Consider the following 997782-nt stretch of genomic DNA (forward strand, 5'->3'; position numbering starts at 1 on the left):
AGCACAATGGATTTCAACTGAGTAAACCAGAATATAATTGTGGGATATCCTGGCTATGGGTGTTTTTGGAAGAAAGAGACTTTTAGATGCTGATCAACTTGCCACTTTACGAGGGTCATGTTTTTCTGAGTGGATTTTCCACTCTCTCTTCAGTCTTAGCTAATGGTAAATAGCTTTTGGTCACACAGAACAACAAGCGAGCTGAGCTGTCAAGCCTCGTTTATGTGTATGCTACAGAAGTCTCCCCTTGAAACAAGCCATTACAACTCAGCCATTTGGTGGAAGGTCTGACCAGGTTGGAAGTTGTGCTACCAAGGGAAGAAGAAACCTGCCAATTTAAGCTTCTCACTTTTCCAGTCTTCAGTTCTCCACATTTCCACATCACTTTGCCTTAAAAAATAAATTTAAAAAGACCTAATGAAAATTAACCAACGTTTTAGCACAAATTGCAACTGGTATACACAGGTTTGATTGCAGATTTGTCTTAGATCCACATGTTTGCAACATATGTAATATAACAAGTGTTCAAATGTAATTTCTCTGAATACACACATTTTTATATACATGTTACAAAAATATGCATGACTTGGCCGGGGAACTGCATTGCAAAATTCAGAGAAGTATGAATTTTGAAGAATGGCTATGTTTTAGTTTGCACATTTTTTTCAGAATGGGCAGATCAGCTAGGCTCACTTTTAAATGTGAATTGAATCAAATTTGTCCCCCATCCCTCATACTACCTACTTCTTCCACTTCTTACTTGTTTGGCGCCATACCGAATGAATACCAAGATGCCTGGTGGCTGGACCTGGTTGTACTGAGATAATGCCTCTTGCTTGCCTGGGTAGACGATTGCTATGTTTGTGTGTTGTGTAGAAATCTCTGACTTTTGCATGGGTGGAACACTGCCTATTATACACAGGTAAAAGAAACATTTATTGAGCATAAATTTAATAAATAAACACTCTTTTAGAGTTAGGGATTTTCAAGTTTGCTGTAAATTGCATTCTGTTTACCTACCTTAAATTGTAAGTCTCCTAGAGGCTTTTTGCAAATAACAATAGCAACAGCAACAACAAAAGTAAGAGCTGTCCGACAGTGGAATAGATTCTCTCTGGAGGTTGTCGACTTTCCTTCATTGGAGGTTTTCAAGCAGAGCTTGGATGGCCACCTGTCATGGATGCTTTAGAAGAGAAGAATAAAAATTTGGATTTGATATCCCGCTTTATCACTACCCTAAGGAGTCTCAAAGCGGCTAACATTCTCCTTTCCCTTCCTCCCCCATAACAAACACTCTGTGAGGTGAGTGAGGCTGAGAGACTTCAAAGTGTGACTAGCCCAAGGTCACCCAGCAGCTGCATGTGGAGGAGCAGGGAATCGAACCCAGTTCCCCAGATTATGAGTCCATTGCTCTTAACCATTACACCATACTGCCTCTTTAGTTGAGATTCCTGCATTGCAGGCAGTTGGATGAGATGACCCTCTGGGTCTCTTCTAACTCTGCAATTCTATGATTCTATGACTCTGTTTCCCTGCCCACTTTTGGTTGTGGCCCAATGCACCACTGGCATGCGCCCTATGGAAGATGGCTTATGAAGGAATGCAGCCCAAGAGCTGAAAAACGTTCCCTGCCCCTGAGCTGGGGATCAACAAACCTTTGCGTGGCAAAGGAGCAGACTAGAGTGGACTGAGATCCAGTGGGCTGTTTTGCACTGAGCAAACCTGAGATGCAGATTGAGGCAGACAAGAGGAAAGCAAAGTGGGTGAAGGCTGGTGTGGCTTGCTTAGTTTCAGCTTCTTTGTCCATTTCCAACATTAGAGAGCCAGAGCAGTGACAATACTTTGGCCTGGCTTTCTAGCAGTCCCATTAACCTTATATTATTTTACATGTCTCTCTCTCTCTCCCCCCCCCATATGTATAGAGTCACCTCCAGCGCTTGGCTTGCATTTCAGTTGCTAGCAGCAAGCCAGGATTTCTCTTTAAAATAATAATAATTGCTTCAGTCTTTCTGGTAGGCCTATATCTACCAGGACATTTGGCTAACAAGCAAAGAGTATGTCTCCAATTAAATGAAGCTACTTTTCTCCACTGTGGTTGGTAGGGATGAGAAAGTAAGTTGATACAAAATACGGTATGTAAGACCCGAGAGAGAACATGGACTTATCCTTCTCTTTTTAAAAACTAGTGAGTGATTCAGAGCCAAAGAAAAAACAACAACCCAAGGAGCCAAAAACATTTGAGGAGGTTTCTTCAAATTTGGGCTGCCTGATCCCATCAACTAATTGGGTTGTCAGGAGGACCTCTTGTCTTGCTGCACAGATGAGCATTTCTGCCTATAGCAGCGAGATCAAATTTCTGCTGTCGCAGGGGGACAGGCTGTGATCCAGCGAAGGTGGCTTGCTTGCCGGCTGTGCAAAGGCAATGGAGGGAGCAAGCAGGGAGTCTCACTTGCAGGCACTTGGGAAAGCTCTCTTCCTAATTCTTAATTAAAGCTGATTTCTGTAGTCCCATACCAGCCGATATAGTTGTGAAAGTTATCAGATGGAACAAGTAAATACAGTGGTACCTTGGGTTACAGACGCTTCAGGTTACACACGCTTCGGGTTACAGACGCCACTAACCCAGAAATAGTACCTCGGGTTAAGAATTTTGCTTTAGGATGAGAACAGAAATTGTGCGGCGGCAGCATGGCGGCAGCAGGAGGCCCCATTAGCTAAAGTGGTCTTCAGGTTAAGAACAGTTTCAGGTTAAGAACGGACCTCCAGAACGAATTAAGTTCTTAACCCGAGGTACCACTGTAGATGACGGTCAATTTCATGGTTTTAGGAAATTAGGACAAGAGCTATCACAGGGGAATCGGCATGCTGTTGAGCTACTATTCCACTCATTGCTGACCATCGGCCATGTTGGCTGGGGCTGATGCTGTCACTGCATCTGGAAAACCACAGGTTCCCCACCTCCAGATTAAGGGAAAGCAATGCCACTGCAGTCCTATATGGTTCCAGTCTGGAAGCAGCTGAGAACAGGTAGCTCAGAGAATGGTACAATCCAAGGAGGAATTTGGAAAAGGAGAGCATTAGGAGCACCTTGAACATTATAGAGGGTCAGTAACATAGGTTGTGGTATGTGTCTGGTGGCCACAACAGTTTCTCTGATTTGCAAATATGCTAGTGGAGCCAAAAAGGTTGGGATTTTTGCTCAGCATTCAAAATTCGCCAGGCGCATTTTGCACCTGGCTACTGGCCACTTGCAACCAAGTGAAGATGCCTGGGAGCCAGGATGATGCCTGACCTCTCCACCGTCTGGAGGAACCTTGCCTGGGGAACCTTGGATCTTGACTGTTTTCACACACTAGCAACACATCCTGTATAATCCCATCAATTATATTTTATCTGCACTGTCAGAATGAATTTCAGGAACCAAAAAGTTCTATCGAAAAGTACTACTTCCGAGCTGTCTGGCCTAAAAATGGCAACTAGGCATTCTGTTTTTGTGACTGTAACCCTGGTTTGAGGAACCGCTTGGCGCCTAGCATATATATCTGAGTTTCTAACAGTGCCACTACTCAAGTTCCCTGATTCTCCGCCCCCCCCTTTTAAATCAATCTGCTACAAGCTTTCTTCTAGAACTGGTAGACAAATCTGGCAGCAGAAATGGCGGTGCCTGGATACATGCTTTCAAAGGGTCTAGTTGCTATCAGCTCTCTCCTTCCAGCAAAAGCAAAGGGGGAATTCCTGGCAGTATGCCCTCACCCAAGCCAATGACTCTAGGACCCCATAGAGAGATGGCAAACAATGTGGGGAAGAGGTAATTCTGAGCCGGGGGCTAAAGGGTTGTGGGGGATGGATTAAGCTCCTCATGCTCCCCACTGCATTCAAACTTGCGGCCTTCCAAGGTTGCTTTTCATTTTAAAAAAACTGTCAGGATTTTATTACATATGTCTACCATCTAAGCGTCCCTAAAAATTAAGATGGTTTCAGTGACAAGCAAAAGAAAAAGGAGTATTGGGCACTCAAAGGCAAGAGCTTGGACAAATGTATTACGGCCGTAGCCACAGAATCCTTTGACTGCCCATTTGGCGTCATTTGTTGTGGAAGTTCATTTGAGTTCAAGGGGGGATGTGGTAATGGACAAAAGAGCAAGGTTGGAACCAGAAAGTGAGAGAGAATTTGCAGCTCACCCTGCTTTGTTTTGTCAGCAAGCACATGCCATGTGTGTGTTTGTGTGTTTGTGTGTGTGTGTGTGTGTGTGTTGTTCATTCAAAGGCCACCCTTTTCCATTCTGTTTTATGCTGTGGTAGCTTGTGCACAACAAAATACGGTAATCACTTTCAAGTGTATACAGTGGTACCTCGGGTTACAGACGCTTCAGGTTACATACGCTTCAGGTTACGGACTCCGCTAACCCAGAAATAGTGCTTCAGGTTAAGAACTTTGCTTCAGGAGGAGGACAGAAATCGTGCTCCGGCGGCAGCAGGAGGCCCCATTAGCTAAACTGGTGCTTAAGGTTAAAAACAGTTTCAGGTTAAGTACAGACCTCCGGAACGAATTAAGTACTTAAGCTAAGGTACCACTGTACAGGTGAACTTTTTTTTTTGGGGGGGGATACTTTTAACAGGAAGAATTTGTTCTAGATCAGGGGTCTGCAACCCGCGGCTCTGGAGCCGCATGTGGCTCTTTTACATCTTTGCTGCGGCTCCGGGGCGGATACTAGCGAGGGGAGGAGGCGCATTGTGCGTCCCGACACTCCTCACTGTGGCGGGCGCTGTACTGGCTGTGACATCGCATGGGGGCGGTGCATGCGTTAGTCACACACCGTCCCGACATCACCTTCCCGCCCGCTGTTTGATTGTGGCTCCGGAGATATATTTGTTTTAAATGTCGCAATGGTTTTACGGCTCCCAGTTGTGGTTTTTTCTTCGGAAATGGGTCCAAGTGGCTCTTTTTGTCTTAAAGGTTGCAGACCCCTGTTCTAGATCATGTTTTAATTCCCCCTGTCCAGATTTAACAACAGGTGATGCAGGAAGATGCAATTTTAAAAAGGCATCAACAAAGTTTGGCATAAGCGCACAAGAATTTCCACCTCTCTCTTATTATAGGTGCATGGGTGTTCATGGAAACAGTGCAGCAGAACCAGCCCTCTTCTCATGCCCCCACCCAACCATCTTTCTCTGGGCACAATATATAGCATTGCAAATTGGGGAGGGCAGTACAGTGCTAGGTGAGTAGCAGCAAAGAGCTGTAGTTTGGTGATTTGTGCATCTGCTACTCATGCAGAAAACCCCAGATCCAGTCCCTGGCATCTCCAGGCAGGGCTGAGAGAAACCTCAGTCTGAAATCTTGGAGAGCTGCTGCCAGTCAGTGTAGACATTACTGAGATAGCTGGATCAATGGTCTGACTTGGTATAAGCCAGCTTCCTATGTTCCTGGGGGTCAGCCCTGGACACTTCTGTGGGAAGTGGGAATATATTCACCAATTGAAGGCTGCAGCCCTAAGCTCATTTTCTAGGGGGGAAATCTAATGGGACTTCTGAGTAAAAACACAATCTTGCCCATGTGAATGGGAATTGCTAGATTTTTTAAAAAATAAGGGCTATATCATTATATTAAGCACTATGTGGAACCACCAGTTTTCACTGAGGACCACTTATGTAGTTTGCAACTGATTAAAGCAGACGTGAGGAACCTTGGGCCCTCCAAATGTTACTAGATTACAGCTCTCTTCCTCCCTGATTGTCAACCTTACTGGTTTCGGCTGATGGGAGTTGGAGTCCAACAGTACCTGGAAGTCCACAGGTTCCTCACCTTTGGATGAGGAAAGCAGTGCCTCTGGCACACTAAATCTAACACGGAAGCAACCAAAACCAGGTAGCTCAGAACTCCAAGATCTCCCCCCCCCGATATTGTTAGACTACAACTCCCATCATCCAAGCCCATTGTCTATGCTGGTTGGGAAGGGCACTTCACTGAATAATGGATATGAGAGAACAGCTCCCTGGCGGCCTCAAAAACTATGAGACTTCCACAAACATTCCTGGTAGAATACTCAAAGAACCTTGAGGTGATTTGCGAATATTCGCCAGGGATATTGTCCAAGCCTCAGGTGGTTTTTGTAGGCTCTCTTGTCCTCCGCTAGTAGTACCCCTTTCACAAAGGTAAGGAGGTTTTCTTTCCTTTTTTTGTTGTTATGACAGGGAGAGCCTGGGTCAGCTGAGTTGGGTCCCACAAATGACTAAAAATGGGTTGCCACTTTGGGGCATGGGCATGGTTTATTTATTTATATGTCCGAACCTCCCTTTTTTAATACTTGTCCTATCCTTAGTAAATGATGAAAATGATGATGATGAAGATGATAATAATACATGTGTAAAGAAAGGACAATTTGAAATGGATATTTATTTGCGCTACTTTTTTTTTTAAGGCAGGAAAAGAAGATAGGCAAAATGTGGAGAACTATTTCTATTTAAATCCAAAACACGCATAATTTCTTTTCTTTTCTTTTTTGCCTCCCCCATTTTTGACAGCAGAAAAATGAACCCCATGAAAAATCTCCCATGAGGGGGAAAACGTTTTTACGATCCCAATGATTTCTTCATTATGCTGCATTCCTAGTCATCTTAAACCTAAAAATTAATAAAAACAACCTTTTCAGAAGAACTTTTCACCCCTATAATTGACCTTTCATTTTCTCTTCTAAACCTTCCCTATTCGTTTTGTTGGCTTCTAAGTATTGTTTGGGGATTAAAAGCAGTAAATTCTCAAAATAATTGCTCCCAGTTTGTTGTGTTGTATTTTATTTATACCCCCTCATTGTAAGTTTATGTTAAATATGTACTCTGTTAGATTTTAGCTGCAGCCTGGAATCTCTGGGTGCAATCCATCAGGAATGTCTCCAGTACAATGCTCACTGAAATGTGTGGGACTTGCACAAGGGCACAGCAAAGGTACTGTGTTACTCCCATTCACTGAAGTATGCACAGAAGGACATTATGTCAGGGGTGGGGAACCTCTGTGGCCATCTGTATGCTGTTGGACTCCAACTCCCATAAGTCCCAGCCAGCATGGTCAGTGATCAGGGATGATGGGAGCTGTAGTTCAGCATCATTTGGAGGGTCAAAGATTATTCATGTCTGCTGAACTATAGAATCTTATACAGTGGTACCTCGGGTTAAGTACTTAATTCATTCCAGAGGTTTGTACTGAAACTGAAGCACCACTTTAGCTAATGGGGCCTCCTGCTGCTGCCACACTGCTAGACCACAATTTCTGTTCTCATCCTGAAGCAAAGTTCTTAACCTGAAGCACTATTTCTGGGTTAGCGGAGTCTGTAACCTGAAGCGTATGTAACCTGAAGCGTATGTAACCTGAGGTACCACTGTACTGACTTACCTGGAAGTGAATTCCATGGAACTCAGGCTGCAATCCTAACTGCAATCCTAACTGACTGAATTCAGTCAGACTTACCTCTGGATAGACAGGGTTTGTATTGCGCTGTTAATTGGTAAACATCTGGGTAGACATGTGTAGGATTGCAGTTTGAATAGTTAATGGTTACATTCTTTGAGAAAAGAGTCATTGTGTGTGTGTGTGTGTCTGTCTGTCTGTGTGTGTCTTCACCATCGACTCAGATTGGACTGGATGCAGAACAAAAATTTTGTGGAGCCCCCCAAACTTGCGTTGTTCCAAAATTTAGTTTCCATTAGTGTACGCAACTTCTTTTTTTGTTCCCTCCAGGTTCGGAATTTGCAAACACCACAAGAAATATTGTTCTTGTGGCACTTCCAGGCCAAACAGAAGCAGGAAGTATTAGAAATCTTCCAATAAATCGTTTTTTTACATAAGATTTCCATCTCCCATTTTGTAAGTCCAAGTTGTTTGCATAAGCATCCCAGTTTTTGTGTGCAGATCTGAACCAAACTTCTCAACTTGTAAAAGAGCAGCCAGAGGAGGAGAAAGGGTAGTCAGGCCGCCGCAAAGCCATGGAGACTGTGCGTTCCACACGGCTGTGGCGCCTTCGGGATACCATAGCCCCTCCTCAGTAAGTTTATGGGCAGCCCTTAATCAGTACGAAAGGTCACATGGATATAGCTAATGAAAACCAGGGCTCAAAACAGCATTTTTAATTGCTCACCATGGTCCATTTTCAACATTCCTTTTAACTACTAAAATGATCCTGCTTTTAGCTTAAAGGACATTTCAAAAGAAAAAGCAGAGAACTGTTAGAACACAGTTCATGTCTATTTTAATCCATGGTGAAGTTTATAGAAATGAGCCAACATTATGTATCCCGAGAAGCAGTAACGCAATAGTAGGTGCTAAATAAACAGCTTTTGCTTATGTGGAGGTCTCTTGCCATAGTAGCCTCAAAACCAGTTCTCTTGGTCGGTCCAAGCCCATAAGATAGCAGGAGCTATTTTAACTTCAGCTGCCACCACCCAGTGTTTAGCTACATGGTGCACATAAGCAAACCTGGAGCCTGTGTCTCTAAAAGCTTGAAACAAACAAGAGGTATCAAAAAGGACTTTGTTAGGGCTTGAGCCACACATGTCTGGCCCTGTCTGCATTCTAAGTTCTCCTACGTTAGGGAACATCTGGCCTGGGTGCCAAATGTGGCCTTGCAACTCTCTGTGGGCCACCCTGCCATCTCCCCAGGCCAGGCACCCCACTGATCTTGCTATGTATCCTGAGTGTTTTCACCCAGCTGGAATGTGTCATTGAATTCCTATACCTCTGTGGAAGATAGTGACGGGGGTGAGAATCTGTGTAGAAACTAGCCTACAAAGGTAAAATTTACATTTGTTGTGACTCGCACTTTTGCTTCGTCATTGGTGTGCGGCCACAGGAAAATTCTCGTTCCCTTTCAGTGTTGTCCCAGGGCTGAAAAGGATTCCTTTCCCCTGTCCTAGGTTGATTTGGGCATGAAGATCCATCCAAGGGAGCATGAAGCTAAGCAATCTAGGTGCTCCCTTTCATACGGTATGGCGACAAATCTTAATTCCCATGGATAAACGCCATAAATAAAGGAGTTTGGAAATAAACAGAAAGCATCATGGTCTGGACATCAACTAGGAAAACAAAGAACCTGACTCTTCATAAAAGGGGCTGCCAAACAGAGTTAGAAAATGTGCAAGCAGCATACATAATGTCCTGTTTCCGATATGGACAGAACAGAAATTGAGCATGACTGGTGTATCAACTTGATTCAGATGCTCAAAGTCTGAGAATGGCTGGGGAAGGAAGCAGATTGGTTAGGCCAATATTTTTTTCTGTCCACCTAAACTAGCCCTAGCTGGGCTTGTGTTCAGGGTGTTCACCTCTCTTTGGGAGCTAGAAGTGGAGTGGGGAGAGAATGAGAGGAAAGAAGGGTGTGGATTACTTTACAGTGGTGCCCCGCAAGATGAATGCCTCGCAAGACGGAAAACTCGCTAGACGAAAGAGTTTTCGTTTTGGAGGTGCTTCGCAAAACGAATCTCCTATGGGCTTGCTTCGCAAGACGACAATGTATTGCGAGTTCCTGCTGGTTTCCCCCCCTTTCCCCCCTTTTTCTAAGCCGCTAAGCCGCTTATCAGCTGATCCGATCAGCAGATAAGCCGCTAAAAGCCTCTAAAAGCCGCTAATAGTGCCAAGTCGCTTATCAGCTGATCTGATCAGCAGATAAGCTGCTAAAAGCCTCTAAAAGCTGCTAATCCGCTAATCCTTCAATGGGCTTGCTTCGCAAGATGAAAAAAACCGCTAGACAAAGAGAATCACAGAACGGATTCTTTTCGTCTTGCGAGGCACCACTGTATTTACTTACTTATTGTTTTATTGCCAAGGCATCCAAAGTGAATTACAATTTAAAAATACAGTCGTACCTTGGAAGTCGAACGTAATCTGTTGCAGAAGTCTGTTCGACTTCCAAAATGTTTGGGAACCAAAGCGCAGCTTCTGATTGGTTGCAGGACACTCCTGCAGCCAATCAGAAGCCATGGAAGCCCTGTTGAACATTCGGGTTCCAAAGAAATTTTGCAAACCGGAACACTCACATCCAGGTTTGCGGCGTTTGGGAGCCAAAATGTCCGAGTACCAAGGCGTTCGGGATCCAAGGTACAACTATACTGAAACAGACAAAAAGGTTATAAAATGTAGAGTGACAGAGTCCTCTCAGATTGACTGGAGCTAAGAATCACATGCTCCATGGTCTGGCCTCCCTTGCTTCTGCCTTCCCTCAGGTCACAGTGGTATTTCTTAAGCAGATGGGGAAGCAGCTGCCCCTACAGTTCTCTCTCAAGCCATTGGTTGCTCTCATTGAGAATTGATGGCCTCAGCTTCCTGGCTTCTGCCCTCCCTCCCGCAGACAGGTGCTAAATAGGCCCATGGATGGGAGGGGCCTACCCCAACAGTTCTCTCAGACCTTTGATGGTTCAGTCAGGATGTGGTGGTTGGTGCTCCCTGGCAGTGATTAGACTTTGGTCTTCCTCAGTTACGGTAGTTAGGGTCAGTATTTGCTCCAGATTTTGGGCAGCCCTTGGGCAAGACACCCTCTCCAGGCTCCCATACATTCTAAGGAAAATTAAAAGACTCCTGCTTCTTGGGAGAAAAGAAATGACAAACCTAGGCAGCATCTTAAAAAGCAGAGACATCACCTTGCCAAAAGCAGAGACATCACCTTGCCGACAAAGGTCCATATAATTAAAGCTAGGGTTTTCCCAGTAGTGATGTATGGGAGTGAGAGCTGGACCATAAAGAAGGCTGATCACCGAAGAATTGATGCTTTTGAATTATGGTGCTGGAGGAGACTCTTGAGAGTCCCACAGACTGCAAGAAGACCAAACCTATCCATTCTGAAGGAAATCAGCCCTGAGTGCTCACTGGAAGGACAGATCCTGAAGCTGTGGCTCCAATACTTTGGCCACCTCATGAGAAGAGAAGACTCCCTGGAAAAGACCCTGATGTTTGGAAAGATGGAGGGCACAAGGAGAAGGGGACAACAGAGGACGAGATGGTTGGACAGTGTTCTCGAAGCTACAAACATGAGTCTGACCAAACTGCGGGAGGCAGTGGAAGACAGAAGTGCCTGGTGTGCTCTGGTCCATGGGGTCACGAAGATTTGGTCACGACTAAACGACTAAACAACAACAACAAGGAAAAGTGGGACATTCCAGGATCAAATCAGAAACTGGGACGACCTCTATATCAGGAATTTCCCTGGAAAATAGGGACACTTGGAGGGTCTGGGCTCCTTCCTGCAATGAATTGGCTGAAGGGAGTCCAAAACCTCTGGAGGGCACTAAGTTGGGGAAGGATGATTTCTGAATATTGCATGAAAAACCCTCCACTCCCTTATTGTGAAACGAACGTGCTCTTAATGTCTCAGGCTTGAGAAGCACTTTCTTTATTGAAAGAAAGGGAAAACAATCAGTTTAACGTTTCAGCATTGGCGAGTGATGATGTCTCTGGAAATGATGGTTTATGGCTCAGCCTCATATTACTGTGGTGAAACCTCTTGATGGGAATGAAATAAGCCAGAGTTACCACTATGTGTTTTGCAAATATCATCAAAGCGCATTTACGTGATAGAACAGAGTGACTTGAAATGCAAAAGACGGTACGTTCATAGGTCCGAACGCTAGGCTGGAATTTCTTGCTTAATTTTAAAATCTCCTGCTTTTGAGGGTTTAAAATTACACCCCTTGCAATATTTTCATATTGTTTTTGTGTGGGTCTGAGGCATTAAAGCTCGTTTCGTTTTTAGGTAATTTATAGGCTGATAACATTTTTATCCTGTGTCATAAAGGGAAAATGCTGGGTTCAGAATCAGAGCAGCAAATTATGGAATAATGAAAACTTCCATCACATCAGCACCTTGACCCAGAGGCAAAAGGCCCCTTCACACCCAGTGATATGGGAAACACTTCTTGATGCTGGTGTGTGTGTGTGTGTGTGTGTGTGTGTGTGTGTACGAAGCAGCTATACGAGTCAGGCAATCTGCATGGATCTCCCTCATCTAATTGCTGTCCAGTTTAGAGGGAAGATAGTGATTGGGTGGAAAAGATCTATGTGACTGGGGCCACATTGCCCATTGGATGGGTAGATCCATGTGATGATCCCAACACTGATCTGTTATCCACTCTCATACCACAACCACATGGAATTGCGCTCTTAGTATGTGTCCGCATCCAACGCTACAGCAGCAGACATGTACGAACAAGGCCTGTTCTCTTTATAAACTGGACAGCTCTTTTCAGGAGGTGTGTCTACAACAGTAAATAGGCCACTTTCGAAAACCTGCCCATAGTAGCAAATGACTAGTTGGACAATCCCCTCTACTTTTATTGGCAGAAGGGAACTCAAGCTGACAGTGCTAACATCATTCAACTAGGGGCCAATATTAATTCTACATTTTTTCATCACTGTATGATGACATGACTGCACCGTGTCATGTGATCAATTATACAGGGTGGGGCTTACCTGCACCCCACCCCCAATATTTTATTCAGGTTGGCACCCTTGATCCCAGCTTTATTGGGAAAGCTGGGGATGGAAACTGGGATGCTCCATGTTAAGGATGATTAAGGAAAGGAAGAGAAAATAAAACTGCCATTAGCGCAATGCCATTATTATACACGGCTGTGGTTTCACCACACTTGGAATGCTGTGAACAATTCTGGTTGCATCACTTGAAAGGGGATGTTGTAGAGCTGAAAAAGATCCAGAACAGGGCAACCAAAATGATCAAGGGGATAGAGAAACTCCCCTATGAGGAACGATGACAAGGGACTCAGCTACATTAGTAAAGAAAAAGTGCTTTATATGCATTTAAACAGTGTGACACCAGATGGCGCTGTGGAGTCCCATCTTTTGCCAACGTGATTTCCCTTTATGAAGTTTACAACACGTTTTCCTGAAACGTTTTTCTCATGTCTATAGCCAAGGTTCAGAGAAAAGGCAAGTACAGTATTGGCCTGAATATAAGCCTCACTTTTTTCTTCTTCCAAATTCCGACCATGAAAAGTTAAAGTGCGGCTTAAATTTGTGACCTTACGAAAATTGGCTTATATGATATCGCTGCTGAAACAGCCATACGGTAAAACGGGGTGGGTGTGAGTGCCTGTGGAATTTTAAGGGAGCAGCTTATATTGGGGTATTGCCTTTTCCCCCTCCCCATCCCCCATGAATTTTAAAGGTGTGGCTTATATTCGGGCCAATACGGTAAGAGGAGATATGGTAGAGATGCATAGAGTTCTGCATAGCTTGGGGAAAGTGGACAGAGAAAATTTTTCTTTCTGCCTCAGAAAGAAAAGATGGTGGAGAATTTCTCAGTAATCAAGCTTGGTACCAAGCTCAGCAACATCTTGCTCATTTGCTTACTAAGTGAACCAGTCAATTTTCATACAGTCTTGATTAATAATTCCCCCCTCAAACAACAACAACAACATTAATGACAGTATTTTGAGCCCTGGAGAAATGAGGATTTGTTTTTGTTATGCTAACTACTCTGTTTGCTGTCATTTGTTTTAGAATTACCATCAGATCAGATTTGCTGAAATGTATCTTCCATTGAACTCTGTTTTATTGAGGTGATGATGGTAGCTATTAACAGCCATTGTTATGTTTCTTATCCTGTCTCTTTAATCTATATAGCTCTCCATTACATTATATTTTTTGTTTGTGTGTGTGGTTAAGGCAGCAATACTTAATAGTAGTAGCTTTATAAATACAAAAGCAAAGGCATTCTGAATGTAACATACTTTTTAAATAAAAAATGCTTACTTTAAATGAGTGATTTATTGATTTTATTTCCCTCTTTTGTTTTTTCAATCAACTTTCTTAAGTTTTAGGCTACACTATGGTGTTAATCCATGCAGTAATGGATCCACCCCCCCCGAAAAGCAAATAAAACAAGCTTTACCACCCCTTTTAGCAATTTTGTTGCGCTCTCTCTCTCTCTCTCTCTCTCTCTCTCTCTCTCTCTCTTGTCTCCTTCAGTCTCTCCAGGTGTTTTTGAATTCCCATCAGCCCCCACCAGCATGGTCAGTGGTCAGAGATTCTGGGTGCTGTAGACAAACAACATCTGGAGAGCAACAGGTTCCACATTCCTGATTCAGCTGGTCCTTTATTGCAGTAAAAGCAACTTCTTCGAGACATGCCAGTCTTTTATGTCACGTCCAAAGGGAGGATTTGGTGCTGCTGCGTACCATTTGATTAAAAAAAAGTTGTTGCTTTTAAAGGCAGCATTTGGCAAGCGGTCTTGATGATCTGAATGCAAATACTCTTATTGGGTGCATGTGCGTATGCTTGCAGCTTCTAAGTAAATAACATATGTAAGTGGATAGATGATAGATAGATAGATGATAAATAATGCATCTTTCACATGTCTCTTCTGAAAACAAAATTCAGACAATATACTGTAGCTAGGAATCTGGAAAGCCAAACGCCACCCTTTAAAAGTTGATACTAAAGTGATTGTCATCTGCATCACATGTTCGAAAAAGGTTAGGCTGATCTCCAGCCATGTGGTTGCCGTTTATCACCCTGAGGACAAAGGTTAAGCCCTTTCTTTCTTTCTTTTTCATATGTGTGAGCTTCGTTCCCTGGTCCCCATACTTTTCCTGAAAAATTCCTGAAGATTGTACTGTGAATAGTTTTGATAATCCATTGTGGGCTTCTGTGATGAAAGATTCTGATAGCTGTGCTACATGAGAAAGCAACAAACCACAGCTCCCCTTCTCTGGCAGGCCGTCAGCATATTGATTCTCATCCCACAGCAGGCTTGGCGAGGTACAAATTCTTTCACTCACATCGGGCTGTGGTTAGCATAACATTTCTCCATTTGAAAGCGTCCTTTAAAGTCCTCATCCAAACAGCAATTTCAGCTGGCAAGTGATTTTATGTAATAGCTGAACTGTTGCAGCTCTCTCAGATATTTTATTGAGTACAGGGCAAACAAATTGTCCCTGAAGCTTATCTGTTCCAAATGAGAACTTCACATGGAACTTTATTTAAAGTATCGGATTATGTTTTGAAATGTCATTTCTCAGCAAACATTGATTTATGTACAGAACCTTGTTCCCCCCCCATCATTAAGGAAATATGCATTTTTGGAATGTTAAAAGCATTTTTGTCAAGTAGAGATCACCAGTAATGATCATTGTTATTAGCTTAGTTTTAAAAAGGCACGCTCCCCAGAACATGAATGAATGCAGTTTTGCGTGCTGAGGTCCCCCAAAACCCCTACCCCAATAACTCACACATCACACATAATTTTTGTTTAAGGTTTTTGGCATACTTTTGGCCACAACTTTATTTTCATACAAATTGAGAGTGGTTGCTTAGGCATTGGTTATGACTATCTGTCCCCCCCGCCTTGGGGACAGCGCTGACTCCCGTGAGTCAGCGTGTGGAGGAACAAGACCAGGGACAGCTGGGACTGCGACACAGACCCTCAGCTATTCCCTGCTTGTTCCTTGGGAACTTACACGGCCCGCACCCTGCTCCAAGGGTTTGGACGAAGGGATGGTAAGCCCCAGAATTCCTTTAACGGAATTCCCAGCAGCAGCAGCATTGGAGGGGCAGGCACAGCCAATCCATACCCCTCCACCAACCAATTTAACCAATGCCTAACCGCCAACCTTACAAGTTGTGACGATTTGCTAAGCAGTAGGCAAAACCCAAAAGGCACACACTAATCAGCCAATTGGAAAAATTCCTACTGGGCCCCCGCACCAAGGCGAACGACCCCATGACAGGCAGAGCAAGGTCAAGGCGCAAGCCCAAGCAAGGGAGGGCGGGCGGGAGATCCGATGTCCACAGCGAAAGAGAAAGAGAAAGCTGTGGACCTTGCTTAAATAACCACTGATCCCACCCCTAAATTGGCAACATCAAATTTACCCCAGTAACACCATCCTCCAATCTGCTCCAGGCCCCTTGAATCTAATACTGCCTGGCAACCAAGTGGAGTTTTGTTCGGCCCCATCCGCAACACGTGCTCTCTTTTAGTGAGAACACGCTTTGTAGGAGTAATTGAGCTGGAGGGATCCAGAGATGTCCTAGTAGAAGAAATTCTGGCAGTGGTCCTGTTCCATGAACTGCCATGCAAGAGCAAGTGGAAGGATGTTCTGGAAGGGGTTTTAGTAGTGCATTGTGGCTAGCACACATGTTGGGCAAGCAACGGTACAATGCCTTGCAGATATGGAAGAACATACCTCTGTGTTTTAGTTTTTTCTTATGCAAGGATCTTGGGCCAAGACAGAAGAAAGCTCTTCTACATGCAAAAGAGGCAAGGGTGCTCATGGAAAAGTGACTTTGCATCCAATTCAATATTTATGGGTGCTCAGAAGCCTATAAAGATGAGACAGGCTTTATATTTATTTCCTTTGTTTAATAACAGTGGGTTTTGGACTCAATAGGAGTTTGTACCCCAAATTTGCCCTTGTATCTCTACCTTCCCATTTCTAAAATGCTGATTGGTTTCTAAGCTGCTCCATGCTCTCTGTGGATCCACAAGTCATTTTTTGTGCTACTCTATAAAATAAAGCACAGTGCTTCCTATTCTCTATAACAGGGAAATTAAAAACAGCTAGAACTTCCCCCATTTGGCCAAAGTGGATCAAATTTACAGGCACAAAAGCCCCTTCAGAGTAGATTAAGTCTACCAAACTGCAGACAAATTGGTGCAGTAGCTTTCTGTGGGAAAAGTAAAAGCTATTCACTTTTCTGCATAATCCCTATTAGGGCAGTGCCTTTATTAGGCCAACTAAAACTCCAAAATGCATTAGTGTTGTAATTTCAAAGAGCAGAGTTTGCTTCTTGATGTTTCTTACCCTAAAATAGTTAAAAGGTGGCTAAGCAGTGTACTGCCTGCTCCAGCTTTGTTCTGAGGAAGGGGGTTCTTCCTCAACTTGAGGCATTCTTGGTGAGCTGGTCCAGAGCGAGGCAGAGAGGAGGGGGAGATGGAGAGACAACTCATGCTGCCATTGCATTAGTGGTAGAAAAACAATTAAAAAGTGAGTGTGGGTGGTAGTGTGGTGAGAGGTGTGTGTGATGGCTGTTGCCGCTGCCTCAAAATATACAATCTTTTGCGCTTGCCCCTGAATGTGACTTAACTAGATAATCATAGGGTTCAGTCTTGTTGGCTTTTTACAGAATATTTTAGAGGAGCACGCACATTTTAAGAATGGTAACCATTTCACAATAAATATGTATTTATGGTGCAAATTAGCCATGCTTTTTAGCTGAAAAGATATTCTATGCATAAAAAACACATCCCACAACTGTTCATTTCTGTTCACTGGAAATTTCTGTTCCAAGTTAGTGGTTGTGTCTGACCTATGGTTTGTGTCATGCTAAGGTATAAATAGCTTAAGCAGTTCATTGACTTAGTCCATCGACTCTGAAGGTGACATCTATGATTTATACCAGGTTTGAATAATTCCTGTAACATCACTTCTAGTACAGGTAAAAGTGTAAAAGCCTATATACCCACAGAGCCACAAATGCAGAAATGTACTTCAAATAATTTGCCAGCATTTCTCATGTACTGTATTTCATTGATAATTGTTAGATTTCCCCCCCAATTAGATAATTCTCCTGGGTATTCCCGCCCCCACTTGATTTACAGAGCATTGTATAGCCTTTTCCCTGACAATTTATATTTTAGAAACACAAGACAGAGACGAGACTTAATGTTATGTGAAAGGATTTTCCTAGAGTAACTGTTTCAGCCCCTTTCTCCAACTGAATGAATAACTTTGATCTTTCAACTGTGAGAAGTAAACTGGGTGTGACCTTCCGTCATCAGCTAATCATCTCCCTTAATGACATCTGTTAACTTTGTTCTGATATTAGATCATGCTCTTTCTTTGTACTGTCAACATTTTTCATCCAAGGTCTAATTATTTCACTTTACGTGTATAGGGATATCATGGGAGTCACTTGTGCCCAGTATGAAGTTCATCTTTTTTGCATATCAAATTTCTAAAACTGATTGCAGCATTTTCAATGTTTTCTCACAGCATTACCGCACTGATCTTTATTTTATTTTTTTAAAAAACCAACAACTTTAAAGTTAAATATTATATGTTGCTTAGTACAGGTCACAGCCATCTCTTTTTCATTCCCACTTTTTCTGCTTAAACTATTCCATTTCCCAGGTAATTGTGTTTTATCAAAGGATAATTTTTACACTCAAGATGATAAATAAGCCAGGCAGTATTTTAGGAGACTGATTTTCACATGATGTCATTTCGAAGGGAGAGACCATGCCTTTATTGTGAGGGTTGGCTCTGTACTGCAGACACTGTTTCAGGGCCCCAGAGCTACCAAGACTGCTCAAGGATGTTCTAACTCTCTCACAGCCTTCCCTGTCCTCCTGATGTTTTGGTCCACTTGTCATGCTGGCTGAAGTTGATGGGAGTTTGCAATCCAAAACATCTGGAAGGCACTAGCTTGGAGAAGGCTGTTCTGTAATAATGTGGGCATCGCCTATCAGTAAGAACTTCTCAGATGCTATGGATCTCATATGGCATGAGGCCATCAAGTTGAGAAGGAGGCTGCGGAATGAATTGGTTTCCTGAAAGGTCCCCCTGAGTGGCAAAGTGGTGGTGGGCCTTTGCTTTTTTAGAATCATATATATCAGGAACGGGGAGGGGGAAAAAACAGTTCCCATCATCTCTGTCACAGCTACACGTTCACATAGGAGTCTCTGTGGTGTAGTGGTTAGAATCTCAGACGAGGACTGGAAAGACACCTGTTCAAATTCCTACTCAGCTGTGAAGATCATTGGGTAAGCTTGGGCCACCTGCTATTTCTCAGTCTAACCGACCTCACAAGGTGGATATATGGTGACCAAGTGCCTTCTTTTCCCAATTTAAAGGGATTCCTAGGAAGATGTCCATTTTCTCTATGTCCAGTATCCAACATCCTAATTGAGAAATGCTTGATAAATCTTAAATTCTCTCTTCTTTACTGAATGCAAGGTGGCAGCTGAGCTCTTGCTGCTGCCTTAATGCTGCATGAATTGAAACCTCAATGCCTGACCCCTGGAAAAGGCAGTGATGCTGTTGGACATTGTGTGGGAAAAGAAATGGCTGCCTCTGCATAATTGAATAGAGGTAGTTGGTTGAAGGGAAATGGATTTTGGAGCAGGATCTGGATCATTTGTGAGGTAAATTAACTTTGTAAATTAATTGAACAAGAAGTGGTTTGAGCCATCTGGTGTGGGGTGCAAAATAATTTAAGTGTTAATTAAATTATAGGAATTATTTTTAAACTTCAAAGGAAATTTTATGAAATTGCTGACCTCTTTCATTCTCTCTTTTGGTGGTGTGTGCCCCCTTTTCTGGCAGTGCATCACTGGCCAACCTAAGTTGTGAGGCTAAAATTGGTAGGGAACAGGGAGGAGATGGCCACCTACAGATACCATCTTATCATGAAGTAAACTGCCCTGTGATCCTCATATGAAGAATGGCATAGAAATTAAATAAATAAATATGAAGTGTGTTTTGTATGGTGTTGGAACTGGGCCTTTAGTGTGGTGGTGCCTCTTCTTGGAAGTTTCCTCATATATATATATATATATATATATATTCTCAGACGTCTTGTCTGTAATACAGTCATATGTTGGAAGTCGAACGAAATCTGTTCTGGAAGTCCGTTCAACTTCCAAAACATTCGGAAACCAAAGCGTGGCTTCTGATTGGCTGCAGGAAACTCCAGTTCGCAAACTGGAACAGTCACTTCCAGGTTTGCAGTATTTGGGAGCCAAAATGTTCGAGAACTAGGCTGTTCAAAAACCAAGGTACGGCTGTAACTCCCCTTTAACTGGAGGTTTTTATCCCAGCCCATATTTGGATTGGATTGGATTTTTAAAAAATACTGTTAAAAAAATGTAAATTTGCTTTAATTTTTTTAATATATGAAATTGTCTTATATATGCTTCTGTTGATTTTTAAATGGTTGAATTGCTTTGAAATATTTCGTAGAAAGCAATTCGTAAGTGAAAGGAAGTAAATGAATTCTCCATCCCTCTCTATGTCATTTGGCCATAAGCAGCTGATATTTTTAAAAACAATATCCTGTATAGATCCTGATAAATACAATAAATGTAGGTTGAGCACCTTGTAGGAACAGGTGGGCTATAAATGTAATAAATATGTAACAAATATATAACTCCCTGGATCAGGGCAACAGACCACAGCCCTGCATAAAGTAACACATGTCTAAACAGCTTACATCAACTGGGTTGTTTTTTGTTCTGCGCAGCTCTGTGGTGAATTGATGCTCTGGTTTCTCCTCTCTTTTCGGCCTTTTAATGAATTCCAGCAGCCCTCCCAAGCAATTTAAGGGAAATGCAAGGATCTTAGTGGTGTGCTAGCACAGTAGAGTAATGGCTGTTAAAGATACAAGCTGAGGGAGTACTTGGAAAACAAACGACCATTTCGCCAGTGAAGCAAAGCAAACAATCCAGATCTCCTCGGTTTTCATTTTTGGGCTCCGCGCCATATGTGTAGGGTTGCTCCACATGTGTTTTTTTTTAATGTCCACGGGATGGCTTTTCATCACCGCAAGGTTGTTCTGGCTTGGAATCAGCTGTCGGGGACATATGCACTTGCTCTGTGTTAACTGCTGCTCTCTCCTCACACTTTCACTGAAATAAGAAAGAACATAACGTAAATATCAGTACATTTAAGTTGGCACCAGCTTTCTGTAGGCGGAAAAAATTAACCCAAGAAGTAATTATTTGGGATTTCATTTAGCCTCCAAACAGGCGCTCTGCTTAACTTCCATGTCTTTTTATGAACAGCTTAAAAACAACAGTAAACATGTTGAAATCTCCATTGTAAGAATGCTTGCCTTGAGGAATTGAATCGGGGCCTAGTAAGGGTCAGACCAGATGCAAATTAGATGTTTTGACATCTAATATGCAGGTGTTTAATAGCTACTCAGCTATTAAATTCCCCTACCCAGGGGAATTGCCAAGAGGATGCCCTCTGCTGATCTCAACATCCGAGATGGTCTGCAGGTAGTGACTGGAGACTGTTTTCCAAATATTTTCACCCACATTGTAATACAGATGGAAGGGCACTGTTTTGAGTTGCATTGACATTCTGTCCTAAGAGTTTATCCAGATTGGGCCAATGGTGTGAAATACTCTCAGGATTGCTGGTGGTTAAATACGCTACTAATTTCAGGATTGGAATGGCTCTCATAATTGACGCACGAGAAAAAGGTGTAAGCATTCCTGACCAGACTTTTTTTTGCTCTTACATCTAATGTTACTCCTGATACCAATCTCCATACATCTTTTGTAACTCAGTGGAATGACTGAGTTGCAGAATATTTTAATCTTGGAGCTGCCAGACAATTCTAGACCAATTAATCTACAAGTATGTGCATTTTGGGGAAGATATTCTCCAGTGACTCAGCGATGTAACAGATGGCAAAATGCTTAATATTTATTTCCATTTCACATCTCTATTGGAGCTAAACCCAGATATCTTATTTTATTATTCTGACAGTCAGGCAACATCTGTTGAGAACACTGTCAGCTGAATTACAGCCTCCCTGGCAGGTCTTGGGACGGACAGCATGAATTAATTTCGGCAATCCCGAATATGGCTCCATGTCATTTTCTACTACAACACATTGCTTTTATTGTAGAGGCTTAATTTATGGATACTGAACAGCTTTATATCTATACCCCAAAGAGTCTAAATTTATTCATATTGACACAGCCCCTTAAAGAAGGCTTTGTGCATTAAGTTGCAATAACACTGGATTTATTTCGACTCATTCCTCAGCTCTGGCCAAGTTATTATAAAAGGAATGATACACTCAAGGGCCATTCTCAGTTGCTGGGATATAAGGTTCTGTGCTGTCACGTGGGAGACTCCAAACTAGGGGTGATTTTCAGGATTCCAGTGACAGCAATTGGTATAAACCAGATTATTTCAGAAGTATGGCATTATTTTGTGTGATATTTGGGCAAAGAAGAAACTGTAAGATGCCCTTCTATGCCTTCAGCTTATAGGTCTCTCATTCTGCCAAGTAGCACAAATTCCCTCCCTCCAACTTTCCCAGCTGCTTGTAGATGACCTGTTTACTGAACATTCATCCTGATTTGTTTGCACAAAAGTTTAGGGGAGGTTACATAATGTTGAATGTTTATTGATCATTCATTCTGATTTGTTTGTGGGGAGATTGTATGATGTTGTCATACTATACTTTTCACAGAATTTCTCTATCGCTTTCCTTACCTCAAAAAGTTTTTTGTTTTGATTTGAAGAAGATTTGTTGAACATTAGCACCAAATCCACTTTAATTTTGCAACCTGAATTTACCACTGTGCAACTGAATCTCTTTGCAAAATAGCAACACTCTGCAAGCAGCAATATGGGCTAGCAAGGACCGGGTAGACGTAGTGTCACTGAAAGCTCACGAAAAGTAGGCCTAGACAACAGACCTTGTGGCTCCTAATTTAAGCCCTGGAGTTCCTGGCAATGTAACCCCACAATCTGAACTCAAAATGGTCACATTTCTTCAAATTCCCATGCTTGAAGCAGAATAGCTAATGCTCCATCTCCCATCATGGCACATAGGACCCAATATTAGTTCGTTATTTTGGCACCTGAGGTCTCTCCCTGTTCTTCTCAGTAAAAAACAGAATGTGGAACTGTCAGGGGTTCAGAAGCAGAGACGCAGAGAAGGGTGGAAACAGAGAGCGAGGGGGAGGAAGCCGAAGGGAGAATGAGTGATGATGACGACCCGAGATCTCCAAGCCTAAGCAGTGAGTCAGAGGACTCCCAAAAGGGAGCCCCAGTGAGCAGAGCAAGGGGGGGATCCGGGGGGACACCCCAGGAGGAAGGGAACAGAGGAGATTCAGAGAGCAGCAGCTGGAAGTCGGGACCCACGCTCATAACTGAGGGCGGCAGCAGCTGGAAGTCGGGACCCACGCTCAAGACTGAGAGCAGCAGGGAGGAAGGTAGCCAGGCATCGGGTTCCGGAGGCTGTCAGCAGGAGGGAGGGCACGAGTCAGGGGTGGTCACGCCCTCCTCAGAGAGCGAGGCAACGGTTAAGAGGAAAGTAGAGAGTTGGGCGCGCGCGCCAAGTTCAAATGCAGCGGAAGCTGGAGCAGTAAGCAGCCCGGAGAGTGAGCCAGGTCCTAAAGCCCGCCGCAAGGAGGCAGAAGGATCAGGGGGGTCAGCGTCAGAGGAGAGTAGAAGGGAGGAGGCCCAGGGGGGCAGAAGGACCCAGAGACGTAGGGAGAGGCGAAGGAGGTGGAGCAAGGCTAGGGTATTAAGCTGGTGTGCAAGAGGCGGGGACTCAGACGGGTCTTCGCCGACCTAGAGCAGAAGGTGTAGAGCTGCACGCTGCAGTTCGGAAATGAAACCTGTAACTCAATAAAGACTCTTTTAAAGTGGACGCTGTGTGGCGTGGTCCTATGTGAGCTGGGACCTGGTAGCAGCTCTGACAGTAAGACCCGTCCCTTCAAAGCTTCAGAAACCTGAAACCTCGCAGCGGGAGCAGAAGCCGCTAGGGGAGGAAGAGGGGTGTCTGTAAGCGAGCTCACAAAGGTTAGCAAGATGACGGAAGAACAGAGGATCTCCGCGCTGCAAGAGGCAGTGACCCAGTTGTCCTCAGAGGTATTGGCTTCCAAGAAACGGGAGGAGGAGACTACAGCCGCCTACAGAGACCTACACGCCAGGTTTGAAATGCTTGTTAAGCAAGGGCAACCGGGACCCAGACCGGAGGGCGTGGGATTGGCACGGAGAGCAGGAGGGCTTGTGGCTCACTTCGATGGGACTTTGCAACAGTACCCTAATTTTAGAGCAGACGTAATGTGCGCACTGCAACTGCTGGCAAAAGACTTTAGAGATGAGGAAGAGAAGGTGGGGTTCATATTGTCCCATTTGCATGGGGATGCCAAAGCCTGGCTGCGCAATTTGTGGAGGGATAAAGATCCGGCGCTTCAGAATGCAGATGCCTTTATCAAAGCGATGGATGCGTGTTTTTTGTCTACTATTGATGTGGATCTTGCCAGACGGGAGATTCATGGACTAAAACAAGGGAGGGCGAGCGTCCGGCAGTATCACGCCCGATTTTTTGCGCTGGTCAGTGCTTTAGAATGGGATCGGGATTCGCCCCCTGTCAGAGACCTCTTCTGGGAGGGTCTAAGTTCAGCGGTTAAGGATGAAATTGCAAGGGGGGAGAGGCCCCGAAGCACGCAGGAGGTGGTCCAAAGGGCGCTGACTGTGGGGGTGAGGCTGGAAGAACGTCCATGGTGCAGAGATGAAGGACGTGGAGGGCGCGAAGCAGCGAGAAGTTTCTCTTTCGTTCCGAGGGAAGCAGCGCGTGCGCAATCCACACCTCCGCCAGGAGGGGGAGGGGAACCGATGGAGGTTGGAGGTGCAAGGGCTCAGTCAGCAGCCAGAGCCCTAGCACCGGCAGCAGTGAAAGCGAAGCCTCCTAGAGGGAACAGGAAGTGTTACATCTGCGAGGATCCAGGCCATTTGGCGAAGGAGTGTCCCCGGAGGCTCCACAAGCACACTGCAGCCTCAGCAATGGTGACTGCAGCAACGCAGCAAGGAGAACCACAGCAGGGAAACGACGATGTCTGGCTGGAGACGGAGGCACTGGGGCCCAGCCAGACGCATCTGTGAAGCAGTCCCCAGCAATCTTGCAACCCACGGATCCCCTCCCACCCAAACCAGTAGTGCAGCTCACAGCATCTCTCCAGCTACCCGACGGCGTCACTATCGAAGTGCCGCTTTCTGTGGATTCTGGAAGCAACGCAGACTTTATAGCGCAGAGCTTTGTGGAGCAGCACGCTATACAGCTATTGCCTGCCACTCTGCCCCTGCAAGTCGTCACAGTGGATGGCAGAGAGTTGCTAGGGGGGCAGGTGGTGAAGCAGACGCCACCGATGGTGATGCGCCTTGGCAACCACAGGGAAGTCATCAGTTTTAATGTCACCCAACTGTCGGACACGCCCATTGTGTTGGGCATGAGTTGGCTGGACAGGCACAGTCCGACACTGGCTTGGTACCAGAGACAACTGATCTTCGGCTCCTCTTATTGCGCAGAACACTGCATCCTGCCCCGACGGGAGGGAGAGGAGGAGGAATCACAACTGCAGTTGGGAACGTTGCAAGCGGTCCCCCACAAATACGCGAGCTTTTTGGAGGTCTTCTGCGAGAAGGAGGCGGACAAGCTACCCCCTCACCGGCCATATGACTGCAAGATTGACCTCCTACCGGGGGCGACGCTGCCGAAGGGGCGGCTATACTCCATGTCTGAAGATGAAATGCAGGAACTCAAACAGTTCATCGAGCATAATCTGGAGCGTGGCTTCATCAGAGAGTCCAAGGCAGTGGGGGGCAGTCCCGTTTTCTTCGTGAAAAAGAAAGACACGCCCCAAAAAAGACTAGTTGTGGACTACCGCCTTTTGAACCAGATGACCAAACCGTCTGATTACCCCATGCCCAGGATTGACGACCTCCTCGCGACGGTGCGCAAGGGACGCGTGTTCACCAAGTTGGACCTGCGAGGGGCGTACAATCTCATCCGCATGCGGGAGGGCGATGAGTGGAAGACGGCCATGTTCACACCGCTGGGCACCTACGAATACAGAGTTATGCCCTTTGGATTACAAAATGGCTCTCACTGTTTTCAAGCTTTTATGCATCACGTGTTGGAGGGACTCCTCTACAAGACATGCGTCTGCTTCCTGGATGACATCCTGATTTTCTCTGACTCGCAGCAAGCTCACGACCGAGACGTGAGGGAGGTGCTCAGCAGGTTGCAACAACATAGACTGTACGCCAAGCTGGAGAAGTGCCAGTTCGACACGACGGAGGTGGATTTCCTGGGATACAAGTTGTCGGACAAGGGGATAGCCATGGACAGCACCAAGGTTCGTGCGGTATTGGATTGGAAAAGCCCGCGCAACCGGAAGGAGGTCCAGCGGTTTGTCGGCTTCGCCAACTTCTATCGCAAGTTTATCAAGGGGTTCGCGATGCAGACGGCAGCAATTACGGACACGCTCAGCTCCAAAAAAAAGAAATTCATCTGGACGGAGCAGGCGGAACAGTCCTTTCAAGCGCTCAAGCATCTCTTCGCATCGGAGAAGCAACTGCTGCATATCGACCCCAGTAAACCGTTGAGGGTAGAGACAGACGCGTCAGACAGAGCCGTGGGAGCTGTCCTGCTGCAGCGAGACCCGCAGGGGGTGTGGCGGCCGGGAGCGTTCTACTCCAGAAAGCTCAGCAAGTCGGAGCAGAACTACACCATCTGGGACAGGGAGTTGCTGGCCATTCATGCAGCTTTCAAGGCGTGGAGGCACTTCCTAATCGGCGCCAAGCACACGGTGCAGGTCTGCACGGACCACAAGAATCTGGAGCACTGGCGCACGGCTCAGTTCCTGAACCAGAGGCAGATACGTTGGGCGGAGTTCTTTGCTGACTTCAATTTCCGAATAGAGTACGTCCCAGGCGACACCAACATCATGGCGGATGCACTGTCCCGAAAACCGCAATACCTAGAAGAGGTGACGCCAGCGGCGGCCATGCACATCTTCGCACCGACGGCGTGGGCGTGTGCCTCAGCTACAGTAGACCTGGATGCGGTGCGACGTGCATTGCGGGACGACTCATTCGCGCAAGACAAGATGGCGGAACTGCTCAGAGGCACGGCTACCACGGACGAGTTCCAGGTGCGGGACGGCTTGCTCCTACGCAAAGGGGCTGTCTATGTACCAGGAGACGACCTTCGCGCCAAGGTACTGCAACAGTTGCACGACGCACCCACGGCCGGTCACTTTGGCACAGAGAAAACGATGGAATTAGTCGCGAGAGACTTCTGGTGGCCCAGGCTGAGAGGAGAGGTCGCGGACTACGTCGCGAGGTGCGACACCTGCCAGAGGGCCAAGCCGGTACACAGACCACCGGCGGGACTGTTAGAACCGCTGCAAACACCGTTTGAACCGTGGGAGAGGGTGGCCCTGGACTTTGTGACGGATTTACCCAACTCGAGAGGCAAGACAGCTGTGCTAGTGGTGGTGGACTTGTTCACCAAGATGGCACATTTCATTCCGTGTGCGAAGGTGGCCACGGCGGAACAAACCGCCAAACTGTTCATAGATCACGTGTTCAAAGTGCATGGCCTGCCACGGTCTATCCTGTCCGACCGCGGACGCCAGTTCATCTCGTCTTTCTGGCAGAAGCTGATGGGTTTTCTAAATGTCAAGGTCAATCTGGCATCAGCAAGACACCCGCAGACCAACGGGCAAGCAGAGAGGGTCAATGCCATCATGCAGCAGTACCTGAGATGCTATGCCAATCAACAGCCTGCGACGTGGGTGGATTACCTGCCGCTAGCCGAGTTCGCTTACAACAACACGAAGCACGTGTCCACAGGAGTGACGCCGTTCTTTGCCAACAATGGGAGGAATCCCAGAACCTTCCCGGGACTGGAGAGAGTGGGGGAAGGAGAACCACAGACGGCGGACGCGTTCGCGTCAGAGCTGCAGGCGGTCCACGATCAACTCAGACGGCAGCTGGAGCTAGCTAAGCACGCCTACAAGGTGCAAGCTGACAAGCACAGGCGGGTTGGCGAAGTGATCCAAGTGGGAGACTGGGTCTGGTTGGCAGCCCACGCAGTGCCGACCAGGTCGCTTGCCAAGAAGAAGTTGGGGCACAAGCAGATCGGTCCGTACCAAGTCGAAGCGCAGATCAACCCGGTAGCCTTCCGACTGGCGCTGCCGGAGGGTTCCAGAATGCATCCGGTGTTCCACAGGTCGGTGCTCACTCCCTACAAGGCACCTCACAGGTTCCAGGAGCCAGGGACGGCGCCAAGTCCGCTCCGGGAACGGACGGAGACGCGGGAGCTGAAGCACCAGGACCACATCAACGAGGTCACGGAGATTTTGGACTCCAGATGGGGGGAAGAGGGAGTCGAATACCTCTTAGCCAGAGAGGGCACCCGGGCCAGCGCCAATAGCTGGGTACCAGACTACGCTTTGGAGGAACCCCTGCTCAAGGACGAGTTTCATGCCCTCTTCCCACACAAACCCATGCCAGCGAGCTTCTTCGACGACTGGTTGTTCACACCCACACTTTCTTCCAGCACGTTCCATGGATTCGACTCAGAAGGGGAACCCGCACGGAGCACCCGTTCCCCAGAAGGTTCACCGGCAGGTTCGGCATCAGGCAACTCGTATTGGTGGGACGATCGACCAGAGGAGCGATGGCGCAGGAAGTGGCTGGAGATGCCAGGTCGAGCGACCGACGCAGAGACTGACATGGACGTGTTCGGGGAGGACCTCGGGTTCGAGCACGGCGGTACAGAGATGGAAGAGCAACAAGTCAACGTCGACGACCGCGAGGGGGAAGACTCGGAGGTCTTCAGTTGGCGGCCACCCACGGGGAGCGACCTGTATCCAGCATTCCCTCCCATGATGATGGAGCGCCCAGCACCCACACCTGACAGCGGGGAGGGGGGAAGGGGGGGCTTCGAGGGGGGGATGGATGTCAGGGGTTCAGAAGCAGAGACGCAGAGAAGGGTGGAAACAGAGAGCGAGGGGGAGGAAGCCGAAGGGAGAATGAGTGATGATGACGACCCGAGATCTCCAAGCCTAAGCAGTGAGTCAGAGGACTCCCAAAAGGGAGCCCCAGTGAGCAGAGCAAGGGGGGGATCCGGGGGGACACCCCAGGAGGAAGGGAACAGAGGAGATTCAGAGAGCAGCAGCTGGAAGTCGGGACCCACGCTCATAACTGAGGGCGGCAGCAGCTGGAAGTCGGGACCCACGCTCAAGACTGAGAGCAGCAGGGAGGAAGGTAGCCAGGCATCGGGTTCCGGAGGCTGTCAGCAGGAGGGAGGGCACGAGTCAGGGGTGGTCACGCCCTCCTCAGAGAGCGAGGCAACGGTTAAGAGGAAAGTAGAGAGTTGGGCGCGCGCGCCAAGTTCAAATGCAGCGGAAGCTGGAGCAGTAAGCAGCCCGGAGAGTGAGCCAGGTCCTAAAGCCCGCCGCAAGGAGGCAGAAGGATCAGGGGGGTCAGCGTCAGAGGAGAGTAGAAGGGAGGAGGCCCAGGGGGGCAGAAGGACCCAGAGACGTAGGGAGAGGCGAAGGAGGTGGAGCAAGGCTAGGGTATTAAGCTGGTGTGCAAGAGGCGGGGACTCAGACGGGTCTTCGCCGACCTAGAGCAGAAGGTGTAGAGCTGCACGCTGCAGTTCGGAAATGAAACCTGTAACTCAATAAAGACTCTTTTAAAGTGGACGCTGTGTGGCGTGGTCCTATGTGAGCTGGGACCTGGTAGCAGCTCTGACAGGAACATACTTCATTAAATAATTTCAGGCAGGCAGGTGCTGGGGAAGGCATATATTCTTCCGCATTCCTTCCTATTTCTGAGACTTCCTTCTTTGAGTGGATTGGGTCAGAAGATTGCAAGTCTCAGAGCTTGTGTGTGCATATTCCTTTAGAGGCCAATGGGACAATCTCCATGTTTCAAGGAATTATTAGTTTTAGGTGTGTGTGTTTGCTTCCCTAGCTCCCTCTAACAATGGTTCATAAAGCACCCAGTACATCTCCGAGGACCTCCTCCCCGATTTCTTCCCTGGTCTGCTTAAAATTAGTAAAATCAGCATTGCTGAATTGCCCTACTCTTCAACTCTAACAGTTTTTCCCATTGACTTCGGGAGGTTTCTGAGACGAAGTCTGAACACCTGGTTTAGATAAAGAAAAACAATTGAAAAGAGGATTAAGAAGCTAAGTCCACCTGGATAAGATTGCATGAGAACTTCAACTTGAAGGTAATGATGTCATATCTTCTCATGGTGAATGGCCCTCTGATGTAAACTGAATTACTCTTTGGATCAAACAGTTACAACTTGAAAGTGCCTTACTTACAGTGCCATCCCATACATGTCTACTCAGATGTAAGCCCCACTGAGAGTAATGAGATTTACTTACTGGTAAATGTTTCTAGGATTGCAGTCTTGATATAGCCTTAATCTATAACACAGTGGGATGCAGCTACTTCAACTCAGTCTTCATGCTTGCCCAACTCTGCTGCTAAAAGTCTTACCGTTGTTGTGACTTGAGCCGTGGAGCCTATTTTTGGCAAGTCTTCTGACTGAGACCCCAAACAAGGATTGTGTGGTCAGGAGAACCGACAAAGCTTGGTTGAACTTTGATCAACATCGATCTTCCCTGGGAGCTCTCCTTGGTGCTTGACTGTCGAGTGCCAGCTCGACATCTGAAGAAATCAGTCTCACACCAAGATAGGTTGAAGAAATATGGCTGCTCTGGCTCCCTTAGAGCTACTGCAGCACAGCCTTTATTGTGTGAAGTCAGAAAGATACAAAATACAAGCCAAGCAATTTGTTCTCAGCCAGCAGATAAGGACCATTGCACTAGACCACGCGAGCATCAGGCCATGCTAGTTGACCAATCATTTGGGACAGCACGAGCTATTCATGCGCTGTTCATGCTCCAAGGATGCTTTTAGCTATGAAATCACCCTGCAACAATAAGAACTTTGCTCATGCTCTTATGTACAAGCAATCATTTTCCCACATGCCCTCTTTTCTTGTTTATATTATAAGAGGAAAAGAGGGACCATTAATCAGAATCGCATTCCCATTACCTAAGCGTTTATATTTTGCAACACTTGACATTGCTTCTAGTACTCCAGACTTGTTTCTTAGAACGTGCTACTGAGTGAAACATATGAACATGAAAAGCTGCCATATACTGAGTCAGACTATTGGTCCATCTATCTCAGTATTAGCTGTAGGGTTTCAGACAAGGAGTTTTCCTCAGCCCTACCTGGAGATGTGGTTACTGAACCCTGCATCTTCTGCATGCGAAGCAGATACTCTACCACTGAGCTATGGGCCTCCTGAAAGGCTCAGTTTGACAGTGTCTACATTCTAGGTCAGGGTCTGGCTTAGTGCTACATGTTTTCCATGAATGTCAGGCCATCACATGGGTTGATATTGTCACCTAGCATCCAAGGCAGGAAATGTTCAGAGTCGAGGAGTATGCTACTATTTCCTGTCCCCACTCAGTCTATTTTCTGAGCAAACCAACACAGGACCAGAGCAGCTGGCAAAAATGACCCAGAAAACACATTGATTCACACAGAAACACATACAGCAGAAATCAGAGAAGAGGGCTTTGGCAGTCTCCACAAACACAAAAAGCTGAAGACAAACAAAAAATAAAACAACTTACAGAGTCCAGCATAAAAACAAACACAGAGATCCATGATGTGTTGCCCAGAGTGCCCCTCCCCCCTCTAGTTTGTTTTCTATTTGTCAGATCCCTCCCTTTGCCTATGGTGACCGCCAAGGGATTGGTGCATCTGCTTGCTTGCCCCTGTTCCCCATCCTTCAATATTTCCCAGTTCTTCTCTTTTCCTGGGGTGTGTCTTGTCTCCCACCATCACAAACCTGGGTCCAAACTTTCCTCTATTGCACTTTCCCTGGAGGATTCCTGGGCAGGTGGTCTCCACCACTCTTCCACATCTGACCTGTCCCTGTCAGGAGATTGGAAGAAAGAATTGCCCTCAAGCTATTGCACAATAGGAGCCCAATGTGCCCGTGTCTCTCCATCCTGAGGGTGTTGTGTTGCCTTCCTCTGACTCTGAGAACTCTAGTTGAGAAGCCTTAGTGAGTCCACAGTCCACAGTCTCTCCTACTCTGGAAAAGCCAACAATTGCTAAAGCATTTTGGAACCTGTTAACGTGAAGAGGCTTATCTTACCAAAGGTGCAACTAGTAGCTGAGATAGAGTTGAACTTCCTATTTAAGGCTTAGACTGTTGCTGAAGCAACATTTGCACCCTGCACTTACGGAGTCTCCAGCCTGAACTCTGCATGGTGCAGTCCAAGCTGCTATAGATGCCTTGCCCCATCCTTGCTGAGCTTGTTCTTTGAAACAAGAAGACAACTGCTATGGGTCTTATCTGATGGTTCATTCCATCTCCATATGTGATTCATGTATCAGTTGCCCCAGATCTAGGTCCTTCAGTAGTAGCATGATTATTGATCTTGGACTCTTGTTCTTGCAAAACACTGAAGTTGCAGGAATGGGCTTGCCAAATGTGATTTATTTAAAAGGATATCCAGTATTCCAAAATTACATGGTTCACTGACTGTACTGCTCCCATCTTGAAATTTGATTCTGATAGAACTAAAGTACCCTCTGCCTTGTTATCTGGAGCTTTTAATCACTGGTAGCTGGGGAAGTTTTAACTGGTGAATTTCATGATCATCCTATGCCTAGAAATAGGCAGAAATGAGGAATGTACAAAACTATATATAAGGGACCCTGGATTTGTGTAGGGCAGGCATCCCCAAACTTGGCCCTCCAGATGTTTTGGGACTACAATTTCCATCATCCCTGACCACTGGTCCTGTTAGCTAGGGATGATGGGATTTATTGTCCCAAAACAATAACAATTTAGTTCAATGGGACTTACCGTATTTTTCGCTCTATAAGACGCACCAGACCACAAGACGCACCTAGTTTTTGGAGGAGGAAAACAAGAAAAAAATATATTCTGAATCTCAGAAGCCAGAACAGCAAGAGGGATAGCTGCGCAGTGAAAGCAGCAATCCCTCTTGCTGTTCTGGCTTCTGGGATAGCTGTGCGGCCTGCATTCGCTCCATAAGACGCACACACATTTCCCCTTACTTTTTAGGAGGGAAAAAGTGAGTCTTATAGAGCAAAAAATACGGTACTTTCAGGTAAGCGGGTATAGGATTTCAGACTTAGGCTACACTTACAAGAGAGTAAGTCACAGTGGGGCTTGTTTCCAAGTGTAGGATTCTCTTGTCAGTGTAATGTGTATGTTAATTGCATCCACACAATTAATGGCATGTTTAGTTTGTCTCTGTGGTTATGAGAATCCCAAACACAGGAGACAGTGACTGTCTCACATGAGGCTGTGCATGCGGCTGAAGTCTGAAAAGCCATCCTAGGGGTTGGCTCTCTGCTACTGACCTCAATGTAATCAAAACCTCACTCCTCATCCATTGCTATATAAATAATTTTTGTCATCAGTTCAATGCTATCATTGTTTTGCAAGGTCAACTAGCAGGGACATACATACTGCACAGAAGCAACGTTCTCAATAGTGGGCAGGAATATTGTGTGTGGTAGGGGAGGGAATTCTCAAGTTTATTCACATATGAAATGTTTTAATCTGGAAGATTGGACAATTTCACTTTTCCACAAAATTTAATTGTGAACATTATTTTTATTGAAATAAAAAAATTGTCCAGTAGCACCTTAGAGACCAACTAGGTTTGTTCTGGGTATAAGCTTTCATGTGCACGCACACTTCTTCAGATTATTTTTGTTGTAATTTTTGTGATTGCAAAGAGCTAGGTAATACACCAGTATTCACAAGATGGCAAGATCATGTAGGATCAGATATTTTTTACAGTCTAATTTTAAGCTTTCAGAATAAGTTATTGTAATGGACATGTTGACTGACGCTTCATTCCAGGGAGGCTGGTGTATACTGCCATAATAGATGGCATGGTGTATAGACATTACCTGTTAAACTAATTGCGCTTGCAAATGTCCCACTAATATATGCATTTATAAACACACTTTACCCAAGTATATGTGTTTTAATACATGTTAGTTAGTTAGCTAGCTAGCTAGCTAGCTACCGTACTTTTCTCTCTATAACACGCAGATTTTTTCTCCTAAAAAGCAAGGGGAAATGTCTGTGCATGTTATTGAGCGAATGTGTGGTCCCTGGAACCGACCCTCCCGAGTGCAGGGGCAAAAAGCAGGCAAAAATCCAATCGCGCGCGTCAGGGAGAAGGGAGCTCCGTGAGAGAGGAAGCTGTTGCTTTCCTGCATTCTGCCTCAGGGTCTTACTGCCCACCCTCTTCTGTTTCTGTTTCTGTTGCTATTTGCTCAAACGGAACAAAGAGCAGGCAAATCCCCTCCCCACCAAGCAACCCCTCCAGGCAAGGAGAGGGGAAAGGAAAGGATCGCGCCTCTGGTGCTGCTGCGTTTTAGGGACTCGCAGGCAGCCAGAAAACATGCAGGTGGGAGAGAGAGAGAGAGAGAGAGAGAGACAGAGAGAGAGAGAGAGAGAGAGAGAGAGAGAGAGAGAGAGGGAGGGCTGGCTTAGGTGTGTTTGTGTGGGAAAACGTTTGCCTTCCTTTCCTCCCTCCCGTTAAACCCCTCTCCTGCATTCTTAGCCAGCTGCTTCTCTGCACACCCCTCTCGTGCCCCTTGTCCCTTCTGTGTTTTTCCTCCCCTCCCCACTTAAAACGTGGTTACAAAGCACGGATCCACATGGATCCTCAGGATCTTTGCATTGGGTCACCCCAAATTCACCATCAGATCACATTACATGTCCATGGCTACAGCCTGCACCAAAAAAATCATGCACCCACTGTTGCCTGGGGCCACAATGGTGCAAAAACGTGGTTGCAAAGCACAGATCCACATGGATTCTCAGGATTTTTGCATTGGCCTACCCCAAACTCACCATCAAATCACATGTCTGTGGCCACAGCATGAGGCACAAAAATGATACATCCACTGTTTCACTCAGAATCCCCCCCTCCTGTTTTCTTCCTCTAAAACCGATGTGCGTGTTATGGTCAGGTGCGTGTTATAGAGCGAAAAATACGGTATTTTTCCTCCCCCCTTTAGTTTTATTAAACATTTTCAACATATAATACACTAAAAAACCAAACCAAACAGATCTAATATGAAAAGACAATCCAAAGAGTAAAGAGGAAAAATAAAATAAAAAAGGAGAGAGAAAGAGAAAGAGGAGAGATTATACATAGCTAGTCCCCTATCACCCTTTTATCTTAATCCTCAATTCACATACTGAGATATGAGTTTCCCCAGCTCTCACCTGGGACAGCTTCCACCTTTCTCAGCCTCTCATCCTGAGGAAAACCACTCTAACCTGTCTCCGACACAAATCCCTTCTTCATCTGTCCATCTTCTCCCTGTATGTATCTTCTTTTATTCCAAATATAAATCTCCAGAGTTTGACACATACATAAAAGTAATATTAATAGAAAACTATCAAAAGTTAAAGATAACAAATTGGTACACGTTAGGTTGCCGGAGAACCGCATTACAAAACTCAGAGAAATGTGAATTCCGAAGGATGGCTGTGCTTTGGTTCACATTACTGCTTCGGAAACTGCTTAGGAAGGCTTGCCTTTAAATGCAAACTAAACTGAACCCCCCTTGCCTTCCCTAATCACATAAACTGTTGCAGTAGCAGGAGAAGAGATCACTCTGGGCTTCTTTGCTGTGCTATCCTGGAGCTGGTGCAGCAAAAACGAAGGGTCAGAAAACCCCTGTCTCCCACATTCTGCCGTGGCCTTGCTGAGCTTTGAATGAAGCAGTGGCTCCATCCTCACTTCAGCTCCACTGCTCTCTGGCCAGGCATTAGGGCTGGTCCCTAATCCTTTTGGGATAAGCATCGGGAGAGAGTCTCTGAGGAACGAGGGGCTACTTGACTCACCTCCGTTTGATCTTTGGGTTAATGACCGTTTAGTGTTAATAGGAAAACAACCGTCACTTTGCTTTTAAGCTGTTTGGTACACTAAGCAGAAGGCAATGACTTTATCCATTTTTAAGAAGGAACAAATGAAATCATTCATTCAGATACATTCCTCGGGTAAAGTCTGTGTGCATGATGCCTTCAGATCCCATGGAAAAACAAACAAAACCTCACCGAAACTGCCATACATGGGTAATTTCATTACAACAGTGCAACAGTCAGTCACCTCTTGTTTTCTTAAACTGATATTATTGAAAGATTGGCTCTTCTATTTATGGTTACATTTTTAACCCGTCTCCATAGCAAACTCTCCTATTCACTCAGTGTTAATAGGACCAAAACTGAGATGGCATCGCCAGGGTTGGCTTAATATCAGAAGCAATGAAGGATTAGACCTGTGCTGTTATTGTTTGGCTGTTTTTGAAAAGTGTTCAGAATGAACTGTCAGCAGCAGCTCTTTGGATATGAATAACAGGACACGATACTGAATTAGAGGATGCAAAGGGATTGCATTAGGCTGCACTCCTAAATGCACTTACTGGAGAGTAAAGGGCATTGAACGTGATAGCGTGTAATTCTACATGGCCAGGTATAGACTTCACTGGAAGAAAACAAAAAAGTTGTAACAAATACAGATTTATTATTATTATTATTATTATTATTATTATTATTATTATGAATTGGTTGCAATTCAATGCACAAATGCATAGGAATAAGCCCAAATGAATTTAGTGGATTAAAAATTTTTTTAGTTAAAGGTAAGTAGACATGATGAGCCCTTGAGAAAAACAAAAGTAACAGCAATACCTTTATTGGGACTAAATAAAATGTCACATGGGCTTAATAAAATCAGTTCTTTTTTCTAAAAAAAATGTTTAGGGGTATGCGTAGCCCTGCATCCCCCCCCCAGAAAAAACAACACTGAATAAAAGCATTAACCAATTGTTACTTTTGGACAGTTTCTGAGGAAATATGCAGAGGACTCTGCTGCATGTTTATTTATTTGCAATAATTCACAACGTCACCAAGGCCTAATTCAAATAAAACCACACCATGTTTATGAATGAAGCTCAAGCATAGGCGTTTCACAAATCTCTATAGAAAAGGTGCCCTTGACTTGTGGGTTGGCTGTAGACAAGGCCCATCTATGTGCATTTGTATTGTTCATATAACTGTAAGATGATAATTTTGTTATAAATGTAGGTGGCCATAATTGGAAAGGGGCGTTCTCGGATAGGAAACTGCCTTACACAGAGTTAGACCATTGGTTCATCCAGCTCAGGACTACCAATGTCAACTGGCAGTGGTTCGCCAGGGTTTCGGATGGCATGAGTGTCTCTCTATCCCAACCCTACCTGGGGATTGAACCTGACATCTTCTAAATCAGTGAGCCCCAAGAGTACTTCAACATGGAGCCTTCACACTGCCTTCCCAAAGCTGGCTAAGTGAGGTGCAGCGCTTTGGGAAGGAGGCACACGGGTTCTAGAAACCTCCCACCTTCTCCCCAAAGCTGGAAAAGTGCTAACTAGGCTTTGATAGAGAGTCAGGAATAGTCTAGGACCCTGTCAGAGCAGAGTCCTCATGTCTCCTTCCCAAAGCCCAGTGCCTTTCTTACCCAGTTTTGGGAAGGCTGTGTAAGGGCTGGAGTGGTGGGTGTCAAATATTTCTCCAGGGTGCCAAAAAAAAAAAAGGCTAGAAAGCCACAAGTGGCCCTTGGGCCAAACGTTGGACCACACTGTTCTAAATGCAAACAAGATGCTGTATCATTGAACTATATAGTACAAGAATACTTGGCTAGTTTAGATGTATTCAAGTCTCCAGGGTCAGATGAACTGCATCCAAGAGTATTAAAAGAACTGGCAGATGTGATCTCAGAACCACTGGCAGTCATCTTTGAGAATTCCTGGAGAAGAGGCGAAGTCCCGGCAGACTGGAGGAGGGCAAATGTTGTCCCTATTTTCAAAAAGGGGGAAAGAGAGGACCCAAATAATTATCGTCCAGTCAGTCTGACATCAATACCAGGGAAGATTCTGGAGCAGATCATTAAGCAAACAGTCTGTGAGCACCTAGGAAGGAATGCTGTGATCACCAATAGTCAGCATGGATTTCTGAAAAATAAGTCATGTCAGACTAACCTGATCTCATTTTTTGACAGAATTACAAGCCTGGTAGATGAAGGGAATGCAGTGGATGTAGCCTACCTTGATTTCAGCAAGGCATTTGACAAGGTGCCCCATGATATTCTTGTAAAGAAGCTGGTAAAATGCGGTCTTGACTATGCTACCACTCAGTGGATTTGTAACTAGCTGACTGACCGAACCCAAAGGGTGCTCATCAATGGTTCCTCTTCATCCTGGAGAAGAGTGACTAGTGGGGTGCCACAGGGTTCTGTCTTGGGCCCGGTCTTATTCAACATCTTTATCAACGACTTGGATGATGGACTCAAGGGCATCGTGATCAAATTTGCAGATGACACCAAACTGGGAGGGGTGGCTAACACCCCAGAGGACAGGATCACACTTCAATACGACCTTGACAGATTAGAGAACTGGGCCAAAACAAACAAGATGAACTTTAACAGGGAGAAATGTAAAGTATTGCACTTGGGCAAAAAAAATGAGAGGCACAAATACAAGATGGGTGACACCTGGCTTGAGAGCAGTACATGTGAAAAGGATCTAGGAGTCTTGGTTGACCACAAACTTGACATGAGCCAACAGTGTGACGCGGCAGCTAAAAAAGCCAATGCAATTCTGGGCTGCATCAATAGGAGTATAGCATCTAGATCAAGGGAAGTAATAGTGCCACTGTATTCTGCTCTGGTCAGACCTCACCTGGAGTACTGTGTCCAGTTCTGGGCACCACAGTTCAAGAAGGACACTGACAAACTGGAGTCATAGAGTCATAGAGTCATAGAGTTGGAAGAGACCACAAGGGCCATCGAGTCCAACCCCCTGCCAAGCAGGAAACACCATCAGAGCACTCCTGACATATGGTTGTCAAGCCTCTGCTTAAAGACCTCCAAAGAAGGAGACTCCACCACACTCCTTGGCAGCAAATTCCACTGTCGAACAGCTCTTACTGTCAGGAAGTTCTTCCGAATGTTTAGGTGGAATCTTCTTTGTAGTTTGGATCCATTGCTCCGTGTCCGCTTCTCTGGAGCAGCAGAAAACAACCTTTCTCTCTCCTCTATGTGACATCCTTTTATATATTTGAACATGGCTATCATATCACCCCTTAACCTCCTCTTCTCCAGGCTAAACATGCCCAGCTCCCTTAGCCGTTCCTCATAAGGCATCGTTTCCAGGCCTTTGACCATTTTGGTTGCCCTCCTCTGGACACGTTCCAGTTTGTCAGTGTCCTTCTTGAATTGTGGTGCCCAGAACTGGAACATTAGGAAGAACTTCCTGACAGTAAGAGCTGTTCGACAGTGGAATTTGCTGCCAAGGAGTGTGGTGGAGTCTCCTACTTTGGAGGTCTTTAAGCAGAGGCTTGACAACCATATGTCAGGAGTGGTCTGATGGTGTTTCCTGCTTGGCAGGGGGTTGGACTCGATGGCCCTTGTGGTCTATTCCTACTTTGGAGGTCTTTAAGCAGAGGCTTGACAACCATATGTCAGGAGTGCTCTGATGGTGTTTCCTGCTTGGCAGGGGGTTGGACTCGATGGCCCTTGTGGTCTGTTCCAACTCTATGATTCTATTCTATTCTAAACATTAGCCCTTCTGGATAGCTGTAAAATTATGATGATTATGAAGATTATATTGGAGTAGACTGACCCTTTGACATTGGATTTAAAAGTCAACATAAACACACTGAATTGTCCCTGTAAAGCTTTGTGAAGCCAGCATGGATGCACAAATACTGGTAATAAAATATGCCCTCAGCAACTCACTCCCATGATTGAATTCATAACCAAAGGCAGCATTTATGTTGAAGGGCACCAGCCTTTTTTTGAAGTCAGTACAAATAATAATTGAATGTGGCCCATAATCAGAGAAACAAAAAGCCCAAGAGTAGACCAGTTCAGCTAACAACTTCTTATGTAAGCTTTAGTCATCATAAAACATCTCATTTATATTCATGGGGGCTTGATTGCTAGCTACTCTTGTTCGGAGTTCTCAGGACTTGGTGGATTGGTTTCTCATTTTAATGTTGATCTTCTACAGATGTAAAATGAATAACTGGCATTTATGTAACCTCTGTCATTTCAACCTCCAAAAAGAGCAGGCTCCCTCATGCCAAAAACGTCAGACATTTATGTGATGAACTATTACCTCACCATTAATGTTGTATATAATAGAGGAAATTTTAATTAGCTTGTTGAGTAGAAACATTACGGTCGGGTACAGTGAATGGTTCTGTGGTGGATGAACTGTACACACAGCAGAATCCATCAAATTCTGAATGTTACCTCAGGGTCATTTTGTGGTTGAGGACCCGTGGAGTTTCATGGATGTATCCTTTGACCTGACAGAAACCTTACTAAGCTTTAATACAAGATATTAGATCAATGAAGATCAACTTGTTTCCATGTTTGTGGTAGAATGGCCCCATTAACCAGTTTATGTCAGCGTGCATAAATCGTCTTGAAAGGGGATAGTTCTAGATGGAAGTGGGAGTTAAGAGCTTTCAAGGGTCAATGGGAGATGATATGAAAGTTTTGGGGAGTTGAAAGGTACTGCGCTTTTGATTCAGCTCCTTTCTGTAACCTTCCACACCACTTTTTATCTACAGACCCAAGAGCCTATTAGCCAAGGCAGAGCTCATGCCCCTTTGGCTACAGAAACCTGTTAGCAGACTTTGCTAAAAGGTTCTTGAGTCTCTGAATTAAAAAACCTCTCTGATTTCTGCCTTTATGGGGACCAGAGTACTTAATCACGGAAAAAAGCACCCCTAACAGGTTGTTAAAGGGTGGTGCTGTGGTCTAAACCACAGAGCCTAGGGCTTGCCGATGGGGCGAGCTCCCATTGCTCGGTCCCAGCTCCTGCCCACCTAGCAGTTCGAAAGCACGTCAAAGTACAAGTAGATAAATAGCTACCGCTCTGGCGGGAAGGTAAATGGCATTTCTGTGTGCTGCTCTGGTTTCGCCAGAAGCGGCTTAGTCATGCTGGCCACATGACTCGGAAGTTGTACGCCGGCTCCCTTGGCCAGTAAAGTGAGATGAGCGCCGCAACCCCAGAGTCGTTCGCGACTGGACCTAATGGTCAGGGGTCCCTTTACCTTTAACAGGTTGTTGTTGAAATAAATAACTTACAAGGCAGACCATTATTATTGTCACTCCTTCTCCCCCCTCCCACCACTTGTGGAAGGTTATCCACAAGTACTGTGATGGAAATCACACATGGGTGTGATTCTCAAGTCAAACACGGTCCTGCTTCTGTGCTTCCAGGTCTCTTACCCATGTCTGAGTCATAAGTAAGTAAATATGGACATAAGTCTTTCCAGTGCTTTAATTCTTGACATGGAAATTGCTTGTGTGCATATTCCTAAAAAACTGTGTTGATGGAAGTATTGCTAAGTGAGCATGTGTGTTGGGAGGATTGCATGAACTCCACTGAAGCTCAACTGAAATGAATGGGAGCTTTTGCAGGAGGAATTGCTTTGTTGATTGGGCCCCTGACTGTGAAGTAAAGAAACAGGAGGACCAGGCTAAGGAGAAACAAGATTTTATATCTGAGGCAGGTGGTTTTGTTTCAGAGAAGGATGACAGAGAGTTTGGGTGATTTCAGGAAGAGCCAGTGGCAGGGTTAGGCAATGCTTGGCACCTGCCAAAGCTTTTCATTGTGCCTGCATGTGCACACATGAATGATTGCGGGGCATGCGATATTATGGCACATGTGTGATGCTCATGGTGCTCTACTTTGCAAATACGCCCACAGGCCCAAGGAAGTTGGTGATCCTTGCCTCAAATCATTGGCTCAAGAATAGTCTCACCAACTTCTGTGAACCTGCTCCAAATGATGCAAAGCATGGATATTGCTAACCCAGCCCTTCTTGTTTGGTAGAAAGAAAGCCAGTTGTCTTGACTCTAAAACAGGTCTGCATTCACTTCACTGAGTGAGACACATCATGTTGAAACACTGCTGAATCAGATCAGCTTGTTGGGTGAGTGCTTTACTCCAATCAGGCTTTAATGAAGAACTCAAATGATGCAGGAATGAGTATTTGGAACCTTCACAAATCCATGGTGCTGCCAATATGAACAACTTTAGATGAAAAGGTTTTCCCAACCACCACCCTTATTTTCCTCCGAAGGAGAACATTTGTCATTCCACTTATTCAGTGCTTCTCCATGTAGGAAACAGTTTTCTGGAAACGTGTTTCCTACAGAAAACGGCGTTTTCTGAATTCATTCCATAAATATTGCCAACGATTCTTTTTAAAAAGTGAGGTCATAATTCTGCATATGAAATCTCAGGTATATAACTATTCTCAAAGTTTGGGTGCCATCGAAATGCCAAGTGAAGGCTTGTGCTTGGCCTTGTTTAAGTAAAGTCTGATGATGGATTGAAAGGTGTTTCTCTCTCTGGTTGCTTTTAGGCTCCGCGTTTGAGCGGGGAAATGAATGGCATGGAATGTATTACCTGATGATGTATATGCTTCTTTGAAAAACATAAAACATAACCCAGTCGCAGACTAAGAACAACAATATAGCACACTGAACTAGTATAGGGTTAGAGTCCATCCTTCATTGCACTGATTTCCTTGGAAGGGGTTGCAGAGTCCACATAAATCCTGAAAATCATAGGTGAAATCCCTCATCCCTGTAGACAAGAGGGACTATCCAATGTTTAGGGTAACACTGAAGGCTTTGGTGCTAAATAAGCCTCCCAACTCACACCAGGAGTCACCCAAGAAGGAGAGGGCTCAGATCCACTCTTGGAGGGGGGCACAGTTGACACAAAGCACTGTTGTATGGCCACTGATGTCACCAGGCATAGAAAGGGATGAAGAAGCCTCAGAGAAGGCCCGGGCTGTTCTTACATCTTACCCATCTCAGAGCCAGGGCATTCTAAAATGGGTCTCTAGACAAGTTTTTGGAGTTCAGTACCAACGCTACTAGAAGTGGGGGAGAAATTCCATTCAATTTGCAGTTAAAGGTGAAGCTACACTTTCCAACACAATACGAGAAGCAAAACTCAGCCATCCTATGCAATCTGCACTTCTCCGAATTTTGCAGTGCACTCTTCCAGGCAAATATTGTGTGCAAGGATGTGCATACCAGAGTAATGTGCACATAAGAATCCACGCATTTGCAAAAATAGCAAACAAAATTGTGTTTTGCGGAAATGTGCCCATTAGGCAAAATTGCACACAAATGTGTATATTAGAAGTTTGCACTAAAATGCTGGTGAATTTTCATGTGGACTTGCAGACCGAAGTGTAAATGTGGAGATCTGAACTTTAGATTGGAAAAATGAGAAACTAAGAGTGACAGAGTTGCCTATCGCTATACTACCTGTCTGAAACTCTGGGTAGTTGCTGTCTGTTGATAATCCCCTTGGTCCATCTAGCTCCATATGATCAACCCACTGGGGACTTCTGGACAAGCTGTTTATTAATCATTTATCCTGTTTTGTTTGCATGCCCCCTGCCCATCAAAAGGTAAACTCAGAGCAGCTTACGAAAACTAACATTAAGAACAAATATAAAAGCAAGAGTAAAAACAACCTAAAATGCTCACCATAATACGCATAAAATAAAATAAATCAATAAGCTACAATAATGAAAGATTAGACAACATTGACCATTTAATGAGCATCCATTCCGGTTTGTTTGTAGGGTGGTTTGATGCTGTGTATCCAAGTGGGTTTTATCCTTCCCTATCCAGTGCGTTTCCCTATCACCTTTCTTATCACAGATAATAATAATAATAATAATAATAATAATAATAATAATAATAATGTTTGTTTATACCCCACCCGTCTGACTGGGTTGCCCCAGCCACTCTGAGCGGCTTCCAACATAATATAAAACACAACTAAACACCAAGCAGGTAGCCAGTCAGGAAGGGTGGAACCAGGTGAAGGGTGGAACCAGGTGAGCTCTAGGACACCAATCCGCTATCCCTCTGAAATCTACCACTGAAGCGATTCACCTCAGTTGGGCTCATGGCAGCCATTGCATACAGAAGGTCTCAGAGTCAATGCCTGGTGTATTCCCTTAGGAAGGGGTTAGATAGTGCACTAGGCAATGCAAAAGGCCACTGCCAGAGATCCTCAAAGGCCACTGCCATAAGAAAATACTTGACTAGATAGGTGAAACAGTCTGACCGAGTATATGGCAGCTTCTTATTTTCCTGTGGCTGTATTGAGACATACACACCATCTTTGCCTACAGAGACACGGTGTTTCCTCTGCCAAGGAGAAGGAGTTGGGGAGAAAATATTATGTGTCCTGCCATTGCCTTCTATGTGGCTGGTGCAGCTTCCATGTCATTTGGCTTATACCTACATCCTAACATAGCCTTTAGAAGTGGTGCTTTCCAGATGGGGATGGACTCCAGCTACAGCCAGCATGGCCAGTCTTCAGAAATGATGTGAGTTGCATCGCATTCAGTGAACCTGCCCTAACACAGATAGTTTGTGATTTGACTGTAGGAAACTTATAATGGTTGCATCAGAAATGGCTCCTGCTGCTCATGGAGGCCACAAATGACATTGTTTTTGTGTCCGTATCTGGTTTTAAGAAACATTTTTGAAGACAAGAAGATTGTTGGAGCTTTTCTACACTAGAGCTGCTTAAGAGACAGAGAGAGCGAAGGAACACGTTTCACTTAATTAGTGGAAAACTGCAGGTTCAGTCAAGACTCTAATGAACACCACATTTTTACTGTGGGTTTCAATTACTGTAAAAGTGGATTGGATAAAAATCAGGGATGTGGTTTAGTACTTCCCAGATACAAATACAGAATGATCCAGCTGCTTGCGGTTCTTAAGTTTTCAGGAAAAGCAACAAATGACTGCAACCTCTTTGGAGCCACATCAACGAGACCACAAGCCATCCATCTTCTGAAATATCAAGGCTTCTAGAACCCCTTCAGAAGCCTATGTGGAAGAACCATGGTGTGAAAAACAAGTAAATATGCAGTGGAAACCATAGTGGATCATGGCATTGGAACTACAGCCTTAATTTTCCTAGCATATATTTTCCATTGTGTGGTGAACTAGAACACTGGGTTTATGTTGCTCTTCCCAAGTCCTAAATACCCTTAAGTAGAAAAATCTCACACTGGCCAAAAAGGAAACCTTCCTATTGTATCATTGCATTACTTTATCCTTTAAAAGGAGGAGTGGAGTAGAAAAAGGTATAAAATCAAATTTTAAATGTTTACTTGTATGCCTATAAAAACAGATATCTTAAACTGAATCCATATTCAGATACACCTTGCTAATTTTGATTCTGTTATTCAAAAAGTCAGTAGCATCAGCAGCTGTATTTTCTCCTCTGCTCCTTAAAGCATGTAATTTTAGAATTATCCTGCAAATTCTATGGAAGAAGAGAAAAGTAATAAAGGATTTAGGTGTTTGTGGTATCAAAGCGATTGCTATCTATAGGAGTAGCATCTATAGTGAAGGTCACTGGTTACTTAGGAGTGCCCTAGGTTGGAATTTTAGTTCTCCTGTATCTGGGAAAAGTATTTTACTAATCAGGCATTAAGGTCAGATAAACCCCTGTGCTTGGAACAAGGACTTTACTGAGCCAGGGATACAGTCAGATAGGAACCAGTTAAGTAACAGGAAATGTGCACTGGGAGAAGATACCCTTTTCCCTCTCTGGTGCAAATGCAACTTCAAATATTTCATACTTGTTTTCTATCATGATTTTGTTCTACTAAAACAAAACAACAACACAATACTATTAAAAACATCTTAAAAACCATTAAACACATGTAAAATACCTGTTTGCCAAGGGGCAAATGTTCTTTTTGGATTTGGAACACAGTGAACACAAAATGGAGTGAATGCTAAATATTTCATTAAATAGCTCAAAGAAAGCTACAAAGCATTGCAATTCTCTTACGTCTTTTCTGGTTGCTGGAGAACCTCTTAATTGACAATGAATGGACCCCTGTTCTTGGGACTTACATAGTTTTGGGGCTACATAAGCCACACCTAGTATTTAAGTCACATCTGGTGTTTGGGTTATTTATGCATTCCCACCAAAATGAAGTTCAATTTAATGTGTGATAAGCAGTCTAAGACTAGTGGAAACTCCCAGCAATGCGAGTCACCACAGAACTCCTCACAGAACTTTATCTAGAAGGTTACCATCCCCACCTAGTGCTGTCTCAGCATAGCTGGACATACGAAACTACTATGGAATAAATACATAGGAAACAGACATAACTACTTAAAGGCCTCAGGCCTCACAGGATCTCTAGGCATGCAAGGAGCATTGTTGCACATGACCTAAATCTCCTCCAGAGAACAACTGTCTTCCACAAGATGCCAATACACATCCCTTTGCTAATGAACCAAGCGATGGCCACATAAATATTATTAAGTTTCCTCAGCAGATCAAAGCTTAGCTCCATCCTTCTAGCTTTCCACCAAGTGACTCCCATCTACTGGGCCAAGCCAACACATGAATGGGAATTCTACACATAGCAGAAAACTATGGTTTGCGTGGCGAGTTCCTGCCTCCCCCCCATGGAAATAAAGGCACATGACACAAATATTTAGGTTAATGGGCAAAAAATGGACACAACTTTATTGTTACAGGAATGAGCGGTATTGGCTTAGGCATTGGTCCTAACCGACTATCCGGCTTCAGCCCAATTGCTTGAAGACCGGGAAACCACCAGTAGGGGGAGTCTTGCTGATGCACATGAACTAGGAACTCCCCCGGAGTCACCGCTTGGGGGCGTGCCTTAGGCCCTCACCTCCATAGGCTTCGGACAGGGCCACACCCCCTGGAATCCTTTAGTGGACTACCCTTTGATATTCGGGGGAGGTGATGACGCTTCCTCCCCCCTCATCTACATGACAATACCCCTACCAATGCCTAACCGCCAATGCCGAGGAAGTTGTGACGATTTGCTACGAGGTAGGCGAAAAACCAAGTGGCTGGTGCCAATTTGCCAAGTGGAAAAAAATCCTACCAGATCCCTTAATGACGACCAACCGAGGTCCATAGCAAGGTCAAAAGGAAAACCTAAAGGGTGGGTGGGGTGGGAAACCCGATGAGCTGAGGCGGCGAAAGAGAGAGATCTCTGGCCACGCCAGTGTGATATCGTGCAAGCCAATCGGCGGCCAGGGGATGACGCAGCCAGGGATCCCCTCAATCACGCGGAGGCTGAGAGCCAGCCCCCGCGCACGTGGAGAGGGCGTGAAGCCCGCAACTCCACCTCCTCTTGTGTTCGGAAGTTGCATCTGAATCAGTCAGTAGTGGTTGGTGGAGCTCTGTTGCAGCAGCATGTGGGGGGGGGGATTGGCTGGATAGCCATGCACTGCCACATGCCAAGTTCCCTACTGCTCTCAGTAATTGGCAGTGGCAGTGCAGTGTTAGGAACACAGGGACCGATGGAGACCCACCTGCACTGACCCGTCCACTGCTATAGGAATTAGGCCATCCTTTTCTTTTAATCTTAGGTGGCCAGACCTGTCGGAGAGAACTCCGTTTTTGTGACCAGCTTTCATTCTAGAAGAAGCTGATGGATGGTTGTAACATTAGTGGGTGCAGCCTCCCCCCTTTCATACTGTTTAGTTCCAATTGCAAAGTGTTTCTTAAGCCATTTTGTATCCGAACGCACACTCTCCCGACTCTGAGACTTAAAACACAAACAAAACTCCGAAAACTTGAAAGGACAATTTTTTGAACATAATTCCAAAGCTATTTGTGGATTACTTTCCGTTTGCTGCTTGTAATCTGCATTCCTGAGGTAAGAGTGCTAAAAGGGCTGAGGATTTTCAATGAGCTAAGGGATTCTTCTAAAAAGGGCGATTTTGCTTGCTCTTAGCTTCTGTGTTTAGGCATGCTATGCAACAGAAACCACTTCTGTTCAACCACAAAATACACTTTATTTTCTTTGCGAAATGATCTTGTAACACCAAGTTATTGCCACTGCCAATAAATATATTGGTATATTATATTAATTTTATTTTTGTGCTTCTTCCTCTTCCTGTTACTTCAGTATTAAAATGGAATGTACTCCTTCCTTTTAAAACCATTAAAATGTATTTTCCTTCCCCTATTCGGCAGGTGCTCTGTGTGGCACAGTCAGAACCCGCATCTGTTAAAATTAAATTTTAGAGCTTTGTTTTCTATAAATTATGACAAGTTTGTGGTCACAAGAAAGCTTTGTGGGTCTCTCTCTTTCTTTTACAAAAAATATTTCTAAAATAGACATTTTACCATTAGGCTTAAAAAAATGCAAACTATCTATTTCCTTCCCTACATTGCTTATTCTTGGGCATCCCATTAATTCATAACTTGATTTGAAAATACATTTTAATTTTAGTGGGCAGCTTACAACAACAATAAAGCATTAAAGTTTATTGTTGTTTTATAAAAATATTCTACACATAAATTCCAGAAACTCACTATATCTATCCTGTCACATCCAAACCATACACTTAAAGCACACTCATAGCAAGTTAACAAGCATTGCTTCCCAAAAGAATATTGGAAACCGTAGTTTACCCCCTAGAGCTGCAATTCCCAGCACCCTTAACAAACTAGTCTTGGTTATTCCTGTTTGTCTTAACAACATATATGGAAAGTTCGAAACTTTGTGTATCAGAACCTACTGGCCTGTGCAGAGAAAATCTGCAGGTCATAGAGAACTTCATTTAATGTACTAACAAGCATCAAATCGTCTCCTTCAACAAATGGTCCACCTTAGATTCCAGAGGTGCCATACAGGTAAGAGGCAATCCCTACTCAAAGGCTGTTTGTGCATTACTGGCTTAAAATGCAGCTGGGTTCTTCTTTTTCTCAGCTCAGCTCAGAGCTGATTTGGGGCAGGGGGATGCAGATAACTCAATATTTCTTAAGAAATGGCAGGATTGATACAGGATGGATATGGATTGTGGTTAATGTCATGTGCTTCTCAAACCAATGTTGGGAGTTTGCACTGGGTGCAGAGTAAATGGGACTGTGTACAGAGCCCAAAAGTGCACTGCCCTTTCAGTGTTCCCTACTGCTGCTATCGCATCACATCACATATATAAGCAGCCAAGTCAGTTCTTCAAGTGTGGATTCTCAGTTGGTTGGTTGGTTGGTTGGTTGGTTGGTTGATTGACTGGCATCTGTCAGGAGACAATGGAAGAGTGCGCCTTTGGGGATGAAGTCAAACCATAGCAGAGTTACAACTCCTGTTGCGGCTGTAGAGACGGATACAGGAGAGGCGTGTTCTGTTGCAGCTAGGGGCAGATGAAGGTGTTAAGTTGTGTTGATGCACGTGCACCATGGCGTTCCTTCTTTCTGCACTCCTCCAAGTGGTCGTTCCTGTGTGGAATCATGTGTGGATTCACATGCAGCCAAAACAGCGTCATCTGTGCCCAAGAAGGAGGTCCCAGCAGGCTGCAGGAGTGCTGGCTATAATGGAAAGGATCATCCTGTAAGTGGAAGCCTGAACAGGAGCAGTCCACATTGCCACATTTTGTTGCAGACCACATGTGTTTTTATAGTCCTATTTTGTTTAGCAGATCAGAGCTGTGTTCTGCATCCGCTGAAGCATCTTAACAGCACTGCACTTGATGTGAGCATTCCAGTGTTAGGTACCTGAAAGAAACCAGTTATTCAAGTTGCAAAGGGATGGAGATCAATGTATCAGGAATGCGTCATCTCTTTACAAGGTGCCATGAATGTAGTTTTTTTTAAAAAAAGATGCAGAAATAGTTCCATCTTTCAAAATGGGAAATATTTGCTGAAATGCAGAAGCTTAATTACTGTATTGCATTTTTAAAACTATTGATTCTTTTTTGGCCTTTCTGTTCCTGAAGGATGCCAAATTACGCTACTAAACAATTAATACCGAGGGATCATACTTAACATTATTTCATTCAGTACTAATCTTAAAAACACAGTAATTACTAGACTCTGAAATTGGCTAATGCTAGGTTTGTGCTGGAGACCATCATCTCAGAAAATATGCAAAGGCACTGGCTTTCTTTTTTTGGCATGGAATTCAATTTGTGGGAGCAAAGGCATAATTAGAGTTGTCCACAATGCCATCCCCTTAATGCTTCCAATTGCTTTGCTTCCTCACAAATTCGCCAGTTTACATCCCAAAAAAGAATGGTGGAATAATCAAGAGTTAGCAAAAGCCACAGACACTTCTTCGGAATAGCTTGTTGCAATGTGGTCTTTGAGGCTTCCTGGAAATAAATGCATGGAGGTGACTACAATTTCCATTCTCTCTGGAGAAGAATGAAAACCAGTGAATTTCTAGAGGACAAGTAATTAGACTAATCTTCTGGGCAATAACTGTCAAGTCCAGCAGTTGGCATCCTTGGGAAGCTTCCAAGGTCCCAGTGCCCAAGGCAGACTCAGCATGGGCCCCTGACCTACTGCCTTTAAGGAGAAGGAGCAGTCAATGCACCTGCCCCCTCTTCCTGGGTGGCAGCGGGACTTGGGGTTTCCCTGTAAGAGTTGCGTCTTCTTTTGGGCTGCACTCCTCATCAGTTGCAATAACAGTCCCCTTGCCTCCATTTTTTTTGGCCACTTGGTAGATGAAAGCAATCAATAGGACGGCCACTTCTGCATCACCAAACACAGAACACAAATTAGGACGCATAAGGAGATTGCCATGTCTGACTTCACAGTACGAGGATCTCAAAAAGAACAAGGAATAAACTGGCAAAAGCTGGGGTGGTGGTGGTGCAGAGGACATGTCTTTGGCTGGTTCATTGCTGCTTTCATGCAGCACTGGTAATTGCTTTGCTGTGATGGAAGCAGAGATAGCAAAGCACATGAAGTGTATTTAAGCAAAATGTTCAAACAGCAGAGGATGCAGATGTCTTTGGACACGAAGACATGCTAAGCTGCTCCACTGGGTTTTAATCAATGGAACTTACACACATCAATTTAGAAGTAAGTTCCATTGAGGTCAATGGAGTCCACTCCTACATAAATGGGTGTAGGATGGCAGCCTATAAACTCAGGGAAAGAGTTTATCATGTGCTCAGGATGTAAGAAGGCATTAATTTCCATTCCAACCCATATTTGTCACCTGCAGCCCTGTTTCCGTTCCACAGCAGTCTGGCTTCTGGCAAAAATGGCATCATTCATGGTGATGGAATTTTACATAATTAATTATGTAATTACAGCTGTTATTCCACACCATTCATTTCAATGCCAAGGAAACATAATTCACATGTGGGGGTGGGGACTCATTAATTGTACTGTTTACCATCTGAAAACAATAACAAATACCAATTGTATTTTTTGGATTGATTTCTGGTCCAGACATGGAACAGATAAGTGAGCACCAGGAATTCCTGCTCCCATTCCCATCAGAATTCTCTGACATCCCTCGCTTGTGCTGAACTCATCCATGGAAATAAGTAGAGCTTAGGATTTTACCGTGCTTACACAGTGGAGATACATAGGGTCTGTACGGCCCAGCCAAAGTTAACCGCTTTCACATTTCGCCAAGTTAAAAGAGCACAACTTTGCATTATGTCTTCTATTAAAAAATAAATAAATCAAATAATCAGTGCAGCATTACACCAACAAGACTCTTCAAGCCATAACAGAAAGCTCAGGGCAGGGACTCATGAAGAGTTGCAGCAGGCTGCTTCGTCTGAGGGCAGATTATTTGGCTTCATCTCTTCAGCTGTTCAAAGTGCAGAAGAAGACATTGTGCAGAGATAATAATGCCTTCATCCTGTTTCCTACAGGGTTCTTTTCCTTCCTCTCCCCTGTTTCCTTAGAACACAGTTGTGTCCTGCAGTGTAACGCATGGAGGGTTGTTCATAATTTATTCTTTTACCGTCACTGTCAGTTACAGATGACCTGGCAAGGGGACCAGAAAAACCTCCAGGAAGATTAACGGTTGCCAGTTCTTAATGTCATTGCCTCTTCTTTAAACCAGTGCTGATGTTGGGAGCAGCCAGCTAGATGTCACCAGGCTTGAGCGACTCTTTTCGAGCAATAACAGGAAGAAAATCCCTCCAGAATGTGATTTAACTTCAATAGCAAGACCCTCTTGTTATCCGAGTGACCTAATTTCACTTTTGTCCCTCATTTCCCTGGTTGAAAGGGATCATGGATGATTGTTAGTAAACACTAATGAACTGCCTTTCCCAGCAAATGGCTTTGTGCGCTAATCCTGGCTACTGGCAGAGCCTTGCCTTGCAAAGGTGGACATTCTCCCTCCTAAGCTGGAGCAGATCTGATTGTGATAAGCCCTGCTGGAATTCCTGTCTGGGTGTTCTGTTTGACCTGGGTGGCAGGAAGAAGTCAGCGGACATCATTCAACACCCTGGAGTGTCAATTTCTTTTCAGCTGTGTGTGCTACATTGGAGACATGCCCAGTTCTGAACTTTTTACCTTCTCTTCTAAGGATTTTTAATGGCAAAAACCATGACCATCTCTACCACTCTGGGAAATAAAGCCTGGGGTGTTTATTCATTTCATCTCATAAAATGTATATTCTATGCACGATTCTAAAAAGAAACCCCAAAGTGGTTTACAAAAACAGCAGGTATTATATTTGCAAGAAGTTACCGACTAATCCAAACATGGTTCTGTAAGTCGCACAACCGTTTAGCATTCATTTCTGATTCCTTTTTTAAATTTGATTTTTATCATGTCTTTGTTAGTGCTGGCAGCAAACATGGCTTTACTTTACAATTTATTTCCAGGCCGCCATAGCATTGGAACATCCACTTTAAATAAACATCTGTCACCACCACTGTCATCTGTTTGTACATCGCCTTCCCAAAGTAAACCATGCTCAAGGCGGTTCACAGCATCAAAATATTTTACACCATTCATTTAACAGTCACCAAACAACAAAATGTAAATAGCCATATATACCAGTGGTCGTGAAGCTATGGCACGTGTGCCAAAGGGGGCACTCAGAGTCCTCTCTGTGGGCATGTGTGCCATCACCCCAGCATGGAGCTGGCAGAAGGCAAGGGTGGCGCGTCAAATCCTCAGCTCAACTTGGGCAGCTGGAGCGCTATGTGCGCGGCGGATCAGTGCAGGAAACTGCGCGGCAGGAGCGGGATGTGATGCCCGTCAGGGCGCCAACTCTCTCCTAAACGGGGGTTGAAGCTATTCTTTGGCCTGAGTTCTTTAGCTGCACGAGCAGGACAGTAAAGAGCCGAAATCTCCAAATTGGCCTGTCTGCTGCAGCACCTTTAGGGCTCCTTTTGTTCAGCTGCTCCGCGCAGTATGCCCAGACTGAGAAGGTGCCCTTGTGGCCAGGGAGGTGCAAAGGGAAGGGCTGGGTGGCGCATTGGTCCCATTTGGATACATGATGCTATCCCCAAGTAGGCGCTCACGTTGTTTTCAGAGGCTAGGCATGGATCCTGGGACTTGTGTCCGAGTAGAAGTGCCTCGGATGAGGCATTGGGGGGTGCAAAATGGAGCCACAACCCCCAGGGTGCACGTTTTCCCTGCAGGAGCCTCTGCTGTGGGTGGGGAGGGCACAGTGCTCTGCACATGCTCAGAGGTGCACTGCCGCCTTGGTGGGCCACCAAGAGTTCCAAGCAGCTGCCTTCCTTCTCCTGCTGCTACAAGGTTGAGGCTTCACATTAATGGTTCAAAAGCATGCCAAATGCAAACTTTTGCCATTCAGTAAAAAGATGATTGTATCAATGAAAGCTCTGTTATTGTGTTTTTCTTTTAAGACAAAATATGTTAATGTATGAGTTGTTTTATCTAAACTAAAACCTCAGGATTCAGATTAAATTGCCGTGTTGGCACTTTGCAATAAATAACTTGGTTTTGGGTTGCAGTTTCGGCACTTGGTCTCTAAAAGGTTAATCACCACTGATATATACAATGAACTGATGTAAACTTCTCATATTGGCAAATATGCAATAAAATGAAACAACCCAGTGGTAATTTGTAACAATAAAAATAACAACAAAAATACAAGAACTTAACTCAGATAAACAGAGAAAAAAACAATTCTCCAAAATGAAATATTGCCCCAGCAACCATATTGCACCATGATGATCTCTAGACACCCTGAACAGTGTTTTTAGTTGGAGTCATAGGAACACAGAGAGTAGCCTTATACATCGGTTCACCTAGCTCAATATTGTCTACACTGACTAGCAGTGAATTTTCAGGTTTTCAGATAGAGGGTTTCTCTTTGCCTTTTCTGGAGATACCAGGGTTTGAACCTGGAACCTTCTGCATGCAAGACACTCTATTTCTGAGTCAGTCAAGGCCCTGCCTTCCCAGGCCAGGAAAGAGGAGACTGAGAGGAGATATGATAGCCATCTTCAAACATCACATGGAAGATGGAGGAAACAGAAATAACTACTTAAAGGCTTCAGGCTCCATGGGATCTCATGGCATGCAACTCCCATGATTTGGGCAGAAAATGACAGTCTGAGCATGGTCAGAAACATCATTTCCTGCCATGATCACGGGGGCTGTCATTCAAATTGTGGAAGTCTCTGATAGCAAGTTTGGGTTCTTTCTGTAGCACTGCTATTGCCCCACCAGTCAACTCCATTTGCGGCCATGATCCATGGTCCACCCAGGCGAGGGCCGTGGATTGCCTCAAAAATTATTTATTTTTCAAGTGGGAGTGATCTCAAATCTTCAAGGCACGCTTAAAAATACCTGTAGACACCCCCTCAAGCTTTTATACAGCTCCAAGAAAGACACAAAGGTGATCAAGCTTTTGTAGGTGAATTTTAAACCTAGCTGAATGAGGAGATACACATATAAATGGTGTGTGGTGCCTTTTCTGACTGACCCTTCCATTTGCAACATGAGAATATTAATACTGGCCTACCTTACATGCCTGTAAGGATAGTGACTCAACAATGTATATGAAGAGAGGGAGTCAGAGAGATCATTTCATAACTTGCTGTATCTTTTAAGGAGTTAATAATCTAGCAAAAAAAAAAGTTTCTTTTTCAGCATAATTTCAGCATCCATATATATTTCTGTTTCTTTGGGGTGGATTTTTTGTTAGCACAGTTACCGCAAAGAGGGCATCCTTTTAAAAGCCCTTTAAATGAAGGAGATGACCAATTTGTCATATAGTAAGCCTTCTCAGATTACACCTTTTATTCTTTGGATTGCAGAGACCCTAGTCCAGGGCTTTGGTATTTCCCCCCCAGTCCCTGCTCACTGTCATGTGACTGCGGATGAATAGAACGGAATGGCAGGAGGTTAAATGTGAGAACGTTGTGTTTTTAGACAGCTCTTATGCTCCCTGGAAAAGTTAATTAGGAAGTGAAACCTTAAGCAGTTGACAGTGAGCATTGTTGGCTGCTAGTGCTGTGTGACAAAGACCACGGGGAGGTACTTCACTTTCTTTTGTAAACAGAAAGGTAAAGAATTTGCCCAAAAATGTATTGGTGAAGCTCTGCTTTTCATCATGGCCCAACCACACAGTAAACAACCGAAATAACTTGTTTTAATAAAGGATGGTGTTGAAACATTTATCAGCAAGCTCTTTCGCTTTCCATTCCAAAACCATGTTTGGGTTACAGAAACCCTCGCCTCGAAGAAACACAAACTGAAAACTTCGCCGTAACTTTTCCCTTCGGTTCAAGGTCAAGAAACGTTAAGGAAGCATTTGGGGGTTGAGGCAATCATACAATTCTCTCCCGGTCAATTAATTCAGTTTGCCCAAGAATGCATTGATTGCAATTGGACCGTTATGTTGGATTTCATCAGATGTTGCCATATTTCGTACTGCTGCTGACACATCAACAAGAAATTTCTCAGCAGACCAATTATTAAAAAAAGAAGTCATTTTCTCATATATTCTCCAGGTGTAATTCCTGCCTCTACACATGTGTTGTGTAGTGTAAATTGCTGGAAAAGGAATTAACTAAACAGACTTTGGGGGGAGTTTATGTAATCTGACAGTTAAATCTGACAGGAAGCTAAATGAGTGTAACCATGGGGAGAATGAATTTGCTCTCTGCCTCAAATTCTTCCCAGTGCAGTCTGTGTACCACAGTCTTCAAGTGAAAAAAACAACGCCTTTCAAATATTTCAGAGGCCACAATAGAGGAATAGATTACCTCAGGCAAGCTGCTCTCCTTCAGCCTTTTGTAAAATGGAAATATTAACAACAACCCACCTCATAACAATATTAACAATAACCCACCTCAAGACAAGCGCTGGCTTATCCTGCTCCCTAAACTTGGCAGAGACAGCACTGGCGGGGAAAATAGGGACATTCCAGGATCAAATCAGAAGATGGGATGGCTTTCCCCTCTCCTGCTGGTGCCAATACTTCTGTCATGGCTGTTACTGGACACACTGGTAGTCTCAGGGCCTGGGGCACCACATGGTTTGCCAGCCCACCATGGGCACACATATGTCTTTCATAACATGGAGCTCTGTGTGAGACCAAAATTTAGTGCCTCCAAATGGATCTTCTCAATTATGGATCTTCCCAATTTTGCACCCCCTTGGCTTGGCACCCTCTGCAGGGGAACAGCCCTTACCGCCTTTAATCTGATACTGAGCTTGAGTGAGTGAAACAGGCTGAGAGAAAAATGAACAAATTCACACCTGAGTTTAAAAAGACACACAAAACCAGCAGACTCCCCCTTATTCTTTCCACAGAGTTGTAGTTCCCAGAGTGGTTTCAATCCCTCTTCCCAGGGAATTCTGGGAAATGTAGCCCTCTGAGGGCTCGGCACCCTCATCTAACTACAGTCCCTAGTATTTGTTGAGGTAAAGCCATGACTCTATGTGGTCTGATCCTGTTTTAAATGTGTAGTGCAGATGAGGACATAGAGATCACACGCACACCTTGAGCAAGCTGAAAAACACTCTCAGTCATGCTGATTTGACTCAGTGGTTGGATTAAATCACTCCAGAATCAGAGGCGTCATGCATCTAAATACCAGTTTCTGAGGAGCACAAGAGAAGAAAACACTGTGGCTCTCATGTCCTGCTTGTGGGATTTCCATAGGCATCTGGTTGGCCACTGTAAGTACAGGATCCTGGAACAAAAGGGCCTTTGGCCTGATCCAACAGAGCTCTCCTTATGTTCTTATGAGCTAGGTTTATAGTAATCAAAAACCACAGGGCTTCTTTGCATTTATTTGAATTGGAGATGCAAGGAGGTGGAGGAAATGTTCTTTCATATGCGGTAGACTTGTAAAAGGGTAAAATAGTATTGGGCAATGATCCATAATGAATAATTAAAAAAAAATGATTAAAAGTACTTTCCAAAAAAACCCCAGAGTCCTTTCTGTTGGGGATAATTCAGACTGAAATTCCCAGGTGTCAAAAAAGGTTCTTTATGTATGCTACTACTGTGGCCTGTGTTTTGCTAGCCCCAAAATGGAAAACAAGCGAGGTCCCAACCAAAGAAGAATGGCAAGTCAAGTTGCCAGAATATGCGCAGCTTGCAGACTTAACATATAGAATAAAAAAACAAGAAGAGCAAACATTTGAAGAAGATTGGAAAACGTTTATTGAATATATGGGAAATAATTGTATACAGCTGAAAATGCTGGCAGCATTAAGATAAATTCAACAGTCTAAACAAGTTTTGATGAATGCAATCATGGAATACTGAATGATATAGTTTTTGTAAAATGTGCAGGGATTTATGATATGTAAAATGAACCATGGAAAGAGAAGGGGAGTCACTGATAGCTCAAGGATGTAAAATGAGTATTTTAAGTTGTAAAACAGAAAATTTAATAAAAATTATATATATATGAATTTCAAAATACTTTCTGATGAATGCAATGTGGTTTCAACCACCAAAAAAAGGATTTGAACATAGTCCCCTAAGGGCATAGGCACAACTGTTGCTTAAAATGGTACTGGAGGTTCTTGCATTTATAATCCCAACTGCCGGCGGGGGGGGGGGGGAGACTTTGAAGAGCAGTCATTTATTCCAGGGGAGGGGGGAAATGACTCTTAAATGTCCATGGCAAAAATTGCCCCGAATCTCATACACACTCTATTGGCTGGACCACCCCAGCTCTTATTAGCTTCTTGACATCCTTCAGCATTAAATGTTTATGTTTCAGGAGAAATGGACCCCCTTTTCTGGAAACGGCTTTGACCTCTGTTTTCATTCCCTTGCTCATGTTGATATCCTGTTGAAGAAGCAGAGAGTGGCTGCCTCTTTCTTCAAAAGCGGACATGTTTGGTTTAAAAATAAAGAATTTCATCGGCACTACAGGTAGGAAATAACTTCTCTCAATATTTATATTGCTCACAGAACACCTGGAGAATTTCAATTCATAGCAAATTTGGAGAAGAGAGTGGGAGAAAACCATTTTTAAAAGATAAAATTGCTTCAGGGAAGAAGAAGACCAAGAAGAAGACCAAGAAGAAGAAGAAGAAGAAGAAGAAGAAGAAGAGCCCGTTGTTTCTATTCTTTGTAGTAGCGACTCAGCTCTTAACATGCTTTGGCACAGGGAAACTTGTGGGTTGGTTTTTGTTTTTTTTAAGAATTGCTTTTGTAAACAGCAGTAGTCTGCCTTTATAAGCTTAGCTCTAACGGAATGTAGGCAACGTTAAAATGTTGCAAAGAAAGCATTTAAATCTTAAATAATCAACTTGATTCAGCCTACGGCATTTCTGCTGGCTGTCAGGAGGAATTCAGTTTACTGTTGCCGGAAAGCAAAAGCAGTTAATTGTTTTCTATATTAACCACCCCAAAGTGAAATCACAGCTCTCCCAATCTGCCACGTGCTGGAGTATTAATTCCCTAAGAGCGTGCTGAGTCACATCAGTATATTGAGAGAGAACTGCCAGTGGGGCCACGAGAAGATAATTACTTATGTAATTAAAAGATCCTGCGTTGGCCCAACATACCTGCTACGCAGGGCAGAGAGGCTGCCTGCTGGATCTCTGTAAGATTCAGTGCTCTGGCTGTGACTCCTTTGAATCTTCTCTTCAGGAGAGCTGTGAGCTCTGGTGTCTGCAGATGATGTCACACATGGGCATCATGATCTTGCTGACATGCCCACCACCCAGCTAAACATGCAAGAGGGGCAGGTGTTGCCATTCCTCAGCAGCTGCTGGACGTATGAATGGCCCAAGAGATGATGCCTGTCCTGCTGCCCCTTCAATTCCCTCCCTCACCCATCATATTGCGGAAAATCAAATCACTACTACTACTACTGGAAGGGACGCGGGTGGCGCTGTGGGTTAAACCACAGAGCCTAGGACTTGCCGATCAGAAGGTCGGCGGTTCGAATCACCACAACGGGGTGAGCTCCCGTTGCTTGGTCCCTGCTCCTGCCAACCTAGCAGTTCGAAAGCACATCAAAGTGCAAGTAGATAAATAGATACTGCTCCAGGGGGAAGGTAAACGGCATTTCCGTGCGCTGCTTTGGTTCACCAGAAGCGGCTTAGTCATGCTGGCCACATGACCCAGAAGCTGTACGCCAGCTCCCTCGGCCAATAAAGCGAGATGAGCACCGCAACCCCAGAGTTGGCCACGACTGGACCTAATGGTCAGGGGTCCCTTTACCTTTACCTTTACCTTTACTACTACTACTATGCCATAAGACCCACTGTCCTGTAATATCACATATGGTATGCACAGTTATTTATGGTTTTATATTATTTTTGCTGTAAAATATTGTATTTATTTAAATTACTTAGAGCTTTGAAGCCCAGGAGGGCGAAACAAGGCCAATATTCCGGAAATCCTTGTCTTAGACTCTGTGAAAGGATTCTGTGGAACTGCTACAACCTTTCATGTGGATTGTTTGGACCTTATGAACAGACAGGGGGAATAGACACTATTACACGGATGGACCTTATGCATGAACTGACTAGAGAATGATTTGCTCCACTGGGTCTTCTGCTTTGTTCGTTTGTTGAACTTTATGAGTTACTTCCGTTGAAATTTATGATTTGATACATGAATAGTATACCTTATTTCTCTAAGAACACAGCCGGTTATGTCTCGTGTGTTTATTGAGTATGCCTTACGTGACCATAGGTTTGTTTGTTGTTGTTTTGAAAATCAAATGGTGGCAAGACCCAACTGACTGACTCAGTTCAGAATATTATTATTTATTAAACATGTATACTGCTCTTCATCTGTAGATCTCAGGGCAGTTCACAATAATTGCTGCTTCCCATTGTTGCTCACACTGCAATGTAAGCCCTCTAGGCACACTGGTGAAAGGCATATCTCCAGAGTTACAGATGGAGAAGAAATTCATTAGTTAGCATTTTGTCATGAGCTTCCCTAAATTAGCACTTCCTGAACCAATATGCAGATTGAAATACGATTCTCCTTTGAAATTCGCTCTTCTCTGAATTTTGTGATGCAGTTCTCCAACCAAAGAATGCATACAAAAATGAGTATATTAGGGGAAATTACATACAACAATGCATTCTGTTAAGCTGAAATTGTTTGCAGTAATGTTTATAGTAGGCAAAATTGTGTGTGTTTGTGTGTGCTTATAATTTAAAAATCTATGCTATGTATTTTTTGTGTTTCTATATTATAAACTCCCCATGATCCTTGGATGAGGGACGGTATAGAAATTTAATAACCAATAATAATAATAATAATAATAATAATAATAATAATAATATATGAAAATGTGTATATGAATTTTCATGCCAACTTTTCCTGGTGCAAAACGTTTTATAATGACATGGACTGAATTTAAGATCGGGAAAATGAGAAACTGAAATGGCTGGATTTGTCCACCCTTAGCCAGAGTTCACTTTGTCCAAGATGCCCTAAAGCTCTGCTGGAATTGCTGCTCTAGTCCAGTGGCTCCAAACAGCGATATTAGCTAGGAGTTCCTGCAACCTGTTGGGATATGAACATAGCATGATTTCACTGTGTGAGGTCAATGTCAGAGAGAATAGCAGGTTTATTGCGTGTTGAGTCCCACAGTGCCACCCCCCCCCCCAAATTCACACTTCACACTTCAATTTTTGTTTAAGGTTTTTGGCATAATTTTGGCCACAACTTTATTCAATACAAAAATGTGAGTGGTTGCTTAGGCATTGGTTTGACTATCTGTCCTTGCCCCCCAAGGACAGAGCTGGTCCCTTCCGGACACCACCGGAAGCCAGCGTGGGAAACAAGTATTGGGGAGAAGTGAGGATGGGAATCAGTCCAACACTTCTCACCCTCATGTTCCGGTGGGGCTTGCACGGCCCAAGTCCGGCTCCATGGACAAGGACGAAAGAATGGCAAGCCCCTGGATTCCTTTAACGGAATTCCCTTTCCGCATCATTTGGAGGGATAGGCACCTTACCCCTCCAAGAACCAATTTAACCAATGCCTAACCGCCAACCTTACAAGTTGTGACGATTTGCTACGCAGTAGGCAAAAACCAAATGGCACCAGCCAATCAGCCAAATGGCAAAATTCCTACCAGGCCCCTGCTCCAAGGCGAACGACCCCATGACAGGCATAGCAAGGTCAAGTAAACCACAGAACCACCCTATAACAGGGAGGGGGGGCGGGTGATCCGATGCAAAACGGCCAAGAGATCGTCCCATCGTCTGGCTCCTAATATTTATAGACTCTGGCCCCTCCTTCGAATTGGCAACACACAAAATTCCCCGGCAACCCAATTAACCCTTTACCGGTTTGGGTTCCAAATTTGCCTAGTCATGACACAGTGGCCTGTTCCCCCAACCACAACATGTGCTCTCTGTTAAGGAGAACACGCTTTGTGCCATGCAATAATGTCTAAGTGACTGGTGTGTGTGTATAAATCACAAAGTAAGAGGAGTGCAAGAATTCTCACTCTGGTTTGATTCCTGCGAATGACAAATCGCAAGAACAAGCCCCTTTCTAACACTGCCATTGGGTGCCCCTGCCAACAGAATCAAAGCTCACAAAATGGAAATAAATCATCATTTTCTTGCATATAATTCCAGGCACAGATGGTTTAAAATATATATATCTGCCCTGTGCTCTGTAACATGCCCTACTTGGTGATTTCCAGACACTTCAGCTGTTGCAGGACATGGAACCCCTCTTTTCATTCGGTTAGGGTTGCAGAGAGGGCATTATGCTGGTGCTCTGGCAACTGGAAACGGCAACCTGTTATATGCTGGGGGAAATGGAAGGTGCTGGCCCTCTTCACCCATCTCTTGCCATTGCTGGGCCACAGGCAGCCATAAAACGAGGGACAGAAATCATGTGTGAGAGCTAAGACTCATGAGTCAGCAGAGACTTCTTGTCACCCTGCAATATTCCAGCCTGACGTAGAAACCTTTGTCCAGTAGTACCTTAGAGACCAACTAAGTATGTTCTGGGTATAAACCTTTGTGTGCATGCACACTTCTTCAGATACAGTGGTACCTCGGGTTAAGAACTTAATTTGTTCTGGAGGTCCGTTCTTAACCTGAAACTGTTCTTAACCTGAGGCACCACTTTAGCTAATGGGGCCTCCTGCTGCCGCAGCGCGATTTCTGTTCTCATCCTGAAGCAAAGTTCTTAACCTGAGGTACTATTTCTGGGTTAGTCTGTAACCTGAAGCGTCTGTAACCAGAGGTACCACTGTACACTGAAGCAGAAGTCACCAGACCCTTATATATAGTGGGGTGGGGTGGGGTGGGGTTTCCCCCCAGAAGGGTAGTAGGTGATGGGTGACCGACTCAATGGGTATGGTAAACCTGTTGATGACTCTTAACAACTGCAATTAGTCCTACAAGGAAAAAGCAAGGGCTAAGGGATAATATGCAGATGACCGAAAATAGCTTTGGCATATGTAATGAGACAAGAATCCAATATCTCTATTCAAACCAGGTCTCTCCATAGTTTTCCTACCACCCTTCTGAAAAAAACCCCACCCCACCCTCCCACTATATATAAGGGTCTGGTGACTTCTGTTTCAGTATATCTGAAGAAGTGTGCATGCACACGAAAGCTTATACCCAGAACAAACTTTGTTGGTCTCTAAGGTGCTACTGGCGTTCCATGTGCTGCGCTGGCTCGCCAGATGCAGCTTTGTCACGCTGGCCACGTGACCCGGAAGTGTCTCCGGACAGCGCTGGCCCCCGGCCTCTTGAGTGAGATGGGCGCACAAACCCCAGAGTCTGTCAAGACTGGCCCGTTCGGGCAGGGGTACCTTTACCTTTACCTTTAAGGTGCTACTGGACAATTTTTTAATTTAAAAAAAATTATTTCGACCATGTCAGACCAACACGGCTACCTGCCTGAATCTAGAAACCTTTGTTGCTCTTTGAGGCCAGTCAGTTGCTGACCTAATTTAAGGACTCATTTCAGAACCCAGAAGCACTATGTCATCCAGTGAATGCTGTAGCCATCTTCTGTTAAATGAGCCCTTTAAATCTGTGTGGATTTTGCTCTGAACTGTGTGATGCACTGCGCACCCCATGTTCCCATGCTTGTCGAATGCAGGTCCTTGAATGGCAGATAATCTAATAGCCCTTTGGAAATAAAGGCAGCTACTGTTGGCTACTGTTTACAATGTCCGCTTTTGGGGCAAAATGAACACATATATGAGAGGTCCAGTAATTTCTGATGAGGTCTATGATTTCTGCACAGTTTTTATAATGATCTTCTCTCTTTCATCTCTCTTCCATATCTTTCCCATCATCATTCCATCATCAAGGAGGGAGAGAAATGAGCCTCGGTTCTTCTATTTATTTACATAAATTCCACTGCAGTTTATTGTTTTGGTGTGATAGGAAGGAGCAAGCCAATCTGATTGAAACAAAATGATTACAAGCTCCAGCAGGACTCTTTTGGGTGGAGGCGGAGGTGGAGAAGGGAGATTGGCTGTTACATCAATCTAAAGACAAGCTATAAAGCTAAATTGTTCTTAAAATGTTGCACTGAGTTCAAAACACTTGAGTTCTGGGTGAGGAGAAAATGACCTTTAAAGGAATATTCCTGTGAACCTTGCTTAGATTGGCAGCGACAAATAAATGAACTGTTTTGTGAAGAAATAAGACACTAAAGATCATGTTTATCCTGTTGTTTCCATGACAACAGCTGTGTTTGATGGAATATATCCATCATGCAAGATCCATACACATCTGGCTCCTCAGTTCTCATTCCAAACACTCTAGGAATTAAATGTAGGTAAACTTTAATCAGTTTTATAATGACTGTAGTAGTTATAGAAATTACTTAACGTGATTTTTGCAGCTGCCTCAGCAAAAGGCCCAAAGGTCTTATTAGTGTTTTATTGCCACTTTCAAGGAGCCATTTTAAGAATTGTTTTGTACTCTGCGCACAGATGCTACCGTTGTGTCTTTTTTTAGAAAAACACTCCCTTGCAATGACATCACATTCAGATATTTCTCTCTCCTTCGCCCCAAACCCCCGTTCCAGGTTCCAAAAAGGTCAACGTTCTCTCTCTTTTTTCTAAATGACTCTGTCAAACATAAAAATGAACCAGCGTTTGAGAGGGACTTGTATTTGTAATATATGGTTATGCTAGACTTTCTGTCAAAACAGGGATTAAAGATAAATGTAGCCAATTAAAAGAACATTTTCTTCCAGCTCCTGGTAATAGATACCTCATTGTGGGGTCCTGAAGTATGGCTTTCTTTACCAAGCGATATGGTTTATGGTATTCAAGCTGAACAGTAGAGAAGACTGTTTGAATTTCCCGAATTCCATTTAATAGCTTGAGAACAATCAAACGAAAGCTATGAAGAAGGTGAGGAAGAGAAGTGGGGAGGGGGGTGGGACATGCAGTGTTTTCTTTGCAAAATGTTCTTGTCTGCCTCACTTCCTTCACTTCATCATTTTAGATAATGCTTCCCAGCAGTTCATGTGTATAAGCAAAACCTGGCTTTACACATAAGGAGGGGGAGAGGAAAAAATCCCGTTGGCACTGGATGAGTCAACATGCTGTAAGTTGTCCAACAAGGTAAATAAAATATTCTCTTCAATTAGGTAATTGTTTCCTTTTATCTTACTTTATTTGACAAAGCAGCTGTGCCCACAACATTAATTTAATTGCATATGACATCTGTGTTATCCCGGGAACTCCTGTGCTGGAGGAAAAACAACATCGCAATTGCACATGCACTGACTTTCCATAAACCTTCAAAGGGCAATATGGATTTGGTGCTGTCTTTAACACAGGGCTCAAACGTACTTGCAATTTCATACACACATACACACCGCTCATGACCTATTTCAGGATTGCAAGCATTTTTGACAATTGCAGGAGAAATCCGTGACTTCCAGGGATTCACAATTTGCCTCTTGCAACCACTAAGGATGGGGAGGAATTAAATCCGGTACACAATTAAAGATGCCCCTACTCAGTTTTTGCTTTCTGAAGCGATGCACCAACAGAAACACAGCCACCCTTCAAAATTAGTGCTTTTCCAAATTTTGCAATGCAGTTTCCCAGGCAAGCAATATATACATACAAATATGCCCATGGTAGCATACAGTGAGCATAAAAATACATAATGTGTGAAAGTAACATGCAACAATGCATTCTGTTAGGGAAAACTGCTTTGCAAAAGTGTGCATACTGGGGAAATTTCAAACAAAAATGTGCGTGCTAGGAGAAACTAAGGTGAATTTTGATGAGGACTTTTAAAAAAAGCAAACTGATGTTGAAATGTGGAGAAATGAATGTAAAACTGGAAGAATTAGAAACCGAGAGAAACTAAAATCGACAGAATCACCCATTGCTAGCAACCAACTGGGAAAGGGGCATTTTTCACCAAGCAGATGTTCACTTCCTATGCAAAATGCTGATGTTTACACCTCAACTCATAATCCTCTTGCCTGCCTGGCTAGCCATCTCTCCCTTATTTTGGAATACTTACAGCAGAATCCTGCAACAGTAAGATCCACACTGTTCAATGGGGCTTACACCCAAATAAGTCTCCACAGCTGCCAGCCCAGCTTGGCTTTTGCCTGAGATGACTCAACCTGACATGGCCATCAGCCAACCCATCTGGCGTGGCACCAGCCTGGCATCAAGGATGAGCCTGAGAGTAATGAGTGGTGGAGAGTAATATGGTAGCCATTGCTAACCCAGTGGCAGGAAGAAATAGCCAGGTCATGTATATACATGTTTCTGGGGGGACAGTTGGGAGAGTGTTAGAAAGATAGCAAGAGTTATGGATCCCCTGTTGTCTACGTTCTTAATTTCTTCGCAATATGATGCATGCATGTGCTTGGTCTGAAGTCCTTGTGTGATCTTATTCATTGTTCTTGGGACTAGTCTCAGTGTTTCCCATCTGTAAAATGGGGAAATGGTTTCCAGACGCTTAAGTCTTTCACCATGTAATGAGTATAATGGCTGTATGGGACATCATTATTATTATTCTTTATTGAATTTATATTCCGCCCTATACCTGGGGGTCTCCGGGCGGTTCACAGAATATCAGGGTGGTTCACAGCTATTCTCTGTGATCTGATCAGCACGTGGGTTTTCCCCAATGCTTTCTGATTGTAGCTTGGATTATGTTGCAGGATATTAAGTTTTTTTAAAAAAATAATATTTATTAAGTTTCCAACAAATTAAGCACAACACTACAAAAAAGCCAAAAAAAGAAAAAAAACATACAATACAATATAATACATAATTAAAAGAAAAAAAGAAAAAAAAACATAATAAAAGAAACAAACAAGACAAAATAGAACAAAACAAAAACCATTTAAAATTTCAATTTCAACATTTTATCTTTCTTTCCCTTATTTCCTCGACCTCCTCACACCTCCCTTTTTGTATTCCACTTCTGTTAATTGTTTCAGCAATTCCTTTCCATCTTCCTCTGTTTTCTATCCTATAATTGTCTTAACACATTCTAGCCATATTTTTCCCTTTAAAACTCAATTAATCTATTTATACTTAATTCCAATTCCTATCCATCTTCCCCTGTTTTCTATCCTATAATTATCTTAACACATTTTGACCTTATTTTCCTTTAATACTCTATTAATCTATTTATACTTAATTCCTTATAACATTTCTACTGAAGCCATATAACTTCATTCCAACGTTCTTCTAACATTCATTAATTTTACAATATTTCTATAAATAATCTTTAAACTTTTCCCAGTCTTCTTCCACCGACTCTTCTCCCTGGTCTCGGATCTTGCCAGTCTTTCCTGCCAATTCTATCTAGTCCATCAACTTCATCTGCCATTATCCAACACTTCTGTACTTCCAGGAGACAACCATTCTCTCAGCCAGCAAAGAGCAGATGATTCACAACAAAGTTTAGGGGTCTGGCAGGGCAGATCCACCTCCTTCTTTAGCATCCGTCAATATCTTAAGTTTTACTCGAGGCTTCCTGCCCTGCCAAACAACTCCAAAAACATCCCTCTGCCACCTCCTGATACAATCCATCCCATCCAAAACTTGCACTGTTTGAAACGAAAGCAACATCCCCGGCATCACAGCAACCCTCATCCCCACCACAACAACTCGGCCCAACAATAGCAACTTCAGATTTGTCCATATTTCCCAATCCCCCTTCTCTTCAATCCAATGTCCTTCACAGTTACCCTTAAATAAATTCACATTTTTGGCGGTCATACTGGCCCCCAAAAGCCTCTCTTTCTCAACCGATGTTAGTCCAGTCTCCTCCTGAAGCTCTGTCAGGCTTTCCTTTCCCAATTCAGGTAGGGCTCTGGTCCTCAAATTCTTATGTTTTCCTTTAAGTTCCATCATAACAGATGTCACATTGAATTGCCTTTGAATGGATGGGGCTCTTTCACACTCCAGTTGTATTGTTTTACATTCAGCAGCAAGGGTTTTCTCCCTGACTTCATCCGCAGTTTGCCGTGACGACGTAAATTCCTGTATCGATCTCTGAATGGTTTCTGTGTTGGTGTTCACCTTTTGTCCCAGATTGTCTATTTTCCTGTGAAGCTGTTCCAACGAATCATTTATTTTCACTAAAGCGACCTCTAAGGCCTCTTCTGTCGACATTTCACCTGTTTTTTTTCCTTTCCATTTACCATAACACTTGAAATAAAAAAATTCCTTCCAGTAGCACCTTAAAGACCAACTAAGTTAGTTCTTGGCATGAGCTTTCGTGTGCATGCACACTTCTTCAGATACGCTGAAACAGAAGTTGCCAGATCCTTCTATATAGTGTGAAGGTGGGGAGGGGTATTACTCAGAGGGGTGGTGGGAATGGGAGATGGGCAGATAGCTGAGATGAGCCTGTTGACGACTCTTAACGACTGCAATAGGTCTTACAGGAAAATGCAATGGGTGAGAAGGTGAAAAATGGCTTAGTCATGTATAATGAGATAAGAATCCAATGTCTTTGTTCAGACCAGGTCTCTCCATGGTTTTAAGTTTGGTAAGGTAAAGGTAAAGGTACCCCTGCCCGAACGGGCCAGTCTTGACAGACTCTGGGGTTTGCGCGCCCATCTCACATCTATAGGCCGGGGGCCAGCGCTGTCCGGAGACACTTCCGGGTCACGTGGCCAGCGTGACAAAGCTGCATCTGGCGAGCCAGCGCAGCACACGGAACGCCGTTTACCTTCCCGCTGGTAAGCGGTACCTATTTATCTACTTTCCCCCGGGGGTGCTTTCGAACTGCTAGGTTGGCAGGCGCTGGGACCGAGCAGTGGGAGCGCACCCCGCCGCGGGGATTCGAACTGCCGACCTTTCGATCGGCAAGCCCTAGGCGCTGAGGCTTTAACCCACAGCGCCACCCGCGTCCCTTAAGTTTGGTAATGAGTTGCAATTCAGCAGCTTCTCTTTCCAGTCTATTTCTGAAATTTCTTTGTAGTAAAACAGCTACTTTGAGATCTTGTATAGAATGTCGTGGGAGATTGAAGTGTTCTCCTACTGGTTTCTCTGTTTTGTGATTCTTGATGTCAGATTTATGTCCGTTTATTCTTTGGCGTAAGGTTTGGCCTGTTTGTCCAATATAGAGAGCTGAAGGACATTGTTGGCATTTGATGGCATACACCATCTCCCATTCCCACCACCCCTCTGAGTAATACCCCTCCCCACCTTCACACTATATAGAAGGATCTGGCAACTTCTGTTTCAGTGTATCTGAAGAAGTGTGCATGCACACAAAAGCTCATACCAAGAACTAACTTAGTTGGTCTTTAAGGTGCTACTGGAAGGATTTTTTTTATTTTGACTATGGCAGACCAACACGGCTACCTATCTGTAACCATAACACTTGAGAAATTCAAGGTCAATCGCAGAGTCTCACAGTTCTTATCTTGCAGCTGGAAGTCCCCCTAGCCCAGCTCTTATAAAGTAACCAATTTCAGAGATTTCCACTAGAGGGAAACAATGTCCCCTTTAAACACAACTCATACAATCCAAAGTTAATTTCAGATTTCAGATACTTTTTACTCCTTTTTAGAAGCGGCCGGAGACAATAGAAACAATGTATTTCTCTTCCTTTGCTAGCTGTCAAGGAACGTTCTAAGTGCTGTCAATGAACATTCCAAAACGTCAGTCCTACTGGCAGCCTGTTTCCAGGGTCAGATCGGCTTTATTTCAACTCCCTTCACTCTCTCCTGCAGGCATACTCAGTCCACAACTCCCCCCCTCTTCTCCTGCCTCCAAGAGGGGTTTTGTGCTCTTTAATGGAAATTTAGGCTTTTACAAAAGGCTTTCCAGGACTTCAGCCTACAGCCTCCTTGCCTCAGTCTGTTTACAAGTAGGGAAGGCGGACTTCCTGTTTTGAACCGCCCTATTTCGATGCCAAATTAAACTTTTAAAATCTGATTCTCCCGTCTCAGCTCTACTCACGGGTAATTACTTTGGAGTCAAATTGTCCCCAGGAAGAAGTCAATGCTCTCCGGCAACAGCTATGCGGCTTCGCTCCATGGAAGAAGCAGACGATTCGAAGCACCGCGCCACTCACCCCACGTCGCTCCGGATCCCCGAAAATGGGTTTCCCCGCAAGTAGGGGAGGCGCAAAAGGTGCCCGCCGAATCCCACATTCACAGGCTTCTCCCGCCTGTGATTTTTACAGGTCTCCGCCTTCGCCGCGGCGGTACAGACCCAAATTCCCACGGGGCAAGTTCCTCCCGATCAGAGGAACTCCGCCATTGCCGGAGGCACCAACCCGGAAGCCTATGTTGCAGGATATTAAGTGTGGATGGTCTAGCTTATGGTTACCAGATTTTTTTCAATGAATCTGCCCCCCCCTTTTTTTTGAAGCTGAGTAACAGCAGGGAATCAGTAGTGGGGATGGTGAGGCAAAAGATCATCATATGGGGACTTCCGGAGATGTGTTGTGCTACCAGGTTGGCTCTGGGCTACTGAGGCTGCCGCTGCCATGTTTCCCGGGGACAGATTTGCAAATCTGGGGACATTCCAGGGAAGGAATTTGTCTGGGGACAGACTTCCAAATCCGGGGACTGTCCCCGGGAACCGGGGATGTCTGGTAACCCTAGTCTAGCTTGGTGGCAGGAAATGTGCAAGCACATGCTGTAGCTGGTTGCATTGGCTTAGTGCATGCAGGTCTGCCTCACCCCCAAAAGTTAGACGCTCTACATGTGGCAAGCCATCTGTTGCAATATACCACATGAAGAAGTGTAACGTTACCACTAAGCCAGTGTTGCTTAGATGTGGGTATTCAGAAGTGTGGTGAATGCAAACTTTTCCATATGGCAATCACAACAGACAAGCATTTCCCCCCCATCTGGTGCAATTTATACGGGCCACCACATGGATGTTGCTTATGCTTTATGTCCCAATATCACAGCTGTCAGAGAAGGATATGCAATGTTCTTTTAATCATGTTTTCATTGTGTATGTGTAGGAAACCATAGTGGCGGAAGAACAGTGAGTCAGCACTTGATGCTCAGAGTATAAATTCCTGCCTTGCCCTTAAATCTGCCTGGAATTTCCAGAGAATAATATTTGCATTGGCTATTAACCTCCCCACACAAAGACTTAAATATAACTTGCTTTTGTATATTTCATCCAGTTGTATAATTGCAGAGTAAAATATGGACATATGCACTTGCTTCTGCTATCTAGGACTCTGCCAAGTAAAAAATTAGCTAGCATATACACACACAACCATTGCTGTGGTAATCACGATGCTGGGCTGTGTAGCATACACTTTGGGATGGATGGCTAGCTATGGCAGATGGACAGAAATAGACTTATAGGCCGTGATCCAAAAGGACAGTTTTCCTTGAAACACCCACCTCCCTAAAATCCAAATGCATTTTTTAAATTGAAGAGGAATGTAAGACATTAGGGGATTTCTTGAGGAAATCTGATGAGATGTATGCTCTTTAAGACGGCTTGGGAAAGCTGCAACCTTCCAGATGTTGCTAGACTACAAACTCCATCATCCCTGACCATTGACCATGCTGGCTGGGGCTGATGAGAATTGAAGTCTGAAGGGCCATAGCTCCCCCACACCAGGAATGCAGACGTGCACACAATAATTTACAGGTGCCACTCTTGATCACAGACATAGCACTCTGTTTCTGTTCTCATTCTCAACTGTATAACACAAGAGAACCACCATTAAGGTCAAGGCTGACCAGATGCAATAGAAGACAAGAACATTTAAAGGATTACTGTTTGTCTCCATAAAGGAGAATTTTGGGTTTTTTGTCTTAAATTATTCATTTCCCCCCTTCACATTTTGCACAATTTATTCTGCTTCTGATAGTCATGGTTAAAACCAAGAAACAGTGTGGCACATTGAAGACTTAGGCTAGTACCCAATATAGCACAAAGTACCGTATTTTTCCGTGTATAAGACTAGGTTTCCCCCCTAAAAAATAATGTCAAATATTAAGCGCATCTTATACACAGATACATCTCCCCTCATTTTCTTAAATCTGAGTCCCCCAAAATAGGGAGCGTCTTATACATGGGGGCATCTCATAGATGGAAAAATACGGTTACTCTCTCATCAGTGCAATAATTTATGCTTTCACATCAGGACTTTCCCTACAGGCATGTTCTCCAGAGAAGATTTGGGGAGGTTGTGGGGTGCACACAAGTGGAGAAGAGGGGTGGGGTAGTTCTTTTGGGCAAGTGTAAATCCTTGTGTTGATGGGATGTTTACATAGGGCTACAATGGATACATATTGTGCTGGAGGAGACTCTTGAGAGTCCCATGGACTGCCAAAAGATCAAACTTATCCATTCTTAAGGAAATCAGCCCTGAGTGCTCACTGGAAGGACAGACCCTGAAGCTGAGGCTCCAATACTTTGGCCACCTCATGAGAAGAGAAGACTCCCTGGAAAAGACCCTGATGTTGGGAAAGATGGAGGGCACAAGGAGAAGGGGACGACAGAGGACGAGATGGTTGGACAGTGTTCTCGAGGCTACTAACATGAGTTTGACCAAACTGTGGGAGGCAGTGGAAGACAGGAGTGCCTGGCGTGCTCTGGTCCATGGGGTCATGAAGAGTTGGACATGACAAAATGACTAAACAACAACAACATTGGATGCAAGCCTAACTCCTGCCATTGGAAACCTCTGGCACCTGAGATGTCACCAGACATTCCTCAATCAGTTTCAAACCAATATTCACAATTGTGCAGTCGGCTTAAAGAGAGAGAGAGAGAGAGAGAGAGGAAGAACCTGAGGTTTTCAGGAGTCTGAATCCTCTGGCCAATACCATATACTGTATTTGTTTGTGCTCCTGCTATAGATTTGCAGCATCCTCATAGCCTTGGGGATTTCACCTTTAATTGTTGTAAAGGGAATTTCAGCAGATGCTTCTTGAAACAATGTAACAAATCACCTGCAAATTCATTCTCTGTTGTTCCAGAGGGCAATGCTCAGGAACGATAACAAGTTTATTAATAGTTTATTAAAATTATACAACATTCCTATCTTTATAACCACACCTTCATTATACACACCTGTTCAATTTAACCTAGTGATAAGAGATTTGGGAATCTGGGATGGAAAGAGGTAGAGGGAAATACATAGTGGATGAAATTATTTTGCCCTGCTGATGTGCATTAAAAAATGTAATCTCGACTTGCTAACTTTGTTCCAGGAGGGTGTTTCCATTGCCTGCTATGTGAAATGAAAATTCAGCTGTGTGGGAGTGGAGTTTTTGTTGTTCCATAGACTCCAGATGGAGTCTGTGTGTATACAGAGTCTTCTGTATTGTAGTCACAATGTGCAAGGTTGGGTTTTTAATCAACTCTGCATGCAGCCAGCAAGGTTCCAATCTAAATCAGCCTTCATTATTGCTTGGGAGGCATAATTAACTCTTACATAGGCAGAACAATCCCATACCTGCAGTGCACTTGAGACCAAAGATATGCCACCTGCTATGTCAGTGGAATAGTCACCATATCCAGTGCATGGCTGCAACCAGAAAACATATAAATGATGTAGAAGTGACAGACACATTCACAGCACCCCTGGAAGCTGCTTCTTTCTTTGGCGATCACTCGTAGCTGAGTAAGATTGTCTTCCATAAACACTGTTTTCAAAGTGAGTCCCTAAGTGACTGTGGAGGCCAATTCTGGACCCACACATTCTTTCACAGTGGGGACATAGGTTTCCAGGCGGGAGTTGATTACAGTGAGGGTTTGCCAAGCATGCCTTCTTCTTAGTTAGTTTCTCCCTTTTGTCCTGAGTTCAAGTGTCTTCAAAACCCATGACACCTTTGGTAAAGGCTGTTCTCCAATTAGAGCTCTCGCAGGCCAGTGTTTCCCAGTTGTCAGTGCTTATACTACATTTTTAAAGATTTGCCTTGAGAGTCTTTGAATCTCTTTTGTTGACCACCAGCATTACGCTTACCATTTTAAAGTTTGGAATAGAGTACAGTGGTACCTCGGGTTACAGACGCTTTAGGTTACAGACTCCGCTAACCCAGAAATAGTACCTCAGGTTTAGAACTTTGCTTCAGGATGAGAACAGAAATCGCACAGCGGCAGCAGGAGGCCCCATTAGCTAAAGTGGTACCTCAGGTTAAGAACAGTTTCAGGTTAAGAATGAACCTCCAGAATGAATTAAGTTCTTAATCCGAGGTACCACTGTAGTTGCTTTGGAAGACAATAACCAGGCATCTGCACAACATGACCAGTCCAACGAAGTTGATGTTGAAGAATCATTGCTTCAACACTGGTGATCTTTGCTTCTTCCAGTATGCTGGCATTAGTTTGCCTGCCTTCCCAAGTGATGTGTAAAAATTTTTGGAGACACAGTTGACAGAATCTTTCGCGGAGTTGGAAATCACGTTTGTAAGTGGTCCACATATCACAAGCATACAGTAAGGTTGGTAGTACAATAGCTTTGTAAAGTAGCATTTGGTTTCCCTGCGAATGTCCCGTTCCTCAAACACTCTGCACTTCAATCAGGAGAAAGCTGCGCTTGCAGAGCTCAGGCAATGCTGGATTTTGGCATCAATGTCTGCCCTTGAGGAAAGATAACTGCCCATGTAGGAGAAGTGACCGACATTTTCCAATCTCACACCATTGAGTTGGATATGTGGCGCTACAGAGGGGTTGTTTTGTGCTTGTTGGTGCAGCACTTTGATTGCCAGCATCAACCATAATGCTGTAAAGGCATTCAGCCAGGCAGCAGCAACCAACAGGGATGGATGAATTGGTCTATGTTGTTTTCTCTCAATTTCTCATTTTTCCATAAATTCAGTTCTCCACACTTTCACACCAGATTTTAAAAAAAAATCCATATGAAACCTCATCAGCATCTCCCCGCTTATATATGCAAGTTTGTCTGTGATTTCCTTTAATAAACATGTTTTTGCAAAGCTATTTGCCTTAATATAATGCATTTCAAATGTTATTTTCACTAATACATGCATTTCAGTGCACACCCTCCTTTAGTATATGCATTTTGTTATACATTCCTTGGCTGGAGAACTGCATTCCTTTGCTTTGCAAAATTCAGAAAAGTGTGAATTTTGAAGGGTATGGCTGTATTGTTTTGGAAAATACCTTTAAATGCAAACTGAATTAGATTTCAGCTCCATCCCAAGCGATGAGCAAGGATCCCCTGAGATGCATTTTGCAAAGCAGGCATGGACATGCCCTGGCAGTATGGTAAGCAGCCTCTTCATCTTCCCACACTTACATGAAAGCCCAGCCAAGGATGTCATGGGGTCTTCAGGAAGCATGAACACCCAGGAAGGCTGCAGACCACGAGGGAAATGACTTTAGAATGGAAAAAAAGGACATTCACAAAATCTCTCTTCCATCTTGAATGTAAGATGCAACAGAAACCTCACACTCCACCCAGGAGGATTTCATCGAAATGTTCTCTCCCTGTGAATCATTTTTGAATGCAATGTCTTTTCTCATTAATTGATGGAGAAAGGTAAAAAGAAAATGTAGAAGAATTTTTCAGCACAGCGGTAGAAGATAAATACCGAACACCAGAAAGTATGGTGAATGCTGAGATTGTTACAGTTTTGGAGTAATTTCCCAGGGAAGAAAATGAATTGTCCCATTGCTCCAGATAGATTTGACAAGACATGAGGAAGGGCAGGAAACAATCTTTCTGTTGGCAAGGAAATAGGCAAACAGGCTTCCTTTCATAATTACTCATCCTATTATTGCAAGTGATTTTGTCACCCAAAGGACACAAAAGGCAACTGTCATGGTTAGCCATGAGACAATGATGCAGGCCTAGTTATATTAATTTTTGAAAAATTAACAATCTGAAAACCCTCTCAGGGTTTTCTCAGGGCTCTCACATGAAAAGCAGTTATCGTTTGAGATAGTCCTTTCTTGAAACACCTGTGGCTCCCACGCTATTTAAATGAATCCTCGAGGATCTAACACGGGCATTTAGGAGAGACTCTGGCTACGGAGAAGGTGAGACTCGGAAACATGTAAGAAATGTTATCTGTAGTTGGTGGTGCTTGACTGAAAGTCCAGAATTGCAAAGATAATGAGCCCATCGCAATCCTACATGAATTCATGAGGTTATAGAATGGCCAGTTGTCCAAGAGTTTCTTCTGACTTTTGCTAGAGTAAAAATACTTGGAACATAGGAAGCTCCCTTATACCATGTATTGGTCCATTGAGCCCAATATTCTCTGAGAGGCTGTGGCTCTCCGGTGAGTCAAACAGAGGCTCTCTGGGGCGTCACAGAACCAACGTCCTGATTGTTTCAACTATAGAAGTCAGAGAATGAACCTGGGACCATTTGTATGCAGTGTATACTTGGCCCAGGGGGAGGGCAATCAGAGAACTTTGTCCCAGGCCCCCTACAAAGCAAGGGACCCTTCTGCATAATTATGGTAGTGGCAGCTTCTTAATTTGATGTTTTCTGGGGTTTTTAAAATGTAAATGAAAATGTATTGCTGCTGATTTTAACCCAAAAAGGCAACATTCCAAAGCAGTGTCTTTAAAAGTGCATAAGTGTGTGCTCTCTTCACCTAGCAGAATTTGCCCAAAACCAGTTATATATCCAGTGCAGAAAAATATTTAGCATTAGCCAATGGAAAGTGTTCTTTGTCAATATATTGGTTCACTTTCTGAACAAGATATGGATGCACAATCCCTTTACAAGCAAGAAATACCCTCCTACTTTCTTCTTCAATAGACATTGTGATGTCATACATACACAACACACCCATCAAAGCAGGCTGTTGGGCATGTCTTCGTTTCATAGGGTGTGCTTATTCAAGATCACCACCAATCAATTGGGGGGCAGGGCAGGACTCCATTCTACAATAATCTTGAGCATTGCATCTTCAGAACTAAAATCCTGGAATGTTTTCACCAGAGGAGGATTTTCAGCATGTAGCTCTTTGGTCATCATAACAAGTACGGGGTTGCTGCACATCTGCACAAAATCTGTTCCCCATTATCTTATATAAATGGCTGGCTGTTCATTGCTCATTTTAAGGACAAGCTGCAGGAGTCATTATACTCCTTCATCATGTGTGGGAGGGGATATCAAGACTGCAACTTCGTTAACCAAGGAGTAGCAGTGATTGGAGAAGTCTTGGAAGCATGGCGAAGCCTTCTTATCCTAGTAGATACATAAGACTGATACAAGGAAAAAACCCAACAATTTTGGGATTCTACTCATTTTGTTACTCATATGTTAATTACTTTTGTTTCCTTACTGATTTGGTCCTAGTTCAATCATTTCCATAACTCCTGTTCATTGGCAATCCAGCTTTTGAATCTGTCAGTTTCACTGCTCTCTCTCTCTCTCTCTCTCTCTCTCTCTCTCTCTCTCTCTCCCTCCCCCTCACTCCCTATATAACCTTTCTATGACCCATACATGCTGTTCTGGAGCTCCAGTTAAGCCCAATGAGTTCTGATCTAAATGACTGAATTATGAATGGAAAAGTCATTCAGAGCTTGTTGGGTTGAGTTCCCATTCACTTTCATAAATAAGTGAAAATAACAGCACTCATTCACTACCCCACCATGCACACCCTTGGTTCCCGGACTTGCCCATTCAATGAGCCAAGTTTGTTCAAAGGCTCTGAGGTCTGATGTCATAAAATATGTTCATGGTCAATTGATCTGCTGTGATGAGCAGATGCACAGCATTACTGTTTCATTCCTACAATTGTATGCTCCCTGAAATACTGTAAGTCTTTCACATCCTTGTAATAAACAAATTCCTCTACAATTGACATTGATGAAAGAAGGTCTTCTGTTTCATTTAAATCAGTGTCTCAAAGGTGGAAGAGCTGGCACTGGTCAGTCTAACTCATGCCTGGCCCAAATTCTGTTTAAAGGAATAATCACCACCATAATAAAGCCCCCCCGAACGCAGATGGGATCCATATGGAGGAGTCCTGCTTCTTCTGATTCTCTTAAGGTCTCGTTTTTGTATGTTTTTCGCTAGATCTCCCCAAGAGCATTTCAGTTCTGTTGGCACTTTATATAGCAGAATTAATAATGACATTCTCCTGGCACGCATCCAGTTGCGTAAGTTTATGGAGTAATTTTGTAATAGAGCTGTGAGAGTTTAGGAGGAAAAAAATTACCAGCAGGTGAACAAGCTGTCCACCTCACTCTTCTAAAAATTAAAAAAAGCACACACACACATCTCCAGCTTAGCAAGCCTGGAAAGACTCTTGCCCCCAAGGTTTCTTTTGAGAATGAGACTATTTGAAAGAGGCAGGTCAACAAACCTGCTCTTTCCCACTTCCAGCTGCAAAAATCTTACAGTGTTTCCCATTTTATATTCCTATTTATTTATCAAATGGCTGAGCTGCACTTTTCCACTATACAGTGCCTATCCCAGTTCCCTGCCATGTGAATAAAGGATTGAATAGATTTATCCCAAGGATCGATTATCTCCTCCAAATGTTCTCCTGCATCCAGCTGCAGTTTCCCCTTCCAGTCTCGTCTGTAAACTAAAGGATGAAATTAAACTCATTGTACCCCTCTCTATTCTTCTAACCGGCTGCAAAGCCATGCCTCTCTTTGCCAATCTGCCCCCCACATTTTTAAGTTCCAGTTAATAGGAGTGTTCCAAAGGAAACGTGGACTTCAGAATGTGCTTTCCCTTCAGGCTAGATGGTGCTTCTCTCCTGCTGCTACCCTGAATGTTTTGATATGACATCAGCCCATGGTTGTCCACAGCAGACATCCAGGAACAATCATGTCAACCAAAGAAACTGCTGAAATTTCCATTAACCCAAGCTTGGATGCCTGAATCTCTTTGGTGTAAGGGTCTTAGCCCTGGCTCACAGATGTACATCACTCGATTACTCAGTGTTTCCAGCCTGGCACCTGCGTGTATGAACTGTATCCCTTGAAAAGTGTTGCATTTGAGGTGACATTGACTGATGGGAAGGCTATGTGTGAGTTGGTCCATTTACACATGGCACTCATCAGCTTGATTCTGCAGCTATCAACAAATGAATATGCATGTAGAAGTCTACTTTCATTAGCAGGGGGAGGCAAAAACTTCTTGTGGTCCTTCAGGGACCAATCCCAGAGCAGGGGCTAGTAAAACATTGACAGGTGGAAGTACTAGATCCGTTGCCCTTCTTACCATGTGCTTCGTTACAAAGGACTTTTATAGGACAAGACTGGGTGGGATGAGAGATTGCAATGGCTTGCTAAACAGCAGTTTGGAATGCTTCTGCTTCAAAGATGGGCAGCCTGTGGCTCTTCAGATGTTGTTGCTCAGCCTGTCCATTGGCCATGTAGGCTGAAGCTGATGGGAGATGCTCCAACAACCTCTGGAGGGCCACAGGTTCACCACCCCTGCTCTACCTCATTGGTCAGTGTCATCACGTAATACAGTCATACCTCAGGCTACAGATGCTTCAGGTTGTGTGTTTTCGGGTTGTGCACCACGCCGAACCCGGAAGTACTGGAATGGGTTACTTCCGGGTTTTGGTGCTTTGCGCATGCGCAGAAGTGTTGAATTGCAACCCGCCCGTGCGCAGATGCATACTGAATACTGCGGGTTGCGAACATGTCTCCCGCACGGATCACGTTCGCAACCCGAGTGTCCACTGTCCTAAAGCTCATGATACAAACTATTATTTGGAGTGGCAAAACTCAAGTCAGCTTTTACAATCAGGTTCCCTGCATTTTTATGAAGCTATGCCATGGATGTTTGTAAGTGCACCCTCTTCAAAGGAGATAAATAACTATACAACTTTTAAAAGACATCTGAAGGCAGACCTGTACAGTGAAGTTTTTAAAGTTTAACGTTTCATTATGTTTTTATATTTGTTGAAAGCTGCCCAGAGTGGCTGGGGCAACCCAGTCAGATGGGCGGGGTACAAGTACAGTGGTACCTCGGGTTAAGTACATAATTCGTTCCGGAGGTCCGTTCTTAACCTGAAACTGTTCTTAACCTGAAGCACCACTTTAGCTAATGGGGCCTCCCGCTGCTGCCACACCGCCGGAGTACGATTTCTGTTCTCATCCTGAAGCAAAGTTCTTAACCTGAGGTACTGTTTCTGGGTTAGCGGAAGTGTATGTAACCTGAAGCGTATGTAACCACTTACAGGTTCCACTGTATTATTATTATTTTTAAAATATTACCTTTTGTTGATTGCAATTGTTTCTGCTGAGATCTTTTTGAAAAATGAAAACTCCTTAAAAGGGAGAGGGATGGGGAGAGACATCATGCACCCCCCTGCCATGGGGTTGCTGCCACACACCCCAAAATAAAAACAAAATAAAACCCTCCTTAGTGAGTTCCTTGCATGCGGACTGCAACAGTCACACGACAAAAGCATTCAGCAGCAGATTCCAGAGATGTGGAGCGGGGACTGGCTTATTCATCACATAATGCCATTCCTTTCCTTAGCAAGAGTTTGTAAATGCTAAGACCCAAAGATGGAGCATTGCATTGGCAATGATACAGTGCTCCATTCCCTGGGTCACACATGCGATTCAGCTGGGCCTGATGAAATAAAAGCAAAGCACAAATCAAAAAGACACAGGAGGACAAAAGTGAAAACTGGATTGCTAAAGCACACTATAGGGAGCTAAAAGCAAAGGGAGACTAAAGCTAATGGAAAATAATTCTTACTTGCCTTTAGGGTTATGACGGTGCTCACAGGTGGGAAGAAGCTGATCAATCACTATATTTGAAAGACCAGCAGGAGAATATCTGATATTCTGATTTATTTATTTTCTGTGTTTCTGAGAGAACTCATAAAACAATTTTTCAAGGCACTGTACCAGAGAAGAATAAAGCCATAACAATGAGACCCTGCTACCATTAAAAATCACAATAGGCTGAAGATGAACCAACAAAGAAAACCAATACAACAGCAGCACACAAAAATAGCGCGCAGAACGCAGAACTAAAACAGCCGCAATGATATTAAACTGCTAGGACTGTTGGTAGTAATAGTTTCAGAGAGTAGCAAATTATTCTACCTGGTTCAGCCAATCCCCTCAGCGCAAGGATGGCTAACTTTATTTGATTCCTAGTGATCCAGTCAACGTTTAGACAAGATACGGCAAACACTTGCTCACAGTTCCTCTTGCAAGGTCAAGGCGCAATTAATCATTTAAAATTTATTGTATTGCTGAATGAAAAGGGGAAGAACCACAGCCAGTCTTCCCCCTGACAGATCTCTTAGGAAAGTCAGTTTTGTCTCAGGTCCGAAACACCCTGCTTCCTTCAGAGAACTTCATATTCAAGGCCGATCCTACCATTAGGGAGAATGAAGTAGCCAACTTAAGTGGCAGGTGCTAGAGACAGGAAACAGCAGTGGAGTTCAGAGCCCCACATGCCATGGAACCTACCCCTAAGCTAAGGAAGAGATGCTATCCAGTTAGCAGTATTGAATTGAGATTCAGCTCCCAGTCCAGTCAATTTCTCTACTTGAAAAGATACGGAGTGCTATTTTGCCCTTCACCACAGGCACCAAATTGTCTTGGGCTGGGCCTGTTTATCTCATTGAATGATCCACATTCTTTGCTCTTGATACTAGATCTGTGAGAGGGTTTAAGATTCACCTGATATTCCGACAAAGCGTGAGTGAAATGCAATGAAACGTTGTGGGGAAATGGACAAACAGCCGCTCAACAATGCTGCTCATGCGTGAAACAGATCAGAATTATCAGAGGCATTGAAATATACCTGGTAACCACTGACAGTGCATTATGAATTATTATTATTTCAAATACATAAATATTCAATAATCGATTTATTAGATGGAATTCAACTACCAACCTGAGTTAGAGATTGACATTATGTATAGTAAATAGGGAGTATAGTAAATAAAACTTGGTAATTCAACGGGGACATTTACATCATATACAGTTCCTCTAAATAATTGACATCAACTACCCCCACACAGACTATTTCTCAGGATTCCCCAGGATTTCACAAAGCAAATTTTTGATTTGAGCAATTAAAACTTACATTTCCAAAGGTTAAGGACAGTTTGAATGATGGGAATGCAGTTCCCTTACTTCCCATCTGGTGGCAGCAAAGCCTGCAAATATAGGGCGGGAGGCCGGATGGCACCTTCCCACTCTCCATTGTTTGATGCCAGAAGACTGTGCTGACACTGGACTGGAGGAATTAGGAGTGAGAAAGCACTGAGTGCCAGAAAGCAGACAGAGATGGGGTGGGAAATAATTAAAAAGTGGGATAGTTTCATTATCTCCCTAGGAAGAAAGAAAAAAGTCGAAAGTTCCTCAGTTGCAACCAGCTTGGTTGACGCATAAGTGATTGGATTAGGCTGAGATCGTAAGCATGTCTGGTTGACAACAAACTCCCCTAAAAACCAACTGAATGCATGCCTAAAAGAATGGATTTACAAAGGAGATCCATTGATTAAATATGGGAACCCCCCCCCCAACAGTTGAAGCTTTTTAAAGATTCACATCCCCTGCTAAATTTTGCTCCTCAAAATAATCCCATGGACTGCAAGAAGATCAAACCTATCCATTCTGAAGGAAATCAGCCCTGAGTGCTCACTGGAAGGACAGATCCTGAAGCTGTGGCTCCAATACTTTGGCCATCTCTTGAGAAGAGAAGACTCCCTGGAAAAGACCCTGAAGTTGGGAAAGATGGAGGGCACAAGGAGAAGGGGACAACAGAGGGCGAGATGGTTGGACAGTGTTCTCGAAACTACCAACATGAGTTTGACCAAACTGTGGGAGGCAGTGGAAGACAGGAGTGCCTGGCGAGCTCTGGTCCATGGGGTCACGGAGATTTGGACACGACTAAACGACTAAACAACAACAACAACAATATACTCTGGCAGTAAGTCCCCATTGAACTTAATGGTACTTCTGAGCAGATATGTTTCACGCAGAGTAGACTCATTCAAATTATGCTAGGTCCATTAATTTCAATAGGTCTGCAATGCTGGGCCAGATTCATCTAACTTGGTGCACTAGCAGGTAGCCAGCACAAGGACTCCTGCCGTGCAGTGGGGCTTCCCCGCCTTTCCTCCTCCTGCAGCTCCGCCCAATGTGCTCTGGAGGGTCAGGAGAACCCCCCAAATGGTGGGTGGGTGGAGGAGAGGTGAGATCATTCTGTCTGGCAAGCAGAAATGCTTCCATTGATGGAATGATAGTCTTGGCATGATGTTGAATTCCACCCAACATCAGCAAACTTGAGCTGGCCTCCTGGTTATAGCCCTTTAGTGGGGTGGAATCTTTATCCCCTTTCTGTTATTGAATGGAAGCCTAACTGCACAAACACATACATATTTAGCATGGGACATGACAGCTGCATCAGGGCAATCTCATGAGCCAGAAACCCATGCTGGGGCAAGAGTCAGGAACACATCCGTTCCCATTATAGCTGGTCTAACTTATAATTCCAAGTCGCAAGGGGTTGTGGAATTGATACGAACATGTGTGATTGAGTTGGGCCACCACTACCATGCATTCATAGTAAACTGCAAGGACAGAATCATGGCAGAGAAAGAAGTGTCTTTGCAAGCCATCTAAAAGTCAACACTGATGGCACCTCATGGACCTCTCTGGGGAGGAAGTTCCGTGATCACAGAAATAGGGCCCTTTTTTGTGACCCGGTGCTATATTTTCACAGGGATGTGGAACCCTCACCAACTCATCTTAGAAAGCAGGGAGGAGGCTGTTACATATAGAGTTGCCAGGTCTCAGGCTTCAGAGTCTATTTTCAAGGTGAGAAGTTCAAGTCTCGGGGCCATCAGATTCCCTCAGGTTACTGCTTTTGATCCCTTGCTGCTGATCATGCAGGGTTATAGATCTTGTGGGGAGTCTACATGGGTACTGCAGGCCCCGCTGCAGAGGTTTGCTCTGAACCTCTGGGAAGCCAGAAGTTGTAGCATGATCCTGTCACCTGGTTCTTCATGGGTTAAAGGGTTAACTTATCCCTCTCCATTTACAATGGATATGTTTGGGATATTTTTGCTTGCCAAGAAAAAAGAGTAATATAGTTTTTAAAATGCTGAGTTGTATTCTGCTTGGTGCTAAGCAGAACATCCCATCAGTGCAAGGAATTCTCCTTGTGCAATGCAACATTCTCCCCCTCTCCTCTGCCATGCACCCCCTGAATCTGTTCTGGGGTTTCCCCCCAAGCCCTCCAGAGCAGATTTGTGAATGACATGGGGCACACACGGCAGGGAGAAGAAGGAAAACCCTGTTGCTCTAGTACCAATTTTAATTGTGAACAAGGGCAGAACTACCAAAGCAATTTCGTTTTTTTAAAAATAAGATTCTCAAGTGCTTTATGTGTGTCCTTGGTGGAAAGGCAATTCATAATCTTTCTAAATAAATACAATATATACAAATAACAGTGTTTCTCCTTGCCCCCTTTAAGATTATATTGAACTGGCTGCTGGTATTTTTATCCACTGCATTCTTAGTTTGGGGCTTCAGCGTGCAGGGAGAGGATTTGAGGCATTGGTGAAGATTTAGTTCTTAAAACAAGCCCATTGCTTGTTAAATCAGCCTGTTTCCTAAGGGACACAGCTACTAGTCTGTCTTCTAAAAGAATGTATTAGCAACAGATGTTTTCTCAGTAGTATTATGGAAAATATTTTTGCTCTGCAAACAGACACGATTCTCTGGATTTGGTACAGTTTGCTTTGCTCTGTTTATGGGTATGGTCTCTGGCCACAGAAGGTTTGATAACAGCACATAGAAGAAATAGCTGTTGCTATTGGTTGTATAAGGGAAACCTGACTCCTGTCTTGCGGCCACATTACTGTCTTGAATGCACAGCTGATGTCTCCATCTTCTAATATGCAGTCTATACAACTGGGCTACGAAGCTGGGTGGCGAAGGCAGAGACCGTGCAGATTCCTCCTGCAAATTCTTCTTTCCCAAAGCGCAGTTTTTGCTTTCTGTTTCACATGAAGCTGCCTTATCTGGGTTAGATTATTTGTTCATGCAGTCTGATATTGTCTACTCCGACTGGTAATGGCTCTCCAGGGTCTCAGCAGAGGAGAGTCTTTCCCATCACGTGTCACCTGAGCCTTTTAACGGTAGATGCCAATTGGCTGGTTGACACAGACAGCTGAATGGTAACATGCACACTGTGACCTGCTCCTAATACTTTGCAGCAATTGTCGATATACCCTATGTTTTGTACCAATAAGTGTAAATACAGACTTTCTGCTTTCATCTAATATAAAGCTGCCTTATCTAACGCCGACCTGTTGTGCAATCTAGGACTGCCAGCATCCCTCCCAGGCCTCTGGTAGAGGTCTTTCTCTATCAGATCATTTAAATGGAGGTGCCAGGAAAATACTACAGCTCAGTGGTGGGGCATCTGCTTTACACAGCTGGGAGAGTACCCCCTCAGAACCCCCAAATTGCTGCTTCCTGTCGGTGTAGACAATCTTGTGCAAAATGGACCAATGGTCTGATTCACTACAGGACAGATTTCTTTGTTCCTAAGCTGTGACTTCTCAGGCAACAGACTTTGTGGCTGCAAAATACCCAAAACAGGGAACTGTGCATCTCCTCGTATTCAGATGCCTCATATAACAAATGAAACCGCTTTTAGTCATACCCCAAACCTTCCAACATTTCTCTGATGAAAATAGGCACAACCTATTCAACAACAACAACAACAACAACAACAACAACAATAATACCCCACCCATCTGACTAGGTTGCACCAGCCATTCTGGGCAGCTTCCAACATATATAAAAACATAATGAAACATTAAACATTTAAAAAACCCCTTCCCTATACAGGTCTGCCTTCAGATGTCTTCTAAAGTTGTAAAGTTACTTATCTCCTTGGATCCAGGATGTATAATTCCATACCCACCAACATTTTCCAAATGAAAATAGGGAAGTCCTAAGGGAAAGCTGGACATTCCGGGATCAAATCAGAAAGCGGGATGGTTTCTGTAAATCCAGGACCATCCCGGTAACAGGGGCACTTGGAGGGTCTGCGTACCCATATCTGGGAAAAGTGTGTTTTCAGTGTCAAACAGAGCTATAAGCAGACACTTGGGCACCTGCTATAGAGTTTTAAATCTGCATTCCTTCTTCAGTATACCTGAAGGAGCGTCTCTACCCCCATCATTCTGCCCGGACTCTGAGGTCCAGTGCTGAGGGCCTTCTGGCGGTTCCCTCACTGCCAGAAGCAAAGTTACAAGGAACCAGACAGAGGGCCTTCTCGGTCATGGCACCTGCCCTGTGGAACTTCCTCCCATCAGATGTCAAAGAGATAAACAACTATCTGACATTTAGAAGAGATCTGAAGGGAAGTTTTTAATGTGTGACATTTTGATGTATTTTTAATCTTTGTTGGAAACCCAGTCAGATGGGCAGGGTACGCCTCCTCCTCCTACTACTACTAATTACTATCTCCTTTAGAAGGTCGCATGGACATGAGAGCATAGGAAGGACCCTGCCAGATCAGACTATCCAGTCCACTGCCCTGTTTCTGATTGTGGCCAACCAGATGTTTCTGCAAAGCCCCCAAGCAGGCCTTGAAAGCAATAGCCTCCCTCTTTTTCTTGTCCAGCACCCCCCCCCCGCAGAACTGATATTCAGTGGCATACTGCCTCTGGCCAAGAATATAGCCATCATCCTTAAAGTCCCACGGTTATTACCACCCAGGTTTTAGATTGCTTCCGTGCTATTCCCCCACCAACCCCCGATGCTGTTTTATCGGATCACTTTATTGTGAAACCAATTTAAAGCTGGAAACCCAATCATGTGGTTTATTGGGGAGGGGGTAGTTGGTTTTGTTTTAATCTGTGAACTTGGTTTCTTTCAGTAACTTCATAGCTGATCAGCTTCGTTGACCTGCATACCTGGTTTCTGTTAAACAATCAACTGGATTGTAAAAGGCATATTTGGGTATTATGTTAGGCTTGAAATGCCACCAAGTATATTCTGTTTCTCAAACTCCCAGCTACATGGGATCTTTCAGTGATTTGAATGTCTTTGGAATGGAGAATGGAGAAGACATAAAAAGAGCTAGATTTACTGATAATTTGATATTTGGAAACATCCTTTCAGGCTATCAAGGGAAGAAGGTATAGCTGCCAAAATAAAAATTTAAGACATCAGAAGTGCTAGCTTTCCTATTCTCCATGAGGATCAACTGTTTAAAGCAGAAAAGAGTTTTATATCCATTTGTCACCAACTATAGATTTTAAAAACAGTTATTTTTAAAGGAAATTCTTGTCTTTCTAAACTCGTCTGAAAACACATCTGACTATGACTTCAGGAATTTTATCTCCCTTGCTATCAGTCTAGTCTTGAACAGTGAAAAACTATGCTCACACATCTCTAACCAGGCAATTCTGATTTGCTTACACTTTCGCCAGGCAATCTTCCCTCTCCCCCTTTTTTATACAGAATTTTTTTATCACTGACTCCATTGGTTGTCAGGAAACTCCATGCTGCAGCCTTCACCCTGCGAACGATCTACATTCCAAACCTCAATCCAAGCAGAGGAAAAATGATCAGATAAATAATGCCCCAGAGTACCTACAGACAGCAGCTTTTATGTTGGTATGGGTATATGAAGTAGGGACATTAGCAGCCATAGTTCCAGGCAGAACAAAACATGCTACATGCATCATTGTTATCCAAGACTCTCTAGTAACTGTAAATCTTGCCAACAAAGGTCCGTATAGTTAAAACTATGGTTTTCCCAGCAGTGATGTATGGAAGTTAGAGCTGGACCATAAAAAAGAGAAGACTCCCTGGAAAAGACCCTGATGTTGGGAAAGATGGAGGGCACAAGGAGAAGGGAACACAGAGGACGAGATGGTTGGGCAGTGTTCTTGAAGAGGCCAACATGAGTCTGACCAAGCTGCGGGAGGCAGTGGAAGACAGGAGTGCCTGGTGTGTCCATGGGGTCATGAAGAGTCGGACACGACTAAATGACTAAACAACAACAACAAACCTCCTACACCACAGCAAATCTTCCTTTTGGGTATTGGCTCCACCTCAACATTCCATTGATGGCCACTTTATCTTTTCCCTGGCACCATTTTTGGATCACCTTGGACATTTCAACCTGTGTGTTCCTGCTCTATTCCATGCAGTTTAATTGCTTCCAGACATATGTATTTACTTGGGCTGTTTAAGTGCCCATTTTGGCATGCCCTTTCATTTTACTGTGGCTCAATACCTGAAAGCTCCATCTTAGAATCACAGAAAGTATAGTGTTGGAAGGGACCCATAGAGTCATCTAGTCCAGCCCCCTGCAATACAACCTACTGATGTTCCTTTCCCATGCCACTGCCGACCACCAGCTTTCTTCCAGACAAAGAGCCAACCAGCCAGCAGGAGGTTGCAACACCTTCTCCTTATTCTTGTCAGCGTTCTCTTGCTCACTGTGTCTAGGCCAAAGGGAGACATAAGACAAGGGAGGAAGGTGTTGATGGTGAGAAGGGAAAATGGCATGCTCCCGAGGGCTTGCGATAGTTGTGCCCCTGCAGTGGTGCAAGCCTTGGCAAGTGACTAATCCTGCCACCCCCTGCCATGGCCTTGCCTCCTAGCAATAAAGGTGGTGGTGGGGAAGTAATAGAATGAAATAACGTAACACCAAAACAATGTGAAAGAGATAAAGAAATAAAAACAACCAATCTCAAAAGATCTCGACTAAAAATAAAAATAAAGTTCACCTTTTTGGGGAGGTCATTCCAGATTCTGGGTGCTGCAAGAGAAGAACCCCTCTTGTTTTGACAGTAAATATCCCCTGACACACAATGCTTTTCATGTTCCGTTTCTGATCACCCTGGCTCAGCCTCTGCTTGAGAGCCAGTGTGGTGTAGTGGTTAAGAGCGGTAGACTTGTAATCTGGGGATCCGGGTTCGCTTCCCCGCTCCTCCACATGCAGCTGCTGGGTGACCTTGGGCTAGTCACACTTCTCTGAAGTCTCTCAGCCCCACTCACCTCACAGAGTGTTTGTTGTGGGGGAGGAAGGGAAAGGAGAATGTTAGCCGCTTTGAGACTCCTTCGGGTAGTGATAAAGCGGGATATCAAATCCAAACTCCTCCTCCTCCTCCTCCTCCTCCTCCTCCTCCTCCTCCTCCTCTGCATTGTATACATCTCCTTAAACATGTCCACATTTAACTGGATGCCAAGTCTGGAACCCACCTTTCTTACCATTCTGAGTGGCTCTTTTCCCCACATTGATGGGAGGGAATTGTGTTCCTAGCTTTTTTCTCTCTGTGGCAGGCATTTCTGTTCTGCTATGCCCATCCCATGGAAGCAAATTGTGGAGGCAATACAGCTATCTTTCCACCTACCAACCTACTGGCTTATTGAACAAAATATCTGGTGCCAAATCTGTGGTAAAACTGTGAGATGGGCAGGTGAAGTTTCTGGCATTAGGCAACCCTAATGATAATATGTTACTAATGGAGACAAAAACAATAATCTCATCACATTTCCTAATCTTTTCAAAGCACACACCAAGATTCCCAGTGGCAATCCTATACTTCAACATCAAAATACAGGTGCAGTAGTGCAATTTTCCATATACACAATAACATGCCTTATCTTTGAATCATCATCCTATTTCAGAGAACCGCCATGATTTTCTGGTTTCATTAAAAAAATAATTATGTCAGATTACCAGATTTATAAGATACTCTTATATTATCCAAGCCTCAAACTTTGAAAACATATATTCCCTGTGTGATTTAATAATTCTCAAATGTAAATTAATCTTTAAACGACTCTCAAGAAAGTCACCTTTGGAAAGCAAAGAAGCATGAGAAAATCTCAGCCCGAAAGTAATTTGGCATAATAATATGCATTCCTGAAAGCTGGAGCTATAGTATAACTTAGAAATGTATGGCTCTTTCCAGTAAAGGAACTGCTACTCCCTCGTGCAGAATTGGATAGTAAATGTGAATATTTTGCCTTCAGATGTTAATGTCACAAATTAAGATAGAAAGGAAAATATCTCAAAGGTAAAAGAAAATGGCTACTTGGTACAATTTTCTGTCAGAAGAGACCCACAGAAGGGGTCTGGCAATCATCTTGTTTCTTGAGAAGATTTGCTGTTGTCAAGAGCTGTTAACCTAGATGGGCAGAGGACCAACAACTACCACAGGTGTATGGGTTCAAGTGTTTCATGAGCAAAGTATCATAGGGCATGTGGCGAGGTCCTAAGGTGGTCATGCTCAGAGTTGTGATGGGGTTGTGTTGAAACTCAAGTTGCCATCTCTTAGCCTGGACAATGAACACACAATTATTATTCAGATCCATCTCACAGCAATGTACAAAATAAAATAAAAAACACAGAAGGTAACAGCAGATAAATTTTAGAACAATACAAAACAGACACCCATGGCAGAGACTTACTAAACCATCTGGGAAAACTTGTCAGAACAAAAATGTCTTCATTTTTTCCCCTGGAAAGTGCCAATAGGTCTGACTCCATATAAGGCAGTTTGCTATGTTCTTAGATGACTATGTGAGCAGGATTTCACTGCAACAAATCTGAGATGATCTACTTGCCTTTGGACCCTACCCTTGATCTTAACTTCTCTGTGTGTTCTGCTTCTCTTTATGGCATTGGTTTAGGGGTTCTTTTAGATCAATAGCTGATGGGGCAAATCTTAAAATACAAATGCCAAGGTCCATGAGCATTTTGTTGTTTGGATACTGGGCCTTTCATATGTCTATCTATCTATCTAATCTATCATCTATCTATCATCTATCTATCTTATTTTCTCTGATATATGAATTTTTGAATGCATTTTCCACTAATATACACATGTGCACATTCTTTTGGTTGGAATTTTGGTTGGAATTTTGTGAACTGTGTCACAAAATTCAGAGAAGTGCAAATTTCAAAGGAGAGCTGTGTTTTGCTTTGTGTCATTGCCTGGAACATGCAAATTTAGCAGGTTCGCATTAACATGCAAACTGAACAAATCCCTAAGAATTCCACATTTGTTTTAAAAATAGGAAAGTTCTAGCCCACATAATTTAAAGGCTGTATATTGGGGGTGGGCAGAAATAGGCATTAATACTCATCCGTGGAGTTTCTGTGTTGAACAGCCATGTTCTCTTCCCATTTATATTAATAACATCTATGAATTATTCGTTCACACATTTCCACCATCTCATTTCTTAAAAAAATAAAATCTAACAAGCAAACAACTCCTTCCCCAAATTTACCATGATGTCTACAGAAAATATTGTTCCAAAATAAAGCATGCATATCTGCAGAATCTGAGCTTTATTAGCTCAAAACTGACTGTTACCTTTGATCACAATGCCTAGTGATAATTCCTTATCCCGGTTTCCATTGGACTGATCAGATCTTGGAATCATCCTTGAGAGAGATGTGTCCATTGTGCCTCTTCAGTTAAGGATAATTAATAGTCCTTGGCTTCTCACCAAACATTTGGACGAACAAAACGCACAGCTGGAACTCCAGAGATGAGTAATACTAGACTCAAAAGTTCTTCCGAGAGGCAAGACCTCCTTTGCTTTAACACTCTTTCAGCTCTTTATCACTTCTTGATGAACAACTGGCTTTCCAAGACAAGGATACTGACAGGAGGTGCCAAATTCATCACTGGCTTGGTCCCAACAGCTTTCATAGGCTTAGCTCACTAGCTCTTAACCCTCCAAGGTTCTGGGAGTGGGCAAACACCTTGGCATGGTCTCCACCGAGTCATTACAGAGTATATCTGGGGTGGATGCAGCTGTGCTTGGGCCTGCTGCACTGTCTCAACAGACACATCTCACTGCCTCAGACTGCCACCTCCTTTGCTCGCCTGCTCACTCCTCGTTTATGTCTCATATTCCCTTTTGGATCCAGAGACTGTTATTCCGTCTTTGTTTCCTGGCTCCCGCCCCTATTAACTCATGTCAGCAACGGCAAGGAGATGGTGACTGCACACTCAGCCGGTGAGCTTCTAAAACAAAAACAAAAAACCCCCCACAAATCATTGTGCAGCTGGTCATTCTTGAATTGGTGCACCAAGCAGCATTAGGGCTTCAGGACATGTGGGGAAATCCACATGGTCCCCCAAACACCAACCATTGTAGGATGGTGTCCCATCCATCAGGGTGATCTTTGCTGACTCTTGTTTTCATGAATACTTTACTTTTTACCTCACAAAGTTATTTCAGCGTGGCTTCCGTATTTGAACATCTGTTATCTAAGATTCATTGCCATTGCCTGGACCTTGTTGGAAATGCCATCACCAGCCATTGGCCTCCAAAGGTGCTGTTTTCTGTACATGGTAAAAGGGATAGTAAACAGAATGCTATAAAGCACACCATTTGCTATAAAGCACGGAATGCTATAAAGCACACACGTGCATTTAAAGCACACCACAACAGTTATGGCTTCCCCCAAAGGATTCTGGGAACTGCAGACCCCTCACAGAGCTACGTTTCCCAGCACCATTAACAACCTACAGGAACCCAGAGTGGAACTCCCTGTGGTGTTGTCTCCCCCTAAACTCTACAGCAGGGGTAGGTAACCTAAGACCCGGGGGCCGGATGTGGCCCAATCACCTTCTCAATCTGGCCCACGAACAATCCGGGAATCAGCATGTTTTTACATGAGTAGAATGTGTGCTTTTATTTAAAATGCGTCTCTGGGTTATTTGTGGGGCATAGGAATTCGTTCATTTCCACACACACACCCCCCAATAAAAATATAGTCCGGCCCACCACATGGTCTGAGGGACGGTGGACTAGCCCACAGCTGGAAAAGGTTGCTGACCCCTGTTCTACAGTGTTACACACGGCCTGACTCACTATGAGGCAGTTCCCTATGTTGGGGACAGCAGTCGTCCCCCCATTAACTAGTTCAGTTCTATGTCTGGTACCTTTCCTAAGTGTTCACTTCACATTAAAGTACCACTATTGATTTGCTTGAAGGAAATATGTCAAGAGTTGAAGAACACGAACTACTAATATTTATACCGGGCAATTTTAGTAGGCTGGACAAGCAAAAAAAGAAAAGAAAGAGTGGCTCTCATAAAGTGTCACTGTCCAAGAACCGTGGACATTTTTCCTTCTTGAAAAGGGTTTGTTTCAACTCCTCCCCCCAACAGAATAGTTTGTCATTGGTTGAAATGCATATGGAGAGGTTGGCTTTTGTAATTTCATGCTATTCTTTCTCCTGTTGTTAGCCGAGGAGGAAGGTGCATATAACTACATAACGAGCCATATCTCTCAGCATCAGGAAAATTAGAGAAACCAGGCTTTGAAATAAGGGAAAGGTGATCTCTCTGGGAGGTGCCCTCCATCAACAGTTTTCAGAGTTCCCAAGATATCTGTATATGGCGGAATCTCAGTTCTCACTTTCCAAAGGTATTGTAAATAGCCAAGTTCGGGGTGGGGGTGGGGAGATAGTTATTAGTCTTCCCACCCACTCTAATCCACACAGATTACACTGATGTCTGTAGGAAGCTAAATTGCGCCAGCTTTTAAAAACAGCAAGACTCCAATCTGAATTTTAATGATGGATGGCACAAACTCCTAAGTTGCAGGTTCATGGATGTTGGATTTGGGTAGCTACTCACCCACAGACCTGAATTGAGCCACTTAAACATAGGGATGGGTGAATATGTCAATTTTGGTTTCTCATTTTTTCAGCCCTCATTTGGTTACACATCAGTTTGCAAATTTATTTTTTAAAAGGGGGGAAAGTCCTCATGAGAAATTATCACAATTTAAGTGTGACCATCAAGACCTGGGCAGAGGACCAGGATTAGATGAAATATATACAGAATACAAAATATTGTCTTGCTGTGGAAAAAAAAAGGGGGGGGGGAAACGGTTTTGTGAATCCACCGTAATAATTTTCTCATGGCTTGTGTTGCTAGAAAAACTGCTTCCTGGTCAACCATGTTTTGAGAATTGGGATATTTATGCCACTAGATTTCTGGTTCTCTCAGGCAAAGCCTTTTGAATCATATTAATAGCATTTTTTAGAAAATCACAACAGAAACACTATAATATAAACAAAACTGATTCCCAATTTGCTTATTTTGAAATAAGGGCACACAGCTTAGCCTTGGCTGAATTTCCGTGTGGGCTGATCAACCAACATAGAAATAACAATGAAAGCAATGTTGGCTCTAGATTTGCAATGGGGTGGGAACAACAGCCCAGTATAGGCTGTACTATATTAGGCTACCATTGGTTTACCTGTTCTGATGTCATAGAAGGCATTCTAATCTTTCAGCTGTATATGTGACCATTTGTAGTCAATGGAGAACACTTTCTAAAGCCCATGAAAACCTGTGAAAAATTATACTACAACAGTGTCAAACAAAAATTTGAACAATATATACAAGTACAAATTTGTTAAGAGCTTTTGAAGCTCAGCCTATTGTAGGATGCACAATATTTGTGCTTATAAGCGAGGGTGATTGAACCTACCTACTTGCCAGGGCAGGATCTCATGTGTGTATTAGGTGGAGAGCAGCTACATCCTGTATCAGAATAAACTTCTGTACAACAATAAAGGGCAGGCTAATGTTGACTGTGTTGCAGTTGTCTAGCCTTGTGTCTCCACTTGTTGCTAATTCTGGAATCGGTTAATCACAACTCTCAACAGCAGTTCCATCTACCAGCAATTCAGGATCACTTTCGGAAAGACATTCTAGGTCAAACAGTTATGATGGAAGTGTGATGAGATTGAGTTGAGTTTTCATAATGTTCTGTGTGGTTTTTTTACTGAGTTGATTTTTTTGATTTCTAGTCTAATTCTAAACTACTTCTTTTTCTAAACTACTTCAGTATTGTTTAGACTCAATTGACTTGCCTCCACTGAAGATTTAACCCAGCTCTGCTTTAATCATTGCAGGGCTCTTCATTGATTTCATTTATCTATTTAAATATAGACTACACTTTTCATTAAAAGTACAACATGGCAATTACAATAAGGCCAATAAAAACTGGCTGGAGGAAAGAAGTTCATGTGTCAAAGACCCATCTGAATTAACACAGTTTCCAGGAGACTTTACAAGTGAGTAGGGATGACTCCTGCCAAGCCTCTATATTTTAAGGAGACCAACATATCTGATGAAGGTGTCTTTTTACTGCTGTAATTCTCACAGAAAACATAGTTCTCTAATGAAGTAGTCCTGTGAGCACTCCAAGAAGTTATCAAATGATAATAGCTAAAGCGAAATGGAATGACAGCTAATGGAGCCTTGGCAGGCACACTAGCCAGTAGTTATGGGTCATGGCACAAATATTTATAAAGGAAGCAAAGGCTTCATTTTGTCTTCACAATTAGGCATCTTACATAAATAATGAAGGACTGAATACTGGGTAAATTTTAGATTTGCGTGCGGTGGAGAGCAAAAGAGAGGAATGGAAATACAAATAGTCCTGGGTATACAGAAAGTGTAAAATGATATACTAATGCAAATATTTTCAGTCACCAGATAAATATTCAGACTACAGCTTTTTATCATTATAGCATAACGACCAGTAGGGTTATAGGTGGTTGTAGTGATCCTCATTCAGGAGTGTTAACTATGTGATGATCCCCAGAGTTTTGTGTTCTTTTTGTGTTGGTGTTTTGCCAAAATCCCACATTTTGTGCACTGCAAGGTAGATAACACTTCTTGCCTCTTCTGCCCTAGTCAATCTCCTTCCCATCCAAAGTTCTACGCTTTGTCATCTGCCCACATCCTGAAAATATGCTATGAATAGTGGACTTCATCAACATGTCTACCTTCCTTTCTCTTTTTATAAGATGCTCCCTTCCAATGGCAACACCCTCTCAGATTTTAGTTTAAGTGGGAGATAAAGAAAAACAGAAACAGGGTGTACAAGCTCAAGGAAAAACATTTTGTTGAGGTTCGGTCTCTGCCAAACACCTGGCAAAGCCCATCCCACTCTTTCTATGGGTATCTATATTTCTATTGCACCCTGTGTTCTAGTTAAAAGAAAATCTAGCTGATTCTTTCACGTTTATCCTTTCTCTCCCCCCTTCCTACCCCAAGCCACATGCTCACAAATACAATGGTAAAGTTAAGCTACAATAAAAAGGTCATTTTCTCCTTTCAGCAACAGTAATACAAGTGGCCGCATTTCCTGATTCTGGATTAAGTTCAAGATTTCAAATAAGGCTGGCCTCGCTCCTGATTAGCAAGTTTGATATTTATCATTGACTTCCCAGTCTTCCATATCCAGCGCGAGAGAGATTGTACAAAGGTAAACTGAAAGGAGCCTTTCTTTTATTCCACAATTAACCCCATCTGAGTAAATAATATGGTGTTGTGAACTTAAGCCTTTGCTGTTATTCACTGACTTTAGAATCCAAAACGGCTTCAAAGCCACGTTCATGAAATGATGACAAGATGCTGCAGAAACTGCTATTCGTGTGGAATATAATGCAAGGATTGTGTTTCACTGTACAGTAACAAATAGAGTATAGTTGTAATGATATAGCTGATAAAGTGTCTGGAAATGCTTACCTGAAGGAAACCCAATCCTATTTTAGTTCAGAGCCTGAGGCCTATAAACACACTGTATGGCTAGAAACCAAAATATTAAGGGCTTTAAAAAAAGTAATAAAGTTTCCCACACCAAGGGAACAGAATCTCAGTGTGCACTTTTGTAATTATTTTATATTAAATATAGGTATAATTAAGGATGCTTGGGCCTTATTCAGTCACGCATGAGTAATGTGGATTGCCACTTAAACATAGTCCAGAAAAAGAGGACAAAATAGAGATTTACATAAAATTTGCATATACTGGTTTATATTTATAAATGTAATTTAGTAATTTAGAAATAATTACTATAATTTAAATAGAATTGTTGTATATCTCACCTTATTGGGAGAAGACTATGACTAGGTCACCAGTGTGCCTGCTCAAGTCCACCGCCTAGATGTTAATTGCTGACGGGTTCCATCTCTCCTTATGGTTCTTATCTGTAAACTGGACTTGGACTGGGCAGTCCATCAAACAGATGCCTTCAAATAGAGGATCCATGACCCAATAGTAAGAGCTGCGGCCACTCTACTTATGGGGGTATCAAAGTGATGAGGACTTTTACCGTTGATGACTTAGAAAACTGGTATTTGGTGCATGCATAGGCCACCACAGCTTGAGACAGCTTATGCCGACTGGAAAAATATGAAAACTGGATATTTGTAAAGCTTTCCCTGAAAGAAAGGAGACTACAGTGGTACCTCTGGTTGTGAACGGGATCCCTTCCGGAGGCCCGTTCGCAACATGAAAAGAATGCAACCCGCAGTGGCGCGTCTGCGCATGCACGGGTTGCGATTTGCTGCTTCTGCACATTATGTCATTTTGTGCTTCTGCGCATGCATGAGCAGCGAAACCCGAAAGTAACCCTTTCCGGTACTTCCGGGTCGCCGTGGGACATAACCTGAAAGAACGTAACATGAAGCAGACATAACATGAGGTATGACAGTAATGAAATACATTTGGGAACTTTCTGCCACCTTTGTTTTATTTATAAGATGACAATGGGCCTGATCCATTTATATTTCAGTGAGATGAACTAAGCATGTGCTTAACTTTCCCATTTAAATCAGTGGAATTTCACAGCCTTTTGACTTTTGATGATGCCCCAAGGAATTACACCTTTTCCTTTCTCTTCATCAAACATCCCGGCAGTTTGTGGAAATGTGAACAGTTATGTGCCAGGCTTGTTGTGTGACATTGAATTATTTGCAACCGTAACCTTATTCTACTATAGGATTCTGCCTCCCACTTCACCTATTACTCATTTTCTTAGCCACCAACAGCTTCCTGAATTGTGCAAGGCTCGCACACATACATCATAAGAACATAATAACAGAAGAAGAGACTGCTAGATGAGGCCAATGGATGAGGCCATCCTCTTCTCACAGTGACCAAACAGAATACTCTAAGTAACCTGCAAGCAGTGATGTTTTTGAATACCATTTTCTGGAAACTGCGCGAAGGGACAGTACTCTGGGGCATTTGTCCTGCTTGCAGAGGACAGCCATAATGGTTAGTAGCCACTGGTAGTCCATGAGATAAAACATGCATACTATCTATTTGCAATCGGTTGCACTAAGCAATCATAGGCTATCCATTAGTTCAGCAGTGAGGAACCTGTGGAATTTTAAATGCAGCTCTCATTATAATCCACTGGGGAGTATTCCAGACATCCATTTTTATCTTACTTCTTCCTTGCCTAAAAGCTTAGATGTGGTGTCATTGGGGGACTTCCAGTGCAAATAGCAGCTTCAGAACAGGGCTTTCCCTCTGGACAGCATCAGGGGAGAGGAGAGTGAAATTCTCCTTCCCTGCTTGCTACAATAACGATTATTATCAGCCATGCCAGCCAATGTTTTCTGCATTTTTAAAAACTGCATGTTAAATGCAATGACACATTTAAATACATTTAAACGTGTAGTACAGCCCTTAATTTTGGCACCGGGCATAGGAAAAGATTGCCGAGGGCTGTAATATCTTTCTTTGACCTTCTAGCAATAATGATAATTATGATAAATAATTAGGGCACCTAAAAGCATCTTCAACTTGAGATCTTTTAGCAGGTGTGCATCTTGGCACAGAGAGTTATGATTGGTACTGTTACTTCTTGTCAAATGCCTGTTTCCCCTCAAACATTTAATATTTAAAGTTAGTATTTTGCTAATATTCAACTACCAAAAAACAGAGAAAAAATGTTGAAAGCTCTGGAGTCTGAACTGATACCTTCTTAATTTTCCCTGTCCCACTTATAAGTGGCCTGGAAGGTCATATTGGCATTCTGATTTTTCCACTATAGCTCTTTTTAACATATGGAAACGTAGGTAAACCACTCAAATATCTCCAGAAATTCAAGTAAAATGGTTTTTAAAATGCATAACAGATGTAATAGTACTCTTCAGGATGAATACAACTGCAGACTCAAGACTGTCAGCATATCATTCACAGTCACATTTTTTCACCTGTGCATGTGGTTTAAACCTGTATAATCCAGAAAACCTATTTGCCTTGTGCTTAGAATCAAAGTTTACACAAAGGAAGAGGTTCAGAAACCTAATGATTTGGGAAGGGGGTAACATTGGGCCTGGTTTAATGTCTGCTTAACCTATTCCTGTGGTAGTGGGAGCTAGTTGGTCAACAGGCTTTGCAACAGGAGGAGAAACTGGGAACTGGCCAATACAAGGGTGCAGCAGCTTCACTCTGTTGCACCAGAGAAGGGCAATAGTTCCTTCATGATACAGGAGAATGAACCAAGAAGCATTTTTCTAAGTGGGAAGGGATTGCCAGGCTGTGTGTCTTGGTAGTGGCTCCAAGTATCTAGTCCCAATATCCTGGTGTGCCATCAAAGATGTGGACCATGGGAAGGAGTTCTGAGAGGCAAGTGAGACAGAATAAACAGAGCGGTTTTAATTGGCTATACACAAAAGGGAATGTGGTTAGGGGCAGGGTAATAGCAGGTCCCATAAAATTTAAAATTATTGTGGTGGGTTTTTTTTAATGCTCATTTATATTAGACCCATTACTACCTCAAACACAAATCCATAAATTTCACTTCACTTTCTAATTCTGGGTTCAAAAGTACCTGAGTCTGAATGGCAAAACACATCTGCAGTCTCAGTTGTGAATGGCAAAGGGACTTTTTTCTTTTCTTTGATGAACAGGTTTCACCCCAATTAACACAGAAGCTGAGGTGGAAAATTGGGATTGAGGGTCCCTCACTTGTATGTTTATTGCAAGGCGTTGCATAATGAAAGAGAACGGAGAATTGTTTTTGGCATCATTTTCCGTCCTAAAGCACCTTCCATTCATAGAATTCATAGAGGCACATTCTTCAGTTCATAGAACTGGAAGTGACCACAAGGGTCATCTAGTCCAACTCCCTGCAATGCAGGAATCTTTTGGCCAATGTGGGGCTTGAATCCACAACCCTGAGATTAAGAGCATCATACTCTGCTGACTGAGCTACTGGACTAACGGTCCTGCTTCACTTAGAATCATAGAATCATAGAGTTGGAAGAGACCACAAAGGCCATCGAGTCCAACCCCCTGCCAAGCAGGAAACTTGAAGGACATAAGACAAGTTCTGCTGGATCAGTGCAAGACTCCTTAATCCAACATCCTGGTTCCATTGGTCTCCTTGAAGATGCTTCAGGGAAGTTTATAAGCAGGTTGTGGGGTCAATAGCTCTCTTGCCTTGAAAGTCAGCAACATCTGGTATGGCGTTCTTGCTTCATGGTAAAGTCAGCTGTGCCGGTTAATGAAAACAACTGCAGCATACGTGAACATATAACATTAAAACATAATTTGCTTATGCATGCACTTCCGGTTTCTTTTGAAATATCTGTGGTCCAAATGCATCTCCCCCTGGCAAGAGCGTTTATTTTAGTATTGCTCAGTTGAAGCTGACGGTAAGCTATGGAATGCATTCCTCAGGAACACAAGCCATGGCGTAGGTTCTATTTAGATGCCAAAACGAATTATGATATTAATTAAAGATTTATTATCTGTGGCAAATTGGTAGAAAAGGAGAAGTCTTACACAGCTTTCATAAATGGCCAGGAAATTCATAGCCACTGAAAGAGAACCTAGCTTATGCTTGTGTATGATGAACGATGTCTTCCAACTGATAGGGAGAATGAATCACAGGTTTGGCAGGGAGCAGTAGGAAGATAACAACACTGTGAGATAATCAAGCAGCAGAACTTCAAAGGGATATTTTGAGAAAATATATTGTTTCCTTTTTATTAATATGATTAAAGTAAGAACAAGACAGTTTTAACCTTGTGCTGTCAGTGTCAATTTGGTTTTAAAGTGGGGCATAAAAGAAAGGCTATTCCAAGGAATACCTGCTTAAATACAGAAACCAAATGCTCATACAATAATTCTTTATTGTAAAGGTCATACATTATTTTATTTTATTATTACTTATCTTGGGTCCTGCTTGCAGGTTTTCCACAGGCATCTGACTGGCCACAGTGAGAACAGGATGTTGGAATAGATGGGCTCTGGCCTGAACTAGCAGATTCTTCTTATTTTCTTACGTTCTTATTCAAGACATTTATCCATATACTGCTTAATCATTACCATTGGCGAAACCCTAGTCCATATTAGGAGAGCCTTCAGCAAAGGTTGTGTTCCGATTCTCCAATCTGGTAGAATGGGAGAAATTGCACAACCCTAAAATTTGACACAATATATTAACCAAAAATGGGAGTGGGGGGGGAATGCGGGAAAGATGGACATGATGGTAGTTAGGGGGAGAATACACATGTGGTGAAATTGTATAAGCTTGGTTTAGCCAAGACTTCATGGAAAGGGGTTGTACGTGGAGATTTGAAGAGGGAGGCAGCATAAAGAATGTGGTCAGTCTGAATGTTATACAAAAGAGAACTGTAGAGGCAAACATTTCAAGCAAACTCCTTTCATGCCAGTGTGGCAAAGTGGTTGAAGTATTCAACTAGGACCAGGGAGATCGGAGTTCAAATCCCCACTCAGCCATAAAGCTCGCTGATAGCAGGCAGCAGCAAGAAGAACAAGAAGATATGAATACATGAGAAAACTGTAGTTACACAAATCAAGCTTTGTTTATTAGGGAAGAGGAGAAATTCATTTCGGCTGTGAACCTATCTAATTCACATTTCCTGAAACAGTATGCAGTAATCCTTCAAATAGAGCAAACCAAAATACAGCGATTGTTCAAAATTCTTATTTTCCAGATTTTGCAACACTATTATCTAAGCAAATAAATGTGCACAGAATGCAAATGTGTGGACAAAGTCTAGATAAAACGCATACATTAATGAAAACAACATATCAAATGAATGTTCCACTGCATCTTAGCCTTTTCTGGGGCAGCTTGGTAAGTCCAGTTTTTGGACTGTTCATTCGTGGAAGTCCACATGTTTGCATGCATTTATAATTAAACATATATTCTCCCTACATGCACATGTGAGCCTGGTGATGGGGCGGGGAGGAAAAGAGTCTACACTCTTTTTCCCCACAACTATCATAGACTAGAGTGCGTAATATTGTAAACCTATCCCAGGAGCTGTTTACCAAAAACTCTAGACTGTCTTTCTATGGCAAGAGATGGTCTCTTATGAGTCTGACTTGTTTTTTCCCTATGACTGTTATTATGTAAGAGTGCTCGGGTTTGCGTTCTAGGTTAGGAATTTTCCACTGGTAAAATGCTCTGAAACTTTCATCCATTCACTAACATATTCATTAGTACACCCCGAAGAATTTCCCTAATCTTTTGCTTCTCTTTGATTACAATATGGAAACTTGTGCTTGATTAATAATATCTCTATAAGGTTAGTTTGGGGCATCACCATAACTCTGTCAGAGATGTGCCTCTGGGGTATTTGCAAGTTAGAAGCATTTGGCTTAGTTTCTTGTTTCTGATGTCCAGACACTCACAAAGTCACCCTTGGGTGAGAGTTATGAGACCCATCTGTACATTTGTCTTACTTCAGAGAGGTGGAAAGAAAAGAGCAGGAAAGAAAGGAGGAGTTAGCGAAAGGAACTTGAGGGTCACTGAGAGGCAGAATGAAGATATTAGATAAAATAAAACATTTAAGTGAGTTAGATTCCACCCCTGTAAATGCAAAACTCCTGTTTTTTATGGTAATGTTTGCAGCATGTTTAGACATCTATGGGCTGCTGGATGAAGGAGCTACAATTCCCAGCACCTTAACAAACTACAGCTTTCAGGATTCTTTGGGGGAATCCATATGGTTCAAATGTATGGTTAGGATGTGTTTTAGTTATGAGGGAGAAGGCTTCTTAGAATCATAGAATCATAGAATCATAGAGTTGGAAGAGACCACAAGGGCCATCGAGTCCAACCCCCTGCCAAGCAGGAAACACCATCAGAGCACTCCTGACATATGGTTGTCAAGCCTCTGCTTAAAGACCTCCAAAGTAGGAGACTCCACCACACTCCTTGGCAGCAAATTCCACTGTCGAACAGCTTTTACTGTCAGGAAGTTCTTCCTAATGTTTAGGTGGAATCTTCTTTCTTGTAGTTTGGATCCATTGCTCCGTGTCCGCTTCTCTGGAGCAGCAGAAAACAACCTTTCTCCCTCCTCTATGTGACATTTGAACATGGCTATCATATCACCCCTTAACCTCCTCTTCTCCAGGCTAAACATGCCCAGCTCCCTTAGCCGTTCCTCATAAGGCATCGTTTCCAGGCCTTTGACCATTTTGGTTGCCCTCCTCTGGACACGTTCTAGTTTGTCAGTGTCCTTCTTGAATTGTGGTGCCCAGAACTGGACACTGTACTCCAGGTGTGGTCTGACCAGAGCAGAATACAGTGGCACTATTACTTCCCTTGATCTAGATGCTATACTCCTATTGATGCAGCCCAGAATTGCATTGGCTTTTTTAGCTGCCACGTCACACTGTTGGCTCATGTCAAGTTTGTGGTCAACCAAGACTCCTAGATCCTTTTCACATGTACTGCTCTCAAGCCAGGTGTCACCCATCTTGTATTTGTGCCTCTCATTTTTTTTGCCCAAGTGCAATACTTTACATTTCTCCCTGTTAAAATTCATCTTGTTTGTTTTGGCCCAGTTCTCTAATCTGTCAAGGTCGTTTTGAAGTGTGATCCTGTCCTCTGGGGTGTTAGCCACCCCTCCCAGTTTGGTGTTATGATGGGATGATTAGCTGCTTGTGCGTAAAATCGTGCTCCCTCAGAGTTTGTGCGGCTCCACAAACCTCTGTGTGTGACAGAACTCCTCAAACATGTCTGCTCTAGTCACTCGTAGAGTCTGACAGTGGCTGTCTGCGGAAGCGCTTCCAGCAAAGAAGCTCCTTAACGGAAACGCGTCTCCTGGACTCACGACGTGGCAGCTTCCGACGAAGCATGGGTCTCCCTATGGTAGCTTCTGACACCTCCCCGCTGTTCTCGCTGGACGTGTCTCTCACCCCTCCCTTTTCCCTGCTAGTTCCTGCCTTGGCTGCTGCGTCTCTCTCAGCATTCCTGAGATCCTCCTCCCGAGTACACTCTCTCCCCCTGCTGGTCCCAGCTTTAGCTGCTGACTCCCTCCCAGCCTCTGGGAGCCCTTCCACCTCCCTTTCCTCTGATGTCAGTTCCCTGACATCCACCTCCCCTCCAGGGCCCCCTTCCCCCCCGCCCATACTCTCTCCTCTGGGCGGTGAGGAGATAAAACCCCGAAAGGAATCCTCTTCATCTTCAGACGTCTCGAACATTTCCCTCCATCGGTCTTCGTTCCGGCTCGCTGAATCCTCCTCCTCCTCGGAATCAGAGAACCCCTCCCACTCTTCTTCTTCGTCGGTGGTGGCTAAGTATTCCCTCCGGAACCTCGCCACTGGCTGAGGTTTACGAGGGAATCTCTGATGAAAAGTTTCTATTAAAACCTCGCCATCTACATCCTCTGCCATGACCCAGGTGTTTTCCGACTCCGGCTCCCCTTCCCACATTACCAAATACTCTACTTGATCTCCCTTCCACCTGGAATCGAGAATCTCCGCTACATGGTAGCTGTGTTCCTTTTCCTCCATTGCTGGTCCCCTATTGACCCTCCCTTCTCTGTCCCCTTTATACGGTGACAGCAACGACCTGTGGAAAACCGGGTGCAGCTTCATGTGGTTCGGTAACCGGAGTCTGAAAGCCACTGGGTTGACCTGCTGCGTGACTTCAAATGGGCCCAGCCTTTTGGGTCTTAACTTCTTACAACCCCCTTTGAATGGTAACCCTTGGGTAGACAGCCACACCTGGTCCCCCACCCTAATGCTTTCACCTTCCCTTCTGTTTTTGTCTGCCTGCCTCTTATATTCCTCCTTCGCCCTGTTTAAGTTAAGTTGGAGCTGGCGATGGATCGCTTCCATTTCTTCAACGAACTGTTCTGCAGCTGGAACGCTCCAGTTCTGCCCTCCCCCCCCCCGGGAAGGCTCGGGGATGGCACCCGTGATTAGCCAAAAAGGGGCTCATCCCCGTGGACACGTTCTCTGCATTGTTGTAGGCAAATTCTGCCAACGCCAGCTTCTCCACCCAATCATTCTCTTTGTCATTCACATAACACCTCAAATATTGCTGGAGGACACCATTAGCTCTTTCCGCCTGCCCGTTGGTTTCTGGATGACGGGCAGTTGAGAAATTAACCTCTACATGCAGTAAGCTCATGAGCTTCCTCCAGAACCTGGAAGTAAATTGTTTCCCTCGGTCTGAAACCACCCTCAAGGGGGCGCCATGCAACCTAAACACATTTTCTACAAACAATTTAGCGGTTTCTTCTGCTGTGACCGCATGTGAGCAGGCTATAAAGTGGGCCATCTTGGTTAACAGGTCTACCACAACCATGATGGCTGTTTTCCCTCTAGACCTTGGCAGATCAGTCATGAAATCTATTGCCACTGTTTCCCATGGTCTTTCAGGTGTGGGTAGTGGTTCTAATAAACCTGCCGGTGCCCGCCTCTCCCCCTTGGCTCGTTGGCATTGGTCACACCCTCTCACATACTCCCGCACATCTTCCCTGACCTTGGGCCACCAGAATTCCCTGGTAACCAGCCACATGGTTTTGTGTTGCCCAAAATGCCCTGCTGTGGGGCTATCGTGCAGTTGCTTGAGTACCTTTTCCCTCAACTCCCCTTCAGGTATATATAACGCTCCCTTGTAGTACAACGCCCCGTTTCTCTCCTCAAAACCCCCGGGTTTGTCTCCCTCCCTCCTGAGACCCCTGAGTTTGTCCTGGGCGTATTCATCATGCACCGTTCCCTCTACCAGTTCCCTTTGCCCCACCAATGCCGCCCCACACACCCAGCGGTCCTCTGGAATGACATGGGTCTCTTCGGGTGCTCCCTCCCCCTCCAAATATTCAGGTTTGCGTGAGAGAGCGTCCGCCCTAACGTTCTCTGGGCCTGGCATGTAACAGATCTCAAAGTTAAATTTGGAGAACTCCTGGGCCCATCTCAACTGCCGTTGGTTGAGCACTCGCGCAGTTCTCCAATACTCTAGATTCTTATGGTCCGTGCACACTTGCACCTTATGTTGTGCACCAATTAGCAGGTGCCTCCATCTCCGGAAAGCCTCATGAATAGCAAGAAGTCCCCGGTCGTACACCGTGTAGTTCCTCTCGGATTTGTTCAGCTTTCGCGAAAAGAAGGCACACGGTCGCCACTCTCACTCCTCCTTCCCCGGCTGCAGAAGAAGAAGTACCGCCCCTATGGCTCTGTCAGATGCGTCTGTTTCGACCCTCAGCTTTTTTTGTAAATCCACATGCAGAAGTTGTCCTTCAGAGGCGAAGGCCCTTTTCAGTTCCTCAAACGCTCGCTCCGCCTCCGCCGTCCAAACAAACTTCTTTTTACTGCTGAGACAGTCCGTAATGGGCGCCGTCAGGTGGGCGAAGTTTCGGATGAACTTACGATAAAAGTTTCCAAACCCTAGGAACCTCTGCACATCCTTCTTGGTTTTGGGTGTTTTCCATTCCAGCACTGCTTGAACCTTGCCGGGATCCATGGCCAATCCCTTGTCTGACAGGCGGTACCCCAGGAATTCCACCTCCTTGGTATGAAACTGACACTTCTCCAGTTTCACCCACAGCCTGTTGGCTTGCAGCCTGCTCAACACTTCTCTGACGTCTCTCACATGTTGCTCCTCATTCTCCGAATACACCAGCACATCATCTAGGAAGGCCACGCAATTCTTGTAGAGCAAAGGCCCCAGTACGTGGTTCATAAAAGATTGAAAGCACGCGGAGCCCGCTTGTAATCCAAAAGGCATCACGAGATATTCAAATGCCCCCAAAGGGGTGAACATGGTGGTTTTCCATTCATCCCCTTTCCTTATACGTATCAGGTTGTACGCCCCCCTTAGGTCCAGCTTTGTAAAAATCTTTCCCTTCCGCACCCTGGTCAAAATATCATCAATCCTGGGCATAGGGAAAGCCACTGGTTCTGTCACTGCATTTAACCGCCTGAAATCACATACAAGTCTCGGCTTGTCCGTGTGCTTTTTATCCACAAAAAACACTGGGCTACCCCCCGCTGCTTTGGACTCTCTGATGAAGCCTCTCTTCAGGTTCTTGTCAATGAACTCTCGCAACTCCTGCATTTCTCTGTCTGACATGGCATACAACTTGCCTACAGGAAGCTGTGCTCCAGGGAGTAAATTGATCTGGCAATCAAAGGGCCTATGCGGGGGTAGTTGGTCAGCTTCCTTCTCGCTGAACACGTCGCTGAGATCTGCATACTGTGGTGGTACCTTCACCTTCTCCATTACTTCAGTCCCTGCTAGGGTGGCTTGGGCCCCTGCTGAACCCTTTTCCCCCTTGCAGTGTTCTAAGCAATGTGCTGAACCAAAGGAAACCACTCTTTGATGCCAGCCCACCAGCGGATCATGTAGCGCTAGCCAGCTCATTCCCAAAATAATGGGAGCGCCTCCCAAGGTGGCCACATTAAACGCTATCAGTTCTGTGTGCCTTGCCACCCTCATTATCATTGGGACGGTCTGCAAGCTGACTCCTCCTCCCAACAGCTCCCTGCCATCGATCGTGGTCACCTGCAGGGGGTTGCTTAAAGGGATCGTCTGTATCTGGTGTTCAGCAGCAAACTCCTTGCTCATAAAATTGCAGGAGCTGCCTGAGTCCAACAGCGCCTTTATTTTTAGGGGGTGTCCATTTTGCAGCTCTAGCGACACTTCAATCACTAGGGCAGGTTGAGGAGCTTCTGGCACGGGCACTTTCACTGCTCTTTGGCCTGGCTGCAGTGCCCCGACTGTGGCAACCAGGCGTTGGCTTTTACCTGCTCCGTTTCTCCCTGCTCTCCTCCCTCAACAGCTCCCACCATCCCTTGCCATTCCTTCCTCTGGGGGCAGACTCTGGCAAAGTGGCCTGGCTGTTGGCAGAGATAGCATTTCCGGGCGCCCTTTCCCTCCTTCTTAGCCCCCTCACTGGGCTTTGAAACTGCGCGCGCGCGCGCTGTTCCGATTTCCATCGGCTCTGCCGGCGGGAAAGCTGGCTCAGGAATGTCTGGAATGCGGAACTCCTTCCAACGTTCCCCTCTCCCTTCCCGCCTCTCCAAGGCTCTTGCCTCCTGGCGCGCTCCTATGGTCAGCGCAGATTTGGTCAGCTGATCCATAGACACCGCCCTGGGGCTCCGGGACAGTTCGTCTTTCACAGCCGAAGAAAGACCTTCTTCAAATAGCATCTGAATGGGTGCCGCCGATAAATCCCACCCCAATCGGTGAACCAGCATGGTAAATTCAGTCCAGTACTCACGGACAGATCGGCTTCCCTGCTTGCAAGCCATTAGCTGTCTGCGCACCACCCCTTCCTCAATATCGCTGGAAAACATGATATCCATTGCACGAAAGAACTTCATAGTGTCCTTTAGGATGTCATTGTGCGTTGCCATCAGGGGTCGAACCCAGTCCCGCGCCCCCTTCTCAAGATGCCCAATTACGAAAGCAACTCGCGATTCCTCATCAGGGAACTCATCAAACTGCACATTAAGGGCATATTGCATCTCTGTCCTAAAGGCATGGTAATCCTTGGGGTCCCCCCCAAACTTCTGCACCAATCCTGGTACCTTTCTGGTGAACTGGGTGCCTCTCCCCTTCTTGTCTGCATCCTGAGCCCTTCTCTCCTCAAGCCTCGCCGTCTGCAGCGCAAGTTGGACTTCCAACGCTCGGTACCTTTCTTCCAAGCTTGGACCAGCTCCAACCCCTGCTCCTCCGGTTCCGGCTGGGTCGCTCATGATGCTTTCTCCTGCACAGGCAGCGTACAGAGACTGTCAGACCGCTATGATGGGATGATTAGCTGCTTGTGCGTAAAATCGTGCTCCCTCAGAGTTTGTGCGGCTCCACAAACCTCTGTGTGTGACAGAACTCCTCAAACATGTCTGCTCTAGTCACTCGTAGAGTCTGACAGTGGCTGTCTGCGGAAGCGCTTCCAGCAAAGAAGCTCCTTAACGGAAACGCGTCTCCTGGACTCACGACGTGGCAGCTTCCGACGAAGCATGGGTCTCCCTATGGTAGCTTCTGACACCTCCCCGCTGTTCTCGCTGGACGTGTCTCTCACCCCTCCCTTTTCCCTGCTAGTTCCTGCCTTGGCTGCTGCGTCTCTCTCAGCATTCCTGAGATCCTCCTCCCGAGTACACTCTCTCCCCCTGCTGGTCCCAGCTTTAGCTGCTGACTCCCTCCCAGCCTCTGGGAGCCCTTCCACCTCCCTTTCCTCTGATGTCAGTTCCCTGACAGGTGTCATCTGCAAATTTGATCAGGATGCCCTTGAGTCCATCATCCAAGTCGTTGATAAAGATGTTGAATAAGACCGGGCCCAAGACAGAACCCTGTGGCACCCCACTAGTCACTCTTCTCCAGGATGAAGAGGAACCATTGATGAGCACCCTTTGGGTTCGGTCAGTCAGCCAGTTACAAATCCACTGAGTGGTAGCATAGTCAAGACCGCATTTTACCAGCTTCTTTACAAGAATATCATGGGGCACCTTGTCAAATGCCTTGCTGAAATCAAGGTAGGCTACATCCACTGCGTTCCCTTCATCTACCAGGCTTGTAATTCTGTCAAAAAACGAGATCAGGTTAGTCTGACATGACTTATTTTTCAGAAATCCATGCTGACTATTGGTGATCACAGCATTCCTTTCTAGGTGCTCACAGACTGTTTGCTTAATGATCTGCTCCAGAATCTTCCCTGCTATTGATGTCAGACTGACTGGGCGGTAATTATTTGGGTCCTCTCTTTTCCCCTTTTTGAAAATAGGGACAACATTTGCCCTCCTCCAGTCTGCCGGGACTTCGCCTGTTCTCCAGGAATTCTCAAAAATGACTGCCAGTGGTTCTGAGATCACATCTGCCAGTTCTTTTAATACTCTTGGATGCAGTTCATCTGGCCCTGGAGACTTGAATACATCTAAACTAGCCAAATATTCTTGTACTGTCTCCTTAGTTATTCTGGGCTGTGTTTCCTTTGCTGAATCATTTGCTCCAAATTCTTTAGGTCGGGCATTGTTTTCTTTATCGGAGAAGACTGAGGCAAAGAAGGAATTGAGGAGTTCAGCCCTTTCTGTGTCCCCTGTTTGCATTTCACCATCTTCTCCTCTGAGTGACCCAACTGTTTCTTTGTTCTTCCTTTTGCTACGAACATACCCATAAAAGCCTTTTTTGTTGCTTTTAACCTCTCTAGCAAGCCTGAGTTCATTCTGTGCTTTAGCTTTTCTGACTTTGTGTCTACACGTGCTGGCTATTTGTTTGAATTCCTCTTTGGTGGTTTCCCCCCTTTTCCATTTTTTGTACACATCCTTTTTAAATCTTAATTCAGTTAAAAGTTCTTTAGATAGCCACCCTGGCTTCTTTAGGCACCTTCCATGTTTCCGTCTCATTGGTATTGCCTGACGTTGTGCTTTTACTATCTCCCTCTTAACAAACTCAGAGCCATCATGAACTCCCTTTCCTTTTAGTATTGCTGTCCATGGGATCTCACCCAGCACTTCCCTAAGTTTTATGAAGTCGGCTTTCTTAAAGTCAAGAAATTGAGTCCTAGTATGCTTGGCTGCTCCTTTCCGCTGTATAGTAAACTTCAGAAGAGCATGATCACTCGCACCTAATGATCCTTCCACATCTACCCCACTAACCAGGTCATCAACATTGGTTAGGACCAGATCTAAAATGGCTGTTCCTCTTGTTGCTTCTCCCACTTTTTGGACAATAAAGTTGTCTGCAAGGCCAGTGAGGAATCTGTTTGACCTTATGCTCTTGGCTGAGTTTGACGTCCAACAAATATCCGGGTAATTGAAGTCCCCCATTACTACTATCTCCCTTCCTTTTGCATGCTTGGCCATCTGTTCCAGGAAGGCATCATCTATGTCCTCCGTTTGGCTTGGGGATCTATAGTAAACTCCCACAATGAGGTCTCTGTTATTCTTCTCTCCCTTAATTTTGACCCAAATGCTCTCACTTTGGCTTTGAGGTTCTAAATCTTGGATCTTTTCACAGGTATACACATCCCTGACATATAACGCCACTCCTCCTCCTTTCTTGTCTGGTCTGTTTCTCTGAAATAGATTGTATCCCCCCATTATTACATTCCAATCGTGGGACTTATCCCACCAGGTTTCAGTGATGCCTATTATGTCATATTTAGTTTGCTGTACCAAGAGCTCAAGCTCATCTTGTTTATTTCCCATGCTTTGCGCATTAGTGTGCAGACATTGAAGTCCATTAATCATTCCCCCATTAATCATTCTTATCTAGTCTCTCCCTGACATCTGTTTTTTTTTATGTGTAGGGATTTTCTTGTTATGGAGGTACATTCAATCATGTTAGCCTACACTCGAGAAACAAATTTACCCTTGATTTGCTCTTTATAAGAACTAGGCCTCAAAGGAATAAAGAAATAACAACTCAATAGCTGCCTCTTGAAACATATTCCCATTAAAGATAAGTGGCCCAATATATTAGCCTGCGTTTCTCTGAAGTGCTGCTATTTCATGCTCTGAATCTCTGCATCACAAAGTCCTTTAAGCACCCAGAGAACTATTACTAGAACTCGGTTTACAGAGTGGGGCTTTCCTGGCTTCTCCAACCCACTGCATCCCTCATCCCTCAAGAATGGTGGGATCCCATCTGGAATGGGATGGGATGGGAGCTCAGGTGGCTGAATGAGTTAGAGAAACTGAAATAATTAAGGGGGGTGCCTTTGCACAAATGGAAGGAACCTTCCACTAGCAGAAAACACTCTTGGACCTAAGTAGAAAGTGACAGCACCAGAGGAAGTTTGGATGAGCCCTGAGATTCTCAGTATGTGCAATTCAGTACCAGGCATCAGATTCCCCCTCTTTGGGAACATTGTGTGTTTGCAGATTATACAAATGAATACAGATGGCTGAAGGCTACATTTTGTTTTGTTGGGAACACAGACCCTCCAAGTGTCCCTAGTTTCCAGGGGCATCCCTGATTTAGAGAAGCCATCCTGGTTTCTGATTTGATCCTGGAATGTCCTGCTTTTCCTTAGGATGCCCCTGTTTTCATTGGAGAAATGTTGGAGGATATGGAGTTATCCTACCCCCAAGTCATCTGAAGGCAATCCTGTATAGGGAATGAGGTTTTTTTTTAATGTTTAATGATGTTTTTATATATGTTGGAAGCTGCCCAGAGTAGCTGGGGCAACCCAGTCAGATGTGTGGGGTATAAATAGTAAAATTATCATTATGGAATGGGGTGTCTCTATTTTCATCAGAGAAATGTTGGAGGGTAGGTGAACACACATTGCTTCTGCTGTGGAAGCATGCCTGGCACATGAAAGCACATAAACGAGTACAGGGTTTAGCTCGAAAACGGCTTGCGATAACTCAAAATCCCTATTTTTATTAACTAATTGTAGGCATCTATGTTAAGCCTTGAAACACATTTCTGGTCCCCTTGTGCCTTGTTTCCCAGATAGTAGCACCTGGAAAAACATACAGCAAGATTTTTGTAACAGATATGAGTTCAGACAGTAAGGAAAGGACTGTATTATATTACCTCCTTTTAAACTTCTGGCAATGGAAATGGAATCCAGTGGTTGGTTCTCAGGCAAAGGAATAAAAATGCCACAGTCTTAATTCAGAAGAATAAACTTCACGATAGGTACCTGTTTCCCATGATAACAAACTGGTAACCATCTGCTGAGAAACTGTAGACCATGACTATTCTCTGACCTTAAGTCTCACATTCTTCAATTTGGTTTTTCAAATCACACACACAACCACCAGTCAGCATTCTGTGGCCAATGGGCATTCTAAGGCTCATCAGGCTTAGTTTTTTTCCAGGGCTGGGCAGGAATAATGGTGGTGTCCCTCTCCTTTTTGTTGTCTAAAGGTTTTTAGTACTTCTGCAAACCTTGGGGTTCCTTCCCCAAACCTGCTGATATCTTCCTCTTGCATGTGTTGTCATTCAGCTGGACCTCAGAAAGAGAGGGGAGAAATGTTAAGGCCACATCCACACACCATCCATTTAAAGCACTTTAATGGTAATCACTTCCACCAAAGCATTATGGGAAATGTAGTTAAGAGTGCTGGCCTTGCAGAGCTACAGTTCTCAGGATGCTTTGGGGGAAGCCATGACTGTAAAAGCACTATAATAGTAGCAGTAAATCTTATCCCCCCCCATGGGTTTTGCTTTCATCTGTAGTTTATTAAATGGTGTATATTCTTATTGATACACTTTCAGGATTGTGAGGATGGGGGGAACAATTTTTGGTTAAACAATAAAATGTTGATTTGATTCATTTTGGACTGATTGCTATAGTACTGTATGAATGATAGCCACCACCCATGAACCTGTTGAAGATTCATTCCCCGCGATTGCAGTCATGGAATTGTTGTCTATCACATGACGATGTATGTTTTGACTCCACGGAGTGGGAAGTGACGGAGATAGGATGTTTGTGTTATTGTGTTCCATGAAGTGGGACTATTGTTGTTTGTTCTCTCTCTTTGCTGTCTGATGCTAGAGAGAGAGAGAGGGAGCCATGTTGCAGTGCTCCATGTGTGTAAATAAAATAGATTAACCAAAATGCTGACTTGCTGAGTTCTGTCACATGAACTGCGAAGACTCTGCGGATCTCTGAGTGTGCCGATGTCTGTTGGCATCAGTCGCTGTGATGTTCAGGCTGAAGAAAGCTTTTGAAGCTCCCAAACGAATGACCAGCAGGCAAAGAACATGCCAGTCAGGCATGTGTCTCTACCAGGGTCCTAGTCGAGTGAAGGAGGCGCTCCTGACAGAACCTGGTCTTTCGCCTTGTTCTAGGTTTACAACAAAACACTGAAAATGTGAAACACAAGAAGTTAATTCTTAAATCGTTTAATGCTGGAAAAGTTTTCTCAGATTTGACTTCCCCACAGGAACCTGGATATGTTTATTTAAGAAAGAAATGCTCAGCCAAGGTAGTTTGAAATTTTCAGGGAAATATTCTCCATATGCTCTATAATTAGCTGTTTTATGAAACTGCTCCATGTCTGCATATTGGCATAAATAGCTAAAGTGGGGAAGAGACCCCCCCCCCGATTCATTTATTCTTAAAGCTGTGCAACATTATTTTATTTTTTTAATGTGTAAAAACCTCAGAATGACATACAGAAAAACCACAAATAAATATGATACCAAATATAACACCGAAAATGATACAGTTGAAACAACAGAATGAGGGCAACAGATGATCAGGGGACAATACAAATTTCATTCAGAAAAGGCTTGGGTAACTAAACATGTCTGAAGCATGCACCTGAGAGAATAGATGTATGGAGCATGCTGTATCTAAGTGTTATGAACGGGCCATAGCACTGAAAGTCCTGTGACTGGTGGGCACAATGTGAATATTAGGAGTTCTTGTTTTTATATGTGCTGAAATCCAGCCAGATGGGCAGGGTATAAATAATAAAATTATTATTATTAGTAGTAGTAGCAGTAGTGGTGGTGGTGGTGGTGGTTTGTTCCACTACTATGGAACAAAATGGCAGGACTGTAAGGAGAGAGGCAGTCTCTCATGGGTCCCGAGTTGTTTAAGGCAGGCTTCCTCAACCTCGGCCCTCCAGATGATTTGAGACTACAATTCCCATCCTCCCTGACCACTGGTCTTGCTAGCTAGGGATCATGGGAGTTGTAGGCCAAAAAACATCTGGAGGGCTGAGGTTGAGGAAGCCTGGTTTAAGGCTTTGTAAACAGGTAACAATAACTTGAACCTGGCCCAGTAGCATAGAAGCAGTCAGTGCAGCTGCAAAACTGTGACATGTTGATGGTGGTTAGCTCCAAACAGCAACCTCGCAGCAGCCTTTTTGCCCTAACGGCAGCTTCTCGACCAGCCTCAAGGGCAGCCCCACAGGAAATGCATTGGCATAATCAACTTGCCAAGTTACAAACTGGAGGGAATGAGTGCCAATTCTCAATGGAACACTGTGGATGTGCCTTCTTATCACAAAAGATGTGCAGTGGGCTGCATGCCCCTGATTTCCCAAAGGACCACAAGGAGACCACCATTTAGATAACCACTTTCTAGTGCAGAACCACCTGGAACAATGCTACGGAAATGAATTTGCCAACGCCACTCTGCCACCTTACAGAATGCAAAGAAACAACAGAGGTTTCGCCGCCCTGAACAAATGTCTGCTAGGATTGGAGTAGACTCTGCCCCAGCCAGAATTTTTATTATTATTGTAAACCACTATGAGGTAAATGTGGTCATGGGGTGTGTGTGTTGAAAGACTATAAGAAAACAGATGATATTCCTGGGATAATTAGCCACTTGATGGACAACTTTTAACAATAAACATGGGGTTGCCATCAGAAACAGCAGCCCTGTGTAAATGTCTTCCCTGCCTACTTTATAACGTGCAGAAAAGGTTACCCATGTCCTAATTTTACAACACTGCATTATTTATCCTGACCCTACTAGCTAGTATCCAAGTTGTGGAGCAGGGCTAGAAAAAGACATATACTGGACCAGGTTATAAGTTTTATAGCATGCTGGAAAGCAGGAAAGGGAGAACTAGGCTGACATGTTTATGTGATGTGTTTATCACAGCATGTAGTTCTGCCCTCAATTAACTATTGCCTATAGTGATAAAGCTGTATCAGCCATCTCTCGGTTCCGTGTCCTCCCTGCCCGTTAATGTTTTTTCATTTATTCAGGTCCTTAATCCTTTGGAATCATTTGACATAACACCCATACCGTTAAAAATATGTGGCTGCATTTCAGCTTATTTAAAATTACAGTGGTACCTCGGGCTACAGACGCTTCAGGTTACAGACTCCGCTAACCCAGAAATAGTACCTCAGGTTAAGAACTTTACTTCAGGATGAGAACAGAAATCATGTGGCGGTGGTGGGAGGCCCCATTAGCTAAAGTGGTACCTCAGGTTAAGAACAGTTTCAGGTTAAGAACGGACCTCCAGAATGAATTAAGTTCTTAACCAGAGATACCACTGTATATCACTTCGTTATCAGCTGACTGAAGCCGAGTACTTCTGTCAGCTTTGTCTATTAATTGTCCCCCCGCCCCCAATACTCCAACTTTAATATTAGAGGTATTTAAGACCTCATTCTTCTCAAGATATGTGTGCTGGGGCCTTCTAATCTCCCTCCTTTTATTGATATATATGAACTTTGGAGGAATTTCTCTCCTAGAGAATTTGTGTTTTTTCCCCTGCAGCTCTCCATACAGCTGAGTTTTGGTGTTGACTAGCCATCCCTAAGCCTGATGCCTTCCAGATGCAGTCCAGATGGGAACTACAACTCCCATCAGACCCAGTATGACCAATGGCCAGGGATGAAGGAAGTCATAGTCCAGCAACATCTCAGGGGCACCTGGTTGGGGAAGGCTGGTCTAGATTAACATGTTAGAGTAAATCACGTGCTGGTTTACTGGGTTTGGGGTGTGTGTGTGTTTTGGTTTTTTTGCTGCCTTTCAGAAATATTTATTTATTTATCAATTTTATTTATTAGTTGCTCACCTCAAAACAGCCTCTAGACGACTTACAAAAAATTAAGGCGCAACACAAAAACGAAAGGAATGCATTGCAGAAAACTGCTTCAAAAGTAGACCCAGCAAAACTCCAGCAGCTGAAAACAGTACTAGGATATTTGGTAAGATAAATAACCTGCCGTGCGACTACCTGGTGAAGTGTGGGGTGTAAATGCCTATAAATGAATACACAACTCTTTTATTTATGATGGATTTCTACTTTTTCATCCAGAGTTGCTTGCCAGCTAGTTTAGTTGACAGGATCTCCTTGTTTGGACTGTGTGGAAACATTTGCAGCCCATTTCTTGCTATCAGTGCTATAATTTCATCTCTCCTTTCTACATATACGTAAGCTTCCTCACCCATTATTATTATTATTATTATTATTATTATTATTATTATTATTATTATTATTATTAATGCATATATTCAGCTTTGTTGAAAATAACATCCAGCACCTTGTTGCTTTTAAACACACATTGACACTTGCTGAGGAGAACTGGTGATTAACCCCTCCTGTCTGTCCACCGATTTTCCGTGGCAAATTCTCACATCACCAAAATATTCTCTGGGTTGCAATGGAGATTTGGCAAGTGGGAAAATGTTCGCATACCCCTTTCTACCCAACAATCTCCCCACCAAATGCACTCAGCGTGCAATTCTATTACAAGAGAAATATCCTCACCCGTTAATACATAGTTCCAATCTTTACTGCCTGGGGTTAACAAAAATCCGATGCTGGAGAATGAGTGCAGGATGTTGGGAAGGAGAGGAAGATATATGAATGATTAAAATATCAAAAATGAAAATCAGTGTTTTCGAAACCTCCAGAGCTGGAAATAATTAGAAACTGGCTGGTAACTGTCAAATATCAATAAATGAAGGATGCAATTTCTAATAACTCAAACATAAAATATGCTGATAAGTTAAGAAGGAGCCATAAGGGGAAAGAAAGAAGAGAACAGGGAACTGAAATCTGTTAGCAATTATTACTAGTGCCAGTGCAGTTCTGAAGGAGTCACGTTTAGTTTCCTCCATCGCTCCACCCATTCTAAGGACTTTGCATCCAGCTAGCTCAAAAGAAGTGGTACCCACCAGTCCTACGGGCAATCAGAGATCCTGGAACATTTTTGAAATATGTATTTATGTTGGACAGGTTGCACAAGCCCAGGTATCACATGAAAAGCCCTTTGCAGCAGCAACTGATCACCCTAGAGACTGTGGGGCAACAGTCAACTTTTCCCCCAAGTAGTGACATTGCATACTACCCTGCAATCATCAGGCGAAGGGCAGTCTAGGAATACAATTAGTAAATAAACCATAGCAGCAACATACCACAACATGCATGGAGATAAAACAGCTGTCTAAACATATGCATAGGATTAAACTACTCTGGGGTGAACTCGCACCAGGATCAATCATTTTATTGCACAGTCTCTGTCACACACCTGCATTTGATGATTGTTGCTGCTGCTGTTGTTGTTGTTTAGTCCTTTAGTTGTGTCCGACTCTTCATGACCCCATGGACCAGAGCATGCCAGGCACTTCTGTCTTCCGCTGCCTCCCACAGTTTAGTCAAACTCATGCTGGTAGCTTCGAGAACACTATCCAACCATCTCGTCGTCCTACTTTAGCATTCCAATCCCCTATTAATAAGATTTAACTTGGCAGGATGGTACAGATGGCCAAGTTACCCTAGAACAGACTTCCTTCAAATGTTGTTTGACTCCCATCAGCTCCAGTCAGCATCACCCACAGCCATGGATGATGGATTGATGTCCTAAACATCTGGAGGGCACCATGTTGGGGAATGCTACTGTAGAGGGAAGGACTGCATGAATACTGTGCATGAACTCTGACTATTTTTTTCTTGGGTGGTTGGATACGCACAAAGGTAACCGACAACTTGGTAAACTGTTGTATATCAATTTCTCTTTTTCTCACTTCCTCTTTTTTTAAGTCTTCAGTCCAGTTCTCCAAATTTCAATATCAGTTTGCAATTTGTTAGAAAAAAAGAAGTCCCTGTGAAAATGCACTGGCATTTTACTCCGAATTTCTCTTGATACCCTGCAATTTTGCCTAATGTGCACGTTTTTGCAAATGTAGTTTCCCTAGTATAATGCATTTTGTATGTAAACTTCATGAATACATGCATCAATAAGCTGTTAGTACACACACACAAAAACTGGAGAACTGCATTGCAAAATTCAGAGAAGTGTGAATTTCAAAGGCTGGCTGTGTTTCGGTTCGTGAATTCACTTGGAAAGTGCAAATTAATCGCCTTGAAATGCACATTGAACCGAAGCTCTCCCCCAACCCTATCTGTAATCACTATAATGAAAAGCAGTTTCAGCCAGCAGAGGCTGGTCCATTAGGGCAAACAGGGCAGCTTCAGTTTACCCTCAGCCAGACCCCATCTGCCTACCTTCTTACTTACACAACCAATCCACTGTCAGCTTCCTCCTCCCTAGTCTCAGTGTTGCCCTTGTGGAGCTCGGTAGGGAGGAGGATGGGCGCAAAACTAGAATTGGTTGGCTCTTCCTCATTGGCTATTGGTCTCCCTGCCTTCTGCCCAATGGGCACCAGCACCACTGCAGCTTGGCTGTGAAGCACATCTCTTTCATGGCAAAAGTCCCAAGTTCAGCCCCCGATATCTTCCACTGAAGAGCTCTCAGGTTGCAGTGCTGAATCCCACCCAAAATCTTGGAGAGCCCCTATTGGCCAGGTTAGACAGCACTGGACTGAATGGACCAGACTGATGGTGTAAAGTGGCTTTGCATTTTTACACACTGGTCACATTCACACCATCCATTTAAATCACTTTGATGCCACTTTGACCGTCACAGTTCCCCCCCCAAAGAATCCTGGGAACTGTAGTTTGTTAAGGGTGCTTAGAGCTGTTAGGAAGCCCCTCACAGAGCTGCAATTCCCAGCACCCAAAACAAAGTACAGTTCCCAGGATTCTTTGGGGAAAGCCATGACTGTTAGAGTGGCATAAGAGTTTTTGATTTTTTTTAAAAAAAATGGATGGTGTGATTGTGATCACCATCATTTCCCTTTTTTATCCATCCCAAACTGGTGGATTTTATAAGTGTGAGGATTTTACTGCATGGAGGCTGCTTCATAATTCTCCATCTTGCCATTTTTACACATGATAAATTCCTTGATATCTGTGACTAGGCGATAATCTACCAGATCATATGATCAATTACATTTATTTTTTTGCCTCCTGACCTCCACTCTCCTACTCTGCCCCAATTCCGTTGGGACCACTTCTAACATTCCAAACTGCTGAGCAGCCTTCAAGCAGCCATCATTTAAAAACAACCGGCCACAAATTGTTTCCTCATTTCCCTGGATGTGTTGAATTTTTTACTTCCATCCTCTTTCCCCCCACCCCCACATAAACTTGCACACTTACACCCACACACAAATCCCTCTCCCCAAATTACACAAACCTGTGATCCAAGAGAAAAATTCTCAGCAGCGACCAAGTGTATACAATTTAGAATTTGGAGGTTTTCACTAAGGTGGCAAGAACCTCCAAGTGCCCAAGGAAGCAAAAGGGCATGCAGTAATCTGCACTAGTCCTGACATGCTGTCATAATGACTCCACAACACCACCACCGTCATGTTACAATCCACACAATAATACCAGAAGACTGCAAATCTTGTAAATCAAAAGGACAGAGCAATCACTGGGGTTATGCTAGACACACAGTTGCTATTAGCAGAGAGTCTGCAGCTCAGCAGTTGAGCACATGATCAACGCGAAATAGTCCCAGGTTTGATCATCTCCTGGGAGGGCTGGAACCTTTGTTGTTGTTGTTGTTGTCTAGTCGTTTAGTCGTGTCTGACTCTTCGTGACCCCATGGACCAGAGCATGCCAGGCACTCCTGTCTTCCACTGCCTCCCGCAGTTTGGTCAAACTCATGCTGGTAGCTTCGAGAACACTGTCCAACCATGTCATCCTCTGTCATCCCCTTCTCTTGTGCCCTCAATCTTTCCCAGCATCAGGGTCTTTCCCAGGGAGTCTTCTCTTCTCATGAGGTGGTCAAAGTATTGGAGCCTCAGCTTCAGGATCTGTCCTTCCAGTGAGCCCTCAGGGCTGATTTCCTTAAGAATAGATAGGTTTGATCTTCTTGCAGTCCATGGGGCTCTCAAGGGTCTCCTCCAGCACCATAATTCAAAAGCATCAATTCTTCGGCGACCAGCCTTCTTTATGGTCCAACTCTCACTTCCATACATCACTACTGGGAAAACCATAGCTTTAACTATACGGACCTTTGTCAGCAAGGTGATGTCTTTGCTTTTTAAGATGCTATCTAGGTTTGTCATTGCTTTTCTCCCAAGAAACAGGCGTCTTTTAATTTCGTGACTGCTGTCACCATCTGCAGTGATCAAAAAACCTCTGGAGAACCTTTGGCCCTCCAGATTCTGAAGAATTAGAACTCCCATCATCCCTGACCATTGGCCATACTGCTTGAGGCTGATGGAAGTTGCAGTTCAACAACACTTAGAGGTTTACAGGTTCCTTGATCCTGGTGTACGAGGGACAAATGGTGTCACTCAGTACAAAGTGTTGGGAAGCCGGTAGCTGTGGTGGGAGGGGTGGCTGCTGTGGCTGTGGCAGCTGAGGTGGAAGGAGGGCTGTGGTGGAAGGGGGAAAGGTGGCAGCATGCTGAACAGAGGGGTGCCCCAGATTTGGGTGAGAAGCTGTTGGGAAGATATGTGCTCCTACATTGGTGAGTTCCCACTTCCATACTTGATGGTGAGTGGTGGCATGCAGGCAGGTATGGGAGTGGCCATTTTAACTTCCCACAATGCCCTGGAGCAAGGGTCACCAACCTTTTTAGGCCAATGGTAAGTTTTGGAGTTTTGAAAAGCTGCCAATGGCACTAGTTGCAAAATGGTTGCGTTATGAAGGACAGCAAATGGATGCTGGGGGGGGCATAACACAAAATGGATGTCACAATGAAAAGAGTAAAAAAGAAAAGAAAAAGACAGGACCACAAAATGATGTGGGCATGTCCCCCACCAGCCACCTCATAGGGTATTTCATTTTAGGGATGAAAAATGCTAATTTCTTCAGTGAGGGGTCTTAAAAATATGCTTTTGGGTGTGAGGAATTCAAATCTGCTATTATTTTGGTAATTGCACAACATTTAGCTTGGTAAGTCTATATTTGATGAAGAAGCACATAAACTGCTTTTGGAAAACCAAATAATTTTAAATTGACCTTAAAATGTCAGATAATGTTAAATAATAAAAAAATAATAACAATAAATACTAATATATAATATTAGTATATAATATAACTGGAAGTACTTGGCGATTATTTTTAGTGCTTTCTATGTAATTTTACAAACATTTTACTTACGAAGCAAAACTAAATTTTATTAACTTAACCAAAATATATTTTGAATTCCCAAGTAATAGTACAACTTTTTCGCATCTCTGATTGAAAAATTCAAACACACCATAACATATCAGCCACCATCAACCTCGCTCACAGAGAGAAGCTCTTTGTTCCACTCTCCTTTTCAGATTAGAAGGGAAGGTAGATGTCCAGTTATGGGGTCAAACGAAATGTGGGTGTGTTTAAGGGTGTGTGTTAAATGTAGGAGACTGAACCAGTGCAAATAGGAACTGAGCTGGGAGAACAAAATTTCTTTCATATGTTATGAACCTTTGAGAGGATATTTGCAGAGCCATTTTGTGGGTGCCATGGGACGTACTAGTGGACACCCTGGCTCTCATGGGAGCCATGCTGACAACCCCAGCCTTGGAGATACTCCAAGTTGCCTCACACAGGGAACTCAGCAGGTAGGCACCAGCAGAGAAGTGGGCCCTGCTAGTGTGTTGAGGCCCCATAAGTTGTCCCGAGAAGCCACATGCTGGAGCCCAAGTGCTGAGGTACCCATTGCACGAGTACAGGGTCCCTAGCAGAGATTCCCTTCCTGTTCGACATCAGGGTGTAGCATGAGGCTGTGGCGCATAGGAGCAATAACAAAATAACTCCATCCCTTGCAGTCTTTAAAATTGACTTTGGGAGTTTTTCGTAAACGTGTAGGAGAATTTATATTTTGTTTGCTTTTCACTGAGCATACACAAATCTTTAGTTGGGTACACAGTGGTCTGCACACACACAAACACACACAAAGCGGAGGCGGGAGGGGGGAACCACAGTCTCCGAATGAATCTGCTATATGTCAAAGTATGATCAGCCACATTTGTTGGCTCTATGTATAACAGGAGCTGGATCATCAGCTAGATTGGCTCTGCGCCCAGGGTAGCCGAGCAAGGCTCACATATACACAGCCTTTCTCGTTAATGCTTCCCGCTCGGCTCCTTGTCCCCGAGCGCGGGGCCTCCAGAATAATTTAAATCAATCTTGTTTGGGATGCTAAGCTTTAAGGTGTGTGTGCTTATAAATAAGAACATATATTATGGTCATTATAAAACCTTGTGTCTGTTCTAAGTTGAGCCCAGTCTGAAAAGCATTAGGTAGTAATACAATACAGTCTTAGCTTTCCTGGGCTCCATCACTTACTATCTTGCTGAGATGATCCCACCAAGCTGATTAAAAGGGTCTGTGGTTGATGCTGCTGATTCTTTCCCACCTGAGCATATCCCTTGCACATACACACAAAAATCTGGCACGGAAAAACAGGGCTCGTCTCGAACTTTGATGAAGTGACTTGATGTTCCCAGTCGAGGAGTTCCCGTCTCAGGTTTCTTGCAAATAAACAAAGCACTCCTCCGAGCTTACAGACCATAATGTATCGCTATCACTGCACCATTATGAGGAGAGTGTTTTGCCCCTTTCCTACAATCATATATCCCAGACTGCAAAGCAAAATGTACACTCGTGCCGTTGCCAACAGATTAACGCATTTTGCAGCAAATATATGATTCTCTGCCAAAATATTTCCAAGAGTTCAGCACAAATACAAAACTATCATCGAAGTCTTCAGAGTCACATTCATTTACCTTCTCATGTGGTGAGCATCTGCGGCCGGCTGGCTGGCTGGCAGTACAATGCCTTTGCGATGTGGCAGGTTGCCAGCCCAGCAATACACTTGTAATTGTGTTTCCTCCTATAAGTTAGGGTTTCTCCCCCGCCTCCACTTTTCAATGTTCATCTTAAATCTTGCTCAAGACTCCTACATTTCCTTGTTCACTCTCAATTAACTCTTAAGACCAAGGAGCAAATTCTGCCCTGGAGAGTTCTATGGCAGTGCCTTAAGTTCTTTTGCATATTTATCTTGTTCCTTGTGGCCCAACCAGGACCATCAAGGGCTTGGCTTAGATTTAAAAAATAAAATAAAATCAGGAGACTCTGAGTTTTATCTGACCCCAACTTGGTAGCCCACAGTTAATCATAATTAGATCCAGTTACAGATGGGTAGCCGTGTTGGTCTGCCATAGTCAAAATAAAAAAATTCCTTCCTGTAGCACCTTAAAGACCAACTAAGTTAGTTCTTGGTATAAGCTTTCGTGTGCATGCACACTTCTTCAGATACACAGATCCAGTTAGATCCAGTTATGGTTTGTGGACTATTACAGCAAAAACAAAATCTAAAACAAAATACAGAATTTGAAACATGTATTAGAACAACTCTAATATCGGGTTAAAAACAGAAACTTGCAGGCTGGATCCAGATGAAGTTATTTCCATTTCATTCTCACTGATGTCACATTAATTGCAATGGGAGCTAAGTGCAAATGAAGTCTGAATACAGGCCTCTTTAACAGCTGCAAGGTGTTAATATTTCCATTAATATTATGTCAGCAGTTTAACAGGAGAGGTTAATGAAGACATATGGCTATTTCTGCCTCAAAACACAGATTCAAAGCAGAATTTTCATAGGGTTTGAGGAGGGGGAAAGAATCCCACAGTATTTTTGTTTTTGTGTGGCATAGCTTAAAAACATATTTAATTGTACACAAAAGTGTACATCGAGGAGATAAAACACAAGTCCATGCCCAACACCAGCTTAACCGCATGGAAACGTATTGCCATGTTTCTTTAGTAAGTGTCAAAAGAAATGTGTTTCACCAGGGCTCTATACAAATTTAATCAATAAATAATAATAACAACAAATGTTTGTAAAACAGCAATGGTTAAGTGGACACAGTACCTTTGCAAGGAAGGAGGGTAGGGAGAAAACTAGAAAAGCTTGGATATGCTTTCATTACCTCATTGGCCACACTTCTACAACCTTTTTGGTTGTCAGACAGCCAGACCAGGTGTGGGGTCCACCAGTCACCACTGTATAGTATTGCAGCAGGAACGTTAAAGTCACAGGTCCAAACCTAAGTTCCTGTTCTTGTGTTGTCCAATCTATTGAATGACATGAAAGTTCAGTACCACAAGGTTTGCTATATAGCAGTCTCAGTGAACTGTGATGTCTAATACAGCAATTCTCAGAACATTTAACTCGAAAAGGACTTGGGTATGTTGCCAAATTAACAGATATACCTATAAAGTCTTCCGTATCTGCAGTCCACTTCAACCTCCCATCTATTCTGAATAAATCTTCCACGATGTAAGATTATTAAAAACACATAAAGAATCTGTTTAATGCAGGATCCAGAGCTGTATGTCTGGATTGTTTCCAAACGACATGTATGTGCTCTTGAAATACACCCACGGAGGATTAAGTACTTCAAAGTTCTATTGCTTGCATACTCCCTGACCAACGCAAATTGGCCCGTTGTGAATCATCTTCTATATTTCATAGTCCATAAAATTCTTTTGTAATGTACTTTCCTTCTGTGAAACATGGAAGCTACAGAAGTTCACTAAGCAGCGTAAAGAGTGAGTTCTTTAAAATGAATTTCAGGTTAGAAAGAAACAGGTTTTGCATGCGCTTCTAGATCCAATCTGCTTGTGTGTACAGGTTTTCCCTCCGAAAATGATTCCAAGACCTTGAAGTACAAGCATGACCATCTTCTACTACCAAAACCACTCAACAAGTGGTTGAATGTATCTTAGAGTTTGGAAGAAGAGGAATTTGGATTTGGCATCCTGCTTTATCACTACCCTAAGGAGTCCCAAAGTGGCTAACATTCTCCTTTCCCTTCCTCCCCCACAACAAACACTCTGTGAGGTGAGTGGGGCTGAGAGACCTCAAAGAAGTGTGACTAGCCCAAGGTCACCCAGCAGCTGCATGTGGAGGAGCGGGGAATCGAACCCGGTTCACCAGATTACGGGTCCACCGCTCTTAACCACTACACCACACTGGCTCTTAAAGCTGCTCATTTGCTTTTGGGGGTGAGGGTGTAGCGGGAGACAGACTGATTTGAAGCATCTCCTTCTGTGACCTTCTCAACAGGTGATCAGCACCGACAGTCAAAGCACATTGCCAAACATTTCTCTGGTAGGAGAGACTAGCTCTGTGAAGGATGGAGGACAGTAATCAGGGCCAAAGGTCTTCCTTGCATGACGCCCACCCTATGGAAAGTGAGGGGTATCAGGCCCTTTCACTGTGGCATAGAGCAAAATGGAGTTGGCAACCCCTGATATAGACCATGCAGTCCTTAGTTGTTGTTTTTAAAAAGAAATACATTCAACATTTAATAACTAGCATGCAAAACACTCAAGTGCCACATACATTTGGAGCACAAATAACAATATACTATACATGTGTGTTACATCTTTAGACTGGCACAGAGCCAAGGTTGTTTGTTGATAGCTCTCTGTAATAAAAGAGTAAGGTAAAGGGACCCCTGACCATTAAGTCCAGTCGCAGACGCTTCTGGGGTTGCACGCTCATCTTGCTTTACTGACCGAGGGAGCTGACATTTGTCCTCAGACAGCTTCCGGGTCATGTGGCCAGCATGACTAAGCTGCTTCTGGCAAACCAGAGCAGCGCACGGAAACACAGTTTTTTACCTTCCCGCCGGAGCGGTACCTATTTATCTACTTGCACTTCGTGCTTTCGAACTGCTAGGTTGGCAAGAGCTGGGACTGAGCAATGGGACCTCACCCCATCGCGGGGATTCGAACCACCGGCCTTCTGATCAGCAAGCCCTAGGCTCTGTGGTTTAGACCACAGCGCCACCAATAAAAGAGTAGATTGGCTTAAACATTCCCATCAGTCCATCATCATTTTCTTCCTTCTTTCCCATAATATTATGTAAGATATGCATGCATGTATAATGCCCATCCTCTAGTGTCCTTTATTTCCTTAGAGACCCTAAGAGAAACTCAAAACACCCAACTGAGCCTGTGCTCTTTAAAGAGGGTGAATTCACTTTTTGCTTAATTTTGGAAAGGTCTTCATAAATATTTTGTGTAAGTAAAACTGCTGACTTTTTACAGAAAAGCATTATATGCACTTGAGTTCATGCACTCTAAGAAAGCATTTCAGAATCATAAACAACTATGGTGAGGTCACTACATGGTAAAATATATACTTTTTAAGTCCACAAATCCACAGAAACAGCATAACGTCGCTATTGCTTAAAGCTGGTGCTTTAAAGTTCGCTGCATATATGGAACGGCATACAAATCTTTGACAGTAAACAGATGGAAGTGTCGAAGTGCATACACAAAAGAGCTGAACTTTCAGCTCAGACACACAGTTAATTTGAATTGTCCTCAATGGTAGCAACAATTTGTTTTGGCCTGAAAAACAATCCAATATGACTTGGAACTAGCCAAAGCTAAACGTTTTAAAATCCCAATGATTTTAATGGAAGAGTATTAAGATGTAGAAGTATTAAGACCTTAACCAATGACATCATTTATAGACTTAATTTTTGCAGGATTTTGTACCTTATCTTCGTTGGCTTCTTCTTTAGTCTTCTCTATGGTTGTATTCACATAGTAGTTTGTTTCATTTCCCCAATGTTTCCCTAAATGTAAGGTTAAAGGCACTTCCGGGAAACTAATGGGGTACAGAACATGTTTAGTCCTCATTTCTGGGTTATTTGATTCCAGAAAAAATACCCTTAAACTGAAAAATGTTGGGAGTAAAGTGGTGAAATTTTGGAGGTGGTGTGGTGCATGGTGTTCTGTCCTCCTGTTTCCCTGGGGGAACAAAAACACGCATGCATAGAAAAGTTGCTGGAGTAGCAATGTTGTCCAACGGCGTTCATTGTTGTGTTACACCACACCCACTGGTGTGGATGAAATTTAGAATGATGTGCTGGTATATTGGTCGATATGCCACTACAGGTCCTATATTATGACAGGAACTCCAGAAAACAAGAAAGAAGCAGTAGCATTATAATTAGGAAAACTAACGCAAAATTTGGCCCATCCGTATGCACTCTAAAGCCCCATAAGATACTGTCTTATACTGAGTCAAACTACCAGACCATTTAGCTCAGTGTTGTTTATACGAGCCTTATTAGCTTGGTCCCCTCAAGATGTTTTGTACTATGACTTCCATCACACCCAACTAGCATGGCCAATGGTCAGGGGTGATGGGAGTTGTAGTCCAAAGCATCTGGAAGGCTCCTGGCAGGGGAAGGCTGATCTACACCAATGGGTGTAGATTCACACCACAGATTCAAACAGGTCCCTCAAACCTCAGTCCTACCTGGAGAAGCCAGAGATTAAATTGGGAACCTTCTAAATGAAAAGGATGTGCTCTACCATTGGGCTGTGTCCCTTCCCCTAATGGCTTCTTTGCAATGATCATTTTCAGGATGGGCTCCAATAACGGGAAGTGAATACTAGGCAAAGTGGGATCCATTGCTACAAAAAGATCATACGGCCCTTGTTAATATTAAAAATGAATTATTACATTTATCTTATTTAGTCTCAAGACATTCTAATTCATTGTGTTACTATCCTTAGATAGGACAGTTTGGCATTTTCAATTTGTAAAAACAAGCAAGCAAGCAAGCAAACCAACCAACCAAAAGGGGAATTCCCAGATGGTAGTAGCAAGGGAGAAAGAGGCCTTTTACAGAAATCTATGATCTGCTCTCTCTTCTAGGCAGGCATGCAGTAAAAAAGAAGAGAACTTCCTCAAGGAAATGGGATCATAAACATGGTTAAGGGTAGCTTTGAATTCACACACCTCTAGCAAATATATTCTTGATTTATAAAATTCATAGGGGTTATTTTAACAAAGATTGCCAGATGGAATGCATCACTGAAGATTTAATACAGATTTGTTAAACATAATAGAATTTAAATACACTACTTAATGATATTTTTATTTAAGGAAGGCTGAGGGAAAAGCAGCCCTGGTTTTCCTTTTCGCAGAAGCAGCTGCTAAAGCAGAAGGTAAGAGTATTCCTACAATGTCAAGAGTGGGGGAACTTCTCTGATGGGAAAGCAACCAGCATAGAAATCAGTCCTTTGTAGGGATGGGAAGAAATTCAGCTTGGTTAACACTGAAAGGAAAATTTACCTTATAAGCTCTTTCCAAAACAATATATGAGCCGGAACACAGACGTCCTTTGAAATTCACACTTCTCTGAATTTTGTGTTGTTAGTTTCCAGCCAAGTAATGTGTACAAACACGCTTTTCCAACAACACAAGAGACGACTCTACACATGGACATCCCCAGATGGGCAACATCGAAATCAGATTGATTATATTCTCTGCAGCCAAAGATGGAGAAGCTCTATACAGTCTGCAAAAACAAGACCTGGAGCTGACTGTGGCTCAGATCATCAGCTTCTTATAGCAAAATTCAAGCTTAAACTGAAGAAAGTAGGAAAAACCACTGGACAGGTAAGATACAATCTAAACCAAATCCCTTATGAATACACAGTGGAAGTGAGGAACAGGTTTAAGGATTTAGATTTGCTGGACAGAGTGCCTGAAGAACTATGGGTGGAGGCTCGCAACATTATACAGGAGGCAGCAACTAAAACCATCCTGTCAGGGGATGATTAGCTGCTTGTGCTTAAAATAGTGCCCCTTCAGAGTTTGTGCGACCCCACAAACCTCTGTGTGTGACAGAGCTCCTCAGACATGTCTGCTCTAGTCACTTGTAGAGTCCGACAGTGGCTGTCTGCGGAAGCGCTTCCAGCAAAGAAGTTCCTTAACGGAAACGCGTCTCCTGGACTCACGACGTGACAGCTTCCGGCGAAGCATAGGTCTCCCTGCAGTTGCTTCTGACACCTCCCCGCTATTTTCGCTCGAAGTGTCTCTCACCCCTTTCTCTCCCCTTCTGCTTCCTGCCTGGGCTGCTGCGTCTCTCTCAGCATTACTGAGATCCTCCTCCAGAGACCCCGCGCTCCCCCTACTGGTCCCTGCTTTAGCTGTTGACTCTCTCCCAGTCTCTGGGAGCCCTACCACTTCCCTTTCCTCCGATGTCAGTTCCCTGACATCCACCTCCCCTCCAGGGCCCCCCTCTCCCCCGCCCCTACTCTCTCCTCTGGGCGGTGAGGAGCTGAAACCCCTAAAAGAATCCTCCTCATCTTCCGACGTCTCGAACATTTCCCTCCATCGGTCTTCGTTCCGACTCGCTGAATCCTCCTCCACCTCGGAATCAGCGAACCCCTCCAACTCTTCTTCTTCGTCGGTGGTGGCGAAGTATTCCCTCCGGAACCTCGCCACTGGCTGGGGTTTCCGAGGGAATCTCTGATGAAAAGTTTCAATCAAAACCTCGTCATCTACATCCTCTGCCCTGTTTAAATTAAGTTGGAGCTGGCGATGGATCGCTTCCATTTCTTCAACGAACTGTTCTGCGGCTGGAACGCTCCAGTTCTCCCCCTCCCCCCCTGGGAAGGCTCGGGGATGACACCCGTGATTGGCCAAAAAAGGGCTCATTCCCGTGGACACGTTCTCCGCATTGTTATAGGCAAATTCTGCCAACGCCAGCTTCTCCACCCAATCATTCTCTCTGTCATTCACATAACACCTCAAATATTGCTGGAGGACACCATTAGCTCTTTCCGCCTGCCCGTTGGTTTCTGGATGACGGGCAGTTGAGAAATTCACCTCTACATGCAATAAGCTCATGAGCTTCCTCCAGAACCTGGAAGTAAATTGTTTCCCTCGGTCCGAAACCACCCTCAAGGGGGCACCATGCAATCTAAACACATTTTCCACAAACAATTTAGCGGTTTCTTCTGCTGTGACCGCATGTGAGCAGGCTATAAAGTGGGCCATCTTGGTTAACAGGTCTGCCACAACCATAATGGCTGTCTTCCCTTTGGACCTGGGCAGATCAGTCATAAAATCTATTGCCACTGCCTCCCATGGTCTTTCCGGCGTGGGTAGTGGTTCTAATAAACCTGCCGGTGCCCGCCTCTCCCCCTTGGCTCGTTGACATCGGTCACACCCTCTCACATACTCCCGCACATCTTCCCTGACCTTGGGCCACCAGAATTCCCTGGTAACCAGCCACATGGTTTTGTGTTGCCCAAAATGCCCTGCTGTGGGGCTATCGTGCAGTTGCTTGAGTACCTTTTCCCTCAATTCTCCTTCAGGTACGTATAACGCTCCCTTGTAGTACAACGCCCCGTTTCTCTCCTCAAAACCCCCGGGTTTGTCTCCCTCCCTCCTGAGACCCCTGAGTTTGTCCTGGGCATATTCATCCTGCACCGTTCCCTCTATCAGTTCCCTTAGCCCCACCAGTGCCGCCCCACACACCCAGCGATCCTCGGGAATGACATGGGTCTCTTCGGGTGCACCCTCTCCCTCCAAATATTCAGGTTTGCGTGATAGAGCGTCCGCCCTAACGTTCTCCTGGCCTGGTACGTAACAAATCTCAAAGTTAAATTTGGAGAACTCCTGGGCCCATCTCAACTGCCGTTGGTTGAGCACTCGCGCAGTTCTCCAATACTCTAGATTCTTATGGTCCGTGCGTACTTGCACCTTCTGTTGTGCACCAATTAGTAGGTGCCTCCATCTCCGGAAGGCCTCATAAATCGCAAGAAGTTCCCGGTCATACACCGTGTAGTTTCTCTCCGATTTGTTCAGCTTTCGCGAAAAGAAGGCACACGGTCGCCACTCGGACCCCTCCTTCCCTGGCTGCAGAAGAAGCACCGCCCCTATGGCTCTGTCAGAAGCGTCTGTTTCGACCCTCAGCTTTTTTTGTAAATCCACATGTAGAAGTTGTTCGTCAGAGGCGAAGGCCTTTTTCAGTTCCTCAAACGCTCGCTCCGCCTCCCCCGTCCAAACAAACTTCTTTTTGCTGCTGAGACAGTCCGTGATGGGCGCCGTCAGGTGAGCGAAGTTTCGGATGAACTTACGATAAAAGTTTCCAAACCCTAGGAACCTCTGCACATCCTTCTTAGTCTTGGGGGTTTTCCATTCCAGCACCGCTTGAACCTTGCCGGGGTCCATGGCCAACCCCTTGTCTGACAAGCGGTACCCCAGGAATTCCACCTCCTTGGTATGAAACTGACACTTCTCCAGTTTCACCCACAGTCTGTTGGCATGCAGCCTGCTCAACACTTCTCTGACGTCTCTCACATGTTGCTCCTCATTCTCCGAATACACCAACACGTCATCTAAGAAGGCCACGCAATTCTTGTAGAGCAAGGGCCCCAGTACATGGTTCATAAAGGCTTGAAAACACGCGGAGCCTGCTTGTAATCCAAAAGGCATAACGAGATATTCAAATGCCCCCAAAGGGGTGAACATGGTGGTCTTCCATTCATCCCCTTTCCTTATACGTATCAGGTTGTACGCCCCCCTTAGGTCCAGCTTTGTAAAAATCTTTCCTTTTCGCACCCTGGTCAAAATATCATCAATCCTGGGCATAGGAAAAGCCACCGGCTCTGTCACTGCATTTAGGGCCCGAAAGTCACATACCAGTCTCGGCTTGTCCGTGTTCTTTTTATCCACAAAAAACACTGGGCTACCCCCCGCTGCCTTGGACTCTCTGATGAAGCCTCTCTTCAGGTTCTTGTCAATGAACGCTCGCAACTCCTGCATCTCCCTGTCTGACATGGCATACAACCTGCCTACAGGAAGCTGTGCTCCAGGGAGTAAATTGATCTGGCAATCAAAGGGCCTATGCGGGGGTAGTTGGTCAGCTTCCTTCTCGCTGAACACGTCGCTGAGATCAGCATACTGTGATGGCACCTTCCCCTTCTCCATCACTTCCGTCCCTGCTAGGGTGGCTTGGGCCCCTGCTGACCCCTTTTCCCCCCTGCAGTGTTCTAAGCAATGTGCGGAACCGAAGGAAACCACTCTTTGATGCCAGCCCACCAGCGGATCATGTAGGGCTAGCCAGCTCATTCCCAAAATAATGGGAGCGCCTCCCAAGGTGGCCACATTAAACGCTATCAGTTCTGTGTGCCTTGCCACCCTCATTATCATTGGGATGGTCTGCAAGCTGACGCCTCCTCCCAACAGTTCTCTGCCATCGATCGTGGTCACCTGCAGGGGGTTGCTTAAGGGGATAGTCTGTATCTGGTGTTCAGCCGCAAACTCCTTGCTCATGAAATTGCAGGAGCTGCCTGAGTCCAACAGCGCCTTTATTTTTAGGGGGTGTCCATTTTGCAACTCTAGCGACACTTCAATCACTAGAGCAGGTCGAGGAGCTTCTGGCACTGGCACTTGGGAAAGGGGCACTTTCACTGCTCTTTGGCCTGGCTGCAGTGCCCTGCTGGCAACCAGGCGTTGGCTTTTACCTGCTCCGTTTCTCCCTGCTCTTCCCCCTCAACAGTTCCCACCATCCCTTGCCATTCCTTCCTCTGGGGGCAGACTCTGGCAAAGTGGCCTGGCTGTTGGCAGAGATAGCATTTCCGGGGTCCCTTTCCCTCCTTCTTCGCCCCCTCACTGGGCTTTGAAACTGCGCGCGCGCGGGCTGTTCCGATTTCCATCGGCTCTGCCGGCGGGAAAGCTGGCTCAGGAATGTCTGGAATGCGTAACTCCTTCCAACGTTCCCCTCTCCCTTCCCGCCTCTCCAAGGCTCTTGCCTCCTGGCGCGCTCCAATGGTCAGCGCAGATTTGGTCAGCTGATCCATAGACACCGCCCTGGGGCTCCTGGCCAGCTCGTCTTTCACAGCTGAAGAAAGACCTTCTTCAAATAGCATCTGAATGGGTGCTGCCGATAAATCCCACCCCAATCTGTGAATCAGCATGGTAAATTCAGTCCAGTACTCACGGACAGATCTGCTTCCCTGCTTGCAAGCCATTAGCTGTCTGCGCACTCCCCCCTCCTCAATATCGCTGGAGAACATGATATCCATTGCACGAAAGAATTTCATAGCGTCCTTCAGGATATCGTTGTGCGTTGCCATCAGGGGTCGAACCCAATCTCGCGCCCCCTTCTCAAGATGCCCAATTACGAAAGCAACTCGGGATTCCTCATCAGGGAACTCATCAAACTGCACATTCAGGGCATATTGCATTTCAGTCCTAAAGGCATGGTAATCCTTGGGGTCCCCCCCAAACTTCTGCACTAATCCTGGTACCTTTCTGGGGAACTGAGTGGTTCTCCCCTTCTTGTCTGCATCTTGAGCCCTCCTCTCCTCGAGCCTCGCCGTCTGCAGCGCAAGTTGGACCTCCAATGCTCGGTATCTGTCTTCCAAGCTTGGACCAGCTCCACCCCCTGCGGCTCCGGCTCCTGCTGGGTCGCTCATGATGCCTTCTCCTGCACAGGCAGCGTACAGAGACTGTCGGACTGCTGTCAGGGGATGATTAGCTGCTTGTGCTTAAAATAGTGCCCCTTCAGAGTTTGTGCGACCCCACAAACCTCTGTGTGTGACAGAGCTCCTCAGACATGTCTGCTCTAGTCACTTGTAGAGTCCGACAGTGGCTGTCTGCGGAAGCGCTTCCAGCAAAGAAGTTCCTTAACGGAAACGCGTCTCCTGGACTCACGACGTGACAGCTTCCGGCGAAGCATAGGTCTCCCTGCAGTTGCTTCTGACACCTCCCCGCTATTTTCGCTCGAAGTGTCTCTCACCCCTTTCTCTCCCCTTCTGCTTCCTGCCTGGGCTGCTGCGTCTCTCTCAGCATTACTGAGATCCTCCTCCAGAGACCCCGCGCTCCCCCTACTGGTCCCTGCTTTAGCTGTTGACTCTCTCCCAGTCTCTGGGAGCCCTACCACTTCCCTTTCCTCCGATGTCAGTTCCCTGACACATCCCAATGAAAAAGAAATGCAAGAAAGCAAAGTGGCTGTCCAACGAGGCCTTACAAATAGCGGGGGAGAGAAGGCAAGCAAAATGCGAGGGAGATAATGAAAGATACAAGAAATTGAATGCAGATTTCCAAAGAATAGCAAGGAGAGACAAGAAGGCTTTCTTAAACGAGCAATGCAAAGAAATAGAGGAAAGCAACAGAATGGGAAGAACCAGAGATCTGTTCAAGAAAATCGGAAATATGAAAGGAACATTTCGTACAAAGATTACCATAATAAAGGACAAAAGTGGTAAAGACCTAACTGAAGCAGAAGACATCAAGAAGAGGTGGCAAGAATACACAGAGGAATTATACCAGAAAGATATGGATGTCTCGTACACCCCAGGTAGTGTGGTTGCTGACCTTGAGCCAGACATCCTGGAGAGTGAAGTCAAATGGGCCTTAGAAAGCACTGCAAATAACAAGGCCAGTGGAAGTGATGGTATTCCAGCTGAACTGTTTAAAATTTTAAAAGATGATGCTGTTAAGGTGCTACACTCAATATGCTAGCAAGTTTGGAAAACTCAGCAGTGGCCAGAGGATTGGAGAAGATCAGTCTACATCCCAATCCCAAAGAAAGGCAGTGCCAAAGAATGCTCCAACTACCGCACAATTGCACTCATTTCACACGCTAGCAAGGTTATGCTTAAAATTCTACAAGGAAGGCTCAAGCAGTATGTGGACCGAGAACTCCCAGAAGTGCAAGCTGGATTTAGAAGAGGCAGAGTAACCAGAGACCAAATTGCAAACATGCGCTGGATTATGGAGAAAGCTAGAGAGTTCCAGAAAGACATCTACTTCTGCTTCATTGACTATGCAAAAGCCTTTGACTGTGTTGACCACAGCAAACTATGGCAAGTTCTTAAAGAAATGGGAGTGCCTGATCACCTCATCTGTCTCCTGCAAAATCTCTATGTGGGACAAGAAGCTACAGTTAGAACTGGATATGGAACAACTGACTGGTTCCAAATTGGGAAAGAAGTACGGCAAGGCTGTATATTGTCTCCCTGCTTATTTAACTTATATGCAGAATTCATCATGCGAAAGGCTGGGCTGGATGAATCCCAAGCCGGAATTAAGATTGCCGGAAGAAATATCAACAACCTCAGATATGCAGATGACACAACCTTGATGGCAGAAAGTGAAGAGGAATTAAAGAACCTTTTAATGAGGGTGAAAGAGGAGAGCGCAAAATATGGTCTGAAGCTCAACATCAAAAAAACGAAGATCATGGCCACTGGGCCCATCACCTCCTGGCAAATAGATGGGGAAGAAATGGAGGCAGTGAGAGATTTTACTTTCTTGGGCTCCATGATCAGTGCAGATGGTGACAGCAGTCACGAAATTAAAAGACGCCTGCTCCTTGGGAGAAAGGCGATGGCAAACCTAGACAACATCTTAAAAAGCAGAGACATCACCTTGCCAACAAAGGTCCGTATAGTAAAAGCCATAGTTTTCCCAGTAGTGATGTATGGAAGTGAGAGCTGGACCATAAAGAAGGCTGATCGCCGAAGAATTGATGCTTTTGAATTATGGTGCTGGAGGAGACTCTTGAGAGTCCCATGGACTGCAAGAAGATCAAACCTCTCCATTCTGAAGGAAATCAGCCCTGAGCGCTCACTGGAAGGACAGATCGTGAAGCTGAGGCTCCAATACTTTGGCCACCTCATGAGAAGAAAAGACTCCCTGGAAAAGACCCTGATGTTGGGAAAGATGGAGGGCACAAGGAGAAGGGGACGACAGAGAATGAGATGGTTGGATGGTGTTCTTGAAGCTACCAGCATGAGTTTGATCAAACTGCGGGAGGCAGTGGAGGACAGAAGTGCCTGGCGTGCTCTGGTCCATGGGGTCACGAAGAGTCGGACACGACTAAACGACTAAACAACAACAATGTGTACAAAAAAGCATATACCGAAATCAAGTGTGTCTAAAAATGCATATATTTGTGAAAATAACATAACAAACCACAGTTGCCAGGAATCTTTGGGGGGGGGGGGAGGCATATGTTTTACATATATGGTGCAAATGTCGCCCTGGAGGAAAATGGGAGCTGCCACAAAAATGCCAATTCCCCAAAGGGCAACCAATTTTGTTGACTGCCATTTTCCCCACAGAATGTGTGGAAGCATCACTGTGTCCATGACATTCTGAGAAAATAAAGTAGAAGACGCCTGGAGCTCATTGCTGAAGCGTTTTCTGTTCCACCAGAAGAGAAAATAGCTTCCGCCCTGCAAATGATTGATGAATGGATATGAATGGAAGGAATTAAAATGACTGTCATCACTGTTGACAGTCATTTTGCAATAAATGGAAATTGAACTGAATGGGCCACATTTGGTTCAATTTCTCATTTTCTTACACAACGAATGCACAAAAAGGTAAGAAGAAAACCTGATATCTGCACCAGAGACTGACCAGACTCTGTAGCATTGGGGAGCTACTCTACAGCATTCTCCTGTTCCCTTTTCTGCCCCAGGGCTGTTGTATGTCACTGTCTATTGTATGATGAACTGTAATCCAAAAGCAGCAGGACTGCCTGCCTGCTTCTACCCAGATCTCAAAGAGGACAGCATAGAAAGCAGGACAAAATCACACAGTAAAATTGTGCTCTAGGATATATATATTTTTAAAAAATAAATAAAATTTAATTCAATTTTACAGTATACATTTGAATTCAAACATTAATGATAGTCATCAGTGTTTAGGATTCCCTGAATCCCTCCACCCCTCCATGATTTCCATTATCAAACTTTTTCTACTGCATCATATAATTTCTCCATTTGTCTTAAAAGAATCCCTTTTTACTTTAGCTTTTAATACATTACCAGTGTTACTCAAATCCTGCCAAAGTTTTTAGTTGCTTACAGTGTTCTCTTAAGTAACATATATATTTTTCCCATTCCTTATGAAAGTTTCTATCTTCCTGGTTTCTGATTTTCCTGGTCATTTTCGCTATTTCAGCATAGTCCATCATCTTCATCAGCCATTTGCCTCTGGTTGGGACTTTATCTTCTTTCCATGTCTGGGCCAAGAGTATCCGCACTGCTGTCGTCGCATACATAAATAATCGTTTCTGCTGCTTTGATATCTCTGCATCTAAAATTCCTAGTAAAAAGCTTCTAGTTTTTTCACGAAGGTTATTTTAAACATTTTTTTTCAGCTCATTATATATCATTTTGGAGGGACATGGGTGGCGCTGTGGTCTAAACCACAGAGCCTAGGGCTTGCCGATCAGAAGGTCGGCAGTTCGAATCCCCGCAGCTCCTGCCCACCTAGCAGTTCGAAAGCACGTCAGAGTGCAAGTAGATAAATAGGTACCACTCTGGCGGGAAGGTAAACAGCGTTTCCGTGCACTGCTCTGGTTCGCCAGGCTTAGTCATGCTGGCCACATGACCCGGAAGCTGTACGCCTGCTCCCTCAGCCAATAAAGTGAGATAAGCGCCGCAACCCCAGTGTCTGCCACGACTGGACCTAATGGTCAGGGGTCCCTTTACCTTTACTATATATCATTTCACAGAATGCTTTCATTATTTTGCATGTCCACCACATATGGTAGAACGTGCCTTCCTTCTCCTTACACTTCCAACATACATTTGAAGCAGCTCTATACATTTTTGCTAATTTTGTAAGTGTTAAATACCAACGATACATCATTTTCACATAGTCCTCTCAAATATTGTGAGCTTACGATTCATTGTGTGTCAAGGCCCCTAACCCTCCCCCATTTGTGGGAATAAAACACGATGACACCAGTATTTTAGGTGAATGGGCTAAAAAAGACCACAACTTTATTGGTTACAGAATGTGAGTGGTATTGGCTTTAGACTTTGGACCTGAACCGACTATATCTGACGCCTGCCAGCTATGCAGGAAGTCTCACAAGGGTTAACCACCTGTAGGGGGAGCCCTGCTGATCCACATCAACTAGGAGCTCCCCCAGGGTCACCGCAAAGGTTGTGCCATGGCAAGCCACGCCCCCAGCCAACCGGATTGGTCGGCTGTGGCTATGACGCGACCGGGATTCCCCCTATGGCACGGGGAACTAGCCACGCCCCCCACTGGATGCAGGAAGAATCTGAGACCTGACCGCAACCCTGCCCACCTCAGAAGGTGACTGGCTTTCTGGCAGGGGACCAGACCATATTATTTGCAGCCAAACCCTGTTTTGAAGTAGGAACCTTCTTTGGCTGGAGTCTTCTGGTGGGGTTCTATTGTTCATGTTTAACAGAAAGCTCTTGTAAAGGTTCAGCCCAGAGAACTTAGTAAGAGAACTGCATATTTCATCCAATTTTTGCATGGTGTTGTGTCTGTGCACTGAATGACAAGATTTTTTTAACCAGTCAGGGACTCCTTGTTCATTATGTGGGTTTTCTGGCCATTTCAGACAGATAAATGTTCGGAGTAAAACTGCAACAAAGGTGTGTGAGAAACTGTTGTTGTTGTTGTGGCTGAAAAATCTTTCACTGATTCCATCAGCAAGACTAGTCCATATGACCTGCCCAAACATATTTCTGTTACTTAGATCAGAGACAAAAAGAAACCCAAAACACATTGGAATTGAGAAAGATACCTAAGTTTTCCATTGCTTAATGAGAAACTTTTGGATTTTAAAAAAGAAAAATTTCTCTTTATGTTATTCATTAAACATATCGCCATTAACTGCAACATAATGGCACCAGAAATGAAATTTAATCTGCTACTCTTTTTTTTAATCATTCAGTAAATAAAACTGACCTTTCATTGTTGCTTCAGGCTTCCAACAAAGTCATCTTAGCTTCAGGCTTCCAATGAGAAGAAGGGAAATCTATCTAACTGGGCAGCTGTTTGGGATCCTACATGAGTACAGCATGGTGTTATCATCACCATCGCATTCGGTGATAAATACTTCAATTCCACAAAGCCACAAAACTGTCCGAGAGGAAGAGATTGCCCAAAGCTTAAGGAAAGAGACATACTGTACTTGTTTTGCCTTTTGATCCTGAAACCATTTAGCAACCTGTTTGTTGAACATTTTTCATGATTTGCTGGCTCAAATCTTCTGCAGAGGTTAGATAACCAATCTTTATTGAGAATTCATTCTGATTTTTTTGTTAGGAAGGTTATACAACAGTGAGCACCCATCCTGATTTGTTTGTGACTTGCTCAACTGCTAGTTAATCAGTACTTTACTATACACTTTTTAGTACATGCCCTTTCCTCACCGGAAAAGTTAGTTTCGTACATGTCCTTTCCTAACCCATTGTGTTTCTGAAAGTGGATATGTTTATTTATTTAAAAATTTATATCCCGCTTTTCCCCATCTAGGTTTCAAAGCAGCTTACAACAATAAAATATGCCATATACACAATTTAAAACATAAGTTAAACCTCCAAAATTTGAAGCTTCAAGAATATAAATCTGAAAAAAATTAAACATCTGAGAAGCATTCAGAGTGCAAAGGTGTCCCATGATAAAACAGGCATTTGAAACTGAAATGATAATCTGGGGATATTAAGTTTTGCCTTATAGTCACATTTCTTTCTTATAGCTTATAATTTAACACACATAGACACACATTGGAACGGTCCGATATCATATGGCAAAACATTTGAATAAGCTCCCACAATGCTGAGTACATTAAATTTGTTGTTATTTAGAGCTTAGTCATTGCAGATTTTTTTTATCATCCTTCACTTTTTTCAAATCTAGTGCCCATGTTCAAAAAGCTGCATTTTGTTGTTTGTTTGTATTTATTTACATTAAATCTATATATCATTCTGAAGATCACAGGGCGGCTCACAACATAATAATACATCCTGGGATCAATATGATGAAGGGCAGATATGTATGAATACAACAAAATAAATACATGTGAAACTGGGGTCATTTTCTTTTAAAATTGAAGTGTATATATTTAGTTGAGCCTAGCATCGAAACATTAGGTAAAGGTAAAGGTACCCCTGCCCGTACAGGCCAGTCGTGTCCAACTCTAGGGTTGTGCGTCCATCTCACTTAAGAGGCCGGGGGCCAGCGCTGTCCGGAGACACTTCCGGGTCACGTGGCCAGCGTGATGAAGCTGCTCTGGCGAGCCAGCACCAGAGCAGCACACGGAAATGCTGTTTACCTTCCCGCTATAAAGCGGTACCTATTTATCTACTTGCACTTAGGGGTGCTTTCGAACTGCTAGGTTGGCAGGAGCTGGGACCGAAAGACGGGAGCTCACCCCGCTGCGGGGATTCGAACCGCCGACCATGCGATCGGCAAGCCCTAGGCGCTGAGGTTTTACCCACACCGCCACCCGCGTCCCTTAGCATCGAAACATTAGCTAAGTACAAAAGCCAATGGCTAAGTTCTGATTTGCCCTCTTGCCTAGAAGGTGTAGATCAGGTTGGTTGGTATAGGAATTGACCCAGAATGAGAAGGTTTAAACTCAAGTATTTATTTACTTCTTTAGTTAATTGTACCTTTCCAACATATGGTGCCCAACACTTATATATTAAAGTAGCCCAAAAAAATTTCCCAATGGAAAAACAGAGCCTGTTTCTTTCCCTGTTTTGGATGCAATAGTTTGCTCAGTGCAATCCAACCAGCATTCACTGTAAGGTTGTATAGTTCATAGTCTTGTGCGTTTCAATTTTGTGTTTTAGTGTCTCTTTTAAGCAAAGTGTTCCACTAACAGGACCTGTATTTATAAGCTTAAGCTTATATGCTTGCATGTCGAGAAGAGATACTAAGGTCAAGAGAAAAGGTGCAGATGACAGTTTGGATCTGAATGAATGCAAGTATGTTTTCTATCAGATTTCGTAGAAACCTTGTATTAATTTATCAGGCTCTTTTCTGTTATCTCCCCCCATCCCTTCCAAGCCAACCCAAAGCATTTGTTACTTTTAGCTATTTACAGGCGATATTTCAAATTACAAACAAAGGCTATTTCTTGCTCCAGCTCTTTGGGCAAAGATGCTTACAATTTGCTTCTGCAAAGGAAAACTTAAGGAGATATATTGTTTTTTCCATCGGCAAGAGGGATTTTCCTGAAAGGTTAAGGGAAAAAAAACTTTCAGTAGAGATAAGCATAGGAAAAAAACTCAGTTTGGAAGATAAACAGCTGAACAAGTATGAGTGTTTACATATGGATGTTAGAGTATATATTTGCACGACCAAAGGCTGGAGTAAACAAATGAAATTTATTAGCCTTGCAACTTTGCAACAGAGATTTTAAAGTAAAATTGCTAAGTGGAAATGCTGATACAGAGGGTCTCGAATCTGACTAAAATAATTGGAGAAGCATTAAAGGTAAAGGTACCCCTGACTGTTAGGTCCAGTTGCAAATGACTCTGGGGTTGCGCACTATAGGCTGAGGGAGCCAGCGTTTGTCCGCAGACCTCTTCCGGGTCATGTGGCCAGCATGACTAAGCCTCTTGTGGAGAGCCAGAGCAGCGCATGGAAACGCAGTTTACCTTCCCGCTGGAGCGGTACCTATTTATCTACTTGCACTTTTGATGTGATTTTGAACTGCTAGGTTGGCAGGAGCTGGGACCGAACAACGGGAGCTCACCCCATTGCGGGGATTCGAACTGCTGACCTTCTGATCGGCAAGTCCTAGGCTCAGTGGTTTAGACCACAGCGGCACCTATTTCCTCCACAGAGTTCCTGGGAAGAAGCATTGGTTGTTACAAACCACTTGGAGAATTTCAGGTGTCTGAAGGGAGTAGGGGTCTCCTAACATCTCACAGCACCCTTAACAAACTACATTTCCCAGGATTCATTGGGGAACATCATGGCTGTTAAAGTGGTATAATAGCACTTTAAATGTATGGTGATATGGCCCTTAGACTGGAGATGTGGGTTTCAATTCCTGTTCAGCTACAAAGCTCACTGCTGTGATGAACTTTGGGCTTTCAAATTTCAGCAACGCCCTGTGTGATTCCAAAATTCAGTGCCCCCGCCACTCGCCCTCTGTTCTAAATCACTGTTGTGGTCTCCCAGCAGCATCCTTTTGGCTCAGTACCCAGTACAGCCGAACTGGTTGTGCTCCACTAAATCTGCCTCTGCTCACTGGGTTAGGTAAAGGCAAAGGGACCCCTGACCATTAGGTCCAGTCATGGCCGACTCTGGGTTGTGGCGCTCATCTTGCTTTATTGGCCAAGGGAGCCAGCGGTCATGTGGCCAGCATATCTAAGCCACTTCTGGCGAACCAGAGCTGCGCACGGAAACGCTGTATACCTTCCCGACGGAGAGGTACCTATTGATCTACTTGCACTTTGACGTGCTTTCGAACTGCTAGGTTGGCAGGAGCAGGGACCGAGCAACGGGAGCTCACTCCGTCGTGGGGATTCGAACCGCCAACCTTCTGATCAGCAAGTCCTAGGCTCTGTGGTTTAACCCACAGTGCCACCCGCATCCCAATTCACTGGGTTACCTGGGTCTAAAATCTGTTTCTGTCTTTCTCTCCCTCTTAACCTCATCCAGGCTCAAGGGTTAAAAAGGACAGACCATACGTGCTGTCTTCAGCTCCTTGGAAAAGGAAGAAGATAATAATAATATTTAATACAAGAATTAAAACAAAAGATAGCTGCAGAGAGAAGCAGCCAGGGATCGGAAAACATCCTAAGGAAGGGTTGTGTCTGTATGGAAGGTTTCTTCATTTTAACCAATGTGCAGCTTTCCTCGAACGATTGCAAAGATCAGCGCTGTGAACTTTTCAAAGGTCATTTAGAGATTTTGTGGAGCTTATCTGTCAAAGGGCCCTTGGTTTTCAGCCCCAGCTTGTGTTTTTCATTTATTTCCACTTTTTGTTAGCATCCAAAGTGAAGATTTTATTAGACGCAAATGTAGTGAAGCGAGGATTAGCTATTTTTAATTTGCAACAGGAAATGCATAAAGTACAATTTTTACAACAAGCCAGAGGTGCATTCTGCAGGTATTAGTATCCAGGGAGAATCTTGCATACTCGTTTCTTTGTTAATACTTTTTATTGGAGGACATTTTCATAACTTCTAATTGAAGTGGAGACAGCAGGCTGTAGATGCTCTGCATCTGTAACTTGGGAAAATTTGCCACTTAGCACACTACAGCATATATGTGAATATTTAATAGCTTGTCCTAAATTAGTTGGCGCATGCAAACTTTTGTGTACAATTACTAGGATGAAGGAGACTCCATCTTGTACTCAATATACTTTTAAATCTGGTTCCTATTACAATTGCTACTCCATTTATTAAAGTTTACATGTCCAAACTGAGGCTGCGGAGTAAAAACAGAACAGGTCCCCCTATAAAATAGTAAGTGAGGCATTAGAGCACACGCCGCAGGAGTATTTAGATAATAAAATCATTTTAAAGAGTGTTGCATCCAGAGTAAGTAATCCGTCCTGCATTTGAACAGTCTCAATTGAATTGCTATTGCTTGAGCACCTATCTGTTAGTAGAAATAACTTGGAACTCTTAGATCACCAGGAAAGGTTCGTTTTTTTAAAAAAACTAACATTATATATATTAAAAGAGCATTATAAAACAAAACATCCAATATACATGGTACCAACAATATAATTTCAAACAGAAATGTTCAAACAGAAATTCAACTTCTACAAGAGCTAAATTCTTGTTGTCTAAATTTTACTGCATGAGTTTACAAAAACGCTGCTAAAAGATCCAGGACAAAATGCCACATTTCAGAAATTCTCCCCGGACATCCATTCTGCCTTTGAAATCCTGGTAATGTCTAGGAAAATCTGGACATATAGCAGCCCTATTTTATCATGAACAATCCTATAATAATACAGAAAATTTTGTGTGGACGCATAATTGCACCTAATGGTGTATACATGGGAAGAGACTCCCCCCTCCCGTACAATTACCCCTGGGACAGATGGTACATCATCAGACTCTGTCACTCCTAGGAGAATTAGCTCTGTGAACATTCAGGGCATGTGGCAGCAAGTAGCCCCTCTGTAACCTGAAGTGTCTGTAACCTGAGGTACAACTGTATTCTATGTTTCTTCTTAAGTGCATTATACCACTCTAAATATTGATTGTTTCTATCATCAGCAAAACTGGATTGCATTAACTTAAACATTTTTAAAATGCAATATTGGTTCCATATGATGTTCATAAAATACAGCTCTAGTGCCAATGGGATTAGGGGAGGAAGCTGTTTTTCACTTATACAAACGGTGAATGGAATACACAAGTAAAGAAATAAAATTATTCAGCATTAGCAAGTCTGGAAAAATTGAAAAGTCCACTGCATTGATACTAGATCTTAGCCCAAAGGCTGAGAAGTAACATGCAACAGTCCCCTCAATGTTGGCGCAACTCAGCTCCTCTGTTTCACAGCCAGAGTACCAAGGCTGAAAGACAGTGGCTTCTGGGAGGTGGTTAAAAGCTAATTCCTGTCCATCAAGCTGCTGTTAAAGGCACAAGAGCAGATTGGGAGTTTTTTCCTCGTAAGATGGCAACGTTATCTACAAGTGAAGTGGTATTCCAAACCTGACATTTAAAGGAGACTGCTATTCATTCCAGCTTGTCTTCTGATTTTGTAGGTTCTTCTAATAGTATCTCTTGTCCCAATTATCTGGATTATTTTCAGAAGGATATGACCTGGTAGAGACTGAGATGTTTTCTTTCCTATGTCCCACGACCACCGTACGTCACAGTTGTGCCCTTAAACATGAATCAGGACATGTAGGGTTAAATTCAGCCTCTTGGATGCTTTCACCAAAGAAAAAGTGTTGTCTTTTCAGGTTCAGAAATTGATGGTGAAAAGGAAACCTACCACATGCAGCAATCTAGGATATGATATGTTTCCCTTGAAAGATACTCCAAAACAGACATAAACCAGAGACAGACACTGAGCTATGTTCTGGAATGATTCCATTAAAGTCAATGCACCTTACTCTCCAACGTGTCCCAATAAAGATTTATCAGTGAAGTAATGAGAAAAGTATCCAGATTTGGGTCACAGTAAGTACGCAGCCCTTCTAAAGCAAACTTTATTACCCAAGTCATTTTGAAGCTAAGGTAACAATGCTTGATAACCTGAGATTTGCTGCAACACTTCATAATGGATTTATTTATTGCACATTTATGTTTTAGCCTCAGATTAGCACTTTATAGCCAAGTGGGGATTTCAAAGTGGAGTTCCCACAACCAAGCTCAGCACTCAGGCTGCTACACTACACTGTTTACGGGCCAGGAAGTTGGGTACGCTTCTTTAGGGATCTCAAAAATGGCATCTGTTTGGTGGGTTTGATCATTTGGAAATGGGTTTAATCTTTATAACCAACGAAACGATTAAAAGCAGTTTCCCCAAAATATAATTCCATTTGATTGGCACCGAAACCTGCTTGTAAGTTAAATACGCTTTAGGGAAAAGATGTGGAGCCTCACAATTTATTTACAAGAACATTGTAAGCAGGTTAAAACATTAGCAGGATTTTAACCACACCTGTAAACTAACAGAAAGTATGGATAATTTTGGAAGGAAAGTCAGAGAGTCAGAGTAATCTCTATATTTGGATTTTGAATTTTTTGTTGTTGTATGTTTACTTAAAATTTTTTTTTTAAAAATAAATAAATATAAAATATAAGCTAAAGTTCCAAAGTTGACTTATTCTATTCAGTTCCATGAAACCACAGAGGGATACACGCAATATTCAACTTACGCAGGGGTTACATTCCGGGGATGGCACATAAAGCGAACATTGTGTATAGTCAAAACACATTGAGTGCAATGGCAGGTGGGATTGCCAAAGCTCCCCCCACCCCCAAAGCCCACCCCTTCTTTGCCCCCTTTTTATTTTTTGTTTTTGTTGAGTGTGAAAAGCTGAATGTGCACAAGTTAAATTGGCATAAGTTGTGAGTTGCCTGTATAACAAAAGAGAGCCTTAGATCAGAAAAAGGAAACATATGGTCTTCCAGCTATTCTTGGTCTTCAACTCCAAACCCAGCATGGCCGATGGTCAGAGATGGACTGGGTTATAGGGCAACAACATCTGGAGGATCACGGGTTCCCCACCCTTGCCTTAGATATGATCCTAGGGCTTGCCGATCAGAAGGTCGGCAGTTCGAATCCCCGCGACGGGGTGAGCTCCCTTTGCTCAGCCCCAGCTCCTGCCAACCTAGCAGTTCGAAAGTACATCATAGTGCAAGTAGATAAATAGGTACCGCTTCAGCGGGAAGGTAAACGGTGTTTCCGTGCGCTGCTCTGGTTTCGCCAGAAGCGGCTTAGTCATGCTGGCCACAACTGTCTGCGGACAAATGTCAGCTCCCTCGGCCAGTAAAGCGAGATGAGCGCCACAACCCCAGAGTCATTCGCGACTGGACTCAACTGTCAGGTGTCCTTTACCTTTTCTTTTCTTTTTTTACATTTCAAATACATCTGCCTTGAGAGAAGCATAACATAACACAAAAGCCTGAAGTCCAAATTTAAGGAAGAAAAGAACTTTGAAGCAGTCAGAATTCTGATGAAGAAGAATCAGTAAACATTTTGCCTCTCCCTGCGCCCCGCTTTGACCTGGTATTTTAATATCCAATTGCTGTCTCTCCCCCTCAATGGGATCTTCAAAATTTATTTAATTTCATCTTCTGGGGTGGAGGCATCTATTAGATTGTGAGCCCTTGGGTGGGGACTGCCTCAGCATCACTCAAGCAAACTCACCCCTTCCAGTATCTGAAATGATTCCCTTGCTCCACAAATTATCTATAGGCAATTCTTTCAAGTGCCAAGTGGAGGGATGTGGTTCCAAATATGCTGCTTTCATCTTCTGGCAAAATTTCCACTTGTGTTCAGTCTTGATCTGAGGATTGCCTAAATCTTGCCAGGAACACATAGATTGTTAATGAACTAAGCTCTTCAACAGCTGCTCTAGGAATCGGCACATTTTCACAGAGGCCGGGGGGTGGATTCTGTATTTTCTTTCTGTTTAATGGCAGTATCAAATGAAACCAAGGGAATTTGGTCCAAAATAACTGAAATGTCCAATTCATCATTAAAGGCTTGCTCCGTGAAGATGTAGCTACTTCAGATCCTGTACATATTTACTCGGAAGTCCGACTTGCTTAGCTAAATGGGACTTACTCCGAGTATAGCACTGCAAGACAATCTATGCATGCTAAATCCAATCCAGGTGAGAATGGTCAGGATTACAGCCATGCATGTTTACTCAGAAGTCCAGAAGACCAAGGGTAGGGATGGGGGCGGAGTTCACCAAAGCTGGGCATCAAAGCACACTCCTCTAATTTAATCTGCGTGAATCTTGACTTGATCATAGGTCCACTTCAGAATCTGCAGTGCTAGTAATTTTTTTACCAGGCAATTCCAAGGCTTGCAACTCTGCCTCCATTCCCCTAAAAATAATTGTTTTGAACTTGTAACTTAGGCCATGCAGCCACCCACAGTCTGGAGCCTATGGGGGCAGCCCTGTTTTATTTCCCTCAGAGAGCAACATTATCCAATCCCAACAGAACATTATCAAATCCCTACACTTCTAGGGAGGCTTGCTATGTGGTGACAAAGAGGCGCTCCAATGCTAACTACTCCAGGCTATGGCTTGCTGCAGGGGTTTTCAACCCGTGCGCCGTGGCATCCTGGGATGCCTTGAACGATAGTCAGGGGTGCTGTGGGCAACACTGGCCTCTGTCCCTCTTTCCCTCCCTCCCTCCTGATGCCCTCTTGCATCTCCCAAAGGCTTGCATAGCTGTTTGTTGCAGTCTCCCTGGCTACAAGCTCCCCAGGTGAATGGTGCCTCTGGGGCTGACCAGGGGGTGCTTCTCAGACCCCTGTGGGGCAGGGTGGGGAGGCACCTCTCTTTGGCACAGGGGGGCAGCTCAGAGGCCAGGGGAGCCGCCTGGAGGACTCCCAAGGAGAGGGGAGGAGAGGGAGGCTGAGGGAACACCCCACAAGGGAAGGGGTTCAAAAAAGGGTGAGGCTGCCAGCTCTGCAGGCAAGGAGTGACATAACTGGGTTCCTGAGCCCCACAGGGGTGTCACAGAAAGAATGTAGCTGGTCAAGGGAGCTGTGGACTCAAAAAGGTTGAAAACCTTTGGCTTGCTGCCTGACCTATTTTTAAATGTTTGAAAGAAATCTATATTTTATAGAGGTATGGAGGCAGCTCTGCAGGCCTTGGACCACCTCATAAATACTTTATCTTTTTTTTAAAAAAATAGTTTGTTTCTGTGCAGATCTTTTAAGGAATTTTGGTTATATGTGCATATGATGTTTATTCAAAAATCATTCCACACGCTTGAATGCTTCCCAGTTTTGCTTAAATCCAAGCCCAGTGGCAGCACATGGCATCCTCTGGCAACTGCTAGGGTGTCAGCTTTTTAAAATGCAGCTAGGTTTGGGAGCACCATTTTAATTTCCCATAGAATATTCCTGGGGTATCTTGGGAAAATAAAAATGGCAGCTCCCAGAGTGGCTGGGACAACCCACCCAGTTGGGTGGGCTATAAATAATAAAATTCTTATTACTCAGCACCGGTTCAGGGCACTGCCAGCAGATCTTCAGAGGGGGGACATAAGAATGATGAAACGAAAACCAAAATAAAAGCAACAGTAGCAAAAACAAAACCATCAGAGAAAACTATTTAACCATGCATTGAATACACCAGAAAACTCTTTCTGCCTCATGTGTTGCAATCAGGTAAAAGGGGAAAAGGTAAAGGACCCCTGGACAGTTAAGTCCAGTCAAAGGTGACTATGGGGTTGCAATGCTCATCTCGCTTTCAGGCTGAGGAAGCCGGCGCTTGTCCACAGACAGCTTTCCGGTTCATGTGGCCAGCATGACTAAACCGCTTCGGGCACAACAGAATACCGTGACATAAGCCAGAGTGCATGGAAATGCCATTTACTTTCCTGCCACAGCGGTACCTATTTATCTACTTGCACTTACATGCTTTTGAACTGCTAGCTTAGCAGGAGCTGAGATAGAGCAACAGGAATTCACTCCATCGTGGGGATTCGAACCGCCAACCTTCTGATCGGCAAGCCTAAGAGGCTCAGTGGTTTAGACCACAGTGCCACAAACATCCCTGGTGCAATCAAATGTATGTTAGTGGGTGCAAAATAACTGACCTGCATGTACAAGGCCCCTACACCTTATCACACGAGTGAGGAACCTCTGGCCCGCCAGATGTTCCTGGTCTCCAGCTCTCATCAGCCCCGGCCAGCATGGCCGATGGTCAGGGTTGACGGGAGTTGTAGCTCAGCAACATCTGGAGGGCCACAGGTTCCCTGCTCCTACACCCAGCAAAAAGAAAGGGAACCTCTGGTAATGGCTATCAGTATATTCAGATGCTAGCTAATTGAGTAGCATCAAAGTCCTGGTCTTATTCCCAAGTTCAGAACCTCAAACAGGGACATGTGCCAGTAGTACTCCAGAGACGTCCATTTAATTCTTGGCTGTTTACCTTGGAAATGAAAACAGAACTTTCTGAGCTGCAATGTGCTAAAATGAGGGCATTGCTCTTTAAAACAGCTGAACCCTGCAAAAGAATGAAAACCCAGCAAGATCTGCAGGTGACTACATAGTGCTGAGCCAGCTAATAGCAACATTGGAGAGCTGCCAAGCCTTGCTGGGCTCCACTCTATTAAAAATCCATGTCACTACTCCACATATTGAGGTGTTTCTTTAACACCAGGGGCTGGAGACTTCAACCTCTTTCTCTGGAGTTGCCTCACCGAAGTCAATGAAAATATCCCACCAGAGCCTTGTACAAGTGATGTACAAAGTGCATTGCTGGACTCTGAAAGATAAGGAGAAAATCAGGATATTCTTCTGACGGGGAATTAATGAAATTAAACCAGTCTGGTTTTCCTTCTAACCTAGGAGTGCTCATTTTCTCTATTATTATTTTTTTGTATAACTTTTGCGTACCTTGTAAGATTATATAACAAAAGAGTATAGGAGAAAAGTCTAATTGGATTCAATGAGGTTTAGTTATATGAGAATGGAGGATTTCCCCCCATGCAAATCTGTTTCCAGGAAACTTAAAAACATACACAACCCGTGCTGTTTTTCTAGAAAAAGAGGTGTTGGAGCTCACCTTGTTCTCTTGGAACGTCAATGGTGCCCACCTGAAAGGTGCCAGAGGTGCCACAGAATACTACGATGGGTGTGTCGTTGGTGTTAGAAATTATTTCAAAAAGGAAATAAATGCATTTTAAAATTAAGAAGAGCTTGGTGGCGCTTCTTGCCCATCATCCTATTCCCGCAATGGCCAACCAGATGCCTGGGGGAAACCTGTAGGCAGGACATTTGCAGCATTAAAATCTGCTCCTAGGACATGTTTACCTGGAAAAATACCCACTAAGCTGAATTGGATGTGCAGTCAAAAAAAAAAAAATCCCTTAGAAGTTCCAATGTGTTCAATGAAATCTATCTGTTTCTTTGTTCCATGCATTTGTACTATTCCTTGCCCCACTGGGACCAGTGTGGTGCAGTAGTTTGAGTGACAGGTTCAAATTCCCACTTCATGATGATGCTCACTGGGTCACCTTGGGCCAGTCGCCAACTCTTCACCTGCCCCACCTTACAAGGTTCTTGTGAGAAGAAAATGGAGGAGGAGGAGGAGGACTATGTACACTGTCTTGACTTCCAAGTCCGCTATTTCCTCATGAGTGAATTTATTGCAGCTTTATTTCCTAGAGCTTAGGATGGTCTGCTCTGGATTTCTCTGGGTGTGTGTCATACAAGGAGGGTAAACAGATTGCTCTTTTAGTTAGTTGGCTGGGGGTGTTCTTCTGCCTGTCCTCTCTCTTTGTTTCCCCCTGATTTTCTGATAAAGAACAAAATGTGAACAGCATGACACATTGAAGCAATTTTGCTTTTTTTATAATAAAAGGCCTGTGCAAAAGGAGAGTAACTCTTTCAACTCTCTCTAAAGGACAGCTGGTTGTGGATTGCATTTGTGAGCATGCATGTACGTGAATTTTCTGCGAGTATTGTAAATTGCCATAATCACCAGCCACAGAGACCATGACTAAAATTGCAATGCAAATGAGGACCAGCAGAGTGCATCTTGCCTTTCAGCAGCTGCTGAAAAACAGCTAAAGCTGTCTAAAATCACCTCTTCCAAGTTGCACAGAGATTTCTGAACCCCCTCCCCAAAGTGTGCTAAAGTAGGTCACAAAGAGGGAAAGGAGACTGGATGGATGTGTGTGGATGGATGGGAAACAGGAATCGGAGAGGAATTCTATTCAATCTGCATTTCAAGATGAACTTAAAGATGAAACCACAGATTCGTGGTTTTTGAAACAATACACAAACATTTCAAACATCCTTTGAAATTCACACTTCTCTGAAATTTGCAATACACTTCTTCAGCTAAGTGATGTGTACAAAAACATATATACTAGCATATAGTGTGTGTGTGTGTGTGTGTGTGTAAACAATGCATTGTATTAAGGAAAATTGCTTTGCAAAAATGTGTACATTAGGAAAAATTGCATGCAAAAATGGGTGTACTATGAGAAATTCACACTAAAGCACTGGTGAATTTTCATGAGGGGTTTTTCCAAAAGAATTCACAAACCGAAATGTGCAGAACTGAACTTAACAATGGGAAAATGAGAAACTGGGTAAAACCTAAATATTTGCTCATCAGTAATGGGAAATGTTTAAGGAAAGCAAATATGGCAGCGATCTCTACCCCTTCTATTTCAAATCACATGGAGAATGTTTATCTTTGGTTATTATGAAAAAGCAACCACAGCAAAGGGTCTTAAAAAAGGCTCATTTTTCATTGCTCATATATATCTAAGAGCAGGAAAAGGAATCTTGCTGTTCTTTCAATCCCTGCAATTTCTTTGCCTTCCCCATATAGAAATTTGAAATAGCACCTGTGGAGAGACTCTTTTTAAGATGTCTTTTAAGACATCTTAGTGGTGGGGATATGAGAGAAATATGGTTCCTTTGGGGGGGTTTTAAGCAAAACTACCTAATCCACACTTTCCGAGACAATATGCAAAGTGGAACACAGCTTTTCTGAATTTTGTGGCACAGTTCTCCAAGAAAACAGTATGTGTTTTAAAGAAAAGTGTCCATAAAAGGCATAATATTAGCGAAAACAACATAGAATGCATTCTATCAAGGATAAATTTCTTGTGAAAATGTGCATATCAGGCAAAGTTGCAGACAAAAAGTGTAATATTATGAGAAGTTTACACAGAAATGCACATTTTCACGAGGACTTTTCTTTTAAACTTGCAAACTGATGCAGAATTGGGGCAAATGGAGCTTGAGACTGGAGAAAATGAGAAACAGAGAGAAACAGAGCTCCAATGATGTACCTACCCCTACCGGGAGGGGGGTTGCTTTCTGAGACATGGGGGCAGCCTCATCCCATACAAGCCCAGTGTGAGCACCCAGCACACTCATGAAGACCCAATCAGCATTTGGAGTGGAGTTTTGAATTGGTAAATATTTTATTGGAAGACAGGCACAACCAAATCCCACTGGAGATGACAGAACGTAAGCCTTTAACTGTGCCATTTAGCTGTATTTATTTAGATGAAACCTAATTTCTGCTGGTCTCTGTAAGGGTGAACTGTGTAATTAACGTCACGGTGGAAGGGATGTGTTTCATTTTCGAGATGCTTGGTGGTTTGTAGTGACAGCAGCTCAAATCTATTTATGCTGTCCAGTCAAAAACATGGTCGTTTCAACTTTTTAAGAGCATGCTTTTTAAAAAAAACATCATTGGTAAATGGAAATTTTGACTTTCTGCCCAGGACACCATGACAGCTTCTCCTTTACAAAAGAAACATCAAATAATAGGATAATAAATCCCTACTTTTCCTCTCTAAACAAGTGTTGCTTCAAGTTATGCTTGCAGTTGCTTTCCTCTCACCGTCTAGCCAAGTTCCTTGAGATGATTGTATCTATTTAATGAAAGACTTTCAGCTCATCTATCTCTAGCCACACTTTACTGATTTCCATTTAAACATCATCGGCTAGCACTCTAATGGATCATGACTGTTTTGCCTAGCAATTGAACGGTTTTATTTTATTTTTTCATTTTGAAAGCTCGGGTGTTTATTTGAACAGCAACGAGCTATTAGCCAGGGAACAAGGTGTTCCAAAACTACCTCCCAGACATTTTGCATATATGCTAGCCTTACAGAATCACATGCTTGTGTAAAGGACCTGAGCAGAAACTAAATTTTGCTCACATTCCAAACTGGGCAAAATTTCAGAGTTTGAGAATCTGCTAGCCAGAATATTAGAAAGTATAGCGGTACCTCGGTTGCCGAACGCTTCGGAAGCTGAACGTTTCTGTTTTCGAAAGCCGAAAACCCGGAATTAAATGCTTCCGTTTCTGAACGTGCCTCGGAAGTCAAACAGCTTCTGAGGCGCGTTTCTCAATTTTAAGAGAAGGCCATTGTATCCTGTCAGGCTTTGGGGGCTTAACCCATACTTACTGTTATTTTGCTACTTCTGCTTTTTTGTACAGTTAATATTTTTGTTGGTTGTTTTGGGGAGCCAGCAAGCATGTTGAGCATGATGGATGCAGAAGCAAGTTAAGCGTATCTTAGAAAATAAACATTTGACTGGATTTTCAACATTTTCAGATTAATAGTAACAAAGACGTCTAGCATTTACGTAGCATTTTGAGGTGCTCAAAGCACTTCATATAAACCATCTCAGCAAACTTTGCATCTCTCATTTGCAGCCTCATTTAAACTTATTTTACCATCTCTTTGCCAGATTCTTCTTGATCTACTCAGCTGGGTCAATTTTATCATGCAAAAAAGTTTTTTTAAAAATCCCTTTTAGCTTTGATACGTGCTGTAAGATTTCTTTATGCAGACCCAGTGCCATCACTGCCAGGAACCAAGGGCCCCAAGAAGACCTATATTTTATGTCTCCCTTGGGCCCCATTTTTTAAATTAAATTGCCTTTGTCTATTTTGGTGCTCTGGTGCTGAGCAGCTTCTGGCTGCCATCTTGGATTTACCTCATAGTGATCCAGAAGTTAAATGATTCCGGAAGCCTGTGAGGAGTGGGTGGGAAAGATATCGTCTGCCACACAAAAATGGCACACACCATGAACTGGCCACCCCTACCCCTAAAGGGTAGGTTTGAATTTTGATTTCATTTGTTTTATTAGTGGCATTGGGCTTGTTTTTGTGGTAGTGGTTTGTTTTTGTGGTAGTGGCTATCTTACACACACACACACACACACACACACACACACACACACACACACCTACCTTGAGTGACATCAATCTCTGGAGCTTTGGGGTACAAACATACCCACCAACATGCCCCAGAGTAAAACTGGGATGCGCATTTTTCAAGGCCGCCCTGCCACACAAGACACATCTTTCAGGGCCGCAATCTTGCAGGAACCAGGTGACTTGTGTGAGAGCACAGTACCCCAAAATGGGATGTCCCACTTAAATTGGGACAGTTGATGAGTATGGCTGCAAATCTTAGATGGAGTAGTTCTGGGGCGGGGGGGGGGCTAAAACATGGTTATTTTTAAAGCACTGGACCAGGCCAGTGAGAGGGGTGGATGTGTTTCACAAATGAAAGGAGGACCCAAAGATGGCATTTAGCCACTGTGCCCTCAATTCTGGCCCCCTTGATCTCTGCAATATCAGCATTAACATCTTGTATTGTAATCCAGCACCATAGTAGCAGCGGGATATCCTGTCTTAAGGGCTTATTTGCTGGGCCAGCCGAAGCCTCAGACAAAAAAAAAATCCCATTCTAGTATTAGCTGGTAAATTATCTCAGAAAGTTTTTGTGAACCTGGATCCTGACAAGTAGGCTCAGCTTTTCCTTTCTTGCCTCAAGTCCAAACCACCTTTCTTGAGCCAGTGTGGTGTAGTGGTTAAGAGCAGTAGACTGGTAATCTGGGGAACGGGGTTCGCGTCTCCGCTCCTCCACATGCAGCTGCTGGGTGACCTTGGGCCAGTCACACTTCTCTGAAGTCTCTCAACCTCACTCACCTCACAGAGTGTTTGTTGTGGGGGAGGAAGTGAAAAGGAGAATGTTAGCCTCTTTCAGACTCCTTTAGGTATTGATAAAGCGGGATATCAAATCCAAACTCTTCTCTTCCTCCTCCTCTGTCAGGGAACTGACATCAGAGGGAAAGGAGGTGGTAGGGCTCCCAGAGACTGGGAGAGACTCAACAGCCAAAGCAGGGACCAGCAGGGGGAGCACGGGGTCTCTGGAGGGGAATCTCAGTAATACTGAGAGAGACGCAGCAACGCAGGCAGGAAGCAGGGGAGAGAAAGGGGTGAGAGACACTTCTAGCGAAAATAGTGGGGAGGTGTCAGAAGCAACTGCAGGGAGACCCATGCTTCGTCGGAAGCTGTCACGTCGTGAGTCCAGGAGACGTGTTTCCGTTAAGGAACTTCTTTGTTGGAGGCGTTTCCGCAAACAGCCACTGTCGGACTCCACCAGTGACTAGAGCAGACATGTCTGATGAGCTCTGTCACACACAGAGGCTTGTGGAGCCGCACAAACTCTGAAGGGGCACACTTTTAAGCACAAGCAGCTAATCAACCCCCTGATAGCAGTCCGACAGTCTTTGTACGCTGCCTGTGCAAGAGAAAGCATCATGAGCGACCCAGCAGGAGCCGGAGCCGGAGGAGAGGATCCAAGCTTGGAGGAAAGATACCGAGCATTGGAAGTCCAACTTGCGCTGCAGACGGCGAGGCTGGAGGAGAGGAGGGCGCAGGATGCTGACAAGAAGGGGAGAACCACTCAGTTCCCCAGAAAGGTACCAGGATTGGTGCAGAAGTTTGGGGGGGACCCCAAGGACTATCATGCCTTTAGGACAGAGATGCAATATGCCCTGAATGTGCAGTTTGATGAGTTCCTTGATGAGGAATCGCGAGTTGCTTTCGTAATTGGGCATCTTGAGAAGGGCGCGCGTGATTGGGTTCGGCCCCTGATGGCAACGCACAACGATATCCTAAAGGACACTATGAAATTCTTTCGTGCAATGGATATCATGTTTTCCAGCGATATTGAGGAAGGGTTGGTGCGCAGACAGCTGATGGCTTGCAAGCAGGGAAGCAGATCTGTCCGTGAGTACTGGACTGAATTTACCATGCTGATTCACAGATTGGGGTGGGATTTATCGGCAGCACCCATTCAGATGCTGTTTGAAGAAGGTCTTTCTTCGGCTGTGAAAGACGAGCTGTCCAGGAGCCCCAGGGCTGTGTCGATGGATCAGCTGACCAAGTCTGCGCTGACCATTGGAGCGCGCCAGGAGGCAAGAGCCTTGGAGAGGCGGGAAGGGAGAGGGGAACGTTGGAAGGAGTTACGCATTCCAGACATTCCTGAGCCAGCTTTCCCGCCGGCAGAGCCGATGGAAATCGGAACAGCCCGTGCGCGCGCAGTTTCAAAGCCCAGTGAGGGGGCGAAGAAGGAGGGAAAGGGAGCCCGGAAATGCTATCTCTGCCAACAGCCAGGCCATTTTGCCAGAGTCTGCCCCCAGAGGAAGGAATGGCAAGGGATGGTGGGCGCAGTGGAGGGAGGAGAGCAGGGAGAAACGGAGCAAGTAAAAGCCAACGCCTGGTTGCCGTCAGGGCACTGCAACCAGGCTCAAGAGCAGTGAAAGTGCCCGTACCAGAAGCTCCTCGACCTGCCCTAGTGATTGAAGTGTCGCTAGAGCTGCAAAATGGACACCCCCTACAAATAAAGGCGCTGTTGGATTCCGGCAGCTCTTGCAATTTTATGAGCAAGGAGTTTGCTGCTGAACATCAGATACAGACTATCCCTTTAAGCAACCCCCTGCAGGTGACCACAATCGATGGCAGGGAGCTGTTGGGAGGAGGAGTCAGCTTGCAGACCGTCCCAATGATAATGAGGGTGGCAAGGCACACAGAACTGATAGCGTTTAATGTGGCCACCTTGGGAGGCGCTCCCATTATTTTGGGAATGAGCTGGCTAGCCCTACATGATCCGCTGGTGGGCTGGCATCAAAGAGTGGTTTCCTTCGGTTCAGCACATTGCTTAGAACACTGCAGGGGGGAAAGGGGTTCAGCAGGGGCCCAAGCCACCCTGGCAGGGACTGAAGTAATGGAGAAAGGGAAGGTGCCACCACAGTATGCTGATTTCAACGATGTGTTCAGCGAGAAGGAAGCTGATCAACTACCCCCGCATAGGCCCTTTGATTGCCAGATTAATCTACTCCCTGGAGCCCAGCTTCCTGTAGGCAAGCTGTATGCCATGTCAGACAGGGAGATGCAGGAGTTGAGAGCGTTCATTGACAAGAACCTGAAGAGAGGCTTCATCAGGGAGTCTAAGGCAGCGGGGGGTAGCCCAGTGTTTTTTGTGGATAAAAAAAACACGGACAAGCCGAGGCTGGTATGTGACTTTCGACAGTTAAATGCAGTGACTGAGCCTGCGGCTTTTCCCATGCCCAGGATTGATGATATTTTGACCAGGGTGCGAAAAGGAAAGATTTTTACAAAGCTGGACCTGAGGGGGGCGTACAACCTGATACGTATAAGGAAAGGGGATGAATGGAAGACCACCATGTTCACCCCTTTGGGGGCATTTGAATATCTCGTGATGCCTTTTGGATTACAAACAGGCTCCGCGTGTTTTCAAAGTTTTATGAACCACGTGCTGGGGCCTTTGCTCTACAAGAATTGCGTGGCCTTCCTAGATGACGTGTTGGTGTATTCGGAGAACGAGGAGCAACATGTGAGAGACGTCAGGGAAGTGTTGAGCAGGCTGCAAGCCAACCGACTGTGGGTGAAACTGGAGAAGTGTCAGTTTCATACCAAGGAGGTGGAATTCCTGGGGTACCGCTTGTCCGATAAGGGGTTGGCTATGGACCCCAGCAAGGTTCAAGCGGTGCTGGAATGGAAAACACCCAAGACCAAGAAGGATGTGCAGAGGTTCCTAGGGTTTGGAAACTTTTATCGTAAGTTCATCCGGAACTTCGCCCACCTGACGGCGCCCATCACGGACTGTCTCAGCGGCAAAAAGAAGTTTGTTTGGACGGGGGAGGCGGAGAGAGCGTTTGATGAACTGAAAAAGGCCTTCGCCTCTGACGAACAACTTCTACATGTGGATTTACAAAAAAAGCTGAGGGTCGAAACAGACGCGTCGGACAGAGCCATAGGGGCGGTGCTTCTTCTGCAGCCGGGGAAGGAGGGGTCAGAGTGGCGACCGTGTGCCTTCTTTTCGCGAAAGCTGAACAAATCTGAGAGGAACTACACGGTGTACGACCGGGAACTTCTTGCCATTTATGAGGCCTTCCGGAGATGGAGGCATCTACTAATTGGTGCACAACAGAAGGTGCAAGTGTGCACGGACCATAAGAATCTAGAGTATTGGAGAACTGCGCGAGTGCTCAACCAACGGCAGTTGAGATGGGCCCAGGAGTTCTCCAAATTTAACTTTGAGATTTGTTACGTACCAGGCCCGGAGAACGTTAGGGCTGACGCTCTCTCACGCAAACCTGAATATTTGGAGGGAGAGGGTGCACCCGAGGAGACCCATGTCATTCCCGAGGACCGCTGGGTGTGTGGGGCGGCATTGGTGGGGCAAAGGGAGCTGGTAGAGGGAACGGTGCAGGATGAATACGCCCAGGACAAACTCAGGAGTCTCAGGAGGGAGGGAGACAAACCCGGGGGTTTTGAGGAGAGAAATGGGGCATTGTACTACAAGGGAGCGTTATACCTACCTGAAGGGGAATTGAGGGAAAAGGTACTCAAGCAACTGCACGATAACCCCACAGCCGGGCATTTTGGGCAACACAAAACCATGTGGCTGGTCACCAGGGAATTCTGGTGGCCCAAGGTCAGGGAAGATGTGCGGGAATATGTGAGAGGGTGTGACAGATGCCAACGAGCCAAAGGGGAGAGGCGGGCACCGGCAGGTTTATTAGAACCACTACCCACGCCGGAGAGGCCATGGGAGGCAGTGGCAATAGATTTCATGACTGATCTGCCCAGGTCCAAAGGGAAAACAGCCATCATGGTGGTGGTAGACCTGTTAACCAAGATGGCCCACTTTATAGCCTGCTCACATGCGGTCACAGCAGAAGAAACCGCCAAATTGTTTGTGGAAAATGTGTTTAGGTTGCATGGCGCCCCCTTGAGGGTGGTTTCGGACCGAGGGAAACAATTTACTTCCAGGTTCTGGAGGAGACTCATGAGCTTATTGCATGTAGAGGTCAATTTCTCTACTGCCCGTCATCCCGAAACCAATGGGCAGGCGGAAAGAGCCAATGGTGTCCTCCAGCAATATTTGAGGTGTTATGTTAATGACAGAGAGAATGATTGGGTGGAGAAGCTGGCGTTGGCAGAATTTGCCTACAACAATGCAGAGAACGTGTCCACGGGGATGAGCCCCTTTTTGGCCAATCACGGGTGTCATCCCCGAGCCTTCCCAGGGGGGGAGGGGGAGAACTGGAGCGTTCCAGCCGCAGAACAGTTCGTTGAAGAAATGGAAGCTATCCACCGCCAACTTCAACTTAATTTAAACCGGGCGAAGGAGGAATATAAGAGGCAGGCAGACAAAACCAGAAGGGAAGGGGAAAGCATTAGGGTGGGGGACCAGGTGTGGCTGTCCACCCAAGGGTTACCGTTTAAAGGAGGTTGTAAGAAGTTAAGACCCAGAAGACTGGGTCCATTTGAAGTCACGCAACAGGTCAACCCAGTGGCTTTCAGACTCCGGTTACCGAACCACATGAAGTTGCACCCAGTGTTCCACAGATCGTTGCTGTCACCGTATATAGGGGACAGAGAGGGGAGGGTCAATAGGGGACCAGCGATGGAGGAAAAAGAACAAAGCTACCATGTAGCGGAGATTCTCGATTCCAGGTGGAAGGGAGAGCAAGTAGAGTACTTGGTAAGGTGGGAAGGGGAACCGGAGTCGGAAAACACCTGGGTCAGGGCAGAGGATGTAGATGACGAGGTTCTGATTGAAGCCTTTCATCAGAGATTCCCTCGTAAACCCCAGCCAGTGGCGAGGTTCCGGAGGGAATACTTCGCCACCACCGACGAAGAAGAAGAGTTGGAGGGGTTCGCTGATTCCGAGGTGGAGGAGGATTCAGCGAGTCGGAACGAAGACCGATGGAGGGAAATGTTCGAGACGTCTGAAGATGAAGAGGATTCGTTTCGGGGTTTCAGCTCCTCACCGCCCAGAGGAGAGGGAGGGGGCGGGGGGGAAGGGGGCCCTGGAGGGGAGGTGGATGTCAGGGAACTGACATCAGAGGGAAAGGAGGTGGTAGGGCTCCCAGAGACTGGGAGAGACTCAACAGCCAAAGCAGGGACCAGCAGGGGGAGCACGGGGTCTCTGGAGGGGAATCTCAGTAATACTGAGAGAGACGCAGCAACGCAGGCAGGAAGCAGGGAAGAGAAAGGGGTGAGAGACACTTCTAGCGAAAATAGTGGGGAGGTGTCAGAAGCAACTGCAGGGAGACCCATGCTTCGTCGGAAGCTGTCACGTCGTGAGTCCAGGAGACGTGTTTCCGTTAAGGAACTTCTTTGTTGGAGGCGTTTCCGCAAACAGCCACTGTCGGACTCCACCAGTGACTAGAGCAGACATGTCTGATGAGCTCTGTCACACACAGAGGCTTGTGGAGCCGCACAAACTCTGAAGGGGCACACTTTTAAGCACAAGCAGCTAATCAACCCCCTGATATCCTCCTCCTCCTCCTCCTCCTCCTCCTCCTCCTCTTCTTCTTCTTCTTCTGTTTTCATCATGTAATCTACTAGACAGTCACCTAAATCTGCACTGTCAAATTTCCTTTTCCTTTCTCTCGGTTTTAAACAGGCCATTAACTAGCCTCATAGATCTATGAAATTTGCAGGATTAAATCATTCCTTTCTCATTCCTCAAGTACTTTGCTCTGCAAGCTGGGATTGGGAAGGGGTATGGGGAAACATACCATAATGAATGTTTAAAAACTATGATTCCACTGAATGCCAAAAGCTACATAATCCATTTTAATGTGCATTATAAACGCTTCCTTTTCTTTCCCCCCTTTCCTTCTTGAGTTGTATCAGTGCATGATATAACCTTACGTTTACACTGTAATACCTAATATTTGTTCTTAACAGCAAAGGAGCCAAAGGAGCATGTTGTTATAGTTGCACATTTCTTCTGGATTTTGGTGCCAAGAACCTTTTAATCCCAGCTCCGACAACGACTCCCCCTGTGGCCATGGATTTAGCACTTAACCTCCTGCTTGCTCATCCATCTGTAAAATGGGGATAATAGCACTTGTGTCTTTCATTTGAAAAAGAAGAAAAGTTGTGCAGATTAATTAGCCAAAACTGTGGAGATTTTTAAGCACCTTGATTTTTCAACATTACAGTGGTACCTTGGGTTAAGAACTTAGTTCATTCTGGAGGTCTGTTCTTAACCTGAAACTGTTCTTAACCTGAAGCACTACTTTAGCTAATTGGGCCTCCCGCTGCTGCCGCGCCGCCACCATGCGATTTCTGTTCTCATCCTGAAGCAAAATTATTAACCCAAGGTACTATTTCTGGGTTAGCGGAGTCCGTAACCTGAAGCGTCTGTAACCTGAAGCGTCTGTAACCTGAGGTACCACTGTACTAAATTACTACTACTACTACTACTATCATCATCATCATCCTGCCTTTTCCCCAGACTGAGATTCAAGGCATCTTACACAAATTAAAATAACACAGATAAAATGCAAGAAAGCTAAAAATGTATAAAATATCATCATTAAAAAGTAATTAAACTGGCTGTTTAAAGAACATCAGAAGATTCCCACTGGATTAGGCCAGACCAAAGGCCCATCTAGTCCACATTGATAGGCTTACCAGATGCCTACAAGAAACCTCCAAGCAGAATAATGAGCCCCCAAGCCCTCTTCTTCTGTTGTTTCCCAGCGACTGGTATTCAGAGACATTCTTCCTCTGTTGCTGGAGGTAGTATACACCCATCCTAACCAGTAGCCATTTTGATAACCTCATCCCCCACAAATAAATCTAATAATTTTTAAAAACCATATCTAAGTTGGTGGCTAATCGCTACATCTTGTAGCAGTGAATTCCATGTTTTCGTCCATCCTGAATGATCTCTCACTATTCAGCTTCATTGGATCGCTCTAGATTCTTTGTCATTTATCGTTGCTAGAATTATAACCCAGGAGATCGCAGTCCCAGGGATAAGAAAAGAAGAGTTGTTCTATTGCCTGGAGATCACACAGAGAAGCCATTTTCAGTGGAGCCCAACAATGGAGGCACACAGCTGTACTGAGGCAGCACCAGGTGTTGAAATTTTGCACCCCTAACAATTTTGCTCATGGGGCAACTGCCCCTGTGGCCCCTTCACACTACGCCACTGGAGCCATCCCCTGACTGGTTGTAAGTCAGAATGCAGGCTAGTGAGGGCAGGATAAGGGCAAACAGAGGTTGATGGAGCAGGGCCCCATGTGCCTTAAAGGGTCATCTTCCACGCGATATGGTTTGGTACCCAATGAAGAGCGCAAAGCTGCCATCTGGACAATCTCTTAGTATAAGAGAATATACTTTCTTCTAGGATAACATTTCTCAAGTCTTGCCACCTAAACTTAGTAATATGGATCCTGGCCAAGCCTGCTGGTATTAAGTCTTTGTTTAATCTCCATTACAACCGAGACCTAGTGAGGATGCTTTAACTCTCAATTCTGCAGAGCAACAGAAATTTGTTTTGGAAGGAGCAGCAGTTCAGAGAGAAAAGCACTGTCCACAGCTGGCAATGGAGGTTTTTCTCCGCTGTCTGAAGTAAAAAAAAATGATATTATACACATACCAAAACATAAACACATTGTAAAGTGCACTTTCAGTCCAGATTCCAAACACACTGAGCACAGCATGATTTAATGGTGGATAAACTCAGAATAATGTCCCAAGGGAAGGAATTGCAAGATCCAGAATGACAGCTGCTATCATTCCAGAACAAGTAATTGTTTATAGATGAATTATTTGTCATGATTAATTATGGAGTGACATGGAAATCAAATGGCTTCCCACTGCCAAATTTGTTTTCAGTTTCATGAGGCACAGAATGGGATGTGGCACAGACAGGGACAATAATGAGAAGCTGCTGAATTGAAAGGCTCTCCCGATGCTTCTCATATATCCTAAAATTTGTCACAGCCAATGAGGTCTTGTTTGGTCCAGTGACTTGTGAACTGAACATGCAGTTCAGGTTCTACGTCTACCATGAGTTTACGTTTTAACTCCAGTTCTGCATTTGTAAGAGAAGGAAAGATATGCTGACCCTAAGATGTTCAAGTGAGATGGAGAAATGCAGTAAAAGGTAATAAAGGCTTTTGTTTTCAACTCCCTAGACAAAAGGCAGAACTGCAAACATTATGAGTGTGAAAAAGCAGAAATGAGCAATGAATGGGGTGGATGCAGAAAAGAGGCAATGGGTTGAGCTGGCCTAGCCTATTTCCTGGCCCCACCCTTCAGATGTCACTCAGACTGAGTGTAGAGATGGATGGTTCTGTCAATGTCAGTTTTCTCTTAGTTTCTCATTTTTCCAATCTCAGGTTCAGTTCACCCCATTTCTGATACATATGCAGAGTTATTATTTTTCTAAAGTCCACACGGAGATTCACATGCATTTCCTATTGCATTCCCTCCCCCCATAATCCTTATTTTTGTATACGATTTTGCCTAGTATATGCATTTTTACAAGTAGCTTTGCCGTAATAGAACACATTTTGGGGTATATTCTTTGCACAGATAAACATATCACTTTTCACTAGCATATGTATTTGGGTATGCATTCTTTGGTTGGGGAACTACATTGCCAAATTCAGAGAAGTGTGAATTTCAAAGGAGAGCTGTGCTTCAATTCACATATTCAGTTTGCGAAGTGTGAATTTTTTAGCTACAGCAAGGGGGGCAGCAGTAGGGGGAGGAAATATACATATGTCTTTTAATGTATAATTTTGCATATAATTAGCTGGGCTATTAAAAATAATATGCATGAGCAACTCAAACAAATGTGGATACTTGATGGAAGGGGCAGCCCAATGCAGGCAAGCTTAAGTGGCTTGAAACCACTAAATTCTGTGACTAAATCCATTTTAAATGTGCTTTTGTGTGTATGCATCATTTACACAGCATGCTGCCCAGCATGATAGCAATATTACTGGGGGTTGTGTTTTCTCCGGGAAGGTGAAAAAATGCTTTTAGTTTCCTTTAATTATCAGGAACTTGGAGAGTAACAGTATCTAAAGAGTACAATATACACAGCTTTCCATTTCTCCCTGCTGGTCACACTGTCAGATGACCGAAACATTTCATTTGGCCCTTCCAGGCTTCCATATAGCTTTTCATGAGAGCGCATGGTCTTTTGTCCAGGCAGGTGAATTAATATTGAAAGTGGTTCTCAATGCATCAGTTCAGTTCTGCAGATATGGCTACAAGAACCAACTGTCTCACACAGGGGCGGAGGAAGGGGGTGCGGTGGGGGCGGGCTGCCCCAGGTGTCACCACTAAGGGGGGTGACAAAATACTGGGTGGTACTCACCGCAGGGCCTGCAACACGTCCAAGCCATTCGTCTTTCCTGGGAGTGACGTGGTGGCTTGGGCTCACTCAGGTTCTGTGCTGCCCAAAACAGTCTGCCCACTGCCTCCCCCCCCCAGCTGTAGAGCTGCTGAGTGGGAGGAGGTGGGCAGTCCTTGGAGGCCCCATGGAGTGTCCTGCCCTGACCCGACCCGACCCATAGGCTGCTGGCTCTGCCCCTGGGCGCAGGGCATGCACCCCGTCCCAGGTGCCCAATTGGCTTGCTCCGCCACTGGTCCCACATCCTATAATTAGGGCAGGATCCAGAGAACCAGAAGAATGGCTGTCAGCCAAGCCAAGTCCCCTCAAGCTGCAGCCATAAAAATAGGGGGGGAAGTGTCAGTATCTTCCCAATGAACTTTTCAAGTAGAGGTCTAAAATCCAACTCTGAAGAGGTTACACTTTTGACTAGCTGTCACAAGTACAGAACCAAAATGCATTTAATGTCTTCAGTGTGGATGTTTGACTAATGAAGACCAGAAACTGTAGGCAGGCCTCTTGTATCACTCTCTCCTTGGGGGGTGGGGTGGATTGAAGATTACTTTTTGGAGGCTGGTAGTGCAGTAAGTGTATTCTGATGCTCTTGTGTCACAGCTTGGTGATACATATCTCTTCACAATTCAAGCATTCACCACTTTACTAGCTCTCTCTCTCTCTCTCTCTCTCTCTCTCTCTCTCTCTCTCTCTCTCTCTCTCTCCCCGCAGTGAAAGTTGTACGTGATGACCCTGCCTGTCAACTTCTTCTGGATATGGTATTTGCCTCCTTTTGATGTTTCTTTCGCAGAGCCCATTTGGACGTATCATCTTGTGACGAGCGTCAGATTTAGGGAAACCTCCTGGCTTTTGCTGATAAAGGCAGTGAACCCCAAACAAACAAGCTCTCCGCCAGACTGGACTGCATATAATATTGGGTAGGATAAAGAGAGCTTAGTTTCCTAGCATAAGTGGAAGTGAAGCGTAAAAATTGAGCGGGGCTTTTAGTCTTTTGCTGATCGATTAGATAAAGGCCTCACAAATCCCATTCGGGAGGTTTCCACCTTACAGTCTAAGAAAATGAGAAAGCGTCTTCAGATCTAGAGATAATCAGTAAGGGCTAACTTTCAAGCAAGAAGGGACTGTACGAGAAGTAAAATGCCAACAAGTGAACTGTAATATGACAAGGGTAGATGGAATGACCACCCCACTCTAGATGTGTTCTTTATGTTTCCTTTGCTATCAAAGTTTCCGTATACTAGACATGGACCTTCATGGCCTGGTTGGCCCACACTCTTCAGAGACTCTAGCCCTAGTCAGGTGTTTGCTCAAACTCATGTGGTCTTAAGACCCCAACATTCACAGATGTACAGACTCCTCTGCAGAGTTTTGCATATTTAACACAAGGGTCTGAAGAGAGTTTCTAAGTTTGCTTGGTTGAGCGTGCTTAGAATTGTTTGTTTGTTTGTTTGTTTGTTATTTGTTTATCAATTGAAATCAGTGCTATCCTGAATTGCCAGTTTTACACATCATAAAGCAGAGGCAGACATTAGACTAATAAATGTAAATAATACATTTATTAGAAGAATCTGCGACCAGAAAGGAGTTCAAGGGGACTGGAGGAAATTCAAGGACTAGTTGCATAAATATTGTAATATAAAAAATTAGAAATTACTTGAAAGAAACAAATAGGCCTAGGATTAAATTAAGTTATAATTAAATAAATGGGATTTAGAATGTTAAGAAAAGTGAATAAGATGAACTATAATTGGAAATGGTTTTAGTTTAATAATGATATTGGAAAGCTGTTACTTTTAATTACAAGGAAACTCAGAAGGGAGGGATTTGAGGAAGTCAACCAAGATGTTTAAAAGGTTGGATTTGTGAAGAATTAAGTTTGTTGTTATTGTTTATCTGTTTATTGTCCCCCCCTTTTCTCTCTCTTCTCTTTCTTTTTTCTTTCTTTTTCTGTTTTTGTGTATCATCTTGCTTTGTGGTTTGTGTTATCATGGCGGAAAATCTAATAAAAAAGTTATTTTTAAAAAATGTAAATAAGAAATATAATAATAAATGGTGTGGTCTCCTCTCTACCCCATAGCACCAGTGCAGGGAGACAATTCCTCTAAGCTTCAGACAATCCATTCTTCTTTCTTTGGCAATCACTCATAGCCGAGTAAGATTATCTTCCATAAACATGGTTTTAAAAATGAGTCCGTAAGTGACTGTGGAGGCCAATTCTGGATCCACATATCCTTTCACAGTGGGGGCATTGGTTTCCGGGCGGGAGTTGATCACGGTGTGGATTTGCCAAGCGTGCCTTCCTCTTACCATGTTTCTCCCTTGCATGCTGAGTTTGAGTGTCTTCAAAGCCCATGACACCTTTGGTAAAGGCTGTTCTCCAACTGGAGCGCTCACAGGCCAGTGTTTCCCAGTTGTCAGTGTTTATACTACATTTTTAAAGATTTGCCTTGAGACAGTCTTTAAACCTCTTTTGTTGACCACCAGCATTACGCTTTCCATTTTTTTAAGTGGAATAGAGTAGTTGCTTTGGAAGACGATAATCAGGCATCTTCACAACATGACCAGTCCAACAAAGTTGATGTTGAAGAATCATTGCTTTGACACTGGTGATCTTTGCTTCTTCCAGTACACTAATATTAGTTCGCCTGTCTTCCCAAGTGACATGTAAAAATTTTTGGAGACACCGTTGATGGAATCTTTCGAGGAGCTGGAGATGGCATTTATCATGTGGTCTTCTCCATACCTCGGATAGAAAGCATGAAAAAGAGCCTCCTAGGAAGATCTGGGATCTTGCATTAGATGCTCTTTTCTGCCCTCCACACGGATCCCAGAGTGTTAATTCACAACTCTTGGTTCCAGATAGGGTAGGAATTATGGCACGTTTCACATTATCAGTCATTTAAAACAGGCAAGTCCAGTCTCTAGCTGCGGTTTAAAAATATTTATTGCAAACAACGGGGAACACTTAAGAACCATTATTTTCAATCTAGATGACATTATGTTTAGCATCCATTTCCTCCAACTATGAAAACACGCAGCTTGTGGAATCTGTCAGCTCTCCCGGCAACCCACATGGATTTGAAACGACACCTCCCAGTAAGTAACTCAAAACGTGGAGGGGGTGGTGGTAACACAGCGCAGTATCCCAACGACCTGTTTTACATTACCAGGATTTGCTGCAGAAATCTGACATAAGAATGACAATGTAGCTGTGGGGAGGATATTAAGTTACACAGCACTGACTACAGGTCTTGTTTATAGCCACTGTCAAGACCGCACATTGTTTTGTTCCAAAGGAAAAACACCTTGAAGAAGCCAGATAGCTACCACTAAGTTATAGGCATAGGATTATCCTTTCAAATACCATTTTAAACTTCCATAACATGAATTGGCTGTGTGTGTTTTAATGGCAACAAAATGTGTTTTAGGCAGTGCTTGTGAATGCATGGTGTCCTATGATTAGGAACATTCTGTCAGATAAAACAATCAGCAAAGGCTTTCATTTCCATCAAACATCCTCTCTTGCACGATTAACCTCAGAATGAGAAGCCTGGGCAAAGGGGGAGTTGCCTGCACATACATTTCTGCTTCCGTGTATGTATCAGAAATGTCCTTTTCTGACGGTTAGCACGTATGTAATTGTAGCGGTAGATCAGGATTGTATTTGTTGCAGTCCATGCTTGGCAGGGGGTTGGACTCAATGGCCCTTGTGGTCTCTTCCAACTCTATGATTCTATGATTCTATGATCCAAAGGTCCGAACAGAGTCTAGTTTCCATATAGCATGAATGTTCTCCAGGCAGGTGAGCTTTTGTGCATTCCCCCCCCCCGCCCACTGAAAGGAAATGCACCACCAAAAAAGAAAGCAAAATAGTCCCCAATTTCTTTTGGGAATTATAGGGACGAAACTACCTAAATTGTACAGAAATTTATTTATGTGTGCTACTACAGCAAAGGTGGAAAGAGGCAGAAGTCCCGGCAAAGGAAGAATGGATACAAAAACGTATGGAATATGCAGAAATGGTGAGACTTACTGGAAGAATAAGAAATCAAGATAACAAACTTTTTATAAAAGAATGGAAATGGTTTATTGAATGTTTACAGATAAACTGCAAACAGATAAAAACATTAGCAGGATTATTGTAATAACCTGAAGTTTCATTAGAGTATATATTTAAAGTAGATAATTAAACGAGCAAATTAAATGAATGTGGATATGCAGAAGATATTAAAAAATAAATTTAAGGAACCACAGAAAGAGGGGGAAGGAAGTCAAACTTTGAAATGTTAAATTGATTGTAAAACTAATGAAATGTATAAACTTGAAAAGTAAAAATAAAAACTTAAAATAATAAAGAGAGCAAAATAAAACTGAGATTTGAATAGCCTTTGCTATTGCATATATGTTGTTGTTGTTTTGTTGTTTAGTCAGGTCTGACTGATCGTGACCCCATGGACCAGAGCACGCCAGGCACTCCTGTCTTCCACTGCCTCCTGCAGTTTGGTCAAATTCATGCTGGTAGCTTCGAGAACACTGTCCAACCATCTCGTCCCATCCCCTTCTCCTTGTGCCCTCAATCTTTCTCAGGGAGTCTTCTCTTCTCATGAAAAGAGATATAGATAGTGCCCTCAATCTTTCTCAGGGAGTCTTCTCTTCTCATGAAAAGAGATATAGATAGATGATAGATAGATAGATAGATGATAGATAGATAGATGATAGATAGATAGATAGATAGATAGATAGATAGATAGATAGATAGATAATAGATAGATAGATTGATAGATGATAGATGATAGATGATAGATAGATGCAAATTCAGAAGAATGGCTGCCATGGAACTAGAAACTCAACACATCTTACCATAGTGGAGAAGAATGCAATGTTTCCTGCATGTCTGCTCGGTTTTCTGTCCAAGGACAAACTGTTGATGGGAAGATTCCTGTTCTCCCTTCTTAGAGTTCTTGATCGTTAAAACAGGCTTTGACCAGACAGTCCTTCAGAGAGAGAACAAAACACTACTAAGTAGGACAGATGACCAGCCTATCTGCATGCACGATGAGAGACCCTGTCTTCTGCAGGGTTCCCAGCTAGGAACAGAGAAAGGAACACAGGAAGCTGCCATATACTGAATCTGAGCTAATTGATTCATCCAGCTCAGTACTGTCAACAGTAACAAGCAGTGACTCTACAGGGGTTCAGGGATGAGCTCTCTCCCAATCCTACCTAGAGATGCTGCGGATTGAACCTTGGATCTTCAGTGTGCAATGCAGATCTTCTACAATCAAGCTACTATCCTTCCCCATGACAGTTGTGTTGGCAGAGCCTATGTGCAAAGTGTCCATTCAGACATGCTGGTTATATGACAATCTACAAGTAGAATGCTTGAAAATCCCGCGTCATTTGAATGAACAACACCAAAGTTACAGGCAGCAGAAGACTTGCTTCATCTCCCACTGAAATGAATGGGGAAATAAAATGAATGGGAATGGTGTGAATGAATCAAGGAGTTCTGAATCAGTTGTGACTGCCTATTCCTGTGTGAACCTGTTTATAGACTGTGAATTCATCTGAGGTCCTTCTCTGGGTCCTGACTCCTGAAGAAGCATGGAAGGTGGTAGAGAAAAGGCCTTCTTTGTAAAAGCCCACCATCTTTGAAGCACTCCTTTTAGAAAACACACTTGGCACCAAATTTGCTATTAATTCAGCACCGGATAAAAATGCCCCCCTTTCCTGAGCATATGGCAAGATTTAATTATATTGTTGTGGTTACTCAATCCAGGTTTTAGTGTGTGCTTTTATAATTGTTACTGTACTGATATTGTGCATTACTTTATTGGTTTTTATTATATTTTATTGTATTACATATTATCTTGTAAATCACTCCCAGGCTTTTTTGCTTTTTAGTATAAATCAATACACTAAATCAAGCAAATGAAAATGAATGAAAGATGAATGAATGAATAATGAAATACATGAATCTTTTAATAAGTCACACGTTAACAACTAAATAAGAAATAAAATTCTGGCATACTCCTGTGTGTTCCCGCTTTTGGGATGGATTGTGTTACAGGCAGCATGGCAGCTTGCTGGGGAGCTGACATGTAGGTTAGATACTTTCTGAGCATGGATTGTTTACCATGCATTTAAGGACATCCTATGCTATTTTCCCCCAATGGAGTATTAGATTCCACTGCTAGCAAAGGATGTAGCCTCTTTTGACTTAGTTCACCAGCCAAGATGGACACTGCTACTCCTCATATAGGTGGTCCCCACTCTTCTGCCAAACTTCAGCAGGCAAGAAACCAACTCAATAAAGAAGAGGGAGCCAAGCAAACAAAACCTTGGGCTCCAGTTTTGAGCTTTAACTTGCAGCCTACAAATCAGACCAAAATCCAAGCCATTGTGATTGCAGTGTGGGTGGCATAGCCACCAGAGGGGGCATAAGTTATCTTGGTCCCTAACCCATCCCTATTATTTCTCATGTAAGCCACAAACAAATCCATAACTTTCTTTCTCATAGAGATGTGGCTTTGCTTTAACCCACCCCACCCTCATTTTTTGAAAAATTACCCATTAAACACACACACACACACACACACCTTAAAACCCAGCCGTTGGGAACATGTGATTCCCTCCCCCCACCGGCAGATGATGCTGTACTCTAGCTCCCATCATCCACAGCCAGCATATCCAATAGCTAGAGGTGATGAGAGTTCCAACAACATCTGAAAAGCCAGTGCAATAACAAGAAAGCCAGTGTGGCGTAGTGGTTAAGAGTGGTAGACTTGTAATCTGGGGAACCGGGTTCGTGTCTCCACTCCTCCACATGCAGCTGCTGGGTGACCTTGGGCTAGTCACACTTCTCTGAAGTCTCTCAGCCCCACTCACCTCACAGAGTGTTTGTTGTGGGGGAGGAAGGGAAAGGAGAATGTTAGCCGCTTTGAGACTCCTTCGGGTAGTGATAAAGCGGGATATCAAATCCAAATCCAAACAACTTGGCATGTCCTCAACAATCCCCAAATGGTCAGCACCCATAGAACATACGTACCCTAATAACTTCTGCTGGCAGGGTAGAGATATCTCTGGCTCAGTCCCAAAGTTACCTGGTTGCATTACTCTATCCTCTTTTCAGCAAAGGATGCCATAAAAATTTTCTTTTAAAAAATGCCTAGAAGGGCTTTCAGTCTTCAAAATAAAGCCATTTTAAAATATATTTAAATATTTGGCTCTAAGATTAGGACATTTAGATTTCAGTCCTCATTCCCTTATTCTAGAAAAAGTCTTCCTGACAGTGGGACTTGTGGGGGTTTTTTTGGGGGGGTACAGATGGAAGGTTGCTAGTTTATTGAGTGTTCAGGTGTTCTGTCTCTTTTTATTTCTTTTCTCTTTTTTAATTCTGAGATTTATATATAAATTTTTAAGAAGCTTTAAACTATTATTGAGGCTCCACTTAGAGCATTATTTTGACCATAAAAATTTCACTGTGTGATCAGAAACACATGTAGGGGGGTATTTAGAAGTCAGCACACACCCTAGCATGATTTTATTGGAAACATAGGAATGCCCCTCAGAGTAATTGGAAGGCGGAATGTGGAAGTCATTTTTACAGGAGAGCAGGGGCAATGCCTCCTGTGGGCATGTCTCGGGCAGTCAAGTGAGCATAATATCAGGAAGCACTTGTGCTAATTGAAGGCATTCTCATGTCCGAAGCCTGTTCTGTTGTTTCCTCACCCTCTCCCCCTTTCTAAGCTTCAGCTCAAACTATCCATATTTCCTCAGAAAGAAGCCCCATTTCATTCCATGGGATTTACTCCCAAGTTAGCGGCAGTAAATATGTGCAGAGGCTGTAAATGGCTTTGGGGCATTTGCAGGTTGATCATCATAGCTTATAGAAAGCAAAGATGATTTAGATACAAATAGCCATGCACTTTGTACCTTGAATTTGCTCTCATCTTCCCTTTGAAGATGGGACGCGGATGGCGCTGTGGGTTAAACCCAGAACCTAGGACTTGCCGATCAGAAGGTCGGTGGTTCGAATCCCCGTGATGGGGTGAGCTCCCGTTGCTCGGTCCCTGCTCCTGCCAACCTAGCAGTTCGAAAGCACGTCAAAGTGCAAGTAGATCAATAGGTACTGCTCCAGCGGGAAGGTAAACAGCGTTTCCGTGAGCTGCTCTGGTTCGCCAGAAGTGGCTTAGTCATGCTGGCCACATGACCCGGAAGCTGTACATCGGCTCCCTCAGCCAATAAAGTGAGATGAGCGCCACAACCCCTGAGTCGGTCAGGGGTCCCTTTTCCCTTTGAAGATAGCATCATTTTCACCATATATGTCAGTAGCAGATGGCACAGTGGGGTTGCACTGCTCCTCTGACTTCCCTCTGGCAGAGGGCAAGGTGGAGGTGAGGTTGGTGCAGTGCAGATGCATCAGCAGAGGCAATCTGCTGCTCGTATTGGTGCATTTTCACTGTGCTGACTTTGCCATTGCCTTTCCCTCCTCCTCTTGATCCTGGTATGCTGTAGCAACCCAGCCCAGTCAAGTGAGTAGCATTGCCCTATCACACCACCCACTATCAGAACTCCTTGCTATGCCACCCTGAGTTCTTTGGAGGAAGAGTGAAAACAAGAGCAATAACAACTTGCAACAAGCAACCAGAATTTTCTAGGATTTCATCATGCAAGTAGATAAATAGGTACAGCTGCAATGGGAAAGTAAACAGCGTTTACGTGCGCTCTGGTTTCTGACACGGTGTTCCGTTGCACCAGAAGCAGTTTGGTCATGCTGGCCACATGACCCGGAAAGCTGTCTGTGGACAAATGCCGGCTCCCTCAGCCTGAAAGCAAGATGAGCAGCGCAACCCCATAGTCGCCTTTGACTGGACTTAACCATCCAGGGGTCCTTTACCTTTACCTAATACACTATTTTTGCCACTGACTTTTCTCTGTAGCGACTCATTTCCTTGTAGAGATACTTTGGTGCTGTGTAAAAAGATGAGCCAGCCCCAGCTTTTTGACTCCATTATTTCTAATATGAATGCATTAAACCTCCCTGCCAAAATGTTCAAGCAGCAATTACACTTCCCTGCCTGTTCTGCCCTGAGGAGGTTTTCCCATCTAAATGGGACACTTTGACTGACTTGCCTGTGCTTGCTTAGGGGAATTCTGTAAACCCACTAGAAGCAATTAGGCCTCCTCTTGAGACTGGGGGGTGGGGGGGTTGGTCAGAGGCATGGTGGGCCTATTGTATTGGTTAAAATGCTGCTCTGTTTTCATAGTGTATCCCAGAAAGCAAAATCTTCAGCTTTCCAGGTCATCAGTGCATGACTGCAGAAGAGCTGGACTGGCTCTTTACCCACCACCCCTTTTTGAAGCATTTCTTCTTACATACATATTGGAGATGGGGAGGGGGGAGATAATTTGTTTCAATGCACATTTAAAGGCAAACTTACCCAATTCACACTTTCTGAAACGATATTGCACACAGTAGGGTGAAGTATGCATAAAATGCAACATTAGTGCTAGTAACATAAAAATGAATTATATTAGGAGAAATTGCTTTGCAAAAATTATGTCCATTGGGAAAATTGCATTAAAATGTTAACATTAGGAGAAAGTCACACCTAAGAATGAATTTTCATGAGGACCTTGTTTTCAGAGGCTGCTCTGGGCTCTCTAGAATTTTTGGACTATCTTGTTAGGCTGTCTGAGTGAGGGACGGAGGAATTGGACAATTACAATTTCTCTTGGTTTTTCATTTGTTCCACTGTTAAGTTCGGTTCACCATATTTTAGTATCAGTTTGCATTTTAAAAAAAAGTCCCCCCCCTTTAAATGATATTTATTAAGGTTTCAAAGAAAAAAAATTAAATAGATTAAAAAAAAACAGAAATAAGAATAAAAGAAAAATACAAAATACAAAAAAGATAAAAAACACTTTAAAAAAATACATCAATCTTTCCACCTTACATTCATTTGCTTGCTTCCCTGACCTCCTCACACCTCCCTTTTTTGTATTCCAATTCAGTTAGTTAATTCAGCAATTTCTTTCCCTCTTTGTTTTTATCTTAATCCTTTAACTTAATATATTGTAACTTTGGATTCTCACCTGTTAATAATCCATTTTTACATACGCCTTTATAACATTGCTGCTTAAACCACTTAACTTCATTCTGACATCATTCTAACATTCATTAATTTTGCAATATTTCTGTAAATAATCTTTAAATTTCTTCCAATCTTCTTCCACCGACTCTTCTCCCTGGTCTCGGATTCTGCCAGTCATTTCCGCCAATTCCATGTAGTCCATCACCTTCATCTGCCATTCTTCCAAGGTGGGTAGATCTTGTGTCTTCCAATACTTTGCAATAAGTATTCTTGCTGCTGTTGTGGCATACATAAAGAAAGTTCTGTCCTTCTTTCGCACCATTTGGCTGACCATGCCCAGGAGAAAGGCCTCTGGTTTCTTCGGAAAGGTATATTTAAATACCCTTTTCATTTCATTATAAATCATCTCCCAGAAAGCCTTAATCCTTGGGCACGTCCACCAAAGGTGAAAGAATGTACCTTCAGTCTCTTTACATTTCCAACATTTATTATCGGGCAAATGATAAATTTTTGCAAGCTTGACTGGTTTCATGTACCACCTGTATATCATTTTCATAATATTCTCTCTTAAGGCATTACATGCCGTAAACTTCATACCTGTGGTCCATAACTGTTCCCAGTCAGCCATCATTATGTTATGTCCAACATCTTGTGCCCATTTAATCATAGCAAATTTCACCGTTTCATCCTGTGTATTCCATTTCAACAGCAAGTTATACATCTTTGACAAAATCTTAGTTTTGGGTTCTAGCAGTTCTGTTTCTAATTTTGATTTTTCCACCTGGAAGCCAATTTTCTTGTCCAAATTGTATGCCTCCATTATCTGATAATAATGAAGCCAGTCTCACACTTTGTTTTTTAATTTCTCAAAACTCTGCAATTTCAGTCTATCTCCCTCTTGTTCCAAAATTTCCCAATATTTCAGCCATTTGACCTCCATATTGAGCTTTTTCTGAGCTTTCGCTTCCATCGGTGACAGCCACCTTGGGGTTTTGTTTTCCAGTAGATCCTTATATGTTATCCAGACATTAAACAATGCTTTCCTGACAATATGGTTTTAAAATGCTTTATGTGCTTTGACCTTATCATACCACAAATATGCGTGCCATCCAAATACATTATTAGAACCTTCTAAATCCAAAATGTCTGTGTTTCCAAGAAGCAGCCATTTTTTCAACCAGCAAAAAGCTGCTGATTCATAATAAAGTTTAAGGTCTGGCAGGGCAAATCCACCTCTTTCCTTTGCACCCGTTAGTATTTTAAATTTTATTCTAGGCTTCTTGCCCTGCCAGACAAATCTAGAGATATCTCTCTGCCACTTCTTGAAACAGTCCATTTTGTCCAAAATTTGCAATGTTTGAAACAGAAACAACAATCTAGGCAATACATTCATTTTTATCGCAGCAATACGGCCTAGCAGTGAAAGCTTCAAATTTGACCAAATCTCTAAGTCTTTTTTCACTTCAGCCCAGCATTTTTTATAATTGTCTTTGAATAGATTCCCATTTTTTGCTGTCATGTTAATCCCCAGGTATTTCACTTTCTTAACCACTGTTAAACCTGTCTCATTCTGAAACCTCTCTCTCTCAATCGATGTTAAATTTTTCTTAAGACCTTAGTTTTTAACTTATTCAGTTTGAATACTTACCTGGCAGGGGAGACACCTTGATCATAAAAAAAAGTTTTCGTGCAAATCCATCAGCATTTTATTAAACATTTATCCTAATATACACATTTTTGTATGCAATTTTCCCTACTTTACACATTTTTCCTAAAGCAATTTTCCTGAATGTAATACTCCTTTGCATGTTATTTTCATGCAAGTATACATTTTTATGCACCTTTCTCTCTGACATGTGCATTTTTGCACATATTCTTTGCTGCACAAAATTCAGAGAAGTGTGGTTTTTCTGGGGATAGCTGCATTTCGGTACATGCATGGTTTGGGGAAGTGCAAATCAAGTAGGTTCGCGTTAAAATGTGAATGAAATGAGAATCCTCCCCCATCCCCTGTGTGTGTGTGTGTGTGTGTGTGTGTGTGTGTGTGTGTAAAGGGAGCGTTCTCAGCTCTTTGATCCGAGCCACAGAGCTGTCTTTTGATCTTGCCCAGCGCTGCAATATTTCACAGCTATATCATCCAGCACAAATGCTTTGGACCGGATGTGTGGAAATGACACCATGAAAATCTATGGCTCCAAAACCATAGAGAGTGCAAAGATCCAGCAGCATTTGGCCTGCTGACCAAGCATAACATCCAAGATTGCATCCCCTGGCATAGAGATTGAGGATGGGGAGGGGAGTTTGACACCATGAAAATCCCCAGAGAAGAAACCTTTGGCAGGGTTTAGATCCAGCAACATCTGGTCACCCCCAATGTTCACACCCAATTTTTTTGTGTGTAAGAAAGAAAGAAAGAAAGAAAGAAAGAAAGAAAGATTAATTTCATCATGTCGATGTGTGTAATCAGATCTTTTTAAAATGGCTTCAGATCCCGGACAAAATGTTCTGTGCTAATAACTGGTCTTGCACTGCCGAGGTTCCCTTTGAAGTACCAAATACAGATACATGATCCCATTTAGTGACAGCCCTTTAAATTACAGGCTGCTTAAATCCACGAGAATGCCTCTCATCTGTTCCATATTTCTGCCCCGCTCCACTGTAAAACAAAGCCGCACCCAGCGCTGTCAGCAAAACACTGTCCCAGCCCAGCCGCTCCTCTCGGAATCTGATAATAATGGCTAACGTTACCTCGAGAGAGAGAGAACCTACAGGCAAACATGTCACGCAGAGCACAGCTTGACTAAGACCAGATACATGCCACTGGTCATAAAGGGTAAACACTTAAGACATTTAACCCAGCTGAGAGGTACTAAATGGAAGGCAGTGGTCATCTGGCTTTTGAATCACCTAATTGACATGTCAGAAAATAAGCACTTTATTGACAGGATGTGATTGCAAAGAAAAGTCATTTTTCATTTAAAGAGCCAGATACTTCCCCCTCCTCTTTCTTGCTGAGCCCACAGCGATTAGCGGACACTTTGTTGTGGAACTAAAATGGACCAGGCTATATATACACATTATTTGCTGAGTTGCTTCTTCTTGCTACCATTACAAAGCGTTCTAACTTGCCTGCAATGAATCAAAAGACCCATCCAGGCTTCTCCTGGCTTTCTTCTGATGTTACGTGAAGAATTGTGGCTCTTTTCTGCTCGCCATGGGTACCACATTTAAGTCATGCGTGCAGGCCTGTTCCAGGCCACTACCTTCACCACAGTGAAACTGATAAGTGTTTACTCCAAATTGGAACTATTGAAACAAATGCTTGCCTTTTTAGGTGGACGGACACCTCACAGGTCTGGTATGAGAGGCAGGAACTTGTGTAACAGTCATCTGAAAAAAGGTTGCAATGCTCAAAACAAAAGCTTTCCACCGAACCAGTGGTGACATTCCAAAGAGGTGTTCTCCTTGGAACACTGAACTCAGGAGCCCTGCCCAGAATTGCAAAGAACTGTGCTAAGGTTACTCAGTGCAGAAGGGCACACATTTTGCACCTTCCATTTCATTTCACTTTTAATTTGTAGACCACCTTTCTAAATACAAGGCGGTTTTACAGCAACAAGATATACAACAAAGAACAAACACCTTATTATAATCTGAGCCAATACAGAAAGCCATAATAAAAGATAACTTTTAAATGGAGTAATAGTCAATAATCTAGTAGAATATAATAGAAAAAAATAAAATAAAATCTCAAAACATCAGCAAATAATAATTAAGCAGAAATTAATTGCTAAACTATGAGCAATTAAAATTATAGTAGCTGTAAGTCACAAAGCACAAAATGCCACAACGCATACAAAACCATGCTCAGAGGCACACTCTTAGGTGTGTGTTTCTTTAAATATTTTCTTATCAGACCAGTTCTCATTTATACATCTCTGCCTCAGTGGTTTCCCATGTTGTAGGGGTGCCATATTTCAAAAAGTAAAAACCAGAGCACTAGGAAAGGTGAGCTTTTTAATAGACAAACCCCAAAGTTGTTGAGGCATTTTTTGTTTTTCACAAAAAAACTACATATTGTACATTTAAAGCACCCTTATACCGCTTCGGCAGGTATAGAGAAACCTGGGAACTGTTGTTTGTTTCCAGGAGTCTTTGGGGAAAGTCATGATTGGGGGAAGTAGAGTAATTGTGCTTTAAGTATAAGGTGCAGATGTGATGTGATCTTCATGCAAAGATCTCAACAAAGCTGGATCTTTCACGTACTCTCAGAGAGGGCGAGCAATCTCCTTTGTTGCTTGCTGTTACTTCCTATGATCTAAAGTGAGCCTTGGCATTGGAGTCAATAACCAGAAACATCACTCCTCAGACTAAATTAGTTTATAGCTACAGTACGTTCTCTTGGTTGTGTTAAAAGGGCCGAGGGAAGAGGTCATCAAGGAAACCTCTGTCAGGGAATCCCATCCGTTTGGAACAAATAGAAGCAAGGGCTTTGCAGAAATCATGCTACAAACTATTAGTATATTTCAACAAGCTACAACTGCAGCATGCTGAAAAGCCCAAGGTTCGGTATGTTGTGTTCATTATGGACTACCTCTCATGAAAGGGCTGTCCATATTCCTCCCCCTCCCCCCCTTGTGTTGAATGAATGCATGGAAGTTGTGTTGAATGAATGAATGAATGAATGAATGAATGAATGAATGAATGAATGGAAACTGGATCACACCCGTTCCCAACACGCTCACTGGACATACCCCTCAGCCACCACATGCCTGGCATTAGTGTGGAAGACAGCCTTCGTGTGCACACATGTATATGCATGGGGTTACTCCACACAAGTGTTCCAGTCCCTTTCACACTAACTCTCAGTGGGCCAGACATTGGTCCAGTCCAGTGGGAGGCTCTGCCAAGAGAGATTCAGCAGGCAGCTTCTGCTGTGACCTCTGCATACCTGTTGAAAACCTTCCTGTGCTGCCAATGAAGGCAATAGCCTTCCGCAATAGTTAGCTGAGCTCTGGTTTCAAAATGTTGATATGGTGCTTATCGTTTTATGCACTGCTGTTGTAAACTGTTCTGATATTTTTAATGCAGGTTAGCATAGCCAGGCCCACTGGCAGGAGACCTCTGGAACCTGCTTCTCCTCCTCATCTGCCTCTCTCTCTCTCTCTCTCTGTCAAACAAACCACGGTGGTGGTGGTGAGAAGGAGGCGGAGCTGCTTGCTGATTGGCTCTCCTTGAAGAGAACAAACAGATGAAGCAGAGAAGCAGCCAGGAAAAATACAGAAGAAATAAACAGAAAGGAAGGAAGGCTACAGAACATAAAACGAGGCTGGAGGCAGTGTGTCAGGGGCAGCTCATCCTGTTTCGCCGCCTGAGGCAAAATGGGAAGTGCAACCCTGCACACTCACCCCCCCCAATCAAACCCTTGTTTACCAGGGTCATGTGGCTGTGAGATCTCATGAGAGCCCCAGGAGAGGTGTCATACAACCTTCCCATGACCCCAGTTAGTGACACACTCTGGAGGCCTTGGCACGATTTTGCAGGGCTCTCACAAGATCTCACTGGAACCCAGAGATTGCCGCCACTTGGGGGGGCACGCCTGTGGAGGCGCCCTTGGATTCTGTTGCCACCTGAGGTGGTTGCCTCAGTTTGCCTCATGGAAGGGCCAGCCCTGCTGTATGTAGTTGCCGAAATGTGATCTAAACAGATATTGACATTGTTTCTAAGTTTTGTCAGGAGAAGCTCATGCTTTTGCAAGACCAAGACTCAAATTCGGCTGGATTTCATGGGAGGCAATGTCGTGCATTTATCACCTAACTGAATTGGGCAGTTTTTCACGTGTGAGATTTGTTACATTTGTGCATTTTTTCGTATCACCATTAAATATATTTGTAGTGCCAGGGCACAAAAGGAATATTTGGGACCATGAATGAAATATATAAGGAACACCAGCCCTCCAGAGCCTCCATTTACAGTAATTGAAAAGTTGGGTGCTCCACTTACAGCATAATTATTATACAAAAGAAACCACAAAGAGAGCTGGCCTTCCAGTGACGTGCCTGGGGGAGTCCTCCCTCTCTCGGCAAATCCAGGTGATAGAGTTTACATGGCAGCGCCTAATGCTTAGTAAAAACCATGTATGGAATGCTGATAAGAAATGAGGCTGTGAAGTCTGAACATAATTCATTGCCGACCAGTCTGTTGCCTGCAGTAAAACATGCAGCAAGTTGACCGCACTGATGTGCAGTTGTGGACACTTTATATATAGTGAAATTAGTGATATTGAGCAGTTTGTTTGTTTTCCACCAGAACAACACTCACACTCGGACAATTTCCTAAATTTTTGTCCAAAGGGAATTTTAAAGAATATTCTCAGCTCTGATCGTGCTTACAGCTATTTAGCTACATCAGGTTTGATTCTGGTTTGGGGCTGTAATCAATCAATATGGAAAACAGTAGGTGGGAGATGAAATATGTATGAAGCCAAGCAAACAAATGTTCTGATTTCTGGAGGAAAACCCCTTAGGACACTTCCCCCTCTGCAGGGTTTATGGCTTTAGTGAAGCATTCTCACGCCATTTAATCTGTTTTCTGAAGCAGGTTGGCAGAGATGTGAAGAGCATCAGCAGACCCCACCATGCCATTGCAGACCTAGGTGTAGAAGAGACAGAAGCAAGTGAGGCGCACATACAACTATGCAACATAAGACACAGGACAGCAATACAGTGGTACCTCGGGTTAAGAACTTAATTTGTTCCGGAGGTCTGTTCTTAACCTGAAACTGTTCTTAAGCTGAGGTACCACTTTAGCTAATGGGGCCTCCTGCTGCCACTGTGCAATTTCTGTTCTCATCCTGAAGCAAAGTTCTTAGCCTGAGATACTATTTCTGGGTTAGCAGAGTCTGTAACCTGAAGCATCTGTAACCTGAAGCGTCTGTAATCCGAAGTACCACTGTATTGGGATTGAATGAGACAACTTTATTGATACACATGCCAGATGGTTTTGGCATAGGCATTGGGCGTGTATCCTGACAGCTGGTTGATGGTTGAACGGGAACAGTAAGGGTGCTGAGAGTTGTTTGGAGACTCCTATTCTTCTCACGCAGCTACAATTCCCAGGGTGCTTAACAATCAAATCCTGTTCCCGGGAACTCTGAGAATTGTAGCACCATAAGGTGAATGGAAGATCTCCTGACTCTCAGCACATTTAGTAAACTCAAACAGTCCATTCCCAGGACTGTCTGAGGGAAACCTTGATTGTTTAACATGGCATGATGCTGCTTTAAATGTATCGTGTCAATGGAGCCAGTGTTTCAAGTGATAACACCCCCCCCCCCCAAAGCAACCTATAAGGTTAAACTCTCTTATTTCTAAAAAGGCATTACTATATGAAAAACTGAAGCTACCATGATGTGCTTCTCACTAGTCAACCTCTATAAATGAGAGGCTTTGGTTGAGTATAGACAGTGTACAAGCACATGGCTTGACACGAAGGAATGTACTCTCTCTGCTTCCATTCCACAAGTCAGTGTACAATGATCTGCCTGCCATAATTGGAGAGGAAGGGTCACCCCAGAGGTCATAGGTTTAGAAGGGTGCTACTTCAAAGACATTTATCTCCTTTACAAGACCATTAAGCCTCTGGTAATGGTCTATTGTCTTTCATCATCTCAACCTCTTCACCTGCTTGTTTACTTTTACCCTAAGTTCAAAATACAAGGGAGGGTGGAAGCAGGTGCTTGCCAGCGCATGTCTTGAGAGGCCGGCCCTCTGTGTCATTTCCAAGGAAATTGTTCGGGATTCTCGATTGGGAGGTCTGATTTAGCGTTTGATCCCTCGGGCGACAGAAGCACCCTCGCAACTTGATTGGTGGCAAAGAGGGTTGATTTGATAATCGACATCCATGGAGTCTGGGCAGTATCAGAGCTTTCACCTGCTGCATAAGATCAGGCTGAATGAGTTTGGACTCAAAGCACAGGAGAGCAGTGGCTGAATGTCTGACCTGTGTGACTTGGGCTTGACTCTTACCTGCGTCATGAACTCACGCAATGGCGTTGGGCAACTGCTTGTGTCCCAGCCTCCATCAGCCGCATGGGGATAATAGCACTGACCTGTCTTCCACACTGATCTCACAGGCTGATTGGAAGGATTGCAAAGGTCAAAGGCAGACATGATGCTGGACATCTAGAAATCAGATCTCTTGCTTTCGTATATACCGTTTGCCTATGGGAAGCCCACAAGCCAGGCAGGAGCATAATAACACTGAGGGGTGTTTGTGTGGGTGTGCCAGACTACCGTCAATAAGCACGTCAAGATGAACTCATTGCAAAAGGTAGGTTAGACTGAGAGACCATGACTAGGCAAGGTCATCCAGTGAGTTGTGAGACTGAGCAGGGATTTGAACCCAGATCTCTCATGGCCAGAGTGCTAACCTCGACATCAGATTGACTTGAACTTTCCATTACAGGCTCCTTTTCAATCAATCAATCAATCAATCAATCAATCAATCAATCAATGTATTTTTTATTAAAGATTTCTTGGTTTACAAAAGTATGTGCAATGTCTCTTTTTTCAAGTTATATTTTCTACAGGTCAATTTCATTTGCTGAGACGTTAGTGTTACATTAGGAAGAAAAAGCGGGGAAGAGGTGGAGAAGACCACAGTGGGTGAGTCCATTGCAGGCTTTTGAGTTGGAAAGCTTGGACACAGAATGAGGAAAAATATATATTGAAGAATGGAAATATTTTGCAAAAATAAATAAATCATGGTTGTGTTAAAATGTATGCAGGATTTGAAGTATAGCAACAGATGAGAATTGTAGCTTAGTAATTTATAATTAACTTATATAACGGGTAAAATAAAAGTAATGTAGCAGCTTTAAAAGGTAAGAAAAGAACACCATGGAAGGATGGATGGGAAGTCAATGGAGATGAGAGGTGTGTTCTGATGGTTGTTTATAATAATTTGTAAAATTTGGAAATTGAATTTTAAAAAATGTTTTTAAAAGGGGAAGCTTGGACATTGCACTTTTTGCTTTCATCGAGATAAGATATCTATCTTTGAACATTAAGCCGTGTGGCCAAATGCTTTTGCTGTTTGTTCCTAGGGTTGGGTTTTGAAGGGAGGTGGTTGGGTTGAAGAGGGGCTGTTTAGCTCTGGAATCCAGTCCCTCCCCAACCTCAGTCCTGGCATCTCTTTTTTCTGACTCACTGCAGGAGGCATTTATTCCGTGGTATTTTATTTTTAATTGGGACTTGCAAAACATGCCTTTTGTCCCACTGGTAGGCAAAGGAGATCAGTCTAGTCTGTGTCAGTTGCTTGGCTTTTGACAACTGCTGCTAGCAACAGTTGTTCTTTTAATTTCGATTAGCACGTCCCTAGTATCGCAGGGAGCCAAATATAAACGTAGCAAAAGACGCAAGATTATCTGGGTGGTGCTAGAGGGAGGGCAGCTTCTGGGGCCCACAGCTCCCCCTTCTGTAAGAGCAACCAGCTGTCGTGGGTATCGCCCCAATCACATTGGAACATTTGGGCAGCACATCTGGGGACTCTGCATTCAGCTGAAGAGTATGGAGAACAACATCTCCTTAACAGGTCAGGCTGAAATGTTAGGGACACTTTTCCTGTTGCATTCCACCAGTGCAGGGATCAGAAGAAAGGGAGCTGCCTTCTTCTGAGTCAGGCCCCTGATCTATCTAGCTCATACAGTGGTACCTCGGGTCACAGACGCTTCAGGTTACAGACGCTTCAGTTTACAGACTCTGCTAACCCAGAAATAGTGCTTCAGGTTAAGAACTTTGCTTCAGGATGAAAACAGAAATCGTGCGGCGGCAACGGGAGGCCCCATTAGCTAAAGTGGTACCTCAGGTTAAGAACAAATTATGTTCTTAACCCAAGGTACCAGTGTATTGCCTAACCCAGCTGACATTAGCTCTTCAGGGTTTCAGAGAGAAAATGTTCACATGGCTGCTGAGGTTTGAACCCGGGACTTTCTGCGTACAAGCAATTCCTCTACAACGGAGCTATGATCCTTGCCTAGGTGAGGAACCTTTCTCAGTCTGAGCGAAGCATTTCTTTCTGGGACCAAGTACCAGCGGTCAGTAGGGTGCAAGGCAAAAGTAGCCAGAGCCACAGATGCAGCTGGGATAGCTCAGTTTGGAAGAGCATGGCACTCTTAATCTCAGAGACATGAGTTGGATTCCCACGTTGGGCAAAAGATTCCTGCACTGCAGGGACTTGGGCTAGATGACCCTTATAGTCCCTTCCAACTCTACAATTCTGTGGTTCAAAGTGCACACCAGTCCATCCTGCATCAGCGTAAGCAAGAGGCCTTATCACAGTGCAAGGGCCCATTCCAGGGAAAGCACCTGGGGGCAGTGTTGAGCAAGGCTGGTGAGAGGTGTGGCCTGAAAAGTGGGTATGGTCACAAGGGCCAGATAAAAAGCTCTGGAGGGCCACATTTCAGCCAAAAGCCCCTCAACCCTGCACCAGATGGGGTGGGCACATAGAAAAGGAACCAGCCAATGGCTAAAGACACACAGCTTTGTAATGTTAGAATAGTTGAGTAAGGGAAGCAGGACCTTTTCTGGAATTCAGGTTGTATATGCTAGAGGAGGACAGCAGGTTGACATGTTCCTTATGCTCTGAAGTCCTTCAGGCTGTTTAACCCAGACACAGGATTCCAGCTCACTGAAAGACTTCAGATGGGGCAGATAAAACTTAGCAAGCTATACTCAGAGAAAGACAATGCACACTTTCCCACATTTTTGGCACTAGCTTATATCCCCATTTGGAAGACACAAGCAAGCTTTTACACATTAAAATTGCTTGTGTTGCAGCACACCAGTTACTAATTAATATGTAGTGCATGCTTGGTCAGTGTTTAGGTAGCCAAAGGTAAGGTTGCCTTTATCTTTCGACAAATATCTTTATATATGTATGGTGTGTGTATATACTGTGTATGTAAACAGTTCAATTGAATCACAAGCTTTTTAAGCGACCAACCAAGTCATTCTCGCTGGCTCCACGGTTGAAGGAACTCTACTACAAACAAGCTCTGGCTGACAAATCACTGTTGTGTTTACTTTGAATAAGGCCCAGCTACATCTAGTTCCTTACTAGCAAGCTGTTTCTGCAGCTCTGAGTCAAAGACTGACATCAGGCTTGTATTCAAAGCGATAATAAATATAACATGGCAAAATGATATTAATCCATAGCTGCACACTTCTGAATATTTGTTCAGTAACTTAGTCCTTCCAAAAAGATCTGTGTTGACTTAAGAAAAGTTGCACTGAAGAATTATTGTTGATATATGCAAGAAACATAAGCCATCTATCAATAAATGAGTCCAGTTGTATTTGTTCACCAAATACCCAAACTTGTTCATGTAATTTGTCCATCAAGGATACCTCTCATACCCCTTGGTTATTCCTTGGGTATCACTGAGTGCAAATGGGTATCATTATTCCATTTGTGTATACTTTATGAACAGCTAGTTGATTTGGTGCCCATCAGACATTTGGGGTTGGATCAAAAGAACCCTTCGACTGGCACTGGACATCCAAGGATGTTTTGGGTTTGTCTTGCTCAGAAATACTCCACCTTATCAACTCGTTTGGACATTCAGAAGGAGACTGTGGTTCAAAGGTAGAAAAGAAAAGACTGCATAGGGCACAGCCAACCTTTCGGTACACTTATAATATGTTTCTGGAGGATTTTTGGTCCAAATGCCAAGTGGTTTCTTTGAGAAAGAAGACATTGTGACCAACATGCATTACCTGCCAAGCCAAAGGAACATCTCCTTCCATTTATTTCCTCCCATCCATGTGCATTAAGAGCATCAGAGCAAACTTGCCTGCAAGTTCCTCTGCCATCTAAAGTGTGGTGGGTGATCACTCCAGTTTTAGAACCAGTGGGGTTGACAGAGCGCTTTCCAGATTAGCCTTCTGGCAGCAGATGAAACCCCTTTTATTAAAAGCTTTAAATTAAATTACATTTTTAGCTGGAGTCCTTGTCCTCATTATTTATTTTTATTTTGCAGATGGCATTTTATTGCATTTTGCTCAGGCTGAGGAGCAGGACATAAATTTGATAAATATAAATACCCACTAGAGGGAATTGTTGGCACGAGTCACCTACAGTTCGGAGAAAACAGATTCTGTTCTGCTCATGTCCTGGTATTTCCCAGTGGGAAATAATGTCCTTCCTCACATTTTGCACACCCATCCACTCACTCTGCCTATTTGGCAACAAGAGCAGTACAGTGTAAAGTAGAAACCAGAAGAGCACAGCACTGGCCATAAGGTATGGCTCCTGATTTGGTAATTGTAGAAAACAGACTGCCTTAGTCCAATCTTTTCAGAGGCTGTCTGATTTTGCTCAGGGTCCAAGTCTGCTTGGGGGTAAAACAGGGCTTCATTTCCTCCTCCTCCACCCCATCACTATTGGAAAATCACAAAACCAATAAAACTCCTCCGCTTTGGGCAAAATTGGATGAAATTTGCAACCATAGTAGCCCCCTGGAATCTTCCAAATGACATGCAAATAGTGACTGTGTGTTGGAAAATTTTACATTTTGATTATTACTTTTTTTTAAAAAAAAGTGAAACATCTATAACTTTTTGATTTTTTTGTCAGCACATATGGTAGACACTCCTGAAGGCACGTGTCCTGCCAAATTTCAGAAGGAAAGATATGGCAGTGTTCTTACAAGGACAGATTTTACTGATTGAAGATATATAATAAAGGAATCGCATAATTTAATTTTGTATTTTGTGGACAATTGGTCTGAAAATAGCATAAATGAGAGAGGTAAGAAGCCTGAAAGATTTCAGGCAAATGGGTCTTGTGATTATTGTGCTAGGGACCTGTTAAAGTTGTTGGGGAGGTAGAAGTGAAAGGGAGTTGTTTTTCTCCCTTGGTTTTTGTTTGAGGGCCCTGATCCAATGGCATTAGGTTGGTGCCCCAGATAGTCCTGCATGCCGGACAGCAGGGAAGTGTTTTGATTTGAGGAGCAGGTTGGTGTGGGTCTGGAAAATTTATGGGTAATAATAATAATAATAATAATAATAATAATAATAATAATAATTTATTTATACCCTGCCCATCTGGCTGGGTTTCCCCAGCCACTCTGGGAGGCTTCCAACAGAATATTAACATACAATAGTCTGTTAAACATTGAAAGCTTCCCTAAACAGGGCTGCCTTCAGATGTCTTCTAAAAGTCTGGTAGTTGTTTTTCTCTTTGACATCTGGTGGGAGGGCGTTCCACAGGGCGGGTGCCACTACCGAGAAGGCCCTCTGCCTGGTTCCCTGTAGCTTTGCTTCTCGCAATGAGGGAACCGCCAGAAGGCCCTCGGCGCTGGACCTCAGTGTCTGGGCAGAACGATGGGGGTGGAGACGCTCCTTCAGGTATACCGGACCAAGACCGTTTATTGAACGCACATAATGCAGAGGGTTGCCTGTGCCTAAAAATCACTTGCTGGGACACACTAAGGTGTGTGTGAAAAAGATACACAAGAGAAAGAGAGAGAGAGAGAGAGAGGGCGCTGAATAATATAAGACAGACCGTGGCTGAATGAAATCACGTTAGACAGACTAAATAAAGACTACACTGAACTTAAAGCAAACTCTTCAGACCAGAACTATTCTAAGGGGAAAGGGGCACATGACTCAAAAACAACAGCAAGATTAAATCAAAGGAATAAATTTAAAAGGACTGAAGGTTTTGAAAGGAAAGAGTGGGTGGGGTGGGGGAGGGGAGGGAGTGGGGGGTGGTTTGGACTTAAGAAAGAAGCCTTGCTCCAAATGCTTCATCAAAATAACTTTTTTAACCATGTTCCTGCTCACTAAGAAGAGAACTTGCAAAAGAGCAAAGGAAGCCCAGAAAGTGTTTTATTTGGGAGGGGAGCAGTATCCCTGTCACATAGCTTAGTCTGAATACTAAGAGGAAAGGCTGCCTCATGGCTTTGGTGTATGCGCAAAATGGAATGTGACCCACGCACAGGAAGGGCCACTTTGAGCCACAACAATTGCACCAAAAATGCACCATGTGACTCTGTCCCCCCCCCCCCAAATCCCACTGCAGACATACAGATATATTTAAGGCTGGGCACTTGCTAACAAAGGGACCCAAGACAAGACTCAACTTGTTTAGAAATCTAATGACGAACACAGAACAGGCATCTCTTGGTCAGCTTCATTGACAGCTATCCTGCCAGTCTGGCTTACAGCGTTTCTGAAAAGGGGGCGGGGGGACCAACCTTGTCTGTGGCATAAACCTGAATCAGACGTTGTTTACTAGCAGCTTATGGAACAGATGAGTTTATGGATCCAAAAATGCAGGACAATTTGCCTTTACTCACCTGGTGAGCAGATCTCTCTGTGTGCGCGCCCTCGTGCATTTTCCTGCATTAAAATCAGTGGAGATTTCAACAACAATTTTGAAAAAGGAGCACCTAGGAAAATAAGCAGAGTCCTTTGGCATCAGCCAAAGGCCCAGGTATTCCAGCATACTGCTTCCCAGGGATGCCCATGGGAACCCCACAAACAGGACATGTGGGAAATTGCCCTCTCCTGCTGCTTTTCTGCAGTGACTGGCATTCCGAATCATTGGTACCCTTATTCCTTGTGAATTTTATTATTATTTTAGATGCTTTATATACTGCCTTTTGCAAAACTCTCTATGCGTGCGCGTGCATGCGCGCATACACACACACTTTAAAATAAGCACAATCCTGTCAAAACACATGGCAACAGATACTGAAAAACAATTACTAATATCAGCAGCAATGAGCTCTCCCCTCCAAACACCCACCCCTAAAGATATATTCTAAATAGTCAGCTAAAATATATAGGGAGATGGGGCCAGATGTCCCTCAGATGTTTCACATATGAGGAGCCACCACTGAAAATACTTTGTCTAATCCCATGCTTAAACTAAATTGGTGGCCATCGCTGTAGGACCTGAGTCAATGAAGTTACAAATCACAGCAGGTTCTTTTTGCATTCTTATGGCACCCTTGACAAGATCTACCACAAAACAACTCTGCAAAATGAAAGTATTGCAACCAAAAAAACCCTCTACACTGTGCCCACTAAGAGCTCATCTGATAGTACGCAGAAAATTAATCTTCTACAGCAAGGAAAACCAATATGGTGCTTTCCAGATGTTTTGGGCTCCAACTCCCAGAGCCCCTGACCATTGATGCTGGCTGAGGCTGATGGGATTCACAGTTCACAACATCTGGAGGTCCTCATTCTGTGCTGCCTTTAATATATAGTACCCATATAGTACACATGTTGGGAAAGATTGAGGGCACAAGGAGAAGGGGATGACAGAGGACAAGATGGTTGGACAGTGTTCTTGAAGCTACTAACATGAGTTTGACCAAACTGTGGGAGGCAGTGGAAGACAGGAGTGCCTGGCGTGCTCTGGTCCAGGGGGTCACAAAGAGTCGGACACGACTGAACGACTAAACAACAACAACAACCCACATAGAAGCATATGACTGTGGTTGAACAATGGACCAATTGAAGCAACCTTTAAAGAAAAAAAAATTGCAAGTAAAACAACTCCAAATTTAGTTGTAGAATTACATTTTGATCCGTCAGGAATAGCTAAAGCACAAGTTTTGCAAATCAAGCCCTTTCCAGTTTGTTGTTGTAAAATAACCTCTGGCGAAGACAAAACCCAAAATGTGTTTGGCTGTGCTCATTGAATCAAGTGGCCATCTAAAATTAAAACCGGGGACAGTCTGATCTGCACAACTTTTGCTTCAGCACTTAGCAGTCCTAATATAATCAAGTTTACTCCTGCAGACAAATCTGGGACTTTTTGATTTGCAAATTATTAGTTACAGCTTGCATATATCTAAAGACTAAAACTGAAATGTGTTTGGCAGTTCTCATTGGATAAAGTGGCCAACTAAGATTAAAAACGAGGACTGTTTGATCTCCCTGACTTGCTTTCGTGGTTAAGCAATCCTTATACAACCACATTTCCTTCTACAGACAAATATGGGACTGTTTTATTGCAAATTATGGCATTACAGCTCATTTATATCTGAAGAAATGTCTTTCATTAACATTATAGGTTTTATTCCATAATTTCTACTGTATGTTTTATAATTTATATGGATACTGTATTAAAGAGAGTGGTTTAGATTAATGTTGTGTGTACTCCCAGATCAACCCATATTGATGGCAGCCTTTATGAAATCACTTTCATATCAATGGAACAGGATACATTTTTGTGCTTGTCTGCAAAGCTGGGATGTGTTGATAATGTAATATTATTAAATAATTTCTGAGTAGACATGTGTAGGATTGTGCCAGCTATTAATGGCTGCTTACACACCTACATTTAAAGCACATGACCTCCCCTAAAGGATCCTGGTAACTGTAGTTTACACCCACAGGACTACAGTTCCCAGCTTCCTTAGACTACAGTGCCACAGCACTGAAGCACTGGAAAGAGGAAGCACATAGCCTAGAATTAAATAAATATGTGGGAAGGGATAAAAAGATGTGTGGAAGACAGGTGCTTCCTGGGATTATTTTTTCTCTCTTGAACAAGTTCGTGGGAATTACGGGGTTGGACTAAATGACCCTTCCAACTCTACAATTCTATGATTCTATGAATTTACTTATTCGAAACTTTCTGAACTCACACTTCTCCGACTTTTGCAATGCAGACCTCTAACCATAGTGTGATGAGGTGTTCATATAATTGCACATATTCATGGAAGTACCATGAAATGTGCATTATATTAGTGAAGATTATTTTTGCAAAAAAATGTGTATGTTAGGAAAAATTGCACTAAAATGCTAAAGGACTAAAACAAAACAAAACAAAACCCTGATATGGTAATGTGGAGAACTGAACCTTTAAGATCGGGGGGTGGGGAAATGAGAAACTGAAATTGAAATATTAGCCCATTCCTAGACTCAACAGGTTTAAATAGAAGAGTTTTCAGCTCCATGCTAAGTTGTGTGGGTTTGGCAGCTGGTGGCGTTCTGCTTGGCCATTAGATAAGACAGCTATTTTGTGCTCTTTTGTAGACTAGTATTTGCCCAGGGCTGACCTGCATTTGACCTGCTGAGCGAACAGTGCTTTTTGCCAACCATCAGAACGTTCTCCAAATACCTGCCGGCTGCCTTGAGACAAAAGCCAAGCCGCGTTTTTGCATGGTGGGATGAAAAAGAGAATGCAGCTCATCTTTGTTAAAAGGCTCTCCTCACAGGCCGGTGCATTTCATGAGAGGAGGAGGCGGGTAAGGTAAGAAGACTGCACCTGTCATGGAAGAGTGCGGTAAGCAAACAACATTCTCCTGCGGTGTTCAATAGAATTACTCAGGTTCCTGGCATGACCCTCTTACTCAGCTCCCCAACCCTAGCTGCCTGACAGATCTTGCGAGGCTAAAAGATCAAGCTGGAAAACTGCCCTCTTAATATACCGTGCAGATGAGGTACGTGACCCTTGACTCCCGCCCATTAAGTTAGCAGTTTGAGCTTTCGCTTTTTAATCTGGAGACTTCCTCAATAGCATTACGTGGTTTGTACATTCATTGCATGTGCAGAAAATTCACTTGAAACACTTCCTTGCTCCACACGTTCCAAAAAATGCTCAACATTCATAATAATAATAATAATAATAAATTTTTATTTATTTATACCCTGCCCTTCCCGGTTCAAAAAAACCGGGCTCAGGACGGCTAACAACAAATTTAAAACACTTAATTATAAAAGCAGCATAAAATACAGTATAAAAACATGGATAACAATAAAATTCAAAAATCAATTTAGGGGAAATAAGCATTAGATAATCCCCAGGGCTAGCTGGCTGAATTGAGGAGGCCAGGGGAGAATAAGCTGTGGGGTCTCAGAGTGGATGATCTTCATAAAAGGGGAGGAGGAGGGAAGGGAAGAGAAATAAAAGATCAGGCTGAATTCAAATTAAAGGCCAGGTGGAATAGCGCTGTCTTACAGGCCCGACGGAAGGAGGTTCTTCTGCGATCTGCCCAAGGACACCACACATGGTTTTCCCCTAGTCTCCGAAGACCATGAGAATACCAGTTGAGATACTCTTTTTAATTAATACTATTTTCTTGGAATTGTTAAATTGGCTGAAGGAAAGAAAGCTGCTATCAGGTCATGGACTCAGCTTGACAACAGTCTGAAGCAAGATCTGATTCTGCCATCGGTCAAATGAGCCAGAAGCAAGTGACATGGTCATGAAGGGGCTGGAGGCACCTGATACCAGATCAGGCATGCAGGAACCAGGCGTCAGAGGCAGGAGACATGGCTGTGGGCAGACTGAAGGTCAGGTGCTGGATCGAGAAGATGGACAAGGGAAGCATCTGCTTTGCTAGCTCACTTGTAGGGAAAGGTTTGATAGCAGGAGTGGAGAACTGGATCCAGCTGGAGTGTCAGATCTTGAACTAGCTTGGTGTCCAAGGACCATTCTGACATTTTAGTCAGGCACAGGTGGCGCTGTGGTCTAAACCACTGAGCCTCTTGGGCTTGCCGATCAGAAGATCGGCAGTTTGAATCCCCGCAATGGAGTGAGCTCCCATTGCTCTGTCCCAGCTCCTGCCAACCTAGCAGTTCGAAAGCACACCAGTGTGAGTAGATAAATAGGTACCTCTGTGGCAGGAAGGTAAACAGTGTTTCCGTGCACTCTTGTTTCTGTCAAGGTGTTCCGTTGTGCCAGAGGTGGTTTAGTCATGCTGGCCACATGACCAGAAAGCTGTCTGTGGACAAACACTGGATCCCTCAGCCTGAAAGCGAGATGAGCGCCACAACCCCATGGTCACCTTTGACTAGATTTAACCATCAATTCTGGCACACAGGGAGCCACCTAAATTATATAATTCGATGTTTGAATGATTGGTATAAGTAACTGTATTATAATTTGATATTGTTACAATGAGGCTATTATTGGATTGTAATTGTAAATTAATAAAAAAAATCAAACATAAAGCTGCTGCAGCAGGAGTGTACACGGACTAAGATTGCTTGCTCTCTGGTGGTAAAAGGCAGCAGCAGCAGCAGATGAACATCTACCTGCTGCTTTTTAAAGGCTTTTATCTCAGATCCTAGCACTGTGGAGATAAGAGAGGTACTGCCTGTTGTTTGAGAGCAGGCAGAGGCTTAGCTCCAATATCAGCAGTGTGCTGCTCAGTGCTAAAATCAGAGATAAGACATCGCTTATCATTGATCTTAATGCTTAGACTGGAGAGAACAGCTCTCTACACGTGATGTCATATGACATACTATGACTGTCAAGAGGGCATGGTTGGCCCAAAATGGCCTGGTGGGCCTAAGTAAGCCTATGATCCAAAGGGTCCCTGCCAGTATTGGGTCTAGTGCTATGTCTCCTAACTTGGTGTCCTCCATATGTTGTTGAAATACAACTGCCATTGGTCCCAGTCAACAAGGCCAGTGGCCAGAAATGACAGAATTTGCAGCCAAACAACTTCTGGAAGGCACCGGGTTGGGAAAGACTGGGTCTAGGCAATGTAATTTCATTCATTATGATGATGTTATTTACTTATTAAATTTGAATAGTGCCTTTTATCTGAAGAGTTCAGGGTGGTTCACAGCATAAAAATACAAAATACAGATACACCCCCCCCCAAAAAAAACATAAAACCCCCACCACAAAATACAACATAAAAGCAAGAGTCAAAACAAACCAATAGCACCCACACAGAAGCACAGGCTGTATAATATTAATCACCCTGTTTGAAGAGGAGTGTTTTTGCCTGGCTCCTAAGATGTATAATGAAGGTGCCAAGTGAGCCTCTCTGGGAAGAGTATTTCACAAATGGGAAGCTACTGTAAAAAAGGCCTGTTCTCTTTTTTCCACCCCCTGGACCTCTAGTGGGGGAGCACACGAAGGGCCTCAGAAGATGATCACAGGATCCAGCTCATTTCGTATGGTAAGTCAAGTTAGTTAGATGAACCAATGGTCTGATTTAGTATAAAGCAGCTCCCAACGTCCCTGTTTGATGGCCCACAAGCCCTCCTCTACAATGTCCAAACAAGCAACCAAAATAAAGCCCCCTGCAAAGATAAGGGACTTTCAATGTTTTGTCTAATAGTGTCCCTCTGAAGAGAAACTTTAGACCTCTTTGTGGAATTGATGACAGCAGCCACGAAATTAAAAGACACCTGCTTCTTGGGAGAAAAGCAATGACAAACCTAGCCAGCATCTTAAAAAGCAGAGACATCACCTTGCCAACAAAGGTCTGTATAGTTAAAGCCATGGTTTTCCCAGCAGTGATATATGGAAGTGAGAGCTGGACCATAAAGAAGGCTGATCGCCGAAGAATTGACGCTTTTGAATTATGGTGCTGGAGGAGACTCTTGAGAGTCCCATGGACTGCAAGAAGATCAAACCTCTCCATTCTGAAGGAAATCAGCCCTGAGTGCTCACTGGAAGGACAGATCCTGAAGCTGAGGCTCCAATACTTTGGCCACCTCATGAGAAGAGAAGACTCCCTGGAAAAGACCCTGATGTTGGGAAAGATGGAGGGCACAAGGAGAAGGTGACGACAGAGGACGAGATGGTTGGACAGTGTTCTCGAAGCTACCAGCATGAGTTTGACTAAACTGCGGGAGGCGGTGGAAGACAGGAGTGCCTGGCGTGCTCTGGTCCATGGGGTCACGAAGAGTCGGACATGACTAAAAAACAACAATGGAATTGAAGGTGTGAGCCAGGAAGGTAAAATGCTTATAAAATGCAATGTCGAGGCAGGGAAAAGTGTGTTAACATGAGCTGAAGATACATGTCTGCATAATCAAGTTTGTGTTTTTTGTTTTTGAAAAAAGAGAGATTGAAAGTCCTGACAAAGGTCAATGCAAAGCCTAGGATGGAAGGAACTGCATAATATTTGCCCAGACTGTTTTGACTGGTAGTCAGATAATATGGGAAAGGACCTGTGCTCACTTGTTCTGCAGACTCTGGAGCAAGAGTTGTCTATTTAGGTTTTCAGCACGCCACTCTGACGCTAAGCAATAAACACTACGCCAGGAGTGAGGAGCCTGTAGCCGTCCAGATGTTGTTGGCCTATTTCTACCTCTTAGCCCTGCCATTAGCCCTGGCCAGCATGGATGAAGGCCTGGGATGAAGGGCACTGTAGTCCAGCAACATCTGGATGGCCACAAGTTCCTTCACTATATTGATGTGAAGATTGGGACTTATATGTATTCTGTCCCTGTTGCATGCTAATATTTATTTGGGCTCTCTGAACATTGTATGAATCTCTTTGCAAGGCTTTTTGCTCATGACATTTCCCAAACATCGTCAGTTTTGTTATGAAAGGATGTGGCGCAATAAGACCACTGGCTTCTAAATGGTTTTCACAGCAGAATAAGGCCTGACCCCTGAATTCCAAGTGACAAGTGAAATGTACTAATGACACATTTTAAGAGTTCTACTGCAACAGATCTATCTTTCCACACATTTTAGGTCATAAGTACACACATGTAATCTTTCAAAAACTGCAATCTCTAAACAAGGTCATAAATTGAGCACGTCAATGCATACAGTGCAAAGGTGATATTGTATCTTCTGTACTGGAGGTGTGGAATAATATTATTTTACAGACATTGTTTATATTTTAAAAAATAGTGTACAGTAATTTATGCAAGAGAATCCTTTGGCGTCAAGTATTTCCTAATTGGAAACATTCAGTTTTATACATTGTTAGCCTTACTCAGGACAGACCCATTAAAAATCAGGGATACTCTGATGGGTCTACTCTGAGTATAGAACAATTAGATACAACTCATGGGAAATCAGAAAACTCTGGGAGCAACTCTATGCACAAGAAGCTGGTGTAAAAGAAGCCAGTGTAAATTAAGGCATCAGAAAGTTACACCCTGTTCAGCTATTCTGTCCAAGCCTGGCAGAGGGGAAACATGTCTTTAAAATAGTGTTCTATGCCAGGTTGCCAGGTCATGTGACTTAGCTGAACAGGCTTAGGATCCAGCCTAAGTTCTCTCTCTCTGGTCCCACGCCTGTGGACTGCTCCCTTTTGGGGGCTCACACTGGCTTTGGCTCAGCCAGCTTTGACTGAGCCCCAGCTAAGCTAGGATGAACTTGCCCCAGCTTATCTTCAGCTGAGCCAGAGAGCCGCTGAATCCTAAGCTGCTTGTCCCCTTGGATCTTGCCATAGGTTTCCTCCTCAGTGTTTTCAGCTACAGTTGTATGCATGCTTACTTGGGGGACACATTAAACTCAGGACTTCTCCAGACTATCTTTCTTGCCACATTTCTAGGGACAGGGCTGAGCTTTAAAGTGCTTTCCTTTCCTTCCTTCCTTCCTTCCTTCCTTCCTTCCTTCCTTCCTTCCTTCCTTCCTTCCTTCCCCTGCTGCTTTCCCTGTGAAAACCCGCTCTTTACTGCTGAATTGGAATGAATGGCAATCTGCAGAAAACACGGATTGCTGTTTGTTCTGATTCTTCATTAAAGAGCGGGTTTTCCTAGGGAAAGTGACACGCAAAAATTTTAAAAAGCGCTTTGACACAGAGCTGTAAAGCATGGACATATACCTAGGAAGCATAAAGACAAAGGTAAATGTGGATAAGCCCTCAGTGGGGATTTCTTCTGAGTAAACATGGACAGGATTGTACTGCGGTTTTCTTCCATACACCAGATCCACTTACAACACAACAAATGGTAAGGTTTTTAAACACTACCTAGGTAGTTGCAGCCTTCATAAGCCACTAATAGCCCATAGGTTGGAAGAATCTTGTTTTCCAGTTGTCTTCCTTCTAATAGATTGAATTAATCTCTTATAATCGACTCACATTTTAATTACTCATATTTTCAATATCTCATACTCTTTAATGCCCGCCTCCCAAAGAGGGAAGATAATCTTCAATTAACATTTTTGCTAATGAATTCACAATAATTTCTAAATCATGCACTAACTGATACCACTAACATGGTTAAATGAATCTGTTTTCTTTTTCTTTTGGTGATTACACGGGTGGCACTGTGGGTTAAACCACAGAGCCTAGGACTTGCCGATCAGAAGGTCGGCGGTTCGAATCCCCACAACGGGATGAGCTCCCGTGGCTCGGCCCCAGCTCCTGCCAATCTAGCAGTTCGAAAGCACATCAAAGTGCAAGTAGATAAATAGGTACCGCTCCGGCGGGAAGGTAAACGACATTTCCGTGTGCTCTTCTGTTTCGCCAGAAGCAGCTTAGTCATGCTGGTCACATGGCCTGGAAGCTGTACGCCGGGTCCCTCGGCCAATAAAGCGAGATGAGCACCGCAACCCCAGAGTCGTTCATGACTGGACCTAATGGTCAGAGGTCCCTTTACCTTTACTGTAATGTCACTGGCGAAGGTCTTGATAAATGGTGCTGGATTGTAAACGTGTTTATGTGTGTGTGCCTCTCCTCCCTTTCCTTGAAGAATTAGAGGTGCTTTTGCTATAGAACTATTAACCAGCTTTAGTACAGAAACTTTGTGGTACTATACTTCTTTAAAATAAATAAATATATGACGGTCTTTCTGGCCCCACAGCCCAACTCCCAGCAGCTGCGAAAGAGGCTCTGCTTAACTCTCCTTGGCACAGAGGACCTGCAAGTCTAGCTAGGGTGCTATAATAATCAAAATCCTTTTGGGGGCATGGGTGAAATGAAATGCGATGTATGTGGGTGTGCCATCTTCATGGGATTTGGGTGTGAACTTTGCATACTGTTCCTGAAAAGAAAACTCCAGGGGAACAGCTGCAGATTGGCAACCGGGGGTGTGGTTCCCTTAACTTTGGTTGTACAAATCATACCGTGTAAAGTGCCCACATTTCACAAAGGGACAGGGACTCTTATTTGGAAGCAGATCTGGATGTTCTTGCGGGGGGGGGGCATTTAGATTCATAAATATTAATAGTCCAGCCATTCCTCGTGTTTAGGATGGCCAGGTGGGGTCAGGGAATGGTGACTTTGGTGCTATTTGGGGGCACGAATGCTCAGGGAACAAACAGAGAGGGGCAGAGACTGGGTAAGTATCTGCATCTGGGGAACGGATCCAGGATTAGTGCCACGCATATGCTCAGATAGAAATGGCCCGCAGACGTCTGCATCCTCCTTCCCATTAGCTACACTATTAAAATGAGACTTTTGCTGAGGGCGATCCAGCTATGTTAAAATATTGAGCCAATCTACTGATTTGTATTTTTCCACTTGTTTCATGAACACCATTTTATGATTGGTTTGATTCCCACAAGAGGCCGTGATGGACACCATCTTGGACGGCTTTAAAAGAAATTTGACAAACTCACAATAGAGAGGGCTATCGATGGTTACAAGCTGCGATGGCAGCGATGCTTTTGAATGCCAGTTGCTGGAAGCCACAGGAGAGAAGAGTGCGCTTGTTCTCAAATCCTGCTTTTGGGTTTGGCTTTTTCGTTCGGAACAGAAAAGGGCAGCCAAAACGATCAAGGGGCTGGAGCAAGTTCTCTTATAATGGAAGATTCCAGTGTTTTGGGGCCAGATCATATCTACACCACACATTTAAAGCATATGGCTTTCCTCAGAGAATCTTAGGAAGTGTGGCTTACACCTTACAGAGCTATAATTCCCAGGACCTTTAACAAACTACAGTTCCCAGGATTCTATGGGGGGTAGGCCTGTGCTTTCAATGTACTTTGTGGGTGTGACCAGAGATCTCCCAAAATTATTCATGGTGTGCAGACACTTTCCCCTAATATATACACTTTTGCAAACAATGGCTGGAGCATTGCAAAATTTGGATAAATGCAAATTTCAAAAGCAAGGTGAGTTTTGGTTTGCATATTGTTTTGGAAAGTGCAAAATCGATAGATTATGGCATTAAATGTGTACTGGATCGATGTTTTCTTCCATCCCTCATGGAGACCTTTCCCTGGTAGGAATGTTGGTAGGAGCTGAATTTTGTTCATTGAATTTTCATCTTGAAGTCTGGTTTTTAACTGATTTTTGCTGATTTGCATTTTATGCTGTTGGAAGCAGCTTTAAGACTTTTACACTAATAGGGACAAATAAATGCAATAACTCATAATTTCAAGTCAACATCCTTCTGCCCACTAAACTTCACAGACTGATTCTATCTTTGCTTCCCTTTTCCCTCAACTCCTGCACCTTGCCAGACTTCCAACAGGCTTAATCTGAACATCTTCCATTAGATGTAAACTGTTAATGGACACCAGCATGTCAAGATAAATATTTGGCTCTCAAAATATTACTGAAGTACACCTGATCTAAGTGGGTTTTGCATTGATTCAGCCTGCAAGAGACATCACACAGGAAGCGTTTGACTCTCCTGCTTGTCCTCTTACAGGGCTTCCAGCGATTTTATGCAACAAAATGTGCCCATTTCCAAAAAGAGAGAGGGAAAGAGACAATAGAGTACTGTAGAGTGTAATAGAAAACAACAGCTAACATTTCATGGAATCAAGTTATTTTGGGATCTGATGCTGATAATCAATTTGGGGTGCAGTCTGGCGAGTATCCGATGCAAATGTATCCTGCATTTTTTCGCCAACTGGGAGCAGTCAAGAAATGCAGATAAGTTAAAGTGCACTATCAATGAACCATTCATGAACTCAGATAGTGCCCTGCTTGTGTACAAAGTAGACACAGGCAAACCTTTCTGCCTGTCATTCTGGATTCTTTTTTTAATTAGCAGTTGTGAATCACGCTTATACGGTGTGTCAGGTACTAGGGAGGGAGCTCTGTGCCTTTTGCAAATCAACTTCAAGTCTACTTAAGAGGGGGGAAATCCCCTGAAATACAGGAAGGACTCTGGATATCATTCCATCTGCAAATAACTGAATTCCATCCAAATGATAATGTGAACCCTTCTCATAATTCAATCCATTAAAAATGGAGACATTGAAAGTCAAGCCGCTTTTGGGCTGCTATTTGAAACAGCTGCTAGAGCAATATCTCCCCTCCATGCTTTTAAAATTAATCTAAGCTTTGTGACTTGCTGGATGATGAAGGACTGGATCGCATCCAGGGTTATGCCATGACTGAAAAAGGGCCCCTTTAGAGGCAAACAGAGCAGTCCTTTGCATGACTACTCAGCTGTAAGCACCACTGAGTTCAATGGGACTTACTCCCTGGTAAGTCACTCAAGGATTTCAGCCTAAATTGCCTGGAGATTTGGCCCTGTGCTTCTAAGCTGCAAAGAAAACCTGTTAGCAGATCAGCAGCTGGGTTCATCTTAACTTACTTCTCTCTCTTTTTGTATTGTGCATGCTTGTTGGGTAAATACAATATTCAGAGGCACATGAGACAAAGGTAGCTAGATTTCTAGACCTCTTTAACTGCCATAACTGGGTTAGAGAAGTCGAGCATCTAGGCATTAATCTTATTTCAAACAGTAGGCAATACCAAATGTTCCAAGGTGAAACCTGGAAAGCACCTATATTAATGGAAGGAGCTACACTCTGTCAGTTTTTAACAATTATAGACTTGGGGGGGGGGGGCTTGTACTGGAAAACCTCAAAAAGCAATGCATGAGAAAAGAAGCGCAAGAAAACAAGGGCCCCTCCAGACTGATATTATAATGTGCATGCATTTTGTAACATGTTATTGACACAATACTAGTGTATTAGTGCCGGATTTATTCTACTTCAGTTTGTTCTGCGGTGTTCACCCAATCCCACCCCCTCCCCCATTATTGCTGTCTGGAGGGGCCTAATGTGGGACAAAAGCAGGGCAAAAATAATCCAAACCATTTGCAGAATAAAAAGTTAAGGGATTACAGCAGGAAGTGACGAGATTTGAACTGAAGGCGTAGCGAGCATTGAAAGCAGGATGAGTGTGACCACCCCAGTAGCATCGTAAACACAAATAATCATTAATGCACAACAAAAAGCATGTCCGGGGGGGGGACGGGACAAAAATAAATAAATAAATAAATTAAAGTTGCTATGTACTACCCAGGCAGGGTTTGTTAAGAGTGGAAGCCCCAGTGATTTGTTCCCTAACTTTCACAGCAAGTTGTGTGGATATTGTCCTGCAATTCATTGGGATGTTGGGAAGCACAACTGAAGAAGAAGAAGAAGAAGAAGAAGAAGAAGAAGAAGAAGAAGAAGAAGAAGTTGTTGAAGTTTTATTATTTATACCCTGCCCATCTGGCTGGGTTTCCCCAGCCACTCTGGGCGGCTTACAGCATAAATCCATGTTCAACTGTAGTAAAACCAACAAATGCAAGGTTCTAGTCGTTATGATTGCGCAGATAGGTTTGAAAGTGTTGGAGATGCTCCCAGTCTACACACATCACAGCAGGTTGTTGTGCACATATGGCTCCACACAGATCGTGGACTAGTTTTAAAAAGAGTAATTGTTATTAAAGATTTTCGTGGGTTACAAAAGTACGTGCATTGTCTCTGTTTTCATTGACTATTTGAGGAGTAGAAAAAGAGGCTGAGTCTGGGTCCCTGCTCCCTCCACACCACACCCAAAAGGAGGGCCGGAGTTATCACCTTTGACTGACGCTGCATATGAAGGATGGAATCAGGAACTATGCAGGTCCTGCCCTATTTTTGCATGCAGTCTCTGATCCACTCAGGGAATTCATAGAAAATGCATTGCCTATAAGAAATTACATTGCCGCATTCATGAAGCACAGCTATTTAATTATAAGAAGAGGAGGGTCTCAGCTGAACCACAAGACCCCGCACAACAATGGAGTCCTTACTCCTCAGTCCAGAGAACATACACACCTTTGTGCAACTGCAGAACTATTAATTTTCCATGTAATACCACTTTGGCGAGCACGAACCCAGCTGCTGAAATATGTCTATAATTATTGACACATTAGCACCTTGCGAATTAACACCATTAACACCTACCAAATCTTCTTTTTACACCCACTCGGGCAGGAAAATGTGGTCACGTTTATGTCCATTGTGTCGTGAAGCCAGCACAGTTGGGGGAAATGGTAATACTGAGGAATGTGGCAGTGGCTGCAAAGGCAGGAGTTTCTTGGCCCAGAGAAGAGAACCTAAACTTACGCAATGAATGGGAAATTGATATGAATGAGGCCCATTCAACTTAGCTTTCATTTGCTGCCATGCCATGAATAGGTGGTGCTGTGGGTTAAACCACAGAGCCTAGGACTTGCCGATCAGAAGGTCAGCAGTTTGAATCCCCATGACGGGGTGAGCTCCCGTTGCTCGGTCCCTGCTCCTGCCAACTTAGCAGTTCGAAAGCACGTCAAAGTGCAAGTAGATAAATAGGTACTACTCCAGCGGGAAGGTAAATGGCGTTTCCATGCGCTGCTCTGGTTCGCCAGAAGCAGCTTAGTCATGCTGGCCACATGACCCAGAAGCTGTACGCTGGCTCCCTTGGCCAATAAAGCAAGATGAGTGCCGCAACCCCAGTTGGCCACAACTGGACCTAATGGTCAGGGGTCACTTTACCTTTAAGAATGGGTAAGAATGGACCTGTTTTCATTGTCCCATTCATATCCATTTGTCATTCATTATTTTTTTGTGGGGGTGGTGTCTTTCTTACTTTTTCTAGTGACAACAGCTGGTTTTGGTGCCCCCCTCCTTGTAGCAACTATTTTCTCAGAATACCCCAGATTTTGCATCATTCTGGTACATTCGCGGGGGCAGAAAAGCAGCTACCGTTGGGAGGCATCTTTTTTGTGTGTAGCAAGAGGCACCCACCCACCTGAATGCCCTGGAATGATGTGGTGCAAGGCATTCTGGGAAATTAACTCACCCTGAGGCCACCATTATCAGCAATGGTGAAAAAAGAGTAAAATCCATTAAAATTTGCTACATCCTTTATTGTGGTCAGTGTATCCTGTGATTGATCCAGCAAAATGAACCTGCCTGACTTCTTGTACTTTTGCAGGATATTCCAAATCATAATATCAGCATGTAAGAGCATCAACAAGATGAGTTCTCAGAAATCCCTCGAAAGTTCAGCTTGCAACAACATCACTGAAAAATGGCACTGTGGACCAGGCTATGCCATGGCTCAATGCTGGAAGATTCAAACTTCATCTCCAGAGTTTCCTGCCTTTCTATGGATTGGGTCAACACCAGGACCGATAAGGAGGTTTCAAGAAGGTTTGAGTACCGTTCACCACTCTTCCACGACTTTCCTTGCAGGAGGAGCACTGCAACTTGACAGGCTATGCCGATCGTATAGACAGGCTCAGCAGCCACATGGGGCAGCAATCCTCTATCCTATACCATTGCAAAGAGATGGTGGGGACACCTCCCTCAATGCAGCTGCTTGACGAGGCGCCATATTCTGGGCTGGCCCCGATGGGGCAAGAGTTCCAGTAGACTGGATCATTTCATAACCAACCATTGTCCAGTGACACTGAAGTCTGCAGAGTAAAAATCACACGAACCATGATTGAATATGGCAGCACCCTGGGGGAATGCGTCGGCCAAGGCATTTTGGAGATCCCAGTGGAAGCACAAAGGAATTTGATATCAGGAAATGGGAGCGAACTGTGTCGAGACCTACGGGGGGAGGGAATTATCAACTGATCTTAGACTGTCACTCTAGAAATGGGAAAAGGGGGAAGAACTACAAGCTCTGAGTTGTTCGCTGGAACCCTAAGAGGAAAGCCATGCCAGGAGTTATTAACACATATTATTGATAACGACTACTTAAGCATTTGTACAGAGTGGGCTCTTTATCATTCAAAGGGATTCACACCATCCTTACAAACAGGGCTGTCTTAAGTATATGCGGCACCGGGGTGCAAAGATCCGCCTGGCACACCCCCCCCCCGGTTGCCCAGTCCCAGGCGTGCAGGAGGGCAGAGCCAGCCAGCCGGCTGGCTCAGCATCTCGCTGGCTCGGTCGCCCCCAAACACACAGCGCAGAGCTACCCGCAGCAGAAGAGCCCGTCGCGGCGCTCCGACCAACAGGTGGGCTCTTCCCCAGACTCAATTCTCGGGCCCCGGACTCTCGGCCTGGCACCCCTGAGAGCCTGGCACCCGGGTGCCCCGCACCCCTAGCATCTATGGGTAAGACGGCCCTGCTTACAACCAACTTGCAAAGCTGACCACCATTATTATTCCCATGTTGCAAACAGGATCTGAAACTTGCCTACGGCCACTCAGTGAATTTATTTCTCATTTGATCCAGGCATTTCCCCAGCTGACACATTTATTTAGTTATTTAAAAGACTGTTGTTTTCTTTCTCTTACTCTTTGGCCAACAAAAGGCTCCAGGGCAGCCTACAAACCACTTTAGAAAAAAGACCCTGCTCTCGGGCATACAATCTAAAAAGACACAGCACAAGAGGAAAATGGATTGGGGAGGAGGAGGATATAAACAAGCTTGGTTACAAGTTGTTCTAATGGAACCTATAAGAAGAGGCGACACCCAAGATTGCGGGTGATTCAGCCATTGCCAATGGAGTGGTTGTGTTCTCCCCTCCCTGGCCACAGCCTGATGTGATAATACTATACTTTATTTCACATGTACAGTCAAGTGCCAGGAAGCCTAAAAAACCCCAATACCATCTATATTCACTGCCTCTGTTCTTCCCCCATATAAAAAGTAAAAATAATCTAAAATAGCTTGGATTCAGAGTTCCCATGATAAGCTGTGGGTGCAGCTGGATGTCACATGCCTATAATTTTAAGCAGGTTTCCCACTCATTATGGTGATTTGGACCCTAAGTTCTCAAGAGCAGAACTTTACTGGTGGAATACTCCCACTGGTGGGAGACAGAGAGGGAGACAAGATTTGCCATCTTCTTCTTCTTCCTGCAGCCCCATTCACCTCCTGGAAATTGAATTGGAGGGCTGCGAGATCTGCCAAAACAGGTGGTGCAGGAGGTGGTGCAGAAGTTTGGGTGTGGGGGGCTTGCCATGCCCCCTCCTTCCTACAGCAGGTGCCTCCCCTGAGTCCTAGTTCCTTCCGTGAACATTGCATTAGTCCTGATGTTCATGCAAGGGATGCCCTGGACCCAATCCAATATGCTTGCAAGTCAACAGAAAAGCATCTCAATCAGCCTTTTTCATCCTGGCACCCTCCACATGGGAGTTATAGTCCAAGACATCTGGAACGCACCAGGTTGACAAAGGCTGGCCTCTGTTTAGCTGTCTAAAGCTGAAGACCACAGAAAGTTCCTTCTTTGCGATAACATATTACATAGCTCCTCTTTAGTGCCTACCTAATGACCAAATTGGCACCTCGGCCTAAGCGTTTAGCACTTCACGATCCCAGTTGTTCCAGCAAAGTTAAAGCGAAGCAACACACCAACCCCAAACACAGCACACATCACAGTTTTGTGTTGACATTGGCAGAGCTGAACTAGTCCATCAGAGGAGAGCGGAGGGGAAACTGATGACATCACTTAGCCCTCACCCTTACACAGTGACCCACATCAAAGGCATTTTAATCACTGCCCAGAGGAATGGACATTCTAGAAGGCAAAATGAATCACATTTCAAAGTCCTCTGAGGTCAGACGCAGCTTCTGGCAAATCCAGGGGAGAGACACGATGTGGACAACCTCTCTTTACAAGCAAACCCAGAGAGACTGTAATACTGACAATTCATGTGAAGGACTGCCCCAAAGGGGTTAGCCAGAGTCCTTCATGATGACTGATTAATGAGATGTGATCAATGGCTCCCCGGAGACCCCAATACATAGATTATCTTACTGTTAACATGTCTGGCCAAGGAAAAAAAATTGTTTTAAAAAATTCTTAGTTTAAAAATGGCAAGGGCTGAGTTGGGAGATCAACTTGGTTGCTTGGCCAAAGAACCCATTGTGTAAGCAGACGACACTTCCATTCATACTGGGAAGGAGGGCCCCACCATCATTTTTTCCATGCTCCAACTGAAGCCTTCCACACTTCTCCCCACAAACCACTCTAGGGGATCCTGTGATCCTCTAAATCTAGTTCGTAGGACTGCATAAGGGATGACCCTACCTCTGCAGAGGAGCAACTGAATTGCTGGATCCAAGTCATTGCCTTTGAAAGCTATGATATCAAAAATAGTTCCCCCTCACTATATGTCACTATATGTTCACGAGCAATCGAAGTCCTGGCAGGGGACGTCAGGACCGGGGGCAAGATGGCGGGGTGGGAGCAGGAACGCGGGTCCAGAGGCCAGGAGTCAAGAAGCCAAGGGTCCAAGGGTCAGGAAGCAAGGAGGCACAAAGTTAGGGGTCCGAGGATCAAGAAGCAAGGAGTCAAGTCGTCAAGGGTCCGAGGACCAAGAAGCAGGGAGTCAAGAAGCTGAGGTTCAAGGATCAGGAAGCAGGAAGCAGAAGGTAGGGAGTATGTTGCTGTGGCAAAGAGCTGAACAGAAATGTTGACCTTATATCCCTTCCCAGCTCTTGCCACCAGGTGCTGTGAGTTACCAATCAGCCTCACCTGTGAGTTACCAATTGGTCTCACCTTGCCTCTTCAGAACAAACTTAGGAAGGCCCCAGTCCTGCAAAGTCCTGTTGGTCACAGGGCCTGGCTGCTGCACGTACACCTGACACTATATGTATTTGCAAAGATTATTTTATAGGGATGGTGTGTAAAGCTGCAAACTATTGGATGATGGAACAAATTAAAGGGCAGAATGTGCAGCTTCGTAGGGAAATCGTAGCTTCCCTTGTCCTCCCCCTTAAAAACAAACCAACCTTAAACTTAACAGATAAAAGAAACTGTTCATAAAATAGATGTTGTTTCTGAAACTTTGGCTGACTTCGCTTGACTGAAAGGCCACCTGAGATGGTAAGGAATCTTCACAAACATTCCAGTCGCTCAGACTTCCTCTGAAGGATGTTGCGTGAATGAGACTGGCATATGAGTAGGATATGTAAGTAGTGTGAATGGGGATGTACATATAGGGAAATGGGGGTGGAAGTGATGTCAAGCTTCAGCTAGGTAGTTTGGTGTTTAAAAATAAATAGATAGAAAAAGCAGAAGATTTGAGAGTCTCCACCTCAGTTGCACAACTGCAAAGGTGATTAATTGTCATAAAATTGCCCAGTAATTTTTCAAACCCAGTCATGGTGTTTGACACACCAGCCTCTTCTGGTAGCAAATTCCATGAACTGACAACACGCTGTGCAGAAGAAATTGTTCCCTCCATTTCTTTTCTCTTCATTTACTGGTCATTAATTTACAGCCTTTGGGAAATTAGAAATATGCACCATCATGTGCAAAATTCCCGTTTTATTTGTACCTTTGCCATAATATGGAACACATTTTGCTCATTTAATGAAGTCCCAGATTGGCTTGTCTTTGACAGGAGCAGCAGGAGTGACAGAGTAGTTCGGAAATCATTTGGAAGAGGAGAACAAAACGCCAGGTGTTAAATGAGCAGGCGGGGATCAGAGGGGCACAGTGCGGAGTCTACCTGCCCCAGCACAAACCTAAAGGTGAATTACCCTAGATGAGGCCTCCGCAACTAGTTTGGGTTTCTAAAATATTTTTAATTAGCTCTGTCTATTAAATGGTCAGATGTCATAAATATGTCAGAAAACCAACCAGTGCATTTGAAATACTTCCTAACATCGTAAGGATTTTCGTTGTTAAAATACAATAAAGAGAATGCAGCATTCCTTAAATACATTTGTTCTTGGTCTTTTGTCTCTGCAAAAGTTTAAATAGTTTTTTAAGGCAGTTTTTCATTTAAAAAAGCACATTGGTGCAGACAAGTGAAACATTAAGCAAAACGTTGCAGTTTATCCTACCCTTCCTGCTCAGGATACTTATAATATACCGTATTTTTCGCCCTATAGGACACACTTTTTCCCCTCCAAAAATGAAGGGGAAATGTGTGTGCGTCCTATGGGGCGAATGCAGGCTTTCGCTGAAGCCTGGAGAGTGAGAGGGGTCGGTGCACACCGACCCCTCTTGCTCTCCAGGCTTCAGGAAGCTGTCCGCAAGCCGTGGGAGAGTTGCGCGACTTCGCGCAGCTCTCCCACGGTTGCGGAGAGCTGCCTACACCCCGAAGCCTGGGGCGCGCTGAGCTCAGCACGCCCCAGGCTTTGCGCAACTCTCTGCTAGCTGTGGGAGAGCTGCGCGAAGTCACGCAGCTCTCCCACGGCTTGCGGATAGCAGCCTGTTCTGGGGGCTGGGGTCGCCCCAACCACTCTGGGCAGCTTTCAACAGAATATAAAACCGCAGTGAGATATCAAACATTAAAAACTTCCTAATACAGGGCTGCCTTCTGATGTCTTTGGAAAGTAATGTACAGTGGTACCTCTGGTTACGTACTTAATTCATTCCAGAGGTCCGTTCTTAACCTGAAACTGTTCTTAACCTGAAGCACCACTTTAGCTAATGGGGCCTCCTGCTGCCGCCGCGTGATTTCTGTTCTCATCCTGAAGCAAAGTTCTTAACCCGAGGTACTATTTCTGGATTAGCAGAGTCTGTAACCTGAAGCGTATGTAACCTGAAGCGTATGTAACCCGAGGTACCAGTGTAATTGTTTCTTTCTTTGGCATATGATTGGGAGGGCGTTCTACAGGGCAGGCGCCACTACTGAGAAGGCCCTCTGCCTGGTTCCCTGTAACTTCTCACTGTGAGGGAACCGCAAGGAGGCCCTCAGAGCTGGACTTCAGTGTCCAGGCTGAGTAATGGGAGTGGAGATGTTCCTTCAGGTATACAGGGCCAAGGCCATTTAGAGCTTTAAAAGTCAGCACCAACACTTTGAGTTGTGCTTGGAAACATATTGGGAACCAATGTAGATCTTTTAGGATGTAACACATAACATCCCCCAAGACATTCTGGGAGCTATAGTTTCCCCCTCACAGCTATGATTCCCAGCACCCTTAGCAAACCCCATGATTCAGGGGGGGGGGAAATATTGTGCTTTAAATGTGTGCTGGGTGTGCTTCCATCGTACGATGTGGATGTGCCTAAGGTTGTGTTTTCATGCTACTCCTAATGATTTCAGAGGGCCTTGGGCAGGAGCAATCCCTGCCTTAAAATTCTAACCTTCTTTTTGAAGGGCAATCCATTCAAAGGCGCTGTCTAATTTCTTAGGGAGGGCCAGGCATTTGATGGGTAACAAATGGGAAAAGTCAACAAGGGGAGAGTGGCCGGAACTGAAAGGAGGGAATCTCAAGTGCTCTCACTGGCAATGCAAACACTTGAGAGCTCTTGCTCTTTCCATTGTGCCAATTATTAGAGTAGGGTATGCCAAGACATGCGTGAGTGGCTGATATTTCAAAAGCAGAATCGGGCTCTTACTGCAGGTTTCTGTAAGAATCTGCCACTACGCAACAGATAAAAGGATATTACAGTTTCCCTTATTTCTAACCGAGTCCCACTGCTTTGCTTTTCTAGCACATACTATTTTATCGCTGGCATATTTTATAGAAGACTTGGTTTGGGAGGGTTGCTCGGAATGCTTTTGCAAACAATTCTCCCTCCAAAGCATTCTGTTATTCTGGGAAATCTAACTGAGATGGCATCATCCTGTTTTAGAAACATGGCTGTGTTAAGTAAACTTGACCTGTAGCACCAAAGCATGAGTTTTTCTTTTGTGACATCAGACCATTGAAATGCATAGGGGAAGATAAATATATATATATGCCTTCCATGGCTGAAAGGAGGGGAATTAACCATTTTAGAAATAATTAGGCCATTAACTTTGCTTCCTGTCTAACAGAGCAAAACTGGGACTGAAATGTAGAATCGAACAGCTTTAATGGCCTTATAAAAATGAGATTAAACTCAGAAACTGTATGAGTTGTAAAGACTATCATGAATTACTTGTGGAGAGGGGATACCAAGTCCCACATCCCATTTAATAGGATGGTTCTTATTTTTGCAGCCCTTCCTAAATATAATCTTGGGTACTTTGTTAAAATTATGCTAAAGTTGCCACCTTTTAGGTTTTAGCAACCCACAATAGGTATGTCTGATCCAATGGTTTTTGCACATGGTGTGGAGCGGAGTGAGGGGCAGGTGAGGCTTGTCAACCTGGGAAGGTAGCCCATCTAAGAGAAGGAAAATTCTGATCCTAAACCTCTGCTGCTTTGGGGGATATCTTCAGGAGAAGAAAAGGCTAAGGAGTAAAGCCTACACAAATCTGGAGTGGAGTCCCTAAGACGGTTCTTTTATCTTGGCAATGCCGCTCACCTGAGAGATGCCGGAACTGAGTTCTGGCTGGGAAAAAAGCTGTGAAAAAACTTATTGCTTTTATTATAGAGCAAAACCAGGCAGTTTTCTTTTTGCAGAAAACCACACCTTTAGGAGAAAGTAGCATCCAGAAGAAGAAGAAGAAGAAGAAGAAGAAGAAGAAGAAGAAGAAGAAGAAGAAGAAGATAGTAGTAGTAGTAGTAGTAGTAAAACTCAGATTAAACTCAGAAACTGTATGAGTTGTAAAGACTATCATGAATTACTTGTGGAGAGGGGATACCAAGTCCCACATCCCATTTAATAGGATGGTTCTTATTTTTGCAGCCCTTCCTAAATATAATCTTGGGTACTTTGTTAAAATTATGCTAAAGTTGCCACCTTTTAGGTTTTAGCAACCCACAATAGGTATGTCTGATCCAATGGTTTTTGCACATGGTGTGGAGCGGAGTGAGGGGCAGGTGAGGCTTGTCAACCTGGGAAGGTAGCCCATCTAAGAGAAGGAAAATTCTGATCCTAAACCTCTGCTGCTTTTGGGGATATCTTCAGGAGAAGAAAAGGCTAAAGGAGTAAACCCTACACAAATCTGGAGTGGAGTCCCTAAGACGGTTCTTTTATCTTGGCAGTGCCGCCCACCTGAGAGATGCCGGAACTGAGTTCCGGCTGGGGGAAAAGCTGGGGAAAAACTTATTGCTTTTATTGTAGAGCAAAAACAGGCAGTTTTCTTTTTGCAGAAAACCACACCTTTAGGAGAAAGTAGCATCCAGAAGAAGAAGAAGAAGAAGAAGAAGAAGAAGAAGAAGAAGATAGTAGTAGTAGTAGTAGTAGTAGTAGTAGTAGTAGTAGTAGTTTATTCTTTATACCCTGCCCATCTGGCTGGGTTGCCCCAGCCACTCTGGGTGGCCTTCAGCATATATAAAACACAGTAAAACATCAAACATTAAAAACTTTCCAATACAGAGCTGCCTTCAGATGCATTCTAAAAGTTATGTACAGTGGTACCTCGGGTTAAGTACTTAATTCATTCCGGAGGTCTGTTCTTAACCTGAAACTGTTCTTAACCTGAGGTACCACTTTAGCTAATGGGGCCTCCTGCTGCTGCCACGCCGCCAGAGCACGATTTCTGTTCTCATCCTGAAGCAAAGTTCTTAACCCTAGGTACTATTTCTGGGTTAGCAGAGTCTGCAACCTGAAGCATCTGTAACCTGAAGTGTCTGTAACCCGAGGTACCACTGTAGTTCTATATCTCCTTGACATCTGAAGGAGACAGTCTCTCTCCCCTACTGCAAATAGGCTCAATGTGTATTTAGAGCTTCATCTGAATTGGCCTTCTGGATAATTTTGGCTCTTGCCTGTTCTTGTTTCCATTAAAAGACAGAGAAGTCAGTGAAGATGACCCATTAGTGTCAGGACAAAAAGATGCTTACTCACCCCACCCCCACCCTATAGGGAACATATTTTAAAGTCCTTTTAGGTGCTACTTTAATGATCTGCTGTCTATATTTAAACACTGGGCCACGGCACTGGTACATCTCAGCAATTCTGAAGAGGAAGAAGAAAAAGTTCAACTCCTTATGCAAATCCAGCAGCTGCGCTGCAAAGTAAAGAGGGAAAAAACACAAAGAACCCAACCCACCAACCACCACCTTAAACCCCCAAAACTATTAGCTACTGGCAGAAAGCCAACAATCCATTAATGACAGCCTGGTATCTCTCCAGGAATGTAAAATGTTTAACTGAATAAACATTAAAGCAGGAAGCATTCGGTTTCTGTCACTAAGCGAAAACTTCAGCGTGATCCTGCCCCAGAAGAGTTCAGAAGTGGGCAAGAAAACTTTGTGGAGCTGATAAAAGAGCTATTTGGTACCAGGAGAAGCCAGCGAGGGGTATTCTTACTCTGTCTTCAGAGGCATGATGTATGAGGTATGATACTTTTATTGGATCAAACCCCTGGTGATACATAAAGGAGAGAAGAAAGAAGAACATCAGCTGAGAACGTCGGCTGAGAACTCGCAACAACAGATAATGCTTTGCAGCACAGATAATGCACTGCAGCACAGAATTTCTGGGTACTTTTCATTACGAGAAAAGAGAAAAGGCAGTGAGCTAAAAGACAGTAAAAAAATAATAATGCAGAGCATGCAGAGTATTTCTTCCACATGAGAACTTGTACTAAAACAAACTCAGATGAAATGTAAGGCTGTCAACCAATTAACAAAACTCTGAGGTGTGTTTAAATGGCCTGGATTTGATTTACATTGAAATAAATATCCATGTTGCAAAAATCTCAATAGGTGCCTTTTTGAAAGAGTGAGATAATCCACAACTCGATGTACAAAAGTAGAAGAAGTGATGCAGCAACAACAACAAACAGACTATTTTGGCTAGCTCACCCAAATGCTGGTTTCTATAGGAATCCACTAAGCTTTAGCTGAGATTCCTTCATTGCACGGGGTTTGACTAGATGACCCTTGTTGTCCCTTTCAACTAGACAGTTCTATGATTCTATGATTATTCTTCAAAACTTCCGTTCATTTCATTGTTTTCACTTTATTTCCTAAGCTATGGTTGTTGTTGTTGTTTTAAGATTCAGTACATTCTTAAGTAATAACTCAATCCTAAACTTTCCTATCCAGAAGTAAGTCCTGTTGAATTCAATGGTGCTTACTTAGAGACTTTGGTCTTTCAAATTTCAGCGGCGCCCTGTGCAACGCCAAAATTCACACACACAGTCGCTTCTTGCCTTCCGTTCTTTGTGTGCACTGTATCATAGTTGTGATGCCCTACGGTGCACCCCTCTGCTTGGCACCTAATGCGGGGGAAATGGTCACGCTGCCCTAGATCCATGTCTGGCTAACTCCCAGGTCAGTGGGGTTAGGATTGCAGCTTTACTCCTTAGCTGTCATTCCATTACATTTCTTTCAGTTTTGAGCAACTAGAAAGTACATTCTGAAAGTACCTTGAACTACCAGGGCCCATCCCAAGTGGTGTTTTATGTTTCTTTGTTTTGCAGGTATATTCTGCCACATGTCGTTGATGCAATAATAATAATAATAATAATAATAATAATAATAATAATAATAATAATAATTTATTTATACCCTGCCCATCTGGCTGGGTTTCCCCAGCCACTCTGGGTGGCTTCCAGCAAAACATTAAAATGCAATAATTCATCAAATCTGAAAAGCTTCCCTAAACAGGGCTGTCTTCAGATGTCTTCTAAAAGTCAGATAGTTGTTTATTTCCTTGACATCTGATGGAAGGATGTTCCACAGGGCGGGCACTACTAACAAGAAGGCCCTCTGCCTGGTTCCCTGTAATTTCACTTCTTGCAGTGAGGGAACCGCCAGAAGGCCCTCAGCGCTGGACCTCAGTGCTGGATGCCAGTACATCAGTGGTAGATTTATACCAGACTGTCCACACATCATTCAGCTTTATTAAACATTCTGCAGTGCTTTCCCAATGTTTCCTCATTACTGTGTAGGTAGGTAGGTTCCCATGAGGCAAGACACAGTGATAACAGAAAGAACATTTATTGAACTAACAAAACTGGACAACAGGGGCAAAGCAACTGCCTATATCCATTTCTGAAGGCCTGGGCCACTCCCAACGTGATTGGCTGTCTAAACTCACAAGCTGCGAGTCATGACTCAGAGTTTAAGGGCCAATGGCAGAGGCCCAAATCCTGAAAGGTTCTGTGATTGGATATCATGCATCAAATCGGAACACAGGGGTTCAGAATCCTTAGTCCAGACTCAAGCTCAGGCAAACACAGACCACTGAAGACATAACAAGTGCCATCCAGAGAAGCACTCTTGCACTGTAAGTCGGGCAGGGGGAAGCCCACAAGATTTTAAAACCTCCACAACATTTGTGGTGTGAAAAGTTATAGGATTTCAGCAGAAAGCTACAGGACGTACTGATTGGAAAGGAAGCAGAATGTCTACCTTGAAATTTTTACAGGCACAAGCAGTGTTGAAAGCAGAATCAGAGGTGGATTTAGGGGAGCAGGACTGGTTTGCCCAAACTGGGCACTGAGCCGAGAGGGCGCTGCACCACAACAATGACTTAGAACAGAAGATGAGAAGCAGGGAAGGGACAAATTTTGGCAACACACAGAGCACCGCTGAAATTTGAAATCCACCACTGGCAGGATCACATATAACCAACCTGATACTATCATGAGCAAAAATCAACATGTATCCATAATAAGTAGGGCATCTGGAGGAGCCAAGGCTAAATTAACTGCCTCCTCCTCTGAGAGCCTTCAAAATTCCTCACAGTGGCTTTTTCTTCATTGCTCTTCATGGGATCTATGGCTGTGTTCCCATCGGCAAGGAGCTACCAGTATAAGCAGGTGCGAAATGTCTGTGTCAACAACCTCCATGCGAGTACTCAGGAAAAAGAAGCACCACATAGACTTAAGTGGGGTTGCCTGTACTCTGTGCTGAAGTCTTTCTAGCTTTTGAGATTTCACCAGCTATCGCTCTCTCACTTTCAAGCCACCCAAATAACTACAAAACTTACTTTAAAATATTCATGTGGTCCGGGATTTGTTTTTATGTGGACAAATGCTCAGTTCTCAGTTAGGGGGGAGAACAGGCAGCAGTGGTTTGGGCTACAATAATCACGCGGGTGGCTCTGTGGGTTAAACCACAGAGCCTAGGACTTGCCAATCAGAAGGTCGGCGGTTCAAATCCCTGTGACAGGGTGAGCTCCCATTGCTTGCCCCCTGCTCCTGCCAACCTAGCAGTTCAAAAGCATGTCAAAGTGCAAGTAGATAAATAGGTACCGCTCCGGCGGGAAGGTAAACGGCGTTTCTGTGCGCTGCTCTGGTTTGCCAGAAGCGGCTTAGTCATGCTGGCCACATGACCCGAAAGCTGTACACCGGCTCCCTCGGCCAGTAAAGCGAGATGAGCGCCGCAACCACAGAGAGGCCACGACTGGACCTAATAGTCAGGGGTCGCTTTACCTTAATCAAGGACCAAAAAGCAAGGGAAGAGAGGACTATAGGAACAAAGCTCTGAAAGAGCCAATCATCCAGACTTTGGAGGTTGAGAGAGGAAGGAAATCTTTGCCATTCTAATGTACAATTGTCCATGGAATTATTGACCCAGCTGACACAAGGCTGCTTTGGGGTCTCAGCAGAGCTTGGAGTATTATTCTGTTTTTAAGGCTTTTTTTAAGGCTTGGCACTGGTGGACAGTTAATAGGCTTTTACTTAACCAATAAAAAACCCCAAAAGAGCTAAAAGTATAAAGAAAGAAAATAAATATTTTCTCAATACTGTGAAAACAATTTTCTTTAAAGAAAGAGAAAGAATAAGCAGCCAGTGGCCTATCTAAAATGAACAGTCGTGGAACAAATGCAGCATTATTCGCCAAGAACTGCATCAAGCAATCTTTCCCTCTGTGTAAATAATATCCACACTGTTTATGCCAGTGTAAAAGCTCCTTTAAAAATATTCATTATTGGTTGCAATATTGCTTACACACTGGAATGCAACACATGCTATCGGTGACAGAGACATGCCAATGTTCATTTCAGAGATCATGCAATATGGAGCCACCTGTCTCTTCCCTCGGGTCACACACATATTTCTGAAACCACTGCTTTCCACTGCCTTAAAAGGGAAAATCTCTCTTTGATTTTGAGGAAAGAGAGTGGAGCAATTACGCTGTGCGTGTTGTGTCAGGCTAGGTCAGATAATGGCCCCCGTGGTATGCACGAAAGTCTCCAATGCTCAATGCACTGTTACAGTGTCTATAAATCGCTGTCCACCAACAGCATCTGCTTGAGGAGCTGATACAATACAACACAATGCAGTCAAGATGCTCCTTCCTCAGAAGGAAACCCCAGGTACCGCCATTCCCACCTCAGAGAAGCAAATGAGAGTCAAGAACACCCAAGGGGGGGGTTAATGCTGAAGTGCAGGCATTCATAATGACAGCCCCATAGCTACATCCCTTCTAAAAAGGAATGAAAAGGAATGAAAAATATTTCTTTTTACCAATGCAGACATTTACCTCATTAATACCAAGCCAACTGCGCTCTCTCTCACGCACACACAACTGTTCTGCTTAATAGCTAGCCTGATACACAAATGCATAAATGAGGGCAAAGTGTGCATTAAAAATTGCTTACTTCTTTCATTTATTTCATAAAATTATTATTATTATTATTTCATAAAATTATTTTATTTATAATTACTTATTATTTATTACTTTATTGTTTTACATTTGTAATTTTAAAACAATAGAATTATTGGCAAAAACAGCAAAAAGCAACTGCTTTTCTTTTAAAAAATTAAAAACAGTGATAAACTGAAAAGAGAATACAAATTAACATTCCACATATCTAAGTAGGCTTGTCTAAACAAAATGTTTTTAGCAGGTGCTGAAAAGAGTACAGTGAAGGCACCTGCCTGATGTCAACACCCCTGCACATTTTCAGCTTTCACTTCTTTAAAAACTAAGTCAAAGTGCTGGTTATGACCTATAAAGCCATATATGGCTTAGGCCCAGGATATCTGAAGGACTGTATTCTCCCGTACAAACTTGCACAGGGTCTGAGATCTTCAGGCCTGCCCACCATCACAGGTTTGCTTGGTGAGGACAAAGTAGAGGGCCTTCTTGGTGGCTGCCCTCATACGTTGGCACTCTCTTCCTAGAGAGGCTAAACTGGCTCCTTCCTTGTTGACCTTCCTCCAGCAGGTGAAGACAGTTTTATTCTGGCAGACTTTGGGGAACTGGCTAGGATTCTTTTTTAAAAGGAAGAGCTTTTAATTGTGCTGTGCTGCCTTTACTATTTGTATTTTCATAGATTTGTTTTTCTATTGATCTTCAGATGAAGGATGGTATACAAATAAATAACAAACCCTATTTTAGAGTTTAATTGCTTCTAAAACTTTTATCTTTTCTATATCTTTTATATGTCTTTTATCTGTGTTGTTCAATTTGTGTAAGCTGCCTTCAATCTCAGTTTGGGGAAAAGGCAGGATAAGAAGGAAGAGGAAAGGAGCGGGGAGAGTTTTAGTTATAAAGCATAGTTTTTAAACTACATACAGGTATAGTTTATTAGAATGGGTAGGAATAAGTCTCTAGGCATTCTATTTATGGAGAGACTTTTTTCTTTTTATCTCCTTGTTTCTGAAAACGCAAAGCCATTCAATGCATATTCATATATCTCAATGCATAATAATTGCTCAGTAAATTAAAACTTATCTTGCCTTCCAGCATTATGGCCATTCAGTGCAATGGTTTCCTCCCTTTACCTAATGGGAGGGCTGGCTCTGGAACATATTTATATCCCTAAACCAATTTATACCACTGGCAATGGGGGAAAAGTTTCCCAAGTTATCACCCAGTGGTTAGGTAACAAGCCTTTCATTTCAGCACCTGGGGTACACAAAGTAACAAATTGTGAATGCCAAACCACAACGTCTCGTATCTTCTGTGTGCCGTATACAGTGCCTCATGAACACATATTTTTGTGCCCGGAGTCAACAGCTAAATCTTTTCTAGGTGTGCCTCAATATTACACTTGGTTTCAAGAGGGATTTGAGTGACAAACGATCCTCAAATATCAGAAATGATCCTGCCCTCACACCGTCATATTACTTTAGCAGACAGAGAAGCCTCTCCCTTCCAAATTGAGAGCAGGCCTTCAGTTTGGTGAGGTGGGGGCACGGGGAGGGAAAATGTTATTTCCTTCTAAATCATTCTATAAGCCTGTTCCATTGCATCCTATCGCAGCCCAGCTGCAGGGAACGTAACACTGCATAAAACAAAAAGTGATCTTCTGCACTTGGGGCACCTTGGGTGACACATTTAAATGATTCTGTCTCTCTACTGACTGGCCTCCCAAGTATTTCAGAGTGCCAGAGCTTGGCAACTCCTTTCTAGCCAATTTTGTCTAGCCCAGTGACATATCATCAGAGTTTTGTGTCTATGTTATTTTGCACGGGCACAGACAATTTACAGGATGTGTACAGGGTGCAGAATCCAGCTTCCTAATAATCTCTGTTCTTGGTTTATAATCTGTATGAGAGAGACAGCATGGGGTTTTTTATGGATAAACAGATGTGCTTGAAAGTGGGTAGGCTATTTCTGCTAAAATCTCAAAACCACTAAACACCCACTGGTTGGGGATGGAGTTTCAGGGTTCTCCAGAGCTCTCCACTACCAGCAAAACTGGAATAAAGTATGCAAATGGGTAACATGAAATAAGGGGAATGGGGGGAATCACTTTAAAATATACAGATCTGCTTAATTTGCCTAACAAATATGGGTAACATCCAGCTTCTCTTGGCACTGAATATGAATTTCCTTGGCACAGAATTTTATTGTGCAGATTGCGTGCATACCTTGCTTATCGTGCCTTTTAAGGGTCTTCCTGCAAACCCCAGAATTGCTAGCAGCCCCTGCTGAATTCCTAACTTGCAGCACTTTGCTTACCCTGACCTCTGCCAGAAGCTAACTCCTGGTTCACGGAGAAGCATGGGTGCAGATCCTTCCGACGTTACACTTTTGTGTACCCGAACAAAATCAGAAAACAGCCCTGAATGCCAGGCACGTGGGGCAAGGCAGACAGAGGAGAGGAGACGTGGAGAGTATGAGCAACAGCTAAATGCTAGGTAAATGTTCAGAGCCACAGAGGTATTCAAAGCTTGGTTAGCAAGGGGCAGATCACAAAAGCTAACCAAAGCATTGCAGGGATCAGCAAGCAGAAAGGACGGCAGAGGGGAACTAAGTTGGAAACTCAGCAAGCAGGCAGCATCCAAAAAGCAAACTCAACAGGATGGTAAAGACCAGCCAGAAGGTGTAGGATGAAAGGTGGACCCGAAGCAAAGGGAGGGGGAGAATTTACATACATCTCTTTGGATATTTGGGGCTAACAACAGAGGCTGTGCCAGTTTTCTCCTTTATGCCTTTCAAATACCTACCCCCCCCCTTTTTTTGTCTCTCCTCCTGTGGCATCTATGAGATGGACTCTGGCAAAGCCTCTCCTGTTGTTGACATTGCGGAGCCCGTATCTCACCTTGAGGTGGGAGGATGGAATAGCCAAACTGCAAAATAGTGTCTGAAAGGTAAATGTTAGAGGCTGGATGGGAAACCTTCAGGGACAATATTTAGCCACCTCCCTCTCTCCCTCCATCCATCACCTATAGTCCTACAGGTGCCTCCTTTAACCTGTTGGGTACCAAAGAATGAAAGGACAGCCATATTTTTTTTCTTCATGCGCCACAATGCAATTAGGCAAGTGGCAAGATCCGATTTCAAGCTCAGCAGGTCTTTCGCCCTCTTCTGGCCAGCAAATGCACTGCATACATGTTATTTTGGCATGCTCAAAAATGTTGAACTGAATGGTGAACCTGAAAGAGAAGGCATATTGCTTTGCATCCCAGACAAAGAGAGAGATCCTGTTTGGGAGTTCCTCCATTAAATAAATCTATTTTAATTTATCCTGTAACATAGAATGGGTTTATGTAACATAGAATGTACAGTGGTACCTCGGGTTAAGTACTTAATTCGTTCTGGAGGTCCGTTCTTAACCTGAAACTGTTCTTAACCTGAAGCACCACTTTAGCTAATGGGGCCTCCTGCTGCCACCGCGCCACCAGAGCACGATTTCTGTTCTCAGCCTGAAGCAAAGTTCTTAACCCGAGGTACTATTTCTGGGTTAGCAGAGTCTGCAACCTGAAGCATATGTAACCTGAGGTACCACTGTATACTAATAGGCTTGGAAGCTATGTTAGTACTTAGGCTTGAAATTACATGGCAGAAGGAAGTCTAGAGAAGAATTTGTTTTATTTTTCCATTGCCATCTGCTTTCCCATCAGATATGTCAACTTATGCAATTTATTTCCTTAAAAGAATAGATACATTGCATTTTTCAAATAAGAAATCAAGGTCACAATCCGGCAAATTTGAAGCATGTTTCCATTTCCCACCAAGAATGTTTCCATTTAATTCACCAGGGCTTCGAAGTGCTCAGTTTGGATGTGTGGTGACAATCTTTGCTGATTTCAGACATTAGGAACAACTTGTGCCTCCTCCCATCCACCCAGTCTAATCAGCCTTCCATCCCTGCTTATGGAATCAGGTGATTTAATGCATGAGTTGTTCTAAACTTCCACTAAATTTTGGCTCAGGCGAGTTTACACTGTACTGCAGTGTGCAGGTTCTACACAAGGTGGAACATGAAAAGCGCCCCTTGCACCTTGTACTGTGTCAGATGATTGTCCCATCTAGCCTAGAACTATTTTTATTTTTACTCCAATTGGTGGAAATTATCCCAGCTCCTTTTCCCAGGCGCTGTTGCCAGGCATTGTGGCAGATGTCCTAGATTTTGCCATGCCTCTGAGTTAAGGCCCCTCCCCACAGGCACAAACTGCCCATCAGGGATGAGGAACCTATGGTACCCCAGCCCATTGGCCAACCATCTGGAGGGCCACAGGTTCCCCATCCCATAGGTTTGACATGAAACCAAAAGGTAGGTAGATCCCATGGACCAAGACTGCTCACATAAATGCTTGTTCATCAGCTTCCGCTCGTACTAAAGGTTAACTTATCAGGGCATGAACTCTAGGCTTGCATTGCATAGAGAATCCAGACCACTGGGCATGAGTCAGCCCCTAGTGGTTTTATTGGTGCTCTTCTTCTTGGAAAAGGTAAAGTACCCCTGACAGTTGAGTCCAGTCATGAACGACTCTGGGGTTGTGGCACTCATCTTGCTTTACTGGCCAAGGCAGCCGTTTGTCTGTAGTTTTTCTGGGTCATGTGGCCAGCATGACGAAGCTGCTTCTGGTGAACCAGAGCAGCACATGGAAACGCCGTTTACCTTCCAGCAGGAGCGGTACCTATTTAGCTACTTGCACTTTGACATGCTTTCGAACTGCTAGGTTGGCAGGAGCAGGGATCGAGCAATGGGAGCTCACCCCATTGCGGGGATTTGAACTGCCGACCTTCCGATCGGCAAGCCCTAGGCTCAGTAGTTTAGACCACAGTGCCACCCACGTCCTTCTTTTGCATACCACCAAAGCACACCTGGTATTTGCACAATAGGTCCAACACTACCGTCAGAAACAGAAGAAAATTACCTAAGTAAATTTAGTGAGAAAAGACCTTGAAGACAAAAAATTGCATTAAAGGGAGTGCTCATTTTTAAATTCACTTGTCTGCTCCATGTAATGAAGGCATGAACATTTAACTTCTAGTCAGATGGAGCTGTGAAGAATGCATTGCTGAAGGGATGGAGATAAGGCTGTCACGCCTTGGTACAATTCAAAAGCAGCTTTTCCTGCCCACAGACCTGAATCCAACATCTGTGCCAAAAGGAGGAACGGTCCATAATGAATTGTCTTTCTTTGTGAGAGAAGACAAACACGTCTGCTCTCATTACATTTATAATCTAAAAGGCCTTACTTCTACATAGCAGGTTTAACACAGAGAGCATTAGGAATGCTTAAACTCCATTGAAATTAGTAAGATTTAAATAATATTCACTTACATCTACTGCCTTCAAGTAGGATAAAGAATGGCCTACCTTCTCCATACAGAACGGCATCACAGCTACAGAAGCCCTGGTGTAGACACAACACTAAGCCACCTCCAGCCACAGCTGTACCACTGCCTGGAGCTGTATATGAATTGTACTCCAAAGTATCTAGAGGGTTGGGGGAGAGGGCTCCATCCATTTCAAGCAAGCAAGCAGGTGCATACTGTTCTTCCTACCTGTGCAAAGATGTGCTCCCTCCATTTAAAGCACTGTGGCACAAACCGTATGTAGAAGAGCACTGCAACTTTCCACCGCAAACTCAACAGTGTCTGAGTTATGGACAGTTGTGCTGCTGTTATTAATATGATCACTGTGAGGCAATATTTCATGATTCCGTTCTATTGCATGCAGACATGTTCCTCTCCCCCCTCCCCCTTTGCACTGCATAGAATATAATGTATTTTAAAAGTATCACACACAGCTGCCATTTATATGCTGCTTCTCCTCCTTTTCACTGGGATTACCCAACAGATGTAGCTTCCACTCTTCATGAAATCCTTCCATATTTTCAGAAGTTACGCTTAAGAAGTTCTTGAGAATATACATTAAAAGGGGGGTTTAAATCGCAAAGGTCTGTGAATTTTGTTTTTTAATTGGTGCTTCTTTCAGATCGACTAATAGATTTTAAGAATTGTAGCCAACATCCAGACATGATTTGGGGTTTTTTGGTTTTTAATGCACGGGTATTTAATCAAAATAGAACAGAAAAAGCAACTGGCTTCCAGGGAGGAAAGAGTTTAATAATACAGTTGTGGTTTAAGTACCATCCAATAAAAATGTTCTGAATATTAATATACCTTAAAGAGTGTTAGGCTCCGTACACACTTCGTAGCACAAAAGTGATATTTTTTTCTCAATCAGGAACTGTTCATTCTTGTCCACAACATGTCACTTTCAAACTACTGTAGATTCTAGATCCTGCTATCCGCAAGGGTGGGTGTGGTTACCTGATAAGACATTTGAAACCCCTCCCCTTGTTTAGGCTAACCCCTCCTTTTCTTCCCTGCACATGCCCTGGGTGAACAAAGCAGGAAGTGGTGACTGGGAACTTGATATATATGCCCACCCATAGCATCACCAAACAGGTGTAGGGATACACATCCACACCACTGCTGGCACTGCCTACACCTGCTTTCATCCATTTGCAAATGAGCACATTGCACGGCAATGCAGAATCCATCCGCAATGAGCTTTTATTTCCAGAACAGAGCCAGTTTCTCAAGAAGAGCTTTTCAGGGGCAAAAAGATATGCAACAGATCTAAATTGTGTGCAGACTACATGGGAGGGGGAAGCACTGTCTCCATTGGTTCTTGAATAAAATGCCACGGGTACACAGCCTTAAGAGTTGCATATTATTTGGCGCACAACCCAGCAGGAAGTTCTCCTCCTTCAGCCTCACTGAAATAGGAACTGCGTAGCATCATGAGAACAAAGGAAGTTGCTTAATACCAATGGCCCATTTTGTTCAGTATTGTTCGAGCTGACTGGCTGCAACTTTCCAGAGTTTCGGACAGGAAGTCTCTCCCAGCTCCACCCAGGAATCGAACCTGGAAACTTCTGCAGGCAAAGCTGATGCTCTACCACTAAGCTACAGGCCTTTCGCAGCAAAGCATGCAGACCTTCCCGGTTGGATTGTGCTCTTGCAATGTAGTGAGGTAGACAACAGAAAAAAAGAACTCTCCATTATTAACACGGAATTTTAACTCTTGCAATAACATTTCAAGAAGGGGGGGGGAACGATAATGTTACAGACATACAGCTGAAATATTGGATTAATGCTCAACTCTGTACAGCTCAAATATAAACTTTTTAAACCAAAAAAAAATAGACATTTGAGTGCATATCATGTTTTGGACATTTAGGGGGAGGGGGAGAAATGAATGTTGTTTGCCACCATTTCTGCACTTTGCAGTCTGTTTAAATAAACAAGTATTTACAGCTTCAATACGAACAACAGTGCATCCAAACCAAAGTGTGCATTAAAGAACAATTATTGCTCCTGGCCGAGACTTTCCTTTATTAGCATCATTATATTATTTATTTACTTATTTACTTTTTTTACATTTGTACTTCTCTCCCCTTCCCCATCCCATCCCACCCCCGGCCATTTTTGCAGCTCTATGAAGTCAAGATATAGTCTAACCGCTCTAGAATTCACTGGAGGAAGGAATCTCCCCATGGACTTCAGGAATGCTCAGAAGTGCACTATCTTGTACGTCAAGCCATTCTTTGCGGAAGGCTGGGAAAGAAGGCAAATGTTCATAGCGACGCGCTTGCTCTCGGCATCACTTTGCGCAGCTGTGTAATACTGCTGTAGCTTCCTGTAAGGCACTTGCCTTCTCCTGGAACCTAATTCAGCTACCTGGCGAAACTTACCTTGAAACTAAAAGGTGTTTCCAAACCCATCTTTTAAAAAAAGGGGGGGGGACCCATCTTGTGTGTGCTTTCTTTAAACTCCTTTCACAGCTTTTCATTACTAGGATCTAAAGCCCAACCTCACTGGTAATTACAGTTTGGCATTGCACTTGGGGGGGGGGAGGGGTGTCGAAGGCTGTTTCAGCCGGCTAATCTTGCAAAGCAATAGAAAGGAGAATACTTCCGGATGTTCCTGGAGGAATATCAAGCCAGCTCTGTTCTGCACTTGCTCTTTCCCATTTCTCCTCTTAAAAGAAAGCCTGTATCTTCAGACAACACTAAGAATACAATCTGACACTTAACAGGAAGTATTTGGCATTTTCTGTTCCCACGGCCCCTTTCCCCACGGCGACCCCCTAGGCCTCAGCCTCCTGCCTTCATAGAATTGCAGAGCTGGAAGGGACCCAGTGGATCATCTAGTCCAACCCCCTGCAATGATTTATTGCCTGCTGATCTCTCAACAGGAAGCGTCTCTGAGACAGGCGCTTTCCTACCTGCCCTCCTGGGTAAAACTACTATCTGGAAAACAAAACCATCCAGGCAATTTGTAAGCATGTGCTAAGTTACTTGTGGAGGATGGAAAGTGGAAGGGGACATGGGTACCCTGGGATTGGGGGGGGGGGATATCAGCCACCATCACTCATGAAAGCGGCTATCACCATTTCTCACAATACTGATCTCCAAGGCACTGCTGATCTGGATTTCCTTTCCTGTCCCCTCTGCTTCCCTGCACCCCCTTCTCTGAGCATCTCTGATTTGTACGTAAGAGGAGATCAAACTAAAGTGACCCCCATCTCTGGAAAAACTCTGCCTGACCAATACCCCTCCCTAATATCAAATAGGGGGGGGCAGACTGGGGCCAGCTACTCCTAGCCACAGAGCATCAGGAAGACGCCTACTCTCCTCCTAGCCTCTGCCCCCTGTTTTCCGAACCAGAGGAGAGCTGTTCTTGCGCCTGGCTTTCCTTGCTCCTTAAACGGCCGTCTGCTCCGTCCACCAAAAGGGAATCCTGAACTTGGAAAGCTGATGGGCAGCAGGGAGGGGTGGGCGCGGGCACAATTTCTAGCAGGCCTCTTCGCCTCTCCACCCCGACGTGGCTACCCCTTGACAAGTGCACGGAGCGCTTGGGGGGGAACGGGCTTAGCAGGGCGCAGGCGCGCTCCTCAATCCCACTCCAGAGGGCTTCCCAGGCCCGCGCGGCGGCGGCAACTGCAGCAGCGGCCGCCCCGTCGAGCGCCTCTTTTGCTTTCTCCTCCCTGCGCAGGGCTACCCCTAGCGAGTCCCTCGTGGGCGCGCTCGCGCTCTCTCTCCTTCTCTCTCCCCAAGTTCCCTGGTGCTTCTTTTTCTTCCCTCCAGGGGGAGACAGAGAGGCGCGGCGCTACCTGCACCCGCAGGACTCGACGACCATATCCTCGTACTGCTTGTAGACGACGTTGTTGCCCGCGTCCGTGTACAGGATGCTGATGGGCGTCAGTTTGGTGGGCACGCAGCAACTGGGCGGCGTCGAGCCCGGGTCCATGGAGTTCATGAGGGTCTGGATGATGGCGTGGTTCGTGGGCTCCAGGTGCGAGCGCAGCGGGAAGTCGCACACGCCCTCGCAGTGGTACGCCTCGTACTCCAGAGGGGCGATAATCCAGTCGTCCCAGCCCAGCTCCTTGAAGTTCACGTGCAGGGCCTTCTTGCTGCACCGCAGCCGCGCTTTCTTGCCGTGCCGCTTGCCGTGGCGGCTGTGGAAAGCCGTGCGCCTCATCCGACGGCTCTGCAAGCGCAACTGCGCGGCGGCCGTCGATTCCTGGGGAGGGGCGCGCGCGCTCTGCTGCTGGGCTCCCCTTTCGTGGCGCAGCTCCGAGAAGAGGTTCTTCCGACGGGACTTGGTGAAAACCACCAGCAGTGCCTTCTCCTGCTGCGCCCGAGCGCCTCGCCCCAGACCCAGATCGCGCAGGTCCAACAGGGGCTGCTGGGCGTGAGTTCGAGTCCCCGCGACGGCGCGCACCTCAAGGCACAGTTGCTGCTGCTGCTGCTTTTTCCAGGGCTGGTGAGGCTGCAGCGCCTGCCACACATCAAACACCACCCAGCCGCCCCCGGCCTGGGCCGACGCCGCCTCGTGCAGGCCCCAAGTCCTGGAGTCCAGGAGGCGGCCCGACAGGCAGGGCGAGACCTGCACATGGGCCAGGCCTGTCTGCGCCTTGGAGGAATGATCGCCAGGGGCTTTGCGAAAGAGCCGCAGCTCCGCTCCCACCAGCTCCTCTTTGTCGGAGAGAGTCGATACATCAAACAAATACTTCTGTCTCCTTAAAGCGCTGGGCGAGAGATCGTCTGCAAGATAAAACGCATAATTGCAGTCAGTTTCACCTCTGAAGCGGGAACGGGCGCGGGGTGGGGAGGAGGCGGCCCTTGCCCAGGTAGAATTGACCTCTTCCAGCAGCCTGGCTCGGCGCGAGAGGGAAAGGGGAGCGCGGACTTGCTCCTCTGCCCGCTGCTAAAAGACACCGGGGCCTACAGGTCCCTAATGGAATCCAGGGGACTTCTTTCCTAAGGGGGGTGGGAGGGTGACGAAATGGACTGCCACTGAAATCATGGAATTGTAGAATTGGAAGGGACCAAGAGGGTCATTGAGTGCGATCCCCTGCAATGCATGACTCTTTTGCCCAACCTGGGACTTGAACCCACAACCCAGAGCTTAAAGAGCCTCACACTCTACCAACTGAGCTAGGCTGAGCATCAGTTAACGTACGGCATTTATCTGTATATGGCATTTATCTGTATAGGGGTATCTCCATTTTTTTGGAAGACAATTTCTGTTGTCTCTTGACATTCCAAGGTGGTAAAGGTAAAGGGACCCCTGACCATTAGGTCCAGTCGTGGCTGACTCTGGGGTTGCGGCGCTCATCTCGCTTTATTGGCCGAGGGAGCCAGCGTACAGCTTCCGGGTCATCTGGCCAGCATGACTAAGCCGCTTCTGGCGAACCAGAGCAGCGCACGGAAACGCCGTTTACCTTCCCACCAGAGCGGTACCTATTTATCTACTTGCACTTTGACGTGCTTTTGAACTGCTAGGTTGGCAGGAGCAGGGACCGAGCAACGGGAGCTCACCCCATCACGGGATTCGAACCGCCAACCTTCTGATCAGCAAGTCCTAGGCTCTGTGGTTTAACCCACAGTGCCACCTGCATCCCACTTCAAGGTGTTAGGGAAGCTCTTAAGTGGCCTTCCATGCAATTCGAATCACAGCGCTTTGGTGTGTCCTCACAACCAGTTATTGTGTTTGCTGCTTGTGGGTACAAGCTTTCTGCGGCATCCACATATTGCCATCCTTGTCAAAATGCTGCCCTGTATTATTTTCCCACTTCATCCTGATTTACCATTTCCATGGAAATATCTGTCTATTCCGGATTAGGGTGGGAATGCAGGAGGCATTTGATGACGACAGTGCCCTGTGGGTGCTGCAGAAAAACTTGACCTGAGCATTTATTGCAATTGCTGTGTAGAAGGACCCCTTATCTTTCTCTCAAAAGTCCAGGCTAGCAGGCTCCCCCAGGGCAGAGAGACTGGGATGGACTGGGTGGGCAGCAGTAGTTGCTAGTGGAACTCCTGCTGTCCCCCTAAAACAAAACCAGGAGTACTGAGAGTAGATCTATATTGCTGGGGATCTGCTCTCTGTTGTTGCCTTGCTCTCTTAAGAACCTGGGATCTTCTGCATGCAAAATAGATGCCCTCTTCCATTGTTTTATACTGTATATATTTTAAAAACGCATTTCTTTTGTTTTTCCCAAACCTGCTTATATGTGTGATCACGTGGATTACATTCACCCTGAGACAAACCTGAATTTCTGTTTTTGACACATTTTGTGTACAAAGTGTAGGCTGTGAAAAGCAAACCAGATTCAAAACTCCCCGCCCCCGCCCCCGCCCCCGTGCGCCTTAGCTGCTTTCCAATAAAAAAGGTTTACAGGCCAGCAAATACAAAAAAATTCCCCCAGCCTCTGGGTTTCCCCCAAGAGCTAATAAAAATCAGTATATATTTCAACAGTAAAAGTGTCACCACACAGAGCCTGCTCTCGTGAGCTCTGCGCTGCAGCTCAAGCTGGGAAAGGGTGGCTGAAACGGCTTGCAAGAGACCCGGTTATTTATTGATCGCGAAGGTCACTACTAGTATTCCTAATCAGTGTGTTTTTACAAGCTAAAGGACCTGGTTAAAAGGTCTTGGGAAGACGGGTGGGGTGGAGGGGAGGCGCAGGAGGGTGATGGATGGGAATCAAGACCTTCCAACTTGCCAGTGACAGGAAGAATCAATTTCACATTGGCACCCCCACCCCAAAAGAGAGTGCCGTAACCCTTCCAGCTAAAATTGGCTCAGGGTTCCTGCGCTCTTTTGAGCTATGCATTTCACCCATAGACACGAGCTGGCACGTTGTTTGGGATTGTATAGCAGAGGAATAGGGGAACCTTTTCCAGACCAAGGGCCACATTTCCTCATAGGCAGCCTTCGGGGGACACATCCCAGGGGTGGGCAGGGCTAGAGGCAAAAAGTGGGAGGAGCTACAGAGGTGACTCTTTCCCATGGGTAGGCAAACTAAGGCCCGTGGGCCGGATGCGGCCCAATTGCCTTCTCAATCTGGCCCACGGATGGTCCGGGAATCAGCATGTTTTTACATGAGTAGAAGGTGTCCTTTTATTTAAAATCCATCTCTGGGTTATTTGTGGGGCATAGGAATTCGTTCGTTCCCCCCCAAAAAAAATATATAGTCCAGCCCCCCACAAGGTCTGAGGGACAGTGAACCGGCCCCCTGCTGAAAAAGTTTGCTCTTTCCTTTGCGAGGGCTACATTCCACCCACCCACAGGTCAGAGGTTTCTGCACCCTCTCTGTGTCTCTGTTCCACAACCAGGAAAGCAAAAGGCATGATCCATAGTTCAAGGACGCACTCCCATCAGGCAAAACGCACCCAAGGAGGGATCACCATACAACTAGTTAGGGACGTGACCTGGGAAAAGGAGGGTGTCCCAGCGATGGGCATAGCTTGGAGAGTATCCTAGCTCCTGAGGTCTGGGAGGCCCTAGACCTGAGGTTCCTCACCCTTGACGTAGGATAACAAAAAGATTTGCAGACATGTAGATTCAAAGCATATTCGCCTATTCTAGCTTTACATGCCTGGCCTGGTGCATATTTACTCAGCAGTGTGTCCAACCAAGTTCAGTGCCCTTACTACTGAGTAACTTGGACATGGTTTCAGGCCAGTGGTGTTCAGTTGTATTATTCTAAGGGAGAGGATCGTAGCAGCGTTCTGGATGGAAGTCGTCATCCATATCACCTTAGTCCTGAGAAATCCATAAAATTATTGGATGCTCACACTAAGTCATATTCCATTACCACAAGCCTTGACCAGAGGGGCAAAGGTACTTGGGCCAGGTGTGCCCTGTTGGTGGCCAAAAAGTCTGGTGTTGCAACACTGGAAGGAAAGTATATCTCACTGCATTGCTCAGTGGTCAGAAGACTGAGCATAAGAAAAAGATACTTTTAGAAAAGAGAACAAACACTTGAACATTTTGGGTCCATACTTAGAATTGTTTGCATGAAGCACATGCCCAGGAGAGTAGCCTCTGCTGGAGTCTATTCATCCAAAACCTTATGGCCCACCACAAAATTCTGAGAGGAGTACTACTTGGCACAACACCCACATGACCCACCCTTGGGCTGGCCAAGCTGGGAGGCGGAGCTGTCAAGCTGAGAAGGTGCGCGGCCACCGGCAGCCATGTGCCTCATAGGCTCCATGCCCAGTTGACCAATCCACCAGGGGGTGCAACACTTGCCCTGTTCTGGCCACTGGCAACCCACACTACACCACTGTGGCAGGGTGGCAGGGAGACAGTGGGGTTTGGACAGAGATAGATATAAATATCTTGCAAATACCTTGACTCTCTTCTATTCCTCAGCTGCGTAGTATGTGAGAAACAGAGGGTGCTGAGCCCTCAAATATTCCATAGCAGCACTGCCCCACAAGGTATTTCACTCCTGATACCATGAAGTGAGAGCTGGACCATAAAGAAGGCTGATCGCCGAAGAATTGACGCTTTTGAATTATGGTGCTGGAGGAGACTCTTGAGAGTCCCATGGACTGCAAGAAGATCAAACCTATCCATTCTGAAGGAAATCAGCCCTGAGTGCTCACTGGAAGGCCAGATTGTGAAGCTGAGGCTCCAATACTTTGGCCACCTCATGAGAAGAGAAGACTCCCTGGAAAAGACCCTGATGCTGGGAAAGATTGAGGGCACAAAGAGGAGACAACAGAGGACAAGATGGTTGGATAGTGTTCTGGAAGCTACGAACATGAGTTTGACCAAACTGTGGGAGGCAGTGGAAGACAGGAGCGTCTGGCGTGCTCTGATCCATGGGGTCACAAAGAGTCGGACATGACTAAACGACTAAACGCCAACAATGAAGTTCAATATGTCACAAATTTAGAAGAGATATTTTGCAAACACCCATATATCATCCACTGAACTTAACCTTCTGTAACTGAAAAAAGGTTGCTGATACAATTCTATTCATCTTAAAGCTACATTAACATGTATCACCATGGTTGTGGGTGTGCATGCTGGAAAGAGCAGGAGGCATGAAAAAGGAGGGGTCTGTCTGTTAGGGAGAGTTGAGAAATGGAGGAATGAGGAGGTAAGGAAAAGGGGGTGAAGGTGATAATGTGGTATGTATTTTTATTGGGGTTTTTTTAAGATACAGTAATATGGTATATATGTGCAAAGGCTGGCTATGCAATAGGATAGAGAATAAGACATGGAAAATGGGGGTGATCTGTGTGCAAGGGGGTGCTGAGAAAAGAAGGAGGGTGAGAAAAGTTTGTGAAGGCGGAAATGGGAGTGCAAAAAAGGAGGGAGTAGCAGGAATGGGAATAGGGTTGAAGATGCCAGCAGGGGCATGAAGGAATATGCAGAATAGGTGGGGATGAATGTTTAGAAAGTCCCCTTGGCTTGGGGAAATGTTCAATGGGGAACTACTTTCGAATAAACACAGTTCCAAGTTTGACTCTTAGTCCAGAGTGGATTTGATGGTCAGGCAAAGTGCTCATGACGGGGATGGTGGGGAACTTGTGGTCCTCCAGCATCATCTGCGACCAGTGGCCATCCTGGGCTGGGGCAGATGAGAGTCCCAAAAAACAACCATTTGGAGCACTACTGGTTCTCCATCCCCATCTTTGAGCCCGTTTGCTCTTGTTCGATACTGGGGTGTGTGTGTGTTGCTGCATCCATCCAAACCCAAAGTGAGCACTTAGGCAACACGCATGTTGCACTCACACAGGTAGGCATACCATTGCACATACTTAACACAGCACTCTACCTCTCTCCCCTTCTGCTTTCCCCTCAGCTCACACACCAACTTCAAGGGACTTGTGTGTGACAGTGGTAGCAATACTGGTGCCAGGCTATTTTGAGCCCCAGGCAAAGTAACTACTTGCACCCCATTGCCCTTCCCCCCAAATAGTTAACTTCAATGTTCAAAAACAGATGTGATGTAGAAATGGTAACATTCTTCAAAATATGAAAGTAAAATGTCAGATATAACATAAACTGACCTGTATAAAGCTGTGTTCCTTAAATGTCTCGAGATCTGCACTCTAGGCAGCTGCAGACCTGGGTGGTAGCTAACTATTGTTCTAGTCTTCGTTAGCCCCACCCATTCATCATTGCCACGCCCCTTTTGGCCACGCCCCTTCTTTAAAGAGACATGGGGTGAAATTTAGTTGATAAAGGGAAACGCATACTGAGTGGCCCCATTATTTGCTCTTCTTTCTGAAAGGAAATCACTTGCCATCTCTCTCTTGCTCGCTCTCATTATAAGAAATCATATCAAGTTAAAAGCAAAGCAAACGGTCTTAATCCCTTACCACTTCTAAATCTTCTTTCACCGGTAGACATCTGACTTTCTCCTCCTTGGCTTGAATAAGAAAAACTGGATCAATTCATGCAGGGTAGGGCTATCGACGGTCGCTAGCCGGGACAACTAAATAAAACTTCCATGTTCAGAAGCAGTCTACCTTGGGATACTAGACGCGTGGGGATCGCCACCTACACGCCCGGCTTTTGGGCTTCCCAGAGGCATCTAGTACGAACAAGATAAATCTGAGTCCGATCCAGCAGAGCGATTACTGCATTATCGCGGTATCCAGCAAGGCGATTATTACGTCATCGCCTTGATTCGACCGGCGGATTGCGTTTGTTATTAGCAACGATAAACCTCCCCTCACGCCCCCGCAAAGGCATCTGAGCTTCCCTACCTCGTTTTGAAGTGAAGCTATGCTCATTAAGATCAAATGGCAGCGGGTGGAGGAGCGTGGCTATGATAACTGAGATTAGAGTCTAAAATGACCTACCTAACCAGCCCCATTGCCCGGGAGGCAACACCACGCCTCCTCCTCCTGTCCCACGACTGCACCGACAACCATGTCCCTCCGCATCTACCACGCATCTGTCCCCAGACAGGGACATGGGTCCCCAGATAAGGGTGGGAATATCTCCTGTTTTAAAAGCCTGGAGGGCAGCTGGCAGTCAGCCGGGTCCCCAGCAGTGGTTGTTGGACTACAACTCCCATCATCCCTGACCACTGGTCCTGCTAGCTAGGCATGATGGGAGTTGTAGTCCAACAGCAGCTGGGGACCCAAGACTGAAAAGCACTTGTGTAAACAACACTGAGCCCAATGGGCCGATGATCTGGCTCAGAGTCAAGCACCTTACTATGTCCCTGTATATACAAACAGGATGGAGAAATCCTTCCTTCCTTCCTGGCAGCATGCGAGGGGCCAGCAAGCTGCAGGGCGCTCTGAGGTCCCAGGTTCAATCATTCCAGGTAGCGCTGGGAGAGACTTCTTGTCTGAAACCCTGGAGAGCAGCTGCCAGTCAGTGTAGACAGTATTGAGCTGCCTCGACCAGTGGTCTGACTGCATAAAGCATCTGCCTTTTCCTTCACCTACCTCACAGGGTTGTTGTGGGGTTTAAATACGAGGAGAGAGAGAGAGAACACCATGTAAGGTGCCTCAAGCTCCTTGGAGAAAAATGGTGGGGTAGAAATACTACACACAGAGCACACACATACATATATGCTAGCAGAGATTATGGCTGTAATCCGAGATTTACTTGGGTTATCCCTCTCCGTAGCAAAGCCGCTCAGACGAGGATTGGGAAGAGCCCCGGGGCCACTGACTGAGTTCAGCAAACGTTCCCTAAACCCCATCAATGAAAGTGGGAGTAATCCAGGGCCCAGGAGCAAGGGAGAAGAATTCGGATTTCCAGTCTCCGGACGGTGGGCACAATCGTACACACGCTCCCTCCGAGTCAAGCGTCCTCCGGATGCGCTTTGGCGCCTCCGTTGAATTGCCACTAACCGGAGGAATTGGGCTGCAGGCGCACCATTTTCTAATGGTTTATCGAGTGGTCGGTCAAATTAGTCGATAATCCGTAAACCCCTAGAATAAAAATGGGGTCGCTTTCTTGGGGATAAATGCCATCAAAGTCCAAGGGAATTTGCACAGAATTAGCACCCAGACGGCAAGGCGCGTTTCAATTCATTCAGATGTGAAGGTCTTTGTTTTCTGCTGTTGTTTGTTCCCATTACAACAAGGCGACAGAATGTATCTATCATTTCAAGCCTAGTCAAAGAAAATCCCAACACATCAAATCTGCAAAAGGAAGGTCCAAAATTAATATATATTCACATACACACGATGAGATGCAAATGATGGTGGGGTCTGTCCTCCCACATCCTCCAGTTTAGTTAGAAGTCTCGTTTCACCCTCTCTGGAAACTAGCCGTTTTGACTTCTGGCTGGCTCGGTTTGGTAATCCCTCAATCCGAATTAATCCCTTCCTCAGTGGTCAAGAAAGTGCTTCATTAAAGTGAGGGAAGATTTCAAAGGCCACACCTCATCTCAGGCACATCAAGGGCAATTAAAGCAATTAAAAAGATAAATAAATATTTTTTTAGAAAAAATAAATAGAACACGGCGGTAGCGAATGCCAGAACCGGCTTAACCATTTCAAAGCGCATAGCGGTGGAGTTGCTTCAGAGACCCACAAGCCAGCACGGTTCCGTTCCCTTTTCATAGAATCAGAGTTGGGTCACGTCGTAGTCCAATATTTCACCCAATGTGGTGCTTGAACCCGCAGCCCTGAGTTTAAGAGTCCCATGTTCTACCAGCTGAGCTATCCCAGGGCGGATCCATAACTGAGCCAAGGCTTATGTAAGATGCGCTGCAAAGCGCCATAAGAACGATTTTTTAAAAAATAAGAAGAATGAGCAAAATCTTCTCTGCCTGTTGGTTTATTGACAATAGGATACGGGGAAGGGGAAAGAGGAAGAGGTGTTCGAAACTTCAGGAGGAAATGGGGGTCCACACACTCCAACCTTCAACCGAGGGAATCTCTGCTTTGAAGTGAAAACCGTGCGATCCTTACCCAGCAATTTCCAAGCCAGCTCATCTGAGGTTGCAGCCGCAAACCAACTCACTCACCTGGGCGGAAAGCCCTACCGAAGGGAACGGGTCTCTCTTCCCCGCTTAGGATCGGCGCTGCAGCAAACGCCGGAGTCGCGCCCCTTCAGCTCCCCGAGATTCCAGCGCCTTAAATTAAACTGGAAACGGGGGCGTTTCTAGAAAGGAAAAGTTGCTTCTTTCAGGAAAGGGTGGGGTAACCCTCCGCCCTCTCACCGGCTCGCTGCGGTTATTCCTAAACGGAACTAGAGCTCCGTCCTGACCTGAAATACGATCCCCGTCCGCCCTAATAAAAGAGGTGGGCGGGATCCAGACTTATTGATTCATTGGGGGGTTTTCAGGCTGAATTACGTCCCACTGAGTTCAGTCGGCTTGATTTACGCAAGGAAGTAACTCAAGGGCGGCGGCCCGAAACATAGGAGATTTCTTGGGTGGATTCCTATTTAGCCTGTTTCATTATTCCCTCTCTTTCCCACATGTTCAGGCTTTGAGTGCCGCTGATTTATGGAGCCCAAACGGCACCGTCTCCGCACACAGGAGCTTTCAGCAGGGTCGACGAGGGCCAACGCTTTGCAGAAATATATATATATATTGGAGAGCCCAGGAGGGGACCCCAAAACAACCGAGTGAGGACTGGTCAAGGAATGCAACAGTCGGAGAGAAGGGCGGAACACGGGCTTGCAATGGATTCTCGGCGCAACGTTATTTTTCCCTAAAGTCTCGCTTGCATTGGGCAACGATGTCCGAGTTACATTCTCTCTCTGCATCCCTTCCCCCTCTGGGTTCAACTATTTTGGACGCTCCAGACCTCTTCGAATTTGTTGAGCAGTTCCTTCTGTTGGGTTCATAAAGGCGTGTCGTCTGAAGGAAGGAGGATTTGCAGCAGATCTACTTGGAAGCAATTCCAGAAAAAGTTTCTTCTCCATCCCTATCCAGGCTTCTCAGAGACTCCGCAGCGCTTTTTACATCTGCCTAAGGTTTCTTCCTAAGCGTGCGTAGGATCGCGGCCACCATTTCTGCGCTCAGATAGCTTGGCGGCTGCAAGAGAACTTGCTTCCCAAGTAAGCGTGTTTCAAAGAAATGAAGTTAAAGCTGCGAGCCATCCTTTGGGAATTAAGTGGGAAGGGATCGGAATTCTAAGCGACCGTCAGCTCGCTTGCTGCGTTTCAACCAAGTACTCTTTCAAATACGATTTAAAACAAAAAAAAAACACACACGCGATGCTGCGACTTCAAAGCACTTGCGCTCTGAACCAATTCCCTTCGCGTTTGTTTGTAGGTTTCTACACCGTGTGAGCCTAACCTCTTCTGATCATAGGAAATTCCCACTGTAGCCAGTAGATTTCAGGATCGTAGGAACGCAGTTTTACGAGAGAGTAAGTCGTATAGTCTTTGGCTGGGCTTACTTCTGGGTGAACGTGCTTAGGATAGGGTTGCCTGGCTTATAATTGAGTGGACTCTTTCTATGCATCATTCATTTCAATCAAAGTTCCCGGGATCTACCACTATGAGGTGAGCAGTCTGGGGCAAATTTCTAGCTCCCGCAGGATCTTGACCCTTCCTAGGAAAAAGTCCCTCGGGGTAATTCTAGACAGCTCCCTGGATTCTCAGTCTAACAAAAACGGCGCCTCCTTTTACTAGTGGAGATATGGGCGAGCAGCATTGGCCCGCCCAGCTGCTGTCTTTGAGCTGCCGTCGAGGAAGCCTCGTGGGACTTCTTTGTGAGTAAGCAGACCTCTGGCTGCATGGTTAGAAGCCCTACAATTAAATCAGGTTAAACATTTTAAGCTTGCTACCTCTTTCCGTTCCGGTTCCCCCTCCCCGATTTCCTTCTGCCTCACCGCCTCCTCCTTGGCGTGTCAGGTGATTTCTCGCCCTCGAAAGGAGGTTTTTCTTTAAAAAGAAAATAAAACAAAATCGAAAGGCGTGCACTGAGATGCATCTGGTATGAAGCGGCTCCCCGCCCAGCCCCTCACGTCCTTCTCTGCACTGCCGTCGTAGTCTCTTTTCGCCAAGATTCGTGCACGCCACCAGTACTCCCTGGCGATGGCACGCCAAGGCGCTAGTCCTCAAGATTTTATCTTTTTCTCTTTACCAGAAGATTCGAACGACTGCCCCGTTCCTCCCGTCTGTCCCCAAGCTAGGCTGAAGCTCAAGGAGCGAAGAGAGCAACCTAGCTGTTTGGGAGGCCCTTGGAAGCCCCGCTCTTCATTGGCGGCTGAAAGCCCCCTTCGAGGACCATCCTGGTGGCTGGTCAAGAAACACCCGCAGCCTGCACAGTAACAGCCGTGACAGCCTCGTCTTGCGCCTCGGGCCGTCTGAGGCAGAGCGAGACGGGCCTTTTCGCGTTGGGTGGCATTGTCTTCCACCCCAGGGAGAGTTGTTATATAATATATATTACTCCAGGACGGGTTTTCATTAACGGTGCGTTCCGGTCATTTAACCGTCTTGGAAAGCGCACATCGAAAAGGGAGGGCGCCTCGCCTCCTAACCGAAGTCTCCACCTTCTCCAACTTGGTGGCCCCTCCGGATGTTTCAAGTGGTTGCCCAAACTAGGTTGAAGGCTGCTGTGAAGCCTTGACACCCGCAGTGGGAACTCTCCAGTAGTTGTTGGACTCCAATTCCCATCAGCCTCAGCTGAAAGGAACACCAACAGACAAGGATGATGGGATATGTAGTCCAGCCAAGGCCATGTCAGACGACAGGACCCCCCCTTAATTGCATCAGCCTTCGCCAATTCTGCGGGAAGCGCTTAGACTACAACTCCCATCATTCCTGACCATCTGCTGTACTGGCCGGGGCTGATGGGAACTGGAGTGCAATGCAACAGGTTGGGGAGGCTGGCATAGACTGCTGTTAGGGAACATCAATCCAAGTAATCCTTGAAGCCTTGATAGATTTAGCCCGGACAGCCTAATCAACAAGCCAGCGTCTTCGTGGAAAACTAGAATTTAAACTCAGTTAACCAGACAGGTGTAATCGAAGGGGTGTGTGTATAATTCCCGTTTCGGACCGTTTCAACACCTGAATCTTCCACGACCGAAAATATATATGCCACAAAACGAAAATAAGGAAGAAATGCAGAATTGTGATTTTTCAAACCACAACCCACAACAGGATTGCATTCAGTCTTAGAGTAAACAAATCGAAGTTAATGGACGTGACTAACTTGGGCTCATTAATATCAGTGGGTCTACTCTGAGTAGGATGTATACAACCCGTATAGTGTTTTGCTAAATACCAATGCGCGGTTGAGAAAGATGGAGAGGCTGGGAGTTTAAACCGCTTTACAAAATCAGATTAAAACGATCGAGGTGGCAGTCAAGGCTGCTGCGATCAAACGGTGCTACGGAATTCCCTGGGCTTCTGGGTTGAGACGGCGCTGCACTGCACACGAGTGAAGGACAGCAGGCCATTACCTGGCGAAGCGAGACACCTGGCCTTCCAGATGTTGAAGGATGGTGACTCCCATCATCTCTGACCACTAGACATGCAGGCTGCCGGAAGCGGAAGCTGGAGTCCAACCATTTATGGTGGTGCATGGCTCACCCAGCGCTAGATAGGTCCAACTGGCACTGTTTTCCCATTGTATTAAATGGGGACGATCATACGAGAAACTGGCCACTGCCAGTTCGAAACTGTATTTGTTTACTCCCTGGACTATAATGGGACTGGCTCACTAGTAAGTATGCATAACACTGCGTTTAAAGATAAGCAGTCTCCTTTCCAGCCATTTAGCAGGGCTTCATTTTTTTAATTATCATTTTAATAAAATGTATACAGAGCTTGATTTTAGTAAAACCTTTAAGGGGTTTACGTTAAAATAATCAATAAAAGTAATTTTAACGTAATTAAAAGCATTAATGACAATTCAAATTAACAAGGGGGGGGGGGAGATTAAAGCACGTCTACGTGTTGCGCCCTGGTAAAAAGGTAAAGGGACCCCTGACCATTAGGTCCAGTCGTGGCCTACTCTGGGGTTGCGGCGCTCATCTCGCTTTATTGCGCCCTGGTAGGCTTGCCTAAATGAAAATGTTTTAAGCAGGTACCCGGAAGTGCCGAGGGAAGGCGCCTGCCTGGTGTCCACAGGTAGGGAGTTCCAATGTTTGGGTGCTCCCACACTAAAAGCACGCTTTCTTCCAAGTGTGGTTTGAGTAGCGCTTATGTGGCGCCTCTAATAGTGCCCCTTCTGCAGATCCAGGTGGTCGAGTGGGGAGAGGCGATCCCTCCGGGAAATCCAGCGGCTTCCTCCCGCTTCTCCCTCTCCACTGCTTCACTTCAATTGCGCGAGGAAATCCCTACAATTGCTGAGCCTAGGGAACGCCTTTAAAAAGTCTCCGCAACTTTCTGGCGGGTAAAGTTGCACTTTGTCGAACTGAAAGGTTCTCAAGATAAAACGGGTCAACTTGCGTGTCACTAAAATAAAACTTCTCAAGTGACTAAAATAAATAATATGTTTTCTGGCGAGAGCATCCGCCACTCCTTTAGCTCCCAAATGCAACAGAACATGAGACTGCAAGCTTCCGTTGGATGTGCACGCTCTTTACTCAGAAGTAAATCCCATTATTTTCAATGGGGCTTTCTCCCAGGCAAGAGTGGAAAGAACTGCAACCCTGAAAAAGCTGTTGAGAGTAAAAATAAGAGAGAGATGGCCCACAAACTGCTGTTTTATTGTCTGCAACGTGTTCTTGGCTCAATAATCCTCCTTTAATGGTGGGTTTATTCTGCTTGATTAGACAGAATCATAGAGTTGGAAGGGACCCAACAGTTCATCTAGCCCAAATACTTGCAATGCAGCTAAAGAAGTTTTTTCTGCCATGCTTCCGCAATGCTACCACCTTATTGCTGTCCGGGGGCGGGGCAGAGGGGCTGCGGCGCATCAACAGCAGGACAAAAGCGGATTTCTGGTGTGAAATGTTACAGGATTCCAGCAGGAAGTGTTGCGGGATATGCACTGGTGGGAAATGAAGCAGTATGGACCCCCCCCTGATTTTTGCAGGGGCAAATAGCATTGAGAGGGGAATCCTGTGCAGCCGCCCCATAGAATCAGGAGCAGAGCGTCATTAATGCGCAACAAAAGACGGCTGGTAACATGGGCGTAGCTAAGGGGGGGTCAAGGTCAATACAAATCTGAGGTTCTGAGTCCGCCCCCCCCTCCAACTAAAATCCTGGCTTCGCCCATGGCTGGGAAGGCCGAGAGGGAGAATAGCTGCGTCTATTCAGCTTCCACATCTGATCACTGGAGCAGCTTTGGTTTCCCCAAGATGGTGAGAGAGCTCAGAGTCAGGCCCATTGAACGCAGCACACAGACCAAGGAGATTCAGCAGCGCGTTAAATAATTCCCCTCTCCATTTTGTTACCTCTCTCCCTCTCCACATCCTTCCCAACGCACACAAACATACTGTCGTGGCGGTGACCGGTAGGAAGAGGTGCCTGGGTTCGCCCTGGAGATGGAAGGAGAGACGGGCCTCCCTGCTCTCCTGCATGGAGCCACCTAAGCTAGAGTTCTAACTCAGGATCACGAGCAACCCGGAGAGGTAGGCAGCGCGGTGAAGTCTGCCTCGAAGCCCCTCGCCGTCCTAAGGAAATCCCCAGTGGGATGAGGAAGGTCGAAGTCTGACGCACACAGGAACAAGGGCATCATTCCTGGAGCCAGGAGGGTCCAGAGAGGAAGCCACTGCAGTGCCTTCCGGATGTTGTTTAACTCCTATCATCCGTCCTCCTTGGTGCTGATGGGACTTGGAGTCCAAGGACATCTGCATCGCACCAACTTCGGATGCAGCGCTGGGCTTCGAGCGAAAAGAACCGGGTTCAAATCCCGTGCTTGGACCCAAAACGTGGACTAGTTAATAATTTCTTCTTCCTCTCTCTGGGTTGTTGTAAGGCTTAAAGGGGAGGAGGGAGGAGCCTAGTATAGGCACCACAGGTGCAAAATGAAGGTGTGAGTGTTGGACCACCACCACCCCGACTACTGGCTATCCTTGGGCTGATGTGAGTTGCCCAGCAAAATTTGGAGGGGTATAACTGTCTGGCACAAAATAATGTACACGGCCTTTCCACAGCTAGGGAAGTGGCTAAAGCTTTGGACCAGGAATTCTCAAACAAGAATTTCTCGTCCTGACCTCCTTCAGGAGGGATATACACCTATCGCCGGCACGCGTAAAATGTGGGTCTTCAAGGGCCGCTAAGGGAGGAAGGGAGAGATAGGATAAATTCCGCTTATTCCAGCCAGTCTGAGCAGCCACTTCCCCTTGGCTGAGCCCAGGAAGCTCATCTGAGGGTGAATGGGGATATATGACACTGCAGTCCCGCATACGTGCTTATGCTTGTTTGGTTTTCTTCCTATTGTGAACCGCCGGGGGATCTTCGGATGAAAGGCGGTGTACAAATTTAAAATAAAAATTATACTCAGAAGTTCTATTAATGGCAGTGGGGCTTATTCCCAGGTAAGTCAGCACAGGTCTGAGGCTGAGGCAAGAAACCGCATTGTTGTTATTACATTTATTTCATTATCACAGAGTTGGAAGGGATCCCGAGGATCATCTAGTCAAACCCCTGCAATGCAGAAATCTTTTTGTCCAATGTGGGTCTTCAACCCACGATCGCGAAATTAGGAGTCTCATGCCCTACCGTACCGCTTCATGCCAAAAAATAGGCTTCTGGGCGGTTTACAGAATATAGAAAGGCACTTCAACGTCGATGCAGGTGACCATATTATAATTATTATTAATTTATATTGCGCATTATAAAAAACACTGAAACATTAAGCCGTGTGATCATAATACTGTATATATTTGCTTGTTGGCTTGCTGCTTCCTTCCACAACAAACTTCTTCCGTGGTTTCTGATGTATAAAAACCGGTTCCATAAACAGCAGCAGGCTACGACAGTCCAAAGAACTCTGCAATATCAAACCACCACTCGAAAGGCGATGGACGCTCCTTCGTGGGAAGTTTTTAAACAGAGGTTGGATGGCCCTCTGTCAGGGATTCCTGCATTGCAAGGGATTGGACTAGATGACCCCTGGGGGTACTTTTCAACCCTGCGATTCTATGAAATTCCTACCTCGATCAGCATTCTGTTCCCAAGCCTATGTGCCAGCGAAACCCCCAAGTGAGACGCAGGAGATATAGCGCCCTCCCGCCAGCAAGCTCTGCGCGCAGCGGGCTCATAGGACGGGGCTGTTTTCCTTGGGGCACCTGCGCTTCCTTTGTGGAAAGACATTTCCACGAACATACCCAGTTTACATCATAATGAGAACTCGGGAGCGAGAAATCTTCCAAACAGAGGTCCTAGGCCAATCCGAATCAAGGCCAGCTATTGCGATGCTACTGGACAGACGGATGTTACAATGAAGAAACGAACCTCTTCCCTGCGTAAAGTGCTGCGTTTTCGCCTCTCTTATCCTCTACGTCTCCCCGCTTCCCAGTACTGTGGTGGATTCAATCCCCAGAGCAGAATCCGAAAGGCAGGCAAAGTTTTGGATACATAAATAAGTACCACGAGCTACGTGGCTGTACGATCCCGTTCTGCCGGGTCTACCGCGCTTCCCCCTTAAAATAAAAAAATACAAAATCAGGTTGCCTCGGGCTCAGACTTACAAACCTCCTGCCCCGGAACAACAGGCCTGGAGTGATCCCAGACCAAGACCGTCAAAGAGTAACACAGAGCAATTTGGACCCAAGCCCTCCCGATCTCACCAGAGGTGCCTGCCAAACGCCTCTAAACCCTGCAGACATTCGTTGCAAACAAGTTATTTAATTCCCCGCCCGTACACCTAACCAGATGTGTCCGCTCGCTTGCGCTTCCTTCCCAAAGAAAAGGGGGAAAGCGTCCTACCGAGTTCAGCGAGGCTTCTTCCGAAAAAAGTATGTCTAGGGCGGCAGCTTAAAGTTAGGCGCTTTCTTGGGAGTACCGCTGAACTCAGTAGGGATTACTCCGGAGTAAACATGCCTAGGAGGGGGACACAACAGTACTGTCCTCATCCCAGGCGTTTCCTTCGTCCAGACAATATGCCTCCAACTCAGTTTAGTGCTGGCTTGCTGGGGGCGGGGGGGGGGAGAAGGACCCCCAGGCTGGTCCCCCTCCCTTCATCTCGTGTCTTCTACCTCTTTGCTGGGCCAGGAAGCGCAGATTGGAACCGTCTGCGGGGCTCCGTCGCTCCGACCGTCTGGTCTGCATTAGCGGTTTGTTGTTTTTGTTTTGTTTTTTTATAAGGGGCTCAAACAAATCGAATACAAGGTCGCCCCATCATTAAAAGCGGTGAATTCCCTAATTCCCCATTAAAATACTTCCCTGCTTGTATTTCATTCGCCTTACGCCAACCACAACACAGCCCCGAAGGCGCGGCCCGGATTGTGCTTCCCTCGCCCCGGCCGGCCGGCGGATGGACCCACCTAGAAACCCGCAGCTTTCCGTCAACACGCAGGCCGAGAGGAGCTGCCAGAGGGACCCGCATTCCTCAACCGTCGCAGCCCAGCCCTGCTTCCCACCCCGCAGGGGTTGTTTTCGAACTGCGGGCGCTCCCCGCCCCTCGAAAAACTTCCCTTCCCTCTCGCCTACCCGCAAATCCCCACGAGGGAGACGCGTCTACGAAGAACGGAGGGAGATGCCCAGCTCGAGCGCAGCCGCGCTTTGCGGCCTGCTTGCCTGGCTTCTCCTTCTTTTTGCAGGAAATATCGCCACTAATTTGGCGATCTTATGCTTAACACCAAAAAAACCAAAGAACTCATAATTGACTTTAGGAGAAAGAAAAGTGTATTGTTACCATTGCACATAAATGGCGAGGAAGTGGAGAGGGTTGGTAGTTTTAAATACCTGGGCATTTATATCTCGGAGGACCTCTCATGGACTGCAAATATTAATATGGTTGTGAGGAAGGTGCAGGGGAGGTTGTATTTCCTGAGAATGCTCAGGGGACTGAATCTATCCCAGCACCTACTCCTGTCCTATTATCATAGTACCGTTGAGAGTGTCTTAACCTATAGTATATTATCGCGGTATGGGAGCAGCTCTGAAACGGATAAAAAGGCTTTACAGCGAACAATTAAAATTGCCCAGAACGTTATTGGGCTCCGACTACCAACCCTGGATGAGATCTTCACGTCTCGCATCTTGAAGAAGTCACATAATATTCTGAGAGATCCCACCCACCCTGCTCACAACTTTGAACTATTGCCTTCGGGCAGAAGATATAGGATAATGAAAACACGAACCACACGCCTTCTGAATAGTTTCTATCCAAGAGCTCTGATTGCACTAAACAATGATATCAGGGCCAGTTGCAAGGTTTAGTAAGTAGGGAGTGGAAGGAATGAGATAGGTTTTAGGTTATGTTATGCCTTTAATAGGTCATGCTATATTCTGGATATGTATGTTTTATAGATTAAGTCCAAATAGGATGAGAGCTCGGAGATACGTGCAAATGTATATGTGTACCCGGTATTTGGGTGGGTGTTTTGATTTTCGTTGCTGTGCATACTGTGTATATACGGACAATGACAATAAATTATCTATATCTACAGAAACACACACGTGCGCGAGAGAGAGATACACCCACCCACCCACTTCAAGGCTTTAAAACCAGCGTCTTCCTCAAGTTCCACACCAGCAGCAATGCAAAGCCAGCAGGTGGGCAGTGTTCACACGTGACGCTTGATGCCCCAGTCCACCTACTGAGGGGCAAGTGGGACTTACTTCCGGGTAAAGGGGCAGGGGCAGCGAGTCCCCCTCCGTTGCTGTTTCCTAAAACCTTAAAAAACAAACTCCATTTCCCTTCCCAGTTCTCAAACTTTCACACACGTGTCCTCCGATTCAGAGGGAGAGGCTACAAGAGGCGTCACAGCAGGGTTACCACGGTGGTGACCTTCAGATGCTGTTGGACTGCGACTCTCACCATTGGGCCATGAGAGTTGGAGTCTAACAGCACATGGTGACCCCGAGGATAAAATACTCAGGTGTAAAAGATGGTCAAACACGCGGTCCATTTCTCTTCTGCTTTGTACAGGGACACGGTCTGCATGTGGTACAGAAGGGATTGTATCCAAATCCAACCCAGAGAAGACCTGGAATTAAGGAACCTACCAGTAAATTGGTCAGGTCTATTCACTTCAATGGGTCTACTCTGAGTAGGGCGAATATTGGACACAGTCCATGGAACGGAAGGGGAGCCTCAAAGAAGCTGGGGTGTTGTTGTTTTTAGTGTCCTGTTTATGAAAAGGGTCGTGCCACGCTCAGCCCTCGCTAGCTCCTCTCGATCCCTTTGCTGAAACCTGCGGATCTTCCTGACCCCGGCCTGGCATCCCGATCCCAGACTCGCGGAGGTGCCCGCGGCAGATGGACCTGCCCTGCAGCCCGTGTGAATCCTGAAGACTCTCATCCAAGGCAAACTCAGCGAGGCAGAGAGAACCGTGCTCCAAAACGGAGATCCACGATTGTAACCAAGACAGCGCCTTGAAGACAAATACAAAGATGTATTGAAGTGGCAAACGCTTCCTCGAGCTAGGATGCACTCGGCCAGGTGCACGGAGTGTAGCGTGCTATCGTGAGTTACAGGAATAAATACACGTGGAAGGAGTGCGTTAGAAAGAGGCAACAGCGAAGTCAGAATGAAACGAAGCGCAGAAAGCAGAGACGCAGGGAGCGTAGCCACTCACAAAACTGTTGCTGCTAATCCACACGCATTCGCCAATTCACACGTGAGCAGGTTTACTTGTTTTTGAAACCACGCAGCGTGCTTTCCAGCCTTATATTCACCTGCGAGGAAATCAGTTCGACTGAACTCACGGACTTCGGCTGCGCTGTGAGAAACTGAAGTCACAGTCGCGGTTGCTTTCTTCCAAGCAAGCCTTATTTCTGATGCGCCAGGCACGTGTGAACTCCGTGGAAAGAAATGCCTTATGGACGTCGTGTCAGTGGGCATTCCCAGCACCTACGAGCTTCCACTTTTTCCAACCTGCCGCTCGTTTTTAGCATATCCCTGGTCAATAATATACAGTACCAAGCGTTTAAGAGCCGGCCTGCCTGCACTTCCCTCGCCTTCCACAAATTCTGGGATTCCCAAGCCCTTCTTCAAACCCCTGAGCCTCACCTGCCTTTCATGTTCCTCGGGTAGTAAATCACAGCAATCACTCGCTCTCAGGCAGGCCTGCCGATTTCTCACCCCAGAGCCTGAGCTCTGAGCCCCCATAGAACTAAATGGGATTTCTTTCCACCCAAGAATGTCTAAAGAGTTGTCAAGGAAAATATTATTATTATTATTATGAATTAATAATAATAATAGGTGCCTTTGCGGTTCACCCCTCAATCCGGCGGCAGTTCCTAATTGTTCTGCTTTATTGTGGGGTTTCTAAACGTGGGGAGAGGGAGCGCGGCGGCGGAGGAGCGAGCCGAGCACCATCTGCGTTTTAATGAGTTTACTTCATGCGCCAACAGTAATTTTCCTACATCCAGAGAGGTCCTGTCTGATCTTGCGACCATAACTGGGAGGAGTGGTGAAAGGGGAGGGGGGTAACCGGGCTTTATGGTAAGTGGGGAGGAGTTAATGCTAAGTATCCCCCACTTCTTCCCCCCTAAACACGTAACAACAAAAATAATAAAGCAAGTGAGCCAGCGGAGCCCTCTCCGCTTAGTAAACTATTCTGAAAGTTCTGCACCGAAGGGGGAGGGTTTCTTTTTTTAGGGGGTGTTATTTTTTTAAGTGACGCCCTTCTAAAAACCACCAGCGAAGTCCTAACCGTGCCATCCTAGATCTAAGCGGGTCCCATCGATTTGCAGCCGAAATCACTCTGGATTTATCCCCGTGGAAAGGATGGCTCGGGCGCGCTCCTGCGGGTGTGCACTACGACTCTCTCTGGCCCTGATGGCTGCGCTGGGAGGAGAGACAGAAGCGAGACTTAGGATCACTTCTCTTTGCTCCAAGCTCAGCTGAAACCAGAGAGGAACCCCATCACTCTGCGTTACTTATAATGTTTTGGGAGAAAGAGAACAGTTTCTTTAGCCAGATCCACAAAAAATCACCCTAGACTCCAGCAGAGTGAAAGAAAAATGGTGGGTGAGATTCGTGGGAGCGTCGGTTTCTATAAAAACAAAAAATAAAAAAGGAAGCCATTCCAGCCACTCTATTGCCTTTTTGTTTAAAGCGACATTGACCAGGCGAGCAAATTCCGCGGCGATCCTTAAGGGAGGGCTTGGAGAATTATTCCGCGTTAGGGAAATGGAAAGTCTGTAGCTGCGCGTCGGGCAAATCATTGGAGAGGAGTGCTCCGCTCCTGCTCCTGCTGCTGCTGCTGCATAAATCCATCTCAGCAATTAACTGGAGGACGGGGGAGCGGGGAGCCCACAGGGAGGTGGGCTTTGAAAAGGAAAAAGGGGGGAGACCAAGCGGGGGTCGCCTGCCACTTCAGAGGAACGGAAGTTCTCTTGAAGTCCTCCCCGTCGAGGGTGCGCCATTGGCTGGCCCGCCTTCATTATGGGAGACTAGACAATCTTTGATATGTTATGACATGAACACTCAATTAGATCACTGAGTTGAACTACTCCAATCAGGGGCTTGATGCTAAGCAACCCTCAGAAGGTCCAGCACGAGGTCACAGCCTGTGACACATCAAATCAAAATCAATGGGGACGGCGGGGGGGGGGGGAGGAACGAAGGCTTTCCTCCTCCTCCTCCTCCTCACCCCCGCCCCTTCACCAAACCAGGGCTCCTCCTGGGGGAATTGCTCTCCGGATTGCTCTGCCACCATCGCCCGCCTTCCCTCGGAGAAAATTCTCCCAGGAGGGCAAAGTGAGATCCATCTTTGGAGTCACGTTTTCAGGGTCCTCTGTAGCCTGCAAACTGTCCCCCTTCCTATCCCTTTTGTTTAGAAGGCAGCGATTTAAACTGGAGAGGTGTGTCCCAAGTTGGTTGTGGTTTTTGAAACAAACCACATTTAAAACACCAAGGAAGGGTGGGGGCCCGTTTCCTAGCTGAGAAGCGAGATAATCTCCTTTAAAATCAGATAGCACGCTATTCTCCCCTCCTCTCCTTAGAAACCCATTCTTGGTGGGGGTGGCGAGCGAGAATGGAGAATTAAGAAGCCGTTCAGGTGCCACCGGCCAGCTATTTTTAACCGAGGCTGCCAGCTAAGGCCTCCTTTGGAAGCATTGCTCTCAACGAACGAGCAAACAGAAAACCCATCCGAGAACAGTATTTCGAATATGCCTAGCATCCATCAATCTCTCGTTATGGTGGTGGGGGGCCGGCGGAGGAAGAGGCGCAAGGAGAATCGCGGTTAACTCTTCCCATGAACCGCAGATAAGAGTAATTTCCTGGGCTCCCCTTCTCCAGTGAAAGCTAGCTTACGAATCTCTGACTCCTGTTAAGCTTGCGGTCTAGCCGTGAGAATGGAAGGGAATCGCCTGGGGTCCCCCCCCTTCCTATTCACTTTCCGATTGCCCTTCGAAGCAATAAGGGGCAATAGATTTAAACCTGAAGACAGGCTGCGAGATACCTGTAAGGTAGGGAGCAACGGATGGTAAGGAGCCGGGATTGGGGGGGGGGAAGAGAGAAAGGAAAAAAGGGGGTGTAAACAGTTTAAACCCCGGGGAGGGGGGAAAGTACTGTAAGTTAAAATCCCCCAGTAGGAAAATAAACAACGTTTTAAAAAACAAAAACAGAAGAAACAATTTACTCCAGGAGTGTAAAGATGGCCATGGAGCATATAGGAAAACGCTTAACAATGCCTGGAAAGTGTCCATGCCTCATTAGCCGGTCTCAGGGCTGGTATGTGGGTTGAGGGGGTGTTTCAAGCCCCCCCCCCATTAATTGCTGGCGTCCCCATCTCCTTGGGGCAGAGACCTTTAAAGGACAGGGGAGCTACCCGGATCTTTTGAAACGAAGAGCAAACTTTTAGTTCATTCCTTTTATTTTGCTCTTTTTTCAGTGGGAGGGAATCAACTACCATTTGCAGCCGGCGGTTTTGATGTTTGCTCCCTCCAAGGCTCAAGAACCAGCCCCCTGGCTCGGTTAGGAGGGCAGCCCCTGCGCGCAAAGGGCCCGGACGAGGCAGACAGGGAGACCTGAACAGGGATGTGGGTCGAGACCTGACTTTGGGGAAAGAGCGTGCTAAATGGGAAGGGGGGGTGAGAGAAGGAGGGAGAAGAGTGTGGGAATGACCGAATTTACAGTTGTATTTATGATCCCCCGAAGGATCCTCAGAGATTTCGGAAAGTGGGACGCGGACCGTCCATTAAAGGCTTAGAGAAGCGCATCACCTACAAGGGAGTGAGGCGGGTGGGTGGTGAAGCGATCTTTAGGGGATCCTGAGAGCTAGCTCGACCTGAAGATGCTGCGATTGTACCCGGATTTGTTTTCTTGGGTTTTTTAAAAGAGGAGATGGCGGATTTATGTGGAAAAGATACGAAGTATGTGTATGGGGCGGCGGATTCCCACGGAGGCTGCCACGCATTAGGGAGGGAGCCCCGTTCAACCCGGTGGGATTTGCTCAGCAGTAACCGCGTGCCGGATGGGGTCGAAGGTCCTTTTTATTTTGCACCGGTTTTAATATTCATTGTGGCTAAATGATTCTGATTCTGTGGGAGCTGGCAGAAGCAGAGGCGCGCCTTCCTGGCGGTTAGAACCCAGCAAGCGCTGACCCTCGCAAAGTTTTATTGGAAACTGACCGAAAAAGAACAATCCCCCGGCTCCTTAATTTGTGTCATACAAAATCGGGCCGGGTGGGAGGATACCCCCCCCCCGTCGCGATTAACCTGGATCTGGATTCCCACAAGGAAACCGGTGGCCGCGAACACACCGACACATCCCCACCCGCCTTCGGATTACTCCGAATTCCGCTGCGCTTTTAATCCGCCGAACAGAATAATTCCCGTAGAAACGGCTTCCTAACAGAGCACCGAAAAGAAAACGCGACCCAGAACTGCAGCTCATTCTGATGGGGAAAAAAGCCTGCGAAACATTTCTGGCAGAGAGAGGCGCTTCCGTCGAAGTCCGGGCGCTTTAAGGTTGGATCAAGTTTGGCAGAGGCAAGACAGCAGAGAGACGGGAGAAAACTTGCCCCAGAAACCGAGCTCTCCTTTCCCCGTTTATTTCTGAGACGCCGGCGCAACGGAGAAACCAAACTCGAGCATTTGTCCCCAAGCCAACGGCGATTCCCCCGGTGGAGACCACCAGACACTGCTTTCTCAAAGGGGCGCCCCGGCCTCTTGCGCGCCTTGGACTCTTCGGAGAGACCCACCAGAGTCGACGGGGCAGACGCCCCAGGAAGGGCGCAGAAAGGTGGAGGGATCCCCCATCCAAGCAAGGCACGTGCTACTCCAGTGCAAGTATTCCGGAGTGTGTGTGTTCACATCGAGACGCGTGTGGGACCCCCTATTCAGACTGAACTCCAGAAGGATGCTGGTGGCAGAGCGCGCAGGAGCATAGCTGTCAACTTTTCCCTTTTCTTGCGAGGAATCCTATTCGGAATAAGGGAATTTCCCTTGGGAAAAGTTGACAGCTATGCACAGGAGCTGAGAGAGATTCGGGAGCCTGCAGGAATGACGGGGAAGCCAGGGGAGCGCGGTCGGATCGGTGCCCGTTTTTGGAGGAGGGAACGGAGGGGCTTCAGGCTGGAAGGAGAGAGGATGGGTCGGGGAAAGAGATATTTCGGGGGGGGGAGGGAGGAGGAGACGGTGGATCGGGCCCGGGGAAGTGTCGGAAGGTGGATAGGGCCCGGGGAAGTGTCAGAAGGTGGATCGGGCCCGGAGAACCCGCCCGAAGAAGGTGCCCGTCGGCTGCGCCCCGTCGGCTTACCTCGCCCCCTGTCCACGAAGCTGGTGATGGTGTTGGCGGCTTTGGAGGACTGGAAGAAGGTGGCGTTGATGCCCAGCTTCTCGGCGATGGAGTAGGTCCGGTAGAGGGAGAGCATGTACTCGTGGGGCTCCACTCGCGGCGGCGGCGGGGCCCAGGCGGAGGGTCCCTTCCGGGCGGCGGCGGCGGCGTCTCGGGGCGCTTGGCCGTCCTGTGGGCTCCGCATGCCCTGCTCGGACTCCCGGAGAGGCTCGCTGGGCGCGTCGTCGGCGGGGATGGTGGCCTGCTGGCAACAGGGCAGATCCCCCCAGAAGAAGCAGGCGAGGAACACGGCGGAGAGCAGAGCCCGGGCCGCATTCATAGCGAGCGAGCGGCTGCCCCGGAGCCAAGCGCGCGCCCGCTCCGCCCAGGCGAGTCCCTCGCGCAGCGCGCACAGCCCAGCCCGGCGCAGCTCCCTCTGGCCGTCTGCGGCGCGGCGCTGGCTGCGAGAGAGGCCACAGCCCGGCCCGAACACGCCCCGCGACACGACACGCCCCTCCCCACGACACGACACGCCTCCTCCTCCCCCGCCCGGGAAGGTTTTTTTTGGGGGGGTGACTGTGGGGGGAGCGGGACGCTGCCAGAGCCGGAATCTCCTTTGCGCCACCAGCCAGGGCTCAGCCCGGGGGCGAGGTGTGCCTTCCGAGCATGTGCAGAGTGCAATGGGCGTAGCCAGGATTTATGTTGCGCGGGGCGGGGGAGAACCTCAATTACCGTAGTTAACTATTTTTATTGAGTTACTTGACTGAAGGAGGGGAGCTGGCCTCCTACCTCTCCTGAGCCCCTCGCACTGTGTGATCTTCCCAAGGGGTGGCTGCTAGGCGGGGCTGAATTCGGATCTTAGGAGCCAGAGTAGGCCGGAAAAGAGAGTGACTGGCCACTTCACCGTCTCGATTAGGCGCGTTTGCTAAGCCATAAAAAGGTTAGGCTGGGAGATTTGTTGTAGTGAAATAAGGAGCTGGCACTCTGCACATGCTCCAAGACATTTTTTTGCCAGCTTTTGCTTTGTGTGTTTTCCTTTGTGAGTTTTGGCTGAAACGAATTCCTGGAAAGGAGGGGGGGGGGGTTAGAAGTAGCAAACTTCTGATTGGTTTTTCGACCAGCTACACAGCTGAGACAATAGCTTGAGTGGAAATTCGGACTGAAAGAATGGTATTTCGCTGTCCATTTAAAAAAGAAGTTTTTTTTTTTTTTACAATTGACAGGCTCACCTATGAAGTATACCCCCAAACCCTCCTTCCACACTGGAACCAATGGAAGGAGAGCTGTTCTTAGAGGTTTCCAAAGTTACAGAATACATTTCTGCCCCTTCTGGACATTGGGCAAAGTCTGAGCTTGAGCACGTTTTGAATATGCTCTTTTCCACTGGTTCCCCCCTCCCCCAACAGACTATTCTAAAATTGCCTAGGGCCTTGGCAGATCACTTAATGATTTTTCTGCCTGCTGGAACAATTGGAATGTGCAATGCCAGATGCTCTGTTATTTTATTTTATTTTTAATTTATGATTTATTTATTTATGTAACAAAGTTATACACCACTGTTCATAAAAAAAAATTAGAGCAGTTTCTGGTATGTAAAACCATAAAATTAAAATCATTTAACAAAGTTGAAATCAAAAATCGTGTAACTATTTTGGAAATATGTGTTCTTAATTCTTGTATAGATAGGCCTGATGGAATAGAAAAGTTTTCGGCAGGTGTTTAAAAGTTGGCACAGAAGGCATCTGCTGAATCTCTGTTGGCACAGTATCCTACACTTTGGCTAATGACTCTGAAGCCTTGACTTCTTGTTATTGTAAAATGAGTGTCACCGATTCAGGGAACAACCCAGGTTGCTCCTTGTAAGATATAATAAAATAATTGTATTTTATTGCTTTTGTTTCTTTCGCTTGCATGTTTTTGTATTGCGGTTTTAATCCCATGGACTTCAGTTTGCATGTGTGCTCCAAGGAAACACCAGAGACCATAGTTTGGGAAACCCGCCTCTAATCACCACCTGCTTGCCGGCTAGGCATTAATGTTTTCCTGCCTGCAAAACATTTGTTGTGTGTACAGATATAGCTGCACACTTCAAGCAAATCATCACATGCAATGCTCCATATATGTTTGCTTTTCAACACATATCCTGGAATTCCATAACTTCACATCTCAAGCACATGGGACAAGTGCTCAGGTCTGCCCTCATCACTGCAAAATCAGTATTTGATGTGGCTGTAATTTAGCTTATGTTAGTAAATTGTTGTTTTTCGTAAAAGTTCAAAAAGGATTTTCAGTGCAACCTGCTCTGAAATTGCTCTGTGATGAAGACTGAGCTAAAAATGTTTTCAGCAAATAAAATATATAGGTTGCATGCAAAAGATGTGCTTTCTGTGTATTTATTTATTTTTAAAAAACCTATGGCACTTTTAAAGGTGCCCTAGGTGGACTTTGGGTGGCCAGGATTGGCTTGTATCAGGGATCAACCATTCCTCCTATTTCTAGGAACTGGGTTCTAAATACCGTACGTTTAGCCCTCAATTCTCTTGGAAGCTTTGAGGAAAATCATATTTGGAGGAGAAAGAAAATATAGTACTTCTTCATACTGCACAAAGTTATATGGGACTTTCTACCACAAGAAGCTAGGGACGCGGGTGGTGCTGTGGGTTAAATCAGAAGGTCGGTGGTTTGAATCCCCACAACGGGGTGAGCTCCCGTTGCTCGGTCCCTGCTCCTGCCAACCTAGCAGTTCGAAAGCACGTCAAAGTGCAAGTAGATAAATAGGTACCGCTCTGGCAGGAAGGTAAACAGTGTTTCTGTGCACTGCTCTGGTTTGCCAGAAGCAGCTTAGTCATGCTGGCCACATGACCCTCGGCCAGTAAAACAAGATGAGCGTCGCAACCCCAGAGTCGGCCAGGACTGGATCTGATGGTCAGGGGTCCCTTTACCTTTACCACAAGAAGCTATACTTCCTCTAGGATAAACGGCAGCTTTCTAGTCACTGGGGAACAATGTTGGAATTGGGCTGTTGTTCAGAAGTAATGCCATTCCTCTGCTATGAGCAGGGAGATAGTTCTTATCTATTTTCATTGCTCCCTATTCCCTACCAGTGCAGTCGGCCAACCTTTGACCACTTGTCAGTGCCTAGTTTGGTGGGGCCTGCTTGCCTAACCTGCCCTCAGTGTTGGGTTTATAGATTTTTAGAAGAACAAATAATGAGTTTGGTAAGAGCATCCGTGTGTGTGTTTCTCTCTCTCTCTGTGTGTGTGCATTAACCACAACCTTGACCAACTGTCCTTTCACTAGGCAGAGAGAAACCATCTCCCCTGAAGAAGACAGGGCTTCATGTTGTTTTTTTTAAAAGTTTGTTTACATTTTTATCCACACTCATCCCTGAAGGCTTTGGTGTAGACCAACAAAAGTTTAAAAAGCAAAGTCAGCTCTAAACGATGCTTTCTAGAAACAGCCCGCCTGTAATTTCAGTAAAATCACTTTTATCATGTCCCAGGCTGTTTCTGCATAGTGAACTTCTGCAATGACACCTTGAAAGCTTGAGATTTGGTAGGGGATACTGAACTAAGCATTTGGAGAAAATCCAATTTATTTTCTTTCCGAAAAAAGGAGAAGGTTTCTAGTTCTCAAGGCTGAGAAAGTACAGACAATGGTTCAAATGGGACTGAGCGGATGACTCCTCAGTTGCCATGCATAGATTCTTAACTCTATATAGAATGCTTATGCAACAGCATCATCATCATAAATTTATATACCACATATCTGGTCCATTATCATTCATTGTAGAGCACCCCACAGTGTTATAAAGTAATGATCTCATTATTTTTTTGTTGGGTTGAAACTCCCCTTGCACTGGAGGCTGATGTAGACAGAGAGAGAAACTGCTGTTTCCTAGACTGTCCTTTCTGACCTAACCTGTGCTGACCTTCCTTCATTTCCTACTTACTTCCTTTTTATTCTCACCTTGGGAGAAGAGACATCCTTTTGTGTGTCTCCTGCTGAAATGCAAGAGCAAGCATAGCTCAGGGCATCACCACCTGAGGTAGAGAGAACTGAGATCTTTCCTGTCAATCAAGCATGTATTTCATGCAGCAAACATAGCTTTCTTATTTTCCGAAAGTCAAGAGTTTCAGTGTGATTATACCCAGGATAAAGTGTGCTCCTCCAACAGGAATCCAGCATTTAAGCTCAATGTTTGCAGAGTGTTTTAACTCCAAATACCAACGTTTTCAACAAGTACTGGTTAGAGTGTTGGACTGGGACCTAGGAGACCAGCGTTCAAATTCCCACTGAGCCATGAAGGTCACTGAGTGACCTTGGGGCCAGTCACTGATTCTCAAGGATCATCCACACTTTTCTTTTGTCCTGGGTTTTCTAAACATGGGTCTGTGTCCCAAGTGCTTTTTATTTCTTTGACCAACCGTGCTCCCCAGGGAAATCTGCCTGGCATCTAACCTACCTCACAGATCTACCAGTGATCGCAAGCGAAAAAGTCACTTAGAACAAAAGAACAGAGCTTCTCTGAATTTGGGGCTGTGACACCCTCCCATTTACTCGACATCAAGTGCACTCCCAAAACTGGTTTGGGAAGCGATGTTCCTATAAGGTTAGCCACAATCCACATCTATCCTGTTTTTTCTTATGAAATACTGCATTTTTTTTAAAAAAAAATTGTTATCAAAGATTTCTTAGTTTACAAAAATATGTGCATTGTCTCTTTTCCCAAGTTGTGTTTTCTACAGATCCGTTACAGTGGTACCTCGGGTTACAAACACCTCAGGTTACAGACTCCGCTAACCCGGAAGTAGTACCTCGGGTTAAGAACTTTACCATAGGATGAGAACAGAAATTGTGCGGTGGTGGCATGGTGGCAGCGGGAGGCCCCATTAGCTAAAGTGGTACCTCAGCTTAAGAGCGGTTTCAGGTTAAGAACGGACCTCCAGAATGAATTAAGTTTGTAACCAGAGGTACCACTGTACATTTGTTGCAAGATATTAGTATTGCTTGCAGGATTCGGTTGGGAAGAAAAGAGGGGGAAAGAGGGGTGGAGTGGCAATGCTTCTATTTTTCTCCTTGTGGGGTTTTGTGTCAGTGTCACTTGTGTGGGTTCTCTTTCTATTTGCTTCTTATATTTCCTTGGTGGTGAGTAGTGGCGTAGGAAGGGGGTGTGCGGTGGGTGCAGGCCGCCCCGGGTGTCATCACTGAGGGTGTGTGTGTGTGTGACAAAATGGCAAAAATATGTGTTTTTGAAAAAATAACTCCCGCGCCCACTACAGATGCACTCTCCTCTCGAGTGATTTCTGTGGGGATGTTCTTGGGTGCAGGAGAGGATATATTGTGGGATTATATCCTTATCCAACTCGTGCTAACAAGTTCCCAAAATATCAGCAGAGTTTATAGACATTCCCCTTTAAGTTCGCAACGGTAACGCGTGCACAGGTTCGCTAGAACCTCTATAATAATTACTCTGGTAATTTCCCCTTTTGTTCCCTCTTAAAATACAAGACACAACACAGTCTTTATAAAAGTATAAAAGAGTTTACTCACGTTCTGTTCACAATATGATCCCAGAAGGCAGACAGGCTTAAAAAGGTTACATACATTCAGAATCTATCTTGTAGCAAGATAGTCCTTATCTCCTCTCTTGGCTGGGAGCCAAGAGGGCATCCTTAGATGTTTCCTCATCGAAGGAAAATGGCAGAGAGAGAGAGATGGCTGTCTGCCCTGTGCTTTTATCATTTACCTGCACAGGTGAGGCCACACCCACCTCTGGTCACATGCGGAGGAAGTCCGTCCCCAGGAAGTTTACCTGCTTGCTGGACAGACATCCCTCCCCATGTTCTAACATGTACACTCTAGGAATGTTGTCATTGACTGTTCCTGTGTTTACATCCCACAATTTCCAGAAACCAGAAACATTGCTGTCTCCAACTTTGCAGGCAGAGCGCAGCCTTTATGGCTAGTAGACTTTGCCATCCCTCTCCTCCATGCATCTGCCTAATCCAGAGGCATAGCTAGGTGAGGCAGGGGGCACTGGGTGCCTGCAGTGTGCCTGAGCCACATGTCTCTCATGAGGGGGAGGCAGTGGGCAAACTGCCTGCAAGCTCCACACTGCTTTTCCGAGCAGCGCAGGGCTTGTGTCTGCCCACCGCCTCAGCTGCCTTGGCTCGCCCTGCCCCCATGGGCGGCTTGCCCCGCCACCATGGGCAGCTCGCTCCGCCCCCCAGCTGCAGGGCATGCGCGCTGCTCCAGGCACCTGTTAGAAAATTAGTAAATTTACTTGTTAGTAAATTAGTCTGGGAATTTAATTGATGTTTCCATGAGCATAGACCGGGGGGGGGGCAGTAAATAAATAAAAATAATTAACTAAAAGTAGGAATTGTAGAAAGATTTTGACAGATTTTTCAGAGCACTTAGGGGGTCAAAAGAAAGTAATTTAAAACAACTGTTGTTGAGACATTTCATTTTGAATCTGCTAGAGAGAATCAGAGAGAGGATGGTGACAGATGGGTGGCCTGCCTGCCCACCCCACAACACAAATCCTGGCTATGCCCACGGATATTTCATTTGTTACATTTCACTGGACGTTGTATTGTACTGCTAGATCTTACATTGATTGTAACCCACCCTGGGACCCTGAAGAAAATGAGAAAATGTTGCCGTGCGCTATTTGCACAATTTTGTCACATGTATTTATTTACAGAGTTTAAACTACGGTCCTGTAAAGTATTGACAGTTTATCCCTGAAAAACCTGAAACTGGGGGGAAATGGTGCATTCTTTCAAATCCAGTTCTCCAAAAACCACTCACCTACCCCCACCCTTCCCTTGAACACGTTTCAATGCAGAAAATCTCGAATATTTGTCCTTCACATATTTATTTCATTCAGTTAACTCAGTGGATTATGTAAAGCTCAAGGGACAGCGAAACGGTGACAAGAATTTCAGCTGGCAGAGTTATTCACCATGTGAACTAACAATGTTATTGAACTCCACCCAGCGAGTCAGGATCACTTCTGAACTGGATCTCAAGACTACATTGTTTCGGTTCCTACTTCCCAGAGGGGAGGGAAAGAAAACTTTCTTATTTGACCGTACAGTAACTGATTTTGTTCTTGTCCTGCCGCAGGTGTTTTTAAATAGTAGGAAGAACTCTTAAAAAGGCCATTTTTAAAAAGGATGGTTAGATCAGCCCACAAATCAGTTAAGCCGAAGTCAAATATACACCCTTTAGCGGCCATTTGGGGGCCTACAAGAACTTGAACTTGGAGCTAGCCGTTCTTCTGCACCTGCATTGCCCATCGAGTTCAGTGAAATGTAATCGGCACAGAGCAGGGATGTTGAACTGTGGCTCTCCAGAGGTGGTTGGACTACAACTCCCATGATCCCTGACCATTGGCCATGGTGGCTGGGGCTCATGGGAGCTGGAGTCCAGCAGAGTGTACATGGAAACAAAGTTTTGGGATAGTAGGTTGTATCCTGTGCTGGATTACCAAATAGGCAGAGTAGGCACCGGCCTTTGGGCCCCACGCCTCTTGGGGCCCCGCGACAATGGATCAAAATTGGTTTATTAAAACTGTTGGCTGGTAAAATGAAAAACTTATTAGGAGATAATTTGCAAGCCCCCCACCCTGAGATTTTGCCTGCCTCTACAGGGTTAATCCGGCACTGCTGTTCCACTCGCATAGGAGACTTCTGTTTTTGCAATGACACATCCCCCTTCTCTCCTTCCCCTAAAGCCCCTGCTTCAGAGGGTTCGGGGTCCCTCCAGAGAATATTTGGGGGGCTTTGCAGAGTGAGGAGAGGAAAGGGGGTTCCTGTTGCATCAGTGGAACACAGCATTGCATGTAACCCAGTGTCTTCTCCCTGTATCTGCCATAGAAATGTCATTTTATACAAGGAATAGCCCTATTGATTGGTTTCAGGGTGAGAGATGGCTATCCGCTTTGTCGAAAACCTTAACACCGAAGCAATAAAAACAGGAAATTTCACACAGGGGATCAACAATGCTGGAAAATTATAAGCATGTGCTTACTTTGCATGGGATCTCATTTATACTTTTATTTACTAGCACTTGGGGAACAAGAGAGGTTCGCCGCTGCAGTGTTTATTTACATGTACAGAGAATGTCACACTTCCCATTAATTTGTCATAATTTGTATTTCTGCTCGGAGACTCCAGCTATGTAAACTCAACCCCTGGTTTTACTATCATTTGTAATTTACCCAGCTGTTCAGCTAACTCCAGAGGCCGCCCACTCCTGCAGCCGATTCCCAAAATGAGGCATTATCTCTAAAATTATGGTGTAATCACTTCTCCTGAATTCGTTGCTGAGCCTGTGCTTCTCGATTCCTTGGGGGCTTTAAGTCTTTTAGAGCTTAACTTCGGAGCCTGTTCTCACAATCACCCCAATGTCTGGGCCCAGAGGAAGAAAGTCAAGCCGTTCTGGAGGCTTCAGTCGGTGGCAAGGCTGTTGTGTACATCTGCGGCAAAAGGGGCGAAAATATACAGTCAGTCCTTCGTTTGTTTTTGGCATGCTGCTGAAGTAGATGACTCATCTACGTATGTGTCTTTGATTCTTTATTTATTTTAGTTGTTAGTCATTATCAACATGACAAAAGGGTCTGTTAAAATGGATAAAATCCATGCTTTTAACCAGTGCTATTTTATCTAGAAAAAGAGGCGCTGGAACTCACCACGAACACCTCCCTCCCTCCCTTAGAATGGGAATGACGCCTACTTGAGAGGTGTGCCAGAATGGAGTTCCAGCTGAAAAAAGCCCTGCTTTTAACAATATGAAGACATAATTAGACTCCGAGGGGCCAATTCTGGAGCAAGAGTCGCTGGGGTGAGCAGTTTCGGATGCAGCAGAGCTTCAGGTTAGCTGGGCTCTGCTGGTGGCAAATCTTGGCTCAGCTGAAGATAATGGCAGTATAACTTGGGTGACACTGTGGGTTAAACCACTGAGCCTAGGGCTTGCTGATCAGAAGGTTGGTGGTTCAAATCCCTGCAACTGGGTGAGCTCCCATTGCTCGGTCCCTGCTCTTGCCAACCTAGCAGTTCGAAAGCACGTCAGAGTGCAAGTAGATAAATAGGTACCGCTCTGGCAGGAAGGTAAACGGCGTTTCCGTGCACTGCTCTTGTTTGCCAGAAGGGGCTTAGTCATGCTGGCTACATGACCCGAAAGCTGTACGCCGGCTCCATCGGTCAATAAAGCGAGATGAGCTCCACAACCCCAGAGTTGTCTGCAACTGGACCTAATGGTCAGGTGGTACCTTTACCTTTAACTTGTTCATCCCATCTCAGCTGAGGCCAGCGTTAGTTCCAGAAAAGGGGCGGGGTGTAGATGTTGTGGGGGCGGGATTAAGCCCATTCAGATCAGTCATGTGATCTGGCAACCCTGCACAGAACATTACTGTATTTCGCTTTCCCTCTGCTACGCTTAGGCAGAGCAGCAGCAGCCCAACTGCTGAATGGGATTTGGATCTGGTGTGACTTTATGCCAGCTTAATGTACACCAACTCGCTTTATGCCAGTGCTCTAAGAGGAGCTGGCTTCAGACACCAGGCCTGATGGCAGACCAACTAAACGCTACAAAGGTGTCTGCAAATGTCCGGCAACATCAACCCCGCTGGCAGTGTTCGAAACTCCCATTGTTCTAGGTGCATTTTGCGACAGGGAATTTCATTAGCGCAAGCGCAGTACTGCACCTAAATTTTCAAATTAAAACTGGGGAGTGGAAGGAAAGGAGAACCTTTTTCTGCCTCTACACTTCCAGCTACTCTCTGAAGGCTGGAGAAGAGATGCTATTAAGAATATTAGGGGGTGGGCAGGGGAAGGACTAGACCATGTGAAAAATGAACATACTGTAATATTTTAGCTGCAGTTCATTCATTTTCAGCTTTGTATTCTTGTTATAAATAAACATTCCATAACTTAGGTTTAAGGTGTCATTTAGCTTCTAGCTTTCATATCTTGGTTTGTAATACTGCCCACCAGGCGCGAACCCCTTGCAGATGACTGTAGCACAGTCAGGTCATGCTTCCATAGCAATGACCAGAGGAGGAATGACTGCTGGGAGGAGCGCAGAGAGAAGAAACACCATGGTGCATCTGCAGCAGCGGAACCGGACACCTTCATCTGCCCCAGCTGCAACAAAACATGCCTCTCCTGTATCAGTTTCTGCAGCCACAGCAGGTACTGTGACCTTCCAAAAGTTTGCCTTCACTCCCAAAGGCATACTCCTCCATTCTCTCCCGAAACAGACAGATGCCAACCATGTTTTATGCCAGCTTCGTGTGTGTCGGCTTGCTCTTTTACTTTAACATCATCACAGGCTACAATCCTATTTATGAGGGTTGGGGATTGTTGGACTGCCACGACCATCAGCATGCATGGCCAATGGTCACGGATGATGGGATTTGGAGTGCACTTATGTGATATTAAGCCCCTTTGAACTCAACTGGACTTAATTTTGAGTAGACAGTATATAGCAATACTGGCGAACCTCTGGTCCTCCAGGTGTTGCTGGACTACAACTCCCATCATCCTGGGCCATTGGCCATGCTGGCTGGTGGAGGGCTGTAGGCTTCCCAACCCTGATATAACAAATTGGTTTGTATATGTCAGTGTTTCAGCCTGGTTGTTTATCTTCAGTGAATCATGTCCATTCCAGTAGTGGAATAACTTATCAACTATATTCATATTACATTGACATTTTCTTTTGTCCTCTCTAACATGCATAAGATGATTAAGTTTCAAACTCTTCTACAGCCACCAATTTAATTTCCCATTATATTATTGTTGGGATTTCCATTCCCCCACCCTTTTAAAAAAACAGCTGAGTTATAAGGATTCAATCCAGTGCCGTAATAAAATGATCTGCAGTATTGTCTCATTAGTACATGCTTCTTTCATGACCATAGGGTAGGGCTCTTCTCCAAGCAAACACTGTGACAATGGCAGGCTCCAGATCAAGCTATCAACATTATAGAAAACAGATCTGCAATGTACAGATTTACCTTATTTTTATTTGCTAAAAAAATTCTGCACTATATTGCCAACATTAAGGGAAAAAATGTCGTATGGCAGTGTACAGCATAAAATCAACAGTAAAATTGCATTCATTAAACAAGTAGAAAATGTGTCACCAGTAGGAGATCAGTTTAATGCATCAATGCACGACTGTACATGTCTGTTTTATGTTCACCAGGAGCACAGTCCAAAGGGCAGGTGCCACCACACTAAAGGCCATGTGTGGTGGCAGGGCTTCAGGAAGAAGCAGCGTTATGGGTTACATGCAGAGAACACACCACATGGACACATAGGACAAATATTCATTTTTTAAAATGTATGTGGATTGCATCCCATAGACAGTGGGAGACAAAGTATACACTGGCCGATGGAACTATAGACTAACTTGTGGCTCCAGTAGAACAAGTGCATTATAGTTGTTCATGAGTCTTCATATTAGTCATTTTCAAACAGGTGGAGTGCATGACAAAATTATGTCACTTAGGTCTCTAGACCTCATGATTCTTGTAAAGGCATCTAAAGGCACAGTCCTAGCCCTACATCCATCTGGATGAGTTAGGATCTATTGGAGCTTTGGCTCAGCCATCTGGTTGCCAGCTATGCCAGCATAGGCCCCCAAGCCTGCCTCAGCCAGTGATATGCTGGCTTAACTCCCCCATTGCAACTGGGCTGAGCCCAATAAATTTGATGCTGAATAAGGAGCATTCCAGGGGAGTGGTGCAGGCTGGAGCAGGCAGTGAAGACTTATGGTGAATCTTAACTCTGTTCAGATGTCAGGGACCATGCTGAGGAGGACTGCACTGAGGAAGAATAGTGGGAGCCACCCCTCCCCCTCCCCCTGATCCTGATCCTGAATCTTCCCAGGAGCAGGAGGACAGCATAGATTTGGAACAGTGGTTTGCAGAGGGGCATGGTTCCGAAGGCAGAAGCTGGGAAATACTGGATGGAGAACAGCCAGCAGAAGAAACACTAGAAGAGAGAGTTAACAGATTCACAGTCTCTGGATAGCATTCACCCCCCTTCTCCAAAGTCATGGAGTGCTCAGAAAGTGTCAGAGCAGAAAGCACAGCAGGTACAAGCTCAGATTACTAGACGTAGGAGTGGCGTAGACTAATAGGGACGGAGAGGGGAGTGTCCTTTAATTGGGAGCACCACCATTTCTAGGAGATGTGTTCTTTGTTCTCTTGCTGTGATTATTAAAGATTCTAACTGGCAAGGCGTTCCTTTCGTTTGATCTCTTATCTACTACCATGGGGGGAGGAAGCCCATTCCCCGAAGCCTGACATCAGCTCAGGCTCATGGTCTGGCAACATGGTGGAACTTAACGCTGGCAAAAAGGATGGTGAAAGTCCAACCACAGAATGGAAGTCAATGGGGAGGGGAGGGGAAGGTTCCTAATCCTCAGAAAGGCTCGCCTTCTTGTGCCGCCACCCCCCCCTGCTCGCTTGAGATCTGGCTTGAACCCTGGCCAATCACACGGCAGCTCACCTCACATCTTGCACAAATGAGACCTTTGTGATGAGACATCTCTCTGAAGTTTCTTTCCACAACATGAAAGCAGCAGCAGGTGCATGTTGGAGATCCAGAAACCGCTTGCACACAGCAGCTGCCACAGAGCCTAGCAGTAAGGTTGTTATGTACTAAGCGCGGATCCTAGAACAATAGGCAAGTAGGATCTTAGAATGCAACAACTGATGGGCTTACAGGAAAAGACCAATCAGGCTCCAGGAAGAAGTTAATCAGCCTATTAAGCTGGTAGGATTGTAGAATGCACCCACTGATTGGCCTGCAAGAAAAGACCAATCAGGCTCCAGGAGGGAAGCAGAATCAGCCAATCAGACGGGACTCATTGTATAAATAATGTATATAAAAACCTGAGGTTTGGGGGGCAATTCAATCACTGTTTTACAAGCTGCAATAAAGAGCATGAAATCACTACAGGACTCCGAGTATATTTCAAAGGTCATGCCAGGAATCCCCAAAGAAAGGCCAATTAACATTTCCATTCACATGTTGAAGGCTGGCAGCACTCACAAGCACCCCCTAAATTTGCCCCAGAGCACTATCAGGTCCTGGCATGCAGGTCCCTGTGGAGGAACACCAAGGCTACTGCCATTGCCTTCCTGGACACAGAGCAGTGGTGGGAGGCTGAACCTCCAAGGGAAGAAGGCTCAGAATGCAGGGTGGGCTGACGATGAGCGGTCAGAGGGAGAAGATTGGGAGGAGGAGGAGGTGTCAGAAGCTGAAGAGGTGCCAGGGTTTAGTGAGCAGGGAGAGTCTGTGGCAGAGAGAAGTCTAGAATCAGGAGAGAAGGGAGGCAAGAGTCAGGTTGATGCCTGGTCTTCCAAGTTGAGTAGAGGTATGAAGCAGGTGCACCAGCGAAGTCTCAGCTTGCTTGGGAAGGACCTGGGAGAGAAGGAGACTTAGGCTGCTGTGGGAAGGCAGGATCCTTCAGTCTCCATGACTGCCTCATAGGGGCAAGACCTACCAAGGAGAGTTGCTGTGCTCATTAGGCCTAGCTCTCCTGAGCAGACCTGGTTTATCCTAATAAAGAGTTCACTTAACTCCCTGTGATTTATTGCTGGCTCGCTCCTGACAGCTGCCACCACCAGCTGCCAGCCTTGAGCACTACACAATATGGAAGTGCTTAGCAGGGGACCTGCACCGTGGACACTGAGGACACACAAGGAAAGGTAAGAGGTTGCCAGTTGCGGAGGAGGCTGCTGCAACCACTAACCCTCATTGCCATCCCCATGTCTGATTGCCTAGCAGACACATAGCTTGGAGAAGGCAGCAGCAGCACTTGCAATACTGGTGGTTATGGTCCAATACGGAGAGCCACAGTCGCAGAGTTGCATTGAGCAGAAACTCAACAATCAAGCTAAAGCTAAGAGCAGCATTTTGCCTTTCCCACCTCAGTGCTCGTTTTGCGTTACAAGGCCCTTGAAGTTGTGTCCCATGTTAACACAAACATAGCGATTCACTTTCACTTTACAGGTCTTTTTTTAGTATTTATTTGACGGGGAGCCCTGTTGCACAGGTCTGTTCGACTGCTGGTTCCCAACGCTGATCCACAGTGTGCAAAGTGTGTCACATCTGGATGTACTATTTTCTCCCTTTTTATTATGCAGTACGCAGTAGGTCTCTGTACAGAGGAAGGATATGATTTGAGACTGGTGGGTTCACAGCACCACCCTGTGGACAGCAGGGGCAAAAAAACCTCTACGGGTGCAACGGCTACAAGATTCGCCTTGCATTTGTGTCTATTGTGTTTGGAAGCAGTCCAATCTGTTTCAGATCTGCTTGTTGTCATTTCGGTTCAATTCATTATTTGGGTCCAAGTGTGATGTGCTAAACCCAAAGCTCTTGTTTCATGCCTGTTGACTACAATAGCAAATCTCCATGCACCTTTTATATTTCGCCCCCTTTCACCTAAGAGGATGAAAGCTGCAAGCAAAGGTGCTTCTCCAGAGTGGATTAAGCCCACCAAATTTCAGGCAAATCCACCCAGGAGTTTCTGTGCAGGAAATATTTAAAGCCATTATTATTATTATTATTGATGAAAAGTTTCTTAAGTTTCTAAATATTCCTCCAGAATCAGATGGAAACTGCAGGTGTGGCTGCCTCTTCCAAAGTGATTAGGCCTGTCATGTTTCCCATTTCTTGCCATCCCTGACCACTGGCCACCTTGGCTGGGATTCATGGGTGCGAGTGTCCAGAGACCCCACCCCATAGATGAATAAACCATCTTTGGATCTCAAGCTTTGAGTGCAGTTAAAGGGGAAGGGGCTCCCTTGCAGAAGGGAAATACTTGGCACCATAAACTGGATTTTAATACTTGTCCCACAGTTTGTTTTGTAGGTACAGAGCTGTATGCTGGTAAAAATGTTATCACCACACAGTGAAAAGGAAGCAGTAAAGAGAGACCCTGATTTGTTTCCCAAATATTTAAAGAGCTACAGATTATTATTAGATTTTTTTTTGAGGGGGAAGGAGGGGAGCCACTCTTCTTCAGCCAAAGGATTTGGCAAGTGTAACACACATAAAAAATGTAGGGAAGTGGCCAAAATAAGTTAGAGGGGTCATTTCCTCAACTGATAGGAAAAGGCCAAGCAATTAGCTAACCCCCTGTCCGGAAAATTTAATTCAAGAGTATTTGGTGTAGTGGTGAAGGGATCCAGTGCAAGGATTTTGCTTTTAAAAAGCATGTAGCATTCTCCACATCTAAAACAAATCCTGAAATGGATTTGAATTAAAGATTCAAAAAGAAAATCTTTGCCACAAGCACATTATTGCAAAGCAATTTTCCCTGATAGACACATTTTTGCAAAGTGATTTTCCCTTATATAAGGCATTTTAAAGTGTTATTTTCACTAATATATGCATTTGAAATACAAACTTAGGCTAGTATATGCATTCTCTACATATTACTACTTGTTTGGAGAACAGTGTTGCAAAAATCAGGAGTGCTAATGTCAAAGGGTGGTTGTTTTTCAGTTCACATATTGTTTCAAAAGGTGTGGATTAGGTCAGGTGCCTTTAAATGCAAATATAATCAAATTTCTCCCCGCATCCCTATCGCCACCATAGAGGCCTGAATAGATCTATGACCTTTCCTTTTCCAGAAGCAAAGACCACTTTAAAAGCAAAAATAGGTATTTGGCAGTTGGGGTTATACACATGCTGGTATTGTTCAACATTGTGCTTGTCTGCAGCATACTCTGGCAGATTACAAAGTCATTATTGATAGAATTTCACTCATATAGTGCTAGATCATCATCTCAAGACTTCAGGATGGAGCAAGATGAAATCAAAATTAGAATTACCATTCATTTAAGAGCCATAAATCACTATGAATAAAGAGGAGCACAACAAGTAATGAGAAATGCCATTAAACCATAACAGAGATGCTAATGTGATATCCCAAAGTTTCCCTTCCCTGTAAGTATGAGAAATTAACTCTAGCCAACAATGACTAGAACAAGCGCCAAGCAACAATACTTGCATTTGCGGCATTGCCCTGATCTCTGCAAGCTCTGTTTGTTTTCAGGGTGGGCAAACCATTTCCATTGTAATGATAATCGAGAGGGCCAAATTCTGTTCTGAGAGAGGAACCTAATCCAGTATCTATAAAACAACATGAGCAAAGAATTCGTTCCAAGAAAGCGAATATCAGATTAAATTCCACTTTACCTCTGTAGGTCTTGGCTCTAGAAAAAGTGTTTCAAGTTACTGCTTCCTTTAGGCAGGTCCATTGGCAAAATTCAGTGATAAAAATACACCCTGCAGTCATTATTCTGTGTTGGATTCTAACTGACGAGAAAGCTCAGTAGTGTTTGGCTGGGACACTGTCCAAAACCCAATCACCTACTCTACTGCAGCAAAAGTTTGGAAAGGGCCAGCCTTTGAAACACAAAACCATCATTTTGCTTGTATTGATGTTAAACAGATAAAATTGACTGAGAAATAACACACAAGGAAATACAGCTACAAGTGAGCAAAGTAATAAAACCCAGGTCTGTGCAAGGATAAAGCTGGTCAATAGTTAATTTATTTATTTTTTACCCTCACTGTTTTTCAGAAAAACAGAAAAAGGCTTCCAGAGCAGCTCAAAAATACCAGTTCCTAGTAGCTCCAGCTACCATGGGCCAATGGTTTGGGATGGAGTTATAATTCCACTCCTGGAAGACCACAGGTTCCCCAATTTATGACACTGGTTCTCCACCATCTCAGGAAAGAGTTATCCCCAGCCCCAGTACCTGATATCTAGTTTGGCTGGCCATTCCAGGTCCTCTAAATCTGTCTGCAGAGCATATAGAGTAACATGGAGCTGTTGGTCCTTCCCCTAAAAATTCTGTATCTGTTATTGCTAGTACCATCAGGCACAGTGCAAACCAATTCTCACAATCCCAAACCACCTCTTGTCAGCCCGACAGCAAAGGAGCACTTCAGGAACATAGAAAGCTGCCTTATTATACTGAGTTATATCACTAGTCCATCTAGTCCAATATTGTCTACACTGACTGGCAGCAGCCCATGATTTCTATCTACATAGAGCTTTTTTTCTTATATTTCCCAAATATCCAACACTGTGATTGGAAAGCTAGCATTTTTTAAAAATAATAATACAGCAAGCATGTTAGAACATTTAACATTTGTGTTTTAACATCTCCAGATTTTATTAGGTGTTCTTTATACAGTCATCTGGTCTGTTTAAAGATTGAGCAATAATATAAAAGGAAATACAGCTACAAATGATTGAAGTAATAAAATCCTGAAACTAAATAGTATCTCATAATTCATTTTACACAGCATATATTAGGTTTCATTACATCAGTACATGACTTAGTAGTAAATTCTCCTGGGGGCTATAAACCTTTAAGAAGCTGTCATCTTGAAATTATATATATTTAAAAAAGAATAATTGAAGAAGTGCTTTATTGATCTATGGCACAACTCCATCTAGTGCCAGGGTGAAGAATTCTTCTAAGCTATTTTATTGTTTCCATTCCAAAACATGGCATTTCTTATTCTTACTAAACCTTAGAATGGTGGATTAGTCACAAGGCTAGTAAGCCAACACATTCAGTATTTCGTCTTTCTGCTTATTTGAACTGATGCACATTTTGGTGCCTGATCAAAACAACAACAACAGCAAAATTCTCACACTTAGTTTCCTGACATGGGAATCTAACTGAACATACAGATCTGTGACTGCATACTGAGTATTCAGCTAAACAGCTTCGATGCAGTTTCAGATGTGTTTTAGTTAACAGTATTTCTGGAAACATGGGAAGCTGCTTTACTGTGTCAATTATTTGCATTGACAGGCAGAGGCTGTCCAGGGTTTCAGCAGAGAATTCCCCACCCCTATCTCGAAATGCCAGGGATTGAGCCTGGACCTTTCTATATTCAAAGAACTGGCTCTACTGTTGATCTACAGCCCCTTCCCTATTATTAATTGTTGCTAGGACACTTTTGTTATTATTCATTTCTGTACTGCACACTCATGAAATCTATCTCAAAAAGACACAATGCTTGAGCTCTGCACAGATTTAGGTGCTTGAATTCAGATCTACTCTCACTAGTCAGTTTTAGGGAAAGAGGGGCCAACTCAAGTCTTCTTTCTCCCACAACTTACTTCCTAGCAATTTGTCAAAAAGGAGTTTGGGTGGGAGGGCAAGGGAGAGAACATTCCTTACCTTTACAGACCCTGTTTTTATGCAGTTGGCACTGAAATGGGTTCAAGCACACAGATGTACTGACGTCAAATCTACTTTACCATCAAAGATCAATCACCACCAGTCAAGAGTTCAATATTTCAATTAGACAAGGGATGCAGGTGGCTCTGTGGTCTAAACCACTGAGCCTCTTGGGCTTGCCGATCAGGTTGGCAGTTCAAATCTGCACAATGGAGTGAGCTCCTGTTGCTCTGTCCCAGGTCCTGCCTACCTAGCAGTGCGAAAGCGTGCCTGTTCAAGTAGATAAATAGGTACCGCTATGGCGGGAAGGTAAACACCATTTCCGCTCGCTCTGGCACACGTCACGGTCCTCCCTGTGCCAGTAGCGGTTTATTCATGCTGGCCACATGACCTGGAAAGCTGTCTGTGCACAAACGCCAGCTCCCTCAGCCTGAAAGTGAGACGAGCACCGCAACTCCATAGTTGCCTTTGACTGGACTTAACTGTCCAGGGGTCCTTTACCTTTACCATTTCAATTAGGTATGTATTTATGTATGTATGTATGTATGAGCAGTGGTTCTGGGGAACACTTAAAAAGGAGAGGCAAATTACAGACAACCAAGGCAAACTCTTTCCATTTAAATTTTTTTTCTTCCAGTAGCACCTTAAAGACCAACTAAGTTAGTTCTTGGTATGAGCTTTCGTGTGCATGCACACTTCTTCAGATACCTTCTTCAGTGTGCATGCACATGAAAGCTCATACCAAGAACTAACTTAGTTGGTCTTTAAGGTGCTACTGGAAGAATTTTTTTTTTAATTTTGACTATGGCAGACCATAGGGACGCGGGTGGCGCTGTGGGCTAAAGCCTCAACGCCTAGGGCTTGCCGATCGAAAGGTCGGCGGTTCGAATCCCCGCGGCGGGGTGCGCTCCCGCTGTTCGGTCCCAGCGCCTGCCCACCTAGCAATTCGAAAGCACCTCCGGGTGCAAGTAGATAAATAGGTACCGCTTACCAGCGGGAAGGTAAACGGCGTTCCGTGTGTGGCTCTGGCTCGCCAGAGCAGCGATGTCACGCTGGCCACGTGACCCGGAAGTGTCCCCGGACAGCGCTGGCCCCCGGCCAATAAATGTGAGATGGGCGCACAAACCCCACAGTCTGTCAAGACTGGCCCGTTCGGGCAGGGGTACCTTTACCTTTACCTTTATGGCAGACCAACACGGCTACCTATCTGTAACTCTTTCCATTTAGTCTGTCGAAAGAGTTTCTCAGTTTTATTAGGGTAGAAAGGACCAGCATTTGGTAGGACTAAAACTGCAAATGATAATGGCATATCAGGGTGTAAAAACTATGCCATCAATGAGTTTTAGAGAACACTACATGTGCACACGTGCATGCAGGATTACAAAACATTTATTTATTCTTCCCAACCATTCTTTGCTCTAGATCTCTTTATACACTTTGTCTGAATCTGCCTCACCCAAAGTAAAGTGCTGCTACCTTTGAATTCAGTTTCGGCCACAGTCTTTCAAGGAAGAATTAAATAAACCCACAAATTATCTTCTGCAAGTTTTATTCAATTGCTCCCATTATGCCTCACCAGATTAAGACAATGGGGTATATGGTGCTGCACTTAGTAAGATTTCCCTTAAGGGGCATTTCTGGTGGGGAAATCTTCCATTTTACAGCAGTTTTGTAATTCAACAGAATTCTGTCCTCTTCATTTAGAAGTTTTCTCTTTGTATGCTGAGGACAGAAAAATAGTTCACTACAGAAAGGAACTGGAATTGGGGAAGCCCTTGAACTGCCTGCTGCTGATAGGGGACAAACTTTACCTTGGAATTGCAAGTTCAGATGCTCCTGTTTCTAAGGCATAAAATTGGAGCATTCGGTGAATCAGAATTAGTTTCTTCTAACTCTTGAAACATTTTGCTACAGTTACTCTGTAACTGCTATGTTGATGAGTTACTCTGTATTCTTAAGTATGTTTCAAAACATAGCCAGATTATGTGTACTTCTAGTCTTGGAAAATGGTATGCCTTTTAAAAGAGAATCTGGGTAGATTAATTTTGTATTTAGCACACGGAGGCATATAGAGCTTATGAAAGTAATCAACAGATGGGGAACTGGAGATGTCGACAACAGCCAGATTGCACCACAGAGCACATTTGTGCATAATCAAGAAGCAAGGAGGAGAGCCTCATTAGTCGCTTGTACCTCTGCTTTGCCAGCTTTTGCTGTAGAATCTGAAGGGAGGACTCAGTTCACTTGCTCTTTGACAGATCTATGAGCCCCAGGGGCCACCTGCAGCTCAGCGATCACAAACCTCATACTTCTTTATTTCACACTAGCAATCTGATTCTCCAAAGGATAAAAGTGCTTTCCTGTAGTTTATAGAAAAAGGAGTTATATTATACAACATGGTTTATGAACTATTGCACGTGGACGTGTGTGTGTACAGTGCTTTTTTTCTAAAAAAATGTTTAGGGGTACTCTCATTTTCCTTCTCATATTGAAATACTGTTCCTCAATGAGGCCAAACTTAAATTCACAAAATGTTTAGGGGTATACATACCCCTGCGTCCCCCCAGAAAAAAAGCACTGTGTGTGTATATATATAATATGAATGAGAGAACAAATCAGTATTATTTATTTTCTGCCCATCACCAGAAGGTCCTAGGGCAGGTTACAGCAATATAAAACACAGCATTAAAACACATTACAATCACATATCAAGTATCAAAGGCCGGGGTAAAGAAGCCACAACACAAGGGCTACATCCAGTGCCAGATTTACATATAAGCTAAACAAGCTATAGCTTAGGGCCCCACTCTCTTGGACCCCCCCAAAAAAAAATTAAAGGAAAAAACACTGGATGTACATTTCCAAAATATAAGTTAAAAAAATAAAATAAAATAAAACCTACATACTGCAACAGTGTTTTGTGTTGGCTCTTATGATGTAAGTAATGGGCCCCACCTGCTAGTCTGCTCCCTAAAATATCACTGTTTTGTTCATATAAATTAGGTAAAGGTACCCCCGACCACTAGGTCCAGTTGCGGACGACTCTGGGGTTGTGGCACTCATCTCACTCTATAGGCCGAGGGAGCCGGTGTTTGTCTGCAGACAGCTTCTGCGTCATGTGGCCAGCATGACTAAGCCGCTTCTGGCGAACCAGAGCAGCGCACGGAAACAGCGTTTACCTTCCCGCCGGAGTGGTACCTATTTATCTACTTGCAATTACCATATAACGTATATTCAACACAAAAAACAATGGCAATTTGTTGTTGACAAAAAACAGCTGGACATATAAAGGGCCCCATTACCTTCAGTAGCCTAGGGCCTCATCAAACCTAAATCCGGACCTGGCTACATCTGTAGCAGGTGGTATATGTGCCTCCATATGTAGAGTACAAAAGGAACTTTTACTCCAGAAGTGTGCTCAGGACTGTATACTTTAGTAATTCAGCATGGCTAAAGTATACTAGGTATGCCTTAGTAATTCAGCAAATAAATCCAAGTGACTAATTCAGGTTAAATGAGGCAATTGCTTTTATTTAAAGATTGGCAAGAAACACAAATTCCAAAAGCATCTATTAATGCAGCGTTTCATTTGTTTGGGTAGACACGATAGGGATTACGTAATCCCTATCTAGTGTTGCTGCTGCTGAATACTTAAGTGTGTCTACATTCCCACCTCTAGAGACAAGAGGCGATGATGGCTATATAGTCATTCTGCAGATGGGCATCCCTTTTAAGAAATGAATCAGAAGAACAGAAACAAACAGCAAAGGTTGTTGCTTATCTACCCATCCAGCTGCAGGAAACATCTGTATTATGACAAAAAGAATTACTCAAACAGCTGGAATGAAGATCACAGATCACCATGTTAGTATGCAATGAAGCTGAAAAGACTTGAACCAATTCCTTGCAATTTAGGAGAAAGGATTCCAAGTAGATTTGGTAATGTTTATTTTAGGTGGATGAATATTAAGTGAGGAAAGATTTACATGAGATTTCTCCCCACCCAGATTTTCTCAGCAGACCCCTACCTGAACAAAATAATTTAAAACTTAAAAGAAAACATTTTTCTGAAGTGCATTGCAGCAGCAGCTATTTCTTTTCCCACTCTTCTCTTTCAAGTCTTTCACGGATGACTTCTTTCAGATATGGCTCAAGATAATGTTTGTCCTAAAAAGAAAAGAAAAGAAAGCAAGTTAAGGATATTGGACATTTCATACCGGCATCTTTTTGTAAGAGCAGTAACATGGATTATCTGATACTTCACCACCATTTTAGGAACAGAGCAGGCAGACCTAAATTTAAAATGCTTAATCCATAATTCACCAACTGGTCTTTCCTGCTACATTATTACTTGTAGAGTCATTTCCCTAAATTTGTGTGATTAGTACATGCATCTGCCCTACGAAACATCTTATCAGTTACCAAAACTGTCATACAGAATCAGCCTAACTTTTGAGTCTTGCGTTTAAACATGTTTACAATTAAGCCCTGAAATAAGTCAAGTGCCTGTTATGAAATTTTTCACCACCAAAAATCAAGAGCTTTGAGGGTGCTACTGACTCTAACAAATTTATCATAGCACAAATTTCCATTGACTAGAAGACTAGTTCATGAAGGCTTATGCCATAATACTTGTTAGTCTTTAACTTGCTACTGGATTTGTGTTTGCTGCAGCTAGATTTGCAAATAACACTGATACACCTCTAGACATCTTTCACTCAGGACAGTGGTACCTCTGGTTACGTACTTAATTTGTTCCGGAGGTCCGTTCTTAACCTGAAACTGTTCTTAACCTGAAGCACCACTTTAGCTAATGGGGCCTCCCGCTGCTGTGCAATTTCTGTTCTCATCCTGAAGCAAAGTTCTTAACCCGAGGTATTATTTCTGGGTTAGCATAGTCTGTAACCTGAAGCGTATGTAACCTGAGGTACCACTGTATTGTACAGTGGTACCTCGGGTTACAGACGCTTCAGGTTACAGACTCCGCTAACCCAGAAATAGTACCTCGGGTTAAGAACTTTGCTTCAGGATGAGAACAGAAAACGGCAGTGGCGCTCAGGCAGTGGGAGGCCCCATTAGCTAAAGTGGTACCTCAGGTTAAGAACAGTTTCAGGTTAAGAACGGACCTCCAGAACGAATTAAGTTATTAACCCGAGGTACCACTGTACTAGTTGTTAGCCAGCAATTATCTCAATTTCACTGTCTTCTCCTCTGTAAAAGCATGCCCAAGCTGCAGGTCAAGTTGTTGGTGGCTAGGCTATGTGACGTTAAAGGTTTTGGTTACCCTGCAACTTTGCCCCATATGCCTTTTTTTTTTTTTTTTTTTTACTTTTTCTTATATAAGTAATGGGTGGCATCACTGGTATGGGATGAAAAACTGTCTGAGGCAAGCACGCCCTTTACCCCTGGTGATCCCAGTGCTTGGTGTGAAAAGATTTTGTCTCTTAACAACTGTGATCTATATTACAACTATCTTACTTTGTTTTACAGATTCTTATGGGGCAGATTGTGACAAAGCTTGACTTTCTCTACACAACACTGCCCTTGGATTCTATATTTTGATCATGCTCAACTATGACAGAACAGAGAACCATTTAAATATATATATATGGAGATAGAATTATAACCCCTCCTGCAAGACTCAAGGTAGATAATACTACAAGTCATGTATAAAGTACCTGAAGGTTTATGCACTATTATGTTTCATAAAATTAGGTTTTACTGCGCCAAACCTGACAAACAGCAGATTAATAATGAGAGAAATATATCCTCCCAAAGCAAGACGTGATCAGCAGGGAAGACTTGATTTCTATAGATAATTTGTCCCAACCACATTATGTTCGAAGATGAATTCGGTTATCACAATCACATGCAAGTTTCTGGCTGTGATCTAGATCTGTTGGTTCTTTTGGCAAACTGCTCACAGAGCCCATTTCCACTCATGTGCTGTGAGTGAAAGGTGTGAGTGTTCCCTTATCTCCTCCTCCCAGCCATGTTTTTGCTGAAGGTTAACAGAGTAGGTTTTCTGCAAGTTGTATTCCCCTCAAAGTTCTGAATTGAGCCATGAACATTCCATCCACCCAGAATCTAATCTACAGCCTTAGATTAGCATCACAAGAGTTAACCAATACTCAACTCAATTCATCAAAGTAATAAACAATATTATGAACAGACACCATTCAGTGGTTTAAAGTCATACTTAAGTCAGTCATGCTTTAATACAATGGAAATCAATGGGACTTAAGTCATGATAAATAACTTATTTGATTTCAATGGGACTAAATCATGACTTAGTTTGGATAAATCCAGTATCTTATGTTGTCTGACAAGGAAACAATGATGTGGGATGGAAAATTTCCCACTACTACACTTTTTCTGTGGAAAGTTTTCCATTTCTAAAAAATGCATCATTTCATAGTTGGTTACAATGAATGGCTATACCAGCAAAATTTGGCAGTTTCAAATTATAATTAACCCTTTTTATGCATTTATTCTCAGGAAGTGTGCATGTATAATTCTCTCTCTCACACACATCTACTTATAAACCGAAGTGTTAATTAAAATCCAACTATACTTATTGAATATGCTAAGATACATCCTAATTGAGTCTTTAGGGCACTGGAAGATTTGATACAAAGATTTCCAGAAAACTCCTATTAATGGGAGAACATAATATTTATGCTGAACATAATATTTATGCTAGCTTACAACCAGCCTTCCCTAGAAAACTGGGTTGACTCTTATTATATGGGTATGCAACCATACCTCTTCATATTTTATCCACTGTTCTTTCGGAAGTATTTGTTGCCTCATCGACAAGTCCAACGCTCTCTTGATACGAAATAATCTGTCATTACGTACATCTTCAGGAAGTCTCCTTATCGCTTCTTTCACATCTTCGTTTTCATACACTGTATCATCTCGCATAAGTCCTGTAGCAGAAAGATGTTTCTCATGTTAACACAAATGACAGCTGAACATCAGTAGTTGTTTTTTTTTAAAAAAACAAAACTTTTTTTGGGGTAGGAGTACCAAGACCAATGGCATTTCTCTTCACTAGCTCTAGAAATTAATTTTAACAGCTTATTAGCTCCAAGTGCCTGGAAACATGTATTTTAGATGAATGTCCATAACTCACAGAACATCCCACTGATAAAGCTGCAGACTCCAAAGCAGTAAATATACACCCAAGTCAGGCCACTAACCAAGAAATGATAGCTCGACCTGCTCCAGACCATTGTGAAGCCATACATAGGCTATTGCAGGCAAGAATATTGCTGGCAGTAGCATGTGCCCTTGCTGCACTTTCAGCGGCACCCCACCCCCTGCCAGAAGTGCTTTGCCAGTCATCAATAGTTTTATTACTCATGCTAGTTACAAATTAGGTAGCTGATACTTGAAACCCAAAGAAATTAACTTTCATAGATTTTAGGCAACCCTGTATCAGGTATAAATAATATTTTTTTATCATCATCATCATGTGTTATAAGTTGCAAAGAGTAGCTGAGGAAACCCAGCCAGATGGGCGGGGTATAAATATTATTATTATTATTAATTATTATTATATCAAAATCCAGTTTACAGAGAAGGCAATCAGTTCACAGGGAGGGGATAACCAAAGATGTTAAGGTCTTGGGTAGTACTAAGCAATGACTTTTGCTACTGTTTACTTGTGTTCCTCTTCTTCTTTGGGGATACTGACAATTATAGTAGGTAGCAAGCAGGACAAACTTTGCTACCAAGTTAGGTTTAGGCCAGGCTATTGTAGGGCTTGGAAGCAAGCAGCCTTGTTCCTGTAACAGCTAACAAATTTTACCATAAGGAAATAAGAAGCTAAAGTTCCACCCACATAAACTGGAATATTTGGCACTTTTTATCATAGTCATATGACAACATCTGGTTGGTCAACTGACAAACCTAAACCACCCACACCTGTATTAGATTTTGATATATATTTTACTATTGTCCGTGATCAAAAACAGGGACAGCCAACTTCTGTATTCTCAAAGGCCCCTGGTTTACCCAGATTTATTTAAAACTGTCCCATTTCTTTTCTGCAAAAAACCCCATGTGGATAATAAAAATTAACACACTCAGTCACAACACCGAGAAGAAGAATCCAATGAAAGATACTAGCAGAAAGTGGACAAAATGCAATATAATTCTCCCCCCACAAGAAACAGACTCTTCTTAGTCAGGTTCCAAACCAAACAACTTCAACAGTAAAGGGCTTCACAGTTACAGAGTACATGCACTTCCAACACCTACCAATTTTGTTGAATCCAGCTGCATTGTAATACCATTTGCGAATACTATCAAGGAGACGACCACTGGCTGCAGCTGGAAGTATTAATGACCACCGTTAGTTCAAGAGTATAACTGGTAGAGGCATTTATTCAGACACAAAGAATCTACAGTATTTTAGTTTGCTTTTATAAACATGCAACATTTGTAATAAACAGAAAGTAGGAACAGTTTGGATGCTGTGCACTTGTCAATGGGATGCAAAAACACAATGCTACTCAAAATATCCATAAAACAGCTATGCAACAGCAGATGAGATGAACGTTTGCTCAGTTATCAGCCCCACCACCTGCACCCACCATCTACTGTGCATTAGCATCTATGCAACAATAAACAAATCAGCCTCAATTGCAAGCAGTGTCACTTCATAGCTTTTCTCAAAACAATAAGCATTTTAACATGTTTAGTGCCTTCAAGAATTACTACCCCTTTGATCAGGGGTCAGCAACCTTTTTCAGCCGTGGGCCGATCTACCGTCCCTCAGACCATGTGGTGGGCCGGACTATATTTTTTAAAAAATATATGAACGAATTCCTATGCCCCACAAATAACCCAGAGATGCATTTTAAATAAAAGCACACATTCTACTCATGTAAAAACACCAGACAGGCCCCACAAATAACCCAGAGATGCATTTTAAAGAAAAGGACACATTCTACTCATGTAAAAACACGCTGATTCCCAGACCGTCCGTGGGCCGGATTGAGAAGGCGATTGGGCCGCATCTGGCCCACGGGCCTTAGGTTGCCTTTGATAGTTGACAGTATATGGCTAGATTCATAATTAATATTGTAGTACGTGCACTGCAAGCAGTGTTCGAAACTCCCATTGTTCTAGGTGCATTTTGCGACAGGAAATTTCATTAGTGTGAGCAGTTTCTGAGCTCTGAGTGCAGTACTGCACCTAAGATTTCAGATTAAAACTGCAGAGTGGAAGGAAAGGAGAACCTTTTTCTGCCTCCCCACTTCCATCTACTCTCTGAAGACTGGAGAAGAGATGCTCTTAAGAATATTAGGGGGGTGGGCAGGGGAAGGACTAGACTATGTGAAAAATGAACATAATATTTTAGCTGCAGTTCATTCATTTTCAGTTTTGTATTATTGTTATTTTAAAAAGTGTGCCTAGACAATTCATTGCGGCGCCCATAACCTAGGTTTATGGTGCTATTTAGCTCCTAGCTTTCTAACACTGACTGCAAGCTGGGGAAGAGACACATTCAGAAGGATGCACTGTGTTGCAATTCACAAGCTAAAGGAGACTGACAGGTGTGCTACTTGCTGCTGTCCTAGAGGGCCATTTGCCACCTGTTTGTTTCAAGAGACAAGGGTGGCCAAAATGGAACTCCCAAATGAGCTTTTCATTCATCTACTCTTCCCGCATACCCTTTGATTACTTAGAATGAGGGTCCTCGTGGGATAGTTACAAATTGCTACTGGTGCACAGAATGAAGCCTGACTATAAACAACTAAATCAGCAAGAAGATTCGCCTACTAACCTTTTGCTGGTTATGTGGATAGCAAGAAGGGGGGAAGGCGATGAGGCGGACCTCAAAGCAGCACGTGAATAAGGGTCCCACAAGAGTAACACCCTTCGCTACGGAAACTCTTAATATTGCCTGCGTTGAACGCGATGTGGCTTACTTCTGAGTATGCCCTTAAAGGATTACACTATGGGTAGGCAAACTAAGGCCCAGGGGCTGGATCCAGCCCAATCACCTTCTAAATCCGGCCCATGGACGGTCTGGGAATCAGCATGTTTTTACATGAGTAGAATGTGTCCTTTTATTTAAAATGCATTTCTGGGTTATCTGTGGGACCTGCCTGGTGTTTTTACACGAGTAGAATGTGTGATTTTATTTAAAATGTATCTCTGGGTTATTTGTGGGGCATAGGAATTCGTTCATATATTTTTTAAAAAATATAGTCCGGCCCACCACATGGTCTGAGGGACGGTAGATCGGCCCACGGCTGAAAAAGGTTGCTGACCCCTGATCAAAGGGGTAGTAATTCTTGAAGGCACTAAACATGTTAAAATGCTTATTGTTTTGAGAAAAGCTATGAAGTGACACTGGGTTATTTGTGGGGCATTGGAATTCATTCATTGGAATTCATTCATTTTTTTCTTCTTCAAAATATAGTCCGGCCCCCCACAAGGTCTGAGGGACAGTGGACCGGCCCCCTGCTGAAAAGGTTTGCTGACCCCTGATTACACTATGGAAAAACCCACAACCGCTTGGCACGCCAAGAGTTAACAGAAGGCGCCCCGTGTCCTCTCCGTCCCCACCAGGCAATCATAACCTCTCGCACACGCCCCGTGCATTGCCACACAAGCGCTGGCGGCCCCCCTCGACCATTTTCTTTCCCCGGGAAGCTTCCCGCCCGTCTCCCTCCCCGCTGCAGCCCCTTCGCCACCGACTCTTCCCCTCTCCTCACTCACCCGGTGCCCTCGCCGCCATCTTGACGACCTCTGAGGAAACGCGCACGCGCGCCGGCGTTCGGGAAAAGCCCACATTCCCCCTTTCAGATCACGTGCTCGCAACCCGCCTACCAACCCACCGCGCTCCCTGTTCTGTCACGTGGGTTGCGCGCGCCTGTGCGTCCCTACTCGGCGGCTGGAGCATAGACTCTTTAAAAAAAGAAGCGTGGGATGTGATTTTCTGTTGCGTGGAGCGTGCGCTTCCTGGTTCGTTCTGACGTTCAGAAAACGTGAGAGGCTCCGTGGACCCCATGGAAACAAGCGTCGCAACTGGAGAGTATCAGCCGTGGGGGAGCTTCTCAGGGCGGCAGGCTTTATTTGGCCCCAGTCCACGCCCCATAAATTGTGGCCACTTGCCTCACACCTGGCAAGGGCAGGTGCAGATGTAGGTGGAAAGGAGCAATGGGAGTTTGAAGGTGATGGCGGAGGAAGGAAGGAAACTTAGGTGTCGATTTGATTCTGGCTATAGTTCGACCGCATGCACAGCTTCTTTGGAAACAGCGTATTTGGCCAACTCTGCATTTCACCTTCCATATACTGCGCCGCAAACGACTGGTTGGAGCCCTGCCTACAAAGAGAACCACCGAATTCCCCATAAACAGTTTCCGATAGGGCTTTGTTTTCTTAGCTGTAGTTACTATGCAGCTATGTTTTTACCAAACAAAAAAACCCAAATAAGAATCAAGCTACACTGAGAAAAATGATAATAAAGTGTAGCATTTTAAAAATCAAGAAATCCAATAGCTTACTATTTCCCTGTGCTGTTAAATAAAATTGGAGGAACTCCAGTAAATGATGAGGGTGGGGTGAGATTGCAGTGCCATTAATGCACTCCTAACACCAGGGGTTGAATGCTTGAAATAAGGGGTGGTGTGCTACATACCCAAAAATGTTCCTAGAATAAGCACCCAGTAAGAAGACCCATAACAAAAGCTGATGCTGGTAAAAAATTAATGAAGGAAATGAGCACACTGAAAAAGCCATTCATCTGTGGGTCTTATCCATTGCCTTTCTTCATCGCTAATATAAAAGTAAGGCCTTTGATTGGTAAATTCTCCTGTTGCATTCCAGAATTCCAGAAGACTATTAATTCCATACCTGAATATTAACTCCCTTCCTTTTTTGGAGCTAACTTTCACAACCATATTAATAGTTATTAACTGGAACTGCTGAACCTTGTTAGGTTCAACTTACATTTCCCAACCCACTTGTAAAATGCAATGTCTCTCACCACCTTACAGTTCTCAAAAAATATAAACATAAGAAATAGCTCAATGTGTTTCATGTGTACCCTTGGCATCATCGAGAAAAGTGTGGAAACAAGACTTATTTTCTGAGTTGGACCGCCACTCCTTTAAATGAATATTGCCAAGTACAGAACTGACTAGCATGGCAAGGAACAGAAATTATGTACTGGTCCTTAGAATGTGCTATGCAACCAGTTTTGTGGTTATACAGCAGTACTACTGGCACACAAAAGACACAAAGCCCTGAAATAAGATTTGTAAAATAGCTGATAAATAGAAAGCCTGGCCAATTGCCATGGCATGACCTATAATTAAGATGGCCATAGTTACTGATATTAACTACAGATTTGGGGCCATAGTAATACTAATACTGACCCATTAGCACTAGTCTGCCAAAAATCAAAAAGCCTCTTAACAAAATGTAGTGAGGGTTCCAGTTACTCCTTTTTATCCCCCTTGATTTCTATGGGCAGCTCTCACTTCTATTACTGGGAACATTTAAAAATATATTCTGAGTGTGAACTGGGACATGGCCTATCCAGACAATGAGGTGGCTCTTTCTACTTTTTAAATTAAGTTTTTATTTCTCTGGCCCCCTTTTGCAGCCACTCCTTTCCATTCCCCACTGATCTGGTTTTCATGTGGTGGTGTTTTTTTTTTGGCTGTCAACATTTTGTGAGCAGCTCATATTGGACTGGATAGCTCAGTTGCGTTAGTGTGACGCTGACACTGCCAAGGTTGCAGTATGGGACAGCTGCATATCCCTGCATCACAGGGGGCTGGACTAGATGACCCTCAGGTCCCTTACAACTCTACGATTCTAAGACTAAGCAGCACTATTACTATGGCCAAGTAGAATGAACATTGGCCTTCAAGTCAAAATTATATATGTATTTTTAAATTAGCCAGTCAATGGTTTTTTTAAAAAAATTGATGTGTTGTGTTTTTAACACTGCACACTGCCATGACATTTCATGATATGGCAGAATAGAAATACTTTTATAATTATCCTTCTGATTGGTTTGTGGCAATATCTACCTTTTACAAATAGTCATACCTCGGGTTACAGACGCTTCAGGTTGTGCGTTTTCAGATTGCGCACCACGCCAAACCCGGAAGTACTGGAATGGGTTACTTCCGGGTTTCGGCGCTCATGCATGTGCAGAGGCACGAAATTGTGCTTTGCGCATGCGCAGAAGTGCCGAATCGTGACCCACGCGTGCGCAGACGCGGCACATTGCGAATGTGCCTCCCGCACAGATCACGTTCGCAACCTGAGTGTCCACTGTACTATATCTGTGCTGGGCTGAACTCTGTGCACCTATATATTAGTTTTGACCTCTTCTAAATAAGTTTGTATTTTTTAAAGGATTTTTTATTGTTTTTCATAACCATATACCAAAACTTAACAGAAAAAACCTCCAACAAATTCCCCCCCTCTCTCACCAGCAAGTCGGTAAGTATTATTGTCTTTATTCTGGGTCTTCTTTTGGTATTTTGTCAGCAGTACAAAATATGCCTGTTTGTATATTTTTAAGATGTAGAATTAGATGTAGGTTTTCTCAATGAAGTTGTCATTTTTGCCACAAAATATGCAATTAAGAAAAACATCTTCAGATTTATTTTATTAACAAAGTTTTTTTCTTTTCTTTTACAGTGTTTTCAAGAAAATGCAGAAATCTTCTTTTTCTGCTTTAGCAACTTCTGTGCAGAACACATCATCTGGCAGGGATACCAGTTTTTCTAAGGAGATATAATTGGGCTGTTTTGGATCATATTGTGCTCTTCCAATGAATTTAAGAAACATGTGTCTTTCTTTGATTCGCAGCAGCTTTGAATTAAAAACCTGAAATGAAAACAAGATCAATGCTAATCACGGAAATTGCCAAGACTGCCCTCCTATGTACACTTACTTGCTAGTAAGACATACTGAGAACAGTAGGAGTAACCTGTTAGCTCAAACCTGCCCACATTTACTATGTGGCATTTAAGGCTAACAATCATATCTGCAAATTGATGCCATTCTACAATATATTAACCTAGGCCTTTCCATCACAGTTTGTAGACTACAGAACGTTCCCTTCAATACAGTTCCCAGTTTTCAAACTTCTTCCTATGACTGCAGTTAACTAGGTAGCATCTAAGAGTCTCACCTGAGGAAAATGAACCATCACGCTGTGGGGAATGCCCATGACGTTGTGCACGTAGTCAAAGATCTCCGTTAGCTTCCTTTTGCTTATACCTAAATTCTTGGGGATTGTGTGTGCAATATGCCGAATTTCATTCTTACTAAAACCAAGTTCCAGCTCATACACCTGAAAAAGAGTGATTGTGATGAAGTCGACTAATGTAGCTTAAAACACACCGGGAAAGAGGGAAATATGTTGATAAGTGATGAGACACAGGAGAGAGACTTCTTTTTATTATATTGTAGGTTGAAAACTTGCAATAAAATTTCAGGTAAAAAAAAGGAGAGGCACTTCTGTAGCAACCTGGAAGCTGCCCAGGCAGCTTATAAAAAAAGAAGCAGCACAAGCACGAAGCCCCCATCACATTTGTGCAAACTGCCAGGCATGAAGTATTGTTCATAGTCTTATACTTACGAGGCCACCACAATTCTTTTCCATAAAGCCTGAAGTCCTCTCTTGTACTAGAGGAACACGCATAACTACTAAATTATATTGGAAGTCTAAAATTGCCATTTTTACTCACGAAAAAGTTCTAATGATCCCTGCTTGTGCCTAAGTCTTTAAAATGCCATTTTGTCATTTGTCCCTTCAAAAACCCGAATAAAATGGCACAAGGAGTTTTGGGGGATACTTTGATGACCCTTAGGATCTCATGTCACATACGGTGAAGGAGTATTGCTGAGCTGACTCATGCCTCCTCATTCCACTGATTGATGCTTTCCGTCATCAAGAGACACCCTAACTGAATCACAGTTCCAGTGTTGAGCAAAGGAACCAGCGGCAACCCTTCTCTCGGATTCCAGCATCCACTTTGATAACGTTTTTAAGTAGCAGATTAGAAGACCAAGTTATTATTCACGCTACATTTTGCTACCTGACAAGTGTTAAGTAGTCCTGCCGCCTGCGCAACCCTATTTAGGCTGCTGTACTTCTTATATTTCCTGTTACATCTCTTAAAGCTTTTCTAAGAGCTTAAATGGCTAACTACTCTTAAGATACTATCCTAACTTACCGTCAGATTTTCTTTAATAGGCTCAAGACTGCCAGTCAGTAACCTTGGAAGACGAGTTACTACATCTCTGGTCTGTATTTTAAATACAAGGAAGGAAAAAATAATAGTAAGTAAAGTAATGTGTATTAGATAGTATCTGCTTAAGATAAAATCAATCTGTATTTGCATTTCTTTACCAGACATTTTTTAAACAGCACTGTATTATTCTATTTGAAAAGGTGTACATTTTCCACTGGGTGAGCAAAAGGCCCTCAATATGTGGCATTTTTCCTGCACAGGGGCATTTTTCCTGCACATGTGGCATTTTCCCTGCACAATAATGTGTGAAGAGACTTATTTATTCTAACATGATTACAGTCAAAGTTCTACTTACGTCCACGTCCGCTTGCGTTCATTTTGCCCAACGTCCGTGGCAAACCCGGAAGTATCCGGTGGGGTTGCTGCCATTCACACATGTGCATGAGCGGCGATCGCCGTTCACACATGTGCAGAAGTGGGCAATCGCCACCCGCACTTGTACACCACAGCGCCTCTCCCAGCGACCCGTTTCGACCTCTGGACGGACCTCCGGAATGGATTATGGTCGCAGGTAGAGGTTCCACTGTACATGCAATCTTGGGCAGGTCACTATTGGAGCAATGCTATGCACCTCTCCGCTGAAGTAAGCCCCACTCTTCAATAGGACATACTCTTGGGTGTGTACAGTATTTCAGCCTGTGTCTCAGGATCAATGAATATATGAATATCTTTCCTTCATGTATATACTGTAGGGTACTGCATGTGTCAGGGGTCACAAAGTGCCCACTTCACAGCCAGAGGGAGCAGAAGATAAGCCCTGCAGTGCTGGTAGAAGTCTTTCTTTTTTTTGCTTTGTTTCATGGTCTCTGACCAAGGATAAACTGAAAGATCACCCAAGCCAGTGATGCCACTAATTAATGGAAGCCCAAATTAAGGAACAGATCCAGCCTGGGTGACTCTACACAGAGTTTCACCCTTCATGCTGCCTGGAAAAATGTATCCTGAGGATCCAGCCACCACAGGGAAAGGCTTGAGTGGGGTGGAAGGAGTGCTGGTGTGTTCAGACAGCTTCCCTAAGGCTGGCTCCACTCGCCTAAAAGCCTCAGCTCTGTAAGCAGAAACTCCAAAGCTACTTTCTGGAGTTCTGTTTGGGATTGTATGGTTTTTGGCTCTGCCCAGTCTTGGGTTGCTGTTGACCGCCTTCCACTGTTTGCGTTGTGGGTGGGGTATGGCAGCTTTAGGGAACATCAGGTTTAACTCCTCTTTAACTAGCCACAGAAGATCCCAGCACCCTCTCAACATTCTGGGGTCCTGGGGCTACTTTTAAGATACGTTCTACCACAGGCCAGCCACATACGCTGCACCCATGATAAGCGTGTGTATTTGATAAAACAATTTCAAAAAGGCTTTCGTAGGACAAGTTCTCAACATATTGTGTAGCTCAGGCATGGCCAAACTTGGCCCTCCAGTTTTTTTGGGACTACAACTCCCATCATCCCTCGCTAACAGGACCAGTGGTCAGGGATGATGGGAATTGTAGTCCCAAAACATCTGGAGGGCCAAGTTTGGCCATGCCTGGTGTAGCTGAACCTCCATTCTGTGATCATGTTGACTGAAATTCCAAGTCAATTATTTATCTGTTAGCATAGGCATTATTCCATGTAAAATTAGTATTTCAGGATAACTAGCAATGAAATTGTAATGGGTGTTCCTCAAACATCTGGATGAACTAGTTTGAACTGTCCACACAAGGTTGTATACTTTATATATAGTTCTAAGAAAATAATAGTATTTTAGAAGCAGTATTTTAGGTCCCTGTAATGCGAGAGATATTAGCTACCTGCTTGTGGAGTTTGTTTAGTTATTTTAACAATAGGCCCTCTCCCCCCAATCACCACGACCCAAGTGAAAACAGAAGGCACCTTTTGTGAATTGAGTCCAAGTTCTTTTTGGAAGAAACCCAGCCTATTATCCAGTCTTTCCACAGAAAAAAGGAGTAAATATGGAGCCCCTGAGACCATCTGTGCAATTGCTTCCTTGCTGAATTTTTTTGATGTTAGATAAGCTACCCTGGAAGACAGAAAGATCCAAATTAAAATGAGGGAAATAAGAAAGGCCATCATTTATCCAGCTCTGCCAGTTCCTCAGCAGTATGTTTCAAAATGACGGATGTTTTAATAATATTAACAAGCAAAGCTGCCAAGAAGAAGGGTGGAAAAGTCTGCAGGTATGACAAAAGCAAAATACCATGATTTCCAATTAACGTCAAAGAAAATAAACACTCTTGGTGCAAAATATTTTACGCCTGGATTAATTTAATGATTTCCAGCTGTATTTAAACAAAAATTATGTCAATACCAGCCCATGATCTTATTATCCAAAATGGCTTGCACTGAAAGAAATGTCCACTTTCACAATCAAAACTGGCAATTTAATGAAGGTGATCTGATGAACTAAAGGGCATCTTTAGAAGAAGAAAAAAGTAACCACAGGAACAATCCTAAACATCTACATCCTACACTGACATACAGGTGAAGGAGGGAAGCAAATCAGGTTAAATGCCACTACTGTCAATGCCGCCTGCTAAAGACTAGGCCCTTAAAGGCTATGATATGCCTATTTAATCGGAGGGATATAATCCTAGGTTCCCTACCACAGTATACTCCTCTTAGCCGTGTCTTTTTGTTTCCACTGAGAAGGTGAAGGGAGCTGAATGGAACTAGTTGTACGTTGTGAAATTCTCCCTGTAACCAGGGAAAAGGGGAGCCACAGAGGCAAGATAATGTGAGCTCAGTGGCAGAACATCTGCCTTGAACACAGAAGGTCCCAATTTCAACCCCTAGTACATCCAGGTCAAGCTGGGAGAGACTGCCTATCTGAAACCCTGGAGAGCTGCTGCCATTCAGTACTGATAATACTGAGAGCAAGATGGATAAATGGTCTGGCTCAGTTATAAGGCAGCTTCCTATGACTTGTTCCCTCCAACCAGCAGGGGGTAACCTTTTGCAGCTCAAGGGCCACATTGCCTTATGGGAAACCTTCTGTAGGCTGTGTATCAGTGGTGAGCAAGGCCAGAGGCAAAAAGTGGATGCAGCAATCCATGCAACTCTTACTTGTGTATAGTAGGGTACACGATAGCTCAGTTGGTAGAGCATAAAACTCTTAATCTCAGGGCTGTGGGTTCAAGCCCCATGTTGGGCAAATGATTCCTGCATTGCAGGGGGGTTGGAATAGACGACCCTTGTGGTCTTTACAATTCTAGCATTCTATGGTTATATAGTAGGCTACTTTCCAGCGATCTAAAAATCAGTGGTTTGCATTTACAACTGATGCCTCTTCATTCAGGCAAGCAGTTCAAAGACACATTCCAAGCAGGGCAAAATCACTCCACGAAGAGCAGAAACAGTGAGGAATGTGTCCTATGGAGAGTCCTGAGGGCCAGATATAGAGAACTCTGGAGGGCACAACCAGCCCCTAGGCCTGAGGCACGCCCCACCCCCCGCCTCAGACCATCTTAACGTTATGCTCAGATTGTGAGCCCCTTTATGGACAGAGACAGAAATATTGGCAAAATGTATATTAGGTACCCTTACCCCATGGAATAGCGGGATACAAACCAAATCAAATATAGTAACACCTATTAATTTAAGGAGGGACACGGGTGGCGCTGTGGGTAAAACCTCAGCGCCTAGGACTTGCCGATCGTATGGTCGGCGGTTCGAATCCCCGTGACGGGGTGAGCTCCCGTCGTCCAGTCCCAGCTCCTGCCCACCTAGCAGTTCAAAAGCACTCTTAAGTGCAAGTAGATAAATAGGTACCGCTTTATAGCGGGAAGGTAAACGGCGTTTCCGTGTGCTGCGCTGGTGCTGGCTCGCCAGAGCAGCTTCGTCACGCTGACCACGTGACCCGGAAGTGTCTCTGGACAGCGCTGGCCCCCGGCCTCTTAAGCGAGATGGGCGCACAACCCCAGAGTTGGACACGACTGGCCCGTACGGGCAGGGGTACCTTTACCTATTAATTTAAGGGGTTTATTTCAGATAGGACAGAGCTGCATATTTAAGAAATTTATACCCTGCTTTTCTCCGTATGTCTCAAAGCAGCTTACAAAAGACGCAGTACAGAATAAAGCATACGTCATTGGTGGCTCAGTCACAAGACTAGGAAGCCTGTGCACATCTAACTAGGAGCATAGTGTCTAGAGACATACATTGAGTTAGGCAATGCTAAACAAATTATTTTCAGTGTAGTCTACCAGCTGTTGCTTCAGCCCAGGTTTACAAAATACCACATCCTGCTTCTATTGCATCAGCTTATGCTGCCGCTACAGGAAGATACAAAACATTTGCTACTACTGCATCTACTTATTTAAAAGCTATCTGAGTTTAGGCAAACATCATTTAGGATCTGTTATCACAGGAGGGACGCGGGTGGCGCTGTGGGCTAAAGCCTCAGCGCCTAGGGCTTGCCGATCGAAAGGTCGGCGGTTCGAATCCCCGCGGCGGGGTGCGCTCCCGCTGCTCGGTCCCAGCGCCTGCCCACCTAGCAGTTCGAAAGCACCCCTGGGGGCAAGTAGATAAATAGGTACCGCTTACCAGCGGGAAGGTAAACGGCGTTTCCGTGTGCGGCTCTGGCTCGCCAGAGCAGCGTTGTCACGCTGGCCACGTGACCCGGAAGTGTCTTCGGACAGCGCTGGCCCCCGGCCAATAGATGTGAGATGGGCGCACAAACCCCAGAGTCTGTCAAGACTGGCCCGTTCGGGCAGGGGTACCTTTACCTTTACCTTTATCACAGGAGCAAGAAAGGCCCCTTTTGAAACCCTGGCAGGATGGCTGTTGCCAGTCCATGAAGACAATACTGAGGTAGATGGACCAATGGTATGAGCTGGTATAAGGCAGATTCCACTGATCCTAACTTTAACTATTAATTTGGTAGGTAACAGACGTGAACACATTTTGCAGCAACATCAGTACAACTGCACACTAGATTTTAAACATGCTCAGATGCCCCAAATGTCTAAGCCCAGCCAATTTTGAATCCTTTTTTCCTGTTAATTGCATTCTATGTTCTGGAGAGGCATGCAGGAACTACAACAAAACAGAGCATTGTGGAGTGCTCCTCTTCAGGTTTCCACCCACCATTGTCTTCTTTTGAGATATTCCATTATATTCCCCTGACTCCTCTCCCTTCAACAGTCACCTAACATTTCATGGCCACTAAGTAGAGCAGATTCATTCCTTAGTAAGGCCTTTTCAGGGTTTCCCACCCCAGTTTTTCCCCACCCTTGAATAATTTTTGTTCTTCTGCAGATCTTGGGGTTCACCCAAGCCTGTAAACACTTCTGTCATACACAGGTATGGTACCCTTTAGGCTACATAAAGATGCACACTTGAAAAATGTTTCATGATTAGTGTACATATTTATGAAGAGATCGTATTGATGCCTCATTCTTAAGAGCCATCATTTCACTGCCCCAGACTGTCTGAGCAAGTTATTGTGTGAGGCCTATGCTGGGTCAATACAATTACTCAACCTGTCTGGTACATAAAGCTTTTTATTGCTCAGCTTTGCATTCTCTCTCTGAAGCAGATAGTGGCAATTGCAAAAACAACACTTTCACTTTAGACAAATAGATCTATGCTCCTGTTCATTCTGTTTTAACTGCATTATGTTTAGGATGAAGGTTCTGTGGTCTAAATCACAGAGCCTAGGGCTTCCTGATCAGAAGGTTGGCAGTTTGAATCCCTGCGATGGGATGAGCTCCCGTTGCTTGGTCCCAGCTCCTGCCAACCTAGCAATTCAAAAGCACGTCAAAGTGCAAGTAGATAAATAGGTACTACTCCAGCGGGAAGCTAAATGGCGTTTCCGTGCACTGCTCTAGTTTGCCAGAAGCGGCTTAGTGATGCTGGCCACATGACCCGGAAGCTGTCTGCGGATAAACGCCAGCTCCCTCGGCATGTAAAGCGAGATGAGCGCCGCAACCCCAGAGTTGTCTGCGACTGGACTTAACGGTCAGGGGTCTCTTTACCTTTACCTATGTTTAGGATGTACTGCCTTAATAGGCTGAAATCTTCTGTTCATCAGACTGAAAAGTGTGAGTGTCTTTCAGCCAGAACAGTCAATTAATAACAAGCCTTCAAGAGGAAGGGTGAAACAGGAGAAATGCATTTCTAACCAACTTCCTACTTTCCCCATTTATTTTCTACCACTCCACCCTGCCCAACAGCCTCTGGGAATAATTCCAATGACAAAGAATGTTTGAATTTTAATTCCACTCCCACAACACTATTTTTTGTGTAGTTGCCCCTACACCTAGGTTCATGTTTACAACACAAGATTAATTCTAATCCTCCTTACTTGAGAAAGCTGTCCTTTAGCTTAGCTGGTGTCTACATAAAGCTAAACTGTTCTGACAACTGCCATGTTCAGAAGAATGTCTGGAACAAAATTCTGCAGTTATGATTCTAAATACTTTGCTATTTCTGTTGAAAACAGACCAAGTATCTCCCACGCCCAGCTTCAGAAAATGTCCCAATGAAAGCAAAACCTATGTATGAAAAAGGTTTGCTCATTTTGGGACTCCATTTGGAAATATTCATTTTCAATAATGGAGTCTGACCACCTTCTGGATAGCATAATCAGCATCTGCTGATGCTGAACACTTGAAATTGTGGAATAGGATCACCAGCAATCCTTCCCCTACTACAACATTTGAGTGAGAAGGACAGCTTAAGCAGACTGTACAAAATCCCTAAAGCAAAGTAACATATTTCAGGCATACACACACATGAAATATATGAGTATTTCAGGCATGTGGATAGATGAGAGATGATAGATAGATGAGAGAGAACAAGATAACAGATTGATGAATACAGAAGTCATTTTACCTTGTCTTTAGATCTTCCACTTCTTCTCTGAAAATATAGGGATTTCTTGTGATAAATGGCCCAAGCTGCTTATCTTCCAAGCCAACATCCTTGAGAAACAGGATGATGTTTTTTATATCTTTTTCAAAGTCCAACTTGAGAAGTAGCTGGCCTGCAGCTGAACGTTTTTCCACTTTGGACAAATCAACTCCTGTAGCACATTCAAACATAAATTTAGTGGGATGCTTAATGAAAAATTCTGGATTTCTAATAGTGTAAGAATGTACAAGTTCACGCAAAGCGTCTTTAATGCTTTTTTATGGTATGTAGCAATGTTATCTAGTGCTGCCAAAAGGAGCTATGATACAGCAGCTACGTACTACTGAGGATAATGGCAGAATGGACTCAAAGGCTGCCCTCAAGTTTTTACTTACTGGGGTTTTAAAATCTGCAACAAGCAATCATATAATTGTGGACTGATTGAATGGGTTGGTTTCACTCTCTAGAACAATTCTCTGTGGCTCTCCATATGTTGTTGGACTATAATCTCCATCATTCTCGACTACTGGCCATGCTGGCTGGAGCTGATGGGATTTGGAGTCCCTGCCTGGAGAGCCATGCATTTCTCGTCCCTGCTCCAGATGAAGCCATTCAGAAAAATGCTGTCATAGGCATCTTGCAATTCAACATAGTACTTTTGCAAACCTGAAGCTGCAAATCTTAAGGTCCACGTAGCTAAAATGAAGCCGTTCTAAGCAAGTTCTCATTTTTCACCGATTCCTCACAGTTCACACCGACTTGCTTCCTGCCCTTGAAAAACGTGAAAGATGCTTTTGAAGTGCTTTGCATTTTCCTATCCGCACTATACCCTTCTTGCTTTGCGGTCTATATTTTTGAATACAGGGATAGCCAACATGGTGCTTGGACCGCAACTGCCCAAGCACTATGGTCAGTGATGATGGGAGCTGCAGGTTCAACATCTGAAGGGCACGGCTACCTCTGCTCTATACATTCTGCTGCTATCATGCTGTGCAAGCAAAACCATTTTTTGCCCTTTTACTGTATCAAAAGCAAATAATGACTTTGTATGCACAACACCAGGAAGAGAAAGCTGAAGAGTCTTTAGCATATCTTGAAGAACCTGCCTGGTACAACTATGCTTACCTAAAAGCACCAGCTTCTGCAGTGTTTCTGAATGATCAACATAATCTTGAAGCGTGAACGATTCAAAAGGAAGTGGTGGCTCAGCCCTGATCTGAAGAGCCTCATCTTCCGAAACTTCCTCAAAAGGGGATGAAGGCAAAGTGTCTTCTAATCCTGAAGGTCATTAAGGAAAAAGAACCATTGAGAAAACAACAGATGTAACATTTTCTCTCTCCCTCTGTGTGCGGCGTTTACCTTCACAGAGGCCAGGGGGAATACAATTCCACTAATTCAGGGAAGGGAAATTTCACAATTTAAATTTAGAGCCAGAGTGATTATCAGCTTTCTGACAGTGAGATCTTCTGCTATGCAACAGTTACCGAGAAAAAATGAGCATAAGGACAGAAAATAGACACTGAACTGGGAATGGGTTAAGTTACTGTCACATTATTTCATTATTGTGGACAATTCACAAGTGTTCACTGATCCTATTGTTCCTGTTTGTCTCACTTTCAATAGCAACTGCGATATTACTGTTCAAAGCAACAGAATAACAACAGCAGGTGGAGCCCTGAGGCAGACAATGCATAGTTATTGAGGAGTCCTATCCTATGTATTCCAAACAGGGATGGGTATATCTGCCATTTTCAATTTCTCTCAGTTTCTCATTTTCCAATCTTAATTAAGTCCCCTGTATTTCTGTATCAGTTTGCTTTTTTTAAAAAAAGTCTTCATGATAATACACATTGTTATATACAATTATGCCTAACTATACACGTTTCCGCAAAGGAATGCTGCCTAATATATCATTATTTTCCCCTATATAAGCATTTATACACCCTTTGCGATACGATACGATATATTTATTGTCATTGTCCCTTGCGGAACAATGAAATTGAATGTGCACTTCTGTATACATTATTTGACAGGAGAACTGCATTTCAAAATTTAGAGAAGGACGGTGTGAGGAAGGACTGTGTTTCGGTTCATGTATTGTTTCAGGAAGTACAAATTAATTATGTTCACCTAAAGGCGAATTGAATCAAATCCCGCCCCCTCCCATCCCTGATTCTAGAAGGGTAGCAGACTATAATATAAAGGTGAACATTTTGAATGCTGGTGGGCAAGGGACAAAAATCACAAGGGACTGTTGTGCTGCTGTGACCTAAGCCATGGTTGGCTTAGCATTACATTTCAAACCTGGGCCCATGGTTTGTCTCTCTCCAAACAGGCCATAAGCCATAAACCAGGATTTGGATGCAAAGCTAAGCCAAACTAAACCATGGCTTAACTCCCAGCAGTGCAGGAAGAACTGAGCCCTTAAAGAGTTCACTTACAAACAATAATTTGGAAACGCAATCCAATAATTCCAAGCCTCTTTACAAGCAAGCAAGCAATGCACAAGAAATGAGGTTAAAAATCTAAATTTTAGATATGGTGTTAGGAGGGTCACAACTTTCATCCTTATTTTATTTGTTACATACCTTCTTCAAGCAATGCTTCGGTATATGAACTGGATATTATTTCAGTTTCTGGTCTGTTAACTAAGGATGAATTATTATCTGGACTCTGATTCAGTTTAGTGCTTGAACTACAGAATCGTACATGGTTATCAAAAAGCACAGTCTTAGAGTTCTTTAACGCTACTTGACATGAGTATCTGGAAGGACAAAACAATGGCAATCCGGATTGTTGAAGAGGAAGTGTCCATGTTTTGACAGTTTGTTTTCTTAGCTGTTTTGCACTATTCACAACACTGTTTTTCTTTAGCAAGGGGCAACATCTGGATATCTGTCGAGTCAATGAAGCCATCTTAGTCAATATTCTGTCAAAATTGAGAAAGAAAATGGTCAAGGGAACATTCAAACCAATTTTGTATGCACAAAAATTTACACAGGAACAATTAATGAATTCAATTAATATTTAAGCAGAACTGAAGTGCATTCAGTACCATTTTGCAAAAGTATTATTTCACTATGTTTACCATATAGCAAAGGTCTAAAGCATCCATCCCCAAACTGCTGCCCTCCAGATGTTGGACTACGAGTTCCATCATCCCTAAGCATTAGTCATACTGCCTGCGACTGATGGGAGATGTAGTCTAAAACATCTGGAGCATATAAAGCTGGAGAAAGCTGATATAAAACAATATAATATTACCGTCATGCTGCATAAGTGTAGAGTAACAATACTTTCTTGAAGATGTTTTTGGAATACTCCAACAATCTACACAGCAGCAGGGGTCCCACTGCCAATTCTAGAGCTTCCTGGCTGCGCGACTCCCATCTTCTTGCTGTCACTACCCATTTCCCTGTCCTTTCTCAGCAACAATAGGAAGGAAAAGGAATAGCAACAGCAGCCTCCACTCACTTGCCCTCCATTCCTCTGGGTGGTGATGCAGATAAGCTCCACAGTGGGTAGGAGGCAGCGGCAAGCAAATGGATACTGGCAGGAGGACATGGATCCATTCAAGAAAAAGTGCCCACTGAGGACATGAGTACCTTTAGAATTTGCCCAAACCTCCCCGCACAGAACCCCTGGAACACTGCTATACCACAGAACATAAAAGAGAAGAAAATGTTAGCTTAAAATACCACAATTTTACATTATTTCAGGTTTGTATATCTCCCCGTGGGGATTAAGAATTGACTTCAGTAGCCAAGCAAGGACACAGACACACTCTCTCTCTGGCTTGTTTATGTGCCACAAATAAATTATGAACTCTGGTACATTTAAGGCTGGCTAAGATGACTTTCTGCCAGGGGACTGCCAAAAAGAGATGACTGCTTCCATCATAAGTCCCATCTCTGCACAGCCCCACTCCACAATCTCGGATTCACAAGTATTGTGAGGGTGGTTAAACTGGCTGGAGAGGACTGGAAAAGTTGCACCAGGATTGTGCTAAGAGCTGCTCCCTGGTATGTTATCAGGGAAGAACATGGAAAATGCTGTCTCCAAAAATCCCTAGATTTGGTTGTGATATTAATTTGAGTGTCTTTTTGTAAACTGCTGTAAGTGACTCTTGGGGTTCCAAAGAGGGCCACAACTAATCTACGTAGATAACTGCTTGCGTCAGAATTGCAGCTTTAACTTCTATGTAAATATGGACAGAATTGAGCTATACATATCCTGTTGTGCTCAATGGCCCTTGCTCTCAAGGCAGTGTGCACAGGATCCCCACCTTCATTCTCCCAGCACACTGCTACATAGCCTCAAGCAGTTTATCAGGAGAAGGGCCTTAGCTCAATGGTAGAACCTTGCATGCAAAAGGCCCTAATTTCAATCCCTTGCATTCTTCAGGTGGAGCTGGGAGAGTATAGACCAGCTGCTCTCAACCTTGAGTCCCCAGATATTGTTGGGGCTATTATCTCATGCAGATGCCTAGAGACAGATAGGTGGACTGCATGTCCACAGCAGTGACCAAAGGAGAAATGACTGCTGGGAGGAGTGCAGAGAGAAGAAACTCCATGGTGTATTTGAAACCGGATGCCTTCTTCTGCCCAAGCTGCAATAAAATATGTCTCTCCCATATTGGTCTGGCGCTGTACCTCTGGAACTGTTTGACTTTACCCTGATGGCGCACTCTTCCATTAACTCTCAAGACAGCTGGATGCCAACTAAATTTCAACAACAACAATTTTATTATTTATACCCCGTCCATCTGGCTGGGTTTCCCCAGCCATTCTGGGCGGCTTACAGAATATATAAACCATAATAAAGCATCAAACTTTAAAAAAAAACTTCCCAATACAGGGCTGCCTTCAGATGTCTTCTAAAAGCTGTATGATATGATAGCTCAGTTGACAGATCATGAGACTCAGTCTCAGGGTCGTGGGTTCGACTCTCAGGCTAGGACAGGGGTCTGCAACCCGCGGCTCTGGAGCCGCATGTGGCTCTTTTACACCTTTGCCGCGGCTCCGGGGCGGATACTAGCAAGGGGAGGAGGTGCATTGTGCGCCCCGACACTCCCCACTGTGGCGGGCGCTGTACTGGCTACTTACCCACCCGCTGTCAGATCGCGGCTCTGGATATATATTTGTTTAAATGTTGCAATGGTTTTGTGGCTCCCAGTTTTTTTTCCCTTCGGAAATGGGTCCAAGTGGCTCTTTTTGTCTTAAAGGTTGCAGACCCCTGGACTAGGAGAAACATTCCTGCATGGGGGGGGGGGGGTTTGGATATGTGTGTGGACAAGATGACCCTCAAGGTCCCTTGAAGCTCTGCAATTCCTTGATACCATTCCCATCATCCCTGACCCCTGGGTCCTGCTTGCTAGGGGATTATAGGAGTTGTAGTCCAACCACCTCTGGGAACCCAAAGTTGAGAAAGGCTGGTGCAGACAATACTGACCTAAATGGACCCAGCAGCCTGACTCTATATAGGGCAGGTTCCCACGTTTCTAGTTGCAAACCCCACTGAACCCAGAGACCGGGCTTTACTTCCGAGCGAAGCATGCAAACTGATTGGGGCTGAGAACCGAATCGAGATGAACCGAATCAAGAGGCCCTTCGGGGACGCAACAATAGAAGCCGCCGTTCCAAAGGGGATTCCTGGAGGGGAAGATGAACTCGGACCGGCGCTGAGTCCGCAGGGTCCAGCCCCTCGCCCTCCCCGAGGCCCGGCTCTGACAAAGCCTTATCCGTATCGACACCTAAGCGAGGCGTTTACCTGGCGTCCCGCCGGCGCCGGGTTGTCCCTGTCAGGAAAGTCCCCGGCTCGCCTCAGCCATGCAGGCCCTCGCCTGCCCCGGACTCGCTGCGGCGGTCGCGCTTCCCGCTCGGGCGAAGGCCTCTGACGCGCGGGAAGGAGGCGAGGCTCCCCAGCCGGCTCCTCCCCGCGGCCTGCGGCGGCCCAGCAAGGCCCGTCCCTCCGTCGCGCCTCCTCTCCCCCCGCGTCCCCTCCTGGGGCCGCCGCCGCGGCGCCGCTGCAGCAGCCTGGCCTGCCGCCCAGCGCGCTCCCTGCCGTCTTTCCACCCCGCGCCGGCTCCTTCGGCCGCGGTCGGGCTGAGGCGGCGGGAGCGGGGCGCCCCCGCGGTGGCCGCCGGCGAGGCGAGGAGGAGGCGGAGGAGGAGGCGGAGGCGGCCGCCGGGCGGCGAGGCGATGGCGTCGTACATGGGCAGCCGGACCCTCAGCAAGGACGACGTGAACTACCGGCTTCACTTCCGCATGATCAACGAGCAGCAAGTGGAGGACATCACGCTGGAGTTCTTCTACCGGCCGCACACCATCACCCTGCTCAGCTTCACCATCCTCAGCCTCATGGCCTTCGCCTTCACCAGGTGGGAGAAAAGGGTTGGCGGGCGGGCAGCGCTGTGGGGAGCCGTGTTGCCCCGAGAGGAGAAGCTCGCTTGGGGGAGAAGAAGAAGTAGGGGCTGCGGTGGGTGGGGATGGCGACGGTCAGCCCTGCTGAGGCGGAGAAGGGCTTGGTCCGGTTCACCACCCGAATGAGGAAATCTCTCACGAATCCTTATGTTCCTCCAGGAAGATGGGCTGCGGGTGCCATCGGTTCTTTCTATGCACGTTTATCGAGGTGTAAGTTCCACTAAGGTTTTTTTTAAAAAACCCCTCAAAAAATTAGGCAAGTCCCCCCCCACCCCTCCGTTATCTGAGAAAACACAGAAACGCAAAAAAGTACCCTTTTCCGGATGAATTTGCAAACGTGTCAAAATCAATGGCAGCAGCAGAAATTCGTTTTCCTTATTCCCTTGGTGTTTATTTGATTACGTACTTATTCCCCCCATCGATCAACAGTAATGGATTCTGAAAGGTATTTAAATAGGTAGCATATTCATTCATAAATGTAAATTCGTTCATTTCCCCAGATGCATCAACCCAATTGATGGATTCAAAAAGGTATGGAAGATGAATTTTTTTATAATAAAGAATTCATTCATTGGTTTCCCCAGTATACCCAATGATCAACAACCAGCCAATCAAATTGAACAAAATACAAATTGACCCCCCCCAGTAAACTCAGTTGATGTAATCCTTAACAGAATAAAAATGAAAACTTTAATTCCTGCTAGCGTAATATATTCCTATGTATAGAATCAGTGTTACCAGTTGCAGACTTCAATGAAATCCCTAATCCCTAAAAGTAAAGCTTTTTATGTATACAGTTAACTTGTTTGCAGTTTTTATTTATATTTATTTGTATTTATTTATCTTTATAAGCCAGCGAGCGTGAGCAACAAATGCTATTCAGAACAACAGCCAGCTCCAAAAGATCTGCACACCAAATGACCAGAACACACACACCATAATTGGGCAACCCCGGTCCACAAAATTTATCCCAACAAAGCACTATAAACCACCTCCAATAATGCTAAAACTAAGGCATCTGAATGCAATTATGAATTAGGATGCAGAAATCCTACTAATGGTCCACTGCATGAAGCATGTTAAAATCAAATTAAGGGCCCATCAATAAGTCCTATGTATAGAAGACCAAGAAACCCCGGCACAATGAGTCTCTGCAGACAAAGCTGGGAAGGCAAACATAGAAAACTAATGTCTTCCTATGCCTTGCTGTTGGGCTCTTCTACGCACTAAGGAAGGAAAGCAAGGAAGCTTACAGGCCAAAGCAGCTGATTCACGTTCCTACACTTTCCATGGGGTGCCAGCTCTTCAGCGACAATGTAGCACATGTGGAGATGCCACTGCAAAGAGGAGGGAGGCTGAGGAAATCAATGCTGGTTAGAGGGGCATTACTTGTGGACCCATTGGGGTAACTGTGGTCCCTGGGGGTCTGCAGCCCACAGGTTGGGAACCATGGCTCTAGTAGACTAGGCAAGAAAGGCCTGAAAGTGAAATATGTGGAGCAGAATCAGAATGCCAAGCTAGGCATAAGAAAAATCCTTCTAACTGGCCAGCTATCTAGAAGTTCATTTAGATTCATACGTTGTTGGACGTGGTAATTTAATGTATGCTCCCTTTATGTAACTTTGCAAATATGCTGGGATAGGTTTAGTAAACAGAGAACCTTCTGAAGTTTTCATTCCCCACCCTGTTCTTGTCAAAGCATGCTTCTAGCAATTACTTCCCTCTCAAATTCATAAAGCTACTCATGGGAAAGAGGTTTGTTTTTTAAGTATCTTACAGCACTAGCTGGCAGGTGTTTTGAATTGTTTCCCTAGGGCAAAGTACATCTGATACACTTCTTACAAAAGTATTGGTCACTTACTGAGCTGTCGGGCTTTCTGGATAATTTATAACTCTTCATTTATTAAATTTGAGGTGGTTTTAGGGCCCTTTCAATTTCACAAAGTTCCTACATGGAGTTGCCTTTCATATTAGAATTAGTGTCAAACTGCAGCATGTAGACCTTAGCACATAAGAGTTTTCCATCTCTTTATGTAGCTTTGTGTGCCAGTGGATCGCTGTCATCAATCAACAGTTTCATACTATACATAATGCAGTGAAAAAGCCATGAATGCATGTGATCTGTGCGCACACCTTTTGTACTAGTTTCAAGGCTGCTATACTATGCTAAAATGTGATGAAGTGACTATAAATAGTAGGCATCAGTTTGCAGGAGAGATGGGAGATGCTGATTAAGAATGCTAATCAATGTGCATTGCCCATATAGCACTTTTCTGAAAATAGTTGAGCTGAACTGCTTCAAAAAACAACAACACAGGAGGATGTATAGACACAACTTTCAGTGCATGGTTGCGTTATGTTGGTGTAGTTCGTTTCAATGAAACATAAGTTTAAGAAGATGAGTACCTCATCAGGGTACATTATAAGTACCGGTGATATACAGAGACTCTTTCCATGAGTCTGGCTAAGACCAGCAGCTAATTGGCTCCTCTAGTCCCGGGCTGTGAACCCACATTTAAAGCACATTATCCACGCCCCCCCCCAAATCCTGGGGACTGTAGGGTCATGGGAATTTGAGGAATGAACTAGAGTTCCCAGGATTCTTTGGAAGAAACAATGTGTTTTAAATGTATGGTGTATATACAACTCTAGAGCGTCTCAGTCAACTCCACAACTATTTTATGTGGCTTTTATAAAGAGATGATACTGTGAGCCCCTCTTCCCTGGCCCGGCTGGGACCAGCTGCATTTATTTAATTATAAAAACTATTTATATAATGCTATATCATAAAAAATAGCAAAGTGTTTACAACAGTATCTTTACGCAATAAAACCACGCAAAAATTTGAATTTGGAGACCGTCTATTTACTATTACAGGAATATATATTTTCTTAATTGCCTGCATAAGCTTGCTGACATAGAAAACTTCTCAGCAGGCATTTAAAGGTTAAAACAGAAGGCACCTGCTGAAGCTCTATTGGCAGAGGATTCCACAGGAATTAGCTGGCTTGGTTATTGTTGCTGTCAGATGAATCTTGCCAACTTGGGGGACCAGTGATGCTCCTGCAGATGATCTCAGTGATCAAGCTGGAGATGTAAGGGTTCAGGTTTCTTCCCTCACACAACTACCTCATTTATTTGCTTATTCCTTCCTCTCCCTTGCTGCCCTTTCCCTTTTGAAATTTCTTTAAATGCCTGTTGCTTTTCTCTGGGGGGGGGGGGATTCAAACCTCCTTCAGAATGTTGTTGAAGGCAATTCTAGTGATATCCTTTTATGCAAATGAACTTTCCAGACCATCCTCTCTTAGTGGATTTTCACCTTTCTGGTGATAATGTGTGTTTTGATTTCTTGGATTTTACTTTATTGCTGATGTTTGGATATACGGTTCCTATGTCCTTCAGAGAGACTGTCACGGCTTCATTGTCACTACTTGTTAGTGTTAATAATAGGGGTGGCCAATTTTGGTATGAATTTTCTGTATGAATGAAACTGGGAGAATATTTTGCTATACCTTGATTAAGTTGGGCAGGGATCTGGTGGCACAAGAAGTCTGAGTTTCCTACCTATGCCTAGAAGCAACTGGCTAAAGTCCTGGACTGGGTGGACCAATCGTAATACCCTGTAGGACACTTCTTAAAAATTGTGCCCAGATCTGCCAGTCGGCCATCCCTAGAAGCTTAGATTTAGATTTGCAAAGGACCATGGATGCCATGTAGTCCAGCCCTCTGCTTAATGCTGGATTCATCTTGCCTTCCCAGATGGGCAGCTGTCCAGCATCTGTTTAAACACCTTCTGTGAAGCAGGGCTCATTACCTCTTGAGCAAGTCTGTTCTGCTGTTGAACTGCTTGTACTTTGAGGGTGTTTTTTGACGTTTTGTCGAAATCTTGTTTCTCTCCAATTTCCACCCACTAGTTCTGGTCATGTGCTTTGGTGCTACAGAGGCCAATTCTGCTCCATTGCAACAAGTTTGCCTGATGTTTATTGTTCCAACCATTTCCCTGCCCTGATGTTTATTGTTCCAAGCCTGTGCCATGCACCACGGAATCGCTGGCAGAGAGGTTGCACGTTTAAGGAACAACCAGAAGCACAAGGGTATTAGCCAAAGGCAGAGCTAGGAAGCAAAGATGTTTCCCCTCCTGTGTTTGCCTCATAAAGCAAATATGCAGCAGAGACGATGACAACAAATTGCTAACTTAACAGATGCATGGTCATTTTGACATCTAATTTGTCTCTTATTTTGGAGGCTGAGAGTGCCTAGGCTGATATTTTAAGCTAATTTACATTATGCATTGTAATAGCACAAGACTACCCTTCCAGCCACACCTGTCTTGATGTGATGCCATGACCACATATCAAGATTATCCTCTGTTTTGATTCATCATCAGTTATGGAAGTGGAGCAGGGGAGAGTTGTTTTTCTGTAGATCAAGATGATAATCTAAGCTGATGATTTGGCATTGAAACAGTTTGAACTGGGTTCCTCCATGCATTTCCCCATCTTCCTAAATTGCCTCATGTCCAGGTTTTTTGGTAAGCCTGAAGTTCCTGTTTCACCGTCTCCTCTGCTTCTGTGGCCCTAGAGCATATGTTGCTGAACTGCTACACCCATTATCTCTAACTGTTGGCTTTCTTGCTTCCCAGTTGGAGTGTCCTGAGGCTGCCTTCTTTTAAAACAAAGCATTAGGGAAATGTTAACCAACACCTGCGTGCAACGCTAGTTTGGCCCTGTATCACCTTTTCCGCCTCAGATTACTTACATTGGGTGCTAAACAAGGACGTGACAGAGTGAGTGTGTTAGCAGAAATTCAGAGAGGTGTTCTTAAGATGAATGCAGCCGTAGTCATGACCTCTTTTAAAAAAATATTTTAAAATCTTGCCTATGTCTTATGCACGTTGCTTCAAAGAGCTTAAATATGTGTCATTGTTCTATCTCTTAATGTAGCTGAGATGCCTGAACCTGTATCCCTTGGTTACTATTATAAGCATTTGGTGGCCTTCATTTCTGTGAGAATTTTCAAGGCGAAACTAAGTGCTAATGTTAATAACCGTAATAGTTTTGCTTTCTTTGAAACCCTCTATATTCTTCCTTTATCACAGCTTGAGGTGGTTTGCAAATTCATAGAACAACTATAAAGCAAAGCCAAACCTAGTGGGGAAAATATAACAACAGAAGGGGGAAAAAAAGAAATAGAATAAATCTACAGGTTGAAAGCAGTCGTCTTCTATTTTTCCTTCTTTCAAGATGTGAAACACAGATGAGAAAAGTTTTTTATTTTTATTTAAATAGAAAGCACTGGAATTCACTGCCATAGAAGATGGCATTTGGAGTGCAGTTCTTTCTGAATAAGTGTGTGAGAGCTCATAAAGATAGTCCCCATTTTTGTTATTTATAAAAAGAAATTTTATATCTTGTATACTGATTTAATGCAAAGCTGGGGTTGCTTGGAGCCACAATAATTTTCTATAGAGAAGAGCTAGGGAAGAATGTAAATTCAAGTGCTGGATTGCCCTTGCCTAACTCAATGGTAGACAGTCTTTTTGGCACATATGATGCAAATCGTCCAAAACATTATGGGGGTGGTTTATTTTACAAATTTATGAACTGCCCCATAGCCTACAAACATTGAAGCGGAGTGCAACAAGATGAAAATGAAAACCAATAAAGCTATTTCTACAGATGTACTATTAATATTTCACAAATGACTGGGTCATACCCCAGGGAAAGCCTTCTTATCTGAAATAACTTTTGGTAAGCACCTGAACATTATGACACTTGGGTCTAATTTCAGCTGGTAATTGACTCCCAAGGGCTGGAGCTGTGATACTAAGAGCCCAGTTTCTAGTACAAACTGAGTGCCCCTCTGTGGCATGTCTTCAGTCTCAGAAGTGCCCTGTATGAGGAACGCAGTAGGTAACCTGGTCCCAAGCTGTTTAGGACTTTAAATGCTAAAAGCAAAGCCTTGAATTGAACCTAGTAGCATATTAGCAGCTAGCGCAGCTCCCTCAGCAGAGGTTTTACACAATGTCAGTGTGGGTTCAGCCCAAGGCAGGCGCCACATAGAGTGCACTGCAGTCCCATAATCCAGTCTTGAGGTTACCAGTGCCAAGACCACAGTGTCCAAACTGTTTTAGTCCAGGAATAGCCATAGCTGTCTAATCAAGCAAAGCTGGTGAAAAGCAGGCTTAGCCTAGACAAAGACGTATCTGGGAGCACCCCCAGGCTGTGTATCTGTTCTTTCAAAGGAAGTGAAACCCTGTCCAGAACAGGTAACTAACCTTTCTGCCAGACATGGGAACCTCTTTCCAACAGGGCCTCTGTCTCGTCAGGGTTTAAATTCAGTTTACTGGTCCTCATCCAGCCCTCCTGTGTACCCAGACACTGATCCAGAGGCTTCCTAGCCAGTCCTGATTCAGATGTTACAGAGAAATGGAGAAACATGTTATTGGTTTACTGGTGACACTTTGATCTAAATCTCCCAATGCTCCCAGTAGCTTCATATAGCTGTTAAATAGCATTGGGGACAGAATAGGCCCCAAAGGAACACCAATAATACAAATGCAAGGGTGCTAAAGGGCATTTCTCCAATGCTACTCTTGGGAACTGATCCTTCAGGTAGGAAAGGAATAGCTGTGAAACAGTGCCCCCACAACTTAAGCCTGCAACATATGTGGGGTGGGGGTGAGGAACTGCACCTAGAGCCAAAATGGTATATGGTCAAAATGCATTGTGTACAATGGCGGGTGGGATTGCCAAAGTCTTTTCCCTAGACGCCCACCCACTTTAATTTTGTAAGATTCCCCCCCCCCCACAAGCTCATAAAGCTGAATGAGCACAAGTCAAATGTGCAGAAGTTGCGGGCTTGACTCTGTTAGAAAGTGTTTTATTTTATGCTTTATTGCTGTGAACTACTTTGAGCTCAGTTTAGTTGTTGGGAAAAGATTAAATCAAGCCTGCTATGTTCAGTGGAATTTACTCGCAGATAAATGTGCATAAAATTGCAGCCTGAATCTCCTATGTTGTTGTTTTAATTACCAACTTTTTCTTTTTAGGGATGATTCAACCCCAGAAGACAATATTTGGAAAGGCATCCTTTGTGTGATCTTCTTCTTTCTAATCATCAGTGTTTTAGCCTTTCCGAATGGTAAGTAACTCCACAAGTATTTCTGTGCCGCTTTCCCCCCTACAACTCCTTTTGCAGATAGGAGAGCAAGGTAAACATTAAGGTGCTTGGGGACTTTGGGAGCAAACTGTTTTATGAGTACTCTGGTTTAATAGTCTATTGTTTGCTCTGAGAATGGTCCGAGTCTTTCTTAGACTTTCACCTCGATAAGGGATGGTCCCTGGAAGAGCATCTTGTGCAGTGCCAAGCCGCAAAACAAGGCAGTAACATATACTCCAGAGTATACTCTTAAAAAGGAATGAAAGATGAGTCTAAATTCCGTGAGATACTAGTAGAACATATGTTCTTGGGCAACCATGCAATTGCAGTTAGTAAATAAATAAAGTCTTGCGTGCTAGAGTTTTCTTGATGGACACAGCATATGCAGTTTCAGGGTAAAAAGGCAGCTCCCATAGAAGAGCCTTTCCCAACCTGGTGCCTGCTATATAGCATGAGCCTCATAATTTCAGGGTTGTGGGTTTGAACCCCACGTTGGGCAAAAGATTCCTGCAGTGCAGGAGGGGTTGGACTAGGTGACCCTTGTGGTCTCTTACAATTCTACAATATGGTTTGGACAGTAACTGCCCTAATTTATTTACTGGCTGTGGCTGATGGAGTCCCATTTGGATGACCCCAGTTTAGGGAAAGCTGAGATAGAGCCTTTTTTGTTGTCTTCTGTTGATGTGTTTTAGTTGTGTTTATATGCTTTAATTTATAAATATGCAAGTGCCTCTTGATACCCTTCCCAAAAAGGGATGTTCTTGCTTTCTCCCTTCCTGTGCTGTGGGTACTGCTTTCCTGAAGGAGAGGTGGTAGGAAACAGCTTTCTGGGTGGGGAAGATGTTTAACAACTTTTCCCCTACTTCCCTACTACAGCAAAAGCCAGTTTGAAACAATATGTAACAGAAATAACATGCATTTTTATTGCTATCTTAAAAAGATTTCCAATTAGGGCATTTTAAAACTGAAGCAGCTTTTTTCCATCTAAAGAAAATGAGTTTAAAATTTCTAAATCTTTTGTTCTTATGATTAGTCGTGTGAAACAATGTGAGCCCTTTCTTTGACCTCTTCAGCAAAGAAAATGAATTTTAAAAAGAAAGAGGGGGAAAAGCTACACATAATTGCATGGTAATCGAGGAGGTGCTCTGATATGGGGTGGTTAAATGCAAATAAAAGGTGTGATCACAAACATGCCTACCTGGATGTAAGCCTCCTTGCAAATCCATATGCCCTGCTCAAAATAAATACCATATTTTTCGCCCTATAGGACGCACTTTTCCCCCTCCAAAAATGAAGGGGAAATCTGTGTGCGTCCTATGGGGCGAATGCAGGCTTCCACTAAAGCCTGGAGAGCGAAAGGGGTCGGTGCGCACCGACCCCTCTTGCTCTCCAGGCTTCAGGAAGCTATCCGCAAGCCTTGGGAGCTCTGCGGGAGTTCCCGTTGGGCTCCCAAGGCTTGTGAATAGCAGCCTGCATCCCGAAGCCTGGGGCGTGCTGCACAGCGCACCCCGGGCTTCGTGCAGATATCAGGCAGCCCCACAAGCTCGGGGGACAGAGGGGAGGCGGAGCGCTGCCATCCTGCTGCTCCCCGACCTGGTTTGGAGGCTGACGCTGGGGAGAAGCATGCTTCTCCCCACCGCCAGCCCCACAAGCTCGGGGGACAGATATCCGCAAGCCTGGGGAGACCGGCGCAACTTCCTGCAGGCTCCCTAGGCTTGCGGATAGCAGCCTGTGCTGGGGTCGGGGGAAGCTTGGGCATCCCCCGCCCCAGTCCCGCGCCTGGGGGAAAAATAATTTCCCCCCCTTTATTTCCCCCCCAAAAAACTAGGTGCGTCCTATGGGCCGGTGCGCCCTATGGGGCGAAAAATACGGTATGTTTAGAATCAGAGCAAAACAATTGTGTTGTTTCATTTTCTTGTATAATGTGGGGGTAACTCCTTATGTTGAATCAGGTCAATGGTCCATCTAAATTAATAGCAGCATTTCTCCCAAGATTTCCAACAGAAATCTGCACCCATTGGCACTTTAGCTGGAAATGCCAGGAATTAAAACTGGGACCATTTTATATGCAAAGCATGTACACTACTGTTGAGCTGTGGCAACTTCTGAGTTGAAACTGAAGAGGCTCAAGGCAGCTTCCTATTAGCCTTGAGACACTAACAGCTTTATTTTTCAATGCTTGCTTACTAAGAAGTGAATTTCACTATATTCCGTGAGGACTGCAGCCTGAGATATTCTCATCAGTTTCCCTTTTCTACTGGACAGTGATTGATCAGCCCTTGCCCCCATGCAAATGTATCCCTCAAGATGCCACTTATTTTAGTGGCAGAAACAAAAAGGGGAGGGGAATAATAAAGTAGACACAGCACTGGGGTGGGCAGAGAGATTTACACCTCTCTTCCCAACAAAGGACCCTAATGGGGAATGGGGTTGTAAAACACCCCTCCCTGGTTGTTGGATCAATCGTTTGGAGAGCAGGGAGGGAAGGATTGCCTGGATTAGCTGAGCTGGGGCAGAGAACACCTGTGCAAAAGTGTGGGATTGGGCGCACCCCCTTTTGGCCTCCTCTGTGTCTGGTATGCAGCCCCAGAAGGTTCTTCAAGTGTAAATGTGACCTTTGGGCCAAATAGAGGTTAGCCACCTCTGGACTAGACAAATAAAGGTTAGCCCCCTCTGGACTAGGCTAACTTGCTATGCAGTTCATCCCACAAGCATGGTATTTTTAAATTTGAGACCTGTGTACACATCAGAAGGTCCATACTGCAACTGTTATCCCTGTTTATCAACACTTGATTAAAAGAGGGTGGTTTGTACCTAGGTAAACTGCTGAGAGAGGAAAGGGAAGTGGCATCCCATAAATCTTGCTTAACTGAAGCCCAGTGCTCATTTTTTCAATACCTTGCGCCTGCCCCTCTTACTGGAAACATTAGAGTGATCTCATTGTGTCTGGTATGGTCATTATCTGCAGCAGATGGTGACTGGCTTTCTTCCAGTAAAAGCAACTGTGTATAGTAACTGTTTGGTGTGAGTAAAGTTGATTGCGCTCTCTGACCGAAGCTATAGCTGAATTCACTCCTGGGCATTTTTGGCAAGAGGCAGAATGCCAGGGAACGCTTGCACAGGGAGGTGGAGCTGCTGCTAAGAGGACTTGTTCCCGCTCCTCTGAGACTGGCCCTGATTGTCAGTACTGCCTTGGTAACCAGGTTACAAGAGAAGCATTTAGCAGCAGCCAGAATACCTTCCCAGTGTGGCGCTGTTGCTGGGGGGTTTCAGAGAAGCATCCACTCCATCATCTGAACTGCTGATTTATCAAACGATGTCTGATACCCTCTAGGAATAATTGGGATTGCACTGGGCTACATTTTTACACAGAGGGCACTGAGCTATAAGTTACAAAGCCAGGCACCTGATAAATGCAGACATAAATAACTCTAATGCAAAGACTGCAAAGTTGAGCAGATGTGTGCCTTCGGACACCTCACGTTAAGCTGCTTTGAGCCATATAATCTGGATTTGTATTTGATCTCAGTAGTGTCTCTAAAAGGTATTGATTTCAGTGGTGTAGCCGAGAGGAACGATTTTCCACCCGAATTCAACCTGTGTGCATGGCACTTGATATCCTTTGTGGTATCTAATGACTGACTTGCTGGAAGTTTTAAGTGGCCTGCCTGGCATGCCCTTCCTCCAGTTTTGCCAGTCACCTAGTTCCTTTTCTACATGAATTCACACTATTTTCATTCAAGCTCCTATGTACTCTATTTGGAACAAACCGCAGAATAGTAAAACTAGCTTTTTACAAAGTGACTTGAAAGTAAACCTCAGAAACGGAGGAGATAAAATTTGAGGGATCAGGACAAAAGTACTGTCAGTCTTACAGCACAATCTCAAGTACTTACTCATAAGTAAGTCTCATTGTGTTGACAGGGACTTAACTCCTAAGTAATTGTGTTTAGGTTTGCAGCTTTAAAATAGTACATATATTCTGTGATTGGGCCTCCAGGCTTTCATGGGGATCCTAGATTAGTAACCTGCTTTGAACTGTCTTTATCACAATCTTGTGCTACACACATGCTTGTTCCTGCTCTCCATTTCTTAGCAGATTCCAGTAATCTTAGGTGGTTGGCTGATTTTCATAATTCCCTAAAATTTGATAGGTTGATTAAAGTTGTTGCGCTTAGATTTGTTCCAAGCAGTGGGGTTTTCTGGTAAAAAAGGAGACACAGGTACTCCAGTCTTGTTACAAGTGTAATGGGTGCCAGCACAAAATGGCTGCCATGGGCCGCAAAACAAAAAAAGGTGGCAGTACTCCATACTGATGAATATGGTTGCAAAAGGAGAACTAGTTCCAAGGCTTGTTAAACATCTGGAGATACAAAAAGGGGTTCTCCTTGGACAAGCTTTGAGCAAGCAGTTGTAGATGGGGGACTCCTTATTGAGTGACCCATGGCTTTTAGTTGCTTTCCCTATGGGATGAATTCCTGGTTAGATTCCAGTAAGTCCTTCACCACAAGTTTCAAGATGTTGGAAATAATTGCTTTGGATCCCAAGATGAGTTAACTCAAGGAAGTTCACAGAAGGAAAGTTTCCTGTCTCCTTTTCTCCCCTGCAATCAGCTGCAATCAAGGGAAGCCTCCTTGAACAATGAGGGATGAGGGACAGGGTCTGCTGAGAGAGGTCCGAATTATCCAGACTATGCACAGGTCTGCCCAGTTTGGGGCAATTCTTCCCTCCCCCAAGCAGCTCCCTGCACCGGGAAGACCGGAAGCTTTCGTTCCGCTCTGCGAACTTCATTGAGTTATTGGCTTGGATCCTAAAATAACGGCGCTAAATGCCCCAGTGTTCCTAAAGCAGCCTCCATAGTATATGTAAAAACAGTTTCCTAGATGCACTCACATCGGACAAAGAAATGAATCTCCCACTGAAAATGCAGGCAGGCAAGCAGGGGCTAGCTCAGTACTTCATTCCATGGGTCAAAGTAAAGGTGGGCCACAGCTGGGGGTGCGACTTGAATGGGAAGGACGCAAAATCTGAACATGGAAAGTACGGTAAATGAAAGGATGGCAACCCCTGGCCACATTCCCAACTCTGGAAATCCTGGCTTTCTTGACAAGGGCCTCTGTAGTGGTGTATATAACGCATCTCTGCGCATAGAGTACACAAAGACATGCAGTGTGTGTATTTGTGTGTGCTTGTACGCACACAGTCCTCACAATATCTCCCTTCCTCCTCGACAGAACCATCACACTCACAAACATTTCACTTGTAAATTCATAATTTTCAGGCCCGCACATTCACTTCTGCCTTTCGCTGTTGGCTAATTAGCCATGTATCCCAATTCCCTGATGTGCCAGCAGTAATGTTCCCACTACCTGGGAATTCCCGGTGGCAAGCATTGATCTTCCTGCACATCCTCATCTGCTTTTGGGTATGAAGTTGGGCACTTACTTTTCTATTACTGTTTTCACAACATAGAGAGCCTTGTTTTTTTGGATACCATGGTAATTTCTACAGTGTCGCCAACAACAAGTTCTTGAAGATCTGTGGCTTTATCCAGATATTAGTCTCAGTAGTTCCTTTAATGGCTTTAAATAGAAAACTTGATTTGTTATAAAGCTTGCTCAGGATTGATTCTTGGTTGGCATGGTTGCATTTCCTTCAGATTATGTTTAGATGGCCTGTTGCAATTCTTTCTGATCCATCAGTTTGCTGTTATTGAAAAACTTTTTTCTCTACAGGGCCTTTCACTCGCCCACACCCTGCAATATGGCGTATGGTTTTTGGTAAGTTGTTTTTAAAGATGTGCTTTCACGCTATTCCAGAGCATCAAAAAATAGTAATTTATTACCTGAAAATAATACTGTATTTTTCCTGCCATTCTGCTAAAAGTACCCAGGGTGACATACAGCATAATCACAGAACCATATAACTTAATCAGTGAAAAAGGAAGGAAAAGAACTTGCAATGTTAACCAGTTCTTAACACTGAAGAAAAAGCCTAAGAGCAGCAAAAACAAATCATGTTACAGATTAAAACCAGCAGCAGTAGAACTAAGTGGTATGCATTAAATGCCTGTTGCAACAGAAGTGATTTCAGTTTCTGGTGAAAGAGTGAGCGCAACAAATAAATAATTAGGAAAACATTCCCGAGTCAGAGAATCACTACAGAAGAAGGCTCCCATCTCTAGTGCTTACTCACCAAATCCTAGATGGCACTAAGATCAAGCCCTCTGATGTTGATCAGAATTCCTGTGACTGCAAATTTAATTGGTATTACAAAGGACACTTGGTCATGTAAACTCAGTTTCGACTTAATTGTATCTGCATGCAAATACACTGGAGTTTTGAAAAGGGAAATTGAGAATGGAACAACGGCAGGAGAGCAAGATGCAAATATTCATTGATACCCAATAACTTCTCCGCTTATGGGCGGGGTATAAATGGTAATAAATCATCATCATCCTCATCATCATGGCAGTTTCTAGTGCTCTCAAGAATAGGGTGGTTGGAAGGTACAGCAAGCCTCCCTTCTTGCACCAGCTTAATGAACATTTCACAACCATGTTAATATTTAATGTATGGAAAGATTTGGAGACAGTTCTCAAGTGTTCCAGAATTGCTTTGGAAAATGGGACTCAGCCTCCTAAGGCACTGAGCAGTATTCTCAAAAATGTCACCCTGTACAACTATAATCTGTTGGCATGTGGAGCAGCTGTAGCTATTATGATTACAGCTGAATTTCCAACATGAATAGTTTGGATGCCCTTCAAAAACCTACCCAAGGTTGCATCTGCTTTATGACTGATGGATTAATAAACCTCTTGGCTGCCACGGGATGCTTAAATTCCTCTTTGAGTGTGACCTGTTTAACCATTATGGTGGGGTTAGAATGAAGTAACAACTTATCAAGAACTACCACATTCTGGAGGGTTGTGAATAAACTATGGTGGATAAGTTCTATGAAGAATCTGGGTTGTACCTCATGGTCCAATACTCATTTGTTTTGCTCCTTTTTCTGTTACATGTGAATGCAACATTTCACATTTTCACACATGTACCTCATGGGGGTGGGGGAGATTTCTAGCCATGTGGAATTGTATGAGAAGAATCTTCCGGAAACTGCTTAATTATGAGTACTTCATTATTATTCTTTTGTTTTGATTTTATTGCTCTAAATTGTTCCATTGGCATTGATATAACATGGTTTGTTTGTGTGATTTTAGCTATTGCTCTTCAAACAAACATTTGGACCTCTGACTTTGGTTTTCCTACAGGTTTGAGTGTTCTCTATTTTCTGTTTCTGGCATTCCTGCTCTTCCTTAACTTTGAGCAGGTGAAATCCGTGATGTACTGGCTCGATCCTAATCTCCGATATGCGACAAGGGAAGCAGACATCATGGTGTGTATTGAGGGTGTTGCAAGAAAATATATTTCTTTCAGAGTGGATCTAGTGCTACCATATTGCTGTGTTAGAATAGCATGCACTATCCCTTTGAGAAGGGATAGGAATTCTCCAATCCTCACTGTAAGAAAGTTCAAATATCATGCAATAATATACTAGTATCATAGAGTTGGAAGGGACCCGAATGTCATCTAGTCCAATCCCCTGCAATGCAAGAATTTCAACACGTCCCCCATCCAGTTTGAAACCATACTGGACTCTGCTTAGCTTTGCAAATGGGCTAGCAGTTTTATTGCTGCACCACTAAAACATACTGGATATGGTTGGGAGGTTGAAGCATCTTCTCTAACAGGAAGTTTAAAGTTTTGTGGCCTTTTTAGCAGGGATGAGGCATATGAGAGGGTGCATCTTACAGACATTTCTTTCTCCTTGCAAAATGCATCTCTCTTGGGGAGGAGGATTTCTCCCCGCTTTCCAAATTGTGAGAGAGTCGCAAAGAAATGGCATAACCTGCCTGCCACGTTTTTGCGCAGTGGTGTGAATATTCATTTATGAGTCTCTTCACGGCCTTCTTGGCTGCAGCTTGAGTGCAGTTTTTTGTTTGAAAAACAGCCCTTCCTCCTGAGAACAGTGACATCAATGTGCAGTCCGTTCAATTTGGCTGTGTGACTATGGGTGGTATTGAGCGAAGTCCTACTCTGACCCAATTTAGTCATGTTCATTATTTTCAGAGGGTTTACTTTGAATAAAATTTAGTTGACTATCACTCCATGTCACCGAGGGCAAACAAAACTTGTTCAGACCAAAGGCAGTGTTTCAGGAGTGGGGTATTTATAGGTGTTCTGTATTGCTCCTTGAGTAAATAAAGCAGAGCAGGTAAATGCATGCTTATTTGTGTAATTTACTTAGGTTGCAGAATTTGCCCCCTTTTTTGGTTAAAACATAGAATATTCCATATCTGGCAGTAATTATCCCTAATGATGTAGAAAACAGAATTTTTATTGTGTTTCATTCAGTCATGTACTGTGATGAGGACCAGTAGAATAATAAAAAGAATTAGGCTGCAATACTATTTAGACTTATCTGGGAGTAAGTCCAGTTGAACTCAGTGGGGATTAATTCTGAGTAAACATGTGCAGAGTTACATTGTTAGCCATTCTCGAAGGATCATCATGTTCATTATTACAATCCAGCTATATAAAAGCATGCATTTACCTTTTGTTCAGTTGTGTATTTTAATTAACGGATATTTATGTTTTAATGCTTGTGCAATTTGTTTTTATACTGCAGCCTGCATAGAAACCTACTTTGTCATTAAATGGTATATAAACTAATGATAATACAAGGCTAAGCTATAGCGGACCAGTAAATAACATTCTCTGATAGTCTCTGATATTGTAGTCTGCAGTTTTATTTCTTCCGAAAATGTTTCCAGAATAGACTTGTAACGTCTGCTTCTCTCTCACACACACACCCCTACCTTCCCCTTTCTCCAAATCAACAACAGGAATATGCTGTGAACTGCCATGTTATTACTTGGGAGCGAATCCTCAGCCATTTTGACATATTTGCTTTTGGACATTTCTGGGGCTGGGCAATGAAGGCTTTGTTAATCCGTAGCTATGGGCTGTGCTGGACTATTAGCATCACCTGGGAGCTAACCGAGGTAGGTTTCGTTTTCTCAGTGAGGAGTTTTTTATATCCTTGGGGTGGGGAATGACTGATGTGGCTCTCCTAGCAGTTTGTCCACATTGCAAACATAACACAAGTTTATTGTCTGCTCCTTAAATTTGGCACATGCTAGATGTGAAGTTTTCCTCTTGCACACAAGTGTCTGGAATGGCCAAATCAAATTTATTTCATGTTTAAGTCAGCCTATCTAAGTAAATTATTTACTTACTGAATTACTTGGAAATATACTGGGTGAATATAGACTTCTGTATTAGTATATAGCATGTGCAGCTTGTCTCTGTTATGTTCCCTAAATTCAAACCAGTAGTGTAGTACTTCCTCCTATAATTTGTGTCTCCTGTAATATTAAATCTTCTAGTGAAAAGGCAATATTTGCAGCACTGATTTTACAGTGCAACCCTATGCATGTCTCCTTAGTAAGCTTTTGGAAACACGCAGAGGGAAAATGTAATAATGCTTTCTCACCAAGAAGTGCAAACTGATCCAGAGCCCTCTGAAGCTGTAGGTTGATAGACTTTGGCCAAGTTCACCTGTCGTATGAAAAATATTTCCTGTATTTTCAGCACCTGTAACTTCTGTAAAAGTCACATTCTTATGTTAATGCGATACCTTTGTCTGAATGAATTTCTTACCCAGAATCTTTTTGCTGTATTCTGTAGCTGTTCTTCATGCACCTGCTGCCTAATTTTGCTGAATGCTGGTGGGATCAAGTCATTTTGGACATCCTGCTATGTAACGGGGGTGGCATCTGGTTGGGCATGGTAGTTTGTCGTTGGTTGGAGATGAGGACCTATCACTGGGCAAGCTTCAAGTAGGTCTCAAGTACAAGCAAGTAACCATTATATTAACGATACTGCAGTATGAAAACTCTGAAATAAAATGTAATGTTTGGTAGATTGTGAATTGTGGAGGTTTCCCCATTGCAGGCTGCTAAAATATATTCATGCCGATAATTCTGAATCCCTAAATTGGAAATGCTAAATATTTACTGGATTGCGACAATTTGTAATACAGGGCTAGCCCAAATCTAAAACCTCATGTTAGATTAAATTTTGTACCCGGGAAATCACAAGGCATGTGGTGCTACAGACCCAGGACTCAGCTACATTGGCATATGCGCTGTACATGCATTCTAACACTGTGACACCAGGTGGCGCTGTGGAGTTCCGTTTTTGCCAACCCGATTCCTCATACAAAGTTTACAATGCGTTTAACTGGAACGCTTCTTTGATGTGTCTGGATCCAGCCCCAGTGTATTAGAGGCAGCATGCGTCTGCATAGCACTTGCTGGGGAAGATGAGTGTGGAGAGTGCTGTTGCATCGCATAGGCCTCTGGTTAGCCACTGTGAGAACAGGAAGCTGGAGTAGATGGGCCTTTGGTCTCATCCGGCAAGGCTGCTTTCATGTTCTATGTTCACTGTCTTGGGTGATTCCTAAATTGGTATCGGTGCTGCGATTTATTTTTAAATCCATTTCCTTGGCAACATTGGCGGATCATGACATTATGAATGTGTTACAATGTTATTTCCATTAATAAGCAAGGGGAGAGTCTGTAATTGTTCATGGTCCCTTGCGCTCACATTTGATTTCCATCAGCCTCTGATTTTACCTCTAATGGTGCGATCCTGTGTACATTTACCTGGAAATAAGCCTTACTGAACACAGTGGGCGTTACTTCTGAGTAAGCATTTTTACGATTGCATTGTTACTCGTGTAACCAAAATAACTCTCCAAAGCGACACCCATATAAGCATGGAACATACACCTTAATAGGTCTTACTATATTGATAAAATCCAAGGAAACCTCACCCATGGTTTTTAATAATATATAGTTAATATTTCAGAATTGGAGTGTGAGGGCCAAACTTCTGAACGGTACACCATTTCCTGATAATCCCTTTTATAATGCAGTAGATGAAAACTGTATTTAAAGGCCTATTTCACCTGCTTGTTTTCCTCATGAAACTTTTGCCAAGAGCATATTCCTAAAACGATTTTCTTTCTGTAGACCTCTGAGAAAAGAGCCTCCATTCTAAACTTTGATCCTGTACTCCTAGTGGGGATTAGGAATGTTGTAGCTTTGCACTTAGCCATGTGATTCGGACCTTTAATCTAAGCTGACCTTTCTGCATGCCTTACATACTTAGCGCTGCTGTTTTTGCTGAAGATAAAGGAAATAAAACCCACTATCATTGCTGACAGTACCGTATTGGCCTGACTATAAGCCGCACCTTTGAAATTCAAGGCTTATTTGCGGGCGCGGCCTGTCTCCTGGCACTACCGGTGCTGGCGCTCAGCTCTGAATATAAGCCACACTTTAACTTTTCAGAGTTGGAATTTGGAAAAAAAGGTGTGGCTTATATTCGGGCCAATACGGTAATTAAATCCACTGGGTTTGTTGCTAGAAGCCAGCATTCAAAGAACCCTATGAATGAAAGGAAAGTACCTCTATTCATGCACAGTTAAGTTTCCTGTTCCCCATCCTCTTACTGTTTGCCCCACACCATGGCCAATAATGTCCAAAATGTTAAATAAAAGCATAAAGTGAAAGAAAAGTAGGGCTGTTTTTTCAGATGCACCTCACTACCTGTGACCCAGATATTGTTGGACTTTGCTGACTGAGTCTGATGGAAGCTGGAGTCCTACAATAGACAGAGGGCCACAGGTTCCTCATCCCTAATACAGTGGATGCTTGGGTTGCGAACATGATCTGTGCACATTCGCAACCTGCAGCGTTCGCAACCCGCATCTGCGCATGCGCGGGTTGCGATTTGGTGCTTCTGCACATGCGCGACTGCCAAAACCTGGAAGTAACCGGTTCCAGTACTTCTGGATTTCGGTGGTCCGTAACCTAAAAAAACGCAACCTGAAGTGGCTGTAACCCAAGGTATGGCTGTACACACTCATGGATTTATTTATCCAGCTAACAGTTGATTACACAAGAATCTAAATTAATTTGAGGTTTTGATTTTACCAGAACATTGGAAGTCACTTTCTGTGTTACTTCCTGGTTATTATTTTGAAATGAGTACAACATTCTGATTCTTTTTGTTGTTAATTTGATTTGTGTTCAGCGCTAGCTGTGAGGGAGAGATTTACTCTGAACATCATGGGGCAACTCAGGAAGCTGTGAGGGGTGTTTCTAAGCTTCTTAATCTGGTGCTTACCCCTTCTTTCACCTCATGGGCTGCTGCCCCAGATGGTCTCCCAACCTTCAGGAGCACTGTAAATACCAAAATAAAATAAAATTGTTTGGCTGGTTCTGGTTAGTAAAATTTGTGGTTTTATGCTTATTTGCCCTTAATTAGAAGCATGATAATTAAATTATTAACATTAAATAGGGAGGTCTTGACTCTCAGATCTTTCAGACACTTTTCCTCAGAGAAGTGTTGGGTTTTTTTTTGCTTTTTTGAAAGCTTGGTGTTTTGATAGCATTGGAAATTAAGGGATGTTTCCAACTAAGTTATTCTCCAAGCAGACTCTTAAGTTATCCATGTCCATTAATTTAAATGGGTCTACTCTATGACTAACCCCCAAATTTCAGCTTTGTTGCATTTAAGGAGCAAATCACGCATGTGGAAAAGTTTGCTTTGGGGCAGGTTTCTTCTGTTTGCTTAATTACAATAGGTCTGCTTCTTAAATGCACCTTTCTTGTTACAAACCCCAGTATAATAGAGCTGTGTTATTTTACATCATTTGTTACATAGCAATGCAATGTTGATTTCCTTCTCTTTTTTTTTACTGTTGTCCTTCTCTGCTTTCAGGGACATTCACACCACCACAGGTAAAATCAAGAGAGCTGTGTTACAGTTCACTCCAGCAAGCTGGACCTATGTTCGCTGGTTTGATCCCAAGTCTTCATTTCAAAGAGTGGCTGGAGTATACCTTTTCATGATTATCTGGCAGGTAAAAACAACAACAGCAAACTATTGAAAACAAAGCCCAGGGATTCTCAGCTTGGGTTGACTGGATCAGGCTGTTTCCTTTTTGCATTAGTTTCACCTGTGTTCATTCACAAATCCATCCCTTCTCCTTTCTGCAGCAATGCGTTGTTGTTTTTTTAAAAAAGAAATCCATATGAAAATAGGTATTTGAATTTTTATTTCACCACAATTCGTTTTTATCATTAATTGCACTTATTAATTGCTTACTTATGAAAAATAACTCAAAACGGCTTACAAAAAAAGTAGCACATAAAGTAAAAGCAGCATGAAACCTAAGCAGTAAAAGCTAAAAAAAAAACCCTCATGTTTATAAAACGGCACTGAACGAAGCCAGAAATATTTTTTAAAACTTTCCAAATTTTAGCTGTTGACATGCTGGCTTAAGCTTATAGAACTTGGAATCTAACAATATTTGGAGGGTCACAAGTTCCCCATACCTGTGTTAAGAGTGTAAGACCAAGACTGGAGAGAACGAAGTAACAAACCTCCACTCAGCTGTAACGCTCACTGGGGTGACTCTGGATCAGTCACTGTCTCCCAGCCCAATCCATTCCACAGAACTGTTATGGAGATAACATGGGTGGAAAGAACTGTTTGTGCTGCCCTTAGCTTCCTTGAGGGAGTGTAGCATAAAAAATGTTGTAATAAAACTATATGATATGACAAAACTGCCTGGTGCCTGACACAGAAAATCCAGAAGTCCTCATGGTGGTAAAAGTAAGACAAATCAATTTAATCATTTGCAAGTGTGATACTTTTTATTGGTACTACAAAATCTGCTTCTCGTGCTATATAAAGGTAGGGCCGGATGCAATAAAATGTTGCTTGAGCAAAGAAAAGTAAATTGACTCCATAGTTGTACACACAGAGAGAAAAATGAAGCAGTATGTTTATCTAGCTCCCAAACACAGGCATTTAAATGTATTGATTACCTTCCCAAAGAATTTAATTATTTTTGTGGAGTTTATAATTTACTGTTCCTAATGGGGACAACAATTCTCCACAGTCCACCAGGAGTGCCATATGTTTATTGTCCTGGAGCAGACCGTAAGCAGTTGCTAAGGAGTTGCATCTGTCTTATTTGTCTAGGATATCAAACGTTCCCAGCTTATTTTCTTCTTTCTAATTCTTCTTCTTTTAGTTGACTGAGCTGAACACATTTTTCTTGAAACATATCTTTGTTTTCCATGCAAGTCACCCCTTAAGCTGGGGTAGGATCCTCTTCATTGGAATTATCACAGCGCCCACTGTGAGGTACCTTTTGTTCGTTTAATCTTCCTCACTGTAATATTGCTGGGCAGCAGCTGGGGACCTCGAAAAGCCTAGCTCAGAGATGGGGAGCCAGTGAGGCCCTACAGATGTTGCTCACCAAGCCAGCTGTGGTTGATCGGAGTTGGAATCCAACCACATCTGGGTGGTCACAGGTTCCTTGCCTTTGCTCCAGCCCATTTACTTTTGGAGATTAAAAAAACCTGGTTTGGACGTAAAGCTAAACCACAATTTAATGTTACACACATGAGCAGCAACAAGCCTCGTGTTCATGTCTTCCCTCCCGAATGAGAGAGAGATTGGAAACATCTGCCTCTGCTTTTAAACTAACCAGGGTGTGCCATTATGTCTAAACCAGGGAACTCTGCTTAGCTTAAAACAAGCCCCTGTTTGATCTTGACATGTTTGAAAAAGCCTCTCCTCCTTACAGAGGGGAGGAGTTGTGAGCAGGAGCCATTTCCCGCATTGGCAGGGGCCATTGCAGCCCCCTGCCCAGCTGGCCTGGCTGCCGCGCCACGCCCCCAGATAGCCAACCAACCAGGTGGAGGCTTGGGGGCGGGGTTTTGCCCCTCAAACGTGGCTGCGGCAGCACCCCTTTAGTTCACTGCTTGGTTCTTGACCTTGCTATGGACCTGTGGTTGGTCGCCTTGGTTGTCCAAGGGGCCTGGTAGGAATTTTTATCCAACTGGCAACTTGGTCTTTCGCCTACCTCATAGCAAATCGTCACAACTTTTAGGTATTGGCGGTTCGGCACTGGAATATGTTTGTGTATTGGAGGGCAGGGTGTGGCCATCGCCTACCCCTCCACTGTATGAGTATTCCGGTAAAGGAATCCGGCAGTCGTGGATCCTGTCTGACGCCCTTGCTGGTGGCTAGGGGCATGGCATGACCCCCGGTGACATCAGGGGGAGCTTTCAGTTGTATTTGCATCAAGAGGCTCCTCCCATTGGTGGTTAACCCTTGTTAGACTCACCCCTCCCTGAGGGGGTGGAGTCACGCTCTGTTGTTTTATCCAATGCCTAAGCCAATACCTCTCACATGCTGTAATCAATAAAGTTGTGGCCTTTTTTAGCCCATTAACCTAATATACTGTGTCCATGTGTCTTTCTTATCCCCAAGCGGGTGGCGGGTCCTAGAATCACAAACTTGATCTTGACTTGTTTGAAAAAAGCCATAGCTCAAACTAACCAGAGTCTGGAAACAGGAAGCAGCGCTTTTGATCTCCTTCTCACAGCTTTGCCAAAGGAGAAGCGGAGAGCACACAAGCCCCAGGCTCACTGCTGCTAAGGTTTAGGGCAACCTTTCTCAACCTGGTGCTCTCTCGGGGATTGGACTCTGAGTTCCATCAGTCTGTCAGAATGGGCAGTGGTCAGAAGTGGTGGCACTTGTAGTCCAAAATCCCTAGAGAGCATCTGGTTAGGGAAACCTGGCTTGCTATGTCCAAAAAGGACCATAGGGCATTCCACCCAATTGCTCACTTAGACACTAATACAATTAAATAACAACAAGCATGTCAGGGAATGTAAAATCACCTGTAAAACAGCAGGTGAAATGACAGCAAGTGTGTTAGGCAAATGTATATTCCAGATGTTCAATAATTCCTCGCCCCCCTGGCTACAAGCTTGAAAAGCTTTTAACACAATTCTGTTTCCCATTCAACAGATTTCCATGCAGTGCAGTTTTTTGTTGGAAGTAAAACCATTTTTATTCAGTGGAGCTTACTCTGGGTAAAGGTGCAAAGGATTACAAGTCTTAGTTCCCATTGTTCAAAAGATCTCTGTCCTGAATCGCTTCTTAATTTCTAAACTCTGATTCCTTCTATCCTCAGTCAAATCTCACAGGAGCTCAATTTCAAAAGGAAAAAAGTAGGAGAAACAACTTACAATATTAAAATAGAGACAGTTGGCAGAAAATGCAGACATGTCAATCTAAGCTTAGGGCTGTGGCTGCTTTGTGCTCCTTTGTGTGGCTGCATTCAGGCAAACAGACATTCCACTGACATGCTAGCTGACTTTTCTGCTCAGTTTCTCATCCTCAATTGTACATCCCTCTTTATCTTTGTTTCCTGCTTGGCAGGGGGTTGGACTCGATGGCCCTTGTGGTCTCTTCCAACTCTATGATTCTATGATTCTATCGCTGACCCAAGTTTCATTCATTGGTTTACAATTGTCACATTCATTTGATCTCCAAGATAGTAGTAGAGAAGTTTGAGGTAGTTCTCAAATACGACTGAGCCTTTACCATGTTCCAAGTAATTGAGCTGCTTTCTCCAAAAATGGAATACCAGCCCCCTCCCCAGTTGTTTTTGCTAACTATAACCTACATGTGCAACTATCTGTTTCATTGAAATTTTCTCCTCTGTTTTTACTTCCAGGCAATACTATGCTTATCTCACAGACACACAGTGCAAAAGGGTAGGAACTCAGTGCTGGGTGTTTGGGTAAGTTTTTGTTGCTGTTGAAAACATTGAGACTATTGTAGTGTTGACTCAGTGACAAGAACAACTTTGCATCCCGAAAGCTTTTAATTACATGCTCCGTGGGGGTTCAATTTCTATTTATTTATTGTTCCTATTTGCTCTCTGTGTAACTCAAGGTGGCAGATATAGGGATGCAAGGCAGATTCCTCTCCTGGCACCAACCAGGCCAGTTTGACTTCATCCAAGTTGCTGCCCCACAGCTGCATCCCTTGGCAGCTCTGCCAGCACATCATCCACATGTTGGGGGACACGAATGCAGAGAGGAAGGCTGCTAAACATGTAGAGGCTGTCCCAGGGAACAGGAACCCTGGCCATTCATGCTAGCATTTTAGTAATATTTCAATAAGTATTTAATAGAAAAACATAACGTGACACTGGTGGGGAGGCAGTCTCTCTCAAAGCTCTATAGATATTAAAATTCCCAAAGCCCTAACAGAGCTGGCCATTCCCAGCACCCTTAAGAAACTACAGTTCCCAGAATTCTATGGGGGAAGTCCTGTGCTTTAAATGTGCCTTAAATGGACAGTGTGTGCACAAACTTGGTTGGTTCTGTTTGTGGCACTCTGTAACATGAATTCTTGGGGGGGGGAATGGGGCAGAGCATATTGGCGTGTGAAGAAATCTGGTTTGGTATGAACTAGATGACCCCCAGGCTATTTCCAGCTTTCTGTGATCCTCTGGAACCGATTGTTTTCTCTCCTGCACACAACATAAGAGAAAAGGAAACAAATTGGTGTAGAACATCCAAGCCTTTCAAAAGAAGGCTTTCAGCTCATGAGGTTACAAAAATAGCAGCGTTCAGATCAGCATAGTCTGCCCTTGTTAAGAAGGTCACGCTGAGCTAATAGGCCCTGAGGGACTTCTAAACTGCTGCTTTGTGCCCCTGGCAAATTTAAACGGGCTAATTTAATCAGTTGACTTGGCCATGCCTAGGAACATTCCCATGTCATCACTTACTTCATGCCAGATCCCTCCTCCAAGTCTCATTCGTAATTTTGCTCCACTTTTGGCAAAGAAGACGATGAAGCCTGCTTTCCCAAGTACTATTTGTTGAACAACACCACTGGCATTAAAATTAAACAGAAAAGGGGAGGCAGGGGTTGCCTTCTACAAAGTTTAGTGGGCTCTCAGAGTGGAGACATCAAATTCTCTTCTGTTTATTTATTTTACTATTTAAACCACCTTTTTAGGGTCATTACCTTTCCAACGCAGTCCAACATAATAACGAAAACCATATTACTAAAATCACATGAAAGAAACAAAGCCAAAATCAGAGCAGCACATAAAACAGTTATTAAAACACAGCACCAAAATAAAAAATCATCCAAACGCTGACCGGAACAGAAAAGTCTTTATTGGCCCCAGACTCTAGGGTATTAAGAGCTATTACCAGCCCCTTACATTGGACCTGGAAATACATAGGGAGCCAAAGTTACTAGTGCAACATAGGTGCAATTGAAGCGTCCAGCCCCTCGAATTGTTTTTGCTGCTGCATGTTGCACCACTTGAAACTTCCAGACCGGGTAAAGCAGAAACCCCACATACAGTTGACGCTCGGGTCGCGGACGTGATCTGTGTGGGATGCACGTTTGCAACCGCAGCGTTCGCAACCCACAGCGGCGCATCTGCGCACCCGCGGGTTGCGATTCAGTGTTTATGCGCATGTGCAAAGCGTGCTTTAGCGCTTCTGCGCATGCGCGACCCCCAAAACCTGGAAGTAACCCATTCCTGTACTTCCAGGTTTCGGTGGGTCCATAACCTGAAAAAACGCAACCTGAAGCATCTTTAACCCGAGGTATGACTGTAGAGTGTGTTACAGTAATCCAGACTGCATACAGCTAACACGCGGGGGACTGAAGCAAGGTGCGACTAAGTCAAATGCAGGAAACATCCATTCTGCTGCAAGTGCCTTAGACAAATTCAGAGCTAAGGGCTGAGAACCACCTGTGCTACATAACTTGCTTTTACTTGGCAGTATTCCGTGCTTATTTTGGGCCAGCTTACTCATTTCTAAGTTGAAAGATAGACTGTAGTATATCTAGACTAAGGTTTGCTTTGTTGTCATTTTAGAATGCTTTGAATGGAGCCTTATAGTATATTGTTGTAGTTGTACTCTCAGAGTTCTGTTGAATTCAGTGGGACCTTCAGGTAGTATATAAGGATTACAGCCATAACTTTTAGAGAAGAAGTGGAAGAAATAACTTGGCACCTGGATTTGGGGGCAAGTCTTCCACCCGTTTGTTTTTTACTTTTAACACCTTCACTGTATGTGCCCCTTGATATGTTAACAGAAGGTTGGTGGGAATGGGACAGAGCCCTACCCCAAAGGTCTAAATTTTGGCATTGGTGTGAGGAAGACAACAAAGGGAGGGGAGGGAATGAAAGCAATTGGCAAAAGTTTTTTTTAAAAAAAACCAGACAAGAGGAAAGAGAATGTAAGAAAGGTCTGAATTAAGAGGTCTGTCTTATTTCTAAATAATGGCTGTTGAATTTCCGAAAACATAAAGATGCACAAGTAAGATGCACCCATAAATACTTGCGCAATGCTTAGTAGAAGTAAATGGGACTAGAGTTCCCATTTTTACTCTTGGCCATAGCTCTTTGATTGCCTGATGCTCTCTGTTACGAAGCAGGGGCAGGGAGTTGGATTTTAATTCTGCATCAGTTCAGATCGTCTCTTGGTTCAAGGAGCTCAAGACACAAATAAATATAATCAGAGACAGTTAATGTAACAGACAACTTACTGGTATCTCACTGGGGTTTTGTTTTTTTAATGTGGTAAACTGAATTTTCATCTATCTGGCGAAAGCTGCTTAGCGTCTTGCCAGAAGGATTAGGCTCCCTTCCTTAAGTGTAATCTTAAACCGTAAGTTAAATGAACTTGCTCATCCAGTGAAATCCTTGTAAAATACAGTTAAGGAAGAAAAAGAAAGCTTTTAAGAGAAATAACGGCCAGTATGCATGTATGCACACAGTATGCTTAAAAAGGAAAAAGAGAGAGAAAGAAAGAAATGAAATTCCATAATTTAAATTCTTCATTAAGAAAACCTGGATTTTGAAAACCATATAATCATGCAAATTTCTCCTGTTTTGCATAATTTTATTCTGTCACTTGTACTAGATCATCACAGAGAGAAGCAAGGATCTGTACAAGACCTCCATCACTAGAAACTTTATTCAGATACCCCTCTGGCTTCTGAAATCATCATAAACATGAGAATTAGAAACTTGTTCATTCTTTAAAAAAATTAAAACAAAGTTGGGGAATCTGTGGTCCTCCCGAAGTTGTTGAAGTGTTTATTTGTTTATTTATTGAATTTATATACTGCCCTGTACCCGGAGTTCTCCCATCAACCCTGCCATTGGCCGTGCTAACTGGAGCCACAGGTTCTCCATCCCTATTATAATGGGGGATAAAAGGGAAAGGGACCCCTGACCGTTAGGTCCAGTCGCGGACGACTCTGGTGTTGCGCGCTCATCTTGCTCTATAGGCCGAGGGAGCCGGCGTTTGTCTGCAGACAGCTTCCAGGTCATGTGGCCAGCATGACTAAGCCGCTTCTGGCCAACCAGAGCAGCGCACGGAAACACCATTTACCTTCCTGCCGGAGCGGTACCTATTTATCTACTTGCACTTTGACGTGCTTTTGAACTGCTAGGTTGGCAGGAGCAGGGACCGAGCAACGGGAGCTCACCCCGTTGCGGGGATTCGAACCTCCGACCTTCTGATCAGCAAGGCCTACGCTCTGTGGTTTAGACCACAGCGCCACCTGCATATAATGGGATAGTGCTCTACCACTGAACTGTGATGCCACCAGATACCACTTTTATTGACTGACAGAAGCTAGTCTCTTCCTTTCATGGCATGTTCACACATTCACAACATACTATTTATGTTACCACCCGCCTGCTGGTAATACAGAAATGGAGGCATATATAATGCAAATTATCATTCTAGCCCATGTACATTATTTTACATTTGCATTACAAAGCAGCTCTGACTAAGATATAAAAATGCTCTAAGGGGTTGTTTATTAAGGGGATCAAAATTGTAACAAAAAAATGATAGGGGTTTTTGTTAAAGGGGACGGAGCCTAACCCAAGGTAGAGGATTTATTTTAAAGGCTTTCAAAAGTGAGCTGTTTTATGGATGGCCCTCAAAGCTTATTTAGCCCTCCATAACAAGAGACCGGTTTATAAACCATCTCACAAAATCATGCAAACACCCACACTCCCCAGTGAAGATATTAAAGCATGCTCTTAAATTAAAAACAGCCTGTACATCTTTTATCATTCCCTCAGAGTTATTGGTTTCCTGGAAGCTATTGTGTGCATCAAATTTGGTCAAGACCTCTTCTCCAAAACACAGATATTATATGTTGTGTTTTGGCTCCTTTGTGTGGTAAGTGGCTCTTTATTTTGCTCCTTAGGTCTTCCTCTTTGGTACAGCAACCATGTTAGTTGCCATGTCTCTTTGGTCATTGGCTAAATGTAAGCCGGAATCTACCCATTAACACAACTTTGTGACCAGGCTGCAATGTTTAACCTAGATGAATTGCTTAAAAATAATAATTGAAGTGGCGGATTCTTCCACCAAGAAATCTATCCCCAGCTGGTGCTCTGCTGGCGTAGTGAAGCTTCTGCCAAATTCTATAGCCAGGGATGGAATTTCCCCCCCCAACGCCAATGGTGTGTGGGGCCAGAGGAAAAATGGACAGATCACTCAATGTGAATTTTACCATTACCCAGTAAGCTCTATCCTCTCTATCCTCCATCCAGACAAGAAAAAAAGCATTCACAGATTAGAGTACATATCCCAGCCAGGCCAAAACACTGAAGGGTGGTGTACAAAGCAGGACTGGGAAGGGGGGTGTCGCTTGAGGAGAGTCCCAAAGGCCAGCCAGGGAGGCCTGGAGTTCCTCCTTTACCTCACAGGCCAGAGATTCCTAATATTTGCTATAGCCTCTGAAGCAGCAGGCCTCCGGTGTAGAATTCAACCCTAAAATTCATATACATAGTTGTGTTTTGGTTTGTTTTTTTTAATTGGCCCTCCCTGTTCATAGTGGTAGTGTAAAATAAAAACATTTGTAGTATAAATAGGTACTTATGTATACACTAGGAAGAGAGGCTCAGTGTTCATCAACATTGTTCACCTCCAACGATGCATTGTAAGTCATCCTGAGGCAACTTGTTGAAAGATGGGGTGCGATGCCCTGAAATAATAAAGGAATGAATGTAGAAGCTGGTAGATTTTGACTCTTCTCCCTCCTTTTCATTCCTTTTCCCAATGTTGTAGGCCGTTACTACTTTCCTTTGTTTATATGGAATGGTTTGGTATGCGGACCACTACGGACAGCGAGAAAAGGTAATGCTTAACTGGGCACAAGGCACATTTTGAAAGACGCTTGTGTGGAAGCCATGTTAAAAGTCTATTTTGCCGAAGCTTGGGGAGGGTAAGGTGTCAAGATTCTAAAATCTGTTCTTGGACATAGAGAAGAAATTACCCCCCCAAAAGCATTTTATTATAAGAGCATTGATTTTGGTTATTTCTAACGGGTTGGGTCCGGATTTTGCCTTCTGCAGACTGAAAGAGTCCTTCAGTCTTTAGAAGGCTTTTGGTCCAGTCGACTCAGGATGCTGAACTCAGTGGTCCTTTTGGCGTGATGCAGCGGAGTTCTTGAGCTCTGAATTGTAGACCTAGCCAGTCTTATTACTCTCCCAAAGAATAGTAACTTGATCTTGCAACACCTTCCCTCCTCACTAAACGGGTGCTCTTGCCTCATGATTTCGTGCACCTCAATAAATCCTACGCCACATAGATGCGGGTGCTCTGTTACCAGAAAGGAAGGAAATGATCCCTTCTATCATATGCCTGCTGACATGGTATTGAGCACCATGTAAAGGGGGGAAAACATAGCGTTTGTTCATGCATAAATTTAAGAAGCCCACTCTTTGCAGGAAGACTTGCATTGCTTAAGCAGAAGTCAAACCCAATGAACTCCCTACTGTGTAGTCATCCCTATCATTCCAGTCTTACAGCTGGAAAAGCAATTTTTAAAATTGTCATTGCACCTGGGCGGAAGGGCAGATGGGAATGCCAAGCACAAGGAGGAGGTTTGGGTTACATAACAAAGCGCAGGGGACATGATTAAGCCTTTTACTCTCCCCTCCTAACTGTTAGACCTGTATAGCCCGGTGTACGTTAGGAAGAAGGCGCGAGAAAAATGCACTGTGTATAGTGTTTGACCAGTCATCTCTGCAGTTTTCAGAAAGCACGTTCAATAGAGTTTGGAGGCAATAAGCGTAGTTGATTGCAAAGGTGGAAACCCCACGATGATCCTCTTTGTCTCCACAGACGCTGTCAGAAAGTGAAGACAGCTCATACATCCCAGATGCTTCCTGGCTTAACTCTAAGTTTACTAGAGGTACTGGTGGTTTGTATGGTACATTCTGTCCCAGCCAAATAGTCCTTGGAGATATATGGGTGTGGGTGTCCACTCTCTCTCACACATACAGACATACAAACATCTCCCTCCCCACCCACCCTAATCGTTTCCTTTTCAGCAGCTTTCTTGGCTGAATTCCCAAGTTGGTTTTTTAATGGCCCTCAGATAGATAGATAGATAGATAGATAGATAGATAGATAGATAGATAGATTAGATTTAGTTTAATAGACCACCTTTCAGCAGCATGCCAGACAATAAACACAATAAAGACAATGCCTAGAAAAATGGGCGTGAAGCAGCAACTGGGCTTTGCAGGTCTATCATTAGCCTTAAGATTCCAGGGCACAGTTCTAGGGCACTGAAGATTCTGGGGCACTCAGTGCTTTTTGTAGCTTTCTCCCTGGTTCTAGGGTAAGTAGGTGGCCTTTCCAGCCTACAAGGGCCAAGGAGCTGTGATGAGAGGCTTCACCGCAGCAAGGACAGGCCTCGTCACCATGGCGCCACTGATGACTGTGGCAGCGAGGGAGGGGTCATGCGCCAGAGATGCTCTGAGGGCGTCCGCCCTTATACTAACGCCGGCACTTAAAAGCCACCTCAAAGACACGCAGGCAAAGGATCGTGAACGATGGCCTTGTGTTTAACATTAGAAATAATTCACGCTGGAAACGGTGGCTTAAAAGAGAATAGATGAACAAAGGGAACCTCACCCTTGCCTTGAGTCTTGCCTTAATGCCTGCTTATGCATTGAGGCTTGCTCTCTCTTCTGAATCAGAGGGTGGAGTACCTGTGGCGCTCCACTTGTTGTTGGACGGCTCCAGCCATTGTGGTCCACAGTGTGGGACAATGAAAGTAGTAGGCCTCTGAGGGCTCACACGACCCCCATCCCAGCTGTATTGTTAAATTGGCTGGGATCGAAGGAGCTACTTCAGATGCTCTACAACGTTCATGCCCAATGGAAGTTTGTCTTCCTTCTTTGAAGAAATGCGCCCTCATCCCATTTTGTGAGTTGGGATGCTACAGGGTAGGGCTGCCATTTGAGAAACCCAAGTTCAAGCCCTCTTTGGCGTGCAGATCCATTTGTCTGGTTCCTTGGATCTAGGCCCCTCCGTCCTCATGTCAATATGGAGTGGGGGATGAAACAAAATTACTGTTAAGCATTTTAATAGCCCAGACTTTATATAGCAGTTGTTCTTTGTCATGAATTGAAATGTTATTGTAAACGAAACACTTGTTTCTAAATACATACAAAGAGAGAACATTTATTAACACAGATTTTTCCTTCTGATTTTCAACAAACTTTTTAAAGCTCTTTGTAATCTTTTTTTATATACACGTGTTTCTTCTACGTTATATGAAAACACATTTTTCTGTAATATGATCTCTTAATACAATTTCCTAGCAATTCCTTTCCCCCATCTTTTAAAAACTTTCTTGAAATCTATAAAATTCTAAACAAAATAAACTTTTCTTACAGAATATGACAGTGCTGAAAACATTTTTTTTCTTTATATTTTTCAGCTTTAGTGGCATATTCCATTTTGGCAAGTGGTTATATAAATTAATAAATGATGATAATTTGTATATTTTATTTAGGTTTTTGAAACATACCAGCATGTTTCTTTCTTGTGTTTAGTTGTTAAGGGGATCAAATTAAAATGGTCTAAAACTGAATCGTATAAGCTAACAGACATCTCAGTTCTCTGACTCGCAGCTGAAGTAGCACCACCCACACAAAAGGGGCAGATTTGGGGGAATCACAAAGTTTGCAAAAGTTCAAGAAATATTTTTGAGGTGTGAGGGAACTCTAAAGAGGAGAAGCTTTCCAAAAAGCAGCCCAATGAGGGTTGAACATGCTTAGTGGCCACAGAATCCTTTTCCTTTTCCTTTTCCTTTTCCTTTTCCTTTTCCTTTTCCTTTTCCTTTTCCTTTTCCTTCTCTCTCTCTCTCTCTTTCTCTCTCTCCCCCCCCATTAAAAAAAATGTATTCGTGCCCCAAATACTGTTCTGACACCCCATCCAAGGTATATTAAACATGTTGCCTGGATGTTGGGGATAAGTTTTTTTGTTGGGGAATTTATTTCCTTTTCCACTTTTGGTTCTTTTACACTTTTCTGTCTGATAATGCCACCATCTACTTCTTCCTTGTTTTCCTTTGCCATTCTTTGTGGTTTACTTAATCTTAATAAAGGGTTGGATTAAACTAACAGACCCCCACTTGCAGAAGCGTGCTCAAGGAATTCTGCTGGTGCAGCGGGGCTCCCCTTCCTCTTCTTCACCCCCCCCCAAAAAAAAATTGGCTTTGGGGTTGTCAAAAATTCTCCAGAACAGTGTGCAGGGGGGAGGGGGGAAATTACACTTACCGCTGGAGCAATTTTAGCTCTGCGTTGAATTCCTCCCAAAGCTTCTAAATGTTAAAGCTTCTAAATTTGGAACCTGGGGTTTGATCGGCTGCTTTGGCAGCCCAAGGCGAAAGTCTCGCCTTCAAAACTGGCCGCCTATGCTATGCAAAATGTCTGGGTGACAAAAAAAAGCACACGGGTTGAACGCTGTCATGTGTTGAGAAAGAGGTCCCAGCTGAGGATCCTCAAAGTTCACATGCATACCCACTAGATTTTCATAGGGTTTGGGAAGCAGAGTATGGAGACCAGGATCTCACCCACAGCTTCTGCCTTGCAAACCTATAGATCGTTGCTTCCCAAACTTGGGTCTCCACCTGTTTTTGGACAACAACTCCCATCATCCCTAGCTAGCAAGACCAGTGGGCAGGGGAAATGGGAATTGAAGTCCAAAAAAAGCGGGATACCCAAGTTTGGGAAACACTGGTCTATAGAGTTACTCTGCCCCTGAGTCCTGCTCCAGCACCTAGTGTTTCCACGTGCTAGCTAGCTTAATATCAAGACTGAAGAAAGAGTTGAGACAATTATGCTACATTGTAGGTAAACAGTTTTCTTAACAGGTGATATAATTTGGGGAATATAATTTGGGAGTTAAGCCACTAGATGGCATAACGGTTTCAACTAAAATGTCTCAGTATGCGTTAATAAATCCAGAGATTTACATTTGCCAGTAAGAAAAGATGCTCTTTAAAATAAACACATCTCACTTGTATAAATGTGTGTGTGTATGTGACTTGCTTGTTAGGAACGGAAGACAGTCCGCCCAAACACTCCAGCAACAACGAGAGCCATTCATCTAGGAGGAGGAACCGCCATTCGAAAACAAAAGTAACCAATGGAATTGGCAAGAGATAGAGAGACAGACAAGAGAGGAGGAGAAAGAGAGAGAATCAGTTTCTAGATTTGTTCCAGAAGTGTGCCTCTGAGAGCAAAGAAGCAAAACTGGGCCTGGTTCTGAACTCCCTGCTTGAAGGTCGACAAGAGAATAGGTGGAGGAGACAGGGGGACAACATCTTCAGCAACCAGAGTCCTTGGACCTTGTTAACATGGAGCTCATCCGTGTATCGCAAATCATTCGCTGCCGTCACTTGCCATCCATTGGCTCAGATCTTCTGCACTTGACACTCAAAACCGTAGTAATATGTTTAAAGGCAAAATAGTTGCTTGTTCCTGAAGGGTTCCTGTGATAGTCTTTGTTCAAGTAGTGTGTGGATGCCTTCTGAAGGCCTTTCTTTAATTGAGGACGATAACTCCAAGTTAACTGGCAACCAGTTGTTGTTTTTTGTTCGTTTTTCAGTTGTGGGCTTTTTACATTCTTGTTTGTTTTCAAGAGAACCTTTTTGACTGAAAGATGCTCTGCCATTGTTCTCAATCTGACACCTAAGCTTTTCTGTGCTGTTAGATTTTTTTTCAGGAAATCAACAGTTCCATATTTCAGTCAGCAGGGTGCTAAGTATTAGAAAGTAGGTTCATGATTTTGTTCAGGTCATTTTTATAATTTTGTGACCCTGCTAAATGTTCATTGTGTTCATGACATTCTGTTACACAATCAGGGCTGTGTCGGCCCTTGGCAAGAAGACAGGCCCAGCGCCATTGGCACATACACACACATATATATTTATATATTGTTTATTTTCTAACATCTCCGCTGTTTCCTGTATGTTTATCATCACTTCAGCTACACCGTTCTTTTCTCTTTAAAGACCTAAGCTCCCAACAGCAGCAAAATGATCCAAATGATAAACCAAAATTCATGATTAAAGCTTTGCAAATCTCTGCCTGGCCTAACGCAGCAGCTTACCCATGGTTGATACAATGTTCTTTGTATTATTGTGGTGTAACATTAAAAAAAACAACCCACATTTATACAAACTAACTCCACTTCTTCCAGGGGTCAGTTTTACAGAATGCTTCAGCAGTTTTTGTTCCCTGGTGTGTTTTTTTAATCCCCCCACCCACTGGAAAATTGGTCTCACGGCATCATTCCCAAGAAATGAAATAATCATAATAATGAAGTATTGAACCCCAAAATCTTAAGCTGTTGGGATTGGGCCAGTTTTGCATAGATTCTGCTTTCTGTGTTTAGTTGGTCTTTATTTGTGTGTGCCAATCACGTTGTGGGGCTACTTCAAAAGACATGGCTAAGGTGACCGGTTAAGTGAGAACCCACATCCTTTCCATCACCCTTCAGCTGGGAAGGGCTGCTTGCTGTGATAATGTCATGGGATATGCACTGCAAGATATGAAGCATTGTCAAGAACTTCAGCGTACAAGCAAAGTGACTGTAAATAGAAAAAAGACCACCATAATCCATGACTTCTTATGTGCCACAAAGGATCAGCTTTTTGAATGCGCTCACTATGCAGCTGCTAATCCATGGAAAGCTCTGTTTTTCTTTTCAATCATGAATGTGCAAACTCTTGCATCAAAAGCTGCTATATCCTATTTGCTGCAACTGTGCTAAATGTTACCGGCCTGGGGAAAATGTACATGTCTGGAACTTTCCCCGTCGACAAATGTTGGGTTTCTTGATCATATTTTGAAATATGTGTACTTTTACACCTGTGTATTCTTAGCATGCTGCATAATTTCCAAATGGGTTGGTTTTTTGGTTTGGTTTTGGTTGATGCTCAAGGTCACTTAGTTTTCTGTCTTAATCCCTTTAGAGTCAGTTACTCAAGAGAGACCAATGTGTATGTGTGTGTTTTTCTATTTATTCAAGACCAAAGTCAGAAAATGTTAGGGCTCTTCCAAATGAACATTTCACACTGTCCAGTTTAGTCTTAATAACGCCCATTCTCCCGAAGATCCTGTCCTGTTTTGCAGAGCCTGCAACACGTAGAAATATGACTGCTGGAGTCAGTAATAAAATTCCCACTCACACTGGTAGAGATGCGGCCCTAGTTATAATACAGTGCTGCCAAATGCCATGTTTGTCAGCTGGAACTAGTGCTCACATGCACAGTTAATTATATCCATAGATAGAGTGCACATGCAGATCTTTGGCAAAAATCAGTGTTAATATTTTACTGTGGCTGGAAAACAATGCACCTTGTGTTCACTGGGGCTTTTCAGCCTCTCTCTTCCAGCGGTAACTCCCTGACACACGCTTAGCACCCCCCCTTTCCCCAAATGCTGCTCCGAAAAGTCCAGGGACCCTGTGAAGTAGCATCCCGTGGAGGCTGGACTGCTGTTGGAAGGGGAAGCCAACATCATAAACATAATCTGTGTGCACACAGATGTACTTTAGACACACACTTTGAATCCTGGGCTGTGTACTTTTTTCCATTGAGGAATTTAAAAATACTTTGCATGAGTGAACTCGGAAGGTGGACAGTCTTTAATCCCCATAGAAAGGAAAGCATCCTATACGAATGTTGTTTCCATATTGATAAATATCAGTAATGTAAAAGTCTTCGTGAAATGCGGCATTTTCTGTAGAGGCACCGCTTATCCTATCTCAAAGTGGCACGTGCACACTCGGTTCAGAGTGACGTGTGTGCTCCATGCTTTCTATGGAAATGGAACCTGGACCACTAGAAGAACGCGGGTTTTGATCAGGTCCCAATATGCGATGTGGTCAGACTCGAATGTTTTCTCCCATAACCACTGAACTCCACACTGGGGCTGTAGCACTCTCACCCTTGAGTTGGGAATTCTGGAAGGAATGTATTTGCTCCCATTTTATATGCTTTTAAACTTGCTTTCTGCCTTCTTCATGTCCCCCTCATTCCACTGTTCTCACTCCCCCAGTTGTGTACACTCCAGTTTGTGGTGGCTGTTTTTAAATTAATCATTTACTGTGTGCTTATTGGGGAAAAAGGTTGACCTGGTTCTGCTGGAGACTGTGCTGTATTATCAGTCAGTGATGGGGGAGCCCTAACCTTCTGTGGCACAGCCCAAACAGTGGCAACCGGTTTATAGCATTTGCAAAAAAAGCTCTGATGCGAAGAAGCTTATACATACACACACACACACTCGAGGCCAAGAGTACAGAAAAGTTACCCACCCAAAGTAAATCTATTGCTAGCTGCCAGTATTAAACCTGGGTGGAGCACTGTTATGTATAAAAAGACAGTATCTAATGAACACATGGAATCTGGTTTCAACTCTGCTTTTGGTTACTCGCCTGTGAAAAATAAAGCCCTGAATACCTGGGATTAATTTGGCGGCGGTGTTGTTTTTTTAAAAATTAAAGCTGTGAATGTGTTTTTTTTCTTCTGACTACAATCTTCAAGCAGATAATAAGGCTATGTTGTGTGAATTATCATTGTCCCTACCAGACATAGACATGGATAGACATGGTTCACCCCTTTGTGCCCCTCGCAGTAAAAAGAAAATCTGAATCTCTAGTACTGCAGGCTTGATAATGATGAAAATGAAAATTTGACCCAAAAAAGACTTCTTGCTTCTAATGTACTCCCACGGTTGGCTAGTTCAAATTTCTTCTTGAAGTTTGGGGTGCCGCTGGCTGTTTTGCTCACACAAGGGGGAGCTCTTTAGCTCATTCTGTATCCAAGAACCAGATTGATGTTCTGGTATACGGCTGTAATCCTTAGCTTTTCACTTTGGGAAAACAAATGCATGGGAAGGAATGAAAATTATAAACACTGGATTCCTTTTATCAACCAGTATCGAAGTGCCAAGTACTGCAATGTTCATATGGAATTAATGCATTATGAAAAGTAATTTTTTTTGCATAAGATTGCAGATGAAAGCAGGGTACTCTGTAGCTTCAAGTGTGTGTTTATGGGACATAGAAAACCCTTAATGTGGTGTTATTTGGAAAATGATGTTAAGTGAGATGACAGAAATTTTAAGAAAATAAGAATTGTAGCTGAGGAGTAGAACAGCTGAAAAGACTAAATTTTCACCAAAACAGGTTTATTCAGAACAAAATAGTTGAACAGAAAAAATAAAAGTAGACCTATAATTGTTTCAGAGGTCTCCCTGAAATCTGGATATGGGAAGGAAACTTGAGGAACAAACTCCCGAGTTCCCATCAGTCCCAGCATGCATTGCCATTGATCAAGGATGATGGGAGTTGTAGTTCACCAAGATCTGGAGGGCCACAGGCTCCCTATCCTTGTGTGACAGACTGCTTGCTATCTGTAATTGGTTGTTTTTTAGTATAAAATCCATGTGTTCTAATCCAAGCAATTCTGTGAAAATAGATTCTGCTTGTCAGCAGAATTCTGCCACTTCCTGTTTTGTCTCTTGATAGAAGGTCTGGTCCGTTTGACCGAACAGGATCTGTTCTAATCCTTTGCCTGCAGACCGGACAATACAATTCAGAAAAATACTCCTGGATGTAGTGTTTTAAAACTGATATTGTTTCTCCTTGTTTTAAATACAAAATCAATATTGGAGCAATAATGGGTTCCTACCATAAAACATAAGGAGTGCAGTTTTCTGCACATTTTCTGTGTTGCACTGTCTTTGTGAGTTTGTATTTAATACCTGCCCTTAATGGGCATTTGATTTCTATTCGCAGTTAATGGAGGCAAATTACCTGAAGCATCTGATTTGGAATAGGAAGGGCTTTGGACTGCGCCAAGTGTCTGACAAGCTGCACTAAACAGTTCTTGAGTTGCTTGGACAAGAAACCTTTGGCTTGACGTAGCCACAGCAGCATTAAGTACATACAGAGAGCAGATTGGATTATTGTTTTGGGAGGGAGGGATTAATAAGAGGAAAAACAAGAAACTAAAAGCAGGAAGAGTCCTGCTGGATCATTTAGCCCAGCAGTTTCTTTCAATTGACAATATTAAATTGCATTTGGGGTCGGGAGTGGACTTAAAACGATGTTGAAACTGAAATCAATACAGGCATGAGAGTTAGTTTCAGCTTTAACGCAGTGATTCATTAGTGGCTGCTTTGAGATGCAGAAAGCCCACCTCTCTTCCCTGTTAAAGAGGAAATGGTTTGGGACGGAGTCCCATGTTAAAAGTTTAATAGAGTGTGCAGAATCAGACCCATCATTATGGCTACTTCAAATTTCCATGCACACAAAAGGTCTCTGTCCAAGATGTTCCAAGGCATTTTGTATGGAAGTTTGCAATGTACAGCCCACATTACAGTACAGCCCATTATTGCTGCTCATAATTGCTGCCATTAGGCTGTGAGTTACTGTATTTTTCTCTCTATAACACTCACATTTTTTCTCCTAAAAAGTAAGGGGAAATGTCTGTGCGTGTTATTGAGTGAATGTGTGGTCCCTGGAGCCGACTGGCCCAAGTAAAGGGCAAAAATCAGGCAAAAATCAGATCGCGGAGGAGGGAAGGCTAAAGAGAGGAGGTTGCTGCTTTCCTGCATTCTGCCTCAGGTCTTGCTGCCCACTGTTTTCAGTTGCTGTGTTTGCTCAAATGCAACAGCAGGCTCCAGCCCACCCGGCTTAGGTTCCGTAGACTAGGAGCGCAGCCGACAGCCACCACCTCCTCTCCGTGCTCCGCTGCTGCTGCTGCTGCGTCCAGCATCGCAGGCAGCCGGAAAATGCAGGTGGGAGAAAGAGAGAGGGGGGGGCTGGCTTGGGTGGGTGGGGGAAAACTTTTGCCTTCCTTTCCTCCCTCCCGTTAAATCCCTCTCCTGCATTCTTAGCCAGCTGCTTCTCTGCACACCCCTCTCGTGCTCCTTGTCCCTTCTGTGTTTTTCCTTCCCTCCCCACTTAAAGCACGGATCCACATGGATCCTCAGGATCTTTGCATTGGGTCACCCCAAATTCACCACCAGATCACATTACATGTCCATGGCTACAGCCTGCACCAAAAAAATCATGCACCCACTGTTGCCTGGGGCTGCAATGGTGCAAAAACGTGGTTACAAAGCACAGATCCACATGGATCCTCAGGATTTTTGCATTGGGTCACCCCAATTTCACCATCAGATCACATAGCATGCCCATGGCTACAGCCTGCACCAAAAAAATCACGCACCCACTGTTGCCTGGGGCCACAAAGGTGCAAAAATGTGGTTACAAAGCACAGATCCACATGGATTCTCAGGATTTTTGCTTTGGGCTACCCCAAACTCACTGTCAGATCACATGTCTGTGGCCACAGCATGAAGCACAAAAATGATACATCCACTGTTTCATTTAGAATTTTTTTCTTGTTTTCCTCCTCTAAAAACTATGTGCGTGTTATGGTCAGGTGCGTGTTATTAAGCGAAAAATACGGTAATTCCTGCTACTGCAGCGTGCTCCTTTCTTATTCTGTTATCACCCTTCCCCAATCCAGTGCCCTCCGGATATTTTGAACTATGACCCCTGTGAATGCAAACACTTGCAATGAAGGGGAAGCAAGCTGGATACTGCAATTTTCTGAAGTAACATCAAACACTGGCAGAAATGTTTATTGTACCTTTTCCTGCACTCGGTGTCCTACTGCAGCGCTGACAGTCTCACTTGGGATTGTCTGTCCCAGTGACAGCTGACTCATAAGGGTAAGTGTGGCATCGTGCCCATTTTTCAAAATGTCTTGGTGACCTTGCTTGACAAGAAAAGACATTACACACTGTTGGCAGCTCCCCCTGACTTAAAAACAAAAACAAAAAACAACGCAGGAAAATGAAGAGAAGGGAAGGTACCACTGCAGTCAGAAATAAAAGTTAAAGAAACCCCTGGGGAAAGTTGTCAGTGAAGGCGTTTCCTCCATTGCTGGGCTAGAGATCAGAGTCACACAAGCTTTTTTTTTAGAAACTGGAGGGGACATTCAACAGAATACTGCAGTGGGGAGTGCTGCTGTTCTGGATACGAACCAGTCAGCTTCCTCCCCTTTTCAGGATACTCCATTTCATTCCTGCTCACCCTCCAACAGTCAAGCAAGCATTCTTTGGCAACCGGAAAAAGAAAATGAAAAACTCAAGTGAAATGTATGTGGTTGCTCCCACCTGTTTTGCCTTCACAGCCCTGTTAGGTAGGTTAGGCCGAGAGATAATGATATCTAACTAGTCCAAGGCCACCTAGTGAGGGGTTGAGCCTGTCCAATCTTGGGCTTAGTCCATCGCTCTCTTGTTACAACTACGTCTACAGTGCACTGAGTGGCCCTTAGGCTATGAGTTTACAGTGGTACCTCGGGTTAAGTACTTAATTCGTTCCAGAGGTCCGTTCTTAACCTGAAACTGTTCTTAACCTGAAGCACCACTTTAGCCTATGGGGCCTCCTGCTGCTGCTTTGCCGCCGGAGCACAATTTCTGTTCTCATCCTGAAGCAAAGTTCTTAACCCAAGGTACTATTTCTGGGTTAGCTGAGTCTGTAACCTGAAGTGTATGTAACCCGAGGTACCACTGTATTTATATGCTGCTTTTCCACAGTGGACTGCCCAAAGCACCTTATGACATCCCCTTATCATCCAATGCAAAACACTGTTCCCTGCGAAGAGGGATTGCTTGTTAAACCCCTCTGTGAATTGCAGCTCCGGGAGGGGAATAAAGGTATCCTAGCAACTCTTGGCATCCCTGAACAAACTACAGCTCCCAGAATTCTTGGGGATGGGAGGAGAGCCACAGCTCTTTAAAGTGGCATCATAGTGCTTTAAATTTATGGTATAAAGGTAAAGGGACCCCTGACCATTAGGTCCAGTCATGACCGACTCTGGGGTTGTGGCGCTCATCTCGCTTTACTGGCCAAGGGAGCTGGCGTACGGCTTCCAGGTCATGTGGACAGCATGACTAAGCCGCTTCTGGCGAACCAGAGCAGCGCACGGAAACGCCGTTTACCTTCCCGCTGGAGCGGTACCTATTTATCTACTTGCACTTTGACGTGCTTTTGAACTGCTAGGTTGGCAGGAGCAGGGACTGAGCAACGGGAGCTCACCCCATCGCGGGGATTCGAACCACCGACCGTCTGATTGGCAAGTCCTAGGCTCTGTGGTTTAACCCACAGCGCCACCCGCATCCCATAAATTTATGGTATGGATGCGGCCTAATAGCAGCTGTAGGGCAATGCTGAGGAGGGCAATGCAGATGAGCCCTCTTCTGCAGCCAGAAGCTTCCAGAATTCCCATCTGCTTGTTCACAGGTCTTCTGAGCTCCATGCTTGCCTGTGCCTGGACAGCAGGAGGGGTGTACTGTGTGAATTACAGATGCACCTGTGAGCATATTCCTGCAGTAGCAAAACTGTTCAGTGGGACTAGTTGGTGTTAGGGCTGCAGGCCACACAATAACTTCCCCATCTGGCACGAACACTGTGGCCTGTGCTTGAACTGTCCTTAAGTTCTTCAATGCTTCCTTTGTACTATCTATGTTATGATTTGGGTGTTTTCTTTCTGCTGCATGTGCTGTAAAAGCAGGCGTCGTCAGAAGGTGCGAAACTGTGCCAGGGAAGGAAACATTGTAGGTTCATAATTCATACTTGCACATCGGAGCTTGTTTTGCCACATCTGGAATGTGCTGGGACCAGCGCATTCCCTTAGACCGCATGTGCAATAATCCCCACTCCCACCCCTCTCTAAAGTATCGGGAAAAGGAAGGGAACGACGGGAAAAGGGATGGAAATATTGTGAAAGTGTCCAAAGTGTCCAGGTAACTTTCTGGTTTAGAGCAGACACTGCTGCAGTCTATGGCTGCATACATACCAAGAATCCTGGAAGCTGTAGTTTTAAGGGCACTGGGAACTAGCTTTGTAAAATGTAAATATCTTTGCAGGTGCAACAACAAAACCTTACTGTCTCCTGTGTCTTTGAAATAAGGTCCTTTTTGCATCTCCAGCAAATTTTAGCCACCCTGAAATGTCCTGCATTTCATCAGCACACCAGACACTGGAATGAAGGGAAAAGGAACCTTGCTTTCCAGTTACACTCTCATGGGTTTTCTGGGCAGTCCCATTGTGCTATAATGAAATAACATTTTAAAGCACACTTCACTGGGCACTGGGCACTTTCACTGAAGGACCTTAAAGCACTTCTGCAAACGATGAATTACGTTGCGTAGGCTGGCACCATTTGGCAAGCTGGCTTTGGAGATCTGGCTTGAAAACGAACATGCATTAAGTTTGGGATGAGCGCAAAGCCATGCAGAGCATAGAAACAGAATCCAAAGGTAAACGCTAATGTGATTTGTTTTCCCTGCTGCAGCTGCACCAGTCTCCTCCGTCTTGCCCTGCCGACATGAAAGAAGACTCAGCTAGTACTAATAGACCTGCCTTGCCCCCCCCGAGCTAAAATTCCCAGCACTCTTCACAAACTACAGCCCCCAGGATTCTTTGTGTGCGGAGGGGGTGCTTTTAAATGCAGGGTTTGCACACAGTCCCTGTCTCCACTTCCCAACAGAGAAACCATAGCCTAAATCCTGAAGAACTGCTGTTGGTTAGTGTTAGCAGTGGCGTAGCGTGGGGGGTGCAGGGGGGCCTGCCGCACCTGGCGCAACATCGGGGGGGGGCGCGGAAGAGACTCGAGTGCTAAAATCCACGGGTTAGGGGGCGCAAATTACTTGCCCCGGGTGCTGAGAACCCACGCTACGCCACTGAGTGTTAGACCAACCTTCCGCAACCTGACCCCCTCCAGACGTTTTGAACTACAGTTCCCATTAGCCCCAGCCAACACAGGAACAGGAGCTAATACTAAGGCGAACCGGCAGGGCCTAAGCCTGACAGCAAACAGGCTGTGTAGGTTCTGAGAGCTGCCATTTGTCCGTGGCCAATTGGAAGTGGCCATTTACAATACTGGGGCGGTTTAAGGGTGGCACGACCCTTGCGGTTGCACTGGGTGCCACACGGCAGGGGGTGCCAAAGCAATGCTTTAGAACGGAGTGTGAGAGACAGGAGGGCGCAGAATATCAGCGTCACACAAGGCACAGCTGATATTTGAGAAGCCAAAGTCTGCCACTGGGTTGCATGCTTATCATGGTGGTGGTAGCTGATTTGTTTTCCTGAGGTCCCCACTTCTCTTTCCCTTCCTTTTCTTTTTTCTTTTAATATATTTTTATTAAAGATTTCTTGGTTTACAAAAGTATGTGCGATGTCCCTTTCTTCAAGTTACATTTTCTCGGTGCTTTTTTTTCCTTAAAAAAAAATAGTTTAGGGGTACAGTAGTACCTTCTTTTGCAGCGAGCCCTGGCCACTAGCTGAAAAGGATGCAGGGCAAAGCACCACGTCTGTGCACGCGCACAGAGCGGTTTGCGCTTCTGTGCTTGCGCGAGTGGAAGACCCAGAAGTAACCTGTTCTGGTACTTCCGGCTTTGCCATGGATGTTCACCAGAATGGATGCTAGACAAGGCGGACATTCGTGGAGGTATTACCGTACTCTCATTTTCCTACTCCTGTTGAAATACTTCCCCTCAATGAGGCCAAACTTAGATTCACAAAATGTTTAGGGGTATGCGTACCCCTGCATCCCCCCAGAAAAAAACACTGCATTTTCTACAGATCAGTTTCATTTGTTGTGAGACATTAGGAAGAAAAGGGGGAAAGAGATGGAGGGGGGAATGGTGAGTGGGGTGGGGTCGGGTGGCAATGCTTCTATTCTACTTAGTGTGGGGTTTTGTGTCAGCGTCACTTGTGTGGGTTCTCTTTGCAATTCGCTTGTATTCCTTTGGTGGTGAGAGAGGTGGGGAGTCTAGGGTGTGGTTGATTGTCTTTGATTGGCTGTAGTGAACTTTCCTTTTCTTTTTGAGCAACAAGACTGTGGCTACCTGTTGTGAAGTGTTTCCTGTCATACACACAAAATTTGCGTACATACATTTAAAGCACAATTACCTCTGCCCCACCAAGAAATCCTAGGAACTTCAGTTTGTTAAGAGTCCTGGGAACTAGAGTTCTGCAATGGGTCAAGTACAGTTTCTAGGATTCTCTGTGTGTGCACTTTAAATGTACGGTACATGTGCTGCCTGGCTCTTTGAAATGACTTTAGCATTGGGAGGTAAGGCTAAAAGGGAACAGCGCCCATCTTGGCAGAGGGCAACCCAGTACTCCCTGCCTTTAGGCTGGAAAAGTTTCCTTAGCCTGATGTAGAGTAGAAGAATGCCACTTTTGGATTATAACAGAGCTCCTGGGTATTCTTTCTCAGCTCCGTAGCTTCCAAGCTGAGCTGATTCCCATTCTTGCAAAGAATGCAAGATCTCAGATTATTTTTACCCTCTCAATGAAAAGAAAATGAGCACAGGAGGAGAGAAGGAAGAAGGAGAAGCCCATCCGATTGAGTACCAGAATCAATCAGCTGTATTGTCAAGTTGCATCAGCTTTCTTTCCCTCACTAGCTACAGCATATGGAGGATGAGCTGCTGGTTAGAATTAATAAATATTTTTCTTGAAGTTCATTGCCAGCTTGGATCCTGAAGCAGGGAGCGAGGTATTGGGCTCTGTAGGAAAAAGGTGGGGAACATCCGGCCAGGGCCTGAATGTGGCCCTCAAGGCCTCTTTACTTGGCCCTTAGGACTCTGCACAGGTCAGACACCCTCACTGGCTCCTCTGTATGTCCTCTTCAAGTGCATTTCCTGGACTGGAATGTGCTACTGAACTTGATGGTGCTTCTTGCTTGGCTGAATGGCTTGTGTGCAGTTGGACTTTAGCGTACTGTACAAATGCAGGAGTCACACCAGTTGCCCCGCCCTCTTTTTCCTCTGTCCCCGCCCCTTTTGCTTCTGGTCCCACCCAGCACTCCCATGCAGCCCCTTGAATTTGCCCACAAGGGTGCAGCCCTTGCCTTGCCCTAGGAGAGCAGGGGGCAGGGAACTGTTGCATCTTTAGTCTAGCTGTCTAGCTGTTGCATCTTTAGTCAGCAGTGCCAGATTTAGGGCACTCACAGGACGCCGAGCCAAGGGGGCACCAACTGAGAAGATCCATAATTGAGAAGATAGCCTATGTGAGCATCGCACCTCCTTCCCTAAGCCAGGCAGCAGTTTCCCGGGCTTTAGGGAGCCAGGCCTCTGACAAGATACTGGAGCCCTGCTGCCTTCTTCCTAAAGACAGGGGAGGGGGAGGCTGTAGGAAGGTGGCAGGAGGGCTCTTGGACCTCAACAGAGCATTGCGCCTCCCTCCCTAAGCTGGGCAGAAGCTTCCCGGGCTTTGTGAAGCAGGCGCCAGGCTTTAATGCTCTAATTTACCAGGAACACTTTATAGTTAAAGCTATGGTTTTCCCAGTAGTGATGTATGGAAGTGAGAGCTGGACCATAAAGAAGGCTGATCGCCGAAGAATTGATGCGTTTGAATTATGGTGCTGGAGGAGACTCTTGAGAGTCCCACGGACTGCAAGAAGACCAAACCGATCCATTCTGAAGGAAATCAGCCCTGAATGTTCCCTGGAAGGACAGATCCTGAAGCTGAGGCTCCAATATTTGGCCACCTCATGAGAAGAGAAGACTCCCTGGAAAAGACCCTGATGCTGGGAAAGATTGTGGGCACAGGGAGAAGGGGACAACAGAGGACGAGATGGTTGGACAGTGTTCTCAAAGCTATGAACATGAGTTTGACCAAACTGAGGGAGGCAGTGGAAGACAGGAGTGCCTGGCGTGCTCTGGTCCAGGGGGTCATGAAGAGTCGGACACAACTAAACAACTAAACAACAAAACCAGGAACACTTAGGGGACTAGCCTAGCCCGCTAGTCCACAGACCCCAAAGCACTGTCCTGTCTGCTCAATCTGCTGGAGCCTTTTTTTGCATCCAGGGGAAGTCCTTAACCCATCGGCTACCCTCCTCTAGTTTAGCTGGTCAGTCAAAGCTGTTCCCGGGATGTGGCCACTGTCGCATGCTGACAGCTTCTAAGAGCCACAGGTAAGAGCTGAGTGCAGGATGGGGTCCAAAGGTGGACAAATGACCCCAGAAGAAGTACAATGTGCCCCGCCACCAGAGGTACTGCCTCTTCCCTAACACCCCATACACCCCCCCATATACCACACAGGTACAAGCTCTAGAAAGTTCAGGGTCCAATTAGAAATTTATCAGCAGAAACTGGACCCTCAGATTTCTGCCCCCCAAAATCTGGTTCTCTATACATTTTACCAGCTTCTAACCTCCTTAATTGGTTTATTGTGTAGCAGGCAGACGTATGCAACACTCTGTTGGAGTAAGTGTTGCCCATGGGACTTTATGCAAAATTCAGCCCATGTCCCACACCAGCACGGACCTTCCATGTGCTGCATTTCTGCAAATGCATCTCTCACCTGGATGTGTACCTGCACGAGCCAATCATTGTTGCAGAAGCAGAGAAACCCGCATTCAGCCCATGCATGAGAACACACACAATGCTTCTGCAGCCACCAAACGGATGATTGGCAGCGTGTATTCTTCTAATAATGTTCTTTTGTGTGATTACATTATTTAGAACATGAAGCATGAAAGAATTTTAGAGATTTCTGACTTTGTGATTAGAAACCTTTGTGATGCAAATCGTCCTTTGCACAGCTTCTCATTTGGAATGTGATAAGAGTCTCTTTGCTGCTCTGAGCGCCAGTATTTCAGCTGACAGTTCTGGTAGGTCACAGTCATGTGGAGACCACAATTCAAGAATGCGCTGGCCTGTGGCCACTGTACTTTAGCAGCAGCATGAATTATTCCCTTTCTGCAACTAACTTAATACTGTTGCACATAAGTGGCTCTCTCGCAAACTGAATTATCGCTGCTCCTTACAAGCACAGGGCACATTTCCTCTTGGCATCTGCTTATGGTAAACCTTTGCATCTGTCTGCAATTTGCCTGTTGTCCTGCCTTGCCATAGATACAAATAATTCAAGCTCCTCTTGTTCCTGTGTTTTTTTTAATGTTGGCCAAGCGCTCCTTATGCACACCAGATGATTTCCTCCGGTGTCCTTCTGTTTGAACTGAATCTGCAAGTAAACAAGAACCAAGTGACTTTTCTCCAAGGTCAAAATGTTTACTGGAATGCAGAACAAGAAATTACTTTTTCTCGCAGTGAGGGAACCGCCAGAAGGCCCTCGAAGCTGGACCTCAGTGTCTGGGCTGAACGATGGGGGTGGAGATGCTCCTTCAGGTATACTGGGCCGAGGCCGTTCTATGCATGTCTACTCAACAGCAAGCACCACTAAGTTCCTGAGGCTTACTCCCAGGTAATGTGTATAGAATTGTAGTCTGACAGGACAATTCTATACATGTCTGCTCACAAGTACAGTGGTACCTCAGGTTACATACGCTTCAGGTTACATATGCTTCAGGTTACAGATGCCGCAAACCCAGAAATAATGCTTCAGGTTAAGAACTTTGCTTCAGGATGAGAACATAAATCATGCTCCGGCGGCGCGGCAGCAGCGGGAGGCTCTATTAGCTAAAGTGGTGCTTCAGGTTAAGAACAGTTTCAGGTTAAGAACAGACCTCTGGAACGAATTAAGTACTTAACCTGAGGTACCACTGTAAGCCACATTGAGTTTAGCAAATTTGTTGCCAGTAGTTTTTAGGATAGCAGCTTAAGTCTAGACCCTCCAAGGGCCCTGTTTTACAGGAGCCATTCCTGTTTCTGATATTATACCGTAATGTCTTGCTTTTCCTCAGGACATTCCTATTTTCATCGGAGAAATGTTGGAGGGTATGACCAAGTCTGTCAAAAGTTTGAGGTTTGTGCACAGAATGTTATTGGTTTATTGAACCCATGACATCAGCTTTCTGGTTGTAAATGCCACAAGCTGAGTTTCTGCCTAGGACAGTTTAGTAGTGCTGTGTATTTCACCTGTGTCTGTTTTGAGAGTTAATTTCCAGCAAAACCAGCAAATAAATGCATATGCTCATTTATTTTCTGAAACCGAAAAGGGGGAAATAATTTGTCTTCATTGGGCTCTTGACAATTTCAGACGAAGAAAAGTGTTAAACCTTCTTGCTCGAAAGCAAAGAACTTTATCACTGCCGAACAGGATTAACGGTTGTATAATCCCTTTACAACAGCTACTAATCTTCTAACTTCAGTGCACATAAATTTTAAAAAAAGAAACAGAGGAAGGGATCAATGTTTTTCTTCTAATTCTAGAGCAGCCACATTAACTCATTAAAACACTCATCTTAAAAGATGCATAGAACAAAGACAAGCGGAAGATGTATAATTAACCAATGTTAACTACATCACCATGCTTATATTTGTTAGTTTCCCCAGAGTGGCTTTCCTAATGCCCTTTGTTTGTTTTTTAAATGTTGTTACTGCATAGATAAACCTATGAAAGGAAGCTAAAAGAGAATATTTTGTATATTTATTCCCAGTTATGAATCACTTCCCATGAAGCATCTCAGAGGAACCAAACAATAAAAACATAAAAAATCATGAATTAAAATAATTTAATTTTCAAGACAGCTACAGACTGGGATAAAAATTTCCACATAAGATGCTTGTTGGACAAAGAAGGTCTTCAATGAGCACTGAAAATAGACCTATGGTAGCATGAGCCATCGCCATCTTGAAAATGGCAGAGGGAGAAGACCAAAGAATGTGTCTCTCTGTAAAACAGACAACTACAGGATCATAAATATGACCAACAAATAGGAAAGGATCTCATCCAATCTGAAAGGAGAACAAAGGTACCGGGAACCAGGAAACCCCGTTTCAAATCTTGCTGAAGCAATGAACTTGCTAGGCTGTCTTTGAGAAGCCATTCATCTGGGGTTTGGGGATAATAATACTGGTCTGCCTTACAGGGTTATTTTAAAGACTATAGAGAAAATCTTATGGAAAGCAGTCCTCTCATAGTCTAGATAAACTATGAGATTATGGTAGTGATTTTGTTGTGTTTGTTTATTTAAAATATTTATATCCCACCTTTCTGCTTCCAAGATGGCTGACAACACATGACAATTAATACACTATAGGCAGTTGTGGGTTGTGATGTCTCTGAGGGGAAACAATGATGGGAAAGGCTTCAGATAGATATGGGGAATCTGTGACCTTCCACTGGCCACAGCCTGCAGGCCCACTGGTCCAGGATGATGGGAGTTATATTCCACTAACAACTGGAGGGGCATGAGTCCCTGGTCCCTCAGGGACAACAAGTTCCATTATCCTTGGCTATTGGCCATGCTGGCTGAGACTGGTGGGAGTTGTAGTTCAGCAACAACTACAGGGTCACAGGTGGCCCATCCCTGGTTTATTCTGGCAGGTAGTAACTCTGCAAAGTCTCAGGCAGAGACCTGGCTAAGCTATAACATCTCCTTCCGATGTTGTATCCACTGAAATCAGGACGGGTGGGTGGAGATTATTAATAATAGACATGGTCAGCTGTCTGTCTGTCTTGATCATACAGAACTGTATGTTGTTTCCCATCACAACATCACAACGCCCCCCCTTTGAAGGAGTTCTTGAAGGCTGCTGTTAACAAGCTGTTTTGCTGTGTATTTGCTTCTCTCACAGCGCATAGCTCTGGAAAACCTTTCTTGAGCCTCCTGATCAAACACTACAGCAGAACAAAACAGGCAGGAGTCACGGGGCTGGGTGGGCTCTTTGATTTGTGCCATTTAATAAATAAAATAGTTCCTTATCCGAGAAGGAGCTAACCCAATTGCAGTAGTATAAATAATGATCTGCATTTCTGGGGAGACCACAACATCCTCAATCAAGTTGTAGTTGTGTGTACAAGCAGGCTCATGTAGCAGGTAGTCTCTCAAGATGAAGATTGTAAATGATAAACCATAAAATAAATAAATGTTACCAGTGGTCAGTGTTTTTGCTCTCCTCTCTGAACCCCTTAAACTAGCCTGATGTTCTCCAATTTAGTTCCCACAAGAACCGTGTGAGGTAGGTTAGCCTGAAAGATACTTAATGGTCCCAAACCACCCAGCGAGTTTCATGAGCAAGTGATGATCCGAGTCTTCTTCTGACACTAACCACTACATCCCCTCTTTCGTTTCCTCAGAAGGGTGGCTATTTTTTTCAGAGTGTGCTTTTTTCAGTGTGTGTTTTTTCAGAGTGGTGGTCTTACTACAGCTTCATTTTTCCCTCCAAAACTAAATGCCTGGCCCATCATAAAGGCAGTGAATGCTCCATTGCCTCTATCATAGATTTAGCTCAATCTGATCCAGATGCTTATTTCAGCTCGCTTCTTACATACCTTTGAGGTCTTTCTATTTAACTTTCCAAAAACAAATGAATTTGCTTATTGGCTGATATTCCTTCAAGGGGAAGAAATTGCCTCTCTGATCGATAGGGTTTCCTTGCCACAACAAGTTCTACGACCATATTGCCATTCTTTTAAAACTATATTGCTGGACTTCGAAGCTGAGCCAGTTGTTCAAAGAGTTTACCTTGGCTCTTGGCTTAGCACATACATATTAAATTTATCGTGATTATTGGATTTGCAATATGCATGGTTTCTCTCATGACCTTTTGCTTAAACTACAGCTGAATGTTAGTATTATTGAAATGTCAGTATTATTTCCAGTTTTCATCCGCTCATGGGTGATGCATTGAAGGTGGGATAGATGCATTCGTGGGGAACTGTGTAGTCTAGAGGTGACAAATTGCTGGCCTGAAGGCCTGATCCAGACCTCAAAGCCCTTTTTGTTTTGCCAGTGGCACTGGCAGCAGCAGAAAAAGAATGAATGGCTATAACGGCTTGCTAGTATCACTGGCAGAGCCAATCCAATGCAGTGGGATCTGGTGGGGATCGTGTAGGTGGCAAAGGATTAAAACCCACTTTCCCCAATATCACAATTTTGACCCAGCTTGCTCCTTAAATATCTCGCACACCAGGGCTAAAGAGGTCAAGAACAATAACATGTTTAGTTTGGCCTAAAGTTGATGCAACTTGGGTTTAATTGCTCGCCATATGACCCAAACTTATCATATTCCCTCAGCCACCCTACCTGATACTGTTCTGAGGTTAAAACAAGGGGTACCTACGCAGCGTCTTGAATAAAAGATGGGATAAAAATAAAGATGAATTACGGATGTAGCCTGATGGAAGCAATTTTAATCAACAAGTTGTATGAGCCTTAATGGACTAACTAATCGATTGATTAAATCTGCATATAGTTAAGGGAAACACAATAGTTTGGAAGCAAAAAAACAACATATACATTTTTGTGTTTAGGCGATCCGCATGTGTATTCTGGAGGAAACATTTCTTTGTGTCAGGGATTAGGGATTATGCCTCTTGCAAGAAGCTACTTTCATCTGTAGATTTTAGACTTGTTTGCATTAAAACAATTCATTTTTCTTTTTCTAAAAAAATACTTCTGCCCAGTTAACTGGGGACACCTTCTTAGGCAATGGGCAAATCAATCTAAGGAGAGGGTGGGAGAGGAAGAATTAAAAGCAGACAACCTGCATAAATTTATTCTGTGGACCACCCTGAGATTTTATGATGAAGGGTTGTATATTAATCTAATTAATCATCATCATCATCTAAAGTCCTGGTGAGCTTGTGCTAGCAGGATGGACATTTGGGAAGGCACATTATTCCCCTTTTAACCATCAGTTCTATGTTGCACTTTCCCCTCCCATTGATCCCACGGGTTATCCAGCAAATCAAAAGTCTTCCCCAGTCTTTCTCCAACCCACACCAAAATGCCCGCCTCTGCCCTTTCCAACGGAGCACTGGCTGTGGAGGATCAGTGGCCACAGACATGCAGCTGGCAAGAGGATGCCTCCATGGGTAGATTTCCTGCTTTCCCATGGATCTCTTTCTCCACCCACAGGAGGGAGAGCCATCATATCCTCTTGCCCCTGGGATGCCCTCTCGGGAACCACTTGGCAATGAAGCTCTGCAAGTAACCTTGGGGCCATTTACTGCCTCTCTGCCTAACCTATCTCACGGGGTTGTTGTGAGGATTAAATGTGGAGGGGGAGAATCATCTACACCGCCTTGCACTCCTTGGAGAAAAGTGCGGATATGAATGAAATAAATAAATAAAATAATTAAAAACTGATGCTGAAATGTGGAGAATTGAACTTCAGTCTGGAAAGTAAGAAATTAACAGATCCGTCTGTTTCTACTCCACTCAGTGAGTAAAATTGGGATTGTGACTTGGCTGGGCTGTCTTCATTCAGTATTTCTTTCGCTGGACTGCATTGTTTCCCAATTGTGTAATCAAATTTTCAGAACCTAAGAACTAAGAAAGAGCCTATTAATGTCCTATTAATCCCTTGCCGTCTACCCACACACATCCGTTTCTCAAGACCCGTTTTGTAAGTTTCATTTGGTCTTGTTTTCTGAATGGTTCAGAGTGTGGCTTGACTTTTATTTCACTGGGAAGCAGGACAAACGAATGGAGTGACCAAAGCCACTTTAATCACAAAATGACCTCACCATACTAGGAAATGTGAGAACAGTACATGACCAAGCAGACCCAAACAGTTTGCCTTTGTAAGATAGCATGCTTGCCAATGTGGCAAAGGTAATGTTGTCCTTAGGAACTTTCAGGGCTCGAGTACTTAATGTACTTAATGCAACCGCAGCCCCAGATCATTGGACTAAGCAGAATGCAGCAAACACCTCTAGCAGCAAAGTGATTTTGTTTGTGACTCCAGCAGCGCATGCATAATGTGTGAGCGTTTCAGAAAAGAACAGCAATTTTTCTCAGCCAGCCTGGGCTCTTTCCAACATCTTGGTCAGTGGGGCAGACCAGCAAAAATCACAAGCCAGCAGTGCCATTGCTGCTGCATACAGGGAAGTGGAAGATTTAGGCGGCACCACTTCTTGTGCCTGACAGAGATGCTGCTTGTGCCCAGCAGAGATCTTGCTGGGAGGTCCTTGTTCTGTCTCTGCCCCACCAGGTGAGCCACTCCTGGTTTTACCATATTTTTCACTCCATAAGACGCACTCCATAAGACCTGACCATAAGACGCACCTAGTTTTTAGAGGGGGAATGCAAGGGGAAAAAATTCTTTAAAGGGAGCGCTGAGCAGAGCCTCTATGCATCCCAGGCTCTGCTCAGAGCTCCCTTTCACAAGCTGTGTGGAGTGTGTGTGAGGCGCTTGCAGGCTTTTCCCCGAGGAGGGAGAAGGGCAGCCCGTCACACATGCTCCGCGCGGCTCTTGGGGGCTTTTCAGGGAGGTGAGGGAAGGGACAGAGTGCAACTAAGCCAGAAGCTAGAACAGTGAGAGGGAGCGCTTCTGGCTTCTGGGATAGCTGCACAGCCTCTTCAGGGCAGCAGGATAAAGGCTCCCCACTGGCCTGAAGAGGCTGCACCCGGCTAAGCCAGAAGCTAGAACAGCGAGAGGGAGCGCTGCACAGCAATACCTTTTGCTGTTCTGGCTTCTGGGATAGCTGCGCAGCCTGCATTCACTCCATAAGACACACACACATTTCCCCTTACTTTTTAGGAGGGAAACGTGTGTCCTATACAGCGAGAAATACGGTACCTCTTGCATACGCATGTTCCACCGAGAATCTGCTTCTCCCAGTCCAAGAACTCTGCAGATGTATGAGGTGGAATGCCTCCACTACTGTGGTAGAGCAGGGCCCCACTTGTTCATTTCTTGCAATTTTTGGCCACTCAACCCCGCAAGCGCAATTCAAAAGCAAAGGGAGCTTGTCTGAGGCACGATTCAACTCAGGAATATGAGGAAACTATCCAGAGCACTGTTTGCCTTGTAGTTTGAGGTAAGCACAGATCCAATGCACACTCCTAATATCTACTCAGGAGTGAGGCCCGTTGTGTATGTGCCGACACCTGAGGGGGACACAACAGAGACTTTGCTAGCCTTTCACTCCTTATCAGAATGACTTAAGAAGCTGCAGGAGCTGCAAGGTAAATTTCAGTCTCAGGATGTTTCTGTCCCCTCTACCGCAAGGCAACGTGAACATATGGAGCTGCCTAATATTGAGCCAGTCCATCTCTCACTCACTATTATCTATTCTGACCGGCAGCAAATCTCCAGGGTGTTGGCCAGAGGTCTCCCCACAACATCTGCTACCTGAACCATTTAACTGGAGATGCTCTGCATGCAAAGTATATATTCTATATCATTGCACTGTGATCCCTCCCCCTGTGTGTACACTGCCTGCATTGTTTGGCTTGGACATGGAAAAAGCCAGGTTCAAGGCCCTGCTAAAATCTGAAGCGAAAGGGAGCCTTGAGTAACTCCTGCCACTTGGATTAGAAGTGCTATCCTTTATCCGCATGACTTTAGAAGACCATTAGACAAATTCATGGTGTAGTAGCCACGATGGCCATTGTCAGGGTCTGCCACAAGGAGCCTGTCATTGCGGTATCTGGTTGTGGCCTTTCAGATTTCTGTGCCCGGGGCAGCTGCCCCGGAGGGCCCCTCCCACGCTACACCACTGCATTGTGCTCAAGTCTAGCTTGCAAGCTTCCTAAAGGCATCTTGTTGGCCAAGTAAAGACCAGGATATGGCCTGGGTGGGACAGTCTGATCCAGCAGGCTTGTCTAATGTTCCTAGTTCTGCTTCTGGTGTAACACAGCCTTTGTGACAAATTGTCCCCCCCTAATTCTCCTTTATGAGTCAATTCCTGTCCCTCTGGTGGTGGGCTTTAATTATTCGCTTCCTCTTCTTCTTTTTCATGTCTTGTAATAGGGTGCTATAAAAATGGGAGGAAACAAGCAATTCAACCCACCCAGAGGGGAACAGAAACTGACTAATTCATTACTAGTGCCACATCACACTGAACGGGAAGCAATTAGAGGCAGAAGACGCAATGATGATGCTGTTAATTAAATGTGATAGCAACCTATCCGGAACCAGACCTGCTTCTGAGTAAACATTATAAAACCATCTAGGTCCTAGGAGCAGGCATGCCTACATTAAGTGCAACGTGAAACCAGGATTTTAATTCTATTTAAGCTGATTCTGTTAAAGAAAAGTCTCAGTGACACAACAGAGCCATCATGTGAAGAAAGCAACTTCACAAGGTGTTGAGTCTAAAGTGTGACTCTAAAGTCCCCAAAGAATCCTAGGAGATATAGGAGAGTTGTTAGAAGGCCACTTAACAATCTATCTATCTATCTATCTATCTATCTATCTATCTATCTATCATCTATCTATCTATCATCTATCTATCTATCTATCTATCTATCTATCTATCTATCTATCTATCTATCTATCTATCATCTATCATCTATCTATCTATCTATAGATATAGATGATATAGATGTATATTTGGGGGGAGAGCCATGACCGTTAAAGTGGCATGAGTACTTCAAATGTATGGTGTGGGTACAAATTAAGTTAGTACAATGTTGAAATTGCAACCTCCAGCAAAATGTTCCCTGTTCTAGATACCTGTCACTGGATTTAATAATAATAATAATAATAATAATAATAATAATAATAATAATAATAATAATAATAATAATTTATTGTTTGAACAATAATTTATTGTTTGTTTCTCCAGCCACTCTGGGTGGCTTCCAACAAAGATTAAAAATACATTAAAATGTCACACATTAAAAACTTCCCTGAACAGGGCTGCCTTAAGATGTCTTCTGAATGTCAGGAAGTTGACATCTGATGGGAGGGCGTTCCACAGGGCAGGCGCCACTACCGAGAAGGCCCTCTGCCTGGTTCTCTGTAGCTTTGCTTCTTGCAATGAGGGAACCGCCAGAAGGCCCTCGGGGCTGGACCTCAGCATCCGGGCACAACGATGGGGGTGGAGACGCTCCTACAGGTATATGGGCCGAGGCCGTTTAGGGCTTTAAAGGTCAACGTTTAAAGTAACGTTTAAAGTAGGTTTAAAGGTTTAAGTAGCATTTTGCGGCTACTGAGTGCACACTTAAGTCTTCCTTGGGCTGTTTTTAAGAGTGTTCCCCCCACTGGGTTAGGTTTTCTGATTAAAAAATTGGGGGGGGGGTATTTCTGCAAACCTTGCGGTTCCCTTACGCCTCTTAAAACCTCTCCATTGTGTATGTGTGCTGCCATTTTGGATGCAAAAGGACTGGCACACACAGCTTGAACATTGGAAATAGAAGGAATGACCACTAGCTGTGATATTCTGCCCCCCACCCAAACCCTTTATGCACAAGCAGCTAAGTCTTTAGTCCCAACTGATTTAAACTGAAAATTAGCTCAAACTTTCTCCTATTAATATATATACCGTATCTTTTGAATGTAGTCTAGGGAGAGAATTGTGCCCCCCCCTCCCGAATGGTGACAGTTTTGCAGTAGGAATGATTTATGCTAACCACTGAATGCTCTCATCTGTGTCATGCGGAGCACTTGGAATAATAAGTGGCAGACATTAGTATGAAGCTTGATTGCTTCGGAATCTTCAAGTGATTGAAAAGTTGTTTTTGTTGTCTCTGTATGTGTGCTTTTATTCCTGTTACTGATGGCAATGAATTAGAGGTACATTACAAGCCCAGAGTGCAGGTATCTTGTTTGGGGGGGGGGAAAGAAAACGTCTGGGAGACCACAGGAGATTGCTTGGTCTGAAATAAATGGAGCTATTATCAAAATCTAAAATCTTCTAAGATGAATTACCTGCTTTCAGAGTGTTTTTCCCTTCCTCCTTCTTAAAACCCACTGCCCTTTTCAAAGAGGGGCTGACGTTCTTTGCCAAGCCTCTAATAACCAAGCCCAGAGGGCTTTGATGGAGCCTATGGACTTTGATAAAAGTTGTGTTGACTTTCTGGAGATCTGCTGCCAAACTGAAGTGGCTGTCCCACACAGCCACCCCCCACCTCCCTAATGCAAAAATGATGGATGTTTTCATGAGTGATGCTTTAATAGCTTCTCTTCGTTTAGTTTCTTTCTTTGTCTTTTCTGCTTCTGTAACAGACATCTTCTAGACTGTGTACAGTCAGCCTGAAAAGGAATTTTCCCCACCTTAATTACACAACACAAGTCATGCAATAGAAGCTCAGTACTGTATTGCATTCTATGGTGTGGATGAAGCTACCCTTTGACATGGGTTGCAGCTACTGATTGGATAGTCTTGGGTGCATTTGCTTTATATTGAGCCAGGCCATTGGTCCATCTAACTCATTACAGTGGAACCTCGGCTTTCGAACGCTGAAAACCCAGAAGTAACTGCTTTGATTTTCAAATGATTTTCGGAAGCCAGACATGCTACGTGGCTTCTGTTTTGAGTTTCCCTATTGTATTGAGGCTTCCATATTGAGTTTTCAGTTTTCAAACATTTCGGAAGTCTAATGGTCTTCTGGAATGGATTATATTCAAAAACCAAGGTTCCACTGTATTTGAAAGCAGTGAATTGACCTAAAACTATCACTTTACTCCTATAGCACCATCAGGGCTCCCCCCCCCCAAGCCGGAACTCAGTTCTGACACCTCTCAGGTGGGCACCATTGCCAAGCGAAGCGTTTGTGGTGAGTTCCGGCACTTCTTTTTCTAGAAAAATAACATTGAGCACCGTAAACACTAGCAAATATATTATGGCATAAACATTTGTGCCAGTGTGTTTTCTTGCATCGCTTGCAACTGATGAAGCTTTGCCAAAATAAATTTGTTTCTGTTTCAGAAACTAGATAGATTCTTTGTTGTTTTTGCTCTGGAAGTTGTTAATTGACCTAATAAACGAAAGCATCAAGGGACTAATTGTCTGGCATTCGTTATTAACAGGTTTCCTACTTTTGAGATCCAGGCACCAGAAAAAATAATGCAACAAAGGGAGACAGTTAATTGCATGATCATTGGAGGTTGGGGGGAGAACAACCACTAAAGACAACACTGGAGAACAAATTCCTTGGAGACAAAGATAAGAACCTTCTAAGCCTCTCAATTGCCATTTTAAAACCTCTTTTAAAGGAAAAGATTATGCTGCTTTGGCAACAGTACGCTCCTTTAAAATGTAAAACGGCTGGGAAGATATGCCACAATATGTTGATTTTTTTTGTTTTAAAGCTAGAGAGCACCTGCTTTTTCAAAACGAGTGTCAGTTTTTGCTTTCAAAGTGTGAGTTATTCAAATCAGCTAAACAAAAAGGAATCAAAGGCTAATGTGTGATAATTACATTTAATGCTTTCCCACTCTGGTACCTAACAAACATTTACAGCTCTTGGATAGTGTGTGTTTATGTGTGTTGGGAGATTAGGCATTTAAATTGGCAGATCTCCTTTGCCCATGCCCACAGGAAATCAGATTTCATTCCCAAGTGCCTGGGTTTATCATGCTATGTCTCACGTGCAATATTGAGCTAGTAGTGAGCAGGCTTGTTTGAAACTTCCTGCACTCTTAACGCTAGCCTTGATGCACTCTTGATGTTAGGACGTGGGTGACATTGTGGTCTAAACCACTGAGCCTCTTGGGCTTGCCGATCAGAAGGGCAGCTGTTCAAATCCCCATGACGGGGTGAGCTCCCATTGCTCTGTCCCAGCTCCTGCCAACCTAGCTGTTCGAAAGCACGCCTGGGCAAGTAGATAAATAGGTACCACTCTGGCGGGAAGGTAAACGGCATTTCCATAATGGTTTCTGTAATGGTGTCTCGTTGTGCCAGAAGCGGTTTAGTCATGCTGGCCACATGACCCAGAAAGCTGTCTGTGGGCAAACTCCAGCTCCCTTGGCCTGAAAGCGAGATGAACGCCGCAACCCCATAGTCACCTTTGACTGGACTTTACCTTTTATTCAGATGTTCAGGAGGGAGTGTGCTGAAGTTCTCCACTCAGCTAGATTGAGTTTACACACGTATTGGGGAGGGTGCCACACTTTTTTGCATGTGTATTCGATTCCCTGAAAATAGGGACGGAGAACCTCATGTCTTGGGGACTAAATACAGCCCTCCAGACCTACATACCTGGCCCTTTGAACCCTACATAGGCCACCTCTCACACTGGCCCAACTTTGCATCCCAAATATTTTTTCCTGGCTGCAGTGTGTCCTTGAACTCTGATCATGCTTCTTGCTCATCAGAATGGAAGGGGGGGAGAGTCTGTGCAGAAACCAGCCTACCGTATTTTCCTGGGGTTGCCAGTGTTCAGGAGGAATTTTAAAACATTCCAGTTTAGCCAGGCATTTGATGGCTGAAAGATGGCTGGCAACCCTGAAATCAGTGGCTGAGAGGATGTTTTTAACTGTTTCTTGAATACTTTTAAGATCACACACACACACAACTTGATGTGTTTGCTCCTTTGGGAGGAAGAGCAGGATATAAATTGAATGCATGCATGACTAGAACCTGGTACCCTCCAGACGTTTGGGAAAAGCCTGGCCATGCCGTCCGGGGCTGCTGGGAGTTGTAGTTTGCTGTTCCAAAAGGAGCTATTTAATAACAGGGACAAAAAATTCTATGCGCTGTATCAGAAGACAGTTTTAAAAGACCACATCGCTTCGTCTACATGTGCAACAATAATCTGATGTGGTGGAAGAAAGTGCTCTTCAGGCGGTTGTTTTTATTTTTGAAAACAAAGGAGAGGGGAGTTGCCAAATGTATGACTCTCCCAAGCCAGAGAAGTTATTGCTCTGTTTCAATATGGATATATTTTGGGCATCTTATTCTCGTTGTCTCAAAAGGGAAAGACTGTCAGTTTTTGCTCCTTGCACATACAGAGGTTGTGTCAGGAGGAAGTTTGGTAAACAAGTGGGTGGACTTTTTTTTTTAATTCTTTGTCACATGAAAGATCGGTTTCTCTCTGGGATTCAATAATACTGTCTCAAGTTCTGGAAAAATATATTCTTCCTGGATATCTTGATTAAGTCCCCTGAGTCGGCATCAGCTGTTGTCCAGATGTTGCAACCCTTCCTAAACTGCCCTCTCTCGCTGCAGATGAGATGAGATCGGATTGGGAATAAGGAATGTTACCCTGCCAGCCAGAGAGCTCTGAGTTCCCGGGAACTGTTTGTTTTTGTAGCTTAAATGCATGAATTTCATTAAAAGTAAAACTGGGACAGATGCATTGAAAACCTCTTTTGTGCACAGGGCTGCTTTCATTAGCTCTCCTGACGCTTGAGAGCTGCCAGCACACCCATTATGCAGCTACATGTTTTCAGAGTTTTGCATTTTGGGTATGAAACAACATATTGGGCCCAAACTTCAGCCTGCACCAAGCAAGGTCTGCAGTGCCCTCAAATAACCTCTCTTGAATACGGCAGGACTGAGCAAAAGCTCTCCAAACCAGTCCTTTATATTACTTAACATTTGCACTGTGTGTTCAAACTGCTTCAGACGCATTATCTGCAATAACCCTATAAGGTAGGACAGTGTTATTTTTGTCCTTATTCCCACCCATATTGTTGTGTTCCCCTCCATTTTACTGATAGGTGAATTGATGCTGAGAGATGCTGGAGATCATTTCATCTGAGTTCTTGGGAGAGATGACATTCTGAGCAGAGGCTTCCTGGTTCATATCTCTCTTAGTCATCACACTGCACCAACTCCCTGTCAGTCGATGAGAGAAGCCTTTGATCTGGTCTGGAATGTGGGCAGATTCACAAAAGCTCATACCACCTTCTGGTTCAAGGTGGGATGATTCATCTTTCTTGGAACGAACTGCAGTTTTGATATTGCCAGCACTGATGATGTGCCACGGTGGTTAGCAATAGGCATAGATAGGGACGGGCGAATTTTTATTTCTCCCAGTTTCTCATGTTTTAGTTCCGGCACCACTCAGGTAAACACCATTGCCATTCTAAGAGAACAAGGAAGGTGTTCATGTTGAGTTCCAGCACCTCTTTTTCTAGAAAAATAGCACTGATCGCACCAGTTCCTGTTACTGGGTTGTATCCGAAGCTGTGCCAGCAGACTTCTGCTGACACAACAGGACTCCCTCTGTGTACTTCCAAAATCTGCTCCACAGCGTTCCCCAACCCTGAGGAACAGATTTTGAGGCTGGAGGGGTCAGGAGAGGAAGTCTGGGACACCAGTGGAGCTTCAGTGTTCAATACATCTGTATATATGTATGTATGTATTATATTCTACTAATGAAGCAAGAATGAATTGTTGCCTGAAGGAGAATTAATGTTCAGTAGAATATGCCGAACCAGGAGAGACACTTATTTAATAATATATTTAGATCCAGCCTTTCTCTCAAATTCTACTACATGACAGATATTTGAAGACTACTAGCATGTCCTGTCCCCCCCCCATCTTCTCTTCTCTAGGTTAAATATATCCACCTCCTTCCTCACAAGACTTGCACTGCATCTGCACCATACATTTAAAGCACTCTTATACAACTATAGACAGCCATGGCTTCCCCTCAAAGAATCCCGGGAGCTGTAGTTTGTGAAGGGTGCTGAGAGTTGTTAGGAGGCCCCCAATCCCCTCACACAGCTACAACTCCCAGAGTTCCCTGGGAAGAGGCGTTGACTGTTAAACCATTCTGTGAGGGAAATCAAGGGCTTTTAACAACTCTCAGCGCCCTTATCAATCTTCAGTTCATAGGATGGAAGCCATGACGGTTAAAAGGGGGCATAATAACACTTTCAGTGCCTGGTGCAAATGTGGCCTTGGTTTCTGTCTTCACCATCTTTGTTGTCCCCCGTTGAATATCCTCCAATTTGTCGGTGGTGCCCTGAAGTGGGCACCTGATGTGTATCCTTATCTGGTGCCCTTTTGAGCTTTATTTGTAGTGTCAAAACCAAGTGAGGGTCCTTTTCCCACCACCCACTTTTAAGCTGTGTCTAGCTAGGGCAAGACCCAGCTCTACTGTGGCAGCAGCTCTCTGTGTCTGCTTGTTACCCTGAGGAATGACCTCTGAGGAGAAATTTTTGCCTTGGAATCCACAGCTATTAGGCCTGCAACTTGTACAAAGGGTTGCATGTGTGCTATATTATGGCATCTGCGTTCTATTATAGCTGGAGGGGAACTCCCTTGTGCTTTTTGGCTGGCTTATTAAAGCCTCCTCAGTGTAATGAATTACACTGGTTGGGCATTCCTCCCTTTAGCTGTAAAATTGTTTTTCAAATCAGCATGACGGTTTTATGAAGCGTTTGGTTTTCATACAGAGATGGATTATTTTTATGAGCCAGAGGCCAACTTGGTTAGGTGGCTTGTTTTTATTTTATTTTTTGCTTCATGCCAGGCTGAGAGGGTTTCGTTCAATGCTTGCTTTGATTTGGGGGAGAACCGTCGCCTCCGCACCAAGGCCAGGTGGTATGATAAATCTGTGCTAAGATGGTTTGGGGGCCTCAGGGGGTGTGCTCAGAGAAAAGGATGCGCACCAGATGAAAACAGGCAAGGCTGGATTTAGGGGCAGGTTGCAGGATGCCCAGCTCAGAATCTGTCTCGGACTCATGATGCCACTATCCCCTGAAACAAAAAGCACAAATAGTTCAAATGGCAGAAAGAAGGAAAACATATTTTCAGATCCAAGCTTGGGAAATGTTTCCCTGGCTTACAGGGTAGAAATCCAGAATACATGCAAATTGTGGGTGGAAATCATGAAATGGGCTATGAAAGCAATTTTCAAAAGGTGTTTGTTCATCTGGGATATGGAATTCCTGCTGCCTATAAAGGAGGTGTATATGGGTGGCAGGCTCGATTAACAGTTTCAGGGCATATATCTCAGAAGACGTCTAAAGAGACACCACTATATCTGAGCTCACAAAAGTTACCTAGTGCTTTGAAGATGGAGTCCTTGAGTCAATAGTGCTCAAAGCTACCCACGATATCTGCTTGTACCGTTTGTTTGGGCTCTTGGACCAGGGATCTGAAGAATACGTTCAATATCTGAAATTTAGAGGAAGAAGCCCAGGCCATTCAACAACATATTTCACATCTCTATCTCTTCCTCTTTCACGGGGGACCACCCCCCCCCAGAATCAAACAAACAAACAAACAAACAAACAAACAAACAATCTGCAGCCCTGTTTCTCCATACAAGATTGTCAGTCAGCATTTGTAAAAATTGGATCCCTAACTGATTTGTTCGTCGCCTCGTTCACCATATTGGACACAACAGAGATCTGGCTTGATAAAGGACTGGTCCACACTTCTGCTCATCCTGTGCTCAGAAAGCACGGGTCCTGGGGGTTTCCCCACTTGTCCCATGCTTTCTAGGCATGGGCCCCACCACTTTCCCCAGGGAAACTTGCTCTTTAGCGCTGAATCAGAACAAACATCAATCTGTGGGAAGCCCAGTTAACATTAGCTCCCATTTAGCAGTAAACATTGGGTTTTCCTGGGGGAAAGTGGCAGAACAAACAGAAGTCTGGAGGAGCCCTTAGTCTCTAAAGGCTGTAAAGCCACTGCCCAGTCAGTGGGAAGAGCTCTCCATATATTCTCTATATAGTCGTCTGATCTCTAGCCACAAAAAATTCAGACATTTGTTTCACACCTTTTTCAGGGCGATGGCTGCCCTTCACCATGTCAGTGTCAGAGGCCTTGTCTGAAAGCAGTGGCAGACCTGGGAAGCTCAAAGTTCTACGGCAACCTGTGCAACACCCAAATTCGGTGCCCTCTCACCTCCCATTCTACTTCATAGTTACTGCACCCCCAAGGCTCCAGGCCCACTGAGACCAAACTGGTCAAGCTCCCCTAAACCTGCCTCTGCTGTCAGCTCAAGTTTAACCCATAAATTGTGTTTGTCAAGCTAGCGTTTTAGGTCACATGATCTCCACAGCATGACCTTTCAGGAGCCAGAATTTTAACATTCAGTGGGTTTCATTCAGTGTTTGTCAGACTCAGAGCAGACCCACTGAAATTAATGGGCATAACTAACTTAGGTCTGTGAATTTCAACCAGTCCACTCTAGGAGAACATAGTTGGATACATTAGGGTTGCCATTTTTCAAAAAGTGAACAAACAAACAAACACAAAAGTTGTTGAGATCTTTTTTTTTGGGGGGGGGGAACCAAGTTGTTGAGATCTTTTTAGACTTCTGACATGGGTTGTGCTATACGTCCAGATTTTCCTGGACAGTTCAGCGATTTCCCACCAGAACCCTGTTTGTGACTGCAACCCAATAGGTGCATTCAGTAAATGTTGGCAACATTTCTGAGATCCAATTGCCATTTTCAAATAAATACTACAAATACAGATAGCCAAATACAAGCGAGCACTTCCCATGCGCAAACCACACTAACAGCAGTGACAATCATTGCTTATGTTTTAACTGCTTACTGGTAGCAAATCCTAGATAGTACCTTGATACATTTTGGCGCCAGAAAATCCAAATGGCACCCTTTCAATGCACCAAACAAGGGCATCAACAACCACAAAGTTCCTGTTCATTTCAGTGGAGATCACTCAGGAGAACCTCTCAGTCTTTTTTGCCCCAAGAGTTAGCTTGGTCTATCTCTAACCTTATAATCCACGCAGCGCCCTAAATCGGTTGCCCAACAAGGCAGCCATCTCATCTTGGTTCACAGTAAGGCTGTTTCTGGGGGGTGTCGTCAGTGACACTACCGTGTAATTAATCCAGTTATTGGGAAATGTTGGCAAAATACTCACAGCCCCTACCAGATCTTTAATTTTTGGAACAGGATTTCGTAATTCCCTTTCTCAATTTGCAGCCCAGTTTAGGCTCTCCTTTCAATCAACAGCTGAAATGCACCAAATCAAATAACAACAATGGATATCCAGGGCTTTCTATCATAAAATTGCTGCTGTGATGCAGATTAGAGGCATCTACGCCACTAAGAGCTCTCCAGCTGTACTATAACTTCTCATCACTTACACTGGATCCCTCGGGTAGCGTCACACACAAACCATGATAGTAGTTGTTGACATTAATGCTTAACACAGGTCAAAACAATCTAACCCAACCTTTTTTTGGGGGGGCCAAAACAGGCTTAATAATTATTAACTGCACTCTGAGTTATGAAGGAACGAACATTAACTAATAACCTTGAGCTACTTTAGCAAACATTTATTTAATATCTCTTTTGTAAATGTCTGTTATGAGTGCTGTTTTATTTGCTTAGGAATCCATCACGGATTCCCAGTGGAGTTGTGCCTACAAAGGATAGCAGAAGGGCACAATGATAAGCTGTATCTAGAGTCTTTCTCCATAACCCCATGGCTTTTGGCTATTTTTGTGCTATATATAGAAATGGACATGCTCTGAGTCATAGAGCATAGGCTCTGTATCATGGAGGTCATTCTGCTCCCTATATGGAGGGGGAGGTATGTCTGTGTGGCTCTCTAGGTATTGTTGGACTCCAAATCCCATCACCTCCAGCTAACATGGCCAATGGTCAGGTATGATGGGAGTTGTAGGCCACATTCACACCATGTGTCACCACTCTGAGCAGTCATAGCTTCTCCCGAATAATTCTGGGAGCTGTAGTTTGTTAAGGGTGCTGAGACTTGTTAGGAAACCCCCATTCCCCTCACAGAACTACAATTCCCAGAGTTCCCTGGGAAGAGGGATTGACTGTTGAACCACTTTTGAAAATAGTTTGACACAATGCCCTCCAGAAGTTGTGGCCTGCAGCTCCCATTATCCCTGACCATTGGCCATGCCAGCTGGAGTCCACAGCAGTTGTAGTCCACAACTTTTCAAAGGCACCATGTTGACTATCCCTGAATTAAAAAATGCCTGCCCAAGGAAAGACATCTCAAGAACTCATTTAAATGTGAGCAAAGAAGGGGCCAAATGGACTTCCCTTGGAGGTTCTGCTACTCATGTCCTCATCAACAGCACCTGGCTGGAAAACCACAAGAAGGACCTCAAGAACAGAGTGAAGATCTCATATAGGTTCATATGGGAGGAGGTGATAGGCTGGCCATGTGTCCAACCTGGCAGAGGACCATCCTCTATTGTAAGGGCTGTCCAGTCCAAGCCCTATTTATAGATACAGAATCATAAGATGGGAAGGTAGGAGGAGCCTTGAAGTTGCACCTGTGCCTGCAGGACAGCAGGCTGGGGAAACACCTGGCCACAGTCTTCCCTGCTATGGAATTGCATTTCTCTTCAAATTGTACTTATGATTGCTAAAGTTTCATCAATTATATTTGCATATGCAACTTTTATGCAAACCTGCCTCCTCTTTCTTCATCTTCTTGGGGGGTTGGGGAGGTTAATGCATTTGTTACCCTTTTTTGGAGCCATTTGTAAGTGGCCACCCTAGGATGGGGGTGATTTTTCTCAGATGCCCTCAGGAATTTGTTTGCATGCTTTTGCTCTGTTTGATTTGGTGTTTCCGTTTGGAATCCACGTCAGGGGCTACGCCAAGAAGCGAGACAATACAATAAAATCTGCTGCTCTGAGCTCCTTGGAAGAATGGTGGGCGATACAAATGTGATAGACAGATTACCAAAAGCATGGGCAGTGGCCATCTGGCTGCATCCTTCGCCTTCAAATCTGAAGCATAATGTAAATTACAGCCGTTTCTTCTTGGCACAGAAGATGCGGTTTACAGTTCTAAGTTATGTTTTGTCTGTCTCTAACCAAAGCCAGGCCGTGGAGTGTTCAAAATAAGCAGCAATTACATCAGTGTTCAGGAACAACATGACTTTTGAACAAAGCAAGCATTTGAAATAATATCTTTTAGCCCTTGTAGTTTGTTCTTTATTTGCGTTTGATCCATCTGTTGCTTAAAATAGGTCTGCTGTGAGATGTAAGGAGTTATGAATAGCAAAAATTAAAGAGAGAGCAAGAAGACCCTTTGCTTCTGAGTGCCAGAGTCAACCAAGAACACGAACTATTCTCCTTTCAAAGGAGAATTCATTTTGCTGTTTTCCTGATAGTTACTTGTGCAGCCTGGGAAATTCAGGAGTCTTGAGTGAGATGGCTGCCTCACAGGGCAGATGCTAGAGGGTATTTGGCTCTCTGATGAACATCTATCATACTGCAAAGGAACAATCAATTTGCAGGGGAGAAGCAGCAATGCAGGAACTGCTTAACCATTGCCTCTGCACTGCCATTTTCCCAGGAGCTTTGCTTCCAGCTGTCTTCTTCTTCTTTGGTGATCCCGCGTAGCCGAATAAGATTGTCTTCCATAAACACAGTTTTAACAGTGGGTCCATAAGTGACTGTGGAGGCCAGTTCTGGATACACACATCCTTCCACAGTGGGGACATAGATTTCTAGGAGGGAGTTGATCATGGTGAGGGTTTGCCAAGCCACGTTCCTCTTAGCACGTTTCTCCCTTTTGTCCTTCGAGCATCTTCAAAGCCCATGACACCTTTGGTAGAGGCTGTTCTCCAACTGGAGCACTCACAGGCCAGTGTTTCCTGGTTGTCAGTGTTTATACTCCATTTTAAAGATTTGCCTTGAGAGAGTCTTTGAACCTCTTTTGTTGACCACCAGCATTACACGTACCATTTTTAAGTTTAGAATAGAGTAGTTGCTTTGGAAGATGATAATCAGGCATCCACACAACATGACCAGTCCAACAAAGTTGATGTTGAAGAATCATTGCTTCGACACTGGTGATCTTTACTTCTTCCAGTACACTGGCATTAGTTCACCTGTCTTCCCAGGTGATGTGTAAAATTTTTCAGAGACACCATTGATGGGATCTTTCGAGGAGTTGGAGATGGCGTTTATAAGTGGTCCACGTTTCACAAGCATACAGTAAGGTTGGTAGTACAATAGCTTTGTAAACAAGCATTTTGGTTTCCCTGCGAATGTCCCAGTCCTCAAACACTCTGCACTTCAATCAAACAGCTAGGTGCCCTAGCTAGGGAAACAGGGGTGCAGGGAAGAAATGATGGAGATGTAAGGTTGAGGAACTCCATCTACTTCAGCCATCATTTCTCCACTAATTTGATGTTTGAGGAAACAATTTTGACTGTACCCAGCAAAGGAAAAATAAGTCTTGAGTTTTTGGAACTGTCTGGCAAAAGCAAGCTGTTGTTGCATTGAGGGAACAGACAAGTTATGGAAGAAGGAGGAGGAGGAGGAGGAGGAGGAGGAGGAGGAGGAGGAGGAGGAGGAGGAGGAGGGCAGGCTGGATGTTTCTTTAGGCTGAGGCTCAACTTGTGTAATAAAAATGTATGACATAAACACCACAAGCTTCCAGTACTTTTCTCCTCACAGGGAAATGGATTATGTAACAGGCTACCTTGGACCTTTTACCACTTAAGAAATCCGGGAACATCAACTGGTAGTTGCCTCATTCTGCTCAAATAGGGCTGTCTAATATTGACCAAGTTCTGGCTATTTAAACAGTGGTGAAGCTGTGAGCCAAAACAGCCATCGCTGGAAATGAAAGTATTACATGTTGTTCCCAGTCTCAAGCCAAATGACCACAACTACTGTTCCTTCATCACTGAACTCATGGGCATTGTAGCGCCAAGTGTGTTGTAATTTCTAGCTCCAATGTGAGAGGCAATTGGCCCATGAGTTTGTGGAAAGGGAACTTGAAATAAGAGGACATGATGCTTTCTTCAATTCATCTGTGTGTCACTGTTCAACAGGTGAATCAACTCCATTGAAAAGCATTGCATTGGAGGTGACTTTGGATGATACAAAATCTCTGTTTCTCGTTAAATTTGTGACAGCTCATTCACACATTCAAGTTAATGCTTGATGTTGCTGTCATCAAGTGATGAATGTGCTTAGCTGAGTCAGCCTCTGTTAAAAACTGTGCTGCATTTAAACAAAGCCAACTTCTCCACCAACAACTATAGCTCCGATCAGTTGCACAAAATTCGTTGCTCAAATCGAATTGAAATCAGTGAGGTTTAAGTTAGTCATAATCACCTTGCCCCTTGATTTCTGAATGGGACTCAAACATAACAAACATACCCAAATCAGGGCCATTTTTGTCTTATATTCATAAGAGAATTTTCACAAGCAGTGCTAAGAGCGTCTTTCGAGTTTGGTTTGGGACTCTTGGCAATAATGCCGAAGAATTGATGCTTTTGAATTATGGTGCTGGAGGAGACTCTTGAGAGTCCCATGGACTGCAAGAAGATCAAACCTCTCCATTCTGAAGGAAATCAGCCCTGAGTGCTTACTGGAAGGACAGATCGTGAAGCTGAGGCTCCAATACTTTGGCCACCTCATGAGAAGAGAAGACTCCCTGGAAAAGACCCTGATGTTGGGAACGATGGAGGGCACAAGGAGAAGGGGACGACAGAGGACAAGATGGCTGGACAGTGTTCTCGAAGCTACCAGCATGAGTTTGACCAAACTGCGGGAGGCAGTGGAAGACAGGTGTGCCTGGTGTGCTCTGGTTCATGGGGTCACGAACAGTCGGACATGATTAAACGACTAAACAACAACAAGAAAGAGGAAAGGAGCCATTTTAAAACCAAATATGCGTTCCAGTGGATCTTCATGTTAATGGTGTTTTCATTGTTACAGACTTGTAATAATTTCTATCAAAATTCTGGAATGTGTTATTGATGCCTCTGGCCCCCTTTCCGTCTCAATATTTCTAACCTGCTTTCTGTGGTGATTTTGTTTATGCTCGATTTCACATTTAATAGCAAAAGAAATGTATTCTAGACAAGGCAGGTTTCCCCACTTTGCAGCTCTGTTAATACTGCAAACATGGTTTAGCAGTCACATGTGAAAATGGAGCTAACCAGATTTCCACTTGCCTTTCCGCATCACCCTCCCACTCTCCAAATGCTCTTTTTCTTTTCTTAAGTTTTGCTTTCACAAGAGTTCAGTTAAGAGCAGTTAGCAGCTTATTATTCTATTTATTTCCTTGTGCCATTTAGTAGCTGCTTCAAAATTGGTCCTACCCCAACAGAGCTATTTGCAGAAAAGAGCAACATGGCTTCTCGCCTTGACACACTTCAAGTGTTGACCTCGCGAGGTCAAGTCGTCCTGGACAAGCTCCCGTTGGGCAGCAATACCTTTTTCTAGAGCTGGACACTTGCTGAGGAAAGGATACACAGTTCAGAAATTTCCATGAGGTCTGGCAAAAAAGAGAGAAGTTTGCACTGTAATCTTAGATCGAATCCCTTAAAACAGGACTCAAGAATCTATTGACCTCCAGATATTGTTGGACTACAGATCCCATCATCCCTGACCATTAGCTATCCTGCTTGGGGCTGATGGGAGTTGGAGTTCAGCAAGACCGGGAGGGCCACCTGCTTTCTAACCCTGTGCCCAGTTACATGTGCCCAGTTAGGTGCATGTTAGGTGCACCTGATGAGACAATCAAGGCCTCACTTAGAACTAAACAGGAGTCGAACGTCCAACTCCTTTATTGAGTCGCTTCATTTCTGAAGCCACAGTTCTCTTAAAGTTACAAATTCCAGCACAGAGCCATTCCTGATTTGGGAAGGCTGACCCCTAGTTGGCAAAGACCATATGCTCTTGAAATTACAGACATGCAAACAGAGAACCTTTCCAAGCAAACAATTCATCCGGCAGAAAAACTGTGTAGCACTTTCAACTACAGGCAGCAACCATTTCATGCGGGGGTTCCACCCCGGCCCCCACGCATGTTGGGAGAGCACCCACACCATTATGCCCCATTCTGCCTTGCACCCCCATTCTGCCTTCTTCCAGGTCCTAAAGGACCCACACATCAGTGATCATGTGTCAATTGGCCATGTGTAAAATGGCCATCGCTTGTATGTTATCATGTGCTCCCCCAGGGATGGTGCCAGGGAGAAGAGGGAGAAACATAGAAAAGCAGCAAAGCTAGTCTAGCCCAGAACTCTTTCCCCTTTACACCTGGCTTCCAAAGTGCTGAGAGTGTCACCATCAGCACCACCACTGCCACTGGGAGAGTATTAAAACCTGAGTTTAAGTCCTGGGGTGAGAGTGGAAGTGTTGCCTTTTAAAGAGCAGACAAGGTTTATCTGCAATCTTAGTGCTATGATCACATATAAAAGATCCTCCAGTCTGTGATTTAGACAAATTCAGTTGCAAAACACAATGAATAGAATACTGCATATGGATCAATCTTCAGGTTGGGACAGCCTTGTGCTGCAAAACTATTATGGTACATTAGAAGAAACACCAGACATATTTCTAATTGGGAAGAATTGAGGAGTGTCATGGGTTTAATTCAGACAACAAGTATGTTTCATTTTGGCACTGCACATTCCTATAATCAAATTGTCTGAGGACTGCTGTTCACGGCAGACATATAATGTGAATAAATATTCTTTGTTTCCTTTCAGGGGGATTATGTTGACGGTAATATTCTGCTTTAAACCTGATCATACATTCTCCCTCTTATTATGCAAGCTCTCAAGGGCATCCTAGAATCATGAATTAAAGCGAGAGGCCTAATTAGATCCTATTGTGGCAACTAAATATTATTTGATCTGCAGCAACAACACAGAGAATGCAACTCTCCAGCTTGTTTGTCTGGCTTTATTAAATCTTCTTTTTTCCAGAAATGGGCATAGTTTACGCTTAACGTTTTTGAGTTAGCACCTGAATAAAGTAAAAGAAACCAATCTATACTTTCTGGTAGCAAAATTGAAAGGAAAGAATACAGCATAATTACACTATCTGTGTACAGTTAATATTTTCTTCCTTCCGTGTGTAAATCTATCACACATGTCTGCCCGCAATCACATCCAGCTGGTTAAATAGTAAACAAAGGCTATATTTTTTAATAAAAGTACAGAGTTCCATTTGCTGTGAGCGAAGGTTTTGCAAGTGTTTGAACAACTGCATATGACTTGTGGCAGTGTGGGTTTTTTTTCTGAAGTACATTTCAATTCTTTCTGTAGCAGATGTGAATTTACTGGTTGATAGTGTCTCTGGGCAATTTTCGACTTTAAAATGTTTGTCATCTAATCGGGGGATGACATTATTTAGATAACAGATCCTCTGTGATGCATCCACACAGCCGGCAGCAAAACGTAGCTGAGAAAGGAATGTTAGCTGAACATGTCCCATGTGATGGGAAATTACCCACATCTTCCAAGACAGGGCTCACCATGTTTTAGGAACACAGGAAGCTGCCATATGCCAAGTCAGATTGTTGGTTCTTATAGGCCATTATTGTATACAATGGCTGGCAGCTGCTTCTCAAGGATGTGGCTCAATCGAATGCCTGGAAGAGTCTGACTCTGGAGATGAAGGAATGCCAGTACAGAGGGAGCCAGAGTCTGGAGATGAAGGATTGTAGCCACAAACAGAGCAGGGGTGGGTTAGTTGCCCCCCCCTTCATCAAGAGTTCCCAGACTCAGATAGAGCAGCAGACTCGGGAAGCTCACAGGCAGATGGAGGGGAGGAGATAGATGACATTGAGGGGGTCGCTATGCAACCAGGAGGGAGGCAGTGTTTGGAAGGATCTTTGTTTGATAGTGGGGGGGGGAGTTCACCCACCTTATCTCCAAACCAGAAGAGCTTAAAATGCAATGGAAGTACAAGAGAGGAAGGACTGGACTTTGGCATCCTTCGTTCTGCGAAAGGGGTGGAGACTCAGAGTGACCAACTCGTAGCTAAGTGCATTAGGCTCAGAGCCACGCGATGGATGTTTATTGTAAATAAACGTACCATAAAACTGCCAGAGACTCATTCATTCTTATTGGGGCTTGCTTGCCTGCCTGAGATCATTAAACTGCTCCACAGAGTTTCAGACGGGAGTCCTTCCCATTCGTACCTGGAGTTGCTGGGAGCGGCATCTGGGCCCTTTTACATGCTAAGTATGTGCACTGAGTTATGCCCTTTCCTCTTTTAACCCTGGAACCTGCTTTTATTGCCAGGGGACTCAGCACCAAGCCCATGAATGTAAAAACTGTTTTATGCAGCCCCAAAGTCCAGGTCACCTCTGACGATATATCCTCAATACGGCTGCAGCAAATGTCTGCTGCGTCAACAGAAGTATAGTGTCCAGATCAAGGGAAATAATAGCCCTGTTCTATTCTGCCTTGGTCAGACCACCCCTGGAGTCTTGGACCCAGATATTGGCACCACGATTTAAGAAGGATATTGGCAAGCTGGAATGTGTGCAGAGGAGGGCAAGCAAGACTGTCAAGGGTCTGGAAAGCAAGACTTGTGAGGAACGATTGAAGGAGCTGGGTATGTTTAGTCTGGAAAAGAGAAGGCTGAGAGCAGATATGATGGCCATCTTCAAATATCTTAAAGGCTGTCACATGGAAGATGCAGCAAGCTTGTTTTCTCCTGCTCTGGAGACTAGTCCCCAAACCAATGCATTCAAGTTATGATAAAGAAGATCTCAATCCAACACCAGGAAGAACTTTCTGAGAGTAAGAGCTGTTTGACAGGGGAACAGACTGCCATGAGAGGTGGTAGATTCTTCTCCCCCGGAGATTTTAACGTAGAGGTTGGATGGCCATCTGTCATGGATGTTTTAGTTGAGATTCCTGCATTGCAGTGGGGTTGAGCTAAACCCTTGGGTCCCTTCCAACTCTATGATTCTATTAATTAATTTATTTATTATTTTAAAATCCTGCCTTCTGGTGCAGGACCCAAGCTGGCTCAAAATTTTAAACTGATACAAATAAACATGCACAATAATAGAAATACAGTGGTACTTCAGGTTAAGTACTTAATTCGTTCTGGAGGTCCGCACTTAACCTGAAACTGTTCTTAACCTGAAGCACCACTTTAGCTAATTGGGCCTCCTGCTGACGCCTCGCCGCCAGAGCACAATTTCTGTTCTCATCCTGAAGCAAAGTTCTTAACCTGAATCACTATTTCTGGATTAGTGGAGTCTGTAACCTGAAGTGTATGTAACCTGAAGCGTCTGTAACCTGAGGTACCACTGTAATTTTTAAAATTAGATAAATAAGTAACCCCATTAAAAATAGCACTTAAAACACTTGCAAACATTTAAAAGCACATGAAAAAAGTGGTGTGGAGAACAACACCCACTCTTAGAAGATTCTGCCGCAACGGCCAGTTGCCTACCCCTCCTGACAGCACATAAACTATCCAAAACCAGACAAGTGGCAATTTTTCAAGAAACCTATAAATCTATTTTGCCATACTTAGTCCATTCAGACAGAATCTTTGCCATTCTCTCTCATTTCAGGATGCTGTTCTAAGATAATGTCACTGTCGGTGAGCTGTTGGAAGTAATTTTCTTCCTAATTTTAGGCCGCAGAGGTAATATTGAATGAATTAACTGGATTATTAATATTTGGAGGTCTTGCCTCCTTCTTTAGCTGCATAAGTGAATTCAAGAGTAGCTCAATTCCATTTAGTTCTAAAGAGAGCCACAGTATCTCATCCACCTTTGTTTTCCAGTAACAATGATGATTTATTGGCGCCATGCTCTAGATCTGTCAAATTGCAGGTTTCGCTGACCAAATTTGCCCAATTTGGGCTGATCCAGTCTTCGGTCACTTTGGCTCACCTGGGGGCAGAGTGGTTGGGTGGCACTTTATATGCTACTGGAGTAAGGTGAGTAGCAATCATCACAGGGCCTTTTGAGTAGTGGCACCCCAGTTACGGAATAAATATGTGCAGATAGAGGCTCGTTTCATTCAGTTAACTGAATAGGCTGACATCAGAAGTGTGGACAGAGGGGCGCACTGAGTTTTGGGGTGTGGACAGCTAGTGCAGCCTTGCTCCCCTTTCACGCATGCAGTGAACATACAAGAAGTGGGGTTGGATTCTGAGCAGGGCTTTCTCCTCCTTCAGCTTTTCTCACACTTTGCTTCCTAGAGTGACTGCTCTAAGTAGGAGTTCACTGCATCAGGGGTATCAAGGATCTAAGAACAGAGAAGGTGTCTTGGAAAACAGCATGGGTGTGAATTGTATTGCCCTAGGGGAACTTAAAATATATGTCTAAACATAATACGCTGTTGCACACCACCTCAATCTCTGAGCAGTGTGAAATTCCTGGACTTCTAGGCCCTGGGTCTGTTTTTTCCTTTTGGAAATGAGGCACAGGGGAGAGTGTGGCGTCTTTATGATATATGGTTTATTTATGCATATCTACAACCTGAGCCTACAATGGAGGAACTCTCAGCATCAGCACCCCCAAAGGATCTTGTTTCTCCCATAGCTGTAGCCAGAGGTGCCAGCTTCTCAAGTTTATTGAGGGGGCCCGGCTCAACGTTGACAACGTCCTCTGAACATTGAGGCGGCCTGGCCCCCTCAAAAGAAATATTCAGGGGGGTTGAAGTGTCTCGGGTCCCAGGAGTTGGTGCCTATGGCCATCGCCTTGGATTCAAACAGAAACATTGCTCTCTCCAGCTTGCTGCTTTATGTCTAGGTCACATTACTCCCACTTTCAGCTCTAAACTCAGGCTTTGTCCTCCTAACTACCTCTGAGCTGAGGGAGAGCCCCCACCCATTTTTCATCACGAGCACAACCTCATTTCCTTTGTTCCCCTTAATGGCCCATCACCCAGGCTATTACCTCCACACGGGAAGCTAGCGCGGCTTATATTTTAACACTTGGTGCATCCAGGGGTTGGAAGGATCTCACATACAGCCTACTTCCTCCCCCTCTGCCCCCCCAACTCATAACAATACATTCCACCTTAGCAAATGAAGGGAGGGTGGGAATGCTACTTTCTCTTGCAAACTCAGCTAAAATAATTTTTCCTAACACTGTTTGAACAAGTGTGATTTTTATAATCTCAGTGTTTGCTTTGTACTGCCGTTGTGGTGGTGGTGGGGGAATGGGCGAGGGGTTGCGGTTCACATGTATTTTGAATAGCAAAACAGAAGCGAGTTATTTACTTTTCTGATTAGGTTAACAGCTTTTCGTGGAAAGTGCTTACCAAACCTAAAACAAGTTAACATGAGTGCAGTGCACAGATGGCCAATCATTTGGGGTTCTTGGAGGAGAAGGAGGAGAAGTCGGTGGGTGAACATCCTGTTTTGTTTTTGCCATGAAAGGGGAGAGGGAGGAAATGACAGGCATATAAAGCGTTCAGATATCAAAGATTCTCCTCATCAAATAAATAAATAAACCCACAGAGCAGCCTGCAAGAAACCTTGCGTTTGTACACACAATGTTTCAAAGTAAGTTGTATATGCTGCTAGGCATGAGGAACTGTTGCATCAGAGCGCACAGCAAACTGGGAAGAGCAGTACAGTGGTACCTCAGGTTACAGACGCTTCAGTTACAGATGCTTCAGGTTACAGACTCCGTTAACCCAGAAATAGTACCTCAGGTTAAGAACTTTACCTCAGGATGAGAACAGAAATTGTGTGGTAGTGGTGCGTTGGCAACGGTAGGCCCCATTAGCTAAAGTGGTACCTCAGATTAAGAACAGTTTCAGGTTAAGAATGGACTTCCAGAACAAATTAAGTTTTTTTAAAAAAATAATTTTTATTAACCGGCCAATCAAATCAAATCAAATCAAATCACATCACATAAATTCTGAATTACAAAGCCGAATTTTAAATTTTGTTGAGAGGACCCATATTTCAAGATCCGAAGGGGGATTCTGATCATCTTCTTGCTACTGCGTTAATGTCCAAATCAGTCCAAACAAAGTTCATAATTCTATCCAGTCTTATCTTGCTGTTTCCACATCTCATCTTGTTCGTATATTTTCTCTTTTTTCTTTATGATCTCTTCTGATAATCTCCTTAAGCCGATAAACACCTATAATAATCCTGTGTGAATTTTTCCGTTCTTCCAATCCTCAAATCGAGATGGTTTCCATATATCATCGCCTTCATAGATAACATCGCTCTTTCCATCCTTAATCACAGAACTGTCGTTCTTAAGTCCCTCTGAGGAGTTTCACCCACAGTATAAAAACAGCTCTATTTCTCTATTTCTCCTCCCAGACTTAAGTCCTCCGACAGAACTTCCCAATATGGCGACGGTATTTTTAACTGCGTCATTCCAAAGCCCTTATACATTCCACGCTCTTCTTAAAACATGCTTTGGTTAGAAAGTTTATCTCCACACAGCCTTAAATCCACAGCTTAAGTCCTTAAAACGACATTTCTGACTTGTGAGGGGGGGGGATTCTTGTTTAATCACATAAAGGAAAGAAAGGAAAATTTCCCCCCTCCCCCATCAGTCCCTTTGCCATACCAAGTCTTGGCGTATCTTCTCATGATTTATACTTGTTCCTCCGACTCGTCTTGTTTTATCAGAGATCTCTTCTGTTAGCAGTCTTTACTCCCCCTTCTTCCTTGAAATATGTGCAGTCGCGGACTTCCGGGTCAGCGCCATCGGTGAATGGCGGAGTTCCTCCGCTCGGAGGAACGGGCTCCGTGGAAACTGGGTCTTCCCGCCGCGGCGAAGTTGGGGACCCGCTAGAAATCCCAGGCGGAGGAAGCCTGGGAACGTGGGGTTCGGCAGGGCACCAGGAGCGCCCCCCTACTCGCAGGGAATCCCATTTAGGGGCTCCGGAGCAAAGTGGGGTGAGAAGCGCGGTGCTGCGAACTGACTGCTACTTTCACGGAGTGAAGCTGCACAGCCATTGCCGGAGAGCGCTGACTTTTTCCTGTGGACAATTGGATTTAAAACAAGTACCCGTGAGTAGAAACGGAAAATTGGATCAAGAAATTTCTTAATTTGGTAACGAAGCGGGAAGGTTCAAAACAGGAAGTCCGGCTTCCGCTTTTTGTATATAGACTAAAGCAAAAACTTTGTAAGCTAAAGCCTGGAAAGCTGTCAAAAAAGTCTAAATTTCCTTCATTTAGAATTACTGAAACCCCCTTGGAAGTAGGAGAAAAGGGGGGGAACTTTGTTCAACCCTAGCAGGAGAGGGAGTGAAGAAGGATAAGTTTCCACCGTCTCTAACCTGGGAACGGGGTGTCAGAGACAGAAATTGTTGGAGAGGTTCATTGACTGTCAATGGAATATTTTGACAGATAGCTAAAGAAGAGAAACAAGCTGATTTCAATGTTGCCTTTTGCATCTTAAAGAAACAAAATATCTGAAAAATATCTGAAAAACGAAAGTAATTTTCCTTTGTTGGACTTGCCTAAAAGAAATGGATACAAATAGAAATTGCCTCCTCTAGAGGGAGCTTGTCAAATTGTTGTGTTGCTGCAGTACATTTGAGGGCTCAACAGATGTGAGATTAAGACCGTGGGACCAGGCTTTTCTGACCTTGACTAAAGATGAGTTGGAAAGAAGAATGGGTGCTTGCCTTATGCAAGACAAGTGCCCTGCTGGAACAGATGCGTGAGAAGATGGACTTGATGAATGAGAAAATGGATTTGACTGTTGCAGTTAATAACTGTGGGCAAATAGGGAATATTGATACAGAAATTATCCAGGGACCAACTCATGAATCTGTACTGACTGGTCAAGTGCAGAAGATAATGGAGGAGGATGCGGTTGCACCCCAAATAATACAAATGGAGAGTCCCGAGGCTCTACAGGAGTATGAGCAGTTGTCATTGAAGATTGAAGTTGGAGTGGGCCAGGGGGCGTCTGGAGTTGAGGAGGTTCCCAACGTTGGAGAGACCTTGGAATATGCTTTTAAATACTTTTTGGACTATATTGAGGACTGTGGGGAGTGGGACTGTGGGGAATGGGCAGGTTTGATGAAGGGAGATGGAGACAATTTTGGCTTGGAATCCCCCAGAGGCCTACCCCTCAATGAGAAAGGAAAGAAACTAAGAAAGAGACCAACAAAAGACAAGGAAAAGGGCAAGTATAAACAAGAAGAAGAAGAAGAATTGCAGAAGGGACATGGAAGAGATTTAAGGGCCTCGGACATAAGGCTCCCAGGTTGCTGGACTAGATGGAATGGACAGTAAGGACTGACACGATCCGAGACCAGGAAGAATGGTCGGATGAAGATTGGAAGAAAATCTATAAAGAATTTTTTTTTATTTGGGGAATTGGTTAAAAATTAATGAATATTAGGGAAAATGTTGGAATGAAACCATATGACTTTAGCAGAAATGATATCAGGAGTAATGTATATTTGATAACCAAGATTCAAGCTTTAAGGTGTTTTAGGGTAAGATAAGGTTAAATTAATTAAGGTAATGTGAATAATAGAATATGGGGAAAGATGGAAAGGATTGGTTGAGTTAATTATTAGATTAAATTAGGTTAGGATAAATTTTTTAACAAAAATTGAGAAAGATGGAAAGAATTTGCTGAAATAACTAATTAAACTAGAATACAAAAAGGGAGGTGTGAGGAAGTCAATGAAACAAGCAAATGGAAGTTTTAGATATGTAATCTGGGATTTGTGTTGTTTTCTTTTTTCTTTTTATCTTTTTGTTGTATTCTTGTATTGGTTTTTGTGTTTTTTTTCTTTTTTGTCTATTATAGTGTTGTTTTTTAATGTTTTTTTCTTCTTATAATTCTGAAAACTACTAATAAATATTATTATTTTTTAAAAATGAAATATGTGCATTCGCTCCATCCAAATTGTTTCTTTTGAAGTTCTTGCAGCTAGTGGCACGAATCAGAGACGGCGTCCAGGAGCGCCGAAATCCCACAGGAGGGCATTGTGCCTAGTGCCCCCATCCCCACAAATTCGGGGGTGGTATAGGGCACAGCAGGCAAGGGCAGTCCCCCCCAATCCTGGGGGGGTAGGGAGGCTATTTACTCCCATCACAGCCTCCAAATTACCTCGTGTGGGTCGGAGAGATGTTATTGTCAGCCATCTTCTGATTCGCCCCTAGTGGCCCCCCCAGAACAAATTAAGTTCTTAACCCGAGGTACCACTGTAGTTGTGGAAGAGGCATGGGCCATACTCAAAGCACTATAATGTCGCTTTAGAAGATGAAGAGGAGTTTGGATTTGATATCCCGCTTTATCACTACCGTAAGGAGTCTCAAAGCGGCTAACATTCTCATTTCCCTTCCTCCCCCACAACAAACACTCTGTGAGGTGAGTGAGGCTGAGAGACTTCAGAGAAGTGTGACTAGCCCAAGGTCACCCAGCAGCTGCATGTGGAGGAGCGGAGACGTGAACCTGGTTCACCAGATTACGAGTCCACCGCTCTTAACCACCACACCATGCTGGCTTTAAGCAGTCATGGCTTCCTATAGAAAACCCTGGGTTCTGGAGTTTTTTAAGAGTGGTGAGAGTTGTTCAGAGGCCCCTTTTGGCATCCCAGAGCTGCCAGGTGCACCATCTTGGGCCCCAGACTCTGAGTGCCCAGCAACACACGATGTGATATCACGTTGTTATTACGTCACTTTACATGCACACTGTTTGGCTTCCATGTGCTGCTGCTGTTCTCCAGCACCGCCGTGGGGCCAAGGTCTGCCTCCACCACAGCGCCTCTATTGGGGCCTGCCACTGCTGTAGCCATGCCCTGGAAGCACGTCCATGGCTGCAGCAGGTCCCAACAGAAGCCCCGCGGAGGCCCCACTGCAGTGGTGCTGGAGAGTTGGAGGTAAGTCAGGAGTGATGGAGGCCAGGCACCCACAGTGAAAATTTTTTGGGTGCCCAGGCACCCAGGGCCCCCTGAAGTTGGCGCCAATGAGAGCATCAATTATCTGAGCTCCCTGTGAAGAGGGATGGATTGTTCAACCATTCTGAGAATCGTAGTGCTGTGAGGGGAATAACTGTAATAATTTTGGTATATGCACTTTGATACAACTTCATTAATATATTCAGAAAGGTTTATCTGAACTTTTACTGTTGTTTTATTTTAATTTGATTTTAATTTTTTGTAGCATTAGAGCATGTCCTACGTTAAACATTTGAAAGTATGAAAATGAGTAAGAACTATGTTACACGCCCCCCACCCGAAAAAAGGTATAAATATGTTCAGGTGTACTGTCTCTCCATGGCACGTTTTATTCTTCAAAGGAAAATTCTTGAGTTGAAATATATAGAACATTTGAAGTATAGTATATTAAATAGTCTGTAGCAGATTCCATCAGGGGAATCATATAATTAAGCATTTTCTTCTTTTTACCATCTCCTTCATCTGTGAAAGTAATCTGTATTTTCATTTTTCTTTCTTTTTTTTTAAAAATATGGTAATTACAATTTGTACTCCCACGGGAGATCCTTTTTAAACAATAGGACAATGGATTTGAGACATGTAAAGCACCCCATTATAAAAAACCCTGAAATCAAATGGCCTGAAGACCGGTTTTTAAAGCTTCTTTTCCATGTTATTCCCATGCAAAAGAACAACCAGAATTAGGGGGGGAGGGACACTTGTACATTGCCAAAGAGGAACAAAAGAGGGCACCAACCTGCATAAAATTTGTATATGCTAACTGATATGCGTAGATGTAACTCTGAAAATTATAATTGTGATTTTAATAGAAATAAACAGCAGCATTCTGGGGGGGTGGGGTGGAGCAGCACTCGTAATGTTGGCATCGCTGCTTACCTGGATGGCACTAGGGTAGAGTGGAGCAATGGTGAGGTTGGGGGATGTATGGATACAGTGGTGGTGCATCAATAGAGCCTCCATCTCCCTGCTACTTTGCCCCGTCCAGGTAAACTGCCATGATACTACTGTCAGAAGGGCTTTTCTGCAGCTCCACCTCACTACAGCAGCCAATACTAGAGACACAGTACATCTCACCATAGCAGGGAAATCTGCAGCCAGGTGACCTGTGTGTCTTCTCTTAACTATTATTTCCATTTGGGGGAGCTGTGTCTCATCTTCAAAGTGCTAAACCATGGTTTAGTGTTACATGTGAATCCAGCTGTTGTACAGCAGCAGAAAAAGAGAGAATAAGCTGAAATGAACACTAAGGATATTCTATGAGTCCTAACTTAACTTAACTCTGTGGGTTAAACCACAGAGCCTAGGACTTGCTGATCAGAAGGTCAGAGGTTCGAATCCTCGTGACAAGGGTGAGCTCCCATTGCTCGGTCACTGTTCCTGCTAACCTAGCAGTTCGAAAGTACGTCAAAGTGCAAGTAGATAAATAGGTACCACTCCTGTGGGAAGGTAAACAGCATTTCTATGCACTGCTCTGGTTTGCCAGAAGCGGCCTAGTCATGCTGGCCACATGACCTGGAAGCTGTATGCCGGCTCCCTCGGCCAATAAAGTGAGATGAGCACCGCAACCCCAGAGTCGGCCACGACTGGACCTAATGGTCAGGGGTCCCTTTACCTTTAAATGTATAAATTAATACAGCCAGTCCGCAAGTCCAAATTTGGTATCTGAATGAGATCAGCAGCAAGGGCCGACTGTGCGAGTCCAAAATTCGGCACGCACACCCACTTCTTGCCTTATGTCCTGCTTAATTAACTACATCATAGTTGTGACGTCCAGCAGAGCCTCCTAGACTCGGCACCCAGTACGGCACAACTGGTCGCGCATCCCTAAATCTGCCGCTGTCAACAACTAAAAGCCATGTGTTCAGATGTAAGAAAGGACAGTGAGTGCCCCCAGACGTCATAAGGATGTCACAAAAAAGGGGACAGAATGGGGTGAAGCGGGAACAGAGGGGAACGGGCTTACGCGCACTCTACATGCGCACACAGGTATCCAGAACGTAAACCCCGCTCAAAACTAGGATGGCCTGTATGTGAACACTGCCCAGTGTGTTTTGATTATAAACATTCCTAAGGAGGATAATGGATCTTCATGTTTCCATTGCGCATCACTTGAAAGTGTTGTTTTCACCAGGATGCATGAAGACCCTTCACCTCTGAGGAGGGAATTCTTGTCAAGATTGCAGCACTGGGCAATCTTCATATCACAAACGACTACTTCCAGGCACCAGCTTCAGGCCTTTCTCTTCCTTCGCTCATCCATTGTCTGCTAGGCAACTCATCGGAGAATAAGCTTGTGTGTTTTTCTGCTCAATGCCTTCCTTGCTTCTTTTGTTGACAACCAGCCTAATGCTGTTGTGGCTGTCTGCCAAACCTAACAGTATATACCTGTCTGCATGCTGGTTTTATTTCCTAGGCAGGTAGACAGATAGGTCATCACTAGGGAAGATGTCCTCCTTGACTGCCTTCAACTATATCTTTTGATTGGGCTATGAGATGGTGCTAGGGAGTCTTGAGTACCTAGCCCAAGGTTACCCAGTGAGATTCATGGTCAAGTGTTGGATTTGAATCCTTGTCTCCCAGGTCCTGAGGGACGCGGGTGGCACTGTGGGTTAAACCACAGAGCCTAGGACTTGCCGATCAGAAGGTCGGCGGTTCGAAGCCTCGCAACAAAGTGAGCTCCCGTTGCCCGGTCCCTGCTCCTGCCAAACTAGCAGTTTGAAAGCACATCAAAGTGCAAGTAGATAAACAGCTCCGGCGGGAAGGTAAACGGCGTTTCCGTGCACTGCTCTGGTTTGCCAGAAACGGCTTAGTCATGCTGGCCACATGACCCGGAAGCTGTACGCCGGCTCCCTCGGCCAATAAGGCGAGATGAGCGCCACAACCCCAGAGTCGGTCACGACTGGACCTAATGGTCAGGGGTCCCTTTACCTTTACCTCCCAGGTCCTAGTCCAACACTCCAACCACTACACCACACTGCCTCCCTGCCAGGCCATTGGTTCTTTCACTGTTCGCTTTCCGCCCTTGCTAACATTGGGAGAGAAAGGGGCATTAGCTGTGATTTGAAACAGCTCTACAATGGAGCTTGCACAAATGGCTGGGGTGTTAAGACATGACGTAAGTGCAAAATGGTGCTATTAATGCCCTTACTGCATTTCATTGTCGCTGGGGTAGGAACCTTGGAATGTAGGAAATGCAATTAAATCCCTCGCAAACACTAGTTCAGATTTCATTAAAAGATAACAGTTTGCAATGTTATTTTGTAAAGAAGAATAAGAGCCAAGGGAATTTAGCCCAGCCCAACCAGCTCCAATTCTCCAGATCCCCACTTAAGGGGGTGTAAATATCCATATAAAAAGCTATTTATGGGGCAGGTCCGCTGAGAATAACCACAGATGTGGTGCTTTGAGCTAGTTCTGTTCCCAATACTAGTTTACTGTTTTTTAGAGGTGATAGAATCCTGCAGAGGGCTCTTTGCTGGCTTGCCTTATTTAGAGCTTTATTATTTATGAGGACTTGTAGAAAAAAAGTACACTTTCTTTGAAGTTTTTGCTCCGAAACTGTTTCCCCTTTACTTTTTGAAAAACGTTTCCATTGTTGCCCCAAACGGAAGAGATTAGGATTTGAGGAGGTGCAGAAGAGGGCAACCCAAAATTATTCCTTATGGAGGAAAGGCTAAAAAGCTTTGGACTTTGTGTAGGGAAAAAAGAACTCGCTGGGCACGGCAGAGATTTATAAAATCATATATTGTGTGGAGCACCTTTGCCTGACCTGATGGTTTCCAGATGTTATGAACAATGTCCCATCAGACCCAGCCAGCTGAAAGGCCATAGCTCAGTTACCACTGAGCAACCACCTTGCATGCAGAAGGTCACAGGTTCAATCCCCAGAATCTCCCCATAACAGAGGGAGGAACTTTGTCTGAAGAGCTGCTGCTGAAGAGCTGTAGACAGTACTGAGCCAGACTGAACAATGGTTTGGCACAGTATAACACAGCTTTCCCTGTTTTGAATCTCTTTTCTGTATGTATATGTGTGAATTTTGGTTGTCCCATTCCAGCAAATGAGATCCATGCACATAAGCAGGTCTTCTGCAGGATACGTTGCTGATGTGGAAGTATGTCTGGGTAAACATTCCCCATCTGCACTGTGATGCACAATGCGCCAGCATTATCCTCTTTTAAAAATGAAAATAGTGTCACTGGCTTGTTCCTGTAATCAGGGCTGCCCGGAGCTGTGCAATGTGACTGGGGCATACACACAAACTGTGGGGCGCGCACACAATATCATCATGCCCCCTGGTGTGCGTGTGTGACATCATCACACCCCTCAGTGTGCCAATGTCAGTTGCGCATGTGGCATGGCGACATCCTAATGACATTGTGCACATGCTCCCCGTCGCATCCATGTGCGGCCGCCACCGCACTTTGTGGGTGCCTGGCCCCCTCATTTAAAATGTTGTGGGAGCCATGGCACCCAGGGCCCCTGGGACCTGGCCCCTATGGGAGCGCGCATCTGTACCCAGGGCCACTGGTTGTGACTTGTGACTAAATGACCACAGGTTGACCTGCATCTTATTTATTTTTTGGTTAAAGATGGGAAGTAAGAGACTGAAAACAGACTGAAGAGAGAAAAACAACTACCAGTGTGATGGCCTGGGAAACCGATTCAGAGGCTGAACCGGAGGAATCCCAGCCTGCACAGGAGTCCCCGCCTCCAGGGCCGGCTGAACTGGGGCAGGGCCTTGATTCTGAAGCGCCTGCACCTGTGCCGGATCCTCAGGAGCAGGCACCAGGTGAATCCACTCTGGCTCCGGAGGTGGTTGAGGACTCAGTGCCTACAGGTGAGTCTCCCCCTGGGTCCAGTAACCCTTCAGCCTCTCCTGAACTGCAGAGGCTCAGGGCAGAGAGGCGAAGGGAACTGGTTTCTCCCAGGAGGAGTGCTCGCCTTAAGGCCAGGGGAGGCGGGTCTCCTGGGGGCCGGGGCCGCCCCTGGCCTCAGAGAAGATAAAGGCCAGTCAGCCCGGTCCCAGGTTGCGGGAGCAACGTCGTTGATGAGCTGTTTTGGCCAGCATCCAGTCCTGTTTCCCCCAGTGTTCCTGTCCCCGCCCGGCTTCCTGCTTCGGACCTCACCTCACTCCTTGTGAACTGTTTCCAGCCCAGTGACCCAGGACCGGACTTTGACTACGCCAACGGTAACCTTCCCTCCGGGACCAGCACAACCAGACTTTTAGAAGACATCTGAAGGCAGCCCTGTTTAGGGAAGCTTTTAATGTTTAATAGGTTATTGTATTTTAATATTCTGCTGGGAGCTGCCCAGAGTGGCTGGGGAAACCCAGCCAGATGGGCGGTGTATAAATAAATTATTATTATTATTATTATTATTATTATTATGAAAAGTAACACTGACTGATTAAGCAATGCCTTGCCTTTGTAGATTGTACAAAAGCAAGGCATTGCTAATCAGTCAGTGTTGCGTTTAATAATAATAATAATAATAATAATAATAATAATAATAATAATAATAAAAGATACAATCTAAGTCAAATCCCTTATGAATACACAGTGGAAGTGAGGAACAGGTTTAAGGATTTAGATTTGGTGGACAGAGTGCCTGAAGAACTATGGATGGAGGCTCGTAACATTATACAGGAGGCAGCAACTAAAACCATCCCAATGAAAAGGAAATACAAGAAAGCAAAGTGGCTGTCGAACGAGGCCTTACAAATAGCGGGGGAGAGAAGGCAAGCAAAATGTGAGGGAGCTAGTGAAAGATACAGGAAATTGAATGCAGATTTCCAAAAAATAGCAAGGAGAGACAAGAAGGCCTTCTTAAACGAGCAATGCAAAGAAATAGAGGAAAACAATAGAATGGGGAAAACCAGAGATCTGTTCAAGAAAATTGGAGATATGAAAGGAACATTTCGTACAAAGATTATCATAATAAAAGACAAAAGTGGAAAGGATCTAACAGAAGCAGAAGACATCAAGAAGAGGTGGCAAGAATATACAGAGGAACTATACCAGAAAGAAATGGATGCCTCATATACCCCAGGTAGTGTGGTTGCTGACCTTGAGCCAGACATCCTGGAGAGTGAAGTCAAACTATGGCAAGTTCTTAAAGAAATGGGAGTGCCTGATCACCTCATCTGTCTCCTGAGAAATCTCTATGTGGGACAAGAAGCTACAGTTAGAACTGGATATGGAACAACTGATTGGTTCAAAATTGGGAAAGGAGTACGGCAAGGCTGTATATTGTCTCCCTGCTTATTTAACATATGCAGAATTCATCATGCGAAAGGCTGGGCTGGATGAATCCTGTAATGTGTATGAGTTACTCATGCGTAAACTGCCACCTTTCTAGGCTTAATTGCCTTGGTTAAACCGTTCTGACTGCACAGCCCATCTCCGCGTGGCTGCCTCAGTCGCTAGCAGAATCTGTCTGTGGGCGTTTCTTAAACCTTTTCCAGCATAGAAGCTGTCTGACTTCTAGCCGCCTCCTCCTCTCACTGCGCGGGAGTCTTGGGTAGTGGAGGACCTGTGCTCTCCTCACTGATGTCCAGAGAAGAATCCCAGAGCTCTCCCTCCGCTTCCCCCATTTGCCCCCCTTTAATAAACCACATTTGCCCCCCTTTATCCCTGGTGTTGCGCTGATTTCCTTCCTCCTCTACTGAGCTGCTTCTCCCCCTGGTGCTGGGTCCTTCGCCTGCAGAATCTGGGAGCCTCCCCTTCGCCTCTCACTCTGATGTCAGTTCCCTGACAAATCCCAAACCGGAATTAAGATTGCTGGAAGAAATATCAACAACCTCAGATATGCAGATGACACAACCTTGATGGCAGAAAGTGAGGAGGAATTAAAGAACCTTTTAATGAGGGTGAAAGAGGAGATTGAAAAAAGTGTTGATGGAAGAGATTCATAAAGACCAAGCGGGCTTTCTCCCGGGAAGACACTTGTCTGACAATTTGAGGAATATAATTAATATTTTGGAAAAACTAGAAGTGAATATAAATATTAAAGCAGTTTTGATATTTGTGGACACGGAGAAAGCTTTTGATAATATCTCTTGGAGTTTTATGAAGAAGAACTTACAGGCGATGGGGGTAGGCCAAGGTTTTGAAAACGGTATAAGTGCAATTTATTCAGAACAAAAGGCTAAACTAATTGTAAATAATGTGGTGACGGAAGAATTTAAGATAGAAAAAGGGACACGACAAGGTTGCCCAATCTCTCCATTGCTTTTTATATCGGTCCTGGAGGTCCTGCTGAATATGATTAGAAGGGACCAGTTTTATTCCGCTCTGTTCCACCTTTCATCCCACCCATGGCGACCCTGCCCTCTGCCTGCACTTCAGAGCTGGCGCATCATGGAGGGCGGGGCCTTGGTAGCAGGAGCCTCTTCTCCTCCTCGCCCACTCTACAGCAGCTGCCGCAAGCTGCCCAAGGGAGGAGCTGGCAGTGGCGGCCATGGAAAGGCCATGGAGAGGCAATGGGATGCTCCCTCTCAGCAGCTGCTGCCATCGCTGCTCAAAAAAGTTCCAGTTCCTCCCCCCCCCCATGCTTGGTGCCAGCAGGGGAAATGGGGACTTTTCAGGATCAACTCAGAAGCTGGTGTGGCTTTTGTAATTCCGGGACTGTCCCTGGAACATCGGGACACTTGGAGGCTATGAAAATACCTGTTTTCACCCCATACATTTAAGGCACATAGTTTTCCCCAAGAGCCCTGGGAACTGTAGTTTAACCCTCACAGAGCTATTCTTAACACCCTTAATAAACCACATTTGCAAGAATTCTTTGAGGGAAGCTATGTACTTTAACTGTGCAGTTGTGACCATAGTAATCTTTTTGCTTTAGTAGGTTGCCTTAGAGAAGCTTGTGTTGTTGCCATATTTCCATTTAAAAGCATGGAAGCATGTACACACACACAAAAATAAATAAATAAATAAATAAATATGCAATGTTTAGATGGATAAGCACTGAGTATCTTAAACCCTAATCCCTTAGAGTGTTAACACTTAATGGAAAACTATTCACAAATTAGCCCAGGGGTGCTCTAACCTAGATAGATAATCACTGGTAAAATTATGTTTTCCTGTACTGAGACAAATGAAATGTACATGGTGGCTCCTTGGAACAAGTAAAAACAAAACAGCAAGATCAAGTCTTGGCATATTTTTATTTTTTTTTCTCTTCAAGAAAAGAGATTCTGGAGATAGTAACAATTGGAGATTTGTTTTGCAGGGGAGGATGGGTTGAGGAAAGAGTAGCATTTCTGTTTAGAAAGTGAGAGACTGAGCTGTGACAGATGGTGTTATTCTGGAAAAGAAATTCAGTTTTAATTAAGGTTTTAATAGTGTGAACCAGATGTTCATCCTGTACTTTATCTTTGAAAAGAGTTGGGAGAATGCCAGGAAGATACATGTGTGCATCACAGATCTAGCATCACAGGTTTCGCCTCAACTAGGAACCTCTCCTATCCTTTGTCATTTATGTGAATGAAAATAAACTCCCCAGCAATGTAAAAGATCATGTTAGCTGGGCACCTGGATTTTCCGCTGTCAGAAAGTAGACTGGCTTTGTGAGCTAAGATTCTTCTGCAGAATTTGATGATAAAGCCAAGTCCGCTGGATCCCTCTTAGGGGTGGCAGGTGAATTTCGGGTAGAGACATTAAGAAGGTTTATGATCAGCTAAATTTGACCATTAAGAAACATAGGAAGCCGCCTTATGCTGAATAGCACCTCAGTACTGTCAATACTTGATGGAATTGGCTTTCCAGGATTTCAGAGATCCTGGGACATTCTGCATGCAAGGCAAAAGCTGCACCAAGCAGCTAAGGCATAAAGTGTGAACACTGGTATCAGAGGCACTCTCAAATTGCCATTCAGTACTGGAACTCAATGGGTAACTTTGACCCAATCACCTTCTCTTAACCTAGCCCACCTTACAGAGTTATGATGATGCTGAAGTAGAGAAAAGGGGGAAAACATATACTGAGCTCCTTGTAGGGCACTATAAGCAAATAATGAACAGTGTTTGAAACACAGAGCATGGAGCATATGATTTGGATACATATAAGCACACACATATGCACTAGGGACTGCTGCCCCTACTTGCACCACTTCTCAACCCCATCTACCCTACAACCCTTTGCCAATCCTCCTTCCCTCACACCTGGCCAATCCCTCTTCTTCTCTGCTCCTGCTCCTCTGCTCCACCTCTCTTCACAACACCCTGCTCCACTGCTTGGTTGCTTGCTGGAGGCCATGTACACTACAGCATGACTGCAGCCTTACAATTTTATTATATAGCAAGATATATTCATCTAGCACATGTTGCCCTACGGAATTTGCTACTGCAAGATGTGGTGATGGCCACCAACATGAATGGCTCTAAATGTGGATTAAACAGATTTGTAGATGATAAGGCTATCCATTGCTCCCAGATTTTTTTTGATGAGCTTAAATTCAATTCTGCCCACTTTGAACATACTTCTAGGGAGTTGGGGCTTCCATGGTGAGTGAATAACTTAGCACACAAGTCCTTTGAACTGTTATTTGTTCGTACTAGTGTACTGCTATGTTCTGTGAGATAGGCTTGAGGTGAAAAGGACAAGGACCTTGATTTTGGGAAAACCACATCTTTATCTCTGCAATTCCTGAATCATAAATTTACCTTAAAAGAGACTTTCAATGCCTGTGTGAAGTCTGGTTCCCACTTACAGGAAGGTGATAATTAAGTATTTCTTGTAAATGTAAAGATTAGCATGCTAATCTTTTCTGCAACTATTAGAGTCAGGATGTTAATTATTCTTTCCAGGACATGTCTGAGACAAGAGCTTGTGCCATGGTCTCAGATAGTTCACGAGGGGCATCTTTTACAGTACAGTGGTACCTCGGGTTAAGTACTTAATTCGTTCTGGAGGTCCGTTCTTAACCTGAAACTGTTCTTAACCTGAAGCACTACTAATGGGGCCTCCCGCTGCCACCGTGCCGCTGGAGCACGATTTCTGTTCTCATCCTGAAGCAAAGTTCTTAACCCGAGGTACTATTTCTGGGTTAGCGGAGTCTGTAACCTGAAGTGTCTGTAACCTGAAGCGTATGTAACCCAAAGTACCACTGTATATTAAACTTATGCCAGCTGTGCTGATGCCATGATCCATTGAAATAAACCATGTAAAAAGCCCAGACATGTAAAAACCATGTAAAAAGCCCAGACCATGTAAAAATGCACCATTAAGCCTTCTCCTCCTGCATGTGACATAACGTTTGCCATTTTAAAGAGATTTTTTAAAAAAGTGCTTAGTATGTCAACTGCTTTTCTATTCTGCTACATATATATATCCAAAGCACCGTAAATGAAAATTGTGGCTGCAAGGCTGCTCCCTCTCCTACAACATTTCTCTCCCAATTGAGAAAATTGTGTCTGCTTAAAGAGCTCCACTATAAAACAAACAAACAAGCAGTATATATTTTGAGGAAGGGATTCAAGCGCATACTGGGAATTTAGGTTTGCACAGTTCCTCCTCCAGCGTGGTGTAGTGGTTAAGAGCGGTGGTGAACTGGGTTCACTTCCCCGCTCCTCGACCTGAAGCTGCTGGGTGACCTTGGGCTAGTCACAGTTCTCTGAAGTCTCTCAGCCTCACTCACCTCACAGAGTGTTTGTTGTGGGGGAGGAAGGGAAAAGGTGATTGTTAGCCATTTTGAGACTCCTTAAGGCAGCCTTTCTCCACCTGTGGGTCCCCAGACATTGTTGAACTACAACTCCCATCACCCCTATCTAGCATGGCCAGAGCTCAGGGATGATGGGAGTTGTAGTCCAACAACATCTGGGGACCCACAGGTTGAGAACCACTGCCTTAAGGGGAGTGAAAGGTAGGATATCAAATCCAAACTCCTCGTCCTCGTCCTCCTCCTCCTCCTCCTCCTCCTCCTCTTCTTCTTCTTCCTCTCCTCCTCCTCCTCCTCCTCCTCCTAATCCTCCTCCTCCTCTTTCGTAACCTGGTCCTGAGCCGTAGAGGGACTTATATGTTTGTACCAACATCCTGAACTTGGCTCAGATGTACCCGTAAATCCCCATGCAATGTTAACAAAATGCAGGCTCTCTTCTCATGTGTATCTCATTCTAATGGATGGAGGACAGCGTGGGGTGCTCCTTCTGGCCCCTGGCCTCAACATCTTGTGCCCCATGCACAGGTGCTCCAAATGATTGTGTCCCCCAATTGCACAGGGAGGGGGCTGCCAACCAAGGCTGAGCCTGACCTTTTCCAAAGGGAGTTTAGGAAGAGAACAGGTAGTTGCTCTTCACCTGCTGTTGTCTTAAATTTGTCGTCCTTGTTTCCAAAACGCAGGTAGTCATTTGCTTTATTGTGTATAATTCTGCAAGCGTCTTGGTGTTTATGTGGACAGAAAAGCTGCGGAGAGAGGAAATAAAGAAGTCAAACTGAAGAAATGTTTGAGAATGGCTGAAGGGAAAGCTTAGCAAGGAGCTCCATTCTCTCCTATTGAATCTGATTATGTGTTTCCACCACCCCTGTATTTTTAAAGCCCATGGTTTCCCCCAAAGATTGCTAGGGAACCATAGTTTAAGGGTGCTGGGAATGGTAGCTTGGGGGGGAGCTACAGTTTCCAGGATTCTTTAGGGTAATCCAGGTGCAACAAATAGTATGGATGCGATCTTTGTTAAATGAAGGAAATGAAGCAGTATTTAGCATACTGAAAAGGAGTCTTATTCAGAGACTTTAGAACTGTTTTGGTTCTATCTTTCAGGGATTCTGCCTCCTTCAGTGGAACAAATGATTTGCTTTAAAAACAGCAGAAACAACAAACACAGACACAAGCAATCCTTTCTCACCACTTTGCAGAAACTGTTTTCAGAGGTAGCACGGGGGGCAGGGGGGAAACTGACCAGGAAATCACAGGAGCCAATGCTCCATGAGTCATCCTGAAGCTTCTGTCCTGCTCCGTTTTCCTTCTGCCAGCCAAAATCAATATATTTAACATTTGCATTTCATTACACGAGGCTGGAAAGGTCAGTGTTTCAGGGTTGAAGGTTTCTTCTATCTTAGAAAAGATCGTGGCGAGTTTGGAATCTGACTTATGGTCCGGGAGAGGGTTCATTGCACTCTCCTTACCTGGGGAGAAATTAGAGAAGGTGGGAGCAAAAGCTTCTTCTCTGCTTCCCACTATCCAATGCAAACAACACACCAGCAGATGATAAGATTCCTATTCTTTTGTAGCATAGTGAGGCACCAGAGATGTACAATAACATGCAAAATGTTTATGCAGATCCAGCCAAGAAAATCTTAACAAAAGCTTTTAAACAGTATTGTGAGCCCAGGAAAAAGCCAGTGTTTGAACACTATCAGTTTTGGCAACTTCAGTTGGATGAAACCGAAGAAATGGATCGTTTTGTTATGCAATTAAGGTGCAGAGCTCATGAGTGTGAGTTTGGAACATCAGAGGATGTAATGATAAGGTATAAAATTGTTTTCAGTGTCCCTGATTACAGGTCAAAAGAGAATCGTGGAATCGTAGAGTTGGAAGCGATCCACAGAGCAATCACAACTAAAGTTTCCCTGACAGATGACCAGCTAAACTCTGTTTAAAAATCTCAGGTGAAGTAGAGTCCACAACCTTCGAAAACTTCTTTAGTACCCCGATCTCACACATGCTCAACCAATAGACGTTTGCAGACTTCAGCTCATGCATACCCTGCCCCTTGCAATGGCTCAAGAGTCTTCAGTGTCTGTCCACAGTCAGCCAAAGGAGCATACGAATTCATCCATTGCATCAGCCAGCAAGGTCATCTGCAATGTCAGCAGTTTCGCACTAGTATTAATGGATTAACAGGAGAACCTTTGTTATTGAGAAGACTCAGCGATGACAGTGAGAGGGACTAGTCCACTAGTGAAGTACAAAAACCCCTGCAGGGCTGTGTCCTGAAAAACAAATGGCGTGTGCATGGCAGTTGATTGGTGGTTTTCTAATATGTCTACCGCTAGAGAGCTCTTTCTCTGTAGACTTCACTGCAGAGGACTTGCTGTGTTCTGGAGAGATTCTGAGGGCATGTGTTAGGGTGCTGGTCTGCTCACACGGGATGTTAGGCAGGGCTTTTGAGCCTCGTCATTGAACTGCATGAACTGAGAGTGCACCAGAGGAATACTTCCAAGAACAAAGAAACAGAGGAAGCTTCCTTATAATGAGTTGGACCATTGGACACCTAGCTCAGCGTTGTCTGCAAAAATCGGGCAGAGACTTTCCAGGGTTTAAGAAAGGGGACCTTTCCAACTCCACCTGGAGATTGAACATTGAACCTTCTGCTCTACCACTGAGCTATGCTCCCCCCCCCCAAATAGTAGTAAGTGTGGAGGACAAAGTAGGGGAGGTCAGTTGTGATGGAGAAACTGGCTTGCAGGTAAGCTTGTCCACCAGGGTGAAACTTTTCATTGAGGCACCCCGGACTTCTCCAGAACACAGTTTGAGAATGCCTGGCTTAGACAAAGCTTACGATCAAAAAGAAAGGGAAAAGAGAAGCGTGTCCAGCCCCTCTTTCATGTCTCAGGAGATCTTCCTCGCTTCATCCTCTGAGACTGTCATCTTCTTTCCCCACCCCCAGAACTGGTGCTTCTTCTTTTATCGTTATCCTCCCATTTCCTTCTGCAATTACAAAGCTCTGCAAAGATCAAAGTCCTTGTGACCCTGAGTTTGCACAGTCTTTCTCTTTTGTCACTGGATGGTGGCCAGCTGGAGCGTGTTAAAAAAACCCACACATCACTGGAATATGCTCCAAATTCAGACTTTTAATAAAATGCTGGAATAGATGCTGATGCTGATTGGCTGATACCCAGTGATGGAACCCTGCAAAAGGGAAGTCATCACTTTGATGTTAGCAGCTGCATCGTTTTTGTACATAATCATTCTTTTCTCCCATCTCCCCTGCCCTGTGGTCCATTTTTCGAGGATGCAGCATCTAGCCCTGTGCTGAGGGACCTTTGAGAGTTGTCTCCCTCAATTTATTAGCATGTTTGATGTAACTTGCAGATGTGGGGCCCCCACCCAGCATCCTATTCTCACAGTGGCTAACCAAATGCATAATTAATTTCATTTGAAGATCACAGGGTGGTTTACAGCATAAAACAACAAAATGAAAACATGATTGCAGAAATGGGCCACTGGGCCACTAGTAAGTTTCTTTAGGATCAGAAACCCAAAAGCCAGATTGCATGCCATCCTTGGATAGGGATAGTCCCATGACAAAATCAGCCTTCCAATTTATCGAACATTTTCTTCCCCCAACGGGCTTCTGTTTTCCCACCACATTTGCAGAGCACTTTGGAATTTATTTAGAATTCCTTCATTATTCCAGGAGATGTGGGGTTCAGTTTATCTTATCCTAGGAAATAGCTGAGGATGGCGTATGTGGGTTTTTCTTCCCCTTTCGCCAGTGATCTGTTGTTTCTCTTCCCTGTGCTTCCTGAGCTGCAAAAAAACACCAAAACAGCCTGTGGAAGAAGTAACCTCATGACATCTTTCCCTCAGTTTTAAATCAAGTGCACGAAGGCTGGCTGCTGAGCGGCTGAGCTTGGTGTGCTCACTGGTTGTGTTTTTAAAGGAAAACCTTCCTTTTACCTTTAAAAGAAAAGAATAGAAAATCTTCCCACACTGATTTATTTCATAGTTTAAAAAAAGCTTCAGTTTGGGGGGGGGATGACTGCCACATATCAGTGCAACGGATCTGGGGATGGAGATAGGAGATAGAACTAGCCTTATGCTTTGGCACATATCATCACGACATCCAGGTGAGAAGAAACAAAAGAATTTGACAGCTAGCATTGTTCATCACAGGTGACTCTGCTTGGAGACAAAGTTAACGACAAGTGGACTCAGGAAAATAATTGTTACTTGAATGACTGATTTGTGTTTGTTGGTGTCATGCACTTGAGGGGGGCAGGAGTGCAGACTTTTGCCCCTTATGGGCAAAATTTCTAGATCTGGCACTGCTGTTTTCATCCAAGACTCACGGCGGCGCAGGACATTATAATAGGCTTCTTTTATCTGTATGCCTTTCATTTCCCCCCAGCTTCACAGAAAAGCCTCACTTTCTTTTCCCGAGATACCCCACTGTTGATAAATATCATCAGCTATTTATCTCTCCTTTGCTGTTTGATTCATTGCATTCGCAAATTTGGAGCTAATTCCTTGTATGACAGGGCAGCTAATGAGTTTGTCTCCAAGACTTGGAATAGAATTTTAAATCCTTTCTATGGACTCTTAAATCCTTTACAGCCATTAATGTCTTATCAGTGAGAGTCTCGTTGAACAAAAGGTATAATTCTTAGCTCATGCTGTGTTAACACCAACTGAATTCAGCTCAGTTGCTTCTGCTACACAAAACGCAGGAGAGGGAGCCTGTTCTGTAGGTCATCACTGCTGAATATTACACTTTGAAGTATTTTTTTCTTCATTCAATTAAGAGCATTGGCTTATAGGGTAATCTGAATCTCAAAATTCAGCTATCCCTACTGCCTTTTCATCATCAGACTGGATTTAACAGTCATTCATTCTTTGAGGACCCAGGTTGGAATTCAATGTACTGCTAAGTTAAAGTCCCTTGGCAATGTCCTAGTTGCGCTAGTAAAATGGGTTTTGCAAGAGGAGGCACAGGAAGCCATCATACTTTTCATGGCTGCTTGTGCAACAGATTTTTGTAGTGCTGATACTTCCTGTTGCCCAACCAGTTGCACAATAAGCTTCCACTAATGCAGCTGTTGCACAGGGCTTCATATTGCACAGCCATTATTCTCACCCTTATGCTTGTGCAACAATCCTTACCCTGACAATGCATGCTAAACTGTTGCAGATATTAATATTATGCAGCATGAAGAAATTGGATGCATAAAATTTGACCCCTTTCGAAATAAAAAAACCCCTGTCCAGACCCATGATTATGACTCAAACCTTTACTAACCAGAACTTCTTCAAAACAGGTATTAAAAGCATCATTGATACACCCAAATAATTCCATAAAGCATATGCTTATTCAAGCATAGGCTCTTCTTCTTATATATATATTGTAATTACGATCGGGCTATGCAGCTCCTAGAGAGGCTTCATTATCACACCCTTTTCTCACTGTACCTGGGAACAGAAGACAAAGGCAACTCACCTTCAAAATGGCGAATTTGCAATTGAATACCTTAATCATGTGCTATAAGGTTAAACACTCACATGTAAGCTAGCAGAGAACACCAACAGTTAATTATCAACTCAGTTAAAAGCTTAGAGAGAGCTTCAGCATAGCCTGCATTACAATTCTTAAATTATCTTACTGTTGCTCTGTATGCAGCAGCCATTTCTCATTTTGCCACCTGAGGCGAAACAGGAATGTGCCGTGTCACTGCAGCATCTGCTGCCCAGGATAGCTGGCTCTTCCCACCTCATGAACAGACCTAGCCCGGCAGTAGCTGGCAACCACCTCAAGCATTCTGTGCATCCAGGTCAGGGCTCTGTTCCTCCCTGAAATCTATTGAAAGTGTCACGACTCTTGTGCTTTTGAAGCCTCAGTTTCATTGACTGCTCACTGATACTTTAAAGGTGTCACTCCTAACTCCCTTCTTTGTGTGACGGCTTCACCCTGTGACCGTTTGCAAAACTACTGCCGAATGCCAGAGAGAAAATGAACTTAACACGGACAGCGAATATTGCAATTCTTTAAAGCAGCGCAGGCAGACAATCTCATCTCAGAGCTTTGAGTCATACTTCAAACTTTTTGATTACTCGCAGGATGCACAATCGGAGGGTAATAAAAATGCATACGGCTATATCGCTGACATATTTATTTATACACATGTGCACACAGAGGACGCAGATGCAATGCAAATGGATACGGATACAAAAACAACACAAAAAGCTGGAAACCTTGAAAGAGACTAGTGGTCCCTCGATAATGGAAAGCGTGTCTGAGTGGAAGAATCCTGCTAAAGAATATATTTAACTCAAGCAGGGAGAAAATACTCCACCTACACAGTATATACAAAAAAGTTATGAAATGCAAATGCGGTTTATATAGAACATAACAACCTACATTTTTTCACTTGTAAAAGGAGTACACCAAAGGACACCAGCAGGCCTGCAGGAACAGTCTTTGCAAAAGAAAGTTTTGTCGACTCTGACCACTAACGTTATAGGAATAGAGGCATGGGCTCTGGCTGCCAATTTGCTACCGGGCCAAGTTAAAGGCATTTCTGTTAGTATATAAACACCCAAACAACTTGGGACCTGGTTATTTGATAAACCACCTTCTCCCATATTGCCCTATTTGGTCACTGAAGTCACTGGAAGAGGCTTTCAAGGTTTTGTACGGGGGATAGAGTGATGATTAATCAAACACTGTCTGATGCTTTTGCTGCTTTCTGCAGGGAACCTCTGGGCTGTGGACCAAATTAAACCCGGCAAGCGTCCCAGTTTGACCTGAAAGGCCATTTTCCCCAAACTATGTCTGCCTGTCCCACACCTGACATCATATATGACCTCAGGTGTTGGCAGGTAGAGATGTTGCAGGATCAGCTGCATGACCAAGATCCCTGTGGGGAACTTGATTTCTACAAGCAGAAGATACCAGCCATCAGCTGATGGTTGATGATTCCAAGCCCATTGGATCAGCTGTGTGACCAATTCCCTTTGAGGAACAGAGCTCAACCTCCATGTTCTGCTCTGATGTTTGCTCTCTCTTCCCCCATCATCCCACCCTGGCTTTATGGCATTATGATGAGCTCAGAAGCATTACTTTTGCTTTCAGCAGATGCTTGTCTGCCTCATTTTTTGGGTTCATTGATAATCAAGGTGTCATCAAGTACCTTGTGCCATCTTGTAGAGATCCCAGCTTTCCTCTGACGAGCCCCATGCTTTGCCTTGGGATTTGGAATTCATCCAGATCTGATGCATACCCCTAAAAACTCTGCAGAGAGTCCCAGGCTTTGGCACCAGCCCGTTTTGCTTTGGGCAAAATCTGCTTCACTCCAAAGTAGGCTGCTCTGTACCAAAAAGCAAGCAAAGCAACTCAAAAACAATGAGCAAACTCTGCAGCAAATCATCTGCTATATAGATAGTGGGGTTTTTTTTAAAGGCATGTTTAAACTTTCAGTTTTCCAGGATCACCTCTAGCTAATCCTACCTGACTCCAAATTGCCTACAAGAAAATAAATGGAGGAAGCTACTATTTAGAACAATCCCACGAGCAATTTTGTCTTCTCCAGTTAATCCTTTCTTTCCACACCTGCTAATTCAATTTCAAATGCTCACATTTCTGTTCTTTTTAAAGCCCAGAGAACATTGCTGTTCTGGAATATTTTTAGAGTTAAATGTTTGCATGGAACAGACAGGCGGCAGTTGAAATGTTGCAATACAGACGTCTGTTCTAATAATTTTGGGACATTCTAACCTGTTTTCTAATACAGTGTTCCAGTTTTGTCTTGCTGCAGAACTCACAAAAACCAGTGTAATAATAATAATAATAATAATAATAATAATAATTTTTATTATTTATACCCCGCCCATCTGGCTGGGTTTCCCATTAATGCATTTCAGATAATTAATTAACCCAGCACTTTGTTCTGTTCCTCTTATTCTTTGCAAAAGTTATGAAAGGAAACTGACAACCTCTTAATTTCTTTTAATGTGGTTCCAACTCCAGCTCTTTTCCATTCCCAGCGGAAGGAAAACCACTGGTGGTTTATACAACAAATGTTCACTAGTGCCAAATACATTTGCACTGCCTCTTTTATTGCTGTTGCAAGGCACTTAGATCTGCTCTTTACACATCTCCAGATGCTGCTGGCCAAGAAATCTCAAGGCTTGTTCATGGATTGAAATAGAAATTTCCTCAGTTGACCTTTTGTTTCCTGTTCTGGCTTAGGGCTTATCCACACTTACCTTTCCTTTGTGCTTTCCAGTCTGCGCTTTAAAGCTCAGCATCCTTATACCGAGCTTTAAAGCGCAGGGTATAAGAATTGGAGAGAAAGAGTACAAATTAAAAGCTTACGCAGATGACCTAGTCTTTTTCCTCGAGAACCCATCTGAAACCACCAGTAAGGCGATAGAACTTTTGGAAGAGTATGGCAAATTATCCGGATTCAAGCTAAATAGGGGGAAAACTAAAATACTAACAAAGAACCTTACCGCACAAGAAAGAACACAGTTAGAACAACAGGTGAATATTAAAGTAGTAAATAAGGTGAAATATCTGGGAATTTGGTTGTCCCCAAAGAATATTAATTTGGTTGAGGATAATTACAATAAATTATGGAAGGAAATTAAGAAAGATATGAACATCTGGCGTAGATTGAATCTATCTTGGACCGGGAGGATGGAATCGATTAAGATGTGTATCCTCCCGAGATTGCTATTCCTGTTCCAGAACTTGCCAGTCATAAAAGGCACCACCTGCTTTAAAAATTGGCAAAAGACCCTGACCAAATATATTTGGCAAGAGAAGAAACCCAGGGTGAAACTTAAATATTTGATGGATGCTAGGGAAAGAGGGGGTTTTGGCGTACCGAACCTAAGGCTCTATTATGAGGCGGCATGCCTACTATGGATAAAGGACTGGGCCTCCCTGAAAGATACTGATCTATTAGACCTGGAAGGGTTTGATTTAAGATTTGGGTGGCATGCCTACCTTTGGCAGGGAAAGGACAAGGTCCATAGAGGATTTACTAACCATATAATTAGGGGATCACTCATAGAAGTTTGGAACAGGAAGAAAAATGTGATTGAACAAAATACTCCCTGGTGGCTTTCACCCGTGGATATCATTAAAATAAAGAAATTAAATATGACCGGTAAAAGATGGACTTATGAGGATCTATTAATTAAAACAGAAGAAGGGTGGAAATTAAGAACACAGGATGAATTGAAAGAGAAGATTAAGGATTGGTTCCACCTTCACCAAGTTAGTGCAATATGGAGGGAACATAAGAGAATAGGTATGGGAGAAAATAAATCAAGATACCAAACCGAGATTATGGAGAGTAATAGCAAATTACTGTCTAAGATGTATAGGCAATTGCTGGAAAGTGAAAATAAAGAAGTGTTAATTAAAGAAGTAATGATTAAATGGAACAAAGATCTAGGATATGAGATAGGATATGACAAATGGCAAATATTATGGAAAAAAGGGATGAGATTTACCGTATGTGCTGACTTACGTGAGAATATGTATAAGATGATGTACCGCTGGTATCTGACCCCAGCAAGACTAGGGAGAATGTATAGAACAGCAGATAATACCTGCTGGAGATGTAAAGATAAGGTGGGGACTTTCCTCCATATCTGGTGGACCTGTGAGGAAGTGAAGGGTTTCTGGGGTCAAGTTTATGAGGAGTTAAAGAAAATTTTGAAGTATAACTTTCCCAAGAAGCCTGAAGCGTTCCTCCTAGGGATGATAGGAGAAGAGATAAAAAAGACAGATCAGACTTTCTTCCAATACGCCACCACCGCTGCGAGAATTCTAATAGCAAAGAATTGGAAATCTCCAGAAATACCTACAATGAGAGAATGGCAGGAGAAAGTATATCAATACCTGGAATTGGCGAGACTTACACAATATATTAGGCGAGATAAACCGATAAAAAAGATAGAAGAATGGTCTAAATTCATAAGCTACCTTGAGATTAATTTGAGAATTAATAACTTAACAGTAGATGATGCTTAACTCCTTCGACATATAAAGATAAATGAAAATAACTGCAGATGATAAATGTAGAATATTTAATCCAAAGCTGAGGTTAATGGAAGTCAACTGTATGTAAGGGAATGATTGTAAGTGGTTTACTTTGTGATGTTTGGTTTTTTTTTCTTTTTTCTTTTTCTTTCTCTACTTTTTTTTTCTTTTTTTTTTTGTTTTTGTTATTCCTCTTTTTTAGAAGCATGTGTTTTAATGTGTTATTTGTATTGTATTTTTTTTTTACGATACAATCACTTTTGTATGAGAAAGTATACCTGATTGCAATAAAGTTTTTCAATAAAAAAAAAAAAAAAAAAAAAGCTCAGCATCCTAGCACCCCCCACTTTTTTTTGCTCAGGAGCTTTCACTGTGAAAACCCGTTCTTTACAGCTGAATCGGAGCAATCGGCTATTCAGGTTTTCAGCTGATTACTGTTTGCTCCAATTCAACTTTTAAAGAGCAGGTTTTTGCCAGGAAAACTCTGGAGCAAAAAGAAGTGGCGATTGGACATGGAGTGTGGGCTTGTGTCTGAGTGAGGCAATAGGTAAGTGTAGGTAAGTCCTTAGATTAGGGTTTCTCAAACTTGGGTATTCTGCTGTTTTTGGACCACAACTCCCATCATCCCTAGCTAGCAGGACCAGTGGTCAGGGATGATGGGAATTATAGTCCAGGTACAGCTAAATACCCAAGTTTGAGAAACCCTGCTTTAGATGCTCCACCTCTCCTTTCCTTTTGTATCCCATGCTACCTTAGAATGCAAGTCCTATAGGGTTGAATGGGGTTTATCCCAAAGTAAATAGGTAGTTATTTACAGTGGACCCATTGCAGTTACAAAGGTAGGCTGAAGCATCCTCATCCGGAGGCCAGGGCCTCTATATCCCAGGAAGGCCCATAAACACACCTTTTAAATTTTAATTTTATTTTTGATGGGTCTGGAAGCTACCATGAGCCCTGTGCAGACATTGTGGAGAGGGTGGCCAGAGGATGATGTGGAATGGAAGAGCATGAGTCCAACCTGGGAGAAGGTCCTATCGAGTTGGGGTATGGGGATCCAGAACCCTGAGAAGTGCCAGACTCTGGGGAGGATCCCAGCGGCTTAAGAGTGGAGACTTGGGTCCAGGAGAAAGGGCTGAGCAGGTTGTTGTGGGATCTTCCATGTCATCAAATTCAAGTGCAATGTCCCCACTTGCCAAGGTGGTTCAGGTAAGGGAGAGCCAGTGTGGCGTAGCGGTTAGAGTGTCAGACTAAGATCTGGGAGACCTAGTGTGGCGTTTGCCCTCCTATGTGTGTGACATCATACTGGGTTCATAGGGAAAGGGTTAACTAATTGTAAAATGACTAACCAATGGGAACCCAGGGGGCAGAGTTAAGGGTGTATAAGTTTAAGCATAGAGGTTTTTAGTGAGTTAGAGCTGTTGAGGAGACAGTCTGGAGTTAGGAGAGACAGAGAAGATAAGTCTGTGGGTTGGGCTAGTCGCGTGTGAGAGAGTGAGATAAGTTGTTAAGAGGAGTCAGTTAAACAGCTGAAATAATCAGTCAGAAGGTATTAGGAAGGTATAGGCCGGCAAAGAAACTAAAGTTAAGATACTGACAGGAATATTATCGGAGAAACCATAAACTTGTTAATGTTTGTAAAATAAACTTGGTTTTTTGGTTCACTTTTAACAACTGACTGGACTCAGTGTTTTACCAGAGAGTAACTGGTTGGTGGCAGCGGGGAAGCGAGCACAGTGGTGGCACAGGGATCAACAGACCGCTAAATGTCCGGGGACCCTGTGTGATCGCCACACCTAGGTTCAAATCCCTAGGTTGTGGGAATTAAATGGGGGGGGGGGGAGAACCATGTGTACCACCTTGAGCTCCTTGGGAGGAAAGGGTGTGGTAGAAATATGATACAATGAAATAACGACCATCCAAGTGCGGCAAATGTTCACACTTGAATGGGTTTGCGCACATAGTAATGTCAAGGCGGGAGTCGTGCGCAGGTTGGCAATAGCTCACAAGATGCCAGTGAAGTTAATTCTTTATTCAAAGAAACAGAACAGTGCAGCCCTAGTGAGCACAGCCCCTCTTCCTAGTAGGCCTTGCCCCAGTGAAGCAGTTGCAAGGACTGAAGGTCTTTCTCACAACTCTCTATTTCCCCCTTCCCCCGGTCCTTCCCAAACAACCTGGGACTTCTTTGCCTTGTCTGTCTTTGCTTTGCTTTCTTCATACTTCTGTGGGTTTCTGGGAGACCAGGGAGAGGGGAGCTGGTCGCAGCAGGAGGGGAAAACTCCCTGGCTTCTTCAGCAGCCTGCCTGATCTCTGCCTCTTGGCCCCACTCTTCTACAGCCTCTGCTTCTGGACTGCTCTCTGCCACAGCTTCTTCCTGCTCACTAAACCCTGTTGCCTCTTCGGCTTCTGACACTTCCTCATCACAGTCTGCTCCCTCTGACCACGCATCGCCATCCCACCACCAATCCCCTGGCTCTAAGCCTTCTTCCCTTGAGGGTTCCTCAGCTGCTTCCTCCCACCACTTCTCTGTATCCAGCCAGTCCATGACAAGTAAGTACATTTAAACATGACTGGCCGCATATGTGTAAGGCCCTGTCGTGTTTAAATCCATCCTTAGTCTATGCAGAAAAGAAAAAGAAAAGCGAGGACCACAGACTTTGCTCTTTGTGGTGTTTCTAGCTGTGCTTCCTTCCCTGATCCTGCCAGTCTTTTCCCTGGCTTTCTGCCCCTGCCAGTTCTGCTCCCTGCTCCTCTCTGCAAACCTGTCTTTCACCTCTCCAAGCTGCCTCCTGGGAGCTGACCTCGGCCTGCCTCTCTGACCGATGAGTTTGCCTTGCAGTTCAGATTCATGTCTTGCCTGGACCTGCAGGGTAAAAGGGCACAGGATGCCTCTGGTGCATGACAGCAGTTGCCCTGCTGAATTCTCAGCATACACAATATGCTTTAATACAAGATGCTGCCTTTTGTCTAATTAAATCAGACCACTCTAATCATCCAAACCTGTGATTGCCAAACACTGCAGGGCTGATAAGAGAGACAGAGAGAGATAACAGAGTGAGGAATGAAGGAGTGTTTTTATTTTTAATATAGACAAGAGCAACACAGTGATTAATGGCTGAGTGTCTGGATCACGAACACCCTAGGCAGACCTCCTGCTTTGTCTTGGCAACACGGCTGTGTCACCAGCCTCTGATTAACCAGCCATTGTTGCTCTTGTTGCACATTTTTGTTTACTCCTTTGTGCTGCATCTTCCCCAGGCCTCCATCCTATAAAACTCAGGCAATGGCAGGAACAAGTGGCAGCAGCTGAGAGCCGCCATTTTGATGTCCCATAAACTCCAGCCCACATGGCTAATTGTCAGGACTGATGGAAGCTGGAGTCCAGCAACTTCTGAAGGACACAGGTTCCCCATCTCTGATGCAGGTTGTCAGTTACAGTTTACACATCTTTACTTGGGACATAAACATTGATCTACAATACTCAGCACACATTAAAGACACAAGGGGTTTAAAAAAATTATTTCCTCTACTGTGCACATAGCTCCATTTTCAGTTGGTGTCCTCTTTTCCTCCCCCAAAATCTCTCTCTCTCTCTCTCTCTCTCTCTCTCTCTCTCTCACACACACACACACACAGTGTTCCGAGATTACACCACAGTTTGGTGTGACTAAGAAGAACCTAGATGGGGCAGGTTTAGGTTTTAATGTTTGCCAGGGAAGAGGTTTAGCCTCAAGTGCACTTCCATAAGAATGAATGGTTGCCACGTTCCTATGAAGAAAGCAAAACTGCTGTATTTTGGAGAATATCTCTTGGGCTGGTTGGTGGGAGAGGTCATAGTGTCTCTCTGGCCAGCTTCCACCAGCCTTAAGTTGGGCATCCCCCAGTCAATAAAGTGTTGACCTGCCATTGTCTACCTGCTTCAGTGGGTCCTTGGAGCTCTGAGTTTCACTCAGCAAGTGGACCGATCTACTGCACCAGGCAAAAAAGAAAAGAAATAAACCCTCTTGCATCTAGCAAGCTGGAACATCAGGACCATGTGTCCTGGCTTGTCCACCAAACTTCTGGTCAACGGCTCCATTTTGTGAATCTAAATTTGGTCTCATTAAGAGGCAGTATTTCAATATGCTTAGGAAAATGAGAGTATCCCTAAACATTTTTTAAGAGGAAAAAAAAAAGCACTGAATACGACCATCATTGACCGTGAACTGAAAATGCTCAACACTGATGCTGCCACTCTACAGGAGACAGGCTCGCTTTGAATGGCAGCCTCCAATAAAAGAACAAGACCTTTTTCTGGTGAGGAGGGCATCCAGAAGGACCACATAGTCAAGGCATAGGCTTCGCAGTGAGGAACTCCTGTCTGTGATAGAACTGCTGACTGAGAGCTCAGAACACTTGCTTTCCCTCTGCATCTCAACCACCTCCAATCTGGTTGACATCCTGAGGGTCTCCAGTCTGGTTAACATCTTGATGATCCCACAAACCAATGACCAGTTCCCCATATCTGCTATAGACAAACTATAAACCAATCTCCTATGCCTATTTCCACCCCAATCCCTTCCTTGGTTCAGAATTTTAACTGTGGGACCGATTAGAGAACAAATATATATTATTTTCTTGATTTTTCTTTGTTTCACTTCCACCAAAGGTAGGAATGATTCAATTTCCAGCAAAGATTGTTTGTAACAAAAACCAGTGTCCAATGCCATTAGTGCAGCAATATAATGGATTTTTTTCCATAGATTTAAATACACTGAAAAAGAGGCTTCAGGTATTAAAAATAAAACTCCATTCATCTTATTGTAAATTCCAATGCCTTTACATCTTTCAAATCCTACAAAATTTAATAATACTTTGTAAGTAATCCTTTAATTCTAATAATTTGCCAGTCATTTTTCAACAGAGATTAATGCCCATCATTTGTTGAAGTAAGCTTTATCTTAAATGGAAATATGGAATAAAAAGGGAGCGAACTTTCCCATTTAAAATGCACACTTCTGAATAAATAAAAGTTGTTCAAATTCAGAAAAAAACTCCAGCATTGCTCTGCTGGGATTATACCATTTTAGAATGCAAATGGGTTATCACATGATTCAATGCATGCACACACACACACAGCCTTAAAAAGCCCTATGCATGAGAAAGGGAAGTGGTATGTCAAGAAGTCTAGGAGGAAATAACTATTCTACCTGAGATAGGGAAGCGGGTAGCGCTGTGGTCTAAACCACTGAGCCTCTTGGATTTGCCGACTGGAAGGGTGAGCTCCCGTTGCTCTGTTTCTGCTCCTGCCAACCTAGATGCTCGAAAGCACACCAGTGCAAGTAGATAAGTAGGTAGCGCTGTAAGGTAAACGGCGTTTCCGTGCACTGTGACACTCATCACGGTGTCCTGTTGCGCCAGTAACAGTTTAGTCATGCTGGCCACATGACCCGGAAAGCTGTCTGTGGACAAACGCCGGCTCCCTCAGCCTGAAAGCGAGATGAGCGCCACACCCCATAGCTGTCATTGAGTGGACTTTACCATCCAGGACTTTACCTTTACCTACCTTTCTACCTGAGAGGTTCTCACGGTGGCAACCAGATGCCTGTGGGAAACCAGCAAGCAGGACCTGAGCACAAGCATTACTGCCTCCAGCCATGGTGGGAGAACATAGCCATCATGGGTAGTAGCCATTGATACCCTACCCTTCCATGAATTTGTCCAATCATCTTTTAAAACCATATAGGTTAGTGCTCATCACTGCCTCCTGTGGGAGCAAGCTCCATAGATCCACAGTGCGCAGCATGGAAAAGGTCCTTGGCATCTTCCTGGGGACAGCACGACTCCAAAACAGCCTATCCTGCTCATCATCACCTGTTGAAGGTGAGGCTCTCAGAGGAGGACCTTATTAAATGATTATAATCATTGAGCAGGTTTAGCTGGATGTTCCTTCAGGCTGAAACTGTTAGGTAGGAGGAAGCTTTATCCTTTGGGGAAGTCGACTAGGTGTTGGAGCCAGAACCCTAAGTGGGAGGAGTTTGAAACAAAGCATGGATCTCCCTCTCACTCCATTAACACAAGTCTGAACTGATTGCTCACAGAGGGCCACATGCAATGGGGCTAAGGGCCAAATGCAGCTGGGAATAAGAACCATTAGACTCAACGGATATACAGTGGCACCTCGGGTTAAGAATTTTAATCGTTCTGGAGGTCCGTTCTTAACCTAAAACTGTTCTTAACCTGCAGTACCTCTTTAGCTAATGGGGCCTCCCACTGCCGCTGCACCACTGCTGCTCAATTCTGTTCTCATCCTGAAGCAAAGTTCTTAACCTGAGGTACTATTTCTGGGTTGTTGTTGTTGTTTAGTCATTTAGTCATGACCGACTCTTCGTGACCCCATGGACCAGAGCACGCCAGGCACTTCTGTCTTCCACTGCCTCCCGCAGTTTAGTCTGGGTTAGCGGAGTCTTTAACCTAAAGCGTCTGTAACCCAAGGTACAATTGTACATGCAACAGAATGTGCTTTTATACACCCAGTTCCCAACCCCTGTAAGGCCATATAATTATGAATATGCAGTTTGCTTGATTTCTTGTAGATAAATACTGTAGCAACGTGCAAGGCACCTTACTGCTTTGCCTCAGGTGGTGAAACGGGCCGGGCCGGTGCTACAGTAAGCTGAGGCTTCCAGGTTCCAGCTATCTTGCAAGATCTCGCCAGAGCCTGGGAGCCACCATTTCTCTGGCAGCGAGGTACGCCCCTCAGATTCTGCCGCCCGAGTCAGCTGCCTCAATCTGCTACATGATAGGCCAGCCCTGTGTAGCCCAGGCAAGTCTCCTGAGACCAGTACTTAAAAGCTGTACAAAATCCCAGGGCCAAGGTAAAAGGTAAAGGGACCCCTGACCATTAGGTCCAGTCGCAGATGACTCTGGGGTTGCGGCGCTCATCTTGCTTTACTGGCCGAGTACAGCTTCCGCCGCTTCTGGCAAACCAGAGCAGCGCACGGAAACACCGTTTACCTTTCCCGCAAGAGTGGTACCTATTTATCTACTTGCGCTTTGACGTGCTTTCAAACTGCTAGGTTGGCAGGAAGGGCCAAGGTACCTGTTCATAAATTTCAGGAGTAAGTGGCAACCTGAGGATTTGCACTGCACTGCTTCCTTCTTTCTCTCCAGGGGTGCCAACTTGAATAAAATATCTTTTTTGCGGGGGGGGGGGGGACACAACCAGGTAAGCCCCACCCAGCATAATCGATCACATGACGTGGCGCGCACACACTATTTTGAATGGCAATGCCCATCAAATATTTTATTGCTGGGGAGTGGGCTTCTCGCGCGCGCGCGCGCGCCTGAGCTCGTTTCTCCCGTCTGCACGACGCTACTCAGCAAAGGAAGACAGAACACCCCCCACGCTGCGCCTTCCTAGGCGGGTTGGACGAGGGGAGCTGGAGAGTGTGAGTGAGTGAGTGAGTGAGTGAGTGTGTGTGTGTGTGTGGAGAGAGCGGTACGTGGTCAGGGGGCGGCGGCTCTGAGGGGGGATTAGCTTGGCTTTGCGAGGGACCAAGCAGCGCCGGGGTTGCCGCCGCGCGCCCCGCGCGCCTCCCCTCCCCTCCTTCCCACTGGTTGCGCGACCTGCCAATCCGCGCCGTAATCCTGCAGGAATTTCCCTCAGGCTTCAACTAGGAGTCGCGCTCGCACAGTCCTGGGAAAGGAAAGCCGAGCGGAAAAACGGCGAGTTAAGAGCGCGGCTTGTGACGACGACCGCCGAGGCTCCGCTCCCTTCTCCCCGCGGGCAACTCCGGCGCCTCGGCCAAACTTTGTGGCGTTGCCCTGCGCGCCTCTCTTGGCCGGACCCGGCGCGAGGGAGAGAAAGAGGGACGGGCTTGAGTCCGACGAAGCGGCGAAGGCGAGCGAGCGGCGGCGGCAGTCCGGAGCAGCCCTCCAGCCCAGCCCCTTCCCCTTCTGCTCCCCACAAGCCAGCCAACTCCTCCCTGAAGCGAGCGAGGAGGAGCGGCGTCTGCAGGAGCAGAGACCAGGGAAGAGGGGGAGCCCGCGAGCCCGTCGCTTCTGCCGGCGAGGAGGGGGGAGGAGGAGGAGGATTACTCGCAGGACCTGCCTGGGAATCTCTCCTCTCCAGTGCGCGCTCTCCTTTTTTTGTGGAGGGGGGGACGGGTCCTTCGAAGCCACCGCTTGCAACCCCGGGAATAATGTGGAACGTGTGGATACTGCTTGCTTTCGCCTCGGCGGCCTGCGTCTCGGCAGAGACGGTACGTCCCTTCTTCTTGCAAAAAGATTTGTTTTTGAGGAGTGGGCGGGAGGGAGAAGCGGAGCAACCGTGGGACGAATCGATACTGGCAGCTTCCTTTCTCTCTCTCTCTCTCTCTCTCCCCCCCCCGCTTTCAGTCGCATTCCATGCAGCCGGCCCCCCCGCAAGCCTTGCAGCCAACCCCGATGCCCCCTAACTGCTGCATTTTGGTCAACTGGTGCGGATAAACAACCCCCCCTCTCCCGCTTCGTGCAGGCAGCGAAGCCCCGCTGGCTATTTCAGCGCCTGCAGAAACTTCGCTTCACTTTCCCCGCTGCGCTCGAGGATTCTTTTTCCTGCCCTCCCCGCTCCGCTAGTTAGTGCTGGCAGCCAACAGCACGGAATGTCACGCTGGCCCCATCTGAGATGGGGGGGGGGTGTCTATTTTGGAAAAAGCCCCCCCCCCTCATCTCGATTCTAGAAGCCCAGGGGTCGGCCCCGATTTGGGGAGGGAAAGGGTGGGGGCGACGGCTCAATCGGGAGGAAGGATGAGACGCCCCCGCTGTTCCCACATCTGCTGCGCAGAAGTTTTGCTGAGGTCATTCGCAAAAGATCAAAACTTTTCGAGCAGAAAAGGGGCACTTTGGTCTTTCGGCTCCTCGGTGCTGATATGCGAGACTGGGGTTGGCGGGTGGGAGGAAAGGAGATAGGGCAGTCCATTGTATGTCACCAAGCAGTGATTTTCCTGGAATTGGGGCCAGGCTGTTGCATTGAAGGATGTTCGTCCTGAAGAGGCATTTGGCAAAACCTTGTGCTGCATTTCTGATGCTCTGTTTGGGTGGCGCCTCCTTTGTTTTTTTTAATAAAGTACCAAAAAAATTGTCCGAATATAATGGCTTAAACCGAAATGCAGAGATGGGAAAGCTTTATAAATGCACCATAAAAAGGCATCTTTTTTTTAAAAAAAAGTGGGTGCATGAGACAAGAGTGTGGCTGCTTTTTTAGCACTGTAGGAAAAAAGTTTGTAATTGATTCAGACCTCCGATGCTGCGGCTTCAGTTTGTTCACTTTGCCTGGAAGACTCAGGAGAACATGATATGATGGTGATTCAAATTGTGATCATTGTTTTTTTGCGGGGGGGGGGGCAGGGGTGAGAATCCCAGAGACAATCTTTAAGTTCAGCTTGATGTATTGGAACTGAAATGTGGATTTGGTCAGAAGCTCGCTGTATGATAGCTTCTCCTCACCCAACAAAAAATAAATAAATTATAAGCAGACTTAAGAGTTACATCCATCCCCAGCAAAGCTTTCTGGTTGGACCTGTGGGATTGATACTTTAGAATGGAATTGGGGAAATGTTTTCCCTCTTGGGGTTTGTTTTGGAGTTGACTAACAGGCTCTCTTTAAGTTTAGAAACCAGCCAGGGATTCCTCTGGGCTGTAGCTATGGTGCTTACCCAGGGTGCCTGGAAAAGCCTGGTCGTTTCCCTTCTTGCCTTCTGCCTCTGACATATAGTGGAGTTTTAATTGTTGACGATAAGACATTTAAGAATCGAATGCTTTTCTGGTCCTTGTGCAATCAAAAACTCTTCTTTCCACCCCCTTGCATGGAAAAGTGAGGGAAAATCTTTTACTCTTTGCAAAATAGCTCGAATCCCTGCAGGATTCTGTTGCTGAAAGTGCTTGTATCCCTCGAGAACTGGGAGGTTCAGCTGCAGATCTTGAACAATATATGTTGTGGTCTCTTCCCTCATCACTTCAGCATATCTGAAACTCCTCATGTAAAAAGATCTTGTCCTCTTTTCTGGCTGTATTACATCCTCTTCCCCACTCCTCTCTTTCTGGTGTTCAAGGTTAGAAGTACTTCAGCATACCTTGAATTTATGGAATTTGAAGTTAGCACAGAGGTTCTCTCTGGAGTAGCTTGTTTGCATTTCCTATTCCCCTTATGCATAATACAGGCTTCAAAACTACTGAATAATAATGGTGAAGCCAAGCTGAAATCTGATAATAATATGAGATTTCCCCCTCGCCTAAGGATTTTGATGTGGGTTTAGTATCTTGTTCTCTGCTCATACAGGGTCTCTCTCTCTCTCTCTCTCTCTCTCTCTCTGTGTGTGTGTGTGTGTGCTTGCTTGCTAGGGTACTGTCAATGGGGGGCAGGGGGGGGGGGTCCTGTCTCTGCTTGGCTTAATATCATTGAGAAGCATTCCAGGCAATCCTGTATCCTTTCAGAAGTTACAGTGAGGATGAAATAAGCACTTCTCTGTGGTTAGAAAGTGTATATAGGAACTAATTGTGGAGTTTGCTGATTTCTCCCTCCTTCCTCTTTAAAATGTTTTGGATGTCTTTGAGCTGCTCGACTTTGCTGTCATGAGTTTCCAAAACTGGTAGCCTGATAATGAATATTCACATAAGTTTTCTGGAGTTAAATAGGACTGGCAGCCAACTCCAAATTAAATGTGCATGGGATTGCAGCCCTAGGAATATCTCTACCAATACATATGACACAGCCTGGACCAACCACATGATGGAGTGAGTGTGCATAGGATTGCAATTGGACAGCACTCCTACTTTGTGGGTTAGCCCAGTAAACTTTGTGGAATTTACATTAAGGAAACTCACTTAAGATCCGACTAAATGTGCTTATTACTGCATTGTGCCCGTCTTCTGGCTTGAATGCAATGATTTGATCATCTTAATTGGCGACGTCTTTCAGTGTTTGTTTTCTTCATAAAATGGGCATGGTATTAATTAGTAGTAGTTGCTTCCCCCCCCCAATTTGATCAATGGCAGTACAGTGGTACCTCAGGTTACATACGCTTCAGGTTACAGACTCCGCTAACCCATAAATAGTGCTTCAGGTTAAGAACTTTGCTTCAGGATGAGAACAGAAATCGTGCTCCGGTGGTGCGGCAGCAGCAGGAGGCCCCATTAGCTAAAGTGGTGCTTCAGGTTAAGAACAGTTTCAGGTTAAGAATGGACCTCCGGAACGAATTAAGTACTTAACCAGAGGTACCACTGTATAAGAACAATTGTTTAAATGTTTGTACATTAGGATTCCTCCACCACACTGTTCATATAAAATCTAAAGGTAAAGGTACCCCTGCCTGTACGGGCCAGTCTTGACAGACTCTAGGGTTGTGCGCTCATCTCACTCTAGAGGCCGGGAGCCAGCGCTGTCCGTAGACACTTCCGGGTCACGTGGCCAGCGTGACGAAGCTACTCTGGCGATCCAGAAACGCCATTTACCTTCCCGCTAGTAAGCGGTCCCTATTTATCTACTTGCACCCGTGGGTGCTTTCGAACTGCTACGTTGGCAGGCACTGGGACCGAGCAACGGGAGCGCACCCCGCCGCGGGGGCTCGAACCGCCAACCATGCGATCGGCAAGTCCTAGGCGCTGAGGTTTTACCCACAGTGCCACCCGCGTCCCTATATAAAATCTAAACCTTCATAAAACATTCATTTTCCAGTTAATGCACCTGCTAATGGTGTCATTATCTTGAGTTTCTCTGACAAAAGGTATTCATGAAAGAGCCACTGCAGTTGGCAGTACTTTCATATTTTATTTTATTTTTTGCATTAAGTTCTAAGTGGCTGAGCTGGTAGTCCTGCTCCTTTTGTCTGGATGCAGTAAGACTGATAAAGAAGGATGGTGTTGAACCCAATCGTATTGAAAATCCGTGAAGACTATAAAGAAAGCAGGTCCAACCCCACCATTTATAAAGAGGCGTAGGCATGCATACGTCCACAAAGTGCCTTCATTACATTAATTGGGAAGGATAGCTCAGCAGCACAGCACAAATCTAGTTTTGGACTTACTGAATTGTGAATTGTCGGTCATCTTGGGAAGTCCTCGGCTAGCTGGGGCCTGGTGCTATTTTTTTTGATGAACTAAAGACTGCACGCATTAAGCGTGTTTACATAGAAGTCTCATTGAGATGAATTATGCTTCTTCAGAGTAAATGGATGTAGAATTGATGGTGCAAGTGAATAACACACTCGGCGTGGTCTTCTGCTACCCAGCACAAGCACTCTACAATTTTCTCTGGAGCTTTTTAGACTGAAAACAGCACCATGTGGATTTTCTGCAGAGACTACATCTGAGCTGGCATGCAGCGTTGATTCAGCGATGCTATAGTGCAGTGTTAGTTCTTGTTTCCAAAAGTGTAACTAGATCATACTGTTTCAGTACCATTTCCCCCAAATCCATCTGATGCAACGTAATGTAATGGCTAGAGTGTTAGACTAGACCAGGGAGACGAGGGTGAAAATTTTCAGCTGGCCATGAATCTTGCTGGGTGACCTTGGTTCCATCACAGTTTCTCAGCCTAACCTACCCTCTTAAAGGGTTGTTGGGGTGATAAATGGAGGTGTGAGGGGACAGACCCATGAGCCATGTATGCCGTCTTGAGCTCCTTGCAGCAATGGAAGGATATAAACGTGATAACAATTCAACGAGTCATAGAATTGTAGAGTTGGGAGCAATCTTGTACATCTGCAGGAAACACAGCTAAGGAATCCCCAGCAGATGGCCACCCAACCTCTGCTTAAAAGTCCCCAATGAAGGAGAGCCCATAGCCTCCTGTGGAAGTCCATTCCACTGTTGAACAGCTCTTACCACCAGAAAATTATTCCTCATGTTTAGTCCTTTCTTGTAACTTGAATCCATTGATCCAGGTCCTACTCTCCAGAGCAGGAGAAAACAAGCTTGCTCCATCTTCCATGTGACATCCTTTTATATATTTCTCTCCCCCCCCCCCTTTATTTTTTTCTTTTTGGAGAGGTAAGTTCTCATCAATAGTTTCCCGGAAAGAAAAAAAAGGTGGTAGAAGTGGAGATGTTTTATTTTATTTTTGCTGCTCCCCCCCAAAAAGTGATGAGGAATTATAGACACTGTGGTATGTTAAATGAAGGGGGCACGTTTCACAAGAAAAACTGCATAAGGTTTGCAGTAAACAACAAAGCCATCAATTGTGGTGACCCAGTTGTGGCTTCTGGCATCCTACCCTTAAACTATGTTTGGATGTCTTGAAAACATTCCACGTTGCCACCACAGATCATTTGCTCCAGTTGCACAGTAGTCCCAGCAGGTAATAAGGTGATTTTGTCAGCCACAAATATATAGTGCAGTGATGATGTAGCTGTTCTACTGATGGATGAAGATTCTTAGAACTTATTCTTAGAACTCTCACCTGGGTAGCAGAGATTGTTTTATGTCTCCTCTTTATGGTCAGCGCAGCTGGAGTTATGAAGGGCTTAGACTTCCCCCAAATATTCCAGAAGAAGGGCAATGCAATAAACAAACATGGAATTACTATTCAGCAGATGTTCTTACCCGCAGGACCTTCTTTTTATCTAGTTCTAATAGAGGTTCATGGGATGCGGGTGGTGCTGTGGGTTAAACCACAGAGCCTAGGACTTGCCGATCAGAAGGTCGGCGGTTCGAATCCCTGCGACGGGGTGAGCTCCTGTTGCTCGGTCCCTTCTCTTGCCAACCTAGCAGTTCGAAAGCGTGAAGTGCAAGTAGATAAATAGGTACTGCTCCGGTGGGAAGGTAAACGGCGTTTCCGTGCGCTGCTCTGGTTCGCCAGAAGCGACTTAGTCATGCTGGCCAGATGACCCGGAAGCTGTATGCTGGCTCCCTTGGCCAATAAAGTGAGATGAGGGCTGCAACCCCAGAGTCGGCCACGACTGGACCTAATGGTCAGGGGTCCCTTTACCTTTACCTAATAGAGGTTCAGTGCAGATCAGCTATGTGCAAGATTCAGGCTGAAGACAATTGCATCATAGATTCTGACCAAACTAAGCCTCCTGGTGTATATTTTGCACTAGGAGGCTTAGTTTGGTCAGAATCAAGTATGCACTTTCAGAGTTAACGCTGAATACAGTACTTCTGGTAAGTGAGCCACCATAGCCGCTAGCGGGCTGCGAAAATTTGTGTCCCAGGCCTTTTAGACGAGGGACGCATTGGTTTCAAAATGTGATTTTGATTTTTCCAGCTCTCCTACAGGAAAATGGGAAGAAGGAATGGACTGGAGTAGCCTAGAAGATGGTATGGCTAGCCGCAACCTTGAATAGGAGCACTCTATGCTGCAACATTTTGTTGCAAGTCCCACTTGAACCAAATGGAGATGCCCTAGCTCTAGATTTCCTTTAACCAATAGGGGTTTGGACTAGGTAGCCAACTAGACCCATCCAACTCTTGACTCCCTTTCTTAGCTAAGAGGAGAGGCCTTGTTGGTCTTTAGAAACAGTGATGTGACCTAGTCGTCTGTAAAAATTGTGGTTATTATCTTGGATTGTATATGTAACGTGTGCACTAGCAGCAAAGCACGGAGAAAGACTACTATTTATGGGGTTCCCATGGTGGTGTATCAGTTGCCGTGAATGTGATATAATGAAGAATATAAACATTTTAAATAAGCAAAGTAAATAGTGTCTCGTTAATAGCATTTCTTTCACTTTCTCCCTTTCTTTCTCTGAGAGTTTGCAAAGAAGAACAGCCACCACGCTATGCTTATTTTATTTAAGGTTAACTTCACTGCAGCACGTCTATAATGAGTTATTAATTAAATTATTAGAATTAAACGGCTATTTAATTACCCTGGAAAATGAGTTAACTTTTCCCGGTCACCAGTTCAAATGTTTTCCTTATGGCGAATAATTATGTTGTTGTGATCCGGAGACTGAATAAAAGAGCACTTGTGTAGCTGCTGAAAAGCACTCTGTCGTCTTATTAGATGTGACTGTTTCTTTTAAACAGGGTTGTGTTGTTCTTTGAAGATGGAGAGGTTGTTTTAAGTCCCCTGTAAGGCACTGCTTGCATGGAAGTCATAAAGAACCCCCTTTTTAAATGTTTGCGTCTCATCTTCAGCCGCAGCAAATAATGAGTGAGCAATTTGGGTTTGGTTCAAGACACATTGCTAAAGTGGTATAACATGGTTTCCTGTTGTAGCTAGTATGGGAGAATTACTTCAGGCTGTTCTGCAAACAAAACCTTGCCTAGTTGTGTCCTTAGTTCACAAGGCAAGCGAGGAGTTTGCATCTGTAGCGCTGGTAATTTATTCCTAGACCTACATTGCACAACATAGCCTTGTTCACAGTGAAACACATTTTGCACCCCTTTTGAGCAAAGAGAGATTAATCCTTGATGATGTAATGATAGTTATGGTTGCTTTCTGAATTCTATAGTCCTGAGGAACAATAACATAATACAGCAATATTCAAAATGACACAGGTTCTCCGAAGCAACCCTGGGGAGAATGACTGTGCAGAGAGTTAAACCTTAAGGGAACTGCTTCCAACAAGCAGTGTGAATTATTTTTGTCTGGTTCTGAGTTTGCTTGGGGTGAAATAAGATGATGAGCAATAGATGCATAATATTGCACAAGCAATCTGTAAAGAACAAATTGCACATCAAGTAAATAAATAAAATGAAAATAAAAATATGGTTTTCTTAAAACACTCGTAAGCACATTAACCCAATTGTTTCCAACCAAAAGCGAATTAATTTTGGATGGCATTATTAACATTGTGTTGGACTTCCTTGTTGAACACAAATACACAACACTGCATTCTTTTCTTCCTTCCTGCTCAAAACAATTCTGTGGTGTCTTGGAAGATCTGTAATACTGAAGGTGGCTATAAAATGAAAGATTTATTAACATGTGCACAGACACATGTAGGATGGTTAATATCTTTTCGTTTACATCAGGGATGGGGAAACTTGTTCTGAGGGCCACATAATGTTTTGGGGGCCACATTGCAGTGGTGGGTGGGGCCAGAGGCAAAAGTGGGTGGAGCAACCAAACAAGCGTCATTATCAGAGTTCAGGGACACATTCCAACCAGGCAGAAACACTCAAGGAGGTTGAGAAGCAACGCTGGTGAGGGGTGTCCCCAAGAAATAGTCCCAAGGGCCATATTTCGAGACCCAGAAGGGCAGCATTTGAACCCTGGAGCTGTGTTCCCCCCAATTCACATGAACCTTCACCATGGATCCCTATGGCAGATACTCAAAATATAGAATACTACTTTGCAAAATAAACAGCAGTGTTTAATGATCTCACTGACTTGTATTCACAGATTGTCATCGGCATGCTTTCTCCTCACACCATCTCACAAACATGTAGGTGCCTAGTTGTCACTGGCACCTTTAAAAAACACAATTGGTCCTGGCACTTGGGTTTTTGAAAAGGACAGGAAGCATGTTCTTCATCCTGGGTATGTTGCAGTCTGTGTGTGGGCTTGGCTACCTCTTCCGGCGAAGCATGATACTCAGTCATGTGATTCTCTGGAGAGCTTTTTTTAAAAAAGAAAAAGAAAAAAGAGCCACATGGGTGGCCATATTGGAGAAGGGAAGGTGCTCTTTCTATCAGCTGTTTGGCTCAAAATCCTTCCTTTCCCACCCCACCCACAGCAAGTTAAAGTACACGGTCCGCAGTATGTATGTAGTTGAGCCCTTCCTTTCACAGTTCTTAATCTCAGCACTGGAGGTAAGGCATCCAAATTGGAGGCAATGATATCAGAGTACAGTGGTACCTTGGTTTAAGAACAGCTTAGTTCAGGCTTCCTCAACCTCGGCCCTCCAAATGTTTTTGGCCTACAACTCCCATGATCCCTAGCTAGCAGGACTAGTGGTCAGGGATGATGGGAATTTTAGTGTGAAAACATCTGGAGGGCCGAGGTTGAGGAAGCCTGGCTTAGTTTATGAACAACTTGGATTAAGAACTCTGCAAATTGGGAAGTAGGTGTTTTGGTTTGTGAACTTTGCATTGGAATAAGAACATGCTTCGCTTCCTGTTGAGTGTGTTCCGTTTGTAACTTGAGTCCCCTGCTGATATGGGAAAGCATGCCTTGGTTTAAGAACGGACTTCCGGAACGGATTAAGTTCGCAAACCAAGGTACCACTGTAGTTTGCAGTGCTGGGACTTCTTAGTTATTCACTGTGTTGAGTGTGCGGGCCAGAGAGGTGGGATGAACGAGGAAGCTATTAGCCATCCCTTCCAACTGGTGGATCCTTCTCTCCACCTTCCTAAGTTTTGCAGAATCGGAATTAATAAAAATATTGTATCTTTACCTGTAATGACTCTTTTTTAATTTCGGTATTCATCATGAAAAGATTGCGTGTCTCTCTCTTTGTGTTAATAAGATTCAAAGGCATAATTTCTGAATGGATCTGACATTCAGGGCTATGATGGCCCTGCTGCTATTGGAACCTTTGCTTCTTGATGCAAACTTTACATAGTACGTTTCTCATACACATATTTTTTTGTAAAACGCTTAGAGGTTTTTTCTACAATCAAGCAGTATATAAATTTTAGGAAATAAATAGGTTTTGGTCATCTCCAGGTATGTGCTCTTCTGATCAGATGTAGGTAGAGTTTTTACAAACATAAAAGCAAGAGCTACTCTACTCTGCTATTGAACACTACGTTGACTTTTTCATTGGGCTCTACACAGTGAAATTAAGATTTCCTTCTGGTCAATCACTATCAGCTCAGACACTATCCGTGTACAGTGATACCTCGGGTTACATACGCTTCAGGTTACAGACTCCGCCAACCCAGAAATAGTGCTTCAGGTTAAGAACTTTGCTTCAGGATGAGAACAGAAATCGTGCTCCGGCGGCGCGGCAGCAGCAGAAGGCCCCATTAGCTGAAGTGGTGCTTCAGGTTAAGAACAGTTTCAGATTAAGTATGGACCTCCAGAATGAATTAAGTACTTAACCCGAGGTACCACTGTATATGCATAGTTAGGTATTTCAGTCCCAATGTACCATATTTTACATTTACATTGAACAGCATTTGCCAATTAGTGTCAATTCTTCTGGAGCTCTTTGCAAACCCTTGCATTTTTATTTCCCTGAATAAATTGGTTTCCTATACTAACGTTAATAAGTTACCTTATTGCTCATCCGTAACTTTGGATAATTTACATATCTTTTAGAGATAGCGGCAGGGGATAAATTCAGTTTGTTTTGCCCAAATTCACATTTCCTACAACAGTACACAAATTGAAATGCATATTAGGGAAACGTGTACATAAAGTATTGGTGAAAATAATATACAAAATGCTTTGTATCAGGTGAAATTGCATGCAAAAATTTGTATGCTAGGAGAAATGCACACAGTTTAACAATAATTGTTTTCTTAAAAAAGCAAATGTGAAACAGAAATGTGATGAACTGAATTTAAGGTTAGAAAAATGAGGAACTAAGAGAAACCAGATTAGAGATATTATCAATCCTTTTGGGGATATCCCACTGTTTACATTCTTCCCCTAAATTGTGAGAGTTATCCATTTATTCCTACTCTCCGCTTCCTCTTCTCTAACCACTTACATAGGGCATGTCACACGACTGCTAAGTTTGCCTAGGAACCTTTGGTGAGAGACTTTGTCAAAAGTCCAAGAACACAATACTTAACGGATCAACTTTATCCACATGGTTCTTCTTGTTGTTGTTGATAATAATAATAATAATAATAATAATAATAATAATAATAATATTTTTATCTATATGCATTTACACACACACTTTACCCTCCAATATGCATTTCTGTACATATTATTTGGCTGGAACACTGCATTACAAAACCCAGACAAGTGAGGATTTTGAAATATGGCAGCTCTTCAGATTGCGTATTGTTTCCGAAAGTGTGAATTGGGTAGATTTTCCTCTAAATGCAAACTGAATCTTAATTTCTCCCCCACCTCAGTGTGCACACATCACAACTTATTTCTTTGGCTACAGCAGAACACTTATTTCCATCCTATTTTCAGCTGGGGTGGGGACTCTGAAGGTGTCAGGGAAGGCCTGCGGGTACCATGTTGGCAACTCCTACTCCATGGTTCCCAGTGCATGCTTATTAGGTTTCTTATTTGGACATAAAAGTGGAATGGAGCTGTTTTAAAAACAAAATGTAGCACTGGGTGTTCAACCATTTTGGAGAGAAGCACATTCTTGGGCTTCAGGACTCTTGCTGTGTATCCTGGACTAAGATTTGGAAACATTTTGTTACCAAGTCCTGATGACAGAACGATGGCTGTGATGGAAACATCTTAATGTCTGTGACAGCATTTTTACCCTGCGTGCTCTTTAAACACTTCTGCGTTGTGCCGCGTTTGAATTCGTGGAGAGAGAATGGAATCACCACCCCGAGGCAGAAAGTTTGAAGTAACATTGCTGCTGCTTTTATTAGCTCAATGAAAATTTCATATGTATCCCCCTGCACTCAAATACTGTACACAGCTTCCAGTCTTTGATGGCTTTGTTTATAATTTCTCCGGCGTAGACTCTTTGATTATTTCTTAGCTGTGAGGCTTGGCATTTCAACTGTAATGTGCCGCTTTAGAGAAAGGAATCGCGCGAAACATGCTGGAGACTGAATGTCTGTGGAGCCCTTATTTGGCCGAGCATATTACGTTTGCTGAGCTTGGCATTAGCTTTATGTTTACACTCTGGCTTTCATTTCAGGCAGCCTGTGAATCCACAATCCAGTGAAGCTGAGGGATGGGGATTTGAACTGATTGACAATCTGGTCTTGCGCATGTTTTCTTTTGCCCCAAAGTAGTGGGCCCTTCTCTGTTGTGGCACCTTGGTGGTGGAACTCCCATTGCTCCCTAGATGGGATTTATGTCAGGAGTTTTGCCCATTATGGCATAAGTGTCACGGAATCACAAAATGTTATTATATTTCCCAATTCTGGAAACATGGCCAACCTGGTCCAACATTCCTTAAGGCACATTAACACTCTTCTGTGAGAGGGGGTACAGTTTAGGGGTAGCCAGTTTAGCAGCCTCCATCAGCCCCAGTCAACATGACCAGTGGTCATGGATGATGGAAGCTGTAGCCTTAACAATATTTGGTCACGGGTCCTCTCCACCCTTCTGTTACGTTCTTACCTGGATTACAGTGCAAACGTCTTGTTCCTTGTCACGAAATATTCCACAACACAAACCCTTCCCTCAATGGTAGTCCAGGTCTAGAAAAAGTGTCCTTGCCTACTGAGTCCTTGTCCAGGACAGCTTGGCAATCTTCAGATTGATGAAAGTGTGGGTGAAGCACGAATTTCATCTGGCTTTTGAAAACTTGGTTAGGTTTTCGTTGCTGTCTGCTGGTTTTGTGTGCTGGTTTCTTTAGAGACTTTGATTGGGTCAGTAGCCCCAAATGTCTTTATATAATCCATGGCAGGCAAAAGTGAGTTGTACGGTGGTACCTCCGGTTGCGGACGGGATCTGTTCGGGAGCTCTGGTCAGATCCCCAGGTTTCCGCAACCAGAGGGACTGCTTCTGTGCATGCATGTGGCTCTGTAGAGTGCTTCTGCGCATGCGTGCGTGGTGAAACACTTCTGGGTTTGCCGTTTTCGCAACCTGAAGTTTACGTTACCCGAGGGTAACATAAGCCGAGGTGCTACTGTATTCAGATTTGTTTTGTCCCAAGGGAGGCTTGGAAAGGTAGGGATGAATTGTAGTCAGTTGCTTGCTTCTGGTTAGCAATACCTTTTAAAGAGCTAAACTATACTTGGACTATTTAAGTCATACGTCAAAATTTAAAGGCAACATTCTCAAGCAAATGCTTGTTTTGTGAGAGTTTAGGCCACAATGCAAAAGTGAGTGCTTAAGGATATTGAAACCTATTGCAGCATAAGGCCTTCTCTTTTGGATTTGGGCTGCTTTGCGCAATGCATTTTTGCTCAACAAGTGCACTTTTTATAGGTGGCAAATAGTGTTGCGGAGCAGAAAATTCAGCACAATTGAAACTCTGGTGCTTTTTTTGCAGCAGGAGCAGCAAAACCATATGCTGGAGTAGTATTTGCCAGTGTTGTAAGCTTGTGAAGTAGGCGGACAAATTTGGTTTGGTGCATGATTGCTTGGGTAGGGTAGACTCAGACAGTGACAGGCCCATGATCACCCAGTGAATTGCATGGCTGTTGACAGATGTGAATCCAGGCCTCCAAAAGGCTCACAAATCTGTGACTGCTGAAGTGGTTCGGGGCACTGCTTTACCTGACCTCCCATCATTGCAGAGGCAAGGTCAGCATGATACAAAAGCACTAGTAGAATCCATCTTGCGTTCCTGCTGGTGTGTTTGCACCACGCAAACTTCTCTGCTGCTTTGCCCTCTGGGTATGCTATGGTGGTGGCAGGGGGTCAGTTCAGTAGCCCTACCAACTGTGCAACTGTCAGGATGTCCTAATATAATGCTGCTTTTTCAGTATTGCAGACTGTGCTATGTACTATAGGTGGTGTTGAATGGAAATTATTTCACCTCTTCAAGCATTTCTGCTTGACTGATGGAATGATTTTGCTTTCGTTGTAGAACAATGCATCCCTTATAAGTAGGGAAGGAATGAAAATAGTGAGCATATGCAAAATGGGATGTTCTTATTTGGCTTATTGTAATAGATTTGAGAACATGGACCGTGTACGACCGGTGCAATTATTGTGAAACTTAAGTTATAGGGTTTTCCCCCACTGTATCATTAAAATATCAATTTTAAAGTGCTTGCTTTGCCAGAATCTTCTTTGAGGAAAAAATAATAATCAGAAAAGTCATGAACAAATACCACAAAGATCTGATGCAGGGGTGGGCTAAAATTAGATCAGGATGTGCTGGTAGATATCTGGGTTATTTGCAGTAGGTTAGCAAGGGTTTCTGAGCCCAAAACATTTTAATAAACCAGAATACATGACTTTTCCACCTAAGCCAGGCTTCTAAAATGAAGAAAGGTAACCAGCAGTGAACTTCGATGCAAAGGAACAGTGAGTTCAGTTCAGTTCTGTACTGCAAAGAAATTCCTGGACTCAGAATGTGTTCAGAGACACCCTGTTCAATTCTAATTGGTTGTTGTTTGCACCTGACTCTGGTTGATAGATCTTGGGGTTCTAGTAAAAACAACAAAGAAGCCCTGACAAGCCCAAAAACTGCTCATGCCTAATCTAAAGAATACAAAGCTGGACTCATTTAAAAGCATATTCTATACCTTTCCTGAGCAAGCCTCATGGAATGGATGCAAAAACAATGCAGAACTCCCATTCATTTTTCTGACCCTTGCTTACGAGGTGTGCCTGGAGGCAGTGTTAGAAGCTCAGATATGTAAGCTAGGGGCTAAATGGCTCCTTAAACCAAGGTTTCAGCCATCAAAACAGAATGTCTAGTTGCCATTTTGGGGCAAGATGGCTCTAAAGACTTATTTTTCAAATGATGGGCTGACTGTGATTGATTCTCAGTTAAACATCTGGCTAGTTCAGAGGACAACCTTGAGCTAGGTTAAGAACTTACGAGAACTTGAAGAAAAGTGACTAGATCAAGGGACAGTCCATATATCTATTGGCCCTATTCCTACCTCTTTTTCTTAATGGTGGCATGGACCATTCATAAAATTAAGAATATTATTCAGGGCAGTGGGGTGCGGTAAGTGTAGACAAGCTACAACAGTTAACTATAGCGTTGTTCACTGCTCCTGCTCAGTCTGCACAGAAAAAGCATTTTGGTTCTTGAATTTCATTCTGATTATGCAGATAAAATATAACTGATAGAATTCTACAGGATGGGGTATTAGTGTGTGAAAACAGTCCAGATCCCCAGACATGCACCTCTAGATGGTGGAGATGTCAGGTGCTATCCGGGGCCCCAAGCATCTTCACTTTGTAGCAAGTGGCCGATAGCCAGGTGCAAAATGCGCCTCGCTCCTGGCTAATTTCAAACAGTGCCTGAAGGGTTATGCCCAATTAGTACGAAAACATTTTTCTGTTTGTATTTTTTGAAAGAAAGAGAGAGAGAGAAAGAATTAGCACTTAAATGAAAGAATGTTTACCATCAGCTGTGTTCACATGGCAGTTTATTCAGTTTTCATGGCTTTCCCCTAACAATTCATGTTGTGCAAGTCATAGAATCATAGAGTTGGAATAGACCACAAGGGCCATCGAGTCCAACCCCCTGCCAAGCAGGAAACACCATCAGAGCACTCCTGACATATGGTTGTCAAGCCTCTGCTTAAAGACCTCCAAAGTAGGAGACTCCACCACACTCCTTGGCAGCAAATTCCACTGTCGAACAGCTCTTACTGTCAGGAAGTTCTTCCTAATGTTTAGGTGGAATCTTCTTTCTTGTAGTTTGGATCCATTGCTCCGTGTCCACTTCTCTGGAGCAGCAGAAAACAACCTTTCTCCCTCCTCTATATGACATCCTTTTATATATTTGAACATGTCTATCATATCACCCCTTAACCTCCTCTTCTCCAGGCTAAACATGCCCAGCTCCCTTAGCCGTTCCTCATAAGGCATCGTTTCCAGGCCTTTGACCATTTTGGTTGCCCTCCTCTGGACACGTTCCAGTTTGTCTAGTGCTCATTTCCATGTTCGCTTCCTTGCTTTGCATTTGTAAGAAATCAATATTTTATTGTGGTGGCATTCACACTGTGGAACTCCCTGCTTGTTGACATAAGGCAGCTGTGTTTGCTGTACTCTGTGTGTGTGTGTGTGCCTGCTTACAACATTTTTGCTTATGCAAGCCCATCCAGACATGTAGAATGATGACAAGTGTTTTAACCTGGTTTTTAGCTTATAGTTGATTTTAATTATTATTTTTTAAATGATTTCAGTAGGTGTTTTTTTTTAAAAAAAAAACCACCTGATATGTTTTTCATGTAAATCGCTTCAAGGTTTCGTTACAATAAAGTAGTGCATAAATCTTGCAAAATAAATAAATAGGGTGGAAGCAACATCAAACTTCTAGCCTCTTACTTTGAGGGATGGAGAGGTTCTGCGTACCATTTAAGAAGCAAGCCACAACCTCTTGTTCTGGTGACAATTAGTACTATATGAATTTACCTCTTAATGCTGTTGCTTCTAATCCAATGAAAGGCATTTGATCTGCATTCTGGGCACAGCCTTCCAATGGAGCCATTCAGGGAAGTCCTGACCTACTTTCTCTGAGGAAAGTGGGCAAGTCGGCCTTGCCCTTCTAATTTGTCGGGAAAGGTTTTGAGGTAAATTCTTCCCGGCTTAAACGCTCACGGACAGAAAAACTTTGCTGTAGAGCATCATTCACAGGCGGCAGCCCCTTGCCTAGGCTAAGCGTTAAATATAGCATGAAGCTTCACAGAACGTACCTGCAATTAAGTAGTGGCAGTCTCTCATTTGGCGCTCCGCAGTTGTCAATTAGCCTTTATTACGAGAGATTTGTTTGCTAGAGGCTTTTGTGAATGGAGGCTGCGCCCTAACTGTGGTTCTTGCTCACAACCTGATTTTTTTTAAGGATGTAAATTTGTGTGTGCCATTGCAGGGATGCTTATTTTAAAGTTGCACTATTTCTTTCTTTTTCTTAAAAAAGGAGCTGCCGCCCCCCGGCCCCACATCCCTGCAAGACAATGACTACATTCTAAATTCCTCTCCCCTGTATTAGTAAAGTGGATGTCCCTCATTCAGATCATAGAATCATAGACTTGTAAGGGAACGGCTGCCTCCAATGCAGGAATCTCAGCTAAAGCATCCATGACAGATGGCCAGCTTCTGCCATCCAACCAGATGTGCTGGTCTAAGTAGGCAGAAGAAGAGAGGGGGAATGAGTCCCATGTGGTGGTTGGATCTAGGGGCAGTGGGGCCTGGTTCATTAAGGCAAATGGGGTACTGCTTCACCACCAACCCCATTCTGCCTCCAGCCAGTCCCCACCCGTCTACCTTCTTCCTTACATCCAGGCCAGGGACTGTCACTGGCTATTAGCTTTCTTCTGCTAATAGTCTCAGTGCTGCCCCATCTAGAACTTAGCAGGGAGGAGGTAGAAGTAGAGTTGGTTGACTCCACTTGTTGTGGCTCCGCCTATCAATGTCTCTGGCTCCACCTCCTTTTGGCATCCCTGTCTTCCACCCCACTAGTCTCAGTGGACGCTGGTCATCATTGCCTGGGGGCATTGTACATTTTGGAAAGGAAAAAACCTTGCATCGCTTAAAAAAAACACCAAGAATAGAAGACACTGTGGAATTGTAGGGTTTGGAGAATGAGCTGCAGCAATTGAGGGCTGAACACCTCACAGATAAGGATGGCAACACACACTAAGTGGAACGGGAGTGAAGTGAGCTACATGCCTTGTTATGTACTGAAGTTCTCACCCTGGGCCAGCAGGGGAATACTGTAGATAGTTATGCAAATAAGGGATCGAAAGTGACATTCAGTGATTGGATAGTTTTAGAAAATTGTTACAGTTACATTGTACTGGAGCTCTATATAAGCAGGCTGACTGAACCCTTCAGTTCAGTTCTGTCCTGGCCTGTGAATAAACAAGTGCTGTTTGAAGAATCGCTGTGTCGTCTGATATGTTCACCCACAACTTAACATGCCTCACCACGCGTCAGAGAAGGATAAGCTTGTATTGCTTCTCAGACAAACCCTGCCTCTTTTTGTCTTGTCCTTCAGTCCTGGCTTGTCCTTCGGTTTTGACTTCTGGGTTGTTCCATGGCTTCTGATTCCAGCTCCTGGTTCAGTTCAACCTGCTGCCCGTGGCCCAGCTCTGGAAGGCAATGACTCTTCAAGTCAAGGATGGGGAGCTTGTGGCCCTCCAGATCTTATTGGACTCTCAACTCTCATCAGCTCCAGTTAGCATGGGCAGTGGTGATTGGGCTGATGAGTATTATAGTTGAACAATATCTGAAGGGCCACAGATTCTCTATCTCTGCTACCTGAGATGCCATGGATTGGACCTGGGACCTCATCTCTTTTATACAACCTGCTGCAGTGTATGTTTATGCCCTCTTAGCACTGAGATGTGTCACCTATATATGGTTTAGATATGCACCTTTCATTTTCAAGTTTGGAAAAGCTGCATATTGGCCAGCATGGGACTGAAGTGGAAAACACATGCTTTTACTTGTTTAAATATTGGTATGGATTTTGGGCAACTTGAGTCTGCTGATGAGTAATAGCAATAAAGAGTACTTAAAATAACAAGATTAAAGTCATCATCTGGAAGCCGTATGCAGCAGATGACCCCAAACCTTTTGAACTCAACTGGTAATCATCATCATCATCACCACCACATTGTTATTCACATTCTTGAGTGTGACTCAGCCATACGTTTCTCTGTGTTACTGATTGGACATATTCATATTGTAATTATGTGGATTTGTATTGTCCACTACTCAGATATTTCTCAGATTGAGTTGTGCATAAGTTTCTAAGTAAATTAATAAATATGGTAGACTCAAGCTGTATAGGGATTTATAAGTTAAAACAAGTGTTTTGATTTGTGATGCTTAGTCATGCAGAATAGATTGCTGCTTCCATGTCTCCAACTGAAAAGCAAATTGCATTGTTCTAGACCAGGTGGAAATTCCAAAAGTCTTCAAAAGCAGTTCTACATTGAGGATAGGTGGGCAGTGCACTCAAAGTTACAAAGGCACCCATTGATTTCAGCTGTTTTGTTAGTTAACCTCTCTCCTTAAGACAAAAGGACTTGCCAAGTGGTCAAATTTTCCTGCATCTTTCCCGTGTTTTTATTAAGAAACAACAAAGACCCTAACCTATCCAAGCATTCTATTAAAAAATGCTGGTGTATAAGCTGGGTATAAAAGTAAGGTGGCAGTATTGAGAAATCAAAAGTTGTGCATTCATCCTGAGGGCCAGATTAAAAGGAAGCTCTGTTGGGACCAAACTACATGTTGCACATTACTGAAATGTGGGTTCCTATTTGCTTGCTGCAGTGGCATTGGGATTCCAGTTAGGAAAGTGGCATGGCAGAGAAGAAGTTCATTATGAGCAAAGCACTTTCATTCACAAATGCAATGAAAATAAATGTTGGTTCCACCTACTTGGCTTTATACTCTTGTCAGATGTTTGACTTTTTAATATCTCAGTCAAGGTACATTGGGTTGTCCTGATAGCACTGTGGTATCTGCCATTGAACACTGAAAGGTATAAAAGAATGCCGAATGTGTGTGTGTGTGTGTGTGTCGCACGCTATGTGCAGTAGAACAAACCACCCAAATCCTGGCTTCTGCTGAGTCAGTTGCACACCAGTCACAGGCACGTAATGTGTCTGGAACATACGGTCCAACCAACTCGGGCCTCCTGCCAAGCTGTCTCGCTAGGCAAGGGAGAAGAGAGTCTCCGTGGCACAACTCTTGACGGATTATCTCCAGATCAGCAGCTGCTGTCTGAGAGCTTGCTTATGCACACCCTGCATCATGAACAACTTATTAACCCTCTGGACCCACTAAAGGCATTGACACTTACCTATAAATAGTCTTCCTTGCTTTTCCCCCTTGCCTTTCAGTAGACGAATTAGAGCAAATAAAAAGGTTGCAATTCAAGGATTTCTCCAAGGCAGGATTGACCTACATATTCAGTGCTCCTGATTTTCTTTTCCTTAAAGAAGTTTATATGTTTGCAAGGTCCACAAGTAAGTTTGAATAAATATGTCAACTTACTGTGAGTCAGACTTCACTTTATGGGCATGAGCTACACAGAGTTGTGCAAAACTGTCAGTTGAGTGAAAGAGAACTGAACATATATTCCGTAGAATCAGGAACCGCAAAGGAAAATTGGATGCACACCTGAGTGTTAATGCCATCTATCTGCACTGAGTTGCTTTTCAGTAGGCTGTACAGTCAAATCTGTTGCTCAGTCTATGTTCTGGTACAACTAGAAATGTATAAATAGTGCCTTTTTAAAAGGTATGACTGCATCCAAGTCAGGGTGTTTTGAGTTCTAACACCAAAATCCTTGTTGAGTTTGCTGATTTTGTTGCTATAATTTTAATTTGTCATGGTTGTTATTTTGCGGTCTATATATTGTTGATATTGCTCTTCATTTCAATATAGTTGATATAAGGCAGTCTTGGGTAAGACTTGCTTATTCAGAAGGTATGGTGTAAATTTCATATCTCATTCTTTTAATGCTGCAAAAAAAAATCCAGTGCCTAGGATGCTGGCTGAGGCTGCTGGGAGTTGAAGTTCAGCAACATATGCAGTGGCAGAGATTTCCATCCCTAGGTTAAGATCAAAGTTCAGTTTTGGGTGTTTTCCCTCTCCTCCAGCAACCCTGTCCCACATTATTCAGTAGCGCTGCTGACCCTTCCAGAGAAACTTTTCAGCAGATGCATTTGGGTTCACGAGCAAGGACAGAACAGGAAACGCTCCTTCCATGAACCTCTTCCAGTTAACTTATCTTGGGATCCAAACCAAAGTGTACTGTATCTCTAGTTTTGGCCCAGCATTGCTGGCCGCCTTCTTAGTACTTTTGTTTGGATTTCTTTTCAAGGCTGTCCAGAGGACTTGGGATGGGTTTACACAGGGGATGCTATCAACTGTACAGACATCTGTGTTACATAGGTTAAATGTCATAGCTTCCCAGAAGAGCCCTGAGAACGGGAGTTCGGAATTTTTGAGCTGTGATCCAGAGCACTCCCATGAGAGCTACAGGTTTTCCTGTTTCCTGAACTGAGGAATGGGAGTCAAGCCAGTTTAAGACTGGCTTATATTACGTGGTGTGCCCTTCTGTTTCACAACAACTCTTTTAGGATGAGTGATAGCAAAACATCCTAGGACTAGGCTATGAAATTTGTTGCTGGAAAGCCACTTCAGATGGTACCTTTTTCTTTATGAAATGTATTTTCACTTGAAATATAGGACAGGGATGGGTAATCTGTGGCCTTCTAGAAATTTTGGGCCCATTCAACAATGATGTGAGTTTGAATCCAATAACGTCTGGAAGGCTCCGTTCTCGATACAGCACAGAACTATTTGCTTTATTGTAAATTGCCTAGAAACATAGCATCTTCCTTTCCTTACGCTCACTGAGTCTTGGGAACGCTGTGTCTCCATTTTGCCTGTGTTGTTTAAAAATGCATTGTATCTGCTGAGACAGTCTTTTCTATATTGCTTCATTTACTTAAAAAATATAGTCTGGTCCCGTTCTCTCCCCCCCCCCCCAGTTTGCACAACTAGACCCTAGTCAAAGATCCATCATGGTTGGGAAAACAACATTGTTGTGAATCAACTTGCATTCGTAGTTATGTGAGTAGTGTGAAATAGTCATTTTTTGAGGACACTGCAACTTCGTTCATCAAGGGCAGGAGGAAAAGCCATCAGTGCTAATTAATAAGCAGAAGAGAAACAGCCAAGTTTTCCAACACAGGATTCAAATTAACACATAGCAAGTCCAAGTACGAAGTGAAGATCAGCCGGGTCCTGGCTCTTAGCCACAAGACCAACAGCTGCCCCCACCCCGGCAGAGAATGCCCTAACGCAGCCTTTCTCAACCTGTGGGTCCCCAGATGTTGTTGAACTACAACTCCCATCACCCCTAGCTAGCAAGGCCAGAGCTCAGGGATGATGGGAGTTGTAGTCCAACAACATCTGGGGACCCACAGGTTGAGAACCGCTGCCCGAACGGAATGGCCTGTCACTACCCTGTAATGACAGAAGCGAAGGAAAGAGCAATCTCCGCCTCAGAGGAGCAAAGGCTTCAGCTAGGATAACTCGGTCGGTAGAGCATGGGGCTTTTAACCTCAGGGCTGTGAGTTTGAGCCCCACGTTGGGCAAAAAGATTCCTGCGTTTCAGGGGGTTGGGCTTGATGACCTTTGGGGGAACCTTACAATTCTGTGGTTCTATGGAAGTTGCTCTACTCCCACCCAACGATAAAATTTTGAAACTGCTTACTGAGTCTCTTCTGTAGTGCCCAGCCTATTTAGAGGATACCTATGGAATATATTAAATTTTTTTAAAAAACAAACAAACACAAAAAACACTGCCCTTATCTTTTAACGATAAAATTATAACAATCTGTATAAACCGCTGAGTATCTCAGAGAGAGAGTCCTAATATATAACATACCTTTCAAATATTATTTATTAAATCTTTTTATATTGCCTTTGAAAATACAGTAGAGCATATATTTAGGGAAAGTGGAAAAACCGAACTGGAACTTGCTGAAAAAACTGAACTGGAACTTGCCATGTCAAAGGGTCTCGCTTTTCGAACTGAAGATGGAAAGACACAAACAGGTCAACACGTTGCACCTTTTGTCCGGATGCACCGCTGCTCCGTTCCATCTAGGACCCTTGTTCTGTTTATTTATGGAGTGTTTGGATTGCCAGGGCACCCAACCTGAAGACTGTGAAAGCGGTGCAAGGCCTGCAAAGTGGTTATCGCGAGCCCTTGTGGTTGGCAGGGAGAGGAGGGAGGCATGCGTAATCCTTGTTAATGCTGTTAACGTACAGTAGGTCACTGCTTTAGGGAGCTTTGCACAGCCTGCTTACTTGGGAGTCTTGGCTTCTCTTGGGAGATGTTAACCTCCTCCTTAGAGAAAAGGAAGAGAGAACAAAGAGATCAAAGAGGAGAACAGTCGAAATTGATTTTTTTAAATAAAAAACTTCTTTTGAGGGGGGGAAACGTGCTCCGGAAGTCGCAGTGGTAAAAGCATTCTGCATGTTGGCAGATCAGAAGGTGATTTTCATAATACATCAACTAAAGAGGAACAGGCGTCCTTGGAGAGCTGTGTTGCATTCTTGGTCAAACATTTAACATAACGTGTATAAATATTTTTCTCCCCAGATAGACAGCAGAGTGTTGGTTTCTCATTTCCTTTCCCCCCTGCCAATGCCTGCTTTCAAGTAGGATGCGTGTTACTCCCTTTCCCACATTCAAAGAAACTATGTGGTAGCAAAATCTGAAGCATGTTATTGTTACCCTTATTATGCTTATAATATGTGAAGTTTGGAAGAGAGCACTCTTGCATGGTACTTGCACACCATACATTTAAAGCACATATAAATGCACCTCCCACCAAATCCTGGGGACTATAGGGTGTAGGGACTTGTGAAGGGTAAACCGCAGGTCCCAGGATTCTTTGAGGGAGAAAAATGTGATTTAAATGCATGATATGTAAGCAGCCTATGTCAAAGTGAACGAGGTTTTTGTGGGGTGGCTAGGGAAGGCTAGCAGTCATGGTGGTGGTGGGCAGGTTGGTGTTTCTCCTGAGAGTATAATTTACCAGGCAGATAGATAGATAGAAGAATAGTTGAATCTTTTGAGATCACTTGTAGCTGCATCCTCCTCTAGCCCAGTAAGGAATGCTGCTTCAGCATCCCTGATAGTTGGCCCATCAGGCTCTTTTATCAAAGGGGCATCCACGACTGGGCAAGGCAGCCTGTTCCACTTTCAAAGTCAGCTTCTACTCCCAAGAGGTTGTTGCCAATGTTTCTGGAAATTTGAACAAGCAGTTTTGGGGCTTATCCCCCGGAACCACAGGGGGAAAAATTGCTCCATCAGTAGTCACCATTACTTGACCGGCTGGACTGTTTGTGAGGAGCCAGAATACCATGGTTATCGAATCAACCATTGAATCCTTGGAAGTGGCTGGGTATACTGCTTTAAATGTCTACTGCAGATGGTTCCTAGGTCTGGATTCTCCAATGTGTATACATGGGTCTATATTAGCCAGTGTGTGTTTTTCTGTGAGAGGTGCTGATGTTTTCTGCAGTGAGCACTGAGTGCCTTTGAGCTGCCTTTAAATTGCAGGCCTGTCGATACAACATAGATTTTATGAAGGAAAGCAGTATATGGACTTCCCACTTTTTATAGCTTCTGTGTTGAGTCTAAATATGTGCTAGTAGATTTCATCTAATTTTTTTACATTTCCTTGGTTTTTAATTTGTTTTGAAGAACATTACATTAGTTTTATAGTAAAATAACACCGATCAGTTCCAGAAAAACTTGTAGAGTGTTACACGCTTACGTCAATCACATCTGAGGAAAAAATAATGGAGCGGGGACACTGTCAGTTAACTGAATCATTGAATAGACACCACCAAGGCTTCAGCTGTGACATAACCTCTCCATAACTGAGCGTGAGCAGTGGGAGTATTACATTATAAAGTCATTTATATTTGCATAGTTGATATATGGCAAGAGCGTCCAACAGGTAGATTGTGATCTACCTGTAGATCAGTGGACGTTCTGTGGTAGATCACTGGTAGATAATAATAATATAATAATAATAATTTATTATTTATACCCCGCCCATCTGGCTGGGCTTCCCCAGCCACTCTGGGCGGCTTCCATAAAAACCAAAAATACAATAAAATATCACACGTTAAAAACTTCCCTGAACAGGGCTGCCTTAAGATGTCTCCTGAATGTCAGGTAGTTGTTTATCGCTTTGACATCTGCTGGAAGGGCGTTCCACTACCGAGAAGGCCCTCTGCCTGGTTCCCTGTAGCTTTGCTTCTCGCAATGAGGGAACTGCCAGAAGGCCCTCGGTGCTGGACCTCAACGTCCGGGCAGAATGATGGGGGTGGAGACGCTCCTTCAGGTATACTGGACCGAGGTTCCCCCCCCCCAAAGAAGCTCAACAACTTTGACCTGAACCCCCCAAAACAGGGATTTCCCTCCTGAAAACAGTTCAGTAACTTTGACCTGAACCCCTAAAAAATGGGCCTTCCTCCTCCCTTTAAAAAGGCTCAACAACTTTGACCTGAATCCCCCACTGGGGGCAGATCACTGCCAGTTTTTAACTCTGTGAGTAGATCACAGTCTCTTGGGAGTTGGCAACCCTTGATATATGGGAACTATATCTTATCAAAATGATCATGCTTAGTTTAGCATCTTAACAACGTCCATGTTAACATTAGATGTTTGGAAAGAGCCAGATGCCAAACTTTCCCTTGCCATTCCCTGAATGTGCAGTGGTAAAACAGCATTGCAGTTATATCCTTACATATAAGGGGAGGGTCTAGAATAGTGTGTGGTGACAGAAGGGCCAGGGCTGGGTTATTATTGGAAATAACATTAAATAATGCTTTGCTCCAAACCCAAGGTTTTAAACAGAAAAGGGTGCATCTATATGCCCTTTTCTGTGTAAATGTACAATACTCACTATTTGTGTTATTTAGCCTGAGGTTGGAGTGTTCTTTGTTGTTTTTGACATGCCCGTAGCCAACAAGTGCTCCGTCGGTCAAGGACAAGTCTTTCAGTATGTGAATTCAGTGGCTTTTCAGTGGAGATTGAAAAGGTTCATTCCCTGAGACAATAAAATAGTTTATCTTAGACTGGGTTCTTGTGTTACCTTGGTTGTATGAGAACCACAGCCGCACTGATCTTACCTTTGCTAACAATGTAATGCAAGTCATTATGGGCAATGCTGGCAAGTTAACGTAATAATGCAGTGTCTTAGTCTTCTTATGTAAGTCTTCTTTCGTTTCTGCATTAAATGCTAGGATGGCTTAGTAGTATTTTACCTTTTAAAAAAAAGTTTCAGGTTTAGTTTAGGTGGTTGTTGAAAGAAAGAAAAGACCAAAGAGCAGGAAAAAAATGGTGAACTAGCATACTCTGATATTAAAGCATTCTGCAAATAATAGACCATGCATTTAAATCACACGACCTCCCCCCAAATAATCTTGCAAGCTGTATTTTAATGGCATTGTACCTCTGTGAGGTTTAAACTACAGTTCCCAGGATTATTTGAGGAAGACCATGGGCTTTAAATGTAGGGAGTGCGTGCAGCCGAAATTGGGTCAGAAACACCGTTACTACTGCAAATCTCAGTTGCAGAGTGATTTTTTTAAATGGAATAGGACTCCAGATGTGGTGATCAACTTCTTCTGTATATTTATGTACCTTCATCTCAAAAGAGCATTTGAGCCTGGTGGGAATATGTTCCTGATCTCATTAGCCATGTTTAGACACTTAAGAGCAAACAATTCATTTAGTCTACAGGTGGAGACGCTCAGGGTCACTGGCTTACAAAGTCATGTCAGGGACCCCAGTTTAGTCCACGAGGCCATTTCTCCCAAGCCCCACACCTGAGATCATATGATGTCGGATGTGAGACAGCTATATTCCTGACTGCAAAGGGACAGTCAGGGATGTGACAGTGTGCTTCTGATTGTTCCTCATCAACTACGGCTTGTATTCAGCACCTTTTCAGTTTGGGCACCAAATGCAAGCCTTGTTGGGATTGGTTCGCTCAAGAGCTGCTGAGTTCAGCCAGCTTGCTTTTGGCACTCAGTTCTGGATCCAGTCAGCAGACCTTTGCACCTTTTAATGTGCTCTTCCCCTTTCCACTAACATGGTTTGCTCCAATCACAACATGGGTTTTATTTGTAACTGGGATTTAAATTGAGTTTCCAGACTCTGGTGACAAGGGTAACCTAGGTTCTTGACATCGACCATAGTTGTTTATAGCCGCTGCTGTTACTTCTATCCCACTGTTCTTCGAACCTAGGTTCTTGACATCGACCATAGTTGTTTATAGCCGCTGCTGTTACTTCTATTCCACTGTTCTTCCAACCTAGGTTCTTGACATCAACCATAGTTGTTTATAGCTGCTGCTGTTACTTCTATCCCACTGTTCTTCCAGCCTAGGTTCTTGACATCAACCATAGTTGTTTATAGCAGCTACTGTTACTTCTATCCCTCCAGCATGCCCTCCCCTTTCATTTTGCCCCCCTCCCAAATAACCCTGTTATGTAGTTTAGACTATGAGATAGTGGCAGGCCCAAGATCACCCAGTGAGTTCCATGGCAGGATAGGCATTGGGATCTCCCTAACCCTAGTGGAGTGCTCTAACTGCTACACCATGCTGACTTAGTTTTAGCAGCAATGCAGAATGCAAGGCAGCACTGTGGTAAAAGGAAATAATGGAAAGTGAGTGAAAAGGGTCTCAAAGGAGAGGGGAGAAAGGTATGGAAGGATCATCAACCTTTGCTAGGACATGGTGCACTGACTCAGTTGTTACTTGAGTTTGACTTAGACTAATCACTTTCCCTGTCATTCTCTGTAATAAGTGGTGTGTTGTTTTTCCCCCCAAATTTTTTTATTGGTTTTCCACATTTATGACAAAAAAGACATTACAAAACACACAACAAAGAAAAAACACTTTACAATACAATAAACTAAACAAATAAAATAAAATAAACTGAAGGTAATATTTCTTCAGATATCTTATAATCATAGCATTAATAATATCCCCTCTAACTGAATTTCATTATATCACCTGTATGACAGTTCTCCAAATTCATATTTCTAATAAAATTGTCTCCTAACATTTACTAAGTCCTTCTCCTTTATTAATATGTAACAAGTGGTGTGTTGGGTTAAAAATACATTTTTAGATTTCTTTGAATTCTGCCGTTCAGATGATAGAATGGAATAGCTTGCAAGACGAGAGGGGACTGCTTTCAATAAGCAGTTACTTTTGTGCTCTTTCTCCCCGTTCACAATTTTTTTGTGGGGGGTGTGTGTGTGTGTGTGTGTGTGTGGAATGTGCAGTCACATAGCAAAGAAAAACATAACCTGGAGGTATGCTCCCTCCTACCCCTTCTCTGAATATAGGACTCTGTTTCGAACATGAGAGGAGACATTTTAATAGTTCTGTTGGGTTGCTATGTGTGGAATGTAATAGTTCATGCATCAAAGACTCTGAAATGGATCCAGGTGCATGACTGGCCGTTGCTTTTTCTAAAACGAAGTACTGTGAGCAAGAAGTTGGGAGCAACCGAACAGCATAAAAAATGAGCAACTGGAAATCTAAACAGCCCGTGCTTTAATCTTAAAAACTTGCTTACTTCTGTCAGCCTGTGTACCTGTCAGTCTTAAGCTTTTGTAGTACAAAGCTGTCTTGTGGTTGCATGGGGACTAATTTGACCTTTTGTTCATTGTCGTCTTTAGCTTTCATTTAGAATTTTGTCTTTGCTCTTTATCCTGGATAAAAAAAAGAAATACATTTTTTTTTAATGCACCCAGATCCTTCCCAGAGTACAAGGACTGAAAATGTGCTGGTTTAGCCTCAGACACCAAAAGCCAGCCCATGCAAAAAGAGCTTGCTCTTGGACAGTCTTCCCTGCACCCAATTGGTGCCCTCCAAATGTTGTGGGACTTCCAACTCCCTCATCGCCAGCCAACATAGTCAGTAGTCAGGGACGGTGAGTGCTATAGTTTGGCAACATTCAGAGCAGCAGCAGACAGCATGATGAGGCAGTAGCACTCACCTGACTTCCTTACATCACTACTGCTTAATACGAGGCAGAGGGGGAGACACTGTCAAGGTCAGCACGGTGCGAACACACCATCAAGAGACCTGGGTTGGCTCCTACCATTCCTTTGCATCCAACCAGTCCCTGACACATGGCCACTTCTGACCATGGGTACCCTGCACATTTCTGATCCTATTTTAATGAAGTATTAAATGCCTTATTTGTTGGGGAAATATTCTAGATGGCTATATGAGACAGGGTGCTTTCTTCAGAGTAAAAAGTAGGTCCTGGTGCTGTGTTTAAACTAGCTTAAAATATACTAGCTACCTCTGTTGTCTGTGTGCTTGAAAACATGACTTTTCAAAAAAAAATGGAGAGAAGTTTATTTAGAAATACTGCTAGTTTCTTGGTCTTTTGTCTTGGAATGGCAGTCTGTGTGAGTTTACAAACTTGAAAAGAAAATATGCATAATTAGCCAATAAAATCATCCCATGTGATAATTAAAAACAATCCAATAAACACTTAAACAGAAGCAGTATGCAAGAAGCTGGATGTAGCAATGGACTGGACGAGGGCCAATAAACTGAGACTCAGTGCAGACAACTGCTGGCGTGTAGTACTCTTGGTGGATGTTTCAATGTCCCAGCCAAATGTCATTCTGTCAGTTCCGGAGGGAACTGTTCACACCATAAAGCAGGGGTGGCCGCCTCCCAAAAGGCTGTGATCCACTCACAGAGTTAAAAACTGGCAGTGATCTACCCCATTTTGGGGGGTTCAGATCAAAGTTGTTGAGCTTCTTTGGGGGGAGCCACTGATCTAACAGTGATCTACCACAGAACGTCCACTGATCTACTGGTAGATCACGATCTACCTGTTGGACATAACTGCCATAAAGGACCAGCGTCACAGTTTTGGGATACTCATTGACCCAAAGTATTCTGTCTGCTTGCTAATGTGGCTGTTACATTTTTGCGTCTTGCTTTGGACTTGTTTGCATTGTTGTTTTGTGAGGGCATAACTCTTAAGGCAACTTCAGTAAATGAACTGATAACATAGTTCATGGAGCAAGACCTCATCTAATGATCTAATGGCGCTAGGGTGTTAACTGAGATTTCCAGAACCTTTGGGCCTGATATAGCTTGATTCTGTAGCTTTGCAGAGGAGGGCACATACCCCCCAGAGCCAACTCTGCAATGTGGCACAGAGCGAAGCAACCTAGCTCTAGTGGCGCCTGGAGCTAGAGAGATAGATGAGGGCAAGAACTGTTTTCGAAGTGCAAAAATATCCCTCCTGCATCAACCCAAAGGCTCATCTACTCCAGCATCTTGTTCTCTTGATGGCCAGCCAGATGCAAGCAGGACCTGAATCCAGCAGCACTCTCCCTACCTTTGATTCCCAACATTGTTCGCCATTGAATGCCTCGCCGTCCTGCATGAATTTGACTAATCCTCTTTTAATGTCATCCAAGTTAGCGGACATCTTCTGGACTGTAGTGGGATGTGGTGAATGGCGCAGCAAGGTTTTTTATGAAATGTTGGGCCTGGGAGTGGATGGACACCTTTTCGGTTCCTCTTCAGTCAGCAAAATGTCTTAGGCCACAACTTGCATGCACCAGGCACCTTCCACTGGAGCCCTTCAACGGACCTTCTGTAGCAAGATGGACCCTTCGGAGCAAAGGACTGAAGTCAGAAAGCAAAACGCACACACATCTTTATCCGTGCTCAGTAAACAGATTTACTCACACACACAACTCTACAGATCCTGACCACAAGTTTTACACAGTTCCCCTCCTTAGCACGTGGCCTTGCAGAATGTGCAAGTACTTTCATGTTGCAAAACCGCAGTCTTGCCTTGGCAACACCATTATTGCACCTAAACTATGTATGCCCTAACTCCAGTTCTTCCTGCCTGAGAAAAACAACAACTAATATTAGCCACAATCAAAATTTGCCAGAGAAGTAAGTAGGGGTTTTGAACACCAACAGGAGAGAAGATTTGTCTTACACACTTTTATGGGGTTAAAAAGCATTTCCTGATATGTTTAATCTCAAAAGGTTTAGTAAACTTTTAGGAGATATCTGAAGGGTAAGTATCTAAATTGGGGAGGTTTCTAATGCTTGATGATTGTATTATATTTTTAGATATACTGTAAGCCGCACAGAGTGGCTGTATAGGTGGGGTGTAAATAATAAAATTCTTCTTCTTCTTCTTCTTCTTCTTCTTCTTCTTCTTCTTCTTATTATTATTATTATTATGGGGTGGTATATTTTGTGTAAGAGTTAGTTGTGATGTTACAATGCAGTCTTGCATCATGTGGGTACTGATATGTGTGCAGTGCGACGCAGTGTAATTATAAAAAAATATTTTACTAGTTTTCTTTTATAAAAACCTTGTTGAAGCTTTTGAGTGGAATTCATTGTGCTCTATGAAGCCACTTGGTCACTGTTCTAGAAGGATTATTGGGGATGGGAGGAATTGCCTTAGGCAATAGATGGTGTGTTGGAGGAAATAGATGCTGTATTTCCTCCAGGTAATATTAGATTGTAAAGCTTTTTGTTTGTGTCTGCATGCCTCTGGGCATTGTATGGTAAGCTCGTCTGTCTCGTGTTTTCTTCCCTGATCTAATGCACCCTGCCTATTATCCCCCGCTTTTTTGACCTGTGTACAGTCTGAATGATGCAAATCATAAGTGTTTCTATTGCAGCCTGATTCTCAACAAGACAAAAGTCCAACTGACTTTAAGTAGGACTTGTTTCCTAGCAATTACGTTTAGAATTGCAATCAAAATACTGAGCTGAAATTATTTGGGAGAAAGTGCCATTGAACACAGAGGGACTTATTAAGTAAACCTCTAAAGCAGGGTTTCCCAAACTTGGGTCTTCATCTGTTTGTCGTCTAGAATTCCCATCATCTCTGACCACTGGTCCTGCTAGCTGGGGATGATGGGAGTTGTAGTCCAAAAACAGCTGGAGACCCATGTTTGGGAAACCCTGCTCTATAGCATCTGGATTCAAGGCTCAGCCCCACTAAACTTGGTGGGGCTTGCTTCTTAGTAAACATTCTCAGGATTGGGCTATGTGTTGGGTACAACTGGGGCAAAATAGGGGGCGGGAATTATGAGTAGTAAGAAATGATGGGTCTTCTGCAGGTGAGACCAAACTTAAAAGTGGTGTGAAAGAAATGTGTGCATTTAGTTCTTCTGCACATTGCCAGAATCAGAATGCATTGTGTTGCCATCCTCTCCATATAGCATTAGTACACCAGGAATCCAGAGACAGGGTGTATGGCAAACTGGTATTCCAATGCTGCAGATGTAATGTGATGCTGGTTACATATTACTCCCTCCCCCATGAGCATGTTTTGTGTGTCCAACATAACCTTTCCTTTTAAAAAAAAGAACTTAAGAAATGATGTTCCTGGGCCAACATATAGTTCTGCTACAGAAACCTTAATAGGGCTTAATAGATGAAAAATGCATCACAGTATGTGAGCTGAGTCTAGCTTCAGATATCTGTGGTTATGGAGATTGAACTCCCTGTAACATTAGAGAATCCAGACCACATGTTGTGTATTCCAGTTCTCTAGAATCTGGAGCAGTACCACCAGTCCAGGTTTACACAAAGCTCAGAAACTGTAGAGATCAGGGCCCCGAGGAAGCTGCAAGGGAATATATATCTGGTGGACTTTTCTCATGGTGCAATATGTGTTTGAATCTGTTCTGAACAAGGTGTTTTGGTCACCAGCCTTTGTGCAGAGTATGTCGTAGGAACCCCTCCCAATTTGGATCAGTGAGGTATCACTTTTACTGTAGCCCTGTGTGGGTGTTCTTGTTTGATTTGAGTTGATTCAATATGTGTATTCCTGTTTTCCAACAACAAATGTTGAGCTGAAAGCAGCTCACAATAGCATGAAAAACAATACTAAACACAATAGCATATGAAGCAAAAACAACAGATTCATCAAAACAATTGCTACAATTCAATATTAAGTCGTGGTATTGACTGATGGTATTGTCAGGATACTACAAAATCCCATGGAACCTTATTCCAGTTGTGGGTTATCAAATGTGTTCTTCACCATGAGGTTGTAGTTGTGAGAGGGGGGAAATGGGGATACATTCGCAAGCCCCACCTTTTCTGAAGCTGTTCTCCATGTTTTGGAGAGCTTCTACAAGCACAGCACTTTCTCTGCTGCAGCACCTCTGACTGTGTGACGACAGGGTGGTTGAGCTGACTCACATATCCTGTGCTCCTCCCCCCCCTCAAGCTTGCATGATGAAAAAGATGCCTTAAAGAAGGACTTGGTGTGATGTTAATTGCACTGAATTGTGCAGAACTTTCAGGCAGAAGTGATTATGAGTTATGAACAAAAGGAGAGAACTACACATTTCAAGGGATGCGGGTGGCACTGTGGGTTAAACCACAGAGCCTAGGACTTGCCAATCAGAAGGTCGGCAGTTCGAATCCCCACGACTGGGTGAGCTCCCGTTGCTCAGTCCCTGCTCCTGCCAACCTAGCAGTTCGAAAGCACGTCAAGTGCAAGTAGATAAATAGGTACCGCTCCGGCGGGAAGGTAAACGGCGTTTCCGTGCGCTGCTGTGGTTCACCAGAAGCAGCTTAGTCATGCTGGCCACATGAACCGGAAGCTGTACGCCGGCTCCCTCAGCCAGTAAAGCGAGATGAGCGCCTCAACCCCAGAGTCAGCCACGACTGGACCTAATGATCAGGGGTCCCTTTACCCTTTTTACACATTTCAAACCCACACATTATGTTTGCTAAGAAGTCATTGTGAAGATACTGTAAGGCTGTTAAAGGGTGCTTATGCATGTCTGTGTATTTGTGGTTTTTATCTGAACCACATCCATGAGTTAAGTGTTTGAACACTTGTGGGCACAGCAGGATGGGGCAGTAAATAATGACTGCGAAATCATTATTTTAAGTGCAGAGTACGATCTGCACGAACATTTTAAATTAAGGATGAACGATTCAATCTGTTTCTGCATATATCTGAGAATACATTTTTTTAAAATTCCCATGAACATTTGCATTTAAATGGACAGTTGAATACTTACTTCTAAAGCATTTTTTCTTTTTTAAAAAGCATTTTAAAAAGCATTTTTGATGCACATTTAAATCCAATAACAGTTTTTAAACATGTGGGAGGTGAGAGTATCAATTGATAGTGCAAATGCCAACCCACACAAATGCATTTTAATGCAAAACTACCCAATTCACACTGTCCAAAACAAAATGAGAACTGAAACACAGGATCCTTCAAAATTTGCACTTCCCCGAATTTTGCAATGTAGTTTTTCCAGCCAGCAGTGTGTACAAAATTCATATACTAGGGTAAACTGTGCATAAAAATGTATGTTAGTGAAAATAACATTAAAATGCATTGTATTTAGGGAAATCACTTTGCAACAATGGGTTTATTAGGCAAGATTGTATAGCAACATGTGCATATTAGGATATATTTGCTGATGGATTTTCATGAGGACTTTCCCCCTTAAAATAACAACCACAAACTGATTTGGAAATGTGGAGAACTGAATTTAGGGATGCGGGGGGGGGGGGGATAAGAAATTGAGAGGAAGCAAAATGGACAGATTCACCCATCCCTGTCTTTGGCCATGCTGGATGGGACAGAGGTCATAATCTCTGGGAGACATCAGGTTGGGCTATGTTGATATGGCCAATACTGAACTAGATGAGCTACTAATATGACTCTGTGCAAGGCAGTCTCCCTTATGGGTTAACTGAGTCTTGCCATCTGGATCTGTAGAGGTTGTGCCCTGGAAAATTATTATATTACTTTAAGTGCACATTCAAGGAAATGAGGGAAATGTTTCAACCTAGTATTGAAGAATGACTGATTGCCTTCTTACTTCCAATCATGGAGTGTTTTTCAGCTTGCACAAAATGTTGTTGATGATGATTAATATGACTTAGATGTTAAGAGCCCATGCCTCTCTGCAGCTGAAGCCTTAAATTCTCAAGCCTTATGTAGGCCTTGCAGTCTGCCATGGTCTCAGAGCAGTAGTTAGAAGGACATTTTGCTGGCTTTTGAGAAGAACTGGTAGCAGCAAGTTGTTAAACCAAATTAGTTCCAAGAAGAAATGGGATTTGGCCTTCCTGCAAATTTCCTTAGAAACTTTTGTGTTTTCTAAAGTGTTTTTAGGACACTGGAACAATAAACCAAAGTTGAATCATGTGCTGGATTTCATTGTTGGCAGCTGAAGGGTTTGGTTGCTTTTGAATGCTTCTGGTTGGGGGTACTGCAGAATGAAAGGCTTTATGATAAAGAACTAGGAATGTTCTATGATAAATAGATGGCTAATTCTAAAATACATTAGGCTCCAAGGTGGCTTTTATTAATTATTCTGAAATACAAGGCAATGCAATGCAAAGCAAAATATTTTGTATGAGTTATCTGTTTCATTCTACATTTGTTGCCATGCAGACACCTATGACTCTGCTTTTGGGGGAAGTTTAGAGGGGGGGGCTGCGGTTATAGAGGGGGGGTTGCTGGCTTTGCCTTGTACTGTATAGCTCTACAATGCCACAGAGTGGTGATTTGTCAAATGCCCCATTGCAATGGAACCACAGAATGGGTTGGGCATGGGGGGAATGGGTGAAACTGGTGGACCAAGGAAAGCAAGGAGACATTTGAGTGTTTACAACTGGTATGGAAGAACACTCTTCACTCTTGGGAGACCTTGCCTCACTGCTTGGTGTTGAATTATTACTATTATTCCATTTACTACTCGCTCACTGTGAGGCATCCAGAAGCGATACACACTGTAATACTATGGAAAGCAGTTACAGATATGAAAACAGTTAAAACAGTATCGAAAACAACAACAGCATAAAGTCAGTTCAAATCCAGTGCGGATACCAGGTCTCTGTTTAGAAGGCTTGTTGAAAGAAGAATGCCTGTATGGTTTACAGTGGGAGGGAGTTCTGAAGGATAAGTGTTTTCACACCAAAGGCCCAATTCTGGTGTTGTGCAGAATGGACCTCTTGATATGATATCAAATGGAGGATTCCCTCTTCCGCAGAATGCAGTGATCACTTGGGTTTGTTTTTTTAGGTATCCTAATCCCAAGCTATACAAGGCTTGAATCTAGCCCTGGGTTGTTTCAAACCTAAAATTCAGGGGACAATGCATGTCTGGTTGAACAATGCAGGTTCGTTGATCCAGTTTTCAGTGATGTTGGAAAGTTTTGAGAAAATCGTGGAATCTAGTGTTTTGTTTCGTTAAACAATTTTAAATAATGGTGGTTTAGATAATTGGGTGTTTTTTTATTATTTTGAATTTTCATGATGATTGTGTGAGATTGTATGCTGCTTTTGTGGCATGCTTCAGTTAAGTTTTGATCCATTCCTGCTTAGGCAGTATATAATTTCCCACTGTGATGAATGATAAGTAATTTAAAGCTTTATTTGTTTGTTTAATGCCTTTGTACTCCACCTTTTGGGGCACATTGCCCTTGCAAGACGGCTTACTATTTATTATTATTAAATCATACAAAACATCACAACACAGCAGTGCTTTTAAGTACCGTTTCAAAGTTAAACCTTAGCAGCTGTGAACAATTTCCCAGACCAGCAAATTAATTAGCTGCAGATCAGAACAAAAATATAATTCAAAATTAAAAGCCCCGTAGCCATTTTTTCTCCCCAGCACAGCAAATTAATTAAATGTGGAGTCATAATATTTTCAAAGTTCTTTTAAAAACCAGCAATGCTAAAGCCATATGTGCCTCCCCTGGGGAGGGAGTTCCATGTGACAGAAATAATCATAGCATTTAATTTGATTTTGGGTAGTTTTAGCCAAGCCTTAAATACATGCCCATGTCCATTTTTGACTCTCATAAGTGGCATTACGCTTTGAATATATGTCTGCGCTGTACATTCTCTGTGGACTTTGAGGATTTCTCCAGGCAAAGCTTGTGAGTTCCAAGATAGAGGCCAAGTTTCATCGATACCAACTGCATCTTACTCAGTGACTACTGATGCCAATAGCCATGCTCTACCTCCACTGCTTCGGAATACCAGTTGCTGGAAACCACAGGAGGGGAAAGTGCTAATGTGCTCACGTCCTGCATGTGGGCTTCCTAGAGGCACCTGGTTGGCCATTGTAAGAAAAGGACGCTAGACTAGATGGGCCCGACTCTTAGGAAGTTCCTAATGCCCATCTCTAACAAGATTTTACTGTGCAATTCCATTTCTGCAAAACTGGACGAATCTATGCAGTAAACATAACGTTGTTGTTGTTGTTTAGTCGTTTAGTCGTGTCCGACTCTTCGTGACCCCATGGACCAGAGCACGGCAGGCACTCCTGTCTTCCACTGCCTCCTGCAGTTTGGTCAAACTCATGCTGGTAGCTTCGAGAACACTGTTCAACCATCTCGTCCTCTGTTGTCCCCTTCTCCTTGTGCCCTCCATCTTTCCCAACATCAGGGTCTTTTCCAGGGAGTCTTCTCTTCTCATGAGGTGGCCAAAGTATTGGAGTCTCAGTTTCAGGATCTGTCCTTCCAGTGAGCACTCAGGGCTGATTTCCTTAAGAATGGATAGGTTTGATCTTCTTGCAGTCCATGGGACTCTCAAGAGTCTCCTCCAGCACCATAATTCAAAAGCATAAATTCTTTCGCGATCAGCCTTCTTTATGGTCCAGCTCTCACTTCCATAAAAAACATAACGTTACTAAGAACAAATAGTTGCGACTTTCTCCTGCCTCACCGATGGAATTCTGTGGTTTGAATTTCTAGCACATGATCTATTCAGGGATACGCTGAATGAGGTTTGTTTTTTTTAAAAAAAACTAACTTGTTCAACAAACTAGAACATATATTGAACAAGACTTACATGGATTTTTGGTTACCTCAAATTCGCTTTGTGGTTATGCTGAATCTACCCTAGTTCAAATGACATACATATTAATAAGAAACTACTCAAAGGAAACTTTTGCGCATTTTATGATCAGTCACCCTATAATAAATTTGTGGCAGTGGGACAATGATGTGATGGACAAAAATGGCCAGCTGTCCATCTTGTTGCCGGCTTGTGCTGAGATCATGGATCTGGTTTGTCTGGTGATCATGGAATTTACTTGGCATATTACAGTCTGTGCAGCTTTCTCCATTATGAGTGTTGGGGAGCAGATATGACTAGGTGTGGACCCCAGGGATAACAGACAATCCTAATAATTGCACATTGCATTAAGCTGCTGTGTCCTGCTGCTAAGCAGACTTCATCATGCGAAAGTGCCCTTACAGACAATGTAAACCTTGGAACTGTCCTAAATCCTAAATATAAACAGCAAATATTTTAGGAACTGACACATGGAATGGTGTTGGAGACGGAGAAGATTGTGTTGTACAGAAGGCAGCTGTTGTGTTGGTTCTTATCTGCAGCTGAACAGGGGTCTCTAAGGTGCTTGATTTCATGTCTGCAAACTCAACCAGCTTTTTCTTTTTCTTTGAAAAGGGATACAAGGAAAGTAATGAAAATGATACCATAAATCAGACAATTGCCACTGAGTCATTGTTGACTCAAAGGCATCTTGCTTTGGGACCCATTTGGATCCCTCGAAAATCCTTACTCAAGAGTGATTTCTTCATTGTGTTTTGACTTTTTGTTATGGAGATACAGCTGTTCTGTTCCCTGCCTAGAAACAATGACCCAAAAAAGAAAAAAGGATTGCTTCGTAGATCAACCAGTGAATATGAACCCAGCTCTGCACAAGTTACTTCTTTGGGTTGTTGCCCATCTTTGCCAAACAGCGCTACACACACACTGAGAACATTTGCAGACGTTTGGTGTGATCCAGACGGACTCCCATCTAATTAATCTTGTTTTCCATGGTGGCCAGCCAGAAGGCTCCATGGAAAACCCACAGGCACAAAATTTGGGGAATGCTTATTTATTTTAAAAATATTTATAGTCCACTTTTCTGCTTGAAAACAGGCCTCCAACGTGGTTGGCCGTAAGTGAAAATGAATACAGTATGCTCACATCTTACACACATTTAGCTTGTGAGGTTTCAACCATACATGGTTGAAGTCTGGCTGGTTAAAATTTTGCAAGTTAAATTCAACTAAGGTGGGCAGCTTATATGTTATCTTCACGTGGGTTTTTGCAGTGCAGAAAGAGCTTTCAGGCTCTCTGTCTTGCTTTGGGGGCAAGTCCTGCTGAGTGTATGGGCTGTGAAATACTCCTTTGAGACCTCACAGGGCCATCCAAGTTCCCATGAGCACCCCATGACTTCCAGAGCCAGTGGGTTGAGTGGAGCTTGCTTGGGGGGGCCAAGGCCCTTTTGGTGTGCTGGCTCCAGAAGACTAGAGATGCTTGCATGTGGCCAATTCCATGGGGGCAGGTTGAGTATGCATATTTTCAGGTGTACACAGATCCCTTGGAACTGAACACCTGCGTAAGGGATGGTTTGTACTGCATATTGCACATAAAATTCAATGTTGACTTACAAAATCTCTGCAGGGGCAATGAAGCAAATTGTATTCTCTCCTGGAAGTTGCTACTGTTTTGACTTTTTCAGTTGCTGGTCTTCAAAAGTTCCATGGAGACAATAGGAGAGTGTCACCCCCCAAAAAAAAAAAGTGTTCTACTTAGGAAAATGGGTGACAATCTACTTAGGAAAATGGGTGACAATCTCCCCTTTACTTCCCGGGAATTGGTATTCAGAAGCATGCAACATCTGAAGCTGGAGATAGCATATGACTAGTGAGTCACTGCTACCCTATTTCTCCATGAATTTATCCAACAATATTTTAAAGCCAAAGCTGTCTTCAAGATTCACAGGTCCTTGAGATGGCCCTGTTCAACCTTCCCTTGATAGAGTGCCTTCCTTCCTTCCTTCCTTCCTTCCTTCCTTCCTTCCTTCCTTCCTTCCTTCCTTCCTTCTATCCTCCCTCCTTCCCTTCTTTTCAAAAAGTTGATAAGCATATAGCAGTGGTCATCAGCCTCTTCAGATATGGGACTCTACCAACAGCTGAAAAGGCAGCACACTAGAAGTTCCCCAGTGCTATTTTACAGGGTCAAGTTTTTGTGATGAGAACACTAGAGACCATTTGCTGCCTTCTGCAATGAACAGTTCATTAGAAATGAACAGGTTGAGTCCATCAAGAGGAAGCAAGCAATGCGGGTGGTACTAGCAACACCAGTCCTACTCCTCAATATATTTCTGAGCTGAAGCTACTCCTGGCAGCCAGTAACCACTCAACAACTTCTTCCAGCAAGCTTCAAACTCAAGCCTGTGTTCCTTTATTTTCTTTTTATTCCTGGCCAAGCTCAGGACTGTAAGAAATTGTTCCTTCTGCCCCCAGGCAAGTAAGGTGTGACATAAATTCTAATGCCTTCGTTATCACAGGATATCAGAAGCTATTAATCAGGACCACATTGTGCTCCATAACCTGCCAAGCTCTACAAACACTTAACAGAGGAAAGCAGGGCTGTTTTGCATAGCCAAATAATATGCTTTCAGCAATACATTAAACTTTCTAGGGATTAAATTACAGCTTCGAGTTAGACCCAATTTCTTCTCTTGTGCTGCCTGGTGGGCTGTGTATCTCCCCCCACCCACCCACCTGCACCTGAATTGCAGTGCTAACAAAGATTTCACATATCTCTCTTTTTTCCCCCTAGTTGCAGTCCACAACAATAGCACATACGTTTCATTCGAATGCATGTGCAATCCCCTTCCCTCCCATTCGAACCATCAGAAATTAGCCCTGGCTGTTTACACATCAAGCCCTTAGGAGGTTAATGTACCACATAAATACTGCATTTATCACAATTTTGCCTCCTGTCTGGTAATAAGTGTGAAATATCTTCCTTCAGGAGTTGCAGTCATTCCCCACCCCCCGTTGTGTACACAGCCAGATGCCACCTCTCTATCCAATTTTACTTCTGTAAAATATTTTAAGGTGGGCTTTTTGGGCGAGGAGTGGTGAGTGTTGATAGTTCAGCCCATCCATTTCCTCCATTTATAAGGAATTGCTCCCACGCTTTAAGTGTTGTGATGTGTATTCAGTGTACGCAATAATCTAAAGAAGATAGGACTCTCACAGAGAAGGTATGGAACTTGCTCCTCTAGCTAATGGCCATCTTGATTATTTGAAAGTGCCAGCTGGCGGCCTGCTTTTTCTTGTTACTCCTTGCCCATTATTTTGTCTTGGACTAATCTAGTTTTGACACCAGATTCTTTGAGCCCTCCTCCTTGTTTCTGATACTTTAATCAGGAAGCATGCTGTGATTCCTTCTCTGCCCTGAGCAAAGTAATCTGGTGTCTGTAACTTCATCTTGTGGGCCTTTAACTCTTTTTAATCTTTCATCTGTTGGATTGAATTTGTTGGAACTTGGGGCTAAACTGGCTTCTCCATAGTCAAATTCTCATGTAACAATAAAACAAAGCTTTTGGATTATTGTGGTTTACCATGCCTAAGTAAGGTGCTAGTGCAATTTCCCAATTGCTTGGCTTCTCTGTTGTATCCGAATTGGTCATTGTTGATTTGCTGTTTTCTAACAAACAATCATTTCTAGCCAACGTTAGGCAAGGATTTGTTGTCGGTTTATGGGCCGTGGCTTGTTTGGAAGAAAACAACAACAATCCTTGGCTCAGACATAATGGGTAGCCAAGGTTTCCTTGTCTGTTAAGTTCTGCTGGTGGCAGGGGAGGAGTGAAGCGGAAGTGATCAACCTCCATGCTGCTCATTCATGGTCAACCATGACAGTGAGCCAGAATCATGCAAATGTGGCCTGTATGTTAACCTGCTTTTTGTAAATTCTATAACAGAGCTCAGCGAAAGCCCTGGAGCTTTGACTGCCTAGTTTCACAGTCCTACATCATTTCACTGGACCTAGGATTGTTATGTGCACTGCCAGTCCTCTCCCAATAACAGCAACCTTCATGTTAACATCATTTTAAAAAAACAACACAATTTACTGCTGATGACTTTGAGATTGAATCTGAATTCCTATCTTCTGCCACTTGTTTGACATCGTCCAAGAGGTGGTGTCAGGTTTAGAAATAGCATCACATCCTTTAGTAGACAATTCATATTGTGGTTTTCTTCAATTTCCAGTTTCCAGTGGTAGGAATTAATGTGATGGCATTTTGCAAAACAAAAAATGAAGGAAGTGTTCCTGTTCTCACTTTCCTCTGTGCTTTTTACTTACCAGATTGTTGCTTTGATTAGGAATGTGGGAAGCTAACTTATAGAAAGTCAGATAATTGGTCCGTTTATCTTAGTATTGTCTATACGATTTCCCCAACCTGGCACTTTCCAGGTATTTTGGGCCCCTTCTCCTATCAGCCCCAGCCAGTGTCCAACAGTCAGGGATGATGACAATGCACCAGGATGTGCACTGACTGGCCAGCTCTCCAAGTGTGTTTCCTAGCTCTTTCTGGAGATGCCTGGAATTGAATTCAGGATGTTTTCACTGGTGCTCTCCCACTGAGCTATGCCTCCTCCAGAATTGCAATGCCTTCCGAACCATGTCTACTCATAAGTACTATTAAACTCAGAGGAACCTAGGAAGCAGCCTTCTACTGAGTCAGAACTTTGGTCCTGCTGGCTCAGTATTGTCTACATTGATTACCTGCTCTCTGGGGCATTCAGTCTTTCCCAACCCTACCTGGAGATGCTGGGGATTGAACCCGGGACCTTCTGCATGGAAAGCAGATGCCTTTCCACTGAGCTCCACCTTTAGGAAAAGGTAAACCCCTGACCATTAGGTCCAGTCGTGATCGACTCTGGGGTTGCGGCGTTCATCTTGCTTTATTGGCTGAGGGAGCCAGCGTACAGCTTCCGGGTCATGTGGCCAGCATGACTAAGCCGCTTCTGGTGAACCAGAGCAGTGCACGGAAACGCCATTTACCTTCCCACCAGAGTGGTACCTACTTATCTACTTGCACTTTGACGTGCTTTTGAACTGCTAGGTGGGCAGGAGCAGGGACCGAGCAATGGGAGCTCACCCAGTCGTGGAGATTTGAACCACCGACCTTCTGATCGGCAAGTCCTAGGCTCTGTGGTTTAACCCACAGCACCACCCGCGTCTCCTGAGCTCCACCTTTACTCACAGATAAATGCAGTTAGGATTGCAGCCTAAGACTTGACAATCAGCTTAATTTTCAAATAATGCTAGAGTTTGTGTTTAATGAAAACTGTTCCAGAAATGATTTTTCTCTTATAAGCCTAACTTGGACATCAAGCTTTAAATATATGAACAGATTGAACAACCACGTTGCCAGCCTGCTTCTGTTTAAGCAGCTGAGTTTCCACCTGCAGAAACTGCATTCACATCTTTGTGAAAATAGTTTGCATACACTTTTCTCTGCAACAAAGCAGCATTCCCCACCCAAAGCTCATGCTTTATACTACACGACCCTTTTCACTATTCACTATTCACCCTTGACACTTTCACTATTAATAAAACTTCCTAAGGACTGGTTACTTTATCAACTCCATTTTTCATATTTGCTGCTTTATTGAACTTTATATCCCCCCCCCCCAATGGTCCTCCACTGTTGTGAGATGCTGAATGAACATTCCTCCTGTTTCTTGAAGCATCTTGTCTTTGTTAAAGGATAGTGTTTCTTCATTTCATTAAGCTTATAAGAGTTTCTTAGTACTGAATGAAAAGAATTGTAGGTATTTCAGGAATCCAGGAATAGCTATTTCATAATAAAAGACTTAAAAGGAAGGGCTTTCTCTCTCTTTATACTCTGATCGCCCGCTTTCAAAAAACAGAGAGAAAGACCTCCCCCCTTCTAAGATACACCACGGAGCTCTTACTATTCCGTGCTAACATTTGATATTCTGGTTTTACAAGCTCTAAAGCTTATTGTCTTCACTGAGAGGTTGAAATGGTAGAAATGCATTTTTTTTTGGTCTGCCATAACCCTTTGCAGACTTCAGATTAACTTTGGAGAAGTTCAGTTTAACATGAAGTGCTTGCTTTTTTTGTACTGTTGCAAAGTACTGGAATTCTAATTGAAGGTGCATGTTGTGCTATATAGATAAGATGTAAAATGGGGATGACACTTGCAGCTTTATATAAAACCATAGATAAACCATATAAAATGTTCCTTTAAACAGACTAGTAAGATTAATGTCTTGACTTCTTCAAGGTGCTCCAGATAAGAAATTATACAAATAATTGCATCAAAATGTGACTGCTTTCGCAGAAATCTCTTATGCTGATGTATTGAACCAGAGAGCAGACATTATTATTGGTATTAGTATTAGTATTATTTGTAAACCACCCTATACTCGTAGGTCTCAGGGTGGTTCACAACACAAAGTTACAGTATACAAAGCACAAAATACAGAATAAAAATAATCAAAACATAAAGACAGTAAAACATGGCTTTTCACTTGGCGAGCTAACGCCTTCTCCCGCTCCTATTCCGAGTCATCCTCCAGAGAACTCCATATGTCTTTTCACTGCTGATTCTTGCACTGCCCATATCTTCTGTGACCATCAATTGTCCATTCGGCGAAAGGATCTCATCACTTAAGTGAACCTTTCCACATTTCCATGCTAGTCTGTCTTTCTTCTCCTCGCCCTGACAGAGGAAGTGCGCTGAGACCTACACATGGAGTTGGTACTTCCAGGAGGCCAGGAAAGACATTTACTATCACTGCCCTCCCCGACATTTGCCTTTTGCTCCTTTCAGCCTCCTCTGGAAAAGGTTCCCCATCCCTGACTTAGATACTACAGGGTTATTTTTATTTGTAGGTACAGAAGTCTCCCTGCTTTAATAAAAAATATATTTTAAAATCCCACAGGTGTGTATCGGTTCATATGCAGTGGCAAACTATGGCTTGCATTAGGTGCTGGACTGCCATACAAACTATAGTTGGTACATTCCCCCTCACCTTCCCTGAGAATTTCCAGGTGCTGTCCCAACAGTGGCCTCTGAGTACAGAAGAACATCCTAATCTGTGCTTTTAGAGGTGGGGTGGAAGTCCAAACCACAATTGGCCAAACTTTATAGTTTACAAACAGTTTACAGTTACAGTTTACAAACTATCTTCAAACATTATTGGTTTCAGATCCTGGTTTGGTAACCTCTCAGAAACCACAGATTTTTCAGTTTATCAAATGGTGTAAGTTCAGACAGTGTGGTTTGGCATTATATCAACGTCGTGAGTAAAAAGGCTACTGATGTTATACAAATTGTTCCCTGCGGTGGCAGAGCACAACTTGTAAACATGGCAAGACGTTCAATAAGCAGCGAGTGCTGTTCAAAAGTTGAGGTTTTTGCAAGTATCTTCATTTGTACTTCTCCAAACTTGTTTTGTCAGTCTTGCAACAACAACAAAATCAACAAAAGTTCCTAACCTATAAGATTCCCATTGGCTTGGAGGAAGGGAGTGGGGCAGTGATTGTCACTGATCTCCCTGCAGGCGCCTGAAAATTGGCACTGCAGGGTTGGTGGATTCTTATGAGCAACATGAGAGTAGCACTAAGAGTTGCAGGGAGAGGGAGAAATCAGCCACGAAATAATCACCTCAACTGGAGCTTGGTTCACTTTGGTTCTCTCACAAACATTAATGAAACCAGTTTTATTGAAAACCTAAAATATAAATACTGTATTAAAAAGGGAGGGAATCCCAGAAATCACACTTATTTCAAAGACAACAAATTTCAACACAACTTGAAATGTGATCAAATCTACCCTTTCTTTTCCCATTACATTCATATCAAAGCAGTCTTGTAAAATAAATAAATTGTTCCATAGGACACAGGAGACAGAATACACTGAAGGGGGAATAATCTTCAATTCAGGGAACAAAGCATTCAAAGAAGGGAAAATCGGGACTGCTCTTAGTAGTACATCGTTAATAGCTCAGTAGTGCAATTTGCTCTTTTATTTATTAGAAAGGAACTGCAGTGAGAATCTTGTTTCCTGTAAATAGCTGCTTTGGTCCTTCTGTGAGATTATTATTTGTTTTGGGCAGCCTCCTAGCTTAAACAACTTTTTGAAAATAACTTGAATGAACAACCCTGGAGCTCTTGCTACACTAATGCTTTATTTGATTGGAACATTGTCCCTGAGTAGGACATTCATAGCAACAGTCAACAGAGAATACACAAAAAAGTGGTGGGTTGAGAAATGATTCCAGATGTGGGTGATGAGATCCTTTTTTCCATGCTTTGATCCAACGCTAATTGTTAACTAAGTTGGACATCTCTGTGTCTGTCTGTCTGTCTGTTTCTCTCTCTCTCTCTCTGTATGTACTTTCACTGCAGCTCTGTTGAGTGTCAGTGTGCTACACAATTGAATTAGTCACAGCTATTCTGCGTCCGGTCAAACAGCCAGCAATATTATTCGTCTTGGAAGTTCTATTGTTGCATCTAATGGTGCCTTCTCCCCTCAGCAACGTAGGAGCCCATTCCACTTTGTTGGTGAACCACATAATCCAGCACTACTTAACTATAGCATTACATATGAAACAGATTTGTAATTGATGGTTACATGATAGCTAAAATATAATTCTACATTCTGATGGGTTTGTATTTTTAGTTACTTCTTGTGTCAGCACTGGCTACAGAGAGTTTCTCTCTTTCCATCCCCCAGCCTTATGCATTGATCACCAAGGGTGTTACTATGTACTTAAACTACTCAGGAAGCAGGTCTCTGTCACAAATTTGTTATACATTTGGATACAGATTTAGGCCCCTCATCAAAATACGATTGTCAGTGGCTAATGTCCTAATGGCACTCCACACATTTTGCAGCATATCTTGCCGTCCTATGAGCAAAATTCTGTTTTTAAATGTCTTAAAAGGAAGGGGGGAAGCAGAAGGTGTGGCGCCCAATGCAGAAAAACCTAGAAGACATAGTTCCATTTTAAATGTCTGTGTTGGTCTTCAATTTTCAGCTTTGGGGTGGGGGCTGGGGTGAGAGGACTGCCATTATCAAGCTCCCGGCTTCTCACTTTTTGTGTTTTAAGTTCTAACAATGAATTACCTGGTAATATGAATTACCTGGCAGTGTCATGAACGAGATGTTAAGGGGAAGAAGAGGGCATAAACTGCTTAAATGCTTTAAATTATAGAAGCACAGCAAGATGAATGTTGTTTTCTCCTCAGAGCCAGTGATATGATTAGAAAATTGGAACGTTTGTTTGCTAACTGCCAACTCTTGCATGCCTTGTGTGATAAGCATTGCACCTGAGAGTAGCAAGGCTTAAATGTTTAAGCATTTCGCTTTTGAAGTGTAGTGAGTTAGTGTTCTACTTAGAAACTGCCCTGTTTTGCTTTGGTGACACAGGATAGATTCTTGGTACTCTTTCAGTTGCTTACATTGCATGAAGACCAGGCCTATGAAGGAGTTCAACATAGGCAAGTTTCCTATCATTAAGTATTTGGTAAAACTGGAAAGCTGGATTTGCTGACTACAGTGGTGCCCCGCAAAACGAATACCTCGCAAGACGGAAAACCCGCTAGACGAAAGGGTTTTCCATTTTGGAGGTGCTTCGCAAAACGAATTTCCTATGGCTTGCTTCGCAAGACGAAAATGTCTTGCGAGTTCCTGCGGGGTTTCTCCCCCCTCTTCCCCAAGCCGCTAAGCCGCTTATCAGCTGATCCGCTAAGCCGCTTATCAGCTGAGCTGCTAAACCGCTTATCAGCTGAGCCGCTAAGCCCGCTAATAGCTCTAATCCGCTAAGCCGCTAATGGGCTTGCTTCGCAAGACGAAAAAACCGCAAGACGAAAAGACTCACGGAACGGATTCTTTTCGTCTTGCGAGGCACCACTGTATATGGTGATTCAGTAACCATCATGTTAGAACCCAGTTTTGCGTATATAGTCACTATCACATGTGACTTTCTCCTGGCCTTAGTAAGAATGAGCCTGCCATGTAGGTCAGGGATGGGGAACATGGAGTCCTCCAGATATTGACAGACTACATAATCCATTGACCACCCGGGCTGTGATTTATGGAAGTTGAAGTCCAACAGTATCTGGACTGCCACAGCGGTTCCTTATCCCCAAGGCATCTCTTTCAGTGTCCAATCCAACTTGAAAAACTTAACAAAACAGAACTCTGAAATCAGTTCATTTCACATACTTGAAGGAAGATTTGACTTAATGGCTGCACATGATGGGCCCACTTTTTTAAATTTTTAAGAGGTCGTTGTTGTTGTTTAGTCATTTAGTCATGTCCGACTCTTCGTGACCCCATGGACCAGAGCACGCCAGGCTATGAGAACCTTCTCGTAGAATTGGAGGGGAAATGCTTTGACATTTTTATAAGCTTAATAGAAGTTGTGTTGTTTTGTGACATCTGTAATAGCCACTGATTAAGAGGGTGCTTTTCAAAAGTAATTCAATTCATTAGCTATGTAATTGCCTGCTTTTCTTCAGAATATGTAACTGCTAAACATGCTGCATCTCTTACACTTGTTTCTCCATGTATTTTTCCATCAGCTGGAAAGTTTTGACAGTGGTGGATTTGTTTTTATATATGTATGTATGTATGTATGTATGTATGTATGTATGTATTTTTGCAGAACCTTCCTCACTCCATCTCCAATGCCTATTGATTAGCAGCTGCTTGCATAAGTGCCCGGGGTTGTTTGAGAAAAGAACAAAGTGTGTGCTTTAAAAACAACATTCTTTGGTGTGAGCTTCTGCAAGTTTCCAGGGGGGCTGCTTTGCAATTTGACCACTTGGAGAGATTGCAATTAATTGCTGCTAGGCTGGGGCAGTGAGGCAAGAGGGAAGGTTGTGATGTGAAGAGTTATCGGCATGCATGCCAGCAAGGTTACCCTGACAGCTTTAATCATTCAATTGCATTCTCTGGAGCTGGAAATGAAGGTCCTCTGAAAGGTAGAAAATGGATCTGAGAGACAAAAGACAGAGAAATGCTTCCATAGCCTTTAATAGCAATTAATTACAGGGAAATGCATTCATAAGAGGTTTGTTTGTTTGTTTGTTTGTTTAAGAGGAAAGGCTGTCCTCCTCAGTGGTACCAGCATCTCACTGCCTGAAAAGGATGAAGTTTGGCACCTGGGTCTTCATTAACAGATCGTTCTCTGAATTTACCTTTATGTGTAAAACGCAGGCTGATGTTACAGTGGCTGAAAAATGCACACCCACATTTTGAACTATAATGGAGAATTAGCTGTGCATGCTTCCTTCTATTTGGGACTGAGACTGATGACTGCGCTTTTCTTTTTTTCTTTTTTCTTTGTAAAACATGCAGAATTGCTATGCTAATTGAGGTAAATCCATCTGTGGTTTGGCTGGCTGGCTGGCTGGCTGCCTTACTGCTGCTACAGTTAGAAGAACAGCTTATCTATTTAAAAACTTAAACGTGGAGTGGCACTTCAGGGTTTGAACTGGAGATAGCTTCTCGGAAGCAGCTATTCTGACGTCTTCAGAGCTGAGTGCTCCCACTCCATCCACGTTGGAGGCTGAGCTGAGAGCATAATAAATATGGTGGCAGCAAAAGACCCCAGTCTTCATATCCAGGATTAGGGTGTTGCTTTTCACAATTGAAGCTGAATCCCCCCCACACCTTTTTGAATTCTGATGTTAGTTATATTGTGCAGATGGGAGTCTTTGTTTAGATTTCCAGAAATGCATGCTGTGCCTCAAATTCCTAGGCATGCACCAGATATAGCAGACAACCCAAAGGATGAAGGGTGTTTGATTATTATTATTTTGGTGGTGGGATTGAAGCAATTAAAATTGTGCTACTTAACAGGGTAAAACACACAACAAGAAACGGTTTAGGAATGGAATTTAGATGCCTCAATTTTTTAAAAAGTTCAGTGCCTATATTTATTTTTATTATTTATTAAATTTCTATACCGCCCTTCCTCCGAGGAGCACAAGAAAAGGAATGTTTTTGCCTGACAGCTAAATATATGTTAAAAGGATGCCAGGTGAATCTTCCCGGAGAGAGCACCCACAAGCAGGGAATGGCTACAGAAAAGGCCCAAGCTCGTGTTGGCATCCTCCGGATGGAGGCACATGAAGAAGGGCCTCAGATGATGATTGCAGGGTCTGGGTTGGTTCATGTGGGGAATATTTGTATATACAGTGGTACCTCGGGTTACATATGCTTCAGGTTACATACGCTTCAGGTTACAGACTCTATGCTAACCGAGAAATAGTGCTTCAGGTTAAGAACTTTGCTTCAGGATGAGAACAGAAATTGTGCTCTGGCAGTGCGTCAGCAGCAGGAGGCCCCATTAGCTAAAGTGGTGCTTCAGGTTAAGAACAGTTTCAGGTTAAGTACAGACCTCCGGAACGAATTAAGTACTTAACCCGAGGTACCACTGTATATGTGTGAACCGCAAAATGATTGATTGCTCCTCCTTGTAATCTGGACATAGAATCAACCTGTGGCATAAATAAAACTGTTACTTCTCCATGACAGGAGGTGGCTTCCATAGATGGTACTGCTTGGATATCTAATTGCTGGTGGAGCCTTTTGTTCTGGGAAAATCTGCTTGTGTGCTTGAGATTCCTCTGCTTCAAACTGTAATCAAGAACTTTCTCTATGTTGTTTGCATGTGCACATTTAAAACAGGGATGGGGAAAACTGTGGCCTTTCCTGATGTCATTGGACTCCAGATCCTCTTAGCTCCACCTAGCGTAACCTAGGATGGTGGGTGTTTTCCAAGAACATCTGGAGTACCCCACCTCTGGTTTAAAGAATAAGAAAGAAATAGTAGGTTTACGATTGCACTGTAATCCAAATGCTAGAGCATGAGACTCTTAATCTCATGATCGTGGGTTGGATCCCCACATTGGGCAAAAGATTCCTATATTTTGCAGGGTTTTGGACCAGATGAATTCTACAGTTCTGTTATTCAAATTGTATATGACTAAACCGGTTAATATGTCTCAGTAGGAACCTATTCCTGTTTAAGAATCTTTCTCTTTTGTGTGCAACAGAGACAATTTCCTGTAATTTCAGTTATCTGGGTCTTTCTGTACTCTCAGTGGCTGAAGACAGTCAAGCCAGTTCTTTCCTTTCTTTTTTATAATCGGCAATGAAAGTTCAGAGCCTCCAGCTATGTTTCGTTTTTATTATTTTATTATATATACACACACAGAGAGTTGGGAAGAAATTCTTCATTAGATACAAAGAGCGTGAATAATCTTTCTGGCATCTACTCTGAATGTTATAGTAACTGCACTGGTAAGCCAAGCAAGGCTGCAGTCCAGAGCACGGTTTTCATCTCCAAGGCTGCGCTCTCATTGCCACAGGCGGATGCCAGAGTTTGGAATCAACTGCAGATGCACATTACAAATGCTGACTTAGTATTGTTTCGTGCTTACATAAGGAAGATCTGCAAATGTCCTTCAATACTATAAAGCATTTTTATATAAGCCGTGTGTCATTTTAAATTACAGTAAACCCTCCTGTCTAAGGGGAGGGGGGACTAAAATAAGGTGTCCTGTTCAGTTCAGCACAGCAGTGCCCTGCAAAACCCCACATCCGTTGGCATTGCAGCTAGAGTTATTCAAACAGAACTTCATAGGCCATATTGCCCCTTTGCAGTGTTGGCAGAGAGATCGACTGAGTTATGAGGCTCTGCCCAAGCAGGCAGACCATAGAAAGAGGCCTTCCAAAATCTTCCCCTCTGGGTATTGTTAAACTCCAGCTCTCATCTGCCCCAGACTCCATGGTCAATAGCCACGGATGATGGGAGTTGTAGTCCCAAACATCTGGAGAACACTGGATTGTACTAAGACTTCTGATGCTACTGGCTTTATCCCCCATTCCACATATTCTGGACCTAGCCTAAAGCTTTATATATGTGGGCATGGACTTGTACATAATAATAGAGCAGGGTAGCTCTCTGTTAAAACATCTTCTGCTCCTTGAGTTGCAGCCCTACAAGCGAACTTGGCCACTTTTATTTTTTTTAGGGGATGTGTGTTTCTTTGAAAGTATCCACAGAGAAGCTCTCTTGTTTCCTCTGGGTCAATAAAACTTCCTCCTTGTTGCTTTCTGCCGTAGCCTTGCTGAAATAAGATATCAGTATGGAGTCCTGCGAAATAAGTTTGTATCTATTCCATTGCCTTGTCAAGAGAGAAAATGTCTTTGAGCACCATGAGATTCACTATGCCTCTTTCGCCAAAGGGCATCACTCATCCTCCATTAGAGCAGAGAAGTTTTTTTTAGTGCGGGCAAGAGCTCTGTTGTGTCAGGCACCATCTAAAATACATTAACAGATGCACAACTCATGTCTTAAAGACCTCTGCAATCTCCCTCCCTCTCTCTCCCCTAGGTTCATTTGGGTACCAGGAAAAGCATGGGAGCGGAAGCAATGAATTTTTAACTTGCTTTCTGAGGACCATTCAGCACCCTCAGAGGAGCGGTTTTTTTGAGGCAGATGTTCTGGGTTGTTCTCTTCCCCTCCTGTCTCACTTATTGGAAAGAGTGCTAGGCAGCACACACAGAATCTGGAGCCAAATTCTTAGTAGGAAAACATCCATTGTGGAAGGTTACTCCCCTGGCTTTGGAGAGGCCAAGACACATGCTAACTAACAGAAGGACGATGAGGCTCATTGTTTAGAGATGTACATACTTCAGTGCAGTCTTATAAGCATTGGAGGCTGGTGCCTATTGGGTTTACTTGGGTGGAAGACAGGGAGGCCAACAGTGGGTGGAGCCAGAGCCAATGACTGAAAGAAGCCACTAATTCTAGTTTTGTCCCCATCCTCCTCCTTGGTAAGCTCTGTAATGGTAACAATGACATTATGGAGAAGGAAGCAAGTAGACAGAGCTACTTCCTGGTCTGGTCGTGAGTAAAAAGACAGGTGAGGACCGGCTGAAGTTGGTTGAGCAGTTCCCCATTTGCTTTCATGGACCAGCCTCCACTACTTCTAAATAGATCCTGCTAGAAACCAGGTTTTATCAGCATTCATTCATTGAATTTTATATAATATTTCATACATATGTGTATATGGAACACTAAAGCCCCAAATCAAGAGATTGTCCTAAAAATACATGTTGTGGCATACAGTTACTGTTTAGGTAGCGGGAATTGACTTTGAGAATCATGGTGGACCAGTGAGAAAGCAAATTGGGTTGGATTTAGTAGGCACAGCTTTAACCTGTTGTTGTTGTTGTTTTAAGAGGGCCTTTCCTTTGGTGATTTTGTATGTTACTTGATAAGCCTTTACCTCACTCTGAATTGACTCTGTTTGAGCTTCATGACTTAATTACATAGCAAAATCAGGCTGGCTATGTAATGGTATGATGTTATCCTGTTCAATACCCTCAACTGACTGGGATTACCCATGTCACTGATTCAGGAAGGAATTGCGTCACCGTGTAGCCAATTTAGACAGGATATGCAGTGTTGCGGCATCATGACAGTCACCACACGCTCCCTGATTGGGTGGCACTGCCAATGTGACTAACCGGGGTGGGGGTGGGAAATAGGATTTGTAAGTTAAAATTAAAAGGCCGCATAAGCAGCAGATAAGAGGAAACAATGGCAGAGTTTTTTTTAAAAAAATAACTTATTGACTTTATACCAATTTTAAACAGTGGTGGTTTTCTGACACAGACTCCTGAGCATTCTAATCCTAATAAGGATTGTGTGAATTTCTCTAGCCTCTTTCACATCACTAGGCTCCCTAGCAAAACAAAACAGCTATGCGTCTCTGAAACATAACATATACCTTTACAGGGTTGTCCTCAGTATGTTGACCCACCGTGGGGTTTATTCTCTGGTCAGTACACACAGTGGGGTTTTTTGGTTAAGAATAAATAAATTGAGGTGCTCATATCATATGTTGATAAAAGTGCCTTTGGTGACAGTAACATAATGGTTCCCGTGGGCAGCAAAAGAAGAGGTGGCAGCACTCTGAGGGCACACATACGATGCCAGCTTTAAACTCTCTATATAAGGCTGCCTGCTGAAGAAATAAGATTTGAAAGGTGCATGAGTGCTAGGCCACTGATTATGTAGCCCTAAAGGAATCAGTGGTTCTGCAGTATAAGTGCTTCCTACATTTGCTTATCACAGTCTTTCCCCAGCTGTTATGAAATGGTGATTGGGATGCTTTTATTTAGATACGTGTGCAAGATGAACCAGGGGCAGAGGGTGGGTGGCACTCTGATACACCTATTCCCTTCTCCCTTTATATCTGTGGTCAGAGAAGATGCCTTTACCTTGACTCTGGGTCTAGGGTGACACCATTTCTGTAAAACTACTTTTATTTTTTAATTTTGTTGATGACTTGTAAACAGCTAACAACTCCCAGATGTGCAATCTAAACTCAGCACATATTTGAGAGGGGAAGCAACCTGTATTTAGTGCTTAGTGGACATTAATCTGCTTCGCATCCCCTAGATTTAGATTTATTCCTGTTTATTCAGTAACCAGACTGGGCTCCAATGATCATTGGCTTGTAATATGTGAAGAATTTAGGTCAGAGGATTTTCCAGCATTATACTCTTAAGAATATCAATGTAAGTGGGATAATAATTGATGGATGGGAATGCAATCCCTGTCTGAGTGTACTGAACAGAGTTTCTGTGGCTCTTGCATGGGGCCTGTGCTCACTGCCCGACGCTAAAATCATACACAGTAAGCCTGCAACTTACACGAGGGTTACGTTCCGGAGACCGCACCTCAAGCAAAAATAGCATATAGACGCAATGGTGGGTGGGATTGCTGAAGTCTCTCCCCCCCCCCCAATCCTACATTCTTTAAAGTATTTTGCCATGCACGTACACCTGAATGCACACAAATTAAATACATGTCGGTTGCTATCTAACAGTACACATTTAGGTGGGAGTAAGTTCCTCTGATCCCAGTGCAGTGGGAACTTGTTTATAGTAGGCATGCATAGAATATTGCTCATAAATTCTTGTCTGGATCTTTGATGTTTAATAAACTTAGTCCATCATGTTGTTTTATGTGTTAAAATATGAAAGTCCATTTCCAGTGATCAAGCGCTGTTTCTTATTCTGACTTGAACAGGGAGCACTAGCCAGCATTTCTCTGTTTTTGTCCCTTTTCTCATTTTTTAAAAACCATTTTTTCTTGCACAACTGCATGTTCAAGTTGCTCATATGAGATTCCACCTAAACTGCCTGTCAACCTCCTGTTTCAGGTTGTAATATATGAAGGGGCCTGCTGGTTTTTAAATGATTCAAAGTTAATAACTGGGAGCTTTGTCAGTTCATTTTGAGGGAGTAAGTATAATACCTCTGCCTATCAGAAAGTATGTGTTTGACTGCTGATCTTGTCATTGGTTGTGTTTATGCTATTTTTTAGTGAGGTGGTGTTGGGTGTGAATTTGTTGGCTGCCTTGGAATGAGATCTGAAAAATGAGTGATAGGCTCTCTACCCTTGGTCCTCAGTAACTGGAAGCGGCAAACATAAATATTTCCCGAAAACAGTTGGGGAATAACTCACTTATATACTGAGCTCTGTTATAACTGCAATTAGATCCTGTGGTACCCATTATAATATTATCTGGAGCACTATGGGACAGATCATTCTCTCTCTAATCCTGGAGCATCCAAATCCCTATATCCTTGAGCCCCCAAATTATCTCCACCAACTAACCCACCTTGGAGCTGCCAACACTCATTCTTGCAGCCTCTTATCTGGTTCTTGTTTGGATACTGGATTGAATGAGAGACATCTCTCTCCTGGAGTATTGTTGTAACAGCAGCCCAAAGGTTGGTAGCCCTGGGAAATGTTATTTCCCCATGGCTACTGATGTACAGAAAAAACAGGGGAAGGAAGCAGTTTAGCTGAAAAGAGATTTTGGGAATCATAATGCTTGCCTTTTATTTAATGCAAGCACAACAAGTCCTTGTGCTTCATATTTCAAGCCAAGAAAGTACAGACTTTGACAATATGTCTAATAAGATCAGTTTAAATTAATAAATCTTGGCTAATGGAAACAGGACGTAGCCTCCATGTTGACCTCATCTTTCGTTAAACCCAGTTCAACAATGGCCATGAAGGATATTCTTATGGCACTTGTTTCAACACTGTTTCCCACTACTATTTATTGTGACGTTTGCTTCCTCGGTTCATTTAATGATATACTGGGATGAAATTAAATTAGAAGCTGTGCTTGTGTTTCATGAAACAAAGAACTAACCATGCATTTCACCATCATTTCCAGAGAGCAGCATTGACCTCCGATAAAGACCTGTACCTTGACAACAGCTCCATTGAAGAAGCATCAGGAGTTTATCCAATTGATGACGATGATTATACTTCAGGTTCAGGCTCAGGTAAAGCAATGTCGCATAATGATAAATGTGTTAGGGCCAGACATGGCCTTTGTCCTACAGTTCCATTGTACAGCATACACTTCATGTGCCAGGTTTGATCCCTGGTTTCTTAAGAATGAAATAAAATCAGGTAGCAAGCAATGAGAAGCAGAGTAGTCATTACTGGGCTGGAAGAGTCCGACCATGTTCTTTTCCTGTGTTTCCTATGTGGGTCTCCACTAGTTGTGTTGATGCACTCAGGTCAGCTGATATGTATGAAGCGGGCCCTTGATCAACAAGAACATGAAAAAACCTAACCTGTAGAGTCCAGAAAATTCAGTCCAGTGGTACCTCTGGATATGAACGGGATCCGTTCCGGAGTCCCGTTCACATCCAGAAGCAAAAGTAACTAGCGATGGCACGTCTGCGCACACGTGTGACACTTTTTGCCGCTCCTGCGCATGCGCGTGATGTCATTTTTTGAGCGCATGCACGAGCGGCGAAACCCGGAAGTAACACGCTCCGTTACTTCCGGGTTGCCATGGAGTGCAACTTGAACGCGCTCAACATGAAGCATATTCAACCCGAGGCATGACTGTACAGGCAGCTCCCAATTTATGCGGAGGTTACGTTCCTAGGCACCATGCATTTAAGTGAAAGTGTGTATATTTGAAACACCTTTGAAAAAGCCTTCAGACACCCCCTTCCGCCCCTTTTGGTGACTTTTTGGGTCACTTCTGTATTTGGCGCAATGCACATGTGCGCAACCGCACATATATTGGATGTGCCTAAAGCAGACATTGCCTGTATGTTGACTACCTGCTGAACCTGTGATGCTGTTTATAATGAAGATTAGAATCCCCATGTTGTTATCAGTGTCTGTATCATTTAGCAGGATGACCTTGGTGACACGCTGCATTTAAAGGCCACAGAGAATGTTTGGGCAACAAAGAAGTAACTGTGGCTCAGGTGACACCACGTGATAATTTTTGCCACAAGCAAGAGCATTGCATCTCATTAGCATATGTCAGTTAAAGAGTATTTTTTATGGAGAGCATAATGTTGTTGATGGGCGTGGGGGCGGGGCTACCTAGAATGACGGAGATATTGAGTGTGTGGCAGGGAACAAACAGAGCTCTCAGTGGCTACCCCTTCCATGCTCCCACCTGGATTGTGAAATTTCATGTGCATTTCTATAGTTACACAGTAATCCTGAACTTTTCTGAAGCTTCCTGTTGGTTGAATTGTGCATTTATGTTTTCTGGAGCTGAGATATGCAGTCTTAAATGCTGATATCCTGTTGGATTTATTGCATATAAATAAGGGATAAGACAAAAAAAATGGGATTTGGTTCTTGATTAGACCCTGAGGAATTAAAAAAGTGGTTGCACCAGGCTGCTTGATTAATATAATTCTTTCCCCCTGCCCCAGTTGAATGTACTGAAGTAATGGAAAATTAAACTAAGAAAGCCAAATACTACTGAGCAAATCTCAATGAATTAAATCAGTTAGGTAGATAAAAGAAAATGTCACGAGTGTTTGGATTTCAGTGCAAAGTAGTTGCTACATAATCGGTCAGATAACTATCCGGTCCTTTTTACAGCTAAATAAATTCCACAGTAAATATTTAGAACCTTTTTGATTAGCCAGCTGCTGAATAAGTAAGGGCTGGTCCCCACAAACACCAGATTACATTCTCAAACTGTTCCTGGGGGGGGGGGGTCACATGCTTGAATGCTTCCCTATGAAAGCAACCCCTCCCCCCTGCAGATCAGGGACATGGGGAAATGTGGTTGGACACCGGCTCGCATCACCCCCAGCCAGTATGGTCAATGGTCAAATATGGAGGGCCATGGGTTCGCCTTCACTGCTGTAGATAGGAAACCAGCATGTTGTGAAGAGTTCAAGGGTTGTTGTAAGGACAAAAAGGTTGGGGTGAGGGGAGAAGTATATGCTATCTTGGAGCTCCTTGGAGGAGAAGCGCCAATATTTATTTTACATTTTTCTGCAATGTTGATGGTTTTTTTAGAAAAGATTTTTTTAAAAATAAAATAAAATTGTAAATAGCCTTTAGGGCAGCACACAAGTATCGGCAATAAACTAGAGCAGAGCAAATATGTACAGATGCGTTTCCATTCTTATACTTCAGGGGCTGAAGAAGAAGAAGAAGGTGATAACACGCCAATAGTGGTGCCATCAAGAACTCTCCCAAAGATGCCACCAACTAGTGATGCTCCCAGAACTGAGAAAACCACGCTGAAAATGCAGACCAAGGTACCTACGCAAACAAAGGTGTGTGCAGGGGAGGAGCCTCTTGCTGGTTTTTAAAGCTGCCGTGATAATAATTTAACCTTAAATGCCATCTGATGTATGCTTTAAGAGGATTTACTAGGTTTAGTGCAAAGCTGTGGATTAACCATAAAGACAACTCCCTTGGATATCATATCAGTCTATTGGGAGAAACGCAGAGCTTTGGTCTTCTGTTCTGAAACGTGTGTATCCCTCCTCTATATCTGGGAATATATCGGAAGCTACTCTCTCGTAGAAGGCAGCCGGTGCCCACAGTTTGGCAGGGTTCTTCCCCAGTGCTACATTTTCCTCCTTGAGCATCCTCAGGCTCCCCAATGTGTTAGTGCCTACAGCTAAAATGGGAAAGCTTGGTGACAAGTGTAGAATCCCCAGCCTTGCATTTTCTGCTGTTGTGCAAAGTAGCAATAGGCTATTGCAAGGAGAAAGGGAGTGGGCAGGAGACTCTGTGCTTAAGCCTTGCTCTGCCCACTGCTTCCCCTCTTTTAACCCTTAAACCTATTCCAGCCAGCTTCTCCCCCCCCCTTTTAGTGGGGAAGGGAGACAGGTGTGTAAGGAAAGCAGAGGTTGGGGTAGGGTTAAGTACTTCAAAGTTATGATTCTGAGTTGCATCGTAAGAGATACTTCCAAAGGCCTGAAACTTGCAAAAAACCATAGTGGAGAGTTTTTAGTAACGACCAAAGAGCAGGGCAAGCTGCTGTAGTTTCCTGCATCTAGGGCACCCAATAAGCATCACCGAGCAGTTGGCTATTCCTCTTATGGACCGTGAATCCTATCAGAATGTGCTTGTTGCTTCCCTTACGAATTCTGACACTCAAAAGGGTTTTACACAGGGCAGCCAAAATACAAAATATCAAAAGGAACTGATGGCTGCTAAAAGCTTTGTTGTAGGGCTATTGGCACACTAGGCTAGTTCCATCAAATTAACAGTGGAAATGTTTTGGGGCATGGCTTAAATTGTGGGGAATAGGCTCCTTGTTTTCAAATTATAGGAACAAGAGCATGGGAAGTTGCCTCTCACCAAGTCAGATCACTGGTCCACCTAGTTACACTCTATGCTTTCTACACCAACCTTATTTTCCAACTTGATGTCCACCAGCTGGGGCTGATAGGAGTTGTAGTCTAAAACAGCTGGATCACCCCAGGTTGGGGAAGACTGGGGTACACTGACTAGCAGTGGCTCCTCAGGTTTGAGAGAGGGGACTTTCCAACCCTACCTGGAGATGTTTGGGATTTAACCTGGGACCTTTCGTATACAAAGAACATGGTCTTCCACTGAGCTACAGGCCACGTTATGTTACACAGTTAAAGGATATTTAAACTGAAATAGACTACATTCATTGCACCATGTAGCAACACATCTATTTGATTTTACTCTTATTTCATGGGGTAAGCAAATCTATATAAGCACACATTGATTTGTAGGAGTTATTTTGAGAAAGGGGTCTGAGGCTTCCAGTTAGAAATTTAGGAGACAAATTCTGCCCCGTCCTCCATCCCCCTTTAAGGTTCTCAAGAGAATTGAGCTAAAGGTGTCAAGTGAATAGGAAATGTATATATTACAGAATTTGAATGCATAAAGGGTAATGGTTTCTGTCACTGCTGCTGCGGGTTGTTGTTTCTCCCCCTGAACTGACTCTGTGCCATCGTTTTCCCACATCTTGTGCTACAGTCACCTGAAGAGATTGATAAAAAGAGAATTCTCAAGCCTGACGCTGAAAACAAAAACGCTAAGAACGAACCAGGTGAAGACACCGACGTATTCACCCAAAAACACTCAGAAAACCTTTTCCAGAGAACAGAAGTATTGGCAGGTGGGTGCCATATGTTCATAAAGTGCAGAATAAGGAGCTTCCTGCTCTATTTTGAAGCCAAGGTATTCACTATCTCTGCAGCTACTCACATAGCTGTTGCTTTGAGCACTGTTCCTCCCCATCCTGTGGTATGATGCAATCTCCCCACTTTTTTCTCTCTTTTGCAACTGAGGAACGGTTTTATTGCTCTTTTCCTCTCAATACATTGCTGCCCTTTCCTTAGCATCTCAATAATGTTTACACCAGGACATTCACCTCCTCCTCAAGGGATGAAAGAAAAAACAAATCGCTTTCACCTGAGGGGTTTTTTTTGCAAAGGGGATGGGGCTGCTAGAAGCATTTGAGCTTTGCGAATTCCGATACAAACGAACCCTAACCTGCACCTCACACAGACAAATGTGAGGATCTAAACACTGCCAGCCCTCCGGATTTCACACTTCCTCAAATTTTGCAATGCATTTTTTTGGTTCAAAGCATATAGAATTGTGTTTAATGATGGCACGCGTTTTCAGATAATGTTCAGAAATGGGCATTTTGAGAGAACGTGTGTTGAAAATACATATTGAGCACCGTCCCTAGAACACCCCTTTCTTGGCCACTGGCGCACCAGCAGTGGAGGGGAAATGGCTGCAGTCCTTTCCACAAGTGGTGGATCTCCCTTCCAAAGGGTGGGCCTCCGGGCTACTCTCTCTGGGACCAGAGAGTTGCACCCTTCATGCCTTGCTTGTCTAGTTTGACTCCAGGGCTGCAATTCACACATGCTAGGAAGCAAATCCTTTTGCATTTTGCAGCCAAGTAAATATATTTGCGGCTGGGCTTGTCAAGCCTTCAGGAACATTTTAGAACGTCCCTTCCAGAACCTTAACAGTTATTTGGCTATAAAATGATCTGGGTGGCTCTTAAGAACCTGGTTGGGTTATAAACACGATTTACATGCTTAAACTAAACTGAATTAAAATGTTACAATGGCAGTGCTCCAAGGGGCCATAGTTGGCAGTGCCAGAAGCAAAAGTAGGGAGAACATTTTTGTTAACCCTTTGTACAGTAGAATGGTTTCTACGCACACTTGCACACTCCTCCCTATTCAGGCAAGCAAACTGCATTATTCAGGGATGCATTTCAGCCCGGCAGAACCCTCATGGAAACTGCAGAGCAGGACCAGTGAGGGGCGTGGCCTGGGAAGAGGAGGTGTGGCAAGGGTGGGAAACCTCTCCACTTGGTTCCCAGGCTTGAGACCTGTTGCTTTGAAATGCCTTTTTGAAAGGTTGGGATACTCAGTAAATGATGGTGGTTGTTTTTTCTCTTGAAACAACTTGGAGGCAATACACTGCTCCTGGTGAAACTTCTGTTCTTTTCCCCTTCCATAGCTGTTATCGCCGGTGGAGTTATTGGTTTTCTCTTTGCAATCTTCCTTATCTTGCTTTTGGTATATCGCATGAGAAAGAAGGATGAAGGCAGCTACGACCTTGGAGAACGCAAACCATCCAGCGCTGCCTACCAGAAGGCACCTACTAAGGAGTTTTATGCATAAAACTCTTAACTTAAGTGTCTCTGTTTAAGAGATCACTGAACTTTTTAAATAAAGCTTTTTTTTTTTTTTTGCATAGAATAATGAAGAAACCTTTTTTTTTTTCATTAAAGAGCCTTTATGGTACCTTTATGATAAAAAAAAATCCCATTGTATTTAAAACTTTTCATGTATTCCTTTTAAGAAAATGTAAAGTAAAATATTAACATTTTGCAGTGTTCTGTGAATAACAGTGGCAAAACATTATTTTATACAGCCATTGATGTTCACTGAATCATTTAAAAATTTTATGCATAAATGAAAATGATTGTTTTTATCCTATGGTTCAATGAAAGTTGTTTAATTTTTGTCAGCATGTCTGATTGATCTTACAAGTTAGTTTTTATTTCATTAATTTATCTGTTTCCAAAAAATAAAAATAAAAATAAAATGCCTTTTTGTAGTTGTCATGGTGCAATTTGTCTTCGGATAACTCAGATAATGGTAACTCTTAGTGTAAATGTATTTTTTCAGCTATGTAAACTTTAACCTCCACTTTGTATAAATTTTAGTGTCAGAAAATCCATTTTACACCTTGCTTTGTTTGTCAGTGTTCCTGTAGCTTCATTGAAACTTACAGCAGCAAATTAATGTGTAAAATTGGACTATTACTGCAAACGATGTAGTCGTACCCGTACAAAAACAAATCTTCTTTATGGGAGATGTTGCAGTAAGCTACTGACAAGCCTATACAAACCCAAAGACTCTTAACAGTATTCCAAGATGTTGCTGCAAATTTCTATGGCCACTGTTGGTTAATTTCTTGCAATTTGAAGGTACGAGTAGAAATTGAAAAAGAATCCTTTTTTAAATTGTTCTTTAAAAAATGCATTTAAGTTGTAAACGTCTTTTAAAGCCTTTGAAGTGCCTATGATTCTATGTAACTTGTTGCAGACTGGTGTTAATGAGTATATAACAGTAAAGAGAGAGAGAGAAAAGAAAATGTTGGTATTTTATAAGCACAGACAATTCTAATGGTAACTTTTGTAGTCTTACATGGATAGACATAAATTGTAATTTGGGAACATAAACACTACTGAATAAATCATGTGGCCTAATACTGAAATATTTCATTGTGGACTTTATTTTGTTCTCTTTCGTATAATGGCGACTTCATGCGCCATGCTACTAATTGCATCTGTTATATGATAAAAGGATATTTTGGAAACAAAGGTCCCCAAAGGTTGCTAACAAGAGTTTCACGGGAGAAATAGCTCTGTTTATAGCCTCATTAAAATGAAAATGTACCTGCAGTTGTTAATTCTTTTCACATTGGTGAAATGTTAAGTGCTAATCAGTATGGACTACTTCTTTAGTGCTCAGATTCACATGAATATAAAGTTTCAGTTCTCCATGTGCTTGAATGATTCCTCCCACCCATGCCTTGCCCTTGAAATAAGCAATATGGATATGTTTGCGTGTCTTGAAAAGTAACAGAATTATTCTACATCATTATCTCTGTGGTGGGGCTTGAGAATAGCTGGCCAAAACTGTATGTTCAGCGGCCACCATTTCTCCAAAGAAAAGGATGCAAGGAGAGGGAAGAAATAGCAGGTGGGAAGGGGGATGCTTGCATCCTTCCTTTGCTACAAAGGTGAGTCAGGAAACTAGATCCTCTCCATTTGCCTTGTGGTGCTTCCCTGGAAATCTGTGCAACCACACAGTAGTGGCCTCCAGGCGCCTGAGTCCCACTGAATGTGCTTTGGACATCATGCCAAATGTGGTGCTGCAGAGACCACACAGAAGTGCCATGTCCTACACGTCTGTATAAGATGGACAAGAACAAGGAGGCATGATAGGGCTTAGTGATGGGACAGTAAGGATGAGGAACTTGTGGCCCTCCAGATGCTGGGCCCCAGCTCCCAACAGTCCCCACCCATCATGGCCAATGGTCAGGGCAGGTGGGAAGTCCCATCAATATCTAGAGGTCTACCCAGTCTCCATTCCAGGTGTAGGGAGAAGGTTAGCCTGCAGTAGATAGCACAAAACTGCTGAAGTTAATGTGCATCAAATAATGATTTAAGTCCTGTCCATAGGCCTCAAGTATGACAAGCTGGAATGGTGTTTGTTCTTTTTAAGGTGCAAAAATTACATTTTGCATCCTATAGCAGAGAGACTGGATGCCGCAGTAGCAAGGAGGAGCTTCAAAAACAGATTTAATAAGGAAGTGGAGCACTGCAGCCTTAAAAGCCAAGCGCTTTGAGGTTCATGTGGAAGTTGGGTGACCAAGCCAACATAGAGACTAGGAGAAGATAAAGAGAAGAGGGTATGTCAAAGAGGCAAGAGGGTTTCATGAGATGCAAAGATCTGACAGAAGAGGGGAGGATGTAACCTGAATAAGGAAGTTCAGTGAGGAGAAGAGTGCAGTAATCTGGACAAGTGAAAAAACCGAAGTACCACACACACACACACACACACACACAACCCCTATCTCTTTACAACTTGCACATTCAACGTAGGGCTTTGAGTCTCTCTGGATTGGCTTCTTTTGCTGGTACAGTGTGTAACATGTCATTGATGGAATAAAAGAGAAAAAGTGTTGGATTTATGCAGGACCATCCACACATTGTTCTGCTTTATTAGTTGCTCTGCAATGCTTTCCTGTTATTAACACGTTGTATTTTGCATCTGGAGTGGAATTCTTGCTCTATAGCACAACAAAAGCAGGGTGGGGAAAAACAACCCCAGGACATGGGTGGTCTGAAAAGTTGCAAGGTTTTGGCAGGAAGCCAAGGCACATTCCTTGGTTGGAAATGAAGTGGTGTGTACAATCTCAACTTTCTGCAGTCCCAAGCAATATTGGAAGCGTGATTGCGTAGAATCATCTGGATACCGTCACGAGCCCAAATTACAATGGATGTACAACATAAAGGGCACGTGGAGGGGCATCCTTTCCCTTGGAAGGGTGTGATATTGGAAACTCGTGTGGCAGGAGATTAAACTTCATTTTACTTTGCATAATGGAGTAGCTATTCCAATAAAATCTCACCATTTGACCTAGCAAATAACACTATGCTTGGTTGTTTGCAAGAGACTGAGTGGCAGCTTTCCTGCTATAGAAAATTATTTAATAAGTTACTTGAAAACTGACTGAAATACTTCACACGCTTCTTTTGATTTGCCACAAGCTGAGCCGCTTGAAAATGGTGTTCAGCAAGTGCTCATTAATTGCACAAAATGTAGTGAAGCGAAGCTCACGAAACAACAGCTGCTAGAAATAACGGCAAAAAGCCTTTGCTGCTACCCAAATGCCAACATAAAGTCTACTATACCCAAACACAGTTATTTCATTTGCATGGTCTGATGTAAAGTCTTCTGCATAATTCCAGGTTGTTTACAGGTTGAGTAAGCCAAATATTAAATGGGGAATATTGCACAGTCAGAACTAATGCATCTACTTATGCAATCTACCCCCACCACATTTGCAATGGGAGATGGGTGGACTGGATGAAGGGACAGGATCACTCTTCCTGTGCGGAATTCCCTAGGTGCAGTGGTTAAGAGCGGTAGTCACGTAATCTGGGAAACCGGGTTCGCGTCTCCGCTCCTCCACATGCAGCTGCTGGGTGACCTTGGGCCAGTCACACTTCTGTGAAGTCTCTCAGCCCCACTCACCTCACAGAGTGTTTGTTGTGGGGGAGGAAGGGAAAGGAGAATGTTAGCCGCTTTGAGACTCCTTAAAGGGAGTGAAAGGCGGGATATCAAATCCAAACTCCTCCTCCTCCTCCACCTGCTGAATAGGTGTGCAGAATAGCCAATGGAAACCCCCAAAATGAGGCATTTGGGGTGTGGGTGGGGAAGAGCTAAACCAATCTGGGATCTGCTGCCCCTCTGACTGGCATGTGGAGCGGAACTGTGGGTGCAGAAGTGGCCCCAACAGAAAGTGGCTGGGGTGCAAGGATAAGGGTTGCATCCTAAATATTCAACCTCCTGTTTTGAATTTTCAACTTTTTAATACTTCAAATAATGCAAAAGATGTCTTTTCCCAGTATGGACTATGCTTCTAAAGGCAATTTTACTGGAATGAATCTTCCCTGTGGGTTGGATCCAAAAGTGCCTTGTGCAAGCAGAGGGGTGATTCCTCTGGGCCCCATTCCATACCATTCCAGGAGTTCCACTGACCCATCAGCAGATTTTCAGGGTCAGAGGAAGGCATGCAGTGCTTCTCTACAGCCAACCCTACATGTTTCCTACAGGCCAAGTTTTGTTGTCATGGTGAAGAATTTTATACTCTTGATCTTCAGTCTGCTTACTAGCAGACGCTTCACAACTCTGCTGCTAAAATACATATACAGTGGTACCTCTGGTTAAGTACTTAATTTGTTCCGGAGGTCTGTTCTTAACCTGAAACTGTTCTTAACCTGAAGCACCACTTTAGCTGACGGGGCCTCCTGCTGCCGCTGCATCGCCAGAGCACGATTTCTGTTCTCATCCTGAAGCAAAGTTCTTAACCTGAAGCACTATTTCTGGGTTAGTGGAGTCTGTAACCTGAAGTGTATGTAACCTGAAGCGTATGTAACCTGAGGTACCACTGTAATTCCAGATCCAGAGAACTCTGTCATTTTGGTTCAATACTGTATCTAAAACAATGCATGAGGGAAAATACTCCTTTGTGTGCTCTGTAAGTGATTCTTTGTAAGTGAGAGTGACTTTGTTAAGTGACTCAAGCCATTGTATAGATTAACTCAATAAATAAATTTAAATGGCAATAGTATGCCATAGAAAGGGCCCTACCCTGGATGAGGACTCTTGTCTATTAAATTGAGACCCCCCTTGTTCTCTTTTCACATGCCCAAGGCAGCATACAGCATGAAAACGAATAATATTAAGATAAAAGCACATCAATAAAAACCAAGCAGCACCGCGTCACACTTTCTTGTCCCAGTGAAGACAGCAGGATGGTAAAGAAACACAGAGTGTGGGGTCTCCACTGTACTGAGCGATACAATAGTCTTGTCTGGATTCAGTTTCAGGAGATTCTCTTGGATCTTGGGCCAAGCTGTGACTTTGAGTCAGAAGAAAGGACAAAACATGGTTGCCTTCTGTTCTTCCCACCCATTTGTCATTTGTTTTGTACTGGATCCAAGAAAGCCTGACTGAAGCTGAATCAAGAGACAATTAAAATGATGATGAACCCACTGAATCTTTCAGGGAGCATGGATTAATTATTGTTCTTGCCAAAATGACAACAACTTAACTTTCCAAGTATAATTCTTGGTAGGCTTAAATTAATATTTAACCATTCTGCTCCTGTTGCTTATTACTCTCAAATTCGTTGCAGAGCTACGTAATTTAATAGAAAGTGGGTGGGCGATACAATAAAAGAACAAAGTACAGTTAAATTGATGCCGTTTCCTGCGATGCAGAAAAACATACTGTTGGATGGTTTTTAGATAGTAACACATATTGAACACGCCCTTCAGTGGACTGCTTGGTCATTTTTACATTGTATTTTTACAAAAGGGTTCTTATTACTTTCTGTGGTAGACTCTATAGTTTATTACATATATGCTTCCAAATCAATGGCGTGCTCACTTTTTGAATAATGTGGACAGTTCTGATTGTTCATTCTCAAAAAGGATATTGTAAAGCTGGGGAAAGTTGCAGGAAAGGGGGAAACAAAATGATCAGGGGGCTGGAACAACTCCTCTGTGGGGAAAAGCTATAAATAAAACCTTTGAAGGTTTTTATTTTACCTGAAAAAAAGATGACTAAAGCAGGGGGTTATACCATTATGCATGTTGTGAGGATTTTCTTTCTTGTCAGTCACAATACCAGATCTCAGGTCATCCAATAAACCAGATTGCAAACCAATTCAGGACAGACAAAAGAAATAAATACATAAATAAAATTTTAAAAATTGTCCAGTAGCACCTTAGAGACCAACTAAGTTTTTTCTGGGTATAAGCTTTCGTGTACATGCACACTTCTTTTCTTCAGATACACTTTCTTCAGACAAAAGAAAGTACAGTGGTACCTCGGGTTATAGATGCTTTAGGTTACAGACTCCGCTAACTCAGAAATAGTACCTCGGATTAATAACTTTACCTCAGGATAAGAACAGAAATTGAGTGCCAGTGGCACGGCGGCAGTGGGAGGCCCATTAGCTAAAGTGGTACCTCAGGTTAATAACACTTTCAGGTTAAGAACGGACCTCCAGAACAAATTAAGTACTTAACCCAAGGTATCACTGTAATTCTTCACCAAACAACTAAGCTATGGACAGGGTTGGCCCAAAACATTTTGGCAGCTGAGGCGAACCACAAAATGGCGTGGCGAGTGAAGATCTACCTCAGGAACACAGGTGGGAAGAGACCAGCAGCACCTTCTATTTGCTAGGAGGAGGTGGCAACTCTGGCATTTGTTAGTTGCTTTATGCAGAAAGCTCTCAAAGCAACTTGGCAAGATAAACTCGATAAACTTCAATATACCTACCTCTACTATAGCTTCTTTGGAGTTGGTAGCCATTTCCCCTGTTGGAACTGTACATACTTGTTAATTTGGACCATGACCTTGTCATAAATTCTTAGCAAAACACTTTCCATTGAAAATGTCAATATCTTTCTTACAGAAACTTACTTTTCAGTATAAACAGACTTTTTTTTTGAAGTATCTATTTATGCATGAGTTATTAAGACCATAGGGAAAGGGTTAGAAAAATACTCCTGTCAAATCGAAGTAACCAGCCCAAAAAGACATTATCCATTCTGTTGTGTGCAAGTGAGTAGGAGTGAGAAGAGCAATCATTATCTAGACTTTTTAATGACTCAAGTTGGAAACTATTTTTCATGGGAGATCTCCTGGATCTGCTGTGAGAAATCGGCAACACTGAACAGCAAAACACCACATACATTTGGTCACAGTTTAAGGAATCAAAGTTACCATATAACTGACATTAGCATTAAAAAGAACAGGCCGAGCTTTTCCGCAAGCTTCTTTCAACTTCTAACTGTGACTCTGGAAATTGTCACTTCCATTTTCCAAGGAACCACAGCTTGCAATGTTGTCCAAACCCTGCCTGTTGTGAAAAACATACGGTGCAAATTATATATTTATATAAAAGTCTAGTGATTAACAGATGCCTCTCTTCCCTTGGCAGATCATAGCTCTCAATCCAGATGGAAACCAAGGACATCTGGATGGTGAAAGAAGGACAGTAACTTGTTAAACTATTCCCTTCAGGAACTATTTACTTACTGGTACTGGGCATGTGTTTAGCATCATCCATGCCCTAACTGTGCGTGTCCTAGAGTTTCCATAACCTTTCCTTCAGTTCTTCTTTTTCTGGAGACAAGAGTGATTCAGCCTTATACTGTGTTTTAGGGAGATTGCATGTAGCTTGATCCAATGCTATTTTGTTCCTAAAGGGAATAAAATCCAGGGAATCTAGGTTGAATTGGGCAAACTTCTCTAGAATGGTAATTCACAAGGTACTGGAGTACTAGGTCAGGTAACTTTATAGTGTAGCCTGACATTAAATATATTAATTTTAAAACTCAACAGCACACTCTTTATATCTGCCTACTTTCAACCGTCACTTTAATATAATGAATTTTCAATAACAGAATCCCACACAGCCTTCAGGCTTTAAAACAATACAATGAACAAAGTCCCAACACCATCTCTGTAGACTGACTAATGACAATCTTTCATTGTTATCTTAAAATTCGGAATGCGAAAATCTGGAGTGAAGTTTGGCCAGATAAAATCATTAAAAATCATTTTGTGTGTGTAATGTGGTCCCTGGATTCATGGGCAAAAAAACAGTGCTTTAGAACAGATACAGGATGGATTCAGTTCAGAAGAGGCAATTTGGTTTATCCACTATAAAAGGTCATCCCAGTTTATTGGGAAATTGGTCAGTTGTAGCTTTCTTGTCCCAGTTGTGCAGTTGTGATATTTGCTGCTGCCAGGAAGAAAATCTGGAAATCCTTTCCTGGATTTCCTTTACTGAGTAAAGCCATTGCACAACACATCTTCTCTTCATGAGAGACTTGCTCCCACAATGAATCCTGTGACAGGATTCCCATGACATCAGATTCCTGAAGAGTAGCCTTGTGAGCTGCAAAAATGCATAAAGCGATGCTGCACGTCAGAATCTAGCTGATTTATTTCAGTAGGAGAGTTCAGAGGTAACACGAGTAGGAGGTGGTGCACAAAACCTAAGTTTGGATTTTGTTTGTGTTTAACAGCAAGCCTGCCAAATCAAAATGCAAAATGAAACACCCTAGAAACTCACACTTCTCTTAATTTTGGTAGGTAGTTCTCTCCCTACACATGTAGTATCCATGGCTGAAGTATCTTTGACAGATGCCCACTCAACCTCTGCTCAAAAACCTCCGATGAATCTTCATTCCCGCCTTGTTCCTGATGTAGATCTTTACTCCCTCTTCTAGCTTGGCAGGGAGGGGACAACCTTACCGTGGTTTGCCTCAGATGCCAGTGTTTTGCTCTGGCCCTGATTTGGTCCCCCAGATGGTGAATGTGAAGGATAGGTTATGGACTCTCCTTGCTCCAGCAAGTGACTGAGAGCAGTGGCGTAGCGTGGGGGGTGCAGGGGGGGCCGGCCGCACCGGGCGCAACATCTGGGGGTTAGGGTTAGGGGGCGCAAATCCACGGGTTAAGGGGCACAAATCCACGGGTTAAGGGGCGCAAATCCACAGGTTAGGGGGCGCAAATTACTTGCCTTGCCCCGGGTGCTGACAACCCACGCTACGCCACTGACTGAGAGGATGAGGCTTTCAAGTTTTACTGTTGTTTTGCAAACAAAACAATCAAGGGGGTGGAGAAATTAGGAAAGGTTACAACATTTGGGACCTCTTGGTTTAGAAAACAAGGCAAGTAATGGGAGACATGACAAAGGTGTCTAAAGTTATACATGGTGTAAAGAAAAGAGAAAAGTTCTTCTCCTCTCAAAATACTTGGGGACATCGACTTGGCCACCAACGTGGATGGTTTCAAAAGAGGATTAGACAAATCTAAGGAGGATAAAACCATCTGTGTCTGCTTGTAACGATGGCAATGTTTTGATTCCAGCATTAATAATAATAATAATAATAATAATAATAATAATAATAATAATAATAATTTATTATTTATACCCTGCCCATCTGGCTGAGTTTCCCCAGCCACTCCTGGCGGCTCCCAATCAAATGTTAAAAACAGTACAGCATTAAATCTTAAAAACTTCCCTGAACGGGTCTGCCTTCAGATGTCTTTTAAAGATAGGATAGCTGCTTATTTCCTTCACATCTGAAGGGAGGGCGTTCCACAGGGTGAGCGCCACTACCGAGAAGGCCCTCTGTCTGGTTCCCTGTAACCTCACTTCTCGCAATGAGGGAACTGCCAGAAGGCCCTCGGCGCTGGATCTTAGTGTCCAGGCTGAACGATGGGGGTGGAGACACTCCTTCTGGTATACAGGAGCGAGGCTTTTTAGGGCTTTAAAGATCAGCACCAACACTTTGAATTGTGCTCAGAAACGTACTGGGAGCCAATGCAGATCTCTCAGGACCAGTCTTATGTGGTCCTGGCAGCCAGTCCCAGTCACCAGTCTAGCTGCCGCATTCTGGATTAATTGCAGTTTCCGGGTCACCTTCAAAGGTAGCCCCACGTAGAGCGCATTGCAGTAGTCCAAGCGGGAGATAACCAGAGCATGCACCACTCTGGCGAGACAGTCTGTGGGCAGGTAGGGTCTTAGCCTCCGTACCAGGTGGAGCTGGTAGACAGCTGCGCTGGACAAAGAATTAACCTGCGCCTCCAAGAGACTGTATGCCTCTGAATATCACTTACAGTGAATCACGGGGGGAAGAGCGCTGCTGGGCTCATGTCCTGCTTGTGGACTTCCCATAGGCATCTGATTTGCCCCTGTGAGAACAGGATGCTGGACTAAATGGGTCATTAGACCGATCCACCAGGCTCTTCTAACATTCTCATTAGCATAGAGAAAGAGTAGTTTACTAATCCATGGCTGTCATTTGATCCTTACGCAAAATGGATCAATAGAGCTCCTTGTATTTTTGCACTCTCCTTGGGAGGTGTGGCTATGGGGCTGTCAAGATGCGCTTCAAATTTTACCACTCTAACACTGGTCCAACTGCATTGTCTAAAAGAATGTCTAGCGCTGAATACAGTGGTGCCTCGCAAGGCGAAATTAATTCGTTCCGCGAATTTTTTCGTCTAGCGAATTTTTCGTCTTGCGAAGCACGAAATCCCACAGGAATGCATTGAAATTCAATTAATGTGTTCCTATGGTCAAAAAAAGTCCAAACAAAGCCAAATTTGGTACAACAAGAGTTTATTAAGTGCTCTTTAAAGTCACTCATACTGTAAAGAGCATTTCAAAAATTGAAGGAACAATAAATTAAGTTTCTAAACATGACAGAAAAACTTTTTTTAAAAAAAACACAACATGGCCCAATGGTCACAGAAAATCAAAAAAATTCAAAAAAACCCCACACAAGATCCCAGATTCTTGCAAACCCCTCCTCAACTGTTCCCCCAGCCACCTACCACAGAAATTCAAATCCAGATTTTTTTAAAAAAAAAAAACCATGGCCCAATGGTCACAGAAAATCATAAAAATTCAAAAAAAAACCCCACACAAGCTCCCAGATTCTTGCAACCCCCTCCTCAACTGTTCCCCCAGCCACCCACCACACAGAAATTCAAATCCAGAATTTTTTTAAAAAAACAGCAGAGTGGCCCAATGGTCACAGAAAATCATAAAAATGCAGGGGGAAAAAAACAAGCTTCCAGATTCTTGCAAACCCCTCCCCAACACCAAGTCCTTGAATTCCAAACACCCCAACCCAAAATCCAACCCCTCCAAAAAAGTTTTAAAAGTTTTGGAAAAGCTTCAAAAATCACCAAAAACCTCAAAAAGGCTACCACACCGCGTTCTATGAGTTGCTCCTTGAAGTCAAGCCGCAACTGTATTAACGGTGTTAAGAAACAGGAAACAAACTTGCAACACGTTTTCGTTTTTCGTCTTGCGAAGCAAGCCCATAGGGTAATTCGTCTTGCGAAGCAGCTCAAAAAAACGGAAAACCCTTTCGTCTAGCGAGTTTTCCGTCTTGCGAGGCATTCGTCTTGCGGGGCACCACTGTGTGTTTATCTTTTTCATTTTTAACAAAACAGTTCTTCTATCACCAGTTCTTCTTGGAGGAACATCACCGGCCAAAGGACTCATTAGTTGAGGCTGTTGACTGCACACTGCCCCGCTACTTGCACCACGGGCGAGTTCCCAACTGGAATTCTGAACGGCGGCTTGGGCTTTCCTGACACAAATGCCTTCTCAAATGTTCATAGCATGCTACAGCTTCAATGCTCTAAAGAACCATGGAACTGTCAAATACAAGAGAGAATAGCACAACTGTGTGGCATAGATTGTTCTTGGCAGCTGGTCCGCAGCTGTAGAATTTATTCCTGAAACCTATCACTGTGATATCTGAACATCTGGTGATTCTCCCTCATCGCTCTCTTGCCCCTAAAACCCAGCAAACATCACATCGCTTAAGCTATCTCATATGTCTTAAGTTCCTCTTCCTTCCTGCCTCTGTGGAGGTTTTCATATTTAATTGATGGAAAGTGAAATGAACAATGCAAAGAATTTGGAGGAAAAGCAGCAACTCCCGCCTCTGAATAACAGCACCCAAGACAACAGGATTTCACTGATGCAACATAAAGCCCTACCTTGTTGTTACATTTTTAAAAAACGGTAGGCAGAAAAGTCATTGCATGCGGAGATGAACGATCTCATCTGCTATGCAAGCTCACTAGAGACACTGAGATGAATCCCTGTTTTATCTGGACATCCAGTGACTCGAAACATTTAAACTCCCTTTTATTCTTTCCAGGGCAGGTAATTTTGTACACAGGAACAAACCTGTGAAATTAAGAGCTTGCACAAAGGAATGGCTTGAGTTTCCTTAATGGAAGATTTGTTGCACCTTCCATTTGAACGAGAAGCAATGGTCAGCACATCTGGAAAGCTAGATAACGCTAGATAAAAATAATTTAAAAAATAAAAATAGCCACTTAGTTCAGAACTCATAGAAAAACCATTACTAGTTTAACAGTGTCTCTGTTTCCAGTTTGTAAAGCAGGAATAATATTAACCTACTTCACAGAGGCTTTGACAGGACAAAGGAGTGGAAGATTATGATGTCCTAAATGCAAACAACAGACATTGAAATACAATTGCTGTCATGAACTGGCAGGACAACGGGGAGGAAGCAGAGGATCCCAGTGAGGGGTGTAGCCAGGACTGGGACGCACTGGGGCAAGCAAGGGATGGGGAAGGAGAGGTTGGTATATGAAGTACTCACAGGGTGACGGAGAATGATGAGGGTCAGCACACAGAAGCCAGAGCAGCAAGAACCATCACCAGAGCCAGAGGGGCCCACAAGGAGGGTTCTGAGGCCTAGGGAGCAGCAGGTGGGATGCTCCAGGAAGCTGAGGCAGGCAAGGGCCCAAAGCCCAGCTCTCTAGCTGGCCAGGTGGGGCTCGCTAGCTCTGGAAGGAGGTGTGTGATTCCTCGGCTGGAGTAGGCTTAGAAGATGTGAAGGCCACATGCCTCATCAAGCCCAGATGCTGCAATCAGCATGCAAAGTATAAAAGGGAAGCAGAGCTGAGGTGTTGTGTCTGCTCAACTGCCCATGTTGGTGGACCATGAGTTGGATGCTCCTGGACCTCCACAGGACTGTGCTTTGGGTTTGATTCTGGACTATATCCTGACTGGGGACTTCAGACTTGAATTTACCCTGAACCTTTGGACTTCACTTGTGTGGACTGACCTCAAATTTTGGACTTGGCATCCTGACTTACTGCCAGGGGTTCAGGAAAATTGTGCTTTAAGAAATGTGAATCACCAAAGCTGCTGAGATACTGTTATGGTCTGTGGCTCTTCTGGATGTGGTTGGACTCCAATTCCCATCAGTGCCAGCCAACATGGCCAAAGATCAGGGGTGATTAGAGTTGTAGTCCATCAACTTCTAGGTGACACTTATACTACTTTATCAACTGCCATTCCCCTTAAAAGAATCCTGGTGACTACAGTTCCCATGATTCTTTGGGGGAAGCCATGGCTGCTAAAGTGGTGTAAGAGTGCTTACACCTGCTTTAGTGACTAGGAACTGCACCATGGCACTTTTCAGAAACTGAAGTGCAATGTCAGCACATTTTAATACTTCCCATTTTCCTACACTGAAACTGCAAAGGTTGAGTCACTGAATCAGAGGGAACCTTAATCTGAATGGTTCACTGAATTTATTATGGTGCTGACTGTATCACAATACACCTGTTGGTGTATGAAAAACACGCAAGAGACCAACATCTGGGGAGGAAAACGGGTGGGTGCGTCTTAATGTCACTGACAGACATACCAAGGAAGTCTTCTGGTAATTTCATTAAGTTTTTCAGGATAAATATATATCAGTCTAAATCTGGGTGGAGCAGTTCATGAGGACTGAGTTTTAGGAGCATTTCCTAAGCAGAAGCTTTCTTTTCTTTCACTTTTGGAAAAATGTGGCTCTCCAAAAGAAATGACACATAAATTCAAAGGAATGGTGGCGGCGGAGTAGGAAAATGTGCCTGCATAAAAAGCAACCCAAAACAAGTTCAAAATGGTGCTACTGTGAACCTTCCAGTCCGACATTAATTCAAGTGACCCCCAACTTGGTGCCCTCCAGATGTTTGGGACTATAGCAGTGGTGCTGATGGGAGTCCAAAATTTCTGAAGGGGGTCAGATTTGGTTATTGTATTTTTTAAGCTTATCTACAGATATTGGACCTTGCAGCATTCTGTATATTCCAACATCCTATTTGGTTCCTTTTTCTTTTCTCTGCTCCATGTACTAATCCCCCAAGTAGTAAATGATTTACTAGCAAATTATTATGCCAGAGATTTAGTATTTTAGGTTAATTATTTCTGTTTTGAGTGCCAGCAGGCCCCAAGCCTAACGAGTTAAACACTACAAAACATGTATATGATACCATTTCCAGAATCCAGGTGTCTTGGGAAGGGACTCAGCTGTCTGGAGTACCGCCAGCTAAATAAACAAATAACAAAAGTGGATATCATGAGGTGCCCATAACTTTATTGCTTCTGACCTGTCCAATACATTAAGGGAAGGAAATTCCCATTCACCTCCCCCTCAAGGGTGAAATGTGGAAGGGAAATACACTGTTACAAAAGCCATAACAAGCTGAATCCAGTCTTTCTGCCCATTGTTAAGTACAGAAGAAAATCCACCAGCTTGATTTGGAATTGGGACCAGCAAATTGAGAGGTTTTCTTTAAAGATGACAAAATGGCCACCCCTGAAACTAATCCCCAAATTCGAATATTGCTGACTTTCCCAATGCTCAGTAAGGTACAATTGCTTCCCTCAACTCTGCTGTGAGCCGCTGTTCTCTGGCTTTCTGCACTTTGTGATAGCAGTAGAAGCAGCAGCTGCAGCAACAACTGAAGTCTCAATGGAGGCCTAAACTCCCCTTCCTAGTGCTTTGATGCTCTGTCTCATATGTCAAGAATTCTGGGAAACATCATTTCCCAGGGTACCTGGCATCCAAACGAAGGACAAAGGTGTCCTAGAAAATTTGCTTTCCCTGGTGACCCGGCATTTAATGGACTAGGGGAAGGGGGAGGCATTCAGTGTATGATCTAAGATGAATAACTTCTTTGTAGGAAATGCTCCTCAGTTGGTGAGGCTGCTGAGTATTACAAATAGGGCAAGTTTGTATTCCAAGACAGGTATAACTACATTCTTTGATGACTTTACTGGAAGAAATCTAGGGGGGTGGGGAAGAAATCTAGGCAAAGCATTTGCAATGTCCCCTTTTCACAGATAAGCAGATGCTGCATGGAAGCAAAATCCTAACCTCCTTTGTGACTTTATATGTGTGCACATAATTCTTTTTTAGTTTTAAGCTTGCTCAATATCAACATACCTACGTCTGAAAGCTTGTAGGTTTGTAGCATATATCATTTGGCAAAGCCACACAAGGAGTCTCTGCCTGGCAGTTGACTAGGGAAAGAGAGGTGAGGTTCACTGAAACAAACCTTTCGTGTGATGCTTTGACAACAAAAAACAAAAATGATCATCAGTGAGCTATTGTTTTAAAGAGCTGAATGTAACACTGTCTCTGCGACCATCAAATTTAGTTATGTTTTCCACCATTCAAAAGAAAAGAGAGGTTTGTAAACAAAAAGAAATACAACAACAAAAATGGCAGATGGCCAGATTGTGACTCTCCTCTTAATGAGACAAACAGGGAAGAAAAATCAAGGGTACCAAAGGAGAGTGGAAGGAAAAAGTGTGAGGTGGAGGAAAGAGATGATGGATATGTTTTCTGGGGCCCCTCAATGAAACCAACACGAGGACAGTTTGTTCTATTACTACTGCAAATGAAACCTCTGTCACCAGACCCAAAGGGGAAGAAACAGAAGCGAATAGATGTGAACATATTATAGTCACTAAGAACTGAGAATGTGTTTTGTGAGTGACAGTGAGTCATTCAATCATCTCTGTACTTTATCGCCTTACGGATAGATGTTCTGTGACATCTTTATAAACTGCGAATAATAGGAACTCAGGCTTGAACAAAAGAGGATACTGCTGGAACAGGCAAATGTACCATCTAGTCTTGCACCCTGTTCTCAGAGTGGCCAGCCAGATGCCATGGGGAAGTCCCTAAGCCCAAAAGCCCAAAATGATGTTGGGAGGGCAGGCTTCATATTGGGGGGCGGGGTGGGTGAATCTCCTTGTTAGGGGGGGGCAGAACCTCAGTTAATTATTTTTATTCATTTACTTGATTTAGGGGGGCAGCTTCCCCCCACCCGGCTACCCCTATGCCTACATGTAGCTTCAGATCAGATTACATGCAACCACCGCAGTGGCGCATCTCATAGCCTGCACGTCTGTCAGAGCCACATGTCTGGTGCCAGTGTTGCATCAGCAGGACTTGGCGCAAGGATGAGCGGGAGATGGCCACTGAATGCCAAATGTAGGTACATCAGCCCACATATCGTTCCTTACCTGCTTCTATTTCTAGTCTTAAGCGATTCAACCTTTTCTTTGGATGACTAGTCGGCCGGTGTGACCAAAGCTACCTCGGGTTAAGAACTTAATTCATTCTGGAGGTGCATTCTTAACCTGAAACTGTTCTTAACCTGAGGTACCACTTTAGCTAATGGGGCCTCCCGCTGCCGCCACGCCATTTCTGTTCTCATCCTGAAGCAAAGTTCTTAACCCGAGGTACTATTTCTGGGTTAGTGGAGTCTGTAACCTGAAGCGTCTGTAACCCAAAGCATCTATAACCTGCGGTACCACTGTAGTCGCTTTGCAAAATACACTGCATGGGAGATGTTGCAATGAACTGGTTTATCCCAGCTACTTTGCCGTCTTATGTAACCTTGCCAGCTCCTTTTTTTTTTAGTTTATAACTTCCTTCTCCCAAGACTCCCGCCCGGGGCCTCGTACAAGCTCTGCACAGGCCTGGTCTTGATGCCTTTGGTGCTGGGATGATTAAAAAAGAGAGAGCTTGGTTTGTTTTCTCCTGGCAACACCCCACGGAGGCGAGGGGCTCTCTGGCCCTCCTCGCCGGGCTGTGACCCAAGAGCCTCTCCAAAGCGCACAAGCAGCGCGCGAGGCTGACGTCTGTACCCGCTGGAGAGGCAAATGCTCCTGCCGGGCGGCCAGCTCAGGCAGGGAGGAAAGCGCCTCTCCGCTTCATTCAGCCAAACGCTGCTGCTGCTGCTGCACAGGGGACGTGGCCTCGAGCTCTCCTCTCCGCCACCCGCTCGCTCGCTCGCTCCAGAGGAAGGTTGGTGAACAGCCCCGCTCCTCCCCCGCGTTCTCCGCGGCAGGAGGCCGATCGGGAGCCGTTTGCGGGCCGGAAAGACCCGCGGCCGCGCAGTTTTAGGGCCGGAGAAAGTAGCGTGGTTGGCGGGCCGGCTGCGCACGCTTGCGCGCAGGGAGGACCGCCGCTTCTTGAAACGCCCCTGCAGAAACTAAAAAAAATGTGTCCTGAAGTCAAGAGAGCAGCTATTCTCACGGGGGCGGCTCGTGGTTCCTTGAACCAGGCGGAAACTCCATACTATAGGATTTCTCCTCTTGCTCACAGTTCAGCCTACAAAACGGGAAGGAGGGGGAGCCTTACCTTACCTTACCTTCTTCTGCAACTTATTATTTGACTAAAGGGAAAGGGACCCCTGACCATTAGGTCCAGTCGTGGCCAACTCTGGGGTTGCGGTGCTCATCTCGCTTTATTGGCCAAGGGAGCTGGCGTACAGCTTCTGGGTCATGTGGCCAGCATGACTAAGCCGCTTCTGGTGAACCAGAGCAGCGCACGGAAACGCCGTTTACCTTCCCGCCGGAGCAGTACCTATTTATCTACTTGCCACCCGCATCCCGCAACTTATTATTTGCCTAGTAGGAAGGGTTAGCAGCGGAGACTATGGAGGGTGTGACTGCGCAGTTGAATGGATAGATTGTATTGACGACCTGCTTTTCACCTTCCAGAGGATCTTATTGATTATTTTTAAGCATTGTGTGTAGTGGAGAGACGAGGAGGAGGGGTGATGTTTGCAGCTTCCTGGTCCAGCTCCGTGTTATGAATTTCCCTTCCTAGGATGAGTTGCGCTTGCCATACATAGCCTTGCATGGTCAGTTTAATTCTGCTGTTGTGTTTTTAATTAAAGCCAATTACTGAACCTGACAGGTGCGGGTGGGGGACAACCCAAGGGAACAGCAAATTGCAGCCAGTATTCTGATGGCTGCTGGGAGATCTACCTCTAGATATTCAGCACGATTAAAGGCATTTCATTAAAATGTATAGTGCTGTCAGCGGCGGGAGATGATGAGCGAGACAACGTTCTAGGTACTCTTCCACCATTCTTGCCCCCACTTTCCAGCTGCTGCTCATTGCTAACAGCCGGGACCTCTGGATTCACTGTCCAGTAACCAGGGCTTCCTTCCTGCAAGCATTGGAAGCAGAACAGGAACCGCAGAGGACAGTTCTTGGGAGGAATCTAGCATTTTTGGTAAAGTTGCTACCGTTTATTCCTGATTCTGCTCCTCTAATAGTAGTTTGGTATGGAAATTTTATGGAGTTTCCCCCACTATTTATTTCCACCCACTGTCACTAAGGCAACAATCCGGTGCACACTTGTTTGGAAGTAAACTCCACTGAACTGAGTAAGTTTCCATTCTCAGTAAAGTATACCTTGCATTGTGTTGTGGGCATACCAGGGTTTTGTCTATGTGACTGTGTGCTTTGTATGGGCTGAGCGAACAGGACTACCAGTATAATAATAATAATAATAATAATAATAATAATAATAATAATAATTTATTTATACCCCGCCCATCTGGCTGAGTTTCCCCAGCCACTCTGGGCGGCTCCCAATCAAGTGTTAAAAACAACACAGCATTAAATCTTAAAAACTTCCCTAAACAAGGCTGCCTTCAGATGTCTTGTAAAGATAGGATAACTGCTTATTTCCTTCACATCTGAAGGGAGGGTGTTCCACAGGGTGGGTGCCACTACCGAGAAGGCCCTCTTTCTGGTTCCCTGTAACCTCACTTCTTGCAATGAGGGAACCGCTAGAAGGCCCTCGGCGCTGGATCTCAGTGTCCGAGCTGAACAATGTGGGTGGAGACACTCCTTCAGGTATACAGTTTCTTTCTTGGCAGGCTACATTATTATTATTATTATTATTAGTAGTAGTAGTAGTAGTAGTAGTATACTGCCCTATACCTGGAGGTCTCAGAGCGGTTCACAGAAAAGACAGCCTTTAACAACTGCATGCAAAACTAATATTCACCAGGGAAAGTTTTCCAACACTGCCTCTATATCAGAGATGAGGATCGCATGGCTCCCTACATGTCACTGGGCTACAGTTCCCACCATCCCATGCTGGTGGAGGGATATGTACACTTAGGGGTACAGCAACATTTGCAGGGGACACGGAAGGTCTGTGTGCTTGGCAAATTTACCTGAGTAATGTTACCTGTGAGTCTCGAATCTGCCAAAAGACAGGGAAATGTTGGCGCCCCTATCTCGTATTTGACAGATATTCCTCTAATACACATATATAGTAGATTGGGTGGGCTTAACCAAGTTCTGGGTTGCACACAGGCTAATTTTTATCTGCATCAGTTATAACTTGCATGTATGAATCGGATCTAATGCAAAAGAGATCTCACATCAACCTCAAACAATAACAGCAAGAGTTTAGTGGCATACTAATTTTGGCACAAGCCTTTATGGGCCAAACTCTGCTTCATCAGATGATGATTTTATTTGAACTTGTTAGTTACTTCTTACACAGAAAGGTCTTCCATTGACGTACTATGTATCTAAGAACATAAGCATAGATAAAGCTACAATGGTGCAAGGGACTTCCCTTCCTCAAATTCTGATCCAGAGGGTCCCTTAACCATCTGTGACTATTTTGAGGGTGCAGGGAGGTCTTCGTGGGTGGGGGAAGAAGAGGAAAGGGAAGTTCTGTTGCACAAGTGGAAGTCTGTTGTGCAGCCAGAACAGCAGGGTTGGATATTATTCAGTACTGTATATTAAGAACACATTTACACAAACTGCATGCAGTTCACAAAGCAACCCCAATAATAGCAGCAGCTAGCTTCAGCAGGGTAGCTAATACTTGAAACATTATCCTCCCTGCCCCCCCCCCACATAAATGCACTCACACATATATGGCTGGGCTGTGAGAAGACTTGTTATTGTAAAGTAAAGCCGGAAGAGCCAGCCATGCAGGCGAGATGTGTGTCACATGCAGAGCCCACATGAAAATTAGATTCAGTCGCATAACAAAAGGAGTCAATCTTTTCATCCAACTGGGTGTTGGCTTTTCCCAACTGTTAATGAATTGGCAAACCAAGATGAACAGCGTACATAATGAATGCATTTTTGCAGTGAGCTGGGCACTCCCAGCTGATACTAAACCCAACAATGCCAAATTCTGCAAATTATTCCAATTTAACAGTTTCCCACTGGGGTCTCCTTTTGATGCCCCCCTTCTTTTTTGAGGGGGGGGGGTTAAAAGTATGAACATAGCCAGAATGTATTGAGAGACTGAAATGGCCCCTCACTGGTCATCATTTCTAATGCCCATTTGTTACGTACATTCTGCAGTGGGATAAGTCTTTGATGTTCGGCTGATGCCATTAGGTTATGTTGCAGTGTTTTTCTTACTAGCTGTAGGGGCAGAACTGGCACCAGGGTGTTTTGCAGGAGAAAGTTCCCATGCTTGTATCCTCTCCTGTGTGGTCTATTACTCCTGGTGAGTAGTTAGTTAAGAAGAGTTAGTAGGTTGCGGGGGGTGTCTGTAAGGATGGGCAGTACAGTGGTACCTTGGGTTAAGAACTTAATTCGTTCTGGAGGTCCGTTCTTAACCTGAAACTGTTCTTAACCTGAGGTACCACTTTAGCTAATGGGGCCTCCCGCTGCTGCCACGCCGCCGCCACGCAATTTCTGTTCTCATCCTGAAGCAAAGTTCTTAACCCGAGGTGCTATTTCTGGGTTAGCAGAGTCTGTAACCTGAAGCATCTGTAACCCGAGGTACCACTGTAATTCTACCTACAGCCTGTTTAAGGGAAGGCTCACCAGGATAGCCTGTAGATCCACAGAGGGGAATGTGTGGCCCTCCAGATGTTGTTGGACTACTACAACTTCCATCATCCTGGAACATTAGCTATGCTGGATGGAGCAGGTGGGAGCTGAAGCCCTGCATTGCAGGGGGTTGGACTAGATGACCCTTCCAACTCTGATTCTGTGAACATCTGGAGCACACAGGTTCCCAATGCCTGCTGTAGATTTGTGACGATGCAGTGGAGAGGCATTAGCCTGGAGGGACCTGAAACTATTCAGCAAACAGATCTGGGGGTTGAAGTTGACAGCTCAATGGCAATTTGATGTGCAGCAGCAGTGAAATTGATTGGCAGTAGAATCTGGACACAAGAAAATACTTCACACAATGCGTACTAAAGGTGTGCAGATCACTGTCCCTGTGTGTGGTGATGCTGGCCATTGGCTTGGGTGGCTTCAAAGGGAGTTAGATTCATGAGGGATAGCCATTATAACTAAGGAGACCCAAACAGGAAGGCTTTGGCCTCTGTGATAAGCTTCAAAGCTTTCTAGAAGCATCTGTGTGTCCATGGTATACTAGACTAAATGGACTCTTGGTTGGATTCCTCAGGGCACTCTTAAATGGTGTTCTTAGGGCTGGTCCAAACACATGTCTCTCTACAGTTGGGTATATCATATCTGTAGGCCAGACTCAAAAGCTCCTGGCTCCCATTCTTATCTCAACAATTCATATCATAACAGTGTGCAAATAAAGCAAACTACTAAATGATTGTGCAAGCAAAATGACTTCCACTTGTGCACTGGGACTCCCCACCTCACGGCTCACAAGCCAGATGTTAGAATAGATTTAGGTGTGGGGAGGAGGAGCGGTGAGGTCCCATTGCACAAGGGCAAGTCCTTCTGCTTGCACAATTATTTAGTTGACTACTCAGATGTTTCTGATTTTCCTGCTTAAGAAAAATTACATGATCAGGAATGCGCGCACACACACACTTTAGAATGCAGCTTCCATGTCGGCTAAACAAATCTAGAGACTCTTAATAATTAGATGAATTGCCTTCTTTCCATGCAAATGGTGCTGAGCTGGTTTTCCAATTTTCCCCCACATTCCTTGCCTGAATTGCCCTTGCTGAAAAGGTCGGTACATCCGATGTCGCAATTTGTACGGGAAAGTACAAAAATACAAATTCTTTGCTTCCCAAGCTTATTGAAAATCAATGGCTTAAATTTTGCAGAGGAAGGAACATAGCTGGAGGCAGAGATGTCTTAGTAAATTATACATGGGGAGAAGGAAGAAAACAAATAGCAGAATATTGGTGGGTTTTTTTAAAAAAATACTCCCAGTGTCTGCCCTCCTGGCCTGTCCTTTGACCTGTTGTGTTGACAAGAGCACTGCATTCTCTTGCACATTGAGCTCCCACTATCTTCTTGTCCTGGGATCAAGGGCATCTTTGCGTCTGACCTTTCTCACATTTGTCATTGGTGGCGAATGTACCAGCAGAAAACCACAAGTATCTCATTATTAATGCATTAATATAAGCATTCTGATGGATTTCCAGGTTTTATTTTGAAACTCTGGGTTATATTTGAAATGGAACTTGGCTGCTGGCACCATGGGAATAAAATAACTGGCAAGTCACTCCAAAGGCCCTGTTTTGGATCAAGATTTTATATCCCCCCCCCCGAAATATTCACAGCACTGGCGGTATGCTGATGAGCACTGGTGTCGTGTAGCAGGGCAGGGTTTGTAGAGAAAATGTGTGAACTCCTAGGTTGAAAAGGTTTGCCTGAGAACTGGTAGAAGCTGAAACAGAAAGCTGTGGGTGCAAGCAGAGGATTTGGTGTGGTTGATTTTGTGGAGACATGACCGAAGGTCTAAAAATGTTACTGTACGCTGTGCATTTAGCTAATCAAAGCTAAGGGATGGGAAGGTTGTGTAAAATTCATGCTCTATTCAGCTGTTTAGGATATGGTGCATTGAAGAATTAACAGGATCTTCAGTAGGGCTGGGTGATATAGCAATATATTGTTTCTCTCTGTGTGTGTGCTATGCAAAACTCACAATGTGGGAAAAACCATGAAGCCAGCCAATGCCTCTACAGAGCTCCATCATTGTTTCAGACATTGTGATATATAGGTACTGTATATTAAAACGTTTAGCTGGTGATGTATTACGATGCTGAAAACCAGATATCACCCATCCCTAATCTTTGGTTAGAACAAAATTCTGCTGCTAGGTTACTCATTGGGGCTGGCTTTAGGGAACATATCTCACCATAAACATAAACAGACACAATGGTTACCATCTGTTTCCAATGCTGGTCATTGTCTATAAAGCCCTAAACAGCTTTGGACGTAGCTGTCTGGAGGATTGCTCCTACTGAATTAGCCTGGTGAAACTTTACAGTCCCAACTGGAGCGCCTCCTCCAAATCAGGTGGATGGAGACCAGAGAGAGAGAGAGGACTTTTCTCATTTGTTGTGTTGCCCCCCCCCCCAAAAAAAGAGAAGAGGAAATTCATTACTCCCTAAAAGAACCCAGATTGGCATAACATGTGCAGATCTCATTTAGATGCATTGCTGCAACTATAGAATTTAACAGAAATATTTAAGCAGAAATATAACATACTTGACTATAGAGGGAAAGACCATATGACGAGAAGACCTGTGTTTCTGCTCAGTCTGCTGTCCAAGTGCTAAATGTTGGTGCAAGACTTCAAGGGACCTGCTCTCCTCCTTTATCTTTGTATAGTTCTTCATCTTTAAACTGGACTTGGACCAGGCAGATCTTGAAACGGGACTTCTTAAAATAGAGGACTGCTCTCTATAAAGTAGGACACAAGGCCACACTCCTGAACATGGAAACAAAGTCACTCCTCTTGGGGAGACACTCATGGCTCCCAGTTCTCTGCATATTCATTCAGATGTAAGTTCCTCTGAAATAAAAAGGAAGTCACTGGGTATAGGAGTATCTCCTTATGGAAGTTTTCTTACCACCTTCCTTGGGGCCTGCCGGCCTGCCCATAAAGTGGGGGTGAGGTGATTGCCTCAGACAGCAGATCCGTACACTGCCATTGACTCAGGCTGGCCTTGTTTTTCCTTGCTTAGGGACTACGGCTAGCAGCTCTGAAACCATGCTTCCAGTGTGTGATGTTTTGCATGTTCAGACCCAGAAACCTCCCCCCTAAATAAATTCACACTTGACTCAAAATTTTGGTTTGGTTTTTGGCAGAATTTAGGCCACAACTTTATTGATTACATCAAGTGGCTGGTTGCATAGGCTCTGGTTTGACTAGCTCCCTGCCATGCATGTATCGCTGACCCAGGGTTCCAGCATAGGTCAGCCAAGGGTGAACATATGGATAAGCGGAAAGCCAGGAACAGGCTAACTCCACCACCCAAATGTCCCCCTGGACTCGGGCATGGGCACAACCCCCTCACAGGGGTTGACCAAACCATCGAGTCCCTGGATTCCTTTAACGGAATACCATTCACATAGGGATGGTGAGAGCGTTTTCCCATCCCTATCACCTAAACCAGAGCCTATCTGCAACCTTACAAGTTGCGATGATTTGCTACATAGCAGGCGAAACCCAAATGGCAACAGCCAATCAGCCAAGTGGGGGAAATTCCTGCCGTGGCCCTGTCCCAATGACAGACGACACATGACGGCATAGCAAGGTCAAGCGCAACAAGCCCTAAAAGTAGGGAGAGGTGGGCAGGTGTTCCGAATGCACGCACCGAAAGAGGAAGCTCTGGGTCATGTGCATGGGCATAAAATAGGTCCCTCGAACTGTTTAGGCTGCGTCCCATTGGCCAGATTGCACCCAGCTTCGAGGGACCTACCAATTGGGTGTTGTGGCAGACCAATGTACCCACTCACAACACAGGGTGCCGGTTGTCCAGGTCTCACCGCAATACTCTTTAAGGGAGAATCCGATTTCACCTAACATTATAAGTAATAATATATTTCCTTTTCCTTTTTACAAACCACCCCTTTCTTTGTCTCCTTTGAAATAATTCCCACCCCATCCCACTTATTTCTGGGAAAGCAGTATTTTACAGATGCTACTCCCTTTAGTGTGAAATTAAACAAACCGGAATTCTACTTTCTGAAATGCCAGAACGTGCATCATACATGATGTCAGGCACACTTGAGAGCAGGGCAGATATTTCTTAGAACAGTAATTTTGATTTATTCTGGCAATTTACAAAGACTGTGTTTGCACCTGCACCATAACTTTGAAAATACTGCCGCCGTCCTAGACATATTAATGTTTGCATGGAAAAACATGCTTTGGAAGTTTATCACGAGCTAAAACGTCCCTACTAAGTGAGTTCTCTATTGTTCTCATGAAGAAGGCGCTGAAAAATGGCTGGCTTGGCCTACGTGTGAGTAATAGGGGAGCCTGGTCTAAAGTGAATTAATTGTTGGAGTGCAAAGTCAGTTATATATGTGCAGCTGAATTCTCTCAGCTGTCCAGATAGCCACAAGCAACTAATTTAAGCTGCCACCCTCTGTTGATGAATAACTACTTGTTTTCATACCTATGCAAAGGTTTTGGGTCTGTATCAGGTGGGGGAAGCAAATTTCAGTATTCAGAGCTCTCCTGTTGAATATTCATGGCTGAATAATGTAGAGTTGTTTCAACCGCTAGACCAACACCTTGCTCAAGCTAAACAAGTCTGGGGTGGGTCAGTGCCTGAATTCAGTGGCAGATGTGGTGGAATTGCTAGGAGGTCACAGAAGCATGCCCAAGTTGTTCCGGTTTTCTCTGCATCTTCCTCCCTTGCAAATATATTGCCTAAACTTCAGGTATTGTGGTTTAGCATGCAGTTCGCACACCACTAACACTGAAAAGTGTCTGTGGTTCAGAAGGAGTCCCTGCTGTCAGTTTTTAATGCCTCCATGCCACTGGACATTACTCAAAGTAAGCCCCTGATTTCCATGGGGCTTGCTCCCTGTTAACTGCGTGCAGGATTGCACCCTGACTCGGCTAGTCTGAAAGGTGCCACACCTTTCCAGAGCTATGGCCTTTCCCTAGGCATTGTTTTTGCTGAGAGGCAGTGGGCATAGCCTCCCAGTCACCCTTTGTACCCCAGTTGGTGGCAGAGTCTAGATAGCAGTTGGAGCTGAGCTTACTTTCTTGACTTGGTTTAGGTTCACGTCATCCTTACAGCCTGTGGCGTTTGTGGTTGACTTTCTTCTTCTTCTATCTGAGCTTCCCTCCCAGCTGCGGTTTGCTGAGGCAGCTGTGTGATTTGCCAGGTGTACGTTTTGGGCTGTGTTTCTTTCTGGTGGTGGAATAATTCAATGCAAATGAAGTATCTTGAGAATTAGATTTGGAAATGTTCCCTTGACAAAATACACTTTTGGAAACACTATTTCATTAAAGCTTTGGTTTAACTCCAGAAAGGGCATTAAAGGCGTAAATCTGCTCCGTCGATTAAGAGAGCCAAATATACAGGGAGAGGAAAAATGGTTTCTCTGCTCTTACACGTTCCTTTTCCAATTAAACTTGGAAGCTTCAGGGCAGGGGCAGCTGGTGTGGTGCCTACAGATGTTTTGGACTACAACTCCCATCATCCCTGTCCATTGACCTTGCTGGAGGGGGCTGATGGGAGTTGAGGTCTTTAACATCTGGAGGGCACCACATTGGCTACCCCTTTAGGGAGTGCACATTATGGCCACAATTTGAGGGGGGAAATTGTTTGGGGGGGAGTGAAGGGATGATAAGGACCATTATTTAAAGGACCAAGAACTATAGACCTCCCTCCAAGTGTCCCTATTTTCCAGGGACGGTCCCAGATTTACAAAAGCCATCTAGGTTTCTGATTTGATCCTGGAATGTCCCAGTCTTCCTTGGGATGTCCCTATTTTGATCAGAGAAATGTTGGAGGGTATGGAATAGGATGTCCCTACCAGCAAGGAGGTCTAGGTAACCACTGTTCTCTTCTTCCATGGGGCTGTTCCATGACAGATCACCACACCCTTACAACATCTGTGCTACTGACTTTCAAACTTTGGGATTGTTGAAATACACACAACAACAAAAGGAATAAATTTGACTCAAATCAATGCAACTCAAATTAGGTCTACTAGGCCCAATTTTTAAGCAATGTAGACTAAAGTCTCTTCTGGGGCTCCTCTGGGATTAGGGGCCCTGGAGCTTAAGCTCCATTAGTTTCATTGTAGCTCCACCCCTATGACTGGCCCCTGAGACTCCCAAGGTCATGGGTAGGCAAACTAAGGCCTGGGGGCCAGATCCGGCCCAATCACCTTCTAAATCTGGCCCGCGGATGGTCCGGAAATCAGTGTGTTTTTAGATGAGTAGAGTGTGTCCTTTTATTTAAAATGCATCTGTGGGTTATTTGTGGGGCATAGGAATTTGTTCATTTTTTTTTCTTTTTCCAAAATATAGTCTGGCCCCCCACAAGGTCTGAGGAACAGTGGACCGACCCCCTCTGAAAAAGTTTTCTGACCCCTGCCCAAGGTCATAATCCCCACAGACAATACTTTCCACCAATCCTGTTCCATGTGCTCCTCAAGGGCTTTTGCCTGGCTGAAATGCGCCCTTGAATGGCAGCAATGCCTCATGCTTGCTTGGAAAGACGATGGAAAGATTTTTGTGCCTCTGGCTTTTTTGCACGGCTGGAACATAGTCTACTTGGCAAAGTTAAGAGTTACTCTCCCTTGTTTTGCTCACCTTCACTTCTGGCCCCTCCATGCAGCCCTCTCGGGCTGGGGGAAAAATGTTATCTACCCCTTCTGTGTAGAATGTAAATTGTGTGTGAAAGCTGGGGGAGCAGATGCAGTAATGGGAAATATTGTGTGGTGGGGAGCTGCCACTAGCCCCCAGAGATATTTCTTGTGTTTCATGTACCAGAATCCAGGTTCCTCACCATTTGTTTACATCTTCGCAACAAAAGGACAAATCTGGCATGTCTTTGGAACATGAGGAGATGGCTCTATCTGGCCTGCTATCTGTCTCTGCCAGATGGCCCATGCAAGCCTTGGTCAGGTGTTCCTGCCTCAAAGCGAAACCACCCTCCGAGATTTATGGCTTGAATACAGCATCAGCAGCCGTTGCAGCGCGCAGCTCAAGAGTCCTGAACTGAGGCCACTGGGATATAAACATGCAAGCAAATGGCATGGCTTCATATTCTGGCAGCCGGAAGGAGGGACAATTTATACTTTATAGGACGCATTGTGATTCAATATCTTTATTTTCTAAAATAAACATTTTCTTGTTTCAAAAAATGAGAATGTGGCTGCTAGTATTCTAAGTGGGAGCATATTTATCTGCTTATTTCATTTGTATCCTGTGCATTCAATGTAAATGTATGTTCCCAGGGTAGAAACAAAAAAGCACAATGTATTATTATTCTTATTATTCTTCAGTAATCAATAAAATATAAAACATGCAGTTGACAAAATAATAATCAACATTTCCAAACTAACCCAGCAAATTAAAACCGCAAATGGCAGCAGCCCATTCAGACAGAACTGGGATCCCCCCCTGTGGTGCCTGTGGGCATTGTGGCACCTTCAAGTGCCCCCCTTGTGCCTGCCAAGCCCCCCCCCATGGTCTCTCCATTTATTTTTTGATTAATTACATTTTTATGACTTCAGATAGGGGTAGTTTGCTTTTTTGCCTGTGTTTTGTTTTGGATTGGGCATAGGTGTTTGGCCTGTTGTGGGGGGCCAAGGAAAGGTAATCCTGAGCATCATCTGACCCCCCCACCCCCCGTGAACTGCATTTTGTGGCGCCTCTGACAGTTTCTTGTTGGTGGCATTCATCTGTCTCAAGAGACAATGGAGTGTGCCTCTGGGGGTGAAGTCAACAGCACCAAAGTTACCCCAAAAACCACTCAGTTTGCCTGTGTCTCCTTACGTCTTTCGCTCAGGTTGCGATCATGATCACGAATTAAAATGAGCTAGAATCAGCACTTTAAAAAAAATGACAGTGCTTTTTGAAACAATGAAGAAAACCACGCTTTTAACTTCAGTTGTGACTAGCTGAGGTAGATTGTGGCACAATACCCTCTGGAGAAAAATCAGAATGGCTTGAAAGCATGCATAGAAAATGTGGTGACAATGATCACTGAGAACCTGATGGGTTGAGTCCAATGGGATTTAGCATTGCAAACTGCTGAAATTTTAAAAGTAAATTGGTATCCTTGATAACAAGGACAAAAGGATCCTTAAAAGAAGTGAGTAAGTGGCTTTTCTGATGGAGAGGAAGGCTGGGGGAGGGGCTCCTCCGTGGCAGAAAGCAAACATTGGGCCAAATGAGGCATTTCGGAACTGGGCCAGAAGTGGGACGTTGTTGCACAGTGGGCTGCCCAAGAGGGAGTGTTGTTGCTGCTTACTGAGAGGGATGAGTTGTGTAGGGTTGCCATATTCCCAAAAGTGAAAATCTGGACAAAGTTGTTGACCATTTTTGGAAACATCTCCCTCCCCCCCCAAAAAAAAACAACAACAACCCCACAAGTGTTTGGGCTTTTTTTGGATTTTAAAAGCATTTTTCTTTAAAAGATTGCCCTAGTTGCTGTAAGTTCAGTTTTTCCAGGACATTTTGCTGATTTGGCGAAAATCCAGATGTATGGCAGCCCTAGAGTGGTGGGAAACTCAGTATGGTGTGGGCCCGGTGACAGGAATGTCTGCTTGACGCCACCCCCACGCCGATTGCGCCTCCTGTGTCTCACCTCCTTTTGTTAAATGGCAGCGACACTCAGATTTGGGAAGCCAGGTGTGTGATGCTGCCACTCACGCAAAAATTATAAAATTAATGTAAGTATGTGACTTGGTTGCTCAATTTGGGCTTTTTGCATGTTTTTTAAAAATTAAAAAGTATTGCAACTTGTTTTTATTGATTATAGACAAGTAATGATTTCTTGTAGCAGTTGAGAGTGAATTTCCGCATATTATTTGCTGATGTAATGTGTAATATTATATTTGAAACGGAGCACTGAATGTTACTTTATCTAAGCTGTTTCTTTTAAAATCATATTTTTTATTATGGCTTATTTGCATTGCGTTGGATAGTTAATAAGATAATAGAATCTGGGGTTGGAAGGGACCATAGCATAAGGTTACCAGATTTTTTTCAATGAATCCGGGGACACTTTTCAACTTCAATGAATTTTGTATGGGGACTGATCTGTAAATCCGGGGACTGTCCCCAGGAAACGGGGACATCTGGTAACCTTACCATAGCAGGTCATCTGTTTCAGCTCCCTGCAGTGCAGGAATCTTTTGTCCAACGTTTGGCTCGAACTCATGACCCTGAAAGATGTGTGATCCTTGCTATGTATTTTGTTGTTTCTTCACCTTGTAAGCACCTTGTGTATAAAGGTAAAGGGACCCCTGACCATTAGGTCCAGTCGTGACCGACTCTGGGGTTGCAGCGCTTATCTCGCTTTATTGGCCGAGGGAGCCGGCGTACAGCTTCCGGGTCATGTGGCCAGCATGACTAAACTGCTTCTGGCGAACCAGAGCAGCGCACGGAAATGCCGTTTACCTCCCGCTGGAGCGGTACCTATTTATCTACTTGCACTTTGACATGCTTTCGAAATGCTAGGTTGGCAGGAGCAGGGACCGAGCAACAGGAGCTCACCCCATCGCGGGGATTCAAACCATCGACCTTCTGATTGGCAAGCCCTAGGCACTGTGGTTTAGCCCACAGCGCCACCTGTGTCCCTACACAAAAGCGGCATACAAATTCAAAGTGAAATGAGACGAAACAGTGCTCTTGTCGTGCCCCACCGCCCGCCAGGCAATGCTCTCCACCTGTGGAGGGGCAACTGTATGCCATTCTACACCCACATCTCCAGCTATCTACTGTGGTAAGGGGTGTGTGTGTGTGTGTGTGTGTGTAGGATTGTGTTCTTATTCGTTTTCCACCTTTTTACTTCAACCCAATCCTTCCTCCGGCCTTAATTTCTTCATCCTTCAGCCACAGCAGAGCATCTGCAGTTGTTGACCCTGCCTTAAGTTTAAGCTTTGATTTTTCTCAAGCTCCCGGGAAGGGGTAAGTTATTAATTTATGTGTCTGACTGGTAGGCAGAGGCACTTAGGCCCAAATAACCCCCAGGGTCCATTGGTCACAAGAAGGTTCGGCATGGGGCTATAAAAGAAGAGGAATGTGGGTCTGAGGATTAGGGACAGTCTATAAATTCATTGCAAAATAGCCAGCTTGTCCGCTTCTGGCATCAGCACATCTGAATGGCCTGTTAGTTGATAATAAATCACAGCTACCGACAGTTATTCTGAATGCAAGGTCCACATGGTTGAAATAAAATACCTTTTAGTCCCAGTGTTTAGCCTAAAGAGCATATTGCTTCTGTGCCAATGGAAAGGGAGAAAGGATCCCCCCCCCATCACAATAGAATGCAATTCAAATTATGTCACTCCATAACTTCAGACAGCTGGCAATTGTCAGTCCACTATGTGTCTGGAGGAATTCGAAAAGGGTCGTTCGTATCTGATAGCCTGAAAAAGCTACCCAGCTTCTCAGCAATATCACCCAATGAAAATTGGCAGAATTTCAGCTGCACACAGTTAATAGATGGAGTAGCAATTGTATATATTTGTGTGTTTATCTATATATATAAACAGGAATAGAAGAATTAACATTGCAGACCTTACCAATGAGGATGGTGGTTGAGGAAACTTTGCTTCAAATGACAGATTCCCACCCCCTGGAAGTGCGTACACTTAACAGAAAGCTTACTTTGCTTAAACAAATGTTAATTCCCCCCACAGCATTCACTGGGCACTCAGACTGATTTAGCATCACTTATCCAACAGGACAGGAAACAAGGCGAGAGGTGGACTCTGAGGCTTCTGATGTTGGATGGCAGGCTCCACATAGAAACCGGGGCATGCTTTCCTCAAGACAAGCAGACTAATTGAAATGTAGTTTTTACACCTTTGAAATACGGGGTTTGTCTTATCAAAGTGGCACACCTTAAAAAGCCAGCTAATTCCCATCACAAATGTTGATTCCTTTGTTCACATCCCTCTAGCTGTGGTGGCAATATCCATGCCACTAATGTTACATTAGGGACGTGGGTGGTGCTGTGGGTTAAACCACAGAGCCTAGGACTTGCCAATCAGAAGGTCGGCGGTTCGAATCCCCACAATGGGGTGAGCTCCCGTTTCACAGTCCCAGCTCCTGCCAACCTAGCAATTCAAAAGCACGTCAAAGTGCAAGTAGATAAATAGGTACCGCTCCAGCGGGAAGGTAAACAGCGTTTCTGAGCGCTGCTTTGGTTTGCCAGAAGCGGCTTAGTCATGCTGGCCACATGACCTGGAAGCTGTACGCCGACTCCCTCGGCCAGTAAAGCGAGATGAGCGCCGCAACCCCAGAGTTGGCCACGACTGGACCTAATGGTCAGGGGTCTCTTTACGTCTTTAATGTTACATTTGGTTTATATGATGTTTACGCCTTATACTGCGGTTGCCAACGTGGCAACCTGTGGGCACACAGGTACCCACTGAGACCTTCTCCCTCCCCACTCCAAAAGGGTTACAGCCTTGTGTTATACAGAAATAGGAAAATGAAGTAACCTGCTTTCCTGACTTTTGCGGAATATATTAACCAGCTCCCTCACAATTTTGTTCTTCAAGGAATATTCGGGTTCCAGGAATGGTCTGACAGAGGATCATGACTTCCCCAATTATAGCTCTGTGTGGCCTTGTTGCATAAATCTAACATGGGCACAGCCCTTAAACTCTTGTTGCACATTAAGTGGTTTTTTTTAAACCCAGGAGTGATGTCTGGGAAGACGGCCATGTCCCAAAAACAGAATGTGTAAATCAGGCCAAGTATTTTCCCCATCTCCTTGGAGATACACAAGGGTTTTTTTATTTTTTAAAAATCATGTTACTTAAACCAGCATATCAATTCAAAATATTTCCAAACTGACCCTTTTTTTAAAAAAAGCCTTGTTGTTTAACACTGTTGTTCTGAATTCTCCTGAAATCAATAGAAATTACCTGTCCTGAACAATGTGCGGCTTGTTATTTACAGTGACTGGTATCAGGTTTGCTCCAGTGAGTATATGGATAAGTATTTAAAAAATAAAACTATCTGGCAGCATCTTACAAATGGTAGTTATCCTACTGTTTTCCAGCTCAGAGGAGAAACCTAAGTAGAAGCTATTCATCCATTCTACTGGCAAATTAAAAGAGGAAAAAACCCGGCAAATTGCATTAAAAGAGGTGTTTTGCCATTTCTAGGAAAGCTTCCCAGCAATGTTCAGAGTTCATTATCTGCAGCGGAACTGCACAGGGTCTTCTCTGCTGGAATGCTGCTTGAGGGGTGCCCAAGAAATGCCTTTGTAACTGCTGTTTGATTTGACAGTCTGATTGTATTCAGTTTCCCTAATTCCACAAGGCTGGCCAAGCTGCCGGTGCAAGAGCTGACAGATAGTGACAGCTCCATACTCACTGCTGTTTCGAGAAACTTAGGGAGATCGCATTACAACTTTTGACTCCAGAAATTTGCATTTTCCAGGGTAGATTGGGGTTGAGAAGCTATGCTTCTTGATAGAGAAGGCTTCTTGCTGCGCTGCTCTGTTTTAGTATTCACTTGACAAGCAGAAGGGTTGCATGTTGATATTTTGCAACCGTTGCTTTCTTCGTTCCAGGCCTTAGAGTGGACATCTTCAAGAGTAAGCAGGAGAATAAACAAACAAGGTTTTTAAGACAACCATATTTGTACATCTCTCGTGCTAGATCAATTCAACATTCTTAATTTCTTTCACCACCGTCCTAAGTCGGGCTGGGCTTTATTTTGATAAATCGTCCAAAACCTGTCTCAAGTTATATCGTGATATTGGTTTCACATTTTTTGACCTGTCAATATATTGCAAATTGTTATGTGTGTGTGCTATGAAAAACACACAACGTGTGAAAAATCATGAAGCCAGCCAATGCCTATATATAGCTCGATCCTTATTGCAGACATGGTGATATATCAGTATACAGAGGTACCTCAGATTAAGAACTTAATTTGTTACGGAGGCCTGTTCTTAACCTGAAACTGTTCTTAACCTGAGGTACCACTTTAGTTAATGGGGCCTCCCGCTGCCGCCGCATCGCTGGTGCGCATTTTCTGTTCTCATCCTGAGGTAAAGTTCTTAACCCGAGGTACTATTTCTGGGTTAGTGGAGTCTGTAACCTGAAGCGTCTGTAACCTGAAGCGTTTGTAACCCGAGGTACCACTGCATTGCAATGTTTAGCTGGTGATATATCGTGATGTTGAAAACCAGATATCACCCAGCCCTAGTCCTAAGCATGTGCTTAGGAGTCAGGAGCCAGGCCGACAAGTTCCCCCATTGAGATGGGCCCAAATCTGACCCTCCAGCCCCCCGCCCAGCCATACCTCCTTTTTGCTCTGCTGTGGGCCTCCCCAAGTGTTGTTACTACAATGTGTTCATAATGCAAATGCGGGGAGGTGTAACAGAGAGGGAGAGGTGTTGCAGAGAGCGGTTTCCCAAACTGCTCTCTGAAACTCCTCCCACCCTCCTTTAAAAGAGGCGGAGCATGGGGGCATTGTGAGGGGTAAAGGGAAAGGGGTTGCTCAGGTGTAAAGAGAGGAGGGGTCAGCCAGGTGTGGGGGAAGCAGGTTTGGCAGGTAGGTGGGATTGGCAAACAGGGGTGGCAGCCCCATATTTGTGTGTGTGTGTGTACATGTGTAGACGTGTACACACACACACACACACACACACACACACACAATCTGCTCTGGGAGTTTCTGTGAGGCAAAGCCGGCCAGTTCAAAATCCATCAAAATGTATAGCAGAACACAACTCTGAGCCCCCAAACACAAAGAGATAACTCTTGTTGAACAAGTATGAGCAGGCTTTCAGAAATACCTCAATTTCTTCCGTTTTCAGCCTTTGCTGCTCTATTTCCATCACAGGAAACAACCCCATAACTTAAAAACAACAACGCCATAATTCCTCTTATATTGCACATTCAGCTAACCTCTGAGCCAACTTTTTCCACAGCTGTCATAACAAGCTGACTGTTAGATGCTACTAACTGTACCAGACGCCCCCGTGTACCATGCAAGTTTCTTTCCTTTGCCCCAGGGCTTTAAAAGTCTAATCCGATGTTATCCAAGCCACCTCATGTACTCCCAGGTATATGATTTCCTGTATCCCTTGGAGGAGAATCAAACGGAAAACATCGTTAGGAAATTATTAGATTATTCACAGATTTAGGAGACCTTTCTAGCAATTAAGTGGATATTAACCTGAGCCTATTGTTTCTTTTCCACATTTCCTATTTGGCATCATGAATTAGTTCCTTTTGATCTGCAAACGTCAACAAGGATTTCTAGAAATTCTGTATAAAAATAGAAGCATTGCTCAAGCTTTCTTCATTTAGGCTGTGTCCCCCCCCCCTATCTGCCTCTGTCTCTTTCCATTTAGCCTGTGATTTATGAATAAGCTCCTAGGTAATTATTTTGATGTTTTGGTGTCATTTTTGTGTTCTGACACTCTTAAGCTCACATCCTTAAATTTCCTTTTATTTATTTATTTAAAAAAAGTTCTGGGCGCCAGAGTTTAAGAAGGATATCGACAAGCTGAAAGGTGTGCAGAAGAAGGTGACCGAGATGATCAAGGAAGGACAGTCAAGGGAAGATGGTGTAATGCTTTGTCGGAAGTGAGATTTGAAGGGATGGTTTTTTGGCACATGTTTGCAGCCTCTATGTGACACCAGTTTATGCTAATTCATTTCCTCCAAGGTCTGATTTGTACTCGGGACATTTCGCGTAAACCTGTTAATGTTTTTCTCTTGTTCAAATGTTTTTTGTCTCAAAGTTCGCTTCCCTATCTTAATGTGCGTGGTTAAGCATGTTATCTCCCTATCTTGTATAAACTATGGAAATGACAGGTTTCATGACTCAGACTGGGCTGCAGAGTGGGTGTGGCAGGAGGACAGTCCTGAGAAGCTTCGTCCACCTGCTGCACTATGGTTAAGAGTTCAACCAAGGCTACCAACCAGTGTGGTTTGGGCTTTATTACTCAGGAAGTCTGGGGTAGCTCAGTTGATAAATCATGAGGTTCTTAATCTCAGAGTCATGGTTTTGAGCCCCAAGTTAGAATCATAGAATCCTAGAGTTGGAAGAGACCACAAGGGCCATCGAGTCCAACCCCCTGCCAAGCAGGAAACACCATCAGAGCACTCCTGACATATGGTTGTCAAGCCTCTGCTTAAAGACCTCCAAAGGAGGAGACTCCACCACACTCCTTGGCAGCAAATTCCACTGTCGAACAGCTCTTACTGTCAGGAAGTTCTTCCTAATGTTTAGGTGGAATCTTCTTTCTTGTAGTTTGGATCCATTGCTCCATTTCCGCTTCTCTGGAGCAGCAGAAAACAACCTTTCTCCCTCCTCTGTGACATCCTTTTATATATTTGAACATGGCTATCATATCACCCCTTAACCTCCTCTTCTCCAGGCTAAACATGCCCAGCTCCCTTAGCCATTCCTCATAAGGCATAGTTTCCAGGCCTTTGACCATTTTGGTTGCCCTCCTCTGGACACGTTCCAGTTTGTCAGTGTCCTCCTTGAACTGTGGTGACCAGAACTGGACACAGTACTCCAAGTTGGGCAAAAGATTGCAGGGCATTGCAGAGAGTTAGGTGACCCTTGTGGTCCTTTCCAACTCTGATTCTAAGAAAGCCATAAACCAGAGATGGGGGAGGTTTACTATTCCCAAAGGCCACATTTGCATCTGGGTGGCATTTCAGGGCCACATGCCTGTGATGAGCAGGCTGGAAAGCGGACAGAGCAACACATGGTATACAGTTCACGAGTTTCTACAAACATTGGCTTGCCCCTCCTCATCCTGCAGGCAAGAGCTGTTATCGGAGATCAAGGACTCATTTTGGACAAGCAAAAATGCACAGGGAGGGCTGGTGAGAGGTGCTGGGGGACGTCCCAAGATAGAGATGTCTGGAGGGCTGTGTGTTAGCCCTCTCCACAGGTATGACCTTATCTCTGCACAAAACCTTGGGCTGGGTTGCTGGGCTCCCCTTTCAGTGTTGTAGCAGGAGCAGTAACAGCTAACAGGTGTCAGCTGACGCATGCCACTTCTGCTCCCCCACAATGCATTGCCAGTTGGGGGCACTGTGTGTGTGGAACGGCAGGCGGTAGCCAGCTAGGGGACCATTAAGAATACAGTGGTACCTCGGGTTACATACGCTTCAGGTTACAGACTCCGCTAACCCAGAAATAGTGCTTCAGGTTAAGAACTTTGATTCGGAATGAGAACAGAAATCGTGCTCCGGTGGCGCAGTGGCAGCAGGAGGCCCCATTGGCTAAAGTGGTGCTTCAGGTTAAGAACAGACCTCTGGAACAAATTAAGTACTTAACCCGAGGTACCACTGTATAACTAGAAGAGCTTGCTGCATCAGGCCAGTGGTCCAGCATCTTGTTCTCACAGTGGCTGGTCTGTGGGAGACCCTGGTGCAAAAAAATTTGCCATTCCCCCCACACCGACAGCTTGGAGTAGGCTTGGGAGTCGTGGGCGGGCGCCGCATGTCACCCCCTCAGCGTTGACACTTGGGGTGGTCCACCCCCCTTCCTACGCCTCTGCGCCCCTGCCCCCGTGACTCCCAAGTACCCTGAGCCGTCGGGGGAAGGGGGGAGCTATGCCACTTTGCCAGGGCACTGGCATAGTGGCACAGCTCGTCATCTGGGGCACTGGCAAAGCAGGAGCCGCTTATGGCAAGCCAGGGAGGGAGGGAGGCTGGGAAGGGGCCCCTGGCTCACCATAAGTGGCTCTTGCCGGTGGTGGAGGCATCCCACCACCGTCCGTATGGCGCTCCAGCAGCACCGGTGGCAAACCGCTCTGTACAGCACATGTTCAGCGTCGCTATGTACAGCACATGCTTGCTACACCACACATGTGCCGTACATAGCGGTTTGCCACTGGCGCTGCTCGAACGCTGTATGGATGGTGACGGGATCCTTTGCTCGCGGCTACAGCCCCAAACAGAAGATCCTCCACATGAGGCTGCGGCCCCACGATGGCTGTTCGCGCTACTGCGCCCGGGCTGGGGCAGCAGGGCAGGCACCCCCGAGGGGTGCCTTCTTGTCACCCCCCAAGACATGGAACCCAGGGCACACCGCCCCCCGTCCCCACCTTGTGACACCACTGGCAGGAACCAAGCACAGCAGCACTCTCAGCAGCTGCTGTTCAGAAGCGCTTCTACCTGTGGAGGCTGACTATTGTCACTAGGGGTGGTCAGATACCTTACTTTAGAGAAGACAGACTTTGGTTTAAAGTAGAGCTGTGCTAAATAATAATAGTTATCCCCCATGTGTTTCATTAGTATTCTCCATCAAGTAATGAGAAAAGGAATTACACCAGTAAATTATTAAAGGAGAAAGTAAATTTAGGTGAAAATTCCCATGGGGTGCCCTGCAGGGTTTTGTTGTCCTCGCCATGCTTTCAAGGTAGTCAGGAGTGAGTGTCTTTTCATTCCATGAATCAGTTCTTTGCCTGAACTCTGCAGCCTTGCTTTTCCTGAAGATCCCATGGTGCCCAGTGTTGGGTTCTTCTGTTAGCACAAGAAAGTGGGGTGGAGAGGGTGGGGGATTGTTATTTAATTGAATTTGTATACCACCTTTCACCCGTAGATCCCATGTCAGCTCACTGCATAAAAATGCAATATAAAAGTACTAAATACGTAAGGAGAACAAGAGCAGAAACAAAACAAAGAAGTAATTAAATTCATCCAAGGATCACAGGGTGGTTTACAATATAAAAACACAAATATACATAGTGTGGTAACAAGCAATACCAATACCCCCTGCTGCTGCTGCTGCTGCCTACTCTGTGCCTGACAGGTGCTGGCTTTAATTTTAATATATTTTTTTAAGATGCATTGCAGGAGATTGGACTAGATGATCCTCTGGGTCACTTCTAACACTACAATTCTATGATTCCATGATTCTATGTGAGCTCCTATGGACCCTTTTCAGGTTGGGAAATGTAGGCAGCCTGGAGGCAGCAAGGTTTTAGAGAAATGTGTCTCCTCATTCCCCTTCCAATAAACACCACCGAGCTACCTACACTAGACGAATGGAGAATGAAGATGACGGACTATGCAGAACTTGATAGACTGACGGGAAGGATCCGAAATCGACGAGATCAGAGATTTTTAGAAGATTGGGAAAAGTTTACAGAGTATATGCATAAATTAAGTGATAATCAAATAACGCTTGTAAGCTTTAATGAAGCTCTGTAAGAAGAAACGTTAGAATGTGAGCAAAATAAGATTTAATCTATAAAAATAATGGAAGTAATGTTTTAGAAATGTGCAAGAAATTAAGAAGGGAAGGAGTATCAGTCGAGGGAAGTCAAAAAGAGAATGGATATAAAAAAGATGTATGAATTGTATAAATTTTGTATTGGAAAAATTGAATAAAAATAATATTGGGGGGGGGGAACCACCACCTATGGCAACCAAAATTCTGAAGAAGTTCTAAAGCACCTGGAGAATGAGGCAGAAAAAGAGAAGTCTCTTGTTCAGGGAAAGGTAACTTTTTGAGAAACGGGGGGGGGGGGGGCAGGTTTCAACCTAGCACTAGTTTGAAAGAAGAGAGAGTTTGGACTTGATATCCTGCCTTTCACTCCTCTTAAGGAGTCTCAAAGTGGCTAACAATCTCCTTTCCCTTCCTTCCCCACAACAAACACTCTGTGAGGCGAGTGGGGCTGAGAGACTTCAGGGAAGTGTGACTGGCCCAAGGTCACCCAGCAGCTGCATGTGGAGGAGCGGGAACATGCAACCCGGTTCCCCAGATTACGAGTCCACTGCTCTTAACCACTACACCACACTGGCTATCTGGTCCAAGTCAAGTCCAGTTTATAGATAAATAATAAAAAGGGAGAACAAGGGTATTGGGCAGATAGCAGCTGGAAAGAAGACTAAGCAGGCAAACCAGGCCGCCTGGTCACGGTCTCTCTTGCTGCGGTGAGATGTATTTATGTTTGAATTATGGTAGTTATTGTTACATGTGCAGCTATACATGTAAATAGACATATGCAAGTTTTATGCAAGTCTGCCTTTAGAGGGATGTGTTTCCTTTATTTGAATTATAGCAATTTCTGCATGCCTGTGGGTGATTAGCTCTCCCTGTTTTGCAGTGTGTAAGTATCACTGTAGCAAAACACAAATGAGCAGAAATGTCATCCTGCCAAGTTAGAGAGGTGGTTGTGCAGCTGTTGGCAGCGGGTTGATGGCAGGCCTAGTTCTCCCTTGGGTTACATGGCAGGCATCGGTTCCCCAGTAGCTACCCAAAGATGCCTATGATGCTGGCCCTGCCAAGAGCATCTTGGTTTGCATTTCCCGTTCTGTATCCTTTTGTGGGGACGTCTATGGATAGCACCTGTTTTTTAATGCTATGAGCCATGACAGGTAGATCGAAGGCTCCATGTTCAGAGTCAGTATAGCGATGAAGATCAGATGTTTTCTGGGACAAGCGGTGGTGGGAATCTGTTTGCTTTTGCGCTCTGCTTTTAAGCTTCCTGGAAGCATTTGGCTAGCCAGTTTTGAAAACAGAATGCTGGACCAAATGGCTCTTTGGTCCATCAGAGCTCCTCATATGTTGCCATTTTCTTTCTCTCTCGAGGCTGTGGATGAGCTAGCAGGGCTTGCCCTTACGGAGCAAACGGAACTGTGGGGGGGGGGGTGTACTCCCTGACCTTGAGACAACTGCTATGCTGGTGATCTGAATCAAATTGTCAGCTGTCGACACAGTATTATCCATGTTGCATTCAATCACAGTGCACTGCTTCCAGCCGTTCCCCCTCCTTCTCTCCAGCCTTGGCCTAGTTCATGGGTGGCCAATGCAGTTGCCTCCAGATGTTGCTGGACTCCAACTCCCATCAGTCCCAGCCAGCATGGCCAATAGTTGGGGATGATAGGTATTGCAGTCCAGCTGCATCTGGAAGGCATCACTCTGGCCTAGTTAAAGCCCTTCTGCAGGCCTGTGTATAAAGCCTGGCCAGGGAGCTGTGGGTGACCCTGTTAATAGCCCAGTTAAACTGCAGACAACAGATAACACAGCATCTAGCTCAAAGGCCATCAAACTAGAGAAATGGTTGTGAACACCACCAGCACCCTGGAGGACCCTTAATGTAAGGGTTAATCTTTCCTTCCCGCTTGTAGACTCCAGATAGATTGTCCACTCACAACAATTAGGGTATGGGGGAAATTAACTCTCCCCAGGGGCAATGCACACCCCAGAATTGTTCCCATGTTGCAGTTAGACTCAGTGGGGGGGGGACTCTTCTGCTGTAGCCTTCTATCTGTCAAGTCTAATTTCAGTGAGGAGATGGGGCCTTTCAGGTGATAACAGAGGCTGCTGGAGGTTAATGTGTGCCCGCAGGCACTGCGTTGGCAACCCTTGAATTAGCTACTCCCTTTCACCATTCTGGTGGCACAGTCTTTCCTGTACAGCTGTGTGTTTGTGTATTTCCCACTCGTTTCTATACAGCATACCCTTCAAGTGTCACGATTTTCCCAGGACATCCCGGAATTGGAGAAGCCATACTGGCTTCTGATTTGATCCTGGAATGTCCCATTTCCCCCCTCCAGCGCCATGGCCACCAAACTCGGGGAGGAGGATATGCTTGCAGTGGGGCTGTGTTCTCACTTCAGACCTCTGTCTCTTGTGAGAGTGCAGCACCAGAAGACACACATCCCAATTTCAGCAGAGGAGTGTTGGAGGGTATGATACAGCTTGTGCAGAAAGTAAGAAATACTTCTAGTGGATTGTGTCCTGTAGTCCATTAAGTGGGGGGGGGGATCACAAAACATACAGAAGAAAGTCCCTCCAACCTGTGCAATTTCAAAGCACTTAAAAAATAATAATACATGAACTAATTAGCAGTCCGCCCTCACGGAACAACTTGATGCTGAGAATATTCTTCTTTGTAGAATAAAGTACAATTTTGCATCTGGGATTAGTTCTTTAAAGATAAGTCTGCTTTATTCTTATGACAATTATAATTAGCTCTTAATAAGGGTTATGAAGTTTTAAAGAACTGAAACAGGGACTGGGTTTTAACTTTTTTTTTGGCAGAAAATAAAGTATTCTCATGTAAGGTCCTATTGTTACAAAGCCTCTTAAATGTCAGTTTAGATACATCTATAGGTTTCTTTTATCTCTCCCCTACCATTCAACGCATAAGAGTGTAATATTTAGCATTCTAATTGCAGCTTGGTTAATTTTAAAAGGAACGGATAATGGTTGTGTGTCCCCTTTTATGTATAGCAATAAAGAGTATTTGATATGCATTCTGCATCTTAATTCTTTGCCATGTTTTTTTCTGTTAGGAAAAGACCCTTAGAAGCATTTCAAAGACTTCTAGATCCCAGCAGTTCTTTCTTGTCAGTTTACTTAAATAATAATACTGACATATTATTGAGAGAGGATTGAGCATGCAGAGGACATAACTGAATGTGAAGCTTTAAAATAAGAGGTTGCAAAGGAGAGGCTGGCTGTCCTTACTCAACTTGATCTGCAATGTTTCTGGAGAAATGGATTACCCTCAAGAGTAGTACCACCTGGAACCTCAGCATGCAGCATGGCACCCGCTTCTAAGACTCCATCCACCAGGGGGCAGAGCTCAGTAGTAAAGGTTTTGAGCTCATGATGGCCAGAGCCAATGAGTGAAGGTGCAAAGTTCTTCCACCTGTGGATGGAACCCATAGAAAAAGCTATGTCAAGGTGCACTGCTTTGCACCAAGGTGCCAGCCATCAAACAATACATCCATACAGCATACTCACTAGACAGCAATGCTTCATTCCATTGGTAGTCCTTTAAGCTGAACTAAAGTGAGGGTTGGTGTCTTCAGTTGTTCTCATTTAGCTTTAAAGATGACCACCCACAAACTGGCCTCGCCTTTCTGCAACTTCACAACTTTCGCTTCGCAATTTTCGCACGCTCCCAAACTGGAGCAGCCCTTGAACAGCTTTATGACTGCCTGTTATCTTTCCCCCCCTCTCCCTCCTACAGATTGACCCATAAAATTTAGAGCGGAGAAAAATGAAGCTTCTGTATTTAATAGCTCTCATTTGCCTGTTTCCTCAAAGCGAAGAGAATCCATTAAGCAGTGACAATGCCGGCCCCCGAAGATCATTTGAAGACATTAAGAGGGAAATAGCGGGCTATTCAGATGTTGCTAAGAAGATTATCGACCTTGCCATCCATGGCAAGGCTCAGAACAGATCCTATGAAAGGCTTGCATTCTTTGTGGACACTTTCGGGCCAAGAGTGAGTGGTTCCAGAAATCTAGAACTAGCTATCCAGTACATGCACAAAGTCTTGAAGGAAGATGGCCTGGAAAACGTCCACCTGGAGCCAGCAAAAATCCCACACTGGGAAAGGGGGGAAGAATCAGCAATAATGATGAAACCACGGAACTACAGCATTGCCCTTTTAGGGCTTGGTGGCAGCATTGGGACTCCTCCAGAAGGTAATGTCTGAGTTTGCTGAATTATTTTAGGGTATATGTACACTTCCCCACCAAGCGAGAGATAACAAATCAATAAAATACAAAGTTAAAATTCCAAGAGTTGAAATGCATTAAAACAGCATCAAAACAGCAACAGAATGTTGTGGGAAGCATCAGTTGTAACAAACACCTTTGTTAGAGTCAAAGAAGAATTTTTTCTCTTTCCACGGCCAAAAATAAGTAATTGCAGTGAAACTTCCATTTGCTGCATATCTCACTAATAAGCAATGGAGGAATCGATTTCAGTTTCCCATTTTTCCAGTCTTAAGTTCAGTTTCCAATATTTCTGCATCATCTGCATTTTAGTGTATGTTTCTCCTCATCTACACATTTTTGTATACGACTTTGGCCAATATTGACATTTTTCCAAGCAGTTTCCCCGAAAGTTCATTTTCATATGTTCTTTTCATTAATATAGCTGCTCTTATACACACTTTACTCCTAATATACACATTTTTTTGTGCACACAAAACTTGGAGAGAAGCATGAATTTTGAAGGATGGTTGTGTTTCTGTTTGCATATTGTTTTAGGAGGTGTGGATTTGGTAGGTTTGCATTAAAATTCCTATCATAAACTTATTGCTGCTCTTTGCCTGGTGTGTCAAAATGATCTTTTGCATAATCAGTTGCATATTTGGAAGTCCCTGTGAACACCTTGGTGTGGAAAACATGAAGTGGGTATTTGTGTTTATTAGGGCTTTCTGTGAATGTACATTGGGCTGTGAAATATGTGAGGTGTTTTTCTTACCAGTTGACCCTCAACATATCATATTCCCCAGCTCCCTCGTGAATAACCATTCCCCCCCCCCTGCTTTGACCATCAAGAGAAATGGGGAGCACATCATGGAAAACGTAGTCCTGGAAAGAAATATAAAGTTAGAAAAGAAATCATTTTCCTTGAGACACATTGGCTTCCTCCCATCTTAGTGGAAACTTCTATAGGTATCGGAGCCAATTCCAACAAAATGATTTCCCTCTGTGGAAGAATACTTGTGAAACTTTGTCAGGCTGCAAAATCCACATATTTTTCTGGCGAGATCCGTGAGCAGTAGCAGACCTGAGTTAATTCCCTGCTCTCAGATCTCTCTTGCAGAATCCGCTTGGACTCGTCATCCTGATGTAGTCTTGGAACCTTGCCTCAGCCATGACTGTTAATCTGCAACCCTAAGCAGATCCTGCAGGAAATAAGTCCCCGCAAATCTATTGGGATGTTCTTCTGAGCAAACCTGAAACCTGCTTTGGGTAGAGCTACCTGGAGCCTTCGCCACTACAGGGCACCAGAAAAAATGTAGCTTGCCAAAGGGCCAAATTAGATGAGATGGTAAATGTGTTTAACATGTCTTAGTTTTTATTTAAACAGCGGGGGAAGGAATAAGAAGAAGAGGAGGAGTTTGGATTTGATATCCCGCTTTATCACTACCCGAAGGAGTCTCAAAGTGGCTAACAATCTCCTTTCCCTTCTTCCCTCACAACAAACACTCTGTGAGGTGAGTGGGGCTGAGAGACTTCAGAGAAGTGTGACTGGCCCAAGGTCACCCAGAAACTGCATGTGGAGGAGCGGGGACGCGAACCCGGTTCACCAGATTATTAGTCTACCACTCTTAACCACTACACCACACTGGTGTACCATGGTGCCTGGGAAGAGGGCTTTAATCCCACTCACCCCATCCCTGGTTCTGCAGTTAGTGATGTAACAAGACGTCATATACTGTAGTGTCCTGTATTCATCACATGCACCACTGTTTCCATTTTACTGCAGTTCCTCTTCAATTGATGCTTTTTGTATCTGTCTGTTATCCGCACTCCCATCACCATAGGAGTGTTCTTGCAAATTCACTTGACTCTCCCTATTTTTAAAAATGTATTTTTTAAAAAAAAAATTGAGGGGACATGTTTCCTGTTCTTAGAAAACTCAGCATAGCATTTTTTAAAAAAAATCAACTTTGGGCAATTTGATGGGGCTTGTACAGGCTATGAAAGGGAGGCCTCCCTAGCAGGTGACATATTTCATTAATGCAGCAAGGAGCTGTCAGGAATAGCTCCTGTTCTTCCTCACCTTGATGAACAATCATGAGCACATGTTATTATGTTTTCATCGCTTGATGCGGTGTGTAAATGGAGCACTGGGATGAATTACCTGGTGCCAATTCTGCTCATCTGTTACCGAAGCACATATGTCATGTAGATTGCAGTGCCAGCCAGCACAGACTTCAATCCCCCCCCTTTTCTTTTCCTACTGGAAAATGAAAATCTGCAGATCCCTGGCTTCATTTTCGCCGGCTCTTTGGATGAGCCTGTCACTGAGACATTTCTTAGGTACACGGCTGCCCTCTTCATTAGAAACTGCTGCAGCCTATCAGTTCACCTCCCTTGGATGCCAAGCCAACTTCAGTAGATTTCTCACTCAGTACTCAGATTTGGCATGCTTGGCACTTGGCGGGGGACGGTTTGGGGAGGGGGAGTTTGGAAGCCCAGACAGCCTGCCAAGTTAGATTTTTCTCACCTTTCTTATCTATTCCTAGAATCAAACTTCAAGGTCTGCCCACAACCTTTCTTAATTTATTTCCCCCCTAGTTGTAGGCAGAAGTGGCATATTTTCGATGTGTAATGAATTTTCAATAGGAAACCAATTTTGTGTGACCTGGTCTGAGCTGCAGTCCGGTGGGCGTCTGCACTGCTATTTTTCTAGAAAGAGAGGTTCTGGAACTCACCATGAACGCCTCCCTCTTTCTCTTAGCATGGCAATGGCACCCACCTGAGAGCTGCTGGAACTGAGTTCCAGTGAGTTCCCCCTGAAGAAAATGCCCTGGACATTTGGTGTGTCTCGCTGCCCACATCACAGTACAGTGGTACCTCTGGTTGCAAACAGGATCTGTTCCAGAGGCCCGTTCGCAACATGAGCAGAATGCAACCCGCGCCTGCACTTGCACGGGTTGCAATTCACCGCTTCTGCGCATGCACATGATGTCATTTTGCGCATTTGCGCATGCGCAAGCAGCAAAACCTGGAAGTAACCCTTTCTGGTACTTCCGGGTCGCCGCGGGACGCAACCTCAAAACGCTCATCCTGAAGCAAACGTAACATGAGGTATGACTGTATCTCCCCACCATTATTATTTCACTCCTGCCTGGACTGGATTTCAACCCTCTTGCCCACACACGGTGCCCCTCCAGCACCTTCCTCTATTTGGATTAAAAACAAAACAAAACTGAATTGAGAGCGACTGGACAGCATCAGCACACCGGCAGCACTGAACTTCCTGCTTCCTGGTTGTTTATTAGCTTGTCCTTTGGTCTTGCATCAGATCAAACGCAGTGGGAGCAACTAAAGGAGCTCTGAAGGATAGGGATGATCGTGGATTTAATTCAGTCCGTGTTTCTACGTGAACCCAACCAGGTTCGCGCTTCCTGTGCTGGTTCAGAGTGGAATGTGAAGAGCTCCCAAAGGATCTCTGCCGACTGAATCACATTTGTCATTTTAATACCCGCTCACCCAGTGTGAGCAAATGTATAGTGCTCCACATATGGGAACAACAACAACTTTGCATAGAATTGTAGAGTTGGAAGGGACTCCAAGGGTCATCTAATCCAACCCCCTGCAATGTTTGATGAAGATGTCAGGTGTGGGGGGAAGGCAAATTTTAGAAAAAGAATTGAAAATAACATTGTCAATATCGTAACACCATTATAGAAATCTATGGAGAGATTAATGGCATGCAGTTCTGGTCTCCTCACCTGAAAAAGGAGCTGTGAGTAAAAGTTACAATGTTTGGAGATTTTTAGTTTACCAAAAAGTCGAGTCAGTGGGGTGTATGGAATGTGCATAGATATTTCTGTCTCTCATAACAGTAGAACCCATAGGTATCCGATGAAGCAGCATCTTGGAAGATTCCTGACAGACAAAAGAAGGCACTTTACACACTGTGTCGTTAACCTGCAGGACTTGGTACTACAAGATGGCGACCGACTTGGATGGCTTTGAAAGGGGTTTAGACAAGATCAAGGAAGATCAGTGTCTACTAATAGTGATGGCTATGCACTACCTCCAGCATCAGAGGGAAGGCGCTGAATGCCAGTTACCAGGGGTGGGGCTCAAATGAGAAGATTGCTGTTGTCCTCATGTCCTGCTTGTGGGATTCTCATTGGCCACTGCAAGGACAGGATGCTGGGACTAGATGGCCTTTTGTCTTGATCCAGTAGCTCTCATGATATCTTTTTATGTCACTTCAAAGCCCATCCAAGTTGGTCGCCATCTTGTTGGTCGCCACCTGAAGGAGCGTCTCCACCCCCATTGTTCAGCCCGGACACTGAGATCCAGCACCGAGGGCCTTCTGGTGGTTCCCTCACTGCGAGAAGTGAGGTTACAGGGAACCAGGCAGAGGGCCTTCTCAGTAGTGGCGCCCGCCCTGTGGAACGCCTTCCCTTCAGATGTGAAGGAAATAAGCAGCTATCTTCTCTTTAAAAGACATCTGAAGGCAGCCCTGTTTAGGGAAGTTTTTAATATTTAATGCTGTATTGTTTTTAACACTTGATTGGAAGCCACCCAGAGTGGCTGGGGAAACTCAGCCAGATGGGCGGGGTATAAATAAATTATTATTATTATTATTATTATTATTATTATTATTATTATTATTATATCACATGTTGAGGGGGTGTTTCTATCAGAGCTTTGGATATTATGTCTTTATGTAGCAGCCAGGAAACGGGCAGTAGTTTGCTGTTGAAAACTTCTTTAGTGCAAGCATCTAGATAAGACTACAGTGGTGCCCCGCAAGATGAATGCCTCGCAAGACGGAAAACCCGCTAGACGAAAGGGTTTTCCGTTTTTGAGCTGCTTCGCAAGACGAAAATGTCTTGCGAGTGTTCCGATTCCCCCCCGCTTCCCCCCTTTTTTCTAAGCCGCTAAGCCGCTAATAGCCTTTTAGCCGCTAATCCGCTAAACTTTTAATAGCCGCTAAACCGATAATAGCGCTAATCCGCTAAGACGCTAATAGGGTTGCTTCACAAGACGCAAAAACCGCTAGACGAAGAGACTCGCGGAACGGATTAATTTCGTCTTGCGAGGCACCACTGTACAGTGGAACCTCTACTTACAACCATAATCCGTTCCGGAGGTCTGGTCATAACTAGAAACGTACATAAGTAGAGACGCACTTTCCCACAGAAAGTAATGGAAAAGTGAATTGATCCGTTCTAGACGATGACCCCCCCAAAAAACACAGCAATTTAACATGGATTTTACTAACAAGACCATAGATCCATAAAATGAAGGCAATAATTAATGTACTGTGCTATAAAATAAATAAGACAGTATTGTAGATAAAAAATAGCATTTTTTTCCCTTACGTGCACTGAGGGTGGGTGGGCTTACCTGGCTACAAGCTGGGGGTGGGGCAAGGGTCAGTAAAGAGCTGATTCACTTTGGCCAGGGTCACTTTTTTTTCTTGCCAGGCCAAGTTCTTCTCTGAACTTCCTCAGGTTAGTTCCTCGGCGGGGTTTGGGGCTGCAGTGCGCCCTGCGGTGCCACTTGCAGGCGGCACCTCTTCCACAGCTTTGGGGGTGGGATGGGGGCCCTCTCCCCAGCAGCAGAGGCCTCAGCGCTGCTCCGCAGCCGGCTGGGCAAGCTCCAGGCTGCTGGCAAGGCCTCTGTTCATATCTAGAGGAAAGTTCATAAGTCAAAGCACCTACTGAATGTCGTAACTGGAATTGTACGTAAGTAGAGCCGTGCGTAAGTCGAGGTTCCACTGTAATTACAATTTACAGTTACAAATTGAAGAACAGAAAGGAGACTCTAGTGCTTTTTCATTCTTTCCTTTGGCCTTGGCACAAACCGAGTGTGTGTGTGTAAGGGGGGGGGGTGACATTTGTTCCAGCATTTAGCTTTTACTGACGTGTTTTGCGGCTTCTAGGTGAAATGCACAGTGGTGGAATTCCAGGCATCCATTACGACTTCTATATTTAGCGGCCAAGGCTTGCTCTTGTTGAACAGTTTCCACTTACTTCTGTAACTCGTCTGCAAGATTGGATCTTGAGCATTGTGGTCATCTTGCGAACGATTTTGTAAAAACCATGAAACGTGGTTCCCAAATGTATGCTCAGTGAAAATATATGTAGTATGAGCACACACAAAAAACCATCCCATCTGGTTACCACTGTTAACTATAAACATTTATTTGTTCTCTCAGGCAAGGCCACAGAGTAGGCAGAGAGGAAATGTTTATTGTGGGTGTTTTTTGTTTTGTTTTTACTTTTTGCTTAAGAGTTTATTTGTACTAGAAATTCAGAAACTTCAGATCTTTGGGTTTTTTTTTTTTTTAAGAGAAGAAGCAAAGCCTACTGAGAGGAATTCCTGCAGGCTGGCCACTGCTTTTGTGTTTTTATAAATCACTTTCACATCCACCCATGGGTTAAAAAATATCTGTATATGAAAAACATTGGTTTCATTTCAAAGAGGACTTCATGAAAGAGAATTTCCTGGCAGATTCTGCCCTTTATAATAATGTTTCATGTTACTCAGCAACCAAGCAAAACAATGGTCAGATTGTATCAATACTTTGAAGCTGTGTGGTGTGTTTAAAATGGAAATAATTGAGGCCCTGCAAATCTATATTCCTGACAGGAGACGTAATGTCATTGTCCCTTGTTTTATTTTATTGAATTCTAGCGTATTGCAGGAATGATAAAAGGCACACATGCGTTATCTTGGAAATATGGGAGTGTTACTGTGCTGGGAACTGCTATTCCCTAAGGCCTATGGGTCAGCTTCCCCTCTGACATATGGCTGGCCATCACAGGTGACCATCTTCTAATGCAGCCTCCTTTCCTCTTCCTTAGAAATGTACACATTGCTGTCATCTTGCATATCCATGCACAGGGCCGGTCCTACCATTAGGTAGGGTGAGGCAGTCGTCTCAGGCAGCTTATTTGGGAGTTGTTTCCAGACCACCTGTTTATCGCATACGCATCTTGATTGGTTTGCAAAAAGTATGCAGGGAGGTTAGACACTAAGTGTTGACTCTGATTTAGGGGACTTTGATTAGGTTGAATCAACAAATGTTGTCCCATACTTCTCAGTGTGTTTTCCCATCACTTTCCTTATCACAACAAGTCCAGTTTTGGGGGGAGGAACAGGGTTTGTTGTGCAAGCGCTTCAAATCAACTTGAATTGCACCACCTGAACTTGACAGTACGTGACTGAATCCCACTTGAAGAGCCTTGGGTGACATGAAAGAGGAGCAAATTGTTAGGTATTTAACTTATTACTACCATAAGGGGAAGGGACGCGGGTGGCGCTGTGAGTTAAACCACAGAGCCTAGGGCTTGCTGATCAGAAGATCAGCAGTTCGAATCTCTGCGATGGGGTGAGCTCCCGTTGCTCCATCCCTGCTCCTGCCAACCTTGCACATCAAAGTGCAAGTAGATAAATAGGTACCGCTCTGGCGTGAAGGTAAACGGCGTTTCCGTGCGTTGCTCTGGTTTGCCAGAAGCAGCTTAGTCATGCTGGCCACATGACCCGGAAGCTGTACACCGGCTCCCTTGGCCAATAAAGCGAGATGAGCGCCGCAACCCCAGAGTCGACCACAACTGGACCTAATGGTCAGGGGTCCCTTTACCATAAGGGGAAGAAAAGATCCCTGTGGGTACTATATGCCTTGATATGTGGGGACGGGGGCACTATGTTCTGCTTCATCTAAGTTAGTGAAGTGTCTGGCTCTGGCCCACTACCATGCGAGCTGCCTCAAGTTGAGGGTTTGGGTGCCATTATGGGCTGAAGAGTGGAAGACAGAACAGATCTGACCCATGAGCCATCAGTGCACTTATGCAAGAATGTAAGAGAAGCCTGCTGGATCAGGCCAATGGCCCATCTGGGCCTGCATCCTGTTCTCACAGTGACCCACCAGATGCCAGTGGAATGTGCAGGATGTGTACCAAAGCTCTTCCTGGTACCTTGTGTCCCACCTTGATTAATGGGAGGTAGGGATGGTGGAGAAATTTGGACCAGTTCACATTTTAATGGAATCCTAATCTGTGAAACAGTATACATCTGAAATGCAACTGTCCTTCAAAATTTGCACACAGTTCTTGAACCAAAAAAATGTGTGCAAAAATGCATATAGCTGGGGGGAATGTGCATATAAACGCATATATGGGTGAAGATAACATACCCAAAAGCATTTGGTTAAGGGAAAGTGCATGCAAAAATGTGTATAGTAGGAGGAATTCGCACTAAAATGCTGATGGATTGTCATAGCAATGTTCCTTTTAATATAAAAATTGCAAACAGATGCAATAATGTAGAGAACTTAAGACTGGAATATGAGATTCTGAGGGAAACAGGACAGATATGGCCCTCCCTGTTAGGAGGAGATGCCATTTAGATTTTTTCAGGCACTAAAATGTCTTTGGTCAGGCCTGACTCCATAACTGTCCCAATTTTTCATTTTCAGGCATTACGGCTGAGGTCTTAGTGGTGACTTCCTTTGACGACCTGCACAAAAAAGCTCAGGAAGCCCATGGAAAGATCGTTGTTTACAACCAGCAGTTTGTCAGCTATGGTGAAACAGTCCTGTACAGAGTTCGAGGAGCAGTGGAAGCAGCTAAAGTGGGAGCGAAGGCATCTCTTATCAAGTCTATTACTCCGTTTTCCATCCATAGGTAAGGGCTTGTTGCTTGGTCCGAATCAGACGTCACCTCTTCTTTCATCTGGGGGGTGGGGCAATCCTGTGGCCAGATCTGCTGGGATGAGCAGCTCAGGATGCAGTGGATCTCTGGCAGCCGGCTGATTCGTGGCTCAGCTGGCATTAATCCTCAACCCCAGCTCAGCTAAAGATACCCTGATGTAACTTGCTCATCCTGGCACAGCTGAGCAAAAGCTGGTGTGAGTCCCCAAAAAGGGGCATTCTGGGGGTGTAGAGGTGGTAGGGGGATGCGGGTGGTGCTGTGGGTTAAACCGCAGAGCCTAGGACTTGCCGATCAGAAGGTCGGCGGTTCGAATCCCTGTGATGGGGTGAGCTCCCATTGCTCGGTCCCTGCTCCTGCCAACCTAGCAGTTCGAAAGCACATCAAAAAGTGCAAGTAGATAAATAGGTACCGCTCCGGTGGGAAGGTAAACGGCGTTTCTGTGCACTGCTCTGGTTTGCCAGAAGCAGCTTAGTCATTCTGGCCACATGACCTGGAAGCTGTCCGCGGACAAACGCCGGCTCCCTCGGCCAATAAAGCGAGAAGAGCGCCGCAGCCCCAGAGTCGGTCACAACTGGACCTAATGGTCAGGGGCCAGGTGGTAGGGCTAGAGAGAGTAGACTTAGACTGGGTTCATGACCTGGAAACCTGGCATTAAACACTATTTTAAAGGTTTGTTTTCCCTCTGCCAGGTATAGGCAGAGCAGCAGCAGCCGCTTCTCTCCTGAACGGTGTTTGGATCAGGTGTAACTTGATGCCTACTTAGCTTCCACTGGCCTGCTTTATGCCTGCTTCATGTACACAGGATCACTCCCTTAGTGTTTCAGATTGCCTCCATGCTCTGAGGCAGGCTTGCTCCTAATAAAGAAAGGATATTTGGATTGGAACCATTTGCTGTGTATATTATATTGTTGTTGTTCTACTGGTAGTTCAGGTTTGGAATTTGACCTCCAAAGACTCTCAATAGCTAGAGCCCCAGGCGTTATTCGTGAAATTCCTGGCTATGTGATGAGAATGTTGAACGTCATCCTTTTAAACGTATTTAGCACAAGTTATGGCACATAGTTGAGAGAGTAGAGCATGAGACCCTTAATCTGAGGACTGTGGGTTTGAGCCCCACTTTGGACAAAAGATTCCTTCTTTTTTAAAAAAATATTTTATTTTCAGTTTTCAAAATAACAACATTTTTACTTTCGTAAATACATACCCAATCCAAGTTTGCCTTTAAATGGTTCCCCCCTCCCTGGTTTCCATTTCCCCCTTTTTATTCTCCTTGCATATAATTATATTTCTCTAATTAATTTCAACTTCTTTTCTCTTCCTAATTCTGTTATTAGTTCATAAATGTTACATCAAACCTGCTAATGTTTTAACATTTTTACAGTGTTCTTTAAAGTAATCTATAAAGGTTCGCCATTATTGATTGAATTTTTCCTCATCTTAGTCATCCATTCTTCTGTTGGGACATTCTCTTCTTTCCACTTCTGGGCAAGTAACATTCTAGCTTCTGTAGTCAAATACATAAACAGTCTCTTTTGTTTCCTTGGCACTTCTTCTCCTATTACTCCTAGTAAAAAAAGCACCTGGTTTTTAAACAAATGTACTCTTAAACATTTATTAAGTTTCGTTGTATATCATTTCCCAGAAGCCCTTTACTTTTTTACACATCTGCCACATATCAGAAAATGTACCTACTTTCTCCTTACATTTCTGGCATAGTTTAGAATAATTTTTATACATCTTAGCAAGCTTTACTGGAGTCAAATACCATCCATATATCATTTTCATATTATTTTCTTTTAGTGAACTACAGGCCGTGAATTTTAAATTCTCTTCTCCACAGCTTTTCCCTTGATTCAAGCGGTATATTGTAACCTATGTCTTGGGGCAAAAGATTCCTGCATTTCAGGGGGCTGGACTAGACGACCCTCTTGGACCCTTCCAACTCTATCAATGACTAACTTTTGCTTTGGAGTAATACCAATGACCCCAATAGCATTGAGAGGAGAAGCAGTCCAAATCAAATGTAAACCATTGGAGAAGGGGGTGGGGAAAATGAAGGCCTGCCCAACTTACCGTATTTTTCTGTGTACAGTGGTGCCTCGCAAGACGAAATTAATCCGTTCCGCGAGTCTCTTCGTCTAGCGGTTTTTTCGTCTTGCGAAGCAACCCTATTAGCGGCTTAGCGGATTAGCACTATTAGCGTTTTAGCGGCTATTAAAGGCTTAGCAGCTATTAAAGGCTTAGCGGATTAGTGGCTAAAAGGATATTAGCGGCTTAGAAAAAGGGGGGAAGCGGGGGGGGGGGAATTGGAACACTCGCAAGACATTTTCGTCTTGCAAAGCAAGCCCATAGGGAAAATCGTCTTGCGAAGCAGATCAAAAACGGAAAACCCTTTCGTCTAGCGGGTTTTCTGTCTTGCGAGGCATTCGTCTTGCGGGGCACCACTATATAAGATGCCCCCATGTATGAGACGACCCCTATTTTTTTAGCCCAAAATTAAGAAATACAGTGGTACCACTGGTTACGGACTTAATTCGTTCTGGAGGTCCGTTCTTAACCTGAAACCGTTCTTAACCTGAGGTACCACTTTAGCTAATGGGGCCTCCCGCTGCTGCCACGCCGCTGCCGTTTTCTGTTCTCATCCTGGGGCAAAGTTCTTAGCCCAAGGTACTATTTCTGGGTTAGTGGAGTCTGTAACCCGAGGTGTTTGTAACCTGAGGTACCACTGTAAATAATTGCAACATTCCGTGTATAAGACAACCCCCAATTTTAACCTTAAAATATTTGGGAGGAAATATACAGTGGTACCTCGGGTTAAGAACTTAATTCATTCCGGAGGTCTGTTCTTAACCTGAAACTGTTCTTAACCTGAGGTACCACTTTAGCTAATGGGGCCTCCTGCTGCTTCCGCCGCACCACCAGAACATAATTTCTGTTCTTATCCTGAAGCAAAGTTCTTAACCCGAGGTACTATTTCTGGGTTAGCAGAGTCTGTAACCTGAAGCATCTGCAGCTCGAGGTACCACTGTAGTCTTATACACTGAAAAATCCAGTACGTTCTTTAAAATGTCTGCTGGAAGAGATGCCTCTCCATGCCTACAGATGCAAGGCTGGCTCAGTTTTACTGCCTGAAGTGAAGTAGCAAATATGTATTTATAAAGGTATATACTACCCTCTCATAAGATATTGGGGCATGAATACGAATGTACACACAAGTCAATGTGCATAATACCCAAGGGCAGCAAATTATTGTGACACCAGAGGCATAAAATAAAACAAGCCACCTCTCACCCTAGCAGTGAAAATATATCAACAAGAAATCAAAAAGGTCTTAAATTAGTTTTAGTTACCATAAGTGATAATTATTATTTTTTTTGGTAGAAATAGTGATATTATTCCTTATTAGCTATTCCTAAGTTGAGGTGCTTCTAGTGTTTAAATTTTTTATAATGTTTATTTCTTAAAAAACATTTTTTATCACAAAGAAATGTTTGTTAAGGGACATTTCTGCTATCTGTGTTTTACAGAGTGGGGAGTTGAGAGGTAGTAATTTGCTCAAGGCCATCCCAGGGGCTGCAATTTGAATTCAAGTGTCCTAGTTTCAAGTAAAAGTCTGATGGTCAATGTGGTCCCTCCTGTTTGTTACTTGAAGAAATTATTTTCATTGTTCCCAAATTCAACATTGCCTAGAATCAAAATTGACAGCTTTTTGCATACAGGTTCTGTGATACTAGGATATTTCCAAACATCCACCAAAATTTATCTTTATTAACTATAACTAGGCATATGTGAAACCTCCTCTGAGAGGTTATTGGTAGCATTATTGACTCTTTTGGCTTCTCTCAAGAAATAACAAGCACATTCATTACAAATTTTGCTTTAGACCAAACACTAGTGCTAACTGAAACAAGGACACATTTTGCTTTGTTTGGACTGTATGTTTTTTATATTTTTTCCAACCTAGAGGAGTCCATTTATTGAGGCATCATCATGAAGACTGGCCCTATCATTAGGCAGTAGGGTGACTGCCTTAGGTAGAACATGCTAAAGGGTGGTGTTGAGGGAGCAGAAACTGAGATCTTTGTGCCAGGCGACTGGCCCTGCGTTCCATAAGCTACTTAGTGGAGGATGTTGACCCATTACCAGTGTTCAAGATTCAGTTGCCACTCCAGTTGGCTTCTGTACATGGAATTAGTAGGGAGGGCATCTTGTCTTTCACCTCAGGCAGCAGAACATCTTGGGTCTGATCACTTTGGCAAATGCAAGGTGTACTTTGGCCTTTTCACTGTAAAGAAATGAAGCAATTGCTTATTCTCACCCCACAGCATATGAAAATTGAATCATGGCATTTCAGAAATGAGCTCTATCTAACATTTATGATATGCAAGTGGATTGTAAAAACAGTAGAAAACTAGTGAGGGCCTTTTGAGACAGCCTGTCTGCAGTCCTGGCTATTAAAACGGGTTGAGCTTCAGACTATTGGTCCTGATTTCTGAAAACCAGAAAATTGTGGGGGGTTTTGCAGGGAAAGCGTAGATTTACTAAAAAAAACCAACAGGACCAAAAGAAAAAGTCTGCTATTGTGAGTCTGCTATTACTGGTCAGTCTGTCTATCCTGGTAGTGTCTACTATAACTGGCAGTGGCCCTTCAAGTTCTTTGGCAGAAGCCTTGAGTCTTGCCAACTATACTGAAGTGTTGAACTGTGGGATCTTTTGTGTGTGTGTGTTTCAAATTTACAAATTTAATAGGTAAAGGTAAAGGGACCCCTGACCATTAGGTCCAGTCGTGACCGACTCTGGGGTTGCGGCGCTCATCTCGCTTTATTGGCTGAGGGAGCCGGTATACAGCTTCCGGGTCATGTGGCCAGCATGACTAAGCCGCTTCTGGCGAACCAGAGCAGCGCACGGAAATGCCGTTTACCTTCCCGCTGGAGCGGTACCTATTTATCTACTTGCACTTTGACGTGCTTTCGAATTGCTAGGTTGGCAGGAGCAGGGACCGAACAACGGGAACTCACCCCGTCGCGGGGATTAGAACCGCCGACCTTCTAATTGGCAAGCCCTAGGCTCTGTGGTTTAACCTACAGTGCCACCCGTGTCCCAAATTTAATACACAATACTTATTTTCCAATTAATATTCATTTATCATTTAGCTTCCCCTCCACCCCTCCATGGTTTCCCCATATTTTCTAACATTGCTGCATATTATAATTACTGAATACCCCATCCTTTCTGCTTGTTCTCAGATACATGTTTTATTGTAGTTCTTCATTCAAATCCTATTTTCGTTTTTACATGTTTACAATAGCTCTTTAGATACTCTACAAAAGGTTACCAATCCTCCTGAACTATGGGATCTTATACATGCAGAGCCTGTGCTCTGTCTTTTATGGGACTTCTCAGAAAAGAGTAGCTGCAGTAGCCATCTTTAAAAAGCAGCCATGCTTGATGGGTCTGTGGGTTTTTCTTCTAGAGCATTTGGTCATAGTAGAAAAAAGTTGCAAGACTAGTTCATACCACGGCTGCATTCACAAGGCCAATTAATTCCATCCCCCCAACATTACCCTGTTAATTTCACATGAAATTTGAGCTTTCACACAATGTAAAATCCAAAAATCTAGCAGAATATAGTGGAAGTTTAGTGCTCATTTCCATGTTAATCACTTTCAGAAAAATATGCATTTGCAGCCCCATTAACCCAGAAAATTGCAGGAACAAAGCGGTAAAATTTAGGGTGGCATACTTTCATACAGTTCTTTCCTGTCATTCTCATGGGTTAATCATGAGGGAAAGGGTGGGGAAGTACAGAGCTGGTTCACCCATGAGGCAAGGCGAGGTGACCACCTCAGGCGGCAGAATCCACAGGGGCAGAGGATCTGGCCTTCAAGGAATGCATTTGCTGCTGCTGCTACTGCTGGGGCAACAACAGCTGTGGTGTGCTCCTTGGAGGCTGGATTTGCCTTCTTCTCAGCAGTCCCCCCCCCCAACCATGCCCCTGTTAGAATTCCTGCTCCTTGATTGCAGTCATGGGATTGTTGTCTATCACATGATGGTGTATATTTTGACTCCACTGAGTGGGAAGTGATGGAGACAGGATGTTTGTGTTACTGTGTTCCGTGAAGTGGGACTATTGTCCTTTCTCTTAGCTGTCTGATGCTGGGGAGAGAGGGAGCCATGTTGCAGTGCTCCGTGTGTGTTTATATGTAAATAAACGTAGATCAGCCAAAATGCTGAGTTGCTGAGTTCTGTTACACAAGCTGCGAAGACTCTGCGGATCCCTAAGTGTGCCGATGTCTGTTGGCATCGGACTGAAGAAAGCTTCTGAAGCTCCCGAGCGATCGACCAGGAGGGAGAGAACATGCCAGTCAGGCATGTGTCTCTGCCAGGGTCCTACTCAGTGTAGGACGAGCTCCTGACAGCCCCCTCTACAGCGGCCTCTTGGTGAATAGGAGACGCTGTTGTTTTCCTCCCAACCTGAGGGAGGAAATGACTCTCTGGGATCTCCTGGGATCTGTACTTTTCTGGCATAATTCAGAGCACATACATACTCATAAAGGCCTTTGATTCTCTCCTTGTCCCCTCCCACACCTCTTGTTCCTAACGTCAGCAAGGAAGGACTGGAGGGAACTAATGTTTGAACAGCCCTGGACATTAAGCACCTGAGCTGAAAGCTTGGGAACCTTCAAAGGTGGGCGTTGATCATCAACTTAACCCTTGAAAGGTCCAACACTAGGCATCCTCCACTTGCAACTTCATCCTCTGTCTTCCCTCAAGCCCCTAGACTGATTTGGGATGGAGGTCCCAAGTGATAAAGCAATGGTTCTCAGCCTGGTTGTCTCGCCAGTCCTCTGCGTTATACATGATTTCCCAAGGAAAAAAGGCCAAATGCACTGCTTGAAGAAATATAGTTATGCTGTGTGAAAGAGCAGCTGGAACCAAATGAGCACATTGAGAGCTGTAATGAGAATGATGAAACCCAAACCTTGTTCACAAAAAGCGGTTAAAGGATTTGTTCTGTTTAATAATGGATCGTGAATAATGAACACAAATGAAACGGAACTCTTGAGTTAAAACAAAAACAAAGGAAAGTCCTTTGGTTTACAAAAAGCAGTCAAGGCTTTTGCGCATTTATTAATGCACCGAAAAGCAAGGACATTTTTCATGATATACAATACAGTATTGTATTGAATAACCTAGGCTGCTTCCACACTAGAAATTTATTGTGGAATAGGCACACCTTGTTCAATCACTTTCTCTGGGGTATCTGCATGACCTTGTGAAGACAGCAACCTGTTCCTATATTTTCCTGTTCATTTCCCTCTCCCCCCCCTCCCAGGTTCAGAAAATTGACCTCAGAAGCATAATGCAACAGATTCATAATGACTTATTGCACAGCAGTTCAGTAGGTTTGGAGGCTAGTTATGGCTTGTATGGATTGGTCTAGCCATTTCATTCTCTATGATCCATACTTCTCTCTAGAAATAAGTTATATTAGTTTAATTTTTAACCGTTCCAAATAGCATTGTCTTTATATGTGTTTCTTTTCTCTCTGCTGCCCCTTCCCCACATTGCAGTGGGGGGTTAGGAATCATGATCAGAAGAGCCATGAAGGAGGATTTAACCCAGGCATAGGCAAACACAGCCCTCCAGATGTTTTGGGACTACAACTCCCATCATCCCTGACCACTGGCCCTGTTAGCTTGGGATGGTGGGAGTTGTAGTCCCAAAACATCTGGAGGGCCGAGTTTGCCTTTGCCTGATTTTAACCCTTTACCTCACACTTTGGTCCCAATGAAAACTGTCCATCTTGGGGCAATATGGACTAGAAGCCTATCTGCAAAATGTCAGCCGGGAGCAGAGTTGCTATTCCGCTTGCAGCTTAGAGAAGAACAGCAATGATTGAGTACTGCTAAGTTGCCCATGTCTGGAAATATCCTTATGCTGGCACGCAGAGATCACCTAGAGTTTATGAACTCTTTTTATTTGTGATTTATAAAATAGTTTGTGTTGGCAAGCTTGGATTGAAGAAAGAAAAATACTTGTCTTTTGCATCCCGTTGCTTATGTGCTAATGTCTGGGATTCCTTGCCATGGCTTCTGACGTCATGCAGTGATTTTTAAAAGTTCCTGCTATGACACATAGGCAGGATTTTTTCCTTAAAACAAATAACTTTTAGTGCATTTGTACTCTACCAAAATGTATTCCCCATAACACACCGCACAACATTTGGGGCTAGAGGTGGAAATGTACATTTCAGTGCCAGTTTTAAAAGACAGTGAAAAGTCTGAAAATAAGGAATGCGGGTTGAATCTGCCAAAGCTTGCTGCTCTGATGTCAGTAGGTAATGGCAGTGGGTGTTTCTTATTTTTATTTTTTAATGAATAAATAAATCAGTTGAAATGAACGGAGAGATTAAATGGGGTGCCAAGCATCCATTTCATCTTACTCTTAGGTGGAAAGAGTTGTGTGTCATTCTCAGATGCTATTGCAACATTAGAGGTCACCCAAAAACTATCTAATACAAAAGAACCACGTTTGCTCTCTCTCTCTCTCGTTCTCTCTCTCTCTCTCTCTCTCTCTCTGTCTACTCCAAAAAAGTAACATGGATGACATACAGGCCTAATGTCACTGCTGCCCACTCCACGGTGACAAAGCCTATCCTTCATGTCTGCAGGCGACAAGGGACAATGTCCTAGCCAGCAGAGATTGTCTGCCTCGAACGCTTCCTCTTAACCACCTGTTGTGTCTTTCCTTCTCTGTCCGCCCTGACAAACGGCACTGAGTAGGGCTCAGCTGGACACAGAGCCCTTTGTCAGTCAGCATCAGGAGGCATTGTCAGCTCACGTTGCACGGCTTTCTGAACATTTTTATTTTAAGACAGGTGGACTGGAAGTGCTGTTTCCACCTGACCACTTCATTGGATGTATAGAGACTGCATCCAGAGGCCTGCTGGGCCACAGGAAGAAAAAGCTGGCACCCGATTTCTCAGTAATGGAGCTGGAGCCAAAAACATATGTTTTTCCCTTCTATACTAAGGCCCTTTCTACAGCTATGAAGCTGTATTGTGCCACTTCTGGGAGCTGTTAAGGGTGCTGAGAGATGTTAGGAAACTCCTGCTCCCCTCACAGAGCTTCAGTTTCAAGAACGGTTAGCAAACAATCCCTTTTCACAGGGAACTCTGGCAATTGTACCCATGGCTTCCCTCAAAGAATTAAGGGAGCTATAGTTTAAGGGTGCTGAGAGTTGTTAGGAGATCCCTATTCCCCTCACAGAGCTACAATTGTCTGAGCTCCCTGTGTAGACCCAGTGTACTTGGATCATCTTGAGGAAGCCACATATTAACCCCACACTTCTTTGTTGGAGCCAAATCTTGGTCCTACTGAAATGAAAGGAGTTTTGCAGTTGACTTTGACGAGGTTCCCACTTGGTCCTACCAGAGAGTCTCCACAGTTTATAGGAAATTATGCTGGTTGAAAAACAAACATTGAATCTCCCTGTTAAGCAATCCACATTTTCTCCCAGGAGCAGCTTTTGGCACCAAGTTGTCAACATTTCAGAAGACTCCGAAATGATGCCCTCTTGGGCCAAGAGCAATAGAATCTTGGCAAAAACAAAACCTTAAAAAGCAAACATTGACTTAAAAATCATTAAACAGAATTTCAAATATTTAGTCTTCTATCCAAGCATTTGAATGCATGGTATTGATTTGCTTTTGCCCCCCTCCCCCAAAGGTAGAATGTAATTATTACAATAAATTGGGAAGGCAGCGCAATCCTATTTCCAAATTTATTATTACTATGTCTATTCAGAAGAAACTCCTACTGAGTTCATTGGGACCTACCTGAGAGGAATTCTGCAGCATAAGTTATGTTTTGGTCACAGAAATTGATTAAAATGGGAGGATTGATGTGTAGATGATCAGAATATTGGGCACTTGATCTAAATATTAAGGGTACTGTGCCAGCTCAGGCTTTCTCAACCTTGGGTCCCCATATGTTGTTCCACGTCCCATCATTATTATTTTTTTAATCATGTTTATTAAAATTTCTAATAATAACAGAATAGGAAAAATAGAAAAGATAAAGAAAAGAAAGAAAAAGAGAAACAAATTTAGACCCTTCTTTTCATAGCCTTCTTTCTGGGACTCCCTCCTTCCCCTCCCGACTGTATTCCCCTTTTCCTAAGTTGGTTCCACAAGCTCTCATTCCCAATTTAAACCTAATACATTTTACTCATAAGCCAATTTAAATTTACACAATCTTAACAACATTCCTCATCTTAAAATAAAACAAAATTTTTCCCCCAAGATCAGTTCTCATTTCCTTCCACGAGTTCTCCCTTTCTTAAAAAAAGTAAAAACAAAAACATATAAGATCAAAGTTATAAAGAATATAAGGTAGAAAATATAGGAAAGTTCAAAAAGTTGATTACATAGCCTTTGGATTCTAAGATTCCCCCTCCCTTCCCCGGTTTAGATTCCCCATGTCCATCTGTCTGTATGTTGTCGGCCTGGAGGTCTTAAGTCCACAGCCAAAATTTATCTCAATCCATCTTGCCGGTTTTCTTTAGGTTTGGTTGTTTTGGTAATATTTAACTTCAAAAATCCAGTCTAATAGAGGCCTTTGGTTTTCCTTAATCATTTGTTGCTCCTCCCGTTGTTCTTTCCGTGTCGTAGTTAGTCCTTTGCTCTTTTATTTCTTACTTTCTCAGGTTTCTGTCTTGTTCAGCTGTTAAAACATTCTTGTTCCAAGATTTAGTGTCTCTACAGAGGTTTGTTATTCAGGGACAAAGACTTACGTCCAGTTCCTTTCTTGCTTCAATAGAAGATTCTATTGTATTATGGTCACCTCTGTAGACAAAATAGTATTTCAGTTTTACAGCTTTCCCAGGAGATAAGACCTGTGCACATCCCAGAGTAGTTTTCCACATACGACACTTGTAATGTCCCGAAACCCCTCTAGGGGGATTGCAATAACTTTGTATCCTCTAATCCAAAAGTCAAATTGTTGTTTCTTTTTCCCCGACAGTTTATGTCCATATTATATCAAATTGTAACAAAATTAACCAGCAGAATACTTGTAACAAAGTCCTCTTTATATTCTCTAGCTTTGACAGCTCCTTTGACAGCTGTCAAATTCTCCATCTCTCTTCGCCAGGCTCTCCGAATCGCCCCGGTTCCCGGGGGGAGGTTGCCTTTTTCCTCTCACCCTCCACTCTTCTCCTTCAGCACAATTCTTGTAGTTCACATCGTGGAGTTAATAATTTTTGTCATCAATAAACTTCTGAATCGATCTTGGTTTCCCAGTCCTTGTTTTAGCATGTTTACAATCAGGGGGGGGGGGACTGACTTCCTTTTTGGATCCCCCCCGCTCGTGCCGAATCCGGAAAAAAATTCCTTTTTTTCCTCCTTTTATACCCGGTTGCCCAATTACTCACAGGTTATCGCCAAATGTCCGAATTTCCAAAGGAAGAAGCCAGCGCTCTCTGTCGAATGGCATGTGGCTGCACTCGGCAGGGGAAGCGGAGGACTCACAGCACCACGCCACTCCCCGGCACCCGATCCGTAGCCTTTAAAAAGGCTCCTTCACAAGTCGGGAGGGCGCTAACGGTGCCAGCCGAGTCACCATGTCCACGGGGCCCGTGCCTGTGGTTTTTAAGGGTCCCCGCGTCGCCGGCGCGGTAGGACCCAGCCCCTGCCGAGCCGACTCCCTCCGGAGCTCGGAGGGAGTCCGCCATTCGGCGATGGCGCCAACCCGGAAGTCCCCCACGTCCCATCATCCATAGCTAGCAGGGGCAACAGTTACGGATGATGGGGGTTGTAGTTCAACAACATCTGGGGCTGCATTAGCTTAAATCAGGGTAGCCAATGTGATGCCTTCCAGATGTTTTGAACTACAGCACTAGTCTTCAGTCATGCAGATAGGGGTGCTTGTAGCAAACTGGAGTTCCTTCTAATATCAACTCCCATTTGCAGCGGCAGAGCTAGCCGCTCGGGCACCCAGAGCAGCACACATGCCGTGCACCCGGGGGCCGGCCGAACCGCCCAGGGGGTGTTTGGCATGGTGGCGATCACACAGGGTCCCCGGACATTTGACGGTCTATTGATCCCTGTGCCACCACTGTGCTCGCTTCCCCGCTGCCACCAACCCATTACTCTCGGGTACACACTGGGTCCAGACAGTTGTTTAAATTAAACCAAATAAACAAGTTTATTTCATAAGCATTAACAAGTTTATGGTTTTTCAGATAATTTTCTTGTCAGTTTCTTAACCTTAGTTTCTTTACCGGCCTATACCTGCCTAATACCTTCTGACTGATTATCTCAACTGTTTGACTGACTCCTCTTAACAGATTCACTCTCTCACATCAGACTAGCCCAACCCACAGACTTATCCTCCCTCTCTCTTCTCTAACTCCAGACTGACTTCTTAACAACTCTAACTCCAACTCCTCCCCTTGGGTTCCTATTGGTTAATCATTTTACACTTAGTTAACCCTTTCCTTATGAACCCCAGTATGATGTCACACACCTAGGAGGGCAAACGCCACAGGCGTGGTGGCGATCCGCCCCAGGGGATGATCAGCGTAGCAGCGATCTGCCCAGGGAGGATTTTGTCACCCCACTCTGGGATGGCACTCGGGGCAGACCATCCCCACCCACCCTTTCCTATGCCCCTGCCCATTTGGTAGATACAAAACCACAGGCCCATGGGCATCATCCAAGCCAACCCCTCCAATCCTATAGCAAGATAGTTCCCCAGTCTCTGAGCGGTGCGAGATTGCAGAGGTTCCAGACGCTCTCAGGGTCTGTTTTCTTTTGGGAATGGGGCACAGTGGAGACTGGTGTCTTTATTATACATGGTTTATTTACATATACAGTTGTACCTTGGTAGCCCCGTCAGACGTTGAGCTTCCAAAAATAGTTCGCAAACCAGAATAGTCACTTCCGAGTTTGCGGCATTCAGGAGCCAAAACGAGAACTAAGCTGTTTGAAAACCAAGGTATGACTGTACCTACAACCTGAGACTACGATGGAGGGGATCACAACATCAGCACCCCAAAAGGGCCTTGTTTCTCCCATAGCCGCAGCCCTGAATTCAAACAGACGTAAAACATAATTCTCTGCTTCTCTCGCTTTACAGCTTGCTGCCTTTACCAGTCTGCAACTGGTTTTCTCTCCCTCACGTCGCACAAAACTCTGCCCTAAAAGCTCAGACTTTTTGTCCTTCTAACCATCTAAGAGCTGGGGCAGGGATTCTGCTTCTGTTGTTGTTGTTTTTTTAAATGATATTTATTGGGAATTTAAAGTTACATAAAAAAAAGAAAAAGCAAGAAAAAAGAGATTAAACAATACAAATCAGTAAAAAGAGAATAAAAAGTACAAAACATACAATACACTAAAATCAAAAACAAGAACAAAAGAATAAATTTAAAAACAAATCCAATATTCCCATATCCTTATCTTCATTAACTTGTTTCATCGACCTCCTCACACCTCCCTTTTTTGTATTCTAACTATTAATTATCTCAGCAAATCCTTTCCATCTTTCACTGTATTCTGTCCTTTAGTTGTCTTAATTTATTTTAGCCTTATCTTACCATAAAAAAGAAAAAACCTTAGAACTTAAAAACTTATTTATACATAACTCCTTATAACATTTCTACTAAAGCCTAATAGTTTCATTCCAAGATTTTCCTAACAGTCATTAATTTTGCAATATTTCTCTAAATGAATTTTTAAACTTTCTGCCAATCTTCATCCACCGTCTCTTCTTCCTGGTCTCGGGTTCTGTCAGTCCTTTCTGTCTGTTCCATCTAGTCCATCAACCTGGTGATCTTATGTCCGAGGCTCTTAACTCTTTTCCATGTCCCTTCTGCAGATCTTCTTCATAATTGTACCTGCACTTTACTTTGTCTTCTGCTGGTCTTGTACTTAATTTCCTTCCTTTGTCTCTGAGGAGTAGATCTCGGGGGAACAACCTAAGACTGTCTTTATCCCTTCTCGACCGGTCAGCCCGTTCTCCATGGTTAGCACTAAAATCCAAAAAATATTCCAAAGCATACTTCAATGTCCCTCCAAAGTTGAGGGCCTCGGCCACTCCAATCTCCTCCTGGCCCAAAACCAAATCCCAAAAGTCAGGACATCCCTGCATAGGAGGATCTGACCAACTTGCCATCTCCAGTCCCGACAGGACTCCGTCTCTCCAAGTCTGACTCACTCCAGATTCAGTCATCAGAAACGGCAGCTTATGTTCCTGCAAGGCCACATCTCTCTCGACTTGTATTACTTGAGGTTCAACAACAACCTCCTCCTTTGTCTTCTCCGTGGCTTGCCCTGTCAGGGCAAATTCCTGGGTCAATTCTTGAGCAGGTTCTATATCAGTGTTCACTGTTTGACCGAAATTATCAATTGCAGTAGTCATCAAATCCATCTTCGCATGAAGCTGCTCCAACAAAGCACTTGTCCTGCACAAAGCAGACACTAAGGCTTCCTGTGTCAACATTCTTGTCCAAGGTCAATGTCTGTTTCTCATGATCCTTAATCTCTACAGCTGTAGAGTTCCCCAGGTCCACTCCAACAACAGTTCAAAAGCTCCCTCTAGAGGAAACAATTTCTATTTGTATCCATCCTTTTACAAGCAGATCCAGCAACAAAATTGCTTTCGTTTTTCAAATCTTTGTTCCTTTTTAGTGCAAAAGGAAACATTGGAGTCAATATGTTTCTCTTATTTGACTATCTGTCAACATACGTTATTATTCACAGTCAGTGAACTTTCCCAAAACGTCTATCTTTGACAGCCCGTTCCCAGGTTCAAGACGATAGGAATTTATCTTTCTTTACTCCCTCTCCTGCAGGCTTGAACAATTTAAGATTTCCCCCCTCTTCTCCTGCTTCCAAGGGGGGTTTTTATAATTTTAACCGATGGAAATTTAGTCCTTTACAGATAACTTTCCAGACTTTAGCTTGCGATGACTTTGCTTCAAGCTATTTACAAAAGCGGAAGGCGGACTTCCTGTTTAGACCTTCCCACTCCGGTGCCAAATTATGAAGTTTAATAATCCAATTTTCCGTTCTACTCACGGGTACTTGTTTAGAGTCCAATTGTCCACAGAAAAAAAGTCAGCGCTCTCCGACAACAGCAATGCAGCTTCACTCTGTGAAAATAGCAATCGATTCGAAGCACCGTGCCGATCACCCCACGTCGCTCCGGATCTCCGTAGCCGGGTTTCCCCGTGAGTAGGGGAGGCGTAAAAGGTGCCAGCCGAATCCCAGGTCCACAGGCTTCTCCCGCCTGTGGTTTTTGATGGGTCTCTGCCTCGCTGTGGCGGTCCAGACCCTGATTTTCACAGAGCGGATTCCTCCAGATCAGAGGAAATCCGCCATTGCCGGTGGCGCTAACCTGGAAGTCCGGGGATTCTGCTTCTGGAGCAGAGCTCCCTTTGCTCTGTTCTGATACTGACCTATGACCTTTCCTTTGTTTCCCTTAATGGCTTATGGCCCAGGTGATCACCTCATGAAGCTAGCCTGACATATTTTAACACTCACTAAGATTCTAAGGATTAGAACTTTGGCACCCACAAACTCATAGCAGTGTGCTCTCCTAGCAGAAACACCCAAACCACAATAATAGCCAGGGGAGAAATAACTAACATGGTAACATTGACAACCACTCTCATAAAATGCCCAATAAATCCATTACTCACCATTCTCACAGTTGTTCCCAATGGTGCAGCCCCATTAGTCATGATGGAAAGGCACCAGTCAACATATGGGAGGAGTGGGAATGCCATGATGACGTCATGTAATTTGTTCTGTACTCTGGCTGTGTACGCACTGTACACTTTTAAGCACATGACCTCTCCCAAAGAACCCTGAGAAGAAGAAGAGGAGGAGGAGGAGGAGGAGTTTGGATTTGATATCTTGCTTTATCACCATCCAAAGGAGTCTCAAAGTGGCTAACATTCTCCTTTCCCTTCCTCCCCCACAACAAACACTCTGTGAGGTGAGTGGGGCTGAGAGACTTCAAAGAAGTGTGACTAGCCCAAGGTCACCCAGCAGCTGCATGTGGAGGAGCAGAGATGCGAACCCAGTTCACCAGATTACTAGTCTACCGCTCTTAACCACTACACCACACTGGAGAGATGTAGCTTGTTAAGGTCTTGGGAATTGTAGCTCTGTGAGGGGTAAGCTACAGTTCCCTGAATTCTTTGGGGAAAGTCATGTGGTTTAAATGCATGGTGTGTACGCAAACAAGGCATAAGCCCACTTCCAGGGAGACCACAGCACTTTCTCCAGCACAGCCAGTATCACATTTCAGGGCTTTGGAGGAGCCATACCACAAGGATCCCTCAGGCAGGGGTTCAAATTCCTTGACACCTCAAACACAGGTCACACAACAACCCTTTTGCATGAGAAGCAGGTTCAAAGGGAAGGAAAGGGACAGGTGCCATTACAGTCTCAACAACCAAGCTGCAGTAGAGCCCAGCAGCTGGGAGGAAGCCTTCAGACAGAACCTATAGGCAACAAGCCTCTTTGAGAGCAGGAATCCTACACAGACAGTGTTGCAAACAGTATTCCTGTGTGTACAGAGCATGCTATTTGTGACGGAGAGAGGATAGAGCCAATAGGAAGAATGGAACTCAACGGGAAACTCAATGGGGAAGAGCACTGCAATCATAAATGGGGAGAGTGGGAGAGGAGGTTGAGACATACCAGGGAGAAGGGAATCCAACCTACACAAGGCAAATGTGATTTCTGGGGACCTGGTGGGCAAGGACAATTGGGCTTTCAAGTAAACCTGCATGGGATTCAACCACACATCCTGTTTCTTGCATCGCATTCAGAAACCACCCGACTCCTGTGTTCCACACGTATGGCTGCCAGCGAGAACTATATGCAATGAATTCCTGGTCAGACCTGTGAAACGCAAGACCCTGGAAGCAGTTTGCATTCAAAGGTCCTACTGGGAGCCAATCGTGTGTGTATATGGCAGTGCCTTGAAGTCATTTCCACATAAATGCGTCCTAGGAGAGAGTCGTGGGAATAATCCGGTGTCTGAAGAACATAGTATGAAAAATGTGTTCTCTTTCCTGTACATTCTAATGCTGGTTAGCTCAAGTTTCCCTGAAATGTACAATTTGAAACCTAATCATGAATGCAGATTTATTTAGATTTGTAATAATTAATGAAGAGGTAAATAAACCAGAATTTAGCAAGCCCAGAACGAGACATCAATGTTGTCACTTTCTTCAGTAACTGCCATCTGTTATAGTGTACCATTTGTCATCCAAGCTGTTGTTCCACTGAATCATAGTTTTCCCAGGGCATTTAAATTTAACCAAGAGTTTGCTGTGTAGCTGACACCTGTTGGAAAGAGTGGAAAAAAGTATAAGCCTCAAAATAAAGCAAAAGAGAATATCAATTCATCCTTCAGCCCTTTTCCTTGAATGCCTGCTGCTCCCGGTATTAACACAAGCTGTTTACAATGCAAGAGGAATTTTAAGGCCCACAGGAAGGGATATGCAGACAAATGTTGAAAATGTCAGCTGAGTAGGTTTGTTCAGAAGTCAGTGGCAAAACAATGACTCCAATGTAGTCGACTCTCACAAATGATATTAGCTCAATATTAGATGCTCTCTTTGGGTTCTATAAATCCCCATCTATTGGGAATATGTTTGCTGCTGCTTTTCTATAAGATGGGTGTAAACCTTTTATGAAATCAGGAAGCAAGTAAACCCTACTAAATTGGGAAGCACAAAGCAAACGGCGAAATCTCAAACACGTTAATCATCCCATGCCTTAATCCGTCCTTGTGTGATTATTGAACGTTTTGGGTATGTGTGATGTGATATAGCCATATATAAAGTATACAGGACACTACAGCTGAAATTTAGTCCATTTCAAATAGCAAACAAATGACTCTTCATGGTAGTACACCTGTCCCTAAGTCCCTGCCAACTGTTGCCATTTTTATGATTAATCTGTTTTGTTTTGCTGGGTTTCTATCTTGTTTTGTTCACATGGCAACAGTGGAAATCAGACAGTAGGGAAGTCAAAGGCTAATCATACCCAAGCACCACACAGTACAGGCAACCTTAGCTACAATGTCCTTAGTCATATTTTATAACAAGACAGAAGCCAAAGCCATTTTCTAATTAATGTACTTTTGTTGTCGTTTAGCTTCAAACATTTGCAGATTAAATATTTAGCTTGATCTTCAAAGGCCTCTTCAGGCAAAGGGTCTGAGGAATGAAGGAGAATCATGTTCTGAGTATGTGTAGCATGTCTTTGAGTTGCCAGCCAGTTCAAGGTCTCAGGTCCTTGTTTCTGTTAATTGCGCTTCTTCGAAATCTGTGACTTTTAGATGCTTTGTTCAGTTAACAAGCGCTGCAGTGCAATTTAATATGGTTCCATGGGCAAATCCCACCTTTGCTAGCTCTTAAACAAGGGCAGCGTGGCAGACTGTGGAAGTGATGGGAGTGAATTGTGTCATTATTAAACACAAAGAAAAGGCCCATTCAACACATGCTGTTTGGCTGTTCCGCAATATATTTCCAGCCTCCTAAAAGTACCAAATTGGGAGTCCAAGAAGGTCCTATGTGGATCTGCAACTATTTGTTGACAGCATCGTGGTAGTCAAAACACATTGGTTGCAATGGCAGGTGGGATTGCTGAAGTCTTTTTCCCCAGACACCCACCCACTTTTTACTTATTTCTTATTTTTGCCAAGTTAAATGTGTGTAAGTTGCGGTATTACGGTACTTACACCACATCTTAACCTTTAATACAGATTTCTTCAACCTTAGGTCCACCAGATCAGAAAGGCCAAGTTGCTTCCTTTTCTGTTTGAAGAAATATTATTGTTACAGAACACGTTTCCCTTAGTACACCCCTTTGCTGTTAAATAATTTTTGTCTGCTTCTACAGAGAAAGTAGAGGAAATGATTTATTGCTAAGTTGATATCTGATGCATTTGAAACATGCAAGTTCTTTCTTGGGGCAAAAAGAAAACAGCCTTCCAGTTTGATTTGTTCTCTTCCAAATTGCTCCAAAGTAGATAGGGCTTATTTGATAATAGAGCCTATATGAAAACAGCTTTCTCTTCCGATCAGCTGTTCATAGAGAAGTTATGTTACCTCCAAGCTTTGCTAAGGATGAACTAGGATTGCTTCCTGCAGCATTAACATTCTGTGAAAGGCTATCCTGCATTATATAATCATGTAATTTTGCTCACTTTATCCAGGCGAGCTTTATATCCTGTTTCCAACTGGTATCATTGATTGACTCCAGACATGTCTTTCACTTGTTGAAGCATCACAATCTGAGTCAGGTTTTTGCAAGAAGACAGTCTAAGATCAGTATCCTGAGCGTCATTAAATTTTCCTATATATATTGCAGTGGCTGCAAAATAAATGAAAAAGACAGAGCTAGACAGACAACATTGCTGTAAATTGTTTTGGTGCCTCTGAAGTTTAATCTGAAGTTGAGTTAGCTGATGGCACTTCTGATTTTTCTTATTTCATATTGCTGATGGTTATTTTTACTATGTTTGTATATAGGTATATTTTGATGTAATTGTTGTGTCCTTTGGCTAGCACAATAAACTTATTGAACGGGGCATGCGGGAGGAATCTTTAAAGAAAGAAAGATAATACTCAACTCCATATACTTGCTAAACTTGTTCTCTGAGCATAGCTTTTAAAAATCTGGATCTGTAGCTTGACAATAGCAAAGGAGATTCTGTGAGGCTCTTGGAAGTGATTGTAGGATTGAGGGCTCATCCTCAAGGACCACCTCTTTCCATATGAACCTACCTGGACCCTGAGATCATCTTTTGAGGCCCTTCTCCATGTGCCTCCTCCACGAGAGGTCCAGAGGGTGGCAACACGAGAACTGCCTTTTGTAGAATGCTCTCCCCAGGGAGATTCTCCTGACACCTTCATTATATGCACCTTTAGGGTCCAGGCAAGAACCCCCCTCTTTAACCAGGCCTTTGGTTGGCTGACACCCAGTGCCCTTTTAAAATGTGTTGGAGGGGTGCTATTAGGTTGTTTTTGTATTATGTATATTGTGTTTTTATGTTGTGATTTTATGTTGTAACTTCCCTGAGACCTGTGGAAATAGGGCGGTATACAAATTTATTAAATAATAATTAAAAAAATGCTCACTTACCTTTTGCCCCACACTTTCATGGCACAGCTCTGCATTTTCCCAGTCTGTGTCAAAACACATTCCCCCCCCCCACTGCTTTCACCCCAGAAGACCTGATCTTTACCGCTGAATCAGAGCAAAAGGCAATTTGGATTTGCCATTTTCTTGGATCCAGCGGTAAAGAACTGGTTTTCATGGGGAAAGCGCAGGGGCAAAGCACACACCCAGCACTCAGGCACAGACCTGGAAAGTCCCAACCTGCACCTAGAAATGTGGAGCCTAGCTAAGTGTGGATGAGCCCCCCTTCCCCTTCCCCCCAGAAGATAGTGTTGGCCCAGGTAGGATGAGTTATGTAAACTCCTTTCATAGATTTAGGCTGTAACCCATTGAACAACATTCTGATTTGACTTAATACTTATATGCCGCTTTCCCAACAACCAAAGCAGCTCACAAGACTAAAAGAATCAACAAATAATAACAATGCTACCTGGTTTTGTAAAATACTTTTTTTTCGAGGGAGGGTACAACAAACACAATAAAGGGATCAAAGCAACAGAGCATGGGAAAAGCATATTGAGTTGCCTTCTACTATGTAAGGCCATTGGTCCATCAAGCGTAGTATTGTCTACACTGACTGGCAGCAGCTCCCCAGGGTTTCAGGCCGGCTTCACTCCCAGAACTAGCTGGAGATTCTGGGGGTTGCACCTGGGACCATCAGCATCTAAGGCAGATGCCCCATTGCTGAGATACATCCCTTCTCCATATATTAAGCAACACAAAACAGTAGACTTACAGTACAAGCCTATGCATGTTGACTCATCATATGCAAGTCCCTGCTTGCTGGGTGGCTGGCAGGTAGAGGGAAGCGGGGGCAGGGGGAGGTGATTTGGTATTTAAAACACCTGCACCCTCCCCCAGTTTCTAAATTCAGAATAAAAGAATAAATGAGCAAGCAAGAACAGAAAGGAATGGGGAAAAATCCGGGCTGCCACCGCATTCCAAACTACAAACCAATGTTTTATCTAGATGTTGTTCGGTTTCTGTGGTTGGCCAGTGATAAAGGCACAGCTGTGTAGCTATACCAACCTATTCTGGCTTTAAGTTGTAGTGTTACATTAACTATATCATGCTGAAAACATACTGTTTATCTCTTAATTATCACTCCCAAGATTTAAGTTTTGTTTTGTTCCGTTAGCTATTTGATAAGCAGGCGGTAAGCAAATGATGAAATGGCACCTTTTATCAGTCCCAGCAGAATATACTATTTGTTGGAATGAGGACGTAGATAGCCTTGCTGAGTTGCAGGTCACAAAGGGGTATGTTAGCTGGGAGCAGAGATATTACAGAGCACAAGTAGGAGTTGTAGATCCCTGGCACCTCTGTTTACATAGCTCCCCTGGCCTGCCTTTGCCAAGCATGGCTATTGCTAGCCTTCATCATGTTACCACGTTTGGAGACTGGGTCCCAGTCAGTTATTTCTCATAACACCCAAGCTTCTTGCCAAGCCCACACATTTCTCTGTGCTTTTTTTTTCTTCTGGCGGTAATTTTGCGCATTCTTACCAAGGAATAAGGCCGCATTCACATTTCACCACTTTAAACAGTCATGGCTTCCCCCAAATAATTATGGGGGCTGTAGTTTGTTAAGGGTGCTCTCAAAGCTACAGCTGCCAAAGTTCCCTGTGAAGAATAATTTATGGTTCATTTATGGCTCTGGGTTCTGTAGTTCTGTGAGGGAAATAGAGGTCTCCTAACAGTTATCGGACGCGGGTGGCGCTGTGGGTAAAACCTCAGCGCCTAGGACTTACCGATCGCATAGTCGGCGGTTCGAAATCCCGTGGTGGGGTGCGCTCCCGTTGCTCGGTCCCAGCGCCTGCCAACCTAGCAGTTCGAAAGCACCCCCGGGTGTAAGTAGATAAATAGGAACCGCTTACTAGCGGGAAGGTAAACGCGTTTCTGTGTGCTGCGCTGGCCACGTGACCCGGAAGTGTCTGCGGACAGCACCGGCTCCCAGCCTATAGAGTGAGATGAGCGCACAACCCTAGAGTCTGTCAAGACTGGCCCGTACGGGCAGGGGTACCTTTACCTTTAACAGTTATCGGCACCTTTAACAAACTACAGCTCCCAGAATTCTTTGGGGGAACCAACAACTCTTTAAAGTGGTATCATAGTGCTTTAAATGTGTTATGTACTGAAGTTCTCACCCTGGGCCAGCAGGGGGATACTGTAGATAGTTTTCACTCATGTCCACATATGCAAATAAGGAATTGAAAGTGACGTTCAGTGATTGGATAGTTACAGAAAGTTGTTACTGTTGCATTGTAGTTGAGCTCTATATAAGCCGGTTGGCTGAACCCGTCAGCTGAGTTCTGTTCTGGCCTGTGAATAAACCAGAGCTGTCTGAAGAATTGCTGTGTCGTCTGATATGTTCACTCACAACTTAACAAAATGTATGGTGTGAATGTGACTCAAGCCTTTTTGAACTCAGTGGGGCGTACCTTCTGAGTAGACAAGTGTAGGATCGCACTGTTAGGGTCTGTGAATTGTTAGTGCCCAGACAGGGGCTGTTCCTTCCATTAGGCAAAATGAGGCAGCTGCCTCAGGCAGCAGCAAGGTGTATGCCTCAGCGTACACTCCCTTAAGCTAGCCTGCTGCCACAGGTATATTGGAGGGTGATGCCTTGTCATGAGTGTTGAAGTATTTTATTTTATTTATTTTTTGAGTTTATATACTGCCCTATATTCAGAGGTCTCAAGGCGGTTCACAGAATAAAATCAAAACATAAAACGACAATATACACAATAAAAACAAAACAGAATACCTGCCCCCTAGACCCCACATTTTAAAAGGGCATAAGATTCAACAGCCAGTCCAGTCAGCCCTTGAACCTGGAATGGAGAGAGGGCACCATCTTGTGCTTTACCTCAGGGGTCCATAAGTATATAAATTTATTAGGAACAGCTAGTTCTTTGCATATATATAATGAAAATCTTCTTCAAATAACACCCCTAAGTCCTGTTTTTAAGCACTGGGCTATGTTGTCTTGGTAGCTGAAGGGATGTTTTTCTCAGGAGTTGTTAAAAATAACAAGGCTGATAGCGATCTCGAAAAATCCATCAGGATGGGTGGGCAGAGCTGGACAGATTTTGGAGCACTATTGTTTGGATAGTGTCATTATGTACTGTATAACATGTTTAATTTTTGTACTTTCCATATAGCCCACACACTGGGATACAAGAATACCAATCTGATGTACCCAAGATTCCCACTGCCTGCATTTCAGTGGAAGATGCTGAAATGATGAGCCGGATGTCTTCCCGAGGCACCAAGATTGTTGTGACCCTGAAGATGGGAGCCAAAACCTACCCTGATGCTGATTCCTTTAACACAGTTGCAGAGATCATTGGGAGCACATACCCCGAGCAGGTGGGTGACACTTGGGGAACAAATTAAGCACGCCACTGAGATTATCCTAACTCATGCTTTCAAATTCACTGTAAACACACTGAGGTCTGGTGTCAACATTAAAACATTAAAACCGGGGGTTGCCAACCGTTTTGAGCTGGTGGCCACGTTAGAAAATGTAGGGAAGAACTGTGGGAGCCAGTCACAAAATGGCTGTTGTAGAGGCATGCTGTAACCAAAATGGCTGTGTTGAGGGCATGGTATAAAAGAGATGACTACAAGATGGTGCAGGCGCCATCATTAGCAGCTCTGACATTGGGTGAAAAGGTGCCCACAACTACCAGCACCAGGCTCACTCACAGAGACAAACTCTCCACATTTCTATATTCCTTATAGACAGGGCCAGTTGTACCATTAGGCAAAAAGTGGTGACAAAGCATTGGAGGGCAGAGCCGTGTGTGCCACTGTCTTTCTTGGGGGCAGAGAAGGATACTGTCCTATCACCAGTGCTTAAGGAAGATTTTTATATGTGAAATTCAGGCTACCATCTTGTCCTTCCCCTCAGACAGCAAAATGCCCACAGAATAATTCTTTCTCAAAGTGATGTGGCAATTACTCTCATTTTCAGCAGAATTTCTGTTAACAAAAGTGAAGGTTTCACACACACACACACCCAATTTAAAATAATAATAATATGGCTGAAGTATGAATTCTCCCTTTTAAAAGAAAACAATGCTTTTAAAATGGAGAATTTTAATAAGATAACTTCATTACTTGTTGCTGCTAACTGCGTTGTAACTCCTTTACCGTAAGATCAGAGCTAATAGGTTTTCCAAATGTGCATTTAATATGCAATGAAGATATATATTACAATGCATGACATTACATCATCTAATAAATATAGACCTGCTTTATTCCCTCAATACCCACCTGGCTCTCAGATCTGCTGAGGCTGGTGTTTCTGGGACCCCTGTTCCATATCCAAGATGGATGGTTTAAGAGCTGTTAATAGATATGCCACCCACTTCGGATTTCTTGCCAAAGATTTAGAAGGCCAAATCTGCTATTATTGTGCTTCTGAATTTCAGGTTAGATTACTTGTTTCGTAAAAAAAGAAACAGCTGCTTTCTTTTTTTCCCTTCAGCTTTGCAGGCTGTAGCACAAAGTGAGTCTCAGTGGCTGAATCTGGCATTGCTTTCTGTTGCAACCCTGCCTCTGATAAAGTGCAGGAGTAGCACAGGGCTTAGTCTCAGCAAGGGCTTCACTCTGCCGCTTGTTTTCAATGCCGGAGCTCAGCCATGTACCTTAGGAGACACCCTGAGCATGTATACAGTTTCAGTTTCCTCATTTTGAATAACTGGAGCCAGCCTTCATACAACTGGGATTAGGGAGTGGTGTTTCTGAAGGGGCGGCTTCCGGACAAGTTTTGTTTTTCACAGATGACACTGAAATAGAAATTGGAAAGTAAACCCTAAAGAGGAATGAATGCTAAAGAAGTTCCTCTCTCCTTTTCTTTTATATACGCTCAGCGACAGTGTAGCCACACAACTGTTCCTTAACCCTTACCTGATAAGCTGGACCTCTGTTTCTTTGCTTTAAAAAGTTAGAGGATTTGTCAAACATGGGCTACAACTGTGGCTATTTGCAGGCCCTAGGAGTGGAACCAGGAAGGCTATGATTTCAGACACTGTGATGTGAGCATCGTTCCAAAAAGCAGCGTGCTGGTCCCCAACATGTAGCTACCCCCCCATCCAGCATAAGATGAGACGTAGCTATACAGTGGGACGCGGGTGGCGCTGTGGGTTAAACCACAGAGCCTAGGACTTGCCGATCAGAAGGTTGGCGGTTCGAATCCCCGTGAGGGGGTGAGCTCCCGTTGCTCGGTCCCAGCTCCTGCCAACCTAGCAGTTCAAAAGCACGTCAAAGTGCAAGTAGATAAATAGGTAGCGCTCCGGTGGGAAGGTAAACGACGTTTCCGTGCGCTGCTCTGGTTCGCCAGAAGCAGCTTAGTCATGCTGGCCACATTACCCGGAAGCTGTACGCCGGCTCCCTCGGCCAGTAAAGCAAGATGAGCGCCGCAACCCAGAGTCGGCCATGACTGGACCCAATGGTCAGGGGTCCCTTTACCTTTACCTTTAGCTATACAGTAATTGAAGGCAATAATTCCTCCGTGCCACTAGGTAGTTAAGTCCAACCAAATGAATGCATTAGCTCCTCCTTGACTGAGCTGATGGAGGTGGTCTTGGGTATGGTGCCACGAAGGAGGTTCACTTGATCCTTCTCACACGCTGGAAGCATGCATGAGGGCATTGTCCTGGGCAGCCCCACCCAGCCCATCCACATGTGCACAGGCAATGTGTTTGGCAGCTATCCGAATGAGTTAGTTGTACATACCAACACACATGTGTAGCATAATCCTGCTTGTGTAAAGGAGATCTACCGTATGTGCACACATTTCACAGCCACTGAATGTGGATCTGGCAGAGTGTGTGGCCGCCACACACGTAGGTGACAATGGACAGGGATACCTGGCTTTCATTTATTTTTATTTATTAGATCCTACTCACTTGTAGTTTCAGTGTATGCAAGTGCTTGTTTTAAACCCCATAAGGTCTCCCAGGCTTAGTGTTCTTTTGACACTTGTTTGTCGGTGGGTTTGATGTTGCATCAAGTTTTTATTGTTTTCTGTGTTGAAAACTTGCAATAAAAATTCATATATATGTGTGTGTGTGTGTGTGTGTGTGTGTGTTGTGTCAAGCGCATGTTCCCCCACACTGCCAGTGTCTTTTCCCATCACTTTCCTTATCACAAAAATTACAGTGTGCATGAAAAATGGGTATGTGGCAAAAGAGCACAATTTAATTGCACAACCTGCATTTACCAGTGTGCAACTGAATCCCGCTCTAAAATAGCAACAGTCTGGAACAGTCTTTCTCAACCTTGGGTCCCCAGATGTTGTTGGACTACAGCTCCCATCATTCCTAGCTAGCATGGCCAGTGGTCAGGGATGACGGGATTTGTAGTTCAATAACCTCTGGGGACTCAAGGTTGAGAGAGGCTTGTCTGGAAGGACCCAGTGATGGAGAAAGGGAAAATGAGCAGCAGGGTGGTTTGCAAAGATCTTGCGCAGGGAGTCTCTGCAGTCTCCACAGCTTGAAAGCCAGAACAGCTCAGGACCATCCCAGGCTGTGTGCAAGATTGTTCCCTTCACACTCCTGCTGCAAGATTGCCCCCTTCCAATACAAAGGCAATCCAGAGCACTAAATATGCAAAAAAAATTCAAGATGAGGTGGACAGAGGAACACAACTAGCCAGGGGTTAGATGAATAGTGTACTCATGCACTGCACCAGTTTATGGGCTCAGACAGAAGGCTTTCCATCAATCCTCTTGGGGACAGGAGGAGGTCAGGGGTTGTATTTTCTGAAGCCCCCCTTCCCCAGTAGAGGGTTTATGACAGTCTTTTAAATTCCCCTTCAAAGTTAAATTGCATGCACATTTTCAACTATGTATATAATTTGGAAATGATAAATAGCTTTTTAGCAGTATTTCTGCCACTGCTCAGATGACATCATTCACTTTATAAACTTATATAACCCCCAAAAAGGCACTCTTCCATGTGATTAGCTCAGCAGAAAAAAAGCCTTGTCCCATTTACTGCCAACCTTTCTACCACCACATGTATGTTTTGGATTGCTAAAAGACTGGGTAATGTTGTAAACGCTCACAAAAACACAGTAAAAGTGGAAAGAATGTTGAAATGGTCGGTTTCTGTTTTTTTAAAGCAAAATTTGAAACCATGCGCCCCAATGCTTCACAGGACCCTAATATGCACATTGATCTTCAGCTTTGAGGTGGGCAGACTTTAGGGTTAGGGTTGGGTCATCTTCTTGTTCTTCCTTTACCAGAACCCCAAGATCCACCAAACTGAGCCAAATGCAAAAGACATACAGTCAGAATTAAAGAGCAGGGTGGTTCTGAGCACATTCCAAGCCTATCACCATCATCATTATTACTGTTACTACATTGGTTTTGTTCTCTTCGCCAGAAGGTCCCAGGGCGGGTAACAACAATTTTATAATTCAGAATTAAAAACAAGTAAAATATGAAAGTTATCTGATTTCATTGCCAGAACTGAACTGAGATTTCAGCTTTTTCATGCAAACGCCCTCCCCCCAATTTGTTTTCTATATTTTGGAAGCCTAGTTTAAGTGGGAAAAGGTGTCTTGCTGTTGTTGCTGCTAAACAACTGAGGTTCAGAAACTGTTGCTGATCCGCTTCAAATGAGCCAGAGATCTGCTAGGCTAAGAGATCCCAATCTACCTTGCCCACCCTTCTGCAAGCACGTGCATCCTCTATACTTGTGTGTAATCCACAAAACTATCATTGCACTGGTCAACAGAAAAGCCTTTACACCTGTGGTAGTTTGTATGCGTGTGTTGCAACCCTTGTCTGAACAAGGCGAGGCAGCAGGGTATAATACACAGAATAGCTGAATGTTCCTGGGGGGAAATGGCGGGCAGTTAATCTACATGAACAAAATCTTTATTGGAAGACCTAATAAACTGAAAACCTGATTTATAGATCTGTCTACTTTTAGGTACCATCTCTTTTATAATTCTGTATTGACCTATTTCTGCATTAATCAGGTGCTTTTTTTAAAAAAAATGCACATGAGAACTAATAGCTACATATTTGAATATATATTCAAATATTTTATCTCGATGCACACATTTCTAGATGCATTTTATCCTAAAATACGCACCTTCAGCACATTTTTTGTTACATTATTTGAAAAATCTTTTAAAATTCAGAGAAGGGTGAACTCCAAAGGATCACTGCATTCCGATTCGCATGTTCGTCTGGTAGATGTGGACAAGGTCGGTTTGCATCAGAACTGACAAAAACAAATTCCTATGTTTCCAGATCTTACAATTCAGAAGGAAATGCCAGTATTGTGGTGTTGTGTCCTCTGCTATTTGGCCTTCTGGTTAAAGCAAATAGATCTTTAAAAGTTGAACCAGAGGTAGTAGACCTTGCTGCCCACCCCGTTCTGTTCTGAAGTTTATTTCCCCCCCTTCCTTCCTTTATTTCCTCTGCAAATAATGCATCGTCCAGGGCAGCAGTAAGTAGAAGTCAAACCTTCATCAGGATTTCTAACAGCTAGTCGGTTCCCAGTAGGTTTTCAATTTGCAGTAAGAGTTTTCACCTGCCAGATACCAGAGGACTGTAGGAATACAGCAGAGAAGTTAACCACACGTCTTCATAAAGTGAAGACTTGTGGGCATGTCTGCACTGCTAAGGGACTGCAGATTCAGTGCCAAGTTGAAGTTGTTGTAGCCGACCTGTTGCATCTTCGTTGGAAGCCTCTCAAAACCATAAGAAGCGCAGTAGGAATGTTATGCCAGTGCCCCTCAAATTACCTCAGGGAATGGTCTGAGCTATAACATTGTTAAAGCTCAGAAGGCCTCAGCCTGGTCAGCACTGAAAAGCCAATGGAAAGTTTAGATCTAGGTTCCAGTGTAGTGGCAGATGTGTGTGGCAAAAATGAAGGTAAGAGCAGTCAAGATTCTGGTGTGGCCTGAGTTCTTACGTACCGCTGCATGGTCCAAAGTAATTAGGGCTGCACTCCAATACATACATACAGTGGTACCTCGGGTTAAGAACTTAATTTGTTCTGGAGGTCCGTTCTTAACCCGAGGTACCACTTTAGCTAATGGCGCCTCCCGCTGCCGCCATGCCACCGCCGTGCGATTTCTGTTCTTATCCTGAGGTAAAGTTCTTAACCCGAGGTACTATTTCTGGGTTAGTGGAGTCTGTAACCTGAAGCGTCTGTAACCTGAGGTACCACTGTATTGATCTGGCAGTAAGACATATAAGCCAATGAGGCTTATTTCTGGATGGAGGCTTCATCATCATCATTTAATAACATTTATATATCGCTTGATTGTAGGAAACCTCAAAGCGGTTTACAAAATAAAATGTACATGACATCACTTCCTTCATTCTATCCACTTCTCCCAACTAAGCAGCTCCACATCAAAAGGCAGTGAGCTCCTGGTGATGTGTCCCTGTTGATGATCACCCAGTCCTGGCCATCTATAAACTCCTTCCACTCCCTCTGGGAGCCCAATTGTTCTCTTTTCTTCTGCTCTCATCCTTGGTGAATTCTACTCTTCCCAACGGGATACAAGGCTATGGTGGCCTTCAAGGCTGGATCCAGAAGGGCACAAGAAGTCAGGAATTTTCTATGCAATTTCTCTTTTCCACTCTCCTGGCACTGAAGCTGATGCACAAATGTGGGTGGCCGCATTGTGGCTGTGATCCTGCACCTTGCTGTTAGTTGTTACACATTCACAGGACGTTTCTGCTCAATCGTGCTATTTCAGTACAGCTCCTTTGCCCCAAGTGTTGAGCGGTACAGGTTCTAAACTGCCTTCGCTGTGTCACGAGCTGATTTGTATTTCCTTAAGCGGTGCAATTTGCTGCCCTTATAATGGAATTCCCTTAACATTTTACAACTGCATCAATAACATTTATGTGCTGTAAAGGGTGCCTTATGCATGTCTGCGTATAATGCACAGCTGCATATACGGTTGTAATAATACCAAACAGCATCCACTTTGGGGTGATTTGTCTCATGTTTCAGGAATCTGGCAGAGGAACATTATCTGAATGTTTGCTGTGGCGATGACCGCCCTGAGAAGTTGTTCTGCTCAGGCACTCGGCTCTGTGTGGGGTGCACAGGGTGTCTATAGACCTCTGTGTGTGTTTTATGCTGCCGAAGAGGAAATATGTATATGCTAAGCTAGCAGCTGTGTCTTATTTAGGTACAACATTACTTTGGGAGCACTGTGAGCAAAGTGGGAAGCTGTCAGAAGTCCCAGGGTTTCACTGGGGTGGGGTCAAGAGTGGAGTGGCGGACTGAGACACATGAAGAGGGAGAACTGTCATGGATTGGTTGAATATAGAGGAATAAAGAAGAAGAGGAGGAGGAGGAGGAGGAGTTTGGATTTGATATCCCGCTTTATCACTACCCGAAGGAGTCTCAAAGTGGCTAACAGTCTCCTTTCCCTTCCTCCCCCACAACAAACACTCTGTGAGGTGAGTGGGGCTGAGAGACTTCAGAGAAGTGTGACTAGCCCAAAGTCACCCAGCAGCTGCATGTGGAGGAGCGGGGAAGCGAACCCAGTTCCCCAGATTACGAGTCCACCGCTCTTAACCACCACACCACACTGGGAGGTGGGAGGAACCAGCTGGGGAACCCCAAGGGGAGAAGGCTCAGAGCCCGGGGATTGGTGGTGGGACAATGATGAGTGGTCAGAGGGAAAAGAAGGAGAAGACTGAGAAGAGGAGGGGCATAAGCTGGAGAAGTTCTGCTGTCTTTTATCGTGTTGCATTTCCTGTTTTTGGGTGAGGCGGAAGTAGCCACCCTGTTGGGAAGTGCAATTACTGGGTTATATCCATCTAAGTATTACTCAGAGTAGACTCATTAAATTAGCAGGACTAAATTGCCCATGTTTATTAATTTCAGGGGTTCTGCTCTGAGTGACACTAATGTTGGGTACAACTCCTTGTTCCATAGTATAAAATATTCGATTTTTAGCTTTAAATCCCATCAAACATTATGAGAAATCTCCTTTTATTCTGAGCCTAGTTTTTCAAATGAGTAGAGCTGCTTTTCCCAGCCTAGTGACTCCATGTGTTTTGTACTACACATTGGCTGAGGCTGGTGGGAATTGTAGTTTAAAGTATCTGGGGGAAATCTTGGAAATGATGTGAATCGTAATGTTGCTAAGATCCTAGAACATGAAGTTCTTTTCCTCGTCAGTGATTGATTTAGCAGGTTCTTTGTGACAAAGGAAATGGGAGCGTATTTGCTTATCCTTTACAATTCTCATTTCTTCTGACGGGGAAGGAATCCTCTTTTGGAATTTGTGTTTGGCAGAAGCGCTGTTGAATAACAAAAAACATGTAAATTCTAGATCCTGATTGTCATAAATGGATAGGAAACACCCATAAATGGACAGGGAAGATAATTCGATATGTGCATTGTATTTCTTTATTTAATTTGTTCATTCAAAGATCACAGGACAGTTTACAACATAGAAATACAAAATGAGAACACAAAATACATAATAAAACAAAAACAAACCAATAACCCCCTCCCACACACAAATTTAAAAGGCCATAGAGTGTTAATCAGCCAAAGGTTTGGTTATAGAGGAATGTTTTCACCTGGCACCTAAATATATGTCATGAAGGTGCCAGGTGGACCTCCCTGGGGAGGCACCACAGAAAAGGCCCGTTCTCATGTTGCCACCCTCTGGACCTCTTGTGGAGGGGGGCACAAGAAGAAGGGCCTTAGATGATGAGTGCAGGGTCTGGGTCGGCTCTTGAGGGGAGATCTGGTCCTTGAGGTTTGGTGGTTCTGAGCCATTTAAGCTTTGTAGATCAAAACCAATTTTATAGGTCAAAACCCCCTTTTTTTTAAAAAAAAAAAAAAAGACACAAGTTTAGGGTTGCCATATTTCAAACTGTGAAAATCTGGACAGAAAAGTTGCTGCATTTTCCTGGACATTTTGCCGATTTCCGTCCGGACACTGCTACCAACTGTAGTATTCCGGATATGTCCTGGAAATTCCGGACGTATGACAACCCTACACAAGTTAAAAAGCAGTTAAAACAATTTCAAACATTTTAAACAATTAGGACAAGAATAGCAGCAGCAGCAGCCCTCTCCACTACAACCCCCCTAAACAATTCCCCAACCCAACCGGTTATGCAGTGGGAGTGAGTGAGAAGCTTTTGTCGGATTTGGCATGAGCTCAACCTGAAGACAAACGTCTGTCTCCCCCCCCCCGCCCCCACCCCGCTTTGGTGTATTTTTTTAGTAGTCTATCAAACAAGACTAACTCATGTGTATAGCAAGTACAGGAACAAGGAATTTTTTTAATATGGTACAACTGAAGATTGCTATTTTCAGCATGGTGTTTTGCTTTGTTTTGAAGCCATACTGATAGTGATGGAGACCAGATCCTGTAGAAACAGAATACAGTAGTACCTCCGGTTGTGGACGGGATCTGTTCTGGAGATCCGGTCGGATCCTCAGGTTTCTGCTACCGGAGGTGCCTGTTCTGCACATGCGCGCGGTGCAGTAGAGCAGTGTTTCACAACCTTTTTTGGGCAAAGGCACACTTGTTTGATGAAAAAAATCTTGAGGCACACCACCATTACAGCTCCGTGACGTCAGCGCGCAGCGTCACGCCGGGAGGGACGCACGAAAGTGTAAGTTTCAATTTTTTTCCCTCCCCCTTGCCGGGGAACCTCCAAGCTTTGGGGGTGGGGGGGAGGAGGCAGCAAAGCGAGGGACTGAGGGACTCCTCCAACGACAAGGGTTGGGGAAGAAGAGAAAGGGCTATTCCGCTCCAGTCACGGGAGGGGAATATGTACTGGCCCAACTGGTGTGCGGTCTTCGGAAAGCGGGGTGCGGGAAGGAAGCCTAGGCTCGGGGTCCACCGACCTCGGCGGAGAAAGGCAACAACCGGAGCCGATGACGAGCCGGCGCGTGCGTGCAGCGGCTGGCCTCGAGCTCGGGAAGCTGCGCGCGGCGATGTTGATGCGGGGCGCGCGAGAGCTTGGGGCGGGGGGGCGGGAGAGAGAGAGAAAGAGTTGGCAGCACCAGGCGCTGTTACTTATTGCGCTGCGGACGCTGCCAGCAACTGCGGTGGTTGTGCAGCGGCCACCGCCGCAGCACGTCCTCATCAGTCAGCTGAGCTGCCTGGCGGCGTAGGGAGCCGAGGGGCGGGGCTTCCTTTCTGAAGGAGCTGAGGGTGGGGGTCCTCCGGCGCCTTCGGTGAAACGGCGCCGGCCCAGAGCGCTTCTAGGAGGCTGCCTTTGTGCGCGACGTAAAGCCCTCTTTCCCTCCCTCCAGCCCCGTGTCACCTGTGGAAAAGGGGGCTGGATCCAGTGACGCAACTCAGAAAACTGTTAGAGAAGCCAGAGCAGGAAAGTGAGTGGGAGGCGGCGCTGCCGCTTTAACCCATGTTTCCTTTTTGAAAGAGAAACTTAAGTCAGTGTTTCCCAACCTTTTTTGGACTCGCCCGCCTCCCTCCAGGCAACATCTCGCGGCACACTAGTGTGCCGCGGAACACCGGTTGGGAAACACTGCAGTAGAGCGCTTCTGTGCATGTGCGCGGGGAAAAACCCAGAAAAATACTTCCGGGTTTGCCGCGTTCTCATCCTGAAGTTTACGTAATCAGAGGGTTATGTAATGCGAGGTACTACTGTATATGCTCTTGCTTCCACAGACGACAATGCTTTCAAAACTTTCACTGCAGCCTTAAAATCAGAAAGGGTTGCTGTGAACGGGCAGCCAGTCTGATTGAAAGGAGCCGAGATTTAAATTAGGTAGCATTGCCCGAACTATTATTATGATATTTGCACTTGTGTGCGATTTTATGGAAATAACCAGAAAAACTGTATTTTATTTGTGCGGGAGCGTGTGTGTGTGTTGTAATTAAAGCAATAATTATGGTTCTTTGGGGTAGGGGGAACACATCTTAATTACCACGGTGAGAGTGGCTGCTTTTAGATATCATATTTTCCCTGTGTGAAATAAGCAGTAAAGAACCTTGTGGTGCTCCAACAACTCCTGTTCAGATGTTTCTTTAACTTGGCAGTAACAATGTGGTCCTTTGCTGCTGAGGATGTTTCCACCCACATATGCATTCCCAGATGATGCTTCAGAAGTGGCGCCACATTTCCCTAGGATTATAAAAGGAAGAACTGGAACCAGTTCCTCACTGTTAGGTTTTGTCCACTTCTTAGCTGTACTGAATCAAGCTATGGTTGCAAGCAAAGAGTCCTGATCTCCCAGGCTGTGATTTAACATGCAGTTAAAGTGAGATGAGCGCAGCAACCCCAGAGTCAGCCACGACTGGACCTAATGGTCAGGGGTCCCTTTACCTTTTTAAATGTTTAGGACGTGGGTGGCACTGTGGGTTAAACCACAGGGCCTAGGACTTGCCGATCAGAAGGTTGGCGGTTCGAATCCCTGTGACGGGTGAGCTCCCGTTGCTCAGTCCCTGTTCCTGCCAACCTTGAAGTTCGAAAGCACGTCAAAGTGCAAGTAGATAAGTAGGTACCGCTCCGGCGGGAAGGTAAACGGCGTTTCCATGCGCTGCTCTGGCCACATGACCCGGAAGCTGTACGCCGGCTCCCTCGGCCAATAAAGCGAGATGAGCGCCGCAACCCCAGAGTCAGCCACGACTGGACCTAATGGTCAGGGGTCCCTTTACCTTTTTAAACGTTTTTAACCTTATTGACTTCAGGAGACTTAAATGCAGTTCCTGTGGAGTCCTAAAAGCATAAGAAGGGCCTGCTGGATTAGGCCAGTGGCCTATCTAATCTAGCATCCTGTTCTCCCAGATGCCTGTGGCAAACCCACAAGCAGGATTTGAGCACAGGATCATGCTCCCCTTTGTGGTTTCTAGCAACTGGCATTCCGAAGCATTACTGTTAGGATATTGTTCCATTCCACCTTTAGAACAGGCATGTGGAGTTGTTGTGTGTCACATGTCTGTTTACTTCCAGCACAGTCTACTGGGAACTTCCATTGTATATAGCTTTTGCTTTGCTGCTGTTTGCTTGGACACGAAGGGAAGCAGACATGTTTTTCTTTTGTCCTGCTGCTGAGTAAAATACTGTAAATATGCTTGCATGTGCCTCTGTCTGCCACTTCCGTTGTGAAGAGTTATTCACTCTGCTGATTAGAGCGTGCTCTGTTTCTGAAGGCTTTTGAGGCTTGAGTCGCTGATTGATGCTGTTCTGAGAACCGGAGTTCGCCCGACTGACGACCGGTGGCTGGAGCCAGCTGGGGGCCTGCCAAATGCCCCCATCTCCCCAGATGCATCCCAACAATTACTGCCTCCAACTGCGGAAGGAGAGCTTAGCCACCATATCTAGTAGCTGTTACTAGTCCCCTCATCCATTAATTTGTCCCTTTCAAAGTTAACGAATTTCCAGAGTGGTAGCCATGTTAGTCTTTTGCAGCAAAAGAGACTTGTACAGACAAAGTCAATGAAGTGACTAATGGCCCATCAAAATAACATCTATGACTGTAAATAAACCTAACCCATGTCTTCTCAGAAGTGAGTCCCATTGACTTCACTGGGGCTTACTCACAGGTAAGTGGGATTAGGATCACAGCCATTCTTGCTGCCTTGATTTCACAATGAAATTAAAATTTAATTGTACTTTTAAAATGAAGGTTTAGGGTGGTCAGAAATGAACAGTCAAATCCACGTGGTTCTCCTCGCTAATTAATGGGGAAGCGTAGATAACAAGAAACAAGTAACAAGAAAGATCACTTCTTTACGCATGAAAATAATAATAATGAGCACTGCACTACAATAGTTTCTTAAATTCAGAAAAAAGGCAGTTTAATCCTGAAATCCCAACTCCACTTACCTTGGAGTACATTTCAGTAAAGTCAGTGGGATTTACTCCTGAGTAAACATTGTTAGAATTGCAGTCTTAGTGCATATAGTTTGCCTTTGACACAAACAATAAGAAATAATAAGAAAAGCAAAATGAAATCTTTATACATCAATTTATTTTATTTCATAAATTTTATATGCTGCTTGGTTGTAGGAAAACAACAACTTTAAAGCAGTTTACAAAAAAATAGAAAATTAAAACCAAAATTTAAAACATACAGAAGGTTAAAACCGCAATAAAATAGACTTAAACAAATTAAAACTCACACAAACTTTCTAAATATCTGGGTAGATTTGTCTAGATAAGAATGTATTCAGCGCTGAAAAGAATGCAGTGAAGGTGTCTGGATGCTATCAATAGGCAGAGAGTTCCAATGTGTCAGTTCTGCCACACTAAACAATCGAGTTCTTAACAGATGCAGTGCAAGTATTATGTGGCACTTGTAAAAGTGACCATTCCACCAATCAAAGAGGTCAAGTGGGCACATATGGGGTAAGGCAATGTCATAGGTAAACTGGTCCAAAAATAAAAAAATTCCTTCCAGTAGCACCTTAAAGACCAACTAAGTTAGTTCTTGGTATGGGCTTTCGTGTGCATGCACACTTCTTCAGTATCTGAAGAAGTGTGCATGCACACGAAAGCTCATACCAAGAACTAACTTAGTTGGTCTTTAAGGTGCTACTGGAAGGATTTTTTTTTTTATTTTGACTATGGCAGACCAACACGGCTACCTATCTGTAACTGGTCCAAAATTGTTAAGGGCTTTATATACTAATAGTTAACCCGTTGAACTTGGCCTAGTTGCAGAACAGTAACCAGTGTGACTTTCTCACACCTTGGCAGCCCCTCCCTCAACTGAAAACAAATACTTTGCATTATTCTCTTCCCTGTGTTTTGTCTTTCAAAGTAAATGATTCTAATGGGCCATCAGTCAGCCATCTCTCCACAGGGTTCTAAACCTCTGTTGAGCTTCAGGATAACAGCATTAGGAAATGTCAAACAAAGTGACATGTCAAAAATTATATATAATATGCGGACTTAAATTCATTCCTGAACACTGAGCGAACATGCAAATAGAGGGAATTTCTGTATTTGGGCCTGTTTAGAGTGTAATTACCCAGCATCCCTATCTCCTAGTACTTTCTCGCCTCCATGACATGGGAATTTGGTGAATATCCAGAGACATAAAAATATTTTATTTTATTTTTAAAAGGAGTAGGATTTTAAAGCAGTAATTTAAAAAACCAAGGAGACTACAATTACTAACTTACACAGAGCCAAATGCTTGCTAGAATAGGCAGATTTTGTCATTCTCCATCACTGGAGTTCTTCAAGCAGAGATTTGACAGCTATCTGTTGAGGAAGGTTGAGCTCTGAATTTCCTCCTTCCATTAAGCTGGGGACAGGACTAGATTGGCTGCAAGGTCTCCTCCAACTCTATGATTCTGAGGCAAGAAGTGAAAAAAACTTGAAACAGTAGAACATACTGGAATGATTGGGGTGGGGAATGAGTTAACTTTATATAAAACAAGCTGCTTTTATTTTTATGGGCACAAAAATCCTTAGACTAGACATTTGCGATGGAAATGTCAAATCGGTCCAAGTTATTATACATTAAAATATTCCAGGCACTGCTGCTCTCCAACTTCAGTTAATCCACAGTTCACTCTTATATGTGTCTACTCAGAAGAAACTTCTGTTGAGTTTAATGAGTTTTACATCTAGGTAAGTGTGCCAACCTAGCAGTTCGAAAGCACGTCAAAGTGCAAGTAGATAAATAGGTACCACTCCGGCGGGAAGGTAAACGGCGTTTCCGTGCGCTGCTCTGGTTCGCCAGAAGCGGCGTAGTCATGCTGGCCACATGACCTGGAAGCTGTATGCTGGCTCCCTCGGCCAGTAAAGCGAGATGAGTGCCGCAACCCCAGAGTCAGCCACGACTGGACCTAATGGTCAGAGGTCCCTTTACCTTTACTTTTAAGTGTGCATTTGGATTGCTGCCTTACAGTAGCTTGCTTGTGCAAAAGGATAGTGTATGTGTGGCTTGTTGCTTGTTGTTGTTGTTGTTGTTGGCACAATCTTCTACACAGTCTTTGATGGGCCCAAGTCACAATGGATTCATGTCATGAAATATCTTCAATCATGAAGCATTCTGCTTACCTAGTTAAACAAGATCAGTGGACTTTTGTGCATCTAACTATCACTGCAAAAAATAATCACCAGCTGTTCAAACTGAGCAACCCTTGAGTGTCTCTTTATGTTGGAAAGGGAGGGGAACACTTGGCCACCCAAATATGGAAGATCCTAGCTTTTCCTTGTACTTTATCTGTCTAATAATGGAAGATCAGAGTGAGAATTCTAGCAGCCAAATGTGTAGCGCTTCAAGAAAGACTATCACTTCCTCATAGATTCCATTATAGGATTTGCAGTACAAATAAAGAATGTATTTTCCCAGGATGTCTTGTAAATATAAAAATAGCTCAGATCTTGTAACTGTGCAGCAACAATCCTTTCCTCTTGCTTTAACAGGATTATAAAGAATCCTGTGGTCGGGATTGTTGGCAGTTCACGTGCCCCATAGCTACTGGTCTTAATGCATCCAGTTTTTATGGAAGGGAACAACTTTAGAATAGAAACTTTAAGAAAACTGAGCTTTACCATCTTAATATCCCCTGAGTCAGACAGCTAATTTGTAGCTAATATATAATTAAAACTACAGTTCTGTGCACACCTACCTGACAGCACACCCCATTGAACACAATGGGTCCCACTTCTGAGTGGGAATGGGTGAATAAGTCAATTTTGGTTTCTTTCATTTTTCCAATCTTAAGTTCAGTTCTCCACTTTTGCACATCTGTTTGCAATTATTTTAAAAAATATAAAAGGTCCTCATGAAAATTCATCAGCATTTTGGCGCAAATTTCTCCTAATATATACATTTGTGTATGCAATCTTGCCTAATATACACATTTTGACAACACAATTTCCCGTAACATAATGCATTTTTTTCTCTCATAATTTTCAATAAAGTATGTATTTATATGTACATTTTACACTGGTATGTGCATTTCCCAAAGGATGCAAATTCTGAAGGACAAATGTGCTATGGTTTGCGTATATTTTCAGAAAGTGTGAATAAGGTAGATTTGCCTTTCAATGCAAACTGAATTGAATTTTGCGGGGGAGAGGCATCCCTACTTCTCCGTAAATACACATAGTGTTTTGTTGTAAGTGTGGAACTGACAACAATTACAAGCTTTTCCTTTAATTAAGACAGCTTGGTGATTGATTGATTGATTGATTGATTGATTGATTGATTGAAGAGCACCACACACATACTATAGGTCCTGCTGTTGCTTTCCATAATTCATGGAGAATTTTTGTTATGCAAGTAGCTTTAACATTCTAAATTATATTTGGCCTCACAAGAGCACTGTCAGCTAAGTCAGCTAGGTCACTATTATTTACATTTTGTAGTGGAGGAATTGAAGCTGAAACATGAGGAGCTGCCCCATGGCTACGTCATGGAAGAGATCGGACTGGAACCCATATCTCCCATTTCAAGGCCATCTCACTCTCCTGGACTACTTATCATAAGGCTTTCGCTTTGTAGCCACCCATATCTCAGTGATTGGGTCTTTTCTACCACTCCAGTCCTGGAATAGTATATATGTTGGTTGGGTCAGCATTCTGGCTCTTTCAGTTTGCTTTCTGCTTCAGAGGCATGATGTAGTGAGCATCTTTGTGGTCCTGGGAAGTGAGAAAGAAACTTGATTCATAGTCTCACCTCTCTTTTCTTTTCTTTTCTCTTCTTGTTCCCATTTGTTAGGCTGATCTTTACAGCTCATTCGTGGGGACTGTACAGTCAGACCTCCTGCAATTTTCTTGATAGGCTGCCTGTGGTGGAAATCCTGTGATGTATCTTGGTGCATATTGCAAAGATTAGCTGCAAAACTGGTCTGGAATGCTGGGTTCCATTCCTCAGCTCAGGTGTGAGAACAAAAAAAAATTTTAGGTAGTTGTCACAGCCCTAGTCAAGGTGTTCAGCCGAATGTATAAAAGGGAGCACAAACTATAAGAGAGTGCAGAGCTTTCTTGAATCAAAGCACAAATTAGGCTATAATAAACAGATTCTTTTGAATCTTGTAGGTCTCCTCACCTTCTTTCCTTCCTTCCTTCCTTATCTAAGCTGTAGTCACTTTTAAATTTTACTCTCAAGGTTGTGCCTTTGTCCCTTCCATTTCCCCTCACACCATCTATTTCTACACACTATGTTGCATTTGTTTTAGCGGCTCTTCAAAGACACAAAAGGGCCCTGCAAGATCATTATCTTTACTGTTTCCCTGTTTCTGTTTATTTTGCAAAATTATACAATCATTTTTTTTGGTCATTCCAACTTTGAGGGTGTCTAAGGATTTGTCAGTAGCACTGCAGACATAAAAGCATCACATTAAATTATGGTGGCTTTAAAACAGCCTGAAATATTTGTCCTGAATCAATAAGCAGTAGATGTGAATGCAATGTATATGTGTGTGTTTATTTTAAAAATATTGCCTGAAAGCTGTCAGAGAGTATAGACACATTTGAATTCCTCTATTATTAGTGCTAGTCAAATGGCAGATTATTATGAACATAGATGCTTACAGACGGGCAAAGCACTCCAGAGGTTTTCTGATTATGCAATAAATATTCAGAAAAGGGTCCAGAATAATTGTGGTTCTGCTTAACTTCTAACCAATTTATGTCAATGTATTTGTATTTAAGCTAGCTTTGACGGGATGGGCTGTGGATTAGGCAGGCTGCTAGTGATTACTGGTTTGCTTTCCAGCTAGGATTAATATAAAATATCAAAGGAAATAGAATGCAAGGTCCAAATGCAGAGAGTCCAACTTGAACCATGAAGCTTCCTGGACAGCCTTAGGCAAGTTAAGTCACTGTTTCTCAACTTAATTATATTATAGGCAGGGACTGGCTGAATGATGAGGAGTGGTGGAAGGCTGCAGCCTGAGAACCCCGTAGGGAATCCTCAGAGGAGGAAGGATCAGAGCCAGGGGAGTGGGTCAGTGAAGACAGGTCAGAGGCTGAAGGTGGGGCAAAATGGTTGGATGCTGAACAAGCAACAGGCTTGAGTGAGAGAGATGAACCAGAGACAGAAAGCACTGCAGATGCAGGACAGGCTGCTGAGGAGAGAACAGAGGCTGCAGCAACTTCACAGGAGCCTGCCGGCCCTACTGTATTATGCTTGCCTCCTCCCTTGTCTCCAAGGACACAGAGGGCCTTGTATGTAGCAGAACAAAGAGCACAGAGAACACAGGGGCCCCCTCATCAATAGAGTTTAAAGCTGCTTGGAAAAGGTCCAGCCAAGGAGGAGATGTAGAGAGAAGTCGGAGGCACAGATCATCCATTTTGCTAACTGCTTTACCGGGAGCCAGTCTTGCCCATAGGTTTCTCTGTTTGTATTCTGTTTCCCTGAGTAAAGAATTACCTTTACTGCCTGTCCCTGAGTCTCCATGCCAACTTGCAGTTGAACCAACCCTGACACTGTCTTATTATGAGTCAGTTATATATAAAAGGATGTCACATTGAGGAGGGAGAAAGGTTGTTTTCAGCTGCTCCAGAGAAGCGGACACGGAGCAATGGATCCAAACTACAAGAAAGAAGATTCCACCTAAACATTAGGAAGAACTTCCTGACAGTAAGAGCTGTTCGACAGTGGAATTTGCTGCCAAGGAGTGTGGCGGAGTCTCCTTCTTTGGAGGTCTTTAAGCAGAGGCTTGACAACCATATGTCAGGAGTGCTCTGATGGTGTTTCCTGCTTGGCAGGGGGTTGGACTCGATGGCCCTTGTGGTCTATTCCAACTCTATGATTCTATGATTCTATGATTCTAGGCCATTGGTCCATTTCGCTCAGGGTTCTCTGCCCTGACCACCAGTGGCTCTCCAGTGTTCTAGACAGGGGACATTCCCAGCCTTACCTAGAGATGCCCTAGGGATTACCTTGGGACCTTCTGCTTGCAAAGCAGACGCTGTACCGCTGACCTACCACCCTTCTCCAATCTCACAGGATTGTTGTGAAAATATTATTCGATCTGTCCCATATAAAAACATAATCTCAGTATTAGTAATGGAGATAGTGCTTCACATAACCCCCACCTATGTGTGTGCACCTAACCATCCACAGTCCAAACTTAACCTTGAGGTATATGGGACTCAATTTGTTTTCCCAGGTTTAGTAAAATGAGGAGAATCATAGAATCATAGAATCATAGAATCATAGAGTTGGAAGAGACCACAAGGGCCATCGAGTCCAACCCCCTGCCAAGCAGGAAACACCATCAGAGCACTCCTGACATATGGTTGTCAAGCCTCTGCTTAAAGACCTCCAAAGTAGGAGACTCCACCACACTCCTTGGCAGCAAATTCCACTGTCGAACAGCTCTTACTGTCAGGAAGTTCTTCCGAATGTTTAGGTGGAATCTTCTTTCTTGTAGTTTGGATCCATTGCTCCGTGTCCGCTTCTCTGGAGCAGCAGAAAACAACCTTTCTCCCTCCTCTATGTGACATCCTTTTATATATTTGAACATGGCTATCATATCACCCCTTAACCTCCTCTTCTCCAGGCTAAACATGCCCAGCTCCCTTAGCCGTTCCTCATAAGGCATCGTTTCCAGGCCTTTGACCATTTTGGTTGCCCTCCTCTGGACACGTTCCAGTTTGTCAGTGTCCTTCTTGAATTGTGGTGCCCAGAACTGGACACAGTACTCCAGGTGTGGTCTGACCAGAGCAGAATACAGTGGCACTATTACTTCCCTTGATCTAGATGCTATACTCCTATTGATGCAGCCCAGAATTGCATTGGCTTTTTTAGCTGCCGCGTCACACTGTTGGCTCATGTCAAGTTTGTGGTCAACCAAGACTCCTAGATCCTTTTCACATGTACTGCTCTCAAGCCAGGTGTCACCCATCTTGTATTTGTGCCTCTCATTTTTTTTGCCCAAGTGCAATACTTTACATTTCTCCCTGTTAAAATTCATCTTGTTTGTTTTGGCCCAGTTCTCTAATCTGTCAAGGTCGTTTTGAAGTGTGATCCTGTCCTCTGGGGTGTTAGCCACCCCTCCCAGTTTGGTGTCATCTGCAAATTTGATCAGGATGCCCTTGAGTCCATCATCCAAGTCGTTGATAAAGATGTTGAATAAGACCGGGCCCAAGACAGAACCCTGTGGCACCCCACTAGTCACTCTTCTCCAGGATGAAGAGGAACCATTGATGAGCACCCTTTGGGTTCGGGCAGTCAGCCAGTTACAAATCCACTGAGTGGTAGCATAGTCAAGACCGCATTTTACCAGCTTCTTTACAAGAATATCATGGGGCACCTTGTCAAATGCCTTGCTGAAATCAAGGTAGGCTACATCCACTGCGTTCCCTTCATCTACCAGGCTTGTAATTCTGTCAAAAAACGAGATCAGGTTAGTCTGACATGACTTATTTTTCAGAAATCCATGCTGACTATTGGTGATCACAGCATTCCTTTCTAGGTGCTCACAGACTGTTTGCTTAATGATCTGTTCCAGAATCTTCCCTGGTATTGATGTCAGACTGACTGGGCGGTAATTATTTGGGTCCTCTCTTTTCCCCTTTTTGAAAATAGGGACAACATTTGCCCTCCTCCAGTCTGCCGGGACTTCGCCTGTTCTCCAGGAATTCTCAAAGATGACTGCCAGTGGTTCTGAGATCACATCTGCCAGTTTTTTTAATACTCTTGGATGCAGTTCATCTGGCCCTGGAGACTTGAATACATCTAAACTAGCCAAATATTCTTGTACGATCTCCTTAGTTATTCTGGGCTGTGTTTCCTTTGCTGAATCATTTGCTCCAAATTCTTCAGGTCGGGCATTGTTTTCTTTATCGGAGAAGACTGAGGCAAAGAAGGCATTGAGGAGTTCAGCCCTTTCTGTGTCCCCTGTTTGCATTTCACCATGGAGGACTTGGTTGGAGTCATCTCCCTTAATTGCAGATATGTGGGGACTTTGCAGGAGTTTCTCTGGAATACACTCCTGAATATTGAAAGTAGAGAAGCTGAACCTTACCCTGGAAGTCACTGGTTCAGGTTTAAATTATTCTTTTGCATTATTTAATTGTGTGCATTTTGTAGTGGAGGACGAATAGCCCTTGAGGGGTTTTCAGTCAGCTCCACTGCCTGTCAGGTTGAAACCCTCATGGATAATTCAAATAAGGGTTGACTAAGCAGTGTCACGATACCTCCTGAGCAAAGCTCTGGTGTTGAACTGAAGATGAAGCAGCAAGAGCATGGCTGGAGCGACCTTGGTGGAAGACCAATCTAGAGCCCTTCTGAAGGCCTACTTTCTGGCAGTGAGGACAGCAAAGGAATGATACAAAGAGAAGGGCTGTAGCCCCTGTCTAAAACCCTGGAGAGCGACTTCTAGTCAGAAAAGACTAGGAGTGTGGGATTAACCTCAAAGGCTGCATTTCCTCATGGATCATATGTGAGTGGTGGGCTGGGTCAGAGGCAGAGGTGGGTGGACAAGGCAGGTATGGTTGGCTTCCCTTCATACAGTAAAAACCAGAGGTTTTATACACACACCAACTCCACGTACTTCTCTCCATCCAGGAATTATTATCCAAGAGGCATTATTATCCAGAGTTCATGGAAACATTTCCGTCAAGCAAAAGCCCTCAAGAAGCATGAGAAGTGTCTTGAGCACCAGGGAGACAGACCTGGAAGGCTGCATCTGGCCCTCAGGGCTGAGGTTCCCACCCATGGAGTAGACAACATTGTGCAGGGTGGACCCATAAGAACAAGGCAGCTTCCTGTGTTCCTATTATTTCCTTAGTTCTTGGCAGCAGAATAACCTCTGAAATCTGAGAAACCTAATTTCTTGGAAAAGCTGGTTTGTTGTGACATGTGGAACATGAGGCATTCTCCTCCTCTGCCTCGCCAGCCTTTAAATAATTGACAATAGGAATCCCAGTGCAGCTCTTTTGTGAGTGAAGGTAGTCAGAAATGCTTGAAACGTACACTTGCATCTTGCCGTGCTTTTCGGAAGCATCTTGTGATGGGTGGCCGATTCTGCTTGTGCCCTTTCAGTTCACATGCATCACAGATTTTCATTCAGGAAACTTCTTGCTTTTTGGGTGAATTTTCCCATGCCCTTTTCTTATATGCTGCTTGATGTTCTCTGAGCGCATTTTATATGCCAAAGTGCTCTGAGGAGCTTCTCATTGTAACTGACACTGTATTTGGAAGATGTGTTTCTTTATAGTTTCCTTTGCATGCGCTCGGGTGTGTGTGTGTCTTTCTCCCCTTCTCCCCATGTCTGCAGCAATAAATCTGCACATAAATATAGGCTGCAGTTTCTAACAAGGTCTTGGAAGGAATCCAGAGATGGAATATTGTTCTGTGCATTGGGTCAGGTTTTTTATGTTTTTTATACACAGAAATAATTAGGTATGTTCACACACAACAGCAAGTGTGGTCCATTATATATATAATTTGGTGCAGTATAGAATTTTTTTATGTTGAATGTAACACCTTATGGGAGATAAGTGTGCGTTCTCAATGGCATGCGCACACACATGGCAGGAAACCTAGCCAATTTATGTGTCTTTGGTGCATGTATGAGCAGTATGCCTGTCTTTCAAAACATGATTTATTTTTCTCCCTCACACATTGCATTTGTTTGGCATACACTGCATTTGCACCCAAAATATGTACATGAGACTCAGCGAGTGCTTCCCCTCTTTTAGCAAATTTGTGAGGCAGAACTGAAGGCATCTTCTTTTCCTTTTAAGCTGACTGTAGTTACCCATTCCATAGCATCTTGGAGAACTAAGGTTAATGCAAACCATGTCCTGTTCAAACATGCCAGAATCAAGCCATGGTTTATGATCCTGATTAGTTTGGTAACCATAATTTAAACAGACCATAGTTCCTTATGGATGTACAGTGGTACCTCAGGTTAAGTACTTAATTCGTTCCAGAGGTCCGTTCTTAACCTGAAACTGTTCTTAACCTGAAGCACCACTTTAGCTGATGGGGCCTCCTGCTGTCGCCACGCTTCCGGAGCACAATTTCTGTTCTCATCCTGAAGCAAAGTTCTTAACCCGAGGTAATATTTCTGAGTTAGCGGAGTCTGTAACCTGAAGCGTATGTAACCCGAGGTACCGCTGTAATGGAAAAGCAAAAGAAAAGGAAGTTTTTAAAAAACCCAGATACTTCCAATCTCCTCCTCACAGTCATGTTTGAGGAGCAGAAATAAGTTTGTGAGTCTATGGTTTGTGCACACAACGCTAAACTGTGGTTTAAACATTATATCTGAACAGATCTAGTGTATGAAGCAGCCTTAAAATGGTTTTTGTTTGTTCTTCTACACAAGGACTTCTAGAGTCACTGTGTCATAGGATTGTTGTTGGTCAGAGCTTTTTGAAGAGGCCCAGCACATGTAGGGTTCTGCAACCACTTTCCTATCCACATGGCAGTATACTCTAACTTGCTGAATGGACGATGTCCGCAGGGGTTTAGTATGCAGGCCTATCCATTCATCATGTTTACAGCTGCTCATATATTGTATTTCTGGAGCTGTGGACATAATAATAAGAAAGCCTAACATGTACAGTATTTATCCATCTATTCTGCGATGTCAGAATTGAGTGCTCGCCAAATCTCAATCAGTCCTGCCTTGAGCTTTGACAGTATGGTTGGAGGAAGCCGCCGAGTTATTTTCTTGACTCCTTAGACAGTTTCAAGGTGTGCTGCTATGCTTTTGGTTTTGGGGTGACGTGGTATAGTAGTTTTAGTTTCATTGGTATACATGTATACACACACACACACACACACACACACACACGATGAATAACCTGGCTGTCTTTAATTTGCCAGGTTAAATGATTGGCACTCCTGTTCATGTGTTGGAGCCTTTCAGATAACTCAGGTCTTTCCATAGGCATACTGTGGAAAATGCAATAACAGAGGGGGGAAATAGATACCTCAACCTGTGCTATGTTACAGAAAGGCATGCCTCCCACAGAGCATATTCCACATCTTTACTTTGAGCCCATTTGCTATTTTTTGTTATAAAGTTCCATTTATGCCTGACAACTGAAGTGATTTGTAAGGGCCATTATCCTAAATTGCAGCTGACTCAACCATACTGATCTCTCTTTGCAATACGCAGCCATAGGGGGAAGTTGGGTGCCATGGGGTAAATGACATGGGGTTGACATGGGGTAAATGACAGGCCCCCAAACCATGCTATGCATGAACTGAGATCAGGGTGTGTCCTACGGTGGTCTCTGTATTGCACACGGATTCTACAGCAGATAAGTTGATGCAGAAAAGAGGATTCCTGAAGATGAAAATGGAAATCGTGAAAACCATGGAATATGAATTGCAATCATGGTTTTGCACTGGGGGCATAAGAAAAGCGAGTGTAGTGGTTCTTCACCCATTTTTGAAAAATGTAGCAGAAAATGTTCCAGGGACTAACTGATTTATAATGTTCATTTACATTACTGTAATCTCTAAGTGACACCACTAAAGTCAATGCAGTTCGACTACTGTCACTTTGCATTACCTGCAGAAAGACTTATCTTTCTTCTTGCACTTCACCTGCTGTAATCCTGAAGGCACTTGGAAGTAATTATCTAAAGAGGACACAACTTGTTCACTCTTCTTTTGTTTGTTTTGTTTTTTGGTAGCAACCGTGAATGTGGAATCCTTTAAAATTATGTGTTTTTATTTTATTTTTTTAAATGCAGGCAGCCATTCTGTTCCAAATGACAGAGCTATCCAGATAGCACTGGGAGAGGAAGAGGAGTCCAGGGGGAGTGTACCGCCCCTGGCAGTGCGATCCCAGCAGGGTGCCATTGCAGCTGCGCCCCCGCCCACGCTGGGTGCCCTGCCCCCAGGACACGCAGCATGCCCCGCCCCCAGGATGTGTGCCAGCCCTGCCCCCACCTGCTCTCCTCCCCCGGTGTCAGAGTATGAAGCTCCGCCACTGCCGGGTAGAATCAGTATTGTAATAATTTTCAGAGAACCAACTAAAAAGAACAAAATAGCATTCTAGCTTTCAGGTTAACAGAACTGTCCATATTAAATAAAGGAGGAGAGGAAAGGGAAAGGGAAAAGATAGTCTTTTATACTGTATTGCTTGCAGAATCTTAGAGACAGGATTCAGCATGGAAAAGAGGATTACTGAAGATGATAATGGAGAGTTTGAAAATCACTGTTTTGGGTGAAATATGAATACAACTATCAGTGCAACCATGATTTTGCACAGGGGACATAAAAGAAGTGAGTGTTGTGTGGTTCTTTCCCCATGTTGAAAAGTGTAGAGGAAAATTTTCCCGGGAACAGTTAGTCAAACTGGTAGCTAGGGATGAGCACTTGTATCCATTTTGTTTTCTCTCAGTTTCTTCTGATTTTGTTTCATTCTCCACATTTCAACATTGGTTTCAGTCATCATGAAAATCCATTAGCATTTTAGTACAAATTCCTCTTGCTATATGCGTTTTTGAATGTAAGTTTGCCTAACAGACACATTTAAATTCAATTTTCTCTTAACAGCATGCATTCTGAATGTTATTTTCTCTAATATATGCCAATGTAGATCTTTTAGGACCTGTGTTATATGGTCCCAGTGGCTGCTCCCAGTCACCAGTCTTGATTATTAGCTATACTGGCTGGAGCTGGGAGCCTCAACACCATATGGCTGGAGCTTTTGAAAATTGAGGACCTTGGCATCATATAGAGGACCACATGTTCCCCACCCCTGCAATATACTCTTATTTGAAAGTAAGTCTTATTGAACTCATTGGACCTTTGATTTTTTTAGACGCTGAGAAAGCATTTGACAATGTTTCCTGGGGTTTTATGTTTAAAGATTTAGAATATGAGAGTTGTGGAGACACTTTCATACAAGGAGTCAGAGCAATATATCTGCATTTCAGATTTGCTTTTCTGGACAGTGACTGAAGCAATAAAAATAATGACTCTCTCAACAGACAGAGATGCAAACTGTATCTCTGTGGCAGAGCAGCTGTTTTGCTCATTGGACCTTAATTCTGAATAGACATGTATAGGATGCTGCTGAGGGTAACAAGGCATCATCAATGCTGTAGATGGATTGGCTGCACCTCACCTGCCATAGTGGGATGTCACTACAACCTCTTCCAAGGTTATCATGGGTCTGTGTACTGGATTTTATTTTGTTCCTTTTTAATCCACATTCAGGTGAGAGGAACATGTTGGAACAGGCTGCATGGGTGAACTATTTTTCAGAGCTATTTTCACACATGCATTCATAAGGATACATTAAACAGCCATCCTGTGAATGGAAAATGCACACCTCTGAAAATATGGTTTTCCTTTTTTAAATTGCCTTTTTAAAGGGCCATATATACATGTCTTAAAAATGGATCTAAGGCAATTAAAGCACCATCCAATAGCTCTTTACTTCATCCCTTGAAACACAAGAGTAAGGATACTTCAGGGTAATTGTGCATATAATTGCATCCTTAATCTGACTTTTTAAATGATCAGGTAAGAAAAGGCACTGCTGATTTCTTTCTTGAATTAAAAGACAGAACCTTCAACCTGTAAGTGTTTGAAGGGCACTAAAAAAAACTATATAAAAATGCTACTTGTATTTCTCCACTCACATGACCATGCCTGGCAATTCCTTTGACTCAGCCACTTTATGCAGAAGATTTAAAATGCAAGCATTTCTCAAGCTTCCGATTCTGGGCGATGCTTTGGGGATGTCCTCTTGACCTGCCCAATTTTGGTTTCATTAAATTAAATGGGTTCTCTGGCAAACTCCCCAACTTCAAAGAGGATCAACAGTTCTTGAAGCCAGTTATCAATTTTAATCTACTCTGATAGAATTGGAGGAGAACCTTAAAGGATGAAAGAGAATAGGTTGCAGGTGACGTGCAGAACACATTTTGTGTTTAAAAAGAGATAGTCAAGGTTGAGTTTATAGCAGGTGGGATATTCTTGAGAAGGGAAAGAGCTCAGCTTTTTTTTTTTATCTGCCTTAAGTGAATTCCTAAATGTTGCAGCCAAAGCAGATTTATGACGAACATTAATCACATCCATTCGATTTATTGTATATCATTTGCAAAGGATATTGCATAACATGTGGGAGAGGCGAGCAAGAAGTGATTATACCCACATGCTGTAAGGCCTTTAAAATCTATGAACTCAGCACACCATTCCAATGTTTGCAGATAATTCTGCGCGGTATAATCAGATGCACAGGACCCTTGAGGGGAAAGGATTTAAAATGTTATTCAATGCAGTTTCTGTGACTGTAATGTACTCGCTGAGCTGTATAGAATGATGAATTGCAGGTATAGTGACACATTGATAATTTTCTCTCTCTCTGTAAAAATGTAACTGATGCCGTGCATTCTGGTTTCCCCAAGTGTTAACAATTAGTAAGGCAGGTTTTATGGCTTTATTAATCTCATATGCGTTTGTTGTTTTTGTTTTTGAATGGGATAAAATAGGCATTTTATAAAACAAACAATGACTTTAGCTGAAGCAGCATTAACTACAAATTGAGAGTGATCTATTGTCTATCAAGTGTTGTAGGACAAGCCAGCTTGCCACCAGCGCCAAAACCCAAAGTCTTATTGTTAATACATACATCTCTGCCACATTTATTTGTTTCTCCATACACAACCACACCAATTGCATATTTCTAAAGTAGCATAGTTGCCGATACAGAGCAGCAGCTTATACAGAAGTGTACATGATAGTTTGGTCACATATGAACCTGCTCACATACTTGAGTCATCATAATTTCCTTTAAATGTTCTTTGATTTCTGTCTTTAGATCTTTTTTCAATTGTGCTGTCTGAATTGTTAAAGGTTCTCCTCTTCCAAAAGACTACAGTTTAGAGACAGCAATTTTCATAATAGGGTAAAGTGCTTCAGCACTTCAATATCATTTCCACCATTCTTACGGGTTCTTCTTTGTCCAAATCTCAGTTTTTAACAATTGAAACCACTGTGCTGGAAGAGATCCATGAGAGGTCTTCTTGATCAACCCCCCATCTTAAAGCTGCAATCCTAGTTCAGCTTGCACATCAGTTTTTGGGATCAGGTGACAAGGAAAAGTACCATACCCTTCACCGGGATGCTTGTTTTTTGGTCCCACGCTCTCCTGGGAAGTCTGCTGATTCACACAAGAGTAAAAGACCAAAAAAAGAGCGTCTTTTAGTCTGGTGCGAGCCAGCTGACTCACACCAGAACACCAGACCAAAAAATGGGACATTCCAGGATCCAATCAGTAGCTTCTGTAAATCCAGGATGTCCTGCTGAAATCGGGATGGTTGTGGGATATGAAGTACCATAGTGACCTTTGCACTTGTTAGGGGCAAATATCACATTAACTTGAGTGGCTTAGCTCATCCCTTCCAACTGTATATAAAGGGTGTTCGAGGGATTTGATTTACAGCATCAATATATTCTTGCAGAACTTCTGTGTGATTAAAAACCCCAAGTAAAACATATGGTCAGGTTTTGGTATTTGAGAATCTATTCTACTGTCATCTCACCTTTTAGACAGTTCAGTATAACAGATCCTCAGCCCATTGCACCTATAGGCTGGCAGTCATCTTTTCTTTGTCATTTGCATCACCACACTGGGCCCCTTCAGACATCACCTTTACTGTGCATGAGAATTTGTGCTCATGATGGTATTGCGGTTGTTATACATGATCCTGCTTTCAGTATTGTTCGCACCTGCAGAAGTTTTCTGTGCATGTCCCTGTAACTTTTCATACCACAAATGTTCAAGGTTTGAGGTGGGGGTTGTCTCACTTTTGTTCCATTATAACATCTGAGTGACCGTCCAGCAGCAGCAATAATGGGGTAACGCTGTGGAAGCATCAGAGAACAAATAATACTGAGGAATGATGTGTGAATGATCCAGTATAAATCCCCGACCAATGTTTTATAGGAAATTTGTAGGTTTTCAGTAGACAGGTAGTGAAAGCTTCTTCATCAGCTCTGCAAGCTGCAAATGCAGGAATGCAGTCTAGCAGGTCTTTTGAGGTAATAGACCTCAATAAGCAAGAAAAGGAGAAAGCAGGAGCAGTTAAATCAGAGAATGCAAGCTGTGCAACTGTTGCTTTAGAGAATAATTTGTGCACCTAAATCAGTGGTGTATGTGTTTTACTGTTGGCTGAAATCCCATTGATTTAGCAAGCAAATCAACATGGCAGTAGATTTATGGAACAGCGTTAACCAATTAGATGAGGACACAACCCGAGAATTTATTGTACTCCCTTTAAAAAAAAAATGTTCACCATCTTTTCATTGATCCAAGTACAAGATATGCACTTGAGAATTCAGCAAACTGAATCGTAACGTTAAGATCCAGAACATGAACATGAAATACAGTGTGGTGTAATGGTCTGAGCGTTGGACTAGCACTTGGGAGATCCAGGTTAAAATTTCCCTTGTGTACTAGTTGCTGGGAATCACAGGCAGGCAGAGTGCTTTTGTGCTTATGCAGGCTTCCCTCAGGAATCTGGTCAGCCACAGTGAGAACAGGATCTTGAACTAGATGGACCATGTGTGCTGCCTTGAGCTACTTGAAAGATAGGCAGGATATGAAACATGTCAAATAACATAATCTTGTGGCACCAAAAACACCATTTTAGGTTGAATCAATAGGAGCATGCTATTTGGACTTGGGAAACGAATACTGGCACTCTTGCACTTTGATTAGTGGTTCAATTCTGGGTCTCGTCGTTTTACTCTGGGAGCTTTAAGCATAAAACGAAATAGCTCTCTGTCAGCAATTTTGGGGCACCTTGTTTAACAGCAGTGGATTCTACGCACAACTGACAGTCACATGTGTATCAATAGTTAGTAGATAAATGAAAAGGGAAATTCTGAAACATCTTTTATTACTTAAGTATCACCATGTTGACATGTCCCTCAGCAACCAGGTGTGTTCAGATTTATGCAGATTGGCACCTTATAATTTTAGTTCAATTCAAGGCATGTACACAGCAAGGTGATGTGCTGAACTCTGCCTGAGAAAAATCTCAGAGCTTGTCAAAATGGTTTACTATACCTCATTCTGGCCTGTTAAGAAAAACCTCCATTTTGCTTTAGTAGAAATCCATCAACAGCCCATGGACATTCAGGCCTCCAGCACCACCCCAAATGAAAAACAATAGTTTTAATGAAAGACCTTTGGGTTTCCTTGAAAACCTTTGGGACTTTTTTTTTAAAGAAAAACTCCCCTGATTTGCTTCAAATTTCACTTCAGGAGACATTTCTGTGGCAACATTATGGCTTCGTATTGAATTCAGAATGAGAAATTTCAGGATCTCCCCTGTGACGGCTGAATACTCCGGCATAAATGGCAGGAGCTGAAACAAGTGTGTGAATTCCAAATTTCCTGCTCTTGGATTGTGGATGTGTCAAAAACAAATTTCTCCTTAAGCTGTTGCGTGCAGTTGTAGCAAATGTACTTTTGAAAGCACACAACATTAAAAAAAATCAGTTATACTGAGGCAACTTCCTGGGCTACTTCCCCCTCCCCCTTTTCTTTTTCCCCTTTTCGTTTTTGGTCAGATGAAAGAAAAGGGGCCCCCTTAATCAAGCCTTAGCTATTTGGGATATTCAGAGCAAGCAAACATGGTCCGTGCAGTTTACTTCTGTGCTCAGCAGTTCCGGAACAGAAACCAAACAGCCATATCTGTTTAGACTGCACCCATTCTGCCTGCCCTTTGTAGCGGTGCCAGAGCTCTCCACATCACTGACTTGAGGCTTGCCGTTAAAAACAGAGCCCGCTTCACTTTGTTCATGCGCCTAAAAGCTGTTCACAAGATGGGATGCCAGCTCCGAAATTCTTTCAAGATTGGGCATGGGGGTGGGGGAAGGGAGAGGGAGGGAGAGAGGGAATTATAGTCCGTCAGTGAAAGCTGTCAAGAAAATGAATCGAAGGAAAGTATTTGTTTTGACTTCTCTGTGATTTGTTTGTTTCAGCGTTATGTTCCCTGTCAGTAAGCCTTGGGGGGGGGGGGGGAGTGTAATGAAACTGTAATTTTAAAATACCGGCTCACAAAGCAGATGCTTTGCTTCTTCAGTTGTGTTGGCTTTCTAAGCAACTAATGAAAGATCAGTAAACTATGAAAAAATAATGAGGATGAAAAGGGTAATCTGGCTTTGTTCTGAAGCCGAAATGCAAAGGAAAAGAAAAGTTGGGGAGAGAAGAGTCCAGATAAAGCCAATTTTTTTGGAAATTGGGGACCAAGGCTTAATTTGAGCCAAAGGTTACGTGGACTTAGCTTCTAGAGTTCCTTTCAATGGCAAGCAAATTCAGTGCCAAAAACCAACCAAGGCTCTTATTTTGGGTTGTTTCTGTTTTAGCTGTTGGCTGCTGCTGCTGCGGCATTGCACATTCTGTTCCCAAGTCCAGGGAGAGGAGAACCTATATAGATTGCTAGCAGGACACTGGATTCATCCCAGATGTGAGGAGCATCAGATGGTGTTAGAGATTTTTGTTTGTTTGTAAGCTAAAGGTAAAGGGACCCCTGACGATTAGGTCCAGTCGTGGCCGACTCTGGGGTTGTGGAGCTCATCTCACTTTATTGGCCGAGGGAGCCGGTGTACAGCTTCCGGGTCATGTGGCCAGCAGGACTAAGCTGCTTCTGGTGAACCAGAGCAGCGCACGGAAACGCCGTTTACCTTCCCGCCGGAGCGGTACCTATTTATCTACTTGCACTTTGGTGTGCTTTCGAACTGCTAGGTTGGCAGGAGCAGGGGCCAAGCAATGGGAGCTCACCCCATCACGGGGATTTGAACCGCTGACCTTCTGATTGGCAAGTCCTAGGCTCTGTGGTTTAACCCACAGTGCCACCCGCGTCCCAAGTTGGGAGGTAGCTATACAGTAATTGAAGGCAATAATTCCTCTGTGCCACTAGGTGGTTAAGTCCAACCAAATGAATGCATTAGCTCCTCCTTGACTGAGCTGATGGAGATGGTCTTGGATATGGTGCCACGAAGGAGGTTCACATGATCCTTCTCACACTCTGAAAGCATGCCATGGCGCCACCCACATCCCTTGTTTGTAAGCTACTTTGAGTACATTCCATATACGTGGAGCCTGCAACAATGGTGCCAGGCAACCGTGCCCTCTATTAGAATATGCCATTCCATTCCACCTGCAACGACAACTGGCATTTCAGGCTCATGGGGAATATTCAGTACCTATTGGACTGTTTTTCACTACCTTCACCCCCTTTTTTTATAAAAAAAACAACTTGTGCAAACCTCGGGGTCATCGTCCCCCAAGCCCTTTGATACCTCCCTTTTGTGTGCAGATGGTCTTGCCTTAAGGATCTGCACTCAGAAATCTGAGAATTGATTGCAATTTTATCTATCTCTATCTGACTCTGTGCATGCCCACAAGTGCACACACACAAATATATATCTATAAGCACACACATATTATACATAAATAAAGTAAAATAAATTGCCACTACTGGATATCGGAGGGACATTACTTGAGATCAATAACAGTGACCATTCTTTGTCCTGTAAGGGAGTCTCTTAAGACCCAGGATTGAGCTCCACTCTGATCCTCCTGTTGTGCATATGTGCTGAGCAGGATTCACAGTACGGTATGCCCTCATTGGCCATTGAGGCATTCCCATAGCTCAGTGGGAGAGAACATGCAGAAGGTGGCTCCAGTTTCAGTGCAGTTATAACAAGTCTCAAGGTTTGGGAGAGATCTCCACACCAGGGACCTTGGAGAGCTATCACCAGGCCGATCTCATACCCTCCATATATTTTGGCTGGGTTAGAGAGCTGATGGGAGTTGCTTTATGAAGCATTTGAAAGGTGCCAGGTTGGGGGAGTCTGGAACAGACAATATTGGGCTGTATAGACCACAAGAAGCACAGGGCAATTCAGTGGCTCTTTATCCTGGTCATGGCTAGCCAGAAAGGCAGACTAAGTTATGAAAACTAAGTAAATGTATACACACCTGGATAACAAATAAAAGTCATACTCCCAACATTAGTGGTATAATGACTGAAAATTTAGAATCATAGAATTGTAGAGTTGGAAGAAATCCCAACTACCATCTAGTCCAATCTGATGAAATGTAGGAATCATGGTTAAAGAATCCCTGACAGATTGCCATCCAACCTCTTAAAACATCCAAAACAACCATCTTCCAAGGTAGTCCATTCCACTGCTGGAGCAGCCCTTACCATCAGATAGTTCTGTCTAATGTTTAGTTGGAGCAACAGAAAAAGAGCTTGTTCCATTTTCCATGTGACCGCCCTTCAGATATTTGAAGATGGCTATTGTATCACTTCTCAGTCTCCTCTTCTGCAGGCTAAACATACACAACTCCCTCAACTGTTCCTCACAAGGCTACATTTCCAGACCCTTGATCATCTTGGTGGCGTCCTCTGCACACGTTCCAGCTTGTCAGTATCCAATTGCTTCCTAGGCAGTTGCGATGCATTTGGATACACATGCACACACTTCTGCGTTTCAATCCATGTGGATCCGCAGTACATTTCTTCCAGCCCTGGTTTATGTCTTCGTGAATTACGAGGAGCGACTTGTCACGGGGACTCACAAGAGCTATCCATGAGCTGCTGGATATCTTCCCCTGGTGTGTTCTTCAGTGGCAAGTTCCTTAAAGCAGGCTTTGTATGGCCATTCAGTCTTCTCTACTTCACGTTTTGTCTGCCGGCAGGGTGATCCAGGATTCAGTCTTTTAACGGGGGCAGCCAGGGTGTACATGGCAGGGGTTGGGGGAACATCTATTTTTCTTTTTTATGTCTTGGAAGTAAAGTGTCTGGTTTCCTTGTGACCTCTCAGAGGCCGAAAGGAAGAGCACTAATGGGATATAAAGGCACATCCTCTTTGTCGCTCCCCGCCACTAGTCAGAGAATACCCTCATGCCTGCTAATTGGCCACATGGAATGTAGATAATGAAAGAGACCTCGGAGACCATAGCGCTCTTAACTTTAGTGTGGCGAAGAAAACACAATGAAGTCTGTTACGACACACCACCTGAATTGGCCGACCCAGGCTGTACATTTGCTCTGCTCTACCTCCCAGATGTCTTTTGTTTCTCAGGGAACTAATTGCTCCTCACCCCCTGTCAGCCCGCTTGCTGTCGGTCATCGATTTCGTTCTTCATTAGTCCTATAGTAGTATCAAAACCAGACTTAATGTAGCTTTTTAAAAAGATGTGCCCTCTTCCTCCTGAGAAATCTCATTCTACACAGACACACACACACACACACACACAGAGAGAGAGAGAGAGAGAGAGAGAGAGAAATCTTGTTTAGGAAACCAACAGACACCACTTTAACCACACATCCTATCACACTTATGCACCTGATAAATATTCCACCATCAGTTTCTCTTTACAGAATTCTGACCACCAAGCTACTGTGGGATAAGGGCACAGCCATCTCCACCCGTAGGCAGAGTGAAGCAGTTGCCTCAAGTGACTGATGCTGGAGGCAGCAGCCTCCCACCTGTTCCTCCTGAACCTTCTCTTGGCTGGAGGACAAAGCTGCGAATTCTGCATGCCCTGCCCTGAGACCCTCAAAGTAGCCTGCTACCTCAGTTGTGGTGGACTGCGCTGTCCCATTATCAGCGTTGAAGTAAGATTCGTAGAATCGTAGAGCTGGCAAACAGCACATGGACAACGTTCTACATAAGAAGCAGAGGAAATTCCTTCTACTCAGTGGGATAGCATATGCAGGGTGAAGGCGTCACAGTCTGCTTCTGTGTATATCAGGGAGAATACATTAAAAACAATCGACAGATGGTATTATACCCCCGTGAGATTGGCACACAAGCTGGGTTGCAATTCCCCCAGAACTTTTGTGGGACTGTAATCAGCAGTGCCCATAGGTAGTGAGATTTTGGGATGGGGTGCTCAAGGAGATAAACACTGCAACTGGGCAAGCAGCTGTTATAACACCAAAAAAGTGAATGCAATTTTGCTAGACCTGAGATAACAGAACTGTGGAGGAGTGACAGGACTCTTGCCATAGATCTCTGGTACAGTAAACTGTGGGGAACAGTCATTTCGGAGAAGCTTTGGCATTATATCCATGTCCTGAAAGGGCAATCATAGCAGGATGCCTTTTTTGCAGAGTAGAGTCATTTTATTTGGGCTGGACATATCCTTGTACTGACATTACGAGAATGCTTCCAGTGCAATATGCGACATTTAATGATTCAAGTGTCTGAAGAATTATAATCAGCTCCTGTTGTTTATGATGCCGTAAGTCCTTCTGTCTGACGAATCTGAGAACAATTGTCTTCTTCTACAGTAGATATTCTGTTTGCTCAGCTGTCGGGCCATTGTAGTTATCGGGCCTTTTCTCTGTCCCGGAATTTTATTTGTACATTGGTGTTTCTGTTTGATATTTGTATCAAATAAAGAAAAAACGAAAGGGAAAGAAAACTGGGGTAAGCAGCACATGAACAACATTCAGCATGAGAAGAGCTTTTCTGTGGTGCTTTGTCAAAAATTGTGAGGGTTTTTTTAGAATTGTAGAGTTAGAAGGGACCACAAGGGTCATCTAGTCCAGGGATCAGCAAACTTTTTCAGCAGGGGGCCGGTCCACTGTCCCTCAGACCTTGTGGGAGGGGGCGGACTATATTTTGGGGAGAGAAAATGAATGAATTCCTATACCCCACAAATAACCCAGAGATGCATTTTGGTGAAATAGTCCACAGGCAGGTAGGATCTCAGCCGTTGTACCAGACGGAGCTGTACTGAATTGTGTCGGCCCCCCTCCAATACTCTGGAGAAGCTGGAGCCTCTGCCCTAACATACTGCAGCAATGGGGCAGGCTAAAAATTATACTAGGGGGTTATTTGGCAAGCAACCATGAAGATGTTCATAACAAAGTAAGAACAATGGCTGAAAATTATCACTGTGAACAGAAATCAGATGCTGATAGCAGCTGACAGAAAGCCCCAAAACAGTATTTCAGTGATTGGTGACTTTGGATCTGCTGGATCCAAAAGACCCACAGATCTCTTGAAAGGCCCAGTCTCCTGCCCTTGTTTTAGTTTAGGTCTTCCCTACCCCCCATTTTAATGAGGTTGACTGGAGAGGGAAAGGTGACAGGTTGTGCAGAATCATAATATTTCTACACTTGTTTTTAGGTTCGCTGTTAGCCAGGGAGGAAAAAGATGTGTTCTCTAACTCTGTAAAAACAGGAATATTGTTAGCAAGAAATTAATGATAAATGTTACTAATTAGGAGCTGTTAAATGATAAGCAACTTGCAATAAAGAAACAACAACATGGTGAGAAAACTGATTCAAGTGTAAGTTGAAAGATTCAACTTTGCAGTCTTTCTTTTTTGTGTGTGTGCATGTAACTTTACAACCCCTTTGCAAAGCATATGTCCATATTTTCTAGATTTTAAAGTTTTATGGTACTAGGTCCCAGCTTAGCAATTATTGAAATCATGAAGCTTATTAAACAGGAGAAAAGGAGAGTCCTGTGCTCATGCTCTCACATCCTGCCACAGGAAAAAAGAAAATCAGAGAGCATTTTTTAAAAAACAACAACCCCAAAATCAAATACCAAAGGTAATGGGTGGGATTAAACATCACTTTCTTCCAGTCCTTTACACTGTGTGTGTTTTTAAAGTACACAGCAGCCATCAGTTGGGGGAAGGATGAGGAACCCACCCCCCAACAGCTGCTCTTTGCATTGGGGGGAAAGTTCCCATTGGTGCCAATGGGGCCTTTCCTCCCAATGCAAAGAGCAGCCATGGGAGGGGGCAATCTAGATCAGGACTGTAGCAGGTACAAAGATTGAGACACCATATGGATGCCATTTACTTTAAAACAGACAAGGAGCTCATCACATCTAGTTTGCTTCTTTGTTAGTGACACTTTCATTTTGGGTCCTCACCCTCTCAGGCAGTTCAGCAGATTTTTACAATCAAGAGGAGACCACAGTAAACCTATCGTTATCCACTGCCTCTGCAAGGTTTCCCTTCATGGAGAAGATAGCACAATGAGATGTCACCCTGTCATGTACTACTGCTAGCTTCCCCAACCTCGTGCCCTCCATCTGTTGCTGGAGGCATCTCCCATCATCCCTGATCATTGGCTATGCTAGTTTGGGCTGATAGAAGCTGGTCCAACAGCATCTATCCTCACGGACAGGATAGCGCAATGAAATGTTACTGTGCAGGAGTGTTGCATGAAGGGGGAAATGCATTGACTGCCATGCATCAGCTGCCTTTAAGGGAAGACTCCTTTGAAAATGTGAATTTTAGGCCAGGAAATCTTTCCTTCTGATGGGCCACACAGCAGACCTGTTTGCTGAAAGGGCAGCATGCAAGAGCCATAAGGAACCTATTGTACTGGATTCAGAACCCATTGAAAGAAAGCATAAGAGCTGCTACACAAGCAGATTGTCCTGTACTAGAATACTATGATGTTTCACACACTCTTGTAATAGACTTGAGAATAAGAAGAAACATGGAGTGGGAGATTGCTTTGGGAGAAGTTAGGGCATCCTGACTTTTTTTTTTATAAAAAAAGAAGCAACTCCCTAATATGGCTGTGCATATGTGAGTGGGAGGACAAAGCACCCCCTCTGCCTGGTTTCCTCGTTGTTATTAAAAACAGCTTGTCCTGGTGAGAACACAGCACATGACTGACAAGTGCTGGATAATCGTCATAGTGCTGGCCTGCCAGGAAACTGAATTAGTCATCGTGCATCTGAAATGTACCCAGCATTTAATTTCTCTTCTGCTATTATCCTCGATAAGGATTCGGGGACAAAAAGGCAGTGATTTAGCTGTGAAACTGTAGTAAACCCCAGGCTCACATGGATGGGTTGCCTAGAAATAGCCCTAATCCTTAAATACCTTTCTGAAACAGGCAAAACATGATCCTGAATGCACATGTTGATGTTTCCTCAGTATATTAAACATAAATAAAATGGTACGCCTGTATCGGGGAAGCTGCATTGCTCTTGCAAATCACGTCGGAAGGCATGGGATATGTTGTTGTTCCTCTTGGTTGTGAACTAGCAAAAAAGAAAGAAAGAAAGAGAGGGATATACCTGTGTTTGTGCCATGCCTGTTCAAGGGAGATGTGGTCAACCTCTCTAACTCTGAATTAGAAACAAATGTTGTGGAAGATTAACTCTTACGATGTGAGCTTATAAATATGTAATAGTATGTAATATTTCCACAGAATGTATGTAGGGCATTTTGCTTTGGAAAGAGTCCAGTGCTTTGTCTCCTAGGTAGTAGTGCCATCAGGATGGAACTTTGGGGGCAAAGGTCCAAGGCCCCCCTAAAGCAACAGAATGGACTTACCACAATATACTTTGCCATTTAAAGAGACCACCAGCCCCATTAAAACTTTTGGAGGCTCCTCCAGACATCTTTTTTTTTATTGCGCACATTTGTGATGGTTTGTGTTCATGATTCTATCAGGGTGGTCGCACACAATCCTGTTTTTAATACTATTTGGTCCTGCAAAGATTTTGGTGCAGTCTTATTACTGCTTTACTTTTGATCCATGAATATGCTGTAACTTCTTGCTGAAATCCCATAACTTTTCATACTTCTGAGGAGAAATACCCCAGGAGAGTTGGATTAGTGGTACACCATATATTTGGCATAATGAAGGTTCCAGGTTAAATCACTGCAGTCTCCAGGCTTCAGTTAATGTAAAAGTCTGAGACTCTGGAGGGCTGCTGCCAGTCAGAGTACACATTACTGGGCATATGGTCAAAGAGTCTGACCTGGTAAAAGGCAGCTTCCTCTGTTTTTTCTGAAGCTACTTGAATAGCAGCCTCTCTTTATCTAACATTCTGAAATTTGCTCGTACACTTTTATGCCACCAATTTCTGCTCCCATGACAGATTACACCACTTTCGGATTCAAAGATGCCTGCTGTTGTAATGCGAGTTCTTTCACAGGAACAAAAAGTAATTCTCCATCAGGTCTTTTCGCAAATCTATGGTTGCCAGGGAACTTCTCACCATATTAGCTGGGTAGTCCTTCACTGCTATGGGAAAGGCATCACTTCTGGTGTAAATTCAGGTTTTCAATTCACTTATAAACTAGGCCATAATTCACTTCCAGGCATAGGTGCATTTTCGTCATCCAGTGTTGATGAAAACAGCTCACTCAATTGACAGTCATGCCAGCATACTCTTTTTGATGGTTAACATCTCCTTCTGTTCACATGCCAGCTATTAAAAAACTTGTCTTGGTGGATCTCCGATATTCTGTTGTGTACAGCATCCCATTTATTGTTTTTGCTTTTTTCCCTTTCCTGTCACCTTCTGCCAAATATGAGAGGGCCTGCGGAAATATTTACTGTGTGAGCCAATATCTGTGTCTAGGTATCTTAAAGTGCATTTACTTGCTTGCTTGCAAATCATTGGATACTTTTATTAGGAACATAGGAAACTGTCAAACCAATGGTCCACCCAGCTCTGACTGGCAGCGGCTCCCCAGGGTTTCACACCAGGTATCCCTCTCAGCCCTACCTGGAAACTGCACCTGGCACCTTCTGCACTCCAAACAGTTGCTCTACCACTGAGTTACAGCACTTACTGGAATACTCAAGGCAATGTGTAAACAGTTCACTTGAGGGGTCACCTTAGCGCCCCCCCCCCCATATATACTCACTCAGACGCTTCATAAGAACATAAGTCCAAAATCCTATTTGTTATTCCCAGCAACTAACCACCACTTCCTAAGTCTTGCCAGCTCCCATTGTTCCCACTGGGAACTAACTATGTCAGCTCCAGGCAAAAGGGTCTTGCAGTGAGCACAAGGGGGGCTTGCTTTTGTTTCAAAAAGTTATTGTTAAAGAATGGGTTTTACATTAATTTTCACAGCAGTAAACAAATCTAAGTTTAGCTGGGGAATGAATAGTTGGGCTTTTGACAAGGGCAAATATGCATCTGAGGAACCCCGGGGGACAGCTTGGGGATACTTGAGTGGAAAAACAGCTGACAGGCAAGGGGTCTTTCTCCCAAACTGCTCTTCCAATCAAAATTGCAGGCTCTTGATGCTGCTTTTCATTTTAAACAATTTTGGCTTTGTTACATGGATTGGTGTATAGCATGCAGTTTAGCCCCTCAATGACTCCTGTTGTTGTTATTTACTCGGTTAGTCATGTCCGACTCTTCATGACCCCATGGACCAGAGCACGCCAGGCACTCCTGTCTTCCACTGCCTCCCGCAGTTTGGTCATGTTTGTAGCTTTGAGAACACTGTCCAACCATGTCGTCCTCTGTCGTCCCCTTCTCCTTGTGCCCTCCATCTTTCCCAGCATCAGGGTCTTTTCCATGGAGTCTTCTCTTCTCATGAGGTGGCCAAAGTATTGGAGCCTCAGCTTCAGGATCTGTCCTTCCAGGGAGCATTCAGGTCTGATTTCCTTCAGTATGAATAGGTTTAATCTTCTTGCAGTCCATGGGACTCTCAAGAGTCTCCTCCAGCACCATAATTCAAAAGCATCAATTATTCAGTGACCAGCCTTCTTTATGGTCCAGCTCTCACTTCCATACATCACTACTGGGAAAACCATAGCTTTAACTATACGGATGTCTCTGCTATGATATTAGTGCATCATATTATAACAGCCTAAGGCAGCCTTCCCTAACCTGGTGCCCTCTGGATGCTTTGGACTACAACTCCCATCATCCTAGGCTAGCATGGCTAATGGGCAAGGGTAATGGGATCTGTATTCCAAAACATCTGGATGGGAGCCAGGTTGGGAAGAGGTTGATCTATGGCAGTATTTCCCAAACTTGGGTCTCCAGCTGTTTTTGGACTACAATTCCCATTATCCCTGACCACTGGTCCTGCTAGCTAGGGGTGATGAGAGTTGTTGTCCAAAAACAGCTGGAGACCCAAGTTTGGGAAACCTGATCTATGGTATTTAAAGCCTAGCAACAAAGATTACTGACGTACGCTTGCAGTTGCATGTTGGAATGATCAGGCCAGCAACTTGACCATTTAAACAAATATAAAATCATTTTATATCACTTCCCATTGGGACAGAACTAATTGCAATGCCATCATTAGACTTAAGAACATATTTGTGCAGTCATGGTTCAAGCTACAGGAGTTAAATCCTCTGAATGGGTAAAACGATTGAAGGGTCACTGGAGAGTTTGATTGTCCCGGTACAGAACTTTTGTGTAATTATCCTTTCTGTGTTATATTTTTAGGTTGTCCTGGTCAGTGGACATCTGGACAGCTGGGATGTAGGGCAAGGAGCCATGGATGACGGCGGTGGAGCATTTATATCATGGGAAGCATTATCGCTCATTAAAGATCTTGGTAAATATTTACCTTTAAAAAAATTATCTAACGAGTAAAGAATGACAACACTGCTTAAACTTTTTAAAATAAGCGATAGGAAGTGCATTTTCCTGAATCCCTGGCCATTTGCAACGCAATTATTTCTCAGAGTTTCCCTTCCTAATAGTAGCAACATTGTGGCAAGACTTTCATATTTTTTCAGATCTGTAATCTTACAGAAACTGAAGTCTCTTTGTGTCTTGAAAGCCAAAATAAGGAAACAGCTGTATTGACCGTAGTGTTGCTGTATTCATGAAAACACTATATGAGCCATATCGTATACACCTGAGATCTCTTTTATCTGCATCCATTAAGTGGTCCATGGTGATGTCCATCAGGATGCTCTACCCTGCTTTTATAGAATAAATCTATTTGTTTGTTATGTGCCACTGTTATATTCCTTGAAGGAACTCAGGGCCAAGTGCAGATGGTTGGCCAGTTTTATCATTACTGTGTGAGGTAGAATCGGCTGAGAGAGTGCGCACTTTGTCCAAGACCACCCAGCAAGATCTATGGTTAAGCAGGGATGTCAATCCAGATATCCTCAACGCCAGCCCAACATTCTGTCCACTACAACATGCTGGCTTCCATGCTTAGCATCAATAGCATTCAAAGTTCAAAATAATCCTTATAAAGGCCCTATAAGGCAGATCTGTTTGACCCCCGTTTTACAGGGGCTGGAAAAAATGGCTTGCCTTTGGCTTGCAACTCCCACTCTTATTCCCTAGGATTAAATAGAGTGAGGGGGTGTTTTGCGTGTAAATTAAAGCATCCATCCCATGCTTCCATTGTGGCCTCCCCAACTCACCCAACCCCAGTTGAAAGTGGCTGATCTTGACAAGTACAGTGGTACCTCAGGTTAAGTACTTAATTTGTTCCAGAGGTCCGTACTTAACCTGAAACTGTTCTTAACCTGAAGCACCACTTTAGCTAATGGGGCCTCCTGCTGCCGCCGCGCCGCCAGAGCACGATTTCTGTTCTCATCCTGAAGCAAAGTTCTTAACCTGAAGCACTTTTTCTGGGTTAGCGGAGTCTGTAACCTGAAGTGTATGTAACCTGAAGCGTATGTAACCTGAGGTACCACTGTACCGACCATTGAGTGAGTTCACCTGCTTGGCCCTTGCCCCAGCACTAAATGAAAGAGGCCCCCAGATGAAACAATCACTTGCACATTGCCCCTGAAAAGAGGAATTGCATCACCCAAAAGAGAGTACAGAAAAGGAACACCAATTTGCATAAAATTAGCATGTGCTAATTCAGATACATAAATTCCAAATTTAGACATAGTTGCTATAATTTAAATATATACAGGACATCTCACCATAGTGGGAAAGACTGTAACCGAGAGACTTGTGTGCCTCCTCAGATTGCTGTCCAAGTGGTAACCTTTTACAGTTCTTTATGCTGGACTTGGCCTAGACAACCCTTCTCTGACAGCCTTCCAAACTGAGGAACTTGAGCATCTTCTAATCCTGCATGGGGTGCCTGCCAAGACAGAAGTGTCATTTGATGTGGTGCATGGTAGCACACGAGGTTCCGTCTCTCACTTATTCGGTCCCCCAAAGTATCAAGCAGCCTAGAAGTCTCTTGGGCAGAGTCAAAGTATTGCTTTGAACCATGTGAGCTGCCTTTGCTGGCAAAGCAGACTTCCTATTAAAAATGGGAAGGTGCTTTCGAGACCTCTGTGATATCACAGAGACCTCTGCTAGAGCTTCTGCAATATCCACTCTTCTGCCTGGTTGGCTGGACCCTTCCTTGCCAATGTGCATAAAGGCAATAAGTGATGATCATCCCTCACCCCCTTGAGCTGCTCAGTTGAGGATACATCCCCTAAGGATGAAGAGACTGACCATTCCTGAAGAGAAATATTGTTTGAAAATAACCCTACAGAAGATGCTACGCTACAATGAGTTAAGCACCATATGGAATCTTGGGGACTCAGCTGTTTATTCAGCTTCAGTCTCAAGGGAAACGTATTCGCAGTTCAGTCTCTTCTATTGCTTATTTTTTCCATACCATAAAAGGACTCCATAACAATTTAACTGAACGAATTTGTGAAGTTACTCATCTCGTTTTTAAGAAGCTCAGCCACAAGTCTCTTCCTTCCTCCTGATTTTGGTCACATCACAGCTTATTTATATAGTAAGTCGTGCTCATCAGGATCACTTTCCATAATGTCATACATTCCATAAGCCAAATATATATACAGTGTAGGGGGCACTCTATTGTCCCTTACCCAGGAAACTTAAGAAGCTGACTTACCCCAGGTCACACTGTTTCTCCATCCATTGGGGGGGGGCTCTTCTTGAGGGTCTTTCCTTTCACCCCTGATTCTTTGCTGATTTTCCTTTCCTGGTTCTTTAGCTGGAGATGCTGAGGTTTTTATTTATTTATCAAAAGATTTTTGTACTACTAGGGCTCATCCACACTTCCACTGATCTCATACCTAGACAGCATGAGTCCGAGCAGTTTTCTGCTTCTCCCACACTTTCTGGGCTCAGGTCTATGTAGTTTTGACTTTGGCACACCACTTTATCCCGGAAAACCCACCCTTTAGTGATAAATCGGAACAAACCGCAATCCGTAGAAAACCTGAATGCCATTTGTTTCAATTCAGCGTGAAAGATTGGGTTTCGCTGGGGGAAAGAGATGAGGCAAACACAGGTGTGGATAAAGCCATACTGAAAGATGTTTTCTAGGTGTTTGAATGTTAAAACAAAAGGTACCTGCTGAATCACTATTAGCAGAGCGTTCCACCATACTGGGCCGACAACACTACAGGCTCAGTTTCTTGATCCTATCAGATGAGTCTTGCAAACTTGGAGAATGACCACTGGTTGAGCTGGGATATAAGGACTTAGGTGGTCCCTAAGGAGTGGCTTTGAAATATGAGAGACTCCATAAGCATTTGGCATTCTGTTGGCTCTTGAGGACACAGCTGTTTGGGCAAGCATTTCCCTGAATTTGAACTTACTGATCTAATTGTTTTGATTGCTTTTTAAACTGTTTTAATTGCTATGCATTTTAACTGGCTTGTTTTATTGTCTTATTTTAATTCTGGATATTTTTAATGCTTTTATGGAATTATTTTATTATGTGCTTTAGCTATGTAAAGATTGTATAATTGATTGTATACGTGTAAACCTCTTAGAAGCTTCTTTTGGCATGTAGGAAGCGTATAAATTAATTGATGGTGATGATAATGATGATTTTCATACCATACCAGTAAGATCATAAAAACTGTCGTGGCAGCACAGATGCTAAGAAAATAATCCACTGGAAGTTCTTTTGCCCAGTAAACCATAGCAGAGGCACCATTCTGAGGGAGAATGGGCAATGTTGCATGTGTGATGTTGAGCCCGAGATTGGATGTGTGACATCAGGACATCAGGAGGAGCCATGCGGTGGAATTAAACATGGCGGCAGCGTGGCTTCAATGGCCATCAGCTCCTCCTCCTTTTACAACCACTGGCAGGGGGCTGCTTCCTCGCTCCTTCCCCTCTGTGGCAGGAAGAGGAAGAGAAGGAGCCAGCCATTGAAACCATGCTGTGATGGGCTCCTTGCTTGGCCTCCGCTGCCGTCTTTGAATATTGGGGGGCTCCCCCTCCCAAAAATATTGGGGGGGGGAGAAAGGGCAAAGTTGTCTAAAAAGAGGGTAGTTGTGTATTCTGGGATTACAGAGTTCTACAAGATAAATAGTTAGATTTTGAAAGCTAAAGTTAATGAACACACAAACTAAATCCTCTTTGCTGAGGTATGAATACAATGCCTAATCTGAATATGTACTGGAGCATTAAATGTCAGTACTAATGAATCGATGGAGGACGGCATGTGAATTCAATGAATATCCCAAAAGGAGACAATTGAATTTGACAATCAAAAGAATTGCTGCAGTCAAATTCGCTAATGATTTCCATTTCTGCACCCATCGACTCTCATTGTATCCCAAATGCTGAAAAGTGTTCCAGCCTTAGATATATGTCCCAGAAGACTGAACTGCTCTTCTAATTTTCACTAGTTGCAATATTGGTGATATCTGCTAAAGCAGATGAAGAGTGGGCGTATTTTTAAAAAACACACACATGTCTTAGTTCATACTAAAAATGAATACCTTTTAACAGCTTTAAATTAACAAAACCTCCCTTTGAATTATACGCCATATTTTTAACGTGCATATTATATTATTTAATATAATGCATTTTGCTGGCTGTTTTGACTAACATATTCATTTTTACACATGCGTTTACCTATTGCATGCATTTTTGCCAACATTGCTTGGTTGGAGGACTGCGTTGGAAAATTCAGATGCATGCAAATTTCAAAAGACGGATATGTTTCAGTTCTCTATTTTTGGGGAGGGTGGGGGGAGTGTGACTTCAATAAATTTGGCTTTAAGCGTGAACTGAAGCGAATTTCTTCCTGGCCCTTGTGGCAACTACATTATAGCTTTCTTGCTATTTTAAAAGTTTCCCAGATAGTACTAACTATTTAGACTTGAAAACTCCTAATGACAGGACATGATTGTTTCTAGGTCAGGCTCTGCTGTACAGCAAACTATCTATTGCTCTCACTGTTTCGTCTCTCTCTTTTTTTCTTTTCTTTTTTTGCCTTCCTGCTGTGTTCGCCCTATTCTTGTTCCTAAATCTATTTGCTTTGACTACTCCTTGTAAGTGATTCAAGGCAGGCACCTATACTTAGCACCATTTCTCCTCTCTTCCAATTATGCACCAGCCTAGTCAGCTGCTATTGCATCCTCTTTTCTGTAGCCTATTTTCCCCCTGTGGACCATAGCGACCACCCTGTGCTTTCTGGTATATAATCCAGAAATTAACCAATAGGCAGAAGATGAACCACTACTTTATTCTAGCCAAAAGCTGCCTCAGCTATAATTGCTAGAAAAATCTTCAGTGCTTTACTGATTATTTACATTGTGAGATCAGAAAGCACCCCAAGTCTGCTTTTTGGAACACTGTGCCCTGAATTTGATTGCGGCAGAATTTGAGCATGTTACATCTTAAAACCAAATATCTACTGGCATTCGGAGTACATTCCCTTCTGCCACCGATATTATTTTTTGCCTAAATTCTTAAATCAATGAGGTTTTTTGTTAATTATTTGCAGAGAAGGGGTGGCCAGGGAGAGGGAGGGGAGACAAATCTTATGGAAGTTATGTTATGTCTTTCAGTATACACTATGTAGTCCTCTGATATTATGGTAAAATCCCTGCTTCTGGTTCTGCCAGATGGGTTTTAAATCAGTACACATCTCATTTAATTCAATTTACTTCTTAACTGATAGTGTTGTGAGTTGGTGGGTGCAAGACTCCCTAAATTCTGGATCAAGCTAGTGTTAGAATTTAATTAAGGCCTGTGTGTTAAAACTGGTTGTGTGTATTTGAGCCTGTGTGTGGCACTTCTAGCCCTCTATAATTATGTGTCAAAAGCTAATTAAGCCAAGCTGGTGCTTCCTGTGATGGGTCCAAAGCTAATTAAGACAGGACTAGCCTCTTGCATGAGCCGATAGCCTGGAAGTAATGAGTGATCAGGACAACAAAGAATCAAGGGCAAATGCAAAAGAGTGGGCTCCCTCCCTCAACTGAGAGTTACTTTGAAAGACAATGCCAGTTGTTAGGTTGGGGTTTAGGATTACAGTTAGGCATTATGCAGCAGAAACAGTAAGCAGTGGGCTGGAGAGAAAATGAGAGCAATGTTTGAGAACAGTAGTTGGGGTTTTGCTTAAGTCCGAGGCTGCTGTGGCTATGGGAAAAGTCAGAACCTCTTGAGATGTTAACGCTGTGAACCATTCCACCATAGGCTCAGGCTGTATAGATAAATAAACCATATATCATAAAGACACCACAGTCTCCGCTGTGCCTCATTCCAAAGGATACATGAACCCAGGGTCAGCGCCTGGAATCTCGCCCTGCTCAGAGACTGGGGTGGCATGTATTTCCACAGAAACGACAAAACATACAACAGAAACCTTATTGTTGCTGCCTTAGAAATAAAACTAAAGGCAAACCATTAACAAGATTCAAGAATCCCTTTGAGATGTAAGACTAAGAGACTATATCAAGATGATAACAGCAAACAGCAACAAATCAGAGTGACATTGCTCTAAGTTGCAGTGTGTCATTAAATTTATTAATTTGTTTGTTTGTTTGTTTGTTGTTGTTAATTGCTCAACAATTGTAGTATTTTTGGTAAGCTCACTAGCTAATCTGTGCCATATGTTGAACGCTTGTAGAACAGAAAAAGCCTCCAGGAACTATTCAAGAATTGCAAGATGCCAGCAAACAAAGGAAAGGAAGAAATGAAATTTATAGGCAATGGTTCAGCATGGACACCGTTATCAAACACGGAATAGCCAGCTCATTTTAGCGTTAATGAAAATGACTTGTTTATCACCACACCACCCCAGAGCATGCATGTGAAAGGTTATATAAGAATGATTCCCAGCAAATAGGCCAGATGTGTTTGGGACTGATAATTGCTCAGTCCTCAGAGACTGAACAGTTTTGCTTTTCCTTGGATATGAAAGCGAGATGGAAAATATACAAGACACCAGTCTCCCTTCTGTATTCAAGTCACTATAGGGGTTTCCCCTCCCTTTGCCCTCATTCCAACCACATTCCTTATGCTGCCTGAGTCCAGGCATAAATTCCTTTGACCACCGTCTTTTTGAGTTGTTGGTAGACCATCACAGGGGTGGGCAAAAGAAAGCACCCTTTGAGTTTGGGTTGCAATGTCTGTGGCTGAAAAGCTCTTAATTACTGAGATCATGCGGTCCCTCGCCGCTTATTCTGGGAGGAGGACAATGCCAGCTAACTACAGGGCCAGTCTTCTGAAGGCCAGAGCAGATGCCCTGGCATGAGGAATCAGTCTTGGGGGGTCCTGCAGATCCTCCCTGCTTCTTGTGTTGGAGACACTGACAAACTGGAACGTGTCCAGAGGAGGGCAACCAAAATGGTCAAAGGCCTGGAAACAATGCCTTATGAGGAACGGCTAAGGGAGCTGGGCATGTTTAGCCTGGAGAAGAGGAGGTTAAGGGGTGATATGATAGCCATGTTCAAATATATAAAAGGATGTCACATAGAGGAGGGAGAAAGGTTGTTTTCTGCTGCTCCAGAGAAGCGGACACGGAGCAATGGATCCAAACTACAAGAAAGAAGATTCCACCTAAACATTAGGAAGAACTTCCTGACAGTAAGAGCTGTTCGACAGTGGAATTTGCTGCCAAGGAGTGTGGTGGAGTCTCTTACTTTGGAGGTCTTTAAGCAGAGGCTTGACAACCATATGTCAGGAGTACTCTGATGGTGTTTCCTGCTTGGCAGGGGATTGGACTCGATGGCCCTTGTGGTCTCTTCCAACTCTATGATTCTATGATTCTGTGTTTAATTCATTGAGGTTGTTTGGGAAACTAGACATCTTTCAGAGCTCAAGTTGGCCACTGGCACTGTTGCTTCCTCACCCAAAAGGTCACCTGTGTGGTGAGCGAGTCCTTTTGGAAATAGCCAAGGCAGTGCTGAATGCCTCCTGTGCAAAAGTCAGCAGCCTAGGGGTTTTCTTTTATTTCTTATTCAAACTATATTCCTTGTGCTGCTTGCAGCCAGGTGGGTGTTCCTTTCCCTTTACCACCCTTGCTTTGGGAACAGGTCAGAAGAAACCATGCTTTGAATCTAGGCTGTGCTTCCAATTCCTTAATTACAAAGATGGGATATTTACTTCCACGGGTGGCTGTGAAAGAGATTAATAGCTATTGGACAGATAGTATATTTAAAGACCCATTTCTTGGTGACTAGGTCAATGGAGACTATCCAAACATATTGTAGTGCATCCCTAGTTTTAGTATATACAGAATAGTTATAGGGTGAGTATGACTTTAGGACTTCAGGACACGGGTGGTGCTGTGGGTTAAACCACAGAGCCTAGGACTTGCCGATCAGAAGGTCGGCGGTTCGAATCCCCACAATGGGGTGAGCTCTCGTTGCTCATTCCCTGCTCCTGCCAACCTAGCAGTTTGAAAGCACGTCAAAGTGCAAGTAGATAATTAGGTACCGCTCCGGCGGGAAGGTAAACGGCGTTTCTGTGCGCTGCTCTGGTTCTCCAGAAGCGGCTTAGTCATGCTGGCCACATGACCCAGAAGCTGTACGCCGGCTCCCTTGGCCAATAAAGCAAGATGAGCGCCGCAACCCCAGAGTCGGCCATGACTGGACCCCTTTACCTTTTATGACTTTTGTTAAGGATGCAGTTTATCATTGATTTGGGCCTCTAGAATTTCTTTTGCTTCTCTTCAGATGTCAATGTTTTGTACTCTACTGTTTTGATTCAGCTAGTGGCAGACTGGAGACACTTTTTTTTGCATTAGAGGAGGGCCCTACTGGGCTAGGCCAAAGGCCCATCAACTCCAGGAACCTGTTATCACAGTGGCAACCATGTGCCTATGGGAAGCCCGCAAGCTGGATCTGGCCACAGCAACACTCTCCTCACCTCTGATTGCCAGCAATTGGTATTCATAGACACACTGCTTCTGACCGAGATCCCTGAGTTCCCCAGTCATAAATTGGATGGGAACAAAATTTCTTAAATGTTAGGCTTGGGACTATATGGTTTGTGTCTTTTGTGGCCACAAGTTATAGGAAAGGTGCTAAGAGGCAAGATAGCTGAGATGATGGATTCCTGATTGGGAGGGAAGCACAGGGCATTAGAGATAGGGATATTGGACTGTGAATCAGATCAGGGGAACCTTCCACAGACCTATTTTGAACCACAACTCCCACCAGCCCAAGCAATCTGGTGGGCTGATGGGAAGTGTGATCCGAAACATCTGGAAGGTCCCAGGTTGGGGAATGTTGCTCTACTCACAATTGCAGCCTCCTATTTCTGCTTTTGGTTTAAAGGTGAGTGAAGCATAAGGAAAGCATGTCAATACCTCTCAGCTAGTTTTGTTCCAGATCCCATTTGGAGTTATTTCCATGAAAATGTAGTCTCTTGCAGTTCTTGGGAAATGGTTACATTGGCATTAATGCTTCCAGTGGACAAAGATCAGAGATAACAGTTTTCCCCTTGAAAACAGAGAACCCAGATGCACCCAAACAGGCCATGGAATATGCTCTTTTTGCTGTTTCCATAGTAACTGAAATGAAAGATGGCTCCTGTGACTGAGAAGTGTCTGTTCAGACTGTTGTCCCATTTTTTCCTCATCCAACTGGTATATATCCACAAACCTGTCAAAGCAATCAAACATGAAGAACTTTAGTAACTAGTTCCCTGTAGGGTATAAAGAAGTAATGTCTATATGGTGGTATCCAGTTTTTCAATTGGAACTATAAAAGGATTGTAAAAGGAAGACCCTGTAAACAATTTCAGAGCTAATTCTGCTAGCGAACCTCATTTGTAAATGAAAACTTTGTCAAATTAAATTGAAAGCAGGTAGTAACTATGACGTGCTCTCTGCACTCTAATAATTTAGAACTTTAGGATAGTGTAACTATCTAGTTTCCTTTTAAAACAAGTTCAAAGAGAGATAAACCCTTCCCATTAAGTGACGTCGAGTCAGAAAATTGAAAGTCACCTGTTACACCAAATGAGCCCCGAACAGGTTGTAACCTACTGAGCAAAACTCCATTCACAATTCCACCACACCTCTTGCAGTCACAAAGACATCAATTGCATCTTGCAGTTGTAGGCATATAGAATAGATAAGAACAGGAGATTACATTGAAAGCATTTGTATATCACCCTGATAAATCTACACATGTCTATTTTGCCATGTGTATATGCTGTGGGAATCTAATGCACGGCCAAATAGATTTCACTGCATGGAAAGTACATGCAGATTTTCTATAGGATGTGATATCCATGCCAGAAAATGTTGCACATACAGGAGCCCTAAGAAGGTCCCAAGACTTTGGCCAGTTATATGGCTTGGGCTCACATCTTAGGATCTTGGCTAATAGGGGAACAGGATGCACAGATGACTTATTTTCCTGTTTTGGTGCTTCCATGCAGCCACTTCATTGGAAAGATAGTCAAGACCTCCATTTTGGATGTTATGAAGGACAGGAAATAGGTATCTGAAGAAGTGTGCATGCACACGAAAGCTCATACCAAGAACTAACTTAGTTGGTCTTTAAGGTGCTACTGGAAGGAATTTTTTTATTTTGACTATGGCAGACCAACACGGCTACCTATCTGTAACAGGAAATAGGAAGTGTGAATCATGTGTGCTTCCTATCGTCTCTCCTCTTGAAGCTCAAAAACATATGCATTTGTAGCCACTGCACATGCTTTCATCATATTAGTTGGGAGATGTCTCACAGTGAAATTGGGCCTAGATTTACCACCATCAAAATAAAGATTATCAGTTATGGCTTGGTGCTGTTGGATTTCAAGTTCTTCATAAAGCTGTGCACCACCAGAATGCATGGGCCTATTGAGAATGAGTCCTTACAGCAATTTTATATAGGATTATTATATCTGAATGGAATGGGATGAAAATTGTTAAGATTTTGAAACGCAGAAAAAATGTAGAAGAACGAAGACTCAAATCTAGCATGCTGGGAGGCCAGTTTGATAAAATCATATAATTTGACATATGAATAATTGGCATTAAGAATTGTATTACTTGGATAAAATTGGTATTTTAGCCAATTAATGAGGCTGATAGTGGAACGGTATTGGAAAATCAATAAAAACATATTAAGAGAGAGAGAGAGAGAGAGAGAGAGAGAGAGAGAGAGAGAGAATATGAGTCCTCTGCCTTCTCTTTGTAGTCGGTTTATTGTAAATTAATATTATATTGTTAGAATGTGCCATGCATCCTGGGGACAGACAAGTCCCATGTCATTGAGATGGGGAGAAAATGACAAGGGTTATAAACCTAGTATTCAATCTCTTTACTTCACTTGGAAAAACACAGAAGCCAAATGTCAATGGCATGGCTTGGTTGAGTTCAAAGGCCAAAACAAATTTTATGATTCTCTGTCAATGAGATTGAGGGGACATGACGTCTTTCTGGTCTGGAACACTCTCCTTTTGCATCTATGGACTCTCAATAACCCAGGGCTGGGAATGAGCAGGAAAGCAATCAATCTGTTTTTATAAAGAAAGGAATTATATAGAACAGCAGTGGCCAACTCCTAGGGGTGGTCATAATGCACAGTGTCAGAAGCTCCAGAGAAGGGACCATTACTTAGTGGTAAAGCATATGTCTTGCATGTAGAAGGTCCCTGGCTCAAAGCCAGCCATCCTTAGTCTTTTTTTTTTAAAAAAAAAACAGATTAGGTGGCACCCGATTGGAAAGACTTCTGCCTGAGATCTTGAGGAACTGCTGTCAGTCATAAGATGAAGCCAAGCTCTCCTCACTGTGATGTTCCCTTTTTCTTCCACAATAGTCTCCTGGGGCCAGCTCTAGTTTGAGATCCTCTGGAAGGTCTCATCTTCCTACTGGGCTTATCTGGCAGTGGGTTGCAGTCCTCAGAGCAAGAAGGAGCTTCTGGCTGCCATTTTAAGCTCCTGCACAGTGTATCGTTGCTCTAGGGTGTTGTGGGAAATAAAAATGGCATCTAGACCTAGCCACTCACACAATGGGGAGCCCAGGGCAGGTATTAGTGGTGAACTCTGCTAGGATTGCAGCAGCTGTCCAAAGATGCCCGCCCTGCATTGTCCCCATGGGTCCAGTGGCAGGAAAAAAATTGTGTCAGAGTCTGAATGCTGCCTGTGAGATGCCACTGCTATAGAAGGATGATGACAGCAGACAGAAAAGAATAATTACTGCTGCAAAGAGCTAAAGCCTGGTACATATGATTTGCATGGGTTTTTTTAGCTGATTCCCTCCCCACCCACCCACACTTGTGGTAGCACTCTCATAATGTTAGATGTGACTTTCTGGCCTTTTCACCACATTAAAACTTTCTACAAGCACAGCAGGGAGCAACCTCAGCACACACCGAAGAGGGGAAAATGGCTGACAATAGCACAGTAGTCATGTGTCTTAGCCTTGAGGTGGTTGCAATAGAGGTTTTGTGTGTGTGTTTTAGCTGACTTGGAAACCAAGCAAGCAACGTTCAGGAAACTGACATAAGTTTGCTTTGTTTGCAATCTAAACCTTAGGTTAGTTTTCCTGGAAAAGAGGCACATCCTGGAAAAGAGCCGGGATGTGATGCTGTCACAGAAAGGATGTTGTCTAGATAGTGGAGGAGGTTACTCTTAGGGTGTTTAGCATTGGGAGTTCAGCAAATGATATGATTAGTATTTGCACTCATACATTTTGACAGGCCATCATTGAGTTTCATAACACCTTAGGTCAGAATGGAAGCGTCAGTAACTTGGGGTGCATGTCTTAAAGATGAGGTCAGCATTATGATCACTGAGTTCTTCTCCACTTCAGGTTTTGTTGTGGGGTATAGAAGGTCTTGAATGCCACACCGCTTCTTTTGCGTGTGCTTTTTCTGGAGTCATTGGAGCTTTTTCTCACCAGAGTTTGGTGTACCAGCCCAGATTCTGTAATGTGAATAGTTTCTGTTTCTCCTCAGTTCACTACTGTAGGGATATCGCGGAGTGGGCAGTGGGGTCCGGAGGGAGCACACTCCCCACCAGCAGGCAGTCACAGTCTGGGGTGCAGGGCACATCCCCCCCCCAGACAAGCCACAGCTGTCTGTACATCGTTCCCTCTGTCTGACCTTTTGCGGTCTCAGCAGTCTGCAGTGTCCTGTCTGTAACCTTTGTCCCTGAGACCTTTTGTCTCTTTCGTCATACACTGTGCAAGGGGAAAATGACGCTGTGGAAACAGGTGCCAAAATAACTTTGTACCACCCCAAGATCTCGGGACGGAAGATGTGTAAAGGTCACAGGCCAAAATGTATTTGCCTGGCTTGCATATTTGTCTCAATAAAAGGAGGCGCCACAGGCCTAGCGAGCAGCTCGCTTCAGCTCACCTGTGCGCAGCTCACTGATGATCACCCCCAGTCTTGTGCCTTCACTTCACACTACTTGTCCACTAACTCAGTCATGGTGGATCATGAAAAGTACTGGATGACATCAGAATGCTGCATCTCCAATCAGAATTGAACATGTGTTGATGTCACTGAGGGCAATGTAAATAAATCAGCAAACTTTTTTCTTGAGAAGTGCTGCAACATTTCTGAAAAGGGGAAAACTGTGAATAATTTTAGTCTGGCTCCAATGCTATTTTAGATCATTTTTTAAAAATGCATTACCAGCTCTTCAGATCCTACAACCTTAGGTGAAAATTCAGTGACCTGGTTGCTCATCAGTATGCCGCTGGTGTGAATCTGACCCTTTCAAAAGTACCTATGCAACCTTCACTTTTTGACATCCTTCTCTAAAGAAAGTTCTCCCTAGAACATTATCATTTTGACATTTGTTCCTTCTTTTCTCCACTTCATAGCTCAGCTATTACCTCAGCTCAGATTACTCACAGATGCACTTCTAATCCTTGTCCAGCCTTGTGTCTGTTACTGTATATTTCATCTTTAATTGGCCTATTACTTCACTAAAGGGAAGATGTCCAACACTGAACTTTTTTGTGCTTGTTGCCTCTTAGTGCACCTCCTTTCCCCTTTATCTGTTATGTTCTCTGTCGGATTTATCTTTGAAATTGTAACCGGAATCACCTGAGCCCTCGGCCTTTTGAGATCTCTCCATCTTCTCGGTGCCCTTTCCCCTCCACATAATGCTTATCAAACAGAATTTCTTCTTCATCCCTAATAGTAATTTTCTTTCTTTCTGTGGGTTCCTGCTCCTGAAAATCAAAGTACATCTCATGCCATACCACCTTTATTGTGGCCTCCACTGACAAGTCAGTTCAAGACTCCATGTCCTGACAAAAAAGCCCTGTCAGGACCTACTGATGACTTGGGAGCCCTGTTGTTGTTGCTGCTGCTGCTACTCCTAGTTATGAACTCCTACCTGTTCATTTGTCCTTCCTCTTTCTCTGGGACAAATCCCAACCATCAGACAGAGAGGGCTGCTGAGCCGCTCTGGTGCTTCCTCATTCATTTACTCTCTACCTCATTGTGGGATGGCACTAGGGACAGACAGATCAGTCTGTTTCAAGTCAGCTTCACATGTGTTAGGAGGTCCCAGATTCAATTTCTGGCATCTCCAGGTAGTGATAGGCATGTCCCTAGTCTGAAATTACGCCAGTCAATGTTGACAGTACTGAACTAGACGAACCAATGGTCTGACTCAGGGCTTGTCTAGAAAGCCTAGAAAGCACAGGGCTGAGCAGTTTTCTGTTTGCCCTGCCACTTTCCTCAGGAAAACCCGCTCTTTAGTGCGGAATTGGAGCAAATGTCAATCAGAGGAAAACTTCAGGTTTTCCTGGGGGAAAGCAGCAGAGCAAGCTGAAGTTTGGGTGAGCCCTCAGTGTAAGAAAAGTCCCTGTTTATTCATCATCATCATCACAAATTTTATTTATACCCTGCCCTCCCCGGCAAAAACCAGGCTCAGAGCAGCTAACATCAAATATATGACACATTACCATAAAATCAAGCAATCAGTTAAAATACATCTTAAAATCAAATTAGAATCAAAGTGAAACCCAATCAGATGGCAATCCTCAAAGTAGGAATGAGGACCTTAAATGCTCATAAGTATTCCATTTTGTTTCTGCATCAATCAGCACATCTTTTAAAACAGCATGCGATGATTCACATTTTTTATTACAGATAGGTAGCCGTGTTGGTCTGCCATAGTCAAAATAAAAAAATTCCTTCCAGTAGCACCTTAAAGACCAACTGAGTTAGTTCTTGGTATGAGCTTTCGTGTGCATGCACACTTCTTCAGATACACTGAAACAGAAGGATCTGTAGAAAACAATGGATTAAAATGCTGTAAGGAAATTGTTGCTCAATTGATTTGAATGGAGTGATTCCTCACTAGGTCAAATTACACAATGAATTGAAACACCATTGTATTACTTTTTTAAAAAATGCAGACCATGGTGGGAAAGCAAATTCAGTACCTTGTTTTATTTATAGAAAACGGCGCTGAGCCATGCTTGGGATTGTATCTTAGTCATGCATTTGACACATGAATCTACGGCTGCTGTAATGAAATATGCAGCTAAATCTGTAGCCATTGTGCATGTTTTCTGTATCCAAGTTATAGATAGTCTGTTGTATTGTCATCGGGTGCTGTTTAAAAGATGTTGAGTAAGTTTCCACTCAGACTGTTAAATACCGGTGGCATTCAGGGAATCTCTTATGCCTCGTGAAATCAGATCTTCCCCCTTCCCTTCCCCTGGAATGGAAAAGCTGGGAGACGCTGCCAAAAATGAATAAGCAACCATAATGAAACATGTCATATACATCCTGCTTGTATTATATTTCAGCTCTGCAAAAAGAAAGTAATATATTATTTAAAAATCTAGAGTAATTCACTTTGCTAAACCTCTCAATCCAATATCAATGCAACAGTTACTTTCATGACATATGTAACTTGCACCTCCATTTAAAATCCCAACCAGCTAAAGAGGAAAGTCATGTGGATTTTGAAAGACTTTGTTCAATACACTGCTTGCTTATTATAGCTTACAGATTTAAAGCTACAACTATTCGGGCAGGAGTTTGGTTTTTATTTTTACTTTCCTTTTTGCATGAAAAGTGGGTTCATAAGGAGTGCTGGTGTTTCTCCTCTCAAGGAGCCAATGAAAGAGTCAAATTGCCGTGCCCAAATTTATCAATGGGTGCCGCTGGCTACAGAGTGCCTGCTGAAGCCAGAAGGTTTCTAATAGATTGCAATTCATTTTAAGACTCCACCTTCACAACCAGAAGGCGGAATGCCCTACTCTTCTTAAAGTGCCACTTTTGCAAGCAAAGAAAGCTACACGCCATAGGGATCCTCTGGTACAGCAGGTAGACAAACATCATGCTTGCAGAATTGGCTTTGTTTACCACTAGAACACCAAGGTTCGCTAACCAAAGCCTGGTTCAAGTCATGGCTATGGGGGTGGAGCCGGATGTGAGGCATGGTTTGGGGGCACAGCCAGATACCTCTTGCACCCCATGCAACTTGGGTTAACTTGCATATTCTAAAGCAAATCTGCACCTGAGTTACTGCAGACCAGGCATTCCAACACAAAACTCTTTAATTGACCAGTCCAAGGCAACTGATCAATTTTCCTATATTGAGGCACAGAACAGTGGAGCTTGAGAACTAAGAAATTAGCAGAGCAAGCAGTCTAGACATCCCTGAGAATGCCTTGCCTCACAAACATGACATGAGCACCACAGCGTGCTTCTCGCTAGGGTTCCTCAGCAACTGACATTCGGAAGCACATCCAGGAGATAACATATAGCCATTGTGATGGGAAGCTATTGATAGCCTTCTTCTCCATAAATATGTCTAACCCCCTTCTAAAGACACCCCAGTTGAGGGCCACCAACATATCTTGTGGTAGAAAATACCTTTGGTTAGCTGCACGGTGTAAAGAAGTACTTTCAGAACAGACAACAGCATTCAGCTTCATTTTTGACACTGGTTCTAGTAGTAAGAGAAAGGGATAAAAACATCTTTCTTCACATCATGCATAATTTCCTACATCTCTATCATGTGCCCCCTTACTCGAAACCCCACCTTGCAGTGCATTATGCAGCACATCATTTGGTGCCAGATGTCCAAGAAGGTGGAAAATCATTTTCCAGCCCTGTCATATATATTTTTTGCACCCATTTATATATACACATACATATTATACAATCTAATCCCTCCCTGGCATTTAGTGCCTATTATCAGTAATCCCCCTAGTTCTTCTGAAACATGCTGCCCCCATTTGCTGAGCCAAACTTGCATTATTCTGCATCTGAAATGTTACCAACATCCGGTGCATCTTATGGCCAGTAACCCAAAAAGCACAGAATTTTAGGCTTCTCTGCAGACTTTTAAAAGATCACACAAAAACTAAACACCTGACCCGAGGCTGACCAGAGACCACATGTGATGGCTTTAATGTGACTACTGTTTTTATTATCTTAATATGACATCATTGGCCATCTGGCTGGTTTGAAAGGGAAAGCAAGCTCTAATCCTGTGCTGTAATAGTAACTAAGAAGCGCACGAGTAAATCTCTTGGATATTTTTTTTACGTTTTGCTCTTGAAACTAACAGACCCGTTTTGCTTGTAGTCATAAAATGCTATTTTTGTAGCTCTGTGCCTTCCAGTTTATTTTGCTACATTACACACACTTTGTAATATTTTGCATGATTTTGGTTCAGTTTATCCACTTATTTTTGGTTTGCACCTTTGATGCACAACACACACAAAGTAGCCTTCACTAACCAGGTACCTTCCAGATGTTTTGAACTACAGTTCCCATCAGCCCCAGCAAGCATGGCCGATGGTCAAGAATGATGGGAAATGTAGTCCAGAGCATCTAGAGGACACTGGGTTGGCACAGACTGAAATAAAGCAACCAGTGATTATGGACTGCTAGGCTATACTGTACTAACTTGCCTGGAAGTAATACCCATTGAACTCTTTAAGTTAAATTGCACAGAAGATGTAGGAGATGGCTTAAATAAAGAAAATGCCTATATGTACATAGTTTTCAAATGGACTTTTCTAGTTAATGTTAATGGTCCTAACAGTGCATTGGCTCAAACCACAGTTTACCATTTTGTGGATGAACTTCAGGATAATGGACCTGGGAGTGCAGGGAGAGGTACAAACAACCAAACATAGGAAACAGCCTCATAACATTTGAGACCCTTTGGTCCATGTAGCTCAGTATTGTCTACACTGACTGCCAGCAGTTCTCCAGGGCTCCAAGCAGGGTTCTCTCCCAGTCCTACCTGGAGATACCAGTGATAGAATCATAGAAACCTGGACCTTCTGCATGCCAATCAAAACTGCCCAACCTTGGTTCTGGAGATGCTCTACCCTTGAGCTACAGCCCTTCTCTGTGCACTATCGAAAAGGAAAGAGAAAAGGGTGGCAACTGAAAGACATGTGGCAGTGATGGGTCGCAGATATGAAGATGCTGACCTGTGGTGATGTGGACATAGGAACGTAGAGCATAGGAAACATCTGGGAAGCTGGGATGCTGCCTTCCACCAAGTCCATCTAGGACTGACTGAGAATGGCCCTCCCAGCCCTGCCTAGAGATGAACTAGGGACTTCCTGCATATAGCACATGTGCTGCAGCCCTTGCCCTGTGGAGAAGAGAGTGTGTGTGCTACAGGGTGCAAAGACATTGGACAAACAGACAGAGAGGTTCAGAGAGACCTGTGGAGGTGCAGACAGAGGGAAGCGGGATGCAGAAGGGAAAGGGTGGTTAACAGGAAATGCATTTGAAAGAAAACATTTACAATAATGACCAAAGTGCTTCTCTCCTCCTCACATACTCATGCAGCCCTCTTGTGGTAATAAAAATGCAAAAGTGGCCCTCATCTCAGATGTGATGCGAGTGGTCCACTCCTAGTTTAGGGTTATCCCATAAATGCTTAGAAGAAGAAGCTAATTCAAATTCAAATAGAGCTCTTTTTTAAAAAAATTGCTCACGTAATTCCCCCTCTTTTTCTTTTTAAAAATAACTTAGGGCTCCGTCCCAAGAGAACTCTGCGTCTACTGCTTTGGACTGGAGAAGAACAAGGTGGAATAGGAGCTGAACAATACTACAAGATGCATAAAGTAAGCAGTCTGGTGGAGCAATATATATTTCATGACAGTAGCCATTCCTTTTGCAGTTTGATTTATTTAATTTCTTACTTCAAATGTATGGGATGAAGGGAAGCAATGAAGCTATGAAATGGTTTTGGCCTAGAGACTAAGCCCAGTTTTTATGAGGGAGAATTAGGATCCCCATTAGGATGTAGGAAACAAACAAGGCATATTATCCAGATAAGTATCAGAAACAAACGCCATCATCCGAGAAGCTAGGGCAAAGAGAGGGTTAGATAAAACGTTTGCACTAAGCATAACTTAGATTCCAAACCATTGTTTCGTTTCAGACATATAGGCAAACCATGATTTGAGAAGTTCTTTTCCTTGCCTCCCCTGAGAATCCCTCCAGCAGCCTCCAAGGGTGGAGCAACACCCCAAACCATAGTTTGGCCTTGCTGAATGGGGACTGATGGGGGCAGTGGCCCAGAAATACCCAGAGGGCACCAGTTGGGGGTGGCTGCCCTACATATTGCCAAACTGCTAACTTGATTTTCCACAAAGCAAAATTTAAAGCGAATTTAGAGTTTCCTCGACAAGATGAAACTTCAGAGAAATTTTGAAGAAAGGTAAAGCCCTTTCAGTTGAAGTAACATTTCCCAGGGAGGTTTTTTCACATTCTTGTGTGTGATAGACCCAACAGTCACCCTTCTTTGCATCACTTGCAGTCACACCAACCTGTTTGTTCTTGATTTTAATTACAGGAGCGTACATCTTCTCTTCTCATGAGGTGGCCAAAGTATTGGAGCCTCAGCTTCAGGATCTGTCCTGAGTGCTCACTAGAAGGACAGATCCTGAAGCTGAGGCTTCAATACTTTGGCCACCTCATGAGAAGAGAAGACTCTCTGGAAAAGACCCTGATGTTGGGACAGATGGAGGGCACAAGGAGAAGGGGACGACAGAGGACGAGATGGTTGGACAGTGTTCTCGAAGCTACCAACATGAGTTTGACCAAACTGCGGGAGGCAGTGGAAGACAGGAGTGCCTGGCGTGCTCTGGTCCATGGGGTCACGAAGAGTCGGACACGACTAAACGACTAAACAACAACAACACATTTTTTATCAGCACTGCAGTAGATTGGAGGGGGGTTAACCCTTTACTTTCCCACTCTGATCTTGATTAAAATCTCCACAGATTGAGGTCAAGCTTGGGGTAGGAGGAAGCTCCCATTAGCATCATGGGATCTTTTGTCCTTAGCTGAACTGCAACACTAGGGGAGGGGGGTGTTCATTGAGAGTGCAGTGGGGGAGGAAAGGGTTAAACCACCCCTCACTGTGCACTGCATTCCTGATATTAAAAAAAATCCCCCCTCTCTGGCTGCCTGCAATTAAATAAAGTAAAACCAGTGATGTGGCTGCAAGTCATACAGGTATAGTCAAATGTAGTTAGGCCCTTAGGATCATGATTTGTGAGGCTTTCCTACAAACTGCAGCAGAGTGCCTGCAGTTCTTTCAGTTTAGGTTGCTGACTCTGATATCTTTGTGCCTTGCAAGCTGGGGGTGACAATGTTTTCCTTTCATGGCTTACTACATGCCGAGTTGCGCATATGCTCTGCATTTGTCCCGCCTTGCAAAATCATTTTAAAAATATATTCCGCCATGACTAGATCTTATGGATATCATCAGTGGTTTTCAGAAATAATTGACTGTTTGCGATTTGGGCTGGAAGAAAAGAGGAGCAAAAGAGGTTATGTTATGTGCCTCGTTTATTTTAACGGTGTACTTTATGACAAGAAGTTGGACTCAGATCAAGAAGGATGCTTCTATGACAGCTTCAGAATGTGATTTTTTGTGCCAGTTAATGTTAGCCATATAGAATGAAACATGTTCAGAAAATCGCCGACATTTTTTGTGGCGCCTTATAAATTTTTAAACAATCCTTTTAAAATTTAAAATTAGGCAGAATGTAACATGCAACAGCATTTCCATGTTTTTTGTGGGATTTGTTTGCAATTGTCTCTTCAAAGGATGGTATGAAATGAGGGATAACTTGATAAAATTGTCTCTGAGCCAACGTGATCATTGTATAAACATGTCATTGCTAACCTAGTTATGACTTCTTATAATTACTGCCTCAAAAATTAAGAAGTAAACTTTATGTAGAAGCCACCAATTGCAAACTATATAGGTATATGTGTATGCATATATATGTTCATATACATGTCTGTGTTTATACACACACACACGAGAGAGAGAGACAGAGACAGAAACACGGGCATACACATGGATGGTGGAGTTGCTAGGTTCATCAATGGAGGAAGTGTGGCTAAGCCATGAGACCCCAGGAACCCCCCTGAATACTTTGACTATGGGGGAGAGGACTTACTTGAACCCCCATGGTGGTTAGAAGTCTAGTAATGGGTCTACATGTGTTCACCAACCCATAGGAGTGGTTCACTAGCAACCTTCTCTTATGTGGTCCTGCTGAAATAAATATAATTGTGTTCACCTAGGGCAGAACTGAACACTGCAAACAAATTACCGTATTTTTTGCTCCATAAAATGCACCTAGTTTTTAGAAGGGGAATGCAAGAAAAAAAAATATTCTTTAAAGGGAGTACTGAGCCTAGCCTGTATGCATCCCAGGCTCTGTTCAGCGCTCCCTTTCACGAGCCGCGTGGAGCATGTGTGCGACGCATGCAGGCTTTTCCCCAAGGAGGGAGAAGGGCTCCGTGCGGCTCTTTAAAGGGAGCCCGGCTTTTGGGGGCTTTTCCGGGAGGTGGGGGAAGGGACTGAGAGGCTAAGCCAGAAGCTAGAACAACAAGAGGGAGCACTGCGCAGCGATCCCTCTCGCTGTTCTGGCTTCTGGGATAGCTGTGCAGCCTGCATTCACTCCATAAGACGCACACACATTTCCCCTTACTTTTTAGGAGGGAAAAAGTGAGTCTTATAGAGCAAAAAATATGGTATTTGTATACAAGATTTTCTTCCCTTCCCTTCCCTTCCCTTCACCATAATGTCCTAGAGTAGCAATACTCTATACAATTATGAAAACATAAAATTGATACAATTATAAGACAGGTAAAACCATTCCAAATGGAACCTGTTGTGTTTTTTACATGTGGAATCCATTTTTATTAGAGAGATGTGGCATTTTGAAGAAATGGCAAGGAGGAGATTAAACCTTTTCCCCCTTTTCTGTGCAACTCCCCTCCCTGTGGAGTTCTAAATTTAAGTTTATGAGTTAAATGAGTTTATTGGGGGAGGGGGAGAACCGTGGGGAAAGGTCTGTGAAGGCGAAATTATACACACACAACTTCAAACTGCCCCCTCTCGAAGCAGCTTTTTTCTAACAAGAAGATGACAGAGTTTTGTCACATCCATGCATGTATAACGCTTATTCTACCCTGGGTTTTCTACCTCAGCATCGCTTTCCAATAGACTCATGCTCCCTTGCTTTGTGTTGCTGCTAATCTTATTTATTGAAAATCTTGACAGGGAAATGTTATAAATAATTCCATTTAATATTCTAAGCATGAAAGATTTATCTAAATAATAGGGGGGAATAGAAAAGAGACCATGAGCATTACTGAATTATACCCAACTATTGTATACCATCTAGATGGGGGAAATTGCTTTTTGTGAGGATGGGAAGAAATCAGCAAGATAAAATGTGCTTTCGAAGGCTTCCCCCCCACCCATCCCTTTTCTATGCAACCTCTTCTGTCTGCTGTAATTGTATGTTTGGTATGTATCTATCGACAGAGAAGTCTAATTAGCATAAGGTGGCAAATATAAACTGATTAATACTGTAAATAATGCCTTTTTTGCACAAAAAACATCTTAACCTTTCGCAGAGTTGCTGCACACATTTGCAAGAAATGGATTGTGAAAATATGAACATCTCTTGTCGATAGTAATTATTCACAGACAAATATGATCCATCATTTAAACTTTCCATCTTTTAAGTTTTAAAGGTTACTTTTTAAAAGATGATTGGATAATTCATTTAAGAGGATGGATTTATTATGCGACTGGCTGAATGCAAAGGAGAACATAATTAAACCTTTTCAATTAAGAGAATAATTATTAGCAAGAGGCAAATACGATGACAAAACAGATATCCTCATAGTATTAATTTATACCACATGCATTCATAATCATAGAGCGCTGCTTTGGAGCACAGCCGAATAGTCATAGAATATGGTACATCCTTTGGTAACTGTCAGAAACGCCATGAATATTGGAGGCCCTTTGGAAACATTGTAAGTGTCTGACATTTACAAAGTTCCATTGTCAAATAATCAATTTTATCCCTATTTTCCAAGGCAGGCTCATAACTGTCCAAAATAAGCCTCTTTATACAACCATGTTACTTTCCAAGACATCTCAAGAGCCACCAACTGCTCTTTTCAACAAATGGCCCCACATTAAATATGATTTGTGTCAGCTTTTGACAAGCAAGGCTAGGACACATCTAAGACTGAGATAAAATGAAAGCTTTCTTTGATGTTTTCTTTAGGAACTATACTAACAAATCAATTCATTCAAGCGCACCAATCAGCAGCAGCAGCAACAATCATTGCAACAGATGTTTTCATACCCCATCCCCATCTATAGCAATATTGTTGTTGTTTAGTCGTTTAGTCGTGTCCGACTCTTCGTGACCCCATGGACCAGAGCACGCCAGGCACTCCTGTCTTCCACTGCCTCCCGCAGTTTGGTCAGACTCATGTTTGTAGCTTCAAGAACACTGTCCAACCATCTCGTCCTCTGTTGTCCCCTTCTCCTTGTGCCCTCCATCTTTCCCAACATCAGGGACTTTTCCAGGGAGTCTTCTCTTCTCATGAGGTGGCCAAAGTATTGGAGCCTCAGCTTCAGGATCTATAGCAATATAGAATACTGTAAAATGTAAGACAGTCATAGTAATAGATTAAAATATAACAAAACACAGAGCAGTACACTGATCACTGTGCAGGCCAGATAGATAGATAGATAGATAGATAGATAGATAGATAGATAGATAGCTATAGATACTCAGATATGTTAATATTAAGAGGTGGAACCAAACCAAATGCCTACCCCATTCCTATGTGCAGTCTTAAATGGCTAGTTGTGTTGTGCAGCACTTTGCCATGTAGACATTCAGAAATACATGCTGCTATATGCCAAGGGACACAGGTGGCTCTGTGGTCTGAAATGCCAGCTCCCTCGGCCAGTAAAGCGAAATGAGTGCCACAACCCCAGAGTCGTTCACGACTGGACTTAACTGTCAGGGGTCCTTTATCTTTACCTTTACGCCAAGGTGAGCAGACGAACAGCAATTTGCAAACTGATACATGGGCCAGTACATCACAAGGAGTCCACTTTGTTTCATGTAGCAAACAAATATGATTTTCAGCTTGGGGGGGACTGGTAAAAGGTAAAGGTAAAGGACCCCTGGACGGTTAAATCCAGTCAAAGGCTACTATGTGGTGTGAATGAGTTTATTCCAGTGTCTTACTGCGAATTAGGACTATAGAACGGAGACTTAATAGTGAACCTGTTATGTTGCAGCTTCTCGTGAAGCTTGTTTGTATGCATGGGCAATTGTTGGTATGTGTGTGTTTTAAGCAAAGATAGCAGGAATTTTTCATCACACAAAAGCAAGAATGGTGTTTCCACCCCCTTCATGTCAGCACTGTTATATGTTTTTAAGAGGTGTGCAGTCAGGGAGAAGGAAATAGTGCAGAGGGTCATGAAAAGGAGGGGAGATAAGAATAGATGCAGGCAACGGACGCCTGGGGCAGAGAATTTATTTGCTTTCTCAGAGTTTCTTCTGGAGATGCTTTGGCCTCTATACTACTTGCATTGGCCTAATTCTTCAGGCAGTAACATCAGCTGGAGGTGTGGGGGGTCTAGGGAGAGAACAACCTGATAACCCCATTCTTGTGGTATTTGTCCACCAATGCTAAAATGGGTGGAGGCACAGCATTTAAGAAGTCATAGCAAGTGTAATCTTAATAGAGCTTTCTGTTTCTACAGCATTTTTTCCAGCCCTTTCAAAGCCCTTTCACGTGCACTCTTTACACGCTTATCGACACTAAGTCAAATGTGGAGAACCTATGGCCCCCTCTTCTTCTATTCAGTTTCTTTGGGCTATTTTTACATATTGTGTTCTTGTGTACCACTTTTTTTGATCCGCAATGCAGTTTATATCAAAACAACATGTACCGACAGGAGTCATACACAAAAATATAAGAATACAATTAGAAACTCAAAATCATTCTAATCCTATAAGAATATCTAGATTGCATTTCGTCCTCGTTTCTTTTCAAGCTACAAAACTTGCAGATCTGCATATTTTATTAGAAACCTGAGCAAGGTGATTATCATTTCACTACACACGAACAGAGGGAGAGGTGAGAAAAGCTACTGCAATGCTATAATTAGCTGCAGAACTTCTAGACTTCCATGGTGACACACAAGTGTAGGTATTACTGCTAGCATACTAGTAGAAAACTTAACAAAGGTGGTCAGTGTATTTTTTTTGTTTTATGTACTGAGGAGACTAGCAAACAATCCAATTGCAATATTTAGCCACACATCTTGAAGGTAGGAAGTGCATCAATGAAAAAGGGTACCAGAAAAAGGGCAAAGATTTGCTTAAAATTATATATGCTAATTTATACATATAGATGAAATTTAGAAATAACTACTATGATTTATGTGGGAAAGTCATACATCTCAGCATGGTGGGGAAATCAGCGACTAGATTATGTTGGTGCCAGCTCCATCTGCTGCCTAGGTGCAAACTGTCAATGGGTAACACCAATACCTCTAATTTCCCTTCTTAGGTTCCCCCCCCCCCATTTATATTTAAATAGGAGTTAGAAATGATACCATTTAAGGGGTGGGCAATCTTTCCCCCAGCCAGATGCCACTGAATTACCAGTCGCATCAGCCTCAGCAAGCATGGTCAGTGTCCAGGGATGGTGGAAGTCATACTTCATCAACATCAGGGGCAGAGATTCTCCAACTCTGTTTTAAAGAGAGGTTGCCTTCAAACAGATGACTGTTCTCTGACAGCCCATTAAACATGGCTAACCCAAATAGCATGGTGAAGAGCACATCCCCAAATGATGGAGATATTCTGGTTGAAGATAATATTCTCCTTATATTTGCATTGGGGAACCAGGTTCATGTGACTTGTTCATGCTCAGCTTGGCCTCAATTTCTGTGGCTAGCACGGTTATGACACTTCCTTGAGTTTTAAAGGCTACAGGCAGGGTGGCAGCCGGCGAAACAGGAAGATGCCAGTCTGCACTTGCATCATACGCTGCCACCCCCTTGCCACCCCCGTACTGGAATCACATGGCTTTGGCTTCTGAGTCCTGACGAGATTTTGCAAGAGGCCTGCAAGATCCCACGGTGGTCTGTAGGGCTCTTTCAAAATTTCACTGGAACCCAGAAGCCACTGTCTCACTTCTCCAGCAGCTATGGTGGGATACACTCACAGAGGCACCCCTTGGATTCTGCCGCCTGAGGCGGCTGCCACAGTCTGATCACGGATGGGTCGACCCTGCCTACCAGATAGATGTTGAAACCACAAGAGAGCTGCTTACCTTCAGTGCCAAATCTAAGCCATTAAAGTTGCATGAGTTGTAAATGAGCTGTGTTACTGAGAGCTTTTTGTATGTTGATCTTAGACTTGCAGTACTACTGTCACTGGTAATGACAGTATTGATCAAGCATTGCATTTCAGGCAGAGGGGGTCAAAATTGATTTAAGATATATAGCAAATCTGTCCAGATGCTTCTGCTTGGATAAACCCAAGATGTAAAAATACAGTAGTTAAAATGCAAGCATTGTAATCATGTGTTGTGATTTATTAATACTTCATAATAGCAACAGCATTTAGCACAAAATGCTTTCATGGCCAGATCCAGTCTGTGAGCTGCCTGTTAGTCATCCCCATATTAGACTAATAAAAAATCACTCATATGGGAGAGTTTTTGGGTAGAGAAAGAAGTGAGCAGCCAGAATTGGTATTGTACATGGACACATTTCCACTTTGAATTCTTAGGATGCTTTCAAGTGACCTGTTTAAAATGCATGTCAAGTTCTAATATTAACAAAAACTCACTTCAGATCTGAACAAAAAAAGGCCAAAAGTTGAATTCAACCATATCGAAGCAATGGCGGTTCATGGCTTCCTGGGAGCTGAGAAATAATGATGCATAACAAAAGTGCCAGTTCGTGGATTTTAACGACCTATTAATTACTCTTCTTCTATACCTTGCTTCACGGCTTCCTGGGGCTAGGAGAGAGCTGTTCTCTACATTTGCAACACAGGAAGACCACACCTTGTTGCTTTCCAATCTACGGAACTTATGGAAAGCATAATAATAGTATTACAGTTCTTTTACAGGGTACAAATATGTACCACCAGACTCCACCATTAGCACTTCTATATTCCTGCATTTATTTTGTACATTTATATCCCGGTGTTCTTTCATCATGTAACTCAAAGAGGCATCGATAGGAGGACTGCCATTTATGCAGACCCAGACTTGCTTAAATTCAGGAGGGCAACTCCTTCATTTGTCCTAGATGACCCTTGTCCTAGATGACCCTTCCAACTCTACAATTCTATGATTCTATGGTTATGTTCTACCTTCATTGTTGGAGGCAATATGCTTCTGAATACCAGTTGCTGGGAATCAGACATGAGGAGAGTGCTGTTAATCTCTTTTTTTTCTTTTTTTATAATAAATTTTTATTGATTTTGCATACAATTATACATTTTTATCCAAAATACAACCAATTGTCTCTTTTTTGAACTTCCTTCAGCGTCTCTGACAATCATCCGTGTTTATAACTTTAGTTACACATTCCCTTCTTTTGTATTGCCATTATACTTCCCTTCTCCCACTATTTCATATTAACAATACTCTATTTTTACAGTGTCTCTTGAAATCCCACTAGCGTTGTGTTCACTCCACATATGTTTTTCAGATAATCTACAAACTTTCCCCAGTCTTCGATGAACTTTTGGTCTTTGGTGTATCTGATTTTCCCAGTTAATTTATCCAGTTCCGCATAGTCTGTCAATTTCAGTCTCCATTCTTCTATCGACGGTATTTCCTCTTGCTTCCATTTCTGGGCCAACAAGATTCTGGCTGCCGTTACTGCATATTGGAAGAGTTTACAGTCTGTTAATCTCATGAGTGCTGTTAATCTCATGCCTGCTTGCAGGCTTCCCATAGGCATCTGATCGACCACTGTGAGAACAGGATGGTGGACTAGATAGCCCTTGGAGCCATCTTTGGGCATAAAAAGTACTACAGGTATGCAACATCAACACCAGTAAAAAGCCTCTGTGTTTTGTTTTTTTCCAAAAAAATTATTCATTTTATAACACAAATAAACAACACAAACAGAAAAACAAACAATACAAAAAATTCTTGTCTTATCCTTATTTTTTCTAAACATTGTTAGGCGAGCTTCCCCAAGTCCCCCCATCTGATTTTCATTTTACCTCATCTTTAGCAGTTTACATATATCATATTTTTAACCTTTTTTATTACACTTACTTTTACCACAATAGTCTTCACATTTTATCCTTTACAAATAATACTATTTTAAAATACACTATCTTCTACTTCTAACCCTATAGCCTGTATCCACTTCCAAAGCTATTCTAAGATTTAAATATTAACCGTCTCTTCTCTCTGGTCTCGGAGTCTCCCAGTCAGTTCAGCAAGTTCCATATAGTCCATCATTTTCATCTGCCATTCTTCGATTGTTGGTAAATCTTATTTCTTCCAATTCTTCACTAGTAATATTCTCGCAGCTGTTGTGCCATACAGGGAAAAAAGTAACATCCTTTTTGGGGATTTCACCCCACCACCCCCACTATACCAAGTAAAAAGGCTTCTGGTTTCTTAATAAATGTGTTTCTCAACACTTTTTTTCAGTTCATTATAAATCCTTTCCCAGAAGTCTTTTACCTTGGGGCACATCCACCACATGTGGTAAAAGGTTCCTTCTTTTTCCTTACATTTCCATCATTTATGTAAAAAGCCTCTGTGTTGGCCAGAACTGGTGAACCATCCCTTTGAGGAAGGGCCATAGCTCAGCCATTGAGCATCTGCTTTGCAAGCGGAAGGTCCCAATACCATTCCCCATCATCTCCAGGTAGGGCTGGGAGAGACTTCTGCCCGAAACCTTGGAAAGCTTCTGCCAGTCAGTGCAGACAAAATGGAGCTAGATGAATCAGTTGGTCTGTAAGGCAGCTTCCTATGTCCTGCCTTTGTATGGTCGACAGAATTGTGCCTTCAGTTTGCTGTCCTCCATTTTACCAGATGATGCTACCAATCTTGGGGCCTTGGAGTGGAGAACGTGCTCTCCAGATTTGGATGTGGCTGCAATGCCCACAGCCTGGCCCTGTCAGCAGGCATACAGAGAGTTAAGTAAGCTATACCATTTGACAAAATGTGTTGACTTATTTCCCCCACCCTGCTGTCATGTACTGTGGTGAGAGTGTCACATTGTACAGTCAGAGGCAGGAGCTCAGATTGTTGCCTGACGAAAGTGATTATCTCAGTGGACTGATATTTTAATGAGCTTGCATATTTGAATGAGTCCTCCAATATGAGGAGAGACGGAGGAAACAGCTGAGCCCAGAGTTAATCTTTGGCTCATACAGTCACTCTTGACTTAAATTACCTAGGAGAATATAGCCTGATCGGAGCTTGTTTTGACAAACAGCAGTTATTTTTTCGCCGTCTGACAGGAAACGAAGGGCAGCACAATTCATACAAATATACACTCTTAATACATTTCTAAAGTGTTTGCGTAGCAGAAGTAAAAATGCTTTCTGAAGGGGTTTGCGTTGCCTCACTTCACTCCACCCCCAGGCAGACTTCTTATACCTCACAGTTATTCATTCTGCTGAAATAAACTCTTAAAGGATGGTCTTCAGGAGGCAATGAACCCACATTTCACATCTGAGATCTGTTTTGCCTTGTGTGTGTTTTCCCGCCATACTGGTTTCTCTCTGCAGAAAAGTTCTGTTTTTAAGGCATCTCCCAACATATGCTCAAAATTAACGGTTACAGTAATACATGAGGAATGATGGAGGGGTGGGGTGGGGTGGGTGGGGGGTGTAGCCATATCATGTGCTAAGGGTGGTTCATGTTCTTGGTTTCATATTAGAAACATATGCAAAGCATTACAAAAATGGATAACAATGAACTGAAAAATCTACCATAATAAAACATTCTCTCTCTCTCTCTCTCTCTCTCTCTTTCTCATAATCTGTCCTGCTAAGTTAATATTAGCACTGTGAGATTCTTGGTTGCTTCTCCCACCATTGTGAGATGGAAACATATTTGTTTCATGCAACTCTCACCACCCAGGCTCAAATTGGCCCCTAAAAGACATCTTGCTGCCCTTATTCAGTTCCTGTTTTCATGATTTATATGCAGAGATAATGTTTTAAAGTTGTGCTTTACAAGCACCCATAATAGCAACAGCATGAGCCAGATCCTCAGACTCTCATGACAGTGAGTAACTTTGCGAGCCATGTGTGGTGCTGTATACACCATTAAAAAGCAGGCTTTTCCTGACAGCACTCACCAAATGGTAACAGGGTTTTTGTGTGTGTAAAAGCCTGAATTTTGGTACTGGTTGTCAGATTTATCACTTCAGTAAAACTGGTAAGGGGAATTGTAATAGATATCGGTAGCATAATTTTCACATGCTTGAAGCATGTAACCCCCACAACACACACACACACACCATTGTGGCAGTACAGGTGGTCTCTCAGCTGCCTGGCCCAGAATGCAACACTCTTGACCATGGCATGGAGAAGGAGAAAAGATGGCTTCTGCCCTTGCAGTGGCAAAAAGGGGACGAAGCAGGATGTGCGGCACCACTACTAACCACTAACATCCAGGGAGGGAGGAAGACGAGGCAGAAATAGCAGGAGAAGAGATAAGAGGAGGAGGAAGGGGTGGTGAGGGCAGCTGCCACCACCTCAGCTAGCACAGATTCCCACTACAAGATTGGCGGGGTATAAATAATAAATTATTATTGTCCCTTTGCATGTAACTTCTTACAGTCATTCTCACAAACACGTGTAGGCTGGGGGCAGAGATTGCGCCACCTCTCATTGTCGTCATGCTGTGTAAATGGGCAATGGAGCAGGACTCTGATGTAGCAAACTTGCTAAGGGACTGAGCTATGAATTAGGAAGTCCCCACTTCAGTTTCATTTCAGCCATGAACGATGAATGTGGGCAAGCGGGGACGTGGTATGCAGTCCCTAAATTAACATTTGGGCAGTCCCTAAATTAACAAGTGAGATTTAAAAAAAGAAAAGATTGAAAATCTACCTTAAATCATACCAATTTGCATTCTGTCTTGATTATTGAGGTAACGCACATACTGCTCTGAAGTCTCTAATGCACATACAGATGCTAAGTATGACTGTCATCTGCCAATCAGAGGTTACACCCACATCCAGTTCTTTTCTTCTAGAAAAGTAGGTGCCAGTACTGCGTACCCTTCAGTACCCCCAGTGGGGGGAAGCACTGCCCACACCTCACATTTAAAGCACTCTTTTGCCACTTTAACAGCCATGGCTTCTCCCCAAAGCATCATGGGAACTGTAGTTCGTTAAGGGTGCTGATCTCAAAGACCTACAATTCCCAGCACCCTTCACAAACTGCGGTTCCCATGATTCTCCATGACTGTTAAAGTTGTGTTAGTGCTTTGAATGTATGATGTGGATGTAGCCAGAGTTGTTGCAGCGTAGGTCTGTCTATATGGCACTCTGGTTTATATGCATTTCAGATTTATTGTGATGTTTGGAATGCACCCCAAGCGTTTAGAGAAAGAGATATTATGCTACACAGTTCAAACCTAGATTCTTAAGATTCCACGCTTCTTGGAAGGGGATCATTGCTAATTCTGTGGCGTTCCTTTAGAATGGCACTTATTTCCTGGCCACTAGGCACGCACGCACACACGCGCGCGCACACACACACACAAAAGTATTATAACTTTGGAACTTTATATGACTTCTTCTGTCATCAATAAACAATAGCGTTTTTGCAGCACACTGATGGAACTAAAGCTAGTCCATTTAGCAAGTGACATGCCCACAACACTTTGAAATTGAGTGGCCTACTTCACAAAGGATGGACTTCTGTTTGGAGGAATCCTCTGTTTGAATGGCTGTCTGGTCCTTTAAAGATAAAGAACCATAGGGACAGATAACAGGTCCTTGAAATTGCTCATCTACAATTAGCACCTGGGCATCAGACTGTTCATAGTCTTTCCCCCATTATGGTGAGATTCATTGTATTTCTATTAAAATTATAGTAGAATCATAGAATCATAGAGTTGGAAGAGACCACAAGGGCCATCGAGTCCAACCCCCTGCCAAGCAGGAAACACCATCAGAGCACTCCTGACATATGGTTGTCAAGCCTCTGCTTAAAGACCTCCAAAGTAGGAGACTCCACCACACTCCTTGGCAGCAAATTCCACTGTCGAACAGCTCTTACTGTCAGGAAGTTCTTCCGAATGTTTAGGTGGAATCTTCTTTCTTGTAGTTTGGATCCATTGCTCCGTGTCCGCTTCTCTGGAGCAGCAGAAAACAACCTTTCTCCCTCCTCTATGTGACATCCTTTTATATATTTGAACATGGCTATCATATCACCCCTTAACCTCCTCTTCTCCAGGCTAAACATGCCCAGCTCCCTTAGCCGTTCCTCATAAGGCATCGTTTCCAGGCCTTTGACCATTTTGGTTGCCCTCCTCTGGACACGTTCCAGTTTGTCAGTGTCCTTCTTGAATTGTGGTGCCCAGAACTGGACACTGTACTCCAGGTGTGGTCTGACCAGAGCAGAATACAGTGGCACTATTACTTCCCTTGATCTAGATGCTATACTCCTATTGATGCAGCCCAGAATTGCATTGGCTTTTTTAGCTGCCGCGTCACACTGTTGGCTCATGTCAAGTTTGTGGTCAACCAAGACTCCTAGATCCTTTTCACATGTACTGCTCTCAAGCCAGGTGTCACCCATCTTGTATTTGTGCCTCTCATTTTTTTTGCCCAAGTGCAATACTTTACATTTCTCCCTGTTAAAATTCATCTTGTTTGTTTTTGCCCAGTTCTCTAATCTGTCAAGGTCGTTTTGAAGTGTGATCCTTTCCTCTGGGGTGTTAGCCACCCCTCCCAGTTTGGTGTCATCTGCAAATTTGATCAGGATGCCCTTGAGTCCATCATCCAAGTCGTTGATAAAGATGTTGAATAAGACTGGGCCCAAGACAGAACCCTGTGGCACCCCACTAGTCACTCTTCTCCAGGATGAAGAGGAACCATTGATGAGCACCCTTTGGGTTCGGTCAGTCAGCAAGTTACAAATCCACTGAGTGGTAGCATAGTCAAGACCGCATTTTACCAGCTTCTTTACAAGAATATCATGGGGCACCTTGTCAAATGCCTTGCTGAAATCAAGGTAGGCTACATCCACTGCATTCCCTTCATCTACCAGGCTTGTAATTCTGTCAAAAAACGAGATCAGGTTAGTCTGACATGACTTATTTTTCAGAAATCCATGCTGACTATTGGTGATCACAGCATTCCTTTCTAGGTGCTCACAGACTGTTTGCTTAATGATCTGCTCCAGAATCTTCCCTGCTATTGATGTCAGACTGACTGGGCGGTAATTATTTGGGTCCTCTCTTTCCCCCTTTTTGAAAATAGGGACAACATTTGCCCTCCTCCAGTCTGCCGGGACTTCGCCTATTCTCCAGGAATTCTCAAAGATGACTGCCAGTGGTTCTGAGATCACATCTGCCAGTTCTTTTAATACTCTTGGATGCAGTTCATCTGGCCCTGGAGACTTGAATACATCTAAACTAGCCAAATATTCTTGTACTATCTCCTTAGTTATTCTGGGCTGTGTTTCCTTTGCTGAATCATTTGCTCCAAATTCTTCAGGTCGGGCATTGTTTTCTTTATCGGAGAAGACTGAGGCAAAGAAGGCATTGAGGAGTTCAGCCCTTTCTGTGTCCCCTGTTTGCATTTCACCATCTTCTCCTCTGAGTGACCCCACTGTTTCTTTGTTCTTCCTTTTGCTACGAACATACCCATAAAAGCCTTTTTTGTTGCTTTTAACCTCTCTAGCAAGCCTGAGTTCATTCTGTGCTTTAGCTTTTCTGACTTTGTGTCTACACGTGCTGGCTATTTGTTTGAATTCCTCTTTGGTGGTTTCCCCCCTTTTCCATTTTTTGTACACATCCTTTTTTAATCTTAATTCAGTTAAAAGTTCTTTAGATAGCCACCCTGGCTTCTTTAGGCACCTTCCATGTTTCCATCTCATTGGTATTGCCTGACGTTGTGCTTTTACTATCTCCCTCTTAACAAACTCCCAGCCATCATGAACTCCCTTTCCTTTTAGTATTGTTGTCCATGGGATCTCACCCAGCACTTCCCTAAGTTTTATGAAGTCGGCTTTCTTAAAGTCAAGAAATTGAGTCCTAGTATGCTTGGCTGCTCCTTTCCGCTGTATAGTAAACTTCAGAAGAGCATGATCACTCGCGCCTAATGATCCTTCCACTTCTACCCCACTAACCAGGTCATCAACATTGGTTAGGACCAGATCTAAAATGGCTGTTCCTCTTGTTGCTTCTCCCACTTTCTGGACAATGAAGTTGTCTGCAAGGCCAGTGAGGAATCTGTTTGACCTTATGCTCTTGGCTGAGTTTGACGTCCAACAAATATCCGGGTAATTGAAGTCCCCCATTACTACTATCTCCCTTCCTTTTGCATGCTTGGCCATCTGTTCCAGGAAGGCATCATCTATGTCCTCCGTTTGGCTTGGGGATCTATAGTAAACTCCCACAATGAGGTCTCTGTTATTCTTCTCTCCCTTAATTTTGACCCAAATGCTCTCACTTTGGCTTTGAGGTTCTAAATCTTGGATCTCTTCACAGGTATACACATCCCTGACATATAACGCCACTCCTCCTCCTTTCTTGTCTGGTCTGTTTCTCTGAAATAGATTGTATCCCCCCATTATTACATTCCAATCGTGGGACTTATCCCACCAGGTTTCAGTGATGCCTATTATGTCATATTTAGTTTGCTGTACCAAGAGCTCAAGCTCATCTTGTTTATTTCCCATGCTTTGCGCATTAGTGTACAGACATTGAAGTCCATTAATCATTCCCCCGTGTCTCTTATTTAAGGATTTTTTCCTCCCACCACTAGGTCCGCGTGCTGTTTGCTCCATTTGGTCTATGACATTTGGATGATCATCTTCATTAATTGATAGACTCCTACATTCAGGAGCACTGTCTCCCTCCCCCACATTAGTCAGTTTAAACCCCTCCTGATGAGGTTTCTGAGATTTTTGGCAAAAACATTTCTCCCAACCGTTGTGAGGTGCAGCCCATCACTTGCCAGAAGTCCATCTTCAAGAAACTGCAGCCCGTGATCTAAGAATCCAAACCGTTCCTGTTTACACCATTTGCGAAGCCAGCTGTTCACTTCCACTATTTTCCCCTCTCTCCCTGGGCCACGTCGTTCAACTGGGAGGACAGATGAGATGACAATTTGTGCATTTAGTTGCTTCAATTTCCTGCCGAGAGCCTCGTAGTCTCTTTTGATCTTCTGGAGGCTATTGCTTGCAGTGTCATTGGTTCCCACATGAACCAAGAGGAAGGGGTATTTATGATTCCTTGCAGTTGTTCAGTTACATCTTGGATCTTAGCCCCGGGGAGACAGCACACTTCCCGAGACATCTTGTCAGGCCCACAGATCACTGCTTCTGTTCCCCTCAGTAGGGAATCCCCTATCACCACTACACGCCTCCTCTTGGGTTTGGTCAGGGTTCTTCCGTGAGCTGTCCATTCCAAGGTCGCCTGCACATTCCCTGAGGACTGACTTTGCTGCTCGTCTTCATATACCTGATCGACTGTAATGAGGGAGGGATCCTCAAATGGAGTCTGCTCTTCGTCTTCCAAGCTAGGGGAGAGGACCTCAAAGCGATTGTGTATTTCTAAACAATCAGAGTGAACCCTGGGCCTCACTAGAAATAGTAGTTATTTCTAAATTTGCACCTCTACATATCAGTCAGCATTTTATGCAAATGTGAGCCCTCTCTTTTGGTGATGCGTTTCCTCTTTTTCAGTGATATGTAAGTGTGGCCATACCTTGGAAGGCTTTAAGTTGCACAGCCATTTGCTGGGATCCAGCTAAGGCTTATGCCATTGCCTAAGAGCTGTGATCCACTAGGTGAATGGAACAGAGCTCACTTGCCAGGAGCACTCTTCAAGAAGCACACATGCACCCCAGTCTCCTTGTTGGAAATAATAATTGAGGAAACTTGCCTCTTTGCCATAGAGGCATCAGCAACCCACTTTCACTCTGACCCAGCCAGACTTCATCCCTGCCTTCCAAAGGATCTTAACCAATGGCTGCTGAAATGCCAGTTTGGAGGTGACAAATTTGGGTGCTTGTGCCATAGTAAACGGTGGTGTTAAAAAAAACAAAAAACCAACCCGCACACCTCCTTATGCTGTGAAGAGATAAGTTCTATGTCTCCTTAACCATGTCTGATTTATGGCTACTACAGTGCAGAGGCACATAGAACGGCTAATTGCCTATCTTCCTTTTCGAAACTGAATATACCTGCTTGGGTGGTCAGAAAGGAAAGAATGAAAGAAAATGAAACACCTAAAGCCAGTCTTCAAATTAACCTCTCAAGGGGTCCGCAGATTTCAGCAGAGTATATTCTTCCGTGATGAAGTCACTCGATTTGGTAATAACTACTTGCCTCAGAATATTATTGCAAGGCTGATTTTAATGAATGTTTGTGTAGAAGTTGGAGGAGATATGTGTGAAGTACTTAATTATATCTCAGTGATTGTTTAATAAGTGATGCCAGAAATATTGTGCATGGCCCAGAAAAGCAAAGGGGTGCTCATCATTTATTTTACCCGGTGCAATCTTCAAACTGCTTCACAATCTCTTTGCCCTTGAGTCCATCATCCAAGTCGTTGATAAAGATGTTGAATAAGACCGGGCCCAAGACAGAACCCTGTGGCACCCCACAATATGGTTTATTGACATATATATACAGTCTGTCCCTATGGTGCAGGGGCTCACAGCATTAACACCCCAAAGAGAGTCTTGCTTCTCCCACAACCACAGCTTTGGATTTCACCCACAATCAGGCATGGCTCTGTCTCTCAGCTGCCCAGCCTGCAACCTCTACCATATACAACTCACATATACAACTTGGGCCTTTGTGTTTATAACTAATAGAGTGTTCAATGGGAGGAGCACTCGTTTGTCCTCTGGCACCAAACCACTTCCTTTGTTACCTTAACAGCCTATACTTAGGCCATTACCTCACCAGGAAGCTAGCCTGGCTATTCCAAGAATTGAATCCATTCCAGAAACTGAATCCATGCTGGATCCAGGAATTGGAAGGGACTCAAGCATGTAGTCTACCCTTCCCAACTCCCAACAATATTTTAAATTATTCTTCAGATCTGCTCTTGTATTGGTTTACAGTTGAGTTTTGCATCATGAAATTTTATTGATGCTGCAAGGCTTTTACAATACAAGCCTCCCAGAGAATGTTCTCTGTAAATAAGTATGCAAGTAAATAATAAAGCAAGTTTCTCTTTTTGCAGCTCTTATGCCAGAACCTCACACTGCTGTTTAAACTCTGAGGCTTTTCAAAAGCCACTTTGCAAGTTCAATAATGCTGCTCAACAGGCTGATCTCTCATAACAACTATGTCACACTGGCTGAGCTCTTCTGCATTGCATCCATTGTGCTCTCTTACTCGTAACACCTTACTCAAAGCACCTCACATTGTAATCCACACATAAACCCAATAAAATAGGTTGTTTATTATCGCTGTATGGCAGATGCAGGGTGGACACTATGAAACACAGGTTGCCCAATGAGTTCACAGCTATGGGAAGCAGCCAATCAAGACACAAGTTTAAAGGAGCAACGGGCAGTTTGCCAGGACACTGTCTCCCCACAGGCAACCAAAATGATTAAGGGGTTGGAGCAACTCCATTGTGAGGAAAGGTCTGGCGAGTAGCGGACATGATCAATGTGTATAAAATGATGCATTGTGTGAAGAGAGCTTTTTTCCCTCCCTCTCTCTTAAAATATGAGCACTAGGGACATGAAATGAAGCTGAATGATTAAAGATTGAGAAGTTTTTCCTTCACACAGTGCATAGATAAACTATGGCATTCGCTCCCACAAGGAGGTAGCGATGGCCACCAATTTAGATGGTCTTCCTTGAAGACAGATGGGTAAGATGCAGAGGGGATGAGAAAGGAGGGAGCACTTCAGTTAGTCTCTCGTCCATGTTCCAACAAGGCCCAATTCGTTGGAGCGGCAGTGCTGCATATGAACTGAGCCCTAGCCATTACAATGCTGTCATTCTCCACTCAAAATTTCTGGTTCACACACATTTCCTGTCTAACTGCATGGCAGGTAGTGCAGGAAGTGAAACGGTTACCAAAACAATGTCCTCCTTAAAATTGGTCTTTGCAGACCCAAGGTTTTCACTTTATGTCTTTCAGGAGAACATCTCCAACTTTGACATGGTGATGGAGTCTGATGAGGGAACATTCATGCCCACCAGCCTGGCTTTCACAGGCAGTGATAAAGCTCGTGACATCATGAAGGAGATCATGAAGTTGCTGAAGCCCATCAATGTTACTGATGTCTTTGAAAACGGTGAAGGAACAGACATTAACTACTGGATACATGATGGAATACCAGGTGAGATTCCTGAGTGAGTTGTGGAAATTGCTCAGTTGTTCCTACTGCTTTCCTCTCTTTTTCATTTGTCTTCCTTTGTGGCAAGCCCAGGTTTTGACAGTGACTATTCTTGAACAGCTCCGTACCAGAAATGAAACATGTACACATATTTATTTATTTATTTATTTATTTATTTATTTACGGCTATTAGCCCATAAACATGTACACATATCCCAGAGCTAACCTACAGAAGCTTGGGTATAACGTGTGCTTGATCTTCTCTTTGGAAAAGTTATAAATGATGTGTGGGCAGTGTGCCTACAATCTTCTTTTAGGCTTTAGGCTTTATAATAATCTTTCCTAGAGCAGTGGACTAAAAATAGCAGAGCATTCCCTCTGCTTAAATGTAAGTGGGGGCAGACACACAAACCAAAAATAATGCATTGAAATACAGTCTGTGTTTCCTCCTTTATTTGCATTAAATAGTTGGCTGGAAGGAGGGTTCACACTCCCCATTGGGCGCAATCCACTCCTGTACTTCCAGTTACAATCATAAGCTTTCTTTACAAACATACAACAGAGCATGAATGGAGGGAAGGAGGCATTCTTTCAGAAGAGGGGCTCCTCCAGAGAGTCATGGGACAATCTCTGAATGGATCCCAATTTCAGCTAACTCCGTTTAGATGTTCTCAGCATTCTCTTTCGCTCAAACCACCAACCACTGTTTCTAACACCTACACCCATCTACCCTCTCCCAAAAGCCCCTCTTCAGATGTTCAGCCTCGTAGAATGAAGGGAGAGCAGGAACGAGCCATTGGCTCACCCGCTCCATCACATCCCCACCATTGACCATCACCTTCCACATGTTGAGGAGATGATCTTCTGCAACAAGGAGCTTTCCCTACTCTTGGAGGTTTGCTGCTTGGTTTAGAATGTCAGAAGATCAGGGTTCTAAGTTGCACATGGAGTCTCCATGAGTACAGAAGACTTCCTACTGCAAACATTCGGCCCTCCAAGTAACGGAAGGCAGCAGGGCCAGACAGAGGGGTGATCAGGACTAGCGTTCCCACTCTCCCTTATGAAAGTCTAATCACATGGAGGTTGCGAATACCTGAACAGGGCTTGGGAGTCTCATTACAAAACAAAACCAGAGCTATCAGAAGGCCATCTCCAAAAAATCAGCTCCTGTTGATAAAACACCATTTGACCATCCCACCCTCACCTACTCAGTGGTTTTACGCAAACCTTTTCTACTGCATTATATCTTTAGCTATTACAAAAGGTTTCTCTGTTACAATTATTTTGTCATTTTTCTTCTGCTGCTTTTATCTCGAATCCTGCCCACAATTTCATTTGACTGTAATATTTTTTTAGATAGTCCATGAAAGGCCTCTGTTCTCCATTAAAAAGTTCATCATTTTGATCTCTTAATTTTGCTTTCAGCTTTGCCATTTCCGCATAGTCCATTACTTTCAAGAGCCATTCCTCCTCCGTTGGAACCTTCTTTTCTTTCCATTTCTGTGCATATAATATTCTAGCCACTTTTGTCACATACATAAATGACCATCCTAAACTATTTACCTGCAGACGAAAGTTTTGTTGTTGTTTAGTCGTTTAGTCATGTCCGACTCTTCGTGACCCCATGGACCAGAGAACGCCAGGCACTCCTGTCTTCCACTGCCTCCCGCAGTTTGGTCAAACTCATGCTGGTAGCTTCGAGAACACTGTCCAACCATCTCGCCCTCTGTCGTCCCCTTCTCCTTGTGCCCTCAATCTTTCCCAACATCAGGGTCTTTTCCAGGGCGTCTTCTCTTCTCATGAGGTGGCCAAAGTATTGGAGTCTCAGCTTCAGGATCTGTCCTTCCAGTGAGCACTCAGGGCTGATTTCCTTCAGAATGGAGAGGTTTGATCTTCTTGCAGTCCATGGGACTCTCAAGAGTCTCCTCCAGCACCATAATTCAAAAACATCAATTTTTCGGCAATCAGCCTTCTTTATGGTCCAGCTCTCACTTCCATACATCACTACTGGGAAAACCATAACTTTAACTATACGGACGAAAGTTTACCAGCCAGCAATTTTAACAGCCTTTTTTCTTCTCCCACTAGCCCGGAAGCCTTTCCATGCGAGCTCAGCTGCACCAAGCAGCGTGGTTGGGCCCTTCTTCTCCTGTTCCGTTTTGCTGCTACTTGTTCAGGCTATCACCACTGCCTTCTCCTCTCCATGCCCAGTGTGTGCTGCAGGGAGGTCCCACTTGTCTTCTGGTCCACTGGGAGCATAGATTTATAAGATGCAGTTTGGGAGATGAAAGAAGAGCCACAGCCTCCCAACACAATGGGGAATCCCACAGGCAGGATAGGGGTGGGGGTGTGCCAAGGACGCACATCAAACTTAGAGCCACCTCAATTCCCTCTCTAATGCTACAATACACAGTAAGTGTTGGAACAATGCATGGAGTAGCTGCTTTGTTTGTCTGGCAGACCCTCCTCAAAGGGCTCATGTTGCTTCAAATTACACCATGCATATTCTGTCCCAGAGAAAAACTTTGAACGTCTTGGCGCAGTTCACATGCCGCCCAGCTGCGAACAGGCCAGGGGAATACTTATGGTATGTAATACCACGGCAGCTAATTGTACGTATTCTAACAGCTTGCACGATTGCATCCAATTTAAGCATGCCGTGAAATGTCGACACTTCATCATTTCCATTTAAATATATTCCTGAAAATTCGCTCTGCTACTTCGATGAAAGTCATTTCCCCCCCTTTTCTTCCCTGTTCTTCTTATTAATCTTACGGAATAGTCTTGTTATCAACAAGAGCTATTTTGGTCACAAATTCAATCACAGGAATTTAGTTCTCTTATAATTGACTAATTAGCTGTGTTAGGGTTATGCAGCTTCTGCTCCCAGTTTTGAAATCTACCTCCTCCTCTTTTGGCACAGGCAATTCGTCTTTCCCTCTTTTCACAGTTATCAGACCTGCAAACCAAATATATATTTTAGCCATGGCTCTCTTTTGCCTATTTTCCTAAGCCTTGGGCACTATTTTGCATCATGCATTACTCGATATTTTGTGTGAGTTGATATAGGATGGATTATACAGGTGAATAGATATAGGGTGGATTATACAGGTTTCAAGAAATGCCCAGAGCAGCTGGGGTAACCCAGTCAGATGGGCAGCATATAAATATAATTTATTATTATTAATCAAATAATAATAATAATAACATACGTGCACAAATATAATCAATGTTTAAATTTGTTGGTTGTTGTTGTTGATTAAATTTCTGTGCTCCCTTTCATCTGAGGATCACAGGGTGGCTTACAATATAAAAACACAAAAATGCACAGCATAGTAATAAAAAAACCAATACCCCCCTCACGCAGTTTAAAAGGTTATATTACATTTATAATCCATCTTTCCTGCAAGGAGCTCAAGGTGGTATGCATCATAGGTGTCAACTCTTGGGGGCCAGGGTCCACCTTGGCCCACCTTGGTGCAGTGAGGGGGCAGCAGTGGATGGCGGATTAGGTCGAGCCCGCCCACAATGTTTTGTTCAAGATGGCACCACTGGTATGCATGTTTCTGCCCCTCCACATTTTATCCACAGCGCAATGCCCTGTGCGGGAGGTTAGGCTGACAGACTGTGACTGGCCCTAGTGAGCTACATGCCTAAGTGGGGATTTGGACTTCGGTCTCCCAGATCCTAGTCCAGCACTCTGACTACAGCACCACTGTCATCCTTGCATCTTACTCACGGGCAGCATTTCAGTCCTCAAACCACTTAATCTGGGGTATCTGACCTAACAATACACTAGAGATATATGCAGCTATTTTGCTCCGTAAACAAACATCTTCAGGCTATATTGTTCAGCCACATTATGAATCAAGTGTCATTCTCCAGTGAAGAAAAGAAGTTGATATTTTGAACATGGGTGGGTCATCAGCAATATAGAAATGTAGAAATATTTTTTAATTAAAAAAACACACACATTCTTTCCAGGGTGCTTGAAGTTTCAAGACATCAGGTGCCCTGGGAACTGCATATCTCATAGTTCCTTGCTCCATGAATCCTCACAACATCATTGAAGGTGCACTGAGTCCTGGAATATGTAGCTTCCAGAGCAGTGGTATCCCTACTAAGTCCTCAAATGCCTTGGGAACCATATCATTCTCAGAACTGGGATGCTGCAGCTGCAATGTCCTGGGTACCAGGGATGAATGGAAGATTTGCAAAGAGACCTCTTGGTCATTGCTGCTGTCCATGAGATGATGTTTCAGTGGAAGGAAGAGGCTTTAGGGCTTGAGAGAGGTTGGCATATTCATGGGGACTGAAGATGGATTCAGGACATGTTGTACTCTCAGTGTAGTCAGTGGGGGTTCAACAGGACCCCCAGATTGGTCGGAGGGGGATGCTATTTTTAGATATTTTGGAGAAACAGCTTGGTATACCAAACCCAGCTCCAACTTGAACCCAGGCACATAATGCCCATCAAGAGAATTCACTCAAACCTAAATAAGACTGCTCAACAGTAAACACATAGAGAACCATTATCAGTGGACCAGATCTTTTTGGATTGCTGAAGACGACCTCATTATAAATCAAACACTCTTTCTGTAAAAGTACAAAAAAAATATTCTGTTCTCAATTTTAAGTGCTTTGTAATATGTGTATATGGGTGGTCTTTTCCTTTCCAGCAAATGCAAACCAAATGCCATTGCATTAAATAAAATCATTTAAAACTGATGGCCTTTTGATTTGTGCAGAACATCAGCCCCATGAGACATAGCTTCATTATAGGGAAATCTACTTCAATCAATGGCCTTCGATTTGTTTTTTATTTCTGAACTTTGGTTGGGTCTGGGGGGAAAGGTATTACTTTCCCTGCGGACCCAACCAAAGTTCAGAAAAAGATAGAACTCCATATATGTTCTAACCAACCGGCACAGCTCATCGCTTGCAATGAGAATGTGATGTTGTGCATGTGGTTGTAAAACAATCTTGCTTGCTCAGGGTTCTTGGTAGGAAAAAGCATGCTGGGACCCCAGCTAGACAAATAGTCTAATATTTACAGCAAGCAAACAAGGCATTAGATGTGAGAAAAGGAAGCCTGTTCCCTTTAGTATGATCAAAAGAGTCCTGAAGCAAGGTGTAACTTGATGAACCAAGAAGATTACAGGCTATTGACTACAACTTCCAGATCTTGGTCGGATAGGTAATGACTCAAAAGGCTGCAGGGAGGCTAGTAATGTTAAAGGTGAGAAGTTCACTGTGGTATGAACAAGTCTATTAACGTTGAACATCTCCTCCTTCCACTAGGAAACTTCTCCAGCAGAAAGGCACAATAACCTCGTGACCTTTTATTCATCCGATAGGCCTTTCAGCTGAGACCACAGTCTAGTGCTGTTGAAATGGTTACATCCCTCCTCAGAGGAAAGAAGAGATAAGACAGCTGTTAAGTATCATTTCCTGTCTCTTAAGTGACAGGTACTGCTAACAGATAAAAGGGAATTAGGGTTCTATGGAAGGAATTACTATGACTTCTCACAGTGATGTTTATTTACATATCGCATTTTTATCCCATCCTTCCTCCAAGGGTGGGGAACCTTTGGCCTCCTAGGTATTGCTGAACTACAACTCCCATCAGCCATAGCAAGCTGATTGGGCAATCCCATAGCATCCTATTGGACAAGGATGATGGGAGCTGGAGTTCAGCAGCATTTGGAAGGCCACAGATTCCCACAGCTGAGGTAAGAGTTGCGTCCTAACTTTGAGTACTATGTTTGCCAATGGTTGTCTTTCCAATAGGGAAAGGATGGCTAACTTGTGAGTAACATCTGGCCACAAGAAGTGCTCCACCAGCCTCAAAGCTTTATCTGGGAGATAAACGACTCTGCCTGCTCTTTAGCTATCTTCTCTAAAGAGCAGGCACAGGGATCTTTTAGATCCAATCCTAGTGCTGAGATCAGGGATAAAGTCCCCTGCCTGCTCTTTGAGAGAAGCTATCTCATCCCATCACTACAGTGCAAGAGGCTGGAAATGCTGGTGGGTGGGTGCTTCTGTATGTGTGCATGAGTGTGTGTGAGAGAGAGAGAGGGAGAGAGAGAGAGAATGCTGCATGCCTGGTGAGTGTGTGTAGCGTTGGTGTATTCCTCTGTTGTGACAAAGGGGGCTTTTGCTCTCCATCTCTGGGTTCCAGAGCCCGTCCTTCAGTCATGTAATGAAACTTTGCAACCTGTTTCAGAAGCTCAGCCAGGCAGGTTCTCTTCCAGTTTAGGAAAACACTGTTTTGTCAACTCTTGGAAGACACGATTTGGACCCCCCTCTCTCTCTCTCTTCTCAGAGGCTTGACCTCAGAATAAAGTTCACCATACAATGGTGTGTACAATTGGACTAGGGGTTCTAGGCTAGTCTCCTAGCCAGCATGGTGTAGTGGTAAGAGCGGTGGACTCGTAATCTGGTGAATCGGCTTTGATTCCCCGCTCCTCCACAAGCAGCTGCTGGGTGACCTTGGGCCAGTCACAATTCTCTGAAGTCTCTCAGCCCCACTCACCTCACAGAGTGTTTGTTGTGGGGGAGGAAGGGGAAGGAGATTGTTAGCCGCTTTGAGACTCCTTAAAGGGAGTGAAAGGTGGGATATCATGTCCAAACTCCTCCTCCTCCTCCTCTTCTTATTCTTCTTCCTACATGTTCCTTGTAAATTAGGAGGAAGCTTCTGACCGGCTTAGAGAGCATGATGGTCATACGTGACGTCGGCACCCTCTCCCCCACAATTGCCCTTGCAAGCTTGAGCCTCTGGCTCTAATTGTTCTACAAAAAAAATTCACCGCACACCTCTGCCACAGAACCCTTTAGGCTTCCAGAGCTCTCCCAGGCATTCAGGGCCCGTCTCTTGGAGCACACCTGTTCCACCAGCAACTGCCTTTGAAGGCATGCACTGACTTTACATTACCTTAGTACAAAGAGACCCGCTCCCCTTTCTGAATTATTCTAATCCCTCTGTGCAATGTGGCTTTGCACCTCTTCACTCTTGTTTGGGGTGTAGGTGGGAACAGTGCCCACTGGATTTTAATCCCAGGGGGCAGAGTGTAGCGAATGTCAGCAAAAAGAACCCTCAAGTCTATAATGCTGTGCTTAAAACACAGTGCCCCAGCAATATGCTGAAGTTGCATCATTCACAGAAGGATCGACATGCTCTTTGCAAGTACTTGACGAGCAGCAACTGAAGTCCAAGGCCAGTTTATTTAAACAAGGACATCAAATAGTTGTTGAAAAACATGAATGTTCTACATGCAAGTTCTTGCCCATGACTGAGGGTAAAATGTTCTAGGGCAGATAATCAAAGCCTGGCTCAGCCTTGACATTTTCAGTTCTTTTTCTATAAAATCACTATAGATAAAATGCAACCTTTATACTTCACTTTTATAGAACTAAATTATTATTTTTTTAAAAAAAAAAAACACCAGAAAGATCCATACAATGGCAAGGCATGCCAACATGTCTGTGTTGCTGGTGTTCTCCATTTTTAAAATAAGGTCAGCTTGAACTTCAGGTCAGCATTTTAGTGACACAGGGCTTTTAAGAATGAAAAAAAAAATAACAGGCAAGTTTTGAAAAGTTCCTCTAAATAGCACTCATTTCCCCCTGGCACTCATCATCACAATGGGTTTGCTAGCTAGGGGGTCAAAATGTTCTGGCATGTGTGCCTCTTAAAAATGTAAACTCAAGTGTCTGATGAAAGGGGTTGCATTCTGCACAACCCATGAGCAGCTGGATTTTCTTGGGGGGGGGGAAACAGGTCATTGGGAAAGGCCGAGATAGTTATTATTTATTATAGCATCTTTCTAAACCAGGCCAAAATCAAGTGAGTTGCTCGCAACCACTTAGTTATCAGTGCTGAGCAGCATTTGAATCAGGGCCCCATCTGAGTTGGACTGGCCCTCATTTCGTCTGCATCTTAAGCCAGGCATTGGTAGTATGACTAGCAACCACGCCTAAGTTTTTAAAATAGAAATAAACACCAAGCATTGGGGTGGGGTGGGGGCAATTTTAATCAGGACTGCAGAACACGAGGAGGAGAAGTTTAACCCTTCTCTCCCCAGCCGCACTGGAAAACCTCCATGCACAACACTTAGCCTTAAAAGCTGTCTTTGGTACCAATGTGATTTCCTCCCTCTCGGGCTAATTGCCTTGCGGTGATGGGGTTTGTGAGTGCAACCAAAATTGTGATGGTGAAGACAGGGCCAGTCACTGTGACCCCCACTTTTCGCCAATATGATTGTTAATTGCAGGAGGGGGAAGCGCCTAGTGGGGCTTTAGATGTACTTCCATTGGGCCTGATTGTGGCATTCATATAACTATAAGTAATATAATTAATGATACAGGGCTTCTCATCTTCTTTTGCTAGATGACGACATGATCCAGAAGTATTCACGATGCTTATGTTTCCTTTGAAAGACAAAAAATATTTACCTAGAAAACCTCACCTTAATAGGAAGGTTCTAATTTTAAGAATCAGATTTCCACATTGCATTTCGCAGCTATTAATTTGGTTTTGGGTTTCTAACTTGGAAAGAAAGCTACATTTTTCTAGTATCTTGAAAGTGAAGGATTTTGCGGTGAGGTGATGTCTGTTCCAGCAGACTGCAGGTCTGTATCGTTCTCCAAAGCAGCTTCCTCAAGAATTTGTGTATGTATGTGTAATGAGCCTATGTTAACCTCGGAGATTATAAATTCAACCTTTCATCTAGTACAGCTGTCCAATATAGTTTTCTGCAGTGCTGATAGAACCTCACCTCCCGTTCCCTAAACAAACTCAGTCACATGGGTTACGGGAAGAGCAGTTTTATTTCCAGACACTGTTTACTGAAAAAACTTGGTCGTTTTTTGGACTTTGTTGTCTTACGGAGAAAATAAACTAGCCTGTACCGAACGGTTTTGTAAAAGTTTAAACAAGAATCTTGTGTGACTTATGGCCATCCTTTGAAAAAATGTGTTATAATTCCAATAGCAGCAACATAAATAGCACTGAACGAATCAATCATTACCATTTATGAATGGAAATGCTCACAACCGCATAGGTTTTGAAATTATTCTGCAGGGAATTAGTTTTGAAAGTAGCAAGCATGCAACTTTGGACCATCGTTATAGTCTAAGGAGTCTAGCTAAGGTCTAATGAACAGTAAATCTGCAATCTTCACATTTCCTTATCAGTTTGCATTTACTTTAGTAAAAAAGTTAATTAGCATTTTATCATGAATTTTTCTTGTTGTACCCAATTTTGTATGCTAATTGGCCTAATATACACATTTTTGCAAAGCGTATTTTTCCTAACATTTATATCTTCTCCACTATAATGCATTTTTGCACTATAATGCATTTTTGCACTATAATGCGTACAGCTTCCGGGTCATGTGGGCAGCATGACTAAGCTGCTTCTGGCGAACCTGAGCAGCGCACGAAAACACTGTTTACCTTCCCACCGGAGTGGTACCTATTTATCTACTTGCACTTGGTGTGCTTTCAAACTGCTAGGTTGGCAGGAGCAGGGACTGAGCAATGGGAGCTCATCCTGTCACGGGGATTCGAACCGCCAGCCTTCTGATCGGCAAGTCTTAGGCTCTGTGGTTTAAGCCACAGCACCACCCGCGTCCCTAAGGTTAAGGTTACCCAATGCCTAAACCACCAAAGTTGTGACGATTGCTATGAGGTAGGCAAAACCTCCAGGTCATAGCCAATTCGCCTGTTAGGCAAATTCCTACCCGGCCGCAAAAATACAGTGAGCACCACAGCCATAGCAAGGTCAGTTCAATGAGTAAATGCCCAAATACTGGAGTGGGTGGGTTGATCTGATGAAGAAGAGCTGGGTGTCGGAGGCTGGGCAGGCTGCTTTAAATCCCCTGGGAGTGGACCGGAGGGTAGCTTGATTGTTCCCTCAGACCACACCAGCCCTCCGCGCCAGCCTGTTGTTGTTTAGTCGTTTAGTTGTGTCTGACTCTTCGTGACCCCATGGACCAGAGCACGACAGGCACTCCTGTCTTCCACTGCCTCCCGCAGTTTGGTCAAACTCATGCTGGTAGCTTCGAGAACACTGTCCAACCATCTCGTCGTCCCCTTCTCCTTGTGCCCTCCATCTTTCCCAACATCAGGGTCTTTTCCAGGGAGTCTTCTCTTCTCATGAGGTGGCCAAAGTATTGGAGCCTCAGCTTCACGATCTGTCCTTCCAGTGAGCACTCAGGGCTGATTTCCTTCAGAATGGAGAGGTTTGATCTTCTTGCAGGCCATGGGACTCTCAAGAGTCTCCTCCAGCACCATAATTCAAAAGCATCAATTCTTCGGCGATCAGCCTTCTTTATGGTCCAGCTCTCACTTCCATATATCACTACTGGGAAAACCATAGCTTTTACTATATGGACCTTTGTTGGCAAGGTCTAATGAACAGCCTACCATTGGCCAAATTGGCAGGCTGACGTGGAGTGGAATTTCAAGCCAGGAGCATGAGCCTGAGCTTGCGCTTTGACAAGGAGAGACCTCAAAACACAGCATCATTGGCAGGGGGAGGCGCTGGCCGTCCCACAAAGTTGCCGCACCCCTAAAAGGGGGTAAGCAGACATGTGAGCAAGACTTACCCCAAAGGAGTTGCTGTGCTCATTAAGCCTGGCCCCCCTGTGCAGATCCTGTGGCTGTTTTGTTTTTTCTAGATAAAAAAAAGAGTTTAACTCCACCTACTCCCTGTGATTTACTGCTGGCTTCCTCCTGACAGTAGTGAACTGCTTCTAATTTATCTCCCATCCCAAGTGAAAAGACGGACTAGCAGAATTCCGCCTGTGTTGCCTTTGATTCAAACCAGTGCTACAGCCAGCACATTTGGTTAGAAGAAGCTAGATGGGTAAATACCTATTTGAGTGAACTGTACTATGAATAAGTAGGGTTGCCGTACGTCTGGAATGCTGAAGTTGGCAGCAGTGTCTGGGTGGAAATCGGGAAAGTGTCCGGGAAAATCCAAACATATGGCAGTCCATGTTGGCAGTGCCATTTCTGCCGTTTCCCCATAAAAATAGCTCAAAAACAGCTTTTCTTTTGAGATTTTGCCCAAAAAGCTCAACACCTTTGCGGGGGGAGCTCAACAACCTTTCTGTCCAGATTTTCACTGTTTGAAATATGGCGACCCTAGAATAAGTGTGCCGCTTTGAAGTCATACCAACCGCTGCCTTTTAGTGCTCATTTATATAATTAGTCTTGTCTGAGCAGCTGACAAGTTGGTGCTACGCTGCCCATCGGCTTCTCATTTTAGAAACAGCAATTCAGTAAACACAGCAATCCCACCCCTTTCCACCTCAGCCCATTCTCTACATACCCCCCTAAAAGTGTAACATAAGTACCTTCTGTTAGACCAAGGAGCAGACGCTAAAAATACGGCTTGATTCTTTTATATTTGAAAGGAACTGTTTACACGTGAAGGAACTTCCCTGAAATTCATTAGGCAAGTAAATCCCATAAGCATTTTTTTTTTCTTTTTTAATGACCTACCCAACCTAGTTTATGAATTGGCCAGTTGAATTCTGAATGATTGAAAGCTTTACATGGACTTAGTAAATCATTGGAAAGCCAAGATCTCCTACAAAGTGCATATTGAGTGTAGAAGCTGCCTGTGTACTGTGGCGAATATGCCTGGAAAGGATTGGAGCCTTCCTGGAAAGGCTGAGCCTTGTTGGGTTGCTGTCATTAGCTGCCAACTGAGAGCTACTCTACACAATCTGCTATCCCAGGCAGATTCAACGAGTGTCTTCTCCACAGTGCTACCGCTGTAGCATACGGCACTGTGCATAACAGTCTTCAGAACCACAAGTAAGGTGTCTTTTTTAAATTGGTTCTTTGCAGCAGAATCCAAGACTCACAGGAGTCTCAACAGATCTTGGCCTTTCTCAGCTGAGCTGAGGCTGGGGGGGGGGGCTACATCAGCAAGTGTAGTTCTCATCCCTTTTGAGCCAGAGATACACCAGCATAACTCTTTCCCCCAACTCAGCTGGCATAATTTAAAATGGCATAATTTAGGCTATCATATATTTCCAAAAAGAGGTGTTCCAGGGGAGTGTTTTTTTCTTCTTCTTTGGCAATCACTCGTAGCCAAGTAAAATTGTCTTCCATGAACATGTCTTAACAGTGGGTCCGTAAGTGACTGTGAAGGCCAATTCTGGATCCACACGTCCTTCCACAGTGGGGACATAGGTTTCCGGGCGGGAGTTGATCACAGTGAGGGTTTGCCAAGCGTGCCTTCCTCTTAGCACGTTTCTCCCTTTTGTCATGAGTTTGAGTGTCTTCAAAGTCCATGACACCTTTGGTAAAGGGTGTTCTTCAATTGGAGTGCTTGCAGGCTAGTGTTTCCCAGTTGTCAGTGTTTATACTACATTTTTAAAGATTTGCCTTGAGAGAGTCTTTAAATCTCTTTTGTTGATCATCGGCATTACGCTTTCCATTTTTAAGATCGGAATAGAGTAGCTGCTTTAGAAGACGATAATCAGGCATCCACACAACATGACCAGTTCAGGGGAGTTGTGGTGGTGTGGCAGGGATGGGACAGAGAAAGGAGAGACTTACACCTGTAGCAAACTCTGTTCAGCTCAGTCATGTGACCTTTGGCCCAATCCTGAAAAATCTGGCCCACACCCCTCTTCCAGCTTGGCTGGCAATAGCTCATCCCAGAGGCTCCTGAGCAGAGTTTGGAATAAGAATAATGAACACCTGTGAAGGTTATGCTGTGGCTAGGATGGCTCTGTTTTACTACATTTCATCCTGCTTTTTAGACAGTTAGTGCCTCCCTAAATGGCTTACAACAATCACTAAATGACACAGTCCTTGTCATCAGACTAAAAATATGGGTAGCGGGGGAAAGTGGCCTTTCCAAAACAAATTCATGAAAAATCTGCATGCACATTGTATGCATTTGGGACACATTTTGTGTGCCCTCTTCCCAGAAATAATGGCATCATCAACAACAACAGCAACAACGTATTACCCACCCTATTTCCTAAGGTGCCAGGGTGGATTACAACAATTAAAACAAAATCCGGACATTAAAACACAATATTAAGCAATGTTGAAAACAACTTAAAATTACAGAAATAAGTTGAATATACATCTCAAGTGTCGAAAGTCGCTGTAAAGAGCTTTTGCAGTGCATTCCACCCCCAAAAAATTGCATTATTTAATGTAAACGATGTCTAGCTTTGTGCACACTTTGTGGACTGAAATTGCACTGCAACGTCCTGAGGAATGTGTATTCCAGTTGTTAGCTGCTTCCCAATCCTCTGCAAAAAGCAGGCTGAACAAATTCCACCTCCAACCCTAGCTTCACAGCTGAGTGAGGATTTGAACCCAGGTCTTCCTGATTCCATGTACAGAACTAAATCACTTTGCACCATATTATTCTGAGCCCTGCAGCACAGATTGCCAAGCCAAAGCTGAGAAAACATACCTAGATGTGTGGATGCAGTGTTAGGAAGCTAGCTGTTTTCGTTCTGTTTTGTTTTTTGCAAACACAAGTGACAGGTATGTGTATTTTCTTTAGCACTCCATCAGCTTCTATGAGCCATCCAGTCTCCCATAAAATTATCTTGTCCTAGCGGAAGACAAGGATGAAAGGAGTGTGCTTTTGACCAGCTAGGAGCTATTAAGTTGAAGCACCATGCCAAGAGAACAATTTTAATTGCTTGGCACTTGGAGAACCAACCGCAAATGTTAAATCCATTACTCTTTAAAGAAAAAACAACAACTATTGGCTGCATTACAAGAGAGAGTGTTAACCTGTAACACCATCTTTTGTGAGCACTTAATTTAATGCTAATAGGCTTTGAAAAAATTGAAATTGCTCCTTAAAGAGAGTCTTGTCAGTTCTCCCCATGCAGAACTGAGAAAATACAGCATTTCCTTTCTGCCCATTCAGTGAAAACTGCATTACACTCTCATCGATTCCCTCTTTTACTTCTCTTCCCTGGTGTTCTAACACTGCAGCCCCCACTGCCCCACAACTGCCACAAAGAACTATATGTCTGTCTTGTTATCCAGACTATGTGACACCCCTTACGTATATCCATGCATTGGGTCTGCTACTGCATCCAGCACACAATGCTCAGTCATTCCTTCAAAGTCCTCCATGGCCAAATTAAATTAAATTAAATTAAAAGTCCTCCATGGCCTTCCCCCCCCCTCTCTCTCTTTCTTTCATTTCTCAGCCCACATATCCCTGCCTCTGCCTGTGACCATTACTCTTTCAGCTCCTATCTGAAGTAAGGCTGAGGGAAAACCTCTTTCTCTGGCACTCTATCTCTGTTATGACCATGATGGCTACTAGTCCCAATGGCTATGCTGTTGCCTCCACAGGTAGGGAGCGGGTGGCGCTGTGGTCTAAACCACTGAGCCTCTTTGGCTTGCTGATCAGAAGGTTGGCCGTTTGAATCCGCCCGACGGGTGAGCTCCCATTGGTCTGTCCCAGCTTCTGCCAACCTAGCTGTTCAAAAGCACACCAGTGCAAGTAGATAAATAGGTACTGCTGCGGCAAGAAGGTAAACAGTGTTTCTGTGTGCTCTGGCTTCCGTCCGGTGTCCCGTTGTGCCAGAAGCAGTTTAGTCATGCTGGCCACATGACCCAGAAATCTGTCTGTAGACAAACGCCGGTTCCCTCGGCCTGAAGCGAGATGACCCACACCCCATAGTTGCCTTTGACTAGACTTAACCATCTAGGGGTTCTTTACCTTTTTTACCTCACCCCCCCTGCCTCCACAGAAGGGGGTAGTAATGTTTCTGAATACCAGCTACTGGAGGTCACAGGAAGAGAGAGTGCGCTCCCATGCTTGGGCCTTTTTGAGGGTTTCCCACAGACATCTGGTTAGCAACTGTGAGAACAGGGTGCTGGACTAGATTGGCCATAAGAGTTGGCTCCTAGGGGCCAGGGTCCCTTTGGCCCCTCCGATGAAATATTTGAGAGGGCCAGGCCTCCCCCAAAGTTGATGGGCATTGCCATTCAAATGGTCTGTGTGTGCTGCGTATGGCAATTGACTGTGGGGCTTTCCTGGGCCCCCACAATATTTTATTCAAGTTGGCGCCACTGAAATGGGCCATTGTTCTCGTTCTCGTTCTCTCTCTCTCTCACACACACACACACAAACACAAAACACCCCACACAGAGGACCATTGATTTCACCACAAAGATGGACGGGAAATTGGCAATTTTTGAATGTGTGTGTGAATTCTCTGAACTATGGTGAGTGGGCAGGCTTAAAGACAAAGTTGCCAAGCATTTTTTTTAATAGGAAAAAACTGCTGCCATTTCAAGTACAGTGGTACCTCAGGTTAAGAACTTCATTCGTTCTGGAGGTCGTTCTTAACCTGAAACCGTTCTTAACCTGAGGTACCACTTTAGCTAATGGGGCCTCCCGCTGCCGTCGTGCTACCGTGGCGCGATTTCTGTTCTCATCCTGAAGCAAAGTTCTTAACCCAAGGTACTATTTCTGGGTTAGCGGAGTCTGTAACCTGAAGCGTCTGTAACCCGAGGTACCACTTTAGAGCTAGCCTGCCCTCGGCAACCCAGCAGCATTCCTTTTTCAATTGAAGGGCAATGCCCTCTGGGAACTTTTATTCTCTGAAGAAGTCAGTTAAAAATAATAATTTAAAACTGATATTTTTTGCTAGGGTGGCACAGTGCTTTAATCCACTTTAATTGTGCAGGCCTAAATTTACAGCAGGTGCTTGACAGCCTGGAGTCAACCATGGTTAACATCTTCTTATGACTTTTTTATCATGGTCAGTGTACTGGTTTTCGCTTGCTCATCTTACCGCTTGACTACACAGGTGTGTCTGCACACGCATTAGGTTCCTGATTTCAGCATCTTGCTATTCTCAAAAGTGATGTCCAATTGTACTTTTAATCACAGGTGTGGGGACAACATTGTCTTTTGGAAATACAAACTTCAGCATATGGTGAGACCAGGTGGGAAAATGAAATTTGCAAATGATGGACTTTATTGTTTTGTTGCTCTTAAGCTGTGAAACCATTGGTGACCTCATTTAACTCAAGTCTGAATTCATTCAAGTAGAATTATGTAAAAGATGGTGGACAGAATGCATTGACAGCCATGCATAAATTTCTACACTCAGCATTGAAGGCTTTTGCTACAAAATACTGAGGAAACAAGTCCCCAAAGAAAACAACACCAAACAGATCCAAGGAGATTCTGTATCTTCCCAGTTCTCACAAGAAGGCACCAATAAATTAGATTCTGAAGTGCTTTCATGTAGTGCTGCTATCTTCAAACACTGCAATGCCTGTGACAAACGCCTTTATTAATTACTCCATAGGCTTTCAAACATTCGTGGATGTGGGGACATTTCAGTGCTGATGAACTGGCTGGTCCAGTCTCCTGAAAGGGAGCCTAGCTTTTTATTCTGCTAAACAGAACTTTTATTCCTTTGTGTTACAGAACATACAAATTGCCTTGGGATATATTTATGTGGAAGGAGAATCACAACTTATTAATAATACATTTCTGAAAATATGGATTCACTGCTTTACCCCCACCACCACCACCCAAAAGAAAGAAAGAGAATGTTTTATAATACAGAAATAACTTTAAGACATTGTTGGGTAACTCTTGGAATGGAACCCTGATTGTGAAAGGAAAGGAACATCTAATTTAGATATTCAGAGGAAATTTTTCATGCACTCCAGCCCCTCATAAAACTCATCAGCATGTTAGTACAATTTTTTCCTAAGATACACATGTTCCTAAGCGGTTTTGCCTAGTATAATGCATTTTATGTGTTATTATTGCTAATGTATGCATTTATGTGCACATTTTACCCTAGTATATGCATTTTGGTATGCATTACTTGGCTGGAGAAGCACATTGCAAAATTCAGAGAAGTGTGAATTTTGAAGGCAGGCCGTGTTTTGGTTTGGGTACTGTTTCAGAAAGTGTTCATTAAGTAGAATCTCCTTCAAATGAGAATGGAATTTGATTTCAATTTGGGAGGAATGATGGGAACTGCCACACTCATGCACACCCATATCTGAAAACACATCCGGGCAATTGTGCATGTCTTAGAAGCAGCTTATTGCAAACGCTTTCCATTGTAAACTTGAGAATATCGCCAATACAGTGGTGCCCCGCAAGACGAATGCCTCGCAAGACGAAAAACTCGCTAGACGAAAGAGTTTTCTGTTTTGGAGGTGCTTCGCAAAACGAATCTCCTATGGGCTTGCTTTGCAAGACGAAAATGTCTTGCGAGTTCCTGCGGGGTTTTTTCTCCTTCCCCCCTTTTTCTAAGTCGCTAAGCCGCTTATCAGCTGATCTGATAAGCCGCTAAAAGCTGCTAATCCGCTAATCCATCAATGGGCTTGCTTCACAAGACGAAAACACCGCTAGACGAAGAGAATCACAGAACGGATTATTTTCGTCTTGCGAGGCACCACTGTATCACTATTGGCAGTACAGTGGTACCTCAGGTTACATACGCTTCAGGTTACAGACTCTGCTAACCCAGAAATAGTACCTCAGGTTAAGAACTTTGCTTCAGGATGAGAACAGAAATTGTGTGGCAGCGGCGCGGCGGCAGCAGGAGGCCCCATTAGCTAAAGTGGTGCTTCAGGTTAAAAACAGTTTCAGGTTAAGAACGGACATCCGGAACGAATTAAGTACTTAACCAGAGGTAACATTGTAGTAGTAATAGGCAGGATTGAGCAATTGTGTCACATACAGTTTTAATGCTGCAGTAGAAAATGTGGGCTGACCAAAAATGTTGCACTTCAACTGATGCAACCGCAGCATCCACCACGGAGAGATGCAAAGTACAGGAATGAAATGGTGGCAGAACATGTTGTTTGCAAAGCGTGAAAAGGGATTTTTATGTACCTCTTTACGAAGAGACCCAGGTGACTCCTGTGGGGGATGGGCTCTAGATATCCAGATGTGCTGTAATATTATGAGGCTCTCACTGTGACGCAGGATCAATGTGTCACTCTGAGGACCAAGCTTTAATGATGTGATTAGCCACCAGATTGCGGTATTTTGAAAAATAAAAGAACAAGTGAGGGGGGTGGGGTTTGCCATCAGCACTGTAGCATGTTGACAGGGGGGGTGGTTTAAGCCTCCCCCCACCCTCCAGCCATAATCTTGGGGAACACCGTGCTGCAATTAGCAGTAAGAAAAACCTTACCTAACTCTTAGGTGAGGGGGAGATTTTTATCAAGACTTTTGATGAAGTGGGAAAGTTTAAACCTCCCCTAACCTGTACACTGTGGTACTGAAATTCACCTCTCACCCGTCCCTGGCATTTTATTTTCATATAAACCACAACAGGATTGCTAATCGCATGATTAACATATTGTGCAGGCAGGCCCTCAGCTAAAGGAGAAAGATGCAAGTTTGGCATGGAATATACTTTTCCGCACTATTGGCAGAGTACGGGCTGGGCTGAACCGCTCTATGTGTTTCATCCACCTTGCACATGATTTATACTAATCCATTAAGGTAGGGTGCAGCCTGATGGTCTAATTAAACCCGGCGTAGGTCATACATTCATAGAATTGTAGAGTTGGAAGGGCTCTCGGGGGTAGTCTAGTCCATGGGCAGGCAAACTAAGGCCCGGGGGCCGGATCCGGCCCAATCACCATCTAAATCTGGCCCGCGGACGGTCCAGGAATCAGCATGTTTTTACATGAGTAGAATGTGTCCTTTTATTTAAAATGCATCTCTGGGTTATTTGTGGGGCATAGGAATTCATTCATTGGTGTTTGTGTGTTTTCAAAATACAGACCCCACAAGGTCTGAGGGACAGTGGACTGGCCCCTGGCTGAAAAAGTTTGCTGACCCCTGGCTCTAGTCCAACCCCCTGCCATGCATGAATCTTTTTGCCCAAAGTGGGGCCCGAACCCACAACCTTGAGATTAAGAGTCTCCTGCTCTACCGACTGAGCTGTCCTCCGGTTCTCCCCGAAACCATGCTCAGGTGCCCTACACCTGATGTCACAAGTGAAGTGCAGGGCATGTAGAGATGTGGCAGCTCATGTGCAATTGGTAGCCTTAAAGTGTGCTGCTGGTTGTGCAGCGGCAAGAGAGGCAGGCTGTTACCATTGATGACTGACAGTTAGAATGAGCCTGTTGGGATTGACTGGGCTACTGAGTACTCCACGGGGGACTCAGCCAACCCCTGTCCAAAGCAGGACATGAGGACCTCCGGCAGGCTTGAATTCACCCCACAACTCCAGGACTCACTTGCCTTGGGTTTTCTTTTGCAATATGGTTTGTCATCCTATCCAAGAAAAAATGATCACATGGTGTCATATTGAAGCCAGGTGATTGACAGGCAGCCAACATCCCACAAATCTAAGTGGCCACTGGGGTTGCCAGAACATAGGAATCCGTCTACCGGTTGGATCCACAACAAGCCTAATCCGGTGGGAATTTGGAATTTTAATTGCATATAAATTCTTCTTCCAGTGTTTTTTCTTATTTGAAGCCTGCTGAAAGAAAAATAAGCACTTTACAATCCAGGGATATTTGGAGATTCCATTCTTTACAGCCTAGCTGGGGGTTTTTTCCCCAGCTGATGAGCAGAAGGCAACATTTTTATTTTTAAAGTATTTTTACCCCTCTCTTCAGTTGGAAAAAAGGTTCCCATAGCATAGTGAAATATCAGTAATACGACAGTCCTTGTCCTCAGACTCACAGTCTAAAAGACACAACAAGAGAGGAGAATAGATCAGGGGCAAAAGTCAGACATTTCTTAAGTCTGCTAGATCAATCCAAAGGCCCATCTAGTCCAATGAAAAACCAGCAAGCGTGTTTCAAACACAAGGGTGTTCTCCTCTGCTTTGGTTTCCAGCAGCTGATAGCCAGAAGCATTGCTGCATTGTGGTCAGTAGCCTTCAATAGTCTTCCTCTCCGCCTAATGAGGAAACATGTTTGAAATGCTATGATCCTGCTACAGGGCAGATGGGGCCTTAATTGCTTAGGTATTATATATCTGGTTCTTTCCCAACACAGATATACCCCAACTATAGATTTAAGAGTCCCCCCCCCCCCTTATGGGTCAACATGATTATCTTTACTTTGAGCCTTTTCCTGGGCTCTACTGTTAAAGATGAAAATACTGATTATGGGATGTTGCGGGTGGTGAGTGGGTGGGTGGGTGGACTCTAACAGTCCTGTCAATCTGTGTATGCCAGTTATCGGTTGCTGGTAATGCTTAAAGTAGAAATCTGCTTGTGTAATGCTTGGGAGCAGCTGGGTGGGAGTGCTTTTACGAAAGCCACCAGAGTGTTTTCACAAAACAAAGGCTATATCTGTTTTGGTTTAACTTGGGAGCACTTTAGGAGAAGTTATTTTTGATTCCCGTCAGCTTTTGTGCTGCAGAGTGGAACCCCGACCTGATTTCGCTCCATCTTTTATGCAAGCCTCGTTTCCCTCTCCAGCTGCCACTAATGCTCTGCGGCGATGAGCGAAAGGTTAATGTGCTGCAAAAGTAACTGTGATAATCCTGGGCTGTAATTTACCCTATTTACTGTATCAATACGAATTAATACTCAGATGAGTTAAACAGAACAGGAAATGTCTGGATGAGCAGCATATATTTCTCTCTGTGTGTGCCTCTCGTCTCTCCTTCCCTCCCATCAACAGACCCTCATTTAATTAGGCACCACAGCAGCTGTAGGAGGTGCTTCCCTTTTGCCATTTTGTGCAAACCTTGATTTTTTTTTATTAAAAAAAAGCTTTAGAGAGCAGTGATTCAGGAGGTAAAAACAGCAGGACTTTGGGTGTTATTTATAAACTCTGTGCCGGAAACTATTTCAAGGTCTGCAGCAGGGTAACTCAAGCACCATTTACTTTACCCAGTAATTTCAAGCGCAGAGGCTCAGTGACAGAGCTAATGGCACCGTTGCCCCACTGGAACCACATTAACTTCTTGATCATTTTGGCTCAAATTGACAAAAAAACCCAAAATGAAACAAAAATTCTCAGTGTTGTCTGCTGCCAAAGGCACCAATTGGCTCACTTAATCCTACGGAATGGTGCTAGCTTTAGATGTTGCGGCGTCTGAAGCGAAAAATTGAAATGTCACACACACTCCACACACATTTGGCCTTAAAAAATAATAATTGGTGGTGAGCCATAACTCTTCCAATAAATAAATAAATAAATAAGCCACTTTTCCAGGTCTCTGTCCGACTAAGGCATATTCTAAGGAGCACTGCCAAAATTAAGTTCATTAGGTGGTGTTCAATTCAGTCCTACTCAGAGTAGACCCATTGAAATTAATGGCTCTAAGTTAGGATATGGCCACAATCTTGTTTTCTGAGCACCAACTGCATTTCTAGTGCCGAGTTTTTACTCCCTGTTAGAATGATAGAATAGAATCATAGAGTTGGAAGAGACCACAAGGGCCATCGAGTCCAACCCCCTGCCAAGCACTGATCATGTGATGTTATCCAAAAAGCATATGTATCCTGTACTTTGTTATGAAATACTACTACAGTCAAACCTCGGTTGTCAAACATAATCCATTCCGGAAGACCGTTCGACTTCTGAAACATTCAACAACCAAAAACTGAAAGCAGAAGCCTCAATACAATAGGGAAACTCAAAACAGAAGCCGCGTAGCACGTTCGGCTTCCAGAAATCGTTTGAAAACTGGAGCAGTTACTTCCGGGTTTTTGGCATTTTGGAGCCAAAACATTCCAAAACAGAGGTGTTCAGGAACTGATGTTTGACTGTATTTGATGCCTTGTTTCTCCAACCAGCTTCACATCTGTTGGAGTCCTTAAACCATTCCTAATTCATCTCTAGCCAAGGTGTGAACACCTTCGCATAGAGCAAAGGCATCCCAGCCAGTGGAAGTTGGGCAGCTTCTGACAAGACTGGGCTATGATTTCCTTGTTTTCTTGTGGCCCCAACTCCTTGGAACCTCTTATTGCAAAGAGTTAAAAGGAATTTGAGAGAGGGAGGCAGATAGAGGGACGGGTGGGGTGGGGTTTACAAAATGGTCCATTGGTCCAATTATTCTTGGCCTTTCTCTAATTAGTATGGTAGTTTAGCAAGATGTGCTCGAAGATAAATGCCAAGCACTTTATAGCTCTCTGCCCTGCTGGAATGCTATTGATGGAGATGGAGTATAAGGAGTTCAGAGTAAGCCAAGTAGGGAATACTCTGTACAACCTGCGGGTCTCATGAAGCAATGACCTTTTTTTGAACACAAGCAAGTTACTACTTCATTAGGGGTGCAAGAGAAATTCAACTGAGTGTGTGTTTAATCTGTCATTCACCTTATCCTAAACAATATGAGAACATTATTTGGTTGGAGAACTGCCTCACAAAATTCTGATAAGTGAAAATAAAAACAGATACTTGACATGCCATAGAATCATGAAACTGGAGAATTGTAGAGTTGGAAGGGACCCTAAGGATCGTCTAGTCCAATGCAATGCAGGAATATGCAGTTGTCCCATACAGGGATCGAACCTGCAACCTTGGCATTATCAGCACAACACACTAGCCAACACAGCTATTCTAGAAGGATATGAATATGCACTTCCCTGGAGATCCAGAATGCACTTGTTTGTTATACTTAAAACTTGCTCTTCATTGCAGATGCCCTTTGCTTCATTGAGATGATGAAGCTTTGATTTATTAATGGATGCTCTGTATCTCTCCTCTCCAGGGGTGTGTGTGTGTGTGTATGTGTCATTCCATGCCTAGCCTACTAATCCTGTGCTTGTAGTGCTGCCTTAACATGTAAGTACAAAACAATGATGAGAAAGGGCAAGCCAGTTCTTTTGCACTTTAAAAAGGGCTCCTAAATATATCCTTTAGAGTACAGTTGTCAATGACTGTTCCCTTTAAAGTGGAGGAGGCGTATTGTATACCTTCCTTTGTAACTAAAAAAGAAAGAGCACTCTCCTCCAACTTCAGAAACCTAGTGGGCACACTCTGGCCTCTGCCATCAATGGTGGGAGCAAGGGCCTCTGGAAAGGTGATCCCTTGTCTACGCATGCGCGAGCGCCCAATCCCAGAAGTAACCTGTTCCAGTACTTCCAGGTTCAGCGCGGTGCGCAACCCGAAAACGCAAAACCTGAAGCGTCTGTAACCAGAGGTATGACTGTGCCAGACTTTCTGCAATAAGCAATGCAATAGAAAAATACAGTCAAAAGTGTGGAATAACACTTGTCTTGATGCACATCATCTACCTTCTCCCAAGCAAATCAGGACAGATGCTCGTTAAATAGCCAACGCAGTCTGATCTCCCTGCAAACAAATCAGGACAAATGCTCAATAAACTGGTTGTTTGGAAGTGCCCTGCCTTAGTATAAGGCAGCTTCCTGTATTTTGATGTTCCTATGTTTCTCCAGCGCCTAGGTGCTATAAATGCTTAATAAACAATACATATTATTGTTATAAAGTATGAGGATTGACCCTGTTTCATTCCCATGTTTGCACTTGAAGATGACTCTGACTGCTTTCCATCTGTTTGAAACTCATCTTCTGATTAAAGAAGCACTTTAAAGGGAGTCTCTTTTAATTCCCTCCCTGGCATTTCCTCCTCCTTTGAAGCTGATAAATGTCTAATTTCCCAGTCTTGCAGATGCGCTTAAGCTATGGAACCTTTAAGCTCCCATAAGGCTGTGGGGAGCTTACGCAACCTTTGGTCCTGACCACAATGTCATCCGTGAGACATGCCAAGTATTTCTTGGGTAGAAGCAAATTACGAACCGTTCTGTTTACTTATAGTAAGGAATGAATGCATTCCCCTGCCTCTTTCGGGTTCCATGAATTGAAACGTTTATTTTCCATAGATGGAAGTATTTTGTCCAGCAACACAATAAAGCCGCAACATCCCCATCACAAGAATGTATGCTGGTATATGAGCCATATACTCAATTTTTGTCATAATTGTGAGAGAGACATGGAGAGTAATTTACACTATGAAAACCACATCCTTGGAAACGATTTCATTTACTCCAGTGGGACAATTGTGAGTCGCTAGCTCTTGCATCAGGATAGACTGTGTATCTGTTGCCCAAATACACAGCTGAAGTACTTTGAACCCAATTCCTCACAGAACAGAGTGCTTCCAGGCATGGAGGAAAGATCTGGTGGCAGCCCCTTGAGCCTCATGTGATATGACTCTGGAAGATGCCCTGGCCAAGGGGGGAGGGCGACTTTGGGGGGAGTGTAGCTGCCACATGGAGGAAGAGCTGAAAATCTTCTGTACCCAAGCAGAAGACCACCCACAGTGTTTTGCAACCCACGTCTTAATTTTTTCAGGGTATACTTTAAATCTATTAACCTATACAGCACATAAACTTTTAATGGAGTGATCCATTACAAGAAAAAAAAAGCTGAGCACATTCTTTAATTCTAATTAAAGTTTAAATGTTATTTTATACAAAAACATAATTATTCTTATGAGGAGAACACCTGGCCAGCAGTTTGTTTGTGTAATTAAGCTGTGCCGTGGGTTTTCATAAAAGATGGGCTTTAGAAAGATTTTCTGCAAGTGCTTGACTGAACATGTATGTGTGGAATAGCACTTTAAGCAACGATTTCAGGAGAACTTGTACGATGGATTTGAAGCTTTATTTTGGAAGGAAACCCATGTAATCACCAGCAGCGATCAGAAAACTCTGTAGCTGGTTCTAGTGCTGATACCCGGGGCCTATGCTGCTCAACAGAGTCCAATTAAGCGCATGGATTGTATGTTGCCAACATGTGGGAGAAAATCTCCCTGCACAGATGCAAACAGGAGATGCAAGTTCATTAATCACAAATGTGCTGGGAAACAAAATATGGCTGCATCCCATAATCATTGGGCTCCTCTTCCCTTCCGCGTGAAGCCAATTGAAATAGTTAGTTTAGTTCACTGGATTTACGAATGGCTCCCCACAACAGAATGCCCCAAAGCAATTTGTAAGAATAAAATAATAATAATAATAATAATAATAATAATAATAATAATAATAATAATAATAATTTATTTATACCCCGCCCATCTGGCTGGGCCTCCCCAGCCACTCTGGGCGGCTTCTATAAAAACCAAAAATACAATAAAATATCACACGTTAAAAACTTCCCTGAACAGGGCTGCCTTAAATACAGTGATACAGTAGATATGTATACGCTAGTGGCTGCCTCCCCCCCCCCCCGCATGCCTGCACTGCTTGCCACCCCTATCCACTCCTTTGCCAACCACCCTTGAACCCACGACTGCCCCTCCTCACCCTACAGCTGTTCCCTCGCTACCCCGATTACCTGCCATTTGTCACGCTGCAGCTGGGGTGGCCGCTGCACTACAAAGCGTGATTACAGCCTTACAGTTTTATGTATATAGGAAGATAGACATAATGGAAAACAAAATAAGAGTCAAAACATCCAATCATCGGTGCTGCCCAGAGGCCTAGAATAACAAAACAAAACAAAATTGCCTGGCATTGGAACAAGAAAACGCTGGTGCCAAGTGGGCCTTCTTGGGGCCTCCATAGGCAAGGAACAATGGCAGAATTCTCTCATTATCATTCATTCATTCTCATTCTCAGACTGTTGAACGAAAAACGATGAATGGGTGGAGAATATAATACTAGGGAATTTTTAAGCTTTCAGGCAGGAGTGGTTAACCTTTTCACAGCCCGATGGCAACAATGGTGGCCACCCTTATCAAGACCACATGCCAGTAGTGGGTGTGGTCAGCTATGCGCATGCATACTTCCCTCATGCAGACCACGTGCCTGTACTTGGTTTCATTGTACTCACCACATGTACAATGCAAAAATGCACACATACAGCACATACACAGCATGCAGGCGCATGCTATCTCTCTCATGCAAATGCACGCACAATGCATTCACATGCATGCGCAATGGCAGCAAGTAAAACAATTTAAAACAGGAGGTTGGCATTAGGAGAACAAATTGCCCCTCCTACATTGGTCCCCTGTACCGTACTCCACATTCTTCAGGAGGGTCCCAAGACTCTAGACAGGCTTTTCAGGGGCCACAGGGGCCTACAGGGGGAATTAAGAAAATTTCCTTAATTTGTCTTAGTATCCGAGCCATTATTTTGAATATGTGCATATGAAACAAAAGCAGAGCCAGCCCACCTCCTTTGCCAAAGAACCACCTCACTGATCAGAATGTAAGTAAGCATTCTGTGAGAAGCATAATGTAAAGTGTCAAGCTTTTACTGATTTCACGAGAAATGCAATAAAAAGGACAGAAATTCAGTGGGGGTTTTGCAACCTAATGTTTGTTGTACAACATTTCATTTGTGCTACAAATAACTGAAAAAGAGAAGCCTTGATTTTTGCTGTCTCGTTTACTCCTACAAGTTTGAGAAAACTATGGGAAGTGTATTTAAAAGGGAAGACATAAAAAACCCAGACACCTTGGCTTAAAAGTTGTTTCATTCACCATACATTGTTTGTTAGTAGCTCACCTGGATTCAGTCAAAGCCAAGGTACAAGAAAATGTCAAAATGGTAAAATTCTCATAATAACAAAGTGACTTTTTTCCTCTTCGCAGCTGCCAGCTTGCGTGATGATCTCACTAGGTACTTTTGGTTTCATCATTCCCAAGGGGACACAATGACAGTTCAGGATCCTATCCAGATGAATCTCTGTGCTGCTCTTTGGACTGTGGTGTCCTATGTAATTGCTGACATGGATGAGAAGATACCAATGTAATTAAAAAAGAAGGAGGAGGGGAAAGATTGATCTTTTCCAGAGCAGACAAGGAATGCACGTGGCCTATTGCTGTGATGAAATCCTGTTTTTCCTTTAAAAGCTTGTGTCAAAGATGTTCTTTTAATTATGCAGCCCTGCTTCGATTTCCTGATGATTGTTTCCTGCTACGTATATTAAATTCTGTGATTTTTCTAGAGCTGCTCTGCTGTGCCACTCACAGCAGCTTTCGGTAAAACAGGTGAACCCATTACCTCCTGAGTAGTTTAAATAAATGTGTTGCATACAATTCTGACACACTTTCTGCTTAATATGCACTTTGGGGGGACTGAGAGAGAAGGAAGATAAATAAAGATGTTCAAAGAATCTTGAACTTGGATCTAGTTATGGGGAGAGGGGGAGGGGCCAGAGGCAAAAGTGGGTGGAGCAATGTATTCAAATGTACTGTAGGCTAATTCCTAACATGCACACCTCTCTGCCCTCCATTCAGGCCAGCAAGAGGCACGTTCAGAGTTCAAGGCCACATTCCAGCTAGGCAAGAATACTTGGGGTGTGAAGAAGGAATTATCCTGGGGAGAAATCCTAGGGCCAGAGACTGAGAGAGAGGACTGGGGGCCATATTTGGTGGTAAATACTTTGATTCAGGGCTTCACACTCTGCAGATACCCCCTTGAGGCATTCTAAATGGAGATGAACATCCGAGCTCTACACACCCCTTGCTATTCTCATTGTCCTTTGTGAGTTGGTAGGCAGCCGTCCGAAGTAGAGAGCCTTCTGTACTAATGGAGGTTCCTTGCAGATTTGAGAATTCAGAGTGGAACGCTGATGGGGTGGAACTCGTGCATTTGTCCCCAGTAGCAGTGGGCATGGTGGGGCAGCAGTACTCACCTGACCTCCTGACACCAGGGTCACGGTTACATAAAGGGAAAAAGAAAAGGAGAGGTGGAGCAGTCAGTGCAGTGTGAGCATGTTTCATTGCATTGCTCAGACCTCTCCACCACCTCTCCTCTCTCCTTCCTGTAAGTAGCAGCAGCTAAGCTCTCTAGAGGACCCAGTGGTGTAGCCTGGGTTGCCAGTGCCCAGGGTCACACAGAGAGGGTGGGAGGGAAACAGGTGGAGTATGCATGTTCATTCAACTGCCTGACAGCATCCACATCACCCAGGAGATCACAGCCACAGAGATAAGAAAAGAAGAGTCATTCCATTCTCTGAAGAGGTCACTTCTTGGTTCACATGGAGAAGCTGTTTTCAAAAGAGTCCAGCGATGAAAGCACACAGCTATATTGAAGCAGAACTGGATGTTGAAATTTTGCGCCCCTAACCAATTTTGCATCTGGCGTAACCATCCCACACACATTCCGAAATGAGAATGCTCAATGAGGGCTTAAGCATCAGGGCAAAACCTGACCCACTCACCTGTCGGCCAGTCAACAAAAGGCCAATTATTTTCCTGAAGCAACTTCAGCTTATTGGAGCAGGCGCAGCTAAGTCCTGAGCGTTCCCACTTGAAGCAAATCTGCAGTGTTCCAAGATGAGGGAACAGGTGAGGCGGGGAGAGAGCATGCTGGTAACTAAAAGTGGTAATTGGCTTCCCTCAGGAGCAAGTGACAATAGCAAACCCCTAAGAGAAGGAGAAGCACTCGGGTCATGCTGGAGAGAAAAGCACTCTGCCTAGTCCATTATCAACCACTCACCCCTGCAACGCAAATGACTGGAAAATACAGTAGGAAGAATGCATTAAGGTTTCAGGTTTAACTGCTAAGCAGGCTTGGGATTTGCAGCATCGAATGCCAGCCTGGCACACAGTTAGACCATCATCTCAGCTCAACTGTTAGCCTTGTTTTATGCTAACCAAACCATGGTTTCCTGAAGAATTTGCTAATGTACCCCTTGCCACTATATTGGTGGCCTTGGGTCTTGCTTATGCTGAGTGCAGGCTTTGGATATAGCATGCTAGCTACCCTAAATGAACTGAGTTTCCTATGGCAGAGAGAGAACACTAGAAAATGGTGGGATCTGTTTAACAGCCCATTTACTAATGCACAGGACAGACAAGCACAGAGCCAGTCAATTACAGCTCTCTGCACTGACTGTAGCCATTTCCTCCAAAGGGTCTTGGAACTGTTGCCAGTTCTAGGGTTGAGAGGGCCCTTAGCTGACAGGGGTGAGAGGCAGTGGTGCGACAACAGAAGCCCAAACAATGCCTGGCAATTGGATCTAGCCTTCATTAAGCTCTCCACTATGCTCCTGGGCATTATGGGAACTTTAAATGGCAGATAAGCCCAGTTGCTCATGGGCACTTGGAACATCAGGTTGGAATATTTTGGAAGGGAGAACCAAAGCAGGTGTCAACAGTGGCCCCTGCCAACATGTTGAGGGCCCTGGCCACTCCCCAGGAATGCCAGCTGTTGGGCCAGTCTCACTTGGAAAACAGAGAGTATAGACTCGGAGAAAACTGGCTTCAGAGCCACACTGACAGGGAAGGATGGATGGTCTTCATTTTAGCTAATTGGAACAACCAACTGCCCATGGTCCACCATCAATGGCAAGGCTATACATAAAGCCAAAAGGGAGTTTCAGTATGCACAACTAAAAGGCATGTTTCACAACAGTATACACCTGATCAGGTCATATAACAAAAGTGATCTTCTACATCAGTTTCTTGCCTGCATATTAAACTGTGCCTAAGGAGAAATGGGTCAAATCAGCTTAACTTGTACACGTGCAACCAATTACACTTGTCTAAGGCACCATACTGGATTGTGGTCTGGGACTACCTTTAGTTCAAAGGCTCTTTACTTACTGTATTCTCTCTCTCCTTCTCCCCATAAAAGAATATCATTCTGTTTTAGAGCTATCTGAATTTGAAACCATTTGAACACTGGCCATTTTGCATAATGATAAAATTGCATAATGGCAGGATGAGCTGTGGCCCAGGGCTGAGGGTCTGAAAGAGTGAATCACATGCATCAATGGGACAGGCACTTACACAGCAGAAATCCCGGGCCGTATATTTATTTATGCTTCATTCATAAAGATCTGAACCGCTTCCATTTACTGCCAGTGAATATCAAAGTGGATCTCAACATCTATATTCGCCTCATGAAATATACATCCCCTTCAACAGTACCCAAATGACTAATTTTCTGCTCTTTATTGATTAGCATAATAAAAATCTCATGACAACACAAGATAGAAACGTTACCATTAATCGCTGGTTGAAGTGAGCAGAGTTTCCCGCATAGAAATTAACGAAGCGCACGTCTCAATTCTCTCTGATGTATTGGAGGCATTCAAGACATTTCTTGAATCAGAAAGTGTTCCTGATGTGTTTGCAATCACTCCCTTCTAGAAGAATAAAATAAATTCCATTAAGAACGGTCGGGAACTGCTGCTGGCGAGTGGGGGGCAGCCCTTGTGTTGAACGCAAATTGAACCCAACCAGTGTCTCACTCCCAGGTTATTAAATATACATCAGCCCTGTGGAAATATTTCCCCCTATAATTAAGAACAGGAAAAAGTGCTTAAAGCAGGAGCGTTGTTAAGAGCGAGCCCAGGGGAGCTGAGTCTGAGTCTTCGTGATGGGCCCTCAATCTCCAGTCACTTCTTCCACTTTTAAAAAACTTAAGCAGGTACAGTATATATATTGTTTTTTTTCACTTTGTTCACAGGCTGGTTGAGCACACCAGAAAGTGCTGATGGGCAAATTAAAACATCAGCTGGTTGGGGGTCTTGCTGCACTGTGCTTTTGAGTTTCACCTCACCTAGCAAGTGGGGTCTTAATGGTGACCAACCCCCCATAAGACAAGTAATGGGGTCATTTGATTCAGTTCCCATTGGAAGGCAAACTTACTGAATTCCCACTTACTGAATGTGAGAAATACATTCGTCCTCCAAACATTGCCTTTCTTTCAATTTTAAATGTAGTCCTTCAGCTAAGCAAAGGTAAAGCTAACCACTCGGGTAAAGTGTTCATATGAATGTACATTAGTGCAGACCAGAGAGGAATGGCAGACCAAGTTGGTGGAATATGCAGAAATGGTGAGACTGACGGGAAGGATCAGAAACCAGGAAGATCAAGTATTTTTAAAAGATTGGAACAATTTGTTTAAAAGACCACTGCAGACAGTTTAAATCACTGGCAGGGATGCAATGACACTTGTAAAGTGAAATAAAATTTGGTAACTATGATTATATAATAGATGAATAATGGTAAAAGATGCAGGGAAAATGAAAAGGAATAATTATTATTTTAAATGGAACCCCTGGAGGGAAGGAAGGAGTCCGAAAGTTCGAAAGAACCTTTTTATTGTTATGTTTTGGAATGGTTAAAGTTATTGTGTATAAATTTATGTAAAACCAATAAAAAATTAAAAAGAAAGAAAGAATGTACATTAGTGAAAACAACATACAAAACCACTTTATATTAGGGGAGCTGCTTTGCAAAAATGTGTAAATTTGGCAAAATTGCATACAATTAAATCAGTATTGTGCTAAGCAGGTCACTCAATCAACACAAGCATTCTGCTTGCTTCATGGAGCAATCTGCCCTCCCCTCCCATGATGTTCCAAGGATTCTCTTGAATCTGCCCTCCAGGGCCAATTGGGGGGTTCTAGGACACATGGGGGGGACACGGGTGGCGCTGTGGGTTAAACCACAGCCTAGGACTTGCCGATCAGAAGGTCGGTGGTTTGAATCCCTGCGACGGGGTGAGCTCCCGTTGCTCGGTCCCTGCTCCTGCCAACCTAGCAGTTCAAAAGCACGTCAAAGTGCAAGTAGATAAATAGGTACCGCTCTGGCAGGAAGGTAAACGGTGTTTCCGTGCACTGCTCTGGTTCGCCAGAAGTGGCTTAGTCTTGCTGGCCACATGACCCGGAAGCTGTACGCCGGCTCCCTCAGCCAGTAAAGCGAGATGAGCGCTGCAACCCCAGAGTTTTCCGCGACTGGACCTAATGATCAGGAGTACCTTTACCTTTACCTTTAGGGCACATGGGGCAGGAGAGGGGGGGGAGCCCTATTGTCCTCACAGAAGACCTTGTGTGGGCTTCCACTTGTGGGATTCATTAGTTGAAACCAACTATCTGTGTATATTAGAAGAAATTCACAGTGAAATGCTGGTGAATTTTCACGAGGTCTTCCACAAAAAAAAATTCTCAAACTGTTGTGGAAATGTTGAAGAATCAAACTTAATAATGGAAAATTAGAAACTGATTCACCCATCTTAATCTGAAAGCAAAGCCAATGATTGGTAGGATAAAAGGGGGTGGGGAAAGTGTAGGGGCCAAGAGGAAAAGGAGTGGCCATGGGGTTGGGGAAAGCAGCACAGAAATGGGGCAGGAGTATTCACAGTGGGGAAGCATGCTGGGTGATGGTGGACTGGTCACTCCTTTGCAGCCTGGTCTACCTCATAGATTTGTTTTGAGAATAGACTGGGCACAAGGGAAAGTCATGAGCCGCCATGAACTCCAGAAAGGGGAAGGACAAGAATGCAAGGAAATAAAGAAATAATTTGGCGCTGGAAAGTTAACGTGGGTTTCCTTTCCCTGCGGTTTGTCCCGACCATCCAAAACTTGGAAAGAGAGGAGTCAGTTAATGACATGATCTTTCAGTCTTTCTTTTTTCTCAAATCTTTAGAAGAAGAATTTTATTATTACGGTTACAAACCAGTTCCGGCTCACTTACAGTATCAGGAAAATCATAAAACACAAGAATACATTGAATTGCAATTAGGTAAGATCTTTATATCTCTAAGTGGTATGTGCCCGCCTCTTAACACTGGCAGATGTTTTCTGGAAAGTAATCCGTACGCCTAATTCCTTGATGACATAATGCACATTGTGTGCATAGCTTTCTTATTTGCTCTTTGAAGCCTTTCCAGCCTCCATGGGTGTGGTCTTGCAACCACTCTCACTCGAGACTGTGAAATAAGCAATCATTTTATTAGCCCTTGCAAACTAGCCCAAATCACGTGTAACATTGAAGGCTTCCACCGCCCAATGAATTACCTGAGCTGGTTTGGTAGAAGAGAACTGACTCGTATTACAGAGGCTTCAACTCTCGATTTTTTAGTCCTGAAACTAATACCTTAACTTGGATAAATTGCAGAGAGACTTGGGTGAAAGTCAAATGCTGTGGGGAACTATGGTATTATACCACTTTTGCCATAACTTGGGGGAAATGTATTTGTAGCCTGAATTTGTGGGGAAGTGATTCTTCAAACAGCTCTTGTTTATTCACAGGCCAGAACAGAACTGAACTGAAGGGTTCAGCCAGCCTGCTTATATAGAGCTCCACTAGAACACAACAGTAACCATTTTCTGTAACTATCCAATCACTGAACATGACTTTCAATCCCTTATTTGCATATGTGGACCTGAGCTATCTACAGTATCCCCCTGCTGGCCCAGGGTGAGAACCTCAGTACATAACAGTGTGCAAGTGGCTTTGCCTTCACAGTGTATTTTGCATTTTCTTCCAGGGAATATTTTAAACTTATTTATCTTCATGGCGATTTCTTTTTTTCTTTTTTTGACAGGGATGAGGAATGGAGAATTTCCATAGGCAGGCTTATATTTTGGTCAGATTCCAACTGCACAACATCATAGTGTGTGGGAAGTTTTTACTAGTTCCAGTAGTGTGTGACCATTATCAGTCAGACCTCAGTTGAAGTGTCTGGTTTGGAAAGCAGTTCTGAGAGTAATGCTAAGAATAATAGCAACTTTTGTAGAACTTTTGATGGGTGACATTCATCTCTGCAACAGTCCTGTGAGATAGGTTACTGTTACAGTACACTTATTCTGCAGCTGCAGAACTGAAAGTGAGAAATAGCTGCATTATGTGAGCAAAGGTGCCCCGGGAGTCCTTGGCAGAGGGGAGACTTGGATGGAGGTTAATGTCAAATGCCCAAAGTCATCAAGGCACAGCTTCCTGCAGATGCAAATTTCTGCATGACTGGAATGTGCATTTGGATAAATGTTTGCATCACCTGGGACCCACTGCACCTTTTGATACAGGTGAGGATATACTGCCCCAGTGGAGTTCATTAGATGGATGCACAATAAATTGACCAGAGATCGGTCTCTTTCAGCCTTATAGAGCTGCTTTTGGGGGAAGAAATAGACATCACACAAAGGACAGGGGCAGCTTGCAAGTTTGCTGGCCAAGTTACAAATCCAACATTATAAAATCAGCAGAAAGCTCTTTGTTATTGCAAGGTTTCCAAATATCTTCAAATCTAAACTTACAGTAGTGCAAGGTGGTCTTTTAAATAGATTTCTTCTTTATTTTATTTGACTTCCTTAGAGATAATAGCCTCGCCAAAAGGCTAGGGAGCATGTCTCCTGCTGCATAACTTCAAACTTAGTCTGGCAAGGTCCCCGTAAATGGTGCTCCATAATTATGCAATGTTCCCAAGGGCTGTAAGGGGTGAAGAAGAAGAAGAGTTTGGATTTGATATCCCGCTTTATCACTACCCGAAGGAGTCTCAAAGCGGCTAACATTCTCCTTTCCCTTCCTCCCCCACAACTAGCACTCTGTGAGGTGAGTGGGGCTGAGAGACTTCAGAGAAGTGTGACTAGCCCAAGGTCACCCAGCAGCTGCATGTGGAGGAGCGGAGACGCGAACCCAGTTCACCAGATTACGAGTCCACCGCTCTTAACCACTACACCACACTGCACTGGGGGAGATTATCACATCATCACATGGAAGAGGTATCTTTCTTCTCATACAGCCCTTGGAAACACCATCCAGACAAGCAAGAAGTAGAGTTCAAGGCGATCTTCCAGCTAGGGGTAAACACTCAAGGAGCAGGAGAAGCCAGACCAGTTAGGGGAATGGCCTGGGGAAATTTGGGGGGTCTGCAGAAAGTTCTGAAGGGCAGATACAGAAACCTGGACAGCCACATTTCAGCCCTCTCTGCAGACTGAGGTTGCTCAACCCTGACCTACACATTCATGGCAGCCATTTTCATTGGTGGGCAAGTGACTTACTGGTTTGGGCCTGAGTTTAAAGGTAGAGTGAATTTTCCAGAACTTTTTTTTTAAAAAAGAGGTTTCTGCTGTTTCTTAAAGGCAGGTTTTTAACTGGGCTGACAGCTTTTAAGCAGCTTTGCTCAGATGTGTAAGATTTGCCAGCCCTTGAGGACGGGCACAGCTTGTCTCTTAACACCTGGCAGCTGGAATCGCATGCCATTAATAATTACCCCACTTGGATACCTTTCAAACTTGGAGATGCCGTCAGGATTCAATTTACGATGTTGTCACCACATTGTGAAACCACCGAAATCAAATGCTTTTCATGTTTCATATCGCTGCATTTCAGAACTGCATCCAAAGCAAGCTGGAGCAGCGGTAGATTTCACCAGAGCTCTTGACAATGCCTTCAAAGTGAGGGAGCTGCTTAAACATTTACTTTATGGTCTGTATTAGGTGTCAATGGAAGTTTTCTTCATCTTTGCCATTAATCTTTCACAATGCTTCTGAATCTGTTTAAGATTAAATAGTTAGCAAACTTTGGAGAGGGTGCTTCAATTGCACAGTAACATCCCCCACCCCACCCTGGTATTTTATAGCCTTAGCATTGTTTACTGACATCTAGGGGAAGAATATTTTCCACTGACAGGAATAAAGCTCTTGTACCCATTTCTGAAGTTCTCTCAACTGACTTTTCAAAGGTGAATGCAGACGACTGCTTACTGTATGACAACCACTTCAGCAGAGTGCACAAACCATGTGGGAATCCAGTGGTACATAGGCCTTGATCCAGATATAGTCACACTCAATAATGGCTGGGGATACATATTCCTGTCTGCATAGCAATGCATATGAAACTGTTACAATGGTACCTCGGGTTACAGATGCTTCAGGTTACAGACTCCACTAACCCAGAAATAGTGTCTCGGGTTAAGAACTTTGCTTCAGGATGAGAACAGAAATCGTGCGGCGGCTGCGCGGCAGCAGGAGGCCCCACTAGCTAAAGTGGTCCCTCAGGTTAAGAACAGTTTAAGGTTAAGAACGGACCTCCAAAATGAATGGAGTTCTTAACCCGAGGTACCACTGTACTGCAGTCTCCCATCTGTACCACATAGGGCAGGGATGTATACGGGACATCTCGGAATTATACCTATAGTGGTACCTATAGTCCAAGGGCTCGATTCTAAGCCCTGGAGGGCAGCAGCAGGGGCCCTGAAGCTCATACCAGTCAGGGTAGAAGTGCGATGAGCAGGGGTAGGAAAAAACTTACATGTTTGTGCCAGTTCCAGGCTGGTGGTGCAGATAGGCCTGGATTTGGCCACTTGTTGGTAGCTGGGCCAGCTTAAAACCCAGCGGATCTTTGGCCAACTGAGCGCCTTTTCTCCCCCCTGAAGTTGCCCATTTATGCTTCTGCCCACACAAGCTTTCAGAGGGCAGAGCAAAGTTCTCCGCAGCAGTAGAACCTCCTTACTGGCAGAGACATGCATGTCTGGGCAAGAGCCAGAACACTTTTGCCTTATCCAAACCCCTCCAGCATGGCGAGTTGGGAGTTCGGATTACTCTGCCCAGTGGTAACATTTAAGGATGTTTTTAAGGTTCGTGGCCCGATTTATTTTCTCTCATTCTCTCTCTCTGGGGGAAAAGCATACTCCATAATCTTTCTTTTAAAAGACTCATGGGATGAAAGCTAAAATTTAAGATAAAGAAAGCATATTTTGGAATCACTTAACTGTGAGAAATATGCAACCAGTATGTCATCTCAAGATAAGCATCAGTCAGATTTATTGCAAAGTTTTGTTTAAGAACCAAAAACAAAAGCGAAGTGACAATGTTCAATATGCCTTGTTGCATTTTATTTTCATCTTAACTTCTTACTCTTTTTTATTATTTAAGGAGAGGAATGCAAAGCAAACAAGGAGGGAAAGCAGAATGAATGCTAAAAAGGTTTTTTTTAAAAAAAAGAGTGGCATTTTTGACAACTGTGAGTGAATTATTTTCTTGTTCAAGTCAGAAGGTATGATCTGCTCTTGACATTTTCATAAAAATAAAAGATCACATTCAAAGAAAATAAGCAACTGTTCAAATCTTTGGGTGTGTTTCTTTTATAAGTAGTCTTTAATTCTGTTTGGTTCCTTTGAACCAAATCAAAAGTAAAAGAAAAACAGGGCAATTCTAAGGTCTGTTGCAGAAGAACAGTGGAAGGGTCACTCCAGTGATCTCCTAGTATGCCTACAGAAAGCTCTATGGGTGTAGAACTGTGGGGGAAATTCCCACTGCCTATAGCATGGGTAGGCAATCTAAGGCCCGGGGCCCAGATCCAGCCCAATCGCCTTCTAAATCCGGCCCACGGACGGTCCGGTAATCAGCGTGTTTTTACATGAGTAGAATGTGTCCTTTTATTTAAAATGCACCTCTGGATTATTTGTGGGGTATAGGAATTCATTTCCCCCCCCAAAAAATATAGTCCAGCCCCCCACAAGGTCTGAGGGACAGTGGACCGGCCCCCTGCTGAAAAAGTTTGCTGACCCCTGGGCTATAGCATCTGAATTAGGGCATTTCAGAGATTCAAAACCACACGCCCACCAACCCACACTTCCCAGCAGAGTCCTGGGTTAAGTCCCATACCTATGTAGCCTTGAGGTGACATAGTTTTTTACTCCCGTTGTTTAGTTGTTTAGTCGTGTCCGACTCTTCATGACCCCATGGACCAGAGCACGCCAGGCACTCCTGTCTTCCACTGCCTCCCACAGTTGGATCAAAGTCATGCTGGTAGCTTCGAGAACACTATCCAACCATCTCGTCCGCTGTTGTCCCCTTCTCCTTGTGCCCTCCATCTTTCCCAACATCAGGGTCTTTTCCAGGGAGTCTTCTCTTCTCATGAGGTGGCCAAAGTATTGGAGCCTCAGCTTCACGATCTGTCCTTCCAGTAAGCACTCAGGGCTGATTTCCTTAAGAATGGAGAGGTTTGATCTTCTTGCAATCCATGGGACTCTCAAGAGTCTCCTCCAGCACCATAATTCAAAAGCATCAATTCTTCAGCGATCAGCCTTCTTTATGGTCCAGCTCTCACTTCCATACATCACTACTGGGAAAACCATAGCTTTAACTATACGGACCTTTGTTGGCAAGGTGATGTCTCTGCTTTTTCAGAGTCTTACACACACTTATTTGAGGGTTTCCTCTTATATCCTATTCTTATCACAAACATGTCCCTTTAATATCATTTTTAACTGAGCAAAATTCATGTCAGTGAGGTCTCTTTTTGCAGAGTTCTAAATTAACGCTGAAAAGTTTGAAGAGCTATGTAACGATTTTTCCGATAACTAGCAATTCAGTCTTCCAAATCCATCAGTTACCTGCCTTCGCACATGTCAGCTCCCAGCCTTAGATTTGATAAATGGTTTTAATTGTATCCTGTCACTAAGCGGAATCCCATCAGAACCTGGCAACAGGAAATTGTGCGTGTTTGCAGTTAGAGATGAAGCTCATGCTACACCTTTAAAATGAACCTTCACCCTCCGTGATTGTTTTCTCAAATGTGTTTTTAGGAATCGGTCTTTGTCAAGACTGCAGGAAAGTAGGAATCAACATACTTATCTCCCCAAGGTGAGCTTTCACACCTTTCAATTTTAAAACAATGGATTGAATCATAAAGTAGCTTGCTTCCAGGAAAAAACCAACAACCAGATTGCCTCCTTGAAACGGTCACTGGAATCTCGAGCCCCACATGTGCTCCAGAGCACACACAGAACTCTTGCATGACTGAATTTTCCCATTCACTTCCTTGGAAGAGGCAACTGTGCATGCACAGCACTGAAAGAAAAGGATCGCTAGCCCTAACCATCAGACAACAGATTGTTATTTTAATTTAGGAATGGGAACATATGATCTTCCAGATGTTTCTGGATTTCAACTTGCATCAGCACCAGCCAGCGATGTCCAAGGTAGAGGTGTTCACAGTCCAACAACGTCTGGAGAACCACAGATTCCCCATCCCTAAATTAAAACAATGATTTATTCCCTAATGGCGGTACCAGCTATTCCCATTCAATGTTTTACACCAGGCACCCCCAAACTCTGCCCTCCAGATGTTTTGGGACTACAACTCCCATCATCCCTAGCTAACAGGACCAGTAGTCAGGGATGATGGGAATTGTAGTCCCCAAACATCTGGAGGGCTGAGTTTGGGGGTGCCTGTTTTAAATGCACAGTTCTTTGTTTTATGAACTCCACTCAGGGCAGGCGAGTCTTACCCTTATGCCTGCTCTTACACACTCCAAGAGCAAACATTTCTGCAAATAAGTTAGAATGCGAACTGAAGTTCATGGTGGGCAGAGACATATTGTGACGCTAATTCCAAACTTTGGGCCGCTGTTGTTGAAAGCTTGTTTTGCAGCATTGGGGGGTCCTGTATTGCTTCCAGAGCCACGGCCCTCCTTTTTCAGTGCAAGCACTGCTGGCAGCGTCTGCCTCGATTCCATGGGAAAGTATTTGGCCAATCACATGCTGACATGTTTATCTTTCTAGCTGTCAGGATGAGTAAGTATGCAGGCTGAATACTATCATTCAGCTTGAATGGAGAAATAGCTACCACTTGTGAAATCTGACAGAATAAATATACTTTCAAACAAGATCTGTCAGATTCCTATTAATCTTTTGGCTTAGATCCCATTGCAATTGATCTTAAATAGGGTCATACTGACGAGCAACTAACACTGTGGTGTTTTCCTTTCTTTCACTTGAGTCTAGGCAGCCGTACGAGACAGTGGCTGCCCGTCGATCGGTGCAGGCATTCCTCCGCTTTCTTCGCACTTGCCTGCGCATTTGTGTGTCTTTCAACATCTAATTACAAGGATGAACCCCAAAGACAGCTTATTGTTGGGGCTTCAGCGCTAATCCAATGAAAAAGCGGCGCAACCTCTTCAAGGCAATGACAGCATCTGCCCTTCCCCAGCTACCTTTCAAAGCAGTCAGTTCGTGAGCAGCCTCGAAGCCAAGTGAGAAAAATAGCAAACACATTCAGCCTCATTCCTCCGGGTACAAACTGTGCTCAAAAGAACTCGGAGTTTCAGAGCTGCCCAGAATGTCAGCACATCACTTCCTGCTTGATCTAAGCCGGACTGACCCTAGGCAGAGTTTGATAGCATACTGATCCGTTGTTTTCCCATGATCAAGAGCGGAGCTCGTCTCGCCCACTCGGACCACATAGACATTTCCATCTGCACCGATGTCAAAGGATCCCATCCACATCAGAAAGCATCCAGGTCTGGCTCACTTCCTTTCTGGTATTTACATAGTACGGTGGAGGGGGGAGAGAGAGACTGAATTGAAGCCCTTGCAGTCCTTTGGGCTCCCCCCTCCCTTGAGTTTGCTTAAGTGTTGGCATCTTGTTTATGCAGCAGAGGCTTGCGAAACTCCCGAGATGGAGAGATAGAGAGAAGGGTGTGGTTTTTTTGCCAAAGTTTGGTTTTTATGGATTTTATGTGTACAGGTCTAAGCCAGGCCCTTGGTGACCACCTAGGCATTGCCAAAACAGAAGAAGAGGGCACATATTTGCATTAAAATTGCAATGTGCTAATATATCTATATGAATATGGAGATGTGCCAATATAGAAATCATGACTGTGAAATGAAAATGCCACACATCTTTCTACAGTGTGGATGACTGTGACCAGGTGACCTGTGTCAATCTTGCTGCCCAGGTGTTTTTGAGACAACTTCAAGGCTCTTGCTGCGCTCTCTCTTCTTTGCCTTTAAACTGGGCTTGGACCAGTCAACCCTGTAAAAGCAGAGGATGCTCTCAAATAGAGCACTGGTAGCCCTTCAAACAGAAGATTTCCCCCTGTAAAATAGGACAGGGGACCACCTTATTTAAATGCCAGGCTTCACTTCCAGGCAGACTGGTTACCTTCAGCCAGTACAATGGGGATACGAATTAGAGAGCTCACCAGTGGTAAAGAATCAAAACATCAGAAATCTGAGACTATTGTAGATCCCTGAAGAAATGAGCGAGCTTACTACTATGTTTGTCTAGGGAAGGCTAAGTGGAGAGAACAAAACCAGTCACATACTAGGGGACATCATTTCAGTTTTAGGTAAAGAGGGACAAAGAGATTTTAGGGGTTTCACTGCAAAGTCTGAAAGCCAACTCTTTGCTATATTCAAGAGTGAATTGCTTAGACCCTAGTTAAGAGCATTCATTTTAGTTATTTCATTGTTTATATCACATATACATCCCCGCCGCCCCAGCTTTTATGAAAGAGGTCCATGCCTTTAGCACACAGGTTTGGCAAATGTTCCTCTCAAAAATAACAAAAAGGAGGCTTCCCACAGGCATCTGGGAAAATGTTGGACTAAATAGGCTTTTGGTCTGATCATGCAGGGTTCTTATGTGGCAAAATCTCAAAATGGTGCTCAAATATTGAAACATCATTGTAGAGTGTAATATATATGTTGCAAGGTTGTTGCTGCTTTTAAGCATTTTTTGTGTTTGTCAAGAGCTGTGCTCAAATCTTTCTGAATACACTTTTTGAGATAGGAGGAATCTGAGGTTTTTCTTCTCCTTGCCCCAGAAAAGAAGGCAACCTCACAGAATCTCCACTGTTTTTTGTAGTGTCCATCATTTCCACACACACACACCATGCACTGGAATGATGGTAGGTCCAGGGCATTGTGGAGGACACAGCTGCTGCTGCTGCTGCTGCTTTTTTTTACTGGCAGCAGAAAAAACAGAAAAAACATAGGAGCATAGAAACAGTGAAAAACAAAGCTGACAGCATGGTTCAGGGGAGAACATGGGCAACCATTTGTGGAGGTGTGCTATGAATCTTTCCCAAGTATTATGTCCACATAGTTCAACCACAAGATGTTAGGCAAAGCCTTTCAACTTCCTTTCCCTTTCAATATGTCAATGTTGTGTGGCAAACATATCCTTACATTAGCTTATATTCTGGAATTGCACTATGTTATGCTGTAAACACCATGCAAGAGTGTCATTTTCTACAAGTGCTTCCAAATGGGGACTTAATATTGTTAAACAGGTCACTGAGATATCACAAATGGGCCAGTGGTAGGAAATTTCAATTCATCAGATTTCCCCTGGAAAGTAAGTTACTCGTTTATTTTATTTCACATCCTGTGCCTTTGATGCCAGAAAAGGCAGCTAGGACAACTGAAGATATGCCTCTGTCAATTGCTTCTGAACGTTCAAAACAGTCCAAGTGGAACTGCTGCCGCTGGTTCCTTCTGGGCCAGTTTGGCATTGTCTGAAAGTATTCAATCACCTACTGAACAAATAATCTTTCCCGCATTAAGACAGAGTGTGGGGAAATAGAGACATCCTTTCTTTAGCAGGGTGTACAGTGATGCATCCTACTTCCTCCTCTTTGCAGTCTCCCAGTAGTTTGTTCAGGTAATGATTTGTAAGGCTCATCACAACCTGTAATTCTCCATCACTCCAGCCACTTTTCATCTTGTACGACATCAATACCAGGTACATTGTGTGTGGCACTTAATGGACTGTTGATGGGAAATAGGTGGCCTGAATTACGTTAGTCATCCTAGGGCTTGTCAATCAGAAGGGAACTTGAATGAAAGAACATGGTGTGCTAGAGTCAGGACAGCAGAATAGAGACGACTGACGTCTGCACCCACATCTCGGGCCATCTGCAGGGAAATGCAGAGCTCGAAGCCTTTCATGAAGAACTTCAGAACCAAGATGTTTTTCTCAAGTAAGTTGAATGTTCCATTTCTTTGAAGGAAAATCAAAACGTTAAACTCCCATTTGGTTGCAATAGGTAGAAGTGCAAATGTTTAAGAGACAGACTTTACACAAGTTGATGTAGAAGTAAGTAGCACCGAGTTCAATGAGGCTGTTTGTTGAGGAGCAGCTACATAGGAAGGGCTGTAGCATTCTGCTTTGTGCTCAGAAAGTCCCGGTCATCTCCAAGTAGGACTGGGAATGTCAGGAATCCTGGAGAGCCACTGCTACTCAGTATATATGATAAAGAGGCACACAAACCATTGGTGTGACTCAGTATGAGATAACTTCCTATGTACATGGGCAGTTTCCAGCTAGCATGATGGAAGATGTCTGGTGGAAAAAACATTGTCTCACCAGCATACCTCCATCTTTGCTGCCAGACTGGCACCTACATCACATCCTGAAGCCCCTCAATTGGATTTACAGTAATATAGGACCGCACCCAAAATGTAAGACCAGAAAATTTCAGAAAACAAAGACAAGGCATTTCTCTCTTTAAACTGGCTACCATACTACGGGTTCACTGCAAAAAGCTCTATAACATATTCGAATTATGCAAGTGTGCAGAAATCAAGACTGCTGATTTTTCTTTTACCTTGCAGGAAAAATTATGACTCCTAATGGAGTAATTTGGGGTTGGTACATGACACTTGCTTAGTAAGCTGCATTTGGCCTTAGAAGTGAAGGTAAACCAATCAGAAGATCCTATTCCATCGGCAGCTATGAAATTACATCTCCACATTGTCAACAAAAATCTCCCAGCAAACCAAAAAGGGAAAAAAGAAGAAGCTGTTTGTGGTTTTCCCTGTTCCAAGTTACATAGACACCATACTTTTTCAGCATAGTTGCAAGTTTTATAGTTTTCTTTATATATAACAAACACAGTTTGTGGCAGCTTGTATGTGATAGTCAGAGAAACCTCCCATTTTATTTTTAGAAAAGACAAGCGCATTACGTGAGAAAACGTTGTCCTTCTAGAGAAATTATGCATAGGAAAAATTCTAAAATACTCTGATGAATTGTAACCCCTTTCTTAGAAGTAGCATTGACGCCACCTTTTTCATACCTTAAGGCACGTGGCTTTTGAACTTTTCAAACTGACATGCTGTGCCAGAACATCAGAGTTGAGCAGCTCCGTGTTCTGAGGGGTCCACAGGCAAGATATATTCAGTGGCGCCCCTCCCTGAGTGGGTCCACCTTCTCCTCGCCCACTAACACGGCTATCCATTCTAAGTGGCAATCCTTCAGGTGCCCATAGAGCCAGCGGCAAAAGTGAACAAAGCAATGGATATAACGCTTAACTGTAGGTTATATTCAAGCTACACAAAGGGCAGTGGTTTTGACCTACACCTACCCACCCACCCACACGTCTCCACCCTGGCAACAGAGAGGCGTTAGCACAGTTCAAGGACGCTGTCCTGAAGCCCTGGCCTACCTGGCAGCAAGTCAGTACTCCAAGTCCAAAGTTCTAAGTCTGATGATCAAGCCACACAAGCAAAGTCCAAAGGTCAGGAAACGAGGCCAAGTCCAAAGTCCAGCAGTCAGGATACAGTCCAGAGTCAAACCCGAAGCACAGTCCTGTGGAGGTCCAGGAGCATCCGGGCTGAGGTCCACCAACATGGGCAGTTGAGCAGACACAGCACCTCAGCTCTGCTTCCCTTTTGCACTTTGCTTGCTGATTGTAGCATCTGGGCTTGATGAGGCAGGTGGAGCCCACTCCAGCTGAGGAATTGCACACCTCCTTCCACAGCTAGTGAGCCCCACCTGGCCAGCTAGGGAGTTGGGCTGTGGAGCTTTGCCTGCCTCAGCCTCCTAGAGCGCAGCTCCCGCTGCTCCCTACAGCTCAGAGCCCACTGTGTGCATGGAGACAGTGGCCTCTCTGATTCCCCTTGTGTGTACTTCCTTCCCCACCCCCTGCTTGCCCTGGTGTGTCCCAGTCCCCAGCTACACCACTCACCAGGATACTTTCTCTCCTCCTACGCCTCCCCATCATCCTGGCAGTTCATGGCAGACACATTCCCAGCCAGGCAGGAAGTGCTTGAGGGGAGCAGGGTGGTGGAGAACAGGGTGTGCCCCTGGGGAATAGTCCTGAGGCCAAAATAGAGGCCTGGTGAGCTGCATTCAGCCCCTTGGCTCTGATGATCCCAACCTCTGGCTTATCTAAACATGGCTTCCCACAAACCCGATTCAATCAGCACCATATTGCTGAATCAAGAGCATGGGAACTGGGCATGAGGGAAACCATTCCTGTGGATTGCACAGCCCATGCCAGCCACACCGCAGTCTCCAAATCAGGAATTAGTGTCTGCTGATAACTGAGACTATGTGAGAGGAATGCAAGATTTTTAATGTCCTCAAGCCCTACGATGAGCGCAAATTTAAAATTAATAAGCATTTATCAGCCATTAAGCTTTCAGAAAACAAGCTCTTCCTTTGACTTCCTCACAGTGGGATTTTTCTTACAAAACAACTGCAAAACATCACACTCCGTAAAAGCTTTCACAATTCCTCTGCTGATTACACAGAGTTCAAAATCCCTCCCAGTGTCAAAACTAAAATGTTACACCTACTGTCCTCAATAATTTTTTTTTAAAAAAAGATCTTGTTTTTAAAGCTTCACTTGCGTTGCCAGATATACTCATTCCAGATAACAAGAAACAAACGGGCATTTTTAAGAGGGCCGAAAAGGCAAGGCACCTTCTCACCCAAGGTAATCTGAAAAGGCAAGCCACATTTTAAATGGAAGAGCAGCTGATGATTTGAATAAACCTTCTCTAACAATTTCAAAAAGTGTTTTCTACTATACCTATAATTGTCAATCCTTAGGCCCAGAATTATTAAACTGCAGTTAAAATGTGCAGACAAAAGCTTTCAATTTGTTTTTCTAGTAATTACATAAGCCACCGAAAATGTCACATTCCCCCACCCTGGCTTTTTCAAACATTTTATTGTAGAAAGAAGCAAACTTAAAACAAAACACCAGTTTCAGATGAGAAAGAAATGAAAGCCAAGTCCTAGGGAAGAGGAAGAGGGATTTTGGTTAAGTTGGTTTGTCTGTTTTTCTTTCCATGATGTCAGGCCCTGGAGGCAAAAAAACCTCTCAGACAATACATTTAAGAGAAGAAAAGGTGGGGATGGCTTGAAAAGAGCCATTTGTTTCAGACTGAGCAAGGACCAAATAAAGGCAAAATCACTACAGGTCAGATCTGCAAAGCCCTCTGGAATAAAAATTTTAAAAAAGAGTGACAGAAAAGACACATTTATTTCTTGTAGACATTTCTCCATTAAATTTAACCAACTTCATGCTATGTCCATTAACCGGAAGATAGTAAAACCAAATAAAACTTATTCCCAACAGAAAGGGAAACATCTCCTGGCCCCTTGATGGAACTTGGTGCTAGCTGCTGCTTACTGGAACAATCTCGCTATCCCCCAAAGGCAGAACACATCCCTGAAAATATTTGACATGACACCTGAGCTGAAAAACAAGAAATAATGGTCACTCCTAAGAAAAAACATATAACAATTCCACTCTCTAAAGAACCACCAGACTATTGTGAACCAGGGAAGAAATGTCCCAAGTCAGAAAGAACTGAAGCTTTAGCTCAAGATTCCAGGCGAAAGCTATCTGATAATGCACAGTTTCAGGAAGGGTCTCTTCAGTATTCATAATATAAGGGAAAGAAAGAACTATCATCTTACCCTAAGGACGTATTATTTGCATCACAGACTTAGCCTAGTTTAATAGTGATTCTCTTTACACAAATCCCAGCACTATCATGGAGAGGCTTCGAGGACACATCAACCAGCAGGCTAAACAAAAACTTTGCTTCTCTCCAACAATGGACCAAAGTAGGCATAGAGGGTGTGGGGGAAGGAGTTATTGGTTTGGGGTTTTGTTTTGTTTTTGGTTCCTGTTTTTATCATCTATTTTGTGTTTTACATAGTATTTTTAGGTTGCTAACTGCCCTCAGATCTGTGGATAAAGGATGGTACAGTGGTGCCCCGCAAGACGAATGCCTCGCAAGACGGAAAACTCACTAGACGAAAGAGTTTTCTGTTTTGGAGGTGCTTCGCAAAACGAATTTCCTATGGGCTTGCTTTGCAAGACGACAATGTCTTGCGAGTTCCTGCTGGTTTTTTTTCCTTCACCCCCCCTTTTCTAAGCCGCTAAGCTGCTTATCATCTGATCCGATCAGCAGATAAGCCGCTAAAAGCCGCTAAAAGCCGCTAATCCACTAATCCTTCAATGGGCTTGCTTCGCAAGACGAAAAAACCGCTAGACAAAGAGAATCACAGAACGGATTTTTTTCGTCTTGCGAGGCACCACTGTATACAAATTTAATAAATAAAGAATAATACCCAAATATAAATCCAGTGCCACCTAGTGACTAAACTGTATAACAGCATTATCCAGACAGGACTATAGTTCTGAGTGTGGTCCTGGAGATCTCTTACAGACTGTTCAGCACCCTAAATAAACTATAGTTTCTGGAATGGTTGTGAGAAGGCCATGAAAGTTAAAGGGCTATAAAATGGATATAAGCCTGTAGACTAGATTTCTCAATCAATCCTTTATTAGGCATAGCAACCACACATTATAAAACAAACACCGTATACAGATTGTGGAAAATACAAATCCGGCATAACAATTTGCATAAATAATACAGTCTAACACTAGATATGCCCTTTGTTATATTTCATGAGAAGAATTTCCCCCCTTCAGAATATCCAAAATATCCCCTCGCAGAGCAACAATTTCCAGAATTCTCTGGGAAGAGAGGTCAACCATTAAACCACTCTGAGAATGGTAGCTTCAGGAAAGGAATAGGGGTCTCTTAACAACTCTTCTCACCCTTAATGAACTATAGTCCTGAGGAGTTATGGGAGAAGCCATGGCTGTTGAAAGTGGTATGATACTGCTTCAAATGTACAGTGCTAATGGGGCCCAGAAGTTGCTGGACTACAACTGCCATAAGCCCCAGGCAGCAAGGGTAATGGTGAGGGATGATGGGAATTGTAGTCCAACAAACATATTGAGGGCTATAGGGCTCTCTTAGGCCCCACAAGAAAAACAGATGACTATGGCTTGGAATCAGCAGGGGTCTCCAGATGTAATCTCACCTCACTTTTAAGTGAAGGGACCATAGCTCTGTCACAGCACATGCTTTGGATTCAGAAGGTCAAAGGTTCAATACCTGGCAATGAGGCATCAGGCATAAGCCTGCATTTTATTAATGTTTGATCAGGGCTTGTATATTAAAGAGAGCTTAAAGATTTTCAAAAGTTTCATGCCAGGCAAAAGACCAGCTGCTTAGAGAACCTTGGCAATGTTTTCCTCCTAGACAAGGGGCCCCTTGATTTATAGCAGAAAACAATTCTCAAAGTCGTAAAAGCTGAAATTACAGGCTGAGAACGGACACTGACCCTACATGTTACAGGAGATAAAAAAGGCAGAGATAAACATAATTAATAGTTGGTAAATAGTAAAATAATCTCAATGTGCCTCCCAGTAAAATGAGCCAGATCTTCTTTCTAAGGTTAAAAGGCCAAGACCAAATGGAGAAGCATCTAGCTGGCAGAAAGAAAGAAAGCATTTTTTGGGAAGTCTTTTTAAAGCTGTCTCTTTCTTAAACTGAGAGAGTTAAAAGGCAATAAATGTTGGGAAGAGCTAATGGGAAAAGCAGCTGGCTGAAGGGGGGGTGTAAACTGGAGAGGCTTCTTTTGAAGCTGTTTTTTACTGAGTTCCTTTTTACTTTACAAAGGCCTCATTCCTTTTAAAAGGCTACCTATGTTATGTATTAAATATGCTGGCTTAAATGTAATTATGCAAAGGATTTAAGAAATGCTAGATTCTTATTTCATATAGTTGTAAGAGTTGTATTTATCCTGAAATTAAGTCAGCCACCAGCCTAGCCCCCCTGCCAGACAGGAGACGCCATCCAAGCAGTCCTGATATATTAGTTGTCAGACATTTGTTTAGAAACCTTCAAATGAAGGAGATCTTTCAATGTTGATGTGAAACTCAAGATCCTTGACATATGTTTAAGATAAAAATTTAAGATTAACCATTTGTTTTAGAAGGCAATAGGGCAAGGAGGGCAAGAGGTGAGCTGGTAATTAAGATTCCTTGTTGAGACACATGTAAGATATATTACTACTTATTTGTCATTTATAGATGTAACAATATATAGCTCTTTGTGTTCCATATAAGGACAGGAGGATATGGGTGTATCTTTTAGGATTGGTTATAGCAATCAGCCAATAGGAAATTCAACCAGGCTGATTGGACAGAGGCAGCCAAAGGAGGAGCAAGGGGCCTGGGCTGAGGGAATATAAGTGCTGGCCATAATGGCAGGAGCCCAGGCCAGAGCTTGGTAACCATATACCACTGTGCCTCTCATTTATTTGTCTGACAAATAAATTATTATTTTAATTTCTCTATTGCTGCGTTGAATATTTCATTCCAGCTAAGCGTTAACCACAAGCAGGGTGCTACATTTTATGGTGCGCCTGTGACTCGGATAAGTGGTCTGCTGGAACGCAGCCCCTTCGCCCTACTGGGCAGGGTACAAGAGAGAGGATCTCTAAACTGCTTACCCAGCGCACACTGGAAAGTTTTTTTCCAGGGGGAACGCAGAAGTCTCATCTGTCTGATACCCTGCTCACTGGCGGCGACGGACTGGGGGGAAACGGAACCAACCAAGGGTAAGTGCACAAAGGGATTTTTGGCCCTCCAGTTAATTGGGAGGAAGAGAAGTCTTGATCAAACTTCTGCGTCTCAGTAAAGGGGAACTGAGTACGCTAGGTGGTTGGGTACATCAGATGGTGATCTGGTGTAGGGAAAAGGGAAGAATGGGAGGTAGAGTGAGGTGAAGTATCTAGCGCATTGTATGTGTGAGAAAGTACAGAGCAATCTGTAGCTGACCTGAGTGTGGAGTGGGCAGTACTTCGGTTCCCAGTAAGGTGACTTCACTGGGCAAGGAAACCCACGAAGTGTGTGTGTGAGTGACTGAGTGGATACTTCACAGGGCCATACAATGGGAGTTGGGGGTTCAAAGGGGGAAAATACACCTCTTGAATGCATGTTAAGTAATTTTAAGAAAGCCTTCTCAGGGGCATATGGAGTCAAAATGACGCCAGAGCGCCTGAGAACGTTATGTGAATTAGAGTGGCCGAAGCAAAATACTGAATGGCCATCTCAAGGAACCTTTGATATAAATTTAGTAAGCAAACTTTGGTCTAACATCGCCAAAGAAACTGGAGGGTGCCCAGAACAATTTTCATATATAGATTCTTGGCTGAGCACATTAAATAAAAATCCTCCATGGATAAGGGAATGCAAAGTCCAACGATGCAAATTATTGGCTGTAAAAGCCGAAGCTAGGAAAGGAATCTTGCCAAATAAACTCAAACCCATTTTTGAGGGACCAGAGGAAGAGCTGCTTCCACCTCCACCCTATGCTCCACATCGAAGGGAGCCTAATCCAAACACTCCACCAGTCGTAACCCCAAGGCAAGAAAGTGGAATGAATAATGGGGCTGGAGTCACAGAACTTGATTCCTTGATAGATTATGATAAATATCTTCAGGAGGCATTGGAGGCCTATAATAAAGCCCAAGCAGAAGTGGTTATTCCACCTGTGAGTCCCAGTAGAACTCCATCTACAGTCTCTTTTAGTGGAACAACTGATTGCCTACCCCAAACCCCTGTACATCCAAGTCCTAGAGAATTATTACAGAAGTTACAGGGAGACCTTAATCGGTCAGCAAGCAATACAGCCAGGCGTATAAGGCTGCTAAAAGAACGCCTTGGGACAAATACCATCCCCTATGATTTGAGGCCCCTAGAGCAAAGCGAAGAGAAAGATCACGTACTAGCCCCTCTCAGAAGAGTATTTGATGCACTTGAGGAGCCTGTGCTGGTTAACGGGCAACTCGGACCACGGCCACCTCGAACTTCGACCCTCCAGTACATTCCATTCACAACTACGGATCTGATGAATTCTAAAACACACACCCCATCTTTTGCAGAAAAACCTCAGGCTATGATGGACTTGGTGACTTCAATAATAAATACTCATAGTCCTACTTGGACAGATTGCCGCCAGCTCCTGAATACTCTGTTCACCACTGAGGAAAGGAGAGACATAACTGAAAAGGCACGAGAGGTAACTAAGAGACTCCTCACTGAATTGATCCCGAGGTTTGGGTTACCTAGATGCATTGGAAGTGACAATGGGCCGGCGTTCATTGATCAAGTAGTACAAGAAGTATGTCGAGTCCTACAAGTGAAATGGAGACTGCATGCAGCCTATAGGCCTCAAAGTTCAGGGAAAACTGAAAGAATGAATCGGACTCTGAAAACCCAATTGGCAAAATTAACCCAGGAAACGGGATTGGGATGGGTGAATGTGTTACCCATAACACTGTTTCGTGTTCGGTGTGCACCCACAAAAAGACTTAAGTTGTCAACTTTTGAGCTCCTGTATGGGAGGCCGCCCTCCTTTGTTCAGGATATTCCAGCTGACCTCAAACAAATAGGAGACCATGTGACACAGGAACAAGTGCAATCTCTCTCCCGTGTTTTTGTTTCTCTTAACAGGTGGGCCCTCGAGCGCACGCCGTGCAGCATTGCCGAGCCGATTCATCAGTTCCAGGCTGGCGATAGCGTATGGGTGAAAGAGTGGAAACGTGATCCACTTGCACCTAAGTGGCGTGGACCTTACACCGTCTTGCTCTCTACTCCAACAGCGGTGAAGGTAGCTGAGGTGACCCCCTGGATTCATCACTCCCGTTTGAAGAAGTCCGAAGGCAGTTGGACGTGCAAAGGTGACCCCTCTAATCCTCTTAAACTGACTCTCTCCAAAAACCCCTGTATCTAGCCCTACCGGGAACGGGCTAGGTCACGGGCAACATTAGACGACCGGCCTGCTGCAGCCACAACCTGGAAGCTGGCTGACCTGCGCACGCCTGAAGCTTGAGGAGCATCTGAACCAGCGATTGTGAAAGGAAAGATTCTCTTATATAATTAATTGACTGCCCCCCTTGTGGAACAATTATCAGAGATATTACTCATTGGGGATCCTCGGGATATATGTTTTGGTCTTGGTGGTTCCCCATTTCTGTCACTGGGGGAATTATATTGGGACTAATATTTATTTGCTATCACAATAAGGTAATCTTTTGTGGAAGAAATGCATATACTACACATCAACATGATTTTATTATTAATCCTGATCCCTTGGGAAGGGGAAGGGTCCTTGAATCTGACCAAATTTACTAAATATGGATTCCGCCATGACCACAATATGTGGGTAGGTTTAGCTGAAATGGTAGCCAATGTTGCAAATAGGACCAATTGCCTTGTTTGCTCTCTTGGGCCAGATGATTCAGAGGGAGGTATGCCCTTATTACCGATACCATTAGATGCCATTGGTATGGTAAGCGAAATACCACACCAAACCGAAATACAGAATTTCCCCGGATGGAACTCAACTAAACCAATACGAGTTATACCTGTACAAGGGGAATTCTGTGTACATAAATCATCAGATGCAGCTGATTCTACCATGATAGGCTCTTCTCATTGTCACTATACTTGGGATAATATTAAGAATACCTGGGCACACGGTACTACCTATCGAACTCGGAATGCCTTGCCCTGTGCACCTCCTTTTATTCATGCATGGAAAGTGGTATGGAACATAACTGTGACAGAAAAAGGCAATCTAACATACTGCACTGTGAACTCTCTACCTCTCTTGATATTTCGCCTTCTGTACTCCATGTACCAAAAACCTCAGACCCGATGGTTGTGGTGGATATGTGGAGAATGGGCATACAAGAAACTCCCCTCCAAATGGAGTGGGACTTGTTTCTTGGGATGGGTATTACCACCAATGTGGATTATGCCCACTAATTTGGCCAAGCGAACACGAAGAAACGCTGATATTTCTCGTATAGCAGGAGGAAGTACCCAAAGTTGGAGCGGTACTGATGATTGGCCACCAGAGCGCATTATAGCCTATTATGATCCTGCCTCCTGGAATCCTGGTGAGCTCATACAAGGGGCACGGGATCCTATTTATAATCTAAACAGAATAATTCGATTGCAAGCAGTAGTGGAGCTTGTAACCAATGCAACGGCCCAGAGTTTGAGACTTATTGCACAACAGCTGGATGAAAGTAGAGCCGCCATTTTGCAGCTGAAAATGGGAATGGATTATGTACTTGCCAAACAGGGAGGCCTATGTGGAGTCTTGAACTTGACAGGGAATGCCTGTTGCTTTAACATTTCTGATAATGGTGAAGCAATCCGTGTGTTGGCCACAAAGATGGAGAATATAGCACATGTCCCAGTACAAACATGGGAAGGATGGGATATGGGATGGCTCACCAATTGGTTACCTAATGTCACAGGACTCAAAGGGATACTATTGTCTTGCTTGTTTTTCTTGACAGTAGTGGTAATGGTTTTATGTATGATGCCATGTATCATTTCATGTTTTAGAAGTACAATTAGCAAGATGGTTTCAAATGAAACTCTACCTCATATCATGGCCCTATACAGAGCTTTACCTCAGGAATATGATGAAGGTCAAGCTATCAAGGACACTTGGGATGAAGGTCCTTGAGCTTGAAAGGGGGGAATGAGGCATCAGGCATAAGCCTGCATTTTATTAATGTTTGATCAGGGCTTGTATATTAAAGAGAGCTTAAAGATTTTCAAAAGTTTCATGCCAGGCAAAAGACCAGCTGCTTAGAGAACCTTGGCAATGTTTTCCTCCTAGACAAGGGGCCCCTTGATTTATAGCAGAAAACAATTCTCAAAGTCGTAAAAGCTGAAATTACAGGCTGAGAACGGACACTGACCCTACATGTTACAGGAGATAAAAAAGGCAGAGATAAACATAATTAATAGTTGGTAAATAGTAAAATAATCTCAATGTGCCTCCCAGTAAAATGAGCCAGATCTTCTTTCTAAGGTTAAAAGGCCAAGACCAAATGGAGAAGCATCTAGCTGGCAGAAAGAAAGAAAGCATTTTTTGGGAAGTCTTTTTAAAGCTGTCTCTTTCTTAAACTGAGAGAGTTAAAAGGCAATAAATGTTGGGAAGAGCTAATGGGAAAAGCAGCTGGCTGAAGGGGGGGGTGTAAACTGGAGAGGCTTCTTTTGAAGCTGTTTTTTACTGAGTTCCTTTTTACTTTACAAAGGCCTCATTCCTTTTAAAAGGCTACCTATGTTATGTATTAAATATGCTGGCTTAAATGTAATTATGCAAAGGATTTAAGAAATGCTAGATTCTTATTTCATATAGTTGTAAGAGTTGTATTTATCCTGAAATTAAGTCAGCCACCAGCCTAGCCCCCCTGCCAGACAGGAGACGCCATCCAAGCAGTCCTGATATATTAGTTGTCAGACATTTGTTTAGAAACCTTCAAATGAAGGAGATCTTTCAATGTTGATGTGAAACTCAAGATCCTTGACATATGTTTAAGATAAAAATTTAAGATTAACCATTTGTTTTAGAAGGCAATAGGGCAAGGAGGGCAAGAGGTGAGCTGGTAATTAAGATTCCTTGTTGAGACACATGTAAGATATATTACTACTTATTTGTCATTTATAGATGTAACAATATATAGCTCTTTGTGTTCCATATAAGGACAGGAGGATATGGGTGTATCTTTTAGGATTGGTTATAGCAATCAGCCAATAGGAAATTCAACCAGGCTGATTGGACAGAGGCAGCCAAAGGAGGAGCAAGGGGCCTGGGCTGAGGGAATATAAGTGCTGGCCATAATGGCAGGAGCCCAGGCCAGAGCTTGGTAACCATATACCACTGTGCCTCTCATTTATTTGTCTGACAAATAAATTATTATTTTAATTTCTCTATTGCTGCGTTGAATATTTCATTCCAGCTAAGCGTTAACCACAAGCAGGGTGCTACAGCATCTCCAGTTTTTAAAAAGGGTCATGCTGCAGGTGATGGGAAAGACCTCGGTCTGAGATCAGGGAAAGCTGTTGCCAGTCAGAATAGCCAGCACTGGCCTAGAGGGAGAAATAGCTCTCATCTCCTGTAAGACAGCTTCCACTGGTCCAATTAAGGAACCATACTGGCTCACAGGGCCAAACTAAGCAATGTTCAGGAGCCATGTTAAAAGGCTCCTGGTGGGCTTTTGTTTTCCCTCTGCTGGTTTTTAAACTGAAAAGCAGTATCAGAGACTGCACGCAGGAGCAAAAACCAAAACAAAACAAAAAGTGGGATGGAAGATCTTCTTAATTATTGCACTTCACACCATTTTCACACAGCAGCACCCCCAAGCTACTTTCCCAGCCATGAGGGGCTGGGACAGATTATGGGACTTGTCTTCTGGTAAAGGAAAAGCAGCTAGAGCACGGGTGTCAAACACAAGGCCCGCGGGCCAAATCCGGCCCGCCAGACCTCATCTTGTGGCCCGTGTAGTCTGGTCTATATACCGTATATCTGTGAGGGAAGCTTGGGCTACGGCGCGCGCACAGGGCGCCTCGGGTCCCTTCTGCGCAGGCCTCCCCCTCCTCCAGCTACCTAGCCGAAACTTATTTGACACGGCGAGGGCGGGGTTGGATATGGGAGGCCGCTGCTGCTGCTCTCAACTTCTTTTCGGGCTCGCCGGGGTGAAATAAGTCCCGGCGGGAGCCCAGCGCGCCTGCGCGAGGTGGAACGCAGAGAAGGGCAGAGCCGGCTTCGCGCGCGTTGGAGAGAGGGAGACCGAGAGCGCGCTTGTGTTTCGGGAGCGTGCCCTGTGAATACTCGGGGCGGCGTGCTTTTGCTTTGCTTTTCTTTATTTATTTCTTTAGGTGCGTTTCCGCGCTGCCCAATGAACAGCATCCTCTGCCTCTGGGGATTCGCGATTCAAAAGCAAATTCGATACGCAAGTGCATGTTTTGTAAATAACGTCAGGCGCAGCTTCCGCAGGGTGCGCATTGCAAAAATTTATATATGGAAAAAAGCTGATAAGGAATTGGTTTATTTTTTAGGGTATTTACACATCATGCAATTTTTTCCTCAATGTTATTACAGGGTCCGGCCATCAGTTCCTGCCCTCCTCAAAGGTTTAGGGTAGGTAGCAAAGGGGGGGAAATCCAAACAAATGCTCGATTAAAATTTGGGGAATGAGAAAAATTAAAACCTGCACATTTTGTGTAACTTAAACACCAAGCCAAACAGGAAACAATTTTTAGATTCATATATGTATTCAAATGAAATCAAGGTGTAGTGTTCCATGAGCCAGAAGCTCTGCATTACTTAATCCAGCTGTTAAAGGTGTCATGGGCTTTGAAGACACTCGAACTCGAACCGGCCCTTTGAGGGTGACCAAACTGATGATGCGGCCCCCCGATGAATTTGAGTTTGACACCCCTGAGCTAGAGGGTAGGAAACAAATATCAAGTGAGGGAAAGGGTTAAGCCCCCCCACACACACACACATTCCTCTGCTGAATATTCCTCCAGCCGCCTGCATATTAGCTGGTATGGGCCCAAGAACTTTGCTTATCTCAAAAAGTCCAGGCAACAATTAGCCACACTCATGCAGACTTTAATATAATGTTAGAAATAGATAGGGAGGCTGTTGCCCAGTGGGAAAGGTTTTAAAGGAGTGCATTTGGGAATAAGACTTTTCCTGTATTTATGGATAAGATATAAGCATTGATCAAGCATCCCTTGGACTCTTTGCTTTGTTTCCTTTTTGAGTTGAAAGCAAGATGGTTGATGAGAAGACCTATATCATGTGTGGAATGAGATAAAATATTAAAAGAATTCCCAATCAGCCACATATAATTGTTCGACATTCACAAGTCTATTTGAATATGTGGTTTCTTCTCCCAGTCTTCCATTATGTGACAACAATCCATCAGAATCATAGTGTCTGTTTTTCAAGTATAGCCAGGCCCAGTATAAAAGCAGCCCTATAAACATAGCTTGCATTTTACTTTATTTTTGCATTATGCAGCCCAATAAATTATTGAATTTCTCTCTCTCTTTGGCCCCTTGAGAAGTCATTTGCTCCCCTATCCCCCATCCCACTCTCCATACAAGAGTGGTACTCTATAAGAGGCTAACTTCAGAAAAATCATTTGGTCCAGAATGCAGCATCAAGGATGTTGGTGGGTGCTTGATGATGTCACACCAATCCTGGTTACCAATCTTCCAGGCACAATTGAAAGTGCTGATGATTGGGAACTTCTGGGAGGAAAGATGGCTGACTAGTCATCTACTGCTGACACTCTACCAACAGAGATAATTATGTGGTGATTGTCTTCTCCCAGTCTTAAAGTCAACTCTCCAAATTTCTTCACCAGCATTCAAATTTTATTTTTGAAAATTCATCTGCCTTCTAATGTGCACTTCCCCTGATATAACCCATTATGCTTTTTGCAAGCAATTTTCTTCTAATATAATAATTTTTGCATTGGATCATTTTGATTGGAGAACTGCACTGGGTGTGGAGAAGTGAACATTTCTTGGAGTTGACTGCCTTTCAGTTCCTGAATTTCTACCAAGAAAGACATTTTTATATAGCAAATCTGTTTGTCTGTTTGCTTGTTTGTTTGTTTTTGTTTTTACATTTTCTCTATAGATCTGATTCCCAGCACTTCAAAACTCTCTCTCTCTCTCTCTCTCTCTCTCTATATATATATATAAATAAATAAATAAATAAATAAATAGAAGCTGGCATATGCTGTCCAGCCCGATATGTATGCCTGTTCCATGCTTTGAAACTGCACAATCTGACATTTGCAAACTCCAGGATCTCTGGTGATATTGCAATTGATAGGGCACAGCTCCCAGAACATATTCAGTTTGGCAGGTCCTGAAAGTTAAACCTCAGGTTTTACTGCAGTGCTACAAGGGATACCTTGACTGACAGAATCCCCAAGCTGCTCCTTCTGCAGTCAGGGCAGCGCTTCAGCGCAAACATAGTTATTCAACAAGGAACCAAAGAACTAAAAGCTAGTAAATATATCCATCTATAAGGCACAGACAGATGAAATCTGATTGCAGAAAAGCAGCCACGACAGAATCACTTTGCATGCTGCCTCAATGGGAAGGAGAGGGAAGAGGCTGCACACAAAAATTGGTGTTTCTCACTCCCCAACCCTCACCATTTCTACAACATATGCAAAGCTATTATTCAGGCCGCAGCTCAGTGTAACAGTACCAGTGGCACATGGTGAAATTTTTCATAGGGGAGCAGTTAGGGCCAGAATTGCCTCCTTTTAGCCACCCTACTAAAATCTAAGCTGTGTACACACATAGCCTTTGAAATGCACAGGGATCATTTTTTTTCACAATGCACCTTTGTGCATAGCCATTCTACACACCTTCCTGCAATAAAGCCATCTAAACTGGCAGCTACTGTCTGCGTTGTCTGCACACACAGGTGGCATGTAGTCCAACCAGTACACAGTGGTGTTCTCTATTCCTCTCCCATCAATTAGTATTCCTACAGACATACAGAGATAGAAATAGATAGATGGTAGATAGATAGATAGATAGATAGATAGATAGATAGATAGATAGATAGATAGATAGATATAGAGATGATAGATGATAGATAATAGATAGATGATAGATAGATAGATAGATAGATAGATAGATAGATAGATAGATAGATAGATAGATAGATAGATGATAGAGATATATTTGTGGGATAATGACACCATGAGGTTGATATCTTCTCAATACCTGAGCCGAAATCCACCTACATATGGAATCAATAAAGTTGTGGCCATTTTCAATCCAGATCATTCTCTGCTTGAGTTTATTTCATCACTCCTTACTTTAGCCACTGCCTAGGGGTGGGTGGAGTTGTAACTTGGACTACAACTTTTGTACAGCACCTGCATCCAGCACTGAATGAACATTATCGCACCATGTGTACACAACCTGATTTATCTGGGGCATGTATGATGGACACTTGGCTTGAGCATTGTGGAACCTGCAACTACTGAAACTAGCTGTGTTTTAAATTTGGAATAACAACTTCTAAACTGAAGTCAGATTATATAAGGTATTTCAGATTTACAGAATATCTTGTTTCTGGGGTGACGACCTTAATAAAGTTTTGACTTTTGGCCTTCCACATCTGAAACTTCAATTCCATTTTTTTAACAGCTGTGACATCTGTTTAAACATGTGCCTCAAGGGTCAAATAAAATGCAATCATAAGCCCTGGTGCCATTGTAAAAATCATCATTATCATCTTGGTTCAAAATGTCTGAGCCAAAATTTCAAACATTGGTACTGTTGTTGTCCTGACTTTTTCTGAGGAAGTTTCTATCAGTGTTTAATTCTTAGCATCCTATAATAAAACTAGAATATTTATTAGTGGCATGTGCCCTGAGTGTCTCTTTTCAAATATCCCTCCTTGCCTTGCCTGCCCCAGGATACAGCAAGGAAACACCAAAACAGAGTTTCACAAAGTCAACACGGAAGAGTCACAGTTCATTATATTCAGAACCAGAAGGTCTAGTCTGTTTCCCACATTACATGGTAGGAAATGTTCGTATGCCATACTGTGTGTCATAATACCCAGAACAAAACAGGAGAAAGGGGTGAACTGCAAGAATAAGAATAACCTGAAATGGATTGATGGACCAGTCATATTTATTCAAGAGAGATTGATTCAGAATACTAAGGAATGTCGGCATGGATTTTAGAACATCTTCAGATGTGGACTGTAGACCCTGATTAGCATAACTGCATTCACCATTCAGCTTTTACTCTTGTTTGTTGTATATTCACAACATTATAATGTGCTTTTGGAGAACTTTTGTGAAAATATAACACTATCGGTTATTGCTATTTCATGTTTGGTTTTGCCATTGCAGGTCCTTTTTTTTTTTTTTTTGCTTTCTGTTCTCCATCTTAGAGGGAGTAATGGCCAAACTTGACTGCCTGCTATACCCAACATGCTTTTCCAAGCAGGTGTTTGTTGCCATCATACTTTGACATTTCTAGGGAATATTGTGCACATGCACCAAAAGGAAGGGAGAAATACTTAAACTCTTATAGACTTATGGTTCAGCTGTGGAGCCCATGCTTAGCATGCAGCAGAACCCAGGTTCAGTCCTGGGCATCGCCACTTAAAAGGATTAGGAAGTTGGTAATGTGAAAGAAACATCCTGAGATCTTGGAAAGTCACTACCTGTCAGAGTAGACAATCCTGGACAAAAAAAAATCTAGCCTTCCTATAGTTAGCATGGATCAAGTCCTACCACTGTCATTACCTTACTACTCCTAGCCAGGCATTCAGTCTACTTGCATCAAAAGAAATATATGAGACAGAGTAGAGACGTACTGCCAATCCCTACACCTTCTGCCATGTTGCCTGGAGGACAAAACCAAGGCTCTAAATTGGACAAGGGGTCTCCAAGAATAGAGAAGACACCTTTGTCCTCAAACTCATTGAAGGCTCTAAAGGATAGAGATGTGCTGCAGGAAGGGATGTGACTTGCTAGCCTGCCCCTGCTCCCACTCACCTATTTGCTTCAATGAAAGTAGAAGGAACACCCAAATACAGCTGTTATGTGGCTATTAACTATCACTTAGTCTGAACTATCCTGAGCTAGCATGAGAGGCCTGAGTGCAAGCATAGCTGGCTTATCTGTTGCCAAGGTGCTTTAACTAAAAGACACACACACCATATTCTTCCCGCAAAGAATTCTGGGGGCTGTATTTTACCACTTGCAAAGCTGCAATTCCCAGCGGCCTCAACAAACTACAGTTCCCAGGTTTTTTTGGGGGGGAGTCATGTGCTTTTTTCTGGGGGTACGCATACCCCCCGAACATTTTGTGAATCTAAGTTCGACCTCATTGAGGGGCAGTATTTCAATATGAGTAGGAAAATGAGAGTACCCCTAAACATTTTTTAAGGGGGGGAAGCATTGTTTAAATCTATGGTGTGTGTGCAGCCAGAGGATTTGTGGGGGCTCTCGCTCACTTTCCAGTTTTCACTTGCCTACATTGCAATAGATTGCATGAAGGTGCCATTTATGAGTCTGGACCAGGGAATAGTTAGTAATAAGATGCTTGCCTTGGCAGTGGTTAGATGCATCCTTCTTCCTATAGACTTTATTGGGTTTCCAGCACCCTCTTCAAAAAGAGCAAAATCCCCGGCTTCCAACGTTAATGTCACTACTAGTCATCTGTAACCTTGTAAAACATGGTACAGAAAAAAACATTGTCTGTTTCTTCCTGATTTCCATCATTCCCTCCCTCCTTTCCTACACACACACACATACACACACCCTTTCCTGGCTTTTAACTTTCTCCTTTGAAATGTTCTCACAGGGTAATGCAGCTTGTTAACTGGCTGCCAGTCTGATTTTTCACAAGTTTGCCACGTTGCAGTGACAGAACCGTAGCGAGACCCAGATGCTACAGAGTAAATAAATAGCACATCTGGGATTTGGAAGTGGGCTGGCTCCACATTATGGAAAAAGCCGATGCAGGGACATATCCAAAGAACACACAGCTGGAAACCATTAATGTTGGAAGGAGGAAGGGAGAAGGGGGCAGAGGACTGGAATGGGGGGGGGTTACTGGCGGTCGCAAGCCTGAGAGCTGTGAGCGTCGATAGAAACTCCATTTATACAGCCGCTGAATTTACTGCATTCCTGAGAAGCGAATGGTGGTTTATAATAACTGACCTCAAGTAACACAAATACGGATCAGGCAGGGGTGGGAAAGCTGGCTGGGAGGCTGAAAACATTTGGAGGGAAATGGTGAGAGGATCCTGATGGCCGTGGATTTTGTAGCAGCAGGAATCACCCTTCCGAAACTTGCTTTGGAGAGAGGCACAGACATTTCCTAAGCCTAGAGTGCCACATGCAGATTCAAGCCTGTGCAGACTGAGACAAGATGCACAGTTCGTCATTCATAACAGGAGAGGCTGGTAGATTATTCATGTGTGTGATTCAGTGATGACTGCCAAGTGGGTTGTGGTGGATTGTAGAGACTTCTAGGTTACCTTTGTTGTGAGTGGTGAGAGACAGGATATGGGGGAACTGGAACAGAGGAGAGGAAACTAAGACCCAGATGAAATTTCTCAGAATTTTCAGACAATGTTTGGCTGAGTAGGCAGACCCAATGAATGAAGAGAAGCAATGAAAGAGAGGAGAAATGGGCAGGGACAAGGAGGGAAGCAAGAGCCCAGGCAGGAGATGTCTGGTAAAATAGAAGAGCCAAAGGCTGGGCTCCACTGGACCAGTTTACAGGGGTTCTGTATGCTGGTTACACATAATTCTTCTGTCTGAGCCTTAGGTTATCAGAACTAGTGATGGATGAATCATTTCTCTTTTTTTCCGGTTCTTGGTTCAGTTCTCCACATTTCCAAATCAATTTGCATTTTTTAAAAAAGTTCTCATGAAAATACACCAGCTTTTTAGTGTGGATTTCTCCTAATTTACACATTTTTGCAAAGCAATTTCCCCTAATATATTGCATATTTGCAAGTTATGGTCACAAATACAGTTTGTGCATTATTGTGCACACTACTAGGCTGGAGAGCTGCATTGCAAAATTCAGATAATTTGAAAAAATGGTTGTGTTTTGGTTTGCCAATTGTCCACAAAGTGCAAATTTGGCAGGTTCACCTTTAAATGTGAACTGAATCTAATCTGATATGGCAAATGGAGATTTTATCATCCTTGCAAGATCTGCTGAAATTATATTTTACACTACAGTATAGATCAACCCCATCCTCTTTAGCAACTGGGTTGAACTAAATACAGATGGACAGAAAACTCATATACTCCATTCCACAGCAACCTTTAATTGGGATTCCATTTGCAGTCCACTTCTTCTGTGCTGTGGCTCGTAATAAAAACCACTCATTCATACTGCAACTTACCGTAGCCTAGGAATTTGTTACCTGAACCCTAATCAGACGACCTGTTTCCATGGATCACTCTTCAAGATTCGTAATTCATCTCTCTCTCTTTCTTATGAAGGCTTTTGTTAGCACTGACCTCCTGAGCAGTCTCTTCAGTCATTGCTCCTCATAGTCCATTCTCTTTGCCAATGTACTAACAGGTGGTTGAAAAGATTCCAAGAGTGGGGTCAGCTGAGGCCTCTGACAATAGCTTCACAGTTTCCTTCTCAGGAGTGTGCTCTAGCAGACTTCCTGGCTGATGGAGAACATGCTTGATATTTTACAGTACTTTCTCACATAATCCTTTAAGTTGCAAAAACTGGCTGCACATCAGGCTTGATGGTTGGGGAGTCAGTACCTAGAAAGCACAGAGGAGCTGTTTAGCTTTCGGAAGGACCACACCAAACCATCAGAACAACTGTGCAATAAGCTAAATATATTATATATATATTTAAAAAATCTATGCTTCCCCCCAGAGTTTAACCCAACAACCTTTCTCTAAAGAAACTGGTTCTGATCCAGTAAAGCTGTCTTATACTGAGTCAGATCACTGATGGGGCCAGTCAAAGGAGCACAGGAAGCTATTTTATACAGAGTCAGACCATCTCATTCAGTATTGTCTATACAAGGAGTAGGGAACTGGATCCAGCCAGAGCCTTATCTCCCCTGCTCCCCTGTCCGTGGGCCAGATTTGGCAGTTGGGTGGGGTTCACCCTCCTTTTAATCACCAGGTGTCACAATGATGTCAAGTGACATGATGCTTTGAAGTCCCAACAATCAGCTGATCATAGGGACTCCAAATTGCCACCCTGGGGCTTGCAAAGAGACTGGTGTGGTGCTTTGAAGCCCCAAAGGTCAGCTGATTATCAGGACTTTAAAGCGCAGCACAAGGCTATTTTCAAAGGCAAACAGCCCTGCACTGCACTTTGAAGTCCCACTAATAGGAGATAAGTCTCTTTTTGCCCTGCATCAACATCATCAACATCATTATTATTCAGTCCTTCATTCAAAGATCCCAGGGCAGTTCACAACAAAAAAATGCAAAATCAGAAAACATAATATTTTGTACTTCTTGCTACCTGCCTATGCATCAGGTGATTGGCAGGTAAGCATGGCTTAGCCAAAATGGCTTGGCAGAACAAGTGAGGATGCCTGGCAGGTTTGGACTGAATGAGTTAAAATGAATGACACCTCCGGTGTCTTCCCTGACATTTTTTTTAAAAAATCATCCACCTTTTTTATCACCTGGGTAGATTTAAATCATTTATAAAGCAATACCATAGGGGATTTTTATACAGGTCCAATATCAAATATGAAAATTTTAAAAAATGACAATATTAGACCCACATGGATGCAATTTAATCAGCTATGTTTTATTTTTATGTCAGTGATGAAACAACAAGCAACAGACGTTTAATAGTATTTGAAAACTATTAAACAAAAACCATTTACCACTTTTCACGGCCAAAGTGGTTGGAGCACCAACTGATTTCTTCATCGTCTTCTTAATCATCTCTTCCTTAAAAAGAAAAGTCTCTTTCATAGCATTAGTCCCTTTCTGCCGCGAGGGAAAACTGGAGGAAGCAATGTATTCAAGTCTTTAGTTTAAAAAAAAGAAGAAAAAGACGACAAGTAATTGAGAACTGAATTTATTATGCGTTCATTTCTCATATTTTTGAGAGCCTTGTGACTGCTCCACTGGGGCAAAAGATGCCATGAATGCTGGTCGCCACAGCTGGCATGAAATCTCCACTGGATCCGAGACTTGGGAGAAGAAGCAATGGAGGAGGACTGGAAAAAATTTAAGGACTATTTGCAAAAGCTTTATAAATTATATGAATTATAAGAATTTGCACGATTTGGAAAGATTAGCACCAGCAATGAGAGTGGATGACATATGAAATTAAATAATAATTAATGAAAGAACCAATGTTTAAATGTTTAAAATGATATTACATTTGGTTTTTTTTTAGACTAAATTGAAAATAAGTAATTTAAACTAAAACGTAAGGTTTTGAAAGTATAAAAGAAACGCATGAAACAAGGTTATAATTTGCTGATATTTTTATTGTTAAGAATGCACTGTGAGGGAGATGTGGGGAAGTCCGATAGAAAACTGAAATAAGTCTTGAAATGATCTACATTTTCTTTCTTTTCTTTCTTGTTGTCAATGTTTCTTTGTATAATTGAACATATATCTTTATCTGGAAAAAAGCAATAAAAAATATTTATAAAAAAAAAGAAATCTCCACTGGTGAAGCAGGACTTGGCATCCAACATCTTGATGCAAATTGTATTAGTTGCCAGCAAGCAGAAAATGTGTTTAGCTACAGCAGGTGTCTCAGGATGTAGCATTTTGAAACACTCTCCCATGTATCTCCCAGTAGGCCACCTCGTGTCCCAGTTTTACACCCTAGATGCCCTCCCCACCTGCATGGCATACACGCTCCACCTACACCCCACCTGTATAGGATACAGTACAGATTGGGTGGGGACTGTTCCCTGCTTATTGAGCTTTCCAGAGACATCTAGTGGTCCATAAGCAGAATACTCAGCTAAATAATCACTCACTGATCCAGAAGGCCATTCTGTAAGGCAGCCTTCCCCAATGTAATGCCCCTCTGGGTTTGAGGGGGGGGTTGGGGGGGAGAGACTACAACTCCCATCAGCCCCAATCAGCATGGCTATTGGTCAAGGACGATGGGAGTTGGAGTTCAACATGTGGATTGCACTAGGCTGGGGCATACTGCTGTACAATTTTGATAGATGGCTCATCTTGCTGTTCCCTTTACAGTGGTACCTCGGGTTACAGACGCTTCAAATTACAGATGCTTCAGGTTACAGACTCCGCTAACCCAAAAATAGTACCTCGGGTTAAAAACTTTGCTTCAGGATGAGAACAGAAATCGCGGCGTAGCAGCAGTGGGAGGCCCCATTGGCTAAAGTGGTGCTTCAAGTTAAGAACAGTTTCAGGTTAAGAACGGACCTCCAGAACGAATTAAGTACTTAACCCGAAGTATCACAGTATTCCTTTCATTGCTGTTCTACTGGAATCTAGTTCTATTTTAATAATTTTAACTATTAAAACTCCCTGGTTGTTTTTGTGATGTTTGTCTTGTTTTGATTTGATGTATTTTAACTAATGGCTCATTTCTTGTGAGACACTCTAGGGTCCCAGAGGGTCAAGGGATGTCAGATAATCTAATGATAAACATGTTAATATTTTTCTGTTCCTAAGTGCCAATTTCACCAAGTACAGAGATTCAAACTGACAGTGGTATTTTGCCCTGGTCTATTTCAGTGGAGATTAATGCTGTTCCACTGTCCAATTTGTATACAACCTTTTTCCAACCAATACCTGACAGCATTTTAGCCTTGCAACAGGCCTGTAAATTAAGTTAATGAGTGGTCTAGATGCAGAAATATAGGAAACTGCCTTTTGCCAGGAAAGGCCATTAGTCTGCTTAGTTCAGTACTACTCTGTGTTCAGTACATACTACTTAGTTCAGTCCATACTCTGTACTGTCTACTCTGACTGGTAGAGATTCCCCAGGGTCTTCAGAAGATGCTTCTCCCCCTTCTAACTGAGCCTTTAACTGAAGGTGTTGAGGATTGGACCTGGAAATGTTTACATACAAAGCGTGTCATCTGCTACCAAAATGGGGCATGAAATCAAGGATTCCCCAAGAAGGAAATGTGGCAGTACTTTGTGACAATTCCCTTTACATGGATGGGATAAATGCAAGCTTGAGTTATGACAAAAAGGTTAAATTTCTAGATACCCTAAATTCCATGCTGCAGAATAGTTGGTTGTGAAATCAACCAGAGGAGAGAAGAACCTTAATTTTAAGTGGCACCCAGGATGTGCTGTTGAACTGACTTGGAAAAGTGACCACAGTGCTACCAGTTTTAATATATATGCAAGTGGGCACTTACCAATAAAGTCCAACATGCTCACATTTGAATTCAGAAGACAAAGCTTCTCAAAAATGAGGAGATTGTTGTCAAGGAAGTTGAAAGAGAAAGTCAAGAGGGTCAAATCTCTCCAGAATGCTTCAAGGTTATTTGAAACCACAATAATAGCTCAGTTAAAACAAAGAGTGTCTTCTTCTTCTTTGGTGATCACTCATAGCCGAGTAAGATTGTCTTCCATAAACATGGTTTAACAATGAGTCCGTAAGTGACTGTGGAGGCTAATTCTGGATCCACACGTCCTTCCACAGTGGGAACATTGGTTTCCGGGTGGGAGTTGATCGTGGTGAGGGTTTGCCAAGTGTGCCTTCCTCTTAGCATGTTTCTCCCTTGCGTCCTGAGTTCGAGCATCTTCAAAGCCTGTGACACCTTTGGTAAAGGCTGTTCTCCAATTGGAGCACTGGCAGGCAAGTGTTTCCCAATTGTTGCTGTTTATATTACAATTTTTTTAAAAAAAAATGCCTTGAGACAGTCTTTAAATCTCTTTTGTTGACCACCAGCATTATGCTTTCCATTTTTAAGTTTGGAATAGAGTTGTTGCTTTGGAATACACATCTGCACAACATGACCAGCCCAACAAAGTTGATGTTGAAGAATCATCACTTCAACACTGGTGATCTTTGCTTCTTCCAGTACACTGGTATTAGTTCGCCTGTACCACAAATCATGAAAGGTACTACCAAGACTAAGAGGATGTCAGCAAGGTTAACTAGCGGAGTCATGTTTAACAAACTATTAGAGGCAAGAAAGCTATCTTCAGAAAATGAAAGTTTTGTCCAAATGAGGAGAAGAAAAGGAATACAAACTCTGGCAAATAAAATGCAAGCAGACAAGAACAGATGCGGAAAGCAAGAAAGAATTTGAGGAACACTTACCTAAAAAACATTAAGACCAACAATGAAAAAATACTTAAAATCATTAGAAAGGGAAACCTGCAAGAGGCTGACCTTTGGCCAACAAGGGAGTCAAAGGTGAGCTAAAGGACAAAAATGAGATTGTATAGAAACTGAATGAATTATTTGCCTCTGTCTTTACTGACAGAGTTGAAGGGCAAATCCCTGTGCCTAACTTAACTTTCTTAGGAAGTGACTATGAGGAAATGAGGCAAATGACAAGGTATGGAGTTCTAGGCCTTATGGACAAATTAAAAATCAGCAAATCATTGGGTCCAGATAACTTCCATCTGAGAGTTCTTAAAGAACTCAAATATAAAATTTCTGATCTTCTAACAAAAACATGTAACTTGTCCCCAAGATCAGCCTTCATTCACGAGGACCAGAAAGTGGCCAATGTAACCAAATTTTGAAAAGGGATGTAGGGGGATCTGATAAATTACACTGTAATTGGTTTAACATATGTTCCAGTAAAACTGCTGGAAAGTGTTATTAAAGATAAAATTATTAAGCATATAGAAGAACAAGTCTTGCTGAAAAAGAACAAGCATGGCTTTCATAAGGGTAAAACCCACCAGATGTTTAGCAGTGTAGTCCTATGAAGGACCGTAGTTCAGTGGTCAACAATCTCCTTTGCATGCAGAAGGTCCCAGGTTCCATCCCCATCATCTCCAGGTACTGCTGAGAAAGACTCCTGCCAGAACCCAGGAGAGACACTGCCAGCTGATGTAGGCAATTGTGTGCTGGATGAACCAGTGGTCTAAAATATAAGGCACCTTCCTATGCTCCAATACATGTTTGTTGTTGTTGTTGTTTAGTCGTGTCCAACTCTTCGTGACCCCATGGACCAGAGCACGCCAGGCACTCCTGTCTTCCACTGCCTCCCGCAGTTTGGTCAAACTCATGCTGGTAGCTTCGAGAACACTATCCAACCATCTTGTCCTCTGTCATCCCCTTCTCTTGTGCCCAACATCAGGGTCATTCCCAGGGAGTCTTCTCTTCTCATGAGGTGGCCAAAGTATTGGATCTGCCCTTCCAGTGAGCACTCAGGGCTGATTTCCTTCAGAATGGAGAGGTTTGATCTTCTTGCAGTCTATGGGACTCTCAAGAGTCTCCTCCAGCGCCATAATTCAAAAGCATCAATTCTTCGGCGATCAGCCTTCTTTATGGTCCAGCTCTCACTTCCATACATCACTACTGGGAAAACCATAGCTTTTACTATACGGAGCTTTGTTGGCAAGGTTATGCAGAGGTAAGTCAGTGAGCCATACTCCCTACTGTGTGTACTCAAGGTTACAGCCCAGAAGGCTTTGGGAAGAACTAAATGTTATTAAAGCAACAAGAGCAGAAAATAGAATGTCTCACATGACTTAGACTATGTTCTGCCACCCTCAATTTATGGACTTCCCAGCACCAGCAATTGCTGCCCAAAGCACCATTGTGGGTGCAAGAAAACACAAAAGAGCCGTGACGTCAAGATTTGGGATAACAAAATATGCTATTGTCTTTTCTGATGCCTATGGAACATCTTTCTTTTACAACAAGCCTTTTAAGCAGAGATTTTTATACCAGTCTGTGCCTGTATTGGATTTGAAATTGTTTTTATATAAGAAATTGCTTTGTACTTGTTTGTTACAGTTAAAGCTTTTGTTGTTAAATCACTACAAGGTGTTTCATAGGAAGCAATTCATTTTTTAAAAAATATGTTACATATTATTGGGAGGAGGTGCTTTCTGGCACCATTGAGAGCTGTCCTTTCTCACAGCACAAAAAGAATTAGCTAGTTTTGAATGCTGAGATAAAAGGGTTCAGGAAACAACTGGTGAACTCAAGCTTAGCTGTCAATATTTAAGCTTAATATTTGCAAACTGCTAACATTTTTTGAAAGATAAATGTTGCACTCCAGCTATGCCAGCCTCTGAATTCCTTGTTGCCTTTCCTTTTCACCTAATCTTTCATAATCGTTACTGGTTTCCATGATCATATTCCCTACTGGCAACCTGACCCCTCTGCTTATGGGTGACATTCACCATATTGATTCAGCTTGGTCTCATCAAGCAGCAATTTGTACTAATGGGATAACACTTGGTGACAGCACGCAACAGCAAGCATTTGGAGCAAAATATCCTTTTCTTTTGGCCCATTTCTGCAACAGTTGTTAACTCGTTAATCACCATTTCCTTAAAAACACATTTCCCTGCATAGCAAAATATTCTGTGGACATTTAGGAGCCAATTCATATCCTCTCTTTTTTTATCCCCCAGCCCAGAAGTCAACATAAGAAATTAAAAATAAATAAATAAATAAGTATATATATGAATCTCCAAGTGGCATACAAAAATATAGTATAAACACAATAGAAGAGTCTTATAAAACAGATTCATATATAAAAAACCCTACACTATAGTTCAGTTAGCGCTGTGTGATTTACCAGATACTTTTAGCATGCTGCCATTTTTATTTCCTTTTTTTGATAGGTACCCAATAAATAAATGCCCAGGAGAGGAAAAAACGATTCCCTCCCACTGCACTCCCAGCACTCGCTTCCTAAATACAGCTAGGAAATTAAAGCAGCCATGGACAAGTAGAGCAAAATGGCTGCTGTAACTTACATGTAAGGAAAAAAACAAACTCACACTCTCATCTTCTTCATTGATAAATGCATGTTGTGAAGGAAAGTCTGGACTTCTCTTTGCCACAGACTCTCCCTGCTCACTAAGTCCTGTTTCCTCTTCAGCTTCCAATGCCTCCTCTTTCCAGTCTTCTCCCTCTGACCACTCATTGTGGTCCAACCACCATTCCTCTGGCTCTGAGTCTTCTTCCCTTGGAGGTTCCTCAGCTGGTTTCTCCCACCATTCTTCTGCATCCAACCAGTCCCTGACATCAACCTGCTGCTTCTTCAACTGATTTCTCTCACATTTGGAAAGTTGGCACAACTCAGTCAAGATATCCTCCCTAACACATAGTGCTATCAGAAATCATCTTGGTTTCTTGTGGTGCTATCAGAGAATGCAACACATCTGAACAATAAACCGGCACTTGTGGCTCTATAATCTAGTTGTGAATTATTTTCACGGTCTTTGCTCTTTTTTTTACCTAAAGACTAAGTTAAAATGAATCTATAATCCACCAAGATATGCAGTCATTTCTTTTCCAAAAAAGATAATGACAAGGATGACTTGGTGGGCAACAAGGCATATTTAAAATTGTAGGAGATTTGATCAAATTCAATGAGAGAAACTCTTCTGACTGATGAGGAGGCTGGAGAAACAAGAAATTTTTGTTAAAGGAAATTATGACTGAAAGAGCTATTTCAGTCAAAGAGTATAAGCATGAGGAATAAATTATTACTAGATGAAATCAATAAAGCAAGTAGTAGAAATAAATTTAAAAGCCAACTAGTTACCCTTTTGCAAAGAGAAAGAAATAGCATGTGTTTCACATTCATAGATCTGAAGAATCTTCAGAGGCATCCAGACTTCTATATGACCTCTCGACCTCTGTTCCTTCGCCAGTGTGTCAGCACTAATATGTTCAGTGCCTCGGTGTCCTTCACTATACAACCCTGATGGAAAATTCCACAGGAAGCATGAAGCATATAAACAATGTTCAAGAAAAACATGGAAAATTAGGAAAGAGGTGAAGTATAAGGACAATAAAGGATCCTTTATGACAGCCTTCTCTATCTAAAGTCATCTGGGTGTTGCCGGACTCAAACTCTGCAAGAGTCACAACTTTACCTGCCACACACTTAAAATCACATATGGCAGGTGACTGTGGTTTGGCACAAACTGTCTCATGGGCCAAATGGGGCTGAAGATCCCTCACCAATGATTTCATGTTTTGAGACTGAGGCATGGCAAACTTTGGTGCTTCCCCAACTTCTTATCCACATGCACAGTAAGAGAAGGAGATTGAAAACTTACGCTGCTAGTTTTGAAGCCATCATTGTTTCCTGTTGCATCCAGATTTGTGTTTAGTTCAAACTAGCCAGTGTCAAACCATGGTTTCGAATCCTGGTTTGTTAACTAACTACAATCAAATAATCTGCAGTTTCCCAAGTAACAGGAAACTGTGGTTTATTCAAAATGAAAAAGCGCAAGCTTTTGAACTCATCCCAATCTGCAGAAAGGAGAAGAGAAGAAGACATGTGACCAAGGCTCATTGCAGCTGATTCTCATTATCCTGAACCATAGTTTAACACTATGCCTCAGCAGGGCTGGTGTCACTTAAAACTAGTGAAATTCCCTGAAAAGTTATCTCCATGTTTTGCTGAATGAACAAAGAACACACATGAGGTTATCTGCTCAATATGTAAACTGCTAGCTAGGCTCTTGGGGTCTGTCAGGAATCCAGTCACAAAAATTGTTCGTTCACACAAGCCTCTCTCTTGTGTATTCAGAGCCCAGGAGCGACTTGAGGGAGTCAGCCTGTGCCCATTAAAGGCACACAGAAGGCAGCCTTAAGGCTAAACAATGTGTGAGATATCCCTGTGTGTGAACTTCTGTAATCTGTGAGAAAAATGGCAAGAAAGGAAGAACAGAGTCTGCTTTTGGCCACATGGGGACATTCCAAATGGCACAGCTGTGCGAAAACAAACCCGCGATTCCAGCCTGAGGGCAGAGGACATTAAATGCTGCTCCTCAGAATATTTTTCTTCTACTTTAGCTGGCTTGTCTGAAAGACTTTCTTCTTTTTCTTTTTTTACTGAGTCTGGTTACAGGCTTTCAAAAAAATAAGAAAGCAAGGAGGGGGAGAAAATATATACTCAATATTTTTTAAAAAAATAAAAAAATTAAGGCTTTGAACAGTAGGTGAGGATTTGTTTCTCAAACAAGTGCAGACTTGGGCCACCCAGGTCTCCTGAAAAGGGAGCCAGGAAACAGATGCTTTCTAAGAGAGAGGGAGGGAATGTTTAAGTCTGAAAAGAAGTCACCGTTCAGGGAAAGTTAAACATTAGAGGGTTGAATTAGAACAGGAGACTTAAAATACAGAATGGCTGGCATCTCAGTTGGCTTCCAAATGACATCAGCAAGTGTGGAATTGGGGGAAGGGGGAACACCAAAATAATTATTTCCATAGGTCACATCTGCACTATACATTTAAAGCGCTATGAGGTCACTTGAACAGTCATGACTTCCCTCAAAGAATTCTGGGAACTGAAGGGTGCTGAGAGTTGTTAGGAGAGTTGTTAGAAGCCCAAGCTGGCTCACATGGCAACACAGCACCGAAAGATGTGTGTCCCGATTTAATCAGCAGAATGTTGGAGGGCATGGTGTTATCAATGTTCAAGGACATGTTCCAGTCAGGCAAAGAAAGTTGGGGTGCAAGTAGTCTGGGGAAAGATGGCGTAGCCTGCAAAGGGTTCCAAGGGCAACACAGAGAGTCCTAGAAGACTTCATTACGCCCCGGGGCCTGAGGTTCCCCACCTCTGTCTTGGTGGGAAAAGGCAAGTGCTTATGGTATGTGTTTATAATCTCAGGATCCCTGTGATACCCTCTTTTTTGTCCTCTAGGAGATCAGAATTAGTCTAGGCTGTTATTTTCATTTATAGGAAGGCAATGGCACCAGCTAATGAGCCAATTGATATTTGCACCTAATTATACATCTCAAGTGTCTCTGATTGTAAGGAATGTCATTGACTTGTATTAGAATTTTTAAACTCGTCCTCCATCCTTCTATGAAATGCTCCCCAATTTTCATGCTGACCCCGCCCCCAAGCCCCACTGTTTCTCAGGAGTGAAAGTCCTTGTCTCACATGGAGTACATTGAGGGGGGTAGAACTGTATCAGCCATATCAAGTGCTCCACACTTAGGGCTCTCTTCAGGAACTTGTTTTTTTAACTTTCCTTTTAGTCTAGATGGTAGATTTGTCAGATAAGTACATCTTGAAATCAGTTAAGATGGTTTCCCCAACAGTGAACTAGTTTTACTTTATTGTCAAGTAAATGTCAAGTGATAGTAATCCAAACATGATCATTACTTATTTTAATCAGTTAAAGCAAAGCGGCTAATCAATTAAGGGCATCTTTGAATAACTTCACATCCCTAAAACACATCCAAAATGTCATCTGTAATGATAAACTATGGCATTTATTTTAATTGCTTTAATTAATCACTTAAAATCACGATAGTCAACTGATTAAAAAAACTTTTAATCAGAGGACAATCTTTAAAATGTTTATTTCAAATGTTATCAATCATTGATGTCTCTTTCGATAGGCGAGATACTTCAGAACAGAAAATACTGATGTGAGTCTATGCATGTCTGCTCAAAAGTAAGTAAGTTCCATTGAGTCCGATGGTGCTTACTCCTAGGTAAGTGTGTATAGGATTGCAGCCTGCATTTGTTTGCTCCACTGTGCAATTTTCAGTGACACCAATTGAAATATTGTGTGTTCGTATCTGACATGTTTATTTCCCAGAAAAGACTTCTGAGCATTTACACTAAAAACATCCTCTTTTTCCATTTACAGCTGTTGTGTGTTTCCTGAGCAAGAGTTTCATGATGACTAGTGTCCTAGGCTCAAGTCTGCAAATGTTTCCAGTGGTTGCTGGCTAGCACAGCCTGGTCTGTAAGGCAAACTGTGTGCTGGCAAGCCTGCAGGCATATGCGTTGTGTAATGAGTCCCATGTTATAATGGATCTAGTGTTAGAGAAAATTATGGGTGGCACCCACTGAGAACATTTCCTATGCAAGTTCCATTGGAAAGACCAGGAGCTGTACAAGAGTTCACATTCATTTTCAAATTCATTGTGACTTGCGCAGGAAGACATTTCCTAGCGGTCTGTGCCTTAACTTCACACAGATGAGGTGTTGCTCAATGTAGTTTCTGCTGTTCTCTTGATTTTGGCAATAGCAAATGGCCACCTTCCAATTTGCAAGAGGTGTAGGACATCCAACTCCAGCTGCTGTTTTAGTCAATGCACCTTCATAACATATCTTTAGGTGCCGGGGGAAAACATTCCTCTTCTCCCAGGTCTTTGGCTAATTAAACAATCTAGGGCCTTTTAAACTGGGGTGGGGTTGTGGATTTTGTTTGGTATATATTTTTGTGTATTTATATTGCAAACTGTCCTGTGATCCTGAGATGAAGGGCAGTATAGCAACAACAACAACAACAACGGTTTTCATATCCATCAATGGAAAAGTGCACTTTGGTGGCCACTGTAATTTAGCAACTTTTGAGGATTGTGAACTTTAAAAGCTTGCATCTGGAACCAGCAGATTAAGAAATGCCCTGCTAGATGCCTAACATTTCATTCCTTCACATCTGTGGTAGGTTAAATTTAGACAAATCGCTAAACATTTCAGTGTTTATCCAAATTGAAACTCCAGGCTTTTGAGGTTCCCTCATCAATGGCTAAATAAGATTTGCCTGACTTCATTTAGAATAAATACAGAACCTAAACACAAAGCCCAGGGGAATTTTTGATGCATAGCCTGCCTAACCTCGGGCTAGTGGAGTTGGGATTTTTCATAAATGAAAGTGGGCAACTAAGTCAAACAAAACTTAAAAATAAAGTGTTTTCTTTTTAATCTTCCAGAGCCTCTTTGAAAAAAACGGATTGTCCTTTCATTTAGCATCTCCTCCCCCATCGTTCAGTCTTCCTCTGAGGGGCTTCTGCTGGTTCCCTCACTGTGAGAAGCGAAGTTACAGGGAAACAGGCAGAAGGCCTTCTCAGTAGTGGCGCTCTCCCTGTGGAATGCCCTCGCTTCAGATGTCAAGGAAAGAAACAACTAACTTTTAGTAGACATCTGAAGGCAGCCCTGTTTAGGGAAGTTTTTTAATGTTTGATGTTTTATCATGTTTTTACTATTCTGCTGGGAGCTGCCCAGAGTGGCTGGGGAAACCTCAGGCAGAATGGTGGGGTATAAATAATAAAATTGTTTGGAGGTTCTAACAGGGGAGTGCAGCTATCGGTACACTCCTTCTATCTGGAATGGTTGTCCTCTTCCTGTTGAATGGTTTCTTTAAATGTAAAGGTTCATCATTGTTCCACTCCATGTGTATGTCTTTAAGGGGCCGGAGCAAGGGCCAGAGCAAAACTAACGAGACCCAGCTTTACAGCTGTGAAACATAGCAGGTGCTGCTGAGTTGTATTTGATTAAGGCGTGTCAGCATCTGGGTGTAGTATATAAGGGGCAGCACCTAGCTCTCCCATTACCCTGGGGGATGGGTTGGTGGTTGGGTCATGTTGGTTTGTTGATGTATTTAGTGTAAATGGAGTTTTTGTTTTTCTTATTAAAACCTTTAAGTACTTTTTGAGTCCTTCCTTTTTAATGCATGATCTCCCCAGCAAGCTCTCTGCAGCGTTACTATACTGCAAAAAGCCAACATCTTTGGTTATGGGCCCAGCTGCTGAGTGGATGACTGCATATTTTTGGACTCTGAGAAAGGTTTGAAAACTCCTTCTCCTGTTAGCGTAGTTTTTGTGGGTCTGGAAGATATCCAGAATGGTTGACCGGGTTCCTGAAGCTGAGAAGGCTCTGGTCTTCCCACAGCTAACAGATGAGAACTATAGTTTATGGTCTTTTCGGGTGGAGGCGCTTTTGACCTCTAGAGAAGTATGGACCTATGTAACTGATGACCCTCCTGACCCTGTAACTAATGCTTGGTCGAAAGGAGATGCAAAAGCCAGGGCGATAATTAATTTGGCAGTCAGCGACCAGCAAGTAGTCTATATAAGGAATAAGAAAACTGCCAAAGAAATGTGGGACAGTCTTGCAGCAGTGCATGTAAGAAAAGAGTCAGCGTCTGCATTGACGTTTTTCAAGCAGTTGTACCAGACGAAGTTGCAGCCTGGTGGTGATTTGGCAGCACACTTGAGACGTCTGGAGGCAATACGCGGCGAATTAATTCGAAGGGACATGGAGGTACCTGATATTCAGTATGTTTTTATCATCCTGTGTTCCCTTAATGAGGACTTTGATGGTATAGCTAGCCAGATATCTGCTGTTCCACCAGCACAATTAACTGTGGAAGGGGTAACGGCAAGATTAATGGGCGAGTTGGATAGAAGGGAGGCTTGTGCCATAAGCACTCCTGTTTCCAGAAAGAATGAGGAACACCATATGCAAACCTGTGGTGATACAACTGCATTTAAAGCTGCAAAGCGTTGTTGGTTCTGCAATAAGCAAGGACATTTTGCAAGGGACTGCAGATCCAAAAGAAAGCAAAGTACTCCCAAGCCTGTTTCTGTTCGTCAATCACGGTCGTCAGCCCAGCAGCCGGCATCGTATAGTAGAGACAGAAACGAGCTGCGAGCTTTTCATGCTCGGACTACAGATCGTAAAAGACCTAAAGGTGCCAAGTGGAAGTCTTTTGTTGTCGACTCAGGAGCATCGCAGCACGTTTGCAATGATCGAAGCTTGTTTATTTCTTTCGAAGAGGAAATTGGTAATGTACATTTAGCCAATTCACAAGTCCTGCAGTCGCTTGGCAGGGGTACTGTTAAACTTGACTCTTTAAACATTACAATAGCGAACTGCATTTACTGCCCCTCAATGGACAATTTATTATCAGTAAGGTGCTTTGCTCATCAAGGGATAACTGTGCGTTTCTTAAAGTCAATGTGTGAGTTTTTCGAGGGGAACAAACGTCTATTGTATGCCCGGGAATCTGATGGTTTATATAGACTGTATTTTCGAACCTACTCCCAATCGCCTATAAATTGCAGAGCAGCACAGTCAAGCCGGGGGTTGAGGAATGTAAGACCACATTCTGGGTGTGTCCACATGGCGCACAGAATTCTGGGACACCTAAATTTTGCTGATGTGATTAAGACACAGAATATTGTCAATGGCCTCAACTTAAAACCATGTAAATTCTTTATGCAGTGTCTATCCTGTTGCAAGAATAAGATTAAGGTTGCACGCAAGGGTAGGTGCTCAGATAGGAAAGTAACTGAGCCATTTGAGCGTGTACATTGTGATTTAGTTGGGCCACTCCCACCATCATTAGGAGGTTCTAAGTATTTGCTTACCCTCATAGACCAGTATAGTAGATATTGTTGGACTTATGCAATAGCTGAGAAGTCCCAAGCATTTGAGAAGTATAAGGTTTTTTGCAACTGGGTAAAAACGCACTTTAACAAACCTATTAAGAACCTGTTTTCTGACCGGGGTGGGGAATTTGTTTCTGAGGATTTTGAGAAATTCCTGGAAGCGCAGGGGACTACTCATGAGTTATCTTGCCCCCGAAGTCCCTGGCAAAATGGGCTTGTTGAAGTTGTGCAGCGTGACTTGCAGGCAGGGGTTAAAACTTATCTGCACGATGCTAATCTGCCCAAAGCGTTTTGGGCTGAAGCACTCAATGCCTTTTGTTATGTTAGAAATCGCAGTTATCATTCTGGTTTAGATGTCACCCCCTATGAGAAGCTGTTTAAAAAACGCCCTAATCTGAAATACCTACGTATTTGGGGTTCAGATGTAATTATGCATTATCCTGCTAACCAGAAATTGGGTGAACGTAGTGTTCAGGGAAAATTAATGGGCTACCAGCAGGGGGCGTACAGAATTTACATACCAGCAAATGGCAAATTTCATATTACCAGAAGCATGATACAAACTGTAAATTGGAATGGAGTTGCTGTTTTCCAAGATACTGATGGTATAAATGATACTGAGGAAGAAGAGGAAGAAGCAGCAGCAGCAGGAGAAAATGGTGCTTCTGAATTAATGGGAAAAGACAAAAAGCCTGTTGAATCTGATAATTTGTTTGAGGATTTAAAGTCACAGGCACCTGAGGGGAGGTTGGATCCTCTTGAGTTTTCTGACCGTGAGCTTAGCCCACAGGCACCTCTTCAGTCTGACAGTGATGATTTACAACCTGAAACTAGTGGTTCACTTAGTCCCATTAAGTCTGAGGAGTCTGACTCTCCTTCCGGACTGAGGCGTTCAGATAGAAAGAGGCAGAAGCCACAACGTTTCGCAGATGAACATTTTAATACTGTGTATGCCAATAAGGTGGTTTTTGAGCCAAAAAGCTACAATGATGTTCAGAATTTACCTAAGCACCAAGCTGCAAATTGGTATAAAGCTATGAACTCTGAGATAGCTTCTTTAAAAGAGCATAACACTTGGTCTCTTGTACCACAAACCCCAGATATGAGACTTATTGATTCAAAATGGGTTTATAAGGTTAAAATGAATGACAAAAATGAAGTTGTAAGGTACAAGGCGAGATTAGTTGCTAGGGGTTTTCAACAAATTCCAGGCAAAGATTATGATTTGTGCTATTCACCAAGTGTAAAATATGAAACAGTTAAGCTTCTGTTAAAGGATGCATCACAATGTGGAAAAGCCCACTATGCAATGTTTCTCTGCTCTTAAGAGAGTGGTAATGTACCTTAAACATACCAAACATTATAGGTTGCAGTTTACATCACACATGAAAAACATGTACAAAGTATGCTTTATGTTTTTGTTCCACAATGATGAATCGCAGGGGAAATGTTGAATGGTTTCTTTAAATGTAAAGGTTCATCATTGTTCCACTCCATGGGTATGTCTTTAAGGGGCCGGAGCAAGGGCCAGAGCAAAACTAACGAGACCCAGCTTTACAGCTGTGAAACATAGCAGGTGCTGCTGAGTTGTATTTGATTAAGGCGTGTCAGCATCTGGGTGTAGTATATAAGGGGCAGCACCTAGCTCTCCCATTACCCTGGGGGATGGGTTGGTGGTTGGGTCATGTTGGTTTGTTGATGTATTTAGTGTAAATGGAGTTTTTGTTTTTCTTATTAAAACCTTTAAGTACTTTTTGAGTCCTTCCTTTTTAATGCATGATCTCCCCAGCAAGCTCTCTGCAGCGTTACTATACTGCAAAAAGCCAACACTTCCACCAAGCGCACAGCTTCAGGAGGGACGCACATGGTGAGGGAGGAAGGGGAGACCCGCCTAGCCAGCCAGATCAGCTGAATCAACCCTGGCGATCAATTGGGTGACGGATGTCGCAGCCAGATGGCCCTCACAACTAAAGAATCATGGCAAGAAAAATTGGTGGACTATGCAGAACTGGCAAAGCTGACATACAAGCTACGGGACAAGGATAACTATAATGGGAACCCTTTACAAAGTATTTGAAGACGCAACAAAGCGAACTGGACTCCCTGGCTGGTTTTGAAAAAACATTCACAAACTTTTTATTGATAATAATCAGCTAAATAGTTTGAGGATCTATACAACTGTGCAACATGCAGAAAGCAGCATTTTTAGAGAAATCAAAGACTGGAACTGAGGGAAGTTGGGGGTGGGGATGGGTGGGTTCTGTGGGGGGAGGGAGGGGAAATGGGGGGAATAAGGATGATATATTTCTGGATAATATGTTTTGTTTTAATTCTGAATAAAAAGTTATTAAAAAGAAAGAAAAAATAATAAAATTGTTGTTTTGTTGTATCTGGATTTAAATATTAATGTAAAAATGGTGGGACATTCAACAGAAATTAATTACTATTTTTTAAAAAAATAGTAAATCAGGAGCATATTTGGAGATTGGGGTGGGAGCTCCAACACCATGGAACAAAAGAGAGTGTTGCCACACCCATAAGATTACCTTGGGGAGATCCACACCACACATTTAAAGCTCATTCGGCACACATTTAAAACACATAAATTCCCTCACAGAATCCTGAGAACTGTAGTTTGTTTATGATTCTAGGAATTGTAGTCATATGAGGGGGGAACACTACAGTTCCCAGGAAGTCTTGTGCTTTAAATATGTGTTGAATGTGATTTAAAGGTGTGGTGTGGCAGTGTTTTCAGTCTCTCGGTTTCAGCCAGTAACTAGTCTTCACCATGAGGCAAGGCTGGATTGCCTCCAGTTTGGGGTCCTGAGCCAGTCACTAACATGTGAGCAGTTGCCCCAGGGCAAGTATTTAAGAGATCGCTCTGTGACACAGATAAAGAGTCATTGCTGTTTTGTCGCCGCAATAAATGTCAGCTGACGAATGGATGTTAGTTTCAGTGCATAGTAGTGAATATGATGATGCTTCCCATTCTATCGTAACTATTATTACAAGGGGCACTTAATCAGGCTTCCTGGAAAGAAAGACTGCTCTCATTCCTTTTCTGGGTGGTATCTTGGGAGAAATGTGTTCTTTGAAGCCTCCTACGCATATCGTCAATATTGCTTCCAGATGAAATAAGGATCTGAGAGAAAACTAGGGAAAGGGGCTTTGGTTCATTTCTTGGACCAGTGAGTCCTCTTCCTTCCAGGGGCTTTTAAGGAAGTAGTTCTATTTATTCCCTAGATTTTACAGCCAAACCAAATTTGAATACTTCAGTCAGAAATTCTTGACCAGAACCAAAAGGACAGGTTAGAAATCTAGGCTGACTTAGTGATGCTTCACTGCAACTGAGCACGAATCACATGATCCTGCACATATTTACTTGGAACTAAGTCTTCAGAGGGCTTAATCCCAAGTAAACTGTGCATTACATATGGCCTCTAATCCATATCAACCTTCAACAAAGCCTTAGCGTAAACAAGGTTTTAGGTCTGCAGTGTAGTCAGGCACGCACAGTGAATTAATACCCTTAAGCACAACCGAGTCTCCAGACTCCCACTTCTCTCTCTTCTTCCCTCAGACTTCAAGAAAATGATGCCAGCTTTTGTTAAGAGCCCTGCCAGAGAACTGTATATATCCCTGTTAATAAACCAGTTAAGTTACCTGATTTCCATATCTAAGGTTCAACAGGCAGTACAAATTCTATGAACTAAGGAGGGGTGTGGTCAGGGAAGGGGGTATGACCTAAAGAGGGCCTGATAGAAAGGTATGGAGGGCCATATGCAATCCCTAGTCCATGAGGGCAACCCAAAGGACTCAGGGGGAAAAACAGTTTGTAAATAAGGCCTTGACACATTAGGAGTTCGTTAATCCTCTTCACACATCCCTCAAATGTGTTGGAAAAATATCATGGAAACTTGTAGAGTGGACTTACTGTCGTCAAACTAACTTTGGCAAAGCAACCTAGTCCTGCCAGAGGAAGGCCACAATAAACTCCAGTGCAGCTGAGAAGAAATTATTAAAAGCAGCAACCGAGATGTTTGTTTATTTTGAACTTTTTTGCCTCACCAGCCCTGCAAACAGGGAGTGCTTTGACTGCTTTCCACCTCTGACGGTTCCTGTTCCACACATGTCCCCACATTTACTTAAAAACAAAACAAGTGGAAATGGCCATAAAACTCACCCGTCCATAAAGCTCCTCTTTTCCCACTGCCAGTTCTTTGCCTTCCACATTGGACTGGGTGGAGATAAATAAGCCAGTGTTCTAATGATCACCTTATATTTAACAAGGTGAAGGTGACCTTGAGGGATCCAGGATTATTGCAGTTTCTGGTCAGCACCTTTCATGAGTTTAGGTTTCTGACATTCCCAGTGCATTTTTCCCCATCTCAAATAAGCTGTATTTGTATGTAGTAACAGCAAACGTACAGTAGTCATTTTGACTGTGGAAGGAAACACGTATCTAGCTGGCACTTGCTTTGTACAAACCCTTAGGCTGTGTATACAAGCAAAGTTACAGCGCAAATATTTGTTGGGATCCTAGCTTTCATTGCGTAAACACTCTTGATTTGCAAACTTTCCTTGAAAGGCTAGTCCAAAATATTTTAAGAGAGCATACAAAGTTCTGACTGACTGAAAAACTCTATACTGATGGAAGCATCCATAATAAGTGTAGAAAACTGAATTCTGTTTAAGTAGCATTAGCATTAGGACGCGGGTGGCGCTGTGGGTTAAACCACAGAGCCTAGGGCTTGCCGATCAGAAGGTCAGTGGTTCGAATCCCCGCGATGGGGTGAGCTCCCTTTGCTCGGTCCCTGCTCCTGCCAACCTAGCAGTTCAAAAGCACATCAAAGTGCAAGTAGATAAATAGGTACCACTCCGGCAAGAAGGTAAACGGTGTTTCCGTGCGCTGCTCTGGTTCGCCAGAAGCGGCTTAGTCATGCTGGCCACATGACCCGGAAGCTGTACACCAGCTCCCTCAGCCAATAAAGCGAGATGAGCATCACAACCCCAGAGTTGGCCACGACTGGACCTAATGGTCAGGGGTCCCTTTACCTTTGCCTTTAGCATTAGGGGAGGGATGTGGTATTTGGGGAAATTTGCCAGGAAATGGCAATGCTTACGTCATGGAGACTAATGACTCTCTGTGTTGGGGCTGTACACCCAAGGCACAATTTATGGGACCCTGGAAGTGGCCTGAATTCCATAGTTGCTCTTCAGCATTTCACAGATGGACTCAGAGATACTTCTTCTCTGCACAAGCACCTTGAAGGGGCCAAGGTGGATTCCAGTAGCCCAGATGCATGGCATGGAAGAAAATGAACGTTCACGGAGTGACACCAACATAAAATGCATCATATATCCATAGGACCACAGCTCAGCTGAACAGCAAATGCTTTGCATGAAGTAGGTTGAAAGTTCAATCCCTGACATTCCCAAGTGACAGGAGCGAGCCAGCAGTAAATCACACTGAGCAAGCTGGTGTTAACTCTTTATTAGCAAAAACAGGGTCTTCACAGAAGAGTTAGGTCTAATGAGCACAGCAACTCCACTCATGGTCATCCCAGCACCACTCCCCAGCCTCTGAGCCTTCTTCCCTTGGGGGTTCCCAAGCTGGTTCATCCAACCATTCCTCTGCGTCCAACCAGTCCCTGATACTGACTGCAAAAGTCGCTAGACTGAAACCCTGGAGAACTGCTGCCAGTCAATGTGGAAATATTGAGCTAGATGGACTAATAGTTGGGCTTGCTATGAAGCAGTTTCCTAAATGGCCCCAAAAACTGAAATCAGGAGCTAAAAAAAATAGAGCAGATAATTCAGATGATAAACTATACAAGCCAAGACACCAAACTTGGCATAAGCACCTGGCCTGGCCAGGCAAATGCCAAGGCTCATGAGCCCTAGGACAGCCTATTGGGGTTGACACAAGCCACTTAAACAATTTATTTTCTTTATTCATTTCCCAGAATGCACCTGGGTTTCATGAGGGCCCAGAAGCACTCCCATGGTGGTGGGGAGGAATTCATTGGTGGCTCTTTCTGAAAGAGAAAACATTTATCAAAAAGACATATCTATTTTCCCATATTGGGTCTTGATAATAAGTTATTGTCTTGTCTCCAAGTTTTACTCAAAGTAAACCTACTGAAATTAATTGAACTAAGGTAATCATGTTAATTAATTTAAATGGATCTATTATTGAGTACAACTAGCATTGGCTCCAACCTATTAACATAATATGAACCTGAAGATGATAAAATACAACATACCACCCCCAAGCCTTCATTTCTGTCTTCTCTAATCTGTCTAAGTGAAATATTGTCTTTTCATTATATAGACTTTATTTCCAGAAGACATAAACCCAGAATTTACCTTGAGCTACCAGATACACATATGTCGCAGGCCTTATCTGTATGCATCACAAATAGATACCACATGGCTGTGAATAAATCAGTTTCATTTGTTTATTTTTATCTATTTATTTAATTCCATTTATGAATCGCTTCTCAAAATGTATATCTCAAGGTGATTTAAAAACAGAAGCATCAACAATAAAAACAATTTCATATATAAGAACAATTTCAAATCTAATATACAGGCACAGACATTTTAGCATATTGTATGTGAGCTGCCAAGGAAGAAGGTTAAAGCTATTTTGATAACAATTCTTTTATCATGCATTGTGCTACTAAAATTTCTGCCACATAGTTCATTATATCAGTTCATTCCCATGTGGTTTCATTCCCTGCTATGTGTTTTTATACCTACATCTTGCCCCACCCCCAAGAACTGTTTTAGTTTCCGCAATATTGTGGTGGGGTTGGGGAATTTGTTCCAGTATTCTAATAATATTGTGAAGCTGCTAGCTACACCGTGATTTTATGCACTGCTGTCTCTATTCTTTCCTCACTTGAGAAATCTGGCTGAGTTTACAGACCGTTGCAAGAAATCCTGGCAACAGAACCATCCTCTAACTTACAGCTTGATGTCATTACAGCATTGTAGGTAGGCAGAATTTTGACATTTCAGGAAGATCCTTGTTTATGTGCTGGCTCTGGCAGCCGTGAGGAAGAGAATAGTGCCTGTGGTGGTAATCCTCAAAATGTAGTCCTCCCTTCTTCAGTTTCCTTTGCTAGGGAAGTTCCCCACCCCACCCACCCCCGCACGGTTTTCAGTAACGAAAACTACGCTTACAGAGAAAGAGAGAAAGCCCATTTCCCCAGTGCCAGAAACATGAAGAAAGAGCCTAATAGCCAAGACATTGGTGGGCGATCTCAGAAATAGCTCAGGGCATCATGGGAATTGTGGTTTTCAAAAGTGGGTTGCTAGTGGGACAGAGCCACTACATCAGCTTCTCAGCAGGTGGGTTTGCTGCTGCTTGCCAACAAATGCCCGTATAGTTAAAGCTTTGGTTTTCCCAGTAGTTATGTATGGAAGTGAAAGCTGGACCATAAAGAAGACTGATCGCCGAAGAATTGATGCATTTGAATTATGGTGCTGGAGGAGACTCTTGAGAGTCCCATGGCCTGCAAGAAGATCAAACCTATCCATTCTGAAGGAAATCAACCCTGAGTGCTCACTGGAAGGACAGATCCTGAAGCTGAGGCTCCAATACTTTGGCCACCTCATGAGAAGAAAAGACTCCCTGGAAAAGACCCTGGTGTTGGGAAAGATGGAGGGCACAAGGAGAAGGGGACGGCAGAGGACGAGATGGTTGGACAGTGTTCTCAAAGCTACAAACATGAGTTTGACCAAACTGCGGGAAGCAGTGGAAGACAGGAGTGCCTGGCGTGCTCTGGTCCATGGGGTCATGAAGAGTCAGACACGACTAAACGACTAAACAACAACAAAGAGTGGAAGGGTGAGGTGTTGGGGAGGGTGGCATGACACCAATGCACTGGCAGAGCCAATCTGGTGCCAACTTCCCCTTCTGGTAGGCAACAGCAACTCACCATCCAAGAAGCAAGCATAGCATCTCCTCAAGGCAAGCTGCTTTTGGTCGCTTATTTAGATAGCTGTTGGGGCTATACTCCAAAGGGCATTCAGATATCCTTAGGGTGCATTTTAATTTGTGATACGCAGTGCTAAGCCCGCATGACAAACGCTCGCCCAGACGCTCCCTGCTGTTATTGTGCAATAAAGCCGTAGCGTGAATTAGAATTGCTCACTCTAGCAGAAGAAATAAAAGTCTTCTAATCTGTGCGCTCCCATTCATTTAAAATATATGCATATTTAAAACTATCGCGGAGCCCAGCAATTGCGTGTGTTGGGTAGGAGGGGCAGCAGAGGAGAAGACAGCAACTCAGTTTGTCAAGTTAGATGACAACCGAAGTGTGAAATTTTATCTATATATAATTTGCTCTTTCTGTAGGAATAAACCTTAGGCTGGAATCCAGCGTGCTTGCTTGGAAGTAAGCAGTTTGGACCGCAAAGGAAGGCTTACAGCCAATCTGATGCATGTCAGAAATATGTTCAGCTGCACTTATTGCCCCCCCAATGGCTGACATAGGCATCTTTCCCCAAGTGATGGGGATGGGGCATGTCCATGCTGTGCTGTGGCCCTGTCTATTTTTCTTCTATTTCTGAAGTGGCAGCCATTTTGTAGTATACCACGCGCCCACGGCAACCATTTTCTGACTGGCGCCCACATCACTTGATCAAAATTCCAGATGTGCCCACTGGCCCAAAACAGGTTGGCAACCCTGGTTTAGAGCTTTGGAGGTGAAAAACAGCACTTCAAATTGGGGGCCCCATTCAGACTTCTGAGTAAACATGCTTAGGATTGCACTGCTAATTCTGAATAAACATGCATGGGGTTGGGCTGTGGAAGAAACCAGGGGGCTTTGATATGCTGGAAAGGAGATCTGGTTCTACTTAGTTCAGAGATTTCCATGACTTCATGCTGTGCTTGCCCTCTGCGGCCTGCTCCAAGTGATAAAGATGATATCGTGGCATGGAATCATAAATACATTTTTCTCCTGAGGTCTATTGAGAGTGTCACTGGCTCTCTCTCTTTCTCTCTTTCTCTCTTTCTCTCGTTCTCTCTCTCTCTCTCTCTCTCTCTCTCTCTCTCTCTCTCTCTCTCTCTTTCTGTTTAAACAAGAACCTGCAACGGCGGCCACATGTAGTGTGTACGGCAAGTGGAGGTGAGTAATGAACTGTCAAAAAGGGAAGATTAGAGAAGCACTTCACCTCAGCTGTGCTCTTGTCAAACAAGCCAACCAATCTACCTCAACTTTTCCTCTGGAATTTTATAGAGAGCCCCACAGGGTAATCACAGCCATTCAAACAACTTGGATCTCCTAATCCGCTTGTATTATGCTTTCCAGCTTCCAGATGCATTTAGAATTAAAAGCATATTTTCAACATTCTCCTCTTCAACCAGGTTTTTCCCTCATCCTCCTATCTCTCCTTCAGCTTTTTTTATAATACTTCTTAAGAGTTCGCATTTTGCACTTTCCACAGCTAAAAAGCTGTAGATGATAACAAGAAACAAGGATGGCTTTTTATTGAATATTAAGCAATATTTTATTATCAGCTCTAAAAAACAAACAAACAAATATAATTTAATGTATTTTTAAAGGATTTTATTTGCTTTAAGTTCCAATTTGTGTTACGTGCTTTTAAGCCCTATGGATAATAGATATTATTCATGCTGGTCAAAGTGATTCAATTATATTTCAACTCTGATTATATTTCAGCTTTGATTATGCCTACGGATTAAAGTAAAAGCAGATTGGTTAAGTGCATAAGATTCTTATCTCATCATACATGATAAAGCTATTTTTAGCCATCTCACCCCTTGCTTTTTCCTGTTAGACCAATTGCAGTCGTTAACAGTCGTCAACAGGTTTACCACACCTATCAGCCAATCACCCATTCCCAACACCCTTCTGAGTAATACCCCTCCCCACCCTCTCACTATATACAAGGGTCTGGTGACTTCTGTTTCAGTGTATCTGAAGAAGTGTGCATGCGCACGAAAGCTCATACCAATAACAAACTTAGTTGGTCTCTATGGTGTAAGCTTCCTCTTTTTGACAAGATGGCCCCTACCACCAGGTACATAAAACATGCAGTTATTAGTCTGCGTTTTGCAAGGAACTCGTACAGCCTGGACTTTCGTAAGCGGTGAGGCAATGAAAATGACCAAATGTACTACTGACTAAAAACTTATATAAACCTTTCACCTTGGAGGGTGCCCCCAAAAGAAAATTATTGTGGGGGGGGGGGGCCAAGGGATCCCAGCCCCCTCCAGTTGGCACCAGTGCTTGTGACACACATAAACAAACAACATAAGAAGCCGCTTATCCCAGTGAAGGGTGACTTTATCTGGCAATATATATGTCATACTGTTTGACTGATTAGTCACACATTGGTTGTCCCCTTCATTCGACCCTGCTTAAGAAGATGGTGTTCTTCCCTTTCATTTATTGCCGCATGCCTCAATCTCTGGTGCTTACCTTGGTTTTCTGCAAAGCCATATTGATGATTTTTCTTTCTTTAGCATGTGTAATGTTATTGTTATTATGGTTTACTAGTGCTGTTGTCCTTTTGAAGTCTTAATAATAAAATATATTAAAAGTTAAAAGTGAATACCAGATGCTGGAAACTACAGAATGTGAGGGCGGTGAGGTCCTGCTTGCGGGTTCCCCACAGGTATCTGGTTGGCATAGCTGTCAACTTTTCCCTTTTCTTGCGAGGAATCCTATTCGGAATAAGGGAATTTCCCTTAAAAAAAGGGAAATGTTGACATTTATACTGGTTGGTCAGGATGCTAGACCAGATGGGCCACTGGTCTGGTCCAAGAGGCTATTCTTAAATGCCATAATAGTTAACTATAAATAGATTTGTGGATTTTCTAAATCCAGTAGGCACCTGCTGTATCTGAGTCAGGCACTGGGCAGAGGAGGAATGGCGAGCCTTAAAAGTAGGAGAGCAAAGAGCTCAAAGACAGATGGCAAATAGCAGCAGTGGGGGAGAAGGTGGGGTGGAGATTTACTTGGGACAACGCCATTATCCAAGAGGCTGGGTTCCACTGTTCCCCATGACTTGTAATTCCTATTTCACTTCATTTTTGTTCTGCTATGATGTCTCATGTGGTTCTTCTGTCCTTACTCTTTGTCCTAGCCTTCAATCACTCTTTGTGAGAAAACATTTATTAAAAAGAAAGAAAGAAACTCATTTTACAGATTTCAGATGCAGAGATTTTATTTTCACATATAAAACAGTGCAGTGGGGCTGCACAACCATAACAATCTTCTCCAGACTTGGCGATGAACACAGCTTTGAAGAACACTTACTTTCTCAAGCAGTGTGATCTTTCAGCTAAGTCGGTTTCCTCCATGTGCCACGGCAAAGTGGTGGGAGGTCCAGGCTTTGTGGGATTTTCATGTTTATTGGGTGTTTGACAGCAGATGGTGAAAAGCATTTCAATTTGGATCCGCTTTATACTCAGAGATTAATTCAGGTGAAAAACAGAGCCATCCTAATTGCATCACAATGATGCTCTACAGTACTCAAAGATAGTATTCATCATCATAAATTCTAAGGTCAGCTGCTAATGTATCTCATGATTGCAATTGCCTTTTTAGACCATGCTTTCAATTACTTTAAATGGGTAATCTAATTAAATTGGCATTTGCTGTTTGTTACATGCAGCTTGTTTTGTAACTGGGGCTATCACTGGGATAGGTTAGCCAGGTTGTCTGCCTAGATCCCTGTCTTAGAATACAGAAGACTGTGACACAATGCTGGATACTAGCTTGCTGCATTATTTCATGTCACAAGTTGGTGTTTGAGCATAGAAAGCTGCAATTGGTCCATTTAACTCAATGTTGTCAGTATTGTCTACTCTGATTTGCAGAAGCCTCTCCAAGGATTTAGACAGGAGGGTTTATCCCAGCCCTACCTGAATCTTAGAAACATTGTAGAGCTGGAAGGAACTACAAGGATCATCTAGTCTAACCTGCTGCAATGCAGGAATCTTTTTGCTCAAAACACCTGGGTTTGGATCTAGGGTCTCCTGCATGCAGAATGTGTGCTCACCTACACAGGACTCATCTGATACTTATTTAGAAATATTTAAGAGACAGTGGAAAGACAGAAATAATACATAAGCCCCTTAAGCTCATCATATTGAACAGTTGGGACAAAAATAGTAAGATATCATGGAACACCCATGCTCCATGCCTGGTCTGACGATCAATATTCACTGTTGTTCTAAGTCCACAAAGGTTGTTCCCCTCCCTCAATTTGCACTGTGTTTCTGTTGCTCTGTAAGGAATCGTGTAGAACAGTGTAATTAGTTACACAGTTAGTTGTGTAAAATTCTGCCACAGCAAATAGCAAGGCAACTTATGTTGTTTTCGTCTGAAGTCCATTGTTGCTCTGATGTGACCTTGCTATGACAGTTGTCAATCGCCTTGTTGTGGGGGCCGGGTAGGGATTTTTTCCACTTGGCAAATTGGCACCGGCCGACTGGTTTTTGCCTACCTAGTAGCAATCGCCACAACCTTTGTGAGGTTAAGCATTGGGTAAGCATTTGTTTGGTCGGAGCGGAGGTTGTGGCCTTGCCTGCCCCTCCTCAGTAAGGGTATCCTGTTAAAAGGATCCGGGGTGTGAATACTATCCGAAGGCTGGGGGTGGGCTTTGGCCATGTCACAGCCCCTACGGGGACCCCAAGGGGAGGCACTATCTGACGTATGTTATCGGGTACCCTCTATTGGTGGTTTACCCTTCTGGGGCTCTCTGATGAACAGGAGTCAATATATAGCCTGGCTTCACCCTAATACCTAAGCCAAACCGCTCACATCTGTAACCGATAAAAGTTGTGGCCTATTTGAACCCATAAACCAAATATTCTGTGTCAGTGTGAGTTACTTACTGTGTTCCTGGGATCTTTGGGGCTCGGGTGCCTTGGCATGAAAGCAGACCTGCAGTAGAACAGAAGGATCACCACATGTGATGACCACATGTCAGAATGGTAATCAGTGCCTTCTGGTGGTGGCAGAAAAGGGGTGTTGGGGAGGTGTGAGGGCAGGCTGTGCAGGTGCAGGATCCCAAGCTTCCTTGCTCTTCTCAGTATGCCCCCAAAATGGCTCTGGACTTCAACCAGCCCTGCAGTTGGCATAGTAAATTCCCTTCAATAGGAAGGGGAAGGGTAAAGGAAAATTACCCTTCAGCTGCTCCCCACCTCCCTCACTTACTATAGTGAGCCAACGGGCATAGATGCTGGGGCCCTGGGGCCCTGGGTGCCCAAGCACCCACAGTCATGGGGCCAAGCTGGCACTGCTGTCAACTGGCTATCAATGTGGCATTTGCTCCATCTCAGACCCACTCCGCCATCGCTATAGGACTGCTCCAGTTGGCCCCCTGGAACATTCTATTTTTCTTCCTATTTGTGCTTAAAGAATATCAAGATACTGTCATTTCTTCAAATGCTTTCCTTGTCCTCGAGAATCGAGTGTTTCCTTCAGGCATTTGTTTCTTCTTGGAGGCTGCTGCGTTTACGAAGCGAGCACCGCACACCCTGGGTGCACACTCCACTCAAAAAGCAAAGCTGAATTCAGTCAGACGTGTTCGTATTCAAAAATGCCTGTGTTCTGAGGAGAGGAGGGTGCGCATTCTTTTGGAATGCTTTTCGGCGAAAATTTTAAGCCTGGTGATAAATAAATAACTAGATGCATCTTTGGAAGAAGAAGAAAAACCTTCCATATATTTCTCTATTCAACAAGCAGCATACATAATCACAAAGGTACATTTGCATATAAAAATGTTACACATACCCTGTGCATGGATTTAGAAATAATATGTCTAAGTGGGTATTTGAGAAGATAAGCATTTACCATCATTTACCATTCGTTCCTTTCAGTTTCACTGAATGACCAAGGCTCTCCAGATGTCCTTTTTATTGTGCATTCATGACCGTTGGTGCTCATGATGGTATCAGGATGCTTATACACCCAAACAAAGAAGTGCTATCCCAAGTCCATATTCCCTGCATCTTCACGCTCCTGTCCCAGCAACATCTATGCTGGCTTCATTACGTCCACAAAATGGAAGATGGCAGGGCATGATCTATGGGAAACTGACTTCCGGCACCAGGCCAATTGGCAGACTAACTCTGTGTAGCAAAGATTTCTGCAAACATGACAAGAAGGATGGCATCATCAACACTGCCGTGTGGAAATCCCTTGCAGACAACTACAGCACCTGGAGACAGACAGTCAGGTCATGCTTCCGTAGCAGTGACCAGAGGAGGAATGACTGCTGGGAGGAGCGCAGAGAGAAGAAACACCATGGTGCATCTGCAGCAGTACAACCGGACGCCTTCATCCTCTCCAGCTGCAACAAAACATCTCTACAGCCACAGCTGGTGGTGCAACCATTCCAACAGCTTGACCTCACCTCTAAAGGCACACCCCTCCATTGTCTCCTGAGACAGATAGATGCCAGCCCATACACAACCACACTCTTAATACCATTTGTAGCTGCCTCTTTTCCAATCAGTGCATGCCCTGTAACTTCCCACTGAAATCCTGATACTTTTCAGACCACAAATGTTCCAGTTTATTTTTTGTCCCGCTTTTGTTGCACTCTAGTGAGGAGTGCCCCTCTAGATTGCAATAATGTGAGAGTATTAGGGAGGCATCACAGAACAACCAAAAAGGCAGAACCGTGTGTGGACTGTCCAGTAGGAATCATCCACTATTATATTGCATTGGTGACATGTTGCAGAATAAACGCACTATGGCGTTTGCCTCCTAGGATGGGTCATAAGGAAAGGGTTAAAATGGGTGTGATGGGATTGGCCAGTGAGAATGCAAGGGGGGAATAAAAGTTAGAGTGGGAGATTTTGAAAGTCGGTTGAGGTTTGGGAGTTGAGAGTTGAGGTTTGGGAGTTGAAGAAGGAAGAGGGATGTTTAGGTGTGGGTTGGTAGAGTTGTATTGTGAGAGAGTGAGAGGAATTGTTAGGTGGAGTCAGAGAGATAGTTGGAATAATCAGTTTGGAGTTGTTAGGAACTAAGAATAAGAAACTGACAAGAGAAAAATTAACTGAAACCATAAGCTTGTTCCTGCATTTAAAAATAAACTTGATTATTTGTTTATGTTAACAACTGACTGGACTCCGTGTGTCCCCGTGAGATACGGGGTGGTGGCAGCGGAAAAAGCAATTGCAGTGACGGCACAGGATCAATAGACCGTCAAACGTCCAGGGGCCCTGTGTGTGATCGCCACACGCACACACACACACACACACACACACACACACACACTAGTCTTGAGGGCTCCCAAGTAGTATCATAGCTTAGGAAAATGGCCTTAATGCAGCCTTCATCAACCTTGTGTCCCCTAGACATTTGGGGCTACAGATCCCATAGTCAGCATATATTCTTGTGTTATAAACTGTCTACACTGCTACAAGAAACACCACTGTACACACAACCACTATGTGTATTGTGTAACATTGTTCCTTCTCTCTCCCTTTATTGTGTTGACTATTCTCCACCATCTGTTTTCTTACTGGTCCTCTTTCTCCCACTCCCTCTTATTCATTGCCTTCTTCCCCTCTCACTTAAGCTCACACATCTATTCTTCCAGACAAAGAGAATTAGAGCACTATATCTAGTATCCCAAGACCACCAAACTATGTAAATCCTGCCGAGAAGACCCCCGCTAAACTCGAGAAAAGGGGAGAGAATTACAATGCCAGGGAGCAGAACATTAATTGTGTGCGACTGAATACGCTTTCTCTTTTCCTCCCCAAGGAAACCAAAGTCCTGAAAGGAGATCTTCCGCTGGCAGTTAAAAGTCCATTTTAGTTACATTACCAGATATCTGGCACTGAAGCAAGCAGCATAAAATATGTACTAAATGGCTCTCTTCAGTATCGAGACATTAGAATCCGTGCGATTATTCTGTCTGCCTGCCGAGAGCTGTGTTGGGAAAAGGCCTTCCACGATGAATAATCTTTTTCGGTTTTCTGCTTGCCTTTTGCAAATGACACAAATTATTATTATTATTGCATTTTCTTAAATTTGTGATGTAATATGCATATCTCTGGGCTGAAAGCTCTGTGCAAGTACCTTTTTGGAATCCTACGTCCGCTAACTGCATTTTTGCAGGAATTGTGTGCATTTTTCATCCAGTGGAAGCCTTGTGGCCTGACCTGAAGATGAGAAGAATTGCAATACAAATCTCTAGGCATCATCTCTAGGCCTGGGTGGTGTGGTGTTGCCATTAGCTCCCCTGCCCCATATTATTGGCTTATGGTCAAGCGAGGCAAGATTTTTCACTGGTAGGGCCAGTGTTATGGAATTCACTGTCCTGCTGATATGTGATATGTGACAGCCTCCATCTGTATTGGCATCCCATCATCTTTACATAGGCATCTCTTTGATCTCTCAACACAAGTCTCCTGTTAGTGACTGCATTGTTTTAATTATATTGTTTTATTGCAGATTTTAATTATGGATGTTTTATATCTTAATGTTCATGAAACTGTTTCTTTTATACTTTGCAAACCAACTCGAAGGCTATTTTGGCATTAACAAGCCTTCTAAAGTGGAATTTTATCTTCCCCAGTCAGTAACTAGATTCGTGCAAATCATCTCAATTTCCTATATATGTAATTGCTTTTATATATACGCTATCATTTTATATATGGCTTTTGCTGTATTGTGAAATCACTTTAAGATTAATAAAAAAACAATAAACTGTATCCAAACTTATTTATTTATTTCAAAGCAATTGTGAACAGTTTAAAATTTCAAACATCCCTAAGTGGCATGCAGTCTAAGAAGCAAACAACGTATCATTAAAACAGAAACACCACCTAAAGCAAACTAAACAGCAATATGAAAACATATAAAAGTGAATAAAAGTTAATGAAACAGAAATCCAGAGGATTTAAACATGTAAAACAGGGTCCAATTTTATGAGTCAGGGAGAGCCTGAGCAAAAAGATATGGCGCTTAAATTCCTAATTTAATTCTGAGTTAGGAATGTAGAAAACCCAATTGTAGACCATCCCTATATCACCTGTTTTCAAACCCTGCTCACAGGGTCTGTTGGCTTCTTACTCCTCCTTAAAGGTAAAGGTAAAGGGACCCCTGACTATAAGTTCCAGTCCTGGCTGACTCTGGTGTTGCGGCGCTCAACTTGCTTTACTGGCCGAGGGAGCCGGTGTACAGCTTCCGGGTCATGTGGCCAGCATGACTAAGCCGCTTTTGGAGAAACCAGAGTAGCACATGGAATCACCGTTTACCTTCCCACCAGAGCGGCAACTATTTATCTACTTCCACTTTGACGTGCTTTCGAACTGCTAGGTTGGCAGGAGCTCACCCCGTCGTGGGGATTCGAACCACCAACCTTCTGATCAGCAAGCGAAATATACTAACTGAAGTGATTGTTCTTTATAACTTCTTTGTAGAGCAGTACATGCAGGAAGTTACATTTCTATCAGATTGGTGGCAATGAGCAATCTTTCCACAAAGAGGGCTACTGCTATCGACTTCCCCCTGCAATGAACTGTACCAGGGGCTGTTTACATTCTCGATCTATGTGTGACAATCACGAAGTCTGTAGACTTATCAGCGGTGGTGCACCGCAGAACTCTTAGCAGAATCCTCTGGGAATGGCAAAGTCTGGTTGGTGCGCGATGAACACTGATAGGCAATGGCACACCACAGAACACTTAATAGATTCCTCTGCAGCACTCATTTGCCTATGCTTGTTTATCCAGAAGCAGGAGTTTAGAGGTATGCATGTATAGCATTGCAGCTATTCTCTGAGGACAGGAAGTTTGAAAAGCAAATCTCTAAATGACCATTTAAATTATTTTGAATGTTTCAAACCATAAGAAAGTCAATTTCTTTCAAGTGCAAGCACATCAGGATGGGAGATATTCAAGATGTTTCCCAATAGCAAATATCAGAGGGAGAGTGCTTATTTGAAAATATTGCTAGTACTACGAATGTTATTCGCAGCCTTAGTTAGCAGTTTACCAGTAGTTAATATATTGTATCCATTTATTGGTTAATAATTTGTTCTTTTTATGTACTTTCATACTATCTATGTACGATTATCTCTTTTCTCATATGTATATCCTTGAATGCATTTTTAAAGCCCTAAGGAACCCCAGAACGGCTAATAAAAATAAAATCAGAATGCACATTTAAACAGCAAGGGAAAGCATTAAAAAGTTGCAACATAGCAACAGCAGAGACCCGGCAGCATTATACAACATAGGCAGTAGTTATCAGTGCCCCTTTGAAAAAAGCAAGGGTTGGTTGTACTTCTTACCTGAAGGCAAGCAATGATGGTGCCAAATGAGGCCCCCCTCAGAAGGAAATAGAAAAGATAAGTTTCATGCCAACAATAAGGGTCATTACTTTCTCAATTTCTATCTGCTGTTAGCTACTCCCTGTTAACAAAGAGCCCGACAGAAGGGATTCTAAATCCAGGTTATATATGAGTCAACCATGGGAAACCTTTCAAGGTTCATGTTGCTATCACATACATATAACCCCGTTAAACCAGACTCCATTTCCTTGAATATGGGCAATGCTCTGAGGACCTTACCTCCAATAATAGCAGGAATCAGATTTTGCTGCCATCACTTATTGCGGAAGGGCCATGGCTCAGAGGTCGAGTGTTTGTTTTGCACACAGGTTCAAAGGTCAAAGGTCCCAGGTTCAATCCCCAGTGTCTCCAAGTAGGACTGGGTCCTTTCCCTACCTTAAACCCTGCAGAGTCACTAACAGTCAAGGTTCTTGGCATCTGTCTTTCTGGAGAGACAATGGAGTGCACCTCTGGGGTGAAGTCAAACCACTGCATTAGCAACACAGAAGTGACCTCCTCAAGGCACAAGCCTGGGCAGTGTGTATGGAGGCCTTGGGTTGCCCAGACGACACAGCCCTTCTCTCAGCTGATGTGGTCCAAAGGAAAACAGAGCAATACATCTGGCACCAGCTTGGCTGCAGGAGTTGCTGGAAGAAGGCATACAAGTAGGGTTGACAGATGTGGCCCTAAGGCATGAAGATACTAGGTAAAAGTGCAATTCATTGGCCCACCACATGAGGCAGCTGCATAAAACACCAATGCTCCCAGCTAGAGTCTTGGCAGTTCCTGACCCCAACACTCAATGTATACACTTTGTTTACATGAAGAATATACAGGCTGATGCCATTGGATTCAATATGTTCAGCCATCTAACTAAAAATAAATTAAGGCTTATAAATCATCAAAACAGATTGGGTCAAACATATTTTGCTTTACAAATTTATAAGCATGAATTCAACTAATTAACCTGAAATTGCACGGGTGAAAATAATTTCAAAGAGATAATAAGTGCACCCCAAAGGTATTTATGAGCTATTGTAAAGCTGCAAGACAAAAGGCCAGAATCACAGTAGAATTGTCTATGTCAACAAGAGCTGCAATTAGTAGCAAGATTGAAATCAACTAATATAATTTAAGCTTGAGCCTCATATTTTATGGTTGTGACTAGGTCACCAAGGCACTCGGAAATGTTTGTTCTAATTACTTGTTTGCACAGTTAAGTTATTGTTATTATCATGGGGCTTACTAGACCCCAGAATGAATCTAATGCATATTTTGAACTTCACACTTGAACTAAATTCAGTTCCCTCACAATCAATGTTCAATTCATAGCATTAAGCAGTACAAACTAATCTGCTAGTTTCTGCTTCTTTGTAAGAATAGAATTGCCTAACTAGTTTCTGTCTAGTCTAGCACTGCATCTACAATAATATGGCCAACCACATATTCCTGGGAAGCTCACAAGTGGGGTGGGATGGCAATCACCACCCATTGTCAAGGGTTCCCAGAACTGGAAGAATAGTGTCTCAGAATAGGGACATTCCATTTTGGACTGTTAATGCCTAAGTTAGTTGCACCTATTGAAATCAATGACAGGTCATGACTAATGTGTCCCACTGTTTTCAGGGCAAAGCACAACCAGCCATGAACACTTATGTGATGAAAACATCCATTTATGTAGGCTGATCGCCAACGAATTGATGCTTTTGAATTATGGTGCTGGAGGAGACTCTTGAGAGTCCCATGGACTGCAAGAAGATCAAACCTATCCATTCTGAAGGAAATCAGCCCTGAGTGCTCACTGGAAGGACAGATCCTGAAGCTGAGGCTCCAATACTTTGGCCACCTCATGAGAAGAGAAGACTCCCTGGAAAAGACCCTGATGTTGGGAAAGATGGAGGGCACAAGGAGAAGGGGACGGCAGAGTACGAGATGGTGGCACAGTGTTCTTGAAGCTACCAACATGAGTTTGACCAAACTGCGGGAGGCAGTGGAAGACAGGAGTGCCTGGCGTGCTCTGGTTCATGGGGTCACAAAGAGTTGGACACGACTAAACGACTAAACAACGACAACAACAAATGTTCTTCCAGAATTGTAACCCTGATTATTTCAGGAGGGAAAAAGAAAAAGAATCAATCCAATTAGGCAAGGTTTTAATTTGAAAAAGTGTCCCTGAAAATAAGAGATGTATGTAGAAACTAAATCGAGTGCCTGGTGTGCTCTGGTCCATGGGGTCACGAAGAGTTGGACTAAATGACTAAACAACAACAACAATGTACAATAGTCCACAAAGCCCTTCTAGGATGGTACCTTAGTATTAATGGTGGTGGTGATGGTAGTAGTAAAGAGTAGGGCTGTGTACCAGATTCACTCTTATTTGGGGAGGATCCAGGCTTGGGCCAAATCTGGTTTAGACAGCCCTGAATTGCCCTAGGTCAGGTCAGGACACTCAGAGCAATCCAGGGCTGTCAAGGGATAGGGCATTGGATGGAAGCCTGCAGAGGTCTTCTTCAACAGCATGTTCCCCCGCAGGGAGCACACTAAAGTAGCAGACTCCAGCAAGACTAATACTCCACTCACTAGCTGATGAGCTGAGAACTGGGCTTAGCTTTTCCAACTTCCAATTTTTCAGTTCAAACCCATTAGGAACTATAGCTGCAGACTTGAAGCAGCTTGCAGTAGAGTCATTGTTGCAATTGATTTTAGTTGGTTGCCCTGAGGTTGGTAGATTTAGGCTGCAAGACAATGAGGTTGCATCAATGAAGCTCCAAAGAATTTGGTAAATTAATAACAGAGACCTGACACTACAGTAGCTCTATGACCGTAATGTCATCTGACTTCTGTAACTAACCAGGAGAGTTACATATCTGGAGGGCTTGAACAAAATGAGGAAGATACAATGGCAACACTATATACAATACACACACACACACACACACACCCTGACTGTAATTCAGTTATACGCACTGTTCACAGAATTAGACTATAATGCACTTCTACACAAGGATCTAGGGCAATTTATACACCCGTAATTCATCTTGACAAAAGAGAATAAATCTCCCTTGAGTTATTCTTGTTAGAAATGCAGGTTGACGTTTTATTCATGATTTAAAACCAATTCCTTATAGACATTTCCAAGAAATTATTTTTCAACATTAGATCCTCTACAGTTTTCATTTCTGAGAGTTTCACCTAAAAATTCTTTTCATATTATTATTACTATTTAGCATGGTGTGGTAAGGCTTACTTGGTATCTCCCCCCCCCCCTTTGGTCAATCTATTTATCGTTCCTTCCAAATGCTCAAATCCATTTCCCTTGGAATAGATTTGTCTTTGTATGACAGGCATATAAATAGGTTGTATTATAGTATTCTATTCACTGGTGCAGGTTTAGCCTGAAGATTTTGAAGATTTAAAAGGAAAGGGGAAAGGGGGGGAAATCCTTGAATGACAGCTCTGCATTATCTAACCTCTTAGCTAATAAAAAGAGAGAGAGAAGACCTCAAAGTGAACTATAGTATCTACCCCCAGGTTTAAAAACAGCAACTTACATGCTGCTTCTGAATTCAAGCCACTGAGCCTCTTGGGCTCACCATTCGGAAGGTCGGTGGTTCAAATCCCCACAACCGTGGTGAGCTCCCATTGCTCTGTCCCAGTTTCTGCCAACCTATTATTATTATTATTATTATTATTATTATTATTATTATATACTGCCCTATACATTGAGGTCTCAGGGCGGTTCACAGAATAAAATCAAAATATAAAACCATAAAATACATTATCAAAATAAAAACAACAACCCAATAACACTCCTCCTCGCAATTCGAAAGCACACCAGCGCAAGTAGATAAATAGGTACCATTGCAGCAGGAAGCTAAATGGCATTTCTGGGTGCTCTGGCTTTCGTCACGGTGTTCTGTTGTGCCAGAAGTGGTTTAGTCATGCTGGCCACATGACCCAGAAATCTGTCTGCGGACAAACACCAGGTCCCTCGGCCTGAAGTGAGGTGAGCACCACAACCCCATAGTCGCCTTTGACTGGACGTAACCGTCCAGGGATCCTTTACCTTTACCTTACACAGCAAACATTTAAAGTACATGACTTCTCCCAAAGAATTTGTTAAGGTGCTGGGAACAGTAGCTGCATGAGAGGTAATCTACAGTTCCCATAATTCTTTGGGGGAAGTCATTTGCTTTAAATGTATGGTATGGTCCAATTAATTAGACTGAATAATATCTAACCAACATGGGAAAGTTAGTTCACACCTAACATGTGGATATAACGTGGGGACCTGCTGTCAGATTGCTAAATTTGTTTCAGTTTGTTTCGCTGATGCATCCAGTAAATGGAGGAATTTGTGAAAATACCAGCACATGCTCTGAGAACAGCTGATACTGTAGCATTGTTAAAGCTAATCACCTATGGCCCTGATCAGTATTTGGAGGGGGCTTCGAGAGCTACTTATAAGCCACTCTTAGCTTTTTAAGGGAAGTGTATGAGGTTGTACAGAAACACTTGGCAAAATTAGAAATACTAAACTACAAACCCCTAATCAAAGAATTAACAACAAAAATATAAAATATGGAATAAATTTACCTTATCTTGGCTGGGATGAGTGGCAACAGTTTAAATGAACTTACTGACATGCCTCCTTTATTTATTTTGTGTACTACCTATCCAATTCGCACTTATCCGAATTTTGCGATGCGGTTCTTCTACCAAACGATGTTCAAGAAACTGCATGTATTGGGGGGGGCGCTAGGGGCGCACTGGAAGATGGCCGAGAATAACATCTCTCCGGCACACACGAGGTAATTAAGAGGCTGATATGGGAGTATGCAGCCTCCCTTTCTTGCCCAAGGGAATGGGGAACACTGCCTTGCCTGCTGTGGCCATAAATCACCCCAGGATTTGAAAGAAGGGGGTGAGGGCACTAGGCTCAAAGCCCTTGTGTGGGTCCGGCTCTCCCAGACGCTGTCTCTGATCGCGCACTGGCTGCATCAGCTCGAAATAAACAATTAGAAAAGAAGCAAATGCACATACTTCGAGTGAAGATCGGGAGTAAAGACTGCTAATTAAAGGGATCTCTGGGATGTGTAGCGACGGGCTGGATTCAACAATAAATCAAGAGAAGAATCATCAAAGGATTGGTATGTCGGAGCGAGACTGAAAAGGGGGGGGCTTTTCTTTTTTTGTCTTATGTGAGTACCCAATAACCCTTCCCCCTAAGAAAGAATCGTCGTGATTACTGATCACAAGCAAGAACTGTGTGGAAATTAATTACTAAATCAAAGATATGGCATGTGAGAACATCGATAAAGGAAAGAAAGTTCTCTGTGACGCAGTCATAAAAAGGGTCTGTTATGGCAGGCCTGCCCGCAGGAGGACTGAGGGGGAGGAGGACTTGGCTCGTTACTATATCGGAATGTGAGATCGGCCTGGCAGGGCAGACTGTGGGAAACGTTTTGTACGGAGGTGTTGAAAGAATGTCTGTCTATTTTGATATGGCTCTTGGATGAGTGTAAAATCCACACAGGATATACAACGTTTGTTTTCAACCCGCTTGTGGAGACTATCAGAGATCATAAAGAAAACAAGAAGATGAGGAAAACAACAAAGAGAAGATGGAATAGAACTGTGAATACTATTTGGACAGAACTGTGTATATTAAAGCAGCAGTAAGAGAGATGTTTGGATCTCATTCGGAGCTTGAAGTATGGGTACCCCCAACAAAAATTTTAAAATTTGGCTGTGTAATTTGGAATTAATGTGATTTGGAATTAATGTGATTTGATTGGCCTGTTAATAAAAATTATTTTTTTAAAAAAAGAAACTGCATGTATTGGGGAAGGGTGCATAAAATATAAGTGAAAATAACATACCAAATGCATTATATTGGAGCAATTGCAAAGAAAATAATGTGTCAATTAGTCAAAATTGCTTGCAAAAAATAAATGTGTTTATTGGGATAAATTTGGCCAAAAATCCAGATCAATTTTCATAAGTGTGTGTGTGTGTGTGTGCGCGCGTGTGTGTGCAAATTTCTGAGAAATGTGGAGAACTGAATACAGTGGTACCTTAGGTTAAGAACTTAATTTGTTCTGGAGGTCCGTTCTTAACCTGAAACTGTTCTTAACCTGAGGTACCACTTTAGCTAATGGGGCCTCCCACCTCCACCACACCACCACTGCACGATTTCTGTTCTCATCCTGAAGCAACGTTCTTAACCTGAGGTACTATTTCTGGGTTAGCGGAGTCTGTAACCTGAAGCGTCTGTAACCTGAAACGTCTGTAACCCGAGGTCCACTGTATAAGATTGGAAAAATGAGAAACTGACAGATCCTTCCATCCCTACCAATCTCTCATTCAGTGTCATTCAGAGCCTCATTTTGTTATGCCATACAACGAAATTTCAGGAGAACATGTCTTGCTAATCAAAAGATTATGATACGTTCACGGTATGCTTAAAAAAAAACACCCAAACCCTTTTGCTGCAGCTTTCCACAAGAAATGCATCTATTCCCAAATTGCCAAAGACCTTTTTGGAGATCTTACAGAAAGTTAGCCAGATCAATTCAAATGCATACGTTTTCATTTGTATGTTTACGTAGAAAAACAAAAGAAACTCCAATATGCATACCAAATCATGCAGCACAAAAGTCGGTTCACCAAATTGATATTTCACAGCAATTGTCAAGTTTCTGCTGGGGAGGAGAGGGGGGCTTTCCAAAAAGAACATAGAGGTATTTTTGCAAATTAGATTGTATGCCGCAGTTTCAGAACTCACCATGTGACTATAGTTGTGAGAAATAATTGGAAAAACCAATTGTCTGGAAGCGTGCTTATGTTCTTTATGTCGTCTTTCCAGTGATTAAGAAACTGTCTGAGAATGTTCTCTAATAAGAGAAGATCCAAGTGCAAAGTGGCAGGTCTCTCTGGGACATTGAGAGAAACAGCATAGCCACGCAGCAAAGATGGTACAGAACGATGCCACTCCTTATAAGATGATTACCGAGATATGGTAAGCTCAAACAAGGATCATTTAGGGACAGAGAATTGCTCCGTATGTTGTGATAATGTAGCTAACCCTTCAAACAGCACTTGTTATCATATTACCTTGTTTACCTTGATTTTAACCACACACAGAAAGCACAGGAGACTAATGGGATCCATGTCTGTACCTTGCTTGTGATTAATCCCAGTCTTCACAATATTAACTTCAAATTATTTGAATGCTAGTCTTGCCACTTTAATTGTATACAGTATGGTGAAGATAAAAAGAAAGTCTTGTGATCTGGATAATAACTACCAGTGATTCAGCTGGTGCCTCGGCAAGAATAATGTTTATGTGCCACTGTGATCCAGTGGAAAGCAATCTAGACAAAGAAGAGGACATTTTCATGATTTAGTATCAGGCCCTATCAAGTGGAAATGGACAGCCTGCCTGCCTCCACCATTATAAACTCATTTTTCATTTTCTGATATTTTAAAAACAAAACAATAGGCCATCTGAGTGGTGCATGAGTTGTACGGCGTACTCTTCTGAGCCAGTCAAGAGCACTACCACAGGAATCCTTCCTTGGACTGGTGCAAGCTAGGCCTCATCTAGGGGAACTGTGAGTTGTTAGGAACCCCTAAGGAGTAAGAAGGTAAAGGTAAAAGGTAAATGACCCCTGGGCGGTTAAGTCCAGTCAAAGGTGACTATGGAGGTGACTATGGGGTTGTGGCACTCATTTCGCTTTTCAGGTGAGGGAGCCAGCGTTCGTCCACAGACAGCTTTCCAGGTCATGTGGCCAGCATGACTAAACCACTACTGGCGCAACGGAACACTGTGAGGGAAACCAGAGTGCACGGAAACACTGTTTACCTTCCCGCTACAGCAGTACCTATTTATTTACTTGCACTGGTGTGTTTTCGAACAGCTAGGTTGGCAGGAGCTGGGACAGAGCAACGGGAGCTCACTCCATTGTGGGGATTTGAACCGCCGACCTTCTGATCGGCAAAACCAAGAGGCTCAGTGGTTTAGACTACAACGCCACCCACGTCCCTAAGGAGTAGTCTGGTGTCTGCCTTCTTTTTAGAAATCTTGGACATGTGTGCTTGGCCACCAAATGGGCAGAATTAGCACCAGGTTTATTTAACCTCTGCAACCAACATCATATGTGGTTAGGGGTGGACACTTCTGTGTGCTGCAGACTGCACCAGCAAAACACCTTTGGGATTGTACTTGCTGGTACACACTCGCACACAATCCTATCTGTCTCACCCTCCCTCCTTCACAGAGGATAGGAGCAGATACTTCAGAGTAAAAACACCCTGGATACAAATATCCCATGGGTATGCTCCACTTCACTTACAGAAGACAGAAAAGAACAAACTTTTTTAAAGGCTCTTTTTATTTAAAAAAAAAATCACACACATATGAATAGAGTCAATTTGTCTCATAATTGTAGAGCTGTTTCCATAAAGATACCACCAGCGGTCGCTAATTGTACCTAGAAAACTCATTACATTATATGATTGGATTTTTAATTAGAAGTGCAGATGGCATCTCATTTATTACTGTTCTATATAGGCCTCTTGACTAGAAAGGCAAATCTATCCCCCTTTTCTCTTTTTTAAATAAGCTTGCAATTTGGCTATTGGAGAAACAACTTGGGTTCACGGAAGGCAGAAAGGATAATTGATAAGTTACATCTGAAATGCACTACTGAGATTGCATCTTGGCATTTATGAAATGGCTGCAGTTCGTCTGCTTCTCTGGAGTGAGTCAGAAATGCTGGTTGCTGTTGATAGCAGAAGGATCCCAAGAAGGAAGGAGAAACAGCAGAGGAAAACTGCTCAAAGAAAAGCGACAATAAAATGATTTATAATAAATAAATAAAAGGAAAGGGGAAAGGGAAAGACAGTCCCTTAAAACACAATAAAATATAAACATACCTAACGAAGAGACTGGTGGTGATGGCACTGAGATTATATATAGGGTTTAACAATATTAACAGTATACAATATACACTAAAATTACAGAGTAAAATAAAATTCCTGCAGGTATTGTTTCCGCTTTATACTATGCTCTATACTATGCTGCAATGGTACCTCCCTCCCTTATGGTGCTGGGGTGGGGCGCTCCCCCGCCCTCCTTTCCTCCCCCAGTGCATGCAGCAAAAACAGAACTGAATCCCACCCTCCTGTCACCCTGTCCTTTAGAGTGGTGTCAACTGACTGAAAGCTGGGTATTGCTTTTAAACAACTGCCTTGAGATCCAAACTGGAACCACTGGAAGGCCAAGCTTGGCTCACAGACTAAAGGTTCCCACCTTTTGTCTACATCAAAAACAAATGGGGTTGGGAGAAAAAAGAGAGAGGTTCCTTCATAACCTTGAAGAAACCACTTGAAAATCTACATAAAATTAGTAACAGAAATAGAAGATTTCAGCACAGAACATCAACTTAATGCAGTTGTACTGTACAAAGTGTCACTGTTCCTTCAGCAGTGCAAATAGAAACAAAACTGTGTATTACGGGCAATGCATCCTTAAGAATAAAATGGACAAAAGAAAATGGATTCTCATTTATGTTGTCTTGATCCTGTTTCACACAGATGGCCTTGTTTGCTCAGGCTTGCTTTGAGATTTCCTTTACTATAACAACACGCTTTTTTTATTGGAAAGTGGAAAGATAAAATCCCTATTCTTCCCCTTTTCACCTATGACGCATTTGAATTTATCAGTATAGCTGTGAAAAATGAGATGCTTTCAGTGACATTTTTAGTTGCTTGAGAGGTCAGCTCTGAGGAAAATCACATTTTCACCATCATCAAGGGCAGAGGAATCATTTCTCGATGGTTGTCAAAGAAACAGCTTCTAAGAACCTAGTTCATGCACTCTTTCTCAAATCAGCACATCACGGTAATTCGATGTACCACCTTCCTCAAACTGGCTCCCTCTAGAACCTGGTGGACTCCCAATGCCTCTGATGATTGGCTATGCTGGTGAGGGTTGATGGGAACTAGTTATTTTCAAACCCATGACCTTTACCCTTTGATACTGGGGGGGGGGGGTTTGGATTTGTAAGACTACTGGCAAGGGAAGATCAGTCTGGCCCTCAAATGATATACAGTCGTACCTTGGTTGTCAAACACCTTGGTACTCGGACGTTTTGGCTCCTGAACCCCTCAAACCCAGAAGTGAGTGTTCATGTTTGCAAATGTTTTTTGGAAGCCAAATGTCCGACGCGGCTTCTGCGGCTTCCAATTGAGTTCAGAAAGCTCCTGCAGCCAATCGGAAGCTGCCAGGGCCGTCTTTACCCAGGGGTGCAAGGGGTGCTGGGCACCTGGGCGCTGAATTGTATTGTATTGAGCTGCTATGTGGCAGTGGGGTCAGCGGCACCTTTGACACGACTGATCTCGCGCTGCCTGCCTGCTAATGCTGCTTCAGGGAGAGCTCTCTGGAAAGTCTCGCTCACCAAAGCCGGGAGGAGGGGGAGTGACATGAAAGGGGGAGAGACAGACAGAAAGAGGATGCACCTATCTAGCGTCGGGAGCACACACAGGCTGCAGAACTCGTATATGTGCGCTAGCAAGGGCCCTCCAAGCTCCTCTAGAAATAAGGTCGCTCCCACAATGAAAGGCTGCCTGAGATGGCTCTCCCACGCATGCGCACAATGCCTGCCCGTCTCATCTTTCAGACACCTCCCTAAGATCATAAGTGCATGCATGGAGTCTTTACACCCAATGTGTTCTTTGTCTTTTTTAAAAAAGCTGGTTTTAAAGAAACACACACACACAAATCTCCTTTTGGAGCCACGCAGGCATGAGCGCTATTTATCAAATGATAATAGTGGCATAAGGCATAATAAAAGTTAATTTGGGGGCTAAACTAATTTTGGGGGCGCTGGGTGGATCTTTGCACCCCGGCGGCACATATGCTAAAGACGGCCTTCGTTTTTGAGCTATTCCGGGAGTCGAACGGACTCCCAGAATGGATTAAGTTCGACAACCAAGGTACCACTGTACAGGAAATCCTTGTTTGGTGTGGGGGTTATGTTCTGGACACCCACCCCCCACATGAATGCGAGGCATGTGAAAAGCATTCTGTTGTGTTCTGCCCCCTGCCCTTTTAGTGACATTTTCGGGTCACTTCTGGGTTCGGCGCCTTGCACATGTGTGTGATCAAGATCACATGTAAATCAGTCGTTGCCTGTATAATAAGTGGTTGTACACAACTCACTGCTTTATTCTGGGATTGTCAAACTGATCTCCCTGCTCCCTCCCACCCCACTTGCCTTCCTTTTAGTTTGTAAGCCTGGGGGAAGGGTCTGTGTTCTTTTGGGATTGCGGTAACAATACTTGTCTGAAAAGTGGTATAAAAATATATGACTTCTCTGTGTGTGCACATATGTTGTGCCAGGCGCTCTGTAAACCACACAGAGTAGTTTTGAGAATGCCTAAGAATTACACAAGAATTATAAAGTATTTTCTAACTGTAAATCCTCAAATGCACACATACATGATATTTTTAAACTAGAAAGGCTTGGTGAAGTGTGCACATGTTTCTATCCTCTGATCAGGAAGTGAATCGCAAATGTTCCAGCAGTCGATTTAGTTTCTACATACATCTCTTATTTTCAGGGACACTTTTTCGAATTAAAACCTTGCCTAATTGGATTGATTCTTTTTCTTCCCCCCCCCCCCCGAAATAATCAGGGTTACAATTCTGGAAGAACATTTGTTGTTGTCGTTGTTTAGTCGTTTAGTCGTGTCCAACTCTTCATGACCCCATGAACCAGAGCACACCAGGCACTTCTGTCTTCCACTGCCTCCCACAGCTTGGTCAAACTCATGCTGGTAGCTTCGAGAACACTATGCCACCATCTCGTCCTCTGTCGTCCCCTTCTCCTTGTGCCCTCCATCTTTCCCAACATCAGGGTCTTTTCCAGGGAGTCTTCTCTTCTCATGAGGTGGCCAAAGTATTGGAGCCTCAGCTTCAGGATCTGTCCTTCCAGTGAGCACTCAGGGCTGATTTCCTTAAGAATGGAGAGGTTTGATCTTCTTGCAGTCCATGGGACACTCAAGAGTCTCCTCCAGCACCATAATTCAAAAGCATCAATTCTTCGGCCATCAGCCTTCTTTATATCCAGCTTTCACTTCCATACATCACTACTGGGAAACCATAGCTTTAACTATACGGACCTTTGTTGGCAAGGTGATGTCTCTACTTTTTAAGATGCTGTCTAGGTTTGTCATTGCTTTTCTCCCAAGAAGCAGCGTGACCATACTAAGACGCAAATGATTAAAATGCACAGGGTTGTGCTGCAGGACACTGTAGGGAAAGCACTTATCAACTTGGTCAGCAAATCAACTCAGCACCAGTTATGAACAGGTATAAATATTTGTCTACATATGAATTTGTACCAGAAAAGGGTTTGTATCAGATGGAGGAGAAATAGAGATCAAGCAATACAAAATGAAATGAAGCAGTACCAGCGGCTTTATTGGTAACTTCAGGTAGACTTTTTGGAGTGCAATTCTCCATTTCATTTACAATATCTAATCCACGTAGCCAACGAACATGCCTTTTCCACAAATGTTACATATCCATATCCGTCTATCGGCACTTTCTCATCCAGACCGCTATTAGGCAATCATGGAGTCTTTCACCCTCCAAATTTCAGCAGCAGAGCAGGGACTTTATTTTTAACTTTGTAGGACGTATCACCATGGAAACATAATGAAATATGAGAGCAATCCGGCTGATTGATGATGTTACAGTGGAGAAAGATTGACATGAAAAGCAGAGATAAATTTTGTGGCATTCTGAAGCAAGGCTTCGTTTATACACCAGATGAATAATCTGGCCTAACTCTGTAGGCTCTAAGTTAGTACTATAAGATCACTTAACCCAATGCAAAATGAAACATGCCTCAGATGAGATATTACCCTCTTTGGTTCATTAACCAAGCCCAGAAGAAGAATAGCTCTCTCCTCAGTTAAATAGGAAAGATGACCAGCAATAATGAAGGGCTATAAATACACCTGACACTTCAGCATATGGTGGGAGGAAGATTTATTTATTTTATTAACGATTAACCATGATTTCCAACCCACCCTATTCCAAGGGCTTAGGACAGGAAACTGCAAATCTGTGCACATAGCTGAGGTCCCAAAAGTTCCGACTTCTAAATCTCTAACACTAGTCCACTTATGCATAACTTTGCTTTCTTTAAATTTATAGAATTTATATCTGAGTAGGTATATAGGAGGAATGTGCCGGTAGCTAGAAATTTGTTATATTTTGCAATAAAAGTAAAGCCATGTGTACACGCTATACCTTTAAAGAATTTTCAAAACACATTCTTTCCCACATAAAAAATTCTTTGCACGGCATACAACCTTCACAGGGTTATAATTCCAAGCAACTCTTAACAAGTTATAGTACCCAGAATTCTTTGAGGGAAAGAATGTGCTTCAAGCATCAAAACATGACATCCTGTTTTTTCACATGAGAACATGGCAGCCATTTTAGGTGCCATGCTCTCATGGGTTTCCGCACTGTGCTCTTGTCCTCCTCCCCACAAAAAAACCCCCACTTTTTGGGCATGGGAGTGAGGTGTGGGTCATGTGACTTGTCCGGGAGCACATCCTGGAAGACACGCGTCCTAGTTTGAGGCTTGAAAAAGTTGAACGGTATGAAATATGCTTTAGGGATTTAGTGTATAGTCATCCTCAGGCCTGCCCATCACTTCTTTGTTTTGATTCTATTCCCTGCAGCCTTCCCTTATTACTGAGGTTATGTGTGTTGGGATACTGCCAGGGAGACATCATCCATCAAGGCCCCACGTCGGTTCCGGACGATCCATCGATCTCCCGTAGACACGCAGTATCATTTGGTTAGCGACACGAGCCCCAGAAATAGCTTCCCACATTCCAGAGCTCTTGCACACTCTATCAGCAGATAATGCACAGCGAAAGATGCACACAGGAGAGCATTATTTACAATTTTATTCAGCCTTGGTCAGAAGAAAGAAAACATGACTGCCTGCTTCGGTGTCTCAGGCACAGAGAGAAAAAGAAAGCATAGACACAACAGAAATATCCTGTGAACAGGAAATATGCAGACTCTGTGACTCACAAAGCCTGCTCCCTTTTAAGGTGGAATGGAAATATCCTAACAATGTGTCCCTTTGTCTGGTTCATATGATTTGCTTTTATTTATATACAGTTTTTCAGGACATAACCCTCACAAGGAAGTGTACCATGGAGATCTAATTGAGATAGATTGAATAGTCAAAAACAGACTTCCTTCAACTGGGTGGTCGCCAGATACTTTGGACTACAACTCCCATGAGCCCCAGCTAGTAACTCAGCTGGCTGGGGCTGATGGGAGTAGTAGTCTAAAACTTTGGGACGCAGTCAGGTTGAGGAAGGCTGGTCAAAAAGGTTAGAAAAAAGGACAGAACCCTCACCCCTACCCCCAAATGAAGCCAATATAGATTGTGGAGTTGTAGCTGGACTATCAAAGGAATTACACTAAACTGAATTATGGGGGGAAGTGAATACTTTTTACTTCCCCCACAAAAAGCCCCTGGATCTATTTGCCTGCAATTTGGCAGGCTTCGTCTACTCTTAATCTACTCCCATGCATGTAAATTTCATCCATTTTGCAAAAAAATTGGAAAATTACAGCCATTTTTAGATTTCCCCTATTAGTAAATAGGTAAACATGGTGCTTTGTTTTCTATAGAGTGGCTCAGGAGCTGAATTACAGACTGAAGTGGAGAGTACAAAGAACAATTTGGAAAGAGATCAGAATTTTGAATATGCTCGGATTCAGAAACAAGGCTTAAAGTGCAAACCCTCAGTATCCAGTATGCTATAGAAACACTTCCAATCATTCAGAGCTGTTTGCATGCTGGTTCACATGCCCTTCATGCTTGACTCAATATTCATTTTGTAGTGAAGTATCCATATCTGAATACTCTGAATACATTAAGAGCTGCTCAGGGTCCCAGAGGCTGCCCATTTTAGAACATGCTTTTATCACACAAGGGCATTTCCTCTTCGGTCTCACACCTCCCAATCCCCTCTATCCAAAATAAAAGCTATAAATCGGTGTTCATCTTTTCTTCCCCAAGACTGACACATTAGTTCAATACAGTTTAACCCCTTATTTTATTTTTTTTACTTTGCTTTGTCCACGCCAAGTCCGCCTGCAAGGCCTAGAAATTCTATTTATCTTCTGTTTTAAAGATGCACATGTCTGTCGCTTTGAGCAGACATTTATCTGCCATTGTTGACCAGATGGGGATTTGACCTTCCAATATTGGTACCTGAAATGACATTTTTCTGCCATTGTTGACCAGATGGGGATTTAACCTTCCAATCATGGTACCTGAAATGAACTCCTACCAAACAGAGCGCATTACTCACTTAGTAACTTTCTGCAATGGACTTATAATGTGCACTCTGGTGCCCTCTCATGGCCTTGTACACAGTGTTTAGCTTCAGTTATTGAAATTGCTGCTACTCGTTTCTATGCATGCAGTGGTGAGGAGAGAGAGAGAGAGAGAATTCTCCCAAGGCTTCTCTTTTTCTTGAAAGCCAAACAAATTAGACCACAACCATATTGTGATTGAACTGAAGGTGAGCAGTCATTATGGATGGAGGAGAAATTTGATCCAGTTCACATTTAAAGCCTAATCTCTCAAATTCACACTTTCAAAAGCAACAGCTGTCCAAAATTCACGCTTATCCAAATGTTGTGATACAATTCTCCAAAAATTCATATTTTAGGGGAAAGTGTGCATTAAAATGAAGACATTTGGGGAAAATATCGTATAAAATGCATCACTTATGGGGAAATTGCTGGCTGAAATGGGCACATGAGTCAAAATTGCACATGATATGTGTTTATTAGGAGGAATTCACACTACAATGTTGATGGATTTTCATGAGGATTTTTTTTAAAATGCAAATTGCTGGGGAAATGTGGATTTACTTTAAGACTGGAAAATGAAAAGCTGAGAGATCTGAAATCGGGAGACCCTTCCATTCCTTTTAAAGTTATGTTTTATTATGACTTTCTGTGTGGGTCAGATTATTATAAGATGTGTTTTGTGTTTTGTTGCTGTGAACCGCCTTGTGCATAGTAATATAGAAAGGTGACACAAATTAAAAGTGAAACGAAATGAAATTCTTACTAGTCATGGAACTGAAAATGGGTAGCTGGATGTTTGCCTCAGAGGAACTGCTTTCTACTTGGGACAACGTTCAAGGAAAATGCAAATGCAAACCTTTGTACAGTGGTACCTCAGGTTACAGATGCTTCGGGTTACAAACACTTCAGGTTACAGACTCCGCTAACCCAGAAATAGTACCTCAGGTTAAGAACTTTGCTTCAGGATGAGAACAGAAATCGCATGGCGGCAGCGGGCGGCCCCATTAGCTAAAGTGGTACTTCAGGTTAAGAACAGTTTCAGGTTAAGAACGGACCTCCAGAACGAATTAAGTTCTTAACCCGAGGTACCACTGTACCAGCTTTATGGGGCAAATGGGTCATTCAGTGGGGCGAACCAACTGCTGCATACACACCAAAATAGGTGAGGCCTATCTGAATACTAGTTGCTGGAAGCCCCAGGATGAGGCAGCACTCATGTGTTTGGGTTCTGCTTGTATGGGGATGGGCTACTGACCTGGTCCTGAAGGACTTTAATTAGGTTCCTGTGTTCCTAATCTACCACTAGGCTGGCATTGAAGATGCTCCGGTACACAGTGATAACTATCATAGCTCCTGACAGGAGCTGTCAGCCATGACAACCAGAGAGCACCCTGACACAGAAGCTGCAGGAAGAGATGTCTTCCCTAAATGAAACTGATTAGCATACAATGTGGCCTGAGGCACGACAATTTGTACAGATTGCTTCAAGTCCCCTTTTCTGCTAGCCAAGCATTAAAACAAAAGGGGAAGTCTGCATTCAATCCCAAGTATGAATAAAAGTAATTGAGAATGACAATAATTGGAAATACATAATGTGAGTGGAACTCAGTGCCCTTAAACTATTATCTCACTTCAGGAGCAAAATTCTAATTCAGCGAGTGCCTACAGCTTGTAAATAAAAACTGAATGGTAGCTAAGTTCCAGCAGACAGAATGCTTGAATTCTTTAACAATTAATGAAGGCTTTCTTAAATACAACAACACAGCAATAATTTATTTCATTATATATATATAATATATATACACACACACACAAACACACACACACACACATATTGCAACATACATGTACCGTATTTCAAAATTAAGCATAAAATTAATATAAGCAATGTAAATGTAAAGAACTATGTTCTATTCAATCCACTATAGTGAAAAATGTGCCCTTATTATTTTTTTTCAATATTTACATCAGTTGTGTATCTCAGACTTTTGTTATAACCATCATCGTCTTGAATGGCTAAACGGAATAAGAGTTTTTTTAGTGTAGGTTTGAAAAATTGTTCCACTGTGTCTACATTTTGTTGGGAAATGCAGGCAATAAAACCACTGTTTTTCAGCTCATTGGACTAATGGCATCTTTCGGGGATGATGATGTCTTATTGTACTTATGAATGATAACCGAAAGGAAACAAATAATAAAATCAAGAAGTGAAACTTGGCTTCAGGGCTCCCTCACGTAACTATTTCTTGGGCAGAGAAAGTGCCATTTTGCCTCCAAAGCGAAAGGATGTTGTGGAGAGCCCTGTTTGACTGCATTGTAATTACACCTTAAAATCAGTGGTACGGTGTGGGAATTAACTATGTTCAGAGAATAACTATGAGTACAGGATATCCAGGCCTTGGGCCTGGAGCAGAGTGAGACACAAATGGGCCACTGATTAAAAGTAATGCACAGCCATTATAACGTGCCCCAGCCACAGAGGGATCCTCTCCCTCAGCAGAGAAGATAATGGATTGTGCAATTACAGTCTTATTAGAAAGGGCAACAGACAGTTCTAATTCCAGCCCCAGTTCCATTTATGCTGAGAACCTTTCAGCCACTCATAATTTTCTAAGTAATAGTTGCCTCTATAGTTGAACTGATGTGATAGGGATAGCTAATGGAGAGTAGCATTTGATTCAATTTTTAAGCCTATTAGATCTCAGCAGCACCGTAACTAAATTTAGTCGGAGAGAACTGTGTTGCAAAGATGTTCTCCATGGCTTGAAAAGATAACAAGTGTGGACCAATCTCAATGAAGTTTTGAAGATTCATTCATTCTTCCCTTTCTTGGCCTACAAGGAACCTGAATGATGTCATCGTGCTACATGCATTCACCTGACTCTTTGAAAGTACGGGTAAAGGTAAAGGGACCCCTGACCATTAGGTCCAGTCGTGACCAACTCTGGGGTTGCGGCGTTCATCTCGCTTTATTGGCCATGGGAGCCAGAACACAGCTTCCGGGTCATGTGGCCAGCATGACTAAGCCGCTTCTGGCGAACCAGAGCAGCACACGGAAACACCATTTACCTTCCCGCTGGAGCGGTACTTATTTATCTACTTGTACTTGTACGTGCTTTCGAACTGCTAGGTTGGCAGGAGCAGGGACCGAGCAACGGGAGCTCACCCCGTTGCAGGGATTCGAACCGCCGACCTTCTGATCAGCAAGTCCTAGGCTCTGTGGTTTAACCCACAGCACCACCCGCATCCCTTACAGAGAGACAAAATTGAACTGAGAAGAAAATGAATGTCTGATCCAAGTAACAGTAACCACTTTTAAGTGGTTTTAATTCCCATTTCAGATCTGGAAGTGTACAGAAGCACTCTTGTTACATTCAGCTCAAAAATCCACATTTATATAATCCCTGGAGCAGCTTTGTGTGTCAAGTTTCCTTTTATAAAAAATGTTAAGACTGAACAGCTAAAGATGTGAAGGCTCTGTAAAACAACAACAACAGGAGGAGAAGGGGGAGGGCAGACACCTGAGAAATAGCAGGAGCAAAAGGCTGATTACTTGGTATGTATACACATATTTTATTACGTACAAGAAACCAAGATAAAACTAGGCTCATCCTGCAGCTGAGGGATACTCTGTGACAATTCCCTCTTCATCCTTGGATTCCCTGTAACCATTCTTTCACTGCTATTCAGACTAACATGGTGTTTTTCAAAGTTATCCACAACTATGTTTTTCACACCTTAAGTGCAATGATCAAGTGGCAAACTTATCTTCTGAAGCTTTTCTTACAGTTATATTTTCCTGTGATGAGGCTTTTCCAATATGTTCAAGCGGCAGCCATCTTTGGGAAGGAGACATCCAAGTGGATAACTCAGTTGGTTAGAGCGTGGTGTGATACTGCCAAGGTTGTAGGCTCGATCCCCCATATGGGACAGCTGTGTGTTGCTGCATTGCAGGCGGTTGGACTAAAATGTTCCTCAGGGTCCCTTCCAACTCTACACTTCTGTGATTCTATGACAATGAGTGCCTCTGTGCTGGGTGACTAGAATGCATGGAGGCTACTTATTCACTTTAACCTGAGGCCCACTTGTGAGTCTCGCTGAAGCAACTGGCAGTATGCTCTTTTCCAGAACCTCATTAGAAAAACAGGGGCATATGAAAATTATTCAATGGGCAGGTCAGTGTTGTCTCCAGAGTTTCAGATGGGGGGATTCCCAGTACTGCCTGGAGATGTCTCAGATTGAACCTGCAGTGGAGGTCCTGTACAGCACCTACTCTGCCACTGAGTCACAGCCCTTCCAAAGCAAGGTTAGCTGACACCACGCACAGAAAGCCCAGGCCTCAGTTTGAAATGATGACACAATTCCTATGAGAAGTTATTCTGCAATCATCTCCCATCAGATGGAGGGAGAAGGTTTGCAGCCTATGTGACCAAAACAGTCCTGAAAAAAGCACACCCTAAAACCATCATTTGTTTCCAGAATTTTCTAGTGTGGAACTCTAATGCATCTGGTTATGCATCTTTAGTCCTAGAAGCTACACCGAAGCAATGCCCATTTCCATTTTTTCACCCCATAACTTCTGGCTAAATCATCTGGAAAGTGACAACTGATCGTTTGAGGAGGATCCAAACATCGAATTATGAAAGATGTCTTTCTATCATTAACATACGGCATCTTTGAACATCTTAATGAAGTGTCTATCTCTACACCAGAAATGTTTCTCTAAGCTGAGTCCCTTTGCCTCTGTCGGCCTTGACTGAAACCCCATTCAGAGTGCTATTTACCTTTAGGTTAATTTGATCCTCAGGAATTTACATGCAGTTTAAAGTTTCAGAATAAATCCCTCAAGTAACTCCTCATTACTTTTTATGATAAAAAGCAAGTCAGTTCCCAAAAGACTGCATCGGCATAAATGTGCACACTGCTTTTAAAGGCTACCCACATCCTGGCACTGTGGTCATTCGCTTTTTAATGAAGAGCGAATGCCACAGCATATTTGCTATACCAGGAATCAAAATGTTTTCAGTATGATGCTAGTTACGGAATTTCTTTGAGGTCTATTAAGCCCCCTCTTAAATTATCCAGTTCTTTACATTTCAGTCAGTCCAAAACCAGGCTGGAAAATTATAGGAAGCTCAATCCTAATAAAAGAACAGAGGAAGAAGGGTACTGACAAAAAAAAAAGTCAGTACAAATACCATAGGTATAGAAAGACAGATTTAAAGATGGAAATACTCTTTCAGCACCCAATAGTGAAATGACTTCTGGCTGCACAACAGAACCTTCCCTGCTTCTCCTCTACCTGTGCATCTCCAATGTATGCCCTAAAATTTATTCTAGGGGATCCCCAACACTGCAGAGGAGATTGGGAGTACTGGGAGAAGAGAGAAAGGAGAACTTCCATTACACAAGTGGAAATCCAGCAGAAACACTTTGTTGAATATTGCCTTCAGTCTTTGGTAGTTCATAATACTGGACCATATCCTATGTTATTCATTCTCAGAGTAGATCCATTGGTGAAGGGTGGGCAAGAAATGCAATACTGAAATAATAATATCCCGGAAAAATAATACTGGTACTATTACATTTAATTTAATTTTCTCTAAAATGAGTGTGAGAAAATATTTCTGACACTTTTCAGCCAAGGATGCCTCATTTCTAAAGGGCGGGGAGGCTGTGGAATAAGAAACCTTGCTGGGAAATTTTTAGATTAATCAGCGCATAAGGAAGCCTTCTTCTTTAAGCTACTAGCATTCTTACCCATGATGGATGGAACCAATTCTTAAAACCCTGCAGGCTAAGGATACTCTATACTCTGAGACACTCAGACTGCTTCTGATTATTGAAAATTCTTGTTCCTTAGCTGCCAGTGGCATGGCAGTTTGTAATGATCAGCCGCAGTAAAAGGCATCAGTGGGTGAACAGCCCAGATTAACAGGCAGACCTGAAAGATTTGCTCCCCAGCACCTATCTCACAAAAGTCCTCTGAAATGTTGCTTGTCTCTGACACCAAGTCACAGCAGTGCTTCTGTCTCTGTAATGACAGCACTTGCTGGAATAGTAATAATAATATCTGAACAGGCCACCTTCACACTACAAATTGAGATACACTTTGGCAGTCCAACTTGTCTGGAGAGTCGTTAGGCAGGTCAACAAACAAACTCTTGGGCAAACAAACTTGCTCCAAAAATCAGACTTTGGCTGTAAAAAAGTGATGAGTAAATGCACATCATCTGATCTCCCTGGAAACAAATTAGGATGGTTGCTCAATAAACAGGTTGAGTGACCTCTGCGCCAATTGCGATAAGCTACCAAGCCTCATCAGTGCAGGTCTTGAAGAAGGGCTCTCATAACTTACTTCTTCACTGCTTCTTACTCATGATGATGAGTTTTAATTGGCCAACTGAGATCACCATCTGAGGCCCTTCTTCTTGTGCCTCATCCGTGAGAGGTCCAGAGGGTGGCAACATGAAAGCTAGCCTTTTCTGCAGTAGCTCCCGGCTTGTGTAATGCTCTCCCCAGGGAGTTCGGCTTGAGCCTTCATTATCTATCTTTAGGCACCAAGCAAAAACATTCCTCTTCAACCAGGCCTTTGGCTGATTGACATCCAATGCCCTTTTAAATGTGTTTGGGAGGGTGGGGGTTATTGGTTTTGTTTTGTTCTTATATTTATTGTGTATTGTGTGTTTTTTATATAGATTGTACTTTTATGCAGCTTAGATCTCCGGATGAATGGTGCTATACAAATTTGATAAATAATAATAAAAACAGTGTTGTTTCGCTTTGGGTTATTGTTGTGATTTTACGTTTTTGCTGGGTTTAGTGCTGCGTTGATGTTATTGCTGTTATTTATCCGTTTTTGCTGCTCTTGTGTTTTTCTAGTTTAAAATGGATTATGGCCTGTAGATTGTGATATATCACTTGAAGCTGCCTTGGGAGGGGGTTTCAGCTTACAATGCGGCATAAAACAATAACTTGTTTTTTTTAAAAAAAAACAACAACCTGGGGAATGGATCTAAATATGTCAATTGCAATTGGAAAGGCCATTCTCCTTGCACAGAAGACATCGCTGCTGAACTTTTCTAGAAAACGTTTATGAAATGGTAGAGGTAAAAGGCTCCTAGAGCCAGGGTAGTCTTGCTTCTGTACTTTAGTGGTCCTGTGAAGGCAAGGGGGATAGCTCAGCTCCTAAATAGCTGGCGTATGTATAAATATATACAATAATCTTCCAGCTTCCCATTGTGGCATAAGTTGAGATGTGGGTGTGCCTGTAATCACCAGTCACATCACACGGAACAGATGTTTGCAACACACAGCCGCATTCCATACTGCACCCCTCATTACAACTGATGTGTGAGCTGTGGAGGAAGGAATTTGCATCGTACGCTGACAAACTTTTGCTGTGCGAATGCTCGGAAAAATGCACTTATCTCCACAGCAGAAGGGATAACTTGAAGAAAGACATCTGGCTTTCCCACAAGAAACAAGTCACCACTGTGTATTTCTAGCTTTGCTAACTACGTGAAAAGGACAATACTGTAGGACCTGCTTTCAAGGAAGCTGGAAATTTGAGGCTGCAGTCATGCACACACTTACCTGGGAGTAGGGCCCTTTGAACTCAGTGAGGCTTACTTCAGAATAGCCATGCAGAGGGTTGCACAGTTGCTCATGCCAGATTATCTCATCCGTTATACGTCCAACCAATCTCTATGGTCTGCAGGAGAGGACATGCAGCGGATACCATCTTATCGGGAAGCCTGCTTAGAATTGGGCATCTACCTTCTGGAGCTCCCTCCCATTACATATCAGCCAGGAACGCTCTTTTTTAAAGTTTTTTTTTGGGGGGGGTGTTTTGAACAATTTCCTCTTTCATCAAGCCTCCTTAGCAGATGCTTTTGTTCCAATCTGTATCTGAATTTGATCTGAAATTGTTTTTATGGATCTAATTGTTATAACTGTTTTTATACATGTAACGGTTTTTAATTGTTTTACATATACAGAGATTTTTTAACTGTTTATATATGAGCAATTGCTTTATATATGTTTTTATTCTGGCTTGAAATTTAGATGATAGATAGAGATAGATAGATAGATGATAGATAGATAGATAGATAGATAGATAGATAGATAGATAGATAGATAGATAGATAGATAGATATAGATGATAGATAGATAGATAGATAGATGATAGATAGATAGATGATAGATAGATAGATAGATAGATAGATAGATAGATAGATAGATGATATAGATAGATGATAGATAGAGATAGATAGATAGATAGATAGATAGATAGATAGATAGATAGATAGATAGATAGATATAGATAGATAGATAGATAGATAGATAGATAGATAGATAGATAGATGATAGATATAGATAGTTGCCTCAGCCACTCTGGACAGCTTCCAGCAAATTAAAACATCAAACACAGTAAAACATCAAACATTAAAAACTTCCCTATACACTTTGTAGGAAGTGATTTATAAAAGAAATAAACAAACGAACAAATAAGAAGAATATGGGTAAAGAAGTAGCAAGATTCTTTTTTAGGGCTGCCTTTCCCCCCTTACTCTTCTTGGTGTTTTTTTTAAAAAAGTCATTACAGCTCTTTTAATTCCATGTTAAATTCAATCACACTGAACAGAAATAAATAACCAATCGTTTCTAAAATTGCCTTATAAAGGACCCCTACAGCCGTTCTTTTTATTATGCATTCATGGTGATTCATGGTATTGATGCTTTCGGGGAGATCATATGCAATCCTACTCTCAATACCGTTTGCACCTGCAAAAGGTTTGGGGCAGGAGGGGTGGTCACACAGCATCATTTCCCATCGGTGCATTATTTCTATTTTACTGGAGGAGCAATTTGTGTGTGTTGTATTGTTTGTTGTTTTCAGTTGCTTTTACTGGTTGCATTTTACCTCGTCAAATAATTTCAAGAATTTTTAGCACAAATAAATGTAATAAGTAATAATAATAAATGTAAAGCCCTTTCCCTCGCCCCCGCGAGGCTTGGGGGAATCCCTGGGCGTGCTTTCAACCCAGCCCGCCAATGGGCGGGCGGGGGAGGCGTGGCCCTGGCTATTTAGGGCCAGGCACGCCCGGGGACCGCCCTCTTTTCCCCCTCGCCCAGCTGAAGAGCAGTTTTCCCATCCCACCCACCCTTAGATTAGCTAGACTTGGCCTTGCTATGGACTCCGGTTGGTCGCCGCAAGGGGCCTGGTAGGAATTTTTCCAAGTTGGCACAATTTCCTGCCTTTTGGTTTTTTCGCCTACCTCGTAGCAATCGTCACAACTTTCTCGGTATTGGCGGTTAGGCATTGGCATGGGGCAATTGTTAGACAAATGGAGGGGGGAAGGAAGCGCCATCACCTTCCCCCAATGTGAAGGGGTAGTCCGGTAGAGGACTCCAGGGGGCGTGGCCTTGTCCGAAGCCTTGCGAGGTTGGGCCCCCGGCACGCCCCCGAGCGGTGACACCCGTGGGATCCTAGTTGGCGTACTTCAACAGGACTCCCGCGGTTCTTGTTCAGCCCTTCCCGGTCACCATGCCGGGTAGTCTGTAGGAGCCAATGCCTAAGGCCAATACCTTCAAATTCCGTAATCAATAAAGTTGTGGCCTTTTATGCCCATTAACCTTATATCATTGTGTCCGTGTCTTCATTTCACTGGGGGAGGAAACTTGCCACGCAACATACTGATCATGCAAAAAGTGCCCAACCACATTCTGTTTGAGAGGCATAAAGGGGAATAAGTTCTCTCTCCTTTTTAGTTGTTATTTCTTTGTCTGGAGCGATGTGCAGGCATTTATGTTTCAAGGGACACCGTGTATATTAAGACGAGTGGAAAAGGAAATCAGATTAACCTCCATGCCAAGAAAGGAAGATTTATTTCTGTTCCTCTCTCTTTTCCTTTCCTTTCTTTTCCCCCCAAACAAATGTGATTCAAACAGATACAACAGCAAGACCGAAACACAACTATTTATACAATATTTTGATTTATTAATCGTAGCAAAAGCTAACGAACATATAGAAAAAGAAAAAATGCTGATCATGCCAGGTCCAAAAGGTTAAACAAAGTGTTTCAAAAAACAACAGCAACAAAATTCAGCTACGAAAACTTGACTTGCTCCAACGAGGTTCCTTTCTTAACAATCCACAGAGAGCTGCAATCAGACACCATTTTAAACTAGGGAAGATTACATGCTAGTACATTGTCTGTGCAATCCTAGCATTAATCAGACGCATTAGCCACACCAAGAACTCTGTCTCAGGTGCCAGATGAAAAGGTGGCAGATCTGTACAAACTCTACAAGCTGCAGCCGCACACACACACACACACACACACGCACCACATAGCATTCTTGGAGCGCAGCAGCTTTGCTTGGTACTGGTATGAAGAGGCTGGCTGTTCTCCTGCAGAGCTCTTTGTTTATGTCATAGGGTGGTAGAAAACAGAGGAATGGTGGAAGGAACCACCAAAGGAAGAAGGCTCAGATCCAGCGAGTGGTGGTGGGACAAAGATGAATGGTCAGAGGGAGAAGAGGGAAGAGGTAACAGGGCTTAGTGAGCTGGGAGAATCTGTGGCAGAGAGAAGTCCAGAATCAGAGGCAGAAGCTGAAGCAGGGGAGGTGGGAGGCCAAAAGGCAGAGATGAATAAGGCTGGTGAAGAGTCACATGTGTCTCCCCCTCCTGCTGGGATAAGCGCCCCTTCTCCCTTGTCTCCCAGAACCAGTAGAGGCATGAAAAAGGTGGAGGAAAGGTTGGCTGCACACAGGCACAGTCTCTGATTGCTGGAGCGGAGGTCAGTCCACAGAGGTCCACAGGCATGGCACATGGCTGCTTTGCTTCAGATGGCAGAATGTCTTGCACTTGCACTGGGTCCTGTACATATATACTGTGAAGTAAACTGCACTGAGTTCATTAGAACTTACACCCAGGTAGGTATGTGTACAATTGCAGCTTAAACTTTGCAAATGGTCTGCACACAAAAGTGCTATGATGATGGTGATGATGATGATGATTGAAAACTATTCTCAAGAGGCTTTAAGTTTGAGCACAGGAGCTGTATGCTCAACTCCATTCTGGCTGCTTTCCCCCTCAAAATCATCCTCCAACTGCTTTCCTCCCACGGGGCTCAAGTTGCATATAGTTTACCATTTAGCGAGTTCTAAAGTGAAATGGCAGATGCACTGCATTCATCTCAAGATTTATGTTCACCTCCATTGTATTTGGTTCTGTGGAACCAGGAGAAATGACATTAACAGAGTTGTGTGCGCAAAAGGTGAATTCAATCAGCTTTCTATATTTGTATATATTATTCAAGATCTGCATTAAGACTTTTCCCATGGTAGAAGGCCTTGTTAACTTCTTTTACCCTGGAAGAAAGTTCAAAATGGTTCATTCATGTTATCAGATGCAATGCATGTGGTTTAGAAACAGGAAACATAACCCCGCAGATGCTGAACCTTTTCCCAAATGAGAAAAGAACTCCTGTTTTGAAACAGCAAGGTCACATTAGTTTGCATAACTTTTCCATCAAGCAAACTTCTGCAGGGAACTATGCATCCAATATTTTTCACATACACAGAAAATGGAGTCCCATTCATCATCCCAGTTATAATTTATGGGGAATATATATATGGCTGTGTGTTGTTACTCAGTTAGTGAGCTCTTGGTGTTTCAGGTCTTTCCAATTCTGAGATTGCAAGAAGACCTTTGGAGGTATATTGAATGAGCTGTAGCTGCCATCTGCTGGCCACATACATTTTAGAGCAAATCAACAGCGATGCACTTAGGTAAATTTAGACTGCAGTCACACTCCCATTTCATAGAATCATAGAATTGTAGAGTTGGAAGGGACCCTGAGGGTTATCTAGTCCAACCTCCTGCAATGCAAGAATCTCAACTACTACATCCATGACAGGTGGCCATCCAACCTCTGCTTAAAAACCTCCAGTGAAGGAGAGTCTATCACCTTTCAAGGGAGTCCATTCCACAGTCAAACAGCTCTTATCGTCAGAAAGTTCTTCAAGATGTTTAGTCAGAATCTCCTTTCTTGTAACTTGACTCCATTGGTTCGGGTCCTACCCTCCAGTGTGGTGTAGTGGTTAGGAGCGGTAGACTCGTAATCTGGTGAACCGGGTTCGTGTCCCCGCTCCTCCACATGCAGCTGCTGGGTGACCTTGGGCCAGTCACATTTCTCTGAAGTCTCTCAGCCCCACTCACCTCACAGAGTGTTTGTTGTGGGGGTGGAAGGGAAAGAGAATGTTAGCCACTTTGAGACTCCTTCGGGTAGTGATAAAGCGGGATGTCAAATCCAAACTCTTCTTCTTCTTCTTCCAGATCAGGAGAAAACAAGCTTGCTCCATCTTTCCATGTGGCAGCCCTTTAGATAGTTGAATATTATTCATTGTGTTTCTAGTACAAGGTTTTAAATCTGTGTTCTCATGATGTTATCCAAAATGTATATGTATCCTGTACTCTGTTATAGGATACTACTGTTTGATGTGTTGTTTCTCAAACCAGCTCCACAATGGTGGGAGTCCCTGAAGCCATACCTAATTAGGCTCTAGCCAAGGTATGAACACCTTTGCATGGCAAATATTTCCCCATTGCCTTCAACGCAACCTGATGTATACACAAACACAAAATAATTGAAGCTGTGTTTATGTGAACAGATAGGGGGGAAAGAGCTGTGTCACGCAATGTAAACACACTCTTTGATTCTGGACCTAATGATTTTACCAGCAAAAAGGGGAGGTAATATCTGCTACTTAATTTACTTCAAAATATGGCAAATCTGCCCTGTTGTAGTTGGAGGGCCTCAGTGGGGCCCTGAACCTCTGACCCAAAGTGTTGCCCTGACACCACCCTATCAGCCCAGTTAAACAACCAGCTTGTCCAAATCACAATTCCAAGAAAGCAAGCAAGTAAGTAAACAACCTTTCAAAAGGAGTATTTCAGTTTACAGTCTGAGGAAATAACAATCATGTATTTTGAAGCAGCAGAAATAGTGTAAACGAACAAACACTGAATCAAATGTGTATATTTATATCTGCAGTGCTTATCCAGTCAAGCCATCACAAATTTACCTTTTTGCATGATGAGGAAAAAATAGTGGTTTCATTTATCACCAAGGAGGCTCTCAAAGGGGCTGGTTTTAGCTGTTTCAGCCTCATCCCTTATCTCAAGACTGTTACAAAAATGAATTCTGCCCTGGAGGCTTCTGCCGAAAGACAATGACACCCTTGTCAATATTTGGATACAAAGGGGGAGGCTGAGTTACTTGCTTAAAGACTAGGCGGGTTCTTGAATGCCACAAAGTATTCCCACTCCTCAAATTCTGCAGGAATTGAACTGCCTTTTGTATATTCCTTGAGGAGTTTGTTGGGGCATGTTGGTAAGAGGAGGGCTTTGTGCAAGGCTTATTTTCGGCCAGAACTCACTGGAACCAAATTCTGGCACCTCTCAGGTGAATGCCATTGCAGTGCCGGATTTATGTATAAGCTAAACAAGCTATAGCTTAGGGCCTCACTCTCTTGGGGACCCCCCAAAAAATTAAATAAAAAAATGGATGTACATTTCCAAAATATAAGATAAAAAAACAAATAAAATAAAACCTACATACAGCAACAGTGTTCTGTGTTACAGGCAGGTAGCCATGTTGGTCTGCCGTAGTCGAAACAAAATAAATAAAATAATAAAATAAAATAAAATAAAATATTTCCTTCCAGTAGCACCTTAGAGACCAAGTTAGTTAGTTATTGGTATGAGCTTTCGTGTGCATGCACTGTGTTGTGTAAGCTCCTATGATGTAAGTAATGGGCCCCACCTGCTAGCCTGTTCCCTAAAATATCACTGGTTTGCTCATTTCTATATACAGTGGACGCTCGGGTTGCGAACGTGATCCGTGCGGGAGGCATGTTTGCAACCCACAGTGTTTGCAACGCCGTGTCTGTGCACGCGCAGGTCGCGATTTAGCGCTTCTGCACATGCGTGAGCACCGAAACCTGGAAGTAACTCGTGCACAACCCAAAAACACACAACTTGAAGCGTCTGTAACCCGAGGTATGACTGTATAGGGTGCCTACATTCTTCATGGACTGGTTGCATGGCAACATGTGCAAATGGCTTTAGATACCTATTAGGTCCATAAATTACCATATAGCATATATTCAACACAAAAACAGAAACAATTTGTTGTTGATAAATGACAGCTGGACATATAAAAGGCCCCAGTACCTTCAGTTGCTTAGGGCCCCATCAAACCTAAATCCGTCCCTGTGGCATTGCCAAAGGCTCCGTTGTTGTCAGTGGAGTTAACCGTTCAAGGAATTGGGATGCTAACTCAGTGACACTTTCCAGTAGGTCTTGCCCCTATGGAGCCATTGCCAGGACTGAAGGTCCCTGCCTTCCACCCTTTCTAGGGCTCCTCCTCTCTCAGATGTTTCCCAAGCAGTCTTAAACTGCATGTGTGCACTGCTGATCTCTCTTCTGCTCTCATTATTCTGCATGTTCTTAGAGACCAGGCGGGAGGAGAACTTGTCCCAGCAGGAGAGGGAGACTCCCTGGATTCTTCAGCACCCTCTTGACTCCTGTCCTCTGGAGCTGAAGCTAACTAAAGTCATAGAATCATAGAATCATAGAATCATAGAATCATAGAATCATAGAGTTGGAAGAGACCACAAGGGCCATTGAGTCCCCTGCCAAGCAGGAAACACCATCAGAGCACTCCTGGCATATGGTTGTCAAGCCTCTGCTTAAAGACCTCCAAAGTAGGAGACTCCACCACACTCCTTGGCAGCAAATTCCACTGCCGAACAGCTCTTACTGTCAGGAAGTTCTTCTTAATGTTTAGGTGGAATCTTCTTTCTTGTAGTTTGGATCCATTGCTCCATGTCCGCTTCTCTGGAGCAGCAGAAAACAACCTTTCTCCCTCCTCTATGTGACATCCTTTTATATATTTGAACATGGCTATCATATCACCCCTTAACCTCCTCTTCTCCAGGCTAAACATGCCCAGCTCCCTTAGCCGTTCCTCATAAGGCATCATTTCTAGGCCTTTGACCATTTTGGTTGCCCTCCTCTGGACACGTTCCAGTTTGTCAGTGTCCTTATTGAACTGTGGTGCCCAGAAGTCTTATGTAGGCAGACGAGAACTATAGCGTTGTTGGTTCCACTCATGTATGTATGTATGTATGTATGTATGTATGTATGTATGTTTTGCATCCCCCAAAGCCAGAAAGACTTCCAGAGTGGCTTACATGCATATCATCAATTAAAAAAAGACAGTTCCTGCTCACAGGCTTACAATCTAAACAAATAAACAAACACAACACAACACACAAAGGAAAAGAGACAAAGAGGGAAGATGAAAAAATCAGACTCAGGCACCATTTCTTAAACAGTTTTTCTTATATATATACAACTGCCACATTTTAGGGGTTGGAGATGCTTGATGCAGCCGGTCTTTCCAATGAGATCGTATAAATTCAGTTTTGCGGAGCATTATTTTTCATTCCCTCACCCCCACCGTCCAGCACTCCTACACGCCGAAGCTGGGATTCCCTCAACTGAAGCTCAGGTTCATATGCATTGGGTCAGACTGCAACTAATGTTAGATGACAGACTACCTAAAAATTGTCTGATGGAGCAGAGCTGCAAATTACGGTACCAGCTAGCATAAACAGTGTGAATCTCTTAATGGCTAATTAGAGATACTGCACATATATGGTGTAGAAGCTATCACGAAGTCATGTTATATGTAAAATAAATGTTCGAGTAAGGAATATATAACACCCAATTTTCACGGTGGGTAAACATCTATAGCAATATAATAATAATAATAATAATAATAATAATAATAATAATAATAATAATAATAATATATTATTTATACCCCGCCCATCTGGCTGAGCCTCCCCAGCCACTCTGGGCGGCTTCCATAAAAACCAAAAATACAGTAAAATATCACACGTTAAAAACTTCCCTGAACAGGGCTGCCTTAAGATGTCTCCTGAATGTCAGGTAGTTGTTTATCGCTTTGACATCTGCTGGAAGGGCGTTCCACAGGGCGGGCGCCACTACCGAGAAGGCCCTCTGCCTGGTTCCCTGTAGCTTTGCTTCTCGCAATGAGGGAACCGCCAGAAGGCCCTCGGCGCTGGACCTCAGCGTCCGGGCAGACTGATGGGGGTGGAGATGCTCCTTCAGGTATACTGGACCGAGGCCGTTTAGGGCTTTAAAGGTCAGCACCAACACTTTGAATTGTGCTCGGAAACGTACTGGGAGCCAATGCAGGTCTTTCAAGACTGGTGTTTTATGGTCTCGGCGGCCGCTCCCAGTCACCAGTCTAGCTGCCGCATTCTGGATTAGTTGTAGTTTCCGAGTCACCTTCAAAGGTAGCCCCACGTAGAGTGCATTGCAGTAGTCCAAGCGGGAGATAACCAGAGCATGCACCACTCTGGCGAGACAGTCCGCAGGCAGATAGGGTCTCAGCCTACGTACCAGATGGAGCTGGTAAACAGCTGCCCTGGACACAGATTTGACCTGTGCCTCCATGGACAGCTGTGAGTCCAAAATGACTCCCAGGCTGCGCACCTGGTCCTTCAGGGGCACAGTTACCCCATTCAGGACCAGGGAATCCTCCACACCTGCCCGCCTCCTGTCCCCCCAAAACAGTACTTCTGTCTTGTCAGGATTCAACCTCAATCTGTTAGCCGCCATCCATCCTCCAACCGCCTCCAGACACTCACACAGGACCTTCACCGCCTTCACTGGTTCTGATTTAAAAGAGAGGTAGAGCTGGGTGTCATCCGCATACTGATGAACACCCAGCCCAAACCTCCTGATGATCTCTCCCAGCGGCCGCATGTAGATGTTGAAAAGCATGGGGGAGAGGACAGAACCCTGAGGCACCCCACAAGTGAGAGCCCAGGGGTCTGAACACTCATCCCCCACCACCACTTTCTGAACACGGCCCAGGAGGAAGGAGCGGAACCACTGTATAACAGTGCCCCCAGCTCCCAGCCCCTCAAGACGGTCCAGAAGGATGCTACGGTCGATGGTATTGAACGCCGCTGAGAGATCCAGCAGAACTAGGAAACAGCTCTCACCTTTGTCCCTAGCCCGCCGGAGATCATCAACCAGTGCGACCAAGGCAGTTTCAGTCCCATGATGAGGCCTGAATCCCGACTGGAAGGGATCCAAATGGTCCGCTTCTTCCAGGCGTGCCTGGAGTTGTTCGGCAACCGCTCGCTCAATCACCTTGCCCAGGAATGGAAGATTTGAGACTGGGCGATAGTTGGCCATCGTGGCCAATTTATTCCCCCCCCCCTCCAACACACATAGAAAGCATGATCGCACTCTGCAAACTTATTTTTAGAACTGGTGTTATACCATCTGGGAATCCATCATGGCACTTCACTTTCAAACAACGACCTCGGCTTATCATGATGACAGATATACAAGAATGTCTGTCAATTTACATAAGTGTGTCTACGCTATGAGGCAGTGAAGTATATCATCCATTTATGCATTGTACTGTCCATTATATGCCACTTCTAAGAAGAGGTTTATAATAGGCATATTGTAATGTCTGACATTGAAAAAGATTTGCTACCTCCTTTTCACCAAGACAAATGTGTCTTTTATTTATAAGCATTAGTCACAACAGCGGCCAAGAACGTGTTCAAACCATTGAAGCATCTTTCCAAGGTGATATCAAAATGGCAGTATGGTAGGGAGATAATTTGGATGGCAAAAATACATCTAATGCCGACTGGAGAGTTAACACTTTTATGTATTAAAAATAAGCCTAAACTCTTGGTAATGATCTGTCAGGGAACTGACATCGGAGCCAGAGGCGGAGGCGAGGCTCTCAAACGATGCTGGAGAAGGGCCCAGCAGGGGGAGAGGCGGCTCACCAGCTGGGGAAGGAAATCAGTGTAACACCAGGGATAAAGGGGGGCAGATGGGGGAATCGGCGAGGGGGCTCCAGGACTCTTTGCCGGAGATCAGCAAGGAGAGCACGGGCCCACCCTGCGCAGAAGACTTCCGCACAGGGAGAGTAGGAGGAGACTTGGAGTCAAACAACTTTTATGCTGGAAAAGATTTAAGAAACGCCCACTGACGGATTCTGCCAGCGACTGAACAGCCACGAAGTGTAGGGCTGTCCAGACAGAAAAGGTTTAACAAGGCAAACTAGCCAGGAGTGGCACCAACTTGCGCACGAGTAACCCCTACAGTTATTACATGATCATCTTTATATTGTACAGTACATGTGATCCGGTGAATCCCTTGTACCTATATATTATGATCCTACAAGTGGGACCTACAACGCAGCATTTATAGACCGCTTAAAATATACTTCACACACCATACATTCAAAGTACATTTAAAGCGTACGCAAACCCAAGAATCCTGGGAACCGTAATTTGTTAAGTGTGCTGGGAGTTGCAACTCTGCAAGGGCTAAAATATAGTTCCTAGGATTGGGGGAAGGGGGCAGGTTTCTTTAAGTGTATGTTGTATGTAGCCATTCCATTGCTTTTGTTTCTTACTATGGTATGTATTTTTGTGTTGATATATTGTAAACCACCCTGTGATCCTCGGATGAAGTGTGGTATAGAAATTTAACAATAATAAATAGTATAAACATTTTATTGAGTGCTCCTGTTCAGGGCTCCATCCAACCTGGAAAAAGAGCCTTTAGTACTGTTCAGGCCTGTTGGGGGCTCAAGAATGGAGAAAGGGAAGGTCTTCTCCATGAATTCATGTGTGACCTGACTCCTGTACTCAAATATCTGTGAGGAAGCTTGGAGTCAGAAGAATAGCTTACAAGGCAGTTGCCCAGGTCCAGCTCTAGGCTTTGATGAGCCCTTCAGCCATGAACAGCATCAGTGGCTGGCCTCCCTACATGAGTCCATCCCCTCCCAGCCATTGGTGCCTGCTGCTGCTCTGCCTCATCATCGCTGCCCCCCTGGTTGCTTGCTAGACAGAGAAAAGGAGCAAGGTGGCTCAGGGCAACGGCAACTGCTGCTGCTGCTGCTGCTGCTCTCCACGTCAATTGTTTACTTCCTCATTTCCTCTGGGCCAGAATGAGAGACAGGTGAAAACAGGATGGTCTGAGGCAGACCATCTAGCTCAGTATTGTTGACACTGACCACATTCATACCATACATTTAAAGCACTATGATACCACTTTCAACATTCATGGCTTCCTCCAAAGAATACTGGGGCCTGTAATTTGTTGAGGGTGCTCAAAGTTTTTAGGAATCCCCTCACAGAGTTAACCTTGGTTTACCAACCAACTCCTCTTCACAGGGAGCTTGGTGAATTGTAGCTGCATGAGAATAGGGGTCTCCTAACAACGCTCAGCACCCAGAATTCACTGACTGGCAACAGTGATCTGGGATCTCAGAGACACCGAAGATTGAGCCTGGGATCTTCTGCATTCAAAGGAGATGTTCTACCACTGAGCTATAGATGTTTCCCAAGCAGATTGAAGCCTGTGACCCTTCAACAGGCACACTGAAAAGGTGAGGAGAAAGTGCAGGTCCAGGGGACTTGTCAACAGGTCCTCCGCTGAGGTGTGACCCACAGCAGGTGCCTGACCACTGGAGGAAGAGGAGTGCGAGGAGAGTGCACCGCCCCTGAGAGCGCGATCCCAGTGGGGTGCCATCGCAGCTGCCCTCCTGCCCACGCTGGGCGCCATGCCCCTGCAGGTGGTGCACCCCGCCCCCAGGACGCATGCCAGCCCCACCCCGGCCTGCTCTCCGCCCCCCGCCGGTGCCAGAGCATGAAGCTCCACCGCTGTGCCTGACCAAGCTGCTTCTTGAAGACTGGCCCTGTGAGGGATTTTAGGATATTGGGAAATAAGGACATAGAGCTTTGAAAATGTTTGCTACCTTGTTCTTTCAAAAGCTGGTAGTGAAATGTAGGAAATTTCAGTGTGCATTTGCAGTACAGTGGTACCTCGGGTTACAGACACTTCAGGTTACAGATGCTTCAAGTTACAGACTCCGCTAACCCAGAAATAGTGCTTCAGGTTAAGAACTTTGCTTCAGGATGAGAACAGAAATTGTGCTCCGGCGGCGCGGCAACAGCAGGAGGCCCCATTAGCTTCAGGTTAAGAACAGTTTCAGGTTACAGACCTCCAGAACGAATTAAGTACTTAACCTGAGGTACCACTGTATACATATGGAATCTTCTCATTGGAGTATTTCTTCCAGATAAATCACTCAAAGTAGAAAAGTTGTGTGCAGATATTTTCCAAAGCAGAAAAGAACAACTCAGAAACAAGGGAATTAAAATACGATCATGTGGAAAATCAGGAGCTGTTGAAACTATGAAGTAGTGTTGAGAACATGTGTCATGATCTCACTGAGGATGGTATTCTTTTGTAGATGTATACTTGTGGAGTGAAGATTTTGTGGATTATAACCATGATGAAGAAATGGGAAAGAAAACTCACAATGAGTCCCCAATGATTTGCTTTCAACGTGTTATTCTAAGACTATCAGTCTATCTACAATGTGGGATACATGCATGGAGCTATAACACACATTATTTAACAATGCATACTCCCATTACAGTGGTGCCTCGCAAGACGAAATTAATTCGTTCCGCGAATTTTTTCGTCTAGCGAATTTTTCGTCTTGCAAAGCACGGTTTCCCATAGGAATGCATTGAAAATCAATTAATGCGTTCCTATGGTCAAAAAAGTCCAAACAAAGCCAAATTTGGTACAACAAGAGTTTATTAAGTGCTCTTTAAAGTCACACATACTGTAAAGAGCATTTCAAAATTCAAACCCAGAATTTTTTTAAAAAAACAGCAGAGTGGACCAATGGTCACAGAAAATCATAAAAATGCAGAAAAAACCCCACAAGCTTCCAGATTCTTGCAAACCCCTCCCCAACTGTTCCCCCAGCCACCCAGCACATAGAAATTCAAATCCAGAATTTTTTTTAAAAAACAGCAGAGTGGACCAATGGTCACAGAAAATCATAAAAATGCAGAAAAAAACACAAGCTTCCAGATTCTTGCAAACCCCTTCCCAACACCAAGTCCTTGAATTCCAAACACCCCAACCCAAAATCCAAAACCCCCCAAAAAAGTTTTAAAAGCTTAACTTACCAAATGGCTGCAAAAGAAGTTTTGGGAAAGCTTCAAAAATCACCAAAGTCTTTAAAAACCTCAAAAAAGGCTACTATGTACACTGTGTTCTATGAGTTGCTCCTCGAAGTCAAGTCGCAACTGTATTAACGGTGTTAAGAAAAAGGAAACAAACTTGCAAGACGTTTTCGTCTTGCAAAGCAAGCCCATAGGGAAATTTGTCTTGCGAAGCAGCTCAAAAACGGAAAACCCTTTCGTCTAGCGAGTGTTCTGTCTTGTGAGGCATTCGTCTTGCGGGGCACCACTGTATTTGAGCTAGTGACAACAGTTAAGCAAAGCCAACTCCTTTTATGAATTGGCTAGCTTGGCCCTTCTTGTAAGATGAGTACCATTCCTTGCTTCTTGATGTAAGGCAAGACAATGTGCTATGTTCAAAGAGCAACCACTTTCAAATAAAATGTGGCACAATTAACAGCCACACCCATAGAGCCCTCAACAATGGCTCCATTTCCCACTAATCAACAGTTCTCTTGCAACAGCCTTTTCATGGGGTGGCAGCAGAGTGAGAATGGAGAAGCAGGCCACACTCAGCAGCTTCCTCCCTCCATCAGCTATCACCTAGCAGCAGCTGTTCCATCAGGCTGAAGAAGAGATTGGAAGACGGACCATCCATTGGGCCAGCTAAGAGACCAGCACCTTTTGTCTCATCCTCTCTTTGAACTCTTTCTATTCCAGCAGGTCATTAAAATAACTTTGTAACTAAGATCCAGTGCCTATGCTTGCTTTTTCCCACTTCCCTATCTCTTCTGCTTTTGTGTAGTCAAAGTCTGAGGGCAGGGTCTGCCTTATTTCTGATCACTGGAAAGCTTTTCTGATGAAGAGAGGGGTAAAAGTGCTTCAGATAGAACAAACAAATGTTGCACAAAGACAATTCCCCTAGCATTTGTGTGTGGAAAGTGCCAAAAAGCAGGCAATGTTACTTTGGTGGGGTTGGCGGTATTCTAACCTGTGTCAAAATACCAGAGAGAATTGTAGACGCATGGGAATAATCATCTTCCCCTATCTAACTGTCTTATAAAGACTAGAAATTCAGAAAGCACAAAATCAAAAGTGAAATTATAGCTCATCTCTCTCCACAGACACACACACACACACAGAGAGAGAGAGAGAGAGAGAGAGAGAGAGAGAGAGATTGATTCAAGTTTCCTACAGCTCTACCATTTCTCCATGGCCCACATTTTCAGTTTAAATCACAACCATCTATGAAAACGTACAGGGCAGAAAGCAAGATGTGTGGGTTCAGATCTGTCTTCCAAGCTAATGCAGCCTCAGCAGATGAGTCCAATATAAGCTTTGTTCCACACTTCCAGCTTCTCCAGGAGCTAAGAAAGTTTTAATCTGAAGACAGAATTGTAGGTTGGACAAAAGAGCACTGGAGATTTATGATGTTATTGTAAGAGTTTTTCGATTTTCAAAAATACAAGCAGAGCATACTGGAAGCAAATGGGCACTCCTACAGCAGGCAGGAGGGACGCAGGTGGCGCTGTGGTCTAAACCACAGAGCTAGGGCTTGCTGATCAGGTTGGTGGTTCGAATCCCCGTTACAGGGTGAGCTCCCATTGCTCGGTCCCTGCTCCTGCCAACCTAGCAGTTCAAAAGCATGTCAAAGTGCAAGTCGATAAATAGGTACCGCTCCAGCAAGAAGGTAAACGGCATTTCCGTGCGCTGCTCTGGTTCGCCAGAAGCGGCTTAGTCATGCTGGCCACATGACCTGGAAGCTGTATGCCAGCTCCCTTGGCCAGTAAAGCGAGATGAGAGCCGACCACGACTGGACCTAACAGTCAGGGTCCCTTTACCTTTACCTAGAGCAGGCAGAATGTCCCCAAAGAGCAATTTGGGAAGGCATATTGTGCTGCCTCCATTGCACCCTCATTATGCTGTCCAGCAGAGCTTTTCTGGGTAGCTTGACAGTCTGGCCTGAATGAGGTGACAGAATAAACTCCAGGTCACTGTGACTTGTTTGAAAAGCATTTTGAGGATAAAACCGCTTGTATCCGCCAGGACCTTGACCCTACTGTTACAGCAGATGAATATTGATAGGTGTCCAAATAACTGCATAATCCTGTTATGCTGGTTGAGTTTCAGTTAGCAAGGCCTCAGGATGTAGACAAGGTGCTTGGCTTGGTCAGGGTGACCACTTGCACTTTGGAACCTTCCCCTCTTGGCTGATAAAAACTAGCAGGGAGGGGACAGCTGGCTGGGCCATGGAGAGGATTAATGCCTCCTTTCCAGAGGGGGTGGAAGGAAGAAGGTAAAACTACTCCTCAAGAAACCCACTGCTGTAGCTTAAGGCTCAGGTGGCCTCAGTGGCACAGAGTGCCTTCCAACAAGCTTCAGCTGGTGGCCCACTGTGTCCCCAACTGGACAGGAATAGCCTAAATATTTAGGTCTGACTTAGATAAACCCACTTACAGTGGTACCTCGGGTTACAGAAGCTTCAGGTTACAGACTCCGCTAGACCAGAAATAGTACCTCGGGTTAAGAACTTTGCTTCAGGATGAGAACAGAAATCATGCTCCGGCGGCACGGCAGCAGCAGGAGGCCCCATTAGCTAAAGTGGTGCTTCAGGTTAAAAACAGTTTCAGATTAAGAACAGACCTCTGGAACAATTAAGTTCTTAACCCGAGGTACCACTGTATTTTGTAGCCCTTGCAGAGATGTCTCTGAAAGGTTTTCACGCCTCAAGAAACGCCACAATACATTAATTGAATTGAATTGAAATACTTTATTGTGACTTGTACAACTTGTATACAGTGAGATTACACGAGCACCCCCGCCCCCACTCAGCTCTCTTAGTCTTAATTCCCCTCGTTTACTGATGCACAGAGGGGTAATTAAGAGAGGTACCTGTCTGCCTATACTTGAAATTACTGTACCTAAAAAACAAAAACAAAAACCATTACAACCAACCTTCTTGTAAAGTAGAGCTCGCAAAAGGCTGGAGCATGCTTGTAATGCAAGCAAGAGATGTTCAGTGGGGCGTATTCTCAGGCGTATGAGATGGCAGCCCTGCAGCCAATCCTAATACTGGCTACTCAGAAGTAAATCCTATTAAATTCACTGGGTCTTGTTAATGGAAGCGTTTGGTAGACTATCTGGCTTTAGATTGAACAGAACTAAAACGAAGATGCTGGTAAAAAACGTTGATGAACAAGTTAAAAATAAAATCGAGTTGGAATCCGGGATAATGGCATCAAAAAAGGTTAAATACCTGGGTATCTGGATTACCCCAAAAAATATAAATCTGGTGGAAGATAATTATAATAGAACCTGGAAAGAGTGTAAAAGAGACTTGGAAAGCTGGAGCAGATTAAAACTCTCCTGGGAGGGGAGAATGGCTGCCATTAAAATGAGTATTCTTCCAAAAATGATATTCCTATTCCAAAATATCCCAGTAGTCAGGGGCACAACAATGTTCAAAGACTGGCAGAGGACCCTTTCCAGATTTATCTGGCAGGGTAAAAGGGCCAGAATTAAGTATAAGTTGCTCACCGATAGGAGGGACAGAGGAGGGTTTGCGGTCCCTAACCTGCAACTATATTATGAGGCTTCGTGCCTTTGTTGGACCAAGGAATGGATAGTTTTGGACAATACCGACCTATTGGATTTAGAGGGTTTTGATATTAGACATGGGTGGCATGCGTACCTGTGGCAGGATAAGGGGAAAACACACAAAGGATTTTCTAACCATATTATAAGAGGAGCGCTGTTGGAGGCGTGGAATAGGTGTAAAAGATTAGTAGAAAAAGATACCCCATGGTGGCTGTCACCCGTTGATATTTTAGTAACTAAGAAACTAAATATGGAAGGTAAAAGGTGGACATATGCTGACCTCCTAAGAAGATCGGATAAAGGATGGGAAATTAGACCCTACGAAGAATTAAAAGACAAATTAACGGGATGGATACAATACCACCAAATCAATGCTGTTTGGAGGGAACATAAAAAAGCCGGAATGAGCAAGAACAAATCTAAATTCCAACTAGAAATAATAGAAGGAAAGTCTAAACTCCTATCTAAAATGTATGACCAGCTATTAGAGTGGGATACAATGGATGAGGAAATCAAAGACGTTATGATTAAATGGGCCATAGATTTAGGACACCCCATAGAATATGAAAGATGGACAAAACTCTGGACTAAAGACATGAAATTTTCAGCTTGCGTCAGAATCCGAGAAAATATGGGGAAGATGATGTACAGGTGGTACATCACCCCAGTAAAATTAGCCAAAATGCATAAAACTGGGGAAAAGACGTGCTGGAAGTGTAAGAAGAAAGAGGGAGACTTCTTTCATATGTGGTGGTCCTGTGAAGAAGTTAAAAGGTTTTGGGGGCTGGTTTACGATGAGTTAAAAAAGGTCCTAAAATACACATTCCCTAAAAAGGCCGAGGCATTCCTTTTAGGAATGGTGGGAGAAGAAATTAAAAAAGACGACCAAACCCTCTTCCAATACGCAACAGTATCCGCAAGGATACTGTTAGCTCAGAGCTGGAAAACACCTAACATTCCAACGATTAGTGATTGGCAGAATAAAGTAATTGAATACATGGACATAGCAATGATGACTCAGAAGATCAGGCAACAAAGAAACAATAAATTTATTAATGATTGGAATAAATTTCTCTCATACATGGAATCGATTTTAGGAAATGTTAAAGTCTCAGTCGGTATGATATAAAAACCGCGAGGTAACAATAGCGATTGGATGAAGACACTGCTGAATATATTGTTGAGTTATGGCTCTCAACGTGGTGGTGGGAAGTCAAATAATGTAATGGATTTGTATAAGGTTTGCGTATTTAAGCAGCAAGGAACTTAAACTTGGTCTGTATATTCTTATTTTTGTTTTTTGTTTTTGTTTTTTATGGAAGATGTATATATGTTTTTTTTAACTGTTGGAATATAATAAAGGTTTTTAAAATTAAAAAAAAAAAAATAAATTCACTGGGTCTTACTTCTGCCTGCATGGCTGCCAGCCATACCCTTTCCCAGGATACTCCATTCCATCTACTATTATTATTATGTATTAAATTGCTTCAGAAAAAGAAGCCTCCACGCTCTCCCCCTCCCCCTTCCCTCGCCTCAACGGGGCAGGTCGAGGGCGGCACCGGCGGCTCCTCCCCCTCCCTCCTCCTCCCCGCCCCTCCCTCGGCGAGGAAATCACTGCCACGTCGAGATTACTTGCTTACAAGTCCTTCTCGCTGCCCAATCCCGCGCCAGGAGGGACGCCCACTTTAGGAACCGCCCACTTGCGCCGACTACGTAACAACAGTAAGGGATGGGCAGATGGGGGAAAGAAGGACCCGTCGCCAGTCGAGTGGGCGGGGCGCCGAGCGCACGTAGACGCTCAGTCGCAAGCGCGCAGGCGCAAGCGGCGCTTCCCAGCCAACGGCTCCTTGAGCTTCACGTGACCCCTTTCCGTCACCGCCGCCCCGTGCGCGCCCGCCCGCCCGAACGCTGCGGCCGCCGACGTTCGGCGGCGGAGGGGTGACGTTGCGCTCTTGGGCCGAATCAAGTCAGTCAGCGGCGCAACCGCCGCCTCTCTCGCTCCTCCGGCTCGGGGCGGCGGCGGGAGACCCGAAGGGCTTTCGGCTTCTCGGAGGGTGAGCGATGCGCTCGGCGTGAGGCGAGTTTCTGCTCTTGTCGCGGCCCCCGCTGCTCCAGCCATGGCTTCGCCGAGCTGGCAAGAGGCTGTGGCCCAGCAGGCCGAGGAGGTGTCGGCCCGGCTTCGGGATGCGCTGTCGGCCGGCGTGGGCCTGCTCCGCACCGAGCTGGGCCTGGAGCTGCCGCCGGGCCTGGAGCCGCAGCGCCTGCCCACCTGGCTGGTGCTGCTCTCCACGTCCGTCCTGGCGCTGCTGCTCCTGCTGGCGCTGCTGTGGGCCGCGGCCTGCGCCCGGGCGGGGGATGCTGCTCGAAGGAAGAACCGCCTCAGGAGAACCGCCGAGGACGACGACGACGAAGAGGACGAGGAAGAAGTGGCGGCGACGCGGGGCCTGACAGCAGCAGGAGGAGGCCCTCCTCACAAGGGGGTCCCTGGGACGATGCTCCTGCTGAAGGGAGACGAGCAGAAGAAGAGGAATAAAAAGAGGCCGCTGGAGAAAACGGGCAGGGTGAGTGGAAACACGGTGGGAAAAGAGAACATTTGCATGGGTGGCTGTCGGTGGAATGGAGGGAGTTTCAGTGTCTTGACCCAACATCATAAGAAAACTGTAGCGCTTCTGGTTCTGCTTCACACATTCTGCATATCACAACGGTGTTCGTGTATGTGTTTAATTGAAAGCGCTTGTGGCTGCACCTGATGTTGCATTTCTAAATATGTTCCTTTTTTCTCCTCATTCCCCCCCCCCATTTCTTTTTTCCTGCTTTTCCAAGTACTGTCTGAAGCAGAGAACTGCAGCTGCAGTTTTACATGAATTTTGCGCCTTGAGGTTTTTCTTATCAAGGATGTAATGTCTACAAGCACCTGTGAGCGTGAACAGTCAATTTGCAGGTTCTAGCTGACGGCAAGACAGTTTGCACCAGCTCTCTTCTTACCAGTGAACATATACGTACTGCAGTATGGGTGATTTTCTCATTTGAGGATCCACGTGACTTCCCCTACACACAGTGTGTTGAATAGTTGACCTTTAGGACTTCAACATAAAACTTTCTAACTTTATCTCATTTGGTGTAGATAAGTCTGTTAATAATAATATGTTTTAATCCTAGGTATACATTGGACTCAGCCTTGATCAACCTGGTAGAATGGGTTGTATAGTCACTCTTTTATTCACACAGCTCTCATGGTCAAAGTAGTTAAAAAGTGGCTATTCTCCCTCTTTGAGTGGTCTGGGAGTAGACGGACAAGGAAGATTATTCTGGATTTGGAGACTGAATATTAAAAAGCAAATTAACATGGAAGTGAACAGGCCTGGAAATTTCCTGCCCTTGGTGCTTTCTAGAAAGAAGTGACATCTAAGCATTTACGGTAGTTTTCAGACATGTGCAAAATGCTTGTCTAAAAGTTTGATACTAGCTCCTATAAATTTGAGGGTTTCTGTTCAATAGCATCCTATAGCCTAGATTGTGTCACATCTCATTCTTTTTTGTTGTTGAGAGTGGTACAATTTTAGGCAAGATAAATAGTAATACTGTATAAACTTGAAATCAACTGAAGCCTCTGTGGGTGGTACATTGGCAATGTTTTAAGATGGTATTGACAGTTTTCAATGGGCTAAAATGGTGTTCATGTTAAACTTGTCGCTGTTGAGAGATTTAATAAACAGGGCAAGATAAGCAGAGTGTTCAAATATGGTGCCCAAATTTCTCCCCACTTAAAGTGTGGTAGTGATGGATTCTTTAAAGCAGTGCACTGAATTGCTAATGAGGGGAGAAGCCAGTCCAGCAAAATTTGTGGGGCTGGTGGTTTGAGGAGCAATTAGCGTAAAAATGGGCGAATTCCGTGTTCTTGAGAACTATCTGTTGGAATAGCACTTTAGCAGCTTTAGGGGGTTCCTGATTCTATCTTCGTCTTGATGCTCAGGTGAAATCTGACAGGGTCTATCCTTTTCAGATTTTTTCCCCTTCTGGAGACCTAGCTTGTGATTGGTAACTCCACACACTGCAATATGCCTTACGCAGTGCTGTCTTTAAACTGTTTTGTGCCTTCAGAGTCATAAACTGTCCAGAATACCTTGGACCATCTTATTATCTTTCCCGTGGGTTTGATTGTAACTAGACCTCTGTGAACAGGAAAACTCTTTCTACTCATGGAGCAGAAGGAACTGGAATCCAGTTTTTGCCAATCACTCCTTCGCCACTTATACTGCCCCACCCTCATGCAGGTTTTCAAGGGACTGCAATCTCACGAAGGCTAAAATGTAGTAGGGCCAGTTTTGAAACGATAATTTCGAAAGATGGTTAGAGCTTTGTGGCAAATAGTATTTTATTTTATCAAGTTCTGCCCATAATTCCTATGCAGGTAGATTGGGATAGTTTTAAAACTTTGTCAGATGGGTGTTCTCACCCTCAAGAAACCCAAAACCCACTCTCTGTTCTCCTGCCCACACATATAATTATCAGTCTCTATGACAATCTGATCACTCAATTCTCTGGAATCCATTGTCAGCCTCTGATACTGCTGGTCAGTCTGCATGCACATGTACACAGTCTAATGTTAATTCAGGCAGGTCCTTTACTCGTTTAGGAGTTCCCATTGAAAATAATGTGGTGGGGCATCCAGACTAAACAATCTTCCATTCAGACAGCTTTGATTGTAATTTGCAATACCTTACCAATTAGAACTCTTCTGGGCACAGTCATTTGCATATAAGAGAGCATTCCTCACTGAAGCCCACCACCAGTCATATCTTTGCTGGGAAGTTTCAATTTCCCTCAGTGCCTGTGTGGTGCTAACTGGCTCCTGACTGTCACTTACTTCAAGCTAGAGTGTTGTGTGCTGTTGAAAGAGAGCTACTCAAGAGTTCAGCAGACCCCAGACTGGAAGGAATGAAGCAGCAGCAGGTATCCAAGCAAGGGAAAAATTCCTTCTTCATTCTTGCTTTTACAGTCCTTCCCGAGGGAAAAGTTATAGGAGAAAAGGCTTCCCCTCCACTGTAGCTGTCCCTGCCTTTTATTCTTTTTCAAACTCTAGGAAGGGAAAGTCTTTTTCCTCGTTTTATAAAAACACCCCTTTTCAATGAAGAATTAAAGAATGGCTGGTTTGCTGCTGTAGCTGTGTACATTTTACTGAGAGAAGAAAAAAAGGTTTTGCAACTATTTTAGAGGTGAGCTTTCCCTTCTCTCCCTCTGTTATTTCCTTGGACATATTGACAGCAGAAACCTCTAGTTGTTCAATGCATAGCACATGAGGTTGAGAAGCATGAGATGGGAATTGAATCCCACGAGTGGGTAGATGCCCTCATTTACCTTTTGAATATCTGGCAAAAAAAATATGCATCTGTTTTGGTAATTTCATTTATTAGTTAACCTGTAACCAAGGTTCACTGGGCCACAAACAAATTAATATTAAAAATCCAATAAAACAACCATATAATATCAGAGAACCACATCATTCTCATGACATGGCCAAAAGAAGGAGCTCCTAGGACTTGCACACACACTGCAAAACGCCACAGCAGCAGAAAGGAATCAGACATACCTTGGAGTATTTGCCTCTCTCTTGCACCAGCCTCAACACCAAGTTATAGTTGCCAATAACATAAGGGCTGCTGAAGGAATCCTAGCTGCTTGGAACAATAGGAGGCTGGATTCCAGGTTATCATCCCACACGAAAGCAAGGGGAGGAGCTTTAGACATCTAAGCACACCTCAGTCAATCAACATGTGTAATGCAAGAACCAATACTTAGGCTTCTGCATGGGCCAACACCCCTGCTATTTTGCTTGACAGGCTGACCCAGCTTGGCATCCCAACATGCCTCTTTGTCCCTGTCCAGCCCTAACCATAAAGTGTACTTAATTAGTAGACTGTGTAGGAGCCATTGCCTCAAAGCCTGTCAAGTTCCCTGAGGCCAGCTGAAGCCAGATTATTTTAGGGTTGAGGAGAAGATCCATATCTACTATTCCCCAACAACAAATAAGCAATGTGTGTGGCAAAGTCATAGGCTTTTGTTGATTAGCCTCCATGGTGGAGAAGATTTTGAAAGGGAAAGTTTGAAGTATTTCTTATAAACCACTCAGGGCTATAACAATAAAACATAAAACACCATTAAAATGATACAATAATCATTAAAGTGACAGGCTAAACAGCTGTCATTTAAACTAGTTTCCAACTACCAGAGATTCCCCTTGTGCTAAATCCTGTAGCTCTTTAGCCATCAGATCTCAAGTATGGGATGACTTTGTAACTCCAGTCAGGCCCTCTCCTGCATTCGAGCTCCCCTAACTTCTGCCACATGCCATGGCCACTTTTGTATCAGCACCACAGCCTTGGTTCTCCCTAAGTCTTTTGTGAAATTTTGCCCCACCCTATGCATTGCATGGGACGCAGGTGGCGCTGTGGGTTAAACCTCAGCACCTTGGACTTGCCGATCGTCAGGTCAGCGGTTCGAATCCCCGCGGCGGGGTGCGCTCCCGTTGCTCGGTCCCAGCGCCTGCCAACCTAGCAGTTCGAAAGCACCCCCGGGTGCAAGTAGATAAATAGGGACCGCTTACTAGCGGGAAGGTAAATGGCGTTTCCGTGTGCTGCGCTGGCTCACCAGATGCAGCTTGTCATGCTGGCCACGTGACCCAGAAGTGTCTTCGGACAGCGCTGGCCACCGGCCTCTTAAGCGAGATGGGCGCGCAACCCCAGAGTCGGACATGACTGGCTCGTACGGGCAGGGGTACCTTTACCTTTATGCATTGCATAGATTACCCTTGGAACCCTTTCCAAGTTCCAACTGTACAATTCTGTGATTATGCCTCAGATTTTAGCATTGTTTGCTGCAGGACAGGCATGTGACTATGACAGGAGATGTAATCCCATAGTGTATAATGTGATTGCTTTATGCTGTGGTGTAGGCAAGAATTGGGCTGCCATAGTCAGATCGCTTGATGTTTCTCCTCTCCCTACTGCTGTAGTACTTTGTGCAAGAGAGAAGATCAAGTTTTCAAAGCCTGGTTGTTGAGCCATGTTCTTTTTTGATATTTTTGACTGTCCTAGCTGAGAGATTTCATCACTTTCCATAGGGTTATTTGTTTCAGTTGCTATTACCAGCTTCTGGACAGAGAAGCAGAAAATCTTCTAAACTTGAACTAAACTATGTGTTTTGCCTAAGAAATTGTGTCAAGGCTGCTGGGAGTATATCATAATATGTATAAAGGTTAGATTCTTTACCCCATTTCAATCAAGGATTGGATGTAATTGTAGAAGGGAGTATTCTGCAACTGTTGCCTTTTCCAGCAGCTCATGTTGTAAAATGAGAATTTGACACGAACTCAAACTACTGTAGTTATATTTAGAAATTGGTTTCATGACACTGCTAACTTCGGGCTCCTATGTTTGAAAATAAAGCATTTATAATAAAGTTTTAGGCATGTCTCAAATATTTTCAAGGTTTTTTTGTAGGAAACACTACTGTTCTGGATTTTAAATATAACCTTATCCAACTTTTACTCTTAAAGTTGTAATATTTGGTGAATAAAAACTATGCCATCCAAGTGGTTCCAGGGCATGTCAAATAATGCACATTAGCTATTAAAGTGTTTATTTTAAAGTTCTTCTTTTTTTTTTTGTAAATTTGTAAAATGTTGCTCCAAAATCCTCTAACTGGAGATCTCTTACTAGTGAGCTTCATCTTTGTTTTGTTGTGAATTGTGACTGTGTGTCAGATACAGAAAGTAGACATTAATTTAAGGGGGTGTATCTCAAAATATTGGATTTTTGCAGTAATCCTGTAGTGATGTCTGCCTGGAAAATACACTAATTCTTCACACAGGGAATTGAAGGCGAAACACATAGGCCTGATTCAAATGTCACATTCTGAACCTCCAAGCCATGGTTTGGATAATAGGAAATGAACTTGAGTGCAATCTACCTTTTTGATAACTATCTTCCTTCATCTGAACTAAGCCATTATAATGTCTTCTCTTAATCCTAGAGCTCTCTGCTCTGAGGCAGAAGAGTAGGTGCTATTTCAAATTCTTTCAATTTTTGAGCAGTTTCTTTGGGGTTCTAAAGCAGGATGGGGAACTACTGGTCTGTGGGTCAGAAGTGGCCCATGGTACACATACAGTCCCATTTGGCCCACAGCCTCTTTTCTTCTTTGGCCTCCATTTAAGCCAGCTTAATTATGATCCATAAAAGTGGAGTTGCCAAAGAAGCAGGGCACATGAAGTATTTTGGGGGTTGTCAGTGTGAAGGGAGTGCAGAGGTCAAGTTTCTCAAAAGGCTTCAATGAAAGGCTTAAGCACCACCTGCATGTTTTTCCATTGAAATCAGTGAGATTCACTGGATCATACCCATTGTTATTGCAGAGACTAATTTTAGTTGTAGATGAGATGATGCCTCAGATTCTTAACTCAACATTCTTATTTCGCTTCTATTCTGCCTTTGGTTCATGTAATTGAAGGCAGTATACCTCTAGGTTTCCAGTGAAAGACCTCCTTAGCTTTGGTACTGTAATATCACTGTTCTTTAACTGCATAATATTTAGGATAGGATTTGCTTTTGTGGCCTTGGATTACATGCAATTGAAAGAAACATCAATGTTATTTGAGGCTTGGAAATTAAGCAGTGTCACTCATTTAACTTTTTCCACTTTTTGTGGATAAGTGATACTTACTGTTAATACTCATTTTATTTTAAAATCAGATATCTGTATTGTTAATAAATAAATCATCTTAAATAGTAATATATACATTTATATGCCCCATTGGTAAGAATACTGAGAAGAAAATTTAGCTCTTAATTATAATAAGATTAAGGGGAAAAGGTATAAATAAGCACGATTCAAACTAGAGTACAGTGGTACCCCGCAAGACGAACGCCTCGCAAGACGGAAAACCCGCTAGACGAAAGGGTTTTCCGTTTTGGAGGCGCTTCGCAAAACGAATTTCCCTATGGGCTTGCTTCGCAAGACGACAGCCCATAGGGAAATCTCAGGGACAGCGGGGAAGCGCAGCGCGTCTTCCCCACTGTCCTCGGACCTCCTCCCGCCGCCGGGCATCGGAACGAAGCTCTGATGCCCGGCGGGGGGGGGGGAACGTCTCCTCCCGCCGCCGGGCATCGGAACGAAGCTCCGATGCCCGGCGGGGGGGGAAACGTCTCCTCCCGCCGCCGGGCATCGGAACGAAGCTCCAATGCCCGGCGGGGGGGGGACGCCTCCTCCCGTCGCCGGGCATCGGATGGCTTTCCTGAAGACTTGGGGTGGGAGGAGGGTTTTCCTTCCCACCGCCAACATTCAGAATGCTGTCCTTGGACCTCCTCCCGCCGCCGGGCATCGGAACGAAGCTCCGATGCCCGGCGGGGGGAACGTCTCCTCCCGCCGCTGGGCATCGGAACGAAGCTCCGATGCCCGGCGGGGGGGGGAACGCCTCCTCCCGCCGCCGGGCATCGGATGGCTTTCCTGAAGACTTGGGGTGGGAGGAGGGTTTTCCTTCCCACCGCCAACATTCAGAATGCTGTTCTGAATGTTGGCGGTGGGGAGGAAAAACCCTCCTCCCACGCAAGCCCCGGGAACAGAGGGAAAGCGCTGCGCGCCTTCCCCTCTGTTCCCGTACCTGTCCTGAAGGCTTGTGGTGCGGAGAAAAGCCCTTCTCCGCACCGCCAGCCTGGCAAGCGGTTTCCCTAGGAACGCATTAATTGATTTTCAATGCATTCCTATGGGAAACCGTGCTTTGCAAGACGAAAAACTCGCAAGAAGAAAAAACTTGCGGAACGAATTAATTTCGTCTTGCGAGGCACCACTGTAGAATAAAAAAAAAATCCTTCTTTGTTAAATTTGACATCTATCTCAAATTTCATAAACTTGAGAAAGGGTTATAACTAACCCAATAGCTGCTTGCTATTCCAAAATTCTATGAATTGTACCTAATCCTATTCAGATCTGATTACCTTTTCCCCTTGGTAAACTCAAATAGACAAGTAATTTGACTCGAACAGCTATTCCCCATAATTTGATATACCATTCCTTCAAACTAGGAATTTCTCCTTCCACCATACTTGGCATATAGAATCTGTGCTGCCACTATTGTATGACATGACAAATTTCCCCCCTCCATGGGTACTTTCCAAATATGTGAGCAAAATTATTTGGCGGTCCTTCCAAAGCATATATTTCAAAGTAGAACTTACATCGGGTATTATTTCTTGCCAATATTCTTAGCTTCAAGGTTCTCCCACCAACAGTGTATAAAATTGACTCTAGTTGAACCGCAATTCCAACAACTATAATTACTGGTATTAAATGGGTTAAATACAATAATATCCGGAGTTTTTCTGCATTATATATTAAAGTTAATGAAGCGGTATGATTGTATTTTTCCCCCAGATATACTTCCAGTTTTCAGTTGGAATAGAGATCCCTATCATTATTCCTATCACCTGTATCCATAATTCAGTTAATCGTTTAGATGTCTCACATTGTCATAGCCAATTTATTAGAAAATTTCTAATTTGGAAATATTCAAATAGAGCAAGTTCTGTATTTTTTATGCATTCTTGCATCTCATCCTGAGATTTTACTTGATTATAAACAATCCAATCTTTGAATTTCTCAAAGCCTTTTCTCTGCCAATTTGTAAATTGGCTTATGCTTTCATTTTTATTAAGCTGTGGGTGGAATAGCACTGAAGTGTTTGGCGATACCAATGAACACAGTTTGTTTGTAAATTGAGCCCATATTTTCAGTAATACTGGGGAAATACTACTAGCTCCCTTTTCTGTCTTTGCTTTCCATTCATAACAGTGCATTTGGTGGAATTTTAACAAAACCTTGGGCAGTATTCAACAAACTCATCAGGACAAGGATTTACACTTGCACAATGGATTTTCCCTCTCTTCTCCTCCATTCATGCCCTGTGCCCTCCCCAGATCTGTGCTGGGAAGCCCCTAGAACAGATTGCAGGGGCAGGAGAGGGGGATTCCTGTTTCAAAAGCAGAAATCCTTGCATTAAGCAGTTGCGTTACTCAGCACTACTTCAGATACAACCCTTTGCTGTGACTCTATTATGTAACCGTGACCCAGTCAGCAATTCATATTAAACCACTTTCTTGGTCATATTAAATTGTAGTGAATAGTTGTTAAGTGAAAGTTTTAAGATTCTGTTCTAAACTAGAAGTGAGCAAAAAAGTAGTGGATAGGTAAGTATGTCACATTGGCAGACTTCGGTAGAATTAAACATTTAGACTGAAAAACAGTGAAATACAATGTGTAGTTATGTGAACTCTGTCTAAAATTAATGTGACAATTTTCTGATTTCTAGCTTAATGGTCAACCTGCTCATGAAGTGTCTGAAGAGGAAGTAATACAGACAGTTCGAAGAGACAACCTTAAACAGCAGTCAGAGGCAGAAAAGAAAGCTGAAAAGGTTGGTTATTTGTAAGTGATGGAAAACTGTAGATAATATATATAAGTTGATAGTGTCTAAAGCAAATTTCAGGCAAAGGCTCTGCTATTTTGACTAGTGTTGGTAACCAGCCAAAAATCTGTATTTGCCACCAGCAAATAGTCTTGTTGCACCATCCAATCTTTACAATCACATTGAGCTTTGTGCCTCTGAGATCTAGTCTGACTAGAAGCAAGTCCTGACTTCCATGCTTGGAGAAGGGTGCATACTTCCTTGACCTCATACCGATTTCAGGAAAGCTTATAAAGCAACTCAGTGTAGCATCAGAAGAAAGCACCTGCCCTTCTGACTCTACCAAAGTACAGGAATTGTTACTAGATTAAAAAGAGAAGCAGTCCATTTCTCAACCTCTGGTTCATATCTTAATTTCTTGTGTTTGACATAAAGTCTACATTGTGACTACATTGTTTTTATACAGGAATACATTTTTTAAAAAATAACTCCCATGTGCAACCTCAGTATTTGACAATACTGTCAACCATAATCATTGGTATGCTTATTGTTAACAATAGACTCTTTCAGCACAATCATAAATTTGTCTAATTAGAATAGAGATGCACCAAGTTCAATGGGGCTACTAGAAAAGGGGGACTACCCAGGTAAATGGGTTGAGGATAGCAGCCATAATTTGTACGATGTTTTATAAAATACATCTCTGTTTAAGTAATACATTTTAATCAATATTGGCGTTTATGAAGCTCAAGTTTTTAAAACCTATACTTTTGCTTTGGGGCATTTTTAGACCCCTTATGAAATGCCTGTACTGCAGTGTGAAGCAGTGCATTTCAAAAAGATGACTACTTAATGTAACATAACTGTGCAACTTTAGGTATTTTGATAGCTTAAATTAATATTGATAGAAAATACTTACTTTTTATTTTAGTCAAAGAAGAATAAGAAGAAACCAAAGGGAGATGCTAAAACAGTTCAGGACCAGTCACGCGTTGATGGAAAGGAAGTTGATGAAGGTACTAAAAAGCATGTATTTAAAAATAAATAAATAAAAATCTGTGTGCTCCTTTGGGAGGAAGGGCAAGTTAAAAATTTAATAATGGTGCTATTAATAAAAACATTTTAAGAAATTTGTGGTTCATTTTATTACGGTCTTTAAAATGAAACCTGTTTTTAATCTGTTAATAGGTTTGAACTCTTTGCTTTAATGGGTCAATTTATCCATATGGAGCAGCAAGCTGCCAGTTCATGTAATTGTAGAATATAATTGTGTTACGATTGCTGCCTAAATTACAGGTTTTATCAGATAATCTGAGGTATCAGACTTGAACTGGCATTGTATTTTCAGTGTTGGGAAGGAGCAAACATTTCAGAATGTGTTTTGGGGTTTGGGTGTGATTACTGCACTTGAGTTGGAGGAAATTCAATAAAAGCAACTTGGGTGTAACTATTAGAATGATTTTCCTTCATAGCTATTAAAAAAAATGCCCACAAGATTTCAAGACAGCCAGAGTTTGCACCTGCAATGATGACATTTGAAAGTGGGGAAAGAACCGTTTGAGAGAGCATCAAGCTATATAACTGTATGTGGAAGTGAAGCTGGATATTGAGGGACTTTCAATATGTATTTAGCAAACAGGGACCTGTGGTAGGCAATAAAAATTATGGGTAAGTGGTCTTTCAGATCAGTTTGTCTGCCATTTGGTGACTCCCTCATTGAGCAACTTCTGACAAGCTTTTGAGGAACACCCAACATTCACTGAAATACAGTTTGAAAACCACTGAGATAGGTTACTACCTCTGTTTTAACTAATGGCTTTTTATACCTCAGGCGCTTGGGAAACAAAAATCAGTAACAGAGAGAAACGGCAGCAGCGTAAACGTGACAAGGTACTGACCGATTCTGGGCCAGAATCAAATCTACCAGCTATGGAAAATTCAGTTACAATCTCCACTGAACAGCTAACATCTGCAACATCCCTTTCAGTTGGTACCAGAAAAAGCAAAGGTAGATATGTGACTCTTGTTCTAGTTTTGTTTTTCACTTCTCGTCTTAGGGGGCAGGGCAGCAACACTTAAAGAACAAGAGAAGAATACAGATTACACACTAATAATTGAAACTCTGCTCTGTTGATTTAATTAACGCTTTTAAAAGGTGTTAACTAAAAAACATGGAGCCTAGGATTGCCTATCCATCAGCATAAATAAAAGGATTATAGTAGGATATTTAGTCACTAATGTAGCTTTTCTTAATCAGGTGATCCTGTTCTGAATGCTCAAATTAGTAATCCTAAATCTGGAAAAGGAGAAATTACACTTCAGCAAGGTAAGGACTATTTACTGCATATAATAACCTAATTGGAGTTGTGGTACTGCCTATAATTTTGTGCACTGGTTCACACGGAGCTTTTGCATAGTTATGTGAGGTGTAATGTATTGCATAATTACTATACAGTTTTTCCCCCTAACTCAAATTGTGTAGTTTCAGCTTCTTTCTTTTTTATAATTCTGCTGTCAGTTACTTTTTACTAACCTGCATTATTAGTAAAAACCATTAATTTCTCTTAACATAGATGAAGAGAATTGACGTTGGTAATAATAGGAATATGTTGTTGTGATTGTGTTAATTATGAGGCTTTCAGCCTGATCTTACATCCATTTGCTCAGAATTAAATACAACTGAGTTTTGTGAGACACATTGTCAAGTGTTCACAATACGATTAGTACAGATAGGGAGAAGTGGTCTTTTTGTAGATCTAGTGAAGGCTAAATTTCACCCATTTTTATATAGTTACTGCCCTCTGGATAGTTATGGCAAAAAACTGATAGTGACTGCAACTATGAACAGAGATACACATGAGTGATATTCACTTAAGTTAACCAGCTTTTCCTGAGCAAGAATTGAAGAAAAAGAAGAGGGCTGGATTAGAAATGAGATAAGAGCAGAATAACAACAACAAAAAGTTCAGTGGAAATGCTAATGCAATCTTGGTATTTTTATGAGCTTCCCTTGGCAGAATATGACTTTTATTTTTTTTTAATCAGGTACATTCATGGTATCAACTAAAACACATGTTACAATTAAGTATATGTTTGTGTTAAAAAGCTCCTTCAGGACTGAGTGAAGGCCCCACAGTAAATGGAGGCAACTGGAACGAAAAGCCTGTAAAGCTTTCTCCTCAGATTGGTGCAAGTGAGGAGAAGTGGAGTTCAGTATCATCTTCTGGTAGCAAAAGGAAGAATGAGACATCAGCTTGGGGAAAAGATGCTGGAGATCATGGAAATGGGAAGGACTGGGGAGTTTCCCTGGTGGGCAGAACCTGGGGCGAGCGCACTTTGTTCCCTGGTATTGGTAAGTGCTTGTTTCTCTAAGAACAAAAACTGTCTTTAAGAAATGGCATTATGTATCTTTAACGTCTTGCCCAACATTCTTCTTTCAGCTCTCATTGTAACAAAATTCTTTGAGTAATTGATTAGGAAGCTTTAGCCTTTCCTTTTATATGCTATGGTTAAGGTACAAAGAGCTACTTGTGGCCCATGTGGAGATTAGCTTCTTAACAGCAGATATCCGTGCAGGGTATCGTTGGAACCCTACTCATCCATCTCTCAGTCAGCTTGGACTTTAAGAAACAATCTGTGTAAATAATCAGCTGTATAAATAATCAGCTTCATTCAGCTTCTGTGGAAAGGGCAGAAGTGTAAAAATGTGTAGACTGGGTTGAAAATACTCTTTAATTTAAAGTTTCAAGGATTTCTGTTTCCAGTTCCAGAGTGTATTTCTCTTTTCCCTAACTTTAATCTGAAAACTCAAAGCAAGAGTTAAAATTCAATCCAAATTGTTACTAATAAAATTAAGAGCATTTCTGAAAGAAGAAGCATCATTTTTTGCTATTACCTGCTGAAGATAAAATTTTAAGGTGTTATTATCCACAGCTTACAGTAATGCTTGTTTGAAGCACAGCACCAGGTAGCTGATTGATCTAGTAGATTCCTAATTCATTGTTTGGGGGGGGGGTTATAAAGGCATAAGGCTTAGAAGAAGAATGATCTTGCAGTCTTTGAATAAGGTGAATTAGAACTATGACACTTGTGAAATTCCAGGCCGTTAGCTTATTTTACTTGTTACAATGAAATGAAACATGGTAGAGTCAAATCCTTGGCTACAATGTTACAAGATGTTGTATTTGTACAATGAATCTGGAATATTTTGTTTCGGAAAATCATTGGAAAAAGCTAGTCTTGTAAGAGGCTTGTCTTAATATGTGCCTAATTTTCAGTGGCAAAAATAGGTTATTTTGTATTTTTTCAACAGCCTGGTCTGGAGTGGATGGAAGGATTAATCCTCCTGAACAGAGTCCTACTTCATTCACTTCACTGGGGCTAAATCCTCCAGTTTCTGGTAATATTTTAAAATTGCTCTACAGATGACCTTCATGCTTAGGTTATACGCTTCTGAAAACCTCTGGTCATCTATGTTAATTGAATCAGTTGTTGCATATAAATTTGGAAAAACTTATGTATAAAATGTATATGGTAGTTAATAGACTGGTTTTCAGAAATGTCAACTATCATTATTGGCTTAGCAGACACTACTAAAATACTTCATTCTCTGTATTTTCAGAATAGGGTAGGATGTTTGATCATATGTAAATCAGCTTTTCTCTTTGGGTTTAATCGGTAATATCAGGGACAGCAAAGAAGCAAGTTAATCCATTGCATGTAGAATTCTCAAAACACTAGGCCCTTTTCCATTTGAAATATCTTAATATGTAGTAACATGCCTATCAGTTCATAAAGCTTATTCTGTGTGTGTGTGTGTGTGTGTGTGTGTGTTTTGTCTTCTTTTCAGGAGCCAGCAGTGAATCTGTTCCTCAGCCTACTACTACAGACTTCCAGTGGGATTTAAATCGTAATCAGGCGCATATTGATGATGAATGGTCTGGGTTAAGTAAGTTCTTCTTTAAAAACCTTGTACGACTTACACTAGAAAGATTTACATTCATATTCCTAATCATCCATTTGTCTTCTACAAATGGGACCAGGTGTTTATCCACATGCTTTTAACAATGAAGTGTGGTTTTACTATCCTAAAATCTAAGAAATATATTGTGACATGCATTTTGGGGAGCAGAGTCTGAATTTATTCAATGCATGAGGTGCCTACTTAGTGTGTAAGTTGAAGTACACCTAGGGGGGGGGGGAATGCTTTTTAAAAATAAAACGAAGGCCAAAAGGCTAAACTATGCAAGAGACACTCACCCATGAAAGCTTCCACTACAATAAATTAGTCCTGCAAACTATTCATTGTCTCTGCTAACATCTGCATGACTCCCTCCATGGGGTTCATTTAACTGTGTTATTTCAGTGGTACAGATCTTTTGAGACATTTGTGCAAGCAAACTGACTTATACTTTAAATAGAGCATCTTTCAGATCAGATTGCAATTTTGCTTCTAAATACAGTGGTACCTCGCAAGACGAATGCCTCGCAAGACAAAAAACTCGCTAGACGAAAGGTTTTTCCGTTTTCGATTTGCCTCGCAAGACGAATTTCACCTATGGGCTTGCTTCGCAAGACGAAAACGTCTCGCGACTTTGTTTCCTTTGTCTAAAAACAAAGACATGTTTTGTTTATAAAGTTAATTTATTTTCCCTTCAATTTTTGAACTGCTCTTTACAGTATGTGTGACTTTAAAGAGCAGTTAATAAACTGTTGTTGTACCAAATTTGGCTTTGTTTGGACTTTTTTTTTACCATAGGAACGCATTAATTGATTTTCAATGCATTCCTATGGGATTTCGTGATTCGCTAGACGACAAAACTTGCGGAACGAATTAATTTCGTCTTGCGGGGCACCACTGTAGTGTTGGTTTTTGTGCCCTGACAAAGCATGATTGATAGACAAAGCTAGTTTCCATTCAGTGGCGTAGCATGGGTTGTCAGCACCCGGGGCAAGGCAAGTAATTTGCACTCCCTAACCCGTGGATTTGCGCCCCCTAACCCCCAGATGTTGCGCCTGGTGCGGCCAGCCCCCCCCCCCCCGCACCCCCCACGCTACGCCACTGTTTCCATTGGTGTTCCCTTGCTTAGAAATGGCCATCTTCCTCCATGTGTCTTCATTTTAGCGGTAGAGGTGTATATAGAAAGGAGTACTTTAGCCTATTGGAATAGACAACTGATACTTCAGACAATTGTCTACCGTCCATTCCAGCGAACGTCCGCAGCAAACCCGGAAGTACCAGAACGGGTTACTTCTGGGTTTGCCCCATGCGCAGAAGCGCAAACCGCTCTGTGTGCGTGCTCAGACGCGGCGCTTTGCCCTGTATTTGTTTCAGCTAGCTGCCGGGACTCTGGAATGGATCCCGGTCGCAAAACAAGGTATGACTGTATTTGGAGGGAGTGCTGATAGTCCCTAGCTCTATAGGGGTCAGAGGCAATCTTAGTGGAGCAAAACTCCTTCTGGCTACCTGCTGTACAGTGGTACCTCGGGTTACAGACGATTTGGGTTACAGACTCCACTAACCCAGAATTAGTACCTCGGGTTAAGAACTTTGCTTCAGGATGAGAACAGAAATCGCGCGGTGGCAGCAGGAGGAGGCCCCATTAGCTAAAGTGGTACCTCAGGTTAAGAACGGACCTCCAGAACGAATTAAGTTCTTAACCCGAGGTACCACTGTAACTGCAAATGTCTCCCAGTGGGAACAGAAACACAGTCAGTTGACCAGTGACACGGTCACTGTCTGGAATTACCCATCTTGCATTCTACAGGAACCAGGCAGATGATGCTATTGGTGCTGGAAAAATAGTTCCGGTTGGTACAACTGCCTTTAAAAAACTAGCTTTTGCTTTTTAATAGTTGCTGCTACTTTGATTTATGTGTGTTTAAAAATGGTAATTGTAGTAATTTTAAAGGTAACTTCATTGTTTCACAGCAACTGATATTTTTCAAAGTATCAAGTTTAATAGTTATGCTAAAGTATGTTTTCTGTAGTAATATAGCAAATATTTTTTAAGAAAATACTTGACTGATATTTGACCAATAATACTTGACAAATAAAGCAATAATGCACTCTAAAAATTGACATAATTAGTGTGTGATTTGAGTCACATGACTTTTACTGTACTACTTGAAACTTGTTCCTTCATTATTCACAGACGGCCTATCTTCTGCTGATCCCAGTTCTGACTGGAATGCCCCTGCAGAGGAATGGGGAAACTGGGTAGAAGAAGAAAAGACTCATTGCATTCCACAGCTTGAGGAAGCACTATCTGAGGCACAAAAGGTATTGGTATGAGATCTGTTGGAAAGCACATGGAATTAGTGTGATCCTAAAAATGCTTCTTAATTTTTAGAAATTTTTTAGAAAAGATGGACTAATACCATAGACAACTGTTGCTTTCTTGCCATTTTTCTGTGCATTTAATATGCATCCTGATTCTCTGTGTTAAAAACATAACTGAAATGGGTTGGAAAACAGACATAGTTTAATTTCATGGTTATGTAGAGAAGCAGCTTATTCTAATGAAACATTCTCTGTTCTTTTTTGTTTTTATATTAGGCTTCAGATGATGAGAAAGAAAAGACAGAACCAACTCTGCAAAGTACGGCAAGTGGTAAATCAAAGAAGAAGAAAAAGAAAAAGAAGAAGCAGGGAGAAGAGGCTAGCTCTCCTGTACAGGTGAGGCAGAATATTATTATTGCTATTATTATAGATAGATATATTTATACTCTGTCTTTTTACCTGACAGTGGTTCTGACCAATAGAAAAGAACTGCTAGAACGTAATGAAATTGAAATATTTCCCTATTTATTACTATCATGAAATGCTTTATCAATCTTTTAAGCAGAGAGGAGAAAGTTTCATTGCAACTGATTTTAGATTACAAAATTAGGTATTTAAATTCTGGTTCATTACACTGATTTGATCTTGCAGCAGAATTGATTTCACAGGATTAGAAAGAGTGGTTCAAGTTCCTCAGTATCCTTTGTGTTTCTTTTTTCTTGGTAGGATGCTGATGACCTGGAAAGACATGCTGGAGAAGAATTTCCAGAAGATACCTCAAAGGTTCAACAAGAGGAGATAGCTTTCTCTTTAAAGACCATCAGCACTAGTGAACAAGCTGAGGTATAGATAAATAGATCTAGGTGTTCATTAGGCATACTTTCAATACTGACAATCAACAAAAAGCACCCATATTTTTGAGGGTCTAAAGGCTGAGGTATAATTTAACTTTATAAACAAAAAAGTGTTTGTTCCATTTCTCAGGGCCCTTCTACACATGAGCTCCTTATAGATCAGTCTAGACCACAGCATGCCATGAACACAGATCATGTATACAGCAGGAAGAAGTACAGTAGTACCCCGCAAGACGAATGCCTCGCAAGACGGAAAACCCGCAAGACGAAAGGGTTTTCTGTTTTGGAGGCGCTTCACAAGACGAATTTCCCTATGGGCTTGCATCGCAAGACGAAAGTCCATAGGGAAATGCTGGCCGTCGGGAGCAAAGACTTTCGCCCACAGCCGGCCTTCAGAAGAGGACCTCTTCTGAAGGCCGGCGGGGGGCAAAAGTCTTTGCTCCCCCCGCCTGCCTTCCCCCCGCCTGCCCCGGGCGATCTTAAAATGCTGGCGGGCGGGAGCGAAGCGTTCGCTGCCGACCCCCAGCATTTTAAAATCTCCAAGGGACAGCAGAGAAGTCTCTGTCCCGGGGAGATTTTAAAATGCTGGGGGTCGGGAGCGAAGTGTTAGCTGCCGACCCCCAGCATTTTAAAATCTCCCCCTGTCCCGGGGAGATTTTAAAATGCTGGGGGTCGGGAGCGAAGTGTTAGCTGCCGACCCCCAGCATTTTAAAATCTCCCCCTGTCCCGGGGAGGTTTTAAAATGTTGGGGGTCGGCAGCGCTTCGCTCCCGACCCCCAGCATTTTAAAACGCTGTTCCGAAGGGGGGGCGGGGACACCTGCCCCAGCCGCCCCACTTCGGAAAGCTGTTCCGAAGTGGGGCGGGGGGGCGGGAACGCCTGCCCCAGCTGCCCCACTTCGGAAAGCTGTTCCGAAGTGGGGAGGGGGGGCAGGGACGCCTGCCCCAGCCGCCCTCGGAAAGCTGTTCCGAAGTGGGGCGGGGGGGGCGGGGACACCTGCCCCAGCCGCCCCACTTCGGAAAGCTGTTCCGAAGTGGGGAGGGGGGGCGGGGACGCCTGCCCCAGCCGCCCCACTTCGGAAAGCTGTTCCGAAGGGGGGCGGGGACGCCTGCCCCAGCCTCCCCACTTCGGAAAGCTGTTCCGAAGTGGGGAGGGGGGGCGGGGACGCCTGCCCCAGCCGCCCGACTTCGGAAAGCTGTTCCGAAGTGGGGAGGGGGGGCGGGGACGCCTGCCCCAGCCGCCCCACTTCGGAAAGCTGTTCCGAAGTGGGGAGGGGGGGCGGGGACGCCTGCCCCAGCCGCCCCACTTCGGAAAGCTGTTCCGAAGTGGGGAGGGGGGGCGGGGACGCCTGCCCCAGCCGCCCCACTTCGGAAAGCTGTTCCGAAGTGGGGAGGGGGGGCGGGGACGCCTGCCCCAGCCGCCCCACTTCGGAAAGCTGTTCCGAAGTGGGGCGGGGGGCGGGGACGCCTGCCCCAGCCGCCCCACTTCGGAAAGCTGTTCCGAAGTGGGGAGGGGGGGCGGGGACGCCTGCCCCAGCCGCCCCACTTCGGAAAGCTGTTCCGAAGTGGGGAGGGGGGGCGGGGACGCCTGCCCCAGCCGCCCCACTTCGGAAAGCTGTTCCGAAGTGGGGAGGGGGGCGGGGACGCCTGCCCCAGTCGCCCCACTTCGGAAAGCTGTTCCGAAGGGGGGCGGGGACGCCTGCCCCAGCCGCCCCACTTCGGAAAGCTGTTCCGAAGTGGGGAGGGGGGGCGGGGGCACCTTCTGAAGGCGGGCAGGGGGCGAAAGTCTTTGTCCCCCCTGCCTGCCTTCCCAGGGGCTTTTAAATCGCCCCGGACAGCGGAGAAGTCCTCCGCTGTCCCAGGGTTTTTTAAAATGCTGGGGGTGGGAAGAAGAGCCCTTGTCCCCCCCCCCCAGCCTTCAGAAGAGGTCCGGGGACAGATTGTCCCCGGACCTGGTCTGAAGGCGGTTTCCCTAGGAACGCATTAATTGATTTTCAATGCATTCCTATGGGAAACCGTGCATCGCAAGACGAAAAAACCGCAAGACGAAGAGACTTGCGGAACGAATTAATTTCGTCTTGCGAGGCACCACTGTATACATATGCATAGACATCTGTTTGGCCTCTGTAGGAAAGGGGTTTGGGATTCACCTAACAAGCCCTGTTAGTGGAAACCCTGAACAAGGACTTTTGCTTGTGCAGTGGGACTTCCCCCCCCCCACCAAAATAGACTCCCAAGAGGGTAAGGAGAATCCCCAAAAGACTTTGTGGGGGAAGGAGACAGGGGGAATCAGACCATCTGGCAAGTTGCAATGTTTGCGCAGATGGATTGTTTATCATAGCGCAACATAGAATTCCGCCCAGAATCTTTGGACTAGATGAGCCTTTGGTCCGACCCAGAGGGCTGGTCTTACGTTCTTACATTTCTTACTTTGCCATTCTTCCCGAAAGAATATCCTTGCATATGTTACGAGTTCTGCAGAAATCCCAGAGCTGAATCTCAGTGTCAGGCATCTTCAGTGACAATTTTTTTTTATTTAACAAGACCCAGCTATTTAAATATTTTTCTGGCCATTATCCAAGGAAATTTACACTAGTTATAGGTCACAGTTGTAACTTGTTAGTTTTACACTATTGTGTCTGGAAATGATAGCTTCTCATTCTCCTGTTTTGTCACTTAGTCCAAATGAAACATTAAAAATGCACTCAAATGTCTCAGCATCCTCTGCTTTAAACAGTCATAATTAAATGTTGCCAAAAAGTCTGTATTCTAATCTGCAGTTTTTATTTTAGCCTGAGGCGATGCCCTCATTTGCTGTTTCTACTGAGCCATCTGTAACTGTATCAGAGAGTGAATCTGACAAGATAACTTCCCAAGTGCCACAGATGCTACCGGAGACAGAAGTTCCTATTTCTAATGTTAAGCAAAACAGTGTGCCTCCGCCACAGAGTAAGTAATTTCTTCCTCCAGGTGCCTGCTAGACTCAGTGGGAAGTACTCTATTTTCATTCAACCAAATGGTGGTTGTATCAAAACAACCAAGCAGATCTTTTTGCAGATTATGCTTATCCCTCATAGGCATGATTCTGAACATTCAGCATCCATCAGTCTCGTTTTTGAAACCAGTGGGATTTGTATGCACTATGAAAACGTGTTATTTACAGATTTATGTGTTTGAGCTGTCAGGAGGCTCGGAAATTGAGGGTCTTTGTTTCTTGATTATTTTCCTGCACCAGTATGTCACAAAATGAAATTGGCATGTGACACTCTGCCTATAACAAACCACATTTGTGAATGGAAATTGACTTCCCATCTGAAACCCTACAGTCAGCGTAGACAGAACTGGGCTAAATGAACCAATGGCTTGACCCAGTGTAAGATCATTTCTTGTGTTTATGTAGGAAAATCATACCATACTGAACGTCACCACATCAAAAGTCATACCAAGCCATGACATTACCTAGATCAGGCATAGGCAAACTCAGCCCTCCATATGTTTTGGGACTATAACTCCCATCATCCCTAGCTAACAGGACCAGTGGTCAGGGGTGATGGGAGTCATAGTTCCAAAACATCTGGAGGGCCGAGTTTGCCTATGCCTGACCTAGATGTAGAGATAGAGATGTTGCCTTAGTGGAATTTCTAATTTTTGCATTTCCTTACCTGATTAACTCAGTAGAATGAAATGTATGATGTAGAATGAAATGTATGATGAAGAGGTTAAAACAGTTATGATTAAAGCAAGATTTTTGTTATAATATACAATTAGAGGCATGGGAACTTAATAAATATTATTCAAAAAAATTATGAATGAACTGTACATAAATATAATTGACAGTAAATATTCTTTATTCTTAAACTTGTAGCCAAGTCTGAAGAGAGCTGGGAGTCTCCCAAACAAATTAAAAAGAAGAAAAAGGCCAGAAGGGAAACGTGAATTTTCTGAGATGGACGTGTGTTGCAGAAACACTTGTCGTGAAGATTATGCTGTTTATGCAATAATTTGTGAACCTGTACAGAATTTTATATAAATTTCAACAGATTTTTTTAAAAACAAACTGCTTTGAACACAACCATCTTTAAGAACAGGAACAGAAGGAAAATAAGTTGGTGACATAATTTAACAGGAAATATGACAATACTGGAAGACACATTGAAGAGTCTGTTTCAACATATGGGGAAAGTAATTATAAACAACAACTTGTCTTTACAACAGTGCCCTGTTTACAACAGATTATCTCTATTTTACGTGCATTGGAGAAATAGGATTGGTCTTAAAATTTCCTAAATCATCTGTAAAACAGTGTCACTCTGAGTAGTGTCCATTCTGAATTTCTTAATGCCTAAATCAAAGAACTCTGGTTAAATCTGCCATATATTTCTAATACTTAATGGAATGTGCTAATTATAAAGTTAATTATAAGTACAGAGAGCCTGGAGTCATAAATGCTTGCTCTTGAATAGTCCCTCTGACTTAAAGGGAATATTTCAAAATAAGTGGAAAAATTATGACTAGAACCATTCAGTAAAGTCCTTTCTGTAGCATAAGAAATGTGGTCAAGAATGCAAAACTTGCAGAAACTGTTATGAATTAAGAAACTGAGAAAATTGGTCAAAACTTGAGCATGGTTCATGAAGTTGCTTCTGATTAGTCTTCTACTTGAATTACTCAAATAATATATTTTAAAGAAGGGGCTGTATGCTCCAAATCAGTCGTGTTTTATTCCTTTTTAAGGTAATAGGTTAGTTGTTGCCCTTAAAATTTTATTCACATTAATTTTGAAGTTGTATTTCATGTCTCTTCCATGTCCCATTTTTATTTTTATTAAATGTAATTTTAAAGAAAACTTCCATAAACTCTTCAGAGATGTGGTTGAGAATGAAAGAGGGAAATAATGGCTTCAGACAGCTTTAATTGATCTTGAGACCACCTGTATCAGGAAGTGCTTTTTTACTGCCTTAACCTATGTAGAATCTGCATCTAGAGTTCTTAAATGGGATTAGTGTGTTTTGTATTTTTTAAAAAATCATGCAAATATAGCAATTGTAAAACCAACTTTCCTCTTGGAATTATTGATTAAAATGGGAGTTGAGCTGCATCATTTCAGGCACTGTGTAATTACATCACATCCAGCAGGCAGGTATCTATCTATGAATAGTGCATGCTCAGCCATGTACACTGTATATAGCCTTTACAAAATGTTTGTGTGTGTTTTAAAGGACCATAATTAACATAACTTGGTGAGCATCTATTAAAGAAAAGGAATGATTATTTGATGTGATTGGCTTAGGTTTTTCATGTGGCAGAGAAATTGTAACAGTTGTAACCGATGGTACTTACTGACTCTCCCATAATGTTTCATTGTCTAAATCAGAAAATTTGGTAAAAATTTAACTTGCAATGCAAGAACAATTAAAGCAACAAACTGGATTTAGTTGTATTGAAGACAAGCCTTATTGATAGATAGTGTTCCTAATAAACGAATACTAATGTCCACAGGTATTAACTCCTGTTACAGGAACATGGCAGATGTTTACATGTTCAGATGTTTTGTTTAATTCAGTGACATTTCTAAATCAATTTTGTTAAAATAAATTGAGCAAATTGCTAAGATTGTGTTATTTAGTAGTATATAGTACGTAGACTGTCTTATTGAGAAGACACAAGTGTCCATGAAATTATCGAAGGTTGAAATTTGATTTTCAACTATGATTTTTAAAAGAATGTTGAACATGTGAAATCATGTATGTTGTAAATTCCATTCTTCATCAACACCTGCAGAGAGTTCAACCAATTTCATCCACTGACAGTATTAAAAAAAAGTTACAGCCCCTCTCCACACATGATCAAATGTCAGTTTATGTGAAAGGTAGAGAAATGGTAACCGCTATTCATGAAATGTGGTGGGCAATGCCTTTGCTTATGTGATTGGCCTAAGTAAGTGTCCATATATTATGTAGAGTCATTAAATCATGTTTGCTAATTCACAAGAGTTCATTCACCACCATCCCTCCTATTTAAGGAGAATTGTTGAATGGGAAGGATTTATATACATATCTGCTTGCAGGTCAAATGCAAAGTCAGAGGCATTTCAATGTGTTTTGACAGTAAAGCTGCTTGTGTGAGCTTCTCACAAATCAGTGTGACCCAGCTACTAAATGATAGTGTAACGGTATTCTCTAGCATCACAACTTTGGTCACAATCAGCCACTTGCAATTCTAAACCTGCTGTTGAGCAATTTCATGGCATCCTTGCAAAGAACCCTTGTGCTCAGTCAGCTGTGGACAGTTGCCCCACGAACTGGAGATGCTTAAGAATTAATTGGGTTGTCTCTTTGGTGTTACTTTGAACACCAACTGCTGCTTGCAGACTCTGCCCCAAAGTACAGTATTTGTGTTTTTGGAAATCGGATTGAAACTTGTAAAAATTGAAAGTTCTCAATACCTGCTTTTCTCAGTTGTCAGTACTGGAACACTTACCTCTGCAGAGGACTGTAACCTAAAATGTCCTATTTACATCCACTCCAGTCCTAAAAGTGTTTTTCAACTGACATGGGTTTCTAACAGCAGCCTTCAGCTTTACTGAAGGGTGATGTCTCTGGATTTCCTCCTATCCTCCACCTTTGGAATCCTAAACTATGGAACTATAGGCTTTCCCTCAAATTTTGGTATTGTGCTCCAACTACGGCTGAAATCAGTTATCTATGGAGATTGTAAATATTTCCCAGTCTCTGCAGCTTCTGGAGCAATGCATTCTTGAAGTTCTTGAAAAGCACAAGACTTGAGTCCATAAAACCTAAATGTTCGTGCCTAAGTAGAGGGATTTCAGCAAGGCACCAAAATTTAGCAACCAGAAAATGTAAAGATGGGAATTTTCTACTTTGCGCAATTGGCAATGACCTTTTCCCCCTCAAAACAAAGTTGTATTAATATGGAATATACACTTTACTTATATTGACTAACTAGCCTTCATGGCCAACTGCGTCCAGATAACCTTTTATGGGGCAAACACAAGCAAAGCAGCTAACATATTCTCATTAGTAAATGCATGGAATGTTTTTCAAAGATTAATGTGGGTTTTGTAACTTTTGAAATTGTTTGTATGCACAACTTTACAAAAAAAAAATGTGATATATGACTGGGTAGTCATTGCATGCTTTACTCTTGACTTTTAGTTTGGTTTTCTTGGGGAAAGTGTATAGAATTCATACATGTTTGTTACAAAGTTGGCTCAAGGTGGATGAAAACTTTGTTTTTTAAAAAAACAAAAAAATTACAGTAGACAGACATTATTTAACTATTTGCTAAAGAATGTTATACATTAAAATTAATTTTCAAAACTGTTCACAGAAATACCTTTTTAGTGTTGCTGTTTGCCGTTTTGGTAACACTATAGTCCTCTGCTTTTTCTATTGAATTTAATGGGGCTTACTCCCAGGTAAGTGGGGTTAGGATTGCAGCCTTAATTTTGTAGTCATCATATATTTCAGACCCAGAGCTTAACACCAACCTGCATTATAGGACCTGTGTTTTAATTGATCAGGTTTTTTTGCCTTAAACAAGAATTGGGGGTTGGCGGCCATTGTGACTATTGATCCAGCCCATTTGACTTAAGGCCCCAACCCAGTTCTGTGGAATAATTTGAAAAAATATTTTAAAGCACTTTGAGTATGTGGAATCAGAAGACTGCTGTCAGTGTGACTCCCTACTTCAATTGCTATAGACATGTATATCCTATAATGTGGCAAAAAAAAAAACCCACAAGAAATTGCAGGCAGGAACAGGAAATAGGTGCCAATCACAAACTTTTAGACGTCCGTATCACATCTTCAGTGATACTTTGCAAGGCTGTGAAGAAGGCATTTCAAGGCCCCAGATAGCAGCACAGAGTTCATCTAGGACCTTGGTTGGAAAGATATTGTTTGCATGTTGCAGAAATCTCTGAATATGATGCCAGTTATGTAAATAAGTATAGCTGTGGTTGCATGTTGGAAACACTTCATTTAAAAAGCTGTGTGTTTTCTTTAACTTGGAACAAATACAGCTGACGTGACTGCAGTGCATTTGTTTGATTCTCCATCGGGGAGGGACTTCATCCTCTGGTAACGAATCTGTTACAGTAAGAGAGAAGATTTTAAGCTGGGTGCACACAGCTGCCCAAGGTTGCAGAGAGATAACTGAGTGGAAGAAGACTGGCGAAACGCTGGAGGATATGGAGGAGCAGATCTCCTCCCCTCCCAGTTCAAACTCACTAAAACCATATTGTTGCTAAATAGCTTGAATGCTTGTGAAGTCCTTGAAATATGTCTACTGTTAAGTACACAGCAGTATTGAAGCATCTAAATGAAAGTGCAATACAGTGGTGCCTCGCAAGACGAAAAGAATCCGTTCTGTGATTCTCTTCGTCTAGCGGTTTTTTTCGTCTTGCGAAGCAAGCCCATTGACGGATTAGCGGCTTTTAGCGGCTTATCTGCTGATCTGATCAGCTGATAAGCAGCTTAGCGGCTTAGAAAAGGGGGGGAAGGGAAAAAAACCAGCAGGAACTCGCAATACATTGTCTTGCGAAGCAAGGCCATAGGAAATTCGTTTTGCGACTTGCGGGGCACCACTGTACCCTCAAACCCAAAGCACAACATTTAAGAAAGTGACTTGTGGAGACATAGCTTTCCTTGGCTGCATATCCAAACTGCAAAAACAAAACAATCTCTAAATACAAGCCCAATAATATTGTCAATGTTAAGAGAGTTCCTAGGGGGTATGCGAATCCCACATATTTGACCTAGAACTAGGCTGTTTACTTACGTATCAATCTACATCCTTCCACCCATCAATCCCGGGTACAACTGTCCTTAGAGTATCCTTTGCCCACCTGATGCCCTCTGAATGCTGGATGACTCCCATTGCAGTCTGACAACATCCTGAGCACACTGGGTTGGGGAAGTCTGCTTTAATGTTAAGATGTACCATTAAAGTCCAACATTTGCGATAAGAATGGTAGCCTACAAGTGAGAAGGGAATTTGTTTCTGTTTCAGCTGTGTTGGTTTTTTCCACTGGTGGCTCTGCAAACTCCCATCTTCTGATACTATATAGCTTTCTCTTGTTCCCTGAATTCCACATGTTCTTTTTCTGCGCTTAGCTCTGTGCCACCATTAGAAAACTGATTAACAGCCCATATGCAGGAGCTTATTGGAAGTCAATGAGATTTTTAGCAACTTTTGTGCAGGATTGCAGACCCCGGCCGCATCCCAGCTTATAAATTAGTGGGTAATGATTTGCAGTCCCTTTTCAGGCTTGATGCTTCCATGAGCCTTTATTATGACTGATCTTGGTTTGTGGTGGCTTGGATGCTTCATTCCTATTCATGTATACTCAGTCAGCTAGGACTTGCTTAACCTCCATGGGACTTAAGCAGCAGTTAAACAAGTATAAGATGTGGTCATTACTGCTGTAAAAAAAAAATGCATCTTCTACCCTCACATCATATGATTTTTGACAAGCTGTGATGCCTGCTTATAAGTAATCTAAGGCTGCAACCCTACAGTATACACTTAATTGGGAGAAAGCGCCATTTAACTTAATGGGCCTTCTATTTGAGAAGTGTGCAGATCTGTGCTGTAATCCTCTTTAGAAAGAGCACATTAAAGCAATGCCCACGTTTCAAATGGACTTTGAAAAGTGGCCAAATTGTATTCTATTTCAGTGGAATTAAAACAGGATTTATAGAGTGGCATGCAATAGATCTTAAAATGTCTAATTTTTCATCTCTCTTTATTTCTGCTATCAATCTTCCGCCATTGAAAGGGACCTTGAATAGCTCCTAGGAGGTGAATTGGCAAACAGTGGAGAGAAGCCAAGAACTCCCTCTGTTTCTATAATCAGCTGAACCAATCCAATCAATCTCTTAAGGGGGGGGGGAGAGAATCTATGAAGCTCCAAAATAATTAAAAGACTTCAATCTTCTCCTGCTTTAGAACAGGAAGCTCCGCTGTCTGTGTTTGACCTTGTGTGCTTGTCTGAACTTCCTGGTGGAGCAGATAAGATATGAAAGGTTAAAAATCTTTCAGCACTGCTTAGAAATTTTAATATAAAGGCAGCTTTGGAACTGAATGCCTTTTTATGCTTCGAAAAGCGAAATGAGATAAGGGAATAAAATATCTGATTACCTGGGATTCAAAAGCCCAGTCAGTAGAGCACGAGACTCTTGATCTCATGTTTGTGAGTTCAAACCCCACATTGGGCAATAGATTGCAAGGGGTTGGACCAGATTGCCTTCACGGTCCCTTCCATGCTTCAGGTGATCTTCACTGTTATCTACAGTACAGGCTGTAATTCTTTCCTTCCTTACTTTGGCAGGAAGTCCCATGAGCAGCAATATGTCCCACTATCAGTACTACATGCATAGGAGTCAGCTGGGTTTCCAAGCAGTGATGGTGTAGAGTGGGAATCAAAGGAACCTTTGAGCCGAAGACAATGCTAGTCAGAGGCGGATTTAGGGGAGGCGCAGAGCCTCAGGGGTGCTGCAGGAGGCGCCACAGCTACGATGTAGCTGGCAGGGGCCTGCTCCTCTTAAATTTGAGGCCCCGCGGTCTGTGCTGGTGCACACTTTCAATGGGTTGCATAATTTGGGTCTAGAACTTTGGGGTGCAAAACAACAGCTCTCTGTTCATGCGGGTATTTTGTATGGGAAAGGAAAGACTGCAGCAGGTCTAGGGAGCAGCATCCTTGAGAGAGAAAGAGAAGATCACAACATCAAAAGGTGATTTCTTTGATGACTTATATCCCTTCAGCAAGCCTTCAACCAAACCCCCCACCCACACACACACGCACAGAGCGCAGCCTGTCCCTTCCTGGTCCCTTCACCCCGCATTTAACAGTTAAAAGGACAAAGCCGCTTCCATAGGGACGCCCTTGCAGTGACTCTATGCTCTCGATGCTTTTAAATTTTGACCAATTTCACAGCCAGTCGCCAGGCCATCCCAGCGAAAGCGCCTCCGTCCCCGCTGCAATTTTCCTTTCTTTCCGATGGCGACGCAAAGACGCCGCAGTTTCCTAGAGGAGCCCCTTTAATTTCAGGGGCGGCGTGGAATGGACTTCCCTCTGCAGCGCAAACGTGCGCCCGCCTCTCTTTTTGTCAATGGGCCGCGGTTCGAATCTTCCCACTCGGGCATTCTCATTCATTCCTTCGCCCGGCCTCCCTCGGGCGCGCGCTCCTCGCCGGCCCAATCCGGGGCTCGGAGGCTCCGCCCCCCTCCCCGCTGGCGTGCGGGAGGCCCGATGACGTCATGGAACGGAGGTTCCCCCTCCCTCCTCCACCTCCTCCTGCTGGCGGTATCCAGGCGCTGCTGCAGCGCTGGGGGAATTCGCCGCTGAGCTGCCGCCGGGACCGGAGCCGCGCGTTTCTCTCTCTCTCTCTCTCTTTTGTTGCGCTCCCCACCATGAAGATGATGAGCTCCCCCTGGGCCCGCTTCTACTCCAACAGCTGCTGCATGTGCTGCCATGTCCGCACCGGGACCATCATCCTCGGCATCTGGTACCTGGTAAGGAAGGGAGAGGCGAGCGGGGCGCAGGCACCCAAGGGCTCCGCGGTTAGGCTCCGGGTTTAGGGCCGCAGCGGCGTCCAGGCTGCGGGAGGGGCCCGACCCTGCGCAACTCGCACACCCGGGTAGCAGGTGGGTGGAGAAGCGCTTGCTTCCCGCTGAGAACCGGGCCCTGCGGAGCTGCTGCGGAGTTTGCTGGCTTGCCCGCCCTCAGGTTCTCCCAGCAGCAGCAGCGAGGAAGACTGGGTTGTCCGCTTCTGGTACCCAACTTGCTCGCCCACCTGCGCCTTCTGCTTCTGGGCACCGCGCGGGGGGAGGTGGGGTCGAGGCAGCCTGGTCCTCCCTGCTGCACATCTTCCCGACGGGGGGGGGGAGGGCTGTGTGCTTTACAAGCACACACACACACACACACACACACACACACACTGGCAGAGTAGCCCAGAGCCCAAATCTCTCTGCTGCAGTGCCGGGAGAAAGGGGGAAGCAACTGGGACCTGAAAAGAGCCTTGCAGGATTAGGCCCGTCTTGTCCGCTATCCTATTCTCACCATGGTCATCAACCCAGGTGCGCACAAGCAGATGGATCTCTCCCCGACTGAAAATACAGTTGGCATTCAGAGGCGTCCTGCCTCCGACCCTGTGTAGCCAGCGTGGCTTCTCCAGGAGTATACAAAACCCTCCATTTTAATATATGCTGGCAGTGCCCACTATACCTGCCACCCTGCCAGAGAAAGGACAGGAAGTAGGCAGAAGGAACTGTCTGTCTTCTTCACCTCTGCCCTTCCTGGGGGTGGAGCACGGCAAGAATGGAGAACCTGTGGCCCTCTAAATATTGTTGGAGTCAGATTCCTATCAGCCCAAATGGCCAGTTCTCAGGCACGATGGGAGTTGGAGTCCAGGTTCCCTGTCCCTGCCCTGCCAAGAGTGGACAGGTGAACCAGTGGAGGGAGAAGTGACTTTTTCTGGCAGCAGTCGCTTTCCTGTTTGCTATGTGCCGTCCACAGGGAGAGGGGGAAGCAGGAGTGCAAAAAGACAGTGACTACTCCTCCCACATTTTTGCACGCCTGGTCACAGCAGGTGGGATTAGATGAGCACCGGCTGCAAGCTGCCACTACCTTACGTACCAGACTGACACGTCCCTCTCTACCTGCTTGCCCTCAGTCTCTTTGTAAGCCCAGTCTGAACTTCTGCTTTACTGGGAGAACAGGCTGGTGGAACCTTCCAGAGAGAACATGCCTGCAAGGAGCAGCCCAACCCCTTTGCTTTTTTCTTGCACACAATCCTTGAGCAACCTAGCTGGGCTCTGTTCTCCTCACTGTGCCACTGAAGAAGGAAGAGGAGGCAGGCAGGCAGCAGCTGTTGCCGCCACTTGCTCACCTGTGCTCTCCCAGTGGCCAGCATGGCAGGCCTGCTCGTACCACTATACCTCCCAGATGGAGCATGCGGTTGAGAGGTAGTAGCGGCCATTTTCTGGGAGTCGACACACATTTGCCTGCTTGCCCCAGAGAATTATGGGAGCTATTGTACTCCTTATAGAGCTACAATTCCCAGGACCCTTAAGAAACTACTGTTCCCAGAATTCTTTGGGGGAAGTCATGTGCCTTAAATGTGTGGTGTGGATGTGACCAAAGTTAAAGGAGTCCTCTTCCTTTTTTCCCATCTGTGGTTGCTTTTCATGGGGTGGGTAGAATTGGATGACCTTGCTTACTGGTGTCAGAGTGTTTCATCTCTAAATAAATTTACAGAAAAATTATATCTTTAAAAAATATAACAACATAGTGGAACATTTTGCTGTCCAATAGGGGCCCAACACATTCCGGCCAGCACTCGTAATCTCAACGGGAGCATTAAGTTGATGAGAGAGAACAAATTTTGCACTTTGAAAATAATAATATTGGACATAATTTATTAACCTTTGAGGCACTGCATCTAGTTTAACAGCAAGGAGAAGTTGAACAGTGGAGAAGTTGAACCTACCTTTTGTAGCACCTAGTTCCAAGTTTAAGCTGTGACGTAGTTGGTCAAGTCTCTTCCTATCTCCATTTTCTATCAGCCAAAAGGCAATTTTAATGACACACATTCCTTGTTGCTTTGAAAATTGTTGGGATAAAGATTGTAAAACACTTTGTACAGTGAAGTGCTACATAAATAATAAATTGTAGTAATTGACATTTGCAGCTGATGGGAGGTGTAGTCCAGCAGTATTTGGAGGTGTTACAGGTCTCCCACACCTGCTATATTCATGACATTATTTCTGTGACTGCAAATTGTTTTAACATTGTGTTTTAATGTTGTAACCCACACTGGGACCTTAGGATGAAGCGTGGGTACACAATAATAAAAATAATAACAATATATATGTCCATTTGGAAGTATGCCCTGGACGTCAATGGGCCTCACTCCTTGGTAAATGTGTTTTGGATTTAGACTGCCTTTTGGTTTTGTTGCGTGGTGCTTTCTTTTAAAGCTGTTGCAAAGCACTTTGGATACTTTAATGGAAAAGTGGCACATAAATATTTTCAGTGCATAAAAGAATAACACAGGTACCCTTTGAATGAGCATCTGGGTGTACATCAAAACCCTAAAATGTATTTTATATAATTAACTTTTTATTTTTAGTCTTTGTATATCGTATTGTTGTTTTATTGCTATGGCCGATGGCTGACACAAATAAAGATTCGTTCATTCATTCATTCTGAGTGTACATTTGAGAACTTAGTTGTAGTTGTGTGCCTGGATCAGGAGTGGGGATCCTGTGGTCCCACAGATGATGTTGGACCACAACTTACCTCAACCCCAGCCAATGTGGCCAATGGGAAGGAGTGATAGGGGCTGTATGCCAGCAGCATCTTGAAGCCACAGGTTCCCCACTTCTGGTCATCATTCTGGTTGTATGTTGTATAAAAGTCCAAGGGGAAATAAGTGATTTTTTCCCCCAGTTTTTCAGCTCTTATCTTTCCATCATTTTAAAAATAGTATTCCTATATACCAGGCATGTTGAACCGCTCAACAACTTTGGTGAAGGCTCCCCCCAAAAGCTCAATCCAATGGGTAGATCACTGCCAGTTTTTTATAGTGGGAGTAGATCACAGTCTCTTGGGAGTTGGACATGCCTGCTATATACCAAGATGTTCTAGACTGGGGAGGGGCGGGGAATTGGTGCGTAATAAGCAGTTACACTTGCTTTCTATTTCTCAGGTCTTGGCGCACAAAAATGGTGGCATATACTTCATTACAATTCCCTCCCCCAACCAAACTTCCTTCCCTACACCACTATATTGTTGTTGTTATTATTATTATTACATTTATATCTTACCTTTCCTCCAAAGATCTCAAGTAGTATTCATGCTTTTCCTTCTCCCCATATAAGCCTCACAACAACCCTATGAGGTTGGGCTAAGCTGAGAGACATTGACTGGCCCTAAGTCATGGCTGGGCGGGGATTTGAACCCTGCTTTCCCAGGTCCTAATCCGACACTCTAAATACTACAGCATGCTGGCCGTGTGGTCTGGAAAGTACCAAGCAACAAGCCATATGGGTGGCAGGTTCCATCTGCACAGTAGCTTATACTGCAAAATACTCAGAGGTTAGCCCTGTTGGCTTCAGGATCCTGAGGCTGCAATGCTATGCACACTTAGTTGGAGCAAGGAAGCAGAGGTCTGCCCTGTCTGTTGGCCGTCTTCTTTCTGTCTCTCCACACTCATGCTCCCTTCCATTATCCTGGCTCTTTGCCTCCTGTGTTGGCTCTCTGCCCTTTCTCCCTGTAGTTCACGCTACTTTTGTGGAGGGATGCTGACTTCAGCAGCTAATGCTGCTTTTCAGAAGAGGGGTTTATTTCTGGAGAGCTAACACCCTAAAGCGATGTATTATTAGCAACGTAATTCTTTATAAGATACAGTAATTCCCTGCGGCTGCCGCTGTTGGTAAGCCCACAGGCAGTTTCCTTGACAGACGGGCCACAAAGTATGTTGAAGTGCAGTACAAAATGGAGTATATGAACTGTAAAGAAAATGCAGAATTGAATCCGAGGTGCTTTAAAAAATAAAGGAACTTCTTATTTTTTTAATGTTTGAAGTTTTGTGTTTTGAACACCACCGCATGTTTGCATTTGTCTTTAGCAGGCTGCTGTGAAGATGGATTAACCTCATGGCAATATAAATTAAGATGAAGGTTGTTTCCCCAAAACTGTTTGAAAGGGAGGGATCTAGCCTGGATAGCTCAGTTGGTTAGAGCGTGGTGCTGATGACTCCAAGGTTGCAGGTTTGATCCCATATGGGACAGCTGCATATTCCTGCCTACAGGGGGTTGGACTAGACTGCAGGCGTCAGTAAACTTTTTCAGCAGGGGGCCGGTTCACTGTCCCTCATACCTTGGGGGGGGGCAGAAGTATATTTTGGGGGAAAATAATAATGAATGAATTCCCATGCCCCACAAATAACCCAGAGATGCATTTTAAATAAAAGCACACATTCTGCTCATGTAAAAACACACTGATTCCTAGACCGTCCATGGGCCAGATTGAGAAGGCGATTGGGCCAGATCCGGGCCCCGGCCTTAGTTTGCCTACCCATGGACTAGACAATCTTCAAGGTCCCTTCCAATTCTACGATTGTCCACCCCTAATCCGTCCCAGACCAGTTGAGAAGCAGTCATAGCTCATTAGCAGAGCAAATGCTTTGCATACAGACTGTCCCAAGTACAAAGCCTGGTATTCTCATTTTTAAAAAAGGAATAGTAAAAAGCAGTAGAAATACTGCCTTTCTAATCCTGCCTTTTGTTTGAGTAGCACCCCAAAGCCAACTTTCCGAAAGGCTGGGGAGGGAGGAGGAGGAGGAGGAGGAGTAAGGGATGTTTGCCTGTTAATAATGTAACGAGCATAGCTTAGTGCCACTTGTTCTGCATCTTAATGTCATTTCCTCAGATGATCATTGCAAGGCAGATGCCTAATCTTCTTTCAAAGCCATCTAAGCCAGCAGCTATGCAATTAACGGAGGAGGGAAGGTCTGTGTGTGGGTATGACTTAGCTATGACCACACAATGGAACCTCCCATGTTCAGAGCTGGTACATCTGAAAATGCCAGGTGGGGGGGGCACACAAAAGCAACACTGGTTGATTTGTGTTGGGTTAGGCATTTGGCAATGGACGGGAGCAGCCTGGGAAGGGACACTTCGCATTGTGTTGCTGGGGAGGGAGGGAATAATCCCCATGGGATTCAGTGGTACATTATTGGCAGTAGAAATATATAGGAATCGAGATGATGATGATGATAATAGTAGTAGTAGTAGTAGTAGTAGTAGTAGTAATAATAATAATAATAATAATGTATTATTTTATACCCCACCCATCTGGCTGGGTTTGCCCAGCCACTCTGGGAAGCTTCAAACAGAATATTAAAATGCAATAATCTATTAAACATTAAAAGCTTCCCTAAACAGGGCTGCCTTCAGATGTCTTCTAAAAGTCTGGTAGTTGTTTTTCTATTTGACATCTGGTGGGAGGGCGTTCCACAGGGAGGGCACCACTACCGAGAAGGCCCTTTGCCTGGTTCCCTGTAACTTGGCTTCTCGCAGTGAGGGAACCGCCAGAAGGCCCTCGGTGCTGGACCTCAGTGTCCGGGCAGAACGATGGAGGTGGAGATGCTCCTTCAGGTATACTGGACCGAGGCTGTTTAGGGCTTTAAAGGTCAGCACCAACACTTTGAATTGTGCTCGGAAATGTACTGGGAGATATGCAGGGCAGAAGGGAAATCACTTTGGACATGCTCAGCAGCACTCCTCTTAACTTCGCATAATGAAAGGACCGAGTCAATAGTCTTGGGGTGCTATGTGAAATATACATAAGACTCATTAGGTCTTATGTCTGGAGAAATCTGCTACATCCTCCTACGCTCCATTTGTTTATAAAATGTCTTACCCACTTTTCATTATAAATAGCAGGGAGCAATACCAGTAAAATCATTCGGTAAATAGCCAGTAAACCAGGCAAAAGCGCATATACAGTGAAATAGCATTTTTTTAAAAAGTACAGCAGGGACACATCCTGGGTTAATAAAAGGCTGTGTGAATGGCTCCAAAAGCTTATTCAGAGTGGATTCTTCAGTACAGTAGTGGCATCTGTATCCACCATAAGACTTTGGATGAATACAGACTTACTGCATTAACATTAAACCAGGTTTAATTACTCTCTCCTGTAGTTTTAGCTTCTGCTTAAATCCTGAAAATGTCTACCAAGGAATACACTTTTTAAAAAAGAAAAAAAGCCTGAGGTTCATTTGAGAGCAATATGCCACATGGAAACTGGAAATTCAGCCGCAACTTACTTAGTTCTGGAAGTCAACGGGGAGGAAAAAATAGTTGGAACAGACCCAGTTTATGTTAGGGTTTGGCATACCTTGTTGGCATTTAGAATAATCTACTTCCCAGAAGCCAGTGACGACATTTTTCTGGGATTCGCAGTTAAAGCCGACTATTGTCTTTGCTGCCTTGTGTAGAAGAAGATCAAGCAGGCGTTTGAGCCAGGACTGCATTTCAGCAGTGACATCATTGAAGATTGCAGTTGGATTTACTCATTGAACTTTTTCCTTTTTTTTAAGCCTTAGGAAGCAACTGTAGATTTTGAAGATGAAATTGACTTTAAGACATTCCAACTAAATAATAGGAAATTATATATACGCAAGACTAAATTAACAATAACATTTTCGAAATCCTATAGAACCATTGGAGTCCCATTCACTTTAAAGTGAATGGGAAATTGATTTAGCATTTTCAATTAATATACGAAAGCTAAACAAAATCGTTGGCAGGCACATGTGATAGTGTATAGAATATTTATAGGGTTGGGAGAGAGCCCTCCTTCCTCCTCCTGTCTGTTTCATTTTGTTAATGCATCTCTGTTGTAGTTGTAAAGACTTAACTATGTTGTAAAAGGTTTTCTGAAGCTTTTTCTAGAATGGTACAAGTTTACAACCTTACAAATGTAAATGGAATGTCTGGCTTGAGTGCAACTGGCCTCAAGACCCCTTTCTAAAAAGCTTTTACAAATATTTATGAATGAACATTAGAGATGTAAAATAGGGAGGTGATGGTCACATTTGCATGAAATAGGGAGATTAGGGTTAGAGTTATACTGCACTTTTAGCATGATTCATGTCAATAATATCTTTTAGTCTGGAATGAATCTCTTGTGAATAGAACTATTTTGAAAGCAAGCGTGTCTTAGTAAAAAAATAGTTTGACTTACAAGTGTGTTATATGTAAAAGCATAGACAAACACACAGAACTTCCATGTATAAACATCCTAAAACTAATTCAAGGAGACTAGTCTTTACTCTTGGAAGGGTTATAAAAAAAAATTACATGAAAATGGCCTTTCAATTAATCATTTTTATGAGAGCAGCCTAACTAAAGCCGATCAGGGTTGTTCAAGATATAGGTAACAGAATAGAGATATCGGAATCCCATTTATTAGACTGGTGCTTCGATTGTGTATGTGCAGTGGGAATATGTTTGCAGAATCTCAGAAGGCAGCACAGAAAATTTTGAGCACTGTTTCTGTAGCAGTACACAGCAGTTGTTGAGAAATGTTTGTTTTAGCAGTTAGAATCTGCAAAAGTGGGAGTGGTGGCAGGGAAGGAATAAATTGGAGGGCTAAGGATGGATCACCATGGGTACTGAATACCAAGCCACATTGTTCAAGTATTTCAGAGTTCTCTGATGAGACTCTTGTCACTAAAGAAAGACACCCCAGTAGATCTTTTAACAAATCTATTTAGTTCTAGGCCAAATTAGGCGAGGAGGCTGCCTTATATCAAATCAGACCATTGGTTCATTCAGGTCAGTGTTGTCCATTGTTTGACGGATGTCTTCCAAGTCCAGCCTGCAGGTGCCAGGATTGAACCTTGACCCTTCTATATGTAAGGCATGTGTTTATCACTGAGTAATGGCCCATCCATTCTGCTACAAAGTTACGCTCAAAATATGGATAGCTGTGAAATTGAGAATGGTGTCCTATATAGATTCTCCTGGATAGGAGAAGACTGCTAATGCAATGAATTTAAAAGAATGCTGTGGAGTAAGCAGATGGGATAGTCAGTCTGTCTGGCTATGACCACTCAACTAGAAAAGCTTGTGCCTTCTCTTTATTTTATGAATCACATTTAGGTTCCACCGTTGTTCTGCAAAGTTCATAGTGTATACATTTCCTAGGCAGTCTCTCATCCAGATGCTGTTCAGCCCCAGGCCTGCTTAGCTTAAATGAGGTTGCTGCATCATGTGCCCTTAGGCTAGGTTTGCCAGTATCCTCCCTGGGCTTCAAGTGGATGCCATAGTTCACCCTCACTCTGGAATTCTTGTGCCCATCTCGGTCCTGCCTTTCTGTCTTTGTCACCAACGCTCATTGATTACTATCGCTGCCTGGCCAGTAACAGTACCTGCAGTTTGTGTCCTGGCAATTGTATAGCAACAAATGCTATTGCCTTTCCAAGAGAAATCGGATAGTGTCTGCTTTGTCCTCTGTCTGCATGTACAGCATGCAGAACAACTGTTCCAGGCAAATTTTTCCATTAAGTGAATTTCTAGAGGCGGTTTTATTCCACAAAAGAACCTAGCCCACCCCCCTTTTAAAGATCATGGGTACAGGGTTCAGTGCTTCTCTGACTGGGGTGAATGTTGCGCCATGAAGGCACATTCTGAAATGTTAGTGCGCAGGCATTTTTTTTAATGGATCGCTTCCTCTGGACCTCTCCAGCTTTGGCCAACATCCAGTAGTAGTATTGCTACTCCCAGATCATTTGGAAACATCGCAGACTGTGTCAGACCATTGGTCCAGCTAACTCAGTAGTCTCTACAGTGGCTCCTCGGGGTTTCAGATGGGGGTGGGCCTCTCTCAGCCCCACCTGGAGATGCCAGAGATTGAAGCAGATGCTTTGCCACTGGGCTATGGCCCTTCCCTATACTGGCTGGGGCTGGTGGGGGGTGGGGTGTAGTCTGAAACTTCTGCAGGACACTAGGGCAAAGGCTGTCCTGGAGCCAAATGGGCAGCTGGCAGCCCACCAGCCACATGGAGCCCTTGGCTCAATCTCACAAGGGTGGGAGTCTCTGTTAAGGAGAGACAGCGTGGTGCAGTGGTTGGACTGGGACCTGGGAGACCGTTCCCATTCAGCCATGAAACTCACTGGGTGACCTTGGGCCAGTCCCTGCCTTGGGCCAGTCCCTGTTTTGGGGATGAAAAGTGGAGGGAGACAGCCGTGCATGCCATCTTGAGCTCCTTGAAATCAAAGGTGGGATAGAAATATGAAAAATAGATAAAACAATAGAAGGATGCTTGGGCTTAGGGATGATGGAAGATGGAGCCATGGGAGGGGAAAGGAGGCTTTCTACATACAACCAGACTTCTAGTAAAAGCACTCTGCCCTTTTCCTTGCCGCCCACTGGGTTCCCCCAGTAGTGCACTGCCAGCAAATTTCATTTAGGTCCCTGCCTCTATCCCAGCTGTGCCTTTCCCTTTTCCCCACATCCCTTTCCCCCATGTGACTACTGTGCTCCAACAGAGCCATGTAAGCACACATGATTCTCATATCCCTTTTTCTGTTCTCTGTCTTGGACTTTCTGACAGCCGAGGGTCCCATGCTCCCTTCCCACTGCTTGCTTCTTAAACTTCCTTTTTAAAAAAGTTTCATGGATGGCATAAGCTTATCTATATCTAACTGGTCACAATTCCTGGAATGCCCATGGGAAAGACACTGCACATTCCAGTGTGACTCTGGTTGGGAGGCTGCAGAATAGCTGCCGCAAGTTCTTGCTTTCTTTTGTTTTTTGTTCTTTCCAAAGCAAGGAACAAAATACTCCATGGCCACCTTTTAAAATTAAGCAAGCTGCTACCTCCCAACAATATTGGGGGATTTTTCCCTGCTCCTGATCTTCAAGGGCATCTTCGTCCTCCCATGAATGCTCCAGAAAAGCTGGCCTGCAAGGTTTTGCCCCACTCTCCTGGAGATGCTTGAGCCGCTCTTTGAGGGCCCCACACCTAGCGCAGAAGCAACCTGTGCCAAAAGGAGCTGTCCAGCAATTCAGCTTGAGCTCATTCTTCTCTTAGAATCATAGAATCATAGAATCATAGAGTTGGAAGAGACCACAAGGGCCATCGAGTCCAACCCCCTGCCAAGCAGGAAACACCATCAGAGCACTCCTGACATATGGTTGTCAAGCCTCTGCTTAAAGACCTCCAAAGAAGGAGACTCCACCACACTCCTTGGCAGCAAATTCCACTGTCGAACAGCTCTTACTGTCAGGAAGTTCTTCCTAATGTTTAGGTGGAATCTTCTTTCTTGTAGTTTGGATCCATTGCTCTGTGTCCGCTTCTCTGGAGCAGCAGAAAACAACCTTTCTCCCTCCTCTATGTGACATCCTTTTATATATTTGAACATGGCTATCATATCACCCCTTAACCTCCTCTTCTCCAGGCTAAACATGCCCAGCTCCCTTAGCCGTTCCTCATAAGGCATCGTTTCCAGGCCTTTGACCATTTTGGTTGCCCTCCTCTGGACACGTTCCAGTTTGTCAGTGTCTTGCAACCATGGAGGGTGCTCCTGCTCATGTTTAATTTGAAAGGGAAAACAATAAGGTCCATGTGGCTGGGGTGGGGAGGAAATCAATCACTTAGTCAGATGTCGTATGGGTGTGCAGAACAAGCTGCAAAGTTTTGCATTTCACAGCACCTTGACTCCTTTTGTTTTGGTGCATGGGGACAGGGGACAGTTCATAGCGATTCAAGGTTGAAAGTAAGACTAAACATGAAGTGCTTGATAGTGTGTGTTTCTACTTGTTTGAGACGTAGCTTGTGCCAGATCAGGCTAGTATCCTTCCCCTGTCTGCTTTTAAAAACAACTCTGTGCTACTGATTTTTTTCCCAATCAGGCCACTCTTCCAATGTTTTGTGAAGCACCCCTTCTCTCCTCCCTGCTTTTCTTAAACAAATTGGCTCCAAGTCTACTACCAAAGGCTTCATTTCCAATAGGAAGTTGCAGCTAGTATTATAAATTGCTCCTCCTATCCTTTTTCTATATTGAACACGGTTAAATTGGGGAGATTCTGCTCTTTGTATTTCAGGCATGATGTGAAGGCAGGAAGGAACAAGTAGTTCCAGTGCCTGGTGCTTCCTGTTCTTTTGCATTCTTCTTGTGTCCAAGATACGGTTTGCTCACCTTCCTCTCCCAAAATGATGCACAAGCTATCTCTAAATTAGGGCAGCTGAACCTACTGGGACAGGAGATAGAATACTGGTTTATTTCAGATGTGAAGGGGGAAAAAGAATAGGCAAATGTTTGTTATTCCTCTGCATCTAAAAAAGAAAATTACATTTCCAGATCCCTCTCTAGGTTTGTATAATGCCTGAGGTTGCATTTGGAAAGGCTTAACATTGATGCACTGATCAATGATGCATTGATGAATTGAAATGGCAAAATACACTTATAGCAATGTGAGTTGTGAATGGTGCACATACCTGACGTATGGAGATGGTGGTCCAATGCTTTCCCCATCATCATATATTGAGATATATTGCAGGGAATCCTGACAATTTCTAAACATGTGTACACCATTTTCAAATGGTAGCACCACAGTTGCATTTTGTTTTACAATTTGGGTAATTTTGTGCCTGAATTCGCAAATTAATGTGTCAACCATCCTTTCTCAACGCTGGAACATGGTTCTGTTTATAACCAGTTGCCTTTGTTTTGCATATCAGGGGATTCTTTGTGATTATGTTAACTATAATTAAATATTTCCTTTGGCAATTGTGTTGAATAACAGCCTACCCTGCCAAGTAAGGCTTGCAGTCCAAAAGGATAAAATGTGAAATGTTTGCATAGGCTCCATAATGAACCTGAAGGTACAACCATAACTGGAGTTTTTATTTTAACCTGGAAGTAAATTCCATGGGAAGCAACGAGGCTGGTATCCATGTAAATGTGTGTAGGTGGGGATACTTACAAAAGCACAACAATGTGATTTATCCAGCAGCAGTCCTGTCCTGCCACTCATGTCAATCAATGGAGGTACTTGGAATACAATATACATTTCAGAAGGAAGGAAAAGCCATATCCTCCAGAAATTGTCTAACTGTCTTTTAAAGTGAGCCAAGTGCCATGGTTCATCTACGGAATGCATGAAGCAATAAAAAGAAAATAATGTTATTTGATCATGTGCAGTCCTTCCTGCACCACTGAACACAACTAGCTGCAACATCCACAGAAGGACTTCCAGGTCAGAGGGCATTACAGCCAGACACCTTCTACTTTGGAAACTGACAGCTGGGAATTTCATCATCAGTAATTGTTAAAACAGTTGTAGTGAACTGAAGGACAATTAATAATCATTATACAGTGGTACCTCGGGTCAATAACTTAACTCGTTTTGGAGGTCCGTTCTTAACCTCAAACTGCTCTTAACCTGAGGTACCACTTTAGCTAATGGGGCCTGCTGCTGCTGCCGCGCCGCCAGAGCACGATTTCTGTTCTCATCCTGAAGCAAAGTTCTTAACCAAAGGTAATATTTCTGGGTTAGCGGAATCTGTAACCTGAAGAGTCTGTAACCTGAAGCGTTTGTAACCTGAGGTACCACTGTATAAAGATGTCTGGGCTTTGTTATAGGAGCTGGAATGCAAGTTTTGTCAGGGTTGGGATCACAGTTGGCACACACAGTTGGTGTGCATGATATTTTTATGAGCTTAGTAGGAAGATGTGTTTGACTAAAAATGATATGTGTAGTGGATTTCTTCCATAACCGCATCATTGTGATGTTCAAGGCAACTTTACTTGCTCATAGCTGCTGGGGAACCCATAAAAGTAATGTCCACAGGCCCATAAATTACACAGGCATTCCCTCGCTTTAGCTTTACACATGTGTAGAAAGTAAGTCACGTTCCCATAGGGAACATTATCGGAGCTGGGTGTCTGATTCGCAACAAGAACAAGTCACCTACTTTCAGGCTAGTTCAAGTCTGAGCTTTTCCTGCACAAATGTTCTTGACACATTTTTAATACAGTCTGAGGTAAGCATCTACATCTTCACATGTAGGCTATCAATCAAAGCATATACTGTAATTTCTACTTTACCTGTCCCTTCTCAGATTTAAGGTATTTGGAGACAGATGGGTATATGGCTACAGCATGCAATTCCAGTGCATTATTACGGCAATCCCTTTTTAAAACTAGAATCATAAAGAGTATCTCTGAGAGACATGAAGTTTCAAATACAGTCTTAGACTAACAGCATGGAAGAGAATGCTGGAATTTTGTCTTTGCCTTGGGGTTGTAGAGCTCTTGCTAATGATCAGCTGGAATTTAAATCTTTCTTTTTAAGGATTAAATGGCTCAAACCGCAGCTGTTTCTCACATAATTCTTTCCCAGTGTTATAGAAGACAGAATTTCTGCTGAGTGACAAAGTAAGCTGAACATTTTTTTACGACTGTAGCATCTTTTTCTTCCTGTCTTTAACCAGTTAGTAAAGCAGAACACTGTTGTCTTTGTCCATGGAGTTTTCTTGGCAGGGATACTGGAGTGGCTTGCCGGTTCCTGCACCAGGTGGATCACGTTTGGTCAAAACTCTCCACTATAACCTGTCCATCTTGGGTGGCCCTGCACGGCATAGCTCATAGCTTCTCTGAGTTATTCAAGCCCCTTCGCCACGGCAAGACAGTGATTCATGGGAGGCAGTAGAAGGCAGGAGTGCCTGGCGTGCTCTGGTCCATGGGGTCACGAAGAGTCGGACACGACTAAACGACTAAACAACAACAACAAAAGCAGAACTCTGGCTCGGGCTTATTTCCTGCCCGCAGTAGAATCTGGCTTGGCATGGGTCTCTCCATTTTAAAAATATGGTACAAATTCACCTTTTAAAAAAGAAAAGGGGATTTTAAAAGAAGGATACACAGGGCAAAGACTAGGAGGTGGATCAGTGGGTGTCGCTTGTCCAGAAAAAAATCAGAATTTACAACAAGAAACCTTAGGAAGCAAACTACAAGCAGTGCTTGGTAAAGGATATAGGTTTCATTGTCACCTCTCTGCACAATTATCAGTAATGGATTGTGAGAAAAAGCTGCTGATATGATGCAGCCTTCACCCAATTTGCATCAAGTCAAGATTGCTGCTGCCATTTCTCCTGATGAAGAATCAATATGTCTGCTTGACTCTAGTGATTTGTGGCTAGAGGTCCTGGCTAAAGGTCACAGCTGATCTTCCTTTGATAGCCAGCCTGGGATTAGCATGTTAAAGCTTTGTAAACTTGTTGAAGAGATGGACGTCAGAGGGAAAGCAGTTAACTGTCTTAGGGAATACTGGGCATGCAGCGTTGATGGGAAATGGTGACAAAGGAGTATAACTACCTTAGCAGCTGTCTCTCATCTTCAAACTTTGATTCGCCTTTTTATGTATAAACACATGAGACATTTAAAACAGAGTCTCTTCTTGTCTTTATAAAAGTCCAAGTAATTTATTCCAGGTCCCAACTTATTGTAGGGCAACGGTCTGGCCTTCAACTTTCTACTCTAACATTTTTACTCTCGGGTAGCCATTTAAATGTTAGAACTGAATGTTTATTGCTTGTCAGCTAAAGGACCATTTAAAGGCTCCACGGTGGTGGTAGTGGTGGTGGTGATGATAATGATAAAGATAATGATAATGGCAAAGGCTGGGATGTTTTGAAGGCTTCAGGCCCTCCAAAGAAGAAGAAGAAGAAGAAGAGGAGGAGGAGGAGGAGGAGGAGGAGTTTGGATTTGATATCCTGCTTTATCACTACCCTAAGGAGTCTCAAAGTAGCTAACAATCTCCTTTCCTTTCCTCCCCCGCAACAAACACTCTGTGAGGTGAGTGAGGCTGAGAGACTTCAGAGAAGTGTGACTAGCCCAAGGTCACCCAGCAGCTGCGTGTGGAAGTGAACGCGGTTCACCAGATTATGAGTCCACCGCTCTTAACCACTACACCACACTGGCTCCTAATGCTACATTGCCTCCAGTGGAACAGCCTCCACCACTTTGTGTTCCATGAATAGGAAGGTGGTGGCAGGGGCAGAGCAAGGTGGGGGCAGACCTCCTCAGGTGTTGTCTCTGAGGGGGTTGACATTTGGCGCACTGCCCACCCGTGACTCCCGCCTACCCTGAGCCATCAGGGGAAGGGGGGGGGAGCTGCGCTGCTTTGGCGGTGGCGTTCCTCCCTTCCCCCTTCGTTTTGATAGCCCTGTGGTCCCAGGCTGCTGGAGGAGGCATGTAGGCAGGCAGGGAGAGGACAGGAAGGAGGCAGGCAAGCAAACGGAGGAGAGAAGCAGAAGCTCCCTCAACTCAGGACCCAAACCCTGTAACCCCCCAAAAAGCTCAATAACTTCTGCCATAGACAATGGGTAAATCACTGCCAGTGTTTTTATACTGTGAGTAGATTGCAGACTCTTGGGAGTCCAACTAGATTTCAATGTGGGCGGGAGCGACAGGAAATTTTCTTCCCCGGGTACCACCTGACCTTGCTATGCCACTGGGTGGTGGTGCTGGATTCTGCCATGAATTTCATCAGGTCTGTTGCAAAGGATGACTTGTTGAGTGAATGCAAATTGTTACCTCACAACTGATCCTGCTTTGTGAGTTAAAAGCAGCTTAATTCACGTGCAGGCGCTCCGTCCTGTGCCCTTCATGCTTCCCTACAGATACTATGGTCGGTTTCTGTTTACAACTGAAACATTCATAAACCACCATTTGCAGTGCCTGGCACAGGGCACAGCCTTTGAGATGTGCGTCTGTTTTTATTTCTGGCTCCTACTGAATGAGTTTCTTAAGCATCTTTAAAGCACCCGGGATAAGGACTTTTCATTGTAATTACAAAGGACGCTGTGGTTTTGAAAAGTCACATGCACCAGCTCTGCAGACTGTTTTGAAGCCAGATCAGAACCTGTCAGTTTTCGCTTTAGGGATTAGCGACCTTGGGGCAACTGTGTGCCGTCTGCCATACATGCTGGCTGCTTCCTTTTGTATAATTAATGGATGCGAAGATAGGCTTCACTGTTAACTGAGAAGTATCTCATCAATGTACTGCTGGCAGAATTTTTTTTCCAGGGGATTACATAAGCACTGAATATCATTAACTAAATCCTACTTTGTTTAATTAAGCTCCCAGCCAGGATGGTGAACTTAAATTTTAGCAGTGTAAATCTCAGATTCCTGCTGCTTCTCATCTCAAACTAGCTTCCATGTTCACAACCTATTCAATGTGACACGGAGGCATTCTAACAAAAAGTTTACCAAATCCATAGTTATTGAACATTAAGCCGCATTGTTCTGGCCTTTCAGAGCTCTCTGATGAGACTCCTGTCACTCGAGTGAGAGATGCCAATAGGAACTGTATTTTTGGCACGCATATGTGGTTCTAATCTGCGGTCACGTCTAGGAAATCTCCCTAGCTCTTTGTGTTCCACACAGGAAGCTTCCTTATACCAGGTCAGGCCATTGGTGCAGTCTCTCTCTCTCTCTCTCTAAGGATTTTTTGCTTACATTTTTACATTCGTATCAACACAACAAAACATTTATCTTTTGGGGTTCTCAACCCCTGGACTTCCCCCTACCTCCTCCCCGGTTCCCATCATTGCCTACTATCTTTTCTGCCTCTTTATATCATTATCCAATTTTTTCATCTCCCTTGTTTCAAAATTTACCCTAATTATATCACTAGTGGTATTCTAAGCCTGCTAATGTTTTTAAGTGTTTACAGTGCTCCTTGAAGTATTCTACAAAATTAATCCATTCTTTTTTAAATCTTTTGTCTTCTTGGTGTCTGATCTTCCCTGTCATTTTTGCCATTTCCGCATAGTCCATCAATTTCGCTATCCATTCTTCTTTCGATGGGGTTCTTCCTTCCTTCTATCCCTGGGCACATAACATTCTCACTGCTGTCGTCACATACACGAATAAGACTTTTTTCTCTTTTGGAATTTCTTCTCCTATTATACCTAATAGAAAAGCCTCTGGGTTTTTTTGTTTTTTTACTAAAAGTCACTTTAAACATTTTCTTTAATTCATTATATATCATTTCCCAATATGCTTTTGCTGGTTTACGGGTCCACCTCTTTATAGCAGTCTATTCTAGCTATCTCTATCCTAGAGATGCCAGTGAATGAACCTGGGACCTTTGACAATGCAAGGCAAATGCTCTACCATTGCACTACGGCCTTTTCCATTCCAAAATAATGCTTACCTGTGGGATCCTAGTGACTTCATGTGCCTGGCTGGTATATCCATCTCCTAATCCCTTCTATAGGAAGCTACATTTCACTTCTTCCCCCTCCCCCCATTATTATAAATTTTATTAGTATTTTCCACACAACAACAACAACACGAAAAATGTAGAAAAATAACAATACCCAAAACACAAAAACCAACATTCAAAAAAACACACAAACAAATCCATATCTTACAAGTTAATAATATAAACACTAAAAAGAAAAACAAACACTGATTTCCACCATCCCACAGCACCTCCTTTACCTCTCATTGTGTCTTCCTGTTTTCCTTATCTCTATCCTAGCATCTAGATATAAATCCCTCTTTCTTATCCTTTCACTTCACAAGGTTATTACAGACTCAGCTCATTTCACTTGTTCTTTAGGCTGTAAGAATTGGGAATAGTGTGTCCAAATAAGCAATGTTTTCATCTCTCTGACTATGTATAGAGAGTCGTTTTTCTGAACTGGGACAGCATACTATCACATCTTCAGTGTTTCCCCCCACCCCCCAAGAGATGAGGTTTTTTAAAGCACTTACTGATTTATTTATTTTAATGCATTAAAACCCCCAGATCCTGTAGAATTTAGAATTCTGTACTGAGCAGCTTGCTTAGCAGAGATATTTGTTGTGGCTGGTGTGTACAGCTGCAAAATCCCTGTCTTGTCTTGCTCATAATGGAGCAAGTTCTGTGGCAAAATACACTTCCAGCCCTTGGGGCACAGTCTTGAAACCAAAGATACCCCCAAGAACAGAGAAACTGGCCATCCTCTTTACAGAAATACTCCTGTTCATAATGCCAGCCAGTCAGCCCCACCCTCTTCCATGATACTTCATTACATCCCCACCCACCCCAAGTTTTCTGATTCAGTTTTCTGATACTCAGAACATTCTGTGGCTTTTGAGCATGCTCATTCTGCATTGGGCAGGTTTCAATGTTGATTTTTTGCTCTGCAGTTTTTTTAAGCAAACTTTCTCAAGCCTCAGAGTTTGTCCTCAGTGGTCCTGTTGGTACTCACCACCCGAGTTCCCTGTTTGTGACTTTGCATACATCTCCGTAGCTGGTTGCAGTTTGAGGGACATAGTTTGGAGTTGACAGAGCTGGTCAAGACGTCTGACCAAGCTGGGTTCTGCTTGTTACCATTTACGTATTTGTAAAAATGTATATATCCAGCCTCTCATATCCAAGGGTGGGTCAAACAGTGCTGCTTTTGCTGTGTGATTGATCACCCGAACTAGACACAGCACATCTGAAATAACAGATCTTGTATATCTCATGCTTTGGTGAGTCTTCTGAGACGGTTATTAGTTACAGATTTGTAACTTAAGCATTTTGCAGCAGACAAATGGAATTGCTAAACTACATGCTCAGTGATTTGCTCAAGCTTTATCCTTTATGTAACCACAGTATATAAGTCACCTTATTTTGCCTAGCAGGCAGGCAGAACACTCAGCCTCCTTTGGGTCAGTCAGCCTCCTTTAATCCATTATGTGCTAATACCGTCTGCCTGCTTGTTTGCCTGTGTGCTTGTCTCCGCTATTTCTGCCCTTCTGTGATTTATCTTTTCTTTACTGATTTCTTAAATCCTTTGGGACTGTGAATATTGCTTTTCCTCTTGGCACTTCCTGTTTCTAATTACTAGTGCTGATTTAGGCTATGATGTTGCACTATGGACGTTGGCCAGAGACTGCCATTTTGAGTCTTAGCACTATCCAGAAACCTACATATTCTTCTAGATGGAATGCTGAAAGAATCCCATGCAGCATTTAGGCTGTTTGAGTACCAATACTCCATTGCATATTTTCTTTTCGCAACATGAAGAGGTAAACCAGCCTTCCTTGTTCCAGGTTTTTGTTTTTTTTCATGTGTAGGAGTCAGATGTCCAAATAACCACACTGCAAACTATTTCCAAGTAAGCTATATCATGTGATAGAGAAAGGAACTTGCTTGCATTTCCATTTGCTTTCAAATAAGCATTCCTGCTTCCCTTTCCAAATGCTTTCCTGTTAGCAGAACTACTTGCAAGTACTAGCCGACCATTTTAAAGATAAGCTTCTTGAGAACAATGCTCTCTATTTTTAGGGAAGTTAAATACTTACCACTGTAATAAGTAGTCTGCCTGTACTTGACAGCATTCTTCAGGATGTGGTACAGATGATGCTAGTAATCTGTATGGTCCATGTATGGCTACCATTGCTTTGGGTTCCAGTGACACTAGCCAGTTGTAGAGAGGGCATCTTTTTGTCCCTTATCCACGAGTTCACCATAGTATGTGCACACAAATGCCTCAACATGCCACAAAACTCAATATAGCACCCTTGTGGTCCCTTCATGTACGATTCTATGAGGATGTATCTATAAAGAAGAGGTAGTATCCGATGAAATTGTCATGTTGGCGCAATGAAAATTCCCCACCCTCTCCTCTCCCTCTGTGCCTGCCAGATCTACTCAGGAAGCTTGGGGGGGGGAGACCCAGAACAGATTTGAAGGATACATGATGGGGAGGGGGCAGTTCTGATGCATAAGGAGAAGCCCTCGTGCAAATAGGGCGGCCTTTATGGATATGCCCCAACGCTTTGTTCTGTGCACTAGCTTAATAATGATCCCTTTTTGTGTGTGAAACAATTTGAATGGTGTGGCTTCTTTATAATAAGGGCTGAGCATTCTGCCACCCCCCCCCTGGTCATGACACCAGTCTTTTCCACAGAGCAGTTAGTAATGGGACCTGGGCTCAAATCACAGTATGGTGCACCAGGGTTTACACCTGGTGATTCAGACTCTGGTTAATCTCTTTCTTCATTGTTCCTGTGAGGTGCTTCTTGACACAAAACACCTCAAGGTGAGCCCTTTCAGAATAAGAATCATTCGTGTGGATCTCTTCCATTGTTTTCCTACAAAAAAATCAGTTTATTATCTAGGCTTGTGATGCATAGGATTCCACTCAGAGGTCGGTGGATAAATCAGCAGTAAGTATGGTAATCACAAATCCAAGCTTATCTCTTGCAAATAGCAGAAACATGGCATTGAATATTCTGTCATGTGGAGGGAAATGATTATAGCATCCGCTTCTTGTTCTCCACATTTCTCTGTAGTGTCTGAAACAGAACTTTTTTTATTGTTCCTTTTCGTCCATTGTTGCATGTCTTGTAAAGGTGTGTGAAACAGTGTGGGAACCGCTTGTGCATCCTGTCTTTCCTAAATCATGTGATGTCCTGAAGTCGCTTTTAGGTTCAAATGGCATGTTAATGTCAGTAAAGGCTGAACCCACTGAATGGGTCATGAGAAGCTGAAACCCATAAATATTTCTACCCAGTGAGGTACATTGTGGTTCTTCGCGCTTAAAGCAGAACTGAGGTAGCTCAAACTTTCAAACTAGGTGTAACAATAGGCCCATTTGCTTAAATGTCTATCCACCACAAAACTATATTACATGGGGATGGCATAGATAGATCTTTGGAATAATGGAGGGTGTACAGGTGAGAGGGGTAATGAACTCTTCCCTGCCTGCAAAACTTACCTCCCTTCCCCATCCCTGCATTTTTCTGCAACGTTGAGTACCAGTACTAGAAATTAACTCAGCTGAGCAAGAAAAGCAGTTATGAGCAGGGTCTAGGTCACCTCACAGTTAACAGATTAAGATCCAATCCTGGGGTGACCTTGAGCCAATAACCACAGCAGAGCGGAGAAAAGTATATTTTATTCAGACTGCAGAAAGAAGGTACAGGATTCCAAAGCCTGTACACCTCCTGGGTGCCCATGAAATGTTTTTATACACATTGCTTACATTGAGCCATCATGAGGGTAAATTGTGTTACATGCTGATTGGTTACGAAGCACTGACGTATGCATTGGCATAGATTCACAGTATTTGCACATGATTCGGCTTTTTGCGCATGTTCTTCAGTTCTGTGGTGTGTTACTTCTTTATTTCCACTATTGTTACAGGGAAATGTTCTCCTCGCTGTTCCTCAACAGTACATTCCAAAGGGAGAGGTAGCAATTGAAAAAGCACAGCAAGCAATGCGTGGATCTGTTGCCTCAGGGACAGTGGCTGCTGGCTTAAAATGGCGTTCGTCTGGTTCCGATCCTCTTCATCCCCCGTGGCCTGTTTTACTCTAAATCTCAGATATTGCCTCCTCGCTGTACAGCATTTGGGTCAGGCTCAGGCAAACGGCTCTGCCGGTGTCATGTGTAGATTTGAGTTTGTCATATGCCCCAGTGACCAGTCCTTGGCTGGCAGCCATGAATTTAGGAGCTTGGGTGACTTGGCTGTGATTGGTCTCGCTAGGCCTCGTCCCACAGGCAGCCACGTATGGTATCCTAGCAACAGCTTAGGGCAAGCTCTCATTGACTCCAGCTCATCAACATTATTCAGATTAGGAATCTGTGAATTGGAACATTCACAAGAATCCCAGTTAGGATTATTATTTCCTCCCGGTCATTTAGATTCCTAGAACCAAATCAAACTATAAATAGGGATTTTATAATCCACATGGACAGGATTACTGAGGCAGCATGAATAACCCATTGTTAGAGGTGACTTTTATTTCTGACTAGCAATATGCCAAGAGTAATGGCTGGCCAGGGTATGTATTGGGGGGGGGGGCGTAATAAGAATCCTGCCATGCAGGGTAAGGGCAGAAAACAGTCCTTAAGATGTGTCTCCTTCTGCTTATGCACCTTGTGTTAAACTGTGGTTTAGTTTTAGTGCAGGGGGTGGGGAACCTTTTTCAGTCTGAGGGCTATTTGGCTAACCTCCTGCAGTGCAGGAATCCTGCCCTGGGTGGGCTTGATCCAGGAGCAACCTGGTTAACAGACGGACGCACTGATCCATTGCACCACAACAAATATCCATTTACTTTTCACATTCCGCTCTGACCAGGAAAGCAAGAAGCATCATGATAAGAGTTAGAGGGTACATTCTCACCAGGCGAAAACACACAATGCAGGTGTGAAAGCAAAGTTGGTGAGGGGCGTGGCCTTGGGAGGGGGTGTGGCCTAGAGAGAGTCCCCAAATAGGCTTGGAGTGCCCTGAGATTCCCATCGCTGGTTTAGCAAGAGAGTCAGATGCAGCCCTTGTTGGGAGCAGGCTGTTTTTAAAATACATATACAGGTCAGAGAAAGAGAAAGAGCGAGAGCGCACATTAGGAAAAGAAGCCGACGGATGCTTTTGTATGGCTGTGCTGAAATGTTCCCCAGTGTTCAGTATCAAAAAACAAACTATCACACCAAGAGAGGTTGTCAATAGGATGTTCTTAGGTTTGCCAAATGAAAATTTCTATTGAAATGCTTCCCATCTTTACATCCCTGACTAACATATTGCTGATTCTGCACCTCTGTTGTTGTTTTTAATATGCAATATTTATTGATTTTAATATAGAATATTTCTACCTCACCCACCTTCATAAAATCAAAGCGGCTTCCAACCATTAAAGCAGTGTCTGTCCCTGGCTAGCACGTCTTCCCTCATGGTGTGCAGGTAACCTGTGTTTGGCCCTCTAGCCTTCTCTATCTGGTCCGTGAGACACACAGGTCACCTAAACACAGAGTGTCAAGCCAGGAGTTTATATGCAGATACTGCTTTTAATAGGGACGCAGGTGGCGCTGTGGGTTAAACCACAGAGCCTAGAACTTGCCGATCGGAAGGTCGGCGGTTCGGATCCCCGTGACCGGGTGACCTCCCGTTGCTCAGTCCCTGCTCCTGCCCACCTAGCAGTTCGAAATCACGTCAAAGTGCAAGTAGATAAATAGGTACCGCTCCGGCGGGAAGGTAAATGGTGTTTCCGTGCGCTGCTCTGGTTCGCCAGAAGCGGCTTAGTCATGCTGGCCACATGACCCGGAAGCTGTACACCGGCTCCCTCCGCCAATAAAGCGAGATGAGAGCCACAACCCCAGAGTTGGCCACGACTGGACCGAATAGTCAGGGGTCCCTTTACCTTTACCTTACTGCTTTTAATTATTGGTAGCTGTTTAGATTTTATGAAGGCTTGTGAGATATAAATATTCTATATTAAAATCAATAAATATTCTATATTAAGAACCAGAGGTTTTCCATACTTACTGTATAGGAAGAAGACTGAGGGAGAAGTGTCATCCTATCAACATCATTCACATGGTATAACAATAGAAGATATTGTTGGAGTCCTGCTTGTGTGTTTTACATAAGCAGCACTTTGTTGGCCACTGTGAGAACAGGATGCTGAACTAGATGGGGTATCGGCCTCATCCTGCAGGCTCTTCTCATGAAATACTGTTTCTTCTATTCACTTTCATGAAATGCTGACGACGCTTAACATCAGAATTTGTTCATTTTTGACCTTCTCCTTTCCCAACTTCCTTTCCCTACCCAGATCATCAACTCAGTGGTTCTGCTGATTATACTGAGCGCCTTGACAGACCCCAGCCAGTACCACTTAACAACTGCTGAATTGGGGGGTGACTTTGAATTTATGGACGATGCCAGTAAGTATACGTTGTTTCATTAGTAATTTACAAGCAGATCCCCATTAAATTGAACTGGTATTGTGCCAAGACAGCACTTTGAGAACCAGGTTTAGAATTTGCACAAAAAAGAAAGCCTTCCTTTTTTAAAAAAATCTTTTGACAAATAAGCGGACATTAAGGATGAGTTTTGCGGAGAGGACTGCAACTGAAGCTGATTTATTGAAACTGGCTACCTTGTCTTTTATTCTTGGAGATAACCTTGACAATGAAAGTCAGTGTAGGTTAATATAGCAGTTGAGGGAGGAGTTCTCCAGTTGCACACATTTTTTAAATGCTCTATTAGGCTCGACACATTTTGGAACAAATCCTTCTTTGGAGGCGGTCTTCAGATAACAATTTTCAATCTGTTTTGTGAACTACGGTTGCTGCTTGCAAGTGGCCACATGGAAAAAGCCATTCTAGCAGGCTGCTGTTGAGGGAAAGGAAGGAAGCAGGGTCATTCCATGGGGCTTGTTCTGCCCTCCCTCCTTAGTCCTTTTTCCTTTCGCATCCTCTCTTTTAGCTTCCAAGCCCAGGGACCAACATGCATCTTAAATTTATTTATTTTATGAAGTGTATACATTACTTGATTGTAAAAAAAATCACAACAACCACCTTCAAAAAGAATTTGCAAAAAGAATAAAACAATAAAAATGGTTAAAAAGAGAGTTAAAAACAACTATATAAAACATTCAGAAGAATTAATCAGTGATAAACAGATGAAAACCTACTTTCTGAAACCTACCCCCCATTTTTTAACCCAAATTTAATTTTAACCCCCCTTCTCCCCCACCCACCACACTTTATGTCAGCACAACTTACAGTGGTACCCCGCAAGACGAACGCCTCGCGAAACGAAAAACTCGCAAAACGAAAGGTTTTTTCGTTTTCGAGTTGCCTCGCAAGACGAATTTCCCTATGGGCTTGCTTCGCAAAACGAAGCTTGCCCCGGGGACAGCGGGTCTTCTCTTTTGAAGCAAGGGGCGGCGGGGAGAAGCGATCTTCTCCCCGCAGCCCCAGGTCCGGGGACAGCGGGAAGCGCTTCCTGCTGCCCCCGGACCTCTTTTGAAGCAAGGGGCTGCGGGGAGATCGCTTCTCCGGGTGCTGCGAAGCCGGGCGGGGGGAAGGGAACACCTGCCCCAGCCACCCCGCTTCGGAACGCTGCTCCGAAGCGGGGCGGGGGGCGGGAACACCTGCCCCAGCCGCGGGGCTCCGGAGCGCTGCTGCAAAGCCGGGCGGGGGGGTGGGAACACCTGCCCCAGCCGCCGGGCTTCGGAGCGCTGCTGCGAAGCCGGGCGGGGGGGCGGGAACACCTGCCCCAGCCGCCGGGCTCCGGAGCGCTGCTGCGAAGCCGGGTGGGGGGGCGGGAACACCTGCCCCAGCCACCCCGCTTCGGAACGCTGCTCTGAAGCGGGGCGGGGGGCGGGAACACCTGCCCCAGCCGTCGGGCTCCGGAGCGCTGCTGCGAAGCCGGGCGGGGGGGCGGGAACACCTGCCCCAGCCACCCCGCTTCGGAACGCTGCTCCGAAGCGGGGTGGGGGGGCGGGAACACCTTCTGAAGGCGGGCGGGGGGCGAAAGTCTTTGTCCCCCCTGCCTGCCTTCCCAGGGGCTTTTAAATCGCCCCGGACAGCGGAGAAGTCCTCCGCTGTCCTGGGGCGATTTTAAAATGCCGCCCACCAGCATTTTAAGATCGCCCGGACAGCGGAGAAGTCCTCCGCTGTCCCGGGGTTTTTTAAAATGCTGGGGGTGGGAAGAAAAGCCCTTGTCCCCCCCCCAGCCTTCAGAAGAGGTCCGGGGACAGACTGTCCCCAGACCTGGTCTGAAGGCGGTTTCCCTAGGAACGCATTAATTGATTTTCAATGCATTCCTATGGGAAACCGTGCATTGCAAGACGAAAAACTCGCAAGACGAAGAGACTTGCGGAATGAATTGATTTCGTCTTGCGAGGCACCACTGTAATAGGTTTGAGGTATGGTTCCCCTTGATCACATACATAGTGCAACAAGACAACAACAAGAATCCACCAACAGCATACGAATCAGTCTGGCTAACCTGATTAGAAACTACACACACACACACACACACATGCACCCTCTCAAACACAAAATCAATTCTCACTACAGCCAACCAAAGACAACCAACCACACCCTCAGCCACCCCCAACCTTTCTCACCACCAAGGAAATACAACAAGGAAATAGTAAGAGAACTAATACAAGTAACGCTGACACAAAACCCCACACATACACTAAGAAGAAGAACAGAATCATAACCACCAGACCCCATCCCACTTACCATTCCCCCCCCTCACCCTCTTTCCCCCTCTTTTCTTCCTAATCGTTTAAACCAATTCATGAATCAAGAACTCATACACTGGCTGCTAATAATGAACCATATGCTTTAGATATTACTCCACATATATTATGCTCTTTTTGTGATATACAAATGACATGAAAAAACTTGGTATACTTATATGTATAACATTATTCCTGTTTATAAAACCCAATTAAAAGAAGAAGATGAAACAGATGAAAACACATATCAACATTCTACATATTTGGGTAGACTTCTCTAAATAAAATTGTTTTAAGCACCCACCAAATAGAGCACAGTGAAGGAGCCTTCCTGATGTCGGTAGACCAATAAGGAGATAGTTTCTTATAGTGCAATCCCATATGTGTCTACTTGGAAGTAGATATCACTCGGACTTACTCCTAGGTAAGTTGTTATAAGATTCCAACATTAGTGTTATCACAATAGATGGTGCTTTTCCTGTTGAGTTAATCAGAGCTTTTATTACTCAAGTATATTTTATTAATTGAATAGTTTCATTTATCAACTTTCCCTCATTCCCCTGAATGCCCATGTTTTGGAAAGATTGATCAGCAATACATAATATTAATGACTTAAAACTGTTTTTTTGTTTTTATTTACACTAGTAGGGAGGTGAAAATGGAGACACCCTAAAACTGGCTTATAAAATGTCCCATCAGAAAGAAAACTTTGAAGTACTCCTATCGAAACAGTAAAAAATAAATAAATTAAATGGTCAGGGCTCTAGTACTTACTGTACTTTTGTTTTGTCATTGTTAGTAGCCAAGAACATTCTTCATATTTGTGTTCCCTTGGAAAGTATTGTGGTGATATCATTTTTGCTTCTGGGTGCTTGGTACCCAGTACTAGCCCAGTGTCAATTTATTTAATGCAGTTTGAGACATAAGGTCCCCCCCCCCCAATCATCTGTCTGCGTGTACATACAGAGCTCAGACAATAATACTGCTAAAATGCTGCTTTGGGGCTGGGGTGCCTTGCTTCATTCAAGTCTTAGGCCAAACTAGAGGCCATCATCACAGCTGCCTCCGATCATAAACTTTAAAAGAAAAGAGTAGCATTCATGTTCCCCCGCAGCTCATTCCAGAGCTCACTTGCAGCTAAGTATGTGGCAAAAGACGGCTTGAGACAAAACAAATGAGGAGTGCCAAATGTTTAGGGCAAATCATATAAGCTTACATTAAGAACATCACTATTGAAAGAAAAGGCAAGGACATCAGCATTCATGGCACATTATCAAAAAAAGAAAATACACCACTACCCCCCCCCCAAAGCAAACAAGGACACAGATATCTTGAAATAGCTGCACACACCATCACAAAGCTAGACACATCCTAGACTTTTAAGTCCTCCAGCAGAGGACGCTCATGTATCAGAGGAATGCTGACACTATCAGAACTGAGGGAGAAGTGATTAGGCATGATACAACTTACTCTGAGACCAAAGGCAATCCAGTTTTGTCTTGTGCCAGTTCTTTCATACTTTTTGAACGGCGGTGAGTCTTCCTTAAAAGAGGAGGAAAGGAATCTGATTCCTGCACACGTTCTTCAGATGTGTATCTTTTGCTTCCTTCTGCTAATTACAAATCAAGTGTTGCATATTTTGTCAGCGTTTCCTTGCCACCTCTCAAAAGACCTTGGGATTAGAATTAGATGAACCATTTCACCATGTACCAAAGACTGACTGGTTGTTTCTTTCAGATATGTGCATCGCTACTGCAATTTCTCTTCTTATGATCCTCATCTGTGCAATGGCCACATACGGCGCATATAAGGTAACACATGGCTTATGGCCCCTTATTCATTCAGTCGTAACCATCCCTGCATAAAAATTGAATACATAAAGCTGGTAGGCAAAACAGCTGATAAGTTTGTGGGAAAATAACAAGCTGTCATATTTACAGTGCCTTAACTGGGCATGTGGCCAACATCATGTGAAAAAACGCCTATCCCTCCGAACTCCCATGGCAGGGCCAGAAGGGTCCTCATGTTTGCAGCCATCTGCCTGTTAAGGCATTCCAGATGCTAGAAAATATGTGGAAATGTCAACACAGGGGTGCCATTTGGGGAGAAGGGGTCATGATATGACTGACTTTTAATCTAAGTCTAATGAAATATTTATCTTTGTGATATCTCTTTTTCCTTATAGTTTGGTTCTTTTGTGAACTGCTTTGAACTCTCTGGGAAAGTAAAATTAAAGTGTGTTAGAATTTTCTAGATAACCATTAAGTTTCCTCTTTCTCTCTCTCTCTTTAACATACAGCAACATGCAGCCTGGATCATCCCTTTCTTCTGTTACCAAATATTTGATTTTGCACTCAACACCTTGGTCGCTATTAGCATACTGGTGTACCCAAGCACAATTCAGGATTACCTGCAGCAACTGGTAAGTCCCTTTCCCCCATTATTCATTGCTGTCCTTGAGAAGCTAAGGGCAAAGGTTTGCAGCACAGTTTGTTCCTTTGTTCTAAACAAAACCCAAGGGAGGTTTGGATGAATCATGGTTCTTATCTGCCATAGCTTTGGCTTTTGCAAAAACTCTAATATTCACATGTGAAAATGCCCCAAAGCTTTTATGTCTGTCTGTATCTAACTAACTAACTAACTCAGTAGCCGATTAAGTGCTTCTGCTAGTGCAAGGACTTCTTCTTGTGTGGAGAACTCCCAGAACAAATCTAGGGCATGCAGAAGTACCTGGTGACAGAAGAGGGAGGAAAAGTTCTGTTGCACAGCCAAAATCCTTGGGCCAGCAGAAGCGCTTCATTGAATACCACCCCAAATCTTAAAGAACCTTACGAGGTATCATTAGAAAAGTCAGTCTGACATTTTACCTGCTTGAGCATAGCCCTGGGTTTTAGAGCATGTGCAGAGTTCCTTGCAGAAGAGAAGTCCTGGGAGAAAACATCTTTGCCTCCCTGGAAACATCTGATCAGGAGTCCAAAATGGAGGCTAAAGCCTCAAATATATGTGGGACTCTTGAGATCAGTAAAAACTGGTATCTGTTCTTATTGTTATTTTGCCATTGACCCATGCAAGTGCCATTTTTGGTGTCAGTGGACCTTTGGCTGACCATGAGGTTGTTCTGTCTCCTTAAAGGTCTAAACTTGGCATTACAAAAAAATATCACAGGTTCAGACCTATCAAGCCATTGTTAAAAAAGAACTTGATGATGCCTAGGTGTTTGCTCAAAGACACTTTTCATACTTCACAGTGGGGGTCTGAAATCCCCAAATGCTCTAGGTGGAGCTATATAAGAATACAAGAAAATGTCAAAGCAGACCAGATGAGACCACTGCTGTCTACAGTGACTAGCAATGGCTTTCCAGGGTCTCAGCAAATGTCTTTTCCATCTTTGGCTCCTGCGTTAAGCAGGGGCTTGAACTCGATAGGCTGCAAAGCCATCTTCCAGCTCTAAGATGGGAGATGCCAGGGGCAGAAACTGAAATCTTATTGATTGCAAAGCACCTGCTCTAGCTTTATGGTTCTTCTCCATTTGACAGCAGGGAGAAATGTATTATCACATTGTTATATTACACATTTTTAAAAATCGCATCATGGTATTATACATTCAAATGTATTATGCCTATAGATATGTCCATGGATCTTTACAAAATACTAATTTTATAGCAACGTTGCTTTAAAATATTTATTTATTTCGTAAAATCTATATGCCGCTTTATTGAATACAAAAATCTTCAAAGCCATTTAAAAAATACATTTTAATGCATTTGGATACATTTTGTGAGAACTGCATTAAAAAAACTTGGAAGTGCAAAAGTCCTAATAAAAGAATGTGAAATGTAAGGCTATTGTGCTATGGACTGCTTCTCCGCCTCTTTAAATCATTGAGCGCTGAAAGTAGACTGACACACAGTGCAATCATGCTTCATGATGCATTATAAGGCCAATGTAATTATGAAGAGGAAGAAGGATTAAAAGAGACAGAACGCACACTGCTCCTTGTCCCTTATATTTAGTTTTGCTCTGATCCTTAATTGCCAACCTGGTTACCATATGTGGACTTGTTTGTTTTAAACCCACAAGAATGCTGAATTAGCTCATAGCAGTCCAGAGAACAATGGAATAGATGGAAGAAGGAAAATAATGCAGTGCAGAATTTCTGTTTCGGTCCCCTCCAGAGAAATGTCTTTTGCTTCTTAATTCCCACCCCGTTCTCCATTGGCATGGGGTGCTAAATTCTAAATTATTTTATTTATTTTCTTCTGTTTATGAATTTCTTTCCATAAAATATCTAGAATGGATTTCACAGTAAAAAAATACCAACTTTAAAAATAATTTCATATGTAAAAACAATTTCAAATCAAATAGAGATATGGACTGTGATAAAGATTAATGGCTGCATGAACTGCAATAGGTTCATCAAGCATCAAATTTGAGAAACCAGAGGTCTTATTTACAGGATCTATTGGGATTCATTGTACAGTGGTGCCTCGCAAGACGAAATTAATTCGTTCCGCAAGTCTCTTCGTCTTGCGGTTTTTTCGTCTTGCGATGCACGGTTCCCCATAGGAATGCATTGAAAATCAATTAATGCGTTCCTAGGGAAACCGCCTTCAGACCAGGTCCGGGGACAGTCTGTCCCCGGACCTCTTCTGAAGGCTGGGGGGGGACAAGGGCTTTTCTTCCCACCCCCAGCATTTTAAAAAACCCTGGGACAGCGGAGGACTTCTCCGCTGTCCGGGGCGATTTAAAAGCCCCTGGGAAGGCAGGCAGGGGGGACAAAGACTTTCGCCCCTTGCCCGCCTTCAGAAGGTGTCCCCGCCCCCCCTCCCCACTTCGGAACAGCTTTCCGAAGTGGGGCGGCTGGGGCAGGCATCCCCGCCCCCCCGCCCCACTTCGGAACAGCTTTCCGAAGTGGGGCGGCTGGGGCAGGCGTCCTCGCCCCCCGCCCCACTTCGGAACAGCTTTCCGAAGCGGGGCGGCTGGGGCAGGCGTCCCTGCCCCCCCGCCCCACTTCGGAACAGCTTTCCGAAGTGGGGCGGCTGGGGCAGGCGTCCCCGCCCCCCCGCCCCACTTCGGAACAGCTTTCCGAAGTGGGGCGGCTGGGGCAGGCGTCCCCGCCCCCCGCCCCACTTCGGAACAGCTTTCCGAAGTGGGGCGGCTGGGGCAGGCGTTCCCGCCCCCCCGCCCCACTTCGGAACAGCTTTCCGAAGTGGGGCGGCTGGGGCAGGCGTCCCCGCCCCCCCGCCCCACTTCGGAACAGCTTTCCGAAGTGGGGCGGCTGGGGCAGGTGTCCCCGCCCCCCCTTCGGAACAGCGTTTTAAAATGCTGGGGGTCGGGAGCGAAGCGCTGCCGACCCCCAGCATTTTAAAACCTCCCCGGGACACGGGGAGATTTTAAAATGCTGGGGTCGGCAGCTAACGCTTCGCTCCCGACCCCCAGCATTTTAAAACCTCCCCGGGACACGGGGAGATTTTAAAATGCTGGGGGTCGGCAGCTAACGCTTCGCTCCCGACCCGCAGCATTTTAAAATCTCCCCGGGACAGAGACTTCTCTGCTGTCCCTTGGAGATTTTAAAATGCTGGGGGTCGGCAGCGAACGCTTCGCTCCCGCCCGCCAGCATTTTAAGATCGCCCGGGGCAGGCGGGGGGGAAGGCGGGCGGGGGGAGCAAAGACTTTTGCCCCCCGCCGGCCTTCAGAAGAGGTCCTCTTCTGAAGGCCGGCTGTGGGCGAAAGTCTTTGCTCCCGACCGCCAGCATTTCCCTATGGGCTTTCGTCTTGCGATGCAAGCCCATAGGGAAATTCGTCTTGCGAAGCGCCTCCAAAACAGAAAACCCTTTCGTCTTGCGGGTTTTCCGTCTTGCGAGGCATTCGTCTTGCGGGGTACCACTGTATTAAGCACCCCATTCAAAGTAACAGTGAGCTTAATGATGTGATGCTGGAATGCAAGCACTTACAAAACACTTCACTCAAGATTTTATTTTTCCCTGTGGCAAGCGTTCTTAAAAAGCGGAAATGGCTCCGACTCCCTCAGGGATTGGAAGAGATTTGGGTTTTTGCTGAGCTTGGATCCTGGCCATTCTCCTCTTTTGTTCATTTGTTTTTGTTTATAGTAAGTGCATGAGCTGGGTTACTTCAAAGAGAACTTTTACTAATGACAGGGTGACAATGGCAAGTCAAAGTCCTGCTTGTGCCAAGTTCTTCTTTCTTATTCTTTCCCTACAAGGCTGACGTTGATACATGTTCATTACCTAGAACATACAGGAGGTATTCTGCCATGCCCTAAGACAGGGGTCAGCAACCTTTTTCAGCCGTGGGCCGGTCCACCGTCTCTCAGACCATGTGGTGGACTGGACTATATTTTTTGGGGGGGAGGTGAATGAATTCCTATGCCCCACAAATAACCCAGAGATGCATTTTAAATTAAAGCACACATTTTACTCATGTAAAAACACCAGGCAGGCCCCACAAATAACCCAGAGATGCATTTTAAATAAAAGGGCACATCCCTGACTTTTTCCTGGCCCACGTAGGACCAGTCTGGATAGTTGGCCTTGGTGAAGATTTGACGTTTTCATCCCCCAAAAGTTTTTGATTTGAGTTTCTCCTGAAATGAGGCTGCATTTTAATGTTGTATTTTAATCTTGTTTTTTAAGTTGTAGTTTAATCAGTTGTTTTTATACCTGGTGTTAGCCGCCCTGAGCCCAGTCTTGGCTGGGGAGGGTGGGGTATAAAAAAAAATAATAATTTATTTTTATTTTTATTTTTGTTATTACTCATGTAAAAACACACTGATTCCTGAACTGTCCGTGGGCCAGATTGAGAAGACAATTGGGCCACATCCAGCTCACCGGCCTTAGGCTGCCTACCCCTGCCCTAAGATTATTGGGACAGGAATCTTGTTGTAATTTTGCACTCTGAAGTACCACATACATTAGAGGAAGGGAGGTCAGGAGATGTCGTGATGGCACGTGGGCTGCCTGGCAAGCAAGCAAGCAAGTGGAAGCCAGGAGGAGGGCGTGGAGCTGCAAGCTGGCGAGGAGCAAAACTCTCTGCAGGAAGAGAGCTATGGAGGGCAACTTGCTCAAAGTCCTCACTGGCCAACCCTGGCACCTGTCCATAAAAAAAGCAGAACTGATCTCCCTCAGCTATCACCTGGCAGCAGCCGTTCCATCGGGATACCTCAGTTGGATCATTAGTGATTGGATGGCCACCTGTCGTGGATGCTTAGTTGATATCCCTGCATTTCAGGGGGTTGGACTAGATGACCCTCAGATCCCTTCCACCGCTATGATTCTATGGTTCTGTAAGTTTTGCCAAAAGGACAGCTCCCTCAAATGCTTCCTGCCTCTGAACTGTTTCTGTGCCAGGGGCTCAATATGCACCACACTACTTAAGAACTGGCGCCTGAGTTTGTTTTCTTCCTCTTCCTTCCCTGGCCCTTTCACGTATGTGTTGTGTTTTTTAGATTATAAACCTGTGGGCAGGGAATGTCTTGTTTTAATTGGCTCTGATAGCTTTTTTTGGTGGAAAAGCGGGACACAAATACTCTAATTGTGGGGTCTTTACAGTTCTGTCAGTGGTGGTTAAGAGCAGTGGACTCGTAATCTGGTGATCTGGGTTCACTTCCCCGCTCCTCCACATGCAGCTGCTGGGTGACCTTGGGCTGGTCACACTTTTCTGAAGTCTCTCAGCCCCACTCACCTCACAGTGTGTTTGTTGTGGGGGAGGAAGGGAAAGGAGAATGTTAGTCGCTTTGAGACTCCTTAGGGTAGTGATAAAGCAGGATATCAGATCCAAACTCCTCCTCCTCCTCTTCTTCTTCTTCTTCTTCTTCTTCTTCTTCTTCTTACTTCTGGGTACCACCATATGCACAGTGGTGTTCCAAGTGGATCTCCCTGTTCATCACTACAACTACGGTAGTAATCACTCATCAGTTTGCCCAATGGCTGTCATCTGAAGCCACGTACTTCTCCCTGCAGCCGGGTGTAAACAAAACTCCACGCATGGTCCAACTTTCAGTTGGGTTTGTTTTCCCAGCTTCAAAACAAGGCGGTGCTTTTATGTAACCTAGCTGAAGAAATTCCACATTTAGTTATACAGCACTGCCAGTAAATGGTTGCATCAGTAAATATTTCTTCATGTGTTTAACATGTGTTCCTGCCACACATCTGGACTGCCCAAATATTCAGCAGCAAATCATTTGTCCGTTCATCTGCAGTATAGATTAAGACTTTACTGCTTTTCTTGTCCCAGTCATATATTTTAGCACGATCTTGGTGTTCAATTGTTTCATCTTTTTGAATTCTGACTTTGGGGCAAGTGCCGCTTTGTATATGGACAGCATAAACACACACAAATTCCTACATAAATGTTGCCAAATCTTGGCAGTAACTTCCTAGTGAACTACGTGGATAATAGAAGCCCTGCTGACCCACTAGAGATACCCCCCAAAAAATTTACCATTGACCCAACTACATTTTGTAAGAATCATTCTGCGTTCCTTTGTGCTGTGCAGTCAAAGGTTAATCCACTTTTTACCAGTATCACTCCACATGGTTTTACTATTTTTGCGATTCAAATAATACTCTTCAACATTTGTGTGTGAAATACAGTATCCTTTACCTGCTTCTAAGCTGGCAAAGTGATGGTGCCAGTTAAACAGGAACTTAGTTGCCACTTGTTTTGCTTTCCCCAATGGCTTTAGGTGGTCCTTGTCCACTTAGTCCCTTCTTTTTAACCCACATTCTGGAAACAAGGTGTAGATGTGAGTAAGTTGGGAGGGGAATAATCTTTTTCCATAGGTCTGGATGTTTATAGGGAGCCCTTGGACTCAGCTACATTGGCAAAGAAAAAGTGTTTTATATGCGTTCTTTATGCATTCTGACACTGTGACACCAGATGACGCTGTGGAGTTCCATTTTTTGCCAACCCGATTTCTCATACAATGTTTGCAACACGTTAAACTGAAACGCTTCTTTGATATGTGTAGATCCAGCCCTTGCTAACAGACCTGTGCGGCACCTTTGAAGATCAACCAATTCAGGCTGCAATATTGAACACACTTATTAGGGAGCAGTCCCCGTGGAATTCAGTGGTCTTATTTCTGACTAATGTATGGTTATTGTGGCTTTAGCCCTCATTAGAAATTGGGATGGTGGGGAGCCCTTCTGATACTGTGCTTGTGCATCTTTCAACCTTAGCATGGGAGGTTGCAGACTTCATCTTTGCACATCCTTAACTCAGGCTGCCCCAGTATAGTAACATCCATTGTCTTAGTAAAAATAGAGTATGTTAAACAGATGAAAAGGTTGCTTAGGGTGTGACAGGCAAGTGACTTTATGTTTTGGTGTGTAAGGCTTTCGGATAATTTTCCTTCTGCAGAGGCAAAGCCAGAAGCGATCAAAATACTAGATCAGAACAAGAATAAGGTGTATTTGTTTTTTTAAAGAAAGAAGCCGAGAGCAGAGTTGTGTAACATTTATCTCCAGGCTGTTACACACCATCTGGTGAGATGAAACCATTGGAACACTTCAATTAAATTCAAGAAAAAGAAAACTTATTGCCAGCAGCTGGCAAAAAAAGAAAGAAATTAATGCACACAGGAGTATATATTTGTCTTGATTCAGTCTGAATATATTTGGCAATAATACCAAAGAATTAACAATAGCTTCAGAAACTCTGGGGAGAAGTTCTTCCATGTCCCCAACCCCTAGCCCCAGACATTAAGGCACAGGGAAAACATTAGGCCTCACAGGTAGGCCCCACTGGTGCCCTGGCAGCTGCCCAAGAATGCCATGTGTTGACCAACAGGCTACCATTAATAAATAAATAACGGCCTTATATTGTCATGTAAAGTATTCTATAACGAGAGAGGTGCACGATCATTATTACTAATTTTTCTTCTTCTTTTTTTTGCAGCCTGGTAATTTTCCCTACAAGGAAGATATTATGTCTGTCAATCCCACTTGTCTCATTGTGATTATTCTGCTTTTTATAAGTATCACCTTGGCTTTTAAGGTAAGCATATATCTACAGAAACAAAGTTGTTGGAATGCATGATCATTCATCCCCCTGTGCACCAGTAGTTGCGAACCCAGGAAGACTGAAAAAAGCAGGGGTCACAGAGACAGTGACTTAGAAAACACCATGGTTACCAGAATGGCTGGCTCAAGAAGGAGAGAACCTCACATTTCCTGAGAACTGAAGTTGGCAGTGGGTCTTCCTTTTGGGTCTTTTCTCCCTGCACTTTCATGGAAAAATCTTTTGAAGCATCCCTGAGCTTCAGGGGTAGCTATGCAGATGATTACACAGTTGAGATGTTCTATAGCAGTGGCAGGGGAGCTTTTAGACTCCCAACTCTCATCAGCCCCAGGCTGGTCAGGGATGATGGGAGTCCAGTAACATCTGGAGGACCACAGTTTCCCTATCCCTGTTTTAAAATTCCATACCCATGCAGAAGTTCCCATGCTGCTTTTTAGATTGGATCCATGAAATAGCCGTTCCAAGCAACAGGTAGGTAGCCGTGTTGGTCTGCCATAGTCAAAATAAAAAAATTCCTTCCAGTTGTACCTTAAAGACCAACTAAGTTAGTTCTTGGTATGAGCTTTCGTGTGCATGCACACTTCTTCCAAGCAAAGCATTGTAGAGGAATCTTCAGGAAGCAGAAGAGCATGTTCTCATTTTGAAATATGACCCATGACTACCTGCAGTGAGCATGCGCCAGGGGCAAATGATTGCCTTTTGTCTAAATCTTGATTGACTGCTCTAGCGAGAGTCTGATAAGCAGCAATCAAGAGTGGGAGAAGCTGCTGTTCCTTAGCCCCACATTCCCAATGGTTGTTGTAGAAATATAATGGTTAAATGTGTAGTTGCCCTGTGGATTTGCTAGAATGAGCCACCAGCTGTGATACACAAGTTAGCTAAGCTTGTACTGTATGGTTGGATTTTCGGTCCCATTTACTTCAAGAACATTAACTGGCTTAAATAAAAGTTTTCTGTCATAACAGGTTTTGCTGTTCAGGCTGAAAGTAGGTCAAGATTATCTCATTTATTGGACTTTCCTTTAGTTACTTGGAGATGGAAAACCCTTCAACGGGCAAAAATGGAGAAAGCAAGGCCAAGGCTGTTATTTTTTTAATTGGGAAGGTGGACATTAGCCTATATGTCCATTATAATGGCTGTATCATTTTTTGTTCCTTTGACTTGCTAAGTGAGAGGTACAAACTTGATGCATAAGCTCAATCAGCTTCTGGTATTCTCATTTGCATTCCTTGTGTTTTGCATAAACCATGAATGTGCTCTGCAGATTTATGGATTCTGTATAATGAAATGAAATCCATAATCAAGTGCAGCATGTCCTCCACCATTGATAGATATAGCAGATAGCAGCATTTCCAGGAAACGAAATGAAACGGTACTGCATTTCAATATTTCTGAGTTCATTCCCTTTTCCTAATAACAGCACCTGTCAAGTAGCAGAGGCAGTCTGACATAATCATTGGGGATAGCAGCAAAGGACAGGTATCTTGAAAATAGACAGAATGGCAGAAGTATAGGCCCCCAATTTATTTCTGCTGGAAAGTTATTCAGCTTTTTAATTTCAAAGAGAGTTGAAGGCGATTTGAAAGCAGCTTCCCTTCTCATTGTGAAAATGTTTACCACATTGTTGCCCCTAAAAGGTTTTGCAGGGTTGGGTTTTTAAAAATACCTTCCAACTATGTTAACCAGAGGCAAAAGTGGTATGATTGTTTACACCACAAGCAATGACCCGCTCTTTCAAATCCCCCAGCGTTCTGCAAAATATTATCTGTATCTAGACATAATTGGAGCAGCTAAATGTTTCCTGTAGTTCTTCAAACACATCTTCTACCACAATCCCCAAAAGCATCCTAAAATAAAACCTTCCCCCCCCCCTAGAACATATGTTCTTAATTTTTTTATACCTTTTTCTTGTACTGTCAGACTGGAATGGATCATCTGGAGCCAGAACACTCAACTTTATAAATGGAGCAAGATAATATTTTCAAACAAAATGGAATGGAATTTTACTTCTATCCTGAAACACTGCAAAGACAACGCAGAGTAAAGAATTTTGTCATGGCCTTGATCAGCCCCATTCTACTTTGCATCTAGACCATTCTCTTGCCTTCCATTTTGTTTGAATTTTTGGTGGTTATCTCCCATTTCTTATTATGACTTTGCATTCCGTGTATATCTGAATTATCACAGAGTTTGCCTTTAGCTTACGTCAGCTGTCACCCCTGGTTTGTAGGCCTGTGGGCAGATTTGAATGCTTTAGCAAATGCCATGGCTTTAATCTTTCCCGCACCCAATGGATCAGCACACTTCCCTGAAAGACAGAAAGAGAGAAAACATGCATGCAGACACTTCACTATTACAAGCAATCTGGATAAAAGTCTGTTCAAATAAGAATTAGTCTGAGCCTTGAAAAACATGTAGAGCTGAAAGAGGAAGTCACTCTTCCAACTTCCTCCTTCATCTCTATGTACTTTCCCAGTGCTGTTTTTCTTGAAAGAGAGGTGCTGGAACTCACCAAGAACATCTCCCTTGTTTCTCTTATAATGGCAATGGTGCCCACCCGAGAGGTGCTGGAGCTGAGTTCCAGTGAGTTCCAGCTGGGGAAGAAAGCCCTGTACTTTTCAAAGGAGAAAAACGTAACCTCCCACACAATCTCATTAGGTCACAGGTGAGACCTCAAGGGTACCACCAGGTGATGGTGATTCCTGGCCTAAGTCCGAGGATGACATTTTAGTTTCCAACAACAGAACTACTGAATCTTCTTTTTATTTTAAATCCTGGTGCAACTCTCATTATCGCACAGTGAAAATGCTACATTTTCAAGGCATTAATGATGAGATAGTCTATGGATGCATTTAATGTCTTTTTAATACAGTAGTGTTGGAAAGTATTGATCAGTAGCTAGAGGACTGTGTTCAGCTTGGACAGTCAAAAATTAAACAAGCTTTGGAAACCCTTGCCAGAATACATGACTCCTCAGACCTAGAAGATGACAAGTGCTCTGGCTAGCTTCTTTTTAATAGTCTCTGCCAGCAAATATTTCCAACTTTGGTAGACCAACAAGTTCCATGACTGAGATGTTCTTTGTAGGAAGCATTTTTTAGTCAGTATATTTCTTCCCCTTGTCCCATTCTTTTCTTTTAGGGTAGACAACAAGCATTTTCCTTTCTGTTTATACACAATATTTCAGATCTTTGAAGACTTGTTGGCTTTTTCCTCCATCCTGCCACTGTTATTTTCTCTCCAGTATAAACGATTGCTTTTATTTACTTACACAATTTAAATCCCAAACTCAAAAGTTATGATTGCTCTTCTACAATATACTTTTGGACCCGAAAATTTGTCCAGCTAGAGGAAAATAATATTATTTCTGAGTTTTGGCTATGCTTCTGCTAAATGCACTCTGGAATAGATTATGTTTCTTTGTAACCATATTGCATTGCTGACCCAGTACCATTTGCGGGGAAAGTATAAGCCTCAACTCATTTTCTCAGCAATGCTATTTTTAAGCCACTTACCCCATCCCCTCTTATACTTGCTTGTATGAATTTTCGTTCCTCCCAATCCCACCCAATATTTCTCTGCTGTCAGCAAATTTCACAAGGCCTGCATATTGAAAATTTGTTTTAAATTAGTAAAAGGTCTGCCAGGCAGGGGGAAGATTCACACGTGCCCTTCAGGGGAAAAAAGGGCAAGGAGCAGCTATTCTGTTTGAAGTGCATGTCTGTCTTACTTTTATTAAAGATTCATTTTAAATTTGCCATTGTTTATGAGCCAACAAATGAAGCCCACTCTGTGTTAGTAGCCCTTTAAAGCCTTGTAAAAACCAAACCACTGGATCCTATTAATCTTTGGCAGGCAGCAGAGCACTGCTTTGTGGTTTCCTGTACATAGAGAGTGTTTTATGTTTGGCCATCTCTACTTTCTTCTGCTGTATTCTTTTTTTGGAAAGGAAAAAAAAGAGACTTTTACCACATTGCATTTGCTTAAACCAAAGATGAAACTGCACCCCCCCGCCCCTGCCCACTCTGCATTTACTCTCAAAAACACAGAAGCATTTGAAACAAAGTATGACCAATTAATTTTTTTATACTCATCATGGTATATAAGGTTACGGTCATTTTACAACTGGGAAAAGGAGGGTTCTACTAAAATTGAACTAAATAATAGGGAGTTAAATTATGCAGCTCTTTAACTATATTCCAGGATTTTTGCCTTACTTCCTTAGAAGAGAGTGTACAAGTTCTGTTTAAAATGCAATGTATAGACAGTGAAGGCATGCTCTATTCATTTATTTAAAATATTAAAAGGGCCCCAGGACGTGATGATGTTGAAATTTCATGGTCTTAATTTATGTAGCACTAATAGGCTCATTTGCACTTTGAGACCCCCAAGCACCCCCAAGAAATGAGACACAGTGACACAGGATTTTAGTTTACATTACTGGGCAAAATTTAGGCCACAACTTTATTTAATACAAAATGTGAGTGGTATTGGCTTAGGCATTGGAATCACCAGACTATATTGGATTCCCAACCGCTTTCATGGTGAATCTGATAACAAGAGTGAAAGACCGCCAGCAGGAGAGAGCACGACCCTTGTGGGCGGGCTTGAGCTCCCCTCGGTGTCCCCGTGGGGTCCTGGTATGGCCCTAGGCCCACCGCTAGGACAAGACCCAGGCCAACCCCTGATTCCTTTAATTCAGCAGTTCTCAACCTGTGGGTCCCCAGATGTTGTTGGACTACAACTCCCATCTTCCCTGACCACTGGTCATGCTGGCTAGGAATGCTGGGAGTTGTAGTCCAACAACATCTGGGGACCCACAGGTTGAGAAACACTGTGTTTAACGGAATACCCTTGAGCTTGGAGGGGTAGGTGATGGCCGCCACTTCCTCTCCCCACCATTGCTGATCCAATGCCTAACCGCCAAACCTTACAAAGTTGTGACGATTGCTACGGTGGTAGGCGAAAACCAAATGGTCCTGCCAATTCGCTAGATGGAAAAATTCCTACCAGGCCCCCATTACAAAACAGGCGACCAATGAAGACCATATCAAGGCCAGGCAAACCTAAATAAAGGGAAGGCGGGCGGGGGATCCACTGCGTGAAGGCAAAGAGGACCAGCAGAGGGCGCACAGGGTTATATATTGTTCCCCAGCCGCCCCCCAAGCCAAGCGATTGGCTTTAGGGCCCAAGCAACTGGGGAACGACCAACCGGAGTGGAGGAGGGCATGGCCCTGCCCACCCCAGCAGGTGGGGGGTGCTCTAAGGCCCGAGTGCAACACGATCCCTCTTTGATGAGGAATCAATTTCACACATTATACAGATGGCCAGTTCCGAGGTAGCACTAAATGATATCTTCGTATTACATGAATAAACTGCAGTAAGCCTCATATTTGTACACCTCCGAGTCCTTCTCAGGCGTGCAAAAGAGAAAGCGATCAAAATCTGTTGCTTTCCGCTTTAAACTAACCAGAGTTCCCCATTATATCCGAACATTACATCCACAGAGAACTTTGGTAAATTTAGACCAAGGCTACTTCATTTAAACCAAGCCAGAATCAAACCATGATTTATAAACCTGGCTTGATCACTAACCATGGTTCATAAACTAACTGGAGTTTCCCAACTTCCCACATAATCTAGCTGGCTTGAAATCAGAAGCAGATGCTTTTCTTTTTTTTGTCTGGCTCATGCCAGAGGGAACTGGAAACCGAAGGCTTGCCATGGTTTGTGCCCATAATGCTAAACCATAGTTTAGCATCACATCTGAACTGGCTCCGTATATATTATCTGAGTTTGCCGCAAGGAGTACATTCAACAGGGAGGTGTAAGATACACATGCTTTCCAACAGATTCATACTTTAGGTGTACGCTTCAGTGGGTATATATGCATGGCTGCTTCTAGTTTCCCATGAATAAATGAAAGTAATTCCAAAAGATAGCAGGTTCTGACTCCAAATAATAGTATTTCAGGCTGTTAAGGGGACAATGGTTCCTCCTGATGCTTTGCACCTTCTTATGTTGAAAATGCTAAGTAGAAAAAGAAAAAAGACCCTGTGTCTAGATCTACATCTTTTTACTTTATGTTTCCGGGCACAATTCAAAGTGTTGGTGCTGACCTTTAAAGCCCTAAATGCCCTGGTCCCAGCCCAGACACTGTGGTCCAGCTCCGAGGGCCTTCTGGTGGTTCCCTCCCTGCGAGAAGCGAAGTCACAGGGAACCAGACAGAGGGCCTTCTCGGTAGTGGCGCCTGCCCTGTGGAATGCCCTCCCACCAGATGTCAAAGAATCCTGTTTAGGGAAGTTTTTAATGTTTGATCTTTTACTGTGTTTTTAATATCCTGTTGGAAGCCGCCCAGAGTGGCTAGGGAAACCCGGCCAGATGGGTGGGGTATAAATAATAAGTTAGTAGTAGTAGTAGTAGTAGTAGTAGTAGTAGTAGTAGTAGTAGTGTTTTATTATATTCCATGCTGTTTGGTCTGTGGCTGTTTGTTTCTTTATACTGATTTTATTGTTTATGGCTTTTAACTTTGCAAGTTGCTCTAAGTACCGTCATAGGGATTGAAGTGCAGAGTATTAAATATTAAAATAAAATGAATGAAAATATAAAGTACATAATTGCTGCATTCATGTATGCATTGCTGCATGTGGAATAAGCATACATAGCAATTAATTGCAATTGAGTTCTTCTAAGGCTTCCTTCCCTTAAGCAACATCTGTCGTTCTGAGCATGAGTGGCAAACATTTGGCATCAACCTCTGTGGTTTTTATCCCTGCTCATCCATGAATAAACTCACTTTGTGACCCTCAGGCAAATTGCTGACTCTCAGCTTTAATTCGTGGCATGCAAAAATAATTGGCTGCTTTTATATTTCACAGTGTTCTAAGGAGGCTGAGTGATCTAGATTGTAGAACACTTTGTACTTTAGAAGGCTAATATTCAGTCTTTAATAATGCTTTTCTATAGTGCTTTCATAAGAACATAACCCCACAATGTTGTAAACGATCCATATGGGGGCGTTTGACGCTTTTCTCCATCTCATCGATCACTCTGGTTGCCCTTCTCTGAACCTTAGCTCAACAGTATCCTTTTTTTGAAGTGAGTTAACCAGAACTGTACACAGGATTCTAAGTGTGTTCTTACCATAGATCTGTAGAACTGCAAGTGAAAATTCACTCCCTTATTTTTGGATAGGAAAGGTATGCACTGCAAAATAGGTCAGTGACTCAGCCTAATGGTTTTTCAGTAGAATAAAAGGCTTTTCGGGACAAATCAGCAGGAAATTTGCTGGGGCAAAACGAGTTTCCATTGCAAGGGCTCGGCATATGCCTGTGTGTGTCCAAGACATTTGGCTAGCATACTGGTTTTAGCTGCTCATCTTCCCAAGCATGCGTAGGTGGTGTCTCTGGCTTCCATTTGCCTGTTGTGGGCGAGCTGGTGACCTCCTTGGTTAGGAAAACTTTGTTTGCTTGGTTTATACGGAACTACTACGAAGTAACAACATGCTTTGGGGCTTAGCTGCAAGCACTGGTAGGTGGAACAATAGTGACTCCAGCAGCAAAGGTTTAAAAATGTTTGCAGAACAGTGAGAAGCCTAGGTTGCTGTGATTTTAATATAACAGTTGTAATTTTGTTCTAATACATTGGCTCGGGAGCAACTTAAGCTTAGCATTACTGCATTTTTTTGATTATGGCCTACATCTGGACTTCCTTGGGGAAAAGGTAAAGAGATATGGATTTGGACTCTCTGAACTCTGCATTTTCTGGTTTTGTAACATTTATAAGATCCATCTACTTTAGCCTTTGCCTTTGAGAGCTTGGCTTAAACAGAGCAATCATATGTGTGTTTTTGTCTACTCAAAAGTAAGCCTCACTTAGTTCAATGGGATTTACATGGAAGCAAGTGTGTATAGGATTAGAGCCAAAATCTAGGGTTGTGCAAGATTGGTTTGGACTCTGATTGGGTGCTTCAGAAAACAGATTGCCTCAGTCAGACTCCGTTCAAGCCTGCTTCATGTTGAACCCTCAACTCCATTCACTGCAGGGAAATTTTCTAAAAAACATAGCTCTAACTTTTTCTTTTCATGGAAGTGGGAAAAATTTGCAGGCAAATTTTCTAGGGTGGATGAAGCCTGCCAAATTGTAGGCAAAATAAGTCCAGAGGATTTTGTGCTGGGCACCTTGTTTGGGGAGGAATAGCTAAAAGGGATTTGCTTTCCAGGTAAAATCTTCCATATAGATGACAAGCCGCCCTGCTATAATGGAGCTCTCCCCAGTTCTGTGCTTGTTGTTCCTTCCCCCATCACCCACTCCCTAGTATGTTTAGAGACGTGACTTTTGCTTTAATGAGATGCTTGTCTGCAGCACTTTTTGACATCAGGACAGCTGAGGTGCAGCAAAGTATTTCAAGAGTCCCTGCTTTGAGTTGCACTGCTTCATAGAGATTCCCCTTCATCTCTCAGAGGCCAAAAAATCCCTCTGAGGCATCGTGCTTCACTTGGGAATTCTCCAGATATCACATCCATACTACCATCTGTTAAGTCTTTTAAAGCATTTAAAGCAGCCGTGCAAATAAGTCTATACAGGTGGAATAAATCCACATAAATTTTTAGAAGCCTCCCCGTTGACATCTTCAAAAAAGGACTTACTACAGCATTTTTCTCCTGTTGAGGAAGCCTTGCCTTCACAATGCACTTGCCAAACATGCCTGTCAATGATTTGAACACCAGGGCATTGTACCCCTAGGGAAGGGGCACATCGAAAGAGTCATGCTCCATGACATCTATGGGCTACCAAGGGGTAAAAAAATAATAATCCACTAATAGAAACTCGAGGACTCTTCCAGCTTGCAGTCAATTCGGACTCTCCATAGGTGACTCAGCTTTATGGTACCAAAATGCTCACCTGTTTTGGTTTTTTGCTACAACAAGTTAGTGTAATTGTTGTTGCTGCTGTTGTTGTTGCTGTTGTTTATTCCCTGCCCATCTGGCTGGGTTTCTCCAGTCACTCTGAGCAGCTCCCAACAAAAGATTAAAAATACATTAAAACATCAATCATTAAAAACTTCCCTAAACAGGGCTGCATTCAGATTTCTTCTAAACGTCAGATAGTTGTTTTTTTCTTTGACATCTGGTGGGAGGGTGTTCCACAGGGCGGGCGCCACTACCGAGAAGGCCCTCTGACTGGTTCTCTTATAACTTCGCTTCTCGCAGTGAGGGAACTGCCAGAAGGAGCCACTGCTTCAGGTATACTGGGCCGAGGCCATTTAGGGCTTTAACGGTCAGCACCAACACTTTGAACTGTGCTTGGAAACGTTTGGACAGACTACAAAAAAATAAAATAAATCAACTTCTTAATCATCACGTAGCATGTTTCAGTGAAGAGTGTGTGGTAAAGAAAATCTGTTACAAATTCAACAAATCTTCTTTCTCTGCCTCTACTTCCTCACGCAGGCTTACCTGATCAGCTGTGTATGGAACTGTTATCGATACATTAACAACAGAAACAACTCAGATGTCCTGGTCTACATTACTACTAATGACACAGCGGTAAGGATGTCAAAATTAAATGGGGCTCTGACAGCCTTTGGGTGTGGAATGGAGGCATGAAACCACTTTCTTGTCTAGCCCGTTGTTGTTGCTGTTGACTTCTGTTTCCAGTTACTTTGGGGGAGCCCCCATTTCTGATGCACTCTGGATGATGGTAGCACCTAGTACAGGTACTGTAATATCCTCTGGACCAAATGCCCCATCAGTGCATTGCTGTGGAGAAAGCAATGTCTTGCTTAGCCACATTGTAAACTACTGCTTTCCAGAGCTGATTCACACAAACAGGATAGGCAAGCGTGGTTCCCTCTCGTGCAAATTGCAGCTGAGTAATGAAGGGCTGACAACCAAATCAGTCTTTCTGCAAAAGAGATTAGAGTAATTCGTCAACTGTGGTTAAATGGAGCCTCCTCTCATGGCTCAGAGGCAATATGCTTGCTTTGGAACACCATTTGCTGGGGCGTATGAGGGTTCATCAGGTTCAGTCACACTAGGAAGCAATGGTTAAATTAACCCTGAAGGTGTTGAATTGCAGCATGATAAAAAGGGAGAGGGCAGCGTGAGAAGCAAATGCACAGACACAAAACTGATGCATAACTCCACCTAGTAAAGCCATAGTACACCCAAGGGATGTTCAGTTTGCAGCCTTTTACAACCACCAGGCACATACCTGTGTCTGTGCTATCCATGTTATTTTGTGGAAAACAAGACAACTTTCAAACAGTTCTTGACTCTCTGCCTGCTCCTCCTGCTCCAAGTCCTCTTCCTTCCTTAAACATTCTGTGGTCCCTGGAATCTAGGAAGCCCTGGGGGAAGAGAATGTGTCCCAGTGACAAGTCCCTACCCCAAACATTGATGCATCCTATTCCGGAACATTTTAATGTCATTTCAGCAATAGAGCTGCTTTGTTATGACTAAGACCTCTGATGCTCCACACCAATGTGTTGGAAGAATCTAAGGTTCTTCTCCACAATCTCTGCTGCAGATGAGGAGCTACCAGCCATTTTCTTGGATATATTATCTTAATGAATCCCAGATGATCTCGCTGCAGCGCAGTATATATTTTATGAAACTGTATCTGCTAAACGTGTGCTGTTTGCCTAAAGAGGGAGCCCTTTTATTTTCCTAAAAATAATAGAGGACTTCTGTAATTGGGCAGCCATATACCCGTGCACATGGAAAATGTACAAATGTGCGCTTAAGAATGTTTTGGCAGCGCAGCGAATTGAGGTTATAAATTATCTCAGGGCAGTCCAGCTTCCATCTGTAATCACTCCAGGCTGGTTTCTAATGGAAATGCTCATAGATAAACATTTAGGTTGCTTCCTGCCCAGGCGAAGAGGGAGGCACTCTGGAGTCTACTTCTTGACAGATGATAATGCATTAAGGAAAGCTTAAACAAGCGGCACATGGCCTGTGTGCTTCAGACAGAATCTCCAAACCATGTTCAGGTTTGTAAAAATCAGAGCAGCGTGCTTGTACAGTATTCTAAGAACAACAATGTTAATGCAAGACATGGTTCTCCCCAAGTTGCAGAACAAAGAATACAAGGTATGGAGTCCTTCTCAGAGTAGTGGCATGTTCATGGGTCCACTGTGGGGGCTAGTGCCTGCCATCGCCAATGATCACAAGCAGTTCTGGGGGCAGAACCTGACATGGGACCCTGCACTTGCTTCTGAAGTTTGTGTTATTTTTCTACTGGGATGATTTTATTCGCACTTATTAATCACTTTTATTTGCAATACGTAACCCAAATTTTTATGTACAAAATAGTACAAAGTTTGAAGCTGGTAAAAAACCGAAATAGAATAAAAACCTAAAAACACATTTGTACATCTAAACGACAGGTCTAACACATGCTATCCACTGAAAGAGCCCATAGATATATAGAACCCTCCAAAGCAGCCTTTCTCAACCTGTGGGTCCCCAGATGTTGTTCAACTACAACTCCCATCACCCTTAGCAAGCAAGGCCAGAGCTCAGGGATGATGGGAGTTGTAGTCCAACAACATCTGGGGACCCACAGGTTGAGAACTGCTGCTCCAAAGTAAGGGCCAGAGCCCTAGGTAAAGAAAGAAAGAAATGTTTGCCTGGTGCCTAAAAGTAGATAGCGATGTTGCCAGCCACACCTCCATGAGGAGAGCATTCCTTAAGCAAGGAGCCACCACTGAAAAGGCCGGTTCTCATGTTGCCATTCACCACATCTCCCTTGGAAGGGGCACATGAAGAAGGCTTTGGATGCTGAATGCAGGATCCAGATTGGTTCACATGGAGAGAGGTGGTCTCATTGGGGTCCTGAGCCACACAAGGCTTTATAGGTCAAAACCAGCAAAGGTCAAAAGGCTTTATAGGTCAAAACCGTGATTAATGGAATGGTTTCATTGAAATGTATTTTTAATGTTTTGCCTTTTGGGGTTTTAACCTTTTTTTTGTAAGCTACTAAGAGGCTGTTTTGTAATAACTCACTAATATGTCAAATAATAAAAATGACAAATGGAAGGGGCATGCTTGCCTTTTTCCAAACTCGTTTCCCCCCCCCCCATTCCACTTGCATTTGATTTGACTGAACAGGCAGAGCCTCATAGCTCCCTATGCATGATGCAGCAGCCCCATCAATCTGCACTAATCTGTTGGTGTCCCTGGGTGGTCTTTTAATATGTTTGCGTAGCCACAGATACATCACCACAATAGGGCTTGCGGGAGGGGGGGAGGGAACCTAAAGTGAAGCAGGTGGTCAGTTTAATGACCTGGCCTCTCATGTTTCTCCTAAGCTCTTGACTATTTGCTCCATTACAATGCTTGGCTGAAGGAAACAAAGGTTTGCTGCTGCTGCTAGCTCTTCACAGCTGTGCTGGTGTGGAAGGAATGTCTCCTGAGACAAAACAACAAGAGGACTGAGAAGCAAATGTCTGATTTATTTATTTTTTTAAAGTGCAGTTTTGTTTAAACCCAATATGTCTGCAACATGTTGCATGTGTGCTGCTCTCTCCTTGTGGAATTTAAAGTTTGAAGTTGCTAATCTTTAGAGGTGTTGAGCACAAGTCCAGCCTTAGTAGTACTTATTCTGGAATTACTCCATCAGCCACCTTGAACGAAGGTGTGGCAGAAGGAAAAACACTTAACACTTGGGGATGTTCCAGCCTGATGCTGTAGATCAGATTTTGGTTCCGTGTCAGAAATGTTTACAGTGCATCAGCTCAAATCCACAACTGCACTTGGCCTCTGACGCCTCTTCCTTATACTTCTGTTTTCATTATCTTGCTCTTTTCCTTGCCTCCTCGCCTCCCTAGCTATGAAGAGCGAGGATTCAGCAGCAGACTCTGGTCCATACTGGGTGCCATTTCCAGACCATTTGTGTACTGCCTGGGTTCTAGCCAACAACAGATGGCAGCTTACACAACCAATATTTCCATTTCCCTGCCCCCTGCAGCCCTCAGAAAGCTTGGAGCAACCTACTGAACGTAGTTGGATATGTTTTACAGGACTGCAGAGCGGGAGGGTTAAAAACTGCCTGACGTTGACAACCTTGTGTGAGTAGTGTAAGATTGGTTACCCGATTCCCTGTCCAGCCAAATTATAGGGTTTGCTAGGGAGAAAAACTGGGGCAGTACCATGTACCAGTCCCTCAGCAGTACCATGTACCAGTCCCTTGAAGGAACAAAAATGGGATACAAATGTATTTATTTATATTACGTTTATATACCACCTTTTTTCTTCCGAGGAGCTCAAGGTGGTATACATGGTTCTCCTCCTCCCCATTTCAAACTCACAACAACCCCGTGGTGTAGGTGATATAAGAACTTCAAACATTAAAAACTTCCCTAAACAGGGCTGCCTTCAGATGTCTTCTAAACGTTAGATACTTGTTTATTTCTTTGACATCTGATGGGAGGGCGTTCCACAGGGCGGGCGCCACTACCGAGAAGGCCCTCTGCCTGGTTCCCTGTAAGCTCACTTCTCACAGTGAGGGAACCACCAGAAGGCCCTCGGCGCTGGACCTCAGTGTCCGGGCTGAATGATGGGGGTGGAGATGCTCCTTCAGGTATACAGGACTGAGGCCATTGAGGGCTTTAAAGATCAGCACCAGCACTTTGAATTTTGCTCGGAAACCTACTGAGGCTGAGAGGCAGAAAACTTGGTAATGGATTCGCATGAGTCTTTGTGGATTTTTACATTTTCAAAACTGATCCTTTCCTTTTTGCTGCTCCCCAGGTGTTGCTGCCACCCTATGATGATCCTGCAAATGGCGCTGCCAAAGACCCGCCACCACCTTATGTGTCTGCATGAGGAGCCGTGTGTGCGAGCGAGTGCGTGTGCGTGAAATGTACCTAAAGAACAAATAGCTTTACTTTTCACGACACCTGAGCAATAGATTCTTTCATTTTTCAGGACAGGTGTATTATCTCCCAGGTTGTCTTTATTGCTATTTTGCTGTAGATTATTCAAAAGAAAAACCTATTTGCCTAAAGCAGCATTGAACTGGCTTGAGAACCATTTTGATTAGCTAAAGTGATAATCGTTGCAATGTGGGTTTGTTTTGGGGTTTTTTTTTTCACATCTTCTCCTGCAAATCTAGAAAATCTCTAGGGGTGTAAACTGTAGTGTGGAGTTTTGTTTCTCTTGTCTTCTTAATTTCTGGATCATGCCTCAGGTTGTGACATTGTCCTTTAATCCACAATCATAAAACAAAACAGAAGGTATCCTGAACAGTTGAGCTTATATTTATTTCATCAGGAATATTTGAGACCTTTTTAAACACATTTCTCAGCTGTGGTAGCAAAAGCTTGTGTCTTCAAAGCTCAAAATTTAACAAAGTGGATAGCTACCCTGTGGTTTGAAGAAACAAATTTTCATTGTTCTACAGCAGAGCTGTGGTTGAGAACACATTTTTTTTTATAAAGGTCTAGCTCAGCTATTAATAAAAAGAAAAAGGTCACTTTGAATTGTGCTCTGAGCGCAAAGGTGCTTTCTGACTGGCTAATCACTCAGAAATGCAGAGGGCAAATATGTGCATTGGAGGAGCTCTGGGCATCAAGATTAGATTGAACTTTTTACTACAGAAATTTTGGCTCTTGCAAGCCCTTTGACCTACTACCCCCCTGCCCTAGAATTGGCCAGTTCAGCCACTGGCCCTTTTTTTTGCCCTTTCTCTTGCCAGCAGTCTTAATGTGGTTCTCCAGACCAAAGCTCCCTTTTTTCAAGTCAACTCCAAATCTGGATCCCTAAGTGGCCTGGTCTGGGGACCTTGAAGTTGCACAGATGTGGCTTTTTGAAGGCATTGCAAATACTGCCCACATCCCTGTTGATGCTGCAACTATTTTCTGTAGTGGGAAGTCTAATGTTAACATCAGTTCCCTACCCACTCTAGGCCTGTTCACTCAGGAGTACCTCTCTCTCTCTCTCTCTCTCTCTCTCTCTCTCTCTCTCTCTCTCTCTAGATACACATTAAAATAGGGGTCTGTATGTATGTGTAAAAGAGAGAGATGAAAAACACACGTTTCTGACACTTGACATGGATAGGCAAATACATTTCCTACTGCTTTAATCTGTGACCCTAAGATTAATCATAGGAAGCAGAGCTGGAAAACATGATAGAGTTGCAAGGTACCACATCATGCATTGTATCAAGATGGTGAACCCAGTCACATCTATGGCAAATTAATGTGCAAGTGAAAAAAAGGGGGCATAGTCTCTAATCCAGATTAGATTTATTATGGAAATTCTGTGTTTCAGCCTTTGGCCAAGCGATTCCTTCTCTTCTTATGATAGTTCTGATAATTTATTTTGCCTGTTGATGTCATCCCATCCGACAATTGCAAACAATGGGAAGAAACCACTTTGAAATTCCTTTCATGTCAGTGGAAGACAAGCAAGTGCATAAACCTCCCATTGAAAGCGGTGGTGATTTTGAAATGCTAAACTTTGTATGGATTGTGTGCAGTTTGATTTAAGGTTATGCCATACGTTCTTTGGAGTTGTTGAGTCTGGTAAACAATTAATACCTCTTTGAGTATCCAAAATGTGAATCTTTTTCCCATGGGAGTCCACTTGTAAATATAGCACTTTGGGGACCATATGCTAAGGAACACACCAGTTGGGATAAATTATTTCTCCCAGTTGTATCTTTGGGCACAACACTCTGTGCCCATCAAATATATGTATATCTAGCTATCTGCTTAAGTGTGAGAATATTTGGTCCTCTTGTTTGCATTTACAAACATTCTAGTGAGATTCATTTATTAGTGCCCTGTTAAGTATTACTGTGAATTATTAGCATTTCTACAAGTGCTTTAGGTTCAAAGCACTGCACGCTTGTTATCTTCTAACCTTACAACAGCCCTGTGAGGTAGATCAGTATTATTACCTTCATGCTGCAGATGTGGGGCTGAGGCTAAGAGTGGCTTGCCTAATGGCCAGCTTGTTTGTTCATAGCAGAGTCAAAGCTCACATCAGGGACTTCCTGGCTTGTATCCTAAGTCACTGGGAACCAAACTACAAAATAATGCTAGTTGCATTTTTTTAAACAAGCATGCTTATCCTGGCCGATCTTACCTTTAAGAGAAGCCTCAAAGAGTGCAACTTAGCATGCTCCAGTCCAGAACTGTGCCACTTTTTTTGCTGAAAATTGTTTCTCTCCTGGTGACTTTTTGCCCTCCAAAGTTCTGTAGTGCTTATTCCAAACAACACCTTTGGAAAGCAAATAATGGATGTGTGTGACCTGGGTGGGGAGCAGTTTCCAACAGGAAGCCAGCACTGGGTCCCTATTGAGGAACACATTCCAGGTCAGGGCCTTCAGCTGCTTTTTGTCCAAAAAGAAAGCAGTCGTGTTGAGCAAGCATCATTCGTGTCATGTGTGGTTCAACCGGAGCCACTGCACTGTTGGGTTGTGTGCAGAGTGCAGTCAGCTCAACAGCAGATAGTGTCATCGAACACAGTGGTTGTAGAAGGAATTAGGCCAGGAAGTTCAGTAAGGTCAGCAACAGTATGTTTTACTAGCAGGTAGTAGAAGAACAGTTCTTTAGCATTCTTTTCTAGGGTGTGTGTGCTAGATTCTACATAGCTTGTTGCTGAACAGGTGTTCCAACCCACATTGGGGGTGCCTGGCTCGTGTGTGTGACGTCATGTGCGTCACACACATGACATCACACAGCATGACACAGTGAACACATGACATCACATGGTGCAATGGGGCCCGTCACAGCCTCTGAAAGGCCCTGCAAATTGGCAAAGTGATCAAATGGAGAATAAAGTAAAAAGCACTGAAAGTTATGTGACATCTCTCTTCCGCCCCAGATGGCTGAAAGGAAATCCTGTGGCCAGGGCACCACTGTGAGTGCCTAAACACCCTGTGCAAACCATTGATGACTTTATGCTCACCTACCAACTGGGCAATAATATGTTCCAATTTAGTTTATAAACTTATAAGTGCATTGATATGTAACCCTCCTCATTGAGTTAAGTAGGTAGGCATGGAGTTTTTGTTTGCTTTGCAAGGCATCAATCTTTGTAGACAGGTTAAATTTTAGGATTTTATTTAGCTTTGGCTTACCTGGACCAATACCATACTAGGCATTTGTTTGGTTGAGCTATTTAATTTTATTTTTTTTAATATTAAGGAACATATGAAAATAAGTGCTTGTGCATATTTCTCATTCAAATCTTCTGTGTAAACAAATCAGTCTCTAATAAAAAGGGATATTTCCTCATGTCTGTGTATGCCCTTTCTTTGTACAACTAACAAGACATCCCCCCAAAAAAAAAACCTGATTCTAATTTTATATTTATTATTTGCATGCAAATCGTAGCCTCGTCTGCTGTTTTGTACTCTGGGCGCTTCCCATCTGTTGCAAAAGAGAAGAAGAAAACTAACTCAGCTCATACTTCAGCATGGAAGTTAGCGTTGAGGGTACTTCCAAATTCTTTTTTTGTCATCACCTGCCTTGCTCTAACAGTGAAGAGAGAGAAGAGCCTTGGCTGATGATCAGAGTTTCTTAACACGAGTTCAGGGATTGTGACAGATTAATTTGCAGGACACAATAGTCTGCATTGTTGTGGGAGTTAAAAAGGACACTCGCCATGTATCAGCCTACTGACCTCAAAGTTCTGATGCACAGATTTCTGCATATTCTTTGCTGCACAACAACCTTGCTGCTGTTGCTGCTGCTGTTTGTTTTTAAAAGCACCAACAAAGGTAAGGCATGCAAATTCTTCACTCCTATAATTAACCTGCTGTGCTGTGTGTGGTTTGTGGCTATTTATTACATTTGTATACTGCCCTTCATCTGAAGATCACAAGGCGCTTCACAACATAAAAAAAGAAAATGAGAATACAAAATAAAACACAAAACCAATAATCCCTTCTCCCACATAGCAAATGTTTTACTTTGCACTCAAATTTAAGCATTCCAGAGTGAACAGACATTTCCCATCTGCTTTATTGTAACCCTTGATTCTTCTGTTGCTTATACGACCCAGAATTGCACTGTACTTTTCCACTCTTGTGTTATACAAGTGTCCATACCTACTTCAGTGCAGGTTGTTTTTGGCATGCTTTTTTCCCAAGCATTTCATTTCAGCATTGCTTCACTTGGGTGGGTGTGTTTCTTATCAAAATATCAGCATCTGTAGAGCTCTTGCATTATCATTGATAAGTCTCACTGGATCACACTTCCTTTGAGAAGGTGAAGATGAAATACGTGGAGTCACTGTCCAAGATATATGTGTGATACATATGCCTGATGGGACAGTAGCTAAATGCTGACCAATGTCTGCATGGTTCGGCACAGTTTTAATTCCACATCTCAATTTAAGATTGCCACTGTTCACTACACCACGTGGGCAGATTTAACGTAGAAACCTTAAAAAAAATAATACATAGTTGAGTGTTAGGTGTGCAGATGTACAAAGCAGCCAAGAACCAGGCCTGTAAAAGTAGCCCTATACACCGGGTCACATTTGATGGGTGTTTTTTTTTAAAAAATTGCTCTATTGCACTTCTGACTTGAATGGCAAATCTGTTCCTCCTATTGTTTCATAGGAAATGCAGGCAATACTTATGCTATTGCTTGACACCAGCAGAAAATATTTTATGGCGGCCCAATTAATCAGCAAGACTTTCTTACACCCTGGTACAGAATAAAGCTGGTTTTATATTTTATGTTTCTCGTATTAGGTTTCAATTTTTGTTAACTTGCAAACTGCCTAGACAACTTCGGTTCTTGGATGGTAGATAGATATTGAAAAGAAATAACATTAATACCTTAAAATTATTATGGAAGTGTAAAGCTACAAAAGCCAAGCTGCATACATTCACGTACACATCAAGAATCCTGGGCACCATAGTTTATTCCCTACAGAACTACACTTTCCAGCACCTTTAAACTACAGTTCCCAGGCTTCACGTGGGGGTGGAGGAGAATGTGCTTTGAATATATGGTGCGTAAGCAGCCTAGGTAGCTGCTTGGATTCAAAAGTGCATTGTATGGGTTTGTATACTGTGTCCCTCCAGTTTCCACCAATTTGCCTCCTTTCAGTTGCCCAAGCCACATCCATGCTGTTTCATAAGGACCCCTGGCCCCTAGGAGTGTTTTTTCAGGAGCAGAGTGATGGTGAAGAAAGCACCATTGCCTGAGAGGAGTTATGCTCATGCCATAAGTAGGAACATAGTGCTTTGAGAAGACTCCTGCTGGACCCAAATGCACACACAGTGGCTCTACTTTGACAAAAATATAATCTTTCTTGGATGAACTTTCTAGGAAAAGGTCCAGCTACTTTGAGAAAGGAATGCAAAAACTGTTGAAATAGTAGCATGACAACTGGAAAGATCTGGTGCCAATCAAAATATCAGTTGCTCAGAATTTCATCTTTGATGAGGCTGTTAATTGGTCATGTGTTACCAAGATTTAGCAAGACGGGCATCTTGGCTGCGACCTCTGAGATGGTTCTAGCAAAGTAACCAGTTTAGCAACAGGTGTCAGGAGAGAGTTGGGAATTGTGTCTAACAATGCCTTGCCCTGAATGAAGTGTCCAGTGACTGGTTTGTATGTTACTAGATCATGCAAATAGACCGCACAATTGCTTCTAGTAAATTCAATCTTCTGTCTCGTTTTTAAAGTGAGTTTCTCAGCTAGGAGCAATCAAAATTAAAACACTACCAGCATCTTAACTCATAATCTTAAAAGCTGTAAAATAGCGTCTGACACCATTCAAAGGGCATTTTGGCTCCAATACATCCGTCTGGACATCCTTGGATTTCAACCAAAATGCTTCTGCAAAACCAGCCAGCTTTTCGTTTTATTAATTCAGCTGGATTTGGAGATGCCAGATCTGTGACCTTTTGCATCCATGTACTGTCTTAAGGATAAGATCCTGGATCACTGGGATGACAGCACTGTTGCTCAGCCAAAAAATATAAAGCTACTTGGAAGTACAAACAAACACTATAAACACACATTTTATCTTGACACTTACCTGAAACAGCTGTTTGTTTTGTATAAGTTATTAAGGCACAATTAAATGCAACGGGTTCTATGTATATGAATTTTTGTGTGCATTACAGTAGCCTTTTTTTAACTAACAAAAATAACACTTTCATATAATTCCTATATGGCCATTGAAGGCAGAAGTTTAAGCCAATGGCCATTTACCGTATTTTTTGCTCTATAAGACTCACTTTTTCCCTCCTAAAAAGTAAGCAGAAATGTGTGTGTGTGTGTGTTATGGAGCAAATGCAGGCTGCGCAGCTATCCCAGAAGCCAGAACAGCAAGAGGGATTGCTGCTTTCACTGCGCAGCGATCACTCTTGCTGTTCTGGCTTTGGAGATTCAGAATATTTTTTTTCTTGTTTTCCTCCTCCAAAAACTAGGTGCATCTTGTGGTCTGGTGCATCTTATAGTGCGAAAAATACAGTACATGAGGGAGTAAATGTAGCTACTGAAAAAGGTGTTATTTAGCCTGCTCCAGCAAGTTTGTCTTATATTCTTAAGGTTGAGCATTTGCCAGGACCTCAGGTTCAGCAGAGGGCCAGCCATCTTCCATTCTATCATTCCTACTTTGCAGAGTATCCAAAAGGATCACATGCAGATTAATAACATTTTTGTTCTGAATCTTTCAGGTTCAAGGAACTCACTAAGAGGGCCATGGCTAAAGGCCTCCAAAATCCTGGAGCCAGTATTTGGAGGCCAAACAGGGCTTTCTTTACATGCCACTGACAAGGAGTGGGGGAATTTGAGACTTTCTGAGAGCCATATCCCAATGATCACTCATCTGCTTTGCATGTCTTGAGGTCAGTCCCCAGCATCTATGAAGTGTAGGTGGGTTCCCACGAGGCAAGACACAGTGATAACAGCAAGAACCTTTATTGAACTACATAACTGGGAAACAGAGGCAAAGCAACTCCTTATATACATTTCTGAAAGCCTCCCAACATGATTGGCTGTCTACACTTCCAAACTGCGAATCACGACTCAGAGTTCAAGGGCCAATGGCAGAGGCCCAAATCCTGAAATGTTCTGTGATTGGACAACATGTATCAAATCAGAAGACAGGAGCTTAGAATCCTTAGTCTGGACTCAAGCTCAGGCAAACACAGACCACTGAATACATAACAATCTACAGCTGGAAAAACTGTCTGAAATAATGGAAAGGCACAGCCAGTCAGTATAGACTGAGCTAGATAAACAAAGTTAAACTCAGAAGCCAGCTTCTTAGATTCCAGTTTGGTTGGTGCTCCCACTTTTCTGCTTACCTCGCAACCTGAACTCAGGCAACTAGTCCCTTGTCTTTCGCCTTTTATCAATGCTGGGCAATCTGGTTCATGAGAGATAGCTCAGTTGGTAGAGCATGAGACTCTTAATCTTAGGGTTGTGGGTTTGATCCCCATGTTGGGCAAAAGCTTCCTGCATAAATGACCCTTGTGGTCCCTTCCAAGTCTACAATTCTATGATTCTATGGTGTATTTCCTGGCTTTTTCTTCCCCACCCTCCTTTTTTCCTTAACTGTTTCTGAGCATCAGAAATATAGGCTCTCAAAGGTTATTGCAAAGGGAACTTTCCTACTGTCTGCAACTGCAGCAAAAACGTTTTCTTTGTTCACTTCCCAATGTGTGCACCATCCTGCCATAAAAAGCAGTGCCCTTACAAACAGCTGGAGTTCTCAAGAAATAAGAGACCTACGAATATGTTTTCTTCAGTATTTGTGCTACTGACATTCTGATCCTGCCCCCTTGAAGTGAGATTTATTGCAGCCAGTTTGAAAAAAACTAAACAATTAATATTGGTAAGGTGTTCTCCATCTGCCTCTTTATTTGTCCTAAGAGACAGCAAGTGGTTTATGATTGGAATCAGATTGGCAGAGGGAGTGACATCTTTATGATATTTACTGGAGAAACAAGCTGAAGAGATTACATCAGTTGGGGTAGGATTCCAAGAGAGTTAATTATTTCAATAACTTGAATGTCTAGAATCCTGGAGTTTCTACATTGTTTTTCTTTGAAGAGTTGCATTTGTTTTGGTGAAATGGAACCATGTCAAATTCAGATTGCCCACGCTATGCTTTAAATGTCTGAGCAATGTTTGGATGGCCCAGTGATTATTCTTCTGTTTAATTTAAGATTGCTATTTTCAATTTTTTTAAAAAAATCATTCAATAAGAAAAAGACCAAAGATTCAGGTGTTTGCTTAGAACTATGAGAATCAATTTATTCTTGGTGCTGAGATATGATTGATATAAACGTTTTTATATATTTTACTTTACTTTTATGTTTACAGAATCAATGTTATACCAACTTATTCCTACTACAATATTATTCACATTTTCTCATTTCTAGACTGCATTTGTAGTGGTTGTAAGCTAGCAATAGTAATGATAATAATTTAAATATTTATATGTCAGCCATCTGACTGCTTCCAACAAAAGTATTCCAACAAAAGTCCACCTTACTCAAAATAAGTTTACACATCTCCATCCACTGCAATAAGCTTTGATTACAATTGCAGCTGGCCACACAATGTAAGAGAAAAAGTGATACCATGTATTGTATCGACCTTTATTGGAACGGAACATGTTGTATTTTGGCAGAATTCAGTTTCAGATAAAATGAAAAGCAGATATATATATGTGTGTGTGTGTATATATATATATATATATATATATATATATATATATATATATATGCTTTCGTAGATTTTCACGGGTACAGGAATGCAGGTTTTGGTGTCTTCGGGTGTCTTCCCGTGTAAGAGTCGGGGTGTCTGTGCGACGTTTCGACGAGGTCTCACTCGTCATCTTCAGGCTGGTGCTTTCGGCTTCTTGTTACTGGAACAGAACTCAAACACCAGATTCTGCTCTGTTCCAGTAACAAGAAGCCGAAAGCACCAGCCTGAAGATGACGAGTGAGACCTCGTCGAAACGTCGCACAGACACCCCGACTCTTACACGGGAAGACACCCGAAGACACCAAAACCTGCATATATATATATATATATATATATGCTTTCGTAGATTTTCACGGGTACAGGAATGCAGGTTTTGGTGTCTTCGGGTGTCTTCCCGTGTAAGAGTCGGGGTGTCTGTGCGACGTTTCGACGAGGTCTCACTCGTCATCTTCAGGCTGGTGCTTTCGGCTTCTTGTTACTGGAACAGAGCAGAATCTGGTGTTTGAGTTCCTTGGCTACGGAGTTTATTTGTGCAGGGTGGTGGTGTGATTGTGCATGTAAGTAGCGGTTGGTGTGTGTTTTTTTCCGGTAGATAGTGTGTCCTAGGGAGCCATCAGGTTTTTTGTAGATTAGGACGTCAAGAAAGGGCAGTTGGTTGTTGTCTTCTATTTCCATAGTGAATTGTATTTTGGGGTGTAGGCTGTTGAGATGTGTGAGGAAGCTATCTAGTTTTTCTTTCCCGTGTGGCCAAATTACAAAGGTGTCGCCAACATATCTGAGCCAAAGTTTGGGTTTGTGTTCTGACTTGTCTAAAGCATTGGTTTCAAAGTGTTCCATGTACAAATTTGCGAATCACCCTGCACAAATAAACTCCGTAGCCAAGACTCTCATCTCCAGAACCAAACGCCTGGCTGACAAAGACCACTTGACAACTGAGTTACAGAATCTCTCAAATGTGTTAATCGCCAATGGATACCAGAAAAACAGGGTTACGAAGCTAATCCAAAAAGAAACACCCCCCAAAAACCAAGACACAGAAGAAAACAATGGCATGGCCCTCCTTCCTTATATCAAGGGCACTACAGACAAAATCAGCAAAATCCTCCATAAACACAATATCAAAACAGCCTTCTGCACCAACCAAAAAATAGCCAATATCCTCAGAAACCCAAAAGACAAAATCCAGCTGGAAAACCAAGGGGTCTATGAAATACCCTGCAAAGTCTGCCCAGCCACGTACATTGGACAAACAAACAGACGAATAAATGCACGTATCGCAGAACACAAGAATGCCGTCAAAAAAGAAGAAAAAACTTCCTCTCTTTTCCAACACATGAAAGAAACAGGACACGAAATTAATTTTGCAGATTCCAAATTGCTCTTTAACATGGAACATCACCACAAGAGAATAATCATGGAAGCCATCGAGATAGAGAAACACCCTCACAACATGAACAAGCGTGACGACACGTCCCGCCTGCCAGACATCTGGAAATTAGCCCTCCCCACAAAAACCGACACCAGAACCAGAGGCACACAGAACGCCGTCACCAATCAACCACACCAGACCCAAACCCAGACCCTCTCCACAGACATATTACAGACTCCATCCAGTAGCCAAACTATAGTGGCACCTCCGGATGCTGCACCCCCCTGCAATCCCTACACAGATCTGGCTGGCACAAGGCACAAAACCACAGCTCGCCCCTATACACGAAGCCAAGCCAGAGCACAACTAAATGCAGCACAGCCATCTTCTCAGAAAAACTCTTCACAAGCTCAAGAGGTCAAGACACAAAAGCTTTAGCAACTAATCTACACTTAATGACCCACCCAGTGGTATTCAGAATATCACTCATGAAATCACTCAAGATATCCCTCAAGTAATTAAGGAACAAAAGAAGAAAAGGCACACTAATCTAGGAACTTCCTCTCTGCCCAGAACGTTGGAGGCTATACACCACACCCCTCAACAGTATTTATAGGAACTCAAACACCAGATTCTGCTCTGTTCCAGTAACAAGAAGCCGAAAGCACCAGCCTGAAGATGACGAGTGAGACCTCGTCGAAACGTCGCACAGACACCCCGACTCTTACACGGGAAGACACCCGAAGACACCAAAACCTGCATATATATATATATATATATATATATATATATATATATCATAGAAACCAAGTTGGCTTTTTCTGTCACTTAAGATAAAAACTAGGCAGCTGGTTTCTCCCCCACAAACAACCCTCAGGATGATTCATCACTCTTCTTTCCCGATGCTCTTCTGCAACATATATCCGAAGATATATGCACACAATACAATAGCAGAGTCCAAGGAGAAGCTAGGCATTTGAGGTGTGGAATCTAAACTACTTTACTATATACAAGTGTTACAGAACAAAGGAACATGGCTCCTCTCTCCTTCTCCTTCTCCTTTTTCGAGAGAGACCAGACTAAAATCAGTAGGACAACATAACGGAACAGTGTAACTGAACTTCCATTCTCATGACTCCAACAGTATGGAATGTCAACACAGACATGTGATGAAAACAATCACACACCCTGCAACGAAGGAGTGGAATCCCAACAATATCTAGGAGCAGCCTGGTGTTAAATCTCCAACCTCATCTCAGTTACCCCATTGTAACTTGTTCTTTCATCTAGGGCTCAGTTGAAGCTGGCTGAGCTGAGATTGGTGTAAAGTCTCCAAAAAGAGGCATTCAGGGAGGAGGCAGTGGTGGGACCACACTGGATCATAAACCCATTCAGCTTGGTTACTTGACCTGGAAGTAAGCATAGAACATCATTTTAAACACTTATTATCCCTTTGCCAAGCTTAGGCAGAGCAGCAGTGATGCAGAACAGGATTTGGATCTGGTGTAATTTACTCTGGCTTAACTTCAGCTTTATGCCGGTTTCATGTGCATATGAGTGCTCCCTAAACCATTTAGTGAGAGATCTTTCACACATGCAGATTGTCTGAATATCCCTAAACCCAATGATCCATTATTTGTGGAAACCAACTTTTCACTCCCTGATGGTATGCTCCTGAGGGTTGAGGACCCTTGGAAATGATGTGGGGTTTGGTGAAGGGGACTACTAGGGGCCGTTTATGGAAATGGTGCCCCTCCTTAGGTAAACAGAGCAGCAACTTATCATCCAAGCCGTTTTAGATTTGTCATCTGAATTAACGATGCACGAAAAGCAAACACTGATTTGTGGAAACAATGTTCAGTGTCTCTTGGGAAAAGGTCCTAAGACTTAGGGCTGATGAAGATATCAGGTGAACTGAAAAGCTTGCATGCTATTTGGCAATATTTTGATTTGCCTAATAAAGGTCCCAAGCCCAATTCAAGGTGTTGGTACTGGTGTACAAAGCCCTACATGCCTTCCAATGTGTATTCCAAGATGAGAAGGGGATGCCCAGCCCTTCATCCCATCAACAGGCAACTCGGTGGTGGCCCCTCAATTGTGGCACACACACACACCCCGCCGGGAAGTGCAGTTGTCCTCCACACTTCCCATTTTTAGTTGTCACTTCAGTACATTTCTGTTTTCCCAGGCATTTCAGATATATATTTACTCTGGGATCTAGGACTGCCCTGGTTGAGCCCGTTATCCTATGCCATTGTGTTGAGTTTTGTAACATTGCTTCAATTACTGTATATAAACGGTTGCATGTTCAAGATGTTGTGCGCCACATTGGGCTTCTTTGGCCAGAAAGATGCTATACAAATATAAAAATAATAATATTGCCTTATAATATGTGGATTTTGGCTTTTTTAATGGGCCAGCACAGCAATGTTTACTTCTTTCTGTTCACAACCAAAACTACTGATTTCAAAGGTCCTGCTCCTTCAGTTGCATAATCGAGAAAATTAGAATTATGAGTCTCTGAGGAGGAGTCCGAAGGGGTAATCCGGCGCCACAGAAAGAGAGGGGAGACTACGACCTCCTCTTTCCGGACCACCAGTCGCCAGAGCATCCAGCGCTCGCCCACCGCCTTCCCTTCCCCACCGCCCGGCAGCGCGGCCGGGCTGGACTCTCCCGCGGTCTCCTCCCCTTCCCCGCTCAGCGCCCTCTCCGGGATGGGACGGGGAGGCGACTGCACCGCCGGCTTCCCCCTTCCGTCCTCCTTGGCTGCCGAGCCGGAGCCGCGCTGCCAGGAGGCCCCCTCTCCTCCTCCTCCTCCGGACGCGCGCCGCCTGCTGCCTCCTTGCCCGCTTGTCTGCTGCTCTCCGGGCTTTCGGGGCTGGAGCCGCCGCCGCCTGGGAAGCGAGTCAGGTAAGAGGCGCCGGACCTCAGGCGTCAGTGGCGGGGGGTGCGGGGTGTGGAACTGCTTTAGGAGAATGCAATAGAATAAGCATTAGTAGGGGAGCAAGGCTTTCACAGAATCCTGATACTTCTCTGTGTCTGAAAGCAAAGGGACCATGGGGAGGGGAGCGGGAAGTATTTTAAGGGAGCGCCCACTTATTTATGTATTTATTTTATTTATAGATCACTTTTCTCTCAAGGTGGTGCGCATGGTTCTCTTCCTGCCCTTTTCATCCTCACAACAACCTTATGGGGTAGATTGGGCTTAAGAGATGGTAAGGGCTGAGTGGGGATTCGAACCCTCCTCTCCCAGGTCCTTGTCCAACACTCTAACCACATGGTAGACCTTTGAGGGTAGTTTTTAATATTTAATGCTGTATTGTTTTTAACACTTGATTGGGAGCCGCTGGGGAAGGGATGGGTGGGGTATAAATAATAAATTATGGGTGGGGTATAAATTTATTATTATTATTATTATTTCAGCAAATTGCATTTTTCCTTTTCTAAAGCCCCCACCCCACCCCACCTGCTCTCTTTTAAATGCAATTATATACATCTTGCCCCCCCCCCCTTTTCTCAACAACAGGCAGTCAACCTTTTCCCACAATATCTAGTGGCTAAATAATGGCTTAATTAGTGCAAGGGCTCCATTGGCATGAATGGAGGAAGGACAAATGAAAGTGACCCAGAGCAAAGAAAGCTAAATTTCTTGTATGTACTGTATATGATTTGCCATTTCCAAAGTCACTGCTGGACCTCTTAATGTGGAAATGTTGCATTGGGAACTAGGTATCCACGCAGCTATTTCAAATCTTTAAACACGAGCAGTACAAAACAAAAATCAAAGATGATGTGCATACATATGTCTTCTGGTAGAATACATGCTCTGTGTACATTTTCACATGGAAGCACTTTGACAAATTTATCTATATGAGTTTCAGTGCTGATGACTTGTGGTCAATACAACACTGGAATCTCAGTCCCATAAGTTCTGAATCTTAAGAAATCAAATCTGTTCCACCACATAAAACACATAACCTAACTCTGCCAACTCCATGGTACTATTAATCTTAAGTATTTTGTGGAAAATATGACAGATTCAATTCAAAGAGATCAAATGAGCTGTCCCCAAAGAATCAATTTGATGAAAAGATACTTTGTCCGTAGAGCAGTTGAACATAACTTGCCAACTAGGAGACCAACGTCATTACAAAAATCTTCCTCAGTAAATCTTGCTTCCCCACATCCAGTGGAAATTATGCAAAGCTGACCAAACCATGGGATTACTTTTTCAAATATCAATATATGCTTCTTCATAGTTGCCTTTATTAAACTAGAAAATGTTAGCTGCAGAGATCCCAGTGGCTCCGTATGCAATTTAAAATAATAGAGCATAACTTTTAGCTTTCTCAGTATGGATTGACTACTGACAAGAAATGTTGCAGCAGTGAATGAGAACTTTTCCAGGTATTTTAAGGAAGAAAAAGAGATCCCATCACTTGATTGCTGTAGGGGAGCCAAACATCTTTCTTCAAATAAATGTTGCTATTATTCCTTAATGTTACTACAGTAAAAATAAAAAAATAAGTTCCACAAAGTATCATCCTAAGACGGCGGCATTACATTACTGCTTGCTTATTTACATACATTACAAATATCAAACCACTGTGATCCAAAACCATTCCTCTTTTTTTGATGACTGAGCCAATTTTATGTTATTTGTCAATGTTTCAATCACAATTGCATCCCAACCCTTTTTGTACCAATATTCCAAATGTTTCTCTAAGGAACTGAAATTCCCGTTACAGCAGCATAACTGTAAGTGCTTTGTGGACTACGTCTGCATGTGTTCTCATGAGCACCTATTGGTCAGTATCCAAAAGATCCCAAGTAAACAGTAACACAACTCCCTTTTTTCTTATTTTGTTCCTTGACACTGGAGCATAGTATGAAGACATGTGATGCAGCAAAATTACTGCAGCTAAGCAGGTCTGGGCCTAGTTATTGCCTAGACTGGAGTCTTCTCAGAAACCCTAGGTATGCCACCTTGAGTTCCATATTAAATAAAGCTAGGATATAAATATAATAAGCAAATAAGGCAGAGATCCAAACCCCCAACTGTTGCACTGAAGGTGGGTGGGTCTTGGATGGGTTGGAGATCTTCCTTGGCCCAGTCCAAAACAGCTTCATTGGCCTCCCTCTTGCATGGAGATCCCCATTTCGCCTGGCAAAAGTGCAGGTGGTCGGAAACACAGCCAGTGGGATTCCCACTGGCAGCAGCCCACAGAAAGACTCAAAACAGTAACAGGGAGGGGTGAGCCAGTCCGGGATCCACTGGCTCCAGAGCTGGCCCACTGCCATCACTTGATGGCTTTGGACCTGATTCACTGGCAGCTCCAGGCTGCTGTATCAGAGAACAGGTCTTTGCCTGCCCCTTCATCTTCCACCCAAGCTGGAATTAGGATTGTTCTATGTCCTTAGAGACTGACGCTGTGTATACACCATACAACTGAGGCACATTTGAAGCATGTTACTTCCGTTAAAGGGTATTGGGAACTGCAGTTTAGCCCTACATCTCCCAGTGCCCTCAACAAACTACAGTTCCCAGGATTCTTTCGGAGGAGTTGAGTATGCTTTAAATCCACAGCAGTGATCAGAGGAGAAATGAGTGCTGATAGAAGAAACGCCATGGTGCATCCTTAACAGTGAAACGGATGCCTTCATCTGGCCCAACTGCAATAGAAGATGTTTCTCCTGTTTGATCTCTTCAGCCACAGCTGGTGTTGAAATTCTCCAATGGTTTGACTTTAGCCCCAATAGCGCACTCTTCCATTGCCGCACGCTTCCATTGTTGAGACAGGCGGTTGCCAACCAACAATGACAATGACAGAGTTTTTTTGCATCCATTTGTCTTTTAATGGAACACAGTAATGAAGTAATATTTTTTTCCCCAGTAGAATGTGTCCAAGGTTTTTAAGTACCGTTGAGCTTTAGCTGATTTAATGCTATTTTAATTTGGATACTTTATGTGTATTTTTAAATGGGTGTTGCCTGATTTAATTGGGTGTCGTCCATTTGGACTGTACTCTCTGTGGAGCAAATGATACTGTGGGCCACGTTTAAGAGAGCCCAGATGGCATCTTCTTTGAAAAAGAAAGGGGTGCTTTGAAGGAGGGAAGGAGCAGGGGGGAAGGAAGTGTTTAACCCAAACTAAATCTGAGTAAATAAATAAGCGCTACTGTGTGCTAACCCACTGGGCTGCATAATATTGTGAGTGTTCGTAAATATGTGGCCTTTTCTTTGTTTTACATTTGCATTTATGTGTTGAAAAACTTAACATCTTGCCTTTGTCCAATGCTAAAGCCCTAGGAATGTTTACTCAGAACTAAACCCCATTGAATTTGATGGATTACTTACCAGTATTTATTTATTATTACATTGTTAACCCACCTTTCCTCTACGAGCTAAAGATGGCAGACACGGTTCCCCCCCCTTTCCCATTTTATCCCCACTGCAAGTAACTGTTGCGCAGAATTGCAGCCTTAAACTGCCCATATCACAGTGCAAAAATAAGCGAAAATATATGCACGAAATTCATAATCTCAAATCACAGCAAGTGAACAAGTTAGTGTGGCAGAGAAACACCTGTTGTGGTGTGAAGTGTTAGGCTTCACCCTAGGAGATCCCGGTGCAAAATCTTTGCTCTATGTATGCTTCCTGTTGCAATATGCAAATCAACCTCTTCTGTGTAGTCTGCCCCACACATGATTGTTTTGAAGAATGAACATCCTTGGAAGAAGGGCAGAATACAAATGAATCAAATCACTGGAAGATGTTTTACAGCACCTTCTAAAGACTTTTACAAATGTTGTTAGTCTTTTTATATAAGATTGTTAATGATGGCGATGTCTATGTTTTTAGCTTTTTCTATTTTATCTATATAGGGGGACGTGGGTGGCGCTGTGGTCTAAACCACTGAGCTTAGGGCTTGCCGATTAGAAGGAATCGAATCCCCGCGACAGGGTGAGCTCCCGTTGCTTGGTCCCAGCTCTTGCCAACCTAGCAGTTTGAAAGCATGTCAAAGTGCAAGTAGATAAATAGGTACTGCTCTGGCAGGAAGGTAAACGGCATTTCCGTGCGCTGCTCTGGTTCGCCACATGACCCGGAAGCTATCTGTGGACAAACGCCAGCTCCCTTGGCCTATAGAGCGAGATGAGCACGCAACCCCAGAGTTGTCCACGACAGGACCTAACGGTCAGGGGTACCTTTACCTTTATCTTTTTATTTTATCTGTATAAACTGCCTTGAGTCCTGGATTGGGGAAAGGGTGGGATATAAGTAAATATAATAACAACAACAACAACAACAACAACAACAACAATAATTAATTGTTGCATGTACATTCAGAAAGAAGCAGCATTAAAAGAAAGGTGCATGACATATTTCTGGCAGTGATTGTCTGACGATAAAACTTAATCTCATTTCCTCTTGTCACAGTGAAGTGCCCTGATTATCCATCTTGCTCCATTCTTTGTTCTTTCTGAAAAATGAAGAAAATGATCTCATGCTTCCTTTTGCTGGTTGGACTTTTCCCTGCCTTGGCCAGAGAGAGACACTTTCCAGGGACACTTTTAAGTCAAAGAAATGATGTTTCTTTACTTGGTGAGTTGCAAGTTGGCAATATCAAACAATACCTGCATACAGTTTAGGACTTCCTAACGCTTGTAGATTGTAAGCCATGGGGACTGCGCTGCTCTGCTCTTTCGGAGGGGATGATTATTGTGGAAGCCACAACACTAGAAATAGGATAGGGAAGCGGAGAAGTAGAACAGTTTGGGAAGATGCATATACCATTATGATGAGTGGTCTTTTTAAACAGGCAACACTACTTCTGGATGGACCAAAGAACCTGGTGAAGCGGCAGAGAGAGGCTTGCATAACCTTTTCCTTGCCTGCTGTTTCCTTTATCAGATTACAAAACAGCCATGATTTTAGGGGGGGGAGAGAGATAGTTGCTTTGGAGTGATTTGGAGCAAGAAACAGTGAGCAAGAAAATAGTCAAGCACTCCCTTCTCTTCACTGCCTCTCTAGTGCCTGTTCCTTTCTGGAAGTAGCTTTTACTGCTTAAAAAGGCATGGTGGGTTGATGATTACATTCATAAATGTCTAGTTCGACACTTAAAATGGCACGTACATGTTGGGGAAATTGTTGGTATTAATAGCATCAATTATATGAATTATACCCTATTGCTTGAAGTGCCTGGAATAAACTAGTACAGTACAGTAAATCTATTTTGCTAGAAGCTCAACTAGATGACCTAATGCACATTTTATATTTCCATTACTTATGAATGTGTCATAAACACTGGATTCCAAATAAGAGGTTAGGGATCAAAATCACAAAAATCAAAGTTCTATGTTCACAGTTGTTGTTTTAATCCTTGCTGCTTAGTATTGTTATCTTTGTTAGAATTGCGTCAGAAAGTTCCATGAGGGGGTATACCCTATCCTGTCCTTTCCTTTTTGGACTACATTAATTGTAAATCAGAGCCAGAATTGTGGGCATGGTTGAACAAAGCCAGAACTTTTCATTTCCATGTGATGTTTGCAAAGACTCCAAAATCTGCCTTGGCTAGAGTACTGCATTTGACCCAATTTCTTCTTATTTCTGATTAGTTAATTATGGAACGTATACAAAATCCACAGCTTTAGTTACTAAACACTTGCCCTCTGACTATTAGTACAGTGGTGCCCCGCAAGACGAATGCCTCGCAAGACGGAAAACCCACTAGACAAAAGGGTTTTCCGTTTTGGAGGTGCTTCGCAAAACGAATTTCCTATGGGCTTGCTTTGCAAGACGAAAATGTCTTGCGAGTTCCTGCGGGGTTTTTTTCCTTTCCCTCCCCTTTTCCCCAAGCCGCTAAGGCGCTTATCAGCTGATCCTAAGCCGCTAAGCCGCTTAACAGCTGATCCGCTAAGCTGCTAAACCGCTTATCAGCTGATCCGCTAAGCCCGCTAATAGCGCTAATCCGCTAAGCCGCTAATGGGCTTGCTTCGCAAGACGAAAAAACCACAAGACGAAGAGACTCGCGGAACGGATTCTTTTCGTCTTGCGAGGCACCACTGTATTCCAAAGCTGCAACACTACTTCTAAAACTGGTGCCAAAACAATGTCCTGGGAAGGAGGAACCTACACCTGGCATTCAAGTAAGAGCCCTGTGACAACTGACAGGGCCCATGGAGAAGACTGTGTTGGCTTTTTGGCTCCATTCCTTCATGTACTTGAGTCTGAAAAGTTACACTGAAAATAGAACACTTAATTTTTTTACTTGAAATGATAAGCATCTTTCGAGTGTGATTCCCCCCCCCCCGACTTTTTTCAACTACATTTGAATCAACATAGAGAATTCCAGCTTACGGCATAATTGGAAGAGAAGCAATGAACTGGATCCAACTCCTCAGATTGAGGTCCAGACTTCCTGGTTTGGTCTCCAGTGGTGACCAAACTTAAGTTCAGCCCTTCCAACTCTATTTTAATTTCTTTCTTTCTGACTTCATTCCTGCAAATATCCCTCGCGTGTTATCCACGTACAATTATTATACCATAATTATTGGTGTTTTCTTCTACACTAGAAAAAGGAGAAATAACTGCATACAGGAGTGAGGTAATAATGTGGAAAACTAATAAATACGCCAGCATTTCTGCATCTCATTAGAATTGGAATGCCATGTTTGCTCATTTTGGAGGATGTTGAGCAACCTCTGGTTCTGAAAGCGTTAGCAACCTTTCTATGACTCTCTGAAGGAACCTTGACTGTAGCCCCCAAATGAATAAAACATAGTTACCGTACTTCATAGACCACAAATAACATTGTTGTTCTGTGCCCACAAATGTTTCTGGTTGCTGACAAAAGATCAAATGAACCAGAGGGAAATATGACCATTTCCCTCAATAAATTGCAGAAACATGTTTTCAGTATTTATCCTTGAACCATTTGCTTAAGTATGCAACAATAGACAACAGTACAAAAAAACCAAAAAAAACTTATCTTGACTTTGTGTTTCCCCAAGATGGAATGTTGCTTCAGTTGACTATAGAATATGCAGACTCAGGAGCCCATAATGTTAGTTGCTTACCACTAGCTAAATTTAGTTGTTGCCTACATCTTTTATGCTAATTCTCAATTCTTCTTTTAGTATTATTAGTACAGTCAAACCTCGGATCATGAACGCCTCTGTTTTGGAACATTTCGGCTCCCAAACACTGAAAACCCGGAAGTTAATGCTCCGGTTTTTGAATGTTTTTTGGAAGCCGAATGTCCGATGCAGCTTCCGCTTGGGTGCAGGAAGCTCCTGCAACCAATCAGAAGCCACGCTTCGGTTGTTGAACATTTCGGAAGCCAACTGGGCTTCTGGAATGGATTACATTCGACTACCGAGGTTTGACTGTAGAATGTTTCTACTCCACCTTTCCTCCAAAGAGGTGAGACTGGTATATATGTTACTTGCCCCTCCCATTTCAGCCTTACAACAACCCTTACAACAAGGCTGAAAGATGGTGACTGTAGCAAGGTCATTCACTAAGCTTCATGGCCAAGTGGGGATTTGCACCTTGGTCTCCCAGGTCCTAGTCCAGCACTCTAACCAGAACACTAAAAATATTGGTAGATTGAGTATCTTTGGGTTGTAAATTAAATTTCATTTGCTTCCTAGTTCTCAATTCAAATTATAAGCACTCTACCTGACCCATCCTACTCACTTTGGGGAATTGTTTGTTTTATATATCTGCTTTCCCCCCTCCTTTTTCAGAAAATTTTTGCAATAACAAACGGCTGGACCTTGTGTTCATCATCGACAGTTCTCGCAGTGTTCGCCCTTATGACTTTGAGAAAGTGAAAGAATTCATCTTAACCATCTTGCAGTTTTTGGACATTGGCCCGGATGCCACTAGAGTGGGACTCATTCAATACGCCAGCACGGTTAAACAGGAATTTTCCCTGAAGACCTTTAGGAGGAAACAAGATGTGGAGAGAGCAGTGAAAAGAATGCTGTACCTGGCTACAGGTACCATGACGGGATTAGCCATTCAGTATGCGGTGAACATCGCATTTTCAGAATCTGAAGGGGCTCGGCCACTCCGACAGAATGTGCCTAGAGTGATTATGATAGTGACAGATGGGAGGCCTCAGGATCCTGTTGCAGATGTTGCCGCAAAAGCCAGGAATTCGGGAATTCTGATTTTTGCTATTGGCGTGGGAAAAGTAGATATGAATACCCTCAAGTCCATTGGGAGTGAACCTTATGAAGACCATGTGTTTTTGGTTGCAAATTTTAGCCAGATTGAAACGCTGACTTCTGTGTTCCAGACTAAACTTTGTGGTAAGGCTCTTAAACATAGATTTTGAAAGTTTTGTTGAAAATTCTTTTAAAGGTGCCTCTCTCCCTCCCTCTTGTTTTTAAAAGAAACAGGTGCATGCCAGAAACATGGGCTCCTTATCATGAAAGACAAATTGCAGTGTGTTTGATGAATAGACAGGTTTTTGAGAAGCACCACAAATAATTATTTAAGGCTGTGTTGAGATGCAACAAAAAACAAAAAAAAACAAAACAGTTTTCCATTATGTGCATGAGCCACAGTGAACCTTGGACTCACACACTTTCCCTTTCTTTCTTTCTTCGCATGCGAAGGGAGGAAATGTAAAACTTCTGATTGCAGTCGGTAATGAACTGCATCTTCCTGTTTTCTCTGAATAGGGTAAGCTGCCATAGGTCATTCACCTGTACATGCCAGAATCAAACAATAGTTTAATATCCTGGTTTGTTAATTAACTATGGTTTGTACAAAGAGTTTCCCATGTTCAGACAGAATGGAAAACTGTGGATGGTTACAAACCATTTTGAGCAGGAAAGACTATTTTGGTGCTCATTTCATTCCTTTAATATGGATGTTCTCTTTGTCCGTTGAAAGAAAAACCTCTTATCTAGGTTTTTACACCTCTTACCTAGTCATTTTTTATATTAAGTCTTTAGCAGAAGTAGTTTTGTTTAATTACCTTTCTATTTTTCAGTCCAACACATGTGCAGTGTGACTGAACATGGCTGTGATCATTTCTGCATCAACACTCCTGGATCTTATGTATGTAAATGCAAACAAGGGTATATTCTGAACTCAGACCAGAGGACTTGCAATAGTGAGTTTTCTATTGTATCTCTCTTATATCTTACCAACTCATAAATACAGTCTTTCGTGTAAAATTGCAAAGCTGTTGTGGTCTCAAGTGCCTGAAAACATTTGACATTACTTCCTTGGAAAATCAATATATCCACTCCTGATAACTTTTTTTTATAAGGTAAAATGGTGGAATGGTTTTTTGGTGTGTGTGTATAAACATATTCTAAGAAAGCTACATGTTAAGTTTTTCTAGTACAACATAGTGCAGTTTCTGATGTAAATGTAAGGCTGTACTTTCCTTTGCTGCATATCATTGGCTGCTTCTGGTGGGAACTGGACAATTCTCAGCATAACAGCACCCAGGATATTATGCACTATGCATAATGGGGAAACATCTTTGAGGGGGGAATTGCTAACATTTTCAGCAACAGATCCATGTTTTTTTGTGGTTCTGCCCACGGGAACACCAACATTGCTATATAGTTGGTAGTATCTGTACCTCTTGCCTATGTCTTTCCCCTTTCAATTCTCCCATCATTTTAATAGTAGGAAAACTTTTTTAAAACACTTTGTATTTCCATTTTGTCTCGCATTTTCTTTTTCCTCTGTGCCAAAGATTTCTTCACTTTCCTTGCCAAGATCTAGTCTCAGATCTTGTCATGGTTATTGCTTGCTATAGTGTAGAATACATTTAAAATATATAATATTTTATCTAAGATCAGGAGTCTTAGACAAGGACTTCTCTCCTGTTTATGTCACCCTGTAACATGTTGAAAAAATAATTAGCTGCAATAATCTTGTCCAGAAGATCAACGTGGCATTGTGCACCAGATGCTTTATAGACTTCTTCACAGTGTTTATAGTGAAGATTTCCCTCAGAGGCAAATCATTATGTTTTTCCTCCACTTGTGTCTCAAAATAAACATTATATAGTAGCACATGTCTTTTTTTGAATTCTAAGTGGCCTGCCTTGCTATGATAACTTAGTTCACGTTATGTACAGCAAAGTGATAAAAATCACAAATAGCATGGGCGTAATTAAATAGAAGGTGCCCCTACACCATCAGTTTATGAAATACAGCTTATTGCCTTCTCTTATAAAGTACTGATTTAGGACAAACAAAATAAAAAAAAATCCTTCCAGTAGCACCTTAGAGACCAACTAAGTTTGTTATTGGTATGAGCTTTTGTGTGCACACACACTTCTTCAGATATCTTCACACTTCTTCAAATATTTTCTTCAGATGTATCTGAAGAAGTGTGCGTGTACACAAAAGCTCATACCAATAACAAACTTAGTTGGTCTCTAAGGTGCTACTGGAAGGAATTATTTTATTTTGTTTTGACTACGGCAGACCAACACGGCTACCTACCTGTAACTGATTTAGGACAGTAGTGCAGAAGATTGGCTGCAAGGAACATTATGCTGAGTGGTGCCCAATGGGTGACCATGAAAATCGCCAGAAATTGGTGCAGTAGGAATGCACATTAATTCACCAATAGAATCGCCGTTCGTGACACAGCACATAAGTGTCTTGACTGCAATCAAGTGCAGAGAGAAAGAGAGCCATCGAGGGAGCAAGAGTGATGATGGTCCATTTATATACCTTCCTAAAGGTTTTCCTCACTTTTTAAAAAATGGCATAGTTATATTGTGGCCTAAGCTAAGTATAGATTCCCGGAGATATTTTTTCCCTGGTAACTATGGCCAAGGAAGCATGTGTGGCAGCTGTGGATATATGCGTTGCTGATGGCCCTGTTACACCTATTGTAGAATATTAAGAAAGGAAGATGCTAGAAGAGTTTTGTTGGCAAGGGTTAGATTCAAGCTGATGCAGCCCTAGTGTGATTTATATATTGCCTCAGTTATTTGTTTTACATATTAATATGCCACCTTTCAGAATGACAGTTTGCATCAAATAAAAGCAATTTTAAAAAACCCACTACTACAGTGTGATCCAAAAATATTGGGTGGATTCATCTAACCAGCCCCATCAGCAGAAGCTTTCTAGCCAGGGTTTTCCTCCTCTTTCTCCCACTGCACCACACAAAATTGGCTCTGAACCACCCCAGAACAGTGTGCAGGAGGAAGAAAGGAGTATCATTCTGTTTGGCAAACTGGAATAATTACATAGATTGAATGTTGGGAAGAGTGTGATGTTGATTTCCACTCATTGTATTTTTTTATTTTATTTTTTATTTGCATGTGTTGTAGAATGTCCAGAAGCATATAAGGCCAAAAGCACATTCCTCACATGGTCTCTAATCTCTGCAGATATAAATAAGCCTTGTTTACATTTTCAGACAATACATGGTCAACATTAACCAGATGTATTTCACTAAACGCTAGCATCAGCTTTCAGTTAACTCCCACACTAAATTTAACATCCTCAAAATCACTTACCCTTTCTAATCTCTCAAAGTCAAGGGCTATAATTCACATCTCATTAAAGTAAATGGCAAGGCTCTCACCAGTAGTTCAGGTTTGTGAATTTCACTCGCTGGCTGCAGTTCCACAACCAGTTTATACATATATGTGACCCATTAATTTAATCAGCATTGACTTATGCGTACAGGAAATGTGCCCCTGTGTTAGATGGCTTCCCTACACCCAATATCCAGATGTTGAGTGTGGTTGCCTGTAGCAGGAAAAGCCCGAAGTGTACATGCATTAGAGACTGAATCAAAGGTACTTGATTGATATCACAAGTCTGGAATTCCCCACACAGAGCAGCCTGCAACAACTTATCCCTTCCTATTTTTAAAGAGGATTTGAAAGGGGGGGGGGAGGATTTTGGAAGGCTTCTTAAAATCAATTAAAACCATTCTGCTTGCTAAACAGAATTGGTTCATCAAACAAATGAGAGTTCCTTTTATTTTTAGTATCAAGATCAGGAGCAGTCAGTGGGGTCACTGCCATGGAAACCAGCCTCTTGGCATTGGGTTTTTTTGCTGCTTTCAAGGACAGCGGCTGAAAAAGGATGGCAGTGAAGTTGGACTGGCTCAGGCACACCAGGGAAGGCATCAGATTGGCTCTGCTGGTGTGTTTGTGTCCTGGTAAGCAGCAGTGATGCAGCCCCAACAGCCCTATTTGGGGGGGGGGGTTCTGCAACAGACTAGCATGGCTATCCTTAGTTATACTACCGTTCTTTTGTTTGTGTTGTTGGTTTCTAAATAGTTGCACCATTTAAATAATGTTTTGTTTACTCTCACATTTGGGCAATTAAGATTTCCTTTTTGAGAGGAAACAAAATGTGTCAGGCATAGAGGGAACTTTGAAGAGACTAGATATAGCGTATCCAGTTTGTTCGTGCAGAAAACAAACCTATAGTAAGTCTTGGCTGGGGAAAAAGTAAGCATGCCATTCTCTGGGAAAGCATGTGTGTATTTGTCACAATGAGCACAGATTGTATAAGTAAACAGTTGCTTCTTTTACCAAATATTTAATCTGTATTTTCAGAATTATGTCTAGGTTTTTAAAGTATCAGTATCACATATCAGTTTTGACACTTTGTTTTAGAATGTTTTTTTTTTTTATGAAGTTGTTTATATATCATGGGCTTGTGTTAAACGTGACTTGCTTATTTTAATCTCTTTCTCACATTTATCTTTAAATACGTACAAATCTCCCTGGTCATAAATTCTGGAGGTAGGAAAAACAATCTGAATAAGCAAGGGTGACTTTAAATCACTTAAGTAATACTGATTGTGGATATTTAGTTTCTAGGCTGTAGGGGCAATTAGTGACCTGATACTGGTTTTTAAAAAGCAATACTGCAAAGTATTTTCTTTTTTAATTGCTTGAACCCTATTTCTTGAGGGAGATCTTTCTAGCTTAAAAGATCTTTCAGAATTTTAAACTAAAAGCATATTTATACTGCTACCAAATCTGTCGGTTGGCTATATATTGGCTTTGGGATGGGAGTCCTCTGCATTGCAGAAGGTACTGAGACATGTTTTAAGGCACCAGTTCAACTCACACAAAGCATAGTTATGTAGGAGATTACCAGCCAAACCTAACAAATGCATATTCTTGCTAGTTAGCATGAGAAGGGGCTAAATCCACAGAGCTGTATTGCTGATAGGCAGATACTTAGACCATACAATTGGTAGAGAGGGCTCTGTGTGATGTCATTTCCCCTTCTCTCCTAGAGTGGAAGGAGAGTATAGTACTTCCTGTTTCTCTCTATGTTTCTTTGACTAGTGTTGGGTGAAGATATGCCTCTGCTTGCTGCAGCTTTTAGGCACATGGCTGAAGCTGGTTAGCTGGTTATATTGTAAATATACTAAGTATTTTGCCTGCATAGTTTTTACTGCTGCCACTTCTGTGAACCAGTGCAATATTATAAGTAAATTTATATATATATATATATATATATATATATATATATATATATTTGCTTTCGTAGATTTTCACGGGTACAGGAATGCAGGTTTTGGTGTCTTCGGGTGTCTTCCCGTGTAAGAGTAGGGGTGTCTGGGCGACGTTTCGACGAGGTCTCACTCGTCATCTTCAGGCTGGTGCTTTCGGCTTCTTGTTACTGGAACAGAGCAGAATCTGGTGTTTGAGTTCCTATAAATACTGTTGAGGGGTGTGGTGTATAGCCTCCAACGTTCTGGGCAGAGAGGAAGTTCCTAGATTAGTGTGCCTTTTCTTCTTTTGTTCCTTAATTACTTGAGGGATATCTTGAGTGATTTCATGAGTGATATTCTGAATACCCCTGGGTGGGTCATTAAGTGTAGATTAGTTGCTAAAGCTTTCGTGTCTTGACCTCTTGAGCTTGTGAAGAGTTTTTCTGAGAAGATGACAAAGACCACTTGACAACTGAGTTACAGAATCTCTCAAATGTGTTAATCGCCAATGGATACCAGAAAAACAAGGTTACGAAGCTAATCCAAAAAGAAACACCCCCCAAAAACCAAGACACAGAAGAAAACAATGGCATGGCCCTCCTTCCTTATATCAAGGGCACTACAGACAAAATTAGCAAAATCCTCCATAAACACAATATCAAAACAGCCTTCTGCACCAACCAAAAAATAGCCAATATCCTCAGAAACCCAAAAGACAAAATCCAGCTGGAAAACCAAGGGGTCTATGAAATACCCTGCAAAGTCTGCCCAGCCACGTACATTGGACAAACAAACAGACGAATAAATGCACGTATCGCAGAACACAAGAATGCCGTCAAAAAAGAAGAAAAAACTTCCTCTCTTTTCCAACACATGAAAGAAACAGGACACGAAATTAATTTTGCAGATTCCAAATTGCTCTTTAACATGGAACATCACCACAAGAGAATAATCATGGAAGCCATCGAGATAGAGAAACACCCTCACAACATGAACAAGCGTGACGACACGTCCCGCCTGCCAGACATCTGGAAATTAGCCCTCCCCACAAAAACCGACACCAGAACCAGAGGCACACAGAACGCCGTCACCAATCAACCACACCAGACCCAAACCCAGACCCTCTCCACAGACATATTACAGACTCCATCCAGTAGCTAAACTATAGTGGCACCTCCGGATGCTGCACCCCCCTGCAATCCCTACACAGATCTGGCGGGCACTAGGCACAAAATCACAGCTCGCCCCTATACACGAAGCCAAGCCAGAGCACAACTAAATGCAGCACAGCCATCTTCTCAGAAAAACTCTTCACAAGCTCAAGAGGTCAAGACACGAAAGCTTTAGCAACTAATCTACACTTAATGACCCACCCAGGGGTATTCAGAATATCACTCATGAAATCACTCAAGATATCCCTCAAGTAATTAAGGAACAAAAGAAGAAAAGGCACACTAATCTAGGAACTTCCTCTCTGCCCAGAACGTTGGAGGCTATACACCACACCCCTCAACAGTATTTATAGGAACTCAAACACCAGATTCTGCTCTGTTCCAGTAACAAGAAGCCGAAAGCACCAGCCTGAAGATGACGAGTGAGACCTCGTCGAAACGTCGCCCAGACACCCCTACTCTTACACGGGAAGACACCCGAAGACACCAAAACCTGCATTCCTGTACCCGTGAAAATCTACGAAAGCAAATATCTCACCTCTACGGGGAGGAAACCTTCCAGCTGACAAGAACCTACGAGAAACTAGAAATCCTAAGAGCCACCATCTTATGTGATCTCCTGTTCCTACGCAACTGCCGAGACAACAACTTAACTCCCACATGCTTCCAACTTAAATTCCACTCTAAAACCCCAGCTACCGAAAGGATCCTGAAACGAACTGAACTATCCCTAATCAGAAACGAAATACATAAGAAAAGATACCTACTAAACCAAACCAACAAAGAGCTGCTCACTCTTCACCTCAAACTATGTAACAAAATCCACCCTGCACTCTGGGACAAATGCAAACAACTAGCCGTCTGGAGAGCTGAAACTGAGACCTCACATAAGACAGACAGACACACCAACAAACTCTACAAACTAGAGAAACGCCAGAAGCCCAGCCACCCTCCACAACAACCCATGAAACAAACTGTACATAACATATCAGACAGGATCCTCACCCCAACTGAAACCAAAGTACTCTCCAAAGGTTTCAACTTTGCAGTCGCCCCGAGACGCATCCCCACGGAAAACATCATATGCGGAGTCGAAGCTAGCCTGACCAAAATCGACCCAGATGAAGCCAATAAAATCAGACTTGAAGTCACCAACATCCTCTGCTCCAGCAAACCACCCAGAAGCAATTTACACAAAGAAGAACAGAAAGCACTCACCAACCTGAGGAAAGACAACAACATAATCATTCTCCCAGCAGACAAAGGCAACGCCACTGTTGTGATGAACACATCGGACTACCAAGCAAAACTATCAAATCTACTCCAAGACCCTACCTACCAACCTATAAAAACAGATCCCACCACCTATCTGGAAAAAACCACCAAATCCAAAATAAAAGCCTCTCCTATCAGTGAAGAAATCCAGCTAAGAATCATCCCCAGAGAAAAATCATCCAGATGCCCCAAACTCTACGGTCTCCCCAAGATACACAAAGAAGGAACACCACTCAGACCAATAGTCAGCTCCATAGGCTCACCTCTACAAAATCTTGCTAAATTTCTCGCTAAGCAACTTCAGCCCTATGCAGAATCCATCGCTTCACACGTTACTAACTCCTTCCAGTTCATAGAAACAATAAAGAAACAATACCTACATCCCGATGACCTACTTGTGAGCTTCGATGTTGTATCTCTCTTCACTCAAGTGCCCATTAATGAAGCCTTGACAGCCATTCAAAACAAATACAATCCCCCCAAATACATCCTGGAACTGACCAACCACTGCCTAACCAACACGTACTTCATCCACAATGGACAAAGATACAAACAGATAGAAGGAGCACCTATGGGATCACCCCTCTCACCGGTCATCGCAAATTTGTACATGGAACACTTTGAAACCAATGCTTTAGACAAGTCAGAACACAAACCCAAACTTTGGCTCAGATATGTTGACGACACCTTTGTAATTTGGCCACACGGGAAAGAAAAACTAGATAGCTTCCTCACACATCTCAACAGCCTACACCCCAAAATACAATTCACTATGGAAATAGAAGACAACAACCAACTCCCCTTTCTTGACGTCCTAATCTACAAAAAACCTGATGGCTCCCTAGGACACACTATCTACCGGAAAAAAACACACACCAACCGCTACTTACATGCACAATCACACCACCACCCTGCACAAATAAACTCCGTAGCCAAGACTCTCATCTCCAGAACCAAACGCCTGGCTGACAAAGACCACTTGACAACTGAGTTACAGAATCTCTCAAATGTGTTAATCGCCAATGGATACCAGAAAAACAAGGTTACGAAGCTAATCCAAAAAGAAACACCCCCCAAAAACCAAGACACAGAAGAAAATAATGGCATGGCCCTCCTTCCTTATATCAAGGGCACTACAGACAAAATTAGCAAAATCCTCCATAAACACAATATCAAAACAGCCTTCTGCACCAACCAAAAAATAGCCAATATCCTCAGAAACCCAAAAGACAAAATCCAGCTGGAAAACCAAGGGGTCTATGAAATACCCTGCAAAGTCTGCCCAGCCACGTACATTGGACAAACAAACAGACGAATAAATGCACGTATCGCAGAACACAAGAATGCCGTCAAAAAAGAAGAAAAAACTTCCTCTCTTTTCCAACACATGAAAGAAACAGGACACGAAATTAATTTTGCAGATTCCAAATTGCTCTTTAACATGGAACATCACCACAAGAGAATAATCATGGAAGCCATCGAGATAGAGAAACACCCTCACAACATGAACAAGCGTGACGACACGTCCCGCCTGCCAGACATCTGGAAATTAGCCCTCCCCACAAAAACCGACACCAGAACCAGAGGCACACAGAACGCCGTCACCAATCAACCACACCAGACCCAAACCCAGACCCTCTCCACAGACATATTACAGACTCCATCCAGTAGCCAAACTATAGTGGCACCTCCGGATGCTGCACCCCCCTGCAATCCCTACACAGATCTGGCGGGCACTAGGCACAAAATCACAGCTCGCCCCTATACACGAAGCCAAGCCAGAGCACAACTAAATGCAGCACAGCCATCTTCTCAGAAAAACTCTTCACAAGCTCAAGAGGTCAAGACACGAAAGCTTTAGCAACTAATCTACACTTAATGACCCACCCAGGGGTATTCAGAATATCACTCATGAAATCACTCAAGATATCCCTCAAGTAATTAAGGAACAAAAGAAGAAAAGGCACACTAATCTAGGAACTTCCTCTCTGCCCAGAACGTTGGAGGCTATACACCACACCCCTCAACAGTATTTATAGGAACTCAAACACCAGATTCTGCTCTGTTCCAGTAACAAGAAGCCGAAAGCACCAGCCTGAAGATGACGAGTGAGACCTCGTCGAAACGTCGCCCAGACACCCCTACTCTTACACGGGAAGACACCCGAAGACACCAAAACCTGCATATATATATATATATATATATATATATATATATATATATATATGCTTTCGTAGATTTTCACGGGTACAGGAATGCAGGTTTTGGTGTCTTTGGGTGTCTTCCCGTGTAAGAGTCGGGGTGTCTGTGCGACGTTTCGACGAGGTCTCACTCGTCATCTTCAGGCTGGTGCTTTCGGCTTCTTGTTACTGGAACGTATATATATATATATATACTTACCTTACAAGCTGTTGCCTGATTCTTTGTTAAGTGGGGTAAGAAGGGGGAAGCCAACTTACTTTGTTAGCTGGATTTGCTCAAAAGGAAGCTTTGCAGCCTAATTCCTATGCTTCTGGTTTTGCTGCTGAGGTTGGGCTTTTGAAACTCTGTTCAACCCACACATGTGGGAGCCTAGAGAAATGAATTGCAATTAGTATATCTTCTCTTACCTATTAAAACCCATCCCACAGGTCACACTTTGTTGACCCCCGTTTCACTCTGCACAAACTGAGAGAGGTAGCTGTGTTAGTCTTCTGCAACAAAAGCAACAGCAGAGTCTTGCAACACAGCATTTATTATGGCATAGACTGATGGTAGCCATTGTGGAGCCCTCCATATGTTGTGGACTAATTAACAGGAAATCTGCATAGGTTTGCAGTTCGGTGCTATTCAATCTCATTTCAAGTAAATCTTCCAGAAGTTCTCCCATTTCTGTCCATGTGGTAATGGAAGGTTCTGATACAATTTTAGCCAAAGTGCTTGGTTTTAAGCCAGTTGATGATCTGATTGTAACATTTGCTGTTCCTGCAGATTAGTTCTGCATCCAACAGATAATTTTGGGTAAGGTAACAAAGCATATCTATTGTCAGTATCTCAGCTCGCAGTCAGAGGTAACTGGCCCCTCCGGGCAACCGACTGAGATATTTGTTGACCTTCTGATCTGCGTCTCCCGGCAGGATACAGGCAAGGTCATAAATCGGCGATCCTCCTCAGACGTGAGAAGAACACACCCTCCTCCTTCTCTCCCTCCCTGCATTCCCCAGGGAGGGGAAAAGAGACAGACAGGAGTCTATTTACATGTCTTTTATTCCTGTCATTCAGCAGTACAGAGAAACGTGTCTGTACCCTCCAGACTCCAGCAGTAGAGTCACGACTCCACCCCTGTACTTCCAGTACAGGTCAGATGACACTCTGAGCTAACATCCGGTGCTCAGTACAGAGAATAGACTCCCCCTTTTTCCCAACAGTACAGTTCCAGACATCAACATCCTGTTTTGCATTCCAGCCACCTGCAGCTGGCTTTTGCATTGCTGCTTTTTCCTGACATCTATATGTTCACAAACATCTCCAATATTACTGTCCTCTCTGCATGCGGATACTATATGATATGAAAGATTGCATGACCTGAGACAGAAAGAAAAGGTAGAACTGATGATGGCACAGGCTGCAATCCCAGTTCTTTCTAAGACTGTGGTGTAATTTTTATATTTTGCAGCCCAGGACCTATGCGAAGTCGAAAAGCATGATTGCGAACAGATATGCGTGAATACACCTGGATCCTATGTTTGCCAGTGTTATGATGGTTATGAACTTGAGGAAGATGGAAAGAAATGCTTCAGTATGTATCTGCTTCCTATTGTTCTTACACTTAAAAAAAGAAAGCAAGGAAAAAGAGGCTGCTTTTATTGCGATAACTGTCTTGGATATCTCTTAGCCCTCACCTGCTTGGGCCTGCCACAGGGTCCCATTGGTCACTCTCATTCCCATGAAAAAGGTTACTTATGACTGCAGGCAGATCAATCTCTTTAGTTTCTAATCTCCTATATTCAGTTTGGAGTATCAGGGATGACAGGGTGGCTGAGACCCATAAGCTGTCAGCTCACACGTTCCATTGCTTGTGGGGAATGGAAGGTTCTGCTGGCTGCGAAGCCGTAAGATAAAATCTTACAGAACTAATGTGGGAATAGGATGAAGGGAAGGAAGAATTCATGTGGTGCCACTGTAGAAATTTCTCTAAGCAGGAGATTTGCAGCAATGGGCAGGAAAATTATCAGACACAGCAACAAACTAATAAGTTCAAGGGCACAAACTCTTTGTGATAGCTATGTGAGTTGTTCCTAATGTTATGATTAATCTGCTGTTTCCCACACTGTGGACTTCCCTTTTCTGGAGCTGGAAGGGAACACCTCCACATTTCATTAAAGAGTGTTCCTTGATCCTAAACAACTATCTTTCTCAGGCTCCAGTTTTTAAAAGCTTGCTAAAAAAATATGTGAAAGCATACTGATTCCATCATATGTTCAAGTTTTCTTAGGCCCATAAACACAGTCACACCCCAATACTTTGTAAGCAAAACAGCTTCCCACAGCTGTACATTCTCTCTAGCAAACTTCACTCTGAAACCCATAAAACTTATTGCTTTTCAAATAACAGCTGTTTTATGTTACTACTTTGCATGAGGAATGGGTTGTTCTTTGTTCTAAAGAATACTTTACTTTCTGATTGCTGAATGCTTAAACTTATTATATATAAATCGGATGCATTTCCATTTACATGCACTATGTTCTCTTTTTGTTTATTTAAGTATTTTCATTTGTTTGAATACCTCCTGTCCTATGTCCTACTGAGATCCCTAAAAATCAAAGCCATCTTCTTTTGTATAGTCTTTGTTAATTTCTCCAGGGGCACATAGACACACTAGCTCTTCTGTAACTGTGCAACTCCTTTCCCCTAGGGAGTTCTCATAGCCCAAATATCTAGCTTAAGTGCCACGATACTTCTCTTTTTCTTTAAGCTAGGGCTGAGCTATAGGCAGCTCTCAGGTCAGCCAGAAGCTGAAACAGACTAAAGAGACGGATAGGAAGACTTTTACAGCCTTTTCTATCCAGAAGTGCCTAATGGCCAACTTGGGGGAGGGGAGGGACTAATCCAGAGCCTGAGAACATTTCACTAGAAGGAACTTGTTCCAAATGGCAGCTACACAGAGAATGGAACCCACTTCTAGCCCTGGCAGCTTCTGGCACTTCAGGGACACAAGGGTTTAAAAAACATTTCCATGCAATTTCAACCATAGTATAAGTTTCTCTGCTCAGACTTAATTATATTCCAGGCTCATTGGATAATTTAGCAGGCTCTTATTAGTGGCTTATGGAATGATGAGTCCTCTTCTCACTCTCAAAACATGTCTATTCTCATATTCATGTTATGTATTTTCCCTTCCTCTTGACCTAATTCTACAGAGGTGTGGCTTCTCTACATTTAGCTTGGAGGAACTCCATAATACAGTATGTGCAGCTTATAGGCAGCTTAGTCTGAAGTCCTATGTACCTTCCAAATGAGTAAATCTAAATGAGCACAGTGGGACTTACTTCCAATTGTGTGCTGAAAAATCATTTATTTTTTTTAATGAATGCCCTTACCCTAGCCATATTTACTTAGATTTAATTATCATTGATTTCAGCGGACCTTTATCCATCTAACAGTGCTTATGGTTGTGGTTCTTTTGTACACTCCATTTTAGTTTCTTCTACACCTTGAACTTTTAAGATACAAATTGCAGTGGCTCACAGGAATACTGTTCCCTTACATTTCCAGTGGTCAGGCATGAGTGTTTTTGCTTAAGTAGCTAAAACTTTACCACCTGAGCACAAGGGAGAGGTGTCAGCAGGTTCAAGTTTTGCAGAAGACAAAAGTGCTTTCTTTCTCAAGAGTGGATTATATGGGCCAAATGAAATACTACTACTTTTCTCAAGAGTAGATGATATGTGCCAGATACTATTAGTTTCAAAAACCTAGAATAGTCATGTTGTCTGAACATCTCAACTTTACCCCAAGAATAAAGAGTAAATTACAGTTGAATCAGAGCCCAGTCATTCTGAATTCTGTGTGGCGCTTAATAATTGAATCTATAGGACAGAAAAAAACCTAAACAGTTTAAACATCAAGAACCGATGTTTTGACAGAACTGAAGTAATACGGCAACACAGCACATATGTGTATGTGAGAACACACAAAAGATGTTGCATATGTAGTGTTTTGTGTGTGTACATTATCCCTCACCAGATAAAATTGTGTGCCCTTCACACTTAATATTAGAGATGACTGACCCTCATCAGGATACTACAATTTCTTTCTTGCAACTCTTCGTTGGAATCCATTGCAATGTATATCTGATTGGGACCAGACCATAGAAGGCAATATGTTCAGTACCCTCCACACCCTTCTGGCTTTCAAACAATGTGAAATATTTAACAAAAGTAGTAATCAGAAGCAGATAAACATGTTTTCAGGGGAAAGGAACAACAACAAAAAACAGATGGGAGAATTCTAGTCAGTTTTTTTCTACGCCAATGGCCAATATACCTAGTAACAACAACAATCTATGCATATATTCTGTCTCCTGCAATACAGCAGACTAGCTGAAGTGACTTTAAGATATACGTCTATCGACTACCTTGCTGGGTATTAGCTATAAAGCAAATTCACATGCAAAGTATAAGAAGAACCAAACTGCCATTTAAAAAAAAAGTCTAATGGAAAGTTTTGCCTACTTTACACTGATAGAAGTTGGTCTAATAAAATATCAATTTAAATGCTTTTCATTTCTAGATATTCTATAAATGCTATTAAGATAAATGTTATAAATAGTTGGTCTATATGCTGTCCTATAAGTTTAGTATGTTTACAATTCATCTTGCCTCATTTCAAAGTGGATATTGTAGAGCTGTAAAAGATTTATTATGTTTTTGTATATGACGGAAGCTGCCCAGAGTGGCTGGGGCAACCTAATCAGATGGGCAGGGTACAAATAATAATAAGATGATGATTATGATGATGATGTATGTAATAATTGGGACTTTTTAGTTTAGAAAAAGGGCAAGCAAGAGGGGACATGGTAGAGATTTATAACATCATGCATGATGTCGAGAGAGTGGATAGAAAGAAACTGTTCTCAGGAAGCTGAATGCTGGTTGTAGCTCAGAGCAGACCCACTGAAATTAATGGACACAACTAATACCCATGAATTTCAATGGGTCTACTCTGAGTAAGGGATCCAACCCTATTACTCATCTATTCGACAAAGGTGCTAGTCGCTGACTACTTTTGTATTTTCGAAATAACTGTTTTCCCATTGATTGGGACTTCATTAGTATAAATAAGTAAATTATATCCTGAAATGTACTGTGGTTAGAGTAGATTGCTGTTACTATAATTTTGTCTCACGAGGCTGCTGAAAAATTGCGCTTGAGATTTTTAAGGGAAAGCTGATTATTGCTTTAATTTTCAAGAAATGTTCCATATGACTGTCTTCGGCCTGGAACAAGGAAGGTGTTTGCCAGGAAAGTGGTTACACATCCTACATGACGGAAAGTCTAAATTGTTTGGACTCTGCCCAATTTCTTTAAGTCAGCAAAGCAGAAACTCCCATAATGTGAAAGAATATTATCAGCTGCTTTTTGTTCTGTTTTCCCAAGGTTGCCTAAATTATGGCAGAGTTACAGTTGTGGGATTTAGGGAGAATGCATTAATCCAAACAAATGGACATTAATTTTTTTTTTAAGTAATATGATTTTGGAACGTAAAAAAGAAATATAACAGGATCTAGCAGCTAGTTCATAATGGCTTAGTTGGCACTGTTGGGAATGCCGTACTTGGTAAAATTTATATAAAACATGACATTATTTCAAGGGCAAAAAATGGAAACTTTGTTCTTTTTATTAGTCCAAATGATCTAAGAAACCACTTTGCGATTTGATTATGTTTATCCTTTGTTTAGAATAATTCTTTAAAAACTGACACAAGCTCCACAGAGATAAATACAGTTCAGCTTCCTCTATCCAAAATCTGCAGAGCATTCCAAACAATTTAGAATGTTCTGAAAGAGGGTTTTGATTAACAGGTTTACATTTAGGCAAATAGAAGGCATTTGAGAAGGGCGCAAATATATTCTAATAAGCAGAAATTTTGAGTAATGGGAGTTTGCACAATGACAGATATACAATGTTTAATATTTTCAGGGTATAGCTTACACCATTTCACAACCACTTTCACAAATTAGTTTAGTTTTGGCATCTTGCCTAGTGCTTTGTAGATAAATATTACGTCCTGTTTATATTTAGTGAATATAAATTACCAAAATGACTACAACAATGCTTCTTGCTGTCAAAGAGCAATACAAGCCCAGTATGGTGTAATGGCTAGAGGGCTGGCTGGGAAGGCCCAAGTTCAAATAGCTATTAATCTCAATGGGAGGCCCTGAGGCTAAGTTGCCTAATTTATAAGGTTGTTGTAAGGGGGGAATAGAGGACGGAGAATAGCATGCATTCATCTTTCAGCTTCTTGGAGGAAGAATGGGATAATAATGTAAGTAAACAAGTCATGGTGAACTATGAGGCCAGGGTTTACATCATAAGCTTGGTAACACAGAGGGACAAAACTAGTTTGCAGAACAGTAAGTGGCTTCATTGGACAGTTGCCAGATCCACAAATTGCTCATTCCTTTAAATGCTTTTTAAGGGAGAGAGAAGGAAGCTGCTGTGTTCAACCATGCCCGCTTATGGCCTCCACCATTTGCCATGGTGGTGCTCAAATAAGGTCCTCTTGATGGGCAGACCAGGTGAGGGGAATCAGGGTTGAAACAAGGTGTGAAGCGTAGAGGCTACACCCTTTCTCAGAGGGTTTAAAGGGGTGACATCATACTTCTTTACCATTTATCCACATAATTAGCTGCCCCCGGTGGGAATTGGAAAATTCACAATGAATTCCTCACTGGCCTTGCAGACAACTTCATTGTCCAGAAAGTGGGAGAAGCAACAAGAGGAACAGCCATTTTAGATCTGGTCCTAACCAATGTTGATGACCTGGTTAGTGGGGTAGAAGTGGAAGGATCATTAGGCGCGAGTGATCATGCTCTTCTGAAGTTTACTATACAGCGGAAAGGAGCAGCCAAGCATACTAGGACTCAATTTCTTGACTTTAAGAAAGCCGACTTCATAAAACTTAGGGAAGTGCTGGGTGAGATCCCATGGACAACAATACTAAAAGGAAAGGGAGTTCATGATGGCTGGGAGTTTGTTAAGACGGAGATAGTAAAAGCACAATGTCAGGCAATACCAATGAGACGGAAACATGGAAGGTGCCTAAAAAAGCCAGGGTGGCTATCTAAAGAACTTTTAACTGAATTAAGATTAAAAAAGGATGTGTACAAAAAATGGAAAAGGGGGGAAACCACCAAAGAGGAATTCAAACAAATAGCCAGCACGTGTAGACACAAAGTCAGAAAAGCTAAAGCACAGAATGAACTCAGGCTTGCTAGAGAGGTTAAAAGCAACAAAAAAGGCTTTTATGGGTATGTTCGTAGCAAAAGGAAGAACAAAGAAACAGTGGGGTCACTCAGAGGAGAAGATGGTGAAATGCAAACAGGGGACACAGAAAGGGCTGAACTCCTCAATGCCTTCTTTGCCTCAGTCTTCTCCAATAAAGAAAACAATGCCCGACCTGAAGAATTTGGAGCAAATGATTCAGCAAAGGAAACACAGCCCAGAATAACTAAGGAGATAGTACAAGAATATTTGGCTAGTTTAGATGTATTCAAGTCTCCAGGGCCAGATGAACTGCATCCAAGAGTATTAAAAGAACTGGCAGATGTGATCTCAGAACCACTGGCAGTCATCTTTGAGAATTCCTGGAGAACAGGCGAAGTCCCGGCAGACTGGAGGAGGGCAAATGTTGTCCCTATTTTCAAAAAGGGGAAAAGAGAGGACCCAAATAATTACCGCCCAGTCAGTCTGACATCAATACCAGGGAAGATTCTGGAGCAGATCATTAAGCAAACAGTCTGTGAGCACCTAGAAAGGAATGCTGTGATCACCAATAGTCAGCATGGATTTCTGAAAAATAAGTCATGTCAGACTAACCTGATCTCGTTTTTTGACAGAATTACAAGCCTGGTAGATGTAGGGAACGCAGTGGATGTAGCCTACCTTGATTTCAGCAAGGCATTTGACAAGGTGCCCCATGATATTCTAGTAAAGAAGCTGGTAAAATGCTAAATAGTGAATTTAAAAACCTATCAAAAATGTATAAAATAATGTTAGAGTGGCACACGAAGGATGAGGAGGTGAAGTCAGTGATGGTGCAATGGGCAAAGGATTTGGGATACAATATTCAATTGGGGGATTGGGAAAGGTTGTGGAAAGAGAATATAAAATTTACAGCTTGTATGACATTGAAAGAAAACATGATGAAAATGCTTTACAGATGGTACCTGTCACCTGTGAGACTGGCAAAGATGTACAAAGTAGATAAGAAATGCTGGAAATGTAAACTTAAAGAAGGTACATTCTTCCACCAGTGGTGGGAGTGTAAGAAAGTTAAAAGCTTCTGGGAAGAAATCTATAACGAGATGAAAAAGATATTGAGGTATACTTTTGTGAAAAGACCAGAGGCTTTTTTATTAGGTATTGTAAGGAAGGACATCAGAAGAAAAGACCGAAAATTTTTCCAGTATGCTGTAACAGCTGCCAGAATAGTATTAGCTCAGAGGTGGAAGCAGGAGGAAATTCCAAGGGTAGAAGAATGGAGAGCAAAGTTAATAGAATATGCAGAATTGGACAAATTAACAGGGAAGATTAGATATACAAAAGACCAAAAATTTATAAAAGACTGGGAGAAATTTGTGTGTTATCTGGAAAATAATTATGGTGTAAATACAACGCTGGTGGGGTTTAAAGAGGCTTTGTAAAGAACTAATGAATATTGTTCAATAGAAATATAGGAGGAAAGGAGGTGTAAATGGCAATATGGAAGAATGGAATGTGTACTAAAAGAATAACTATGAAAGAATGTCAGCGACGTTGAAGGAAGTCGAAAATGCATATGATTTGTTGTAAAATGGATAATGTATAATGAGTTGGATTTAATAAAAGCTTTTTAAAAAAAAAAAAAAAAGAAGAAGCTGGTAAAATGCGGTCTTGACTATGCTACCACTCAGTGGATTTGTAACTGGCTGACTGACCGAACCCAAAGGGTGCTCATCAATGGTTCCTCTTCATCCTGGAGAAGAGTGACTAGTGGGGTGCCACAGGGTTCTGTCTTGGGCCCGGTCTTATTCAACATCTTTATCAACGACTTGGATGATGGACTCAAGGGCATCCTGATCAAATTTGCAGATGACACCAAACTGGGAGGGGTGGCTAACACCCCAGAGGACAGGATCACACTTCAAAACGACCTTGACAGATTAGAGAACTGGGCAAAAATAAACAAGATGAATTTTAACAGGGAGAAATGTAAAGTATTGCACTTGGGCAAAAAAAATGAGAGGCACAAATACAAGATGGGTGACACCTGGCTTGAGAGCAGTACATGTGAAAAGGATCTAGGAGTCTTGGTTGATCACAAACTTGACATGAGCCAACAGTGTGACGCGGCAGCTAAAAAAGCCAATGCAATTCTGGGCTGCATCAATAGGAGTATAGCATCTAGATCAAGGGAAGTAATAGTGCCACTGTATTCTGCTCTGGTCAGACCACACCTGGAGTACTGTGTCCAGTTCTGGGCACCACAATTCAAGAAGGACACTGACAAACTGGAACGTGTCCAGAGGAGGGCAACCAAAATGGTCAAAGGCCTGGAAACGATGCCTTATGAGGAACGGGTAAGGGAGCTGGGCATGTTTAGCCTGGAGAAGAGGAGGTTAAGTGATATGATAGCCATGTTCAAATATATAAAAGGATGTCACATAGAGGAGGGAGAAAGGTTGTTTTCTGCTGCTCCGGAGAAGCGGACACGGAGCAATGGATCCAAACTACAAGAAAGAAGATTCCACCTAAACATTAGGAAGAACTTCCTGACAGTAAGAGCTGTTCGACAGTGGAATTTGCTGCCAAGGAGTGTGGTGGAGTCTCCTACTTTGGAGGTCTTTAAGCAGAGGCTTGACAACCATATGTCAGGAGTGCTCTGATGGTGTTTCCTGCTTGGCAGGGGGTTGGACTCGATGGCCCTTGTGGTCTCTTCCAACTCTATGATTCTATGATTCTATGATTCTAATTGATATCACAATATAGGAGATAAGAAGAGTCAGTATGGTACAGTGTATAGTATATACTAGAACATGGGAAACCTGGGTTCAAATCCCTGCTCAGCTATGAAACTCAGTGGGGGACCCTGGGCCAGTCAGTCTCTCATGCCTTTCGCTCCTTGGAGGAAAGGGAGTACAGGGGTACCTCGGGTTACAGACGCTTCTGGTTACAGTTGCTTCAGGTCACAAACTCCGCTGACCCAGAAATAGTACCTCAGGTTAAGAACTTTGCTTCAGGATGAGAACAGATATCGTGCAGCGGCGGTGGCAGCGGGAGGCCCCATTAGCTAAAGTGGTGCTTCAGGTTAAGAACAGTTTCAGGTTAAGAACAGACCTCCAGAACGAATTAAGTTCTTAACCTGAGTTACCGCTGTATATCAATGAAACAAACAAATTGACCCAAGGATGCCATTTTTGGTAGACGCTTCGTGTTGGGTGCAACACGGAGCCTCTACCAAAAATGGCGTCCCTGGGTCAATTTGTTTGTTTCATTGATAACCTGACAATGTGGAATTCTTTCTTCAATGTTGTGTGGCGAGAGCAGGGCTTTTTTTCAGCCTGAACTCACTGGAACTCAGTTCTAGCACCTCTCAGGTGGGCTTCATTGTCATTCTAAGAACGAGTGAGGTGTTCATGGTGAGTTCCAGCACCTTTTTCTTCTTCTGGAAAAATAGCACTGGAAGAGGGAGACTAGTTCTAACCAAATCACTGCTTCCCAAAGGATCCAGTCCCTGAATATTGTTCCGTACTCGCCACATTTTAAGTAACACCCTAGGTTTCTTCCAAACTGTAAATTTTTCTAGGCGATGACAAAGGAAACTTTCGTGTTTAACCTCAAGCAGTCAGAGTCAAGTTTATTTTGGCTGCACGGTGATAGTCAAGAAAGAGAACAGATTGTTGTTGAGCATCAGTGCTCAGATGTCAATTAGAACAGCTAGCACAGAGTTTGGTATGTGTCGGACTGAGTACAGCACCATTTCTACGCCCACGTGCTTTGTCTCACCTGAGGGTCCATGAAGGCAACTTTAATTTCAAGGATTGTGAACGTTACTTCCATTCCTCCAGACTCTGCAGTCCAGATGTATGGCGTGCTTAAACCAAATAGGGAATCTCAGATCAGGGGGCCAAAGGCAACCTTCCAGGTCTCCCCATCTGGCCCACAGAACTCTCTGCAGGCCATCTACCCTCTCCCTAAACCATACCCCTCACTGGCTCTGCTAATCCGCCTGAATGTCTTTGCCTGGCTGCAATGTGTCCTTGGACTCTGATAATGCCTCTGGCTTGTCTGCTTCTGTTCATCAGACAGTGGCTTTTTCCACCTGCCTTGCCCCAACCTTAGGAGCCTTCCTCAGACCATGTATTTGAGAACTGCAGAAGCAGTTGGGAGGAGAGAAGAGGAGCTTGGGGATATTTTTTAAAAAAACAACAACACAATTTTATAAGTTGTGTGTCCTTGTTTCTCAATTTGATCCTTTTACGTGGTTTTGTGGTATTTAATGCATTATGACTTGCTGTTATTTTTACTGATTATAGTTTAGTAAAAAAAATGTATTGTAATTGATAAGTGTGAAACATATAATTATTTAATAATAATAATAATAATAATAATTAATAATAATTAATAATTTTATTATTTATACCCTGCCCATCTGGCTGAGTTCCCCAGCCACCCTGGGCGGCTTCCAATCGAATGTTAAAAACAACACAGCATTAAATATTAAAGACTTCCCTAAACAGGGCTGCCTTCAGATGTCTTTTAAAGATACGATAGCTACTTATTTCTTTCACATCTGAAGGGAGGGCGTTCCACATGGTGGGCGCCACTACCGAGAAGGTCCTCTGTCTGGTTCCCTGTAACCTCACTTCTCGTAATGAGGGAACTGTCAGAAGGCCCTCAGTGCTGGACCTCAGTGTCCAGGCTGAACGATGGGGGTGGAGACGCTCCTTCAGGTATACTGGACCGAGGCCGTTTAGGGCTTTAAAGGTCAGCACCAACACTTTGAATTGTGCTCGGAAACTATCGGGAGCCAGTGCAGATCTCTCAGGACCGGTATTATGTGGTTCCAGCGGCCACTCCCAATCACTAGCTGCCGTATTCTGGATTAATTGCAGTTTCTGGGTCACCTTCAAAGGTAGCCCCACGTAGAATGTATTGCAGTAGTCCAAGCGGGAGATAACTACCGGTAATTTAATTTTACTGTTTACTATTATGTTGAATATTGCTTTATTTGATATAAGTTGTTTATTTTAAAGTTACTGTGACTTTTTCTGGTATTGGATCAGATTGTTATGAGGTGTGTGATCTTTGCTGTCTGTTTTGTTGTTTCTTCAGCTTGTAAACCACCTTGTGTATAGTAATATAGAAAGGCGGTATACAAATTAAAAGAAAAAATGAAAAGGGATGGAGGGTAGGGAGTGTGTATGTGTGTGTGTGTGTGTGTGTGTGTGTGTAGAAAGTAGCCTACTGCAGAAAGGTGAAATTCACATTTGTTGTTTCCACACACACCCTTTGCCTCTGACCCTGCCCTCCACAGACATGTGGCCCCCTGAAGGTTACCCAGATTGGAATGTGGCCCTCAGGCTAAACATGTTCCTTAAAAAGGTAAAGGACCCCTGACAGTTAAGTCCAGTCACAGACAACTCTGAGGTTGCGGTACTCATCTCGCTTTACTGCTGAGGGGGCTGACGTTTGTCCGTAGACAGTTTTTCCGGGTCATGTGGCCAGCATGACTAAGCCACTTCTGGCGAATCAGAGCAGTGCACAGAAACGCCATTTACCTTCCCGCTGGAGCGGTACCTATTTATCTACTTGCACTTTGATGTGCTTTCGAACTGCTAGGTTGGCAAGAGCTGGGACTGAACAACGGGAGCTCACCCCGTCATGGGGATTCGAACCGCCGACCTTCCGAGGCAAGCCCTAGGCTCAGTGGTTTAGACTACAGCGCCAACTGTGTCCCTCCAACATGTTCCTTACCCGTGGTTAAAGTTATCACTAGCCCTTTACCAACCCACAGCTGACTTGCACAGGAAAATTGTCCACTGTGTAGTTCACACAGTTGGCTTCCAGCATCTTCAGGGGATGATGGAATTCTCCCCTTTCCCCAGGACGCCTCACTTCCCTTTCCCATGAACACAAGGTATGGAAGATCATGCCTTAGAATGAAGTTCATGTCAGCTGCTCCAACAGGATTATAGCAACAATGTGATGGGAAGGTCAGTTTAAACATGTGCTATGCTCTTCGTGGTACTGCAGTCCAAATTGAATCTAGATGGAAAACCACATACACATTGTCCACTTCTCTCACCAGCACCTGACTAAGGGCCTTAGTTGATAAGTTGCTGTCATGTTGGCATCCGTCTGTCTTGAGAAACAGTGGAGTGAGCCCCCAGGGGTGAAGTCAAGCTGCTGTGTTAGCAACACCAAAGTGACTTCCTCAGGGAGCAAGCCTGGGCAGAGTGTATGGAGGTCCTGGGCTGCCCAGATGACAACACACACACCCACCCTTTGGCCTTGCTGATGTGGTCCAAAGCAAAGCAGAGTTATACCTTTGTTAGCAGCTTAGCTTAGTTGCCGGCAGGAAGTGTACAAGGCACCATCCAGTCATCTTAGGGACTCCACTCCAGATTTGTGTAGGGTTTTCTTCTCCAGAAGATATCCCGCAAGGCTATGGAGGTTTAGGATCAGAGTTTTCCATCTCCTAGATGGGCTACCTGCCCACCAACAACGTTGCAAACCATGTTCTGTCCCTGAGTGAGCTTGTGGTTCTTGTTTGTTTTTCAGTTGTAAATTACTGTGCTTTGAATAACCAAGGCTGTCAACATGAATGCATTAATACTGAAGACTCCTACTACTGTCAATGCCGCAAAGGGTTCATTCTCAATCCGGATAAAAAAACCTGCAGGCGTAAGTTTTCCACGTCTATGCTCAGTTCTTTCAGATAGTAGCACACAGGTGCATACAGTCTGTTGTAAGGGGAAGTGCCACAGTTCCACCATCTGTTTTGCATGCTGGAGGTCCTGGCTACAGTCCATGGCATCTCCAATGAAAAGGATCTCAGGTTGCAGATATTCTAGAAGGGCCATTCCTAGTAGGTGAACTGGCCTAGATGAAGTACTGCCGTAATGTACAATTAACAACACACTTTAGTACATGTGCCTATATGATACAGGTGGCAGAAAGCATGGTTTCATGTTGGGGGAAATAGGGGGAAGAGAGTGTTGCCCAACTCAGCCTCCTCCTTTGCCACCGCTCCTGGCAGTCAAAAGAAAGCAGGGTGGAAGGAAGGGAGAAGAGTCTTGTGCTGGGTCCAAGGAAGCAAGCCAGGCTGACCAGCTGGACGGCCGGTGGAGTAGCAGCAGCATCAGGAAAAGGAAGATGAGAAAGGGGGAAGGAGGCAACAGGGCCACTGCCACTGCCATCCTTGCCATGGGAGGTTGCGACTCTCCAGGTTGGCAGACCCCTAGCCACCCATCCAGCTGGGCATGCCAAATAAAAACAAGAAGAAAGTGAGCTAGGTCAGGCCTGAAGAGAAGACAGCGGCTGGAGGAGACCCTGGGCAGGAGCAGGCCCTGAAGGTCGCGGGAAAGGGTGTAGCTCAGTGGTTCTCACCCTGTGGGTCCCCAGATGTTGTTGGACTACAACTCCCATCCTCCCTGACCACTGATCATGCTGGCTAGGAATGATGGGAGTTGTAGTCCAACAACATCTGGGGACCAGCTGGTGGGGTGCAGGCCGGCCTCTGGGGGGCTGAAGTTTAAGAGGTAGCAGGGGCAAGGGGATTATGGGAGTCATAGGTGGGCATTGAAGCTAGCTGGGCTTCAGGGAGGGGTTGTCTGGAAAACTTTAATAAAAATATTAACGTGCAAAAAAAAAACCAAAAAAAGCCCCTCCTGGCAGTGATACTGATGTAGACTAGAAGGTCCCTATTTTCATCTGTGGAATGTTGGGGTTATGGGTCCAACAAGACCAATTAGATGTATTCTGTTCCCTTTAGTGGCTGGCAGGGTTGCATGGGTGGGGCTGTAACCCTAACCCCTCGCGTTGCTGCCAGTTATTGAGAGGGCAGGACAAAGCAAAGCAGCACTGACCTCAACATTGTATAGATGTAGCTTTGGGAGTGTCAGACTGGCCTGCGGTTTGCTTCTGTCCCCAGATTTATAAAGATTTTCTTCAATTTTCTGTGAAAAACTAATGCTCTTCTTATAGTCACATCTCTGGCTGAAGCCTTTATTTTTGATTACAGTCTGCTCACTTTGTGTACTACTCCTGTTACTTAAATAATAATAATTCCCCCCTCCCTCCCAATCTTCAGGACCAGACTACTGTGCAATGCAAAATCATGGCTGCCAGCAGGAGTGTGTCAATACAGATGAATCCTATTACTGCCGATGCCAGCAAGGCTTTACTCTCAATCCAGATAAGAGAACGTGCAAAAGTATGTTGTCCTAAAGTGTATAGTAAGTTCATCTGTTTTTACTTCTCAACATCACCATCACAGCTTTTTTTTGTTCCTTTTTGCCGTTTTGAGGTGTAACTTTTGAACATGCCTATAAAAATCACCTCCTCCTTATGTCTTCATTATAATTCCTAAAATCAATCAACCAATCCCCCAGGCACATAGAAATATCTCTGTGCCAACTTAAAGCAGCACATGTGCATTAAGAAGCGGTCCCATGACATTATTCCAAAAGACCATCCCTAAGCATCTTTAAAAACCAGTATGAAATTTAGAAGTTGCACTGACTTTTGGTGCCTGGTTTGCATGGAGGATTTTGCATGTTACCTTTTTAACTTTATGTTTATATATTACAATAGTGCAAAGTTTATTTTACTATATTCCCAGAAACAACCAGAGCCATGCATTTTGGAGAACAACACTGATGAAACCATCCTAAGAGGCAGAATTGCATCTAGGGTTGAATGGTAGGCTATGTCAGGAGCTTCTCCTACACTCAAGTAGGACCCTGGTAGAGACACATGCCCGACTGGCATGTTCTCTCCCTCCTGGTCGATTGTTCGGGAGCTTCAAAAGCTTTCTTCAGCCTGAACATCACAGCGACTGATGCCAACAGACATTGGCACACTTAGGTATCCGCAGAGCGTTCACAGCTTGCGTGACAGACCTCAGCAACTCAGCACGTTGGCTAATGTACTTTATTTACATAGAAACACACACTGAGCACTGCAACATGGCTCCCTCTCTCTCTAGCATCAGACAGCAAAGAGAATGAACAAAGGACAATAGTCCCACTTCACGGAATACAGTAACACAAACATCCTTCTCCGTCACTTCCCACTCTGTGGAGTCAAAACATCCCATAGACAACAATCCCATGACTGCAGTCATGGAGCAGGAATTCTAACAGGCTCTTGGTAGGGGGCAGTTAAATGGAACCCCAAGAGCCAGCAGCATACATCATGGAGAGAAGGCAGCACTCACCTGACCTCCAGTCAGCAACATTGCTACTGCTGCTTACTGAGAGGTAGAGGAGGAAGGGAGAGGTTGGTGTGGTGGAGCCTATCTGGAATTCCCATTTGTGTGTTTGTACCATGCCTTCCTAGAGGGACAACGGTGGCGCTGTGGGTTAAACCACAGAGCCTAGAACTTGCCGATCAGAAGGTCAGCGGTTCAAATCCCCTCGACGGGGTGAGCTCCCATTGCTCGATCCCTGCTCCTGCCAACTTAACAGTTCAAAAACATGTCAAAGTGCAAGTAGATAAATAGGAACCGCTCCAGCGGGAAGGTAAATGGCGTTTCCGTGCGCTGCTCTGGTTCACCAGAAGCGGCTTAGTCATGCTGGCCACATGACCTGGAAGCTGTACGCCGGCTCCCTCAGCCAATAAAGCGAGATGAGCGCCGCAACCCCAGAGTCAGCCATGACTGGACCTAATGGTCAGGGGTCCCTTTACCTTTACCATGCCTTCCTTAATGCCGTGTTGCCTGTAAGGAACAGCAGCACGACAGATGGGAGGTCAGATGTGCACGATAGCCCCATCACACCATCCACTACTGCCAACAGTTAAAGTTGCAGACCCTTTCTTAGTTTTCCCAAAATGAAATGCAATTCAAATCATCCCTGCACTTTACGAGTAGAACAAACAAGCATGGCAGGTGTCCCCCCCCTTTTTTTTTTTGGCAAACCATGGTGTTTCACCTCCCCCCCCCCCACAATGCACCACATAAAAAAATGAAATTTTGTGGAGCATTGCATTTTGGGAAAAATAAGATGGCGGGTGCAGTGGAGGCCCCAGTAGGCAATGCCATCACTAATGGCATCATTGGGTTTCAGCAGGTGTTCTGCTGGGTATGCTAAGCAGTGATGCTGGACCTGCTAAAATCAGCCAAGAACTCTACATAAACAAACCATATCAAGTGCAATACACACAGATAATCTCTGCAATAGCCAAATATTTTGAAAGGTCTTGTCCTCCTGATACTGTCTCTTGCATATGCAAACAGTCCTAGTGAACTCTTAATTTTGCTTTTGGTGTCTAGCTCCCAGTACGTTTCCGAGCACAATTCAAAGTGTTGGTGCTGACCTTTAAAGCCCTAAACGGCCTCGGTCCAGTATACCGGAGGCGCAGATTGCAGCTATAACAAAGGCGGCATTTTTTCATCTCCGCCAAGCTAAGCAGTTGGCCCCTTACCTCTCTCGCCCTGACCTAGCCACTGTGATCCACACGACGGTCACCTCCAGACTGGATTATTGTAACTCGCTCTACGTGGGGCTGCCCTTGAGACTGACCCAGAAACTCCAGCGGGTGCAGAATGCCGCAGCGAGACTCCTTACGGGGTCTTCGCTGCGGGATCACATTCATCCGGTGCTATACCAGCTACACTGGCTCCCAGTGGAGTACAGGATCAGGTTTAAGGTGCTGGTTTTAACCTTTAAAGCCCTATACGGCCTAGGACCCTCGTATCTACGGGACCGCCTCTCCTGGTATGCCCCACAGAGGAACTTACGGTCCTCTAATAAAAACATCTTGAAGGTCCCAGGCCACAGAGAGGTTAGGCTGGCCTCAACTAGAGCCAGGGCTTTTTCGGCTGCGGCTCCAACCTGGTGGAACGCTCTGTCACAAGAGACAAGGGCCCTGCAGGACTTGACATCTTTCCGCAGGGCCTGCAAGACAGAGCTGTTCCACCAGGCCTTTGGTTAGGGCACAGCCTGACTCCCTCCTTCAGCAATCTTTACAATACTTTAGTTTATGGTTGCCATTAATTTTGATTTTAATTAATTCTTATGATGTTTTTATATTGTTGCACTTTTTTAGTGTTGTTAGCCGCCCTGAGCCCGGCTTCGGCTGGGGAGGGCGGGATATAAATAAAAATTTATTATTATTATTATTATTATTATTATTACCTGAAGGAGCGTCTCCACCCCCATCGTTCAGCCTGGACACTGAGATCCAGCGCTGAGGGCCTTCTGGCGGTTCCCTCACTGCGAGAAGCCAAGTTACAGGGAACCAGGCAGAGGGCCTTCTCGGTAGTGGCGCCATCCCTGTGGAACGCCCTCCCTTCAGATGTCAAAGAGAACAACAACTACCAGACTTTTAGAAGACATCTGAAGGCAGCCGTGTTTAGGGAAGCTTTTAATGTTTGATGTATCACAGTATTTTAATATTCTTTTGGAAGCCGCCCAGAGTGGCTGGGGAAACCCAGCCAGATGGGCGGGGTATAAATAATAAATTATTATTATTATATTATTATAAACTGGAAGGTGAGTGTTTTTAATGGTTTTACATGATGGTTCTTAGGTATTATTTTTAAACGATTATGTTCCAGCATTGTTACATTGCATGTTTTCCTTTCCCTCCCACAGGAATAAATGTCTGTGCTTTGGGAAAACATGGCTGTGAACATGAATGTGTTAACACAGAAGACGGGTATACTTGCAGATGTCGAGCCGGATACACTCTGAACCGTGACCGCAAAACATGCAGAAGTGAGTATGTCAGACATTCTGGTGGAGTTAATCTGTGTACTGGACAGAGTTCTGAAGCAAACTTATGCTACAGATCTCCTCAGGCTTTTATAAATATGGGCTTTTGTAAAGCTAGCAAGATTCAAAATAAGCTGAGATAATGCCAGCATGTGATTTAAATATATATCTTTAACAAACAAACTTGCTGCAAAGTTCTAGAAAGAGGAATAGCTTACTGCTGGATGTATTTTCGGTCCTTATCTTAGAAAGTGTAGATAATAATTAAAACAATGAGAGCACACAGTGTGTGTGTTTTGTTATTGGTTCTGGGCCTCTCTGTTTCCTTGCTTTAGGCATCTCTTACGCAAAAAAATGACTTACTGATTTATTTTTGCAACTCCACATATTAAGTAGTTGTCCACATGGCACTTAAACTATGGAATTCACTCCCACTAGAAGTAATGATGGCTACCAGCTTGGATAGCTTTAAAAGGGAATTAGACAAATTCATGGAGAATAAGATTATCAGTTGCTATTTGCCATGAAGGCTGTATTCTGTCTCTGCTGTAAGTGGCAATATGATTTGGACTGCCAAGCTGCTAAGAATCACAAGTGGGGAGTGCTCTGTTGCAACCAGGTTCTGCTTTTGAGCTTCCACTGGGCATCTGATTGGCCAGTGCAAGAACAGGATGTTGAACTAGATGGGCCTTGGCCGATCCAGCAGTGTGATGTCGTACGTCTGTGTCGCATGTGTGATGTCACACGCATGCGACGAGCCCCTCCCCCCATGTCACACGAAACTCGGCGCCTCTGAAATCAGGATATCTATCATCTGTCCAAAAGTCTCTTTTTAAAAAAATGGTAAATGCAGCTGCAGGAGGGGGTAGGATTAGGATCAGGACTATGGCACTAAGGATGAGATTTTTAATCCTTTCTCCCTGTAACATTTTCCTGATGCAAAATCTGCCCCCAGACTACTATTTGCTCTGCAGGAGAAAACCTATAGGTTCCTCCATGGTACCACAAGTTTCCACCCTGAACCAACTGAAGCTTCAGGGAGGCAATTCATATTGAGAAAATGGTACACAGAAGCAGGGTTTGCTTAAAAAAAAAAAACACACCAAAAAAACCTCTCCTCAACACTAGGTACATGTCAAACCACAATCTCCTTCTTGTAGCTTTATTTACCACTAAAAACGCAGGAAAACTGATCACAGATCCCCTGGTGTCCTTTCCGGTTTGGCCCTGAAAAGTCAGGTCATGCAAGTGAATAGCCTCTACTATAGTCATAGAAATCAAAGAGGGTGTTCCTTTGCATGTAGCGTGAGCTCATATAATGCACTTTTCCATCCCATTCCTATACTTAGGCACAGTCTGGAGGAATTGTGCAGACTGTTTGCCTATTCGAAATGGTTCTAAGAGTGAGCTATAAAAATAGCAAAGAATGTCTGCTAGCAGAAAGTTAATAGAGGAGTTTGTTTGAAAGGGGGATTTCTTCCCTTCTCTCTCTCCCTCCCTCTCTCTCTTGGATCTATTTCCCCCCCAGAAAAAAAAAGTGTTTTGCTCTGTACTGCCAGAGCCAGCATAGAGAGAAATGTACATTCATAAAAGCACGTATCAGCTGCACCTCCCAGTTGTTCCTTCGCATGAGAAACAAACAGTCCAGGCTTTAAACCTTAACAAATACTCTGTTGCATGCATATCTGGCATTCTCTCTCCTCTGTTAGGAAGTGCTCCTGCAACATCTGAGCAGTCACGCTAATTTGCAAAATGGTGATGTTAGGTTTCCTCATTTCATATGATTAAATTATAATTCTGCTACACAGTTAATCCTGAAGATTTCACTGTGAATGTCACATTGTAGTGACTTTACCAAGTATGACTTCTACTCAAAAAATGTAAACAGTAGTCCAGTCCACCATCCACCCAGTGTAAGGGAGGTTTGGATTGCTTTGTTAATATAATAGAGTACACTTGATCAGATGTTCCCTCAGTTTTCAGGTATACAGTTGTACCTCGGATCTCGAACTGCTTAGTTGCCGAACGTTTAGGCTCCTGAACGATCAAAAATGTGAAGTGAGTGTTCCAGTTTTTGAATGTTTTTTTGGAAGTTGAACGTCCAATGCGGCTTCCAATTGGCTGCAGGACCTTCCTGCAGCCAATCAGAAGCCCGTGCTTTGGTTTCTGAACATTTTGAAGTCAAATAGACTTCTGGAACGGATTCCATTCGACTTCCAAGGTACGACTGTGTGTATATATATATATATATATATTTGCTTTCGTAGATTTTCACGGGTACAGGAATGCAGGTTTTGGTGTCTTCGGGTGTCTTCCCGTGTAAGAGTATTTTTAAATTATATGATTCATCCTGAAGATGACGAGTGAGACCTCGTCGAAACGTCGCACAGACACCCCGACTCTTACACGGGAAGACACCCGAAGACACCAAAACCTGCATATATATATATATATATATATTTGCTTTCGTAGATTTTCACGGGTATAGGAATGCAGGTTTTGGTGTCTTCGGGTGTCTTCCCGTGTAAGAGTCGGGGTGTCTGGACGACGTTTCAACGAAACGTTCCAGTAACAAGAAGCCGAAAGCACCAGCCTGAAGATGACGAGTGAGACCTCGTCGAAACGTCGCCCAGACACCCCGACTCTTACACGGGAAGACACCCGAAGACACCAAAACCTCCATATATATATATATATATATATGGGTGCAGGTGTAAAACAATGGGATCACGTGACAATGAAATGCAGAAAGTACAGTCTGTCCATTCTGTGCAAAGTTTTAACAAAGTCACAGTTTACAATGGTGGGCTTTGCTGATGGTTGTTACTTGCATATTTTTCACTTCTGGGCTTTAAAAATGCTTTAACATTCCAATGCATTCTTTGCCATTGCTGATACATAACAATCCAGGAAAAGACCACTGTGCTGAGTCCAACCATGGCTGTGAGCATCTGTGCCTGAACACCAAGGACTCTTACATTTGCCAGTGTTCTGAAGGTTTCATCATTAATGAGGATCTAAAGACCTGTTCACGTAAGTCTCTTGATTTGGTCATTGCATATAATTAGAGAAAAACAAGGTGGGTTAAAGTGCTGATTTTTTTTTATTTTGTTCTGAAAGGCAATTTTGAGGAAAACTCGAGATTATAGCATGCACTCAGGTTTTTTGGGAATGCATGATTAAAGCAGACAGATTGGAATCTTGAGGCAGTAAACAAAAACAAAGCTTTATAGTCCCGTATTCCAAGCTAGCCCTTTAAAATTGGTAGTGACATTCCCTGTTATTTTCATGTGTTCCATATCGCACCACCCTTTACTTCTGTTAGTTAGGCATTCCTCAGTGGGCTGCTAGTGGGGCCAGGCATAATACACCTTTTTGTTTTTGTTATAACCCACTGTTTTATCCGAGTCCGATGTATTGGAAGACTTGTATCTTTAAAAAAACCAAAAGCATGCATGCAAAGGTAAACAACACCTGCCTGTATGCCCACAATGGATCCCAGGTTTGTGGAACTCAGGGTGGGTGGGTTAGTACTAATTGAGGGGAAGGGGGAAAAGCACACAGTGTAAATATACCCCATCAAGCAAACCCTACCTGTGTGGATAGGGGAAAATGAGACAGAATTCAGTTGAAAGTGCTCATGTGTGGATGAACTTGCACAAGGAAAAAACAAATATGCACAACTTATATGTGCATTAACACTTTGGTGTGTACACAGCCTAAATTTTAAAAGGGGGGAGGGCCCATTCCTTAACAATTCCCCATATCACTAGTAATGAGTGATAATAACTTCCCTTTCCCCACTCAGTTAATTTTGAGAATCTTTGGGTGGTATTCAACTATGTTTTACTTAGAGTAGACCATTGAAATTGATGGACCTAACTAAGGGCTTGCCCACACTTCCGCTTGAGCTGTGCCTAGAAAGCACGGGGCTGAGTGGTTTTCCCCTTGGCCCACTCCATTCCCAGGGAAAACCTGCTCTTTAGCTCTAAATCAGAACAAACAGCAAGACATGGAAAACCCGGTTGCTATTTGCTCTGATTGAGCACCAAAGAGCAGTTTTCCCCAGGTAGGAAAGCAGCAAGACAACAGGAAGTGTGGCTAAATCCTTAGTTGTGGTTCGAGGACCCGACCCCCGCAATGTGAAATAAATACACAAGGACACGTGATATAAGGTTAAGGGGCAAGAAAAGGCCACAACTTTATTGATTACAGCAGTGAAAAGTTATTGGCTTAGGCATTGGATGATTAAAACAAGGGGGGTTTATTCACCAGTAGGTGGAGCCTGTTGATGCTAATCCAACTATAGGCTCTCCCCTGATGTCACCGGGGGTCGTGCCATGGCCTCCCGCCAAGCAGGCATCGGACAGAGTACACACTCGCGATGAGAGGACGGAGAAGAATGAGGCCGAGGAGAGGCTGGCGCCGCCGCAAAAGGCTGCTGAACACGCCCCCTCGAAGGCACCTGGTTGGATGCCTGCCGAGGGGGCGTGGGCACCAGCCAGGTGAGAGGAGGAGGCAGGGGGCTAATGCCCCCTGCTAGGGGCGGTGCTCGGGCTCCCGCCCACAACCACTCCCCTCTCTTCCAGGGAGGAGAGTCTTTATGTTCATTAGCTTCGATGGGTCTACTCCAGTGTTTCCCAACCTTTTTTGGGCAAAGGCACACTTGTTTCATGAAAAAAATCTCGAGGCACACCACCATTACAGCCCCGTGACGTCAGCGCGCAGCATCACGCCGGGAGGGACATGAATTGCTAGCAAATTACATAATCACCTCCTTGAGGGCTGGCTCATCTTCTCCGAAGGCAGAACCCCATTACCGTATTTTTCGCACTATAGGACGCACTTTTTCCCCTCCAAAAATGAAGGGGAAATGTGTGTGCGTCCTATGGTGCGAATGCAGGCTTTTGCTGAAGCCTGGAGAGCGAGAGGGGTCCGTGCGCACCGACCCCTCTCGCTCTCCAGGCTTCAGGAAGCTATCCCAAGTCTTGCAAGCCCGGCGGGATGTCCCGCGGGCTCGCAAGGCTTGCGGGCAGCAGCCTGCACCCAAAAGCTGGGGACAGCGGGGAGGCGCAGAGCCGCCACCCCGCTATTCCCCGACCTGATCTGGAGGCTGGCGGGGGGAGAAGCAAGCCTGCTTCTCCCCCCCACCATCCCCACAACCTCCAGATCAGGTCGGGGAAAAGCGGGATGGCGGCGCTCCGCCATCCCGCTATTCCCCGACCTGATCTGGAGGCTGGGGGGGGGGAGAAGCAAGCCTGCTTCTCCCCCCCCCACCATCCCCACAACCTCCTGATCAGGTCAGGGAAAAGCGGGATGGGGCGCTCCGCCATCCCGCTATTCCCCGACCTGATCTGGAGGCTGGGGGAGGGAGAAGCAAGCCTGCTTCTCCCCCCCACCATCCCCACAACCTCCAGATCAGGTCGGGGAAAAGCGGGATGGCGGCGCTCCGCCATCCCGCTATTCCCCGACCTGATCTGAAGGCTGGGGGGGGGGAGCCTCCAGGCTTCAGGAGAGCCCCACCGCCAGCCCCACAAGCTCGGGGGACAGCGGGAGAGGCGCAGCGCGCCCTTCCCGCTGTCCCCCGACTTGTCTAGAAGGCTGGCGGGGGGAGAAGCCTGCTCCTCCCCGTCGCCAGCCCCGCAAACTCGGGGGACAGCGGGAGAGGCGCAGCGCGCCTTTGCCGCTGTCCCCCGACTTGTCTAGAAGACTGGCGGGGGGAAAAGCCTGCTCCTCCCCATCGCCAGCCCCGCAAACTCGGGGGACAGCGGGAGAGGCGCAGCGCGCCTTTGCCGCTGTACCCCGACTTGTCTAGAAGGCTGGCGGGGGAAAAAGCCTGCTCCTCCCCGTCGCCAGCCCTGCAAACTGGTTTGGAGGCTGGCGGAAGGCTTCCTCCTCCCCCAGCCCCGCAAGTTCCCAGAGCGATGCCAAAGCTGCGCGCAGCTTCGGCATGGCTCTGGGTCCCGTTCTGGGGGAGGGGGAAGCTCGGGCTTCCCCGCCCCAGCCCCGCGCCTGGCGGGGGGGGGATAAATTTTTTTTGCCTTTATTCCCCCCCCCCCCAAATCTAGGTGCGTCCTATGGACCGGTGCGTCCAATAGTCCGAAAAATACAGTAATTAACAGCACAGACTCACACCATAGCCAAGACAAGGAGGGGAAACCTCAGTCATGCACAGTCATGCACATGTGGGGGCTAAATGAGGACGAAGACCGGGCAGAGAGCAGGGTTCAAATCACCCCACCTGGCCAGGACAATCCCTGGGTGCTCCCTTGGGCCACTCGCCTGACCCACCTCGCAGGGCTGTTGTTGCGAGGATAACACGGGGAGAACCACGCGCGCCCCCGGGAGCTCCTTGGAGGAGAAAGCGGGCGATGAATGCAATGCATGAAATATATGAGAGGCGACCAGGTTTTGCAGGTGAGGGGCCCCCGCCAGCCTCCGCTTCCAACACCCGGCGCAATGACGCCGAAGCTACCCCCCGGGCTCGGCTCGGGGAGCAGCGCTGCTCCCCCCTGCTCCCCTTTGCCCTCCCGGCTCTCTCTGCCGCCCACTGGGGACCCCCCTCACCTGCCAAGTCCGGAGCGCCGGTGGAAGTTGCATGCATGCATGCAGGGCGCCGCGTTGCCATTGCATTGCACTGCACTCCATGCAACGCCTGCACACATGCATTGCCTTACACGCCCGCCAAGGGGTCTCCCCGCGGTCCGATGCGTCCCCTCCGGCGCGGATGCAGCATTGCAAAAATAACCCCCCCCCCGACGCAGCCCTACCTGGGGGGCAGCCTCCGCCTCCGCCGCTCCGCCTCCGCGGGGATCCCCGGGCTCCATCCTGCCGCCCGATCTCCGCGGGGGCGCAGGCAGGCTGCGCGGGGTCTGCGCGGAAGAGCCCCTGCCCGCCCGGCCGCCGCCGCTGTGCTCATTCCATGGCCGGGAGAAGAGTGCTTCAAACAAAACGCCCGGCCCGCCAGGCCACGCTGGGAAACGTAGTTTGTGCACCCCGCGCGGGCGCGGAGCCCAAGGGCGAGGGGACTACGGATCCCGGCAGCCCCCGCGCCGGGGACGGAGGGGGAGAGGCCGGGTGCAGGGATGGAGGGACGGGTGGGCGAGCGAGTGAGTGAGTGGCAGCTGCCAAGCCTTGGCCGAGAGCCAGGAAGGGCCTCCCCGGAGGAGGAGGAGGAGGAGGAGGGAGGCGCAGAGCGGGAGGGAGGGAGGGAACCCCAGGGGTCATCTAGTGACGGCGCCCCAATCGAAAATTTGACTTAAAAAAAAATCTTTCAAATTTTTTAATGTTTCCCGCGGCACACCAGGCAACATCTCGCGGCACACTAGTGTGCCGCGGAACAGTGGTTGGGAAACACTGGTCTACTCTCTCTGAGTAAAACAGTTTAATTTCAGCCAGTCTTTTTCCTACATAAAAGTAAAATCAAGGAATGTGACCATCGGCACAACAACGGTGATAAGCAGCCATTCATGATTATGATACTACTGGTACTTGATGAGGGTTAGCAGAAATATGTAGTTTTAAGATAACTACCTGGTATGTATGTAATCATATGAACAACACCCTGTGGTTGAGTAGTTAAAACAGAAACTTGGATGCTGTGGCTTGAAAGGAAAAACTGAAAATTAAGGGGAATAACACTTTAGTGCTAGCTATTCTAACCCAGCCCTAGGTGTCTGTTTGAATCCAGAGTAGCCAAAAAAGCAGCAGGCTTGCTGAAATAGTTTTATCAACTTACCAATGGAAAGAGTTCTTTCCTGGGTAACAGGAGAAATGTTTATCCTTGATGGAGTTTTATTTTCCTCCGGGCAGCACTTGGGATTTCCATCAAAAGCTCTAAAATTTTATATTCGCTACTCAACTCCTGTGTGTAAAGTTCTCATTTTATGGCTTTTCCTTCTGGAGATTCTTACTTCCCAATTTGCCTTGCTTATTATTTAGAAACAGGCAATACTTCTTTTGTGCTGCTAGGAAATCTCATGGGTTATATTACTCAGTTGACCTGAAGTTTAACAATTGCTTAAATCAACAGCAGAGGAAAGAGCCCAGCACACTCATTCTAGTTCTAATACAAAGCACTTGAGAAATAAGTGGCTATAATCCCTTGTGCAAGCAAAGAATTATTCAACATCGGGGGGGGGGGGCAAATTAGCCTTTTTGTGACCCACCATTGTCTCCCAAGAGAGACAGATGCCAACAAATTTCTGTTATGTTTTTAGTTATGTATCTTTTTTAAAAAACAGGTTGTAAGCCACCTTCAGCGTGGCTTTAACTTTGGGAAAGTGCCATACAAATAAAATGATTGATTGGTCTAATTACCAAGGGGTACTTTCAATCACAGGGAGCCAATGTAGTGCCCACCAGATATTGTTGGACTGCAACTTCCTGAACAATGGCCATGCTGACTGAAGGGAGCTGTGGTCCAGTATCCTCTGGAGGATTCCATATTGTCAGTTCTTCCTGCTTTAAATGCACAGGAACTCCAGATACACATTGGAGTACACAAACTAGAGTCATAGGGTCCATTGGTCTGCTCTTGGTGGTGTGGCACTAAGTGAAAGTGCATATGTCCTTTCCCCCCACCCCCCGGCACCCACCCCCCAAAAAAAAGATTGGGCAAGGGGTGTTTACTTTATTTCTGTGCACAGGAGACTAAATCTATCAACTCTTTAGAAACTTCCTCGGTTATCATCCTGTTTGCCCTGACTTCATTTCCCTCCACTTCCTTTGTTGTTTCCTTTGCCTGTTTTCAAGTTCCCTGGGTGTCAGGACTCTTCTTTGCAAATACATAATAATAATCACAACTTTTTTATTCCCAGGGGTGGACTATTGTTTGCTGAATGACCACAACTGTGAACATTTGTGTGTAAATAGTGAAAGATCTTACGCCTGCCAGTGCTTTGAAGGATATGTGCTGCGTGGGGATGGGAGAACTTGCAAACGTAAGTTTGTTTCCCCCAACCTAGTTCACTTATTTTCTCTCTCTATATATATATATGTGTGTGTGTGTGTGTGTGTGTGTGTGTGTATGGAAGTGAGAGCTGGACAATAAAGAAGGCTGATCGCCAAAGAATTGATGCTTTTGAATTATGGTGCTGGAAGAGACTCTTGAGAGTCCCATGGACTGCAAGAAGATCAAACCTATCCATTCTTAAGGAAATCAGCCCTGAGTGCTCACTGGAAGGACAGATCGTGAAGCTGAGGCTCCAATACTTTGACCACCTCATGAGAAGAGAAGACTCCCTGGAAAAGACCCTGATGTTGGGAAAGATGGAGGGCACAAGGAGAAGGGGACGACAGAGGACGAGATGGTTGGACAGTGTTCTCAGAGCTACCAGCATAAGTTTGACCAAACTGCGGGAGGCAGTGGAAGGCAGGAGTACCTGGCGTTCTCTGGTCCATGGGGTCACGAAGAGTCGGACACGACTAAACAACAACAACAACTATATGTATATAGTTAATATATATGTTAACAGATAAATAAAAATTGCCAGTTGTTATTACTGTGAATAACATAGTTACAGAATTACCCATGGGGGGGTTGTTTTCAGACACTAGTAGATTTAAGCAGTATTGTGTATTATGATGATTGTTGAGCTCGAACCAAAGTTAAAATGAGTGATTATGAGAGGGAGCTTGGGGAAGCAGAGCCAAAGGTTTTATAGTCTTCATGTTGACTCATGGGGCGATCATGTGGTGTTACAAAAGAAACGAATTGTCTGTTTTCAGGTAGAGATGTCTGTAGATCTGTTGACCATGGATGTGAGCACATTTGTGTGAGTGATGGCATTTCCTATGCCTGCAAGTGCCACGAGGAATTCATACTGAGCGAAGATGGGAAGACCTGCAGAAGTAAGCAAGCACTCCTTAATGGGCTATTCATTCTGAAGGCCCTGCTTTCAGAGGCTGGGAGCGCTGTTTCAGCGCTTCCCTCCCTGCAGCTCAGGTGTGTGCTATGCTAGAGCTCATCTTTGTCTACTGAACTAACTGGGTGTTGCAGGTGGAGGACCAGTGAGGGCTGTAGAGATAGTTCCTGCTGCTATCTCATGTTGAATCCATGGGCATCCAAGGGCAAATAGCCCTGATCTCTAGGCCTCCTTAGGCATGATGAGAGTGGTCTCATGCTTCTGCTGTCTTGCTGGAGCTTGCACATCTTTCCACAGGGGAAATGCATGGGTTTCCTTTTGTATTTTATAAGAGGCTGCAGAAAGTGGAAATGTGAGTACACTTGCACATATTATTTCCCCAAATTTCTCGTGACGTGCAATGAAGTCCTCAGCAAATTGAGATTGTGTCTCATAGAGCGTCTCTGACTAGCACATGGCTAGTTGCATGCTACTTCTGAAGCAGGCTTGCAGCCCCCTAATAGAGCTGGGGAGGTCCTGGAGAGCTCACTTGGAAGCTTGTAGCAGGATTCTGCCAGATGATGGTCTACCAGTTCACTGTTTCTAATCTAAAGTCGCCATTGAGAAATATGTCCTCAAATCAGTTGGCTGTGGCTGTGTTTGTGCTAATAAATACAGCATCACTTATATCTGCAGTACTAGGAAGCATGCATACTAAAGGAGGATGTGAAAATCTGAACCAATTACACAGTGAAAAATGGGCTCACAATTGTCATGTGAATTCATTTTGACAATTGTGCGAAAGCAGGGCGTGATCTGAGTTTTATTTCATCTTTGCAATATTGGTCATTCTACCTTTGCATTTATTTCATCTGGAAAACTTATTAATTGTGAAAATTATCATTAGGTAAAGACCTCTGTAAATCGGTTGATCATGGCTGTGAGCACCTGTGTGTCAACAGTGGATACTCCTATGCCTGCAAGTGCCACGATGGATTTGCATTAAGAGATGATGGGAAGACATGCAGAAGTAAGCAGCTCAGTCTTGATCAAATAATAGTTATTGTAAATCTGTTCCATCTGTTTTAATCAGCAAACTCTTAACTATACTCAGATCAAGATGTCTGCAAATCTGTTGACCACGGATGCGAACATGTCTGTGTTAGTAATGGGGATTCATATACCTGCAAGTGCCATGAGGGATTTCTATTAAAGCAAGATGGGAAAATGTGTGGAAGTAAGTAATTTGATTATTCCTCCTATCAAATGAATTGCTGTTTTTTAAAGTTGTTGTTCTCCTTGTAGAAACACGGGCCCAGTACACATGCAACCCTGCTTCTACTCCAGCACACACAAGAAGAGATTGGAGGCATTTGCTTCTGGGCTATACTAACCATAGGGACATGGGAGGCGCTGTGGGTTAAACCACAAAGCCTAGGACTTGCCAATCAGAAGGTCGGCGGTTCGAATCCCCACGACAGGGTGAGCTCCCGTTGTTTGGTCTCTGCTCCTGCCAACCTAGCAGTTCGAAAGCACATCAAAGTGCAAGTAGATAAATAGGTACCACTCCGGTGGGAAGGTAAACGGCGTTTCCATGCGCTGCTCTGGTTCGCCAAAAGTGGCTTTGTCATGCTGGCCACATGAACCGGAAGCTGTACACCGGCTCCCTCAGCCAATAAAATGAGATGAGCGCCGCAACCCCAGAGTCGGTCACGACTGGACCTAACGGTCAGGGGTCCCTTTACCTTTATACTAACCATAGTTTGACATTTTTATTTTTTATTTTTTATATTTTTTTCTGTCCTGCCCTTCTTCCCAAATGAGCCCAGAGCGCAAACAATCAAGCAGTTAAAACAATACATTTAAATAAAATAAATATTTAAAAGCATTAAGAACACCTAAAAACATTTTAAAACATGCCTTCACGACCAATAAATTCAAGATTGCCAGGATTTCAGTTTCAAATGGCTAGGTGAACAGAAATGTTTTTAATTCCCCTTGAATGTTAATAACGAGGGAGGGCATTCCACAAAAGGGATTTCCACCACCAAGAAGACCCTGTGATGTCCGACCAGGTCAAACTGTCTTTAGTTTAAGCTGTGGTGTATTAAAACAAGCCAATATTAAAGTATGGTTTCTGATTCTGGCTTGTTCCAGTAAAGCATAGTTTAAATGATGCAATCATGGTTCAGAAATTAACAATGCACTTTAAACAGTGCAGTTTAAACCAGGAAGAATGTTGTCAGTCTGCCTCTCTGGTACATGCTGGTTGGGAGGTCAAATTGAGTTAGGAAGATGAGTGAAGCATCAGGTTAGGAAGATGAGGCCAGCCAGCCAGGCTCATTTCCCTGTTTCTTTGAGGCCCTAAGCTGCGAAGATTAAAATATGTGAAGCACCTGACCTGACTATTCTACAATCTTTGTACTTACCAATAAAATTTTGATAAACAACCAAGTATTCTAATTTGTTTTCAGCCAAAGACTTTTGCAAGACCATCGACCATGGCTGTGAACATGTTTGCATGAATAATAACAATTCCTACTCCTGCAAATGCCATGAGGGATTCGTACTGGAAGAGAATGGGAAGACATGCAGAAGTAAGTCACCAGATCTTTAGTCTTTGTTTCGTTCTTCAGATGTCCTTTGATTCTTAAAGGAAGGAATCCAGCACTGTAAAAGTGCTATATAATCTGAGGTCATGAAAGCTGGAAAATGTGTTTAAGAAAATACAGAGTATTCTAGGAAACAACAGTAGGAGCCAGCAAGAGGAAACAATAAGTGGCCTTCCTTTGGAATCTACAATTCTTTTGCAGCACTGGGAATGGGACTGTTCCAACTCAGATATTTTGCAGTATAAAAAGTGACAGTCCTCTTAATGCTGCACAAAGGTGACCCTGCATATTCAGGGTTGTGCCTTGTTAGGCTGGTAGGGTTGCAAAGTGGATAGGCTATTGGGTTAGGACTGAAGACACCCTGGTTCAAATCCCAACTCAGCTTGAACCTCACTAGATGATTATGGACCATTCTGCCTAACCCACTTGTGGGACAAGATTCTTTTTCTTCTGCTTTTGGAACAGAAATCTTCTCATACTACAGGAGCTGAGGGAACCAGTCTGGTTTACCTTGCCTGGCGAATCCCTAACCATCCAGCTAATCTCTTAGTCAAGTCCTGTCTGACTTTTAAAACTGACAGGTTCTATCTTGACTGGCTGACACTTCGCCCGGCCTTGTTTGGCTGAAGGATCTCCAGAGATATGACTCAAGTCCACCAGTCACAATTACAAATTGAGGGTTCCCTAACATTAAGGACGGCAGGATAGTCTGTGCTCATATGGAACACAATGTATGTCGTGTGAACTGGAGTATATATGTGCACATTTCAGGCACCAGATTTGGATAGTTGCTTTTACCATCCACTTCTTTAGTCTAGACAGAATGTATGTATGTCAAATTCTGGAGGAGATGGCAACCAACTTTATTGGTTACAAGAAATAAATACTAGTAGTGTGCCCACATGAACACTGTGCTGCCTGTATTTTAACCTGTCTGTGTTAAATTGCAAATAGCCTTGCTTCTTACAACATTCTCAGTTATGTCTGAAATATGACGGAAAGCTGGGCTGATTTCTCCTTTTTAATTTATTTGCTGTCAGTATGGGATTTTCAGAATGGAATAATAGGTCTTTATTCACCCTTAGGTGATACACTGAGTTTATTTCACTGTGCTGCTGTTTTTATGTTGCTGTTTTATGTTCGTTCATTGTGTTTCCAAAAAAACAACAACGCCTGGATTTTATTTTATTTATTAATTGTTCCTTTCCCATTTTATTTCCAAAGGATGCACTGAAGGCCCAGTTGATCTCGTGTTTGTGATAGATGGATCAAAAAGTCTGGGAGAGAATAATTTTGAAATTGTCAAAGAGTTTGTTTTGGGAATCTTGGACACTCTCACCATCTCTCCCAAAGCTTCACAAGTTGGTTTGATACAATATTCTACTCAGGTTCGCACCGAATTCACACTGAAACAATTCAGCACCGCCAAAGACATGAAGAAAGCAGTGTCTCAAATTAAATATATGGGGAAGGGCTCCATGACTGGACTTGCCCTGAAGCAGATGGTTGAGAGAAGCTTCACAGAAGCAGAGGGCGCCAGACGCTTGTCAGCAAAAGTTCCCCGAGTGTCTATTGTGTTTACAGATGGACGGGCCCAAGATGAAGTTTCTGAATGGGCTGCTAAAGCAAAGCAAAAGGGTATGATGGGAGTATACTTACAATTATAAGCAGGAAGTCTGCGAAGGTGCTAGTTACCCATGTGTATTTGTACCATAACTATACAGTGATACCTCGGGTTAAGTACTTAATTCATTCAGGAGGTCCGTTCTTAACCTGAAACTGTTCTTAACCTGAAGCACCACTTTAGCTAATGAGGCCTCCCGCTGCCACCGCACCACCAGAGCACGATTTCTGTTCTTATCCTGAAGCAAAGTTCTTAACCTGAAGCACTATTTCTGGGTTAGTGGAGTCTGTAACCTGCAGCGTATGTAACCTGAAGCAGATGTAACCCGAGGTAACACTGTATAGGCAATGACCACTTTGCCCGGGAGTTGCATTCCTGAGCCCTGTGCACATCGGCAGAGCATTTGTGAGCCCTAAATGCACCTAAAATGGTTGTTGCCTGTATATACAGTTTATTGTGTGCTTGCACCAAAGAGGTGATCCTGCAGAGTGTCTGAGGTAGGGGCTGGGGAGAGCTTCGATTCAGTTCACAGTTTAAAGGCTAATCTACCAAATTCACATTTTCCAAAGCAATATGAGAACTGAAACACGGGTATCATTCAAAATTTGCACTTATCTAAATTTTGTGATGCAGTGTTTCAACCAAACAAAAGTTTACAAAATTGCATGTGTGCATTAAAGTGTTATTGGTAAAAATAACATTAAAAATATGGGGAAATTGCTTGTAAAAAAATTTATTAGGAGAAATGTGCACCAGTATGCAGAAGAACTTTCATAACAATTTATAATTAGGAAAAATGAAAGAGAGAGAACTGAAATGGATGAATCCTTCCACCCCAAGTCTTAGGGTTATCTCTGACCACCGGTCCTGCTAACTAGGGATGATGGGAGTTGTAGTCCAACAACATCTAGGGACCCAAGGTTGAGAAAAGTTTCTTTAAGCAATTAAAATGTGGAAGCACCCATACACCCGTACACCAGAGTTCTTAAGACTAGAGCAGGCATCCCCAACCTGCAGCCCTCCAGATTTTTTGGCCTACAACTCCCATAATCCCTAGCTAACAGGACCAGTGGTCAGGGATGAAGGGAATTGTAGTTCAAAACATCTGGAGGGACAAAGGTTGGGGGTGCCTGGACTAGAGTTTCCAGATTGAAAGCCAGCGTATATGCATATGCCTTTCAATTTTTCAGTGGCACATAGCACTAAATCACAATTCCTCATTGCCGGCAAACTTGGGGTAATCTGGTTCATTCAAACTATGGTTTGTCCATAGCTTAAATCAGGCATAGTCAAACTCAGCCCTCCAGATGTTTTGGGACTACAACTCCCATCATCCCTGACCACTGGTCCTGTTAGCTAGGGCTCATGGGAGTTGTAGTCCCAAAACATCTGGAGGGCAGAGTTTGACTATGCCTGGCTTAAATTAACCAAAGCTCCTAGTTGTCAGTTGTAAAGGGGAACTTGAGTTAATTTAAAGGCAGTTTGAAAAACCTGATCTCCTCTTGGCTGTGTGAGAGAAGGGAAGGGGATAGGGGGAGCACATGAGGCCAAAGCTCATCATTGCTTGATACATCCCATTCCTGGCATGCCTGGAGTTCTGATAACTTACAACAAGTTGGGGAAGAGAGATGAGCTGAGGAGGCTGGGAAGAAGCCACATCTGGACTTGTCTCCTGCTTCATTAGCAGATTTAAAGGTATATGCCTGTTGTTCTGGCTTTCAGCCCGGTAACCTAACCTGAGATTGATGAGCTGCACAAGTTGTGGGACTCAAAACATTTGATACATTGCTAGGAATTGGCCTGCGGTGAGTTATCTTCTGAGGCAGAGGAGACATTTATGATCCAGGCCTAGATTTACTTCCAAAGACATACAGTGAAGTCATTCATCAAAAATGGCACATGCTGCTGCTTTCCCCATTGACAAACATGCCAAGATTCTGCCAGAAATGAGCCCTATGAGTCAGTGCAGCACCAGAGCAGCCAATAAGAGTTGTGCTCAGCATGAAGTTTGGTCTGGAATGTTTCATTGTTGATATCCCACCTTTTAAAGAACAGAGTCCCAGCATGGATAGTTCATTCATGAAAATAAAGCAAGAATTTGGAATGATATTTTTCCTCCTGGCTGATGAAAAGCTATTTAAGGGGATATTGGTGCAGGAATTCAAAATGGAGAGGACTTACATGCCCCCCCCCGGAACAGAAGTAATGACAAAATGTAGTAGACATGCAAGTTGTTGCTGGATGTACTCACCGTTCCCAGGGGCTTCCACAGAAATATAAGAACTGACAAGTGCAGCAATCTTTTCTGATATCTGAAGACTTCTTCAGTAACAAGGATATCCTTTAAAGTGAGGTAGCTAATGGATGGTCCTCCAGATGTGGACTCCAGCTCCCACTAGCCCCAGCCAGCATGGCCAGTAGAATTGTAGAGCTGCAAGGGACCCCAATGGTAATCTAGTCCAACCCCCTGCCTTGCAGGAAATTCAGGGATGGGAGTTAAAGTCCAGCAAACTCTTAGAGGGTCACAGGTTAGCCATCGCTGATTTAAAGAATGACCATGGATCTACTTCTGTTCAAGAATATGCTATGCAATCCACAATTAAATTAATTAAATACAAGGAACTACTTGATATCTATTAAAAAAAACCAAAAAACACCAACATTATTGATAAGTCAGATGTGCCTAAGAGGATTTTTCAAACGCAGAGCAATCTGGACAAGTAATAATTGTTCCTTTTAAAAAAAATTAACGTATGCTATCCATGATGTTTCTGGGTTACTCAAGCCCCAGATTGATGCCATAGGAATGGACAAAAATTTAGCCTTCCACAAATGGAAGAGCTTCTCTCTGGTTGGTGCTGACTTGCAACAGTGGAATACCCTCACTGGTGGGGTGCGTCTATGTCCCTCTTTATTAATATTCACAGGGAATTTTCAAACATGCCTGTTTACCCAGACGTTTGGTGTCTGACAGATAATGTTCGTGGCAACCTTGAAATTATTAGCTGTGAGGTTATAGAATTGTTTTAAGATGTTTAAAATATTTTATTTTTAATTCAGTTATACTGAAATCCTTTGGTTGAGATTCTGGAATCTCAATAAAGTGATACTGGGCAATGAATAAATAGAGATTTTAAACATGACTAGTCAGATATAGCCAACTGAGCCATCACCTGGAATAAGGAACATGGCAGCCACTACATTTGGGCATCAGTCAAAGACAAATCATGTTTCAACTGAATCTGCTTCAATTTGATGAGACTAACTTGCCCCATTGATTTCAATGGCACTTAAGCTAGTGCATGTATTGTTGCTGCTCAGGTTGTTTTTTTAAATAAAAGACAAGTTTCTGAATGTAAGTCCTGTCCCCATGGACACCCTTCCTAAATATCAGCACTGATCTCCATTCTTGCAGAATTATCTTGCATTGGTGTAAGGGGTCATGTGATAACATAGAAGCATTTTCCTTTCCATTGACCATGCTGTGCCTTAACATAGTATCGTTTGACCATAAACAACTTTTTTTTTTAGGAATCACAGTGTATGCCATCGGAATAGGGAAAGCAATTGAGGAAGAATTACGAGAAATCGCTTCCGACCCTCCAGACAAACATCTTTTCTACGCAGAGGATTTCAGTGCCATGGAAGAGATTAGTGAAAAGCTGCAAAACCGAATCTGTGAAGGTAATAATTGTCCCAGATTTAGTTTTCTTGTATGAACAATTAATGCAGACAGAAGTTTGTGGCCTGGCAGAAGCGATCTAACCATTTGTCTTGAACATCTGCAGAAATCACAGGGATACGTGTAAAACACAATGACCAATGAGCCACTGGGAAGAGTAATATTTCAGCTGTTTATCACTCGGGGAATATTTGACTTTATTCTAATGCCAGGGACATATACAATCATTTCTACTATTTCTGCCAGCTTAACAAGTCATGTATGAAATGTACAACTCAAGAAACCCAGGAGAACTGGCAACGCCCTCCCCTTCCTATATACTGCAGAAAGATCATCAGTAGTTCTAAAAAACAACTACACCATGCACGATCCATTCCTTTGGGGATATTTGGTAATTTATAGTTTTCTGTTGGTCAGTATTAGTCACATCTGAGGGAATATGATGGAATACAGGGGAAGGACACAGGCAGCACTGAGTGGCAACAAGGAAGAAGTCACAGTAAAAACATATTCTTTGGCATAGTGATTTTTAGAATAAAAATGAGTAGACAAATTCAGAAATGAATGACTCCAGGCTTGAAGTATTTTATTCCAGTTCTTTGAGCCATGGATCTGGCTTTCTATTGCTTATTTTAATTTCTTCCTGGCGGCCGCTATTCTCTCAGGTCAGCTGCTAACATGGACGTAAATCCTGCACTGGCTAGGAGATGCCTTCAATTTATCTTCCATATTCTCTCCCACGTTCATTACTTGCATTCATACATGACACAAATGCTCAAAAGAATCTCACTTGCGCTTTTAATACAATGTATGAAAATGTTTCAATAAGAGCTGGAGATAACTAGTACTGGATAAGTGCTTATCATGCTGCCTGGCATACACAATTCTACTTCTCAGTAGGATTGTAACTGATTAAACCATTTTTTTAAACTAAAGCTGTCCCCAGTTAATTAGGCAGCAGATTGAGGGTTTTAAAAATATGTTAATGCAATACTTTAAAAAAAAAACACCTGTAGACTGCAAACACAATCTTTTAAAGTGGTGTTGCCCCCTCTCTTCTCTCACCAAGGAAGAATCCTTCTTCTAAGATGACACATTCATGCGTAATCTAAAAACAAAGTACAGTGGTACCTCGGTTCTCAAACTTAATCTGTTCTGGGAGTCCGTTCGACTCCTGAAACCATTTGAAAACCAAGACGTGGCTTCCGATTGGCTGCAGGAGCTTCCTGCACTCAACTGGAAGCCGTGTCGGACGTTCAGTTTCCAAAAAGCGTTCACAAACCAGAGCACTTACTTCCGGGTTTGTGGTGTTCAGGAGCTGATTTGTTCAACAACTAAGCCGTTTGAGAACCAAGGTACCACTGTGTATCCCTCAGCTCAGAAAGTTTGGGTTGGATCCAATGAAAGGAGTCCTTCTGTCAGCTAAAGGAGCACTTCTATTAGAGAAAGCCTCCTTACTTAGGAAGCTCCTTCTTTCAGAGGCAGAGAACTTTTAGGTCCAAATCTCTTTGGGAGGCGGGTGGCACTGTGGTCTAAACCACTGAGCCAATCAGAAGGTTGGCAGTTTGAATCCCCGCGATGGGGTGAGCTCCCGTTGCTCGGTCCCTGCTTCTGCCCAACTAGCAGTTCGAAAGCACGTCAAAGCGCAAGTAGATAAATAGGTACCGCTCCAGCGGGAAGGTAAACAGCGTTTCTGTGCGCTGCTATGATTTCGCCAGATGCAGCTTAATCATGCTGGCCACATGACCTGGAAGCTGTCTGTGGACAAACACCGGCTCCTTCGGCCTGTAAAGCGAGATGAACGCCACAAGCCCAGCGTCGTCCGCGACTGGACCTAACAGTCAGGGGTCCCTTTACCTTTAATAGTGTATAAGATGCTTCCCTATGCACCTCCAGATAATTGACAAATAACCCACTTTGCATCATACCACCTTCAGGTATCCAATATATTTTGTTTGTGTGTGTTTTATCCCTACCCTCACAATTGTTTCACCTTTTATCTGTGGCAACCTCTGCAATAGGAGGAACATTTTTCATACTCTCTGAAGTAATACATGTTTCTGCAGGCAAGACCATGACCTCCCAAGCACATATGCATATATATTCAATGATGACCTAGCAAAGAACAAGCAGTAACAACTGAAATGATCCTGTTGAATGATTTTCTGTTGTCCAAAAACAATTCTAGCCATCTAAATCTCCTTGAAATATCATTAGTCTTCCTGGTTTATTCTAGATCATTAGTATGTTACAGATTTATGCAATAAATGCTGTTTCATTTCATGTTGACAATATTTCTTCCAGGTCTGAAAGGCCACCAGGATTTGCCAGCAAATGTCCTTTATTCAGAAGATTCCCATTCTCAAGGTTTGAGATTCTAAGTCTGTGTATCTTCCATTTCCAGCTCACCTAGTTCTCCACTAAGCATTTGTCATTCTCAATCATTTCTTGAAAAAGTAATATTAGGCCACTTTCATTGTAATGCTGTTGCTGAGCTCATTTTTAAATATTTGTATCAATATAAAATGAGTGCAAATCCATATGCAACACATGCTCTTGGTACACTTTTCATCACCTTATACAGAGGTTCAGGCACACAGGCAAGTATTTTTAAAATTAGAACATTTCAACTAAATCCATTCTTTAATTTTGAAATCCTACTATGCTTGTTATATATTATCTCTGTAGATCTGGGTTAATCTAAAAGCTTCACACAAAAAGCAAACTGAGGAATTATCTTTTTTAGCACAGTATACTCAGTCTTCTTTCACTAAAAAAAACACACAGATACACAAAACTACTAAAATAAAAAGCTAGATGGCAACAAGGAACAAGAAAATATGTAAGATACAACGCGGCTTACTATATTAAATTCAGTTCTGTTCTTTATGGCTCCTTACAGAACCTGAAGCAGCTACCCTAGCAATCAAAGACGTTCTTGCCTGTTCCAATTTTGCAGTACATCACAAGTATCTCTTTGAAGAAAAACAGCTGCGATCAAAAGTAGCTTCAGGTAAATATACTTCCATTCTACACTTTAGCATGGATATACCGTATTTTTCGTCCTATAGGACACACTTTTTCCCCTCCAAAAATGAAGGGGAAATGTGTGTGCGTCCTATGGGGCGAATGCAGGCTTTCGCTGAAGCCTGGAGAGTGAGAGGTGTTGGTGCGCACCGACCCCTCTCGCTCTCCAGGCTTCAGGAAGCTATCCGCATGCCTTGCACGCCCGGGGGGAGTTCCCGCGGGCGCGCAAGGCTTGCGGTTGGCAGCCTGCAGCGCGGAGCACGGGGCGCCCTCCAGAGGACGCCCCGTGCTTCGTGCAGGTGTCCGCAAGCTTTGCATGCCCGGCGGGAGTTGCCGCCGGGCTCGCAAGGCTTGCGGATAGCAGCCTGTTCTGGGGGCTGGGGGAAATTTTTTTTTATTCATTCCCCCCCCCCCAAATGAGGTGCATCCTATGGGCCAGTGCGCACTATAGGGCAAAAAATACGGTATTTATCCTCCGACACAGGAGGACCCCTCCTCAGTTGCAATCCCCACCTACAACTGAAGTAGTCCATTCCAGACACACACGTACCACTTCAGTTTACCCTATTTATTGGCTATTTACTGTAATTCATCACAGCCAAGTCCGAATCTGAATGGAGAGGAGGGCTCTGCTGGATCAGCTTGGATTTGTGCTGAATTGGGAAAGCATTAAGTATTCAATTTTATCAATGCTGTCAGTGCAAAAATGTCGTCTACTTCAAATAATCCCAATCCTGGTATTATTATTTTTCCAGCAGGCTATGCACTTCTCATCCTGCATGATTGTCAACCCTCAGAAGGGTTACATGGATTATACAAATGTTTCTGTTTTGATCCTGGGTTTTGCATGCTGCACTGCTATGAAAGTGACTATAATCTCAATTGTAGAGCACATGCTTTGGCATGGAAACCTCCCCCCGGAGGTTGTGGGCACTTCTTCCTTGGAGGTTTTTAAGCATTGGTTACAGATGCTTTAGCTGAGACACAGATGTTTTAGTTGCACTTTAGTTGAGATTCCTGCATTGCGAGGGGTTGGACTAGATTTCTGATTCATGTTTAAATCTTGTCATCTCCATTAAAGAGCATTAGATAGCAGATACTTGCAACCATGGAGAACTGTCAATAAGTCAGTGTACTTGAATAACACTGAATGTAGAGTAGAAATTATGTAAATAGGTGAATAAATCCATCCTACTATGGGGCAGCTTCTCAAGCTTCCTTGCGGAACAAATTGGTGCTTGTATCCCTGCCATGGTTTTCCCAGTAGTGATGTATGGAAGTGAGAGCTGGACCATAAAGAAGGCTGATCGCCAAAGAATTGATGCTTTTGAATTATGGTGCTGGAGGAGACTCTTGAGAGTCCCATGGACTGCAAGAAAACCTGAGCGCTCACTGGAAGGACAGATCGTGAAGCTGAGGCTCCAATACTTTGGCCACCTCATGAGAAGAGAAGACTCCCTGGAAAAGACCCTGATGTTGGGAAAGATGGAGGGCACAAGGAGAAGGGGACGACAGAGAATATGATGGTTGGATGGTGTTCTTGAAGCTACTAGCATGAATTTGATCAAACTGCAGGAGGCAGTGGAGGACAGAAGTGCCTGGCGTGCTCTGGTCCATGGGGTCACGAAGAGTCGGACACGACTAAACGACTAAACAACAACAATCCCTGCCAGCGATCACCTCTTGGAAGAGATTAAGGGTTCCTTGGATTCAAATCCTCAAACTCATTGAAGGTGGAAGTATTTCCTCTGCCCCAACTGGAGCAACTCTTACGTCAAATCTAAGAATTATCTGTCATGGATTGCCCTTTTAGTATCATTGCATTACTTTCAGTCATAAAGCAAACATGAATAAATCTAATAAAAAATTGACAGCTTAAAAAGTTTTTCTCAACCAGCTTCATAAGTTTCCTATGTACTTCATAGTTTCTTGTTGGTGACCTTCATTATGTTAAATAGGACAGATGCAAGTGAGTGATCTGTATTTATTTGGATCTGTATTTATTTAGTTAATGTGTTACAGTACGGTTTTCTAAACCTCTCCCATCTGTTTTTCAGGAAATCCTTCAGAAGACAAAGACCCATGTAAATGTGAAAACTTTATGACGTTCCAGAATTTTGCAAATGCTGAAGTTAAAAAACTAACACGACAACATATCCTTTTTTATATACCTATTTCATAAATTCTCAGCTTCTGAGAAATACAGCAAATCCTCAATTGACACGCAGATTTATAGTTAAATCACATTTAGTCTTTAATAGGATGCAAATCCTATTGGTTGCAATCCCATCTACTCTAAATAGCTCAACAGCCAGCATCCACAGTATTTTGGGAAGTGGGGTGGGAGAGAAAGGGCATCCATACCTTTTCCTATTCCACTAGAACCTCTGCTTTTCATTAATGATATAAGGACTTTTCCTCTGAACCCCCTTAGCCTGTTGAACTGTGTCAGGAAGGCTGAGATCAGAGGCACAAGCAGTAGCAGCTGGGCAATTTTAGCTTACCTGGCAGCTTTCTGAAAGAATGTTAGTGGTGATAAATGTGGAACACAGGCTCCCTCTAGTGGCCACACCAAAATTCAGAACTGTGGCCAGTATATAATGCAGTTTCAATTCAGAAAAATAAAGAATATAGCAACCTTTACAACATCACATAGGTTATTAGGCCTGTGCCTCATAGGCTACTTCAATCCACAAAGGTGCATCACCTGCGTAGGGCTTACATGTGCACTTTACAAATGGGTAATGCGGTTATTTCATGTAGTGGATGATCTTTGAGTACAAATGCAGCCCAATCCAGCCAAGAACACGCAGGTAAGAAGTGTGGGAAACAGGCTTAACTCATCTCCTCTCACCGATATACCCAGAAGTGTATTTGCAACAGCATAGCAGTACTCTCTATTACAGCAGGAGCAGGCCTATTGCTCTTTCCCTTGCCAAAAGCCTACCTAAGCCAATATACTGTTATACACTGTGCTGATCTTCATGCCTCTGGGAAGACCAGAATCAGGGCAAGTTACTTCTACTGAACAGCCTTATGTGGGACAAGTTGGTATGTACAAGTTGGTTGAAAATTTCTAACCATTAATACAGTGCTGCTGTAGTCTATACTTTATAATATTATAAAGTAAGAGTGAAGAGGTGTTTCCTTAATTTAAGATTACTAGAAGAAATGTCAAAAAGAATGGAAGCCCTGGAAAATCGATTAAGATACTGATGGCGTTCTCAAAAGTATGTGCTGAGTTGGATATTTATACATATGAAGAGAGCAAATCTAAGCTATGTAAAAGAGCCAGTCTCCTGCTTGAAGAAAGAATTTATGTTTCCAGTACTTCAAGACTGCATTTTTGTATTGACTGCAGGAAAAAAATGGCAAAATTTAATTTTTTATACAATTGTAATATTTTATCAATTGAGATAAGCTATGAAATATTAAAATGGTGCTTTTAAAAGAACAGTTTAAATTGTTTAGAGACATACAAGGCCCTATTATGTAGTCTTTCGTGTTTTTTTGAAGGAGGGAAGAAGAAGAAGAGGAGTTTGGATTTGATATCCCGCCTTTCACTCCCCTTCAGGAGTCTCAAAGCGGCTAACATTCTCCTTTCCCTTCCTCCCCCACAACAAACACTCTGTGAGGTGAGTGGGGCTGAGACTTCAAAGAAGTGTGACTGGCCCAAGGTCACCCAGCAGCTGCATGTGGAGGAGCGGAGACGCAAACCCGGTTCCCCAGATTACAAGACTACCGCTCTTAACCACTACACCACACTGGCTCTCATCACACTGGTCTAATTGAGACAGTGGAAACATGTACATGTTACCAAGCAGCTTCCCAAGCTTGTCCTAAAATACCAATATGGGGAAAGATGCTTTAACCCTCAAGGGAAAAATAGTCTGAGGCACTGGTAGGAGCACCTTGGCTAGCAAGTTTAAGCACATACATGCACCTCCCCTGACAAAACCCCCACTTATGTTAACCAGCAAACACAAGTTTGGGATACTTGTGGTATTGTAACATGCAGTACTACCCCAAAGCTGAATCTCAGCTTTGATAGCCTACAGAACATGGCACTAGATGCAAGTACACTCTAAAAATATCAGGCAATAGGGCAAAAGAGGGAATGACCGCTTAGTACATTGAGAAAATGGCTTTTATGCCAGAATGCACATTTGGGTTATTGTTGCAACTGCACAATTCAGCATTAATAGTCTAAGAAATACAGGCAGCTCCAACTCTGAATTACGTGAAAAGTGAAGCCCAAGTCCCAACAGTCGTGTTTCCTTCCCAGTATCTAGTTTTTTAGTGGCTTTATCTCAAGCTACTATCCCAGACGCCTTTCTGCTGCCAAGAAAGAACGTTACTGATTCCAAGACCTTTTGGCTTCTGGAGCTTAAAAAGTCGTAAGACATTTTTATTCCAGCATTGTAAGAAACAGAAGTGCCCCTGAAATCAAAGTTCTGATCATTTGAGAATTTATATAAATACTTTTGGTTGAGCCGCGGCGATAAAATAAAGGTTCTTCTAGAGCCTTGGAAGCCACCTCTGAATATTTCTGAAAACATTTGATTTTCACTTATGATTATCAGACCAAAGGCTGATAATAATTATTATCTCCATTATTTTTGAATTTTAGAGCAACAACCAGACCACTTACCTATTTGAATACAGAACCCATAAGCCCCATTTTAAATTTTATTTAATTTTTGAAACTTCACCTTAGGGTGAAGGGAAGGTAGCAAATAGTAACAATCTTATATCATTTTCAATTGATAGCACCCTTGTTTGCAAATTCATACCTTATTTGCCACAGGTTTGCGTGGCAAAGCCAGTAATGTTACCAGATGAAATGGGCAGGGTATTATGGTAGACAACCCAAATTCACAAAACTCCCATTAATATAAATTCTGTTAAGCAATTGCCTCCCTTTCTCACTGAGTGACTATTGACATTTTTGTTGCCTGAACTAGTTTTGAGCCAAGTATGATAAAACATTCTGCTTTCACAGCTGCAAGGCACTACATTCTAGAGGGTGGAGAATAAGGTAGTACAACTTCTACTAAAGATGCAGTCAAAAGCACATCAGCGTTCCAAAGTCTGTGGTAACATACCCTAGACCTGGCTTCCCCAATCTTGTGGTCTTCATGTTTTGCAACTATGAATATATGCAACTCAAGAAAGCTCCTGCCAATGGTAGATTTGTAACCAGTTTTATTACACAAAATGTAAAGTTCAGCAATATCTACTTCTCACTGGTTTGCTCTGGCATGCTTCTAATGATGTCAGAATCACCTGTTGGGAGGGAGAAAAGACACATTTTAACAAACACTATAAGCAAATAGTGCTGCACAATTAATTCTTCGTATCAAGATGCCAACAACCCATTTTTCCTTTTAGATGAACTTTTTCCATCATAAATTCAAAACTTTTAATTATATGGGGAAGTACACTCTAAAGATGTTACTTGCAGTTAAAAACCAGAACTAGGGAGGTAAATCTAGTTCTGGGGACACACTACATAGTTATAATATAGCGAATGTCTAGCCTGCCCTGATCACTGAAATATCAGGACAGCGAGAATATTCGCAGTGCTTTAAAAGTTCAAAATGCAATACCTTAAGGAGTAGATTGAGAGTAATGGCTTTTATACAGTAAGATATTACTTAAACTGACTAGACATTTTGAAGACGAGACGTTGGAGTGGGTTGGATTCTATGTATCTCCAGAATTAACTGATTCAGACTACAATATAATGCAAGCTCGGTGAAGTTCACTATGATTTAGCTCTAAAGGGACTGTGCTCTCTAATAAATATATGAAGAGCAAGGGGTTTAGAATCAGGACAATTTCCAAAGAGTGTAATGAATGGACTTCGATAGAAGTAAATCACCTTAAGACTCTTCAGCATATCCAAGGGTATTGTGGTAGCAAATAAACACATACCTGGGTCAATGATGGCAAGTGTACACACTCTGTAGTACTTTCCACAAGCTGTACCCAATTCAATATTGTTACCGCTGTAGTGGTGCACACCAGTTTTGGCCAACATAGCATAGTATTCAGTTTCTGATTTCCTGAGAATTAAACACACACGGAAGCAAAACCAGTTTAAATTTATGGGTTTTAATCTACAATACAGGCTGGAAATTTCACATGAGCACTAAACATTATTCCTCATGAAAGGCTTCATGATTTATCCCTGCAACCTTCTACTATCTAGATAGGGAGTCTAACAGCTATAAAGATATCTTTGTTTTATAAGGGATTATGGAACATTACTATGCCATAGCAAAAATAGTCATGTTTAAGTGCTAAATCAATATTTCCAGTACATTTTGGGTCATGGTGTCAAAGTTTATTTATCTTCCATTTACCAAGAGCAAAAATATGAAGGTGAAAATGTGGCCAAGTCTACATACCTACCTTCATCATTACCTGGAGCAACTTATTTTATTAAATTATTTTAGTGAGAGATTACACCTAAGATTAACAGCACAATACTATGCATGCTTGTCAAAAAGTAATTCTAACTTAGTTCAATGGGGCTTGCCCCCAGGCATGTGTGCACAGGAGTCCCACTTAAAACAATTTTTGGTTGTTGTTATTATTATTATTAAACCCTAGCCATCTAAACAACATGCTCAATTTGTTTACAAAATCTCAAATTTTCAGTACTATAGATCACTGTTACCCAACTAGGGGCCATCATTGTTTGCCTAACAGGAGGCCACAGGTGAAAATAAATTGGGGGCCACAGCACGAGACCAGGGCTACAGAGGGAAGTGAGAAGTGAAGAAGATAGAAGTCAGGAAAAGGTTGAGTAACTGCTGTAGATAGAAACTTACCTTAGAGCTGGGCAGTTGTTGGCTAGGATGACCAACTTGGCTTTGCCCTGTCGGATCATTTTCAGAGTCTGCTTGTATCCCAGTACATATTTACCACTTTTCATAACCAGCTGAAGTCTGGAGTTTATGGACTCGAGGGACTTTTTCTGAAAGAAAATGTTGAGGTATGGCAACTTCAAAATGATTCCAGCATTTATGAATAATGAAGTTCTATATTCCACATGTCTGGGCTTACTGCACTCATCTAAGAATATGTATCACACAAAACACATCAAATAATGCATAATGATGATGAACTTAAATGTTAAAACTTAATAGATTTTTTTGTTTTTTGTTTTTTCCTCTTTAAAAAAATCAAGACAGGAGTTATTTGTACACAGCTACGTGTTTTAGCTCTTAAACCAGGGTCTTAGGAAGAAAATGGAAAAACATCCCCAATGAAAAATAGTATTTAATAGTTACAGCTTGTTTCTTATAGTATACAACTTACATAGCCATACTGATGGGATATATCTCTTAAAGTGTAAGAGTTACTGAAACTTTTGAACACATTCCTGCCCTCACACTATTGTCTCTGCTTTCTAAACCTAAAACCCCTGAATTCTCTCTCTTTTATACCCAAGTCTTTAAAAATTACTTTAAAAACCTGGTAATCTCAGTGGGCCTGGGTTCTTACAAAGTACGGGAAATCTGCAGCCTTATGCTGACAGAAAATGCATGCCTTACCCAAAATTTATATACCTGTCATTCTCAAAAACAATCCAACTTCACTGCCATTTGATTAAGCAGAAAAGCCACATGCAACACCACTCTCCTGCAACCTTATATTCAACTCATCACACGGAGAGATAAATTCATATAAAGCCACCATTGTGCAAATAGGCCACAGGCAGCTCCTTATGTATAGAAGAAGAAAAATACAGTAGTACTCCTTGTACACACGTCTACTAGCAAAAGTCTAGGAAACTAACAGTGAAGTACTGGATTGGCAAAGGCCTATGAGCTGCAAGGAACCAAGAACGTACTCTTTATGAAATGCATACCGCTCCACCAAATAAACCACATTAGGCTGTGCTTTCATGCAAGACAATATTTAAAAAAAACGCGATCTATAAATTAAAACCCGACAAAGATTAAATAAAAATTAATGACTCTACAACCAGGTTTGGCCCCAAGTTTCACAAGCTCCTCGCCCCGAAGATCACCCTCCTCTCCTCCCGTTTCTGCCTTTCCCCACATGAGGCCCCTTCCGCCCTCCTGCTGCCCCCCATGCCCGGCTCTTCCTCTCACCGTCTTCTTGGCGGCCACCATCCTGTCGGCTCACGTCGGCTCCGCCGTCACCTGCGCCGAAGAAAACGGGGAGGGGGGGAGAGAGAGAGAATTAACGTCCCACCGTATCCAGTCCCACCTGCTGCGCTCCCCGCCCCGCGGGAACTCGGCTTTTCCCCCTCAACCGGCTCCCGTCACCCAACCCCGCGGAGACCCGCTTACCAGAGAGGCACCTCCAAGATGGCCGGGCCGCGAGGAAAGGAAGGAGCTCCCGCAATGCAACGCGCAAAACCACGCGGCGCCCGGCCGCCGCGAACGGCTACGCTCGCGAGAGGAGGAAATTTCCGCCCACTCCCCGTGGCCAATTTCCCAAACGGGAAGTGCGTTGCGTAGAGCATGCGCACAAGCCTCGAGATGGTACCATAGAGATAGAAAAAAGCTTATGACAGGCGTTCTTAACCTTGGTGCCTCAAACGGTGTTGGGACTACGCTCCCCATCATACTTGATCCCCTGTTGTAGTCCAGCAGCGTCTAGAGACCCAAGGTTGGTCTGGAGAAGGCTAACAGAGAAGAACTGTAACGACCATTCTGAAAGGAGTTTGAGGCGGCTCCCTCCATTCAGGCTCTGAGAGACGAACGGCGACGTCTTTACGTTTTCCTATCTCTATGCCGCACTTGGCCTGAGCAGCCTCCTCTCTTTGCTTCTCTCCGCAGAGAGCAAGCTCTGTAAATGAGAGCGAATCGAGCCATCCTCGGGGCATGGCCTGTTAACTTAGGCTGCACTTGTGCTTGAAAGGATATGCTAAAATAAAAAGGCACATATTTCAGGTGTTGGGGGGGGGGAGTCCTCCGTCTTAATATGATCTATGGTCAAAATGTATTGTGAAGAAAGACATGGCTGCTTAAATTTTTAAAAAAGTGTAAAACATTTTACGCTGGACTTAATTCAAAGCAAAGCAGGGCTCACTAGCACTTAATCTTGAAATTCTTCTATTTTCAGTGTAGATGGGGCAACAAGTACACCAGGCCACTGAACCTTGCTGCTTTGTACTTACCTAGAATGATTTCAGCTTTGGTGAGAACATGTACAGTGGAACCTTGGTTCTCGAACGGCTTAGTTGACGAACAAATCGGAACCTGAATGCTGCAAACCTGGAAGTAAGTGTTCCGCGTAGTTTGTGAACTTTTTTCGGAAGCTGAATGCTTCCATTCTGAGAACTTCCGCTGAGGACCCATGCAACACGCTGGTGATATTTGGAGCTTATATTTCGCAATTTTGTTTTTGCGACTTACTTGGCTGTTTTGTTTCTGCAACTTATTTCGCGGTTTTGTTTCTGTGAGTATTTTGGTTAATTTGTTTTTGTGACTCTGTGGAACCCAGTTCAGCTACTGTATTTTCAGGAGCACTCTTGCAATTTGATTGTGTGACTGTGCGAAAATGGATAAAAGTTGCAAAGCCAAGAGAACCATTAACAGAGCAACAATAGAGGTGAAGAAGAAAATTATTTCCAAGCATGAAAGTGGTGTCCGTGTAAGTGACCTGGCAACACAGTTTGGTATGGCCAAATCTACAATTTGTACCATCTTAAAAAATAAGGAAGCCATTAAAGGTGCCAATGTTGCAAAAGGTGTTAAAACACTCACAAGGCAACGAACACAGACAATTGAAGAAGTGGAAAAACTGCTTTTAACATGGATAAAAGAAAAACAGTTGGCCGGTGACAGCATTTCTGAGAGCATGATTTGTGAAAAAGCTTTACATTTGCATGCTGAACTCATCAGAAACACCCCTGGAGCAAGTGTTGAGGGTGAGATTTTCAAGGCAAGTAGAGGTTGGTTTGATAATTTTAAGAGAAGAAGTGGCATACACAGTGTGGCGAGACATGGCGAAGCTGCCAGTGCCAACAAATTGGATGCTGACCGATTTGTTTTGGATTTTAAAGATTATGTTGAGTCACAGGGTTTCATTCCCCAACAAGTTTTCAACTGTGATGAGACAGGCCTATTTCGGAAGAAAATGCCAAAGAGGACCTACATAACAAAGGAGGAGAAATCATTGCAAGTGAATAGTGATGATGTGGAGGAGTTAGTAGAGGACCACAAGACTGAGCTCGCCACAGAAGAAGAACAAAACATTCTGACGGAGCAGCAACAGGCGGCATCTGAGGAAATACCTTCAGAGGTGGAGAGCAGAGAAATTGTATCTACTGCACTGATCAAAGAAATGTGTGCAAAATGGGCTGAAGTGCAAAGTTTTGTTGAAAAATATCACCCTAATAAAGCTGCTGTAAGTCATGCCACCAACACTTTCAATGATAATGCTATGTCTCACTTTAGGCAAATTTTAAAACATCAGCAAAAGCAAATCTCAACTGAAAAAAAATTAGTGAGGAAAAGAATCAGCGGGTTTGAACCAGGTGTCAGTGGTGTAAGAAAAGCAAGGGAAGGAATTGCAGGAGAGGAGTCACCGATTGCGATTCCAGAAGAGGACCCTGACCCTCCATCCAAACAATGACTATCATCCATGAAGGTAAGAAAAAAAATTACATTTTCATTTTTGTCTACAATACTGTATTATTTTACAGTACAGCACATTGTTTATTGCTTTCATTTTATGGACCAGTGGTCTCGTTAGATAATAAAATTCATGTTAAATTTCTGTTTTAGGGGTTGTTTTTAAAAGTCTGGAACAGATTAATCCTTTTTGCATTATTTTCTATGGGAAAGTGCACCTTGGTTTTTGAATGTTTTGGAAGTCGAATTAAGTTTGAGAACTAAGGTAACAGTGTATATTCAAATCAATGGCCCTGTCATGGGCTCCCACATGACTCCACAGTATGCCAACATTTTCATGGCTGGTTAGAACAGCACTTAGCTGCTGTCTCCAAAAAGTCTCACTTCTACCCAAGACACATGGGCTCCATCTTTGTCACCTGAGCAGGAGGTACTTAATGCAGTTTCTATAAGGCTTCAACAAATTCCACTGTGCCAACAACCTAAGACTAAGCCAGTCTTTGCAAGCAGTTCAGTTTCTGGACACTGCAAAATAGTGCAACTTTCTGCATTTCCTTTCCTTCTGACCTCACTGTTTACAATTCCCTACTCCCTTTACTATGTGTATATATAGCTGCCGCTCAGAAAAACACTTCATACGTTTGATGGCGTGGACTGTAGCCCATAAAATCTTAATGCATTTGTTAGTCTTTAAGGTGCCACAAGACTCACTCTTGTTTTCTTTATAATCTATTTCTATCAAAGATGGCAAACCTGGGGATAATTTGTGCTTAAATTTATGCCACACAGAATGCATATTTCTCTCACATGGATTTGATTTGGCTTCTTTTAGACTTATAGTCCAGCTGTGTTTTATCAGTGTGGACATCCTAATCTTTGCATTACTCTAAAAGCTGCCAGAGCTGTTTTGACATGCCCTATAAACAGGCAGATATTAAACTTATTGCTTTTGTACATTTGCACCCTCAGACAAATGAGAAAGCTTTATTAGAATTCCATTCTGGCACCCACACTAATTACTTTTCTTTCTATGGGTATTAAAAGTGGCAGACTGAGCTTTATGATAATGAGCATATTTAAAGCAAGTGTAAACATGTTCATTCAATTTTCCCTGGTTCATGCACTGTCCTATTCATTTATTGTCAGGAAAACAACTATGCCTCATTATTCCAAAGTGAGCAAATCTGGAATTTGGGATACTAACAAGGTTGGCATTTGCTGAATCAGCATCAACATTTCTTGTCACTCAGCCATCCAATCAAAAAACAGTTCCAGAACAAAAATGGATAAAGGAATGAAGTCCGCTGGAGGGCAGAGAAAAGCCTGATGCTTATTGTCAATCTGAGCATATCCAAAAACATTCAATGCCCAGTTTAAACATGAGTAATACTGTTAGAAGAGTCACTCGAATAACACAAATGGAGTCCAGAGAGAAAAGAAATTGGTAATACTTTACTAGGGGAAACTGAACTATACAGAAATACACAGAGAAGTTTCTTAGTTCAATTCTAGTACATAGAGAGGCATACAATTACACACAGGAGGAAACACCTTTGGACCTAACCAGCCAATCAGAGCTTGAGTTATCACAGCAAGGATTGTGCCAATCTCACTGGTTGCTAGGCAACAACAACACCCGCTCTAGGTTGGCTAACTAAACAATTAACCCTTCTGTTGCTAGCTGAATGATCCCTGCTGTTGCATTTCTAAGAAATGCAGTCTTGTAAAAAGCCATGAAATTCTGGGCATTGTATTTTGTTAAGGTTGCTGGTGATGTTAGCTGTGTGAGAGGTAAACTACAGTGCCCAGAATTTTTTGAGAGAAAGAATGTATTTCAAATGTGCTTTAAAGTTATAGCGCGTGCACAACTTAGATTATTATGAACATATCCTCTTATTCCATCATACAATTCAAGGCCAGTCGTAGGAGATTCCTTTATAATAGGGGTGGAGAACCTATGGCCCTTCAACTCCCATCAGTCTAAGCCAGCATGGCCAATGTTTAGGAATGATAAGAGCTTGTTCACAGAGCGGACCAGGGGAGGTCTGCAGAGGTCAGCAAGTTCTCCATTCCTGCCTTGTAGGCGGTGTTTTGCCCCAGGCCTGAGATTCCCCACCAAGCTTTTAGATTGTACACTTGCCCTGGTCTGCTCTGTGAACAAGCTGCAATCAGTAGAGGAATCAGATGTGTTTCACATGTGCTTGACATTTAAAAAAAAACCATTCTAGAAGTCTCTTTCTTGCAAATATTGCAATAATTAGAACAATTAGATACACAGCCTCTCATTTGCAGAAGTTAATGGGTGTCTACGGCACAGATTCATGAAGTCTGTTTGACAACAGAAATGTGATCATGATTAGGTTTCAATACGATTACTCTGACATAATGCGTTTTGATAACCTTTGATGGTGGTTGGATTTTAAGACATTTGAGGGCTTGCACTGTTTTCGTTAATGTAAGGAAGGTTTTAAATTTCTACAGTAAACGTGAAAGAGTTGTGAACTTTGTGTTCACTTATGTTTGCATTGCATGTAAAAGGTTTCTGGCAGAACATAAATGGCTGTTGTGTCTTACAGCTTTACACAAACTGGTGCCATGTCTAGCCCTGAACTACCACTAAGTACTTGAAGGGGGGGAAACTGACACCCCAAAGGTGGAGGACTTTGAGGTGCATGCTGGATCACCTGGAATGAATGCTGAGGATCCCCTTGACAGGCTGCCTGGTGGGAAACTGTCTGAAGAACCCTTTGAGCTGTCAGAGGAAGAGACTGAGCCAGCCCTCAGTCCTGAATAACTCTGGCACCAATTGGCCTGGGCACAGACTGAAGAGCAATGACCTAGCATGGGTCTACAGAGCAAGACGCTGTACATGGTAAGCAATTGTTGGAACTCCTTTACTACCAGCAGCTGGGGTTAGGGTGTTATGTATGAGTCTCACACATTAGCCTTCTAGTTGTAGGAAACAACACAGATATTTCTTCTTGCTTGTGGGATCCTTAGTCCTGCTTCCAGTTCCCTCACCTTGCTGAATTCGCTGTGATGTTGAACTTGGGTGTAGTTTTGATCACATTTTGAACCTAGCTTGATTCTCTGTGCTAGACTTTGGCTCAAGACCATAGGCCCCCCCTGCAGTGTGACAGTTGTTTCATTTAACCAGTGTGCTTAGTAATTCATATCTATCCACTGGTATGTTGCAAATGCCACCACTATTGCATCATTTGGTGTTAAACAGTGACCAGCATCACGTGCTCTTTGACCTGATATAACAATTCCTTGAGATAGTCACAGAAGGAAACGTTTGCAGTGCAATCCTGTACAATTCAACTCAGAAATATGCCTCACTGTGTTCAGTGGGGCTTACAGGTAAAGGTCTATAGGAGAGCAACCTCATTTAACTAAACTTTAATTCATAAAGTAACACCCCTCCCCAAAAAGCCCCCCAGGTTTCAAAACTTATTTGTTCATTGTTAGTTCTTTTTCACATTGTTTTGTGTGGCAACTTCTTATTTAATTCTACAGAAGTGCAATCAAGGTTATGGTTTGAAGGCATGTAGGGCCATCATCTTGCTGAAACTAAACTGGTGGGGGTCCAGCCAGCACCTACATGAGAGATTTCATGAAGCTTATGACTCTGTTGTGGGCAGTTTAAGACTCTGATTCAAAGAACATCATCCTCAGAAAATATATTTATCTATTGTAAATGTATTTTACCAAACTAGTAAGACAATTGATAACATCCCCCCTCAAAACACTTCGCTTTTACACTGAAAACACCCCCATTTGATTTATTTGTTCAGCCACAGTTTATGTGGTTTGTCATATGAAAACATCCACCATAGTTTCATAATTACAGTTGCTATGAAGAGGCTGCCAAGAAATGCTTTCTTGGTTGCAGGGGCTCATGAGAGCAGCATACCTTGTGGACTGGCATGGAAAATATGCCAATCTCAAGGAAGCCACCAGGAATGCACAGGAAGCAGCAGCAACCTCACAGCAACCAAGTATGAGTACTGGTTATATAATGCATAAAAAGGCCATAATTACTTGTTTTTAAAGTCTGTTATTTTATTGGTATTCTCCTATGAATGTTTTACATAACTATGTAAACTGCTTAGAGTTGTTTTGGTTAGGTGGCATACAATCTTGTTAAATAAATACATGAATTTAAGCAAGGCCTATTAGGATTTGTATACTGAAGCCATTTAAAACAATGGAAACATGCAATGTATTTTGCTGTGTGGCTGTTCGTATTTGTTCCTTTGTCAATTTTTAGTGTATTTCATGTTTCTCATATTAGTCACATTGGATTGTACAAGGAAAAGTAGGGTATTAATATTTGAAATACTGTACATACATGCAGTGACTATGACCACCAGGTCGAATCCTGGCTAAGAAACAGGTCTTTCCCCACTGTCTGGTGTTTAGGTGGGGACAGAATTTGGATGACATATAGCTATTTCTCTGCCAGTACCGTTGTGGAGGCCCTATCTTCATTCACACAGAAAGCGTCCAAAAGGGACAGGGCACCAGCGAATTTGAATCTGCTGGATCTGAAGCCTCACAGATCTCCTGAGGAGCCTGATCTGGTGTAGCAAAATTAGACAAAACCACTGACCCGTTCCCATTTTGGGATGTCCCAATGGGTCTGCCACCCCGTTCTCCTTGACCCCACTTAGGATTCTCACTGGGTGACTTTGGGGTAGTCAATTATCTCTTCCTCACAGGGTTAAAATGTAAGGGTTGTGGTACGGATGAAATTGGGTGGGGGGGATTGAGACTGAAGGGACCACCTACCATTAAGAGTTGCCAACCTCTTTGGGCCAGATGGCACATTTGGAATTTTTACAAAGATCCCTTGGCAACAATCACAAAATGGTAGCATAACACCAGTTGCCCCATAAAAAAGAGGCAGGACCACATAATGGTACAACATACACTACCTCTGCATTGACTGCTCCATAAGTGGGAAAAGGTACCGGTACATACAGAAAGCAGCTCTTTGTACCTCTTCTCTGTTCAGAAGGGATGGGAGAATGGGTATTGAATTCTGGCATCCAATGAAATATGGAAATGTTTAAAGTGGGGAGGTTCAATCATGGGCATAGCCAGGATTTATGTCGCGGGGCAGGGTTTATGTTGGGGGGGGCATAACCAAGCTATCTGTGATTGGTCAGTTACTTAGCTATTTTTATTTATTTGATTTAGGGGAGCAGGTGCCCCTTACCCCCCCTTCAGCTATGCCCATGGGTTCATTGCAAAAGAGGATGAGTCGTGCAAACAGGAACTGAGTACAAACCATCTCTGGTGCACTGGGCATTTTCAATAGACTATTTGTGGACCTTATAGGAGGTACTGGCAGGTACATTCCCGCCTGGGGACACCACCCTTGATGTACCTCAACCAGATTTCCTTGGCAAAAGGGTGGGATAAACATGTCACTCGTAACAGCTATTTTCCAGCACTGCAGAATATTGTTGTTGTTGTTGTTTAGTCGTGTCCGACTCTTCGTGACCCCATGGACCAGAGCACGCCAGGCACTTCTGTCCTCCACTGCCTCCCGCAGTTTGATCAAACTCATGCTAGTAGCTTCAAGAACACCATCCAACCATCTCATTCTCTGTCGTCCCCTTCTCCTTGTGCCCTCCATCTTTCCCAACATCAGGGTCTTTTCCAGGGAGTCTTCTCTTCTCATGAGGTGGCCAAAGTATTGGAGCCTCAGCTTCACGATCTGTCCTTCCAGTGAGCGCTCAGGGCTGATTTCCTTCAGAATGGAGAGGTTTGATCTTCTTGCAGTCCATGGGACTCTCAAGAGTCTCCTCCAGCACCATAATTCAAAAGCATCAATTCTCTGGCGATCAGCCTTCTTTATGGTCCAGCTCTCACTTCCATACATCACTACTGGGAAAACCATGGCTTTTACTATACGGACCTTTGTTGGCAAACTGCAGAATATAATCCACAACAAAACCCACCATGGGAGCCTTATAGCTGCTTCACACACATTTTGAGAGGCAGGGGTGCAACTGGTAATTTGAAACTCAGGATTTACAGGGCATGGGGGAATCTCTTTGTATAGCTCAGCTGTGGGGAGCCTTTGGCTCTACTGCTGTCCTTGAACTACAACTCCTACCAGCCCCAGCAAACAAGGCTTGCCTGGGAGTCTTAGTTCAGCAACACCCAGGGCCTTGCAGAGCCAGGTAGATAATGTGCCCCCCCTTTTTTTTACCCTGGGGATAACGGAAGTCTTATAAACAAGTAAGTATATAAATAATTTTCACAAAAGTTATGCTGACAAATAATTTTATTTCAAGGCTTGAACCATATCTGCATATAAAGACAAAATGGAAAATATAGATAAATATGCTGACCGAGGCCCCCTTTGGAATGGGAGGCCCGGGCCAAGTGGTGCATATGGCCCCCCCTGTCTGGGCCTGGCAACACCCGGAGGGTCAAAGGCTGCCCACCACGTCTTCTCTAGGGGATCATATTCATTGGATCGCTTATTTCAAATTTGTGGGGAGCCAGCCCTGCTGGAAGGGGCCCCGGACATCAGCCCCAAGCACCGATTTATCTCCCTGCTCTTGTTTAATATCTATATTGGTCGCAGGGGAGGCAAGCCCAAAGCAAACAGAGGGGGCAGCCGCCCACTAGGCCCTATTGCCGCGTTAAATTGCGATTTTAAAAAGCGACACCAGCGGCGTGCCCCGTCCCCGTTGTGCCACCATCACCTCACTCACTGGACCTCCCGTGCTCTGCCCCGCCGAGCCTCCACGAGGCTCCCGTCCCGCCGCGCCTGCGCCGTGCGAAGAAGAATGCCCAAAGTTTGGAGCGCCCCGTGTTCGGCTACCCCTGGCCGCGCGCCGTTCTCATGGCAACCGAGCTCGAGCGATAAACACTCCGGCGGGAGCCTATGAGAGGGAAGTTCCTCGGCACGCGCAGCTCAGCAGGGGGGCGGCGGCCGCCGCTTTCCCCCCCTTTTTAGCGCCTGGGAGAGGAGACACCTGCGCGCATTCCCTTCGGCGGCAGCGGAGCGGCAGGTTCGCTTCCCGCGGAGGAGCCGCCCCGGGAGACCCGTTTCTTTGCCTCGGCCCGGTGTGGGGAGTGGGGTCCCGCCGCGCAAATGGGGTGCTCCAGCAGCGCTCAGACCCAGGTCAAGGACTGCAGCCGGCCGGCTCCCAAGTCTCCGGACGCCAACGGGCTGCAGAAATGCGGTGAGCGCCCCTTAGGCTCCCTGCTGCTGCTGCTGCGACCAATTTATTATTTCTCCTTTAAAGAAAAGTTTCTATCCTGCCCTTACAAAATTGCTGCTGCTGCACACTTGGGGGGGGGGGAGCGTTTAAAACACCTGTAGTAATTAATGGTAAAAGCAGCACCTAATTTAATTCCCGCTTGATATTCGCTCCCTTTGTAATATTGGGAGTTATGTGGCAGTGAAACTTTTATTATATGTTCCGCTCAGTCGAGGGTTTGCGCGTCGTGCATCAAAGGAAGAAGCCTCTCGAGCCGTAATACGTTTGTCAGGAAGGGGCAGAAATGTGGTTTTCCCCTCACGGAGCTACATTTCCCAGCACCCGTAGCAAACCGCAGTTCCCGGGATCCTGTGTGTTTGAAATATACGGTGTGTTAAGGGTTTTTTTTGTGTTTTTTTAAGGTGTCGCAATATTCTTTTGGTAGCAAGAGGCGCTCAGTTTATAATAGAGGTGCGGGGAGGGAAGAAGCATTCAAAACCGTTTGGAGCGGTATTATTGTTCGGGTCGCCACACCTGTTCTTTTCCTGTTGTTTTGGGAATTCTGCTTTTCTCGAGCCTATATAACAAGGTGCATGGTCAAGTTCTGTTTCCTTCTGTACATCCATTAAAGAGGCAGGTACAGTCTTCCTTTGATTATCCTTTCTGCATTCCTTGCTATCTTCAGATGGGAAGATACTTTTAACCTCTAGTCCATAATCTGTAAGGTAGTATTCCCTACTAGTCCAACCTAGAGAAGACTCATGGAAAATAATGAACATAGCTAATTAATTTCAGGTCCATTAATTTCAGTGGGTTTATTCTGAGGAAACAATTAGTTGAATAGAACCCTAAATTTGCTCCCTCTTTTCTTGCCTACCCCCATGCCTCCATTTTACTTTCTCTGTGGTTAATGGAGGTAAGTAAAAGAATCAAAAGTTGCGGTGGGAGCCCACTTCCCACCTTAGTTTATCTTGGCTTGTTCTAGTGCTAAAATTGCCATTCTGGCAATATTCATCCTGATCCACAGGAGCTAGTGCATTTAATTTTACTTCTAAATAAGCAATTATAGGGCTGTGGGCCTATTGTAACTACCGATAAACTGCATATGGCTGTGTCATTGTTATGTAAGTTTGGCAGATATTTTGTTTTAATAACCTAGTCTACCGGCCTGTGTTAAACTGGACTGCTAAGAGTTAAGAGGTATTAACTCTCCAGTATAAATTATAACCAGGCTTCAAAAAAAAGCTGTGCTGAAACTCCGCATAACTTGCCTGAGAATAAGTTGTGTATAGATTTGAATATAAACAAATAGTGTTTACACCTAAGGCACACTGAGATATATTGTTTGGGTTATTATTCTGTGTATACATCCCTGTGAGCAAACCTCAGTTAACATATTAGGACCTACTTTTAAGTAAACATACCTACAGTACTTGGTTACACTTGCAAAAAGGTTCTCAGGCTTTCATAGTTTGTAGATAGTGCGCTACAGTCATTTTTCTTCTCTCAATAAAGCTTTTTAAAAGTATATATTTCTTAATCAGACTTTTAACTTATCTGGTACTCCTTGATAAAATGCCACATGAAAAGGTTATGTCTAAATTTTTGTTTTAATGCCCAGTAACATAATACAGTACAGCCTTGGCATTGTGAAAACTGACCTAGGAATATACAGCTTTTCTTTCATATTTCTGTTTGAGTCCAGATTTTGTGTGTAGTATAAACGTTTATGATAAAAGTATTTGCTTCGTTTCTAAATTGGATGCTCTGATCTATCCTGGATGAAGTGGCTTGTCTGATTCCATTGCGTTATAAAATGATGCCACAGGAGACTGAAATGTGACACAAACTCTGCTAAACAATGCAATTCCTTACAACTGGACTAAAAATTAACTGTGGTTAACTTCTGAGCTTGACAGCCATTATATGCTGGCCTTGAAGGCAGTGTAGAAACTGTGACTTGTCCAGAATGGGGTGACTTTGTTTGTGGTTTGGGGGCTGCAAGTCAGGGACATATTATGCTGATTTTGTGAGAAATCCACTACAGTATTCTCCAGTTTGTGGACTACATTCAATGTGTGAATAAACGACAAATGGACAAAGGCAAAGCTATAGTATAAAATTAAAAATCTAGCACTTCAAAAAGAGCAAAAATAATCCTGGGGGAAATATCAACCCCATGGTTAAAGTTGAAATTATTTCCCTTGGGCATTTTGGACAAATGTGTAAATTAGTTACACATATGGCAAAATCTTAATGACGCCTTCCTCTTCTTTTTAAAGGATTTACACATCTACTTAGTGGAAGGTAAGGAGGCCACTGAATATATAAAGGCATGTAACTAATTCTGCTGTACTCTTGGTGCGATCATTTTACCAGGAAACAAACATGTCATTCTGCAGTTATAAGCTTTTTCCTGAGTTCCCTTAAGGCTTCTTCACTCAAAACAGTTTTTGTAGGATGGTTTAATAAGTTAACTTGTCAAAATTAATTTGGGTGGGACACTGTGCTCGTCATTACCATTCAGACTTGTTGGGGTGGGTAAGGGACATAAACATCTACACATACCTCTGCTTTCAGGCTGCAACATGAACACTCTGCCTTTTTGCTTCTAAGCATCAGAACTAAATGACTTGACATGTTCATTCAATAATTTGTGAAATAGCTGCTATCATGAGATGCAAGATACCTGTGGAGGAAGGGTTATGCATTGCCTTATGTCTATATTGTTGAAGGGCCTGGTCCACTTGTACTGGCTGCAGTAAAAGAACAGTAGTTTTTGTGCAATAAACGAAAATTATTCACATATGGAAGGAGAACAGTAAAAGTACTTGGTTTAGAGTGGGGTTACTCCTACTAACTTTAGTACTGGGGCAGGTTTTATGCACCCCTCTGTTTTGTCCGAATTTAGAACTGGATGGGACAATTGAGCCACTCTCTGTTTTGAATTTCTTATAGTGCATTCTACATGTTTCATTAGAAGTTATAGCTAACATGCATACTGATAATCACACTATCAAAAAAGAAAAAGTAGCCCTAGAGTTGCTTCTGGTGGTGTAGTTGCCACTCCTAGAAATTACTCTTTTACTCTTTCAGATATGTTTTGATATGGGTGGCATCAAGTTTACAGAAGAACAATTGATTGTATAGATAAATGGGATATATATATATATATATATATATATATATATATATATATATATATATATGCAGGTTTTGGTGTCTTCGGGTGTCTTCCCGTGTAAGAGTCGGGGTGTCTGTGCGACGTTTCGACGAGGTCTCACTCGTCATCTTCAGGCTGGTGCTTTCGGCTTCTTGTTACTGGAACAGAGCAGAATCTGGTGTTTGAGTTCCTATAAATACTGTTGAGGGGTGTGGTGTATAGCCTCCAACGTTCTGGGCAGAGAGGAAGTTCCTAGATTAGTGTGCCTTTTCTTCTTTTGTTCCTTAATTACTTGAGGGATATCTTGAGTGATTTCATGAGTGATATTCTGAATACCACTGGGTGGGTCATTAAGTGTAGATTAGTTGCTAAAGCTTTCGTGTCTTGACCTCTTGAGCTTGTGAAGAGTTTTTCTGAGAAGATGGCTGTGCTGCATTTAGTTGTGTTCTGGCTTGGCTTCGTGTATAGGGGCGAGCTGTGGTTTTGTGCTTTGTGCCAGCCAGATCTGTGTAGGGATTGCAGGGGGGTGCAGCATCTGGAGGTGCCACTATAGTTTGGCTACTGGATGGAGTCTGTAATATGTCTGTGGAGAGGGTCTGGGTTTGGGTCTGGTGTGGTTGATTGGTGACGGCGTTCTGTGTGCCTCTGGTTCTGGTGTCGGTTTTTGTGGGGAGGGCTAATTTCCAGATGTCTGGCAGGCGGGACGTGTCGTCACGCTTGTTCATGTTGTGAGGGTGTTTCTCTATCTCGATGGCTTCCATGATTATTCTCTTGTGGTGATGTTCCATGTTAAAGAGCAATTTGGAATCTGCAAAATTAATTTCGTGTCCTGTTTCTTTCATGTGTTGGAAAAGAGAGGAAGTTTTTTCTTCTTTTTTGACGGCATTCTTGTGTTCTGCGATACGTGCATTTATTCGTCTGTTTGTTTGTCCAATGTACGTGGCTGGGCAGACTTTGCAGGGTATTTCATAGACCCCTTGGTTTTCCAGCTGGATTTTGTCTTTTGGGTTTCTGAGGATATTGGCTATTTTTTGGTTGGTGCAGAAGGCTGTTTTGATATTGTGTTTATGGAGGATTTTGCTGATTTTGTCTGTAGTGCCCTTGATATAAGGAAGGAGGGCCATGCCATTGTTTTCTTCTGTGTCTTGGTTTTTGGGGGGTGTTTCTTTTTGGATTAGCTTCGTAACCCTGTTTTTCTGGTATCCATTGGCGATTAACACATTTGAGAGATTCTGTAACTCAGTTGTCAAGTGGTCTTTGTCAGCCAGGCGTTTGGTTCTGGAGATGAGAGTCTTGGCTACGGAGTTTATTTGTGCAGGGTGGTGGTGTGATTGTGCATGTAAGTAGCGGTTGGTGTGTGTTTTTTTCCGGTAGATAGTGTGTCCTAGGGAGCCATCAGGTTTTTTGTAGATTAGGACGTCAAGAAAGGGGAGTTGGTTGTTGTCTTCTATTTCCATAGTGAATTGTATTTTGGGGTGTAGGCTGTTGAGATGTGTGAGGAAGCTATCTAGTTTTTCTTTCCCGTGTGGCCAAATTACAAAGGTGTCGTCAACATATCTGAGCCAAAGTTTGGGTTTGTGTTCTGACTTGTCTAAAGCATTGGTTTCAAAGTGTTCCATGTACAAATTTGCGATGACCGGTGAGAGGGGTGATCCCATAGGTGCTCCTTCTATCTGTTTGTATCTTTGTCCATTGTGGATGAAGTACGTGTTGGTTAGGCAGTGGTTGGTCAGGTCCAGGATGTATTTGGGGGGGTTGTATTTGTTTTGAATGGCTGTCAAGGCTTCATTAATGGGCACTTGAGTGAAGAGAGATACAATATCGAAGCTCACAAGTAGGTCATCCAGAACCAAACGCCTGGCTGACAAAGACCACTTGACAACTGAGTTACAGAATCTCTCAAATGTGTTAATCGCCAATGGATACCAGAAAAACAGGGTTACGAAGCTAATCCAAAAAGAAACACCCCCCAAAAACCAAGACACAGAAGAAAACAATGGCATGGCCCTCCTTCCTTATATCAAGGGCACTACAGACAAAATCAGCAAAATCCTCCATAAACACAATATCAAAACAGCCTTCTGCACCAACCAAAAAATAGCCAATATCCTCAGAAACCCAAAAGACAAAATCCAGCTGGAAAACCAAGGGGTCTATGAAATACCCTGCAAAGTCTGCCCAGCCACGTACATTGGACAAACAAACAGACGAATAAATGCACGTATCGCAGAACACAAGAATGCCGTCAAAAAAGAAGAAAAAACTTCCTCTCTTTTCCAACACATGAAAGAAACAGGACACGAAATTAATTTTGCAGATTCCAAATTGCTCTTTAACATGGAACATCACCACAAGAGAATAATCATGGAAGCCATCGAGATAGAGAAACACCCTCACAACATGAACAAGCGTGACGACACGTCCCGCCTGCCAGACATCTGGAAATTAGCCCTCCCCACAAAAACCGACACCAGAACCAGAGGCACACAGAACGCCGTCACCAATCAACCACACCAGACCCAAACCCAGACCCTCTCCACAGACATATTACAGACTCCATCCAGCAACCAAACTATAGTGGCACCTCCGGATGCTGCACCCCCCTGCAATCCCTACACAGATCTGGCTGGCACAAGGCACAAAACCATAGCTCGCCCCTATACACGAAGCCAAGCCAGAGCACAACTAAATGCAGCACAGCCATCTTCTCAGAAAAACTCTTCACAAGCTCAAGAGGTCAAGACACGAGAGCTTTAGCAACTAATCTACACTTAATGACCCACCCAGTGATATTCAGAATATCACTCATGAAATCACCCAAGATATCCCTCAAGTAATTAATGACCCACCCAGTGATATTCAGAATATCACTCATGAAATCACCCAAGATATCCCTCAAGTAATTAAGGAACAAAAGAAGAAAAGGCACACTAATCTAGGAACTTCCTCTCTACCCAGAACGTTGGAGGCTATACACCACACCCCTCAACAGTATTTATAGGAACTCAAACACCAGACTCTGCTCTGTTCCAGTAACAAGAAGCCGAAAGCACCAGCCTGAAGATGACGAGTGAGACCTCGTCGAAACGTCGCACAGACACCCCGACTCTTACACGGGAAGACACCCGAAGACACCAAAACCTGCATTCCTATACCCGTGAAAATCTACGAAAGCATATATATATATATATATCCTATAGATTTGCTCTCAGTAATAATTTGTGTTCTTCTTTTCTATTTGCTTCATCGACATTCCCAAATTAGAGGACAACTTGCCCATCGCAGTCGAAAATGAAACTGTTTCTGATCAGACCAAACTTGGGGTAATGGAAGAAGTAGAGCTGGGCTCAGATGGAGCAAAACTAAGCAAGGGTGTTGCTGAAAAGGAAGCAGATGTTTTGATCCCTGGAATGACCAACTGTGCCCTTTCTACCTGTCAAAGAGTCGACCCCGAAGGCACAGAGCCTCAACCCGTGGCGCCGGAAGAGAAGTTCAGCAAAAGTTTGCCTGTCGCCCTTTTAGAAGCCGGTGAGCCTCGACCTGCGATACCAGCCGAAGAGGTTGCTGAGCCTCAAGCTGCCACAGAAACTGCCAACACTTTGCCTCCGGAAACTGTACAGGACAGTCAGCCTGATCCTGTTGAATCAGCAGAGACAGGCACAGCTGAGCCTGAAACTGAGGAAATTGTTAGGAGTCTTGTAACGGAAATTGTGAAGGAGCTGCAAGTGGATGAAGAACAACAGACTGAGGGTAATAAATTGTGCTATTTCAGACTGAGAAGGCCAAGTTCTGACCTGTATGCAGATTCCACCAATTGTAATGAATTTTTTTGCATGCAGGTACATGAGGGCAAAAATCTTGCCCTGTGGGTTTGAGTTGTGTGTAGCTTTGACAAATAATTAGACTAAAAGGGGCCCCTCTGAATAACTGAGGTCAGTGCCACCAATTGTTGCCTTGTCTTGTTTCCTTGTGCTCCCATTTCATATACTTAGTTTCCTCCTCCGCCCCCAGCAATTATTTATGCTGGGTGAGATGCTAACAAGAGAGTGGGTGGGAAAGCCCTTCTTTGGTGCATATTGCCAGAAGACAAATGGCACAAAGGCGACTGTACTTTGATTTGTTAGTGGATCTGAACATTCTGACATCAAAGTAACTTGTTTCTCTTTTATTTTATTTATTTATTAGATTTGTATACCACCCTTCATCCAGAGATCACAGGGCAGTTCACAAGTTTTTGCTAAATTCCAAATCAGTCCAGTCAAAATTATTGCGATGTGTATAATAGTTAACCAAAAATACAACGCTATTATTGGTTTGTCTGCTTGTGAAGTAATAGTATTTATTTAGAATTGGTTTGCTGCATTACATCAAGTGTTTATCTTGGCCATTATCAGTCTCCCATCACACCAGGAAAATTCCCCTTTGAGATGCTGTTTGGCCCTGGCCTTTGGTAACTGTAGGTATTCTGCATCTGAACATATCAAGAGTTATACCTAGTGCTGAGGGGCTATTAGCTATGATAGCCATTTCCCATGACGAATCTTTTCTGTACCACTTTTATGGTACGTGCAGCAGGATTTCTGCAAAATGCAGGCTGTAGGAAACCAGGTTGTATTCATTTACTGAATGGTTTGAAAAACACCAAAATCGCTTAATGCATGGGTGAATGGAAATTCTGTTTAAATGGACGTACATGTCTTGACACGTAGAATGCTTAAGTTACTTATTTCACCAACAACTTTTCTAAAAGTAAACAGAGGACAATGGTAGGTACACTTTGATGTGGCAGATACATTTATATCAGCTGGCAAGTGCTGCATGTCTCCTGTGCTTTCAACTATTTCTTCTTTGATGTTATAAAGAACACCCATAGCATCAGTGGGGGCTGTTCCATTAGCACAAATGGAGCATTGCCCCACCAGCTTCAGGCAGGTGCCACCTGCCTGCCTCCTTACCATCAGCCCCAGGGGTAGCTTCTCAGTCTTAAGTGTTGCCCTTTATAGAACTCTGCAAGAAGGAAGAGGATGGGGACAAAGCTGGAATTAATTGGTTTTGCCTGTCATTGGCTCCACCTCCTTTTGGCCTCTCTTGTCTTCCATTCTACCAGTTCCAAAGGGTGCCGGCCACCAGTGCAGAACCTGCTAGGGCACTCAATACTCTTTCAATGTCCCCTGGCTTGATCTCTATGGTTACTGTTCCAGGCGAGACAGGAGAAAAGAAGGAAACTGAGATGCACCGTGATGCAGTAAGTGAGGGCTCTGAAACAAAAGAAGAAATGGGAGAAGCTACGGCAGCAACAGAGATAGGTATGTTGATGGAGGAGCAAAGGACTAATATATTAGAAGTTTAAAATGCTGTATTCCTATTCATAACCTTTCATTGGCACGTCCTGGGTGCTGCCTGCATTATTTAAATAGAGGTATTTAAACAGTGTCCTGCAGGTAATTGCTTGTTTTTAAATCTGCCTAGGTTGTGTAGGATTAACTCCGAGATGGGGAATCTGTGGTCCTCCAAATGTTGAACTTTGACTTACTTCTGCCGCTAGCCAATCCGAGCAGTGGCCAAAGATTATGGGAACTGTAGCCTTGCAATACAGTGGTACCTCGGGTTAAGAACTTAATTTGCTCTGGAGGTCCATTCTTAACCACTTTAGCTAATGGGGCCTCCCACTGCCGCTGCGTGATTTCTGTTCTCGCCCTGAAGCAAAGTTCTTAACCCAAGGTACTATTTCTGGATTAGCAGAGTCTGTAACCTGAAGCATCTGTAACCCGAGGTGCCACTGCATATGGAGAAAACTAGGTTCCTCATCCCTGGTCTGTGTGTTTAGGTCTGCTCTAACCTCATCTAGAGGTTGTCAGCTTTTGTTTAAAAATGGCAGTAGGGACATGGGATGATGCCTTCTCCCAGTGAGTTCCCGCCACGTCTTGGAAGGAAACTCCCATTAACCCAGCCAGCATGACAGTGGTCATCAATGATGGGAGCTGCAGTCCAGAGCATCAGGAGGGCAGCAGGTTGGGGAAGGTAGAGCCTGTCTGCCTGCCACTTACCTCCTACAAACCCCTTGGAAAGCCCTCACTTCAGCTGGGTTCACTTCTGGCATAATTGCACAGCTGTAGAGAAAAGTCCTTTGAGCAGGGGTCAGACTGGAGGGAAGCAAGCAACAGGGCACTTGTGTGAACCCTTTTGCTGTCAAAATTGGACTACCACTACCTGCTTTCGTCTACTTTGGCCCCAAGCCATTTGAAGCAGATAAGCTAGTTAAAAATAGACTTGGAAAAGATGCACATGTTGGAAATGAGAAGCTTAATTATACACATTTAATTCCATAGTTACTATTTGCCAAACACATTCTAATGATGATCAGATTGCTACCATGGCTCTGGGATTTCCCATTCTCGGATTTCTGTTATAATAGGTGAGGAATGGGTAGGGTTCAGACGCTCACTCACTGGACAAAACAAAGCAAAGTACAGGTTTTGACTAGAGACAAAAGAACAAATGAAAAGGCAGGCAAAAGGGTTCATCGCTCTGGCCAGATCTAACATTACAGCACATCAATTTCCCTCAATCTTAATTGATGGTGGAGATTTCCTTTCTGTGAAACTGAAGGCCCCCTACTGCTTTGGAAACCAGGGTCTGCAATTAAAAGCTCATCATAGCACCCAGGAGAAATGCTTGATATAACTACTGGAATTTCTTACAGTGGGAAGAGGAAGTGCCTGTGCATAAATATGTCCATGAAGAGATAGCTGCGTTTTGTCTTCCTAGCTCTCTCACACACGTATATATATTTAGTAACTTGCTGTTTTGAGTCGTGCAGAATTACAAATAAGAAATAGTTGGAACCCTCCCCTCTCCCGCATTGCTCACTCTTTGCAAATTCAAATTACCAGTGTCAAGATTTCTTTTCTTTAATTGAATCTGCTTTCTCAAATCAATTTGAAGCAAAAGATGACTCAACAAATGTGAACTTTAAATGTTTTATCATATGGCGACACTTTGCATCAGGTAGCCCTAGTACTGGTCAACAGAGGCTCAGACGGCTTTGTCTTGTTTTACGGACCTTTCTGCACATGCTCCTTTCAATCCTCCAGTGTGATAAGCACTCCCATTTGGCTTTTGTTTAGCTGCTGTGTGATGCTGGGAGTCAATAGAGTATGTATTTATGGACCAGGGTGGGGAACCTCAGGCCTGGGAGATGTTCCCAGGCCACACCTCTCTCCAGCCATGTTTTGTACCACCCTCAAGTATTTTTTGCCTTGCTGGAATGTGTCCTTCAACTGTAATAAAAACTACTTGCTAGCCTGGATTGAGGATAGAAAGGAGTATACAAGCATGAGCAGAAAGTAGTCTACAGTACAAAGGTAAAATTTATATTGCTTGCTCTGACTACTTCTGCTTCTGGCCTGGCCTGGTATGTGCCCCCTGCCCCTAGTTGCCCAGAAGGGAATGCGGCCATCAAGCTGAAAAAGGTTCTCTAACGGTTGTAAATTCAATATCCAATTATTTCCAGTTACGAAAGGATCACCATTTTCATCTGATCTGATTCTTCCTAATAATCCACTTTAAGCTTTACTGCCTTACCTGCATTGTTCTGACATGCTAAATATTAGCAGCAGAAGCTTCTTCATATGATTCATACAGATGACTTCCTTTCAAAGAACTGTTCCTAGAATATATTTGTCTAAAAGTCATTGCCACTTTTAAAATTTTAGGTTTTGTTTTTGTTTTATATTGCAGAAGCTACAAATAATGAAGAGTGACTCGTGACTTCTGCCTGGACTTCATCGTTGGCTGCTCAATTAATATTAGCACTGTGATTTTTGGTATAATCTGGTTTTTTATAGAAGCTTGTATGGACTTGTCACTTCTGAACACTAGGGGAGAAACACATTTTAATGATTTTATTTTGGGAAGTCAAGTTGCCAAGACACTGAGGAATTGCAATGTGTTAACCTTTCATGTTTGCCATAGAGTGCCTTCTGTAAACTTCCATTTAAGTGAAATCATGTGTTGCAAATCAATAACTTCATCTACTGTATTTCAGTTAAAAAAAATAAATTGCTAGGGCAAACTGTATTGACACCCATAAATTGTAGAACAGGGTGCATGGAGATTCTCCAAGTGCTAGATATGAAAAGGTCTGAGTATTGTTAGGTTCTAGTAATAATGTTGCAGCCATGAGGTTTTTTTTAACTCTACCAGTACAACACTTAAGTGATTTTTGTTACATAAAACAAGTATGGATATTGGAGCTTAATATTGCTGCTTTGGTTCAATCTGGAAAGATGCATCAATTCAAGTCTTGCTTTTTTTAAACTAATGAAGGTAGACACTGCAATCCAGCACTCAGGGGATGAGAGCAATGTAATTATGGCACTTTGAAAGCACAGGATAACTGTTGTCACCCTATTGACAAAACAAGCAATTCTGTACACTCTAATAAGAAATTACTGATAAGCACAACAGCAGCATACACTGTTACTGTATTGTGGTAGCACGTCTGTTAAAATGAAAACGTTAAATTTTAAATCTGCAAAATTCTAACCAATTCCTGAAAACACACGGTAAAGTAAAAGTATAAACCAAATGAATTGCTGCCTCTGGTGTGCAATTATGTGTACTTCTAGAACACTTTATAAGATTTCCCCCCAAAGTGTATATGAATTCTATTTGCCTTTATAAACCTGTTATTTGATAGTAATTATGAAAACTGAACCCTTCAGTCTTTTCAAAGAGAAACCTTGAAGTGCAAATCTTATAGCTGAGAGAAAATAATTTCACATAAAAAGCAAGAACTTTGCAGACATTTAGTGTGAATCTATTGGTTGCATATTTTTGAGAAGTTGGGTAAACTTGAGCAAAGCTGCTCTTCACCCACCTTATGTCTGAACCAGGAAACCTTTGTTTTATGCTGGGGTATACTTGATAATGGTTGGGATTTGTGCCTCATGTAGTCTATAAAATGGTAATCTTAAACACTGAAATAAAGCATTTATGGAATGTCTGCATGAAAACTAATTCTCTGTTCTAATATCTATAGGCTTATCTATTGTGTGTTTCACATCTTTACCTTTGGAAACTAAAACCACTTGCAATACATTTTCTTTTGTAAGGACCATGGAACTTGCATGCTATCAGTGTCCATGACTTGATGGATAACTTATTTTTGAGAGGTATTAGCATGGTAAGTACTGCTGGCCCCATACTAGGATGCTCCTGAAACTCCAGCAGAGTTTGCAATCAGCATAACTTTTATTGGTTTGGAAAGTAGTCTGCTCTGTGTACTTGTTCTGCACCACGGAATAGCAATTGACAAGCTTTACTCCTTTAATCTAGGCGGGTTTTTTGACATATATCCTGGAAGGAAGGAATAGGTGCATGTAAGAGTTTGAATGTGTCCATTAATTGGGCTGCTGCTTTGCTGCAGGTGAGGTAGAAGGCAAGGATTCCTACAGAGTCATTTATACCCCACACCTCAGAGGCAAAGCAAGCTCACGCAGTCCTGGGAGGCCTGTTAAGGGGCTTTTTAAGATGGCAGATTTTTGTAACATACCATTAGCTTTTGAAAATGCTGAACAGTGTAGTGCTGTGACAGATAATTCTATCCTTCTACTCAGGCAATACTTCTATGTAAAAGCTTTAGTGTGGGGTATTCAGACCAATCACACTTCTAGGCACATACATAGTAAAATCTTTTGCCTACAACTTTCATAATGGCAGCACCAAGACACTCTTCTGTTGCCACCAGTACATACATTATTTTCCTGCCTCCAAATGGGTTCAGTCTGGTGAAGTCTTCAAAGCTGGATTGCATGGAAGGGACTATCCGCCCATTTAGTCTTCAGAGTTAAATAATTACAGGAAGAAAATAGTTCATTGCCATTTTTAATGCATTTGCCTCAGTACATGTACAAATTAAGAGCACATGTCCCATACTAAGTGCAGATAATATGGAGTGCTCAAAAAAGCTCCTTAAATTCTTCTCACACCTGTATTCCATGCTTGGTTTCTGTGACTGATTCCTACAGAGGTAATTTTTAAGGCTATAAATATATAATTTGGCTTGGAAGTGTCACTGTGAATGACCTAATTGCGATGCAGCGGTACCTACTTGGCCTTCACTGCTGCCTATTTCTATGTGGTATTTTTAGGAATAGAAGGTCCAATTTAAACACCCAAACACTCTTATTTGTGAATGAAGAAACAAGTCTAAATCTGATACTTTATTCAACTGGTTTATTATGTAACACCTCCCACAACCACAATGTTAATTAAAATTAGCTATTTTTGAAGGTAATGTTATTTAAAAACACAAAATACAAAACACCTCAAGAGATCCTCTCAGTATAAAATTGGCATCAACATTAGGTTGTTTAGTAAGTCAGATGGGGTCAGGACAGAAGTCCAAGACTATGTTTTTCAAAGTGGCTAAATCTAAAGATAACATCCACCTCCAATACCATATTCCGAAAGAATCCATCATAGTCTTTCCTTCAAACATTTTTACGGGTAGGGTTGCTTAACGTAGTGCATAGCAAGAATGCTATCTTGGCTTCTAAGCACTACAGAATGAATCTACGTTAATTTTTTCTATAAACTATTTCACAGTCTCCCTCAAAATACTACTTCAAGGGCCAAGATGTACCCAAGTATTCAGATCTTTAATGAGCTTCATATGCACCATATTTTGCAAGGGCTCAGAGCGTTTATGGCACAGTTGAAAGGGGATGCGGGAGGAGGATCTTTGCCAGAAGAATTCATGTAGGATCCCAGTCCTGAATTTGACTACATTATATGAAGCCAGTGTCAGAACTGAATCCCTACAGAAATCATTCCTGATCCTGTGGACCAAGAACAACTAAGTTTATAGTCGTGGTGGGGCATCTTGCAGAGGTCCAGTGATGGCAATAGCTTCAATTTCCACACGTGCACCCTGTAGGGAAGATAATAATAAATTTTATTTATACCCCGCCCTCCCTGGCCAGAGCCGGACTCAGGGCGGCTAACACCAGTAAAATTACAATAAAAACATAATAGATAAGAACCCACCAATTTAAAACAGGTTAAAATGCAATTTAAAATGCAGCCTCATTTTAAAAGTAGCCCATAGATCAAAACCGTTAGGGGAGGGAAATAAGGGTCAGACTGAGTCCAAACCAAAGGCCAGGCGGAACAGCTCTGTCTTGCAGGCCTTGCAAAAAGATGTCAAGTCCTGCAGGGCCCTAGTCTCTTGTTACAGAGTGTTCCACCAAGTCGGGGCCAGTACTGAAAAGGCCCTGGCCCTAGTTGAGACCAATCTAACCACCTTGCGACTTGGGACCTCCAAAGTGTTGTCATTTGTGGACCTTAAGGTCCTCTGCAGGGCATACCAGGAGAGACGGTCCCGTAGGTATGTGGGTCCTGGGCCGATGTCAAACAACTGCATTATAAAATCAGTGCAGGCATCTTCTGCACCTCACAGCTTTGTGTCCATTCCAATTTAATCCTCCGTAGACTCCAAGGGTCTATGTGCCAATGGTGGCTTCTGTGTAATAGAAAGCACTTCCACTTGCTGGAGGGGCCATGTATAAAATTTGCAGCCCTTCATGCCACGTAAAAGCTGTAAAAATGTGAGAGGTGCTGTTGTCTATGAGAATTCTATGCAAAGCTTAAATGTATACAAGCACTGCAGCCATTCACAACGACACCTGATAGTGCTATTATAAATGGTCACAAAGCATATCTTGAATACGTTAAGCTTTACATGGAATTGTCACACACAGTCTCTTAAGTTTCATGCTTGTTTGGCTCTAAACAATCCATTTAGGATTACACTTCATGTCTTCTAAACATGTGCTCTAGTCTATGAAAGCTAATGTTGCAATAAGTCTATTGGTCTTTAAGGTGCCAAAAGACTCTTAAACTGAAATCCTATATGCCCTTACTTGGGAGTAAACCCACTCAACTCAATGGGGCTTGCTTCTCAGTCATATCCTGCTCCTTTCTGTAAATTCTCAAAATTACTGGTAAGTTAAGTTTTTAAAGTCCTTGTGTCTAAATAATTTTAGCAGTTCTATCTGCAAGAAATCGTATAGAAGCTGTTTTGTAGAAATAGAACAACTTACTTTTGGCAGAGCAGCAACTTGGTAAGCGGCTCGGGCTGGAAAGTTGCACTTAAAGACTGAGTAGAATAGAAAAGACATTGCCATGATTATATTGACAACATGAAATACGGAGTTTTGCTTACATTTGCAGCAGCTTGCTGAGTTAGGTAAATAGATTCACCAATGATACAGCAGGCTATCTGTATTCTTGTACTATGCAACCACAGGAAGTAGAATCAGTATTAAGTTTTTAAGCCTTAAGGCAAGAAAAAGCTTACAGATATGTGGGAAATGCCAAGTGATGCCTTACAAGAAAGAGGAATTTTCAGTAATCAAGGAGCAGAGCACTGAAATCCCATAAAGCTCTTCATTTGACTTAACTAAAGCAAAATAAAAATATTTTGCATAATTTATACAGGTTGTATAATCCAGCTGTCCTTGAGAGAGGCTTTGTTTGTATGTCAAGGCCAGAGGTCAAATTCAGCCCTCCAGGCCCATAAACATTCTCACTAGGCCATAATTCCTCACCAGGCCCACTCTTTGCTGTCCTCTAGTGATAGTGCCTGGCTGGAATCCAACTATGTCCTACTCAAAGTAGACACATAGAAACTAGTGGAACTAAGTTATGTCCATGGGCCTAGCACTGGGTATAACCAATTACAAAAAAAGCAGCTCACAGACTGTTTTAACAAAAGGGCTCACAAGAGCATGAGCATTAAAAACAGAACAATTCTCTTTCCACCCCCCCCCCCAAAAAAATCTGGATTTTCTCATTCCATTCTGTGTCGCTCTTGTCAGCTGAAGCCATCTTGGTGGAGACCACATTGCTTCATGTTTTGTACAGGGCAAAACATTGTTGCTTGTACAGCTGGCGGTACACAAGCGTTAGAGCTGTAGCGATATTTACATTGCTTGTAGATTTCATTCACATCATCAAAGTCCTTCATGTCAGCCATCAGCACAGTAGTCTTCACCACTATACATGAGAAAATGGTATTTTAAACTCCATTCCCAATTATCAAGCTTTTAAAAACTATAACAACAATTTTTCAGCATGTGTTATGGTTTGAGCTGGTTGCTCCAGCTCAACCGCATGGCTCGTATCAGCCATTCTTGAGTTCCTATATCAGTAATTTAGGAACATTCACCACTTTGTACCTAAGCCAAGTTTTACTGCCTGTGCAACTTTTTCTGAAAAGCTCATGAATCTGACCTTTGGAGAGTTTGGAAGTGGGGAAGAAGGAAACTTTGGAAGGGCAGATTTTAAAGGTCTATGTTTCCAGCCTATATTTCTATGCTTTACTTTGTTGCTGCATATTTTGTGATTTTAAAATTCTGCTGGGATTTTTTCACCAAAGAGTACTTGCCCCAAACTTGGATCTTGGAACCCAGGAATTCTCCTTTTATACTTTGTTAAATAGTAACCAGGAAGTAGTTCAGATTGCTGGTACCTGTTAATTCAGAATTTCACATGAAGAATAAAGGTGACATAGTAAGAACTTTCAAAATCCTAAAACCCACCAAAATGGGGGCTCAGTAAGATGTTTGTATCAACCAGAATATTTTTTTGTAAAGGGACATGGGATGTCATGTAAATATGAGAAGAGGGAATGTTCTTGATTCCAACCCTGCAGATATTCACAGCATGTCTCTCACAAGGTAGAGACACTTCCTTTTCCTGTCTGATTCAAGGTAAGGTAATTCAGAAGTAACTCATTTAGCATAGCTTCTACTCACCATTGTCATAGTCACAGCCAGCATCTTTCAGAATTTCTCCAATATTGTGAAGGGCCTAAACACACAAAATGGGTTTGAGTCATTTATTTGGATTTGCACACCTCACCCCTAGGAGTCACAGCCGGTTACAACATATGCACCATTTAAAAACGTCATAAAACACAGGGTAGGAACCAGCAATTTATAATGACAAAATTCAGCAAAACGTTAAATCACCAAGGACCTCATCTAGAAAGAGTTGTGCTTACAAGTCAAGTCACAACCAGCCTACGTTCCATGAATTTCAATGAAACGTTGAATAAATAAATATATACTACCTGTTGCAATCAGCCTCCAGGCAGCATGCGAGTTAAATAGATAGAATAATAAAAACACCAATATAAATAAAATGCAACTGTTTTAAAAAAATTAATACAAATCACATAGAAATGTTTTTGGCAGCTGGTTGTCACACAGGGCCGATGTCAGACCATCTTTCTACACTGACTGGCAGTGGTTCTCTGGGATTTCAGACAGGGGCCTCTCCCAGCCCTGCGGAGGGGTGCTGGGGATTGTTCATAGCATGTTTTGCAGATGCTCTACCACTGAGCTATGGCCTTCCCCATTCCCAAAATAGGGGCCCAGAATGTGTGCTCCTACTCAGCACTGTAACCCAAAAGGGTCCTGAAAAGCGTGGGCACTCTCATCCAGTATCCCTCAGTGCAGGGCACCAAAATCTTCAATGGTCCCTGGCAGCTATGTGGTTAAGTGGGACCCAGCCCCCCCAGGACTGGACATGTTGAAACAGTACATCTGATCTTCTATTTTGAGCCTCGCAGACATGCCCTTAAGATTTAATTTATGCTACATGAATAATGACATCAAACTCATTGTCAGAATAATCAAGGTGTTTCACCTGTTTGGCTTGTTCCTTTGTTCCTCCAGGTACAAATTGTCCATTTGAGGGATCCAGGCCTAATTGCCCTGCGATATACATGGTCCTGTCTACCAACACTGCTTGGCTAAGGTTCAGTAGTAGAGCAAAACAGAGAGAGCGAGAGAACAAGAGAAAGAAAGATTTACTTTTTTGCTATCTTAAAGTATTTTATTTTGGTTTCCCAAAGATTTCCCATTCATAACTTAGACATGAGCTTGCTTGCTTGCTTGCTTGGTTTATTTACCGTATTTTTCGCTCCATAGGACGCACTTTTTCCCTCCTAAAAAGTAAGGGGGAAAGTCTGTGCGTCTTATGGAGCGAATGTGTGTTCCCTGGAGCCAAATCGCTGTTGTCTTGTGCCCCTGGGCTGCTCTTTGGGGGTGGGGGGAGGAGCCACGGTGCTCTGTCGGCAACCTCAGCTTTCCCCTGAAGCCCCGGCAATGTTTACAAGCAGCGGGAAGGCTGTGCGCTCCCGGGCTGCTCTTTGGGGGTGGGGGGAGGAGCCACGCGGCTCTGCCGGCCGCCTCTGCTTTCCCCTGAAGCCCGGACAAGGTTTGCAAGGTTTGCAAGCAGAGGGAAGATTGTGTGCTGCTGGGGTACTTTTTGGGGGTGGGGGGTGGGGAGCTACACTGCTCTGCCTGCAGACTTTGCTTTCCCCTGAAGTCCCGACAAGGTTTGCAAGCAGACGGAAGGCTGTGTGCTGCTGGGCTGCTCTTTGCGGGTGGGGGGAGGAGCCACACTGCTCTGCCTGCAGACGTTGCTTTCCCCTGAAGTCCCGACAAGGTTTGCAAGCAGACGGAAGGCTGTGTGTTCCTGGGCTGCTCTTTGGGGGTGGGGAGCAGCAAATTGCTGTCTCTCAGTGCCTCCTAATTCAACTGCAAAGGATTGCCTAACTGGATTCTGAGCTCCATTTGAAGTTTAAAAATAGTAAAGTTTGGGGATTTATTCAAGTAGCAGTTTTGCGGAAATAGTCATAAATACATGCAAAGCATCTCCACAAGCCAGTAATAGTAATTTCAGCTAAAACTGAGCAGGTATCTGGCTCAGGAACAGTTTAAACTGCACAGCTATAACCAGACATCCTGTGTGTGTGTGTGGACCATGTTCCTAGTAGCTAATCTTTACTGCTGAAAAGAGGCTCTGATATTCCACTCCAACTCTATAATTCATTATACAAATTCTTACAAGTACAGTCCACCTATACTAAACCAAAAACATTGTGTTCTCTTGGTATTGAATGGAAGCTATTTATTTGCCCTCTTTTCCTCCTCTGTTCTTTGCTCAGTCACTCCATTTTGAATCTTCCTTTCAAAACAACCATGCCTGTTTTGAGAAAACTTCAGAGATTTAGGAACTGGAGCACAATCATTTGATCTTTTTGCTGTTCTCCATACTCCAAGCACTTCTCATTTGCACAGCCCTGGTTTCTCTCCCTGACTATTAATATTCTTGATTAATAACAGTAAAATGCTCAAATTTTAGTTTTTGTGACTGCTGCCAATACTGACTTCCCAGTGATAATGAAAACAGCTACATTATAATGGAATGTGTCCTTTTTCCATTCTCATCATTATATACCGTGGCTCGCTTTAAAGCAGCAAAGTGGACAGGAGCCACACACACTTAGCTGTTTTAAATAGTTTAGTACAACATTTGAGTCAGATTTTTTTCCTTGTTTTCCTGCTCTAAAAACTTGGTGCGTCTTTTGGTCAGGAGCGTCCTATGGAGCGAAAAATACGGTATTTATGATGTTTGCATGCAGCTCCACAGCATAAATTTCTCGGGGTGGATTATAATGAACAAGTAAAAAAACAAAAAAACAATACAAAATAAAACAGAGCCATTAAACCCAAAGCAACATGAATTCAAAAAGAAAAGAAAACATGACCTCAAAGTTATAACATTTTGATTTAATTAAAAACCGTGAAGGACCAGTCTACATGAGTTATTGAAAATGTCTAAATGAACAGAAAGGTCTTCAACAAGTCGAGCTTGACTTCATCCTCAACATATAAGCATCAGTACATCTCAGTCTTCTGGGTGGTAGAAAGATCTTGCTCTTCGTTCTGTCCTGATGTTAGCTACAGTATTCTAAATTCTCATGTAATATAACTTTGATCAGCTGCTAAGAAATCCTGATCCAAAGGGAGAAAAAGCAAGGGGAGGGGGATTTTGAGTGGGAAAATGGTTTGAGGAAAGATGGATCTTCCCCCAATGCTCTGCTCAGGATTATAGCGTCTTGTGAACGCTTCCCATTAAATAATAATCTAAAAATCAGGCTACAGTTACACACAACTGCACATAACGTGTAGTTTTGACCCAAATGAAGTACTAGAAACTTGCAGGTTACACCTAAGCAGCCATAAAGCTCTCTTTCCAAATCAACTCATGATGCAATCTTAGGCACACCTTACTCAGCAGTAAGTCCCACTGAATTCAGTGAGACATACAGTGTTGGACAGAAGCCAAAGAAACTAATGGTAAGTAACAAAGTTATTTAACTAATAATCATAAAGATTCAGCAGGCACTTACATTGCAGACATTCAGCCACCAAACACAAAGGCTGTTCACTCAGGCCTTTGGACATTAGCATTGTTGCAGTTTACTCAAGGTTGCACTGCATGCTGTCTTGATTGAATCTGGTGTATTGTAGTACAGTGGTACCTCAGGTTAAGTACTTAATTCGTTCCGGAGGTCCGTACTTAACCTGAAACTGTTCCTAACCTGAAGCACCACTTTAGCTAATGGGGCCTCCTGCTGCCGCCGCACCGCCGGAGCACGATTTCTGTTCTCATCCTGAAGCAAAGTTCTTAACCTGAAGCACTATTTCTGGGTTAGTGGAGTCTGTAACCTGAAGCGTATGTAACCTGAGGTACCACTGTATTTTACAAGAACAATTGTGTTTTATGAAATGCTGTTGTTACTGGTACAGATATCATTGTATGCTGGACAGGATACAAACAGATTCATCAAGGTAGGTTTTGCTATAGGATGCTGGATCACACAGCTTTATGGCAGTCTGGGCATTTGTTACATGCCTGTTCAGTTGGTGCCAATAACCACTGCCACCTGGCAAACATCCAAGCAGAAAGCAGCAATCTGCCACTGATTATAAATGTGATTTCAAGTTCTCTTTTCCCCTTCTAAGGCTTAAAAGTTTCTTCTTTGGTGGAACCAGTGCAGTTGCAAATATTCTAATCTAATGCACTGCTGGTCATTCCAATTCCTACACCAATTCTAAGAACACTCAGGCCGAGTTCAGAGAACCATATCACCACACTTTTTCAGTCAGAGTGACAGAAATCCATGAACCACCACAACATTATCTGCGAGTTTCAGTATACGATGGACACCCAAGAAATTCTGCAAAAATCCTGTTAGCAGAAACTGAACTAGCAGTGGAGCTAGAAACAGTGAGCCAGACCTTTGCTTTCACTCACCTCAACAGTTCTTGTCACAGCAGAGCAAATGCTAAGTTACTGAAAGCTACCTTTAAACCTCAAAATACACCAATTAAAATGGCTACTCTGGAAATTTAGGCAGTGTTGTTAATCATTCCCTTGTAGTTTTTTAAAAAGTGCTTAACTACTTTGTTTCAGCACAAATTTAATGCTCAAGGACACCGCCCTCCATGTTCCCTTAACATGCAACTCAGTGAACACTGGCCTCTCCTAAATACATGGTGCGCTAGCCAACTAATTTGGAACAGCAGATTGCAACACTCAATTATAAATGGGAACACCTTCAAACAAGCTAAAATGATGCAAGCCTAGCCTGGGACCAACCTTTCTGCTGTTCGGGGCAGAACATTAAAAATTAGACTAATGGTTACAAGTTGGTAAACAAAGCCAAGTGCATGCCACAAAAGGATAAAAATCCCTTCCGTTGATGAGCACATGGGGTTGAGCTTTTCCCCCCTAAGAACTTTAGAAGTCCCCCCTCCTTGTGCCTTAAATATTCTTCTACTTTCTACCCATTACCGCTGCTCAGCATTGTTCAGCATATGTAGATGAAACCAGCCATTAAATGTAGAGCGCTCCTATTCAGGGTTCTACAGTGTTTTCCAAGGAGCGTTCAATTTCTCTCCACACCCCTCCCAACAAACAGCTTTTCCCCAGTAGGTCAGCATTCCATGCTCACTGACCATATCCAGGCCACAACCAGACCATGACATGCACCCCCCACCCACTTGCAACCTCCTTCTTTGGCGATCACTCGTAGCCGAGTAAGATTGTCTTCCATGAACATGGTTTTAATGGTGAGTCCGTAAGTGACTGTGGAGGCCAGTTCTGGATCCACACGTCCTTCCACAGTGGGGACATAGGTTTCCAGGCGGGAGTTGATCATGGGTTTGCCAAAAGTGCCGCCTTCTTAGGATGTTTCTCCCTTGCGTCCTGAGTTCGAGCGTCTTCAAAGCCCATGACCCCTTTGGTAAAGGGTGTTCTCCAATTGGAGCGCTCACAAGCCAGTGTTTCCCAGTTGTCAGTGTTTATACTACATTTTTTTCGATTTGCCTTGAGAGAGTCTTTAAACCTCTTTTGTTGACCAGCAGCATTACACTTTCCATTTTTAAGATCAGATGCAACCTTGTTGCCACTGTGTGTTACAGGGGAAGGACGCCTTCATCTGGGTCTGGATTCAGATATGGACCCAAACCTATTATTGATGGCAGACTACAACCTAGGAACAGGACCACCTCAGAGTATGTACATTATGAACATGACATGTCTACAACTGGTATCTTGCTTGATGCAAGAGAATAGCTTTACTTGCAGATGCTGAGGTATGTGAAGAACAGAAACTACAAACCAAGAAACCAAAGCTGACCTCAGCTCTTATTATTGGGGACGAAAATATCTTTTGCAATATTGAGGTCTCATTAAAGATTATTAACATGCCTTCTTCAGGTATATCAGCTTACTCCAGACTTGGCCTTGAAGAGAGACTCCTTGGCCTTTTTCATTTTACACTAATTAAACTTTTAGTCTAGCTAGCTTCTTCGTTAATGATTAAAAAGTGCAGTAATGGCAAACCAGCTCTTACTCAGTGGACAGATTACTACGACAGCTTAGCTTAGGACAGCATTTTCCATTTGAGGAGTTCAATAAACTTTACATATATTCAGATTTTGATGACAACCTGTCTCTGGTTGCCTTATGAATAAATTTGAAATGTATTAAAGTTCTTCACATCCTTATTAAAAATTGAAAGGATTAGTAGCTCCCTCATCCCTCAACAGGGAGGTGGTTAAAAAAAAGAAAAGAATGCCAGACTGAGGCGTCACCCTGAGGGAAATTTTCCAGAGCATAGAAAAAGCTATCATCATGCATTTTTACAGGTTGGTAAAAGGAAGTAATATTTTTAGTTAAAGATGACGCTCTACCCAGGACTACAACTGAAGTATTGAACTCAGTGAATAATAATAATAATTTATAATTTATACCCCGCCCATCTGGGGTATTCACATATGTGAATATAATACTTTCAACCAATTACTTTTTTGGCTGAACTCAGGTTTTTTTGAAGTATTACTCCTTTATACAAGCAATTGATTGATCTGGCTGTAAACATGCAGATATTATGTTATTATTATCATTAAGTACATCTCCTCTCACATTTTGGGGCACAGCAACTTAACACAATGCACTTAAGAACACTGGAAATTGCCTAATACCAAGACAGACTATTTGTCTGGCTACTCCAAGTGACAGTGGCTCTCTGGGTTTCAGGCTACAGGCCATTCCCATCACCTGATATCTGCAGCAGAGATTGAGCCTGGGTCCTTCTGCATACAATGCACGAAGCAGGACCCTTCTAGCAACTGGTACCCTGCCTTTGGCCATTAAGGCAGAGCATAGCCATCATGGCCAGTAGCCATTAGTAAGCCTTATCCATTAATCCATCTCATCCAAGGATTTCCATTGTTTTACCACGAGCTGAGTGAAGAAGTGCTTTCTTCCAAACATACAGCAGCCCTTTCCAGATCTGGGGCGATTTGAAGCTCTTTGCCTTACTTCCTGAATTTTTCACACGCTTGCAGAGCCTAGCAAACCCCCCCCCCCCAGCAACTAACCACTGTATTCAGAGACACATGATGCCTCTCTCTGCTCCTGGAATATTTAGCCATAGTGACTAGTGGCCATTCTTGATTCCTCCAGCGGTTTCCTTGGAAACCTCCCCCCCCCGCCCGCTTCCTTTTCTAAAGCTGCTGGCATCTGCCCATCTTGTGGCAGCGAGTCCCGCAGGTGAACTGCAGTCCACGTACAGAGGAGGAACGCTGCCCTTACCTGTAAGGGCCCATGGCAGCCGGAGCCTTCGCGGTGCTGATGATCTTCTTCACTAAGGCGGCCATGGCAGCAACAAGCAGCAGCTCCTCGCTCAACGGACCGCTGGATGAACGAAGCCGGCGGCTCTTTGCGCTTGAACTTTAACCGACTCCCACTCCGCCCCCTCCCCCCAAAAGCCAACGGCGGCCCCGCCTCCCACTTAGCAACTTAAGGCCCCGCCCCCAGCTCTAAAACCACGCGGGTTTTTTTTAAAATACGGTGTTTTAAGTCCCTCGCCGCCCACCGTACAGCCTCCTGTCGCGAAGGGTTATGGGACATGTAGTCTTGAGGTTTAAGGGGGCAGATAGGAGAATAAAGAAAGTGCGGAAGTGGATGGAACGTGGCGAAAGTGGACGGAACGTGGTCGCCTGGGTGAAGTGCAGCGCGCCGGGTCCGCAGGAGAAGAGCCTGGCTGACTCTTTTTTGCTTAAAGGCCTGCTTCATCAGCCCAGACCAGCCCAGTTTCAGGTAGCGGGTTGTGGGGAAAGGGCGTGGGACGGGGAAGGAGGCTCGCTCCCCCGGCTGAAATGGTGCTCGTGGTGCAGAAGTGTCTTGTAAGAAGGCAGTTTCTAACATATCCTGCTCTCTACTCTGCAACTGGACGTCCCACACTAACGCATTTGTGGTTGCACGGGGGAGGCTGTCTCCTTGCCTTTTCATTGGCTTGTCCCCCCGGGGACAGGGCATGCTTTGGGAATGGGGAGAAACCAGGGGCTTAATTTTCAGCGCATGTTCTTAAAAATGCATTTAAAATACTGGTGCACAAGAGCCCCGCTAGATCAGACTTAGGGCTGTCTAGTCTAGCCACTATGAGGCCCTGGGAAGCCTGCGGGAGGAAAAACGCATGAAAGCAATTCCCTTGCTCGTGCATTTTTGTTCTAGGCTGCTCAAGATGATATAGCAGGCTGTATTTTTTTAAAAAATAAAATAAGTGCAAATGTTTGCTGTGGCATCGCACAAATTAAATTCGTAGTGGAAATGATGCCATGACTCATTCCCCAGCCTCTTTTGCCCTGATTGGCAGTGGTTAACCAGAACGATTCTAACCGTCCAAATTGCTGCTGCTTTCCCTCGATTTACTGCTCCTAAAGTAATTCTGCACTGGAGTAAACAATATTGTTATACGCTGCTGGTGTCGATGTAAGTGCAGCCGTGATAAGGGAAAGATGCTGACTCAGTATTGGGCACTGCCTGTGAAAGTGACGGGATGACTCTGCAAAAATGCAGGCAAGGGGTAGGGGAAAGCTTAATGCAACATTGTCCACTACTTGCTGGTACAATGCCTTTGATATTGTTCATTTCATAGTAATTTTATTCATATTTTTTCATAAATTACAGAAGTAAACCTGATTATATATGTGTTGGTGTACTAAAACAGGTGGAAATCAGTTTCTGGTGGGATGTTGCTGTTGTGATAGGAATTTTGAGGTCTTAGATATATATTAAATGTTCATAAGTGTACCAACCAAGCACATATATAGATCAACACAGGAAAACCGACCTGAAACCATTTTGATTCCCAAACTGAGCAAATGTTTTCTCTGCAAGGTCAAAGGAAAATGGAAAAGCCTCCCCATTGTCTTGGGCTCCAGGGCAGGGAATTTAAAATGTCTATATAAGGCCTTGCGCTCCATTGTTCTGGGTTCCTCCTCCTTTTCCTAGTTTCTTTGCTTCCCAATATTCTCTGGTTGGCCTCTGTTATTTTCTCCTACCAACAGGGAACCTACGTAAGGACTCTATATGGGCTCTTGGATACCCCATAAGGGAAAGGGGCAGATTTTGTTTACAACACTGTTAATCATAGTTCTGCAACCATTTTTTTTTAAAAAAAGATGTTTACTTTGTAATGAATCTTTTGAAGAGCTGCAGGTCTTGGTCAGCTCTGAAGTGCTACATATATTCATTATGCTATTAACCCCACAACTTAAAAGGTAAAGGGACCCCTGACCATTAGATCCAGTCGCGGATGACTCTGGGATTGCGGCTCTCATCTCGCTTTACTGGCCGAGGGAGCCGGCGTACAGCTTCTGAGTCATGTGGCTAGCATGACTAAGCCGCTTCTGGCGAACCAGAGCAGCGTACGGAAACGCCGTTTACCTTCATAGCACTACCTATTTATCTGCTTGCACTTTGATGTGCTTTCGAACTGCTAGGTTGGCAGGAGCAGGGACCAAGCAACAGGAGCCACAACTTGGGGACATGTAATTTGTGCACATTCAGCTTTATGCAAGTGGCCAAAAAAACCCCAAAAAACTTGAAAGGTTTTTTTCCCTCCAGGAAAAATAATTTTGTCACTTCCACTTGTCCTTGAACCCAAAGCGCATTGATTGTATGTGATTTTAGCTTTAGGCATGATCCCTGAAACATTATTCCCACATGTTTTGCAGGCTTACTGTATTACAATGCTAGATGGTAATGGTGGAGTTGCATCTTTAGTTGCTTCCGTTTTGCTCCCACAGGAATGTCAAATGCAAAAGAGAAGAAAAGAGCCAAGAAGATGAAAAACCAGCCTACCAATGTGACCTTCACCTTTGATGGTGGGCCAAGCCACAGTGAAATACACTTTCAAAATGGTGGTGATGGAGCCTCTGAATGCAAGAAACAAGGTAGCTGTTGTGCCTTAGTGCAAGTCTAGGGAATCTATGGTCCTGTTGTTGTTGAACTTCCAGCTCCCATCTGTCTCAGCCAGTATGGCCAATGGGCAAAGAGGATGGGAATTAATTCAATCCCAAAACGCCTGGAGGTTCCCCATCCCAATTTTACTGGTACAGACATCTTATTTGGTACGAATTATCCATGAAACTTTGACTCTAAAAAAAATTAAGGTAATCTGGAGATAAGAATGAAACCTTAGAGAAGGGGCCTTTTAAAAACAAGGCCAAATTTGACACAGCCCTTGTCCTGTTCCACTGGTCCAAAGGAGGGCTATGTGTGGTCACATAAGTTTGACCAATATGTTCAGGTGGTTCAGTGTAAAAAATCTTGTTTAAAATGCTGTTTAGATAAAGGAAGGATTTAACTTTTATACATGTTGAATTAAGTGATAGGAGAGTTGTTGCCAAATTCTAGAATCAATTTTCTTTCAGGGCTATTGCTATAGGCTGTAGTATGCTCTTAGTCTGTGACTTCAGTCAATTTACACGGTAATTCTTCTTTGACTTGCCAACAGATCTGCGTTCTGAAACCTCACAGCAGGGCTTTTCACAACAAAAAGCTTCCTGTGAAATGCCCAAATATGTCACAGGTAAGCATAAATGAACAATGACTATCACCCAACATGTCTGTGTTAAGATGTCAAACAAACCTATTTCTTAATGCAATAAGAACAAGCCAAGAGAGTCAGAGACTCATCTGCACAGCCAAGGAGGAGGAGTTCAGAGAGTTTCATTTATAATTACAATTAACCCCAGACTTTTAATAATCACACTTCTTCCAGTAATGTTTCAGCATTCTCCATGTTGAACCTTAAGTTACACACCCATAGGTTTAAGAGATTTAATAAAATTTATGAACCTCATTGCTGCCAAGTGGGAAACTGTCCTCATTTAGTTCTTTCAGGTGCTAAACAAATTCTCTTTTTATTTCAGTGTCTCCTTTTGTTCAGGCTCGTGCTGCAGAAATAAAAGCTATGCTGAAAGCTGTTACGCAGAAGTCTTCCAACACCTTAGTGTTTCAGTCTCTACCGAGACACATGAGGAGGCGAGCTATGAGCCACAATATCAAACGCCTGCCCAGGCGACTTCGTGAGCTTGCCAGAATAGAGGTGTGTCTTTAGCTTGTTTTCCCAGTTAGCTTGATGGTGCTTCCGTGTAATAGTTCATCCTTCTATATAACCTTTCCTTTTGTGTGTGTTGGGGGGTGGGGTGGGGGAATGTAATTGCTGTTGCACGTAGGATGGTGTTAATGCAGCAAGGAATGGCAGGCCTCTGTGGGACTTCCCCCACTCCAGATGGTTTCTCCATATTCTTTGGCAGGAGGGCTTGGAGGGTAGTGATAGATCACTGTGCTGCCTCCAATATATATTATTTTTCAATGAATTTTATTGATTTTCCACATTTATCACAAAAATAACATAACATAACACACAACAAGGAAAAACACACCACACTACAGTAAACTAAACACAAAAAATGGTTTCTTCAAATACCTAATTCTCATTACATTGATAACTGACTTCCACAAATCCCCTCTAACTGAATTTCATTATGTCACCTATATAACAGTTCTCCAAATTCATATTTCTAATAATATTGACTCCTTTCATTTATTAACCTCTTCTCCTTTATTAGTATTTTAATCCTTAGTATTTACTCGTAACATATTCTTATTCTATCCCTAAGCCTATTTAATATTTCAAAGAATTTTCTATTTGTGCTATCTCCAATATAAACCCCACAAGTCCCTGTGCCCTCCACCATAGATAATAATAATAATTTAATTATCTGACTGGGTTGCCCCAATCACTCTGGGCAGCTCCCAACAAAATATTAAAAACACAATAAAACATAAAAAAACATTAAAAAACTTCCCTGTACAGCGCTGCCTTCAGATGTCTTCTAAAAGTCATATGGGTGAATTGAATTGGGTTGCCTTCCCTTTGGGAAACAAATTCAAGGGGAGGAAACCATTGTTCTCTTGTTCTACCTATGCAGACAGAGAAATTTGAACATCAGAAGAAAGAACAGTCCAAGAGCAAGTGCCGTAAGGCCAGGCGGCGCCATACGAACTTGGTGGTGGAGTTCAACCGCAGGCAAAAGAAGAACGTGTGGCTGGAAACGCACATCTGGCATGCAAAGCGGTTTCATATGGTGAAGAAGTGGGGGTACTGCCTAGGAGACAGGCCCACAACCAAGAGCTATAGGGCCTGCTACCGGGCCATGACTAGCCACTGCCTCCTTCAGGTACTGTGACATTTTATGCCTTCATACTTGGCAGGAGAAACACTTCAGCTTTTTAAAAAAACCAGACAAGCACAAGAGCATGTCCTCTTGGGAAAGTCGATCCCATAGACTGTCTTTCTCCTTCCTGTTCTAAAGCACCTGTTGAGTGGAGAAAGAAAATGAAGTTTGCTTATCAGTATCTGGCTGTTTCTATGTACCATCCTGTCCTCGTGTCTTAGGTATACTGGCTCTTGAGTCCTTGTTAACATGTTATAATCTGCTTATCTAGAAATAGCTTCATGCATCTCGTAAGATAGTCGGAGAATGTTGCTTATTAACACATGAGATAGATTTTGAGTAGTGCTTCTATCCACATTGTCTAAATGCTTGCCACGCTTCTGCAAACTCAGTCTCCTGATATGTGAATTAGTCTAGAAGAATGGCTCAGGTTTTTATAAACAAAATCCATCGTTTTCTTCTGACCTCTCAAGCATGCCAGGTTTCTTTTTCCCAGCTTAAAATTCAATAGCTTTTCTTTTACATCAGGATTTATCTTATTATTGTTGCTTGGAGTTGACTGGGAAAGAGGAAGAGCTGCTTACAGCACTTGCTCGAATGTGTAGCATAGATGCAGGTAATATTTCCTTATTTTAAAATGCATACATTGTGAATGCTAACTCTTGGGTTGGGCATGGGCGCCTGCTGTCTAGGGCTGGGTGGTACTAAGTATGCTCATTTAGTATTTTTGGAAAATACAACCGCATATTATGCAAGGAGAAAGAGCATAATAAAGGGCTAGGTGTATATTTAATAGTTCTTTGCACTCCATTATTTGTTCCTACTCCTCCCACCTAATTTGCTGATGCCAAGAAAGTCAATTATCTATTTTGCTGTTGAATATAGTTTAGGTCCACTATGGTATAGATGCCTGTGATTAGTGTGGCACGTTATAAGTTTGTAAAATAAATCATACTGTGACTTTTGCAGCAGCGGTCACTTGTGATGGCCATGTTGTGTTTAGAGCAGCCTTCCAGATAAGTCTTCCAAAGCTGTTCTCCCATACTGAAGTCATCCTCCAAACCATGGCTCCCATACATGTTTGGAGGAATGGTTCAAACCATAGTTTGCTAGTTTGTGTGTTGCAGTAAACTCTGCTTAGAACAAAAGGCAAAATAAGGAATTAAATCAAGAAGGGGGTGAAGTATAAGCAAGCACATGCATACATGGCTTGTTCAAGATTCTCCAAACTGTTGTTTGGACTATTGTCCCAGTGTAACCATAGCCTGTTAATCATTTTATGTTGCGTTGGTCTGTGAGGGGGAAACAAAACAAGTCTATAGTCGATCAGCTAGAAGAAATTCTTCTCATAGCTAATCAGGGCTAGTCATAAAGTTTGTTTAGAAAAAACACTAAGCTGTCACTTCCTTTCCATTCCCAATACAACTTCAGCAGGATAAAATGATCTTAAGAAGTTTCACTGTGGACCTGGTGTGTGACGAGCTTTGAATTCTTTAAAGCAAGAACTCCTGTAGGAGCTATTCTCCCCCACCACCCCCATGTTCCATCTCTTAACTCTGCCAGTTTAGACTTTGGAATGGTACTTCTATTATTATTTTTTAAAAAAGAATAATACTTTATTTAGAATTCAATAATAACAAAGGAAAAAACCGCAGTAGTTGCTACATCCATTCATTACAGTTGACCAATTTTAAAATCGGAATGCTATTTCTAGATGTGGTCTCCCAGTTACAAAGGTTATATTACCTTTCTAAGTGGGCACTATTTTCTTGAGCATTTTTAGCCTGTCTCTTCTCAGGGCCAACATTTGCAGCTATTCCTTGTCTATCTGGGAAGCGCCAGGGTGCTCTCACCATGTACCAGGCAGACCGATACCCTGCAGGTGCCCTTGGACCGGTTACTTTCCTTTGGAAACCCAGAGATGGGATTGATAGTACTTCCGAAAACAGACAACTGTGGATATGGACCCACCCTGTCTTTAAGCAGGTACAAGCTGTTTCTTTTCTTTTTAAAAAACATTTATAATTAGTGTAGTAAAAAAATTAAAAGGTAAGGGTAAAGGGACCCCTGACCATTAGGTCCAGTTGTGACCGATTCTGGGGTTGTGGAGCTCATCTCTCTTTATTGGCCGAGGGAGCCGGCGTACAGCTTCCGGGTCATGTGGCCAGCATGACTAAGCCGCTTTTGGCAAACCAGAGCAGCACACGGAAACGCCGTTTACCTTCCCGCCGGAACGGTACCTACTTATCTACTTGCACTTTGACGTGCTTTCAAACTGCTAGGTTGGCAGGAGCAGGGACCGAGCAACAGGAGCTCACCCTGTTGCGGGGATTCGAACCACCGACCTTCTGATCGGCAAGTCCTAGGCTCTGTGGTTTAACCCACAGCGGCACCCGCGTCCCAACATTAAAAAAATACCTGTATTAAAAAGCTAACCTCTTGTGAAGGGGACGTAGGCCTGAAGTGGAAGCCTTTCATATGGTTGATTCCCACCAAAAAAGAGGTTGGAAAGGTCATGTGGGTGAAGGGAGTGCCTGAACCCTCCCTTTAACACAGGTAGAAGATCCGGGGCAGCTGTCTTTATACCAGGTCAGCCTGTTTGTTCAACTAGCCCAAGGGCGGAAGCTCTCTCCATGAACTTGAGCAAAGGCCTTCCACCTAGCCTACCTGAAGCTTTTAGCCACAGATGCCAGGGCTTGAGCCTGGGGCCTTCTGCACAAGCTGTACAAGCTGAGCTAAGAAGCCAACCATTTGGCCTGAGCAGCTGCTTCATCTTACGCAGTACTGGCAAAACTAGATTTGTAGAAAGTGCTTTCTAAAAAGAGTCTTACATAAATTGTTTGTAGGGTCATTGAGATCTTTTAAAATATAAAAAGCCCTTTTATTCTTTTGACAGCAGGATATTCTACTGAGTGGACTTAAGCTCCATCTAGAGGGCTGGCAACTTGAGAATGTGGAGCTAAAAAGTCCATCTGCCGGCCCTCTCTTTCAGCTGCTTATTTCCAAGGACGCCGCTGTTAATCTCTCGCCTGAAAGCTGCATAAAAGATGGTGGCCTTCACATTTGATGAGCCCTTTTCCCTGCTTCCCATTAGGAGATCTTGGCTGAGTTAAAAGCAGCCTTCCGGTGTTCTGAGCCCATGGAAGTCTGTAACCCTGAACCAGCTGCAATATTGCCTCAGGAAGAAAGCCAGTCGTTTGTTGCTGAGGAAGTTGGCCAGAAAAGGAAGAGGAAAGACAATGGAGGCGAAATGGCTGTCCCAGTGAAAAAAATTATTGGCGATGGGACCAGAGATCTCCACCAGTCCTATTGCTGGACATCACAAACTACTGGAGTTGTGATAAGGTACTTGTTTGGGTACTATTAACACATTTCTCATTTATAGTCTAGTCAAGTTGCCTCATTATACGAAGGGATGAAGAATAACTTTGGTAAACAAATTGAACTAGGCCCCCGTTTTCACTATACATTCAAAACAGTGTCATACCACTTTAAACAGCCTTTTTAAACAGAAAGAATCTTGGGAACTGTAGTTTGTTAAAGGCACTGTGAATTGTTATAAAACCCCTATTCCCCTCAAAGAGCTACAATTTAGTGTAGCTTAAGAGCCAATCCCTCTTCCAAAGAACTCTAGGAATTGTCGCTCTGTGAGGAAAATGGGAGTCTCCTAACAATTCTCAGCACCCTTGACAAACTACAGTTCCCAGGATTCTTTGTGGGAAAGCCATGAGATTATACAGTTTTAATTAGGTACTGAAATAAGAATGTTTGAGATTATTAAAAAAACAACAACAGATGAATGCAAAATGTGATAGAACGGATTTATGAATCAACACAAGCTGGAACTGGACTAATTCATCACTCCTGACTTCATGTTTTGACATGTAGCTTTTGTCTCTTCCAGCGACCTAACAATGGAGATTCTCAGATATCGGTTAATTGGTCCCCTCTCAAACTGCGTCCTTACAGAGGCACTCAAAGCTGCTTGCGTCCATACTGTAAGCTAATCAGCAATTTTCATGCTTGCTTTTGTCATGTGCTCAAGATCGCATTGCTGTTATTGCATTGCTGTGTAGTCAACTGCTAGAATCTAGTATTGTGGTACTACACATGTTTGTACTACATTAGCATATGATTCCCAACTCATCTAGAAAAGTTTGGGACATCTTGTGTTAGTCATACCACTGTCTTAGTGTCCTGAACCTCCGTATTATAAAGTAATACGGGATAATGCCTAGAGCTGTATAATGAATAGAGCTGTATAGGAAGCCCTCCTTTTAAAACTGTATTCGATCACAGGCTTTGCTTGCAAAAGATCCCAGGTTCCATTCCTGGCATCTCCAGGAAAGGCTGGGGAAAACTTTTGGGTAGTCCCTGCCACTTAGGATAGACTGGTGGGAGATGAAGTCCACCATGTTGGTTACCATCAGCCCGGCCAACATGGCCAGTGGTCAGGGATGATGGGAGTTGTAGTTAACAGCATCTGGAGGGCACCATATTGGATACTCTGGTGTAGACAGTACTGAGCTAGGTGAACCAGAGGTCTGGCTGAGTGTCAGGCTGCTTCCTGTGTTCCAACTGCAAAAGAAATTCTGTGGCAATCTTGTGTGCATGGTGGTAGAAGAAGCAGAAGTTTGTGGCTCTCTTTGGTATGAGCAGGAAGACCAGTTGACTTGGTTACTCCAGGATGCTGGATCATTCTCATATCATGCAACTCCCTTGCTCAGTATTCAAAACCACTCTAAAACACTGGAGTGTTTTGGACATATTTGAGTTGTACATTACCATACTTTGGTCACCAAACCTTTGACCACTTCTTGGAGGTCTTGGCAGTTGTACCATAACCAGCTTTCATGTAGAAGTTGGTTCTCTGGAAGACAGCTACACATATGTCCATTGGCAGCCCTTGAGGTAAAAGGGGAGGAACTGAGCTTTGTGGCAGCAAACTACATATTTCCCCCTCTTACCTTACATGTTGTGATTGGTTATCTAGGAAGTGGAGCCTACAGATTCTGAAATCAACAGCTGGTGGATAGATAATTGCAGAGATCCTGATCTGGTGTCTCTTCATCGCCGTCAAGAAGCCATCTTTGAATTGTTGCAAGGTAGCATTCTAGTAGTGCCTTCTGTTTACATGCTTTATATACTTGCTGGTGTACATTTGATCTTGAAATATCAAAATGTAATACTTGTCGGTATGTTTAAAGGTGCATCCATTTTATGTGTTTAAAGGGTTAAGTTCATCAGACATTCCATCAGGTACTGTACTGGGTTTGACTGTGGGGGATCCTCGAGTGAATTTGCCTAAAAAGAGAGTGAAAGCCAAACCAAATCCTGAAAGATATCAAGGTAAAGTATCTCATCTAATACTGTAAAGAGTTCATCAATCTACTTTTATGTCAGGTTAAGTTAATGTGTCTTTATTAAGCATTAGTAGAGAGTGCCCAGGGCTGCCTGGGAATTTTTAGAAACCAAAACTTATTGTGATTTTTAAATGGATAGTGTAGTGAGTTTGGACCCATCATGCTAACAATTGGGCGGAGTCATGCCAAAGTCACGTTTTAGTCCACCATCTTGATTCAAAATGGCTGACACCCAAACATTGGTAAAGACCACTTCCCCCACCTTGGGAACCTTTGTAGTGAGTTTGTCAGTAGAATCTCAAGAGGTAGCCAAACCTATAGAGAACATACAGGCAAACCATTTCCTAAAACATATAGTATATTCCAGGGAGCGTTGCACTTATCTCATGGCTTTTTAGGGTTCCATTAAACATACCAAATAGATGCACACATCCTATATTAATGCTGTGTAGAGAATAATTGCAGTTGTGAGGAAGGGACTTGGCACCAAACTGGTCTTGTGCTCAATGGAAGCCTCTGTTAAATGGTACAGATGATCCAGGTTCGAATCCTGGCGAGGCCAACAGGTGCTATACCTCAAGTTGCAACACTTCATTTCTACGTGCTCGTATTGCCTACAAACATACACTTCAGAAAAAGTGTGAAAGAGTTCTCCACATATAATACCGGAATGTTTGGCTTGCCGTGCTTATTTAGCCTTAGAAATCTTTTTCTGTAGTGAGAGTAAGAATCAGAAGTTCTATAATTCAGTCCCACTGTACTTATTTGCCAATTAATTCCACGGCACTGGATTCATTATTTCACTTTTCACCATTTCTTTGCTCACAAACAATTATTTTTCAGTAATGGGGCAGGTTTGGGGCAAAAAGAATCCCTCTAAACACACATTTCTTTTACTTGTCTATATTTCGCATCTGCTTCACTTAGGCTTATTTACATCTCTCCCTTTTGATATGGATTTAACCGCTACAGACAACTCACCCATCAAACCAAACAGTATATTCTGGCTTGAAGCCACTCTCCATTTTTTTATGCAGGGTGTATCTCTTAGTTCTGGGATCCTTCAACTGAAGATGCCAGGGATTAATGCTTGGATTTTTTCTATTTGCAAAGGATGTGCCATGATGTTGAGTTGTGGCTTCTGCTCCTGGGCCAGACCATAAGAAAATCTTAAAACTTTGGTTCTTTTCTTCTACATTATAAGGTCCTTCTCCACTTGCCAGGGCAACATTGTTTGGTGTTTCCTAATAAAGAGCTTTTCAGACATAAATATGCACTCAGGTAGCCGTGGTTTGATACTTCTGATTGCTTTGGTGTAGATTCACGAATGCGTCTAGATCTTCTGCACATATATATATATACACCGTATTTTTTGCTCTATAAGACTCCCCTTTTCCCTCCTAAAAAGTAAGAGGAAATGTGTGTTTGTCTTATGGAGCGAATGCAAGCTGCGCAGCTATCACAGAAGCCAGAACAGCAAGAGGGATTGCTGCTTTCACTGCGCAGCGATCCCTCTTGCTGTTCTGGCTTCTGAGATTCAGAATATTTTTTTTCTTGTTTTCCTCCTCCAAAAATTAGGTGCGTCTTGTGGTCTGGTGCGTCTTATAGAGCGAAAAATACGGTGTGTGTGGGTGTATATATATATATAGCCCTGTGAGAAACTTTGGGTTGTGCAAGGCAGCGAGGGACACGCCAGCCCTTCCAAGCCTGTGCGACTCTGCTGTCTACCATAGCCTTTCACTATATATGTTTGTGAATTTAATAACCCTTTCTGTTTTGAGGCATTCTGCAGGCAGTGCATGCCCATAAGCAGTGCATGCAAGCTAAGGCTGGTGGCTGAAGAAGAAAGGGTAGCAAGAGAAGATCTTAAATGGATGTGTGTGGGGAACCAGCAATGGGAGCCTGGATGGCTGAAGACTCGTGTTTGCAAACAGGCAGAGGGGAAGATGCCACCTAAGAAAGAAATCTTAAGGAAAGCTGGTGCTTCTTTTGGATAGTGCTCCACAGCTCTTCCCCTGCATTAGCTTAGGGTTGTGTCCTGCTGAAAATGAGAGCCCACAAAAAGTAATGTTGGCCAACAACTTGGATGACTTAAAAAGAGGATTAGAGGATTCTTGGAGGAAAAGGCTATCAGTGGCTATTGACCACTCAGATTATGTTCTCTTTCTGTTGCTGGGAAGAACGCTGTTCTGCTCAGGTCCTGTTTTCAGGTTTCCATAGGCATGTGGTTGTCCACTGGCAACAGGATGCTGGTCCTGATCCAGCAGGGCTCTTATATTGCTACTCAGAGGAGGACCATTGAAATTAGAGGGATGAGTTAGCCATGTCCCTTAATTTCAGTTGGTCTCCTCTTGAGTACACCTGGCAGTGGATACAACCCATAGTCATGGAGGAAACATTGATTTTGTTTTCTGTATCTTCCTTATTCACTGTAGTTATTTAGTAGTTCATTCTCTTGTTTGGCATGCTTGCTTTTCACATTCTTAGGGAGGCATTCTATTCTTCTGCAATCTCCCTTAAAATACATGGTGGAGTAGGATTTCTTCAGGTATAGTTATTTGAAGATTCATTGCACCGTGTGTTTTGGGTAAAGTGTTCCAAATATCACACATGAAGTTGGGTACTTTAGGCAGGGTATACTGATTTGCTAAGCATGTCGCCACAATCTAAAGTTTTCTTTTGCTGGAATAGCTAATGCAGTGGAACCTCGGTTGCCGAACGCTTCGGAAGTTGAACACTTTGGCTTTCGAACGCCAACAACCCAGAAGTGAATGTTTCCATTTACAAATGCTCCTTGAAAGTCGAATGGCTTCCAAGGCGCATTTCTCCATTTTCCCCACGGATTTTGCCAACCGGCAATTGCGCCTCGATTGTCGAACATTTCAGAAGTCCAACAGTCTTCTGGAACGGACTGCATTCAACAACCGAAGTTCCACTGTACTAAAAATAAGAAGGGTGACAATGGGCCACAGGCATATCAACCTTTCAATAGAAAGGTTTAATTCTCTTAAACACATGCATCTTTTGGCACCACAATTTCCCCACCCTTCACCCAAAACCTAATGCCAACTGTGAGTGCACACTGATCCTGTCACACTGTAGCACCCTGCTTGTGGTTAACACTTAGCTGGAATGAAATATTCAACACAGCAATAGAGAAATTAAAATAATAATTTATTTGTCAGACAAATAAATGAGAGACACAGTGGTATATGGATACCAAAGCTCTGCCCACTCCAGCCCTGATGGCCAGCACTTATATTTCCTCAGCCCAGCCCCCTTGCTCCTCCTTTGGCTGCCTCTGTCCAATCAGCCTGGTTGAAATTCCTATTAGCTGTTTGCTAGAACCAATCAGAAAAGATACACCCATTTCCTATTACCTTTTATGGGAGACAAAGAGCTATATTTCCTTCTATCCATAAATGGCAGACAAGTAGCCATATATCTTACATTTGCCTCGACCAGGCACCTTAATTATCAGATCATCTTTGCCCTATTGCCCTATTCACTCCAGAACAGATGGCTAATGGTTTTAATTTTTATCTTAAACAGATCTTGGGTTCACCTTCTCACACATCATCAATGAAATAAGAATCTAACATAAGAATCTAACATTTCTTACTTTCTAAATCCTTTGCATAATTACATTTAAGCCAATATATTTCATACATAACATAGATAGATTTTTTAGAAGGAAAGGCCTTTTCAAAGTAAAAAGGAACTTCAATAAAAAACAGTTTCGAAAGCAGCCTCTTTAGTTTACAACTCCTTTTCCTAGCCAGCTGCTGTTCCTATTAGCTCTTGCCCTTTAACCTTAGGAAGATGTGGCTCAAGTCTAATGGGAGGCACATGGTATATTATCTGTTAAACAATAAATTTCACTATTTACCAACTCTTAATTAGTGTTTTTGCAGCTTGATTGTATTCTGTAATTTGTATGGTCAGTGTGACCTTTTGTTCCCAGCCTGTAATTTCCTTTTACAACCCTGAAGCACTGCTATAGATCAGAGGGGTCCTGTTTAGGAAGATAAACATCTGCCAAAGCACCCAGCCAGCTGCTTTCTGCCTGGCATGAGAGATACAAACATTTACAAATATATTTTTTAAGCTCATTTTAAAATGCAGGCCTTGATCTGATGCCGCAACACAGTTCCTGAACATCTGTAGATAGGAGTGAAGGGATGTTTAAATATTCTCTTAGAGAGTGGTGCTTGACTCTGCAGTGAGAAAATAGTGCCTCAGGCTTGAGTCTCAATATGCTCAGGCAGCAAAAGGAGAGCAGTTCCAGAATGTAAAGTTCAAGGGGAACTCCGAAATCACCACCTTCACATCAGCCTTTAAAGCAGGGATGGGGAGCCTGTGGCCCTCCAGATGTTGTGGCTGCTCCCATCAGTCCAAGCTAACTTGGCCAGGGCTTAGGGATGATGGTAGGCTGGAATCCATCAACATCTGGAGGACCACAAGTTCCCCACCCATGCTTTTAAAGCAGTGGTTCTCAAACTGTGGGTCCCCAGATGTTGTTGGACTACAACTCCCATCATCCCTGAGCTCTGGCCTTGCTAGCTAGGGGTGATGGGAGTTGTAGTTCAACAACATCTGGGGACCCACAGGCTGAGAAAGGCTGTTTTAAAGTGAGACCGTGTCTTCTAAAATGTTGCTCCCTCACTTTAGACCTCAGTAAAATTAGGACTGCTGCCTACAGCTCCACAAACTCCTGGAAGGCTTTGACTTTTGTTAGAGCAGAACTCAAAGTTCATTTCTCTCTGTGCTGTTAAATGTGTGTTTGCTCTTTGTACAAAATACCCCTTTAAATGAAGTAGCAAGGGTTGCTATGCTCCTAAGACAAAACATTCAGCTAGTCTCTCATGGAATATGAACTGAAATTATTAAGGTTAGAAGCTTTAATGATCTTTCCACTACTTGCTGTTCTGCATTCCCCTTCGTATGTTCTTAACCTTTTAGTGACAACAGGTCCCTCTTTTTTCCCTTTCTTTAGAGAATGAAAAAGTCAAGCAGCTGATCTTGGAAGGGGTGCCGGCAGAGTGTGCACAGAGCTTTCTCTGGGACCAGAACGTCCGCAAGAACGTCACAGAAAATAAAATGCCAGAACAGGTAACCGTTACATCAGAAATAACAATGAAGCAGTTGGAAATGTCAGCCGCTCAGTGCATTTCTGTTAAGCCCAATTACTTTGAGACTTGAAATGTCTGTCTCAGAATCCTGCCCATTTCTTTCCAGCTGGCGAAGTGTACCAGAGTAGGCTTGGTTTTCTAATTTGAAAATGTTGCCTCCTCATTTACTTTGCATCTCTAGTTACATAATTTGCACTTACACAGGGCAATGTCCAGCTAAACCATTCTGCTAGTGCAAGGACTTACAGCTGACGAAATGGACCTTCCCCTCTCCCTCTCTGTCTGCTCTGGAGTGTTGGAGCGGGGAGCCCCCACCACAGACTTAGGGGGCACATGGGGAGAGGAGAGGGAGGAGAAGTTTTGTTGCACAGCCAGAAGTCTTTGTTCTTGCAGAAGTGTTTAGTTGGATACCGCCCACAGACAATCTACTGAGTACATTTTATATCCTGCCTTTCTTCCATCAGGCTCTCAAAGAAGTATATGTGAGGTTCCTAGGCGATCTCTCATCAAGATGCAGACCAGACCTAGACCTGCTTGGTTTCAGCAAGGTGGCTGGATCCTGTGTCCCGAGACCTGTAAACATGGAAATGGCATCATAGCAGACACAGTTTTGTTTGATATAGATGGGCGACATGTCAGTTTCCATCTCTCCTTACAACAGTGATTTATAAAGAGTTACTAAACTACAGAGCCATTGACAGAAAGAAATTCAGATCAGGCCTGTAAGCTGCCATATTCCTCTACTAACACACAGGAAACGTACCGCATTAAAGAAAAATTGTTGTGTTCCAGGAATAGCTTTCATTGAAGCTTTTACTTATGGCTTATTAAATTGTTTTAAGGTAAAGATAAGTTTAAGTGCTTACAATGCAGAATAAGAATATTTTCTTCTTCTTCTGGTACCTCTTTTTTCTTTTTTAAGCAAACCTTTGTGTGCTTTGTCCCCTCTCATCCCAGGACTTGAATCATCTGAGAAGTAAACTCTTGGTGCCTGGATCACATCTTGACTTAGGCCCCCGAGAATCCAAGATTCCTATACTCCTGGTTCAGCAGCCTGGAAAAATGGCTGGAGAAGATCGACTAGGATGGGGAAGTGGCTGGGATATTTGCTTGCCCAAAGGTTGGGGCATGGCTTTTTGGCTACCTTTTGTAAGTTATGTTTCGGATTGAAAAACCGTGGGTAATGAACTATAATTGCTGACTAACATACCTTTGCTCTTCATGATGATTAAAACATTTTAAAAAATGCACGCACCCTGACAGCTCATGATGAAATTAACTCCATGTTTTCTACGAAGTATCCCATGGTGGTTTTATGGTTTTATATTGATACCACTTAGAATGTTCCTTCCATTCTATTGGAGAAACAGAGCCCCAAAGGCAATGCAAGCTGAGCATCCACACGAGATTCACTTTTCCTAAACACCAGCCTTAGGTGTTCAAAAGGAGGATTCATTGCAGGCAAATCTCTTGCCATGTTTTCATGCAATCCAGAAAAGCAGCGGTAACTTTAGTTTACGGACCTTTCCTCTTGTTCTTGCATTCTCTTAACTGTCAATGGTATAAATGGCTGCAGAAGGAGTTTTTATATCACACTGCCGTCCCTATGCCTGGATCCTAAGGCTACAAAATGCAAACCAAAAGTTGCAACTGCTGTGGATTATTTAAAAAAAAAGATCCTCTTCATAATGAAACCGAAAGTAGATTATTTGGACTGAGCTGGGCAGTTTCTAAGAATCTTGTCAGTATTAGCTTTTCTTACAATTTGAAGCTTCCAAGCCTGCGGAAGGGCATCTGCACTGAGATACAATAGGCGCCTGATATCTGTATCTTCTGAAAAACAATGAAGAAGTTTTTGTTCCAGCAAACTTTCCCACCTCGATGAAAAAGTCCTTCCTTAGGTGTTCATTTTGTTTTGTTTCTAAGTCTACCTTCAGTTGTTCTTTGTACTTTTTAACTGCTTTTATGGCCTGTCTTTAAATCTCCTTGAGGCTTACCTAAAAGGCAATTCATAACTGATAAATAAATGAAAGTCAACCTTACACATTTGTTTTGTAGCTGTATCGAGGTGCACGTGTTGGGGGACTGCAGGAGGCTCTGAAACATGCTCTGTATAAGAGAACACCACATATCCCGCACGATTACCCAGACTCTCCTGCTGCCATGCAGTTTGCCAAAACATTGGAGAGAAATCTTCTTGAAAAGTTTAAGAGGTAGGTATCTGAGATGCACCTGGGAGCTTCCCCCCTTACCTCAGCCAGTACATGTGGTATATATTCAGATTAAATCTTCAGAAAAATTACCTTTCCAAAGGCAATGGGAACACGACATTTTAGGTCACAACTCAGTATGGCAAAAGACGTGAAAGCACTTTCCTCCAGCCAATAATTTAGGGAAAGGATTTCTTTTAATCTAGCCAAGGTTAAAAAAAAAGAAAAGAAGAAGAATTTATCCTTTTTACCAATGTAATTCTTGGCAATTAGGCAGTATATAAATACCGTATTTTTCGCTCTATAACACACACCCGACCATAACACGCACATAGTTTTTAGAGGAGGAAAACAAGAAAAAAAATATTCTAAACGAAACAGTGGATGTATGATTTTTGTGGTTCATGCTGTGGCCACAGACATGTAATCTGACAGTGAGTTTGGGGTAGCCCAATGCAAAAATCCTGAGGATCCATGTGGATCCATGCTTTGTAACCACGTTTTTGCACCACTGCGGCCCCAGGCAACAGTGGGTGCGTGATTTCTTTGGTGCAAGATGTAGCCATGGACATGCTATGTGATCTGATGGTGAATTTGGGGTGACCCAGTGCAAAAATCCTGAGGATCCATGTGGATCCGTGCTTTGTAACCACGTTTTAAGTGGGGAGGGAAGGAAAAGCACTCAAGGGACAAGGAACACACATGGGGTGGGTGGAGAAGGATGCTGTTAATAATGCAGAAGAGGGGTATAAGAGGAGAAGGCTCCTCTCCTCTCCTGCTTTGCTCCTTTAAAGGCTCTGCTTCTCTCCCTCCTCCCCGGCTCACTGAAAAACTTTGCTGCTATTAAGCCAGCTGAGTGGGGAGGAGAGAGGGACAGAGAGCCTGCTTGCGAAAAACTTTGCTGCTATTTAGCGAGCTGTTCTCTCCCTCCTCCCCGGCTCGCTGAAAAAAACAGCTCCGGACTCGTGTAAGCGGCTCCTCTCCTCTCCCGCTTTGCTCCTTTAAAGCAAGCAGGCTCTCTGCCCCTCTCTCCTCCCCACTCAGCGGCTCTTCTCCCGCTTTGCTGTTTCAAAGCGAGCCACGGAGGAGGGAAGGAAGGGGAACCGTGGATCCTCTGCTCACGACTGCAGCAGATCCCCACCACCACCACCCGTAGGCATTCCCTCCATAACACGCACAGACATTTCCCCTTACTTTCTAGGAGGAAAAAAATGAATGTTATGGTGCAAAAAGTACGGTATATTAATAATAATAATTTTGCATTTCCCTCTATGTTTGGCTGCTTCTAAATGAGAAGTTTTTTTCTTTATCGTAGGCGTCCTCCTGCAAAAAGAGCCAATTATGTTAAGCATGGGACCTTGGCACCATTCCTCTGTCCCTGGGATAAGCTGAACAGAGATTGGGAGGCCAGAAACAGAGCTTTTGCAAAACATATACCCACATCAGACCAGGAGTCTTGTGCAACTGAGGAACAGGCTTCTTGTGGCCCCAGCTCTGGAGCACATGCGGCTGAATCACCTGTGGCTGTCAGTTCAGAACATCAAATGGAGATGAGTTCCCCAGACATGCAGGTGGAAGAAGAGAGAAAAATGATGGGTCTATGCAAGAGAGATGAAGCTGAATCAGGTTGGACCTTCTGTGTTCTCAGGTATGCACACCAAATCAATTCCCCCATTGACCATAGTGGGAAATCAACTTGCAACTCATGTGAATCCATACATAGGGATTTTGAGTGTGCAAGCTGTTGCCATGGAACAAGACTTAGATCCTTGAGTACTTCATCTTCTGAGGCTTACCCTGGTCAGACGTGACAAGCTTTAGAAGCTGTTCTGCTTATGAGCTGTCTTCCAAACTTGTGAATTGCTTATTACCTGTGTACACAAATGTCCTCTGCACTTTGGAGCTTTTAAAGGCTTGTTTCAAGTGAGTGTGGTCAGTTAGCACCTGATTATTTCAACAGGCTGAAGCCAGAACTGTAGCAATTAACTCTTAAATAGGAGTCTCTTGCCCTGCAGATGCTCATGCTTATATTTTCTGAGTGACGTAGGAGTGCAAGAGTCCTATATTCAAAATCCAACTCTGCTCCAAAACATACTGGGTGACCTTGGGTCACTATCTCTTGGCCTACTTTGCAGGGTGAAAGTTAAGCTAAAAGGTGGACCGGAGCACATTGTATGCCACTCCTCTGCTCCTTGAAGGAAGGACATGATAAACATTTAATAAATGCAGTATTTAAACTCTGAACAAAGTTGTGCAGTCTCAGTAAGCTCTTCATCATCCACAGAGAGAGAGATAGACAAATCGCATCTTTACACTTGTTCTGTACTGAACTGCATGAAAACATAACTTCTTGTATCTTTTTCAATAGGAGCAGAAAATTATTAAGGCAGGTATCGTTCTGGTGCCAGCCAACACCTGGGAGAAATCGGAGGCTACAGCGCCTTGTCGCCAGGCCAGATGAGAAGGATCTGACTGAAGATGCCCTCCTGCCTATCCTTCAACGTTATCCCAGGTCACTGGTTTGGGTCAGCTTGTCCCTTCTCAAAAAAGGTAGCCCAGAGTTACACGCAATGATTTGCATTCCAACAAAAGGAGATTTATTGCAGCTCAGCAAAGACCAAGACTACTGTGGCCCTCAGGAACCTAAGCACAGCGACAGATTTAAGAGCAAGATGTCGAAACGAAAGGGAAGGAAGAAGAGGCAAGAGGTCGGGAAGGCCACAGAAAGCAGTGCCTTGAATACAGTGAAGGCCGCACCGACAGAACATGAAGATCTGGTTCTGGGCTTATGGCCGAACCCTTTGCCTGATCTTGCAGCACACTGTTCCAGAGTGCTCTTGGGATTTGTCACTCAAGGGGACTTCTCCTTGGCCTCTGGCTGTGGTGAGGCATTAGGGTTTGTTAGTCTGACAGGGTTGCTGCGAATGTTGGTGGGTCAGCCAGTGGACAAGAAAGGGCTTGTGGTGTTAAGAAACCCAGCGTCCCTACAATACAGGTTTGCTAGGCTTACGGTTGAAGTCTAACTTGGGCTGGAACTCATTGGCATTCAAAAGTACCAAAGACGCTTTTCTCTTGAACATGTACAGGCATCTTAATCTTGAGTCGGAGCTTCCAAAAATATACCTTACCTTTGTGCATACGTGACATGAAATAGACTTTGAAACTATTCTGTATTGTGTTCAATATCAAATATCTCTTCTATTACTTAGAGGCACACACACTGAACATCTGTACTTAACAACAAATGCTAATTGCTTTTTTATGTTTAAACTAGGCATGGGGAACCTTTGGCTCTCTGAATGTTGCTGCTCTATAACTCCCATAATTGGTCATGCTTGATGGGGTTGATGGGAGTTGTAGTTCAGCAATACTGGGGGGGGGGATTCACATTGTTGTATACTATTCCCCCCCCCCTTTACATACAGATTTGCCTCAAGTAAGGAATTCTGCCCCCATCCCCCCTTGTAACATAGTGGTTTTGGCTGCACATTTCAGGCTTACAGTGGTTTTTGGGGCCCATACATTTAGCAAGTAAGATTTTAGGGTATTTAAGATGGTACTTTTTCTGGAACCACGGTATTCCCTCATGTTCAGTTAATACTGGAAGAATTCCCCCCAATCTGCCCCCCTACCCCCGGATGTTGAATTGAAATAATGTTAATAAAGCCATGGAAATTACATGAAGGGTTGTCTCCCTCACCTTAGCCTCAGCTTTTCTGAACAAATATTGCGCAAGTGTTCCACTTTGGACAAAAGTCCTTCACTATTCCTGAGAGAAGATGGCTTGACAGGCCCTGTAAGCCACACTACCTTTTATGATCAAGTAGAAGAATCATGTCAGAAGAATCATGTTACCTTTATCTTAAATATGAATTTATTGCGAGAGGTGATAATTCTGTAATCAGTAAGTAAACTGAAACACATAGAAGGCAATAAACTTGCTCACAATATAAAAATATTTGTCGTGTTTTGACCTCCTGTAAAGATAGATAAGGTTGGGAGCCCCCTGTTGGAAATCATGGAGAACTGCTTCCAGTTAGTGTGGACAGATCTGACTGTGTATAGCAGCTTCCTATAGTTTTGGTATTGATCATGCTGGTTGGGGCAGATGGAAGTTGTGGCCCCTACCTAGACCTGAAGGCTTAGCCACCCCTGCCTTGAATAGTAACCTAATAGTGTGTCTTGTTTTGGATACATACTTAATATTCCCCAAACCAGTAATTGTTGCACCTGTTGCCATATTTTTAGTTTGCTTTTACCATGAATTATGGTGCTGGAGGAGACTCTTGAGAGTCCCATGGACTGCAAGAAGATCAAACCTCTCTATTCTGAAGGAAATCAGCCCTGAGTGCTCACTGGAAGGACAGATCCTGAAGCTGAGGCTCCAATACTTTGGCCACATCATGAGAAGAGAAGACTCCCTGGAAAAGACCTTGATGATGGGAAAGATGGAGGGCACAAGGAGAAGGGGACGACAGAGGACGAGATGGTTGGATAGTGTTCTCGAAGCTACGAACATGAGTTTGACCAAACTGCGGGAGGCAGTGGAAGACGGGAGTGCCTGGCGTTCTCTGGTCCATGGGGTCACAAAGAGTCGGACACGACTAAACAACAACAACAACCATCTGGTGAATGCAAACTTTAAAATACTACTTTCATTTTTTGAAAAAAAAAACAAATCTACGCCAAAGGGATGTCATTTCAACAAAGAATTCCTGCTTGAGACAACTAAGCAAAATTCAAATCAGAAAGATTTTTTAAAAAAATAAGAAGAAAGCACAGTTTCATCTGTTGTGTAACCTGTCTGCTAACCTTTCTTTGTTATATAATTGTGGTGGGGTCATAATTCATTGACAAAAAATGCAACAGCAGGGCCAGATAAGTTCAGTTCATCAAAATGAATGCAGTGGTACCTTGGTTCTTGAACTTAGTCCATTTGACTCCCGAAACCATTCAGAAACCAAGGCGCGGCTTCTGATTGGCTGCAGGAGCTTCCTGCACTCAAGCGGAAACTGCATCGGATGTTCAGCTTCCGAAAAACATTCGCAAACCAGAACACTTCCAGGTTTGCGGCATTCAAGAGCCAATTTGATCAACAACTAAGCTGTTTGAGAACCAAGGTATCACTATATGAATGCAGTGGTACCTCGGGTTACAGACGCTTCAGGTTACAGACTCCGCTAACCCAGAAATAGTACCTCGGGTTAAGACTTTGCTTCAGTATGAGAACAGAAATTGTGCGGCGGCAGCAGCGGGAGGCCCCATTAGCTAAAGTGGTGCTTCAGGTTAAGAACAGTTTCAGGTTAAGAACGGACCTCCAGAACAAATTTTAAGTTCTTAACCCGAGTTACCACTGTATTGAAAGTCATCTGTTCTTCCAAGTGTGGAACTATCCTAAACACTATTGTATATTTTTCAGCCTGGGTTGATTTCAGTCTTCATGTATCCTTTCATTTGCTGATGGCACTGCTGGGGCAACAGTGTCAAAGAGGACCAGTGTTGAGTAACGGCATCTTCCATATTGGAGTATAAGATAATGTGACTAGTTTAAACTATATGAGCTGCATGCTTTTAACTGACATTATTATTATTATTATTATTATTATTATTATTATTATTATCATCATCATCATCATCATCATCATCATCATTTTCCTCCTCAGGTTAGCTTACGATACATGATTTTCTCCCCACCCCGCTGTAAGCCTTTGAGATAGGTTGTGCTTGAGAAATGGTGATTGGCTCAAGGTCACCCAATGAGTTTCATGACTGAGTTGGGCTTTGCCTGGGCAAAATAAGGAAGAATAGCTTCTGGCAACTCAGCAGAGACACAGTTTGCACACCACATTAAGCCAAACCACAGTGAAAATTTGTTTGTTTAATTGTTTAATTCGCATAATGCCATTCATCTGACGATCACAGGACAGTTCATAACACAAAAATACAAAATGAGAACACAGTAATACAAACTTAACTGCAAGCCGTGGTTGAGAGGATGCTCAAGTCTAAACCAAGTCTTGGCTTATCTTAGCATTGTACAGTAACAAACAGGATTGGGGAGAAACACCGCAGCTGCGAGCATCTGTGAACTCACACTAAGCTAAGGTTTGGCTTAGGTTGACACAATAAACACCATTCAAAAATCCAGTATATAAAATACACAACCTTTCAGCATAATAATAAAAGGAAGGGCTTGATCTAACTGACTTTCTCCAAAAGAAGTCCAGGGCAGCTTGTATTTCAGGCTTGCGTAACATCAAAAAGCTTTTAACTGTAGAAACTGAAGGTTTTGCTCTGGCATGTTTTCAACGGCTTCAAGGTACTTAAGTTCTCTAAGTGGCTGCTGTGGACAGAGGAGAAACATTGGTTAATGCTATTTGTCTTGGAGTTAAATAATTCAGATACTGATGTGCTCTGGATGGATTAGTTGCTCGTGGGGTTTCTCAAAGGCTGCATTTGCCATGCTTTGTAGACTCCTTAGTTCCAGCTAGATGTCCTCCTAATTAGCTGCTTTGCAGAAAAGACTCTTTGTTGTGCGCTGGGTCACTGGCGCTTCCATGTAGCTCATTAAGGGACATTTGTCATTCCTGTGCTAAGCCTGACGCAGTCCACCTGCTTGCTAGACGGGAAGCAGGTTGCGGCAGCTTAAGGAGCTTACAACTGGTTATTTTGTGGTGGTGTCTGGTTCTTGGGTTTTTCTTATTTCCAGAAGCCACAGCAATAGTCTCGTTTCAAGTAAGAGTGCTGTCAGCATTGAAAATGGCCACAAGATGTCCCCATAGGAAAAACAATGGCTGGTTTTGAATCTAACGCATCGTATAACCATGTGCAAATAATAAAAACCTTTAAATAGGCTGAGCGTGTTTTTCTCAGGTCAGCAATGATGGATTTCAGTCAATCTTTTGAATTGTTTCCCATTCAAAGACAGTTCCAAGGCTCTTTATCATGTTTGTTTTGAACTACCTCTTTTTCATTCTTCCTTTTTTAAAGCCAACAATTTTTATTGGCTTACTAGCATGGGCTTTGGTCTCCAGAACACAGTGAGATAAGTCATTAGCAATTGCCAGTGGTGAGGCTAATTACACCTTGCTTCTTGATTCCCTAAAGAAGAACGGAAGGATCTCCTGTTGCCCTGTCTAACCCTTAAGCCAGGGATGGGAACCTGTGGCCCCCTGAATGCTGTTGGACTCCATCTCCCATCAGCCCTAGCGGTCAAGGGTGATAGGGAATGATGTCTGGAGGCCCACAGGTTCCCCAGCCTTCCTTAGCACATAGCCTCCTATATTTGGCTCACAATGGGCAGCACTGCACAATTTAGTGTCTGCCAGATATTGCTGAACTCCAGCTCCCATCAGCCACAGCCAGCATGGCCACTTGTCAGGAATTATGGGAGTTGCAGAGCTGGGACCACGCTTCCTTGACTTCTGCCTGTCCTGTCTCTCCATGTGTAGCATTTGTTCCTTTAGCTGCACTTTTGACTAATTGCAATAAGTAAAGGCTGGAGTGAACATAAGAAGAGCCTCCTGAATCCGGCCAATGGCCCATTTGGTCCATCTTCTCACAGTGGCCAACCAGATGCCTCAGCCTCAAGAGCACTCTCCCCATCTGTGGTTTCCAGCAACTGATTGCTTCTAGCACTTCATTGATTTGGCAATTGAGGAAGTCCTGATGGTCTGTTTTCTACTGTTCTTTGGTTGACAGTCCAGATTTGCTGGTCATTATAACATTGTGAGACATCACCTTGCCAACAAAGGTCCGTATAGTTAAAGCTATGGTTTTCCCAGTAGTGATGTGTGGAAGTGAGAGCTTGAGATGTGAGAGCTGGACCATAAAGAAAGCTGATCACCAAAGAATTGATGCTTTTGAATTATGGTGCTGGAGGAGACTCTTGAGAGTCCCATGGACTGCAAGAAGATCAAACCTATCCATTCTTAAGGAAATTAGCCCTGAGTGCTCACTGGAAGGACAGATCCTGAAGCTGAGGCTCCAATACTTTGGCCACCTCATGAGAAGAGAAGACTCCCTGGAAAAGACCCTGATGTTGGGAAAGATTGAGGGCACAAGGAGAAGGGGACGACAGAGGACGAGATGGTTGGACAGTGTTCTCAAAGCTACCAGCATGAGTTTGACCAAACTGCGAGAGGCAGTGGAAGACAGGAGTACCTGGCATGCTCTGGTCCATGGGGTCACGAAGATTCGGACACGACTAAACGACTAAACAACAACAAATAACATTGTTATCTAGATTTAAATGCGGTATAGGAAGCCTAGAATAAAATGACTGTTTCAGTCTTAAATTTTGCAGTGCTTGCATCCTGGTGTATCAAGAGTGTGCATCTAGGTTTCCAGCAAACCATTGTCATTTGGATCCAAGTTAATTTTGTACAGTAATCTGGTGTGGATTTTGATATGTTAATTTACCATATTTTTTTCACACTCTGTATGTTGCATGACTCCCCCCGCCCCATTTCATCTCGGGGGGCTGCTCAACCTGTACTTAGAAACTCAGGAAATACATTTAACCAGTTATTTAGATGCCATAGAGATGGTGCAGGCCTTGGGGTCAAATAGTTTGGTAAGGAGGTAGCATTCTCCCGAATTAACACTTTGGCTCTTGGGGGAAATACAAGCTTCAGTTTTGCAAACTTCACTAATATATCCTGGTTTCTTTTAAATCCACTTACATATTTGATTCCCTTTGCTGGCCAGTTTCCCAGTTATTATTTTGAACATGGGGTGTACGTGCTAACTTGGTGACTTCGAGTTAGGAGTATTGATGAAATCCTTATTTAGGTATTTGACACTGCACAGCCACGTTGACATGGAGCAGGAAGGGCATTTCAGCCTATGAATCTAAAGCCGAGCAAAAAAAAATTTTTATATGGGGGTGGTTTTTGACAAGAAATCGAGTCCACCCTAGAACAATCAGAAGACTGCGCTGAGTTGTCCTCTCCATCTGGTTGCCAGAATAAGCTGAAATGCTATGTGATATATATCCCACTCTGAATATATATCACAAGCATTTCTGCTTACGCGTTGCAATTTCCCATTGTTAAAGAGTTGCCATTTATGGCCCTTTACCATCTGCACTATACATTTAAAGCAGTATCATACCTCTTTAAGCAGCCATGGTTTCCCCCAAAGAATCATGGGAATCAGTGTAATTTCTTAAAGGCGCCAAGAGTTGTCGGGAGACCCCCCTTTCCCCTCTCAGAGCTACAATTTCCAGAGTGGTTTCACAGTCAGCCTTTCTTCCCAGGGAAATCCATCAACGGTATTTCCCCCCCTCTCCCTCTGGTGAGGGACACTAAAAGGTAAGTCTTTTCTGTTGTAGTGAACATGGGTGATCAAGAAGAGTGTCATATCTGAGGTTAATTGGTCTGGTGCAAAGCCAGTTTGATCACAGCAAAGGATGCAAGGGGAATCTTTGCCAAAGCTACTGCTAAGATAAGGGATGGGGGAATTTGTGGCCACCCAGATATTGTTGGGCTCCAGGTCCCGTTAGGTCCTACCAGCATGACCAATGGTCATGGGGTGATGGGAATTGTCTAAGAACAGTTGGAGGGTCACAGCTTCCCCCATCCCTGCTTACAATATTAGCATCCATACAAAGAGCCAGTGTGGTGTAGTGGTTAAGAGCGGTAGACTCGTAATCTGGTAAACCAGGTTCACTTCCCTGCTCCTCCACATGCAGTTTCTGGGTGACCTTGGGCTAGTCACACTTCTTTGAAGTCTCTCAGCCCCACTCACCTCACAGAGTGTTTGTTGTGGGGGAGGAAGGGAAATGAGAATGTTAGCCGCTTTGAGACTCCTTCGGGTAGTGATAAAGCAGGATATCAAATCCAAACTCTTCTTCTTCTTCTCAGTACTTGAGATGGCAAAGGGGTCCCTTTTCCTAGAATGAATGTCAAAGCCCAAAGAGCTTCATGGCTACTAAATGGAGACTATCTTGCCTCATAACTCTCAGATAAGTGCCATGGACCAACACTGAGAACTTTACAATATTTGGTGAACCATCTTTCCCTGCACTCTTCCTTTGACATAGAATTTCAAATCCTACCTGTTGTCTTTTTTACTGATAAGTACCAAATGCCTGTCTCATCTGCAAACTCACTCTTGAAAAAGACACACAACAACTCTGAGTCAATGCCTGTTGTGTCTGTATAAAAGTTTTAAATAAGGTCTTGGACAATTCACCGCTTCTGACCTGCTGCCCACTTTTAGGATATTTTTCTAGTTCTGAATTGCTCGAGGTAGTAGGCCTCCTCAGTGAATTCTTGTTGCCTGAGGCAATGTTGAAAATGTAGCTTTCTGTGAGTGGTTGGTGTTTTTTTCTTTTCTTTTGAAATAAACACTTAATGGCTATTTAGGTAGAATTACGTGGAATATGAGGGTTCCTTCACACCTATATTTTTTCTGTGTTGATATTTTAGCAAGAAGTGTGAATTTAGAAACAGGTGAACGAAAAAACCATTTCTGAATATTTAAACAGCGATAGTATTTATGGAGAGAGGCAATTGCCTGAGATATATCTTTTGTGTAAAGTACTCACCATATTTTGGTGATTGTAGGTTGTTTTAAATGAGTTATTATTGATAACAATGAATGGTTATTGATTATTGATAACAATAATTAGTAGTTGTTGTTTGACTACAACTCCCATCAGGCCTTGCTATCTGGTTCTGATGGGAATTGAGACCTCTGGGTATAGGGCGGTATATAAATTAAATAAATAATAAAAAACATGTGAAGCACACGTAGATAATGAGTGTCAGTTCCCTAAGGCTTCAGATAATGCTCTTTCCACCTGAGGTGCTGAGAAGTGGGCTTTGGATCCTTCTGCATGTGTTCTGCTGGTGAGTTAGGGCTCTGGCACCTTCAGTTAAAAAGATTAAGGTAATTTAAGAGATCTTGCCTCTTTGTCAGTGATCTTGCAGGTTCAGAGTAGACACTGTTTGGTTATACAGACAAATAGTCTGGTAGAAGGCAGCTTCCTTTGTCCATACTGAGTTTAATAAAATACCCTTAATTATGCTGCGGTCATAATAAGCCCCTTGATTCCTAACTTGTTTTCCACTAGTGACACAGTTGATGTCTGAGACTTGAAAGAGCTATTTTTAAAAACCATTTATATCTGTGACTTCTTTGTGGTTGCCTATGGCCCATAACAGGGGATGCGGGTGGCGCTATGGGTAAAACCTCAGTGCCTAGGACTTGCCGATCGCATGGTTGGCGGTTCGAATCCCCGCGGCGGGGTGCACTCCCGTCGTTCGATCCCAGCGCCTGCCAACCTAGCAGTTCGAAAGCACCCCCGGGTGCAAGTAGATAAATAGGGACCGCTTACCAGCGGGAAGGTAAATGGCGTTCCGTGTGCTGCGCTGGCTCGCCAGATGCAGCTTGTCACGCTGGCCACGTGACCCGGAAGTGTCTGTGGACAGCGCTGGCTCCTGGCCTATAGAGTGAGATGAGCGCACAACCCTAGGGTCTGGCAAGACTGGCCCGTACGGGCAGGGGTACCTTTACCTTTACCTATGGCCCATAACAGTGAAAAAAGCAATGGTGCCAGGATAGGATCTTAATGCTGAGCTGAGACCTCTGTGCTAAGTGTCAACAGCTACACACAAGGGCTCAGTGTTACATCAGGTGTTTCCCCTCCTCTCAAGTTGCATAGTTTTGTTAGATTTGGTCCAACTTGACCAAGGATGTTTCCAAAATGTCACTATTGTGCAGGTGTGATTCTGTCAAATAGGGGCAAGTTCAGGTTGTGCAATTGCCCAATGACACTGCTTCCAAAAACCAAAGCTGGACTTTTTGTGGGAAGGAAAGCGAACTGAAAATTGTGGGATAATAATTGCTTGGCATAGCGTTGTATAACCTCCCTACAAACAAATTGGCACAGATGTTCCATAAGCAGCCAACATCGTATAACCTCCCCACAAGCTTTGTGCAAACAAATCAGGACAAATGCTTAATAAAGGAGTCTACTAGAAATGACCACCAGCAGTTTGTCTGATCTGGGCTGATTATTGCTATGCTTGGCAGCACTGTCTCGCACGTAAGACCAGGCCCACACAGCAGACTGTCATATGCAAAACAGCACATGTGGTCCACACACCTAGAGACTCCCCCCAGATTAGTATTCCCCAATGCAATGTGGCTTTCAAAAGACGTGACCAACTTGCTGCGGTAATACGGACACTTTGGTTGAGGTGTTTTAGTCTGTTGCCAAGTTTAAAGAGTTAACGAAACCAGAACTGCTTTCTGCAAGCCATTTTGTCAGCATATTAATTGCATCCAGGCTTCCCGAATACTTTCGCGGTGCAATAGTTCTTGTAAGTTAGTTGGCAAATATATCAAGGGACTCCAAATTATATCACAAAAATGTATCAAATTAGCTAAGAACTATAACCAGATCTTTCCAAAGGAAAGCAGATGAAAAGATGCATAGGAACATCAGGACGAGTGCAGGGAAGGACTTAAATATGCTCTGTAATCAGATTTTCAAAAAATCTACTTTTAATCCCACAGAAAGCATGTTGATTGTAACTAAGCAACCTTTAAGTGCCATGTGTCTTGAGTTCCTGTTTGCCCGTCATCCAGTGGGAGTTAAGAGCAATTGTCAAACGAATGCAGAGTCTGTAGAGCTGAATTTTCTTTATAAATTATATGTGTTCATAGTGATTTGGGGGCATAAGGGGGCACAGGGGTGTGGGGACAGGAAGCATAAGAGCCCCTGGCTTCCTGTTCGCTGCAGTTTTCTGCCCGCAGACTAACATCTGCAGATGCTTTGATAATTCTTCGTTGTGATTCTGTCAAGGTAATTTGATTTTGCTTGCAACTCACATTGGAAGGATTTGTCTCCTTAAGAGGCGGGATATAAATAATTATAATAGATATTTCTTGTTCGTAGCATTGGATGTGAACTCAAAGGCTCAGAGAAACTGTGAAGGAGCGACAGGTTGTTGGATAAGAAACAAGATGGTAGACCAAGATTGGCCAGTGGTCTGAACAAGCAGGGCTCTTCTTATCTTACCATCTTCTTCTTTAAAAAAAAGAACTCTGCCTCTCCACCTCTTTCCAGGCCATGGGCCACTGGGCAAAGACATCCCTCATGCAGAACAAGGCTTTACAAAGGTTGGATAAATGAGTGAACTGAATGAAAATAACAAGGGTTTTTCCCCCAGCTGGAACTCACCAGAACTCCGTTTCGGCACTTCTCAGGTGGGCACTGAGACACAACATGGGGGGTGCTGGGGGAGAGGCATTGCTCCAGGTGCACAATTTTTAAGGGGGTGTGAACCAGGCATGCCCACGCAGGTGGCCCCAATGTGGCCCTACCTACCTGCCAGGGGCCATTGTCAGCCGACCAGGCTCCTGACCCCCTGAGGCTAGAGGGCAAGCGGTTCAGCGCAGCCCTGCTCTGCTCCAGTGGGAGTGGGGTCACTCTGACAGTGGCGGCGAGGGCTGGGCTGGCACACCCTGCCTGACATGCACTCACCCCGGGCACTGGCAACCACCGCTACACCACTAGCATTGCAATTATAACACAACATGGGAGGTGTTCGTGGTGAGTTCTGGCACCTCTTTTTCTAGAAAAATAGCACTGAACATAACCATGCCCCATCCCCCCAATTGCATAGTGAGATCCAAAGCAGAAAGAAATTGAGCCACATATTCCTTTGCCAAGACGTGGGCCCCTCTTACTTAGAAGTCACCCATGGAAACCCATTGCTCAAAGACGTCTACATGCAGATTCTCGCATCTTGGCATCCGTTGAGGAATCTACAAGTTTTGGAGGCTGTTGCTTCCCAGTGCAGATGGTTTGTCTATGTCTGCTAGGGAATATGCAAATTACTTATTTATGGTTGCAGAAGGCTATAAAAATGTGTGGATTTTTAAATTCCCAAAGGTCAGGAATGCCTTCTTTTTACAAGATAGATTTGATACAACCCTGCTATTAGGAAAACAGATGTTTGTTGTTGTTGTTTTTTATTTCGAAGGGGAATTTTAATTGTGTGCTATATTTTATCTTGTAAAAATATCTCCATTTGGTTCCTTTTTTATTATTATTAACAGAATGTATCATTACTGCCTGTGGTGACATTGTTGGAATAATATTGTAGATGGAGCAAACAGACAAACAGATCACATCAGAGCCACTTTTATTAGCTGGAGCAGCCAGGGAAAAAAGCTGCGCTGTAGCCTCGGCCATAAATTTTAAAGCAAGAGCATTAAAATACTTGCTTGTCCCAGTTGTGCCTCAGGACTCTGGAGGAGGGCAATTTTAGCATATGTAGATAGATCTGTTTTGGAAATGAGGCAATGAAATGCAGCTAAGAGCTTTTATAAGCAGTGAAGGTTATACGTATTCTACCAGCTGTCCCCTGTTCCCTGTTCTAAGGATGGTGGAGAGTCCTACATATGCTTGGAGTTCTTCATTTGGGATTTTCAGCAGCCTGGATGCAAGCATTGCTGGAGTCCCAACAAGTCCCTGGCAACTCAAATGACACTATTCTTAAAGCCAGTTCCTAAACATGGCACTTGAGCTTGACAAGATTTGCCAGTGTGGTGTAGTGGTTAAGAGCGGTAGACTTGTAATCTGGTGAACCGGGTTCGCGTCCCCGCTCCTCCACATGCAGCTGCTGGGTGACCTTGGGCTAGTCACACTTCTCTGAAGTCTCTCAGCCCCACTCACCTCACAGAGTATTTGTTGTGGGGGAGGAAGGGAAAGGAGATTGTTAGCCACTTTGAAACTTCTTCAGGTAGTGATAAAGCGGGATATCAAATCCAAACTCCTCCTCCTCCTCTTCTTCTTCAAGTGCACACAACTGCCACAAGATTTTCCCACAGTGCTGAAATTGCTTCAGGTGCATACTCTCAAGAGCCCCGGGAGAATTGGACAAACAGTGTGCTTGGGTGGTCATGGGCATCATGCTCAGTGTTCTTTAGGTGGTTGAGAGAAGCAGTTACTCATATTCCCCTGTCTCAAAAAACTCTTGTCAACTTTAGTGAGTGCATGGGCCTGATTTTGGGATACACACAGCCTTCAGGGAATCCAAGCATGGATTCTAAATGTTTGTTTTCGACGGAAGTTCAACAGAAAAGGTGACCTTCACTTTCATCTGGCAAACATTTCTCCAGCATCCCCCTTCCTCATGCTGAGAACAACGATTTACCACAGCCAGTAGAAGCTCAACCTGTCTCGCAGTTATGCTTCAACATGGTCATCTTCAGATCTCTCACCACGCGGGGGTCTAAGTGAAAGGAAACACCAGTAACCTCACAAAATGTCAGCAAAAATACATTCTAGTAACTTTATTCCTCAAACGATCTGGCCTGAAACGGACTTCTGGCACACTCTTACTGATTAGCTTATGTTTCTAAAAATAAAATATTTAAGTACGAGTAAATTTTTGGCCTCGCACCAGAAACAAAATACAGGCTAGATTAGCATAGCAGCTTATTTAACCATATCACGTTGCAAAGTGTAGGATGTTAACCCTCCCTCCCCCCAACCTTATTTACCACGTACGTTCTTAGGCTCTGGAATGGTGACATGGGGGGAAAGAGGGAATTTTTCTCCCACTTGGGAAACGAGAGAACTTAATAAATGGGAAATGCAGAATCTGTTTGCTTTTGGCATCGTGTGAACCCATTTTGTTTTCGTTGCAGGGGCAAAAACTAGGCTAAAGACCGCAGGGCTCTTTGGAGAGTACAATAAATGGCACACCAGCAAATGGAGTAGAAAAGAATGCCAAGGTTGTCACTCCCCATCAGTGGTTTGGATGGATTTCCTCCTCGGAGAAACATTTAGAGCGCTTGGGGCTAAATTGTGCGCAGGCAACAGGTGGTTTGCTTTACCAAAGGGCATGTGTAATGCTTAAGTGAACGAGAGCCAAGTTCCAGCAGATGTGCTAGAGCTCACTCTGTTTGGTGGAAGGATATTTTTCATGTTATGTGTGGAAAAGAGCAGTAACCCTGGTTCACTGGAAGAGGTTTTGGTCGCAAAATAGCCATTAGCAAATGAGTCATCCCAATCGCAGAGCAAATCGCTGTAGGCTTCTCAAGGAACACATGCGAAGCTGGACAGCAGAGGAAAGGCCTGCTGGGAATTCGGTCAAAGTAAGCATTTTAGCCAGGATATTGCCGTTCTGCTAATTCAAATGATTTGCAATGTAATCCTGGACGCATTACATTAAGAACAGCAAAGAGTCCTGTGGCACCTTAAAGACTAACAAAAGTGCCTTTGATGTTCTGAAAAAAAAAATATTTCTTAGATGTGTACTTAGGACCAGGGACCAAAGCTCACCTGCCTGCTCTCATTCCTAAGCAGCTGCTTGGTGCTATTGCCGATTTTCTGCTAGGAATGTGTGAATGCAGCCCTGGGATCAGTTGCAAGAGCCATGTGGGCTGGGCTTTCTGAGTGATGCTCTTCATCCAGTGTGAGCTGCACATGCAATTTCCCCCCTCTTTTATGCACATGTGCACCGTAGGCAGAGGAATGCAAGCAGGTTTATAATAATAATTTATTATTTGTACCCCGCCCATCTGACTGGGTTTCCCAAGCCACTCTGGGCGGCTTCCACAAAGACCAAAAATACACTAAGGTGTCACACATTAAAAACTTCCCTGAACAGGGCTGCCTTAAGGTGTCTCCTGAATGTCAGGTAGTTGTTTATCTCTTTGACATCTGATGGGAGGGCGTTCCACAGGGAGGGCACCACTACCAAGAAGGCCCTCTGCCTGGTTCCCTGTAGCTTTGCTTCTCGCAATGAGGGAACCGCCAGAAGGCCCTCGGCGCTGGACCTCAGCGTCCGGGCAGAATGATGGGGGTGGAGACGCTCCTTCAGGTATCCAGGACCGAGGCCGTTTAGGGCTTTAAAGGTTCTTGGATTCCTGTTGCATGCACTAAGCATGGGTTGTAGCCAGCTATGTTTTGCTTCGAGCAGACCCATTGAAATTAATGGACCTAAGTTAGTCATGTTTATTCATGTCAATGGGTTTACATTGAACAGGGCTAGAACTGGATACAACCCCATGGGCGGAAGTCAACATTGCGCTATTGCAGTCATTCTGTCAATGCAAGCATTTGTCCTCCCCCATGTGCTATTCTGGGGAGAAGTCCCATTGCGCCAGTGTGGCTCATTGACCTGGCTACCATAGGCCCAACTGTTTCGTTGAATATGCCCCATGTGTCTAGAAAACATCAATAATATAGGATGCCATTCTCATGTATCCTCCGGTTTGCTCTTCCTGTGCCCAGTTCTTGTTCAGTATGTGGAGCTTCTTCCAGGATGGGGACTGCTGGTGTTGGGGCCAGTAGGATGACATGAAACTCCCCTAAATCTCTTGTGTAAAATAGCTCATTGTATGGCAGCACACACTCTAGATTCATTAATATTATGTTAGAGCAGCGGTTCTCAGCCTGTGGTCCCCAGATGTTGTTCATCATCCCTGAGCTCTGGCCTTGCTAGCTAAGGGTGATGGGAGTTGTAGTCCAACAACATCTGGGGACCCACAGGTTGAGAACCAATGTGTTAGAGGGAGCTGCAGGGTGATCAGGGTGCTGACTTTTTAAGAGCCAACATGGTTGTGGATTGAATGGTGGATTTACAATGCTGCCAGTACATGGTGGTTCTTTTTGAGATGTTTCCACATCTAAGTTCCAGGTCCCTCTTTATGATGGTGATGATTACAGAATTAATTAAATGTACCGTTCACCTAACGTCAAACAACTAAATGAATTACACATTTAAGCAGCTCCACTAAAACTATATTTCTCCAGCTAAAAACATGAAGCATCAATGCATCAAATTTAGAAGGGTAAAATATTAGCTTTGAGCACATTAATATTTGTGCACATTAGCTTTGAGCAATCTCTGGGAAAGGGCAGCACCCAGATATGCCTCTGTAAGTGGCAGCAGGCTATGTGCACTGGTGCTATGTCTGAAGGAGTAAATGTCAGAATAAAAGAGATGAGTACCTTTCCCTTTTGTCAGTCTGTTTGTGATCTAAACCACAGAGCCCAGGGCTTGCTGATCAGAAGGTCAGCGGTTCGAATCCCCGCAACAGGATGAGCTCCAGTTGCTCGGTCCCAGCTCCTGCCAACCTAGCAGTTCGAAAGCATGTCAAAGTGCAAGTAGATAAACAGGTGGGAAGGTAGACGGTGTTTCCGTGCGCTGCTCTGGTTTGCCAGAAGCGGCTTAGTCATGCTGGCCACATGACCCAGAAGCTGTCTGCGGACAAACGCTGGCTCCCTCGGCCTATAGAATGAGATGAGCACTGCAACCCCAGAGTCGTCTGCAACTGGACCTAATGGTCAGGGGTACCTTTACCTTCATGTCCCTCCTAGGGACACCAGCTCCAGGGGCCCAAGCCCTTTTGACCCCCTATGCTTTTGGGGCTGGTGCTTGGCATGTCCAAAAAGCATGGAGGCTCCTTCACCTCCTTCTGCCGCAGAGGGGGAGGAGAATTGAAATAGCCGCCTGCCAGTGGCACTGCCACCGGCCATTGAAGCCGAGCAGCCGCTGCGTTCAGCTCCACCACTGGCTCCTTCCAGTCTCCTGATGTCACACCCGCAATGTCGGTCCACCCCATCACCTGCCTAAGCTGGTGCCTCTGGTCCCTCCCCACCACTTTACTCAGGGGAGATCAGCAGCAACCAAAAAGTGAGGCGAAGGGCAATCAGCACAAGGCATTTTGGCATATTAAAAGGTTGCCACTTTTTCTTCTCTTGTGCCTTTTTATAGTAGCTGTAACCTGCAGCCCACTAGCAGGTGATAATCCATGTCTCCATGCCATGCAAAGCTGCACCTACTGATTCCTGCAGCTTAAGCTTCTGTGAAAGGCACAGGCACAACTAAGAAACACACACACACACACACACACACACACACACACACACTTGACAAGCCTGTAGTACTGTGCCAACACAAGGGTGAGCCAGTGCTAGTAAGGTTGCAGTAATTCTTTTGGAGGCTGCAGCAACAGAGCAGAATCAGACGATAAGCTTCAGCCATCACACTAGAAGAGGGAGAATTTTTGACTCACAGCGCTTCACTATAATGACAGGTTATATTCAATATGTAGGAAACAAACAATGACCTCGTTTGACCATGAAATCAGGAGGGTGCTAAAAGGTGCAGGCAGTTTTCCAGCAAGGAAGCCACAGAGAAAGTGACGGAGCAGTTGGCGTGATGCCGAATGCAGTTAGTCGCTACCATTCTGATGTTCTGTGTGAAGTGGAACATGGCCTTTGCTTCAGCGATGAAGTCAAGGCCTAGATCTGAGCTTCCCAAACTTTTCATGTGGGTGACACACTTTTTAGACATGCATCATTTCACAACACAGTAATTCAGTTTTACTAGCAACCCGGAGGTTAAACCTAACCCTTTTCTAGCCCCGGGATGAGTGTGGGCAGCATTTGTGCGACACACCTACACACTGCAGCCGACACACTAACGTGTCGTGACACACAGTTTGGAAAGCTCTGACCTAGATTCTAAGTGAACATGTTGATTTCAACCTTCAACATCCTTGCATGCACTTGCCAATCCTGCAGTTACAAGTTCTGCTGCTCCTGGAGCAAACCTCATCTGCCCTAGACAAATCTGCTTGTGTCTGCCTTTACAACATTTGTCCACTACAGCAATAGCACGGCAATTTGCAATTGTTCTGATAGCTGATACCCATAGGCACATATTCAGAACGGAAAACTTGGCACTAAGAACAGCACATTTCTTTGAACGGCTCAGCATGCCCAGAAGTATGCTTAAACTCTTGTCTCTTTAATATAGCAAGCTAAAAAAATGATGGTGGATGAGAAACACTACTGCCATATGAACAACGCTGGCAGGCAGTAAATGCATCACAGTCATTCTGAATTTTAGTTAGCATCTGAAGCACAGATGAGCTGTATTCTATGTGAAAAATATATCAAGCATCTTAAACGGAATTGCCAGGTTTCCATCCCATTATCTTCCTTGTATATAGTATTGTCTTGGGCTGCCTATGGGGGAAATCCTGGAAAGTTAGCAATTCCATTTATGGCAACCAAGGTAAATCTCCACAACCAGCACCTAGTGGTAATGTGTGTGTGATGGTCCCACCCTGTTCGTACACCATCAAAATTGATGCTGTTGGCTCTAATAATGCAAGGGTGGCTTGTTGTGACATAGTGCAGATGCCTCCACTTATCTCCCCGACCTCATGTGCCGGTCAGTAGGAAATCCTTAGGCAAAGCTGCCCACCACACAGGAAACATCTCCAGCCAATGAGTTTGGAAAAGGTTACTAATGATAGAGGTTTTTAAAAAATAAAAATCCTATTGCTTTCGACACATGGCTTTGAATCCAAACTTGGACATGTAGAAACTGTGATTGGAAGGGAAATAGTGCAGTTCTGCAAATGCTTAAGGGTTTGCGGAGTACTATAATTGGTAGGTCCTACAGCAGTTCTCAAGAGCCTTCGTGTCTTCTTTCATAAGCAGAACAACAATTTTGGATTTACATAGCTTGCCTTTTCCAGATCATCCAAGATGTGAAGCCTTGCTTGGGCAATGCGAGTCCTGGATCCAGGAGGAATAATTATTCCAGATGACTTAACACTGAGTGTGAGGATATGCTCTTCGTAGGATGGCTTATGTGTCTTACTTTACAGAGAATACACCTCTTCTTCAAAGGCTGGAGGTGACCTGCCACCCTCTAGGTGCTGCGTCTGAAGATGGGTTACAAGCCAAGCCTCTGTCTGAAGGCCTGGCTGGTCCAAGTCTGGCTTAAAGACAACCATGAAAAGGGACAACAGGGTCCTCTAAGCCCATCAACAATTAGCAGTATGGACAGCAGCCTGAGCAGGCAGACAAGTCACATTGTGACAGTCTTCCCCAGTATGGCAAGATGTATTATATTTCTATTTAAATTACAGCAATTATTTCTAAATTTGCATCTAAACATAGAATTAGCATATGCCCTTTTAATGAAAATCTGTGTCCTCTTGTCCTTTCTGTGATGCATTTTTTTTGGGGGGGTTAATGTGTGATGTGTCAGTGGCCACCATAAAAAGGTAAAGGGGCCCCTGACCATTAGGTCCAGTCGTGGCCGACTCTGGGGTTGCGGCGCTCATCTCGCTTTATTGGCTGAGAGAGCCGGCGTTTGTCCACAGACAGCTTCCGGGTCATGTGGCCAGCATGACTAAGCCGCTTCTGGCGAACCAGAGCAGCGCACGGAAACGCCATTTACCTTCCTGCCGGACCGGTACCTATTTATCTACTTGCACTTTGACGTGCTTTCGAACTGCTAGGTTGGCAGGAGCAGGGTCAGGCGCAATTCTGATTTGCTGCCCTCACGTTGTTCCACTCAAATGGAAATCAAGGAGACTGTTTGCACAATTGTGTGTTTATCTCATCCCCACCCGCCCCGAGCCACTTTGGCTACAGGAAAGCAAGGAAGAACCACAGCAGAAGGAAAACACCCTGGGTCCATTTAATGACTGCTTGCTTGCTTGCTGCTTCTTCTTTTTCAGGCACAATAGCTGGCTTAAACCGCAATGCATTTGTGATAGCCAGGGGATCCTCAAAGAGGATTAAATAACCATAAGAACTGTCAGGATAAAATAACTTGACACGTAATGAACAAGTGTGATAAAAGGGTGGTGTTGAATACGGAGCCAATAAATGGAAAGCTTCTCTTGTTAACTGGAATTTAAAACGCTCTATTCTCTTAGCTTTGAGTCTTTACAGAGTCACCTTCATTACATAAAGAGCCGTAGGATAAGCTGGTTGAATCTGGCTGTATTTTACTCCTCATCTCCTTTCCTGTGGGATTAAAAGAAGAAGTTTTTTTAAAAAGGGACCCGGAGCAACAATGATAAATCAAATCTAACAAGTTTAATTATGTTCCTCTTAAAAGGCTTCTCACTGCAGGCTTCATTTTGTTTTGCTATGATAGACTGTGGCAATGGGATGGAAGTCATTCGGAGGTTTTTAAAAAAGAAAAACCTACTGGAAATGGGATGAGAAATTAAGGGGAAGCAATTTTTATTAAACATGATTGGAAGAGCTATCTGATGTGGGTTTGGTTTTTCCCCCTTTGACCATTCTGCTCATGGATGCTTTTCAGCTGTGTGGATAGGGATGACAGGCAAAATATTTCCAGGATAAAACTTACCAGGAATGTGTCCATAGTCGATATAAAAACTTTTCAAACATTCCTTGCCTTTTTTCCGTGTGAGTATAAACACCCCAACAAACGACAGAAAACACCTGTGGAAGCATTGTCAAAGTCATGAAGTCAGGCGACACCATGGCTTGCATACCAAAAGACAGTGCCCAAGGTAACCACAGTATAATTATGGGCCCTGCTGGCAAGGAAAGCCAAATTGCTTCAGTAAGGTCTGGAGATTTAGGCCACATGGAAGGAGCCTGTGACACAACTCTTCCCACGAGGCTGAGAAGAGTGTCCAAATGGTGGGGAGGGACGGAGGGAGGGAATAAGCTTGCTGATTAATGAAATCTACACACCCGCTATTCTCTTCCATTTTAGCCTCATAACCTTCTAAAACCAGAAACTAGGGGGTCTGTCATAAAAGGTAAGGGTGCCAGGCCTGCTCTGGTAACTAAAGTCCAAGCATTTATTGTATTACTCCAGCAGTGAACACAGGAACAGCTTGCGGGATCTAGTCCAGTATCCTGTTCTCAGGGTGGCCAAACAGTTGCCTGTGGGATCTGCCCTCAAGCAGGATCCGAACTTGTTTGAACCTCTTTTAAACGCACCCAATTGGTATGTGAAGCAGCTGGCCTATAGTAAGCCTGCAACATACGCCAGGGTTGCATTCCAGGGATTGTGCCTAAAGCCAAAATTGTGCCCAGCGCTCACTTTTATGGTGAAATGCCATTGATACAGCCACTGTCTGGTGCTGTGATAGTTTCACATCTGGAGATCTTGAGTGTGGTGCTTGATGTTGAAAGCACAGCCTTCAGGCTGTGTTATCCCACGCCACTGATGCATGTGTATGTGAGAAGTGAGGGGATATGTGGGAGAATAAATAGCACATGTCCTGTCTAAGGATGGACAAATCAGTCATTTTTTGTTTCTCTTACACACACACACACACACACACACACACACACACTCACTCCTCATGGAAATTCATCAGCATTTTAGTTTGAATTTCTCTCAATAAACACATTTTTGTATGCAACTTTCTTCAATACAATGCATTTCTGTATGCCATTCTCACTAATGCATGCCTTTTTATGCAGAGTTTCCCCAGTACATACACAGTTGTATACTTTACTTGGCTGGAAAACTGTGTTGTAAAATTCAGAGACGTGTGAATTTTGGAGGATAGCTGTGTTTCAGTTCGCTTTTTGTTTTGGAAAAATTAATAAGCTTGCTTTCAAATGTGAATTTCTCCTCCATCTCTAGTCCTGTCTGTGGACATGTGTGAAGCAATGCAGTCTGAGGAATTCTACTAGCTCAGCCATAATTCTGTGAGATTTCTTAACGGAACGTATCAGCAAGTGGAAGCTTAGTTTCCATTCACTGAGATCAAAATCTCACACAGCACTTTTAAGGCAGTCTTACACGGTATCTTGTTCCCTTGGGGAAGTTGCTTCCACCTGGTTTCTCTTCACACCCTGGCTCCAACATCTAGCACAGTTGGCAATCTGGGTCCTCCCTATTGTGCAGAGATTTTCCATGGCAACAGCATTTAGTATCTCTCTTCCTCCTCCTCCCGGTGTGTCTCAGAGTGTGCTACATTCACCATTTGATTACCACATTTGGACTTTGAGACTGCATCTCTTCAACTGACTTGTATTTCTGTCCTAGTGCTTTAAAGTGAGTAAACATGTATTCTTAGGGAAGGGCCATAATTCAATGATAAAACCACGTGGTTTACACACTGAATGCCTCAGGTTCACGGCCCTGCATCTCCCAAAAGCCCTGGAGAGCCAGTGCTATTCAATGCAATATTGAATTCAATTGTCCCAAACTCTGACTCAACATAAAGCTGTTTCCTGTGCTTCCTTAGATTATTTACTTATAAGAGAATTTTCAGACCTTCATCCTATAATCTCAAGGTAGATTACAGTGCAATAAAACAGTAAAACAGCACTACATTTATAAGCTTATAAGCTTATGATCAGGATTTTGTTGCTCTTAATTCTGTGTTTGCTTTGTATCGTGCCTTGCTTTCTTTCTTGTCTCCATCACTACCCAGCATTGGTGTGCAAACCCTCCACAAATTAAATACACAGAAACTTGCCTTACACCAGGTCAGACCATTTTGTCCCTCTGGCTCCCTATCACCTGGCAGAGCTTTCCAGGGTCTTAAGCAATGACTTCCCACATCACTAGCAACCCAATCTCTTTACTTGGAGATGCAAGGAACTGAACAAGACCTTCCGTATGCTAGAACATAATGCTTCACCGCTAAGCTTAAGGCCCAGTCCTGAATTGGGATGATCAATGCAGTGAGAGTAAAATGTTGATCTACCACTTTTCAAGTTGGTTCTTGAAGGGTTTTTTTTAAAAAAAGATTTTAAGGTGTAAGCTTTTCAAGTTCCTGAAGGAGTGTTTTACTGTGAAACGTGTGGAGCTACAATAAGTGAGAAGTGCATCCATGAGAATTGTTCTCTGTTTTGTTGTGTTCATCAGGAGGATTCAAGTGACAAGCTGTAGATGGTAGATACCACAAGTGAATTGTAGCCATCCAGAAGTGGCCTATTTAAGGTTGAGATAATCTGTAGTCTAGCTCATAAATATTGGTTGATCCATGGTCAATGGCCAGAGTTGATGGGATCTGTACTCCTGCAACACCCAGAAGGTCACACATTCCCCACCCCTGATAAACATAATGAAAAGTTCACCCCCACTGGCACAAGCCCCATAACTGTTTAGCCTATTTTGTCAGGTTGCAACACGACCAGTTCCATTTCCTTCCATTCGTGGAATGGGAGCCACAGTCAAGGTGACTCCTTCCTATGTTGCCTTCCTTAGCTGTAGGCAGAAAGGCAGAGCCAGCCTGCCCTCATGCTCCCATGGTTCGACTTGGCCATGTATCCTTGCCTTTCTCAATATGGTTACATTTGCTTAAATGCCTTACAACCAACGTGAGTAAAGGATTCAAGGAATATGCTTACCCAAAGAGAAACATGAAGCCACTCAGCAAACCAGTACCTCGGAATTCCTGATAAAATATGGCCCCTGGATTGAGACAAACAAAAACAGCAACTCTTGAATAGCAGTTATACTTGACAGGAACTTCAAGGTATTCTTTTCTATATGGAGAGACCCATCCAAACTGCTTGCTTCCACCACTGAGGCTGCATCCTGGCCATTCACAGTGGCGGCACTGTGGGGGAGGCCAGGCACATTGACCCAATTGCCAACTGGTACCAATTTTTGGTACATCTGTTTTTGCCTACACAAAGTCCTAAATTTAGCTTTTTGAATCTCTGAAATGGTCCGGTTGCTAGTGTTGTGGGAAATCTCTGCTTAACATCCTGGAAATCTCTGCCAGCCGGTATCCTCAGAATGCGTTTTGGAGCTTTCCATTAGCCTCCACGGGTGGGAAACCCACCAGCAGGTCTTCCGCCTGCCCACACATTTGGTCATGATTTGCTAAATGTGCACCACCAACATACTTGTTGATTCATTCCAAGCCATAGTTTGGCTTAGCATTATGTGCGAACTGAGCTTCTCAGCCCCACTGGTTGAATGGGGGTACATCTTGACCTATGATTAAAATTTTAGTTACAACAATTAGCATGATTAAAGCCTGAAATTTTAATTCCTATGCCAAATTTCATGCCGATTGGTCATGTAGTATTAAAGATAATGAGTGCTAAACTTCAGATGACCAGTCCAGCACAATCTTAATGATAAGAGTGCCTGGCCCAGAATAACAGTTGCAGATATGCCAAGAGCAAATGTCTATTTCTGTTTCTTATAGCTTGCTAGGCTATTTTACTAATTGCCCAATAACTGCATGAACCTGGCAGGCTCCCATGGCAGCAGGCTGGGAACTCTTCCTAATGCTAATTGATCTGCAAAGGAGCCCTTGACAGGGCCAACAATTAATAACAATGCTAACTGTTTTACGTTAACAAACCTGGCATATATGGGTGATGGGTAAGTCCTTTCATTTTAGTTTTAAATGGGACTTTGTTTAGGTCAAATTCAGTATGAGTAAGGATATTTAGCAGTTGGCCCAGAAGTGCACACCATCAAATTCTCCATTTGGTTACATCATTACAGCTGTTTTGGGTCAATCTTTCTTCTGGATCATACAGCACAGGCCTATTTTAATCCAGCTGCTGAACCAATCCATATTTTTTAAGCTTTGGTGAGCTCCGAATAAGTAATTGACATAAACTAATGGAATTTCTGTATGCAGATCTCCCGAAAACCAGTGACAGAGGAGGCCCCTGTGTGTGTGTTAAAGGGGTCATAAACGTTATAGTAACAATAACTTCTTGGCTCGCTGCAAACACAGCATATTGGTCCCACTCTGCTTGCTTGTTCTTACCACACCATACAATCCCAGGGAACTGGAGTCTCTTTTCAATCATATCCAGTTCAAAAGTTCTCACCCAGGATAAAATGTTAATAGCTTAAAATGGCTTTGGATTCATTCTAATTCCTTCGCTGTAGCCTAGCACGGAAAGCCTGCTGAAACAGAATATACACTCTGACTGCTAAGGAGCACAGCTGGTTGTTATCTTAAGGGCTTGCTTCATTGCTGAAATTACTTTAGCAGGTAAGAGAATGAGAAGCCAATGTGCACATGGGGAAAACATTCATTGTATGTCACTGCAGGCACTTGTAATAAAACCAGTAAAGCAGGATGGATGTGGAATGTCAACCCTGAGAAAACGACATTTTGATGACAGTAGACTTTTGTCCCCTCTAAGTCATAACCAAAATGCATCTCTGAACGCTGGGCATGCTCCAGCCTCAAAGGAGCATTTTTACATCCCATAGATTTCAATGAGAGACTTGAGCAAATAATAATAATAATAATAATAATAATAATAATAATAAACAACTTTTATTTATATCCCGCCCTCCCTAGCCGAAGTCGGGCTCAGGGTAGCTAACATCAGTTATATAAAAAAATTCCTTCCAGTAGCACCTTAAAGACCAACTAAGTTAGTTCTTGGTATGAGCTTTCGTGTGCATGCACACTTCTTCAGAAGTAGCCACTAGAAAAGCCGCTTAGAAAAGCCGCTGCTGCCTTTTCTAAGTCCTGGCTAATGGTGCCAAGTGCCCCCTTCACTTTATTTTGGGCCATCTGATA

At 43.7% G+C, this 997782-nt stretch overlaps 14 protein-coding genes and 5 long non-coding RNA genes across 26 annotated transcripts in view; 11 read left to right on the plus strand and 8 right to left on the minus strand.

Annotated features, from left to right (window-relative positions):
* Positions 1 to 222783: 222783 nt before the first annotated feature.
* Positions 222784 to 251274, minus strand: GDF6 (growth differentiation factor 6). The gene is made up of 2 exons (XM_082236152.1): positions 250828 to 251274; positions 222784 to 226861 (listed from the first exon to the last, which is right to left on the minus strand). Exons 1-2 carry the CDS (start codon positions 251183 to 251185, stop codon positions 225924 to 225926), a joined length of 1296 nt encoding a protein of 431 aa, XP_082092278.1. The 5' UTR covers positions 251186 to 251274; the 3' UTR covers positions 222784 to 225923.
* Positions 251275 to 272596: 21322 nt separating this feature from the next.
* On the minus strand, positions 272597 to 279913 carry UQCRB (ubiquinol-cytochrome c reductase binding protein). Its single transcript, XM_082236011.1, has 4 exons — positions 279827 to 279913; positions 277355 to 277426; positions 275852 to 276018; positions 272597 to 273253 (listed from the first exon to the last, which is right to left on the minus strand). Exons 1-4 carry the CDS (start codon positions 279843 to 279845, stop codon positions 273176 to 273178), a joined length of 336 nt encoding a protein of 111 aa, XP_082092137.1. The 5' UTR covers positions 279846 to 279913; the 3' UTR covers positions 272597 to 273175.
* A 74-nt stretch (positions 279914 to 279987) lies between these two features.
* LOC309539648 lies at positions 279988 to 282973 on the plus strand. Its single transcript, XR_014222909.1, has 2 exons — positions 279988 to 280281; positions 282770 to 282973. It is a non-coding gene; the product is annotated as an uncharacterized lncRNA (long non-coding RNA).
* Positions 282711 to 297140, minus strand: MTERF3 (mitochondrial transcription termination factor 3). 2 transcript variants are annotated; one of them, XM_082235769.1, is made up of 8 exons: positions 297003 to 297140; positions 293822 to 294162; positions 292359 to 292511; positions 291216 to 291405; positions 286254 to 286401; positions 284314 to 284385; positions 283266 to 283427; positions 282711 to 282958 (listed from the first exon to the last, which is right to left on the minus strand). In XM_082235769.1, the coding sequence occupies exons 2-8, from the start codon at positions 294147 to 294149 to the stop codon at positions 282764 to 282766; spliced, it is 1248 nt and encodes a 415-aa protein (XP_082091895.1). In that variant the 5' UTR covers positions 294150 to 294162; positions 297003 to 297140; the 3' UTR covers positions 282711 to 282763. The 2 variants fall into 2 exon arrangements, with proteins under 2 accessions (XP_082091895.1, XP_082091894.1); XM_082235768.1 differs by lacking the exon at positions 297003 to 297140 and adding an exon at positions 294712 to 295049.
* Positions 297141 to 297376: 236 nt separating this feature from the next.
* Positions 297377 to 334600, plus strand: PTDSS1 (phosphatidylserine synthase 1). The gene is made up of 13 exons (XM_082235671.1): positions 297377 to 297612; positions 304707 to 304798; positions 310552 to 310596; positions 312087 to 312211; positions 313722 to 313880; positions 314566 to 314717; positions 317671 to 317812; positions 318992 to 319104; positions 321494 to 321559; positions 325898 to 325997; positions 326892 to 326960; positions 327951 to 328020; positions 331182 to 334600. The coding sequence occupies exons 1-13, from the start codon at positions 297434 to 297436 to the stop codon at positions 331289 to 331291; spliced, it is 1422 nt and encodes a 473-aa protein (XP_082091797.1). The 5' UTR covers positions 297377 to 297433; the 3' UTR covers positions 331292 to 334600.
* A 25623-nt stretch (positions 334601 to 360223) lies between these two features.
* On the minus strand, positions 360224 to 362891 carry LOC309539120. Its single transcript, XR_014222704.1, has 3 exons — positions 362830 to 362891; positions 360767 to 360881; positions 360224 to 360461 (listed from the first exon to the last, which is right to left on the minus strand). It is a non-coding gene; the product is annotated as an uncharacterized lncRNA (long non-coding RNA).
* A 43848-nt stretch (positions 362892 to 406739) lies between these two features.
* On the plus strand, positions 406740 to 469268 carry SDC2 (syndecan 2). The gene is made up of 5 exons (XM_082236154.1): positions 406740 to 407315; positions 462424 to 462535; positions 464664 to 464806; positions 466494 to 466635; positions 468003 to 469268. Exons 1-5 carry the CDS (start codon positions 407256 to 407258, stop codon positions 468164 to 468166), a joined length of 621 nt encoding a protein of 206 aa, XP_082092280.1. The 5' UTR covers positions 406740 to 407255; the 3' UTR covers positions 468167 to 469268.
* Positions 469269 to 475220: 5952 nt separating this feature from the next.
* Positions 475221 to 483665, minus strand: LOC309539089. Its single transcript, XR_014222683.1, has 3 exons — positions 483155 to 483665; positions 482195 to 482250; positions 475221 to 475563 (listed from the first exon to the last, which is right to left on the minus strand). It is a non-coding gene; the product is annotated as an uncharacterized lncRNA (long non-coding RNA).
* A 993-nt stretch (positions 483666 to 484658) lies between these two features.
* On the plus strand, positions 484659 to 649914 carry CPQ (carboxypeptidase Q). Of its 3 annotated transcripts, XM_082235761.1 has the most exons (9): positions 484659 to 485025; positions 509518 to 509592; positions 510861 to 511320; positions 519806 to 520013; positions 543410 to 543617; positions 584354 to 584465; positions 603049 to 603140; positions 622726 to 622927; positions 649468 to 649914. In XM_082235761.1, the coding sequence occupies exons 3-9, from the start codon at positions 510891 to 510893 to the stop codon at positions 649626 to 649628; spliced, it is 1413 nt and encodes a 470-aa protein (XP_082091887.1). In that variant the 5' UTR covers positions 484659 to 485025; positions 509518 to 509592; positions 510861 to 510890; the 3' UTR covers positions 649629 to 649914. The 3 variants fall into 3 exon arrangements, with proteins under 3 accessions (XP_082091887.1, XP_082091886.1, XP_082091888.1); XM_082235760.1 differs by lacking the exon at positions 509518 to 509592; XM_082235762.1 differs by lacking the exons at positions 484659 to 485025; positions 509518 to 509592 and adding an exon at positions 501223 to 501332.
* A 12436-nt stretch (positions 649915 to 662350) lies between these two features.
* Positions 662351 to 698053, plus strand: LOC309539662. The gene is made up of 3 exons (XR_014222927.1): positions 662351 to 662860; positions 696362 to 696457; positions 697688 to 698053. It is a non-coding gene; the product is annotated as an uncharacterized lncRNA (long non-coding RNA).
* An 11170-nt stretch (positions 698054 to 709223) lies between these two features.
* On the plus strand, positions 709224 to 843100 carry LAPTM4B (lysosomal protein transmembrane 4 beta). Of its 2 annotated transcripts, XM_082235905.1 has the most exons (8): positions 709224 to 709235; positions 789658 to 789775; positions 813382 to 813493; positions 817546 to 817619; positions 818108 to 818230; positions 825727 to 825825; positions 835302 to 835397; positions 839607 to 843100. In XM_082235905.1, exons 2-8 carry the CDS (start codon positions 789674 to 789676, stop codon positions 839679 to 839681), a joined length of 681 nt encoding a protein of 226 aa, XP_082092031.1. In that variant the 5' UTR covers positions 709224 to 709235; positions 789658 to 789673; the 3' UTR covers positions 839682 to 843100. The 2 variants fall into 2 exon arrangements, with proteins under 2 accessions (XP_082092031.1, XP_082092030.1); XM_082235904.1 differs by lacking the exon at positions 709224 to 709235 and having other exon boundaries at positions 789530 to 789775.
* On the plus strand, positions 760543 to 783844 carry MTDH (metadherin). Of its 2 annotated transcripts, none has more exons than XM_082236226.1 (13): positions 760543 to 761212; positions 770008 to 770112; positions 771035 to 771119; positions 771935 to 772111; positions 772361 to 772429; positions 773210 to 773428; positions 774416 to 774502; positions 774953 to 775051; positions 777258 to 777385; positions 777662 to 777781; positions 778112 to 778228; positions 781030 to 781186; positions 782103 to 783844. In XM_082236226.1, the coding sequence occupies exons 1-13, from the start codon at positions 760769 to 760771 to the stop codon at positions 782171 to 782173; spliced, it is 1878 nt and encodes a 625-aa protein (XP_082092352.1). In that variant the 5' UTR covers positions 760543 to 760768; the 3' UTR covers positions 782174 to 783844. The 2 variants fall into 2 exon arrangements, with proteins under 2 accessions (XP_082092352.1, XP_082092353.1); XM_082236227.1 differs by having other exon boundaries at positions 760549 to 761212; positions 773210 to 773455.
* Positions 843101 to 853040: 9940 nt separating the features above from the next.
* On the plus strand, positions 853041 to 914294 carry MATN2 (matrilin 2). Its single transcript, XM_082235546.1, has 20 exons — positions 853041 to 853111; positions 857355 to 857519; positions 860666 to 861235; positions 861925 to 862047; positions 872484 to 872606; positions 884851 to 884973; positions 886382 to 886504; positions 889890 to 890012; positions 892920 to 893042; positions 898829 to 898951; positions 899739 to 899861; positions 900762 to 900884; positions 900969 to 901091; positions 902329 to 902451; positions 903691 to 904104; positions 907622 to 907774; positions 910077 to 910139; positions 910675 to 910785; positions 912857 to 912950; positions 913961 to 914294. Exons 2-20 carry the CDS (start codon positions 857405 to 857407, stop codon positions 914013 to 914015), a joined length of 2928 nt encoding a protein of 975 aa, XP_082091672.1. The 5' UTR covers positions 853041 to 853111; positions 857355 to 857404; the 3' UTR covers positions 914016 to 914294.
* Positions 914295 to 915987: 1693 nt separating this feature from the next.
* Positions 915988 to 919238, minus strand: RPL30 (ribosomal protein L30). Its single transcript, XM_082236008.1, has 5 exons — positions 919130 to 919238; positions 918929 to 918979; positions 917639 to 917784; positions 916737 to 916867; positions 915988 to 916085 (listed from the first exon to the last, which is right to left on the minus strand). The coding sequence occupies exons 2-5, from the start codon at positions 918947 to 918949 to the stop codon at positions 916036 to 916038; spliced, it is 348 nt and encodes a 115-aa protein (XP_082092134.1). The 5' UTR covers positions 918950 to 918979; positions 919130 to 919238; the 3' UTR covers positions 915988 to 916035.
* A 99-nt stretch (positions 919239 to 919337) lies between these two features.
* On the plus strand, positions 919338 to 925589 carry LOC309539638. Its single transcript, XR_014222896.1, has 2 exons — positions 919338 to 921437; positions 923998 to 925589. It is a non-coding gene; the product is annotated as an uncharacterized lncRNA (long non-coding RNA).
* Positions 925590 to 928261: 2672 nt separating this feature from the next.
* ERICH5 (glutamate rich 5) lies at positions 928262 to 940820 on the plus strand. The gene is made up of 4 exons (XM_082235936.1): positions 928262 to 928632; positions 935078 to 935563; positions 937015 to 937119; positions 939554 to 940820. The coding sequence occupies exons 1-4, from the start codon at positions 928542 to 928544 to the stop codon at positions 939574 to 939576; spliced, it is 705 nt and encodes a 234-aa protein (XP_082092062.1). The 5' UTR covers positions 928262 to 928541; the 3' UTR covers positions 939577 to 940820.
* A 1215-nt stretch (positions 940821 to 942035) lies between these two features.
* RIDA (reactive intermediate imine deaminase A) lies at positions 942036 to 953008 on the minus strand. The gene is made up of 6 exons (XM_082236000.1): positions 952841 to 953008; positions 946532 to 946637; positions 945637 to 945691; positions 944807 to 944875; positions 943921 to 943976; positions 942036 to 942749 (listed from the first exon to the last, which is right to left on the minus strand). Exons 1-6 carry the CDS (start codon positions 952903 to 952905, stop codon positions 942681 to 942683), a joined length of 420 nt encoding a protein of 139 aa, XP_082092126.1. The 5' UTR covers positions 952906 to 953008; the 3' UTR covers positions 942036 to 942680.
* A 191-nt stretch (positions 953009 to 953199) lies between these two features.
* POP1 (POP1 homolog, ribonuclease P/MRP subunit) lies at positions 953200 to 974438 on the plus strand. The gene is made up of 16 exons (XM_082235540.1): positions 953200 to 953347; positions 955339 to 955485; positions 956049 to 956123; positions 956467 to 956642; positions 957532 to 957780; positions 958306 to 958393; positions 959576 to 959763; positions 960872 to 961122; positions 961682 to 961775; positions 962771 to 962882; positions 963010 to 963126; positions 968137 to 968252; positions 969230 to 969421; positions 970331 to 970485; positions 971798 to 972130; positions 972851 to 974438. Exons 2-16 carry the CDS (start codon positions 955341 to 955343, stop codon positions 973503 to 973505), a joined length of 2946 nt encoding a protein of 981 aa, XP_082091666.1. The 5' UTR covers positions 953200 to 953347; positions 955339 to 955340; the 3' UTR covers positions 973506 to 974438.
* A 17504-nt stretch (positions 974439 to 991942) lies between these two features.
* The window catches only part of NIPAL2 (NIPA like domain containing 2), a 47062-nt gene continuing 41222 nt past the window's right edge, over positions 991943 to 997782 (minus strand). For 2 of the 3 annotated variants that reach the window (XM_082235838.1, XM_082235836.1), the window contains 3 exons: positions 995624 to 995687; positions 992646 to 992740; positions 991943 to 992293 (listed from right to left, as the gene is read on the minus strand). In XM_082235838.1, coding sequence (XP_082091964.1) covers positions 992199 to 992293; positions 992646 to 992740; positions 995624 to 995687 — 254 coding nt within the window. In that variant the 3' untranslated portion in view covers positions 991943 to 992198. The remainder of the gene's footprint in view (positions 992294 to 992645; positions 992741 to 995623; positions 995688 to 997782) is intronic. The other variant, XM_082235837.1, reaches the window with a different exon arrangement.

This window comes from Podarcis vaucheri (assembly GCF_965113315.1).
Source record: "Podarcis vaucheri genome assembly, chromosome: 8".
Classification (NCBI taxonomy): Eukaryota; Metazoa; Chordata; class Lepidosauria; order Squamata; family Lacertidae; genus Podarcis; species Podarcis vaucheri.

Coding starts and splice junctions, on each gene's coding strand:
- GDF6 (XM_082236152.1), bottom strand. CDS start 251,185: ATGAATGCGGCCCGGGCTCTGCTCTCCGCCGTGTTCCTCGCCTGCTTC. Junction 226,862..250,827: donor CTTCGTGGACAGGGGGCGAG/GTAAGCCGACGG, acceptor TTTATCTTGCAG/ACGATCTCTCGCCCAGCGCT.
- UQCRB (XM_082236011.1), bottom strand. Junction 276,019..277,354: donor AGCTGGATTCAACAAAATTG/GTAGGTGTTGGA, acceptor TTTCTGCTACAG/GACTTATGCGAGATGATACA. Junction 273,254..275,851: donor AGTGGATAAAATATGAAGAG/GTATGGTTGCAT, acceptor TTTTCTTTTTAG/GACAAACATTATCTTGAGCC.
- MTERF3 (XM_082235768.1), bottom strand. CDS start 294,797: ATGTCCTCCTGCCAGTATCCATTTGCTTGCCGCTGCCTCCTACCCACT. Junction 292,512..293,821: donor CGAAGCATTGCTTGAAGAAG/GTATGTAACAAA, acceptor AATGACCTTCAG/GATTAGAAGACACTTTGCCT. Junction 282,959..283,265: donor TGATGGTTCATTTTCCTCAG/GTGAGACTCTTA, acceptor TTTTCATTTCAG/GTTTTTAATTCAAAGCTGCT.
- PTDSS1 (XM_082235671.1), top strand. CDS start 297,434: ATGGCGTCGTACATGGGCAGCCGGACCCTCAGCAAGGACGACGTGAAC. Junction 310,597..312,086: donor AATATGGCGTATGGTTTTTG/GTAAGTTGTTTT, acceptor GTTTTCCTACAG/GTTTGAGTGTTCTCTATTTT. Junction 314,718..317,670: donor TATCACTGGGCAAGCTTCAA/GTAGGTCTCAAG, acceptor CTCTGCTTTCAG/GGACATTCACACCACCACAG.
- SDC2 (XM_082236154.1), top strand. CDS start 407,256: ATGTGGAACGTGTGGATACTGCTTGCTTTCGCCTCGGCGGCCTGCGTC. Junction 462,536..464,663: donor TACTTCAGGTTCAGGCTCAG/GTAAAGCAATGT, acceptor CTTATACTTCAG/GGGCTGAAGAAGAAGAAGAA. Junction 466,636..468,002: donor GAGAACAGAAGTATTGGCAG/GTGGGTGCCATA, acceptor CCCCTTCCATAG/CTGTTATCGCCGGTGGAGTT.
- CPQ (XM_082235761.1), top strand. CDS start 510,891: ATGAAGCTTCTGTATTTAATAGCTCTCATTTGCCTGTTTCCTCAAAGC. Junction 543,618..584,353: donor GGAGCACATACCCCGAGCAG/GTGGGTGACACT, acceptor TTATATTTTTAG/GTTGTCCTGGTCAGTGGACA. Junction 603,141..622,725: donor AATACTACAAGATGCATAAA/GTAAGCAGTCTG, acceptor TATGTCTTTCAG/GAGAACATCTCCAACTTTGA.
- MTDH (XM_082236227.1), top strand. CDS start 760,769: ATGGCTTCGCCGAGCTGGCAAGAGGCTGTGGCCCAGCAGGCCGAGGAG. Junction 774,503..774,952: donor GCTAAATCCTCCAGTTTCTG/GTAATATTTTAA, acceptor TCTTCTTTTCAG/GAGCCAGCAGTGAATCTGTT. Junction 781,187..782,102: donor CAGTGTGCCTCCGCCACAGA/GTAAGTAATTTC, acceptor TTAAACTTGTAG/CCAAGTCTGAAGAGAGCTGG.
- LAPTM4B (XM_082235905.1), top strand. CDS start 789,674: ATGAAGATGATGAGCTCCCCCTGGGCCCGCTTCTACTCCAACAGCTGC. Junction 813,494..817,545: donor TGAATTTATGGACGATGCCA/GTAAGTATACGT, acceptor TGTTTCTTTCAG/ATATGTGCATCGCTACTGCA. Junction 817,620..818,107: donor CCACATACGGCGCATATAAG/GTAACACATGGC, acceptor TTTAACATACAG/CAACATGCAGCCTGGATCAT.
- MATN2 (XM_082235546.1), top strand. CDS start 857,405: ATGAAGAAAATGATCTCATGCTTCCTTTTGCTGGTTGGACTTTTCCCT. Junction 890,013..892,919: donor TGACCGCAAAACATGCAGAA/GTGAGTATGTCA, acceptor ATAACAATCCAG/GAAAAGACCACTGTGCTGAG. Junction 899,862..900,761: donor AGATGGGAAGACCTGCAGAA/GTAAGCAAGCAC, acceptor AATTATCATTAG/GTAAAGACCTCTGTAAATCG.
- RPL30 (XM_082236008.1), bottom strand. CDS start 918,949: ATGGTGGCCGCCAAGAAGACG. Junction 916,868..917,638: donor AACAACTGCCCAGCTCTAAG/GTAAGTTTCTAT, acceptor TTTAATTCTCAG/GAAATCAGAAACTGAATACT. Junction 916,086..916,736: donor ACTTGCCATCATTGACCCAG/GTATGTGTTTAT, acceptor CCCTCCCAACAG/GTGATTCTGACATCATTAGA.
- ERICH5 (XM_082235936.1), top strand. CDS start 928,542: ATGGGGTGCTCCAGCAGCGCTCAGACCCAGGTCAAGGACTGCAGCCGG. Junction 935,564..937,014: donor TGAAGAACAACAGACTGAGG/GTAATAAATTGT, acceptor TTACTGTTCCAG/GCGAGACAGGAGAAAAGAAG. Junction 937,120..939,553: donor TACGGCAGCAACAGAGATAG/GTATGTTGATGG, acceptor TTTATATTGCAG/AAGCTACAAATAATGAAGAG.
- RIDA (XM_082236000.1), bottom strand. CDS start 952,905: ATGGCCGCCTTAGTGAAGAAGATCATCAGCACCGCGAAGGCTCCGGCT. Junction 946,638..952,840: donor GCTGCCATGGGCCCTTACAG/GTAAGGGCAGCG, acceptor ACTGAACCTTAG/CCAAGCAGTGTTGGTAGACA. Junction 942,750..943,920: donor AAGTTGCTGCTCTGCCAAAA/GTAAGTTGTTCT, acceptor TCTTCCCTACAG/GGTGCACGTGTGGAAATTGA.
- POP1 (XM_082235540.1), top strand. CDS start 955,341: ATGTCAAATGCAAAAGAGAAGAAAAGAGCCAAGAAGATGAAAAACCAG. Junction 956,124..956,466: donor AATGCCCAAATATGTCACAG/GTAAGCATAAAT, acceptor TTTTTATTTCAG/TGTCTCCTTTTGTTCAGGCT. Junction 958,394..959,575: donor AATGTGTAGCATAGATGCAG/GTAATATTTCCT, acceptor GTCTCTTCTCAG/GGCCAACATTTGCAGCTATT.